This window comes from Pleurodeles waltl, chromosome 3_1 (genome assembly GCF_031143425.1).
Source record: "Pleurodeles waltl isolate 20211129_DDA chromosome 3_1, aPleWal1.hap1.20221129, whole genome shotgun sequence".
Lineage (NCBI taxonomy): Eukaryota > Metazoa > Chordata > Amphibia > Caudata > Salamandridae > Pleurodeles > Pleurodeles waltl.
This window is the reverse complement of record NC_090440.1, coordinates 1,834,061,523-1,835,214,955: the sequence shown is the minus strand read 5'-3', so window position 1 is coordinate 1,835,214,955 and position 1,153,433 is coordinate 1,834,061,523. Positions and strand designations below refer to the sequence as shown.

Here is a 1,153,433-nt window from a genome sequence, read left to right as displayed (position 1 = left end):
ACGTGTGATTGTGGCTAAGTACTTGCAGCACGTCCTGTCTCCTGCTTACCGAAGACTCCCGGGAGGCTAATCTGAGAGTGTACTTCTGAGCGTGCTCCGTGTTTGGGTTTAACAGTGCACGCAGTGAGGGAGTCGCGCATAGTGGTGAAACCAACACAAAACTGTAGAAACCAACAAAGGACTGTATTAACACACTGTCAAGTTGTTAGTACACCGACTTTTACTGCTTTTGGGATATTTTGGCTGCCATATTTTTGCACTCTTTTTGCTATGAAAGTTTTTAATACAGTTGGTGTTCTACCTGGACAATCTTCTGGATATTTTGGAGGTATAAAACATCTTTTAGCTTGAAAGAGGAGTTTGTTTATTTTATTAATAAAAAAAATAAAAAAAAGGAAATAAGACATATATTATCATTGTAGTGTTTTTTTCCCCTACCTTTTGAGATGCAGAATGTACCAGCACCAGCATTTTTCTTGTCTTCTCCAGGGGAACCACCAATTCCTTGGGTGAAGTGGAAGAAGGTTTTCTCACATTATGCTAGAGTTTGTGGAACTTCATTAAGTGCCGAAAGAAAAACCTCTCTTTTAATGCATTGTCTAGGGTCGGAAGGACAGGAAGTATTTGAACATCTTCCGGATCTTCCAGACCAAGAAGCCACAGACTTGCACGAGTTTGAAATTTGTATAAAGACGTTGGACTCACACTATCTGCCAAAGGTTAGTACAGTACTTGAAAGGTTTCATTTTGGTCGACGTATTCAACGTTCAGGAGAAACAGTTGAACAGTGTATTACAGAGTTGCGAAAATTGGCCTCCACATTTAATTTTGGGGCATCTTTGGAGGAAAGATTAAGAGATCAGTTAATGCTGGGTAGCAGTTCTGAGAAGGCCTGGGAGGGCATATGGCACAAGGATAATCCATCCTTACAAGAGGTGTTAATTGCTGCAAAGAACTGCAAACATTCGAAAGCTTGTACTGAAGTTTTTTAAAAAGAAATGCCCACGGCCGCTAATAATCTTGAGAGTAAGAAAGGAGATTTTATACAAAGTGTACAAAAGTCTAAATTTAATAATAAAGGGGCTGAGACTAATAAAGCCAACTTGAGATTTCCGCAAGAAAAATGTTTCAGATGTGGCAATGAAGGTCAATTTGCAAATAACAAAGGATGTCCTGGATGGAAAGCTACGTGTAAATCCTGTGGAAGGAAAGGACATTTTACGAGATGTTGCAGATCTGTGAAAGATTGGAAGAAGGTGCAATAAATAGATTTGTGTGAAAATGAAGAAGACCCAGAGGAGAAGAATTACATTTTTCAAGTAAAAGGGTTTTCCCCAAATGGACCTGTGGAACAAGTCAAAGTCAATGGATCTGTGGTTAAAATGCTCTTTGACTCTGGAGCAAAGATAACTTTGATTCCGAAAGTATTTTATGAGGAGGAGTTGGAAGGATAAACCAGACATCAAGCCGAGAGGTTATGGGGGTGTTCCAATACGACTGTTGGGATATTTTTGGGGACCCACTGAGTTCGGAGACATGATTATTCCAGGGAAGATATATGTTTCCATGAAGGGCTATTCGTTAATAAGCTGGTTACACCAGCATGATCTCAATGTATATTTAGATCCAAATGCTGATCCCCGCTATGCAGTAGAAAGAATGCTGTTAGAAATGTGTGTGTTGATTCAATTACTATAAAAAAGGAAGGGAGACCACTTACTGGTCTACAAAGTAATGTAAGGTGAACAAAATTGTTTCTGGAAGTGTTTACCGAGAAAATTGGCTGTCTTAAGAATTATTTACATCTCATAAAATTGAAATCTAATGCAAGTCCAAAGGTAGCTAAAGTTAGAGGTGTACCACTGTCAGTACGAGATAGCATGAAGATGGAGTTGGATAGGTTGGTCAGTGAGGGAATTATACAGGAGGTGGAGGCTACAGAGTGGTTGTCTCCGATGGTTATGGCACGCAAGACCAATGGAGGAGTGAGATTATGTGTGGACTTGAGAGAGCTGAACAAAATGGTGATTGTGGATCACTATCTACTTCCTAACATTTGTGAGTTGTGTTCTCTTGATGGTGCTTAACACTTCTCGTCCTTAGATTTAGCTTCCGCGTACCATCAAATAATGCTGCATCCAGACTGTCAAGAATTAACTGCTTTTGTCACACCATTTGGCACGTTTAAGTATGTGAGAATGCCTTTTGGGCTGATTTCTGCTGCTGCATTGTTTCAGAGGATTATGGAACACGTTATTGGCGGTTTGGAGGGTGTAAGAGTGTACCAGGATGATGTGTTGATTGTGGGTTCGAATGGAGGAGAACATGATGTTCGCGTGTGCGCGGTATTGTCAAGGCTGAGAGATGTGAGTTTGACCTTGAAGGCAGAGAAATGTAAGTTTGATGTAGGAGAGATTGAGTATTTGGGTCATGTTGTAAGTAGAACAGGTATACGACCCAAAGATGAACTGGTCAATACTATTAGTAGGCTGAAAACTCCTCAGAGTAAGTATTGATGTTTCTGGGCATGACTGAGTTTTATAGTAAATTCATATCTAATATGGATCAAAGAACCACGGCTATGAGAGAAGTGTTACAGAAAGGGAAGGAATTCCTGTGGACAAAAAGATGTGAAGAATAATTTTGTTCCTTGAAACAATGTTTCAAAGCAAAGCAATCTTGGCAGTTTTGATACTAGGGATGAAACATGGGTGGTGACTGATGCAAGCTCTGAAGGATTGGGAGCGGTGCTTATGCAAAGGAAAAATGGTGTTGAGCGGACTATATTGTTTGTATCACGTGCTTTGAAGGGTGCAGAGTGTAATTATTCTGTAGTAGAAAAGGAAGCTCTTGAGGTGTATTGGTCAGTACGCAAGTTAAGAAAGTTTTTGTGGGGAAGGACATTTTTGGTTAAAACAGATCACAAACTGCTTAAAGAGGTTTTCGGTAAGAAAGGAATTGATTTAGTATCACACAGGATAGGAAAATGGGTTGTGGCATTGCAAAAATTTAATTTTGAGGTAGCCTACATTCCAGGTGTGGATAATGTGTTTGCAGATTGTGTTTCAAGGATGGTGGATGTGGAAAATGATACTGGTGAGTGTGGTGAGGACTCGGAAGAAGAAATTAAAGTTTTTGAGATTTCTGAAGGGACTGTGTCTGAAGAGAGGAGGAGAGATGAATTGAAGAAGGATGAGGTTTTGATGAAAGTTATCTCTAGAGTACATAATGGTTGGTGGAGAAGAGTAAGTGTGAAGAAGTGGTGAAAGGATTTTGGCAAGTTAGAAATGAGTTATTGGTAATGGATGGATTACTCATGAGGGGTACGAAGTTGATTCCACATGTTGGTATAAGGGATGTGTTGATGAAGCATGCTCATGTTAGCCATATGGGTATAGCCAAAACAAAGGAGAGGGTGAGGAAAGGATGTTGGTGCCCTGCAATGGATGTAGAGATTGAAAGGTTGGTTAGGAATTGTATTGAGTGTTCTGAATGTGACAAAGGCTTGAAGTGCAGGACACAACCTATGGCTTTGAGGGAGCAAGCTAGTGGTCCGTGGTCGAACAGAGCGATCGACATCTTGGGACCTCTAAGAGTTAACTCTTTTGATCAGTATAATTTAGTTTGTCTTGACATGTATTCACATTGGCCAGAGGTGAAAATTGTGAGTTCTGTGAAGTCTAGGGTGGTCATTGAATTTTTGGAAGGTTTATTTGAAAAAGAAGGCTTTCCTGCTTCCGTTCTTTCGGACAGTGGCGTACAATTTACTTCAAATGAGGTGGAGAAGTTTCTACAGGAAAGAGGTGTGAAGCATAAAAGGGCTGCTCTATACATCTGGAAAGCAACGGTGTTGTAGAAAGATTTATTAAGGTTTTGAAAGAGAGTGTGCAGTTGGCGTTAACTTCAAGTGGTAATTGGGAGGTTGCTGTTAAAAAGAAGGTGAGGGAGTATCGTTTCACTCCGCATTTATCCACTGGGATTTCTCTGTTTCAATTGTTCAGAGGAAGGAGACCTAACACTCAAATATGCCATTGTGGGTATCAGAAAAAAAATGAATAGTGGACAGCCAAGTTAATGAAAGTGGTGATTGGAAAGAGAGAGAGAAAGAACAAATGTTGCGCAGAAAGGTATTGTACGATAAAAGAAAGGCAGATAGAGAGACAGTAGTGAAGGTTGGGGATTGGGTGAAGATAAAGTCACCTAGGAAAATGGGTTTTTCTAAATTGAGTCAACCTTTCAAGGTGATTAAGGCCCTCATTCCAACCCTGGCGGTCTCTGACCGCCAGGGCGGAGGGCAGCGGAAGCACCGCCAACAGGCTGGCGGTGCTTCCAGGCCTATTCTACCGCCGCGGTCAGAAAAGGGGAACCAGCGGTTTCCCGCCGGTTTTCCCCTGGCCCAGGGAATCCTCCATGGCGGCGCTGCTTGCAGCGCTGTCATGGGGATTCCGACCCCCTTCCCGCCAGCCAGTTTCTGGTGGTTTTCACCGCCAGAACCAGGATGGTGGGAACGGGTGTCGTGGGGCCCCCTAACAGGGCCCCACAAAGATTTTCACTGTCTGCCTAGCAGACAGTGAAAATTGCGACCGGTGCCACTGCACCCGTCGCACCCCTGCAACTCCGCCGGCTCCATTCGGAGCCGGCTTCATTGTTGCAGGGGCTTTCCCGCTGGGCCGGCGGGCGCTCTTTTGGAGGGCGCCCGCCGGCCCAGCGGGAAAGTTGGAATGGCCGCCGCGGTCTTTTGACCGCAGGGCGGTCATTTGGCGGAGACCGCATGGCGGGCGGCGACCTCCGCCCGCCGCGGTCAGAATGACCGCCTAAGTTATTTAGGAATGCGGTGAAGCTGGATAATCACAGAGTGTGGAATCTTAACAGAGTTGCAAAGTTTGTTCCTGTTAGGGAGAATGATTTGGATGTGAGGACGTCAAGAAATGACCCTGTGCAAGGATGTAGACCTCAGCGTTTAAGGAAAAGTCCTTCTTATATGAAGGATTATGTGTTATAAAGTTATTCTGATGACGTGTATATTTCTTCTCTACAATATGTATGTCTTATTACTATGAAATGTTAGTTTTATTCTTTAAAGGTCAAGTTCAAATTGAAGGAATGTAAAATCTTCTTATGGTGAAGTGAGGGAGGTGGTGTGGTGTCTTGTGTTATGTTCTGGAACCGGAACCCTTCTGGATTCCAGAGAAGAATGTGTGGTGAGAGAGCTGTGAGAAGGAACGGAAAGAAGAGAGAGGTGACGGTTGGAAGTGTTGGTGGTTGGGGTCTTCTCTACAGTGTATTCTTAAATAAACTTCAGATAAACATGATGGATGCCTCCGTGTGACCTTCATCCTTAATTACCACAGTATGCCCATTGTTTTGTAATAGAATATAGATTGCTCCCACAATATAATGCATGTCATATCATCACACACACACTCAGATAAGACCATTACTTTAGGGAAAGAAAATTTGCATGCGTGCTATAAGGTCTCAGTTTTTTTATATACTTTATCATGAGAAAATACCTAATAACTCACCCTTGTTTCTCTTCTGTTGTCCAAGCGTTCCCTTGTCCACATTGTATTGTCTTTCTCTTTCCCCTGCTCTCTTCTTTCATGGCTCCTTAGTACTGTCTCTCCACTGCATTGAAGTTTCTCTTCCTCTCATCTAACTCATTTCAACCGCTTTCTATTTTAACTACTTTCCTCTCTGTCTGTCTCTTTCCCTTTTTCCTGCAGCAGTCCCTCTACGTTTCTCTTTATCCCTTTCCCTCTCTCTTTCTTTACTTCTATCTCTCTTTCTCCTTTTTTCTCTTTCTCTTCTTTGTACGCTCTCTCTCTCAAACTTGTCTTTCTGGCCACCCTGGCCCCTTGTCCTTAATTCCCTTCTTTTTGGCTGGACGATACTGCAACACTTGAAATAATTAATAAATAAATAATAAATTTAGCAAGTTTTCACTTTCAGCTTAGGAATTAAACAGCTGCTTTCCCAATCTGCTGTTTATCTTACACCAATAGTGCAGTGCGGAGTGAGGGTCCCTAAAATGATGGGGAAGCCCTGGGGCCTCCACACACTGTCAGGGATGCAGGGGGTTGTGTTACAACCCCTGACTCAATACTTAAGCTGGTATGAAATTACCTTCTCAAACATAATAAGCTTAATAATATCTAACTAATCCTGTGCATGTATGCTTATAATATCAAGTAAGTATGTGCAGTATATTCAGCATAACATAAAATACGAGCAGCTTGATAATAGTAAGCCTTTGGTTAAGTCATCCCTAGAAGTAGAAACGTTCTGATTACCTACCTGTAACTTCCATTACCTCTGTTACTCCAGTATTGGAACTTTCATAGATTCACATGCTTGAATTCTTCCCAGTTATCAAGATGGGAGTTTCCGGTGTTATACCAAGGCAATGCTCTAATGTATTTATACATTACAGGCATTAGGCCTTTAAATTAATAACATATCATAGTCATTTTGTAAAAATGGAACAAACTCAACTCCAGAATCCACCTATCAATTTACACCACCCTCTAGAACACTCCTGTGAGGAGCTGCATTCCCTCAGATTTTCGACCGCACATCGTGCTAAGTAGTCTCCTCTGAGATCTGCTCAGTTCTTTCTCCGAAATCCTGTTCAGAGGTGTTTTGTATCTCAATAAAACGTCAAGTATTATTCAAGTAGGTGCTTCAAACTGACCAGTATGTCAGAGACACCTAAAAAGGGGCTATTCAGACCTTGTGCTACTTGTAGGAAGAAGAGGCTTCATATTTATGACCCACATGACAACTGCATATACTGCATCTACCCAAACCATAAGACCAGAGACTGCAAGGTATGTCAAACATTTTCTACAAAAACCTTAAAAGATAGGAAAGGCCATCTTCTCCTATAGCTACTGAAGTTAAAGACCAGATTCAACCCTGTTTCTGATGATGATAGTGCCTCCTCTTCTGTGTCAGTCAGTAAAACTCCTGTAAAGAGACAAATGAACCTCCAAAAAAGGCACTTAAGAAATCACCTGAGGGCTCTTCTAAGTCTCACAGCCCTTCTAAGAAACATTCTGCCAAGTTGGGAAAAACAAGGACTGATTCCTTATCACAATCCAAGAAGGAATGTCATTCTGAGCCCCAAATGCCGCCCTGCAAGTCAAGCACAAGTTCAATAAAACGTCATCAGCACCGTCGACGACGATAATACCGACAACAGCTTAGGCGTCGACTATAATTTCTACCGTCATCACCATTTTGGTTTTAACGACAGCGTCCACAGAGTCCTCATCAACGGTCTTGTTATCTTCATTGATGATGCACCCCATTACGTTGATGTTGCAGTTTCCCCGTGACAAAACGCACCTTATCGGTGATTATCCCATCGTTGACGCTGCCGCTGATGGACACCCCGTCAACGACGCAATTGACGACACTTCTGCCATCAATGACGCACCCGTCGATGATCATATTGATGACGCCACCACCGTTGACGACGACTGTTCACCTATCGTTGACGATCAGTGAAACACCGGCAAAGAGACAGAGACCATCAACACTGTCTCTTTTCTCGTTGACTATGCAGACTCCGCTTGAAAGACATAAAAAACATAGCTTTACAGCATCTATCACATTTCCTAGTAAAGTCTCATGCCTTCTACCCTCCTACTTGTTGGATGAGGATGATTCAGATGAGGATGGTTTATATGGAATAGCTAGAAGCCCTTCCCAGTTGCATGTCAAATGTCAGGAATATTCAGACGATGACTCTTATTACGACCTGCAGTATTTTCACCAAACATCTCAGCCACAACAGGAACTGGCATGTCTTCCTTCTGGGTTGGTATCAGACCTACAGGCTATGCTAACAGACTACAGAGAACGCTTCCTGTTGGTACCCACATCTGTACAGCAGCAACAACATGCCGTGACACCAGCAACACCACAGCAACCCCAACAGCCTCAGGTCTGTCCTCCGGTACATCCACGGATTTCCCCTCAGGTGACGCCTTCACCGGTCACAACTTCTTCAGATGAAAAAGGAGAAGAGGTTGAGATTCGCACCAATCAAGACGAATGGGATGAATATATCATACCAGCACCTGCGTCTTCCATTCAGCCTGCAGTAGAGTCCCACCCCCTGGAGGATATAAGAGGTTTTCACAATTTGTTGGAAAGGGTGGCCACACGTTTTGATTTGCCAATGCCATCAGCGCAGCAGGATTGTTTTCTGTATGATTTTTAAGAGCCCTACAGAAAATCAGTCAGGGCTATCCCAATCTTTGATCACGTTTGGAACCAAGGGCTGAAGGTTATGTGCAAACCAGCAACAGTCCCGGCAGTCTTATCAATATATAAGACCACAGACGATGCTCTGGCATGTCTTATAGGCTATCCAAAGGCAGACTCTGTTATTTCACAAGCAGCGCAACGCCGCTCGAGAAACTCCTCAGTATCCTTAACTGCACCACCAGATAAGGAAGGAAGGCGGCTCGATAACATCAGCAGGCGTTTTTCTTCAATGTCTGCAATTGTAGTGCGAGCTGCAAACTTGCTGGCCTTCCTTGGATGGTATGACAGGCAGCTATTTGGCAGTATTTGGAAGAATTTGGAAGAACTACCTGAAACCATTAAGAGTGAAGCAAAAAAGGTATTTGTAGTAACTGCGCAATTGAGTATGAGTTACAGAGTTCTTTATTTTTGAGAAATCTTCTTCTACAGCAGTAGTAACTCCCAGCTTCCAGCTCCCACTCTCAGCTTTTTCTCTTGGATTCCACCATCCGAACATTATTGGTTACATCATCAAGAATGGTCATACAATTATTTCTTGTAAGCACATATCTACACATCTTCCTCCTTACATATTTTAATAAACCTACCTACTTTCAAGCTCAGACATTTAACAATATAGTAGAATACGGAACCATAGAAACATTTATAGAAATACTAATTATATACATTACACAATATCCACTACTCTTTCACTGGCATTTTAACTTTGCACAGATTTCCTATACTCCCTTCCTTACCATCATCCAAATTAACCACAGGATTCATTACTTTTGTTATTCTCTGTGGTTTAAGAAACTTGCTCTCACCTTCCATCACATGACCAAATTTTCTCACTGCTACCCAATCACCACTTTTCATGCAAATGCTCTTCCCTCCCTTTGTGCTATTATAACTCATTTTATTCTGCTTCTGTAAATCTATTACCCGCTTTCATACCTTAACGATCAACCCATACCTGTTTCTTCTCAAGCAACCACCAAGGAGATTCTTTCGTTGCTGGCTCCCCCCCTTTAAGAGCAATAAAAGGAGTCACCCCTGTCACCGAATGAGGTGTTACTCTATGTGCCCACAACATCTAGTTCAACTCCTCTCTCCAGATCAACCCATTTGCCAAAGAAAGTTGAACGTTCTCCATATTTATTCAGTTTACCCTCTCTACTAAACCATTCGCTTGTGGTCGGAATAATGCTACTCTCTCATGTCTGATTCCTAAACCAGTAAGAAAATATGTCATAGCTGCAGAAACTAACTGCACCCCATTATCTGTAACTAGGACTTTTGGTATTCCTTCTTCCAAGAATACTTCTCTAAAGAACTCTATGACATTGCTAATTGTAATCAGCTCCACAGTCTTGACTACAAATCGTTTACTATGATAATCAACAAGAACTATGAGAAAACAATTTCTCCTGCGCAGTCTATCAACGGGAGCTAGAAAATCCAAAGCAATTTTTTCCCATGGTTCTGTCGGAAATTACACGCACCCCAAAGGCGGTTGTCTGACAACTTTGACTTTATCACTATTACTACATGCTTGACAGTCATTCACAATTGTTTCTACATCCTAATCGATCCCTGGCCAACAATAGAATTGTCGCAACCTCCTCTAGTCACGCTCCTTCCTAGATGTCCTTTGTGCACAATTCTTAATAACCTTGCACTCAACCTCGCAGGAGAAACAATTCTATTGCGTCTCAAAATCTTCTCCCCCTGAATTTTCAACTCATCCTTCACTTCCAAATACTGTCTCAGATTCCCATGCAAGGCAGTTGTCTTGTGCCAAGCACTACTTATGAATCTCTTTAATTCCTTATATTCCTCATCTGCAACAATCGCATCGTCCCACTCTTCCTGTCCTAACGCCATCTCTCCCTCAATTGAAAATGTCTGTGACTCCATCATGCATGGGAGTGAAATTTCTTCTGGAATTTCGTCCACAGGCATGTGTGACAAACAATCAGCCACAACATTTCTCTTCCCTCTTACAAATTCCACAACAAAATTAACATCAGTAACTGTAATGAGCCATCTGGAAATACGAGGTGTTACACTCCCTTATAAAACCCTGACCACATTTGAAAATTTGCAGTAATGGCTCAGGGTCGGTTCGAAGCACAAAAGGTAATCCCCACAATTAATACTTACAATGGTTTATACCCCAGCAAAAGCTAGTGGTTCCTTCTCAATGGCAGAGTACGATCGCTCAGCCCCCTGTAACTGTCAAGATGCAAATCCAGTAATTCTCTCCTCATTATCTACCATCTGAATCAGCACTGCACCAAGACCCACTCCAGTGGCATCCGTCATCACAACAGTTTTCCTATTAACATCAAAGTGCCCCAGTCTTGGAGCAAGAGCAATCGACTGCTTAATCTCAGCGAACAAAAATTGACATTCTGCTCCCCATTCAAATTTTTGAACAGTACTCCGCCAATCCCAGAAACTACCTTAATTGGTCTTTGTTGCATGGTCTTGGAGCATCACTAATTGCTCTAACTATACTCTTCTTGGGTTTTATTCCTTCAGCAGATATCTCATGTCCCAAATAGTTTATTTGTTCCTTTCTCAATTGACATGTCTTTTTTCACAGTAAATCCATGATCCTTAATCTTGCCCAATACTCTACCTAATAACCCATTATGTTCTTTTAAGGATTTTCCCACCACTATTATGTCGTCCTGAAAACATAACACATTGTCCATTCCCTGAAAGATGTTCTGCATTATTCGCTGAAATACAGCCGACATTGATGCCAGTCCAACAGGCATTCTACAATAGCGATACGCCCCCAAGGCATGACAAAAGAAGTCAAGGGACGAGATTCAGGATGCAGGTTGACTTGGTGGTATGCCGCTGACATATCCAACACACTAAATACCTTGCCACCACTCATCATGCTCAACATTTCTGCAATACAAGGCAAGGGTTGTCTGTCCACCCAATTGTTTTTATTGAGATCTCTCAAATCTATACACAAACGGATCTTGTTTCCTTCTTTTGGTGCCATGACTATAGGCGCCAGCCACTCGGATGACTCTATTGGTTCTATTATTTTCTCTTCTAATAACTTGTTCAGTTCTTGCTGAAGTGGTTCTCTCATCAGGAATGGAACTGGTCTTACTTCATGTACAACAGGTACAGCACTTTTCTTTCAAATTACACAGTGTGTACGTTTCTTTAGCTTACCCAGTCTGTTAGGAAAAACTTTTGGAAATGTATCCATTAATTTTTTGCACCATTCTACATCTGTGTCTTGATTTTCCATGTAACTTACACTCATTGGTGCCACAACCATAACCAGTTCTACTGCATTGGGATCAAGCACTATATTTAAAGCTTTTTGATGACGCCACCCTAAGAGGTTCGACCCCTCTGCGCAGAGTCCCTCATCGCCAAATTTTGTAGTAACTGCGCAATTGAGTATGAGTTACAGAGTTCTTTATTTTTGAGAAATCTTCTACAGCAGTAGTAAGTCCCAGCTTCCAGCTCCCACTCTCAGCTTTTTCCAGGATTCCACCATCCCAACATTCTTGGTTACATCATCAAGAATGCTCATACAATTCTTTTCTTGCAGGCACATCTCTTCAAACAGAAGGACCAGGGATATATATCATGAACATCTTCGTTTCTCGCGGGGCATACAAGGAGGTCTATTAACTGCTTGTGAAGAAAATGCCTACATTAATTCAGAAAATGTATACTTTTGTAGTATGTTCTCCAGGTGGTGATGGTACAGCAAAGCAGGTGAATGGAGACATTCTGAACTTGCGCATTGACATGCAGCTCCAGGATCACCAGTTTAAACTTTCATTCCTGCTGTTTTCATGACAAAAGAAGCTTGGAACTTATGGTGCTGAAACAAGTCTTTACATTTGACAACATCACCTGTGCAAAACATTCTGACCACATTTAATAGACATATATTGAGCTGTATTCATTCTTTCCTTCAATATGGAAAAAGCACTATATCAGTGCACAGTATACAAAGGTACAGTGCCTTGTGTAGCTGTAAAAAATGCTCCACAGAAACACAGTCCCCATACTGTTTTCAGAAAACATAGATGTGGGTAAAATCAGTGCTTAGAGGTGATTAAAAAAAACAAAATTTGCAGATAGGGCCAAACAATGTAAAATAGGAATGGTTCTTGTTGCAAAGCACAGATACAAATAATCCAAAGCATCCAGCATTTTATAAAGCTTATTTACTACCGTAGCTGCTTCTTCATACATCAGCATAATTAGATATAACCAAAGACATAACAGTAAGCATATAATCATTTCTTAGCCAGCATCTCCCCTATGATCAAGTAGAGCAGAAGCAAGCCCAGATCAGACAGTAAAAAAACATGTATTTACCTAGTTTTTTCTTAGTAATGTTTGACAACATAATTTATTTTCAGGTTTTCTTACTCATTCTGAGATGTGCAGTATATGGCATGAAATGTATGAAGTTAATAATATGCTGTAGGCCTTGACATATACCAGTGTAGTCTCAATCAATCAATCATATTTATACAGCGTGCTACTCACCCGTGAGGGTCTCAAGGCGCCTGGGGGGGGTCACTGCTGCTCGAAGAGCCAGGTCTTGAGCTGCCTCCGGAACGCGAGATGGTCCTGGGTGGTCCTGAGGTGGGCGGGGAGGGAATTCCACGTCTTGGCTGCCAGGTAGGAGAAGGATTTTCCACCTGCAGTGGTTCGGCAGATGCGAGGGACGCCGGCGAGAGCGAGGCTGGTGGATCGAAGTTGACGTGTAGAGGGTGAGGCGACGGTTGAGGTATTCAGGGCCCTTGTTGTGGAGGGCTTTGCGTGCGTGAGTGAGGAGCCTGAAGGTGATCCTTTTGTTGACGGGTAGCCAGTGTAGGTGTCTCAGGTGGGCGGAGATGTGGCTGTGGCGAGGTACGTCGATGATGAAGCGTGCAGAGGCGTTTTGTATTCGCTGAAGACGTTTCTGAAGTTTTGCGGTGATTCCTCCGTATAGGGTGTTTCCGTAGTCCAGGCGGCTTGTGACGAGGGCGTGGGTCACACTAAATACCTTGCCACCACTCATCATGCTCAACATTTCTGCAATATTAGGCAAGGGTTGTCTGTCCACCCAAATGTTTTTATTGAGATCTCTCAAATCTACAGTATACACAAACTGATCTTGTTTCCTTCTTTTGGTGCCATGACTATAGGCGCCAGACACTCGGATGACTCTATTGGTTCTATTATTTTCTCCTCTAATAACTTGTTCAGTTCTTGCTGAAGTGGTTCTCTCATCAGGAATGGCACTGGTCTTACTTCATGTACAACAGGTACAGCACTTTTCTTTCAAATTACACGGTGTTTACATTTCTTTAGCTTACCCAGTCTGTTAGGAAAAACTTTTGGAAATGTATCCATTAATTTTTTGCACCATTCTACATCTGTGTCTTGATTTTCCATGTAACTTACACTCATTGGTGCCACAACCATAACCAGTTCTACAGCATTGGGATCAAGCACTATATTTAAAGCTTTTTGATGACGCCAACCTAAGAGGTTTGACCCCTCTGCGCAGAGTCCCTCATCGCCAAATTTTGTAGTAACTGCGCAATTGAGTATGAGTTACAGAGTTCTTTATTTTTGAGAAATCTTCTACAGCAGTAGTAAGTCCCAGCATCCAGCTCCCACTCTCAGCTTTTTCCAGGATTCCACCATCCCAACATTCTTGGTTACATCATCAAGAATACTCATACAATTCTTTTCTTGCAAGCACATCTCTTCATACAGAAAGACCAGGGATATATATCATGAACATCTTCGGTTCTCGCGGGGCATACAAGGAGGTCTGTTAACTGCTTGTGAAGAAAATGCCTACATTAATTCAGAAAATGTATACTTTTGTAGTATGTTCTCCAGGTGGTGATGGTACAGCAAAGCAGGTGAATGGAGACATTCTGAACTTGCGCATTGACATTCAGCTCCAGGATCACCAGTTTAAACTTTCATTCCTGCTGTTTTCATGACAAAAGAAGCTTGGAACTTATGGTGCTGAAACAAGTCTTTACATTTGAAAACATCACCTGTGCAAAACATTCTGACCACATTTAATAGACATATATTGAGCTGTATTCATTCTTTCCTTCAATATGGAAAAAGCACTATATCAGTGCACAGTATACAAAGGTACAGTGCCTTGTGTAGCTGTAAAAAATGCTCCACAGAAACACAGTCCCCATACTGTTTTCAGAAAACATAGATGTGGGTAAAATCAGTGCTTAGAGGTGATTAAAAAAAACAAAATTTGCAGATAGGGCCAAACAATGTAAAATAGGAATTGTTCTTGTTGCAAAGTACAGATACAAATAATCCAAAGCATCCAGCATTTTATAAAGCTTATTTACTACCGTAGCTGCTTCTTCATACATCAGCATAGTTAGATATAACCAAAGACATAACAGTAAGCATATAATCATTTCTTAGCCAGCATCTTCTGGTGTCTGCGGGGATCCAGCGGAAGATCTTTCGGAGCATGCGGAGTGTGAGGAAGCAAGAGGACGAGACGGCGTAGACTTGCTTGGTCATGGTAAGAAGGGGGTCCAGGATGAATCCGAGGTTGTGTGCGTGGTCTGAGGGGGTAGGTGCGGTGCCCAGGGCCGTGGGCCACCAGGAGTCGTCCAAGGCGGACGGGGAGTTTCTGAGGATGAGGACTTCCGTCTTGTCTGAGTTCAGCTTCAGGCGGCTGAGTTTCATCCATTCTGCGACGTCTTTCATTCAATCCTGCAGGTTGGTTTTGGCGGTGGCTGGGTCTTTGGTGAGGGAGAGTATTAACTGGGTGTCGTCGGCGTAGGAGATGATGTTGATGTTGTGTTTGCGTGCGAGGTCGGCGAGGGGGCTCATGTAGACATTGAAGAGAGTAGGGCTGAGCGAGGAGCCTTGAGGGACGCTGCAGATGATCTCGGTGGGATCCGAGCGGAAAGGCGGGAGGTAGACTCTTTGGGAGCGGTCAGAGAAAAAAGAGGCGATCCAGTCCAGGGCCTGTCCTTGGATACCGGTGGAGCGGAGGCGGGTTATTAGGGTGCGGTGGCAGACGGTGTTGAAGGCAGCCGAGAGGTCGAGGAGGATGAGGGCGGCTGTTTCTCCGTTGTCCAGCAGGGTTCGGATGTCATCGGTGACTGCGATGAGGGCGGTTTCAGTGCTGTAGTTGGCCCGAAATCCGGATTGGGAGGGGTCGAGCAGGTTGTTGTCTTCGAGGAAGTTAGTCAGTTGTTTGTTGACGGCCTTCTCGATGACTTTGGCCGGGAAGGGGAGGAGCGAGATGGGGCGGAAGTTCTTCAGGTCACTGGGGTCCGCCGTGGGTTTCTTCAGGAGAGCGTTGACTTCCGCGTGTTTCCAGCTCTCGGGAAGGTGGCAGATGCAAACAAGCTGTTGATGATGGTCTGGAGATAGGGGGCGATGCTGGCATCGGCTTTGTTGAAGATGTAATGTGGGCAAGTGTCCGAGGGGGCACCGGAGTGGATGGTGTTCATGGTAGTTTTGGTCTCTTTGGCGCTGATGGGTGTCCAGGTGTTGAGGGTGACGGCTGGGGCTGTGGGTTCTGTGGTGGTCGGCGGGATCTGTGGTCCGAAGCTGTTGTGTAGGTCGGTGATGTTTCGATGGAAGAAGGTAGCGAGGGAGTTGCAGAGTTCTTGTGAGGGCATGATGGAGTTGGAGCTGGCGTTGGGATTGGAGAGCTCTTTGACGATGTTGAAGAGTTCTTTGCTGTTATGGGTGTTCGTGTCCAATCTCTCTTTGAAGGATGCTCTTTTGGTGGCGCGGATCAACTGGTGGTGTTCGTGGGTGGCGGTTTTGAGGGCTGACATGTTTTCTGTGTTGTGATCTTTGCGCCAGGTTTTCTCTAGGGTACGGCAGATTTTCTTGGATTCTTTGAGGGCGTCTGTGAACCATTGAGGTTTCCTGGTGTTGGTCTGTCTTGGGAGGCTTCTGAGGGGGGCGAGGTTGTCAGCGCAGTTGGTGATCCACTGTGTGAGGTTGAGGGCTGCGTTGTTGGAGTCGGAGGTGGTGGTAGGTTGGTTGTGGTTGGGAGTGGAGAGTACCTGTTCTGTGTAGATTTTGTTCCAAGGTCTGCATGAGATAGGTTGTGTGCGAAGGTGGAGAGTCTTGCGTCTGACGGTGAAGTGGACACATCTGTGGTCGGTCCAGTGTATTTCGGAGGAGTGGCTGAAGGATACGTGGTTGCTGGCGGAGAAGATGGGGTCGAGCGTTTGTCCAGCGATGTGGGTGGGGGTGTTCACCAGTTGCTTGAGGCCGAGGATGGCGAGGTTGTCGAGCAGGGTGGTGGTGTTGGTGTTGTTGTTCTGCTCCAGGTGGAAGTTCAGGTCTCCGAGGAGGATGTAGTCTGGCGTGGCTAGGGCGTGCGGGGAGATGAAGTCTGTGATGGATTCGCTGAAAGGGGCGCGTGGTCCAGGGGGCCTGTAGACGAGAGTTCCTCTGAGGGTGGTCCTGGGGTCGGTGTGGATCTGGAAGTGCATGTGTTCGGCGGCGAGGGGAGTGTCTTCGGTGGAGGTAGTGATGTTGATGGAGCTCTTGTATATGATGGCAATTCCTCCTCTGACTTGGTTGGTGCGGTCTTTCCTGGCGACCTTGTAGCCATCGGGGATGGCTATGGCGATGTCGGGGGCCGATGAGGCGTTCATCCAGGTCTCACTGATGAAGGCGACGTCCGGTGCGGAGGAGTCCAGGAGGTCCCATAGTTCAATGGCATGTTTGTGGACGGAGCGTGCGTTGATGAGGATGCACTTGAGGTGGTTGTTGGCGCATGGGCTGGTGGACGGGGTGCAGTCGCGGTGGAAGGTATACTTGCAGGTTTGACATGCGAAGGGTCCATGAGTGCGTTTCGGGCTGGTTTGGTAGCAGGTTGTGGTACGTCCCGGGTTGAGTGCGTGGAGGGAGGCGGCGTTGTAGCAGTGCTGCGGGTTTTGGGAGCACTGGTGGCCAGGGGTTCTGGCGCTGGGCGCGGTCCTGACGCGGACGGGCTTGCCTTTGGCGGGCCTTCAGCGCGCCAGCGGCCGCCATAAGAGGGAATTGGGGGGAGGAGGGGTCAGCTGGGGGCAGGAGGCGGGAGGGAGGGCGATGAATGGGAGCAAGGGGGGGCGGGCCACACGGGTGGCAGCGCCGGGAAAGCAGAGGGCGGGGGCGGGAGGCCGAAAAAGAAGAGTAGTTGGAGAAAAAGGGAAATTCACGGGAGATAGAAGAAAAAACGGGCAGCTAGGACAAAGAGAGAGAGTAGAGGAAAAACAAGGGAGTTTGGACACAGAGAGCAGAGCAGAGGAAAAAACGAAGGAGTTTGGACACAGAGAGCAGAGCAGAAGAAAAACGAAGGAGTTTTGACACAGAGAGCAGAGCAGAAGAAAAACGAAGGAGTTTAGACACAGAGAGCAGAGCAGAAGAAAAACGAAGGAGTTTGGACTCAGAGAGCAGAGCAAAGCAGAAGAAAAACGAAGGAGTTTGGACACAGAGAGAGAGCAGAAAAACGAAGGAGTTTGGACACAGAGTGAGAGCACAGAAGACAGAAGAGAAAAACGAGGGGCTGGACAGGGGGGAGCGCAATGGAGCACTTACGGTCTGCTGGAGGTGGCAGGGGCCTGGGCAGGTGGAGCCGCAGCGGCGGGGGGAGCGACCTACCCTAGGGTCAAGGGTTGCTGTCTCTGCCGCGCAGCGGGCGCCATAAGAAGGAGGTGGGGGGGAGGGGTCAGCTGGGGGCGGGAGGCGGGAAGGAGGGCGAAGAATGGAAGCAGGGGGCGGTGGGGCCGCACGGGTGGCAGCGGCGGGAAAGCAGAGGGAGGGGGCGGGAGGCCGAAAAAGAAGAGTAATTGGAGAAAAAGGGGAAATTCACGGGAGATAGAAGAAAAAATGGGCAGCTAGGACAAAGAGAGAGAGTAGAGGAAAAACGAGGGAGTTTGGACACAGAGAGCAGAGCAGAGGAAAAAACGAAGGAGTTTGGACACAGAGAGCAGAACAGAAGAAAAACGAGGGAGTTTGGACACAGAGAGCAGAGCAGAAGAAAAACAAAGGAGTTTGGACACAGAGAGCAGAGCAGAGCAGAAGAAAAACAAAGGAGTATGGACACAGAGAGCAGAGCAGAGCAGAAGAAAAACGAGGGAGTTTGGACACAGAGAGCAGAGCAGAAGAAAAACGAAGGAGTTTGGACACAGAGAGCAGAGCAGAAGAAAAACGAGGGAGTTTGGACACAGAGAGCAGAGCAGAAGAAAAACGAAGGAGTTTGGACACAAGAGCAGAGAAGAGCAGAGCAGAAGAAAAACGAAGGAGTTTGGACACAGAGAGCAGAGCAGAGCAGAAGAAAAACGATGGAGTTTGGACACAGAGAGCAGAGCAGAAGAAAAACGAAGGAGTTTGGACACAGAGCGCAGAGCAGAGCAATAGAAAAACGAAGGAGTTTGGACAAAGAGAGCAGAGCAGAGCAGAAGAAAAACGAAGGAGTTTGGACACAGAGAGCAGAGCAGAAGAAAAACGAAGGCGTTTGGACACGCAGAGCAGAGGAAAAAACGAAGGAGTTTGGACACAGAGAGCAGAGCAGAAGAAAAAAGAAGGAGTTTGGACACAGAGAGCAGAGCAGAGCAGAAGAAAAACGAAGGAGTTTGGACACAGAGAGCAGAGCAGAGCAGAAGAAAAACGAAGGAGTGTGGACACAGAGAGCAGAGCAGAAGAAAAACGAAGGAGTTTGGACACAGAGAGCAGAGCAGAGCAGAAGAAAAACGAAGGAGTTTGGACACGGAGAGCAGAGCAGAAGAAAAACGAAGGAATATATTGAATATATTGTTTTAACATAAGTATGCATTAGGCCTCAGAATGAGGCCTAAAAATGAGTGTGCTTGGGTAACACAGTGGCAGTCCATGTGCAAGGCCTGTTCCCGATCTCTTTCCTGGAGTAGAGGTCAGTCTTCGTCTCGCTTCAAGTCTTCGGGTAAATTTCAAAGAAAAACAGGAAGTCAAAGCATGATTCTGCTCCCTTGCACAATACTTCTCGATCTTACTCCAAAATCGGTTGACTTTGGAGCCGATCGCGCAGCTGGTGGTGGCACAATCTGAATTTGTGGGGTCAAATGCCACAATACATTAGATCGAAGAGTTATATGCAGCCATGTTTTGGCTGTTTGTATTCCTTCTGACTTCCTCTGGCATACCTCCAGGCCCCAGGGAGCTACGAGGCCCTCCATTTGGCTACAATTGGCAGATTCACCCTCGGCGCTATTTGGACCCTCAAAGCCCATTTGCCTCCAGTTCCATTTCCAACTCCACTTCCAGCCCTAAGACCTGTGCCAGCCCCGGATTCCTCATACTCCGTGGATGCTGGAGGAGAAACCACAAGTCATTCCCTCCGACTTTGAGTCAGCGCCAGTCTGGCCTCGCCTTACGCTGCGCCCAAATCCAACTGAGGCACTACTTACTCTATTAGGCTTTCCAATCCTCAAGGGCGGTACCCCACCTTGCACTCACTTTTTGTAACAGATTCTGAGGACTATGACCAGGGTGATGAGTTGGCTCAGACCTATACAGATGACAATTGGCACCATCACTTGCAGGAGGCTAGTGGCCTGGACACCTTCTGAGAAGACGGACCTTTCTGGGTTGAGCCTAGGCAGCTTGCATGCGCTGTCTTGGAGACATGCTGTATCTCGTCTGTGGGCTTTGGATTTTTTGTCTGTGTGTCTTTCAAAATTCCTTTCTGTAGTGTATTGTTCAGATATGTCACTCCTTTCTATGTGTTGTTCACGCCCATAGCGTCTGGCTGTTACGTGTATTATTTCTCTTGTGTGCATTTCTGTGAGAAAGTAGCCTCTTTCTAGCCTTGTTACCCCCACTTTTGGCCTGTTTGTGAGTGTATGTCAGGGTGTTTTCACTGTCTCACTGGGATCCTGCTAGCCAGGGCCCAGTGTTCATAGTGAAAACCCTATGTTTTCAGTATGTTTGTTATGTGTCACTGGGACCCTGCTAGCCAGGACCCCAGTGCTCATAAGTTTGTGACCTATATGTATGTGTTCCCTGTGTGATGACTAACTGTCTCACTGAGGCTCTGCTAACCAGAACCTCAGTGGTTATGCTCTCTCTTTGCTTTCCAAATTGTCACTAACAGGCTAGTGACCAATTTCACCAAGTCATATTGGCATACTGGAACACCCTTATAATTCCCTAGTATATGGTACTGAGGTACCCAGGGTATTGGGGTTCCAGGAGATCCCTATGGGCTGCAGCATTTCTTTTGCCACCCATAGGGAGCTCTGCCAATTCTTACACAGGACTGCCATTGCAGCCTGAGTGAAATAACGTCCACGTTATTTCACAGCCATTTACCACTGCACTTAAGTAACTTATAAGTCACCTACATGTCTAACCTTTACCTGGTAAAGGTTGGGTGCTAAGTTACTTAGTGTGTGGGCACCCTGGCACTAGCCAAGGTGCCCCCACATTGTTCAGGGCAAATTCCCCGGACTTTGTGAGTGCGGGGACACCATTACACGCGTGCACTACACATATGTCACTACATATGTATAGCGTCACAATGGTAACTCCGAACATGGCCATGTAACATGTCTAAGATCATGGAATTGCCACCCCAATGCCATTCTGGCATTGGGGAGACAATTCCATGATCCCCAGAGTCTCTAGCACAGACCCGGGTACTGCCAAACTACCTTTCCCGGGGTTTCACTGCAGCTGCTGCCGCTGCCAACCCCTCAGACAGGTTTCTGCCCTCCTGGGGTCCAGCCAGGCTTGGCCCAGGAAGGCAGAACAAAGGACTTCCTCAGAGAGAGGGTGTTATACCCTCTCCCTTTGGAAAAAGGTGTCAGGGCTGGGGAGGAGTAGCCTCCCCCAGCCTCTGGAAATGTTTTGATGGGCACAAATGGTGCCCATCTCTGCATAAGCCAGTCTACACCGGTTCAGGGATCCCCCAGCCCTGCTCTGGCGCGAAACTTGACAAAGGAAAGGGGAGTGACCACTCCCCTGACCTGCACCTCCCCTGGGAGGTGCCCAGAGCTCCTCCAGTGGGCTCCAGACCTCTGCCATCTTGGAAACAGAGGTGCTGCTGGCACACTGGACTGCTCTGAGTGGCCAGTGCCAGCAGGTGACGTCAGAGACTCCTTCTGATAGGCTCTTACCTGTGTTGCTAGCCTATCCTCCTTCCTAGGTAGCCAAACCTCCTTTTCTGGCTATTTAGGGTCTCTGCTTTGGGGAATTCTTTAGATAACGAATGCAAGAGCTCATCAGAGTTCCTCTGCATCTCTCTCTCTTCACCTTCTGCTAAGGAATCGACCGCTGACTGCTCTGGACGCCTGCAAAACTGCAACAAAGTAGCAAAGATGACTACTGCAACCTTGTATCGCTGATCCTGCGGCCTTCTCGACTGTTTTCCTGGTGGTGCATGCTGTAGGGGTAGTCTGCCTGCTCTCTGCACTAGAAGCTCCGAAGAAATCTCCCGTGGGTCGACGGAATCTTCCCCCTGCAACCGCAGGCACCAAAAGACTGCATCACCGGTCCTCTGGGTCCTCTCTCAGCACGACGAGCGTGGTCCCTGGAACTCAGCAACTCTGGCCAAGTGACTCCCACAGTCCAGTGACTTTTCAGTCCAAGTTTGGTGGAGGTAAGTCCTTGCCTCCCCACTCTAGACTGCATTGCTGGGTAGCGCGTGATTTGCAGCTGCCCCGGCTCCTGTGCACTCTTCCAAGATTTCCTTTGTGCACAGCCAAGCCTGGGTCCCCGACACTCTAACCTGCAGTGCACGACCTCCTGAGTTGTCCTCCGGCGTCGTGGGACCTTCTTTTGTGACTTCGGGTGAGCTCCGGTTCACTCTTCTTCGTAGTGCCTGTTCCGGCACTTCTGCGGGTGCTGCTTGCTTCTGAGTGGGCTCCTTGTCTTGCTGGGCGCCCCGCCCCCTCTGTCTTCTCACGCAATTGGCGACATCCTGGTCCCTCCTGGGCCACAGCAGCATCCAAAACCCTAACCTTGCAGCTAGCAAGGCTTGTTTGCTGTCTTTCTGCACGGGAACACCTCTGCAAGCTTCTTCACGACGTGGGACATTCATCCTCCAAAGGGGAAGTTCCTAGTCCTTTTCGTTCTTGCAGAATCCACAGCTTCTTTGCAACCTCAGCTGGCATTTCTTGGGCATCTGACCACTCCCGACTTGAGTGTGACTCTTGGACTTGGTCCCCCTGTTCCACAGGTACTCTCGTCTGGAAATCCATCGTTGTTGCACTGCTGGTGTTGGTCTTCCTTGCAGAATTCCCCTATCACGACTTCTGTGCTCTCTGGGGAACTTAGGCGCACTTTACACCTACTTTTCAGGGTCTTGGGGTGGGCTATTTTTCTAACCCTCACTGTTTTCTTACAGTCCCAGTGACCCTCTACAAGCTCACATAGGTTTGGGGTCCATTCGTGGTTCGCATTCCACTTTTGGAGTATATGGTTTGTGTTGCCCCTATACCTATGTGCTCTCATTGCAATCTATTGTGACTGTACATTGCTTGCATTCCTTTCTATTGCTATTACTGCATATTTTTGGTATTGTGTACATATATCTTGTGTATATTTGCTATCCTCATTCTGAGGGTACTCACTGAGATACTTTTGGCATATTGTCATAAAAATAAAGTACCTTTATTTTTAGTATATCTGTGTATTGTGTTTTCTTATGATATTGTGCATATGACACTAGTGGTGTGTATAGTGTGAGCTTTGCATGTCTCCTAGTTCAGCCTAAGCTGCTCTGCTAAGCTACCTTCTTCTATCAGCCAAAGCTGCTAGACGCCTCTTCTACACTAATAAGGGATACCTGGACCTGGTGCAGAGTGTAAGTACCCCTTGGTACTCACTACAAATCAGGCCAGCCTCCTACAATTTCTGCTAGTTATGTTGCCCTATTTTTTTGGTTTGATTTGGGTCATGTTTTTTGAAGGTTGTGTTTTTGGCATCTTCAGTAATACGGGCTGAATTTGATGGTATTGTATTCAGTTTTAATAATTATGTTTAGTGTGAGATTGTTTCATTTTGTGTTTTTCTGAATTTGCCACTTAGTTGTTTTTTGGGTTGTTTAACAAAACGCACTAAATCCAATGGTATTATCTTCGGTATTCTGTTTTAGTATATGCTTTGTGTTGTGTTTAGTATGCGCTTTGTTTTTCTGAATTTGCCTCTTTGTAACTTTTTACCAAAAAGCTGACGACTTTGGAACTGGTCAACATCCTATAATTGTAGGCAAATCACTTAGTTTTTATGAGTGGCTTGCTTTAATTACTAGCGGGTCTGAAACCCTAATGGATCTGGCAAACTTACAACCGTGTTTGATTCAGTCACTTTTTAAATTTTCTAATAGTCTATATTCTCATTTCACACGTAAACAGACTGCATCAGGATTAGTGGAGCCAAGAACTAAACACACAGCTTTATCTCTCATCCGTGAATCCCTCCTCCTTCCTCACACTGAGCAAACACTGTCTGTTTTAGGAGGCTAGAGCCAGAGGGAACTGCTACCTCATTGCAAACAGAACCTCCTCGTTCTACTCAGGAAAGGTGTGGGGGCGGCTGGTATAACTGAAATTCCGTGCACTTTCATTTTTCTTAGGGTAGGGGGGCACCTGGGCTCGTTTTCCCAATGTTTTACTGTTTTATATAGTGTGAGTTCAAAGATTACATTACTCAAGGTTTGTTTTTATTTTTATTTTGAATTTTGGGCACAGGAAGATTAGGTGATTTGCTCACAGTCACAAGATGCCGATTCCATTTCTCTGCACACTTCCCGGAACTACTCCATTCCTCACATCAACAGGAATATCTGAGGCTTATAAAAAGAAGATTCCCATTAACCAGGCACTTCAGCCTCAAGCACAAATAGTGGGGCAGGGCATTTATTTTTCTTTCTACATCAGTTGTTTTCGGCAGTTCGTATTTTTGAAAACAGAATGCTGCAGTGGCTGGAAGGTAAACTAGAAAATAGATAGTGAGGTACACATTGATATTTCAGACCGCAGGAAGCTCAGGACTCTCTCTTGCTAAGCTTATCATGTAGTTTCCTTGTTAGAAAATATGCTGTTGGATAACGAATTAAACTGTTTTTGCATTTACCCAGTTCCGTTTTTTTCACCAGGGAAACTGTATTACGGGACTTGTACTTTCATGTTTATCTTTTTGATTTGGTGCATTTTTAGTACAGACAGCTATAATTGGCTGATGGGATGCTGCATGGCGTTCAGCCACTTGGCACTTGCTTGACCCCTTATGCCAACGAGCTCAGTGGGTCTCTGTAGTTATTTATTTTTTATTTAATGTGGGCGTTAATTCAGCAGCAATCACATGACTGGCAACTTTATAGGGATGTTTTTTCTACAGTAGAGGTTAAGTTGCCAAATAAGGCACAACTTATAATGCCTTGGCATTGCATTCTGGGATTTGCAGTCTTTAGGCTTCAGCTTACGGTTCAATTGAACTTAGGAGTCTGCAAGCAATGGTTCAGTAACAGAAAGTCTAGGACTTAAAAGGTGGTGTGCTACCACATAGAGTGGTTAACTAACCCTAAGTACAGGTTTTTGTGCGCTATTGCAACATGTCAATAGGATAATGTTGTAATGACCATTCTCTAGCTATTCTTGACCCAGGGACCAAACCTTGCTGTGCTCCCCTGGTCAGCCTGCAAGTTGCCATCCTCCTTTCCTCTCACAGCATCCTTCACCAGATAGCCCTATTGTTCAGGCTTCCATAAGTTGGTCTAATCCAAACATGTTTACTACCACTCCCCATGACAGGAAATCTAAATATGTGGAAACATTTGACAAGAGAGTCTTTTATTGACCCGCCTAGCCCTATGCTCTGTTAACGCAAGCTGCTTGATGGGCTGTTACTCCCATTCCCTTTGAGATTTGGTAGCTCAAGTCTTCCCAGGTTTCCTGACAACCTTGGCCCTGTCTTGGCACAAGAAATTCAAGATGGTCATGATGCGGCCAAGTTCACAATTTGTTGTGGCTTGGATACCATTGATTAGATCGAGTGAGCTATCAGTACCAGTACTGCCATGCTTGGCTGCGATCTACTGGGTTCTCTGGTGATGTCCAGTCCTCCCTTTTGAACATGCTTTTCGACAGGACACACCTGTTTGAGGACAAGGCGGATCCAGCTTTTAAACGGTTTAAGGAAAGCATGGCTCTCTGGGCCTGTCCGCCCCTCCTCAACCAACCACACCAGTTTCAGTGCACTTTTCACGGTTTTGGACCAGGCACCACTTACTGCCAGCCTGTTCAACCCCACCCTTAGGGGGCCCAGCAATTTCACAGTCGCAACCAATGTACCCACTGCCCATGTGACCAAGGTCAGCATACTTCTGCGTGCCCCACCCTGCCCCATCTCCCCACAGCCCCACCTGCCAAACATCTTTCATGTGCCCTTGACAGATCAAAGCTACCTGGTGGGAGGCAGAATCTGACAGTTCTTTCTGGGTTGGTAGCAGATTATATTGGATAGATGGGTCCTACAGATAGTTTGCAGGGAGTATGTTCTCTCATTCCTTTCTTCCCCATAGCACGTTCTACCATTTCCCAACAACTGACAGGACCATCTCTCCATTTTATGGCAGGAAGTGCAAGCCCTCTTGGCAAAAGGGGATATAGAGAGGGTGCAGGTGCTAGAAGCAGGGTGTGGTTGCTATTCCTTCTACTTTCTGGTGCCAGAAGAAGAAAGAGAAATCCGACCTTTATGAGACCTAAACCCTCTCATCGTCTTTGTCCAGAAAGAAAAGTTCAAAATGCTCAGGTCTTGTTTGCCTTTGACTCTGGTGACTGGATAGTGGCGTTGGACCTGCAGGACACCTATTGTCATATTCCCGTCGTGTCAGCTCATTAATGCTCCCTGTGATTTGTGGTGGGACAGAAGCATTTCTTGTTTACTGTGCTTCAATCTTTGGTTTCACAATGTCCCTCAGGTGTGTAAGAGTGATGGTGGTGATGGCACCTCATCTTTGGGGGACTGGGGTACCAGTCTTCCCTTACCCTGACAACTAGCTGTTGAAGGTGAGTTCACCCCAACAAGTCATTAGTCACCTACAGATTATGGAAAAATGTCTGTTTTCTTTTGGGGTCATTATCAAGGTGCTGAACACCAGACTCCTTAGATGCTCCCATTAACCAGAGCCTTTCTGGACGTGGTTTGGTTTTGTGCCTTCCCATCGGGAAAGGGAGTCCAGGACATTCAAGCTATGATCCTGATCTTTCAGCCTCAGGCCTGGAATTCATTGAGGTCAACTTTGAGGCTGCTGGGACTGATGGCCTTCTGCACCCTGTACCCTGCTGTTTGAGAATGCCAGGTGGCATATGTGGGCTCTGCAGAGTGAGCTGAAGTTTCAGTGGGTCCAACATGAAGGGGGCCTTTCTGACTATGTTCTGATTTCGGAGGTGACTGTAAAATAGCCACTATGGTGGTTGCCAGACCACATTTGGGAAAAGGACAGACCCCTTTCCCTTCCCCACCCATAATTGACAGCGGTGACTGATGGATCGCTTCTGGGTTTGGCTGGCCATTTGGGCAAGGTGGAGATCAGAGGCCTCTGGGACGCGGCAGAGTCTCGACTTCACATTAGCCTTCTGGAGCTGAGGGTCTTCTACTTGGCACTGAGAGCCTTCCTGCCATCCATCAAAGGGAGGCTGGTACAGGTGCTCATGGACCACACCACCTTTCTGCGGTATTGGCATAAACAGGGCAGGGTGAGGTCACGGACCCTGCGGCAGGAGGCCTTGTGCCTCTGGAAATGGTTGGACTACCAAGTAATTTTCCTGGTGGCAAACGATCTGGCAGGATCACTGAATGCCAAGCTGGACTAGCTCAGCTGTCAGTACCTAGTGGGTTATGAGTGGCAGTTGCACCCAGAGGAGGCACAAGATCTCTTAATCGAATGAGTATAAATTTGGCTCTATCTGTTCACCACAGCTAAGAAGGTGCAATGTCATCAATTCTAGGTGCCAGAGTTTCCAAGGAGACGCATTCCACCTTGAGTGGAACTTGGGACTCCTGTATGCCTTTCCACAAATACCGCTCCTGCCTTGAGTTCTCAAGAAGATCAGGACAGATTGGGCTCAAGTCAATTTAGTGGCTTTGCAACAGGGCAGGGTTCTGTAACCAGATCTTCAGAATCTCCACCTTCATCTCTGGAGATTGAACAGTGACAACTGAACATCTTCGACCTTCCTCCAATGGTAGTTAATGACATCTTGGCATCTAGGTGTCCTTCTACAAAAAGTGTAAACAACTGTCATTGGGACAAATTTGTTGTTTGGTGCAGCACACGCCAGATTGACCCCCTTCAGTCCAAGTTATCTGAAGTATGGTTGTTTGTGCTATCTCTTACCTGGCAAGGCTTTGCTTTGCCAGGTAAGGGTTATCTTTTGGCGCTTTCTGTCTTCTTACAGTTGCCAGATCAGCCCTCAGTATATAAATCACTAGCTGTGATGTAATTTTGGAAATGGCTATAACATATGTTTTCCCCCTTCTATCTCTGTGATGCCCCATGGGCCATTAATCTGGTTCTTATCAGATGTGCACTACATTTGAGCCACTTCACAGTTGTCCCTTACAGCACCTTACCATCAAGACTGTGTAACACAATAGAGTGTGAGATTCTACATCGATTGTACCAAGGAACACTGGATGTATGATCAGCTCTTTTTGGTTTTCGCTAGAGTGAAAAAAGGCAAGGCAGTGCAGAAGAAAATCATCACCTGCTGGATCCTACTTTGCATAAAGATCTGCAATACATTGCTATAAAGCCTACATAGAGCCTTTAGAAGGGACTGCATGCTCATTCTACCAGGGTCTAAGCAGGTACAACTGAGTTAGCACAGTGACTCCCTATCCTTAACAACTGTCCGACAGCTACGTGAGTGTCCCTCCACATTAGGGTGACCAGATGTTCAGAACAAAAAAAAAAATGGGACAGCAATTGACACAGAAATAGGATTAAATGTTGACACTGCACTGACCATATAAATGTGTATCAGGACAGCTATATGGAACACACCACACCATGGCCAAGGAAGTCTAATTTTCATGCTAGTAAAACACACACCTCTGTAGCATGAAAATGAAAGACTTCCTCGACCATGCTGCAGTGTGTTGCAGTGGGAGCTTTGTTATTCTGGCCTAATATGATGGGCTCTGCAGGGGTTTATTCCCCCTCCCCTTCCATTATATCCTACTGTGCTGCCTGAATTAAGTCAGACAGCACAGCAGGACAGGCTTTTAAACAACTGTGTCTTTGGTGTCATGAGAGGGCCTGTGGTGTGAACATGAGCCTTCAAAGCACAGTGATTTATTTGCCTGCTCACTCAACCCTCTCCCAAAACCAGGACATTTGTCTTTTTTTATCACAAAAGTCGGGACACCAGGCAGTAATCGGAAATCTCGGACTTCTGGTCACCCTACTCCACATGTTCATGAAGCACTATTGCCTGGACAGTGAGGTTCGCCAAGTCCACTCATAGACCCATCTCCAAATAAGTACTGCTTAGTTATCTATTCAAAAGGTGATGAATCTGTCTCTCTCAGAAGAACGGGTTAGTTACCTTCTGTAGCACTCCTTCCTGGTAAAGACTCTAGCTGCAGATTCCACACTGAGCCTTACATCCTCCCTGTTCTGTGATTGGACTCCATCCATTAATAAGATCCCAAGTCTAGTAATTGTATTGTAATCATATTTATATAGCGCTTACTACCCCTGATGAGGCGTCGAAGTGCTTTTCGGTGAGTAGCACGCTACTCTGGAACCCAACAAGAATTAGTGATGGATTAGTATCGGGAAATAATGAGTACAGTTTTAGTATTATTATGAGTTAATATGAGCCGCGGATATGAGAGTTTGTTAGTTAGATTGACTGGAGTAATGGAGGGGTGGAGGAGGAAAGAAATCCAGAAGTGTTAATTGGGAGTATATCCTTCATTTACTCAACCCAAAGGCTTGGGATGAGTAAAGGGGGATGGAGGAGGGAAGAGTATGTGGAAGGGTTAGGTAGAGCATAGTAGCAGGGTGAGATAAATGCTGGAGAATTTAGTAGGGTTGTGTGGGAGGTCACGGTAGTAGAGTGAGGTTTGGTGAGTTAGATGTGGAAGCGGAGGGAAGAGCTTAGGCAGAGTTATTTAGGAGATGAAAGTAGTAGAAAGGATTTGGGATGAGTCAGAGTGAGAATGGAGGATAGTTTGATAGAGACGTGACATATGATGATGGGAAGATAAGTGTGATAAGATGAGAGCAGGAATTCATAGATATCTAGTATAACAACCCACCCAGGAGCCATGCAATGACCCACGAACATGGCAAGCACAGAAACAACATATACACATACATATTTATGTATACATTCACACACACATATGAATACACACACATATGTACATACAATACATAATTAGAACCATGGGTAAAATATACTTAGTCAAACAGGTTTAAAGAGTGTGTGTGTAATTTATTGTTATTACCTAGTAGCAATACATATTTTCTAAAGAACTATACATAACTAGAAATATACACATAATCTGAAAAAAATATTTATCAACATAGGCATATGCAGTCCATAGTTGTTTGAATATGGTGGTTATGAAGGAAAGAGCCAACTCTTGAGTAGTTTTCTGAAGACAAGAAAGTTATCTGTGGCTCTTATAGTTGGGGGTAATGAATTCCATAATTTGGCTGCTTGAACAGAGAAGGATGTACCACCTATAGTCTTTTTCCTGTATGGTGGTGTTCTAAGGCGGGGTGCCAATCTTGAGAGGAGGTTTCTTTGTTGGATGTATTTGGTTATTTTGTTTCTGATAAAAAGTGGTCCTGTTCCATGTATAGCTTTGTGGGTGATACAAAGCAGCTGGAAACTGCATCTTCTGGCAACGGGTAACCAGTGTAGTGCTCTCAAGGCAGGGGAGCTGTGGGCTTGCGGCTTTACATGTAATTGTAGCCTGGCTGTGGAATTCTGGATACGTTGTAGTGTTTTCATAATAGATCGAGATGTTCCATGGTAGAGGCCATTGGCATAATCCAGTTTGGATAGTACAAGCAAGATAGTAGCTTGCACCTTGTGTGGAAATCCGAGGTGGGGAAAGATGCGTTGTAAAGTCTTCAAGGTGATGCAGCTTGTTTGTGCTAATTTGTTCACTAGGGCATTCTTAGTTAACTTGGAATCCATGGTGATTCCTAGGTTTTTAACTTCTTGGATAATTGAGGAGGTGGTCCGAGATCGTCAGGCCAGACACACAGAGGGTCATCATTTTTCCAGTCACCACATATGAGTATTTCTGTTTTGGAGGTATTTAGTTTGAGATGGCTCCAGATCATCCACTGATCAACGGCTCTGAGGCAACTGAAGAGTAGTGAGTTTTCAATGTTTTTGGGGCATTCTAATTTAAGTAGTATTTGTGTGTCATCTGCATAGTTGTAGCATGTGAGATGGAAATCATTGATCAGTTCTGGTAAAGATATCATGTAGATGTTGAAAAGCAAAGGTGAGATGATTAATCCTTGGGGGACCCCTGCTTTTGTGAGGTAGGGTTCGGACGAGAAGGGGGGCGAGTGGATGAAATTAGATCTTTTTTGGAGATAGGAAGTAATCCAGTCAAGAGCAATTACTTGTATGCCGGCTTTGTGGAGTCTTTGAGTTAGGGTGCCATGGTCAACTCTATCAAAGGCAGCCGAGAGGTCCAAGAGAAGTAGTGCAGCAACTCCATTTCGGTCGACTGTGTTTTTAAGATCATCCCAGATTGCTATGAGTGCCAATTCAGTGCTTCTTCCTGGGCGGAATCCAGTTTGGAAGTCTGAAAGTTTAGAATTGTCTTCAATGAATTGTGACATCAGGGCGAATGCTGCTCTTTCTATCAATTTTCCCAGGAAAGGTCCATTTGTGATGGGTCTGTAGTTGTTGGGGTCTTGCGGGTCTAGGTTTGTTTTCTTTAATAACGGTCGTATGTATGCTTTTTTCAGGTCTACAGGAAAAGTTCCTGAAGTTAAAGAGTTGTTGATGATCCTTCTTACAGGTGTGGCAGCAGAAGTAGATAGAAGAATGTTCTTGAAGATTTGTGGTGGGCAAGGGTCAGAAGGGCAACCGGAAGGTCTGCTTTCTTTGACCAAATCCATAAATTCACCCTGGGATATTTGTTTGAAGGACTGTAGAGATTGGGTTGGTTTATTCTTAGAGGGTATTTTAGGAAAGGGGTTGGTGCTGATGTTTTTCTTCTGTTTTAAATAGGAGTCCAATGTGTCTGCCTTGGTTGTGTAGTGAGTTGCCAATTTGTTTGTGAAATCTTGAGTAGTTGGATGACTTCCTTCCATGCATGTAGGTTTTTGAAATTCATTGAGAATTTTATAAAATTCCTTGGTTGTAGATTGAGCATTTTGAATTCTGTCTGAGTAGTACCTTTTTTTAGCTTTTTTGATTGATGTTTTGTATATCCTGTTAAGTTTGTATAGCTGCAGTTTGTCTTGACTGTTGTTTGTTTTGAGCCAGGTTCGCTGCAACTTTCTGATTTGTTGCTTTATCTTTTTAAGTTCTGTGTTTCTCCAAAGTGTTGGTTTTCTTTTATCGTGTTTAGTTTTTCTGAGTGGTATTAGGATATCAAAAGCTTCCTGTAGCCACTCAAAGTTTTGGCACAGAATTAATTGTATCTCGATCTGTGTTGGCTGTGGGTTGTGTTTCTAAGTCATCCAAATTGAGTTTGCTCCATGGTCGATAGGTGTATGTATGTAAGTAGTTGTGGGGTGTGTTGATTTGTGGAGTTGAATGTCGGAACGTTATCACATGGTGGTCTGACCAAGTGATTGGCGTGATGCCATGAATAGTAACTAGTTCAGGCTTAGCAAAAATGACATCTAGGATGTGTCCAGTGATGTGTGCAGGATTGTGTACAATCTGAAGTAGGTTCAATGAGACTAGGCCAGTGGTGATAGCTTTTGGATGGGGCATATTGGGTTTGTCAAACCAAATATTTAGATCCCCAAGAATGCATAGGTTGGAGTATAGTGTAATAAGGTTTGAGACTGTGTCTAGAAAAGCATCTGGGATTGTGGAGTTGTTAGGTGGAGTTCTGTAAAGGAGGAGAAAGTTACAGGAGGAAATTGGAGTAGGGTGGCATCTGGTAAGGAGGGCTTCACAACCTTGTATGGAGATGTTGTCTGTTTTACCGAGGTTCAATGCCTGTTTGAATCTAATAGCTAGTCCACCTCCTCTCTTGCCTATACGGATTTGTGTGATGGTTAGATAGCCTGGAGGAACGGCTTCATGCAACACTGGGGCCATGTCATCTCCCACCCAGGATTCAGTTATGAATATTAAGTCAGGTTGTGTGTCTGTGAGCAGGTCGTAGATGTGGTGTTTGTTTTTTGAGAGTGATCGAGCATTTATGAGCTGGCAGTTTAGAAAAGGTGTGTTAGTGGTAGTGTTGTTTTGTTTAGGAGAAGGGTAAGTAGTATAATGTGAGCTTGAAGCAGGAGTGTTGCTAGTTGTGTTAACTGTTTGAGGCTCACAATAGTCTTGCTTTTCAATATAGTGTTCCTCTTCCAGCAGGTTAAGGAGGCATTTTGTTGGGTCTGTGTGTGTGGGTGGTGGACTTGGTGGCTGAGAGAGACATGAAGAGTGTACTGTTTTTTGTAGGGTAGTCTTATTATGTAATAGACAAGGGGATGCGAGGTTGCTATGAGTGGCATGTTTTTTATTTTGTTTAGTGTGGATGGAGTATTGTTAGGGGTGGTGGAGGAGCATGTGGATCAAGATGTAAGGCTCTAAATTGTGCAATGGAGGAGAGGCGAGTGAATGAAAATTGCTGGGTTGGGGTGCTTGTGGTAGGTGTTTGTGAAGAGTGAGAAAGTAGGGGTGGAGATAGGATGGAATTTGTATTCTTTGTGTAGTCCTGAGGGTGGGAGTGGGTATGATGATAAGTGTAATGCAAGTTTGTGTTGCTTTGATGTGCTGATGTTTGTGGTCTGTATTGTTTTTGTGGAATAGTGAGAGGGGATATTGGTGTAGTTGTTTTTGGTGAGTTAGTGCTGGTGAGTGGAATTTGAGTGTTAGATGGGGTGTTGATGTGTTTTGGAGATGAATGTACGAGGTGCGTAAGAGGTGATGGATGTGTGTCAGGGGAGTTAGTGTTAGTTGCGATGACTGAGAGAGGTAATAGGTGTGGTGGAGTGTAATGTGGGGATTGTATGGTTGTGTGTAATTGGTGAAGAGGGGAAGAGTGTTTGTAGATGGTGTGTTTGAAGGCAGGGTTTGGGCATTGTTATGATGACAGGTGGTCTGTGTGGAGCAAACAGCGGATAGTGTTGTTGGTTAGTATGAGCAGAGAGTGTGTATCTGGAAGGCTGAGACTGAGGGAAATGTATACTGTAGTTTTGTATTGTGTGGGTGATGGCAGGTTGTGTTAGTGGGAGTGGACAGAGTAGTGTTTGCTGTGAGAATGCAGGTGTTTGACTGTTGTAGTTGTGGGGGATATGTGTATATGTGTTGTATAAAGGGTATTGTGTTGGGTGATGGGACAATGCAATCTGTCTGTGGTCAGTTTGTGATGCATGAGTTGGATGTCTTTGTAGAATATGTGTTGGCATGTTGAGGGATGTGTAGGGGCTGTAACCATTCCTGGTCAATTGAGAATTGGGCAGCATTTCTAGCCCTAGTCTCTACCTGTCCCGAACAGGCCCAAACAGGCAGCTGCCCATGTCCTCTCCACCCTTTGCCTCGACGCCCAGGCTGAGACACCCTGAGTCCTAGCCTTTAATAGCCCTACTGGTCAATAAGAAGCTGGTCCTAACCCTAGCCAATCCAATTTCAAGCCCGGATTCAAACAACTAATGGGAGACCCAGCCCTATCCACCAATCACAGCCCTAGAACCAACAGCCAATCAGATTCTCAGCCCTAGAACCAACAGCCAATCAGATTCTCAGCCCTATACACCAATCATAACCCCAGCCCTGGAGCCAGCAACCAATGGAAAGACCATCTCCCAACACCCTATCACAACAACGTATGTAACAACCAATAGGAACTTATATAAGGAGCAAGTTAACTGAAGTCCACTCCCTGTGGTCAGGGGGAAATGCAACTGCTGCTCTATTCAGAATCTCCTTGGATACAGACAGGCTGAATCCACACTTCCAAGCTAGCAGAGTCTACTTTCCAGGTAGTGGAGAGATTGTTTAAGAAACAAACACTGGAATACTGCTGGGCGTGCACTCTGAAATCGGGCTTTTTTAAAGGCAAATAAACAGGGGGCAGACAGTTTTTAAGCACAATTTAAATCACAGAAACAGATTAAAACAGTCTCCTAAAAACACACTCTGCAAGATGTATGTAGCCTTTTTACTTAGAAGAAGAAGAAAAAAAAAAAGGGGGAGGTTATGTGCCACATACTAGCAAGGCAATTCACACAGTCACGGCAAAAACGAATTTTAGAAAAAACACCACTTTAAAAGAGGCCAGGCTGCCTGAGACACAGAGAGTCCACAGTAAAACAGACACAGGTAGCTGAAATAAACACTTTTGAACAAATAATACTATTTACCCAGAAAAATCTTAGGGCTCCTTCCCTAGGTCTTTTTGCAATCCTTGAACACTGGGCTGTATCAGGATACAGGGGGGATGCAGAGGCTCACAAAATGGAGGTGGCTGTCTTGGGTTTCACACACGGTCTACCAATTTTCTTTTGGGGCTCTGCGTCTGGTGGTGCAACAGCCTTGAAAGCAACTGACTTAAGCATGTGGGAGTGATGCCTATATAGGCCCACATGTAATTTCCAGAGTGGAACAGCGCCAGTGCGTAGCCACAAGGTGTAATCTTCCGGCATGCAGAAGTACTGCTGAAAATATTCTGGATCCACTCTGACCCCTGGGGAATATTCAAAAGATGAGGAATATGTAGCTAGATAGCGTCTCTACTAGAACAAGTGTTACCAGAGTTGAGTAACTTGCTCTTCAACTGCTTCAAATGAAAATATTATCTTCAGTTAAATGCTGATGTTTGCCCAACATGGGGTTCTGAGTGAGAGGTGCACCCACCAGTTCCAAAGAGATACTCTGGAGAGCACATATATAGGCTCCTTCCAATTAGGAGGGGAGAGAGAGACTCTAGATGGAGGGGACATGCTGCTTGGTGGGACACAGTACTGAAGGTCATCAGGACTGTTTCAGCTTTGGAGGCTGAATTAAATGGCTTAACAACAAGGCAGCATATATAATGCCAAAAGACAGAGTGAATTTCTTAAACTAATTATTAATGGGTTGTGTGATAAGCAATGTTTTGGCTTTATAGTCTATTCATTTTTATTATTATTTGTTATTGCTGATGAATCCGTTATCATGGGGATTCTCCTCATACGCTTGATATATAATAGATTAGTACATAAGCACTTATTAAAATATACTGAGGTTTGTGTGTGTAATGATTTTTTTTTTTTTTTTTTTTAGCTATGGCTCCTCAATTGTACTCTGCAGAGCTTCTTTGCAGGTCAAACGAATTCCTAACACCCCAATATTCCCATATGTATAGCGCAAAAGAGGGACCGGAAGGATTGGAAAGGAATGGACTAGGATTGATACTAGTCCTCTCCCTTCCAAATTCCCCTTCTTTGTTCATTTCAAACAGCTCCTTTATATCAGAAATCTTCTCTGTCCATGAGAAACATTCTCAGAGGAAGAAGCTTTGTATCTGTGCACCATCAAGGAGCCACATGATTTTTGGATTTCATCTTAGGCTAAGACAAAATCCAAACAGCCTCTGGCTCTTCGCTGGAGGAATGGAAACACAGGTCTATGGCCATGCAACGATCCAAGGCGCTTTTTGGATCTTTACCTATGCTAACAGCACCTGGCTCCTTTTCGGTGAAACAGGCACATACATCTTTGGCTGTTACATCCATGCTGAGAACATTATCAAGAGCTTGCCATAGAGTATGCAAGCTCAAAAAGGGAAAAGTGTTCCATGAGCTGCTGGGCGGCGCATTCCATGACACAATACTCAGCTTATGGCTGAGCTTCCGTGCCACCCGGCTTGCTCTGGCACCTCAGTGCTTACATTAACTTGGAAGGGTGTTCTATGAGCAGCCTGGAGCACAAGGGATAAGGGTGATGCCAAGACTCTGGAACTGAGCATGCAACAAAGGGTGTCAAACTTGGACTTTTTTGTAATTTACCAAATGAACTGCATGACTTCTTGGAAAGAATCATGGAAAAGTCTTACAACCAGCCCTTTTCAAGTTGGTGGTCTGTCCATAGGATGTTTCGAGGTTACCAATCCAAGATGAAGTAGAGCCTTTTTTTCTACAATATCACTCACTCAATCACAAGAGGATGATGCATCACAAGGCTTTCGTTCTCTTTTTTTTTTTGTCATGTTATTTGTCTCTTTGCTACTACTTTTGTCCCTGATGTTTGCTTGAAGGAGTAGGATCGTTTTAGAATTATTGCTTGGCTCTTTTCCCCTTCTTAATATTAGGGGAGGTTATCAAGTTTAGACTATACTGGCAATCTAGACCAAACAGGAGCAATGCTAATTTTCATGCTTCCTTGACCCACTGACAACCACACAAGGATTCTATCATGGTTAGCAGTGAACCCAGGGAACGGGGAATGGGAAAGAAAATACTGGATATCTTAACTTTGCCTGTACTTACACTGGGCTTAAGCTGCACTGCAGAGGCCTTGACATTCAAATCAAGAAATATGTTTTCCTCATTTGAATTCCTGGTCACTTACTAATATGATATATGTGACCATCTCCCATATCTGATTCTCTATAGTTGGTTGAAACACTGTGACTTCCTAGAGCTGAATACAAACAAAATCTGTACACTAAATGTAATAATAAATACTCTGAACGACACTACACATTTCTATATAGATATTTACCTTCAGCAATTTGTAAATTAAGTCTGTATATCAATGATTCTTGATGTATCAGATTCATCATCTGTGACACAATGAACACAAATTAGTACTGAACTCTTACTCCCAGCAATAAGCAACCACTTCCCCACCACTGTCAATACCTTAATACAATATGCAACTTAAATATAAAACATATAAACAAGGTACGTAGAGGTTGAGGGCTAGGCGAACTGCAAGTTTGGGGGGGGGGGCAGGGTTCTCCCCATTTTAACTCTAAATGACACCTTCTGCTTGATTTCCTCCCCAGCTAATTTTTATTTAAGTATGGCTGCACATTTAGATAATGAAGGCAAAGATAACTCTGCTAAGCTTTACCACTACCCTTAGTTTTCTTCAAGAATAGTAAAATCTGGACATTCTTATTATATTGATGTGTTGCTTAAACAAAGCAAAACATGGTTGGCAAAAATAGGAGTCCTTAACTGCATAATTAGACATTTTCCACTTCTCTTTACTACAGACACCCAAGCAATATACAGGGAGTGCAGAATTATTAGGCAAGTTGTATTTTTGAGGATTAATTTTATTATTGAACAACAACCATGTTCTCAATTAGTTTTAGCTATGTTAGGGGGATATCTGTGTGTGCAGGTGACTATTACTGTGCATAATTATTAGGCAACTTAACAAAAAACAAATATATACCCATTTCAATTATTTATTATTACCAGTGAAACCAATATAACATCTCAACATTCACAAATATACATTTCTGACATTCAAAAACAAAACAAAAACAAATCAGTGACCAATATAGCCACCTTTCTTTGCAAGGACACTCAAAAGCCTGCCATCCATGGATTCTGTCAGTGTTTTGATCTGTTCACCATCAACATTGCGTGCAGCAGCAACCACAGCCTCCCAGACACTGTTCAGAGAGGTGTACTGTTTTCCCTCCTGGTAAATCTCACATTTGATGATGGACCACAGGTTCTCAATGGGGTTCAGATCAGGTGAACAAGGAGGCCATGTCATTAGATTTCCTTCTTTTATACCCTTTCTTGCCAGCCACGCTGTGGAGTACTTGGACGCGTGTGATGGAGCATTGTCCTGCACGAAAATCATGTTTTTCTTGAAGGATGCAGACTTCTTCCTGTACCACTGCTTGAAGAAGGTGTCTTCCAGGAACTGGCAGTAGGACTGGGAGTTGAGCTTGACTCCATCCTCAACCCGAAAAGGCCCCACAAGCTCATCTTTGATGATACCAGCCCAAACCAGTACTCCACCTCCACCTTGCTGGCGTCTGAGTCGGACTGGAGCTCTCTGCCCTTTACCAATCCAGCCACGGGCCCATCCATCTGGCCCATCAAGACTCACTCTCATTTCAGCAGTCCATAAAACCTTAGAAAAATCAGTCTTGAGATATTTCTTGGCCCAGTCTTGACGTTTCAGCTTGTGTGTCTTGTTCAGTGGTGGTCGTCTTTCAGCCTTTCTTACCTTGGCCATGTCTCTGAGTATTGCACACCTTGTGCTTTTGGGCACTCCAGTGATGTTGCAGCTCTGAAATATGGCCAAACTGGTGGCAAGTGGCATCGTGGCAGCTGCACGCTTGACTTTTCTCAGTACATGGGCAGTTATTTTGCGCCTTGGTTTTTCCACACGCTTCTTGCGACCCTGTTGACTATTTTGAATGAAACGCTTGATTGTTCGATGATCACGCTTCAGAAGCTTTGCAATTTTAAGAGTGCTGCATCCCTCTGCAAGATATCTCACTATTTTTGACTTTTCTGAGCCTGTCAAGTCCTTCTTTTGACCCATTTTGCCAAAGGAAAGGAAGTTGCCTAATAATTATGCACACCTGATATAGGGTGTTGATGTCATTAGACCACACCCCTTCTCATTACAGAGATGCACATCACCTAATATGCTTAATTGGTAGTAGGCTTTCGAGCCTATACAGCTTGGAGTAAGACAACATGCATAAAGAGGATGATGTGGTCAAAATACTCATTTGCCTAATAATTCTGCACTCCCTGTAGTTAAATATCACTAAACCATTTTAATAAATATTTCCTTGTCTGAATGAAGCTTCTTCTTCATGCTAACTGCATCAATATAAGCTGTTATGTAAAAAATACAGAACAGCTCACAGGTTTGAGTGGGTACGTTGTCTTTACAGGCCTTACAGTTGATGTTGTCACCAGAACCCCTTCATGCTAATATAGGACTAAATTACGTGATTACCATTTCTTCTGCAATCTATCTATTATCAGTGTCTGTTAATTTGCACTCTGAGTCACAAATACATTCTTTGACAGGACGTTGTGGAACACTATTATTGTCAAATGATATTTGTTTAACTCCTTTGGTGCTAAAAATGTCCTGGAGACACTGGGGAAAAATAATGAGATATTTGTTCCCTCCAGTGTATCTCTTCAGTGCATTCCTGCTGTGGAATTGCGGTGGAACCAAAATTGTGAAGAAGGAATATATCTATTACACCACCAGGGACAGTTTTTGGTGGGGTAGCACCCCTTAGGCAATGTCAGCTCTCCAAGTTGGCTGGCTCATGTTTTGGGTGTATTCTGATCCCCCTCCCCCCACCTGGGACAGATCAGAAATTATTTAGGCTGATCACCCAGGGGTGGAAACCCACAAGACATCAGGGATATAAATAATAATATTTATGGGGGGGGTGATCTCTTTAGCAAGGGTTGTTTTTGCCCCTATGAGGCCAAATCAGCTGTTGTTTAGGCCGATCTTCCCCTTGTGTTTACTGTTTGACACAGCCACAGTTTGTTAAGTTCTAATTTGACACAGTATTGTGTACAGTTGATTGTTTTTTGTGGCAGATTTATTAGTAAGCATTATAGCTGTTTGGAGACTGACTGCTGAGTAGGTTTTTGGTTTGCTTTTTGAATCTACCTCTGAACATGGCTCTGAGACTGACTCTGCATCTGAGGCAGGTGACCGAGAGCAAGATTTTGGCAGTGAACATTCGGTCTTAGAAGAATTATCTGATGAGTCCACTATTTGTGCTGATGAAGTACCTCAATTAGAGGAGGACATTGATGAGTCTATAGTGCAGAATGAATGAGTTGGATTGCATCCCGGGGTTGGAAGGCTTCTCACTGGAAGTCCGGAACGTTGGATTGTTCATAACAGGGTATAGCTTGTTTTGGCAGCACTAGAGGTGCTGTAGGGTGTAGAGTTAATACAAAGAACTTTTTAGCTATCAATTTCGCCCATCTCTTTATCGATGTAGTGTTTTTGGATTATATTGTTGAGCAAACCAATTTGCATACAGAACAGTATTTGAGAACCAGCAGTGCCACACTTGAGACCCACTCTAGAGATACCCTGTGGATTCCTTGGCAGGTTTGGGCTGGACTGTTCCCATGAGGACCAGGGTCAAGACTGATTTGCATATGGCTGGGTCCAAACTGCGGTGGCATGGTGAGCAAAAGAACAATGGATTAAACCCAGATCTGTGACTGGGGGTGAGCGTTTGCATTGTTCAGCACTCCATCAATCATCCTTTTGTGTTGCTAAAGTTGCCCTAAGTGGGAAGCTTATGCCCAGACGTGTGTCCTCTGCTCTCTGTGCCACTGGATTCAAGCTAGCTTGGCTGATGAAGAGTGATACCCTGAAACCGGTCCCAGGATGCTTGTTTCTGGTCCAGAGAGGACCTGGCTTGGCAGTGCAGGCTGGACTGTTCCCATGAGGAATAGGGTCAAGACTGATTTGCATATGGCTGGGTCCAAAGTGGGATGGCATGGCGAGCAAAAGAACAATGGATTAAACCCAGATCTGTGACTGGGGGTGAGTGTTTGCATTGTGTAGCACTCCGTCCATCATCCTTTTGTGTTGCTAAAGATTCCTACAAATCACCTTGAGATGAAGCAGTTCTGGGATTTAACCTTTTTATTGGACTGCTAAGGAAGCCATCATTGTCTCTATATTGGTCTACTAGTCCCTTGATGGCCACTGCTAAGTTTCCAGCAACCATGAATCAAGATCGGTATTTGTGAATAATGCTACAGTGTTGCCACAAGATCACCCTGATAGTGACAGTCTATTCAAAATCTGGTCTGTCCTTGACCATTTAGCTAATTGTTTCTCAGAGACCTATGTTCCAGGTCAAATAGATCTGTGGATAAGACTCTGGTCCTGTTCAAGGGTCGTTTGGCTTTCAGACAGTACATATCCAGCAAAACAGCACAATATGATAGAGGGTGTATATCTTGTGTTACAGTGTACAATTTCACAGTATACATGGGTAGGGATTCTTCAGTTGATCTCCCTGGTTGTCCTTCTGCTTGCTTTTGGAGCCAGTGAAAAGGTTGTGTGGGAACTTGCCATAGAACTTTTTCACAAAAGTCGCTATTTATATGTGGGAAATATCTACAAAGTTATGCAGTTATTAAAAAGATTGTTAAAAGTGGGCACTGTGGCATGTGGTATAATCTACTCTAATTGTAATGGTTTACCGTAAAAAGCTTGTGTCTAAGAAACTTAAAAGGGGACCGAGCAGTGCCTTTTGTAGTAATGAACTGCTTGCCTAGAAATGTTCAGACGAGACACCCACATGCTCACAATTATTCACAGTGAAAGTACTGAATCTGTGACTGTTTCGGATCAGGTAGCAGAAGTGTGCAAACCAGTGTACATTCTAGACAACAAGCAGCACATGGGAGGTGTAGACAGAGTCCATCAAAAGTTGGAGCTAGAGGTGGGCGAGCCAACAAATTAACAGGCCGAGCCTAGCCAACAAATTACCAGGGCGAGCTAAGCCAGATCCGAGCCAAGGGTCTGGCTTGGCTCTTATAGCCCTTGCATGAACCGAGCCCAGAGAATAGTTGCCATGTATATTAGACAACAAACATCATATACAATATGATAAAGTGTTTTCAAAATTCAAAAAAGTGTATTTCTTTAACATGGGGAAGGTTTGACATTAATACATCACATTATAGCGTTGCACTGAGAAGAATTTGTTAAGGGTAATAGTTTATAAAAATGAACATAAAACCATTCCTGCCCCCTCCCAGGTGACAGTGCCATTACAGAATTAATATGCAAGACAATTGTCATGTGAATCCTTTATGTGGCCCCAGATTCTTATAGAGCAACATTATAGTCCATTAAATTAAACACAATAGGTTTTTATACAGCGGAAGTTCTGAACTCACATATTTGAAGGTGCTGTGATTTGAGATAATGAAGAAAAGCAGGATCAGTTAAATATGTTTGCCTAAGGTCACCCAGTTTGGTTAAGCAGGGAAGTTGTGATTAATCTAGAATTACGTTTTTCATTTTGTACAAACCAGCCACTAAATCTATTTGTCTCTCCTTGTTACCTTAAATGTTAATTCTTTGTTTTTACCTTAGTGCATGAGGGAAGAGCGAGTGTGACAGGTAGAAGCCACATTTTCAAGTGGCTTCTACTTATGGGCTCTTTGTTCCAAAGGGACCACAAGCTGAGCAATAGCCGGGTTACAGGCTCAAGCCTGGCTGGTGCTTTAAGTGGCTCACTCACTTCTAGTTGGAGGCTTACAGTGCTGAACAAAAGTCATACAGCTTGTACAAGAAGTTGGCTGCTCATTTGGTTAATTTATTATCCTGCAATGCTTATGTTGTTTTCAAAGATCGTTCTCCCGATTCCAAGATGAGTTTTATACAATTTCGGCAGTCTGTAATAGGCAGCCTTGTTGCAGTACAGCAAAAAGTGTTTCTAGTGTTGAGGATGTGGCTAGGTCGAAAGATAACTACTTTCCTGAGCATATTCCTCCAAAACACAAAAAAGACTTTACTTGCTGGAGATGTAGAGTCTGTGCCTGGAGAAGAGTATGAAAGGAGAGTCATATGTAATACTCAAGTGTCCTCCCAATCCTTGCCTATTTGTGCTCACAGGTTTTAAACAACCATACGCAACAAGTATTGAGTGCAACCATGGGACCATGGTCTGTATTGGTATATATTTTCTGTTTAGACACTAGGTTGCCAGTAGTCTGATGTGTTTAGCTACACCGGTTGTGCATGCAATCATAAATGGTTTTTCACCTTCTACCAATAGTGGGTTATTTTAAGCTTGAAAAAAAAAAACCTAAACTTAATGTGCTGTTTTAGTTGGATGTTTTATTTTTTATGTGATCTGTTCATTCTGGGAATGTTTTAGAAAGGAAAGTGGCATGGAGATTCATGGTGATGTCTGACTGGTGTTGTGTGTAGACTGGTGTTTGTCAAGTGGTGTGAGTGGATTGGCATTTGGCTGGAGGGGTGTGGTGACTAGTATTTTGCCGATGGAGTGTGTGGCTTACATTTGGCTGACTAGTTGTCTGGCATTGTGTTTGGACTAACGTTTGGCTGTGTGTGGGGAATGGCATTTGGCTCTGTGTCTGGGGACTGAAGCTGGTGGTGTGTGTGGCTTGGATTCTGGCTGGAGGTGTGTGTGAGATCAGGTGTTTGGCTGGCGGTGCATGTGGATAGGTGTTTGACTTAGGAATGTGGTCTGGTATTTGGCTGTCAGTGTGAGTGGAATGCCATTTGGCTGGCGATGTGTGTTGTGGTGGTTCACTGGCAGTCTGTCTGTGGTGATGGTTGACTAACGATGTATGTTGTGGCGGCTGGCTGGCAGTGTATGTAGTGACTTGCTGCTGGTGTTTTTGTAAGTTAGTTGATGGAGAAACGCTATGTGGTAGGATGTCTGGGTGATTGGTACTGTGACTGGTATGTCAGTCCTGTGGGCCTTTGAAAGAAGAGCTCCTAAATGGCGCTGGTTGTTGATGTGAGTGTTCTAATGTGTTGGGCCCGTGGCTGGGGGTGTGAATGTGTTTTTGTGTATGACACATGACCGATGCATGAATTGCCTGTAAAGCGGTTGGTGCCTTATTGTGGCTTTACAGCTAACAAAATGCGAGTCACATATTCAGTATTCTGAAATCTCAATTATCTTATTAACAGTGATTTCTGCATTTTTATTTTCGTGAATTCATCTCCTGGGTGTCTTTTTTTCAGAAATGTCTGGGTGTGGTATACTTCCCTGGGTGTCAGCTGAACTAAGGCCCAAAATCCACAGCTACCTGAATTGCAAAAAAGGTTAAATTTTTTAGTGGAAAAAAATAATGTGTCTACATTACGGTTTGGGCCCTTTCTTGTCACAGGCCCGAGGTCCAGGCATCACAAGTGAGGTATACATTTTTATTGGGGAACTTGGAGAAACGCTATGTGGTAGGAAATTTGGGTGTTCCATGAGTTTCTCCTCCCAGAAATGTGAGGAAAATGTGAGCTTTTAGCAAAAGTTTGAGGTTTGCAAGCTCTTCTGGGTAAGACAATCTGGTGGGGACCACACAAATAATACCACCCTGGACTATCTTTGGTGTCTGTTATTTCAAAATGTATAGGTTTGATAGGTTCCTGGGATGCTAGCTGCGGTAGGGTCCAAAATTAACAGGTAGCCATGTTGTAAAAAAATAAAAATAAATTAAAAAAGCCTGAATTATGCTGGGTGAAATATGTCTCCTGGTGGAGTTTTGGAGTGTTTTGTATCTCAGGTGCAAGGCCCAGCCACACAAGTGGAGTAACATTTTTATCGGGGGATATGTGGGAACACTGAATAGTAGAACATTTGTTACTACCAAGTGGATTTCTCTGCATTTGTGGCTTCTAATTGTAAGCCCGTGTGCAAAAAAGAAAGCAATGTGCAAAATACCCTATAAATCACAATAGTATGGGTAACCCCAAATTGAGAGGTGTAGAAATAACGTCTGTTCCTAAACTCAGTATTGTGTGTATACTTCAGATACACAAAAGTTTTATTCTTACCAATTTTAATTATTTTTATTTTACCATACGATTGGCCGTATAGTTGGTACACAATGAAAAACCATTGTAAAATGCATCTCAGATGTTGGTACATCGGGTTCTTGGAGAACCTACAAACTCTATAGATTACTGAGACCACAATGGTGTAGTGTGTGTAACAGTATATTGCTTTTGTAAATCAGCCTTCGTGATAAGAAGTTTCAGCTGAAAATGTAGTCACAAATGGCTTTATTCTAATTTTCTTTTTGTTTGAACAGTTGCTTTCTGTGGGAAAACCTTGAAAGTTGTTCACAAATAACTCCTTGGCAAATCCAGAATTTTGTCTAATTTTCAAAAATGTATAGATTTCTGGGATTACCCATGCATTTTCACCCTTCTCAACAACAAAGTGCAAGTAGGTGGAAACCCATAAAATTGGGAAAAATTGATTACCTCTTAACAAAGAAACAGTTTTTTTCATGCAAGTGTGCTTGTTCTTGAAAGTTGGGAGAATGGTGGTCCAAACAGCTAACAGACACTTGTGAAGCACATGTTTCCAAATTAAAAAACAAATGCTATATTTGAGCTATTTCCTTAGTTCCTTGCAGGGGAATCCACAAACCCTGGATAGTGTGTCTGAAATTATGTTTTGTACAGTTGTGGGCCTGTCTATGATTGAGTTCATTTGTGTTCATATTCCTCTCAGAGTTTCTATCAAGTCATATAAAGTGGTTTTGAAACCTTCTGCTTAAACGTGCAGCGCTGAGTTCAATTGCAATTGAGCACATGGCCACATCGGGGCTTTCCACTGACGGAATAATAATAATAATAGGTTTTTGGGAATATGTTGTTATATGTACACAATTTTGTTTTTTTTCAACTTGACTACAATACGTATACAAAAGACATTAAACCAATTAATAGACTATTCAACTTCTCTATGTCTTAAAATAAATATTTGTTTTCAAACAACCAGAAATGTTAAACTTAAGTGGAAAAATTCAGTTGGAAGTTGTATCAGTAAAAACATGAACTTAAGTCAGCACACATAGCAAAGGTCTAGCCACATGGCGTCTCGTTGAGCCAGTTTAGCACACTTTTGTAAGTCAGCAGATAGAATGCACCTCACTTCCTGTTAGACCGGTCATCCTTGGTGTGGTCTTTTTCACAACCTTTTGCCTTCACCCTCCTGTTTTATGAATTTTGTTTTTGTTAGTATTAGGACTCTGTGCACGTTACCACTGCTAACCCGTGCTAAAGTGCTTGTGCTCTTTCCCTTAAACATGGTACAATTAACTCACCCCTGTTTGGCATATTTAATTTACTTATATGGTACTACATGTACTCAGGGCCTCTAAATGATATGCTTCAAGTGGGGGCCTGCAGCATTCATTGTGCCAACCACTTAGCTAGCACTATAAAACATGCCTCAGGCCTGCCATTGCAGCCTGTAGTGCAGTTTAAAAATTTGCAACTCAAAATGGCAAAAAAAGCCTTCTGCCAGGCCTAAACATTCCTTTTTAATACATATAAGTCACTCAAAAGTAGGCCCTAAAAAGGCCATGGGGCAGGGTGCACTGAATTTCAGAAGTTGGACGTGTTTTTAGGTTTTACATGTCCTGGTAGTGAAAAAAACCCTAAATTTGTTTCTTACTACTTGTAGGTCAGTATCTGCCATTGGATAGCATTGGGTTACCTCATTACATTTAATAAGTGCAAACATTAGATTGGGAGCAGGTAATAATGTCATATTTGGACTCAAATAGATTGTAATTTAAGATCCTTTTAAATGGTAAAGTTGGATTTTAAGATACAATTCTGAAAATGCCACTTATAAAGTTGGCATTTTCTTGCCCTAACCATTTGGTGCTTGTTGGCAATGCCCTGGGTCACATGACTGTGAATAGGTAGCTGTAGGGCTTTTGTATATTCCTTCTAGCCAGTGAGAATAAGGAGGCTAGGCCATCGTGCCAGTGTGGTTGGGGGCAGTGTGTTCCCTACCCCACTTACGTTTCAAATGGCTTGCCTCCAGCACTCACAAAGGAACTTTACACCAGGCTTTTGTCACCCATCTTCGTGGAGCCCTGGCAGGGGAAGGGAAGAACTTTCCAGAACCAGATCTAGGGGTAGCCTGGAGGATTCCTCACTGCAAAGGCTGATGCCAAGTATAAATATTGGGCCCTCAGAGCAACTCTTCAGTACACCCCTGTACCTTTGGAAGTCTTCAGAAGGGCTGCCTTGGATCCCCCAGAGGACTGCCCTGCTGCTTGAGGCTTGCCTTGCCCATCTCCCAGAAGACTGTTCCACTGCTTGAGGCCTCCCTTGCTGCTTGAATCCAGGACTACCAGATTACCTCCAAGGGCCAGTTGGCTGACCTCCTGTGTGAGTTACAGGAACATAACAAGCTCCAAAGACCTTGAACCCTGCATCTGGCCTCTGCCCACTTTACCCCACAAGTCCTAGACCCTTGTTTGTGGTGTTTAAGGTGCTGCTCTTTCCGAATCCTAAAGTCGGAACCAACAGAAGACTAGGAACTACCTGTTACTTAATCTGCCCAAGATGCATCATAGATTGGCCTGACTCTGCAGTAGCTACAGCTACTGTCTGTCACAGCAGAAAATCCTTTTCAGCTGGACTTCTTCTCAGCGCAGGTATCAAGCTCTGTGGAGCCGTTGTCGGCTACAGCCTGTAGTTTCACCTAGCTGAAAAGTTTTGACTTCCAAAAAAGCAACAAAGTTCGAAGGTAGAAATCTTCACTGTGAATCCATCCAGCAACTCCTCAACGACAACACCTCCTCCTTGGAAAAAACTGACTGCCTTGTCCTGGTGACCGTTATGTTCTCAGGAATTTTTCTTCAAAGATAAGCCAACAACGGGCCCAATCCACCTCATGCATTGGTCCTGCACTCATTCGTGGTCAGCCTTAACTTTTGACTTAGTCCCAGTCTCACGCAACAAGATACCTGTGGTTGGCGCTTTCATCTTCTAGGCACGATTTTCCACTTACAACTTTATCAATTCAAAACTATGGTTCTGCCAATTGGATTTAACTCACTTGTTTCTCTATTTTTCTAAAATTGTGTGAGATTTTTCTTATGTTGTTTTTTCACTTTAATACTGTTTGTGTGCTGCAAAAATACTTTACACATTCCCTCTATCTTAAGACTGACTGCTTTTGTGCCAAGCTACCAGAGGGTTAAGCACGGGTTTTTATAGTGCCTTTTGTGGTTCACCCTGACAAGGATTACGGTTGTCTCCAAGGAGGAACTTCCACCCTCCCTCAACCAATAACCCAATTTCTTACACTTTTCTTAGAAAGGTTTATGGGGCAAAAATGTCAACCCTGTTGATGTACACAGCAGAATGTTTATCACAAAAGAAACTGAATAACTTTGAGCGAATATAAGGAACAATTTGGAAGAAGTAGAAGTTTGTCTATTCAGTTCATACGACCAGGGATGATAGCCTAATGAAATGTTCGTACTGCTTGATGAAATTAAGCTTTGCTAAAGAACAATTACAAAATATGCATAATCCATCTGCATTGAAAAGTGAGGTAACAAAGGTACAAACTAAATCAAGTTATTCTGCTTATGTCTTGGTATTCAAAAAGCCATTGACTGTTCAGAGTTTGTTTCACTTGTATGTAATGATGGGAAGATTAAACCATTTTTAACTAGCAAATCATCGTTTCTGGAGATTCTTTCTCAGTTTGCTTTCAGGGGATATCCTCCACAAAAGTAGTTAGGAATCTGTACTCTTTGGGGCTTGATAATCCATTTTTTCAGCATGTTTTATTCATTTACCCGAATTAGCTTACACAATGTGCCTGGGCAACAATATCAAAATCTCTTAATCAACACTGGATTTATAATTTTCACTGCATCACCTTCTGTTGCATAAAGTGTTTTTAAATATATTCACGGTTTATACTCATTTTGAAGGAATTAACTGATTATAATACACTTACTTTAATTTAAATATAATACGTAATGTACTGTTTATTGCCCTTCTGTTAAACTGTATATCAAAACCAAATATAAACGTAAACTAAGCAAATAATTATTTTGTTGAGATGTATTACGGCCTTGTTTGACTAAATCAACATTTAAATAGAGTGAACATGCTACTCTTCTTGCATATGATGTGGCTCCCACCTTCAAACACTGAATTAAATTTTGAAGAGCTCACAAGAAAGTGAGCATGGGATTGTTCAACCATATATGTTAGAAATTACAACTTCTCAAATAGCCTGATAATGCTCATTGCTAAAGAACACATTTATGTACTGGTTGGCAGGAGAATGCCTTTAAAGTGTTGTTCTTCCAGAAAAAAAAAATCCAGTGCTTGTACAACAACTTGTTGTGCTCTCTTTCTCTCGTTATGACACCACCATACCAAAGAATAGGTTACATCTGATTTTCTGTCATTTGTGATTTTTTTTCATTACTTTGTTTTACTTGCTCCATCTTCATGCAAAAAACGGACCAGAAAGTTTCCCTTCAATCATACTTGTCACTTTATGCAAGCCTCATAACACCAAGGTATTACATTTTGGAAACAAACACACTTTCCACTGGTGTGTGATTCTTAAAAAGGATAATCAAAGACATTGTTACACAAAAGAGATGGCAGAGAAAGTGCATAGTTAGGACAACAGAGCAGAATAATGCTAGAAGGAATACATAAAAGCATTAACAATTAGGGAACTAAAGCATTAGGTAACTGAATATGGACCGAAAATACATAACAGACCAGCTTGTGCAGATAAAATGTGCAGTATCAAAGTCAGAAAGGTACTAAAGAATGAATTACGTTAAATGTGGCACCTTTGGCAAATTACAAAATGTGCATGTCCCAATATTGGCACAATAGAAGCATACTGGAGTAGGTACACATAGGTATGTTTTATCCTTAGCGAGTGACCAGCTAACCAAAGGATCGGGCTGTGGGTCTAAAATCATCAAACAGGAACACCTGTCTTAAAGTAGTGAGCTGGAAGAACAAAGAAGAAAGTGCTCTGGGGAAGAAGCTTCTTTTTTCAGCCTGATTGTACAGAACTTCTTCATGGCATTATCAAAGCTCTGATTCTGGTCTCACAAGATGCACAAAGAGGCACAAGTCTCTTCACTAAATTGGTTTTATCTATTGTTGAGTACTATTTTTAAGAAAATATAACATGCTTGACAATCTGATATACGCCTGTACAGAAGAGTTAAGGTTGCCATGCATTGAACATGATCTTAAAGGCTGATTTGGCTTGGCTTATTTGGTTCAATTTAACACCTGTATTTGGAAATTTAATTTTTGGGATACCGAGAAAGCTTCGTTCAAATGAAGGAGGAATATTTTCCTTATAGAAACCTATGCAATCTTCAAGTCTGGAGGAAATCTTGTGTATAATATTGTGTAGGTTTGAGCAGAACAAAAGACAGTAATGGAACTGAGGCCCACCTTTGGCTACCCACAAAATAGCCTTCACAGACAAGAATCAATAAATTATTGGCCAAGTCACTCTCCATTGCCTAACATTTATGCTGAAATGTAGGCCTGGGTCACAATAAATGACCTTTTAGCAGCAATAATAAAATGGTAAGCTAAAAAAAATGTGTAATGCACACTTCCATAAAACAAATCCCAATTATACATACATATTGTTGGTCTGCTCTGAACCAGCATTTCACAACAGAATGACAAATATGTATAAACTGGAAAACTGCAATACTGTATGCTGTTATATTTTCCTGTACCTTATACAGTCAGTTTCCTTACAAGGAGGTTCAAAAGGTCTTCCAAATGCTTCTTAGACCTGTAAGCCACAATTCCTCCTTTATTGGCCCATCTGTCAGCACCTGTGGCCCCTTCCACTTCTACATTGTACAGTACCTGTGGCAGATTTTGCGCGTTTTGACCTTGTCTTATTTTTGCCACGCATGTTTTCCAGTCCACCATTCCCCCACCAAGCGACATCAGGACAGCATGAGGGGCGCACGAGTCCCACTTGAATGTTGTGTCATCTGAAAAGATATAAACATCAGCAAGTCCTAGTATGACACACAGGCTCTTGTATCCTGCTCCGGCTGCAAAATAAAGGCTCTCTTTGCAGATATCCGACAGCGCTGTTCTGATTTCCTCTGCTTCGCCCGTACTGGTAACAACGGAAAACCGATGCACTTTAGTTTGCATGTCACCACTGCCTTTTCCCAACATCTTTGGACAATCACCATTCGGTTTATTGTCATTAGTTCCAGGAAATGTGGGTTGCGGCAGCGAGTGAAAGTTAGCATTCAAGTAGGATATCCCCCAATAGCATTGCCCTTTCCAGCTGTAAAAGAAAGAACGGAAAATGTCAGCCAATATCCTTTTTGATTTTTTTGTGCTCCGAATTTAATGGTTAAAATGCCTCTAACAGAAACGTGATTCAGTCCTAGTTCGTCATCGTATTACCCTCCTATCATGAAGCCGCATAGATATTGATGTCACATCCATGCAAATGTGCCATCCTGCAACAGGAATACAATTTAGATACACCAGGCATATGCTTGCAGATTGTATAAAAGAGGTACATGGAAAAATAGTAGTGATAAGTATAAAGTAATGCATTCTTACCTCACTTGGAAACCACACTCATGCGTGGCTTAGAATGAAAGGATTTTTTTATTTTGCCATTCAGTACAGAGGATGACCACTTTTGTAATTTAAGAGGTGTATGAATGGAACAAAATACATTCAATAAATTAGTGCAATATGGGGAGTTAGTTACTTCTTAAACAGAGGAGAATAGATCGAATTAACTAAAGAACCGGGAAAGGGACATTGTCTCTTGTATTAAAACATTTTACACAAGAACGGTCCTTTTATTCAACTCAAGAGTCCAATTGTGCAGTATTCACCATTATATCTTCTTTATCCTTAATTAATTTTAGAGCTGATAAAAAAAAACATCAGCCAACGCTTTCCATTCCACCATCTGGAACTTCTTCACAGGGTATATGATATCTTGTGTTTGAATATGAATGAAGTAGAATTCTAGTTTACCTAGTAGCATGTAGTTGTAAAGTGCATCCCAGTATATTATGTATACCTTCTTGTTCAAACTGTAATAGTAGTCCAAAGCGCATAATACTTGTAGGGTCCATTGTTAAATCATACCAATATTATGCATCGGGACTAATTAGGCTGAAGTTGAAATTGTACGGGCTATTATTGTAGCTTCCATCTTGGGAAATTAAAAAGCTGAATAGACTGGGGAATTATTAATAATATTTTATGAAGTACAGCAGCTAATTATATAAAATAATTAACAAGGGCTTCGGACAATTCAGTCTATATCATGGTATACACATGCTTCAAAAATTCCTAAGTGAGCAAAGGCAGGTGTTGGGAGCATTCTGCTGTATTGCCTACCAGACATGTAACCTACATGTGAACAATGGAAACTCTCATTCCTGGTAACTCATAACTTATTTCAGACTCCAGTATCGCAAAGCAAATGGACATTTTCTTTTTTATCTATGTACAAGCAATTAAGAGGAAGATAATTGGCCCCTGCATTAACGGGTAGTTGGTTTACACAATGCAGGTCTGCTTCTTATTATGGCTTAAGGATGCCAAACTCTTCGGTGTGCAATGCGCTGACCGTATTTTTGTACAGCGAAATGCATCGTTGAAATTGCATACAGGGATAATTTGTTAATCAGTGAAATTGTTTGTACAGTGATTTGTTATTGCATCCAATCCAAGCTTCTTTTAACCATTTGTATTTAGAAGCATTTCAGGACTTTTTCAATTGAAACCCCACTTAGAAATACGCAAGTTCTGACCTCCTTTTAAAGTTCTTAATTAATTATTTTCCGAAGCCAAATACTAGTTTTAAATTGTTAGATTTTTCAAGATTGAGTTTATTGAGGTATGTTTTTCCAAGATGTTTATAGTTATTTTTTTACACCCGAATGAAATATGATTCAGACTTGGATTTCTGAACATCAAGAACAGAAATTGTATAAATGATGATAGTTGCGTCACTACACCAGAATGCAAACGGATTGCAACTCCTCATCAAGGCTGTGCAAAGAAGAGAAATGCAGAACAGTGGTTTGCATCAAATATGAAGTGTGAAAAATACGACCTAGACAGTCTGGCAACGAGATGTGGTAATACAGCTGTAATACTAGTTTCCTCAAGCAAGCAAACAAAATATTCATGACACACAGCACCTACTTTGATAACTGAAGTTGGGCATTTATACCAACAAAACATATACCTGAGAGTGTTTGGGTCCTGGGTGGTAAAAGGTTGATTGACGACACCCATCAGTGGAAGGCCAGTGTTAATATCATAGACTCCAATGAGGATCGTTACACACTGCAGTCCAGTGGGGAAAATTCCGTGGTGGGGTTTGACATCTGAAAGTCCTTTGATGTACTGGTAAGTTGAATCTAGAAGGCACAAAAATATGCTTACAAGATACGACTTTCAGCACAAACAATATATAAACTGGTCAATTTACTAACTGCTAGTATGGTATTGCCTTAAGCAAGACATTTACATTCACTAACGTGTAAATGAAGAATAACTGCACAAGCTAGTCTAGATTTGGAAATCCAACATCCTTTTGGTTTCAATAGATCATTTTATTTCATACTTACACACATACATAGATGAGAGATTACATATTAAAGAGGTACGGTCCGTCCTCTCCCCTGCCTATATTTCCCATATTTTATGTTTCTCTTCATCCTTCCTGGAGTCTAGGATTCTTTTCTCTGCCACTTTCACTCCTCCTAAATTAATAAATGTTTAAATCTATTTTATAATCGCTTTTTGCGCACATTTCACTTTACATACACATCTGATCGTCCACAGTATTGAGCGCCCATAATCTCAGGCAAGTAACTTTCTATAGTTGCTATAATGTACTGGATTATATATCATTGTGGAAGTATTTTCTACGGTCAGTTCTACATAAGCTGTTGTTCCACACCAGAAAGTGACAAGGTCCAATGCAACCTACATCTTTAGTACATTGGACTCTGCCTTAACATTAATGCTTGCTTTGTCCCTGGCTAGCCAATAGTGGCTTTGACTACAGGGTGTGTAAAATGATCCTCTTGTCCCAAAACGTCCTCCAGCAAGTTTCTGAACATATTTTGTCATCAGTGTGAATATGCTCGGGTGTGTAGTCCAAACACAATTTTGAATCATTTCCTGCTATCTTTCTGTTTGTAGGTGTCAAGCTGCACTCACTTTGCCGAAATTATATTAACATTAGATGTTTTTTTGCTTCAAAAAAGTTGTATCATAAGGAATTATTATTTGGGGATTATTGCTATAAGCAGATCCTTTTCTCTAGTTCTTAGTAACAGGAACATTGCTCACTAAAAATTGCTGACAAATTGACTTTTTGTGCAGGAATAGCAAAGTGGTTCCATCTCTCTGACCTGTGCTAAGCGTGGGACACTCCTAGGAGTAGCTGTGCGCGATACAAGTCGCTTTCATCATCACTAATTGTAAAAGAATGAAAAGAGATACGAACTTCTAACAGTCTGACCGACCACAAGATGATTTATCAAGGCAGCAATCTGTCTAACAAACTGTTCGGTCTCTTGAGAAGGCACTGCCCACAAAGCTGATGCGTTGGTAAGTTATTTCTCATGTAAAATTGAAGTTGGTTAGATCTATGGCCTGGGCTCAAAACTAATTTTATTGGAGTGTGCAACACACACCGCAAATCATTCTGTCAGTTCTTCATAAAGGGGGCATTGTCTGAACGTTACAGACATAACCATGAAGTATGTAATCTGTACACCCCCAAATTACCAATCCCTCATTTAAACCTTGATTTGTGGTCTCACAGAGAGGATACTCTGTTGCAACGGAATACCCTCACTGCCAAACTGAACTTTCGCCCACCTCGTTTAGAGTCAGGCGGAACTTCAGTCAGCGCCAGAGAATACTCAGTCTCCACTACTGATATACACCTCTGACGGTCTGGCAGAACAATGGCCGTCGGAGGTTTGGCAATTTGACTGCCCACTAGTGGGTGGTCAAATGACCAGTTTTCACTGTGTGGCACCACCAGGTAAAACCTGGTGGTAAGGAGCTGTGAAAACTGCAAAATGGGGGACAACTTCAATAATGCGGGGGTCATTCATTTTGAAGAACACAATCCTGCTGTGGGATTTTGTTTTTGAAAATTAAAAAAACAGGTTAAGAGTTTGAAAGACGGTGCAGTCATGATTATGGAGCAGTCGTCAAACTTTTAATACATTTACAAGAACTGTTGTGATGGCAGTTCTTGCCGGTGTAAGAGATGTCCGCTCACATGGTGGCCATCTCTAGATTCAAAAGACTGGTACGCGGTCAGGACGAAGGAGTATTTTACACTGCTGCCTGGTGGAGTAACAACCATCCTTCGCGATCTAAATAGGCACCCGTGTTTTCAAAATACATATGTTGGTGCATACAGGTTTATGACCTCCCTCTCACTGCTGACTACTCCCTTTCTCTACACTCTGTGAGGAATGACTAATGCCTCTGAAGTGTTCAAGGCTCTCTTGATTACATGGGCTCTGTAGTAAGTGGGACTGGATGGTATCCAGTTGAAGTGCTGGTCAGTAAAACATAACATAAGTGCAAGAATCGATGGTGGGCCTAAGAAAAAAAGCAGGGTCACATTGTGCTCCACAGCTATATGGGTATTTATCAGGGCATGGCCAACTGGGGAATATGACAGACATGAGCCGAGTGCATAGGCAACTCAACTGGCACCCCCATGCAGCAGGCCTAACCTACTTTGCCACATCTCTGGAGGCAGCCACGGTGAACTGGAGGCATTGGAAGCTGTTTGGGACTGATTGCCCCCGGAAGAGTGCAACAGAGTCGGCTTTCATTCAGGCCTGGCCTTGTGTTGCTCGCAGCCCCTATGGATTAATGCAGCAGCCTGCCTTTGGCTCCCTCACACTTGGGCCACATTGTGGACCTGGGAAGTAGGAAGCGAACGCTCACGTGAAAAAGCAGGATGAGGGCTCTTTTACACCAGTGTTGAGGTGGCCTACTAGGCTTTGCTCCAGAGTCCGCCCAACATTGGACCCCTCCTTTGTGCTGGCTGGTTGGATGGGGAGTGCGGAGGCTATGGTGGAGGGACTGGCTGCAGACTAGATCCTGGACCCTTTCCTCTTCCCACCCCTCTCTTGACTGACCTGAGGGACCTGCACTGGTGAGTTGTGGTTTTTGCAGTAGCCACTCCCACCTTTCTGATAAGGCGCAAGGACCCTAACTGTACTTGGGACTGGTGACACCCCCCCTGCTAGGATCTCCGCATGGGGGAATACGCTCTGGTAATTTACAACAGTGGCCCCTGCTGACATTTGATACCTGCTGAATGTCCTGACTTCTTGCCCCACTAGATCTCTCATTTGACTGCCTCCTTCTCACCTCCACTGTGTCTCTGGCTGCTTAGTCAGCCCAATGTGGGTTGAGGACGTGATGTGGGGTCTGGCATGAGACTTGGAGGCCGGGGGCCCTCTTAGCCCTCATTGCCCATATTATTAGTCTATAGTTGCCCACTTTTATGCCACTTACTAAGCTTGCAATGACAGCGGAAGAGGCTGGTTGGGGCACTGAGGTTGCTCGTGGCTCACTCATGTCTGGCCTCACTGCCATCTCTATGTTTTACATTTCCCTCTCACATCATGAGGGATCGACTTTTCTCATCTGCTCCAGTTATGCCTCACTCATTGTTGACTTGGGATACTCGGACCACCTGCCCACACTATGGGTGAAGGGGAGTGACATTTTTGCCTCATTACCCATCCAGTCAAGTATTTCTATAAAGACTATATGGCCACCGTCCACTGACACTCCCCGGTTCTTTGGCTGTATACAAACCTGTTTGTGCCTTTAGTGGCTTGTGCCGGCTCCCAACCCCCTCCATCTACTACTTGAGGGCTGTGCACAGGAGGACCCAGAGCCTCTAGGCTCTCTGGAACTTCAACACACTGCTGACCTTGCCCGTACCTCCTAATTGTACTATGATGTAGGTGGATGGTGGAATCTTAGTGATAACATTGGTGGGGCACCTCCGGTCAACTAAAACCATGGCCACTACTACTTATTCCACCCAGAAGGCCACTACTGCACCAAGCTCTACTGTCTACCTTTTGGATCAGTGGGACCAACACCAGCACCCTTTGACCGCCTCTGCTTCTAATATCTTGATCTTATCATTGCTGCAGTCATGATACTGGAACAGCGATCAAGGTCAAAATTGATGTACTCCTCTGGGGAGATCATAAGAAGACCACAGAATGGGTCACAGCTGCCCTCCAAGATATTTGTCCACAACAAGCTAATAACACCACTGAATTACGAAAACTCGCCAATCGCATCAGGGTACAGGAAGGACGTGTAGAGGACATGAAGGGCAGATTGCACAGAAACAACATTTGCATCATTGGCTTACCGGAGGGGATGGAGAGTGCCAATCATAACCTCACTATGATCTCTGGTCACCCTGGAAGGTCTCTCCTCCACATATGTGATGGAAAGTGCACACTGAGGCCCAGCACAAGCTCCTGCTCCTGAAGCCCCTCCTCACCCAACAGTGGCCAAACTCTTGTACTGTATGGACCGTGACAATTTCCTGCAGTAGGCCAGACTTTGTCATCTTATATTGCAGGGAATGTTAAAAGTATCCTTTTTCCCTGAGTTTACCTCAGCGATGCAGCTTTGCAGGGCCTCCTTAATGGCTGTAAAGAAAAGACTGAAGAGTTTGGACTAAAATACATCCTCTTATTTCTATCCTGCCTGAAAGTGATACAGGAAGTCCATACATATTTCTTTACTGACCTTGCTGGAGCCCAATCATGGACAGATGAACAATATTGTTCAGAAGGGCATACGTTGAGACAAGCTACTCATCTTAGTGAATGGACACAATGCAGGCCTCACCAAGAAGCTAGGTCTCATTTGCGGTGCCACATAGACATTCTGCCTTCCTGGGCTATATACAGTGTAGGGGTGGACAATGGACATTTCTTTTAGAGAAGACTCCAGAGACACACTGTACAGGAAGGACTCCAGTGATGCTCCTCGTCACATCGCAATCTGTTGGTGACCTGATTTGAGCGTGATTCACTGTTTTTATCTGCCGAACTTTCTGTCCTTTCCTTCCTCCCTCTTCTTATTTCCATTCCCTTCCCAACAGCTCAGCGCTCATCCCCGGCACACACACACACTCATGCAACAGCTTCTGAAGTGGAGACCTAACTCACCCCCACCATTAAATTCAATTCCCTCCACTTTGCCTCACTGTTGGTTCTAAATATACCTGCACCCTGCTGCATTGATATCCCCAATTATCTGCTGTTGAGATGTAGCTGGCTTCATGCTGCTGGCCCCCCCATGTACTATATTGCACTTCTCCCCAATAACTGAGATACGTGCTCACTGAGATTTGTCTTTCCTTTTCTCTTCTCTATTATAGTTCAATCCCTGAAATGTATCTGTAACTCCCCTGTAAGGAGCACATAATTTGTTGGGGTCGCTTTGGTTAGTCAGATGCTTATTTTGCTACTGGCACTACTGTTTGTGCTCCTTGGTGGGTGGGAGGGGGCATTGGGTCCCTCTAAATTGGTAATGTGCACACACCAATACCTATTCCTGCTTTCCTGCCCCAGGATGGGGCATTCACTTGTTTGCTGCCACCTTTATTTCTGCAATCACTCTATCTACCATGACTGCTACTTCAGTGCAGGGAAAATACACTTCACTTCTCACTTAGAATGTTTGAAGAATGAGAGGGACAAGGAAGCATTATCAAATATGAGCACAGCTCAGCCGTTATAGGGTACAAGTAGCCTTCCTTCGTAAAACACATCTGAATGACGCAGATGTGGTGGCCCTGTGCTGTAGATGGGGAGATCAAATTATTAACACACGCTACTCATCCTATGCTGGGGGGGGGATGGTAGGGGCACGGTTTAGATCTGCGCTGGGGTTCCTTTGTGTGTGGAAGAGTCCTTTGTTGACCCAGATGGCAGGTATGCACTGATCAAGGGACGCCTGGTTGGTCTACCTGTGGTACTGGGCTCTATCCATGCCCCTAACTCAGATCAGGCCTGTTACTGGGCTACATTCTTCAATCCACTGGCACATTGGTTGGACATTATGTGGCTACTGGGAGGGAATGTTAATGCTGCTTTGGATTTGTCCTTTGATCTTTCCCATCCCCTCCCTACAGAATATACAAGCTGCCTGGAACACAGTGGCGTTTGCAGACTGGCTCTGCCATTGGTCACTCTATGATATTTGGTTATATGGCACCCAAGAGCAAAAGAATATTCCTTCTATTCCCCTGCCCACGTTGCATTTGTACACCTAGACCACCTGGTCTGCGCTGGCCCTCCGCAGACACAATTCACTGTGATCAACTACCTCAGTAATAGTCTCTCGGACTACAACCCATTGAAGGCCTGTCTGGACTAGGGGCACCCACCCCATTGCCCACTTGGCAGATGCAGCCATTGTGGCTTGAAAACCAACCATTAAGAGAAACACTGCACAAGGCTATGGTGCAGTTCTTCACTGAAAACACTAATACAGTCTCCACTCGAGCCCTGGAGTGGAAAGCATACAAGGTAGTACTAAAAGGCCTCAGGCTGTGCACCACCACTGGAGCAGAGGCATCACTGGAACTAAACTGTAGCATTTGGAGAACAAACTCACTGTGTCCCCTCATGCCAGGGACCGTCTCACTGCCATGAAAAAAACAAGCAGCCCTCATGGAACTACTGCGCTGTGTTGACGGCTGAGCCTATGTGGCCCGTACGCATGTGGAGGCATACAGATTGGGCCAATTGCTGGCACACCTTATACATCCCCAAAGCGCAGTGTCCTCCATTCATGCTGTCTGTGATCATACTGGCATGCTACTGCACACTCAGTGTGCTATCAATGAGACGTTTGTCTGTCATATAAGGACCTCTACAAAACAGTCCCTGCTCTGGCCCCTCACACACTCTGCTCCTTCCTGGATTGCCTAGATATACCCATATCGCACCAAATGGGGCACAGACCCTAGACTCTCCGATTGCGGTACAGGAGATATGCCTGGAGATCCGGTCTCTTGACCATGGTAAAACTGCTGGCCTGGATGACCTTCTAGTTGAATTTTACGCCACCTATGAAACATTACTTGTGACGCAGCTTGAAACCTTGTATCTCAAGGCTGCTTGACTGTGTTACCTATCCTCCCCACCCCCGATTTTGAGGGAAGCAGTGGTCACTTCTATTTCTAAACCTGACTGTGATTCCACCAATGTTACATCTTATTGCCCTTTATCAATCTTAAATACTGATTATAAGATCCTTAGTAGGATACTAGCAAATAATTTGCTCTCATATCTCCCAATACTTATCCACCCAGACCAGAATGGGTTTGTGCCGCGTTGCAGCACTTCACTTAGCATACAGGATATTCTGCCTGTATTTCAAATGACCTTGAACAGGTGTTCAATATCCTCAGTTGGGAATACTTGATACTGTGCTGAAACGCTACAGGTCTGGGTTCTAAGATGATAGGATGGATATGATTACTATACTTTTTTCCCCCCTGCTGGAGTCAAAACTGGCAGCCATATTTCTGAGGCGTATGATATTGCGCATGGTATTGCCTGGGGAATGCAGCAGGGGTGGTCCATTTCCCCCCAGCTAGTCATGTTGGAAACTGAGCCCTGGCTATTAAATTCCGTAGGCTTAGAAAAGATTGGGGAACACCACTAAGGGCAGACACACATATTATTTACCTAAATGCAGACAATATGCTGCTGTTCTTGAGAGACTCCTGTATGTACCTCGCCCCCTTAACAACAGCGAATACTTTTTCTGCTCGGTCCGGGCTCGGAGCTAAACCCGCCAAAACATTTATTTTCCCACTGAAACGTGACAGCTCTCCCTGTGATCTTTTGTTTGGCACTGACAGATTGAACTAGGCTTCACACTCCTTCAAATACCTCGGAATTAACATATTCCATACCCCTACAGACCTCCTTGAGCGCACCACGAGATTACAAGTAACATTCTGGTACACCTTACCCCTCTCAGTAATGGGAAGGATATACCTCTACAAAATGGTAGTCCTATCATGCTTATGATCTTTGTTTACCAGTGTTAATTCCTGTTAAAATGTTTCGAGATTTAAACCTTCTTGAACTGATTTGGAACACAAGTCAGAGTTGCATAGCACTGACCAAACTCCTCCTTCCTCCTGAACCTGGAGGCCTTGGAGACCCAGGTTTTCAGGCTTATTATTATGCGGCCCATCTACAGTGGGCTGCATACTGGCTGGCTGGACCCCAGCTGACTGAGGCAGGCCTCAAGGTCGACCATATCAAAGAACCTGTATTTCACACTTTGCTGTTTCCCCAGGACGCACAGGACGCCCGGGTGGGACCTGTGTCTCTGTTACTGGGTAACGTGGGTACAAGTGTACAAATGCTTGTGCCCCAGTGATACCCATACTGGGATTTCCAGCACAGCCAGTGTGCGACCTCTTCAAGTGCGAAGAAGCTTACACTGTCCGACCTTGTGTGAGCGCAATAAACTACTGGCTGGTGAATTTCTCACTTATGGCAGGATTGGCATAGTGACGTTCTATTTGTGGCAAAACACCCAAATCAAACCACAAACGCATACTGCACTGCAGGCATTATATACTATTGGCCACGGTAGACACCTGGTCGCCTGGCTGTAAAGAGGCTCTGGGGCCACGCTGGGGTGTCTTTACAGGCTGTTCAATGCAGCAGGAATGACAAATTGAATCTACAGGGAGTGCAGAATTATTAGGCAAGTTGTATTTTTGAGGATTAATTTTATTATTGAACAACAACCATGTTCTCAATGAACCCAAAAAACTCATTAATATCAAAGCTGAATATTTTTGGAAGTAGTTTTTAGTTTGTTTTTAGTTTTAGCTATGTTAGGGGGATATCTGTGTGTGCAGGTGACTATTACTGTGCATAATTATTAGGCAACTTAACAAAAAACAAATATATACCCATTTCAATTATTTATTATTACCAGTGAAACCAATATAACATCTCAACATTCACAAATATACATTTCTGACATTCAAAAACAAAACAAAAACAAATCAGTGACCAATATAGCCACTTTTCTTTGCAAGGACACTCAAAAGCCTGCCATCCATGGATTCTGTCAGTGTTTTGATCTGTTCACCATCAACATTGCGTGCAGCAGCAACCACAGCCTCCCAGACACTGTTCAGAGAGGTGTACTGTTTTCCCTCCTTGTAAATCTCACATTTGATGATGGACCACAGGTTCTCAATGGGGTTCAGATCAGGTGAACAAGGAGGCCATGTCATTAGATTTCCTTCTTTTATACCCTTTCTTGCCAGCCACGCTGTGGAGTACTTGGACGCGTGTGATGGAGCATTGTCCTGCATGAAAATCATGTTTTTCTTGAAGGATGCAGACTTCTTCCTGTACCACTGCTTGAAGAAGGTGTCTTCCAGGAACTGGCAGTAGGACTGGGTGTTGAGCTTGACTCCAACCTCAACCCGAAAAGGCCCCACAAGCTCATCTTTGATGATACCAGCCCAAACCAGTACTCCACCTCCACCTTGCTGGCGTCTGAGTCGGACTGGAGCTCTCTGCCCTTTACCAATCCAGCCACGGGCCCATCCATCTGGCCCATCAAGACTCACTCATTTCATCAGTCCATAAAACCTTAGAAAAATCAGTCTTGAGATATTTCTTGGCCCAGTCTTGACGTTTCAGCTTGTGTGTCTTGTTCAGTGGTGGTCGTCTTTCAGCCTTTCTTCCCTTGGCCATGTCTCTGAGTATTGCACACCTTGTGCTTTTGGGCACTCCAGTGATGTTGCAGCTCTGAAATATGGCCAAACTGGTGGCAAGTGGCATCGTGGCAGCTGCACGCTTGACTTTTCTCAGTTCATGGGCAGTTATTTTGCGCCTTGGTTTTTCCACACGCTTCTTGCGACCCTGTTGACTATTTTGAATGAAACGCTTGATTGTTCGATGATCACGCTTCAGAAGCTTTGCAATTTTAAGAGTGCTGCATTCCTCTGCAAGATATTTCACTATTTTTTACTTTTCTGAGCCTGTCAAGTCCTTTTTTTGACCCATTTTGCCAAAGGAAAGGAAGTTGCCTAATAATTATGCACACCTGATATAGGGTGTTGATGTCATTAGACCACACCCCTTCTCATTACAGAGATGCACATGACCTAATATGCTTAATTGGTAGTAGGCTTTCGAGCCTATACAGCTTGGAGTAAGACAACATGCATAAAGAGGATGATGTGGTCAAAATACTCATTTGCCTAATAATTCTGCACTCCCTGTAGTGTTCAATGACAGACTGGCAAGTGGTCTTACAATACCCATCCCTAATCTGACAAAATTGTCGATTCTGTTTCATTCATATAGGCATACTCCATAGAGCCTACCTTACCTCACAAAGGCTGCAGCCTATATTTCCCAGGGCATCCTCAAATTGTCCTTGTTGTCATTTGACCCCAGCACACCTGATTCACATTATGGGGCTGTACGCAGCTCCCCTCCTTTGGGACACTGGTCCTCTCGGTGCTTACAAGGCTCACAGATAGGCCACTTGACCACTCTCTTCAGGTGGTACTTTGTGGGAGTTACACTGAGCCTGAAATGGCTAAGCTTACAACTTAATTCCTGGATCCTGCTTTACTGCTTGCAAGCAGAGCTATTACCTGTGGGTGGAAATCTTAGACCATCCCCTCGCGAGTGACGTGACATGCTGATCTCCAGGCGGAAGGTACTACCTTAAGACTGTGATGTAGATGAAACCTTAGTACTGTCCCTCATTTCTCAGTGATCATCTATATGTGACAGTTTATGCATTATATTAATCACAGCACTAATAGTTTTCTTGTAAAGTGATGCACTGAGAAGTGGTGCAGTGTGCATTCACTCTAGACTAGACGTCGAAACCGCTGTGGTATAGAGCTTTTATTACATGTTTGGAGAATTAATTTGTTATTATGCTATGTTTTAGAGTCTAAACTAATAATCTGCATGTAAACTATATTAAATTTTTGATGTTGTGTTTTAAATTCAGATGCAATAATAGCGAAATGCAGTTCTGCACCACACTAATGGAACTGTATTGACAAAGTTATTTCCTTTTAAAGTTACTGTAACATGAATACTATCAAAGGTTTATTACTGCTGAAGTTATAGTTTGCATATTAAGTGTGTGTTATCTGAGTGATTAGTGTGCTGTTTTAATTCATTTGCTTTAGCATAAGTAAGGCCTGCTTGGCCCTGTATTCATGATTGTGCAGAACATGTCAAGTCATCTTGCTAACATGTACCTTTCTTTTAGACTCTGTTCCCATGAGAAGGCTAGTTTGGTTATAGATGTCTATTGTTCTACATAGAGGGTTGTGAGAATATGTCCTTGAAGAGGGAATATTTAGGACTGTGGACTGACAAGTTAAAGATTTATTTCAATCCTGTGTGGAAATGTTTTGATGTACACTGCTCTCATGACAAACCTGGGAAAGCATGTAGAAGTTTCAAGTTGGACTCGCATGATCGATTTCTGTTGGATGCTGCCCCTTCAACGTCAGGTGTACTGTGGCACTGACTAATCACTTTACCCAATGAATCAGACAAGAGAATCCATGAAGAATCCTTTAGTCTTTTCTTCTGTCTTTGCCTGATGAACCTCTTGGACGCTGAGAGGTATTGCCCTGTCTATCCTTGCCCCTTACAATACCTGGCTGAGACTTAGGGATTGTTTCCTTAACCCCACGAAGACTCATGACCAAGCTTCTAAAAGTTGATGCTTTCCTTTTTTACTTTCCTTTTGCCCACTCTAGTTAGTGTCCCGATGTCCAAGATTACTTTTCCCCAAATTCATTTTGTCCTTTTTATGCTTTTTGTGTTTTGCCCGCATGTGTTCCTACCAGCACATATTAATCCTTGATCCGTAGGGTTTAACCTTGCCCAGAGACCTGTACTCAGATGATTTACACGGCCTCAATGCTTATTAGACCTGAGCAGTACTTGTTTTCTGTACACCAAGTACTTTTATTGAAGTTTTGTATGATATTTGTAGAGTGTCTGGTTCTCTTAATGTTAGTTTGCCTGAACCTGTATCGTTGCCTTGGTCAACCCTTGGTGATACTGTATCTTAATAACTTTGTCTTGAGAACTGCCTACATGGCTTTGGGCTTAAGTTTGTAATAAAATCCTATAACTTTATTTCTCACTATAGTTTTTCTAGTGTGGTCACGTGGGTCATACTGTGTAAATTAATTGGTTTGTATTGAGTTTCATTGTTTGGTTCTACCACAGCCTTATGCTGGTTCCAAAGATCTATTGACCTCGCCAAGCATCGATTCCTGTGAAAGAACAACGTGGACCAAGATGTGACCCAATAGCTGACCTTTGGGATAACCCAGTACACACCCATATATGACTGGTTAGCAATGATGACCTCCCACCATTAACAAACAGACCAGACAGCATACACTACAGCTACCTTGATGTCCTGATGCTTCTCCCTTCCCTCCTCCTCACCCTGGTGATAACCCGAAGAATACCTTAGGCTGTCGGGCTTCTTCATGACTATTCTTCACATAGGAGGGACCCACCATTCTACTCTCATCCATATGGAGCAGTTATATGTTTGTTGTTTTTTTCATGGGACTTTTATGGTAAGAGTCGCTGGTCCTGAAGGGATTGTTATTGGAAATACATCCTTTATGCATTGTAGCCTGGGCATGCTCACAATCTGACCTGATGTAACCTACAATGTGCTTCAAATTCCATGGCCTTTCACTGTAAAATCAATAACATGTTTTTGAAAGAAACAAAAAGGGAATTTTTCACTTAGTTCTGCTCAAAGAGAAACATAGATGAGGTTAAGTGATTGGAGAGACGAGGGACTCCAGTTCTTAGACAGTTCACATCCAGCACACACAATCACAACCTTAGCTTATGGTTTCATATTTGTATTTCATGGTTATGAGAAGGGGGATTCTCTGGAGGCCCGGTTAGGAGGGAGTCCTAAACAGTTACAAAATTAGGGAGGGGCAGGAATGAAGAATCTTAAAACAGAAAATTCTACGCAGCTGGTGGCCCTGTGCCCAAACTTTCATCTTATTCCTCACAGTTTTGCCTCAGTGTGGTGGTCCTGGGGTTCAAAACGTCAGGTATGGTTTCATTCTTCTTAGAAATTGAGTCTTTGGTAGGCAGTCAGGTTACCCCCTGTCCAAGGAAGGAGCCTCACTCTGGTCGAGGGCAAAGGAGAAACACACCTGGTTAAGCCCCACTCACCCCCCTTGGTAGCTGGGCTTGAGCAGGCAGGCTTAACTCAGAAGCAATGGGTAAAGTATTTGTACCAACACACACAGTAATACAATGAAACACTACAAAATGGACACCACACCAGCTTAGAAAAATAGGCAATATTTATCTAAATCAAATAAGACCAAAACGAAAAAATCAAACATACACAAATTAAAATATTCAAAAGAATAAGAGACTCACTCCATAGAAAACAATGGAAACGAGGATTTTGCACAAGGTATCTGGTTTGCATCAAAAATAAAGCCGCACAGGCGAGCGTGCATCAGAAAAATCAGTGATGCGTCTATTTCTTTCTCACAAAGGAGGGCGTGCGTCGATTTCCAAATGGGGCACCTCGGATCCATGCAGTCGGGATGACATTGACGCCCAGAGACTAAGCATGTAAAAATCCGGTTGCACGGTGTTAGAAAACCGTGCTGCTATCAGCAGCCGCAAGCGGGTGTTGTGCGTTGTTTCTCCAGCCACGATGCGCCGATCTCCCAGCCGCGATGCAGGTGGAGCGTCATTATCAGCCGCAAAGCCTGCAGCGCGTCATTTATCAGCCGCATCTCAGATGGTGCGTCGAAAATGTCCCTGCACGGTGTTCTGTACGTGACTTTTCAGCTCCTGATCTGCCAACTTCACCCTTTAAGGGCCCAGGGACTGGATAGGGCATCACTTGGCAGGACAGGAGTCCCAGCAGAGTCCAGATGCTGGCAGAGGAAGCCTTTGATGGCCCTGAGATTTCAAAACAGGAGGCAAGCTCATTTCAAGCCCTTGGAGATTCTTCTTAAGCAGGAATGCACAACAAAGTCCAGTCTTTCTCCCCTTTCACAGGCAGAAGCAGCAACTGCAGGATAACCCAACAAAGCACAGACACAGGCAGGGGCAGCACTTCTCCTCAGCTCTTCTCCTTGGCAGAGGTTCCTCTTGAATCCAGAAGTGATCTCATTTTCAGGGGGTTTGGATCTAATACGTATACCCTTTTCTGCCTTTGAAGTTGGTAAACTTCAAATGGGAGTCTCTCTTGTTTGCAAGATCCTGCCTTGCACAGGCCAGGCCCCAAAAACACACCAGGGAGTTGGAGAGTGCATTATGAGAGGGAAGACACAGCCCATTCAGGTGTAAGTGACCACTCCTCCCTCCACTCAAGCACAGATGGCTCATCAGGATATGTAGACCTCACCCCAGCTGCCTTTGTCTCACTGTCTAGACGGGATACAAACCGCCCAACTGTCAATCTGGCCCAGGCAGGGAATCCACAAACAAGCAGAGTCACAGAATGGTTTAAGCAAGAAAATGCCTACTTTCTAAAAGTGGAATTTTCAAACTAACAATCTAAAAAAAACTGCACTAACAGATGTATTTTTAAATTGTGAGTTCAGAGACCCTAAACTCCATATTTCTATCTGCTCTCAAACCAAATCTACACTTTAATAATATTTAAAGGCAGGCCCCATGTTAACCTATAAGAGATATAGGCCTTGCACAGTGAAAACAGCATTTAGCAGCATTTCACTGTTAGGACATATAAAACACATAGGCACATGTCCTACCTTTAACATACACTGCACCCTCCCCATGGGGCTACCTAGGACCTACCTTAGGGGGCCTTACATGTAAGGAAAGTGAAGGTTTATGCCTGGCAAGTGGGTACAGTTGCCAAGTCAAATTGGCAGTTTAAAACTGTACATACAGGCAGTGTAGTGGCAGGTCTGAGCCATGTTGAAAGGACTACTCCTGTGGGTGGCACAACCAATGCTGCAGGCCCACTAGTAGCATTTGATTTACAGGCCCTGGGCACCTCTAGTGCACTGTACTAGGGACTTACTAGTAAACCAAATATGCCAATCATGGAAAGCCAATTATGCATACATTTTACATTGGAGCATTTGCACTTTAGCACTGGTTAGCAGTGGGAAAGTGCCCAGAAAATCAAAAACAGCAAAAACAGAGTCCAGCACACATCAACAACCTTGGAAGCAGAGGCAAACAGTTAGAGGAGACCACACCAAGGATGCCTAGTCTAACAGTTCTCTTGTTGAATTCTCTTACCTTCAGGTGCCTTATTCACAAAATAATAATGCCTCCCCTACATCAACCAGAATGACCATGATAACACATTCTTGGGTGCTGCCTATGTGAATTCCTGATGCCTGCCAAGGCTTCTTGCCTATAATTTCTGTATAAGCCCATCACATTAGTACCAACAGTTTTTTTGCTGTTGTAGTCCTCCGGTCGGATCTCTTGCCCCTCTTCTCCTTATATTTTCATCAACTCTGAGTAGCAACCCCAGGCTTAACTCTATTATACTGAGAGGTTGTGTCAGGAAAAGGGCTCAATGTGAGACCTCAAAGTGACTAGGTGCCCCATTCAGACCAGTTTCCTCGCTACTTGAAACCATTCCAAGTGTCGTCTACATGCTTAGGCTATTGTTAGGTCTCCCTTTCTGTGCGCCCACTTCTCCTGATGACTCACTCCCCTTGTTTGCCCTTCTGTGACTCCAGTCTTGCTCAGGAAACCTCCATTCTTGCATTCCAATACAGATTCTAATGATCCCCTCAGTCCAGCATCTCTTTTCTGTCTCCCTTGACTCTTGTACTCCTTTGGACTCCACAAGGATCTCACCCACAACTCCCAGGTGTTAAGTTCACTCCCAAACCACCAATTCTTGGGTACTCGCCAGGGCCATCTTGTTTTGCCGATTGTCTGAGGGGGTTCTTTCTTCTCTTTCAGGCTCTCAATATTATTTGCCCTCCATATGGGTTCAGCCGAAGGTTTTTTTAGAATACTTATTTGCTTAATGTCTCCATTTGGATGGAAATTCTGTATTGTGTCTCTTGCCTGTCAGTCATATTTACTCATCAGGAAGCTTTTCACGTAAGCTGGTTTACTCCTGGATTCTGGCCTGGCCTTGCTTTTTTGCAACCTTTGACAGAGTAATGGCCGGTTTCCCTTTTTGGAACATGATGTGAGCTTATTCTTAGCAAACCTACACCAAAGGTATCTTTGGAAGACCCACTTCAGACATAAAAGCACTGGATTCATTTTAGAATACCTTGTGCTGTGCAGCTACTCTGTCCATAAAAAGACGTTAACATTTCCCAGATTCTTATTACTTTGTACAAAAATGTTGTTATTTTGCCAACAACTTTTTCGCGGAGCCTCTAAATAATAATATAGCATCTTTGATTGTTCTAATTCCCACATGAATACATACTCTAGTGCAAACTGCCTGTGAAGACAATTATATGCATTGCATAATTAAATGTTAATTCCACCGCAAGCACAAACTTCTCTTTGCTCAAGAGATTCCACCGCAAGCACAAACGTCTCTTTGCTCAAGAGAACATTCCTGATAGAATGTTCTCTTGAGGCAGAATTTTATCGCGGTAACCTGCATAATAAATAGAAGCTACACAGGTCTTCCGGCTTCATACTGAATAGTTAATACGCCATATTGTACAACTGCAGACAAAGACATGTTAGTCCGGACTGGAGGTCCATTTTTGACTGAGAATATTAGTTCTAAAAGTCGAGAAGTGACATGACCCAGCAATCAATTTTACTCAGACGTTCGTGCAAAAGAGCGTCCAAAAGATTCAAAACAAGCTCGGGGTTTCTGCCCTAGGCAGACTGACCCCTACTTCTTAGATTGAGGCATGAAACACACAAATATTAAAGTAAAAGAAAGACAGGCCGATTCACAAAGTAGGCTTTCAAGCTTTGCAGATTTAGGACTAGAGGAATCCACACTGGTCTGGGATTCTATATCAGCTACCAGCCACCATACCTGTTTGTTGCACACTCAAGAGGTGGGGGGCATTTATGTCTAAACAGTGGGCACTGGCATTGGAAATTAGATATTAAAGAGGGCTGGACAGAGGCTGGCAGAGCCAGACAAACCACATTGGCAAAGAAAGGAAAGGGGGAAGCGACAGGCTGCACCACTCTGGATTGTGTGGGAGTGAGTGAGAAGCTGAAAGAATGAGAAGGCAAATAAAAACATTTTGATACCTAAAGGATTTTTAGAGTACGCTGAGAAGAGCTTTTATTTTAATTTCTAATTGATAGAAATTCTCAAGCTAGGTCCCGGTCTGCAGCTGATTCCCTGTTTCTCGAAGAACAGAGGCTTAAAGCTGTATAAGAGGGGTATAAGTGTTGACCATGAATTTCACCTTCACTGGGTGACAAACATTGGCAATTAATATATAAGCAAACAAGCATTGTAGATCTGTGAAGCATACCTGATGTGGTTTTGGAGGGCATTATAAGATAGTCGTCAAAATCTCTGACGAATAATATATGATTGACAGAGAGTGATTTACCCAGTACCAATGGGGGAGCCTAGCTATGAGTCCAGGAGGGTCACCGATAGTAAGACAACTGTTTGGTTTAATGTACGAACATGGAGTAATGTAAGATATGTCAGTTTTTCCTCTACTTCTCAAGAGCACCTTACTCATCTCTATATATTTTTGGGATGTCATCGTCACCTACCATCGGTCTTATATGGACACATTAGTAACAAACAGATTTTTTCATAGTGTTTGCCCTTAGAATGGCTTACATAAAGGGATTCGCATTTCACTACCAATATCCCACTGGACCCGCCTGCACTTTATTCTCTAGGCCGGCCGATTTTCTGCCACTTAACCTTATGTAAAATACCTCTGTTTATCACTTTCTTAATTGTTTTTTACATACATTTATAAAGTGATGTTTCAAAATGGTTGATACCTTTGCTGACTTGGGATTGGTATATGTGTAACAATTTGACCATGGCGGTTGGAACTTTAGGCTTCACTCTCACTTTTTGTAAGTATATGGAGTTCTGCTTCACAAACAGATATGGTAGTTACAGGATGCGTCTGAATATTGTGAAGGTTTTGTTCGTAGAATTTACCTACACTGAATACAGTGTTGTGGGTTCCCCTTAGTACCAAGGCTTGACATCCTTATTTTAGCTTTGGCAGATCCTCAAATGATGGTAATTTCAGTAAATATGAGACTTCCTCTCACACAACATTCATTAACTCAGAGGGTCACTGATGAGGGTGGGGATGTTACGTTTGTGGTAGAGGAACACAATGCATACAGGACAGAAATATTCTATTTTTGAGTCACCTTTCCGGCAGCATATGCAGGCACACACCATTTTCATCATTACACTATAGCAAATGCACCTGCACAATACAGAACTTATGCATATTCAGAAATACTTCTTTCTTATCAAGAACACCAGAGGCCTGTAATACGTAGGGCACACTTTCTCTGTTTGCGCCACGGCCCACCTGAAAACAGGTGCGCTGGTCGCAAACAGAGGAAGTGTGCCCTCTTGCATTTAACGCGCTGCCCCAAGGGCAACGCATTGAAGTGAAAAATGGAGCGGCTGCTTTAAAGCTGTTCTGTGTTTTACTATGCAAGTGGCAACCCGCCTGCACTTTTAATGGAGATTAGAGATCCCCTTGCAGGTGGGTGCAGTGAGTGACTACACCTGCCTGCAAGGGGATGTTTACCCCCTCAAGAGGGCTGCCATCAGGGGGCGCACTGATGGCGCTGGCACTATATGCGAGTTAGTGCTATCAGTATTACAGAAAGGGCAGATCAAGCGCCTGCAGCCCTTTCTGTATTACCAAAGTACCCCAGGGGTGTGCAAAGTGAGTGCAAATGCTTGTTGTGCCTCCAGGGCACTTTTTGTAATACAGCCCCAGAATTGGTTTCAAGGTGCCCTTCCACACGTTATTCAAGCAATGATGGAACTACATGGTCAGAATAGGCCACATACACCACATCCCAATGTACACAATATGGCGATAGCGGACGTATGCTGCTTATGTAATAACTTAGTAGATATATATAGACTATTAACACAATTTGTAATGCGGACCTTAAATAGTGACTCAATGAGGGCTGCTCTAGCAATACCTCAGTTGGCTACACCAAGATAAACCCGGCAACTGTGTAATCAGTAATGGGTTCGGTTCCCTACAAACACTATGAAATTCCATTCTGGAGAGCACAGAAAACAAATGTGCTGGCACCCCAAGATAAGCATAGAATTCTCACAATGTTATTGTCATTTGGGGTGGCTCCATCTATGGATGACTGTGCCACGTGAGGCTTAGTATTTGCTGCAATTTACACTCCGACATGTATAAATGTACAGGAAGTGTTAAAACAAGGGGTGGCCCCTGCCCTGGATTTGGGGATGAAATTAATGGACAATATTGTCAGAGTCGCCTCAATCATATTAAGTAATACTAAAGAGGAAGCAGTAGCACTGGCAGTATGCCAGTGGCTCTGAGACGTTCCTCCACAAGATCAGGAATGCAAGCTGCCAAAGATTATCACCAAGACTTATACTAGTATAGGTCGGGAAGTCTGGGATCCAGACCAGGTAAACCACAATTACATGGAAAATCCGGTAAGGATAATACCAAGCAAGCACAAGAGGGTTCTAAAAAATGCAGAGATAAACAGAAAAATAATAAAAGGTAAAGTAAAGCAAAGATGCGAGTCTCTGCATTTGGAGACCTCAGGGACACGTTGCAATTTTATAAATCGCAACACTTTAAAAACTCCTGACAGATATCAGCATACTGATAGACGCCCATCTTGTTCCTTTCAGGACTCACCTGACAAACGAAGTGAGAGAGAAGGGCTGTCGGAGCACAGACACAAGTACGTGAAACTAAAAAAGGACTCACAAGCTCTTCAGAAATTATGATTAAAAAAAGAAGAAAAACTTCCACAACAAAAACCAGAATCAAAAAGAAAAAAGTTGCAGCAATTTCAGCTACATATGCCAGACATACTGAGAACATTACTAAAGCACAGGACATGGGCAGTGACTCTGCTAGACAGCGCAGCAGAGATGACAATAGTTCGCCAGAATCTTCAAGAGCTTCTGGATGTGATAGCAACGAATGACTTCCTTGAAGTTGAAACAGCGGACCCCACCCGACAGGGTCCACAAACTAAAAATTCAATTTCAGGAGACATTGAGGACACATCAAAGTAATCTTCTGGGGAAGATTAACACAGAGTTATGATAGTCTATTGGCAGAAAAAGATTGGCCACCAGAATTCGACTGTACGCTCCCACATGGGGGAAGATGTCATTTTGCCTTCTTCCTCAGTCCTTGTTCCTGATACAGTAAAAGGAGCCTATGCACAGGCACCAGCGCTGTACCACAACCATAGGGATTCCCCATATCATGTTAAACCAATACGGTCCAAACCGCAAATGCAACCTAATTAACTTATTAAACATGAAACTAAAGCCCCAGTGAGGGAAATTCTCTCACAACTTGAGTACCAGGAAATAACTGAGCCCTGTGTATCTCCCATGAATAACCCTTTGTTTCCCGTAGCTCAGCTGGACCATTCCTATAGAATAGTTTTAGATTACAGACACTTAAACAGTCACACGCACATTTGGCATACAAAACTCACACAGTACAGGACTAATCAACAACACTGTGAGCAAAAAATACAAAACAACCATGGAAATTTCCAGCTGTTTTTTTCTGCCAAAATCTAGCACCTAAAAGCCAGGGTCTTAGAGCATTTTCCACGTTGGGTTCACAGCGCAGATTTTGTCATCTCCCTCAAGGGTATAAGAACAGTCCAGGACTGTTCTCTGCCTGTGTGACATCAATATTGCAGGTTATTGATCCTTAGGCGTTGTCCTACATAGATGATATCTATCTGACAGATGACTGTCAATACACATTTAGCCAGGGTGGATCACATTATTTTGGGCTTCACCCCACAAGTTACAGATTCAATTTTAAGAAAACAAAAATTGCTTTCCTTAGTGTCCTATTCTTAGGATACAAATGAGGGAAGAAACTTGACACCACAATTCCTAGAGAAATGTGCGCAATTACAACACCCAAATACCATCAAGAAACTGCAATCATTGCTTGGTTACTTTTACTTTCGCAGAACATATATTCCAGACTATGCATAATGCATCAAACCACTATGACTTAATTTTTCCTGATTTTTCAAGTAAACACTGGACACCACAACACATACACAGATTCTCAGATCATTACAGACTGGCATGCTAGAAACAAAACATTTACACACATGTGAAAACAAAACAAATTTGGTAATCTAGGACATTCCGGGTGCCATTGGATTCACATATGTAACATTCAATGAAGGTAAGACAGTACCCATAGAGTACAAATCACATCTATATTCTAATTCAGAACAACGTTTTGCTCCAACAGAAAAAATACTGACTGCTGTCCCAATGCCTGTCTTATAGGAGAGATCACTAGCCCAAGGGAACTACATTATTGTCATTACCCCAATACCAGCCCTTAAGGCGTTCACAAAAGCAAACATGCCAAGCGCAAAAGCATTACATCTGAGATGGATACAATGGGCTACCTCTTTGACTGCCAGTGACGTTGATTTTCGACCCAAAATTACAGACCAAGAATTTCTGCAGTATGAGCTTGAATATCCCATGTCAATCAAGATTTTTCCTCTTGATTAAAACAGAATGATCATTTACACCAATGGTTCAGCCCAACCAGCTGTAGGTACTAAACATCAGCACTCCGCAGCTTTTACAGCTGTTTGTGGGGTAATGATGGATGGTAAATTCCTCCCTCAGTAATCCTACACAGAGACCCTAGGGAACTGCACAGCACAACTTGTAGAGATGAAAGCTTTGACCTTGGCACTGGAACATATGGAACCTGAACTTTCAACACAGATTGTGTGCCATTCGTACTACTGTGTCCAGTCCTTCAATGAATACTTCCACTATTAGCGCCTTAATTGGTTTAGAGATGAAAAAAAACACCATATAACAGATTTCAGTAGGGGAAGTGGCAGATCTTAAAGGCAAGCTGCCAATTGCTCTTGTAGTAGATACATTGGGTCATGAATGTTGTGGAATACACGTTGGAGGAAACTCTTTGGCTGACGAAGCAGCCAAATTGACAGTTGCTACGGCTTCTGTTGCTGAGATAACTTTTTCCCATACAGGGGTGGATGATAAAACACTGGCTGCAGTGAAAGCCTCGGCTGATGACAAACCTTACCAAAAGCATATCCTGCAAATACTCCTACCAATTTGTGCCCAGAACATTGCATCTGCTACAATACCAGGGGTGGGTGATCGTGTGATTCCCCAACCAAGTCCGCAGACTAGATATGTTTAAAGTTGCACATAAGGATGTTCTTCTCCCCATGCGGGTGTGGCTACCATCTCCCTGTTACAAAAACGTTACTGGTGGCCATGTCTACACAAACAGACCAAACAGTATGTCCTTAGTTGTGACATTTGGCAACAAATTAAAGGGTCCACCGTTAAACACCTACCACAGACACCCCTCTAAATTTCCAACAAGCCTTTGCAGTGGTTGAACCTGGACATTGCAGTCCCTTAAAACCAGATGGTACATACAAATATATTCTACTTGCTGTAGACTCTTGCTCCAGGTTCCTGTGGGTGTGGGCACAACGATCGGCTGATGCTCGAAATGTTATCAAAGATTTGCAAGTATTTATCGGGACATTTGCAGTCACGGCATTCCACTTGGGCCAGGTTCCTGCTTTTGCCTCCAGGGCATTCAGGGACACCATGGCAATGATGGGTTTTAGGGTGCATTATTCCTCACCCTATCATCCAGAGTGAACTTTGGTAGTGGAGTGGAAGAACCAAGACTTAAAGCAATCCTTAACAGCTAGGGTATTAAGTTCAGATCATAGTTGGCTCCATCACCTGTATGGAGTCCAGAGGGCATTAAACAATCTGCGTAGAAGGTTTTTGGGAGGATGAACCACTTATGAAGTCCTGGTTGGTATCCCCATGTACGTCCCAGATCTTGATGGCCCTGGCACTGTGGCGGCGGACATACTTTTTGACATAAGTTAATGTATCACTGTTTTACAGGAAATACTCCAATTCCGTGATGAAAATTCATCAGCATATGCCACCACCTTGGCAATGAGGGATTTGCCACCTTCTGCAGGCTGGATTGCTAAATTTGGGGATCTAGTTCGAGAGAAGATACCCGTGAAGGAGTTTGGCCCATCCTACCATATTTAAAAGTGAAGATATTTATATGGATACTGCAAATTATGGGGAAATGTTTCTGTCATTATCATTATGGATACCATTATTTACATCAAGCTAACACTACAAGAGCAGTTTTTAATTATACACAATGGGAACATTGCCCGTCTCCACCAGTGGGGAGTCCTAAAACATACATAGAAAAGTATACTTATTTTACTGGGCATGATGTTAAAAATTCAGAGTCCTATTATTTCAAATTACCACATATGAACGCAAGGAAAATATTGCTAACCAACACTAAATTAATTTATTCTGACTCCTTTGTTTCCCAGCTTGCCATAGAAGGTTGTAAATATTGGAAGAAGTCGACTGATTTAAGAAGTGTTTGGTGAATGAAAAATTGGCAAATACAAGGCACAGAAGCTTTATTCAGGCCTTCTTTAATTCTGTGGCAAATAATATTTTTACATGACACCGTACAGGAAACAACTTGCAAAAGGATACCAAAAATAAAGGAACTGAATGCACCCATTATTCTCTCACCAAATAAATTTGAAAAGTGGCAGAATATTCTGAATGTTACAGAAGAACAACTAAATGGTTTGGTTCAGAACGGTACCTTTGATTCATCATTTTCAGGTCTCAACAGGTGGTTATTGTGGCCAGTGGACACAAATGGTTGTCATGCAAGTTTCATTAACTCTACACACAGTTTTAGAGTAAGCAGTTATGTCATCACAGCATACGTAAACTTTTCCAGCAATGGTTACAAATTATCAGCTGTAAAACAACACCTTTCTCTCCTTTCTGAAGATGTTGACTTACAAGACTTATTGTTAAGTCCCAAAAAATCATGCTCAAAATGTTTCTTATATGCAATCTTGTAGTGAAAATAAGTATGTTTGACCACTGACTGTGTTTCACCACTGTGCATATTAGTTGTTCAATGTTCAACAGTAGCAGATTACATTTTGTATTCAGTTTAGCTGCCTATTGGCTTTATCGTGGCGTTAGACATTGTAGTTGAGCTGTGTTTTTCCACATGGTAAACTGAGCTTGTGTTTTTAGTATTTTCTCTTACTGAACACAATAGCATGATAAGGAAGCACATATTTTGTGTTTTTCTTTAGTGCAGAAAACTGTTTTGACCTTGAAAGGCATGTCTTGGAACGATGGCCAGCTTGCGACACATTCCTGTCAAGCTTTACCTAAACAAGCCAGCATTTTTGAATAATTCACATCTGAGAGGGAAGGGCCTTTCAGAAGGCTTTTTCCCATGATTATTTAATCTATAAAAGGTGTCCCTGGGCAGCAGCAAGGGGAATTGTCAGAGATTTCAGTCAGGATTGGAGGTCAAATGCCTGACCTTTTCCCGTGGGGAGGAAAACTCTTTCTCGCAGTTGAATAGGGGTCATCAACTTGCTGGCATGAGAAAGATGAAGAGCAGTGACAGGCCTTACGGTGATGAATTTTGACTTTATTCTTTGCTTTGCAATTATGCTATAATATAATCACATATATTTGCTGTGTACATTGCAATTGAGAATCACTTTGATATATTTTCCTTTCATTGCTGTGACTATTTTTAAACGTGTGCCTCCAACCTACTTATCTCCTTTCTCAGGAACCTTGTGGTGAAGTAATAGTAAATGTCTTCTTTAAACTAAGAAGTGCATTCCAGAGATTTTTGTCAGCTCGGTCATTAGTGAAAGCAAAACAAATATATTATAAAATATGGAAACTTTTGCAAATGCAATCTGCTGCCCGGCTAATGCAAATAGAAAAGGAGAACTTAGAGAAAGCCTTAGCCGGTGTTGATAATGGTCTCAACACATTGTCTAACCGCATTTACGCATTACACAGCATTGGGTCTTCTGCTATTGACATCATTAAAAAATAATATGTCACTTTTGCACCAAAGACAGAGTCAGCCTGGCCCATCATAGAGTTGGGCTGGACTTTACAAGTTCTGAAAAACAGCCATATGCCTTGAATGCACATTAACTCTAAGGAGGTATTTACCACATTCAATCTTACACAAAGAGAACAGATAATGGCTAAGAAGGACACAAGTTACATCATGCTCAATATTGAGAAGTTAGAGAAGTTGCCTTTCACTGTGGCCAAAACACCATGGTCAGTGTGGTTGATACACGAAGAGCTCTCTTTACCAATATCAACATTCCAATTCAGTTTGTGTTTGAAACATTTTCCCGTTAGTAGCTTTTAACAGTTAGGAGGCAGTTTCATCCATGAGGCGTGGGAGCTGCAATTTGATTACAAATGCCTGAACGGCACAAAGAGGTTTTTCTTAGCAAAAGTAAATGTGAAAGTTCTGGAAGCCATTCTGTGATTTGTAAGAAATTGTCTTGCATGGTGCATGTAATGTGTCTGTTGCAAATTTAGCTTGCTTCCGGAAGGGTATCCCCATCCCTTTGATTTGCCCAGTATTTCAGTGACTTTCGAATGGGAGTTACTTAATGCTGAGTGATCAAGGTTGCTGTGGGATGAGAGTAGATGTCGCTTATGCCCTGCTGTGGGAACGTTCTCTTTCCCCCTACGCATGAGATAAAAGTAGAAGACTTGTGGCCTCACATTGCATTAAATACAAACTTTCCAAAACATTTTGGTGAATTGGGCAGTCGCATTTTCAATGCAGGCAACACCCCTGGGATGGTGCACTTCTTTAAGGCTGTAGGTTCTGGATTTGTTAGCACGTTTCAGACTGTGTTTGCAATTATACCTTCAACTATTCACTCACTTTTCGAGAGTTTAGGGGGGATTCCAATAGTTTTGGCATCAATTAGCGGTATCTTGCTGTTGTTCCTTTTGATTTGCAAGGGCTGCCCCATCTAAACTAAGAGAAATGATGGAGCTCCCACCAGCCCAATTGTGTCGTGAAAGCATGATGCAGTATTTTGGGGCATCGCTATGGGAGGAACTCAACAAGAATTGGTGACTATCATTTCGAACATGTGCAGCTGGTTTTCTGCTGCTTATGGTGCCCATTCAAATGCACACTGGAAGTGTGTCTTACTTTGCAACATGCACTTTCTGTGGACATAAATCTGATGATGTTCTCGATAAGGGTTCATTGCCAGAGGTGTCCCATGAGACTACTGTTGTTATGCTGGAACCAGGTTGCCGTGGTCCTTCTCGGTGACAAGTGGCTGTACTTTTACAAGATCGCATCATGTCCCACCAAGAGAGCGAAGAGCAGGAGTCGTGTCACGCCTTGAGAAAGCCCTGGTGAACGCACCTCATAGGGCGAAACACATGTTGGCTGAGTACTCTCTATGTTCTACGCTTCACCTACCTGTTGAACGATATGAAGTAAATTATAATTGCTCAATAAACTACAAGTTTGACTAAATGTCTCGGATAACTCTTCCAATCTTCTAAGGAACATCATATGCTCACGAAATATTGTATAATTGGCAATTGGATGCCCATAAATTAATAACGAATAAGTGGGAACTTACCATTTACCAATAAGTGTTGTTATGCAACACCTTCTATGAGCTGCCATTTGTGGACCTAGTGGCTTCTGGTGCCTCAACATCTGCTTAAACATCTGGCACTGCACAGAATGCTGCTCCCTTGGCCGAGACTATAGCTGAGGCAACAGATCATTTATGCTCCTTCCATCTTTTAACAGATGAGCGGTGGCTTTATCGCCTGCCAAAGTGGGGCCCATCTTGGATTCCATCTCCACCGATGTGCCTGGTGACCTCCAGTGGGATCCAGATTACTTTTAAATTGGCACTTTTTAAAACTGGTTTGCTTTAATTCAGCCCTGGTGCTCGGGCCTGATTTACTTGTAGACTTTGTCATTTTATATCTTATGTATATTTTAGAATGCTTTTAGGTTAGTTAGCCTTTGCTTTGTTTTAGGTTGTGCACCCTGCACTCCTGTTCTGACAATGGGGAGGGTGTTGCGGGTTCCCCGTAGTCCTAGGCTTGACATCCTTATTTTAGCTTTAGGCCCCTAGTCTGTATCTTAAAATGCACACGTTTTATACATTTCAATCATTTTAATATTTTTTAGCACAGGCAGCTTTTTAGCTTGTTCTTATATTTTAATCAGCTGACTTTTCTGAGAAAGCATAGGTATTCGTGTTGTACATTTTATCAGCACTTCCGCACACATTTCACTCTGTGCCCTGCTCAAGGCGGTCATGTTAGGTACATGATATTCTAACACTGACTGCCGCTGTAGGAGTTATGGAGACAACACTTAGTCTTAGACATATTAGCACGTCAGTCTTGCTTTTAGAACATTGTTCTATTTGATATATAAAAACCATGCAGGCCTAAGGAGGGCACAGGACATTCCAGCCATGGCCCCTAGAAGACGTACATCATTTGGTTGACAATTTCGCTGATCCTGGCACTGACTCTTCAGCTAACCAGGAGGATTGCCAGCAGACAACAGGCAGACCCTTGCCCGTCCTTCAGGTATGGGGTCAGGGGTCTTCCCATAGACCAGGATAGGCAGAAGGGGTAACATTACTATGCTCTCAGGTTTGAGAGACTAGGGTGTAGGTAGGAATCATTAGGTTTTGTAATCATACTAGGATGGTGGGATTGCTCATCTTCTTCACTTCACTGGTAACCTTAATCACTGTAATATGCTTCATCTGCCTAATTATCGCAGCTCAATTGTTTAATAATTGAATGCAGATATTTCAAGAAATATACTGAAACCCCTCTTGCATCTCTTGGTTTGCCTTGGCATGTGCAGGCCTTTGTGTAACTGAGAGAAAAGGGTATGATCTGTTCACCACAACTTCCCTGAGGAGTCAGAGTGTCATGTTTTTAGGCTGCCACAAATCACCTTTACTTTTTATGTTTGGGCGAGGTGCTGCGAGCTAGCTGATGAAATCAGGCCAACAGCTTCCAGGCGGTGTGGGACTGACTCATTCACCCACACTTGGTGGTGGTGCCGCCCTAACACCATGCTGTCTTACCCTCAAGGTAAGAGTCCTACGACAACAGTTTGTTAAAAAACATTTGAACAGGATGAATACTGTGTGTAGTCATAATGTGGGACGCTTTTAAATACACACATGGCGCCAACACAGAATACTGTCAATATGAGGAACAATCACACTGCTGGGCATCTTTGCGATATAGGGACCTTATACTTCACATATCAGTTAATTCTCAAGATCAGGACCCCGGTTTTAGTTCAGTACTGTTAGGTAATTCATTTTTATTTCCCATAAAGTGCCCTCATTTCAAAGTGAAGCATCACTCTGAACCCACCTACAATGCTATACTGCTCAGGATACTGACACTCCTGGTAATTATTCTTGTATTTCTACTAGTCGAGTTCCTTACTAGCATATTGCATGTTCAGTTTAGCTGTGTAGTCTGTGGGACACTAATGGTTTCAAAATGTTCACACAGGGAAGGAGCCTATCTGGCTTTATGCATTGGAATATGGATTACATTTGCTGAGCTAAACTCTTTGCCCAATTATATAATTTCAGCAGACACTTAATACCCCAAATCTTTATTTACCAGGTATTTATAGTCAATATGTGTACTCTGTTTCTTCTTCAGGGTCTTAATTTCTAATGGACCAATAAAACCACTCATACAATTTTCGCTGCTTTAACTTGGTTCGTAACATAAATTATGTAGGCCTATCTGCTTAGATACACTTTTCAAAACAGTATGGGTGAGTTTGGTGGTTTTCTCATCAACTTCGGTGTTTTGAAGGGACTCTTTATACACAGCCTTCACCGTTGGCTAGTTTACATTTTAATTTTATTATCCATAAATTTGCTGCTACTTACAAGTATAATACAAGGTTACCACCCTCTGATTTTACTACTGGCAATGCAGTACTTTCAAGTACAATTTTTGTTACGGTCTTTCGCACTGACTGACTTATCTTGAGGCCAGCTCTCGTCTGTTTCAGTTCATGCACAGTAATGCCTCCATCACAACCATTATAATTTTCTTGTTTAAAAATAAATAAATGCTTATTGACTTACTGTGATATTTTTTGTGCTTTTTGCGCCTCACTTTTTAGGCGGGTTCTCTTGGTTCACACCATATATTGGTTCTATGAACTTTCCTTTTTTGTTTCGGTGTAAACCTGATGTGTCTATCCTCCCTGAAATGCTGGTGCTATGTAAACCCTCATCTAGTCAATGCAGTTATGAAATTACATTTACTATACATGCTTTGTGATGATAATTTAAAGAGATTTAATTAACACTTCTGTTAGGAACGTAAATCTAGAGGTGTTTCTTTGATTGAAAACAGTGAGATATGAACCTGGCATACATAGGCCTATCTGATTGGTTTACTGCATTCTCTGACTGCATTTGAGGTTTACAGTAAGGTGAATAATAATAAGCTGGAAATCCTCATTATTTGCATTGGTAATCCACTACTGGTGTACAGACGCTAGTGGCTGCGCCTGATTTTTCTGCAGCGCCATAAAGGATCATGCAGGGAAGTAATCGCTGCCGGTCTATCGCCGCAATCACCCCAGCTCTGAGTCAGATTAATGAAATGTATGTAATATGCAATAAAGTCCCTGGAGGCTGCCTCAAATTAATGCTGGTTAATCTCAATCTAACAGGGCTCTCTTTAGACCAACTAATTATATTTTAGTATCCCGGGGAAAAAAATTAGGAGCACATTGAATCAACGATCAGAATATATAATTACTGGTGAATCCTGACCGGAGCAACATTAATGATTATAGTAAATCTGATCACCTGGACTGGCAAGCGTTCTACCTACTCCCGATGCTAGCAGTTGTAGAATTAAGAAAGTGTGCCACTCAGAAAGCGATTGTGCCATATTTAGTAAAGCTAAATCTAAAGTTACTTCATTGAGCTCCAGAAATTTGTGGACTGTCAACCACTGGTTATTTTCAGCCCCAAATGGTGGTGCTGAGCCTGGGAAGCAGTGGGGTTTACTGAACTGCGTGTTAGACTAAAAACTACAGAGCACTATCAATTTATAAGCTTTCTTTTTATCAAACTGTAGAATCGTTATGCACTGTCTAATTGTCTACTGTAAGTTGTTGGCGAAGATTAATGGTCCCCTGCGGTACAATGTATACAGCCTATGGTAGTTTTATATCTACACATGACACCGATCATTCGGTTGCCTTTTTATCGGCGTCCTTATTTTGCTCTTTTGTTGTAACCGTTTTAATTAACTGTACAATAAACTTACTTAATTACTTACTTAATATGGGATATTAGGAAACTCTAAAAATATCAGCAGGCCAGGCCTAGTAAACACAATGTTTGTCAACCCTTGCTGCACATAGGGGGAGGTAAAATATTTAAAATACTGTTTATCTTATATGTTAAGTTAGTAATCTCTCACATATGTAGCTCATTTCAATTCACACTTTCGGGAGTTCTCCACATATATACTTTAAGAGTATGAATCTTCTTCTTCAAAGTAAAAATAGTGCAGCACATATTTGTAGCCTGATATGTGTATATTCCCTGTTTCTTGGCACCTTTTGTAGGAGGCTGGCTATCTATTTAGAGTACAAAAATAATGTGCACTGTGCAGAGAGTCCAAGCAACCCCACCTTGGTTTACAGAGGTAAAAACTAGACCAACTAACGCTCTAATTTTTATGGTAGCTTGGTCGAACAATAAGGCTAATCTTGGAGAAGGAATAAGCATTTGTTGTACTCACAGTATCAATAAATGTGGACACACACTAAAAGAATAACTCAAATCCAATTTACAAACATATTTCAGATTTTCATTAAATGTTTAAGACCAAGATAATCAAAATCGGGTAAGTACTTTTTAAGTTATGATTTTTCAAAGTTTAGCAAAAGTAGTCATTTTGTGTGTAATTACGCACCACAGGAATCAACGGGAGAAAACTTCAGAAATGCATACAAAATCAGTCAATGTGTTTACCAATGTCTCCTTTCGTTTTTAGGTTGAGGTCATCTAGATGTCCTGTGGACCAGCCGGGGAAGTTTGGGCAGCTCCTGTTTTTTTGCGGGAGCCACAGCTGAAAAGTAATTGGAGCTTGTGCAGGGCCACTGCAGGGGACCACTTGGAAAAGCACTGCACAGGAGTGTAGAGGCTGCAAGGGGTGGGGGACCCTTTGAGCACAGCTGTTTCTCCGGTACAGGGCCCAGGGAGGCCGGGTGCAGAGCAGACAGGTGAGCCAACAGCTGTGCGCAAAGGAGGCAGGTTACTTTGAGGGTGGATTTCAGGTCAGGAGGGCAACTCTGGGGGTGGTTCTTACTAGTCCTGAAGTCCCTCGACTGGAGCTTGCTTCTGATCCTCAGAAAGTTTGGAGTGCACTTTTCTTCTGGGTGTCTGACACAGTACCACTGGATATCACACAGTTCAGACACTGGAGGGCGCAGTGCCATCAAACTTGTCACACTTGCAGGGTTTGTCCTCTGGGTCCGTTGGGTGGAATTTGGTCTGGCTGCTGTGTCTGGTTTCTTGATCAGCGGCTGGTCAGTGAACTGGACTTCATTGGCCTTTGCTTCTTTGTTGCAGGGAGTGATGCCTTCACTCTGGAGGGAGATTCTTGGTGATTTCCAGAAAGGTGGAGGTCCTCTGAGGTTTTGTACAGTCCATTCAATTTCCATGCAACCCCTCAACAGCAATTGTCAATTCCTGTGTGCCGCAGGCAGGGTTTGACGCCTTTTTCTTTGTGCATCAGGATTGCAGTTCTCGTGCCTTGGGTCTTCATTATTGCTGGCCTTCTTGTGTCCTTGTAATCTGATCTGCAGGTCTAGGGGTGCCCACTAAATACTGCATTTAGGGGAACCTCTACTAGTGACCAATGTGTCATCACTATGTGGGCAGGGGTCACTTACCTATTCCTGATGGGCTATTTTCCTACCATGCAAGATGGAGGAAAATGAAATGGAGGGGTGAACCTTAAATGCAAAACCTTAGGGGTGGTGCAGGCTAGGGGTGCCCACTCCTGTCCTTTGTGCATTTTCCCGCCGTTGCTCCCACCAAAGGTGGGGGGTTTGCAATAGGGGCGGCCATCTGCCTCTAGCAGCAGTGCTCTGGGTCGCGTTTCAAGTGCAGCAAGCCCTTTGACGCTCACTGGCAGTACACATTCCTAAAGGAGGAGGTGTAACACCTCTGCCCGGGAAGGGCTTTGTTTTCTGAACCCAGAGAACAAAGACTCTCACCCCAAGGTTCCAGAATCTTGTCTGGTGGTGGCAACCCATGCCAGTGTTAATTAGATTTTGCAGGGGTCACCCCGAAGGTGGCCTCTGGGTACCCTTCGCAATAAATTCAATAGTGGTACCAGTTTGGATTTATTGTTCTGTGTTGTTTGATAACAAACAACCCAGGGTTCAGAATGGCCATCACGTAGCTGTCCAGAACATGCATTTAAAATGGCTGCTCTGTTCACTTACTATGTCCTAGGTTTGGCAAGGACACAGTAGGGGCATATTGCTGATGCACCTATGCCCACAAATGCATTATGGTGCACCCTGCCTTAGGGCCGGGAGGCCTGCCAGAGGGGTGGCTTACCTATATTGCATGCAGTGTGTAGTGGACAGATCACACAGGCTGTCTGCCATGTCAGTTGTGCGTTTTAGGATTGCACCAGGACACTCATCTTGCAATGTGTTGCATAGTCCCTGAGGGTATGACAATCTGTGCTGCTGCTCTCAAGGGCATACTCTTAGTACTCCATGCCTAAATACCATTTACTAGGGACTCCTAGTGAGAGCTAAAAGTGTTGCCAATTGTGCCAGTGTGGCAGATGGTTAAGAGATCTGGCCCAAGGAACCTGGTTAGCAGGGGCCCAAAGCTCCAGGCAAAAAGTGGAGTGCTAACCAGTCGCGGCTCGCTGGGCTTATAAGGGACAGGGCAGCGCACGGGGGGGGCAAAGGAGGGAGGGTAGTATTAATATTATTCAAATATAAATTTACAAAAAACTTACCTGAGCACCACGCTGCCAATCTTCCGTCTCATCAGCAGGCATAGGCTCCCAGCCTGCCCTGCAGCCAATCCTGACGCTGCTCAGAGCAGCGTTAGGATTGGCTGGGAGTGCCAAGCCAGAGCGCTCCCAGGCAGATTGGAAACCTGTGCCTGCTCTCTCCAACCCAGCAACACAGTGCCGGGCTGGAGAAAGCACGGTGCGCATGTGTGTTCGGCTGGCCCGAGACGGCTGGCCAAACACACATGCGCACTGAGGGGACTTATCCCCGTCATCCCCAATACCCCGCCCCTTTAACAGTGAAAGGATAATGAACTTAGTTTATTACCCTATTGTCGTTAAAGGATTTACAGCGGTTGCTGCTGGTGGTGGGTGACGCTCCTCCGCCATAGGAGAGGAGCCACCACTGGACTAACCATTTCAAGAGGCACTTTCTCACACCTTTTGCCAATATAAATTGTGTTTTTTGCGACTGTAGGTCAAGTGCTATAATGAAATTCTTTTGCCTAGCATATAACATGCATAATCATATGAAATATTGCTAAAGGACTAATTCACACACACACCCTTCCCCCACTATGCAGCCAGAAAGTTTTTTAAATGTTATGAACCTGTATGTTTATAAGACGTACACGGTTCATATCAAGTTGGGGTCCTTGTTGGTCGCAGAGTCAGTTAACGAAAAAAAGGTGGACTGAGGCAGGTTGCTCTGTATTTAACAAAAAAAAAACCTGCAAAATCTTCCCACGTTTATCAGTTCCATGTTGCTGGTGCGATTTCTATGTGTATTTTGACAACAAGTTATGTGAGCGAGGTTGATGTTGAAAACGAGCATGGCAAAGTATTTTGAATTGGAAAAGTGGTTTTGAAGTGAACTGAAGTGCACTGGACTGTAAGAATTCAAATTCTTATCACTCAGAGTGCATATATGAGAGTTTTTTTAGAGTGTAAATGAGACAATTATTTTAGTGTTAATATTTTAGAGTGGATATGAGGAAGGAAGTTTCTAAGTGTTGAACTGTATGTTTTTATTGAAATAGATGATCATTTTTAATTATACAGTAGGTGATAAGAATTTGAAGTAGCATATACTGCAGAGATTATATATATATTAAAAATAAATAAAAAAGGAATGAGAAAACAATTACATACTGTGGTCTAATTAGGGCATTTTATTTGGAATAGGGTTTGGATACGGCCATGAATGAGTTGTTAGTCATTTTTACATTTGTGTACCAGCACTCATAACACAGACACACATCTCTATGAAACTGCAGAAATTGCATACACCCATCCCTCCTCTTCCCTCTCATACAAAACAGGCCAAGAGTGAACAAAGGACTGGATGGCTTTTATGTGGAGCAGAAAAGCCTTTTACATCTAAGACTAATTTAATTCATTTTGCCATTTCAATGGCAGTGAGGGTTGGGAAATCTCTGTTCCACACCCCCAAATTAAACTGACTAAGCTACCCCCCAATTAGCCTATCGCAGTAAAACATTCTAGGCACATTCCGGCTAGTTATGGATGGCAGCACTGCATGTGATCACTTCCTCTTTCCTCTTCTTCACCAAGACAGCGACTCCATCAGCAGAGACACTCTAATAAAATAATGCTATGCTAAATGAACCATAAAACTCACATGTTTAACTAAACATGTGATATGCATGACAGCCAGGGTGGGGAATTGTCTTTTTGTCCGCAGAGGTGCATGCAGAAGCGAAAATGGTCTGCCAGTGCTGTTTCTGGATTTCTTCAACATTAAGATCCTAAAGGTTAGGGCATCTCAGGAGTACAGCATGAAGACTAGGGGTCATATTAATACAGCATGACAACAAGGGGGTCATATAGGTGCAGTTTAAGGACTTTAGTGGGTATAGTGAGCCACTACAGCACGTTGCAGATCCAGGAGGGCTAAGCCCATGCCATAATTCACCATATAATCTGGTTAAGTAAATGATTTTCATTTAGATTCCTTTTTTGTAAATCTATGTTATGTGGCTACCCTAAACAAAGGCAGAGATCTGGCACTCTATAACTTATGTTTGGTAGTGCAGCATTAAAATCAGAGATCATATGGTGGCAAGCAAACCACAGTTTTACTTTGTTTTTAAAAATCTAAAATAGTTTGAACCATAAAAATAAATGTAAAAAATATGGAGGAGAAAAAAAGGTTTATAAATATATTTTACACCCAAAAGAGTTCTCATATTATTCTGGGGAAATACGTTCTCGTTGTATTTAAACGAACGGATGTGCCTCACAGAGTAGTAAAGTTGCTCCATTTAAAAAACAATTATTTCAATGAATTCAATATGCTGGGTTAATTAGGGACGTTTAAAATGCTATAGAAAATGTAATGGAAACTGGCTGAAGGAAAGCTAAGCTAGCATATGGTTCTATTATATCTCGCGCACTGCTATGTACTTGCTGGCCTGACAAGAGTAGGACAGACCGGGAGAATACCACGTAATGTATCTGAAGGACAGTTTGTCCGCAGGTTTATCTTTAAATAATAGTTTAAAATCCCACAGCTGTTGTTTGCCATAAGGAGTTTGATTAATGGTAAGCAGTAGGGACTTATGTCCACGTCAAGGAAAATAAAGAGGTCAGCTATTCAGAAATTAAAAGGCACTCATAGTAGACATGTAAAACAAGAAAGGAAAATTCTGGTGTACATAAAGCATGGATTTCAAAGATTCATTAAGTATGTTCGATATCGGTGTCTTTTTACAAAAATTGGCACGGATTACAAAAAAGGGACATAGAGCACTGAACTAATTAAACAAGATGTTGCCTTTTACATAAATTAAATTTTGCGGTACTCTAGCTCAGTGGTTCCAACCTGTGGTCCAGGGACCCCTGGGGGTCCGTGAAGCCTCTCAGGTGGTCTGCGACTGCATAGAAAATTGGATAACCTTAACAAATTAGGTCCCCAGCTTTCAGCAATGACTCAGTGTGGGTCCCCAGATTCCAGTAATGATAAAGTGGGGGGAGGGGAGGGTACAAAATTCAAAAGGTCGGAAATCACTGCTCTAGCAGAATAAAAAATAAAAGTGGACATAAATACATAAACCATTACATTATTTTGTTCACAAAGAGACAAAATGTGTCTTTTGCTTTCACAAACACTACATGTAAGCAGCTGAACGGAGTCACTGATCCATGATTTTCCACTACAATATGATTAATGTGCTCATGTTTTGTATCTTACCTATGGGGTCCACCCATATCCCCATAATACTTTGTGGGATGTCCACATCCACTTTATCCAGAGCTGGATCCTCAAAGGCAATATCCTGATGAACAACCTTAGCCAGCGCTCTGGATGCAGCCTCATTACCATCCAGGACGACGCTTAGGAGGACGGCGGTCTCTTGCTCAGTAGGACAAACTTTTACAATGACCTTTTCTCCTTAAAAATCAAGAAACAAATAACATACACAGTTAAGTGCAAGATAGGCATTATAAGATTGTTCTTGCCTACAGAAAATCGAGCATGCATGAAGGAGTTCCGAGAGCAGATTTCAGGGAGTATTATTTTTAGTAGAGATGGACAAAGGAGGAAATGTATTTCACTCGCCTGTCTGTTACCAGAATTTTCATGATTTCTGAAACGTTTGGATGAACAATAATAATTGCAACTTTTTCTGCAAAATGTGTCTAAGTACCACTCAGTGTTCAAGGTTCGACTAAATAGATCCATTCATACTGCTTTGCTGACCTCTAACAATAGTCCTACTACTCAGCAATGCATAAATCTAAAATTGATTATATAGCAAAAATACATTTTTAACTAAACGTGTATACATGGCAGCTAGTAACACTAGATGGTAATGAATTTGCTGATATTTTAAATATGAACTGAATTACCTGACAATATAAACCGACTATCAGCCCTTTAAGTCAGTTAAACGGATGAGCAGATGGTTAGAAACTCACATGACTGAAATAGGGCATTTTCTGATGGTTAGTCTATTCTTTTGAACCTGTGACTACAGGCACATACACACTACAGCGACCTGTTACCAAATACAGATAGTTCGAAAGATTCTTAATCGACCTAACAAATATACCCTGATGCTTCCTATTAGAAGTGCAGCATATCATTCAGTTATAGGAGTAGTCAGGTACTGTCTGATTCACTAAGCTTTTTTCCATGAATAGATGTAGCCCGATTCACTAAGCTTTTTTTTATGTGAGTAGATGTAACATTCTTCTCAAGACAAAGGAGCAACACTTAGGTCTGAAATAATCTACATTAATTTACAGACATAACTTTATGAATCAGACACATTGGGGTGATTTAGAGTTTGGCAGCGAGGGTACAGACTTCCCTATTCTACAAACTGCAGGCCCATCTGCTTCATTTAGTGTATGGACCTTCAGTATGTTGATGGCAGAGACTAATTCGCCGTGAGTACGCTTCCATTAATATCTAGATATTAATGGAAGCGTACTTGCGGCGAATTGACAAGACACACTAATCTGGAGTTATTATAGACAAAGGGCCATATGTACCAACGCATTTTCCCATAGACACAGAATGGGTAAAACCCTTTGATACATCTGGCCCTCAGTGCATAAGGGGTAAAGGAAAACCAGAAGGAAGAGTCTTTAATAGGAATCAACAGCCCTGACGAAGTCATGGGGTTCACCTTCAACAGCCTGACTGAATAAGGGCTGTTGGAGGTTTTGCCATTTGTCTGCCCACCCTATTTTGAGTCGGCAAACAAATGGTAAGAGTTAATTCTCCGTCACTGTCAAAGATGCAGTGAAAACTCCAAAAAGACCATCTCATAATAGGAGAAAACGGCCACAGCAGATGGGTTACTGGTGCAGGTGGTTGAGTGTCATTGCTTTATTGTAATTCCCAAACCAGGATGATTTTGATTTTGAAAATAAATAAAAATTGTGATGTTGAGAGAGTCCTCTGTCAAACTTTCAACGCATTGACAAGAACCTTTGTGATGGTGCTTCCTACCAATGCAAGAGATGTCCGCTGGGCTGGCAGACATCTGTAAATATGGCAGGCATATACTCCCTTAAAGCAATGGAGAACTTAATTCTATCATCCTGACTGAGCGAATCCCATCTGCTCAACTCCCAATCAGGACAACAGAGCTGGATTTAAAAAAAGAAAAAAAAACAAAAACATTTTTTACAGACTTTTTTCGTTGTCTTTGGAGGCAAGCTAAGACGGTGCTTTGTGCAAACACCTTTTTACACCTTACTACAAAAGCAGGCATCTGGAGGTGGTAACGTGTGGTGTAGGAAAGTAGCCTCTTTCTAGCATGGTTACCCCCACATTTTGCCTGTTTCTCAGTGTATTTGACTGTGTTCACCTGGATCCTGCTAACCAGGACCCAAGTGATTATGCTCTCTCCTCATAAACGTGGTTGCTTGAACCTTTTTAACCCCACATTTGGCACACTGGTGCCCCCATGTAAGTCCCTAGTATATGGTACCTAGGTACCCAGGGCACTGGGGTACCAGGGAATCCATATGGGAGGCAGCATGTATTATGCAACCCCTAGGGTGCCCATGCAAAGTCTTCTGCAGGCCTGCAGTTGCAGCCTTCTTGAAAGGATGCATGCACCCTTTTACGACCAGGTCATTGCACCAGGTCACTGTAAGTCCTCCCTACGGCAGAACCTCCTAGCCCAGAGGGCAGGGTGCACAGTAGGAGGGCCCAGATGGCAGGGTGCAAAGTACCTGTGTTTGAGGGCACCCCTGCCCTAGCAGAGGTGCCCCCACAAACTCCAGCTCCATTTTCCTGGACATGGTAACTCTGAACCTAGGCATGTTTGGTGTCAAACATGTCGGAATCATACCCCAATACTATTGCAAGTATTGGAAGTATGATTCCATGCACTGTGGGGGTTCCTTAGAGGGTCCCCAGTATTGCTACCACCAGTCTTACAGGGTTTTCTGGGCAGCCCAGCTGCTGGCACCCCTTAGAGACAGGTTTCTGCCCTCCTACTGCTCGATCTGATCAAAGAACAAAGGATTTCCATTAGGAGAGGGAGGTAACATCCTCTCCCTTTGGAAATAGGTGTGAATGGCTTGGGAGGGTTAGACTCTCCCAAGCCACTGGTTTGCTTTCAACAGCACATTTGGTGCCCTCTGTGCATAAAGCAGTCCACACCAGTTCAGGCAGGCCCAGCCCCTGCTCTGGTGCGAAACTGGACAATGGAAAGGGGGGTGACCACTCCCCTGACCATCATCACCCCAGCGGTGGTGCTCAGAGCTCCTCCAGAGGGTCCCTGGATTCTTCCATCTTGTCTCCAAGGTTGGCAGGGAACTCTGGGAGCATCTGAGTGGCCAAGCTAGGCGGGTGACATCACAGCTCCCTCCTGATAGGTGCTTACGTGGTTAGGTGATCTATCCCCCCTTTCAGGGCTATTTAGGGTCTCTTTCTTGGGTGGGTCCTCAGATTCGGCTTGCAAGATTCCAGCAGGACTCCTCTGCAAACTCCACTTCAACATCTGGCCACTAGAACCGCAACAGAACCCTCCAGGAACCGACAATGCTGCAATCAACAAAAAAGACTCTTCTGCAACTTTGTTTCCACGTCTCCTGCCAGCTTTGCAAAATTTCCCCGGCCGTGCACCCTCAGAAGACTGCAACTCTGTAGCCTACACAAGAATAAGAAGGAATCTCCCTTGGAGTGAAGGATTCACTCCCCTGTAACTGCAGGCACCTACAACAGCGATGACCAGCTGCGTGGATCTCCCCTCATCTCGAGTTGCGTGGTTCCTGGGTGATGGTCTGGAGTAGTCCTCTTGGTCCTCTCTGCCAACTGTCCAACTTTGGTGGAGGTAAGCCTTTGCCTTCCCACGCAGGACAGTACCCCCATGCACTGCATCTCTTGAAGCTACCAAGGCTTGTTTGCATCGCCTCCAGTGGTTCTTTAGGCGACATGTAGCTCTAGCCCCCAGCACTCCATCCTGCAAAGCAGAGTCTCCTGCGTGGTTTTACGGCGGCGTGGGATCCTCTTTTGTGGTGCTGCATGGGCTTCTTCGGCGACTCCTGTGTCCCCGTCTTGTGGGACTCCTGTGGGTGCTGCCTCTGCTCCTGTGGAATCTCTGTGACGCTGTGGGTCCCCTGTGACTCCCCCTCCTGGGCTGAGTCCTCCTGGGTCTTGCTGGTACATGGCAGCACCACTTTTCCACCAACAGCGAGTTTGCCTTTGCCAAGGCTTGTTGTTGGAATTCCTGCACGGACACCCATCTGTAATCGTCCTTCCTGCGTGGGACATCTTCTGCATCCCCCAGAAACTTTTTGCCAACTCCAGTGCTGCAGTGCTGACCTGTTCTTCATCACCTTCGACCAACTCCTGCGACTACAGCTGGGTGGGTAGTAGCTCCTACTCCTCCTGGACTCCACTGTGACTCTTGGACTTGGTCCCCTCTCCCCACAGGTCTTCTTTCTTCAGGAATCCACTGCTGGTTTTCTTGCAGTCTTGTCTGAGTGTCTTCTTTTCCTCCTTTTGGGTGGTTTGGGGAAAATGCAGTGATATACTCCTGCATTCCTGGTCGCTGGGATATACTGTGTTACTTACCTTTGTAATTTTCTAGTACTCCCAGCCCCCCTCTACACATTCTACTCACCTAGGTTAGGCTCCTGTGTTTGAATTCCATTTTTTTAGGATTTGATCTGTGCTCCTCTTAGGGTCACTATTGGATATTGCTATTTGTACTGTTTTCTAACCTTTTCTATGCCTATTTCTGATTACTAGTGTATATCTTTAGTGTATTATTTACCTTCTTGTTGACAGTTGCCCTTCTAGTATTTTGTGGTATTGTGTTCCAAAAATAAAGTACCTTTATTTTTGTACAACGGAGTGTTTTCTTTCATGTGGGTAAGTGCTGTGTGGCTACAGTGGTATCGCATAAGCTTTGCATGTCTCCTAGATAAGCCTTGGCTGCTCCTACACAGCTACCTCTAGAGAGCCTGGCTTCTAGACACTGCCTAAGAGGGGATACCTAGACCTGGTTTAAGGTGCAAGTACCTTGGGTACCCACCACACACCAGGCCAGCTTCCTACATGTGGCAACAGTGTTTGTGCATATTTGTTGAGAGGCATTTGATGCAGTGATAACATGTTCTGTTGTTTGAATTGCTGTGTTTTCATGCTACATACTTGCACTTTGATGTTGTGTTGTACTGTGTTTATTGTCTTAACATTCTATTTTGACTGTTTTGTTGTTGTTGGTTTTGTTATGTTTAAATCCCCTTATGCAGAGGAAGTGAACAGGGTGTACTATTTTTGTTGTGAGAAAGTGGGGAATGCTGGGTGGTTGGAACTTAGTAGATTTCCACTGAGTTCTTCATAGGCATGCAAGGAGAAAACATGATTTTTGCCAACGTTTGAAGCCATTCTGTAGCACCACCCTGCACTTCTATGGGTGTCTATTTTTCAGAAATGTCTGGGTTTGTTAGGTCTCCTTGAGTGGTCAGGCCAAGCCAAGCCAGACCCAAATAAAGCCTCTAGTAACATCAGCAAAATGAGTCAATGTTCACGGCCTATCGCCATGGAATCTTGATGACTCCATGTCAATAGGCCCGGCCATACAAATGGAAGTGCTGTTTTCATTGAGAAAAACGCAGTACCATACAATAGTAAAACATTTGTTATTAGCAATTGAATTTCTATCCATTTTGTGGCTTCTAAATGTATGCAAAAAAAGAACACATTTTGCAAAATGCCATCTGAATCACAATAGTATAGATAGCCCCAAATTCAAAATCATTATTAGCTGGAGCTAAGGTATGGCCTCTTTTGGGCAGCCAGCAAACATCGTAAATATTTCTTCAACCAGAAGGGTGTGGCACATGTAACAGGATATCACTTTTGTAAATTGTCCAACAGTGCACAAAATAAGAAAACATTGTCACCCACTAGTTTTTCTTTCATTATTATTGTTTCATTTCAACTATTAGTTTCTTTGGGAAGACCCTGAGCGAGCTACACAAAAAACCTCTTGCAAAATTTCGAATTCTGCCTACTTTTCAGGAACGTATCCTTTTGGGGTTCACCCATTCATACTTATTTCCACCACAAGCTGCAAGCAGGTAGAAACAACAAACAATAGGAAACACGGACTACCGCTTAAAGCGTTGCTATATTTGCAGCCGAAAGCACCCGGATGCCTTTAAAGTTCTTATACAAATAACCATATATCACTGTGTAAGGAGGTAAAATGGCACCGCCCCAGTTCTTCAGCTAATTAAGACATTAGCCCAGAACTGTGACACAGACTTTATTTTAAATTAGCATTTGCAATGTTCACTTAGTCATATCGTCCTTTATCAGTTCAGCATAGAAACAGACTAAAAAATGCTATTTGGTGACAACAGCAAATATACTCCGGACCATTTCCCAACATTATTAAAAAAAATATATACATATATAGAAAATAGCATTTACTTTGGGCTAGGAGCAGTCTTGTAGAAATTAATCTACAAATTATTTCTACAATTAATATTGTAAAAATAATGACCACTGACAATTATATATAATTTGCCGAAAGCTTAAACAGTATTCTTTTACATAAAAACATCTGAGCAAAGGCCTGGTATTCCACAGATGGCTGAAATAACCTTGAAAAACAAAAAAGGGCACATGATGTTCCATTGCTTTAAACTAGTGACTACGTCTGCCACTACGTTACCATTCGTTTTTGAAGCATTCCGTACTGAACCATACACATGTACAATGATTTTTTAAATGTAAAGGGTCACTGGTAATAGAAGTCACACAGTGTCACACAGTGTCCCATGAACAGTTCAACAAAGAGGTGTATTGTTGTAAGTGAAAGCAGTATTGCAACCGTTAAGTTTACACATTTAACTTTTTTACATGGATTTGTATTTTCTCTGTTTTTCTTTTAATAAAAGTCAAACCTCATTCAACTCCTCTTCCAAAGGAAATGGATGAAGTGCAGTGCAGGTCAAAGGAGAATCAAAATCCAACACATATTCCATCCACATTTATGCAAACCTCACACTAAATTATATGTTATAGACAGAGGCTAGTTTACTCACGTTGTTGAGCCTATACTTGAACTGATATTTGCCTCAGACGATTTAATTACAGTAGCACAGCCGCATGATTGTACAATGTGGCACTCATCTTTTTTTAAAAATTGAACATAGTACTGAGTTGGTCCCTGTTCATCATTGATCGCCCATTTCTAAGCGGAAGGTTATCAGCAGCTTGCTGTCTGTGGTGCGTGCCTAATTAAAGGAGAACTCCTGCAGTTTATGTGACTCTGCTCAAGTTAATTGCCAGGTTTAGTTGATAAGTTACTTGGAATTATAGGTTCTGAGTGACATCAAATAGACAACAAGAGCGAAACCTGAGTTATCTATAATGTCAATCAGAACCCCTGAGGTGAAAAACGTCCCTGTAATTCACCATTAACAGTCTGTAATGTTATGCTATGCATGACTTCCAAAATCATCTGTCCTTGCTTATAAATGCTAGGCTGAGGCAAAAGGGTGATGCATAATATGCCGCTCCGCACAGTCCCAAACGTGAAAAAATGCCTTACCTGCCAAACTGAACCAAGACCCATCATCTTCCTACCCTTTTTTTCCAACCTCCTACAGCTGTGCTTTATGCTTTCAATCTAAGCAGACAAGAACCGCTGCGCTGACAGGCTCTGAGATAGCATCAAATACACAAAAGGTGATGAGGAATGCTTGCAATTTGTCTAACTACTGGCAAACACTCGGGGTAGCTTTCCAACACACTGATCGATTGCCCACGTGCCACCTCAGTTAAGACCCAGCCATACTCCTTTCAAACTTGACACTGTTCCAAAAAGAACAGTCCAGCTTGAACTGCCAGGGCAGGTCCTCCCTGAACCAAAGCAAGTCAAGTCTGGTTCCGGCCTGTGGGGCTCATCAGTCAGGAATAGCCTGGTTCCAGTGTCACAGTGAGCACTGGACCCACATTTGGGAATACCCCTGCCACTTGGGCTGGTTCATTACATACAAACGGTGATGGGAGGAATGATTGCAATTTGTTAACCACTGCCCCCAATCGCTCGGGATAGCATTTCAACCAATAATAGCAGAAGCCATGCATAACAACTTATTCAACATGTGGGTGGAGTTTAGCTGCTTTTGTTGTGGATTAATTTTAGCAGTTTGCATGGGCACACTTATTTTAGCCCCGGGCCTGAGGGCTGTGCCCTTTTACCTCGTTTTTTCATGTATTCCTTTTTATTATTTTAGTATGGCTTCATTTTAGCGGTGATGTTTTATTATATTTATCAGCTGCCTTTCCGCGCAGACATTTGTTATTAGTCCCTTTCCATGACATTTCATCTTGTGCCTCTGCTCAAGGTTGTACATGATAACATACCGAGATTCGGCTGTCCAAGAGTATGGACTCAACCATACACAAAAAGATGCATTATCACGTCAGGTCAGTTCTTAGAAAACACCACATTTTATTATAAAAAACACCACACTCTTTAATAAGGTTAGAGGGGACATTCCAGCCAGCCATCTTACACTGTACCATAGGGTTGCAGCTCTGCTGAACTTGGCCTTGTTGCTCCACCCACTTGGAGGAGTGGGGTGCCAGCAGATCACAGGCAAACCCCTGCTTATTATTCAGGTATGGGGGATAGGGCTTCCTTCCAGAGACTAGGTACGGGCAGAGAAAGAGCTATCACTGCTATGCTCTCATGTAGAAGCTAGAAGTATGAGTAGGGATTTAGATTCACTATTGTGACAGGATGCTGGGACTTTTATTTGTTTCACGCTCATGGTCAAGATAATTATCATACTGTGTTTCATTTTCATAATAATCACAGCTCATGCTTTTTTTAAACATAGAATGCAGTTACTTCAATAAAATATATTGAAAGCTCTCCTGCATTTGTCTCTCTTCGCATGTTCGAGACTTTTGCAACTGAGAGAAAGGGGTAAGATCTGTTCTACCACGACTTTCCTGAGGAGTCAGTGTCATGTGTCAGACTGCCACAAATCACCTTTACTTTCTAGGTTTGGGTGAGGTGCTGCTAGCTAGCTGAAGGGGTTAGGTCAACAGCTGCCAGACAGTGTGGGTTTGACTCTGTCACCTACAAGTGGTGGTGTTGCTGCCCAATACCAGAAGTCTTACCCCCACTGTAAGAGTCCTAGAAACACTCTAGACAGAACAGCTTCAATTACCTTTTCTATTTCATATTGAAGGACACCTTCTACACTCCGATTCTCACCAGAACTAGCAAAGGCCAAGCAAATGTGCAAAGCTCTGGAAAGGCTATGGCACAAATGCTATTCTTTGGAAAACATGATTAAATACAAAGAGGGATTAAAACATCACAGGTTACAGTTTAGCCAGGCAAGATCAGAGTACTTTGCTAAGCAGATTCTTTCCAACAATAATGGCCCTAGAGAACTTTTAATAGTTGCAACTCAATTGTCCAGCAAAAAACATGCACTGCTGGGCAAGCCACATTCCCAAGATCTACGGAACTCATTGTCTTCTATTTTGTGCACAAAATTCAGTAGTTTTACTGCACCTTTCAACCTCTTTCCATGGATATTGCCTCAACCTGGGGGTACAGTTCAAACATTGACCATTGTCTTCCTGAGTTTAAGCCTATTTCAGAAGAACATTCTGTATATCTACTCAAATACATTAATCTGGTTCCCTGGATGATTCCTGTCCGGCTAGAATATTTTGCAAGCTAGCTGTACCCATTGGACCTTTCTTATGTCAGCTTATCAACTCTTCTTTCCAACCCGGAACATAGCCATCTGACTAGAAAACAGATGAATGTGCGCTTTCACTATTAAAGAAACCACCCCTTGACACAGTCACACCATCCACTAGCCGTTTTGTGGAAAGGCGGTCAAAACAGTTGTCAAATCAGCAGTTGTTTATTTCTAGTCATCTCTTTAATTCTTTCAAGGCTGGCTTTCGTCTCTACCACACCACTTAAGTCATATTCAAAGCAGTTTAGAATGAACTGCGTATCAATCAATCAAACAATCACAAAATGTATAGACCGCACTACGTACCCGTTAGGGTTTCAAGGCGCTGAGGGGGGGGGGAAAGGGGGGGCTGCTGCTACTGGTCGAAGAGCCAGGTCTTGAGGAGTCTCCTGAAGGTGAAAGTCATACGCCCAGGTTCCAGGGCGTATGACCCTGGAACCTGCCTTTGACATTGTGGATCATCCCTTGCTGTTGATAAAGGCTGGTACAAATCGGAGTAAGCATGCAAGCTTACAATTGAATCCATTTATTTTAATGACCAAACTCAGGTGGTTATTATGCCACCCTTTAGAGTCTCTGCCAACCAGCTGATGAACAGGAATCATACATATAAAATATACAGATAGTGAAAAAAATTGAAGGTGCAGGGTATTTGGATTTGAATCTTGTTTGAAAACATTTAGGGCCATATGTATGAACACTTTTTCCCATAGACACAGAATGGGTAAAAACCTTTGCTACATCTGGCCCTTAGTTTCCAGCTTACACACAGCCTTTACCTACATCATCCCACAGTTTTAAATATTCATGTGGCCCGGACAGATGATGTTGTTTGCTTACATTTTGTTAATGGAATGAAAAGCAGTTGCTGATTGTATGTTCGACAGCTGTTTGGAACTCATTTCGGACAAACCGGAGGTTCTGTTTGTTGGGGCATCCTCTCACCCCCTAGTTGGTCTCCCAATTGGTGGCCTCCTGAGTTGAGATTTTGACCTACCAGTACATACGGTTCATAATTTGTGAATTATCATGGATAGTTTTTGACTTCGACCCCATAAATTGAGAAGGTTACTTCCTCTTGTTTTTAACAATTCAAGATTCTGCCGAAAGTCTTGCCTTTTATCCCTAAATGCTACAATGATGAGATACATTAAGCTTTTGTGGAAGTGCGTTCAGACAATGTGAATGCCGTGTACTCTGGGCTACCAACTTATCAAATGTATCATCTTTAAGTTGTACTGTACTGGCCAACTTCTTCATTTAGCAAGGCATGATCAGATTTAAAACCATCTTCAAGCTCTTCACTAGCTTCCAGGGGAAAAATGGATATTTATTAAAATTCTGTACATTATCTTCAAGGCACTGCATATTATTAGTCCTGTATTTATCAAACATGATATCTTCCCCCCAGATCTTTACAATCATTCTCACAGTTTCCAAGATTATGAAAGTGTACAAGGATGGGAGATCATAATCTGCTTAGACTGTGACAACCAAACAGAACTATCTTGCACTTTCTTGCTCTTTTTTCTTGTAAACTAATCTGCCCACTTTGAAGAAAAGATGCCTAAAACTTGGTTGTTATTCTTGCATTAAATGTTCTGCCTTTCACAGTCTCTTTACAGTTTCTGTATAGTGGCAGGACACCTCCAAATAATTGTGTGCTCAATTAATAAATAAAATAAATCTTATTTAGCCATCCACCAAAACAAAACCCTGCTACACAGTACACAGGACAGGCATATCATCAGTAACCAGTCTCAATGGCTCCCAGCTGCTTGATTTTTATAAATCAAAATCCTGGATCTGCCAAGTGTGCACAGACTCTAAGACCAGGAAGGAAAGTCATGTTTGGTGTCTGAGATATTGTAATTTAAAATCATCTTTAATGGTAAAGTTGGATTTTAAGTAAAACATTTTGAAATGCCACTTTTAGAATGTTGGCATTTTTCTGCCCTATTTATTGCCTGAAGCCTGTGCTGGGTCACATGACTGGATGTAGTTGGCAATTGGACCTTGTATATTCCTCCCAGACACCCACTTAAAAGAGGGGTTATGTGTGCCCAGATGGGCCATGAGGCAGGATGTGGGGTGGGGGAAGCGGAAGTGGGCACAGTTCCCCTTGCAAGTCAACAGGTTGTGTCCTGCCTTCACACAAAGAACTTCACAATAGCCTATTATGCCTGTAGCCAGCCTGTAAATGTTCAAGCTCTTTTTAAAACAGTCTCTAGGAACTTCTCCTACTTCAAAGAAGGTACCAGGTATAAAAATAGGACCTTCAGACCCACTCTTCAGTTCAGTCTCTGGACTGTGGACTCCAGTCTTGTATGAAAGAATACAAGTCTGCCCTTGTATTTGCTCTTGAAGACACATGATTATAGGGAAACAGTATAGTGAAAACTGTGGACTCCCTCATAATTGTTGGGACTCAAGTATCCTGCCCTCAACTGTCAGTTCTCAAAACACTTTGCAGTAGTCATACGCATACTGTTAAAGTGATAGTTTATAAAAACACAAATAAAGAAAGCAGAAACCCATCCTTCTTGTTTGAGTTGTTTAGCTGTTTATTTCAATTAATTCTCATGTTAATGTGTGCAATTTTTAAAGAAGAGATAACCAATATCCCTTGATAAGAGCAAATGAGTCATGAAATAAGCTACTTACTTCCTGTTAGTCCCTTTCTGGCCATTAAAAGTTTGGAAATATTGTGGGGCGTGGCGTGGCCGACCAGCAAGATGGCCGCCACCCCGTGAGGCTCTGCTTGGCGGGGGAATAAATCCTCCCGCTCCTCCTGGTGAGCGGCTGCCTGATTCCCGGGTCGAACAGAGAGCAACGCGGAAAAGCTTTAGGAGGCTGCGGGTGGCGGTGGAGCCGTTCGGACGGTGGAAGGTGAGCCAGCCTGCCCAGTGTCTCTGGGTGGGCCTAGCCGCACTCGAGGGAGCCTGGGTCTCTGCTGAGGAGGTGGGCCAGGCCGCTGCGTTCTCCCGAGTGACACGGAGGAGCAACCCCTTGATTTATTGGGCCGATATATGCTCCCATAGCTGGGGGTGGAGGCTTTGGAGGTGACCCCCCCCTCCTTTTGGTGCGCGTGTTCGGCGGCCTGATTGGTACCCCCTGCGGGGCCCGTTCAGTGGCCGGGATGGGCCGTGGGCACCTGCAGGGTATGGGCCAGGCTGCTGTTGGCGCGTTCTCCAGAGTGAACGACCCCTTGATTTATTGGGCCTATAAACTCTCCCGTAGCTGAGGGTGGGGGCTTTGGAGGCAACCCCCCTCCTCTTGGAAAATGCATTCGGCGGCCTCCTTTCTTTCCCCTGCAGGGCCCGTTCGGCGGCCGGGGCGGGCCCCGGGTGCCTGCGGGGGTGTGGACCCCTCGTGGTGCTGGAGGCCAGCCTCACCGGCTTGCATCTCTTGTGCCTGGGAGCTTTTTTGGGGCTTGCTTCTGCCTGGGGGAAGTGGCGGTGTGGCTCCCCCCCCCCCCTTCTCGTGTGGAGAGTTGGTGACTGCTTGGAGAGCTGTGGCCCGGCACCTTGGCCTGGACTTTGGCCCGGCTACGAATGACTGGCGGGGCCTGATCGGCAGCGGGACTGCAGTGTAGTGGACTTTTCATCTGGGGCTGCTGCTGTGGACACCTGCCGCTGGGTCTGGTCTTGTGGTTCTGGGTTCGGCTTGGGGGCTCGAACACCTGGTTCACCACTTCAGGCTTGGACCGGTAACTCGGAGTACGTACCTGTGTGTTGTTCTCGTCCTGGGTGGCCTTGCCTGGCAGCACGCCAGTGCTGGAGCGGTGCAGCGCACCTAGTTGTCGCTAACCTGGGGAACTGCGCAGAGGATGGGGAAGGCTGACCATAAACAGCCTAAACTCACCTTTGAGGGGGGTAAAAAGAAGAGCGGTGTTGCTGGACATTCGGCGGATGACTCGCCACCTGAGGAGGGGGCTTCGGCTTCCCCTGTAAAGGCTATGTTTTTAGATCTCAAGCACAGCTTGGGTGGTATCGATACTGAGCTTGACCATTTGACCAAGCAAATGGATCGTTTGAAGTAATGGATGGATGGTCATGATGCTCATTTTGAGCAGTTGTAATCTCGCACCTCGGACTTGGAGGATGGACGACGTGGACACAGAGAACAATTGCTGCACATGGAACGTGTGCTGGAGGTGATCCACAACAAGAACGAGGATCTGGAGGCCCGGTCCCGCCGCAATAACATTCGCATTATTGGCCTTCCCGAGTCGACGGCTATGGGCCGTATGGAGGACTATGTTGAGACTATGTTGTCTGAGTTATTTCCCGGTGAACTCTCCCAGGTACAGGTGGTGGAGAGGGCCCACAGGTCCCTGGGTCCTCGGCCACCACCGGGAACTCTGCTGCATCCTATAGTTGTTCGTTTGCTGAACTATCGTGGCAGGGACACTGTACTTAGACTGGCCAGAGAACGTAGACCTGTGATTTATAACAATACTGAGCTTAACTTTTTTCCTGACTACACCCCTGGGGTGCAGGCTGCCTGTAGGGCTTTCCTGCTGGTCAAGTGCACTCTAAGTCAGACGGATGCCAAATACTCCCTCATTTATCCAGCTAAACTACGAATGCAGCATAAGGGCAAGTTGCATTTCTTCACTGATCCAAAATTGGCCACTAAGTTAGCAAAATCCGTTCCCAAAAAGGCACTGTCGGAGGGTTCAAGGTATTCTGGCGGAGAGAGAGATGCCCTGAGTGACAATGACTAAATGGTTTCTGCTGTTCCGGGGCAATGCTAGCCTCGCTCGCTGCCTTAATACTAGTACACTGGTTATTGTTTCCAATATGTAAGACGGCTGCTCTATTGTACTTGTTGCACTGTGAGTTCCCATGCCACCCATCCCGCATGGGATGATGTCTCGGCTGGCCTGTTCCACACCCCTCTGGATGAGTCCTTTGATTCTGCTTAATACTGTTTGGGAGGTGTATTTGGGGTTGGGTGGGATTGCTGCACAGACCCGTTTGGGGGGTCAGCGTGGGTGGGGGCTTGGGTTGTTCTGGTTTTGGAATTCTTCCTGTGTCTTTCTTTCTTTCTCTTTGCTCCCCTTTCTGCACGATGCCTGGACTTTGATGGTGTGGAGGGTTATGTGGCTAGATGACTGTTTGGAATGGCGGGGAATAGCGTGATGCCTGTGCGCTGCCTAACTTGGAATGTGCGTGGGCTAAATGACGGGCGCAAGATGGGACTGCTGTCTGCTTATATGCAGCGCCATGAGATTGACATTTGCATGTTGCAGAAGACCCACCTTGTTGCGGCCACCCAAAATAGGATAAAGGCTGGCTGGATTGGAGAGTGTCGTACTGCAATATATTCGCGCTTTGCTAGAGGTGTGGCGATTCTGATTAGGAAGGGGCTACAGTGGTGCACCGAAAAGACGCTTGTGGATCCAGCCGGTCGCTACGTCATGCTGCGCGCCACGCTGCTGGATAGGCCTTGTAGATTGGCGTTGATTTACGGTCCAAATACTGACGACCCTGATTTTTTTCCGGGAGGTGGGTTGGCTGATTGACTCGTTGAGATCTGGGACTTTGCTGTGGAGGGGGGAATTTTAATGTGATATTGGATCCTGTGGCAGATTGTGAGAGTGTAGCTCGGCCGCAGCATGTGGGGGCTGCCAGGCCTCTTTTGCATGTGATGTCTGAGGGTGCTTTGGTAGAAGCATGATACTGATAGGTAGTGCACCTGGGTCAATTATGCTCATAATAGCTGGTCCTGTATAGATAGATGGCTTGGTACCAGGGATGTTGAGCTTTGGACGCAGTCAGTTGAGCATTTGGCACGTACTTTGTTGGGCTGTTCTCCAGTTCTGCTGGAGTTGGCTATACTGGGAGGCCCCTCGCGGGCCTTCTTGTGGAGACTTCCTCATGGTGCTCTTAGAAATCAGGCATTCCGAAATGAGATCCATGACGCCATCCTGCATTATTTTGCTGAGAATCGGGGGTCGGTGGCTTTTGCTGGGACGGTGTGGGAGACTTGTAAGGTGATGATTCGTGGCATTTGCCTCGCTAAGCAGCATGGAGTGCTGAAGGTGCTGAGGAGGGAGTTGGCGGAGTTGGAGGCCCAGCTTGTTGATCTGGAAAAACGCTTAGCAGCGGATCGGTCGGGCGATAGTCAGGCCACTCTGAGAAGTAAGATGACACAGTATGGGGAGGCTGCGTTGCGAGAGGTTTGCTTCTTGGGGAGGCATACTGTGGCAAGAAGATACGGAGAAGGGGAGAGAGAGCTGGTCGTACGCTAGCAGGCATGCTCCGTAAGCCGTGGGCAAGTAATTATATTGTAGAGTTGTCGGATTCAGCCGGTGATCGTTACACTGGCACTGACGAGATTAAAGTTGTTCTCACTAAATTCTATGCAGAACTGTATACGGAACCTCCTGGGTTGGACTCGGCGGCATACGCTGATTAGTTTGAGGATATTAGTTTGTTGTGGTTTGAGAATTCACATCGGTCATATCTAGATGCCCCCTTTGCAGTGGATGACGTGGTTCAGGCGATCCGCAGCTTGCCGGGTGATAAAGCACCTGGGCTGGACTGCTTAACATCGTCCTTCTATAAGGAATATGCTGATATCCTTGCACCGCACCTCCTGGAGGTTTATGCGGAAGCGCTAGATGCCAGGATTCTTCCTGCCTCACTGCGAGAGGCCCTCAGTGTGACTATTTTAAAGCCCAGGAAAGATCCGTGTAACTGTGACTCCTATCGCCCTCTTTTATTAATCAATATAGATAATAAGATCCTGGCGAAGATAATTGCCTCGCAACATCAGCCTTTACTCCCATCCCTGGTGTTGCCGGACCAATCTGGCTTTGTACCGGGCCGTTCGACATTGCACAATCTCTGTACCTACTTCGCAGTCTATGGCGCGATCGAGCCTGATGACCGAGCAGCGGCGGTGCTCTTAGATGTTACCAGGGCTTTTGACTCCCTTGCGTGGCCGTACATGTTTGCCCTGCTGGGTCGGGTAGGACTGAGCGACAGGTTTATCCAACTGATTCGATTGCCGTATTCGAGACCTTCTGCCCGGTTGAGAGTGAATGTGACCATTTCTGACCCTTTTCTGATAGCTAGAGGCACTTGTCAGGGCTGCCCATTGTCTCTGCTGCTTTTTGCAATAGCAATGGAGCTACTGGCTGCTCGTTTGCAGCAACATCGCAATCATGGAGGGTTGGCATTTCGGCAGCGGCCAATACTAATTTCTATGTATGCGGATGATACTGCTCTGTGTGTCCGAGATCCGCAGCGACATCTTGATGTTCTGCTAGATGAAATTGTGAGTTTTGGACGGCTCTCTGGGATTACCATCAACTGGTCCAAGTCGGTCGTGTTGCCTCTCTCTGCAGCTACAACACTGTTCCCCTCTGACTATCCAATTGGCTGGGCTGATGGCCCGTGCGGTATTTAGGCATCTGGCTGAGCCGGGACGTCACTACGCTTTGGTCAGCGAATTACGGCAGAGCTCTTGCGTGGTTGGAAGACGTGGTGGAGATGTGGCGAAGATGGTTATCCTGCCAAATTTTCATATCGGTTTATAAACCTACCACTTGTTCTCACTGAGTTTTTAAAAAAGGCTTAGGTCCACTCTGGTGAAGTTAGTCTGGGAGGGTAGACAGCCCAGAATTTCGTGGGAGAGATTGAAACTTCCGTTCAAGATGGGCGGTTTGACTGCCCCAGATTTAGAGCTTTATTATTACTGTACGCAGGTGCACTTCGCGCATTTCTGGCTGTACCCCGCGCGGTATCTGCCACACTTGGCACCTGAAACGGACGCGATATGGCCAGATAAAAAAATGTAAATTAGCACTTGTATAGCGCACTACTCACCCGTTAGGGTCTCAAGGCGCTGTACTCATACCACTATGGAACCCCTCCTGGCTTTTCCCTGTGAGGCGCCCACTCCTGAGCACCCCCAGGGTGAAGCCAGGCATCCAAGCGCTGTTGGGGCCCTTGTGGAGATTAAGCAAGCTATTGCCCAGAGTTGCAGAGTGGGACCCATGAATTAGATTAGGTACCGAGGCGAGAATTATCTGGTCAAGGGGAATTGAGCCCAAGACCTGCCCAAGCGGGACTTGAACCCTGGTCTTGAGCCAGATCTCTGCTTCAGGGTCTGCCGCTCTAACCATTGAGCCACACACTGCCACGTGTGCTGGGGAGCCCTGTTGGGCCCAGGCCGCGTGGGGTCAATACTGTGGCTTGCATGGCGAGGACTTGGACTGCGCTGTTCCGGCGTGTTAATGTGCGTGAGCTATTTGCCCCTGCGATGCCAGTTTTGGATGTTGCGGACGGGCAGCTGTCGGGAGATGCCCGTGTGCATGAGTTTCTTCGAGAGTCCGGTCTGACCACCTTGGGCTCTTGGTTTTCTGATGGGCTGGTCATCTCGTCTGAGGTGGCGCTAGGTGATGGGCGTGACACTGCGATGAACCGGCTATATGTGCTTAGAATTGGTGCTATGCCCCGCTCATGCTACCCGTTTCCCTGCGATGCCACCGGTGTGCCGGGCACTGGAGCTCTTGTATCAAACGCGGTCCCCGCGTAGGCTTATCACCAAGCTTTATGCTTGTATGCAGAGCGAGTCGCCTGAGACTGGGATGAGGGTGAGAGTGCGCTGGGAGGCGGACATCGGTAAGGCCATCTCGGATGAGATGCTGCGCTCATATGAGAGAGTTGTCCCCTAATTATAGACTGCGCCTTATTCAATTTAAGTTTTGACATCAGCTGTATCATTCGCCCTGCGGCTTGAGACGCATGGGTTTGCGTACTGACGCACGTTGTGAGAGATGTGGGGCCCCTGATGCGGACTTTCTGCACCTCGCTTGGAGCTGTGCTGGGGTGCGTGAATACTGGACAGAGGTGTTGCGCATCATTGAGGAGATGACTGATACCGAGCTGCATGCACCCCTAAGCTTGCCCTCTTAGGTTATGTGGAAGGGGTCCCCGCTGCTCACAGAAGACTGATAGGGCTGATGTTGCTGCTGGTCAAGCGCAGGGTTGCGATGTGCTGGGGACGTGGCAGAGCACCCCGGAGACGTGATTGGTTGCGGGATGCTTCGTTCTGTCAGGATCAGCTGATGATATACTGGGAGCTCATGCCCGAGGGCTCGCGTTCGAAAGACATATGGAGCCCACTGCGAGCTTTTTTGGAGAATCGAGATTTTGGCAGCGTCTAGTGGCTTTAATGCTTCCTATCGATAGCGCTAAAAGATTTCCTTCCTTCTGTCTATCCCACAAGGACTCCAGGAATTTTGACGCACTGTTGGCAGCAGAACTGTTCTGATCTTTTCCCCTTTGCTTTTATCTATCCTTTCCTCTACTCTTCAATTCCTTCTTAGCTTTCTGGGTTGAATCTGCCTGTTGTTGTATAGTTCTCTCATTCCTCAATGTGCTCATCGGGAGTGCTGAGATTTTGATAGCATTATATCATACTCGGTGAAGCCTGAATACTGTTAGAAAGACACTGTAAGAAGGTTGCATGTTGTTGTTGATAACTATGCTTTACTCATTTCATGTGCTGTTAATGCTGGCCTCTCAGATGTGAGACAATGACTATATTGTGATTATTGCATAATAATAAAAAAATAATTACATTAAAAAAAAAAAAAGGTTTGGAAATATTTATTTGGGTTTTACACCTGAATTGAGAAAACCCTAGGACTTTACAAGATATATGTTTGAATCAGTCACCACTATCTGGCACACTACCTTGTTTTAACTGAGAATGTGATGACATTTGCCAAGTTATAGGTGAGCAGATGTTTGCTTGAATGTACAAGGCAGTTGGTGCATGGCACTGTGATTGGCAACAAAGTGTCAGTTACAGGAGTCTTGCAAACATGAGGAGGGGGATCTCAAATAATTTCTTATGTCTAAGGAGCAGTGTCCCAGGAGGTCCTATGCCCCATCATATTTAGAGAAGAAAAATATTTATAGCAGTGAAACCAAAGATACCATCACTTGGTGATAGTAGTATATCCCTCCAGAGCAAAGGCATAATGTGTGGGGGTTGAGTACACATGCTGGGGTAACAACTTGCTGTTGGCGCCACTTGGGATAAGTGCGGGACTAACGAAAGAGCCTAGAAATTTCCACGCGTAGAATGAAGTTCTCTTTCCACTTCTTCCTTCATACTTGATCCTTTTGGAGCATTACCACTAACAGTTTCATATCCTTTCTTTGTGTGAAGTGTTTGTTGCAACAGATCTTTACACAAACGTCAGGAAATACATATTTTTTTCTAACGGACCACAGTTTGATATTATTTATTTTAGCAGTCAGTGATGAACTTTTGCCAGGATATCATTTGGTCCAGTTGTAGCTTGGTTCATTTTAGGTACAGCTCTATGCATTCAATCCAACATACTTTCAACTAGGCCATTCTGCATGTCTCTGCTATGCAGGTCCTTGACTCCTGCATCCTTCACATCGTTTTGTTAGTGTCCTCAAGCATGAAGGAAGGAAGCTAGCACTTGTGTCTCCAGCTTCTCAGTTTTGTCATGCTGATCACGATAAGAATAGCCAAGATCACATGATTGGAAATATATGTTAACAACTCTTATATAACTACATCTACATATTGTCCTTCAGTTAACTTGGTTGACAAGACTGGATTTATGTTATGTAGCCACTGTGTGATGTCTTCTTTTTTTCTAGCCATGTCCAGTCTGTCCCCTGAGGGGAAGGGTTAATGTGTTTACTCTTTTATGCTTCCAGTGCCTGATGTACAGTAAGCTATTAGTGGGTCATTGCCACTTGACTGTGAGAGACCTGTTTGCACATCTAACTGGTTAGTAACCTTTTGACACAGAGAAAGGGCACAGGGATATGGAGATGATGTTCAATATTTTGTGTGGTCAACAGCCAATGGCTGAACTAGGGAGAAGATCAGAATCAGTAATGAGTATTTGTGTCCCAGTCCCTTTCTCTTTCGTAGTGAAGCAAGTTGAGCAATATCTGGTTAAGAGAGCAACTTGCATCTCACACCCTGCTGACAGCCAAATATCAGAAGTATTTATTCAGAGACCAAGGTTTTGCACCATCAGTGGTCACGTTCGGTCATGCTAAGAATGGCATGCCTGCCCTGTATGGCACAGTTCTTTCCAAACCGTAGTGTTTTGTCCTTTTTTGTGCTCACTGCTGCTGTTCTAGTGTGCTACATTTTTATGTACTGATGAGTAGGTTGGCAGACCATTATTGGATGCAGTGTCGACTCAGAGCCCCTTTTCTGGCTTTTCAGTTTGTTCTTATAAAGATTTGTGACCCTTGGGTACAAGTCTTTTTTTTGGAGAGGTGATTAAGTGTCATAAGGGAATGCTGCACGTTGACCTCTTTTTAGGTCTTTTATTGGTTGTTTCCGAAACTCTTAAGATTGGCTCCTAGGAGGTTGTTTTTTGCATTGAAAATAAATTATAAGTTATTTATAAGACACAGAACAATTATTCGTTTTGGTAAAAAAAACATGCTAAATGATACGACAGCTAGGTGCATATTAAGTGCATTCCAATCTCCAATAGTTTTTGTTGACAGGATGCATTCAACCCTGGGTGCCCTTTATTAAAAAGGAAGATAAACTCTCTGATTCATCTGCACATGCCACCTAGCAGGCTGACGGAGCACTACACAGTGATTGGTGGTAAATTTCTAAATCCTTTGGCCCCAGCTCAGTGAGAAGTGTGAGCTGGGTGAACTAGCGGGCTAAATGGGCAGGATGGTAATCACTAAGTAACAGAAGGCTCCAATGAGGGTTCTAGCAACAGGCAAGACGGTAAAGTGATGGCAATGCAGCAGTGTAAAAGGAAACAACCCTTCAAATAATACTTTAAACAATACCCTACAGTTTGATAATCTCTGGGGCTTGGTGTCACTCCAGTTTGAATGTTCGGTCTCTGAAAGCCAGCGAAAGGTAGCAGAAGGGCAAGGGAACTCTTATAATATATGCATGATCTGTACTGGATGCATGCCTGCTTCTCAAAACAGCCTGTACATCAGCAAACATCCAGCTTACAGTACTGCAGTGGAAGTCATTCATCTGCAGTCCTCCCTAGGCAAGCACTAGACGTCTGATGAGAGGTCACCAGGCCTACAGACAAATTGCAAGGGACACAGCTCACTCTCTGGACAGAAACCTTTATGCACCGGAGCAAGGGGAGAGATGCTGGTTTGAATGCTCTGTACATCCTCATCGCCTCCAAAGTGACCTTCAGTCCTTTTTCGAAAATGGATTTCGCTATCCAAATATGTTGGTGTCAAGTTCAGGGAGTTAACATCCAACAGGTGGATTGTTTTGGAAATATTACAGGGGGCACATGAGAGAAGTAACCATGATCCCCTTTCCCGTCTCAATCCCATGCCCACAGTTCTCCCTAGTAAGGTATTTTGCAAGATCTGGGCTTCTCTAAGACCATAGACACAGATAGTTAACTAATTAGGAAGTCAACCTGCGAAGCAAACTGGCACTGTCCTCAATGGAGTTTGCCCTAGCTGCCACAAAACATAGGCTGCTCCTCTGCAGCAATGTGGACTGCCTTTAGGTCCCATTTTGGCTTTTCAACTGAGTGGCTCTTCCCCAACCCACCCTTTGATTCTCACACTCAGGGAATAGCTGAATAGTGCTCACCTGGTAACTGACAAAGCACACAATACCCTAATTCCAGGCAGGAATGTTGTGAGATGCAGCAAGAGGTGGAGGTGAATGAGCTGCAAGGGAACATGGACCACCAAATCAGGTTAGTGCCGACATTGAGGACACTATTCATAACTCACTTGGCAGAATATTGATAAACTTGTAACCTTTGAAAAAAACAAATCTAATTATAATGAAGAAAAACGGAGCCGGAAGTGACAAGTGTAAACATGCAAGCTTATCTACATCTGTCAAATTGTCTTGGGATTTTAAATTGCCACATGTCAGACAAAATAAAGTCTTCATGTCAGGCAAGAAGACAAAGGCTATGCTTGATCTTAAATGTCTTTATTCTACTTACGGATATTCAACTTTGGAACTACTGATAGGTGTCTTAAGTGTTGAATGCAGCGGTCTGTTTTTTGCCTTCTTGAAACAGTGGCAAATCCTTCAAAAGTCACTGCATCTGTTCCCACAGTAGTTCTGGTTAAACAATGTTGTGCCCCGGAAAGAATTGTCAAAACAGTAGAAGAAAATTTCACAATGGCATGAAAATCTTATGAGTGTGATTAATATAATGGGTCAGTTTTCACAATGATGCCGTCTGGTTTGTACATACCAGATTGTAATTGTGTTACTGTATCATCAGGCTTGTAACATAAGGATTGTAGTTGCTAAACAAAGGTTTGATCTTCAAAGTTTCAAGTACTGAAAAACATTAGTGAAGGAGAAGCTATTAAGGTTTCAAAAACAGAGCTGGCTCAGCAGAAGATCCTGACTAGACTACAAGGACTGAAGCACAATGAAGAAACGTGCCACAAAAAAAGGTAGCTGATTCAGAGAAGTCGATACAATGAATCCACAGTGTAGGTCAGAATATCCTATACGGAAACAGTGCCACATAAATATTCTGTCCTAAGAATTGTTTACAAAATATAACCCCAGTGGGTGTAGATTTCTTATTAACTTCAAGGGTATGATACTTTTGTAGCTGATATTTAGGACACCATATGTATGACAGACAATATTCTGACAACAATAATCTGAAAAAACACCTTAAACCCTCAACTCCAATTAGGTGAATTAAAGTGTTGTACCAGAATATTGGTTTGGTTTTCATAATCAAAAAGTGGATACAACGGACAGTATGATGGCCAGCCAAACAGACATAATAGACTTGCCTTTGTGGACTTAAAAGAATGAGTTAATTGCCTTCATCTTGTATATCAAGAAAAGCAACAGTCTCTGGGAAAAGTGTTTTATTCCATTGGCAAACACAACCTCAAAATCAAAGACCTCCTGCTTCACCCAGAATCAATCAATCAATCAGAGATTTGTAAACACGGCTAATCACCCGTATGGTCTCAAGGCACTGTTTGTGGGTGTGCTGGTCTTGAAGTCCTTCCTGAACTGTTTCAGTGATGCGGTTTGCTGAGCTTCAGAGGTATCGTGTTCCATGTCGGGGCTGCTAGGTAGGAGAAGGATCTTCCCCCTGCTGTGCTTTTCCAGATCTTGGGGGCGGCTGCAAGGGTGAGCTAAGAAGAACGGAGATGTCTGTTGGATATGTAGAAGGGGAGGCGTGGTTGAGGTATGTCGGTATGCCTTGTAGGTGTGGATCAGGAATTTGTATGTGATGCGCTTGTTGAATGGGAGCCAGTGTAGGTCTCTGAGGTGGGAGCAGATGTGGCTGTGTCTGGGATGTCCAGGATGAGTCTGGCTTCTCCATTCTGGATTCTTTGTAGTCTTGATTGGAGTTTCTTGGTGATACCAGCATAGAGTGCAGTTTGCTAGTGGTGAGTGCATGGGTGACTGTCTTCCTCATGTCAGAGGGAATCCACTTGAAAGATTTTTACAGGAGTCGGAGGGTGTGGAAGCATGATGATGAGACTGTGTTGACTTGGCAGTCATGGGTAGAGGGGAGTCCAGGATGATGCCCAGGTTGCGTGCTTGGTCCATGGCGGCTTTTCCCAGTGTGGTGGGCCACCAAGAGTCGTTCCAGGCTGAAGGGGTGGAGCGGATTATGAGGATCTCTGCCTTGTCAGAGTTGAGTTTGAGACAGCTGGCTTCCATCCAGGTGGCGACTGCTCTCATTCTGTTGTGGAAATTTCTCTTCCCCTGCAGGGACAGGGAGAGGATCAGTTGGGTATCATCGGCGTAGGAGACTATGTTTAGCTGTTGTTGTTTTATGATCTTGGCAAGCGGGGCCATGTAGATGTTGAAAAGTGACAGGCTGAGTGAAGATCCTTGGGACACTCCGCAGCATGTGCCTTTAGGTTCTGACGTAAACATCAGTAGTTTAACACTCTGTTCTTCCTGTGAGGAAGGACCCGATTCAATTCAGTGTTTTATCTTGGATGCTGGTGTTGTGTAGTCTGGAGCAGAGGGTGGAGGGGGAGACTGTGTCAAATGCAGCGGAGAGGTCGAGGATGATGAGGGCGGCCATGGCTCGGTGGTCTAGTATGATGTTTATGTCATCAGTGGCTACTAGGAGTGCAGTTTCAGTGCTGTGGTTGCGTCTGAATCCGGATTGGGATGGGTCTAGGATTTGGTGTGTCTCGAGGAATTTGGCAAGTTGCTGGTTGATGGCCTTCTCCGTTACCTTTGCTGGGACAGGGAAGAGAGAGATTGGTTTGTAGTTTTTCAGCTCCCTTGGGTCGGCGGTTGGTTTCTTGAGGAGCAGGTTGAACTCGGCGTGCTGCCAGTCGGATGGGAAGGTGGTGGTTTCAAAGGATCGGTTGATAATTCGACAGAGCTGCGGTGATATGGTGGTGCTGGCCAGGCTGAAGATATGATGAGGGTGTACATCGGAGGATGCTCCTAAGTGGATGGAGTTCATTAGCCTTTGCGTGTCCTCTTTGGTGATGGGGGTCCAGGAGTTAAGGATCTGGTGGGGTGCTGGGTCCGTGGTGGTGAGCGGTGCTGACAGGTTTTGGTTCCTGAAGCCTTCGCAAATGTCCTGGATTTTTCAGTGAAAGAAGGTGGTGAGGTTGTTGCAGAGGTCTTGGGAGGGAGGGATGAATGAGGTGTCTGTCCCGGGGTTTGTGAACTTTTTGACGATGGCGAAGAGGTCTTTGCTGTTGTGAGTGCTAGTGATGAGGCTTTCTTGAATGACGGCTTTTTTGGCAGCTCTGATGTTCTGGTGGTGCTTGGTGACTGTAGGATGTGTGGTCTTCGGTTGATTTGCTGTTCCTCCATTTCTGTTCCAGTCATCTGCAGGACTGTCTGAGTTCCTGTAGGTCTGCCATGAACCATTTATGTGTTTTGCTATGTCAGTTTCCTGCTTGTTACGTTGGGGGGCTATGTTGTCAGGGCATTCCGATAACCAGAGGTGTAGATTGCGTGTGGCTTCATTTGCATCCGGTGGGAGGGAATGGTTGAGAGCATTGGTGAGTTGTACTTCTGTAACTTTGACCCAGCGTCTGCCGAGGAGTGCAGGGGGCATAGTAGCGAGAAGACGGGGCCGAGAATGTGTCTGGTACTGTGGGTGGGGATGTGGAAGAGTTTTTTTAAGCCAAGTGTTGTGAGGTTGTCCAGTAGGTTTGTGGTGTTGAGATTATCGTGGGTATCAAGGTGGAAGTTGAGATTGTCAAGTAGGATGTAGTAGAAGGAGGTGAATGCTTGGGGGGGGTGACAACTGGCGATATCTTTGCAAAATTAGGGCCTGGGTCCAGGTGCCCTGTAGATGAGGGTGCCAGAGAGGGTGGCGTTGGGGTTGGTCTGAATCCGGAAGTGTAGGTGTTCATGTGATGATTGAGACTGACTCGTTGGTGGTTGTCAGGCGGAGCTTGTTCTTATAGACTACGGCAATGCTTCCTCCGGGCCAGTTGGCTCTGTCCTTGTGGATAATTTTGAATTGTCCGGGATGGCCATGGCGATGTGTGGCGCAGTAGTAGGGGTGATCCATGTCTCTGAAGTCTTAAGGTGGTCATCCGTGCTTGGTGCCGGATCGTGAAGTGGGCCTTGGAGGGAGCATGCATGGCAAGAAAAAGGTCCATAAGTGTTCCTGGGTGGCAGGCTGAGGATCTTTCCAGATTGAGGGAACGTAGAGTGCTGGCGTCGAACCGGCCGATGGAACGAGAACCAGGTCTGTGGTGCTGGGCACGGAGCACGAACGGGCACAGATGGCTTGCCTTTGGCATGCTCGCTGCGTGTGTCCGTGCAGCAACCGCCATTAAGAAGGGGAGGGAGGTGGAGGGTCACCAGGGATGAAGCGCAGGTGGGAGCCTACGGGTGGAGGTGGGCCTCGAACAGAGTCAGGCAGGCACTCAGTTCGCTCAAGGCAGAGGCAGCAGCAACAGGTGGAGCTGTATGGGGGAAAAGTCACTGGAGGCCAACCAAAAAGCCCAGGGCCCCTTCTAGTGAACAGCGTGGGTAGTTTCACTAAATATACAAATGTTCTGCCTTAATTCTTAGGTTCTCCAGCTTATGTTTGTTAATGTCTTGTGTAAGCATAAAACTGACGGAATCAGTGATAAAGTCCTTAGAAAAAAGAGAAAGGGTGTAAAAATAGCACCAAATCCATACTGAAGGGACCATGAGGCTCATTGGTGCTATCTCAAAGAACTATTCCAACTGCCACCCCAAAGGGGAATTGAGTGTAAAGAATTTAATTAGAAATGTTTTCTAAAATAATGATAGTGGATGACCTCTCATTTCAACAGAATAAAATTCAATATGGAGTCATCGTCCTCATAAGAGCGCAGAGCAGAAATACAGCGATTGTTATTATTATTATTTCGTTTTTTTTTTTTACAATTAACAAACATGCAAATAAAACCCGAGAAACAAAATAAAATCTACAGGCTTACCCAGTTCATTGGTAAATTCATTAGATTCTTCTCCATCAATATTTTTTTCTAAGCCTGGAAACTGTAGCATATGAAATAGAGCATTTTACTTACTTTATTAAAAAAGATAGATAAAAAGAACTTTAAAAAAAAAAAAATCATAACAGATTGGCACATACCTACCATACCTTCTGGTGTAGCATTTAAGAAGTGACTTAAACATTTTTTGTATTACGATTCATAAAACAAACTCTTTTTTCATAAAGGGTACAATCAAAGGATGTTAGGCATTATACTGATAAGCAGTTCTGACCAGAGTACTAATTGTGGCTGGTTAGAATGATACATTTATATAGAGTTATTCTTGGATGGGATTTACAAAGCTAAGGCAGTATCCTGTCGCAGAGACTTATCTTGAAATACTGTTTCTCAGATATAAGTATAGCAGAACCTATAACCTGGCAAGGAGGACAAGGCCACTGACAGGTGGTCAGGTGCATTTGTAAAGAGCTCACTCAAAACAAGGTGAGAATTTTTTTTGAACGTGTCTCTGTCAGCCACAATGCAGCTCTAACTGACAATCAAGATCAAAATGACATATTGGGTCACACATTTAATTATCAGTAAGGGAACAGTACACTAAAGAACAGGAGGTCAAAAAAGAACAATGAGATAAAGAGGAACCAACCAGATATAGATAAATAAAATGTTACTTACTCTGTAAGCATATGTTTGTTGCATGGTGTGCCATAGATTCACATGCTTAGCATAAGTCTGCCATCTAGTTTTGGGGTTGGAAGAGAGCAAGTTGTTTTTATTCGAAGAAGTCTTTCGAGACACAAGGTATGGCGACTCCTCTTCTTGTTGACAGTGTGCTTGGCCCTCAACTCCATTGTTAGATTGTTTTCCACTTGTCAGATGAGGATGGACTCTAAAGGATGATGTATGCTAATGAAATGGCCATATTATGTAATGTTTAGTGTTGATAATTGTAACCAATACAGGTTTCTGGGGAGGGGAGTAAGTGCATGTGAATCTACACTACTACATGCCTCAAACAGTCGCTTACTGGCTAAGTAACATTTCCACTTGATGGCATGTGTGGCTGTAGATACACATGCTTAGCACAGACTGAAACAGTTTTCCTCCCAAAGTGGTGGCTAGCCTGTGATGGTTACATTTGCTTGACCAACATTAGCTTGCTGTCAGGCCATAACATCCACACAGTAGTGCTTTATAAATCTGTGCGGTGTAGTCCATGTAGCTGCTTAACATATGTTAGCTACGGGTATATTCCCTAAGAAAGCCATGGAAGCTCTTTTTTGCGAGTAGAGTGAGCTTTTGGAGGCATAGGCAGAGTTTATTTGGCTTTAGCATAACAAGTCTGGATACATTTGTACAATCCTACGTGAAACAGCTGATTTAGAATTGGCTCTTCCTTTTTTGTGGGTTAGAAAATGCAACAAAATATTGTTGTGTTTTCCTAAATGACTGAGTTCTGACAATATGATAATGTCCAGTGTGTTTAAAGCTCTTTCAGCAACTGAAACAGGTTAGAGAAAAAATATTGGTAACTCAAAAGATTGATTTAAGTGGAACTGGTATACCACTGTTGGTAGGAATTTAAGGTTAGTACGTTCTTATGCAATTGGAAGAATGGTTCTTCTAAAGTTAATGCCTGAAGCTCACTGACATGTCTGAGTGAAGTGATGGCAATGAGAAATGTGACTTTCCAGGATAGGAATTGAAGAGGACATGTGCAAAGAGGTTCAACGGCAGGACCCGTTAATCGAGTTAGCACAATGTTAAGATTCCAAGCAGGGGCTAGAGGGGCGCTAGGTGGAATAAGGCCCTCTAAAAAAGCCTTGACTACAGCAATTCTGAATACAGAGGTGTATTATCTATTATAGAGATATGCAACGACTGCCGCTGGGTGTAGCCTTTTGGAAATGAAAGCTAACCCTGAGGCATATACATGGCGCAGTTAACATACAATGTTTTGAACACTGGCTGTTAAGGGATCAATATGCTGTGAATGGCAATAGTGAATGAAACATTGCCACTTTGCTGCATAACAAGCTCTAGTTGTAGGTATTCTTGAGTCTTAAAGAATATCCATACACTGCTGAGGCAGATTTAAATATTCAAATTCTAAGACCTCAAGAGCTAGATTGCAAGACAGAGATCTGGGAAGGAATCGGATGCTTTATTGCTCCCTGGTTTGGGGATTGGGACGTACCTGGTGTGGGACTACTGAGAGTTCCAGGAGTGTGGTGAACCACGGTTGTCTGGTCCATGTGGGAAACACTAAGATGAGGGTTAGGGATGTCTGCCACAGTTTGCGAATCACAAACGGAAGCAGTAGGAGAGGTAGAAAATTGAAAGCAAATATCCCTGACCAGCACATCCATAGTGCACTGCCCTTGGATTGTGGGACCCTGGAGGCGAAGTTTGAGCATTTGGCGTTTTCTGCTGTGGTAAATAGGTCTATGTCCGAGTGACCCCATTGTTAGAAAAATGGGTTGAGAATTTGTGAGCTTAGCTCCCACTCATAGACTTGCTGTCTTCTCCTGCTGAGGAGGTCCGCAAAGTCGTTGTCCTCCCCCAGTATGTACTCCGCTAAAATGTAAATCTTGTGTTTGAGAGTGTACCTCCAGATGGTCTGGGCTAGCTGAAATAGCTGAGGTGACCAGATGCTCCCCTGTTTTTGCAGATAGTACATGATAGTCATGTTGTCTGTTTAGATGAGAACCACTTTGCCTTTGAGGTGAGAAAGGAATGCTTTCAGCACTAGATGAACAGCTAGCAGCTCTAGGTGAATAATAGGGAGATGTGTTTGACTGGGTGTCCAATGTACCTGCACAGTCAACTCCAGTGAGTGCACTCCCCAGCTTGTAAGTGATGCATCCGTTGTTATGGTTCTCTGCTCAAATGGGTCTAGAAAAGGATTTCCCTTTCATAAGATTGTTAGAGTTCCATCATTGCAGAGAGTGACAAGCCTCATGGCTGATCAACACTAGATCTTTCACATGACCGTTTGCTTGAGGCAACTGATGCACTAAACATTGTTGCAATTAATGCATATGGAGTCTGGCATGAGGAACTAAGGCTATGCGTGATGCCATGATTCCTAGGAGGGGCATAAAGTCCCCTCTGTTATAGGCTGGTGAAGCTATGACTGTCGAAAAAGTGTTTGGAAGGACTGAATCCTTGCCGTATTTGGCTTAGCCACCCCCCTATGTGTGTGTTGTGGATGGCTCCTAGGTAAGGGTGTATCTGGGGTGATTGCACTGACTGTGAAATCTAGCTGGTGAAGTAGGTTTATAGTAATCTAAGTGTGTTGAAAACACTTTTGATGAATTGTACTTTTAATAAGCCAGTTGTCTAGCAAGGGAAAAACATGTATGTTTAGCCTTCGTAAGTGGGCTGCTACTACCACTCGGCATTTGGTAAACACATTTGGTGCTGTAGGGACTCCAAATGGAAGCACTTTGAACTGAAAGTGTTGTTCGTTTAACCAAAACCTGAGGTAATGATAATGTGCTGGGTGAATTTGAATGTGAAAGTAGGTGCCCTTCAGGACTAACACAGCTGTGAATTCACCTTTTTGTAGCAGTGGGATGATATCTTGATGAGTGACTACATGGAAGTGCTCTGAGAGAATGCATCTGTTTAGGGGTCTGAGGTCCAGAATTGGTATTAAATACCAGTCCTTTTTGGGAATGAGGAAGTAAACGGAGTAGACCCATGTGTACTGCTTGTGTAGTGGCAAAAGTTCTAATGCCCCTTTTTGTCTAGAGCTTGAACTCTCTCTTCGATCAAATACTGATGGTCTGCTGACAGTCTGTAAGTGTGATGTGGCATGTTTGGAGGTGTGGAAGTGACCTACATTAGGTGTGCAACTTGTGCCTGTTCCCTGAACATGAGGAGAGAACCTGTGAGGCCTGCATGTCTTTTAGATCCAAAAAGACACTCGGAGATCAAAGGGCTCAATGACTTGAGATGTCTTGATGCAGCACAGAAGAAACACCAGACCCCTTATGTTCGGAAGACCCAGAATTCGAGGTGGAGGCCCACCCATCTGAAACCTTTGGAACAAAAACAACATGCCACCTCAGTGCCGATAAAATCGGCCTTGGAACCAAAAAAAAGTGCCACTGAAAATAACATTGGCGACATCAAAGCCGAAATGTCACACAGCGGCCAAAGAAACAGCAGAGCCCATGCTTGAGAGGCTTCAGCAACACTTGGACTCAAGGCAAAGTCACATTCTAATTCACCCTGGTACAGGACGTATCCTTACCAGTCCCATTCAGTTAGGGGCACAATCTGCAAATAGACAATTGTCTTTTGAGGAGGCTATGAACATTCATCTTCCTCCAAAAGGAAGATCAGGCTACCAGCCCACTGCAAACCAGTCTACTACCACCACAACCTGCTGTACACACCCCATCACCACAACTCTCACCAGTTCATCCTGTCACTGATTCACCAAAGTGTTCAATGGATTCTTACACAGGGGATGAGAAGCATGATGACTAATACTTTATCCCTCCACAAGAAGATCCATGGGATTCATATAATGCAGAATTGTCAGATAACACAGATCCAGATCTACATCCAGATAGACTATCTCACCTTGATGATACAACAACTCATCATGACCTGATAAGTAGAACGGCTTCTTTTCATAAAGTATGTCTACACAGTGAGCCTCTGGAGGACAATTTTTCATTTGAAACCCTCTCCTCCAATCAGCATTTGGCACAACATTTGCCAATGGTGAAGGGTATGCTCAGACACATGCATGACATATTCAACAACCCCGTAAAGGCTAGGGTCATCTCTCCTAGGGTTGATAAAAAGTACAAGTTCTCACCAACTGCCCCTTCATATATTAAGGGACAATTTACATCTGACTCCCTGTATTATCCAAGTCGTGCAAAATCAAAAGGGCATCCATTCCATCCCCAAGAGGACATTTGTTGGAGTGAACATTGTCGAGAAAATTCTGCCTTAATGGGCGAAGGCCCACAAGGGCCATGGTCGAACAAAATCTCTCCTGAACAGGCTTGACGTCATTGTTATAGTAGGGAGATAGGAATCGAACCATGATTAATACAATAACAATAGTATTATGGTAAAGTCCTCCGACGGTGTCGAACCAGAGCTGAAGAGCACACAACTGTACCCATCAGCTAAAAAAATACAATTTAATAATGGAGTTGAGGTCAATGCCTACTGCATACAAGAGTCATCATACCTTGTGGCTCGAAAGACATCTTAGAAGAAAAACAACTTGCACACTTCCGGGCCCAGCACTAGATGGCAGACTTATGCAAAAAATGTGTATCTACAACCACACATGCCATGTAAAAGGTATTTCCAGCTCCCCTACGTTATACAGTCCTTCAGAGGTGGAAAGCACTCCACCTGCGCTCAGGCCTACTTGGGCAACCATAGATGCCCAGAATGGCAAAGCCATCTCTGACTCCAGACCTCATTACTGAATCCAACATGAGCAACCTTGTTTGGTGCACCATCCTAGAAGGTCTCTCTACTAGCAGGCCTTGGTCTCAGGAAGAGTCCTCCCCCCACATCAATTCTCAGGAACTGCTGGCTCACACCTTCACCTGCAAGAGTTTATTTTGCCACAAATTCAACTGCTGTCACCTTCACAAAAAGTACACTGCTGTGCCTCTCACCTAATGCAGCAACGTCAGATGTTCCTGAGCTGTTGTCCAGGTCCAAACCCTAGGGCAGTGGACACCTTTCTCCAAGACTGAGATTTTGTCATAGGGTATGCTTTTCCTTCCTTTTGTCTGATTTACCGCAACCTTCACCTTCATAGATTCCAAATGCAGAGGGTCATAGTGGCCCTCTAAGCATGGTTCCCCTCACCTCCTAGAGTGTTCCATAGATCTCCCTTGTTGGCGCTGATAGAAATGGGGTTTCTAGTTGGCAGAAGTATACACCTTTATCCAAATAGGGACCACAATCCTAGTCAGGGGAAGTCACACACAATCCAAGTTATCCTGTGCAGACCCTCTGGTAGCTTGGCACGGAGCAGTCAGGCCTAACTTAGAAGGCAATGTGTAAAGTATTTGTGAAATAAATCATACAGTAACACAGTGAAAACACCACAAAAATACACCACACAAGTTTAGTAAAATACACGATATTTATCTGGTTCAATTAAGGTCAAAACGATAAAGAGAAATATCACTTTTGCAAGATTAAAAAGAGTCTTAAATCTTAGAAATCAACAGTTGTCTCTTGTAAGCACAAAGTACCTGATTTGTGTCACAAAGAACACACACGGGGACCACAGAGGTTGAGATGTTTGGAAAAATAGTGTGTGCATCAGATTACTGGCACAGATGATGTGTCATTTCTTTCCACGCTGCAAGGTACTGTGCATCGATTTCCGGCGCAAAGGCTTGGTTCCTCACTACGATGCAGGGGTCTTTGTGATGCCCAGGGACGATGTGTGAAAATCCTGGCTGTGTGGGACGAAGTCACTGGCATTGCGTCAATACAGTATGGTGATGCGTCTAATTTTCTGTCACACGGCAGGTGCTGCGTCAATTCTTTACTCAGGAGTCGGGCTGTGTCATTCTGGTTCAGCTGTGCGTCGATCCGGTAGGGCTGTGCATCGAACTTCCAGCTGCAAGATAGGCGTTGCGTCGATTCTTCACTCGGAGGTCGGGCTGCAACATTCCATCTCAGCTGTGCGGCAATATTCTCATCGCAAGACGGGCTGTGTGTGGTTTCCGGCAGGCTGTGCGGCGATTTTTGGCACACAAGGAATTCCTTGAAGAGATGAAGTCTTTTTGTTGTCCCCGAGACTTCAGAAACAGGAGGCAAGCTCAATTGAAGCCCTTGGAGAGCACTTCTTAGCAAAGTCAGAGGGCAAGAGGGCAGCAGTCCCTCACAGCAAAGCAGTTTAGATTAGTCCTTTGGGCAGCTAGGCAGCTCCTCTTGACAGGTGCAGGTTTAGGTCCAGAAGTGTCTGAGTTGGTGGGGTCAGAGACCCAGTTTATATACCCAAACATGCCTTTGCAGTGGGGGGAGACTTCAAAGAGTGGTTTGAAGTGCACAAGTTCCCCTTTCAGCACAGGTCTGTCTGCCAGGGTCACAGTAGAGGGTTTGGCAGTCCATTGTGTGAGGGTAGGCAACTAGCCTTTGAAATGTAAGTGTCAGGCCCTCCCACCTCCCAGCCCAGGAAGACCCATTCAGTATGCAGATGAGTGCAGGTGTGACTGAGTATCCTGTATTTGTGGTTGTCTGGGTGAAATGCAAAAGGGAGCTGTAAACCAGCTCAGCTAGACGTGGATTGGAGACAGGCTGTAAGGCAAAGATTAATTTTAAGTGCATAGAAATGCTCACTTTCTAAAAGTGTTTTTTCTAAAATAGTAATATAACATCCAACTTCACCAATAAGAAGGATTTTGTATTACCATTCTGGCCATACTAAATATGACCTGGTTACCCCTTTCTGATCAGAATCTACTACTCAAACAGTATATGAGGGTAGCCCTAATGCTAGCCTATAAAAGGAGCAGACCTCACAGTAGTGGAAAACGAATTTAGGGGTTTTACACTACCAGGACACATAAAACCCACACGTACATGCCCTGTCATTTACCTACATAGCACCCTGCCCTATGGGTTACCTAGGGTCTATCTTAGGGATGACTGATATGTAGAAAAAGGGGAGTTTAAGGCTTGGCAAGTAAGTTTAAATGCCAAGTCGAAGTGACAGTGAAACTGCACACACAGGCCTTGTAATGGCAGGCCTGGGACATGGTTAAGGGGCTACTTATGTGGGTGGCACAACCAGTGTTGCAGGACCACTAGTAGCATTCAATCTACAGGCCCTAGGCACATGTAGTGAACTTTACTAGGGACTTACAAGTAACTCAAATATGCTAAGTGGGTATGAACCAATTTTACCATGTTTAAGGGAGAGAGCGTATGTACTTTAGCACTGGTTAGCAGTGGTAAAGTGTGCAGAGCCTAAAACCAGCAAAAACAAACAGTTTCAGAAAAGTAGTGGGAGGCAGGCAGGCAAATAGTTGGGGGATGACCACCCTAAGGCTGTCAAGTCTAACAGGCGCCTTTTCAGATAGTTTGACGTGTTAAAAATAAAGCGCTTAATGTGAGGTCAGAAACAGTGTTGTCCTCAAGAACAGAGGTGGAAATGTGTACCTAAAATAAGATTCAAAACGCATTTCAAATAACATTCACTAAGAACTAGCCTGGACTAAAATAGGTTTGAAATCCGTAATTTAGAAACCATGGTTTATTAAAATATTAAACTACATTATCCCAGATCTGAAAATCTGCTAATTAGCGGCACAATTTCAACATGCAACCAGCTGATATTCAAAGGGTGACAAGACAACTTTGAGAAATGACTACAGGTGAGTAGCCCCGAGAACGGAGAATTTGCCGAAGTATCTGGTGGCAGCTTTGCAGCTAAGCAAATGCAGCCCCCATGTGATCCGGTTGGTGACCAGGAGATGGGACACGATGATAAAAGTGGTGATGCATTGAAAGACCTTATCTCAGCAGCTGCCAGTACGGTGGCTGAGACTCTTCATGAAAATCAACAAGAATATGACCATGGCGGCATGGAGGGAGGCAAGGTGTGACACAGTGAAACTTATATCTGGGAAATCACTGTATTATCTTTCAGGAAGCCCAAGAGTGTTTTGCAATAGGCCCAGGGCAGTTTTTGCAGTTTGCTAAAATCACAAAGACAGCCAGTGAAATCTAGACAGATTTCCCAAACCCATCACACAGGCTAGATGTACTTTAAGATATGGGATCTCCTAAACACTTCGTGACCCACTTGTACACGACCCGTAAACAAGATACACAATGGGCAGAGCTCCCTGTGAGACAGAGGTGGGATGGGGACCTCACACAGCCGTTGACGGACAAGGAGCGGGTTGTGGCGTGCGTACTAGTCCAGGGAGTGCCTAGTAATGTTTGCTTCAATTTAACACACTTCTATTGATTGCACTGCGCATATCTCTCACTAGTGCAGCTGAGTGGCATATACCCAGGCAGATCAGGTGCATGTCCAGATGTGGAATGAGGGGGTGGATTTCATACACCTAATGTGAGGCTGTCCGCATTTAGAATCATACTGGAGTGTGATAGTAAACTGCCTCCAGATAATCACCAATACAGGTTGAGCTCAATCTTGGGGACTGTCTGCTAAATCTCTTTGCATGCCCCAAGAATCGTAAAATGCAATACAGGATGACACTTCTGGGATTAGTTCTGACGAAGAGGAGAGTGACTAATTGCTGTACTCCGTGGGTCTCACTCAGAATCAATGGACTAGAGATTTTGCTGAGTGGGCTTTTTCAGAGGAGAGGCACACACGGGAGGTTAGGACTGATGAAAAAGTAGAGAAAATTTGTCACATGTGGGATGAAATGTTGCACAAACTGACTTGGCCAGATGATGACCAGGCCTCGTAGGCCACGCCCTCCGTTTCATGCACAGAAAACACAAGGGGCAAGTATGGATAGACTGGAGGGGGTCAGTGTAGAATGGAAGTCAACGGATCCCCATGGACTGGTGCAAATCGCCCTGCCTCTACTGCCCTCTTGTGGAAATGTCTGGGCTCACAAGGCATATGACTTTGCAAGGTATCTGCCAGAACTGCAAATAAGCCCAATGAGCATTTGTATGCTGTTTGATTGGTTTAAGTTGAAAATGAAAAAATAGATGTTAAAGAATTAAAGTGCAATACAGAAAGCAAAAATATATCAAAGTCAATGAAAATGCATATTATTTCAGTCATCAGCATAAAGCTCAGAAATCATTTAAAACAGATGCAGAATGAGCAAATTATGGAAAATAGTTAAGTTCACAATGCATAGCAAATCAATAGAAAATCACGACAACATCCCTAGAGACCAAAACATTTTCTTCTGGCTCAAGCTCAAAAACATTTTTGTAATAGAGAAATTCACCACAGAAAGCAAGGGAAATTACACAGTGAGCATAGGGTGAGCAAATGTATCAACATATCGAATCACAATACAGCATTACAAAACGTCTATTAGTACCACCGTTGTATAAATATGCCCCTAAATGAACAATACTGAATCTCTTCTGACATAATACTAGCACCAATCTTGTTAAATAAACAATTAATATTTGTTAATGAACAGATCTACAGTGAACAAACAAGGAAAAGGCCTTGAAGAGCAAAAATTTAACTAAAGAACTTCCTCAAAGTCTCTCCAAGAACAGCATGTAAACACAAAGCATTAGTGCACACTTTACTGCGTGTGGTGTCAATAAAAAATGAAAACATGGCTACTTCAAATTCTAAGATGGAGTCCGGTATAAAAAGACCTAGCTAGGTCTATGCCAAGAAAGCACAATTCTGTACATCACAACATTGTCGTTCCAATTGTAAAACGGTCAAATTACAATGCAAATATTATTTAAGCCAAAAATAACACAAATAAAATGCTAACGGATTTAAAAGGGAACCCCCCAGCCCGGCTCTTAAACAACCTTTTTTTTCTCCTGGCCTGGTTAGTCCTATGGATAAAGGAGCTAGGAACCACCTTTTGGGAAAGCTTTCCACCTCCTGCAAGACATCTGGACACTGGGAACAAGGAAAAGTTAGTACTTAAGACTGGGCGGCCTGGGTTTTTGGTGTGTGGAAGGAAACATGGACCCACTTTATGCCTCTTTTCTCGCCTCAGCCAATTTTCTTGCTTAATTTTTCGAGAAACGCTTTTTTTTTTTTGATCATCGAAGTCTTTAATTCTGTGGTTTGGCAGGTCTTCCTTCCCCTTCCTGCTAATTTGCATTCCTTGGATTAAAACCCGTCTTGTTTTCATGGTCATCAAAGGTATTCACCCCTCACGTCCACTTGGTCTTAGCTACACTTCCCTTAGGGGTGCTAACTCAGTCCTCCTATGCCCCTTAACACGGCCCTTCAATTCAGACCTGTCCATCAAGCAACTCTCGGTCAACATAACCATACCTCTTTGTCAGACCTCCATCAAACGCATATTATACATCAAAATGTATCTGTTCTTCAATGTTCCTTCACCTCCAATGGGAGGGGCGTCATCATCTCTAAGAATGTCACATCTGGTTGCTACCTCTTCCATCTCATTTGCCAGTCTGCATCGCTAGCTGCCTCAAGGGATATGAAAGGAGCACAAGCTCCCTCATATCAGGCTCTAAGGACCATCGTATTTCGTTTAGGAAGTCCCATCATGACGTTAGTTACCCACCCTAGTCCAAGGGGTCCACTGGCTACTTCCAAAACAGGCATTGATATCTCCAAATTCAGCACTCAGGGGGCTGGAGGGGGTGTAAAGGGGCAATGGTAGTATTAGCTAACCACACAGAGGATAAATACTTGGTGGGTTATGGACATATACTGCCCTCGGAATAGCAAACAAATACGTTTTGCTGCCATATCAACTTGAAAGACCTGCAGATACCAGGACTGCCTTTTCATCCTGGATGCATTTGGGGTTACAATGATCCTGTAAAACATAACGGGTAAGTGGTTGTAAGAAGACTGGGGGAATATTAGCCAACCTCAGAAAGGATGGGCACAAATAAAATAGATTTTTCAGGATTGGGATTTGCAGCTCCAAAGCTGGCACAGCAGATTCAAGGAACTGTGAAGTGCCAAAAATCCACTGTATTATTTTGGATGCATAGAACCAATTTAAGGTTTGCTGATTAGAAACAAATGCAAACCCCTAGAGCTGCACAAGGCCAAAGGGTGTGAGCAACTTGACCTCTGGTTACGTTGGGGCAAGATTAACACAAACTACAATGCTTTAAAAATAGAACTCCTATATAAATCTTCAGGTAAAGCAAAATTATGATTATAATAAAATCTAAAATCCACTTAAAATTCACAAAGACCACTCGGGGCATGGCCGAACACCATGCTAGCTAACCGCTAAGGGGCGCTGTGTCACACAAATGACTAGCTATAAGCCAGGAACAGAGCTCAAAGGGGGCAGGGGCAATCCGGGTCAACGTGCTGAACATGGCCAAAGCCCATGCCCTGCACACAGTCTACACTGGGCATGGCTGTAGGCAATTAACAGTCACAGCTTGGATAGAGGCACTGAGCTGAGGGTATGACCAGTATGTGCAGTTCAATTGAGAGTCGGCTTAGAAACAGCAAACATTCTCACTCTGCAAAGTCAGTTATAGAACACACAGTGGACATGAAAGTAGCAGCTATAAATCCTTGTTATTCGGATGTATCTAGAAGTAGCACATGTTTATGCTTAACAGCAGTTAAGCTAAAGTTTCCGATCTGCTGGACCTCAATGATGGGCCACGAAGACCAGTCTTGGCTGAAGTGTTTGGTCTTCAAGCAAAAGGATCAGGAGTAGGTTATTGACTTGCTATTTGATGTGAGGAATTTCTTTGATCTGTCAAGAGATAAGGTGCTCTGGCATTTCTAAATGGGCACTGCTATAGCCAAACCGCTCAAATGTAGAGCTCCTTGCAGTAGCCACAAATTCCAATTTCAAGACCCAGACATACCTCACCTCTATACTTTGGAGGCACATCTTCTCCAGTGACAGGGGCAGGGACTTTTAACTGACTAACTTCATTGGATCCAGAGCTCAAAAACCTCCTGAACGCTCTTGGTCGTGTGCAATGGATACTCTCTGTGGCTCCCACTCTCAACACCATCAAGGCCACCTCTGCTTCAGTCGGTGTTTGAGGAACTTGTTGAGGAAGTGGTGAAGCTTCACCTCTTACGTTATTCCTGGAGCATGCCCTTATGCAACTGCATGTCTGCCTTACCTAAATAAATGCCTGGTGAGGGCATCTGCCGAAGAGCTGGCTGTGCCTCACCTATGCTGTGTATAACTGTATATCTAGGTTCTTCCAAAAGTGTACTGGCATTTTCTCATGTCATTAAAGGTATTCAGTTCACAGGGGTCATTCGGGCCCCTGACGAGGGAGCATTTCCACTGTTTAATTGTTTCATTTTCAAAGGAGAATGTTGAGATCTGTGACAGCCTTGTGATTTCAAATGACTATGTTGCCAGGTGGCCTGTTTAGACACTGTTCCACTTGTGAGGTTGTAGATGTGATGTCTGCAGCTCGACCAGAAAGATCACTGGCATCAATTACAGGACACTGATTCCAAACCCATCCGAACACACTTCCAATTGGCTAGTGAGTTCTCGCCTGTCTGCCTACACCTCTGAGTGCAGATGGGGGCCGCTGCAGGAACTTCTAAGTAGGTGCATCCCTACATAAACATGTTGTATATGTAGGCTGTCTACCTGACCTCAAAAGCCTATCTTCCAGGCATCAAAGCCATGGTGGTGATGATAAATACGCCCATTGCATCTGACCCTTCAAGATTAGGTAGGAAAGGGATCTGTGGAGGTTTTCAGAGAACGTTCATCATTGTCCTTATACAGGTGCATGGAGCTGACAAGACAGATACCTTTGTTACTTGTCTGAGCATGAAATGAGAAAGGTTGGTCCCCGGTAGGCAAGGGTCACAAGTCCATCTAGTCAGGACATCCCACTGTCTCATCCCATCCAGCGCCCCTTCTTGACCCCCCTTTGTGTTCAATCATGCTGAAAAAGGGCAGTGTTAAGCCTTCCTGGTGCTCCCAAATGGGCCCTGTCCGACTTGTTTCTTGGTCATGTAAAGAGTGGGCTTCTTCGTGATTTGATAGCCATTGTTAAGAAACACCAATTTCCTGGAAGCGTATGCTTATCTAACTGTGTATCAACACCTACGCAAAATGGTTGTCTCTCCATATTTGCAGAATGAAAATCCAAGACCAAGATGGCTCTTCTGTGATACAATTTCCTTTTTAAAGGGTATATATACAGGCTTGTACTGGAGGAAAAAGTTGCACAATGGGTTTGTTCCCTAATCCTTTGTCAATTTTGTTCCTCAAAGCTATTTATGTTTATCTCTGGTCTTTTACCTTTTCCATCAGAATTTTCTCATGGATATGACCTTCTGGAAGACTTACTCTGGGCTCTGTCTCAATCCTTATCCAGGGTGGTTTTGCTGCCTAGCTTATCAACCTCTGTCGTGCCTCTCAACTACATTCAAGAACCACCAACATTGACAAGGAGGTTTTTTGGCCTTGTGGCTTTTTACTCCTTAGTGGAACCCACTGAAGGAGCAACTTGACATCTTTCACATGTGTTTTAAAGTGTCCCGTTGAACCGAGCTACTGCATGGAGTCACTTTTCCATAGGCAATCAACACGAAATCTAGAGAGGTTTTGTTTGTGTCTACTCCTTTACACTAGAGAATTAAATCTGGTCTGATAACTCATGATTTACATGCTTTCCAAATGGAATGCCTCCTGCAAAATGAAGTTGCTTTCTTGGAATAGAATATTCTTGATAGGCATTAAATATGAGGCACAGAAAGAGAGCTTCTTCTTCAACAAACAATCTTTCGCCAGGTGTTGTCTGAATGCTACTTCAATTACCTTTCTTCGTACTCTTCGTTCCACATCCAGCTTCACACCTCCTTAGTTAAGGTGGAGTTAATGAGCATTATTATAAGGCAAACAATTGAATTCCATTTCAAACTTTTTCATTGCATAAGTAGGTGGGGATGCAGGTATGATAGAAGCCTAAAGAGAACATTACCTTACACCTCATTTCAGTGCATGCCTTACCTTCTTTCCTATGTCATGTTTGATAACTTCTTGAACTAGCACATCTGTTAGTGTTTTGAAATCAGTCACAAACTTCTTGTTCTTCTCTCCTTCCTTTTTTTCCTCTATTAAAAGCTGGAAAAGCGACTCCTCCACTCTCACAGCACGAGCGATACATGCTGCTTTTTCAGCAGAACGCACTAGCTCACGGAGGACCGCAGACATTTGTGTTGTTCAATCTGGAGTTAAAAAGACAATGGAAAAACCCTGATTACAATATTAGTTTAAAAAATAAATCAGCGGAAAGCAGCATATGATCTTATTAGCCAGCTTTTCTACAACTGTCATCGTCCAAGGTTGCTTGCTGGAATATGTGGGTTTGGAAAAGGTGAATGAAAACACCAACAAATTGAACACTTCAGTAATTATTAAATGTAAGAATACTGTAAATGACTAATCACAACAAGTCTATAAAAACTCTTAAAATACTGTTTTGCTCAGCTAGGAGGGGCCTAATAAGGCAGACTCAGGCTTCCATCCTTTCAAAATGGACGAACTAAGTACCAAAAACTGGATAATAGTAACCTCTGCTATTTACAGGGCATAGAAATAGCCGAAGTGCGGAATTTAGAGATACTGGGCTAGATAGTGATACTCTTACTGACATGAAAAGGAGCGACCACCTTCGGCAGAAAAGAGGCACGCATCCTAAGGACCAGTTTATCAGGAATAAAACTGTGTATGAAGGGTGAACTCACAGATCTTGAAGCTCACTGACCCCCCCCCCTCGGCCGAAGTAATGGGCACTAACTAGGAAAACTGTCTTGATGATCAAGAGCCACAGAGAACAGCTCTGTAGGGGATCAAAGGGAGAACATCTGAGAAATGTGAGGACCAGACTGATGTGGCAGTAGGATATCACAAAAGGTCGGAGGGAGCAAATGTTGCAAATCTTTCAGAAAAAGAGTCACAACTGCCACAGGGAGGGTTGATCAGGCAGCCGCAGGAAAGGCAAAATAGCCAACAGGTCCCCTTAACAGTGCCTATGGCAGACCTTGCTTAGCTAAAGATAGAAAAAAACAGCAACAACTCTGACAAAGATGCAGAAAGGGGGTTCACATGGCGAGATGAACAACTGTCACTGCTCAGTCTCCATGCATGAAGATTGAAATGTGCAGGTTCAGGTGCAGAACCCTGCCCTGTTGTTGCAATACAAGATCATCCCAAAGAGTGCGCCTGATCAGAGGACTGATGTTCATGCTCAGGTGTTCAAAATACCATACTCTCCCTGCCCAATCCATAGTCACAAGGATGACTTATGTCCCATCTTGAGAATTCAAGGCAGGAGCTGTATTGCCGGAAAGGCATAAAGGAGTCCAGAATTTCACTCAAGGCAGAACAGGTCCCAGAGTGACAGATGCCTTGGAAGCTCTAAAAGCAGAAGTGCTGGCAATGCGCTTTCTCAATAGTAGTGAACAGATCAAGCCAAGGTTCTCCCCATTCTCAGAAGAGACCTCACACCACTTCCCGATGTAGTTGCCATTCGTGATTCGCAAGGCAGTGACGTCTGAGTTTGTCCACCCTTGCTTTCATGGAGCCCACCAGATGCTGCACAACCAGGAAGATTTCCTGCGCTCCAGCCAAGTCCAAAGTTGCAGAGCCTCCTGGCCACCATCCCACTCCGCCCTGTTTGCTGCAATAACACATGGTGGCGTGTTGTCTGTGAACACCTGAAGCAGCCTTCCCTTGATAGATGGAAATAAGTCTTTCTATGCTAGGTGGATAGTTCTCAACTCCAGCAGATTGATTTGGAGCTGAGCTTCCGTCAGAGACGAGAGAGATCTCCAACTCTCCCAGGTGGCACCCCAACCCTGAAGTGATGCACTGGTCACCACTGTCAGCTCTGGGCAGGGAAAGGAGAGGGGTCTGCTACTGACCTAATTGTGGTCCATCAGCCACCACTGCAGATTTCTAGCAGTCTCCTTCAAAACCTGAACCAGTTCAGAGAAGTCCCCCTAGTGTTGTGCCCTCTGGGACTTCAGATCCCACTGCAGAGCCTGCATATGCCATCTGGCGTGGTGATGCAGGTTGTCATCAGAACCAGCAGCCTCTGGGTCATTCTCTCTCTCTCTGGGTCAGTCTCACAGAAATCCAGGATTGAGGCTGAAACAATGGTATAATAGCCTGAATATCCAGGACTCTCCTTTCCCGAGGATAAGTGCGGTACTGCACTGTATCCAGAATGGCTCTGATGAAAGGGACCATCTGAGAGGGAGTCAGATGTGACTTCAGCATGTTGATAGTGAACCCCAGCGAGTGCAAAAATGTGTCTGGAGGTGGGTGACGAGTGCTAGGGATGAGGCAGCCTTCAGCAGCCAGTTGAGGTAGCAGTTTAGAGGTAGCGGTCATCAAGGTAGGGGAAGACCTCTGAAGATGTGCTGCAACTACCACCATCATGTTCATGAACTCATCATGCGCACTGGTAAGGCCAAAGGGGGCACGGTGAACTGGAAAGGCTTGTGGCTCATCAAGAACCACAGGTAATGCCTGTGAGCATGCAGGACAGGGATGTTGCAGTATGCATCCTGCATGTCCAACACTACCATCCAGTCTTTAGGGTCTAGAGCAGACAGAGCCTCAGCCAACATGAGCATCTTGAATTTCTCTCTCCACAGAAAGGTGTTGAGAGGATGGAGATCTAGAATGGGATCGAGACCTTCATCCTTTTTCGGAACCAGGAAGTAGTAGGAATAGCAACGACCCCCCTGCTCTGGTACTAGAAACCTGACAATAGCTACTTTGGCCAACAGAGCCCGCACTTCTTGAAGAAGCAAGGAGACAAGGTCATCTATCAGCCATTCCAGGTATGGTGGCAACAATGGAAGAGATTTCATGAATCGGAGGGCATAACCCTTTGGCACATTTTGGAGTACCCACATGTCAGAGGTTGTGCTGGTCCACTGGAGAAGCTGGTGCCAAATCCTGCTGTCAACAGGATGACAGTGTGAGGTGAAGGGATCGTTAAAGTGGTTTGGAGGCTGCAGCAGCCACAGAGGTTTGGGCTGGTCAGCACACTCGGTATGACTCATACGTCCTTTTCAGGGATCCTCGAAATCGGCCACAGAAAGGCTGGGCAGCCTGCTGGACCAGGGTGTAAGGCGGATACTGTGGACATCCACAGGTGCCCTGGCCACAGCCACTAAAGGAGCAAAAGCACTGCTGTTCTGAATGGGAAGCCAGGGAGAAGCCCAAGGACCTGGTGGTGGCTAGACTTTACCGAAACAGTTCAAGTGCTGTATCAGCTTTGTCCCTAAACAAGAGGCAGCCACTGAATGGTGTGTGTATGAGGAACACTTGCACAACCCCCGAAAACCCAGTGACTGCAACTGGGTGTGGCAATGGAGTACCACCAGCTTAAGGAGTCTGTGGTGTCCAGCCTACACCTGATGGTGAACTTTGCTGCATCTTGACCATTTACTAAGACTTGGCTGAGGATGGCACAGCCCTGTTCAAGGAGCATGGGAATATTGTTCCAAGAGCCATGCGGTGTTCACCAACCTAAAGGCCAAACAGGCGGAAGAGAACATTGTCTTTCCAAAAGTATCCAGCCTCTTGGTTCCTATCCAGTAGGGCGGAAGGGAAAGTAATTGGGTTGACCGTGGCTACGGAGGCCTGTCCCACCAGGCTCTCTGGGGAGGGATGCTGGGAGAGGAAGGCTGGATCTCCTGTGTCAGGAAAGTGGTAATAGATGATCATGTGATGGCAGAGTTCAGCCCAGGCCACCAGAAGAACGTCTTAGTGGGCCTCATTAAAGGGGAGTAAAGGCTCTGAAGAGCTCATCCTTGGGTGAAGCACTTCAGTCAAGGTGTTGGTCCTAATCTCGACACAGTAAGTGAAAGACTGCTCCCCTGCGCATCACCGTTGCAAAGGATGTATCTAGCTCCAAAACAGGGTCCAAAGGGAAAAGCATGCTAGAGTTTAGGGAGATGTCAAGGCCACTGGTATCACCCAGCTCCTTGTATCAGTTTTCTTCCTGGTCAGGGTTCCGCTCAAAAGGGCCATACCATTCCTCCTCATTCGTCTCTTGAGGGATAAAGAGCCAGTCCAAAGGCAAGTGCAGGGGTTGGGACGGCCGGGACAGCAACTGCATCAACATCAATCTGCATCATGACGGCTCTGACTCAGAGATGGAAATGAGTCATGGTTTGTCATCTAGCACCAGGGTTAGAGGCAGAGGAACTGGTACAGGCACCTGTGGCAGCGTGAAGCTGGATCTGGGGGAGGACCCAGGGGACCCAGCTGGTGTCAGGGGCGGACTCAACCAAGGCACATCGCAGCCTGAAAGCATGCCAGAAGGAGTTGGTGGCCCTAAAATGGCATGCTTTATGGCATCATAAAATTAGTTTAACTGGGCGGGCAGCGCTCCAGGGAACTCTTTTTAGCGTGGTGCGAACTTTAATGCCAGCTCAGCTGATGGAGTCTGGGAACGGGGCTTTGAAACACTGTGTTTGGATGGGGAAGTCGAAGAACACTAACTTCTTCTTCTTGTGCTTCTTGGACTTACTTGACTTGGAAATAGTTGTCCTGGAGAGGGAAGACTATCATCCTCGGAGATCTATTTTGGGAATGGCCCAAAGCCTTCGTGTCCCACACTGCCAGGAGCTTCATCGCCCACTCATGAATCGCTGAGGGGTGCATTGACTTGCACTCGATGCAGGTCATGGAAAGACCAAGAGGGGATCAGAGACAGACATCTGTCTGTGACATTACCACAAGGTTTAAGCCCTTAAGGTTTAGGAGGGGACATGTCCCTAGCACACTGGGAGCAATTGTGCAATAGAATTGGTCAACAAATTAGAGATAGGCCCCTGAATCCGTGCTGCTGGCGCAGAAAGAAAGGAACTGATACTAGAGCGCCAGGTGGTGCATATATAGTCACCACAACGTCATTTCCAACGTGGAACCATTCAACGCCACCTATTAGTGTGCATAGGACCTGTTCAAGATTTTCCAAATCCAGTTTGACATCTAGGGAATATTCTAAGGCAAGGAATCTGCCTGTATAAGGAAAGGCTCTTAATTAAGTTGGGTGAGGTTAGTGGTTCCTCTGCCATCTCCTGCGGTATGGAACACCTTAATCACTCTCCAGGATGCCCGAGAAGAAAAACAGCCACAGACTAATTTAAAAAGGGCCTACATGGACAATTAAAAAGGCCCCCACTTTCCAAATTTCCTCCTGATAAAATTATCTCTCACTCTCTTTTTTCTCATCTCTCTTTCCCTATGTCTACCTCTGACTGTGTCTCTGTCTATCCATGCCTCAGAACTTACTACCTTTCTGTCTCTCTTTCTCTCCTCACCAATAACTTGCTCTAGCATCTCTCACTATCTGCCTTCACCCTTCTTTGCAGATCTCTATTTTGTGCACCTGCTTCTATCTTACTCTTCACCTTCAGAGGTCTCCAACCTTTTCTGTAAATATAAGACCTACTTATGTTCAATGAAAATCATCCTGAGTTACTAACATTATTAGTGTTGTAATAGGTACCACACCAGACAAGGTTACTTTAGTGGCCTCCATACATGAGATTACTAGCAGTCATCAACTCAGTATATCAGCAAGAACTGCTAGAAGTAATGTAAAAAAGGCTTTATCAATTTTGAATGCTTCAAAAGAAGTATTACATAGCTGTAATGCATCTTGCACCAAGATTATATTAGTATTAAGTCTGCCAAAAGCCACGTCTTTCATCACTGAACTGTCAGATTTAAATATGTTTTAAAAATATAACACTTTTTTCTCAAAACATGAGCTAATGTGTGATGAAAATACACATATGTTCATTTCAAATACCCGCTCTCAATTTTGGTATTTGATTTAATGAAGTAATAGTGTCTACTTTAGTAGGCTGGGCTGCACACAGTAGAGCTACTCACAGGTACGTAGGGAGCTACCAGTAGCTCACAAGCTACTCATTGGAGAGGCCTGCTCTAAACCTTCCATTCTTTGTAGTTCACCTTTTGCTACTTTCTTTTTCCTTCTCAACTATCTTTTGTGCCTAATTTCTCTCTACCTCACCAGTCACTAACTTCTTGCCCATATCTTTCTACCCCTCAGTCTGACTACCTTTAAGTCACTTCTTATTTCTCTCTACCTCTCTTTCTAGGCATCACCTGTCTTTCTGTATCAGATTCTGTATCCCTTTACTTGACCCTAGCTCTTCTACCTCACCACTTTTCTTTCCCTCTTTCTTAACCAGTCTCTGCAGTTCTACCACTCAATTTCTATTGCAGCCCTTCCTTCTGCATTTCTGTCTACCTAAATTCTCTCTTTCAGATACATCTCTTTGGATCCCCTACCCCGGTTTCAATCTCTCTCTCCTACTATCTGTGCCTACCTCTGCATCTCTTCCTCTCTACTCCATCTCTACCTCACCCCTTACTCTGCACCTCACACTCTTTTCCATCTCATTGCCCTGTCTCTCTCCCAATCTACACTCTCAACCTTACCTCACCTCACCACTCCATTTCTGCTTCACCTTTACATACCTCCTCATTTTCAACTTTCTCTCTACTCCACTTCTCATACACTACTTCATCTTTCTACTCCCTTTATTTCTCTCAATGTCCAATGTCTCAATTTCACTCATTTGATCACTGTTTGACCTCTCCACTTCTTTTTTCCTCTATTACCTCTACATTACCACTCTCATAACCTTACATCTTTACTACTAACCCTTTTCTCTATCTCTTGCCCTCTTTAAGCTACAATTGCTTTTTATCTCTCTTTCAAATCGATCTCTGGACCACCTTTCAACACGTCTCTGCCGATTTATTTTTTAAATCTTGATACTTCACCTCTCAGGTCCTCCTCACACTCTCACTCTTTCCCAATCGGAGCCTTCACTCTTTCTCTACCTCACACTTCTACTATTTTTTTTTTTTTTTTTTTAAGAGTTCACCACTTCAATCTACGTTTCTCTCTACATCACTTCCCGCTTACCTAGCCTATCTTTCTGTATTCTCACCTATGTCTTTAGCTTGCATTTTTCTTTGCTTCTACCTCATCCTTTTGCCTGTGTTCCTCTACAGCTCTCGGTCTCTAGCTCTCCCCAACTAAACCCTCTTCCTACATTACCCTGCTCTCGTCTAGTCCCTCTGTGTAAAGCACACCTCTTTACATTTCTTTATCTCTAGCTCTTTCTACATATCTACCTCTCTACCCTACTCAAGAATCTTAGCTATCAGTCTACCTCCCTTTTTCTATCTAAAGCTCCTTCTTTTTATCTCTCCATTTCTTTCTGTCCACCTCAGCATTCTCCTTCTACCGGTTATGTCTCCTTATACAGTCTATATCTCTGCCTCTTCCTCTCTCTTCCCTCTACTTTATATCTCATTGTGACATTCACATTACCTCGCTGCCCTTCCGAATTTGCTTTCTCAGCGAAACTGGAGAGCACTATCTAGTCGGAGAAAGAAAGGGTAGGGCACAGGAAAAGATTTAAGCAGAAACTTATTTTTTTCACCTCATATAAAAGTAAAAGTCTTCAGTAATGTGCTTTCATTTACACAGTTGCAGCAAGAGGGCCAATGGCGAAGAGGAGAGCCACCTCCTGCCCTGCCTCAGAGGAAAGAATCCCTGGCCTAGAGACTAAGGTCTTCAGCAGCCCAGTTCAACTCATGAGACCTAGTCAGAAGGCAGGCCACAAACTTCCCATCTAAACTACTCAGTGTCTCCCAGCCCTTTGTTTTCTGTAACTCTGCAAAGCCAGGATGCCCACAGGGCCAGAACACCCACTCCAGAGGACCATCTATTTCACCTTTCAACCCCACTCCCTTCCCCAGAGGACTGACCAATGCAGGCTGGCCTATTCCCTTCCATCTTCATTTAGACTAAATTTCTCATAAAATAGGAATCCAGGACATTGGGGGTAACTCTCATAGTTGTACAGGGCATTGACACTGCAAGTAAGAATTCAGTTTTCAAAGCTGCGGTGTTCTAATACTGGACAATGTTATTGACCTATAGAAACCTTAATTTACCACGCAATTAAAAAATGAGTCCCCTGATATTAATCTAGCAGGGTTTTATGCAGGCTCAATTCCAGCAGGGGGGTCGGGTGGGCCACTGGGGGCCGGGTGGACCAGGCCCACCCAAACTTGAACTTTGGCTTGCCCAGTCATGGCAGAAGAGGCCATGGAGAAGGCATCTGTTAAGTGCTTCCTCCATCTCAACGTCGGAATGTTGTAATGTTTTTTTCACTGTCTTTAAAACTGCATCTGGGCGGTGTGTTTGGGGTTAGAGGTGGGCAAGGCAACAAATTAACAGAGAAAGCCGAGTTTAGGGTCTGGCTTGGCTCTTAAACCCTATGCATAAGCCCAGCCTTGAAAATGTTTGCTATGTAAAATATACAACAGACAGCAAGTAAAATATGATAGTCTCTTCAAAATAGAAAAAAAGTGTATTTCTTTAACACATAGAAGGTATGACATTAATATGTCACAACATAGCGTTGCACTGAGAAGTATATATATATTAAAAGTGATAGGTTTTAAACATGAGCTTAGAGTCATTCCTGCCCTGTCCTCACACTGGTGACAGTGCAATTAGTGAACTAACAGACAAGAGAGTTGTCACATGGAGCCTGTATGTGGCCCAGATTATTATAGAGCAACACAACAAATCAAACACAACAGGGTTTTATATAACTAGTTTTCTGATTCATGGATTTAAATGTGCTTTCATGCACAAGTACGAAGAAGAATGAGTTTTCGTTAAATAAAACATTTGCCCGAGATCACGAAATTTGAGTGAAGTAGCTGCCATTTATCCAGATTTTATTTTTTCACTTTGTACAAATCAGCCAATAAATGGTTATCTGTCTCTCCTTTTTATGTTTGTTTTTACCTCTTTGTGCAGTTTTCTGCAGTTTTTATATAGTGCAAATCCGACCTGTATGTATTGAAGCGCTTTACCTGAACACTAGTTACATTACACAAGGTCACATTAATTTATTTTAAGTACTGGAGATTTGCCCAGAATCACAGGATGTTGAGCCAAAGCTGAGACTCTGACCTAGCTTGAACAGTTCCAAAGTGAAAGCTCTCACCGTAACGCCACATCCTGGGTAGACTGAGGGTGGCAGGCAGAAGGTACATGAAAGTCCCGCTCATTATGGGCTCAAAGTTCCATAAGGACGTTAATCTGAGACACAGCCAGGCTTCAGGCTGAAGCCCAGATCGAGCTTTTAGTGGCCCCCATGGGACAGAAGTTTGCTTGCCAGTGATGCAGCAGGTGTCACCAGGACCCAGGCCTGTGAACTGCCTTATGCACTTCAATTATGGTCTGTGTGGTTGTTCTAAGAGAGGATTTGTATTCTAGCTTGTGTAAGATGCATGCAGTAATATTCTATAGAATGGGGTATGCATTATACTATTCAGATAGTAGCAGTACGTGCCTCATTGGATGAGAAGCCACCAGGGCAAGGGAACCATAATGTCCCCCAAGAGTTAATGTGGAACTACAATGCATAATAGAGTGAGGGCCTGATTCACAAAGGTAAACTTAAATTTTTGTGTAAGTTTACTTTTTTTGTTTGTTTTTACGAAGTACAAGTTTATTTTTACTAACACCTGCTCTGCACCAGGATACCCTCCTGGATGAGAGTGTACATTATAAAACAACATAACATAACATGACTCAAGACAAGCAAATGCACTTTATAGAGCCTTCAATTCAGACTGATTCAAAACCTAACCATGTTGGAATATTCTGTTAGTCTTTCATGGTGTGTCCTTGTTTGCCTCTGCGCCCACATCCATGCTATAGGTAGGCTAAGAGGTAAAATGAATCCCTCGTTTGCGTGAGGTCACACCCTATGCAAATGAGAGACCGTCCTCTGGAAACAGTGCTGGCTATACATGCGTGCCAGCGCTATCAGTGCACCTGTAGCCCCTTACGTAACTGAGGCACTCTGTGTAGTAGGGCCCCAGTAGGTTACCTGTTTGACTGCAATTACTGGTTTTACACTTGTCAGGCATGAAAACTGCCGTTGTCAACAATACTGCCTTCTTTTTTTTCAAATGTGTTGCTGCTTTTTAAACTTTATCATTGAAAGTATACCACACTGCAAAAAAATGACTTGAAAAAAAACAATTGCAAAGTTCGCAGTAGTCAATGAAATAGGTGTTGGGCAAATCGCAAGCAGTAAGTAGCCAGTCTACCTAGTGCAAAATGTCAAGGCTTAGATGTGGTAACAGGTATGTCCTTTACCTTTAACTTCTATTACAATCTGCTTGGAATCCAGATGCTTGTATTGAAGCCTGGCCTGCTGGAAATTATAAGGGTTGAGGCTGCTGGGTATAGACGTCATGTGTGCCTTTATTTTTCAGGTGCCCAGGCCTTTTTTTTTGTTATCTCAATCTGACCGTACATAACGCGAACCATTACTAAGATAACCATTTATTTTTCCAGTTACTTTAATAAACGCAATTTTAAGAATTCGGAAACTCAACCGCTGCTTACGCTCCGTATTGTAAGGTAGGCCCATAAACCATCATGGATCTGTATGTTTACATGTATGTCTGCATGTTTACATTCTACTGCCCCCTGCTGACTGGGAGGTGGTGGCTTCAATAAAGCAGCTTATTTACAAATAAAGACCACGTCTTCGTCGGTCTACACACACTGCCTGGAGAGTGTGCCGCTGCGAAAGCCGGAAGCCAGATTCGAATCAGCAATCTTTCACGCCTCAAAGCATTTTTTCGGCACCGGTCAAGCTTGGACACCACTGTTTTTGCTGTTTTATATAGCACGAACTCGACTGGGAGGTATTGGAGCGCTTTAGATAAGCACTAATTACACGACACACGGGCATGTCCATGTTTTTAGGCACGGGGAAATGGAGTGTTGAGCCGACACCGAGTCTCGAACATGGCGCTCGTGCCAAGATCCTCGCTTCTGCTATGTATATTTTTCTATGAAACACTGAGTTTTTGGCTGTTGGCAGCAAAGTGTGTATAAAGAAGGGCAGATGAGACAAAAATACAAAAAAGGGTCAGAAAAAAATTCAAACCTGGGTTACTGTTGTGGAGCCCGTTTTCAATATTCACTCGTAAATTACCTCAACTCGCTCCCTGACCTGAGCAGCACAAAGGTCGTAAAACACAGGTAAAAGAAACATAGGCCACAAGCTGCTTTATACTTCTCTTCCACTTCCACAAAACGCTAACGGAAAAAAGACAAAGGTCTTTCGGAAATGTTAACGGCGTTTATGCAATTTAATAGCTCTGCGCCCCAAATAAATGGGGAGTCTCTTCTGCTCACACACAGCACAATCGTCAGAAAAGTGCGTCAAGTTCTTTATGAACAAGTAAGAAGGAAATAAGCATTGGCAAATCCAATAGGTCTAGTTTTAATGCGGTAATGGACATAAACAGCACTTCTGCAAGCATATGCTTGAATGGTTAAATATATTATAACCAGATAGATTGGCTTTGCAATTGCTTGTTGGTTCTGCTTATCATCCATATTAATTCTATACAGAAATCAATGCTTCCTTGTAACTTCACCTCTCACTCATCACCACACTGCCAAATCAAGTAGGCCTTGCTCCAATGTAATAAACTAAACTTTTGCATGCAACACATGTAAACAACATTTGTGAATATCTGTACTTATGCGTGTTGGCACATTAAAGGCTGCCCCATTGGCTTGGCCAATGCTTGCATGCCTGAGGTTTTGTTTTCTAAGTGTTTTACTTCGTCCTACAGACACTTGGAAGAAGTTGGCTATCCATCCTTTGTCTGTGTTTAGAGGAGGTTCATTATCATATCCGCTTAAGGGAAAGAAAACAAGAAATGTGAAGGGTGAATACTTTATTTTAGTGCACGCATCTTGAGATATGACAGTGGGTGCACTGGGGGAACCCTTCAAAGACGGAATGGGATACACTGGGAAAGCTTTTCTAAATAATTACTGGTAAAATACATTCAGCTACCATCCACAAGCTCTGATGGACGATGGGGCACTTTGACCCCAAGACTGCCACTAAAAGCCTCACAAGTTTGCAGCGTTTGCTGTTGATTTTGAAAGGCTTTGGCGCTGGTATCTTGGTGGCAGGCTCTCCTACCTGCAAAGGGACAAACTCACAATCAAGGCCTAACAAAATAGTTAAGAATACCTACTTGAGCGAAAAAGATGTACACATATAACATAGAACTGAACGTGACAAAAAGTGTTATGATTGAGTCTATTTCAGGTGTAAAATAGCACCTTCAGCATAAAACAAAGAATGATGCATCAAACAGCCAATAGCATGATGATAAGATAACAATAAACTCCTCTAGGTTGATCCAAGATGAGACTGGCACAGTCTTAAAACAATGGCTGAGGTGGGATAACCCTAACAAACCAATGGCTGATAAGTGGCTGACCTAAAGCCTACTTTATGTTTATTGTAAACAACAGGTTAAACTAACCCCAGCTTCTCCAACAAGCAGCTTGTAAACTACTGAGTAGATCTCCAACTCCCTGTAAGCAGCTTTGCTGTGTGCTGCCCAACCTACTAAATTAGACGCTTTTGCAAACTTAATATATGTATACTAAAACTGAAAAGTGTGTGTTTGGGACACAAATAGCTTATGTGTGAAGAAATACGTTTGAATTTCTGAAATATATTTAAAGTTATTTGAGTGATAAGTCATGCAGTTTTGGTGAGACCTGTTGTTAATATTGTTTACTTTGTTCCATGATCACTGTAGCTATAGCAGTTATAAATTACCCATGTAGAGGCATTGCAAAACACTGTTTAAATTAACGCTGGCAACCGTGCCTTTTGGAGTGAATAGTCACTGCTGGTACTGTAGCAAACTGTGGTCACTAATTTAATTTTGTCTGATGTGGTCACTATTCCAAATCTAAGTAGCTCAGGATGCTTTTTATTGAACATAAGTATATCTTGTTACTGAAAAGATTAGAGACCTCTGCCCTAAATAAAAATGTATTTGACAGGTTTTAAATTCAGAATCCTATCCCTGTAGATGATAGGTGAACACACTATCCACACATTTAAAGAACATTTGAAATGGTCTTTTACTTTCTCTTTCGCATGGGATTTCAAGGCAACGCTACCACTCTTATAGAGGGCAATGGAACCTGCAAGTTAGATCCCTTCAAATTAAACACTATATTACCATATATATTTCCATTAAATTTGAGAATCACAGTGGGTCTATGTGCAGAACATGTGGACAGATTTTCATCAGTTTGGAGAAGAGAATGGTATGCACCTCTGTAATCGTTTTAGCAACTAGTCCACACACACATATGTAATTAAACTGCTTTGCTATGGGTTTATTTACTTTACCCAAACAGTAATAAAATTGAGACTTAATACTAGCCGCCCTGTGGTCTTGTTATCAGAGAACATCTGATTTGCTATTTCAAAGTCCTCAAATGGGATCAGTTGTTAATCCTAGAAATTCAGTATATCAGTTGACTATGTGAATATAATTGAAATTTGATTTAAATTTGGCGTATGTGGACGTCATGAAAATCTGGTATGGATTTGGCTCTCCAAGACCTACATTAGACACCCATGTTCTACAACCTTTCTAGTTTGGGAAACTAGTGCAGGATGGCTAACACATTCTACAAATATTTTCGGTTTATCTTGATCTGAATTAATTTCTTTGAAGAGCCTGACAAATTTGAGGTGAGAAAATAAGTTCAGTGAGAGCTAGCAAATTGATTAACTCTTTCTTGTCGCTAATAGTCCATTTATGGTTCCATTTCTGAATTTTCAAATGGGCCTCTAAACTTCTAGAGTGGCAAGAAAATGTTGTTTGCCCCAGTATCCCCATTACTGTTTTTCAGAGTAGATACATTTTTTTCTCTTTTTTACTAATTTTCCTGCCAGACCTGCTGCCAAAAAGATGGGCTTGGCCCTGGGGGGGGGGGGCTTTGGTCGGGCATCACCACTGGCTGGAGTCAGCATAACAATGGGAAGGAGCCTTTGGGGCCTGCCACCAAGTGTTGCTTTTCCTGTGAGGGGGAGGTGTGAAGTACCTTTACCCACAGAAGGCTTTGTCGCCGACTCGGAGAGCACAGAGGCTCTCACGTCATGGGATCAGAAACCTGTCTGGTGGTGGCAGGCTGGTAGAGACCGGTCAGCCATACACTAAAGAGTTGGTCAAATTTCAGGGGGCATCTTTAAGATCCCCTTTGGTGCATTTTTAAATAAATCCAACACTGGCATCAGTGTGGGTTTAATGAGCTGAAAAGTTTGATACCAAACTTCTTAGCATTCAGTAAAGCCATCATGGAGTTGTGGAGTTCATAGTGACAAACTCCCAGCCCATGTACTCGATATGGCTTCACTGCACTTACAATGTCTAAGGATGGACTCAGACACTGCTCATGCAGCTATTCCCTCACATGTGGTACAGGGTACCCTGTCTTAGGGCTGTATGGCCTGCTAGAGAGGTGAATTACCTATGCCATAGGCAGTGTTTGTAGGCATGGCACCCAGGGAGGGGTGCCATGTCGACTTTACTTTTTTCTTTACACCAACACACACAAGCTGCAATGGCAGTGTGCATGTGTTTGGTGAGGGGTGCCTTAGGGTGGCATAATACGTGCTGCAGCCCTTAGAGACCCTCTCTAGCCAGAAGGCCCTTGGTACAACTGGTACCTTTCACAAGGGACTTAGCTGTGTGCCAGAGCTGTGCCAATTGTAGAAGCGATGGTACAGTTTTAGGAAAAGAACACAGGTGCTGCTGCCTGGTTAGAAGGATACCAGCACACACTCAGTCAAGTTAGCATCCAATATCAAGCAAAAAGTCGGGGGGAGGGGTGACCATGCCAAAAGTGGCACTTTCTACAATTAATAAAAACATAACTTTTGAAAGCAGTGGAAACATTTCAAGAAAATCTTTTTGGGACATTTTGCACATTTTGTGACATCCTATTTACGCTGTGTGCAACCTATCTTATACAGTATGTAATACATTCTTTAAACTGACTTACCTATTCACAGCATTTTCTGTCACAGGCTTGGCCTTTGTGGTTCTAAAATGCATTACTATTTCTCAGTACACTGGCCAGTATTCAAATCAGTGACCTCCCAGTTACACCTACAGACATAGGAAGCCATTGAATTTACCAAATTAAGCTGGCCTCCCAGGAAAATTAATTTCTGACAAATACAGTTGTTGTATTTATTTTCCATTTAATGAGACTTCATTATTATATATTATATGCAGTTACCTGAAAGTGAAATACCAACAAAAAAGTTGCATAATATTTTGTTATTTTTTTAGACATTTCTGACCCCACTCCCAAACTCACTTACCACGCCCCCATTGTAACCAGGATCACAGCTCCCATACATTTCTTTATGCACTTCAACTGCTGGATATGCACATACAGTTTAAGACCTTCCAACAGCCGTGGTCATGACTGTTGGGTGGAAGGAATTGAGCAACAAAATAGCCATTTTAAATGCGACCGGTGAGAATGAAGACAATATAGTGAACTGCCAGAGCAAAGATGATTCATGACAGTGTCTGTACCCTTGTATTTTCTACACAAAATACAAGGGTGAAGAAAGATGTAAAAAATGTGTCATACTAGGGCAGTATTTTCTGTGACGGCAGAAGGGGGCCAGCCAACTTGAAATCAGTACAACAAGACCACAAAAGGAGGAGTCCAGCCCAAACTGCTTGGTCATGCCCCCCATGCAGAAAACAAACAACCCTCTAATACGCTTTGACCTAAGTGGCTCCTTGAGTGTGTGATATGACGGGAATGTTTCAGCACTGGGTTTATGGATTTTTTTTAACAACAAGCACTGGCAAACCCAATAATGCTGGCTGTTAAACTAGAGGCAAAAATGATTAAATGAAAGACTGATTCTGTTCTGTGTACTAAATCAGAATTACAACCTGGAAGAAGTTGCAGACATTGGGCTTTTCAACCACCCCATTTTAGCCAGGTGAAACTTGACACAGATTGGGTAGGCCAATGGCACTAGTGTTCCATTTGGGTACCAAGGAAATAGGAAAATATGCACTATCGGTGTGTGTTATTGCCTACTTCGAAGTGTTCAAACTGGAATGGTGCGTGAATTGCACATCTGGTAAGCACCAAACCCCATGCTATTGTTGTTCATGGGGTGTGCTATTTGTGCCGGAGATGGCATACAAATTGTGGCCTAATCAACATCTGTAGCAAGTTACCTAATGTCCATAGGGTGGATAAGAACCTGGGAACGGATTAAACTCATCCAAGAAATACCACTAGTGTTATTGTATTCGACTCATCACTCACACTCTGACGCAGCTCTAACTTTTTGAAGTGTGAACTTTGGATTGTGGGGGCTTACAGTTTTGTCTTCTCAATCTAGACATTTATCTACAAATTCCACCTTGCAAATGCTTTTTGCCAAAAAAGCCATGTGAGACATGACAAATAGGGTCTCATTATGAACCTGGCGGTCACTAGACTGCCAGCTTCACGTGTGGCGGTTGACCCACTGCCAATGTGGCGGTCCAAGCGCCATTTTACAACGCAGGTGGTCGGGCCGCCAAGTGACCCCCAGCTCCGCCAAGATCAGAGATCCCAGCGATCTGGTGGTAAGTGGCAGTCCTAATCTGCCAAGGCAGTGCTGCAAGCAGCGCTGCTCTGCGGATTACAACCTTGTTCTCTGCCAGCTTTTGCACTTGGCATGGGCAGTGCTGGGGCCGCCCCTGGCCAGCACCCTCGCAATGTTCATTGTCTGCTTCACAGACAGTGAACAGATTCCAGTTCCATCGGGTATTGATGGGTTCCTGACAAGTACAGCAGCTTCTCCTGCCTATGTCCTGGTACAGTGACACAAACTGTCCTGGACAAAAGGGAGGAGCCTCACACACAGTGTGTGCACAGCAGCTGCCTGTAGGGGGTTGTTGTAATGAAGATTACCAGTAAGTAATCCAGGCAGTACTTCCTCATCCTCGTCTCATTACTTACACTATTCAAGTATACCCAAGCATGCATAAATAAACAGCCTTAACAGAAATTATGCTACAACATCTTTATTAAACAGGAAACAGAAAAGAACAAGCATGATTCTGCCAAAAACCCACTACACATGTGTAGCATTCAGAACTGCTCTACCAAACTCCAGAACTCTGGGCCTGAAGTGGAGTTTGGTCAATAAACATAGACTTCAAAGCCCAAGTTGCTCCAGTACAAATATCTGAAATGGAGACACCTCTGCCATTCTGCCCATGAAGCAGTTATACCTCATGTCAACCAAGACTGAACAGAACCTGGTGGAACATGACCAGTTTTGGAATGAGAGATGGACATTACCCTCTTTATCCCCGGAGACAAAATGGAAAGAGAAGAATTGTTCCCCTTGACAAAAAGAGCATAACTTCTAAATTCAGAAGAGAATCAGAAGGAGAAGGAAGATCAGGAAGGACAATCTCCTGAGGCTTATGAAACATGGAATTTAACTTAGAAACTAGTTGATGTTGGCCTAGTCTTCATATCATACGATCCTTAAACAAACGAAGGTAGAAAGGATTATAATTCAAGTATGAAAGTTCACCTACTCCTTTAGCAGTGACAATGGCCACCAAAAAACACACCTTTGAAGATACCAATTTCTGAGAAACCACATGCAAATGCTCAAAGGTAGGAGCGTGTAATGACTCTAAAACCAAAAGGAAGTTTCAGGTAGGGGTCAGCGAAATTCGAGGACTTTGATTTTGTGAAATCATGCAAAATTACATTGCAGAATTCCAATTCACATTTGTTGCTATTTTCTTAGCTCAAAATGCACCATTGCATCCAAAAATGGATGCGAGAATGCATTTTACCTAAAAAAAATTTAAAAAAAATAGCACGGACAAATATCACTCAGCGCCTTTACATACTTTGCAGTGATTCAAACTGCAGAGTATGCAAGGACACAGAGTGGTATACATTGGTTTCTATGCTTTAGAAACCACTGCATAATTCTGCATTACGAGAGTAAAGCGGAATTACCAAAATCCCTCCGATTCTGTCAGCAGAATAGAAAATTCTGCCCATGCCTAGTTTCAGGCTGGAAAAGTATTTCTAACCTTGTGTGTCATCAAGCTGAACACTTTAAAGGGCTTAGAAACCCCAAACTCAATTTCAGAAAGAGACCCCAGGGGGAACAGAAGGTCTTGCTCACTGCCCACTGAAACCTCAAAGTAGAAGAAGACAAATATTTGTCAAACCCTCATGTAAAGACTGTAAAATAATCTGAGGAGAATAAAAGACGTATGGAGATCTCATTTCCATTTAGTAGCAGGGTGGGGTGGAGTCTTTGATTTGATTGTATTTCTTGTTAGGTTTCACCTACACAGAGCTTGCGCTTGAAAAGGGCTTAGTGTCCTGCCTGCTATTTACTAGTGGTTGGGTCCGACGTCACTTTTGTTTCCTTGCTTCCTACTGATCACTTCTCATCCTTGCCTCTGGCTTCCTCCCGACCTCCGTCTATGTCCCTGCTTTGGAGCATGGACCAAGTACAGCTTCCTGCCAGTCTCCTTCCACTGGTTGGGGGCTTGCACCGACAGTTGTTCAGTACAGTGCTATTCTAGGTCACAGACATCCCAACTTTAATTCTCCCTTGTAATTAAGATGCAGCTTTGCAGAGTCTAAGCTTGAAGGCCACACAGCGGCAAGATCCACGCAATAAATCACTTGATGTGTTATTCCTCAGGATAGTTCTCGTCCGCCCCTCTGTTTACAGCGAGATCCCGAGCACGAACACCATTAGGATTTTTATCACCACCACACCTAAGGGCCTACCCTTAAACTTTGTAGAAGCAGCCATCTGCTCTTGGTTTTACTACATTTTCTGGCATCTCGAGGTGCTATTAACAGGGCAGAATTTGACTCCTTTGTTGTGGTGGATTTAATGCAGAAGCCCTGAGCGCAGAGCACCACAAGGCAATCTGGTCTGCTTTTTGCTGAGGCAGTGGCTGCTTTGTGTGGTAGTTGTGCACAAACAGAAAGAAGGTGCATCAGCAGGGAGTTGGGATGCTTTGGGTTGTGGCTCAAGTATGTTTGAAAATTACAATAGTTTTACGAGAACAACATGCTCATGAACAACTGAAGGTTCATCCCACGTGCCTGAATCTGCTTGAGTTTTTCTTGAACTCTCGAGCCCAAAACAAGCTTCTCTTTTGTGTAGCTACTGGCTGCAGCCTGCACTCTAATCTCATGCACCCAAAATGAAAAGACAAAGCATTAGCTATTGAAGTAAAACAAAGAGAACCCGATATCTCTATAGTGACTCAATTGCAGAATGTGACACCTGAAAACCTGGGATCCAGTCTGGCTTCCTTGCTTGACTGAACTGTGTGATGCTTTGCAAGTATTTTATTTCAAAGAGCCTCATTGAAGAGCAAGCTGCTTCTGAGTGTACTTTTTTTCTGGTGAAGTGACCCTCCCGTTTTGGGGTTAGCAGGGCTTAGACTCACGCTTGTGCACTAAAAACACCCCCACCCATAAAGGAATGTGTGCATATTGTTAAGAGGCCATACCAATTGTAGATGCGAACCCTATAGATGCAGATTACTCAATACTCTGCCCTCCTGAACTCAATCATGCAGCCATTTTCCCATCTGGGTATCTGCTATTGGCAGGAGTGGCTGGTCCTCACTGTGTCCCAGGAAACTCCATAAGTACAGGAAATCGGGACTCTGCCTGACAATAATGACAAGTGCTCGAGCCTGCTCCCCGGATGCTCTCAACAAACAGTGGACTGGAGAGTTAAGTGAAAGTAAGGAATTCTGCCTGTTTTAAGTGATTCCTTGCCCTTTGGGCGCTAACTTCATGTAAATATCCCCCTCCCTTTTCACACTTCTCAAACCTGATCATTTTAGTCCATCTTAATAAATGTACTTCAGAACAGAGAGGATGTGGTTTAACAACCAGAGTTGACAACTTTGTAACTAGCTAACCGGTTTCGAGTGTTGGCGTTCGCTCAACGTCCTATGATTCTGGGCAAATCACTTTATTTATTCTGGGCACTGGAAGATAAATTTAAAAATGTACGTGTCAGTGTGTAACTGGTGCTCATCTAAGGTGCTTCACTATCTTTGGGTCGAGTTTGAGCTATAGAAACTGCAGGCATTTGAACGGTGCGGGCTATTCAGGCTCTCTATACAAAAAGCACTTGTAAAGCCAAGAGGTTTTGCCTATGTGAGATCTATTGCCTTCCCCAATGTTTTTAGATATGTTGCACAGCAGCAAGTGCTTTGCTGTGCAATATGGCTGAAAGTAAAGCAAATAGCATTATGACGTGGTCAACCATGGCCACATCATATCACTATTTTTTTTTCTTCACCTTAAGCCATGTTATACAGCAGTCCACGCTCCTGTGAAAAATATCAAAAAACATTGACAAAGCCAATAGATGTCGCATTGGCGAAACCTATTGGCTGTGCCAATGCTTGTTGTTGGAGGTGCTGGAGATGAGTGACCACAGTTAGGAATCTCCTCTCAACTACATAGTGTAAGTAATGGGACAAGGAACGATTAAGGAGGTAATTCCTTTTATAGGTCAAAGCCTACTAGACAGCAAAGCTGTCTGCTTTGCTAAATACATCTTGGGGACATTGAGAAACCTTCCCTGAGAATACATTCTATCTGTTGCTTACTATTAGCTTTGTAGCTCACTTTTTCTGGCTTTCTGTGTGCTGGCTTTATTTGCTTTAGGCTGTCCAGGTACAGGAAGTTAGACCTCTGCCTGACAATAATGACAAGTGCTCGAGCCTGCTCCCCGAATGCTCTCAACAAACAGTGGACTGGAGAGTTAAGTGAAAGTAATAAATTCTGCCAGTTTTAAGCGATTCCTTACATTTTGAGCGCTAACTTGACGTAAATATCCCCTCCCTTTTCAGGGCTGTAAATCTTGTTCTTATCTTGCCACATTTGTCAGATCCTGTCTTCAGAGGAAGCTTGGTGTTTACTTTTCTTCCTCCTACTTCAAAGTGTGAGGATTTATGTGACAATCTTGCTGGATACTGGGTGTAGGAAAGAGTTTTGTTCTAGCACACAACTACATTTAAATGAACTGTGAAAGTATTTCAGAATATATCAAAATTAGCAAAGCACAAATGAAGCACATTTTTGTTAACTCTGCAGTGTGTTGGAAACAAATACTTTAATCTGATCAAGATAAATCAATACACTAGAGGATGCCATTAACACACATTATTGTTTCTGTGCTGTGTAAATGTATTAGTAAAACTGTATGTCTGTACAAATGTAATGGTCATTTCAACTGCAAATGTGTTGTCTGTAATGGCGGTGTGCTATCACACAATGCATACTCCACTCTATGCCACTGCACTCTACGCTGCACCACTCCACTTTACTCTGTGCTGCTGCACTTTATACCAATTCACTCTACGCCTCTATACTCTACTACTCTGCACCACTCTACTCTATGCCAATGTACTTTACACCACTCCACTCTACAGAACTCAACTCTAAGCCACTCTACTCTGACATTCTGCAACACTGCACACTATGCCACTGCACTCTTCACCAGTGCATTCTACTCTACGCAACTGCAGTCTATGCCAGTCCACTGTATGCCACTTTAATCAATTCTGAACCACTGCACTCTACACCACTATACGAGATTGCTCTATGCTATTGTATTCTACGCCACTGCACTCTACCCTGCACCACTCCAGTCTATGCCACTTCACTGTACTCTGAAACAATCTACTGTATGCCACTGCACTATATGCCAGTTTACTCTCACCGCTGTAGTCTACACTACTGCTTTTTATGCCACTCTACTCTACCCCACTGCATTCTACGCCAATGCACTCTATGCCACTCTACACTGCTGCACTCTATGAAACTCTGCAGCACTGCAGTCTCTGCCACTCTACTCTGCTGTACTGCACCCCACCACACACTGTTGCATTTCACGCTATGCCACTGCACTCTATGCCACTCTACTCTGCACCACTGCACTCTATGCCACTGTATTATACGCCACTGCACCCTAAGCCACTCTGTTCTGAGCCACTGCACTATACTATGCACCATTCTAATCTATGCCGCTGCATTCTATGATGCTGCATTGTACGCCCCTGAATTCTATTCCGTTGCAGTCTACGCCACTATACTCTGCAACACTGTACGCCAATGCACACTACACCACTCTTCTCTATGCCACACAGGTGTATGCCTTCGCAGTCTTCTCTACGCCACTACACTCTACTCAATACCACTGCACTCTACATTACGTTAACGCCCCTGCACCAAGTGCCACTTTACTCTGTGCTACTGTATTCTCTACCACTGCACTCTACACAACTCTATTCTGCACCACTCTACTCTGCCCCACTGCACATTCTATGAAGCTGCATTGTACACACTGCTGAGTTCTATTCCACTGCACTCTACACCACTGTACTCTGCACCACGCTATGTCAGTGCACTCTAACACTCTGTACCACACTTCGCCATTCCACTCTATGACACTCCTCACACTTGTCCTCTATGACACTTTTAGCCAAGCTGAATAGCAGCCACGCTGGTGGACAACACGCCTAAAACACATTGGCAAAGCCAATAGCTCTTGAGTAGGCGAGACCTATTGGCTTTGCCAATGCTCGTTACAAGGTTGCCCCTGGGCTTGGTGCAGGTGCCAAAATTCACATCTCATCTCCAGATAAAGCCTGCCAAGGGATAAACTCATATTTTAGCGATTTGAGGTTAAGTATTGTAATGTAGAGTAACTACATTTATTTAGTACTTCTTACTGTGCCCGGTCTGACTCTGCCCCCTTGCTACCCTGCTTCCTAGAACCGCCTTCCCCCACCCAACCCCTTTTAACCCCACCTGGCAGGGTCCCTGCAGATATTTTCTAATTCCACCCTGCAGTGGTGGTACAAAAATAACACAGGCAGGAAGCTGGAGCCTGAGCTGTGGCCACACGCCCACTCTGAACACAGTAATTACGCTTGGGCTTTCCTGGCCGCTGGATGTTCTTCACCCTTTTGCCTCTTCCGTTCCGCGTTCTTCACAATGTTCATTCTGATTTTATTAACGCCCACGCTCCGCACGTTCATAGAAAATAGGTGCTCTGCGCCCCCTTCCCACACCCTTGCTCCCCGAATGGAGTTGTCCTCTGAATGACCTACAGGTAGCGCGTGACTATGGGCAGGGTTACTATACCTGGCTAGTAGGGGTCCCCTTTCTTTCCAGGTATGCCAGTTGCCAGGGCCGACGAGGGGTTGCCGGGACCAAGGGAGTAGCCACGGCCTCTCGCTGCCCGTGCTGTTGGCTTCTTCCGGGCGCTCCCCAGTGACCCGGCGAGGGCAGAATAAGGTTCAGGCTTGCCGCGGGACGGTGTCCTCACCTCAGCGTGCGCCCGAGGGTCTCCTGAGAGAACAAGGAAGATGTGGCAGTGCTCTCAGCCTCTTCGCCAGGGTTGAACTGCCGCTTGGTCCCTCCCCGCGACAGCCCCGCCCACACCCTCCATGACACTCAATGGAAAGGCAGCAACAACACGCTTGCTCCAGGAAACGGCTTCCCAGCAGCGGAGCTGACTCTCGTGGTGCAGAGGGTACCAAGCGAAGAACAATCCGCGTTACCAAATGGGATACTTTCCGCTATTTTATAACTATTGTTGCACAAACTAGTTTCACAACAACATCTGACACAAACCGCTTTGACTAGAAGTTTAAGCATACAAGTTATCGGACACGACCGTCAATGTGGGGAGTACATTGAGGATAGGCTAAAAAACAAGGGCAATAGGTCCATCCTTGCAACACCCTGTGTGCAAAATGAGATGTAAGTATTCAGGTTTTGCGTAATGACGGCATCACCAGAGATGATGCCACATGGCTTTTTCATAGAGGAGATATTAGTGTAGATAACATCATTAAACTCAGGAAGCAAACTTCGTAGCACAGCACATGCTTCATTATCAAGGCCGGCTTTAACGCTGGTGAAGCCAGGTGCGACAATAGTTCCCCCCCCCCCCCCCCAATCTCCCCTTCACTTCTCCATGTCTCCTCTCTCAAATACAATTCATTTATTTTAAATCATACGTAAAGGCTGGCTTTACTGCTCTACTCAGCTGTCCACTTAAAATACAGATCTGTTCTTTGGAGCAGGCATACTAACCCTCTGTGCTACTTTATGGCGAGTCAGTAAGTGCAACTAGGCAAAACTCATGCCTGTCTGTAGCAGGAATATTAATCACAAGAGTTATCTTGACATTTTTTACTGCCTGGAAGCTGGACACGCAATGAACTTTGCAGCAGGTGTTTTAAAACCGAAAGTTATTGCTCAACATGGCGCCCCCTCTCAGGTCAGTGCCCCCGTCCAGGTCAGCGCCAAGCGGGGCCGCACCAGTCGCAGCCCCTTAAAGCCGGCCCTGTGCACGAGGTAGGGAGAGCTGACGACAGTCACACACCAGTTCCTACAAGCTTTCACAAAGCCAACACGTCTGAGCGTGTCAGGCTCCTGAAAAACGACAGAATCAGAGGCTGAGCTCCCGAAAAGTCGAGAAACAGAGGCTGAAATTAGAAGGACTTTCCAAAAAGTGTTAGTCTACCAATGAAATCGGGAGGGTTGGTGAACATGTAGGGCTAGCAGGCGTAGTGCATTCGCAACGGCAAGCCGTTTACTTTGGAAAGTTAGTTTATGTAATGGCATATCTAAATAATTACAGCAGCTGGTGTGCACAAGCAATAGCGAGGCTGAAGCGAATACATTCCAATATTTTTGAAAGAAGATGGCAAGCAGTGCTCAATTTGAGCCGGGGGGGGAGCACCGACACATATTTTTGGGGACTGCCACTTAATTCTCCACATCACACATTTCCCAAGACCAACAAGGTTAACACAAACAAAACCAAAATACGAAGGAAGAGAAACAGAGAAAATCTGTCACCAAAGGAGAAAGCAGAAACTTGTAAGAGTGGCATAACGGGGTAGCGAGTGCCTGGCACTTAATTAAAGAGGCCTGCGGTGGATTCAAGACTGCGCGCCTTTGCTATTAGCACTCTGACATTTTATAGAGCCAGAAGTGGGTGCTTTGAGCACTGGCACTTATTATTTTACAAATGAAGCACTGATGGCAAGTATGGGGTATTTAAGCGTTGGCTGAACTGCTCCAAATAACAATTTATGTGGAAGGCCAAAGATTCAAGACAAAGAAGAGCTGTTAAATGTCCCTAAACGTTTACTTAATTTGCTTAATTTTCACAACTAGCTACTCATGCTTTATCTTGAAATTATGGCTTCATTTAACTTAGTTTGTAATAGTGCGCAGGTTTTTCACTTTAACCATCATCAACAGGACTTCTAAATCGATGTTGCCCAACTGTCGAACACATTTTTATTTTGACCAATGTAAGTTTGAACAAGCATTGTCATAGCACAAGGATCTAGCTTTTTTTTTTAAAGAAGCAGGCCATTTACATTTTCATGCCCTGCAAATACTGCAGTCAGCTCTTTTACTTCACAGACTGCAAAACATTAGGCCATAACTGAAGGTAATCTAGGCATAACTAGGCCCTTTTTCGCAAAACCGACACTTCTCAGGAGGACAAGACATTGGAGAGATCAAGGCAAGTTAGGTAGGATAGATTCAGTATGGTAGGATAGATAAAGATGTAGCTGAGGGGCGTGGCCAAGCAGGTAAACATTGGTAGACTTGGGTTAGGGAGTTCTGTCCCCAGTCCTGATCATGATACACCATCCCCCTAATAAGGGCATAGTCCCTCGGTGGAGAAGCCAGCACCATGCCCCATGGTCCATTCAATACCACAGAATGATCTGGGTTTGGTCCAAGTCCTCGTGACCGATGTTACAGCAGAACTCGGAGATGACAGATGCTGGATGATAGAAGCAGTGAACACACAGACCCAGAGGATGTGAATTGCAATTGGAGGGGCACCAACAAAGTTCATACAGGAAGTCATCATCCAAATGTGTTGCTCCAGTGGGATCTTTTATTCTCTTCGATATAACAGCCAACAGCCAACGCATTTCGTTCACCACCTGAGAAGTTCCTCAGGGCTGTAAAACAAACATACATAAAGTATACATAATTCTAATATACTGCATCAAAAGATATGATTCCAATACATAATAGAGCCATACAAACATGGCATCTAAATCTTTGAGCTCATCATGCTAATAGAAAACAGTATCATATTTAATCATTACACTTTTAAAAACGTGCACATGTATCTTCCCCCCATGGATTGTTGGTTACTGCTAAAAACATAAAAAGCACCATCTAAAGACATTAAAAAGGAAAAGAAAGGACTGAACCCTACTCCCTTTTCAATAATGCTGCAGTAGCAATCCAAATTATAACCGAGACCTAGGTATAAACTCCTGTGATCACTCCTCAAAGAAATATTTTAGTTCAAATATATTTCCCCTACATGCCAATATCCTATCATACATATTACTAAACAGTTCTTCACTCTAAGCATAATATTTAAAAATCATTTTTCTTTCTGTCATTAACATTTTTATGTTCCGTTAGCAATATAGGTCAAACGTGGCTTTAAAAAACATACCATCACTCTTTTTGTTTGTGCAGAAGTTTGAAGTTTCCCATTTCACCTCCTGCAAGTTCTCAACTACATATATTCCCTTGTATTATTCCTTTGGTCAAAGTATATTCATTTCTAAAAATGAATTGAAAATATGTGTACATAGTAACCACTAGCAAAATGTTGTTGCATACAATCACAATCAAGGCCAAACTCAAAAATGTTTCTACCCAGACATGTTGAAATCTTGTTCGTAGTTGAAAGCAAAAGGATAACAAAAAGCTTCTCTAGCTTGTGGTTTAATGTTAAAATGCATATCAAGCTGAATCAAAGGCCAAGAGAGAAAAGTCAATTCGACCTGGCAAGTGTACCCACTTGCCAGGCCCAAACCTTCCCTTTTACTACATGTAAGTCACACCAAGGTAGGCCCTAGATAGCCCCATGGGCAAGGTGGCGTGTATTTAAGAGGTAGGAAATGTACTGGTGTGTTTTACATGTCCTGATAGTAAAATACTGCCAAATTTGATTTTCACAATCGCAAGGCCTATTTTCCCCATAGATTAACATGGGGACTGCCTTTAAATATCTTTTAAGTGCAGTCTGCCAGTGGGGGCAGATAGAGATGTGGAGTTTGGGGTCTCTGAACTCACAATTTAAAAATACACCTTTTGGTAGAGTTGGGTTTTAGATTGTCTGCTTGAAAATGCCACTTTTATAAAGTGTGCATTTACTTGCTTAACCATTCTGTGCCTCTGCCTGCCTGTGGAATCCACGTCTTGGTCAGATTGACAGTTGGGCTGTTTGTGAATTCCCTCTAGACAGTAACACAAAGGGAGCTGAGGTGTGTTCTGAATGTCTTGATGAGTCTTCCTGGGCTACAGCGGGGAGGGAAGCGCTGACACCTGCACCTGAAAGGGCTGTGACTGTCCTCGCACAATGCAGTCTCCAACCCCCTGGAGTGTGTCTGGGGCCAGTCCTGGGAAAGGCAGGATCTTGTGAACAACAGATACTTTCCTTTAAAGTTTGCTTACTTCAAAGGCAGAAATTAGTATAAGTCGTGGACTCAAAACCCCCGATTTTTAGAACACTTCTGGATCAAGAGGAACCTCTGCCAAGGAGAAGAGCTGAATAGCTGGAGAAGGAGTACTGCCCCTTTGCTGTGTGTGCATTGCTGGCTTGGCCTCCAGTTGCTGCTTCTGCCTTAAAGAGGACAAAGACTGGACTTTGCTGTGTATTCTGCTTGTGAAGTTTCTACAAGGGCTTGGACTGACCTTGCCTACTGTAAAGAAGTCTCAGGGACATCAAAGACTTAATCTGCCAGCACCTGGGCTCTCTTGCTGGGACCCCCTGACTAACAAAGTGGTGCTACATCCAATCCCTGGGCCCCTGGGAGGAGAAGCTGGCAGAACCAGAGTGAAAATCCACGTACCAGAGCCGAGCAGCAGAAAAATCAACGCAGCGCCTGCGCCGCGGCTGAAAAATCGACACATCACTGGTGAAATGGATGCATCACGAGTCCAAATCTCCAACACCACTGCGCGGACCTGAGGGTGCTGGTCTGGAAACCAATGCATTGCTCGCCCCGTGGAGAAAGAATCAACATACAGCCTCACTTAAGGAATCAACGCATCACTTGCTTTTCCAATGCACGCTCGCCCGTGCTGCATTATTTTTCACGCATACCAGAAACATCCTATGTATGATGTGGTATCTACTAATTTGTAAAGGAGTCTTCCAGAACATGCAGAGCTGGTTCTTCTTTACATTTCAGATTTTGTCAGTACGTTGACGAGTACATGTTTAATATACACAATTATCAACCAAGATATGGGTAATGTTTATTCAGCCCTCCCCCTAAACAGTACAATATTGCTAATTTTGGACTGTGAGATCGGCCATCTCTGCTATTCACTTTTCCTTTGTCCTGTGTTACCAATGTATGTGTACAACATCATTGTCTATTTTACCTGACACTGGATACAGTTATGTACAGCACACATCCTGTAGTCCTCTATTCAGAGGTCACTCATTTGTGATCATGGTGGCAAAGTGAAATGAACATTGTCCTAGGATCCCACGATTTGGTCAAGTTGAAAAGCTGGGCTGATTCCCACCTTTACTGTTTTCACGTTGTGCAGTTCAACCACTAGATGTCTAGGCTTCCCCTCCTCTAGACCCACCTTGTCAGCCACTACAACACTCCCAAAATGCAAGCCTGCTAGTGTGAGCGCACTCCTCATCCACATCATTACTTTAGCTACTGTTTCCTGCCGTTTTGTCAGCAAATATCCATGGCATGAACTTAGAAACAGATTGTGACTCTTCTCCATGATGGACTTAGGGACAGATTTATGAGCCCCTTGAGGCACTGGAGCATCACTCCTTGTGTAAATCCAGCTGCACACACCAGTAAATAATGTCTAGGTGGCCACGGCAAGCTACATTACATGGTTTGAAATGGCCTCCTGAAGTATGTCAAGGCTGAACAAATTACTGTGTTGCCTCACTCTGCACTTGAGTGACATTCTATGAACATTGGGGACACTTGTGACACTTCCCCAGAGTGACAGAGCCAAGTACTCCTGGGAAGGCACACCTTACACCTTGTGAGGTAAGGCATAATGACTTATATCATATAGACTTGCTGCATTGACCTATGCAAAATCCACCTACATGAGGGCCAATATGAACAATTATGTAGGTACTGTACACATACATTTGTGGTTGACCTATCATTAGCCGACATGTCAGGATGTGGTAAACTGTTATGACACATATTTGAGCATAGGAGGATGAGTGACAACAGTGACATTAGACACACACCCAATAACGCTGACATTGGCACCACCGCTTTAGAGCATAAGCATTGAGTAAGATCATTTTTATGTATCCTTACCAGTGTCTGACTTCTGCCCAGTGTGTGGTGCCTGATCAGATGTTACTTTCATACATCTTACAGAGGTCACTGTAGGCTGGGTCTTTTTGGACAACATCACAGGGCCGACAATGATATGTGTGTGTTCAGTTAGCATACTAGTTGACGCATGTGATACACAACATTACCTAGTTCATTTGACAGGTTTGGCACACTTCATGAATTCCATGCAATGTAACTGTGAGTTAACTGATAACAATGTAGGAGATAATACCCTTCCCTAGCCATACTTACGTACCTGTTGGTACTGATGGTATGGGTTGTTGTGCTCCATGATGTTGCCTCCCTGATGGTGCAGAAACCTGTGCTCCAGTGTGTGAGTGTTCTCTGGCTGTATGGGGCATCAAAAGGGAAAGGTCATTAGACATGACCAAGTTATATGATTATGTGCAACCTGTCACATAACTACACATTTGCATCTACATGCCAATAGCAGTGGTAAATGAATAAGGGACATTATCTATTGCCATGTACCAGTGTGAAGTGGATGAGGCAGCAATGATGGGCCACTGTTTGGGACTGAGGATTTGTAATTTCAATTGCTATCATAAAGGATTCTGGTAATTGTCGTGTAATGGGCTAGCTAGGACACAGGAGGGTCTGGTCACCATGCAGACTGCACTTTATAGGGACAACATTCATGGTCCAATTTTTTGAGTTTCACAAACATTACTCATTTGGTGTCACTGTTAGAATATTTGCATATTACCTGGCACCACATTGAGGTCCTCACTCACAGGCAGCCCATGAAGCAGGTGAGGGTCTATGGTGGAGACATCCTTCTCAAGTGGGGTGAGTCAGAGGCGGGCTCCAGTTTGTACACCTGGGTGAGGTCCGGCCACCTCTATCCTGGTGTACTTCTCCTTCACCCTCCTCTTCTCATCCTGCCACCTCTTGATCGCATTCATGGTCTTCATGTCCTCCCCCAATGCATTGGCTGCCTTGGAAAACTGATGCCATAAGGCTGCCTTCTATGAGGAACTGCTGCTGAAGGGTGAGGGACCATGTAGTCTCTTGTAGTTCCTCACAATACATTTCAGTATCATGGTGGTCTTCTCCTCTGTATAGTTTATTTTCCTCTGTATAGTTTATTTTCCTCCTAGTGGGTATCATGGCTTTAGGAGTTGCAGAGCAGGCAGAGTGTGGTTGTGGAGGAACCAGACCCTTGCTTGTGTGCTGCTTGTATCTGGTTTTGGAGCTGGGTTGTATGTGAGATTGATATTAAGGAAGAGACCAGAGGCCAAACATGCTGCTCAAATGGACCTAAAAAGATTAGTGCACTCAGGACAACAACTGCAAGCTCTTAACAGCCACACCCTGAGTATGGCCCATCTCATTACACTCCCTGATTTACCCAACAAGGCCTGTAATATTTATACCTGGACCCCACAACATGCCCTACCCTCCCCCTTAGTAAAACTAAAGAGCAATTTGGTAAATTTCCATTGGTCAACTGTCGCTCTCTGCCAGCCCGCAATCTACAAATCTTTTCATTGCTAGAAGAATATACTCCAGATGCCCTGTTTCTAACTGAAACCTGGCTCAGTGAAGACTGCTTTCAGGAGGTAGTGTTGGTACTACCCCAGGACTATTCAATTCACTGGTTAGATAGATCTCACTCCAAAGGTGGGGGATTGCTATCATCTATAAGAATTCAATCAAATGCATTACCACACCTTTTGCCATTCCTGATTGCGAAAGCCTGTCCTCTTCACTAGCCATAAATGCCACATTTACTCTTTCTGGACTACTCATCTATCGCCCCGGGCCCTTACTGGAGATTCTTACAGACCTTACCTGATCTAGTGGCAGACATATCCTGTAAAACTCCCAACTTTACCATCCTTGGTGACTTTAACATCCATGCAGATGATGAATACTGTACACCTACCAAATCTTTACTCTCTGAATTGGCCTCATTAGATCTGACGCAGCAGATCAGGGGACCCACTCATATATAAGGACATACTATTGATTTGGTGTTCAGAAACCTTCCTAACTTATCTTCTCAGGATCCTCTCTCCTTGATCTGGTCTTATCATTAATCCTACTCACACTTCCTTGTTACTCTTTTCCCTCCCATCAAATACCCATAAAGTTGACTTCTCGCCAATGGTCAAGACTGAACCATAGGGATTGGTTGGACACATTACATCTCTCTCACCCTACCTGTTATGTGTCTGGACCTTGCCGATAGGGAATTTCAGGAGGTGGATTTCCACTTCTCTAGATACCATACTACCAACCAAGACTGTTACCAGAAGAACTGGTTGCAAGATTAGACCATGGTTTACCCCTCAACTGCTTCAACTAAAAAAGAAGTGTAAGCAGCTTGAAAGGAGGTGGAGGAAGAATTATGATGATATCTTTAAGTTAGAATATAGAAAGGCAATTAGATAATTTCATGTGGAAATTAAATTAGCACAAGCAGCTTTCTACACATACAGAATTGAACAGTCTGCTAACTCTCCCAAAGAGATCTTCAGGGTTTTTAAAGAAATGACCCAGACCCCTCTGTGGACAATCCCGTGGAGGCCTCAATATTCCAGAGTAATAGCCTGGCAACACCCCGCCACCGCCAAGCATACCCACATCCTGCCCTCCAAATAATGATGCACAAACAGTGGGGGCCGGACGACCATTGATGGCTGCGACCGCCACGGGCGGCAAGTGGACTCAACAGCAAGAGGTGCACACATTGGATAGGCGTCTGACCCACACACCTGACACACATCCAGAACCCCATAAAACACCCCCAAACACCCACAATCTCTTGCAACGAAAGCAGGACAAGAAGATGGAGAGCACCAGAGCCAGACAGCGAACGCCAGCATACAGGAGATGCACACCGACCCACAGAAGAGCACCCTTACCTCGTTCCCAGTCCCGACACCATCCACCACACTCACCATGTCCCCCCAAAAAAATCCACGCTTCACCGAAAGGGAGTTAAGGACCATAGTGGACGAGATCTTGAAGGTGGAGCCACAAATATTCTGGGCCGAGGTGCAGCACACACCCATCGCCCAGAAATTGGAGCTGTGGCAGACCATTGTGAACAGGGTGAATACAGTGGGATACTATCCAAGCACCAGTGACGACATCCGGAAGAGATGGAACGACCTCCGGGGGAAGCTCCGGGGCATGGCATCCAGGCACCACATCGCAGTGCAGAAGACTGGGGGAGGACCGCCACCAACACCAACTGACTACACCGACTGGGAGGAAAAGGTTCTGGCCATCCTGCACCCAGAGGGACTCACAGGACTCATTGGAGGAATGGACTCGGGTTAGTCATCTACAGTTACCCCATATCCACCACAGCTGCAATGCATGCACCACCCCACCCACACCCACCTGGACCTACACCCCACCCATCCATTACTCACTACATCCACCCCCTGCATGACCTCAAACCCACTAACAGGCTCACATCACTCCCGCTGTGCACAGCCACCCACCCACCCCTGCACTTACCCACAATGGAACAACACCCCCCACCACAATGCAACTCCACACTGGCGCTAAATGCAATGTCAACCTCACAAAGGCACCCTGGAAGGCCACTGAAAGTAGCACCAGCACAAAATAGCCCAGTCCTGTACACCTCAAACCTTCATGCATATGTAACAGACATGTCTATGTCCCCCAACAGGCACCACCACCCATGCAACCCTAATGGACGGGATAAGGAATGCCAATGCCCTCCAGGGAGACAGAGGCACCTCACCAGACACTGGCGAAGGATCTCTGGACACTGATGAGCAGGCAGGCCCCTCACACAGTCTTGGACACCGTGCAGCAGCCCCACCCAGGAAACCACTGTCACCCCTACCACCCAGTCAAGACCAGCAGCCCAGGGCAGGCGTACCCACACCAGTGTACCCAGGGGACAGACTGGTGGAACACAGGTACAGGGGCCACAGTCTCCCACTTCCAACATGCAGGAAGGCGAGGGCCCCAGTACAAGTGGTACTGCCAGAACTGTGCAGGGGACACAGGCACAGGGGGCTAGGGCAAGTGCAAGGGTCTCAGTGGGCCAGGGGGGAGGCCACAGGATGGATGCTGCAGCCCAGGACGTTATTCTGATGTATTGGGGGCATACCAACATACCCAAGACAGGTTGGCACAGATTGTGTCCACCCTGGAGTAAAGTCAGAGGATGCAGCAGGAACAACACCAAAAGGCCATGGAGCAGTGGAAAGAGCACAATGCCACAATGGCCACCATAGCAGGAGCACTGCTGTAATTGGTCAAAAACCAGTCTGATACCCACACCGGACAAGAGGCCCCCACAACAGCCCCGGACAACCAGCATCAGATGACCCAAGCAGCAGAAACATCCCAAGAACTACCCTCCCAGGAAACCCAAGGGCCAATCATGTCACCCCAAGAAGCTCCACAGCAGGTGCCCAAACGTACTCTCAGTCGAAGGTATGGCACTGGAAACCCAGCTAAGAACAAGGCCCCCTCCAACAATTGACTCTGCTACAAATGCAAAGCAACCATCCCACCCATTCCCCAACAACACTTAGCTGAGGGCAATTTGAAGTACTGTTAGACAAAATGGACTCATCAATACTACCAACAAGGCTGCCACAATGTTGGTTTTGAGGGCCCCCCGCCCTTACAACTCCCATCACTGTAAATAGCACAGTTCACTCACTTCTACCAATAAAACACATTTCACACCTGTAACACTGTCCCCTGTCTTAAACTGTGAACAAAGTGGAGTATGGATGCAACTGGCAGAGAACAACTTTATTGTTAATTATGTGCATGATGGTGTGCCCAAATGGTGGCAAGGAGGGAATGCATATATTTTCAGTCAGTACCATGAAGAAGTGGGCCATGTATCACCTATCATGACCAACTCCCCCTATATGACAGAGCACACTGACAGTATTAGTCACTAACCCCAATGACAGGCTTAAGTCCCACACAGTTATTGGAAGTAGAGTTGTAGGCCATGGAACCCCCAGAGATATGTAGACACTGAAATCTAGACTTCAGGAGATCTATAGTTAGCTCTATTACCCTCCTAGTACGTCCATGGGCCTCATTGTGATTCCTCTCTGCATCCGTCCTGGGATTCCTCACTGGTGTCAGGAGCCAACGCAAGTTTGAATAGCCAGAATCACCTACAAAATGGTGCAATACTGACTCGTCATTGTTATGTCCCTTAGTCAGACAGGCTGGTTTTCTGCAATGTGTCAGTTAGTGACAGGCACACTACTGTTCCTCAACACAATGAATCCTGGACCGAACCTGGAAACATGGCATTCACATGGGAAATGTACTGGTCTGCAGTACATACAAATTGGATGTTCATGGAGTGAAAGTTCTTCCTGTTTCTGTACACCTGTTCACTCACTCTTGGGGGGATGATTGCTATGTGTGTGCCATCGATGGCACCTATGACATGGGGAATGTTGGCAAAGGCATAGAAGTCAGACTTGATGGCAGGGAGGTCAGTACTTTGGGGAAACTTCACATAGGATTGCAGATGTACAAATGCATTCAGAAATCTTGTCAGTACCTGGCTGAACATTGGCTGTGAAAAACCAGCACCCATGCCCACTGTCACTTGAAATTAGCCTGTGGCCAGGAAATGGAGTTTGGAGAGCACCTGCACTTCAGTTGGAATGGCATGCTGATTACGATTTCCCGGAGTTAGTGCAGGATCCAGTAATGCACAAAGGTCCTGAATAGTTGCACATGTGAGTCTGTAAGTGATTATGATCTGACGCTCCACCATGGTCCCCATATCCACAAGTGGTCTGTACACCGATGGTGTCCTTCCTCGCCACAAGGGTCGGTACCCACGAGGGGTTACAAAAGGGAGTGATGAAAACACATACATAGGCACACTTGTCATCATTTGTGCACAGCATTGTTCATTGCGGTGTCTCTACAATAACTGCTACCTGACAGATATACATGTACATCACAATGCGGGAACAGAGTATTTCATGTGTGATACAATACTGAATGGACAGAGGCCTAGGTGCTTCATGTGGCTAGTAGGGCCTGCATTGTGAGTATTAATTAATTGTAGATGCGTAGGGGAAGGCAAAATGTCTGCCCACTGTTGTTCTGCCCTTTCATTGTGGAAGTGACCTCATACCACTAGCGGTTGACGTCACAGCGTAAGGCGGTGTTTACCGCTGTTCACACCCTCATTGGTTAACATGAATGCCAATGGGGAATCCTGGCGTATCATGATCTCCGCTGGCGGTGACGGTGCACACTGCCGCAGAACATGCGCCGTTTGTCATCGTTTGATCACTTGACTTCTTGATCTCGTGCGGACAGGTACTCCACTCTGTGTACTGCTGTGGACTGCCCCTGGCTATGGAAGTGCCACGTGTTGCAGGGGAAAGGGCCCCGGCCTTCACCCAGGAAGAACTGGAGAAGCTAGTGGACGGGGTCCTGCCCCTGTATGCAAAACTGTATGGATGGCCAGAGGTACAGGTGAGTCTAGGTTTCGGGGTCACTGTGTGTGTGTAATGGATGGTGTTGATTGCACATATGTTTTCACCTCTGAGCCTGCATGGGCCATGGTGCATGGCATGCAGCGTGCGACTGTCCTGTATGTCTGAGAGTACTGTCCGTCCCATAGTGGAGGATTAGCCAGCTGTTTCTATCGTGCAAGTGCCTTACCTCTGTTTTCCTTTTCTGTGTCGCCCTTTTAGGTCAGCGCCCACCAGAAGAGGGCACATTGGCATGCCATCGCCAAGGAGGTACGGACATTGGGGGTCTACAACCGGCAGAGCACCCACTGTAGTAATGCGACGGATCCTGGCGTACCCAGACCTGGATGGGCGCTTGAAGGCTGCACAGCAGTCACAAGGGGGTGAGTACTCATTGACCATACTTCCGTCTGGGTGTGCAGTAGGGCTCATGCTGCTTAGAGGCAGGGAATTTGACTGGTGTCCATCTACTGTATGTTCTCTAAAGGGTGTAGGGGTGTCTCAGTCAGGGTTCATCAACTTCTGCTCCGTAGGTATTTCAGGGGATGGGTGTAGAGCAGTATTCTGGTCAGTAGTCAGGGGCATGGCCATGGGTATAGTGAAAGGTGCTGCCTGTTGGGTGTGTTTTCTGGGTGGGTGTATGTCTGGCCATTATGTACCTGCATTCAGCTATTTACAAGTGTCTCTCCTGTTTTGTCTCCCCATCCCTGCTCTCTTGTGTTGGTTTGGTACAGCATCAACATCAGGCGAGGGAGCTGAGGCACTGGCACGTGGGGAGGCAGCGGCCCACAGATCCTCCGAGGCAGAGACAACTGACGCCCAGGGGACCAGTAGGTGGGAGGGCGAGGGGACTTCCACGGGAGAGGCTACTACCACAGGAGGTAGTGACTCTGAGACCTCCTCCGATGGGGGCTCCCTGGCAGTGGCAGACCCTAGTGCACACACCACTACCGTTACATCTTCCGCCACCCCATTCCATCACCGCCCTCCCTTCTGCTCCTCACCGAGTTGCCCGTGCCAACCCACCCAGAAAGGTGGGCGTCTCCTTCACCCCAGGCACCTCCTCCCCTGCCCCAGTCAGCCCTGCTGCCCTCACAGAGGAGGCTATTGACCTCCTGAGAACCATCTCTGTAGGGCAGACAACCATTGTCAATGCCATCCAGGGGCTAGCATCAGAGGTGCAGCAGACAAATGCCTATCTGGATGGCATTCACGGTGCCATGTCTGCACTACAGAGATCTTTTCAGGCTCTGGCCTCCTCTTGGACGGCAGCCAGTTTCCCTGGCCATTCCGTCCCCCCTCCAACCTCCTCTACCACTTCCAGCACCCCACTCCCTTAACCTGTCCAAAGCACACATTCGACACGCTGACAAGCACATCAACACACTTTAAAACACAAGCACCATACATCCCACCACAAGCATTCACACAGCCAACAGACACTTGCACACACAACAATGTCCACTTCCCCCAGTGTGCCCACCTCTTCCGCCTCCCTGTCTGTCTCCTCTACATCCACACCCTCATGCACTGCACCTTCACTCACTGTTACTGCTTCTCTTCCTGCACTCACCACAATAGCAGACAGCCATCCATGCACCACATACACCACACCTGCACTCACCACCTCTACTGTAGTTGACACATGCAGCACACTCACCAGACTTGTCGACACCCACACAACATACATCCACACTAGCTGTCTGTCTTCTCCCACTGTGTCCACCCCCCAACTCCCAAGACACACAAACGAACCAAGACACCCACCCATCAGACATCCACCACACCACAGCACACTGAGCAGTCACCTGCACCCACTACATGCACCCCTACACCACATACATCCACTCCTTCTGCTTCCACTCCCACGCCCTCATGCACGCCCACCCCAATTGCTCCAAACAAACTTTTCCTCTCCCGTGTTGACCTCTTCCAACCCACTGTACCACCCCATCTTGTCCCCAAACATGCTCACCTTCTTGCCCTTTCCGCTCCTTCCACATCACAGCCCACCCCTGTCCGCCCTTCACATTCCCGTGCCCCTTCCCCAGATAAGAAAAAGGCCCGGACAGAGCCTAGGCCATCCAGCTCCACCCGAGCCAAACAGCCCCCACCCCCTTCAAAGGAGAAGCCCACCCCCCTCCACCTTCCCAAAGAAAGTCAAAGGCCCACGCCCGCTGAAAATCCCTACCTTCCGTGAGGTGCCTGGATCCCATATGGTGCCCCATTATGTGGAGTACCAAGCACTTGTGGGAGTCAGGTTGGGCCCGTTGTGGCCCATGACAATTGTCATGATACGGACTGGCCATTGGCCTTGTTTTGACTGTTTGGCTCTGTGAGCTTGTGATTAAAGTTTCTGTGTGGCTGGTGTTTGGGCTGCACGCCGTTGAACCCTGGGCATTTGTTTTATTTTTTATGGGTGTGGGCCTTTTGTATGTACTATGGTCAAGTTGGATTAGGCTTGTGTTGGGTAAGTACCTCTTGCCATGGGGTGTATGACTTGTGCTGCTGGGAAGGGTTGGGGGGCCTTGCAGGGTGGGTGGAGTGAGTGGGTATGTAACTGTGCCCTTTCCTCCCTTGTTTTGTAGGTTGCAGTACTTACCGTCGTCGTCTTCGTCGGCGGTCTCAGTCGTGGAGGTATATGGCAAGGAGCAGGGCTGGCATGATCTGCAGCTCTCTATCCATGGCTGCCGAAGCACATTCCGTGGGACTCCGGTGCGTGGTTCCTTATATTTGGTTCATTTCCGCCTGGCTTTGTGTGGCGGTGGTTCCTGCCCCAGAACTGGCGGCAGAATGGTGGTTCATAATTTGATGGGCGGGTTGGGCCTTTCCGACGGCTTGTGGGCGAACTCTGCCGTCGTCATCGGCACTCCTCTCCTGGTGGTGGGTGGTTCGGGGGATGCGTGTGTTTCGTTTGGATCATTATTTGGCGGTCCGGACCGCTCCTCTGTTGGCGGTTTCTACCGCCACCGCCGGCGGAGTAGAACGGACATCCATGTTCATAATGAGGGCCTTAGTTACCAATTACCTGCATACGATTAAATCTGGATCCCCTTTAGATTCCGCTCACCCTTATGTTTTAGCCCTGGGCTCGAACATAATATCGACCATACTAACAGATATCCCAGCATTGGAAACATGCAGTTGTTAAGCCTCTATTAAAAAAAAAAAAAACTTCATGTGACCCATTTTAGTAACTACAGACCTATTGTCCTCCGTCCCATTGCATCGAAGATAATTGAAAAACATGTCAACAATTAATTAACATGCTTTCTTGAAGGTCATAAACTCCTCCATCCTTTGCAAATGGATTTCAGACGACAACATAGCACAGAATCAGCTCTGTTAGCCGTCATAGAAGAAACTCGTCAATGACTGGATTTATGTGGGCCCACAGCCATTATTCTATTGGACATCAGTGCCGCAATACTGTGGACTACAGTGTACTACTCCAAAGACTATTATCAATAGGAATTGAAGGCATCACATTCAAGTGGTTTTCCTCCTTTCTGAGAGATAGAACCTTCCAAGTCCTTGATCGTTCCTTCTTCTCCAACACATTCCCCATCACTTGTGGGGTCCCTCAGGGCTCCTCGTTGAGCCCCACTCTTTTTAACATCTATGCGTCCCCCTTAGCTAAGACTGTGGAACCTTATGGTCTCTCCCTGGTATCATATGCTGACAGTACTCAGTTGGTAGTTTCTCTCTCCAGTACTGGCAATGCCGTACAAGCCAACCTATCTTCCTGTCTCGCAGATGTAGCTAGATGGATAGCTAATTCTAAACTCAAACTGAATGATGATAAATTGCAAATAATGTTAGTAGGGCACTGCCCTCTCTTTAATCTCCAGCCCTGGTATTGGAAGATCTTAAAGACTTTCCTCCGCCTAAAGAAAACATACAAATTTTAGGCTTCTGGCTAGACTCTCGTCTCACGATGGACTGCCACTCCAAAAAGATGGCCACAACTTGTTTTGGCCTACTAAGAATCATCAGAAAAATTCTTGAAGTTCATCCATTCCTGGCTAAAAGACTCATCATCCAGGCCCTTATATTATCTTGTTTAGGCTATGGTAACTCTCTTTTCCTTGGCTCTCCTGGCTACGTAAAAAAGAGATAGCAGGTCGTGCAAAATACCGCGGCACGTTTGCTTATGAACACGCCCAGATACCTCTCTGCTAAACCAGCACTGGCCTCGCTTCATTGGCTTCCCATAGAACAACATATTAACCTTAAGGCTATTTACATGACACATAAAGCCCTCCATAACAAGGGTCCGAGGTTCCTCAGGAAATGTATAACACCATATACCCCTCAGAGGGCTCTTAGGTCTTACCCCGCCTTGCTGATCAACACTCCTCGGTTTAGGAAAGCAATATCGAGAAGCAGTTCTTTTGCTATCACAGCCACCTACCTTTGGAATTCCCTCATCTGGAACTCTGGCAAGAGCAGTTGGAATCTTCTTTATGTAGGAAACTGAAGACATTTCTATTCACAGCATAGGCATCTCTTAGTTTGGCGGTCTACTTTTAGCACTGGGAAGCCTTCGGGTTGCCACGCGCTCTAAAAATTCACTACAAAATAAAAAAATAAAAATAATGTGAAGATGCATGTAATTACATTGATTCCAGGCCAGGGTGCGGATGATCGGCCTCGAGTGCGGATAATCAAACCTGAGTGCAGATTATCCGCCCTGAGTGTGGACGTAAAGCTACGACTCGTAACTTATCCTTGTGAATACCTGAAAATCATAAACTTACACTTTTGGTCAATACTTAGACCACAAGTGTAAACTTACCTTTGTGTCATCCATTTGTCTGTAATTGTGTCATTCTCATTTTTCTTCCACCCACTCGAGCATTCATCAAGGGGTAATGCCATTAGGGTCAATTCAACAAAATATGAGGGGTAGTGGAAGTGACATCATATACCCTTTGACCTTAATGATGTCACAGGACGTGATGTCACATGACCTTAACCCTCAAGACATCACAATAATTGCACTCACTCTTACCCTAACTCATTAATTCTCACTCTCTTACTCACTCTTACTCTGACCCACCTATATAATCTCACTCACCTTCACACACAGTCACTATCCCACATAGTAACATACATGCGCACACATGCAGACTCTCACCCAAACTCTCTCTCACCCACATGCACGCATATTAAATATACTGAAAAGTATTTTAGTTCACTAATCTAAGAGGCCAGTGGAGATTACATTCCAGGTCCCAATGTGCTACTTCTTTATTACATTAATAGTGAATGATAGATTATTATTCACTACTAATGTAATAAAAATAACAGGAAAAGAGGCTGGAGCCTGACGCTAGTAATGTGAGCTGCCACTGTATTCTTGGCATTAATTCTGCCACATCTGATACCAGGGTTCGCAAAGGCAGTGCCAGGGGGTGCAAAGGGCAAGCCAGGGGTCGCACCTGCGACCCCTCGGACCCCTAAATCACATCCATGGGTAATGCATCACCCACTTCAGCCATTGGTTGACTCCTTTATGCACTGCATCATGCTGCCCTTCACAAGGGCCACAGCCTCACACGGAGTAGTTCTCTTCAGTGCCAGGTGGTACTATGGTAATATGTGCTTTTCTTGAGACCAAAAGCATTTTTGCCATTGGCCAATTTTTATAGACTCATGAAGTCCCAACAGCTTCCTGAACAATAATGTTTTGTGGAAACCATGACAAAACAAGAATTGCCAAAAAGCTGTCGGCCAGACCTATTGGCTTTGCCAATACTTGTTTGTTTTTCTAAGTGAGACTCTTGAGTCGGTTAGAGATGGCTAGCTGTAGACGTTGTCCTCACTGCGTCATTGAACTCAAACTGTGCCTGACTAATGAAGTGTGGCAATTAAGGTTACTGTGTTTCCATCAGAGTAGGGATAAGACTAATTTGTATATGGCTGAGCTACGTTCGAAGTGGCAGAATAAACTAAAAAAAGGTCTGGAACGCAGCCCAAACAATCACCAGTGGCTGAGACTAATCCAAGCACTTTGCCAATCACTTTTTTGTCTTCTACAGCAAATTCATGCTGACAGGTTATAAGGCGGAAGACACTGCCCCACCCAAAACAATTGGGACACTCTCCTGCCTTATGTACAATGTGCCTGTACTTCTTTCTCACTACATGAGCATGTGTGGCAAGATAAAAATCAGACGTCATAGTGCAAATTGAATTCTCCTGCAAATTGAATTCTCCTGATCAGATAGATATTTAACATAATCAAACTACAGCACAAAACCAACACAAAAGTAACTGCAAGCACAATACCCACTGAGATTGTAATTCTGTTGGTTCAATACTCATTTAAACTTTCTGATAATATTTTTTTAGGAAGTGTTAAGGTGGAATACAGTTGTACATTTCAGAATTCTTTAAGAAAAATAATACATGTTCTTTATGTACTATTACATAACATTACTTTATGTATTATTACATGTAACTTTAGGCCTTAACCAAGGGCTTGTATTATGTACTATCTTGCTGAGTTTACTTATACCCTATATTAACAAAAGGGCATTTTGAGGGAAAAGCTAGTATTTGAAAAAAAAAACAAGCCCATTGCATATCATCCATCTTCGCATTTTCCAGCAACAGCCAGTCCTAAATTGGAGGGTTTTTGTGATTTTCCAGTCTTTGCCCATATAGAAGAAACAAAGAGGCAGTGAAGGATTGGTTCAAATGGAATATGTAGAGACAATAGAGAAAACAAGGTTTGCAGTGCAATAGGTCTCGCATTTGCAAGAGTTAGAGCTGTTGGCGTTGTAAATGACAATGGGGTCATTACAACATTGGCGGTAAAAGCCGCTTACCGCCATGCAGAAGACCGCCAACACATCGCCGCGGCCGCGAAATTCCACCACAGCTATTATGACCCACAACTCGGAATCTGCCAAAATCTAGACACCCACTCAAGTCCGCCACACCAAAGGTCAGTGATAAACCGGCGATAACAAAACGACACCGTCACGCCAACAGGAATACGCCCACACTATCACGACCCACGAATCCACGCGGCGGTCTTTCAACTGCAGTATTCCATTGGCGGTACACACCGCCGCACTCAAAATACACACACACTTACAAAACACTACCACATTGAACAAATCGAAATGCACACACCTGATACACATACACACACCACTCCCACACACCCAATACAATATAAAACACACACCCACATCACCCACAAACCCCTACGACCACAATTGCGACAGAAGGCCAGAGAGAGACACCACCAGAAACAACACTAGCATCCACAGGCACTCAACACCATCACTCACACAACATCCACGCACCTCACACAACACACCTCTAAATATCACCCCACACATCACTCACACCACCCCAAAGACACCCCAGGTTTTCTGAGGAGGAGCTCAGGGTCATGGTGGAGGAAATCATCCGGGTAGAGCCACAGCTATTCGGATCACAGGTGCAGCACACCACCAAAGCTAGGAAGACAGAGCTATGGTGCAGAATCGTGGACAGGATCAACGCAGTGGGACAACACCCAAGAACTAGGGATGACATCAGGAAGAGGTGGAACGACCTACGGGGAAAGGTGCGTTCCGTGGTCTCAAGACACCACATTGCGGTTCAGAGGACTGGCGGCGGATCCCCACCTCATCCCCCAGAACCAACAACATGGGAGGAGCAGGTATTGGCTATACTGCATCCTGAGGGCCTTGCAGGAGTAGCTGGAGGAATGGACTCTGGTAAGTCAAACCTTTAATGACCATATCCCCCACCCTACCTGCATGCTATCACATACCCCCACCCTCACCCCCATCACTCCAACTCCTCACACATGTCCCACTATCACAAATCACACATCCCAAATCCAAGCCCTGCATGCAACACCAAAGCATGGACACCCATCACCAAAGCATGTCCACTGCACATACCCATACACCCTCCTAAACCATTATCACAGAAGGTCCCACACAAGAATGGAAGCACTGGGGTACAGGGTGACCCACCCATTGCACACCATGGCACACACAGATGCAATAATCATGCCTTTACACCCCTGCAGGACCCCTACCCAACGTCACCGGACAGGAGGGTCCAGACATGTCCACTCTACCCACAGAAGAGGCCCACAGTGATGACAGCAGCTCTGTCCAACTGGATCAAGATGACCAGCCCGGCCCATCTGGGACCTCGGACAGTCGGTTCCCCTCACACTGGCACAGGCCACTACAGAGCTTCCCCCCTCTGGAAACACCAGCAAAGCACCCACCCAGCGGGCCCATACCTCTGTCCCCAGGACACGTCAAGCAGCAGTGTGTCCACCACTACAGGGAACCCAGGCTAACCCACCACCCCAACAACACCAGGGACCTGGGGGCAGTGGTAGTGGGCACACGGTTTAGGGGACAGAGGCCCAGGAACACAGGGGAGCTGGGAGGGCTGCTGCGCGACAGGGGGAGGACAGCCCCAGGGAACCCACTCTCCACGAGGCCCTCTCCAACATCATGGGAGCCTACCACCATTCCCAGGAGACGATGGCAACAGTACTGGCCAAGTTTCAGGAGACCCAGTGGCTGCAGGAGGAACAGTATTTGGGGTTCAGGGAGGAACTCAAATCCATCAATTCCACCCTGGGCACCATTGTAGGGGTGCTGAAGGAACTTGTCAACACCAGGAAGGACACTGTGGCACAACAAGGGGCCCCTGACACTAGCCTGGACGATGAACTGCCCACAACCTCCGCCGGCGCTAGTGGACAGGAGGCATCGCCACAGGACCACAACACCAGCACCCCACCCCCTGCAGATGGAGAACCACCCCACAAGCGGTCCCTGAGATCCAGGACAAAGACAGAGAACAATGCCAAGACCCCCGCCAAGAAATGAGAGCACCCTTATTGTCATCCTTCTGTCCCACTTTGTCACCCTGTCCATACTTAAACTGCCCTAGCTCCACTTCCTATGCCCCTTTGGACAATGCACCTGTGAGCCTAATAGACTGGACTCTGCCATGGACATTCCTCCACCATCACCCCTGACCATTTTACAACCCCCTCCACTATTTAGCACTTAAATAAACACACTTAAATCACAAAACAATCTGGAGTCAGTCTGTGCTTTCAAAAATGTGTATTTGCAATAACTGTGGAAAAATGCTATATCCAATGTAATGTCAACATACCTATGTCACACAGCTCTAGTCCATGCGGAAACAAAGCAGATGTCACACAGTGGGACCCACATCTGTGAAATCGAAAGGGAAAGTGACAGCTCAGTGTCCATACACTGGGTGAAAATGAAAGACAGATGAGAAGTAGAAGAATTAAATCAGATGTAGCAGGCAGTGTTGTCTTCTTACCTGTGTCTCACTGGAAGTATTGCTGGATCACCGTGTTCCTGTTGTCTATGTCCTCTTCTTCTGCTTCCTTGTCCTCACTGTCCACAGGCTCCACAGCTGCCACAGCACCTCCACCTGGACCATCTTCCTGCAGAAAAGGCACCTGTGGTTGCAAAGCCAAGTTGTGAAGCATACAGCAGGCCATGATGATCTGGCACACCTTCTTTGGTGAGTAGAATAGGGAACAACCTGTCATATGGAGGCACCGGAACCTGGCCTTCAGGAGGCCGAAGGTCCTCTCTATAATCCTCCTAGTTCGCCCATGGGCCTCATTGTAGCGTTCCTCTGCCCTTGTCCTGGGATTCCTCAATGGGGTCAGTAGCCATGACAGGTTGGGGTAACCAGAGTCACCTGCAAATGGCGAGGGACAACTGTTAGACACACACTAACTCTTAGGGACATCCCCAGACCCAGACACCTAGTCACACTGTATTGGGTCCACGTCCTCACCTAATAGCCACACACGGTGCCTCTGGAGTTGCCCTATCACATAAGGGATGCTGCTATTCCGCAGAATGTAAGCGTCATGCACTGAGCCAGGAAACTTGGCATGTACATGGGAGATGTACTGGTCGGCCAAACACACCATCTGCATATTCATAGAATGGTAACTCTTCCGGTTTCTGTACACCTTTTTACTCCTGCGGGGGGGACCAAGGCCACATGTGTCCCATCAATAGCATCTATGATGTTGGGGATATGTCCCAGGGTATAGAAGTCACCTTTCACTGTAGGCAAATCCTCCACCTGAGGGAAAACTATGTAGCTGTGCATGTGTTTCAGCAGGGCAGACAATACTCTGGACAACACGTTGGAGAGCATAGGCTGGGACATTCCTGATGCAGTGGCCACTGTTGTTTGAAAAGACCCACTTGCTAGGAAATGGAGTACTGACAGGACTTGCACTAGAGGGGGGATTCCTGTGGGATGGCGGATAGCTGACATCAGGTCTGGCTCCAACTGGGCACATAGTTCCAGGATTGTGGTACGATCAAGTCTATATGTGACAATTACATGTCGCTCCTCCATTGTTGACAGGTCCACCAGTGGTCTGTACACCGGAGGATGCCGCCATCTTCTCACCTGCTCCAGCGGACGTGCTCTATGGAGGAGAACAGCGAGCAGAGAGTCAACCAACACTGAGTACGTAAACACAACGATGTACGCCGGTGGTGACGGTACGCACCGCCGCAGACGTCACCGCCATTTTCTCTCTGTTCAATCACTTGATACCTGATCTTCGACAGGAGAGGACCTACACTGCAAGTGCTGCTGTGACCTCAGTCTGGAAGAGACAATGGCTCGTGTGTCTTGGGAAAGGGCCCCTGCCTTCAGCACGGAGGAGTTGCAGAAACTAGTGGATAGGGTCCTCCTCCTGTACACGCTACTCTACGGTCCTCCAGACAAACAGGTAAGTACACTGTGAGCATGCCGAATGGGCAATGCGTGTGGGGAGTGGTGTTGATGAAAGATAGGGGGGGGAGAATGAGGCGTGCATGATACGATGGTGAGTGCATGTGCTTCTTGGCAAGGGTAGGGATGCGGGCGGTTATATCTTCTCCTTTTCCCCTGTACTATTCCTGTAGGTCAGCGCCCACCAGAAGAAGGATATTTGGCGTGCCATCGCCAAGGAAGTCCGGACCCTGGGGGTCCACCACAGACAGAGCACCCACTGCCGTAAAAGATGGGAGGACATTTGCCGCTGGAGCAAGAAGACGGCGGAGGCCCAGCTGGGGATGTCCTCCCAACGTGGGAGGGGTGCCTGTTGCACCATGACCCCCCTGATGTTCCGGATCCTGGCGGTGGCGTATCCGGAGCTGGATGGGCGCTTGAGGGCATTACAGCAGCCACAAGGGGGTGAGTACACTCTCATTCTGCTGATTCAGCGCGCATTGTAGGTGTCTGGGTGGGGGAGGTGGGCTGTGGGTTCCCCTAGGCCAGGGCGAGTTTAGTACGCAAGGTCCCTTCTTAAGGCAGGCCCTGTGGCACCCCACCCCACCTGTGTTCAGGGCCAACTACACCTAGTCAGGCTCCTGTGACTTCCATGTGTGCAGCAATCGGGCATAGGCCTTGTAACCCATGTCCCTGTGATTAATTAGGGAACTCTAAGTGCACGGCGAAGTGCAGGGGGGTTCTGTGTCTGTAGTGTCTGCCAACGGTGGCGGTATTGGATGCACTCAACATGTCTTTCTTCTGTCTCCCCCCCCCCCTTTTTGTGGTCTCCCTTTTCTTGTGTGCATTAGCATCATCAGGCGGAGGACCAGTGCCACCGGAGCAGGAGGGAGCTGCATCCCACATGGCCCTGGAGGGCAACACAACAGAGTCAGAAGCCACCAGTGGGACGGAGGGCAAGGGGAGCTCCACGGCAGGGACAGGAGCTGAGACCAGCGACACGGACTCCTCCTCTGATGGGAGCTCCCTTGTGGTGGCGAGCCCCTCTGTGCCCCTCGCATCTACGGGTACAGCCACCCCCCCCCCTACCAGCACAGACCTCCCAGCATCCCCTCAGCATGTGCTCCGTGGCCGCTCACCCAGGAGGGTGGGCATCTCCTTCGCCCCAGGCACCTCAGGCCCTGCCCAAGTCAGCCCTGCTGCCATCAGGTCCCTCACTGTTGGGCAGTCTACCATTTTGAATGCCATCCAGGGTGTAGAGAGGCAGTTGCAATAGACCAATGCATACCTGGAGGGCATTCATTCTGGTCAGGCAGCCCAACAGCGAGCTTTTCAGACTCTGGCCTCAGCACTGATGGCAGCCATTGTCCCTGTCTCTAGCTTCCCCCCTCCAACTTCCTCCACCCGGACCCAAACCCCTGTACCTCAGCCTATCCCAAGCACACCATCAGACTAGCATGCACACACCTCAAAACACAAGGGAAGCTCAGGCAAACATAAGCACCACACATCCCACAGGCACACACGCAAGCATCATACACATGCAGACATAGCAACATCCACTGCCTCCACTGTGTCCCCCTCCTCCTCGTCTCCCTTCTCCGTCCCAGTCTTGCCTCCAATCACACCTGCATGCACTACATCTTCAGCCACTACCTCCATCACCAGCACACCCACCACCAAACCCCGCTCACGTGCAGTCACCACCCCCACTACCATTCACACATCCCCTGTGTCCTCTCCCAGTGTGTCTGTGAGCCCACCTCCCAAGGTACACAAACGCAGCCACACACCCACCCAACAGCCATCCACCTCACGACAGCCTCCAGCCCATGCACCTTCACCCAAAGTCAGCAAACGTACACCTCCTACAACCACTACCTCTTCCTCCACTCCCAAACCCCCTCCATCTACCCGTCCCAGTGTGTCCAAAAAACTTTTCCTGTCCAACCTTGACCTCTTCCCCTCTCCTCCCCCACCCCCTCAGTCTACTATGGCCCGCCTTTCCAGGTCCCAACCCAGCACCTCAGCCACAACATCTGCGGGAACAGTGGTGTCAGTAGTAACCGGCTTCTGGAGTGCGCCAAACAGCAGGGCAGCCAGTGTGCCAAGGAGCCAGACCACGGACAGTCCCCCACCTGTCAAGCACAAAAAGTTGCCCAGTGCCCGGCGGGAGAGAGGCAAAACATCTACCACCAAAGCCTCTCCCAGGGGTACAGTTGGGAGTGGGAAGACAGCTGCGCCACCATCCAAGGTAAGTCAGCGAAAACCTGCACGGCGGACAAGACCGCCACCAGCACCGCTGCCAAGGACACCGCCGCCACCAGAACCGCCGCCAAGGACACCGCCGCCACAAGCACCGCTGCCAAGGACACCGCCGCCACAAGCACCGCTGCCAAGGACACCACCGCCACAAGCACCGCTGAACAGGACACCGCTGCCACCAGCACAGCTGCCAAGGACACCGCCGCCACAAGCACCGCAGGCCAATGAGCGTCAAAGCTACTGAGGCCGCCACGAGCAGGATTAATCACTCTGGGCACAAGGCCCCCTCCAGAACCAGTGGAGATTTACATCCACTACCTCAGTCCTTGGCAGGATGAAGCACTCTGGGCACAAAGCCCCCTCCAGAACCAGTGGAGATTTACATCCACTACCTCAGTCCTTGGCAGGATAAAGCACTCTGGGCAAACAGCCCCCTCCAGAACCAGTGGAGATTTACATCCACTACCTCAGTCTTTGGCAGGATGAAGCACTCTGGGCACAAAGCCCCCTCCAGAACCAGTGGAGATTTACATCCTCTACCTCAGTCCTTGGCAGGATGAAGCACTCTGGGCACAAAGCCCCCTCCAGAACCAGTGGAGTAAGGCATCCACTTGAGAGACTGTGGCTTGGCACTCCCCAGGATGCAGCAGTGGGCAAACCACCCACTGGAAAGACTTGTGGGACTGTGGCTTTGCACTCCCCAGGATAAAGCAGTGGGCAACCCACCCACTGGAGAGACTTGTGAGACTGTGGCTTTGCACTCCCCAGGATGCAGCAGTGGGCAACCCACCCACTGGAAAGACTTGTGAGACTGTGGCTTTGCACTCCCCAGGATGCAGCAGTGGGCAACCCACCCACTGGAAAGACTTGAGAGATTGTGACTTTGCACTCCCCAGGATAAAGCAGTGGGCAACCCACCCACGGGAGAGACTTGTGAGACTGTGGCTTTGCACTCCCCAGGATGCAGCAGTGGGCAACCCACCAACTGGAAAGACTTGTGAGACTGTGGCTTTGCACTCCCCAGGATGCAGCAGTGGGCAACCCACCCACTGGAAAGACTTGTGAGACTGTGGCTTTGCACTCCCCAGGATGCAGCAGTGGACAACCCACCCACTGGAAAGACTTGAGAGACTGTGGCTTTACACTCCCCAGGATAAAGCAGTGGGCAACCTACCCACTGGAGAGACTTGTGAAACTGTGGCTTTGCACTCCCCAGGATACAGCAGTGGGCATGGAGCCCCCTCGTGGATCTGGCGTTGTGCACTCATCCGGCTGAGGTGCCCCCTCTTTCCTTCCCCCTGAGGTGCCTGTTGTATTTCTATCTGATGCCCCAGCAGTGTTCTCTCCGTTTTGATCGGGTATTGAGTGTGGGCCTCGCCCATGCATTTTGGGCCCAGTGGTCCACGGACTATGATGGTGGAATACCTTGGACTTGTATTCTTGGTGTATATATTTGTTTATAGTGTAACTATATATATATATATATATATATACATATATATATATATATATATATTTATTTATTTAAAAAAAAAATTATTACTGTATTTGAATAGATGACAAACGTTCGACTCATTTCCTTTTGTCCTTGCATTCTTCCAGGGGGGGTTGGGGGTTGTGAATGTAATGTATCTACATGTACTTGTGTGTGTGTTGTAGTGGGTGAGGGTGGGGGTGGGAGTGTTGCTTGTGTGTGTCACTCTTTTTCCCTCCCCCCTCCCCTGTGTCGTAGGTGCAGTACTCACCGTGGTCTTTGCCACCGTCTTTGTTGTTCCTGGTAGAGGAGCAGGAAGATGAAGGCTGGGAGTATCTGGCGTCATGGTTCCTCATGGGGTGTGTAGAGGTGAGCGTTTTTCCTTCCAAGTCCTGTTTCTGGCGTGTTTTTGTTCACGGTAAATCCGCCTCGGAAAAGGTGGCGGATTGGCCTGTTGTAATACAGTGGGCGGAACCTTGTCTTCCGCCTGTCTGCTGGCGGTTTCCGCCACGGTCGTGATTCCATTTTTTTACCGCCTGCCTGTTGGCGGTTTTACCGCCGCTTTAACACCAACCGCCAGGGTTATAATGACCACCAATGTCTTTTAACCATGTGTTCTGGTTTGGAGTGGAATTATGTGGGATGGATTGGAATTTTAGTTGTGGATTTGTGTGGGGTGGAATTGTGTATTGGACTTATGTGACATGGTGAATAGATAGGGGTGAGAGCTGCCCAGAATAGACAAAAAGGAAGATAGAGAGGGATAGGTAGTTTGAGCACGAAGTGGTGAATTAAGTCAGACAGAGGAGAAGAAAGTGTGTGAGAAAGAGGAAGAAGGGGAGATTAGGGCACAGAAGCATAAAGAAGGAACATCTGTGTGTGCATTAGACACCAGGGGTGTAGCTTGGTCAGTAATATTCGGGAGGGGTGTGAGCTTCAGATTTTCCAACAATCAGCCGGCATATAATGTAAAAATACATTATACGACAAGCAGGGTGCACGGGATGGGCCTAAAGGGCAGTGGAAAGAGGAGTAATGCAGATTAGTAGGGGTACTAAGAGAGGTAAAACACAATATTTTGTGAAATTACCAATATTTTTAACAACTTTAATAACTGAGAGGGAGAGAGCATGTGTGCGTTTTTGTCAGAATGAATGTAAAAATTCCTGGTGAAAAGCAGCAGACATCTCTCCAGACCTGAATGAAAGCATCTGTACCCAACTATGTATCAGAACATTTGTTTATTAGGGGGCTGCACCTCCCCACATACCACGGTTGCTACGCCCCTGAAAGACACCCTATAAAGAGGAGGAAAGCTTGAATTTGAGGGGTGAAAATGTTAAAAGACACAGGAAAGAAACTGTGTTAGAAGACCTGAAGTGAACCAATATGAGAGAGGCAGGAAGAGTGCGCGAGAGAGAGAGAGATATGAGCGAGAAACACACATGTTGCAGGGGCACCCAAAGGGGAGGGGTGATGGGAGAGGTGGACCAGTGCACGGTGCAAGGAGGTAGAGGAAGGTAGCATGTGTGAGCAAGCAGTATAGAGAGGAGACAGGGAGAGTGAGGGAAGATTGAGAAGGGGCAGTGGAATTGCAAGATGAGAGGGGGTAGTAGGAGTGTGAGGGAGAGATGAGAGGGGCAGTGGGTGTGTGGGGAGAGAGGTGACGATAGTGGAAGTGAGAGGTAGAGATGAGTTGTATTGGAATTGTTTGTTGTGGAATTGTGTGGTGTGCAATTGTGTGGTGTGGTGTAGAGTTGTGTAGAGGAAATATGTGGCATGGTGTGCTTGGGAAATATGTGGATAGTGATTAAATGGTATTAATTGTAGTGGAATTATGTAGAGTGAGATTGTGTGTTATGGAGTTAATTATGTGGAATGGTATTGTGTGTTGTGAAATGGCATGTTGTGGAGTTGAATTATGTGGTGTGCTGTTAAATTGTGTGGCCTGATGTGGAAATTTGAAGGCACTGCCAGTTGGGCTGGTATGACAGGTCAGTCTGTTACCTAGCTTTTTGAACTTTGTAGACATGTCTTTGAGCCAAGTAATCCGCTTTTAATTTTAAAGTGCTACTGCTGATAATGTGTTGTAGCATGTTAGTAATGGGATCTGTAGTTGGCAGTCGGTTTACACCCTGTCCAAGTAGGGACCCTCACTCTACTCATGGCAAGGAAGATACCCAGCTCAGAGAACCCCTGCTCAACCCCTTGGTAGCTTGGCACAGGCAGTCAGGCTTATCTCTGAAGCAATGTATAAAGCATTTGCACATAACGCAAAGTAATACAGTGAAAACACTACAAAAGTACACCCCACCAGTTTTAGAAAAATAGCCAATATTTTATCAGTGTAAAACATTGACAAAACGAGAAAAATCCAACATACAGTAATAAAGATATGAATCTTGCAAGAATTACTTAAAAATACAGTTCCTTGAAGTCAATAGCTCCATCTGGGGCTATCACAGCAGTATGAGCAACAAATCAGGCAAGTTCAGGCCGACCGCGGGGTCACTGGCCAGCTATGGTGTAAGAAAGACTGCAAACAGTACCTTGGAAATGTAGGGCATCGTGGTCCTCGTGATGAGATCTTGAGTGTGGCATCGGCAGGAGTCGGCGGGCATCGGTTCCGGAGGTCAGTTCAGGGGTCATTGGGCCCTTGAAGTCACAAGCGTTGCAGATCAAACTCCGGGCAGATAATGAAGTCAGAAGCGCTTGCGTTGATGGCGTAGGGGTGGTGGTGCAAAGTGGGACAATGCGACGTGCGGTGCTCACAGGTCATGGTGCAGGCAACGGCTCAGTGACGGCGTCCTGCGGTGTCGGTGAGACCAGGGCTGCGGTGTGAAGCAGGGCAGTGCAACATGCGGTATCTCCAGGTCGCGGTGCAGGCCACAGTGTTGACGTTGCGGAAGTGCTGTCTTTGGTAGACCCAAGGCTGCGGTACGACGCAGGGTGGGCTCTATGAGGCACTCACTGGTCATGGTGCAGACGCGGGCGTCTGTTGATGATGCTGGAGTCGATGGCGTTGGTGGACCGGGGCTGCGGTGGGAGACGATGCTTTGTGTACCTCGCAAGTGGTGTTTTAAGGCCACGATGCAGGCAGCGGCATCGATGTCAGCGTAGAGCGTCGTTGTCAAGGATACCAAGGCTGCAGTGTGAGCAAGGCGATGCAGAGTGCGGGCCCACAGGTCACGGTGTATGCAGCGGCTCGGTAACAGCATCAGTTGGCGGCATCGGTGAGACCAGGGTTGTGGTGCGAAGTGGGACACAGCTCAGTGCGGTGGCACAGGGTCACAGTGCAGACAGAGGCTTCATTGACTGCATCATGGTGGTTTTTCTACTGTTGCAGCACAAAACACACAGTTCCCAGTGCTGTAGGCAGATTAATCTGAAGTCTTTGATATCCCTGAGACTTCCAACAGGAGGCAAGCTTACTTCAAGCCCTTGGAGAAACTTCACAAGCAGGATGAACAGCAAATTCCAGTCTTTGTCCTCTTTAATGCAGAAGCAGCAACTACAGGCCAACCCAGCAAAGCACACACAGCAAAGGGGTAGTACTTCTCCAGCTCTTCTCCTGGGCACCTCTTCTCTTGATTCAGAAGTGTTCTCAAAGTCTGGGGTTTTGGGTCCACTACTTATACTCATTTCAGCCGTTAAAGTAGGCAAACATCAAAGGAAAGTTTCTGTTGTTCACAAGATCCTGCCTTGCCCAGGCCTGGCCCCAGACACATACCAGGGGTCAGAGACTGCATTGTGTGAGGACAGGCACAGCCTTTTCAGGGGCAGGCATCAGCTCCTCCCTCCCCATTCTAGCCCAGGAGATCCATCAAGATATGCAGGACACTACTCAGCTCCCTTGTGGCACTGTCTAGAGGGAATTCACAAACAGCCCAACTGTCAGTCTGACCCAGATGTGGATTACACAGGTAGGCAGAGGCACAGCATTGTTAAGCAAGAAAATGGCCACTTTCTAAAAGTGGCATTTTCAAACAGACAATCTAAAAACCAACTCTACCAAAAGATGTATTTTTAAATTGTGAGTTCAGAGACCACAAACTCCATATCTTTATCTGATCCCAATGGGAAATTCCACTCAAGAGGAATTCTCTCGAAATGCAATCCCCATGTTAACCTATGGGGGAGATAGGCCTTGCAATAGTAAAAACCCGAATTTGGCAGTGTTTCCCTATCAGGACATGTAAAACACACCAGTACCTGTCCTACCTTTTAACTACACTGCACCCTGGCCACGGGGCTACTTAGGGCCTACCTTAGGGGTGACTTACATGTAGTAAAAGGGAAGGTTTGGGCTTGGCAAGTGGGGACACTTGCCAGGTCGAATTGGCAGTGCAAGACTACACACACAGACACTGCAGTGGCAAATCTGAGCCATTTTCACAGGGCTACTCGTCGGTGGTACAACCAGTACCACTACTGCAGCCCCACTAGTAGCATTTGATTGATGGGCCCTGGGCACATCTGGGGCATTTTACTAGGAACTTACTAGTAAATCAGATATACCAATCAGGGTTAAACCAATCACCAATACAATTTACACAGGGAGCACTTGCACTTTAGCACTGATCAGCAGAGGTAAAGTGCGCAGAGAAAAACCAGCAAAAACATAGTCCAGCATACCATAAAAATAGGAGGTCAGAAGACAAAAAGATAGGGTGAAACACGCCAAAAGATGCTAGGTCTAACACTGCAAATAACTTACATATTTAAAAAAAAAACAGAGAAGGGAGTGAAGTACTGCTACATCATTGTAGTTGAATTTCTTATCAATAATAAAGAAGTGACACAATTCTAGTAATAATTGAGCATTTACAAGCAAAATAAAATACGTCCGGGAGTACAGTACAGTTCTGCAACTGAAGCCACCCTCAACTCAGCTCTTACACACGGTTATTTTTATACACTCGGTGGGCACTTTGTAAGGAAATGCCTCCTTGGCATGGTTGCCCCCTGACTTTTTGCCTTTGCTGATGCTATGTTTACAATTGAAAGTGTGCTGAGGCCTGCTAACCAGGCCCCAGCACCAGTGTTCTTTCCCTAACCTGTACTTTTGTATCCACAATTGGCAGACCCTGGCATCCAGATAAGTCCCTTGTAACTGGTACTTCTAGTACCAAGGGCCCTGATGCCAAGGAAGGTCTCTAAGGGCTGCAGCATGTCTTATGCCACCCTGGAGACCTCTCACTCAGCACAGACACACTGCTTGCCAGCTTGTGTGTGCTAGTGAGGACAAAACGAGTAAGTCGACATGGCACTCCCCTCAGGGTGCCATGCCAGCCTCTCACTGCCTATGCAGTATAGGTAAGACACCCCTCTAGCAGGCCTTACAGCCCTAAGGCAGGGTGCACTATACCATAGGTGAGGGTACCAGTGCATGAGCATGGTACCCCTACAGTGTCTAAACAAAACCTTAGACATTGTAAGTGCAGGGTAGCCATAAGAGTATATGGTCTGGGAGTCTGTCAACCACGAACTCCACAGCACCATAATGGCTACACTGAAAACTGGGAAGTTTGGTATCAAACTTCTCAGCACAATAAATGCACACTGATGCCAGTGTACATTTTATTGTAAAATACACCACAGAGGGCACCTTAGAGGTGCCCCCTGAAACTTAACCGACTATCTGTGTAGGCTGACTAGTTTTAGCAGCCTGCCACAAACCGAGACATGTTGCTGGCCCCATGGGGAGAGTGCCTTTGTCACTCTGAGGCCAGTAACAAAGCCTGCACTGGGTGGAGATGCTAACACCTCCCCCAGGCAGGAATTGTCACACCTGGCGGTGAGCCTCAAAGGCTCACCTCCTTTGTGCCAACCCAGCAGGACACTCCAGCTAGTGGAGTTGCCCGCCCCCTCCGGCCAGGCCCCACTTTTGGCGGCAAGGTCGGAGAAAATAATGAGAAAAACAAGGAGGAGTCACTGGCCAGTCAGGACAGCCCCTAAGGTGTCCTGAGCTGAGGTGACTCTAACTTTTAGAAATCCTCCATCTTGCAGATGGAGGATTCCCCCAATAGGGTTAGGATTGTGTCCCCCTCCCCTTGGGAGGAGGCACAAAGAGGGTGTACCCACCCTCAGGGCTAGTAGCCATTGGCTACTAACCCCCCAGACCTAAACACGCCCTTAAATTTAGTATTTAAGGGCTACCCTGAACCCTAGAAAATTAGATTCCTGCAACTACAAGAAGAAGGACTGCCCAGCTGAAAACCCCTGCAGCGGAAGACCAGAAGACGACAACTGCCTTGGCTCCAGAAACTCACCGGCCTGTCTCCTGCCTTCCAAAGATCCTGCTCCAGCGACGCCTTCCAAAGGGACCAGCGACCTCGACATCCTCTGAGGACTGCCCCTGCTTCGAAAAGACAAGAAACTCCCGAGGACAGCGGACCTGCTCCAAGAAAAGCTGCAACTTTGTTTCCAGCAACTTTAAAGAACCCTGCAAGCTCCCCGCAAGAAGCGTGAGACTTGCAACACTGCACCCGGCGACCCCGACTCGGCTGGTGGCGATCCAACACCTCAGGAGGGACCCCAGGACTACTCTGATACTGTGAGTACCAAAACCTGTCCCCCCTGAGCCCCCACAGCGCCGCCTGCAGAGGGAATCCCGAGGCTTCCCCTGACCGCGACTCTTTGAACCTAAAGTCCCGACGCCTGAGAGAGACCCTGCACCCGCAGCCCCCAGGACCTGAAGGACCGGACTTTCACTGGAGAAGTGACCCCCAGGAGTCCCTCTCCCTTGTCCAAGTGGAGGTTTCCCCGAGGAATCCCCCCCTTGCCTGCCTGCAGCGCTGAAGAGATCCCGAGATCTCTCATAGACTAACATTGCGAACCCGACGCTTGTTTCTACACTGCACCCGGCCGCCCCCGCGCCGCTGAGGGTGAAATTTCTGTGTGGGCTTGTGTCCCCCCCGGTGCCCTACAAAACCCCCCTGGTCTGCCCTCCGAAGACGCGGGTACTTACCTGCAAGCAGACCGGAACCGGGGCACCCCCTTCTCTCCATTCTAGCCTATGTGTTTTGGGCACCACTTTGAACTCTGCACCTGACCGGCCCTGAGCTGCTGGTGTGGTGACTTTGGGGTTGCTCTGAACCCCCAACGGTGGGCTACCTTGGACCAAGAACTAAGCCCTGTAAGTGTCTTACTTACCTGGTTAACCTAACAAATACTTACCTCCCCTAGGAACTGTGAAAATTGCACTGTGTCCACTTTTAAAACAGCTATTTGTGAATAACTTGAAAAGTATACATGCAATTTTGATGATTTGAAGTTCCTAAAGTACTTACCTGCAATACCTTTCGAATGAGATATTACATGTAGAATTTGAACCTGTGGTTCTTAAAATAAACTAAGAAAATATATTTTTCTATACAAAAACCTATTGGCTGGATTTGTCTCTGAGTGTGTGTACCTCATTTATTGTCTATGTGTATGTGCAACAAATGCTTAACACTACTCCTTGGATAAGCCTACTGCTCGACCACACTACCACAAAATAGAGCATTAGTATTATCTATTTTTACCACTATTTTACCTCCAAGGGGAACCCTTGGACTCTGTGCATGCTATTCCTTACTTTGAAATAGCACATACAGAGCCAACTTCCTACATTGGTGGATCAGCGGTGGGGTACAAGACTTTGCATTTGCTGGACTACTCAGCCAATACCTGATCACACGACAAATTCCAAAATTGTCATTAGAAATTCATTTTTGCAATTTGAAATTTTTCTAAATTCTTAAAAGTCCTGCTAGGGCCTTGTGTGTTAAGTCCCTGTTTAGCATTGTCTTTTAGAGTTTAAAAGTTTGTTAAAAGTTTGAAATTAGATTCTAGAAACAGTTTTTAGATTCTTTAAAAAGTCTTCCAACTCTTAGCAAAATAATGTCTGATACAGAGATGAATGTGGTGGAACTCGACACCACACCTTACCTCCATCTTAAAATGAGGGAGCTAAGGTCTCTCTGTAATATAAAAAAAATAACCATTGGCTCCAGACCTACCAAAATTCAGCTCCAGGAGCTGTTGGCAGAGTTTGAAAAAGCCAACCCCTCTGATGATGACCTCACAGAGGAAGAAATTAGTGACTTGGAGGCCAATGTCCCTCCTCCAGTCCTAAATAGGGAGAACAGGACCCCTCAAGTCCTGTCTCCAACTGTGTTAGTCAGAAATAGTGAGTCCCTCACAGGAGGGTCCCACATTTCTGAAATCACTGAGGATGCTCTCAGTGAAGATGACCTCCTGTTAGCCAGGATGGCCAAAAGATTGGCTTTAGAGAGACAGCTCCTAGCCATAGAAAGGGAAAGACAAGAGATGGGCCTAGGACCCATCAATGGTGGCAGCAATATAAATAGGGTCAGAGATTCTCCTGACATGTTAAAAATCCCCAAAGGGATTGTGACAAAATTTGAAGATGGTGATGACATCACCAAGTGGTTCACAGCTTTTGAGAGGGCTTGTGTAACCAGAAAAGTGAACAGATCTCACTGGGGTGCTCTCCTTTGGGAAATGTTCACTGGAAAGTGTAGGGATAGACTCCTCACACTCTCTGGAAAAGATGCAGAATCTTATGACCTCATGAAGGGTACCCTGATTGAGGGCTTTGGATTCTCCACTGAGGAGTACAGGATTAGGTTCAGGGGGGCTCAAAAATCCTCGAGCCAGACCTGGGTTGACTTTGTTGACTACTCAGTGAAGACACTAGATGGTTGGATTCAAGGCAGTGGTGTAAGTAATTATGATGGGCTGTACAATTTATTTGTGAAAGAACACCTATTGAGTAATTGTTTCAATGATAAACTGCATCAGCATCTGGTAGACCTAGGACCAATTTCTCCCCAAGAATTGGGAAAGAAGGCGGACCATTGGGTCAAGACAAGGGTGTCCAAGACTTCAACAGGGGGTGACCAAAAGAAAGGGGTCACAAAGACTCCCCAGGGGAAGGGTGATGGGACAACCAAAACTAAAAATAGTAAAGAGTCTTCTACAGGCCCCCAAAAACCTGCACAGGAGGGTGGGCCCAGAGCCTCTTCACAAAACAATGGGTACAAGGGTAAAAACTTTGATCCCAAAAAGGCCTGGTGTCATAGCTGTAAACAGCATGGACACCAAACTGGAGACAAGGCCTGTCCCAAGCAAGGTTCCACTCCAAACTCCCATCCAGGTAACACTGGTATGGCTAGTCTCCAAGTGGGATCAACAGTGTGCCCAGAGCAAATCAGGGTCCACACTGAAGCTACTCTAGTTTCTGAGGGTGGGGTGGATTTAGCCACACTAGCTGTCTGGCCGCCTAACATGCAAAAATACAGACAGCAACTCTTAATTAATGGGACTAGAATAGAGGGCCTGAGGGATACAGGTGCCAGTGTCACCATGGTGACAGAAAAACTGGTTTCCCCTGGCCAATACCTGACTGGAAAAACTTACACAGTCACCAACGCTGACAATCAGAGAAAAGTACATCCCATGGCAATGGTTACTTTAGAATGGGGAGGGGTCAATGGCCTGAAACAGGTGGTGGTCTCCTCAAATATCCCAGTGGACTGTCTGCTTGGAAATGACCTGGAGTCCTCAGCATGGGCTGAGGTAGAACTAAAAACCCATGCAGCAATGCTGGGTATCCCTGAACTGGTGTGTGTGAAAACAAGAGCACAATGCAAGGCACAGGGCGAACAAGTAGAGCTGGAGTCTGGAAGAATGGCCCAGCCTACCAAGAGAACAGGAAAGTCAGTTGGGAAACCAACTACAACACAGCAAAAGAAAGGGAACCTCTCTTCTCAGGAAGAAGTTCTGCCCTCTGAGGGAACTGAGCCTTTGGAGCTTGAACCTTATCAGGTTGAGCTCTTGGGCCCAGGGGGACCCTCAAGGGAGGAGCTGTGTAAGGGACAAGAAACCTGTCCCTCTCTTGAAGGCCTTAGGCAGCAAGCTGCTGAAGAGTCCAAAGGCAAGAAAAATGGAACACATAGGGTCTATTGGGAAGATGGACTCCTGTACACTGAGGCCAGAGACCCCAAACCTGGTGCCACTAGGAGAGTGGTAGTGCCTCAGCTGTTCAGGAAGTTCATCCTAACATTGGCCCATGACATTCCCCTTGCTGGACATTTGGGACAAACCAAGACGTGGGAGAGGTTAGTCAACCACTTCTACTGGCCCAATATGTCCAACATGGTTAAGGAGTTTTGCCTCTCCTGCCCCACCTGTCAAGCCAGTGGTAAGACAGGTGGACATCCAAAGGCCCCCCTCATTCCACTTCCAGTGGTGGGGGTTCCCTTTGAAAGAGTGGGTGTGGACATAGTTGGTCCACTAGAACCTCCCACAGCCTCAGGAAATATGTATATCCTGGTAGTAGTGGATCATGCTACCAGGTATCCTGAAGCTATTCCCCTTAGGTCGACTACTGCCCCTGCAGTAGCCAAGGCCCTCATTGGTATCTTTACCAGAGTGGGTTTCCCTAAGGAGGTGGTGTCTGACAGAGGTACCAACTTCATGTCAGCATACCTAAAGCACATGTGGAATGAGTGTGGAGTGACTTATAAATTCACTACACCATACCATCCACAAACTAATGGCTTGGTTGAGAGATTCAACAAGACATTAAAGGGCATGATCATGGGGCTCCCAGAAAAACTCAAAAGGAGATGGGATGTCCTCTTGCCATGCCTGCTTTTCGCTTACAGAGAGGTGCCACAGAAGGGAGTAGGATTCTCACCCTTTGAACTTCTGTTTGGTCATCCTGTAAGGGGACCACTTGCCCTTGTTAAAGAAGGCTGGGAGAGACCTCTCCATGAGCCTAAAAAGGACATAGTGGACTATGTACTTGGCCTTCGCTCTAGAATGGCAGAGTACATGGAAAAGGCAACCAAAAACCTTGAGGCCAGCCAACAGCTCCAGAAGTTTTGGTATGACCAAAAGGCTGCACTGGTTGAGTTCCAACCAGGGCAGAAAGTCTGGGTTCTGGAGCCTGTGGCTCCCAGGGCACTCCAGGACAAATGGAGTGGCCCTTACCCAGTACTAGAAAGGAAGAGTCAGGTCACCTACCTGGTGGACCTGGGCACAAGCAGGAGCCCCAAGAGGGTGATCCATGTGAACCGCCTTAAGCTCTTCCATGACAGGGCTGATGTGAATCTGTTGATGGTAACAGATGAGGATCAGGAGGCAGAGAGTGAACCTCTCCCTGATCTTCTGTCATCAGACCCAAAAGATGGCACAGTAGATGGAGTGATCTACTCAGACACCCTCTCTGGCCAACAGCAAGCTGATTGTAGGAGAGTCCTACAACAGTTTCCTGAACTCTTCTCCTTAACCCCTGGTCAGACACACCTGTGTACCCATGATGTGGACACAGGAGACAGCATGCCTGTCAAGAACAAAATCTTTAGACAATCTGACCATGTTAAAGAAAGCATCAAGGTGGAAGTCCACAAGATGCTGGAATTGGGAGTAATTGAGCGCTCTGACAGCCCCTGGGCTAGCCCAGTGGTCTTAGTCCCCAAACCTCACACCAAAGATGGAAAGAAAGAGATGAGGTTTTGTGTGGACTACAGAGGGCTCAATTCTGTCACCAAGACAGATGCCCATCCAATTCCAAGAGCTGATGAGCTCATTGATAAATTAGGTGCTGCCAAATTTCTAAGTACCTTTGACTTGACAGCAGGGTACTGGCAAATAAAAATGGCACCTGGAGCAAAAGAAAAGACAGCATTCTCCACACCTGATGGGCATTATCAGTTTACTGTTATGCCCTTTGGTTTAAAGAATGCCCCTGCCACCTTCCAAAGGTTGGTGAATCAAGTCCTTGCTGGCTTGGAGTCCTTTAGCACAGCTTATCTTGATGATATTGCTGTCTTTAGCTCCACCTGGCAGGATCACCTGGTCCACCTGAGGAAGGTTTTGAAGGCTCTGCAATCTGCAGGCCTCTCTATCAAGGCATCCAAATGCCAGATAGGGCAGGGAACTGTGGTTTACTTGGGACACCTTGTAGGTGGAGGCCAAGTTCAGCCACTCCAACCCAAGATCCAGACTATTCTGGACTGGGTAGCTCCAAAAACCCAGACTCAAGTCAGGGCATTCCTTGGCTTGACTGGGTATTACAGGAGGTTTGTGAAGGGATATGGATCCATTGTGACAGCCCTCACTGAACTCACCTCCAAGAAAATGCCCAAGAAAGTGAACTGGACTGTGGAATGCCAACAGGCCTTTGACACCCTGAAACAAGCAATGTGCTCAGCACCAGTTCTCAAAGCTCCAGATTATTCTAAGCAGTTAATTGTGCAGACTGATGCCTCTGAACATGGGATAGGGGCAGTTTTGTCCCAAACAAATGATGATGGCCTTGACCAGCCTGTTGCTTTCATTAGCAGGAGGTTACTCCCCAGGGAGCAGCGTTGGAGTGCCATTGAGAGGGAGGCCTTTGCTGTGGTTTGGTCCCTGAAGAAGCTGAGACCATACCTCTTTGGGACTCACTTCCTAGTTCAAACTGACCACAGACCTCTCAAATGGCTGATGCAAATGAAAGGTGAAAATCCTAAACTGTTGAGGTGGTCCATCTCCCTACAGGGAATGGACTTTATAGTGGAACACAGACCTGGGACTGCCCATGCCAATGCAGATGGCCTTTCCAGGTTCTTCCACTTAGAAAATGAAGACTCTCTTGGGAAAGGTTAGTCTCATCCTCTTTCGTTTGGGGGGGGTTGTGTAAGGAAATGCCTCCTTGGCATGGTTGCCCCCTGACTTTTTGCCTTTGCTGATGCTATGTTTACAATTGAAAGTGTGCTGAGGCCTGCTAACCAGGCCCCAGCACCAGTGTTCTTTCCCTAACCTGTACTTTTGTATCCACAATTGGCAGACCCTGGCATCCAGATAAGTCCCTTGTAACTGGTACTTCTAGTACCAAGGGCCCTGATGCCAAGGAAGGTCTCTAAGGGCTGCAGCATGTCTTATGCCACCCTGGAGACCTCTCACTCAGCACAGACACACTGCTTGCCAGCTTGTGTGTGCTAGTGAGGACAAAACGAGTAAGTCGACATGGCACTCCCCTCAGGGTGCCATGCCAGCCTCTCACTGCCTATGCAGTATAGGTAAGACACCCCTCTAGCAGGCCTTACAGCCCTAAGGCAGGGTGCACTATACCATAGGTGAGGGTACCAGTGCATGAGCATGGTACCCCTACAGTGTCTAAACAAAACCTTAGACATTGTAAGTGCAGGGTAGCCATAAGAGTATATGGTCTGGGAGTCTGTCAACCACGAACTCCACAGCACCATAATGGCTACACTGAAAACTGGGAAGTTTGGTATCAAACTTCTCAGCACAATAAATGCACACTGATGCCAGTGTACATTTTATTGTAAAATACACCACAGAGGGCACCTTAGAGGTGCCCCCTGAAACTTAACCGACTATCTGTGTAGGCTGACTAGTTTTAGCAGCCTGCCACAAACCGAGACATGTTGCTGGCCCCATGGGGAGAGTGCCTTTGTCACTCTGAGGCCAGTAACAAAGCCTGCACTGGGTGGAGATGCTAACACCTCCCCCAGGCAGGAATTGTCACACCTGGCGGTGAGCCTCAAAGGCTCACCTCCTTTGTGCCAACCCAGCAGGACACTCCAGCTAGTGGAGTTGCCCGCCCCCTCCGGCCAGGCCCCACTTTTGGCGGCAAGGTCGGAGAAAATAATGAGAAAAACAAGGAGGAGTCACTGGCCAGTCAGGACAGCCCCTAAGGTGTCCTGAGCTGAGGTGACTCTAACTTTTAGAAATCCTCCATCTTGCAGATGGAGGATTCCCCAATAGGGTTAGGATTGTGTCCCCCTCCCCTTGGGAGGAGGCACAAAGAGGGTGTACCCACCCTCAGGGCTAGTAGCCATTGGCTACTAACCCCCCAGACCTAAACACGCCCTTAAATTTAGTATTTAAGGGCTACCCTGAACCCTAGAAAATTAGATTCCTGCAACTACAAGAAGAAGGACTGCCCAGCTGAAAACCCCTGCAGCGGAAGACCAGAAGACGACAACTGCCTTGGCTCCAGAAACTCACCGGCCTGTCTCCTGCCTTCCAAAGATCCTGCTCCAGCGACGCCTTCCAAAGGGACCAGCGACCTCGACATCCTCTGAGGACTGCCCCTGCTTCGAAAAGACAAGAAACTCCCGAGGACAGCGGACCTGCTCCAAGAAAAGCTGCAACTTTGTTTCCAGCAACTTTAAAGAACCCTGCAAGCTCCCCGCAAGAAGCGTGAGACTTGCAACACTGCACCCGGCGACCCCGACTCGGCTGGTGGCGATCCAACACCTCAGGAGGGACCCCAGGACTACTCTGATACTGTGAGTACCAAAACCTGTCCCCCCTGAGCCCCCACAGCGCCGCCTGCAGAGGGAATCCCGAGGCTTCCCCTGACCGCGACTCTTTGAACCTAAAGTCCCGACGCCTGGGAGAGACCCTGCACCCGCAGCCCCCAGGACCTGAAGGACCGGACTTTCACTGGAGAAGTGACCCCCAGGAGTCCCTCTCCCTTGCCCAAGTGGAGGTTTCCCCGAGGAATCCCCCCCTTGCCTGCCTGCAGCGCTGAAGAGATCCCGAGATCTCTCATAGACTAACATTGCGAACCCGACGCTTGTTTCTACACTGCACCCGGCCGCCCCCGCGCCGCTGAGGGTGAAATTTCTGTGTGGGCTTGTGTCCCCCCCGGTGCCCTACAAAACCCCCCTGGTCTGCCCTCCGAAGACGCGGGTACTTACCTGCAAGCAGACCGGAACCGGGGCACCCCCTTCTCTCCATTCTAGCCTATGTGTTTTGGGCACCACTTTGAACTCTGCACCTGACCGGCCCTGAGCTGCTGGTGTGGTGACTTTGGGGTTGCTCTGAACCCCCAACGGTGGGCTACCTTGGACCAAGAACTAAGCCCTGTAAGTGTCTTACTTACCTGGTTAACCTAACAAATACTTACCTCCCCTAGGAACTGTGAAAATTGCACTGTGTCCACTTTTAAAACAGCTATTTGTGAATAATTTGAAAAGTATACATGCAATTTTGATGATTTGAAGTTCCTAAAGTACTTACCTGCAATACCTTTCGAATGAGATATTACATGTAGAATTTGAACCTGTGGTTCTTAAAATAAACTAAGAAAAGATATTTTTCTATACAAAAACCTATTGGCTGGATTTGTCTCTGAGTGTGTGTACCTCATTTATTGTCTATGTGTATGTGCAACAAATGCTTAACACTACTCCTTGGATAAGCCTACTGCTCGACCACACTACCACAAAATAGAGCATTAGTATTATCTATTTTTACCACTATTTTACCTCTAAGGGGAACCCTTGGACTCTGTGCATGCTATTCCTTACTTTGAAATAGCACATACAGAGCCAACTTCCTACACACTTAAATCCACCTCCTTCACAACACTTACAATTAACAAAACATTAATTCTTTAAACACTATCTGACTGCTTGTTACAAAAATACATTCATGGCAGATGTATTACGTATATTATCTAACATACACAATGTCCTTCGATCCTTCCCTGTGACCTCTATAAATATGTCCTCCCTACACGTCTACCAGTCTCTGAAGTTTTCCGTCCTGTCTCCTCCTTTCTGCCAGCCTTGAAACACAAACATCTAACGCTGTGTCTCCCTTTCAAGTCTTTCATGATTTACCCTTCTCCTTTCCTGATATCAGAAAGTGGCTCAGACTCTCCCTTGTGTGTGTGCGTCCTTCTAAGTTATCTGTGGTATGCTAAGCTGAATCGTAACTGCTTTACCATGCACCTGACCTCTCTTCTCATTCTCCTTTCTGTCCCTGCATTCCTTATTGACCATTATGTTCAAACCGAGGCCTGTACTTTTCTCGTATAATATAGACTTCTGCATGTTTGTTTTCTAATTTGTGTGTTGACCAGAGTAGGCCCTCTGCAGTTTTCTTAAGGCCTATTACATTCCTCCCCAACTGAATTTTCAACTACCTGCTCACCTTTCCTACCCAATGTACCCATCTCGATTTAGGCATTTTGCTTCTCCTTCCACTCCGTACTACCTAATCTATTAGTAAACATCCCCCCAACTTCTGACTACCTGATTTGCAAAATCCTACAATAACCTGAATGAGGCAATACATTAAAAGGATCATCATAAGAATTGGAAGAAGTCCTTTAAACAACTCGGGTAACCAGGCCGACATCCACGATAACAACCCTGGAAACCACTTGTTGGAGGCACCCCCTCTTCCACATGTTCTTCTGTAGATTGCGCAAAGTCTGTATAGCCTGTGTTATTGTTCCATTGTCCGCATCATTAGCCGGCACGTATGTGCAACACACCGTACCGATTTTGGCACAGACCCCACCCTCCATTGCCGTCATCAAGTCTAACACATATCTATGTTGCATAAGCATCACTCGCACTGCCCGCAGTTCTTCTTTGATTGCATTGAAACCATCTTCTGTTGCATTGAGAGCTTTCATCAGTTCCCAACGAGTTATTTGCAGCGAGCAGTGGCTTTGGCCTGAATGAATGGGAGGATGCTTCCAAAAAACAACTGGGCATCGTTGAACAGTCGATATTCCTGTGGAATATTTGCCCATGTTGCAGTGCCAAAATATTCAGCACCTCTTCTCCTTTGATGATGGTGTAACAAAGTCGTTGGACGGCTCATAGGATGCTCCTGTAACTTTGAAACATCCACTCCTGGAATTACTAAGGAAGGGGTGTGCACAGTGACTAAAGAACAGAGACCATTCCATGCTGCGGGAAGTCACGTATATAGCCATTCTCCACATTGCCAATAATAGTCCATTAGACTGGAGGTGCCCCATTGCATGTCATCATTATATCTTGTGATGATACAATTAACGTTTGTCCCTACTGAAATTGTTCTATTACCCTTAAAAGATAAGGCGAAAACACTTGGCGTTCGACCCACTCGAAGAGTTGTAGGTGTTTCTACCCAGGTTAAATTTTGTATATTTTCATTCCATATTGCCTGGAAATCTTGTTGTATATTAATGCTTTTCTCACTCTTCTCCCATAAAGAGAGAGCTCTACATCCAAATACTGCACCATGGTGCCATTGACCATGGACATATACTGACCCTTTTACCCTAAGATAAGGTCTCTCTTGACAGTCATAGGGCCTAGGTGTGGCTGTATAATATCTGCATAAAAGATTAGATCGTGATACCCCTGAAATTCCTTGTCCTATTATTCTAGCTTTCCATCTACCCCCCTTGTACCCTAGAGCTCCTGTCCTTGACATTGCTTCTATTTTTGTCTCTATATCCTTACGGTCAGTCAGAACGTTCGTTATGTCAGCTAGTCCTCTTTCATATTGTGTGATGTTTACTAAAAAATTTCCCTGCTGCACTTGTGAAGGTTGCATCCGGGCCCTCATTCTGCATAGAAAAAGATGGAGAAGACACTGTGTAACATTAGATGAGACTTCTTCAGATGAATGCAATCTATCTGAATCACTAGCATGTGGAATCAAAGAACATACTAAACACGACTCATTAGTACCCTGCATACCTATTTCCATCATGTGTTGATACCAAGCATTTTCAATTAATCTATAATGTATAACATGAGATCTATTTGTATACACATTTCTTTTAGAATATGTCATCTTTAAGCATGATTCTGTACCTGGACTAGAATACCATTGCAAACCAACAGTAAATAAGCAAAAACTTGATAAGACAAATACAAAAATGATCCAGAAAGTCTGTTAGCTGAGCTAATATGATGCTCCACTCGCTCTTTGAAAAAGTACACTGTTATTTCTCCACTGGCTCGTTTTCCTGCAAATGTTCCTGTGCCAATGGCGACGCTTGACACAAAGTAGGAGCCAGTCAAATGTCCGACAAATGTTTCCATGGTTTCCTGCCCTCCACTTTCACTGCAGTGGGGGTGCTCTGAGTGACCGGATGAGGCCCCTCTAATTTGCTGTCCTTCCATCCTCTCACAATATTCCAAATAAAAACTTGCTGTCCCACCAGAATTGGACTAATCTGCTGGGCTGTGGTGGTGCACTTCTGCTGCTGAGTTACCTGTTTAGAGAAGAACTTAGCAGATTTCAACAATTGAGACAAATACCGACTCATTTCCTCCCCCAACACTTCAGCAATTTTATGCGCATCTGTCCTTTGCTTTGCTATTGTCAACGGAGTTGGCATAGGGCGTCCTGTCACTATCTGATGCGGTATGAGGTGGTGGTCACTTCCTGGTGTATTTCTCAGAGCATACAGGGCCAAAGGAAGACAGTGGAACCACTTTTTATGCAAAGTAGCACACAGTTTACCTATTTTATTTTTCAATAAACCGTTGAGGTGTTCCACTATTCCATTACTTTGGGGATGATAGACAGATGACAGTTTATGCTTTATCCCCAGAGAGATACAAATATGTTGAAAAAGGACGTTTACAAAATTGTTTCTGCTATTCCCCATCTTGGTATTATTTCTCTCATCAAAAAATTGGCTGCTGCTTTAGTATCATTATGTACACATGGTCCTGCCTCGATCCAACTTGAACAAGCATTTACAATGCATCGGGTCTCGCGTTTGCTCGTGTTAGAGCCGATCGCGTTGTAAACTCCTAACCCGACTTTTCACCTATCGGGCAAGTGAAATCAAGTAGGTAAAGCGCTCGACTTCTGCCAAGCGAGATCGGGCTCGTAAATTAGTTAAAAAAAGGTCCACGAGCCCGATGGAAAACAGCAAGCCTCGCATGTTTTCTGTACTTGGTCGCTGCGCTCGAGGAGGGCTTGCCACCGGAAAAGACATGCCATATGCGTGCCTTCGACGAATGAAAGCAAGCCGATTTAATTAGGGAAGCCCACGAACCAATAAAAAGCACTGACGTGAAGTTGACAGGGCTCGGAGCCCTTTTCTAAATACAAAGGAGTCTCCCTGCTATACGCATGCGCGAGCGCATGCAAAGCAGGCTCGACCCTAAAAAGGGCAGACCACAACTATTAGATACCTATAATTGTTACATCTATCAATCATGTCAACAAAATCTAAATGTAGATTTTCAAATGGACCTGTCGAACGCAGAATTGTTGATGTAATTACTTTTAATGTAGGTCTTGGGCTGTACTGTTGGCATACTGCACATTCAGCAATATACATTGTAATCATCTCCGACAATTGTGGGATGAACCAATCTGCCTGCAACATAGCTAGAAGATATTCTTTGGCAGTATGCGCAGGAAGATGCAATTGTTCCAGCGCTGCGTACAACAAAACTTGGGGCATTACAGGTTTCCCAGTGCTTTCCTTTCTATAGAGAAAATCTGTGGGTGATTGTATACATCCTCGCTGTTCCCATAACTCCCTTTCATGTGTTGGTACCTGTTCCTGCAACTCACGTAAATGTAATTGTGCTGTCTCAATGTACAAGGGTGATAAGTCAATATCATTCTGTTGTCTACTTATCATTTCCAATGTACTCTCTTCTGTATCAATATAACTTGGAGATGTCTTAGCTGCCTCCTTAGCTGCCCAGTCTGCCAGAGCATTACCCCTGAAGACGAGGTCTTGCTTATTTGTATGGGCTGCACATTTTATTACTGCCACGTTAGATGGTAATGATAAAGCATGTATCAATTTTGCCAATAAATCTTTGTGCATGACGGGAGACCCATAAGATTTTTAAAATCCTCTCCTTTCCCACCTATGGATGCTTGAATGCACCGTAGTGGTAACATATGCTGAATCTGAATGGATTGTAACGTCTAGTCCCTCCACATGTTGTAACGCTTCTATAATAGCCACTAATTCTGCAGCTTGCGCTGAAAAATGAGAGGGTAATGGTACTTGACTCACTATCTGCAATGTGTCAGACGACCCTTGCTGTTCAGCTTTTACAACTGCTGCTCCTGAATGCCTAATCCCTGTTTACTGGTCTATGAAAGAGGATCCATCCACAAAGAGCAACATGCTCCCTGGGATGGGATCTTCTCCCACCTTACTCCCTTCCTCTGGTGTATAATTGGCACAGTCATGTACTTGTTCGTCGTCAGTAACTGGGTGCACAAAGAATGTCGCTGATTTAACTATATGACATCTAACCACCTGTAAGGAGGGTAATGAAAGTATTACTTCATACCCAGACACTCTCTGAGTCGTAAGAGTGCTTTTACTTTTTTGCAAAATAGCAAATACTGCATGCTCTACATACAGTGTTAAAGGTGATCCCATCATGATAGTAGTGCTTTTCTGGACCGCAAATGCTGCTGTAGCCAGGGCTTGCTCACATGGATAATGTCCCTTCATGATAGGATCTAGCAGCCCATTGTAGTAGGCAATTGGCTAATGTCCCATAGATGTTTTCTGAGTTAATACTGCAGTCATAGTCATTCCATTACAATGACAAGAGAGGAAGAATTGTTTCTTGTAATCAGGCGTACCTAACACTAGGGCATTCATAATCGCTTTCTTTAGCTCTTGGAATGCCATCGCATGGGATTCTTTTAACATGATGAGAAGGGGTGCTGTCAACGTAGCATAATCAAACACCCACTGTCTCACATAAATACAGAGTCCTAGAAACTGCTGCATCTGTTTGGTAGTCGTGGGCTTAGGCATGTTTTTTATACTTTCCACTCTGTCAGGCATCACTTTTCGTCCATCTTTAGATATTAGTTGTTCCAAATAATGAACCTCTTTTTGCACGTACTGTAACTTATTTTTATCCACCTTGTAACCTTTGTTTGCAAGCGTGCACAGAAGACCAACAGTATCCTCTCGGCATATCTCCTCAGTGGCACTACAAACCAAAATGTCGTCCACATATTGTAAAGGTGTACTTTTACAATTAATGTTCACTAAATACTTTTTAGCTGTTCGATTAAAAATACTTGGGGATTCACAAAAACCTTGAGGAAGCCTACTAAGGCAGTACTGAGTATTTTTAAATGTATGTATGTGTGCCCTGTCCACTATGCACTGCATGCAATATAGGTAAGTCACCCCTCTGGCAGGCCTTCCACCCTAGGACAGAGTGCACTATACTGTATGTTTGGACATAGCTGTATGAGCAATATGCCCCTACTGTGTCCTTGCCAAACCTTGGGATTAGTAAGTGAACAGAGCAGCCATTTCACATGTATGGGCTGGACGCTGGTCAGTACAAGTTTCACAGCTACAAGATGGTCACTCTGCACCCTGGGTTGCTTGGTATCAAATAACTCAGAATGATAAATACAAACTGGTATTGGATTTATTACTTAATGTACCCAGGGGCCACCTTAGAGGTGAACCCTGCAAAAGATAACTACCCTGGCATGGTTGCTGATTGGTCACAACCAGCCTGCCACCACCAGACAGGATTCTGGATCTCTGGGTCCAGAGACTCAAACCCTTCCTGGGCAGAGGTGTTACACCTCCTCCCCCAGGAATGTGCACTGCCATGCCAGCAAGATTCAAAGTGCTTACTGCCTTAGCAAAATCGCTGCTGCCATTGCAAACCCCCACTTTTGGTGGAAGCAACTGTGGGAAAATGCACAAAGGACAGGAGGGATGGCAACCACAAGCTTGCACCACCCCTGGATGTGACCTCTCCATTTATTTTTCCTCCATCTTGCATGGCAGGAAAATAGCCTATAATGGATGGGGAAGTGACCTCTGCCCACAAGAAGTGTGTTACTGAAAATATGGAAAAAGGAGAAGACCCACTTTTCCTTATGCATGAATTAGGAGGAAAATGTGCAGAATCGTACATGGTTAGAGAAGAGTACAGGCATAAAATGTTCATGATGTCCAAATAGAGAGCCAAGGATAGAAAGGATGCTGGGGTGCAGGACAGGGACAAGCAGAAAGATTTATTCATAATGCAGTTGTAAGTAGAAGGCCACAACACGAAAGCTTGAGCCATAACTTGATAACACACTCACGGGGAGCGCACATTCTGATCCACTTTCACAAGGAAAAGTGTACATCATGGTGGTTTTGGAAAGAGAATACCATAAGCTTTGATGCTTGAAGGCCAGCAGCTGTGCAAGGGAGGCTAGACAGAAATGTTTCCAAGAGTGGAGTTAGCTGAGGAAGGACATACTGATAGGCTTCTGAACATGAGATCAAAAGCACCATGATTATTAGCAAATGTATCCATCGCAGATGTGTAACCTTCGCCTTCATGTAAATGCGTAATTAGATGCTTTCTCAAGGAGAAATATTGCTTTGTGCTAACTTAAGTAGAGATAACAATGTACCAAGCAAATGCTTAAATCAATATGCATGACGAGTGATAAAAAGCATGCAAGACAATTAGGGACTATAAAAGATGTTTGTGATGACAAAGTTAAGTGCGGTTTCAGTCACTGAGCTGTGCTCCCTCCCGGCCGTGATTCATAAATGCTCATGTTATTTGCCAAAAAGAGTTGTGTCTTTATTTCATTTCCTGACTCCACAACATCTGGCGAGCCGCCAGGAGCTGTCTTCTCTTCCCCGGGCTGCGGCTGAAGGAGCCACGATAAAAGAACGATGGGTGCAGGATGTAACTGGAAAAACACAGTGTAGGAGGCTGGCCTGGCTTATAGTGGGTACCAGTGGTACTTACACCTTGTGCCAGGTCCAGTTATCCCTTATTAGTAGAGTGTAGTAGTGTTCTAGCAGCTTAGGCTGATAGAGGTAGCTATATCAGAGCAGCCAAGGCTGAACTAGGAGAGATGCAAAGCTCATGTAATACCACTTATATCATACAGGTACTATAGCATAAGAAAGACAATACTCATAGTTACTAAAAATAAAGGTACTTTATTTTAGTGACAATGTGCCAAAAATATCTCAGAGGATATACTTCCTTAGGAGGTATGTAACATACACAAAATATACACAACTAACCAACTCAGGTAAGCAAAACAGTCAGAAAGTAGTGCAAACACTGTTGAATACAATGGGATGCAATAGGCCTAAGGGGCAACACAAACCATATACTAAGAAAGACCCCTAGGCTAGTGTAATGTGTAGAGGTTTGCTGGGAGTGTAAGAAAACACTAAGGGTGTAAAAGATACCCCACCCCAAGACCCTGGAAAGTCGGAGTAAATTACTACTATTTCCCCAGACACACTCTGGTGTGCTCCCCAATACCAGATTTGGAATGGGGGACAATTCCATGATCTTAGACATGTTACATGTCCATATTCGGAGTTACCATTGTGAAGCTACATATAGGTGTTGACCTATAAGTAGTGCACGCGTGTAATCGTGTCCCAACACTCACAAAGTTCGGGGAAATGGCCCTGAACTATGTGGGGCACCTTTGCTAGTGCAAGGGTGCCCTCACACTTAGTAACTTTGCACCTAACTTTCAGCAAGTGAAGGTTAGACATATAGGTGACCTAAGTTACTTAAGTGCAGTGAAAATGGCTGTGAAATAACGTGTGCGTTGGCAGTCCTGTGTAACGGTTTGTCCGAGCTCCCTATGGGTGGCAAAAGAAATGCCGCAGCCCACAGCTATCTCCTGGAACCCTAATACCGTGGGTACCTAGGTACCATATACTAGGGAATTATAAGGGTGTTCCAGTATGCCAGTTGAAATTGGAAATTGGTAAAAGTGGTCACTAGCCTATAGTGACACATTTAAAGGCAGAGAGAGCATGAGCATTGAGGTTCTAATTAGCAGAGCCTCAGTGACACAGTTGGGCACTACATAGGTATACACATTCAGGCCACAAACTATGAGCACTGGGGTCCTGGCTAGCAGGATCCCAGTGAGACAGACAAAAACATACTGACATTCATGTAAAATTGGGGGTAACATGCCAAGAAAGATGGTAGTTTCCTACACAACCACCCCCCCAAACGAGGGACAATAAGGCTAACCTTGCCCAGATGATTCTGCATTGTCTAAGTGGTAATATCTGGAGAGTCCATCTGCATTGGAGTGGGTACTCCCAGGTCTATGTTCCACTGTATAGTCCATTCCCTATAGGGAGATGGACCACCTCAACAATTTAGGGTTTTCACCTTTCATTTGTTTAAGCCATAATAGAGGTTTGTGGTCTGTTTGAACAATAAAGTGAGTACCAAAGAGGTATGGTCTCAACTTTTTCAAGGCCCAGACAACAGCAAAGGCCTCCCTCTCTATGGCAGACCAACGCTTTTCTCTAGGGGTCAACCTCATGCTGATAAAAGCAACAAGTTCATCCTGGCCCTCTGTGTTTAGCTGTGATAGAACTGCCCCTACCCCTAATTTAGAAGCATCAGTTTAAACTATGCATTTTTGGGAGTAACAAGAGCTTTTTAGGACAGGTGCAGAGCACATGGCCTGTTTGAGCTAATCAAAAGCCTTTTGACAGCTAGCTGTCCATAATACCTATTTAGGCATTTTCTTTGATGTGAGGTCATTAAGAGGGGCAGCTATAGTGCCATAATTCTTTATGAACCTCCTTTAGTACCCAGTGAGGACTAGGAAGGCTCTCACTTGGGTTTAAGTTGTAGGGGGAGTCCATTCCATAATGATTTGGATCTTCCCCTGCAGTGGTGCAATCTGTTCCCCACCTACCAAGTGGCCCAGATAAACCACTTTCCCCTGCCCTATCTGGCACTTTGAGGCCTTGATAGTGAGGCCTGCCTTTTGCAGGGCCTCCAAAACTTTCCACAGGTGGACCAGGTGATCATCCCAGGTGGAGCTAAAGACAGCAATATCATCCAGATATGCTGCACTAAAGACTTCCAATTCTTGGAGGACTGTATTCACCAACCTCTGAAAAGTGGCAGGTGCATTTTTCAATCCAAAGGGCATAACTGTGAACTGATAATGCCCTCCAATGGTTGAAAATGCTATTTTTGGTTTAGCATCTTAATCTGCCAATACCCTGCAGTTAAATCAAAAGTAATTAGATACTTGGCAGAAGACAGTGTATTTATTAGCTCATCTGCCCTGGGTATAGGGTGAGCATCAGTTTTTGTTACTTGATTGAGACCCCTATAGTCCACACAAAACTGCATTTCTTTTCCCCATCTTTACTATGAGGTTTGAGGACAAGCACCAATGGGCTGGCAAAGGGGCTTTCAGAGGGTTCAATCACTCCAAGATCCAACATTTTCTGTACCTCTTGTTTGATACAGTCTCTGACATGGTCAGGCTGTCTATAAATTTTACGTTTGATAGGTAAACTGTCTCCAGTGTCAATTGTGTGCTCACACCAGGTAGTTGTACCTGGAATTAGTGAGAAGAGGTCAGAGAACTGATCAAGGAGATTTATGCAGTTGTCCTTCTGCACAGCAGTAAGGCAATCTGCCAATATAACTCCCTCCACTAAGCCATCAGTTTCAGTGGTGGAGAATAGATCAGGGAGAGGGTCACTCTCTTCTTCCTGCCCTTCATCTGTGGCCATGAGCAGGGTTAAGTCGGCCCTGTCGTAATAAGGTTTAAGGCGATTGACATGAAGTACCCTAATGGGGCTTCTGGCAGTGCCCAGGTCCACCAAATAGGTGACCTCACCTCTCTTCTCCACAATGAGATGGGGTCCACTCCATTTGTCTTGGAGTGCTCTTGGTGCCACAGGCTCCAATACCCACACATTCTGTCCTGGTTGGTACTGTGTCAGGACAGCCTTCTGGTCATGCCATTGCTTTTGGAGCTCCTGGCTGGCCTGAAGGTTTTTACCGGCCTTTTTCATGTACTCAGCCATCCTTGACCTGAGGCCAAGCACATTGTCCACAATGTCTTGTTTGGGAGCTTTTAAAGGCTGTTCCCAACCCTCCTTCACAAGAGCAAGGGGACCTCTTACAGGGTGCCCAAAGAGGAGTTCAAAGGGGCTGTAGCCCTCTCCTTTCTGGGGTACTTCCCTATAAGCAAAAAGGAGGCATGGCAGCAGGACATCCCATCTCCTCCTGAGTTTATCAGGGAGTCCCATGATCATGCCTTTGAGAGTTTTATTAAACCTCTCAACCAATCCATTTGTTTGTGGATGATAAGGACTTGTGAACCTGTAGGTAACACCACACTCCTTCCACATTGCCTTGAGATATACAGACATGAAGTTACTACCTCTATCTGATACCACTTCCTTAGGGAAACCCACTCTGGAAAAGATTCCCAGGAGGGCTTTTGCCACTGCAGGAACTGTAGTGGCCCTTAAGAGTATAGCTTCAGGATACCTAGTGGCATGGTCCACTACTACTAGGATGAATCTGTTTCCTGAAGCTGTTGGAGGGTCAAGAGGGCCAACAATGTCAACCCCTACCCTCTCAAAGGACAGCCCAACCACTGGAAGTGGAATTAAGGGGGCCTTAGGTTTGCCACCAGTCTTGCCACTGGCTTGGCAGGTCACACAGGAGCGACAAAACTCCTTGGTGTCCTCTGACATATGAGACCAGTGAAACAATGGAGCAAGTCTATCCCATGTTTTACTTTGGCCCACATGCCCAGCCAAAGGAATGTCATGAGCCAAAGTCAAAAGAAACTCCCTATACTGCAAAGGGATGACCAATCTCCTGGCAGCTCTAGGTTTAAGGTCCCTTGCCTCAGTATAGAGAAGGCTGTCTTCCCAATAGACTTTGTGGGTACCAGTGACATCCCCATTTTGCTGTTTGACAGCTTGCTGTCTTAAACCCTCTAGTGTGGGACAGGTCTGCTGTGCCACACTCAGCTCTTCCCTGGTAGGCCTCCCTGCACCCAAAAGCTCAGCAGTGTCAGCTGCCAGCCCCTCTGGTGTAGGTTCTGCACAGGGAGAGGATTCCTCTTCCTCAAAAGGGAAATCTTCTGGAAAGCGAGGGATAGTGGGCAGTGATTTGCCCTTTCTACCCCAAGCTTTTGGGAGCACTTGGTCCATTTTTCCAGGATCCATGTTTCCCTGTCCTCCTTGCTTCTAGGCCTGAGCCCTTGTGAGAGCAAAGATATGCCCTGGAATGCCCAGCATTGCTGCATGTGCCTCCAACTCCACTTCAGCCCAAGCCGATGTTTCCAAATCATTTCCTAGTAAGCAGTCTACAGGTAAATCAGTGGCTACCACAACTTTCTTTGGGCCAATAAACACCCCCCCCAGTTGAGATTCACAACAGCCATAGGGTGGCTAAGAGTGTTGTTATGAGCATCAATCAAATGGTACTACTGACCAAGTAGGTGTTTTTCAGGGGCAACCAGTTTCTCCATCACCATGGTGACACTGGCTCCTGTGTCCCTGTAGGCCTCAACCTCAACACCATTTATTAGGGGTAGTTGCTTGCACTTACCCATATTAAGGGGACAAGCAACTAAGCTGGCAAAATCAATCCCATCATCAGAGACTAAAACAGCCTCTGTGGTCTCCCTAACCAGACCAACCCCCACCACATTACCAATGGTGAGCCCAGCTACACCCTTTGTCTGGCTATCTGTAGTGTTCTTCCCACCACCACTGCTATTACTAGGGGTACTAGTGGATGCAGTTGGGGTTGTGGTAGTGGGAGCCTTGGTGTTTTTCTTTGAACAAGTGGGATCACTTGCCCATTGGCCTTTACTTTTACATAAATGACACCATGGCTTCTTTTGATTGTGTGAAGAGGATTTGGGCCCACCTGCCCCAGAGGATTTTTGTGGGCCTGATGAAGACTCAGAATTCATTTTGTCTTTGTCCCCAACCTTGTCATGAGACTTACCATCCTTCTTCTTGCCATCATTGTCACCTCCTGTATGAGCTGTTCTGCTCACTCTTGTTCTGACCCATTTGTCTCCCTTCTCTCCCAATTCTTGGGGAGAGGTCGGATCTGAGTCTACCAAGTACTGATGCAACAAGTCAGACACACAATTATTCAAAATATGCTCTCTCAAAATTAGATTATATAGGCTTTCATAGTCAGTCATCTTACTGCCATATAACCATCCCTCCAAGGCCTTCACTGAACAGTCTACAAAGTCTGTCCAGTCTTGAGAGGACTCTTTTCTGGTATCTCTGAACTTTATCCTGTATTGTTCAGAGGTTAAGCCAAATCCATCTAAGAGTGCATCTTTCAAAACTTTGTAATTGTTGGCATCACTCTCTCTGACAGTAAGGAGTCTGTCCCTACCTTTGCCAGTGAAAGATAGCCGCAATATAGCAGCCCATTGCCTTTGAGGGACCAACTGTTCCATACAGGCCCTCCCAAGTGCAGAAAACCACTTGTTTATGTCATCCCTCTCCTTGTAAGGGGGGACAATATTATGCAGGTTTCTTGAATCTATTTCTCTAACAGGATGACTATCAAGATTGCTGCTGTTGCTGCCACCATGGGGAACTAACCCCCACTTCTGTATTTCTCTCTCTACATCTAAGGATTCCCTATCTAAGGCCAACTGCTGCTGTCTTAGCCTCAGTCTGGCCTCTTCCAACATCAGCTTTCCGAGTTCCCTGTCTAGGGTGTTATCCTCAGGGTGGGAGGTTTGGGAATTCTCTGACACAGAGGTAATGTGAGAATGTGCAGAAGTGGACCTTTCTCTAACTACCCGAACCCCAGTGACCTGGCTTTCTGGATTAAAAGGTGTCCTACTGTTTTGTGACCCCCTCCCACTACCAGCTTCACTAGGTGGCCTGATAAGTGAAAGGTCTTTGGAAGTACCCTCCCAGAGTCCTCAGGAACTGCCCCTGAATCTATCTGGGTACCCCCCCTCCTCTACCTCCTGATCCTGGGTTTGACCAGTCTGACTCTGGTCACTTTCAAGGAAAAGGTTAAGAAGGAGATCCTTAGTAGAGTTCATACCAATCCCCAAACTTCTTTCTATACAGAGACCCCTCAAACTTTTAAAGCTTAGATTATCATAAGTTGTCTTCACAACTTTGGGAGTGGCCTCCACCACAGACATGGTGAAAAGAAAGAGGTTAGGGCTAAGAGAAAAGGTTTTGAAAACTTTTAAAGAAAAGAGAAAAACGTTTTCAAACTTTATAGAAACTTTTTTGAAAGTTTTTAGAGGGAAAGTAAGACTGTTAAGTTTATTTGTGTATATTTCTAAGTATTTGGAATATGGTTTTCTTATGAAAAGCACCAATGACAAAGTGATTAAGTAGTCACAAGTACTTATCCCACTGCTGCACCACCAGTGTAGGAGGCTTGCCTGGCTTATAGTGGGTACCAATGGTACTTACACCTTGTGCCAGGTCCAGTTATCCCTTATTAGTAGTGTGTAGTGGTGTTCTAGCAGCTTCGGCTGATAGAGGTAGCTATAGCAGAGCAGCCAAGGCTGAACTAGGAGACATGCAAAGCTCATGCAATACCATTTATATCATATAGGTACTATATAATAAGAAAGACAGTACTCATAGTTACTAAAAATAAAGGTACTTTATTTTAGTGACAATGTGCCAAAAATATCTCAGAGGATATACTCCCTTAGGAGGTAAGTAACATACACAAAATATACACAACTAACCAAATCAGGTAAGTAAAATAGTCAGAAAGTAGTGCAAACACTGTCGAATACTGTAGGATGCAATAGGCCTAGGGGCAACACAAACCATATACTAAGAAAGAGGAATGCGAACCACGAATGGACCCCTAGGCTAGGGTAGTGTGTAGAGGGTCACTGGGAGTGTAAGAAAACACTAAGGGTGTAAAAGATACCCCACCCCAAGACCCTGGAAAGTAGGAGTAAAGTACTACTATTTCCCCAGCACACACTAAAATCGTGATAAAGGATTTTGCAGGACCACAACGGACTGCAAAGCACTGAAGACGGATTCCTGGACCTGAGGACCTGCAAAGGAAGGGGACCAAGCCCAAGAGTCGCTAAAGTGTCCGGGAGAGGGCAGGAGCCCACTAAACCCCAGAAGAAGGTGCAAAATGGCTGCCTCTGGTTGGAAGAAGCTGAAGGTTTTGCAACAACGAAAGGAGGTAGGAAGTTCTTCTTCGTGCAGAAGATATCCCACGGCGTGCTGGAGGATGCAGAGTTGTTTCCTTGGCAAAATACCGCACACAAGCCTTGCTAGCTGCAAGAGTTACAGTTGGAGAAAAAGGGTGCTGCACGGGCCCAGGAAGGACCAAGATGTTGCAACTTGGGAGAGGAGACACAAGGGGCCCTCAGCAACGTAGAGAGCCCACACAAAAGAAGGAAGCACCCGCAGAAGTCCTTAAACTCGGGTTCAAGAAGTCTGAACACGGCGGTTGTCTCAACACTGCAAAAGGAGGTCCCACGACACTGGAGATCAACTCAGAGAGCTGAGCATCGCAGGACGGAGTGCTGGGGACCTAGGCTCGGCTGTGCATGCAGGATTTCTTGGAAAGGTGCACAGAAGCCCTTGTAGCTGCAGATCGCGTGGTACACAGGATTACTGTCTGGGGAGGGGAGGCAAGGACTTACCTCCTCCAAATTTGGACAGTTGGACCACTGGACAGTCTGGGTCACTTGGGTCCACCACCTGTGTTCCAGGGGCCACACTCGTCGGGATGAGATGGGACCCAGAGTACCAGTGACGCTGACGTTTTGTGCTTGCTGGAGAATGGGGAAGATTACGTCAACCCACAGGAGATTTCCTTTATGGCTTCCAGTGCAGGGTGAAGGCAGGCAGCCCCCAGAGCATGCACCACCAGGAAACAGTTGAGAAAACCGGCAGGATTAGGCACTACAATGTCGCTGGTAGTCTTCTGGCTACTTTGTTGCAGTTTTGCAGACGTCCTGGAGCAGTCAGCGGTCAATCCTTGGCAGAAGTCGAAGAGAGAAGTGCAGAGGAACCCTGATGAATTCTTGCAAGCCATATTCTGAGGAAAAGTCCACAGGAGAGACCCTAAACAGCTCTCAGAGGAGGATTGGCCACCTAGTCAGGTAAGCACCTATCAGGGGGGTCTCTGACATCACCTGCTGGCACTGGCCACTCAGAGGCCTCCAGAGTGCCCCCACACCTCTGGAAACAAGATGGCAGAGATCTGAAACACACTGGAGGAGCTCTGGGCAGTGGTGATGAACAGGGGAGTGGTCACTCCCCTTTCCTTTGTCCAGTTTCGTGCCAGAGCAGGGACTGGGGTTTCTCTAAACCAATGTAGACTGGCTTATGCAAAGAGGGCACCATCTGTGCCCTTCAAAGCATTTCCAGAGGCTGGGAGAGGCTAGCCCTCCCCTGCCTTTAACACCTATTTTCAGAGAGAGAGGGTGTAACACCCTGCTCTCAGAGGAAATGCTCTGTTCTGCCTTCCTGGGACTGGGCTGCCCAGACTCCAGGAGGGCAGAACCCTATCTGTGGGGTGGCAGCAGCTGCAGAGAAAACCCCAGAGAGCTGGTTTGGCAGTACTTGGGATCCACAGTGGAGCCCCCAGGATGCATGGAATTGGCTCCCCAATACCAGATTTGGAATGAGGGGACAATTCTATGATCTTAGACATGTTACATGGCCATATTCAGAGTTACCATTGTGAAGCTACATATAGGTATTGACCTATATGTAGTGCACGCGTGCAATGGTGTCCCTGCAATCACAAAGTTCGGGGAAATGGCCCTGAACTATGTGGGGGCACCTTTGCTAGTGCAACAGTGCCCTCACACTTAGTAACTTTGCACTTAACCTTCAGCAAGTGAAGGTTAGACATATAGGTGACTTATAAGTTACTTAAGTGTAGTGAAAATGGCTGTGAAATAACGTGAGCGTTATTTCACTCAGGCTGCAATGGCAGTCCTGTGTAAAGGTTTTTCTGAGCTCCCTATAGAAATGCTGCAGCCCATAGGGATCTCCTGGAACCCCAATACCCTGGGTACCTAGTTACCATATACTAGGGAATTATAATGGTGTTCCAGTATGCTAATTGAAATTGGTAAAAGTGGTCACTAGCCTATAGTGACATATTTAAAGGCAGAGAGAGCATGAGCACTGAGGTTCTGATTAGCAGAGCCTCAGTGACACAGTGAGGCACTACACAGGTATACACATTCAGGCCACAAACTATGAGCACTGGGGTCCTGGCTAGCAGGATCCCAGTGAGACAGGCAAAAACATACTGACATACATGTAAAATTGGGGGTAACATGCCAAGAAAGATGGTACTTTCCTACATACGGGAAGAAATGCAATTTTGTTTTATAATGTATTAAAGCGAGGCCTTCCCACCGATATACAAGCAAGCTTAGATGGAGTAGTGGGAATAGAGGCTAAACCATGGCCCGAAATACAGGCCCATATAATACATTATTTTAAGCTAAAACAAGAAAAGGACAAGGAAAAAACAGAACAGAAAGGGTCGCAGTTAAGTTGGTGCAACAAAAACTTTAAAAAACTAGTACAGAAAGGGCACTTGTGACTGCGCCACCAAGAAATGTCACAACGCCAGTGCAGGTATAGGCACCAGGAGGACAACCAGTAAGTGATACAAGGAAGGGGCAGGGAAGCTTTAAAGGTGAGTAAGGGTCGACACAAGGAAAAGGACAAGGAAGCTATGGGGCAGGACAACAATGTTATTATAGTGGTAAGATGGGCCATTTTGGAAGAGAATGCAGAGCCAGGAAAAACGATGAGAGAGCACAAGGCTGGAATAGGCGCCCCAGCAGGAAGCAATACAGGGACCCCCGCAGGACCCCCAAGCCCAGTGGGTTGCACCACAGGGGCAGATGTCGCAGGGTGGGCCCCAGGGTGTCAGCAACACTACATGAGGACAAGCACAGGTTCAGGTGGGAGGAGTAACAGTGCAAGGAGGCAACCCCTTTTATGTATCACCCCAAATATCTGGAGGAACACAAACTCTAAATTATACCCAATGACAGAGCCTGCTGATGGCCATTATGTGTCCAGTACTATCGGTAACACACAAGTCAGATGAGGAACCCACTATGACGGTAGCCATAGAAGGCGCCCCTACAGGTTTTTAATCAACCCTGGGGCCACCAAATTGTGTATAAAGGAAGGAACACTACCACTTTCCTGTAACTCAATGGACACACAGGGGTTTTCTGGGGCTGTGAGGAGGGTTCCATTCACCCAATCTGTAAGCATGATTGTGGGAGATACACAAATTGAAGGGCCACTATTATACTCTCCAGAGTCACCAGTCAATCTTCTTGGAAGAGACCTAATGAGCAAACTGAACGTGACCATCTCCTTCCTGGAGGATGGGTCAATAGTACGTTACACACCATGTGTCACACCGAGCAGAATTCTGTCCCTCATAGCGCATGAGAAGCTAGGACAGCAGATCAGAGCAGTTCCTGTCGACGAAGAGGCTTTTTTGTGCGGCATATATGCCTTGACAGCGCACACAGCAGCGCTTCGAGGGAAAACAGTGCAATTACCAAAGGAACTGCTGTTCAGACCTTACAAGCCTGTGGATCCCATAGTAGAACCTGAAATGATATTGGAAATATCCGCCCTTGAAATAAGATCAACATTTGTCGTGCTAATGGAAGTTGATAGGAGACAGGAAATGTGGGCATCAATAGTGTTCACAGATCCTAGGATTAAATTAAGAGATATATCAGATGAAGAAGTATTTGATGCTTGGCCACAAATTGATACAATTGTATTTGAGATGGACATTGCCATTAGAGTACAGTTGCAATACAGGACAGTGTCCAGACACACAGAAGAGAGCACAATAATAGAAAAAGATTTGGCAAAAGTACCTGAAGTGTTGTGGACAAAGGGGCCATATGATGTGGGACTGATCAAATGGGGGCTGAGCCTGCGAAAATTACATTGAAACCTGGAGCAATACTGCCCAGGACATGCCAGTACCCCTTCTCTAAAGAGGCAGAAGAAGGCATCCTACCTACAATCCAAGAGTTACTTAAGCAGGGAGTATTATATGAGAGGTCGACACGGTGCAATACACTGATTTTTCTGATATGCAAGGCCAAGGGGGTAACTTGGAAAATGATTCACGATTTGTAGGGATACCAGAATTTCTAGTGGTACCTGCGCCATCAGTCATATTGACAAACATTCCAGGATGCCACTTATCTTTCCATGGTTGATTTGAAAAATGAGTTTTTCAGCATTCCATTGCATTCTGACAGTCAATATTTGACTGGATTTACATTTAGAGAGACACAGTATTGCTACAGAAGGATCCCACAAGGCTTCTGTGAGTCCCTGAGCATTTATAACAGGGCAGTGAAAAAGGATTTAGCAAACATAAAATGAAAGAGTACTCTTTTACAATACGTGGATGATATCATGGTTTGTAGCGCTACTGAAGACATATGTAGGGACAACACCATTGGTCTCCTCTGCATGCTTGCAGAAAAAGGTTACAAAGTGGACAAAAATAAATTGCAATACATGCAGACATAGGTCCACTATTTGGGACAGATAATATCTAAAGATGGGAGGAGGGTGACACCGGACAGAGTAGAGAGCATCAGGAACATGCCTAAGCCACAACCACAAAACAAATGCAGAAGTTTTTAGGACTCTGCAACTATGTGAGGCAGTGGGTATTCGATTATGCCAATCTGACCGCACCACTTATAACTGCCTTAAAGGAGTCCCACATAAATGCAAACAAAATCAACTGGACTGCTGAAAGGGAGACAGCCTTTCTGGAGCTAAATAGAGCAATCACAAATGCTCCAGTGTAACGTACACCATATTATAATAAAACATACTACCTCTTCCGTCATTGTAATGGAATGACTAACTCAAAAGACATCTATGGGACACAAACCAATTGCCTACTACAGTGGTTTGCTAGATCCCGTCATGAAAGAGCATTATCCATGTGTCAGAGTCACCAGATCCTCGGGGTCTGTGCACGTTCCCAACACTTCCACCACAAGACAGCTCCAATACTCTGATTAGATTTTTCACAGAGTCTAAGAGAGTCCAAGTGGGGAAAAGGGGATTAGGAAGGGAACAGCTGGGAAGGAGACCTGTAGGAAGCAAAAAGGTTAAAACACACAACATCAAAATTACATCTCAATTAAATCAGTACTAGGCTATGACTCTAAGCATCGTCATTCTGAAAACATGAACAACCTAAGAATAGACTTAAAAGGACTAGGCTTCAAGATGACTGAATACCTGTGAGGGAATCAAGAGAGGTTAAATGAAACTTTCAAATTCAAGTACTTTCTTTTGCATGAGAATCAGGAAACAATCTGAATAAGTTCTGAACCATCATATGAATCTTTTTTAAGAATACATATCAGGAACACACAACATTCCATCTAGAACTCTGACCTTTTTTGTTCTCTCAAAATGTTGGAACATGAATTGCGCACACTGCAGATTTTCACATAGGTAGTAAACACCATAGAAGGATTGTGCACCATGAATAACACAATGTAGATTCAAGGAATAAATCATGCAACTTGTCAACTCGAGTACTACCAAGTAACTGCCAAGGAATGGTAGCGCACAATGAATAACATGAATTAAGCACGAGGAGAGAATCGCGCGTCTTGCCGATTCGAATGCCACCATGTAACTGCCAAGGAATGGTAGCGCACAATGAATAACATGAATTAAACAAGAGGAAAGAATTGCGCGTCTTGCCGATTCGAATGCCACCATGTAACTGCCAAGGAATGGTAGCGCACAATGAATAACATGAATTAAACACGAGGAAAGAATCGCGCGTCTTGCCGATTCGAATGCCACCATGTAACTGCCAAGGAATGGTAGCGCACAATGAATATCAAGGGTTAAATCACTAGAAAGCGAATCGCGCGTCTTGCCGATTCGAATGCCACCATGTAACTGCCAAGGAATGGTAGCGCACAATTAACATCATGAATTAAACACGAGGAAAGAATCGCGCGTCTTGCAGATTCGATTGACACCATGTAACTGCCAAGGAATGATAGCGCACAATGACTATCAAGGGTTAAATCACTAGAAAGCGAATCGCGCGTTTTGTCGATTCGAATGCCTCCATGTAAATGCCAAGGAATGGTAGCGCACAATAAATATCAAGGGTTAAATCACTAGAAAGCGAATCGCGCGTCTTGCTGATTCTAGTAACAGCATGCAAATCCCACGAAACGTCCTAGCGCACATTCACACTCACAAGAGTAATTGTTTGTCATGTAAGAATAAGGCCCAAGAATTTGAGCGTACTCGATAACTGGGTCGGGGTCCCAGCCCAATCTCCCTCTTACCGCCCTGCTTAAGAATCACCAATGTAGTATGAAGGGCAGAGGCCTGGAAGATCAAAGTAGGCCACCGGAACAGGATCTCAGGAAGAAGCTGCTGCTTTGCACCGGGACCTCTGAATAGTGAGCACGTGGAGCAGGGCTGGCTCCTTTTTATAGAGTCTTGGCCCAGCCCACAACCACACCCAGGCATGCTGCAGGGAAAGCTTCTAGAAAGCCCTGTAAAGGGACAACACCCTGACACACTCTGAAACCCTGCAGCAATACATTGCAAATGAACAGTATTTATAAGCACCTTAAAAATAAGTCTTCAGGATTGAACTCTGCAATGCAAAAGGTTAAACAACAACATATCAGCACAATGCATAAATTACGTTGTCTTGAGAGTGCTGGGTTTTTGCATTCTAGTCGCCCATAGAGCGTGCACTACCCTGATGTTGACACTATGTGAGCAAGCACTGGCTACAGCAGCTTCTGCAGTCCAGAAAAGCACCACATAATGATGGGATCACCTTTAACACTGTATGTAGAGCAAGAGGTATTCGCCATCTTGCAAAAAAGCAAGAGCACCCTTACAACTCAAAGGGTATCTGGATATGAAGTAATACTTTCAATACCATCATTGCAAGTGGTTCGATGCCACACAGTTAATCCAGCAATGTTCTTTGCACACCCAGTTTCTGACGACGAACAAGTACATGACTGTGCCAATTGCACCCCAGAAGAAGAGAGTACGGTGGAAGAAGACCCTATCCCTTGGAGCACATTGCTCTTTGTTGATGGATCCTCTTTCATAGATCAGTAGACTGGGATTAGGCACTCTGGAGCAGCCGTTGTAAGAGCCGAACAGCAGGGATCATCTGACACCTTACAGATAGTAAGTCAAATATCACTCCTTTCCCATTTCTCAGCACAAACTGCAGAATTAGTGGCCATCGTTGAAGTGCTGCAGCAAACTGAAGGACTAGAGGTTATCATTTATTCAGATTCAGCATATGTCACCACCACTGTGCGTTCTAGCATTCACAGGTGGGAAAGGAGAGGATTTCTTAAATCTGATGGATCCCCTGTAATGCATAAAGATTTATTGGCACAATTAATAAAGGCTTTAACTCTACCATCTAAGGTAGCAGTTATAAAATGCGCAGCACACACCAATCAGCAAGACCTTGTCTCCAGAGGTAATGCCTTGGCAGACTGGGCAGCAAAAGAAGCAGCTAAAATATCTCTAAATTGTAGTGAACAAGATGAACAGACATTAGGCATGAAGACAAGCAGACAGCGGAATGTTACTGAATTACCACCCCCATGTACAGAGACAGCACAATTACATTTATGCGAATTGCAAGAACAAGCACTACCTCATAAAAGGGAGGTATGGAAACAGGGAGGGTGTATACAATCACCAACATATTTAATCTATAGGCAAGAAAGCACAGGTGAACCAGTAATGCCACAAGCCCTTTTATATACAGCCCTAGAGCCACTACACCTCCCTGCACACACTGCCAAGGAATAGCTTCTTGCTACACTACAGACGGATTGGTTCATTCCACAATTATCTGAAATGATTACTATGTATATTGCAGAATGTGCAGTATGCCAACAATACAGCTTGAGATCCACACTAAAAGTAATTACCTCAACAATACCTCATCCGACGGGCCCATTTAAAAATCTACATTTAGATTTTGTCTACATCATTGTGAGATGTAACAGTTACAGATACCTCATTGTGGTGGTCTGCCCTTTCTCGAGGTGGATCAAGGCAGGACCATGTGTACATAATGATGCTAAAGCAGCAGCCAATTTTCTGGTAAGAGAGGTGATACCTAGGTGGGGAATCGCAGAAGTGATCCACTCTGATAACGGCACCCACTTTGGTAATGCAATGTTTCAGCACATCTGCACCTCTCTAGGAATAAAACATAAATTGTCATCTGTTTATCACCCCCAAAGTAATGGTATAGTGGAACGCCATAACAGCCTTTTAATAAACAAAATCAGTAAACTATGTGCCACACTGCAGAAAAACTTGCTATATAGCCTTCCACTAGCTTTGTATGCCCTAAGAAATCAACCAGGAAGTGATCATCACTTGACCCCTCACCAGATAGTGACAGGGCGTCCTTTGCCGACTCCCTTAACAATAGCTCGACAGAAGACAGATGCTCAAAAGACAGCTGAAGTTTTACGACAGGAGATGAACTGTTATTTATCTCAGTTATTGAAGGCTGCCAAGTTCTTCTCTAAACAGGTGTTGCAACAGGAGAAGTGTACCACCGCAGCCCAGCAGACCAGTCCAATTTCTGTGGGCCAAAGAGTGTACATCCTCAATTTTGTATGACGATGGAGGCACAGCAAGTTCGACGGCCCCTACTTAGTTATCCAGAGCACCCCCACAGCAGTGAAAGTGGAGGGCAGGAAGCCATGAATACATCTGTCAGACGTTCTATTGGCCCCTGCTTCATGTCATGCATCGCCATCCTCACAGCAACTTTTAGAGGAGGGCAAAGAGAAAGACAAAGGACAACGTCCCCTTTAAAGATGCCACGGAGTTCCTATTCGACACTGCTAGCGGACAGTTATTTATTTCAATTTTGTTCTTCTGTTCATGTCTTGTTATGTTAGTAATTGCATTTCAATGGTATTCTAGCTCATGTATGTCAATATGTCAGCATACTAAGCGCTTGCAGAGAGAAATATATAAGTATGACAATGTATCCCATAATAACCATGTTAGTTTGGTAGATAATATGACAGAGATAGGCATGCAGACTACTAATAAGTCATGTTTTGTTTGTTCCCTGATTCCACATGCTAGTGACACAGACAGGTTGCAATCATCAAAGGAGGTACCCCCGAATATTACTCAATGTTTATTACACCTGTATCTTTGTAGAATGCGAGCACGGATGCAACCCTTACAGATAAAGCAGGGAGTGTTTTTAGTAAACACCACACAATATGAGGAGGAGTTAGCCGACATAATGACTGTCCTGACAGACCGCAAAGAGTTAATATTGAAGTTAGAAACAATGGTCGAGACAGGGGTCATGAGGTATAAGAGTAAGAAGTGGAAAACTAGAATATTAGAGCAGGGATTCCTGGGATTATCACAACCTGCACTTTTCTGTTAGAACTACTCAGCCACACCTATGCCCCATGATTGTCAAGAGAAGCCATATTTTCGAGTAAATGGATCAGCATACGGGCATGGTCTGTGGCACCATGGCGCAACATTCGAATGTAGAGCTGTCTCCTTATGGATGGGGAATCAGAGTGATAACAGCACGCAACAAAAATGTCAGGCTATATGGGACGAAAATATATCTAGATTAACCTGGGTAGAAACACCATCCACTCTTCGAGCAGGTAGAACACCAATTGTTTTCTTTTTATGTTTCAGGGGGAATGGAACAGTCCCGGTGGGGAGGAACCTCAATTGCATCACCACAAGGTATAATGCTGACATGCAATGGGGCATCTCTAGTCTGATGGACTACTATTGGCAGTGCAGAGAATGGCTGTATACGCGACTTCCTCCCCAACGGAGAGGTCTCTGTTCTTTGCTTCTATGCACACCTCCTCCTTGTTGTTTCCAGGAGTGGATATTTCAAAGTTACATGACCATCCCATGAGCGGTCCGACTACTTTGGTACACCATTATCGGAAGAAGAGATCTGCAGATTTTTTAGGCACTACAACCTGGAAAGACGTTACACAAGAGGACAGGTTGTTCAATGATGCCCAGTTCTTCTTCCGAAGCATCTTCTCATTCATCCAAGCAAAGGCGACTGCCCGTTGGCTGCAAATAACCCGATGGGTGCTGATGAAAACAATCAATGCGACTGAAGATGGTTTCAATACAGTCAAAGAAGAAATGCAGGGTGTGAGGGTGATGCTTATGCAACATAGGCATGTGCTAGACTTGATGACGGCCATGGAGGGTGGGGTCTGTGCCAAAACCGGAACTGCCTGCTGTACATACGTGCCAGCTAACAATGCAGACAACTGAACAATAATAAAGGCCATACAGACTCTACATAACCTGCGGAAGAATGGTTTTCAGGGTGGTTTGTATGGATGCCATCCTAGTTGTCAGGAGTGTTTAAAGGGTTATTCCCGATCCTTGTGGTGATTCTCTTGACGTTCTGTATCTTTCAAGTAGTGGTAGGATTCTCTAAGAGGGTTAGCCAGAAGTTGGGTGGGATGTTCACTATTAGGGCGGTCAGGAAAGTGCAGGAGGACGAGGACAACATATACACACTAATGAATGTATGTAGCAGGGAAGGTGAGGAAGTAGTTGAAAGTTCAACTAAAGCGGGGAATGTTACTGAAAATATGGAAAAAGGAGAAGGCCCACTTTTGCTAATGCATGAATTAGGAGGAAAATGTGCAAAATCGTACATGGTTAGAGAAGTGTACAGGCCTAAAATGTTCATGATGTCCAAATAGAGAGCCAAGGATAGAGAGGATGCTGGGGTGAAAGGACAGGGACGAGCAGAAACATTTATTCATAATGCAGCAGGAAGAAAAAGTCCTCAACACGAAATCTTGAGCCATAACTTGATAACACACTCACAGGGGAGGGCGTACATTCTGATCCGCGTTCACAAGGGAAAGTGTACATCATGGTGGTTTTGGAAAGAGAACACGATAAGCTTCGATGCTTGAAGGCCAGCAGCTGTGCAAGAGAGGCTATACAGAAATGTTTTTAAGCGTGGAGTTAGCTGAGGAAGGACATACTGATAGGCTTCAGAACGTGAGATCAAAAGCACTATGATTATTAGCAAATGCATCCATCGCAGATGTGTAACCTTCGCTTTCATGTAAATGCGTAATTAGATGCTTTCCCAAGGAGAAACATTGCTTTGTGCTAACGTAAGTAGAGATAATAATGTACCAAGCAAGCGCTTAAATCAATATGCATGACAAGTGATAAGACGCATGCAAGTCATTTAGAGACTATAAAAGATGTTGTTTGTGATGACAAAGTTGAGTGCTGTTTCAATCACTGAGCTGTGCTGGCCTCCAGGCCGTGATTCATAAATGCTCATAATATTTGCCAAACAGAGTTGTGTTGTTCTTTCATTTCCTGAATCCACAACAAGTGGTCAGACAGTGGGTGTAGCCACCCTATGGTAGATGACCCATTGGTCACTAATAGGTAATGCCCTAAACACCCACTAAATGCAATATTTAATGGGCACGCCTAGACCTGCAGATCAGATTCTAAGGACACAAGAACACAAGCAACAAAGTAGACCCGAGGCTCAAGAACTGCATTCTTGCTGCACAAAGAAAAAGGCACCAAACCCTGCCTGCCGCACCCAGGACTTGACAATCGCCGCTGAGGGGTTGCTCGGACATTGGATGGATGCTAAAAATCCCCAGAGGACCTCCCTTCTTCTGAAAATCACCAAAGATCTCCCTCCAGAGGGAAGGCATCACTCTCCTGCAACAAAGATCAAAAGACCAGTGAAGTCCAGTTCAGTGACTGGCTGCTGACCAAGGAACCAGACACCACAGCCAGACCAAATTTCACCCAATGGACCATTAGGACAAAACCTGCATGTGAGCCAAGTTTGGTGGCACTGAAACCTCCAGTGGCTGAACCGTGCAATAGCCCCAAGTACTGGTTACTCAATGTCAGACACCAGGAAGATAAGTCCACTCCATACTCCAAAAGGACCAGAAGGAAGCCCTAGTCAAGGGACTTCAGAAACCACCAGAACTACCCACCAAATGGCTCTGCTGACCTGCAAGCAACCCTCAAAGTGACCTACCTCCTGCTTCCAAGGGCACCTTTGCGCACAGCTCTTGGCTCATCTATCTATTCTGCACCCAGCCTTTCTGGGCCCTGCACCAGAGAACCAGCTGTGCTCTAAGGGTCCCCCCCGTTTGACCTCTACACTCCAAGGAGACCCACCTGTGCACTGCTTTTCAAAGTGGCCCCCCTCAAGGACCACTCCAAGGACTTTTCAGCAGCTCTTCCTGCCAAAATCGAGAGCCGCCTGAAATCCTCCTGCTGGCCCACAGGGCTTTCTGAGGGCCCTGACCTAAGAACAAAGGGAGACAATGGCAAATGCATTGCCTGATTTTATATGCATTTTTTATGTTTTCTCCCATTGATTCCTATGGTGCATAATTACGCACAAAAAGACTATTTTTGCTAAAATTTGAAAAATCATAACTTCAGAAGTGCTTACCCAATTGTGATGGTCTTGGTCTTAAAAAATTTATACAAATCAGAAGTATTTTTTACAATTTGTCTTGAGTTATTCATTCCCTTGAGTGTGTGTCTTCATTTATTGATACTGTGAGTACAACAAATGCTTTGCACTTCTCCAAGATTGGTCTAACTGCTCGACCAAGCTACCATAAAAATAAGAGTATTAGGTGGTTTAATTTTTTACCTCTGTAAACCAATGTGTGGTGCCTGGACTCTCTGCACAGTGATCCCAGCTTTGCACACTGCAAAGAAATCCAGCCTCCTACAGACTGTTCGGCCAGAAGTGACTCTGTTTTGCTCTGAATCCAGGCGCTACTATAAAATTCGTACCAAACATCTTGCTAGTCTGACTCTTGGAAGTCATTGTATAGAGAGGCCATTGCAACAATAATCACTCTCTCTCTCTTGCATCCCATTATGGAATGGAAAAGAGAGGCAGAGAGAGACAGAAAGTGAGAGATTGAGAGAGAAGAGGAGAATTTTTGAGAAAGAGATTGACAGAGAAAACTTGAGAGAGAAAGAGAGAAGGAGAGACGTATTTTAGGATTTGATGAATGATATACATAGAATGAGATATTTTAGAATAAATGAAAAAGAAAAGTGTATTTGTGATCTAAAACGAGTGACATCATCTTTCAGTGTGAACCTTAAACTTTATAAACGTAAAATAATTTAAGAAGTGAAATGACCACATGCACACCTGGAGTGTAACCCTTAACTTTCAGGGAAAGAGTCTGTGGCTTTAACCATTAGGCCACAGGTGACTCCTTACTGTGGTGCTTTCATGTCACTCAAACCATGCACGTGATGGGAAAAAAAGTGAAAATTCCATCACTAGGAACGTTTAACATTCAAAACACTAGTAAATAAACAAACACACTGCCAAGTGATAATAGTAATTGAACCTTCAGCCTACTTGAGTGATAGTCCATGATCTTGACCATTTGGCCAGAAGTGACTATGGGCCAGATGCAGGAAACACTTTGCGAGTCGCAAACGGCAAAATCTGCAGTGTTCCCTTCCTATCTGCGATTCGTAGTGGTATGCAATACCATTTGCGACCGCATATGCGGTCGCAAATGGTGTCGCAGTTACCATCCACTTGAAGTGGATGGTAACCCACTCGCAAATTGGAAGGGGTTCCCATGGGACCCCTTCCCCTTTGTGAATGGACCCAAAACTATTTTTTCAGGGCAGGTAGTGGTCCAAGGGACCACTACCTGCCCTGAAAAAATACCGAAACTAAAGGTTTCGTTTTTTTTTTTAGTGCAGCTCGTTTTCCTTTAAGGAAAACGGGCTACACTTAAAAAAAACAAAACTGCTTTATTTAAAAGCAGTCACGAACATGGAGGTCTGCTGACTACAGCAGGCCTCCATGTTTGCGAGTGCCTATAGTCGGTATGGGGCCGCAATTTGCGACCCACCTCATTAATATTAATGAGGTGGGTCTCTGCGACCCCATACCGACTCGCAGACGGTGTCTGAGACACCGTTCTGCATTGCAAATTGCGACTTGCAATTTGCGAGTCGGAAGGACTCGCAAATTGCAAGTCGCAATTTGCAATTTTCCTACATCTGGCCCTATGTTCTTTCCTGCATCTAGATGTAACTATAACATTCGTACCAAACATCTTGCGAGCCTGACTCTTGGAAGTCATTGTATGGGCAGACCATTGCAATAAGAATATCTCTCATCTCTTCCTTATGGGATGGAAGAGAGAGAGAGAGACTCAGAAAGTGAGAGATTGAGAGAGAGGGAGAGAAATTAAGAGAAAGTAAATTGACAAAGAGAACTTGAGAGAGAAGTTTTTTAGGCTTTGATGAATGTTATACATAGAATGAGATAGATTAGGACAAATTAAAAAGAAATGCGTATTTGTCATTTAAAACAAGCGAGGCCACCTTTCAGTATGAACCTTGAACTTTTTAAGTTTTAAAAGAAATTAAGCAGGCAAATTGTCACAGACACACCTAGAGTGGAACTCTCAGCTTTCAGTGGAAGGGTTTGTGGCTTTAACCATTAGGCCATAGGAGACTCTGTATAGGGCTTGTTCCAGACATACCTCAGTCATGCAACCCACGCTTGTGCTAGGAGTGAAACATGAATGTTCCATCATAGGAAGGGTTAACAGTCAAAACACTAGCAAATAAGCAAACACAATGCCAAGAGATACTAGTATTTGAACCGCCAGCCTACTGAGTGACAGTACATTACCTTGACCATTAGTTCAGATGTGGCTCTGATTGTCTCTGCATCCAGATATAACTATGTCAGGAGGGCATGGAGTGGCCTGATCGCTGCTGGTGCTGCAGGTAAGTGCTGCATGTCAAGGTAGGTTGATCACCTCTGCCAATGTTGTGGCAGTTGTTGTGTCTGGGGACCCTGAGGTGGACTGCAGGGCCTCAGGGTACTGTGAGAAAGACGGACTTAACACATAAATAAAATGCTGCACACGTCAGAGCTGTTCTGGCATGGTCTGCCTACGCACAACCTGCCTTTTATTTATGCCAAAGGCCACATGACATCAGATGAAACCACGGGAGAATTTATGCTGCGATGGCTCATAACATTAAATGCCGGTCTGGCCTATAGGGCAATTCAACCCGTGCCCGATGGACTGGTCTGGCAGGTCAGTATGTGGGCCATATTTTAGCACTTGCGGGCTGGTTTTATGGCTGGGTGGGTCCGTTTTTAGTGTTGATTTTCCTGATAGTGTCTCTTTTTTTTTAGCTATCTCATTTGCTAAAGGGGGGCCTCTTTTATTTTGGCACTGGGGCCTAGTTTTTGTCCTGTGCCGACCCGGGACGTTTGACCATTATGTTTGCACGAGGTGACATCACCACGTCAAGTGCAGAAAGCCTGCTCTTTCTCCAATATATCTCTGTCAATCGGAAGATTGCCCTGGGCAAATCTTACTTAGTTTATGTAGTGTTAAGGTTACGTAGGTAAAATGGAGCTAGTTGTACTGAACCCGTTTAATAAGTGTATTACTGGATATTTTGTAATCACTTTAACATCATTTGCCCTATGTGTGCTCGGTAAGTGGAGCATCACAGTCCGCAACCCAATTTTCCCATGCTGCTAAGCACTTCCTCCTCTGTCTTGTGCTCAATAAATGGAAAATGGCTCCCACCTTCTGCCTTGTACCAGCGCCAACATCTTAGCCATCATCTGTGGAGTCTCTGGGGTATGCAGGAATGTCTGCCAAATCTCCCTAGCAGTTCGTGATTGGCCTGTATATTAAATAAACTAGCTTGGTCCAATTCCAAAATAATCTTGCTCTTCCACAGATGTGACAAACATCTTCCCTGGGTAAAGATCTCCTAGTAACTTCCATCCACCCTCCCTCCATCTCATTGGTACCATGTGCTGCGTGATAAGCTTATGGGGTCAGATTCTCCACAACATCATCCCGGCAACAAACGGTTGACATTTCAAAATGACTTTCACCACTCAGTCGCAGACTGTGCAGTCCTCTCTGATCACATATGGAATGTACCCTGGATAGTTCTTTCCCATCTTAAGGAGATCCATAAGCGGCACAATTTCAGGTGCCTCATGTTACATTCTTCCTCAATACTGTCTTCATCGAGCCATTACAGGACAGAACAAGAGTTTGAAGCAGAAGTTTCAGGGAAAACATGGGAAGAAGTGACCGGATTTTGGAACACTGTTTCGAAGAAAGCAACAGGCTTTAAAAATAGAGGCAATATGTTGAAGAATGTTAAGAAATAGTCAAACTCATAATCAACATTGCAGGCTGATGTCCAGAAGGGCATTTGATATAGGGAAAGATGATAGCAGGATGGGAAGAGATACACGAAGAAAAAGGGAAGTTTAGTATTAATAATTTTAGAAAAGTGGGTGGTCATCCAAGCCTCACATCAGAGAAACAGTGGAGAAGGAAGAATTTGGAGTCCTCTGTCAATAAATGTGATTCAAATCCAAAGAAGAAAATAACAGAATAGTATAACGAGAAAAAGCAGGTCCACAAGACAGAACGACGATGACCACCATAGCAACAGAAAGCAGTGCAGGCATGGCACCCTTCTGAGATACAGGGAAGGGGCATTCAGAGAGACACAGATTAAACCATTCCCAAGCGGAGCTGATGACACAGTGCAGAAATGGATGTCAGAAGAATAGGGAGGTGCACCTGTAGCAAACTGCAGACTGATCCAATAATATGAAAAGAAAGGAGACATGCCTGCGAAGGAAAGTAGGAAACATAATAGAGACATTTCGGTAGAAAACCCAGGGCGAGAACCACATTGTAAATGTAGAAACATATAATGCTGTTCTATGTTTGTCCATTTATGTCTATTAATGTGTCCTTATAAAGAACACTCCTCCCAGTGGTACCACTTGATCTTCGGTCAGTTTGTGTACGGGCAATGTTGACTGGGCTCGATAATAAACAACCAAGTATCCTACTTTCCTCCTATCTACATGAAATTCATCCGTGAGCTCATATTTTTCAAACTTCATCCGGTAAGAGAAAAGAAGACTCTTCGCCCTGTGGAGAAGCTCTATGTTGTTTTTAACGAGCGTGACTCCATAAGGCACCTTCCTCCATATGCACTGTCCAAGCCTACCGATGGCTCGCACACTTTGCCCACAAACCTAGATCAGAGTAACAGATGTGGTGGCTTCATAGCCACTCCACACGTGTTTCCCCAACAGTTCATGCCACAGGTGCTGCACATCTTGCAATATAGGTCAACATATATAATTGTGGAGGTCACTGCCTATGGGTTGAGTACTAGTTTACCAATAAAGGGAGACAGCAGTTAGGATACTCTTGCTTTCACTTAAAGACATTCTAATGCCAAAAAGAAATAACACTAAAATAGAACGGGGATGGTTGCCAAGTACAAAGACATGAAAGTGCTGCATGATTATTTTTGCCACATGCCACAAAATCATCCTGCGAAACCAAGGAGATGGACAGCAAGATTATAGAGTACTAATTAAAGGTTCAACGTGTGCCATTATGAAAGAGTTGGCAAGCGAATTCTCTAGCAAGTTCGCCTGTGGTGGACGAAAATAGTTGTGGATGCCTTAGAAGGGTGTCGCCCGTATACATGAAATTACTAGAGCGTGCATGGGTGGTAATGAAAGACGAGTGAAGACGAGCCCCAAAACATTTGGTTCTACAAAAGGTTTAATGGCACGTTAAAGTAAGATGACCAAGGCAGGAAAAGTTTAGTTCACATGTGTAAACATTCTTTAAGAGTGCAGATTAAATGTCTTTTAAAAATGATATGGTTGTGAGCGTGAGAAACACATACTACCAAACTGAGAATGCGGTAAATGGTTTTGTTAAGCAAATGGGGCACTGTTGGTGATAAACCATACTATGAAGCAGTGGAGGCTGGTGACATTTCATAGTAGGGGATGCCTTTTAAGTTACGAGCAAGGGAGCACTGTATTTTCTTTTACTTTGTCATTATTTTGAAAACTGTGTAGCCCCATCACAACCATTTGCGCAGAATCACAATTATAACTGGAATATGTGACCACTGCCCTGTGCGCTCTGCAGGGCGACCAATGATTGGATAGCAATGTATTCTGAGCGCCTTTTTGACCCACTGTCCGGCACTGTAAGAAACTTGCAGTATCTTCAGCGCTAGTGTCAGAGCTCTCAATGGTGGCCTGTTATAAACATGTGGCGCCACTCAGTTCAAAGTATGGACTGAACAAGAATGATGTACTACATGAGAAAAATACAAAAAAAAAACATCCTGGAAATAGCTAACGCTTTTAGGGAATGCACCTATGCAAGATTAACACATGTAATATATACAGGCACTGAATCACTGACCTTAATGTTTTAAAGTTACAATTAAATGTTCAACATTTTAACATTTAATTGCCTTAATTCACATGCGCGCACCACGCCCTTGATTTGCTATCTCTTGTCTCCTGTAGTCCAGGATGTGACAGGAGGCTCGAAGTGCGGGGATCCAGGTGCTACTCTCTTGCTGTTTATGAAATTAATCAGCATGAGAGGAGCACCAGGATTGGTTGGCGCAGACTAACTCAGCGATCCTTTCAGACTGGGGGCCTTTGTCCGCACAGTCGGACAATCCGACATGCACACTTTAAACTTTAGGCCAAGTGATCCCGCTGCCAATCAGCAGGAATGTCCCCACCCCTCCCATATATATGGCTTGACCAGCACTTGTATGATTTGTATTAAAATGGTAATTTTATTACCATTTTATTTACTTTTGCTGTGCTCACAGCTGGATGGGGGCAATGCTCCATCTCCCTAAGGCGGCAATGCTACTGCTATGAAAGACTATGGTTAGTTATAACGCTGAAAATCATAACATAAACCTACACTTCACCTGGAAGAGGTGCCTTTGGTATGCCCCCACCTAAAACCTCTACTTGTACCCAAGGCAAAGGTTTAGCGGGCCTAGAGGTAAAACGAAGAGGATACAAAGGAAAAACAGAAGGTAAGATTAATCCAAATCCTGGACTACATCACTCTTTTGAAGATTTAGATCTTTCTTGCAGAATGTTTTTGGGTCAGGGGCATTAACTGAGGGGCATTGAAGGCATCAGATAAGATCTAGTATCTGGATGATCCCTATTTTTTATATCCACAGGAACACGGATAGAAGAAAGGTATTCCAAGAAGGAGAACAACCAAAATTAATACTGGAAAACGAAAGATTACTTCAGAGAAAAAGCCACTGACAAACTTCAGAATTTGCACAGGGACTCTGGTCAGAGCGGTAAGTGAGACGAGAATGGTCCGAATCAGAAAGTTCACTTTGCTAAGAAGGGATCTGGATTAATCACTAAGAATCATGTCACAGAAAAGGACATTGCATATATTGACCAGGACATGTGCAATGACACTTCTAGACAGTGTAGCTGAAGTTACAATAGTCCAATACTAACGCTAGACGTTTTTGGTAAGAAAACCAACTGACGAATATATTGAAATTTAGACGAATGGTCGTCATTTAAATTCCCCTTGCGAATATTTATGAGTATTGAAATATTGTTAAGGGCTGGACACTGAGTTGTGTTTTTGACTTTAACTTGCCTTTAACTTGGCCTGTCAGAGGAATGAGCAACCTTCCAGGAGCCACTTCGCTCTTCACGAATATACTGGCTGTGACAGAAGCGTGGTGTCTGCAGGACGGTCTGAAGGACCAAATCAGGAGCCTAACGACAAAAGCCTCCTTGGCCAACTAAGAGTGAACACCAAACCAAGGATTGTTGAAGAATTTCGGTGACTTGCCACCAGCAAAACAATATGGAGGACTTGAGCTGGACACTCCAAAAGAACTGGGCAGCTGGGAAAAACTAGGAATTATGGATAAAACGCTAACTGGTACTGGAGCGTAAAACCATAGAAGGGCAAGCCCACTATTGAGTTGGAGTGCAGAGAACAATTGCTCTGCGCCCTCTTAACTATTAAACAAACACAGAACAGGAAGAGTGAGAAAATATATAGTTAAAAATGCTACCCGCTGTCTTGGTATGGGTAGCTATTGTAGAAAATTCTGGCAGAAACGTCTTCCCATCTTTAAGAGAACCTTCTATAAAATGCTGACCAAAATATGGTTACATAACTATAACACCTTCTTTAGTTATGACACAATGTGCTGAATTTTGTGTTAACCATACACCATTGCGCACAAAATATCGCACACCACATCAATGACCTGACAAGCTGAGAGCCCCAGTTAACATTGCATGGTACTGACAGTATGCATAAAGATAAGCACATGGTCTGCCCCCACCCACCTTAAATCCTCCCAGCAGCAGATGCCTCGACCCCATTGTCCTCAGTCCTGACTTTTCCATTCAGCTCCTTCCACCCTAGGACCGAATCTTCTCTTCCAGAGAGCCTCCAGGTTTCTCCGGTCTCTGCAGTGTGATGCCCCAATACTGGCACCATGATGCCCATATTTTATAGTTCTTAAGGGGCAAGCTTTGGCCTTATATATAGGAATTTCCAAACTCATACTGCGATCCAGCCTCTGTTTCCACTGTTCTGGCGGTGGGGGGGGGGCTATCTTTCCAGGCCCTAGCGATATCCCTTTTTGCTATGACTAGCCCCAACCTCAACAGAGCAGCACGATACCTGTAGGCTTCTAGCTCCTCCGTTGTGTGGAGGAGAACTAATTTGGGGTAATGGGGCAGCTCCCATCCCAGCACTTTTCCCAGACAATCCAACACCCCCTCCCAGAACAGGGTCAGTCTGGTGCACACCCAGGTCATGGGAAGGAAATCCCCCTTTTCTGACTGACATCTGAGATAGGTCAGTGAGACAACAGTCACCATCCGCCACAACCTCTCTTGCATGTAGTACACCCTGTGAGGGCACTTCCATTGTATGAGGTGGAACTCTGAGGCAATTGCGGCTTCCCTGGGGGAGGCGTAGGCCTCCCTCCAGTTGTTATCTTTCAGTGCCCCAGGACGCCCACCCAGGCCTCTTTCAGTCAATCAAACATATCAGGGGTATTGATCACTAATTTTCAGTACATCTTGAGGACTTTGTGCTCACTTAGCTCTTCTGTAAGTGGTTTGGCCTCCGATGGCTTATATTCTGGTATGTCTGTGCATCCTGTAATGTACAGGATAAGGGCGTGTCTCAATTGCAGATATCGAAAGAACTGGGCATGGTGTACGTCACAGTCCACCAGTAGATACTAAAATGATTTCATACTTGACCCTGATATCAAGTCTCCCAATTTCGAGATACTGATAAGATCCCATGACTTGAAACCTTCTAGGGCCACAACTTGTGATAGTTGAGTCCAGTGCCATAACAGAGTTTCTTGTGTCCATAGGCCTCTTCGGCCAAGGGCTTAATGGGAGTACCTCCACCCTTGGAAAATCACCTGTGTGGCTGCTGGGAGTTGTGCAAATGGTGCTCCCCGATACAACATATGCAGGAGGGGTCCCCTGCATCACCCATCATTTGAAAAATCAGGAAACCATTGATGTGTAATCGCAATCGCAATTGTGAACAACAAGGGACAGCCCTCTCTCGTCCCTCTGTACAAGGTGAAGTCGCCGGAGAACGAACTTTCTATTCTTACTCTCACCCGAAGGTCATTGTAGATCATTCTCACACAGGAGATAAATTTAGGCCCAAATTTGAGCTTCTGCAGCAGGCAGAGCAGATAGTCCCAACATAGAGAGTCAAAAGCCGTGTGATAATTTACCAACAGGAGCACCTGGGCTCCTGGTAGTCTATGGGCCTGTGCCAAAGTATTGTGCACCCGCAGAATATTGTGCCACGTGGCTCTCTTAGGCATAAAGACAGATTGATCTGCATGGACTAAAGTGGGAAGCACAGAAGGCAACCTGATGGCCAGGGCCTTTGCTCAGATGTTAGCCTCCATATTAAACTGGGAAATAGGATGGTACGATAAACACTTATCCGGTGAATGTCTATGCTTTTGTATGACAACTATTTTAGCTAGTTGGAGGTCAGGAGGAAGCTTACATGTCTCTTGGGCCAGCTCATACATATTCCATAAGGGGGTCAAGCAGCAATCTCCTATATACCTTAAAGAACTCTACCGGTAGGATATTAGGGCCTGGAGTTTTGTCTGAGTGGAGCTGTAATAAGGCCACACCCAGCACCTCTCGTGTGATGGCTTTGTCCAGATAGTCCCGGTCTTTATCAGACAAGAGACTCATGAGCAGGTCTTTCACAAAGTCTTCAAGGACCTCAAGATTGCCCTCAGAATGTCGGTCATAGAGAGACAAATAATAGGTAGCAAAGCAGTGGGGAATAGCTGCATCCCATGTGTGTCTGACCCCCGCCCTGTCCGTTAAGTATGCAATAGGTGTGCAGTGTGCACTACTGGTACACAGGCAATGCAAGCTGTTACTGGTCTTGTCACTCCATTGGTAGATGTGGCTTTATGTAGCGAGCTAAGTGGCTTTGGCCTCACCCATAAGCAAATGACAAAGTATTTCCTGTTGGTTAAGGGAGTCCCTTGCAAGGGCCAGGCAGCTGGAATCCACATGTGCTGCTTCCAGATCAGCTATCTGAGTGTTCAGGTCAGTCATTTCTCGTCTGCGCTGCTACTATAAAACTGTCTTGGATTTAGATCTTATTTCAGAAAAATGCTACCATGAGCTAGAGTTCTGCATTGCCAGCTATGTGTTCGCTGGGGCATTTTGGGCATGATCCCAGGAGCTCTTGCACATGCAGCACAGGAGAGCGAGAGACTTTCTATGTCGGGAAGAAAGACAGTGCCCATGTCTCGGTATTTCCCTTTAGGTCAGGGCTTGCCACACTTGACTGGGCATGGCCACGCTCCCATCCCTACATGGGAGCTACGACAGATATAAATAGCCATAAGGTGCAACATATATTTGTAATGTATTTTGGTCACATGTATTGAAAATGTATGAAATGTTTGTTCACTGAGGACAACTGGTCTGCACCATATGTGGCAGATGTCCTGGGTAATTAGCAGAGCATTGCAAGAGCGTCAGGTTATAGTTACCTTAGGGCACGTGTTATAATAACCAGAGCTAACTATAACTGGTAAATTTCAGTGGTGTCGTACTTTTAAAATGTTACTTTCTCACTGAAATTTTCGCTTAACTATAGCATTACTTTAACCTTTATTGTTTTTGGTGAATTTGTAAGGTTTTTTTAATGCAAAGTAAGATTATATTTTCATACCTTACTATAACCTCACTTTCATCTTTGTTTTTTTTTTTCAGTGAATTTCAATTTTTTTTTTTTTTAACGTAAAGTAATATTTTATTACAATATGTAAAGGTACAGCCCCACTGTGCATGGGCTTTGGCTGAGCAATGCAAGGCTTTTGACCCCTCCCCAATCGCTCCCCCTCCGCACCAAAGCCCCTATATATCAAGCCAATCTGTCATCTTTCTCTAAAAATACCAATACTTTTAATCTAATGTGCATTTCAATAATGTTTATTAATATTGATTACTTAAAATTAGTTGTATTAAACTACATGTCGATGACTTTCTTTTTACATATTTTTATTATTACATTTTGGAGGTGAAAAATGTGAAACTAAATAATCAGAAGTTTAAAAAAAAAGTTTTTTTAAGAAAAACAAATTAAGCTAACATGTTTCTGGGTTTACCTTATAACATTTTTCACCCAAAAAATGAAATCATAAAACCTAGGCCCGGGCAGAAAAAATTAATTCCACTTGCACATTTGGAGGAATTGAGGTAATTAAGTGGTACACTTGTAACACAGAGTTCTTGTGTAGTTCCACCGTCTGGTGCTTGCAGAATTATTTTTCCATTGGCATGTGCGAGGCTCCTTTGGTGCACATGAGGCTCTCTTATCATGTGCGAGGCTCCATTTTTGTGTGCTTTCGAGCATGAATGAGATTTCCCCACCCGCTAGCCCGGCTTCTGGTCACCAAGGAGCATTCCGGCACTGTATTGTGATGCTGGTGATGGCGAGCAGGTCGCGTCTCTGCTTCAAGTAGATTGCCAACTCAAGATGCAGGTAAGTCAACTCGAAAGTACCTTTATTAGTTAAAATTTTACTCCAACAAATAGTTCAAGTTGTTTTTGTAATATGATATCATGCCTTGGTAGGATGTTTGCTGTTGTAAACATTTTCATAGCTGGCTTAATTTTTGTTTTTGGCATTGCTGAATTAATGATAGTGTTTTCTTTATTGTTTACCATGCCTCCTTTATGTGGCTAGTGTGTGTGTGTTTGCCATAGGCCTCCATTTTGTCTTTGTTCTCCATGCCATATGGTAAGTGGCCATTTTGTGTAGTCATAGTCCATCCATAGGCCTGCATGTGTTCTTTGTTGTCCATGCTCCCTTGCTTGTTGTTGTTTGGTCATGCGGCTGGAAGCCATTTTATATAGGCAGTTTGCTTTTGCCATAGGCCTGCTGTGTTCTTTGTTGTCCATGCCTCCTTGATTGCTATTGTTGTTGTTGTTTGATCATGTGGCCAGCCCCCATTTTGTGTCGCCAGTCAATGTGAATTTGTCATAAACCTGCATGTGTTCTTTGTTTTCCATGCTGTCAACACCAGAGCATTACACGCTCTATTGGCGACTAGAATGCAAAAACGCAGCACTCTCAAAACACCGTAATTTATGCATTTTGCTAATATGTTGTGGTTTAACCTTTTGCATTGCAGAGTTCAATCCTGAAGACTGATTTTGAATATGCTTACAAATACTGTTCCTTTGCAATGTATTGTTGCAGGTTTTCAAAGTGTGTTAGGGTGTGGCCCTTTCCAGGGTTTTCCAGAGACTTTCCCTGCAGCATGCCTGGGCGTGGTTGTGGGCTGGGCCAAGACTCTATAAAAGAAGAGCCAGCCAAATCCCAGTGCTCACTATTCAGAGGTCCCGGTGCAGAACAGCAGCTATTTCCAGAGTTCCTGTCCCGGTGGCCTATTTGATTTTCCAGTCCTCTGCTTTTCATGCTTCATTGGTGAATCTTGTCCCTGGGTGGTGAGACGGTAGTTGGGTTTATTCCCAACGCCATTTATTTTCAGAACTATCGTATTCTAGGGCCTAATTATTTATTTGATTAACATATTGCTTTGAGCTCAGAAAAAGTGCACTTGAGTGTTTTGTAGTGTTTGCCTGGGAGTTTGTGAATCGGCAAGACGCGCGATTCGTTTTGTGGAAGTTTGGAACTTGTGTTTCATTGCACGCCGTCATTTTTTAGCATATACATGGACGCTTACGAATCGGCAAGAGGCGCAATTCATTTTATGAAAATTTAGAACTTGTGTTTCATTACGCGCTACTATTTTTAACATGTACATGGACGTTTACTATTCGGCAAGACGCGCGATTCGTTTTATGAAGCTTTAAAACTTGTGTTTCATTGCGCGCTATCATTTATTGACATTTACATGGAGGCTACGAATCGGCAAGACGTGCGATTCGATTCAAGATAATTTTAAAGCTTGTTGTTTATTGTGCGCAACCATTTCTTGACATTTACATGAAGGTTTACGAATCGGAAAAACACACGATTTGTTTCATGATGATTTAAACCTTGTTGTTTATCATGCGCTACCATTTCTTGACATTTTGCATGGTGGCATTCGAGTCAGTAGGATGTGCGATTTTCTCCTCGAGTTTATTTTATGTTGTTCATTGTATACTACCATTCTAGGACATTTGTTTGGTGGTATTCGAGTTGACAAGTGTGTGATTTATTTCTTGAACTCATATAGTATTAAGTCATTGAAACACAATTCTTCCATAGTGTTTACTATATATAAATATATATATATATATATCTGTAAAGAGTGTAATCTATGTTGAAAACATTTCAAGAAAACACAAAAGGTCAGAGTTTCTAAATGTAATATTGTATGCTTCTATTATGCATGTTCTTTTTTCTGATTCATGCTTGAATAAGAAAGTTTTCATTTAATTCATCTTGATTCCATAACAGGTATCCGACCATCTTGAAACCTAGTCATTTTAAACTTCATTCTTAGATTGCTCATGTTTTCAGAATGACTATGCTTAAAACCTTAGTCTAGTATTGATTTCAGGTCATATTGTGTATTCTAACCTTTTTTCTTGCTATAGGTCTCCTTCCCAGCTGTTCCCTTCCTAATCCCCTCTTCCCCTCTTGAACTCTCTCAGCCTCTGTGATTTATCTATCAGAGTCTTGGAGCTGTTCAGTGGTGGACGTGTTGGGAACGTGTGCAGACCCCGAGGATCTGGTGACTCTGACAGAATAGTGAGCCCACAAATTATTATCCTCCTGGTTTGTGTATGTTCTCAGCATGGCCACGTTGGACGAGTTTGTCAAGGCTATCACCCAGCTCCAGGCAGAGGTGGTATCATCCAAAGAATTAACAACTAGATTAGCTGCAAAAGTGAGTCAGTTGCAAGATAAGGTAGAGAAGAAGGAACAAAGTCCCACAGGTGTGTTTTGGCCAGGTACTTCTTCTCAGGCTTCTGGAAGTAATCCGACAAATATTTCTCTAAATGTTCCTTCCGCAATTCCTTTAGCTCCCCCAGAACGTTTCTCAGGTGACCCTTCGAAAGCGCAATCTTTCCTGGTTCAAGTGGGACTACATTTCACCTGCAGACCACATACTTTCCCCGATGCCCAGTCCAAAGTAGCTTTCTTGTTATCATATTTGGCTGGGGATGCAGCTACTTGGGCAATTCCTCTTGTGCGTAAAGATAGTTCCTTGTTGTACAACTGGAGAAATTTTGTTCGTGAGTTTGAGACAGTTTTTGATCGTAGAACTGTAACACAGTCAGCAGATCATGAATTATTAGATTTACACCAAGGGAATCAAGATCTAGTATCGTATTTAGCCAATTTTAATCGGTTGGTTGCCGAGACATCCTGGCCTGAAGAAAAACAAGCGGTTTTGTTTTACAAGGGACTCAAAGAAGAATTAAAAGATATCTTAGCGCAAATTGACCCACAACCGACAGACTGTCAAGAATTAATAAATCTTGTTTTGAGGCTTGATCATCGTTTAGCAGAACGTAAAGGAACGCGCAACAAGATTGAGAAACATTCATGGCGTATTCATGATAACAGAGACTCAAGAATTCCGAAAGAGAGAACGCCGGAACCAATGGAAATAGGAACCATCAGAAGACCTTTGACCAAAGAGGAAAAGGATTTACGCAGAAAAAAGGACAATGTCTTTATTGTGGGCGGAAGGGTCATTTTGCCAAAGATTGTCCAACCAGACCAAAGAACAAGCAAGGTCCGGTTCAGAAGGTCGCAGCCAATACACCAGTCGAGTTGGGAAACTAAAACACCCGAGATGCAAAGAAGGGTTGCTCTTGGGTGTCACCGTGGACCCTTCACAATCTAGGCATCTTAAACTGGAAATAAGAGTTCAGGTCAAGAAAAAGAGTTATTTCAAAAAGGCTCTAGTGGATTCTGGGGCTACTGGGAACTTTGTTGATATCCAATTGGTTCGTGCATGGGGGATCCCATGTATTGAAAAGAAAACCCCAGAAATCATCCAGGCAGTCGATGGAAAACTCTTGACTGGAGGCCCAGTAACTCTGCAGACTATCCCCTTGTCAATGATTTGTGAAGATAAGAATCAAAGAAAGAAACATAATGAGAAAATCATCTTTGACGTGATTCATGCTCCCCAATATGGGATTATCCTCGGCTTGCCATGGTTAACTCATCACAATCCAGAGATCAATTGGGCAGAACGAAAAATCGTGTTCTCATCTGCGCTATGTAACGAACAATGCCTCTAAAAGATTCAAGTACCAAAAATTTGCAAATCTTCCATAGCTACTGCCGCGGAGAAAGAAATTCAATTGCCCAAACAGTATACAACTTACAAAGATGTATTTGATGAGAAAGGAGCAGAGAATCTACCTCCTCATAGATCTTATGACTGCCAAATTGATCTAGCCCCAGGTGCAATACTTCCCAACTGTCGTGTATATGCCCTGTCAGAACATAAAAACCAACATTTACGAAAATACCTAGATCAATTTTTGGAGAATGGCTTCATTCGTCCCTCTAAGTCTCCCGCAGCTTCGCCTTTATTTTTTGTTTCAAAAGCTAATGGAGAACTTCGAACGTGCATCGATTATAGGGGCTTGAACAAAGTCACCATCAAGAATAAATATCCTTTACCCCTAATTCCGGTTTTATTGGAACAAGTAAAGAGGGCCAAAATCTACACAAAGCTTGACCTTCGAGGTGCTTATCATTTGGTCAAAATGAGAGAGGGTGACGAATGGAAAACAGCATTCAAGACAAGATATGGCCTTTTTTAATACACTGTAATGCCTTTTGGTCTGTGTAATGCTCCAGTAGCATTTCAATTTTTCTTGAATGACGTTCTTAGAGAGTACCTTGACATATTTGCCATAGTCTACATCGATGACATCTTAATCTACTCAGACAATGAAAACGAACATGTCCAACATGTCAAGAAAATTCTCGCAGCCCTTCAAAAGCATCACTTATATTGCAAACTAACCAAGTGTGAGTTTCACGTTACCACAGTTGAGTTTCTAGCGGTTATTCTTACCCCTCAAGGTATGGTGATGGCAGAAAAGAAAGTGAAAGCAGTATCTGATTCGCCTACCCCAAAGAATGTTTGTGATGTACAATATTTTCTGGGGTTTGCAAATTTTTACCGGAGGTTCATAAATCATTTCTCCCAGACAGTGGCTCCAATCACTAAGCTACTAAGAAAGAAAGAAAAATGTGTATGGTCCCCAGAAGCTGATCAAGCCTTCTTGACTTTGAAGAAAGCTTTCTCCACTGCCCCAGTCTTGATTCATCCTGATGCAAATCGACCTTTCATAGTGGAAGCTGATGCTTCAGATGTAGCAATAGGAGCCGTCTTATCACAACGAAATAAAGACACTGGTCAACTTCATCCTGTAGCTTATATGTCTCGAAAGTTGAACGAAGCCGAACAGAACTATGTAATTGCTGAAAAAGAACTTCTGGCGATTCGTGACGCCTGTAAAGAATGGAGACATCATTTGTTGGGTGCCAAATACACGGTTACAGCATATACTGATCATCGTAATCTTCAATTCATGAGTTCCGCCAGACTTTTGACCCCTTGGCAATTACGCTGGATGCTGTTTTTTGCCGAATTTGATTTTGTAGTAACTTTCCGGCCTGGTAAAGATAATCGCAAAGCCGACGCCTTGTCCCGTCAAGAGTCTACCACGTTGCCTGCATTTCAAGCCTCCAGAGCTATCATTGCTCCTGACAAGGTTCTATGTATCATAAAAACTGAAGATTTCTTTGAAGAAATTCGCAATTCTTTCACTGTTGAAAAATGGCAAAAATGGGCCCAAGCAGATCCCAAAAGTCAATCAAGCAAGGACTACCCTTTCATAACGCTCGTTTGTTTGTACCCACTACCAAACTTCGCAAGATAGTGTTTCATTGGTTGCATGTTATACCTACGGCAGGTCACCCAGGTACTCCTAAAACTCTTGAACTGATCCAACGTTATTTTTGGTGGCCTACCCTGACAAAAGATGTAAAAGCAATGGTAAACAACTGAGAAGTTTGTGCTCGCCTTAAAACAAGTCATTCAAAACCAAAAGTGTTCCAACCCTAAGTCGTCCATGGGAGCACATTTCTTTAGACTTTATTACCGGTTTGCCAGTGGTTCAAAAGCATTCAGTAATTCTGGTGGTAGTAGATGGTCTCACGAAATATGGACATTTCATTGCCTGTAAAAAACTGCCCAATTCTAGTGAACTGGCAACTATTTTACTGAACAGAGTAATTTGTTATCATGGACTGCCAAAGGTTATCCTCTCCGATCGAGGGTCGCAATTTACCTCCAATTTCTGGAAGACATGGTGTAAAACACTCCAAGTGACATCTACACTATCTACTAGTCACCATCCTCAAACAGATGGTCAAACGGAGAGACTAAATCAGACTTTGAAACAATACCTACGTGCCTACGCTGAAAAGGCACTTCATTCTTGGACATCTATGCTCTGGTTAGCTGAGTTAGCTCATAATAATTCATTCCACACTTCTATTGGCGTTACACCCTTTTTTGGTTTATTTGGCTAACATCCTGGCACTTTGCCCATCACAATTCCTAAAGAAAGTTCTTTTACTCCAGCTGTGTCAGAAACCATTCAGCATTTGCATCAAACCCAGAAACTGATTCAACAGCATTTAGAAAAAGTCAAACAAAAATACAAAAGGCATTATGACAAGAAACATTGTGAGGGACCGCAATATCAACCAGGTGACAAAGTGTGGCTTTCCGTAAAACATATAGACTTCAAGAAGAAGCACATGTTTAACCCCAAATTCATAGGTCCTTATACTGTCCTTCAGCAAATTAATCCGGTGACCTATAAACTACAATTACCCAGATCCCTAAGGATTCATCCAGTGTTCCACACTTCCCTCTTGAAAAAGGCAGCCCAAAAGATCCACCCTCATCCAGCTCCTATTCTAGTACAAGGGGAAGAAGAATACGAAGTCAAGAAAGTGTTGGATTCCAAACTGAGAGGGCGTAATCTATGGTACTTAATCTCATGGAAAGGTTATGGTCCTGAAAGTAACTCATGGGTTTCCGCCTCTGATGTTCATGCTCCAGTACTTGTGAGACGCTTTCATCGTCTTAATCCAGGCAAACCAGGCCCTAGAGCACGCCTGGGAGAGGGGAGTACTGTTAACACCAGAGCATTACGCGCTCTATTGGCGACTAGAATGCAAAAACCCAGCACTCTCAAAACACCGTAATTTATGCATTTTGCTGATATGTTGTGGTTTAACCTTTTGCATTGCAGAGTTCAATCCTGAAGACTGATTTTGAATATGCTTACAAATACTTTTCCTTTGCAATGTATTGTTGCAGGTTTTCAAAGATTGTTAGGGTGTGGCCCTTTCCAGGGTTTTCCGGAGACTTTCTCTGCAGCATGCCTGGGCGTGGTTGTGGGCTGGACCAAGACTCTATAAAAGAAGAGCCAGCCCAAATCCCAGTGCTCACTATTCAGAGGTCCCGGTGCAGAACAGCAGCTATTTCCAGAGTTCCTGTCCCGGTGGCCTATTTGATTTTCCAGTCCTCTGCTTTTCATGCTTCATTGGTGAATCTTGTTCTTGGGTTGTAAGACGGTAGTTGGGTTTATTCCCAACGCCATTTATTTTCAGAACTATCGTATTCTAGGGCCTAATTATTTATTTGATTAACATATTGCTTTGAGCTCAGAAAAAGTGCACTTGAGTGTTTTGTAGTGTTTGCATGGGAGTTTGTGAATCGGCAAGACGCGCAATTCGTTTTGTGGAAGTTTGGAACTTGTGTTTCATTGCGCGCTGTCATTTTTTAGCATATACATGGACGCTTACGAATCGGCAAGAGGCGCGATTCGTTTTATGAAAATTTAGAACTTGTGTTTCATTACGCGCTACTATTTTTAACATGTACATGGATGTTTACGAATCAGCAAGACGCGCGATTCGTTTTATGAAGCTTTAAAACTTGTGTTTCATTGCGCGCTATCATTTATTGACATTTACATGGAGGCTACGAATCGGCAAGACGTGCGATTCGATTCAAGATAATTTTAAAGCTTGTTGCTTATTGTGCGCAACCATTTCTTGACATTTACATAAAGGTTTACGAATCGGAAAAACACACGATTCGTTTCATGATGATTTAAACCTTGTTGTTTATCGCGCGCTACCATTTCTTGACATTTTGCATGGTGGCATTCGAGTCAGTAGGACGTGCGATTTTCTCCTCAAGTTTATTTTATGTTGTTCATTGTATACTACCATTCTAGGACATTTGTTTGGTGGTATTCAAGTTGACAAGTGTGTGATTTATTTCTTGAACTCATATAGTATTAAGTCATTGAAACACAATTCTTCCATAGTGTTTACTATATATAAATATATATATATATATATCTGTAAAGAGTGTAATCTATGTTGAAAACATTTCAAGAAAACATTTCAAGAAAACACAAAAGGTCAGAGTTTCTAAATGTAATATTGTATGCTTCTACTATGCATGTTCTTTTTTCTGATTCATGCTTGAATAAGAAAGTTTTCATTTAATTCATCTTGATTCCATTACAGGTATCCGACCGTCTTGAAACCTAGTCATTTTAAACTTCATTCTTAGATTGCTCATGTTTTCAGAATGACTATGCTTAAAACCTTAGTCTAGTATTGATTTCAGGTCATATTGTGTGTTCTAACCTTTTTTCTTGCTATAGGTCTCCTTCCCAGCTGTTCCCTTCCTAATCCCCTCTTCCCCTCTTGAACTCTCTCAGCCTCTGTGATTTATCTATCAGAGTCTTGGAGCTGTTCAGTGGTGGACGTGTTAGGAACGTGCGCAGACCCCGAGGATCTGGTGACTCTGACACATGCCTCCTTGCTTGCTGCTGCTGTTGTTGTTTGACCATGTGGCCATTGGTCATTTTGTCTATCCAGTCAGTGTGCTTTTGCCATGTACCTGATTGTGTTCTTTGTTCTACTTGTCTCCTTGCTTGCTATTGTTGTGGTTTGACCATGTGGTTGGTTGCCATTTTGTCTAGCCAGTCAGTGTGCTTTTGCCATGAGCCTGCATATGTTCTTTGTTCTCTATGCTCCCTTGCTTGCTGTTGTAATTGTTTTACCCCGTGGCTGGCACCCATTATACGTAGTTAGCCATTGTGCTTTTGCCATATGCCTGCATGTGTTCTTTGTTCCTCATGCCTCCTTGCTTGTTGTTGTTGTTGTTTGATCATGTGGCCGGTGGCCATTTTGTCTAGCTAGTCAGTGTACTTTTGTCATAGGCCTGCATGTGTTATTTGTTTTCCATGCCTCCTTGATTGCTGTTGTTAGTATTTGACCATGTAGCCAGCGGCCATTTTGCCTAGCCAGTCAGTATGCTTTTGCCATGGGCCTGCATACTTTGTTCTCCATGCTTCCTTGCTTGATGTTTTTGTTGTTTGACCACGTGGCCGGTGCCCATTTTGTGTAGGTACCCAGGGTGCTTTTTCCATTTGCCTGCATGTGTTATTTGTTCTTCATGCCTCCTTGCTTGCTGTTGTTGTTTGGCCATGTGGTCGGCAGCCATTTTATTTAGCCAGAAAGTTAATTTATGTCATAGGCCTGCATGTGTTCTATGTTCTCCATGCCTCCTTTCTTGCTTTTGTTGGTCTTTGACTATGTGGTCAGTGGCCATTTTGCCTATCCAGTCAGTGTGCTTTTGCCATGGGCCTGCAAGGGTTCTTTGTTCTTCATGCCTCCTTGCTTGCTGTTGTTGGTGTTTGACCATGTGGCCAACAGCCATTTTGTCTAGCCAGCCAGTGTGCTTTTACCATAGGCCTGCAAGTGTTCTTTGTTCTCCGTGCCTTCTTGCTAGCTGCTGTTGTTGTTTGACCGTGTAGTCTGTGGCCATTTTATCTAGCCAATCAGTGTGCTTTTGCCAAAGGCCTGCATGTGTTCTTTCTTCTCCATGCCTCCTTGCTTGCTGTTGTTGTTGTTTGACCATGTGGCCGGTGGCCATTTTCAGTCAGCCACCTAGTTTATTAATCCCCTTTTTCCAGTTATGAAAGCTATTTCCTAGCTTAGTGACATTGATAGAAGAGGTCTAGCCCATTTTTGTTCATTTCTTACATTTTTACCCTAGTATCAGTTTAATGTGTTTGAGGATGCACCTCCTCGCCTCCCAATAGATTTCTCATAATCGCTAGTGATACACCAGCAATTTTTTTTTTTTTGCATTTTCCCTCCACCCCTGCCTGTCATAGGTCTTCTTATCTTAAGCCATAGACGCATATCAGCATTAATTTTTGAAGGATTATTCAATTTTCCCCACACCTCCTGCCTGCCATAGGTGCCCACCATCATTCATTCATTAAGAATTATTCCTTTTTCCCTGCACCCCCTGCCTGCCATAGGCGCACCTCAGCATTCAATTTTTTATAGATTAATCCATTTTCCTTGCACCCACTGCCTGCCATAGATGCACAAAAGCATTCAATTCTTTATAGATTAATCCATTTTCCTTGCACCCACTGCCTGTCGTAGGCACACACCTACATTCAATTTTTTAAGGATTATTCCATTTTCCCCTGTCCCCCCTGTCTGCCATGGGTGCACACCGGCAATAATTTTTCCCATTTTCCACTGCACCCCCTGCCTACCATAGGCACACACCAGCCCTCATTTTTTAAGGATTATTCCATTTTCCCCTCACCCCTGCTTGCCAGAGGTGCACAACAGCATTCATTTTTTTAAAGATTATTCAATTTCCCCGCACCCCCTTCCTGCCATAGATGCACACTAGCATTCGTTTTTTAAGGATTATTCCTTTTACCTAGTGCCCCCGCCTGCCATAGGCACACACCAGCATTCTGTTTTTTAGGGATGATTCCATTTGCCCCTGTATCCTCTGCCTACCACAGGCGCACACCAGCATTAATTTTTTTAGGATTATTCCATTTTCCGCTCAATCCCTTCTTGCCATAGGCGAACACCAGCATTAGTTTTTAAGGATTATTTAATTTTCCCCACACCCCCTGCCTGCCATAGGTGCACATCGGCATACATTTTTAAGGATTATTCAATTTTTCCCTGCAACTCCTGCCTGCCATAGGCGCACACCAACATTCATATTTTAAGGGTTATTCCATTTTCCATACACAACACTGCTGGGCATAGGTGCACACCCCTTAGCTGCACAGAAAGTTGACAGTGCTGTATGTTGTTATCCTAATTGAAACATTATGTTATGGTGTGGACTGGAATCGATACACTATTGTTGTTAATTAATTACCTGGGATGACCTCACTAAATTGTATTGTCTGTACAATGAATAGTTCACACTGCAAAAATGTCACATTTCACTAAATGTTTTTCTTGTTTGTTTGCTTTTAGGTGCACAAGAGACATCCCTCACAGTACTGCCAGACAGACGGCCGGCACAAAGTGGCGTGACCACAACACATGACTCCTCTGCTTCCACTTGCGCAGCTAAGTGCCAACTGACAGAGCTTGATGATGGCCCCAAAGAAAGGTGCTGCTTAGAAAGTGGCCATTGAAGAGGAGAAGAAGAAGCAGATTGCCACCACTGGCTTGCTCGAAGCCCTTCTCCTTCTTTATGCAATATCATGTGTCTAATGCATCATCCTCTGGGCAGCAAGCAGGCACAACCATTCCTGCATCAGCGATGGCACCATCCCAACCCAGGCACAAGCCCATGTCTGTGAGCGAGGCAACCACTGCAATCATGATGAGGAGCAGTGAGTCTGAATTTGAGTTGTCTAAGCCATAAACAAGCACCCAATCATTGCAGGGAACTTAGCAACATGAACAACAGGAGACGTAGCCAGAGTCAGCAATAGTTCTCCCTGAAGTAGGGGCAGAACAGGAGGTTGACTTTCCTGCTGAGCAAGATGTACCTCTTCTGGAACCATTGGCTTCTTGATCTCTAGCAAGAAAAAGAAAGGGTAGTCCACCACGTTCTCCAAGCCCCCTCTGACAATCTGTACATGGATTCGACCCTGGCTAAGTCCCAGACCCACCACAAGAGACTGTCCGGCCTGTCTGATAGCTGGCTTGGGTTACTGTGCCTCGTTCCTGGGTGGAGCACATAGCCTATAAAGCTGAGAGCTGCACCGCAGAAAGCCACTGGCTATTCCTGTCTTTTTTTAGCCAGGTGCTTCCTGGATTCTGCTTACCTGACATTGTGCTCCTGATTTCCATCTTCCCGTAATCCTTCTGGTTTCCCTGGCATCCTCGTGGTGAGGTCAGCAGTTTGGTTTTCTGGCTTCTCCTCCTGGCCGCATCCAGGAGTGTCGGGCTGTTTTCCGTTGTTCTTCGTTGTTCGGGAAATTGCAGTCGGCAAACTTGAAGAGAGGCAAAATTACACAAAACAACTTGTGATCAACAATTTGGGTAATGCGCTGCATGTGCATAATACCTTAAAACTTTAAGACACTTATCTGATATTGTATTTGTGATGCTGTAGTATGAGTTATGATGCCAACTGTTGTGAAACCTGTAAAAAAGCACAAAGAATCTATTGAGGAAAACAAGTTATGAGGTTATGTGGTACCACAGCTAGAAATTCATAGCAAAATTCATAAATCTATCAGTGCTTCTTATTCCCCAGCTGCATACATTGAGTGTGGTAAAATGCAGTATATGTTTTTGGTTATATGATGCATGATGTAGTGCATTGTATATGCATATATAGATCTACAGGTCGCTCCCAGTCAACTCCAGAAAGACCTTCATGCAAGCCCTCGTCACCATCAGCCTGGACTATGGAAACACACTCTTCATAGGAATCACTGCATGCCTCCTGAAGAGACTTCAGACAATGCAAAACACAGCGGCAAGACTCATCCTCGACCTCCCCAGAAGGACCCACATCACACCCCACCTCAGAGGACTACACTGGCTCCTGATACAGAAGAGATGCTAGTCAAGATGCTGACCCATGCTTACAGAGCCCTACACAAAGAAGGACCAGCATACATCAACAAACACCTGACCCTCCATCAACCAAGCAGATACATCTGATCTGCTTCCTTCTGGGTCTGCCAAACCAACAGTAGAGGATGTTCTTTCTCTCACCTGGTGGTCAGCACCTGGAACAACCTTCCCCTGCACTTCAGGACTTCCCCATCACTGTGGCAATCCAAGAAATAGCTCAAGGCCTGGATGTTCAAATGAAAACCACAATGCAGCAGAAACCATCTCCAGCACCTCGAGACCCTCATGGGTGATTTGCTGTACTTTATATATGTTTGATTGATTGATTGATTGATTGATATATATGTACATATTTTCTCTTTCTTAATTTTTGATCTCTGCAAGCCCAGTAATTATTCCCATGAAGTATACAATATGGAGCATAGGTACGCTGCATTCAAGTTCTGTTATACTCACCACTATGTTTGTTGTCCAAATTCTCAGAGTCACAGCTACTTTCTTTGTGTTCTAGAAATGAAGACCACATTGCTGTGCCTTTCCACGCTAACTCACTAAATGGAGGAGGGGATCATCAGGTACCTACATAGAATCTAGGCTTTCATATAGGATTAAGGGAATACCACACTCACGCAACTACATAGTGAATTATATCTCCCTTTAATTACAGGAGGAGATTGTGAGGAACTTGAGTGACCCAGATGTACGACTTTCAGAGGCTTTTATCCAGACGTCTTCAGTTTTCTCTTCCTTCTCCTCTACCCGGTTGGGCAGGTTTGACTTTAACCTTTGTTGGGTCTTCCTGTCTGATGGGGAGGTTGGGTCTAGTCATTGCTGCCTACTCTCACACCCTCAAAACAAACAGGTGATATCCTGACAGAGACAAGGAAAAAGGAAAGTCCCTGAAAGATTTACAATTATGGAAAGAGAGGAGGACAAACCAGCCATTGTCATGGAAGCTGGCTCAGAGGACACTGACATTAACCATCTATTCAACCAGCTAAGAGGGAAATTGGCACTGGTTCCACCACCAACGCGAGCTTTCATATTTGTAAGATCCCTGTTGGAATCTGCATTCATCATTACCTCAGTCGAAGTACGTACTGGAGAGATGCAATCGTCGACACAGCCACTTACCTCCAGTTCTTCGGGCATTGGCAGTGGCAGCAGTGGTACACTACAATGTTCTCCTCCCCAGTTTGGAACTTCTTCACGATTAGCAAACAGAAGGATAACATTAAACTAAGCTCCAGTTGGCACATGTTTGTTGAGGTAAGTCTGGTTCACACTCTGGTACTGGAGACCAAACAATCCATATGAAAAAACATCATGCAATCTGGTGAGGGGAGCACCTAAAAAATTACTGCAGGTGGTGAGAGAGGAGAATCAGCTTCGATCAGAGTGGGATGTGTTGAGGAAGAAGAGGATGACAGCTTTACACAAAACAGCCCTGTCCTCAGAGGTGCACCAGCAGTATCACCCAGATCAGCAACCTTGAAATAGGACAAGACTCAGATGGAGACACCACAGCATACAGTGACAACAACCCCAAGACACACATTAAGTCTACCACCTCTTGGCCCTCTCTGGAAGTCGTCTACATCAGTGGCACCACAAAAAAAAATACAAGCTACTATAATGGGCATTTTCAGGCAGTAGGGGCCCTACAAAAGCAACCACCCAGCAGCCCAGTTGTACAATAGGAATGTAATCCAGCGGATCCAGGAGCCGCGGATTCCAATATGGCCACCAGGAATCAGCACAGTGCGGGGTCCTGCATCAGACCAGCTGGGGGTAATGATGTCAGCCACGGTAGGAGTCCTGAGGACATATTGTGGGATAAAACAGAGAGTAAAGGAGGCATGCCCGGAGGCAAGCAGGATTCCAAAGCTGGAGGCTGTGACGGAGCAGGAGCGTGCAGAGAGGCCTTTGGAGAGGATTTCAGAGGCGGAGGCAGTGAAATCAAGAAAGATAAATGAGATAGAAGGCAATCGGAAACCGGGATCCAAACCCCTGTGTGTACATCCAGCGGTCCAGAGGAGCAGAAGGACGCTTTGGCATGCATTGCCACAGCCCAGGAAGGTCGCAGCTCCAGTCAAGTCTTGGGGACTGGGAGCATGAGGATCAGGAGGTGGTGGGAGGGGCACTAAATGACGGGCTACCACTAAAGGGTGAAAACGCTAAACAGCCCTGGGTGTGATCACTAAAGAAAAACATATTCTGACACAAGTGAGGGCTATAACTATGCTACGTTTAGTGGCATGCAAAAATGGTGAAGACGAGTGGTACTGGTATAGGAAACAAGGCTCCTGGCTAATAGAAGTCTTTTACTCTATTTATTCTGAGGCAGCTGCCAAAAATACACCCCATCCTGCCTCTTCCTCAGATGGCTGCGACAAGTGGACCGGAGGAAACGTCTGGGACTTCACTGACCTGGTGGAATCAGAGACTGTGGACCAAGACGATAGCAGGAGGGAGGAAAGAGAAACACCTGTTGCTCAGTTAAAAGGGTCTGACATATCCAGACATAATAAACCACATGCCTGTGCAACTTAAAGTACAGTGTCGAGTTGGTTACTCTATTCAGGTGCCTTGATCACAGGGAAGCTGACAAAAATGTTAGCACTGGACCTCCTCCCTTTTTCTTTTGTGGAAGGAGTAGGATTTTTAGAATTTGTGGTGGCCGTCTGTCTGACATGGAAGGTTTCCAGCTTGACCTATTTTGCCAGAGTTGCTGTTCCAGCGCTCCATCATGATGTGGTTGAACAAGCTTTGCAGCAGAGTGTTGTTCACACTGTCTACCTGACAACAGATTTGTGGACCAGTTGGGAAACAACTGATTACATATGTATCACTGCACTCTGGATCTCTTTTGTTGGGGTTAGGCAACAGCTATCTGCAAGTCTCAGTGCTGAAGAAACATTTAAGGGTGTTCTTTAGCAGCAACAGTAGCAATGTTCACTTTGGTGAAACCCCATAGAGCTGCACATATCTTGGAAGACTTTAACAGCAAGGTGTTTGAATGGCTGCGACCCAGAGATCTCAGAATTAGATTTTTTGCCACGTCAATGGCAGTAATATAGTCAAGGCCCTGGCAACACGTTAGAACTACTACATGTTACAATGTCTGTTTGAGCAGTACAAATCAATCACTTACAATGTCTTTAAAGAGGAGGGTATGCAGCTGGGAAAAACATGGCCGTGGAGGTGGACAAATGGACCCTAGTCAAATGCCTGACACAAATGCTACTGACTTTTGAGGTTTTCACACGGGATGTCAGCAAGAACAGTACGATGAGCAAAGCTATTCTGTTGTTGCATCTAGTACAGGACCAATTAAAGAGAGGTGTCGCAAAGATTCACCAGTGAGAACGGCATCAGAGAAGAGCATTAGTCTGGTTGAGAGCTTAAGCTTTCGCTTGGCTGTTAAAACCAAGGCTGCAAAGAGAGATTGTGTCCTCCAAAGAGTACATCTGTGCCACAATACTTGATCCACAGTATAAAAAAATACTGGCCACTTTCATTCCTTTTTCAGAAGGAGATGTTCCATTAGACAAAACGTTGATTTGTTGAGCAAGCAAGAGATCTAGGAAAGGAATGGCTTGAAGTTAGAGACCCAAGCAGAAGTTCTGGCGTGAAGCCTTCAGCCTCCAGAGAGGGTAGTTCTGTTGTCTCACAGCAGTCAAAACCAGCAAAAACACCTGCAAAAACACTAGCAACAGAATAATCGGACCCAACCTCTGCAACGGCTTGGTTTCAAACAGCAGGGCTTAAGTCAAATGCAAAGGCGAGGGCAAGAGAGGCAGAGCAAATGGCAGCACCAGTGACCATTCAGAGGATGGTCTAAGACTAGCTGAATGACCCAAAAGAGATCTATGTGGACCAAAAGCAATTGGTCTATTGGTATGAGAAGATGTGCTAATGGCTATAGCTCAGCAGGCTGTCAAAGTATCTGGCATATCCAGTAGCCAGTGTGTCTACTGAGCATGTTTGCAGTGCAACTGGCACAGTTGTCAAAGTTAGAAGGACCAGTCTGTCGCCTCAAAACATGGGTAGATTGACCATGAAGAAAATGAACCAGCACTTCATGCTACACAATTACACTGTTCCTGGCACACCAAAGGAGGAGGATGAGGACGATTGGCCAGACTCAAGTGTGTTAGCTGACCAACTTCCGGGCGAACCCCCTGAATTTGAGGACAAACTTTACTTCCCAGACTGAGTAGGCCACCATAGAACTGTCAGATTATCACGTTGAACTGCTTTCCCCAAAAAACCTAGAGAAACATTATTTTGTGTGAGCGCGAATGATAATGATTCAGGTGGTGGCTGATCTGTAAGCTTGATTTTGATGATTTGCAATATTTGGGGGCTGATGGGTTATTTTGCCTGAAGGTGATTGGCCCTTTCACACTTAGATAGGTTTACTTGCATGATCCACACCTTGCTGTACTTTTTTTCTAGTTCTTCAGACAGTTTACTTTACAAATACAAATCAACCCAAAATGCTCAAATTCTTTTGCTCCCACCTGTTCATCATCAGCAGTTGTATAGCTATTTTAGCCATATTTTAGACATGTTATTTTGACAAACTAGGCCTGCCATTGTGCACTTTAGCCTAGTTACATTTTTATTAGCTAAAATAACATGTCTAAAATATAGCTAAAATAGCTATACAACACCCTCCCCTTGCCGGTTCATAGGTGGTTTAAAAGCTCAAAATAAAATAAAACCTAGTAAAATCTATCAATAAGGTATATAAACATAAATGTCAATAGTGACAAGTTAAAATACACTTGAGCATTGTAGGAAGTTGGCTCTGTATATACTATTTCAAAGTAAGAAATAGTGTGCACAGAGTCCAAGGGTTCCCCTTAGATGTAAGATAGTGGCAAAAAGAGATAATTCTAATGCTCTATTTTGTGGTAGTGTGGTCGAGCAATAGGCTTATCAGAGGGTAGTGTTAAGCATTTGTTGTACACACACAGGCAATAAATGAGGAACACACACTCAAAGACAAATTCCAGGCCAATAGGTTTTTATATAGAAAAATATATTTTCTTAGTTTATTTTAAGAACCACAGGTTCAAGATTTACAAACAATACTTTAAATGAAAGGTATTTCACTCAGGTATTCTATGAACTTTGAATAATCACAATAGCATGTACAGTTTGGTCAAAAATGGCAATAAGCTATTTTAAAAGTGGACACTGCAAAAATCAAGAGTTCCTGGGGGAGGTAAGTAAATGTTAAGTCCACAGGTAAGTAAAACACTTACAGGGTTCAAAGTTGGGTCCAAGGTAGCCCACTGTTGGGGGTTCAAGGCAACCCCAATGTTACCACACCAGCAGCTCAGGGCCGGTCAGGTGCAGAGGTCAAAGTGGTGCCCAAAACACATAGGCTTCAATGGAAATAGGGGTGCCCCGGTTCCAGTCTGCCAGCAGGTAAGTACCCGCTTCTTCGGAGGGCAGACCAGGGGGGTTTTGTAGGGCACCGGGGGAACACAAGCAGGCACAGAAAGTACACCCTTAGCGGCACAGGGGCGGCCGGGTGCAGAGTGCAAACAGGCGTCGGGTTTCTAATAGGAATCAATGGGGAGACCCGGGGGTCTCTTCAACGATGCAGGCAGGCACAGGGGGGGCTCCTCGGGGTAGCCACCACCTGGGCTAAGCAGAGGGTCGCCTGGGAGTCGCTCCTGCATTGGAGTTCGGTTCCTTCAGGTCCTGGGGGCTGCAGGTGCAGTGTGGTTTCCAGGCATCGGGTTCCTTGAAGCAGGCAGTTGCGGTCAGGGGGAGCCTCTGGATTTCCTCTGCAGGCGTCGCTGTGGGGGCTCACGGGGGTCAACTCTGGCTACTCACGGGCTCGCAGTCGCCGGGGAGTCCTCCCTGTAGTGTTAGTTTTCCACAGGTCGAGCCGGGGGCGTTGGGTGCAGAGTGGAAAGTCTCACGCTTCCGGCGGGAAAAGTGTGGGCTTTAAAAGTTGCTTCTTTGTTTCAAACAGTTGCAGTTTCTTGAACAGGGCCGCTGTTCTCGAAGGCTTCTTGGTCCTTTAGATGCAGGGTAGTCCTCTGAGGCTTCAGAGGTCGCTGGACCCTGTTGGATGCGTCGGTGTTGCAGTTTTCTTCGAAGTAGGGAGACAGGCCGGTGGAGCTGGGGCCAAATCAGTTGTCGTCTCCGTCTTCACTGTAGGGCTTCAGGTCAGCAGTCCTTCTTCTTCTTTAGGTTGCAGGAATCTATCTTCTTTGGTTCTGGGGAGCCCCTAAATACTGAATTTAGGGGTGTGTTTAGGTCTGGGAGGGCAGTAGCCAATGGCTACTGTCCTTGAGGGTGGCTACACCCTCTTTGTGCCTCCTCCCTGTGGGGAGGGGGGCACATCCCTAATCCTATTGGGGGAATCCTCCAAAACCAAGATGGAGGATTTCTAAAGGCAGGGGTCACCTCAGCTCAGGACACCTTAGGGGCTGTCCTGACTGGTGGGTGACTCCTCCTTGTCTTTCTCATTATCTCCCCTGGACTTGCTGCCAAAAGTGGGGGCTATGTCCAGGGGGTGGGCATCTCCACTAGCTGGAGTGCCCTGGGGCGTTGTAACATGAAGCTTGAGCCTTTGAGGCTCACTGCTAGGTGTTACAGTTCCTGCAGGAGGGGAGGTGTTAAGCATCTCCACCCAGTGCAGGCTTTGTTTCTGGCCTCAGAGAGTACAAAGGCCCTCACCACATGGGGTCAGAAACTCGTCTCTCGGCAGCAGGCTGGCACAGACCAGTCAGTCCTGCACTGAACAATTGGGTAAAATACAGGGGGCATCTCTAAGATGCCCTCTGTGTGCATTTTTTAATAAATCCCACACTGGCATGAGTGTGGGTTTATTATTCTGAGAAGTTTGATACCAAACTTCCCAGTATTCAGTGTAGCCATTATGGAGCTGTGGAGTTAGTTTTTGACAAACTCCCAGACCATATACTTAATATGGCCACACTGTACTTACAATGTCTAAGAATAGACTTAGACACTGTAGGGGCATATTGCTCATGCAGCTATGCCCTCACCTGTGGTATAGTGCACCCTGCCTTAGGGCTGTAAGGCCTGCTAGAGGGGTGACTTACCTATGCCGCAGGCAGTATTTTGTGGGCATGGCATCCTGAGGGGGATGCCATGTCGACTTTGCCTTTTTCTCCCCACCAACACACACAATCTACAATGGCAGTGTGCATGTGTTAGGTGAGGGGTCCCTTAGGGTGGCACAACATATGCTGCAGCCATTAGGGACCTTCCCTGGTCACAGGGCCCTTGGTACCACTGGTACCTTTTACAAGGGACTTATCTATGTGCCAGGGGTGTGCCAATTGTGGAAACAATGGTACATTTTAGGTGAAAGAACACTGGTGCTGGGGCATGGTTAGCAGGGTCCCAGCACACTTCTCAGTCAAGTCAGCATCAGTATCAGGCAAAAAGTGGGGGGTAACTACAACAGGGAGCCATTTCCTTACAAGCATGAATAAAAAAAAGGATAATTTAAAACTTCAATAGTGGCACCAAAGAAGGCCAAATTCAAAGGTCAGTGTCATATTGAAAGTCGCCAATTATATCAGTGACAAATGATGCCAGAAATATTCCACTTCAGCCGGTGGTAAAGTATCCAAATCGTTGCCAAGGAAAACCATAGACACTTGTGTTCCAAAGCCTGAGCTCCAGCTGAGGCAGCAGCATTCCGTGTTGTGCCCAATGTTGAGTTAAGAGTTGCTTTATCCACAAAGGGCAACTCAGAGACAGCTTCCCATAGCAAACGCATCGTCAACGCACATTTCTGGTAATGAGCACTCATCGAGAACATCAACAGATCAGCATCCAATGAAAGATAGACTTTCAGTGCACATTCCAAAGGGGCACCAATGGCATCGAAACACGGGCTGCACACAATCCAAAACCAGTCTGAATGACAGAGACCAGTCACACTCCAATTGCTCCAGGAGTGGTGCTCCAAAATACTGCATAATGCGTTCCCAATACAGTTGCGCCGGTGGAAGCGCTGTCAGTCCTCCTTGCTGTGAAGGGACAACCATTGTGCAGAAAAAGAAGCAACAGTAAGATGCCATCTATTATAGCCAAAGTAATCTGAAATCCCCCGAAAATACTTGAAATTATTGAGTGTATGGCTGAAGGAATTACGCCAAATATAGAGGAGAAGGTGCGAACCAAACCAGAACCAACAGCCTTAAAGAAATGCTGATTCCAGTAGTACTGGACATGTTGAATATTTGTCCCACGAGTTCACCAAAGTGTCTCAGAAAATTTGGGCTTAAAAAGGACTGGTTCTTTGCCGATGACCTCGTAACTTGAAGTGCATAGGTCTCACGTGCAGATGTATGCGCCACATGTTTTTGAAACAATAAGGCCTTGAGTCTGCTCAACTTGTCAAAATTCACATCAAGTAGCAATATGAGGCCAAATGTCTGCTACTTCTCTTTGTTGTGTAGGGGAAACAAGGACATTCCAGCAACATGCGACAATTTGGGAGACCGAAATGACATCAGCTATGTCGGCTCGCTTTCCACAACAGCTCTCACTGTTAAAGAGCACATAGCTGCCATTTGAGAGCACCTGGAATGCAGGTCTAAACAAGGGGACTGGAACTCCCTTCAGGTAACAAGCCAAGTTTGCTGCTGAGGCATTGCATGCTCCGTGCAAGGACAGCTGTTTAGAAACCATTGAATGGCTCACAGACGTCTTGCATTCACTACCGTTACGAAAGACCTCTTTCATACCATTGAAATATTTGTACAAAAAGGGAAGCTCCCACACCTAGTATATGTAACTATCTCCCAGCCTTTCATATCTGCCTACTGGAATGTGTTTTAGACAGGATGTAAATTGAAATAGGCAGATTTATAACCCTATGCATTAGCCATTCAGCATATGGTATTTCAGCCACAGTAAAAGGCAACTTTTCTAATTTCTTGATGTTTAGCATGACGTTAATCAATTCCTTCTTAGCCATTATTTGTTGTTGTCACATTAAATTAAATGTTGAAAATATTTCCCTTGTGCTAAGGTGTTGTCAGGGAACGTGACCTGCTTTCAATGCTTGTAGTGTCCAACCTGTTAGAAATGGGGTCTTTGGTTGGCAGTCAGGTTACTCTTTGTCCAAGCAAGGACCCTCACTCTAGTCAGGGTAAGTCACACACAATCCAGATTACCCGTTGCAGCGCTCTGGTAGCTTGGCACTGAGCAGTCAGGCTTAACTTAGAAGGCAATGTGTAAAGTATTTGTGCAATAAATCATGCAATATCACAGTATAACACCTAACAAATACACAACACAGTGTTTAGAAACTATATATAGTATTTATCTGATAAGATGCAGGTCAAAATGATTAAGATGCAATAAGTATATGTTGAAATACTACTGTAAAAATGATATAAAGTGTCTTTAGTCTCTTAAAAGCAATAAATGTCTCTTGCAAGCACAAAGTACCTGGTTTGTGTTCAAATTCTCCACAAGGGACCGCAGAGGAGGAGATGCGTGGAAAACTGGGAGGTGTGCGGCGATTTTTCTGGCGCACACAGGTGATGCATTGTTGAGTTTTCACGCAGGGCAGGCTTTGCGTCGATTTCCGGCGCGTAGACTGGAATCCTCTTTGGGTTGTGGAGTTTTCGGATGCCCCGGGGATGATGCGTTTAAATCTGGCACTGGCAGTACGAAGTCACAGGGGGTGCGTCGATCAGGTGGGCGTTTCATGGAAATTTCTACCGCACAGCAGATTCTTCTCAGGAAGTCGGGTGGCGTTATTCCGGCTCGCCTTTGCGTTGATCCAGTGGGCCGTGCGCTGAATTTCCGGTCACTACGCTTGCGCTGCGTCGATCTTCTCCTTGCAAATTCAGACTGCGTTTTTCCGGTTCAGCGTGCAGTGATTTTCTCACCGCGATGCAGGCTGTGCGTCGTTTCTTGCAGGCTGTGCATTGATTTTCACCACACAGGGAGTTCTCTTGCAGGAATGAAGTCTTTTTGGTCCTGAGACTTCAGGGAACAGGAGGCAATCTCTATCCAAGCACTTGGAGAGCACTTCTCAGCACAGCCAGAGAGCAGCAAGACAGCAGGGCAACAGCATGGCAGTAGTCCTTCTCAGAAAAGCAGTCAGGTGAGTCCTTTGGGCAGCCAGGCAGTTCTTTTTGGCAGGTTGCGGGTTCTGGTTCCAGTTCTTTTCTCCAGAAAGTGTCTGATGAAGTAGAAGTGTCTACCTCAGAAGTGTCTACGTTGGTAGGGTCAGAGACCATGCCTAAATACCCAAATGTGCCTTTGAAGTGGGGGAGACTTCAAAGAGTGGCTTAGAAGTGCACAAGGTCGCCTTTCAGTTCCATCCTGTCTGCCAGGGTCCTAGTAGGGGGTGTGGCAGTCTTTGTGTGAGGGCAGGCTACTGTCCTTTGACATGTAAGTGTCAGGCCCTCCACCCTCCCAGCCCAGGAAGATCCATTCAATATGCAGATGTATGCAAGTGTGACTGAGCATCCTGTGTTTGGGGTTGTCTGAGTGAATGCACAAGGGAGCTGTCAACTAAACCTAGCCAGACGTGGATTGGAAGGCACGGCAGGATTTAAGTGTAGAGAAATGCTCACTTTCTAAAAGTAGCATTTCTAAAGTAGTAATATAAATTCCAACTTCACCATTAAGCAGGATTTTGTATCAACATTCTGGCCATACTAAATATGACCTGGCTACTCCTTTCAGATCAGGATCTACCACTCAAACAGTATATGAGGGTAGCCATAATGCCATCCTATGAAAGGAGCAGGCTTCACAGCAGTGTAAAACAAATTTAGGAGTTTTACACTACCAGGACATATAGGCGGTCATTCCAACCCTGGCGGTCGGTGTTAAAGCGGCGGCAAAACCGCCAACAGGCTGGCGGTAAAAAAAATGGAATTCCGACTGAGGCGGTAACCGCCAACAGAGACCGCCACTTTAACACACCGACCGCCACGGCGGTACAAACAAACAGCGCGGGAGTCAATGTACCGCCCACAGTATCACAACCTACCAATCCGCCACCTTTTCCGGGGTGGTAGCCCCGCCGATAAAAACACGGCGGAAACAGCCATTTCAAAGGGAAAACGCTCACCTCCATACACCCCACGAGGAATCAGGAAAGCATGGAACCCGAACTCCACATACTCCCAGCGATAGTCTTCCTGCTCCTCTACCAGGAGCACGAACGCAGGCGCAGAAGACAACGGTGAGTACTGCACCTACGACACATGGGAGGCAAAAAATTACGGGGACACAAATACGCGACACACCCACCCCCACCCTCACCCACTACAACACACACATCAATGCATAGCAATACATCACAGTTACACCCCCCAAACCCCCCGGAAGAATGCAAAGACAAAAGGAAATGATTTTAAACATTGAAATATATTGTAATACTGCCCAAAAATATATATACACATCAAAAACTCTTATATACAGAAATGTACATGTCCGAGCATTGTAGCAGGCATTGTCCGTGGACCACTGGGCCCAATTCACATGGGCAAAGCCCACACAGGATACCTGACTCTAACGGAGAGAACACTGCAGGGGCATCAGATAGCAAAACTACAGGCACCTCAGGGGGAAGGAAAGGGGGGGCACCTCAGCCAGATGAGTGCACGACGCCAGATCCACGAGGGGCCTCCATGCCCACGGTTCAATCCTGGGGAGTGCAAAGCCACAGTCTCACAAGTCCAGACAGTGGGTGGACTGCCCACTGTTCAATCCTGGGGAGTGCAAAGCCACAGCCTCACAAGTCTAGACAGTGGGTGGGCTGCCCACTGTTCAATCCTGGGGAGTGCAAAGCCACAGTCTCACAAGTCTATACAGTAGGTGGGCTGCCCACTGCTCAATCCTGGGGAGTGCAAAGCCACAGTCTCACAAGTGGATAACAGTCCCCACTGGTTCTGGAGGGGGCCTGGTGCCCAGAGTGCCTCGTGCAGCCCTGCCCGACACAGATGCGGCCCAGCCCCTGCCGCTCATGGGCCAGCGGTGCCTGCGATGGAGTGGCCAGTTCAGCTGTGCTTGTGACGGCGGTGCCCAGTTCAGCGGTGCTTGAGATGAAGGGCCCAGTGCAGCGGTGCTTGAGATGGAGTGCCCAGTTCAGCGGTGCTTGAGATGAAGTGCCCAGTGCAGCGGTGCTTGAGACGGCAGTGCCCAGTTCAGCGGTGCTTGAGATGAAGGGCCCAGTGCAGCGGTGCTTGAGACGGCGGTGCCCAGTTCAGCGGTGCTTGAGACGGCGGTGCCCAGTTCAGCGGTGCTTGAGATGAAGGGCCCAGTGCAGCAGTGCTTGAGACGGCGGTGCCCAGTTCAGCGGTGCTTGAGACGGCGGTGCCCAGTTCAGCGGTGCTTGAGATGAAGGGCCCAGTGCAGCGGTGCTTGAGATGGAGTGCCCAGTTCAGCGGTGCTTGAGATGAAGGGCCCAGTGCAGCGGTGCTTGAGACGGCGGTGCCCAGTTCAGCGGTGCTTGAGATGAAGGGCCCAGTGCAGCGGTGCTTGAGACGGCGGTGCCCAGTTCAGCGGTGCTTGAGATGAAGGGCCCAGTGCAGCGGTGCTTGAGATGGAGTGCCCAGTTCAGCGGTGCTTGAGATGAAGGGCCCAGTGCAGCGGTGCTTGAGACGGCGGTGCCCAGTTCAGCGGTGCTTGAGATGAAGGGCCCAGTTCAGCGGTGCTTGAGATGAAGGGCCCAGTGCTTGAGATGGAGTGCCCAGTTCAGCGTGCTTGAGATGAAGGGCCCAGTGCAGCGGTGCTTGAGACGGCGGTGCCCAGTTCAGCGGTGGTTGAGCTGAAGGGCCCAGTGCAGCGGTGCTTGAGACGGCGGTGCCCAGTTCAGCGGTGCTTGAGATGAAGGGCCCAGTGCAGCGGTGCTTGAGATGGAGTGCCCAGTTCAGCGGTGCTTGAGATGAAGGGCCCAGTGCAGCGGTGCTTGAGACGGCGGTGCCCAGTTCAGCGGTGCTTGAGATGAAGGGCCCAGTTCAGCGGTGCTTGAGATGAAGGGCCCAGTGCAGCGGTGCTTGAGATGGAGTGCCCAGTTCAGCGGTGCTTGAGATGAAGGGCCCAGTGCAGCGGTGCTTGAGACGGCGGTGCCCAGTTCAGCGGTCCCGGCCATGGCGGGGTGCTCATTTGCCACCTGTCCTGTGGCTGGCGGGGCCCTCCTGCCCATCTGTCCTGTGGCTGGCGGGGCCCTCCTGGGCAGCTGTGCCGGGGTTGTTGGTGGACTCCTGCCCACCTGGGATGGGGCTGGCGGGGCCCTCCTGGCCAGCTGGGCTGATGGCGGTGTTGTCGGGCATGCTGCCCTTCCCAGCCTTCCCTGATCGCCTGTGGCCCTTCCCCACCTTGGGCGGTGTGCCAGCTGTCTCCACACTCCCTGCCGGAGCCCTTGTAGGGGTTTTAGTCCCTGGTGTTTTCACCCTCTCCCGCCGGCCTCTGCCTATCTTGGGATGTTTCTCCGGGGGTGGGCTGTCCGTGCCTTGGCTTCGCACCAAACTGGCTGCCCTGGTGGGTGGGGTACTCCACTGTCCATGGCAGACTGTGATGACAGGGGCCGATTTTGTCATGGCTGAGGTGCTGACTGTAGTCCTATCACATGGACGGGGTGGGGGAGTTGGTGGAAAGAGGTTGAGTGTTGACAGGAAAAACATTTTGGGAGCAGTGGGACGGGTAGGTGTAGTGGGTATGGGAGTGGAGGAAGAGGTTGTGGTTGTAGGAGTTGTAAGTCTGGTGGCTTTGGGTGCAGGTGCTTGCGCTGGAGGCTGTCGTGAGGTGGATGGCTGTTGGGTGGGTGGCTACCTGCGTTTGTGTATCTTGGAAGGGGGGGGCACAGACACACTGGGAGAGGACACAGGGGACGTGTAAATGGCAGTGGGGGTGGTGACTGCACATGTGCGGGGTGTTCTGGTGTGTGTGCTGCTGAGGGACGTAGTGGCTGAAGATGTTGTGCATGCAGGTGTGAACGGAGAGGTGACAAGGAGGGAGGAGGGAGATGTGGAGGAGGGGGACACAGTGGAGGCAGTGGGTGTTGGTATGTCTGTATGTGGATGTTGCTTGTGTGACTGCCTGTGGGATGTGTGGTGCTTATGTCTGGCTGAGCTTCCCTTGGGTGTTGAGGTGTGTGCAGGCTGGTCTGATGGTGTGTCTGGGATAGGCAGAGGTACAGGTGATAGGGTATAATGTGGAGGAAGTTGGAGGGGGGAGGCTAGAGACAGGGACAATGGCTGCCATCAGTGCCGAGGCCAGAGTCTGGAACGATCGCTGAAGGGCCGCCTGACCAGAATGAATGCCCTCCAGGTATGCATTACTCTGGTGCACCTCCCTTTCTACACCCTGGATGGCATTCAAAATGGTAGACTGCCCAACAGTGAGCGTCCTCAGGAGGTCAATGACCTCCTCAATGAGGGCAGCAGGGGTGACTGGGGTAGGGCCTGAGGTGCCTGGGGCGAAGGAGATGCCCACCTTCCTGGGTGAGTGGGCACGGGCCAAACGCTGAGGGGCTGCTGGGAGGGTGGTGCTGGTGCGGTGGGTGGGGGCTGTACCTGTTGTTGCGGGGGCACAGATGTTGCCGCCACCACAAGGGAGCTCCCTTCAGAGGACGAGTCGGTGTCACTGATGTCTGCCAGAGTCCCCGCTGTGGAGCTCCCCTCGCCCTCCGTCCCACTGGTGAATTCGGAGTCCGTTGTGTGGCCCTCCATGGCCATGTGGGATGCAGCTCCCTCGTGCTCCGATGCCACTTCTCCTCCGCCTGATGATGCTAATACACACATGAACAGGAAGACCACAAAAAAAGGGGGGGGGGAACAGAATATAGACATGTTGAGTGCATGCATTGGCGACACCGTTGGCGGACAGGACAGACACATAAGCCCCCTGCACTACGCCGCGCACTTGGGGTCGACTACTCAATCCCTGGGACATGGCCTACAAGCCTATGGACGACATCTGCACACATAGATGACACAGGGCAATGAATAGCTGTACTTGACACCCTACAGAGGTGGGGGGCGGGGGCACAGGGCCATGCCTTATGGAGGGGCCTAGCCTACAGAAATCGCCCTGGCCTAGGGATACCCACAGCCCTCCTCCCCGACCCAGACACCTCCACTGCACGCAAAGTCAGCAGAATGAGAGTGTACTCACCCCCTTGTGTCTGCTGTGATGCCCTCACGCGCCCATCCAAATCAGGGTAGGCCACCGCCAGGATCCGGGACATCAGGGGGGTCAAAGTCCGACTGGCACCCCTCCCACGTTGGGAGGCCATCCCCAGCTGAGCCTCCGCCGTCTTCCTGCTCCAGCGGCGGATGTCCTCCCATCTCTTCCGGCAGTGGGTGCCCCGTCTGTGGTGGACCCCCAGGGTCCGGACGTCCTTGGCGATGGCACGCCAAATATCGATCTTCTGGTGGGCGCTGACCTATATGAAATGTACAGGGGGAGAAGAATAGTCATTACCTTCTGCACCCTCAATGTGAGTGGCCCCCCATCCCTACCCTTGCCATGTGGCACATGCTCTCACCGTCGTTTGATGCATGCCTCAATCGCTCCCCTCCCCCATCTTTCATCCACCCCACTCAACACAGGCATAGCCCATACAGCATGCTCCCAGTGTATTTACCTGTTTGTCTGGAGAACCGTAGAGTAGCGCGTACTGGGGAGGACCCCATCCACAAGTTTATCCAACTCCTCCACAGTGAAGGCAGGGGCCCTTTCCCCAGTCGCATGAGCCATTGTCTCTTCCAGACTGAGGTCACAGCAGCACTTGCAGTGTAGGTCCTCTCCTGTCGAAGATCAGGTATCGAGTGATTAAGCAGATAGAAAATGGCGGTCACGTCTGCGGCGGTGCGTACCGCGACCGCCGGCGCACATCGTCATTGGCTCCTGAGACCCATAGGGTTCAATGTTAAGCAATGCTGCATTGCGCCGCGGTCTTCGACCGCCTACCGCCACGGTGTACAACGCCAGCGCAGTCACCTCACATCCCATTGTCGCACTTTACAGCTCAGGCAGCCGCCATTTCATGGGCCCCATGGCTTACTTTTTACTGCGTCACACATACCTAGGCCTTGTATCAACACTCATACAAGCCATTCTATGGATTAAGAATCGTGTTCTGTGCAAGCTGTGGTTACGTACCTGTGGGTTGATTGACTCTGTGCTCGCTGTTGTCCTTCATAGGCACCGTCCGCTGGGACATGGGAGGAGATGGAGGCATCCTCCGGTGTACAGACCGCTGGTGGACCTGTCGACAATGGAGGAGAGACATGTCATACTGACATACAGGCTTGACCGTGCCACTATTCAGGAACTGTGTGCCCAGCTGGAGCCAGACCTGATGTCAGCTATCCGCCAACCCACAGGAATCCCCCTTCAAGTGCAGGTGCTGTCAGTGCTCCATTTCCTAGCAAGTGGGTCATTTCAAACAACAGTGGCCATATCATCAGGGATGTCCCAGCCTATGTTTTCCAAGGTGTTGTCCAGAGTGATATCTGCCCTGCTGAAACACATGCGGAGCTACATCGTTTTCCCTGAGGTGGGGGATTTGCCTACAGTGAAGGGTGATTTCTATGCCCTTGGACATATCCCCAACATCATAGGTGCCATTGATGGGACCCATGTGGCTTTGGTCCCCCCCCCCCACAGGAGTGAACAGGTGTACAGAAACCGGAAGAGTTATCATTCCATGAATGTCCAGATGGTATGTTTGGCAGACCAGTACATCTCCCATGATAATGCCAAGTTCCCTGGCTCAGTGCATGACGCGTACATCATGCGGAATAGCAGCATCCCTTACATGATGGGGCAACTCCAGAGGCACCGTGTGTGGCTAATTGGTGACTCTGGTTACCCCAACCTGTCATGGCTACTGACCCCAGTGAGGAATCCCAGGACAAGGGCAGAGGAACGCTACAATGAGGCCCATGGGCAAACTAGGAGGGTGATTGAGCGGACCTTCAGCCTCCTGAAGGCCAGGTTCCGCTGCCTCCATATGACAGGTGGATCCCTATTCTACTCACCAAAGAAGGTGTGCCCGATCATCGTGGCCTGCTGTATGCTTCACAACCTGGCTTTGCGACGACAGGTGCCTTTTCTGCAGGAGGGTGGTCCAGATGGTGGTGTTGTAGCAGCTGTGGAGCCTGTGGAGAGTGAAGACGAGGAAGCCGAAGAAGACGACATAGACAACAGGAACACAGTAACACAGCAATATTTCCAATGGCACACAGGTAAGAATACACACCAGCATACTACATGTACTTAAACACTACTACCTCTCTACTGTCTGTCGTTTTCACCCAGTGTATGGTAACTGAGTTGTGACTTTCCCTTCCGATTTCAGAGATGTGGGCCCCACTGTGTGACATCTGCTTTGTTTCCTCATGGACTACAGCTGTGTGACATTGGTATGTTGGCATCACAATATAAATAAGCATTTTGGCACGGTAATGTCTAATACATTTGTTCAAAATCACAGCCAGACTCCTGATTGTTTTGTGCAATAACTGTGTTTATTAAAGTGCTCTATATTGGAGGTTGGTTCAAATTGGTGAGGGGTGATGGAGGAATGTCCATGGCAGAGTCCAGACTATTAGTATCAAAGGTGCATTGTCCAAATGCCTGTGGAAAGTGGAGCTGGGGCAGTTTAAGGATGGACAGGGTGACAATGTGGGACAGTGGGATGACAATCAGGGTGGTATCCTTTCCTGGCGGGGGTCTTGGCATCTTACTCTGTCTTCTTCCTGGATCTCAGGGACCGCTTGCGGGGTGGTTCTCCCTCTGCAGGGGGTGGGGTGCTGGTGGCCTGTTGGTCCTGTGGCGGGGCCTCCTGTCCACTAGCGCCGGCGGAGGTGGTAGGCAGTTCTTGGTCCATGCTAGTGTCAGGGGCCCTTTGTGGTGCCACAGTGTCCAGCAATGTGGTGACTACCAGATTCAGAACCCCTACGATGGTGCCCAGGGCGGAACTGATGGTTCATAGTTCCTCCCTGAACCCCAAATACTGGTCCTCCTGCAGGCGCTGGGTCTCCTAAAACCTGGCCAGTAAAGTCGCCATCGTCTCCTGGGAATTATGGTACGCTCCCATGATGTTGGAGAGGGCCTCATGGAGAGTGGGTTCCCTGGGCCCGTCCCCCCCCTGTCGCACAGCTGCCCTCCGAGTTGCCCTGTTTCCCTGGGCCTCTGCCCCCTGGCCGGTGTGCCCACTACCACTGCCCCCAGGTCCCTGTTGTTGTTGGGGTGGTGGGTTATCCTGGGTGCCCTGTAGTGGTAGACACACCGCAGATTGACGCGCCCTGGAGACAGAGGCATGGGCCCGCTGGGTGGGAGCTGTGCTGGTGTTCCCAGAGGGGTTTGGGTCTGTAGTGGCCTGTGCCTGTGTGAGGGGAACCGACTGTCCAGAGGTCCCAGATGGTCCGGGCTGGTCATCGGTGTCCAGGTCGACAGAGCTGCTGTCATCGCTGACGGCCTCTTGGGTGGGGGGTGTGGAGAATTCTGGGCCCTCCGTGGCGGTGTGTTGACGGTCGGGTCCTGCAGGGGTATAGAGGTATGGTTATAGGTTCAATGTGTGGCATATGGGTGTATCTGTGGGTTCCCGTGTCCCCAAGTGCTGGCATTCGTGTGTGGGGGCTTTGGTGAGGGTGGCTTGTTGGGGGGATGTGTATATGCATTGGGCATGCTTTGGTGATGGGTGTCCATGCTTAGTGGACGCATGCAGGCCTAGGTTTTGGGATGTGTGGGTTGTGATGGTGAGACATTGGCAGGGAATAGGTGTGCTGGGGTGGGGGTGAGGATGGTGGTGGGGGTGAGGATGGTGGTGGGGGTGAGGATGGTGGTGGGGGTGAGGGTGGGGGTGAGGATGGGGGTGGGGTGAGGGTGGGGTTCGAGGATGGGGGTGAGGGTTGGGGTATGATTTGGCATGCAGGTGGGGGGGAAGCAGTAGTGAAGCTTCAACTTACCAGTATCCATTCCTCCGCCGACTCCTGCGAGGCCGTCAGGATGCAGGATGTTCAAGACTTCCTCCTCCCATGTTGTAAATTGTGGGGGTTGAGGTGGGGGTCCTCCGCCAGTCTTCTGCACGGCGATGTTGTGCCTGGATACCATGGAACGCACCTTCCCCCGTAGGTCGTTCCATCGCTTCCTGATGTCTTCCCGATTTCTGGGGTGCTGTCCCACAGCGTTGACCCTGTCGACAATCCTCTGCCATAGCTCCGTCCTCCGGGCAATGCTGGTGTATTGGACCTGTGTGCCGAATAGCTGGGGCTCTACCCGAACGATTTCCTCCACCATGACCCTGAGTTCTTCGTCTGAGAAGCGGGGGTGTCTTTGGGGTTCCATGGAGTGGTGTGTATGATGTGTGGGGTGGAGTATGTGTAGTTAAGTGTGTTGAGTGTGGTGGTGTGTGTTGTTTTGTGTGTGGATATTGTGTGGGTGATGGTGTAGTGTGCCTCTGTGTGATGGTATTCTGTGATCGCTGCTGTGTCTCTCAGTGCTTCTTTCTGAATTTTTGGTCGTAGGGGTTTGTGGGTGATGTGGGTGTGTGTTTTATATTGTATTGTGTGTGTGGGAGTGGTGTGTGTATGTGTATCAGGTGTGTGGAATTCAAATCGGCCAATGTGGCTAAGTTTTGTTCGTTTGTGTGTATTCTGACCGCGGCGGTGTGTACCGCCAATGGAAAACCGCGTTTGAAAGACCACCGCGTGGATTCGTGGGTCGTAATGGCATGGGCGTATTTCTGTTGGCGTGACGGTGGAGGTTTGGTCACCTCCACTTTTCCGCCGACCACTGGTCTGGCGGTCTGTTGTGGCTGTCGGATTTTCGGAGGTTTGGCTGCTGCGGGTCAGAATGACCGTGGCGGGTTACCGCGGCGGAATTATGGAGGATTTCTGACCGGCGGTAGGCGCCTTTTACCGCCGAGGTCAGAATGACCACCTATATGTTGTCACTATACCTGAGTGTTCTGATGACACATAGCGAGGGTCTAGCCTATTTGTTCTCAAATCCCCCTTACAAAACGTGTATGGCACCCATTGGTGTCCACAGGCCACAATAACCACCCACCAGAACCTGAAAGTGATGTGTTAAATGTTCCATTCTGGACCCACTCATCGAGGTGATCTTCAGATGCATTTATATATTTTTGCTATTTGTAAAATTTACAATACTGGGCGCATTCAACTCCTCAATCTTTGCTAAGCGTAAACAACTTGTCTGTTGTACAGTTCCAGTTAAAAATATAATTTGAACAGGTATGGGACATGCTCTAAATAAAGCTTCCTTTCCCCTTATTTGCCAATTTTTAGCTCCCCACACACTTTTGAAGTCTATCGACTTCAACCATAATTATAACCTTCTATAGCTAACCGGGAAATAAAGTAATCAGAATAAAGTAATTTTGTATCGGTCAATAAAACATGTTGACTTTCCATTACTGGCTATTTAAAATAATGCGACTCAGCATTTTTAACATTGTGCCCAGAGAAATATGCAAATTTTTCAATATGCATTTTGGAACTCCCCACTGGTGGAGTCGGACAGTGTTCCCACTGTGTGTAATTAAAAATAGTCTTTGGGGTACATGCTCTGTGAATGAAATAATGTCCATAATAATTATAACAGAAGATATCTCCATAATTTTCTTTGGATTGATACACATCTTCATTTTCAAATGCTGTATAAATACTGTAAATCAGACATCATCGAATCAACTGTTTTCCCATCCCAATCATCAGAAAGTACTCCGGGTGTAATTACATTGTTCATGGAAAGTTTGAATACATATGGAATTTGAATGACCTCCGTTGGGCCATATACATCAAATAAGACTTTATCCCAAACAATCCTATCAGGAATTGGTATGGCAGAAATGTTCACTAGGGACAAGTCTCTGCAAAATGTGGTTTTAAGACCTCATCCACCAGTTCAACTGTAGAGCGTTCAGGAAGGTAATGATCATGTATAAGTAAGAAGAAAACAATAACACACCCAATCCAAAGGACAAAGGCAAGTGCAGTTAGTAAGAGCCATAGATTGTTCAAAGGAAGAATGAAATAGTTAATTTTGAGCCAGATTATCAGCTTACGTACTCTCAACAGTTCTGTTGCAGCACAATCAGATGAGTCAGTAAAGGTGTCATTGATGTCGCCAAAATGTCCAGAAGCTGTTTGTGCAAAAACTTGAGCCGTGTTTGGAAGTGGAGAACTTGCAGAAGACTCCCTTGGTGGTTCATAGTAGACTATGCCATCCATTTGTGTAGAATATGAATAAAATTGATCAATATTATTGGTGTTATTTCTTTATTGGGAATTTGTATTCAGCATTGCTTTATTTTTATAGCAATAGCCACATTTGTGGTGTTGTTTTATTTTCTTTATCTAATTGTTCTTTCACCTAGGAAAGCATTACATTACCAGCAGGACATCCATTTCACTTTGTGATTTCCTCAAGGCTGAAGTCAGGTAGAGTTACTGGCAAAAGTGGTACGCTGTGTCTCCAGCATTCACAGAAACACACAGATTCCTATGTGGGGACCCTTTCTTAGAATGTCAACTGTTTTATTATAAAAAGACTTGTTTGTCCCATACACGTTAGAGGGAGATTCCAGCCAGATGACCACGACTGCATGCTGATTGCCTCTCTACAGCTGCTTGCTTAGACTGCCGAACACCTGGCCTACATGGGAACCCCTGGCCTACAAGGAAGCCTGTAGTCTCTCTAGACTACAGGCTTCCTTACTCAGGTATGAGTGATGATGTCTTTCCGGCGGGGAAAACTTAAGGGTGGATTAGGGCTTATTATGCTATGCTCTAACATAGCTTAGGTAGGAGAACTACATATCACTCCTAGTGAGAATATCGGGGGCTGTTTTTGTGTTTCACTCTCCTTGTCACAATCTTGCTTTTATTGTGTTTCATCATCCTAGTTATTGCAATACATGCCATTTTATCTATGATGCAGTTACTTCAATAAACCCTTATTGAAGTATATTCTGCCTCTGTTTGTCTTTGCCTGTGTGAGACTAATGTAACTGAGAAAAAGAGATGAGCTCTGATCAACCACGATTCTCCTGAGGAGTCTTTTTTGTCACGCGCCTAGTTGCCACAATCATCCCTGCTCTTGGGTAGAGATGAGGCGCTGCTAGTTAGCTGGAAAACCTGGATTAGGCAGACAGGTGTCACATGGTGTGGAATTGTACTTAGTACCCCACAATCTATGTGATCCTACTACCCAAATCCAGTAGCCTCATTAGGATAATGAGAACCTACACAACAGCACTAAAGGTCTATCTCCCTCAGTCTGATTTTGCCCGGGAGTGGGACTGATTAGTTACTCAGAGTCAGGACTTAGGACGGTACAACCTCAACAGCCAGAAGAAGGAAGTTATCTACTTCAAAGGGAAACATAACCAAAATGAAGATGATTCTGAGAGGCCTACTCAGCCCTGTGGACTAGAGAGTGGCATGGATTTGGAAAATGCTGAGTAGTTTGCTGGCTCAAATAAATGTCAGACTCCTCTATTATGTGTTTGTGGTTGGGGGGGTTGTAACTGGAGACAGACATGTAACATTGTCACATCATCACCATCACATGATGGATGCACTTGGCTAAATGTTATGACAGTTGTGAGATTGTCAGCCAGGTATGTACAGCTACTTGTCTGAGATTGATTATAAAATTGCTCTCGCTTCTCACTCAATCACACAAGTCATCATGAATGATTGCAGCAGCCTTTGTTCTTCCTCTGCCTCTTGGTCCACTCCTCATGAAGCTTACCTTCCGACCTCCTTGACTTCACAATATGAGTACTATTTTACAGTCCACAGGCTTACTCTTCTTTTGCACAAAAGGAGAAAGATCCTCAACACTCCTGTTTACTTTACCGGACCAGTTCAGCAAGGCACCCAAGATGGCCATTTTGGACATTCTGAGAAGAATGCAAATGCACTGCACAATTTGGCATTTATATTCAGTATTATTTTTCTTTTAACAATCATAATTTTTAGAACTATGTGGACTCACTCCTCTGAAATTTGTATTTTTCAAACCTAGATGACAGAATATTTAGATATAACTTGGTTATCTGGGGCTGAATGAATGGCTTTGCAATGCAATTAATTGAACTGCCATACTTTCAATTCCTCCCACAACATATTTGATGATGATGGTGATGTGCTACTCAGACATCGACCTGATAAATATTGTTGTTGCATAGTGTTTGTCTTAGTCACACCTTTCCCCAAATAACCGTTCCCATCTATTCATCAAATCCCTAACCCTCTTCCTCCAGAAATGAGGTTGTGTGATGTATTTGAGATGTGACTTATGAATTTACACAATAGATGGATCACACACTTGGTGGGGCAGATGTGGTGAAAGCCACTCCAACTCACTTGGGATCTTCTCTTACCCAAGCAATAGTGTTATGATATTTATGTTTTGACAACTGACTCCACGTTGCACTTAGCCTAGCAGCACACTGTCATATTAGTGACCATCAACTTAATTTTGTCTATTGAATTTATTTTAGCATTAGCCACTGCCACATTAAAAGCTGCAAGTAGTTTTCCACATTGTACAATGTGCACATATTTTTATTTTTCGTGTTCTTTCCCACCCTGGGCTTAGGCTGCTAAGAATGTACTCAGACGGCAGGGAACGGTCTTGTTTTGAATTGCCACCTTGGCATTGTGGCCAAGTCCCAACGTGCTATTTTCAAAGCTGACCTAAAGCAATCAGCATTTTTTGAATAAATAAACTTCTGTAGTGTGAGAGAGGTCTAGAATTTTCCTCTCTTGTTTGTTCAAAGTATATGAGGCCGAGACCAGATGGACCAGGGACAGAGAGTGTTTGCAGATCTCAGGCATATCCAGGACACTGGAGTGTGTCATCCTTCCGTGAGGATAATTGATCTCTCTCTTCTTGATTGATTCTGGGATCTGGCAATCTGATGTTGAATAGGAGTGAGATGACGCAGTTGTGCCCTTGCCTCATGGTGATGCATATTTTTTAATTCATTATTTGGTTTGCATTATAATATAGATACATATATTTGCTGTGTATATTGTAAGGGAGAATCATTTGTACATGTTTTCATTTGATTGCTGTGACCATTTTCAAACATGTGCTTCAGCATGCTACTCTCCTTTTAAGAATCTTGCGTAGTGAAATAATAAATGTCTTCTTTGGACTAAGAAGTGCATTCCAGATATTTTTGTCAGTGCATGAGTGTTTCAGCTCGGTCATTAGTGAAGCAAAACAAGTAGTCCACAGCAGCCCCACTTACCCACCCACGCATAAAAGGGCTATATAGAAAATAACAAAATCTTTCAACATCATCATTCAGGCCTTGTCCCTTGCGTTGCTTAAACACAACCTTCTCCTGTCCTGAATCCAATCTTCCTGCATCGAGGATTTCATATGTTTTGTTTTAACTGTTTAAAAAAATTAATGAAAAACTAGCTCCCCTTTGCTCAGACATTACTACTGCTAATTTTTCTAATAATATCAGGTCATTGTCTCATGGTGCTGTCTTTGATAAATTATGCTAAGAATAACCCACTAACTATGTGTTTTCTTTTAATCTAGTTGTCTGCAATGGATAATCCTTCTGAATAATCCTACAGTTGGAGTTCACCTAGGTGAGAGTCGGAACTCACTTGTTAGTGAACTAGCCTGCTATTACTACCACCACCATTAAGGAGGCACCTTGAGAAACCCTGCAATAAGGTTTTAGAAGATTGAGAGAGGTAACAGCCACCACTTTATCTATTCGGGTAAGAGAACTAAGAAGGGAAGTTAACTGGTCTAGTTAGTAAATTCTACTGAAGATTAAGATTTTATTCTATGTATGTTATAAACAATTAACATAGGCAAACCCCCCTAGTGACCAATAAAGTTACAGAGGGTGGTGGACAAGGGTATAAGTATCTGCTATACACTGTGGTAAGTGGATGAGTGGTGCAAACGTGGCAAAAGTTAAAATCCTCAAGCAATAAGACAAACCTTTTCTGTGTTGTGTTGTCCCTACTCTAGCAGCAAGGTATATTGTTTGGGTATTAGTAAAGTAAATAAGCTAGCAACTATGGCAAGGGACTTCTGAGTTAGCCAAGGGAAGTGTAGGGGAAACAGTCGATGTACAGTATGATACTGTTCAGAGGGCAGCTTTTTGTCAAATAAAAAAACAGCCTGCGCTAAAAGACACAAGACAGATCACCTGCACATAAACAAACTACCTATTTATTTTGTTTATAAATAATACCAACCCTCTCTACCCACAAAAGGCCCAGCTCTCCCCAAGCAAATGAAAAAGCTCCCCACTGTCCAAAATAGTCCAAAACCAAACATCCTTGCCCCAACTGCCCTTCCCAATTCCCACCCCCTCCACCCCAAACAAAAGTCCCTCACACCAAAGAAAATATATTTTAAAAAGAGGGCATCAAGCCAGCAGTGGAGGTGTGCCATCTCTCGGCAGAGCGGTACCAGCTCCCGCAGGATGCAGCACTCTAGGGGGTCTCTGGATGATGATGATGAGGGGGCAGAAATGGTGGATCCTAACTGCTGGCAGCACTGGAAATGGTGTGGCCGGGATGGAGGTGCTGGGAGAAACAGCACCTGCCTAAGCTTCCTCCTCCTCCAGAGCTACCAGTCAGTGAAATTCAACCTGGATGGCCTTTCTTCGGTGGCACCGCAGCTGGGCAGCTATCTACTGCCGTGATGGTAGACCAGCAGAAGTAGCTATATCAAGAAAAAAAAAAGTAAAAAACTCAAATTGGAAATAATGCTCAATGCAAACACATGTTTATATAGTGGCACAGTAGCAGAAGGTTGCTAGCCCCCTAGGGCCATTGTAAGTTTTGATGTGATTAGTCACAGAGCCAAGTTTTTCTCACACATGCATCACATAAAGCACTGACTACAAGGAATTGGGCCAGAATATGGTAACCACCAGAAAAAATTCTGTTGAATTTTTTTGTTTAAAGGATTTCATAGTAAAAAAAATTAACTAAACAGACATTTTGTGTGTTAAAAGAAGAATTACCTCTCATTAATGATTAAGGCATATATGCAGAAAAATGAATAGTATTCTTGTTGTGTAACACCGATGAAGGCATGCTAGCGTCGGATCTGTTACTCTCTGCAGTCTGCAGCATGCTTTTAGGGCAGCTGTATAACCAATTTATTATCTTACTTTAATTCCAGTGGCCCTGTTCCTTTCTTCTCTGTCTGCCTTTAAATCCTACCCTGGCTCTAAAGACGCAGATGTATAATAATAAAAATTCTATGTCATACACGTCACATGCAATGCGGATATCTTGTCTGCTGTAAGCAGACAGTGGAAAACAATGCACTGCAGTACAGGGAAGGGAGTGGGATATATGTTTTATTTGGGACGTTCATCACAGAATATCCTATCCGTGGAACTCTAAATTAGGCACATAGTCCCACTTTACTCTCTGGCATCGCCATCCACCACAAATTAGTTTCAACAAATACCTTCATTTGGCAGTAAGGAAAGTTGCTCCAATGCAAGGTAAGTTATAGCGATTAAGGTAGGTAAAGGCTTTGCTTTTGCTATAGAATAGTGGGGTGTCACTGATCGTCACGTCCTAAGCTTTTGCTTAGTCAGTCACTGTAGTTGATGAATAACTAAAGGGGAAAATTGGAACAGGTGTAAATCATCAATCAGTCAATCAGTGATTCCTAGAGCGTGGCTATTCACCCATAGGGTGTCAAGTTTGCGGATGTGCTGCTCAGTCGAAGTGAAGAGCCAGATCTTGAGTCCTTCCTGAACTGCTTCAGTGACACTGTCTGCCTGAGTTTGAGAGGTAGCGTGTTCCATGTTCGGGCCGCGAGGATAGGAGAAGGATCTTCCTCCTTCTATGCTCTTCTGGATCATGATCTTCCTCCTGCTATGCTCTTCTGGATCAAGGAAACGGCTGCGAGGGCAAGTTAGGAAGAATTGAGTTGTCTTTTGGGTATGTGGTTGAGGTATGCCAGTCCCATGTTGTTTAGTACCTCGTAGGTGTGGATCAGGGGTTTGTATGTGATATGCTTGCTGACTAGGAGCCAGTGTAGGTCTCTGAGGTGGGAGGAGATGTGGATGTGTCAGGGGATGCCCAGGATGAGTCTGGCTTCTGCATTCTGGATTCTTGGTAGCCTTGATTGTAGTTTCTCAGTGATGGTGGTATAGAGTGAGTTACCATAGTCCAGTTTGCTAGTAACAAGTGCGTGGGTGACTGCCTTCCTTGTGTCGGAGGGGATCCACTTGAAGATATTTCAAAGGAGTCGGAGGGTGTGGAAGCATGACGATGAGATAGCATTGACTTGGCTGGTCATGTATAGAGAGGAATCCAGGATGCGTGTGTGGTCCGTGGGAGTGAAGGCGTTTCCCGGTGCAGTGGGCCACCAGGAGTTGTTCCAGGCGGTAGGGGTGGAGCTGATTACGGGGATCTCTGCCTTGTCCGAGTTGAGTTTGAGGCATACTGGCTTCCACCCAGGCAGTGACTGCTCTCATCCCATTGGAGAAATTTCTCTAGGCCTTTACAGGGTCGTCGGACAGGGAGAAGATCAGTTGGGTATCGTCGGTGTAGAAGACTATGTTTAGCCCGTATTGTTTGATGATCCTGGCTAGCGGGGCTATGTAGATGTTGAAAAGCGTCAAGCTGAGTGATGATCCTTGGGACACTCCGCAGCATGTATCTTTGGGTTCTGACGTGAACGGCGGTAGTGTAACACTCTGGGTCCTTCTGGTGAGGAAGGACCTGATCCATTCCAGTGCTTCATCTCGGATGCCGGCGTCATGGAGTCTGGCGAAGAGGGTGGAGTGGGAGACGTGTCAAATGCAGCGGTGAGGTCAAGGAGGATAAGTGCCTCCATGGTCTAGTATGGCGCGTATGTAGTCGGTAGCTGCTAGGAGTGCTGTTTCGGTGCTGTAGTTGCTCCTGAATCCGGATTGGGATGGGTCTAGTATTTGGTGTGTCTCCAGGAATTCGGTGAGTTGCTGGTCTTTTCCATTACTTTTGCTGAGAAAGGGAGCAGAGAGATGGGTCCGTAGTTTTTCAGCTCCCTTGGGTCGGCGGTGGATTTCTTGAGTAGCGGGTTGATCTCGACATGGTTTCAGTCCGATGGGAAGATGGCGGTCTCAAAGGATCGGTTGATAGTTCGGCAGAGCTCAGGTTCTATGGTGGCACTGGCCAGGTTGAATATGTGATGAGGGCATGGATCCGAGGGTGCTCTCGAGTGGATGGAGTTCATGAGTCTTTGGGTGTCCTCTCTGGTGATGGGGGTCCAGGAGTTCAGGATCTGGTATGGTGTGGTGCTGGGTCTGTGGTGTTATTTGTGGGTGGTGTAGGCGGGTTTTGGTTCTTGAAACCTACCTAAATGTCCTGGATTTTTCAGTGGAAAAAGGTGGAGAGGTTGTCGCAAGGTCTTGGGAGCGAGGGATGGATGAGGTGTCTGTCCCGGGGCTCGTAAACTCTTAGGCAATGGCGAAAAGCTTTTTGCTGTTGTGAGCTCTGGTGCGGAGGTGTTCTTTTTTGGCGGCTCTGATGTTCTGGTGGAGTGTGGTGACTGCGTTCTTGTAGGCTATGCGGTCTTTGGTTGATTTTCTGTTCCTCCATTTTGGTTCCAGTTATCTGCAGGAGCGTTTGGACACTTGTAGGTCTGTTGAAAACTGTTTAGGTGTTTTGCCATGTCGGTTTCCTGCTTGTTTCCCGAGGGGGGCTACATTGTTGGTGCATTCCGATAACCAGCGGTGTAGATTGTGTGTGGCTTCTTTGGCATCCGCTACCTCCGGTGGGAGGGAGTGGCTGAGAGCTTTGGTAAGCTGTGCGTCTGCAACTTTGCCTCAACGACTGCCAGGGGGGTGAGGGGCATGGTGGTGTGCAGTGTTCTTCATGAAGGTAAAGTTGATGTACTTGTGGTCGGTTCAATGGTGTTCATCATCCGTCATGGAAGCCATGAAATATATATACATAACCACTTGATCAGAAAAATGTGGCACATGCAAAGAAATGAATTTAAATTTTTTGGTGGGCTGGGACGCAACTTAGGAAAGAATGATGTAGTGGATACTGGTAGGAGGTGACTCAGCAGGCAGTGGGAAATACACCTTGTTTCAGGTTTGTAAATGAATTAAAAACTTTGTAATGTCGCATTAACTGAAGCCGACTCACATTGCACAGCCAACACTGAACTACCAAATTGACCACTTTGGTCAAGGGTGGCGAAGTGCCCTGGGCCGGAAGGTGATGATGATGGGTGGGATCTCTACCTCGCTTAACAAATACAGCATACCTAATTTATTAATAAGCAAGCACTGTGACTTACCACCACCACTCATCCCTGCCACCACTGGGACTCCTCTCCGACCAACTTCCTGGGCCTCATCTGCCACACTGGGGCTGCTGTTGGCCCCGAGAGTGGTGGTCTGTGCGGCTAGAAAAAAAATACACATTTTAGATACCAGATCCTAAGTAATTATTATTATTTTGAACAAAGTATAACAGCAATACCTTACTACAGTTCGGTTAGGAGTATCTTCTCTTTGGGAGGTTTGTTGGTTGACATGTTAAAAAAGGCAGGCAGTCAAGCCAACCAAAACATGTTTTTCTCACAATGGAGGGACAGAGCTATGATGAGTCATTGAAGGGCAATGAAGGGGTGGAATGGTCCATGAGGGCCATATGGTCTTGGTTGGCAAATGCAATGGGATCTCAATTATTACTTTCCTGCCATGCTGACCTGTCATGGAAACTGTTCTTATATTGTATAAATGAATTATAACACAACATTTGGGGGAGGGGGTCATGGTCACTCTCTTGTTTTGACTGTTTAAGCATGAGCAAAGCCTTCTCAACAAACGTGTGGCGGATATACAATAGCTTACTTGGGCCTGCAATACTCACAGTACCAAAAATATGTTCTCTTTTTTCTCAAATATTTTTAGTAGATTTTGTACTTTAGTCCAGTATAGCCAATGAGAACACGTTGCAGACAGTGTGTTTAGTGGGAAGGAAAGCATATAGGACAATACATTATCCTATATGTTCAACTGGCATGTGAGCTGCTGTCCTAGTGTGAGTCACAATCACTGAGGACCGTACAGTCTTGTTATTCATGCAAGAGTGTCTCTAGGTCTTGACCAGTCACTTGCAGGAGATGTAGTTAGTGTGCTGAGGCAGGGAAGGTTTGGAGGAGCGGTGTGTTAGCATCCAGATGCAATTAGGGTTGTGGGGGGACTAACAATAGCAGAGAGCAGTAATGCAGGGTGCTGGAGAGCTCACCGATCTCCGCTTTAGGTAACCAGTAGTAGCTATTATAGAGTTACCAACTAAATTAACTATACAGAGGGGGAGTCGAGGAAGGGTAAACTCTGGAATTGGGAGTGGGAGGGGAAAACTATGGGCTGAAGACAGTTAATGTGAAGCCGCTAGGCTAGTTGAAGCACTTGGTGACTGCAAGAGGAAAGGAAAGGGTGATTTAGGGGTTGCCTCGGCTGTGGAGGAGGGGTTTCTATGAGAGATGAGACAGGATGAAGGGGGGAGAGAAAAGGTGACCCTTAGGATCGTGGCTCCGGTATGAAGGTAGTGCAAGAGGGAGTATTCTAGGTTCGGAGTAGCAGGAAGTGCCACACATGTTGCTGTTGAGGTTATGGTGGCACCTTTTATTCACACTCGGGGTAAGCTCACAGATGGATGGGGGAACCTCTCCATGACGAGGTTAAAGACAATATTATAACTCAAAGTGAGGGGGTTCCCTGAGGGGAATCACCTGCTGTCAGCACCTTGTATTGAAGTAACATTACATCTCAAGCTGCCGCAATGTGGAGACGCTGAATGCGGCGAGCTTATTCCCAGTGGAGCGCAGAGCTCTCTACATCTCCCAATTGGGATACTGCTTTATACCATTAGGACGACGGAGGGCTCAGGGCCTTCCAGTGCAGAGCAAGGAGAGGTTTGACCAAATTAGCAAATCGGGCTTGAACTTTGTGATGTTTCCGTCGTGGGAATAATCCCAATGATGTGGCCTCCCATTTTTTCAGAGTCTTGAGTTCTGTGACCGTGGCCAGTGTGGTATGTATCTCGTTCCAGAAACATGTTAATGCTGGGCAAGACCAGACCATGTGTTGGAGGTCTTCCATGGGATTTGAACATCTCAGGCAGGTGAGATGTGCTGTGGGGAATATTTTGTTGAGGCGAGTGGTGGTCAGGTAGGCCCAGTGAAGAAGCATGTATTGGATATTTTTAAAATGCGCATTTCAGGATACTGTGTTTGGGGGTTCCAGAGCCCTAGCCTATTCTGAATCATGGAAAGGTCTCCCAATGTCTTCTTCCCAACACTGCCTAAGGTGTGCCAAGGGTGTGTCAACCTGTGTTCTAATGGCTTTGTAGAGCCAAGTAATTAAGTGCCACCCATGTACCATGATCTATAGAGTGTGGGTAACTTTGTGTCTAGGTGGTTCTGCTACAAGGGGTCCCCAGAGAGAATGCATTGTGGCCCGTAGGTGAGGAATTGTCCAGGGGGGATGGCATAGTCTTGTTGAAGCTGGTCGAACGTCAGGAGCTGTCCATCTCGAAAGAGATCCCTCACTGTGTCAAACCCACGTGTTTGCCATTCAATTAGCTGATCTGTGGTAAAAAGGCCTTGAGTGTTAGGGAATCCAGTTAGCAGAATGTTGAGGGCGTAGGGCACAATCTTGTTATTTAGGTGAAAGGTTCTGGTGAGACACCCCCACGCCAGTCAACCAAGCAGTGACCAGGTGCGATGCAGCTTGATGGTCGGATTACCGAGCTGCCGGAGTTTGTATGTAGGGAGCGGACGGGCCTCAGTATCAGTTTCTAATGTGTTCCTGTCTGCCAGCCAGGGAGCCACCCACTGGAGTTGGGCAGCTAAATTATAAGATTCGAAAGAGAGCCTCCCAGGCCTCCTTGACCCACCGGTAGCTGTTATTTGTGAAGAGCAACCCGTTGACTGCCATCATTCCAGAGCAGATCCCCCATCAAATTGGTCTAGGTCATAAAAGAAGCAGTGTGGAGGACAGATTGGTACATTAACAAAGTAGTGCAGCAACTGGGGAAGAATTATCATTTTTGACAATGCAATCTTACCGCTAAAGGCTACAGAAAGTCGTTGCCAAAAGCGCACTTTAGAGTGCAGGGTAGCATACGCCATTTTTAGGTTGCCTTCAAATAGATCTTCCTGGGAGTGGGACAGTCTGACTCCTAAGTATCAAGGAGCCATGGCCTGCCAAGTTAGAGGTGTGGGACCGATAGTGACTGGGTACGGTGGGGTTTCGCTCCAGAACGGGAAAGTATAAGACTTCCTCCAATTGACTCAGAGTCTGGCCACTGGTTCGAAGTCCTGAAAGGTGGCCGTCAAGGAGGAAGTGTCAACTAGCATATCCCGAATGTAAAGTAGGACCTCATCAGCATAACAGGATACAGCATGCATGTCTCCGTGCATCCATATCCCCCAGGTGGGACTCTCCAGTCTAAGGCGGTGTGCCATGGATTCCACGCCAATGAGACCAAGTCTGGGGAAAGGGGACAGCCCTGTCATGTACCACGACTGACTGGGAAGGAGGAGGATATTAGGTGGCAAATGACAACTCAGGAAGAGGGATTTGTGTATAGTAGCTTACTGTAGGCCAGGAGACGGGGCCCAGTCCCACCGCTTGGAGGGTCGGGAAGAGATACTCCGATGATAGGGAGTCGAAGGCTTTTTCAATGTCTAACATCAGACATGCCTCTCTGGGGTACTGTAGGGAGGCCTGATCTATCACATAGAATAGATGACAGATATTGTAGGAGGTGCTGTGGCTTCGCACAAAGCTGTACTGGTCAGGATGAATTAATTCAGGGAGCATCTTTAAGCCCTGGTCTGCTGGAACCCTGCCCAGGATCTTGTAATAAGTCCCTAATTTGGCTTTTGAGCCATAGGAAGAGAGGTTGGTGGGGTCTCTGTCAGGTTTCAAAATGGAAACTAGCAGGGACTCCTGCAGGGAGTTGAAGAGAGAACCAGTTGTAAGGACTTCATTATAAATCTTCGCTAGACTGGGGCCATGATGGTGATGTAATATGCAGAATGTTGAATTGGGAGCCCGTAAAAACTGGAGGTCTTGTTGAGGGCTAGGTCATGTATTGCCTTTTTCACCTCCTTAATGGTGATGAATCCATCAAGTTCTTCCTGTTGAATCACATTTATGGTTGGGAGGGAAAGGGGATTGAGGAAGTGCCTAATTGCTGCTGATGTGGGGGTGGGTATTTGTTTATAGAGGTTAGAGTAGTATGTGCTGAAGGCTTGTAGAATAGCCGACAGTGAACGCAACATCTGCCCCATATGGTGGGGTAACGTAATTTACATTATTGTAGGATCTTGCCACTCTTGCCGAATCAACCACACCAACAATCGACCAGGTTTGTCCCCTTGTGAATGGACGCGGGTCGAGTATTCTTTAAAGTTGTAACAGAAGAGGTGCCCCACCAGAGCTGCCTGACACATTTTGGCATTAAGCATGGCGTCCCTAGTCACCGAGTAGCGGGGTTCTGTGACCTCCTGGTCAGCCTCCTTGAGAAACCCTAGCAGCTCGTGTCGGACACCTGCTATATTTTTGATGCACAGCCCACAGGTAACCACTCTGAAGGCATTCCTCTAGTAGAGGCTGTTTCGTGGGTTGTCTGTAAAATATCCAGTGATGTGGGTGAGGTGGGAGTCTGTGAAAGCAGGGTCATCTAAGACTTCTTTGGATAGCTTCCAGAGGAGGGCCGGAGGATAAGGAGCTCCCAAATCTATACCAAGGAAATGTGCAGCAAGATCTAGGAGGACCCGACTCAAGTAGTCAATGGAGAGTAGGTCTGGGGAGAAAAGGTGGTCCAGATGGACATAAAGGTCATGGAGGTTAGAATAGAGGGAATAGAGGCAGAGTTGTGGGTTATGAACCCTCCACGCATCATGTGGTTCCCAGTGGTCGATCCAGGCGGAAAAGAGTTGGAGTTGCTGACGAGCTGAGTCAGAGGGGAGGGGGGGTGGGATTGGTTAAGTGTGATGTCTAAGACATTGTTATATTCTCCACCCATTAGCCCAGGGATGCCAACCCACTGTGCCAGTACCTCTATCTAGACAGCTAAAAATGATGTTTGGTCTGTGTTGGGTGCCTGTATGAAGCCTAGGGAGCCACATGTTCTCCGTCCAGATAACCCTCAGCGAACACATATCTACCCTCTTGGTCAATAGCAGTTGTGTGGAGTTGAAATGGCGTGCCCAGGCAGAGCCAGATGAGGGTCCCTCGTGCGAATTACGGAATAAGAGGTGCCAATCACAGTGCCTCTCCAGCAGCGCCGAAGGGGCTCAAGTTCGCCCTTAATGAGGTGGATCTCCTGCAGAAAGTATATATTTGCATCTTGGCACCTGAGATAAGCATATGTGGAGTAGCACCGTTGGTTTGAATTCATCCCCCTTAGATTACGTGTTAGGAAGCGTACCTTGTGCTGCTGGGGCACTGGGATACATTTATATGTAGTGAGAGGGGAGGTGGGTAATAAGAGCTGAGAAACCCTAAGGGTAAGCCAAGATTGCTAGTGGCATTGGAGTTGTTGCCCTAAAAAGAAAAATACAGAACAAAGCATAGAAACAGCAAGTACTGAATAACGGTAACTGAAGCCTGATACCAAACTTTAGCTGAAAAGTGCCACCCAGAAAGTAGGGGAGTCAGGGGAGTTCTAGTATGTTGTGGATGTGGAAAAGTTTGGGGTCTTTTTCAACAGGCAATTGATGAGTAGTAGTGATGTGGAACTGTTGAGGGTCTGTGTTGGATTTGGGGAGCTGGGTATTCAGGAAGTTGCTATCCATGGCGAGACGCAGGGAAGGCGAGGCTCAATTGCCTGTGGTTGTTGCTGTTATAGAACAGCTGCTATCTGCGGGGTCACCACTGGGCCCATCAATAGTTCCATCGGTATGTCTTCGCTTGGTGGCCCTTCTTCCTCGCTCCCATGGGTGCTCAAACTTAAGCGGTGAGATGGTGAGGTCTGGTGAATTGCGAAAGCCGCATCTAGGGCCAATAGTTGACTGTGACAGGAGGAATTAGGAGTTGGGGCTGTAGGCATGGCCCTTGAATGCCCGCGTGGCTGCCCTCCATGTCTTCTGTGGGTTCTGGGTTGGGGTCCAGTTGACTGAGGAGGCCTGGGTTTCTGTGCCCCTTCAAAGTGAATTTCTACCCAGTCCCAGGCTAAGGTGGGGTTGTCGAAGAAATGTGAGCAATTCTCATGTAGGATTTTGAGCTTCGCTGGGAAAAGCAGCAAATATTGGATTGGCAGTTCTCAAAGCCTGTGTTTCATCCTCATGAATGATGCGTGGTTGCATTGAGTTTGGGCTGTATAGTCTGGGAACATGCATACCCAACTGTTTTTGTAAAGCAGGGGTGTTGCAAGACTGGCAGCCTGAAGGATCACATCTCTGTCTTTATAATGGAGCAACTGGGCTACTACAGGGTGTGGGGGTGACCCCAGTGGGGGCCTGTGGGCCGGCACCCAATGTGCCCTTTCCATGGTGAAGTGGGGAGTCAGGGTATCAGTGGGCGTGAAAGACTTCATCCAGTTCTCCAGGAAGACAATCATTGGCTGGGTACCTTCTGTTCCCTCAGGTAGGCCCACAATGCAGATGTTGTTATGCCAGGCACTGCCCTCTGCATCTTCAGCTCGCGATTCCAGTAGTTGCACTCTGTTGAGGAGATCCAGGGTAGTGTGCTCTTGAGTTCTGAGTTGTGGAGTCAATTCCGAGAGATGGTGTTCTGTGTCGGTGACCCGGGCGGCCAGTTTACGTTGGTCTTCACGAAGGAGGCCGAATTCTACATGTATCTCATCTATGTGTGCCTCTACTGAAGATTGGGAGGATTTGATGGCTAGGAGAATGGCGTCCAACTTGAACCTTGGACCTGGAAGTTCCTGTTTCATCGTCAGTGTCTTCCCCCTTGACAGGGTGAATTTGAGGGAGGGCGAGACTGTGCTTTCGCTGACTTTTGTATGGCCATGGCGTAGTCCTGGTGTAGTTAGCTGGTTCGCTGTCAAGCCACAGTGTGTGGAAAGATCCCGAACGGTATCAGCATGGGGGGGAGTCGTGGATGCTAGTAATGTGCCCTGACGGCAAAGTATCTTGCTTCCTGGGTGATGCACTTCACCTTATTAGGAGTGGCCCTTACTAATCGGCAGTTTAAGGTGGTGTCACTGGGGTACCTGCGTGTGTGTGGCATGGTTAGTTCTTTGCCAGCCAAAGTCCGTAGGCAACCAGGAGAGTTTAGTGTGTCACCATCAATCATTGGGCAGCCAGATGTATCTAAGGGCCATATGTACAAACACTTTTTCCCATAGACACAGAATGGGGAAAAACCTTTGCTACATCTGGCCCTAAGTTCCTTTGCAGCTGTCGCTCTCCGCCACCGGATTCCCCAACAGGGTCCTCCCCCACTGAGGATGGTTGCCAGCACACTAAGTTGATGTCTGCTGCGCCGTCCTGCAGAGCAGTGTGAGTCCTCTGTTGCCATCATGGGGGTGTGCCATGAGTCCCCCTGGCACTGTTATTGGGCTGCAGGTGAATGGGGGGGAGTTGGTTACTGGCTTCTCCCCAGCTGAGTCTTCCGAAGCGCCACAGCTCCTCTCCTCGTGGCCTGGTAGCCTCGTCGGGGCCTTGATGGAGAGATGCTGCGGTCCCACTCGCTGCTCTGCAATTACAGTTTTCCCCCAGATGCTGTGGGTAGCGGCAATCAGCAGGGCCACATGTGCAGTGTGATAATGCCCGGATGGTGGCCCGCAGGCTGATGAAGATCAGGCCTCCCCTCCCGGTCCGGAGCCCTCCACTCCATCGGCAAAAAGAGGAGAAAGGCAGTTGGGAAGGGCTCCCAGCGTGGTGTCTCTTGGAGAGTTGTATGTTGCGTCGGGACCTGGCGAGGCCATGCTGCCCTGCTCGGGGACCCCAACACCGTGACCTGCGATTCAGCATGCCTGCCCCACCACTCCATGTGGGCAGGACTGGAGGGCCGTGCATGTCGCCGTTGGGTTCCTTCTTTCCTGCGGTGCGGCAAGGAGGCTCTGGGTGGGTTTCGCTCCCCACCGCCTAGGTCAGTTTTCCTCAAACCTCTGTGTACTTAGGTCATCGCCCCAATCCAGTCTCAGCAAATGAGCACCCACGTCCCAAGGAGAGGAGCATTGCAGGGGGTCAATGGGAGACCCAGCCGCGGCAGCGCTGACTGTCAATGGGCTCCGGTCGTCGAGGGCAAGTCTCTTTACCAGGCCGATGGCCTCTTCTTGGGCACCCTTTGCAGGGGGTTGCAATGGAGTTTCTCAGGTGCCCATAGTGGCAGGAGTGTTGGTGATTGCGGCTGGTAGGCTCCAGAGCCCGCTAACTCCATGTCCACCATCTTTAGTTTCTTGGCCATACCCCCACCCAAAAATATGTTCTCTTAGTCTTACAGTACCATATGAGGAGAGAGGGAAAGCTCACTAAAGGCTTACTAAAAGAGCAGAAGAAAGCTACAAATAGGAGGAAGGTAGCTACAGAAACAGGAAATATAGAAAAAAGGGGCAATGCAGGGATAACAAGAATTTAACAAACATTAGATAGAGGAATTGAGAAAAAAGGAGACATTATAAAAAATACACAAGGGGAAATTATTTTACTAGTGAGGAGAGATAAAAGTTACCTAGAAATAATGATAACAGGATTTACTGGCACCAGCATTACCATCTGCCATGGTGGTTCCACCCACTGTACGCTGGTGGTGGCAGCCCCCCTGCACTGCTTCTGTGATGCTCTCCTGCCCTTGGGTGCTGATGTAAGAAATGAAGGCAATAAAAAAAAAAGATTAGTGGTACAGTGTAGGAGGCTGGACTGGCTTGTAGTGAGTACCTAGGGGTACTTGCACCTTGCACCAGGCCCAGTTATCCCTTATTAGTGTATAGGGTGTCTAGCAGCATAGGCTGATAGATAATGGTAGCTTAGCAGAGCAGCTTAGGCTGAACTAGGAGACGAGTGAAGCTCCTACAGTACCACTTAGTGTCATATGCACAATATCATAAGAAAACACAATACACAGTTATACTAAAAATAAAGGTACTTTATTTTTATGACAATATGCCAAAAGTATCTCAGTGAGTACCCTCAGTATGAGGATAGCAAATATACACAAGATATATGTACACAATACCAAAAATATGCAGTATAGTCTTAGAAAACAGTGCAAACAATGTATAGTTACAATAGGATGCAATGGGGACACACAGGGATGGGGCAACACAAACCATATACTCCAAAAGTGGAATGCGAACCACGAATGGACCCCAAACCTATGTGACCTTGTAGAGGGTCGCTGGGACTATTAGAAAATAGTAAGGGTTAGAAAAATAGCCCACCCCAAGACCCTGAAAAGTGAGTGCAAAGTGCACTAAAGTTCCCCAAAGGACATAGGAGTCGTGATAGGGGAATTCTGCAGGAAAGACACAAACCAACAATGCAACAACAATGGATTTCCGGTCGAGGGTACCTGTGGAACAAGGGGACCAAGTCCAAAAGTCACAAGCAAGTCGGAGATGGGCAGATGCCCAGGAAATGCCAGCTGTGGGTGCAAAGAAGCTGCTACTGGACAGTAGAAGCTTAGGTTTCTGCAGGAACGACAAAGGCTAGAGACTTCCCCTTTGGAGGACGGATCCCTCACGCCGTGGAGAGTCGTGCAGAAGTGTTTTCCCGCCGAAAGACCGCCAACAAGCTTTGCTAGCCGCAAATTGTGCTTTAAGGGTTTTTGGACGCTGCTGTGGCCCAGGAGGGACCAGGATGTCGCAAATTGCGTCAGGAGACAGAGGGGACGTCGAGCAAGACAAGGAGCCCTCTCAGCAGCAGGTAGCACCCGGAGAAGTGCCAGAAACAGGCACTACGGGGATGCATGAAACAGTGCTCACCCGAAGTTGCACAAAGGAGTCCCACGTCGCCGGAGAACAACTTAGGAGGTCGTGCAATGCAGGTTAGAGTGCCGTGGACCCAGGCTGGACTGTACACAAAGGATTTCCGCCGGAAGTGCACGGAGGCCGGAGTAGCTGCAAAAGTCGCGGTTCCCAGCAATGCAGTCTGGCGTGGGGAGGCAAGGACTTACCTCCACCAAACTTGGACTGAAGAGTCACTGGACTGTGGGAGTCACTTGGACAGAGTTGCTGAATTCAAGGGACCTCGCTCGTCGTGCTGAGAGGAGACCCAGGGTACCGGTGATGCAGTTCTTTGGTGCCTGCGGTTGCAGGGGGACGATTCCGTCGACCCACAGGAGATTTCTTCGGAGCTTCTAGTGCAGAGAGGAGGCAGACTACCCCCACAGCATGCACCACCAGGAAAACAGTCGAGAAGGCGGCAGGATCAGCGTTACAGAGTTGCAGTAGTCGTCTTTGCTACTTTGTTGCAGTTTTGCAGGCTTCCAGCGCGGTCAGCAGTTGATTCCTTGGCAGAAGGTGAAGAGAGAGATGCAGAGGAACTCGGATGAGCTCTTGCATTCGTTATCTCAAGTTTCCCCAGAGACAGAGACCCTAAATAGCCAGAAAAGAGGGTTTGGCTACCTAGGAGAGAGGCTAGGCTAGCAACACCTGAAGGAGCCTATCAGAAGGAGTCTCTGACGTCACCTGGTGGCACTGGCCACTCAGAGCAGTCCAGTGTGCCAGCAGCACCTCTGTTTCCAAGATGGCAGAGGTCTGGAGCACACTGGAGGAGCTCTGGACACCTCCCAGGGGAGGTGCAGGTCAGGGGAGTGGTCACTCCCCTTTCCTTTGTCCAGTTTCGCGCCAGAGCAGGGCTAATGGGTCCCTGAACCGGTGTAGACTGGCTTATGCAGAAATGGGCACCAAATGTGCCCATGAAAGCATTTCCAGAGGCTGGGGGAGGCTACTCCTCCCCTGCCTTCACACCATTTTCCAAAGGGAGAGGGTGTAACACCCTCTCTCAGAGGAAGTCCTTTGTTCTGCCATCCTGGGCCAGGCCTGGCTGGACCCCAGGAGGGCAGAAGCCTGTCTGAGGGGTTGGCAGCAGCAGCAGCTGCAGTGAAACCCCTGAAAAGGCAGTTTGGCAGTACCAGGGTCTGTGCTACAGACCACTGGGATCATGGGATTGTGCCAACTATGCCAGGATGCCATAGAGGGGGCAATTCCATGATCATAGACATGTTACATGGCCATATTCGGAGTTACCATTGTGAAGCTACATATAGGTGGTGACCTATATGTAGTGCACGCGTGTAATGGTGTCCCCGCACTCACAAAGTCCGGGGAATTGGCCCTGAACAATGTGGGGGCACCTTGGCTAGTGCCAGGGTGCCCTCACACTAAGTAACTTAGCACCCAACCTTTACCAGGTAAAGGTTAGACATATAGGTGACTTATAAGTTACTTAAGTGCAGTGTAAAATGGCTGTGAAATAACGTGGACGTTATTTCACTCAGGCTGCAGTGGCAGGCCTATGTAAGAATTGTCAGAGCTCCCTATGGGTGGCAAAATAAATGCTGCAGCCCATAGGGATCTCCTGGAACCCCAATACCCTGGGTACCTCAGTACCATATACTAGGGAATTATAAGGGTGTTCCAGTAAGCCAATGTAAATTGGTAAAATTGGTCACTAGCCTGTTAGTGACAATTTGGAAAGAAATGAGAGAGCATAACCACTGAGGTTCTGGTTAGCAGAGCCTCAGTGAGACAGTTAGGCACTACACAGGGAACACATACATATAGGTCACAAACTTATGAGCACTGGGGTCCTGACTAGCAGGTTCCCAGTGACACATAACAAACATACTGAAAACATAGGGTTTTCACTATGAGCACTGGGCCCTGGCTAGCAGGATACCAGTGAGACAGTGAAAACACCCTGACATACACTCACAAACAGGCCAAAAGTGGGGGTAACAAGGCTAGAAAGAGGCTACTTTCTCACACAACCCCCTCCCCCCCAAACGAAGGACAATAAGGCTAACCTTGGCCAGTTGAGACTTTATTGTCTAAGTGGTGATGAGTAGAGAGTAGCTCTGCAATAGACTGGTTACTCCCTTTATCATCCACTATATGGTTACTTCCCTGTGGGGATGTAAACCACCCTGTTTGAAGTTTTTTAGCTAAGCAACAATGTGAAGATGTATTTTCAGAGTTTCTATCAGTAAGTTTTAGTTTAGAGCAGTGGGAATTGTCCACTGAACCTATTTGTAGTGATGGAAATGCCAGACAGGGATGCTGTCTCAGAAAAGCCATAGCTGGGCAAAAACTTTGTCCATATGGCTGAAAGAGAGAACAGGGATGCTGTTTCTCTTGGGTTGGAGCAGGGCAGGGATGCTGTCCTATGAGCTCCACACTAGGGCAGGGATGCTGTCCTAAGTGTTGTGAGGCAGTGCAGAGTTTCTGCACTAAAGTTTCTCTGGGAGGGTTGGAGGGATGCTCCATGTTAACTAAAATGGTGCTCTTTTTGTCACCAATGTTAGTTATCCTACAGAGAGGTACTTCTACCTCAGGGAGTACAGCTTTGCCAGCTGATGATTTCCTTGGAACAGGTGCCACCCCAGGAGAGGTTTCTCCCACCACAGGAATGGTATCCTAAATGGCAGGGTGGTTAGGGGATACTGTGATACCCTTTTTACCTGTTGATGGAGAGGGATCCTGAGTTTTCAGGCCTTCTCTCCTTTGATTTTTCATTTCAGTAGAAATGAGAGGGAACAATTCCTCTGGGATGCCCAGCATGGCTGCATGGGCATAAAACTCTACATCAGCCCAACCTGAGGTCTCTAGGTCATTACCTAAGAGACAGTCTACAGGTAAGCTAGGTGATACCACCACCTGCTTAGGGCCAGTAACTCCACCCCAACTAAACTGAATTATAGCTAAGGGAAGAAACTTAGTGGAGTTATGGACATCAATAATTTTATACTGTTGTCCAATGATGTGTTGTTCAGGAGCCACTAGGTTTTCAGTCACCAAAGTTATACTGGCACCTGTGTCCCTGTAGGCCAAGGCCTCAACACCATTTATTGAAACTGTCTGCCTGTACTTATCCATTGTGAGGGGACAAGCAGCCAGTGTGGCAAGGCCAATGCCACTAGGTGTGACAGAAACTGTCTTGGGATTGACTACCCCAGTTTCTACTATGGACCCATAAGTGAACCCAACTACACCCTTAACTTGACTGTTGCCAGCAGTCCCACCACTGGTACCACTACTGCTAGGGGCACTAGAGCTTGATGTATTAGTGGTGGTAGGCTCAGGGGGTTTACCTGGACAGGACTTATCCCCTGGCCTATGGCCTCTATTTTTACACACAAAGCACCAAGGCTTTTTAAATTGTGTAGGTTGAGAAGAAGAGGAAGAATTTGTTTTATCCCACCCCCTGAAGAGTGTTTAAGATTTGAAGTGGGATCTTTGGTTTTACCCTTATCCCCATGCTTATCTTGAGATTTTTCACCATCTTTCTTCTTATTGTTCTCTTTGTCACCCCCTGTATGAACTTTTCTGTTCACCCTTGTTCTGACCCATTTGTCTGCCTTCTTTCCCAATTCTTGGGGAGAGGTCAGATCAGAGTCCACCAAGTACTGGTGCAACAAATCAGACACACAATTATTAAGAATATGCTCTCTCAGGATCAAGTTATACAGTCTGTCATAATCAGTAACTTTACTGCCATGTAACCACCCCTCCAAGGCCTTCACTGAATGGTCAATGAAATCAACCCAGTCTTGTGAAGACTCCTTTTTGGTCTCTCTGAACTTTATCCTGTATTGTTCAGTGGTTAAGCCATAACCATCCAGGAGTGCATTCTTAAGAACTTTGTAATCATTGGCTTCATTTTCTTTCACAGTAAGGAGCCTATCCCTACCTTTTCCACTAAATGATAGCCATAGGATAGCAGCCCACTGCCTTTGAGGGACATCCTGTACAGCACAGGCCCTCTCAAGTGCAGCAAACCACTTGTTAATGTCATCCCCCTCCTTATAAGGGGGAACTATCTTGTGCAGATTCCTGGAATCATGCTCTTTTGCAGGATGACTATGGGGAATACTGCTGCTGCCACCATGGGTTTCTAAACCCAGTTTCTGTCTCTCCTTCTCTACTTCTAAGGTCTGTCTATCCAAATCCAGCTGTTGCTTCTTGAGCTTCAGTCTGGTTTGTTCCACTCTCAATCTATTGAGCTCCCTTTCTAACAATCTGTCATCAGGTTGGGTGGGAGGGATATGTCTTGAAAAAGAAGTATGATGAGAATGGACAGAAGGAGACCTGTCCCTTACAGAGGGCACCCTAACAGCTTGGTTAACAGAAACATCAGTTCTACTGTGGTGAGAATGAATGCTCTTGCTATGATGTGAGACAACACTATCTGTATGGTGTGACTCAACATCAGTACCAACTATGCTAGACTGTCTAGTAATGGGCAGGCTAGGAAGTTTCTTTCCTGAATCTTTTTCTAGGGGAGTCCCTGGATCAGATTGGGAACCATTAGCTGCTTTTTCAACAGATGGGGCCCTTCTGGCCTTATCTTGTTCTCTAAGCATGTTAAGCAATAATTCCAAGGAAGGATTCTTCCCTACACTCAAACCTCTTTCGATACAGAGACTCCTTGCTCCTTTCCAGCTAAGGTGGTCATATGCAAGTTTGGACAGATCAACATTTTGGCCTGTGCCAGACATTTTAGAAAGAGTTTAAGTGACAGAAAAAGTGAGAAAAAGTTTTTAGAGCTTTTAGAAAGACAGAAAAAAAAACTTTTAAAACTTTTTAGAACTTTTAGAAAGTTTAGAAGTACTTTTCAGCACTTAGAAAAGAGTGAAAAGAGGAAATGCAAAACTTTTTAGTTATGTGTACACACACTGAACTTGTTTTGTATATTTTTCTCTTATGAAAAGTACAATGACAAGAGTGGTAAGTAGTCTCAAAGCACTTATCCCACCGCTGCACAACCAATGTAGGAGGCTGGACTGGCTTGTAGTGAGTACCTAGGGGTACTTGCAACTTGCACCAGGCCCAGTTATCCCTTATTAGTGTATAGGGTGTCTAGCAGCATAGGCTGATAGATAATGGTAGCTTAGCAGAGCAGCTTAGGCTGAACTAGGAGACGAGTGAAGCTCCTACAGTACCACTAGTGTCATATGCACAATATCATAAGAAAACACAATAGACAGTTATACTAAAAATAAAGGTACTTTATTTTTATGACAATATGCCAAAAGTATCTCAGTGAGTACCCTCAGTATGAGGATAGCAAATATACACAAGATATATGTACACAATACCAAAAATATGCAGTATAGTCTTAGAAAACAGTGCAAACAATGTATAGTTACAATAGGATGCAATGGGGACACATAGGGATAGGGGCAACACAAACCATATACTCCAAAAGTGGAATGCGAACCACGAATGGACCCCAAACCTATGTGACCTTGTAGAGGGTCACTGGGACTATTAGAAAATAGTAAGGGTTAGAAAAATAGCCCACCCCAAGACCCTGAAAAGTGAGTGCAAAGTGCGCTAAAGTTCCCCAAAGGACATAGGAGTTGTGATAGGGGGATTCTGCAGGAAAGACACAAACCAACAATGCAACAACGATGGATTTCCGGTCGAGGGTACCTGTGGAACAAGGGGACCAAGTCCAAAAGTCACAAGCAAGTCGGAGATGGGCAGATGCCCAGGAAATGCCAGCTGTGGGTGCAAAGAAGCTGCTACTGGACAGTAGAAGCTTAGGTTTCTGCAGGAACGACAAGGGCTAGAGACTTCTCCTTTGGAGGACGGATCCCTCACGCCGTGGAGAGTCGTGCAGAAGTGTTTTCCCGCCGAAAGACCGCCAACAAGCCTTGCTAGCTGCAAATCATGCAGTAAAGGTTTTTGGACGCTGCTGTGGCCCAGGAGGGACCAGGATGTCGCAAATTGCGTCAAGAGATAGAGGGGACGTCGAGCAAGACAAGGAGCCCTCTCAGCAGCAGGCAGCACCCGCAGAAGTGCCAGAAACAGGCACTACGAGGATGCGTGAAACGGTGCTCACCCGAAGTCGCACAAAGGAGTCCCACGTCGCCGGAGAACAACTTAGGAGGTCGTGCAATGCAGGTTAGAGTGCCGTGGACCCAGGCTGGACTGTGCACAAAGGATTTCCGCCGGAAGTGCACGGAGGCCGGAGTAGCTGCAAAAGTCGCGGTTCCCAGCAATGCAGTCTGGCGTGGGAAGGCAAGGACTTACCTCCACCAAACTTGGACTGAAGAGTCACTGGACTGTGGGAGTCACTTGGACAGAGTTGCTGGATTCAAGGGACCTCGCTCGTCGTGCTGAGAGGAGACCCAGGGTACCGGTGATGCAGTTCTTTGGTGCCTGCGGTTGCAGGGAGACGATTCCTTCGACCCACGGGAGATTTCTTCGGAGCTTCTAGTGCAGAGAGGAGGCAGACTACCCCCACAGCATGCACCACCAGGAAAACAGTCGAGAAGGCGGCAGGATCAGCGTTACAGAGTTGCAGTAGTCGTCTTTGCTACTTTGTTGCAGTTTTGCAGGCTTCCAGCGCGGTCAGCAGTCGATTCCTTGGCAGAAGGTGAAGAGAGAGATGCAGAGGAACTCGGATGAGCTCTTGCATTCGTTATCTCAAGTTTCCCCAGAGACTGAGACCCTAAATAGCCAGAAAAGAGGGTTTGGCTACCTAGGAGAGAGGATAGGCTAGCAACACCTGAAGGAGCCTATCAGAAGGAGTCTCTGGCGTCACCTGGTGGCACTGGCCACTCAGAGCAGTCCAGTGTGCCAGCAGCACCTCTGTTTCCAAGATGGCAGAGGTCTGGAGCACACTGGAGGAGCTCTGGACACCTCCCAGGGGAGGTGCAGGTCAGGGGAGTGGTCACTCCCCTTTCCTTTGTCCAGTTTCGCGCCAGAGCAGGGCTAAGGGGTCCCTGAACCGGTGTAGACTGGCTTATGCAGAAATGGGCACCAAATGTGCCCATGAAAGCATTTCCAGAGGCTGGGGGAGGCTACTTCTCCCCTGCCTTCACACCATTTTCCAAAGGGAGAGGGTGTAACACCCTCTCTCAGAGGAAGTCCTTTGTTCTGCCATCTTGTCCCAGGCCAGGCTGGACCCCAGGAGGGTAGAAGCCTGTCTGAGGGGTTGGCAACAGCAGCAGCTGCAGTGAAACCCCTGAAAAGGCAGTTTGGCAGTACCAGGGTCTGTGCTACAGACCACTGGGATAATGGGATTGTGCCAACTATGCCAGGATGGCATAGAGGGGGCAATTCCATGATCATAGACATGTTACATGGCCATATTCGGAGTTACCATTGTGAAGCTACATATAGGTAGTGACCTATATGTAGTGCACGCGTGTAATGATGTCCCCGCACTCACAAAGTCCGGGGAATTGGCCCTGAACAATGTGGGGGCACCTTGGCTAGTGCCAGGGTGCCCTCACACTAAGTAACTTAGCACCTAACCTTTACCAGGTAAAGGTTAGACATATAGGTGACTTATAAGTTACTTAAGTGCAGTGTAAAATGGCTGTGAAATAACGTGGACGTTATTTCACTCAGGCTGCAGTGGCAGGCCTGTGTAAGAATTGTCAGAGCTCCCTATGGGTGGCAAAATAAATGCTGCAGCCCATAGGGATCTCCTGGAATCCCAATACCCTGGGTACCTCAGTACCATATACTAGGGAATTATAAGGGTGTTCCAGTAAGCCAATGTAAATTGGTAAAATTGGTCACTAGCCTGTTAGTGACAATTTGGAAAGAAATGAGAGAGCATAACCACTGAGGTTCTGGTTAGCAGAGCCTCAGTGAGACAGTTAGGCACTACACAGGGAACACATACATATAGGTCACAAACTTATGAGCACTGGGGTCCTGACTAGCAGGGTCCCAGTGACACATAACAAACATACTGAAAACATAGGGTTTTCACTATGAGCACTGGGCCCTGGCTAGCAGGATACCAGTGAGACAGTGAAAAGACCCTGACATACACTCACAAACAGGCCAAAAGTGGGGGTAACAAGGCTAGAAAGAGGCTACTTTCTCACATACAGTTAATCTGTAAAAAAAAAAATTGACAGGCAGACGCAGTAGCATTGTACTTTTCTAAATCAGACAGCCTATCTCCCTATTCCTAATTTTCTAAAACTAAGCCCTATTCCTAATTTCCTAAACCAAACAATAATTATAACTCACTAAGCTCTGCAACCTCAACAACTAGCAGATCGAGCAGGTCATGTTCACAGTCACGTATGTCCGCCTAGCAGTGCGTTAGCAGCTGTGATGTGCACTGAACCCAGTACTGTGGTGCATGCACTGCTGCCCTCTCCCCCACACCAGCCAACGCTCTGGCAATGTGTAACCTCTTTGAGCCTGCCGCAGCTGTCAACATGGAGGGCAGGTGGTGCTGGATCCAAAAAACCAGTGTGGCCACCTCCACAGCTGTAAAAATGGGGCAGGGCTGAACCCCTAAATAGCGGTGACGCCCACAGGGTGTGCGGCTAGTAGCGCCGGTGCTTGCTGCTGCTCTGCCATGGGGCCGGGTGAAAAAAAAAGAACGTAAGGAGAACAATACAAAGCAGAAAGGAAAAACTAGGAAGTGTAACACAAGGAAGGAAAGGAAAAACTAAAAAAAGTACAGAAAGTCACGAAATAATTAAAAAAAGAAAAAACGTACACAGAAAGACACACACTGAAAATAAGTAAATGAGGGACAGATGAGTGGGATGGGGAAGATTAGAACAGATCACAAGAGATTCAAAATAGGGGGTATGGCAAGCACCACCTAAGATGGCCACTCATTAGTTGAGCTCTGCAGCTGCCAATCCTTAAAATCTAGCCATCCGCACACACATCTCCAATTTTAAATGCCCTATCGAGCCCCTTGAGGTGGGTTCACGGTTGGAGCACTCAGTGGGTGGCTTGGCGAGGGCCATCCCATCCTGGGTGGCGGCTGCAGAGAGCAGATCGGCTGAGCTGGCTTGGCCACGCTGTACCTGATGCCAGGTTGTACCTATGTTGGGTGGCCGCTGGGCCGCGGGGAGCGACCATGAGCAAGAACTGGCTGGCATCAGCAGCATCAAACAAGTGACATGGGCTGGACTGGTAGTGATGCCCAGTCAAGAGAACCTGTGGCCCGCAGAGGTGTTTTCCAGCACTGCCATCCCCTCCCTGCTCCTTGACACAAAGGCAACCGCTGAGGCCGGGGACATGAAGGCCTAGGCGCTAAGTTTACACGGGAGAGGCCAGAGAGTGAGGGCCTCACCCTCCCTACAACACTGATATCGGAGCAGCCAGGCAGAGCAGAGGAGCGGCTCTCACCAGCTGAGGATCGCCCGGTGTGTGGCACCTAGGATCAGGTGGAGGCGGCCTCCCATCAAATCGACCGTCACCTACTGTAAGTGCTCGGCACCCCAGGGAACAGCGTGCCACAGGGGTCCCCCTTGTGGTGTAGACCACTTCTGCCACCCTTCAGTGGGGCCTGTAAGTTGTAGGTAAGTGGCACTGGAAACTCCGCCCCACCCAAGCCTCAAAGATAGGAGCATAGAAACACACTAGTGTGGTCAAGAATGTAGGCGCTGGAGAGCGCATTGCTGTTTTTTTATGCTGGATTGTAGAGTAGTGCAGTGGCGGTTGGTCACCTTCAATTGGTCACGGTGGAGAGCACTGCATGTTATTCTATAATGTTGTACCCAGCGAGGTGTTGCGCGAATATGACTTTACCTTAAAAATACAGAAGACAAGAGGCATTTGGCAAAATGGGAACGGTTTGTTTAATGAAACACTACGGCCATGAAAGCAGTTACAGAACTAGGGTCTGAGGACTGTCGCTCCGTTTACAAGCGATCGGAGAGGTGTTTTTTTTATATATTTCTTTGAGTACCATAAAGTAATTAAAACATTCCTTTCTTGGTTAGGAACGCAAACAGTTGTCATGGAGTCATAAATAAGGTCTTGATAAGAAATGCAAGTGGGTCTCGACTGTGCGTGGACACAATGCGGGCCAGCAAGTACGTGACCAAATGTCCATCCTGAGGGGTGTGTGGTCACTGCCTGTTGCTGTGTGTGTTGTGTTCTGATATGTTAGGTGTTCCTAACTACATGTACCATCTAACTGTATGGTGTTTTAGGGAATGCATCCACTCTCTGCCCAGGTGTGTTTTATTGGGTCCAATATCCTGGGACCACTGTGGTGTTGCTGTGCCTGTCTATGGGATTTGATGTAATTTTTCTGTTTGTGCATGTGTCTGCCGGCTACACACCACCCTACCTGTGACCTGTCAGTCAGTAGCCTCAGGTCTAGGTCTCAGAGCCTGCCTGTTGACCTATCCTTGTGCCGGGGTTAACAAAGAGTTCACGACAGGGGAATCTAATAATGGTGATGTGACTTCCTTCTTATATACTGTATATCGTTATGTGCATCGATATTGACTATTTCAAATATTAACATTCCCCCCAAGTTGAATATTCAACGACACCATCTAACCCATACATCATGACAGTCACACTGTTGAGGGCTTGTTGTCCGACTTCCCTAGCTACTTGCATTCTACTCAATTTGAGGACTGCGGTTTTACAGCAGGACCCCCCCCCCCACTAGCAAGAAACCACACAAAAACAGTAATATGATGAAAACAGGCAACAATGATGTGGACACAGACCGGTCAGCCATCGGGGGAGCCAGGAGAACCAGTTTGCGAACACCTCCTGCTCAGGGGCACCTCCCTCTTCACTCATGTCTTTTTGTAGCTGGTGCAATACTTGGATGGCAAGAGTCAGAGTCCCACTGTCCATTTCATTGCCAGGTATGACCGTACAGCAAGCTGCACTGATCTTCGTGCATACTCTACCCTGCAGTGCAGACATCAAGTCCAACACATACTGATGTTGCATCACCATGAGGTGGATGGCCCTCAATTCTTCCTTGATTGCATTAAGGCTGAGCTCAGTGCTGTTCATCATTTTGAGCATTTCCCACCTGGTTATTTGCAACCAGCGGGTGTTTGCTTTTGTCTGCATGGTGAAGAAGGGAATAGACCCTCCTGCTGATACTTGTGCGTTGGAGAACAGTCTAAATTCCTCTGGAATTGTCAGAGTCACCAGATCCTCAGGGTCTGCGCACGTTCCCAACATGTCCACCACAAGACAGCTCCAATATTCTGATTAGAATGTCACAGTGTCTAAGAGAGTCCAAGTGGGGAAAAGGGGATTAGGTAGGGAACAGCTCGGAAGGAGACCTGTAGGAAGCAAAAGGTTAAAACACAAAATATCAAGATTATATCATACTAGTCTTTACTAGACTATGATTCTAAGCATTGTCATACTGTAACCATGGATAACTTAAGCATGGACTAAATAACTAGGCCTCAAGACGTCTGGTTACCTGTGAAGGAATCAACAGGATTAAGACCACTTTTCAATGAACCTCTCAATGAAATGTTACACATTGACTAAAAGCATAAGAACCTTCTAGAATTATGTTTTCAAAATCAAACATAGGTGGTCATTACAACCTCGGCAGTCTTTTTGCAAGACCGCCGAGGGACCGCCTTGCTGAAGACCGCCAGTGCAGGCGGTTTTCTGCTCTGCGAATTATGACTGCTGGCAGCCCTCTGTCCTTTTCCGGATGGAGAGCCGCCAGCAGCCATACTGGCGGTCGGAGGGGAAGTGGAGGTTGCTCCACCTCCACCGCCCCGTCAACAGAACACCGCCCACTGAACACGTTCTGTGATTCGGCGTGGCGGTGTTCTGTTGGCGGGGTGCTGGCGGCGGAGCAGCCCCCATGGATCCCATCACCTCCCGGAGGATCAACAGACCAGGTAAGTTGATTGTCCGTTAGGGGAGGGGGGTTTGGGGGTGTTGTGTGTTGTGTGCGTGCATGGAGGTGTGCGTGGGAGTATGTAGAGGGGATATGTGAGTGCGTGTATGCATGCGGGGGGAGTGTTGTGTTTGGAAATGTGTGCGTGTCTGTCTTTATGTATGTCTGAATGGATGTGTGTGTGTATGTCTGTGTGTGTGGCTGTTGGCATTTTTGTTGATATGTGTGCGGGTATGTGTGTTGGAGGAGTCTGCATGTGTGTACGGTGTGTGTCTGGGTTGCGATGTTGGGGGTAGGGGTGGGGAGGGGGGTCCTGCCACCTTTGGGAGGTGGCAGGGGGGCAGGGGGTGTGGGCTCGGGTGGAGAAGACCCCTATCAGTGCCAGGGAACGAATTCCCTGGCACTGATAGTGCTTACCGCCATGGATTTCATGGCGGTTCCCAACCCCATGAAATCCATGGCGGTCAGCCGGGTCGTGATACCGCCAGCTGTCTTGTGACGGCCGTCGGACTGGAGACCCAAGTCTCCAGCCCAGCGGTCGTCTCCGCCCTGGCGGTCGGAACAGAGAAGTGGCGGATGACCATGGCGGTAACCGCCATGGTCATAATTCAATTTTTTTTACCGCCAGCCTGTTGGCGGTAAGACCGCCACTTCTACGCCAACCGCCAGGGTCGTAATGAGGGCCTTAGTCTTTTAGCATGAGGACAAGGAAATAATCGGTCGGTGGTAAAGCGGCGGTAAGACCGCAAACATGCCGGCGGAAAAAAATGGAATTATGACCGCGACGGTTACAGCCGTGGTCATTGGCCACTTCACCATTCCAACCGCCATGGCGGTGAAGACCGCTGGGCTGGAGATTGCGGTCTCGACCTGCATACTGCCATGGATCTCGGGTGGTTGGGAACCGCCATGAGATCCATGGCGGTAGGCACTACCAGTGCCAGGGAATTCCTTCCCTGGCACTGATAGGGGTCGCCCCCACCCCCGCTACCCCCCACGAATTCTCCCCCCACCCCCCTGCCACTCCCCAAAGGTGGCACAACCCCCTCCCCACCCGACCCCGAACATGCACATATACACACCCCTACACGCACACACCCCCAACATGCACATATACACACCCCTACACGCACACATACACCCCGACAACACATACCCGCACACATACAAACAGACATGCACATCGTCCGACCCGCACACATTTCCCATACACACAGCACCCCCCGCACGCATACACTCACTCACTCACTCACCCCCTCTGCACACTCACACGCACACCCCCATGCATGCACACAGCACCCCCCCATCCCCCTCCCTAACGGACGATCAACTTACTTTGTCCGTTGATCCTCCGGGAGGGGACGGGATCCATGGGGGCAGCTCCGCCACCAGAAGACCGTCACCAGAACACCGCCACACCGAATCATGGGACGTGATTCAGTGGGCGATGTTCTGTTGACGTGGCGGTGGAGGTTGGGCAACCTCCACTTTCCCGCCGTCCGCCAGTATGGCTGCTGGCAGCTTTCCATACGAAAAAGGACGGCGGCCTGCCAGTGGTCATAATACGCGGCGCAGAAGACCGCCACCACTGGTAATGACCCCCTTAGTTTCTTAAAATGCAGAAACATGAATTGCACACATTGCGGATTTCAACAAGAATATGTAAATGCCATGAAATGGTTGCGCACATTGAACATCATGAGTTAAACACAAGAAATGAATTGCGCGTCTTGCCGATTCGAATGCCACCATGTGAATGCCATGAAATGGTAGCGCGCAATGAATAACATGAGTTAAGCACAAGAAATGAATCGCGCGTCTTGCTGACTCGAATGCTACCTTGTAAATGCCATGAAATGATAGCGCACAATGAATAACATGAATTAAGCACAAGAAATGAATCAGGCGTCTTGCTGATTCAAATGCTACTTTGTAAATGCCATGAAATGGTAGCGCACAATGAATAACATGAATTAAGCAGAATGCCATGAAATGGTTGCGCACATTGAACATCATGAGTTAAGCACAAGAAATGAATTGCGTGTCTTGCCGATTCGAATACTACCTTGTAAATGCCATAAAATGGTAGCCCACCATGAATAACATGAATTAAGCACAAGAAATTAATTGCCGATTCGAATGCTACCTTGTTAATGCCATGAACTGGTAGTGCACAATGAATATCAAGAGTTGCACACAAGCAATGAATTGCTCGTCTTGCCGATTTGAATGTCAGCATGCATGTAAATGCCATGAAAAACCAAGCACACATTCACACGCACAAGTTAAATAGTTTATCATGCAAATTAGGCCCAAGAACTCGAAAGCCTTCGAGAACGGGATCGGGGGCCAGCCCGACCTCCGTCTTACCGCCCTGATCAAGGAACAGGAGCTCAGGAAGTTGCTGCTGCTCTTCACCGGGACCTCTGAATAGTGAGCACGTGGAGCTGGGCTTGCTCACTTATATAGAGTCTTGGCCCAGCCCACAAACCACAGCCTGTCATGCTGCAGAGAAAGCTTCTAGAAGGTTCTGGAAAGGGACCACACCCTGACACACTCTGAAAGCCTGCAGCAATACATTGCAAATTAACAGTATTTATAAGCACCTTAAATATAAGTCTTCAGGATTAAACTCTGCAATGCAAAAGGTTAAACAACAGCATATCTGCATAATGCATCAATTACGTTATCTTGTAAGTGCTGGGTTTTTGCATTCCAGTCGCCTGTAGAGTACACACTGCCCTGATGTTGACAGGAATGTCCTTGTACTGAGCCCAGCCAAAATAATCATCAGTTTGTTTCTCTCAAGCCCGATGCAACAGAGTCGTCTTCTTCCTTAGTGGGTGCTGCAACAGTTCTGACAGATCTTCTCTAGAAATTACCAGGATCGGGGTCTGAATGGTGACGAGGTAGAAGAGACCACACCATCCAGGGACGAGCTGGGTGTATGTAAACTTGCGGCATTGCCAATGAGTGTACATCAGCGTGGAGGTGCCCCATTGCATGTCCGGAATGTGCAGGATTGTGCCACAGTTTTCTTTCTTACCCAGCAGAATTGTTCCTATGTCTCTGAAACATAAGGACTACAGTGTGAGTTTCCATACAATTAAGGGTTGCCCCTTCCCTTCTATCCACGTATACCTGTCTATCTCAGTGTCCCAGATTTCCTGACACGGGGTATCTATGCTGGTATTCAACCCTCCCCAATGAGACCCATTTCCCTTTGCACCATCGAGGTGGGTGGCTCTGCACTGAAACTCCATGTCTAGGGCCACCCTGGGACCACAGATGAACCACACATGGAAGCAGGAGTGGACGTGTATGTGCACAGATTTGGTGGTTCTGCTACCTCCAAGAATCTCTTTTCTGAAACATCTTGGAGCCAAACAGTATCCTCACCTAAATCACCCTTTCTGCACATCCTATCTTGCTCAGTTTGGATATGGCTAGGCTCGGTGTGAAGGTACAATGCTATGAAATTTGTCTCGTAGCGGGTTAGATTTACTATTACCCTGTGGGGCTCAACTCTGTTGGGTTGTATTTTGACCCTGATCCTACAGAGATATAGGTGGAGAAGGTATTTTTATTTTTCAGGAGTTATCTCTTGGGACAAGTAAAGCCTATCTGCACATGCTGCAGGTGGTATCAGTGAACAGGCGTAACATGACCTGCTGATGTCTTGGAATCCATGGCTGTCCTACTGATACCACATGTTGTAAAAGGACGCTGTGTAGTGTATGTGCAATGCTGGTGTTGGATGCGCTGTAATTATAGTTGGCGTGGGAGTGGGCCTTACCAAGCGCAGTGGTAATTTCTGAATAGACTCCATTAGTCTAAGCTGCTCTTTGGAAATGCATGGATACGGTAGCACCCATAGTGAACAGAGAGTGTATAAATGTTTATAAACACAAAACATAGAACACTATTTCTTGAGATCGTTCCGGCAGAGATGTCCGTAGTCCTCTGGAGAGATGATTCCGGAGTAGCCCAATGGAGTTTCTTGGTTGTAAACAGTTTGAAAAAAAGTCTTTGGAGCAGGGTGCGGTTCGGGATCCCATTGGTGGTACTGATGTGGAAAGTTCTTGGAGCGGGTTGTAGCTCTTGATCCTGTTGGGAGTACTGGTGCGGCCACTGGGAAAGTGATGGTCTGCTGTAGATGTGGTGCGCTTAGCAGCTCAACTGCGGACCTGTTGGATAAGAACTAGGTTTGCTTGTTATAAAAGGAAAAATAAGACATCCTTGCATGTCGCCAATTATTTTTTAGGGGTTCCTGTGCCTATCCTTCAGGGGGTGTTTCCTCCCATACTTCATTCGTATCTGCAGTGATGAGGCACCAGAGGGTGGCCCCATTTGGGGTATCTATTTTAGAATAAGTGGGTTATTCATTTTCATGGGTTGTTTTAATGTTTTAATTTTTGTGGGCTGTTGGGCCTCTCCATCTGTCTAGGTGTACGATGGTAAGTGTTTTATAAGATGATATTGTGAGCATGTGGGTAATTTTAATTAATAATTGTCACTCTGTTGGCGTCACCAGCCCTCCAGTACGCTAGTGTGTGCATGGGGGTACCATTGGTGCAGGTGGTGTTTTCGACCTACACGTGCGCAAAGGCGATGTATAAAGAGGAGACGTGTCTCACTGAAAGTTGGTCGGTGATTGCAACGTGACCTGAGGTCATGTGTATACACGTCTAGTCCCGGCATGTGGCATGCAACGTAACCCTTCTTAGAGGCAGCTGGTGTCCTGACAGCACCCTTCTTCTAGAAGCGTCTTTTGGGCTAACTTTGGGCTACTTTTTATCTGCCTTTGGGCACTTCTCTAGACCTTTGCGTAATTGGTTGCCTTAATTGTTGTAAAAGGGATGGGGTCGGAGAGTTGTTTTGTGGCCCCCATGCACCTCTGATATTGTGGTGTCTGAGAGTGAGACTATGGCTCCCTCCAGACGATGTGTGTTGGCTGATTTCTAGGCCTGATATGGGAGTGAGCATATTTCTGCGTTCTACTCTGCTCAGATGTATTATGGATCTTTTCAGTCTCACCTTTTTACCTGGCACCCTCCTCTTCCTCAGGCCATATCTTTCCTGGGATTTGTGGACTTGCAGCTCCCGGCTCTTACTTGAAAAACCTTGAGGTAGAGGAGAAGTCAAAATATTGCTCCATGGAGAGTCCGGTGTAAGGCCAAGAACTCATTGAATGTTTGCCTGAATAATGGGAATGGACTGGTGCAGCTGGATGTTCTGGTGAACTCCTTTCTCTGGTTTGGTGTCATGCGGTGCTTCGCAATCTGTCGGAACTTGTGCTTGTGGTGTGGAGGTTATGGGATCTTCACTATCCCAAGAGTATGGGAAACCTGGCTCCTGACACTGGAGGACAGCTTCTTTTTGGAACCAAAAGGGAGGCCTCCATTTGGCTGGAGGCTGCTAACTTTTGAGGGCGTTATTGGGACCATGCGCTATGAAGGAATTTTGGTCCTGGGCTGGGTGCCTGAGAATGGGGACCTTTCCACTTGGCAACTGGAACCCGCCCCATTTGATTTGTGGGTTCGGAGGCCTGGGTGCCTCCTTTTAAAGTCCTGATCAGGGAGCAACCCTGCCCCACTTCTTCAGACTGCCCTCCCCATGGGATGTTGCCAACCAACCCCACCATGGGGGATCAGCTCTGGGCAGTCTTGCCTAGGCTCCCATCGGCACCCTGAATGGCTGACTCTAGTGAGGATACCGGATGAGCAAAATACGTGCAGTAGCCCTAAGTTTCCTGAACAGAAGTAAAGCTTGAATCTCTAATGTAATCTCTCATTTGTCCTTCTTTTAAGTTTTAGTTCAGCAAATTTTAAGGTGTGTGTGAAATGGATGCTTTGCATTGGGGGGATTAAGTTACTGTGCACTTGGGTTTTGCGTTTGTGCAACTGCATCACTTCCCCAGACAGTTACCCCTCCCTGCTGCAGTTGTGACCCCGGTCCTTGTTGAGTTGGGTTCCCTGTCTGTGGTTGCTGATGCCACGTATTGGTCCAACTACCTGACCCCTGGTGCAGTGGTGCAGCAGTGGATTGACTAATCCTGAGGCTGAGTATAAGGCACATTCACCTGTCCCTGGGCTATGTTTTGTAGATCGAAATTTTGCAGGGACTGGCCCCGGCTCATCAACTTCTGCTTGTGATATGCCCTTAGCCTGCATTTGTTGGCCACATGGCCCATTCTTTGGCAATAGTAACATTCCATAGGGTCTGGCTGCTGCCAGCCTCCCTAGTTTCTGTCCTTATAGCTGGGTTGAAATCCTCCCTTCAGGACTGGTGCCAGGTGCATGCTTGCAGCCAACAAAGGAGGTCTCTTATAATTTGGGGTTGACCAACTTGTGTCTGTCTGGGCTTGCTGTCTGGTCCCTTGCTCGCTGTGCTACTGGATTCAAGCTAGCCTGGCTGATGAAGGGTGATACCTTGAAACCGGTCCAGGATGCTTGTTTCCTGTCCAGGGAGGACCTGGCCTGGCAGTTCGGGCTCGCGGGTCAAGACTGATTTGCACAGGGCTAGGTCCAAACTGGGGTGACGTGGTGAGCAAAAAACCGATGGATTAAACCCAGATCTGTGACTAGGGGTGAGTGTTTAAACAGTTTCAACACTCCGTCTATCATTTTATTTTGTTTTGTGATGTTGTCTCTGGGCTTGCTCCTGTTTTCCCCTGCCCTTTTCCTGTTTTTTTGTGAAAATACAATATGTGGGGTTGCATCTCCTGCCAGGGGTTGGTGTCTAGGCCTATTATACTGTCCAATCCATTTTGTATTTCTGTGGGCAGCCCTTTTTTGAGGATATCGTAAAGGAATGCAACCAGGAGAGTCCGTTTCAGTCCATGGCCGTCCTGTCTCCTGTCCTCCCCATTAACTCATCCTGTCTAGAAAATCGGTTATGGTCTCCCCAGGTTTCATGGTTATTGCCATTGACCATCCTACATATGGGCAGTCAGGGAACATTTCCCTAAAGGCCGTCCGGAATTGGTGCCTGTATGAATTGAATGCAGCCTCGTTGGGCTCAGTGTTTGTCAGCGAGATTGCTAGGATGCAGGCTCGGGAGAACACTGTGTTAGTCTGCTCTCCTATTAGACTACTTAACTGACTTTGAACATCACCCATCGCTAGGGTTATTCCTGCAGTGTTTTTCTCAAAGCATGAGATCCATTTCCCCATCCCATTCAAGGACTCAGAGGTAAGGCTCCCCCCCTACACATCTAAACCCACAGAAGTCAGCTGAGGAGTTCCCCAAGGATCCTTTCGGAGTCCAACTCTTTTCAACATACACATGACCCCACTCGCAGCCATCGTCAGAAGCCACGGAATGAACATTGTGTCATAGGCCAATGACACACAACTCATCATTTCCCTCACGGAAGACCCAGACACTGCCAAAGGGAATTTCCACTCAGGAATGGAAGTCCTCGCCACCTGGATGAGAGAAAGCTGCCTCAAGCTCAACTCTGACAAGACAGAGCTCATCATTTTCAGAAACCCCACCTGAGCATGGGACGCCGCTCCCTGACTGACCATGCCCGCAACCTAGGCATCATCCTTGACTCCTTCCTATCTATGACCGGACAGGTAAACTCAGTCATCTCCTCCTGCTGGCACCCCCTGCCAACTCCGGAAAATGTTCTAATGGATCCCAGCAGACTGCCGCAGGACAGTCACTCACGCCTTCGTCACAAACAAGCCTGACTATGGCATTGCTCTCTATGCCTGCACCACGATGAGAAGCATAAAAAAGCGGCAACTCATCCAAAACGCTGCCGTCAGACTTGTCCTTAACCTCCCAAGCCAAGAACATATCTCCCAGCACCTGAGGACCCTCCATTGGATCCAGATATAAAAACTAATCATCTTCAAGCTACTCACCCACATGCACAAAGCCATACACAACGTCGGACCGGCCTACCTGAACCACCACATCACCTTCCACCCCCCTGCCAGATCCCTCCGCTCCGCTCAACTGGCTCTGGCAACTATCCCTTGCATTCAAAAAACCACCAACGATCCTTCACCTAGTTCGCAGCAAAGAGCTGGAACAACCTGCCCCTATACCTTAGACAAAGCTCACCATCGCTCACCATCTTCAGGAAGAACCTCAAGACGTGGATCTTCAGATGAGGCACCCCTCCCTCCCCCCCAGCGCCTTGAGACCCTCACGGGTGAGTAGCCACACTTTACAAAAATTGATTGATTGATCCAACAGCGGCGGCAGCTTGGCTCTTAGCCTTTCCTTATCTATCTGAGCCCATGGTCCCCAATGTGCTGCCTTGTAGTAGCGGGCCTATTCTCATTTTGGGCAGCTCCACTGGTTTCTCTTCAACCTAGCATTCCCATCTCCTTAGACAATCCTGCAAGTAGGAGAAGTTACACTTGGGATCACTTGGGATGCCGGATGCAGTCTTTCGCAACAGCTATGTCCTATGGTTCATAGGATCCTTCCTCTGGCGAGGGTCTTTCATACAGGTTGCTTCCTTTGGACCAGCAGGTGACAAAACGGTTGCGCAAAGATCTTGCCTTCCTCTCAAGTTACTATCGCTGTTGGGGTTGGTTTATCTGTCCTGTGCGTTCGGGAGGAGCAGGGGATGTCTTCATCACTGCTCTCCTTATGTGCACACAAAGGTGCCATCTTGGTTCTCCTGCGTTTGAGTTGAGTTTGCACCAGACTACTTTGGTCTCTAATTTCCTGGACAGCGGCTCTCCTTTGTTGGTGCTCCGGTGAGGCTTGGATCCCAGTCAAAAACCTCTCCTCTACTTTTTCCTCAACCGGGGCCCTGCTTTCCTCAGGTGGGGGGCACGCTGCTCTACTCTCTCATTGGGCTTCCAGGGTGTGAGCTATCTCTCTCTCTTGCTCTCCTTAGCTCACACCCTTCTACTAAACCCACTTAGGTTGCTTCCATCGCTCTGAGAGATGCGCTGTTCTTCTTAGTCGGTACTTGCCCTCAAACTTGCTTTCTGTTGTTTCTTCTGCTACCTGAGCGTACCCTGTGGCTCCCTCCTTGTCATTGGATTCTAGGGGAATGAAACCTGTTTGCCCACCCCTGCTAGTTGCCTTACAGTCCACAACTGCTATGGATCTCCCTGTCACATGGGTGTGTTCCCAGGACCACTGGGAGTGAGTGTTCTACATGCTGCTGAGGTTCGATGGCTTAAATGTGATGGATAGGGTGGGTCGAACTTTAGGGAGCTCTGGCGCTGGACTGGGGTGTTACTGGTATTGCCTGGGCTTGTTGGCCTGTTGGTTTGACATGCCTAGACCTAATAGCTTGTTATTCGGTATGGGCTCCTTGGCCCTCGTCGACCGGCGGACTGGTGTAACCTAATGCAGAGATAGCAGGCATCGGAGAGAGCATCTCCATTCCTGCACACTGCGGGGAAGGTGTGGATGCCTTGCTTGCTGACTGTGGGGTAGTGTTATCCACCTGGACCTCCTGGAAGATGGCCCATAATTCTAGCAATGCTTCTCTCTTGTCCTTCTTTTGCCCTGTGTATTTTGTCCGTGTGTGTGTCCTTATGTGTTCGATTATGTTAGTGTCCAAGGTTCTGTCATTTGGCCAGGGCAACGTGCGTGCCTTGGTGTGTCTGCCATTCGTGGCAAAACTTGTTAACTTTTTAGCTTGTGTGGGGAATCTGGTTTGCATATGCTTGAGTGGTGATTCCATGATAAATTTGAGTAGTTTTTTTAGGGGGCAGTTACTCTTCTAGCTTGTATGATTTTAGGGGATCTTAAGTTATACGCATCTAACTTTTCTGGTTTTAGGGAATCTTAAGCTTTCACTCTGGTGTTGAGGAAATATATAAACAGGGATTACTAGTTCTACTCTGGTAGTGGGGAAATATATAAACGGGGATTGCAAGATCTAATGAGCTAAGTGTTATTTACAGATGCATCAAAATAAACATTAAACAAACACAAATAACAATACATATGAAGGGTCACAACCTAGAAGAAAGAGGAGTTGTTAATTCAAATTTATGAGATTTAGCATCAAAATAGCAAGCTTTACTTTGGTATCAAATAGCAATTTGTGAGAATTAGCAACGTCTTCATAGCACATTAAATCATCGACAAATCAAAATACTCAAGCCAAAACACGGACACATTATTTTACCTTCACCACAATATCAAGACAACACCATTTCAACTAGCACAAAGAAAAAACTGGCAATGCACCAAGTGGTGACTTTGTTAAAAATAACTTAGCACGCTCCTAGCTCACGTTCTCCTGTGACCAGGGGAAGCTCTGCATAGTACTCGGGACTAATCGAGCCTGTTAATATTGTTGATATCAGCTCCGGGGCAGGATAACAACAATTTATGTGGAGAAAAAAGGGATAACTTCAACAACTGGATGCCTTTCTTGACCAAATACAAGCTACGCCTGATCTCCTGGATCCCAATTGTTTTTCTTCTCTAACATCCGAATCACACCCTATATCACACCCAGGGGTCATGTGTACCATCTGTGTCATGCCCAGTGGTCCAGTCGACCGACAACACCTCTCTCTTCTTTGAGATACCAACAGTGTTAAGAAACCAGTGGCACTGAGAAACTCTTTTAGACTAGACAGCCAGGGTGAGGTGTGGATCCTATATCACACCCAGGGCCTATGCATACCATTTGTGTCACGCCCAGCAGTCCAAGCGTTGAGGCCTCAGTCCTATATTACACCCAGGGCCTATGCGTACCATTCTTATATATGAATGTATCATTGTGTGCTCAGACATCAACTATTCTTACATTAACAGAAGTTGCAAGTAGTGGCAGATGGCAAGTCCTAACACTTTACTTTACCAGAGGAGGCTTGGGACTGGCTGGAGGTCCGGCGTACCATTGGGCAATGGAACAGTAAGGACCTTGAAAGGGTCAAGTAGACAACCAGCTGGCTGAAACCCCTACTGCTGATGGAGAGGCACAGTCGGGGGCAACACTCTGAAAGGCCCATGACTGGAGTGATGCAGCGGCCTTAGGCCAAGGAAACTTGAATCCTGCCCATACGAAGGAGAAGGCAGTGTAACTACTGCTGACTAATAGACTGATAGCACTGGGTGCATTAAGTTTGTTACCTGTGCCTAGTAAATGTGCAGAAACAGGAATTGCTTGCCACTGGAAGTGGGAAGTGAACCTGATGTGATAATGTGGCAAAAGTATAGTAATTGGCATGCTATTTGGGGACACAGGGGTATACACAGTTCTTCTTTTTGCATGTGTTTAATGGTCTGGTCTGTTTAAGGGGAGCCAACCAACCCCGATGTTTGCAATTCACAGTTTAGGTGACAAGCGCTCTCCAAGTTGGGGTGGTGGGCAGTTCTGAGGCTGCATTTCAGGGTAGCAGGGAGGGGTGAGTTTCTAGGTTGGGTAATGCAACTACGTTATTGTTAGAAATGGGGTCTTTGGTTGACAGTCAGTTTGCGCTCTGTCCAAGCAAGGACCCTCACTCTAGACAGGGTAATGGGGTAACAATCCTAAAATAATCCCTGCTTAATCCCTTGGTAGCTTGGCACAACCAGTCAGGCTAATCTCAAAGGCAATGTGTAAAGTATTTGTACCAACACACGCAGTAACACAGTGAAAACACTACAAAAGGGACACCACACCAGTTTAGAAAAACAGCCAATATTTATCTAAATCAAACAAGACCAAAACAACAAAAATCCACTACTCACAAGCAAAGTTATGAATTTTTAAAGTCAAAAGAGTATTAATGCATAGAAACCAATGGATGCAATGTTTTTTTCACAAAGTACCTGGTTTGCATCAAAAATAAAACCACACAGGTGAGCGTGTGTCTGAAAATTCTGTGATGCATGAATTCCTTACCCGCAAGTGAGGCCGTGCATCGTTTCTTCTCCAGTCAGTTAGACAATGCGTCATTTTTCTTTTCCACAGAAGAGCGATGCGGGTAACCTCGGGCCCGCACAGGTTCACTGTGGTTTTGGCACCCAGCGACGATGCGTGCGAAATTCTGGTGCACAGTGGTGAAGAGCTGCGCTGCGTGGTGATGCATCGATGCATCGATTTCGGCAGCTGCAAGCAGGTGTTGCATTGATTTTCCAGACGCAGTGCAGGTGGGGTGTCAATTTTTCAGCCATGCAGCAGGTGCTGCTTCAACTTTTCTCACGCACGACTCCTGTGAATGGATTTCAGTCTTGGTTCCACCAGCTTCTCTCTTCAAGGGCCCAGTACTAGATTAGGCACCACTTGGCAGGGTAGGAGTCTCAGCAGGTGCTGGCAGAGGAAGTCTTTGATGGCCCTGAGACTTCAGGACAGGGGGAAAGCTCAGTCCAAGCCCTGGACAAGCAGGAAAACACAGCAAAATCCATGTTGTGTCCTCTCTCAGGCAAATGCAGCAACTGCAGGCCAACCCAGCAAAACACACTCACAGACAAAAGGGCAGTACTCCTCCTCCAGCTCTTCAGCTCTTCTCCTTGGCAGAGGTTCTTCTTGATCCAGACGTAATCGAAAAATCTTCGGTTTTGAGTCAAATACATATACTCCTTTCGGCCTTTAAAGTAGGCAAACTTCAAAGGAAAGTCTCTGTTCAATAGATCGTGCCTTGCCCAGGCCTGCCCCAGACAAACACCAGGGTGTTTGAGACTTCATTGTGAGGACAGGCACAGTCCTTTCAGGTGTAAGTGTCAGCTCCTCCCTCCCCACTTTTGCCCAGGAGAATCATCAGGATATACAGGCAAATCCCAGCTCCCTTTGTGTCACTGTCTAGAGGGAATTCACAAACAGCCCAACTGTCAGTCTGACCCAGATGTGGATTCCACAGGCAGGCAGAGGCACAGAATGGTTAAGCAAGAAAATGCCCACTTTGTAAAAGTGGCATTTTCAAACTGACAATTAAAAAATTTACTTTACCAAAAGATGTTTTTTAAACTGTGAGTTCAGAGACCCAAAACCCCAGATCTCTATCTGCTCCTGAACAGGAAACTGCACTTAAAAGATATTAAAAGGCAGTCCCCATGTTAACCTATGAGAGAGATAGGCCTTCCAACAGTGAAAAACAAATGTGGCAGTATTTCACTGTCAGGACATGTAAAACACATAGTACATGTCCTATCTTTAACATACACTGCACCCTGCCCATGGGGTTACCTATGGCCTACATTAGGGGTGCCTTACATGTACAAAAACAGAAGGTTTGGGCCTGGCAAGTGGGCACAGCTGCCAGGTCGAATTGGCAGTTTAAAGCTGCACACACAGACACTGCAGTGGCAGGTCTGAGCCATGTTTACAGGGCTACTCATGTGGGTGGCAAAATCAGTGCAGCAGACCCACTAGTAGCATTTGATATACAGGCCGTGGGCACCTCTAGTGCACTTTACTAGGGACTTACTAGTTAATCAAATATGCCAATCATGGAAAAGCCAATTACACATAGTTTACACAGACAGCACTTGCACTTTAGCACTGGTCAGCAGTAGTAAAGTGCCCAGAGTACCAACAACAAGCAAAAACAAAGTCTAGCACACAGTCAAAACACAGGAAGCAGAGGCAAAACGACAGGGGAAGCCACGCCAAGGATGCCAGGCCTAACACGTGCCCCAGTAAAAGTGGGGAAAGCTACCCAACCTGGTGGGAGTTCTCATCACTAAGGCGGAAGAATCTGGACCATCAGCACTGGAGTGTTCTGTACCAGGGCAGTGTTCCTCCGTAAAGTTCAATCCCTGTAGGGAGATGGACCACCTCAACAGTTCTGGGTTCTCATCCCTCATCTGCATTAACCATCTGAGGGGCCTGTGGTCTGTCTGAACCCGGAAGTGCATCCCAAACAAGTAGATCCTCAGCTTCTTCAGTGCCCAGATCACAGCAAAAGCTTCTTGCTCAATTGCACTCCACTTCAGTGTGCAGGGAAGTAACCTCCTACTAATGAAGGCTACAGGCTGGTCTAGGCCCTCCTCGTTTAGCTGTGCTAGAACTGCCCCCACACCATGCTCTGAAGCGCCAGTTCCGAGCGTCACTCGACTTATCCAATTCCTTGGAGAAGTCGGGTGTCTTCAGCACAGGTGCCGTGCACATGGCTGCCTTCAGGGCATCAAAAGCGGCCTTGCTAGCCTCAGTCCAGATCACTTCCTTGGGTTGGTTTTTGAAGGACAGCTCTGTCAAGGGGGCAACAATGGTGCCATACCCCTTGACAAACAACCCGTAGTAACCTGTGAGACCTAGAAATGCTCTCTCTCTCTGTCTGGGTCTTGGGGGGCTCCTAAGCCACAATAGTGTCAATCTATCATTGCAGGGGTGCTACCTGGCCACTCCCCACCTGGTGTTCCAAGTAAACCACATTACCCTGCCCTATTTGGCACTTACTGGCTTTATTAGTGAGGCCTGCCTTCTGCAGGGCCTTCATCACTTCACAGAGGTGTTGTAGGTGTTCCTCCAAGCTGGAGTTGAACTCTGCGATGTCATCCAGGTAGACTGCACTGAAATCCTCCAGCCCAGCCAACACCTTATTGACCAACCTCTGAAAGGTAACAGGGGCATTTTTCATCCCAAAGGGCATAACCCGGAACTGGTAATGCCCTTTTGGGGTGGAAAATGCTGACCTCACCTTTGCCCCATTAGTTAGAGCAATCTGCCAGTACCGAGACGTTAAGTCAAACGTGCTGAGAAACCTAGCAGCTCTCAAACGATCTATGAACTCAAAGCTCTGGGGATGGGGTGCGCATCAGTCTTAGTGACGGCTTTGACCCTATGGTAGTCCACATAGGACCTCAGTTCTAGGGTGGCGCCAGGGACAGCACCTTTGGGACCAAGACCACTGGGCTGGCCCAAGGACTGTTAGAGAACTCAATTACCCCTAACGCCAACATCTTAGAAACCTCATCCTTGATGCTGGCCTTGACCTTGTCAGTCACCCTGTAAACCTTGTGTTTCACAGGTAGATCGTCCCCAGTGTCCACATCATGGGTACACAGATGAGTGACCACAGGGGTCAAGGAAAACAAGGAGGCAAACTGTCCCAGCAACTGGCAACAGTTCCTCTGTTGCTCTGGGGTCAGTGTTGGGGAGAGGTTCAAACCCTACACAGACCCATCTTTCTCCCGAGCAGACAGGAGGTCAGGAAGAGGCTCACTCTTCTCCTCCACCCCATCATCTGTTGCCAAGAGCATAGTTAGTTCAGACTTCTCAAAGTGAGTTTTGAGACGGTTCACATGCAGGGTCCTCAAAGGGTTCCTGGGAGTCTGCAAGTTCACCAGATAGGTGACATTACTCTGGCGCTCCACCACCTCAAAAAGTCCACTTGTCCTGCAGAGCACGAGACTCCACTGGGGCCATGACCCACACTTTCTGGCCAGGCTGAAACACGACCAGAGTGACATTCTGGTCATACCAGCATTTCATGTCCTCCTGGCTTGCTTCTAGGTTCACCTGAGCGAGTTTCCTAAAGTGGACAGTCTGGTTTCTGAAGGCCAGTACATAGCTAAACACGTCCTGGGGGGCTTACTGGAGGTCTTCTCCAAACCCTCCTTTACCAGACTCAGAGGTCCCCCTCACAGGGTGGCCATACAGCAGTTCAAAGGAGCTAAATCCAAGTCTCTTCTGTGGTACCTCCCAGTAAGCGAAGAGAAGGCATGGCAAGAGGATGTACCACTTATGCCTCAGGGGTTCTGACAGACCCATATTCATGCCCTTCAGGGTGCGGTTGAACCTTTAAACCATCCCATTTCTGTGGGGGTGGTAAGGAGTGGTGAACTGTTAGGCTACCCCACACTCCTTCCACAGAGACTTCATATAGGTAGATATGAAGTCGGTAGCCCTGTCAGATACCACCTCCTTGGGGAACCCCATGCGAGTAAAAATCCCCATCAATGCCCGGCCTACCACAGGGGATTGAATTGACCTCAGAGGGATGGCTTCTGGGTACCAGGTGGCAAGGTCAGCCAAGACCAGGATAAACCTGTTGCCCATGGCTGTCTTGGGATCCAGAGGCCCCACAATGTGAATGCCCACCTGCTCGAAAGGGGTGCTCACGACAGGAAAAGGGTGGAGGGAGGCCTTGCACATCCCCCCACTCTTGCCACTTGCCTGACAAGTTTGGCAAGACCTGCAATGTGTGTCAGCGTGCCTGCGCCTTTGGTGACAGTAAAAGTTGGTGACAAGCCTCTCAAAGGTCTTGTCCTGCCCCAAATGTCCTAAAAAAGACACAACATGAGCCAGACCCAGTAGGAAGGTTCTGAAGTACTGGGGTACCACCAGCATACATGCTGCCCTAGGCTCAGCAACCTTAGTCTCACTATACAGGAGGCCCTCCTCCCAATAGATCCAGTGTGATCCAGACACTTTGCCAGGTGCTTTTCTGCAACCTGCCACCACAGACCCACAAGAAGAGGGCATGACTTCTATGCCTCACAGAATTCTTCCCTGGTGGACCCCCTTCCTGCTGTCAATGTGTCAGCTCGGGCACCTCCCCCATTTCAGCCACTTGTTCCCCTGTAGGTTCTGGGGAGTCCCCTTCATGTTTAGCCTCCTCGCGGACCATAGGAACTTCCGGGGTGGGTTTCCTGCGCCCCTTGCCCTTTCTCTTCCTGGCAGGCACCTGGAACACTCTTTCAGGCTCCAGGGCCTCCTGATCACCCTGACTGGCTGCCATGGACCAGGTAATCACACATGCCCACCAGACAGACAGACACAATATCTCCAAGTGTTACAAGTGTTCCACCACACTCAAAGGGGAATCCTCCAGGTCATTGCCTAGCAGATAATCAACAGGCATGGTTGGACTCACAGCTACCTTCAAGAAACCTGAGACCGCCCCCACTCAAAGGGAACCTGCGCCACCTTACACAGGTGCTCTGAGTTGTCTACCGCAACTACTTGGTGAAGTACATGAAGAACTACCTGCTCTTCAAACACCAGGTGACACCTCACAGCCGTCGCACAGGCTCCTATGTCTCTCAGAGCCTCCACCCTCTGTCCATTGATGGTCACCCACTGCCTGTACTTCCTAGTGTTCTCAGGCATGAGGGCCCTCTGGACGATCTCAGTGTCCCCTAATGAGACAAGGGTCATCTTAGCTGGCTCCCACCCTCCTCCTTGAACCAACTCCTCCCCAAGTGAAACACTTGCAAACATTGTGACTGAGCACCAGTGGGTGCCTGTGTCCCCCCTCATGTGACCCACCTGATCATATGCATAGCATTTGTGGGGACCCTTCTCTGTAGGTTTCCTGTAGAGATCCATGGTTTCTTCTCACTGGGGGGCTGGGAATCCTTACCCTGGGAACTAAGTTGGGGCCCTTTAGAGAACTTCCACTGTTTACCCTTACCCCTCCCACTTCTTCTGATGGGGACCCTGCCCACCTTTGGGGGAGGCTCCCCATACCTCTTTTGGACCCTGGTACTCTTCCACCGGTCCGTTTCCTGTGCAAGCTTCCTGGGGTCAGTCAGCTTGCTGTCAATTAGGTGCTGGCGCAGCTTTGGAAAACAAAGACAATACAAGTGCTCCCATGCAATCAAATTGTACACCCCCTCATAAGTTGTTACCTTACTGCCCTTCACCCAACCATCCAGTGACCGGCAGAAAGAATCTACACATTCCAACCAAGTTTGGAATTCCTTTTTCTTATATGATCTAAACTTTTCCTTGTACTGCACATGGGTGAGACCATACCTAATGAGTATGGCATCCTTCATGATAGAATAGGTGAGTCCCTGAGGAACCCCTAAGGATGTCAGGGTGTCCCTCCCCTCTACCTCAAAGTGCGTCCACAGACCTCCCCCCCCCCAGTGTGCCTCAGGCACCATGTTCATGTGGAGAGCTGACTCGTACCCCGTAAACCCCAAGTGTATGACATCCTCCCCTTTGTAATCCTTCATGAAATACTTTGGGATATGTACCATCCTTTCAGGCTGCACTGTGGTATTGCTGCCACCATCTCTGCTGGACTGGCTCCTTTGGTCCACCTCTATCAAACTTAACTCATGAGCCGAAAGCATCTTTTTCTCTTCCATGGCTAATCTTCTCTCTTCCATTTCCATTTTAAGCATCTCTAACTCACATTGGTGCATTCTCTCTGCTTGTCTGTTCTGCAACTTCTCAGGGGTCAGACCTTTGAAGAAACACTACTGCCTGCCTTGGAGGCCGTCCCCCCCAGGCAGGTTAGGGTTACCCAACACAACATCACTTGGCACCTCTTAATCCACGTTCTCCTCCTCTGTGTGGCCCCAGCCTACTTAGCTGGCAACCGGGCCCTCAGCACCTTTTGCCGCTTCTCCTTCCTAGCAGAGCTTTTGATTGGGCAGGAAAGTTATTTGCTAAATTGTTTAAGCTGAGCCACTGTATACTCCTCCAGTGTCTCCAACTCAAACACAACTTTTGTAGCAACAGCTGGTTCATCCCCAGATTCAGACATGCTTGTGGGTGAGGTTAAATAAAGATGCAAGAGTTCCAGAGCGATCCGAAGTGAAAAAATAACCAAAAAGGAGGCAGACAAAATCCAAAGAGAGAAAAACAAGTAGTATGTGGTCATTTAATTGTCTGCACTGAAACAGTAGTGTACACCAATCACTGTATGTCAAGTACAAATACAAGTCCTATCCTCACTGCTGATCATAAATGTTAGAATTGAGGTCTCTGGTTGGCAGTCAGTTTGCACTCTGTCCAAGCAGGGACCCTCACTCTAGTCAGGGTAAGGGAGTTACACTCCTAAGACAACCCCTGCTCGCCCCCTTGGTAGCTTGGCAGTAGCAGTCAAGGCTTATCTCAAAGGCAATGTGTAAAGTAGTTTTACCAACACATAAAGTATCACAGTGAAAACCACTACACAAGGGACACATCACAAGTTTAGAAATTAGCCAATATTATCTAAATCAAACAAGACCAAAATGACAAAAATCTAACATACACAAGCAAAGTTAGGAATTTTTTAAGTAAAAAGAGTTTTTATCCATAGAAATCAATGGATGCGTTGTTTTCATGATTGTCTGATGGAAGCACGAATGCCTAAAGCACACATGCCAGAACAACATGGTCTTAAGAACGACCGCGTCTTTACCACACATGCCTTTACAACTGATTCTGTTGTAAAAGCATGTATGGCAAAGGAAGATGTGAGGTAAAACCCCACCCCTGCCCTTGGCCCTAACACCCCACCCCAGGCCTTAAAACTGCCCCTTTCCCCACTCCGCCCTGGGCCCTAAATCTCCCCAGCCATGAGCCCTTAAACCTATCCCACTCTGCCCCTAAAACTACCCTGACTCCCCTCCTAACGCCTAACGGCCTACCAGTCGAAGTATATAAACGTGTAACCGATAAAATTGCAGGGACAATGTTAGACATGTTCCATACAGCTGGGGAGGAGGGCAGCCTGCCTGAGGATCAGAGAATGGCCACTATTGTGGTCTTTTCTAAGAAAGGTAAACTGCTGACGGACTATGGATTCTGCCGGCCATATCGCTTTTAAACCTAGAGGTGAAGGTGCTAGCGAAAGCCCTCGCGACCTGACTGAGGAAGATCACCACAGTAATACACCCAGATCAATCCGGCTTTATGCCACATAGGGGAACATGACTAAACCAGTGGCGCCTCCATGGGGGCTCTCCATTCTACCGCGCCCCCATAGGCTGAACGCTCTGTGCTGCTCTCGTTGGATGCTAAAATGGCATTCAGTAGTATTGAATGGAGCTATATATTTGCAGCACTCACTAAATTGGGATTCGGCTCCAAATTCTGCAGGTGGGTCAGACTGCCCTACCAGGCCCTGCTAGCCAGGGTACGAGTCAACAATGCCTTGTCCCTGCCATTCGCTCTTCATAGGGGCACAAGGCAGGGCTGCCCATTGTCCCCCGATGATCTTTGCAAACGCACAGGAGCTGCTGGCAGCATGGGTCCACAAGGACCCTCTTATTTGAGGCAAATAAGGAGTGGGAAATTGGAAGAGCAAATTTATCTCTATGCAGACGATATCCTGTTATAAGCCTTGCAGCCTCACCTTACAGCAGACATGATACTGCATATTTTCCACATCTTTGGGGAATACTCTGGGTATCAGAACAACTGGGATAAGTCCCTCATTTTCCCTCTCTCCAGGGATGCTCCTCGCTTACCATCTAGATGTGTGGCCCCAGTAGTGCAAGATGGATGTTGATACTTAGGCATCCATGTCACATGGGATGCTGCGGAATTCATGAAAATAAACGTTCTCCCTCACCTTGATCACCTCCAAAGCGGTCGCTCATTGGTGGTCACTTCCTCTTTCCCTGATAGGCATGGCTCTGCTCTTCCATATGATGACCCTGCTCTGCCTACTTTATGTTTTACAGAATATGCCTTACAAAATTTCCCCCTTTTTGGTAAGGTGATCATGAACTCTGCCAATTCCTATGGGAAGGGGGCAGTTCGAGAATAGCACCCTGTAAACGCCAGAGAGGAAAATATGTAGGTCCCTGATGTAAGCAAATACTATTAGGTAGCCCAGATGATAGCCATAAATGGTTGGGTATTCGCAGACCATGCTCAGCCAGCATATCGAGTAGACCGGGAGGTTATGGAGTGTCGGGGCTACCCACCATTGCTGTGCATGAGTGGGCAAGAGAGCACCTTACCAACCCACATGCAAGCAGTGGTACGATTATGGAGGGGGGCCACTAGATTTCTAGGATGGGAGAGCAAATTGACAGACAAGACTCCACTATGGGACAGTGATCTTCTAAAGGAAGTTGGAGACCTCGAGGGATTTACCAAATGAGAACTGATCCGTATTGAACATTTGCGAGACGTCAGAAGGGATCAGGCATTTGTGACAGTTAAGGTGCTGCAGCAGGAATATTAGACGGGAATATCGAGCGATTTCACCTCCTCAAGCTGGGGTATGCAATGAGGTGCCATCTCCTGGAGGGGAACAATTGTTCAAGGCGACACCACTGGAGGATCGTCCCCTTTTGGATCCCATGCCAGACAAAGTTGTTTCTCTGACATATAAGAAACTGATGAATAATTCTCTTGATCCCCTTGGGGCACTGCGGGAGGAGTGGGAGGGAGATCTTGGTCTCCTTGAAGATGAAGATTGGGCGGAGGCGGCGGAGAATCCTTGTGAGGTGGCCATCTGGTCTCAGTTCCGCTTGGTCCAGTTGAGGATACTACATAGGTCATACTATTCCAGAAAGCATAAGCAAAGACTAGGCAGGCATGAGTTGGATCTCTGTGCCCGGGGTTGTGGTCTAGTGGGATCTTTCTATCATATACTATGGGACTGCCCGATCATTCAACAATACTGAAATGGGGAAACATGAATAATGGCCCAGGTTACTGGTCTTACTGTCCCTCTGGATGCTCAATGGCATCTCTAGCAAAAACAGGTGAGGAGTTGTGGTCTAAATATTAGAGGATCTGACTAGTATTAGTGGTGGGGGTGGCTAAACGCAATATAACAAGGGCCTGAGGGGCAGACAGAGCCCCAAGAGTTGATGATTGGGAGGCTGATCTGGCTGGGTGCCAGTATGTGGAACATGTGGGTGCCAGAGAAGGTTCTGCCCTAAGAAATGGGAGAGGGTGTAGAATAATTGGCGAGCCCACAGAGGATGACGCTGTGGAATGTATGTTGTGCGCCATTTGGGGGGTTAGGCATGGAATGTTACTCCTCTTGATGCTGAAGTGCTGTTCCATCTTATAAATGTGATGCCTTTATGTATGCAATGGGAAGCTTTTATGATTGTGCTGTGACCTATCTCCTTGCGAAGTCTATTCTACAGTTGATTCATCTTCTGTATGTATTGTTCTCTGAGCAACTGTTTAATAAAAAGATTTTTTTTTTAAGAGATTCAAAAATCGGCCCAGCACCATGCACAGAACAGCAGAGAAGGCAGTTAAAACAAAATGGGCATTCCTGTGTGCACCTCATGGTGCAGTTCGCATTGATTTTCAGCATGAAGTGCGCTACCTGCTTGAAAAAACAGCACAAAGAGACGGACAAATATTTTTTCAAGCCTTTCGTGGAGTTCTGCGGAATCCTGCTGAGTTTCTTTGTACCGCCGTGGAATTCCACGGAGGAAAACTCCATGTGTTTCGCACAAGCCTAATAAAAACAACCACGAAAGTGCATTGTATTTTATATTATACATCTTCAGGCCACAAAGAATGCAATCATAGAACCATCCCCTAGGGGGCACTGCATTTCCAGCTGAAGAGCAAAAGCTTCAGCCTTGGAAATGCTTTTAAAAAATACAATAAGTTTCCCAGGGGTAATGGGTTGAATGACCCAGGAGTCTTACTGTTTTTATCTAGTGTTGCTGGGGGGCTGCAGAGCTCCCTGCAGCCCTCTCACAACATTACAAAACAATTGGTGTTGTCTTTTTCTCTTCTAGGGACATCATTAAAAACAGAAAATATGTAAATAGCTCTCACAGGGCATTATGGGGTGCTTCTTGAAGGAGCAGTGAATAATAACCGGGGATATTCACTATTTATTCCCCATAAGGGGCTGCGGGGGAGCCCCAGGGCTCCTCTGGCTTTGCCAGCTCCCTGCAATTGGCCCTATGAGGCCGTGCAGTAGCCAGTATTTCTTTTTATTTAGAGGGTGCCCCAGTGCCCACCATGGCTCTGGGAAGGAGGCTGTTCAGCCCGCTCCTCATCTAGCCATTTGCAGCCACAGAAGATGGGATTCCCGGGGCCTATTCAGGCTCGGGGAGGGTGGCAGCACACCCAGTCCACTCAGTTTGTTTTACAGCCCTGGGAAATGGGGCCATGTTCCCATTTCTCCATAACATGTATGGTACCAACCCCCCGGCCCCCGGGCCATGGCCCAGCCCAGGTTTTTTGGGGAAATGGCTGGGAGCCCACACTTTTCTTTTTGTTTGTTTTTTTACATGTTTTCACAAATTGGTGGATCCTCCACCAATTTGCAGCAAAATTGACAAAAAACATATTTTAGACTCCAACACCAGGCAGAGGGGGTCAGGGTCTCTGCATCCTGTTACCTATGTTTTTTGTTTTGCAATTTTATTAGGACTTGGGACTGAGTCCTAAGATGGCTGCTACCACATCGTGGTTGTTGTGGTGGAAGCCAATCAGATCTCAGCCCAAGATTTGTCAGGTCCGCGGATCGTCCACGGCATGATATATACACAGTTGTTGAACATTAATTTGTCATAACTACTGAACAGATTTACACCAAATCACAAAGAGCAATCTTTCTGGACCAAGACCTACCTTTTTTCCAAATTTATTGTAAATCCGTTCAGTGGTTTGGGCTGTAACTGTGTCTAAAGCTCCTATGAAAATAAATTTGAAAACTGTGTTTTAGGACCCTCCCTTTCTTCTGTTCTCCTGCTTGACGGGTCACCTCAAAACTTTCCATGTGCAAACTGGTCAAAAAATAGCGATTTTTGGGAAAGTTTTGTGGGGATCCGTCAAACGGTGCCAATGTTATTAGCAACACAAAAAGGCATTTCCTATGGAAACACAATCCTAACTATAGCTATCCAGTGGTGACTGCCACTGGGTAATAAGTCATCTGATTCATTTTAACATGTGTTGTTTTGTGGTCATTGATTGCTTAGGTCTTTGAAATAACAAGGTACAGTTACTGTGATGCTTGAGTTCTTGATTTTAGTAGTAATTGCAACAAGTAGGTACAAATCAATTTCCCAACATTGAAAATTACAACCTTCACTAGTCAGCCAGGGGCTTTTTTAAGGCTTACAATAATGGTCCTGGTTGCAATAAGAAATAAGCCTTAGAGACAAGAGAATGATGTGTAGTTTGATAGGCTAAGGATGGGCTCCTATCATTGAGACATGCCCTGGTCCTGTAGTCTCAGGCTAAACAACAAATGAATACCAAGCAACATATGTTTAAATGAACCACATCACTAATTACCGATATATAGAAATACAGGCAATAATCCCTATCCTGTAATACAGGGTACTATGGGTCCAATAAAATTATCTGCATCTTAAATATAAGTGGTATATGAGTTGCCCAGTAGAAGTAAGTACCCTCATATATAAATATGTCTATATAAAGGTTCCCTACAAAAATGCCCTTCGTCAAGATTAGCTAAATCCATTCATCATTCAAGAATCAGATGCAATGAGGTGTGGGAACCAGACCCACATGTGATTCCTATTCCAAATGATGAGCAGGTTCAAGTACAGTGCCTCTTAAAACCAGAAACCAAGCATGCAATTAAGGCCATACTTACTGAACTACAATACCAAGGAATAAATAGTGCCATTGCTCCACCCAAAGGAGAGTGAGAGGAAAAAAGGAATAGCTGCATGACCTCCCTATCATTACAGTATTTCACAGCAAGTGTGACAACCGATATATGCAAAGGACTGATGGAGTCCCGTTGGAACCAGGATTTCTCGATAAGGAAATCTCACCTATGCTTTTGTGGCATACTTAATCATAGGTAACCTTACTCCATCCTGGTAAAATCTTACTGCCTGTACAGACCCAACCTCCGTGTGTAGGGAGTCCTTAATTCAGTAATACTGGATAAAAGAAAAGATCCAGAGTTATAAAATTACCTTAAGGTAAACCCAAAGAAATGTATTTTCATTAATGTGGTAAGATGAAAAAAGAAAGGTGGATGGACACTGAGTACTATTACTCCAACATTCTCATCACTTGCCAACATGTTTCAGCTTATAGAGATGCCCATATAGGTCAGAGACCTTTTTCAGGGCTGAGATAAATCCCTACAGTCAGAACCCTTTTCATAAGGCCATGGGGCAAGCAGGAGTTACTGGGTTCAACTGTGGTTTGTTGAGGCCATTTACTCCTGATGTCTCAGGCCCAGACAACTTTGGACTCTGAATAATTGTGCCACGTACCCCTTCATCATTTGACTCTCATTGTAAGGGCAAGATGAGCAGTCCAAGGCTTCTCAGGGAGGAGGCAGATGCAAGGAGTGCTCAAAGTACTTTCAGCAACTTAAATAAATGAGTATTCATCAAAATACTCTCTTTTATAAAAATAATTATTTATATACACACACGCACAATGCCAAATTCGGTACACAGTTAATAATAACACACTCTTCATAATGTCTGTATTTTAGCATTGTATGCGGGCACCAGAGTCCGGCTCTTCTAAAGTCGGGTTATTTCCCATTTATATATGGCAACATCCAGGGTAGGTCCCTATATAGAATATGTGCCTTAAAAGTCACACTACGGCTACTCAAAGGCCAAGAGGTCCAGCGCCTTTGACGCTTCAGTCAGTGTGGATACCCCCCAAGGTCTCTGTGACTCGATGCTCAGTCTTACCCGCTCCTGCAGTAGATGAGAAGGAAGACCCATCACCTGGCATACAGGAATCACATTTCATGTGTTTAAGGTGGCATTCCTCTTTGGGTCACAACACTGTAAAGGGCGATACCCCCTCTCCCTCACAGTGCTGCACCAGGGTGATGGCCCTTAAGTTTTATGTTTGCCCTCACCTGGCAAACAGGGGTTGCAAACAATGCACACTGGCGGACGGTGGTCCGAATGGTGCAGTCCTGCCCCAGTCGGCATTCAAAGCTCACCACAGCAGACATGGGTATCCAGCACAATCGGTGTGCTGATTCCGATTCATATGTACCAGAATCACATACTCCACTGCCCGGGATCCACTAAGTAGGATCCTCACTGTATGGCACTCTATCCAGGCGATCTTCTTCTCCTTGAAAGGTTCACTGGTCTTAGGTCAGCCACAAATTGGTGCTCCAGGGAGAGTTTTGATGCTCCTGGGTAATGTCTCCTCACCCAGCATGGGAGACTGGCAGACCCTTAGTCCCTAGTCCTGCTCAGAACAGGCAGATTTCATGCTTGACGTTTGTGTTTTGGTGATTGCCAACTTTGGAATGTCCATTCCCTTGTCTTGCTCTTCCTCCAGAAAGCACAGCAGGAGTGTCTCCAAATCTGATACCCCAAACACAGGCCATGGGAGTGACCAAAAGACCACACATGGATATAATTTTCAGTGATAAATGTATCAAAGAGGTTAAAAAGATCCCTATCCTTCCTCTTCAGGATCCCCTTATAAGTCCCACCTTCTTCTTGAGATGTTCCAGGCCCCTTTTCTCAGGGACCTCTCTTTAGAATAAAAGAGCTCCTTTTGAAGTGTACTAAAGAGCTTTGTTCTTCCTTCCTCCAGTCCCATCTAGTTCTCAGTAATGAAGCAATCCACAGATCTGTTGGAGAGTCCTCTGCAAGCTCCTCCAGCAAGCCCTGGGTCCCCTAAAAATGGAAGACTCCATGTGTTGTGCCCTTCACAGGCACATAATCACCCCAGAGCCCACATGCAACTTCAAGCCTGTCTCTCATGTACTGTATCCTTTCACGGGCACTCATGCATCCCAGTGAGCACAGGCAACCACGTGAATGGACTCTCATATACTGTACCACTTCACAGCCACACATACATTCTAGAGCACACACACATCCATGGGCATTGTCCACCACTGCACACAACCCAATGCAGTCCAGGGGCGGGGTAAACACGCACCAGCTGAACTTTACAAGAGTGGGCCAGAAGGCACCACTCCAGTAGCATGGGTAAAATGCCTGTAGAGTTTAATGATCACTATTACTGACAACACGCTATGCCACCACATCACGCTCATACAACTTAACTCCAGGTGACGCCAGTAGCTTTCCACCACCCAAGAGAAGTGCTTTTGGTGCCCCTCCTGGTCTTAGCAAGACCGCAATTCAGGAGACAGGCCTCAGTCATGGTGTACACCTGGAATTTGTGTGGACCCACGACCAACAAATTGGATTCAGATATCATCACTACTGCTGGGGCACTCAGGGCAGGTGTACACGGCCATTACCATGCAAGGGACTTTTCCGTTCCAACACCTACATATCCATTTTATGTGCTCATGCATACAGTGCCCTACTAGGAAAATACTTTCATATTTCACTGGGTCAAAAGATAGCAATTGAGGAAACCCAAGGGAATATAAAAGTACTAGAAAAAAATATCTTAATTGTACGTAGCCATCTGACATGGAGAGAAAAATTACAAGAAGATGGTATTTCCATAGTGATAAAACATGCAGACACTGCAAATCAACATGGCATGTGTGGGGAAGTGGATAGAAACACTCTCTGTCATCCAGATTACCCTAGTTAAGGGATATGTTGTCATGGTTGTAAAGGGGGAGATCCCCTCTATAGTCGCACACTTAAATGTTTAAAAACATCATTAGTCCATAGTTGTTACTCATCAGGCTTAAATGAGCAAGAACTAGTGGTTCAGCCGTGATAGGCTTTAAGAGTTACCAATAAGATATTTTCTTGAAAATAAGTACATTGGGCAAATACCCTTTATAACGTGGCGGAAGGTCTTTCGTTTGAGGACATCAATCAATCGTCTCATCAATTTTAGCGGCACCCCCTCTTAAAGGGGGACACCTCATTTATCCAGACTTTATCACAAATGGGGAATTGAGAAGCACTCTGTGAACTCAAAAGAGCTAGGACAAAGCCCTCTTGCTTAGGGCAAACATGACAGACTACTTGACAGGTAATGCTGTCCCCTAAGGCTTCTTTCATTACTAACAAATCCAGGATTTCTTTGAAGACCAGGAGTTTTGAAAAGATTGGTCCCTCATAGTTTCAAAATGCATGGGGGACTGGTTGGTTCTTATCATCATGGCAGACAAGAGACTTTCTGATTCCCTTTTGATCAAAACAAAAATGAATGAAAGTGCTCTGAAGACACAAGTCAATATCACAATATTCAAAAAGAAGTTGGAGAAAACCCACAAAGTGATTACTTAGGAAACTGAATTCCTCACCCAGTCTAAAATGACAAAATGTCATAAAGACTTTAAGAGATTCCCCACCCAATATGATTATGAATAAAACAGTCTAAAGTAATATGACATTTCACCAAGCGACAGCAGTTCCTGTGAATCAGAAATAAGTAATGAGGAACACTATAGACCAAAGGAAAGGAGCTTCCCTAGATGAGGTAAAATATCCTCGTCCTAAATACAAGCTTATTCTTGTCAAGCACTGACCCTTGTTGGAGTTCCGGTTGTCAGTAGAGGATCACACCAGCACCTCGCCTGCAAAGGGAAACAGCAACTTACCTTTATGCCTGCCGAGAGGGACCAGCTCTGAACACTGGAACAGATTAGCACTGCTGCTTGACGAAGAGAGACTGCGCCACCAGGTGCTGCTGCATCACTTGCAAATGGCATGAATCCGCCATACAGAATTCAAACTTGTGGGTGCCCAATGAGAGGTCACTCTCTGCACTGGTGAACACTGCAATACCACCGTAGGAGATAAGACTGGAACTGGCCTTTGCAGCCTGGGGGATTTGCTGCTAATAGTTCTGCAGCACCATAGACGCTTTCACTAATTCCTAAAGAGTCAATGCGAGAGTGGTTGAATATGGCCTAATAGTTTGCATTCCCTGGATGCGGCCACCAGTGAATGGGTAATAACCCTGAACACGTTTCACGAAAGAAGGAACCCCAAACCCATCACATAAAGGGGGTCGGGGGAGGGGTGGGAGAGGGATTGCCTGACCTCAAAAGGGATTGTGTATTGCTTTTGAATGCTGTGTACCTTTGCATGTGTAGAGTTAAGAATAAAAACACTTAGGCCCTCATTATGACATTGGCGGTAAATCCCACGTACCGCCATGCTGACTGCTGCCAACATACAGTGGCGGGTGCAGAGATCGGTTCACCATATTATGACACACACACAGCAATCTGTCACTATTCAGCCACAAGCACAAATCTGCCACACCAAAAGTCAGTGATAAAGTGGCGGTATCAAAACCCACACCATTACGCCAACAGAACATCGCCCACCACATTATGACCCACGAATCACCACGGCAGACATTCAATGGTGGTAAACCATTGGCAGTACATACCGCAGCACTCAAAAGACACACACACATTCAAAACAACACCACATTGGACAATTCGAATAACACACACCTGACACCCATACACACACCACACCCACACCACTATAAAACACACACCCACATTACCCACAACCCTTTACGACTACAAAGCATTGGCTCAAGATAGACACCACGACCACAGACAAGACCAGAAACACACACCACCATCACTTATACACCACCCACGCACCCCACATCACACACCCCAACACATCACCCTACACACCCTCACTCACAATACTCACACAACACCCATGGCACCACAACAACACCCCAGATTCTCTGAGGAGGAGCTAAGGGTCATGGTGGAGGAAATCATCAAGGTAGAGCCACAGCTATTTGGAGCACAGGTGCAGCAGATATCCATTGCTAGGAAGATGGAGCTATGGCGGAGGATTGTGGACAGGGTCAACACCGTGGGACGGCACCGCAGAACAAGGGATGACATCAGGAAGAGGTGGAACGACCTTCGGGGAAAGGTACGTTCCATTGCAGCAAGACACCAGCTCTCAGTACAGAGGACTGGCAGTGGACCCCCACCTCCTCCCCCACAACTAACAACATGGGAGGAGCAAGTCTTGGCAATCATGCATCCTGAGGACCTGGCAGGAGTAGCAGGAGGACTGGACTCTGGTAAGTCAACTCTTTACTACTTTCACCCCCCCCCCCCACCTGCATGCCATCACATACCCCCACCTTCACCCTCACTCCCATCATTCCACCACCTCCCACACACCCCACCATCACTTTTCACTCATCCCAATGCCTAGCCCACCACATAACTCACACAAGGTAAAGCTGCCAGGGCAATAACAGCCATAGAGGGCAACCCACCCATGCACAAAATGTCACACACAGAAACAATAACACTGCATTTACATCCCCACAGGTATCCCAGCCAATGTCACTGGAGAAGAGGTGCTAGCAACATCCAGTCCCCGCACAGAAGAGGCCCACAGTGATGACAGCGACTCTACTCGCCTGGATCTGGATGTCCAACCTGGCCCATCAGGGACCTCCGGAGAGTCGGTTACGCAGCCACAGTCACACACCACCACAGAGCCTCCCCCTCAGGAAACACCACCACAGCACCCACCCAGCGTGCCCATACCTCTTTCCCCAGGACACGTCAATCAGCAGTGTGTCCACCACTATAGTGACCCCAGGGCACACCACAAACCTAAGACAATCAGGGACCTGGGGTCAGTGGCAGTGGGCACACGGTTCAGGGGACAGAGGCACAGGACAACAGGGAAGCTGGGAGGACTGCTGTGCGCCATGGGGAGGACAGGCCCAGGTAACCAACTCTCCAGGAGGCACTCACTGAGATCCTGGGAGCATATCAACATTCCCAGGATACACTGAGCCAGATCCTGGACAACGTGCAGTAGAACAGCGGCTGCAGGAAGGACAGTACCAGGGGATCAGGGAGGACTTGAAGGCTATTAACACCACCCTGGTCTCCATTGCAGGGGTGCTGGCAGACATGACCAACATTATGAGGGAGGCAGCCTCACAACAGCGGGCCCCTGCCACTAGCCAGACTACTGAACAGCCCTCCACCTCCGCTGCTGCTAGTGGACAGGAGGCCCCACCACAGGAACAACAGGCCACCACCACCCCTCCCCCTGCGGAAGGAGAACCACCCCACAAACGTTCCCTGCAATCCAGGCTGAAGCCAGAGACTATTGCCAAGACCCCCACCAGGAAATGAGACTCTCCTAATTGTCACCCTTGTGTCCCTCTCGTCACCCTGTCCTCCTTGAACTGCCATTGCTCCCCTTCCTATGGCCCCATGGACACTGAACCTGTGCAACAAATAGACTGGAGGTATAACCTGGACTTCCCTCCATCATCACCCCAGCCCATTGCACTTCTCCCTTCTCTTCATAGCACAGCAATAAACACACTTCGAAAAAAACCAAGTATGGAGTATGTCAAATGATTTCAGTATGTATTTGTTTAACAAGGTTTAAACATTGCAATTCAACTGTACAGTAATGTTTACATAGGAAAGACCTTTATTTTGCTGCAGTGAACACACCAGGAGCGATAATGGGGCACCAACATCTGCAAAAAGAGTTGCCAAAGGGCACAGTGAGTGGCCATAGAAGTGGGAAATCACAGCCTGCCAGTTACAATGTGAAACAAAAAACTGACAATGAATTGTGAAGTTACACTGTCTTACCTGTGTGTCATTGGAAGTATTGAGTTATCACTGCAGTTCTGTTGTCCTCATCCTCTGCCTCCTCATCTTCACTGTCCACAGGGTCCACTGCTGCCACACAGCCATCTCCAGCCTCCTCCTCCTGCAGAAAAGGCACATGGCGTCTCAAGGCAAGGTTATGCAACATGCAGCATGTCACGATTATCTGGCAGACCTTCTTGGGTGAGTAGCACAGGGATCCACCAGTCAGATGGAGGCACTGAAACCTTGCCTTCAGGAGCCATAAATGAACGTTCAATGATCCTTCTTGTTCGCCCATGTGCCTCATTGTAATGCTCCTCAGCCCTCGTCCTGGGATTCCTCACAGGGGTCAGTAGCCATGATAGGATGGGGTAACCTGAGTCACCTGCAAATATAGTTGGACAACTGTTAGCCACACAATATCCCTTATGGCCCACCCCATACCCATACACCAACATCCACGGGGTGGGAACCAGGGCTCACCTATTAGCCACACCATGAGCCTCTGTAGTTTGCCCATCACATTTGGGATGCTGCTTTTCCTCAGGATAAAGGCGTCATGCACTGACCCACAATACTTAGCATTGACGTGGGAGATGTACTGGTCTGCCAAACACACCATCTGCACATTTATCAAGTGAAAACTTTTTGGATTTCTGAAGACCTGTTCATTTCACGGGGTACAAATGCATGTTCCCTCAATCGCTCCAATGATGTTGGGGATATGTCCCATTGCATAGAAGTCAGCCTTCACCGTGGCCAAATCCTCCACCTGGGGGAAAACAATGTAGCTGCACATGTGTTTAATCAGGGCAGACAACACTCTGGTCAGCACTATTGAGTACATTGCCTGTGACATTCCTGCTGCCAAGCCCACTGTCACTTGGAAAAAACCAGTTGCCAAGAGATGGAGCACAGATAGGACTTGCACAAGAGGGGGATCCCAGTGGGGTGATGGATAGCAGTTATCAGGTCAGGCTCCAATTGTGCACACAGCTCCATGATTGTAGCCCTGTCACGTCTGTAGGTGAGGATAATGTGCCTGTCCTCCATTGTTGCCAAGTCCACCAGGGGTCTGTACACGGGGGAATGTCTCCATCTCCTATTCATCTGCGTGGTTGCAGTCTAAGGGACAAAAGAGGTAGGAGCCTGTCATAAACTGTACTTTGTAGCCACTACAGTTCAATGCATGACATGAATTTTAAGTGTATTAGTGGCATATGTACAATTGTGATCTGTGACGCTGTTATGATCCATGCACTGACCCCCCCCCCACCACCTCCCTCCTGAAATGTTGTCCACCTGTCCGGTATGGAGGGACATGTGGAAGTGAGGTAATTCCGCTGTCGGTGTGCGCCGGAGCGGGAGGCGGTCAGGATCCACCGTGCAACGCCTCATTAGATAATATTGGGCCCTATGGGGTACAGTGGCCAATGATGATGTACGCTGGCAGTGACAGTATGCACCGCCGCTAACGTCACCACCATTTTCTATCTGTTCACTCACTTGCTACCTGACCTTCAACAGGAGAGGACCTACACTGCATGTGCTTCTGTGACCTGTGTCTGGAACCAACCATGGCCCGTGTGACTGGGAAAAGGGCCCCTGCCTTCACTTCGGAGGAGTTGGAGGGACTAGTGGATGGGGTCCTGCCCCAGTACGGACTGCTGTATGGGCCTCCAGACCAACAGGTGAGTACACTGTGAGCATGATGCATGGGGCATGAATGAATGGAGTGCTCTGTGTGAAGGCCTCAGGTCGGAGGGGTTGGTGGATGTGCCCTGGGCAGCGTGCATTATGTATGCTGGGGAATGTCTGTGTGTAAGGGGATGGGAAGGGCTATGGTAGGCCATTAGTGTAACAAGCAGGACGGTCTGACTAATACCTTTCAGTGTGTGTAAGGCAGAGTCCACCAATGGTGAGGGCACCAATGGGATGGAGGGCGAGGGGAGCACCACGGCGGAGACAGGAAGGGACAGTTCGGACACAGATAACTCATCCGATGGAAGCTCCTTGGTGGTGGCGGACATCTCTGTGCCCACCCCAGCTACAGCCTCTACCCCCTGTACCAGAACCACCCTCCCAGCAGCCCCTAATCGAGTTGCCCATGCCTGTTCACCCAGGAGGGTGGGCATCTCCTTCGCTCCAGGCACCTCAGGCCCTGCCCCAGTTAGCCCTGCTGCCCTGAGTGAGGAGGCTATTGACCTCCTGTGATCCATCTCTGTTGGGCAGTCAACCATTGTGAATACCATCCAGGGGCTGGCAGCCCAAATGCAACAGACCAGTGCATTTCTGGAGGGCATTCACACTGGCTTGGCGGCTCAACAGAGATCAATGCAGGCTCTGGCCTCCTCTCTGATGGCAGCCATCACCCTCCCCCTCCAACTTCCTCTACCCAAATCCCATTCCACACAACCCCAACCTATCCCAAGAACACAGGCAGACCAGCACACAAGAGTGGCACAGGCAAACACAGGCACCACACTTCATCCCACAGGCACTCACACAAACACCATCCAGATGCAGACATACCAACATCCACTGCCTCCACTGTTTCCCCCTCCTCCTACTACTCCACCTCCCTCCCAGTTGCGTCAACCCCCACACCTGCATGCACTACATCCTCATCCACTACCTCCATCACCAGCACACCTATCAGAACACACACTTCACTGGCAGTCACCACCGCAACATCCATGAACACATCCCCTGTGTCCTCTCCCACTGTGTCTTGTCACCCCCCTCCCAAGGTACACTAACGCAAGCACTCAGACACCCAACAGCCATCCACCTCACAGCAGCATCCTGCCAATGCACCTTTACCCAAACACAGCAGACAGACACCTCCTACAACCACTGCCTCTTCCTCCACTCCCAAACCTTCTACCTCTTCTTGCCCCAACGTCCCTAAGAAGCTTTTCCTATCCACTGTTCACCTCTTCCCTACCCCTACCCCCGTCCTTCACGTCTGGCCAGGGTAGGTAAAACCCATGCAAGCACCTCAGCCACCCAGTCCACAGGCCCCGTAGTGCCCACAGCAACTCGTGGTTGGAAAGAATCCCGGGCACCTGGCAGCCACATGCAAAGGGTGCCTGCCCCAAGTGCTGCCAGGAAGGGCAAGGAGCCACCCCCAGCTTCTACCAGGAAGGGCAAGGAGCCACCCCCAGCTGCTGTAAGGAAGGGCAAGGTGCCACCCCCAGCTACTGCAAGGAAGGGCAAGGAGCAATCCCCAGCTGCTGCCAGGAAGGGCAAGGGGCCTGCACCAACAGGCAGAAAGGACAAGGGGCCTGGTGCTAGGACTCAGTCGGAGCCCCCACCACCAACCATGGTAGTGCAGTCATCCGAGGCTGCAGGGGATGGGCCTCCCCCACCACCACCACCAGCAGCAGCACCGCCACCAGCACCACCACCAACAGCACCAGCAGCAGTGGGCAGCCGTCCGAGGCTGCAGTGGATGGGCTGGAGCCTCCCTTCACCACCACCAGCAGCAGCAGCACCGCCACCAGCACCACCACCAACAGCACCACCAGCAGTGGGCAGCCGTCTGAGGCTGCAGGGGATGGGCTGGAGCCTCCCCCCACTACTACCAGCAGCAGCAGCACCGCCACCAGCACCACCACCAACAGCACCACCAGCAGTGGGCAGCCATCCAAGGCTGCATGGGATGAGCTGAAGCCTCCCACCACCACCAGCGGCAACGCCAGCAGCACCACCACTGAGCGGGCGTCACCGCCGGCAGACAGTCTATAGTCTTGCGTCCATGGGCTGTTGTGCGGCCTGCCCCCTGCAAATCCTGTGGGTATGACACCCAGCTGAGAGACTGTGACCTTGCACTCCCCAAGATCTGCATCACAGGGCACAATGCCCCCTCCAGAACCAGTGGGGAATACACCCACTCACCCCATCCTCTCCAGGATGAAGATCACATTGCACGATGCTCCCTCCAGAACCAGTGGGTATGGCACCCACTCACCCCATCCTCTCCAGGATGAAGATCACAGGGCACGATGCCCCCTCCAGAACCAGTGGGGAATACACCCACTCACCCCATTCTCTCCAGGATGAAGATCACAGGGCACAATGCCCTCTCCAGAACCAGTGGTTATGGCACCCACTCACCCCATCCTCTCCAGGATGAAGATCACAGGGCACAATGCCCCCTCCAGAACCAGTGGGGAATACACCCACTCACCCCATCCTCTCCAGGATGAAGGTCACAGGGCATGTTGCCCCCTCCAGAGCATATGGGGAAGTCCCCCACTTGAGAGACTGTGGCTGTGGCATTGCACTCCCCAGGACCAAGCACAGGGCATGTTGCCCCTCCAGAGCCAGTGGGCAAGTCACCCACTTGAGAGACTGTGGCTTTGCACTCCCCAGGATAAAGCGCAGGGCATGTTGTCCCCTCCAGAACCAGTGGTGTTGTTCCATCTGCCGGCTGAGGTGCCCCCCTGTTCCCCATCCCCCTGAGGTGCCTGCCTATTTTCGAACTGATGCCCCTGCAGTGTTCTCTCCGTGTTGTTGCAGGAGTCAAGTGGGGCCTTGGGCTTTGTAATGTGGCCCTGTGGCCCACGCACATTGAGGACTGGGCAGTGTCCCTTGTTTGTACATATGTATATACCTTTTGATTGCATTTTCGGATTTCTACTTTATTTATATTATTACACTCACTTACATCTATTCGTGTTGTCCTTGCATTATTTCTGAGGGCTACGGGGTATGTGTGTTATGTTACTGCATCTGCTTGTGTGTATGGTGTTGGGGGTGAGGGTGTTGCATGTTGCATGTGTGTGTCAGTCTCTTTTTCCTCCCCCCTGTCCCCTGTGTGCTAGGTGGCTGTACTCACCGTGGTCGTCTTCGACGTTGTTGGTGTTCGTGGTGGAGCAGGGCTTTTGATGTTGTTGGTACTGCCCTGCAAAAGGTGGCAGATTGGGCTGTCATAATACAGTGGGCGGAACATTAGCTTCTGCCTGGCTGTTGGCGGCAATCGCCGGGGTGCCTGTTGATTCCGCCCTGGCGGTCGGTGTGGTAAAGTGTCTGTCTGTCTGAGCTCTTTCCACCATGGTCATAATTTGGTGGTAGTTACCACCAGCCTGTTGGCGGTATTACCGCCGCTTTATCACCGACAGCCAGGATTGTAATGAGGGCCTCATTCTTCTAGAAAAGGGAGTATTGGACTGGACATTGATTTATTGCTCGTACTGTTTGTACTTTGAATTATGAGTCATGTTCACTGACCTGTATCTACACCCCCCGAAGGAGCCTTGGCTGGTTGATCACAGCTACCACTGAGAGTGCAGACGGGGTACTTGGCCCAGCTGCTCGGGCTCCATAGTAGGTCAGACCCCAGGACATTAGGAGTAAAAGGCCTCAAACACCAGGGTTGGGCTCAACAGCCCCTGCATGGCCCATGACCCTCTGAAAGAAGTACTGACAAAGATATACATAGGAAACTGGGAAAGAAATGTAAGGAGAGAAAGGCAGTAAAATGCAAAATAGAACAAGGAATGTTGGAGTCAATGACTAGCACTTAACAGCTTAAGAAAACATCAAAAGGGACAGAGGAATTATAGCATCAATACAGGGTTTTGGAAATCAAGGAACAGAGGAAACTAGTACACAGGGTCTACGAACAGTCCTTCGTGTAGACCAGCAAGATTCATGCTGTTTCAACAGAAAGACGGATGCAAAATGCTGAATACTGAGATCAAAGGGATGATATAGCTGGTATCGCAGGGGAGGAGCACTGGTGCAGACAGACAGACAGGCGAAAGCAGTTAGACTAGTGCTGAAAATCAGAGCTCCAGCAATAGAGATATGGCTCTGGGACCTGGAGGGGTAAAGCTTAGAGACGCAAGAAAGCACAAGAAGGGAAACAGGCCAACATGCAGTGGGAAACAGAATCACTGACCCGTATTTGGCTATTTAAGTGTTTAGTTTTTATCATAAATGTGTGATTGTTGGAATTCAATGGATCTGGACGCGGGCACATTCAGCAGTGTGTCTGCACAGCCTTCCTCTTGCAGTTGCTGTTCTGGGTCCTACGAGGATGAGACTGAGCATCTGGCTACAGGCACAGCTCAGCTTGTGGACTGGGCAATCAGCAGCTCTGAAAGGGTGAGGTGCACCAGGGCTGCCCAATCAACAGTTGCAGAGCTTGTCCGGGCTGACTGTTCAGCACATATAGCCCACACACTGGGCCTTCTGCAAATTGTCAGTGCAGCCCTGACTGAACCTTCACTGAATTGGAAGTTGCAGCCCTGACTGGGCCTTCAGTATTTCGGTTCCTACCAAGGACAGCTCTGCCAAGTTTCCCAGGTCCATATATGCTGCACCAGGTTTTTACTTTCTGGGTAGGCATATTTAACAGATAAAATATTGGACAGTGTCTCATTAAGTTTTAACGATGCTCTTGAGTCACTTTTATTTTTCCCAACGATGCTAAACACTCTTTCAAGTTCTACATTAGAACAAGGTAATAAAAGTACCAACTTTGCAACCTTAAAAATCATTTTGAATCGCTGTTCATTACTTGTGCCAGTTATAATCATATGCTGCAAGTGGTATCATAAAATATCCATCTGATGATGGCGCCTGCCATCTCCATCATTCATAAGGGCCTCTGTAAATGCAGATTGTCCTGTTTCCTCATCGGAAATACTTTGATAATCTGATAACTCATCAAAAAGCTGGAGGATCTCTGAGAAGGCTGGAAAATCTTATTACAAAGTACTTAACATTTGACCAAGCAGCATGAACACGGTTTGTAACATTAACCAATTTTGCACTGACAATTAGAAGATTATTAAGTGGAAATTTCTTCTTAATAAATTGAAGACTAGACCTAAAGTACTGTTGTGCTGCCTCAGAAACTTGCTTATACTTCGTTTCTGAGATGTCTTAATTTTTTAATAGTTGAAGCAGAGTAGTTTTTGTAGACAACCTTAAGAAAACACCTTCTAGTGACTTGTAGATATTATCATCATTTACATCAATGTCCCACAGAGGAGTTGTATAGAGTATCTCTGGCAGCATGATACGCTGTGCCAGCTTCTTGCCAAGATCCAGCATGGCTTTGTGTAAAATATGGATGCGTGGTTCTTGCCACTGCAAAAGAGTGTTGAACCACATGAAAACTGATAGTGTTGATGAATGAAACAGTAGGTAGATCTCTGTTAAAGGATCGTCATACATTAAGATGCTGAAATCTTACTTCACTGAAATTCTGACTCAGAAAGTAAGACTTTAAACCTTTATGTTTTGTTAGTGCCCTTTCAACACAGCGTGCCAGTGACAGCCATCTAGTTGTTACATGCTTTGATACTTTTGCGTACTCCAAATCACAAAATTCCATAAAGTCTAGTAATACACCTTCTCTTTTAGAGCTTTTTTCAAACCAATAAAAAAGGTCTATCATCATATCCTCTACATTGTACCCAGTTAAAGATGTATAGCCAACACTGCCTTCAGAAGATGTTATATGAGCAAGGTGGCAGGGGCATCCAGACATAAAGATGCTACGGGACTCCTTTGCAAGCCTAGTGGCCAGTGAAGTTTTGCAACCAATCTTAGTAGCTGTGTTATCACCACCCACAGAGACACAGTTTGTGAATGGTATCTGATCATGCTGAAACGTGCCTTTCAATGCAGAAGATATGGATTCAGCACCACAGATATGGTGCACCATGCTCTCCAGTTGTAAGGCGCATATCATAAAAATATTTTGTGACAACAGCTTTTTCAATATCAAATACATTTAAAACCACTGCATTCATTTTCTCTAGACTGGTGTTATTAGAGCTATCAAGCCTCATGCTAATGGGCTAATTATCCTGTGCTCACTCTCTGGTAGCTTGGCACAGAACAGGCAGGCTTAACTTAGAAGGCAATGTGTAAAATATTTGTGCATTAACAGATACAATAACACAGTGAAGACACCACAAAAAGTACTCCACACCGGTTTAGGAAATAGATCATATTTATCTGAATAAAATAAGATCAAAACAACTAAAATTCAATATGAACAAGTCGAGATATCACTTTTTAAAGGTTTAGAAGAGACTCAATCCTTAAGAATCAGTAGTTGTATCCTTGTATCCTGGGATGCGTCAATAATAACGAAACACGGGGGCCGCAGAGGAGGAGATTTTTTGAAAAATAAGGCGATGCATCGGATTTTCAGACGGCATAGACAATGCATCATTTCTTTCCATGCTGCAAGGTGATGCATTGATTCCCAGGAGCGCAGTCTTGGTTACTCACTGCGATGCAGGGATATTTTGATGCCCAGGACGAAGCGTTAAAAATCCTTGACTCACTGATAAGAAAGAGCAGGGGCTGTGTCAATCCGGTAGGCGATGCAACAAAGTTTTAGCCATGAGGCAGGCGCTGCATGGAATTCTGGAGGTGTTGCGTCTATTTTGCGATGCACTGGTATTTTCTTCTCTGGGGTGAAGTCTTTGTGACCCTGAGACTTCAGAACAGGAGGAAAGCTCAATCCAAGCCCTTGGAGAGCACTTGTGGGGAAGGCAGAGTCCTTCCAGCAGAGTCAGAGGCCAGCAGGTCGCAGGGCAACAAGCAGGGCAGCAGTCCTTCTCAGCAAAGCAGTCCAGATGAGTTCTTTTGGCCAGGCAGTCCCTCTGACAGAGTCCAGGTGTAGATCCAGACGTGTCTGATTTGGTGGGGTCAGAGACCCAGTATACATACCCAAAAGTGCATTTGAAATGGGGGAAACTTCAAAGAGTGGTTTTGAAGTGCACAAGTTCCCCTTTCAGCCCAGTCCTGTCTGCCAGGGTCCCTTTGGGGGGTTATCAGTCCTTTGTGTGAGGGCAGGGAACTGGCCTTTGAATTGTAAGAGATAGCCCCTCATCCTTCCTGCCTAGGGAGATCTATTCAGTATGCACATGTGACTGAGCGCCCTGTGTCTATGGCTGTCTGGGTGGAATGCACAAGGGGAGCTGTCAACCAGCACAGACCAGACGTGGATTGGAGACAGGCTGTAAGGCACAGATGGCAGTAACTACAGAGAAATTCCCACTTTCTAAAAGTGGCATTTCTAAAATAGTAATATTAAATCCAACTTCACCAGTGAGCAGGATTTTATATTATCATTCTGGCCATACTAAACATGACAGGGCTAGTCCTTTCAGATCAGAACCTACCACTTAAAAGTATAGAAGGCCAATTCTAATGCTGGCCTATGAGAGGAGCAGGCCTCACAGTAGTGGAAAACAAATTTGTGAGTTTTCCCCTACCAGGACATGTAAAACACATAAGTACCACATAAGCCTTTTATTTACGTAGCGCCCTGCTCTATGGGTTACCTAGGGCCTACCCTAGGGGTGACTTATATGTAGAAAAAGGGAAGCTTAAGGCTTGGCAACTACTTTTAAATGCTTAGTCGAAGTGGCAGTGAAAATGCACACATAGGCCTTGCAATGGCAGGCCTGAGACATGATTATGTGGGTGGCACAACCAGTGCTGCAGGCCCAATAGTAGCATTTAATTTAAGGCCCTGGGCACCTCTAGTGCACTTTACTAGGGTCTTAAAAGTAAATTAAATATGCCAGTTTGGTAGGAACCAATGTCACCATGTTTAGGGGAGAGAGCACCTGCACTTTAGCACTGGTCAGCCGTGGTAATGGGTGCAGAGTCCTAAAACCAGCAAAAACAGGGTCAGAAAAATGGAGGGAATCAGGCAAAAAGTTGGGGGATGACCACACTAAGGCTGTCAGGTCTAACATATACATGTTTGCAATTGCTGAATCTGGAAAGGGCCAATATTAAAGTGATAAATTATGATGCATCAAAAATTGTGCAACTTTTTCTTCAGTACGAAGTACTTTTTTATGTAGTTCATTGGCAGCTGCACTCACACAAAATTGCAGTGTTTGGTGTGATTTAATTGCATTTACTCACTTCCTGTGACCCTCTTTACTACAGTCAATCTGTATGTCTCTAACTCCTTGATGTTCACATTTCATTATTTTTAAGCAAGCAAAGCAATTATCTGAAAATGGATCATTCTCCACTCCACCGACAGGGTACTCTTTACACCAAGCTGGTTGGAACTTTGTTTTGTATTTTGCTGCGCCATCGAACTTCCTTGTCTTAATAGACTGACCACTTCCTTCCTGGCTACTCTTTCTCTTTTGTGGTGTAGGACACCTATCTTCACCATCAATTGAGATTTCAGAACTGGACAAATATCCTTCAGTACTCTCTGCTACTGTGTTGTTTCTTGAATTGAATGTTTTTTTTGGCTAATTCCTACTTTTTCAAAACAAAGCTTCAAATGAGAATGAAGATGAACAGATTACTGCAACCACCCGTGCTAACTGTTCTCAAAGATTTAGAGCACAGAAACTGAGAAAGCCAAATTTGCTGGGATAAATGCAAACAAAAATATAGGTTATTTGGTTTAAAGGAGCTTATTAAAAATGTCAAAGTTTGTGATGTAAGTAAAACCATGGAAAGAAACCATCAATCAAGGCGGCCAGTAATTGTAGAAAATATACATATATTATGGCTTAATGTTTACCATACACACAGCCTTCAAAGAAATATCCCACTGAGAATCAAAAAACATGGCAGATGATGTAAGTTAGTAAGCACACTCACTGTCAACAAGTAATTTGAACATAATAAAAAGGATAAAGTACTCCCTACTGTACATTCTAAGGATATTTCAAGTCACCAAGGCGTTCCATAACTATATAGAGGAACACGGCAGAACATGTACTCCGGGGGTGCTAGCACAGGTGTCTTTAATAAAATTTATTAATGAGTTTTTATGTATTTTAAATAATGAGTTTTTGTAGAAAATGAAATAACGTAGAAAGATAATGCACGCATTTGAAAATGTGACCTCGAAGAATGGCTACCAATGTTCACGAAATGTACTAATTAATGATTAATACTTATGAAATGTTGAAAATGTACTAGCCTAATGCTTTAGCTTTATTAATTGTAGGGCTTAAATTAGCGAGTGTCTTGGCCTATTTTGCCAGGCCTCATGCAGAAGCTATATTTCTTAGCGTTTAATGAAAATGCTGACAGAGTGAATTAAACTGTGAAATGTCCATTGTCTTGTTAAATGTGCTTAACGGAAGCTTTTCGTGAGAACCGACTGCTAGGAGATGATGTTCCTGCTATTGCAACATTGTATGTATGAGACTGACTTTCCCAGGACAAGAACAATGAAGATACTGACTGGAGTTGAAGCTGCAACAATATTATTACCCAACGAGCCGAATGATGAGAACATCATAAGGCGGACCAATCAACTGTATGTGAACAGTGAAATATTATAATTCATAGATTTGACATAGAAATATTATTGGATAAAGTATGAACATACGATTAACTGACCAATAGGGAATTAGGGGATAGCTTAGGTGACTTTGATATAACAACGCCGCAAAGGGAAGAGACGCCAGTCACTTTAGGAGAGAGAGACTTATTTGGATTTTGAGAGAAGAAGACATTTTAGGAGAGATTTGAGATTCCTTCCTACATTCAGCTCATATTCCCTGACTGAGAGCTTGATGCTTTGCTGATCGACTGATGACCCGAGGACGTAGACTGATTCTGCTTTGCTGAGCCATACTGAGGATAGGTATAAATGACAAACTGTGACTGTTATGCATCTTTTGCTTTTTCTTTCTAGGTACCAACTGCACTGTTTTGATAGAACCATAGTTAGATGTTTTTCCACATTTGTGTTTATAAATTGTTTTGCATGAAGCCCAAACATGCTGATGGTAATCTGACGTTAGTTAAGGACCCTCACAAATGACTGACAATCACAGGGACTAATGTTTGATGAATTACCTTGCTGAATTTCATGTATGTTATAACTTTGTTGCAGCTCACTCTGCTATTGATATGCAATGTAACTTTAGAATGTGTTGTAGTCCAAGCTTTGATTAGATTGCGTTTCTTCTGCCGCTTTGGACAACCAGTGTTGTTTTTATATGTGTTTCATTTGATTTTGAGATTAATTTACATGACCTTAGTGTTGTCAATATAGGGAAATAAACATTCTAAACTTTTACTAAAGGTGTGGTTATTCATGACTAAAAGGTCATGATGCGTGACATTTACTGACTCCATTGATTATTGATTACTAATGATTATTGATTATTGTGTATTGATTATGTACTGGAGCTATGGTAAGAATTTCTTAATTGCGAGTCAAAAGGTTCATCCCCTTGTAAGTTTACTTATTAAGGTCTGACACATTAACAAGGGTACCTCATACAATACATGGTCACACCATCACCTTTCCCACCAACCACCAAGCTCTTTCATATGAAAGGCCGAGCATTGTTAAACATGAAGAATAAAAATAAATTCCCTCGTGCAAAATTAAACACATCTAAAACCTGCTAGATATTTGTTACAAACAGATATTAGAAAGACTTCAAAACGAGTCAGTTAAAAAAAAGTGCAGTAGCTCAGAACGTGTAGAAACATGCAGAAAGATATTTGAGCTTTTCTCTATGTAAGGAGTGCAAAACATAAACATATTCTAAAATAGAGAAGAAAGAAAACCAAAAGTGTAATCTTCTGCTGTGGGTGGACTTGTTGCAGCCAAGCAACAATGCTGTCACACTTTTATTTTGCCTGGGAAAGCTACACATCTGAGACTCTCAGGAAAATAGACGTCCTCAGCTTTAGCTTTTCGCTTGTTTATACCAATGGATAAAAAGGAGAGTCAATAAATGTATTTATGAGCCTAGGACCGCACAAATTGGTTAAGCAGGGAAGCCGGCAGTGAAACAGGTTTTCCAATTTCACTACAATTCAGCCACCAACTGGGCATATTTTTGTGACCTCAAAGGGTAACGTCGGCTCACAGGTGTTCCCATCTTCCACAGGCCACAGCTGTTGGTGGAGGATTTTTTGGAGATGCCTATTCCCTTACTAAAGTGGCAGGACCAGAGTCGCCTTATTGATTCTTGTCAGATAGGGACCTACACACTATCCTGTACCTAAGTGCAGAAGGGTGCACCTGCATAAGCAAAGCCACCCACAGGAAGATTGCATGATCACTGCTGAAAGCAATAGTTATCCTGTACTTGTGCAGCATTGCACAGAAAGGCATGTGAAAGCCTTAGTAAGTGTTATATACACTTGAATTAGTCTCCTAATGTTCTGCAACCGCCACTTGATGTTTACAACAGGACCTCTAAAAACAGTAGCTCCAAAACTCTTCACTCTAATGGAGGCCTCAATTGCACAATATGTTTTTTTCTGATGCAACTGCAACGGGCCATGAAGTAAACTTGAGCTCCTGAACAGCAAATGCTCATTGCTATGCACCCTTGATTGCAGTGGTAATTGAAGTTTTTGTTTGCTTTATCTACCTGACAACAACTTAAGAGGACACAAATGAGGGACTGGGAAACAACCTCAATGCCATAGTTTCCCTTTATTACATCATTTATGAAAGAGATGTCTCTCTGGACATCTCTGCCAAATGCACCATATTTTCTCAGTGAATTAAAAGAGCTTTGCAGAAACATACAATCCTACCAGCTCAGCCTCACAGTGTATTATATTCACTCTCTGCAACAGTGCTTAATTTGAAAATAAAAACGTGCTAGTGCTCAAAGTTCTCCTTTTAAACATGGGGCAGCTGCAATTAAATGTGCAAACGCGGAATACTGTAGCAGAGTAATCTTGAAGACATCTCCGGCCTCTTGAATCCATTTAAAGGCACTCCCTGCCCCTTCAGCTTTCTGCTTTCTCCCTTTGTGACGCTTTTTTCATTTTTCTTTTCCTCCGTCTTTCCCACATGTGTTTTTTCCTCGCAGTAAATGCTTGAGCAAAAAAATAAGTGTTAGCCCTCAAATATAAGTGCTGGTGCTCCGCACCGGAAACTACAAGCACAAATTAAGCACTGCTCTGGAACCTGCTTATCCTTGTTAAGTGGCACTTTGTCTATCAAACAGCACGACGTAAGACATGCTGTGCTTAATGTGTGCTATTGACCAACACCCCTTGTGAAAAAGAGCGGATACATGGAGCTCTACAGTGTCTGTAAAGGAAATGCCACTTCTGCTGCATTGTGCACAATAACTGTGCAGTCAGAGAGACGGTGCCTGTTACTTTGACACTTTACGGGTCAATCTACTGACACCAGAAACATGTTGTTAGTGGCCCTTTAGTTGTGTTGTACCAAACATTGATACAAACAGTATTGAAAGTCTGCTCATTGCTGCCTCAGTGGAAATTACTGATTTATGGTTAACCTGGTTGCTGTACCGGGGCTGGTATGCAGCGAGGTTAATTAACGCACATGAGTAGTGTTTAGTAAAGTTAATGTACAGAGTTGCACATATAAAGCATGTGTTGAACTTTTAGGAACATTCAAGTCTTACAGGTGTGACAAATTTACACCACACATCGTTTCTTCCACAGTGTTGCCAAAGGCCCAGCAGCAGGGATTTGGAAACAAGCATTCACAACTGGGCCTCCAATACCATGAAGAATGGGCACATGGACTAACTGGGTTCTGTGCCACTGTGGTCGCTGTCAGTGCCGGTGTGCGCAGCACAGCCTCTACAGAGAGACCTCCTGTCTCAGATGACGCAGACTGACATCCTAGCCACAAAGTACCAAACAACTCCCTCCAAAAATATTTCCCCAGAGCGGCTGGCAGCAAAAGAAAATTAAAAGATAACCCATAATTATCCACCACTCACTCCCAAACGGGGACAGAATTGCAATCACATCAGTGAGGTAATAAATAGCCCATACCACTCAACACCCCAAACACGGAATGGATTTAAAATCACATGTGAGGTCAGGTACAGTATTTCACATTTGTTCAGTTCATAATCACTCATTGCCAAATAGAACACAGGGAATTTAAAATCACAATCATTATGGTGTATCCTAGGCTGCAAGCTCCTAACATAAGTGCGCATGTTGCTTGATGAGGATATACATCCCTGACCAGTAATCAATGCAATAATGTGCCTATTCAACAACCTTCTTTGCTGAAGAGAAGGATTAATTGCACAACCATCTGTGATAAATTAGTCATTATTTATTGAGAGCTGATGCCGGCTTTTCCTGGGGCAAGGTCCTCATTGCCTTCGTGCCCCCTGCTTATTCACCACAGACAAACATCGGCAGATAATCACTCAGCACTTTATGTAGTGCCCTATGATTTGCAACTCTGGTAATGCATTAAAAAAATAATTTTCCACACAACGTAGAGCCACAGTTTGGATAAAGAAGGATTCCATCATGTCAGTCGAAAGGACTGAAATACTTCAAGCGGCGAAAGGAGCACAATGAAAGAATTTCTAGCTAACAAGAAGGAAAGTTTCAATTCTATTAAGGACATGGAGTCGAGGATTATGCATAACTTTCTTTACTTTATTTCCACAGCAGATTCAAAGAACAGACCAAAAAAGTAAAAATAAACAAAGACTACATAGCCCATGAGTCTTATAGTATTAGAGTCTGTAAACATTCCAAACACAACACAGTCCAGCCTATAAGTAGATATAACGTCCCTTCCTGTTCCTCTTCTTTACTCAAGGAAGTTAAAGGTGAAGGTAGGTTAATCCAGTCATTGGTTATTTCCTGCGTAAATAAAATAAATTATAAAAACATTATCTAGTTCTCTATACAACCTTGTTAAGTTGCAGAAGAAAAAGCACAATGCTGAAAATAAAGATATTTCTTTCATAATGAGAAAATACAAAGACTAATTTGTATTCAACAGTCAAGAATTTAAAGCATTGAAGGCATTGCAATAAATGGTTACTTACTGGAATAAAAGAGGTAATAGTTGAAGGGAGGGAGAAGCTTTTATGGAGATGAAATGCCTGGGTTGGATAATCCTTGCCTATGTGTCCTTTATAGAATTGAAACTTTCCTTCTCGTTAGCTAGGAAATTTTTCATTCTATGTCAGGACCGGAGGCGAGGATTATGCATGTTTAAAGCTTACTGACAACCAGAGATGCGGGTTCTAAAATGGGTTTAAAATAGAACTTTTTGAAGGTGGATTCCGATGACCAATCTGCTTCATTCATGATGTCTTCAAGTCTACTACCTACCTGTAAGGCTTTAGAAACCATTGCTCCTCTCGTGGAATGAGCTCCAAATCAATGAATGTCAATACCTGCCTCTGCCATGATCCATCTAACCCATCTTGCAATAGTAGGAGATGAAACTGCTTTAATGGGTTTTTGTAAGGCAATGAGAAGTTGATTCTCACCTGCAGGTCTGACGTCCAATGTAATGTCTTCATATGCCTTGATACAGTTAACTACACATAATTTTTGATGATCTGGAAAAGCCGGATAAGAGACCACTCTGATATTGGTTTTGGCTCTCCTAGAAATAGTGAAAGTTACACCTTCTGGAGTAAAGGCTCTAGCAGGTAGATCTAAGGATCTAACATCAGATACTTGTAGGAGGCTGGACTGGCTTGTAGTGAGTACCAAGGGGTACTTACACCTTGCACCAGGCCCAGTTATCCCTTATTAGTGTATAGGGTGTCTAGCAGCATAGGCTGATAGATAATAGTAGGTTAGCAGAGCAGCTTAGGCTGAACTAGGAGACGAGTGAAGCTCCTACAGTACCACTAGTGTCATACGCACAATATCATAAGAAAACACAATACACAGATATACTAAAAATAAAGGTACTTTATTTTTATGACAATATGCCAAAAGTATCTCAGTGAGTACCCTCAGTATGAGGATAGCAAACATACACAAGATATATGTACACAATACCAAAATATGCAGTAATAGTATTAGAAAACAGTGCAAACAATGTATAGTTACAATAGGATGCAATGGGGACACATAGGGATAGGGGCAACACAAACCATACACTTCAAAAGTGGAATGCGAACCACAAATGGACCCCAAACCTATGTGACCTTGTAGAGGGTCGCTGGGACTATTAGAAAATAGTAAGGGTTAGAAAAATAGCCCACCCCAAGACCCTGAAAAGTGAGTGCAAAGTGCACTAAAGTTCCCCAAAGGACATAGAAGTCGTGATAGGGGAATTCTGCAGGAAAGACACAAACCAGCAATGCAACAACAATGGATTTCCATTCGAGGGTACCTGTGGAACAAGGGGACCAAGTCCAAAAGTCACAAGCAAGTCGGAGATGGGCAGATGCCCAGGAAATGCCAGCTGTGGGTGCAAAGAAGCTGCTACTGGACAGTAGAAGCTGGAGATTCTGCAGGAACGACAAGGGCTAGGAACTTCCCCTTTGGAGGACGGATCCCCCACGCCGTGGAGAGTCGTGCAGAAGTGTTTTCCTGAAGAAAGACCGCCAACAAGCCTTGCTAGCTGCAAATCGTGCGGTTAGGGTTTTTGGGTGCTGCTGTGGCCCAGGAGGGACCAGGATGTCGCCAATTGCGTCTGGGGACAGAGGGGGCATCGAGCAAGACAAGGAGCCCTCTCAGCAGCAGGCAGCACCCGCAGAAGTGCCAGAAACAGGCACTACGAGGATGTGTGAAACGGTGCTCACCCGAAGTCGCACAAAGGAGTCCCACGTCGCTGGAGGACAACTTAGGAGGTCGTGCAATGCAGGTTAGAGTGCCGTGGACCCAGGCTGGACTGTGCACAAAGGATTTCCGCCGGAAGTGCACGGAGGCCGGAGTAGCTGCAAAAGTCGCGGTTCCCAACAATGCAGTCTGGCGTGGGGAGGCAAGGACTTACCTCCACCAAACTTGGACTGAAGAGTCACTGGACTGTGGGAGTCACTTGGACAGAGTTGCTGGATTCAAGGGACCTCGCTCGTCATGCTGAGAGGAGACCCAGGGGACCGGTGATGCAGTTCTTTGGTGCCTGCGGTTGCAGGGGGACGATTCCGTCGACCCACTGGAGATTTCTTCGGAGCTTCTAGTGCAGAGAGGAGGCAGACTACCCCCACAGCATGCACCACCAGGAAAGCAGTCGAGAAGGCGGCAGGATCAGCGTTACAGAGTTGCAGTAGTCGTCTTTGCTACTTTGTTGCAGTTTTGCAGGCTTCCAGCGCGGTCAGCAGTCGATTCCTTGGCAGAAGGTGAAGAGAGAGATGCAGAGGAACTCGGATGAGCTTTTGCATTCGTTATCTAAGGAATCCCCATAGACAGAGACCCTAAATAGCCAGAAAAGAGGGTTTGGCTACCTAGGAGAGAGGATAGGCTAGCAACACCTGAAGGAGCCTATCAGGAGGAGTCTCTGACGTCACCTGGTGGCACTGGCCACTCAGAGCAGTCCAGTGTGCCAGCAGCACCTCTGTTTCCAAGATGGCAGAGGTCTGGAGCACACTGGAGGAGCTCTGGGCACCTCCCAGGGGAGGTACAGGTCAGGGGAGTGGTCACTCCCCTTTCCTTTGTCCAGTTTCGCGCCAGAGCAAGGCTAAGGGGTCCCTGAACTGGTGTAGACTGGCTTATGCAGAAATGGGCACCATGTGTGCCCATGAAAGCATTTCCAGAGGCTGGGGGAGGCTACTCCTCCCCTGCCTTCACACCATTTTCCAAAGGGAGAGGGTGTAACACCCTCTCTCAGAGGAAGTCCTTTGTTCTGCCATCCTGGGCCAGGCCTGGCTGGACCCCAGGAGGGCAGAAGCCTGTCTGAGGGGCTGGCAGCAGCAGCAGCAGTGAAACCCCGGGAAAGGCAGTTTGGCAGTACCAGGGTCTGTGCTACAGACCACTGGGATCATGGGATTGTGCCAACTATGCCAGGATGGCATAGAGGGGGCAATTCCATGATCATAGACATGTTACATAGCCATATTCGGAGTTACCATTGTGAAGCTACATATAGGTAGTGACCTATATGTAGTGCACGCGTGTAATGGTGTCCCCGCACTCACAAAGTCCGGGGAATTGGCCCTGAACAATGTGGGGGCACCTTGGCTAGTGCCAGGGTGCCCTCACACTAAGTAACTTTGCACCTAACCTTTACCAGGTAAAGGTTAGACATATAGGTGACTTATAAGTTACTTAAGTGCAGTGTAAAATGGCTGTGAAGTAACGTGGACGTTATTTCACTCAGGCTGCAGTGGCAGGCCTGTGTAAGAATTGTTAGAGCTCCCTATGGGTGGCAAAAGAAATGCTGCAGCCCATAGGGATCTCCTGGAACCCCAATACCCTGGGTACCTCAGTACCATATACTAGGGAATAATAAGGGTGTTCCAGTATGCCAATGTAAATTGGTAAAATTGGTCACTAGCCTGTTAGTGACAATTTGTAAAGAGAGAGCATAACCACTGAGGTTCTGGTTAGCAGAGCCTCAGTGAGACAGTTAGGCATCACACAGGGAACACATACCTATAGGTCACAAACTTATGAGCACTGGGGTCCTGACTAGCAGGGTCCCAGTGACACATAACAAACATACTGAAAACATAGGGTTTTCACTGTGAGCACTGGGCCCTGGCTAGCAGGATACCAGTGAGACAGTGAAAACACCCTGACATACACTCACAAACAGGCCAAAAGTGGGGGTAACAAGAGGCTACTTTCTCACCCCCCCCCCCACCAAACGAAGGACAATAAGGCTAACCTTGGCCAGTTGAGACTTTATTGTCTAAGTGGTGATAAGTAGAGAGTAGCTCTGCAATAGACTGGTTACTCCCTTTATCATCCACTATATGGTTACTTCCCTGTGGGGATGTAAACCACCCTGTTTGAAGTTTTTTAGCTAAGCAACAATGTGAAGATGTATTTTCAGAGTTTCTATCAGTAAGTTTTAGTTTAGAGCAGTGGGAATTGTCCACTGAACCTATTGTAGTGATGGAAATGCCAGACAGGGATGCTGTCTCAGAAAAGCCATGGCTGGGCAAAAACTTTGTCCATATGGCTGGAAGAGAGAACAGGGGTGCTGTTTCTCTTGAGTTGGAGCAGGGCAGGGATGCTGTCCTATGAGCTCCACACTAGGGCAGGGATGCTGTCCTAAGTGTTGTGAGGCAGTGCAGAGTTTCTGCACTAAAGTTTCTCTGGGAGGGTTGGAGGGATGCTCCATGTTAACTAAAATGGTGCTCTTTTTCTCACCAATGTTAGTTATCCCACAGAGAGGTACTTCTACCTCAGGGAGTACAGCTTTGCCAGCTGATGATTCCCTTGGAACAGGTGCCACCCCAGGAGAGGTTTCTCCCACCACAGGAATGATATCCTGAATGGTAGGGTGTTTAGGGGATACTGTGATACCCTTTTTACCTGTTGATGGAGAGGGATCCTGAGTTTTCAGGCCTTCTCTCCTTTGCTTTTTCATTTCAGTAGAAATGAGAGGGAACAATTCCTCTGGGATGCCCAGCATGGCTGCATGGGCATAAAACTCTACATCAGCCCAACCTGAGGCCTCTAGGTCATTACCTAAGAGACAATCTACAGGTAAGCTAGGTGATACCACCACCTGCTTAGGGCCAGTAACTCCACCCCAACTAAACTGAATTATAGCTAAGGGAAGAAACTTAGTGGAGTTATGGACATCAATAATCTTATAATGTTGTCCAATGATGTGTTGATCAGGGTGCACTAGGTTTTCAGTCACCAAAGTGATACTGGCACCTGTGTCTCTGTAGGCCAAGGCCTCAACACCATTTATTGAAACTGTCTGCCTGTACTTATCCATTGTAAGGGGACAAGCAGCCAGTGTGGCAGGGCCAATGCCACTAGGTGTGACAGAAACTGTCTTGGGAGTGACTACCCCAGTTTCTATGATGGACCCATAAGTGAACCCAACTACACCCTTTGCTTGACTGTTGCCAGCAGTCCCACCACTAGTACCACTACTGCTAGGGGCACTAGAGCTTGATGTATTAGTGGTGGTAGGCTCAGGGGGTTTACCTGGACAGGACTTATCCCATGGCCTATGGCCTCTGTTTTTACACACAAAGCACCAGGGCTTTTTAATGTGTGCAGGTTGAGAAGAAGAGGAAGAATTTGTTTTATCCCCACCCCTTGAAGAGAGTTTAAGATTTGAAGTGGGATCTTTGGTTTTACCCTTATCCCCATGCTTATCTTGAGATTTCTCACCATCTTTCTTCTTGCCATCCTTGTCACCACCTGTATGAACTTTTCTGTTCACCCTTGTTCTGACCCATTTGTCTGCCTTCTTTCCCAATTCTTGGGGAGAGGTCAGATCAGGGTCCACCAAGTACTGGTGCAACAAATCAGACACACAATTATTAAGAATATGCTCTCTCAGGATCAAGTTATACAGGCTGTCATAATCAGTAACTTTACTGCCATGTAACCACCCCTCCAAGGCCTTCACTGAATGGTCAATGAAATCAACCCAGTCTTGTGAAGACTCCTTTTTGGTCTCTCTGAACTTTATCCTGTATTGTTCAGTGGTTAAGCCATAACCATCCAGGAGTGCATTCTTAAGAATTTTGAAATCATTGGCTGCACTTTCTTTCACAGTAAGGAGCCTATCCCTACCTTTTCCACTAAATGATAGCCATAGGATAGCAGCCCACTGCCTTTGAGGGACATCCTGTACAACACAGGCCCTCTCAAGTGCAGCAAACCACTTGTTAATGTCATCCCCCTCCTTATAAGGGGGAACTATCTTGTGCAGATTCATAGAATCATGCTCTTTTGCAGGATGACTATTGGGAATACTGCTGCTGCCACTATCTTGTGCAGATTCCTAGAATCATGCTCTTTTGCAGGATGACTATTGGGAATACTGCTGCTGCCACCATGGGTTTCTAAACCCAGTTTCTGTCTCTCCTTCTCTACTTCTAAAGACTGTCTATCCAAATCCAGCTGTTGCTTCTTGAGCTTCAGTCTGGTTTGTTACACTCTCAATCTATTGAGCTCCCTTTCTAACAATCTGTCATCAGGGTGGGTGGGAGCGACATGTCTAGAAACAGAAGTATGATGAGAATGGACAGAAGGAGACCTGTCCCTTACAGAAGGCACCCTAACAGCTTGGTTAACAGAAACATCACTTCTACTGTGGTGAGAATGAATGCTCTTGCTATGATGTGAGACAACACTATCTGTATGGTGTGACTCAACCTCAGTACCAACTATGCTAGGCTGTCTAGTATTGGGCAGGCTAGGAAGTTTCTTTCCTGAATCTTTTCCTAGGGGAGTCCCTGGATCAGATTGGGAACCATTAGCTACTTTTTCAACAGATGGGGCCCTTTTGGCCTTATCTTGTTCTCTAAGCATGTTAAGCAATAATTCCAAAGAAGGATTCTTCCCTACACTCAAACCTCTCTCTATGCAGAGACTCCTTGCTCCTTTCCAGCTAAGGTGGTCATATGCAAGTTTGGACAGATCAACATTTTGGCCTGTGCCAGACATTTTTAGAGAGAGTTAAAGTGATAGAAAAAGAGAAAAAAGTGTTCAGAACTTTTAGAAAGACAGAAAAAAACTTTTTAAACTTTTAAGAACTTTTTAGAAAGTTTAGAGGTACTTTTCAGCACTTTAGAAAAGAGGTGAGAAAAGAAATGCAAAACTTTTTGGTTAGGTGTACATACACTGAACTTATTTTGTATATTTTTCTGTTATGAAAAGTACAATGCCAAAAGTGGTAAGTAGTCTCAAAGCACTTATCCCACCGCTGCACAACCAATGAAGGAGGCTGGACTGGCTTGTAGTGAGTACCAAGGGGTACTTACACCTTGCACCAGGCCCAGTTATCCCTTATTAGTGTATAGGGTGTCTAGCAGCATAGGCTGATAGATAATGGTAGCTTAGCAGAGCAGCTTAGGCTGAACTAGGAGACGAGTGAAGCTCCTACAGTACCACTAGTGTCATATGCACAATATCATAACAAAACACAATACACAGATATACTAAAAATAAAGGTACTTTATTTTTATGACAATATGCCAAAAGTATCTCAGTGAGTACCCTCAGTATGAGGATACCAAATATACACAAGATATATGTACACAATACCAAAATATGCAGTAATAGTATTAGAAAACAGTGCAAACAATGTATAGTTACAATAGGATGCAATGGGGACACATAGGGATAGGGGCAACACAAACCATATACTCCAAAAGTGGAATGCGAACCACGAATGGACCCCAAACCTATGTGACATTGTAGAGGGTCGCTGGGACTATTAGAAAATAGTAAGGGTTAGAAAAATAGCCCACCCCAAGACCCTGAAAAGTGAGTGCAAAGTGCACTAAAGTTCCCCAAAGGACATAGAAGTCGTGATAGGGGAATTCTGCAGGAAAGACACAAACCAGCAATGCAACAACGATGGATTTCCAGTCGAGGGTACCTGTGGAACAAGGGGACCAAGTCCAAAAGTCACAAGCAAGTCGGAGATGGGCAGATGCCCAGGAAATGCCAGCTGTGGGTGCAAAGAAGCTGCTACTGGACAGTAGAAGCTGGAGATTCTGCAGGAACGACAAGGGCTAGGAACTTCCCCTTTGGAGGACGGATCCCCCACGCCATGGAGAGTCGTGCAGAAGTGTTTTCCTGAAGAAAGACCGCCAACAAGCCTTGCTATCTGCAAATCGTGCGGTTAGGGTTTTTGGGTGCTGCTGTGGCCCAGGAGGGACCAGGATGTCGCCAATTGCGTCTGGGGACAGAGGGGGCATTGAGCAAGACAAGGAGCCCTCTCAGCAGCAGGCAGCACCCGCAGAAGTGCCAGAAACAGTCACTACGAGGATGCGTGAAACAGTGCTCACCCGAAGTCGCAGAAAGGAGTCCCACGTCGCCGGAGGACAACTTAGGAGGTCGTGCAATGCAGGTTAGAGTGCCGTGGACCCAGGCTGGACTGTGCACAAAGGATTTCTGCCGGAAGTGCACGGAGGCCGGAGTAGCTGCAAAAGTCGCGGTTCCCAGCAATGCAGTCTGGCTTGGGGAGGCAAGGACTTACCTCCACCAAACTTGGACTGAAGAGTCACTGGACTGTGGGAGTCACTTGGACAGAGTTGCTGGATTCAAGGGACCTCGCTCGTCGTGCTGAGAGGAGACCCAGGGGAGCGGTGATGCAGTTCTTTGGTGCCTGCGGTTGCAGGGGGACGATTCCGTCGACCCACGGGAGATTTCTTTGGAGATTCTAGTGCAGAGAGGAGGCAGACTACCCCCACAGCATGCACCACCAGGAAAGCAGTCGAGAAGGCGGCAGGATCAGCGTTACAGAGTTGCAGTAGTCGTCTTTGCTACTTTGTTGCAGTTTTGCAGACTTCCAGCGCGGTCAGCAGTCGCTTCCTTGGCAGAAGGTGAAGAGAGAGATGCAGAGGAACTCGGATGAGCTCTTGCATTTGTTATCTAAGGAATCCCCAGAGACAGAGACCCTAAATAGCCAGAAAAGAGGGTTTGGCTACCTAGGAGAGAGGATAGGCTAGCAACACCTGAAGGAGCCTATCAGGAGGAGTCTCTGACGTCACCTGGTGGCACTGGCCATTCAGAGCAGTCCAGTGTGCCAGCAGCACCTCTGTTTCCAAGATGGCAGAGGTCTGGAGCACACTGGAGGAGCTCTGGGCACCTCCCAGGGGAGGTACAGGTCAGGGGAGTGGTCACTCCCCTTTCCTTTGTCCAGTTTCGCGCCAGAGCAGGGCTAAGGGGTCCCTGAACCGGTGTAGACTGGCTTATGCAGAAATGGGCACCATGTGTGCCCATGAAAGCATTTCCAGAGGCTGGGGGAGGCTACTCCTCCCCTGCCTTCACACCATTTTCCAAAGGGAGAGGGTGTAACACCCTCTCTCAGAGGAAGTCCTTTGTTCTGCCATCCTGGGCCAGGCCTGGCTGGACCCCAGGAGGGCAGAAGCCTGTCTGAGGGGCTGGCAGCAGCAGCAGCAGTGAAACCTCGGGAAAGGCAGTTTGGCAGTACCAGGGTCTGTGCTACAGACCACTGGGATCATGGGATTGTGCCAACTATGCCAGGATGGCATAGAGGGGGCAATTCCATGATCATAGACATGTTACATGGCCATATTCGGAGTTACCATTGTGAAGCTACATATAGGTAGTGACCTATATGTAGTGCACGCGTGTAATGGTGTCCCCGCACTCACAAAGTCCGGGGAATTGGCCCTGAACAATGTGGGGGCACCTTGGCTAGTGCCAGGGTGCCCTCACACTAAGTAACTTTGCACCTAACCTTTACCAGGTAAAGGTTAGACATATAGGTGACTTATAAGTTACTTAAGTGCAGTGTAAAATGGCTGTGAAATAACGTGGACGTTATTTCACTCAGGCTGCAGTGGCAGGCCTGTGTAAGAATTGTCAGAGCTCCCTATGGGTGGCAAAAGAAATGCTGCAGCCCATAGGGATCTCCTGGAACCCCAATACCCTGGGTACCTCAGTACCATATACTAGGGAATTATAAGGGTGTTCCAGTATGCCAATGTAAATTGGTAAAATTGGTCACTAGCCTGTTAGTGACAATTTGTAAAGAGAGAGCATAACCACTGAGGTTCTGGTTAGCAGAGCCTCAGTGAGACAGTTAGGCATCACACAGGGAACACATACCTATAGGTCACAAACTTATGAGCACTGGGGTCCTGACTAGCAGGGTCCCAGTGACACATAACAAACATACTGAAAACATAGGGTTTTCACTGTGAGCACTGGGCCCTGGCTAGCAGGATACCAGTGAGACAGTGAAAACACCCTGACATACACTCACAAACAGGCCAAAAGTGGGGGTAACAAGGCTAGAAAGAGGCTACTTTCTCACAATACTCTTTTACAGGAAATGAGACAAAGTAGAATAGCCAATTTTGCCAATATTTGTTTACGAGATAAGAGATAATTATTGTGCCATTGGGAGAGGAAATTTAAAATTACGTTAATGTCCCATAATCCTGAATATCTGGGCTCAGGGGGCTTAGAAAGACGAATGCCCTTCATTAATTTACATACCCATGGAGGTTCACCTACTGGTTTGTTAATGGAGATTTGTCCTGCAGATATGGCTGACCTAAAGGTATTAATGGTACGATAAGCTAGACCCGACTGGATCAGCTCTGCCAAGACGTTTAGAATATACGTAATTTCTGCCCCCAAGGGATCAATATGTTTCTCCACACACCAATGATTCCATCGGTTCCAAGCCAATCTATATGTCTTGGTAGTACTTGTGGACCAGGCCTGTTGGATGAAGTGATTAGCTTCCTTTGAAAGGTGTCTGTTTTCCCAACGTCCCCTGAAATACTCTAGGCCATGAGACAAAGGTGACCTTGGAGAACTAATGGGTGAGGAGATCCTTGATGATCAAGAAGTATCGAAGGGAATTATGGTAATCTGATTGGAAGATCCCAAAACAATTCCATCAGTGTCAGGAACTGTGCTTGAGATTTCCAAATCAGGTTCACTAGAATCAAGGACGCAGTTTGACGTCTTATCTGAGCTGCAACTCTGGGAATCATTATGAATGGGGGAGAAGCATACAGAAGATTCTGTGACCAATCTTGAAGAAAAGTATCTATCGGTACCGCTTCCGGATCTGGCTCCAGCTGACATATCTCGTCAGCTGGTGATTGAGATGGGAAACAAAGAGGTCTAGATTGCAAGGCCCCCACCTTTCCATCAGGGCTAGAAAAATTTGATGATCTAATTTCCAATCTGTGCTGTCCGTGAAGTTCCTGGAGTTCCAGTCTGCTACAGTGTTTTTTTTATCCCTGGAAGATACTCTGCCACTACAGAGATCTGTTTCTGAAGGCAATATTGCCAGAAATCTTTCGCTAGTTCTGAGAGGGCCTGCAATCGAGTGCTCCCCAGATGATTGAAATACTGGATCGCTGATATGTTGTCCATCCTCAGGAGAATGGAACAACACACTTTGTCCTTCGTGAGAAACTTCATTGCAAAGGATCCTGCCAGAAGTTCTAGACAATTGATATGGAGAGAGAGTTCTTCCTCTGAACATCTGGCTTCCCGTCCCAGACGTCTGGCGTCTGATTCTATACTCATGTCCGGTGAAGTACTGAATATTGCCGTGCCATTTCAGGCTTCCATGTGATCTATTCACCATTGGAGTTCCGTTTTGGCTTCTGAAGATAAGGAAATAATTTCCGAGTAAGTTAGACCCTTTCGGAGGTGAGAAGCTTTTAATCTCTGTAATGCACGGTAATGAAGAGGACCTGGGAAGATGGCTTGGATTGATGAGGATAGAAGTCCCTCAATCCTGGCCAGTTGATGGAGTGAAATTCTCTCCCTTCTGAGAACCTTTTTGAGTTCTTTCCGAATCTTGGAAAAATTTGATAATGGAAGGCCGAGAAAAGCTGCGACAGAAGGAAACCTAGAAAAACTATTTTTTGGGATGGAATTAGCTCTGATTTGGATTCATTGATCACAAAGCCGTGATTCTGGTGGAGTGCAATAGTCATGTTCAGATTGGATTTGAGCTGAGCTAGGGATTGGTCCATCAGAAGAATATCATCCACTTAAATTATCATCCTTATTCCCCTGGTACGAAGAAATTCTACTACTGGTCTCATGAACTTGGTAAAACACCAAGGAGCTGAGGATAGACCGAAAGGGAGAGTTTTGAACTCGTACATCTGCCCTTTCCACAAAAAACTGAAGAAATGTCCTGTGAGGAGAAAAAATGGGGACTTAAAGATATGCCTCTTTGAGGTCTAGTCTGATCATCCAATCGTTCGGAAGTAGAATGTCTCTCAATAGATAAATGTTATGCCACGGCGGCCGCGGGGGATGCCGCGGCTCGGGCGCGGGCCGCGGATGCTCCAAGGAGCTTATTTAGGGGTCGCGGCACTCGCCGCTTCCTTTACTTTAAGTTCTGCCATAAAGGCAGACGCGGCAGGGCTTGAGACCCCTAGGGGGTTTCAGGCCTGACCGCGTATAGCGCATTACGCGCTTTACATTTAATTTCCTGCATTATGCATTACCTCTGCTCACCACTTACCGATATCTCCAGAACAAAACCGAACCCTTGCACATGGTGTACTTTATACCTGCCTTTTCCTTCCCAGCATGCTGACCACTTCCTCTCTGTCCTGCATGCATCGTTTTCTCTTTGTTAGACGCACGTACCTGATTCACTATTGCTTTCTTTTCCCCAATCCAAGATGGTGGTATTTCTACTTCCTGTTTCCTACTTCCTTTCTAGGGGTATATAAGGGGAATTCAGCTGCTTGTTCATTGCGTTGCAACACTCCTTGGTGGTAGTCACGCTCTGATCGATTTCTTCCTGCGAATCCCGTGTGTTCCTGACCTGCCTTGTTCTCCAGTCTTCCTGATCTTCAGTCCTAACGCCCTGGTGTCCTCCTTTCGTTTCAGGGAGTTCCTGTGGAGGTTTTTTACCCTACTGGGGTTTTTCCTCTGGGACTCCTTCTGGAGGGCACGGACTGTAGTGGTTTGCTCATACCAAACAGCACCATGGCTACCGGAAGGGGGCTACCGGAAGGGGTCGCCCCTACCTCGGCCAGAGCAGAACCTGCCGGAACCGGGGCCGTTCCCCTACGCCACTCAACTTCGACGGTAAGCCCATTGAAAACCGTGACAATAAATGCCTTCCATTTAGAAGTGTCGATAAACTATCCATTTGCTGAAATCCCTAATGTTTATTACAGGACGAAAACCCTTGTCTTTCTTCTCTACCAGAACAATGTTGCTTAAGAACCCGTTCGGGAGAAGAGTAGACCTGCAAATGGCTTTTTTCTGTAGGCGATCCTCTACTTCTAAATCTATGAGATTCATCTCCTGAGTTGGGAAAACTAAAGGTCTGGGACAGGATTGCTGTATTGGAGTTCTATAGAACTCTATGTAAAAAAACACAAAATGTTTGAAGGATCCAAGGATCCTTTGTTATTGTCTCCCAATTGTGAGCAAATCTCAGAAGTCTTCCCCGTAGATCTAGAGGGGAAAAAGGGATAATGCTTACCAGAAACTCCTCCTAGTGCGTTAGCTCCTCCTCTGATGCGGTTGATTTGTCTCTGCCGGAACCTCGAGAGGGGCAGAATGTTCCTTGACAACCGTCATTCCAGCCGTTGTTCCTCTTTGGCTATCCTCTAGAGGGGCCTTGATGGTAAAAACGCCTGGAGGGGCGACCCCTTCCTCGTTCGGCCCCAGCAACAATCTTAGTAGGGAAAATCTTTTTAATAGAGTTTGGGGCTTTGTCAAGTGCCGAAAAGGTTGCCACAAACTTGCCTAATTCTTTGACAAAAGGTTCCCCAAAAAGATTGCCCTGGGCTATAGCGCCTGCCTCAGATGTAGCCAACTCGCCAAGTTTGGGGTCAATTTTAATAAGCAGGGATCTCCTGCGTTCTGCAGCAAGAGCACAGTTGGCATTCCCCAAGAGGCAAATAGCTCTTTGAGCCCAATCAGCAATAACTTCCACCGAGAGCAGTTACCAGATTGCTTAGCCTGCTCCACTAACTGGATAATCTGTGTAAGCGGGCCAACTATGTCCAGAAGTTTATCATGGCAATTTCTCCAAGATCGGTCAATACCCTTTTTAAGATCTTTAATGTATTTACTAAAAAATTTACATAGCTTTGGATCTATGATGGGAGTGACTGCCACTTTGCCCGGTAAAGAGTGTCTGGAACATTCTGCCCTAAGTTTTGCTTTGACCTCCTTTTCTAGGGGTTGGCGTATTTTATTAGCCACATAATCAGCTACCTCAGGTTCAGGTACCCATTCAGAAGTCCTGGGATGATACATTTCTGAAGAGTTAAACATATCAGTCTTCTTCAGGAGAATCTGTGGAAAACGAGTTAGGACGCCAAGGTCTACTCAATTCTTGTTCCTTGTCTGAGGAAAAATCGGCATCCGAAACACCCTCCCCTCCAAGGGGGACCCCAAAGAAAGGGTCTGAATTTTTGCGACAAAGTTGATCTTCCTCCTGGTAGGGCAAATGTTTAAGCATGCGCGCACTCTTATGGAAGGATTCGGTTAGTTTAGCAGAACCTTCCAGGTGCCCCGCGTCACGCTTTGAGGCCTTCTTTCCCTCTGATCTAACCCCACTAGGGCCCGTTTTGGGCTGAACGGGGTCATTAAAAACCCCTGGTATGCTCTTCTTGAGCTTATCAACCTGTTCCCTAAGAGGTGCAAGCACACTGGAAATAGCCATGGAAAGCGCTTGACTTACCTCTGGGGGAAGATGTTGGGGAGGCCACTCTTGTTGTGCATCCTGAAAGGAAGCGCTTTCATTACCAATAGACTGGTCCATTATGAGGGGTAGAGCACCAAACTCAAATACGAGTATGATAGAAAAATATAGTTTTCCTTTTTTTTTTTATATTTTAGGACAAAAAAATGTCTTAAGGAAAAATATAAAACACCTAAATGATAAAAAGGGCAGCCCCCTCGCTGGTATTCTAAATATTAAAATGAAAAAGAATAAAAAATATATAATATGGCCACAAGATAGGGCAGTTTCTCTAAAAATATACACCAACGGTGTCAGAAGCGAGGGTTGGTCCAGGGAGAAACAACTTGTGACACGAATTCAAAGAATTTCCTGTCAGCATTTCCCTGGAGCGCATCGCCTTCAGCTGAGATGCTCTGAGAGAGCTGCCACAGAAACAGCAGACACGCCTGACAGTTTGACAAGAAGCGTGCACGTGCCTCCGTCGAACCGCGATGAAAAATAATAAAAAATAAGCACTCAGGCCAAAAGCCTACCACGCTTTAAGTTAAATGAACAAAATAGATATAATAAACAATATTAATAATTAATGTTAAGGAAAGCGTTAATAAGGATAGTACTTAACTGACGAGCAGTGAAGAAAGAGGAGCAGGAAGGGACGTCATATCTACTTATAGGCTGTTGTGATTGGACTGTTTACGGACTCTAATAGTATAAGACTCATGGTACATGTAGTCTATGTTTATTTTTACTTTTTTGTTCTGTTCTTTGAATCTGCTGTGGAAATGAAGTGAAGAAAGTTATGCATAATCCTCGCCTCCGGTCCTGACAGAATTTATAGCGAATGTGCATCCTTCATTATGCATGTTAGATTGATCTGGCACAGCATCTTTAATTTACTTTTTTGTGTGCAAATGTGAATCCTTGGCTTTGGAGTAAGGGCATTTTCAAAGCCATGTTTCATGAGGCATTGTACAGGCTGAGCTTCTATTAAAAATTAGTAATACACTGTTCCAACCATGTAAACCAGAAAATAGTGACCGGGGTCCTAACTTCTAGGAGCAAGCGGCCTCACACACCCATAGGGTGTCATGCTTCATCATAGGCACTGCTCCTCGTCAGACCGGCGCTGCAATGTCTGACGGGCACCACCCCTAATGGGGGGGCTCTTTGCCGGAGATCTTTTTATGTGGTGGTGCCGTGACCCCAAGGGTGATTAAAGTGTAGATGGAGATCAGAAAAAGATGTGGTTTTAAAATTGACTCTCACAACCGCCACTGAGACAGTAGAATTTATTGGACCAGATGGACGGTCAGGGCCAAGGTTAAAAAACAAAGTCAAAAGAGTGAATAAAGAAATTAAGATCAATCACTCTTATTGTGGAAAGAATTTTATTATATATCTCAAAGAGAGGAGTCTGGAAAATCGCCAGAATCTAACCTCTCATGGGTCAACATGTTTCGCATCCTGGTGGTCCAAACGGATTCAGTGATGCTGCATCAGGACCTTATGTAGCTATATGTATCTCCTAAATGATAAGGGCCACATATATTTCCAAACAAGGTATATAAGTTACTATAGGCCAGCAATTTGCTGGGGGAAGTAACATTCACTTACATGAATATGGAACCACTAGTTCCTACCTCGTGCCCTGCAAAAAGAAGTACATAGGTTATACCAAAATAAGCACGAGACATGACTTATGTGTATGGTGGGAAAAGAAGGCGACCATGCTGCACAGTGAACGTGTTAACTCGTGAACACCATACATGCAAATGCTTGTGAAAACAAGCTTACCGTCCTAAACTGGAAGACGAGCATCCTAGGAATACACAGACCAATGGTCCAGCGCTAAATGACGTCTATAAAGGAGATATGGAACAAAAATTTATAATGGTAGGAAGATTACCCACTCAAGTAACTAAAATGTCTAGTAACATAGAAGTCTAGAGGGTAATAATGATAGGTTCACAAATGGAACCATCACAGAGAATATAATAGCTCAAACATGAATGGTAAAAGCTGTATAACAGTAAAATGACTGAAGATCAATCATGGGGGATAGGGAGTCCCTAAGAAGCAGAAAAAGTCAATCAAGCCAAAGAACAGTCATAAGTTCCGCACTAGTAAGGAAGCTACACACCACGGAGTAAAAAGAATGGTACAGAGTGTCTGTGACAATGTAAGGGTTGAGTAAAATGCACCAACCCTCAGATAAATTCCCATCAAGAGCGGTGTCTCCTCGGACGGTACACCGTCTCATGGTAAAAGGCCCCCAGGCAAAGATTGAAAGCGAGGAGTACCGAAAAATGTAATCAAAATGTTGCCTCTGCTAAAGAGCGCAACGAGCGAGAGTCAAGCCGAGTCCCAGTAATAAACGCGGGACTCGGCGAACAGAAAACAAGAAGCGGCGGCGCACTTACTGTATGCAGCTGCTTGGGCCAGGAGGTAACCTACCCCGGTCCGTGGTTCCCGAAGGTATGAGGAACCCGGACCGGGATACTAAAATACGCGACTTGCCGGAAGCCGGATGAGGGCAAGGTCAGGCAGTCAGGCAACGCGTAAGCGTTGGTCTGAACATGCTAGACAGTGAAAAAAGACTACTACGAATCCCGAGCCCGGCAAGGGAAACTGTAAAAAAATGTATAATTAAACACCCAGATACAGGAAGTGAATCCTAACACTGAAGAGGGGGATGAGGTACAAATGGGCACAGATTCGTGGGAAAAAAGGGGGGGGGGAAAACACTATCGGGGGGGAAAAAAGGGGGGGGGGGAAAGAAAATGGAGGCAAACATTGGGTCAGAAGTCACAAGGTGAAGCTAGTTAAAACATTACATGAAAACCAAAACGATTGCTCAGCCCAAATTATGGGTCAAAAAGGCTGGGGCAAGGGGTGCAAAGTCAAAGCGAGCAAACTAGTAAGAGTCCATGGTAGTACCTCTACTAGTCTGAAGATAAGGGGAGAATCATTTAGATAGGCAGTTCCACGGAATATCATCATTTAAACCAATGACATGAGTGCGTAACTTAAACACCCATCGTTGTTCTAACTCGAAGAGAGAATTCAGTGTGTTGCGCGAGTCAGTTTGTAGTACCAGCCACCACATGTCGTCAGGGCCATGTTTGTTGTCAAGGAAGTGGAGAGCCAATTTGGTCGTAGCACGGCTACATCTGATGTTACTGCGATGTTCATTAATTCTAAGCTTCACTGCTCTTGTGGTCATGCCTATATATTGTAATTTACAGGGACAGGTGATCATATAAACACAATTCTTTGTGTTGCAATTCGTGTGTTTAACTAAGTGCCAAAGGCCTATAGAATCAAATTCGATGGATTTTAATCGTTTGGTAAGGGTGCAGACATTGCAGGTACCACAAGGAAAATGCCCGGCCACTGGTGGGATACCCCATAATGTTTGTGAATAGGGGGGTGGCTGAATGGGGCGGGGTCTGGTATGGACAAGTAAATCTTTTACATTAGTGGTGCGTTTAAAAGCAAATAAAGGTTTTGGAATCTGCGTACCACCACTACAGAGAATGGGCCATCTCTTATTCACAACTCTCTTGATGGTGTTAGAAAGGGAGGTGAAGGTAGATACACAAGTAAGCTTTGGGTCTGGATCCTGTGGAGTAGTAGATAGTAAAATGTCTCTACTGCAGGACTTGGCCCGTTTGAAGGCTGACCTCACCACCTTGTCTGGATAATGGCGGTTACAGAGTTTATCGGTCAGGTCATCAGCTTGGGAATTGAACATACGTGTGGTACTGCAGTTCCGTCGTAGACTGAGGAATTGGCCGTAAGGAAGATTGTCTCTTAGTGCCTTGGGGTGGTGGCTCTCATACATGAGAAGACTATTGCAGTCTGTAATTTTGTGGTAAGTATGAGTATATAATTTCCCACCCTCAATACAGATCATGAGGTCCAGAAAAGGTATTTCTGTTTCAGAGACAGAGGATGTGAATTTCAAAAAGGGATTCAATGTATTAATCCAGGTAGTGAAAGCTTGTACCCCCGACAGGGCACCTTGCCAAATGATCAAGATGTCATCGATATACCTGCGCCAAAGTTTGATGTTGGTATGAAAGGGGTTGGTGTCTGGGAGTATGAACCTTGATTCAAAGTCAAACATATATAAACATGCAAGGCTGGGGGCAAAGGTGCTACCCATCGATGTTCCGCGTATCTGATGGAAAAAGAGATCCTCGAACTGGAAGAAGTTTTCTTTCAAAGCTAGAGAAGCGCTATGCATGATGAAATGTACAGGAGAAGTCAGTGTCTGATTAGTTGAGTGGAGTGCGGTTTCCACAACTTCCAAAGTAGCCTCTTGTGGGATATTCGTGTAGAGGGCTTCAACATCAAGAGTGATAAGGGCGTGAACTTCAGTAGTTGAGTTAATGTCTGCAATCAGGTTGAGGACGTCTTTGGTGTCCTTCAAATAGGTGGAAGATGACTGGACAATTGGTTGTAAGAATTTGTCACAAAAGGTGGAGAGAGGTTCAAGGACAGACCCAATACCGGAGACTATAGGGCGTCCTGGAGGAGGTATCTTGCCTTTGTGAATTTTGGGGAGACAATAGAAATAGGGAATACGTGGGCTCGTGCTGTCTAAAAAATGTGCCTCATTGCGTGAAATCCAGGTATTCCCTAAGGCTTCCTCAATCATGCCCCGTATTTCGGTTTGCAATCTCCTCGTTGGGTCAATGTTGATCTGTGTGTAATAGGTCGAGTCCCCCAGTAGACGTAGGCATTCCTGTCTGTAATCGGAGGAATTAATTATGACCGTGGCTCCCCCTTTATCCGCAGGTTTGATGACAATACTTGTGTCTGTGGAAAGTGCTTGGAGGGCATCTCTTTCAACATTAGAGATGTTGGAGAAACTCCGTTTGGGTTGTAGAGTTGCTAGGTCACTTAATACTGCTTTTTCAAATGCTAATACCTCGCAGGGCATAGCAGCGGCAGGAGGCATGAAGGTGGATGGTTTGCAGAGGCCCGTGTCTGTGGGTTGGTCAGGGTGCACTCGATCCTCAAAGAAGAATTGTAATCTAATCTTCCTGAAGAGATGAGACATTTCACAATGGAGGCGGAAAGAGTCTTCCCTGGGGGTAGGGACAAAGCCTAGTCCTTTATTCAGGACCTTCAGTTCAGTAGGGGAAAGAGATCGTGATGAAAGATTGACCACTAAATCCGATTTGGTGGGTTCTTCCCTTGACTGCGGGTTACCATTTGTGGTTCGTCCTGGGCCCAGTGTACCCTTCTGCCTCTTCCTCTCCTTCTGCCTCTTCCCCTGCCCCGGCCGCGGCCTAAAAAAGGCATATAGGGGAGTAAGGGGCGAGGTTGATAGAATGGAAATGGTTGTTGCCATGCTAAGGGTTGTCCAGGGGGGTAATGAGAAGGTCCTGGGGGGTATTGGGGGTAGTGGTAGAATGAATGAGTCCCATCATCATCTGTACTCCACCCATCGGATGAAGAGCTATTACTATATTTCCGTGGTTTCTTTATTGATGCAGATGATTCATCAGAGGAGGAGGGAAGTGTCTCAGTAGTAAAGTCATCTGTGATATAAGGGTAGACTTTGTCACGGCTAAACCTCGCAATGTCTTTTTGTAGCTTCGTAATTTTCTGTTGAGTTAAAAACTCCCTGTTGTCATTGAGTTCAGAGTTGATTTCTGCTAGTCGACTCTTAAAAGCCGCCAGTGAGACTGTAGTTTTTAGAGCGCCTTCCATGAGTGCAATCTGTACCGTGATGGAGTCAGCCAAACGCTTGGAAGTGTTGATAATCAGCACCAGCCAATCTCTGGTGCACTTCCATGCCACCTGAGCCCAGTCTTTTCTAAAAGCTAGATCTTGCAAGAAAATCCTGGGCATGTTTGAGACAAGAAGACCATTAGGGGCTATATTGGCCCTCAGATATTCGGTCATTATTGTGCCATGAAGGACGGTTTTGATAAGGTCTCTTTTAAGTGCGGACAACTTGTCCCATTCTTCTTTGGATGGACCCGAGGGTCCAGCGCCATCATTTCCCAAAATAGAAGGGGTCTGTAAAATGGCAGATACTATGTCGTCGTCAAAACTCAACCCTTGAAAATTATCCATGTTAGGGGCGTTTTGAGAGATGATGATAATCCCACAGCTGGACTGCTGTACTAATATGCTCAAAATAAGGGAGGGATCAGGAGGAATTGTGGTCCAGTGTATATCCTCCAAATGGAAATATCAAAAATTAGTAATACACTGTTCCAACCATGTAAACCAGAAAATAGTGACCGGGGTCCTAACGTCTAGGAGCAAGCGGCCTCACGCACCCATAGGGTGTCATGCTTCATCATGGGCACTGCTCCTCGTCAGACCGGCGCTGCAATGTCTGACGGGCACCACCCCTAATGGGGGGGCTCTTTGCCGGAGATCTTTTTATGTGGTGGTGCCGTGACCCCAAGGGTGATTAAAGTGTAGATGGAGATCAGAAAAAGATGTGGTTTTAAAATTGACTCTCACAACCGCCACTGAGACAGTAGAATTTATTGGACCAGATGGACGGTCAGGGCCAAGGTTAAAAAACTAAGTCAAAAGAGTGAATAAAGAAATTAAGATCAATCACTCTTATTGTGGAAAGAATTTTATTATATATCTCAAAGAGAGGAGTCTGGAAAATCTCCAGAATCTAACCTCTCATGGGTCAACATGTTTCGCATCCTGGTGGTCCAAACGGATCCAGTGATGCTGCATCAGGACCTTATGTAGCTATATGTATCTCCTAAATGATAAGGGCCACATATATTTCCAAACAAGGTATATAAGTTACTATAGGCCATCAATTTGCTGGGGGAAGTAACATTCACTTACATGAATATGGAACCACTAGTTCCTACCTCGTGCCCTGCAAAAAGAAGTACATAGGTTATACCAAAATAAGCACGAGACATGACTTATGTGTATGGTGGGAAAAGAAGGCGACCATGCTGCACAGTGAACGTGTTAACTCGTGAACACCATACATACAAATGCTTGTGAAAACAAGCTTACCGTCCTTCTATTATACCTCGACGACACAGGCCTGCAGTATATCATTTTCTTTCAGTGTAGAAAGAAAAATAGAGAACACTTCATTACAGTGTCGTACAGCTTTCATCCAGTTGTATCACATTTTAGATAAATGCTCAGGCAGTGCAAGGTGAGTTACATTTAAAAGAATTTACCCACATTTGTTTCAAATACTTGTAAAATAACTCACTAGTGTCAGAGAGCTGGCTGAGGCCTGTGCAGAGTGCTGTTCTCTTCTGCAAAAAGAACAGTTGATGGACAGAATGTAGACCAAATCAAACATTCACTCCCGTCACAGATCTGGGTTTAATCCATCAGTTATTTTGCTCAACATGCCATTCCAGTTTGGACCCAGCCATTTGCAAATCAGTCTTGATTCTGTTCCCCATGGGAACAGTCCAGCCCGAACTGCCAGGCCAGGTCCTCCCTGGACCAGAAACAAGCATCCTGGAACCGGTTTCGGGTATCCCCCATCTTCAGCCAGGCTAGCTTAAATCTGGTGGCATAGTGAGCACGGGTCCCACGTCTGGGTATACCCTTCCCACTTGGGGCGACAAATGCAAAAAGAACAGCTGATGGACGGATTGTAGACCAAATCAAACATTTACCCCCAGTCACAGATCTGGGTTTAATCCATCAGTTTTTTTTGCACACCATGCCATTACAGTTTGGACCCAGCCATATGCAAATCAGTATTGACCCTGTTCCTAATGGGAACAGTCCAGCCCGAAATGCCAGGCCAGGTCCTCCCGGGATCAGAAACAAGCATCCTGGGACCGGTTTCGGGGTATCACTCCTCTTCAGCCAGGCTAGCTTGAATATGGTGGCTTAGTGAGCACGGCAGTGCACAACAAGCTGCTGCTTGCTTTTCCTGTCAGCGCGCTACGCACTATGCTCAGGGGTAGGCCAAAATATGGAGCTTGCATTCTCATCAGTCTGACTCAAGGCTTCAAGATGAGTTCTCTGCAGAAACGCAATACTTGCAAGGTTATTGGTTACCGCTCATTTCCACCAAAAATACGCTGAGGTAGGGACCCTCGTGACTCCTGCCCCTCAAGGAATGTTTTGGCACCCAAAATGTTGGGCACTTAAATCCAGCCAGGGACCCCACAGCCGCCAGTAGTGCTTTTTCCCGCACAAATGAGAAAAAAAAATATTGCGGGGACTCTCCCAATCTGCAAATGTACTGTGTGATATCAGCTCTTCACTGGTAGACCATGTGAAGTAAGCAGAGATCACATGACACACAGAATCATCGTGTGAGTTGGCAGGCCTGCATTTAATTCATTCTTTCATTCACATGGTCTCCCATTCTTTCACAAATCACTGAAAACTGAATGGTCCTTATAGCCATGTAATTATTGAATGCTGAGCTACTTTAAAAAAGTGATATTGCATTAATGAATTCAGGCCATGACCAACCAGTATTTTTTTTAATTATTCATTAATTAATCTATCCACCTTCATTAATCCTATGTCCTGGCAATAATTAATCTTCATTTCACACGACCTTTATTAAAATTATCTATTCATGTATTTTAATTAATACATTCAAGAATGCACTTGCAAATGCATTCGACATTCATCCAATCCATACATCATCTCGTCACTCATCCATTCAATCACCTGTCAATCCATTCATCCGTGATCTCGAACGCAGTTTTGCTGAATTAGGCTGTTGTATAAAATAGCAAGAAAGGAAAGGACTTATTACGTGGCAGCATGTCAATAATCGAGGCTTGTCTCTGGTCTCAGCAGAACTGAAAACTAGGAAAATTGAGTTTTCTCTCCTCTTTGTAAAGATGGCGCGTTTACTGACAGCGTTTTAGCTCCTTTGCCCCCTTGTCCCTTGACGATTTCCATTGGGTTCTATTAGGTTCATGTGGCTCTAGCTTGCTGAGTATACACACCATGTGCAGCCGTGGTTTCAAAAGCCAATCTATCAACGTTACAGCCAGGCTAATGGTGGTCGATAGTCTCGGTCTTTCATCTGAACGAAATGTACTGACAAATGTAGTGATTTAAATAACTATAGCACTATGAGCATTTTTTCGGAAATTAAGCACCAATTAATTCCCCTAGCAAAACAGTGACATTAACGTTAACAAATTTACTTGATTCACTATTGTCAAGAAACTATATCAATTAGTTTGTGCGCATCTCTCATTTCAAAGGTTTGATTTACCACCACCACTCAAATATGGCCGCTAAGTTACAAAAGAGACTCTGGCACCATTCTAACTTCTCTCGAATCTTTGACAAGACCCAAACTGTGGCTGGCTTTGTGGAGTCGCATAAAATTAATTTACAAAGTCGCTTCCCAAAGGCACCCGAGTCATGATGACCGCAGCGCTCCTTGCGTCAAAGTTCAGGTAGGCTTGCAGGCAGCCGTGCTGCTGACTATGCTCATCGGCCCATCTTGTGTCCCCAGCGTGTTCGTTCACAGTGTATAGTTTCAGTCGCCATCTCTGTCTTCTGTAGTATGCGGTACTGCTTGTTCTGGGTCACTAAGGGGCTTCTGCTGATGTAAATCGCTCATTTACGAAGGACTGTATATTAAGGGGCAGCTTCGATCCGATCAGCAGACAGACGTACACCAAAATAAAGACCGAACCTCCTTGTGTCCACAGTCTCGAAAAGCTTATGTCTGAAACTTCAGCTGTTCTCTCCTTTTACCCAAAGGCACGTCGCATTTGGCACTTAAAAACAACACTTCATATTTTGATACGGGCTTACAAATGAGTTTCATCGTACAGTCCAGTACGCTGTAGTCTAAAAAGCTGGTTGGTTAAAAAGGGCACGATCGACGGGTATGACGTAAGAGCAGCCTAATGTGATGAACTTCCCTCATCCTCTACGCGTCACACTGTAACCAGGAGCACCAAATTATGCAGCTGGGGAGCACCAAATAATGCGGCAAAAAAAAGACAAATTATGCAGTACATTTTTTTAATAGTATCACTTTATTATTTTCTAAATGTTACTCATTGTAATACTGTCTGGGCAAAGCTTTAACCTTATTAGTACCTCTTTAGCAACCAAATACCTAAATAAGCAACTAAAAGATGACCAGTGAACCTTTGCACAGGGGCTTCCAATGTGCGTGAACTTTTGATCGTTGGAGCTAGCAATAATTTGTTTGTTAAAACATGCATCAGATGTCAGCTTATGCAGCAAATGCAGTAAATCATTAATTGTGCGATAAAAGCTGCAGAATCACATAATTCTGTGTAAGACATTTTCACAATGCATGTGTTATACTTTTAGGAACAATTTATTACCAGCAGTTGAACAAGTATTAGCAAAGGCAATAGATGTTTCCTATGCCAATATCTTTTAGCTAAGTTGTACAACAGTGTGTCTACAAGTAAAAAAAAAAGCGATATAATGAGGTCATAGTGCTTTTTTCTTATGGTAGGTGAGCTACAAGGACTACGGGTCAGGCAATGGGAAGCTAAAATGTTAGACGTTAGAAAAACAGCGATATGATGCAGACTGCATTTGCCATGTGTGAGAGGAGGCCTCTTTTTGCATGGTTAGCCCCCACTTTTTGCCTGATGTTGATGTGTTCTAGAAGTTGGTAGTGCCCAGGCCCCCTGTTAAACAGGTTCCCTGGGCCAGCTCTCTTTCCCTAAAACTGTTGTGATGCTTGCCACAATTGGTTATACTCTTAAATACCCCTGTAAGTCCTTAGTAAATGGGTACCCTAGTACCGAGGGCCCCCTGGGGGCAGCAGCACTGATTATGCCATCCCCAAGGGCCCTGCACCCAGATGTACGCAGCATTTCCATTGCAGACTGAGTGTACTGGGGCAACCCTAAAAGGATAAATTTGACATGGCACACGCTCTGTGTGCCCTGTCCACCCTACACTGCATATGTTATGGGTAAGCCACCCCTCTAGCAGGCCTTCCAGCCCTAAGGCAGGGTGCACCATACTGTGTGAGGGCATAGCTGCATGAGCAATATGCCCCCACTGTGTCCTTGCCAAACCTAGACATGGTGAGTGAATAGGGCAGCCATTTTTAATGTATGTACTGGTCACTGGTCAAACATGAGTTCCCCAGCTACAAAATGGCCACACTGTACCCTGGGTTGTTTGGTATCAAACAACTCAGAATATTAAATCCAAACTGGTGCCAGTATTGGCTTTAACCCTAAATGTACCCAGGGGCCACTTTAGAGGTGTCCCCTGCAAAAGCTAACTCTAACTGGCAGAGTTGCTGGCTGGTTCCATCCAGCTGCCACTGCAGACAGACAATATATAAACCTGGGGGAGAGCCCTGGCTCTCTGGTTTGTAAGACAATGCCCTTCCTGGGTGGAGGAGCTAACTCCCCCTCCCTCAAGAATGTGCAACACCCTGGCGGTGAGCTTCAAAGGGCTACAGCCCCTGAAACTCGAGCCTCCGGGCCTGCTGCTAGCAGCAGAGGACTTCTCCCTTTGCAAACCCCCACTTTTGGTGGGAGCAAAGGCGGGAAACCAGACAAAGGGTAGGAGGAGTGGCCTCACTGAGCATGCACCACCCCTAAGTGCTTGCATGCGAAGTGCACCCTCTGATTCAGATTTCTCCATCTTGGAATAGAGAAAAATAGCCAATGAGGTTTAGGGAAGTGACCCTTCCCACAGGGAGTGGTCACTATAGTGAGTGTAGCCACACATGGGTAAGTGCCCCATTGGACACTACCAGGTTCCCCCTAAAACATCCACTAAATTCAGTAGTTAGTGGGCTCCCCTAGACCAAGATTTTAGATTCGAAAAGGATTCCAAGAAGGCAAGAAAACCAGCACCAGAGAAACCGCCAGGACGAGAACTGAGGACCTGCTGCACCGGAAGAGGCACCAAGACCCCTCCTTGCTGCACCAGAGTCCCAACAATCACGACAGTGGAGGAGCTGAACACTGGACTGACCCCAAGAAACCCTGGGGACCTCCAGGCTTTAAGGATCCCCCCAGATATCCCTCCTGAGTGACGGCATCACTCAAGAAAAACAAGACTGCAAAAGACCAAGAAAACAGTGAAGGCCACTTCACTGAATCTCCAATAACTCCGCAACCGGAAGTCACAGCTGGACCCAACGACACACAGACGACAGTCTGGAAATGCCCCCCCAACTGTACCGAGTGTAGCTGCGACCCCTGGTGGCCGAGATAGAGCAATACCTAGGTCCTGGTCAGCTGATGTCAGACCAGGAGAAAACCAGCTCCCCCAGAGCTAACAAAGGATCAGGAGGAAGCCCCAGTCAAGGGACTTCAGGAACACCCCGGACCTCCGACCAGAGTGCCCCCGTTGTCCTGCAAGCGACTCCCAAAGAGACTTACCTCCAGCTCTAGAGGATTCCGTTGCGCACAGCATCCAATTCCTCCAAAACGCCCTGCACCTGGGTGAGAGTTAACATGCAAAGGGAAGCTAAAAAAAAGTGCTACGATGCGGCCTGGCTGTGTCCTTAGCGCTTTATTTCCTTATGGCAGATGGGCAACACAGACACTAGGGGGGGACTAGATGGGAGATAAAAGGCAACAGGGACAAAGGGAGGGTTTGGGGGGTAGAATGGAAGACAGAACACGGACAACAGGTGGTAGTGAAAGTAAATATTATTGCTATTATTATTGGTTATTGTAGGAAGTTGGCTCTGTATATACTATTTTAAAGTAAGAAATAGTGTGCACAGAGTCAGAGGATTCCCCTTAGAGGTAAGATAGTGGCAAAAAGAGATAATTCTAATGCTCTATTTTGTGGTAGTGTGGTCGAGCAGTAGGCTTATCAGAGGGTAGTGTTAAGCATTTGTTGTACACACACAGGCAATAAATGAGGAACACACACTCAAAGACTTACTCCAGGCCAATAGGTTTTTATATAGAAAAATATATTTTCTTAGTTTATTTTAAGAACCACAGGTTCAAGATTTACAAGTAATACTTTAAATGTAAGGTACTTCACTTAGATACTTTAGGAACTTTGAATAAAAGCAATATCATATACAGTCTTTGTAAAAATGGCAATAAACTATTTTATAGTCATAAAAAGGCCAGTGTTTATAGTATAACACTTAGTGCAAAAATCCACAGTTCCTGGGGGAGGTAAGTAAAGGTTAGGTTTGCAGGTAAGTAAAACACTTACAAGTCTCAAAGTTGGGGCCAAGGTAGCCCACCGTTGGGGGTTCAAGACACCCCAAAGTTACCACAGCAGCAGCTCAGGGCCGGTCAGGTGCAGAGGTCAAAGAGGTGCCCAAAACACATAGGCTTCAATGGAGAACAGGGGTGCCCCGGTTCCATTCTGCCAGCAGGTAAGTACCCGCGTCCTCGGGGGGGCAGACCAGGGAGGTTTTGTAGGGCACCGGGGGGACACAAGAGGCACAGAAAGTACACCCTCAGCGACACAGGGGCGGCCGGGTGCAGTGTGCAAACAGGCGTCGGGTTTTAGATAGAAAGTAATGGAAGGACCCGGGGGTCACTTCAACGATGCAGGCAGGCACGGGGGCTCCTCGGGGTAGCCACCACCAGGGCTAGTCAGAGGGTCGCCTTGGGGACGCTCCTGCACTGGAGTTCGGTTCTTTCAGGTCCTGGGGGCTGCAGGTGCAGTGTTGGTTCCAGGCGTCGGGCCCCTTGTTACAGGCAGTCGCGGTCAGGCGGAGCCTCTGGATTCTCTCTGCAGGCGTCGCTGTGGGGGCTCAGGAGGGTCATCTCTGGTTACTCACAGGCTCGAAGTCGCCGGGGAGTCCTCCCTGAGGTGTTGGTTTTCTGCAGGTCGAGCCGGGGGCATCGGGTGCAGAGTGGAAAGTCTCACGCTTCCGGCGGGAAACGTGAAGTCTTTAAAGTTGCTTCTTTGTTGCAAAGAAGTTGCATGTTTTTGAACAGAGCCGCTGTTGACTGGAGTTTCTTGGTCCTTGGGTGCAGGACAGTCCTCTAAGGCTTCAGAGGTCGCTGGTCCCTGTTGGATGTGTTGCTGTTGCAGTTTTCTTCGAAGTTGGGAGACAGGCCGGTAGGGCTGGGGCCAAAGCAGTTGTCGTCTCCTTCTTCTCTGCAGGAGTTCAGGTCAGCAGTCCTTCTTCTTCTTAAGGTTGCAGGAATCTGATTTCCTGGGATCTGGGGAGCCCCTAAATACTGAATTTAGGGGTGTGTTTAGGTCTGGGAGGGCAGTAGCCAATTAAGCGCTGGAGACCTTACTCCTGGCTGAAAAGCACAATGTTGTCTGCATATTGTAAGACACGCACCAGTTCATTCACTAAGTTTAGGGGTCACATGCCACTTACGCCAATAGAGTCAAGATCTGCTGTATAGATGTTAAATAAAGTCAGGGCGAGCACACACCCCTGTTTTAAACCATTATACATAGGGATCTTCCGTTTGAATCTGTTGCCATTTCCAATTTTAACCTGAACCCAGGTACCTGTGTGTAGATTTCTAATCACATGTAGCAATTTCTGTGGTATACCCCAGCTTCCCATTTTTGCCCATAATTTCTGGTGCAGCACCTTATCAAAGGCAGCTTTTAAATTGATAGAGCAGGCATAAAGTGACATGTGTTTTCTCTTGGCTTTTTCAGCAAGAAGTGAGACCGCTAGAAGATTGATCGAGGTAGTCATTCTTGCCCTGAAAACTGTCTGTGTTTTTGGAATGATGTTAGTTGCAGAAGTCCACACTTCCAGGTCCAATAATAGATTAGAGGCAAAAATCTTAGCTTCCACTTTTATCAAGGCAGTTAACTGATAATTTATTGGGTCTGATCTTCAACCGGCTTTATGTATGGGATGCAAGATGCTGCCTCTCCATGACGGTGATATAACATTGGTAGTAAAGTCCTGATTGAACAACAGAGCAAGAATTGATGCCCAGAAGGGTTGGGCTTGCCTAAATAAACAGGTGGGGAGACCGTTCGAGCTGGGAGACCCATCAGATCTCAACTTCTTAAGCATAACCCCGCAATTGAACGTTGGACAGCCATTGGGTTTCCAAAGAGGGTTGGATTTGGAAAGTTGAAGGAGAACGTTCCACTTTGGGCGGAGTGGGCAGCATGTTCCTTGCTTCCTGATCCCCCTGAAAACGCTGCCGTAATGAAGGTTGACCATTCCACTTCCAAAATTCCTGCATTGTGATGGCTGATTTTCCCATTTGCAAGGGAGTTAATTTCAGCCCGAAAACGATGACTATTTTTCATTTTGCATACATGTAGAAGCTTCAACCTAACTTGGGTCTGATGAGACCGTTTGGCAGGCCAAATGTTATTCCTATATTGTTGCCTTAGGGCTACGATTTGTTGTCTGGAATTATGGCCAGCCATTGGATCATGTAGCCAAAGCTTTCTAATGGCCATTTAGTTTTCTTTTTTCCAACCGAAGTGTGTTGGTGAACCATGTGACCCCTTCCTTGTTGGTTTTACAATTTGTAAAACGCTGATTGCTGCAAAATGACCCAGGAGTGTCGTAGTCAGGGACTCCAAGAAGTGCATCAGATGTATACCATGTACACGGTTGTACTGTCGTACAAAGTTGAATATAAAAAGGATTAAAGGCTTGATTTCTGCTTCCTTCCATATTAAACGCCTAAGATTGTAAGCACTTGATGTTATCAACAGATCTTTTGCATATGGCGCTCTAGGAGGGTTTAACAGTGATTCGACGTGCTGGCCAAAATGGTCACTCTCAACTCTGTCAAGAATACTGTAGTGCATGACCATTGGGAGTAACTCCAAGTCAACAAATGTATAATCCAGAATGGAAGAAGACTTGTTACTGACTCTAGTGAAAGCTGCTGGTTGATTTTGATGTAAGCTGCCGTTTAGTGAGTATAGACTCCTACTTTCCAAGACCATTACACATTCTTTCCTGAGCCAGTAATTTTTATGGTAAGATGTTATTACTGGGGGAGTTTTGTTATCTGCACTCAACAGTGGAGATTGTTTATAGTCAATATTGCTTCCGAATAGGTGCATGTTAAAATCCCCTGATAAGACCAGCCATGCATGGAGAAATGTGTATTGTAGGGATTTAATTAATTTGTATACGACTTCAAGTTTCCCTGCTTTGCCTTTTTTACTTGGGTGGATGTAGACATTGCACACTAAAAGGCAGGATTCACAAACTGAATGTGAGATAGTTGGAGCTGAAAATTTAACACATTGAGCCCATGAGAGGGCCAAGTTAATCGGAGCATGTTGCCACAGCAGATGCGATCCAACGTATGTTGACAATCCACCTGCTGCTCTGCCTGCCTTTGTTGATTTCATGGCAGCTAGGTGATATTCCTTAAAGCCTGTGATTGAAATCTGCTTCTCTGACCATGTTTTCTGCAACAATACAATATCGTATTTTGACAAATGGTTGATGAAATCTTCCTCTCCCGCCTTGTTACTAAGACCATTTACGTTCCAAGAGCACAAGGATAATATGCTGGAGCTATGGCTGCTTGAGATTCATGCTGCCATTCTATCCCCTTGTGTGGCATGTGATTTAGTGGCAAGAGATACTTGTCTCGCATAACTAGGTGCACCAGAGCCCTCTGTTTGTTGAATCCTGAAATTCAAAAGGGTATAAGGTGGTGGTTTGAGAGGGCCAATCGCTCCCTTAACATCCTGGTGTCATGGGAGTTTCTCCTCGTTACTAGGTTCTGTTGTGGGCGAAGGGGTCTGGGATAAGGCTGTAATGCAGCCCTTGACAGTCCTATGCTCCATCTTAAAAATCTGTCCCTTTTTGCCATACTACTGTGGCAGTCCTGCTATCTCACCCGGTAACAAATGTTATTTCCCTTCTTAGTAAAGCTGGATTATTAGCTGAAAAGGAGGGCTGAGCTATTGCTTGAACCTGAGCAAAGGAAGCATGCCTTGGACTAAGGCCAATTTGTTGATTGCCCTGAAGGTCCTTTGAGATATTTTGATGAGGCACCTTACTCTGGTCCTCTAGATTTAAATCATTGGGTACCGGTGGAACTATGTCTACTGGCCAGACTACGCTGTCTGGAGCGAATTGAACAGTGGCTCTCCCTCCGGTTGAATAGGCTCTGATGATGAGAGCTCTTTAGATTGCAAAAGATTGTATGGTTCTTTTTGTTGGAAGAGTGGTTAGAGTAGCTGTAATTTCTGCTGATCGTTGTCCTTCTTTGAAGGTTGTAAACCTCCTCAGGGCAGTAATGCTGGAACTATGTCCTTATTCTGCTTGTTATTCTTAGCCTTCTGAGACGTTTACGCTCTCTTTTAGTCATAGGTGGCTTTGCTTTTTGGAGGCCTCGTGGGAGAGCTCTGTGAAGGACTATAAACCAGGGGCTCCTGTGAAATTTCAATATTTCTTTGCTTAGAAATCCCCTTCTGTATCCAACACAGCACCATGGCAGGACTCAACTATTTTTTTCAGATCGGAGGTGTCCTGCACCCTCCCGAACTGGCTTGCTTCATGGATTACCTTCTGGAAATTCTCACTGTCAAATTTTGCAGCAGGCTCAAGTGCCAAGGAAGGTTTTGAAAGCTTAATGGCAGCCAAAATTTCTGCCAGAATGGACGGCATTGTTTTTAAGTGATCGAAAAAGGAAGAACATTGGCACTAGTGATAAACTGTGTCAGGATCTTTCGCCACTAGCTTAATAAGATAGTTAAGGTCTTTCAACTTTTGATCAATGCTAACAACATGAATTGCCAGGGAGTTTACAATGTCAACTTGGAGGTCAAGTTTTTCTGAGTGTAAAGAAAGGGCAGAGGAGATCACTTCCATTGAGTTTAAAAGCAGGGTCCACAAAGGCGGCGGCACAAGTGCATTATGGCCAGTATCATGTGTGGCCCCCTGGTCATTGGGCTTCATCCCAGCATGCTTGAGGGGGCCCTGTGCAGTAATGCGACTTGTACGGTGGTCCCCAGCCTACTACTAAGCTCAAAGGGTGTTGCCTTGTTACTGTGGCCCTTAGCAAGGGGTGAATCTGTGACAAGCTCTAGGCTGTCTCCAAGGTTTACTCCCCCTGGCAAACAGGAGTCCAATTGGGCTGGTTCATTAGACCGTTTAATCTTTATTGGAGATATGGATGTTATAATCGTGTTTGGGGCCTGAAGTTGTAGTTGCGTCCTACTGCTCAATAAGGCCATCTTGGCTATCATCAAATGGACTCAATAAGAGCTCTTGCCGTAAGACAAAATATTCCGGAGATTTTTTAGAGAGGAGTTAACTTAGCACAATTCACACAGGAGGATAGAGGATCTCTGTTGGGGGCATGCTGGAGGATATTATTTTCCACAGTAACACTGGAGAAGGGCTCCATAGAATATAAATCTTTGTCGTATACATGCACATCAGCTAAGATTTCCAGTTGCTTTGGCCTTTTTGAGTTTGAAGGCTCCTTCTATGTCAACAGGTTTGAGCAAACCTCAGCCAATTTGCTAGCTGACTTACGGCCATGGGCAGGAGCAGAGTTTGCTATAGAAGATTTAAGGAAGTCTGTGATCTTTTCCTTCCTCAGTCTTTTAGAAATAGGGCTTGAAATGGCCAATGTGCACTTGTTAAGGCCATCTGTAACTGTAGAAGTAACATTTATCTTTGGCCCTTGTCTTTTAGCATCTTTCGATGCACTGCACACCTTGCCGGACCTCATTGCGCAGAACAGCAAGCAGTAAGAATTTGACAATGTTCAGCAGCACGTTAATTTGGCCTGGCACTCAAGGCCTTGTTATTACACTGATGGATGACTAGGTGAGTGATGCAACTTGACTCTAAGACCACTCGGAGTAGCGACAGGTAGACTGTCAGAGTTAGGTAATTGGTGTAGCTTGGTCCTCCAGCCACTCCAATTTGCTGGATGACAGTAGTATACTGTCGCTGTTAGTCAATGGAGGCGCCGCCACACCCCACCGACACCTCTGGTGGGAGGGCATGAATGCGCCTCGGATATTGTTACATATGCCACCACACCCAACCTTTCACCTGAGGTGGAGGGCACGAGCATGCCCCGTAGAACTTTGCAGGTGGCTCCTAAATGATGGTTGAACTGAAGAAAAATAGCGAGCGGGACACTACAGGCCTCCTGCAAGCCGCACCTGGACTGACAAGGCTACTTCTGCAGGAGCCCCAGGCACACACTCTGCAGTGGTCAGCTACGGCCTCTGCGCTCGCGTCAGTGGTGCGTTATGGAGCTCACGATGGGCAGCAGGTAAAGTAAACAAAAGCAGAGACTGCCGGGGTCGCAATGCTGCACAATACATAAAATTAAATTGCTGGGAGCAAAACCGCAAGAGCAGACCGAAGAGCGACTGGCGGGCTGAGGGCGATTGAAAGAGCAACTGCTCACTGCCCTGAGAACCGGGCTGGCCGCCGAAGGTGCTTTTTGCCTAATCTGTCCATATTGAAGTGGGGAATGTCCCCATGCTGCACAATTATAGGAGCCCTACACCTACCATCACCTCCCTTCCTATGCCTACCAGTGAAGGCCACTCTGAAGGAGCAGTCCAAGGATTTGTTACTGCAGTTACGTGTGGCGACTGGTGCATGCAGTGTGGTGAACCTGTGCGAGGTATGTGTTTTACAGACACAGGAGCACTCCTCGGTCTCAATAGTGTTTTAGGAAATATAAATCCATCATTATGACTGAAAAATCTGCTTACTCTATTGAAAAAATGTAATCTGCTAAAAACTAAGCCAAGAAAGCTTTTTCAAACGTCAACACACTTGTAAGTTTCAATAACAATAATACAACTGGCCTGAACCAATCCTTTTGTACAAACTTGCCAATCATTCTTATTCAAAAGTCAATGAGGTCTATAATGGGTTTTCCTCTAGAATGCAAACTTACCTACTTGATTCTAATCACGAAAGCCCTTTTTTGGGATCTATGACCCTTAATGCAGTCACCGTTCTGACTGTCGAGCAGGTGTCAAAACTAATGGAATCAATTAAATCAGGTGCTTCATCAGATCCCTGCCCTTCCAGAATACTCCATTTAGCACCGAAGACAGTAGCTTTACATCTTACCCAGCTTTTACATAGCATGTTTAATTCAGAATATTGTCCTGGACTTTGGAAAAAGACCTCTGTATTACTGATAGTAAAGAAACTTTTGCTTGATCCTCTCGAAGTTAACAGTTACCATTCCATTTCTCGCCTGCCAATCCCAGCCAAAATAGTGGAGAAGGCTATGAATATGGAACTTTCTTCCTTTCTAAATAGCAATTGTAGGAAGCTGGTTCTGTATATTCTATATCAAAATGAGATATAGTGTGCACAGAGTCCAGGGGTTCCCCAGAGGCTTAAAAGAGGCTAAAGTAGATAATACTAATGCTCTCTTTTGTGGTAGTGTGGTCGAGCACTTAGGCTTATCAGAGGTAGTGCAAAGCATCTGTGGTACACACACAGACAATAAAGGAAGCACACACTCCATGACTAACTCCAGGCCAATGGTTTTTATATATCAAAAATATCTTTTGTTAATTTATTTATAGAACCACAAGATTCAAGTTGCATTTACGTACATGAATAAATAAGTATTCAACATATGTATCAATACCACTTTGATTAGAAATTGCAAGTTATACAGTTTTTGAATAAATGGTAATAATCTACTTTAAAAGTTGACAGTGCAATTTTCAGAAACAGTTCCTGGGGGGAAGAAAAGTTAGTACAATTTGGAGGTAAATACACAACTTACAGTTACAGTCTCCGGGGATTAGGAAGTCCACAGGTTGGAGTTCAAGTTAACTCCTAACACCTACCACCAGCAACACAGGGCTGGCCGGGTGCAGAGGTCAAAGATGAGGCAAATTTAACATGTGCTCCTGTGTAGACTGGGGGCACTTGGAATCAGGCCTACTTGCAGATAAGTACCCACATCTTCGGAGGGCAGACCTGGGGGTTTAGAGGAGCACCAGAGGGGCCACAGGTCAACACCAAACACACCCTCAGCGGCTCAGGGGCAGCTGGGTGCAGAGTGCAAAGATAGCGTCGGGCTCCCAATTCTTTCCTATAGGGGGACCCAAGGGGTCACTTAGATGCTGCAGGCTGGGTCCAGGGGGTTGGTTCTGGAAAACCACGGGCTGGACAAGGAGCAGGGCCGCATGCTGGACGTTGCTGCACCGGAGTTTGGATTCCCCAAGGCCAGGGGGCTGCGGGTGCAGAGTACCTTTTGCCGATGGGTATCTTCGTCCGGTTCTGTCACGGTCATGGGGGGGTGGGCATCCTCTGGATTCAGGCTGCAGTCGTTGTCGTGTTGGACAGGAGAGGTCAACCCAGGATGGGCACTTGCTCGGAATCTCCGGGGAACCACCTCTAGTTGGTTGGGCCACCTGGACGTGGGCTGCGGGCTTCGGGTGCAGTGTCGTCAAGACTCGCGGATCCTGGGATGCTCTGGAGCCCTTAGATGCCTTGTCTTCTTGGACAGGGCTGCTGTCCACAGGAGTTCTTGGTCCTCTGTGATGCAGGCAGTCCTCCTGGGGCTTCTAGGAGATCGCTGGTCCTGCAGGATGCATCACTTTCTTTTTGCACACCTTTTGAAGCTGGAGACAGGCAAGTAGGGCTGGGGCCAAATCTGTTTTCGTCTTCAGTCTTCTCTGCGAGGGTTCATCTAAGCAGTCCTTCTTTTCTTCTTTCTTCTTTTGAGATCCCCAGGAATGTGGTGATATGGGTTTAGGGAGTCCCTTAAATCCTAGATTTAGGGGAGTTACAGGGGTCAGTAGCATAAGGCTGCTGTCCCTGAGGATGATAACACCCTTCTGGTGTCCACTCCCTTTGGGGAGGGGGACAAAGGCCCAGCCCTATTGGTCCCTGTCCTCCAAACCAAAATGGAGGATTCTGCAGGGAGGGGGGTCACTTCAGCTCTGGACACCTTAGGGTTGGTCCCAGCTGAAGTGGTCACTTCTCCTTGTTTTTCCTAAGTTTCCCGCCGAACTTGCCTCCAAAAGTGGGGCTTTTTCCGGGGGGGGTGGGCATCTCCATTAGGTGGAGTGCCCTGGGGCATTGTAACAGGAGGCCTGAGCCTTTGAGGTTCACCGCCAAGTGTTACAGTTCCTGCAGGGAGGAGGTGTGAAGCACCTCCACCCAGAGCATGCTTTGTTCCTGTCCTCGGAGAGCACAAAGGCTCTCAACCCATGGAGTCAGAAACGTGTCTGCTAGTGGCAGGCTGGCACAGACCAGTCAGTCCTAAACTAGAGGGTTGGGTAAAATACAGGGGACATCTCTCAGATGCCCTCTGTGTGCATTTTGCAATACATCCAACACTGGCATCAGTGTGGGTTTATTGTGCTGAGAAGTTTGATACCTTTTGATTGGCCATTTTAGCAGCCCAGATGTGCGTAGATGGTGTGACACTGGGTGAACATCCCTTAATATGCAGACTACTCAGAAGAGTGTGGCTATTTGTACCCCTGATGCTGAAGTACTCTCTTCTGTAGGATATCAACCAAGCATGAACCCTTTTACTGCTAGGCTTCACTATACCCCACTCCCACTGCTTGTCATGATCTGAATGCGTCTTACCGTGATTGTCTGTCAATCTCAAGGCACCACCTGGTCGCTTGCTGGTACTGGACTGACCAAGGTAAGGCCGACCCTTTCTAATAGCTACGGTGCTGCTGATAGAGTAACACCAGGAAGACCGTGACCTCCAGAAGGCGTGCCAGAGGAAAAAACCCAATCCTGGGAAAAACCTCAGATGCAGGGAACTCCTGAAAAAGATGTAAGAAAAAAGAGAAGCGTAATATGAACTTGAACAGCAAAAACTGCAGACAAGAAAACAGGAGAAGTTAAAAAATCACCGGCTACAGGAGCGAGGAGCACCACCAGAGCGAAAGTGTTTGCAACGCAAGGAACAGAAGACCAACTGTGTTTATATTCTGGCAAACAGGAAGTGACACACAGGAAGTTCTGAAGACACCATCTTGAATTGAGAAAAGCCACATTTGAGTGAATGGAAAAATAGCCATGGTGTAAAAGAGGAAGCAAAGCATGCAGGGAAGGAAACCCAGACTCCTGGGAAGAAGAAAAGATGGCTAAGAGGAAAACCAAACAGAAAGAGAAAACAAGAAAAAAGACAGAAAGAATAGGTAAGAGAGATTATAAGGGCAAAAAGTGGGCGCTGCGCCCAAAGAAAGATGTACAGGTTGCGTTGTGGACCGAAAAATAGGCAGCGGCCCGAGACGCGCCTCAAAACGCGGCCTGTGGCAGAAGCGGCCGTCCAGGACTTGGACCGCCAATCTGACTGCGGTCCACAAATGGGGTGCCACAGGTCCTCGCGGCGTCACACTGCTAGGCCTTTCTTTGGTTATATGGGGTAGTTTGTGCTTAGGGCTCAATAACGTTTTGTCCACAAACTATGCATGCCAAATTTGCGTCCTTTTTTCCAACAACCTGGGGATTCTAAAAGTACCCAGGGTTTGTGGATTTCCCCTTTAGGGAACTGAGAAATCAGCCAAAATGTAGCAAAATTTTGTTTTTGGGGGAAAAATTGGAAAAAGTGCTGCAGAAGAAAGTAGTATTTTTTTTCGTGCAAGTGGCATCAACAAAAAGATTACGGTGCTAAATCACCATCTTGCCAGCTTTGAGGAGCAGACAGACTTGATTCAGAAAACCAATTTGGCATTTTACTGGGAGATAAGCCATTTTACTATTTTTTTTGTGCTTTCAACCAGCTTCCAGTCTGTGTTAGAAACATTTCTGAAAACTAGACAAAATTCTAAATTCAGCAAGGGGTCATTTTTGTAGATCCTTCAAGGTTTTTTCAAAGAAACTAAGCGTTAAAATAAAAAAAAGCCTGAAAATAGGAAAAAGCATCCATTTGTGGCGTTTTCATTTGCAATTTCTGGTCACGATGGCCGATTAACAAAATAAATATACCATTATCTGCTAGACTCTTCTGATTGCTGGTATATATGAGTTTGTGGGTTTTCCAAGAACTCTAGGTACCCAGAGCCAGTAACTTAACTGTACCTTGCAATGGTTTTTCAGTTTGTACCCGGTATAGACCAATTCATATGATACCTATTTTTCATTCTTTAAATGTTATCAAGGAAACCTATGTCTTTCTAAAATGGGTACAGAATATGGAGCTTAGAAGCAGTGGTTATTTGCATGTCTATGTATTTGTGCGTACCCATATTAGCATGTGAATTAGAGGGCATTTATCAAAAGTCTTCTTTCTAACATGCTGGCTTACATTTGGAAAGCAAAAAGGCAGAGAAATACAATTGGTAATAACACTTGATTGGCAGTCAGGTTACCCCCTGTCCAAGCAAGGACCCTCTCTCTAGTCAGGGTAAGTCGCACACAATCCAAATGATTCTGTGCCCGCCCTGCAACTGAGCAGTAAGGCTAAACTTAAAAGGCAATGTTTAAAGTATTTGTGCAATAAAGCATGCAATAACACAGAATGATACCACAAAAATACACCACACAGTGTTTAGGAAAATATCTAATATTTCTCTGGTTAAATGCAGGTCAAAAACGATTAAGATTCAATAAGTACACGTTGAAATATCACTTAGAAAATGATATAAAGAGTCTTTAGTTCTTAAAAAGCAACAAATGTCTCTTGCAAGCACAAAGAACCTGGTTTGCGTTCAAATTCTCCGCAAGGGACTGCGGAGGAGGAGTTGCGTGGAAAACGGGGAGGTGTGCATCGATTTTTCTGGTGCACACAGACGATGCGTCGGTGAGTTTCCACGCAGGGCAGGCTTTGCGTCGATTTCCAGCACGTAGACTGGGATCCTCTTCGGGTTGCGGGGTTTTCAGACGCCCGAGGATGATGCTTTGAAATCCTGGGCGTGCAAGATGAAGTAACAGGGGCTGCGTCGATCTGGTGGGCGATGCGTGGAAATTTCTACCGCATGGCAGGTGCCACGTCAGTTCCTCTCAGGAAGTCGGGCTGTGTCATTCCGGCTCGGCTTTGCGTCGATCCAGTGGGCCGTGCGTTTAAGTTCTGGTCGCAACATTGGTGCTGCGTTGATTTCCTCTTCGGGAAGTCGGGCTGCGTCAATCCGGTTCGGTGTGCGGTGATTTTCTCATCGCAATGCAGGCTGTGCATAGTTTCTTGCAGGCTGTGCGCCGATTTTCGCCGCACAAGGAGTTCTTTTGCAGAAATGAAGTCTTTTTGGTCCTGAGATTTCAGGGAACAGGAGGCAAGCTCGATCCAAGCCCTTGGAGAGCACTTCTCAGCAGAGCCAGAGGACAGCAAGGCATCAGGGCAACAGCAGGGCAGCAGTCCTTTGCAGAAAAGCAGTTAGGTGAGTCCTTTGGGCAGCAAGGCAGTTCCTCTTGGCAGGTTGCAGGTTCTGGTTCAGGGTTTCTTCTCCAGGGGTATCTTGTCCAGAAGTGTCTGAGTTGGTAGGGTCAGAGGCCCGGTTTAAATACCCAAATGTGCCTTTGGAGTGGGGGAGACTTCAAAGAGTGGCTTGGAAGTGCACCAGATCAGATCCATCCTGTCTGCCAGGGTCCCATTAGGGTGGTGTGGCAGTCCTTTGTGTGAGGGCAGGCTACTGTCCTTTGACATCTAAGTGTCAGGCCCTCCACCCTCCCAGCCCAGGAAGACCCATTCAATAAGCAGATGTGTGCAAGTGTTACTGAGCATCCTGTGTTTGGGGTTTGTCTGAGTGGAATGCACAAGGTAGCTGTCAACTAACCCAGCCAGATATGGATTGTAAGACACAGAAGGACTTAAGTGCAGAGAAATGCCCACTTTCTAAAAGTGGCATTTCTAAAATAGTAATATTAAATCCAACCTCAACAGTCAGCAGGATTTTGTATTCCCATTCTGCCCATACTAGATATGACCTTTTTACTCCTTTCAGATCAGAATCTACCACTCAAACAGTTTGATGGTAGCCCTAATGTTAGCCTATGAAAGGAGCAGGCCTCACAGCTGTGTAAAAACGAATTTAGGAGTTTTACCCACCAGGACATATAAACTGCACAGGTACCTGTCCTGCCTTTTATCTACATAGCACCCTGCCCTATGGATTACCTAGGGCCTACCTTAGGGGTGACGTATATGTAGAAAAGGGTAGTTCAAGGTTTGGCAAGTATTTTTAAATGCCAAGTCGAAGTGGCAGTGAAACTACACACACAGGCCTTGCAATGGCAGGCCTGGGGCTACTTATGTGAATGGCACAATCAGTGCTGCAGGCCCACTAGTAGCATTTAATCTATAGGCCCTGGGCACATGTAGTGCACTTTACTGGGGTCTTACAAGTAGATTAAATAAGCCAATTGGGTATGAACCAATGCCTCCATGTTTTAAGGGAGAGAGCATATGCACTTTTGCACTGGAAAGCAGTGGTAAAGTGCGCAGAGTCCTAAAACCAGCAAAAACAGTGTCCAAAAAGTGGAGGGAGGCAGGCAAAAAGTTAGGGGTGACCACCCTAAGGCTTTCAGGTCCAACAGTAATAACACTTGTACTACTATTCTGTGTTTCCCAAGGTCTCCTTGTAAAAATGGTACCTCAGTTGGGTGGATAGAGCTAGTGGCTGCAACAGTAAAGGCTCCAAAACGCAACATGGACACATTACATTTTTCCTTTGTAAACTGACCCTTTTTTGCAATGTGTTTAGCTGTGAATTTTGGGCCCTAGCTCAGTGGCCACTTAGAGAAACCTAGCAAACCTGTACATTTTTCAAAACTAAACACCTAAGAGAATTCAAAGTGGGGTGATTTGTGTGGTTCCCACCAGGTGTTCCTACCCAGAAGCCCTTACAAAGCTCAAACTTTGATTAAAAAAAGAAAACAAAACACATTTTTCTCACATGTCTGTGATGTAAAGTTCTGGAATCTGCAGGGACCACTTACTTTCCTACCACCTACCAATTCCCTAAGTCTGCTGATAAAATTAGTACATCACTTGTGTGGGAAGGGCTAGTACCCGCATCAAGAAAAGCCCTAAAATGCAACATGGACATGTCCCTTTTTTCCACTGAAAGCTGACTCTTTTTTGCAATGTATGTAACTGTAGATTTTGGGGCCTAGCTCAGCCGGACTCGAGGGAATCCTAGTGAACCTGTATATTTTTTAAAGCTAGATACCTGGAGGAATCTAGGGCCGGGTGACTTGTGTGGCTTCCACACCAGGTTTTCCTACCCAGAAGCCTTTGCAAACCTCACACTTTGACTAATGTTGCAAATTTCCCTTGGATTTCTGTGACGTAAACTTTTGGAATCAGTAGGAATCCACAAAAGACTTTCCATCCAGCATTCCCCCACTTATCCCAATAAAAACGCTGCGCCACTTGTGTGAGTGGACCTAGTTCCTGTGATGGGAGCAGATCAAACCAAGGTCAATCAGTGTACCCTTGCACGGACTAACATTGATGTTACTGAAGAGAAAGGATGGTAGCAGTGGTATAATATATCTAGTTATTACGCAAGTCCAGTTATAAGGTTGAGATGTTTAATCCATAAAGGGCAGACAGCCGACACGTGTTTAGTCTTTGATGACTTTTTCAAGGCTGCAAAAATACAACATTGTACAACATACATAAACAGGAAATAGTAAAAAAAAAAACTTCTAGGTACACCAATTCCCCACACCAAAACGTGTCATTGATGTGTAAAATGCAAAAAACGCCAATACCAAGCAGCTAATATGGATGAGAGATCCAAAGAATCCAAAAAATACATATACATGTAATGTGCAGTGAATGTTACAGATCTGAAGGAAAGAGAAACGTCCACCAAACGGACACCCATCGTGATCAAGACTATTTAGATGAGAGGTAAAACAACCACAGTGCCACGCAAGTTGTTAGTGATATGTGAAGTAACAGTAAGCGCCAAGCGTAACCGGGTAATTTAAACAAGGCAGTGTCCAGAGAGTTTCTGCAGCAAAAACAGAGCCGATATTTAGGCTCCCACGGACGCACCATTTCTGGAAGGGAACAACTGGGGAGAGGAAGAAATAATTATATCAACATGAGCATATGCATGGAGTGTAGAAAAACGGTGCCCCCTCGACATGGAGCCCAAACAAGAATTAAGTCGAGCAGCGAACCTGGCAGGCAACGTAGCTTCAAATGCTAAGCCAAAATTAATTGTTTGCAATGGAGCCTCGATAAGTCCCCGAAGTTCTGTTAAAACAGTAAGAGTGCATCAATAGTATCCTATATGGCTGCCTATTTTTTATGGAATAAACATCTCAATCTTACTACTGGACTTGCGTATTAACTGGATTTACTGGATGGTCATTTACTATTTTGGGCCAATTTGATCTGCTCTTGGGTGTGCTTTACGTTCATGTTACAATTGATGTTAGTTTGATCCGTTCCTGTCGCAGGCACTAGGCCGAGTCACCGAGTGGGGCAGTATTTTTATTGGGACAAGTGGGGAAACGCAGAGTGGTAGGAAGTTTGTGGATTGCTAGTGATTCTGGAGGAGTAAATCAAATTTTGAGGTTTGCAGACCATAGTGGGTTAGAAACCTTTGTGAGATCTAAAGAGGCACACCACCCTGTACTCCCCTGGGTCTAGTTTTCAGAAATGCCTGAGTTTTGTAGGTTTTCCTGGGTGGCCACCGAACTCCGGCCCAAAAACTGCAGCTAGCCCTTTTGTTGTTGTTGCCACATTGCGTCTTCGACCCCGCCCTTTTGCGGGCACTAGGCCCACTCACACAGGTGAGGTACCATTTTTGTCAGGAGATATGTGAAATCTCTGGGTGGGAGAAAATTTGAGGCTCCCACCAGATTCCAGTATTTTGAGGGATCCACATGACCCATCCTGGAGTCTCCCTTTTGTCTAGTTTACGGAAAAAAAAATCGTGAAGCTGTCAGGTAGAACCAGAGAGGAGACTGAACCACCGAATCTGGGGATCCGAGTGATTAAAAGAGAGAGCCCTCACACACCCAAATGGGTGTCATGCTTCATCATCGGGCTGTTCCTCACTGGGACGGCTCTGCAATGCCCAACGGTCCCTGTAGGGGTGCTCTTTATCGGAGATCTAAGTTTTTTTCTGCAATGATGAGTGTGTTTGAAGGTATAGAGAATGTTGGGTGGAAAGCTAGGTAAATTAGAACTGTCTAAGGAGAACCAAATTAATTTTAGTGGGGTGGTCCTCTCGGCAGGGATAAAAGCAAAAGGAAGAATGCTGTTGTGTGGTTTAATGGACCTTAACTGCATCAAAGTAAGTAAAATAGGGGCAACATGTTTCACACCTTGCAGCCTGAATCCATCTTTGGCATTTTTTCAGGACCAAGGGGTTAATTCTTACCTTACACCCAGTTTGGATTTACGATGTGTGAAATGAGTGTCCCCAATCAATGTGTGTCAGCTATACCTGTTGTGGTAAATGACAGAGGGGTTCCAACCCTGTTGAAGATTCAGTATTGTCCCGTAGGTCTAAGAAGAGAACACACACACCACACACCACACACCACACACCACACACCATAATCAGGCCCATAGTTCATGTGACAAGTGAAGTACTTTCATCATGAATTGTTGTCAGCATGTGGACATCTCTCCTGTCTGAAATGTCATAGCTAGAAGTTTATTACTGCACAAGGCACTGCACGGTCCCCTCTAAAGTTTTTTTTACTTACAAGCTCTTTAATGTAATCTTTATGGTTAGGGCGGATTTTGCCACATGCAGCAGTGTCTACTTTGAACAATTCTTTGAACAATTGCACACGCATGTAGAAGTTAATTTCGTATAAATCTTAACCTTAGTCAAAAAGTTCTATACCAAGTTTCCACACAATTTTCTCACTGATTCCAAAAGTGGATGGACAGCGCGGTCAATAGAAGAATGTTTACCAGTGTACACTCTGAAATTGTAGACCTATCCAGTACTGCTCTCAGACAGTATATACATCTTAATTCCATAATGTTCCCTCTTGCCAGTAACATACTGCCTTAAAACCAAATGACCCTTGGATAGGACCAAAGACTCATCCTCAGCTATTTCTTTCCCTGGAAGATAGATCTCTGAAAAGCAATCTACAAAATGATCGAGGACAGGATGAATCTTGAAGAGATGCTCACAATCAGGGTGATCCTGTGGCACTGCTGAAGCATTATCAACAAAATGCAGCATCCGAAGCAAAAGCAAATACTGATCACGGCTCACGGTTAAAGGAAATATAGCACTTGCCATCAAGGGGCTAGTATACCAATATAAGGATAGCAACAGCTCCCTTATCAATCCCATCAAAAAAGTTCAACCCCAGAACTTATTAGGCTCATCCAGATTTGTGGGAGTCCACTGGCCACCTCTAGAGTGGGATTTAAGTCTGGCACCGTTGTCCATCAAATATTATTCAGCATTCACCATCAAGACAAAGGAAATGATTGGCTGTGCAAAAAAAAGAAGAAAATTAAAACATAAATAAAAATGATGAAATGCCAAGTACTATTCCTCCAAAAGGAGGCGTGACAAAGACAAAAAAGACACCACCAGATGAAAGCAAATCTTACCCCAAAAGCTGATCCCTCACCACATACATAACCTCATTCCCATGTGACTCGAGTGTTGCCACACACCCTGCAGCCAAATCCACAAAAAGAAAGACCAAAACCCCCAAAGAATTAACACTCCATGGAGAGGGCTGAATGCAAAAATAATATAGCCCCCCAAGTAGAGCCGCCCTTGCCCAGGGTAACACTCCCATACAAAATCCCTGGTGTGTAGTGGGCTTCCATCACCCCCCAAGAGGGCAGATCAGGCTAAATTTGCTTAGAGGGAGGGAGCAGAATAAAAAACAGAATATGGTCCCCAAGGGTCGCTGCCCTTCAAAACACAATCCTGGTGTCTAGTGGGCTTCCGTCCCACCAGACAACATGTTAGCTTAATAAAAACAGCCAATATGTCCTCGGGCGGGGCGAAATACAAAAACACCAATGGCTAAGGGGAGCGACCCTTGCCCAAGGGATGGCTCCCATTCCAAACATAATACCTGGTGTCTAGTGGGCTTCTGCCCTCCCCTCGCCTTTTGAAGGCAGATGGGCCTAAAAATGACTGATCTGCCCTGGGAGGGGAGGGGCAGAATAAAAAAAATAATATAGGTCCCCCCAAGGGAAGCAACCCATACCTAAGGGGTTGCTCTCTTTTAAAAGGTTATTCCCTGGTGTCTAGTGAGCTTCTGCCCCCCCCTTCCCGAGGGCAGATCAGCCTAAAAATGGTTCAGCTGTGCTGGGGAGGGTGGAGGGGTCAAATATTAAAAATAATTATCTCCTAAGGGGAGCGACCCTTGCCCAAGGAGTCACTACACATCCAAACATAATCACTGGTGTCTAGGATCTCTGCCTCTCCTCAACACCCCCTCCCCCACACCCATTGAGGGCATATCGACCTAAAAATGGCTGGTCTGCCCTCAGGGGGGTGGCGGAATAAAAAAACTATATAAAGTGACCCTTACCTAAAGTAGTCACTCCCCTTCAGAAGATTATTCCCTGGTATCTAGTGGGCTTCCACCCCCCATTCCTCTGCCGAGGGCTGATCACCCTAAAAATGGCTGAGGGGGTGGAATACAAAAAAAATATTATCCCCCAAGTGATTGATCCCCGCAAATTCATCACAAATATTATCTCTGGCATCTAGTGGGTTTTGACCCCTCCCCCAAGGGGGTGCAGATCAGCCAAATTAGCCCCCAGGGGGAGACAAACCATGGATGAATTATTTGCCCCCAAGGGGAGCGACCCTTCCCAACAACTAAAAAAGCCCTGGGGGTCTAGTGGAATTTTGTATTGCACCAGCGATTGTAGAGCCGGAAACTAATACAGACAGACACATGGGGAAAATTAAAACTCTTTCCTTTCCCCCTGTGTCTGTTCTGCTCACACACCCCTCCAACACCACTGAGAACGATTTACCAAAATAAGGCTCTCTCTCCTAAAGCTCTGGAACCAAATGCCTTCCAGCTCTTCCCTGGCACCATCTTATGACGTTGGCGCACTGTGTGCGTGCTGCTGTCATCAGATCGCCAATGGGATGGTGGTGGGGTTGGGGGGAAATTCGGTTGAGGGTGGCAGCAGAAGTGCTTCCCCAGCCACCCCCAATGTAAGTATGTTATAGGTGGGTTCATGGGCAGAGTGCTCGCAACATGGGTGAATGCCAAGATGGCCTGGAACCGTCCTCAGCACAGCACCACTGTAGTTAAGAACGGCTCCAAGCCGTCCTTCACACCAAAGGGGTTAAACTTGTTTCTTTCTTGACAGCATTACAAGTATCTCTCCAGCAAGGAGTTATCAGGCAGCTAGTTTAATGTGATCAAAAGAGTGTTAAATGTTAAAGCCCTAGACCATGCAGAAAGAATGTTCACCCTGATAGTCAAATTTTCGATTTCTAGAAGGACAAAGTTGAATACCAGAGTGATTTAATACCCAAAATTTAAGAAATCTCCTAAATTGTGTGTGATAAAATGAATTAAGGTTTACAAAGCTATGACAGAGGCCTCCAGGAGTTATTCAGTTGCATATTGCCTTTCAAGGCAGTGCCCTCTGCTATATCTATCCTCCCCAATCATAGCAAGATAGGTAATGCAGGAAGAGGAGTAGACCCATTTAGATTTTGCGTGAATGGTGGTACAGCATCCAAATTGTTTTTGCTGGATGCTCAATTGAAGGATTTCAGGAAGACTGCAGACCAGTCATTTGATTGTATTTTCAGACGGATCTATTGCAAACCAGCAGAAGGAGTGACCTCCATTAGTAGTACGTAAGCTTTAAATTAGCATAATTCTCACCTTCAGTCCTAACTCAGAATATAAAATTCCCAAGAGTATGTAACAAAAGGTTTTTAATTCTGTTAATGGCACGGAGGATAGGGTTATACAGCTTGACAGATATGATAAGAACATATCTATCTGTATGATGACCAGCTCCAAGAAGCTTAAGGCTAAATATACATTTAGGTATTTTATGGGTTGAAACGTTTTGTAAACTTGCTTTCAAGTAATGATGTTACACTGTGAAGTAAACTTGTTTTTGTGTAGTCTAGAAATATTAGTAACGAGTGGCTTGAGGCAAAATAAAGTGACTGGGAGGGCAGGGTGTGTGCAATATTTGTGCGTTCTGTACACTCCTGTTGTGCGTTTTATGACCCCACTAAGGGTTTCACCTCAAATAACGACCCCAGTCTGAACTTTCGGCTTCTGTTGTCTTTGTGGAATAGATACCTCCATCACCCAGCAGGACCAACAACAAATGTGTCAGAAGTTGTACTGCCATTCTGTTGCCTGCCATCAGTTTCATCAAATCTCATAGGTCATCTGTCCCTGGGCCTAGTCATTATTGTTAAACCACAAAGCACATAGGAAGAAAGTCATAGGATTAGGGCGTTCACAGTGAGTCCATCAAGTAGCAATAACAATCCCAATGTGGCACGGTGCTCCTGGCAAGAGGATCTTCCTTAATCCTCCGGGAAACTAACAATGAACTGAACAGTTGTCAGGGCACTCATGTACATATACTCCAAAGTTAATAATATATAGAATCTTCAGTGTGGAATAACACCATAGAGAGTTCATCAATCATTTATTTCTTGATTAGCAAGTTTTACCATCATAAAGAAAATCATCCTTGAAATTCATTAATGAGTATAGCCACCTTGGAATTCATTAATGAGTATAGCAACCATAGCCAACACGTGTTTCGTCCTATGAGAGTATATTCTCACAGACTTCATCAGGGCTTAAGTTCAAGTATGTCATAAATATCCCAGAATAAGTCATTCGTACGTACGTTGGATCCTTTAGACACTGGGAACTGCCGTGGGAGTATTCGCACCACGGAGTTCTCCTTAGGATACCCATTTTCACCGGAGAATAGGAAATACACGAATATTCCCTCATTAGATGACTTATTCTGGGATTATTTATATTATATGGAGACTCTACTAGATAAGAATTTGTGAATGACTGGTTGATTATTTATGACATACTTGAACTTAAGCCCTGATGAAGTCTTTGAGAATATACTTTCATAGGATGAAACACGTGTTGGCTATGGTTGCTATACTCATTAATGAATTCCAAGGTGGCTATACTCATTAATGAATTTCAAGGATGATTTTCTTTATGATGGTGAAACTTGCTAATCAAGAAATAAATGATTGAGGAACTCTCTATGGTGTTATTCCACACTGAAGATTCTATATATTATTAACTTTGGAGTATATGTACATGAGTGCCCTGACAACTGTTCAGTTCCTAGTCATTATTGTATAGCTGCACCTAAGAACCAGAGAATGATCATCATCAGTCAGCACAGCTGTCAATTGTCCTGTTGAGAACACTACGTTGCTGGGGACTCTCTGTCCCAGGATTCCATCGCCATGAGGCAGGTGGAGCCAGGACCACGAGTGCTTCAAAGCGCTTTGCGCCGGCCTGCAACGCAGGAGAACACTGCCTTGCTGGGGACTCTCTGTCCCAGGATTCCATCGCCATGAGGGGGGCAGAGCCAGGTCCGTGAGCGCTTCAAAGCACAATGCGCCACCCCGCAGCGCGGGAGAACTGCTTTGCTGGGGACTCTCTGTCCCAGTATTCCATCACCGTGAGGGGGGCGGAGCCAGGACCGTGAGTGCTTCAAAGACCGAAGGAGGCTGGGCTGGGCCACCCCCCTTTTGACACAAGGTAAAATTGGGATATTAACCCCTAGAGTGTACCAACCAATCTAAACCTATTTGATTTTTGTTATTTAATTGGGTATGGGCAGGCGCAAGGCTAAAGGGAGCCCTACAACGGGTGCAGCTTTGTCTAAAGTCCCCAAAATCCACATTACTTCCCGTAATTTCCAAAACTGTGTTACCAATGAGATCGACACATTGATTGAAGAAGTTGAGACTATGCTGAAGGGGAAAGATTAGTATGCTTGTGAGAGGAAAAAAAGTGGCCCACTTTCTTCCTTTTTTTAAATCCAAGCCAAAGAACACGGGAGAACTGGGCGTTAAAGCAATAACGGCAACTGCAGTGCCTATCTCAGGGGCCTGTCATAACCTTTCTTCTGAAAGGGGGACCACTGATCCCTTGCGTGGGGAGCTTGGGGGGTGCACCCCCATGTAGTATGACCACTTATGAGATCCTCTGCACAAATCGCTTCTTACCTTTGGGGACTCTCGGTGACAAACCGGGCATTGACAAGCCGGACCAAGGTGTGCAAACATGTCATTTGCCCGTTCAAGTCCCCTTCCAGGAAGATATGGGTAACGCTATTTTAAACTTAAGAGAAGAAATTGGTGAAATCAGACAAATGATGGAGAAGGTGCTACATCTCTTACGACAGCCGGGAAGGGGTACTAGAAATCAAGGTACTCAAAGCGACCGCCCAGCCTCTACGCCTTCCACCTATGAAACCCAGAGGCCCATAACGATCAGTCTCCCTCCAAGTCGGGTTGCTGTAACAAGATCATCCCCGGCTACTGTATCAAATTTTGTACTGAGTGTTCAGAAGAGATCTATCACAGCGTTTGGTCCTTGAGCGAGAAGATCTCGCGATAAGCCTTTTGTATCATCATCATCCACTAAAACCCATGACAAGGCCTACCAAATTTTCATGTGTAATGTACCGTCTACCACACATGAAAGTAGCTTGTCTCTAAAGAACAAAGTCATTCATTTGATTAGATACGTTAGGCAGTGTGGTTCTATAATACATTATGACATTATTTCCGTCATGCATAATACAGAAGCTCCAGGGTGTTGGGACACAATAGAAATAACATTCACCTGTCCTAAACTAATGGAAGGGCTGCTATCCCTAGAGCTACAAACTACTCTTAGGAATGGTTCAAATATTGTCTTTAGCCTCTCCCATCCGGTGTGTTGTGCAGGCGCTTTGGCGGATCCCCCTGCTTCTGTCACTGTCCCGGATCCCATGGGTCACTCATTTGCTACGGTACTCAAGAGGGAGCAATCCACAACTCCAGGAAAAGGTCCCAACTTGCTTGACACATTGAGAAGTCATAGAGAATTGCAAGGGAGTCTCAATGGAATAGGGCTCGCGAGCACTCCCTCATCTCCGATGGCATACGCGAAGGTGTGTGGCATTGAGAGTAAAAACCTCCCTGGGACTCATGCTTCATCGCAATTTGATACTCTTTCTAATATTAATTGACTGCCCCCACCCCTTGTCCCCTTGTCTGTCCATCCACCACCAGAGACAGGTCTCCAGTCATTACTGGACCAGACACCATTTAGAAGTATAGCTCAGGCAGAGCCTGCGAATGTGGCCGTTATCGATGAGCAGCCAAACACTATACCTATCCACGATCGTACAATGGGTAATTTTGCGGGGCCAGGCTCTTTTATTTCCGAAATAATTTCATGGAAGGTAGCTGGCATCCATAGTAAGATAATTGATCCTGGGTGGGGGCAGTTTATCAATACTTTCAATGTCTGTCTTTTTCAGGAGACCTGGTCCATTTCGAACATCTACAGGCAGGGGTTCATCTCCTATTGCAAAAGGACAAGACCATCTGTGGCTGGCGGACAGTGAGGGGGGGCCTTATAACATCGATAAATATTCTCCTTGCGGGGGAAATGAGGGAAATATATGTCGATTCATGTGACATATTTGCAATTTCAATTAAGCTAACACAGGGTCCTAAACTTTTATGTGTCAATGTATATAATAGACCAGGTCCACCAAGCCAAAGCACTACTACTATCAGCACGCTGAGTGTATTGGCCTCGGAATTTCTCCCTACCCATTACGTTCTTGTAGCTGAAGATTTGAATGTGTCCTTCGAGCCAAACTCCCTTTTTTCTGAATTAATTTAACTAGAAGATTCCTCATGGGGAATTCCCTCCTTCTCTTCGACAAGGACCCAGCCCAAACTCAGCACTAGGGCTCTCCAGGTGATTGATTTTATGTTAACGCACGGCCTATGCCCTGGAAAAGGGCGGTTTCCCTCCGACATGCCTGCTAAATCGACCTTTTTTAGAGGGCGTTATAACAGCCCCATTGATTTTGTCCTGATTGATGTTAAGATTTGGCATGAATTTAAAGATTTCAAGGTGGGGGAACAATGCACTAGTGGCCATTCACCTATTCTAGTACAGTGTGAGAGGTGGCTCTTGACAAAAGCTAACACACACAGTGGGAATGCGAAGGTATGCTCCCTATTACAGTGGCAAACAACAAACGCTCAATAAAATGGGAGACCTTTGCTAAAACCAGTGGGTTAATGGCTAGAATGCATGACTTAACCCTCAAGTACTCCACTGTGGCTGTACCCTCTATATGTTTACCTACGCAGCTTATGGACAAACATCTAACGTTTGTTTTTCCTCTTTGAGGGACCTATTTATTAGAGCTTATAAGGGGAAAAACAGTGCAGTGGAAGCAATTTGTAGAAGGTTTAATAAATAGTGTAGACAGGCCAAGAGTAGACTCTTGGAGGCTGCAAGGGCAAACAACAGAGAGAACCTAATTCTAGCTCGACGTGAGTATGCCTCTATAACAAAGATCTGCAAGTCCAAATGGGAGGAGGAAACCTGGCAAGAACTGCCGTTAGCAGCAAAGGATAGCAATTCTAAACGATTTTGGTCTTTGATTGCTACTAGAGAGTGCAACGAAAATCCCAGACCTGATTGCCATATCTCTGCCGAAAACTGGATGCAATATTTTATAGATCTTTACAAACAGGAAACGATTCCTTCTGTTTGTAACAAGAGCCCATTAGAGATAGATATACTGGATAAAGGCATGCTAATACCATTTACCCTAAGAGAAACAGAGAGAGCAATTTTAGCACAAAAAACAGGAAAGGCACCAGGTCTAGATGGAATTCCTTGCGACATGTTTAAATCTGACCCCAAATTTTGGTGTCCTTACATCAATAGTATCTCCAATACTATTTTGGAGGGGTCCCAAATTCCCTGAACATGGAGAGGTGATATAATAGTCCCAATCCATAAGAAAGGGGATAGGACAATTCCAGGTAAGTATAGACCAATAAGCCTCCTAGACAATTTACAAAAGATTTTTTCCTACCAAGTTTTGGGTAGGCTTAGGGATCGGATAAAAGACAATGACGCCCTAAGTCATTTGCAGACAGGATTTAGGCAGAAAACAAGCACAATAGATCAAAGTTTCCGTTTTCTAACAATAAAATGGAAAACGGTTGATTTAGAGGCAGGGAGACTTTTTGTTGCTTTTGTGGACCATAAGTCTGCTTTTGACCTGGTCCCCCAAGATAAACTATGGGAAATTATGGGCAAGATTGGAGTCCCAGGACCCCTCTTAGAATTGATTCAAGAACTATATACCGGAAGTTATGCCAGAATAAGATGGGGAACAGATGGCGAACTCACAGAGGAATTCCACCTAGAGAAAGGCGTGAGACAGGGTTGCGTACTAGCCCCCACACTTTTTTTTTATTTTTTTAACTTTTTTATAAATGCATGTATACCCTACTTGCTTGATTGTGAAAACAATGCCCCGAAACTGTATGGTGTCAAGACACCATGCCTCCTGTTTGCGGACGACACCTTACTGCTTTCACAAATCGCTAAAGGCTTAACCAGGCTGCTTGAGAACTTTTGGGGATTCTGTAGGGATTACGGCCTCCAAATTAATGCATCAAAGACCAAATATATGGTGTTTGGGGACTTAAATTGTAGGATAAAGAAAACGATAATGCTTGAGGGGAAAATCTTGGAAAGAGTAATGGATTTTGATTATCTCGGAATTAGGATGGAGGATTCACACAAATGGCCAGCCCATCCCCTAAAGTGTATTATGTAACTGAAACAAAAAGCAGGTGGTATACTGAGATTTGCCCATCACCCAGCTATTCCATTACGCCGGCAATGGAAATCTATAAAAGTCAGATTAGAGGAGGAGTCACCTATGGTGCAGAGTTATGGGGTTATTGTAATTTGCAAGACTTGAAAAGAGCAGAAAATTTCTATTTAAAAACTTTATTAAAAGTGCCTTCGAGCTCTTCCACTTTGCCCATACGAATGGATTTAAATCTACACTCTATAGCAAAAATAGCTGTCCTAAGGCCACTTGAATATTGGATCAGATTATGGTCTATTGATACTTTAGACCTGTACAGAGTTTGGCTTAGAGCGGTGCTAGCAGCCCCCCACATAGAGAAAGTCCCATGGCGTAAACATGTTAAAAACTCTCTTCTACAAGCTTGGTCTAGGTCTCTATTGGTCCGATCCTACCCATCTTCCAAAGAATGGCAACCAGATCTTGAAGGATGCTTACTGGATGAGCCGACAAGCTGAAGAGATGGCATTATTTCCATCTTCCAGTTTGGCAGAGGATTTTCTGTTAACTAAGTGTCACTATGAGTTTGAGCACTACTTAGACATAATAACCTCACCTTTAGCACGTGCACTTTATATTAGATTCAGACTTGGATCACCACCCCTGCGGGCTTTCACATCAAGATGGGAACAAATGGAAAATTCGACTGATGTCCAGTCTGTCCAGTGGGATGCATGATCCAAGAGAGTGTTGCACATGTTTTATTTTTTTACCAGGCGTATAAGAAACAGAGGGCTCTTTGGATAAAACCATTATGCAAATCGTTGGGCATTAGGGATTGTCATTCGGCTCTTAGAATTTGCAAAACAAGTCCACATGTGATGGTGGTATGCGCATTGGCAAGGTTTTTAGAGGCAATTTGGTATATTAGAGGCAAATGTCTTTCCAAAAGAGCATAAATTCTATTTCTACAATGGACACTACTTGTGCACCCCCATAGTTCTAGAGACTAAGTGAATTTATCTGCCAGAACCTTGTTATTGCTATGAATAGTGAGATGATAATCCCATTGCTTTTTGCAAAAAGATTTGTAATTATAGTCATGTCATAATATTTTTATGATGACGTGCATTTTTAGAATATTTTATTGACAAATTGCTTATCTTTACAATATTTATATCGACAACTTGCCCACTTGTATTATATGATTTTTGGGAAGTCCTGGATTTGATTTTTTAAATATTATGATGGGTTTGATTTTATTGATTTTCTTAGTGTTCTTATTCCTTTTAGAAATGTATGAATTTTTGTTAGTATGCTTTTATGGAATTTTTTGCCGAAATAAAGCTGAAGTTGAATTTAATTGAATAGTAACGTACAATATTGTTTGCTTAGGTGCAGATCAGATGCTAGGATAAGTTCAAAGAAAGCGGAAAATCTGAGTTTGCAGGAAGAAAGAGAATAGGAGGCTAGACAGTAAAGAATACATACAGAGATATGGATTGCTTTTGGTTGTTATGAATTACCCTTTTCCACATACGTCTTAGGAAGTGTGGTGTTGTTGTTGAGGGATGCTGTGTTAATTAAAATGAAGAATGTAAAGAAAGAGGGAGCATAATCCTTGCTTCCATGTCCTTAATCAAATTGAAAGCTTTCCTTTATGTTGGCTTGGTAATTTTATATTACACATACTTGCTATTACCACAGAACATATGTGACTGAAGTATCATGCATGTTGATATACTGAGTGTTTCTATGTCTTCCCCTGATGGGGATGCTGAATCTGGAAGGAGTGGGTGAGCTTCTACTTGTGTTTGGTTTGACATCCACACCTGCTCCCATCCAGAACATAATTCAGACAATCTAACTTTACTGTTGCTTGTGAAATGCACATTTGTCTTTTGGACATCATTACACACTCAGAACTATTTGCTGGTACCGGCTTGTGATTCTGTTGTGTCACTCACTGCGGAACATGAATCATACGTTGCTAATCAATTTCAGCAACGAGGAAGGAGCGCATACCACAAGCGGCTAAGCATGTGCTCTTGCAGCATGAAGGAACTTTGATTGGATAGAAATGCCAGGTACATCATTGTAGGGAAAGTAAAGATTTCCTCTTTGCAGGATTAATGTGTCATTCTGCTTTGAACAACAGGCACCATGTTGCAGTTTTTGCAAAGCAAACATCTGTCATAGAGTCGGATACATACTGCTGAAGGATCCATGTAAAATTCACCTGTAAAGATTGCATGCATGTCATGGTACCTCATGTAAAGAGTATTGGCAATACCAATTGCTTTGGCCTTAAAATATTGAAAATATGTTTGCAAACTTCAGTAATAGAGAAAAGATAGCACATGGAATGCAATAGCCAATGGATATTTCCCACATATGATAAAGGTTGCACACTGCTGCCTACTGTATGCATCTGTTGTATGATAGTTTAGCTAGGTGAATAACTTGGCATTCTAGAAAGGTAAAGAGGAGTGGTGCCGTGGGGTTGTGGAGTAGAGGGTTCCAGAGCAAGGATGCAGCACAGGGTTAAGTGTGCATATTCAGAAATGTGAGAGGGTTGTCTGCAGCAGTATTGGGACAGATGGGTTGGGGAGAGCACAAGATGGTTCATAAGTGAATGGGCTGTTGGTGAAGTAGGCTCAGCTATGGTCCATCGGGTGGAGAAGATCAGATTGATAAAGGGTTGAGCAACACAATGTTCAGATGGGGTGAAAAAGAACAGGGTCCAGGGATTGGAGAAATGCATTTTGGGTGGCCAGGAAGAGCAACTAGGGGAGGTGGAGCAATGCTGGGTCCAGGTCAGGTGTACATTGTCTAGGCGAGGAGATTTGGAGGTAGGTGCGGGCATAGAGGGAGCAGGACAGAGTCAGGCAAGATGTGAGTGGAGCAGCACAGGTTGGTGTTGCAATGAGTGGGAGGACCAACACTGGGTCTTGTTAGGGTGCAGCAGCATAGGATCTCGGGGAGATAGGGGGGTGAGGGTTGTAGAATAGGGTCCATAGGGGGAGGAGAACAGCACTCTATCCAGATGGTGATAAGATACATGGGCCTGGGTGTGGAGCAGTGCAGAGTCTGGGGAGTGGAGCAGCACAGCAGCCCCTTTACTGGACACCACACACAGCTCCACATACAAGACCATTTTCGGGTCCCACATCTTGACCAAATGCTTATACATAAGAACTCTTGAAGCACAGGTGAAGTTCTTAACTGTTCACAGTGCCTCCTCCAGTAAACGGAAAGAAAATCTGTATTTAATGCAGAGCCATTTGAGGTCATGTGGCTTAGATATATTTACACGTGCACTTGAACATGCGCAGTAACCCTTAGGCCAATTGTTTATACGTAGCAACTTGGTATAAAGGTTTCTTTAAAACACAAGACCAGTGCATACAACCCAAGACAGGTGTTCATTTGTTACTACTGATATGGTTGGTCTTGGATGATTACCAATAGAATTGTGTAAGCCCGTCTGCGTCCGTCCGCGCCAAGACCGTGCCCAGCACCAGTCTCCCTGGCCCCCTCAGACAAATCTACTCCCCCCTCACCCTCCACTCACTCAACCCAGGCCCTCGCCCCACCTGCACCCTTTCCAGCCCCACACACACTCATGGCCCCTTCACCTGCCACACCTGTCATTTCTCCTGCTCCTCATCCGTCACACCACACACCGACCATAGCGACCCCCCGACAACAAACACAACACCCCCAACGCAATACACATCGGCTCTGCCCCCACCAACCAGCCCCACAGCACACCACCCCACAACCAGAACACGTCCCGCAAAAACACCCTCATACACCACACCAACACTACCCACCACAACCACCTCAACTGCCTGCTCCTCAACACCCGCTCCCTTCACAAACATGCCATAGAACTCTGGGACCTCATCACATCACACTCACCTGCACCAAACCCTCCTCGGAACCAGACATAGCCACGCCACCCCCAAGGGACACAAACTCCAACGCAAAGACCGCCTCAACAGACCAGATGGTGGCATCGCCATCCTACACAGGGACACCATCAAAGACACCACCAGCTCCCAAGACACTATTGACAACACAGAACACATGCACTTCCTAATCCACGTTAACAACTCCTCCACCCTCAGAGGTACACTAATCTACAGACCACCAGGACCACGCCCCGCCTTCTGCGACACCATCGCTGACACCATCAGCTCACACGCACTCACCTCCACAGACTACATCCTCCTCGGTGATTTCAACTTTCACTTGGAGAACCTTCAAGACCACAACTCTACCTCCCTCAGAGACAACCTCACCAACCTTGGACTCAAACAACTGGTCACCGCACACACCCACTCAGCAGGACACATGCTTGACGCAATTTTCACCTCAAGCCATCACATAGCCTACACCCACACCACCGAACTCCTCTGGACTGACCACCACTGCGTCCACTTCTCCTTCACAAAACCCCCCACACACCACCATCAACACACCACACCCTACCGCATGTGGTACAAGATCCCCACAGAACACCTGAACTCACAACTGGCTCACAACCTCCCCCCCCCGCACCAACGACCCCAACACAGGAGCACACAACCACTCAAAATGGATCACTACCTACGCAAACACACAAGCCCCCCTCAGAAAACACATCGCCACCCGCAACATCAAGAACGCCCCATGGTTCACCCCCGAACTCCAAGACTCCAAGCGCAAATGCCGCCAAGCGTGGAAAATATGGCGACAAGAACCCTCTACAACTAACTTCTCCACCCTCAAAGCCACCATTCTCACCCATCACCAACTCATACGCACTGCCAAGAGATCACTACAAGACACGCCTTGACCACAACTCTCAAAACAGCAAAGAACACTTCACCATCCTTAAAGAGCTAGCCAAACCCAAAGCCAGCAACATAGACCCCACACACACACAGCCCTTATGTGACGCCCTCTCCAACCACTTCCACCACAAAATCCTGGACATCCACAACAGCTTCATAGCACACACACCCACCACACACACCCCTCACTCACCCAACTCAACCCCCACCACACTCACCACCTGGGTCCCCACCACACACGAAGAAACCGAAAAAAACATGAACTCCATCTACTCTGGATCCCCCTCCGACCCCTGTCCACATCGCATCTACAACAAAGCCAGCCCAACCATCGCCCCCATACTCCGCGACATAATCAACTCCTCTTTCGACTCCGCCACCTACCCAGACCCCTGGAAGCACGCGGAAATCACCGCTCTCCTAAAAAAAAAGCCGACCTGGAGATCCTCTCCAACTATTGCCCCATCTCCCTCCTCCCTTTCCCCACCAAGGTTGCAGAGAAACTAGTCAACGCATGCCTATCCTACTTCCTCGAAGAAAACAACACTCTTGCCCCCTTACAGTCCATGTTCCGCAAGAACCACAGCACGGAAGCCGCCCTCATCGCATGCACTGACGACATCAGGACCAAATTTGACAAAGGCGAGACCGTCGCACTCATCCTCCTAGACCTCTCCGCACTGTCTGCCACCACACACTCCGCACACGCCTCCACAACATAGGAATTCGCCACAAAGCCTTAGACTGGCTCACCTCCTTCCTCACCGACCGGACCCAGAGAGTCCGCCTTCCACCTTTCCACTCCACCGCTTCCAAGATCATCTGCGGAGTCCCCCAAGGGTCCTCCCTCAGCCCCACACTCTTCAACCTTTACATGATCCCCCTTGCCAACATCCTCCAACCACACGGAACCACTATCCTCTCCTACGCAGATGACACCCAACTCATCCTCTCCCTCACCCGAAACCCCACCACCGCCAAAACCAACCTACACGCTGCTCTCCTCAACACCGCCAACTGGATGACAACCAACCACCTCAAGCTTAACTCCAACAAAACCGAGATCATCATCTTCGGCCCCAACAAAACCATATGGGACGACTCCTGGTGGCCCACCGCCCTAGGCCCGCACCCACCCACGCAAACCACGCACACAACCTTGGCATCATCCTGGACCCCTCCCCTCTTCCACACACTCCGCACTCTAAAAAAAAATCCTTCAAATGGATTCCCCCAGAGACCAGGAAAACAGTCACCCATGCACTCATCAGCAGCAGACTTGACTACGGTAATGCCCTCTACGCCAGCACCACACTCAAACTCAAACGCAAACTCCAGAGAATCCAGAACACAGCCGCACGCCTCGTCCTTGGCCTCCCCCGCCACGAACGAATCTCACCATACCTCAAATCTCTTCACTGGCTCCCCATAGACAAGAGAATCACTTTCAAGATCCTCATCCACGCACACAAATCCCTCCACAACACCGGCCCGACCTACCTCAACGAAAGAGTGAACTTCCACACTCCCACCCGCAACCTCCTATCAACCGACCTCGCACTAGCTACAGTCCCCCGCATCCACCGAACCACCACAGGAGGCAGGGCCTTCTCCTACCTCGCCCCCACAACCTGGAACTCCCTCCGCAAAACCAAAGACCTCCTACTCTTCAGAAAAAACCTCAAGACAAGGCTGTTCGAACAGTAATCCCCCATCACCTTCTGCCCCCACCCCCACTAGCGCCTTGAGACCCTCACGGGTGAGTAGCGCGCTCTAGATATTTTTTTGATTGATTGTAACAGTTTGTTAAAACTCTAGATGTGAAAGAATGCGAATTTAGCATGTGTACCGATTTTCTGTGTTTATTTATTTGTCATTTTACTGAAACATAAGTACAAAATAAAAATAACTGATTGTGAGTATGACAGAACAACCTATTAATACATTAATGACTATGTGTCATCAGCTACAGCACAATGGATACAATGTTTATTTGCAAAAATACCTCACATTATCAGCATTAGCATTTAGAAACTTTTGAGCGATTAAAGGAATCATAACAGATTTAGTGAGCCATTCTCCGTTTCACTGTATCCGCCATGTTTACTTACCCCTGCATGGCTTAATCTTTGAGACAAGCATATGCTACTGGCATAATCAACCAGGTGGTCTCTCCACTGGTACAACTGGTACAAGAAAGACATCTGTGACCAGCTGTCCTTAAAATAGTCAGCAGTTAATGCTTCATCGTCATGTGCTGCAGAAAAGAGTAACCATGAACAAGAACCAGTGCCTTTATGCAAAAATTCTTTAGAATTTAGGATTCTAATGCATGGGCACCAGGACCTCCCTTAGTCTCCTATTTTGTTGATATTTATGGTGTGCCCACCAAAGCACCCGTCACCTGACCGTTGCCCTCTTTCATTAACCTTTCCATTTGGAGCTGCATAAGCAGGTTCTGGTGGCTTTTTTGCCGATTTTGAGAGGTGGACTTAGGTTCATGCCTGAGCGTTCTTTTCAAGCAAGCACAGAGGCTCTATGCAAACTGCAGCCCTTGAGGTGGTGCACAGCTTTCCCTGCTCTTTGATACAACACATTTGAAGTTATCCACAGCTGTGTTGTGTGGCAGATGAGCCACATCTTAAGAAAACTGAGGGATGCACCCATGCACATTATATCAGCGGGACCGCAAATCCTGGTTTGGGTACGTGTTTGCAAGATCACTAAACTTCAGAAGAAAGACACTGTTAGCGGGCTAGATTTCTACAAAGAAAGAAACTTCTGTCTTTCCACATTGATCATTAGTTTTTATGATTTAGTGAAAAGAAAGTACGTCAATTCACAGAAAGTAAATTGCATACTAGATATTACTTTATTGAGGGTACTCGTGAGATGTGCTGAGTGTCCAACCCTTATCTCCGGAGCAAAGCATGATCTGCTCTGTATCACTATCCTTAGTCAAGCGCTAAAGGGGTGTCGTTTTCAGTTCAAGGTCCAATAGTAAGTTGGCACCACAGGTAAATGACGCTCATTGTTAAAACTGGAGCCCAGTAACAGCAATTACTAGGGAACTCCCATGAAACTAGGTCTGATTGTTAAATTAGAGAGAAAGAGGCCTTAGTCTTGATGTCAGAATTGGCTGAGCTCCTACAATGTGAAGCCAGTTTAGCTCCTTGATGTAAACTAGTTCTGTAATGAACCCCAGGCTTACACTTGATAGCTTGACACAAGCAGCTTGGCCTTCCCCCGTTAAAATCACATGTGGTATGTGCAAAAAATCTACAGTGCTTAGGATACAGGTGAAAACTACTGACATACCTGGAGAAATGCATGTTTCAATGACCACTGTAGATTTGTTTGCTCACTTCTCACCCACCAGTAGACAAAACAAGCATTTGCAATGCAATGGGTCTCGCACTCGCTTGAGTTAGAGGTAGTGGTGTTATAAATTCATAACTAGACTATTCTTGCCACATACATTGGTCAACCCTGCCTCAAAATTTGCTCTTTTCCTTCCACATAATTCTAGTGGCCCTGCATATTACTAAAACACTTCCATTTACCTTCTTCTTCTGTCTGCAGACAAAATTGAAAATGTTTAGCATCCTAATTTAAATCTGCCATGCTAATTCCAACAGAATACCGCTTTCACCACCCCACCATCAGAGTTGCTGGCTGGCTAACACAGTTCTCAAAACAAGACAGCCACAGAGGAGTAACAAGAGAAATAAACTAGAAGTGTCAGTCATAATCGAAATGAGGAGAGATTAATTAAACATATACAATTATCATATAAACCCAATACAAATCTTTATAAGAAATAAACATTTGGCATTAGACTGTAACTGCCCCTAAAAGACACCACAATGAAAATAGCATTTGTAAGAACCGATCATGTAATCTTATAGTTAGCTCCTCGAGAGCATAACCACATGAAAAGAAAATGACTAAGATAGTACAATACAAATTTTCAGAGCCAGCAAGCCTACTGCAGTGATATTACAAACAAAACTCCTAAGACACAAACTACTCTCTGTTGTAAAACAAAGGTTCCAGCTATAAGAGAGGTTAACAAGATACTGCATGGTGGGAGGGGTTATTATTTTGGGGTCCCCACTAACTTAGCGTGGGGACCCAGAGATGATGAGACAGACAGAGCAGGTTATGGTGAACGTGTTGAAGGTGGTCTAATTGTCCTAGGACCACCACAGGCTGAGTTATGAGCAAAAATGTTTTATAAAAGAATGCCCTGCAAAGCATTATGGGACAGTGGAGTGCAGCAAATATTATAGTATGTTGACTGTAATGCTCTGAACAGCCTCTAGATGACACCACAATGAAAATAGCATTTGTAAGAAACATGTTCACGTAACCATATATTTAGCCCCCACAGGACATAACCACATGAAAACAGAATGGCAGATCAATGCATCAATCCCTTTCTTCCTCTATGTATGATCAAATGATTATAGGTAGGATGGAATAGGTGTTAAGTATTACACATTCACAGACTACAGGCAGAGTGGGGTAGGAGGGGAGGCAAACACTCTCATTAAGGAGGGAGGAATTTGATGTTGGCTCATTTTTATGGGGAATGGAGCTTACCCATATCTGCATAAGGAGCCACAGGCATCTCACTTCGCAATGATCAGAACAAGGAGGTTTAGGCTCAGAGTAATGGAATTACTTTTAAGTAATTTAAGCATTATAGAACTGAGGTCCTATGAGACCAGCATATGAGCCAAAAGGGGCTATAAATGTATAACTTCTTATGATACAAGTGCCTGTGCCCTGCACCCTAACATACAATCAGATATAGCAATATGAATTTCCTAGTTCTCACAGAGTAAAGAAAGGCAATGAAAAGTAATAGGTAATTGTGGTCTAAGCAAGCACCGTGGAAACTCCAAAAACTGTTGATCAGGAAACCAAAGAGCACTGCAGAAAATGACAGAAAAAAAATGAAAGAAGAACGAAGATCCCAAAGGCCATTCAAACTAGATAGATAAAATTAAAATATTCTGGTGCCCTATTCAGCAAATTATGTTTTTTTATACGGAGAAACAGGGTGTGTAGATAAACAAGAGGTTTTAAAGAAGACTTAGAGCCTGATTACGAGTTTGGTGGACAGAATGACCCGTCTGCTGAACGTCTGACAGGGAGGCTACCACCGTACTGGCTACCTCCCCATCGGGCCCATTACGACTTTCTCGCTGGGCTGACGGGCGGAAACCAAGGTTTCTGCCCGTCAGCCCAGCAGGAAAGTGGCGGCAGCATTGTTGCAGATTGGTAATCGAGGCAGCAGCAGTGCTGCCGCCCACAAGGGGCTGGACAGGGTGACCCCTGCACTGCCCATGCCAAGTGCATGGGCAGTTCAGGGGCCCCCCTGTGTCCCCTGCTCCTGCTCTCCACCAGCCTTTTATGGTGGTGAAACTGCCATGAAAAGGTTGGCGGAGAACCAGGTCATAATCAGCAGTGAGCGCCGCCCTCGCTGATTCTGACCTGGGCCACCGTCAGCTCGTAGGGATCGAAAATCCCGGCTGAGACGGCTGTAGGTTGGTGGGGCTGCCCACCAACCTCGTAATGTGGCAGTCGGACAGCCACAACCACTGCTGTCTGACACCCACCGCGAGTGTGGGGGTGCGAGGACCGCCATGCTTGTAATCAGGCCCTTACTGTGTGTTTTCTCATGGCCACATACTGCAGTATATTTCATCCCGTTATAATAAGGAATATTTGTGAACTCTGATGCTCATTTCTTCCACTGTCTCATTTATGTAATATATTAGAGAGTATGAGTAAATAGTAATAAAAGGAACACAACAGTCTAGAATGTGGTGTGAAATTATAAAATAAAGCTATTTAATTATTTTTTTAAAATGGAAATTGGAAAGATCACAGGATAAAGCAAAGGGAACCGACATGTAGAGAATAAACACAAAACGAAGGAACACGAAAAATATAAAGGTGATAACAGTAACAAGGAAAATAAGCAAATACAAAAAAATCAAGGGATTAAGGAAGGAAAAGGATGAAAATTAATACCGTCGTAGTCTCAAGGAAAATCTGCTGGATTCCACTACTTTCTATGTGTTGATGACTTTGAAAATGTTGAAGGCGAGTATTGCTCAGAATTAATTTAAATTAGTTTTGAAGATCTGACCACGCGGAAAAAAACTTCTTGACTTGAATTTGTGGAGAACAGATCTTAGTAATCCTCTGAATGCAGCTTATTTGTGCAGAGAGGGTTGCTTTTTCTGTATTTTTAAACTATCCTTCTCCCCTTTTGCGTCTGCTCAGTTGGCTTGGCTGCAGCGCTGCCAGAAGCTGCGTTCAGCGGAAGAAAACTCAGGACTCGCCCATCTGAAAAGTAAATAATGAAAATTCATTCTTACACAGCGCTGCATAACACGCTTCTATAACTGTAAGTGCTGTAAATCATGAGTTACCATTATCCAAGTTAACAGTACTCAGTTTACTGACCACGGAAGAATGAAAGGCTAAGTCTGCCTTGCCAAGATAGTAACTGTGAACTTCAGATCACTGCAGGCGTCAGCGGCGAGCACTGAAATACAGGACATTCAAACACATATAGGAACCAATGGTAGAGAAATCAATGCGTTTCCTGATGTAAGCTTAAAACGTTTGGATTGCGATATTTAAAAAGGCAATACATTTATCTTGAGACCCATCCATTGTAACCGGTCTCTCTGCACTTTCATCAGTCCAATCAATGGCTCAGAGATAATTAATTTTGTTTGTAAAGCGCGTGGGCATTTAAACGCCGTGACAGGCTTTACTACCACCAGGTTTAACAAACAAGAGTGAGTTGACTTTACTTAGAAGCGAGCGATTCTTCTCTCGTCGAGCCACAAAATACTGTAACTGACAAGAATGTGTGAAACTCCTTTTAATGGAATATATAAAGACATGCAGAATTCAATAAAAAGTAATGATAACTCTACGGAAAATGCATTGCCATTGAGAGTGCACTCAGTTCATAGGGAAAGCAAAGAAAGCACTTTTGGGTGTTCAGCAAGTGCATAAATTGGGTGGAGGCGTCTTCAAAGAGCACATAAGTCTTGTACAAAAAAGGAATACTGTGCAGAATTCTCGACAACGTGATCAGAATTACAGTACCATTCTTGCACAAGTGCAAGGGCAGTATGCCCCCCTTTTTCTGGTGTCCGTAATGTCTGGGTAACCGGCCCTAAAGCATATGGATCCGAAACAAACACATGGACATGAAGTCCACTCTTTTAATTGTTGTAATTCATACATTTACTGCAAGATGAAAATGATATTAAGAAATCCCATGTCGGTCAAAGAAACGTGGCACAGAATACGCAGTCGCAGAAGAGGTAAAGTAACTGGTCGTCTTCCCCTTGGATTCAGGGCGGCGGAGGTGGGGGTGCGTGGTAACAAAGGAGCTCTCTCATGTAAGAAGGTAGTGGTGGGAGAATTCTTTGAGAAAATATATGGGCAGAAAGAGGGGTATCACGGATCTGGCGTACCCAGTAACCAAAAGAGCCTGGGCTAGGATGACCCAAGGAACCAAAGAACAAGTGCTTTCAGCGACACAAGGAATCTGCCTTGGCATTCAGTGACCAGAGGAACATTAATGCTGCTAGATGGGGAACTAGTGACCTGCGATATCGCAGAGTCTGGTCCACGGATCCAGGAACCACAGGAATCACAAATCACAAGCACTTAAATCAAGGGACTGGACATTCGGTGAATGAATGACAGAAACGTGGCATCCATTGGCTTAAGTAATGCTAGTGACAAGACAGAGCGTTCACGACATGCCTCGCATGCACAGCAAACTCAGTGACTATCACAGTCCCCTTCACAGTACGCAGTGACATAAGGAATGGCGGAAGCCAGACATTCAGTGAGATAATGCCTCCCAGAGTTAGGACAGTCTGTGACTCAAAGAATGACTTGAGTCATTCAGTGACTTGAGGGGGTCGCAGAGAAAGGATACTGGGTGACATAACGATTAAAACCAAAGGAGCATTCAGTGACTTAAGGAATCACAGCTGCTGGACATTCAGTGACTTGTTGAACAATAGAGTGATAAAATAAAAATAAAAAAGTGACGTGGGAGGGGTGGTGGGGATGGCAGACACGAACAGGAAACTGAGGGACAGGTGGGAGGTGCTGGGGATGGCAGTGCGAGGTTTTTCAAAGCCCTGTGGCCGCCATGAGCATGAGCGCAAAGGATAGACACGGAAGAAGAAAGTAGTTTGCTCACATAAAATATATTGGCAATCCTGCAATAATCCATGTAACGGGGCAGTCTGCAAGGCAGTAACAAAACCGCCCCAAAGCGGGCCAAACGTAAAGCATTTACCAACGCCCTCAAGGGATTTTTTAAAGGCAAGCCTACCTACGAATGAAAGTGATGGGGGGGATGTAGGTGTGGTTAAAAGCCCACAGTACTTAAAACATGTCCAAAACGCTTGCGCACTCGACCTAGAAAGAAGTATATCCTTGTAAGTTCAGGGTTTCAAATTCTGGGATGCCTTAACTCTTGCCAGGGACATAACCTCACAACCTCTGCTTTATTAGACTCCTTATTTTGCTTTACTGCAACTGAGCTGAAATACACACACACTGCAAAAGAATCTCTGGACTGTACCTCTTAATCTAAAGAAGACATTTATTAAATCACTCTGCAAGGCTTGTAAAGGACGGTCAATAGAACTGGAAGCGCATGTTCAAAATGTGCTCATTAATAAAATGAAAACATGTAGAAAGAATCTTCAGTCTATAAACAGCAAATATATACATGCAAAGGTAATCATACACAATCCAAAGCAAATAATTAGTAAAGATTCATCACCATGGGGAACAGCTGCTTCTTAATCTTTCTCTCAGTAGCTTCAAGCCGTAGACTCCAAGTTCAGCTGTGGAAGAGAAAGAGAGATCTACCCTCATGGGATGTCAGGCATTTTGACGTCTCAATCCTGACCAAAGTCTCTGAATCTCCCACTGTCAATCCTGGGTCTCTTTTATGTACCTTAAACAAACCAGAGGGGAGATTTCTAGAACACCCCCCCCCCCCAACTCCCTCCTTGTTATTCAAAATGCAGGCTACTTCAGGTTAGTGTTGAAAGGAACATGTCAGAATTGGCCAAGATCCCAGGGTGCCCTCTGTTCCCTGCCATACCATAAACATCATCCTAATACATTCTTATCAGCCTAAGACCTTGGTGAGAAAGTACACACAGAATAAAAACAGGAGCAAAAAGCACATTATATAACATGGGCATGGAAAAATACTTGCAGCTTTTAGCGGTGGCTAATGCTAAAATAAAGTCAATAGGCAAAATGAAACTGGTGGTCTCTAATGTGACGGTGTGCTGCTAGGCTAAGTGCTATGTGGAGTCAGTGGTCAAAACACAAATATCATTACACTCCTGGAAACGGAACACGTCAGGCTGGTCTTCAGCCAAGTGCTGGTGGCGAGCAGGATTGTGACTGTGGTAGTGGCGTGGCTACCTACTGTGCAGGCGAAAAGTGATTGAATAGTAAGATAGCCGTAATTGGGATACAGTAGTCCTCCAACACCCCTGGGCCCTTGTGCCCCCGAACCTGCTGTACTAGATACGAGTAGGGATTTAGACATACCAGATAGATAGATATACACATTGCACAACAAGATGGGATGCTAACTTCTCCCGAACAATGTTACCACAAATCACCTTGCCTATCCTAACGCTCCGAAGTGGCCGCAGTAAATATGTGAAACAAATCCTTCTGTACAGAATGTAAGATCACTTTGAAATTTGTAATTGTAGGTATGTAGAGCTTACTACCCCTGACGAGGCCTTGAAGAGCTTTTCCGGGAGTAGCATGATCTGAAATGTAAATGTGTTAAGTAAACAAGCAGAAGTTTGTATTAACAGTTACGAAGTTAACATACTTAAATGTTCTTTAGATAAATACAGCGGGGACTCTAGTGCAGTGCAGGAATGATAATATCAAATTTGTATTTCCGTCCATAAACAAGGCACCGACGCATAAGTACACATAATTAAAATAAAGAAAAAATCGCAATCAAATATCGCATTGAATAAAAAAAACAACAACAAAAAAAAAAAATCCAGGAAATCACAGAAGGGAAAGCAGTTTTCTTATTTTTCGGAATTTCACAACGGCATGTTTTTTTTTTCTTCTGAAGATTCAGTAGTTTTACCCCACCCTCTGGTACGAATATCTGTCGCTGCTAATAAAACTCTCACATTTTTGCAACGAGAGGATTCCCTTTAGAAAATGTGAAAACAATCCCTATTTTGTAATACAACTTCAGTAACGCTTATCATTTATGCAACATTTTTATTTCCAACTAATCATGCTGTTCAGAAGATTCTCAAGAAGCTAATCTCATAGTTAACTGTACTCTGCTGCCCCCTGGTGGTGTTGTATTGCCTGTACCAAGTTCCTTTCTACAAGTTGATATTGCTATAAATATTACTAAATGCTATTCTAGAGAAAATGGCTTCAGACTTATTTTGCGTCACACTGAACAAAGTTTTCAGGAGTCACGACGACTCACCCTCTCCCCTCAACCGCTTTCCCTCCCATCAAACTCGAGGGAACCCACCGCAACCCCTCGGGCGTACAATGGTTCGTCCTGCGGCAAATATTAAGTCAAATACTTAGCGAACCAAAGGTGTGGGATTATTGGTTGACAGAAGACAGACTCGTTTACAGCACTCAAGACACAGTACGGGTATGTCATGTAGCACAACATAAAACGTGTTATTAATTTCCATGGCAGGTTTGGAGTTCTCCCTCCAGGAACTTTTAAGAATTTGTGCCACATTTTGCACGTTTTAACAGTCGGGGCCAAAACGGTAGGTAAAAAGTTGATACAGTCTAAGCACAAGACACGTTAAACAGGTCTTTCGGAGTACTCAGCGAGGAATTTGATAGTGTTACTAGTACACGGTACACAGAACAAGGCTGGCAGGTGTTCGTGTTATGTATAATGTTTCTCCCAGCCACATGCATGTTAACTTTCCGCAAAGTTAGGGTGACCAGATTTTGAGGAGCAAAAACCGGGACATGTCAGACATAAAAGAAGGACTAAAGACATTACTCTCACTTTTATATATGGTCTCTCACGTTTTTTGTGTAGCTTTGTGAGAGAGACAGTGAGAGTGTGTGTGTGTTTGTGTGTACACACATAGACACACACACAAATATATACACACACACATTTACAATTCTGCATACATAAAATTAGCTATGGCTTGACCTCCCACCCTGCACCCCCCAACCCGCCCTCACCCACCTCTCTCTGCTCCCCACTCCGTCTCTCTGTTGGGAGCAGACATGGGGCTATGTTGCCTGACAGTAACATATAATTTACTTTAATTATTTCATACTTTATAGGCCTCTTTAACTTATACTTCCCTCGATGATCTGACCTTTGTCCCAAAAACCGGGACATGTATTTAATAATCTGGGCTTTGGCCCCAAAACCGGGGCATTTAGTTAAAATTAAGAGAAGCATAGGGACACCGGGACAGTCCTCTAAAAACCGTGACTGTCCGGGGAAATCCGGGACGTTTGGTCACCCTACACAAGGTGCATTGAGGGATGTGTAGATTGGTGCTCAGCTTTGAAAGTATTGAATAACCGATAGCTTTGCACTAACTGAACTTGTGGAACCATGTGACAGGGATGACAAACAGCGAATGGGGGTACACCACCACTCACCATGCTTTCCCAGTGAATGCATGGACAAGGCCCCTGTGAAGGGAACTGAACGCCTCCGTAAAATCATCCTAGGCTCTATAATTAGCAGCCAGAGGCAGTGATGAAACATATACGGGCAGCAACAAATAATTCCTTTTCAGACTGCTTGTAGCTAAGAAGAGAAATTATGTAGGCTGTGTTTTTGAAAGGGTGCTGTCTTTGTTTTGATGCAGTGTGGGAAGTGACTCCATGGCGTGCGTAACGACCACAAGATGTGTTATTTGGACACAGTGCTTAAGAATGTGGTGGATGATGGGTTGTGAGAGAGAGAGAGAGAGAGAGAGAGAGAGAGAGAGAGATGTGGAGTTCTTGGTTTTTAGTAAGCTAGCAGCTTAGAGCAGCTCGACAGGTCCCTTTGTTATGTTTCCCATGATCATATTCTACTTAGTTGGTTACTGCTCTGAGTTGTCCAACCTAATATTTTGTTTAAAAGTTTATGGTGCTGGGCAGGTATGATTGAAGAGAGAAGTAGTTGGGATATCTGCTGGTATTGAGTTTGGTACTATCATCCATTGTCTGAATGTCCTTGTGAGATGTAAAGAAGCGTTACAGTATGTAGTAGGGATCTGCAGGGGAGGACTAGACTAAGGGTCTTCCGACTGTCCATCAATATGTAGTATGCTTCCTCAGGTAGTCCATTCCTGTTCAGTTGGTGATGGCTGATTTATGCAAGCTTGGATATGGACAAGACTTGCAGCAGTTATGTCTTATGTGAGTGTAGGAGAATTAAGCTCTAGTTGATTGCCGACATCTGAGTGTTATGCTGTGTTAGTGTGAGTCAGAAGGGTTATATATGAATTGACATTACTATTTAATACCCAGGCTAACCATAGATAAGCCCTTCTTAACTCACCTGGATATGTGTATGTGTTGGTTGGCCTGTTCCACATATGTTTTAAAGTGTTGATTGTACTTGAAGTTGTGATTATCTTTCCAAATTCTAGACCAGGGTTGTGGCATGATATAGTTATCTTGGAAATAGCTATTTTTTTCATTGGTCTTCTCAAGTCTTTTACCAATGTAATACTTACACACTTAATGTGGGCTGCCTTTTGTTGAATAAAGCTGGACTTTATGCTACAATATCCGCCTCACTTCTTCATACCACAAGTGTACATGCTCCTGAATGCTTCAAACCTTGGCTGATAGTGAGTTCTAGATCTTGACAGTTTGTACTGAGAAAGCCACGCCTCCTAGTGATTGCTTATGGTAAGGGGGTACGATTATCTGTGTTGTAAGCCCAGAGAGCTGTGTTCTGTTTTGTTTGTTTTGCTTGAATGTAACTTAAAGGTATAGATTGGAGAGTTCTTTACTGCCCTAAACAAATTTTACTTCAAATCCATTATAAAGAAACAAGGACTTAGCCAGCTTGACCCACCAGATTACAGACTGGTATTCAATGACAGATCCGATGTAAGCCTATTGAAAAGTCAACTTTCCCTCCGATCTCCATGTTTCAAGGGCCTCTCAGACAGACAGACACATCTGGGAAAGACAGTTCATCTGCCTTGATCGCCATTTGGGATGATCTTGGGTACAACATTGATTCAAATGTAGTCACTGGCCTACTCCCCATTTACCTCTCAGTAACATTCATTATTGTTGTCCGCCTACTTATGGTGTAGAGTCCAAGTGATACAGTAATGCAGGATATGTCCCTTAATTAGATTAACCCCTGCCTGTTTCCCAGCACAGTTGATTACACTTCCTTCATTCTACTCTTCACCCTTGACCTTTCGGTTGGGTAGTGGCCGTGGTCCAAAAAGTTTACGTTTTGTCCTCAGGCTGTACCTCTCCCTGCTTTTGGATTTCATACATTCATTCAAGCCTACCTGTCACATCTGCACCGATGATAACCAGATCACCTTAAAACTGGAAAAACATTGGGGCTGGACACCTCTGGCCTCAATAAATTGCTATTGCCAGTGGACCACAGGATACTTTTGAACCACCTGAGGTTTACAGTGATCTGCACCTGTGGATCATGAGAAAAGTATTACCGTACCTGCTCCTGGCCTCTGGATATTGGACCACTTCCAACCACTTGAACAGAAGTGATGAACTTGTATGTAACGTTAGGCCCTAACTTCTCACACCAAACAAAAGCTGACCAACTGAACACAGATGCTTACAACATAATGAGAATGTTACAGCAGATATTCTTGTACTTGGGCTCTTCCGACAACGTACAGGCCTCAAGAGTAATAGTGATGTCACAAACTCCTTAGACTTTTAATCAGCATGCTACAACTAATCCAGAATGCTACAGCCAGACAAGTCTTACATGTAAAAAAATGTTTACACATTCAACACATTACCCTTGCATTCAAGATTGTAAAAGGAAACAAGCTGCAAGAAGGTTGTTCATCAAAGCCAAAGCATTGCTCACAGAGCAAATCGTGGAACGGTACCATTTTCCTACAATCCAAATCAATTGTACAATCATAGTAGAAACATTAGATACACTCCTGTTTAAACTGCCATTCAATAAAATCATAGAAGGGAGCTCCTTTTTGGTATGGACATGAACGCTCTGGAACTCACACAGGAAATAAGTATCATTAACAGTCATCTAGCATTCTTGAAAGAAGTAGAGATCTGGCTTTTCTCCATATCATACTTTTAACTGACTTCAGCCTAAAAACTAATCAGGTTTGTATATATGGTTCACTACTCTGCCCCTCATGCTCTTTTTGCTAGCTTCTCACTTACAATACTGCTGCATGCCACCATGACATATTTAAAGCACAGCAAACCTTACTCATTAGACCAAAACATGCTACCCCAGGTCACACTGCAACCAGTACTCTTTGGTCCATGTACAATAAATAAAGTTGCCACTTACTGGAGTGTCCAGAAAGCACTTAGGGGCCTCCTATGGGGTAGGAAAGCACTGTACAAATACTACAGTAACAGTACAATGCAATTTACGTCCATGTTTACAGTGTTGAGCGTATGGGTGATGAACATTTATCTTTGATTATGGTTGTTTTATATTTTACCATTCGCTGTTTCTTTGTACGATTCAATATATGGTGGCTCACTCCACACATTTATTGAATGCAACAGGCAACTGATGGATTATTATAAATTTAAAGAGACTGTAGATTCTATATTCACTTGGACTGTGGGCGGATCCTGTTTCTGTTAGGTGAAAACGATTGCAATTCTTAATCTCTTTGCCTGTCTGTGGACCCTAGATCAACTTTAAGTGCATTGGTAAAATGATTGTCTATAGAAGTTTTACCTTTTATTAGAAATGTAGGGGTTAGCTGAAGAGATGGGGTGAAGCAGATTACCAGCTAGTGAATTGGTTTCTGCACTGATAAGGTCAGATCATGGAATGCATTCTTCCAGCCGTGAATGACTATTTGAAACCCCAAGTTTCCTAAACAGAGTATTCAAATCTGCAAATAATGTGATTAATTCAGATTGAAGCACTAAATGGCAGAGAAGATCCATTAAGCATTTGGAATAGCAAGGGTACATCTCAGGAGGTCCATACATTAACACAACTGTTTGTGTTGCTTAGTATTACTTTGTAGCCCCAGTGTGTCAGTTTGTTTCTGTTGGAGGCAGTTGAGACAGCCAGTGTTGAACTGCCACCTAGAGAACCCCAAAGACAACAGTTCCACGATGCTGCTCAAAAACCTCGCCAACCTTGGACTCAAGCAAATCATCACCTCGCCCACCCACTCCGCTGGACACACACTCAACCCCATCTTCACCGCCAGCAACCTCATCTCCATTAGCCACATCACTGAACTCCAATGGACTGACCACCACTGCATCCACTTCACTTTCAGCAAAACCTCCGATCAACACCTCGCACACCTACCCCCTGCGGAAATTGGAACCAGATCACCAAGGACCAGCTACTCACCAGCCTCAACAACTCAGCACCCTCAGACGTCCTCGACACCAACACTGCTGCCCGAGACCTCACCAACTGGATCTCAGACTGTGCCAACACCTTAACATCCATCGACAAACCCTCCAACAGACGTACATCAACGACGCCAGTTGGTTCAACCCCACCCTCAAGGAGTCCAAACAAAACTGCAGACTCTTTGAAAGAAAATGGCGCACTGACAAGACCCCCACCAACCACAAAGCCTTAAAAAAAAGCCATAAACACACATCACCAACTCATCAGGACCACCAAGAGAAATGCCTTCCAGGAACACATCAACAGCAATGCACACAACAGCAAAGAACACTTTGCGATCATCAGCGAACTGAACAACCCCAGAACAAACTCCACCGATATCATCTCCTCACAAGAACTCTGCAATAGCCTCTCTATCGGTCTACTTCAACCACAAGATAGCAGACATCTATGACAGCTTCCCGACCCAGATTCTTCCCACACCCACCACCGGCATATCCATCACTGAATCTCCGCCAAACCTCCACCACCTACTCTGCTGGGCCAACATCTCCGACGAAGAAACACTCAACATCATGAACGCCATCCACTCCCGCTCCCCCTCCAATCCCTGCCCCCACCACATCTTCAACAAAGCAAGCAGCACCATCGCACCCAAACTCCGGCACATAATCAACCGCTCCTTCGAAACCACCACCTTCCCAGAAATCTGGAAATACTCTGAAATCAAGCCCTTACTGAAGAAACCCACCGCAGACCCAGAAGCCCTCAAGAACTTCCAGCCCATCTGTCTGCACCCCTTCCCAGCTAAGGTCATCAAAAAGGCTGTCAACCGACAACTCACGAGAAACATTGAACTCAACAACATCCTGAACCCCTCACAGTCAGGCTTCTGGAGCAACCACAGCACAGAGACCTCCCTCCTCGCCGCCACCTATGACACCTCACAGAGGTGAGACCGCGGCTCTCATCCTCCTCAACCTGTCCGCCGCCTTAGACACCATCTCCTACCGCATGCTACAAACTCGTCTGCATGAAACCGGGATCTGAGACAAAGCACTAGAATGGATCACCTCCTTCCTCAATGGACTCAGCACTCTCCATGAACCGTCAAGTCAGCACAGTCCCCTCCGCCTCCTTCAACACTATGCCGCTGGCTCCGGAAGATCTTCAAATGGATCCCAACGAATCTAAAAGAATAGTCACCCATGCCTTTGTCAGCAGCCGCCTAGACTACGGCAACACTCTCTACGTCAGAACCACCACCAAGGTACAGAAAAGACTGCAACGCATCCAGAACACCTCCGCCCGTCTCATCATGAACACCATCAAACACAGCCACACCTCCGCTGTACTGCGAGACCTGCACTGGCTCCAAATAGACAAGAGAATCACATTCAATCTTCTCAAGCATGCCTACAAAGCCCTCCACAACGCTGGACCAGAATACCTCAACCAAAGACTCCACTTCTACACACCCACCAGACAGCTCCGCTCCGCCGACTTCGCAATCGCCGCTGTCCCACTCGTCCGGAAGGCCACAGCCGGAGGAAGATCCTTCTACCACCAAGCCACCAAGACTTGGAACTCCCTTCCCATCCACCTCAGAAGTTCTCCCATTCTATCACAATTTAGAAAGGACCTCAAAACTTGACTTTTCACCTGACCCCCCTCTGTTCATCGACAGCCTCTCACTTACTGCGCCCCCCCAGCGCATGGAGACCCTAGCAGGTGACTAGTCGCGCTTTACAAGTACTATGATTGATTGATTAAAAATGGTGCAACTTCTCTACCTCTTCTGAGGATGCCTTCTTATTAAATTGCCCTAAATTCACATGGGACCAGATGTTCTAAAAATGTGGTTGCTAAAAGCAATCCTGCAAATATGACTGGTACTGTCTTTTCTGTACAAAGAGATCTCTCTAGAAAGCTCTCACCCACAACAAAATGTGATATGCTTCCTCACACACAGTGGGGGAGCAAGGTTTTTTTATATGTTCTTTAGAGTGGAGTGCACACTCCACATCAATCAGAGATGTAGAAATAGAAATTTAAAACAGAAATATACATGTAAAACTACCTAAAGCTGCCCTAACTTCTTAATTTATTAATGGATGCCCTGATAGGATTAAAAACAAATAGAGCGGATGAAAACTAGGCACATTAGTTACCCTGTCATCCCATAATGGTCAACATGTTTCAGCCGTCCTAAAATTGCCTCACAAGGTCAGCGGCCTTCTTCATGACCTACAGTCCCTAGTCAGTTAACAAGAAATCCCCAACAAAGAGGTGGAACATAGTCCGTCCTGCTGTCCTCTTTGAGACTCATGGGACAGGCTTACTAAGCCCTCAATTTAAAATTCAAAATGTATTAAATATGTAAGACATATACTCTTACATAGGTATACTCCGGAGAACAATGCTCTGTGAAGAGAAAAGACTAATAAAAACCATGTAAAGGCCCAACGTCAAAGACATTTACATGTCTCACTTTGAATACATAAAACAAAAAATTTAACTAGACACACAACTACAGCCAAATACCCGGACATGCAAATACATGCATTTCAGTCATCAGGTATAACATATCCAACCTTAATGCTCATGTTACTCAACGTGACTGAATCCTTACCCCAAGTGAAGAAAAGCATCAACACTCTGTTATAATCACACTCATGCTAAAAGCAGCCATAAATTGTGTGCCAAATTTCTACAACCACAGTCGCAATTTGTGTACCAGCATTTTGCGACCACTAAATTATTTTGCAACTTACCTTGTCCGAATAGGTCAATTCACAAAATAAGAAATATGAGTGGGTCACAATCCAATTTACCTCATGAATAATATTAAGGTAGGTTATAAATTGTGACAAACTCCGATTGGTGGCCATCACAGGGATTGGGGTCTGCTAGGGTCAGCAGTTCTACATGCCAGTTATCACCTTTAAATAACGTTTTTATTAAAAATTCAGCCTAATATCCTTAAAGAAAAAACAGGGCTTTGCTTAAAAACAAAGAAAAGCTTACATTTTTTAAAAATCTGTTTGAAAGATGGCAAACAGTCCCTTGGGCCACTGTCCATTTCCAAAAAAACTAAATAGCATTCACAACTTTTGCAAATGGGTTATTTAACGTTCTCTTGTCCTTATAACCCCAGAAGCTATTCTGACTCTGGCAGGCTCAGCTGTCCTATAATATAAACAAGAGTGCAGATTAATAAATATTTGCACAATCTCAGGGCTGGAACGAGCTAGAAAAAATGATTCCACCACTTTTGTAATATTTATTTAAAATCCAATCTAGTGGGAAAATTTGATTTTTTTATAAATATTTTGGAAATGCAACTTTTAGAAAGTTATGTTTTGCTTGTCTGAGGCTAATTTGAGTTAGCTCTCTAGAAGCTGTCCAGCCAGTGCTGGACCTTATTTAGTTGTAAAAACTGCTTGAGCAGAAGCAATGGTCTGGGTGTGGTAGGGGTTTTTCTTCCCCTTGCAGGAAGAAAAGTTAGGGTGTAACGGAAAGTAAATGTGTACTCCTGTAGAACTAGTTCCTGTACACATAAATGCTTTTGTGAATTACCCCTCCATCAATATTTATGCATCTTGTTCATATCTTTCTCTTATTTTAGTTCTGTATTTTACATCCTCTCTCTGGGCTTATTACCCTTTCTTAGCATTTAAGTAAACTAAAGGATAATGGAAACACAGGAACTTCATTAAGTTATAAAGGGGGTAAGTGTAAGGGGAGACCTGGAGAAGGCAATCCTTTGTTCCCCCAGCCAGGCTAGTGCCAATCCCAGTGGGAGGAGAACTAACCCCAGAACTGATTTTGAGTGGTCACGGAGGAGCAGACTGCTCATTTTATTATTGGCTATGCCCTTGGGTGGGCATACAGGCTCTGCAAGAGTAATGAATAGTTTCTTTATTTTGGATTTTGGATTTTGTGAGTAAGAGGCACTGTGGAATTATTTACAGTAGGCCAAACTATAACTGCTGCAAAATTGGCTTGGTTTCTTCCTGGGAAACGTTTACCCCACTTGTTAGGGAGGAGCCAAGAGTCTCACTCATCCACTACTTAGTGTCAACCATAAATGTGGCACCCTAAGGCATCCTTCTTAGAAAACTCACTGGACCTGTGGAAGAACAGAAAATAACTGCACCTGTTGTTTGAGATTCGTGAGGAGAGCTGAACAGGTGCACTTGCTCCCAGGACAAAGAAGTGGACTTCAAAGGTCAGTTGACTGACCTTCTCCATAGCTGCGGGGACACAAGCTGCAAGAGGCCTTTTCCCTGAAGTTCCCTATTGACTAATAGCAATTGGACTTGGACTGGGCCTAGCTGGTGGCCTCTGCTGAAGTGATTCTTGATGTGCTGTATCTAAGGTGCTGGGGTCCTTGGCTGTCGAGTTAGACTTCTATCACTTCTGAAAAGCTGGGTCTTAGAAATGTTTGAACTTCCAAACATATGTATAACCAGGACCAACCACCCAAGCCAATCTGCCAAGCTGCACCTTTGTTAGGCTGAAGAATCAGGCTTCTCCCACTTGGTACTTCTCCACAGAAGCAAAACCATTTCAGCATTTCAGCAGCAAAAAGTTAATTTGCTTTGTGGAACACATCGTTGGATAGAGCCTACGGTCTTGCCCCACTTGAAAACCCTGAGCTCCGGAAAAAAAAAAACTTAAGTCTGAATGAAAAAATCTTGACTGGGGAAAGGCACCAAAAGTATTCAGCCCACCAGGGAACTCCCTGGGCATGACAGACTTTTCCTGCTCTGCGCTTTTCCCAACAAAACCAAGTGCTTCAGTGGGACCTCATCCAACGGCTATCCTGCTTCAAGAGTACTACCTTGGATACGGATAAAGGTAAACTCTTTGACTAGGATAAACCTGCTTGATATAGTTGACCTGTGCGTCATCGCGGTCGTCCTGAAATCAAGGCTTGATCCCGGTTAGCTGCAGCCATAGACTATCATTGGTGCTTTTCTTTTTTGTTGCTGCTTTTTACCTTAAATCTTCCAAAATCCATGTCTCCGGTTTTCCTGATTACATTTTTGTAGTTTTATCATAATTTAGTTTATTAAATTTTAATCTATTTTTCTAAATTGCAGGAGGATTTTTATGGTGTTTTTGTGTTTGACTTTTTAACTGTTTTGGTACTTCTAAATGCTTAACACATTCTCTTTAAAGTAAACCTATCTACTTGGTGTGATAGCTATTAGGCGTTGAGGTCCATTTTAAATTACTGAAACCTATGACTGAACCTAACAAGTTAGTAACTTTGTTACGGTGGACTACAATCAAAAATCCTTTATACATTTGGCCTATGGTTCTGAATTCTTTCAAAACTTCTGAATGTTTTGGAGACAACCTGGTGTCTGAAGCTTCTCTGGTGACAGAGATTTGATGTTGAGATAGATTAATTGGGAGTATGCAGTTCTTTGCAGAGGTGTCTGGATGTGATGCAAGGGCAAAGGGGTAAGCGAAAGGGGCAATGAAAAGGAAGTTGCGATAGTGAAAAGAATGTTATTGGTGTGCTATCCTGAACATTGATCAAATATGAGTACTGACAGGCATGTTACATTCAAGCGCTACACCTGCATTTTTAGTTACTCCTTGAAAGTGATTTACTGAAAAAGAAAGGAGTTTGAGTTGACACAAAGTTTGCAGTACGTTTGATGCTGAGAAACAACTTTTCCAGATTACTTTCTTTGAGTTTCAGAAAGGTTTTAAGTGCCTTTTATTTATTTGTGTTTTTCATATGTAAGTACACTTGGGTATCTTCACTCTAGGAGTCATGGAGTAGGACATGGTGAACTGTGATTTTCAGAAGAGGCAGCCTTCACCTGCAAAAGTCCTTCTAACACACCATACATTGCATGATGGGAGTTTGAGAGAAAGGATCCCAGTCTGAGTCTGCTGTATAAGAAGTATCCAAACAAGGGTTTAGGGATTTGAGTCTCATGGTATCCGCAAGAATTGATGGAGCATGAACTCATTGTCTACTAGGCTGAAGGCTGCAGAAAGGTCTAGAAGTACTAGCAATCATGTCTCTCTTTCAGTGACTGCTTGAAAGGGTGCGTCCCATATTCCGAGGGCACGCCATTGCATAGTGAAGTCTTGTTGTAGTGGATGAAACAGACCATTATTATTGGAGATAACTAGACCTGGGGAACAAAGTATTTTTTTTGTGGATGCCAGAAGTGCTACTGAGACCTGTGAAACCTCGAGGGCCTTTCTTGAGCTGGGGCATGGTGATGTGTTTGAGGGTAGCAGGCTTTGTTTAAGGCATTGCTCAATGCAGAGTCTATGGACGGGCCAACATGTTTGTTTTCGCTTTAAAAATGTTGGCATGAAGAATGCTACACAGATATTTGACGTCCTGAATTGTGGTGATTGTGGGGATACCTGTGAAGGAGACATTCAGGATCGTTTCTTTCTGTAATGCTGTTTGTAGGTGGTTTCTCTAGGGGGGGTTGCTAGTCTTTTAAAGTTGTTTGTATTTTACTGATTGAAGAATTGATTTGGTTTATAACGAATGTGGGCTGATTTTCCAAGGATGATTTGTGGGAATGGTGAGTTGTGCAGCACGCCTCAGTTGCTCCACATTACCAGCTCAACTGCAACAGTGTTTGACAGCACAATTTGGCGGGTAATCGAGGCGAAGGTTGTTTACTTCACTGAAATTATAACAAATAAATATTTGCAGGAAACATACCTAGTCTTATCAAGGTTGTTTATATGTTGAGGTTGTTATAAATATGTCTCTTCAATGTTAGCTAAATGCTCATTAACTAGCAAATGAGCAAATTAACCTTTGATAACTCTCCTTTTGAAACTTTCCTGACTATGCTGCCAACAAATGATTTGTTTGTATTTTTTCCAGATTGAAGTCACTTGGCAGACTGCAGATTGTGCTTCAGCATCTGGTGAGCACTGTATACACGTCCTACAAGAGAAGATAGTTGCTGGCTTGTGTAAGAGAGTAGCCAAGAAAACCTGAACATTGGCGGTACCCGGTCTCCGCCATTCTCGGGTAAAGAGGAATCAGCGGCATCTAATGTAGCCTAGGCTCCGTGATGGGTAGATTTGCTGAGCGTTAAGAGTTAACCCTGCTTCATGTGATGCAGGTGATGATGGGGATTGAAGGTATTGCATAGTATAGTTCAAATCACATTAATATGTTTCCACCCAAAAAATGTTTGTTTCAAAACCACAAAAGCTTACTTTTGGCACCTACGCCAATGGTGCGGAAACAATGATAACATATAGCCTGCTACTCAATTAAATATTAGGGCTCCTCTTTGAGAGGAAAAGTCTAATTTATGAATCCATTTACCTACGTGTAGTGGAAGATATCTGAAAATGACTGTGGTCTCCTCTAGAGCCTGGCTGGGTCGGACCTCTGCCAAAAAGTAGTGACTGTCCAGACTGCGTTATTTAGAGTTAATTGAAATCATGGCACTCCTAATACGCAGGCTGGGATATCCCCACTGTTTGGTGAATGTGCTACTTCCGCCAAAATACAAATAAGGCCCTTAGTGTTAATGAAGATGCTTTGTGTGCTTAGGCTGGGGAATCAGCTGAACTGAGAAGGGGCCTAGCCAGATTACAGCGAATGCTGGTATGTTAGGCATGAAGAAGCTTAGGACTGAAATTGTTGGTAATAAAGCAAGGCTTGGCCTGTAGTTTTTGTCCGAGTCAAAGAATGAGAATGAAGCTGATTTATCCATATGCTTGAGTTCATACGGCTGCATCTCAGAGGGGAGGCAGAGGGGCCACCACCTGATCATGGGAAGACAGGTGCTTATCGATGGCATGGATAAAACTTCAGTGTATTCACTCACAATGATAAGGAGCTGTGAGCGGTCTGTGCATTTACACTAAGTGCCTGTCGTGTGCACACCGAAAGTTAGCAAGGGGTTATATGTAGTAGCTGACGAGAAGTGGAGAAATTGCAGATCTCTGTAGCATACTAGCTCATTACTGCCCTTGTCATTCTGTTTTGTTGCATTCTACTAGTCAATGGGAGGTTGTCATATTGCTGAAGTCTTCATCCTGGTGAAGTCTTATACTGCAGAGAGGGCAGGTTTTGTCGAGGCGCTGGAAAGAAAATAAGTAACAGTGTTTTCAATAAAAGGGCCAAAAGAAGCCTGGCTGAACTCATGTTGCAACTCTTCCCCTGCATAGTGAATATAACCGGACTATAGAGTGTTTTGTGGTAGGTAAATGTTACCAGGATTTAATTAGGGACCCCACTCTGAATAATCTAAGAGGAAGAATGTCACAAAATGGGGAAGAGCGGATCTTGCCCTGAATGACATTTGCATCCTGACGAGAGTGACAGTACCCTCTCCCAAACCAACACCAGGCATATTGCAGACTCCACTCCTTTCTGAAGTGGATGGACTACTGGAAGCATCGCTCAATTCCATAATTTAGGTAAGAGTTATGTTGGTCCATCCTGCCATTGAGCTGATTGTTCACCCATCTACTGTGTGTAGGACATCTAAAAGCATTTGGCGGCTGAATGAATCACCAGTGCCCTAGACGAAGGTCATAGAACCCATGGATGTATGCAGTCTTAGTTTGGAAACTACAGATGAATATCCGTGCTCTAGTGGAGATTGTAAGAGGTCAACCTACATGTGTTGCTTAACTAGAAGCAGGAATTCGGGTCCCGGCATTCCAGCTTAGATATAAAGCAAAGTCGTCTTATTACTTAACTCTGAAAAATAACAAAGATTTGGGTTTGTACACAGGGTATGTCGATGCACACCGGTGCAGAAGCAGGTGTGGTATTGGAGAAAAAGGGATGCGCTGGAGTGATTACTCTGAACAGACCAAAAGCTTTGAATGCACTCAACCTGTCCATGATACAGCAGATTTATCCACAGTTAAAGGTTAGCAACTCTCTTCTCTCCATTTCGTTTTTTAATGTGTTTATTTGCATTTTCAACATATGACATACAATTCAATTTTATAGGGGTGGGCAATGTTGCATATACAATAGTTTTGCCAATTCACATCACCTAACCTTAAGAAAATGTGAGCAATGAACTTATGAGAATGTCCGCTTGTCTGTGTCGAGTTGTGTTCCTACCTTTTAGAACCTATGCCATGCATTGTGTGATAGCGTACACCCTTAAATCACTTTTCTTTAGGAATCAGTTGAGTGTTGGGAGCAAAAGCAAAGCTTGTATACAGTGAAGGCATGATGAGTTTCTTCCCAGGCTTTGCTTTCAACTTCTTCAGCTGCTCATATAAGCCTTTGAACAATGCACAGGATGTTGTACAAGGAAGTCTTTCTTTGTAGTTAAAATGCTAGCTAATGTGCTTGTATGCCAGTGCTATAGGATATGATCAATGCACAAATATATGGAGCTGCTCTCGTGTTGGCTTTGAGGCTGATGCAGAGCATGTTTTACTTAAAATAATACTGGCAACAGTGGCCTGGTGATGGATGATGATGTGCTTTTATTACCCTAACTGGTAAAGAGTTACTCCATTTAACATTATAATATATCTTTGCATTTCACTTTAACCCAATACGTTTGAAATGACTATGATAATGTCTTAGTAACTGTAAGTATCTCACATGGGTTATTTTTGTTTTTCTAGTTATGTCAGTCAATATTGGTTTTTGTTTTTTTCTTAAAATTCAGGGCATGCACTGAGCTGAGTATAGTTTGTAATTTATTGTCCTCCCATCCTGGATATCAGACCTGTGCAAAATGTAGTCCTCAAGGATTTGTATTATTGGAAGAAAGTGGGTTAATAATTTGGGTGGATAGGAGTCCACCACAAAGAATAAAGTCACAAACGTCAGGGTAAAACAATTTCAGTAATTTAAACCTGGGCTCCCTTGCTTTGTTTCTATGGCACAAAGCAGACAGGCTTAATTTAGGGAAATGTGTAAAGTATTTAGGAGCACTAAACAGTTAAAATGCCAAAACACAATGCACTAAAAATATCACAAATAATTTCTAAAACAGTAAAAAATGTAGAAATCAATCTTACATCAAAACAACAAAATACAATAAGGGGAATTAGCCATATACATTTTGAAGGAATTGAGGCAAAAATCGCGAAGGAAAAGTAAAGCGCTGATTAGAAGTTACTGTTTACGGTTGACCAGGGCTTAGGCCCTGGAGCAGTGTCGGGGTGACTGAGATGCAGTGCAGGTCATCTTGGTCAAACATTTTCCTTTCTGACTTATTGTTTGAAATGGAAGTCAAAAACCACCAGCAGGGCTAGGCTGCAAGCTTTATCTGGTACAGTCCCCTTTAGATGACGTTTTGCTGAAGCAATTGGCTTTGGCAGCAAAAACTCAGAGCAGAAAAAATCATATTTCACATCTGCTGAAGTCTCTTGTTGGGTGGATACTTTTCGCACCTTCGCTCTGTCAATCTATGCTTTTTAATGATTAAGGCCTGATTTATAATTTTGCCGACAGTCCATCCTCTGCCAAAGTGACAGAATAAATTACTCTGGTGCCATGATAGAGGTGCCACATGCCAAATTATTAAATATCTCTTGGCCCAGCGAACATTTCAAGCATTAACAAGAACTGACATCATGGTGGTTCCTGCCAATGCATTTTAACGGACTGCTCTGCAAACATGATGGAGTCGTCCATAACAATAACTTTTATTTTTTAATTTTGAAAAATAAAATTCTCGAGCGTGATTATCTTTTTAAAAAAAACCAAACCAAAACAAAAAAAAACAATGCCCCATTTATCATGGGAGTTTCCTCCCAAAGTGAGTGCCCTGGTGATAACAGGCCAAAAATGGCTGTAGGTCTGCCCATCTAAATGAGGTGGACGGACATCCATCCAAACATCTGATGGTCCTTATTCTATCAGGCCATCGAAGGAGTTTAACCACAATGGACACAGAGTAGTCTCCGCTGTAATCAAAGTACAGGGAGTGCAGAATTATTAGGCAAATGAGTATTTTGACCACATCATCCTCTTTATGCATGTTGTCTTACTCCAAGCTGTATAGGCTCGAAAGCCTACTACCAATTAAGCATATTAGGTGATGTGCATCTCTGTAATGAGAAGGGGTGTGGTCTAATGACATCAACACCCTATATCAGGTGTGCATAATTATTAGGCAACTTCCTTTCCTTTGGCAAAATGGGTCAAAAGAAGGACTTGACAGGCTCAGAAAAGTCAAAAATAGTGAGATATCTTGCAGAGGGATGCAGCACTCTTAAAATTGCAAAGCTTCTGAAGCGTGATCATCGAACAATCAAGCGATTCATTCAAAATAGTCAACAGGGTCGCAAGAAGCGTGTGGAAAAACCAAGGCGCAAAATAACTGCCCATGAACTGAGAAAAGTCAAGCGTGCAGCTGCCACGATGCCACTTGCCACCAGTTTGGCCATATTTCAGAGCTGCAACATCACTGGAGTGCCCAAAAGCACAAGGTGTGCAATACTCAGAGACATGGCCAAGGTAAGAAAGGCTGAAAGACGACCACCACTGAACAAGACACACAAGCTGAAACGTCAAGACTGGGCCAAGAAATATCTCAAGACTGATTTTTCTAAGGTTTTATGGACTGATGAAATGAGAGTGAGTCTTGATGGGCCAGATGGATGGGCCCGTGGCTGGATTGGTAAAGGGCAGAGAGCTCCAGTCCGACTCAGACGCCAGCAAGGTGGAGGTGGAGTACTGGTTTGGGCTGGTATCATCAAAGATGAGCTTGTGGGGCCTTTTCGGGTTGAGGATGGAGTCAAGCTCAACTCCCAGTCCTACTGCCAGTTCCTGGAAGACACCTTCTTCAAGCAGTGGTACAGGAAGAAGTCTGCATCCTTCAAGAAAAACATGATTCTCATGCAGGACAATGCTCCATCACACGCTTCCAAGTACTCCACAGCGTGACTGGCAAGAAAGGGTATAAAAGAAGGAAATCTAATGACATGGCCTCCTTGTTCACCTGATCTGAACCCCATTGAGAACCTGTGGTCCATCATCAAATGTGAGATTTACAAGGAGGGAAAACAGTACACCTCTCTGAACAGTGTCTGGGAGGCTGTGGTTGCTGCTGCACGCAATGTTGATGGTGAACAGATCAAAACACTGACAGAATCCATGGATGGCAGGCTTTTGAGTGTCCTTGCAAAGAAAGGTGGCTATATTGGTCACTGATTTGTTTTTGTTTTGTTTTTGAATGTCAGAAATGTATATTTGTGAATGTTGAGATGTTATATTGGTTTCACTGGTAATAATAAATAATTGAAATGGGTATATATTTTTTTTTGGTTAAGTTGCCTAATAATTATGCACAGTAATAGTCACCTGCACACACAGATATCCCCCTAACATAGCTAAAACTAAAAACAAACTAAAAACTACTTCCAAAAATATTCAGCTTTGATATTAATGAGTTTTTTGGGTTCATTGAGAACATGGTTGTTGTTCAATAATAAAATTAATCCTCAAAAATACAACTTGCCTAATAATTCTGCACTCCCTGTATAGTCCACCCGAATTTAAAACAAGCAGGTGGACCATAGTCTTGGCGGGGAGGGGAACTCTTCCACCATTGCAACAGTGTTTCCTCTGTGCCAAAATATTAATCAGGCACTCATTCTCTTTTTTGGAGCTCAAAGTCCTGCAGCAGGGCAAGCCTGGAGCTCTAGAGACGAAGTCCTCTTAAAATCAAACACCTTTCAGGTCTCCAAAATTCTACTCACCCACTCACTATGGTGAGTCAAATTTTATCAGGGTTATTAGACCTGGCATCCTTGGCGTGGTCTCCCCTGTCTTTTTTGCCTCTGCTTCCCATGTTTTGTCTATGTGCTGGACTCTGTTTTTGCTGTTTTTGTGCTGAAGTGCAAGTGCTCCTGTGTAAATTATGTGTGTAATTGGCTTATCCCTGATTGGCATATATGATTTACTAGTAAGTCCTTAGTAAAGTGCACTAGAGGTTCCCAGGGCCTGTAAATCAAAAACTACTAGTGTGCCTGCAGCACTGGTTGTGCCACCCACATGAGTAGCCTGCAAACATGGCTCAGACCTTCCTCTGCAGTGTCTGTGTGTGCAGTCTCGCACTACCAATTCGACTTGGCAAGTGCACTCACTTGCCAGGCCTAAACCTTCCCTTTTTCTACATGTAAGGCACCCCTAAGGTAGGCCCTAGGTATCCCCATGGGCAGGATGCAGTGAATGTTAAAGGTGGGACATGTACTGGTACGTTTTACATGTCCTAACAGTGAAATACTGCTAAACTCAGCTTTCACTTTTGCAAGGCTTATCTCCCTCATAGGTTAACATGGGGGCTGCCCCTAAATTATATTTAAGCGCATATTCCCTTTAGGGGCAGATAGAAATCTGGAGTTTGGTGTCTCTGAACTCACAATGTAAAAATACATCTTTTGGTAAAGTTGTTTTTTAATTTGTGAGTTTGAAAATGCCACTTTTAGAAAGTGGGGATTTTCTTGCTTAAACCATTCTGTGACTGTGACTGTTTGTGGATTCCCTGTCTGGGTCAGACTGACTGTTGGGCTGGTGTGAATTCCCTCTAGACAGTGAGACAAAGGGAACTGGGGAGTAGCTTACGTATCCTGATGGGCTGTCTGAGCTGTAAACTTCGTAAAACTGTAAAACTTCGTACTTGTATAGCGCACTACTCACCCGTTAGGGTCTCAAGGCGCTGTACACATACCGCTGTGGAACCCCTCCTTGCTTTTCCCTGTGAGGTGCCCACTCCTGGGCAACCTCCAAGGTGAAGCCAGGCATCCCAGCGCTGTTGGGGCCGTTGTGGAGATCACGCAAGCTATTGCCCAGAGTTACAGAGTGGGACCCATGAATTAGATTAGGCACTGATGCGAGAATTATCAGGTCTGAGGAAATTGAGCCCAAGACCCGCCGAGGCGGGAATTGAACCCTGGTCCCGGGCCAGATTTCTGCATCAGGGTCTGCCGCTCTAACCATTGAGCCACACTTCTCCACTAGCTAGCTAGGACTAGCTAGAGTGAAGGGAGGAGTGGGCACTTAAACCTGAAACGGGCTGTGGCTGCCCCTTACACAATGCAGTCTCCAACCCCCTTGTGCCTGGGCAAGGCAGGGCCTTGTGAACAACAGAGACTTTCCTTTGAAGTAGGCCTACTTCAAAGTCCTAGAGGGGTATAAGAAGAGCACCCAAATGCCCTGGAAATCAGATCACTTCTGGATTTTAGAGGAACCTCTGCCAAGGAGAAGAGCTGAAGAGCTGAGGAGAAGTGCTGCCCCTGCCTGTGACTGTGCTTTGTTGGGCTATCCTGCAGTTGCTGCTTCTGCCTGTGAAAAGGGGGCAAAGACTGGACTTTGCTGTGCATTCCTGCAAGACGAAGAATCTCCAAGGGCTTGAGCTGAGCTTGCCTCCTATTGTTGAAGTCTCAGGGCCATCAAAGACTTCCCCTGCCAGCACCTGGACTCTCTGCTGAGACTCCTGCCGTGCCATGTGGTGCCCTTTCTGGATCCTGGGCCCTCGAAAGGTGAAGCTGGCAGACAAAGACCAAAAATCCACACACAGACCGCTGTGCGGGGAAATGTTCGACATACCTTCCATGAAGCAGCTGATAAACGACACGCCGCTGGCTTCGCGGCTGAAATCAATGCTCCACCTGCATCACGGCTGGAAGATCGACGCAGCGCGGCTGGAGAAATGACACGCAACACTCACTAACGAAGGCTGATAACGACGCAAACCCTACGTAGTGCGGTTTTGTGATATCGTGCGACTAGATTTTCAACGCAAAATTGCTGGGCGCAGAAAAACAACACAAAGCCTGCCTGGTCCCGAGGTGCCTGTCCGGATCGACACATCGCACTGTTGCGGGAGAGAAGAAATTACGCATGCTGACTGGCGGAGAAATGGCACACTTTATCGCTTGCCAGTGAAAAATCGACGCATCACTTGGCTTTTCTGACGCACGCTTGCCCGTGTGGCCTTATGATTGATGCTAACCAGGTACTTTGTGCGCTTACAACATTCTCACTGTTTTCTAAAGGATCAGGGGCCAGATGTACGAAATTCCGGGTTTGCGACTCGCAAATTGCGAGCCTAAGCGACTCGCAAACCCAGATGCAGGATGGTGTCCCTGACACCATCTGCGAGTCGCAAGGGGGTCACAAAGGCCCACCTCATTAATATTAATGAGGTGGGTCGCAATTTGCGACCCCATTGCGAGTCGTAGCACTCACAGGGCTGCTGGCCTGCTGGAGACAGCAGACCACCATGCCTGTGACTGCTTTTAAATAAAGCAGTTTTTTTTTGTATTGCAGCCCGTTTTCCTTAAATGCAAATGAAAAAATGAGACGTTTTTGTTTCATTTTTTCAGGGCCATTCACAAAGGGGAAGGGGTCCGAATGGGTTACCACCAGTGTGACACTGGTGGTAACTGCGAATTGCTTTGCGACCGCGTTCGCGGTCACAAAGGAATTCTGCATCGCAATACGAATCGCAAATAGGAAGGGGAATACCCCTTCCTATTTGCAACTCGCATTCCCATTTTGCGAGTCGGTAACCAGGTTACCGACTCGCAAAATGGGAATGGGCATCGCGCTGTGCTTTTTGCATGTGGCAAACAGCGAAATTCGCTGTTTGCGCCATGCAAAAAGTTTCCTACATCTGGCCCTAAGACTCTTATTCTTTTAAAAATTCATATCGTGACTTGTGTATGTTGGATTTTTGTCATTTTGGTCTTGTTTTGTTTAGATAAATATTACCTATTTTTCTAAACCTGTGTTGTGTCATTTTGTAGTGTTTTCACTGAGTTTCTGTGTGTGTTGGTACAAATACTTTATAAATAAAGCTTCTGAAGTTAAGCCTACCTGCTCGTGCCAAGCTACCAAGGGGGTGAGCAGGAGTTAACTGAGGGTGATTCTCCTTTACTCTGACTAGAGTGAGGGTCCTTGCTTGGACAGAGGGTAACCTGACGCCATCCAAAGACCCCATTTCTAACAAGGGTGAACTATGTTTAGGAGCTAGTGGCCAGTTGTGGTGAGAAAGCTTGAGCTGGCAAAGACAAGTGTTCTGTTTATTCAGAATGTGAATTAGCAATCAAGATGCCTTTAAATCGTGTTTTTAAATTGTCACATTTGCTGTGCATTCAAAGAGAGAGGTTAAGTGCCAGTTTATGCCTTCTTACAAATTGCTGCTTATTTTATCCTGAAGGCTGGTGTTAATATTTCATCTTTTGACTGCAAAATTAGAGGATTTTCTAAAGTGAAGGGGCTGGCAATGGTTCTGAAGTGAAGGGCTGCAGGATGTCAGTTTTGTTTGAAATACTCATTTAAATAGCTTGTTAATGAACAGGCTGGATATTTGAATATAGGCAGCAATTAGGAAAGCACATTTTTTGCAGTTCAGAAGTGTGATGGAAACAAAGATTTTAACAGGATGAAAACAAATCAGAACACTTTACTAAATGGTGTGCAAATGATAAATATTTGCGGAAAGCCTTTTCCCAAACCGTATAGTTTGTACACTATATAGTGCATGTCAGTGGGTACTTTTGTGACTATTTCAGTGGAAAATGTTTTGACTGTAAATGACAGTGAGCTACCACACCATGCTTTAGCAATATATTTATTAAAAGTGCACATTTTTAAACATGAACTGTGAAACATTCCTGCCTCTCCTTTATGACAATGCTGTCAGTGATCTAAAATGAGTCAGAGTTCAGCTGTACCCTACCCTATATGTGGTCTAGATTAGTATTATACATAGAGCAAAAGTTTAGTCTAGAAAATCTTTTTTTTATAGCAGACATGCTGAAATCACATAGTTGAAGTTGCTCTCATATGTGATAAAGACAAAGGTAGCTCAGTGAAATACATTTTCCCAGCAGCACACTATTTGAGACCGGTTTATGGGTCAAGAGCATTACAGTTAGGTCTAGTAGATTATTCAGTTCACTAGACCTGCAGGTCTGGTAACATTTTTATGGCTTTTCAAGGCCTGACCTTTGCAGTGAGGTCAGGCTGAAGCACCTGAGTTTTGGAAGTTCTAACCACAAATTCCTTACCTTGGAAACATCTCCTGTCGCCAGATGAATCTGGAAACTCAGGAAGCATTGCTCCTGCACACTGGTAGGTGGCGTTTAGCAGCACAATGCTGCTTTTGTTCCACCCTAGAAGTGACAAACTCAGCAGCATATAAGCACCACCCATGTGTGCTGACATCAGATACTTTTTTCCACGCCTTTGGATGTGGATCCAGAGCTCTGTTCTTTTGTTCATCTTTTGCAGATATTTTTTTCCTTGATGAATCTACCAGTGTGCAAGGGAACATGTTACCTCCTAAAATAGGATTGAAACCTTGTTGGGTCAATTATGTATAGATGTCTGTGACAGATCCCTGTGAGGTGCACCTCTGGTGTTTGAGTTCCGTGCTCAACTTCAAGACCTTCTAAGACTGCACATAAATTAACCCAAAGGCTATTTGAGAATGCCAGGTGAAGCTCTACGTGGCAAAACACTGCAAAACTCCACACAGGTTCCCCTCGAAGTCGAGAGTATTGACTTGCTTCTTCTCCCGAAGATTTTCCTGCAACAGAACTTCAGTGTATTCAAAGTTTTTGGGTAACTTTAAGAAAAAGCATAAGAAGTCCAAGCAGGACTTGACCCCTTGCAGCCACTCTTAATCAATAGAGAAGTTGTGAGAATGCCACCATGCCTCTCAGTTTCACTCCTGTTCCACAGAGGAGCTGATTCCAAACCTTATACCTATGCATCTCGACTTTCCAGGTCCATCTACATCATTGCAGAAGATTGAAACCTTCAGGGTGGCTATGCTGCTTACCTTCAGCACGCTTCCTGCTCTGTCTAGAGTGCATTCAGACCCCAAGGATCTGCTGGGGCTACCAGCCAGGTGCTGTCTGTGCCCCTCAAACCTGCTTTAGGTTTTGCACTGGTGTCAGTGGTGACTTAATCTGTGCCAGACCATTTACATACAAAAGTATACAAAACTTGATGACTGGAATCCTTGAATTAATCTCAACCACTGGTAATTAATGTGGGCCGCAGCTCAATCCATCCTTATTTTGTACATCATGCCACCTCAGTTTGGACCCAGATATATGCAGATCCGTCATGACCTTGCTTCAGTGGGAACTGTCCAGTCCAAACATCCAAGCCAGGTCCTGCCTGAACCAGAACACAAGGGTATTTCTTTGCTCCAGTGACACAGTGTGTACGGGACCTATGTCTGGTTATACCTGTCCCACTTAGGGCAATGAACAAAAGTATACAAAATTGATGACTGGAATGCTTGAATTAATCTTAGCCACTGGTAATTAATCAGGCTGCATCCCAGTCCATTGATATTTTGTACACCTTTCCACTTAAGTTTAGACCCTGCTTTATGCAATTCAGTTTTAACCCTTCTCCAGTGGGAACAGTCCAGCCTGAGCTGGAGCAGGGTCCAGGCTGAATGATTTGCATGTGGCTGGGTCCAAACTGAGGTGGCGTGGTGGGCAAGAAACAATGGATTGGGATGGGGCCCGAGCGATCGCGTTGGCTGAGATTAATTCAAGCATTCCATCAGCACTTTTTTTGTTGATGCCCTGAGTGTGAGGAGTTTGCCCAGACGTGGGTCCTGTGTTGCCTGTCCCACTGAAATCAAGGTACACCTAGCTGATGAGCCCATAATAAGGGCGGACCCAGCCCTGGGTTGCTTGTGTACCTGTTCTAAGAGGGCCTGGCAGTACAGGCTTGACTGTTCCCGTTGGAGCATGGTCAAGGTTAATTTGCCTATGGCTGCGTCCAAACTGATGTGTCATGCGGTGAAAAAATGATGGATTAAGATGCGGCCGGAGCAATTGCCAGTGGCTGAGATTAATTCAAGCATTACATCCATTACTTTGTTTTCTGATGTGAGCAGTGTGCCCGACGTAGATCCATGCTCACTGTGACACTGGAATTAAGCTATTCCTGGTGGATGAGCCCATACTAAGGGCAAAACTGGTGCTGGTTTCCTTGTGTTCCGGTTCAAGGAGAACCTGGCCTGGCAGTTTGCACTGGACTGTTCCCATTGATGCAGAGCCAAGGCTGATTTGCACATGACTGGGTCCAAACTGAGGTGGCCAAAAAACAGCAGCTTGGGATGTGGCCAGAGCGATCGTCAGTGGCTGATATAAATTCAAGCATTCCATCCACCACTTTGTTTTGAGTCCTTTTGATGTCAGCGCCAGCACCAACATCACTGGCACTGGCAGAGGATCCACAACATATTGAGGTGTCTGACGCAGAGCAGACATAATCTCTACCGGGACTGAGGCTCTGCCCCGATCCCAGGAACAACCAATACTCAATATGTTCAACTCACACACAATTCGATTACCAAGTAGCCACTCACATACACTGCACCAACTTTTTGGCTGTACCAAACCTGAGATCTAGGATGGCTTAGTACTTGGAAAAGGTCTACAAAAACAGAGACCAGTCAAAAGCTGCCCAAACAATGGAATTGTCAGATGGCGACATTGGTATAAAACCAACCTGGCTAGAAAGTGTAAGGTATGGAGCAGGTGGCTCCCAGGACCCTCTAACAGAAATTAACAGGATCCTAGTTTGTGCTGGAAAAGGTGGGCAAGGCCACTTATCTGCTGGACCTTGCGCCCCCTCCCCCCCCAAAAGAGTGATGGTTCTTTCACCTTAGTTACATGCCAACACTAAAGTGTTGCTTGTATCATTTTTAAATATGAGTCACTCTACCTTGTGGGATACTCTGCCTACTAAGGGGTGACTTATTCAATATTGCAAACCGGAGTTCTTTCCTGTGAAAAAAGGTTATTTTTACAGGTTTACTTGCAGGTGTAAAGGCTACAGGAGTCAGGCTACTCAGGCTACACAGGTAGGCCTCAAGCCATGTTTTCTTTATCAACTAAATGGATGGCACAACATATGCTGTAGTCTACGGGTGACGGTTAACTTTCCATGCCATTTGGGTGTTTCCTGGGCAGTTGAATATGCCCATTAGAAGTTAGCCAATTTCATTATGTTCTAGAGGTCATGTCAAATTCCCTGGGAACTGGACCGCAGGGCCTCTGTGTGTACAGGAAGGCCCTGTAGTGAACAAGTCAGGAACTCTGGTGCACTGCAGTATCCAGACCAAAAAAGCTAAAATTAGCTTATACTGGTGATTAATTACTAAACAGAGTTTCTGACGTGGTTATCACTATAAATAAGTCAAGTTCTGATTTTTCTAGAGCTCAAGAGTGAGAACTGATTTATACAGAATTGTGACAACTGGAAGAGAAGGCTGAAGGAAGGAGACCCATGAAGGGGGTGTTGGAAGCTAACGTACAGCTCTGATCCTTCCATTGTATAGCTTCGACCCATAGTTTCGGAAATACTTATTTAGGCCCTTTTAGAGTGTTATAGCTAGTTCTGGTTTGAATTATTAAATATTTTATTTTTTTGGCTTGAATTAAATGTAGGGGTCCATGGTGCTGATCTTAAGAAATATAAGGCTCAATGAATATAAATCATTTCAAGAAAATAATTCTCTGTTGCATAAGACCATTTCATTAAATATTTTCAAAGGCAAGTTATTTTGTTAGATTTCACATTTCAATTTCCTTACACTATGATACAAACTATTTTTTTTTCTGCTAGGCATGGGAAGAAAATTCTGAGACATATCTTATAATTATAAAGGGGAATGGCGGAAAAGCATTTTGTGCTGGTGGAGATATCAGAGGTAAGATATCCTGAATGCCATAATTTTTCCTAATATACAGAAATGTTTAATTAATCATGTCAGAAACATTGAACAAAGTCATGACTAAGTCATTCATTCAAAGAAATCTGTGTTATGCAATACGTTTTTGTAGAGCATGACAGTCGCCCAAGGATTTCCTGGCACTAGTAATGACGAATGCAATCACTCAATATAAATATATTCAATTACAGTTTAAAAAGAAACGTTTTAAAAACTTTTGTAAATACTAAATGATTCTTAAGAGCCATGAGCTGAAAAAGCAGCAGGTTCCTTTGTTTGATAGTGACAACAAAGACCAATCAATCATCTACTCTAGATCTTTTAAAACATGGGACTTTAGCTAAAGCAGCTGCTCCAAGTAGAAGTGATTGTGTTTTCTAAGGTGTGAATAACGTTTCCCTAAGTATATATAGGCCCTTGTTGGTAGAATGCCTGATTAAAAATGCAGAGACTCTTAAAAGTAATACCTGTGCTGACTGAAAGTCAATGAAGGTCAGCTATAACTGGAGCCATACACAGCCTCCTATGTGGTCCTAGTAGGGAACAAGCTGCCAGGTTGTGCAATAGTTGCAGTTTGAGACTTCCCCGTATGGGAACACTTTGTTACAAAATGTTGCTGTAATCTAACCATGAAAATATAATGGCATGGAAAAAATGCACTCTTGCAATATATTGGTAAAAAAGGCAGATTTTCTTTAGTTACACAAGGGGATAAAATGAGGTAAAGGTAGGCCAGTTTATTATTCTGGGGTCCCCTGAAATAAAGACTTTTCAGTTATTTTTTACAGAACTAACTGGGAGAGGGGCAGTATCCAGTTAGGAATGGCACCGGGTTAAATCCTATTCGGAACTCATATTGCCAATGGAGATAATTCCTATTTTTGTGTTACATTTAAGCAACTATTTTCTCATCCAAGAGGCCACTTCAATATCACAACTTTTAAACTTAGATTTAGGGCCTGATTTAGTGTTTGGTGGAGGGGTTACTCCATCACAAACATGACGGATATCCCACCCGCCATATTACAAGTTCCATAGGCTATATTGGAATTGTAATAAGGCGGACGGGATATCTGTCATGTTTGTCACAGATTAACACCCTTCGTCAAACTCTAAATTAGGCTCCTTAAATTTCTGATTATGTTTCATCCAGTCTAATTACCAGCTGAGTGATTATCGTTAGCGTAGGTCATAAATGGGAATCTAATAAATCTCAGAAGTCAAGGTAGTGGTATTTTAAACAGAGTGAAGGTGAATGAGGACCTCTTCAGTATCCCTTGATTCATTGGTGTCAAATCCAACTGAAATGATAATAATTTGACTGCTTGAGTTCTGCCTTTAATATATGATTGAATCCAGTTAAATGCTGAATCTCGAGTTCTGCTCTCATATAATCTAGTACTTAAGATATAATGAGAGATCTTATCAAAGGCGGCAGAGAGATCTAACAGAATTAATGCTACTCTGCCACCCTCCTCTATCATCCAGCAGATATTGATACAAAAACTGAAGCTGATTCTGTGCTGTGAATATATCTAAAAACAGATGTGCCAGATCATTAGCTGCTTTGCTTGTCACAAAAGTAGTAATGTGACCATTGATGTGTTTCTCTAAATCTTTATTGCTACAGGCAATTCGGCGATAGAACGATAATTGCTCACTAAATGAGGATCCTTGTTTTTTTAGATAAAGGAATAACAAGTGCCCAGTTCTAAGTAGAATAGAACTGAGATTGTGACAAAAGAGGCATTAAAAACAAGAGTTAGGATATCACTAAAATAGTTCACACCGGTCTGCAAACCTCCTGGTGAACAAGCTTCCAATGGGGAGCCTGACCTAATCACTGGTAAGGGGAAAGGTTCTAAGATATGAGGTCAATAACTGAAAAACCAATTGTATTTGATCAGAGACGTCATCTGCTATGCTGATAGCCAGACTGTTCAGGAAAGACAAAAAAAGTTGTATTCACTGCTGGTTGGTTACAAATAGTGTGTAGTTCAGCATGCAAAAATTCTGTTAGAAAATTACAAAAGTATCGAGATTAGGGGAGTTGCTTTCAATTACCGTCCAGTTTAGTGAGAGAGTTAACTATTTTAAAACTGCCTTGGAAAAATTAAAAGTCTCTTGAATAACATTTCCCAAGAAAGTAATTCATATCTCAATAATTTTTTTTTATGTACACTTAGTTCTGCAAATATGTTTTTTATACTTTCAGTTACTATACTCTAGATTTTTTCTAATGTTTTGAAATTCTGTTTGTTTTGCACTAACTCGACAGGGAGCAGAAGGTATTGTATGCCTGGAAACAATAACCAGTTTTAGCATATCTATTGTATTTACAATCTAGATGCATAATCTGCATACATCTGTTCTAAATCATTTAGAAAAAGGTTCTGGCATTGCTGATCTAATATTTTCACCTGTGAATTTCTGCTGGGGACCTTTGGGGTATAATTCAATTGTGAGATTAACAGGTGTCATTGAGGCACCAGCTCTCATGTTCTACACAAAGTGGTCTGTCGGAGGGAGAGACAAATAATTACAAATATTTGATTTTGGGAACTGATAAAAACACTAAGGGCCTCATTATGAGTTTGGCGGTCCACGGATCGCCAAACTTGGTGGCGGTTGGACCGCCGCATTCCTGGCAGTCCAACTGCCAGATTATGATCCTGGCAGTCGGACCACCAGGAGACCGCTGTCACTGCTGAGATTACGGATCCTGACAGGTTGGGGGGCTGTCGAAGTCGTGGTCAGCCATGGCCGCACCGCCGTGCTGATCATGACTTCACATTCTGCCAGCCTCTTCATGGCGAAGACCCGACCATGTCATGGGCAGTACAGTAGTCCCCCTGCCAGCACCTGCGGAATATGCACTGTCTGCTGGTGTGCGACTGCACTGGGAGCCAAGGCCAATGCAGCCGCACTGTTTACACCAGACTGACTGGCGGAAAAGTTGTAATGTGATGTTTCCGCCACTCGGCCGCCGCCGGGACTGTAATTAGGCCCTAAGTCTGTGTGACCTGTGCTATGAGTGGGAATTACCGCTAACTGGATAAGTTCCAGAGATGCTAAGCCTTCATTAAATCAACAGTATCACTGATCAAGAGTGTCAATCTAAATGTTGAAGTCCCCTCGCAAAAGGAAATTAACTACGGGTAACAGCAGAGGTGTTAAAATTCTAAAATTCCTGGGGTCAGCTTACTCGCTGTACCAGGGGTTCGATCTAAGATGACACAGTGTAAGTAGTTGATAAAGGGAAAGCCTAGCACTTCGGCATATGGAAAGCTACCAAGGGTTATCTGACCATTCTCGTGATTGTCAATTAAAAACACTTGTAGACCCCTTCCCACTCTTTTTGGACCTATCCTACTTTGTAGCCTGATGGGATAGCAGTTGCTAAATTGAGGTCCGAAGCACATAATCCTGAAACACAAAATTACTCATAATTAATTCAAAGAGTTCAGTTTTTGTGTTTAGAAAGGAAGTTCATATTATTATTAAGTACAGTGCAGCTCAGTGAATTATTAAGAACAGCTGATGAGATAGTATTAGATGCTTCACTGTGAGAGGTTGTAGCTATAGTGCAGTGTAAGTTGAACTACAGCCCATCTTCAGTTTTCAGGTAAGTAGGATTGGTGCTTCCGTCTGGAGACAAATTTGGTAAGCATGGGTACTACGATGCGTGATCAGGCCGCAAACAGGTTTGACTTTGACTTGACATACTTTTGCACACCTTCTCGCACCACAGGTGCACCCAAACTTCTTAAATAATATGGGGATCTTCTGCATATGCTCTGTAGGTCCAAAGTGCCCTAAACCTACCGACCGGAGTGCAGACAGAAAAGAGTCTTACTGTGAAATGGCCACAGCTCTGCTAAAAAAAATAACCTGGTGGAATGGCATTTTTCCCAAAATTATTTCTCCACTGTGGTGCTCATAAAGATAACTATGTTTTCTTAGTCCACCATGTTAAAATTGAATTAGTAGTGCAAAACACAGGTGTTTAAAAACAGCGTTTTCAAATACATAAAACAATAAAATAAGGACTTACACAGTGACCTACAAATTCTGAGACAAATTAAACATATTACTCGTAAAACCAAGTACATCGACTCTGGAAGTGTATTCTTCCTGTAATACAGTGGTTCTTAACCTGTGGCTTAGAGACCACTGGGGACCCACGACACCTACTCAGGGGGTCCGCAACAGTTTAGAAATTAGTATATTAACAAATTAATACAGTGTAAATAAATAAATAAATAAAGAAGCAAAATATGCAAATTGGAAATGTTAAAATGTTCTGGAAGTCTGAAGGAATTTGAAACTGGAGGCTAAAAATGAAGTTGTTATCCTTAGATTGGAGCAGTGGAAGTGCACCAAACAGAATATAGTCCCGCTGTGAGTGGGTTTTGGCCATTTGTAGATTAAATAAAATATTTAATCATTTGTGTACTTGTTTGATAAGTGCTTGTTTATGTCATTTTATGTATTGTTTTTACGGTTCAAATAATTGAGCTTGATGAGGCCAGGGTCCCCGAATTCCAATAACGGCTCAGTCGGGGGACCCCCGTTTCCAATAATGGCTCAGTCGGGGGTCTCTGGATTACAATAATGATACAGTGGAGGTCCCTAGATTCCAGTAGTGATTAAGTGGGGATCCACAGGAGTTAAAAGGTTAAGAACCAGTGCTTTCAGCACTTTGAAGTCTGTGGGAAATAATTCTCCAGCATAACACTGTTTTATTTACGTATTTACAAAAACATTCTATGTACTTTTTAGATGTTCAGTATTGGGATGGTGAGAGATATCGAGGTGGTACCACACCTTGTATCTAATGATAACAATTGGGTGAGTTTTAATCTGTGAACAGTTAATAGGTATCTATACAAAACGGAGTTTCTGATCTTTAGGGAATGCCATCTGTACACATAAACTTAATCATTCATGACCTCCTAGCAGGGCACTCATCTGGGGAAGAACGCATTCTATTGAAACAGAAGGAAGATTGCAGCCAGCTGAATTGCCAGTAACTCATACCTGTCAACTTGACCTGCCAAGGTCAGACTGGGAATGTAAACCAACCCTGAAAAAAAAGTACAAACCATCCCCACACTGCAGGAGTACATGATTTGTAATGGACCTTTTGTTCTTTGATGTTTGTGAGATGACAGCCCATCCAGCTCTGAAAGCAACCCTCTTAGACTGCAGCCCCAAGGTGACAGAATAGCATGTGTGGTACTGTCGCCTGCCTTACCTGTGGCATACGTTAGTGACGTATATGGGACAAAGTACCCCACCCTTCACTATAAGGATATTACAATTCATCGAGGAGTTCTTTGACCATATGCAGGAACAAGGTTGAAGGCTGAGTTCCTTTCTCCAAGGTGACTTGCAGTATCCTTATAATATAAGGCACGGGTGTCCTTTAGTCCTCATAATACATGTTTTCACTATTATTCGTCCCACAAAGCACTTAAATCTTTTCTCTGGTGCTCTTTCACATGAGAGATAGGATGTTTGTAAACATGAAGAAAAAAAGTAGAATATCTAGTGCAAAATTAAGCACAGCAAGAAAACAGTTAATTATTTGTTGCTAGAAGATCATAGAATCAGTTTAATACAAGTCAGATATAACCCCTTTCCTGCCAGGCCTTTTTTTGGCTATTTGAGGCAGTTCTTGCTTAGGCCCTTGTAACTTCTTGTCCACATAAGCTACCCACGCCAAATTTGCGTCCTTTTTTCCCCAACATTCTAGGGATTCTATCGGTACCCAGAGTTTGTGGGTTCCGCTCAAGGAGACCACGAAATTAGCCAAAATACATCAAAAATGTCGTTTTTTGTTCTAAACAATGGGAAAAAAGGGCTGCAGAAGAAACCTTGTGTTTTCTTTCCCTGAAAATGACATCAACAAAGGGTTTGCGGTGATAAAATCACTAGCTTCCAGCTTTCAGGAACAGGAAGACTTGAATCAGTAAACCCCATTTTTCAACACAATTTTGGCATTTTACAGGGACATACCCCATTTTTACTATTTTTTTTGTGCTTTTAGACTCCTTCCAGTTAGTGACAGAAATGGGTGTGAAACCAATGCTGGATCTCGGGAAGCTAAACATTTCTGAAAAGTAGACAAAATTATTAATTCAGCAAGGGGTCATTTGTGCAGATCCTACTAGGTTTTCCTACAGACAATAACAGCTGACATAAAAAAAATATTGAAATTGAGGTGAACAAAACAGCCATTTTTCTTCACGTTTTAGTCTGTACCTTTTTTTAAAGCAATATACCGTTACGTCTGCTGGACTCTTCTGGTTGTGGGGATATATAGGGCTTGTAGGTTCAACAAGAACCCTAGATACCCTTGCCAATACTTGAGTGGTGTTGCCCCCCAATCGCAGCTACGGAGGAAAGCACCTTTTTTGCCTTGCTTGTGCAGAGATGGCAGAAGTTCTGGATCTTCAGCTTCCTTCTCAGGAAGTCAAGACCATTGTTTTGACTGAGGTGCTTTAACCTGGCCAATCAGTTCTGAGCCCCTTTTCTCTTTTAATGAGGCACTTAGGGACACACTTTTGGGGACCTGGCACAAATCCTTGTCAAACTTCCCTGTTAACACTACAGATTTGCTTGGAAGAGCCATGGCACCAGTGAGGGCATCCGCAGGCATGACTGTGTACGTTCCACGGGGGTTTCAGGAGATCCAGACTTTCATACCCAACACCCTCCTCCGGAGAGCCTCATTGTACAGGTTTTGGCCAGCAACATTCAGTTAAATTCCTTCCTGACTACTCCCCTTGACAGGGAATCAAAAAGAACAGCGACCTCAGGGAAACAGGTCTTCCCCTTCTGTGCGTTTAGCCCTCTGCTCTGTAAATGCTAGCTGCCGTCTAGACTGCTGTTCTCACGCCTTGCGGGATTCTGTGGCTCCGATACTCCCCATGGTGTGGGAAAGTGGCACCCTGTTGCAGTACCCCCCAGTTTTTACCTGGTCTCTTGATACAACTTGGACTGGAGTGCACTGGGATCCTGCTAACCAGGCCCACAGTGCCAATGTTCTTTCCCTAAAATTGCAAAAGTATTAGCACAATTTGCAACACCTTTAGCTACCACTGTATCTCCCTAGTAAATGGTACTCGGGTACTGAGGGCATGGAGTACTAAGGGTAGGCCCCTCAAGGCAGCAGCACAGATTGTGCCACCCTCAGGGACCATGCATTGAAGTGCACCCAGCACTGTGATTGCAGGCTGGGTGTCCTGGTTCAATCCTAAGTTGCAAAACTGACATGGCACAGTCTGTGTGCCATGTCCACTACACACTGCATGCAATATAGATAAGTCACTCCTGTGGTAGGCCTTCCAGCCCTAAGGCAAGGTGCACTATACTGCATGTGTGGGCAGCAGAGATGCAGGAGCAATATGTCTTTACTATGTTTCTGCCAAACCTGGGACATAGTAAGTAAACAGAGCAGCCAGTTTATATGGATGTGCCGGACGCTGGTCAGTAAAGGTTTCCCAGCTACGTGATGGCCACTCTTCACCCTGTGTTGTTTCATATCAAACAACTCAGAATGCTAAATCCAAACTGATTCCAGTATTGGATTTATTGCAAAATGTACCCAGAGGTCACCTTAGAGGTGTGCCCCCTGCAAAAGCTAACTACCATTGCATGGTTGCTGGTGGTCACAACCAGCTTGCTACCACTAGACAGGATTCTGGATCCTGGGATGAGAGCCTGTGCTCTCTGGGTCCAGAGAACAAAGCCCTTCCAGGGCAGAGATGTGCACAGCCCTGCCTATGAGCTTTAAAGGGCTTACTGCCCTTGAAACTCGACAACCAGCCCTGCTCCTAGCAGCAGATTGCCACCCCCGTTGCAAATGCCCACTTTTGGGGTAACAACGATGGGAAAATGCACAAAGGACAGGAGGAGTGGCCACCCACAGCTTGCACCACCCCTAAGGTGTTGCATCCGAGGTGACCCCTCCATTTCATTTTCTTCAATCTTGAATGGTAGGAAAATAGCCTATCAGGGATAGAAAAGTGACCCCCTACCCACAGGAAGAGGTCACATATAGGTGTAGCCAGCCTAAGGTAGATGACCCGTTGGTCACTACTAGGTACTCCCCTAAATGCCCACTAAATGCAGTATTTAGTGGGCACCCCTAGACCTGCAGATCAGATTCCAAGGACACAAGAAGACCAGCAACACAGAAGACCCAAGGCTTGAGAGTTGCATTCCTACTGCACAAAGAAAAAGGCGCCAAACCCTCCCTGCAGCACCCAGGAGTCGACAATCGCCGCTGAGGGGTTGCTTGGACATCAGACGGACTATAAAAATCCCCTGAGGACCTCCACGCTTCTGAAAATCATTGAAGATCTCCCTCCAGAGTGAAAGCATCACTCTTTTTCAACAAAGACCAGTGAAGTCCAATTCACTGACCAGCTGCTGACCAAGGAACTGGATGCCGCTGCAGGGCCAAATTTCACTTGACGGACTGTGAGGACAAAACCTGCAAGCCAAACTTACTATTCACTATGGACTGGACACTACGGATTCACTCAGCAGAGCTGTAGGCACCACTGTGGGCCTTCGCAGACTTGCCTGGATACATTCCTCTGAGTTTTCTAGGGGCATTCAGGTGAGTCGTATGGGCATGCTATTTGAAAGTTCCCATTTTTTGGGGAACAAAGTGGATTTTGCCCCGGAATCTCTGCGCTATCAGATTCTCCCCCCCGTGGCCATGGTATAGACTTTCAAGGGCTTTTATAGGCTAGCAAGTCCAGCCAGTGCAACAATACCTCCAATACTTTAGTGGCTGAGGCACCCAAAACATGTGGACAACAACAGCAGCGTGCAGCCTAATCTTCCCACTCTTCCAGCTGCTGCAGCCCCAAGCCCTTGACAACACATATCCAGTCTGTTGGAGGCAGGATCTGATAGGATCTGACAGTTTCTGCCAATGTGGCAGACAATAACTTTGGACAAGTGAGACCTGCAAGTTGTGTCATTGGGTTACTCCCTACCATTGCTAGAAGACCTAACGTAGCTTTCACCAGTCCTACAACACCTTCCTGTACCTCAGCAACTAGCTGTTGAAGGCAGGCTTGCCCCAGGCAGTGATCCGCCACTAGAAGGGAAAACCCTCTAATTTTATTGGGGTTTACTATCAACCTGCCCAAGTCACATCTGATTCCTTCCCAGACGTTCCTCTTCATCAGAGCCGTTCTGAACACAGTGCAGTTTTACTCGTATTTTCTGGAGCAGAGAGTACAGGATATTTTGGGGTATGATCTTGATGTTTCAACCTCTGTCCAGGAACCCTGAGAGGGTGATTCTGAAGTTGCTGGAACTGATGGCTTCCTGCATCCTGATGGTCAAGTATGTCAGATGACATATGTGGCACTGCAGTGGGGTCTGAAGTCCCAGTGGACAAAACACCATAGGGGGGGATCTGTCATATCTGGTCCAGATTTTAGAAGAGCCTGCAGAAGGTCTGCAGTGGTGGTTGCGTGATTGTTATTCGGTCAGCAGCACACTCCTCACCTTACCCCACCCAGAGATCACAGTAATTCCTGATGCAGTACATCTGAGTTGGGGAGTTCATCTGGGAGAGTTTGACATCAGAGGTGATGTCATCAAGGGAAGCTGATGCATGTGCTCAAAGACAACCTCACTGCCATGTGGTACTGCAACCAGCAGGACTGGGTGGGGTTGTGGAACCTGTGGGAGGAAGTATTGCATCTATGAACGTGGCTAGATTGCCAAGGAATATTTATGGTGACACACTACGTGGCGGGTTCCCTGAATGCAAAAGTGGACAAACTAAACTGTCTATGCCTTACAGATCACGATTGCCAATTACATCTGGCGGTGGCTCAGAGTCGCTTCTGTGAATGGGAAGAGCCTGGCTTGATCTTTTTGCTATTGTGGGGAATGAGTAAGGCCAGCACCTTGCGCACTGGAGTTTCAAAGGTATCTCTCACTCTGAGATGCTTTCTGCATAAAGTAGAACTCAGACTTCTGGACCTTCCTACCAATACTTTTGCCACAAGTTCTAAAGAAGATCAGGACTAGCTAGACCCAAGTAATCTTAGTGGCTCTTGATTGGGCACAGAGAGTATGCTAACTTGAACTGTTGGGTATGATAATCATTTTCTGTGATCAGGCTGCCTCTTTTGGGGGGGGATCTTCTGTAGCATCAGCAGTACTGAGTCCTGCAATTGAACCTGCCCTGCGTTCACTTCCATGCTTCAGAATTGAGCAGTGACAACTGAGTGCCTTCAACCTTCCTCCGAAAGTTGTTGATATCATCTTGACAGGCAGGGATTCCTCAACTAAATCTGTATATGCCTGCCACTGGAATAATTTTGTGGCCTGCAAAACAGATCGACCTTTTCCATGTCAAACTGTCTGAGGTTTTTTTCTTTAAATTGTCCCTATTCTAGGAAGGCCTTGCTTTGGGCACTGTTAAATCGTTTGGCCTTTTTGTGGTTGCTGGTCTAGTCCTCACGGTTCAAGGCACCAGTTGTGATGTGTTTCCCTAAGTAGTTAAATATGTTTCTCCTTTCTCTATTGTGCCTCAATGGGATTTAAATTTGGTCATCACATTTTTTATGTGTGCACCCTTTGAGCCTTTACACATTTGTTTTCTCCGACTCCTCACCCTCAAGACACATTTTCCTTTCACCACAACATCGGCATGGCCCTGTCTGTTAACCCTCCCTAACCTCTTTCTAACCAGACAAGCAGGTTCTGCTGACTCGTGCCTCCTTCCTTCTGTTGGTAGTGACCAAATTTCATGGCAGTCAGAGCAATAGCTTTCCACTGTACTTTGCTCTGCCTCACCACTATAAGGAGGAGAAGAGTCTTCACCAGCTGGATCCAAAAAGGGCTCTCAGCTTTTACACTGACTGTACAAGAGAATACCAGGACAACGATCAGCTATCTATCAGTCACAGGAGCAAAGAAAGGCAAGACTATGCAGATGAAGGACCATCTTGCGCTGGACCGTACCCTGCATTAAGATCGGCTGTGCACTTGCCAGAAAGCAGCCCCATGATGGTTTGCGGGCTCATCTCCAGAGCCAAGACTGCTACCACTACATTGGCACACAGGCATCCGTTCTAGACATTTGTAAGGCTGCTACGTGGGTGTCACTTCATATGTCAACAAGGCATGACTATCTGGACAGCCAAATCACCCAAGAAAGGTATTCTGTCAACTTAGTTCTTCAGGGCTTTTTGGTTTCAGTTGCTTCACAGACCTCCTGGAAGGTACTGCTTTTGTATTTAGTCAAAAGGTGAGGAGTATGCAGTCTCTTATCGAAAAAACATGTTACTTACCTTCGATAACGCTATTTGTGGTAAAGACTCTATGTAACCACATATTCCTTCCTGATCCTCCTGCCTCCCCATTCTGTGAACTGGTATCTTTCATCTAATAAAATTCCAGGTGAGAGTCACGATTGATCTGATTTTGGCTCTGCGTCTGTGGACACGAATGGGTCAGAAAGCAACTAATGTCACCGCCCAGGGAGGCGCCTATATAAGCCTGCACATGTCACATCCAGTGTGGAATGACTGGAATAGAGAGCAGCCAGCAGCACCTGCTGGTGTGCAGGGGGTACTGCTGAAGACGCCTGGGGGAATAACCAAAAAGGCTAGATAGAGTTGCTACCAAAAGGAGAGTTACCGAGATAAGCACCTTGTTCACTTGTACGCAGATCTGCTACTATATAATGCTAGGTTACGCTGTTTTTGGGCCTGCACGATTGGAACTTGAATCCGCTAAGCTACTATACCATTAATTGCTACTTGATTGATAATAAGTAGTATGGGGTTGGTGGGTGCTCCCATGGGTGCTGTTTATGTGTTATTCTAGAAATGCAAGTTTCAGTTGCAGTTGTGAAAGTTCTGCTAGGTGTACACAAATTCCACAGCTATAAACAGTGGGTTTTCTTATTTTATCTTACTGGGTTTTCCAAGAAGAGTGCCAGGGGATTTGTCATTGACCATTTGACAATGACAACTTTGTGGATATTCACAAACATTTAGGGGGTTATTCTAACTTTGGAGGAGTGTTAATCCGTCCCAAAAGTGATGGTAAAGTGACGGATATACCACCAGCCGTATTACGAGTTCCATAGGATATAATGGACTCGTAATACGGCTGGTGGTAAATCCGTCACTTTTCTGTCACTTTTGGGACGGATTAACACCTCCTCCAAAGTTAGAATAACCCCCTTAGTGCCTTCCCACACTTCTGCATGCACTCCTATTTGAAAGGAAAGTAAGTGATGTGTTATGGAACTCATGCTGAACAAAAAGCTTCTATTGGGAAATAATTTTCCAATATCCTCACTTATATTTTATGGTTAGGAAATCGATATCCTAGAAACATATATATTTTAAATTCTAATAATAAAATATATCACTGCTGTGTCATTAAAATTGAGCTAAAAATGCAGTGATGTGTGTAAAAGTGTATATAGTACACATTTTTCAAAAAGTTGGAGGGTTTGAGAAAGCTTCACATGAAAATATTGCTGTATAGAGGGAAAAAAGTTTTGCTTTTCTCAAACTCTTCAAATGCATAATTTGCACAATACAGGCACTCTGTAGTCCTAGATTAGTCGTCAGAAGCACACATCAATAAAGGTAATAAAACCGTAATTATGAATTCAGTATGCCTGAGGCCTTAGTGAATCAGGTTGGGATTTAAAAGTAGACAAAAGTTTTCTCTAATATCTAATCTCTTTTTTAATTAGATCCTTAAAGTTTATCACTTGCTGGTCGAGTCCTCTGCTCATTGTCTTACCCAGCCTGGCAGGCTGGGTTAGGAAGAGTTTGTTCACACAGCATATTGCCATTTATGATAAAAAAAACATACATAGCAGCACAAGCTCAGAAGGAGACGTCTTCTACAAAATTACATTACATGCTTTCTCTCTTGCCACTCGCCTTCACACCAATCAAGACCAGAGGAAAGGCTAGTGAGGTCTCTGCTTGGCGAATGCTGTGCGTGGCCTCTGCCGTAGGCTTTGTCTGAATGCGGTTGTGCTATGTATGCTGTATAGCCACACACCTCTGCTCAGATGGCAATGGCATGGGCTGTCTGCCATTTTATTTGTGATCAGCATTACGTCATCTGTAGCTTAATGCTTGAGATTGGCACAATCTGGCTGCTGCACAATCATATTTCTTGCGTTCATTCATTTAAGAAAGCAGCTAAGGTAACAGATCGAACAGAAGGTAATGATTTGAGAGATGACAGCAAAAGTAGAGAGGACCCCTAATTTAAACTCCACGTCCAGCAACACATATGAACTGATTACTTACTACAAACGCAGTTCAGTGCATGGTAGAGAATGTCAAACAAGCTAGGTTAAAGGAGAACAGTAACTGCAGTAGACCATGTGAAGCTACATTTTTTTAAAATTACATTTTGCATATGAGTAACAACAAATGACCACGCACTCCACTGACACATCCTGGGGGCAAGGGTTCGCCAAGGCCTGGCCCCACAGGGGAGTCCTGCAAGGCGATCCAGCGCACCGAAGCGCTAAGCAACTGTACCTCGATTCCTAGGTCTTAAGAATGAGATATGTTTGGAGGAGGGACCAAATGTATGCGAGCTGAGAATGGGCCGGCATCAAATCACAGTAGGCCGATAGGTGTTCCTGACAATACGCAGCATCTTTCAGCCAATCTACCTTATGCGATGCCTGATTTTTCCCCAGCACATTGCAACTATGCACTTCGCCAATACAAGCAGCAAGCCTACTAGCTTCCTTGACATAGGCTGTATGTCCTTTACATACCCTAAGAGTGTAACCAGGGGGCTGCACAGGTTTGCCAGACCAGTCATTATGCCAATTGTGTCCAACACTTCCCGCCATAAGTCCTGTATCCTGCTGCTACCCCAAGCAGAGTGCAGAAAGTCTGCATCCAGTATCGAGCACCTAGGGCACCTTGCATCTGCTTGCAGTCCCATATGCCAGAGTCGCTGTGGGGTATAATATATATGATTTATGAACTTGAAATGTATTAATTGTAACCTGAAATTAGGGGAGAGTTCATGCATATGCGCGCAACAATACCGCCAGACGTCCTCCGGGAGGCGCACATCTAAGCCTCATTCCCATTGTAGCCTGGCCGTAGGTCTCGTTGAGTGAGCGGTTGTCAGCATGATAGCGTACAAACTGGTAACTAGCCTCTGGGGCATCCGGGCTGTTTATAACAGCTCGAAGGGAAGTCCGGGCTCCACACACTCACTGCCGCTCTAATCTGGAGATATGTCCGGCAGTGTAGTGCAGTGCAGCGCAGTATTGTAGGGTTCACAGAGCGCGGTCTCCGGGGAATTGGCCATCCGGATACAATGATCCCATTGTAGTCAACTGCATGTTGCAAAGGTATTTGCGAACCTCACCGCCCCCCTCCAGCTGCAATCTGGGGTGGTCTAATATGGACACTGAGGGTGCATATAACAAAGGGGCACCAGTACGTCGGAACAGCACCTGCCAGGCTAGGGCTGTACATGCCACTGTATTAATGTCTGCCTGAGTCTGCCCCGGAGGATAGTATAACACCATGGAAAGCTTGTTCGGCCATATGGAATCATGTCCAGGGGCCGAATGTGGTAAGTATCTAATGGGTGGGTCCAGAAGTGCGGGTATTGTGCCTGGGCACAATTGTAATGGAGCTCCAGGTCAGGGGCCACTAATCCCCCCCCATTTCAAAGGGTTGAGTTAGCATTTCCCGTGTAATCCTGGGCTGCTTGTCTGCCCAAACCAGCAAAATTAGTAGGGACAGAAGTTGCTTTTTGAGACTGGCTGTGATTGCGAGAGGAATATTAATGAATAAGTACAAAAATGTAGGCAATATTACCATCTTGGCGATCACTATTTGACCAGTTAGTGAGAGAGGGAGAGAGCACCAGGCCGTGACCTTGTCCTCCAGCCACGCGATCGCCTTGCTGTAATTTTTGCCCCAAACCTCATTTACATCTCTAGTTTACCAGATCCCTAAGTATCAAACTGGCTTGGACGCCCAACGTAGAGGGTAATCCGAGAGGTGTGGGGTTGTGACATCCGTCAATGGGAAGATTAAATCAATACTATAATTGGACGTTGCTGGAATGCTTGCCCCCGGTTATTGTGATCCTGTCATAGACAGGCTGCCAGCGGCTTCATCGCAAGCAGCAGTGGGGGTCTGTATGATTCGTATAACCAGGGGTCTTTCCCGGGCTTCAGTGCAGTGACTATGAGGGTTTTGCGGAGCAAAGGGGGAAGTATGCCTCCTCCAGGGGCTCTGCATTAATTTCTAGCAGGTGAGGTGCTAATAGTTCTGCATACTCCTTATAAAAGGCCGCTGTGAACCTATCCAAACCTGGTGCCTTATCACTTGGTAGATCACGGATGACCCGAGTAACATCTTCAATTGAAAAGAGGGACTCCAAGTATTGTCTGTGTGTGCCCTCCAGCCGTAGCAGACTGGTGTCAAAATATTCAGTGTACTGCACAGGGTCTGGCTCCTCCAATGCGGAGTATAAAGGGACATAGAAATCCTTCATAATTCTCTGCACTTCCACTGTTCCGACACAGCGCCCCCGCATCTTTAAGTGCAACAATGTAATCACCTGTCCAGGGTTTCCGCAACATTGCGACAAGCACCTTACCAGCTCTCTCACCCTCCCCATAGTGCTGCGCTGGTGCCTCCTTCCCCAGAAACAAACTTTGCGCTGCTCTGCTTCCTCATACTGTGACAACTTGTCTCTTGCCTCTCCCAGGAGAGCTCCATCCATACTTTTGCTGTAGCAATGCTCCAGGGATGCCAGCTGGGACTCCAAGTCAGCCAGGTCACGCACAGCACCCAAAGCACCCCATGCTGCTTGGTGAGGCATACCCCACAAACCACTGCCTTAAAGGCTTCCCAGAGCACGCTGGAAGAGGATACAGGGCATTGGTTATGGGCAAAATAATCCACAGTTGCCTCCCGAACTTCTTCCCTTAATGCTTGATCATGCAGTGCCCCACTGGGAAGGTGCCCGGCGAACTCCCAACAGACGTTCCCAAGAATCAATAGCTCAAGGAACACTGGAGAGTGATACGATAATGTGCGTGACAAGTGCTCAACCTTTGTTGTCCAGAGCACTACATCTCTAGTCCCAAGCCACATATCTATGCGTGACCAGCTGTTATGCATTGTGTTAATGCAGGTGCCCTCCCTGCGCCTGCTATGCCTTGCCCTCCAAATGTCTACCAAAGCATGGTCTGTCATTATGTCAGTCAAAACCTTTGCCACTGCCTGATGTGGGAGACGCCTGTGGCTGTCCCGGTCTACAGCAGGGTTGAGCACCAAGTTAAAACCACTGCTCGACAGCAGGGTCCCAGACCCACACACCAGGCGCCAAGCCTCCACAAAAAACTTTGGTTCGTCTTCATTGGGGCCATATAGCGATAGCAGCCGAAAGGGACGGTAATAGAGCATTCCTGATAGCATTACACAGCGGCCGTTCGGATCACAGAGCACCCTCCCAGTGCAACACGGCAGCCCCCTGCTTATAATTATTAACAACCCCGTACATATCCAGAGTATGTTGCAATATGACATTCCCCCATCCAGCCCGCTCACAGTTGTGATCTTGTTTCAGCAGATAAGTGGACTGCATGCAGACGCCAATCGCATGGTGGGGTAGGTATGCCGATAATAGTTTAATTTTGCGTGTGTCAATCAGTCCCCTTACATTCCAAGATATGCATCCCACTGTAGCTTGTTTGCTGTGGTCTTTCATACAACTACCCGCATCTTGCATAAGCAGCAGCCTCCTCCATCGTAGCACCAACTGATACTGAGTACAAGGACAGGAAAAAGGGAAGGAGAGGACACCATAGGAGTAATTACAAAACTTCTAACCAACATATCCTGTCCCACCCACCGCCCACGTTGGCCCCCCAATCGGGTCAGACTAGCCCTCCCCAGCCTAACACAGTCCTGCGTGTGACCCCTGACCCCAAGAGTGTATCCATTTTCTTGGACTCATCCAACGGGGCATTGGTGTGGCCATAGGGCCCACCCCCAAAGTGGGTGGGAGGGCAGGAGATCCAACAGCAAGGTAAACCGATTAGGCCAGGAGCCGCCATGCCTAGAGATATTGTTTGCGGTGCCGGGCCCACCTGCATTTTGACTCTTGATCAACAATAAATGTATTGTTTAGTCATTGTCACTGAGGCAGATCCCGTCGTCTTCATTGACAGGTCCACTTTCTTTGGGAGGGTTTTAAGAAACTTTGTGGCCTGCTTCGGATCAGTGAAGAAATGCAGTTTGGTGTTATGCTGGATTCTCAGCTTGGATGGATGGATTAGTGAGTATTTTGCTTCTGTTTGATTCAGGGTACGTTTTACTGGTAGAAACACCCTGTGCACCGCCTTCACACCAGGGGTATATTCTGGGAACATGCTGAGCGTATTATTGTTGTAGACAATGGGTCTGCGCTCAAGGGCCAATCATAGTACTGTGCCTCGGTCTCTATAATTTACCAGGTGTGCTATAATGGGTCGGGTGGGAGTCCCAGGAGGTGGTCCAGGGCCCAACGATCTACGAGCCTGCTCCAGCACTGGGGAGAGATCACCAATGTCCGTTGATTCGCGAACCCCCAGGACACGGAGATAATTCTGCCACGAACGGGCTTCAAGGTCTTCATTTTTGTTACTGATTAGCTCAAGCACTAGCTACATCCTAAGGAGGCGTTTATCCCTGGCACGCCGCTCATCCTCCAAGTCCGAAGTACTGGACTCCACCTGATCCAGGTGAGGATCATGGTCGTCTACCATATCCTTCAGACAGTCCATGCGATCAGTGAAGTGGTCCAATTTAGCATCTATGCTCTGCTTGAGGTCCATCAACATAGCCTTGATTGAGGATGACTGCACCTCACCTTCCTGAAGCTGCTCCGTGTCCCCCGCCTCCTCTGCCGGTCTGCCTGCCTGCCCAGCCTTCCTCTTGCTCTCAAAAGAGAGTTTAGCTTGTCTGCGATCTGCCTACCCCATACCGTTAGTTCAACTTCGGCTGGCCTCACTCCTGGGTGTCAGGCACACCGTTACCGTGTGTCCAGCAGGGCTCCCAGCCACAGGCCACTCCCAAAGCAACTACCATTGAAAATCCCGCTGCACAGTGCCACTCGATGTTTGTGTCTGTTGGTTTACGGTGCCCTCTGCGAGTCTTCAGTGTGCACAGGTTCTGCATTCTCCAGTCACAGTTCTTGATCTCCACTCCGTCCAATCGCCAGCCCGCCTCTCTGGCTCAGTCCTCACCCCCGTAGGGCTGCGCAAGGACAGCTGCAGTTCTCCAAGGCTATTCCAGTAGGCTTCCTACTGTAGAGTCTGGGCAGCTTCCACATCGTACCCCACCTGTGGGGATTGCACACCATTAGCCGATGTCAAGGGCCCGCAGGCCTCCAGCTCCACCCACATACCAGGACTCTCTCCACCGTTGGACCTCCAATTCTCTTCGACCTCTCAGGGTGGATAACTGGGGCTGCCCCCTCAACACCACGTTCCCACCAGCGACTCTGTTTCAAAGAACACTTGTCAGTAAATAGAAGACTGCATTTGATTAAGCCAGTCTGTCCTGAAGAAAGTGAAAACTTTCCTAACTGAAGCTGACTTCAGAGCAAGTCTTGGTCCTCTCCCTCCCAGATGGAGGTAACACCCTGCTAAAGGGCCTACCTGACATCACATTGGCATGTCCCAGAAAGGCATCCTACACTCTGTGGCTTTTCTCATCAAAGTGATTGAGGAGGTATGATTACATCACTCCAACTTTGGAAAAGCTATACTAGCCCTCCTTCCAGGCCTGCATCATCTTTAAGACCAGCTGCTGCACTTGCTAGTCCATCAGAAACAACAGGCTTGCACACATGCTGAAAAAATAAACACCGTGGGTGGACAGTAGCACAGGAGGATCCAGGACCTCGGTAGAGTGGAGACGAAGAAATGTCAGAAAGAAAAGCTAGAAGTCTGCATTATCCACCTGCCCACACAGGATCTGGAGCAATATTCCAGTTGACATCACAACTACTCATAGCTGTCAGGATTATTGACTCACATTTTTTGTGTTTGGTGGGACAAAATGCTCCAATCCCGCTTGTACTAAGCTTATTTTAGGGAGAGAATGGCTGACAGTGGTCACAGAATGTCATTTGGGGAAAGACTTCATGTGTTTGAAGAATGCACTAATCAATGGAAAATTATCGAGATAATTATATTCATCAGTGCATGTAATATTGTCTCAAATTAATCATTTCATTATTTGAGTTATGATTAATCTCATAATCATTCCTTCAAACGATAATAGTTTCCTCTAATCATCAGCACATACATTTTGTCAGATTAACTATAAATAAAATACTGAATCGCTTAATTCCATACCCTCTTGAATATAATTGACTGTGAACTCCACATATAATTTTGAGAGCTCCCAAATTCTTTTGTTAGAGCCCATCTAAACTTGATATTTGTTGGGATGAAGAGAAGGATACCGCTAATTGTTGATGAGGGTTTTTTTTATCCTATCTTCTCAGAGGAATTCTCACACACACCCCATCTAAATATAATTTCTGGTTATTTCATTCTTTCTATACATTTTGAGTGATGGTCATAGTAAGGAATTATTAGTGAGTTTTCATCTCCTCTCACTCCTTCTGTTTATGTAAAACATTAAAGTATGTTATCTTGTCTTAACATATCCACTATGATCTCTACATGTGTCAGCACCCAACAGTCATGTAGCCCTGGCATTAAGCCACACTGATCCTCATGTACCAGCTTGCCTGTACGCCACTCAATCGTACTGTGAGGACGTTACACAGGCCTTCCGTATCTACATTGAGCATAGTGAGGGGCCTAAATGACGTCTGACTCTTCACAATCCCTCCCTGGCTTCTGGACCATACAAACTGCACCTTCCCTGAGAGTAGGAATAGGCGAGCTTTAAAACCACTATAAGATCTTGGTAAGCTGACAGTAGGTGTTTTGTAACCAGATAGCTTGTGTGGCTCGTAGGCTTGGCCTAAAAATGGGCAGAGGGGTAAGGGAGAGAACAGATGCTGTAATCTTAAGAGCTGTGCCTCACCCCCCAATGCATAAAGGGTGCTGATGATTGATTAATTTAATTTTTAGTTATTAATTTTGTATTTTCAATAAATATCTGCTGGTTTTGCAATTGCAGTTAATGAATGTTTGAAAATCAAGAAGCCACTTGGAAATGTTGTTTACAGTAGAAAGTATATCAAACAGTTTTTGAATCCAAGATGTTAAATGCAAAATATTAAATGGTCTTCAGTGTTTAATGAATTGAAATAAGTAATAGATGTGTTCGGCTAAATGTTGCAGTCCATATATTTTGCTCATTACAGCATATGGATTTTTCGATCTGTCATTTTCCAATTATGATCAATATGCCGTGGTACGTCTCACTGTTATCTTTTCTTGGTCTCACCACATTTGACTAAGAATATACTCTGATAAAAAGCAAAACAGAAGCCGGTGTTTCAGCATTTGTATAACGAATTATGTATAAAGGGCAAGAAAATGCAGTTGCCAGAACTCATAAGTGCTTTTTTCATCACTTTGATTCCCCACATCTCAGGAGATTATGGTTCTTGATTCCTCTAGCAATCCTAGGTGCTTTAAGCAGAAATGTTTTTAAAAGTACTGAATACCTATGACGCCATGTGCCTGGAGGGTAAAATGGTGTCCAGAATTGAATTTCAGTGTCTAGTATGGATCGGAGACTGCTGATCATGAAATCGTTTAGATGATAAAATTAGGCTTTGCTTTTTAGGTATAAAATATGTTAATATTCTCTTATACCAAAAACGATTGTTAGATTTCCCAGTCTCCAAAAGGAAACACAGCATTTTAAGAGAAAAGTAAAAACCTGACTCTTGGCCACCCTGCTGAATTATGTCCTTATGGGTAGAAAGGTTAGGAGTCAGAACCTGTTAGAGAGCGTTTTATCTGGAAGTGATATTATAGAGTTACCTCGTATCCTTAAATCAGTACCCCTACACACACACACACACACACACACACACACACACACACACACACACACACACACACACACACACACACACACACACACACACACACACACACACACACACACACACACACACACACACACACACACACACACACACACACACACACACACACACACACACACACACACACACACACACACACACACACACACACACACCACACACACCACACACACCACACACACCACACACACCACACACACCACACACACCACACACACCACACACACCACACACACCACACACACCACACACACCACACACACACCACACACACACACACACCACACACACTCTCACTCTCTCTCGTTTCTCTTCGTCCCCCTCCATCCCCCCAAAATCCTTTACAAATACTGTGAAGCTAGCCTGGCTGATGAGTGGTGATACCCCGAAACTGGTCCCAGGATGCTTATTTCCGGTCCAGAGACGACCTGGCCTGGCATTTCAGGCTGGACTGTTTCCATGGGGAGCAGGGTCAAGACTGATATGAATATGGCTGGGTCCAACTGTGAGTGGCATGGTGAGCAAAAGAATGATGGATTTAACCCAGATCTCTGACTGGGGCTAGTGAGTGAAAAGTTTCAGCACTCTTTCCAACATCCTTGTGTGTTTCCAAGAATGATTGTTCAGATTATAAGTATCTCAGTAAATATTATGTACAAATGAGCAGTGATTAGTTAAGCCCCACTCATACTTCAATCCACATCTTTAATCAAGCAGTTTAATACTTCCTGTAACTCTAACTAGATGATTAATAGTGTAGTTTTATTAGCTTATCTATTCAAGTCATATAAACACCGCAGTGTAACTTTTCATGTCTTGAGGGCTGAAGTCTTCTTGTGTTTCAGCAGCCTTCCAGCAACCAGTCCATGTCCATGTCCATAAACCTTTCCCACTCACCAGCAAACAATACTTTTATTTGAAGTATGTAAAGTACACTAGTTACAACCATAATATTCCCTCTCCTCTCTCCTAGTGGAAACCTGCAATGTTCTTTTTCCACGTAGCCACATTTGATCTCCTGTCTTTATTAAAGAGCTCCAGGTAATTTATTTTTCCTTTTATGCCCAGTTCACACATGCCTTAGAAAACGTCCCAATTGAAAACATATTTTGTTTGTCTGCTTAAATTGAATTGTTTGGTGTAGAATAAGCAGGCCCGTTTCCCAGGCATTATGCTTCCATAACACACTAAACGCATGACCAGTGACTGTGTTAAAATACAACAGCACCTGTTATCTGCCATATTATAAAAATCACAAAAAAGCCATGCCACACGTCAGCAAGTTATCTAAGCCATGCCACGCCTCAGCAATTTATGATAGGTCCAAGAGAGCCTGTGAAAATGTTCCATTTAGATTCATTGCATTATTTTTTTATTTATGTCCTAACATGTTGTAATTGATCTGGAACTTCTGGACTTATGTTGGACAACCCTGTAGACAGAAAAGTCTTGTGAAATGGACTTAATTTGCTTTTTTTGGTCAATCCACCTGCAAGCATAACTGGGTTATATAAACAGCACCATTTAATTCTTCAAATAAACCATAGAAACTGGTGTGTATGAGGTATATTTTGCCTGTGTTGTCACAAGGTGAAGGGAAAACCAGACGAACCACAATCTGCCAGAATAATGCACAGTCTGGGGGACCTGGGGTTCATGGACAGTTCGTTGTCCGCCTCCAGATATATCTCTTGTTTATTCCCAGAACTTGCTTTAAAAAATATTAGAAGAACTATAGCAGTGCACTAAATAAACATCCTTAAATGTCTTCTTATCAGTTAAATGTGTAATTTCCTTATGACAGGCAACTAGTGATGCCATAGATTGAACTACGAGGACATTATGTTCATGTTTATAGAGATATTGCAGTCTTGCCTACATTTCTGTATGGACCTACATACGTGCATTAATTGCAAGGTTCCTCAAAGCAAACAATGAGCATTTGATATTTATAGATAAATATGTCAAGGGCTGATCTCTTAGGCTTCGGCTAAAACCTCTGCTTGAGGCTTAGAAAAGGCCAGCGACTTCCTGAAGCAACCTCAGACTTCAGATTTGTCACAGGTAGGCAAGAGATGTGACTAAAACTGAAGCTTGATAGAAGTGCAAAAAATGGATGCAGTAAAAAATAAAAAACTTTAACGAGCCAGGATACTAAATAGTATGACCAGAAAAACGAAGTTTCAATCAAGAAGCAAGATACAAAGGAGTCAGGGAAACAAGCATAACTGCGAAGTGTTAGAACTAGTCTTTTCTCCTTTTTATAGCCCAGAGCATGAATTAAGCCTGCGGAAAGAAACCGAAAGTAATCATCTTTCCTTGGGCAATTCAAAAACTGAAAACTTGTTAAAAGAGACCTTAACCGTGTACCTTACTCATAGATACAGCTGCATCACTTTACCTCTGGTGCTTTGCCCTTTGCAGAATCCTGCCTGAAGATGTATTCAGATGTGGTTGTCATCCATCCAGGTCCCCAGCCTGTACAATAGCAATTTCCTGAAGATTTTCCCTACGCCCCCCAGAAGTGAGATGGGACGATAATTTGCAGGGTTGTTTCGCTGGCTTTTCCTATGAATATGTTCTATGGTAGAGGACTTTCTCGACTCCGGTACCACTTCCTGTGCCCAGATTGAGTTGAATATGTTGCTAGTGGATTAAGCCACTTACCCTTGTTGTTCTTGAACACGTCAATGGGATCTCTGTCCATTCCCGGAGCTTTAGCAAGTTTTTGCATTGTGTGGCACTGGCTACCTCTTTCTGGGTGAATTCGTCAGCATCCAAAATTGGAGAAACAAGATAGATGTGAACCTGTTTATTTACCTCCAGTTGTTTCGGTATATCCTTCTCTGTTTAAATTTATTCTGGGGCCTTTTGCTATAACGTGACAAAGTGCGGGATCCATCTTCAATGACTTATATTTACTTCTATGTTCTGAGCCGGGCCTTCATCTCCCCATCTTATAATTTCTTGCCATTGTTTTGGTCAATTACTGCCTGCAAAGCTTGCCATGCCTTATGGAGTTGATTACCTTTTTTTTTATTTATTATTAGTTGTTTATAGACCTTTCTAACTTCTAGCAAATGTGTTTTTTTCCTTCCCGCTAGTATGCCTATTTTTGAGTGCAGTTGCTAGATTTTTCTTTAGCATAAAACATTCCGCATGATACCATTCAAGATAGGTACTATTAATTCACAACTCCCCTTGCATACCTTCAGTACTGAGCCTGTGGATTCAAGTAACGTCTTGAACTGTTTAGCACTGTGTACCAGTTTCATGATTTATGTTTTTCAAAGAAGTATAAAAGGTATTCCATGTGGGGTTTGAGGAAAAGTCAATTTGAAGGGTTTTTCTGTGTGTGTTTTTATTATTTGCTTTCAAGGCCAGCTTGCGTAGATATGGATTCTGACCTGTTTGTAGCATTGATCAGGGGTCCTTTTTTAAATAAGGCAGGAGCGGAAAAGGGATGTGATCACTTTCCAGTCTTTATCACCTTTTTATCAGAAATCAAATGCCAAACTTCCAAGTTGATACATTCATGCTTCCCTGATCTGAAAGTAGGTTTTGGTGGAGTATCAGAGATTGGACGGCCATTCTAGGGTCTCGGGCCATTCAAAGGTTGGCCTGTAGATTGTTTGGCCGGTGGTGGGAGCCCAGAGGCACAGTTCTCCTCAATAACTGTTCATTCTAACAATATGAAATTGAGCTTTATATTTAGATCTCTGCATAATAGGATGATTCTATCAGAATTAGCTGACATTCGGCCGTTCCTTTAGTTATGCAAGGCATTCTCTCTTTCTTGTTGCAAGATTTTAAGCACTGATTCAAGAGCTTTAAGTACCTGTAGGATTTCTTTCCCACCACACAGTGGAAGATGAACGCCAATGAGGTCCAACACTTTTAGTTTTTTCTTCATCTTTGGACATTAAATTCTGTCATTTATAACAGTGTAAGTTATTTGTGCTCTGTACGTGTAGCTAATTCTAACCCGAATAATGAGGCCACGCTTAGGTCTACCTTTAGGCTGCCTCAGAGCAGGCATATTGAAAGAAATGTAGCCCTCCAAATCGAAGTTGTCCAAGGCCTGCGTCTTCTTCAGGCAGCAAACATCTTGTTGTTTCATGTATGCCCCTCAGTCTTTGTCTTCCAGCTTTTTCCCCCAGTCCTGTTAGATTCCAGCTTACTAGCCTTAGTGATTTCAACCGCAGAATAGAGGTTTATACTTTTTAGATCTCGCCTAGGCAGTGCTTGCGCTGTCTCTTCGAGACTTGTTGTATTCAGAGTATGGGCTTTAAGCTCCGCCATTATCCTCGCCCATGTTTTTAATTGGCTTCTTTGACTGTCTTTTGGGAATGTTTTTTTTTTTCTATGGTGAATTTGTTTAGTAGTCCCTTCTTTTCCACTGTTCTAACCTCCAATAAGGACTGGCCCTTTTACATGTGCTCTTAGTCTGTATGTTGCATTCTTAATTACTCAGCACTATTTTGTTAAAGACTTTTTCATAGCTGGTGTTGCAGGCATTAGAGCTACGGACATCCCTGCATTTACACAATGATAATGTGTAGCTACTGAAGCAGGCAGGACAGCTATGGACTTCACCAAACGCATTTCCCCAAGCATAATGGAATTTTTATTTTTTATTTTGTTCCTTTTTTTCTGCATACAGCTACGGACTTCACCGAACACATTTCCCCAAGCATAATGGAATTTTAATTTTTTTGTTGTTTCTTTTTTCTGTGTGCAGTTACGTACCTCACTGACCGCATTTCTCCAACTGTAATGGAATTTTTATTTTGTTTTGCAGGACAGCTAAGGACTTCACCGACTGCATACCGCCACGGACTTCTCCAAATGCATTTCCCCGAGCATAATAGAATTTTTCTTTATTTTTTTGTTTCTTTTTTTTTCTGTGTGCAGTTACGGACTTCACCAAACGCATTTCCCCAAGCATAATGGATTTTTTCTTTTTTCTTTTGTTCCTTTTTTTTCTGTGTGCAGTTACGGACTTCACCGAACGCATTTCCCCGAGCATAATGGAATTTGACTTTTTTTTTTTCTTTGTTTTTTCTGTGCAGTTACGAACGTCACCGACCACATTTCCCCAACTGTAATTGAATTTTTATTTTGTTTGGCAGGACAGCTAAGGACTTCACTGGCTGCATACAGCTACGGTCTTTACTGAACGCATTTCCCTGAGCATAATGGAATTTTTCTTTTCTTTTTTTTGTTTTGTTTCTTTTTTCTGTGTGCAGCTCTGGATCTCACTGACCACATTTCTCCAACTATAATGCAATTTTTATTTTGTTTTGATAGGACAGCTACAGACTTCACCAACTGCATTTCCCCAAGCATAATGGATATTTTTTTTCCCCGGCACAATAGCTATGGACTTCCCAGCATTTCCACAATCAAATGTGTAGCTACTGTTGCAGGCAGGATAGCTGCATTCTTTATCGACCGCATTTCCACAAGCATAATTGGCATTTTTTTTTCTATTTTTGTAATTCTCTTTTGTGACTTTTTCGAGAGCTTCAGAGCTTATTAATTTAACATTTTCTAACGTTTGAGCACTAATGTTGTGCGTGAGTCCCACTATATTCAATGGAAGGTTTATTTATGGTGTTTTTGTGGCAGCGTTGTTTTAAACATGTTCACAATGTAACCTTACTTACTATAATATGCTATAATGTGCATGTTTGTTTTTGAAGTTCAAATTACTTTTTAACAATTTTGGGAAAGTTGTCAATATAATTTTAAATTAGTTTTTGCAAGACATGTAGTGACTTAACCGACTGTATTTCCTGAAACATAATGGATATTTTTTTTAATTGCCGGCACAATAGCTATAGATTTGGCCTCATTTACACAATAAAATGCGTAGCCTCTGTTGCAGGCAGGATAGCTATGGACTTCAGCGACAGCATTTCCACAAGCATATTTTTTTTCTTCTAATTTTTGTTTCCTTTTTAGATTGTGGCTCTAGACAGAGCGCATGCGTTGTCTGGGACCGAGACATGCTGTATTTACTTTGTGGTCTAGCATCCCGCCCATGGCTTTCCATTTGCTGGCATCATCATCACTCTTCAATTCTTTTTCTCCATTCGTCCATGGCATGCTTAAGTCCTACCTCTTCGCGTATTGAGCCCTCCCCGAGAGCACCGGCCAGTTACTAATCACCATACACAATGGCCAATTTAGCTAATCATTTTGGGACTACTTTTTCTGTGGGAGGTGGCACCTGATCGCAATAGCCATTGCCAGTCTATTTTGGATTGGTTCACCAGGCTCATGGCTCCTCTCTCTTAGCATTCATTGCTTGCCATAGGAGATTTTATATGCAAGTTTGATCTTTAACATTTGTTTGAAATGTATTTTTTTAATTTGTGACTCTTGAGTACATGAGCTATTGTCCCGAGGGAGCTGTGGGAAAGGGGACAGGCGTGTTCCTTGTTTTTCCACCCGCCTTTAATATCCTCGCAGGGGAGGCTCTTTCCTCAGCTGCTGCAGCAGCAAGACCGCAGCCAGCAGGGTATTGTGTGACATAATGCTTTAAAGATAAACATGCTGACGGGGTATCCCTGCAATTTATTTTCATTTTAAAGGGTTCACACTCTGGTCCTTCCTCAAAGTGAAAATCTATGGGGCAAAATACGATCTTTCTCTGATTAGATGCCCCTTTTTAAATCAAAACAATTCAAACAATATTTGTGAGTATTTCTAATTTCAAAGAGAAACCTGGTAACTGGAGGGTACTTGAATAAATTAATATGAACCAAATACTTGTTGACTGTTCTCTAAACCAATATTTGTGTCAGTGAAGCGCAACGTGATCGCCCCTTTCTCCCCTTCCCCTCCCATGCAAAAATGGCTTCCACACTATAAGGAACAAAGTTTATCTCCAACACTGCATGAGTAGTTCTTCTGTATAGGCGAAACACGCACTGCAATGTGCTATATGGTTTCAGATGGCTCTAATAAGCTATACTTGTCTATAATAAGGATATAAAATATCATGTTAGTGTTTTCTACTTAGCATGAAAAGGAGCAATCTGTTTCATTCTATATCCATGCTGTGTTAAATACCATTTTGCCTACAGAAGGGAAAAACACATGAGTAACCACTTTCTCAAGTTACTGTGTATTCCGCCTGCATTCTAGGAATGCACATCATGTGAAGAGTATTTTAAAATATCCAGTGTGTCAAATTAAAAGTCGTATTCATAAAATATCTTCTACTTCCAAAAGCGGAAGCCTCCTGGGCTGCAGCTGGTATCTTGCATCATGGGGTATGAAGTGGAACATCTGTCCCAACCAACAACGTTATTTGTTGCAGACATTGGATTTATTTGGCAACTGACCAATTATAAATCTGCATTGAGTAGCCAAAAATCACTGACTGCAGATGTTGCTTTAGTCGTGTGTGCTTTTCAGTCCAGCATGTTATAGGCTGCCTGGGAATACATTGGAGAACACGTCATTGTACGTTTAAGCTGCACTTTTTAATATCTTTGTCTCTTCCATGGGTTGCTGGAGATTCTCTGACATTCCACAACGTGAGCCAAAGTCATATTTACATACATCAATTCTGTGCCACTCCACTCCGCTGTATGCCACTATATTCTTTTCTGTGCTACTGCACTCTACAGCATTGCACTGTATGCCACCTTAATCAGCACCACTGTACACCACTGCACTCTACACAACTGTACTCTGACACTACTCTGCAGCACTGCATTCTCTGCCACTCTACTCTGCACCACTCTACACCATTGCACTCTGTCACTTTAGTTAACACCACTGTATGCCACTGCACTCTACGCCACTCTTCACCACTGCACTCTCTGCCACTCTACTCTGCAGCACTGCACTCTCTGCCACTCTATTCTGCGCCACTCTACTCTATGCTGCTCTACAAGATTGCACTCTGTCCTTTACTCTGCACCACTGTATGCCACTGCACTCTACACCACTGCGCTCTGACACTCTGCTCTGCAGCATTGCACTGTCTGCCACTCTACTCTGCACCACCCTGCACCTCTCTACTGTACTGTACGCCAATGCACTCTACGCCACTCTAATCTACTGTGCACAACTGCACTAACACTATGCTCTTTGCCAGTTCACTCTACATCTTTCTACTCTGCACCACTCTACTCTATGCCAGTGCACTCTACTATGTTGTACTGCACTGTTTGCCACTCCACACCACTCCAGTCTAGGCCACTCAACTCTGAAGCAACCTACTGCACGCCACTGCACTTTATGGAACAGCACTTTAGGCCACATTACTCACTCTATGCCATTGCAATCAACGCTGCACAGCGCTACTACTTTATGCCACTGCACTTTACCCTGCACCACAGTACGCTACCCTACATCACTCCTCTCTACTCTGGAACAATCTACTCTGTGCCACTACACTCTATGCCACTCTACTCCATTCAACTTCACTGCACTCTATGCTGCAACACTTTATGCCAGTGCACTCTATACTAAATCACTCTACTCTAAACCACTGCACTATACATTAATTCACTCTACACCACTCTTAGTCATGTTGTATAGCAGCATGGCCGAGAGTCAGGGAATAAAGTGCTATAATGCTGCTATACAACATTGCTAAAAGACATGGTGATTGACAAAGCCAAGAGCTATAGATAGGCATTAGCAATGTAAAACACTTTTGTGTACAGCTCTGGGGCTGTTCTTATTGATGGACACAAATGCATTAACATTGCCCACGCCTTAAGCCCTCAGATTGCCGAGACCTATTGGCTTTGCCAATGCTTGTTTATGTGTGCACCTACAGACTTCAACAACCGTTTCAAGAGCTTTGAACCTTCAGAGCTTATTAATTTAACATTCTGTGACGTTTGAGCAATATTTTATTTTAAATGCTTGCACAATGCAGCATTTTATAAACAATTTCCTTTTACCCTATTAAGGAACTCGTTTATATACATGTTTTAATTTAACAAGCCTTTCCCTGGCTCAGCGCTGCACACATAATATAGCGTGCACTATTCTCAGTGGCAATGTGCTTCACTTAAGCTTCTGTGTGATATTATTATTGGATTTAATCTTTAGTACGGGATAACGTACACATTTAGTCTAGCTGTTCTCATTGCTTAATTGTTAATTATAATAATAATACTGATATAAAGAGGTGGATTAATGGTGCACTTACCTACTGTTCTGCGTGAGTCCCATTAAATTCAATGTAATGTATTCACTGTACTTTTTTGGCAGTGCTGATTTAAATCTGTTTGTTTTGAGGAAGCTTGAGCGCGTTGTGTTCTGCTGCTTTTTTACTATAATATGCTATAGTGTGCACGTTTGTTTTGGAAGTTCAAATAACTTTTTAACAATTATGGGACAATTGCCACTGTTTTTGTAACGGATGTGTCCCCAACTTTTTCTTATACCTAACAACAACATGCAAACTGCAAACGTGTCCCTGTTTTCCATCTTTTAGAACCTTAATAAAATGGCAAATAAAAAATATCTATAGTCTACATGTTCACTTTGCTCAATTGCTAATAATAAAAAGGGGTGGGTTAAAATGATGCACTGAACTAATGTTGTATGCAAGTCCTGTTAAAAAAAAAACATAGGTGGTCATTTTGACATTGGTGGTAAAAAAACGCCTGCAATGGCTGCGGTGACGGACGCCAAAATACCACGGCTACCATCCGTCCGCCGTATTATGAGCACTGCTGGACTTCCGCCACAAGAAGGATGGAAATCTGGCAGTGTTCATGGTGGTGGATGGTGGTAAGGAGGCGCTGCTACAAACAGCACCGCCGCGCCAGTAGAACGCCGCCAGACGTATTAATACAAGTATAACGGCCTGGCGGTGTTCTGCTGGCAGGGTGCTTCTGGAGGTAGAAGCGCCCCTTCCCGTTCCCTGCTGGAAGATCGCCTTGTTCAAGGTAAGTCAGGCTTCCGACAGGGGAGGTGGGTGGGGGTGTTGTGTGTGTGTCTGAGTATGTTCATGAATGTGTGAGTGAGTGTGTCAATGTGTGTGTGTTGTGGTGTTTGCGTGGTTGTATGCGTGTGAGTGAATGCATGTAAGAATGGTGAAGTGAGTGCGTGTCTGCATGTCAGTGTGATTGTGTGTAATAATGTGTGCGAGCATGTCTGGAAGTATGCATGTTTGCCAATGTGAGTGATTGGGTGTATGCGTGGTGCATGCCTGCGGGTGTGTGCTTGTATGGGGTTGTGTGTGATGATCAGAGGGGGTGGGGTGTGTGTGTGTGTGATGATCGGAGGGGTGAGGGGTATGTGTATTAGGATTGGGGTGGGGATGTATTTGAATGTGGGGGGTTAGTGTGTGTATGGAGGGTGGGGGACTTTGGAGGGATGGGGTAGGGTGTCAGGTGCATGTTTGGGGGGGTGGGTAACCACCTAACGGTGAATGGAAGTGTAGGAAAGTACCATCTTGCCTGGCATGTTACCCCCATATTTCACTGTATATATGTTGTTTTAGTCTATGTGTCTCTGGGACCCTGCCAGGCAGGGCCCCAGTGCTCATAAGTATGTGCCCTGTATGTGTTCCATGTGTGATGCCTAACTGTCTCACTGAGGCTCTGCTAACCAGAACCTCAGTGGTTATGCTCTCTCTGCTTTCCAAATTTGTCATTAATAGGCTAGTGACTAAATTTACCAATTCACATTGACATACTGGTACACCCATATAATTCCCTAGTATATGGTACTGAGGTACCCAGGGTATTGGGTTTCCAGGAGATCCCTATGGGCTGCAGCATTTCTTTTGCTACCCATAGGGAGCTCTGACAATTCTTACACAGGCCTGCCAGTGCAGCCTGAATGAAATAACGTCCACGTTATTTCACAGCCATTTACCACTGCATTTAAGTAACATATAAGTCACCTATATGTCTAACCTTCACCTGGTGAAGGTTGGGTGCAAAGTTACTTAGTGTGTGGGCACCCTGGCACTAGCCAAGGTGCCCCCACATCGTTCAGGGCAAATTCCCCGGACTTAGTGAGTGCGGGGACACCATTACACGCGTGCACTGTACATAGGTCCCTACCTATGTACAGCGTCACAATGGTAACTCCGAACATGGCCATGTAACATGTCTAAGATCATGGAATTGTCACCCCAATGCCATTCTGCCATTGGGGGGACAATTCCATGATCCCCCGAGTCTCTAGCACAGAACACAGGGTACTGCCAAACTGCCTTTCTGGGGTCTCCTCTGCAGCTGCTGCCAACCACTCAGACAGGTTTCTGCCCTCCTGGGGTCCAGGCAGCCCTGGCCCAGGAAGGCAGAACAAAGGACTTCCTCTGAGAGAGGGTGTAACACCGTCTCCCTTTGGAAATAGGTGTGAAGGCTGGGGAGGAGTAGCTTCCCCCAGCCTCTGGAAATGCTTTGATAGGCACAGATGGTGCCATCTCTGCATAAGCCAGTCTACACTGGTTCAGGGATCCCCCAGCCCTGCTCTGGCGCGAAACTGGACAAAGGAAAGGGGAGTGACCACTCACCTGACCTGCACCTCCCAGGGGAGGTGCCCAGAGCTCCTCCAGTGTGTCCCAGACCTCTGCCATCTTGGAAACAGAGGTGTTTGTGGCACACTGGACTGCTCTGAGTGGCCAGTGCCAGCAGGTGACGTCAGAGGCTCCTTCTGATAGGCTCTTACCTCTCTTGGTAGCCAATCCTCCTTCCTAGGTAGCCAAACCTCCTTTTCTGGCTATTTAGGGTCTCTGCTTTGGGGATCTTACCAGATAACGAATACAAGAGCTCACCAGAGTTCCTCTGCATCTCCCTCTACACCTTCTGCCAAAGGATCGACCGCTGACTGCTCAGGACGCCTGCAAAACCGCAACAAAGTAGCAAGACGACTACTAGCAACCTTGTATCGCTTCATCCTGCCGGCTTTCTCGACTGTTTCCAGGTGGTGCATGCTGTGGGGGTAGCCTGCCTCCTCTCTGCACCAGGAGCTCTGAAGATATCTCCCGTGGGTCGACGGAATCTTCCCCCTGCAACCGCAGGCAACAAAAGACCGCATCACCAGTCGTCTGGGTCCCCTTTTTAGCACGACGAGCGTGGTCCCTGGAACTCAGCAACTCTGTCCAAGTGACTCCCACAGTCCAGTGACTCTTCAGTCCAAGTTTGGTGGAGGTAAGTCCTTGCCTCCCCACGCTAGACTGCATTGCTGGGTACCGCGTGATTTGCAGCTGCTCTGGCTCCTGTGCACTCTTCCAGGATTTCCTTCGTGCACAGCGAAGCCTGGGTCCCCGACACTCTAACCTGCAGTGCACAACCTTCTGAGTTGTCCTCCGGCGTCGTGGGACTCCCTTTTGTGACTTCGGGTGGACTCCGGTTCACTTTTCTTCTAAGTGCCTGTTCAGGTACTTCTGCGGGTGCTGCCTGTTTCTGTGAGGGCTCCCTACGTTGCTGGGTGCCCCCTCTGTCTCCTCATCCAAGTGGCGACATCCTGGTCCCTCCTGGGCCACAGCAGCATCCAAAAACCCTAACCGCGACCCTTGAAGCTAGCAAGGCTGGTTTGCGGTCTTTCTGCGTGGGACCACCTCTGCAGGCTTCTTCACGACGTGGGACATCCATCCTCCAAAGGGGAAGTTCCTAGTCCTCTTCATTCTTGCAGAACACTAAGCTTCTCCCAACAGGTGGCAGCTTCCTTGCACCCTCAGCTGGCATTTCTTGGGCTCCTGCCCACTCTCGACACTGTCGCGACTCTTGGACTTGGTCCCTTTGTATTACAGGTTCTCAGGTCCGTAAATCCACTCTTGTTGCATTGCTGGTGTTTGTTCTCCTTGCATAATCCCCCTATCACAACTTCTGTGCTCCCTGGGGGTAGTAGGTGCACTTTAAACCTACCTTTCAGGTTCTTGGGGTGGGCTATTTTTCTAACCCTCACTGTTTCCTTACAGTCCCAGCGACCCTCTACAAACTCACATAGGTTTGGGGTCCATTCGTGGTTCGCATTCCACTTTTGGAGTATATGGTTTGTGTTGCCCCTATACCTATGTGCTCCTATTGCAATCTACTGTAACTTTACATTGCTTGCATTAATTTCTTTTGCTATTATCTGCATAATTTTGGTTTGTGTACATATATCTTGTGTATATTTCTCATCCTCATACTGAGGGTACTCACTGAGATACTTTTGGCATATTGTCATAAAAATAAAGTACCTTTATTTTTAGTATATCTGTGTATTGTGTTTTCTTATGATATTGTGCATATGACACCAGTGGTATAGTAGGAGCTTTACATGTCTCCTAGTTCAGCCTAAGCTGCTTTGCTATAGCTACCTTCTATCAGCCTAAGTTGCTAGAAGCACCTCTTCTACACTAATAAGGGATAACTGGACCTGGCACAAGGTGTAAGTACCTCTGGTACCCACTACAAGCCAGGCCAGCCTCCTACAGGAAGGAATTCCCTGTCACTGGTAGGACCTACCGCCATGGTTTTCGTGGTGTTGCTAACCCCACGAAAACCATGGTGGTAGACAGGCTCATAATGCCGCCAAGAGTACTGTGCTGCCGGTACTGTGACATCTCCGGCCCGTAGGTTGATACGCCATGGTGGTATAAGTGGAGAAGTGGCGGGTTGGCTGCGGCCCACCCGCATTCTCATAATGTGGCGGTATGTACTGCCAGTCTGTTTGCGGTACTACCGCCACATTAACACTCACCGCCGGGGTCATAATGACCCACATAATGTTATTTACAGTACTTTTGTGGCAGGGTTATAGCTGAAGGGTGGAGTTGACCGATCCCTGAATGCCAGCCTTTTGTTTATTTTAAGTACAGTTTCTTGTTAAATGTTCACACCACTTGCAAACAGTTTTATGGGTGCTCCAGGAAGGAGACAGCCCTGTTAAATACCATGAACGAGAGAGCCCTGCAAAGATAAGGACGAGGAATTAAACACTATCTCTGTTTCTCAGACTGCTTAGCCATATGGATGAATAAATTGAAATACACCAGTACTTTTAAAACTAAATTATTATTTTTTTATATTTGTCAGGGAGTATTACCTACTAAAAATCAACCGTATATTGTTGCCACTCTTTTCAAATATATCATATGCCATGCAACGTTTTATTAACTTTCATTTTACACAACTTTCACACGCTAATTCCAAACCTATTCGCTTATAGTAAATAGTATTTGTAGCATCTTTATAGTTTGTAAAAGGTGCCACTGTTTGCGCCCTGCTGTTAGTTGCCATGAACCACACCTGCGCAGCGACATTTAAAAATGCTTGTTTCCTATAGGCGTCTGCTATAACACTCAACAGGTATTTCCCACCAAGCCTGCTGTTATGGATTTATAGAATCTCTGTTGGCCACAATCTGTCTAAAGTTTGTGGTTCTTCTGCGATGCTGGTGTAAGAAGGGGCATAGAATGTCAACTTTAAAGTGTAGATACACTTGAATACAAATCATTCATATCATGCATCCATGATCTTGATAAGAATATCTTGCATAAGTATTGATTACTTTTTGTGATCATTTATCTGTGGATATCCACATATTATGCATGTGATGTACGCTTTTTTAAAGAATCTTGGCCATATTAGCCAAAGTAATTATTGGAAACCACTTTATTGTATTGATGTCATATTGCCAGGGTCCTGAGGGATATTCAGTTAGCCTCGTGTTTTTTCAATTGCTGGAACAAAAGCGCAGTCAATTTTTTTTTTTTTTTTGTTCATCATTGTATTATCCCCTTTTCAATAAAATGAGACATTCATAGGCATCTTCTCACTTTAATTCTCTTGTACCCTGCGATGAAGGGTGCAGTGGTGGACGTAAGGTGCTGTAGTACAGTACAGCAAGAACCTGTATCTGACTTGAAAGGGGAGTATAGGAACCACTTGCACTGCTACAGTTTTGTGGAAGAATTTTCATGGCATTTCATCTTACTTTAGAGAGGCATCTGGTAATGTGTTTCTGTACTACAGCTTTATGAAAAACATATTAAGGGCTTGCATCTGACTCAAGAGAAACTTCTCGTTGTAGCTTATGGCACTGCAGGCTTCAGAACTTACTTTTAAGAACTTCTGACTCAGGTGGAACATCTAGTAATGCCTTGCAGTACTGTATCGTCGTGAAAAGCTTTTCTGGAGATTGCATCTAACTCAAAAGGGTCATTTAGTAAACGATTATGGTATTTCAGCCTTGTGAATGACATTTAAAGCTATTGCATCTGACATATGAGGAACATCTAGTAACACCTTGCAGTACTGTAGTGTTGTGAAAAACATTTCAGGGACTAGCATCTGCTTGTTCATTATCAATAATGCATAGTCAGTACACATTTAAAATACATTGTAAAGCATGGCTCAGTTGTTGGCTCTGAGTATTGTGCTTTTTTTTTTAGCAAAAAACATCTCTGTGACTGGAACAGTCTGTTAGACATAATGGAATGTTAGTTTTGACTCAACCCTTTGTGTTAAGTCTGTTTTCCATGTATTTGGGAAATCATTGAGCGATTTATACAAATGGCCCCTTGCTGAATTCAGAATTGCGTTCACTTTTCAGAAGTGCTTAGTTTTCTTTGATCTCCAATGGGTTTCACACCGGTTTCCCACAGATATTGCAATAAGGTAAAACGCACAGAAATAGGAAGTATTGTTTGCTTCTTAGGCTAAGAAACAATCCAAACAGGGACTGGCTCCTAGGGCAAAGACAAAATGTGTCCTTTGTTTCAGAATACTTTGACTGAGAAAGAAGCATTCTGTAAAATAGGAACTGCCTGTCTAAATGTTAGAAATTGGGTATCTGGTTGGCAGTCAGTTTGCACTCTGTCCAAGCAGGGACCCTCACTCTATTCTAGGCAAGGGAGATACACACTTAGATAACTACTTCTCATCCCCTTGGTAGCTTGCCACAAGCAGTCAGGCTTCTCTCAAAGGCAACGTGTAAAGTATTTGTACCAACACACACAGTAATACAATGAAAACACTACAAAATGGACACTACACCTATTAAGAAAAAAAGGTAATATTTATCTAAATCAAACAAGACCAAAACGACAAAAATCCAACATACACAATTCAAGTTATGAATTTTCAAAAGAATGAGTCTTGCTCCCTAGAAAACAATGCAAACGTTGATTTTACACAAAGTACTGGTTTGTGTAAAAAATAAAGCTGCACTGGAGAATGTGCATCAAAAAAGTCAGGTCGGCAATGCGTTGTTTTTCTCTCCCGCAAGAGAGTGATGCATCAAGTTCCGGAAGGGCATCTCGGATCAGCGCAGGCCTGTGTTGATTTTTGACACCCATCGATGATGCGTGAGAAATCCGGCCGCACGGTGTTGGAAGACCATGCTATGTGGGGCTTGTGTCATTATTAGCAGCCGCAAACAGATGTTGCGTCGTTTCTCCAGCCGCAATGAGTCGATCTCCTAGCTGCGATGCAGGTGGAGCATCGATTTTAGCCGCGAAGCTGCTGGCGCATAGGTTTCAGCTGCGTTGCAGGTGGTGCATCAAAATGTTCCCCATCTGGTGTTCTGTGCGTGGATTTCAGTCCTTGTTCTGCCAACTTCACCTCTCAAGGGCCCAGGGACTGGATAGGGCACCACTTGGCAGGGCAGGAGTCTCGGCAGAGAGTCCAGGTGCTGGACGTGGAAGTTTTTGATGGCCTGGGACTTCAACACAGAAGGCAAACTCAGTCCAAGCCCTTGGAGATTCTTCACAAGCAGGAATATACCACTAAGTCGAGTCTTTGTCCTCTCTCAGGCAGATGCAGCAACTGCAGGCCAACCCAGCAAAGCACAGTCACAGGCAAAGGGGCAGTACTCCTCCTCCAGCTCTTCAGCTTTTCTTCTTGGCAGAGGTTCCTCTTGAATACAGAAGAAATCTGAAAATCTGGGGCTTGGGTCTACTACTTAAACTCCTTTCTCCCTATTGAAGTAGGAAAACTTCAAAGTAAAGTCTCTGTTGTTCACAAGATCCTGCTTTGCCCAGGCCTGGCCCCAGGCACACACCAGGGGGTTGGAGGCTGCATTGTGTGAGGGCAGGCACAGCCCATTGAGGTGTAAGTGACCACTCCTCCCTCCACTCTAGCTCAGATGGCTCATCAGGATGTGCAGGCTACAATCCAGCTCCCTTTGTGTCACTGCCTAGAGCGGATTCACAAGCCAGTCATACCCTAACAAGCAATACACAAGCAGGCAGAGTCACAGAATAGTTTAAGCAAGAAAATGCCCACTTTTTAAAAAATTGCATTTTCAAACTAACAATCTAAAAACCAACTTCATTTGCATATATATATATTTTTAATTGTGAGTTCAGAGACCCCAAACTCCAAATTCCTAACTGCTCTCAAAGGGAAACTGCACTTTAAAGATATTTAAAGGCACCCCCCATGTTAACCTATGAGAGAGATAGGCCATGCAACAGTGAAAACTGAATTTGGCAGTATTTCACTGTTAGGACATGTAAAACACATCAGTACATGTCCCACCTTTAACATACAATGCATCCTGCCCATGGGACTACCTAGGACCTACCTTAAGAGTGCCTTACATGTATAAAAAGGGAAGGTTTGGACCTGGCAAGTGATTACACTTGCCAGGTCGAATTGGCAGTTTAAAACTGCACATACAGACACTGCAGTGGCAGGTCTGGGCCATCTTTACAGGGCTACTCATGTGGGGGGCACAACCAGTGCTGCAGAGCCACTAGTAGCATTTCATTTACAGGACCTAGGCACCTCTAGTGCACTTTACGAGTGACTTACTAGTAAATAAAATATGGCAATTATGGAAAAGCCAATTACACATACAATTTATACATAGAGAGCACTTGCACTTTAGCACTGGTCAGCAGTGGTAAAGTGCCTAGAGTAACAAAAAGATCAAAAACAGTCCAGCACACAGCAGCAACCTGGAAAGCAGAGGCAAAAGGTTAGAGGAGAGCACGCCAAGGATGGCTCATCTAACACTATATCTCAACAAGGAGTGAGGCACTGTTTGGATTTGTTAAATTTTTCCTCACAATGATTCTTTTGGAGAGAAAGCGAAACACTGTGAGGGATAGAAAAATCCAAACAGCTTTAGAAATCTTACTTGGGCACAGATATGCAGCTCTTTCCTCTTACAATGCTTCAAATGGAGAGAACTATCCTAGTCCCTACCTCGTAAAATCCCCTCCTCCTGAATCATTTCTTTTGTTGGGGAAGTATGAGAAAGTGTGGGAGGGATGATAGGAGTTGGGCTGTTCCTCTGCCCCCCGCCCAACTCTTTCCTCCCTCCCAACCAAAAGAAAAACTGGTTGGGGCCAGTAGGTGTGACTAGGGAGGAGCTTTAGGCAGGGATAGATGTGAGCCTGATCCAGCAGAATGACCTGAGAGAGGGAAGAGAATCCTTCCGATCGGTTTGTGATGGCGTACGTGGCAGTGAGGTGGCCCAAAAGTGAGGACCAGGCTGATTTATTTTGGAGTTCGGTGGTGCCCAGAAGTGGTCCGGCATGGGTTAACACTCCCCATCCCCCCCAAATACCCCATCTCTTAAACGATATTGTCCCTAGATGCTTGAGGATTAAAAACTAGGCCACAGGCACCGGCAGCACAAAAAGATGCAGGTTTCACCGAGACACAGCAGATATAGTCTGGGCGTGTTTTTCTATATTTGCCTATGCCTGTGTTTGTGTTTTTGTTTCCAGATTAAAAGCCAGTCCTATTGGATTTGCGAATGTTTATTGGCATTCCTACTGAAATGTATATTATAATGGAAATTGACAAACATTATAGTCTTGAAAAAGAGAAAACATGATACAGAGGGCTAAGGATTCCATGGATAGATTTACCCATGGTACCATTTACTGAAAAAGCTACTTTTTATATGTTATGGTTTACCTGTGTATTGAAGGTGGCTAGTGAAGAATGGGGGAGACAGGACCTATATACATAAGGGGACCTCACCATGTCAACGGCTGCAACTAATGCAGTGAAGTGATGGGAGAGCCAATATAAGTGAGAAAGGAAAAACAAGAGAAACAACATAACTGTGATACTCCTAGAGCTGGGAGAAAACATTCCTGGTAGGCAAGGGTACGTGATCCAGGCAGTCCATCATCTCTGCCACTGATCTGGATGAGACTGTGGAGCCCCGCCGGACAGTGAGTATAATGGATCAATTTCAACAGTGGCACCAGAGCCGGCCTGTATAACTGAAGCTCAGTTTGTGCTTATTAGTTAGTGTTTGTGGTCCTGATCCATTGCCTTCAGGGAGGACTCAGTCATTTCCAGTCTCTGATATACTCCCTTGTTGTTGCAGTTGTTGCAGGAGGGCTGCTTGTTCCTTGTGACTTTCGGAGGTTGAGGGTTTGGTCATCGAGGGCTTAATATTGCGTTTCTGCCGGTTTGATTTTTCGATGGATTGCGAGGAGGGGTGGACGTTAGCTCAGTGGGTATCGTCCTCTGAAGCGTGTTCCAGGCCCGGAATCGCATGTGCTTCCTCCAGAGTGCAGATTGCATGAGTCTCTTGATTACACTCAGAGGAGTTGGAAGGGGTGACCCAGCGGTATCTGATTCTCTTTTCCCAAAGGTTGTAACTGGTTGCAGTGATCTGCAGCACTGGAGAGTGAGTGGTTAGGTCTTGAAATATGCTGATTTGTGCTCATTCAAAAGTGACGACAGGCCGGTCCCAAATGGCCGCCATAATCTGTTCTTTTTGCTTGTAGGAGTGGAGGCAAGTAAGGATGTCCTGTGGCAATCCGGGTTTTTTTGCCGGTCTGCTTGCTCTTTGTGTACATTTCAAAGGAATCTCCTTTTCTGCCAGGTATGGCACCAGTTGTCAGAAGAGCTGTGTCACGTAATCCTCCAGCTTTCCCGAGTCTCCCTCTAGTGGCACTCTTCTGATGCAAACGTTAGAACAATACGACCTGTTTTCAAGGTCCTCCAGCTGGTAATATAAATCTTCATTCTTTTCTCTCAGTTTCATCAACTCCTGTCTGTGTTAGAGTTCCTCACTCTTACAGTCATTGGACTCTTCCGATGTGTCTAGCCGTTGTCACACCTCTCCAATCTCCTTCTGAAGTCTCTTGACTTCTGCTGCTACATCACGCCTAAGCGCAGCAATATCTGCTTGCAAATCCCCAAAGAGTTGTTCCAAGAAGGTGCACGTCACCAGCTCTTCAGATGTTGGGGTCCTTATGCCCAGATCCGTATTCCGGGGAGAGGAGGCAGGCGGGGTATCAAGACGCTGGTCAGATTTCTCAGCCGATGTCTTATTCAGCTTGCCCTTAATAGATGCATCTTTCTTGGTGCGGTTGGCAGCCATGTTTTGGCATATGATCGCTCTTTCCAGCAGTGGGCAAGCAGAGGTGTCTTCTTCAGTCGGTCCACCCAAGCCGGGGAGTCTCGTAATTAGGAGGCCACTGAAATCTCACTGCTGCTGTGTAGTCCTCCTTCATTACCAAAGGCCTCACGTTTATCTGCCCTGTAGGGGCAGGAGGCTAGATCAGGGATGTGGGATTCTTATTGCCCGATGGCCAGGGGATATTGTTTGGAGTCAAGGGCAACAAGTTTATTTTGTCCTTGGGGCAAGTAGGCCCAACCCCCTGTTGCACAAACCCTTTGGCTGCCAGATTACAGAAAAGGGAAATGTCTGAAGTTGAAGTAATATGTGTGTCCGTATGTTAATGCTGTTCGCACTTGTATTTATTGTTCATTATTGAAAGGCCTTGATTATTAGGGTGAGCGCTGAAAGTAAACGTTTTAAGGTCACACTGCACTAATGACAGTGGTTCCAGTAAACAAAAAAACAAAAGCGTACACACATGTTTGAAAAGCTTTAACAATATGAGGCTAAGTACAATGCCCCCAGAATGCTTTCTGACTAGATGCAAATGTCTGCAGAAGCTTGTAAGCAAGAGTGATGATTCTTTGCTTTCAAAATAAAATGTTCAGAAAAAAATGCATTTAGGGAAAAAACGTTTTGCTATAACATTTTAGGTGCTATTTCTTTGAAGCGTTATTTACTAAAATGTGTTGATGCATGCTAGTATTTCCAAAAAATATTCCTAATGGAAAATCAGTGTACCCATTTTCAACAATATTTTGCGAAGCATGAATATAAACAAGCACTTGCAAAGACAACCGACTGAATATTTTTTTTTTATGAGTCTTTTGGTTTCGTCAATGCGTGTCTTGTTTTGACATTATTTGTAACACTATTGTTGTGGGAGCTGCCAGGTCCTCACCATTGTAACAAACATTGGCAAAAAGAAAACAAAGGTTTTGGACTCAAAAAGCAAACATTGCCACCAGTGGCGTAAAAAAAGGCCCCAAGGCCCCTCCTCAGCACACCACTAGCCCTGAGTGTGTCTGGGAGGAGAAGGGGCCTACCATGTTCTTTGCATGGGCCCCCTCCAGTTTTGTTGCGCCACGGTTTGCCACAGTAGTTCCTGGCTCTGAACAAAACTACTCTGCGCGCCAATATGCTCCTTGTGGAAAAGCAGAATGCGATCACTCACAGAAAAGCCAGCCAATAAAGGGAAGGAGAAAGAAATATAATTTTAATAAAAACAAAATGTCTTTCTGAATCCCAGACCTAATTAGGGACCCAATTATTAGTCACAAAAATGCATCCATGGTCTAGGTCTTTGAATTAGTGTCTTTCATGAATTCACAAGAACTTACAAAAGTAGACCAGGAAATCGTACTCCTAGAAAATATTTGTGAACTGTATTTTGGCACGAGCAAATATGCATGTGTAGATTTGCTCATGTGAAAATCTATTGAGCTTTTGCAAGTTCACTTTCCCTCCAACCACTTTTTTCCCAACTCTGGAAAAACTTCTACTTCTGTCATTGTCAGGGGTAAATTTCCAACCTTTCTCATTATGGGAAAAGATTAGAGAAGTGCTGGTAAAAATCCTTAAAACAAGCATACTAGTAGGTTTGCAGGCTCAAAGGCATTTCTTTTTAGCCCTGGAACTATTGCCTACTGTTTCCTCCAGCCCCAGTATGTAGATCTGCGGAATGGTAGAAAAATAAGGAAAATGCTATAGTAGGGATTGAAATTTCAAGTATTCAAGCTCTACCATAGTGGTAGCCCTGGCATAATCAGATAGGCTATTGTCAGAGCTTTTACATAATGAGATTGCTGCCATAATGTGTAGCCGCACTACATGACACGAAAGGGACAAGTAGATTTTTTTTACAGGACAAGTAGATTTAAGAAGCAACCTGTCCCATGGGCAAGTAGATATTTTATTACATTTCACACCCTTGCTAGATGCAGGTGAGTAGGGGGAAATCAGAAGCCACAGACCACTCTTGTCGCTATCACTAGGAATGTAATTGCGTTGACAGACCTCCAGGCACCTCAGGACACCCAGCGGAGGAGAGCAATGTCTCAGGACCTCAAGTCCCTATGTACAATCCATTTGTTGGTAGGTTGGCACCTAGGCTTGGTGGCAAAGGAGGTGCCCTGACCCCCTCCTCCAGATGATCCGTCACAGTCTGGGGGGCAATATGAGGCCCACAAGACTTCCATGCACTTTCCGAACCCTTGCACTGTATTCACTGGGTGGCAAAGGTCCACCCGCCCATAGTGTAGTCACGGTACGGCCACTATTTTAGTGCACTGGCAGGCCACACCTTGTCTGCGCCATCCATTTCATCCTCGGCTCTACCACGCCCCAAGAGACAAATTCAGTTCCCCGGGTGCTCACCAGTCGTGCATGGGCATTTTGGCAGCAGCACATCTGCCCGGGGCGCAGGTGATGACAGCTGGCTGCTCACACTCGTGCAATCACAGGGCAGCCACCATCATAATTCTCCAATGGGCCACACCTCTTTCGAGCCAATTTCAGTGCCCTGGTTGCTCACTAGTTGAGCCGGGGTAATTTGGCTGCAGCACAGCTTCCGTCACAGCATTGGCAATGCAAATTGGCCCGCAGCCAGCGGAGCTCCACGCAAGAGCTGCTACGCCACCACCATCTTGGCCACGCCCCCACTTTTTATATTTCTATGGATTTTTTTCTTAGCGCCTTGTAATAATTGCAAGTTGTTATTTTAGATCGTTATAAACCTTAACTGTATCGTGATATTGTGACATTAATATTGTTGTATGCACCTAAAGTGTCCAGGAATGCCAGATTCTAGTTGATGCAGTTCAACATGTTCTTACCACTCAGAGTGTGTAAGATATTCAAGCCAACGGGTGACTCCTCCAGATGCCACTACTGGGTTTTACACAACCTATATTGACGAGGAAGTAATGATATAACAGGCAACAACTAAAACACTGCATTAGAGGTACTGAGATTTAGAGATTTAAAGACCGGGGGACTTTGGCCCTTGTCTCCTTTGATCCTCCCAAATCCACAAGTGTTGTTACTCATTGGAACCACGGCCTGCCTTTAGCATGGGCGAGCTGGGCCCAGGGCCCCAATATTCTGAGGGGCGCATGGAGCTGTGTGCATTAAGGTTATGCCAACAGCAGCGGCCTTATCTTGCTCCAACCTTGTCCTTATCCCTACCAGTTCCTTTCTGACTGTCTAATTGGAGAGTACTGGCACTTCTCAGAAACAAGCATGTGCTCTGGCACAGAGTACCTCCACTTATATTTTTCCATTTCAAGCACTGGTTTTAATCCTTCATTATCATATCATTCTTGATCATACCGCGGGCGATCTCTTTAGCCCCCTTCCTTGCTTTCCCTTCACTCTCTGACCCCTGCTGACAGACATCAACAAACCATTTTCTGTTCGGTGATTGAGGTGAGCTGTGGGAGTCCCCTGACTGGGTCCAGCTTGTAGTGCCCCCCCCTAAAGGTACTTTGCAAGTTTTGTTACACACTGTGTTCAGGAGCCAGTCGCTGCTCATCCAGGAACTCATAAGGGACTTCCTGCTGCCTCACTTAATTCACTACCATCAGCAAGGGCGCCAAATGTCTCTCTGCCCATGCCCAGGGCACTATCTTAGCAAAAGCCGGCTCTGACTGGAAGTATCATCCAATACAACTAAGAGGTAGAAATGTCAGCTTTGTGATACTTAAATGACACCATATTTTCGGTGTGACACTAGACATGTAACGAGCAGACGTGGTTCTTCAAGTCCACTGGGACAGCTGGTCATTTATAAAAGCTCGAAATAGCAGTATATTCCGTGGGAGGCGGGAAACAAAGTGAACAGGTAGAATTTACCTGCAAGTTACCTGAGCAATGCAAGAAAGCAATCAGTGTGAATGAGTAGTGGATGTAACGTACAAAACGTTTTCATAAAGTGAAAATGATTAAAAAAACATTTTGAAGTGATGATAAATGCCTAACATTCAGTCTGTGTAGCCGCTGTGATTTTTTTATTTAATAAGTATTTTAGTATTTGATTTGAAATGGCATTTTGCAATTGTTTGTTTTCTCTTTTTCTGTAGCTGTGACCGATGCAGGAAAAGCTGGGGCAAGATTAGCACAAGACTTTTTCAGGGAGGAATATATCCTTAACAACGCTATTGGTATGTATTTATGCTGTCAAGTCTATTAGCCGGATGGGCCTTTTTTGTAAATGTTTATTATTTGACTGTTTTAACTCGCTCTCTAAGTTGATGAATAGCTGATTACAAGTTCGAAAAAGGGATGGAAGAGCGTAGAGAAGGAAACACAATTAAATAAGTCTTGAGTTGTTTTCTAAATCTATCATAGCCATGTTCATTGCTCAGGACTCTAATAAATCAGTTTCCAGACTGGTTGCCAAAAAGGAAAAGCTTCAGGCACCTTGTCTGGATTTGAACTCGCTTACATTGCCATGACGGGCTCTTTGGGTCAAGTATAAAGATTTTAAGTTTGTTCAGCACACTAAAGATAATCACTGTAGCTCTTTCAGCACTCAGCTGACGTTTTCATGAGTTTTCAGTGTGAAAGCAAAGCTTGCTGCGCTGTTCTTTCTGAATGGTGGTGCTTACTGATGAAAGTACTAGGCAAACCAAGATGACGTGAGTTGGAACTAAGCCCTGGAGAATGGAAGCCCTGATCCACGAGTCTTTGAGATGAAAAGACAAAAATGGTAGGTCGTTGTCCAGAAGAGCCAGATAGGGCTATACAACTTCAGCCACAACTCCTCCGGCTGAGTGTGATGACATCCGAGTACATTAGGCACCGCATGGTGTGCTGGTGTCACTTCCAGTTTTTCCATGCCTCATTGATGCTGGTCTGGAGCTTTCAATGCTTCACTGACGAAATTCCTCAGCACTTTTGACAGTGAATAGGTCTGAAGATTTCAGGGTTCAAATACTACTGCAGATGCTGTAACAAAATAATTGGGTCTGCATGACATCATCATGTGGTGTTTGGGCACGGAGCATGACTTCATGGCTTGTAGCTCATTTTTTATTTACGCACTCAAAAGCAACGAGGGAGAACCAAGCCAAGCTATTTTTGTCATGGTCCTCTGGGACACCCTGGCGTTCCCCTTCACCCTCAAGTAAGTCACCTACATGGAATGATCTCACAAAGTGCAATAGGGCATGAAAAATATTTTTCTTCCTAAAGGAAAGGGTCCTTTTCCCACTACCATCCACTCTTGTCACAAAAGTAAGCTGGACTTCAGGAAAATCTTCTCTTCCAGGCTCAACAAAGAAATACCAGAAGGCTGCAGACCATTCAGAACTCGATGTCCAGAATCACTCTCAACCTCCCATTCTGCACTCACATCCCACCACACCTCAGCTCCACTCAGTGTGATCTTAAGGATTTTTGGGGCCCTGGGTAAGTAATATTTTGGGCCATCCTATTTGGGACAACTATGAATTATATTCCATAACAAAATACTTAAAATGGCACTGATAGAGCATTCAGTAAAAGTGAGATAACGATAGATATACTGCATAACATTAGTTTACTAGTAGAGGGTGCTGCGCAACTGCCCATTTTGCCCATGCCATAAAACATGTCTGGCTCCACTGGCATTCCATTCACAAATAAGCATAATTCAAACTCCTCACCCACATTTTCAAGGCATTACTTAACATTGGCCAAGCATACCACAACTATTGCATCTGCTTTCACAAACCTTCCAGACACATCAGTTCGACTGGACTCCTACTTGAAGAAATCACATGCATACAGCAATCCAAATCCGGCCTTCTTCTACATCATTGCTAAAGCTTGTAATGACCTGCAACTAATCAACAACTGCAGCTACACATCACAGCCTGCTCCTCACTTTTTGAATTCAGCAAGAAGCTGAAGACCTGGCTTTTTGGGTATTCCCACTAATCCCTAGGTGTAGCTAGACTCACACCTGCCGAGCACCAGGATACCCCCCTGGATGATAGTGCACTCTACAATTCTGCATAACATACCTTAACCGTTTGGGGTCACACCATCGGAGGAAAGAAGATGAAGCTCTATCTGCTGCCCTGCAAGGGCCAAGACCTTCCGGCTGTCTCTGTTGGATTCATTCAGGGGGATCCCAGTACTCTCTGGGTCATTCTTTATAGGTGAGTTTGCCCCTGAGATATTGACAACTAAGGCTTCTTTAATCATGAGACCTCCCAGCTCTGTACTTCCATGGGCTCCAGCCTAAGAAGAAATTCCTTGGCATGGTCACCTGTTCAGCCAGTGACATGCCCACTAATATAAATTGCATTTTTCTACGCTTAATACTAAACATTTTTGTCACTTAATCGAACCTCTCTTATCAGCTTTGCAGTACTGAACATTATTTAATATGTTGTTGTGATTGTATCTTGTGACCTGTAGCCTTGAATAATTTAAACATATTTGTTATGATGCATTCCATGACACCTAACCTTGGATACACACATAGTGCACCATTTTTCCTCTTGACCATTTTGCAATCCCTTTTCCTTAATCTGTTGTGCCTCCCAAGCACCTATTTTATCTCTTAGTCCTTAAAACACCTTTGATCCTTTTTCTTGCAAAATGGGAACGGAGTTATGGCTTAGTACGCTTCCAACTACACGTGACTCATGTTGGACCCCTGTTCACCTTTTCCTGATATAGCCACCTAAAAGTGCTTCTGATCTTCCTGAAACAAACTTTAGGGTACTCACTTTCCCTTTCATTGCACCCACGGAATGCTTGTTACCTACATTAATATTCAAGGCTGTATTTACCTATTGAGGCTTGTTGACCTGTCGACCAGAGTATGAAGGTTATCCCTTTAAATGGAAAGTGAAGCAGGATCTTCCACTGGAGACCAGCAGTGGGCCACCCTCTTACTATTAACATGGTAATCAGTGTGTCTTGGTGACTCCGTACACACCTGTTTAGGGCTGGCTGAGACACTGATGATCCAGGGAGTCTACCTTCTCATTTGCGAAAAGGAATATGCCTCTCTCATATGTACTTGGCTGGCACTTTGCAACTTCAAATTTTGTATGTGCTCAACATCTCCTAATTGAATCAAAATTCCAAATTGATTTAATGTCAGGTCAGCCGCGCACTCAATCGTGCAAATTAAGCTTCTGGGCACCTCCAAAGCCCACTTGTCCCACTGCATGCTGTGACTTTCAAGAGGTAACCAGAGTCCAATTTATGGATTTAGATTTAAGAGAAAGAAACAAGTAAGTATTGTGTGCTTCTTTTTAATTACAGATCTCTGACCCTGGAGAGCTGACACAGGCCAACACAAAGACATAGAATGCATCAGTTTAAGTCAAGCTGGTAAGGGCAAGAAGAGTATTTTCTTCCAAAAAATATCACTTAGTCGAAATCATGCAGCAACAAGAAAGTTTAGAGTAGGGAGAAGGGCTCTGAGAGAATAGCTTAGTTACAAAGGTAAAAGAAGTTTGATGAAATTAAAAAATTGGGACATTCTTGGAGGAAAAAAAAAAATGCTTCCCAGTTCTTGAGTAAGACGTGCCACGCTTGCTAACGCATGTGTTACTAGCATGGTTCTTCTTAAACACGGGCTCGGCGTCCATGACAGTTGTACGCACCTCATTTTATGTGGACTTCGTCGGATTTCATGTGAAGCTTCCCTGATTCAGCAGGGTTCCGTACTTGTCACAGTAGGAGAATAGGCCGGTTGGTCCCCTTCTTTCCTCAGCACCTTTCCTTTTTTTAGCGTAATAACCCGTTCTCTTGTTCACTATAGCCAGCTGTCGACCCTTGCCCGGAGTTTGATTTCTACCTGGGACAATTTATTTGATGAATAAGAGTACGGAGACACACGCTTTTTTGTTGGTATGTCTAGCCTCTCTTGACGGTGCTTACATCACGTACTGTGTTAGGTTCTAAGAGTTGTTGCTCGCATTGCCTTATGTCTTACAGATAAGGCACGCATCCAGGACGATGATCTATCGGTTATAGGATTTAATACTATACACTGGTGGGGTTATAAAAAAAATTTGAAATTTCTTTTATATCTCTGGGCCACTTTATATGTGGGCCTTTGGGCGGAGCTGGGTCACCAGTGTGCTTAAACCATTTGGTGGGGTGCTCTCATAACCAAGACAGTGTAATTTTCAATCTCACTTGGGTGTCTTTTCAGTCTAAGGTTTTTTCCATCTCCATTAGCAGAGAATTAGGTCTTAAACGTGCTGAAGTCACACCTGACTCCCTTTCACACATTCCCCTTCATCTGAGCTGTTCTGGAGACAGTCCAGTTTCGGGCTTATCCTCCCGAGCGGCGGGTCCAGGATATTCAGGCTATCATACCGATGTTTCAGCCTCTGTCCAGGGTTTCAGTGAGAATGACCCTGCGGCTGCTGGGCCTCATGGGCTCTGGCATCCTGCTAGTCACACATGCCAGGTGGCATATGCGGGCTCTGCAGTGGAACCTGAAGTTACAGTGGGCACAGCATCAGGGGAATTGCTCCGACATGTCCAGATCTCAGAAGAGACTGCGGAGGATCTGCGGTGGTGGCTTTTGAACTGCGATTGGGTCACAGGCAGATCCCTCTCCCTTCCCCAACCAGATCTAACAGTAGTGACTGATGAGTCACTCCTGGGATGGGTTGGCTACATTGGGGAGGTGGAGATCAGAGGCCTCTGTTCTCTGGCGGAGTCTGGGCTCCACATAAACCTTCTGGAGCTCAGGGCGATCAGGCTTGCATCGAAAGCATTCCTTCCCTCTGTCAGAGAAAAAGTTGTGCAGTTGTTCACGGACAACACCACCGCCATGTGGTACTGCAACAAACTGGGCTGGGTGGGGTTGTGGGCCCTTTGTCAGGGGGCCCTGCATCTCTGGATGTGGCTGGAATGTCACGGCATATCCCTGGTGTGAAAGCAAAATTTGCCTGGAAAGGAAATAACAGTCATGGTGATCTACAGAAGCAAACTTTTATTTGCTTTAAGCCCAAGGCGGAAGCCACACAGAAACTGACTGTGGGTGAGCTTTGTTCTTATTAAGTTGGGATGTACCTTTTATAGGTTTAAACACTCACTGGTTTGCATTACAAGAATTATTTCATCATCTACCAGCAGCTGCAAGACCTATATTTCAAAGAATAATAATCCCATTTTAAAAGGAAAAACAAGCTTATCAGTAGAGTAATTTATGACAGTGACATCTCAAGGGGGCCTGTGCACGCATCTTATCTTAGTTTCAAGGCCCCTGTTTGAAGCAAATTGCATTTTGTATGTAGCATTCTATCCTCCCTGAAGGTCACATCCTGGTTACATATTGTAAAAAGCTATAATTTTCAAACACATGTCACTTTTATCTTAGCTACAAAATACTAGTCACCCAAGTGAGTGCTTTGGCAGGATGTTCATTGCAAAATAGTCAATTATTGTCTTGGGTTTCTCAGAGTTGAGGGTTATAGAGTATACACAGAGTTGAGCTAAAACAGCCTTGTGTGCCTACGCTCTTGCACCTGTGTTATATAATTAACTCAGCAAGACAAAATCTTTGTATCTTATCTTAAGAAGCCATTTTCACAGAAGTGTGAACATGTCTTTGAAAACTATTCTGAAAGCACATTTCAAAATGGAGAATTTATTGATAATGTTTGAACAATGGTTAAAATGTATAGATCTATATTTTTGTTTCTTCTTTCACAATTGTCGTTCAACATCTGGCAGGTTCTCTAAACGCCAGAGCAGACAAACTCAGCTGTCAATGCATGGTTGATCATGAATGGCATCTCCATCCAGAGGTGACGCAAGGCCTCTTTCAGCAGTGGGGTCCGATCTATTCGCCTCCGCAGAGAATGCGCAATGTCAGCTGTTTTGCATGTTGGAGTTCCAAGGTGACACTCGCTCTGCAATGCTTTTCATCTCAAGTGGAGCTCAGGCCTCCTATACGCCTTTACGCCAATACCACTTCTGCCCAGAGATCTCAAGTCGATCAAGAAAAACCAGGCCTAAGTAATTCTTGTGACTCCAGACTGGGTACGAAGATTATGGTATCCCGAGCACCTGAGCATGGCCATCGATCCTCCACTCAGACTGCCTCTTTTGGAGGAATTTCTGTCGCAGCAGCATGGTATGGTTCTCCACGCGAACCTCTCCAGTCCCCGCCTTCTTGTGCAGAGACTGAGCGGCGCCAGTTGACAGCTTCGGACCCAAGTCTGTAATGCTATCTTGGCAGCCAAGTATCCCTCCACCAAAACGGTATGCACCTGTTGTTGAAATACATTTGTGGCATGATGTACAAACAAGTCTGTTGATCCCCTTTCTGCACCTCTGTCTGAGGTGCTTTTGTTTATACTCTATCTTGCCCAGCAGGGCTCTGCTTTGGGCACCCTTAAGGGTTATCTGTCTGCCATCTCTGCTTTCCTCAGACTACCTGATCCAACCCTCTTTGTTTAAATCTCCCATTGTTGCAACCTACCCTGTTCATAATGCCCCAGTGGGATTTAAACCTGGTACTTACTTTCTTCATGTGTGCTCCTTTTGAGCTTCTTCATAATTGTCCTCTTCGGCTTCTTACTATAAAAACAGACTCCCTTCTAGCCATCACCTCTGCTTGTATAGTGAGTGAGATGGCAACTCTTTGAAGCCATCCTTTATCTCTGTCCATCATGACAAAGTAATGCTTCGTAACAGTGCCTCTTTCCTACCTAGAATGGCCACTCCCTTTCATGTAGGCCAATCCATCTCCTTGCCTACTTTTCACGCACTCCCACATCCTCCTTGTAAAGAGGAAAGACTCCACCGTCTGGATCCAAAAAGAGCATTGGCGTTCCACTTTAATCATACCAAAGATTTCTGGGTGGGCGATCAACTCTTTGTTGGGTATGTGGGTGTGAAGAAAGGATGGCTGGTGCAGAAGAGAACAATCTCTAGATGGGTCGTTCACTGCATCAAAATGTGCTTCGCTCTGCTTAAGAAGCAACCCCCTGAGGTTTTCATGCTCACTATACCAGAGTAACAGCTGCAACCACTACATTAGCACGCAGAGTTCCAATCCTTGACATCTGCGAGGCAGTGATGTGGGCGTCCCTGCATACATTCACTAAACACTGCTGCCTGGTCAGTCAGGTACACAGAGGTGGCTTCTTTGGCCATTCGATCCTGCAGGACTTCATAGTATGATCTTAGTTCGCAGACCATCCTCTATGGATGTATTGCTTGGGTATCTATCCTAAGGTAAGGAATTTACAACCAGAAGTCTCTATCAGATGAATAAGGTACTAACCTTCAGTAACAAATTATCTGGTAGTGACATATTCTAGTTGCAGATTCCTTACGGACCCACCCATCCTCCCTGCTATACGAACTGATTTCTAGGGACAGGCACTTCCCTTTTAGGCCCTAGTTCTGGCACACTAGTCTCGGGGCTCTTCTTGGCTCCGCGCTTCTGGCTTGGAAAGTCATGAAAAGAAACTGACATCAGCGTGCCTTGGTGATGCCTATACTCGACTGCGACATCATCACCGCAATGAGAACACCAACAGTGGATGTGGAGTCGACCGTCGCCACCTGACGGCGCACAAGGGTATTGCTCGAAGAAAACTCTCCAGATCCAGTCTGCTGCCTATTGTAAATTCTAAGGTAAGGAGTCTGCAACTAGAAGATGTGTCTACCAGATAATTTGTTACCAAAGGTAAGTATCTTGTTTGATTGGTAAATTATATGTTATTAAATGTTTTCAATATATAAAAAAATAATATTTTTCAAATTGAAGGTACAGGGAATGTGGATTATTCGGCGTTTGTAACAGTGTGGCAAATAATTTTTCATGATAAATAAACTATATCTAGAGGCGTTGAGCAATTGATAAGCTCACTCTTAAGGCCTGATTTATTTTTTTGATCAGTCCTCACAGTATACCCTTTGTTTATGTAAAATGTTGCTAACCCAGATGTAGGTGAGATATATGAGCATACCCCTATGCTTGATAGATCCTCTTTGATATTTGGCAGTTAATGGCTTTGTTCAAATTGAAACATTAAAACATATTACTCACTAAGGTGTTTTTGTGACAGGTACTTGCCGAAAACCATACGTGGCTCTTATTGATGGGATCACGATGGGAGGGGTAAGTCCAAATACTTCTTCTAATGTGGTGTTTCTTTTCATAGCACATTTCTTTGAAGTGTGTGTCGTTTTCAAGTTTTTTTAAAGTAATATTTTACTTTAATTCCAAAATGAACGCCATATTCCTAAATTCAAAGCAGCAAGTTGTTTATGTTTTATTTTTGTACTAAATTCATGCTCAGTCGACGCATGTTTTGCTCTGGGTTGGACACCTGTGAGCCTTTTCAAGGTAAATGCGTTTTTTCCGGACTTTCAGTCTCTTCAGCCGATAGGGGCAGTCAGTTGAGCCTAATTTGCTCCTATATGTTTGGTTTGGGCATCTTCCCGGCAGTGGTCCATGCAGTGCCTCTCCGCGCCATAAACTGAGACGTGCTCAGCATACTGCTGGCATACTGCATACGATGGTTTAGGGGTAAGGTGCAGTAAAGGGAAGTTAGAAGAACATTAAAAACATGCCATTGCATATACTTAAAATGGTTGAAGTAGTTATTTTCTTTCACAACCTACCAAATTAAGCTTTTAGCACATTTTACACATTGGAAATATGTCTAAGCTATCCCGTTTAAGGTTTAAACCTATAATTACTGATGAAACACCACTGAAAGGGAAACTCTCTTAACCAGTGTAAACATTTAAACATTGATAAACACCTGCACAACCACAAACTAAAATGTCATTCAAAGAAAAGAAAGTGAGAGAGAATGAGTCATTTTTTATTTCTACTGAAGTGGCCAACACAATGTAGCGTTGTTCTATAAGGTAGAAGCAAAAAAGACTAGTCTAAGATTATTCTGCTTGAGATTGTTGTTCAGGGATGTCACTAAAATATTAATTTTGTCTTCCTTTGTGTATGCTTATATTACATGTGCAGGGTCTACAAGCATGTTGCACGATCTAATTATTTTAAACACTATAGAGCATCTGGAAATATTAAAATCAAATCTGATTTTTGGCAGTGTTTAATTCTGGTTTTCTTTAGGCCTGTGTGTGATTTACTCTTCCACTCCAGCTGTTAATATGTAAATGTATAGACATTGGATTATTTGCTCCAAAAAATGTGCAGAGTGGTAGGCTTTACAGTAACTATGCTTTGAAGCTACTAAGAGACAGGGCTGGACAGACCTTTTATTCCACCTGGTATTTCCTTGATGGCCTGGATTCCTTGGAGTCCGGTTTTGAAAGCCCAGACCGTCTCCTGGTGCCTCTGTCAGTTCCCCAGCCTCCCGAGGTTGATCGCAGCAGGCAGTGGGAGGCTTCAAGAGAGAGAGAAAAAGAGGGAGGGAAGGAGGGAAAAGTTAGAAAGAAAGTGATCAGAGAGGGCGAGAGAAAGGAGAAAGAGACAATGGCTACATGGAAAGACAGAGACATCACAAGGAGGGTTAGGGAGTGGTGCTGGTTTGAGCCTTTTGCCAGGGCTACTTTTGGTTCCACTGTCTGACCCTGCTAGGGAATGTGCAGATTACCCACGAATGCACATTCTCTCAACCCCATATTCATTCTTAGTAAATATTCTGCTTGGAGTTATCAAATGGTAAGCCTGAAACAATTGGAAATGGAACATCACTTGCCCATCGTACAAAAACAAGTTCTAATGTAAAGTGAGAGTTCTTGGATGAAAGAAGTGAGGAATTCAATGTATTTCACTATAAAGGGTGAAAATAAAACATGATAAATTAAATGTAGTTTGTTTCTCAGAATGTACTTGCCGTTGATCCACATTAATGAAATATACAGCAAACCTGAAGTGGCATAAACACAGTACTTTTAGAAGTACGGTAATGAAAGATAAAAAATGTGCATGGCAGTATCCTTTCTTGCACCAGTTACTTTAACATATCAATGGTACACCCTGATTTAATGTTCTTTTCTGCCATTAAAGAAGACCATCCAAGTCTAAATTGCTTCCTGGAATGCACCTTTTTGCTGGTGGTTCGGGCTTTTTTAGACTCTTATTTAGATGTGCTAATACTACCGAAGGAATTTCTCTCTCTTTTCCTTATTCTTAACGTTTTGCCAATGATGTCTTATTTTATGTTTAGATATTCATTCTTTGCCTATGGCTGTTGAAAATACCCCGTTTGAAATAGACCATAATTTTCTCCCTTCAACTCCGACCATTTCTGGGTCCATGGCATTGGAAGGGGGGGATCTCGGTGCACTATGATTTTAACCCTTATTGGCACAATCAACCTAACAAACGTAGAACTGTCTCACTTTCTCTTTTGGTCCTGTTCGTCAAGCACACTGGGAGGGAAATGGGGAGCTTCCCTACTCCAAGTCGGTTTGTGCATGGTTAGTTGCATTAACGCAGTATGTCCAAGTAACAGTACCCCAGTTAAGCAACTGACCTGCCAACTTAAACAAAAATCTCAGTGTGAGGAGGGGGCAGGGTATTGAAGGGGGCGTGGCCTCGTATCGAGTAGACCTGAGAGGCACTTTAGCCTCCACCCCAGCCCCAAACCCCCTCCTCAGTTGGAGAAAAACCATAATCTTCCTGAGGCTGTTGCCAATGTCCCGGGGTGTTTTCACACCCATTAATAAACACTGGCAGTTAAAAGCATCCGAAAACGAGATGAAAACCACTGCTTGCAGTGGTTTCATTTTCAGCTCGTTTTCTGCCACCCTGTGATATTGGCTTCTCACCAGATGTGATGGGAGCCAATATCGTATGTTGCACAGGGACGCCATGTGAGTTGGCAGGTCTGAAGTAAGGTGCATACATATGAACCAATTGTGCCCGCTTCTTGGGTGTGAGGGAAGAGCAGCGGCTGTAATGTTCGTATCTCAAATGTACAGTTGTGCAGTGAAAGCACATCACCACTCCCCCACATCCTGCTCCCTCCTGTTATTCCTCGCCTACTGATAGCAGCAGCTGTATGTAAGAGACCTCATGTTACCAGTGCACATATACCTACACTACAGATGTGTGGGCCATTGGCTAGTGGCATTTTTTTTAATGTTAATGTTGGTCAGTGGCGGCCGGCAGTTTTAGGAGGGAGGCGGGCGGGAAGCACACTCACACTCATTCTTTCACACACAAACACACGCACATCCATTAACAACACTCGCCAACATTCAAGCATACGTGCACACACCAAACATTCATTTAAAAAGATCTCTTACACAGACACACACACACTTACCTTCAGCCTCAGAGGTCCCAGGTGGGTTGGGACTGCTGCCTTCCCTCGCAGGCTGACCTTAGGTCAGCCAATGAGGGAAGGCTGCAGTCCCAACTTCGTCCCAGAGTGGGATGGGGTCAGTGAGACTGCTGATCCCACCCCACTCTGTGACGAGGTGTCACTGATTGACACTCGCCCTGGGCGCTTCAGGGCTTAAACCTGAAGCGCCCAGGTCGAAGTCAATGGGTGACGCTTCCCCCATTACCCGGGGAAGGGCCTCGAGGCACCTTTGCTGAGCCGAGGAGGTCACGCCCACAGGAGCTGTGACCTCTTCGGTCCAGCAAAGTTCACCTCAGGCAGCCAGAAGTCTGCGCAAATTGCACATGTCTCGCTCCTGGCTGCCTGACCTGAACATGAAGAGTGTCTGTCAGGTTGATCTTTGTTCAGCCTGACCGGCACTCTTCATGACAGGCAAAAGGTGGAGGGGGCGTGGCTCCTCTGCCCTAAAGGACGGCCGCGCCTGATGTTGGTTGTGCTATTGTTAGAGCCATGGCATTTTTGGGAAGTTCAATTAGGATTTTACCTTGTGATAACCTCTCCACTGTGCCACTCTTTGGTTCACCCTTATATGCCAATCTCCTGACTCGCCAGTGCAAGATGGGTCCCTGTTTCCTCCCCACCACTTGTTAGTTGTCGCAGGCTTTCCCTGTTTTGGCATTGCCATTGCTGGTTGAATAATAGATCAACAAGCATTGGCAGAGCCAAAATACGAGCGAAAATGCTTGCTCAGTCGCTACTCGTTTTCTAAACTTAAATGGCGAGACTCTCTCTCTTACAGCACAGTGTTGTATAAACCACTTTAAAAGCACCACCACTTCAAAAGTGAGCTCTCCTTCTTTGCATAATAAGGTCTGAGGTTATTGAATCTCATTTCAAGGTATACAGTACCTCTGTGATCTGAGATAGAGAAGAGAAATGCGTGCGTGTGACCTTCTCCCGCTTTCACATAAGTGAGGTTATTCTGAGCGAGAAATAACATTGTCAATCAAAGTATTGTTGATGCTTGTGAATAAAATCATCATTTCAAAACCCTGATAACCTTTTGTGTTTGTGTGCGTCCTAAGAGAGGTTAAAACACCATTGAAAGCTTTGCACAAACTTGTTGTTGAGACAGAAGGCATTCAGCAGAAAACGTCCGTTTTGCCGATAGTTGGAAACTGCTTACTGTTGCAGTTTCTTGGGAGTGGAGTCTAATTTTCCTGCATTACATTGATGAGGTTGTAGAGAACCTCTCCCCAGTTAGTAATCATAAGCATGTTTTATTTGATATTAACCTTTAATCTGGGACACATAGGATAGACAAACTCACTTTGCTCATAATTCACTTGTGGCATTTCTGTCAAGACGGGCATGAATGTTTTCCGTGAATTTGTTTTCGATCAAATTAATTTAGATGCAGTGATGGGCTGAAGTGAAAGACTTCTGCATTAGTTTGCAAATGGCGTTATCCTATTTATCCGTCATGTTTACTTCAAGATTTAATTGCCAAACATTTTCTCGTTTTGGCTCATGCACGGGGTCTTAGAGCCAAGCCAGAAACTTGGCTCTGCTCGGTTTGCTCTCCCTGCGAATTTATTGGCGTATCAGCCTCTGAGTGAGACAGTTGTAATTGATATGCCTCTGACACTCGATACCACTATGAGCCTCCAGAACCCACTAAAGGGCCAACGTAAAAGAAAAACAAGCATTTGCAATGCAGTGGGTCTCGCGTTTGCTCTAGTTAAAGCTATTAGCTTTGTAAGCTCATAACAGGACCTTTCTTGCAAGGAAACAGATGTTCGCTCAGAGTGAAACGTATCAGCAAAAGTGCAATTATCCACATAACCGGCAAAAGTGCAATTACCCACGTAAACTGAAAAATTGCAATTATCCAATTAGCAGGGTCGATGTCATGCAAAGCACTCTACTACTGCCCAGCGAGATCACCCTGCCTACGAAATAAAGAGGAAAAGTAGTCCTGAAATTATACGGAAAGCATGGAACCTCGTATGTTTTCAGTAGTTGGTCGATATGCTTGAGGCGGGCTAAACACTGGAAAAGGCATGACCTATGCATGCCTTTCACTAATTAAATCAAGCGAATTTCAAAAGGCAGCCCGCAAACCAACCAAACGGATGGGCATGACATGGGCATGGTTAAAAACCCACAGAGAGATTGCACCAGGGACAGAGCGCTTTGCGCTAATAAACTGCTTCTGAATGTAGTGCTATGGTAGTGTAATCAGCCACCCTATTTGTCAAGCTAAAGGGTAGTTTGCGTGGATACTAAGGTGCCATCTGTGAGTGAAGAGATGGGTGATGGGCCAAAAGGTGTTTGCTGTCCTGGGCAGTATACCTGAACTTCCAGATTACCCAGCGCGCATGACAGGCAAAGCTCTCAAGTTGCCCAGGTACACGCATGAGTAGCTAGGACCTGTCTGATGGTTTTTTTTGTAATGGCTTAAACAATACTGGAAGTTCCAGAATTCTACGTGAAAAACCAGGACGGAATGAGTTAATCATGCGTGGACATATCACACTTGAGATCTCTGCAGAGGTAAGACTGCAAATGAAATTGCACGGAAAGAGAGTCGATGTATGAGGTTGGATAATAATTGCAGTGTATTCGTTAGTTTACAAGTTTCAAAAGGATCTTTTAATGCTGCAAGGTACAGGATCAGACTGGTACATTGTGAACGCAGGTATATTGGATGTTGGGGTCTTCAAGTGTGAAAAGCTTGCCTTCATTTTGGCCTCTTAATTTTATTGAGATAAATGCCTTTCGTGTATATTTTTTATTTGAATTTGCACTGAGGTGGAAGGGTACTATCTGCTGTACTTGAATGTCCGTTTCATCATTGACAGTGGGGGGGTTTCCAGTTTCTTGCTGATTCATGCTGTGATGCTCGGCAATTGACTTGCGTAAACACTCTATTTTTAAACAGTCATGCAATCTAAGCAGTGTAATGGGGTTGTTTCTGTGGGATGTTTCCTACTGTTTCTGTCTAAAGTCTCCTACTAAAAAAACCGGAGAATATGCAGTTCCCATTTACACTCCAGGTAAACCCCACTAGTGTACCTAGGTAAAATACAGGTAAGTGAAAAAATTTAAATTTCGCAGAAAGAGCCCTCACCCACCAAAAAGAGTGGCATGCTTCATCATTGGGCAGCTCCTCGTTTGGCTGGTGCTGCAATGCTCAGCACGGCCCCTGAAAACGGCGTTCTTTTACTTCTCGGGCCGCTAATGATGTTTACTCGAAGGTGAAAGACTTTTTAAGAATTCGTAGATTGGTGAGGAAAGTGGAAATATAATTAACTAAGCTACCCAAACTTAATTATTATTTTGGAGGTCCTAGTTAATAAATAAGAACGTAGTGGTATATAAAGAAAGGTAATGTTTGTTCCTATTTTCTACAACTCATCAACATGTTTCTTGCCCTTTATTTAGTCAAATGATCTACAGCAATTCGTCAGGACCCTAATCTATAAATAGATGGGACTTAAACTCAGTTAGAGGAGTGAGCTGACATTTAGCAACCACCAAATTCATGTTGAAAAAAGAGGTGTACCTCTTGTCATTTGCAAAGATATTCTGTACCTAAAATATCCAACCTAATCCCTTTGAGGATCAGGCCCCTTTGGATTCAGAGGATCATGGAAAACCACACACAAACCACCAAATTTGTGTTGAAACAGAGATGTACCTCTTGTGAATTGCAGAGATACTCTGAACCTAAAATATCCAAACTAATCCCCTTTAGGATCAGGTGCCTTAGGATTCCCTGGATCATGGAAAACCCAACATGTATTGGTTTGAAGATGTTTGTGCACACTGCCAGGTACCTGTTCAGTCTATACACTAAGAGTGGGCGATAAATTCCTCTCTTTCTGCAGAGTTTTGCAGCAATTTGGCCACTCCGCGTTATGCTTATAACATCAAGAAAAAATACCAATAAACAAAGAAAAAAAAAAAAATGCTTTTAACATCGAGTTCTGCCAGCCGCCGTGTGGCAGAGTTTTTTGTCACATGCTGCGCACCAACGATAAGTTGGTGAGTGCAAGGGAGAACTGGCATCCTCCAACGTGATTTTTGGATGCTAGAAGGGCTTCCAGTGAGACTGTTTTTACTGGAAACGGTTGTGACTGTTTGCCGTGAGAAAGCTGCCAATCAAGTAGAAAATCTACTCAGGTGACAGCAAATTCAACTCAAGCAACAGCACTCTATGGCACGCCGCATAGTGCCATTTGTGCTGATTTTTTTGCACATAATGAGCTCCTGGTGCTAAAAATCAGAGTGAGCAGCACAATGTGCTGTTTTCTACCCTTTCGCAGAACATCCACAGAATCTCGCTGAGTTTTCATGTATCTCCACGGAATTTAACATAGTGAAACTCCGTGAGTTCCTCCCACCCCTACTATAGACCTGTATTTTATCGAAGTACACTAGTGATGTTTACCTGGAGTGTAAATAGGAACAGCATATTCTGCATTTTTTGATAGTATTGGGAGTGTGCATGCTTGGACCTTCATTACTCCCTTTCCCTTCTTTTGTCCATAAAGTCCCTTACTGTCTGTGTCTCTGAAGGTATATTTCTGCTTTGAAGAGTAAACATACTTCTTAGTGTGAAAAAGGGCCCGTTATGACATGGTCAGCAGCCCACATTTTGCCTGATATTTGATGTGGTTTCAAAATTTAGTGCCCAGGGCCCCTGCTAACCAGGTTCCCTAGGCCAGTTCTCTTTCCCAAAACTGTTGTGATGCATTGACACAATTGGCAATACGTTTAGCTGCCACTATAAGCCCCTAGCAAATGGTACTTCGGTACCCAGGGCATGGGGTACTAAGGGTAGGTCCCTGAGGGCAGCAGCACAGAATGTGCCACCCTCAGGGACCATGCATCCAAGTGCACCCAGCACTGCCATTGCGGGCTGAGATGACACACGGCATGTGGGCCCTTTCCACTATACGCTACATGCCACCCCTCTGGCATGTCTTCCAGGCCTAAGGCAGGGTGCACTATAATGCATGTGTGGGCATAGATGCAGGAACACTGTGCTCCTACTCTGTGCTTGCCAAACCTGGGATATAGAAGGTGAACAGAGCAGCCATTTTAAATACATATGCTGGACACGGGGCATGTACAAGTTTCACAGCTACATGAGGGACACTCTGAACCCTGGGATGTTTGGTATCAAACAACTCAGAATAATAAATCCAAACTCATACCAATACTGGATTTATTGCACAATGTACCCAGGGGTACCTCCTGCAAAAGCTAACTAACCCTGGCATGGTTGCTGGCTGGTCACAACCAGCCTGCCACCACCAGACAAGATTCTGGAACCCTAGGTTGAGAGCCGTGGTCTTGGGGTTTAGAAAACAAACTCTGGGCAGAGGTGTTACACTTCCTCCCTCAGGAATGTGCACTGCCCTGCCAGCAAGCTTCAAAGGGCTTACTGCCTTTGAAACTCAACCCCCAGCCCTGCTGCTAGCAGCAGATGGCCTCCCCCATTGCAACCTCCCCACTATTGGCGGGAGCAGCGGCAAGAAAATGCACAAAAGACCGGAGGAGTGGCCACCCCCAGCTTGCATCACCCCTAACGTGTTGCATGCGTGGTGACCTCTCCATTTCATTTTCCTCCATCTTGCATGGTACGAAAATAGCCAATCAGGGTTAGGAAAGTGACCTCTGCCCACAGGAAGTGGTCACATAGTGAGTGTTGGTCACTATAGGGACTCCCCTAAACACCCATTAAATGCACTATTTAGTGGGCACCCCTAGACCTGCAGGTCAGATTCCAAGGACACAAGAAGGCCTGCAACAAAGAAGACCCAAGGCTCGAAAACTGCATTCCTGCTCCACAATGAAACAGGTGCCAAACCCTGCCTGCTGTACCCAGGACTCGACAATCGGCGCTTAGGGGTTGCATGGACATCGGACGGACTCTATAGAACCTCAGAGGATCTCCACCCTTCTGAAAAAATTGCCATAGGTCTCCCTTCAGAGTAACGGCATCAATCCCTGCAACAAAGAAGCAGAAAACCAGTGAAGTCCAGTTCACTGACCGGCCACTGAACAGGGAACCGGACACAGCGGAGGAAAAGCCTGGCAAGTTTGGTGGCACTGTGATCTCCAGTGGCTGAATCGTGCAATAGCCCGGGTTACTGGTCCCAGGCTTAATCCTGCTTAGTGTTTCTGAGATTGGGCGCATTCAGAACTCTGCGGGTCATGGATCTCCGTGGAATTCCGCTGAGTCGAACTCCGTGAACTCCACCCAGGCCTAGAAAGAACCACCTCCCAGAGTGGCCCTGCTGACCTGCAATCTACACTCAAAGTGACCTGCCTCCCGCTTCCAAGGGCACCTTTGCGCACAGCTCTCGGCTCATTTTCTGCTCTGCACCCGGCCTCCCTGGGCCCTGCACTGGAAAACCAGCTCTGCTTTAAGGGTCCCCTACCCCTTGCAAGCTCTACACTCCAAGGGGACCCACCAGACTCACATTGAAGTCCTTCTGTGCATTGCTTTTCCAAGTGGTCGCTCGCAGTGGTCCTGCACCAGGACTTTTCAGCAGCTGCTCCCGCTGAAACTTGGAACCACCCGAACTTCCCTGGCCGATACACAAGGCATCTTGATGACCTCGACGTATAACGAAAGGAGACATTGCCTGATTTTATATGCATTTTTTAAGTTTTCTCACATTGATTCCTTCGGTACGTAATTACGCACAAAAAGATTATTTTTGCTAAACTTTGAAAAATCATAACTTAAGAACTACTTACCTGATTTTAATGATCTTGACTTAAAAAATGTTATACAAATCTGATGTATTATTGTAAATTAGTCTCGAGTTACTTTCTTGAGTGTGGGGTCTCATTTATTGATACTGTGAGTACAACAAATGCTTAGCACTTCTCCAAGATTGACCTAACTGCTCGACCAACCTACCATAAAAATTAGAGCATTAGGTGGTTTTGTTTTTACCTCTGTAAACCAAGGTGACGTTGCTTAGACTCTCTGCACAGTGTACATCATTTTTTTACGCTATATAAAGAGCCAGCCTCCTACACTTAGGTTATGTGAGGGACATATTTTTTCATGTAGTGTCAAAGCCCTAAGTTCGGTCTCACCTGCTGGATTGCACTGCTGCTTAAAGCCAACACTTCTTTAATCAGTGTAATGTATGGATGCTGCTGCTGCCCAAAGGCAGGAAGGACTTTGCACTCTGTGGTGAAGTTCTGACGCGTGAAGTCTGAAACTTCTGTTTTGCCACCTGAAGAATAGACATATAGATAACATAATATTTAGTTAGAAAGTGCACCTTCAGCAGGGGAGCTAAAGCAGGTGTTTTTACCTACCATAATGATGCTTACAATGAACCTCAGGATGATCAAAGGCTAAAATGTTCTTCTGTTTGATGTCAACAAATGTTCAAAAGCTCAGGTCTTACAATGTCTTTGAAACTGTACTGCATCATACCTGGATTTGTACAGCACTACATACTCCTGATCAGGCAGTGTCATTCATAAATGGACAGTGAGTGCTACATTGTAAGGCTTTACTGACTGGAAGAATGTTGGGAAGAGTTTAGGGGTCATATGTGGTGAAAGAGTAGTGCTCTTTCGAAACACATCACTTTGCTTACGTCGGTAGTGTGTTGAGGATGAGCAAGAAATTGAGCACATATTTATATTAAATTATGTATTACTTTTATTGGGAGGATGTGAGTTATGTGAAAGTTGTTTGTGTCTGTGATGAGTAGTGGAATGCATAAAGACTTTTCTTTATGCTGAGCCCTATCTTACACTAGTAACTGGCATCACTCACTGTTTTCTGTTAACACAATTAAGTATGAGTATAGCACAATTACTTTTGTCCGTGTCAAAGGAGGGGGGTTGCTCTTTAAAATGTAGATAAATTTGGCTGCAGCCAAGTGCCTCCACAAGATGTTTCCACTTTTTCTTGTTTTATGACTTTTATGTTAAGCCTAAAATGTTTTTTTATCATCACCCCCTCCTTTAAAGAGATTGAATTTTTTGAAGTGTGGTCAGCTGTGAAGTCTTTACAAATGTTGAGTAATGAGTTAATGTGTTACTGCCACACTTTTTAAAAATCTTCTGCATTGGTTATTAGACGGTCTCTTGATCTGTGATTTTATGAAATTGTGTTTTTAATGGATTTTAGAACAAAATCTGAAATAAAGAATTAATATTGAAGAGTAGTGGAATGCACTTCTTGTAAAACTTACGACTGTGGTGCTGCTTTAAAATTGTAAAATAAAAGCTAGATGTAAACATATCCCTACCATCTTCGATGAGTTCTGGATCTTCAGTGGCAATGGTTAAGTTCTGGTTCTTGAATGGAAAAGGCCACAAATCATCTGATGTTTCAATTTTCCTTGTGGTCAATAGAAAAACGTGCTCGATGCTCCGTATGATTCTGCATCATTAGATTGGGAAAGGCTAGGACTTCACTTTCTTCCTGAGTTCTAGGTGATCTTGAATGTTTCTTGTTCTTGCTGGGAGGGAGTTATGTGATTTTGCTGCTTCTACTGGAAAGGTGGTTTCACCAATGCATTAATCAGCAGCCAAAATGTGACTCTATAGTAGAGTCTTCTGTTCTGTAAATATATTTGTAACTTAGCTTGAATTAACAATGTGTCTTTTTCCTTGAATGGTTCGGTGAATGATACAGAGCGTACTGAAGAAAAAGAGTCTGTTTATAAGGAGTCAGTGATTTGCTTGGAGTAGTAGTGTGATGCACTCCCCTGGGTGAAGGTATAGTGGCTGTTGTGCTGCTGCATTTTGGATCCTTGACAGTTTTCTGAGTAGAATGAGTGGGGCCCCCAGGTAAAGACCATTTGTATAGTCTTCTCAAGATATTAAAAAGGGTGATAATGGGATGTAGTTTCTGCAGATACTCTAAAAAAGGGTACATGCATCAAAGAGCCTTACAATTGTAAAAGGTTTTTTTTGTGTCTTCACTGGGAAGGTTTGTAATCTAAAATCATTCTGAGATTTCTTCCTTTGTGTGATGTTTATAGTGGGTTGAGTTACTTGGGCCAGATTGATGTAGATTGGTGGTTCCTTTGTTCTCCGCAGGCTAGCATCTCAATGTTGGAGAAGTTGAGTATCTTGTGCTTGTTGACATCTTTTCATCAGTGGCACAGAATTAATGCTGAAGTCTTGGGGAGTCAAATTCCTTCAGGTTTTCCAACAGTACAAGTTTTTTCTGCATAGTTGTAAGCAAGTACACGATTAGGTCAGCATGGTTGTGAGGGAGAGCTTGAATAGAATGGAGTAGTAAGGTGATGCTGGACCGGCCATGAAGGGAGGAGATCCAATCTAGGCTGTTTCCTTCGATGCTAAGTTCTTCTCGCATCCATGGCGAAGTTGAGTGGTAGACTGTACCTGAAGTGGCATATATATTCAGCAGCAGTAGCGTAGCCACTCCATTTCTGTCCATTGTCAATCTGATGTAATCCTAATTGGAAATCAGGGCAGATTATTTGCCTTTGCCTAAGTGGAAATCCTTTTAATAGTCAGAGAGTAGGTTGTTCCCTTTCAATGAAGTAAGCGTACTCAGTTAAGGCAGCCCTTTCCTGTGAATAGACCACTGGAGGTCTGTGGATGCTGGCTCAGTCTGATTGCATGAGTTAGATCTTTAGGGTGGAGAGGAAACTGGCCAGGTGTTGAACATGTTTCTCTGCGCGACTTCAGGCTAGGTGTGTACCAAGCTCGTACAGTTTGCAATCCTGAGAAACAGTAGTTCTGTCTGTCTAAGAGCTGTATTAGATTTAGAACCTGAAGTACAGCTCTGCTCTGTCAGGTCTGTGTGCCTGTAAGTTTATAAGTATGGGACAGAACTATGCTATATAAAGGAAAGCACCATTAAGAGCTGTATAAATGTAACAATAACTGTGTTGTACAGTCCCTTACTCTGCAAGTGTTGTGTGTGAGTTTGGAATCTAGGCACGGCTCGAATCTCGCTTTGGCCAAACATCCGACTCACTCCCACCCCTTGCAACATAGGACTGTAAAGTCATAATAGAACAGAGCCCAACGTTTCAGGTACAGTCTCAATCACCCTGGTCACTAAATATACGCCTTGTTCTAGAAAGATTGTGTCGCTTGATTTAATATATGATAGTTGGATTTTTCAAGTTAGCATTATTGAAGTGTACTGGTTTACTCTGCAAAGAGAATGAAGTACAACCATTGGTCTGTGGTGTTAAACCTGGAGGAATGAGGGGATATGCGTCCTGTAGCTGAACTGTAAAAAGTGTAATCAGGAAACCTTTACTCAAATCATGGCTTCCTTGCTTGACCAAATGGTGTAGTCATTAGACCATATATTTAGTTCAGTGTGCCACTTTGTACATGATTGTCCAATATAAGAGCACCGTGAAATAATTCTTAGCATGTCTGATTTTGAAACATCTCATTTGGTTTACATACTATAATGCTTTAAGAACAATATTGATCAAATATAAGGTATACATGACTCACTTGTTTCATAGTTGACTCATGGCATTGTGGTTAGGGCACAGGAAAGGAGGTTATTGAATGTTTCTAATTTCATATATAGAAACTATTACTTTTAAATATAACTGACTGAAAATTATAATACAATGTAATATGCTAAACTGCAACTCCTACAAATGGTAAAATATATGTTTTTCAATAGTGGTTATCATATTTTTATATTATTTGTGAGTGATTTACATGGCAAATCTTTTGATGACTCAGCTCATTCTTCTTGGTTCTTAGAGTGAATGCAGAGCTTTGGTTAGTCTCTGAATAAGCTCTAACAATGAATGTACTGTCTTAAACCACTCGTTCTGTATCACTTAAGTTTATCTCCTGGTGAATAGTTGTACTGTTTAATGCTACGACATGTACCTTTGAATACCCGGTGTAACAGTTGTGGCTATGTGATTTCCTGGAGGTGGTAAAACAGTACAGGATGAGTTTTTTGTGGGGTGGGAGTGGGGGCCATAATGGTTCCTTGCAGAGGGCCCTAAGGTTTTGCCATGCCTCTGCGTTATTGACACCACCCAACCCCCAGACAAATAATCGCTATGCTAGTCACATATGCTGTCCCCCTGGGTGGACGGGAGAGGGCCGCACTCTCTGCAACCACATGGAAGCTCTTTAATGGAGTTAATATGTGTGGCACAGAGTTCAGGATCCTAATACTGTGCCTACCATGCCCCCACACACTTTCATATTTCTGGGGCCAACCCCTTGTACACTTCTTTTTCTTGAAGGGAGCAGTGATCCATACCCTGCCACCATTTGTTTAAAATTGCTGCTTCATTGGACCTCCATCTGCAGGCTATGTCCCCTTTGGCTATCACACAGCCCACACCCAGCAATGTACGCCTACACTGAGAACCTCCTCACTCATCTGGTATGGCTAGAAGGACCATTTTGGATATAAATACGAGGGACCAGCCATGTACTGCTGCAAGGGAGCTTTTTAAATGAGGCCAGTATTGCTGGATAATCGGCCAGTCCCGCTTAATGTGAAACAATGTGCCTTCTGACTTTGAATAGTGTATGCATATTGGGTGGGATCCAGTGCCCATCTTCCATAATTTCTCAGGTGTAGTGTACCCTCTGAAGGTAGTTTAACTGGAATCAACATCGAGGGGGCAAGATGGCCAGATCATGGGGAGCCATCCTGTCCTTTCTCCATTAGTCATGGTCCAAGGGCACCGGTCAAGAACCAGTTGCCAAAGTTGATCTTGTACATGACCTGAAATAGGAATTCCCAACTGGAAGTCAAATGCCTTTTCAAAGTTGAGTGGGACTAATGCAAGTGAGCCTTCCAGCTCCCGGCATCTGCCTAAAGCCAGTTCAAACTGTCTGAGGCAGTATATAGTACCCTGACCAGGTGAGCCATTCAGGTTCTTGTATACTACTGTTTGCTACCTATGCCAATCTGCTTTGTGAGAATTTTAGTGTGATTTTTGATATTGAGCAATTATATGGGTTGATAGGAGAGCAGGCTTACATGGGTCTCCTCGGTCTTGGGATCATGACTATTGTTGCGCAGCACAGATCCTGCGGCAAACGCTAGTAAGTGAGGAGTAAAATTGCACATAAATAGTTTGTAGAACTCTATTGAAAAGCTGTTTGGTCCCAGCATTTTCCTGGATTGCATCTCTGTGATTGCCTTGCTGAGTTACTCTCACATCCCCTTAGCATGCGATTATCTGATAGAGACTTCTAGTTGCAGATTCCTTACCATAGAATTTCCCCCAAGCATCAGACTGGATCTGGAGATTTTTCTTTAAGCAGTACCCATGCGTGTCGGTAAGTGGCGTTGGTCGACTCCGCGGGCGTTGGTGTCATCGTCGCCATGATGACGTCGGGAGTAGTACATAGGCGCCGCCTTTGCGCAGTAACTTCAGTTCTTTTCTATCCACGCAATGCGGTGATCCGGAGAGAGCTACCCTGGTCTCTTTTTGACCGAATTCGACCGTTTTGTCAACTTTTGTAGTGAGATATTTGGTGCGTCAAGGATGTCCCCGAAGACCAGTTTCAAGCCATGCGAGGACTGTCACCGCATGATGTCGGTGACGGATCCGCATCAGGTTTGTTTGTGGTGTCTCGAGCGCAATCACGACCCAAATTCGTACTCCGAGAACCGGGCCATGCATCCGAAGGCCTTGAGGGACCGGTCCCTCAAACTCATCGCGGCCCGGCACTCAACTCCGCATAAGTCCCGGTCTCGATGGAGAGGAAGGTCCCGAGACCATTTGCGGAGCCATCACCACTTGTCGTCTTTAAAATCTTCGGGTGCAGGTAAGAAAAAGAAGAAGTCGAAGAGGTCCAATCGTCTCCGACTTCGCCCCGTCGCTTGGCTGACACAATGCGGGAGGAGCATCTACGCTCAAGGCTTCTGTCCTCTGAGTCTGCATCTGGGTCCGATCCGTTTTTCCCAGAGTTTCCAGGAGCCAGAGCAACCCCCGCCCAACTTAAAGAATTCTATGAGGCAATGCCCCTCATCTTTGGGCGGACCGACCCCGATACAGCTCCTTCGGGCCCAAGGGGTTCGGTTAAGGGACCTTCGGGTTTCTCAGTGCCGGCTTCGGCTCTGGCCACCGGGGTCCCCTCCGGATCCGCTCACAGATCTGCACTGGTCGTACCATTGAGACATTCCCTGGTGCTGGGTCAATTGTCAATGCTTCCAACATCGGTAATGGCCACTATTGACGTCAACCCGATCCTTATCCCCCACGAGTCGGAGCAGCGTCGGCCGAGGCCGCCTTTGTCTTCAATGGCGCCTGTTCACCCAGGGTCACATTCGGACCCTTTTCCCTATGGGTACGAATTCGGGGTAGGATTGGAGGGGTCCCTGGACCCTTATGAATACTAGGATGATCCATCTTTGGACTGGGCGACGCCAGTGGTCTGGATACTCCTCCAGACTCTGTCATGCTGTCTCCTCCTACCGTGGCTATGGCGGAGGGAGTAACTTATGGTATGGTGGTCAGTAGGGCAGCTGAGGTCCTTGGCCTTGAGCTTCCTACTGTAGAGGTCAGGTCCAGTCTCCTGACGAAGGTGTTTCCGCCAGGGGTTTCCACATGCGAACCCCTTTTGCCGTTCAATGAGGCCCTCACCGATGTCCTTTTGGGTACTTAGTCCTATTCACAGAAGCCCCTGTGTTGGGTTTGGACCATAGCATGCCGCCATCGTCCCGCTCCAAACAACCCTAAATTTCTGTCCCAACACCCAACACCCCACGCCTGAGAATCCTGTCATCCAGGCTTCCTCTTCTTCAGGTGCATTCCCTTCTGCACTCCCGGATAGGGAATCAAAAAGGCTGGAATAATTTGGTAGGAAGTTGTTTTCTTCCTCCATTCTCCCGCGGCGGTCTGTGAACACCGCATGCCTTTTGGGCTAGTATACCCACTCTTTGTGGGACACGGTTGTGCAAGTCCTACCGCAGATACTGGAGGAGGCCTGTGCTATCGTCTCCCAAGCTGTCAACAATGGGAGAGATGCAGCGAAGTTCACAATCCGTTGTGGGCTGGACACGACCGACTCTCTGGGCAGATCGGTTGCTAAGACAGTGGCCTTGAGATGCCACGCCTGATTGCGTACTTCTGTTTTTTCTGGGGATGTCCAACACTCCCTCATGGACATGTCCTTTGATGGCTCTTGTCTCTTTGGAGACAAAGCGGACTCGGCCTTGGAGAGATTCAAGGATTCCCGGGCTACGGCTCAGGCCCTTGGTCTTTCCACTGCCCCTCGCCCCACAGTCTGCTTTTCTCCCCTTTTGTGGCCACAGAAGGGGCTCCCTGTTGCGTCCTCTGCCCAGCCACTGTGCCACCCATGCTGTCCAGCCGCTGCGTGGCCGGGGAAGCGGAATCCCACGTGGATGTGGGACAGGGAACCATAGGTCTGCCCAGTCCACCTCTGCCCCTGTCCAGCCTCCAAACCCTCCTAGTCCGTCCCCTCACTACCATCTAGTTGGTGGCAGGATTCGCCAAAACCTGCCTCAGTGGGAATTCATAACTACAGACAGGTAGGTTTTGCAGATCGTTCGAAAGGGCTACTCCCTCCCTTTCGAATCTGCTCCACCAGACATGCCTCCATCACTCAGCCAGCTCCCAGAGGATCATTTGGCGCTTCTCCGCCAGGAAGTCGCAGCTCTCTTGGCCAAGGGAGCCATAGAGAAGGTCCCTGTGCCCGAAGTAGGTTGTGGTTGTTATTCCCGCTACACTCTGGTGCCGAAAAAGGACAAGGGCTTACGTCCTATCCTAGACCTTCGGGACCTAAACTACTTCCTCAAGAAGGAGAGATTCAAAATGCTCACTCTGGCTCAGGTTCTGTCTGCCTTTGACCCAGGAGACTAGATGTTAGCATTGGACTTGCAGGATGCTTATTTCCAGATCTTCATCCTGCCTGCCCACAGACGTTACCTACGATTTGTGGTAGGTCACGAGCACTTTCAGTTTACTGTGCTCCCCTTCGGCCTTACCAGCACCCCTCTGGTGTTCATGAAAGTGATGGCGGTAGTTGCAGCTCATCTGTGCAGGTTAGGGGTATTAGTCTTCCCCTACCTCGACGACTGGCTGTTGAAGGCGGACTCGCCCCAGAAAGTTGTCTCCCACCCTCCGACTATGCCGAACCTCCTGCACACGCTGGGGTTCACTATAAACATGCTGAAGTCACACCTGATTCCGTCTCAGATGCTCCCCTTCATCAGAGCTGTTCTGGACACAGTTGTCAGGGAGACCAGATCCTCTGGGCCTGCGTATGCTCCCAAAATGTCCACCACCAGACAGCTCCAAAACTCTGATAGAAATATCACAGAGCCTGAGAGAGTCCAAGCGTGGGAAAAGGGGATTAGGATGGGAACAGCTGGGAAGGAGACCTGTAGGAAGCAAAAGGTTAAACAACACAATGTCAAGATATTATCACATTGATTTTCACTAGACTATGATTCCAAGCATTGTCATACTGTAACCATGGATAACTTAAGAAAGGACTATAACTAGACCTCAAGACGTCTGGGTACCTGGGAAGGAATCAAGAATGGTTAATACAACTTTTCATATGAACTTTTCATGAAATATCACATATTGTCTAGGAATATAAGAACCTTCTAGAATTATGTTTTCAGAACAAACATTGCCTTTTTACATGAGGACAAAAGGTAATCTGAACATTCCCTGGAAAACAATAGGAATTGTACTAAGGACTTAATATGCACATAGAATGTAACATCTTGAATTTAACACCTTTGCAAAAAATTCAAAAGCCCTGGATAATTGTGTACACTTCAGGACCACTACACATCAAAGTTTTAATTGCCATGAAATGATCGCGCACACTGTAAGCGATCTGAACATCAAGGTTTAAATGCGGGAATGAATCGCGCACACTGCCGATCCCAACAAGAATATGCAAATGCCATGAAATGATCGCGCACTCTGTAAGCGATCTGAACATCAAGGTTTAAATGCAGGAATGTATCACGCACACCGCCGATTCCAACAGGTATATGCAAATACCATGAAATGATCGTGCACTCTGTAAGCGATCTGAACATCAAGGTTTAATGCGGGAATGAATCGCACGTCTTGCCGATTCAAATGCCACCATGCAAATGCCTAGAAATGGTAGCGCACACTGAATAACAAGAGTTTAATATCAGGAATGAATCGCGTGTCTTGCCGATTCGAAAGCCAATATGCAAATGTCAAGAAATGGTTGCACACACTGTTCCGACCCGAATCTCAAAAGTCAAATGCCAAGAATGAATCATGCGTCTTGCCAATTTGAATACCAGCATGTAAATGCCAGAAACCACGAGCACATTCACCCGCACAAGGAAAATCTTTCAACATGAAAGCTAGGCCCAAAAACTCTAATGCCTTTGAAAACGGGGTCGGGGGCCCAGCCCGACCTCCGCCTTACCGCCCTGTTCAAGGATCACCAATACAATGAGGGCAAGGCCTGGAAGGTCAAAGTAGGCCTCCGGAACAGGAGCTCAGGATGTTGCTGCGGCTCTGCACCGGTACCTCTGAATAGTGAGCACGTGGAGCTGGGTTAGCTCCCTTATATAGAGTCTGGCCCAGCCCTCAACCACACCCAGTCATGCTGCAGAGAAAGTTTCTGGAAGGCCCTAGAAAGGGCCCACACCCTAACACACTCAGTAAGTCTGCAGCAATACCTTGCAAAAGAACAGTTACTGCAAACATCATTAATAGTGTTTTTCACAGTTAAAGTCTGCAATGCAAAAGGTTAACATACTGCATATGAACACAATGCATGAATTATGCTCTTGCATAAAGCCTGGGTTTTTGCATTTTAGTCGCCTGTAGAGCGCGCACTGCCCTGATGTTGACAACAGTGCAGTTTCGGGCTTATCCTCCCGAAAAGCAAGCCCAAGACATTCAGGCTATGATTCCGACCTTTCAGCCTCTGTCTTGGGTTTCGGTGAGAATGACTCTGAGGCTGCTGGGGCTCATGGCCTCATGCATCCTCCTAGTGACACATGCCAGATGGCATATGTGGGCTCTGCAGTGGGACTTGAAGTTCCAGTGGGCGCAGCATCAGGGGAATCTCTCCGACATGGTCCAGATCTCGGAGGGGACTGCGAAAGACCTGCAGTGGTGGCTTTTGAATCCGCATTGGGTCCACAGCAGATCCCTCTCCTTTCCCCAACCAGATCTATCTTATAGTGACAGATGCGTCACTTCTGGGTTGGGGCGGCCACATGGGAAAGGCGGAGATCAGAGGCCTCTGGTCTCTGGTGGAGTCTGGGCTCCAAATCAGTCTTCTGGAGCTCCGGGCGATCAGGCTTGCATTGAAAGCATTTCTTCCCTCTCTCAAAGGGGAAGTAGTGCAAGTGTTCACGGACAATACTACCGCCATGTGGTACGGCAACAAACAGGGCGGAGTAGGGTCCTAGACCCTTTGTCAGGAGGCACTATGCCTCTGGACATGATTGGAACATCAGGGAATTACCCTGGTGGTTTAACATCTGGCGGGTTCTCTCAATGCCTGAGCGGACAAACTCAGCAGTCGATGCACAGCCGATTACGAATGGCGTCTCCATCCGGAGGTGGTGCAAGGTCTCTTTCAGCAGTGGGAAGAGCCTTGGTTAGATCTGTTCACCCCTTCAGAGAACACACAATGTCAGCTGTTTTGTGCGTTGGAGTTTCCAAGGCGGAACTCGCTCGGAGACGCTTATTGTCTTGAGTGGAACTCCGGCCTCCTTTGCGCCTATACCACTTATGCCCAGAGTTCTCAAGAAGATCAGGAACAACCGGGCCCAAGTCATCTTGGTGGCTCCGGAATGGGCACGGAGAGTCTGGTATTCAGAGCTATTGAGCATGTCCATCAATCCTCCGCTCAGACTGCCTCTTTAGGCGGATCTTCTGTCGCAACAACAGGGGACGGTTCTTCACCCAAACTTGTCCAACCTCCGCCTTCATGCGTGGAGATTGAGCGACAACAGTTGACGACTTTTGACCTTCCACCCAAAGTCTGTGATGTTATCTTGGCAGCCAGGCGTCCCTCCACCAAAACTGTGTACGCTTGTCGTTGGAATAAATTTGTGGCATGGTGCACCAACAAATCTGTTGATCCCCTCTATCCGAGGTTCTTTTGTTCATTCTTTCTTTGTCCCAGCAGGGCTCTGCTTTGGGCACCCTTAAAGGTATTTATTTGCCATTTCGGCCTTCCTTAGGTTACCTGATCAGCCCTCACTCTTTAAATCTCCTATTGTTAGTAGATTCCTAAAAGGCCTCACCCATTTATTTCCTCCCACTCCATTTATCATGCCTCAGTGGGACCTCAATCTTGTTCTTACTTATTTAATGTGTGCTCCCTTTGAGCCGATGCACAATTGTCCCTTACGGCTCCTCATCTTCAAAACGGTCTTTCTTGTTGCCATCACCTTTACTCGCAGGGTGAGTGAGCTTCAAGCCCTTTCATCCAGACCTCCATACTTGCCTGTGCACCCTGACAAAGTGGTGTTGCGCACTAAGGCTTCCTTCCTTCCAAAGGTGGTTACGCCTTTTCATGTAGGCCAGTCCATCATCCTTCCTACGTTCTACGCACCTCCACATCCTTCTCATGAGGAGCGACTCCACTGTCTGGTCCCAAAATGAGTGTTGGCGTTCTATCTTAATCGTACTAAAGATTTCTGGGTGGACGATAAACTCTTTGTCGGGTATGTGGGTGCGAAAAAAGGGAAGGCGGTGCAAAAACGTAGCATCTCTCAATGGGTACTTATTTCCATCAAAATGTGCTACGCTTTGGCCAAGAAGCGACCCTCTGAGGGCTTGCGTGTCCATTCCACCAGAGCAACTGCTGCTTCCACTGCATTAGCATGCAGAGTTCCTGTCCTGGATATCTGTCAGGTAGCTACGTGGGCGTCCCTGCACATGTTTGCTAAACACTACTGCCTGGACAGTCGGGTCCATAGGGACGGCTACATTTGTCATTCGGTCCTGCAGGACTTCCTAGTATGATCTTGGTTCGCAGCCCACTACCGAGGATGGCATTGCTTGGGGATCTATTCTAAGGTAAGGAATCTGCAACTAAAAGTCTCTATCAGATGTACAAGTTACTTACCTTCGGTAATGAAATATCTGGTAGAGACATATTGTAGTTGCAGATTCCATACTGAGCCACCCATCCTCCCCGCTTGCGAACCGATTTCTAGGGACAGGAATTCTCCCTTCATGTCCTTAGCTCTGGCGCACCAATCTTAGCGTTCTTAGCGGCTCTGCACTTTGGCGTGGAAATTCATTTAAAGAAACTGACGTCATTGCGTGAGGGCGGTGTCTGTGTACTACTCCTGACGTCATCACGGCGAGTACAACGCCAACCACACCCGCGGAGTTGAACGATGCCACCTACTGATGCACAAGGGTATTGCTTGAAGAAAAATCTCTGGATCCAGTCTGACGCCTGCGGGAAATTCTAAGGTAAGGAATTTGCAACTAGAATATGTCTCTACCAGATATTTCGGTAGCGAAGGTAAGTAACTTGTACATCTAGGTTGTTTATACCTGGGATTATTGTGGCTTGCTCCATTTCCACTGCCTTGAACGCCTCCCCGCCCTCCCATAGAGTGATTGCTGACTGAACTGAACCCGTAATCATTTCAGAATTCCGTAACATATTTTCTCAAAAATATCACTAGTTTCTAGTCTAAAAGCCACCAGGGACTAAAGCGCCAGATGCCTTGTGTCCTGTCCTGTGGGACATAAAAGCCACCTCTGCCACTTCCCGAGTGTCCACTGCAGGGAGGAAGAAGTGATCTATATGTGAAACCTAGTTATATGCATTGGAGAAGAAGGTTAAGGAGATTTTTCCTCTGGTCCAAAGGTGCTGAACATCCTCCAGCACCAGAGAAACTTTACAAACTGATAATCTGAAAGCACTGTGTGAGGCTGATTGCTGGCATGCCATGTGTCTTGTTGTCTATTAATGACTGCACTAAACTCACCTCAAATTATGAGCCTACCAGAGGCTGCGTTGTATAGGAGGGAGGTATGTTTGTTTAGTGTTTTAGTTTGTCAAGTAGAGTTGGAGGGGCAGAAACATAGAGAAGGGACCAATTCTGCTGATGAATTGAAAATGACACCAGAACATATCTGGCCAAGCAATACAGCCCTATGTGTTCCACTATCATTGGAAAAGGTCCTGAGGTGAAACGTGTATGGAAGTCTCTGTTGAAGCCATATCTGCTATGAAAGTGCAGTTTGTGCCCACTAAATGTGTATATTGTAAAATGCAGGACTTCTGTGTGTGCTGTCTAACGAATTATGTAACTGCCTCACATTTGATTTTATTGCTTAACCCTTTAATGTTCAGGAGAGGCTCTTGTACCCTCTAAGAGCTACTCCTCGGTATGCTCCCAAGTGATATTTTCCCTGAACGACTGCGTAGTGTGAATTATCTGTACCTTAACCCCTTCACTTCTAGGCCTCCCCCGCTATGCTGAGCCCTTCTTTGGTTATTTGTGGTAGTCCGCGCTTAGGCCCCGATAACGTTTTGTCCACATAAGCTATCCACGCCAAATATGTGTCCTTTTTTCCAACATCCTGGGGATTCTAAAGGTACCAAGGGTTTCTGGATTCCCCTGGAGGGGACTGAGAAATTTGCCAGAATACAGCTACATTTGGGGCTTTTGGGGGAAAAATGGGGAAAAAGAAGAAAGTGACTTTTTTTGCCTGCAAATAGCATCAACAAAGGGTTTGTGGAGCCAAAATCGCCATCTTCCCAGCTATCATGGACAGGCAGACACGAATCATAAAACCAGCTTTTTTAACATAGTTTTTACCATTTTACTGGGACATAGCCCATTTTTCCTATTTTTGGTAGAAATGTGTGTGAAACCAGTTGTGGATCCCGGAAATCTATACATCTCTGTGAAGTAGACAACATTCTGGATTCAGCAAGGGGTGTCATTAGTGTAGATCCTTCAGGGTTTTCCTATAAAAAGTATAGGTGAAATAAAATAAATATTGACATTGAGTTGAAAAAAACAGCCATTTGTGTCCATGTTTTCATCTGGAACTTCTAACTATGGCAGCTTTTTTAAAGCAATTTATCATTATGTCTGCAGGATCCTTCTGACTACAGGGATATATGGGGCTTGTAGGTTCACCACAAACCCTAGGTGCCCAGAACCAATAACTGAGCTGCACCTTGCAATGGTTCTTCATTGTGTACTGGGTATACAGTGATTTATTTGGTCAAATATAATCAGTGAAAGATGAGTATCAAGAAAACCTATGTATTTCTGAAATAGGCACAAGATATGGAGTTTAGAAGCAGTGGTTATTTGCACATCTCGGAATTTGTGGATTCCCATACTAGCATGTGGATTAGAGGACATTTCTCAAAACTACTTCTTTCTTACACACTGTCTTACATTTGGAAGGTGCAAATGCAGAGAAACACAATTGGTAATCATGCTTGTTCTATTATTCTGTGTTCCTCACTTGTGTGGGTAGGCCTAGTGCCCACGTCAGGAAATGGCCCAAAATGCAACATCGACACAGCACATGTTTCCATTAAAAACGGACCTATTTTTGCAATGTGTCTAGCTGTGGATTTTGGACTCTAGCTCAGCCGCTGCATAGGGAAACCTGGCCAACCTGTAATTTTTTTTTTTTAAACTAGACACCTAGGGGTATCCAGGGTGGGCTAACTTGCATGTCTCCCCCCATGTTTATTTATTCAGAATCCCTTGCAAACCTTAAACTGTTAAGAAAAAAAACCCTCACTTTTCATATATTTCTGTGATGGAGAGTTCTGGAAACTGTGGGGAGCCACAAACGCCCATCCACCCAGCATTCCCCCAAGTCTCCTGATAAAAGTGGTACCTCACTTGTGTGGGTGGACCTAGTTCCCGTTTCAGGACACAGCCCAAAACACAACATGTATTCAGCGCATTTTTCCACTGAAAACTGATCCTGATGTGGGTAGCTCTAGATTTTGGACTCTATCTCAGCCGGCACCCAGGGAAACCTAGCAAACCTGTATTTTTGAAAAGTATACATCTATGGGAAATCCACAACGGTGTAATTTGTGGGATCCCATTAGGTTTTCTTTCCCAAAATGCCCTTCAAACCTCAAATGTACCCTGAAATCACCCATTTTCCTTACATTTCTGTGATCGAAACTACAATAGAAATTACTAGAGAAATTACGTCAGCGTGCCATGCTGCTGATCGTTGTTTCCCTGAAAACCAAAATACAGTGTTGGCAGGTGGGCAATCTGTTCCCCTCCTCTCAAGGCTGTTTTTTGCAGCAGATAATCCCTCTGGTGCCTGTACCATAGGGATTTATTGGCTCCTGTGAGAGGACGGCTGGGAGCCATCCGACACACATGAACACCGCAGCATTGGATGGCTCCCAGCCATCTGACGCATGCAAAAGGTTAAGAACTAAGAACCAACAATCAAACTGAAACCCCCCAACTGCCCTCTCCCCACACTTCCTCTCCAAAATTATCTATCACCTAGAATTCAGACTAAAGAAGGAAAAAAAAGAACAATATAGATCGGTTTTAAATCTGAAAATGTGTCCCTAGTTGGCACCCCTCTAACTTTGCATAACTACTCTACCAAACCAGAAGAAGGAGGGGGTCAACCCATTACTAGAGATGGTGTGCTCCTCTTAATCCTCTACCATTTCCTCTCCTGTAGAGGGAGTGTGATGCATCTTTAAGTCTATGACTGTTGTTCCGAAAAGTGGCGTTGCTTATGTCTCCGACCCCTTTGCTCCTTTGGTTCCCACTTGCTTGAGGAGGCATTTCGCTTATGTGGTTCAGCGTTAGAACTTTGATTTCTTTCACCAAATGTCAGGTACTCTTAGGGCCATATGTACGAACACATTTTCCCATTGACACAGAATGGGAAAAACCCTTTGCTACATCTGGCCCTTAGTTGTATCAGAGTAATTAGCCTTCTCCTTTTATATCACCGTAAACCTGGCAGAGAACAGCAGCATGTATTTTTGCCCATGAAGTTATTAGTTTTAGGTTCTCTTCCTAGACCTGCTTTGCTGTTGTATTTTAGGTGAATTTGAGTGAAACATGGAGTAATATCAGATTTCAGCAAGGCTGTGAACAACAAGGTTTTTAGGGACCCCCTCAGCCATCTCTGGACTGATGTTGTTGTACCTGGGCTTTCCCTCTCCGTTTCCACCCATTCCTGCTGCTTATTAACCTTCTATAGATATACAATCTTGCCTTCATGTGTTAGGATCGAGTCTTCTGCTCCTGAAATTCTATCTGCTGCATCTGTCACTCAGTCTACTGCATTTACTGCATTTCATAGAGAGAGGTCCAGGCTCAGCTCACCAGTTTTCCTCTCCAGAGATACGTGTGTCTTGTGTGGTTTGTAAGGTGGTGGATGTGGCATCTGGAGGTGGATCATCCCTGAAGGTTTTCACAACTGATTCACTGCTCACTGGTCTGCTGTTATTGTAGGCTTGGTAATGGTTTTTTTTTTCACTTGGGCAGCCTAGGGGCTTGGTTTGTCCTTGCACATCATTAATTCTCCAAGGTCACATCCACGAAACGGTCATAGGCCAGGTCTCAAGTCCAGGGGATAGATGGTGGTGAAGGGCCTCTGACACTGGATAAGCAGGATGAACAAGCTGGAGCCTGGGTGGGTGGAGCCTCAATATGTCAGATCAAGGATGCTGGGTTGTTTAAAGACACTATGCGACAATGGCTGTACCCCCGTCTGGGGTCAGTGTACCTATGTCTCCATGTATATCACCCCTGATCGGCAGGCACTCACAAACCTTGTCCCCTTTCCAGGGCCCCCAGCAACTGCAGATAGGTGGCCCACTGCGCATGGGGTTAAAAGTGTGCTGGGTATGTGAGAATCTCTTTCTGGCCTCACCTATGCCCCCCGCTCAGTTCCGGGTGTGTGGGACAAACACACAGCGGCCAAAAAAAGGGACAGAGCCTCAGTGCCTCTAGTCATTAGCCAGGCTAGAGCACCATCCAGCTCAGGCCCTACTCCCCTCAAGAGGCCAGTCCAAATTTAGGGTGTGTAGCACTTCTCTTCTTGCCTATCAGTGTCCTCATTCACCGCCCTCCGGCCCACACCCAACCTCATTCAAGGGCTTAGCTCCAATTAACCTAATTTCTGTAGTCCTCTACCAGTCGAGTGACTCACCATAAGCGAGTCTGCTAGAATACAAGTGACTTTCACCATTCAGGAGCATTTTGTGGATCCATTTTGCAATTTATAGTGGCACGCCCATCAGCTATGTCACCCCAAAAGGGCCGCACCACTCACTGCTCCCAGTCAGCATTGTCCCAATGGGATGGCCTCGAGGAGCCAGTCACCTGGTCCTGCCCCACAGCTGATGCAGTCAGCATGGCACCCATGCGACCACAAGCCTGATGGAGCCTAAGGTGCAGGTTGTGTTCTCGCCCAGTTTGAGTGGCCCATCGACCATCAGATTGTGGTCTTACATTGATGGAGCTTTTCTGGCCTAGAGAAGTCATGGAATCTTGCCCCCATCCATGACTGTTCAGATCCATGGGAGAGGACTCACGCAGCATCTAGGGCATCAGCTCTAGGTTCCTCACTTTCAGCCACTCAAATGAGGACTGAGAATCAGGCTTTGGAGTGACTGAGCAGTCTGGACTTAGGTGCATGCCTCTGCATTGTCAGATGAGGACGTACTACTGGGGTACTATGCTCAAGCTCATAAGAGAGTGTTTGCAACTTTGGCTGGTAGGCCTAGAGCCCTGTAATGTTTTTGCTTTTCAGTAAATCTATTGAACTATGTGTGGGCTGTGCGAAAGTTCACATATGATATGATCTCAGTCACCCCATTTATTTAGCCTATGTTGAGCAGCCTTACCTGTTATGAAACAAAGAATGCTGAGGCCCAGTGAACTCAAAATGATGAATGCAAAATGAATACTTAAAGCGATGGCAATGACTGCCAAAGAGAGTATTTCTGATTTGTCTCACATCATCTCAATTCCAACTCAGTAATACACAGCAAAAATGTGATTTATGCCTGTGATTGCTCAACACATTTGAGATATGTTAAATAACATCAAGTATTATGAAACAGTCTTAGATTCATATGTCATGCTGAGAGATGTTTGAAATTATTTAATGTTAGACCTCACAGCCTTGAGGTGGTCATCCCGCAACGTTTTACATGCATCCCTCCATTTTTCTGATCCTGATTTTGCTGGTTTTAGGACTCTGCGCACTTTACCACTGCTGACCAGTGCTGAAGTGCATGTGCTCTCTCCCCTAAACATGGTAACATTGGTCCCTACCCAATTGGCATATTTAATTTACTTGTAAGTCCATAGTAAAGTGCACTAGTGGTGCCCCGGGCCTGTAAATTAAATGCTACTCGTGGTCCTGCAGCACTGATTGTGCCACCCACACAAGTAGCCCCTTAACCATGTCTCAAGCCTACCATTGCAAGGCCTGTGTGTGCAGTCTCACTGCCACTTCAGCTTTGCAGTTAACACTACTTGCCAAGCCTTAAACTCCCCTTTTCCTACACTTAAGTCACCCCTAACATAGGCCCTAGGTAACCCATGGAGCAGGGTGCTATGTAGGTAAAAGGCAGGACATGTATCTGTTTTTTAAGTGTCCCAGTAGTGAACAATTCACAAATCCATTTTCCACTACTGTGAGGCCTGCTCCTCTCATAGACTAGCATTAGAAGTGTCCTCATATATTTTTAAGTGGTAGATTGTGATCTGGAAGAAGTAGCCCTGTCAAGTTTAGTATTGCCAGAATGGTAGTAGGAAATCCTGCTTACTGGTGACTTTGGATTTGTTATAACTCTTTTAGAAATGCCACTTTCAGAAAGTGGACATTTCTCTGCACTTACTGCCCTGTCTCCAATCAGGTCTGTGCTGTTTGACAGCTCCTCTTGTGTATTCCACCCGGACAGCCATAAACACAGGACACTGAGTCCCATCGCATTCATCTGCATACTGAATTAGTGTCCCTGGGCAGGAAGGGTGGAGGGGCTCTCTCTTACATTTCAAAGGCCAGTGGCCTGCCTTCGCACAAAGGACTGATAACCCCCAACAGGGATCCTGGCAGGCAGGACTGGGCTGAAAGGAGAACTTGCACACTTCAAAACCACTCTTTGGAGTTTCCCCCACTTCAAAGACATTTTGGGGTATATGAACTGGGTCTCTGACCCCACCAAATCAGACACTTATGGATCTACACCTGACCTCTGTCAGAGGAACTGCCTGGCTGCCCAAAGGACTCATCTTGACTGTTTTGCTGAGAAGGACTGCTGCCTTGCTTGTTGTCCTGCTGCCTGCTGGCCTCTGACTTTGCTGGAAGGACTCTGCCTTCCCAGAAAGTGCTCTCCAAGGGCTTGGATTGAGTTTGCCTCCTGCTCTGAAGTCTCAGGGCCAACAAAGACTTCACCTACTAGCTTCTAGCTAGTTTCCCGACTCCAGGACCTACTTCAGTGACTCCAGCAAAGATGCCGCTGCCTGACGCCACACCACTGCCTGATCCATGGTCCTTGCTGCATGCAACAACGCAGCCTGCAACACAAGTCTGATTTCGCCGTGACGCCACTGACCTCCCGGAGTGTGATTGCGACACTTTGAAGTCAACACATCGCGTCTTGACCCATCCGGATCACAAGGAACTGACGCCTCACCACCAACGCCGCACCAGCTTCCCCTGCAACCGTACGGAACCGATACCTTGCCTCCCTCTACCTCACAGTGCAGAACCAATGCCTCACCTCCATGGACGCCGTAAGGGACTGACGCCGCACCGGCTCCAGCGACGCATCACCTCCACGACTCTGTGCAACATCTTTGGTTCTTCGCTTTCAAAAAGTACTGTGCCTGGGGCTCCATGCGACTCCGTGACCGGCACCTGTGGAGTTGTAGTGAATCCTAGTTCGTTTTTAATGGGATAACAGGAGTTAGCGTAGCCTCTGGCTTGCAGACTCGTACCCACGTCACCTATTGACTTTTAACCTACTTAGCTTGCTCTGTCTTAGCCCATTTAATTATTTAATTCTTCTAAGATGGCTGCCTTGTTTATAGTTAGGCCACTTGTTATGAGTTACATTATCAGTGTCACCTCGCTAAGGCATCAAGATCAAGCAACAAAGACAAACAAACAGTAAGGGTTCACATTTAGGGATTTTCCCTCTCTATACTTTCGAGGGATTCTTTATATTAATTGCCGTCCCAAGCATGTCTGTTATCTATTGTTTGGGAACTCACCTACGTCAGAGGTCCTTGTAGATCTGTATAAATACATCGCACTTTTAGATAGATAATCAGAGGGATTCCGACCAGAGGGCATCGCTGATATCGTCGATGCTGCACGTCGTCTTGACGCTGACCCAGTCTTCGTGTCCCTGTGGACTCTGAGATAGAGACCTCATTCCAAGGTAACGAGGGTTGGGGGCTCCTTTCATGGACATGGCTTCGGCAGATTAGGTTTAACAAACCCAGCTCTCCTTTAGGTAGGAGGTTAGGCCTTGCACATTAGGCTATTAGGGCATAGTACATCTCGTATGTCTTTTTTATGAATTGCAAGATGGTGGGGGTCTTTGTAATAATGACTCTCGTCTTCATAATTCTGTTTCTTGTATTATTCATTATCCTGATCATTGCAGCCCATGCAACTTATCTCAAATTGCAGTTATGTTGAATAAACACTATTGAAACTTTACTGCATCTTTGTCATTACCTGTGTTTGTATGAGACATGATGTATCTGTGAGAAAGGGGTAATCTCCGTTTAACCACGACACTCCCTGAGATGTCTTATTCTCGAGTCCATGCGTAAAGGCTGCCACAAATCACCTTTTACTATTGTGTTTCTGGTGAGGTGCTGCTAGTGAGCCGTAAGGTTGGGACAACAGTTGCGACTTGTTGTAGGAAAGGCTTAGTCGCCTACAAGCATAAGTACTGTCATCCTTTAACTAGCAGTCTAGCCCAGAGCAAGAGTCCAAACTACGACATGGCGCCACCAACGATGGTGTTTAGGCACTAATTTACGGATACCCCGACTATCACTGTCTTACAGATAACAGGTACCCTAAGTACCATTATACAAAGACGTCCGTGGTCTTTGGGAAAATCCTCCTAAGCTGAAAAGGTAACACCTAATTAAGCTGTAGGTTGTTCGAGCTCGAACTCATAAAAGGACTTTACTCCCCATTTTGGTGTTCTATTTTTCTAAGCAAATTGACATTCCTGAAAAAGCTAGACAAGCACTAACACAAAATTTATTAATGCATGGCCTTACAGATGAGGGCAGGGATGTTACTCTTATAATAGAAGCTAATGAAGCATACCAAACAGAAACATTTTACTGTTGGGTCACCTTTCCTGAGGTCGACCAAAGAACACATACGTTCCACACATATGAAATTGCAAATGTACCTCAACGGTACCGAGCATACCAAAATCATGAAATATCGCTCACATACCAAGAGCATCAGAACTGGTTCGAAGGCGCCCTACTACATGTACTACAAAGAGTGAGGTTAGGTCCATTAAGTAATGACGGACCAACCTGGCATATGTTTGCCACCTACACACCTCACCCAGGCATACAGAATATGCAAATAGCAGATCTGCGAGATTTATATAATGAATTGGTGACATTATATAGACGATTAGTTTGGTTTGTAATGCGAACATTGAACACAGCACCAGCGCGTCCAGCACCGCCAGCACCTGGTGGTTATCAATTGGCTACTGGGATTAATCCACAAACAGTGCATACTATTATGGGTACGGGTACGGGACAAAATACCGTTCTGGATTGCCCAGAACACGAATCAGCTGGAAGCTGTGTTTCCCCATACGGTACCACAGGAAAAACATAGACTGCTCACTATGTACTTGCCTTTTGGGATGGTTCCCTCGGTGGATGACTGTGCCACATGGGGCATGTGCCACAGCGGGAAATGCCCTGCAACACAGAGGCCGGCTCCGAATGGAGCCGGCGGTGTTGCAGGGGTGCGACGGGTGCCGTTGCACCCGTCATGATTTTCCCTGTCTGCTATGCAGACAGTGAAAATCATGCTGGGGCCCTGTTAGGGGGTCCCTGCACTGCCCATGCCAGTGGCATGGGCAGTGCAGGGGCCCCCAGGGGCCCCACGACACCCGTTCCCGCCGGCGGGAAGGGGGTCGGAATCCCAGCGCCGCCATGGAGGTTCAGCCCAGCCAGGGGAAATCCGGCGGGAAACCGCTGGATCCCCTTTTCTGACCGCGGCTTTACCGCCGCGGTCAGAATGGGCACTGAAGCACCGCCAGCCTGTTGGCGGTGCTTCCGTTGCCCGCGGCCCTGGCAGTCTTAGACCGCAAGGGTCGGAATGAGGGCCATAATCTCTGAAATAGGGAGAACATTAAAATTCCAGACAGATATAATGATTCACGTCCCTCTCGTTCCTTTCAGGCCGCACCGGATAGGCGTAGCGAGAGAGGGGGGCCGTCAAGATCGACGTCCTGAGTACGTGAAAGAAAAGAAAGACTTGCCGCAGTCTACCATTAAAAAAGAAAAAAAAACTCCTCAGCAAAAGCCACAGTTTAAAAAGTAGAAAGTGGCAGCATTGACAGCTAAAAATGCCAGTATACTTGAGAACACTGTTGAGGAACAAGACGTGGGCAGTGACTCTGTGAGACAGCGCGGCAGAGGTCACAATTTGTCGCCAGAGTCTGAAAGATCATCTGGATGTGACAGCAATTAGCAATTTCATCGCAGTTGAAACAGCGGATGGCCGTGTTCTCCCCCCCGATAGGGTTTATGATTTAAAAATTCAGATAGAGGGAGGCGTGGAGTGCACTATTAGTGTGTTATTTTGGGATGAACTTACTAGTGATATCCTATTAGCCGAAAGAGACTGGCCACCTGAATACGTCCGAAAGCTCCCACATGGGTAAGATGTCATTTTGCCTTCTTTGTCCGATCTTGTTCCGGAAGCAGACAAAGAAGCCTATGCTTGTGAATGGGCTTTAGCACAGGCACCTGCGTTATATCTCACTCATGTAGGTTGGGACAGAGTCTCCTTGTCATGTTATTCCCGTTAGGCTACACCCCAACCGTAGCCACAATATCCTGTTAAACATGAACCAAAAGCTCCGGTGAGAAAGATCCTCGCCCAACTTGAGTACCAGGGAGTGATAGAGCCCTGTACATCAGAAATGAATAATCCGTTATTCCCTGTTGCAAAGCTGGACCATTCATATAGAATAGTCATTGATTATAGACACTTAAATAGTCATACAAGCACACATGCTATACACAATTCACACGGCACTAATAAACAATATAGTGCGTAAAAAATATAAAACAACATTAGACATTTCTAATGGATTCTTCTGCCAGAATTTAGCACATGAAAGTCGGGACCTGAGTGCATTCTCATTTGGCTCCCAGAAACGCTTTTGTCGTTTACCCCAAGGCTATAAAAATAGCCCGGGCTATTTTCAGCCCGTGTAACATCAATATAACATGATATTGATTCCGAGGCGTTATCCTACGTGGACGACATATATCTCACAGACGACGTCCTTGACATTCATCTTACAAGGGTCGATTGGATCATTCTGAGATTTGCAGACCTCGGATACAAATTAAATTTTAAGAAAAGCAAAATAGCCTTTCTCAGTGTATTAGTCCTGGGATATGAGCTATCAAACGAAGGAAAGAGCCTGGCCCAGCACTTTCTAGAAATATTTGCTCAACTGCACCCGCCTAACACACTTAAGAAACTACAGTCATTACTAGGTTTCTTTAACTTTGTCAGAACATACATTCCGGATTATGCACAACGGATCAAGCCACTTTATGACTTGGTTCAGCCCAATTTTTCTAGCAGACACTGGACGGTTGAACACACATGCATCCTTAGGGAAATGCAACAGAACATGCTAGAAGCTAAACACTTGCACACATGTGACAATAAAACAAATTTGGTCATCAGAATAATTGCTGGTGCCATTGAATTTACTTATGTCACCTTCAATGAGGGTGACACGGTACCCATAGCGTATAAATCACATTTATACTCCAGTGCTGAACAGCGTTTTGCACCTACAAAGAAGATTCTGACGGCAATTCAGTTGGCCGTCATAAGAGAGGCCACTTACCCAGGGGAAACTTATTATTGTTGTCTCCCCGGTGACGGCCTTAGAGGCTGTCACCAAAGCAAGTGTTCCTAACGCTAAAGCATTACATCCACGTTGGATTTAATGGGCAACATCTCTGACCGCCACTGATGTCGATTATATATTCGATCCAAAACTACAGACACAAGAGTTTCTCCAGTACGAACAAGAGTACCCCGCTCCTCTAAATATCTTGCCACTAGACAACTACCATACTGTCGTATACACTGATGGTACAGCACAACTGGCTGTAGGTACTAAACATCAATACTCGGCAGCTTGCGCAGCCGTGAGCGGAGTGATGGAAGATGGAGTTTTCCACCCTCACAATACCTACATGCAGACCTTAGGGTACTGCACAGCCCAGTTGGCTGAGCTTAAAGCTCTTATTCTAGCGCTCAAACATACTGAGCCAGGATGGCAGACTTTAATAGTCTGTGACTCTTATTACTGCGTCCAGTCATACAATGACTATCTCAATCATTGGAAACTGAACGGGTTTAGAGATTTTAAAGGGAACACCATTAAACACAAAATATTGTGGGGGAGGGTGGCTGGATAATCTGCCGTGTGTCCATGTAGTACATACATTGGGACACCAACGTGTAGGAGTACACGTTACCGGTAATACATTGGCTGATGAAGCGGCCAAAGCAGCAGTAGCTACGGCTTCTGTGGCTGCAGTGACTCGTTCTCAGACGAGATTGGATAATGAAATATTGACTGCCGTTAAAGCTTTGGCTGTAGGCAAGCCCCTTCCGAAAGGATACCCTACAAACTATAATTACCATATCAGTGCACAGAATGTTGCTTACACAACAATTCCTGGGGTTGGAGATCGAGTGATCCCCAATGAAGACCAGCGATTAGACCCAATTAAAGCAGCGCATGAGGCTGTCGCTTCTGCACATGCTGGTATATCGGCCACGATAACACTCCTACAGAAACGCTTCTGGTGGCCTGGTCTATGCAGACGAACAAAGCAGTATGTCCTTTGTGGTGACATTTTCCAGCAGATCAAGGGCTCTAATATCAAACGCCAACCGCAGACATCCCTCTTAGTGTCCAACAGGCCACTACAGTGTGTGTACCTGGACCATTGTGGTCCCTTACAGCCTGATGGTGCATACAAACACATTCTAGTCGCTGCAGATTCTTGTTCTAGATTCCTGTGGGTATGGCCACAGCGGTCGGCTTACGCCTGGACTGTTATAAAAGACTTGCTGATCTTTATCGGTACATATGCGGTTGCAGCATTCCATTCGGACCGGGGCCCTGCATTTGCCTCTAAGGCATTCAGGGACACCATGTGGACGATGGGTGTTGAACTCCATTACTCCTCACCATACCATCCAGAGGGAAATTTGGTCGTGGAGAGGCAGAACCGTGATCTAAAGCAGTCCTTAACAGCTCGAGTATTAGGTTCAGGCCGCAGTTGGTTACATCACCTATATGGGGTCCAGAGAGCACTGAATAATCTGCCAAGACGGTCCTTGGGGCGGACGCACTCCATATGAGGTTCTCTTTGGGATACCTATGTATGTCCCAGATCTTGATGCCCCTGGTATGGTGGCAGCAGAAACACCATTTGACATAAATGAACGTCTCACTGTTTTACAGGAGCTTCAGCAATTTCGTGATGATAAATCATCTGCAAGTGCTGCCACTTTAGGAATAAGGGATTTAGCGAAAACTTCAACTGCCTGGATTCCTAAAGTTAGGGATCTGGTTCGTGAGAAGATCGCAGTGAAGAAGGAGTTCAGTCCATCATACAGAGCACCGGTACCGGTCTTGGGAATTTAAGGCACCAGGACTGTTATCTTACTACCACTGTCTAGTTCTAAAATGAACAGATTCATCTCTATTGATGAATCAAACTACACCATGTGGCCGATCCTTCACAGTAGACCAAGAGGTCCCTTGGGTGGTTCCCTATCCGCTCTCACTACCCAACAGGACATACATCTACATAGTAGGATGAACCTCACCACTACAGATTATGCAACAATGTCGAAGACACCTCCTTGACCATGGGTAGGGCAGAAAATGCTTGCTAGTTCCTGTTACTACTTCAGTGACCACCCCGGTTCAAGATCTAGCTGTTTTTTTACACAGACACATCACAGACTAATGACACTGTCTACCAAGAGCCCCCACGCGAAGTGGACCAAAGTACAGATGGGGCACCGGCTCCTGTGTTTGCAGAGTCTGCCTCTGGCTATTTTATTGACATCGATGATTTTTCTTCAGATTCATCCACTACTGTGATTGACAATGTTTCAGAAAGAAGTCAGCTGTATCAATGGCTTAAAAAGACCTATTTGAAATACCCATGGAACTATTTATGGTTCTGTTTGACATTTTTTGCATTATTTTTATGGATTGGCTTTGTGACTGTTTTCTTTTTGCCCATAAATGGTCACTATATTCCTGATCGCTCCTCTGTGGAGCCTGTTGATGAAGTTTTAACTCCATATCGTTCTACACACAGGGTCCGAAGAGACTTGTCCCCTGTAAATGTTACACCAATATCAATTTCTGATGGGATTGTGTGGGACAAAGTTCCATTCGATATATACGGGCCTTCAGAAATTATTCAAATACCATACGTGTTCAAAATTTCAATGACTGATGTAATTACACCTGATGTTGTCTCTGATGATTGGGATCCCCAAACAGTTGATTCCATGCTAACTGAAATGAAGGACTATTCCGCTTTTGAAAGTGATGATGTATATGAACATACAATGAATTATGGGCAAACGTTCTGCTATAACAATTGGGGACATTACTACCTACACCGTGCCACTAGATACAGGCCAGTATTAAACTACACGCAGTGGGAACACTGTTCTACACCACCGGTGAGTAGCCCAAAGTACTATCGTGATAAATTTACATACTTTTCTGGGCATGACACAAAAATAGGAGAGTCGTATTATTTTAAAATACCTCCAGCACAAATTAGGAAAATGTTGCTAACTGATACAAAACTGATTTATTCAGATTCTTTTGTTTCCCGGCTCGCAGTTGAAGGTTACGAATACTCGAAGAGCACTATTGATTTGAAAAGTGTATGGGGAACACAAGATTGGCATATACAGGGTAGGGAGGCTTTATTTCGAGCATGCCTGATTCCTGTGCAAATGATTTTCTTAAATGACACTATTCAGCAGACATCCTGTCTTCACTTTCCAGTCCCGGCGGGTGGTTAATATGGCCCACTGACACTAATGAGTGTCAAGCGCGTTTTTTGAACTCTTCAGGGTTTTTTCAATTAGCAGGCCAGACCCTCGCTTTGTATCGGGTCAACATACAGGTATAGTTACGACATACAGTGTGGGTAAGGTGTGCCAGCAATGGGTACAGACCAACACGTTAGCCGCAGTTAAGCAACACCTGAACAACCTTTCCGAAGATATAGACTTGCAGGATTTTCTGCTGGGTCTTAGAAAAAAATGCTCAAGAAGGTTCTTATAGGCTATGTACAATGAAATATGGAAGCTTTCCCAGATTGAGGCTGCTGCGCATTTAAGGCAATTGGATAAAGAAAATTTAGGAAAGGCATTAGCTGTTGTCGACAACGGCATGAATATGCTGTCCAACAGGATTTATTCATTATCAAATATAGTGTCGCCTGCTATTGATATCACTCAGACAGACTTATCTCGGTTATATCATGGGCAAACACAGCTACGTTCCATCATGCAGCTAGGTTGGACTTTACAGACACTGAAAAATGGCCGCGGTCCATGGAAGTATATTAACAGGAGTGAATTCTTCACTGCTTTTAATTTTTCCAAGGAACAACAGACAATGGCTAAAAGGGAGGCTAGTTTCACCATGCTTCGCGTAGAAAAGTTAGATAAGTTGCCCTCCACGGTAGCAGAGAGTCCTTCAACTATCTGGCTCTTACATGGCATAATTAATTTACCGATTTCGACCTTTCGTTTCTCAGGCTGCCTGAAACATCTTGCAGTAGGAAGGTCTGAGCAGCTAGGAGATATCTATATTAAGGAAGAGTGGGAGTTGCCCTTTGACTACAAATGTCTGAACGGCGAAACAGAGGTCTTTCTTAGCGGACGAATGTGAGACTGCTGTTAATCATTCCATGATATGTAAGCAGGAGTCCCTTCACGGTCTTTGCAATCTGGGGGTCACGAATTTTGCCTGTTTGCTGAAGGGTACTCCCATCCCTTTGATTCACCTGGTATTTCATGTACTTTCCAATGGAAGTTATGTGGTACTGAACGATCAAAGCTGTTGCGGCAAGCGACCAGGAATTGCCTACGCAATCTCGGTCTCGAAGGTCGTTCTGTGTTGTGGACATGTTTTGTTTCCCCCCACATGAGAGATAAAAGTATCTGACATGTGGCCCCACATAGATACTATTACTGTGAACTATGACAAGCTGAGCAGGCTATAGGCGCTATTGTTTCAAAAACAGGTCGCCTTGACATCCGTAAAGGAGACATATGCTCTCCAGATTACAAGATCATCAGCCGAGATACAATCCCTATTAAATACCAACTTCCCCAAGCACTTTGGAGAACTGGTATCCAGAATATTCAATGCTTCGAGCACCACTGGGATTGTTCATTTCTTTAAGGCTGTTGGGTCTGGTTTCGTGTCCATATCCCAGACTCTCTTTGGAGTCATCCCGTCGGCCATCCATTTGCTCTTTTCAAGTGTGTTTGGTGGCTTTCCAATTATTTTGGCTTTGATTGGCGGACCACTACTGCTATTTCTTCTGATTCGCAGTGGTTGTTTCTTTCCAGCTACGCAGAGCAATGGAGCCGCTCCCACCAACTCCACTGTGCTGTGAACGCATGGTTCGGATCTTCGGTGCACCATTGCTGGTGGAACTGGAGCATGACTGGTCGTTGTCATTTCGGCCCCTTCTCTGGTGCGTACAACCAGTCTTCCGCTGCATATGGTGCCTCTTAGAACATCTGCCTATGGTCTGTCTTGCTGTTGCACCGACATCTCCTGTGGACCACGAACTGCTGGTGTCCCCGATGAGGGTTCATACACGGTCATCCCCCTTGAGACTGAGGTTGCTCTGCAAGGCCACCTATGAGCCTTCTGTTCTGAGATCTACCATGGACGATGACACTGCAACGGATAACGTTACACCAGAAAATACTGCTCACTACTGCTCTGTGGATCCGTTTGTCCACCCCGCACTCGATTTGACATCAGATGATGTTGACTCATTTTTGAGGTCCTTGGTTGGTGACTTCAATGACACTCTTCAAGATCATGCGTACAGCAAATAATTTGATGAATTGACTTGCCATTCTCGATTCAAAATTATGCATTTAAATTAACTTGCTTTGGCACGCTGTGCTTGTCATGGTTGACATTAACATCTCTGTATGTGTTTTAGCAGATTTGTTTTTAATATCTGTTTAACACATTTTAAAGATTTTTTAGCTTGTTTTTTTATGCTTTTTGTTCAAAGCAATTTTAGCGTTTGGGTTCCTGTACCTTCGTCATACCTGTTATGGCAATGGGGAGGGTGTAGTGAATCCTAGTTCATTTTTAATGGGATAACAGGAGTTAGCTTAGCCTCTGTCTTGCAGACTTGTGCCCCCATCCCCTAGTGACTTTTAACCTACTTAGCTTGCTCTATCTTAGCCCATTTAATTAATTAATTCTTCTAAGATGGCTGCCTTGTTTATAGTTAGGCCACTTGTTATGAGTTACATTATCAGTGTCACCGCGCTAAGGCGTCAAGGTCAAGCAACAAAGACAAACAAACATTAGGTGTTCACACTTAGGGATTGTCCCTCTCTATACTTTCGAGGGATTGTTTGTTAATTGCCGTCCCAAGCATGTCTGTTATCTATTGTTTGGGAACACACTTACGTCAGGGGTCTTTGTAGATCTGTATAAATAAATCGCACCTTTAGACAGATAATCAGAGGGATTCCGACTAGAGGGCATCGCCACCATCGCTGATATCGATGCTGCACGTCGTCTTGATGCTGACCCAGTCTTTGTGTGCCTGCGGAGTCTGAGATAGAGACCTCATTCCAAGGTAACAAGGGTTGGGGGCTCCTTTCATGGACATGGCATTGGCAGATTAGGTTTAACAAACCGAGCTCTCCTTTAGGTAGGAGGTTAGGCCTTGCACAGTAGGGTATTAGGGCATAGTACATCTCGTATGTCTTTTCTATGCATTGCAAGATCGTGGGGGTCTTTGTAATAATGACTCTCGTCTTCACAATTCTGTTTCTTGCATTATTCATTATCCTGATCATTGCAGCCCATGCAACTTATCTCAAATTGCAGTTATGTTGAATAAAAACTATTGCAACTTTACTGCATCTTTGTTATTGCCTGTGTTTGTATGAGACATGATATATCTGTGAGAAAGGGGTAATCTCCGTTTAACCACAACACTCCCTGAGATGTCTTATTCTCGAGTCCATGCGTAAAGGCTGCTACAGATCACCTTTTACTATTGTGTTTCTGGTGAGGTGCTGCTAGTGAGCCGGTAAGGTTGGGACAACAGTTGCGACTTGTTGTAGGAAAGGCTTAGTCGCCTACAAGCATAAGTACTGTCATCCTTTAACCAGCAGTCTTGCCCAGCGCAAGAGTCCAAACTACGACAGTGCCGAATTATTGGGAATGACTCCGTCAACGATACCGTGATAAACCCAGTTGAAGCTGTTGATTTTCTAAGCGCTTTAGGGAGATTTAATCTTTAAAAAATCATAACTTCCCTTGTGTACATTGGATTTTCATCGTCCTGCCCTTATTTTATTCAGAATAAGATCTATTTTTCTAAAACCTGTGTGGTGTAGTTTCATGGTGTTTTCGCTGTGTTACTGTATGGGTTATTGCACAAATGATTTACACATTGCCTACTAAGTTAGGCCTGCCTGCTCTGTGCCAGGCTACCAGAGGGTAAGCACAGGATAATTTGGGTTGTGTTGTGACACCCTGACAAGGACTGTGGTCCCTACTTGGATAAGGGCGTATAACTCTTTCAACTACAGGCCCTATTTCTAACATTTAAGTAGATATTGCTCTGTGGAAATGCATACACGTACCTATCATTAATTTGTAAAATCTTTAGAGAGGCTATTTACAAGTGATTTTGAAAGTTTCCCATTGCTTGAATGGACTGTTCATCAAATCGTGGTTACTCTACATCGTCGTCTTTAGAAACAAGTTAGATTTGTAAATGTTTTGGATCTTAAGGTAGTCATAGAGCTGGAAGCTTGTCCACCTAGTGGTATAGTACATATTAGTGATTGCACTTATGGACAATATCACAGCCCTCTTCTATGAGAGGTGGCAGTAGGGCATTCAGGCACCCCAACTCTGTGGGCTGATAGTGGAGTTGATGGAGTGTGCAATGAAGAAAAGCATGTTTTTGCTGTGTGTTCCTGTGACAACACTAGGACAGGCAGCCTTATCAATCATTTCTGTTCCTCATTAGTGAAGATCTTCAGTTACATATTTGTGGCCTGGAGATGCCTAATCAAAGACTCCTTTGTCCCTCACTTGCAGTCCAGATGCTTCCTGGATAGGACATTTCTTAGATCTTTGAGGCATGGTCTGATATTGAATGCAAACGCCTTTCTATATGGCTCTACTTGTCCTCCAGTGCTGCTGAAGATGCTCAAGAAGATGAGGCAGCCCATGATCAGTCATGCTAGTGGTTTCACCTTGGCTTTTCAAAGTTTGGTTCTCAGTCCTGATCCATCTACATTAAAGTAGCCACATCATCTTTCCCTGGAGGAAGTAGCTATTGTTTATGGATGGATGGATAGAAGCTGCCACAACACTTCTCACCTCAGCACAACTTTACACATAGTTCTTGTTGTGTAGGCTTTTAACTACATTGGCTTTTCCACAGAGAACCTGTATCTCCAGGTGGCTGCAAGAAAGTCATCCATGAGATCACAATTCAAGAGCAAATGGACTGAAGTTCTGGGATTAGACCTTGCCAAGAAAGATGAACACATATATGTACTTGGTAAAGAATGGCATGACATTTTCTTGCCACCTTCTTTTATTGGGCTTGAAAGTTGACACCAGCATAAACTTAACTGGCCGTCATTGTGGCCTGTTAAAAGAGGCCTTGGTCCCCTTCTCAATAACCAGTGAAGTCATCAATTGACAACTAATGGCCCAGATTCACCTGATTTCTCCAATCAAGCACCGCCGAACTTGAAGGATTTCAACTTGATTCTAGCCAGACTTGTGACTAAGGGCCTGATTTAGAGTTTGGCAGAGGGGGGTTACTCCATCACAAACGTGACGGATATCCTGTCTGCCATATTATAATCCCTTTATAGCCTACGGAGATCATAATTCTGCGAACAGGATAGCCGTCACGTTTGTGGCAGAGTAACCAGTCCGCCAAACTCTAAATAAGGCCCTAAGTCTTGTGAGCTTATGCACTGGTGTCAAATGAAGCTCTGTATGACTTCTCTCTTGCTGGTCGCAAAAGAGACTTGCTAGTCCTGTGGCCATTTGAAATATATATATATATATATATATATATATATATATATATATATATATATATAGAGCAAGGTCGACCTGATGACTCACTTCACTTTGTCTTCAAAGGTCTGACTGAATCCCATTTGAATGAGATTAATCTAACACTGCATATCAAGGATGCCTGCTTCCCATTGCATTTTGATGTTGACAGAACTAAGGATCTGTGTTATACTGATCAGCTTTTTTCACATTTGGAGGCAGTGATAGCCAACAAATTGATCCAGATCGATTACCTCTTAAAGAATCGACTGTTACATTATGCAGGGCTCAGAGCTTTTGTTTGGTTGTTCAAAATACTCCACTTTACTAGGTAAGACAGTTTTGCTAGCGTTCTCCGGCTATGTGCTCCTCAGGGATATATACCAGGCAGCTGTGTGGGCTACTAAATTGTCCATTCTAACAAAATTATGCTCTTGAAGCCTCCTTGTTGTGATCCTAAATTTGGCGGGAAAGTACTTTGCAACATCTCTCTCTAGGTCTCAGTTTGTCGATGCTGCCTTTTCCTCATCCTTTTCTCATTCTCAGTGATGCTGAATTCACCAGTGTTTTGATAATGCCATAAGCCAAGACATAAGTGTTTTATAAAAGTTATGCAGTCACTGTGAAGGTAACTATATCTGACTCATATTCTCATACCAGCCACTAGCATCTCTGTCTGAGCAGTTGTCTGTGATACCAATAAACATTTTCTGGTTGATGGTAAGGGTGTACATTTCATATAAACAGGTTTCTGTTTAAATTGTTGTAATTAAAACATGAATTGTTTAACCTTGCCCCCTGTATGCTTCCCCTAAAGAAGCCCTGCATCAGCATTCAGCAACATGACACCTTCTCTGTTAATAATCCTGCCTGATCCCCAAAGGTTGAAGTAGCGAACAATAGCTTTACAAAGTACATACAAATTGTAGAGCTCTGTCTCTAGGGATGAATATCACACAACCCCTTAGTAAAATGTGTGAATTACCAACTAATCTATTTACTCATTAACTATAGTTAAATATGGAAAGGAATGGTTTCTGGTAAACCCATCCCTAATCAGTAGTGATCCTTAATGCATTGAGTCTTCTTTGAAGGAAGTCTCACCCTAATGTCATATACTCCCTTGAGAAGGATTGTTGATTGGGGAATCCACAGAAGTGGTGGGCCCTTTTAAATTTAAAACAAGCATTTGCAATGCCATAGGTCTCACATGTGCTTGAGTTACAGCAATTGGCATTGTAAATTCTTAACTGGACTTTTCTTGCCACATAAATTGGTCAACCCTGCCTCATATTTTCGTCTTTTCCTGCCATAGAAATCTAGTGGCCCTGCATATAACTAAAGCACCTCCATTTACCTTCTTCCTCTATCTGCAGCAAAAAAAAAAAACAATTGCCATTGAGCTTCCTAATTAAAATCTGCCATGCTAATTCCAATAGAATACCACTTTCACAACCCCACCATCAGAGTTGCTGGCTGGCTAACACAATTCCACAAAAAAAGACACAAGACAGCCACAGAGGAGAAATAAACTAGACGGGTTACCCAAACATATCAAGAGTGTTCAAACAGTCATAGTGTAATAAGGATGTTAAGTTGGCCTGAATCCTGGTCATAATTGTAATAAGGAGAGATTATTAAAACATAAACAATTATCATATAAACCTTTATCAGAAATATATTTTTGGCATTAGTCTATAATGCTCAAAACAGTCCCTGGAGGGCACCATAACAAAAATATAATGTGTAAGAAACATGGCCATGTAACTATATTGTTAGCACCTAGGGGACATAACTCCATGAAAATACCAGGAGAAAGTAATGCGGTGTAACCATGTACTTAGTCCCTAGATGGTGTTTCCAGGGCTAGCAGGTATACTGCAATGATTTTACAAACAAGGCCTTTAAAACAGAACTTCTTCCGCTGTAGGACAAAAGTTGAAGCCATGGGAAAGCTAAATAGTCAGTGAATGGTGGGAGTGTTGTTATTTTTGGGACCCCACTAACTTAGTGTGGGGTCCCAGAGATGATGTATGCAGAAAGAGTGTTTTGAAGGTGGTCCCATTGTCCTAGTACCACCACAGGCTGCGTTATGAGTGAAAATGTTTTGTAAAAGTAATGCTGTGCAGAGCATTATGGGGCAAGTTTCCTTGCCACAAATATTTTAGTATGTTGATATGACTGTAATGCTTAGAACAGCCCCTAAAGCCCACCACAATGAAAATAGCATTTGTAAGAAACATGGTCATGTAACTATATAGTTAGCCCCTAGAGGGCATACCCACACAATAAATAATATTGCAATGTAGCCATATATTTAGCTCCTAGAGGGCATAGTGCGTTACACATTTTTCAGGGAGAGCAGGCCTATAGTATAGATGTTACGAACAAGGCCATTAAAACACAAGCTATTGCCAGCTGTAAACCAAAAGTTCCAACCATGAGAGCGCTTAAAAAAACACTGAATGGTGGAAGGGGTTATTCTTTTGGGGTCCCCACTGACGTAGTGTGGGAACCCAGAGATGACCTAGACAGAAAGAATGCATCCTACTAAACGTTTTGGTGGTGGTCCCATTGTCCTAGGAGCAAGAATGTGCATTATGGGGCGAGTTTCCAGAGTGCAGTGATTATTGTAGTATTGCCTGTCTTGCTGTGCTGGGAGAGCTGCGTTTGTTATGAGGATTTCTTTTTTACGTAAAACATTTACCAATTTCAAGTGTCTTAAGGGGAGAGCCACAAGAAATTACTCTGATTAGGTAACTGTGTATAATGTGACCAGCGCTCCAATACCACCAATCGAGTTCACGCTGTTGTGCCTGTGAGCGCTAAGGCTGCCATGCAGCACTTACGGGAGAGGCAAAAAAAAATAATAGTTTGCCCACACTGAAGTATATTGGCAATCGTACAATAAACCATGTAACAGGGGCAGTCTGCAAGACGTGACGAAAACAACCTCAAGTTGGGACAAACATAAAGCATTTACCAATTCCATCAAGTGATTTTTGAAAGGTAAGACCAGGAACGAATAAAAGTGATGGGCATGGTTAAAAGCCCACAATACTTATAACATGTCACAGCGCTTGCGCACTCAACCTAAAAACAGCTTTTGTTTCAAGCCATATGGCCCTTCAGGATTTTTGTGAGGATGCTGAAAAATATGTGAAAAACCTTACTGTCTTTGTTGTTACTGTCGTGAAACACTGTTCAGTCTCTCAGTCTTTATTCTGATGATTCTGAAAGTATGCTTACACTTCCCCTGGATGGAAATGCCCTTGAAGAAGCACAGCCTTTGTTTTAAAGATGTAAGGGTATGCACTTCATCCAGGTAGAACCCACAACTCTAGTAGGGGCAAGAGAGCTACACACCAAGATAACCCCCTGCTTACCCCTTTGATAGCTTGGCACGAGAAGTCAGGCTTATACCAGAGGCAATATGTGAAGTGCACAACACACACAACACTAGTGACACAATAAATACACCACAAAGAAGACTCCCCAACCAATTGTATACAAATATACTGTGTTTCACAAACTATCACTAGACCAAACACAACATGCATCAGTATTTCTCTGCTACCCAAGCAGATCATCACATAGGTTACTAGTACTCTTCTAAACAAGCAGTTGTCCGGTCATCATTATCACCAAAGTAAATGTATATAGAATGAAACATTCCCAAATGGCAGATATATCATTATCACCAAAATAAATGCACATATCATGAAAACCTTTCCATAAGGCATATGTAATTATCACCAAAATAAAGGCACATATGAAACATCTCCTTATGGCATATGTCCTAAAACACCCCTTGCAGTGCACAGCCTGAAAATATACACATCCCCTCCAACATGGCAAGCATGAGATATAATATGAATCAGGTCATAATCTGCATGGAAAATACTGCGGGCAAAACATATCCTAGAGGTAACTACTCCACGGCCTCTCTTACAGGTACATCCTAGCACCTCTGCGTTTCTCTTGCGTGAACTGGGGCACACTCCATCCCCACAGGAGCTCCTGGCTCCTCCTAGAATGCATGGTAATCGGAAAGTCACCGCACAACATTACAGAGCCTCCTGCGCTCTATTTATGATTGAGGAGGTGAACTGAACAAAAGGGGCTTGGCAGGTACGGGTCCTCCATCTAGGTTTTCCTCCCTGTCCTGCAAGCGAGATTACTAATGCCCCCAAAGGTATGCCATCAGCACGGTTCTCATGATGGCGGGGCAACCTCTCTGGGTCCCCTGCGGATGCCAACATCAAAAATAACCACCCGCAGCCATTCGATGTGGCTATTACTTCAGGTCTCTGCAGGGGGAGTCTCACAGTGCCTGATAGGGAAGCCTGCCTTCTCCTGGTTACTGTTGGCTCCTCAGGGAAGCCTCTCGCACCCGGAGGCTGCCACAGCCCGTTACAGGCACACCTAGCGATTCAAAACTGTGGGCGGGGCCTCGCCGGGGGAACACTACCACGAGGGCAAAGCAGATCGCTCTCCCTCTCTTGCATCTGTCCCGGGCATGGGAATTGGCTGCAAGCAGCACGGCCTCCACGCTGCGAGGCCTGCCGTATATCCCCGGTGATCGCAGGCTAGATGGTGATTGTGGTCAAGAGGCGAAGTGGAGCGAAATCCTCCTCGCAGCTCCAACTGCAGATATGCGAGCCCGCTTGTGCTCCTGGGGCACTAGGGAGTGCACATTCCTCTGCACTCCACAAAGCGCTGCCAGCGGTCACTACCACGTTCCTCCTGGAGGGCGGGAGAACTGTGCGGCACACAGGAGTGCAGCACCAGACGGGAGGGAAGGCACACGATCACGGAGGCACCAAGGGAGCTAACCCCACACTCCCTGCAGACTAGTAACCATGCTCACCCTACATTCTATTAGGAGGAGTTTCCAGCGCTCATCAGGCACCAATGAAAATTATAGCACTTGTTGAGCGCTATGACAACGGGACCAGGGGCAGCAAATGCACCTCTATACCCTCACGCTGGGCCCTCGGAGATCACTGGGGGCACACAGGAGCAAAGAAACAGCATAATAATACAGTGGTAATCCTTTTGGGTGACCTAGCAGGCCACAGGTCAGCACAGCAGCAGGGAAGTCCCCATGGGGGTTCCTCATAAGTTCTTCCAGCAGCATCTGGTGCCAGATTCATACAGTATCCCTTCTTGTGTCTCTCCACATGGGTAACAACCTATATACTTATACTCAATTTGCCCAGCTTCTAGACGTGGGAAGAAGGTTCCAACCACCTCTAACCAGTTCTGGAAATGCCCTTTCTCCTCCACTCTGGCTCCAGATATCAGTAGAGGGTAAACATGCCTTTTGTGTCAGGGCAGGACACAGCCTATACAAATGTTAGTGTGCCCCACCTCTACCTCTCCCAGCCGAGGAAGACAACTCAGTATGCAGAGGTACTCCTATTGCACCTCCACCATCCCTGTGTGATGGCTTTCTGGAAAGTATGCACAAAGCCCAGCTGACTCTCTACCCCAGACATGGATTCGAGTCCAGCTGCAAAAGCACCCGAATTAAAAGCACAGAGAAATGCCAACTTACTAAAAGTGCCATTTCTCCCATGGTAATAAAAAAATCAACCTACACCAATAAGCAGAATTTCTGACTACCATTCCAGAAATATTAAACATGCCCACACTATTCCTCATAGGTCGGCAGATACCACTTAGACATATGTCAGGGCATTTCCTATGCAATCCTATGAGGGGCAGCACTCAATGTATTGAGAAACTAAATAGGCTGTTTGTCACTACTAGGACATGTAGTACATCAAGACATATGTGTAGTAATCATGCAGGTGATTATTAGTAAGTATTCCTTTATTTCCAATAAGTCATCACGAACAGCCTACATAACTCCCAGCTTCCTCCTAGACCAATCATCCAGTCTACTCACTCCATTCCAAAGCCCCCACCTAAAATCTTATCCATCCCACATTCCATTCTATTCCTATGAACTTAACCATACACAATGTCCTACCTTTTACATACACAGCACCCTACCCATTGGGCTATCTAGGACCTACCTTAGTGGTGACTTAGGTGTAGCAAAAAGGGAGTTTAGGCCGTGGCAAGTAGTTTGACTTGCCAAGTCAGGCTGGCAGTAAATGGGCACGCAGGTTCTTTAGTGGCAGGACTGAGAGGTTTGAAAGGATACTTCCATGGATGGCGCAAGCTGCGCTGTAGGTCCACTAATAGCATTTAATTTATGGGCCCTGGGTATAGGGGAAACCAAGGTACAAGGGACTTAAAGGTAAATTAAATGTGCCAATCAGGTGTAGGCCAATCCTTCCAAGTTTAGAAGGGAGAGCACATGCACTTTAGCACTGACCAGCACTAATAAAGTGCTCAGAGTCCTAACGCCAACAGAAAGAGGTCAGAAAAATAGGAGGAGGAAGGCAGAAAGTTTGGGGATGACCCTGCAAAAAAGGGCCAAGTCCAACAAAGTCATGCTTGAAATAATCTTAGCCATTGGTGATCCCTTGTGGACACGCTCAGACAGTTACACACTTCAGTCCTTCGTTTTTCACCTCTGTGCCAATATAGACGAATAGTAGCCCTGTGCAAGTCTGTCTTAGTCGTGCTCCAATAGGAACAGTTCAGCATAACCAACCATACCAGGTCCCATTAAAGAAAAAAAGAGTAGCAACCCATCAGCAGCTTTGGCCTGTGTTGGCCTCCTTACTGATGCGTAGTTTGAAGCCAGTTGCACAGTAAGTAGGGGGCCAATAGCTAGGCATACTGGACGCAGCCCGGGTGTCTACTTACTTCATTCAGACAACATAGTGATGGAAGGAAAGCATGAATTAAACTCAGCTAGTTGTGATCGTTAACGCCACTCACCAGGTTATCATTTTTACTCCCACAATGCGTTTTAAGGCACAGACCGGCAGAATGCATATACATTTTGATCCGGCTCCACTAAGAGCAGTCCAGCGTATTTGGTGAAAAAACTGCGATTTGTGTGAATGTATTTGTTTAAGTCTTTTTAAGGACAGCGTCTACAACAAATCCTGCCAGATACAAGGTGCTAATGCTGGGGAAATGACCTGGAAATCTGTGCAGAGTCAGTGGCGCATTAGGCTTTTAAATCTGCTTTGGTGCCTGCAGCTGTTTCAGTCTTCTGGCAGGCGCCATCCTTTTTAGATCTACAGAGGATAGCATTTGCCGGAACAAAACAGATCCACGTCTAGGAAAATAAACATCTGTTAAAATATTAGGCAGAAAAGAGAAGGAAGGGAAATACAGAAAAGCGTATGAATAATGCATTTCGACTTAAAAGTACCCTCGTGAATCAGGAGTGCGCTCACCCTGAGAATTACAGCAACACACTCCCTATAATGTTTTCAGCACTTTGCCTCTGATAACTTTTATGCTGGGGATACGATTTTCGGCTTAATCACTTTTTGTGCATTGTTGTTTATGGTTAGCAGACTCATTAAAATCAGTGCTGTGTTAACTTTAGAGTTTGTGACTAACAAAAGCATGACTGCTCACTTTGAGCTGAATTCATCATCAACATATTGGATTTTTTTTTAAGCCCTGTGATTTTCCTAAAGCTTTTGGTTTGTCTGATGTTAGGGTAAATTGCACATTTTAAAAGATAACATTTTGTTTTTTTAATCTTGTTGGGAGGCCTCAGCATGACTTGGAAAATCAGAGGTGTTCTGACCTTTTTCCCTTGGCTGGGGTGAATCCGTTTTAGTTTCCCACGCACACAGGAGTCAGCTAAGCCTTAGGCTTGCAGTCCTGTTGCTCCCTTCACCTAGTGACCTTTTACCACTTAGCATGCTCTGTTTTATTCAATTTTTTAATTATTTCTTTTAGCACTTTTGCAGCTGTCTGCTTTTTGTAAGAAATGTTTTGCCTTGCTATTCTTAGGTCATTATCAGTGATGTACCCTGTGTAGGTATTGTCATCTTGTCCCTTTCTCACTTACATGTGACAGGAACATAATGCACACTTGTTGGGGATTGTTTATGTAATTGCTGACACAAGTCTGCCACATTATCGGTTGTTTAGGAACATACCTATGTCAGAGGTCCTACATGATCAGTATAAATACACCTCACACAGACAAGTTAATTTTAAGGGCTTTCTTCAAGATGCCATCTACGCTGCACGTCACCTTGCTGCAGAACTCAGCCTTTGTGTCTTCACAGAGTCTGATCTAGATACACAAGTTCAAGGTAATGTGGGATGGGGTGCTTCTCATGGACACGGTACTGGCAGATTAGGGTTTATCACACCTAGCTCTCATTAAGGTAGAGATTAGGCTTTTTATGCTAGGAATCACATATCTTATGTTATTGCAATATGGTGGGGGGTTTTATATTCACAACCCTCATCTTCACAATCTTGCTTTTGTTATTGCTCATTATCCTAACCATTGCAATTCATGTATTGTATTGAACATTACAGTCTTTTCACCAAAGATATTGAAAACTCTCTTGCATCTCCATTATTGCCTGTGCGTGCATGAGACTTATTGCTAACGAGAGAAAAGGGTAACTTACGTTCCACCACAACTTCCCTGAGAGGTCTTATCTAGAGTCCATGCATAAGGCTGCCTGAAATCACCTTTACTATCTGAGTTTTGGTGAGGTACTGCTTGTGAGCAGGCAAGGTCAGGCGATACAGTTGCAACTTGTTGTAGGAGTGACTTAGTCGCATACACACAAAAGTGCTGTCATCCGTAAACCAGCAGTCTCGCTAAAGAACGAGAGTCCAAGTACGACAGGCCTTCCGTATGTTTCTCCTCCAGTGACCTCAACTGTCCGTGAGCCCACCAAAGGTCCTCTTAACGTTTTAGGCTCGGCAAACCAAGACGTTTTGATGTTACCAAAATTATATATCTATTGTATTTGATTGAGAGGTGCTCTTATCCTTCCCTCTTTATCCATTGGCCTGCTGTTGTGTCTTTCATATTTATCTTCTGCTCATCACAGCATGGGGCAATGGGTCAGCCTAACTTCAGGCATTGGCCAGCTTCACTATAAGTGATGGCACAAAGGGCACTTGCACACAAAGTAGTTGTCTTCAGTACCAGGGACTGCTATGACACGTGTGTGTGTGTCAGGGCCCAGCAGCTCCTCGAGATTTAAGTTTTACACAACCATGTCAAAACAATGCACTGATATAGACAAAGGATTGGCAGTCAACACCAGACCTATTCGCTTTACCACTGCCTGTGATTTTTCTGGAAGACTTTACTAACAGGCGGTAATGTTGGAGTGTACATTTAGTAATGCTTTTTAGTCAGTGGGTAATTTGTAAATAAAAACATGCCAGTGCTCAGAGTTATCCTTTGAAACCTGCGGCTGCTGCTATTAAATGTGTGAGGAAAGCAGAATGCTAAAGCAGTGTAATCCTAAAGCCACCTCAGGCCTCTTTAATACATTTACAGCCACTGCTTGCCCCCTTGGCTCACTCTTGCAGCTTACTCCTTTCTCCATTTATGACACTTCCAGTTGTTTCCTTCCTCCATAATTCCCATTAGAGTCTTTTCCTCACAGTAGATGCTTGATGCAAAAAAAATAAGTGTTGCCCCCCCCCAAAATAAATGCTGGTGTCCCCCACCTGCAACCACTGGCTCAAATTAAGGACTGTTGTCAGTGCACCAGAAGTCAGAGTTTGGTGACATTTTGTATTCACGTTCAAAAGCCTAACACAGAGAAAAAGCTGCATTGACACATTTTACAATTGTTGATGGTGTTTCTAACGGACTTTGCTGACTAAACTGAATTGAATGCTCAACCTAGGAGAGGTATAATCTAATGTATATGTTATTTTCCACTCACCTTCATTTCTTTAGTAGAAGTCAGCATGCTGACACCTGCCTTTTTTTGTTGTTAGTTTAACCTAGCCCTGCTAGATAGATGCTTTTCTAAATTGTTTTTGTCTTTCTTTTTCACTTTTGCCTACATGTGTTAGTCCGTTCCCACACATGTTTCTCCTAATTTGGTTAGAGGTAGGGAGAACCTATGTCAAAATCCTGGTATCTGAATCTTTGTAATCTGACTTGACTAATGTATTCACAGTCTGATTTAAAGAATGTCTCTGTGTCCCAAAATATCTCTTTGTTAATATGCATTCTTCTTGAATTGTTAATGGTGTTGATGTTGAGTAGATTAAACTTGTTTCATAGATTTGGTCAACCTGTTGTGTTTATTTTCCTTTACAATTTGATTTTGCGCACTATTTTGTGATTATAAAATAAAACTTTGAAACATTTTATTGATTGGAGTATTCTTCCATGGCCACATGGGTCATAGTGTTTAAATTTGTTGTTGGAGTTTGAATTGATTGTTTGCGGTTACCTCAGCGGCGGTTTGTACCTTTTTAAAGTGGTGGGGCGAGTGAAGTACCCTACCACTTCGCAAGAAAAAAAAAGAAACACATCCTCCCTCAAAAACCCCAACGTAAACCACCCCTCCGATCTAAAGCCCAAATAAAACTATAACAAAAACACTACATGTACATGCACTACACACATACATAACATTACACACATGCATTACACAAACATTACATTTTTATTTTTTGAAGACACTCACCCACAGGCTGCACGTCCTTCTCTGTTTGCTTCTGCTCTTTGATGCTGGAAGAGCTCCCCTAACCACTCCAGGTGCTGCTATCATGCTGTTAATCAGCATGAAAAAAGCACCTGAATTGGACTGAGCATCCTGGCTGGACACTCGTTCAGGCCCTGAAGGCCTGTGTCTGGTCTCCCACCAGCTGTCTTAGCAGCTGAGTGGAGATCTTCATAGTGCGCAGGTCACTTTAACAGTGCAAAGCAGCAGGCCAAAATGACATGTGCTCTGTGGAGCATCCCTGCCAGGGACTGCTCCAGTCCTTTGCTGCCGGAAGCAGAGTCAGACCTCTGTTGCCGGCAGCACAGACCAGCATGTTTCTGGCTTGGTGTGCGCTGCAGGGGAAAAAATAAAATGGTAACAAAATATTTTAATTGGCATTCTACTTTTTCCACCACAGTTCGTGGCGGGTGTGGGGTGTTGGGGGGGGGGACAATGCTTTCCCGTCCTCGTGAAGAAACCGCCACTGGGTTACCACACTATTCACTGGGTCAAAAGATCCCATCGACCTCAGGGAAGCGTTTTCGAATCCTGCGAAGGATGAAAAAAATGTGTTAGCAGTAAGTTTAAGTAAATCTCCCCCTGTGAGTGAGTGTCACTGCTGCACCATACGCCTCAGACTATGTAGTGGCTAGCATACTTTTGGTTTAAAGCGCTGGGTTTCAGGCTGTTTTTAATGTGAGGTGATTGCCTGCTGGTTATCCTTTGTAAAGGTTCCTCAAGTTTCCCTGCAGAGCCGAAATGTAATTTTGAAAATCATTGAATGTCTTTGTCTTTTTGTGACTTGTGTTCCCAGCAGTGGACTACGTAGCGCATTAAGATATATTCTTCTAGGCATGTGGTGTCTCTGAGCCCCTTAGAATGTGTAACTACTAAATCTGTCTGTTAACCTGCCTTGCGTAGGATTTAAGTACCACATTGCCTTAAGCTGACTTTTCAAGAGTAATTGTGGGTTATGTATCCTCAGTTGTCCATTGCTAATTTTAGACAAATGCATGCTGTACTGTTACAGTGGCTATCATCAGCCAGGTTTTACAGCAGCGGTTTTCTGAAAATAAATTCCCTCGCACAGTGTGACAATTACATGCCTTAGTGTAATTGAGCGTGAAGCTTTATTTTTATTAGTCAGTTAGTGGCATACAAATAGGAAATTAGACTGCACTCTAGGGGGGTGACAACAAACATGAAATCTGTATGTGCTCCTCCACCCGCCTCATCCTCAACATCCCACGCCGCAACCACATCTCAGCCTGGCCTGCCTGCGCAATCAGGAAGCAGGGGTTTAGCTCGTGCAGTAACAGGACTAACGTGAGTTGGCTGTAGCTGTGCTCTCATTCTGCATAAAAATAGGTGCAGGAGACAATGTGTAATGTTTGGGGATACCTTTTTAGGGAGATGCAATTTATCTACTCCAGCAGCATGGGGGATGAGAGAGCATACATAACAACTGGTGTTGGATGTGGATGTGCCTATACTGTGCATGTGCTGATACCACACATTGTCAAACAAAGCAATATGGAGAGGGTGATGGTCAGTATCATTATCAACAGTTCTACACATGCGTGTAATAATTGATATAGGATCAAAAAAAATTAAAATATCCAAGGGCTAAAAGCAGCAAAATCAGTGCAACGAGGAGGAAAAACAAACATAAAATACATAACTTAAAAGAAGAATTGTCTAAGATTGAGGCTTTAGAGGGAGGCTTTACTCTGGTTGCTTCTCCTGTTCTCCCCCCTCTTTTTCCTGCTCGGTGTCCAAAGGGATGGATGGCACTGGGAAGGGTCCATTAAATTTGCAGTTCTTCCATTGTCTTGCAAAATTGCTAAAGTTCTCAAAGGTAATGGTGTTTGTTGATTCTTTACAGGAGATGCGTTGGCGCGCTTCTTGGCTGCACGTGTAACCTGTTTAGGGAAGAACTTTGCAACTTTGGTTAGCTCAGACATGTATTCATTCATTTCAGTTTGTACAACTTCAGGTGCACTCTCAGTCTCCAACTTATGTCTGGTTGGTGGCACAAATGTGCTCATTGTTCTACCTATCACTATTTGATGAGGAGTCAAATAGTGCTCTGATCCTGGGGTATTTCTCAAAGCAAAGAGGGTTAACAGACTTGGCATTATGGTGAATACAAGGTCCTGCTTCAATCCACCTTGAGAATGGGCAGACTACAACTATAAGATAGCGATAATGATTGCATCTGTCAATCATATCAATGTAGTCAATGTGCAGTTCCTTAAAGGGACCTTGTGGGCGAGGTATTGTGGAAGCTATTACCTTAGAGGTGGGATTTGGTGAATACTGCTGGCACACTGTGCAGGTGTGTGTGTACATTATAATAATCTCCTGTCTCTAGCAGTATGTGAAGGAAGATGTAGCTGGTTTAGAGCTATCAGTAGCAATGCTTGGGGCATGACAGGCTTCCCTGTTGATATTTGTCTGTATATTAAATCTGTTCCTGTCTGTGTGCATACTCTGGCTTCCCACAACTGTTTTTCATGCTCTGGTGCATTTTCTTGTATCTCTCTTATATGCAGATGAGCTGTCTCTGTGTAATGTCTGGATGCATTCAAAGGGTCTGAAGGTGTCAATGTTTCACTAGCTAACAAAACTGTGGTATGTGTGTCACTAAGAGGGTGTGTTGCTGCATCTTTGGCTGCCCAATCAGCCAGGACATTTCCACGGGACACAAAATCTGAGCATTAGTGTGGGCTGCGCATTTCACTTCTGCAACTGCATGTGGCAGTGTTAAAGCTTGTATCAAGTCCTCTAAAAGGGTTCGGTGCATGACAGTGCTTCCATCATACTTGAGAAATCCCCGTCTATTCCACCGCATAATGCTGGAATGCACTGTTGTAGTGACATAGGCTGAATCAGAGTATACTGTTATTGTTTCTCCTTCCCGTTGTCTGAGGGCTGCCACTACAGCTACTAATTCAGCAGCCTGGGCTGAATATTGAGATGGCAAAGTTATCTGTTCAGTTATCTGCAGTGTGTCTGAAGAGTTGTGCTGCATCGCTCTGACCACTGCAGCACTTGTATGTCTTACTCCTGTGTCCTGATCTATTGTGGAAGATCCATCCACAAAATATACAACACTACCTGGAATGGGGTCTTCTGTTGCTTGGCTACACGCATCTGGAGTACATGTGGCACAATCATGGGCATCATCGTCAGTGTCTGAAATGGGGTGTGCAAAGAAGGTAGCAGGATTGATTTGTGTGGCATTTAACCACCTTCAAGGATGTTAGTGATAATGTTATCTCATAGCCTGATACTCTCCGTGTTGTTAATGTTGTTTTAGCTTTCTGAATTATTGCAAACACAGCAGGTTCAGCATACAGGGTCAAGGGTGCACCCATGACAATGGGAGCACTTTTCTCTACTACAAAGGCTGCTGTGGCTAGTGCTTGTTCACAAGGGTAATTACTTTTCATGACAGAATCAAGTAAGCCACTAAAATATGCAACTGGTTTGTGGCCTAAAGGATACTTTTGGGTGAGGACAGCCGTCATCACCTGGCCATTACAGTGGCAATTCCTTCCTCTGTTTTCTTGGCTAATTTCTGCTGGACCAATTTAGCTGCTGCTTTCTCTATTTAATCTTCCTCGCTGTTTTCCTTTTCTTGACTCTTCTTACAAATATTTATTATGTGTGCTTATATATCTGTCCATGGTTTGGCCTCCAAGGCAACTATATTATCTAATTTATCCTGTACTTCAACTGGCAGATGCTTTTTCACTATATTGAAAAATAGTATTGCATTCTGTCCAGTGACATCCCAACTCTCCCCCACTTCATGTGTCCATTTTTCCTTCATTCTGCTAAGGAATTGGGATGGGTCCTCATTTGGCTGCATTGCTTGTGCCATAAGGGACCCAATGTCTGGCCTGTCTGGATACATTTTCCTCAGTTGTTTCCAAACAATTCCCCTTACTCTATTAAAGGGTGCCCCATCACATTTTGGGTTAGTCAATGTCCCATCCTTTACTCCTGCCTTTGTGAACAGTGTGTCTGTCTCATCTCCTATAAGGGAACTTAGTAAACTCTTAATGTCCCCTATTGCAAGAGTAATCCCTGCAATATGTTTCTCCAGAGCTGCTATCCATTTCCCAGCACCCTCAGAATGTTGTGGCAACTATTTTTTAAGATTTTCTTTGTCCATCTGGAGCCACGGTATATATTGAGGCACCCCTGGGCCCTTGAATATCAAGGGCAGTTGTGACAGGACTGTAGTCCTATTGCCAGTATGGTGACGAAAGTCATAATTACAAGCATATCTCTGCCACACCCTTAAACTTTTCTGCATATAGGGATAATCCCAATAAGGATCCCCTGTGGCCTAAAAAATGCACATTTCTGCATCAGCCATGTCTCGGGGTTCAAAGGAACCCTCTTGCGGCCATGGTGTCATCTGTGATGCCAATCCTTCTGTCCAACCTGCTAGGTAGTCAGTACAAGGGACAACATTATACCAACTATTTTCATACTCGGCTACTATTTAATTGGGCGTCAAATTATTGCCAGGGCATACAGGGAATGCATGTGCCATGTCTTTCCTCAGTGTCATTTTTCCTGCCTTATCAAATGTTCCCTTTCTCTCATATGGGCGTGCATGCGGCCCATCAAATACTAATCTCTGTAATTCTCTTGGCTTCTTTTGTAAAGTCTGTCCTGTCTTATTGTTTTCTTCTTCCTCACAGGCATATTGTGACTGTTCCTTGTTATGGTCCTCAAAAAGGGACATTCTTTTAACATGTTCAGTGATGTCATCTAATGCCCCCTCTGATCCTTTGTAAGATTTTTCTAAATCCAGATCTTTTTCACCTAAGCTGCTGTGTGTGGAGACTGTGTCATCTAGTCCTTCTTGTTTAATCATTTGTGGCCTAGTGAGGGCCCTTGACTGCCTCAGGGGCCCGTCCTCCTTTTCCCAAGTCGCTCTTTTGTCTACCCATCCATCTTCCTGCTCTGTGATCCACTTGCCTACACTATTCTCTTCTGCTTCTGGGTACATGAACCTCCAGTACTCTGTGGGAGAACTTTCTGGTGTGAAAGCTAACCTTCTTGTCTTATTTTTAATATTGGTACTCGTTTTTTTTCAAAACACCTTCTTTTTTTCTAGCCCCATCCATTCTCTGTGCCTCTCTTGATCCCTCATTAGGTATACCCTCATTCTTTCTAGTGGGGGACATCTTGTCCTCTAAATGAAGTGTAAATGTAGCATCTACTGTCCCTATGTATTTAGTTCTGTCCCCACCTGACATTTCCCGTGGTGTACTGGCCATTTGAGGACATGGAGATGGGTGAACATATTCTCTATGTTTAGAAAAAGATTCTAATGGTGGGCTATACTCTGGGTCTGTATATCCCACAGCAGGGGGATGTGAAGAGGTGGGTAAAGAGTGTGGGGCACCAGGTTGTAATGTATACATGCCCTGTACTTTTGCACTGCCTAACCTTAATTGCACATCTTGATAGGGGGGTGGAGGAGCCGAAGGGAGGGTCTGAGGCTTTGTATTTGACTCATTCATATTTGTTTCACAAAAGACCCTCCATAGGTCTAGTGTGATCTTCCTTTTCTCTAGTTTATTTCCCTTGTATTTACTCTGTAGGAAGGTGCCCATGTGTTCTATTATTGTATTATCAAATGTGCCCTCTTTGGGCCATACATGAGCAAGTTTTAATGTTGCTTTGTGCCATTCCTTACAGTATTTTCCTATCCGTTCCCTGTCTCCTGAGAACACTTTAACCATGTGTTCTAAAGGAGACCCCATGTCTGTTTAGTGAACTTAATCTTTTGTACTATATGTTTTACACTCTAAATGGGCTTCTATTTACTTCCTATGGTATTTCCAGACTTCACATAAACTATTATTAGGCTGTGAAGGTGAACATCAGATATATATATCCCTAATCTCTGAAAGACTTTGTTCATTTATATATAGATATATATGGTAGGTGCATTTATGTGTGGCCTAAGTGGTTTGTTTGCCTGACACAACAAACAATAATGTTATTGTGATCTATATACATGTTTATTAATTACTCATATCCTAAATTCCACCCTGGGAGGTCCCTAATAAATGCATACAGTAGGAGGTCTAATACTAAATATGAGTCTGTTGTTATTGCAGGGAATTCACGTGACTGTTGCCCATGGTTCCACTGAAAAAATTGCAGTAACTTCAATATATTCACTTTCTGGCCACAATGTGGCTCCAGTGTCACACATGAAAAACTTAAAACAAAATGTATTTATTTTTAGAGGCCTTCAAATGAGTGCCTTACTCTTGGAAAGACAACTGCAACAGGTTTTGTACATTTCAAAATAAACTCTTTTATTCTAATTATGTGAAGATCCTGTTCACATCTATATGAAAGGTAGTTAAATATATTTGTATGTATAGTAGCTGATTATTCTCCTTCTATTTGTATACCTTCAATATATATGTGTATGTCCCAGTCTATACTATTTGATAATTCATCTAGCCTCCAATCTTAAGGCTCTATAGTTTCATAATGGGGATAACAGTAGTGTCAATATTTGTTATGGGGTTCATGAGGCTACTACACTACTTTTAACTTGAAGGATAATGTCCTTGTATTAGTTCTTTGAATAATTTTTTATAATTGTCTAATAGGAATTTCTCTTATGTCAATGTAGGTTGTTTTTAGGCCTAGAGGTGATATACTATAAATACATAAACTTCTGACTTAAAAAAAATGATTCTATGGTATTGATATTGCTGATCTACTTTAGGTCAGTTCTGTTGCAGAGGGCGACAGCCTGACTGTTATAAACATTTATAATTAATTCAGGGATGTGGAATTAATTAGTTGACTTTTTGGGACCTGCCCAATCCAGTCAATTACTTCACTTTTGAGTATACTATTATAACTTAACCTTCATAAGAATAGGAGGTCTGATACTTATTCCTAAATTATACACTAAATAACAAACTTATATATTGACATTATTATGTGGCCACATTTCTGTCTATACATGCATATACATACACAGTAAATTTTAATATACATACACAGTAATTCTTAATTTCATACTAGGGCAAACAAAATACTACTGGTCACTTCCCTCTGGATTCATAGAGGGGACAACTTTTCACTATTTTCAACAAAAAAGTGACTTCCAGATTTAATATCTGGGTTAGGTTGACATGAGTGTTCTTTAAAACATACACTGATTGCTCAGCCCCCAAGTCCAACACTACTCCTGACCACTTTTGACTTACTTAGTCAAGCTCCCTGTATCTTCCGGACTTACCACCGGGATCCCTTAATATTATCTCAATTCATACACAATCTTGCATGCAAACACAAAAATTACATATATTACAGTGTCAAAATTGTAAATGTCTTTATAAAATAAAAGGAACAGACCTCGTACTTTGTCCACCTCACTACCTTCCACTGAGACCCATCTGTCCCCACGAAATCAGAGATGTTTACATAAATGCAGGCATCTCCCTTACCTCTTTAAAATGTGCACAAATCACCTCGTGGAGACAGGCAGGGCCCCCAGTTCAGCAGTTGGTGAGATCAAAGTAGAGCTCCTGGCTTAGCTCGCCAATATGTTAGAGGGAAATCTGTTAATAAAATAAAACAAATCATTTTGACACAATAATATAAGTTTAATCGATTTTCAGCTGGGAAAAACAGGCAGTCTCACATAGAGGCCATGACTGAAGTTCAAAGTTCTGGTTCAAACACCAGTAGCATTTATACTGTAAAAACCACAAAAAACTGTGGTCAAGAGTTCAGCATTTACGTAAGCAACTACAAGCAGTACAGATAAGGTAATGAGGTGCCTCTTGAAAGAAGCACTTGCACTTGTTGGCCTCATGGGTGGGCAAGTTACACTGACGTCATTCACCATATCTATCTTTCTGCACAATAAGAGATTATATGTTGCGTGCTGCTCAAGGTAGCCCTCCCTTGCAAATACTTATCTGACCCTTTACACAGTTCCCCTTAACACAATATGAATGACTTGTGGTTTTTAGGACCCCTGTGCTAAGGGAGGATACACCCTTCTGTTCCACCCTGTTCATGCTAAGTGAACATTATGAAAGCAGCAGTTGGTGCAGCTTTAAAGAAAAACTCTCTTTTTAATGTGGCTGGGGCCTCTTGTGTGTTTCAGCACAGCTAACTTAACAATGCAGCATGTATATATGTTTCCTAACTAATAAGTGTTTGTTTGTCCTAAATATGACCTGCCTTTTCTATTGAACCCACAGTCTGTCTTTTTTTAACATGTCATGTATTAAGCCTTTCACTACTTACATTGGTTTACAACTATCTAGCCTAAAATGCTTGTATTGGGATTTGGGAATTTATGTTTATTTGTATGTGATGTATTCCTATTCTTCCTACATCACATAGAGCAAGGTAAGGAGACAAATGGTCAAACTCAAAACTGGAATCCTGAAATGAGAGCATCACAGTATAGTAGAAGACATCATAGAGTCTTCACCACTAGTTCAAACTTGACCGAGCCTTTTTCATCAAGATATCTCTGGATGAGGCCTGACACCACTGGCTGGCGTTGACGGAGAAAAGTTAAGAATGGGGATATAAAGCTTAAAAGCCGCTCTGCCAGGGTGATGGCTTCCCCGGTCATTCCAGAAATCCTGGATTCATCCAGACAGAGGTGATGCAAGTTGAGTGAGATTTAGCCACCTTTGCCGACTATTAACAAACTCTTTGTTCCCATGATCAACCATCTCTCTGAGAACAGACTAATTCCATGCTGCCAGAGATACCGCTTCCTTCCATCACTGCCTCCTATAGAAAGGAATTAGACCAACCCCTTTCTCTAGAAGAGGTAGGAGACTCCTTACAAGGCATGTTACCGGTGAAAAAGACTGGACTTGATGGCAAACCCCTTGAATATTTTTGCAAGTTCTGTAAGATCTTATTGCCCTTCCTGCTGTACCTGTTCTACAAAGCTGAACTAAACGTAGCTTTACCACATGTATTAGATTTGCCAATGGTTCAAAATTTGGATGACCTACCACATTGATGTGCCTCATATAGGCCCATTTTGCTTATAAGTACTGAAATTAAAACTTTTGCCAATGCCCTGGCAAACAGGCTACAATTCCTACAGACAGATCAGTGTTGGTTTTTTGCCACCCGTAGTACCAAACACTGTATGTGTGGAATGCAAGTTGTGCTGGCTGCTTCTAACACATCAAAGACCCATGCGCACTCCTACGTATTGTCTTTGTAAAGATGTTTGATTTTTTTGATTGGTCCTTTTTAGACCAGGTCCTGGTGCATATGGGCTTCATACCTTGATTCTGAAGATATTTCAAAATCCTCTATTTGGAATCCTCCGTGCAGGTGCTTACTCTAACCCTTTCCCAATATATATGGGGACTATGCAGCAATACCCCCCTGCCCCCTTATTTGCACTGTAAATAGACCCCCTAAACTATTTGATGCTTTGCAATGCTCAGTTTTGGGAATGGAGCTAGGAGAATGGGGCGGGAGTCAGGATAGCTCTATATGCCAACAATGTGCAGCTCTTCCTAACCACCTTTCATAACTCAGGAACCCGACTCATTCAAATACTGAATCTTTAAGAGGAAGTGTTTGGTCTTAAGGGTAATTGGTCAAAATCTTTCCTGGTCCCACTTTAACGGGATAACTAGAACATAAGTTGGCAAATCTCTCTCCCAATTAGAAGGCTGAGCTTCCTATATCTTGATATCAGCATCTTGTTGGATCCCAGGCTAATATGTAACCTCATCGTCTTCCCTTTTGTGACAAAGTAGAAAGGAGATCTATACTTTACTTTGAATAACTTTAACTATAACAGGTGAATTTTTATGGTTTCGTGCTTTTAAAATGTGAGCCTAACTACAACGTCCGTTTAACCTGTTTTTTTATTTTTTTTAATTATATTTCCTAACTATAACATCCCTATAATCTTTGTTTTTTTTCAGTGAATTTAAATGGTTTTTCTAGCATAAAGTAATTTTCATTACTATACGTTAATCCAACCACCGCCGCGCAGGCCTTCGACCGTGTGCGGCAGCAGTTGGCCCGCAGGGTCTGACCTGGGATCAGACCCTGTGGCCAACACCTCTAACCACCCAACCCGACACTACGCACGGCCCTTTGGCCGTGCACAGTGGGAGTTGGCTATGGCCTTTTTTCTCTGGGTGGGAGAGGGTGTATCTGGGTGTAATAGTGGCTGTGAGTGTCTGTCTGGGTGTGAGAGTGGGTGCATCAGTGTCTTAGTGGGTGCGTCATTGTCTGTGTGGGTCTGTGAGTATGGGAGTGGGGCTGTGAGTGGGTGCACAAGGGTCTGAATGGATATGTGAGTGGGTGCATGAATGGGTCTGAGGTGTGTGATAGGGAGAAAGAGATTGAAAAAGAGAAATTGAGAGAGAGACTGAGCGAGATAGAGAATGATATGCTTAGAAGGAGATATTTCTGTGCAAATTGAAAATAAAAATGTGTTTGCCAATTAAAAAGAGTGAGATACCCTTTCAGTATGAACTTTAAACTATAGGACACATCAGGAGTAGAACCCTCAACTTTCAGTGCAAGTGTCTGTGACCTTAACCATTAGTACACAGGTGACTCCTTACTTTGATGGCCTCACGCTCTCTTTTCCGTCCCTTTATGTGATGAAAGAGAGAGAGAGCGAGAGTGACAGGACCGCAGGGGCCTCAAAGCCCCTGCAGTCCTAGCCAGCTCCCCAGGGAGTCGGCGTTGCTTCCACAAGCAGGAAGCTGCTTTAAATAGTAGCTCCATGCTTGTGGGGGCAATGTTTAACTCTTGCCCTAAGGTAAGTATAATGTGCGCCCTCGCCATGCACCGTTTTTTCCTCGAAAATTTCACTGCGAATATTACATTGATATTATTAGTGATGTTATCAAAGATGTCATGAATGTCATAATTTGTGGGGTAGTTAGCAGTGCTTGGCGAAGGCACAAGTTATAGTTACTTGAGATAACTATAACAGGTGAAATTCTATGGTTTTGTATGTTTAAAATGTGAGCCTAACTATAACGTCCCTATAACCGTGCGACTGTGTGCGGTGGCGGTTGGCCGCAGGGTCTGGCCGCAGGTCCCGCAGTCCTAGCCGGCACCCCGCATACTGTGGGGAGACGGCATTGCGTCCACAAGCAGGGAGCTGCTTTAAATAGCAGCTGCATGCTTGTGGGAGCAATGTTTTCATCTGTTTCCCTGCACGCATATTTGCATGCAGGGAAACAGATGAAAAACTACGCTTTCTGCAAGTGGGAACTGTTTGACAGATTCTGCTGTCTGAAAGCAGACTTTGTTTGCTTTTGCTTGGTGGGGGCTGTCAGCCCCAGGACATAGCAGGAGCTGACCCTGGGTGGTGGCGGTCCCCAGGGCCATTATTGGCTTCATGAGGGGGGGCCACGTAGCACCCCTTCAGTGGGCATTGCCTCGGGGAGGTGGTGGTCCCCGGGGCTCAGGGGTCCGCAACTGACCCCCTTCAAGCTTTTATTTTAGCCCCAGGAGGGTGGTGGTCCCTGAGGTTTGGGGGCCGAAACAGACCCCCTTCACTCTTTTATTTTAGTGCCTGGGAGGTGGGGGTTCCCAGATCTGCAGGGGAGGGAGGGCGATTCCCCCCACATTATATTACTTTAAAGCCCCAGGGATGTTGCGGTCCCCTGGGCTGCAGGAATGGGCATTTAGACCCTGCCCCCATCATATCACTTTAAAGCCTCGGGCGGCGGCATTCTCCTGGGCTGTGAGGGGGCCGCGCGCCTCCCACATCGTATCATTTTAAAGCCCTGAGGAGGTGTCGCCCCTTGCATCATATGACTTTAAAGCCCTGTGGAGCTGGAGGTCGCCGGGGCAGTAGGGGGGGGGGGGGGTGGGAGGCCTGCATCCATTTAGTTAAAAGCCCTGGCGAGGTGGCAGTCCCTAGGGCTGCTCGGGGGCCAAGCACCCCCGTGAAAAGTGTAATTGCCCCTTGATCTGGCTCACCCAGGGGTCATTTACAAAAGAAGTCTGGGAGTCTGCTTTTTTTCTGCATATCTGCGCCAAAACTTTAATAAGTGCTTTTTAAGCCCTGGCGAGTCCCTGTGGGATCCCAGCACCAGGGCTAAGGGGTCAGGGTGTTTCTACCCTGGCCCCTTTTCTTATTTTTTTGCTTTTTTTTCTGGGACTCGTCCAAAGCCAAGTCCCAACATGGCTCCCAACACTTCCTTGTTGAAGTGTTGACAGCCAGTCAGATCTCAGCACAAGATCAGGAGATTTTGCAGACCCTTTGTGTCCCTATATATACAAATGTGGGTTTTCTTTAATTTCTCCAAAACTACTGAATGGATTCACACCAAGTAACAAAAAGGACACTTTCTGGACCAAGAGCTACCTTTCTGCCAAATTATGATGAATTCCGTCCAGTGGTTAAGAATGTAAAACTGTTCAAAATCTCTGTGGGAATGAACTTTGAAAATTTACTTTTTTTTACTCCTCCCCCCCCACCCCCTTTTTCTCAGCCCCTGTTTGACGGATCACCCCAAAACTTTCCAGACAGCAGATGCTGTGACTGTCAGATTTGTTTTGAAAATTTTGTGAAGATTCGCCAAGCGGTACCAAAGGTATAGGCAAGTCAAAAAACGCTTTCTCTATAGAAACTAGGTCCTAACTCACTCTCTCTCTCTCTCTCTCTCTCTCTCTCTCTCTTTCTCTCTCTCTCTCTCTCTCTCTCTATGTATGTATGTATATATATGTGTATATATATATGTATGTATGTATATATATGTGTATATATATATGTATGTATGTATATATATGTGTATATATATATATATGTATGTATATATATGTGTATATATATATATATATATACATATATATATATATATATGTAACCTCACTGACCTAGTCAGTCAGCTGCTCTGCCACCGCGTAGCTCCACCTGCAAGTGAAGCCCATCTGACTCGAACTCTGACCTCGTCAGAAGTTCGAGGCCTCCTCCACCCACAGGCTTCTGTATGCGCCTCATCCCTGGTGTCCAGTGGGAGAGCTCTGGTCTTCTGCCCTCTTCCTCTTTCCTCTTTTTTCCTCGTTTTTCCTTTGTGTAGTTTTTGTGCCTTTCGCTTTCTGCTTTCCTCTATCTTTTCCTCATTTCTCTAGTCACTCGCTTCTCTCTTTCTCCTTTCTCACACTCAACCCGCAGCTGCTGCCCCCGCAGCCCACCCCTCCTTTCTCTCACTCTCCGCGCCACTACTGCCCCCATGGCCCCGTCCCCATTTTTGTACCGTTTCCAGCTCCTGCCTCCCGGCTGTCCTCTCCTCCCCCCTCCCTACTTAATGGCGGCCACTGCGCGGCCGAAGGCACACCTGAGGCAAACCCCTCTGCGACCCAACTGCGACCCTCAAAAAAAACAACAGCACCCATGCAAAGAAAGCCATCGGGTTCACCCCAGAACTCTGAGAATCTAGACGCACTTGTCGCCGCCTCGAGAAAATGTGCCAAAACACCAAATCCACCGAAGCCCATAGCAACTTCAGAGCCACCGCACACCACCACACACCACCAACTCATCAGAAACACCAGAAAGAAAGCCATACAAGACTGAATCTCCTCACATGCACACAACAACAAGGAACTCTTCAGCATCATCAAGGAGTTCACTCAACCCAACAGTGAAACAACGGACATTCCACCCTCACAGGACCTCGGTGACAGACTCAACACCTGCTTCCACCACAAAATCAAGACCATCTACGACAGTTTCAGCAAAGGCAACCTACACGCAGAACCCCCTTTACCGAAACCCAACACCAACAAACCAACAATTACTACCTGGACCCCCCCACCCCCACCAATGAAGATACTCTGAGAACAATGAGGTCCATACACTCCGGGGCCCCCAGGGACCGATGCCTCTACCACATTTTCAACAGAGGCGCAGTTACCATCGCTCCCAATCTCCGCCTCACCATCAACCGCTCACCAGCTGCTGCCACCTTCCACAACAACTGGAAACACGCCCCACTGCCCTCAAAAACTTCAGGCCCATCTCTCTACTCCCTTTTCCTGTGAAAGTCATCTAAAAAGTGATCAACAGCCAAATCGCCACGGTTTTAGAAGACCACAACATCTCTGACATCTCCCAATCCGGATTCAGGAAAAACCATAGCACCGAAACAGCCTCCTTGCCGCAATAGACGACATCCAATCCCTGCTGGACAAGGGAGAGATGGCGGCACTCATCCTGCTAGACCTGTCGACGGCCTTCGACACAGTCTCCCATCACAACCTGATATGAAGACTCCACGAAGCCGGCATCAGAGACAAGGCCCTCAACTGGATCCAGTTCTTCCTCTCCAGCAGAACTCAATGAGTGAGACTTGCCCCCTTCCTCGCAGACCCCACTCCCACCACCTGCGGAGTTCCACAGGTATCCTCCTTCAGCCCCAAGCTGTGTAACGTCTATGTGGCCCTGTTAGCCACCATCGTCAGAAGCACCGGAATCAACATCATCTCCTACGCCGACGACACCCAACTCATCCTCTCCCTCTCCAATGAACCCAACAAAGCCAGACTCAACTTCCACAAAGGCATGGAAGCAGTTGCCAACGGGATGAGAAACAGCTGCCTTCAACTCAGTGCAAACATGACAGAAGTACTCATCATGGGCCCTCAACCTAATGCGTGGAACGACTACTGGTGGCCACCCACCCTCGGAAACCAGCCCACCCCCACCAGCCAAGCCTGCAACCTCGGGATTATCCTGGACACCAATCTCAGCATGAACCATCAAATCAACTCAGTCACCTCCACCTGCTTCCGCACCCTCCGCCTCCTACACAAGTCCCTCAAATGGATCCCCTCAAACATAGAAAGACCGTCACACACACCCTCATCACCAGCAGAATGGACTATGGCAACGCAGTCTATACCAGAATCAACAAGAAACTCATCTGCAAACTACAAAACATCCAGAACGCCGCCGCCAGACTGGTCCTCGGCCTACCTCGACACTGCCACATCTTGCAACACCTGCGTAGACTGCACTGGCTTCCCATAGAGAAAAGAATCACCTTCAAGATCCTCACCGACCCACACAAATCCCTGAACACCGGACCACCCTACCTGAACCAGCAACTCAATCTCCACTTACCCAACAGGACCCTACGCTCAGCCCAGCTCTCTCTTGCAGAAGTACCCCAGATCAGAAAAACCATAAAAGGAGGACGCTCCTTTTCCTACCTTGCAGCAAACACCTGGAACGCCCTTCCTCTCCACATCAGACAAACCACCTCTCTCCTCAGCTTCACGAAGGAACTGAAGACATGGCTTTTTTAAGAACCACTGGTGAACGCTACACTTCTCACCCCCCAGCGCCTTGAGACCCTAACAGGTGAGTAGTTGCGCTTTACAAGCATTGATATATATATATATATATATTTATACGCTCTCCCAAAAGCCTCTCCAAACAGAAAGAATGACTGGCATTCGCGGGGCACTCTTGAATCAGTGTTTGTTCTAACAATGACAGGCGCGTTTCAGCACTTGGACTTCTCAGTGTCAGTATGTGCACCCATGCACCACCCTTTCAAACAACTGTGATAGAAAACAAACCATTGCAATGAAAAGAGGTTTCATCATGGAACCAGTCTGAGTAAAAGCTTCCCCAAAGATGCTGGTTAGACTTAATACTGTTGTAATGATTTCTATAAAATCATCGCAGAACAAATCATATACAACCTAAACATGATGCATTACTCCAATCATAGTTATAAAATGACTTATCCATGGAAATTCATTGTATCCTTAAATAACGTCTGCAAAGAGGTAAAAATACAGCATAATTCAAAATGGTATGTTTTATTGGTATTGAAATTGTTGTCCCCTTCTTTGTGTTTATGCCTTTTCTCACGCCCCAATCTCCACCGAACACATGTACTTCCTGTGGCATTCACACAAGTCATTGATCATGTATCAAGCCTATCTTAGGCTGCCACTTAAATTCACATTGTAACACAATATGATTAGAGACAATTCCCTTTCAAGTCCACTTATTACCCGTAAATGAGAAGGAAAGATTAAAAGGAAAGAGAAAAAGGAAATACGAAAAAAGCAAACATTGTAAAATAAATATGATAATAAATAGAGCCCTGAATTGGCCAATGTTAATGTAGCTATTTATTGTGAGCCTCAAATCATGATCAGTCCCCTATGTGTAGTCACAGTTCCTTGTGGTAGTTTAGGCCTACAGGTATCTTAGTCTGAAGAGTGATGGTATACTTGGATTTTTGTTGCCTCAATTTCTTGGTTCGGTTGCCTGCTCATTCCTTGTTGGGTATTTGGTCCAGGCAAAACAACCTAAGTTTGTTGCTATTGCGCTTGTGTTCTAGCTCAAAATGTGTTGCAACAGGATGTGAGGGATCCTTATGAGTTATGGCACGCATATGTTGGAGTACCTGTTTTTTACTTGGAGCATTGTGCTGCCAATGTAGGGTTTGTTGCATGTAGTCTGTATTGCAGTTCAACAGATGCTTCATTCGTCCCTTTTTTAGTCCTAGTATATCATATTCTTTAACCTTTTACACTGTATTTGCAAGTTTTACAATGTAGAAATGGATAAAACCATTCTACACTACTTTGCTGATGTTCCTTCTTCACTACATTGCAATAGACCAAATAATCTTTCAAAGAGTTGCCCCTCCTGTACTTCAATGGCGGCTGATTAGAAACCTTGTCACCTATGGCAGGGTCAGCTTGCACTATCTGCCAGTTTTCCTTTAGGATACTATAGATGTGTGGGGGAGTTCATGGAAAATCCAGTAACCATTTCAGTCAGATTTTCTGGGGGCTCCCGTTGCTCCTCTGCCACAAGTTCTTGTCGTGTCTTAGCTCTGATCTTCGCACAAGCACTAGAGAGAACCGATTGAAAGTACCCTCTAGTTCTAAGCCTATATAGTGCATCTGTGTCTGCTGCCACATAATACTCTTCTCTTGTGCATTTGTTTTATGCACTGGGATACTGCATTCAAGACTATGTGGGTGGGAACTCTTTGCATGTAGACAGGGAATTCCCTGCCATAGGTTTCCTCTAAAGCTAAGTTTGCAGCTGACTGTCTTTTACATACACTCTGAGATCTAGAAAGGACACCTCCTGATGTAGCTGGTGATGTGGGAATTTAAGGTGTTACTGTTGAAGTTTGCTAGCTAGTCCTCTGCTGATTCCCGCATGCCTTTCCACATTATATACAAATCTCCTATATAGTGTACCGATAAGGCAAGGTTTCTCACCATGACTCATTCTTATCTGCCCAGGCCACCTACTTCTCCCACCAGCCCACTAACAAGTTTGTGTAGCTAGGGGCGAAGCACGTGCACATAGTAGTTCCTTGTTTTTGCCTGTAAACTTGACCTCCAAAGGTGAAGATTTTATAATTAAGGCAAAAATCTGTGAATTGCAAAATCATTCTGTTATGCTCATAAAACCTGAGTGCCCTGCTCTTCAAAATAAATTGTACTGCTTTCAACCCTGCTTCATGGGCAGTGACTGTATGCAAAATTGTCATGTCTAGAATGATCACGAGAAAATTGTCCTCCCATTGTATACCATCAATCAACCGCAAAAAATCCTTAGTGTCTCGAACATAGCTGAAATTCTGAACAAATGGGAACAAATAAACGTCAGAATATGTAGATGTGTTCTCCAACAGGTTAGATTTGGAAGATATGATGGGGAGTCCTGGGGGATTCTGTAATTCATATACACCTTGAGGATGTGTTAGAAGGTAGGCATGTGTGGCTGTTCACATTTCAAATACCGTTATTCATCATAGTCCAAAATCCTGTTGTCCCGCCAATCATCCAAATGCTAATAGAATAATTTAATGCTGTGTACATATTCCTTTCTACTAGTGAGTTCATAGCATTCGCTATCTCCAAGCTGTTGTAAAGCTTTCTCCTCATAATGCTTTCTAGTGAACAATACCACATTTCCCCCTTTGTCCGATGGTTTAAGGATCACCTTAATGTCATTCTTCAGAGTCTTAATGGCTTGCCGTTGCTGCTAGGTGATATGGCTTCTGTCTCGCTGCCTCCCCCTGCTATGCAGTTTGTCCAGTACTTTACTAACAACTTTGTGGAAGGGATCCACTGAATTGTGGGGATTCTGGGGAATAAAATGTGATTTGGGTCTGAAATCACTTGACCACTCCTTTGTTGCATTCCAGGACTTCCCAGTATGCCATAAACATTTTCCACCCCGTCTTCTTGACTTAATGGAGAGAGTTCGTCCAGATACTGTAATGTCCTTAGAGTTTCCAAGTCTTCACTCGTCAATATATCAGTGGGCATTTCTTCTCTTTGGGTCAGTTTACTCCTTTTATAAGCATTCTACATGTAGACTTTCAACAATTTCAGTTTTCTGACAAACTTGTTCCACAACTCTATTCTTGTGTGGGCGTAATCAAAGTGTGTCGCTGGGCAAAAGATTAAGCTAAATTTCAAAACAGATAGTTCTATGACTGTAGGTCTGTTAGAGTAAGCACTGTAAGGTCATTACATTTCGTTTTCTTTTGCCCCAATGTTTGCTCTTGGTTACCCTGTGTGGCATGGCCTCCATTGTGTCTTTTCTTGCCCCTCCTTGTCTTCCTGTGATGTGGTTTGGTGGACGGGCTTTCTGGGATGACTTTACAGTTCTCAATAACAACACTCACCAAGGGAGACAGTCCAGTTAGCGTGGGTCCTCCCACTCAACGTTGTGGGATGATTTACCAATGGTTAGTTGGTTGGTAGGCCGGTTGGTAGGCACCTGGTCCGTGAGGCTCGGCAGCTTCAGGGTGGATTTTGAAATGGAGATATATTATATATAGGGCCACTGGAATTATGCGGCAGAGGAGGGCCAAATTATGCAACTTAATATGACAGATTTTATGTTAGTATTATGTCATTGTTTTGTCACTTTTACACTTGTTGACACTGTCTGGGAATTGGTTGCACCTCATTTGATCCAGATTAACACTCGAATATAGCATTTTAGTACCAGAAAAGTGAATTGACCAGTCTGTCTTTCCAAAGGGCCTTCCACTACACTGCAACACATGTTGCTGCGCTTTTAATAGCTTTTGAACCATTTTGGCTGGAAACAGTTTTTTTTTGGTTAAAATGTGAAGATTATGTAGCAGATGGTGGATTATGTGGTGAATACCGCAAATCTATAATTATGTGAAAAATGCTGTGGCAGCACAATCACGTAATTCCAGTGGCCCTTTATTGATATATATGTGTCTGTGTGTGTGTGCATATATATAATATATATATATATATATATATATCTCAAGGAAAATGCCACTCCTCACGGGCATGTTTAATGGCAACGCGTTTCGATCAACAGATCTTCCTCACAGCCTATATTTCCCATAGTGCACCAACCCATTTAAAGAGACCTAAAACACCCACAAATAAACATGGTAAAAATACTGTCTGTGCCTAGATTTGGCCGTATATTATCCATTAAAGAAGGAAAGATGTCAGTTGTCCCAGAAAAATATAAATATCATAATTCTAACGTATAAAAATTAACCTTAATATAAGACAAAAAGGACAAAAATTAAAAATGACTGAAAATAAAATTAAATCCATTATGTCATGTCTAACGAGTAGTGACTGATTACAAAAATAAACATAATGTTGCATCACAAATATTCATATGAAATTAATACCATAATAAAATCAACACAGCATGTTTTGCATTATAGGAATGCAGGTAGTTTTTTCTTTATGTTTAACATACCGCATAATGTAGATTTTCCTAGTTTATGACGGAAAGTCTTAATTTTATTAAAGACACGGAGGCGAGTATTATGCGTTTCTTTTCTCGCTTTATTTAATGAGCAGCAGTCAAGAAAACTACAAATCCCATAAGGCTTAACATCTACAGCCAATGGGATTAAAAACGTAGTCCAAAACACACAAGAACCAATAGTAATAACGTTATGCCATTGTGACATCACTTGTCTGCAAGCAGTCCTCTTTTCTTGCGAATGAAGTTAATTAATAGTGAACAACGGAAGTAGTAAACAAAGAATAAACAGTGCCATAAGGAATGCGAACACATCAGAAAAAAAGTCTAAAATCTTGCAGAGGAAAGAATGGTCTGACAAAATGGGAAGAGACGATCCAAAGCTTGAAGAAAGCAGAACAGTCGGATGGTCTGACGAGGTCCGATTAGGACGTTGGCTGAGTGGTCGAGACCGGTACTAGAGGAAAGGGAGGGAGAAATAAAGTTATACAAGAGGTGGGATAATACTCACCTCCGTGTCTTTAATAAAATTAAGACTTTCCGTCATAAACTAGGAAAATCTACATTTTATGACAAGACTGGAGGCTCCTATTATGCAAGTTTAAAGCATATTAATTACATTCAATGAAACATTATCAACCGGTTTGCAAAAAAAACTTTAAAAGTATTATCATTGGACCAATCTGCAGATTTCAGAATATCCTCCAAACGAGATCCTGCCCAGAAAGCTTTGGAAGCCATAGCCCCTCTGGAGGAGTGAGCTCCGAATTTGGAAATGTCAATACCCGCTAGGGACATAATCCATCTCACCCAACGGGCTAATGTAGCAGATGAAACCGGGTTATAGGGTTTCCTGAAGGAGATAAGAAGTTGGGAGGAGGATGTTCTTAAATCTGCAGTCCTTTGTTCGTAAACCTTGAGACACTGACCCACACATAATTTCGGTTGAAGCGGAAAATAAGGATAAAAGACTGACGATAAATTGGTTTTGGTACGTCGTACAACCGAAAATAACACTCCCGAAGGGGTGAATTGACGATTGGAAACGTCCAAAGCTTTAACATCTGATAAACGTTTAATATAAATTAAACATAATAACATTGTCAACTTGGCAGATAAAAGTTTCAATGATAAACTTGAATTATCTGGTAATGAAATCAAATATTTTAAAACAATATTAACATCCCACAATTGATTATACTTTGGTAGAGGAGGTTTGGAAAATTGTACTCCCTTTAGTAATCGGCATACCATCGGATGTTCACCTACCGGTTTTCCATGGACATGAATATAGTTGGAAGAAATAGCAGATCTGTAAAGATTGATAGTGCAAAATGCTTTTCCTTTACTGGCTTCTGAGGCCAAAAAATGTATGACAAAAATTACATCTGCTGAAAAGGGATCAATTTGCCTTCCCACACACCAGCAGTCCCATAGAGACCAGGCTGCCTTCTAGGCTTTTTTGGTGCCTGGGGCCCAGGAATTTGAGTTGTATTGAGAAGCTTCTGCCAAAATGACAGGGGAAGATTGGGAACCCCTGAGATCTTCCAAGCGGATAGGGTTAGGATATTGTTCAGAATAAGAGGATGAGAATGTTGAAGAGGGTCTAGCAGTAGATCCGGGAAGGACGGAATTAACAAGGGAAAATCTATTGACAGTTCCAAAAGGGTGGGGAACCAAATTTGGGATTGCCAAAACGGGACTATGAGAATGAGAGAGGCATGTTGACGTCTGGCATGGGCCAGGACCCTGTTGATCATTATAAAAGGGGGAAAGGCGTAGTTGAGGGAATGAGACCAGCCTTGTGAGAAAGCATCTGATGCTAAGTCTAAGGGATCTGGGCGCCAGCTGTAAAACCGAGGGAGTTGTGTGTTCAGTCGAGATGCTAATAGGTCTATGGAGAACGGACCCCATCTCGAAGGTGACGAGAATGCCAATCTGCCACCGTGTTGAGGACTCCTGGAAGGTACTCTGCATGGACCAAAAGATGGTTTGAGAGGCAAAACTCCCAAAAGCTCTTGGCTAGATCCTCCAAAGGTTTGGACTTTGCACCCCCAAGATGGTTTATGTATCTGACCGGGGAGATATTGTCCATCCTGAGAAGGATTGCACAATGTACTTTGTGTTTTGCTAGGCTTCTGATTGTAAAGGAGCCTGCAAGCATCTCTAAACAATTGATGTGCAATTTGGACTCCTTGGTTGACCATGTATCTCCAGTCGAGATGGGACCACAACGGGCCCCCTAGCCTAGATGACTTGCATCGGATTCTAACACAAGATCTGGGGCTGATGGAAAAATACTTTTCCCGTTCCAAGTATCTAAATGGTCTATCCACCATTGAATCTCTGTGCGTGACTCTATGTCTAAAGGAACGAGATCGGAATACGAGAGCCCCTTTCTCAAGTGCTGAATCTTCAATCTTTTAAGTGAGCGGTAATGTAGGGGACCTGGAAAGATTGCCTGGATAGAGGAGGAGAGAAGACCTACAATTCGAGCTAAAGTTCAGAGAGAAATGAGAGAATTGCGGCGAATTTGTAAAATTTCAGATTTTATAGATTTTATTTTTGACGAGGGTAGAAGAAGGGTAGCTGAAAGAGAATTACTCTGAAATCCCAAGAATTCTATGATTTGGGAGGGTATTAGGAGGGATTTTTCTCTGTTTATTATAACACCCAAGTCTTCCAAAAGAGTGCAGGTCGTTTGTAAGTGGACTAGAAGAGTTTGAGGCAACTGACTTAGAATGAGGATATCGTCTAGGTAAATTAATAATCTTATTCCCTGAGCTCTTAGAAAGGCTACTACGGGCTTCATGAGTTTGGTAAAACACCACGGGGCTGACGATAGACCGAAGGGCAGAGAGGTAGAGTGATACATTTGGTCCAACCATTGAAATTGAAGAAATTTTCTGCATTCCAGATGAACAGGAACCACTAAATAAGCGTCCTGTAGATCCAGTCTGACCATCCAGTCGTTCTGAAGAAGTATGTCTCTGAGATGGAGAATTGTTTCCATTTTGAAATGCCGGTATACTACGAACCGGTTGAAATGTTTTAAATTGATGACTGGACGCATCTTTTTGTTCTTCTTTTGAACAAGAAAAATTGGGCTGATAAATCCAGACGGATGGGGATGAGTGGTTGCAATCGCCTGTTTCTTTAACAGGGTGTCTACTTCGAGAGATATTAGATGAACCATTTCTGTGGAAAAATGGGGAGGAGGTTGGAAAAAAGCTTGCACCGGAGTAGAATAAAGTTCTATTTTGTAACCTAGCACCGTGTTTAACACCCAAACATCTGCGGTAATTGCTTGCCAATTTGACAGAAAATTGAAAATACGACCCCCTGTCGGGAAAGAATCAACATGAGGGCTTACCTGCTGGGTTGGAGGTTCTGGAGTGTCTGGCGGACCTGGAGCGGTAACCTCTGCCACGTTGGGGGTAGAATTGAGGTCTGAAGTCCTGTTGGTAGGAACTGTGATAACCTCTGGAGCCTTGATTAGTGAATCCGCGGCCGGTAAAGCGACCCCTGCCTCTACCGGCCCCGGCAAAAACACGTTGGTGAAACATTTTCCTCATAGACTGTTGGGCTTTGTCCAATGAGGTAAAAGTAGCAACGTATTTGCTGAGGTCTTTTATGAAGAAATCTCCAAAAAGTTGTCCATCTGATTGTAGCTGGGGTTGAACGGTCGCCAAATTAATGAGTTTGGGGTCTAGTTTGATAAGTAGGCCTTTGCGGCTCTCATGAATAAGAGAGGAATTTGCATTTCGTAGAAGGCAGAAGCAACGTTGAACCCATAACGATAATTCTTCTGGATCTAAAAATGAACCCTCTAGTCTGGCTGACTCGACAAGATCAGAAATCCTAGTAAGTGGACCCTTAACGTCTAAAAGTTTGTCCTGGCAAGAGGACCACGCTTTGTCCACGAGGGTCTTTACCCTGCTTGGTGAAGAAAGTCAACATTTGTTGGTCAATAGTAGGGGTAATGGTGGCCTTGTTCGGAAGTACAGGACGAGGGCATTCTGACTTCAGTTTAGATCTAGTTTGTTTATCTAGAGGTGAAAATAATTTTTGTGCCACATAACGACCCACATGGTCAGCCGGAAACCACTCAGTAGAATTAGGATGATTAATTTGAGAGGGGTCAAACATGGGGAACCCTTCTGAATCAAAAAGAGAAGGAGTAGCTGATGCTACTTTTGATTTATTAGGGGGAGGAATGGAAAAGGTATCATCATCTTCCTTGTCAGATATATAAGAATCTGAATCTGCATCAGGCATGTCCTCATCTGTATCCTGAATGACGGGAGCAATTACAGGGAGAACATTACGCTATTTAAATTTTCGTTTTAAAGAAGAAGAAACTTTTGAAGCCATATTATTATACTCCTTGGCAGGAGCCTTGTGAGGAACCACGTCCTCTGGCGTGTGTGAGATGAACTCACTTTACTTTTGCGTCCCCGCACCTGGCTTTGTTGGTGGACGTTTACTGCATTCCCCCGCAGTCTGGGCCGATTTGGAGATTAAATTAGAAAAATTGTTTTCCAATTTTTTGATAATTTTTGTTTTGAGGATAAAACTGCCTGATGGACAGAACTTCTAATAAAATTACAGAGTTCATGTCTTCTATCTTCCAACTCAGTGGAAACACCCTGCTCCATTGTGGAAGTGCCAGGTTCCATGGTGGAAAAAATATTAATAAGAACAAAAGATAAATAAAAAAAGAATTATATGTAAATCGAGGTACAGAAAAATGATATTAAATGAGGTTGAAATAAATTTGTTGTAATTATTAAAGAAAAAAACCTGGCCAGGAAAAACGAGGGTCACTTTAAGAAAAAAAGGATAGAGAAAACCAAATCTATGGGTGCGCAGGGGTTAATAATAAATTAAGTGCTAAGTTGGAACAACACAACGTTGTTAAGAAGAGGGAAAATGGCACGAAAAATGTTCCAGCGGAGAGCGCACTTCAGAGCAAAGTCTTCGCCTCAGGAGCAGTCCGAATGACGGTTGCTGCCTGAGGCAAAGGAATGCTAGGAATGCTGGGCACGCGCGCACAGCGCGCCAGAAAGTAAACAAACGCCGGAGCGTTGAAGTGTTGAAGCGTTCAGCTCAGAACAGTGCGACCGCTGTGTAAGAGCAAACGCTGAATAATAAACACATGCGGCAACCTGCCGACAACATAATATATTCAAACACCATTAAAATTCAGTAATCAACGAAAGGAGCGTGAGTAAATGAAAATGCGACTTATCTTGACTGCAGCAGCAAGAAAAGAGGGCTGCTTGCAGTCAAGTGATGTCACAATGGCATAACGTTATTACTATTGGTTCTTGTGTGTTTTGGACTACGTTTTTAATCCCATTGGCTGTAGATGTTAAGCCTTATGGGATTTGTAGTTTTCTTGACTGCTGCTCATTAAATAAAGCGAGAAAAGAAACGCATAATAGGAGCCTCCGGTCTTGTCATAAAATATAGGTTCGATGGCATATGTTGCTGCAGATACACATGTTTGGCACAGTCCGCTGCCTGGTGTTGGGCTCGGAGTATTACAAGTTGTTTTTCTTCGAAGAAGTCTTTTTGGTCACGGGACCGAAGGACTCCTCCCTCCTCGGCTCCATTGCGCATGGGCGTCGACTCCATCTTAGATTGTTTTTTTCCGCTGTCGGGTTCGGACGTATTCCTTTTCGCTCCGTGTTTCGGTTCGGAAAGTTAGTCAGAATCTCGGAAGAAAGCGTCAGTATTGTTCCGTTCGGTATCGGGATAGTTAGGTACATCGACACCGATCATCGGAAGACTTTGGGGTAGTTTCGATCCCCCATCGGGGCCTGGTCGGCCCGACCGCGTGCGACATCGAAGCCGATGGAACGGACCCCGTTTCGTTTCTGCCCAAAATGTCACAGTAAGTATCCTTATACAGATCAGCACTTGGTCTGTAACTTGTGCTTGTCCCCCGAGCACAAGGAGGATACCTGTGAAGCCTGTCGAGCCTTCCGGTCCAGAAAAACACTCCGGGACCGAAGAGCCAGGCGTCAACAAATGGCGTCCACGTCGACAAAACAACGTTTCGACGAGGAAGAGGAAACATTCTCGGTTCCGGAATCAGAATCCGGAGACTCCGACGTCGAACAACAGCAACAAACTGTGAGTAAGACGTCGAAAAGTAAATCCATCGACAAACCGAAAGCCCAGGGGACGCCACTGCCAACAGGCCATGGCTCGACCCATAAAACAGGCGACCCGTCGAAGGCGCCGAAAAAGGGCACGAACATAGCGAAGACACCCGACTCCTGTCGAGGGACCGCCATGGAGCAACCTCGGAGCCGAGAAAGCGGCTCCGAGAGACAAAAACAAGATACCGGCACCGAAAAACATCGGCACCGAGAATCCATGCCGAAGGGAACAAAAATTCTGTCGGTGCCGAAACCGAAAAAAGATTCTCTCTCGGCGCCGAAAAATACCACACCTTCATCCTACTCAGAGGAACAAGGAATGAGTGGCCAAATGCACAAATTTGGACAAGAGCTCCAAAGTGTAGAATCGGACTACACACAAAAGAGACTGTACATCCAGCACGACACAGGGAAGATATCAACCCTTCCCCCAATCATGAGGAAAAGAAGGATCGGACTTCCAAAGGATGACGCACAACCACAAGCCAAAGTGGTTAAAAAAGTCACGCCTCCGCCCTCTCCACCACAGGCATCGCCGGCACAAACACCGCCACAAATGCACTCACCAGCGCAAACTACCATAAGTCATGACGATCAGGATCAAGACGCTTGGGACCTGTATGACACCCCAGTGCCGGACAATGATCCCGATTCATACCCCACAAAGCCGTCACCGCCAGAGGACAGTACCTCATACTCGCAACTGGTGGCTAGGGCAGCAGAATTCCACAATGTCCAACTGCATTCCGATCCTATAGAGGATGATTTTTTATTTAACACCCTCTCGGCTACACACAGCCAATATCAATGTCTCCCAATGCTACCAGGGATGTTACGGCACGCAAAACAAATTTTTGAAGAGCCCGTAAAATCAAGAGCCATCACCCCAAGGGTGGATAAGAAATACAAACCACCACCCACAGACCCAGTGTTTATTACTTCGCAGTTACCACCTGACTCCGTGGTAGTAGGGGCAGCTCGCAAGAGAGCAAATTCACATACATCTGGCGACGCCCCACCTCCGGACAAAGAAAGCCGAAAATTTGATGCGGCAGGGAAAAGAGTAGCATCCCAGGCAGCCAACCAGTGGTGCATCGCAAATTCACAAGCGCTGCTGGCCAGATATGACCGCGCACACTGGGACGAGATGCAACTTCTCGTAGACCATCTTCCCCAGGAATACCAAAAAAGGGCGCAGCAAATAGTGGAAGAGGGACAAACGATCTCAAACAATCAAATCCGCTCTTCACTAGACGCAGCTGATACTGCAGCAAGAACAGTCAACACTGCTGTCACCATAAGGAGACACGCTTGGCTACGCACTTCAGGCTTCAAACCTGAAATCCAGCAGGCTGTCCTTAATATGCCCTTCAACGAGAAACAACTTTTTGGCTCTGAAGTGGATACAGCCATTGAAAAACTTAAAAAGGACACAGACACGGCCAAGGCCATGGGCGCACTCTACTCCCCGCAGAGCAGAGGCTCTTTCAGAAAAACTCCATTTAGAGGGGGGTTTCGTGGCCAACCCACAGACACCACCAGCCAACAAACAAGAACCACACCATATCAGGGTTCCTTCCAAAGGGGAGGTTTCAGGGGATATCGGGGGGGTCAATTCCCAAGGAGTAGGGGAAGATTCCAGACTCCAAAAACACCTCCACCTAAACAGTGACTTTCAAGTCACGCAACCCCTTCACTCAACACCAGTGGGGGGAAGACTAAGCCAATTCTACCAATCTTGGCAACAGATTACAACAGACAATTGGGTATTAGCAATAATCCAACATGGCTATTGCATAGAATTCCACAACTTCCCACCAAACATCCCCCCCAAAACACGCAAAATGTCACCACAACATTTAGAACTTTTAGGACTAGAAGTTCAAGCACTACTGCAAAAGGATGCAATAGAGTTAGTACCAGTACAACAAAAAAACACAGGAGTTTACTCCCTGTACTTTCTAATTCCAAAAAAAGACAAAACATTAAGACCAATATTAGATCTCAGGACACTAAATACCTACATCATATCGGACCATTTTCACATGGTCACACTACAAGACATCATTCCACTGCTCAAACAGCAAGATTACATGACCACATTAGACCTAAAGGATGCGTACTTTCATATACCAATACACCCTTCTCACAGAAAGTACCTACGGTTCGTATTCAAAGGAATACATTACCAATTCAAGGTGTTGCCATTCGGAATAACAACTGCACCAAGAGTGTTCACAAAATGTCTAGCAGTAGTAGCAGCACACATCAGGAGACAACAGATACATGTGTTCCCTTACCTAGACGATTGGCTAATCAAGACCAACACAGTAAAAAAATGCGCAAACGACACCACATTTGTCATACAAACCCTTCACAAACTGGGGTTTTCCATCAACTATACAAAATCACACCTAGAACCGTGTCAAACACAACAATATCTAGGAGCAACCATCAACACATCAAAAGGAATTGCCACTCCAAGTCCACAAAGAGTGCAGGCATTCCACAAGGTAATAAGTGCTATGTTTCCAAACCAAAAGATACAAGCAAAATTTGTGCTAAAACTTCTAGGCATGATGTCATCATGCATAGCCATTGTCCCAAACGCAAGACTACACATGCGACCCTTACAACAGTGTCTAGCATCACAATGGTCACAAGCACAGGGTCAACTTCAAAATCTGGTGTTGGTAGACCGCCAAACATACCTCTCGCTTCTATGGTGGAACAGCAAAAATTTAAACAAAGGGCGGACATTTCAGGACCCAGTGCCTCAATACGTTATAACAACAGATGCTTCCATGACAGGGTGGGGAGCACACCTCAATCACCACAGCATTCAAGGACAATGGGATATACACGAAACAAAATTTCATATCAATTACCTAGAACTGTTAGCAGTATTTCTAGCGTTAAAAGCCTTCCAACCCATAATAACACACAAATACATTCTTGTCAAAACAGACAACATGACAACAATGTATTATTTAAACAAACAAGGAGGAACACACTCAACACAATTGTGCCTCCTAACACAAAAAATTTGGCAGTGGGCGATTCACAACAACATTCGCCTAATAGCACAATTTATTCCAGGAATACAAAACCAACTAGCAGACAACCTTTCGCGAGACCACCAACAAGTCCACGAATGGGAAATTCACCCCCAAGTTCTGAACAAGTACTTTCAAATTTGGGGAACACCCCAGATAGATTTGTTCGCAACAAAAGAAAACTCAAAATGCCAAAACTTCGCATCCAGGTACCCACACCGCGAATCACAAGGCAATGCTCTATGGATGAGTTGGTCAGGGATATTTGCGTACGCTTTTCCCCCTCTCCCTCTCCTTCCATATCTAGTAAACAAGTTGAGTCAAAACCAACTCAAACTCATACTGATAGCACCCACATGGGCAAGACAACCTTGGTATACAACTCTACTAGACCTTTCACTAGTACCGCATGTCAAACTACCCAACAGGCCAGATCTGTTAACACAACACAAACAACAGATCAGGCATCCAAACCCAGCATCATTGAATCTGGCAATTTGGCTCCTGAAATCCTAGAATTCGGACACTTAGACCTCACACAAGAATGCATGGAGGTCATAAAACAAGCTAGAAAACCTTCCACTAGACACTGCTATGCATCTAAGTGGAAAAGATTTGTTTACTACTGCCATGCCAATCAAATACAACCATTACATGCCTCTACTAAAGACATAGTAGGATACTTACTACATTTGCAAAAAGCAAATCTCGCTTTTTCATCTATAAAAATACACCTCGCAGCAATATCTGCTTACCTACAAACTACTCATTCATCGTCTCTATTTAGAATACCAGTTATTAAAGCATTCATGGAAGGGCTAAAAAGAATTATACCACCAAGAACACCACCAGTTCCTTCATGGAATCTTAACATCGTCTTAACAAGACTCATGGGTCCACCTTTCGAACCCATGCATTCCTGTGAAATGCAATATCTAACCTGGAAGGTCGCATTTCTCATTGCAATCACATCCCTCAGAAGAGTAAGTGAAATACAGGCATTTACCATACAAGAACCATTTATTCAAATACACAACAATAAAATAGTTCTAAGAACAAATCCAAAATTTCTGCCAAAAGTAATCTCACCATTCCATTTAAATCAAACAGTAGAATTGCCAGTGTTCTTCCCACAACCAAATTCTGTGGCTGAAAGGGCACTACATACATTAGACATCAAAAGAGCACTAATGTATTACATTGACAGAACAAAGCTAATCAGGAAAACAAAACAACTGTTCATAGCTTTTCAAAAACCACACATAGGAAATCCAATCTCTAAACAAGGCATTGCTAGATGGATAGTCAGATGCATTCAAACATGCTATCTTAAAGCCAAAAGAGAATTGCCTATTACACCAAAGGCACGCTCAACCAGAAAGAAAGGTGCTACAATGGCCTTTCTAGGAAACATTCCTATGAGCGAAATATGTAAGGCTGCAACCTGGTCTACGCCTCATACGTTTACTAAACACTACTGTGTAGACGTACTAAATGCACAACAAGCTACAGTGGGCCAAGCTGTACTAAGAACATTATTCCAAACTACTTCAACTCCTACAGGCTAAACCACCGCTTTTAGGGGAGGTAACTGCTTTATAGTCTATGCCAAACATGTGTATCTGCAGCAACATATGCCATCGAACTGAAAATGTCACTTACCCAGTGTACATCTGTTCGTGGCATTAGTCGCTGCAGATTCACATGTACCCTCCCACCTCCCCGGGAAGCCTGTAGCCGTTTAGAAGTAGATCATAAATCTTAAACATCTGAACATTTGTAAATAATTATTAGAAACTCTTAACGTACATACATATTCACTCCATTGCATGGGCACTATTTATACCAAACAACTCCATCCTCACCCTCTGCGGGGAAAACAATCTAAGATGGAGTCGACGCCCATGCGCAATGGAGCCGAGGAGGGAGGAGTCCTTCGGTCCCGTGACCAAAAAGACTTCTTCGAAGAAAAACAACTTGTAATACTCCGAGCCCAACACCAGGCAGCGGACTGTGCCAAACATGTGATTCTGCAGCGACTAATGCCACGAACAGATGTACACTGGGTAAGTGACATTTTCATTTCTAATGGCGATGGGGCTTTTGTAAAAGTTTGGGCTGAGAATAAGACCGCAACGGTTGAAACGTGTCAGCTGATACAGAACAGCTGATGATGGATACATAATAAACTTTTGTGAAAAGCAAGTTTGGAGGGCCAGCTTTTCTTGCTTGGAAACTCGTGGAAGGTGGTGACTGTATTAGTGAGTCCTGCACCCGCTGCCGATCACCGACCCCGTTAGGGGGGAATGTCAGGACTAAATGCAGGAAGTGTTTTTTTGTGTGTGTGTGTATGTATATGTATATGTGTGTATATATATATATATATATATATATATATATATATATATCTATATCTATATCTATATATATATATAATATTTCACCTACTGGTGGTCACCAGTAAGTAGTCATAATTAGGACCATGTTTCCATAGAGAAAGCCTTTCTTGACTTGCCTGTATCTTTGGCACCGTTTGACAAATTTTCACAGAAAAGTTCCAATAAAAGTGTGTCTAAGAACCCTGTTGTACATGGGAAGTTTCAGGGTGATCCGTCAATCAGGGGCCGTGAAAGGGGGGGGGTCAAAAAAGTGTTTTTCTCATAATTCCCATAAGGACTTTGAACACGACTACAGCCTGAATTGCTGGACGGAATTACACCAAATTTGTCAGGAAGGTAGCTTTTGGTAGAAAGAAGCTTTTTTGTTGTGTGGTGTAAATCTTTTCAATAGTTTTTGAGATATTAAAAGATAGCGAAATATAGATATCCGGATGTGAGAGGGCTTCGCGAATACTCCCAATCTCGTGCTGAGACCTGATTGGCTGCCAGCATTCCAACTAGGAAGTGTTGTCAGCCATCTTAGACTTGGCTTCAGCCAAGTCCCACAAAAAACATAAACAAAAAAGGAAAGGGTGCAGAGTAGGAACACCCTGACCCCTTAGGTCTGGTATTGAGCCAGGGAAAAAAATGATTTTTTGGGGGGAGGGGGTGGGCTTTTCGCCGAAAATTGTGGTGGATTTGCAAATCCAGCATAAATAAAAAAATAAATAATAATAATAATAATAATAAATCAAGCGCGGGCTCCTGCGCTTGTTTTGAATAGATCCACGAGGTGGACCAGTCCCCGGAGCATTTTTTAGAAAAAGGAGGGGAGGGGGCTCAGAGGGCAGAATCGTTATTTGGATTGGGGAGGCCTGTACGGCCACCCCCACAGCCCAGGGACCGCCACCTCCCCAGGGCTAAATATGAAATGAATGCGTGTGGGTTCTCGCGCCCCCTCCCCCCCTGCAATCCTATAGACCGCCACCTCTCTGGGACAAAACTGTAAATGTAATGGGAAAGGTCTGGCCTTCCCCAGGGACCACCACCTCCCCAGGGCTGAAATAAAGTAATGAAGGGGCTCCGTAGTGGACCCCCGGAGACCACCACCTCCTAGGGGCTAAGTTAAAATGTTGGAGGGAGGCCGTGCGGCCCCCTTCGTGGAGTCAATAAGGGCCCTGTGGACCACCACGCCCGTAGGGCTCCTGGTATGTCTAGGGGTGCCCACCCCCAGGACATAGCTGTTGCTCTGGCTTTGCGGCAGCTTTGACAGCTCTCGCCAAGTCAGAGCAAACAGTCTGCTTCCAGCGGGTGAGAGCTCTCAAAGTGCTTTCACCCGCTGAAAGCACAGGTTTCATCTCTTTTCCTGCCCACAGAGATGTGGCAGGTAAAGAGATGATACAATTGGTTTTGCAGACAGGGAGCTGTATGTTTAGCATCTCCCTGTGGGCAGAAGCATCGCCAGCTCCTGCAGGAGCTGTTGAGCCGGCTGGGACCACAGGGGTCTTGAGGCTCCCCCTGCTGTCCCATTGCACACTGCATGCCCTGCAGGAGCACACAGGACAGATGGCTGGGCCCTGGGGAATGGGCTCCCTGGAGCAGAGATTGGCCCGGGGAGGGTGGTTGCTTGACCCCCTCCTCCACTTGTGTTCATGGGCGGGCCCTAGGGGATGGGGTCCCCGGGGACAAAATCGACCCAGGGATGGGGGCTACACAGCCCCCACTTTTATTGAATGAAGGCTGGGTCCCGCAGGATGGGATTCCCAGTGCCAAAATTATCCCATGGAGGGGGGCCACACAGCTCCCTCCTCCATTTTATTTATGGCCAGACCCTGGGGAATAGGGTCACCGGGGCTGAAATCAGCCCTCATTTAACAGGGGAGGGGAGTACACGGTCCCCGCTCCTCTGTTTATTTATGTCCAGGTCTGGGGTCCTCGGGTCCAAAATCATCCTGGGGGGGAGGGTGTGTGGCCCCAGCCTCCATTTAATTATGGCTGGGCCCTGGGGAATGGCGTCCCTGGTACTAAAATCGGCCCTCAAAAAATGGCACGCAAGCATTCATGCACACACACAGGTTCCCAGATCTACAAAGACAGTTATTGACCCACTTACAGATGCTCCCACACCAACTCACACCAACTCACACACCCACTCAGACACTAAAACGCCCACTGACAGACCCACTCATAGGCTCACACACCCACTCACAGACCAGTCAGAGACTCATACACCCACTCACAGACCCACTTAGACACTCACGCATCTACTCACAGACCCACTCAAAAGGCTGTGCACTGCGGTTGTTGAATTAACGTAAATAATTTAAATTACTGTATGTTAAAAAAGCCATCAAAAGTCACTGACAAAACCAAAGGTTAAAAGAACGTTATAATTAGGAAATAGAATTAAAAAAACATAGAAATTTACTTAACAAACTTCTACCCTAACTATAACTTGCACCCTCACAGTGCACTGCTAATTAACCCAGATATTACAGCACTCACGACAACTCCTATAACATTATCCGAATTATCTTCATTCTGGTGCAACTGTTCATTTGAAATGACAATTGTCTTTTATCTTTTGCTGCACTGCTTGCTGTTTTGCATTAAGTCCTAGTTTAGTCGTTCCACTGTGCTGTGTCTTAGCTTTAAGAGTGAGCTTAGCATAGGTCCTAAATGGAGCACCTACTTTGCTATCCAATCCTGACTATCCCTAAAGGGTCTCAATTTTAGCTTCCCTAGCATTTTTTTATAGTCCCTATTCTGATGGAGTGCTTTATGGCAGATAACATCTCTTAGATGGGATTGTACGGAAAATGCAACATTGAGGAGGGCTTCCTTTCTTCCCAGACATTGAACCTACTCCTTAGTAACTATGCCAGACCCTTCTACGACTATTTCCAACATCACGCCAACAGGTCATCCAAATGACAAGGCAGTCGGAGAGTGTTTAATGCCCACTTGTCACAGTCTGGCAGTTGTGTGCCAGTCCTTTTGACTGATCTCCAGACTCTTAGTAAAATACTTTGAAAATGACTGTGGGGCAATTGAAATTCAGGGCCATTTTAAACTAAAGGTTGGACGGGGTGGAAATTAGTCCTACAGCTGGAACATCTTGGTTGTATTTGACACCTTCGAGTGACCACCTATTTGCCATTCTAATGGCCCTAGGTTAATCAGGACTGCACCTGTATACATCTGGTTGTAATATAGTATATGTATTTGAAACACCACACTCCAGGCAATGTCAGTGTTTCAAAAGTCTGAAAAGCAATAGGTCTAGGAGAACACTCTAAATGGATGGAGTTTCTTCTCCACCTACAATGGGTCTCCCAAGTAACATCATATTTCGTCTGCCCTTAAGGTGCGTGCCGACATTCTCCCACGGGTTATTAATTGCAGATATGTGGCCTAATACACACCCAAGAAACCCTCATCAAGGAGTTAAATATTGAACAGAAGTTTCCCATGATTTTAGATTGTGCTTTAAAATGGTATTTTCCAGGCACTGAAGTCAAGGATTTTTTTCTTATTTAATCGGCTGCAGAAAGGCGGATTCCTTGACCTCACCGGAGATTTTGGGGAAGGATTTCAGCAATCCCCTTACAGTCATACAGCCTTCATAAAAGTTGTCTGTTGCAGTGTGTTGGACTTTTTGCCTTATGCAGGGTCGTCCCCAGTCTTTTTGCCTCCTTCCTCCTGGTTTTTCTGACCTCTCGCTGTTGGCTCTAGGACTCTGAGCACTTTATCACTGCTGACCAGTGCTAAAGTGCAGGTGCTCTCCCATCTAAAGTTGGTATGATTGGCTTATACCTAATTGGCATATTTAATTTACCTATAAGTCCCTTGTGCAGTGGTATCTCTATACCCAGGGCCTGTAAATTAAATACTACTAGTGGGCCTGCAGCGCTGCTTGCGCCACCCACTGAAGTAGACTTTCAAAACCTGTCTCAGCCCTGCTAGCGCAGGGCCTGTGTGCGCAGTTTTCTGCCACAGGGACCTGGCATCTAAACTTACTTGCCAGGCCCAGAACTCCCCTTTTACCACATGTAAGTCACCCCTAAGGTACGCCCTAGCTAGCCCTATGGGCAGGATGCCAGGTATGTAGAAAGGCAGGACATGTGCCATATTGCATGGCCTGTCCTGGTAGTGACAAACAGCTTAACTTGGTGTCTCACTGCTGTGAGTGCTGCCTTCTCATAGGATTGCATTAGAAATGCCCTGCCTTATGTGTAAGGGGTATTGTCTGATTTATGAGGGGTAGCGTAGGCGTGTTTGGTATGGTTGTGATGGTGATAATGAATACTGCTTACTGGTGTGGGTGTATTTTTTATTACTATCATAGAAATGCCACTTCTAGAAAGTGCGCATTTATTTGTGCTCATGACTCTGGTGTTTTGCAGCTTGACTCCAATCCACGTCTGGGCAGAGTGACAGTTGGGGCTTTGTACATACTTTTCAGACAGCCTGTACACAGGGAGGGTGGAGGTGTCACAGAGGTGCATCTGCATACTGAAATGTCTTCCTGGGTTGAGAGAAGGGAGAGGCGGGGCACACCTGCATTTGTAAAGACTGTGCCCTGGCCTCACACAATAGGGTCGTTAACCCTCCACTGATGTTTGGAGCCTCTGCTGAAAGAGAGAGGGGGCACTCCCAGAACCAGTTGTAACTGGCTGGAACCTCCTCTCCCTACCATTGTAAAACACTGTAAGAACTGACTATAAGTACAGGGGAATTTCCCCACAAATTGGAGACTCTTGAAATCATCTTGGAACTGGACACCAAAGGCTGAAAGGACTCACCAGGAACCGCCATGGACTGCTGCTGCTGTGCTGACCTGTGACCTGCGTGGTCACTGTGAAGGACTTGCCACTTGCTGCCTTTCCCTTGTGCTGGCCTGTAGCTGGGCCCTCCACCTGAGGACCTTGTCTTAAGATTCTGCTCCCCAGGGGCAGGGTGCTGTGGCCCCTGACCCCTGCATCCATTTCTTCACGAGGGGTGCTTCTCAGTGGCTGCGGCTGCCATAGTGCTGATTGAAGCGCACCTATGGAGCCTTGGGAGCTCGTAGGCTCCTTGCTGCATTGTGCCCCTTTAAATAAGATCACTGCAGCGGCCTGGGAAGCTGGAAGAACACTTGCGCACCGCATCAGGTGCAGGGGAGTGTCTGCTCGGGCCCCAGGAGGGGTCTGATCTTCTTGTGGCTTCACGGCAGGACCAGGGGAAGGCGCGGGGAGTGCCCCCTTCCCCCTGCCCTCTGCGTTAGGAGCAGGACGCTCCTTTTCTGCTGTTAGGTAAAACTGGCATTATTGTGGGCCCCCCCTTGGTGGAAGGGCCAGTGGAGGCCCGGGGAGGGGGCCCAGAGATCGGGGATCCCGGGAGGGGCCTGTCATTAAACCGGAGGGGGTGTGTGGTGCCCCCCTCCTGCCCTAAGTTGTTTTTGCTGGCTTTGGCCCCCCTCGTGAGGGCCGGTTAAGGGGGCCCCCAGTAATCACTGTCCCCAGAGGGGCCTGTCTATAAAAGAGAGGAGGTGCATGTCGCCCTCCTCTGACCCCAGAGTATAAGGGAGGCCCCCGTTTTGCGCATAGGAGCGCCGGGGGCCCCATTGTTCGCCTTCTAGGCACTGGAGGTGCCTTCATCCAACCAGGTACTGTTTAAAGGACCAATATAGTTGCAATCCAAAGTTCTTTCTACAGACTTTTGTTGGATTCATATATTACCTACCTGCGTTTGATGTTTTTACATATGTGTATGCAAATGTTCCTTTTATGGACATGCTTGCTAATATGTTTTTCTAACTTGCCATATGTTTTCTAATGTTCCTACTATGGGCATTTTATGATATTCTTATGGCAAGTGCTGTGATGTAATAACGTGTTTTCCGGACTACTGCTTATGTTGCAGAATACTGAGTAACCTGTGTGTTATGTGTGACTACTGCTAGGTTGCAGAGTAACTAATGTGTAACGTTCTGACAACTGCTAAGGTAGCAGGATAGTACTGATATGTGATGTTGGTCTGATAATTGCCTTGTGTTCAATACAGTATATTTTCATATAATCTGGTGTTGTGTTTCCTTTGTGGTGGGGATATTGCGTCACATGTGTTGTGTGTGTTGTGCAGATGCTTTACACATTGCCTCCAGGTTAAGTCTGACTGCTCGTGCCAAGCTACCAATGGGGTGAGCAGGGCTTATCTTGGACGTGTAACTCCCTTGCCCGGACTAGAGTGAGTAAGTTCTGCCTGGCTGAGGTGCATACCCTAGCCAACCAGAAACCCCATTTGTAACACAGTGAAAGTTAAAAATGTCTGAGCTGTCGCCATGTAGACAGAGAAGTGTTCACTTAGATTAAGATGTAAACTTTAATTAATGGGCTACATGCTGACTGTATACTGAGAGTCACTGTGCAGAAAAGACGTTTGTAGGTTTCCCGCTAAAGATTTTGTGTTACTTCATGCTACACATGTAAGCCACTTTTCCACTTCCCGTTTTAGAAAGATTACTGTAGTTAAAACACATTATAAGCTTGGCTGTGAGCTTTGTCCATCCATGATACTGCTGTGCTGCACTTTTTGGAAGGTTTGTTTAACACAGTAGAAACGCATTAGAATTGAGTTCAAATGTACAGCTGTGTATGCTGGGTGAAGGTCCTCAACGAGTGTAGAAAAAGACATAAAATATAGGGTTACACTAGAAGCATGTGGATATTTCACACATATGAAATTCTCGGTTCTGTGATTCAGAAATGGGAAAAACAATAAATCTACTCCATAGCCGTGTTGACCCTGCTATATAGTCAGAGCCACTGGAATTATGCGATTGTGTGGCTCCTGTGATTTTCACATAATTATGGATTTGCCACGTAATCTATCGCCTGCTGCATAATCTGCAGATTTTAACACAAAAAATGTTTCTATCTCATGCAGTTTAAAAGTTAGTAAAAATGCAGCGACGTGTTGCTGCACAGTGAAAGGCCCTTTGCAAAGCTACACCTGTCACTTTTTTGTTGCTTATTGCTACATTTGGGTATTAAAATGGTACTAATGAGGTACAACCAATGCCCAGACAGTGTTACCAAGTTTAACAAGCATTTACAATGCATTGGGTCTGGCATATTTCGAACAAATTCATTGTCATCTTTTGACAACAGCGCCCACAGGCAAAAAGAAAGCATGAGCAGAAACTGAGAAAAGACGACATGGCAAAATAAAATAAAGTTCGTTTTAAAGAGTAAAACTTTGCAATTGTGTGCCTGCTGGGCACGTTTTTGCAGTCACTAGCCTTCTGTTTGCAGAGCACTCAAAGTTAGAAACAAATAGTACCTTGATCACGTCAGGAGCAGCAGACGGGCACTCATTAAGTTGCATCAATTAGTGCTTGATCCCTGCTCCACACAGAGAAACGGAAGTTATGCTAGAAATCCCTTGACGAATTATTAGGCTGTAAAGAAGCGTGCCAAGCAAACCAAAAGATGGTGAGCAATAGGAGGGTTCCAAGCTGTGTACTAAACACAAGAGAGTCTCAAAAGTGAGACGCATGCACTAGCGCATGCACTCGCAGACTCAGCCTTAAAAATGACAAAATAATTAAGTAACACTATTACAAAATGTGCTGCATTATGTTGCATAGATCACCTTTTCTTGTTGCATAATTTACTCAACCCTGAGGCATAATTTGGCCATCTCCTGTCGAATAATTGCAGTGGCCCTGTATATAGTTTGTTGATTATTTAACTGAACTAATGGTGCTAGTTAATACCATTATCCCACAGTCTTTTAATCCACCTGCAAAGAGTGTTCTCTTTAAAAGTGTATGATTCTGGGCATGTGTCTGTTTCCATCGTAATGACGACATATCTGCAGGGGAGAATATCCAGGTTTTAACAATATTGGATAAGACAGATTTTTGAAGTCTTTGTGTCTTGTAATTTTGAACGTTTGTCTTTAAAAACAGCAGCGCTCGTTAACTAGGCCAAGAAAGTTGATAAATTTCACAGCTTTACTACTCTGAATGTGGTGTACTACAAGACCAGGACATGGTACTCTCTACTCATCTGTTATTTGATACTAAGAGTATTTCTTAATATCGTAACCATAAAGATTATACTCTCAGTACTATTATCGAACTATCATTTCAGCAAAGCTCTGGAAGATCTTCCGAGCCTTATCTGGAAAAGCAACTCTATTAAAATAACACACTAGTGGTTTAATCTTCTTGTTATGGACATAATGTGGAAAAGCTCTAAGAATAAATCGTCATTGCTCCCTTTATTGCTGTTTGCATCTCCCTTCCCTATGAGATCGAAGGCTGTGCACACTCCACCAGAACTGCAGTAGATTGTTGCAAATCTGTGTTTAGTGCAGCCGAAGGCATGCGTTCACTGAGATACTACACATGATCTTAGCCAAGAAGCCAATCACTGGTTAGATCTTTGATGAGTACAACTCCTTGTATGCTTATTTGGCAACACTGTTATGTACATTCTGTTAAATAAAATCCTGTTGTAAGCATCAGCTGGCATCATCTGCTAGCCCTTTCCACCTTGTAATTGGCCACCCCAACTCCTTAACCGGAGAGTTATATGCCAAAGTAAAACTACTTATCCGTGATCTCAGGAGTCCTAGTTTGTAGGTATTCTCTTGTTACAAGTAATCACCCAGAATACCATCATAACAGACTAGAGAGACAAATTCTTAGTCTCCTTGCAGGAACACCTTAGCAGCTTTTGAATATGTTGTAAAACAATCCGTTAAACCACACATATAGGAATCACACTTGACAAAAACCGTTCCATGGCTCACCACATCAAAGCAATTACTAAAAGCACCTACCACCAGTTGAATCAGTTGAGATGTAATAATTCCTAAATCTTAAAGGTGGCTTCAGACAAACCGTGCAAGTCCAAATCATCTCCTGTGTAGACTTGGAATATTGTAACGGCTTGCCTGCTTCTTGCAGTTCTCAATAGACAGCTGTCCTACATTCAGCAGCCAGATTGTTTTCTGGAATCAGGACATATTGCCACATATTACCCGTACTTGCATAGCTAAATTGCCTTCGCCGCAAACCAAGGTGTATTTTAGGTGAAGATGTCTTATTTTTAAAACCTTAAAATTGAACATTCTCAGTTACCTCCAGTTTCAAGACAAAACCTCAGGCAGCTTTAGAAATAGTTATAATTCCTGCTCACTTTGCATCATTTCTGTCAGACATGTGAAAATCTGTACCTTTAACTGTTTTCTTCTCAGGATTCACACGAGTAATATCTTTGGAATAACATCTCAAAGTGTGTAAACTAGACTCAGGTGCTCTTTAATCATATTTAAAGAGCACCTTCTTTTCAGGAATCCGTATATGCACCCAAGTCATATGTTTATTACAGCCTAATCATTTTCTGCTGTTTTGTTTGTAAGTATTAAAAGACCCCTCTCTACATTAATGGCTTCCTTCTCTCCTCTACACCTTTTTTGCTTCTTTTCTTACTCTTGTCTTTTGAAACCACATATTCCCCGTCAAGCAAAAGAACATCAGTTTGCTGATCTCTGTATTGGTTGCTTCTTTCAAATCTGCTGATTACTGTTGCCAATATGTTTTGAATGTGAATATTGTATACTTCTTTTTTGTATTAGGTATAATGTGTTTTCCTTTTGTAAAACACTCAGGCATTCACTAACAACGTGCCTCTGACAAAGAAAAACATCCCCTGGAATGATTATATGTCATAGGAATGACTCTATAGATATTAGCAGGTCTCACCAAGATATAGAGATTGGTTGAATATTCTTAGATTAATTGGGGATCCTGAATGCCCACAGGAATCTAATTGGGAAAACATGAGTTCTCTTGAACTTCTGTAACATCTTAGACTTTTTAAAGCTGTGTGATCCTGCAATGCAAAGCAGCAGTGTTTTTTCACTGTTGCTGGACTGGCCCTGGACTGGCTCACCTCCTTCCTCTCCGAAAGAACCCAAAGAGTTTGCCTCCCTCCTTTCCGGTCTACAGCCACCACGGTCATCTGTGGGGTCCCCCAAGGATCCTCCCTCAGCCCCACCCTTTTCAAAATCTACATGGCTCTTCCCGCCAACATCCTCTGCCCCCACGGCCTCACCATCATTTCATACGTTGACGACACCCAGCTCATCATCTCCCTCACTAGGAACACAGCTACCGGCAAGAATAACCTGCACACCGGACTCCTCGACATTGCCAACTGGATGACCGCAAACCACCTCAAATTGAACTCAGACAAAACAGAGATCATCATCTCCGGTCCCAACAAGACCGCATTGAATGACTGTTCGTGGCCCACTGCCCTCGGACCACCCCCAACACCCACCACGCACGCAATCTTGGCATCATACTGGACTCATCTCTCTCCATGACTCAGCAAATCAACACCATATCATCCTCCTGATTCAACAACCTTCGCATGCTACGCAAGACTTTCAAATGGATTACTCTAGAAACAAGAAGAACAGTCATCCATGCCCTCATAAGCAGCAGACTGGACTATGGCAACACCCTGTACGCAGGGACCACAGCCAAGCTTCAGAGAAAACTCCAGCGAATCCAGAACGCAGACGCACGTCTCATCCTCAACCTCCCTTGCCACAAACACATCTCCACCCACCTCAGATCCCTACACTGGCTGCCCATCAACAATAGGATCATTTTCAAAATCCTTGTCCACGCTCACAAAGCCCTTCACGACACTGGACCAACCTACCTCAACGAACGAATCAACTTCCACATACCAACTCGACAGCTCCGCTCCGCTGACCTCGCCCTCGCTACAGTCCCCCGCATCCAACGCTCCACCTCCGCGGCAGATCCTTCTCCCACCTCGCCGCCAAAACTTGGAACTCCCTCCCCACCAACCTACGCAAGACCCAGGACCTCCTAACCTTCAGAAAGCACCTCAAACATGGCTTTTCCAGCAGTAACTACCCCCCCCCCCCCAGCGCCTTGAGACCCTACCGGGTGAGTAGTGCGCTTAAGAAATTTATTTGATTGATTGATTAATTGATTGATTGATTTGAAGCCAAACGTCTGAAGCCAGCCACAGGACTTCAGACCACTTTTTAAGTTTTGTTCAGAAACTAAACAGCTTTAGTTTTATGTAATCCCCCAAATATGGCATCATAACCATGCAAATAATAGTTTCAGAAAGATACTTTCTGATGGATACCTCCACCTGCAGCAACTCCACCATTTGATATCCCAGGCGCCAGACTGGATCATGAACTCCATACTGGTGACAGTATTTGTGCAAATACCCTGGAAACCTGGAACCCTGAAGTCAGTTACCTATTTTCCACGCCCTTCACTGTGAATGCGGAGCTGCTCTTTGTTATATTTCTCACAAATTTCTGAAACTTTTCATTCTTGTATGCAGAGTTGTAGAGCTGCTCCCCACTAAGAAACCTGAATTTCAGCCTTGTTTTTCCTGCCATGGACAAATGTCTATTGTCATTCTTCCCCCAGTTGTGCAGATGTGACATTCCTGAAACCACATACTGCCACCCTACAGCCCTGAAGCCATTTCCCTTTTTTAAATGCATTCATTGGGGATCCACAGCTGCTCTTTGTGATCATTTTCACAAATTTCTGAAACCTTTAATTCTTGTTTGTAGTGCTTTAAGGATGCCCTTCCTTAAGAAACCTGGATTTAAGCCCAGCCTTTCCTGCCATGGGCAGATATCTATTTCTGACTCCTACAAGATCTGTATGTGGTGCTTGGGGCAGAAGCTCTACTCTAATTTGTGTGAGAAATGTGGCCTCATGCACACTGAGTCGACAATGGCACAGGAGGCAAAACTATTTATGGTGCATGTGTGTGTCACAAAAGTTGGGGCAGACCCCGGTCGAGGTCAGTCTTGAAGTTACACTCGTCTTGGTCTTCAAATTCAAAGTCTTTTAAGCAGAAGAAAAGAAATCGCACGAAGACATGAAGACTGGGCGTCACATCTGATCACCTCAACATTCCCCACCTCCAGTGTGGTAATCACCGGAACCAGAGCTGGTGGACATTACTCCCATTAATTACCCATCACTGGTAGTGCTGCTCTCTTCATCAGCTGCTATACTGGCTCCCACACCAAGGCCTCTGCTGGTGCTGTCACTGAAGCAGTTCCCAGGTACAGCAACTCCTCTAGTCTGCTCAGAGTTTTGGGTGCTGAATGGGCCTATTTCCTGCAAAATATGATGGTGCTCTTTAGGGTTGAAATGGTGCCCTCTGGTGTGCCTGTTGGGCCTCTGGTTTCATTAGGTGCTCCATTGGGTATAATTCAGGTCAGAATCGCCCTCTGCGATGGCCAGTTTGCCTCCCCCTACAACCACAGACATTGCTGACTACTTGGTGCTCAAAATGCAGGTAGCCTTATCACTTCTCAGAGTTCTCCTTCTTTCATGCAGTCCTAAGAAAAACAGCAGAGTTCTCCAGTTGCCACTCCCCACAGTAGAGGTGAAGTTGAACATGCTGACTGAAATATTGCAACCCTCTTCGGTAGCATCTGAATCTCCATTGGCACTCATTGCTGATATACTTGAGCCAATAAAGGAAGCATGGAATAAGCAAACATCTGCCCTAGCCATGAATCAACTGATTGCCTGAGGATCTTTGCCAGCTCCAGGAGATCCTGACTTCTTGTCTAGGCACCCTTTGTCTGAAAGCTTGGTAATACGTCATTCATCCTGCTTGAAGCAATCTCAAAGAACAATTTCCACTGCACCCCCAGACTGGGAGTCCAAAAAACTGGAGGCCATAGGGTTAAAGGTTTTTTCAGCTGGGAGGCTAGTCCTGCATTGCATAAATGCCATATTCCTTCTGCTGAGCTGCACCCATGCAGCGTGGGAAATGGCAAATATGGTGGGGACAAACTTGCCCTTCCACTTAAGATTTTTTCAGGGAGGTGGTCAGGGATGGCCTTGGTGCCTTCAGGCAGGTTATTAGGGAAGTTCTGGTCACAACAGATTCGAAGCACAGGGCTGTGGCTTTTTGGTAGCCCTAAGGAGGCATGTATGGCTAAGGTCCCTTGGCTTTTGAGGTGACTAAAATGCAAGCTCATTGACATGTCTTTCAAGGGCTCATGCCTGTTCTGGGGTCAAAGCTGATTCTGGAAAGGTTCTAGGTAGGTACGGTGACCACCAAATCCCTGGGAATGCATGCACAGTTCAAGACTTCCACTGACTTTATAGGAAATTGTGGGGCTCTTCCAAGGGGCTCCCCTTTCACCAGCGTCAACCATTCCAATCCCTCCATCAGCCTTTCCAGTTTCCCGGGCACTACAAAGGCTGACATAAAGCGAAAGGGAGACAGACCCAGCAGCCCTCTTCCTCTTCCTCTTCCTCGTCGTCCCTCACATTAGCTGGGGAGCTGCTTTAGGTTCTCATTACTCGAACATGCTTGGATAATTAGAGGAACAGTATCATCCTTTCTACAGGCATAGAAGGTCGTTAGTATGGATCAGTGAATCCTACAAATTATTAAAAGGGGTTAGGCTCTTCCTACCCACAGGCCCCCTACAATTCAACCCTCAGTCGCTCGTTTCCGAGGACCACACCTGACTTCTCCAGCATGAGGTGGTTGCCCTCCTATGGAAAGGAGGAGTGGAGTTGGTCCCAGAGCAGAAAATTGTGGAGTGGAGTAATGCTCAGTATTTCCTGGTGCATAAGAATAACAGTGGGTTGGATCCAATCCTGGTCTTTAACTTTTAATAGTAGAAGTTGTTCAACCTGCGGTCTTTGGCTTAGTTACTTCTGAAGCTGGAAGCAGGAGACTGGGTGGTGATCCTTCACTTGACGTGACAGATTTTTATGTTCTGATCCTGCAGTCACACAAGAAGTAACCATGGTTCATGGTAGGATGCACCTACTATCAGTTTGCAGCTCTCACTTTGGGTTATCATTGGCACCCTAGGTCTTCACCAGAATGATGCCAGTGGGTACAGCACATCTGCACAGGTCAGGATCTCAAGGTTCCTATACCTGGATGATTAGCTGTTAAAGGTGGATTCGCCGCAGCTGATGTTGAATCATGTGAGGTCACAGCGTCCCTGCTTTTTGTCTTCGGTTTTTCCACCAATCTGCCAAAGTTGTGCCTTGAGCTCTAACAGCAGCTTCTGTATGTTGGGGCAGGACTGGGCCAAAACTTTTCAGGGGTGTTTCCTTCTCCCCAGATGATTCAGGACATTTGGGATATGCTTCCAATGTTTTGCAAAGGTTCCAGTCCTTTTATTTTTTTGCCTGGTAGAGCTGCTGGCTTCCTGCATGCTTCTGGTCACACATGCACGCTGGCACATGAGGGCTCTCCAGGGGTGCCTCTGTGAGTCTTCACTCCATCCTGTGGGAGATCTGACATCATTGGGGGCACACCTAGAGAAAGTGATGCTCAAAGTCCTCAGGTCTTTAGAAGAGCAAGTTTTGCACATCAACTTGCTCAAGTTGCGAGCCCTGAAAGTTTTCTTGCCTTCCCTTTGAAGCCAGTCTGTGCCAATATTGTCAGACGACTTGACTGCGACATAATATGTGAACAAACAAGGAGGTGCGGGATTACATCTGCTACAGTAGAAGGCCATTGGGGAAATGCATTCTCCCGATTATTTTTTTTAGAATCTCCCTCTTTCGTCTTCTAAAATGTTGACATTTATGTGTAATAAAGTTTCTGTTTTGTTCTGTTGCACTCCATATTCACGTTCCGTCTGATGCTGTCCTTCCCTTTGTCCGACTGTAAGGGCTCGGAGAAAATAAACGAAGAATACGTAGACTATATTGTGTCTAACTTTCCAGAAAAAAAAATGTTCTGTAATTACATTAATTGGAATCGGTAGCAACTTTATTTCTGCTCCTTCCCGGTCAATGGCTTTTAATTAGCGATTTGATATTTCCTATTGGGTACATGCGGATGTGAATGCCTTCATTGTTTATGTTGGGGAAACTGACAAATAGGCCGTGTTCTAATAAATTTTTATTCCAGCTCTTTAAACAAGGGAGCAGAACCGTACACACATCTGTCAACAGCGGGAATTCACCAGAAAAGGCCAGGAAGCAGCAGTCGTTAGTGAAATTGAATGAACAAAAGACAGTGCTTTCAAATGCAAATGCATGCACGAACGAGTGAGAGGGAGTCGATCAGCTGGAATGGTGAGCCACTGGCCTTAGCAGCACTGCTATGTTGTATCCGCTGCGACTTTGAACTATGTGGATTCTCTTATGCTCTTCCACACTTCACCTGAGATCTCTTTTTTTGAAGTATTGCAGATCCTCGCGCTGTAGGTGCTGGCGAATCGCTGTTAATCTGAATATTGTTTCAATGACTGAGTTGCTTTCATCTGGATTTTTGGTAATGCACCTTTTTCCCACGTCTGCCAGATTTCACATTCTGATACTAGGGCGAAGAATAGTATGGCCACTATTTCTGGAACACATTGCGCCTCAAATAGTCTAGCGCAGGGTGTTTATCTAGTCCCAGAATATTATTGGGAAATAATTAGGTACATTTCGAATAAAATGTGTTCAAAGAAAAAAAAAATCGACCGAAAGATGTAAAGAATACAATTTCAGTTTAACCATTTGACTAAAACGTTTGTTTAAAGACATTTTAATAGTTTTTTTTTTTTACTAAAATCATCTGAAATCAGTACGCCCTGTCCTATGCTTTATCGATTTCAAAACGAACATCTGTTTGCAAAGATTTTGATTACATTCAAAAGACTCAGGAGAGGAGGATACAATATACAAATAGAGCTCACAAAAAATTGTGATAGTAAAAAACTCATGACATATGCCACAAATAAATAACATTTAAAACAACTTTTATGTACCTCAACATGTTTAAAAGTAAACAATACTCACCTTCCTCACCTTCTTTTCACAATTTATTTGTACGAACTGAAAAGTCCGTCTGCATCTTCTATGCAAACTAACTACTAACACACGTTATCCTTTTAATGTGGATTCCCTTGCCAGGGGTAGGCCGGTATGAGTTACTTTTGCTGCCAAATGGAAGCAGACATCCGAAACACTAGCTCTATTTCTCCACGTTTACAGGCATCTACGTGGCTTGATCGCAGGGAGTTCAAAATACTTGTTGGATCCCAGATGGATGCAGCTGCACTCTCCACGGCATTCGTGCAGTGTGGTGTGCGCTGCATACTCAGTGGTGGTGGCCTCAGAAGGCAGTGACCGACCTTAACCAGCCTCAGCAGGCCCACTGAGGAGGCCTGGAACTAGCTTTTGGAGTGCCAGGGAAGGAGGCTTATGACTGCAATTCGAAGCAGGTTGGAGCGTTCTTCAGGTGCTTTCAACACGTTTCTTGCACCTGTACTTGTATTTGCACCGGAGGTGGGACTGAAGTTGGACAGAGGGAAAAGGCCAAAAAAGGAGCTGTAGTGAGAAAATCTCCTTTCTGATGCCATACCTCAAGTCATGGTGATGAAAGTATATCTCATGGCAAGCCCTCCGTCTGGCTGTTAGGCATACCAAAACTCTCCTTCCTATCAGACAACACAGCTGCGGAATGATAATAAGCTCTGTAGCACGAAAAGAAAACGTTATGGCATCCTTTCTTCTTCCTTTGTACTTTGGTAAGTACTGGTTGTGTTTGGTCTGTGCACTGTAATACAACCATCTGTGCCACAGAATAAATCCTTAACCTCTGCATTTATGAGGGTGATGGGACGACAGGAGGACCAATGCGCTCCCGTGGACACCATGGCTTTGGTATCTCCTCAATTGTCGCCAAATCAAGTTTGGGTGGCAATTTGCCTTTCCCAATTGCTTCCTAGTACATATTCAGTAGGTGGGGCGAAAGAAGTGATTTAATTTAAGTATAATATTTGAGCAGGAACCCATCTGGGCCTGGCGTTTTGCCTGAGAGCACGTCGGCAACAGCCACCTCAGTTTCACCCACAGTCACAGTGATAGGCTGCTCCGACATTTCCCTGTCGTGCCTTTGCAGCTCCGCAAGTTGGGGTAGGGATCGTCAAAGAGCGAAGCACATTGGTCAGGGTTGGAAAGTTCCCTTTTCACGTATAGTGCCTGAGAGAAGGAGGCAAAGATGGAGACAATCGCAACAGCACACTCCCATCTTGGCCTATCAAATGCAGGATCACCCTGGAGCCTGGGCCCCAAGTGGGCAACAGGTAAAGCAACTTTCCGGATTATTTTCCAATTTTATAGATCTGCATAGTAGAGGTGATCCAAATCTGCCTGGCCTCACCTAGATAAACTTGCTGCAAGGATGCCTGTCAACCTCCAATTGGCACTGAAGCCCATCCTCATGCAAGGTGAGGTATTCACATTTTAGTTAAGTGCTGTGGACCACTAGGTGAGAAATAGACTTGTTACTTTACTTTTCTTCCCCTTGAGAAATTCTTTTGCTTTGCCGCGAAGGCTGGCTTTCTCCATAGCCCACAGTGTTCCTTGCCTGTTCATCGAATAATTGCCAACTCAATAAATTGGAAGAAATGTGTATCGCCTGGCACCATGCATTCAGTTGCCATATATGACAGTCACACCCCCGAGGGCCCAGATTTTAATAATTTGAGGTAAGTGGTCTGATATTCCATGAGAGAGAATTTGGGCTGAAGTTGTATCCGGGAAACAGCCACCAGTAGGAAAAAAGTCAGTTCTGGACATGGTATTGTGAGCGGCAGAGATGTGGGTGTATTGTTGTATTTGGGGATTCTACCTGCCAGGCATCACTGAGGCCCAGGGAGGCAACCCAGCCTGCAAGGACGGTTCACCTTCTGAGGCCTGCAGCTCTTGCACCAGTTAAGCATTCATGACTGCCTTGAAACCCGCCCAAGAATGGTTAGGCATTGGGCCAGCCCTGTCAATTCGGTCTTACGGTCTTTGAGAGTCACTTTGGATAGCTGTTGGTGGGTGTAGGTATTAATGCAATTATAATGCTTCCCCTCCTGCCCTCCCACCATTGCCATAAATTGCACCTTTGCATTAGACATTCCATGTGAGTCCGACACAGGGAAGTAACTGTGTCGCAACATACCAGAGCCACTAGAGCCCCTGGTACGACCGGCGTGGAATATTTTGTTGTCTCCAAATGAGTTCAGGACAGGGCAGTGCAAGGTGAGCAGGTGGGTGATTTGAAGAAATAACTCTGTTGGACAGTGCCTTTTAAGAAAGTGTTCCCCTTTTAATACAGTCTTTAAGGTCATTGACATTCCAAGACATCATGCTAAAAGAGGTCATGTGGGCCAAGGTGGCAGAGGAGAAGGATTTGATCAATTAGGGGGCACATGGACATGTTTTACAATGCGCATTGCAAAAGGAAATATGTAAGTACCATACTTCACTCATGAAACAGCTGTCTCGGTACCAAACCTCATTTAGAGTAAAGGTGTAGCTTATGCAGTATGAAACTAAACCTCACCTGTAGGGATAATAGAGGATTGCAAGTTGCTGGCCAAGCAATGGGCAGATAAAGGTAGAGTGACGAGTCGGTCCGAGTCATCTGCATGATATACAAAAGGTGTCAATCATCAAAACAAGTGGGTCATGTCACCCATGTGGCCAATCCCCAATCAGCGTACAGTATGTAACCTGGGAAATCAAGCGTCAGTTTTGCCTCACGCAACTGCTCTCCCCATGGGTGGTCTCCTTTGGTTGAATCTAGTATTCTACTGGGCAGCCTCTCTGCCGCTTATAGTGCCTCGTCCTTTGCAGCCCTCCACCACTAGAAGCCTCACCTCTGGAAGAGAGAAACGTTTGGAGTCTATTGAAATTAATTTTGAAACTTTGAATTATCAATGCAAATGCTGAGAAGCCAAACAAAAATTAGGGACTCTCCAAATGAATATGTACTAACTTGCTTCTCACAAGTCCTTGTGCCACAATTGGTTATGCTTCAGGGCTTAGAGTTCTTTAGGAGCATCTCTTCTCCAGAGGTATTTTCCTTTATGAAGACTGTATGGACTCATCACAGGTAATGTGTAAAGTGTTTGGACAACACACTCACACAGCAACACATTGAATACACCACAAAAGAGACTCCACATAGAATTATATAACAAAATCTGTAGCATATTGTACATGCAACCAGACCACAATGACATGAAACGTAAATACTACATGTTAGGTATTTGCCCAATTAACACAGTGAATGCACTTTTAAATATATTTAGCACAATACATTTTCAAATATGCAGACTGTAGTTATGTTGCAGTAACTCTACCCCCGTAATCAGCAGCCACAGAAGTACCTGCACTTTTATTGTCTACTTTGAACTATTTTTGCAAGTTCTAAGTGATACCAGTGTGTTTAAGACTCCAACCATAGGGCACAGGAGAATCTGTGTGCCCACTAAACGTACACGGTATCCCTGGAAGTTATGAGCCTCTTCTGGTGAAATCCAGAGCAAAATACACTCAGTGATTAGGGACTTCATGGTAATGTTTGCAACACTCCCGGCAGTGATCAACACAGGCAGACTTCTGACACCTTGGAGCAGGGAAGCAATAATGCTTCATGAGTCCTGCACGTGAAACGGACCTGTCACTGGAGATAAAGTTACAGTCACCCGCCTACGAGGGTAGTACTACTACAACTGTTTACAGTACCTCTCATGGTTCAATCAACACTGACAAGGTTGTACATGACCTGCAATCCCCCCTGTCGTAATCCCAAACCAGGAAGGATGATCGCAAAGTGGCGTCTCGGGTGAAAATCCGGGCCATCGTCAAACCTCGTAAGGAGGAGGGGCTTAGTACAGGGTTCCAAAATGAGTCCTGGTGTCGCCCAGGCAACATGTCGACAAGGGGCGGTGCTGAGAGGTGCTGCGGTGGCTCACTCACTGGGATTTCACTCCACACCTTGCTCGAGGCAAAATCTCCTGATTGGTCCCAATCACCAGCTGGGGCGCTGCTCCCTGGGCACTCCTCAAAGGTCGTGATCTTCCAGCAGGTGTGTAGCATGGAGTGCTCACATGTGTGAGACGGTGCAAAGGGCTGAGGTTAGACACTCAGCTGGGCCAGCAGCAATAAGGGATGTTCCAGCGAAACACTCACTTTTGCATGACAGCGCAATACTGTTTTTTTTTTTATAACGGGGTCTTTGATAACTCTGAGACAACGTGGGAGAACGGGGGCAAGCCAACAAGCCCTTGGAAACCACTGGTAGGGCACAAAAGGGCAGTATGCCAGCACAAGAGCCCAATTGCAGAGTGGTAGTCTCTAGCAGCCCAGTAAGCAGGCAGGCCAGCACAACAAAGAAAAGAAGCCCCAATGGCAGTTCCTCCTGGCAATGAGCAGATTGTAGAGCCAGCATCATCTGGTTACAAGTCCCACACAGTGTCTGAAAACATGGGATCAGAGCCCCAAGTACTTATACTCAAAAATGTCTTTGTTCAAGGGGTGACTTCAAAAAATCCTTAGAAGTGTGCAACTATCCCTTTCAACCAGCCCTGTCTCCAGACGATCAGTAGGAGGTAAATCTGCTCTTTGTGTGAGAGCAGGACACAACCTATACAAATCTAAGTATGAACCACCTTTCCCTCTCCCAGCTCAGGAAGACTATCAGTATGCAGATAAATGTAAATGTATCTCCTGTCATACCCAGCTCTTCCTGTGTTGTTGTGACTGTCTAGAGAAAATACTTAGTGTTGCTGTCACCCAAATCCCAACGTAGATTGGAGACCGGCTGCAAAGCACACAGAGTTATTAGCACAGAAAAATGCCCACTTTCTAAAAGTGGCATTTCTAAAACAATAATGTGAAATCCAACTTCACCAGTGAGGAAGATTTATCATTACTATTCTAACTAAACCAAACATGACAAAGCTACTCCTTCCTGATCAGGAATTACTACTTATAAGGGTATAAGGGAATTCACAGTGCTAAACTGTGAGAGGAGCAGGCCTCATTGTAGTGAAAAATGAAATAGGCTGATTGTTACTACCAGGACATGCAAGGCATATATCCTTTTAATTACATGTCTCCCTGCCCAAAGGGCTACCTATGACCTGCCTTAGGGGGTGACCTATGTCTAGTAAAATGCAAGTTTAACACTTGGCAAGTAGTTTAAATGCCAAGTCAAAGTGGCAGTAAACTGCACACACAGGTACCGCAGTGGCAAGCCTGAGACGGGTTTGAAAGGCTATGCTGTGGGTGGCACAATCAGTGCTGCAGGTCCACTAGTAGCATTTAATTTACAGGCCCTGGGTATATGGTATACCACTTTACAAGGGGCTTATAAATATCAGATATGTCAAATAGGTGTACATCAATCATACCTTGTTTAGAGGAGAGGGCACATGCACTTTAGCACTGATTTACAGTGGTAAAGTGTCCAGAGTCCTAAAGCCAACAAAAAGAAGGTTAGAAAAATAGGAGGAGGAAGGCAAAACATTTGGGGTAACCTTGCAAAAAGGGCCATGTCCTCCAGCCTGGATCCAGGGTACACTAATCAATACCTTGATTGGCGTTCCTGATTAGGGCGATAGAACATGGACCCTGGCCCGCTACTGCCAGGCACGTGCCAGTTCTATGCCTCTCTGAACCCAGTTGGATCTCTATCTATGCTTTCAGGACCCACTAAGTTAACCCATGGGGAATCCTTCTCCTGCGCCTAACTTTAATCTGCTCACATTTGCATCCCAGTAGGCAGACAGTACCATCATGGGCAACAAAGTGATGTGGCCCATTCCACCCCTTGGGTCTGATGTCTGTTCCCAAACCAAGAAAAATTCTGTCCACAAAGACAGCAACCAACAGAGGCCACAGACAGCTGTCAGTGTCCAGAGCCAGGCCCCAGGCTAACCAGGGGTCTCTGTCCTCTGTGACTTCTCAGAGTGAGGGGGGGAGGGGGCGATAGCCCCAGGTCCATTGCATCCTTACTCCACTCCACCTCCCACCAGTTCAGTGGTGGTATCGTGAGATTGGTCCTCCAGCCCAGGGTCTGTACGCACAGGCTGGACAGGAGTCAGGCGAGTCCTTCTGCCCCCCCCCCCTCCTTTTGGGTTTCCACACCCTCCTTTTGGGAGTGGTACCCCCAGAATCCAGACCTGTCATGGCGCTTGTAACAGCCAGCCATCCTGCTCAGTTCTTCCACAAGTTTAGGGGTGCTATCCTGCAATTGGTCTTCAAACCCAGGGTCTGTACCCTTCGATTGAACCGGGCCCAGGGGTGAGTCCTTCCTCCCCCTGCCCCTCATTCTGGGATTCCTCACACTCCTTCTAGGAGTGGTATCACCAGAAGACAAACTGTAAGGACGCTTGTGCAGCCAACCCTTCCCCCAGATCGGGATGATGCCCTGAGCCTTGTTCTCCAACCTACGGCCTGTACCTTTTGGCTGAACAGGGGTTAGGGGTGAGTCCATTCTCCCCCCTACTCCTCCAGCTTGGCTTCTGCACCCTCATTTGCGGATTGGTACTGCAAGACACCAGACATGATTGTGTCAGCTGCCCCCACCCCCCCACCCCTACCAATTTCTCCTGATACTGTGGGGTCCCCCTCAGGTGATGGTCTCCTGGTACATACTAGACTCCCTTCCTGGGGCCCCCTTGGGGTACTCTCCCGGCTTTGGGGCTGTGCATAGGGCAGTAGGACATTCTTCTCATCATCAGAAATATAACTCCCCATGCCAGTTCCCCAATCCTCCTCTGGGATCCTGCACACCTCTAGAGCTTTCTCATGCTCCTGAAACCACTGATGTATGTCACCCCCTCCTTGAAGCTAGGCACCAAGCCTGTGGGTATGTGAATGGTATCTTTATCAATGGACTCACTATTGCTCCTACCACTGGACTCTACTTGCAGTGCTTGTAAGTCCGGAACTCTCAAACTATGCTCATGGGCTAATTTTCTGTCCTCAAGGGCAAGTTTTTCCCTGACGAAGGCCCTTTCAGCCTCCGGCATCTTCTCCTCAGCTGAGGCTATGTCACCTTCAGTCCTTCTCTTCTCCGCAGTCAGCTGGTCCAGCCTCATCCTTTGGCTACCCTCAGCCTGTCTATCCTTGAGCTTCTCAGGGGACAGGCTGTGGGAGGTGACACTGCTCCTGGCACTAGACCTAGCAAGGGGTTCCCTATCTATGGGATCCTCTCTCTCTCTCTCTACTGGTGTCCCTGCCAAGTCTGTTTCTCTCTCCTGCTCAAACTCCTCACGGTCACTGCCCTCTTGGGGTGCTGATTGATAACACTCTCCCTCAGAGTCCTCACTAATCTCCGGGTCATCCTCAGGGTCTTCCTCAAAATCTCCACCCTCTTGGTCCTCTTGTGCCATTTCAAAATGATACATACTTACCTGAAGGTCCCACTCAGTGGATTCCCTACTCACCACTAGTCCTGTCTCCCTTCAGAAACCCTTTAATTCCCCCAAACTGTAACACAACAGGTCATTAAGGTTAGAGGTAGATTCCATTTTGGCAAGATACAAAAACACTGGTGTAACAACAAGAGTCCCAGGTGTAAGAGATGAAGCAGGAATAAACAGTGAAAAATTACCAAAGGGAGAGAACAGGGGATAACACAACATGTAATGGCCTAAGTACAGAGTTGTAGTTACTACGGCATCGCACAAACAGAAGTTCTATCCTCACCGCTGATCACTAATTGGATAGGGTATGCACCTGAGGCCAGCATAACCCACCTTTCTAGTCTGGGCAAGTCAATTACCCACCAAAGATAACCTTTGCTCACCCTCTTGTAGCTTGCCGCAGAGCAGACAGGCTTATCAGAGGCAATGTGTAAAGCAGTTGGGCAACACACTCACACAGCAACACAATGAATACACCACAAAAGAGACTCCGCACAGGATTATATAACAAAATCTATAGCATATGTACAGCATATTGTACATTCAACCAGACCACAATGACATGAAACATAAATACTGTGTGTTAGGTATTTGCCTAATTAATACACTGAATGCGCTTTTAAATATATCACGATACATTTCCAAATATGCAGACTGTAGACATGTTGCATTAACTCTACCCTGTAAATACCGGGCACACAAGTACCTGCACTTCTATTGTATTCTTAATGGTGATTTTGCAAGTTCTTAGTGACACCAGTTGATTTAGACTCCACCCATAGGGCACAGGAGCATCTGTGCAACCACTAAATGTACCACGGCATCCCTGAAAGTGATGAGCCCCTTCTAGTGAAATGCAGGCCAAAACACAATCACTGTGAGTAGGGGCTTTATGGTAATTGTTGCAACACTCCCCGCGATCCTCAGCAGGGATCAACACAGGCAGACGTCTCCCGCCTTGGGGTAGGGAAACAACAATGCTCCCCAAGTCCTCCATGTGAAACGGACTGTCACTCGAGGTAAATTTATGGTCAACTGCCAATGAGGGTAGTACGGCTACAACCGTTTGCAGTACCTCTCGTGGTTCCTGCTCCGCGACCCCCAAGTGCGGTGTGGCTATCTCAGTATCAATCCACGCTGATGAGGTTGTACGTGACCTGCAACCCCCCTGTCGTAATCCCCACCTGGGAAGGGTGATCATGATGCAGCATCTATGGCGAGGCTCAGGGCAATCGTCGAGCCTCGTAGGGGAGAGCGGCTAAATGCAGTGTCCCAAAATGAGTCCTGGTGTTGCACAGGCAATGCATCGTCAAGTGGCTGTGCTGAGAGGCGCTGCGGTGACTCTCACTTGGTAGGGCTTTCACTCCACACGTTGCTCTAAGCAAAAGTGCCTGATTTGTCCTAATTTGTCTGGAAATTCCCAGTGTTAACGTATGAGAGGATCAGGCCTCACAGTGTGAAAAACAAAATAAGCTGCTTGTCACTACAAGGACATGCAAGACATAAAAGTACATGTCCTGCCTTTTACTTACAAAGCATCTCTGCCCATAAGGCTACCCAGGGCCTACCTTAGGGGTGACCTATGTGTAGTAAAAAGGGGTTTAAGGCTTGGCTTTTAGTTTTAAATGCCAAGTCAAAGTGGCAGTAAACTGCCCACACAGGCACCGTAGGGGCAGGTCTGAGACTGGTTCGAAAGGCAGTGCTGCAGACCCACTAGTATCATTTAACTTACAGGCCCCGGATATATGGTATACCACTTTACAAGGGACTTACAAGTAAATCATGTTGTCTGAACAGGTGCAAACCAATCATACCTTGTTTAGAGGAGAGAGCACATGCACTTTAGCTCTGATTCGCAGTCGTAAAGTGCCCAAAGTCCTAAATACACCACAAAGAAGGTTAGAAAAATAGGAGGAGAAAAGCAAAAAAATTGGGGGAACCCTGCAAAAAGGGCCAGGTCTAACAAGGCATAACTCCAAAGCGACAATCAGCGTTATACTACAGCATGAACCTTGCATTAAACTTTGCGTATGAGTCATTTCATGTGAGTTTGTCCATAGTAAGATGTGTTTGTATCCTACAACGTTCCAGTATCTATTTTATAGTTTTATAACATTATGTTTACTATATTGGTGAACCTGCTCATGAAATGTTATCAGGCTAAAACTGAAGATGAAATTCACTTGTTATCCTTGGCAAACTGATAAATCAGAACTTGCAGTCCGTAAACACAGCATGCCTTTTGGGCTGTTATTCCTACACACTGTGGGATATAGTTACACAAGTGCTGCCACAGGCCCCAGAGGAGGCCCTGGCTGTACTCTCTCAGGGTGTTGCTGATGGGAGAGACGCAGCAAGATTCACTATCCGTTGAGGACTAGACACAACCGACTCGCTAGTCAGAGTGGTTTTGTCAACAGTGGCACTGAGGTGCCACCCCTGGCTCAGGACGTCTGGCTTTTCAGGGGATGTCCAAGCTACTTTGATGCACCTCAAAAAGTTGATTGACGGAATGATGAACCATTCTCAAACATTCACCTCCAGTCACAGACTGGATTTAACCCATAGTTATTTTGCTTGCCACACCATTCCGGTTTGGACCCAGCCGTATGCAAATCAGCCTTGACCTGCTCCCCATGGGAACAAGCCAAGTTGAACTGCCAGACCAGGTCCTCCCTGAACTGGAAAACAACCATCCTTGGACCAGTTTTGGGGTATCACCCCTCATCAGCCAGGCTAGCAAACACTCACCCCTAGTCACCGATCTAGGTTTAATCCATTGTTATTTTGCTCACCACACCCCTCCAGTTTGTTCCCAGCCATATACAAATCAGCCTTCACCCTGCTCCCTCTGAGAACAGTTCAGCCCAAACATCCAGGCCAGATCAGTGACTGTGGGTGAATGTTTGAAAAGTTTCAGCACTCCATCCATTATCCTTTTGTGTTACTAAAGTCAGCCTTGGTTCCAGGGTATACCTAGACGTAGGTCCCTTTCTCACTGTGCCATTGGATTCAAGCTAGCCTAACTGATGAAGGGAGATACCTGAAACTGGTCCCAGGATGCTTGTTTCCAGTCCAGGGAGGACCTGGCCTAGCAGTTTGGTTTGTGTGCTCATGCTACCTGAGTTACAGCTGTGACCACTGCGTTAGCATGTGGAGTTCCAGTCCTTGACATCTGTCAGGTCTGGACACGATTACCAAAAACTACTACCTGGACAGTCGGGTCCATAGGCACAGGTACTTTGCCTGTTCGGTCCTGCAGGACCTTCTAGTATGATCTTGGTTCGCAGACCCGCCTCCGGAGATGGTATATCTATTCAAAGGTAAAGAATCTGCAACTAGAAGTGTCTATCAGAACAAGTTACTTACCTTTGGTAATGCCTTATCTAGTAGAGACAATATCTAGTTGCAGATTCTTACAGATCCTCCCTGCTCTGCAAACTGATTTCTAGGGGTAGGAACTCCCTTTTAGGGCCTTAGTTTTGACGCACCAGTAGTAAGTGTTTTTCATGGCTCTGTGCTACTGGCGTCGAAAGTTGTGAAAAGAAACTGACACCGCCTGGGTGAATTCAAAGGTAAGGAATCTGTAACTAGACATTGTCTCTACCAGTTAAGGCATTACCGAAGGAAAGTAACTTGTTCGTCAGCGCTTTCCATTTTCATACAATATATGCACAATTGTTTGGGATTTTTTTTCTTCCCAAAGCATGTTGACAGGTTTCCTTGCTTTTGGAAACATCTACAATGTGAAAGTGTATCAGCGCCCACAAGGTCTTTGGACCACAAACGCTGCTAAAGACATTGAATGCTTTGCCCCTGTGGCTCTGTTTTATACGCATGGGTTTCTAAGCAACGGAAATAAATACGCCGACCTTCACTTCCACGTGCATGTTGGACACTCTTCTGTAACAATAATCGCAACACAGTACAGGCAGTCTTGTTCATGAAATTAGATAACATTGTGTTTTCTGTTTTCCATCCTTTATCAGCAATTACAGTTAGTGCGAAGGCAAGTGAGTTTGTTCAAAACTCAGCCATAACCTTGAAACCTCTCTATTATTATCAGATCTGTAAAATGTCCTCTATTGTGCAGGACTATGTAGATGTAAAAATGTTTACTTCTAAACCCTTGCTTTCTTTCAGTATAGCTAACAATTTTTTACTGTAGTACCGCATTTTACTATGCGGTAGAAATATTTCCGTCATTTTTCAAGAATACACACTAATACAACACTGGACAGGGTAGGCATAATCAGAAGACACTGGACAGGGTAAGTCTAATTAGAAGACACTGGACAGGGTAGGTGTAATTACAAGACACTGGACAGGATAGGCGTAATTACAAGACACTGGAAAGGATAGGCGTAATCGTAAGACACTGGACATGGTAGGTATAATCAGAAGACACTGGGCAGGATAGGTGTAATTACAAGACACTGGACAGGATAGGCATAATTACAAAACACTGGAGAGGATAGGTGCAATTACAAAACACTGGAAAGTATAGGGGTAATCATAAAACACTGGACAGTATAGGCATTCTCAGAAGACACTGGGCAGGATAGGCGTAATTACAAGTCACTGGACAGGATAGGCATAATTACAAGACACTGGACAGTATAGGTGTAATTACAAGGCACTCGACAGTATAGGTGTAATTACAAGACACTGGACAGGATAGGTATAATTACAGGACACTGGACTGGATAGGTGTAATTACAAGACACCGGACAGGATAGACGTAATTGCAAGACACTGGACAGGATAGGTATAGTCAGAAGACACTGGAGAGGATAGGTATAATCATAAACTGCTGAACAGGATAGGTGTAATCAGAAGACACTGGACAGGATAGGTGTAATTATAGGATATTGGACAGGATAGGTGTAATTATAGGATATTGGACAGGATAGGTATAATCATAAAACACTGGACAGGATAGGTGTAATTATAGGATATTGGACAGGATAGGTATAATCATAAAACACTGGACAGGATAGGTGTAATTATAGGATATTGGACAGGATAGGTATAATCATAAAACACTGGACAGGATAGGTGTAATTACATGACACTGGACAGGATAGGGGTAATCATAAGACACTGAACAAGATAGGTGTAATTAGAAGACACTGGACAGGATAAGCGTAATGAGAAGACACTGGACAGGATAAGCATAATTCCAAGACACTGGGCAGGGTAGGTGTAATTACAAGACACTGGACAGGATAGGCATAATTCCAAGACACTGGGCAGGGTAGGTGTAATTACAAGACACTGGACAGGATAGGCATAGTCATAAGACACTGGACAGGTAGGTGTAATTACAAGGCACTGGGCAGGGTAGGTGTAATTTCAGGACACAGGACAGGGCAGGCATAATCAGAAGACACTGGACAAGATGTGCATAATCTTTGCATAGGCACTAAATAGCACTGGAACCGAATAAACAAAGCCTCTCACTGAACATAATTAGCAACATCGTGCATCAGTCTTGCACAGTGGCAACTTCGTGTACACTGACAATGGTACTAGATAACAGAGGCTCCTTACAACTAAAGACACACTCCTGATGGTTGTACAAGACTTTATTAAAAGAACACCACAATTTCAGCACGACTGTCATCCCCACCTTCCCCCTAATAAAGGCAGCGTCATCAAAGTTGCCAAAAGTTGGGCTAACACTATTCCGACGTGAAGATGAGGACAGGCGCCGTCAGTATTCAGCGAGTGCACCACACCGTGGTATGAATGATGAGCATAAGTGAAGTCAGCCACAACTAACCCAGTTGAAACATTACTAGTGAGGAGAATCCAGTAGATTAGTTAAAGTAGAGAGGAGAGGGTCTGTACACTGGACGTCAAGAACATGATTTGATAGCGATGTCTAGAAAAACGTCAAAAGAACAGTTCCTAATGATAGCTGTGCATGTGAACCCTTTCAAGCACATGCAAACCCTAGTGCACGTCGAACCATTTAAGGCTGCTGAATCAGAGTGCTTGCAACAACGTGTATGCATCAGAGCCTCCCGCCCTTTGTTTGAAATGGCGCGCTTCTCCGTTAGCAGGACTTGTGCCTGGGACTTGAGGCATACTGTGTCCTGCACACAGCTCGTCTCGGACCCTTACCGTCACACCCCACGCTGCATGGAAATCCTCTCAATACTCGAGCAGATCCCCGGCTGTTGATGGTGTTCCATTACAGAACACATGGCCTAGAAGTTCACCCTAGGCTGTCCTATAGAGGCTGGGTAAAGAATGTTTTACCTGTGGTTGTTCTCGGTCTGTAGTGACTGAGCAAAAAGTGGTCTGTAATGTGAGCCTGAGTAATTACTATTTGCTGAGATAAGTTGAAGTGTTCCATCCATCACTGTTCTTCTCAGGCACATAAAACACAGAGGTTTTTAAAAGCAACTATTCAGAAATGAAGAAAACTAATATTCTGCGTGTGGCTCATCTGCTTCTTGCAAGAACTCTTCAGGTCAGTCTCAGAATGCCAAAACCGAACATCCTCATTAGGACAGACAAGTGCGTGCTAGACCCCCATCATAGCCCTCGAGCTTCGTCAAGGCCCAGTGAGCTCATACTGTCCTGAACACCTTCGTCCTTCTGTCCCTTCAGGATTTCATTTTTCGTCACATTCTGTCCAGCCTACCGTCTCTTAAATAGGTTATCTTCTCAAAATGTGAATTCGTCAAGAATGCAATGAAAGCAGTGGATATCTAGTGCATACCAAACCAAAATACTTTGCGGGCAGTGCTTTTGCTGGAAATTCAAGCCGGCTATTGAAACATACAGCAGTGTTATATTTGTCCAAAAATATTACATCGGGCAAACGAAGACGATGACAGAGTTTATTAATGCACCGTGTCCTTCTAAAAGAAGACCCGTCCCTAAGGACTCTAAGAAACACAGTGCTCAGTTTTTTATTAACCTTATCTTTCCTTTTTCCAGACTGACATAAGACTTGATTAAAACGAATAGAGCCGTGATATACCTCAAGACAGGAAAAGGCCCAAGCACCTAATCCTCTGAATGGAATATGGCATTTTTACTCATTACCCCCAAATCTATACCTATTAGACCCTTCTCTGAAATTGGAAAAAATGAAGGATCATTCCTAGAAGGAATGATCACTATTACAAAACTTGATAAGCAAAACTTTGTTCCCAAAACGGGTATATTCCTGTCACTAACACGTTGCCTATGAAATCTTTGCAAGAATTGGAGGTATTCCGTTTGATAACCTTACGCCTCTCATGACAGTACCAAAGCAGACTAACTGTTAAGTGAAAGCTTTGAGCTTCAACACAACATTTCAATATGGTGTACCCCCTTTAGCTGAAAATAAAGAAGAACAAATGATTTGTAATTGCTTGAGGTGAGATGCCAAATAAAGCATTTAATACATTACTTTTGGGTTTCATAATTACTCTATCAAAAAATATTTTGGAGAGCCAAGACCTTGAAACAATTCCCGTCGCAATAAACACTTTGCAATAAGAATAAATTAGCAACATTTAATCAGATAGACATTAGCCAAGAACACAACGCACTGACATGGGGGGGCAAAACAAGCAATATCTTGGCAAATGTGATGGGTGCATAGGAAGTGGAGCTGGACGAGAACAAGGCTCACTCATAAGGGAGACAATGACCTACTGCACACTATTCGAGGCTTATAGTATAGACTTTTGTTGTTCAAAGGAAATCCGAATACAGTACAATAATATTTCTAACTGGTTTCTTAGTATGTGCTAATACCAGATGTCTACATATGCTAAGTGATGTAAGTAAAAGATTCTGCTGCTACCCAATTTATGTTACTCAGTTTAATCACCTTGGAAGGAAAGTAGTCCGACCTGGCCTCGCTGGGATTCAGGCACATGACTGCCAGCACACTGCTTTTGTTTGCAGTGAAGGTTCAATTCATTAAGCCGCCCACCAAGCATAAGAATACACAGAAATTGCAATATACAAAGAAAATTATAGCTTCCTAAACAATGGACCAAGTAATCCATAATGGTGCAGTTACAAGATCAGTGCTTAATTTGTAAATAGAAAGATGCCGGTGCTCAAAGTTAAACACGCGGCTGCTGCAATTAAAAGTGCGAGCACATAATACTGAGGCAGAGTGACCCTGAAGCCACCTCGGGCCTCTTCCGTCCATTTATAGCCACTCACTGCCCCATCAGCTCACTCTGTCAGCTTTCTGCTTTTCCCCTTTCTGACGCTTTTTCGTTTTTCTCTTCCTTCGTCTTTCCCACGTGTCTTTTGCTCGTAGTAAATTCTTGGGACGGAAAAATAAGCACCGGCCCTCAGACATAAGTACCGGTGCTCCGCACAGGAAACAACAAGCACAAATTTAGCACTGTACAAGATAAGAATTCGAAAGGAACCCATGGCTTTGCTGATAATAGAACAGCGGGTCAGATGGCGACTATCCCCAACCACCATTCTACATAGCATATTTTCCACAGGCAGAAGGAAGAAATACATTAACTTTTATTTTCATGAAAAGGAATAAGTAGGTAGAGAAATAGTAGATACGTTTTTAAAAGTCTGCTGTAAATTTATAGGGGAAGGATTGAAGTTGAGGCCAAACAAAGAGAAGTGGTAAAATCATGTAGAAGATGAGAAAAAGTATGTGATAAGGCTTTGTAAAGAAAATATGCTCTTGATAAACAACTTCACAAAGAAGATTACATTCAAATCTTAAGGAAATTGTGCAGCATTCACCTGGAATTTTTTGTTTTCAAAATAAAATAGATCAAAACCGTGGTTAATTACCATTGGGGGTCTTACGTCCTTTGATCCTATTGCACTTTAATTGGATAGCTACTTAGCCTCTGACTCTTCAAATGTTACTTGGGAAAATATCCAAGGCTTATTCTAAGAGGTAGTATCACATTTAGAACTCTGGTATAGTAGGACACATTAGCCATGCACCATATATCACTGTTCAGTCAGAACTATTTTTCGTGGGAAATAATGAGTCTTTGCATACGTGCTAGTTCCAAACTAACACTAACCAGAAAACTAGAAGGTCTTTACGCCTTCTGAGGCAGAGATACAACCCAAAATGTTATTCAAGCGCATATATGTTACCACTGGCAAAAAGTAACCAAATTTCTTCCCTTGATACAATCAGCCTTGCTGTATCCTGGAAGACCTCTTTGGTAGGAAAGAGGGAGGATTGTTGGATCCTCATTAGACCCTCATTACCGTATTCAAGGCAAGAGATGAACAATGCATGGGCCTCAGATCTCAGTTTGTCGGAAGTCGAGATTGTTTGAGAAACCGAAGAAAATTTCTGTTTTGGACTATTTTTTTTTTAAGGCTGTCAGGTTGTTGCCAGTAATAAACCCCAAACAGAGAGTGATGGAGGAAAGTTGTTAAAGGAGTGTTCGTTATTTTTTTTTTTTTTTTAACAATTTTGTTTATTGGCATTTCAGTAATACATGTCCATTTGTTCACATTGCCAGCCTCGCCCAGTGAGTAATGTCTGCCACCCATGTGGCCAGCCGAGGCCCATACTTGTTTTTCCAGGCCATCACCACTCTCCTGCGTGCCAGTACTAATGCCAAGTCCGCAAACCTATTCCTCACTTTTTTAGTTAAAGGCTTGTCAAAAAGGCCCAACAAACATACCAGTGGCCCATCGCCAAGTTGTCTATGTAAAATGGTATTGAGACGGGCAATCACCTCTCCCCAGTAGTGTCTTAACTTTGGACAGCCCCAGGTCATATGGTGAAGGTCTGCATCGGACAACCAACAGCGGGGGCATGCTCCTGTCGTCACCCTGTATATCCGGTTAATTCTGCGTGGAGTGAGGTAGGTCCTGTGGACATAGTTATACTGTATTAACTTCAGTTGTGTATTACGTGAAATCTTGTGTGCAGAAGCTAAAATCTTATTCCATTCGGCATCTGTCATGGTTTTACCCTTATCCATGTCCCATTTGAGTCGCAGTCTGTCAGTGGTCTTTCAGTCCTCCCATTTAATGCCTTATTAATCCAAGTGAACCAGGTATGAGCCACCCAACTGCAACCAGCATAGTCTGGAGGGCCACCGCCGAGAGTGGGTCACCACCACCGTCTCCCCACAGTTCCTTCAGGGCCAGCGCAACAGCCTCATAAGTCAGAAATTGGCCAGCAGGCAGACCCCTTTAGTCTGCCAGGTCCCTGAAGGGAATCCGCATCCCCCACTGTAGTGATCCACGCCTCTGTCCAATATTTGAGTTGTCGGGTAGTGAAGGAAGAACCAATTGTACCACGTGGGAGTCCCACAAGGGGCTGCATGGGTGCATAGGGATTAGTCGTGTCTGTTCTCCGAAGGGCTCTACGCCATGTTGCTAGGGCTGTGGATACCACTATGTTCGGTCTGGGTGGTACTTGTTTCCCCCTGAGCAGTCGTACTATGAATTCCTCCCCTTGCCCAGCTTCGCCGTCCAGTATTGTCTCCGTTAAGTCTAGCCCATTCAGCCATTGCGCCGGCCACTGTAATTGAGCCGCCAGATAGTATAGCTCAAAGTCAGGGGCTCCAAGTCCCCCCCCCTCTTAGGCGACAGACGAAGAGTCCCCCATGCCATCCGGTGACATCCCCATCCTACATCAGTTCGCGCAGTAGTGTGTCTAGTGTCCGAAACCACGATGCCGGGATGTTCAGCGGCAAGTTGGTAAAATAGTAAAGGAGTCTAGGGAGCATCACTATCTTGGAAAGTGTGACCCTTGCCATGACTGGTAGCTTTAAGGAGCGCCAGAAAGCCACCTTTGTTTTCAGAGCCCGGTATGCCCTCCCCAGGTTGCCCTCCCTAAGGTCCCTTCTATTGTGATAAATCTGGATTCCCAGATATCGAAACCTTCGGGGAGCCCACTGTACATCCACCGAGCACGAGAGAGGACGCAGCACTCCCTCAAGCATCGGGAATACATACGGCTTCCGTCTATTGAGCCGTAAGCCAGAGTGTTTACCAAAATCTTCCAATACCAAGAATACCTGCGGGAGCATGATGCTCCCATCCCGTACATAAATAAGGAGGTCCTCTGCATAGAGAGAGATGATGTGTGGGACCCCCCCTTAAGTGCACCCCACTGCCGTCCCCTATTCCTGAAACTTCCTGCCAGTGGCTCTATGGCTAAGGCAAACAGCAGGGGCGAGAGCAGGCAGCCCTGTCTGGTCCCCCTGTAGACTTCATAACTGGTGGATACCGTGCGTCGGGTTTTGACCGTGGCTGTAGGGTGGGTGTAGAGCAAGTTTACCCATCTCCCCCACTCCAGTCCCAGGCCCATGCGCTGCATCACCACCTCCAGGAAGTCCCATCCTACTGTGTCAAATGGCTTTTCCAGATCTACGGACACTATTATAAGCTGTGGGGTCATGTGGGTGTTTCTCATCATAGAGCAGCGTGTAGAGCCGCTGTAAATTATTGGATGTGTTTCGCGCAGGGATGAACCCGTTTTGGTCCTCATGAATGAGGTCCCTCGTGGGAGTAACTGGTTCGTAGCACTTTGCTAAGTATCTTGAAGTCGGTGTTTAGCATTGAGAGTGGGCAATAATCAGCAACTGTCTCCCCATCTTGTCTTCCCTTGGGTAGGGGTATCACCAACGCCTCCCTAGTGGCGAGAAGTAATTCCCCCGTCCCTTAAGCCTCTATGTACATCTCCACCAGTCGCGGTGTCAATACTCCCACAAACCTTTGGTAGAATTCAGGGGGGGGGTGTCAGTCCCAGGGGTTTTATCCATCGACAGGTCTCTGATAGCAGTCTGCACTTCTCACACCGCTACCGGTGCCCCAATTGTTCTCTTTCCTGTGCTGGCAGCATTCACAGGCGCAACCCACCCAGGTAGGTATGCAGCGCACCCACCTCTGTCAGCAGTGGTGCGCTGTATAGGGTCATGTAGTAAGAGCTAAACTCATCATTAATGTGCGTCGGTGCATCCTGGCCCGAGTTGTCAGGTGAGTGATTGGTGTGCCCCTGCTTTCCGCTTTAATCAGCCAGGCCAGTAGCCTCCCCGCCCTCCCCTCCTCTGCGTGGATTCTGTTAGTGTGTATTTTATAGTCGTGGCAGCGAAGGCGCTCTAACACCTCATCATGTGCTTCCCGTGCTTCTAAGAGTTGTTGAGGGGCCTCCAGGTTGGCACCTACTTCTGATTCCCACCTACGTAGGGCTGCTTCTATGCAAAGTACTTCGGCCATCAGTTCCCTTCTAATTCCCACTATTTGACCCAGGCAATGGCCCCGGATCACCACCTTCAGAGCTTCGCATTCCACTCTCCGATCTGAGGCCGTGTCCTTGTTTAGTGTAAAGTATTCTGTCAGTCTGGTTGCTAGGGCACTGTGGAAGACCTCATCTTCCAGAGCTCTAGCGTATATGCGCCACGTCGGGATGGGTGGTAATTTCTCAGCTGTCTGCATCGTCACTAGCAGTGGACTGTGATCAGACACCGTGCTACCCAGGTGAAAGTGTGTGAAAGTACTGCGGATGCCAGCCGTACAGAACATATGATCAATCCTAGTATGTATTTGATAGATGTGAGAGAAGTGTGAGAATTCCCTGCAATGCTGGTGCTGTAGCCGCCATATGTCTTCCAATTCCCACCCAGATATCCACCTCGTCAAGCCCTGTGCCATCCAGATTGCCGCTGCCCACCCCGCACAGGTGGAGTAGAACGATCCATGTTGGGGACACCATTGAAGTCACCCCCCCCAAGAGATAGGGGCTGCCAGGGGATCTGGCCAGCCAGGCAGACAATGTGTGCAGGAAGGGAACCTGATCTGGTTCGTAGTGTATATGCTCCCCAGTAGTATTTGTCGTCCATGCAGGCGGCCTTCTACCAATACATACCGGCCCTCTTTGTCTGCGTCTACCGAGACTGGTACAAATGGCAATACCGCCCTCACCCAGAACCGCGCACCCCGTGTATATGCGGAGTATGTGGTGGTAAACGGTTGCCCCCACCAGCGTTTATGGAGGCGATCAGCCTCTACCTTAGTGAGGTGGACTCCTCTTCTCTTCATGTATGTCAGGATGCTATGGCGCTTTGACACATTACCCATCCCCTGAATGTTCCAAGACATCAATTTAAGACTAGTTGCGGCATGCATCAGGGATTTCGTGTGCCTCTCGACACGAGATCCCCGCAGCTGACTGAGGTGTCACATGCGGCAGACCGCCAAGAGGGTCTACAACCGACTCATGATCCGATGAGTCCTCCTTCTCACCAGCATCCGTATGGCTTGTTTTGTCTTTATCAGATATGGGCGACTGTCAGGGATGCGGCTGCCCTAATCACTGCCCGTTTGGCCAAAGCACTCTGTCTCTGCGAGGCCGATCACCGGAGTGGCATTTCTTTCTCCAGCATCTTGTCGGAGGGGGTTCATGCGAGTTCTATTCATCCTTTCTAGTTCTGTATGTTTCAAGCAGGACCATGCCTCCTCTGGGCTCAAGCACAAATGGGTGTGGCCATCCAACATTATTTTCAATTTCGAGGGAAATAACAGAGCGTACCGAATTCCTTCAGTCCTGAGGGCCTTCTTCACTTCAGTATAGGACGCCCTTTTGACCTGTACTGCTGCTGTATAGTCTGGGTACATACTGACCCTGCTGTTCTCTACGTCAAAGGGGCCTGTTTCGCATGCTCCCTGAAGTAGCATGTCAGATCCTTATAATGCAGCAGCTTGGCCACAACAGATCTGGGGGGGGTCTTGCCGGCACAGGGGGCCTAACCGGGACCCTGTGTGCCCTCTCTAGGGTGAAGAATGGTGTGAGTTGTTGGTGGCCCATAAGCACTTTCATCTGGGGTTCCAGGTAGGCCACCATATCACTGCCCCCCACTCCTTCCGGTAGTCCTACAATACGGACGTTATTGCGCCAACTGCGGCCTTTCGCATCTTCAGCCCTGGGTTCCATTCTCTGCACTCTGTGAGGTGGGCGAGTTGGGTTTGTTGCCCCCGATGCGATGTGCCCATTTCATTCAGCTCCTCCTCTGCATTATACGCGCTTTCCACCAGCTTCCGTGGTCAGTTCTCAATACCTTCCCTATTTCTTGCCGGAGGGTGTTCTTAGAGTCCAATATCTTGGATAGCCTCATGTGATTCCTGTAGTTTAGGGCGTTGCTTCCCCATTAGGATCGGCTGCGGTGGTCAGGCACAGATCTGTGTATTTCCGTTCGGGGGGGGGAGGGGATTAAAAGGCAGGGGCCTCTTGCCACCAATGTTGGCCCCCCTACTCTGCCTGGAGCTCGCGACGTCTCAGTGAATCCCCCAAAGCGCAGGCCGCCGGCGATTCGTGCCGCCCTCCAACAGCAGGTGCCAGGTGCTATTATCAGTCTCCCAGAGTCTCAACAACTGTCGGGCCCTCGCTTACTAGGTTGTCTGGGCTCCAGAGGCCATCAAGGGCGTTCCGTCCCCTGTTATGCCCACTCTCGCCTCGGCTATCCTCTTCTCTGAGGCTGTGGTCTTTGTCCATCAGGATCACGACAGGTTGGCCCCACAGTCCCTGCTTTCATCGCCGCCTGTGCGCGGGGCCCGAGGATACCAGTGCTAGAGCAGCAGATCGCTGCGCGTGACACCGTTCCACTGTAGAATATCAGTGGCACCAGTCCCTGGATTGCATGCCATCAGCCCACTTGCTTACTAATGTGCCAGCCAGTAGGCGTGTGTGACATCCCCCAGGATCACCACACACAGGGCACTCCGTCCAAGCGCGGTCCGGACTCCCAGCATCACCCCCAGCCCGGGCCCACTTTGGGAAGCCCGTCGTCCAGCGCCCACCTTGTCTTCAGGGCCGCTTCTGGGACGCCACCAGCCGTGCCCCCACTCCCGGCCCTCCTCACTTCCTGTGCCTTAATGGTCCATCACTTCCACGCAGGGCCCCATCAGCCCAACCGCTCCATGAGGCGGGGTGGGGGAGGCGAAGGCCTGTCGTTCCGCAGGCCACTCCTGCTGTACTCCGCACCTGTCTGCCTCCAACTGCTGCACCTCAAGGGCCCAGAGCCCTGGCACTGTCCGCTTCTTTCAGGGCTCCGAGCGCCTGCGTGCCATTACCGCCATCAGAATCACCGGCGGTGGTTGCGCCCGCGTCTGTCCCGCTAGGGATGTCTTGCTTCTGCCATTTTATGCGGCCGTTCCATTGCGGCCTGCCACGTCTCTGTTGCGGTTGTCCGCTGCACTGGAAGGCCGTTACCGTCCATCCTCCGGCAGCTCCGTTCTCCAGTCGCTGCTGTCAATCCCAGAGTGTCGCTAAACCGGGGGCAGCACCTAGATTAACAGGATGAATTGTGGGCTGGTCCGGAGCTACTCCGTTACACCGCCATTTCCGGCGGTTAACTCCACCCCTGAAGGAGTGTTTGTTCTTAAGGCTCTTGTTAAGTTTGTTTTTATTCCTTAGGGCGATTACTATGAACTCAGCCTTTTTAGGTTTTAGTAGGTGGTCCAGTGCTGTATATGTTTAAGGCAAGATTTCTGTGTGAGAATGTTATTCATATATGATGTTTTCAAGTACTGATGCCTATCATCAGGATATTGGCATATGGCTTCACCAGATTCATAACTTTTTGAGAGACAAGTTCCATATAGATGTGGAAAGTAATGATGCCAGTGTTGATCCTTGAGGAACTTCATGGTTCATGTTGGTCGTAGAGGAGAAAGAACCTAATATGACAATTTTTTTTGTCATTCAGGGAGGAGTCATATGGGGGAGGGGTGACTCCTTTAATCTGCCACAACAAGCACGGCAAGAGTAGCCTGTTCTGTACTTACATTTACCCTGTTCTGTACTTAAACTGTTGTTAACTGTGGGCTCCAAACCCTTAACAGTAAGGAGACACATTGACAAGCAGACTCTGGTGGATGGGAAGGTGATGTGCTCTTTGAAGGTTAGAGAATTAGCTGGTAACACAGTGGTTACCATGCCTCTCATACCACAAGAGTGAAAACCATTATGAGAGAGGAAATTACCTCTTTGGTGGGACAGGCTGTTGGCATAGGGGTGTGGACTCTCAAGGCGAGCACACAGGGGTTCTTGAGAATAGTGAATGAGAGCTGCATGGTTTGGGAAAATCTCCTCTGTAAGCAGACACATCCTTTCAATATGCAAGAAGTCAGTGGCCTACGAGGATGCACTCCTAACTCAACCTTATTTTATGTAGGTAGGAAGAAGGGAATAGAAGTCAAGCCATGGTGGGGTTGTACAAGACAATTGACTGGGAGATTGTGCCCCTTATTGGACTTTATTTTTTCCAGAGTAAAGCGGTGGCTGGCAATCATCACACCGCAACCACATTTTGGATCCAGTCTTCTTCAAAAATACAAAAACGTGATGGGTAGAAAGCTTGAATTAATCTCAGCCACTGGTAATCTCTCAGGACTGCATTCCAGTCCATTGTTATTTAGCACAACAAGCCGCCTCAGTTTGGACCTAGGCCATATGCAAAGCATCTTGACCCTGCCACATTGTGTACAGTGCAGCCCAAACTGCTACACCTGGTCCTCGCTGTTCCAGAACACAAGCAACCCAGGACCGGTTTTGTCCGTCTTAGGGCTCATCATCCAGGTATTGCTTGGTTCCAGTGAAAGTGTGCATGAGACCTACATCTGATCATATATGTCCCACTTAGGGCGACATGTTAAAGTATACAAAAAAGTGATGTGTGGATGTGGCTTCTTGGCCATTGGTAATTTCTCAAAGCCATATCCTGTGCATTTAATAACTTGTCATACAGTTCATGCTTTCCAGTGACCACTCCCACTACCTAGAGTAATAATTCCCGCCTTGTTTTTATACTCGTGGAGAATCGAGTGTAAAAGTGTTCGCTTGATTATCCCGCTGGTTTGCAATAGTAGCCAAGGCCATGGTGCAACAGTGTTATACAACAGTTTTGCCCATTAAATACTGGCTGGCCCAGAATACTGATTTTCTTCATTGAGAACTACCTATCTGAATGCATTGCTGCAGCACAAATGTATTTGTTATAAAACTTCAGTCTTTGAAAAGTAAGTGCTCGCTTTTAATCTTTGCCCTTGCTGCATCTTTCAAGGGTTGCACCTGCCACCTTTTTCATGATAAGTGAGTTATTTAAATTCATGTGCTGCTCAGCGAAAGCGAATTGTGTAACTGCCATTGTATTTTCCTTGCTTGTGGTATTGCAAGGCCATCTGAAACACAATCAGTATTTCTATACTATTCTCAGGCACTTGACGCAGGCAGTCCGTGCGTTAACATTTCTACAACGCCGGATCACTGCCCAAGGGCACATTGATCATTCACTAAGTAGATTTGAGAAGTAAACCGCGGATGAGCTACATCTTGTTGAAACCCTAAGATCAGATTTATGCCTGGTGATTAAGTGTGCGGAAAACACACTTACAAATGTCAATGCCAAATTACATTTCTAAACGAGATACCTTTGAGTAGCGTTTGCTCTTCTGACAGTACAGTCTTACTCGTTGTTTTGCTGAAAACTGTTTCTGCCACGGTGAGGCCGCCATCTTAGATTTGTTTATATTCTTCTTGCTCTGTATGTCAGCAGGCCATCTGTTGATGCTTACTAGATGTAGTCTTAAGACAGGCTGATGATGTCTAAACCAGGCAGATCGACTCTTGAACTGCTAAATCAGTTGACATCATAAGATGATTACAGGTTGAGGGATGGCAAATGATCGTCTTACGATAAGCATTTTAAAGTGAAGTTTTTGCATGTTTAATTGCGAGTAATGTATGGAAGGGCACATTTTCAAATTACTTAAGCAGAGTTGCACAAAACCTTCTTGTGAAATGTAGATTATGATCTGTAGCTTTTCCGAGTCATATGAAACCATAAGAAGAATAAATAAAAATAATGTTGCATGCTAAAAACACAATGAAATGAAACGATTTTCCACTCCAGTAAGCCAAATCCTCATTTAAATGCCGAGCTTACTTAGTTTGCATTCTGTCTGATTTAATAAATAACAGATGTGTACAATATTTGAACACTGAAATTTTTTCAGTGTTTCTCAATAGTATTAAACAACAGGGGGGTATTGTATATACTGGTTTTTCTGAAGTGCTACAACATGCTATTGTCATAATTCAATAGATGTTAGGAGTGTTCTTGGTAAGGTAAAATCAGCTTTCGTGCAAACAAATGTTGAATAAATTGTTTGACAGTTGGTCAGTGTTGGAGGGTGAGTCATTAGTTGTAATGGGCTGCACAAGTAATGGGTTCGCACTCAACCACCAGTGGGAGCCAAACACCCCATTGTAGCTCTGGACTCTCATAGGGAAGTGTTGCAGAGCAGTCCAAGGCCTTACTCACGGATGGTGGTGTGGTCTAGTAATCACCATTCGCAAGCGCACAAGAATAACACTCAATACATTTTTGTCCAGTCTGTGCTTTTTCTTTTGATAAAGGAAAAATACATTTGTTACACACACAATACAAAACAACAGTTTACAAATATACACAAGTTGATGGAATTACTTTTAGATGACATTGCATAATCATTCTTGGCTCTCCCCAAAGGGAGATATAAACCAACAACCCACATGGCAAAACATTAATTTATATTCCAGTGCAGTATTTGATTGTAACTTGAAGTGTGAGCACCTAATACTAGCAATAAAGTACATCTACTTTGATCACTATTGGTTGTCAGTCTCATTACTCAAATAAGCATCAATAAGAAACATGGATAGGCATGTTTGAAAGAGTTGTGCTGTTACGATAACACCCAGCATGATCTACACAGTCTAACCACACCCCGAAATTGTGTGAACAAAGGTTCATCATATTCCACATTGAGGTATTCAACTTAAAAATGATGCACAGTTGTCACAATCCCTAAAGGACATCACTTGGTTGTTAACCATTGTGTAGTATCATCTTTCACCCCTAGAGGGTGCCTTTTCATATGACCCTATACGAGTCATATCATTGGCCACAACGGCACAACGTGCTGCACTTTAACCATAGTCTCTACAGGACTCCATTTCTGTAAAAACACCTATAATTACAGCCTTTCACCACCAGTGGGTGTTCACCATTGTAACAATTGATTGTTAGCATCATCCAGGTCCCAAAAACTGCAGCCATGCTCTTCACCCTTAGAGGGTGCAGTTCTACCACCCTAAGCAAAAGTTCCACCTAGAACAGAGCTTGAAAACACGTTGGAACCATTGAGGGGTTATCCTTGCCAAGTCCCCTGAAAATGAGGGTGAGGACATTTGATAACGTCCTGGGGTAGGTGCAGCCATGGGTCCTTGCCCACCCCAGGGGTGGGAATTCAACATGGTGGCAGAGTCCCACACATTTTGCTGCCTGAATTAGGTCAAAGGTTGCCCACCTTCTCTGGGGCGTATATCGGGCCCGAGCGGGGCCATTTCCAAGATCTTCAGCTCATTTATCTCCTGTTGGTGAGCCCTTGCCACTGGGAGCACTTTTTTAGGCCTCCTGGCCTAGAAGATTCCCAACTTGGTGGGGAGCCAGTCCCATTGGCTCCTGTGCCAGCCTTTCATCTGGGTGCCTTCCTTTCTTCTGGCAGCATGCTCTCCTTGCGCCAGAGCCCAGTCTTTTCCCAACTGGTCCTCAGGGTCAGTAAGGGTGCCAACTTACCTGGTCCTGGAGTGTTCCCTACTAGTTCTGGGGTCATTCAGGGACAGAGTCCTTGCCCCAGTTGGCAGTCATGGGGTTCTTCTTTCCAGTTGTCCATGACGCCCATCTTCAGTCCCAGTGCTCTGCAGAGAAGTACAGCCAAGAGAGAAAGCCCTCCTCTGTGCAAGACCTTTTAAATGGGGGCAGAGGTGACCGGCAGGGCTGCGCCTCTGGCCTATTCACATCACTTCTCTGCCCCAACCTTCCTGCACAGGCTTCTGGGATAACTCAAAATGGCACCGTCCAGGAGTCCGTTACCACGTGCTATGAGAGTCTCAACTCCTCCCTTACGTTCCTGCCAGGGCCTCTCCCAACAATTCTTCCAAGGAGCCCCTCCTCGCTGAGGGGCTTGGGGCAGGCCTGGAACCTGGCATGGAATGACAGCTGACAGATTGATGCAAGGCCCTGCTTCTGCAGTTGGACAGAGCAGAATTTGGCTCTAATCCTAAACTGAGTCAGAGAAAGATGACATTCCTGGATGACCCGTAAACTATACAGATAGGCTTTTGTAACCTACTGCATTATTCTTTTCAAACCGGTTACATTGTACATTGGGGCGACTCTGGAGTCTGTGGACCCTAGGGAGCTGGAGTTGTGCTCTAGGCCAACCTTTTCCCATTGATATATAATGGAGTGTCACCACAATGTAGACAGCAAGCATACTGACTATCCTTCACATGTGTGCATCCATCTCATAAGGCCTTCTCTAGGTCGCCACCACTCTGCATGGTCCCTTCTGCGCCAGACTACCTAGGTGCAGTTCTTGGGCTACACACCACAGGAATCCTTCCCCCCGCAGCCCACACACAGGTGGACCCATATGTGCACACATGATCATATGTAACCAGCCCACGGCCTCCTATCCTTGCTGTGTCGCACCATTCTTTACTAAACAAGGCAGCACCGGCGGTAAACATGTGCAGTTCATTTTACCATGAGTTTACTGTGGGTGAGTATCGAACTATGAGGTCAAACACCAGGTGATCCAAAAGCAAAAAATCAGGCCGGACTTGGTAGTCAGAACCGTCCTTTCACAGCCAGATTACAGTTGACATATATAAAAAAAAATCAACTCTCTCTCTTTGCCTTTCTAGATAATACAGTATTTGCCTCTAGAGTCCATTTTCAGGCCATGCTCAGTCTATTCCAGATGCTTCCCTGTACTTGAATAACATTAAGCTACTGCCAAAATAATATTCAGTTATATTGTGTGGACAAAGTCAATTATTGCGTCTATGCACTAAATGGGAGCTAACCATAAGACGGCTATCCATAGTGTAACAAAAATACAGCAATTGGAAGACAGATTTTTACAGTTGTATTACAAATTAATTGTAGGTTAATTTTGTTAAGATTATAATCATCTTGCTTGTTTCACAATAGTTAAACAAGCTCAGGACTGCCATTCTACGGGAAATTTATGATCAAGAACAAACTATTCATATCAGGTGCAGAGATTTAGCTTGTGCAGATGTCTAGAGGATCTAATGTGTCCTGAGAAACTGAAGAAATATTCTGAGAGACGAATTACATATTTCTTTTCATGCCAGACACCATCTGGGCATGAGAGGTACTGAGGAGATTATCATGGCTTTCAGGGTCTGTTAGTCCCAGGAAGATTGTACCCTGTACCAATACTTTTTTCTCAGTCTTGTTGACTTAGGACTATTCACGCCAGCGTGATCTCCAAATTATCTATTTCTGGATCGTTTATTCTCTTCAAACACGCTTGTCAGGTATGTAGCTTCAAAGGAGGAGCTGTAACCTTCAAAATTCATAATCTTAAATCTTTGTTCTTCTATCTGATGAAGGTTCATTATAATTCAACAAGACAACTCCCTTTTGGTTGTGAACCAGTTATTACAAGGTAGACTAGAGTCTAGAGACTAGAGTAAAACAAAGCATGCTAAAATGCCTTCATTTTTTCTTTCACCAAACAATCATTAAGATCTAGAGCAACTTTGAACCCCAGCCACCCCATCGACCTTCCCAGCCTGCTAACCTCATCAACCAAATACTACCAACTGACAGCATGGAACCCTCTATTGATCGACGATACTGGAGAAGTGATGAATTCAGTCCACTCAGGGGCTTCCACAGACCTCTGCCCCCACCATATCTAAAACCTAAGGAGGGCCAGGATCAATGCTACACTCGCTTACATCATCAACACCTTCCTCAAAACAGCCACCTTCTCACATAGCTGGAAACATGGCAAAACCCCAGTCCTCCTTAAAAACGCTCAGCTGAGCAGAATTACTCAGCAACTATCAACCCATCTCGCTGCTTCCCTTCCCAGCCAAAGCCATCGAGAAGACTATCAACAAACAACTCTCAGACCACCAAGAATGCCACAAACTCCTAAACATCTCGCAGTCAGGATTCCAAAACAACCACCGCACCGAAACAGCCCTCATCGCTACCACAAATGACATATGCACCACCCTCAACCTTGGATGTACCACCGCCCTCATCTTCTCCAATCTCTCTGCCACTTTCGACACTGTCTCCCACCACACACTCCTTGCCAGACTACACACAGTGGAAATACAAGGACCAGCGCTCAAATGGATAGCTTATTTTCTCTCTGGAAGAGACCTAGTTGTGCTCTTCACGTTTACATCAGTACCTAATGGCCTCATCTGCAGATTCCCACAGGGATCATCACTCAGCCCTACACTTGTCAACCTATACATGACCCCTCTGACACACATCATCAGATCCCACGGAATCAACATCATCTCCTATGCCAACGACACCAAGCTATTTTTTTTCCCTCCCAGACCGCACTGTCACCACCAAGACAAACTTCAAATGATGCATCACCAGTGCGGCCAATTGGATAAAAGAAAACTGCTGCAAGATCAACACCGAGAAGTCTTAATTGCTGATCTTTGTGAATATGAGCTCACCGTGAGTCTCCACCCACCGATCTTGTACCTACACCGACCTCAGCTGACCACGCTAGGAACCTAGGCCTCATTGTGAACCTCAAACTCACCATGACGTCCCAGGTCAATGGCGTCACCTCCTCATGCTTCCACATCCCCCGTACGTTATATAAAATCAAGTGGCTCCCACTGGATACCAGATGTTACATCACACACGCCCTAATCACAAGCAGATTGGGTTACTGCAACACACTCAATGCTTGCATCCCAACAAATTTCCTTCACAGACTTCAAATCATCCAAAACCCTGCAGCCAAACTGGTCCTCGCCCTCGCCCTGAACCAACACCATACCACTCCTCAGAGAGCTCCTCTGGCTTTCCATCCAAAAGCGCTGCCATCTCAAATTTCTGCACCACACAGGACCCACATACCTCAATCACTGGCTTCACTTCCACCAGACAACTTCATCAGCATCACTCTCACTTGTGCACACACCCCGCATTCACAGAGGCAGAACGGGAGCGCGATCAATCTTCTACCAAGCCTCCAAATCCTGGAACAACCTCCCCAACACCTCACGGTCTCCTCACGTTTTGAATTCCACAAGAAGCTGAAGACCTGGCTGTTTAGTTAGTCTTCTTGCAGGACCATTGAGAGTGCCTGTATTTAGGCCCAGCCTATATAACCTTACAGGTGACAAGCAGCGCTCCACAAATCCATATTACATTACATAACGTTCATTCCTAAGAACTCTATAAAGAGAACTTAATTAATATTATGTGAACAAAACAAAAAAATAAACTCTTTCTTCTGAATTACTTTTGACAGATTGCACAGATTATTGAACTGTGCATTCTGCTTCTGAAATATTTTTGAAAGATTGCACAGGTTATTGAACTGTGCATTTGCATAGAACAGTTCTAGTTAATTTATGTCTCATTAAGTCAGTCTTTAGGTATGGAAATGGTAGACAGATACAGTAGTGTACTTCAATGACTTATACTTTACACTAACCAGAGCAATGGCCATAGCAATCCGATCCTTTGTCAAAGTTGCCCACTTCATTGAGGAGTCATTGTCACAGTATGCTTTCATAAGGATTACTGAAATACTCTGATCAGCAAGGAGAGTATATAGGGCTGTTGTCATTCATAAAAGATCTTCTTGCCCTAGGGATAAAGTGATTCAGAAACTAACTTGTTGTGTAAAAATTAAATTGTCCCATTTGATGCCACATCATGAGACAAGTTATGTCAGTACTGTGATAGTAGCCTATCAAAGCCCAAGTTATGCCTCCTTACTGATTACACAGGACTCTGTACAGACCAATTCTTTGTTTCAGCCAACTATTTGAATACTCATAGGATTTGCATATGCAGTAGCTGGATTTGTGTATGGCCTCTGTGTAAGCAGGGGTCCTGATTTCAGTAAGGCTCTGAATATGTCAGCTCTTTCATTATGCTGGAATTCTAATAATAGCAGAGTTCAGGATAATTTCAAAACATGTATATATTTTAATCGAGTAGAGGTAATTGCTAATTGCATGGTGCTCTCGAAAGCAGGCTTCTCCAAAGAGTAGCTCGCGAGTTACTGGTAGCTCTCCAACTACCCTTAAGTAGCTCTCCTGTCTACAGCCCAGCTTTCTAAGTTAGAAGCTTTTGTTTGGTTGACTTAATCAATGGATAACAAAATTTAAAGTGTGTATTTGAAACGAAAATGTATTTTGAGAATTTATAAGCTGATGTTTGGAGAAAAATGATTGAATTTTAATATTGTATTTAAAGCTGATATTTAGGTGATAAATCATGTGATGATGGGGAGACCTAATACTAACAGTATTACCTTGATGCACTAGGCACTGCAGCTGTGATTGTTATGTATTACCCGTGTAAAGGCATCTCAAATTGGCAAAGCCTTAGTGCATTACTGCTTGCAACACTCCTGATGCACTAATGTGATCACTGCTGGTAATCTTGCATAGGGCGGCCCCTAATATTGTCTCATGTGGTCACCATTAAAACACTAGTAGTAATAGCTCGGGATGAGTTTCATTTAACAAAAGTAGCTCTCATTACTGACAAGTTTAGAGACCCCTGCTCTAAAGTAACAGGTACCGTTATTCACAGAAGTATTTTTAAAAACACAAAACAGCAGTACAGTTGTACACTGCATATATAACTGGTGCAGTTTCAAATTTTATTCCACAGACTTTAGATTTACTGTTAGTATATGGAGAGGTATTTAAGGTAATTGACATCTTACAAGGAAGTGCTAGACTGAAGAAAATAACATATTGTACTTATTTGTATGATATTGTTATTTTATGATAAGTCCTCTATATAAAGTTGTATTTCCGATTATTTGTTCAAGTATATAGATGATCGGCCAATTTCCACCTGTCCATATTTATTCTGACATTGCTACTTTTCTAGTATTAAATAGACGATAAAAACTCAGCTCAAGTGGTCATCATCATGCTGTTAATGGGAGCAGCCTCTCGCTTAGTCACCCGGAAATAAATACCTTCAGTAATGCAGTGGGTTAACTTCATTGAAACTAATTGGTAGGTAAACAATAATTCCGATGGATATCTAATGTATTGTTTCAAAAACCATATGAGGCAAAGTGAAACTTCAAGAAAAAAAAATTAGTGAATGGTGTGTGAGTAAAAGAAGAAAATCTTTTTTACCAAAGTTCCAAATGTCAGTTTGGGATATGTTGATGGGAGTTATTCCAGTGACCAATAGCCATATTTAAAGCAAGGTAGTGCGTAAGGAATATATTAACCACATACTAAAACACGTTAGAAGTGCAAATTGATCCTTAAAAGTTCAGCAAAGTAACAATTGTAAGGATGTGCTGTCCGTCAAAGTAATAATATAGGGAAAAGAGTAACATTTTAGCAAAAGATAGAACAACCATGCGATATGCGCGGATTTCATGATAATGACGTAATACCTAATAACAAGGTCTAAGTCATTGAATACAAATATTTAGAGAAATTGTTCGTAAAGCTGCTCAACACTGCTGTTGCCAGCATTCTAAGAAGGGAAAGTGAGACATTAATAAATGTGCAGTTTGTCAAGTTATGTTGTATGTGATGGTGAAAATATTTGGAGACTCATGCAGAGCACCCTACCTACCATTAAATAAGGACCATGAGTGCTCAGTAGTAAAACAAGAGTGCACAATTATGTAATATATAGATGTTTAAAACATCATGGAAGAAAATCAGCCACGGAATAAAAACATGATTGCCCCGTCATAAAATAAGGGAGCTATGAGTCATACAAGCCTGTATTCCTAATATAAGATTGCGAGAGGAAAGAGAAGCAGGTTAACATGGGTAAACAAAAGTTGGAGATTTCTGACGTATCGTTAAAAGTATAAATAAATTCAAAAGAGCATGTGAATGAAGTTGACCACCACGAAATATATGTAACGAGTACTTGTACAAAAGTAAACTAATTAAAGAGCTTAAAGGTGAATACCTAGAACGAAAATCAGATACCAATCAAAAATTAAAGTGGAAAGCTAATAGTTCTAGTTAGTGAATAGTCCTAGTTAGTTAATCATCCCAAAATACGTACAATGACTTCTCAAACATTGGTGGGTTAATAAAGGAGATTGGTGTTAAATATTCCATATGCTAAACAAACAGACCTGGTTGGGCAGATGCGGAGCTCCAAAAAGTGTAATAAGCTTGTTCATGTTGTGGTCCTTAAGTTAAACCAATGACAATGTCTAAAAAAAAAAAAAATATATATATATATATACGTATATATATATATATATGTCGAGTTAGTACTGAAAAGCCCAAGAAGCCAGTGGGCCCCCAATAAAATGTGACATTAAAATTGAAAGAGCCTACTGGCAGAGTAACTTCCTAGCTTATTATGTTGTTTGAAGTCAAAATAACTCACTCGAGCAGTTTAAATACTTAGTTAGCAGGAACAAAAGCCTGCCCTGATTGAGAGCGATGTGTTCTCAATAACTAGACCGAAGGTCATCAAGCATCATATTGGTAGTACTAAATAGAACATTGACACATAAACTAAACATGTATTGCCACAATTGCATTGGTGGCCAAGTTAGTGCGTCTTATTGGTTATGTCATGAAAGTGGTATTATTAATTGCATAGTTGAGACAAACATATTCTCATTCCATATATGTATTTTAAGATTAGATACATCTTAAGTGAGTAGAGCTCTTGGACCAGCCCAGACCCTCTGGAGTCAAAACCAGGAGGGCTCCCCCTTTGAAGTTTTGATGGAAAGGGATCAGGGAGCTATATCAGATGGGGGCAGGACTGAGACTCCAAGAGAAGGTCATTTCATAGATCACTTGAAGTCACCATCTTTAAAAGACCTATATTGCTGTGCAGGAGGGTTGGAGCAGGCGTGGACTGATGTTATGGCACATCAGAATAGGCAGAGGTGGCTACCATCCAGAACTTTTCACCTCCACATAAATACCCTGCACGACAGAGAGACACTTGGAAAGCCACTGGACCTGGGTCTGTGATGCCAGAATAATGCCCATCTAGAAGGAAGAAAACCCCATAACCTCTGCAAGGATGGACCTTGGGACACTGAGGCTTCTGCTGGCATCCAGGGCTATGATGAGTCGTTCTAGAGTGAGGGGTTATGGGCCCCCTTTTCACCGTGAGGAACAGTAGGGGGAAATGGATTTGCTGGAGGAACAAGTTGGGTTCTTCTTGGACTTCTGTGGACTCCGCTGCTGACACAGAGGTGCCCTGCAAAACAACCAAAACCATGGGGCCTTTGGAGTGTGGCAGGAAGGGTTGTGAAAGGGTTGAGCACCCCAAGCTGGAGAGAACATAAGAAGCTCAGGCAGAGGGCAAGGCTGGTGAATGGATTCGTAAATATCAAGCTTCTCAACGAAAATCCAATTTAGAGGCCAGGAAGCTCAAAGAAAATGCTCTTGAGGGCTAAAGCTGGTCTCCAGGGGCAAAACAAGACCAACATCAGCTAAATAGGCCCCACGGGACCTGATCAAACCAACTCTGAAGCTTGGGAAAAGTAGCAATAAGCTCTTGGCTGCAAAATACTACTGCTGCAAAATCCTAAATACCCATGGGTAGGGACAAGCCCCCGGGGGTCAGCACAACCTGGATTACTAATTTCCCATGGAGAGGGTCAGGCATAGGGACCCCTCCTCGAGATCACCTCCAGCCCCTGGGATCCTGAAGATCTGTCCTGGAAGAATACATCTCCCCAAGATTCGAACCAAAGGAAGTGCTTTCACACTCCTTGCCGTGGCGGTGTGGCCCTTGAGCACATGGGTGCCTGGTGGGCCCAGTCATCTCGTATTTGAAAATAAAAAAGGAGCACATGGTGTGAGGTTGCATTGTCAAAAGAAAAGGGGGTTGCAGCTTTGTGCATTGGGGAAGCGGAAATTCATTAATAAAATATGCTTGCTGCCAGGTGTATTAGCATCCCATGAGCCCTTGCAAGGGCACAGAAATTTCTGTATTGGTTCTTTTGTGGTGCCTCATGAGTCAGCAAAGGCACCACCAATGTTTTTAAATGATGTTTGGAGGCTCCAGGAAATGCAGCTGCACCCCCCACCCCCGCCCCACACCAAAAGTATCACTAAATCTGCCAGGGAATTACATCCCTAATAGTAGAGGTTTTTCATGATTTGAAATATTGCTGAAGGCTGTTGTTTTGTACCTGGCCTCTGGAGTATGGGGGCCCTTGCTGTTATGCCCTATGGCTGCATTTCTAGCAGTCTAAACGCAGAAGCATGGCTTTTGGACATGTTATTGAATATAATGCTATAATGCTTTATCAACACTGTTGATGATTGAAGATACAACAGCAGAATTCATTGTTGATACTATTAATTTTAGTAGTGTTGCAATGGTGGATCATCGCATGGTTCTGCATTATTGATAATGATACCACTGTATATTGCGATATCGTATCAAGTATAGGTAAGGGCAATGTGATTATAAGTTCAGGGCTTGTTTGGGGTGTGAACTGTGCTGAGCGTGTCACCAAAGGCATTTCCAGCTACCTGATTGTATATATTTGGAATTAATGTATAGTATAATGAGTGTGTAATAAAGTGCTTTTCCTTTTCATAAGTAAAAGCACTGACTGGATAATGATTTATTAAAGTGTACCAGCGAGCCGGGGGTACTAGCCTACACAGCTTCATCTGAGTAGGCTTTAGACTGCTCTGCTTCACTACCCTGAGATAGACAAGTCATGCAATGGGGTTCTTGGTTCCCTCTGAAGAGAAAGTTGTGGATTCACATCCTTTTCTGCTAATAATCCAGTTTCTTACATATGAGAGTTCCAAAGCCCCTAGAATGTAAAGGCTGGCTAAGAGGAAGAAGCTTTTTTAGAATAACAGAATTGTATGTACCATTCAGGGCAATTACAGTAGTGTACAGCAGGCCAGACTTCCTCCCCCTTATAAGTCTAATGCTCGGATGGCTCTTAGGATGGATCTGAGCTGGAATAGTGTTTGTTCTTGGTCACCAGGCAGATGAACATCTGGCGGAATTTGTAGTTTGTGCATGAAGTTTGGGGTCTCTAACACTCTCTCCAAGCGAGCAATGGGGACAGTTGAAACTGTGGCAGTATTAAGCAACTATCAGATTGCTGATGAAGTATGTAACCTTTTCTCTTATAACATCTGATTGACCATGGCATGTAAACAAACCAAGATGCCTGATTGTTGCTTGCTCACCAAAGATCAGAAATAGTTGTTATTTGAGAAGAAAGTAACCATATGTTCCTAACCCCTAGAAATTCTGAACTTATGGTTTTGCTTTCAGTGATCTACAAATACGAGCATGTTGGCTTTAATAAAAACTTAATGGCGTTCCTTAGAAATGCTACACAACAATAATTTAGTTTGTTTCAAGGGCACATTTTGCTTATTATTTTCTTCCACATGAATAACCTTGAGCAATCCAATTTAACTTACATTATCTAAGCAAGCTCATTCCACAACACTGGGCAGGGTGTGATTTTGGTGACTTTTGTTGATGCCCCCGTATGAGCTTCTGTACCGCTGCGAACCATTGTTTTTTGGTCTTAAACTCTGACCTATGTATAGTTCCTATAATCACTTCTCTTTTTGCCCAAATCCATCTCAGATGTCTAAAATAACATCGGTCCTGATTTTATCGCCAATTGATCAACACCGGCCGGTGTGCACTCCTTTGATGCAGATAATTGGGCACAATCCTTGTTTTGGACATCTCTTAGTGCACTACGAAATGGGGTGTGTAAACCAAATATGCCACCTTTCTTCAGCTGGGATTTTGGTACCAGGTTCACCATCGGATGACTGACAACTTGCGCCTGGAGGGACTGCAACATTCTTAATAAAAGAGGATGTTTACTGCAATAAACATAGACAGAATCTACTTTTGCTCCATTCTGAACAATCAGTAAAATAAACCAAAAACACTAATCACAAAAAAGTTTGAGCACTTAAGTTGAGCTTAGAGGTACAAAACAAAAATATTCAGATGGACCCTGAGTCATACAGTCAAGATAAGGAAATATTTTTGCCTCCAAATCAAATTTACTCCAGTCACAGCAAGTTTGGTAGACTGTTTCAGTAAACCTCCAATCATCAACAGACATCAAGGAGCCATTCCAAGCAGTAGCTCTTTATGGAGTTGATGAACACTCACAACCCCCTACATATGGGGGTATTCAGAAACGTATGGAAAGACTATTTTCACATTCCACCGACTTGTATGGAGTACATATAATGGATCAAGAATATGAGTACTGAAATATACTATCTGCAGGACTTCCATTGCCTACTCCTTTGGATTCTAGGAATATCTGAAAATGCATAGATCTATAATGCATATGCATTTTCACTGAATCTGACCCTGCTGTTTTTGTGAAATGCCACCCTTGCTGAAAGGAAGATAGAGATTTGACAAATAAAGGTTTTTCTGAACGATCTAGGTGGATCTAAACTGGCTGCCATTTTAAAGTCAGGGTACTAGCACAACCTGATCATTGATGCACATTATGGTTTTAAGGATGATAATCTAGTTGACCTGGGCTTATGTAGCGCCTGCTTGGGTTCACACAGGCGAACCTCAAATGTCCCTCAACCGTTGCACTGACATATTGGCTTATAACTGAGCCAAATCCCTGGGCAGAATTTGATGATGTTTATGCAGAAGCTGGTGAGGCACAGTGCTGGAGTACTAAATAGGCAAAGTAGGTACTCGCCTATGGGTCCCATTCCTTTTAGGGGCCCCGCGCCAACAGACCAAAATAATATTGATTTGATCTTGAAAGAAAATTACAATCAGGCTTTCCTAAATTGTTTCCAAAATATAGAAAAATGAATCAACTCAAAGAAACGAAAACTTTACATTAAAAACTCTGTATTAATGTAATGTACCCATTAACAATTTAAAGTAGAAAAAATATAGACATCAGATTCAAATAATTTGTTTTTTAAAAGCTTACCTTCTGTCAGCTGTCAGTTTTGTAAAAAAAAAAAATCGGTGCAAACTACGGACGTGTAATGTTTAGTTTTGTGTAATAAAATTGTTTTATTAAAATTGTTAATTTGTAAAATTAAACACGAATTAGGAGATAATTTCCGCCGTTCTGAGGGGCGAAATTTCGAATGCCTAGTGGCCTCCACAGGGTTTAATGCGGCACTGGTAAGGCGGAAATAACAGCGCTTCACAGTTCAAATTCCTCGTCTGTCCTGCAGTAAGGCCAAAGCAGCTATTCAGTTACGTACAACGTGTCTAATGGCTGGTTCACTTCTAAAAGCAATGCGCTGCAATCGGTTCTAGGCGTAGTGTTCTGTTGAGTGCTGGATTTGGTTGCTAATGTTCTGCCTGCAACTATGTCTCTCTTTCCTCCACACACACCATCGTTTTGCTTTGCATCTGGGTTAAGGCAATTGTTCAAATGAAATGAACAGCACGCAGAGATGGGTGGATTTATGGGTGTGAGGGCCACTAAAGTTACCCCTTTCCACCTGTCCTGGATGTTTAAGAAAAAAGCTTCTTGAGTGCAGTGTTTTACTCTATCTAAAACTGGAATTACACAAAACCTGACCTTTTTGATAGGAGCTAAGTGATTGATCATAGGGTGGCTTTGCCTGTGTTACGACGAGTGCTTAAAATCAGTAGTTGGAAATTATGGAGAAATGATCCTGTTGGCTGTAAATATGATTTTAGTCTTTGGAAATGGGACGCGGTGGCTCCGAGGGCGGAAATCACATTGTTTGCAGCTGGTCTCTTTAGAGAGGCCGTTCGATAAGAAGCCAATGAGAGTCGGTAGCCTGCACATAATTGACATCTAGATATGCGTCTGACAGGAAGGGAAATTAGATTCTCTTATTTAGAGTGTAGCTCAGATGCCAACACCGGAGGGGAAAGCATTGGCTGCGTAATATAGGAGCGAGCTAAAGAGAAACACGGCCGTGAGATATTATTTGGCCTTTGAGCAGCAATCACAGAAAGTGCGTAATGGGGCCTCTGGTTTTCCAAGTTAGGCGTGGTCGAGGGGCAGCCAGATGAACGTCAATCATTTCCTCAGGGTACAGCATCATTTAGTAAGTGAGAGACCAGATCTTGCCGCCAGTAACTCTAGCAGTAAATGGAGGGAAAGGGGCACTGCTTATTGTTTAAACAACACATGGGGGATCCAAATTGTGCAGAGGTTGCTATGAGGGAGTCTGACTTACTTTTGTGGTACACTGGCTTACTCCTAAAAAGCCATTGATTCTTCTGGCTTGTTCCTGGAATTTGGTGTGTGTGTGTGTGTCTCTCTCTCTCTCCCTGGTCAATGAGTATGTTTTCTTTATTCCTGGTGCCCAGAACAAAGCAATTAATCAGAAACGTTTCTAATATTTCTGCTACTCATTCCTCGAAGGATTAATCTCAGCCTAACATGATGGTTGGTAGCTGTTCCAGCCATTCTAACTGTTGTACACGGGAAATAAAGCTGATGAGGGGATGGTTGCTTTTTGTTAATGGGTGTGCAGTGGCAGATGGGGTAGAGTTGGGAGGCATCCACCTAACCCTTTCCCTGCCATTCCTTATTTGAGAGCCATGCCACCTCACTCACACTTTAACGCACGTGCCAACAAAAAAAACCTTAAGCACGTGAGGGACGAGCACGAGAGAGAGAGATAGATAGATATTAATTTTGTGTTAGTTTTGTTTCAAGTGTAGGGCTAGAACTCCTTTAAGAGTGATTAAAGCCTGTGCTGTGCACAATATTACGAGCAGCAGAACTCTACTCTTGGAAGTAGCGTGTTGGTTTGTACTGCAGAATTAGAGTCTGGTTTCATAAGTAGCATGCGGTGCCGCATGGATGACGTGTGATGTAAATACGGGGCCCTTCTTTTAAGCATGGACAGTTGGAGCCGAACTTAAAAGCATCTCATGGAATGCAGAACGCAATCCAAAGTGGCATGGGATGTTGAACTCAGTCCAAAGCATAACTTGGCATGGAATGTTGAACTCAATCCAAAGCATAACCTGGCTTGGGATGTTGAACTCAATCCAAAGCATAACCTGGCTTGCCCGCAGTCATAGCTTAAATACTATACACCACGAAATAAACGAGCTGAATGCACAATGTAAAATTGAAGCCATCAAGGGAGGCAGATTGTTACCTCACTAGGAAGGGATCACTTTAGATAGTGTATGAGGGACACAATTCTGCACTCGTCTTCATCACGGAGAGGTGCATCCAGTGTAACAAATAACACTGAAACATATGCACGAGCTCTCTAGAATGTTTTCACTTTGGTGCCCGGTAGCGGTGGTGTTGACTGGCGGCATTTTCATTCGTCACCCCTTGAACACTCAGGCCCATTACATGAGCGTTGCATAGAGTATGAACTCTGTGTAATACGTTGTTGAGATATGGCCTGTGAGTGCAAAACCAGTATTCCAGTACCCTTGCAACCTTGCTCGTTCAACCTATTGCCAGACAGGATCCACCGTCACTAAGTTGAAAAGCATTCTAAAATGTAACCACTGGGTGGAGCAAGGGAGTTAATTTTGATAGTTATCGTTCGTTATTATCGAATTATTACACTGTGTTTTCATTTTTACGCATGTCACTCTGAGGCGTAGGCTACGTGAGGACCAAGAAGCACAGTGAAAGAGATTAAGGGGTTACCGAGACTACTGACTGTTGTTACACTTTATTTGGCCTGGCGTTACCCAAGACCTTTTCATTTTACTAAAATTGTATTTATAATTTACTTGCAGGGTCTTTTAGTTAGTCCTGTTCATTCATTGTTCTGTTTTCATGTCATTTACTTTACATATTTTTCCCGCTCACTACGTCATACAGCATGGGGCAGTGAGGCAGTCTGTCCACTTCAGCCATTGACTAACTTTATGGTGAATTAGGGCATTCTATTCTTTATCATGAGCACATCCGCACACAGAGTAGTACCCTTCAGTGATCGGAACTATATAGCAAAGTGTGCTTTTGAGACCATTTTTTTATTTTTAGCCAATGTAGTATTTGTGTGTGTACATTTGGAAAGGGAATTATTACTAGGGTTAAGTACACATACCCCTAGCAACAAGGCCACCAACCCAATGTTAGGTCCAGTCAAGGTCTCAAAACATAAGCCCTTGGCTCAACCCCTGGTAGCTTGGCAAGGAGCAGGCAAGCTTAACTTAGGAGCAGGTATGTAAAGCATTTAAATATACTAATGCAGCAAATAAGTAAGACACAGCACACAATAAAAATCCCACACCAATTTATAAAAATAGGAAATATTGTTATATTTTAAATGATACCAAAACTACAAAAGTCAAATATAGGGAACCTGAGAGATGATTTTTTTTTTAAAGGTTAAAAATGAAGCTAGCGCTTAGAAGCAAATACCTCTGAAAGTTTTTTTTTTTTTTTTAAAAAGGTTGCACTGGACCAGGACACAGTCAAGAGTTCCAGCCCTCTGCAATGTAACACTTTTACACTTACTACCATGAGTTTTTCTTAATGCAGGAAAGTGGTCCACAGCCCCAATCCAAGGTTCCAGAATCTCCGAGTTGCTCCTTTGGATGTTGGGACTACAATTCCCACAGTGCACCTGTCCAATTGCTTAAAAGTCCACTGAACACTGTCCAGTTGGGCTCTTCTGGCTGATGCAGGTGACTCCTGGTATCTCCTTTATACCTGTCGCTTACGGGGAGTCCACTCCTGAATCCTTTAGAAGCCAGGCAAGGTCCTCTTTTGTGTAGAGCTAGAGTGTGCAGCAGATGCAGTCATTCTTGGGCAGACAAGGATTCAGAAAGGCAGTCCTTCTTCTCGTTCTTGTTTCCAGGCAGGGATATTTGGGCGTCCACAACACCAATCCAAGGGTCTAGAAGCTTTGAGATGGTCCTTGGGATGTTGGGACTACAATTTCCAGAATGCACCTGGTCAGTTCCTTTAAAGGTCACTAGAGGCTGTCCAGCTGGGATCTTCTTGATGGAGATGGTGCAGGTGAAGCTCTGTTAACCTGTTGCTTTCAAGGAGTCCACTCCTGAGTTCTTTTTGAAGCAAGGCAAAGTCCTTAGGACTGTTGTTCCAGAGTGCAGTCCTTAGGGTTGCAGACTAGGGTTCCAGCAGGGCAATCCTTCTTCTAGTAATTTCAGGCAGCAGATCTGAGTTGCAATGCAGATCAGCCACTTTTATTCAGTCATCTTGGAAACAAGCAAGGGAATGGGTTACCCTTGTCTAGTGAGCTGCAGGGGGCCACTCAGAAGCATAACAGCTTCCGCCAAAGTGTGGCATTTTCTTGTCCCATAAAGCACTGCACTTTAAAATTCCAAGATGGATGATTTTCCTACAGAGGAGCAAGACCTGGCTAAACCAACCTACTGGGGTGGCTCATTTCCATTGACACTCTCCCTCTGGACATCTGCAAATTCCTTTCCTTGGCCTACTATCTATCTATGTGGTACAGGGTGAGAGGGCAGGCCTGGCTGACATTCCTTTCTGTCCTGCTTCATTTGAATCCCAGTTTGATTTACCCACCCCTCTGCCTGGCCTGGCCTCAACACATGCAGACCTCCCTCTATCAGATAACCTCTGCTCATTGCATTTCACTTATCACCTCATCAAAGCAGCCTGGCTAATCCTGTTAAGGCTGACCAATCAGGAGAGGCCACTAGCAGGCTGGAATTTGGCTTACAGAAAAGAAAGTCTTAGAACTTATTTTCCGTATTAGTTTTGATAATTTCAGTAGTGGCAAGTTGTTTGATTTATCATTACCAATCTTTTGAGTCCTTTCATGACACATTTAGGTCCTTCCTAGCAATACTTATGCTTATGGAAAATATTCCCATGCTAGTCTACGGAGCTAAGTACACACAATGAGGAATAATGAAAGGTGCAGTTTTTCCCCCACCCGGCATATAAAGTACCTTGTATAATGTCAGTGCTTATAATTACATGGCAGCCCACCCCTGGGGCATCTAGGGGAGACCTTAGGGTGACATATGTGTGAAAATAAGATAGATTATCAATTTGGAAGTACCCCTAATTCCTAAGTCGGATTTGCATACATTTTTCTTTTTAAAGACAGTCTGCAAGGCAGGGCTGCCTTTAAAAATGGCAGTAGGCATCACAGCAGTGCAAACTCCAGTTCAAGGAATCTACTGGGCCTCTAAACGTCCCTGCCCCATTATATCCTAGGGACTAAGAGGTAGTTTGAATCCCCCTTGCCCTAATATCTTCTAGGGAGTTGCAGGGGTCTGCCATTGCCAATTGTAATTGTACCATTTCACTATATACCTTTTATTCAGAGCACTGGATCAGTTACCACCAGTATCAGTCAGAAACATTGGGGTGAGCATGCTAAAAGGATGACTTTCTCACAAATATATATGTGTGTGTGTGTGTATATATATATATATATATGTGTGTGTGTGTGTGTGTGTAGGTTACAGGGACGTAACAGTTAGGTTCTGAATTTACTCACAGAAAACCTTAGAAATTCAGCAGTTATAGTTAGCTATTTCAAGTAACCATAACTCGTGCACTAAGGGAACTATAACTCACGCCCCCGCCATGCACAGTTTTCTGGTCAGTAATTTTATTGCAAATGTTGATGTGATAATATCAAAGATGCCAAAGAAGGTGTCATCAGTGACACAAAATGAGGAGTAATTAGCTGCGAATGGCGAAGCTGCGAGTTATAGTTATCTTAGGGTGCTAGTGAATTTCTCTGTTTTTGTTTTTTTGTTTTAGCTTGCACAGATGTGAATATAAACAGTGTTGTGCACGGCCTTTGGCCCGGCGACCAACCCTCCTGCATGCACCCAAACCCAAGCTGCGCACGGCCTTTGGATACAGTGGATGGGTTTTTTTTCTTCATTTTTTCTCTGGATTTGCGAATCTTAAAGTGGCTTCGTGAATTCCGGGATCCGTGGAGCCATCCGAGGATCCATGAATCGGGTGAAAAAAAATAATAAGTGGGCAATTTGTGCCCACAAGGAGTCCCTAGGGGACCCCTCTATGTGTCCTATGGGGTCAGGAAACCTGTATCCTGATCCCTTATGTGTTTTTTCCCTTTTCTTTTCCCACCACCCCTGAGCCGATGCGACAAACAAAATGGAGGCTGCAACTTTTCTGTCAGGTTGCGGCCAGCCGATCAGATTTTTCTTGTGGTGCGTGGATCCTCGAATCGATCTGCGGTGGATCTGCGGAGGATCTGTGTTCCTTTATATCTATATTTTTTGGCTGCAAATTACTGAAAAGATTTACATCAAACCACAAAAGTGTGATCTGCGCAACAGAATCTACCTTCATGCCAAATTTGGTTTAATTCTGTTCAGTGGTTCATGCTCTAGGCCTTTCTAAAGGTCCTATGGAATAATGAATGGAGAAAATGCGTTTTGGGATCCCCCTCCTTTTTGTTTGACAGATCACCCCGAAACTTTCAAGACAGAAGCTGAACTTATTAAAGTATACGTTTTGAAAATTCTGTGAAGATTCATCAAATATCTCCTAAGTTATTAGCAACACAAAAAATGCTTTTTCTATAGAGACTAGGTCCTAACTATATAATTATTATTTAATATAATTAATATTCATATTTTGTTTACTGAAAAAAACAAAGGTTAGAGGGACCGTTATAGTTGGGTGTAAATGTCACTGTACTATGCGTAGTGTTGTCATCAATGATATCATTTCAGATGGTGCAGTGATGTTATCATTGATGACATAGAGCATGTCATGAGTGATGTGACATGTGAGGTAATTGACAGTGCATTGTGAGGGCTCCAGTTATAGTTACTTGAGATAACTATAACTGGTGAATTTCTGTGTTTTTTTGTTTTAAACTATATATTTTAACAATCATTTTCAAATTACTACAACAGCCCTTTGTTCTTTCAGTGAAATTGTAAAGTTTTTTTGAATATCTATCTATAACTGTCACTCTGACCTTTGGCATATTCAGTACATTTTTTTTTTTTTTTGTAATGTAAGTCACTGTCAATATATAAAGGCAGTCCTATTGGTTTTGTCAAGGAGCCATTGTAATGTCTGTCGGTACAGATTTCAATAAAACATTTATAGTCAAAGCAACATTAAACAAGTGCCAGAGTCTTTCCTTTCCATTGTCCAAACCACATAATGCAGCCATAAGACCAATCATGAGGGTCCCTGCTTTCCCAAAATGAAGTGCAAAAGCTCTAACTCTGGGAGTGCTCAAAAATATCACCACATTTTCCTGGGGTATGTTCTATGGATCCCTGGAAACATAAGGTGAATTGTTTAATGTATTTATCAGGACTGCTGTACTCCTTGCAGCCCACCACTACATTGAAAAAAAGTATACTTGTGGTGCACCTGCACTTGTAAAATTGTTTCTTTCAGCAACCCTCTTCAGGTCACTAGTGGGTTGATTAGAGGGTTTCTCTGTGCTGAATTCAGGGTTATGGACTCCTGGAACTGACTGGTGGGGCATCTTATTTCCATATTCTAGAAGCAACACATAAGGGTTCACATGATTGGTGGAAGTGGATCTTATTTCTAGTCTTTAGTAGTTTTACAGCAGTCCCATGCCAGTGAGAATCGGTGCATCTCCCAAGTTTGTAATAATATCCAACCTGTTTGAGAAAATATTTGCCTCCTCAGAAAAGTTTTTGTGTTGATTCCTTGCCACTCTACTTGAATGCATGTGTGAGGTGGTTTCTATGTGACATCAGACAGAGTATTCAGGATCCTACTTTGATGGAAATTCTTGCGTAGGTCCTTCAGGTGGCCTTGAGACAAAGGAAGCATAGGAGGATGGGGCGGAATACGAAGTATACCTTTGGGCTGCAGCCATCCTCCATTTGCATTCTACATTTTACACTAAACAATATTTGTGATTGTGTGAGAGTAATCTCAGTGATAGACTTTCAGTTGGTCACACATTCAGTTGTTTACAGTCATTGTTTGGAAAAACGTGCAAAAATGCACATAATGTGTGCAAACATTCATGTTAATTAAAACAATAAACATGTAGGGGCCAATTTAGCCCCAAGTCGTTGAACTTAATTTATAAGGGTAATCCAGTACGCATGACGCTTGTGAGCAGCTGATGCATCCTGAAAATCTGTTCATTATGCCCCATGTTGGGAAGTGGATTTAGTAGTCGAAGGTGGCTGCACCATAGATACTGCTCTGGGAATGCCAATTAAAGATTTCCCTAATCAGAGCGAGTACCAAGGCTGTCCCTGTGACCTTCCAGATCTGCAGTTTGAGTGGGCTCTTGGGAATAGGGACATCACAAACTGTGCAAAAAACAAAAAACAATACCACAGTGGATCCCTCTGGACAAAGGTTGTGGGGTGAGGTCCACAAATGCCCTGTTGCATTCTCCTCCTGTAACCCCTTTACACCACCTCCTAACAGTGTGGTGACTACTAAAACGTTCATGCACTGTTTTCGCTATTAAAGTAACATATTTTCCATTACAGTGTGCATAGGTAAGCCGTCGTTAATAATAGCTAGAACAGTTAGCATTTTATAATGAGCATGGTACAGGCAAACAAAAAGAAATGAGCTTGGGAAAGCCAATATCTTTGGCTTGCATTTTATTTAGTTATAAACCAGACCTCTTGGCTTTGTAAAGCTGCTCTGTGAGCTGAATTTGTATTTAAGCAGTAGCCCGGTGGCAGGAGCAGGGGCGCTGCCATGTGCACTGAATCTTAACAGCGGACCACAACTAAATGTGATGGGAATGGACACCCATACGTTGTTCCCCTAATGAAAGCCATTAGAAGAACAACCCTGTGGCCCCTCTAGCAACTGATTTGTTTTGCTGTAAAGTGAACCAATAATAATACTTTGTGAGAAAAAAACGGAATGTTTCAAAAAGTGTGATCATTAAATGTACTTTTCAGAAGTAAAATAGTCCCTCATTCATTACAATGGGACCACTGTCTATGACTTATAATAATGATGCATCAAACAGTCAGTTACATGAATTGAGAGATGTATATTCTTCTTGGCTGATCCAAGAAGTGAGTGATACAGTGCGAAGTCAATAGCTGACAAGCGAGCTAGTCATTTAAGGGGGTTGATTCAGGGCTCGCTTTATGTATTTTGTAAACAGTATGGTTTACAAGCAGCTTTGATCTGAATTCAGACTTAAAATGCATTGCTACAATTTTATTTTTTCATTCTTTTCTGCTCATCCTTTCAGAAATGGGTTTGTACTTGACCATCTCACTTTTTACACATTTCCTGTTTGTGGTCTAAATTAGGGAGTCAAATTGGTGATGAATAGAAATAATTAAGGAAAGACATCCAATTAAAATACGCCGATTTTAAAATATTTGATTTCTTTCAATCTTATTTTCATCACCAAAGGTATTATAGTTGGCCTGCAGATATGTGAAATCATACATTTTGCACAAAAGGAAGGCGAAAGTTACATTGCAACTTCATATAACAGGATAGACGATAATTGGAGGGGACTGGAATGTAGCCCTTGACCCTCATTTAGATCGTTCTGGGCCGCTGGATAAGGCTAATGCCAAAAATGGAGTGATCCTGCATGATGTGTTGTACGATCATGGCCTCAAAGATCCGTGGCTTCTGACATACCCTGGAGATAAGGTGTGTACATTCATCCACGGTGTTCATGGGACTTGTACTAGACTTTGTTCTAGTGTCCCATGCCTTGTTGGCATTCCTGTATGACTGTACTGTCAAACCCAGGGGAATCTGGCCATGTTCTGATGGTTTGGGAGCTGGATCTGGAACATGTCCCCCATCTATCAAGCACTGGAGGCTGAATCTGTCGCATTATCATACCGGAAAGTAAACAGAAACTTAAGGGCCATTTCCATCAATACCCTTTAGATAATAAATCCTCAACCACTCCTGCGCAGGTGTTGTGGGCAGCAGGGAAGGCCACCTTGAGAAATGTGCATATGCGTGATTCGGCGATCTGTAAGCAAGAGGCTCGAAATATGCAATCTCAATTGGAGAGGGTGGCACATGGTCTCAGTGAATCTTATGTATGGAATCCCGCACAGGTTTTCTTACGCCGGTTGGAGCGAGCTAAATTTGATTACAATACATAGTTTAAAACACAAGCATAGTATGCCCTCCTTCGTCTGAAGTGCCGTCACTATGAGCAAGGTGAAAAGGCAGGCTTCTTGCTGTGCAATTATGCCAACAGGAGACCAGTTCTGCCATTCCAGCAATCCATAGCGAGACTCGGAGATTGCTCGCACACCTGGTGGCGATTATGGAACTGTCTTTCCTCTAACATGGGATTGTTTCTTTTCTTCGATAGATTAGAAGGCTTATTGGAGTACTTGCTTTCTATATCGGAGTGTGGGATGGAGTGTTTTTTTAGTATGTAATGTGATCAATTTGTCTTGGTCAACTTAAGTACAGTGGTTTTTTGTTTTGATTGTTACGGCGGGGAGTGAGGTGGCAGTTGGACAGGAATTATGGTATTTTGTCCTGGTGGGGGGTTTATGCGATGTGAGGGGAGGTCACCTCAGGTATTGTTCAAACTGTGTCGGTTATGAGAGATGGCTTTTCTGTTACTTTAGTATTTTTGTTTTTAGCAATCTTTTTGTTCCTTTTGGGGTCTTATGTGGTCTTGTAAATCTGTGTAGAATAGAGTACTTTGTGAGGACAAATCTTAAGGCTATTATTCTCATATGATTTTTTCCCACTTTCAATAAAGAAATGTTTGATAACAGTAAACAAAAATGTAAATGATGGTATAACAATATAAAGAAGCATTGGCAAAGCCAACAGTTCTGTCATTGTCCACCAGCATTTTGGCAACTCATGTTTTGTCATGATTTTTGCAAAACTTTATTGTTCTAGAAGCTGTCTGGCCTTCATCAATAAAAAAAAAAACAGTGGGTAAAAACAATAATGTATTTGGTCTCAAAGCAAATATCACCACAGAACTCCCTGGCACTGACTGGAACTATTTGGTGTGTGGATGTGCTCTGTGTGAAAGGGCAGCATGCTACAAGTCATAGTGAAGTCAGGCAATAGCTGAAGGGGGCTGAAGCATTGCCCTCCGATGCATGCTGAAGTGGGCAGAAGAAAAATGTGAATGATGCTAAACAGACTAATGGATGAAGTCTGGCTAAAAATCCCTATAAGTAAGTGTGTTATACACATAATTCTAGTAAAACCAAAAGGTCTTGGCCAACACAGACCTTTGAAAACCAAATGTTAGAAATGGGGTCTTTGGTTGGCGGTCAGGTTACCCCCTGTCGAAGCAAGGGCCCTCACTCTAGTCAGGGTAAAGGAGAATCACCCTCAGTTAACCTCCGCTCACCCCCCTTTGTAGCTTGGCACAAGCAGGCAGGCTTAACTTCAGAGATCTAGGTGTAAAGTATTTGTACCAACACACACAGTAGCTCAGTGAAAACACTACAAAATGACACAACACAGGTTTAGAAAAATAGGAAATATTTATCTAAACAAATCAAGACCAAAACGAAATAAATCCAACATACACAAGTCAAGTTATTAGTTTTAAAAGCAAAAGAGTCTTAAATCCTTTTGTAAACAGTAAAAACACTGTTAGCATTGAAAAGTACCTGGGTAGCTCAAAATAACACGCATGGGTGAGTTTGCATTGAAAAAGGTAAGCGTGCGTCGATTTCTCACCCGCAAATGAGACTTTTTTTCCTTCTCCGGTCGGGTTGGCGTGCGTTGTTTTTCCTCTCCGCAGGAGAGCGATGCGTCGATCTGGGCAAGTACTTGGGTCTGGGCAGGCATTGTCGTTTTTCTGCACCCAGCAAGGTTTTCGTCGCAAATCCTGCCGCACAGTATCAGCAAAACCGCGCAATGTGGGTTGCAACGTTATCAGCCTCCGTCAGCGGGTGTTGTGCATCGTTCTTCAGCTACGTGCAGTGATTTTCCAGCCGTGATGCCAGTGGTGCGTCGATTTCTGCAGCGAAGCCAGCGATGCGTCTTTTTTCAGCCGCATCTCAGAAGGTGCGTCGATATTTTCCCCGCATTGTGGTCTGTGCGATGATTTTCAGTCTTGGTTTGCAAGCTTCACCTTCCAAGGCCCCAGGAATTGGATACAGCACCACTTGGCAGGGCAGGAGTCTCAGCAGAGAGTCCAGGTGCTGGCAGGAGAAGTCTTTGTCCCCTTGCACAGGCAGAAGCAGCAACTGCAGGATAGCTCCACAAAGCACAGTCACAGGCAGGGCAGCACTTCTCTTCAGCTCTTCTCCAGGCAGAGATTCCTCTTGATGTCCAGAAGTGATCTAAAGTCTGTGGTTTTGGGTGCCCTTCTTATACCCATTTTGGCCTATGAGGTAGGCTTACTTCAAAATAAATCACTCTTGTTTGTTAAATCCTGCCTTGCCCAGGCCAGGCCCCAGACACACACCAGGGGTTTGGAGACTGCTTTTTGTGAGGGCAGGCACAGCCCTTTCAGGTGTAAGTGACCACTCCTCCCCTCCCTGCTAGCACAGATGGCTCATCAGGATATGCAGTCTACACCCCAGCTCCCTTTGTGTCACTGTCTAGAGAGAGGTGCCCACAGCCCCACTGTCAAACTGACCCAGAAAGGGAATCCACAAACGGGCAGAGTCACAGAATGGTTAAGGCAAGAAAATGCCCACTTTCTAAAAGTGGTATTTGCAAACACACAATCTTAAAACCAATGTTACTGTTTTTAAATTGTGAGCTCAGAGACCCCAAACTCCAAATGTCTATCTGCTCCCAAAGGGAATCTACGCTTTAATCATTTTTAAAGGTAGCCCCCATGTTAACCTACGAGAGAGAGAGGCCTTGCAACAGTGAAAAACGAATTTGGCAGTATTTCACTGTCAGGACATATAAAACACATTAGTATATGTCCTACCTTAAACATACACTGCACCCTGCCCATGGGGCTTGTAGGAGGCTGGCCTGGTTTGTATTGGGTACCTTGGGTATTTACACCTTATACCAGGTGCAGTTATCCCTTATTAGTGAAGTAGTAGTGTTCTAGCAGCTTAGGCTGATAGCTGTAGCTATAGCAGAGCAGCTTAGGCTGAACTAGGAGACATGCAAAGGTCATGCAATACCACTTATAGTTACACAGTACTTATAAGCAAGTAAAGACAATACTGAGTGTTACCAAAAATAAACATATTTATTTGGGTGATACAGTACCAAAGTTATCTTAGAGACAATACTCCTTCTGGAGGTAAGTATTATACACAATATATACACTAGACACCAAAATTAGACAAGTAAATAGTCCTAGAACAATGCAAACAGTAGGAAATCTTATAGAATGCAATGGGAGAAAATAGGTCTTGGGGCAACACAAACCATATACTAAAAAATTGGAATGCGAATCACGAATTCCCCCCTAGACAAGTCTGCAAAGAACAACTGCTGGACTATAAGACCTGAAGACCTGCAAAGGAATGGGACCAAGTCCAGAAGTCGAAAGAAGTTCCAGGAAGGACAGGAGCCCCTGCCAAACCAGAAGAGGGTGCAAAAGAAGAGTCCACGGTTAGTCAAAGACTGCAGGAATGCACCCTAGGAAGATGCCAGTGGATTCCTGTGTGATGCAAAAGATGTACCACGGCGTGAAGATCATTACAGATGAGATTTCGTGTTGGAAAGCGCCCACAAGCCTTGGCCACGACAAAAGTGCGTTTTGCATCAAAATGGCGCTGATTGACCCAGGAGGGACCTGGGGGCCTCAACTCTGTGAGGAAGAAGAGGGGGCTCTCAGCAGTTTAAAGAGCCCTCAAGATGCCAGCCAGCACCCCCAGGAGTCGCAGGATCTGGATTCAAAGGAGGTACAAAATGCGGTTGATGCAGCACAACAAAAGAAGGTCCCACGCCACCTGAGAACAACTCAGCGAGTTGAGCGTCGCAGGATGGAGTGCTGGGGACCTGGGCCAGGCTGTGCAAGAAGGAATTTTGCAAAGAGTGCACAGAGGCCTCAGGAGACGAAGAAGACGCAGTACACAGGGGGACCGTCGCTCTCGAGGAAGGCAAGGTCTTACCTCCTCCAAATTGTGTCAGCAGGACCTCAGGACAGTCTATGTCGATGATGTCCACCCTCTGTGTCCTTAGTAGCTTGCTCGTCGCTGTGAGAGGAGTCCCGGGGTACCGGCCGTCGTCTTGGAAGGTGCCTGCTTGGAGCAGGGAGTGACTCTGTCACTCCACAGGAGATTTCTTTGGTCCTTCTGGTGCAGGATGAAGACAGGGAGTCCCCAGAGCTTGCACACCGTAGAAACTGTTGCAGTTGCTTACTTGGAGCTGAGGTTACAGAAGAAAAGTATCTCTTGTAGATACTTTGTTGCAGTTACAGCGTTTCTTGGAGCATGCTGGGGTTGATCTGAGGTTAGAAGAGTCTGAAGTTTTTATAGAGGATTCCTGAAGGAAACATGCAAGCAGAATCTGAAGAGAATCCACAGGAGAGACCCTAAATAGCCCTGAGAGGGGGATTGGCTACCTTATCAGGTATGGACCTATCAGGAGGGGTCTCTGACGTCACCTGCTGGCACAGGCCACTCAGAGCCCTCCAGAGTGCCCCCACACCTTGCAAAGCAAGATGGCTGAAGTGTGGGACACACTGGAGGAGCTCTGGGTACCACCCCTTGGGTGGTGATGGACAGGGGAGTGGTCACTCCGCTCTCCTTTGTCCAGTTTCCCTCCAGAGCAGGGGTGAAGGGGTCCCTGAACCGGTGTAGACTGGTTTATGCAAGGAGGGCACCATCTGTGCCCTTCAAAGCATTTCCAGAGGCTGGGGTAGGCTACCCCTCCCCAGCCTGTAACACCTATTTCCAAAGGGAGCGGGTGCACACCCTGCTCCCAGAGGAAATGCTTTGTTCTACCTTACTGGGACTGGGCTGCCCAGACCCCAGGAGGGCAGAACCCTGTCTGTGAGGTGGCAGCAGCTCTAGAGTGCATGCCTCAGAGAGCTGGTTTGGCAATACTGGGGGTCCATGGTAGAGCCCCCAGGATGCATGGAATTGGCTCCACAATATTAGATTTGGAATGTGGGGACGATTCCATGATCTTATACATATTACATGGCCATATTCGGAGTTACCATTGTGAAGCTACATATAGGTATTGACCTATATGTAGTGTACGCATGTAAAGGCGTCCCCACACTCACAAAGTCCGGGGAAATGGCCCTGAACTATGTGGGGGCACATTTGCTAGTGCAAGGGTGCCCTAACACTTAGTAACTTTGCACCTAACCTTCAGCAAGTGAAGGTTAGACATATAGGTGACTTATAAGTTACTTAAGTGCAGTGAAAATGGGTGTGAAATAATGTGTGCGTTATTTCACGCAGGCTGCAATGGCAGGCCTGTGCAAGTGTTTGTCTGAGCTCATATGGGTGGCATAAGAAATGCTGCAGCCCATATGGATCTCCTGGAACCCCAATGCCCTGGGTACCTAGGTACCACATACTAGGAACTTATAAGGTTGATCCAGTATGCCAATTGAAATTGGTAAATTAAGTCACTGGCCTACAATGACAAATTTTAAAGCAGAGAGAGCAAAAGCACTGAGCTTCTTAGCAGAGCCTCAGTGACACAGTTAGGCACTACACAGGCATACACATCAGGCCACAAACTATGAGCACTAGGTCCTGGCTAGCAGGATTCCAGTGAGACAGGCAAAACACACTGACATGTAGGTTTTTATCTATGAGCACTGGGGTCCTGACTAGCAGGATCCCAGTGACGAGTAAAAACACACTGACCGACACTCACAAACAGGCCAAAAGTGTGGGGGGGGGTAACCATGCTAGAAAAAGGCTACTTTCCTACAGGGCTACCTAGGGCCTACCTTAGGGGTGTCTTACATATAAGAAAAGGGATGTTTTAGGCCTGGCAAGTGGGTACACTTGCCAAGTCGAATTGGCAGTTTAAAACAGGGCTACTAATGTGGGTGGCACAATCAGTGCTGTAGGCCCACTAGTAGCATTTGATTTACAGACCCTGGGCACCTCTAGTGCACTGTACGAGGGACTTAACAGTAAATCAAATATGCCAATCATGGAGATCCAATCACATACACATTTTATACAGGAGCACTTGCACTTTAGCACTGGATAGCAGCGGTGCCCAGAGTAACAAAAGCAGCAAAAACAGAATCCAGCACATCAACAACCTGGGAAGCAGAGGCAAAAAGTTAGGGGAAACCATGCCAAGGATGAAAAGTCTAACAGTCTGGTTTTGGTTGCCAGCCTCTTGACTTTGAGAAAGAAAGAAGACAAGAATTAAGTAAATTAAGAAATCAATAAAGAAGGCGAGAAAGAGAGAAAGAAAAAAAGCTGAAGAGAAAGAAAAAAAGCTGGAAAGAAGGCGGCAAAGAATGAAAGAAAGAAGGCAAGAAAGAAGAAAAGTAAGTAAGAAGAAGGCAAAAAAGAAAAAAGCTAAGAAAGCGGACAAGAAAGAAAGCTTGAAAGAAGGAAGGAAATAAAGAACAATGGTTGAATGCAAGAGAGAAAGCATAAATGAAGGAAAGGAAGAAGGCAAGAAGGTAAGAAGGGGAAAGAGAAAGAAATAAACAAGGCAGGAAGGAGAAAAATAGGAGAAAAGAATGAGAGAAAAGTCGAGAGAGAAAGAAGCAAAGACGGAAAGAAGGAATACTATCCAGGCTTTAAACATAAAGACAACAATAAAGTAATTATAAAGTAAAAAGAAAAACACCCTCAATGTATGGAACTACCTTGTGTGAGGATACGCTCCTTGTGAAAGAGGAAAATGCAGTCACTCAAAGTGAGGTTAACCAGTGGCTTAGGCAAGCTGACCCATTGCCCCATGTATCATGTAGTGTGTAGAAGCACAATGTGAGTGACACAACAACAGAGTATAGATGAAGAGAGGTGGGCTAAACTTCCTTTAAGTAAGTATATTATATATATATCATTGTAGTTAGATTAAAAGGTCTTGGCTAACGATAGAGCTCGAAAGGTTGAAAAAACAGGAGGAGGCGTGGGGAGAACGGCACAGAGGTACCCCATCTCAGTAAAAGAAATTATGCTTACAAGTAAACCCAGATGAAGTACATTGATGTGTCTATAAAGTAAATAAAAAACGGAATCCGTAAAAATAGGTTAAAAGGCAATGAAGGTGCATAAAAAGTTCGAAGGAATTCGAGCCAGATGTAATAAAGGATCTTACCCATTCTGTGTCTATGGGGAAAAAGCTTTAGTACATATGGCCCTAACTTGGTTACTGTGCAGCCGTAAGGGAGGTGCATATTTGTGTTTAACTCGCTTGACTAATTAAAGGATCCTCACTGTCCCACTTCCCCCTTCATTGAGTCCAACATTTTGTGTTTTGCTACGTTTTCCAGTATCTGCTTGGTGATTGTTCTTTTCCTAGCTTGGTTTGTCCTGTTCCCAGTTCTTCTCCCACGCCCTCCGCTGTGTGCCAACGGGGAAGAGAAACCGAGCAGTGAGCCAGTTATTGCAACAAAGGAGGCAGCTCAGAGTGTGAGAATGTAAACACACATTCATTTTTGTCACGCCAGGGGAAAAATTAAGAAAATGAAAAATGTAAACATTTACCCAAGATCTTTAGTCTTACACTCGCTTTTCTACTATGTTGACACCGTCTTTTCATTTTTAAGGCGGCATATTATGTGGAGAGCGATAAGAGAAAGGAACGTATTGAGGTTGTAAGGATGGGTAACTGAGCAGTACTGTACCAGCCAAAGAAATAACTATTGTAGTAATTCGGACGATCTGGTTTATCTAAAACTATAGGAACTGTACAGAAATTACAATTTAAAAAAAAAAGTCACTTGATACAGGTAGCCCACGTTCATATTCCACTGACTCTAAGCGATCAAGAATTGCTTTCTGTTGATTAATTTTACAGGTTTTGTTAGCGTTCAAAGTTTTGCATTTAGAGCCACATATTTTTAGAAAAGCCGGTCGTGTGTTTTGGAGGAGCCTCGCTTTGACAGAATCAGAAATCCAGGGCACGGCTTGTCCCTCTTTTGATATGGCAGATGGCTTCTTTAACCCGCAACTACCGCACTCACAACTAGAAACAGATCTGCCTGGGTAATCACCAAAGGAAACATTGGCCTCTAACTGGATGCTACATCTAAAATGAAATGTTAATAAACACCACCAAAAGCCAGGATCCCACAACTTGCCCCTCCCTGTTCAAATAAAGTGCTTAGAAGAGAATGCGAGAGGCGAGGGATAGTCTGGTTTTGGATTAGTAGTCTCCTCACCGTCGCTAACTACACTGGCGTAGGAAGGCTCCCACAAAGCAGGAAAACATTAATAATTGTCAGGTTATCATTGCCTCAAGCTATCTGTGTCCTCGAAATCTATGATTCATATTTGGTCTTCATCTCTCTCTCTTCTTACTTGGCAACACGTTCTCTCAAATAGTTTCTTGTGGCCTAAGCCAACCTCTCCTGCCCATGTTTAATGTGGATAACAGCACATCCCATAATTCATGCTTCATCCTATACCAGTCTTGTTGGGCTCAACAGGGACTTGGAAGTGGTTTCCACCACCACGTGGAACGTTTTGGGCCACATGGTGCAGGTCATTTAAGAAGGGGAGGCCCAGTCATCACTACAGAAATTCCAGCATGGCGGATGAAGGAGAACACGGTCACGTGGCCAGCCTGACATCTGCCTGCATCATTGAAAATGTGAACATTTAGCTTCAGCATTGAAATTTGCCATAAAACAAATCTTAAATAGCTTCAAGGGTACATAAACATGGAGAGCTGTTTCCTACTTTTCATTTCCACCTGAAATTTGTTCTTGGCACTGCTAAACCTGCAATGTAGTTAATGGGCAATGCAGCTCCAGAGAGATTTCTGTATGCAGCGTCAAGCTCATAGATGTGAACCTGGCCCCATCCTTCTTTCCTCCAAATCTCTTCAGAGTGGAAATCCTGCTGTTAAGGTCTGTAATATGTGCCAAGACCCACTTCAATTTGTAATGTGTTCTGTGCAGAAGAGAATATTATATGAGCGTCATTAAATGCAGGGCTTCCCTGTGCAGTGGTGAGGACACAATACCTTCTTGTTCATTTATTAACAAAGGAGCTTTTGACCAGCTGCCAAAGTACTGCATCCAGGACACACCGGTTTCTAAATGTTACCTTAAACTAACATCCAGGGAACAGTTTTCTAATCAAGGGCTTGTTCATGTGTTTTGGGGAGCAATAACAATGTTCGAAGGGTTAGGAAATAGTCTCAGTCTTTTATTGGAAAGCCACATTGATATTGCAAGCCCACAGAATTACTGAACTGAAGATGCCCAGGGCACTTCATCTCTGTTCATTTTAGTACACCGGATGTACCGCTTTCGTTTTGTTTGCAAAAATGAGGTGCCCCTTCTCAGAAACTAGGGAAAATGTATGCATCGTAGTGTCAAACATTTACAAAAACATGGCTGCGGTTCCGCCGATTGTCCCCCGACATTCCGCAGGCTCGGAGAAGTGTGTATTTGCACACACTTTTCGCATACATTTCTACACGTGGGGCACATTTTCCACGCCGACAATTTTTTAACCTGCATCCTCTAACCTATGGAGGCATTTGCTCTTATTATTCCATTCTAAAAACACACTTATTTTGCCTTAAGTAACCCGCATTCGACTTGTTTGGGATTTATGGTGGCAAATCACGGAGCGGTCACCTGTGTGGCCTGTGTGCTTTCTCATACCACAAACCAACCCCTGAGAGCGAAGCATGCGCTGATTAATATAAATAAGGAATGAAGAGGAATCGGGTTAAAAATCAGAGGGAGCTCAAATGGGCCGAATGATGGTGAAGAGGGAATGTAAATGAAAACAAGCATTTGCAATGCAATGGGTCTCGCATATGCTTGAGTTAGAGCTATTGGCGTTGTACATTCATAACTGAACTTTTCTTGCCACATAAATTGGTCAACACTGCCTCATAATTTGTCACATAATTCCAGTGGCCCTCCACATAACAAAAGCACTTCCATTTACCTTCTTCCTCTATCTGCAGCCAAAAATAAAAATAGCTTTTAGCATTAGAGAGGACTATTGCAATGGATACATTCCAGGGTCCATTTTTAAAAACTTCAAACCCAAACCACTAAGCACCAACCTAAAAAGAAAACTGCTTTGCCAACCTAACGGGCTGATTTTACCTCACGTACCTCAACTAAAGCGGAGGACAGCTTTGCAACACCGATGTTATGCTAACTTTTGGTGGAGCCAAGTTCGCTGGTGCAGGCATTACTGTGTTCTGTGCTAAGAACTGCAATACAGTAATCCATTTAAGCATATGCTAGGATGGTGCGATTCCCAGGCTCAGTACTTAGGTAAAAAATCCAGTAAATAAAATAATCTGGCAAACAGTAGAAATTAACAACTGCTCTGCTCTTTTTTTTTTTCCCGCTTGGTAAGTCATACCTTCTTTTGCTTCGTTTCTATAAGACACCTACACTGCCCACGTGTTCTGTTAATGTTGTCAGACAAAAATGTTATAACATGCCCGGTTGTGTGCCATATTTACACATTCATGTTGGCTTCTTGGTAACCAGCCAAAACTACTGTGTTGCAGCTAAAATAATGGTTGGAAATACATATAATTATGAACTACGTTTTTAGATAGTGCTTGTAGTTTCCCAGGTTAAAAGTATTCATTTTACCGACCTAGAAATGTCTGCCCATTTTGAAATTGGCACACTCAAGCCACATGCGGATCGTGCAGAGCTATTATACTAAGGTAACATTTATAAATGGCTTAACAATTTTTGACCATGACGGTGAAAAATATTTTTTTGAAATTTAAAGCTAATAATTCTTGCTACATCAAAAATAAAAAAACACACTGCCCAGCCATAGACATACGTGCACAAAGAAAAAACAACTCGGCATGGTAACTAAGTATATACAGAACTGTATTCTATGCTAAAATCGGAAGAAAAGGCAACAGAACTTTAATACCTTTAAACAAGGGAAGTGGTGGGTGGGAGCGGGGATAGGGACAGGGACTGGGGAAAATTACAAATAAATAATAATAAAAAAAAAAAGTGCAGTTGCGCTGTGTAAAACCTTGAATTTGCCAAGGAGCACTAGGATAAACAATAGAAGAAAACTGGTAGTCATGCAAAACGCTCGATTAGTGCCCAGCGAGATCGTGCTGCATAGGAAATAAAATGGGAAAGTAGTCCACAAACCATGCAGAAAACATGGAACCTTGTATGTTTTCAGTAGTTGCCCAGTGCGCTGGAGAAGGGCTAAACACATGAAAAGGCATGACGTATGCATGCCTTTCACAAATGAAATCAAACAAATTTTAAAGTCATGCCCATGAACCAACTAAAGTGATAGGCGTGACATGAGTGTGGTTAAAAGCCCACAGAGAGATTACAACAGGCCAGAGCGCTTGTGCTCTCGACCCTAATATAAAACGATATGGTAGTTGTTTATGTTCTAGTAACTGCCCTAGTGATAATTCGGTAAAAAAACAAAAGCGGCAGAAGCCCTGACTTTCCATTGACACCTGACTCATTGGAGTTGATTGGACCTCCATTACCTTACTTTTGAACTTTCTTGTCTTTTGGTCAGCAACATATATGTTCCTGTTTGAGGCATTCGGAGGCCTGCTTGAGGCGGCCATGAAACATAGGGTTGGGCGTAGATCATTCAGAGTGTCATGGAGGCCTGCAAATTTCTTCTTGGAGTTTTTCAAAGGTTTCATGGGACTATTGACAATCCCGTTTGTGATGCACTTTGGTCTTTTCACTTCCAAGAGTAAGGAAGCTTACTGAATAGATTCTAGGCATGGCTCGCGTTTCTTGGGGCTGAATGACCTGGGTTTTACTTACCTTTTCAACATTCTGACAATATCAGGTAACAGATTAATTCTTTGGTGTATTGATGGGATTTTCTCACTCTAGTGCCCCCTGAAGACCGCCCAGGACAGTTTAAAATGGAGAATACTAGGTCCGGGTGGAGTTTGTGGAGTTCTGCTATGTGGAACTATACGAAGTTCCGAAAAAACTGTGCACTACACAGAGTTCCGTGAGCAGCAGAGATTGGGTGAGTCGTGCTGATTTTCAGCACAGCAGTTTCTCCTGTGCTGTAAAATCAGCGGCCGCTGCATCACACGTACCACCAGAGGGCGCTAACTACTTTCTGCTGCTCAAGTGGATTTTTTACTCGAATGGCAGCTTCCTCAATGTGAGCAGCAGCTTTCTTATCACATGTGGTCATGGCCTACCGCGACCGCTCGCGTTCAGAAATCTCGCTTGTGCTCTCCAACTTAGTGATTTCTCGTGCTCGCCAACTCAACATTGGCAAGCGAGAGAAAAAACTCTGCTCCACGCCACTTTGCGGAGTGTTTCAGAACTTTGTGCGGAGTGGGAAAAACTCAGCGAACTCTGCAGGGAGAGTAGAATTCTTCGCCCACCCCTAGAGAATACTAGTTAATCAAACAATATTCAATGCAAGAAATTATTAGACAGTATTGTCTCCCTATCCTCTGGCCAGCTTTGTCATGCAGTAATGCCAGCACTTTGTTCTTCAAGTTATCTCAGGGTGCACATTGTAAGGCTGTAGTATATTTGTTATTACAAAGATTTCTTGGTGCTTGATTATACAATTTACATGAAATTTCATTGAAGCTGGCAATTCAGCTTTCCGTTGAAGAGGAGCACCATTACCTATCATCACCCAGAATGACAGGGTCCTTGAAACACTTTGTTTAGGCTTCCATCCTTTTTTTTTTTTTTTTTTTTTTTACATCTCCAATTTTTACATCGGTCTGTGTTAAAATATTTTTATGAGAATCTGCAAGAGCTAGTTTATGGGCTGTAGTTGATGATATATAGAACATGGTCTTTCATGATCTTCGGTTGCTTGTGTTCTGGTTCAGAGAGGACCATATCCCTGCTACAACACATTGTCACGCACCCACAGCTCTAAACAGAGTTTCTTATAGATTATAACTTCCCAGCCATCTAGCAATCCACTGGGTCTGAGCCCCAGTAAAATACAGCTCAAAGTCCGGGACTCCCAGTCCCACGTGCCCAACCGGAAGTTTCAGTTTCCGCACTGCGGCTTTGCTTTTCTTCCTGCATTCTAAATTAGGTCATATAAAAGGTGTCAAGGTCCCTAAAGATCCATCTGGGACAACCACTGTCTGGTTGGCAAAGTGATACAAGAGGCGTGGTAGCATTACCATTTTGGTTAGGGCTATCCTTACCACAACAGTAAGTGGCAGGGACCACCAAAAAACTATTTGGGGCCTTTGGGCCCTAATAGCAATGCCCATATTGCCAAATCCAATTCGGAGTGTTAGATTTGCACCTTTATGTATCTAAAAGTGGTACTTTACCATCTCACGCTCCAACCCATCTCGAGATGTGCCGTACCCAGTGGGTAGAAGTATAATTTTGTCCAATTTTAACACATAGCCCCAAATCATTCAGGGCTTGTGTGATGGAGTGGGGGGCAGTCCCTGCATCATAAATATGCAGCAGGATGTTGTCTACTTATAATGAAATAATGTTAACTGACTCCCTGTTTGGGATCTTGCACCCCACTCCATCAATTATGAGCATTGCTGCAAAGGGTTCTATCTCCAGGGGGAAGGGAAGTGGAAAATAGGACACACCTAATGTCATACTGTGTCAAAATTTACCTCCTCTGTGCGTACCCTGGCCACTAAGGATGTGTACTACTCCAAGATCTATTTACAAAAGCCTTTCCTTATTTCGAACATCTTGAGTGTTTGGTATAAGAGTTGAACGAATCAATGGCATTTTGCATGTCAGTTGTTAGTACTGTGACATTAATGTGACCCTTGGCCACTTACATAATTTTCATAGCATTCAGATGAATTAGGATGCAATGTGCCTTATGATGAATCGGTTGTGGGATTTATGTATGAGCACTGGCATATGCAGCAACAATCTAAAGCCAAGGTTTTCCACAAACTATTAATAATCCTCATTTGGTATAGCTAGGAGGTATGACGAGGTCTCCACTGAGACTTTACTGGCTTGGAAAGGGATATTAATAAAGATTAAACAGGTGTGCTCTGTGATTCATTTCCTATCCATAGATGTAAGAAGTTGGTTTGTTGGTTGACAGGGGTGTGAGCCCTTGCTAGAATTTGGGTTACTGGTTAACTGGGGTGAGCCCTGGTGAAGGAGAAACCACAATCCTAGTTAGGATAAGGCACAAGCAAACCCCAAATTAACCTGTGCTCAACCCTCTGTTAGCTTGGAACAGAGCAGTCATGCTTAACTTAGAAGTAATGTGTAAAGTATTTGTGTAACACTTCAAACAGTGAAACACCACATAAAAAGGTCTCCCACCAGGCAAGAAAAATAGAGTTTAACTTAATAAATAATACAAGCCTAAAAGGACAAAAATCCAATCAGTATGACCAGAGTTATGAATTTTTAAAGAATAATTAAAAGCATAAATTGCCAACCGGAGATATCTGGTCGTGCTGGACTGGGTCAAAGTCAAAAGTTTTTTTTTTTTTTTAAATATATTTATTGGTTTTATATTTCGAAATATGATACAAATTGTTCAGTTTGCAACCACAGGATAAACCAAAACGATGATTAATTATCTAAGTCTTGAAACAAATACACACAACCCCTCTATGCGCTTCACGGAACGCTTCTGGTCTTGTAATATCATTCCTGGCTGCACCCTCCCTAGATTTATCCTTCACTGTTTATTTTATATAGGCATTCGTTGGAGACCAGTGTGGACCTTGCTTTACGTGCATGGGTTCCCTGAGTGTCTGAGGGAAGGGGCATCAACTAGGTTAGTGTATGCGAGTGGCTCCCCTGGTTTTCTGCTCCCCGCGCCGCGCCACCACTGTGGTGACATAGTCTTAGTGGGCATTTATTGCTAGAGAGATGGGCGGGTGTGATGCATGCGCACTGTGTTGTCTGGGTGTCTTATGAATTCTGTTCCCGTGATGAGGGGTGCAGGTGAATTTATGCTGTGGTTGTTGCGAATACGCGCGCCCCAATTTAAGGAGGCTTTTCATCGTTTTTGGCCTCCAGCTTTGTTACCATATCCTCCCATGTAGAGCAACCTGTGTGTTGCCGCCCTTCACGCACCATTCTTTTTAGTACCTGATATTCAGTACGCGCCCAGCGTGTTATTAGAGAGTGCCAGGATTTCAGATCGGGAGCCATAGAGGCTTTCCAATGCATTGCTATTAACCTTTTATACATTAAAAAGGCCAGGTCTATAAATTTATGTAAATGTCTTTGTTTTTTGGGTCTCTTCCTAAGTCCCAACAGGCAGGACCCGGGGTCTGCTACCAGTGCCAGTCCCGTAAGCCCAGATACCTCCTCTACCACCTCCGCCCAGGCCGTTTGTATATTCGGGCAATCCCATACCATGTGGAAAAAGGATGCTGACGGCAATCTGCATCTGGGGCACATTGATGCTGCATCAGGGAACATGCGCTTTATTCTGGCTGGGGAAAGATATGTTTGATGCGTGTAATTGAATTGGGTATATCTAAATCTGGGATTCCTTGACACACCTCTGATGTGGGATAGGGCCTTAGGCCAGTCTTCCAGTGGGATCGGGGTGGGGAGTACTGCGTTCCATCTATCCCATGTTTTCCCTGTCTGTGTAACAGGGGTCTTGTTGAGGATTCTGTATAGATTGGATATTGTTTTAGTTTGATCGCTGTGTTGTAGAAGCTGGTGAAGCACAGGGGAGATCTCTGGTTCCGAGGTGCCCATTCCCCAAATTTTCCTGATTTCGTGACATATGGCATGATATGTCAGGAACTGTCCCGGATTTATCTCCGTGAGGGCCTGAAGGGCCTCGAACGTCATTAGTTTACCGTCTTCGTAGCAATCCCCTACGGTCAGTATTCCTGCTTCGTTCCACTGCTTTGCAGCTTGCATTCTGGCTGCGTTCCCCACTACCAGGTAATTCAGCGGTACGTGTGGAGAGTATGGGAGCTTATCCGCTCTTTTTTGCACGTATCTGGCCCAGCACGCGTACGCAGCTGCAAGCAGTGGGTTGACCAGTGCCACTTTGGGGGGCTTCGTCGACAGCCAATTTAAAAGGGGGGTCCCGTTCCGCCGAGGCTCTAGGCTCATAGGTTCCGCTTGCTCTGGTCTGTGGATCCAATATTGGACCCATTGAAGTTGTGCGGCTGCATAGTATTTTTCAAAATTCGGGGTTCCTAGGCCACCATTGTCCAGCGGACATTGTAGTGTGGGTAGCGCCACTCGCGCTCTGCTACCTCCCCAAATGAGCTGCAGCAATGCTGTGTTTAGATTGCTGAAGAATCTTTTGGGAATAATTATCGGTAGGGCCGCAAAGTAATATAAAAGCCTAGGTAGAATCAACATATTAGCAATCGCCACCTTGCCGGGTGGCGAGAGAGGGAGCTTGTTCCAGAATTGTAGGGAGCCTTTTATAGATGTTAGCGCCTTCCCCAGGTTCCCATCTCTTAAGTCTTCCGTGGCATGATATATGTTTATCCCTAAGTATTTGAATGTTGTAGGGCACCACTTAAGATGTCCTGTCTCTGGGGGATCATGATTATTAGGAGCCCTTTTTACCAGGGGAAAGACACACGACTTCTCCCAGTTTACCACAAGGCCAGATAGGCCTCCGAATTCAGCCAGTAATGATATTACAGATGGGATAACTGCACAGCCGTTCCTGATATATATCAACGCATCATCTGCATATAGTGAAATCGTGTGATGTACCCCGTTCCTAATAATTCCCCATTCATGCTCCATGAGGCGAACTTTTGCCGCTAATGGTTCCATTGCTATGGCAAACAGTAGCGGGGATAAGGGGCATCCCTGCCGTGTCCCCCTAGAGATCGGGAAACTATCAGAAATCACCCCGCCTGATTTCACCCTCGCGTTCGGGCTAGAGTACAATGTCCGAACCCAGCGGATATAGTTAGGGCCTATTCCCATACGGGCCATCGTGGCCAACAGAAAGTCCCACTCGAGCGTATCAAAGGCCTTTTCTATGTCTAATGAGAGCACCATTTCCTCCTGTGCATTCTTGGGGGTGTCTCCTATTATGCCCAGCAATCTTCGAATATTCAGGAAGGTGTTACGTTTGGGAATGAAGCCACTCTGATCTGCATGTATCAGTAAGTGCATGAGGGGGGCCAACCTGTTGGCCAATATTTTGCCTAATATTTTGCAGTCTGTGTTCAGCAGCGATAGTGGTCTATAAGATTTCACATCTGTGTGGTCTCGACCCTGTTTAGGGAGTACTACTATCAGAGCCTCCCTTTGAGATGTGGGCAAGCTTTCTGTAGTCCACGCCTCTTGGAACACTCCTAGCAGATGAGATTTCAAACTGGGTAAATAGGCTTTATAATACTCCGAAGGGAGACCGTCAGTGCCAGGCGCTTTGTTCCTGGGTAGCTGTGCAAGGGCTAGTTCTATTTCTGCTATTGTTATAGGGGTTTCAATTCCATCTCTATCTGGTTGTGGTAGCTGGGGTAGGAAGGAGTCCGCCAGAAAGGCCTCTAGTTGTGTAGCCGTGCACGCAGTACGTTTAGTGTATAGGTTAGAGTAATAATTCCTAAACACCTCGTTTATTTCTGCTTGTGTAGTAGCCATTTCTTGCGCGCCCGCCCGGATGGCCCCTATCGGGGCCTGCTGTCTATCCTCACGTAGTAGCCACGCTAGCATTCTGCTTGATCTATCTCCTTCCGTTTGCAACCTGGTTAAGTAATATTTATAGTCGTGGCAGCGGAGCCTGCTATCTGCCTCATTATATTTTAAGCGCTTTTCTTTCAGGGCAACACTGGTAATTTCCCCCCGTGCTACCGCTTTTTCCACATCCCGCAGCTCCTTCTCAAGTTTGCTAATTTCCGCCTGTAAGGAGCGTCTCACTCCCCACGTAGTGGACATACATACTCCGCGGGCCACTACTTTGTGGGCATCCCATTCTATCGCCCGGGTTGTTGCAGACATAGCGTTTATTTCCCAATATTGGCCTATAGTTTCCCCCAGTGATGTAGCGAATGCTTGGTCCTGTAGAGCTTCCGCCTGGAATCTCCAAGTGGGTATTACCTGACGTGCCCTGCCCCAATTCAGGGTTACCCGCAGTGGCGCATGGTCCGAGACTGTCTTTGCCAAATATTCGGATTCAGTTATCAGCGCCCCTATTTCGCGAGTGCCCCATATTATGTCAATTCTAGTGTGGGTATTGTGTGGGACCGAGTAAAATGAATATTCTTTTTGCTCTGGATGGCCTAACCGCCATACATCATATAGGCCCATAACATTTGCCCATTCTTGCAGGGGACTTACGAGCTTCCTATTAGGTGGTGCGCTCTGGTGGGCGCTAGTTCTATCTAATGCTGCCACTGGGGTACTGTTAAAATCCCCACCCCAGATGGCAAGGGGTATGGGGTTGGTCAGCAATGTTGGGGTGAGAGTGGTGAGAAAGCCTATGGTGCCGCTGTTTGGGGCGTATACCCCGACCACAGCCATTTGTCTACCATCTAATCTGCCCTCCATTACTACGTACCTCCCTCCCTGGTCTATCTTGTGTGTTGACAAGAGGAATGGAACTCCCGCTGCTATCCAGATCAGCACCCCTCTCGCGAAGGTCGAATATGTTGTGCCAATCAGCTGGCCCCCCCACTTCACTCGCATGTCTCGTAGATCCCCCTCCAGCATATGTGTCTCTTGCAGAATAGCAATATGCACTCCTAGTCTCTTAAGTCGAGCATGCACTCTAGCCCGTTTGTTCGGGGTCCCTAGGCCCCTGACATTCCATGTTAGTATAATATACTGGTTCCCCATGTTGCTTCTAGAAGACATCTTATAGGGTGCAGGGGATATGTTGCTGTGACATGAGCCTGGGTTTTAGTGTTGGCCCATCTGGTCTCTGCCTTTCTGCTGCTAACATTTAGATATAACGGGTGCAGGTCCATCTTTAGTGCATTAAGTGATTCCGATCGCTGCATTTCTACTAAACTACTAACCCCCACCCCCCTGGTTAAACCCCCTATGCTACTTACAACTACAATGAAACTACAAAACTTAAAAATGCGTAACATAACTTTTATCCAGTTGGATTTACTTAGTGGGATTCTCATATCTTACAGATGTGGCTCTTGTAAGGGGCTCACATCATGCCGCAGACTAAGGGCCCGACCACAACCCCGGAGGACGGCGCCAAACCGCCCCAAAAGTGACGGACACACCACCCACCGCACCACGAGTTCCACAGGATATAATGGACCCGCAACACGGCAGGCGGCACACCCACCACCCCCGGGACGGTCCAACACCGCCCCCCAACGCCGCAACCAGGCCCCAGATCTGCCAATATACTCAGGCGCCCCCCCTTGGCATGTTTCCGTTCCTTCTGGCCCCACCCGCCCGCCTCTTGCCACCTGTTAGTGCCCCAAGTCACTTAGCTTAGTGTTTATATCAAAGATGTATATTGTTGGAAGCGTTCTGTCCCCGCAACTCGGCAGTGTCGTGGAGTCTCTGCAGGTTTTCCTGGTACGAGCGCCATCCCTAGTGTTCACTCTGGATCTGAGCGACTAGTTTATAGATCATCCGCAGATCTCGGAGTGACCTTCGGCCCACCTAGTTCTCCAGTTACTGTGGATACGGAGCTGGCTGTGTCTGAATCCAGTTCCAGCTCCACAAGCCCACCGGGAGTTATATTGCTGCTTTGCATGTGTAGTGGCGTCTCTTTAAGCACTTTTGCTCTTTCCTCTGCTGCTTGCCGGACATTGGGCTGGCCTCTGGTACGCCGTTTGGATCTCGTCCCTGCAGTGGATCTCCCCCATTTCTCGTCCTCATCTGCGTCTTCTCGGGGGTGTGCAAGGCCCTTGGCATGGAGCCATGTCCAGGCGTCCTCGGTACTGGTGAATATATGGGTACGGTCCTCCATCACTACTCTCAACTTGGCTGGGAAGAGCAGGGCATATTTTATGTTCTGTTCTCGTAAGCGTTGCTTGATTTTAACAAAAGAATTACGCCGATTCTGCACCTCTTGCGTGAAGTCAGGGTAAGCATTGATGTTCGAGTCTTCATACTTGAACGGGCCCTTATTGCGGAATTGTTGCAATATTGCATCTCGATCTCTGTAGTTTAAGAACCTGGCAATCAATGGTCTGGGGGGCTGGCCAGGGGCCGGAGACCTGCCCGGAACTCTGTAAGCCCTTTCAACTGAGAAAAACTTGGATGGAGCCCCACTTAACACCTCTTTAATTAGCCACTGCTCTAGGGAAATTTCTGATTCCGGTTGACGCATACTTTCCGGGAATCCCAGAAATCTCACGTTATTTCGGCGCGCCCTGCTCTCCATTTCCTCGGATCTTCTCCAGAGTATCTTCAGCTCTTCATCCATGCGCTGACTTTGTTTTTGATTCCCTTGCACTATTGGGGTTAGTTCAGCTATCTCAGCTTCAGTTGTTTTTGCTTTTTCGGCTAGGCTGCGATGATCCACTCGCAGGAGGTTCAGGTCTTGCACGACTGCGTCAATTCTGCCCTCCAGTGATGACTTAGTGTCCAGTATTGCCTGCAATACTTTCTCGAACTGGGCTGAATGCGCTAGAAGTGTGTTTTCCAGAGATTGTAAGGATGGGCCAAGTTGTTGATCTGTTGGCGTTATCGCTTGGGTTGTTCGATCTGGGTTCTTGATTGACTTGGCTCTCCCGGCCATTTTGGCTGTCAGGGGGGTGCCTCCCAATCCGCAGGGGTTTCGCACTGATGTGCTTGCGATTAGACAGTAGAGCAAAGAAGCATCCAGTCCTGATTCGGCTAATTTTGGCCTGTGTGTTCAGTGACAAATACTGCAGTCATTGATAAGTTCAAAGGTCTAACTCAGCGTTCCCATGGGGCTGTCCGCCAGGCGTGTCGAAATGTGTAGGGGATACTGTCCTTGGGGAAGAGCGCTTGTTTCTTCTTGTGTGGCGGCGGGGCTTGGTGTCAGAGGTTTCCCTCAGATAGAGGGGAGAATTGCTGGACGGCTGGGTGAGGTGCCGAGGCTCGGGAAAGGTCCCGGGTTGGGGCGCTCGCGGGGTGCTGCGAATATGCCTTGTGCAGCTAGGAACCCTTGTGGCAGGGACCCACTGCTAGAAAGTCCAGAACAGTCCACGCATCTACAGTCCAGCCCAGCCGTCCATTCTGCCTGTGGTGGATAAGCTGTGCTCCCAGGAGCACGCAGTGCGCTTCTGTCTTGCCCAGTTGCGTGGGTGGAGCGGTGGAGTGAGGGGCCGCTCCCTAGGTTTACCCCCTCCGCGAAGTTTGGTGTTCCCCTACTCGTGGGCGCCCTCCTCGCCTTATTAATATTTTAATTCTTTTTTTTTTTTTTTTTATTCAGATACACCAAGTTTCTGGTCCTGGACTCCCCGCTGCCTGCTGAGCCGCCGCCGCTCCGCGTCTGCCCCGCCGGGCCTCCTCACTGCTCCTCTGCCGCCCTTCTCCGCGCCGGACGCCGAGATCAAAGATGGCGCCCAAGCTCCTGAAGACGGAGTCCCAGGGCGCCCGGCAGTGCAAGACTGCACAATCCTCCGCCGGACGCGCCTCCCCTGCTCTCCCAGTCTCAAGCAGGCGGGGAGGCAGGCAGCGGCCGCGCCCGGTGAAATCGCGACCGGGCCCGCAGCCGCAGCTCCCCCCGCCTCTCACCTCTCTCGGCGCGGGCCGACGAGTCCCAGACTCGCCCCGCGGGGTCCGGAGCGCGCTCGCAGCGCGAGCTGAATGCCCCGGTCTCCCTCAGCCGCGCCGCCGTCCCGGCCGTCCCTGTCAGGCCGCTGGGGGGGCGCCTGCCAGGATATCCCGAAGTGGCCGGGAACGGAGCGCTCGGATCAAGCGACCGTCCCGGCCGCCATCTTGGCTCCTCCGTCAAAGTCAAAAGTTTAGGCTGACCGCAATGGAGCACGGGTCAGATAGTATCCCAGATTAGTCCCGCCAAAGTTTTAGCTTCTCAAGTTTTGTGTCAAGAGTACTGGTCGCATGGAAGAAGGTTGCCAAGAGCAAGGAGAGCATCATGGCGGCAGTTAGTGTGGCACGAAGCGCAGGTCGGGCATCGCTAACAGGCGTGCTGGAGGTTCGCATTGGCGGTTCTCCGAAGGCAGACTATGTTGCTGTTCGAAGAGACGGGCTCACGCTGATTTTCGGTGTGAGTGGTGCAGTACCATTGCAAACTGACCTGTTGGTAGTCACAAAGAGGCAAAAAGCTTGTATTTAAGAGCTCAAGGGCCACACAAAGGGTCCACACCAAGAGCCTGAGGGGCACTCTTGGGGGTCAGGAGCTCACTGAAGACTGGTTCAGGAACTTTTGGGGACTTTCATATGTCCCTGAGGCCTCAAATCAGGAGGCCAGAAGACTAAGTGCTAGTTCCACTGCTAACGTTCTGAGTGACTTCCCACCTGGCTTCTGGATTACCTGGCTCTACCTTCTATGCTTTGGGTGAAGCTCTTGTGTTCCCCCAAAATTGTTGCTGCACTCGAGCAATGCCCATGCCAAGTGCATGGGCAGTGCAGGACCCCTACACCCGTTGTCTGCCAGGATTTTCATGGTGGTGGTACTGGCATGAAACCGCTGGCAGAGAAGGGGGTCGTAATTCCCAGGGCACCACTGCTTCCAGCACTGCCCTGGTGGATTAGGACTGCCACCACCTCCAGACCGCCGGGATCTCTGATCCTGGCAGAGCTGGTGGTTCCCTGGCGGCCCGACCGCCAGGGTTGTAATGTGGCACTCAGACTGCCTCATTGGCGGCGGGCCAACCGCCATAGACCGCCAGACTCGTAATGACCCCCTTTGTATGAATATTTTAATCAATTGCATTCAATAACATTATTAGACTTGTGTGAGTTTACCTACTGCTATTAACAATTGAAGACTTTGGCCAAAGGAGCTGTGAAACATTTTTTCGACATTTGAAAGAAAGTAATGCTTGTTTTAGACTGTTTCTTCCTTTTGCTTATCTGAACTAGTGTGGTCAATGCTAAGCGATTCAGTCTCGTGTTATCTTTTAAGTGCAGATCAGCGAAATCACTGGAAACCTTCAAAGTCTGTTTATCTAGCTCTCAGGCATGCCATGTGTCATCCAGGTTTAATTAATACGATATCTCTTTACCTTTGATGTTAATGTATATGCCATATCTTGTTTGGCTTGTCGTCATTTAAAATGACTTTTCAGTTTGTTGTAGAGCAAGTTCAATGTTATCCTTCAAATGACTGGGTATATGTTCTATGCTCTTTATTTTGTGTTTTCTTTTGGTTGTTTTTCTAAGTAATGGGTGTAGATCGTTGGGTGTTACAGGAGTAATAACTATGACATATATTGCTTATATTGTTGTTTTTTGGCAATTCCTTACTGGTCCATTCCCTTTATTACACTCACTTTACTGAACAGTCCTGTGGATGTGACAGTCGATTGAAGGACTTTTCCTGTCGCTCAATCGATCCCTATACTGAGAAAATACGTCTGTTTCAGATTGGTTTGCTTTTTATTCCCATTGCTCTTCCCGTCATACAGGAATAATGTTCTTTTATTTTATTTTATTATTGTTTGTATGTGGTTGGCAACAAAATATAAACATATTATAGCAGTACATAATTATTTAGTAGACTCATCAGAAACATTAATATATATAATCACAGACACGTTATTTACTATGTCATCATCTATATCAGACAAATCAAAGAGATTTTTTAAATATTGCAGTGCTAGGCCCCCTCCCTTTACAAAACGTTTTGATAGATTTTCCCACAGTGATATAAAAATACCCTGTGTTAGTCTGGAAATATCTATGGCTTAACCACTTTTGTACCAGTCTCGCTTTGAACAGGGCAGTGCTGCCTTTGGTTCTCCCATCAGTTATTACTTTAACGACGGTTCAATATAAGATAGCCACCACCTGTTGTGATAAAATATGGGGGGATGTCTGTGGTCTCAGGATCCACATACCTGTAAATGGTGTTGCCAGAGACCCATGGATACAATATTACACTTAACTGTTGATTAGCTGCATGGTGTTTATTTACAACTTCCCAAACTGTGCTGCACTTGCTGGATTCGCAGATCTTAAACACGATTACCCGTTCTTTATCCTACTATATCGGCCAACCTAGAAGCATCTTGGTAAATCGTGCGAGTTACTGTTTTACCTTGTCTTCCACTGTCAGTCACGTGTTCAAGGTTCTTCCTATGGTTCTGTACTACTGTAGCTTAGGCGTGTTCCCCTGTTCGAGTTGGTGCAAACTCCTCATCTCTGTTTAGCCAATTGCTTTCACTTGGTAATCGTTCAAAACAAAATATATTTTTCTGCAATAAGTCTGATTTCTCTCACACAATGCAGTGTAGCTTGTGAAAAAACAGAATCAATGTAGTGTTTGCATTAAAAAGTAGAATATACGCATTAATGTGCTGAAGTGAAATATTTTAATCAGGCATCACTCTCACTGACTTCTTGCTCTCAGGCATAATGTGTATAAACCGTGTTTTTTTAAATAAAAGGGAAGACCAAGGCTTACTAATATTTAGAAAATGTGTTTGTAAGCGGCTCTAAAGTTAGGAAATAAAGATGGGTGCAGCCGTTTAGTGCTGCGAATCCCATCTCGCATCAGCCAGAGCACTGGCAGCAGCAGGAAGGTTTGCGGCCCAGCCGCGGCCTAGGCAGGGAGACGAGAGCTTGCATCAGGAAAAGAAGCACTTTACCTTGAGATTCCCGAGGTCGCTGCCACCTAATGTAGCATTCTTAGTTCTATCCTTTGTGCTGCACAGCTGAATGTAGCATTGTGCTCGGTCTTTTGTGGGTCTCTTGATCATGCCGGATTTTTTTATTTTTTTTAATATTACTATAACTTCAAATGAGTTCTTGATTATATATCAGTTTATAGTTTTATGTTGATCAACACAAAGTAACACCATTAACTGCAATGCCAGAAGTCCCATGGAGTTCTACTGAATTGGAGAAGAATTAATAGCAGCAGTCAGCACGTTGCAAATTCAATATTGTGTGGTAGAACATATTTTGTTAGCAGGGAAGCATCACTGGAGTAAAATTAGAGTTGAAATAAATATTTATAGATGTAATCCGTTCCCTCTCTGCTTGCCATCCATTGAGTCCCAGCCATAATCTATGTACTTCATTCACCGGCCTATCATTTGACGGTCAATTTAATTCTGTAACATCATGTCATACCAGTGAAATCCGAAAATCATCAAATCACCCATAAAAGTTAAAACTGTGTTTTTATATTTTCCTATTTTCACATGAAACAAGCAGTCCGTAGCTAGATGCGGTAGATACCAATAATCAGTTCGATTTCCCACTGATTTCTTTTTTAGTTTATAGGTCTATGATGTAGGCAATTTTAAGGTTAGGTACACATTCAATATGTATAGACTGTCCTTCGGGCCAACCCACGACACATAAAGCCCCCATATGTCAGAAAGCAGGAAATAGACGACTGGCACATGAATGTTTACAACTGCTGTCTTACCTTGCATGTTATTGGTGTCCGCATGTGAGAATTAGTTAACATTTAATTTTATTGTTCATTGATCAATAAGTATCTTTTAATGCTTTATACTTTCCACATATATGAGCCAATAAACTCAATTTTAACACAATCCTGCAAGTAGCAGTGGCTGGCGATTAACACTGCCACATCATATCCTTTTAGATTAAAGACAGCCCCTCCGAAATGACCGTCAGGAAGGTAATAAAGACCTTCTTCCGTAATCCTCGAGACAAACAACACTGATGTAGCATCTCATCAGCCCGCTACACCCAGCACTCCTTCGGAGAGTTGTGTGTAGGGCTCTTGCTGAATTGTAATCTTGACACTGACCTGCACGGTTTGCTTGTTCGTGCTGCCATGATCTTCTTGGAAAATCAGTATACAGTATCCTTCAATGTACATGCTGCTTTGATAAACATATCAGTATGCAGGACAGTCTGTCAGTTTAAGTGCATTGAGATAATTACAAAAGCAGTAAATTCTGAGTTCCTACACAGTTTACACTTGGTCTTGGTACTCTGCATTCACTGACATACGCTTTGAACCAACTTGAACTGCTTCTCCATCCACCTGATATTTACTATTCATTGAGGACCTTTTCAGCACAAAATAGGGATTTTCCCTGTCCCTGCAGGACCCAATGTTCACACTACCAATGCCTGGTTGTACCAGAGGCTCTAACACCAGAATTATCCTGCAAACTCGTGGGTCTTCTGCCAAGACACACAAGGGGAACTCCAACTCCAACCAACCATCATCCAGTTCCTTGTCCACGCTCTAAATTTCAGCTGAATTATCCAGACCCTTAACTCATTTCTCCAGATGGTCCTGGAATGGTTGAGCAGAACAACTATTCTTTGGAACCACCACAGTAGATACCATCTACATTTACCTTTGGTGGCTGGTCAAGGAAGTAGAGACTAGTGGCTAGGCTGGAAGGTGGAAGCAGAACCTAAGATGTTAGATTGAACATTTGAAGTATAGGAGCTCTTTACATTTCCATAGCAAACTAAGGACACCTCCCCCCAGTAGACATCTTTGACGAGTCTGCGTTAGGACTTCTTAGTGTGGGATATCTGAACTAAAAGATAATCCTTCATTCCCATTCATTCTAAAGATCTTTGACAAATTGCCCATCACAAGTTGATCTGTTTGACTCATGGTAGTTTGGCAGATTTTGATCGCTCTAATTCTCATCATTGGCCAAAAACAGCGTCTTGTATCAAGGGCACATCTCAATAAATGTTTTGTAGGAGCTTTTACATGTCTGAATACGTAAGTAATTGCCTTTCTCTTTGTTTTTCAAGTTGGACACTACAGAGAAAAGAGGAATGCATTGCTCACTGTCAGTGATGGTTTCTTTGTTGTGTGGTTCCTGGTAGTCTTAGGTTTCTCATTTTGATGAAACCGGATTTTAGTTGCTCTTAATTGGGTGCACTGAAACACCTCTAGGGACTTTAGTTATCATGTGAAGCAGAGCAGTGCCATTTTGGAACCATGATAGACCGTCTACCCATGAGTGAACATTGTTTTCAATGAAATTTGACTGTTATACTATTAAAGTAAGAAGATTAAGTCATTCAACACATATTGAACTTTTTGAATAAAATCCCATTCCAGCAACATTGCTGAATAGCAAAGATTCAGTTTTGGATGATAATATGTTTTCTAGAATGGGATTGACTGCCCTTTTATCGAAGAGCTAGGCTAGCCATAATTCCTGATAGAAATAGGCTTGTAAAATCTCAGAGTGTGCCTCTGGAAGGCGACAAGCCTAATTCTTGAAATGTGTCATTGGAATCAATATCCTGAGGGAAGTTCAGATTGATCGCCTACAACTGGTTAAAAAGTTAACTGGGGAGATTATTTTGTAGAGACTAACTTGATATTACAATAATACTCGTTCATGCATGTGTATATAGCACACAATAAGGAATTATAATGTATTATTTATGCATCAATATTATGAATCTTTTGAGTAAAAAAGAAACAATCATATTACCAGACTCTTGTGTAGGTGTTTGTTGAGATTTGGTTAGTGTGTGCTCCTATTTCACGAACTGACAAAATTCTATTTTGCGGGACAAGAACAACTCAACTGTTGAGTGAAAGTAATTCATTTCATCCTTTTTCTTTTCTGATTAGCATTTTTCACTGTTAGAAGGAAATCTGTTAATAAAATAAGACAGATCAATTTGACACAGTAATATAGGTTTAATCGATTTTCAGCTGGGAACAACAGGCAGTCTCAACATAGAGGCCATGACTGAAGTTCAAAGTTCTAGTTCACAAGCAGTGGTATTTATACTGTAAAAAACAAAAAAAAACTATGCTGACAAGTTCAGCATTGACGTAAGCAAGACCAAACAATACAGATAAGATAATAGGGGAGAGGTACCTCTTGACAAGAGCACATACACGATTATTGGTCGCCTCATGGGTGGGTAAGTAACATTGACGTCATTCAGCATCTCTATCTTTCTGCACGACAAGTGATTATATGTTACATGATGCTCACAGTAGCCCTGCCTTGTGCAAATGCTTATCTGACCCTTACACAGTTCCCTCACCAAGATATGAATGATTTGTGGTTTTTAGGACCCTTGAGCTAAGGCAGGATACACCATTTTGGTTCCACCCTGTTCGTGCTAAGTGAAGATTTTTAAAGCGACAATTGGTGCAGCTTTAAAGAAAAACTCTCATTCTAATGTGCCTTGGTCCCCTTGTGTGTTTCAGCACAGCTAACATAACAATGCAGCATGTGTATAAGTTTCCTAAGTAATAAGTGTTTGTTTGTCCTAAATATGACCTGCCTTTTCTATTGAAACCACAGTCTGTCTTTTTTTAGCATGTTATGTATTAAGCCTTTCACTACTACATTGGTTTACATCTTTCCCTAGCCTGTATTTGTATTGGGGTTTGGAAACTTATGTTTGTATGTATGTAATGTATATGATGTGTTCCTATTCTTCCTACATCAACTGTCAAAGATGTTTATCAAAATACATTATTGATCTGGGTTTTTTCTTTTTTTTTTAAACAAATTTTATTGATTTTCAAGGAGAAAACGGGCCGACACACTTTGACCTACAGTGTCAACATTCACAGTAACTGTTTCAGTTCTCAAGTTATGCAGAGTGCACCTCCCCAGAAATTGGCACACAGGATAATATAACACATAATTGCATAGATGAATATGCAGAGGAAAATCTTAACATATCTGAGATATCCGCTCAGAGGATATACAGTTTCTGTATGGTTCCAAGAAATTGAAAAACAAGGAGAAAATGTATTAACATTAACTTACACGACCCTAATCCCAACTAACCTTCTGTGTGATTAATGCATTTGGATAAAGTGTGTAACTATATAGAAAGGCCATAGATAGGAAGGCAGGAGTAGAGAGGGACTCCTCGAAGGGACCGCATGGATTTGTGATCTCACCAACTGAACACGTCATCTCATTGATGCTTATAGTTTCAGTGGCATGCTAAGGGGGCTGGAGGGTGGGGTCAAGGAAATGTATTAGAAGATTCTTGTGCATCTCAGGGGAATGTCTAGCTCTCATCTACCCAGGAACGGAATGTTTCAATATGGGCGTCCCATTTCATGGCTATAGGTTGTTTCCTAAGTTCGCAATATTCTTCACTACCTAAGGTCTGCCCTTCAAGTGTGCAGCAGTGTTTAGCTTCCTCCTGCCAACTAGTTGCAAAGGACACCCGGGGGTATTTTCACTGCATAGTGATTTGTCATTTAGCTAGCAGAAGTGCAAGATATGCAAAGCGGGATAGGGTCTTGGAGGTTTTGGGGTGTGGATAAAATCCCAGTAGACATTGTTCTATTGAGGTCGTGTGGCGGGCCTCCACTATATCCACCAGCACAGTATGTTTGTCAGTCCACTAAGCCTGTAAGGAAAGGCATGACCAAAGCATGTGTACTAGAGGACATGGTAGGCTTGATTTTGTGTAACTTGTCTGCTGTGAAGTAAGCTCTGTGTACCAATGTAAATTGGATGAATTTAAGTCAGGAATGTTTGATCTTGGATTATATGCTTTTCTCTATTTTCTCCTCAAACAAACTTTTGATTACTTTCTTGTGAAGACTGTGGAACATGTAGGTGTCTGGGTGTTATTTAGTAGTCTAAGACTAGCTTAATATTTTGTTTAAATTGGTCAAAGCTCTCTCAACAAGAGCATCTGCAGAGGAAGGGGTTCTGTAAATGTTTTGGTAGCTATTCTGTATACAACATTTTCGAGTTCTTTCTAGATAAGTGTTGGAGAAACGTTTGTGTAACTCACAAGAGTTTGACACCAGAAGTAATAATAATCAGACTGAAAAAGATCTGCGGTCTGAGAACCTACAGTAAGGTAAGTGCCTATAATGACTCTCAAAGTTCCTTACTTGGACCATGAGAAGAGGACTCTTCTCCAGAACCGATAGCCATAAGACAGTCAAGGAATGGCACACATAAGCATAATCTAGTGTGGTTACTCTGCAACATTTCCTCCTGTGTAGCTCACAACCCCGGTTGGAATTACAAATGAAATCTGATATTAATGTGTGTTTTTCGGTCAGTGACTGAGGAGGGTAGACATGGTTGTTTGTTGTTACCCTACGCAGAATATCTTGACCGTTCCTCATTTACTTCATAACCTGCAACTCCAACGTGTGTAGATATTTTAGGGATTGTTGGGTGTGGTCCAACCATCTATTTTTTTTTAATTCCTCACATTGCCAGGTTCTTTTGACACAGCAAGGCCGCAGGGGCTATAGTAGCAATGATTTTGTAGGATTTGCTTTGATGATGGTGCCGATGGGTTGGCTAAATTATGGAGCTAGGCAAGATAGATTATGCATCTTTATGCAGCACGTTCCTTGGCAATATTGGCTCGCTATTTTAAAGGGTTTTTTCATGCTGCAGACGAAATTCGTTTCTTAGGCCACAAACTAAGGTCATATTATATGGAGAAAGTTTTATGTGACTGTTTAATACTGAATACAGCCATCAACAATTAGAAGTTGACCATTACATTTTCGCAAGGTGCATCGGGTATGCTTTGTGTTCTTTCCTGTATTTTTTAGTAACTGCTGATCGACCTAAAAAATGCTTTTGTTGCATCTGGAAACTATGCTGCATATCGTGATTAGATGCCAGTGCTCCCAAGTGCAAAATTATGTGGAAAATGCCACGGCGCAGGATCGCTTAATTCCATGGGCCTGCTTGCAATTAATTAACTAAATAGCTTGACTTTTGTACTATAGTACTTGGTCAAATTTGTAAAGATAAGCACAATATATTTCTTACCTTAGCGGTCAGATTGTAATCTCAATTAAAAGTAAAATGTATATCAAAATGTTGATTTCTGTCAAAGCGTTTCATTGAAGTCCTGACCTTAAGCTGAAGTCCTGACCTTAAGCGCAGGTCTCAGACTCAAATATTATAAGTGAAACAACTGATGACCAAATTTGGTTTGAATATTAACAATGCCCTAATAGGAGAGGCTGATACTGAACGTGTGCACATACATGGTACTAGTTTTAGCTGAAAGAAGGATTGCATGTTTATTTTCTATCCTCCGTGGAGCCGAGACTGCCTGCTGTGACAGGGTAAAATGATCGGTTTCGTTTTTATTACTCTTCAGTGTACGCAGAGGCTAATAACTATATACTGTTACCTTTCTCTGTTGCATATTATTATTAACGCCCACCAGCTACATAAATTCGTGCTTGAAATGGTTTTAGAACCATGTCATGTTTTAAACAAATGGTGAGCAGAAATCCGAGAAGATTATAGCTCTTTAGTTTGAGTTAATTTGTCCATCTACTGACGGCTACCCAGTTATCTCTAAAGTGATTGCCGATTTAAAGTTTTGGTGGTTAGCCCAGTGGTATGTCAGCTCACCAGGTCAGGCCTCCATAGTCTTGGTAGAGGACCGTACACCATGATTAATGACCCTTGTCTGCTTGACGGAGATCTCAACCTTCAGAGCATCCACCAATGGGTGCAAACCATGGCTGCAGGAATATGCAACACGCTTGGAAAAAATTGTTGAAAAGTCAGTGGTCAGTATCAACTTTTGTGATTTAAGAGCCCTTGCGCAAAATTGGCTACCACCTAAACATGGTGGGAAGCTTTGATGTTCCTGTGTCCATTGCTTGACAAAGCTTTGAAATAATTTGGATACTCCAGCAGTTAGCAGTAGGGTGCCAAGACAGAGAGGGCAGAAGTAAAGGATGTCCAGCATAGATCCAAGAGGGAATGAATAATGCCAGATTTTCAAGCTGGTCACCAACATAAATGAGCTGCTTTTAGATCACTTGTATGCAAATGTATTTCATGTGGATCTCCTGAAAATATATCATAAATCAGGCCTCCTGCTTCTAGGCTGGCATAAGTACTCATCTGTGATGGGTCACTCCCCAGTGGCACTGGTTACATGGCGTTGCCGATCCATATTACTAGTATAAAGTTTGTGATGTGCAAAGGTTATGTCCTAGAGGCGTTGAGTTGTGCAACAAGCATTAATTGAGGTCATGCAGGATGCGCAAGCTGTCGTGGCTGTTGTGCCAAGTTGTACAAATCACCAGTGCCACGGTAGTGAAAGGGGTTCCTGTGGTGCTGTGTTGATACTTTTCCCATTGAATGCAGGATTTGCTACTACTCTAGCAAAACAACAAAGCATGAGTACACCTGGAGTCACTGACTATAGTCCAGTGGTCATCAAACAGGGGAGCAGAGTCCCCAGAAGGAGGGGGGCAGTGCAAGTCCACAGACCCCAAATGCCAAACTAGTTCTACAACAATGAAACTCAGACAGGTTTCCTATTGTGGATTTTGTGTACCGTAGTTTTGGCATTTTGAGTTTTTTGGTTTATTTTTTAAGGTGATCGGGGCTTCTATTATACTTTGCCTGTTCTCGATGTAGGCAGTGCCCAGTGAAAAAACAAAAGCACAGTAGGTAGATCTGTTATGCTGAGAAAGCACTTTGCAATTATTTTGATAGGTGCTGCAGACTTATTTTTAATCAGGTTTGCAAAAAAATGTAAAGCAATGTGATATTAGTGTGATTTTGCTAATGTGGAAGCAGAGAGTTGAAGTCTGTATGGGGCTTGAAGGGAGGTAGGGTTTTGGTGTGGGTAGAGTTTCCACCTATCCGAAGTTAAAATACCAGCCATATGATCACGTTTTAGGATTCTGCAAAGGCCTGGGCATGACACTTCAAAAGAATGATACATCAAATCACGTGTATTTATTTTCACCACGATTTTTCTTTCTTACTTTATGTGTCAGGCTTCATTAAGGTACCTCTAGAACACATTCTAAAGTGCCTTCTGCTTATATTTACTAATTAAAATATGTACTGATAATGGGAAAAATAATTGCTTTTGTCAATTTTGTTAAGTCCAGGTAGCAACCAGAGATGTGGGGTGTTATTACTGGTGTTCTGGTAGCCTTGAAGAGACGGTAATGGATTGGATAGGACTTACTGGGGAGAGATGCTGGGTTGAAATTTCAGGAATAGGATTTCAGTACTGGCAGTGATTGATTGGAAATATAAAAGTGCAGGTATGCACTATCCGAGAGTAACTTCACTACGGAGCAGTCTTGGTACTCTCCTGTTATAAGTATTGCACCACTGTTGGGAAGTGCTGGTATTTTTCTCTTGAAATTAAAGAAGTCCATCTAGTCAATATCTGATAGTCTGAAGATGAGCTGGGTATGGCTTCAAAAAAGAGACATCTCGGTGGGGAGTTTTATATGGAGCTTTTCATGAGACATGGATCTGGGGGTTTCGAAGATGGGCCATATATTTTGTGTTGTAGAGTGGTGTCTGAATGTGCTTTGTTCAGTGTGGTCTGGGTAGGGCTTTGCAGGTGGTGTCTGTGTAGTGCTTTGGAAGTCGATATAGGGCTTTGTCTAAGTGGGAGCTTTGTAGATTGAATTTGGATAGACATGTACAGTGTTCAGGATATGATTTTCAAAGGAGGTCTAAATTGGCTTTGAAGACCTAAATATCACTTTTGGCCCAGTGGATTTCTCAATGTTCCCATGATTTAGTAATTCTTGCACCCTGACTCCACCACCTCCATTCAAACTTTTGAGGGAGGTGGGGCTGATTCAAAAACATTGTGCCAAGGGGAGATCAGTATAAAAAAAGTTCGAAGACCAATGCTATAGTCTGATATTATGAGATTGTCAGCCTGATTTCTGCAGAAAAGTTGAGAGTGTTGCATTTTTTGCTTGCAAACCTTTAGCAACTGATGCAGCGGATCTGTCAGATAGGACAGATCCCAACTATAATAGTGATGCAAAGCATACCTGCTGCTTTCCTGGAGTCCAGGGTGTGCTGTGATTTTTAAAGAGTTGAAGTGAGAGGTGTGGTTTCCTTCAACTCTTGGGACAACATTTCTGTTTTACAGTCCAGACGCATATATGCACTCCTTAACCATGTCCATCAGATGAAGAAAAAAGAACGATTCTGCAGATGCTGGCCTTCTTAATGGTGATAGTCGGTTCCCTGACAGGTAGAGACACTGAGCTTGAAAAACGTATTATAAGAATTTGTTGCTGAATATTCTGTAGTCAATGGGCACTTTAAAATGTGAATAGACGGGTCCTGCCTGAAAATATCCTTTCCCCAGCTCATTGGGTCAGAGTAGGTTGCCTGTGGTTCCTGGATTTGATCACGTTAGAGAAGCCAGGTGGCTGAAGGAGCAGTACCTCACAATGGCTCAGGAGCCAGGGCTTGAACCAGGATCAATATGTATGTTTCTAAAATCTGCAATACATCTATTGTTGTAAGTGTGCAACTCTCGTGCAAGCTGAATTTGAGATTAAATCAACTGCGTTGACCTAGCTGTCCTGAGCTCCGATGATTTCACTTCCCTATATGGCCCCTTCATCTGTGTAGCTCCCATTTTGGCATTTTTCGTAATGCGGCAGTGTCAGCATGTCATATATCGCAGTGCACTCATGATCTCGGATGATTTGCCAATATAATTAGAGTTTACCGTAGCGTGGTCAAGAGACGATGCACACCGAGAGTGGTTCCCCCGGAAGTGGGATATTCACAACTAGTACGGAGGAGCTGTCCTAAACTCATTACTATAACTTTTTCTTGGCTTAATGAATAAGGTCCGTCTGCCTAAAGCAAATACTCGGATCGAAAATTAGTTGGTTGCAAAACGTTCCAGAGTGCAGTCACTTGATCTTAACACCACCTTTTTCATCCTATGTTTATTCAAAACATTCGAAACATTCTGCAGTTAGGCGTTAAAATGTAAACTGTGTGTGCCATTCTAGCTGGAAACTTGAAATGCCCCCATACCATAGTAGACTAGCCTTACAGCTCGAAATAAACTGGTTTAAACACGTTCATGGAGAGCAGAGTGAAGGGAGAGACATCTGTACTATCCCAGAGTATTAGATGAGGCCTGAAAATAATAGGTTTAACGGTGTCTGGTTTTCGAAGTCTGCACTGTTTGTTCCTTATTAAATACGTCTGCGTTTGGTCTTTATAGATGCAGACTAACGTTGTTTGATTTATTTCTAATGCTTGCTTAATCATTAGCTACGAGCTAATTAATTTCTCTTGATTTATCGCAGTCAGTGTGAGATGTGCAAGTGTTGCCCCAAGTAACGTACCACGCTGGTGCTGCGCCAACAACACGCTTTGACCATCTCGCTCACGTCCCCTGCTTAATCGAATACCGATAAGTGCAGACTGCAGATCTGCACTTGCTGATAGAGCTCGCTCATCGTTGCAGCAACGCTGATATTCTTCTTTGGGAACGTGGTGGGTGGCAGAGTGGCGGGCCTCCTGGGCAAAGCCAACAGAGGCTTGTTTGAAGCAGTGACCGTTTTTAGAAGGCAACACACCGGGTTGTTTACTTATCGCGCCTTCATTCTGGATAATGTAAAAGACTCTAGGCCGTGAATATTCGTATCTTGGTGAGAGTGGTAGGTAGAGAGGGCTTAAGTTAGTAAATCCCTCTTCCGCCACACAGGTGGTAAAATAGGCCATTTTGACTGTTTTGGAGCCCGGAGCTAAAGATCCTTCTTGCGGGCTAGTAGAATGAAGGGATGGCAAGTGTGGTGCTCCCCACCTGTGGATAAAAAATAGTAAGGTGATGGGTGAAGTGCTTGCAAGAGTTGCGGCCAAAGGCAATCATTCGAGTCTGCCTTCGAGTCCGCTGTTTTTCATCCACTATGCCACTTCAGACAGAGACCAGCCAAATGCAAACCAACATTGGCCCTGCTTCTTCAGGAATCATCCAGCCCAAACTGCCAGCCCAGTCTCCTCTGAACTGGAACATAAGCAACCAAGGGCTCCTCGGCCTCCTTTACTGGGGCGTGAGACGCCCCACTAGAACCCGCTCCACCCGGCTTAGGCCGTGAAGAGACCCAGTAACGTCCCTGCACAGTGCCCACTTTGTCCAAGTGGTTGCAGATGGCGGCCACTGTCACTCAGTTGTGAGGAGCAAGACCTATTTAACATTATTACATTTTTGATCCAGAGCAAGACAAAGAAATGTTTGAAAGAAGGAGAAAGATAGGAAAACAGTGACAGAGATGCAGCAAGGTCGAGAGGGAACCTGCAAGAATGAAATAAAACGTTAATGTAGGGCGCTGCAAAAAGAATGTGTGAAGCGAAATCAAAACTATACACCTTGGATGTTAGGTAATACTGGTATTTGGTAGTTAACGTCTGAAAACACTTTTTGCCCCTGCACTTATTTATAGCTTTTATTTAAATTACACATAGATCCTGAACACAGTGCCTAGAATTTTACCTACTGGCTGGTTTCTGGTTGAGCTGAAATCCCAAAAAGCTTCTCAGCGCCGGGGTAAGGCAGGGAAAGGTGCTCCTTTGCAAATGAGTATTTTTTAAAAGTGGTGCAAGGTTCTGTGGTCCATGTAACTCTGTACTGCTGGGGCTTGTTGTATGACAGTCCATGCAGCGGCTGCATGAAACAATGTTGCAAAGCCCCAAACGACTTTTCCTTTATACAGCTATGACTTCACTGTTTATTTATCTATTATGGCGGGTCCTCCTGCATGTGGCCAAGCATAGGCTAGCTTGCGAGTGAACTGGTGTCATAACCGCTTAAACAACGCTGAAGCTGCTTGTTAGACGTCAGTTTTAAGCTACTGCAAAAATAGGTGACTGCCTAAGTGTAGAGGCCGTACACAGTTTGTCATACTGGACAGGCATAACTCATTCTTGGTCCAGCATTTTCTTACACTTCCCCGATTAACCAGCTCTGTCTCACCACGTACCCCTTTAGACTGTACACCTCAAGGTCAGCAGAAACCTTTCGTACCTGGATATCATGTTTGTTCTAATGAAGTATTTACCCTGTACCAAGTGGAACAGCATTTATCCTTGAGTCGCAACCTATAGAGGAGCATGTCAGACAGGCTTCTAGGGTGTTCTTTTCCTAGTGGATGCACTTCAGGATCGCCGAAATTTCAATTCCCAGAAGCATGTTCATATGAATCTGACCGCATACGGTGAGGATCATACGTGTGACTGTCCTGCTTGGGATCCATTTCTTTCTTTCTATATTTTTCTGTAGCACTACTGCAACAGGCTGTATTGGAGTGTATTTCATAGAATAGACAAAATATGAGATCATTAGTGTGTAGAAGATGGAAAGAAGTGTAGGAAATGTAGAACAATGCGTGCAGAGACGAAAAAAACAGCTGAAAGAAATACCCAGGGATAAATAATATAGAGGGAAAAACAGGGAAAAGGACCCTCACTGAACCCACAGCAGTATAGAGTGGGGAAGGGCAGTGTTTGGGGATACAACATGACCTCTATCTTTGTTCGGAGTCTTTCTCTGGTTGACTTCCACACACAAGTGAACTGTTTTCTTATCCTAGATACATTTTGAAAATATGTGTCTCTGGATCTTTTTTACCTTATTGGAAAGAAAAGATGCCTGGGGAAGATATTAACATGATCAGCACGAAATTCAAGATGGTCGCAGCTGCCCCGGAGAATGATTACTTTAGGGATTGGATCGTGAAAAGTTTCAGAATTTCCAAGTGAAGAGTGGTTTCGCTTCTGGAATCTTTTGTGCTTCCTGAGATTTTCAGTAGATCTGCTAGATAACTTGGATTACCTGGGCGGAGCGTTTTGAAGATGGGTCAGCTGATTGTTAACTTTATCTAGACCTCTAATAGAAGGGAATGTAGAGCCCTGAAAATTGTGGAGATGTGGTTTGTGAGAAATGGGGTCTCTAGTTGGCAGAGGTATACATCCTTGTCCAAGTGTGGACCACAATTCTAGTCTGGGTAAGTCACAACACAACCAAAAGTATCCTGTGCTCACCCTCTGGTAGCTTGGCACAGAACAGGCAGGCTTAACTTAGAAGGCAATGTGTAAAATATTTGTGCAATAACTCATACAGTAACACAGTGAAAACACCACAAAAATTAATCACACAGGTTAATATTTATCTGTATACAATAAGGTCAAAACAACAATAATCTAACAAGCATAAGTTGAAATATAACTTTTTAAAGATTTTAAAGCGTCTCAATCCTTAAGAAACAGTTGTTGTTTCTTTGTAACACACAGTACCTGGGATGTATAAAAAAAAACGACCCCCGGGGACTGCAGAGAAGGAGATGCATGGAAAAATAAGGTAATGTGTTGAATTTTCCAGCGCAGCACAGATGATGCGTTGTTTCTTTCCACGCTGCAAGGTAATGCATGGATTCCCAGGAGCGCAGCCTTAGTTCCTTACTGCGATGCTGGGATATTTTGACGCCCAGGGGCTATGCGTTGAAAATCCTTGACTCGCTGGGAGAAGGCGCAGGCTCTGCGTTGATCCAGTCGGCGATGCAGTAAAATTTCAGCCGCAAGGCAGGCGTTGCGTTGGATTTTTGGTTGCGAAGTCTGCTCTGTGTAATTCTGGTCAGCGGTGCAGCGATTTCCCATCCACAGTGCAGGTGCAGCCTCGATTTCTGCAGCCCTTGCATCGATTTTCCGACTCAAGAGGATTTCCTGAAGAGGTGAAGTCTTTGTTGGCTCTGAGACTTCAGAAACAGGAGGCAAGCTCAATCCAAGCTCTTGGAGAGCACTTTAGGAGGAAGGCAGAGTCCTCCCAGCAGAGTCAGGAGTACCAGGCAGCAGGCAACAAGCAGGAAACCAGTCCTTCAGCAAAGCAGTCCAGATAAGTCCTTTGGGCAGCCAGGCAGTCTCTCTGACAGAGGCCAGGTGTAGGTCCAGAAGTGTTTGATTTGGTGGGGGTCAGAGACCCAGTTTATATACCCAAATATGTCTTTGAATTGGAGGAAACTTCAAAGAGTGGTTTTGAAGTGCACAAGTTCCTCTTTTTGCCCAGTTCTATCTGCAAGGATCTCTGTGGGGTGTTATCAGTCCTTTGTCTCAGGGCAGGCCACTGGCCTTTAAAGTGTAAGAGAGTGCACCTTCACCCTTCCTGCCCAGGGAGACCTCTTCAGTATGCAGATGTGACGAGTGTCCTGTGTTTATTGTTGTCTGGGTGGAATGCACCAGGGGAGCTGTCAAACAGCACAGGCCAGATGAGGATTGGAGACAGGGCTGTAAGTTACAGATGGCAATAAGTGCAGAGAAATGCCCACTTCCTAAAAGTGGCATTTCTAAAATAGTAATATTAAATCCAACTTCACCCATAAGTAGGATTTTCTATTACCATTCTGGAAATATCAAACATGACAGGGCTACTCCTTCCAGATCAGAATCTACCAATTAAAAGTAAAGGAGGGCAGTGCTATTGTTAGTCTATGAGAGGAGCAGGCCTCACAGTAGTGGAAAATGAATTTGAGTTTTTCACTGCCAGGACATGTAAAACACATAGGTACATGACCTGCCTTTTAATTATGTAGCACCCTGCCCTATGTATTACCTAGGGCCTACCTTAGGGGTGACATATGTAGAAAAGGGAAATTTAAGGCTTGGCAAGTTGAAGTAGTAGTGAAACTGTACACACAGGCCTTGCAATAGCAGGCCTGAGGCATGGTTAAAGGGCTACTTAAGAGGGTGGCACAATCAGTGCTGCAGGCCCACTAGTAGCATTTAATTTACAGGCCCTGGGCATCTGTAGGACTTTGCTAGGGGCTTGCAGCCACATAAAATATGAAAATTGGGTAGGATCCAATGTTAAAATGTTACCATATTTAGGGGAGAGTGCATATGCACGTTAGCACTGGACAGCAGTTGTAAGGTGTGCAGAGTCCTAAATCCAGCAAAAACACGGTCAGAAAAATGGAGGGAGGCAGGCAAAAAGTTGGGTGGTGACCACCTTAAGGCTGCTGTGTCTGACATGGTTGAATTTATTTATTTTTCTGAAATCAACTGCATAGTGGAATGTGGTATCATTTGTATTGGTATGTTCTTTGGTGTTGCTGGTATCGATCCTGAAAACGACTAGTGCATAAGCGACTGTCTTCATTTGCTCTTTGGTGTTTAGATGCTGTATTCATTTTAATTGTTGCATTCAGAAATTTGACAACTGTGACAGTTTATTGATGTGAGGGATCTGAGATGGTGAAAAGTACATCAGAAATACCAACGATTTCAAAGTTGCTGAAAGTGTTGGTGAAAAGCCTTTCATTTTTAGAACTGCTAATTGGTTAGAGTCTGCTCTTTTATTAAATTTGTAGAGATTTGTATGAATTAAATTTTTTGAGGATTTAATTGTAGGCAATTGGGTGACATTTGCTGATGTAATTTCATTACTCTGTTTTGTAGGGTATCAATGTATTTTATCTAAGAGATTTTAATGTAGAATTGCATATCATGTACATGTTGAAGAAATTCAGTTTTTCCAGTAGCAGACCAAAAGGTCCTTAATACAGATTAAATAGCACAGGTGATAAAGTTGAGCCTTGTAGGTCACCGCAATTAACACATTCTAGTTAGGAATTGTAGTTTCCAACTTTAAATAAATTGTAAATCAACCAAGTATAAAGGATCTGAACAAGTTGAATTCAGTGTCCATTCAACAGTCTAGTATTTTCAGGGGCTTGTCATGGTCAACTGTGTTGAATGTAGCAGCTATGTCTAACAAGGCCAGAAGGAACGTCTCCCCATCTTTGTAGCTGTGGTTGTTGTTTATGAGGATTTTTATATTAAGCAATTTGGTTTAATTGCTGTTGTAACCCACAAACCCGTTGAAACAGGTTGAATATTCTTTTATTTTAAGTATTATCCAATAACGCCAACACCTCCGTATATCCTTAACTCCAGTACCAACTGACTCCCCGGCATTCCAATCCGTCCCAACATTCCCTCATACCTCACACATTCTCTCCTACCTCACAGCATTCTTTCCGAAACACGCTATATTACATTTCACATAATATAACACATCTTCCCCTTATCTAATGAACAAAAAAAAAAACAATAAATGCAATCTACTTCATAATATAATCTTGTAAATAAGCCGGTTGTTTGATAATTCGACCTTGTTTACTCTTGTAGGGTTCATTCCCCCTAGCTTGTCCAAAACAATTATCAAAAGCATTGGCATCCTCACATGTGGAACTCCCCTCTTCAGGTTCATTTCTAACTTCTTCTCTAGTTGTGGCGTGAACGCCGGCACCCTGTATAGCGTCTAACCAAGAATAATTCCTTGTCGAATCTTTTTCCAACATTGTTGATTTCTCTTTACACTTTACAAAACAACTCGTGCCAAACCCGTCCATCATTCAATTTGGCCGAATTCTTATAAACTTCAATAGTTCTAGGTTCAGAATATTTGCTTTCTCCTTTCTTAACTTTACTTGGTAGTTTAACACGAACTATTTCGCCCTTCTTTAAACTAATTTCCTTAGCTCTCTTCTTATTGTCCACATAACTTTTATAGTTCTCCTGAGCTTTTTGAACTTTCCTTTTCACTCCAGAGGGAGACCATTTCTTCAGTCTGGAATTATTTAGCCAACCTTGATTGTCCTTCATAAATGGTATTCTTCCCCTCATAATGGTAAAAGGACTGGAACCAGTCACTGTTGGGGTAGTTCTATACATCCAAATCATTTTTTTAATACTGGATTTCCAATTAACATTTTTATATTTAGCTAGCTGTAACTAGTCTTTAATAACCCGATTAAATCTCTCTACTTCTCCATTCCCACTTGGATGATAAACAAATGCTAATTTGTGTTCAATGCCATTCCTTTTTAGAAATTCTTCCATTTCCCCACTTTTGAATTGGACACCATTGCCAGTAATCATTTTTTTAGGCAATCCCTCCCTCTGGAAAAGTTCATCCAAAAACAATAAGATATTCCCTGAATTGGCCTTATTAACTAACATAACTTCTGGCCACTTCGAAAAATAATCAATAGCCACTATTATGTACCATTCTTCGTTTTCCTCAATAATAGGGCCCATAATATCTACCCCGATAACTTCCCATGCCATCTTAGGACATGGAAAAGGATGTAACATTGGCTTTAAAGGGACCATAGATTTATCTGCATTCAAACACAAATCACAATCCATAATAATCCTCTCAATTTCTATATCCATGCCTGGCCACCAGTAATGTTCCTTGATCTTCAATTTAGTTTTGACAATAACCTAAATGTCCTTCATGGCTTATCTTGACAATAGTATGTCTCAACTTTTTTGGTTGTAAGATCCTATCGCCCCTCACAACATTGTTTTGAATCACTGATAATTCATTATGTAACTCCAACAAGTTAATTAATTCAGCATTAATCTCCTTTTTCTCTGGCCAACCACTTTGGATATTCTCCCTTAAAGTAGACAAGAATTGATCCTCCGAATTTGCTTCTTCCCAAACCTTGCTACTAATAGCATTCCATTCTGTACAGCCTGTCCATGCTACATTGTCCTCTTCTGAATCTTCCACAACTTCCACAAGTGGTAACGGCAACCTACTCAAGCAGTCCGCAATTTTGTTTTTAACCCCTGGTACAGACACTAACTTACATCTGAAATCCAAGAGCCTTATAGACATCTTAGCTTTCCTTGAAGTTGCTTTAATAAGACCTTCAGTAGATAACACCTTTAATAAGGGTTTATGATCACACCTCACTTCAATATTGAAACCCCACAAAAAAACTTCTAAAGTGCTCTAAACCCCATACAACTGCTAGAATTTCTTTCTCTATGACTGAATATCTTTCTTCAGTAGGAGAAAATGCCCTAGAGGCAAAAGCTATGGTGACCTCTTCACCACTGAATTTGTTTTGACTTGAGACCACACCAATACCCTTATTACTTGCATCAGTAGTCAGAATAGAAACAAGTTTAGGATCAAAGCCTGATAATGTTTTCCCTAAGCAAATTTCCTGCTTTATTCCTTCAATATCCCTTTGAAGAGTACATGTCCAGACAAACTTACACTTTTCCTTCAAAAGTTGTCTCATATTAAATGTTTTTTCTGAAAAGTTCCTGACAAACTTAGCATAAAATTCCACTAGTCCAAGGGAGGATCTCAAATCATCCTTATTACTAGGTGCTGGACCATCTTTAATAGCTGTCAATATTTATTATTTAGGTTTAATGCCACCTGCAGTAATTTCATGTCCTAAATAGTTTAACTGCTGAGCACCAAATTTGCATTTCGAAAACTCAGCTGTCAATCCCTTGTCACTCAAAATATGTAACACCTTATCAACCCTGAGAATCTTGTTGTTCCTTACACTCTCCCATAATTAGAATGTCGTCTTGAAAAAAAAAATCACACCCACAGTGTCCTTGAATAGCTTGTACATCAATTTCTGGAAAACTGCTGCAGCAAAGGCCAACCCAAAAGGCATACGGACATAGCGATAGCACCCTTGGGGAGTCATGAATGCAGTTAAGTTTTTACTATCATCATGTAGCTTAACTTGGTGATAAGCTGAGGATAAATCTATGGACGTAAACCATTTTATGTCCTTTGTTAAAGCAAGCATTTCATTTATCTTTGGCAAAAGGAATTTCTCCACAGCAATGTTGTTATTCAATTCTCTCAAATTAATGCACAAACGGATTTTCCCATTAGCCTTACGTACAGCCACCAATGGGGAAATCCATTCTGATGCATTAACTTCCTCAATAATACCCTTTTTTAAGAGAGTCTAGCTCCTTTCCAACCTCCTCTCATCACCCAAGGTATGTTTCGGGATTTATGTACCTTTGGAACAGCATTATCCTTTAATATGATTTTATGTGAGAAGTCCTTAAGAATGCCAATTTCTCCAGAAAACACTTCTGGAAACCTGTTATTTAGGTTGATTACCGTACGTTCCATGTCACATACCACCCTTACTTGTTCCACACTATTTGGATCTAAGACAATATTCAATTCTCTTTGATCCAACCATCCTAGAACTGCCGGTCCTTCTTCAGCTATTTACAATTTCCCTAGGGTTCTTCTACCCTTGAATTAAAAAATATCTTTCCTATAACCAATCATAGGTATAGCTTCTTCTGTGAAGCTTTCTGGATTAACATCCGAAGGATACAAAGCAGTTCCAAGAACGTTGAAAAAAATTTCTTCCCACAACTTCCTATTGATTATTGTGAATGGAGAACCAGAATCAGCAACAATAAAAATTTCCACTCTTCCCTAACAAATTTTGCAAACTGATTTGTTTCTGGATTGCATGTTAAGATGTTTGATTCAAAAATCTTCCTCAAGATTTAATTCCTCAACTTCTCCACAGTTAAAAATATTAATATTGCTGTTAACACCCAAAACACATTTGTGATCTGTTGAGAAAATACTAGTATCAGATCCTGACTACGAATTAGATTTGTTGTGAATTATAGACACTTTTCTACCTCTTCTACAAACTTTAGCAAAATGACCCTTAAAACCACAACTTGCACAAAGTTGGTCTCAAGCAGGGCACTTTTTGTGAAATGCTGGATGTTCTTTACTCTCACATCTATAACATCTATTGTCAGTTTTACTCTTTTCAATCTGTTGTTTTTCACGCTTATACACATCCTTACTATTCTTATTCCTTCCTTTACTTACAACGTCATTCTGAGATTCCTTGTTTTCAACTATCAAAGCCTTAGCACACTTATTAGATATTTCGGCTTTTTTGACTAAAGCAATGACTGTCTAGCTGTGACTCACTATGAACCCATAATCTTTCTTGAATATGGTTATTGTTTACATGCATAATAATCTGATCTCGTATCAGTTCATTATGTAAAACACCAAACCTACAAGTTATTGCTAGTTTTTTAAGTTCAGAAACATATTCCTCTATGGACTCCATTTTCCCTTGTTTCCTACAAAAAAAATAAAATCTGTCAATTGCAATACAGACAGACGTGGAATAATATTTGTCTAAATCCTCCAAGGCATACATGAAAACATTAGAGTCACCATCTTGTCGATCCTTCTTATCCGCAGAATTATATACCTTACGACCTTGTGGCCCAAGGCAGTGTAATAAAATTTTCTTTTTTTTTAAACTGGAGATAGGTTTTCATCTTCTATAGTTTCCAAGTAATTTAGAAAGTATTCCTTCCATTCCTGCCACTTAACCTGTGGTTCTCCTGGAGAGCTCAAAAATGGTTGTGGTGGAGTGAGGGTAAATGTCTGAGCTACACACATTTTAACCCGAAATGTAAACTAAATACCCTCAAGATGGCCAACAAGTATAACCACTTCAAAAGATAATTTGTCGCACTAGAAGCTCAGCATGGAGTAGAGACAGGAAGTTGACACACAATACACCACACGGCGTGTGTGCCGTTGGAAGTGACTTGATGAAGTTCAATCCGTGTGTGAAGCAACACGTCTACAGCTGGTAAGGTCTGCAAAAATGATTCCTCTTGGTAAATTCGACATGCGCGACTGCACAGGAGCACAAGGAAACGGGCTGAAGTGGTGTGTGCTGTTGCGCGAAGCTTCTTGGCAAACAAACGTTGCGCGCGATTCCTCTTTGTTAATTCGCCGCACGTGACCTCACACAAACCCGAGGAAACAGGCTAAGCTTGTGTGTGTTGTCGTTCAAATCAAACGTCGCGCGCACTTAAAACAGTAACTGCCATCCGGAGATGCGCTCGCCTGTACCCAAATTTCAGGCATGCAACATCCCAGCAAAAGCCGCCACAATAATGCGGAGTTACACCAGTCAAATCCAGTCTCTTCCAAAAATAACAGGGGGAGTGTTTTCGCGCTACGTACTCACTACATGGTAAATCCTTGAAATTCCCAAAGTGGCAGGACATAAGACTTAAAATCCAGGGTTCTTCTCTTCAAGTCGTCGTCAAAAATTTTGTTGTAACCCACGAACACGTTGAAACAGGTTAAATATTCTTTTATTTAAAGTATTATCCAGTAACGCCAACACCTCCGTATATCCTTAACTCATGTACCAACTGACTCCCTGGCATTCCAATCCATCACAACATTCCCTCATACCTCACAAATTCTTTCCTACCTCACAGCATTCTTTCCTAAACACACTATATTACATGTCACATAATATAACAATGGCCCAATCTGATCCAGATTGAGATGAACATAGTATTGAGTTACACACAAACCTAAACAAATGCGGGATGAGAGGAGAGGTAACGGTCTATGGGTACAGCTTTCCTACTATGGTATCCCAAACCTATGCACTATAGAAATGGTGTGAGACTGCTACTACCAGGTAGCCACCTAATGTGTTAAAGGTCCATCTCCCACTCTTAACAGGAAGCTTCATCATCGGGTCTCATCCTAGCATCATGAATACCAGGATGTGCTCAACCTCAGTGGAGGGAGAACTTTGATAATTCTTGGATGTAAGTGGATCTAAAGATGCTTAAAAATATGTCAAGACTACCCATGTATCCACTGAGTTTTGGTGCCTGTGGTATGGTTAAAAGTAGAAGAAAGTGGGTGCTGCTGGGTTTTATTTATGTATAATTATCAGCGCATATAGGTCCACAGCTTTCACCAAGACTCACTGTTAACCCCTAGAAATCAGTAGTACTAGTCGTTTCCCAAGATGTCAAAGTACTGGCTTGCTTAGGTAGTATAGTACACACAAGTGGTATTGAAACTAAGCCTATAACTTTTAGGCTGCATAAAAGTAGGGAGGGGGCATGCCTCCCTAGTCAGACCTTCTTCAAGTCTAGTATTCCTCGAAAACACCTAAAAGTTAGTGCTATACAGAAGTTCAGAATGGTGACACACTCTGAAATGTTCAAAACCTTAGCTGAATTACATCTCCCTTTGCACTTAAGTGACCCAATCCAGGTCGCCCTGCTGTAAAAAAAAAAAATTATTAAAAAAAATCAACAAAGTGATATTGCTTCTCTGAACTAACTAAACAAACGCCTGTCAGAGGAGTTAAACTTTGGTCAAGTGAAAACCTTATTAAAATAAGAATGGACAGGTCATCTGGACTTATTCCTTGTGTCAATACATAATGTTTTTCACAAAAGCAATGAAATTTATTGTTGCAACACAACATACAGAATTTGTTGGAGTAAACAACTTGTGCAACGATTATGAAATCAGGAGAGGATGCTGCACCGTACATAATCATGGATAAAGTCCTATAAATTCTGGATGAAAAGTGTTCAGGCCTGCTCATTCTCTTCAACCTGTTGGCAGCTTTCGACATGGTCAACCATCCCACTCTCCTAAACATTGTTAAAGAAAGAATAGGCTTCAAAGCCTCAGTTCTCAACTGGTTCCAGTCATACTTGGAAAATAGTTTTATTTGTTGACAGGTATCAGTCTCCGTTTCCAAACTCTTGCACTTGAACCAGGGGTTCCACAAGTCTCCATTCTCTACCCTAAACATTTTAACCCTTATATGGCACCTCTTCGCTTCCTCCTGAGATAACAGGACATTTCATCCAAGTTCTATGTAGACGACACCCAGCTACGTCTACAAATCTCTTTGAGAGAAGATACTATTTTACTATCTTCGATCCTTCAAACACATCATCCTAGATGACCATATAACATCTGAAAGTAAACCCTTTGAAAACAGAATTTCTGATTATCTACCCACCACATTGTAAAAGGGCAAATGTAAAAAAAATGGGGGCAGGGAGCCTCACTCAGAACAACCACCATCCTTGTCAGGGTGAACCACAAAATTCACTAAATTAATCTGTCATTTACCCCCTGGAAGCTTGGCACAAAGCAGACAAGCTTAAGTAGAGGCAATGTGTACAATATTTATGCAGCATGAATATCCAGTAGTAGATTCAGTACAAGTTCTAGCTGAAAAAAAGCAACGATCAAAGTCTAAAACAGCAGCAAAAGGGTGAGAAACACAATGACAAATAAGTGAACAAATGTGTTGTGATCACCTGGGAATTCCTTCTTATATATGATTCAACAAGGAGCTGAAATCACCGGAAAATATTTCACTTATCTTAGTTAGAGAACCTCACAATGCCGCCACAAAAAGGCAAGTTTGAAAGGCTAGTCCAGTTCTTTTCCTGAAACTCATGGTGTCGGTTTTGTACATGAGAAGAATAAATTTGACATCCTTTGCCTAGCACTGAACTCCACAGTCTCCCCCTACTCTCCTGGCACAGCTCACGGAAATCTCCTTTGGGAGGCTCGAATTGCCAATATACCGAAATGGTCTAGTTGGTGCTGACGCTTAACCATGTGTTACGTTTGGCTTCCAGCAACATGCTGTCTGACTGCATGAAGAGCAAATTATCTTCTCCTGAACGCTTGCAATCTCTAGTAAACTCTTCGTTCAGATGTAACATGATTCTTTTGTCCTGGGCACAGCACCCTTTTGCATGCACATGCAGGATTTGCAGTCATGGAAACTATGGCTCCCGGGTATCACGAAAAATAATTATTGGACTACTTATTATTTTATGTTCAGGAATTGCTGTGGAATAGATGGCTTTATAACCAAAATATCTAAAAGTCTTGCTGTTAAATAAAGTGCTTGCTGCTATTATATTCCGAAAATTTACTTGGTGGTGATACCACATTATTCCCCTCCCCCTCTCCCCCCTGTGACCAGTCGAACCCCATCAATATGATCACTTGGGCCGCACATTTCTTTCCTTGGCTGCATTCATTCCCAAATAAAGACAGAAAACGTAAAGTTTATTTTCTTTGCTGTTTTTGGCAGGAACATGGATTGGATGAGAACAGCTTATTCATTTAAACTGGGAAGTATTTCCTAAAACAGGGCCGATTCCAACAGTTAGAAGCCTAAAGTAACAATGGAAGATTCAACGAATGGCATTTGAAATTATAATACAAATCTAACATAATAACTTAACCATGACATGGCGTTCAGTGCTTCCAGTAGATGGACAATCTAAAGCACATGGCTTGGGTTACTCTGTAGTTTCTCTGCTCACATAACTGCTGTCACAGATAGCATTAGCTTAAGGAAACAAGCACTGACAAAGTCGATAGGTCCCACCTATGCAAGAGCTGTTGGCTTTGCCTATAAGGTTTAGCACACCAGCGTGACAGCTGTTGAGCATGGCTAAAAATTTGTGTGGTAAAGGAGAGTGGCATGAAGTGTTGTAAAGATGAGTAGAATGGAGTGTTATGGAGTGGTGTAGAGTTGAGTGTAGTGAAGGTGAGTATCATGGAGTAGCATGGAGGGTGTTGTAGAGTAGAAGGGCGTAGAGTAGAGTTGTGTGGCGTAGATTGTCAGAGTGGGAGGGTCAGAGTGGAGTGGCGCAAAGGGCGTTGTGTAGAGTGGAGTAGAGTGTTGTAGAGTGGCATAGAAAACAGTAGATAGTCATGAAGTGGAGTAGTGTAGGAGAGTGGAATAGCATAGAGCAGCGTAGAGTGTTGTAGAGTTAAGTGGCGTAAAGTGTCATGGAGTGGATTGGCATAGAATGGAGTTGTGTGTTGAAGAATAGAGTGGAGTAAAGTGGCATAGAGTAGCATTGTGGGAGTTGCGTAGAGCATTGTAGTTGGAGTAGTGTGGCATAGAGTGGAGTAGAGGTGTAGAGCTTTATCAAGAAGAGGATCATAGAGTGGGGTGTCGTAGAGTGGCCTACAGTGAAGTGGTGTAAAGTGCAGTCAAGCAAAGTAGAGTGCTGTGGTGTAGAGTGCCTTGGTTGAGTAAAGTGGTGTCGAGTGCACTGACTTAGAGTGGTGTGGCGGAGTAGAATAGATAGTTTCTGAGTAGAGTGAAGTGGCTCAGAGTGGGGTGGTTCAGGGTAGCGTGCAGAGGTGTAGAGTAGAGAGGTGTAGAGTGTAGTGGAGTGCAGTGGTGCAGAATAAGTTAGAGTGGCATGGAGTGATTCAGTGTAGGGCCTAGTTTGTAGTAGAGTGGTGTAGAGTTGAGTGTTGCAGAGAGCATTGATGTAGAGTACAGAGTGCCTTAGAGTGCAGTGCCATAGAGCACAATTGTGTTAAAGTGGTGTAGCTTTCAGTGGTGTAGCATGCAGTGTTGTAGAGTGCTATGGTGCAGAGTAGAGTGGCAGCAAGTTCAGTGGCAGAGCGAAGTCTTACAGAGCAGAGTTGCGTAGAGTACATTGGTCCAGAGTAGAGTGGCACATAGTAGAATAGAGTGGTAATGCATGCAGTTACGCAGAGTGTTGCAGAGTAGTGTCGTAGACTGCAGTGGTGCAGAGTAGTTGGCACAGAGTGCAGTGGCGCCGTGTGCATTGATTTTGAGTAAAGTGGTGTTGAGTGTATTGGCACATGATGTGTCGATTTAAAGTAGAGTGGCGTAGAGGGCAATGGTTTAAAGTAGCGTGGCTTAGAGGGTAGTGGTTCAGAGTAGGTTGTTTCAGAGTAGAGTGAAGTGGTTGTAATGATATTTGTGTTTTGACCACTGACTCCACGTTGCACTTAGCCTAGCAGCACACCATCACATGAGTGACCACCAGCTTCAATTTGCCTATTGACTTTATTTTAGCATTAGCCATCGCCACGTTAAAAGCTGCGAGTATTTTCCCATGCCCACGTTATACAATGTGCTTTTTGTTCATGTTTTTATTCTGCCTGTCTGTGTGTTCTTTCTCACCAAGGGCTAGGACATAACATGGAGGAGTCAGTCAGTCAGCAAGACAAGAATGTACTAGGATGATGTTTATGGTACGGCAGGGAACGGTTTAGTTTTGGGAGGGACACCTTGGGAAACTGGCCGGTTCCAAAGGGTTTCTTTCAAAGCTGACCTGAAGTAGCTTTTGAATAACAGGGAGTGGGGGAGGTTTTGTAGAACTCTTCCCTCTGGCTTGTTTAAGTTATATAAAAGACCCAGGTTTGGCAGTAGGAGATTCAGAAACTTCATTCAAGATTCTGACGTCACATGCCTGACACCCCATGAGGGTAGATATCGCTCTCTCTCTCTCTCTTCAGCAGCTAATCTCAGAGTCTATGGCTTGAAGCTACTGAGAGAAGGATGAACGACCATATGACTTTTTACTAAATATTTTGCTTTGCATTGTGTATGAGTATATACAGGGAGTGCAGAATTATTAGGCAAGTTGTATTTTTGAGGATTAATTTTATTATTGAACAACAACCATGTTCTCAATGAACCCAAAAAACTCATTAATATCAAAGCTGAATATTTTTGGAAGTAGTTTTTAGTTTGTTTTTAGTTTTAGCTATGTTAGGGGGATATCTGTGTGTGCAGGGGACTATTACTGTGCATAATTATTAGGCAACTTAACAAAAAAAAATATATACCCATTTCAATTATTTATTATTACCAGTGAAACCAATATAACATCTCAACATTCACAAATATACATTTCTGACATTCAAAAACAAAACAAAAACAAATCAGTGACCAATATAGCCACCTTTCTTTGCAAGGACACTCAAAAGCCTGCCATCCATGGATTCTGTCAGTGTTTTGATCTGTTCACCACCAACATTGCGTGCAGCAGCAACCACAGCCTCCCAGACACTGTTCAGAGAGGTGTACTGTTTTCCCTCCTTGTAAATCTCACATTTGATGATGGACCACAGGTTCTCAATGGGGTTCAGATCAGGTGAACAAGGAGGCCATGTCATTAGATTTCCTTCTTTTATACCCTTTCTTGCCAGCCACGCTGTGGAGTACTTGGACGCGTGTGATGGAGCATTGTCCTGCATGAAAACCATGTTTTTCTTGAAGGATGCAGACTTCTTCCTGTACCACTGCTTGAAGAAGGTGTCTTCCAGGAACTGGCAGTAGGACTGGGAGTTGAGCTTGACTCCATCCTCAACCCGAAAAGGCCCCACAAGCTCATCTTTGATGATACCAGCCCAAACCAGTACTCCACCTCCACCTTGCTGGCGTCTGAGTCGGACTGGAGCTCTCTGCCCTTTACCAATCCAGCCACGGGCCCATCCATCTGGCCCATCAAGACTCACTCTCATTTCAGCAGTCCATAAAACCTTAGAAAAATCAGTCTTGAGATATTTCTTGGCCCAGTCTTGACGTTTCAGCTTGTGTGTCTTGTTCAGTGGTAGTCGTCTTTCAGCCTTTCTTACCTTGGCCATGTCTCTGAGTATTGCACACCTTGTGCTTTTGGGCACTCCAGTGATGTTGCAGCTCTGAAATATGGCCAAACTGGTGGCAAGTGGCATCGTGGCAGCTGCACGCTTGACTTTTCTCAGTTCATGGGCAGTTATTTTGCGCCTTGGTTTTTCCACACGCTTCTTGCGACCCTGTTGACTATTTTGAATGAAACGCTTGATTGTTCGATGATCACGCTTCAGATTCTTTGCAATTTTAAGAGTGCTGCATCCCTCTGCAAGATATCTCACTATTTTTGACTTTTCTGAGCCTGTCAAGTCCTTCTTTTGACCCATTTTGCCAAAGGAAAGGAAGTTGCCTAATAATTATGCACACCTGATATAGGGTGTTGATGTCATTAGACCACACCCCTTCTCATTACAGAGATGCACATCACCTAATATGCTTAATTGGTAGTAGGCTTTCGAGCCTATACAGCTTGGAGTAAGACAACATGCATAAAGAGGATGATGTGGTCAAAATACTCATTTGCCTAATAATTCTGCACTCCCTGTATATATATGTTGAGCACATTTTAAAGGTGCACTTTCAGTTCTACTGACCTTCCTTTACGAACCTTGCAAAGTGATTTAATAAATGTCTTCTTAAGATTAAGAGGTACATTCCAGAGTTTCTTTTTGACTCTTTTCAGTGTGTGTGTATTTTGGCTCGGTCAGCAGTAAAGCAAAACAGTGGTGTAGAGTGGATTAGTGCAGGGTATAGTGGTGCAGAGTAGAATGCAGTAGCATAGAGTAGTGTCATGTAATGCAGTGTCATAGAGTGCAGTGGTTCAGAGTAGAGTTCAGTGGCATTGAGTAAGTTGTTTCAGAATAGAGTGAAGTGGCGAAGAGTGGAGTAGTGCAGGATAGATTGCAGTGGTGTAGCACAGTGGTGCAGAGTGCGGTGACAGAATGCAGTTTTGCAGATTAGAGTGGCATTGAGTGAGTGGCATAGAGGGGAAGGGTGCATAGTAGAATGGAGTGGTCTACCCTGGATTGATGTATACTGCTGTGGCGAAGAGGTAAGTGTTGCATAGTAGAGAGGGGTAGAGTGCACTAGCATAGAGTAGAGTGGTGCAATGTAGAGCAGAAAGAGTGAAGTGGCATAGGATGTCATACCAGTCGCCATCAGTGCTGAAGCTGGCCCTGGTGGTAGGCTGTTGTTTCAGTGGAACATGTTCAACCATTTCATTGCTTACAACATCCACATCCACCAAGTAGTATAAAAACTATGTGTTGAAATAGGCAGGATGTTTGAGGCTATAGTTGAAATAATGTAGTGGAATTCTGGGCTCCTGTTTGTAGTTTTCAGGAAAGCAGCAATCTGTGTTGTCTAGTTTTTTTTTTTATGGCATTGTGCTACTGCACACGTTGCGCACATGGAAGCTATTGCTCATTAAGTGTAGTTTTGTAGAACATTTAGCTTGCCAATGCATGTTTTTCTTAAGAGGGTGTGGTACCCTGTCTCACTGACTGTAAACAGAAAGCTCATTAGACATTTACCAGAGAGTCATATTAGGGAAAAGCCAACAGTGCTTTGGTAGATGATCCTCAACATGAATATTTGTTTAGCACCTGTGCATTCATCTCCTCCCTGCAGGCCTCTTTTAAGCGTTATGTTACAGCCTCTTAAACTGGAGTATGAGAGGGGCAGAAGCAAGCTCCATAGGGAGATTGATCTGCAATACTCTTGTTTTCCTATAAATGCTATCACATTTGAGTCACAGAAGGAAAAGTAAACAGCAAGCTCCCTCAGAAGATGGACCCTGACATCTGACATCTGTCTTTGAGTGCACAGCAAATGTGACAAGATAAGAACAAGATTTAAAGTCCTCTTTACAGAAAGTGAGATCTCGGAAGGATGAAGAAGAAGGTTTGTGCAGCGGAAGGGACGAGCTCAAGCTGTACAGCCTCAAACAGAGTCAGCAAATAGAAAGCAAGGAAATGAGAGTTACAAACCACAAGGCCAATGGCAAGCAATGGGCAGAATGCATCTCCAGGGAAGCTTTCTGAATGTCCCAAAGATGTCTTAAGCAAACTGATAGGCTTCGACCTAAAAAGGCTCTTATTAATAATTGGTTTAATTCATCTTGGTTGTTATTGCACCCAACATAGCTGAAGATGACCTGCTCTTGGACTAACTTGCAATAAGAGGTGTCATATGTTAGAAATGGGGCCTCTAGTTGGCAGTGGTTTGTACCCTGTCCAAGTAGGGACCCTCACTCCAGTCAGGGTAAGTGAGTCACACAGCTAAGATAACCCCTGCTCACCCCCTTGGTAGCTTAGCACAAGCAGTAAGGCTTATCTCAGAGGCAATGTGTAAAGTATTTGTACAATCACACACAGTAACACAGTGAAAACACCAGGTTAGAAACATAACCACTATTTATTTGAGTAAAACAAGACCAAAACGACAAAATTCCAACATACACAAGCAAACTTATGAATTTTTAAAGATTAAACGTCAATATGGCGCTTAGCAACACAAATGTTTCAAATTGGTGATATCATGGTGTTGTGACAGAGTTGTTCCCAACAATCTGTGTTAATGGTACCAGTCACGGAGTCACATGAACCCCCAGGTACAGTACCTTTTGAAAATGGGGAACAAAATCCGGTGCATGGAGTCTGGGATCGAGGCGTCGCTGGATCCAGTGTGGCGTCTGTTCCAATGCTACGGAGCCAAGGAGCAGAGGCGTTGGTGCGAGTCGTCAGGTCCTTGCTGTGAAGGTGAGGCCCGTCGGTGCGATGTGTCCGATCCTTGCACTTCTGGCGGGGCCGATATCTAGCAGTCACAACGTGGTGCGGTCACCGCAATTGGTCGCGGTCACGCCACGAGGCTGCAGGGGCCGCAGCAGAGTCGGGTGTCAAGGACGTCAGTGACATGGCACTTCGGGGCTCACGGAATCGTGGACTTAAGCGAGGCTGCGTTGGGCTTGTGGGGTCGTCGCACTCCAGCGAGGACCACAGCTTCAGTTACAGGTGGCGTCACTGGATCAGGCATCAGCGTCGGTCCGGAGTCGTCTGAAGTCTGTGCACTTAGTTCTTCTTGGTTTTTCACCAGCTTCCCCTTTCAAGGGCCCAGGGACTGGATTAGGCACCACTTGGCAGGGTAGGAGTCTCAGCAGAGAGTCCAGGTTCTGGCGAGCAAGTCTTTGATGGCCCTGAGACTTCAGAACAGGGGGCAAGCTCAGTCTAAGTCCTTGGAGAAAGTTCACAAGCAGGATATACAGCAAAGTCCAGTCTTTGTCCTCTCTAAGGAAGAAGCAGCAACTGGAAACCAACCCAGCAAAGCACACACCTCTTCTCCTTGGCAGAGCTTCCTCTCGATACAGGGGTTTTGGGTCCACTACTTATACTCCTTTCTGCCTTTGAAGTAGGGAAATTTTGTTCACAAGATCCTGCCTTGCCCATACCTGAATCCAGGCACACACGAGGGGGTAGGAGACTGCATTGTGTGACGGACAGGCACAAGTGTTTCAGGTGTGTCAGCTCCTCCCTTCCTAATCAAGCCTAGGAGACTCATCAGGATATGCAGGCTACACCCCAGCTCCCTTTGTCAGTGTCTAGGGGGAATTCACAAACAGCCCAACTGTCAGTCTAACCCAGACGTGGATTCCACAAGCAGGCAGAGACAAAGAATGGTATAAGCAAGAAAATGCCCAATTTCTAAAAGTGTCATTTTCAAACTGGCAATCTAAAAACCAACCTTACCAAAGGGTATTTTTTTTAAATTGTGAGTTCAGCAACCCCAAACTCCACATTTCTATCTGCTCCCAATGGGAAACTGCACTTAAAAGATAATTAAAGACAGTTCCCATGTTAACCTATGAGAGAGATAGGCCTTGCAACAGTGAAAACCGAATTTGCCAGTATTTCACTAGTAGTATATGTAAAACACATCAGTACATGCTCTGCCTCTTAAATGCACTGCACCCTGCCCATGGGGCTACCTAGGCCCTACCTTAGGGGTGACTTACATGTAGTTAAAGGGAAGGATTGGGCCTGTCAAGTGGGTACACTTGCCAGGATGAATTGGCAGTGCAAAACTGCACACACAGAAACTGCAATGGCAGATCTGAGACAGACATGTTTTTAGGGCTACTCAGCTGGGTGGCACAATCAGTGCTGCAGGCCCATTAGTAGCATTTGATGTACAGGCCCTGGGCACCTCTAGTGCACTTTTACTAATGACTTACTAGTAAATCGATGCCATTCATGGATAAACCAATCACCAATACAATTTAGACAGAGTATATGCATTTTAGCACTGGTTAGCAGTGGTAAAGTGCCCATTGTCCTAAAGCCAACAACTGGTCAGAAAAAAAATAGGAGGAAGGAGGCAAAATGTTTGGGGATGACCCTGCAAAAAGACCAGGTCCAACAAGGGTCCAGCAATGGAAATCGTGGCAGCTTACCAGCAGTGCTTTCAAATGAGTCTAGAGTGCACATCCCAAAAGATGTGGCACCCAGTTTCAATGTGGGGGATCACATAGATAGGTGGTTGGCAGCCTACAAAGTGGCTTTAAGAGCACACAGGGTCCCAGAGGAGTTCTGGGGGGGGTAATTTGTATAAGTACATGTCCCCAGTGTGGAGAGGCACCCTTCTTACTTTGGATGTGAGGGCCAGAACAATTACCCTGCCATGAAAGCCATCTTAGTCAAGATGTTTCGTCTGACACCTGAACGATACAGCCAAAAGTTCATGGTCAGTCAGGAAACTCAACACACAATTCTGGGTGGATTTTCTTGATTAGGCTGGTAAGGCACTGAAGGGCTGGGTGAAGGGCAGATATGTGAATGATTTTGATGGGCTGCACAACTTGTTTTTGAAGAAGCACATGCTTGATAGTTGTTTTTACAGAGCTGCGCCAACACGTGGTGGAGAGCAAGCTGACTGATCCCAGGAAGCTTGCTGAGGAGGCAGACACCTGGGCCAGGACCAGGGTGTTCTCAAAGGTATCTGGGGGGGACTCCCAAAAGTGTGGTCACGGTTCCCACCAGAGGAAGGAGGGGGGAATCAAAGGAAAGAGTTATTTAAAGGCCCCCAGTACAACTCACAAGGGAAAGGGTCTGGTTCACATTCCCAAGCTGGCCATCAGAAACCAAACTACCCTGGCAAAAGTCAGCAGCCCAAAACACCTAAGTGCTATGAGTGTGGCGAGTATGGACACTACAAGGGGGACCCCAAGTGTCCAAAAAGAGCACTGCCACCCGACTTGACATCTAAAATTCTTGCCAAGCCCTGAACTCCACTTTTTCGTATGTGTAAGTCACCTCTAATGTAAGCCCTAGGTAGCCCATAGGGCAGGGTGACAATTAAGGAAAAGGTAGGACATGTACCTTTAGGTTTTTCATGTCCTAGTAATGAACCACTCCTAAAAGTAATTTTTCATTACTGTGAGGCCTGCCCTTTTCATGGGCCAGCATTGGGAATTCCTTATAAAATCTTTAAGCTGTAATTCCTGATCTGAGCGGAGTAACTGCATCATGTATAGTACCATTGGAATGGTAATAATACATCCTCTTTACTGGTAAAGTTGGATTTATTATTACTATTTTAGGAATGTCTTTTAGAAGGCAGACATTTCTCTGCAGTCTGCTCTGTGTGCCTACTGCCTATCTCTAATATATGTCTGGATTGGGCTAGGTGACAGCTACGCTTGTGCGTTCCCTTCACACACCCACAACACAGAATTCTCAGCCACATCTTCATTTATCTGAATACTGATGGGTCTTCCTCAGGAGGAGGTTGGGAAGAGCTCAAAAACGTACACCACAAAGGGTAAGGACTGGAGTTCACACAGAGGGGCTGATTGCCTCCCACTAATTGTCTGGAGCCGAGACTGACATGAAATGGGGGCATGTGCACTTCACAAGAATTCTTTTGTGGTCATCCCCCACAACAAAGGCACTTTCTTGTATAAGTACTAGGTCTCTTGACCCACTCATTAGGACACTACTGTACTAAGAAGAAACTCTGCTAGAGTAAAAGCTGCTGCGCAAGAAGGATTGCCACTTTGCTGTGCCTGACTGTTCCCAGGAACTGCTGCTGCCCTGCTGCCTGCTGACCTCTGCCCTGCAGCATGAACCTCCAAACAACTCCAGAGTGTCTCCAGGGGTTGATTAGCTAACCCCGTCCCATCTGAGGCCCCGGAGCGTCAAGAATCTTGCCACAGGCTGCCCGTCTCCCCACCGGCGTTCAAGGCCCTGCTCAAGTGTCTGGGGAGTGCAAGCCATGGTCAAGTAACAGCAGTGTTCGTTGGCTGCAGGCATCATCTCAGAAGGAGAAAGGAGGTTGAGCTTTCCCCGCAAGGAATACTTGGATACAGCCCACTCCCTCGGGTGAGCTGCGCCACGCACATCACACCACACCATCTTCCGTGCGCTGCTCACTCCTCCAGCCCCCCTGCCGCTGTGAGGTGGTCTGTCTCATCGCAGCACCTTCCTCCACCTGCACGTAGGTACTGTCACAGCCCAGGCCCTTCTTGCTAGTAGCCTGCGGGAGAGGTGGACCCGAGCGGTCCTGGACTGATTACCCAGCACTCCTCACCAGTGGGGGAAGGAAGAACGATTACTGCATTTGACCTGATACAACTACCTATCGAGGCTTGACCCATATCCCTTACCTCGTTCCAGCTTGGGTAACCACATAGACACCATGCTGCTCCTGCTAGTACCGTAAAGACCCTAACCCGAGCCCTGCGCAATCGAGCTTCAGGCTTGTTCCTTTCTTTTGTGCATAGAAAACTTCACCACAACAGTTTGTTATTGCAGACTTGTATAGCTTGCCTTGACTTAATATTCCTTTAATCTATTCTGAGTATAGCTCCTAAGCTATTTATTGGATCTGTGTCGCTTCGGTTCTATTATACTTATTTAAAAATCACTATTTTTTAAAACCTGGTGTGGATCCCTTTTGTGGTGTGGGTACTGGGTTACTGTGACTTGAGTTGCACAAGTACTTCACACATTACCTTTGAGGTTAAGCTTGCATGCTCTGCACCAAGCTACCAGAGGGTTAGCATGTATCTTACTTGCCCTGACTAGAGTGGTGGGTTCAGCCTGGCTTGGGTTTCTACACTAGCCAACCAGAAACACTATTTCTAGCACCTCCCCCTCTCTTTAACAGGGGAAACCTGAGCCACTCCCCTTAGGGTTGCTCCCCAGTGCCCCTTCAGACCCTCTTGTACTCACCCAGAGGTTTGCCTCCAGTGCAAGTTCCCTGGGGTCAAAGAGCTCACACTCCACGAGGTGTTGCCATAGCTCTGGAAAACTGTGACTGAACATATGCTCTCCAGCAATCAAATTGTACAACACCTCATGTGTGTTCACCATACTACCCTTCACCCAACCATCCAGTGCCTTGAAAAAGTCCTCCACATCATCCCACATCTTGATAGACAGTGTCTGACGGTCCATGAAATTCAACCTACCCTCCTCTGGGGTGACTTTATACTTCCGGACCAGACCTTTCTTCATGGGGGTAAACTTCACCATGTTACCCTATTCTAGAGCCAGTAGAGTGTCCCTCCCACCACCAGGAATATGACTCCCTGTGCCAGTTTCTCAATCCCCCTCAGGGACCCTGTGCACCTCTGGAGCTCCCTTATATGCCTGAGCCTACTGGTGTATGCCCCCTTCTCCTTAGAAACCAAGTCTCTGAGTATGTGGACCTTTTCTTCAGTACTGGACATGGTATTTTCACTTCCAGCATCTGAGATTAGCTCATGAGCTAAAATAATTTCCTTTTCCTGGGCTAAGGCTCTCTCTCCACCTCAGCCCTCCTCTCCTCTGCTAGGGCTGTGTCATCCTCAGCTCCTCCTTCCTCTGCATCTTATTAAGCCAGCTGCAGGTCCCTCTCAGCCAGTCTGTCATTGAACTCTTCATGGGACAGGGTGTGGGAGGAGACACTGCTTTCAGCAGTAGATCCAGCAAGGGGACTCCCTCTCTGTGGACTCCCCTCTCTCCTCTGCAGCCTCTGCAAAGTTGTATTTTCCTTCCCCTGCTTTTTCCTCAGGGCCACTGCTCTCTTGGGCTCCTGGTTTGGGATCCTCTATAAGGTTCCAAGGCCATATATACTTTACACTTTCAGAGGGGTCCTCCCCAGAGTCATCTGATAGTGTTTCTTCCCAGCGTGTTTCCTCATAACAATACAGGGCTGTCTCATGATCCCGCCTTGTGGATCTCCTCCTTACAGCCAGCCCCCTCACCTTCCAGAAAACTCAGCTGTGTAGGTGCCAGAAGTTAATTTCCAAACCTTCAAGGCTTCACAGGTGCAACAGCCACACAGGGTTCAAAGTTGACAACGATGAAGCAGGAGTAAATTTAGAAAAATTACCAGTTGTGAGATAAAGGCGAAACCGTATATTGGTAGGTAATGGTCTGCGATATGGAAGTAGTTTACACCAATCACTGTATATAAAGAACAAATAGAAGTCCTATCTTCACCGCTGACCACCAATGTTAGGAATGAGGTCCCTAATGGGCAGTGATCTGCACCCAGTCCAAGTTGGAACCCGCTCTTGAGTCAGGGCAAGGGAGCCACTCAGCTAAGATAACCCCTGCTCACCACCTTGGCAGCTTGGCACAAACAGTCTGGCTTATCTAATAGGCAATGTGTAAAGTATTTGTATACACAAACACACACACAGTAACACAGTGAAAACACTACTAAAGGACTGCACACCAGTTTAGAAAAATAGCCAATATTTATCTGAATAAAACAAGACCAAAACGACAAAAGTTCAACATACACAAGTCAAAATATCTCTTTTTAAAATTAATAATCCATAGGAATCAATGGCTGTATCTTTTTAGCAGAAAGTACCTGGGATGTGTAAAAAACAAAGACGAGGGCCACAAGGGAGGAGAGGTGCCGGAAAAGCAAAGTGATGCATCGGTTACTTACTGCGCAGGGGAGGTTATGTGTCGATTCCTTCCTCGCAGGTAAAACGATGCGTCAGTTCCTTACTGACTGGCAAAGTGATACGTCGATTCTTCCCTCACAGAAAGCCGATTCATAAATTTCTGGACACGCGGCCCAGTTCCTTACTGCAGTGCAGAGTCGGTGAAAAATTGGTGCCCAGGGTCGATGCATGGAAAATCCAGAAACGCTGTGTTAATGGGCTGCATTTGAAACAGGTGCTGCTTTGATTCTGCAGCCGCGAGGCTGGTGCTGCGTCAGTTATTCCACCACAGCGCGTTGATGCGTGGATTTTCCCCTTCAGATCACCAGCTTGCACTTCCAAGGGCCCAGTGACTGGAGTTGGCACCACTGGGCAAGTTAGGGCTCTCAGCAGAAGAGCCCAGGCGCTGGCAAATGAAGTCTTTGATGTCCTTGAGACTGCTTAACAGGAGACAAGCTCTGTTCAAGCACATGGAAAACTTTGGAAACAGGATGTAGAAAGCAAAGTCCAGTTCTTTCACTCCCTGGACAAAAGCAGCAGGCCAGTACAACTAAGCAAGAGGCAGAGTAGCAGTCTCTCCTACAGCATCCAGCTCTTCTTCCTGGCGCAACGTCCTTACTCCAGACGTTTTCCAACTTTGTGGTGTCAGCGGTCCAGAACTTATACCCATTTCTGTCTTTGAAGTAGGGAAACTTCAAAGAGAAGTCTTTGTAGTTCACAAGTCCCTGTCTTTTCCTGCCCTGGCCCCAGACACTCCGGGGCTGAAGACTGCTTTGGGCGAAGACAGGCACAGCCCTATTCAGGTGCAAGTGTCAGCTCCTTCCACCACCCTAGCTTCGGAAGACCCATCAGCCTGGTGATGGGCTATCAGGATATGCAGGGCACACCTCAACTCCCTTTGTGTGGATGTTTAGAGTAAATGCACAAAAAGCCCAACTGTCATCCTGACCCGGACGTGTATTCAGCAGAAAGGCAGAGGCCCAGAATGTTTAGGCAAGAAAATGTTCACTTTCTAAAAGTGGCTTTTTCAAACTTACAATTCTAAAACCAACTTCACCAAACAATGTATTTTTAATTTGTTAGTTCAGAGACCCCAAACTCCATATCTCAATTTGCTCCCAATGGGAAATTACACGTAAAGGATAGTTCAAGGCAATCCCCATGTTACCCCATGGGAGAGATAGGTATTGTAATAGTGAAAAACGAAATTAGCAGTAATTCACTATCAGGACATGTAAAATGCACCAGTATGTGCCCTACCTTTTTAAATACACTGCACCGTGCCCCTGGGGCTGCCTTTGGCCCACGTTAGGGGTGACTTACAGGTGATAAATTGGAAGGTGTGGGCCTGGCAATTGGGTGCACTTGTCAGGTCAAAATGGCAGTTTAAAACTGCACACACAGACACTGCAATGGCAGACCTTAGACTTCGTATGTGGCACAATCAGTGCTGTAGTTCCACTAGTAGCATTTGGTTCACAGGCCCTGGGCCCACCTGGTCCACTCTATTAGGGACTTAGTAGTAAATCAAATATGCCAATCACCAATAGATTTTAGACAGAGAGGATATGCACTTTAGCACTGGTTAGCAATGGTAAAGTGCCCAGAGTTCTAAAGGCAACAAAACAGATCTGAAACAATTTGGAGGAAGAAGGCAAAATGTTTGGGGATAACCCTGCAAAAAGATCAGGTCCAACATGATACAAATGGTGTTTAGTGGAATTGAACAGTGATCATAGAGACTTTCCTTGATGAGAATGATCACTTCAATTGTTTCATGAGAAGGCAACTGGTGCATGCTCTTAGGGCCTGATTTAAATTTTGGCGGTGTTACAGCACAGCCACGTCAGCGGCGGACCTCTGAAAACTGTCAAGTTGATTTGGTTGCGCCTGCCATATTTAGATGTTATAGCTTTGCAAGCGGATGACTGACAACGGATTGTTGATGAAGGGAGATGGCGGTGGTACCCAATGGACTTTGTACAATGGCAGGGGCTATGGAATAGACGTAAGTGACACACACACTGTCCCTTAGCTGTGTGTGTCCCCCTTCACTACACACCACATACACGATCTTCCATTACAATTCCAACACAACCCGTACATGCTGAAAAGACACATTGACATAACACCCATGACACTACACACACCGTTGACACTGCACCCACACATGACAGAACCAACCCAACTAAACACTCAGTTACACAAACACACTCACACACAAGCATAACTACACACATCACAACAATGTCCGCCCCACAACGACACTCACCTGAATTTGTCCAACACCAAGACAACATACACAACAATATTGGTCACACATGCAAGTGACGCACATACAGACACAACCACATCACACACTCCAACTCTCTCCACCTCAGCCAGCCAATCCACACACACACATGTACTGACTCACATACACAACAGATAGCACAAACCTAATGGTGTAGGTCGCCTTGCAATGTGCACACATGGGCACAGGTGTCCAGTGTGAGTGTACCGTCATTGTGGTGCCAGCAATAATTTTGCTCTGAATTATTACACCACAATCACAATTGTGTGTGTGTGTGATATGAGTGTGTGGCAGTGTGTTCTCCGCAATGTGTGATACAATTGTCTCCCCAACATATGCATGTCACAGTGATTTAAATAAATTACTGTGACGTGTATATGTCTGCAGTGGTCCCGACCTCCTGAGCAGTGCCCACCGAACATACCCTGGCAATGCGCCATTCCTACCTTCAATTCTGGCAATGAGGGGATCGTGTTTTCTCCATGGGCATGGCAGCAGTGACGGAAGGTGTTGTCCAGTTGAAGACGGAGATGGAATGGGGTGAAAAGGTGAGTTTTCACCCCTTTCCCCCCACAGTCTGTCAACTCAGAAATGGAGGTTGGACCACCACTTTTGTCATGGCGATAAGGCACTTCCAAATCTGCACGTTACAGTTTGAGAACCCCACCAAGAGCTACATCTTGCTTATGCTCCAGGGCTACACTGAATGGCAACAAGACACTAATGGAACAAGGGGAGAGGGAATTTGCCATGCTCTTAAATAATTTACTTCATGCACCCGTTGACTCATTCAGAGAATAGGGACACAAGAGATACCACATACATATACAAAACCCATCCAAAGAATAGCTATGCATAACACTAGACACCCCACCTCAACACAAACACTAATAAGGCTCTATGTACCATAGCCTTTCTCAACCCACTCAACAACCAAAAAGGAAATCAGACAGGCTGAAGTAAAACAGCAAGCCAGGGCATCCATTGCTTGCCTTATAGCAAGTTACTCGGGTGTCAGAGGAGAGACAAGTAGACAGTAGATTTCTTGAGCATTTTTACTCCACTGCTTGGACAGCTCTGCCACATGTGGAACTATGAGAGAGGGAACATTTCACGCCTTTACATCATACACTTCATGCACCAGTTCACTCATGCAGAGAATAGGGACACAGCTTGATACCACACCCTCCTTAAACATTTTCTCATCTTTTTTTCATTTATCATGCTCGTGGCCAGTCTAGACATAAAGGATCCAGTTCAATAAATTATTGCTGTGAGATGTAAGAAAGATATTAAGAGATTGACTGACACCTCAAGTAATTTGTAAGGCCAGACATTTCACTTTTCCTATTACAGACAGCAATGGGATTCCCTAAAGTCAAATCCAAATGTGAGAATCTCATCTTAAAATTGACTTTTCATAAGTACAATGCAGATCCTTGTCCAAGTATAGTAGAAAATGTCTATTAATTTGCCGTATAGTATATATCATTATTAACTTTTGTAAAATATCCAGATAAAACTATAATGGTATATAATATACAAATGTTAGTGGGAGGTGTGCAGTTTGTTTATTGTATTAAATGATTGTAATAGTTGTTTGTGAAAATTGTCCAGACGTGATTTGCCATGGTGAACTAGAGATAAAACATTTGTGTAATGCTCTGCAGTCTGCTTCCGGGGTTGCTATAAATAGAACATCTTCTTTGTGACTTTGTTGTGGAAACCTATGTTTACTTTGTGGATTTTTGACTTTGTTACATCACCTATGTTACTGTTAAAAGCTTATATAAAAGATCACTAACCATCAAACAACAGAATAAAGTGAAAACCCTCACATTTTTTGGCATTATGGCATATATTGCAACAATAGTATGTTTAGTAGAGCATAGTTTAGTTGAGCCTGTCCTTTTGAAAGGGCTGTGAATGAAAAGGAAAGTAAAACGGTTCAAGATAAGTATTTAAACCTCCAACAAAGATATGGACTGCAATTAGATTTTGGTGGGTGTGAAATAACTGCCAAAAAGCAGCCGTCTCCCCTTATGCTCTATTTAGGGTGCCTCAAACCGTGAAGTATAATCCTCTGAATGACTTCAGTTAGAGAGCTTTTTCTTGCAGTTCAATTTTATGATTTTCTAGTAATGAAAGGCAAGGAGACCTCTATAGAAAAGTTAACCCAAGTGTTTGTACTAATTATGCCATACGATGCCTAATTGACTAGTCTTTCTTGCTTAGTTCTACATAAAACGTAACCTTTAAAACCTAACAATGGAAATTTTATTTAATTCAAACCAATACACTTTTGAGATGCACACATCATTCCAATAGGATCAGGCCTAATAAATCTAATGGCTTGAATGTGTTCCTTTTCTGAATAATGGTACTGGATTTAGGTTAAAAGTTGGAAACATTTAGTTTGAAATACATATGGCTGAAAATAAATAGCAATAAACCTCTAGTTTCAAAATGTCTACCCCTTTTGAAACGATTGACTTAGTTTGAAAATACGTTTAACAATTCCACATATTTGAAACATTACAAACTTGTCTTCTACAAGAACTCAAATGATGTAATTTGAAATTAACTATAAAACATTTTTTTCACTGGTTCGGAAAGCATGTTTTCAAAACTCCTTTTTTAGCACTATGACTTGTCTATCTTTAAAACTTTAGCCATCATCCTATATTGTCTTTACTGCAACAAGACAGGGCATAACAGACCTCGAAAAATCTACTCACCCACTCGCTGTGGCGAGTCATATTCTATCAGGTCGAGCTACTTTTAGTACTTACTTGCACCTTCAGGCAAGTTGACAAGGAACAGGTGTTCTGTTTGGTCAGAAAGTGGAGGAGCAATAAAGATGCCTTTAAATGGTGTTCTTGTCACATTTACTCTGTGCCCAGAGTCAAAGGTCAAAAGTCAGTTTATCTTACATTTAATTTTCCTTCTCTCTGCAGAGTTCCAGGATTGTGTCTGGTTTTTCCTAACACACAACATTAAAATAGCTAAGTCAACTGTACAAACATTTCCAAAATATATTTCAGTAGTTGTGAAAGCCAATTGTATGTACTTCGGTGTTGTGAAAAAAACTATTTTAATTGGTTGAAAATGAATCAGAACAATTTACTTATTTATGTGCAAAGAATAAATAGGTTTTCTGAAACCAGATTTGCACAGTTAGTTAATATAATATATAGTGTTATAAGTACAGCTGCAGGTTAGTGGGAAGGTTGTTGGACATTTCTTGGAAATGTTCTGTCTGTAAAGAACAGTGTGCAACCACATCATGCTTTAGTAATATATTATTAACAGGGAGTGCTTAAACATAAACTGAGAACCACTCCTGCCCTGATCTCAATGCTATTAGTAAACTAAGAGGCAAGTGATGGATAATGTGTTCTCTATATGTGGGTTATATTCTCTTTGTGCATGGAGCAAACATTTAGTCTATTAAATCAAAGTAAGTCTTTTTTGTACAGCAGAAATGCTGTGCTCACATATTTGAAGGTACACTCGTATGTGACAATGAAGAAAAAGGTGACTCCAAATTAAAATATTTGACTAGGATCACAAAATTTGGAACCCATTTACTGGTGAAGTACATTATAACAGTTATGGTCGAGATTATTCAAGTTACTCGACCTGCAGGTCAAGTAACATTTTTATGATTTTTTGAGGCCTGCATAAGTGTTCCAGGTCCAGGAATAGTGTAGCTACAAGAAAGACTCCACTCCAGATGATTGTATACAGGTTTAATGGAAGTAAATAAGACAACCGCTTCTACCATACACATGGGCCCAGGGGATCCCACCAACTGATTCTACATTCAAACCAAAGCATATAAACATTCTAAAAGAGAATAAGATCTTAACCAATGAAAATGCAATTAGCAATATGCATCATCTAACAATGGAAGCTAAGACATTAAGATAAAGTACCTATATGAACCATGTAGTGAAAACAGAGCAAATTGCAAGATGTCGCAAATAGTCTGCAAGGGCGACGAGGTGAGTCATTGTTATGGTAAATTATGCTAACATCAGAACTGTGAATTTCAAACTTTTCTTTCAAACTGTGTGTTTTCAAATACATATGTTTTAAACTTTTTACCTATTAGCATTTTACCCTCTTCCAACAACGCTTTGAACATTAACAAAACCGTAAACATTCTTCTAGTGGCTAATCTAGGCAGTAAGTAAAATGTTAAGGTCCTCAAATGTAAGAAAAAGTTCCAATGTGTGGCCTGCGGTTTTCATAGTGCAAACATTTTTACAAACGTTAATTAATGGAAGGTTCTCCCATTGCCTCCAGGTTAAATTACAATCAGAACAACTCACAAGGAAGAATGTAATTCTACTATTACAGCTTCAAAGCTCTGACCTGTCATTGAGTTTTTCTTCCTCTTTTTACACTATGCCCAAATTGAGTAGTTTTTACCAAAAAGTGTATTGGTGCCGAATAATGCAACACGATAAGTACAGAGGACTGCAAGCCTTTTTCTGCACAGTAAGCACAGTGACATATGGTAAGCATGTGTTACACTTTATGTGGGCAAGGAATCCACTTGTGGGCGCAAAAATGTATATGCGACGATCAGAGTCGTCATGTGTGCTACATGCTAGTTAATTTATATGCGGCAAGTGAGATCCCTTGTTCAAGTCTGTAACATCTGTCAATTTTTTTAAAATATTTTCGCTGCAACTCCTGTTCACTCTCTTTTTTGGGGGTCTTAATTATAAAGGTAATTTTCTGACTGATGACTTAGGGACTGATTTAGATCCTGGTGGAGGGGACTACCCTGTCACAAATGTGACAAAAATCCTGTCCCCCGTATTACGAGCCCATTGTATCCTATGGGGATCTTAATTCTATGGACGGGATATCCGTCATGTTTGTTACAGAGTATTCCCTCCGCCGAAATCTAAATCTGGCTCTTAGACCTGAAAAAGGTGTAACGTATGCACCCTGTCCAAGTAGGGACCACAATCTTAGTCAAAGTAAGTCACTACATGACCTAAATTATCCTGTGCTCACCCTCTGATAGTTTGGCACAGAGCCGGCAGGCTTAACTTAGAAGGCAAGTGTAAAAGTATTTGTGCAAAAACGTATTACACTCAATGCAAAAGGGAATCACAGTACAAAATGTGGGTTTCAAAGCGTTTTCAATCCCAATTGGGGTTTGCTCAATGCACATGGCACCTGTCATCCCCAAGCGGCACCTGTTGATGGGTCTGCATGGGTCCGACAGGACCAGCGCGTGTTGGAAGGTAAGTGCCCTGCAAGTGTGCAGGTGAGCGTACTGACCTCTCGCTCAAGGTCAGAATCTCAGTACCTTTTTTAGAGCCACAGGGGTTTGCATTGCATTTGTTGGTGTCGGCACAAGGCGTTGAAGCTCCTCATGGGGGTAGGTGGTGCTGACACACTGACTGTTGTCATCCAGGCAACCCGGCAGGACTGCACAGCAAAAGCTTGGTGCTACCGCTTTGGGGGTAACGGACACGGGAGGTGTTACCGTGGTGATGCATTTGATCTTTCAGTCGCGTTAGGTCGGAGGAGAGTTGTTGACACTCGAGCCCAGCGAAGTGCTCGGAGTTGTGCTACACAAGCTGGTGAACCGGCTCATGACAGATGTAGATCTAGGATTGTGCCAGACTTCGCATTGAACTGAGTCCCACAGCAGTAATTCAAAGTCTTTGATGGCCATGAGACTTCGCAGAACAGGGGACAAGTCAACAAGCACTTGGAGATCACTTGGAAGGAATGCAGAGTCTTTCCAGCAAAGTCAGGAAGCAGCTGGAAGGAGGGCAACAGGCACAAAAGCAGTCCTTCCAGAAAAGAAGTCCAGATGAGTCATTTGAGCAGCACAGCTGTCCTTCTGACAGGTGTTCAGTTCAAGACCCAAGAGTGTCTGTTTTGGTGGAGTCAGAGACACTGTACTTATACCCAAATATGCCTTTGAAGTGGGGTAGAATTCACAAAGTGGTTTTGAAGTGCACAAGTTGCCCTTTAACATTGTCTGCCAGTCTATCTGTGGGGTGGGGGGGGGGAAGGGGCTGAATCATTCCTTTGTGTGGGGTCAAGCCACTACCCTTTGAAGTGTAAGCGAAGCCCCTCAACCCTTCCTGCCCAGGAAGGGCCATCATTATTCAGATGAATGCAGATGCAGCTGAGTGCCCTGGGTTTATGGTTGTCTGGTTGGAATACACGAGGAGAGCTGTCAGCCACCACAGCCCAGACCTGGATTGGAGACAGACTGTAATGCACAGAGAGCAGCAAGTGCAGAGAAATGCCTACTTTCTAATAGTGCCATTTTTTAAATAGTAATGTTAAATCCACCTTCACCAGTAAGCAGGATTTCTCACTACCACTCCAGCCTTAACAATGCCACTTCTTTCAGATCAGTAACTACCACATCAAAGTATATAAGGGAATGTCCAATGCTGGCTTATGAGAGGAGCAGGCTTCACAATAGAGAAAAATGACTTCAGGAATTTTTCACTATCAGGGCATGTACAACTTACAAGTACATTTCCTGCCTTTTACTTACATAGCACTCTGCCCATTGTGCTACCTAGGGCCTACCTTAGTGGTTACTTACATGTGATAAAAGGGTGGCATAAGGCTTGGCAATTAGTTTTAAATGCCAAGTCGAAGTGGCAGTAAACTGCACGCGCAGGCCCTGCAATGGTAGGTCTAATACATGGAAGGGGCTGTAGGAAATTGCCCCTTTGGCATGGTTACCCCCCCACACACTGATATCTGATACTATCTTGACTAAGTGTGTGCTGGGATCCTGCTAATCAAGCCCCCAGCACCTGTGTTCTTTCACTAAACTGCACTATTGCTTCCACAATTGTCCCCCCCGCATACAGCTAAGTCCCTTGTAAAAGGTACCAGAGATACCAAGGGCCCTGTGGCCAGGGAGGGTATCTAATGGCTGCAGCATGTATTGTGCCACCCTAAGGGACCCCTTGCCAAACACATGCATGCTGCCACTGCAGATTGTGTGTGTTGGTGGGGAGAAAAGGTAAAGTTGACATGGCATCCCTCTCTGGGTACCATGCCCACCAACCACTGCCTGTGGCATAGGTAAGTCACCCCTCTAGCAGGCCTTACAGCCCTAAGGTAGGGTGCACTATATACCAGGTGAGGGCATAGCTGCATGAGAAATATGCTCCTACAGTGTATAAGTCCATTCTTAGACATTGGAAGTGCAGTGTGGCCATTTTGAGTACATGGTCTGGGAGTTTGTCACTAGGAACTCCACAGCTCCATCATGGCTTCACTGAAGACTGGGAAGTAGAGTATAAAACCTCTCAGCTCCATAAGCCCAGACTGATGCCAGTGTTGGATTCATTGAAAAATGCACACACACAGCATCTTAGAGATGGACCCCTGTATTTCACCCAACCCTCTAGTGTTATGCTGACCGGTCTGTGCCAGCCTGCCACTAACAAGACAAGTTTCTGACCCCATGAGGAGGGAGCCTTTGTGCTCTCTGGGGTCAGGGACAAAGCCTACTCTGGGTGGAGGTGCTTCACACCTCCCTCGTGCAGGAACTTCACCACATGGCGGTGAGCCTCAAAGGCTCCTGCCTTTTGTTGCACCTCCTCAGGGCAATCCAGACCAGCCCTCAGACCAAGCCCCACTGTTGGTGACAGGTCTGGTGGGAAAATTAGAAAGCACAAGGAGGAGTGACCATCTCAGCTGGGTCCACCCCTAGGGTACCCAAAACTGAGGTGACACCCCTGCTTGCAGAATCCTCTATCTTGTTTTGGAGGAGGATAGCCAAAAGGGTTAGGAATGTGCCTTCCCAAAGGGAGTGGGCACAGAAAGGGTGTAGCCACCCTCAGGGCCAGTAGCCATTGGCTACTGCCCTCTGACCCCTGTAACACCCCTAAATCTAGTATTTAGCGGCACCCCTGAACCTTGCTCTTCAGATTCCTGGTGATCTGAAAAGAAGGACTGAAGAGCCGTACCAGTAGAGAAGACTCCAGATAACTACTGACTTGGCTCCAGCCCTATCGGCCTGTCTGCAGCTTAGAGACTTCTGCTACCAAAAGGCATCACATCCTTCATGACCAGCGACCTCTACAGGCCCCCAAAGGACTGCCTGCCTCCCCAAGGACCAAGATCTCCCAAGGACAGCGGCCCTGTCCACAAAGAAACCTCCAAGAAGGACTCCAGAACTGCCACGGATCCGCGAGTCCTACCCCCTCTGCACCCCACGCCCACAGCCCGTGTCCACATGGCACAGTCCAGAGATGGGCCCCAGGCTATTCCCACCTCGAGTCCACCCAGTCTCCATAGAATTCCATTGGGTGCCCAACACTAACTTTGACCTCTGCACCCAGCTGGCCCTATGTTGTTGTTGGTGCACTCTTGTTTTTTTTTACTAAACCTTGCCTTGTGGACACCTTAACCCACGAAGACCGAGATCGTGAGTCAAGTATTTAACTGCAAATTGTGTTGTTACTTTTCCTCCCCTTGGACTGCATTACTTTTTACGATACATTGCACTATCTACTGTAGAAGATGAAAAGTATTACTTACCTGTAAATTGTTTTACCTGTGAGTTCTAAACAAAGTGCATTTGATACTTGAAAGTGATACATTCTTGCAACTGTACTTACCTTCAACAAAGATCCTTTTGTTTCTAGAAATAAAGAAACAAAGTATATTTGTATACATAAAACATTGGCCTGGAGTTAGACATTGAGTGTGTGCCTCATTTCTTGACTGTGTGTGCACAACAAATGCTTAGCACTACCCTCTGATAATCTTAACTGCTCGGCCACACTACCACAAAAGAGGGCATTGGTATTATCTACATTAGCCTCTGTAAAGCCTCTGAGGATCCAATGGATTCTGTGCACACTGTACCTTACTTTTGTATATTATATAAAGAGCCGGCTTCTTACAGGGGCTACTTATGTGGGTGGCACAATCAGTGCTGCAGGCCCACTAGTAGCATTTAATTTACAGGCCCAAGGCACATGTGGTGCACTTTACTAGGGAGTTACAAGTAAATTAAATATGCCAGTTGGGTATGAGCCAATGTTACCGTGTTTTGGGGAGAGAATACAAGCATTTTAGCACTGGTCAGCAGTGGTAAAATGCAGAGTCCTAAAACCAGCAAAGACAAGATCAGAAAAATGGAGGGAGGCAGACAAAATGTTAGGGGAAAACCACCAGAAGGCTGTTCAGTCTAACAGTGAGTAACACATTTGCAAAATCTGTTTGTGCTTAATATCTTTACTTTAATATGGGTGTTTTAGAAACATGTTGCACAAATCACACTGAATTTTTGAATAGTCTAAAAACAGTATTCTAGACATTCTAGACATTATGCCAAATGGAACTGGCAGCATTCTCTGCACAGTAGCCACGGTTGACATTCCGAGGAATCCACTTCACCTATGACACACTTTGAAGAGGTCTGTATGTGCTGTGCAAGAACGATCAGATATCACCATCTCTGGGTCTTTTAGATATTCCCAGGGTATACAAGTCCTGTTGTAGGTGAAGATTCTTGTCTGCCAAAAGCATGGACTCAATATACTTAAATTAAACAAACAGCCTTCATCAAGTTCTGAATATCCTTAAATATGTGGCCTTTTAATAGGATATGAGTGCCAGGCCATCCATGCTGGCTGATAGAGTGCTTTGTAAACCAATATCATTCATTAATTCTTTACAAACGTGGCCGTATTTGGTCGTATTTAAACTTTGTGTAACAGGAAAATGTTAAATGTGCAAAAAAGACTCTGCCCCTGTTTCTATGTAAATCAGTGTTGCAAAGTGACCACTTTCTAGTGGTCACCTCCAGTTTTTCATTTTTATGGACTTGCTTGCTGGTAGCATTGCACTGTAACACTGGAACACTGCTTTCCAGTGCCTATTGTATGTGGTCTGACCTCTAAAACATGTTATTAGCTTAAAACCTATTTGGCACATTGATTTTTCCAAAAAGGTTATAGTATATGGCTCTATGGCGCATAAGTACTCCAATGGCAAAGAAAGTTAAATGCCACTTGTGGACAGCACCATTAAATATGCCATACACTACAATCGCAGTGAAAACACAGACTCAGTCCTATCCTCAGTAGCCTGTCAGCATCAGCTTGAACCCTGCTGCACAGACCTGTCCCAATCATCCGTTTGACAGGTAGGAAAATCTGATTTTAAATATTAAATAAGTGAACCCTAAGTTCACCTTGCAGGGTAGGGTGTGTAATGTTTAGAGTGGAACACCTGTGAGGTTAGAAATAGTATGTTCCCCCCGACGACTAGACCCAAGAAAACATTATTACAGGCCAGGCTGTAGCTAGCACATAGGAAAAGTCAAAGTGTAGATTATATACAACTTTGAGTGCTGATCTCTACCAGATACAGACTGCATTCAGAGGCATAATATTTACATATAATAAAAATCCAACTTAACGGTGAAATTGGATTTTTATTACAAATATTGGAAATTAAACTTTTAGAAATTTACCTTTAACCTCCCTGAAGCTAATGGAGGCTAATTTGCATTTGCTCTTTGGCAACTGCCCAGCCTGTACCTGCCCTGAATGAGGTGTGAAAGGGGTGTGCCAACTGCTCTCAGAGCCGGGAACAATGACCTGGGAGTAGGGAGTTGTTTTTTTAATCCTCTTGCACACGACCAGTTGGAGTAGACCCTAGACTTGATTAACTTCAAAGGACCTACCCTGTCATTAGCATATGTCGTGGGAAACCAAACCCAACTGGTGGAAAGCTAACCCCAGAACTGGGATTGAGTGAACTGCTCATTACCCCTGCTGCACCTCTGGGTGGGCACACAGGCTCTGCACAAGGGAGAACGAGTTTCTCCATCTTAAATTTTGAGAGTGGGTGGCTCTGTGATATTGTTTCCAGTAAGGCAATCGGGAACTGCTGACATAAAGTGGCTAGAATTACCTCTGGCAGCGGGTGCCAGGCAAATATGCAGTACCCCAAGGCACCTCCTCAGAATACTTACTGGATCTGCAGAAAATTAGAGGAGGAATGGGCATGCTGTCTGTGATCTGAGAGGAGCCCTGAAGGACTGGGCCTGCTCACTCTTGTACAAAGGGGAAAAGCATGGACACCATTGGTCAGAAGGCTGACCTCCTGTATGGCTACAGGGATCCAGCAAGCTACAAGAGTCATGGAAATGCCCATCTGACTAGTGGGAAGTGGACCTAAACTGGCCTTTGCTGTTGACTTCTGCCTGACACCCTACATTTCTCAGTGCTCTCTCCTGAGATCTTGTAGACCTTTGAAGTGTAGTACTGCGAGATTTTTGGGCATCAGAAGAAACTCTGGAAACTTATGAAAACTTTTCCTCCAGAGCTTCAGGGGGACCTGCAGGAAAATGTATCAGACCAGCAGTTCTACAGCGTTGTATTGAATTTCAGCTTCATCACACTCATTCACCTCCTATTCTGCATTGGGACTTATGACATTTTCAGCAAGACATCTCAAAAGCTCCATACCTCCAGCAAGACCAACCTGCTTCAAGTATCCGACCTTTGGTTGCATGTTGGCAGCTACAATTTCAATGGCAGCCATTTGAGGGTGGATTTTTCGGGAAATGTTCTCAATCATGCATTGTAAACAACATGGACGTTTGCCAGGCAAGCGTAACCACGCTTGCCTAAACAACGCATGACTTTTTCTGTGCCTTAACCAAGCTTGTGCTGAACTACACATATGCATAGTTAGTGCACAGAAAAAGCCTTGCTTTGTTTGAGAGGGGACACGGAGGAGGCAGTGAGGTAAGTGGGGCTGGGGCAGGGGTAGGGGGTGGATTAAGTGATTGGGATGGGTGTGGGTCTGGGGGCAGGTTTCTTTTTTTTTTTTTAAGGGATGAGGTGGGGGTTTTGGGTATTTTTTTTTCAGGGCGTAGGGTGGGGGAAGGCTTTTTTTTGTTTGTTTTTTAGGGGCGGTAGTGGGAGGACTGGGTTTATTTTTGTATTTAAGGTGGGGGCAAGGTAGTTTATTTTTAAAGGGGTGGGGGAAGTTGTAAGGGAGGGAGGAGGGAGGAGAGAAGAGGACGGTTCGGGAGAGGACGCGTTGAGGTAAGTGTGGTTGATGCAGGGTTGGTGGGTTGTTTTTAGCAGTGGGGGTGGATTTAGACCTTAGGGTGGGTGGGTGAGGGGTGTCTGGGTACTATAGCTTTAGTTTTTTGGGGCAGGGTGGGGGTATTTTTTTTACGTTTTATGGGGTAATTTAGTTTTTAGGGACTGGGTGGGGTGTCGGGATAGTTTTTTTTTTTTTAGGGTTTAGGGTGGGTGGGGGTTTGGGGTAGTTTACTTGTTAGGGGGACGTTTTTAGGGCTCAGGGTGGGTGGGGTTGTCGGGGTAGTTTCGCTTTTAGGGGAAGGGGTCATGATAGTTTTTTTTAGGGTTCAGGGTGGGTGGGCGTGTTGACGTAGTTTACTTTTATGGTGCAGGGGTAGGGGTAGTTTTTTTAGGTTTAGGGCGGTTGAGGGGGTTGGGGTAGTTTAGTTCATAGGGTTGGGGTGTTGGGATTTTTTTTTTTTTTGGGCTCAGGGCGGGTGGGGGGTTCGGGGTAGCTTAGGTCTTAGGGGTGGGGGTAGTTTTGAGCCTCAGGGCGGGTGGGGGGATAGTATGATAGAACCACGCAGTCTGTTTTGCATGCCGTGTCCACACATGCCTTTACTAGGCATGCTTTTACAACAAAGATTTGTTGTAAAGGCATGCGTGAAAAAAACACGGTCATGGTTCCGACCATGTTGTTAAGGTATGCGTGGTTCCAGCATGCGTGGTTCCACCATACAACCTGATTTTTCTTCATAAAATAATGAGAAAGTACATTTCTGCATTGGAACCTAGAAACTTTTTGAACTTTCTGACTTTTAAACCTGTCTACTTGAATCCAGCCAGGGTTTCCTCGCCATTGCGGTCTTTCGCAAATCACACTTAGTTCCCAGTCTATCGCCTCCATAGTTATCATTGATGCTTTTTGCTTTTTGACACTATTTTCCCTTAAATATTTAGAAATTCATATCTCAATTTCCCCTCACTAGATTTTGTTGTTTTGCCCTTATTTATTTCATAACCTTTTTAAACTTATTTTAAAATTGATTGTGGAGATTTATTGTGTTTAGTGTGAATTTTTGCACTGTCCCTACACTCTAAAAACTTTGCTTTTGATTTAGGCCTGACTGCTTTATGTCACAATACCAAGGATTGAGCACATGATTATTTGATTTAATTTATATGACATTTAGTAGATGCTGGCCTTATCCTTTGAGGTGGCCACTCATCCATTCGAGTTAATAATCTGCTTTCCTACAACCAGCATCTTCACATCCATGATGCATGTCACTGGGGAACTTGCAAATGTAACAAAAGTGATTGTGTCTGGATATCAAGTTTAGCAGTGTTTCTAACTTGTATTTTTTAAAAGATTGTCACTCAATCAGGATTCATTAGAGGCATGGGGGACCACTGGGATTGTGTGATTGTGTGGCCCCTGCATTTTTGCATGATTATGGATTTGCTGCATTTGCAACTTATTCTTTCATCTGATGCATAATGTACAGATTTTAACAAAAAAAGTTTATTTCTAGCTCAAATGGTTCAAAATGTACTAATAACTTAGTGACACTTGTTGCTGCATAGTGGAAGGCACTTTACAAATTTGACTAGTCTCTTTTTTAGGTTGAGCCTAGGCAGCACGCAAGCGCAGTCTCCCGACATGTTGTAATCTACATCTGTGGGCTTGCAGCACGTCCATCTCACCCCCACCACTTTAATTTATTCCTTGGCCTGCCTTCCGAAATTCCCTTGATTTCCTAGGTAAATGCTTTACGTTTGTCCTGCCTTAAGGCTGCTTTGTTACCGCCTTGGAGACTGACCCTTTTATATGGATTATTGCACAGTCGGCCATGTACCTTAGTGTGGCACTCTACTTTTTTTCTTTTGTCCAGCCACCTCGCGATGCATGGCCGTATGTTGTTTCTTACTCTTCCCTGTTTTGGGAATGCCGCTGTTTCCTTGTGGTGTCTGTGTACAAAGGCGGCAAGCTGGAGGTTCTTTTTTTATTTATTTAATAATTTTTCTAAAAACGTTCAATAGCGAAAACTGGATCGGACGAGCACTTTACATGAGGACGTGAAGTTTCATATAGTGCGAACTTGATCGAAGGAGCGCTTTACATGATTACATGAAGTTTCATATAGCACAGCCTCGATCTGAGGAGCCCTTTACATGAGTACCACTCACGTACAAGTTAAGCAGTTGAAAACTATACAAACCGGCGCATTTAAAACAGAAAAAAACAGAAATCCTCAAAGTGGCGCTCCCAGCACAGTGGGAAAGCCGATACTACAATATTCCCTGCACTAGTGAAACTCGCCCCACAATGCCTTGCGGGGTATTTCTTTTTAAAAACATTTTTGCCCATAACTCAGCCTGTGGTGGTCCTACGACAATGGGGCTACCACCAAACCGTTCAGCGCGACACACTCTTTCTGTCTAGGTAATCTCTTAGTCCCCATACTAGGTTGAGGGGGCCAAAATAGTAACCTCTCCCACCATTCAGTGTCTTTTTAAGCTCTCTCATGGCTGGAACCTTTATTTTACAGCTGGGAGTAGGTTGTATTTTAAGGAACTCGTTTGTAATAGTATTGCAGTAGGTCTGCTAGGCCTGAAAATGTGTAAGGCACCATGCTCTCTAGGGGTTACATATATGGTTACACTGCATTACTCTCTGCCATTCTGTTTTCACGTCATTAGGTCCTCTAGGGGCTGATTATATGGTTATATGACCATGTTTGTTACAAATGCTATTTTTATAACAGTGCCCTCTGGGGCTGTTCTGAGCATTACAGTCAAGATACTACAATATTTGCTGCTCTTGGAAACTTGCCCCTTAATGCTTTGTGGGTCATTTCTTTTACAAAGTGTTTGCCCATAACTCACCCTGTGGTGGTCCTAGGACAATGGGACCACCATCAAAACTTTCAGTGCAACGAGCTCTTTCTGTCTAGGTCATCTGTGTCCCCACACTAGGTCGGGGGACCCCAAAATAGTAACCTCTCTCACCATTCAATGTCTTTTTAAGTTCTCTCATGGCTTGAACTTGGGTTACAGCTTGGAGTAGTTTGTCTTTTAAGGTCCTTGTTTGTAATAGTATTGCTGTAGGCCTGCTAGGCCTGAGAATGTGTAAGGCACTATGCGCCCTTGTATACATATATGGTTACACTGCATTACTTTCTGCTATTCTTTTTTCATGTCGTTATGCCCTCTAGGGGCTGATTAAATGGTTGCATGACCATGTTTCTTACAAATGCTATTTTAATTATGGTGTCCTCTAGGGGTTGTTCTGAGCATTACAATCAAGATACTACAATATTCGCTGCTCTCGGAAAATCGCAACATAATGCTTTGCAGGGCCTTCCTTTTTCCAAAACATTTTTGCCCATAACTTGCTGTGTGGTGGTCCTAGGGCAATGAGACCACCATCAAAATGGTCAGCACAATACACCCTTTGCGTCTAGGGCATCCCTGGGTTCCCACACTAGGTTGGGGGACCCCACAATAGTAACCTCTCCCACCATTTAATGTATTTTAAGCTCTCTCATGGCTGGAACGTTTGTTTTACAGCAGGGAGTAGTTTGTGTTTTACGGGCCTTGTTTGTAATAGTATTGCAGTAGGTGTGCTAGGCCCTGAAAATGTGTACAGCACTATGCCTTCTAGGGTCTACATATATGGTTACACTGCATTATTTTCTGTCATTCTGTTTTCATGTTGTTATGCCCTCTTGGGCCTGACTGTATGGTTATATGACCATGTTTCCTACAAATGCTATTTTTTATTATGGTGCCCTCCATGAGCTGTTCTGAGCATTGCAGTCAAGATACTACAAGAGTCTCTGCACTAAGAAAGTTTCCCCATATTTGCTTTGTGGGGCATTCCTTTTACAAAACATTTTTGTGCATAATTCACCGCACGATGTGCTCTTTCTGTGTTTGATCATCTCTGGGTCCCCACAGTAAGTTGGGGGGGACCCTAAAAAAAATAATATAAAAAAAATCTAATAAATAATGGCAATATTTTCATTTTTTTTTACTGCAGATAAGGAAAGAAGGTAAATTGAAGTGCTTTAGGTATATGTAGGGCCACTGGAAATATGTGGCAGAGATGGCCACATTATTTGGCAGGTTTGGCCAGTTTATGTGGCAAGAAAAGTTCATTTATGCATTTACAAGCCAATAGCTCTAACTCAAGCAAATGTGAGACCTATTGCATTGCAAATGCTTCTTGTTGCTTATTGCTGTATTTTTACATTAAACTTGTACGAATGAGGTGCATCCAATGCCCAGACAGTGTTAAAAAGTGCTAAAATGACAAAATAATGAACTAATACTGTTACAAAATGTGCCACATTGAACAACATAATTTGCTTTTTCTTGCTACTTACTTTACTCAATCTTGTCGCATAATTTGGCCATTTCCTGCAGCATAATTCCTGTGGCCTTAGGACCCTAAGGGGTATTGTAGTTTTATAATGGGGGATACTGCTCCCAGAATTTAGGAATCTGCCGCTATCTCCCCACCAACATTATTAGTGCTTGTCCCTGTATTGGGGGAATCACCCTGTGGACCCCTTTCCCATGGTTGGCTCTAATTCCGGAACAAATCAACAGCTCTGACCATGCGCTTATGTCATTAGTGAAGCCACAGTGGAGCAGAGTTCAGACGATGTAGTAGGACAAGGCAGGGCCAGGGTTCTCTTTGCATTATCCCATGAGTTTTGGGAGTGCATTGGTCAGCTCGGGGCTAGGCGGAGGCTTTACTCCTTGCCTTAGGCTTTTGGTTTTATTGAGCATAGGTTCCCACCCGATAAAACCAGGACTCGTGTTTCCTGCCCGCGCTAAATCAGGGTTGGGGATACGGAACAATTCTTAAGGAGTGCCAAACGAAATGATCTGATTTTTCCTCACCCATAAAAAATCCATTACTAGTTGAACCCTGAGGGTCCACGAAAAAGTAACAATTTATTTGGGGACTTAGTTGTTTTTTTGTCAGATTTCCTAAGTAATTGATTGCCCTTTTACACAAACCGTTCACCCTGAAATGTCAGCAGTTTTCCGCAGCTGAAGTCACCCGAGTTAAAGCACGCAGGTCTGCGGTGTTCCCACGAATCTCATAATTCGGATGGGTTTCGAAACTGCAGCTACCAGCCGCAATTTTTTTGAATGATGTGGCTGATCCTAATGTGGGCCCAAGTGTTTTAGGCCATCATTGATGTGTGCCCGAAAACGCCCCGTTGCACAAACAAAACAAAGCTGTGCAGTGAGATCTGAATGATGCGGTGCTGCCTTCTCGCGCGCTCAGCTGCAGCCACTGGTGTTCAGCTGTTAATTCAGTCGTTGCTGGTCGATCTCTGACGTGTTTGATGCCATGCCCTTTTTTTTTTATCACCGCGTGCTATTTTTGACTATCGCAACGTGTGCATGTGCACGCTTCCTTTGCCGCATGCTTCCTTTATGATCCCGGAGCTCTGGCTCTTCCACCGACATTTCTATCTCCTTACATCAATGTGACATACATTGCACATATGTTATGTCTTTAGATAGCTGAGTGGTAATAAACTGTAAGCTCTTGTTACTTTTCAGGAATTTCCCACCAACTGCTCTTCCACTGCAGCTTTTGCTGCTGCTTGATGAAACTAGCTTTATGTTTTATTTTCAAACGTCATTTACTTAACCTAAGTTGTTTACATCTCTTCAACTCTACCAAAGTCAAACTATAGCATGTCAAATCAAAGTTTGGCGAGCTAAAGGTGCGGACATCTGCTCCATTGTTTACTTCGCTCCCAAATGCCACCTATTTATAGATGGCAAGCCCTCGCTCTCCTGCTCTGTTCTATTTTAAACCTCGGAGACTCGATTTTCCCAATATAAACCTGACCACTGGAAAATTGTTAAACATCCTTCGCGCGCCTTTGTGGCTTTTTCCTAATGCATCACCTTAAAATCAAGTAACTAATAACATTTTATTCAATATTTGTAAACATCTCTCCAGGAGTTGATAGGTTTCCACTAAACCCTGGAGGTTGTAAGTAGATTTTTATGAACGTAGCGGAGGTGGGTATTGTCACTCAAGGGACAGGCTCTCATATAGGGCCCGGTAATCCTGAAACTGTGAACATCTAGCATTGGAAGGTTGTACCTCCTTGTCTTGCATTTTCCGAACGTTATTGTTGTTCATACAAATTCAACCTGCCAAATTTACGGGCCTAACCAAAACAATGAGGGCAGGGTGACTCTCCTTTGAACACATTGCCTCCTCATTTAAACTAAAAAAAAAACTTAAGGGTTTCTGGGACCTAAGTAATGTATTGGGCTCTCATAGACAGCTGAAAACCAAAAGGTGACACGTGGTGGGCTTGTTGCTTAGGGAGGCCCTACCAAGCACATGACCTCTAACCCTCCCTTTGGGACCCTTCATGAGGTGGAGAAGGATTTGGAGAAATAATTCCTTTTGCGTAGTCAGTAGTAGGTAGAATATAGTATGGTTAAGATGGTGTAGGTTTTGCTGAGGTTGCCTACCTTGATTGGCCTTCCACTTCTTTCATCGCTAATGAGGTGCAGTTACACACCAGTTGTCAGTGTCCCTGTATTTAAAAATACATAGTTACTGCTATGTCATGTCAACTTCCATTCTTGCCCATTTTTAATAATTTTATTCACTAGACAGGATCTTTGCCGTCCATACTTTCCCATAAAAAGTTCTGGACCTTCTTGGATTAGCTCCTTTTTTGGAGTATAGGTACACAGCAGCCTACTGCTCTTCCGGCTAGTTTGGTGCTGCGTAGCTGTAAATATATGTTTTAGACCCTACTCCCAACTGGACTACCTATAAAACAGACCATCCAGGTACACACATGCCTCGTTACCCTGCACTTGATAAACCTGTTATATCATCTACATATCCCTCACAGTTTTCTTCCTTTACTCCCACTACTGTTAAGGACTGTAGATGCCCTGAAAAGGTAGATTTGCTTTTTGGGGGGTCTTTCTGTTGATTCCCTAATAAAGTTAGCCACAAGGAAGTTAGGGCCAGATGGACGAAGCATTTTTCAAGTCGCAAACAGCGAATCGGCCCGTTTGCGACTTGAAAAATGCTATTTGGGATGTGCAGACCCATTTTTGCGATTCAGTAATCTATTAACTGAATCGCAAAAAGGGTTTGCGAGTCACAATTAGGAAGGGGTTTTCCCTTCCTAATTGCGAGTCGCAGTCCCATGTACGATTGTTTTGTGACCGTGAATGCAGTCACAAAACAATCGCAGTTAGGACCAGTTTCAGACTGGTGCTAACCCATTTGCAAACGGGACGGGGTCCCCATGGGACCCCTTCCCCTTTGTGAATGGTAGCGGAAATATTTTTTCAGAGCAGGGAGTGGTCCCTGGGACCACTGCCTGTTCTGAAAAAATGAAAAGAAAACTTTTCATTTTTTGTTTTTGAAATGCATCTCGTTTTCCTTTAAGGAAAACGGGTTGCATTTATTTAAAAAAAAAAAAAACTGCTTTATTTAAAAGCAGTCACATACATGGTGGTCTGCCTTCTCCATTCCCAATGGGGTCGCAAATTGCGACCTACCTCATGAATATACATGAGGTAGGTCATTTGCGACCCCATTGGGAATCGCAAACAGTGTCATTGACACTGTTGTACATCAGGTTTTGCGACTTGCAAATTGCGAGTCGCTATGACTCGCAATTTGCGAGTTGCAAACCCTGAATTTTGTACGTGTGCCTCTTAATCCCGCAGACATTATATGGAACAAGGTTGTAGTTTTGGATCAGTATGTTAGTTGGAAATTACATGAAAGCCCTATGCCTAAAGATGCTCTTATGTCTACAAAAGAGTTTGATGCTTCAGGCTATAGGGCTTGAGCCCTATATTCTTGGGCTCTACTCACTAAGTCAGGTGCCTTAAGTTTACTCTATAGCACCAGGAGATATAATTACAAAGATCAACTTTCTTGTCAGATGCTGCAGGACATCTTCAAATAACTCCTCACGACCAATGACGTCCGTAGGTAAAGGCACAGACTTAGAATCTAACATCTTTGAGGAAGACAAGTATAAGTCACTGAGTAGGTTGAAGAGTTGAAGAGAGTCCTCCGTGAAGGAGTATGTTCAAAAGTCAAAGATAGAGCATACTTTGCATTAAAACACTCAGTTGCCCATTAGTCAAATATTTTGAACGAGATGTATGTGTGCTAGGTCCCAAAGAGGCGATCAAGGAATATAGTTCTCCATTTACGGATAGGAATTGATCCTAGCTGGATAATATCAGGTTACAGAAAAAGACTCTTGTAAAACAATGTGTACTGTTTTTGAAATCTGAATATGGAGTTTTCTGCAATTCATCTTTTTTTAGACTGCACTTTGTTTTTGCTTGAAAGGAAAAATATATTGCATCCCAAATTTGGGATATATGAAATAAGAACACTCAATGAGGCACAAGTCACTTCATTTGCAATTTAGTCATTTGATATTGCAATATACTCAGCTCATACAAAGAATGGTGTTTTAATATAGTTTTGAAATTATATTATTAGATAATTATGGAAAGTTTACTTGTTGCCTGTTAGATAATTGACTTGAGGTCGAAATTTTAAGTGTTTTATAATGTAGCAAAACGTAATGAATAATGTTGCACATTTATATTGATATAAGATGACATTTTGTATTGTTCTGTGGTGTCTTCACTGTGTTACTGTGTGTGGGTACAAATACTTTACACATTGCCTCTGAGATAAGCCTAACTGCGCCAAGCTACCAAGGGGGCGAGGAGGGGTTATATTAGCTGTGTGACTCCTTTACCCTGACTATAGTGAGGGTCCCTACTTGGATAGGGTGCAAACCACTGCCAACTAGAAAACCCATTTCTAACAATTTCTTTAAAAAATATGTAGCTTAATCACAGGCATGGCGGCCCGCTGACCATTGCAGGCCACCATCCCTGTGATTGCACCTCATCGGATTGAGTCACAATTTGTGATCTACATAATGAATATTATTTTGCAATTTAGTCTGATGCTGTATTTTTTTTCTCCAAACGGATCTAACAATACATAGGTCAGTTTGTAAAAACAATATGCACTAGTCCCAAAAATACGAATCACAATCAAGTTGAAGGGTCCAGAAACTTCATCTGAAATCTCTGTGTGAAAGACATAAGGGGGGGGGAGGAATTGTAGTATGGTATTGCCTAAAAATGTGTCATTTCTGTTAGTTCCTTGACCTTGTATTTACGAGGACCACCTTAACAGTAACCGTAGGGCAGGCAAATAACTGGAGGGGTTCAAGAAATGAGATAGATGTGATAGTAATTGTAGTAACGTCAGGTTGAGAGGAGGAAGAAATGGATGAACTTACTTAATGCCTGGCTTCACATTTGTTTACAATAACACAATGAGAAGAATACTAAAATTGGTGTGAATCCTCTTTAGTGGAGGAAGGAGCCAGGCCAGATGTGCTCTGGTCAAAATGGTTAAGTATTGAGAGGTGTAGGGTGGGATGGTTGTGAAAACTTTCTCTTCCTGGCCAGAAATGGGTGAGTGCTGTGTGTTGGGAAAGACGCATATTGGGTGAAGCCAGACTAACTTTAATTGTGGGCATAGGTGGGTTAGAGAGTTTCTTGGTTGATAATGGGAATGGATAGATAAGAAAAGAGCACACCCTACCCCTGGGCCGAGTGCTGGGGCTCCTTGATATTGATGCTATCTGAAGCTTGTGGGCTGACATGCAGTAGAAAATAATTTTGATCATCCACCACAAAAAACGGTAAACCAGCAGTGAACTAAAGGACCAATTCTAAGTGATGTTATACCTGATTATCACTTATTGATTCCTTGTGGAGGTCGCTTTCAGCAATTAGAGGATTAATAACAGTTTTAAAGCTAGATTCTGTAAGACAAGATTACAAATTAGTGATGTATTTTGACAATTCCCAACATGAAATGAATATAGAGGCACAAGGTGAAGCTGGTCTATTTGGTGGGTGTTAGACCTTGCATCTTTAGTGTGGTCTCCTCAAACTTTTGCCTCTACTTCCCAGGTTGTTGCAGTGTGCTGGACGTTGTTTTTGCTGTTTTTGTTACTCTGGGCACTTTACCACTGCTGACCAGTGCTAAAGTTCAAGTGCTACCTTTGTGAAATTGTATGCATAATTGGCATATTTGATTTACTAGTACTCACCAACGTCTCAATCTGGGGATGCACCAGCTATGGATACAAAGGCTGTTTTTGAGTTGGAGAAACTGAAGGAGTATACAGTGGCCCGCCTGAAGCAGTTTTGTAAGGATCTTGCCTGCCCAATCAAGGTCTGCACCAGGGAGGAGGATCTGCAAAAGGCATTGAGGGTCTGGGGGCACACAGAGGAGAAGGATGAAGGTGAGGAGTTGCAGAGTGTTCATAATGTAGTGGATGTACCTGTTCTTCCTTGGGGAGGCGGGTCTGCAGGGCAGGTAGCAGTGTGTCATTCAAGGGTCTGACTTCTGAAGAGTTGCAGGACAGACAGACAGAGAGGATGCACCAGTAGAGAAAGTTAAAATGGAGATGGAAGAGAGAAGGTTGGCTATAGTGGAAAAAAAGATGCTCATGGCTCATGAGCTCAAATTAAGGGAACTGGATCAGAGGAGCCAGTCTAGCAGAGATGGTGGCAGCAGTACCTCAGTGTGCCTGAGAGGAGGGTACATATTCCTAAAGATCTGGTGAAGGATTACGAATGGGAGGATGACATCGATCTGTGGTTCAGGGGGTAATAGTCTTCTCTCCACATGAACATGGTCTCTGAAGCACATTGGGGGCAGGTCTGTGGAAGCCCTTTGAGGTAGAGTGGAGGGACACGCTGACATCCTTAGGGATTCACCTTCTCTATCATGAAGGACATCCTACTACAAGGTATGGTCTCAACCCAGAGCAGTATAAGGACAAGTTTAGGTCCTACAAAAAAAAGGAATCCAAAACCTGGTTAGAATGTGTTGACTCTTTTTGCAGGCCACTGGATGGTTGGGTTACGGGCAGTAAGGTAACAACGTATGAGGGACTTTACAACTTAATTGCTTGGGAGCACTTGTACAGGCTTTGTTTTCCAGAGCTGCGCCAGCACCTAATTGACAGCAAGCTGACTTACCCCAGAAAAGCTTGCTCAGGAAGCGGACTGGTGGGAAAGCACCAGGGTCCAGATCAGGTATGGTGGGGACCCCACTAAGGGTGGACAGGGTCCCCATCGGAAGAAGTGGGGGGTAAGGGTAAACAGGGGGAGTTCTCCAAAGGGCCCCAACCTAGCTCCCAGGGTAAGGATTCCCAGCCCCCAGTTGGAAAGAAACCATGGGTTTCTACAGGGAAACCTGCAGAGAGGGGTCCCCGCAAGTGCTATTCATGTGATCAGGTGGGTCGCATGAGTGGGGGATCCCAAATGTCCCAAGGTGACACAGACACCCACAGGTGCTTAGTCACAGCGTTTGGCCAGTGTAGCTCTTGGGGAGGAGTTGGTTCCAGGTGGGTGGGACCCTTGTCTCACTAGAGGACAGTGAGATGCTCCAGAGGACCCTCATGCCTGAGAACACTAAGAAGTACAGGCAGTGGGTGACCATCAATGGGCAGAGGGTGGAGGCTCTGAGAGACACAGGAGACAGTGCGAGTACTGTGAGAAGTCACCTGGTGTCTGAGGAGCAGGTAGTCCCCCACGCACTTCACCAAGAAGTTGCGGTAGACAACTCTGAGCACCTTTGCAAAGTGGCACAGATTCCCTTTGAATGTAGGGGGAGGGTCTCAGGTTCCTTGAGAGTAGCTGTGAGTCCAACCATGCCTGTAGATGGTCTGCTTGGGAATTATCTGGAGGATTCCTCTTGGAAGGACATGGAATATAGGTCTCACTTGGAGACGTTGATTTTGCCTCGGTGGGTGGGTGTGTGTGTTCACCTAGTCAATGGCAGTCCGTCAGGGTGATTAGGAGGCACTGGAGCGTGAAAGAGGGGCCCAGGTGCCTGCCAGAAGGAGGAAGGGCAAGTGGTGCGGGAAACCCACCCTAGAAGCTCCCACGTTCCGGGAGGAGGCTGAACCTGTTGGGGACGCCCAGGGGAACAGGTGGCTGAACTGAGGGAGGTCCCTTAGCTGGCTCAGTGGCAGCAGGAAGAGGGGCCCACCAGGGAAGCATTCTGTGAGGCACAGAAAACATGCCCTACTCTAAAGGGTGTGCAGCAGCAGGCTGCAGACCAGGCGTCTAGCAAGGAGTCTGTTTTAAAACTAGGTTTATTGGGAGAATAGCCTCCTATACAGTGAGCCCAGGTTGCTGAGCCTGGGGCAGCCTGTGTGCTGGTGGTACCCCAGTGCTTCAGAGCCTTTCTACAGGGCCTGGCTCATGATGTGCCTTTAGCTGGACATTTGGGGCAGGACAAGACCTTTGACCCAGTTTTACTACCCCGAACATGCAGGCACTCCGCTGTGCACTGTAGGTCTTGTGAAACTTGTCAGGCAAGTGGCAAGAGTGGGGGGAAATGTAAGGCTCCCCTCCAACCTTTTCCAACTGTCTGCACCCCCCTTAAAAGGGGTGGTATTGACATTGTGGGGCCTCTGGATCCCTCGACAGCCATGGCCAATAGGTTCACCCTGGTCTTGGTGGACCATCCTACCAGGTACCCAGAAGCCATTTCTTTGACATCAATCACTGGCCCTGTGGTAGGACGTGCACTGGCAGGGGTTTTTACCTGCATGGGTTTCCCCAAGGAGGTGGTATCTGACAGGGTACCAACTTCATATCTATATATATGAAGTCTCTGTGGAAGGAGACCATCCCCAAGGAAATGTTGTGGTTGAGAGATTCAACCGCACCTTGAAGGGCATGATTATGGGCCTGTCAGGGCCCTTGAGACCTAAGTGGGACATCTTCCTGCCATGCCTTCTGTTCGCCTACAGGGAGGTGCCACAAAAGGGTCTTGCATTGAGGCCTTTTTAGTTGTATTGCCACCCTGTCAGGGGACCTTTGAGTATGGTTAGGGAAGGCTTGGAGACAGCCTCCAGTAAGCCCCCAGAATATATTCAGTTACATGCTGGCTTATAGGAACCAGACTTCTTGATTCAAGAAGCTCACCCAAGAGAACCTGGAAGTAAGCCAGGAAGAAATGAAACAATGGTATGACCGGAATACCACTCTGGTTGAGTTTCATTCTGGACAAAAAAATGTGGGTGATGGCCCCCAGTGGAACCTCACACTCTCTAAGATAAGTAGACTTGGCCTTTTGAGGTGGTGGAGCGCAAGAGTGATGTCACCTATCTGGTGGACTTTTCAGACTCCTAGGAACCCTTTTGAGGGTCCTACATGTGAACCGTATCAAGCCTCACTTTGAGAGGAGAGAAGTGACTATGCTCTTGGCAACAGATGATGGGGTGGAGGAAGAGAGTGAGCCTCTTCCTGACCTCCAGTCTGTCAAAGAGAAAGATGGTTCAGTGGAGGGTGTGAACCTCTCCCCCTCAATGACTCTAGAACAACAAAGGGACTGTCGCCAATGGTTGTGACAGTTTGACTCTATCTTTTCCTTGATCCTAAGGGTCACAGACCTGTGCACACATGATGTGGACACTGGGGACAGTCCACCTGTGAAACATAAAGTTTACAGGGCAACTGACAAGGTTAGAGCCAGCATTAAGGATGAGGTATCCAAAATAATAGCTCTTGCGGTTATTGAGTTTTCTAGTAGCCCTTGGGCGAGTTCTGTGGTTTGGTCCCAATGGCGGCGGCCACTGGTGCCACTCCAGAACTCTGGTTCTGTGTGGATTACCGGGGACTGAATACAGTCACGAAGACTGATGTACACGTGATCCCCTGAACTGATTAGTTCATTGATCCATTAGGGGCTGCATAATATCTTAGCACATTTGATTTAATGTCTTGATATTGGCAGACTGCTCTTACTGAGGGGGGCAAGGAGGGGTCTGCATTTTCTACCCCACATAGGCACTACTAGCCTAATGTGATGCCCTTTGGGATGAAAAATACTCCTGCCACCTTTTAGAGGCTGGTTAACCAGGTGTTGGCTGGATTTTAGGATTTCAGTGTAGCCTACCTGGATGACACTGCTGTGTTGAGCTCCACTTGGGAGGAACACTTGCAGCACCTGTGCAAATTGTTAGAAACCCTGCAGAAGGCAGGCCTCACTATTAAGGCAAATAAGTGCCAAAATGGGCAGGGTTCTGTGGTATACTTGGAATACCATGTGGGGAGTGGCCAGGTGGCACTCCTACAGCCACAGATTGACACCATTCTGGCTTGGGAGCCCACCCAAGACCCAGACTGAGGTAAGAGCCTTTTTATGTCTCACAGGTTACTATAGGAGGTTTGTCAAGGGTTATGACACTATTGATGCTCCCTTGACTGAGTTAACCTCCAAGAAGCAACCCAAAAAGGTGATCTGCGTGCGTGGTATGGGAGCAGTGTTGTCACAGCTAAATGAAGAGGGGCTAGACCAGCCTGTTGCCTTCATTATAGGAGGTTACTTCCCCAGGAACCTAGGTGAAGTGCAAGTGACTGTGAAGCTTTTGCTGTGGTCTGGGCGCTGAAGAAGCTAAGACCCTCCTTGTTTGGGTCTCACTTCCGGGTTCAGACTGACCACAGACCCCTCAGATGGGTAATACAGTTGAGGGGTTAGAATCCAAAACTGTTGAGGTGGTCCATTTCCCTACAGGGGATGGACTTTACGGTGGAACACCACCCTGGTAGAGAACATGCCAATGCTGATGGTCTGTCCAGATTCTTCCACCTTAATGAATAGAACTCCCAGGAGGGTAGGTAGTTTTCCCCACTTTCATCTGGCGGGGGACACATGTTACACCTGTCATCTTTGGCATTGTCTCCCCTAAATTTTGCCTCTGCTTCCCAGGTTGTTGCTGTGTGCCGGACTCTATTTTTGCTGTTTTTTTTACTCTGGGTACTTTACCACTGCTGACCAATGCAAAAGTGCAAGTGCTCCCTATGTGAAATTGTATGTGTAATTGGCATTTTTTATTTACTAGTAAGTCCCTAGTAAAGTCCACTAGAGGTGCCCAGGGCCTGTAAATCAGATGCTACTAGTGGGCGTACAGCACTGATTGTGCCACACACATGAGTAGTCCTGTAAACATGTCTCAGACTTGCCACTTCAGTGTCTGTGTATGCAGTTTTAAACTGCCAATTTGACCTGAGAAGTGCACCCACTTGCCAGGCCCAAACCTTCCCTTTTTTGTATATGTAAGGCACCCCTAAGGCAGGCTCTAGGTAGCCCCATGGGGAGGGTGCAGTGTATGTTAAAGGTAGGACATGTGTTTTACATGTCATAACAGTGAAATGCTGCCACATTTGTTTTTCACTGTTGCAAGGCCTATCTCTTTCAAAGGTGAACATGGGTGCTGCCTTTAAATAACTTTTAAGTGCAGTTCCCCTTTGAGAGCAGATGGAAATATGGAGATTAGGGCCTCTGAACTCACAATTTAAAAATACATCTTTTAGTGAAGGTGATTTTTAGATTGTTAGTTTGTAAGTGCCACTTTTAGAAAGTGGGTATTTTCTTGCTTAAACCAACTGTGACTCTGCCTATTTGTAGACTCCTTTTCTCGCCCAGACTGACAGTTGGGCTGTTTGTGCATCTCTGCTAAACAGTGACACAAAGGGTGCTGTTGTGTAAACTGCATATCCTGATGGGCCATTTGGACTAGGCTGGAGGGAGGAGCAGTCACTTACACCTGAAAGGGCTGTGCCTGCCCTCACACAAAGCAGTCTCCAACCCCCTGGTGTACGTTTAGGGCCAGGCCTGGGCAAAGCAGTATGGCAAAGCAGTATCTTGTAAGCAACAGAAACATTTCTTTGAAGTTGGGCAACTTCAGAGGCAGAAAGGGGTATAAGAATTGGACCCAAAACTGCAAACTATAGATTAATTCTGGAACCAAGAGGAACTTCTGCCAAGGAGAAGAGCTAGAGGAGGAGTACTGCCCCTTTGCATGTGGCTGTGCTTTGCTGGGTTGGCCTGCAGTTGCTGCTTCTGCCTGAGGGAGGACAAAGACTGTACATTGTGGTATATTCCTGCTTGTGAAGAATCTCCAAGAGCTTGGACTGAGCTTGCCTCCTGTTTCGAAGTCTCTGGGCCATCAGAGACTTCCTCTGCAAGCACTTGGACTCTCTGATGAGACTCCTGCCCTGCCAAGTAGTGCCCTATCCAGTCCCTGGGCCCTTGAAAGGTGAAGCTGGTAGAAGAAGGCTGAAATCCGATCTGACTCCGTGCGGGTAAAATGTAGACTCTCCACCTGTGACAGTAAAAACAATGCAACCCCTCGCAGTGTGGTTTTTCCATTACTGTGTGGTCGGATTTCACACACATCGTCACTGGGTGTCAAAATCATTGTGATCCTATGCGGAACCAAGGTGCCCAGTCTGGAAATCGACGCATCGGTCTCTTGCGGGAGCAAAAAACGACACATCGCCTTCCCGACTGGAGAAGAAACAACGCCCTTAGGAGGCACACTTAAAGTGTGCCACAAAAGGATGGCACACTTTCAGTGTGCTTCCTGAAGGCAGCTCTCTGGAGGAATTAAAAGGGGTGCATCACCTTGCAGGCAGGTGTAGTCATTCACTGCACCTAAATGTAAAGTGCTCTTTAATCCCTCTAAAAATTGCAGGCGGGTTGCCACCTGTGCAGAGAAACGCAAATCAGCTTTTAAACATCTGCTCCATGTTTATCTTGAATGTACTGTCCTGTGGGAAGCAGGTGTTTGCGGCTGCCCTGAGAGCAGCATGTGCAATACAATAGGGCACACTTTCTCTGTTTGCACCTGGCGCACCTGTTTAAAGGTGTGCAGTGGCGCAACAGGCAAAGTGCTCCCTATTGCCCCTGGTTGCTATTTGCTGTTTGTTGCTCTTCTGCTGAACTGCTGCATTATTGAAATTGACTGCTTTATGTCCAAATGTGTAACCATTTCGTGCAGTGCCACAGGGTTCTGACCTTTTTCCTTTACATTTTTTAACACCTCGCTGTTACCATCACTAATTGTGGCTGAATTAGCGGGTGTGCAGTGTCAGTTGTATGCTGATGACATTCGGATATTGCTGAATGTATGGTTTGAATCAACTAAATATATAGCAGTGGGGGGCTGCAACCTATTCCAGAGGTGGATGTGAAATAATTACCCGCACAACAACGGAGGAACATCTGAGGTCCTCTTGGTCAGATTCTAGATTTTCAGTTATCACCCCATGCCCTACAGTCACAATTCAGAGAGTTCATAATTTAAGCATATATTTAGAATCTTATTTAATAGAAGTGTGACTTCTAAGTCCTGATGAAGGATGCAGCAATACCTGAGCACTTCTGTCTGTACTGTCTCTACAAAATACCTGTCAGTCATTCAGTCCTTTCAGAGTACTTCTTTGTAGTTAAGGTGTCATGTAGACAAGTGCGACCATCAGCCAGCTCTTGTAAAACTTTGAAACGGCTCCCACTTATCCCACCATTGTTGGCCCACATTTTGCGTTTGATATGGAAAATGACCCATCATCAAGTTTGATTGTACCTACCTTTGATTTCTTAATTTTGCCATCTTGGAAATTCCGTTGGGGCTAGTACTGTGTCGACGCTGACAGCCCCTAGAAAAAAAGACATGGAAGGAGGAATTACCTGTGAAGTTCTGCAGAGATGTTGAAACTTGGAAAATCAACTTGACTTGCTACAAGTTTAATTTAAAGTAGCCATGCTTAAATTCTTTAAATCATGACCAAACTGTAGCACTTTAACTTGAGCTGATGTTGGTATCTAATAATGACCCTTTTCCCTGTTGTTTTTGGTTATTCCTTCTCATCATGAACAACTGTCTAGTGCCATGACAGTGTTTTTTTGTGGGTTTGTGAAAATGAAACAAACTAAATAAAGATAGGCGTGTGGGAGAAATAACATTGGAGTTGTTAAGCATGAGGACTTGGTCTGGTTGGTAATGTTTGGGTACGTATGAAAGGAGCCAGAAGAGAGTGGAAGAAAGGTGGAAGAAGCAGGGAGCCTGCACGCAGATAGTGAGAAGGCAAAGAAATCATAGAGGTGAAGAAGAAAAGGGAAAGTTTGAGGGGGAGGTAGAAGTGAAATGAAAGATTGTGATTGATGCAGAAAGAAGCAGTCACAATCTTTGAGTTTGGGATTAGATTGGCGGAAAAGGGACGAAGACAATTTAGGCTAAAGGTAGAAGTTGAGGTAAGATCGGTGCCCTGTTGTAATGAGGATCATGCACGTTTGGGGGTCAGGTAAGAATAACACACAAGGGACCGTGTAAAGAGATAGCTGTGAAAAGCTGGAGAGCCTATGCGCTATCTAGAAAGGAGAGGGGGAAGGCAAGGGGTAAGAATCAGACAGGTAAATGGGGCTTTCCAGATTGAAAGTGCTGATTTTATTTTGGCCTACGGGGCTTGCTGTCTGAGACGGTCAAGTGAAGAGCCAGACATATTGAGATTTTTCACACGTCACAGGGTGACTAGATGAATACCGTGGCAAATCCGTTAGGTGGGGACGTGAAGGGTAATAGGCATACCATTGTGTACATGAAGTACCGGTCCTAGGGTTGGCCCAAAATGAGCCAAGTTTTTACAGGAGACAATGTGGCCTAGTGCCTACGGTTGTCCACTGTGCATCAAGGGGGGCAAAACTTCAATCTATGTCTCGGTTCAGCATCCTGTGAATTCAGGCAAATCTCTGTGCTGGAAAAAATATTACTGTAGTATGTGTCTGTTGTGAAGCGCTCTTATGCCATGGCTGATGTTTGTCTCATGTAAAACTTCCAAAAGTACAACGTGGACCGTGCCTGTCACCCAGACTCTGCTATAATCCTCCAGAAATTACAGATGAAGTATTAAGCTGTGATTCCATAAAAGAGATGCCGATGTAGTGGCTGAATTGCACAGTGAGAAACTGGCAAATCTAGGATCAATTCCAGCTTCCCTGTTTGACCAAATTATGTGATCCTAGGCAAATGCTTAATTTCATTAACCTTTATTTTGTTCATGATCACACATCGGAACACAAAAAAATATGTGCAGTCAGGGTGTGTGTTTTACCACACTTCATTTGTTTGATGTAATATACTGTATTTTTGCTGCATGTTTAACCCCTTCGTCACCATGGATGTAATGGTTACGTCCATGGCAGCGCCTGTGTGGTGCCATGGACGTAACCATTATGTCCTGCGACCGCCGCCACCCCCTCCTCCCCCCCCTCTCAGACCAGGGCTGAAAGGGGAATCCCTTCCCCTTCCACCCCCCGTGACGTCAGCGCGTGCTGACAATCACAGAGCCTCCCCCATCGCTCTGGAAGCTCAGCATTTGCATTTCTCTTCTGATCACGTGGGGGAGGCCGAGAGAGGATTCAAAGGGAATGAAAGTTATTTCCTTCCCTTTGAAGTCTCTCTCTGCATTTATGAAAGCAATCCGGCTGTCAAAACGCCCACTAGACACCAGGGATGTCTTTTTTTTTAGGAAACTGACATAAGGGAGTGACCCCTTGGGCAAGGGTCGCTCCCAGGGGGGGCCTTTTTTTTTAAGGCCTTTTGTGCCCCCAGGGGGGGCAGAAACCTCTAGGCACCAGGGATAAAAAAAAAATGTTTGTAGTTTTTTGTTTTAGAGGTGGGGAGCGACCCCTAAGGCAAGGGTCGCTCCCATAGGGGGCAAATTATATTTAGGCCATTTCTGCCCCCATTGGGGGCAGATTGGCCTATTTTTATGAGGCCAATCTGCCCCCAAGGGGGACAGAAACCACTAGACACCAGGTAGTTTTTTTTTTTGTTCGTGAATTTCACGTAAGGGGAGCGACACTTTAGGCAAGGGTCGCTCCCCTGGGGGGCAAATTTATTTTAGGCCATTTCTGCCCCCCAGGGGGGCAGATCAGCCTATTTTAGTTAGGCCGATCTGCCCCTAAGGGGGGCAGAAACCACTAGGCACCAGGGATCTTTTTTTTTGCTCCGTCACGCAAGGGGAGCGACCCCGTAGGCAAGGGTGGCTCCCCAGAGGGGTTGGGGGGCACATTTATTTTAGGCCATTTCTGCCCCCCCTGGGGGCAGATCGGCATATTGTTATTAGGCCAATCTGCCCCCTGGGGGGGGCAGAAACCTCTAGGCGCCAGGGCTAATTTTTTTTGTGTGTTTTATTTTTTGTTTGTTTTTTTAGAGATGGGTAGCGACCCCTTAGGCAAGGGTCGCTCCCCTGGAGGGGCAAATTGTATTTAGGCCATTTCTGCCCGCTTTGGGGGCAGATCGGCCGATTTTAGGTCAATCTGCCCCCAAGGGGTGCAGAAACCACTAGGCACCAGGGATCTTTTTTTTTTGCGCCGTCACGCAATGGGAGCGACCTTGTAGGCAAGGGTCGCTCCCCGGGGGGGGGGGGGACAAATTTATTTTAGGCCATTTCTGCCCCCCGGGGGCAGATCGGCCTATTTTTATTAGGCGATCTGCCCCCGGTGGGGCAGAACCCTCTAGGCGCCAGGGCAAATTTTTTTTTTGTGTGTTTTTTTTTTGGTTGGTTTGTTTTTTTTAGAGATGGGGAGCGACCCCTTAGGCAAGGGTCGCTCCCCTGGAGGGGAAAATTGTATTTAGACCATTTCTGCCACCCTTGGGGGCAAATCGGCCAATTTTAGGTGAATCTGCCCCCAAGGGGGGCAGAAACCACTGGGCACCAGGGATCTTTTTTTTGGCGCCAATGTCACGCAAGGGGAGCAACCTTGTAGGCAAAGGTCGCTCCCAGGGGGTGATGGGGGAATTTATTTTAGGCCATTTCTGCCCCCCCCCCCCCCCCCGGGGGCAGATCGGCCTATTGTTATTAGGCTGATCTGCCCCCGGGGGGGGGGGGGGCAGAAACTTCTAGGCACCGGGCAATTTTTTTTTTTTTTTTTTTTTTAGAGATGGGGAGCGACCCCTTAGGCAAGGGTCGCTCCCCTGGAGGGGCAAATTGTATTTAGGCCATTTCTGCCTGCTTTGGGGGGCAGATCGGCCGATTTTAGGTCAATCTGCCACCAAGGGGGGTAGAAACCACTAGGCACCAGGGATCTTTTTTTTTGCGCCGTCACGCAAGGGGAGCGACCTTGTAGGCAAGGGTCGCTCCCCGGGGGAGGGGGTTACATTTATTTTAGACCATTTTTTTTTTTTTTTTTTTTTAGAGATGGGGAGTGACCCCTTAGGCAAGGGTCGCTCCCCTTTAGGGGCAAATTGTATTTAGACCATTTCTGCCCCCGGACGCTTTTAGGTGAATCTGCCCCCAAGGGGGGCAGAAACCAGTAGGCACCGGGGATCTTTTTTTTTTTTTGCGCCGTCACGAAAGGGGAGCGACCTTGTAGGCAGGGTTCGCTCCCCGGGTGGAGGGGGCAAATTTATTTTAGGCCATTTCTGCCCCCCTAGGGCCGGCTGAGCTAGAGGCCAAAATCCACAGGTAGGCACTTTTCAAAAAACACCTCTGTTTTCTGTGAAAAAATGTGATGTGTCCACGTTGTGTTTTGGGCCATTTCCTTTCGTGGGCGCTTGGCCCACCCACACAAGTGAGGTACCATTTTTATCGGGAGACTTGGGGGAATGCTGGTTAGAAGGACATTTGTGGCTCCTCTCAGATTCCAGAACTTTCTGTCACCGAAATGAGAGGAAAAAGTGTTTTTTTGGCCAAATTTTGAGGTTTGCAAAGGATTCTGGGTAACAGAACCTGGTCAGAGCCCCACAAGTCACCCCATCTTAGATTCCCCTAGGTGTTTAGTTTTCATAAATGTGCTGGTTTGCTAGGTTTCCCTAGGTGCCGGCTGAGCTAGAGGCCAAAATCCACAGGTAGGCACTGTTTTCTGTGAAAAAATTTGATGTGTCCATGTTGTGTTTTGGGCCATTTCCTTTCGTGGGCGCTAGGCCTACCCACACAAGTGAGGTACCATTTTTATCGGGAGACTTGGGGGAACGCTGTGTGGAAGGAAATTTGTGGCTCCTCTCAGATTCCAGAACTTTTTGTCACCGAAATGTGAGGAAAATTTGTTTTTTTTAGCCAAATTTTGAGGTTTGCAAAGGATTCTGGGTAACAGAACCTGGTCAGAGCCCTACAAGTCACCCCATCTTGGATTCCCCTAGGTCTCTAGTTTTCAAAAAGGCACAGGTTTGGTAGGTTTCCCTAGGTGCCGGCTGAGCTACGGGCCAAAATCTACAGGTAGGCACTTTGCAAAAAACACCTCTGTTTTCTGTAAAAAAAAAAAATAAATGGGATGTGTCCACGTTGTGTTTTGGGCCATTTCCTTTCGTGGGCGCTAAGCCTACCCACACAAGTGAGGTACCATTTTTATCGGGAGACTTGGGGGAACATAGAATAGCAAAACAAGTGTTATTGCCCCTTGTCTTTCTCTACATTTTTTCCTTCCAAATATAAGAGAATGTGTAAAAAAGACGTCTATTTGAGAAATGCCCTGTAATTCACATACTAGTATGGGCACCCCGGAATTCAGAGATGTGCAAATAACCACTGCTCCTCAACACCTTATCTTGTGCCCATTTTGGAAATACAAAGGTTTTCTTGATAGCTAATTTTTACTCTTTATATTTCAGCAAATTAATTGCTGTATACCTGGTATAGAATGAAAACCCACTGCAGGGTGCAGGTCATTTATTGGCTCTGGGTACCTAGAGTTCTTGATGAACCTACAAGCCCTATAAATCCCCACAACCAGAAGAGTCCTGCAGACGCAACGGTATATTGCTTTCAAAAATCTGACATTGCAGGAAAAAGTTACAGAGTAAAACGTAGAGAAAAATTGCAGATTTTTTCACCTCAATTTCATATTTTTTTTTTTTCAGTTGTTATTTTCTGTAGGAAACCCTTGTAGGATCTACACAAATTACCCCTTGCTGAATTCAGAATTTTGTCTACTTTTCAGAAATGTTTCGGTTTCTGGGATCCAGCATTGGTTTCACGCCAATTTCTGTCACTGACTGGAAGGAGGCTGAAAGCACAAAAAATCGTAAAAATGGGGTATGTCCCAGTAAAATGTCAAAATTGTGTTGAAAAATTGGGTTTTCTGATTCAAGTCTGCCTGTTCCTGACAGCTGGGAAGCTGGTGATTTTAGCACTGCAAACCCTTTGTTGTTGCCATTTTTAGGGGGAAAAAAACACAAGCCTTCTTCTGCAGCCCCTTTTTCCCATTTTTTTGAAAAAATACGAAATTTTCACTGTATTTTGGCTAGTTTCTTGGCCTCCTGCTGGGAAACCCACAAAGTCTGGGTACCCCTAGAATTCCTAGGATGTTGGAAAACAAGGACGCAAATTTGGCGTGGGTAGCTTATGTGGACAAAAAGTTATGAGGGCCTAAGCGCAAACTGCCCCAAATAGCCAAAAAAAGGCTTGCCACCTGAGGGGGAAAAGGCCTGGCAGCGAAGGGGTTCATAAGAAGGTAGCTCAGATACAGGGTACACATGAACCATGTCCTGCCTCTTATTCCGTGCCACTGGAACTATGCAGTTTTACAGTTGCTATGTTTTCTGCATACTTATGGATTTGTCGCATTTGTGGCATAAGCTATCTGCTTCATAATCTGTAAAATTATTTTATTTCTGGCTCAAACCCATCAAACATTACTAAGAACACAACATTTGTCAGTGCACAGAGGAAATCCCGTCGCAAAGGTTAAATGGTCACCATTATATTGCTTATTTCTTTATTTGAATAGATGACAAAATAAGGAGATAATATCACAAAATGTGCCGCCTTATGCCACATAATTTGCCTTTTTTTGCTGCATAAATAAGTAAACCCAGCCACCTAATTTGGTTCTTTCTTGACACATAATTCAGAGGTCCTGCTCTTAGTTCCCCAATACCATAATCATCAGGACAAGGCCTGCAATGGTTTCTAAGTTCATGTTTAAAAACCTCTCAGTTTAACTAAATACATCTCATCTCAATGCACCAAGTTAAAACGCTTGTGTGTGTTAAAGAAGTGTGTGTGTGTTTTTGTAAAATTTTTGATGTTTGACTCCCTTTTCTCCATCCTAGGTAAGGGGATATTTGTTATTTATTTTGTTGTGAAGCCTGCCAGACACTTTGCTTTTCATTCACACAAGGGCAGGGCTCACTTCACACCTACGGTCCATCTAATCACCGCTGTCATGCAGATGCACTGGTTAGATTCTGATGCCTTTTCAGCCCAGCTCAGCTACGCCAGGCCCAGGAGAGCCCAGGGGAGGGGGCCCTTCCCTTGGGCCTGGCAGCGCTGAACCACTGCCGCTCCCTGAGCTTTGTACCACTGAACCTTTATAAAAGCTGGTGCGAGGCCCCTTAGTTATGCGTAGGCGCGGGGCCCTGGGCAGCAGGCCATACTGCCCACGCCTGGCACCGGTCCTGTGTACATGTTATGTCAAACTAAATAAAGGGCATGAGCATGTGTGTATAGTCTCAAAAAACATAAACGTGTGTGTCTGCACATGAACTCTCACAACCTATGAAAAATCCATCATTCCAGAACTACCATAGCAACCATTCAGAAAGAAATGCCTGTCTGAACCGCATTGAATATATGTTTGCATGCAATCTGATGAAAGCTTTTGTGTAGAACCAAAAAGCCCCATGTGGTCCTCCTAATCCGTGCAAAGGCTTTTACCAATCGACCAACCATTTAATTTAAAAGCAATGTATAATCAAATGTAAATATCGTGTGAGACTCACTTTCCTTTACCTTATTATTACCCCCATCATCAGTGAAAAGCAAATCCTGTTACTCCAAAATTTCCCTTAACATTTTTCTGAAGTCCACGAAGGCGATCGAATTAGCTGCTAGCTCTCTTAGTAGCAGTTCAGAAATATGCGTGGTAGCAGACAGGGAAACATTTATGATCATTAAAACACTGGCATAACAGTAAAATGATGGGGTCCCCTCTGCAGAATGTGAGATGGGGACTCTGAATCGCCCAGAACACACAGATTTGTATTGCCATTGGGCTGAATGCCCTCCTCCCCCTGGAGGATTGGGGAGCACCCCTAAGCTTTAGGAATTGCAGGGGCCAGCGTTATGTCCCTGCATTAAATCACTACTCAAACTACCTTTCTTGGAGAACAGGGTGTTTTGGGCTTTACATGTGGATTGATCAGCGTTTTGCATTCCATTGGTTTAATTTCGTTCTCTTTCATTACTCTGCAGTGTACATTAAATTGCTGAAGCCTTCAGGTTCCCTAATACTTTTGGGTTTTATTCCATTCCTTTCTTGCTAGGAACATTAATGGTGCAAAGTCACAGTTTGGGCATTTTCCAATAGGAGATGATCTCTGGCTATTCCAGTCTACTTATATTCTGGGGCTGAAATTGTGAGTTATAGTGCGTCATCTACTGCATCAATACATTGCTGTTTGCCTCTTTTGGATAAACGTGTTGGGATGTTTTACCTAGATGGTCAGTTCGGGAATTCTATATAAGCACCTAATCTGTCTGTGCCTTTGTTCTCTTCTCGCATTGTAAACGCTCTTTGCAACTGTTGCCTTGAGTTGTTGGCTCCAGTGGGATTCACCATAAAATTTGCAATGATGACCTATCTTTGCCGTTCGTGGGATTTACACATTTACTCATAGCCGGACATCTTGGTGTTGTTTAGACTCTCAGTTGCTAGGCTGACTGCACATGGTCACTGATCTGGAAGCATGAAAAATACCTAGCTTTTAATGTCAATGTTTTTATTCTGTGCTCCTCCTTGTCCTCTGAAAAGTGATTGCTGTACTAAGCACATTTACTGTGACACTGAAAGATTTGCCCACTTGTTTCTGACCATCGGTCATTTGGCCGGCCTGTGCTTTAATTGGGAGGCTCGGTGTACCCTAGATATAGCTACTGAACCACTTCTGAAAACTGAGCAATGTAACATATTAAGTCTGTTTTTTGGGCATAAAACTGATCACCTTGTAATGAAATTTCATCCAAAAATCTTGTACCCTTGTCTGACCTTTTCAAAGGCAATGAAATGGGTTCCTCTTTGTGTCTTTCTTTGTGCAATTCCTTTATTTTCGGTTGTACATCGGAAAGATCATCTTGGACCATGCCGCTTGCATCATTACATTAAAAGCATAATTGGAGATGGATAAAATTATTTTCGGAATTCAGACTGGACTGTATTATTTGGGACTGAGACTGCTGTGATTTGTGCATGGCTTGTTCCGCTCTGTAAAAGTACTGGTGAGTTATTGACAACAGTATGGAATGTGACTCACTGTGACTACTAGTGGCTGAGATTAATTCAAGTGTTTCTCTCGTCACCTTTTGACCTCTCTACCCCTCTGTCAGCTCGTTTTGACCACCTCAGCGCATATTAATAAGAAGCACCTGGCACTCTCTGCTGGGTACCCCCAAACGTTTTGCCTTCACCCCTCTTTTTTCTGAATTTGTTTTTGTTGCCTTTAAGACTCTGTGCACCACTGCTAACCAGTGCTAAATGGATTGTGCTTCCTCCCTAAAATGTGGTAAAGATGGCCTACACTTGATTGGCACTTTTAATTTACTTGCTAGTCTCTAGCTTATGGTGCTGCATGGGCCTGTAAATTAAATGCTTCTAGTGGACAGCAGCACTCATTGTGCCACCCACCAAAGTAGTACTTTAATACGTGCCTCAGGCCTGCCACTGCAGCCTGTAGCGTAGGTTTAAAATTGCCATTTTGATCTGTCAAAATATACTTTTGTCCCACCGAAAACCTTCCATTTTAATATCTATAAGTCACCCCTACAGTAGGCTCTAAAAGCTCATAGGGCAGAGTTCATGGTATTTAAAAAGTAGGACATGTGGGTTAAGTTTTACATATTGTGGTAATAAAATGATACATTAAGGACAGTGCCATTCCAAGATGTTAGCCTGGTTTAGATGCAGTGGGTGTGAGGAGTGTGGCCCACTCCAGATGAAATGAGAGGCAAGCTTACAGTCCAGTAGCATTTATGGGGAGCTGCCGGATGTGCTTAAAATGGAGAAAAAAAAATAGAAGGAAGCCAACGGAAGCTGACTGCAAAAAGAAGAAAATTGAACACTAAAGGTCTGGTCTACCAACCCTGGCTCTGAAGTAATTTTCAGGTGTATGTGCAGAATATTTAATGCAATAATTGCTGTCACTTGCAGGACAATAGAGAAAATTGCTTTAGTATGATTATCCACTGTCCTTCTATGTTTAGATGTGTATCTGAGTATTTTATATGAATTCTTTTGATTATAAGAGTGTGGCAAACAGTTAAAGTTATCAGTCCAGATCTTAAAAGTAGTTTAATACACACACGCACCTTAGTACTACATGACAATACAAATATCTACAACATTGCACTTAGTAAAAGAGTGTACAATCCCTCATTAGGAAATCTACCACGGATTGTTGCTGTGTAAATTTTCTTCCCACAATATACAGTCCCACCTTAGGAAATCTACCAAGGGTTGTCACAGTGTAACTTTTCTTCTCCCTAAGGTTTATTAATGGGGAAAACAACTCCAACCCCTTTGACTATTATGGTAATGTGTAAGATTCCATGCAACAAAGTATGCGTCTACAGGCAAGACATGCATCACAGTGTGATGATGATTCACCTTTATGGCCAACTGGCCTTAAAATATGCTTTATATGATGAATAAGTCAGGCTAAACAAACAGATGACATCTTACGTTCGCTTTGACACACCACCAAAATCAGCTCTACCCTACTATATTGGGCATAAACCTCCAAACTAGACACAAAATGCAATAGAAGCACCCTTTTTCAGTGGAAGCACACAACTTCTACTCAATGAAAAGCTCATAGAGAAAGTGATCAACATAAGGTCAAACGAGACCTTGGTTAAAATGAAAAAGATATTTTGGTTAAATATCTGTACTCAAAAATATTCCCCACCATTTCAAGAATGCTTTTTAGGTTCAGCGCACAAGCGCTCTGACATGTTGTAATCTATCGTTGGGCTTTTAACCATACCCACTGCACGCCCATCACTTTCACTCGTTTGTGGGCTTGCCGTTCAAAAATCCTTTGTTATCATTAGTAAATGCTTTAAGTTTGTCCATCCTTGGGGTGGTTTTGATACCGCCTTGGGCAGCAACCGTAACATGGATAAGTGCACGTTTGCCGATATGTTTGACTGCAAACAAACTTCTTTTTCCTTTTGAGTCTCTCTTTCACGCTCACGGCGGCCGTGGCGCTTTGAATTGGCTTGTTTGTGTCTGTCTCTTTTCCTCTTTCACTCAGTACAGCTGGAATTCTCTTCTCACTGTCAGGCATAATGACAGACTTAGCTGTTAACAATACTTTATCACACATATAAAATGTTAACATATTGCGAGAAAGCTAAAGGATTTTAGGAGGCCTTGAGGGCAACTTCCCATACATTATAGACACAATCTGATACTCAGTAGTGCCTCTCAATGTATCACAATAAATATATGTAATAAAAAAAATAGTACAAGGGAGACAAGAATTTTAAGCCAGATCAAAAAGAGGGGTCGAGTGACCTGAAAGGAAAGCATAAAACGTTATTCTTTCTTAAAGCAAATCTAGTAGGCAACATTAAAATGTATGTAGGGAAAGTACAAACTCCAACGATCTTTGTGCGGGATCTGAAAGTGAGTCAGCTGTACATAAAAGGTTATCAAAAATAGTTTTTCTTAGTTACGTTTTACATCCAAGATTTTTTTTTTTGGTATTGCCTGGATATTTAACGGTTCCTTTAAATATCATGTTTTGCCAAATATAACTGCAAAATGCGTTTTGGTTTTCAAACGTGCGAGCTGGCAGGGAATTAACTGGTCTCCCTTGTCACAAAACACACTTTCACTCCACCAACATTCACTTGCACCGCCCCCCCCCTTTCTGTGCTGGTCTGTGTCTGTGTTTGCCTCTCACATGTTCCTGTCTGAGAGCTTACAGCACTCTTTTTCTCTCTATTTCCACCAAACGGTGAGTGAGGTGCACCGCACCGGAGTAGGAAGTGGGCGACGGCCATACTGAAGGAAGTGTGTCAATATTCCACACACATTACTTCGCATACCATTAGGATGCATCATTTGTTCCACCTGACCCCACACCATTACTTCTACATGACCTTTACTTCCCCCACTATTAGTCCAGCACCCTATTAGTTTGATGTGGCCTTTACTTCCCTGCACTCCTGCGTTGTTTGGTGAGTTGGACCTAAAATGGAACTTTAATTCATTCAACTTTATTTCACCATGGCTTTGCTATAATAACTCCACTTGCCCCGGTAAACACAAACGCCCAGGAAAATATAAGGACCCAATCCCTAAATCACATGAATTTTGGGGTGACTTGGGAGTCGGTCTGCCAACCACACTTTTCTCAAGTTCGTCCAAGTTTGTGGTCTCTCTCTCTTCCTCCTTCTCTCTCATTCTCACTTTTTCTTTCTCATCTAGAGACAGCTTTATCTCTCTCGCCAACCTCATATATTCTAAAAATATCATACTAAAAATACAAACAAATACACACATATGGGTCTTTTGGTCAGCCCTCTTCAGCTATTGGCCGGTTCAAATGCTGTTCACAGTTAGCTTCTGTCCACCACAGCATATAGGACAAGGTAATGGATCAGCCCACTTCAGTCTTTAGCTCACTTCACTGTGACTGACAACATTTTACTTGTGCACTTCCAGCAAAAAAAACATAGTTTACTTCGGTGCTAAGGCTTTTGGACCAATTTCTGATTTCATTCCTTCTTTAATTTCATGCTTTTTGTAACTATTTTGCAATAGGTAATTTTTTGCTTATTTTTCAAATTGTTTGTGTGCCACTTTTTGATGGCAGGGTCTTTATTTTTTATTTCTTATAAACTTTTAATGCCACTACATGAACCCCATAATGTACTGTCAACTTATTTTGTAATGCTCTGAAAGGGAAAGCAGGTGCATATGTGGCAGTGTAGTGCTCCTTTCCACTCCTCGGCATGGACACAATAGACAGACTTTCATCTCTATAGCATGCGTTGTGAAATAGGCAAAATAGTCTGTCTATTATAATACAATTGTAAATTGTATTTATGTACGGCTCACTACCTCTGATGAGGCACTGAAGTGCTTTGTGGTGAGTGGCATGCTACCCTGTAAGTCAGCGCTATAGGTAAGGGGGCCAGTAGATTTTGAAGAAGATTTTGCTTTCTTGTGGATTAGTGGTGTTATGTGTGTTAAGTTAGTGCTCATTGAGACCTCATGCAGTTACTGTTTATTTTTAGGTCGAGCGCGCAAGTGCTTTGACCTATAGTAAGTATTGTGAGCTTTTAACCACGACCACCACACGCCTATCACTTTCACTCGTTCATGGGCTTGCCTTTCAAAACTCCTTTATTATCATTGTTAAATGCTTTACGTTTGTCCCTCCTTGGGGCGGTGCCACCTTGCAAACTACCCCTGTTACATGGATAACTGTTACATGGATAATTGCATGATTCCCGATACGTTTGACTGCAAGCAAACTTCTTTTTCCTTTTGTGTCTCTCCTTCATGCTCATGATTATTGCGGCTGTGGTGCTTTGAATCGGCTTGCTTATGTCAACTGTTTTACTTTTCACTTTCAATATAAGTGGCAAGAAAAGTCCAGTTGGGAATTTACAATGTTATTACCTCTAACTCAAGCAAACGTGAAACCCATTGCATTGCAAATGCTAGTTTTCTTTTCTAAGTGTGTTACCGTAAAAGAAATAACTGTCACATGGAGACTATGAGGAACTCTTAAATGTTTTACCCTTAAATGTGAGAACTGTACATTTTAAAAAATTGGAAAGACTAATTATTACATATTAGTTTTTTTCTGAAAGTAGGAATATTTACAATCTTTGGGTAACACTTGTGTAATGAAATACTTTTCCACCTAAATATTTTCTTGCAAAGAAGATTTATGCAGTTTATTTCTGTGTGATAATTGCCTGAATAATACACCACTTGGTATATTTTGTCCTAATCAGTTCCCGTTTATTTTTTTAGGGAGTTGGTTTGTCAGTTCATGGGGATTTCAGAGTCGCAACAGAGAAAACACTTTTTGCGATGCCAGAGACAGCAATAGGTAAACTCTCATTTTAATGTGTAAATTATATAACATTGCGTATCAATAAAACATTTTCCAGTTTCTATTGTTTTTTTAAATAAATATTTGTATTTTGTTTTTTGTCAACCAAACTAAAGAAGAGACCAGTACAATCAGGCAATCAACGCCCCCCAGGCATTAACATAGTACATTGAGAACAAAATGTGATAATGTTAACTCATAGCATCATATCAGACAATCAACATCTTGGCAGTCACGGGTGGCAGCAAGTAGATACGTGGGCTCTGTGTTACATAGGTAGTGTTTGGTCTTGGCTAGCATCCTGTGTGTATGTCACGGTCACCAGCCCATAGTAGGTCCTCCACCAGGCCCACACCCTCCCAAACTTGCGAGCGCATCCTCTATTGTGGTAGACAACCTTTGCTGCGGCCATAAACATGTCCATACCTGCTCCCCATTCAAATATAGTAGGCATTTCTGTTGCTCCCCAGTGTCTGGATTAATCTCTTTTGGCCACCACAAGACCTAATGCACAGAACAATAACTTAAATCAGGGAATGTCTACATCATTTAGGATTCACAACAAGATACATTTTGGTTTGAGCGGGATCTGCAGCCCCAGTATGGAGGTAAGTTCCTGGGTTATCACCTTCCAGGAATTCTGAATAGTATGGCAATCCCAGAGTGTATGGACGAAGGAGCCGCTGTCTGACCCGCATCACAAGCGCTGTGGCGAGGGAGCCCTCCCCATATGGTGTAGTTTCTGTCTGTCATAGTTGGCCCTGCAGAAAATTATAAATGGAAACAGGCATAGGCAGGATTTAATGACTACTTCTTGTGAATGCATGCCTGCCCTTCCCAGTCCAGGTCGTCTAACTCCCCCAGGTCCGGGCCCCATCTTATTCTTAATGTACCCAAGTTGTCTGGTATGTTGTTATTAGTCATTTTATATGTGCAGGAGACGGCTGCCCTCCCCAATTCTTCCATTATTAGCCTTCCCTCTAGCGTGGGCGTATTCTGGAATTTCATTGTTCCCCAATCCCTGGGCCCGCCATGCATGGCGGAACTGCACATATTTCAGGAATTGAGAATGGTGCATGATGTACTCTGCCTGTAGGGAAGAGAAGAACGCAATGTCTCCTGATTCAAGGATATCTCCTACTTTGGAGATTCCAGTCCTGTCCCAGGACCCAAAGGCCCATAGTTTTGCTAATTCTTTTAGCTGCGACCCCTTCCATAGAGGTGTCTCTCTAGTGACTTTTTATGCCCAACCTAGGGTTTTGGTGGCCTTACGACATGCTGTTATCACGACTTGTGTGGCTGGAAGGAGGCCCTTTAGACATGCCCCCGTAAAGGTAATGTAGATGGGAGTTCCGAACCAGTTGGTCTCGTTCTAAATGGTAGGTAGGGTGGTCCTGTGGGGTGTGGATCCAGTCATTTGATAATCAAATGTGTTGCCCAGTAATAGCCTTCCAGGTCTGGAAGGGCCAGTCCTCCATTGTATGGATTGCACTATAAAGTCTTGGTCTCAATCCACAGATGGCGGCCACCCCACAATAGGGTTATCATTTCAGTATTAATTTTGACAAATGTCGTCTGGGGAAATGGGTAATACGTGTTTTGTAGTGCATATAATAATTTAGGAAGAGTGATCATTTTAAAGAGGTCTACACACCCCTACAACGTAAGAGGGAGCCTTCCCCAGCGTACCAGGTCCTCCTGGAATTTTAAAACGACTCTGGCCAGATTGCTGAAGGCACAGGTTTCGTTGTTAGCGTCAAGACGATTCCCAGGTATTTGAAGCCATCTGTGGCAACCCTGAGGCTCAGCGGTATCAGTGGGGGGTATTGCAGCTCCCTTAGGGAGTATAGTATCAATTTGTCCCAGTTGATTTTGTAACCCGAGTGGGCCTCATATTCCTGTAGGGTTCTAAAGAGAACAGGGATAGTGCCTGCAGGGTCGGTGACATAGAGGAGTATATCATCTGTGTAGAATATTTTTTCCTTTCGCCCAACTCTGTGAGAGATCTAGAATCAATGTATGTCGAGATGTTGTCTTATTGTGTTCGCAAGCGGTTCCAGTGTAAGGACAAACGGTAGAGGGGACATCCCTGACTGGTACCTTTGGCTATTGGGAAGTCACCAGAAGTGATTCAGTTGATTCTAACTGCCGCCACTGGGTTGTGGTACAAGAGTGCCACCCATTTTCTGAAGTTAGTTAGGGCCGAATCCAAATTTATGCTGTGTTTGTTCTAAGAAGGGCCAATGGACGGCATCAAAGGCCTCTTCTGCACCCAGGGACAGGAAGATGTGTGGTGCAGTCCACGTGTGGACCATAGTAAGCCAGTTGTGCGTTTGTGGGAGATTGTCATGTCAGTCTTCCTGGCATAAAGCCGGTGTTATCCTGGTGGATTAATTTGGATATGACCTGCAAGAGACATGTTGCTAGGATAGTCGCAAAAACTTTTATTTTAACGTTCAATAATGAAATCGGGCGATAAGAGAAGCAGCTGTCTTTCTGTTTCCCCTCTTTTGGTATTGCCACGATAAGGACTTTCCTGAAGTCTGGAGGAAGTTACCTTTGTCTCCAGCTTTCTGGAACGGTGCAACAGATGGGGTCCAGGAGATTTGAATATTACTTGTAGAACTCAGCTGGGAAGCCATTAGGCCCGGGAGTCTTCCCCTTTTGGAGTTTGGTGATGGCAGCCTGCACCTCAGGCAGTATCAGGCCTTCTCTATCTTACAGCTTTGGGCTGGGAACCACTGGCATTAGCATCTGATTCCGCGAGGGGCTAAGTGCTCTAAAAATGGGCATAGTAATTTGCAAATTCCTGCGCTATATGGGCATCTGTGATGCGTGTGTCCCATATCAGACCTAATCAGCTGTGTCCACTTACCTTCTCGTTCTTTTTTGCTACGCCACACCAGTATTTTCCCTGCTTTGTCATCCGATTCATAAAGTCTGTGATGCTTGGCTTTTTATTTGTTTGTGTTTGTGCTAGCTCTCTATATTCTACTTGCAAGGACTTTTATCTGCCTCAGCAGGAGGGGATCTCTCTGCATTCCTGGGTAACCCTTAAGGCGTAGTGTCTGGGCTTCCAGCTTTTCCAGCACCCTTACCTTCCTCTTCTTTTTCTGTGCTATGGCGTTCTGTATCATGTCTGGTATTACAGGGTTGTATGCCTCCCATAGTGTTATCTTGGAGGTCACGGAGTTCTGGGTTTCAGCAAAGTACAACTCTGTCTGTACCCGAAGTCTACGTGTCACCTCCCTGTCTCTCAAGTCCCAGGCGTTTAGCCTCCATCCCGTGGCTCCCCCCTCACTTCCTAGGGAACCCAGCGTGGCCAACAGTGGTCTGTGGTCTGATAGGCCTCTTGCCTGGTAGGCTGTCTGGTGTATATCTCCTGCTCCATTCGAGGACACCAGGATATAGTCCAGGCGGGAATAAACCTTGTGTGCCCCAGAAAAAATGAATATTGTTGTTCTGTTGGGTGTACTGAGCGCCATAGATCTGTCAGTCCCAGCCCATCCACGAACTGTCCTAATGGCGTGTGCGGTTCGGGTGTGGCCTGTAAGTTCTATCTGTTGAGGCTAACCTCCAGTACATAGTTAAAATCTCCGCCTGAGATGTTTAGGGGAAGGGGTAATGACCGGAGCATGTCTGAGTTTGGTCAGAGTGGCACGTGGAACCGTGGTGAGCGTACACGCTCTATAATGTCATTTCTGTTCGGCCTCTGTGGCCATGTATTCCCACGTACCTCCCAACCGTTCCGCCCAGGTCTTGAACACTTGGAATTCTTTTGTATCAGTATGGCCACCCTTTGGGCCCCTTTTGTGAATCCTGTGCCAGGGTATTGTATGCACCTCATCCAAGAAAGCGGCAGCTGATTGTTTGTAGGTGCGTCTTCTGAAGGAGAACCAAGTCTGGCTACTGTCGCCTAATATATTTGGGTCACCAGCCCCCCTTTATCTTGCTACCTAACCCGTTTACGTTCCAAGATAGGATCGTGATAGGGTAGTTATTAGGTGTGCTGACACTGGTCATGTCATGTTAGTGAGCGGAAGTGTGCAAGGTAGATGCAACTTGTTATTCCCACTTTGTCGTGTAGAACACCCGATCGTATAACCTCAGTCTAAACCTCTACTGAAAATAACTGGTAAATATAACACAAATTTCCCGTTCCCCAACCTTCTCCCCTCCCCACCCCCATAGTTTGCGCCCCTAGTCGGACCACATCTTTCCATCTAGTTCATTGTTAACCAGAGCATGAGAGGTCTGTTGCCCCATAACAAACATTATGTAGTGAACCTATGAAGACATGTACCCCTAAAACATCCAACCACAAGATAACTCACCCTACCCCTGAGTTGGAAGTAACAGTTAAAACTGTATGAGAGAAGAGAAACTACACTCTTGTCCTATGAGTGATTTAAAGAGTATTAGAAAGTGATAGCTTAGTGGAGCGTGACCAGTCTCACCTTGCTCAGTTGGTGGCCCAGTTTATCTTTAAGTGCCCATTCCGTCCTTGTCTGGTGACACCTCTCCCCCAGTGGGTGCAGTCAGTTGAGGGTCTTGCCCCATGCGTGCAATCATGGCCATTAATGGATGTTCATGTTCGGATTCTGAGGGGGAGTCACCTAGAATGTTGTCCGTTGTTGAGTTGATCTTCATCCAGCCCGGCTTGGTTTTCTTTTTTGAGTGTGCAGTTAATTCATCTGCCCGGTCTGAGAAGGCCTCCAGGTTGTGTGCTAGCCAAGATCCGGACCGCAGTGTTCCTTTTTCTCGGTGTTGCCTTGGCTATAGTCGTCTCCGCTTTCCTTCTTTATATCTTTTAGGCCTCATGCCTTTCAGCAGTGGGTTATGTCGTCCAGGAGTTTCTGTCCTGAGTGTGGGTCGCACTGCGGTCTTTCCCCAATCCACATCCAGTCCTCTTCTGGCAAGTGGAAGGAGTAGGTCCATCCCTTGAGGATCACCTTAAGTTTTGGCGGGTAGAGCAACATGCATTGGAGCTGTAAGGCCCAGAGTGTTGCTTTAACTGAGTCAAAGGTATGACATTGTTTTTGGACCTCACACAAGTAGTCAGGGAAAATCATGATTTTCACTTGGCCATAGCGAAGCTCCCCTATAGTTCTGGTTTCCTGTAGGATCATATCTCGGTCTAGGAAATTAGGGAGCATGCTATCACTGGCCTTGGTGGGGCCCCTGGGATGGGAGGGTCTGGCGCTTAAGGCACAGTGAGCTCTTTATAGCATAAAACAGGGGGAGAATTATCCATATGGGAGGGCCTCTTTCAGCCATTTGGTTAAGAAGGTTGTCACGCTGGCCCCGTCGGCTGCATCTGGTAAGCCAGCAAAGCACAGATTGTTTCTTTGTACCTGATTTTCCATGTTGTCCACTCTCCATTGCAGGTGATACAGCATGGTTCGAGGGTCCGTGACTTCCTTGCGCAGATCGGATGCAACATCTTCTGTTTCAGAGATTCAAGTTTCTGTTGTCGTTACTCTCTTCGTCACGTTTGGGAGGTCCTGGCCTAGGCGGGATATCACCCCGCCTATTCTTTCTTCCAGCTCCTCACAGGAGGATTGAATGGCAGAGAGTAAGGCAGCATTGTTGGCCATTGGAGACGTTGTGACTTGGATTTCACCTTTGGGGTTTATCGCTCCCTCATAACTGTCCAGTTTGCCCTGTTTGGGGTGTTTTGTTTCTTTATCTTTTGCCATCTTGTGGAGTGTTTGATAGTTGCAATACAGGGTGTGTTGAAAGGGGGCGGGGGTAGTGGGACAGGAGAGGACACCCACTGAAAGTTAGCAGTCCGGGGGTTACAGATGGAGATGTTCTTTTCTGCTAGCTACCCCCAGCTGTGCTGTAAGTGCGAAGCAACGTGACTCTGACTATCAATGGCAGTGGCACTGTGGCAAACAGGAGTAACGTCTTTTGAACCTACAACTGCCACCCCTGCTCCCTGGCCTCCCTTTCTCTGCTGGTGAAGTCTAGAGGGTGCTCTCATTCCCCCTGTCGCCTGCACCCTGGTACGACGCCACCAGCGCGGGGGAGGACGGAAGGGCTGAGTGCTGGTACCCCGGTTAGAATGTATTCTGGCACCCCTTTACTATAGGAGGGCTCCCCTGTTGTCCCTGGTCTCTTGCCAACTCCCCCCTTCCCCCGTTCAGCACCCTATCCTGTGGGCCTGGTGCCAAGGGTCAGTCAATGCCTGGGGGGGGAACTCACTTGTGGCAAACTGGTATTTTTTTAGGCCTTTCCTCGGCTGCCTCATCAGGGCTTTGCAAAGGTTCTTTGTCAGCTGCAGGGGGAGCAGAACAAGTTGCCCATGTCTTGGGGCCATCTATTTCACCGCCCAGGTTGTGCCCCGCTCCTCATCTCCACATCGCGGCCTAGTCCTGTGTGTACTGGTGTCCGGAGAGCTCTGTCATCGCCACCAGGGGCATCGGAGTCAAGCCTCATCAGTGTGTCTGTGGATTGCTCAGCTCTGTATTGAGGGAAGTGGGGGAGGCCTACACCCCGAGGTGCTCCCCCAGGTCCAGGCACCTTACGCTGCAACGTTGGCCGGAAGCCCAGGCCGCATACAGCTCTTCCAGGCTACTCCTCTGTCTGGATCTCCCCTGTCAGAGCTGTTCCTCTGCCGTGGTACCTCAGTGAAGAGGGAGTGGGGTGGCAACTCAGCGGCTCTCCCACCTTAAAGCCTGCTTGCACCTTCCAAGGGTGTCTCTGACAGCTCAGGAGCCCAAGTGAGCCCGATCGCCGGGCCTAGGCCGTCATTTTCTGTCTGCATGCAGGTATGCGTCAACGCCAGTCGAGAGACCTCTGTCACCTGTCCTGATGACTCTATTTTATGGCTCAGTGAGGATCACTAAAGGTGCACCTCTGTTTGGTGGGGAGTGTCTGAAGAAGTTCAAATGGCGGGATTAATGTCAGATGTCAGCTGGGCCGCAGGAGCAGCCCGCTGATGCGTCTAGTCGGCCATCTTGCTGGCCACACCCACCCACCACCTCGGTTTCTCTTTTGACCGAAATATGCGTATCAATTTTCATCATTTATGTGCTTTAATGACCATCTGCACTTTCGTCAAGGGTATTGTTTAGTGCAAATCACATCCCAGAACGGGGAGTAGCGCACAAAAACACATGGACACTGATAAATAAAAGAAGAAGTAAATTAAGAAATCTGCCTGTCTGAGTAATTACGAGAAAAGTTACTTAACTGTCTAGTAGCAATGGATAAACTGTGATCAGTTTCAGCACAAGTGACAGCAGACTTTATACAGCCAAATTCCAAGCCCCTTCTTCCTTGTGCACACAACTTCCAGTGGGAATTTCTTGTCCCTGATTAGTCCCCCTTTTATGTTACTGAATCTGCTGATTTCACCCACATGTTTACTTTTCCTACCTTGTCACTTGTGCATTCATTAAAGCCAAGAAAATCTGTACCTCAAGCCTAATTGAGATTGCTACCAGTAAGACTGCTGAATGCTTCAAGCTTAATAAAAAGCTGTTGAATCTACAATGTCTTGATCTTTCGACTCTCTTATCACAGACCTGGAAGATGAACTGCAAAGTTTCTTCATCAGCATGGTGTCTAGCAATGGCAGCCCTTTGTTGAGACCCAAAACCTCCTTGATCACAATGAATCTTGCTACTGCGATGCCACTTGAAATTGGTAGATGAAAACTGACCTGCAGTCCTACTTTTTCCTGATTCTTTGGCTGCTGTTGTAACAATTGACCTGTATCCTGAAGAAGCTGAGAGTTGTTGCTGTATACATTGTGTATCGGTTTGGATCCTTATTATCCATACCCATTGAACCTTCTTCTTTCTCCATTTCAGGCTTACCCCCACTGTGTCACTAAAGGCTCTATACTGTTCTACTCCTTTACACAATGTATTGATGCCTGTTTTAGTCCGATTCATCTGGTGTTTCAACTCCACTATCTGATGCATGCTAACAGCATCCAGATTACTACAAAGTGGGAAAAAGTTTAATGACTCCATCTTCTGCCCCTCCAAACCATCCACATCTAGATAATGCATGAATAGTTTGACTAAAGCAGTGAGAAGACTGAAATTATTTTGCCTGACTGTCCCTCATCATCTCCAGTCTTTTTCCATTGGTTAGCTTCTTTGGGTGAACCTCCATTCCTGCTTATGTGTGTCAAAAGCCACAGTTCCCTATTAATACAGCCTCCACCCATTTCCATCCAGCCAAACACCTGTCCCTCGTTGGAGCTATTGGTTGTTTCTGCCTAGAAAACGGCAAGCCCTCCCTGCCCCCTCCCCCCCATGGCAACCTCTCAAGATCTGCTAAAATAAAACTACACACTATCCAAGATCAATCATCTAAACACATTTTAATTTTAAACTATTGCATATGTGAAATATCTGCACTGTCTATTTCAACAAATGCTTTCAAATGTAGGTCCAGTCCACGGCCCTCATATCATGTCAAACTCATCTCCTCATCACTACCATGATACGAAATCCTAGACCAGTTGAAAGAGATTTGCTGTGATTTTCCATGAGCTCTGGAAACTGCATCAAATATATTGATTCATATTATCCTTCAGAAAAAAATGCAATTCCTCTGGGATAAATAGCATTTCTTTGCAGGAAGATCAAATTATTGTCTGCTCACTATCTCCACAATATGATCTGCTTCATGATGGCCTACAGATCGCACTTCCTCATTTTCCCAACCTTCTCCTATCTTGGAACCTGCACACCCTAAAGCAATTTCTCATTAAAAGTATGTACATATACGCCCTAATTCTACTTTTAAACTCTTGGACAACTTATTTATTTTCCTCGTTAAGGCAGGTAAGAGAAGCAGAGTGAATCTTGAGTACTTCAAAAGAGATGATGGTGGGATTCCTCAATCTCTCTGATCTGGAGGCCTAATTTGCAGCCGAACACCCACAGCCTGTGGGGAATTAGTGCTTCTACATAGATAATTAGAAGAAGCAACATCTCTGCGATAATATAGGTACCACACCCGTACCAGTGTATCTTTTTGATGGTTAGGGCTTTACTTGCCACTGCCCCACAGATGACAAGGGCTTGGGAAACAGTGATTAAAAAAGTTCTGACATGCTCACCGTTTTCCTGGACGTTACGGTTAAGGTAGCTAAGACCATTTACTAACATAGATGATGTGATGTCCTTGGCCTCGTGGAGAGATGTGGATGACAAACTTTGGGAGAGTTATACTCTTCTGACTCATTCCTCACATTTGAGATGGTATGTGAGAGGTTTGACCTAGACAGAAATCAATTCATGAAATACGGCAAAATCAGAAATACAATGCCAAGCTATTCCCTGATGCACCCAGGAATTCAACAACACTAGAGGCCATATTAGAAGAGACCATAGGTTGATACCTTGTGTCCTGATTATAATAGACTTTGAAAACTGACAGAAAGCAGCCAAGCAAATGGTATGAGGACTTACTAGAACCTCTGATAGAGAATGGCAAAATGCCTGATCTATGGTCCAGAATATTTTTACTAATGCCATGTTCAAACTGACTCATTTCCACTTTTTGCACCACACCTACCCCGTTGACTAAATAGAATCTGTTCTACTAGATCTTTTGCCAGCCCCAGATGTGGTGAAGAGAAAGCAAAGTTCATACGTATAACATGGCTTGCAGGAATCTTACGGATTACTGGTGGGAGGGTGTACAGACAGTATGATGTGTGCCGTCAGTAAGAATGGAGGAGTCAGTATGGCATTGCTTGTTAGGGGATTTTCCTAATTCTAAAAAAATGCAAACCCAATACAGATATGTTGTAATGGCTCTTCTACTGAGTAAACGTAAAATAGCAATAAATTAGATCTATCCCCCATACCCTAGCAGTGGCATCCTGGGTATGGGGTGTTGCTAAATGGGCGAGAGTGGTTTGTAGGCCTATTTCATGGTCTGATGGGACTTTTGTTTCTGTTAATTTTCCTATTATTACTACAAACATTGCCTGTTGCAAGCTCAAATGCATGCACTCTTCCATATTTTACTAAACATCTATACAGCCTATAAATAAATAACTGCCGGTTCAAATTTGGGACACTCAGGGGCACTTTTATTTTGGGGCCTGCGCGTACTTTCTCTGTCAGTTCAACTCTGGCAAAGGTTAGTGTTTCTTAGGGTACATACTCTATACATATTGTTCATAGTGGTTCCCGTGTGCTTTAACACTGAGCCACATAAGTCATAATGCATTTCACAGGTGTATATTATGTTGTCATTATTAGGTGGTCTTGCAGGACAATATATGGCTTGGGGAAATGTGCTAAGTTGTCCACGGTCCTGGTTAACTAGGAGAAAATCTTCCCTCTTGGGGGCTTTACCTAAAAATCTATGCATTGTGGGCATGCAGGGGCCTAGGGACTCTGTATTACAAAAGTGCGCCAAAACATTGAGTGGATCAGGACGGCATAAATTTCAAAGTATATGAGGCATTGTAGCCCTAGAGATAAGTTTCAAAACATATTTTCAAAATACTAGTTTCAATGTGGATCTGGCTAAGTTTTAGTACTTTAACCGTGAAAGAGTCTCACTATTCGAGTCTCATTCACAGTAAATTCCGTGAAAATAGACGGAGAGTGCTAATTGCCATTGAATGCAGAGACGCAGCTGAGAGGCGGAGCCGTGTGGAGCTGAGCGCGGATGAACAGCGGGCAGCAGGAGCTGTGTCGAGCTGCGTTGCTGGCCGAGGGTGCGGGTACAGGTATCGTGGGCACCTGGTACTGCCGGGGGTTTGAGAGCTGACAGCCCCCCTCCTCCCACCATGAACCGGACCCTGAACCGAACCCCACTCCATGCTGCTTTTCACCCCCTTGGCCCCCTGGCCATCAACCCAGTGTTCCCTGGCGTTTTCGGCGCCCTCAGCCCTAGCTACTGTGGGGGGGGGGCATTCGACCGGCGCATCGCTGGGAGGCCTGAGGGAGGCCCGCAGCTGCACCAGCCCCGTGCGCCCTTGAGAGTCTTGCTGGGAGACATTGACGGTGCGAAAAGCACGGACAGCGAGAGGCGGAAGGCTCAGTGTTCCTCCTCATACCGGTTCCCGTAACGGCCTGTGGACCCATCACCTGTTGCCTATTACCTGCGGCCTGGACCAGCCTGAGGGGTTGCAGAGTACGTAGCAGAGTCCACAGGAGATCCATAGGAGACCTAGAGAAGGGAAGGAGTGGCCGGGCGTGGGAACCTGGTCCCTGGCCTTGGCCTTGTCCCCCGAAACGTAATCCTCATACCCAGGACAAGGACTGCAGACTACAGACAGCTGACATTAAGCAGACGTGGAACCCAGGGGCCCAGGAGTGTACGTGAGGGAGTGGGGAGCTGTGAGATTGTGTGTGTGGCGGGCGCAGTGGGTTAGTTACCACTGCTGAGTGCGTGCCCCGCCTCTCTGCAGAAGCAGCCCGGCTAGGTTGGGTGCGGCTTGTGGGCCCGCTCGCCCCCTGCTCATCCCCATTCCATCCTCCATAACCCACCCCCAATCCTGTCGAATGGTCCCAATAGAGCAGTAGAGCAATAGAGCAAGTAAGCACGCAAGCAAGCAAGAAGGCAAGCAAGCACCAAATCATATAAGCAGATAATCAGCACGCAGCCAGTATCCAAGCAAGCGAGCACGTTTCCGCTAAGTTTCATCAGCTGCCTAGTCATCTAGCAACCGTGCCATCCTGCCCATCCTGCCTACACCTGCCCATACCTGCCCTAACTGCAGACAGCAGGGATGAGATCAGGTAAAATACGAGGCAGACCTTCATTCACAAATAAAAGAAAGAGAAAGGAGGAATTGTTGACCGTTGGAACGCAAACTAAAAGAAGAGCCGGTATAGATGGCAGAGTCCATCTGGCGAGATCACCCAGGGCTCACTGCACAAGCCCCCTTAGCCCCACCATGTCACCTATGGAGCCCGCGCCATTGCAGGACCCCGCAATCGAAGTGGCTATAGATAAGCCACATAATGAGGTCCTTAACCTCCAGGCCGGTGGGATAGTCTCCCTCGCCACCCCAGCCTCAGCACCAGCTACATCCCATAAAATAACGGATTACTTTGGAGTAACAAGCAGGACTACGAAGCATCATTCACTCCTTTCACTTCCACTCCTTTCCACCTCATTGGCCCAGGACCCGACCCCGAATCAGAGAAGGGGTCAGAAGGATCAAGGTAACATCCCCCCACCCCCACCATTGTCCCCATTTATTAGCATACTGAAGGGTAGAGCGACATGGGCGAAGTCCATGGTCTCGAAAGACCCCAAAAACCCGGAAGTCCGTTTTCCCACACCAGGAAGGTTAGGGTCCATCATAAGTGGTCAGGAATCAGTAATTAATCCCCATGCGGGGTAGGCCTGACTAAACAGCATCCTACCTCCCCAAACAACTCCGCAAATGAGGAGTACAATGCCTGGTGGGGAGTGGGGAGAGCAGGGCGACAGTCACCCCCAAGGAGCACCAGCCCTAATTATTTTCATTTCCCTGTTATCAGCCCGGGAAACGCAGACCAAGAGGATACACTGTCAAGGACGCCGAAAAAAGTGGGGGATAGATGGTGTCCCACCCAGATTTCCCAGGGCTCTAGGACACCGCAAAGAAGTGACTTAAATATGCCCGCTGCCTCCCTGGCGCCCGTAACAAATATATGGGCGGCAGTATTGAATTCAATGCAGACTACAGTAACAGCCCTACAGTTTCAGTCCCATAAAATGGATATTCAGGTTGACCTGTTAAACACTCTTGCAGTTTTCGTCTCAGGAATCGATAGCACACTGCAAGAACTAAACTCGTTAACTACAAGAACACAACAAAACCAAATTAACGACTTCACCATTTGCTCCTGCAAGAAGGTAGTAGATGGGATGGACCAAGTACCAGTAATTTTCAAAGGCATCTTGAAAGAGATCCGACGCCCAAGCAAAAAAGAGAGCATGGGCCTGGCGTCCCTTCTGCCACTGGGGTTGCCCCAACCCCCAAATCCTCAACGCCCTCAGAGGATAATCGAAATAGTCCGCAAAACAACCTAACCTTAAGGCCACCCAGTATGGAGGGGAATCCAACTAGGGAAATAGTGTCGGCCATTCAAGGAAGTTCTCTGGATCATTCTTCTCAAAACACAGAGCCTAGAGTTTTGGAAAGGCAGTCTGGCCACCAGCTGACCAAAAGAGAGAGGAAGCGGGCAAGGAAGGGCAGAAAGAACATTCAGGTGGCTGCCGGATCCGAAACAGGAACCCCACCCCACATAGTGCAGGAGGAGGCCGTGGTGACTACAAACCCTCTGGTAGCGCAGCCCCACACACCAGCCCAAGAGGGACCTTTGCCCCAGGACCCGGTAGTGATAGGTCCAGAGCTATTGGACAGGTCTCCAGGGCCCCAGGTCCGACAAGCATTCACAAAATTGTGGCCCCAACCACCCATCCAAGCAAAGCTAAGGCCCAGCCCCGCAATGGTAAAATCCAAAGTTGAGGGGCCCGATGCAATAATAAGGAACCATCCCCTAAGGGCAGACTTGGTGGAGACCAGAACAGCACAGCCATATCTGGCAGAGAGTTCAAACCAGGCTACCCCTGACCGAGGATTACAACTGCTATGGATTCCAGAGTACAAATCTAGAGGACCACAAGATGTGCTCAACCGCTCCACTATTCTCAAATTAATAAAAGCACTGCCAGAGTTGGCAGCAGTAAGTTCGGATGACATCACTGTCATTAAATGTATCCAAGCACAGGGGAGCCAGTTCACAGAACCTACGGTGGTGATATTTGCTTCTTCAGAATTACCAAAACAAATCCTAGAAAAAAAAAAACATCCTGAAAGACTGGGGAATTGAGGTGTCCTATTTAGGAGAAAGATACCCATACCCGTTAGCACAGAGAAACAATACAAACAGGGAAAAAGTAGTCACCCTGTGCGTCCTACAAGGAGTATCAGGGTACTCACAGACTGGAGAATTTGCCAAGAGTAAACACAACAAGGAGCAGCTTCGCCACTAGATTTACAGATCGAAATAAGGGGAAGGAGAGGACTACAGAAGGAAAACAGTTGGTCAATCCCTGAGACATAGCCACCTACAAGATAATTGGGCCTGGCTCCCAACAGTGCTAGCCCCCAGATTGCCACAAAAAACCTGAATGACAAGCCATCAAATATCTCTGACACAAGGACAATTAAGCATCTTCTCAGGGCAAGAGGGGAGCTCTTGGGGCATAGAAAGACCATACTCATGCCGCGGGCAATACGAAGGAGGAAAGCGGGAGTTAACAGGCTCTTGAGATTGTTACAGAGACATCCGACGGATGAACCAACGTTGGAAACTCTACGGCAAGAAAGGAAACTGTTAAAGAGGGCCATATGGCTTTTTAGACAAACCAAACCGGAGACATTATGGGCAAAACGTCACAATGCATCAACATTGGCAAATTCGAGCCGGTTCTGGAGCCTGATTAATAACATCGAGAAAGGTCTCAGAGCTGCGAACAATGCAAACGTGACGGAGGAGGCATGGGTGGGTTATTTGAAATCCCATTTTAAAGAAAAATCTGTGACAGATACCAACATCTCTCCCTCGGATATAACTGAGGATAATATGGAGCAGGAGTCGTCCATCGCATTCAGTCCTATTGAAATAACTAAGATAATAAAAACAAAATCACGCAGAGACTGTGCGCCTGGCCCCAATAGCCTTCCCCAGGCCCTATTTAAAGTGCATGCATCAAAATGGGTGGTCTTTTTTGCCATAATGTTCAATCATATTCTAATAACAGGTTCTGCTCCAGCCAGTTGGAAGGGTTCGATAATTCATCCCATTTACAAGGGAGGGAAGGCCTCCCTACCTTCCAACTACCGCCTTATCGCCCTTTTAGATGTAGACCTAAAATATTTTTCAGTAGGCATCCTGCAGCATTTAGAATGGTGGGCCACGGACAAGGGGAGGCTCCCTATCAACCAAACAGGTTTTACCAAAAAAACAGGGCACGTTGACAAACCTTATGGCTTTAAGCCTGGTAATGAATAGGGCAAGGGCCACAGGGACACCTATATGTGCATCGTGGATTTTGAGGCTGCATTTGATTGTGTCCCTCGAGACAAATTATGGTCAATACTACAGCAGTGGGAGCTGCCGGTGAATTGAATAAATGCAATCATTATGCCCTACTCTGACACATGGGTTAAAATCAAACTGGGGGGCGGCTCGTTTTTATCTAGGCCCATCTAAACCTGTTGGCCTGAAACAGGGTTGTGTATTAGTACTGCTTCTCTTTAATCTGTGTATATCAGACTTATCCCCAGCATTGGATGAGCAGCCAGCCCATCCACCAAGTCTTGGGGGTCGTCAAGTATCCAACCTACTCTATGCAGATGATTTGCTACTGCTCAGCAACTCCAAAGTAGGCTTACAGAAACTTCTGAACTGCCTAGGAGGGTATACGCTTGCTAACGATTTCGAAAATAACTATGGGAAGTCTAAAATAATCCCCTCTAACCGCAAACCGACCTCACGCCGTAAATGGTTCCTAAATGGGAAGTACATTTAGGAGGTAGCAGTATATACATATCTGGGGGTCAGGTTTGACTCTAGGGGCACATTTTCAGCGCATAAAGAAGCAATAAGAGAGAAGGCACAAGTTCTGAACCAGGCATTTGGTAACTTGGCAAAATCCACTCTTGGGCGGCCCCTAAAACTAATGATCATGATCACACAAGCAAAAATATTGCCAACCCTTGCATATGGGACAGAAATAATGGGGGGGCGGAGGTAGCTATACTGGATAAGTTATTAGTGAAATCTTACAAGCAAGTCTTCCAGCTACCCAGATTGGCCTCCCCAGCCCAGGTCAGACTAGAGTTTTCCTTAACAAAGCAATCATTGGCAAGATCAGCAGCTTTTGTTAATGGCTGCCGTAAACTTTACTAACCTCCCATGGGGACTTTAGCAAACCTAGTCTGTCATGAAATCACTGTGATGAGGGGTAACAACAACTTTAAGGATTACTGGGAAAAAAGTATAGCCCGGCTTAAACTGGGTGATTTGTGGGACAGCGCATTACCAGCACTAGCCTTCAGAAAAGGAGCCAACTAATCGGCTAAGATCTTAAGCCAACTAGAAGATACGGAGGCTCCATCGAACCGATCGCATGGATGGCTAGCCCCAAATTCATATGTGGAGGATAAGGAACTCGGCATCCTATCCGCCATATTAGCACGAATAAACCAGGCTGGCCCTCTTACGGATGAGGTTGGGAGATCTACCAACCCTGGACTTCCTCCCGAAATGGAAAAGAGAGGCAAGATGGCAAACACAGGTTTGTAGATTGTCATCAGACCAGGGAGACCCTAATCCATGTGGTTTGCATCTGCCCAGCTTTGGGACCCCAGAGAAGGGAACTACTGAGGAATGAATTTAACATCCTAGGAGTCTGGTCATGCAGGTCTGCCGTTACAACAGCCCTTGACCCAAGCAACGAAAAATGTAATACCAGATTAATCCAGTTTCTGAGGATCTTCATCTTGCCCTGGCGGTCCCAGTAAATCCAGATTGGCACCCCTTAAGGAAAAAAAAAAAAAAAAAAGATAATTGTCTAGTCCCATAATACTAGAATTCACCCTGTAGATATCAGCCAGCAGTGATGTAGGGGCTTGGTTTACCCCAAATGCATCCTTTGGATAACAGGCCGTCCGGTCCAGTGTTAGTTTAGTTCATTCCGTCTGCCTTCCTAAAACATAGGTTTTTAGGTTCTAATTGCACTTGGGCTCTCCTATTTCTATTAAGAGGGTTACACTGCAGTTTTATTATTTCTATTGTCTATATTTTACTGCATCCGGACATATGAATCTGTATTCTTTCAATGCGTCTCTTTTATTGTTTTTATTAACTAATAAAATAATTTTGTACCTATTTTCAAAATACAGTCGAAAGGACTCACTCAAAAAGGGAGTTCGGGGTAGAATTTAGAAAAAACATGGTTTATTACAAATTCAAAAGTGCACTGCAGGAATAGTAAATTCAAAGACAGAGGGAAATGTATTGAATTACACAGAAATCATTTGCCATGAAGACTATCAAATAGAAATAATATATTCATGAGCAAGAATCACACAAAAATGATAAGTCTCAGATTTGCAGCATAATCAGTAAGACAATGGACAGAATCCATAGTTGCTCAGGATAGGTCTTTAAAGAGGGATTATATACGGTTTTCTTGCATAGAAATTACTAGGAACTGCAAAGTCAGCATGTTCTGATCATTGCTCCAACAAATCACATTTTCCCAATTTTAAACATCGGATAGCCCTATCAACTTAGCACTAACCCAGGACATGAACATTGATTCTCCTCTTCTGACCTAATGAAATCCGGATGTGTCAGAACAAAATAACTGCATAAACAACAGTAAACAATAGTGAATGAAAGTAATACCTTTTGCAAGTGGAAGGCCCTTGACATATTTTAAAAAAGGTTTAGAACTAAGCAATCCACATCTTGTTTTACTTTGTGTCAAACGAGAAACATAAACACAGAATGAACATTTTGATACAGCATCCATTCTAACAAGATGGTTCTGAGGATTAACTGAATTCCGTATTTCATAATTTACGCATGTGGATTGCCTGCTCTTTGGACTGACTTATTTTAAATATGCCGTGGTCTTTCCTTTAAAGCAAGAGATTTGTTATTCTGCCTTTTCTCTCCTGGTTATCCCTTGAGTTAAAAAGAGTAGAATGTGAGGCAGTGGATTCTCTTTTCTGGCCCCATACTTCTGGAACTCTCGTTCTTTCTTTAACACTGTCTATTTCAGCAGGCATACCATTTTTCCTGAAGGTGTATACCAGCCTAGGAATACCCCCAAATGCCATGATACCAATGGTGAACGAGCACTCAATACAATTTAAAATAACAAATAAGAAAATATTCAGACAGCAGTACATTACTAAATTCTCAATTTGTCTGGAAGGAAATACTTTATTATAGATATTTATGATTTGTACTTAAAATAAGGATTTTTGTAATGTTTATTTTATGAAGCACATAGTACAATTTAAAAAAAATCAGGCTTCTTAAATACTTCTGATAATACTAATATTAATGATGTTATAATTCCATTTCAGTATTACCAGCTGATGAAACGTATTTATTTTCTGTGAAAATGTTTTTCCTAGCCTTACAGCAATGCAATGATGCCAATGCAACGGTCCACATCTAGTGCAATAATGACTAGTCAATGAAGCTAATATTTTATCATGATTGCACAGAGGATACATGCTAAGTTTTCAGCAGCAGCTGAAGAGAACTCTTTCACCCAGATTTGCCTTCTTATCATGCCTATGCATGATATATCTTTGAGCCCTCGTCATCCAGCTCTCTTCTTTGTCCTAGTATGTGTATTCAGTATACACCTCATTGTTGCTACTGAAAATTATATATATATTCATGGCCATTTAAGTGGCCTATTGAATCATTGACACTATAGCGCAGCATGTGATCACATGATCCTGCACTGCGGCATACTTTTTGCATAATCATCATTTCCATTGTTGATGCATCCTCGTCTTTAAGTTGAAAATGTGAATAAGGGGAAGGAGCGGCCACGACAAAGGCCGATGCACACTCATTGTCACTGAGTACTGAGTGCATAAGGGCCCTCCTAAGCCTGCACGCGGGTTCAGTGCCACACAAACGCCCCCTCAAAACAAGCCATTGGCGGGGGAGGTGAACCTCACCCGAAGGAAGCTGCCAGATGTTGGCATCAGCAGTTACAGGTGAGCAAGACTGCCTCGTGAAATGCTCTCCCTGCCTGCCGAAGGCCCAATTAAGATGGCCGATGCTGAGTAACAGGCAGCCAGGACTGCAAGTAGAAAAGTCATCTGCCACGTCCTTGCCCCAGTGGATCGTCCGCTCCGTGTGGACCTCTTCAACACAGGGGAGTCAGAGCCGCTGGAAAAGAAACCTCTGAACACCTTTTCATTATAGACTGAAGTACCGCGGGTCCAGGGTCGGGAGGCCAGCTGCTGGTTCAGGGGACCCTGCAGACTGCCCGGAATGAGTTAAAGGAGAGAGGCAGCCCTGGCTAAACGAGCAGGGAAACTTTACAGACCAGAGAGGAGGAAACCTCCCCCTCATGCAGACTGCATCATCTGCCAAGTGTAGCAACTACCGCACAGAGCATTGAAGCAAAGTCAGTCACAATACCCGGATTTGCAGCACGTGAGTTGTGGGCGCATCGAAGAGATGCCGCCTAAGGGTGACTACGGGACCCTAGTGGCTCCCTCACTGCCCGGAAACCACAACCCAAGTCAGTTCCAACTACAGGCATCATGACAGATGAGAATCAACCCAGCACACAGGCAGAATCCAGAGGATACATGGACTCCCCAGCTAAAAGGGGAAGTATCCAGTCAATGATGGCAACCTCTTGAGGTAGGATTTCATGATATCACAGGATGATTTTGATTATTTAGTCCAGAGAAGTTGCCATCTCGGAGGGCGCCCTTGAGAGAGTCAAACTGAGTGCTCGGCTCGACAAACTGTAAAAGAGATGCCAGTGGCTCATCAACAAGGTAGAAAATGGATCATGGCGAAATTACAAACAAATTAGAAAATACCAGAATCAGTCACGACTCAGGATCTGGCCCGATATGTCCAAGATCTATTCACATCAGTCCTGCAAAGCCCAGAAAAGCCCCCAGTTGATTTGGACTGCTTGCATAGGGTGTTCAGCCTTTATACAAACTCAGAACGACATATCTCCCAACCAGAGTACACTACTTCTGCAAGAAAGAAGAAATGATGAGAGCTGCTTGGTCAACAGAACCTATAGTATTTTGTGGCTTCACCTTTACTCTCTTGCAGGATTTCTCAGCCCTATCGCTTGCCAAGAGGAAATCATGAAATTAGCGATGGACTGTCTGTGTGCTCACAAGATACTTTACCTGGTCCACCTTTTTTCATTATAATGACAAACACGTCTTGATCTCCACAAAACAAGAAGCTGCTACCCTGTTTCAACTGAAAGCCCAACAGGATGAGAGAGGCAAGCAGCTGTATAACCTGAAACTGATATCACAGCATCAGCAAACCAGGAAAGCCAGACGTTAAGAAGCGTGAAAAGCTGCCTTAGAGCAACACCATTCTTCAGATGACATCCCCCAACAGTAGGAGTCCTGTGGATGACAGTGCTGTGGATGTTGAGGGATATTGACAAAGTGGTCCTATAAGTGAGGCAAAGGTGCCCCAGTGGATGAAGCTGGTGGCCATCACTAAATCGGGAGTAACTCCTCCCTCTACAGTAGATAATGAGATATCTATTAACACTGAGACTGGAGTTTACCATTGAAGAGGACCAGCTTTCTGCCTCTTATATCCTTTATGGACTCTGAGTTGGGTCTGCAGCTCCACCTTTACCTGCAAGATGTGGCCGCAATCTTGTCCTGGAACCGTGCCGGGGGGAGGGGTGTGGGTGGGTCTATCATACTCTCCTACCACAATGAGCTAGCCCAGGTGCGGTGGGTACCTAATATCCTCCCAATGTTGTGGGAAGGGAGTCCCCAGAAATCGCAAAAAAATCCAAGGGTGCCTATTTGTAGCAGAGAACAGAGAGACCCCCCCCCATTTTTAGGTTATATTGATTTTGTTTGTTTTGTTTTGCTGTTTGTTAGTTACTATGGCCAAAATCAAACTGCCTGTAATGCTAGCACACAGAGTACAGCAGACAAACTGAGCAGCCCCATACCCCTAATGACGAAGTCCGCTGGGAGGTCATACACATTTTTCCACCATCCCCATTCAGGTCAAGAGACAATTCCTGAATATAGGAGCCCTTAGCTCACCAGTAAAGAGAAAATCTCTGCTTCATTGGTTACATATGAAAAAGGCATAACTGGTGCTATTGCAGGAGATGCAGCTTCTTACGGATGATGCCTGATGATGTGAATCTACAGTCACAATCTACAACATTTCTATTCAAACATAACAACCAAAACTAGTAAGCGACGGCGATCCTGGTGGGGTCAGCAACTGTGCTGCACATGGAAACAATTCTTAGAGAGAGTTATAGTGCTTGATAGTGGCTGATAATGGGAAGGACAGTGACCATAGTGTCAGTGTAAGGCCCAAACAACCATAAACAACAGTTCTACTCTTGGCACATTCCTTATGTGGCTCATTATTCATCTACAAAGGTGATAGTGGGTGGATGTTTCAACGTGGCCCTCGATCCCAGTATAGATAGATTATGTACATCATGGCATTCATTCTGCCCCGCCTCCCCCCCCGCCTATATGATTCAGGGCCTTGAAGACTTAAAGTTGGTTGATATTCAGCTTACATATAGGTGAAAAAGACTATACATTCTACTCTCAGGTCCACTGGTCCCCCTGGCTTGATTATATATTTGTCCCTTCCTTTGTCTATCCTTGGGTGAGTTTGTCAGATATTGGAAACAGGTGCTGTCTGACCATGCCCCAGTGTCTGCTACACTTCTGTTGTCTCCTTGTATAGAACCTGGAAGATTAACAAAATAGCATTCTGAGACCCTTTTCCTAGAGAAAATATAAAGAAAGCAGTTAAGAACTACTTTAAAGAGAACAAAACCAAGGTAATCACATGGGCACCACTGTGGGAAACCGCAAAGGCAGTAATTAGACATGAACTTATTAGCCATACCAACACCTTCCTCTGTATAGCCAGAATGAGGAGATTAGAACTCCAGGCTGAAATAGCCTAACTAGAGAAGAATTTAAACATACTTGCTGCAGGGAGACATAAAGGACTTTACGCAGGGCTTCAGGGGAACTGAAAGTGGTATTGACCAAAGTTGCTGCCCATAAACTATTATAAATGAAGCAATTGTACTGCAAGAAGGGGGACAAAAATATGTATACAGAGGTCAAGAAATTATACAGCCTATATAGTGGATGGGGACAGGTGACAACACACATATGAACAGGGAATCATGGTGCCCATCGTCCCCTACTATGCTGCTGAACATGATGAAGAAGTGTGCAGCAGGATATTGCAGGATGACTATCTCTTTGAGATTAATTTCCCTGCAATAGACACCACACTCAGAGAAGAAATAGATTAATCAATAACAGGGAGGAGGTGAGACAGGACAATCCAGACGCTCCATAACAATAAAGCTCCGGGCTATGATAGTCTCTAACCTTTTTTGTAGGACCTCTCGGTATTTCTTTTGCCTTACCTGAACAAGATTTTGTATTCATTTTTGGTTACCTACAATGATACTCCCTCCTAACGCTGATATCAAAAATTGTAAACAAACCCCCAGCCTGTGGGTCTCATCACCCTATAGCCCTACTCAACAGCAACGTGAAGATTTATACTAAGATCTTGACCAACAGACTCAATGGAGCATGGATGAGCTTTATATCTCCGTATCAGTCAGGGTTTTTCAATCAATGTCACACAGGGACAATATCCATCTGGCTGTCAACATAATGGTCAGGGCAACAATTACAAATACACAAGCACTCGTTCTCTAGCTTGATGCGGAAAGGGTGTTCAATCGTGTCGACTTGAATTTATTACCTGAAACGGTAGACAGAACCACAGTGGAGCACCAGATGAAGTTCTTTGTTCTAGCAAACTATGTGAAGCTATACACTAGAATTCAAATAAAATCACCACTCTCAGAACCTATAGGCATAGCCCGAGGAATGTCACCTCTCAGCCACCATATTTATTATGACACTGGTGACATTGTTCCAGGATGTCTGGACTAACATAGCCAGCACTGGCTTGGAGGCAAGAGATGGGGAGGTGAAGGTGGTACCCTTTGCATTGACATTTTATGCTTTTTGACCAACCCTGACACTAGCAAGTTTTAAGGTCAATCATTATAAATTCAAGGCGATGGTGATTGGAAAGAGCTGAGAAAATAGTGAAAAAAATTACATCCGGGTATGGCCTTCAAATTGCTTCGGCAGGCACCAGTTATTTAGGGGGTGACTTCCCTCCCAATACCAGTGAGCTATAGCAGAGCAATGCACCAGCCCTCCTTGATACTCTGTTTAAAGACCTCTGTTGATGGGGCAGGCTGCAGGCTGAAGAATTCATGGATGGGTAGGATCAACTGCAATAAAAATGAATTTTCTTCCACACCTGCTCTTGCTTCCAGTGAAGATTCCACCCCGCAGAGGTCCTGAAAAAAACCTGACTGACAAAGATGTGGGCTTTCATTTTGAATAGCAAATTACCCTGCATTGTGAAAGCTGTCGTGATTAGGAGTCCCACCGCAGAGGGAGAAATAGGAGCCACTGATCTAGAAAGGTCCATATTGCCAGCCCCGATCACGCCAAACCTAACATGGTGTTCTCCAGATGCTGACAAACTCTGGTGCCTTATGGAGCAGGAACAGTCCCAGCATAGGCCTCCTAAGTGACTCTACAATACTAGAAAGAAGCCGTTCAGACTCAACAAGTCACCGCCTACGCTTTCCCAATGACGCCAGTGTTAGGGAACCCAGATTTCTCACTGGTCATTATGGATATGGGGTATTTATCTTGGGAGAGAAGTGAAACACTCTGTTTTGGCGACCTTATTATTAAATGCAACCCTAAGACCAGAGACCAATGTGCCAATGAATTAAAGTTGAGACTGAAAGATCTTTATCACATCGCACATTTCCTACATTGGGCCAGGCAGCTTAGGATGAAGGATGTGGGAGCTAGAGAGACGACAGGGGTGGGGGGGCATATTTATGATGGGGATACCAACAAGGAGCTCTCTCACCTTTACGGAGCTCCAGATAAAGCCCCCTCCGCTACAAAATTAGCATACACTGAGAAATGGTCAGAAGATCTTGCCCCTACAATGACAGCGGTGGACTGGATACAAATCTAGGGAAGAGCGGCAAGATCTTCTCTCTTCTTTCATCATAGGGAGATTGCCTTTAAAATTTTGTTGAGATGGTACCTGACCCCTATCCGTCTTAGTGCAGTGACTAACACATCAGATAACTGATGGAGGGGATGTGAATTATAAGGAACCTACTTTCATATGGGGTGGAATTGCCCAAAAATACAACAGTTTGGGTAAAAGTCCCTAGAGCCTTACCAAGGTGACCACGGATATAGAATTGCCAAAAGTACCATAAATAGCACTCTTGGGCCCCATGGAGGTTAAGGAACTTTGGGCCAGAAGTATCAAAGGGTTTTACCCATTCTGTGTCTATGGGAAAATGTCTTCATACATATGGCCCTTTGTCCCTTTCCAAGGCAGAAGATAAACCAATTACCCCACTTCAATTTGCAGCTTGACAGGTGGTCACCCAGAGATGGTGGAGTTCTACACTGCCAACAATAGACCAGTGGTGGATAAGTTATGGACAATTCATATAATGACACGCCTTATGACAACACTCAGGGACAAGGTGTCTAAATTAGAAACAATATGGACTACTTTCCATTCTCCTGTCACGTTTTATGTAAGATTACCATAACCTCTAGAACTGGTGGGTACTGGAGGAGGATGGAGAAATTGGGGATTATACACAGACCCAGATTACCCCTTTGAGATGGAATGCAAGACTTTGAAAAGTTCCACTCATTGTTTCTTACAAATGAATGTATAAGCATGTTAGGATTTGTTTTACAAAAATGGCCTATAAATAAGGTTTAAATGAAGAAAAAAAAACTGTACATATGAATAAATGGATGTTTTAAAATGTAGTGAGTGCTGGCCAGTTCTGATTTTCTCATGCCCACTTTATCTACCATTTATCCCCCTCACATATGATCATCCAAATGTTGTCTGTAAATATTCTTCCCTAATCATCATTGTCTCCCTAGACTCAAAGGTCTGAAGACCTTTACTACCAAATCCCCCATAAAGTCTTTGAAATCCGTCTCCTGTGTGCGACAAAACCATTTCTTCCACCACTACGTTGACTCAGTCCTCTGGTGGGCTTGAAACTCAAAAGATTCACCCATGCAGTGGCTTGGTTACCCACATAGCCAGGTCAGCACACAGAGGTGGCTTCCTTAAGAAACTCCTCACCTTTTTTCCTCCCACCAACGACTGACCCTCTCCAACTTCCTTTTCATACATGACTGTACTATAACCTTTCAGGTGTTACATTGTTGTACTCTGTTTCTTCGCAGCACCATTTGCACTTTCCACAAAGAATCTCACATTAAGTCATATCCCTATCCATTTGCACTGCCCATCTTTTTTAGTCCTTGATACCTTCAACCGTGACTTAAAGAAACTCTTTTTAGACCCTCCTTCAAACCTGTTTTTATCACCACTCACTCTTCAATGCCCCATCCCACTGCAGCCAAAATCCCTGGATCTTTACTGACTTCCATCCAATTAGCAGCATGTCCCCCTCCAATCACTCCCTAATATATGTCTGTAAGCATCCCTCCACCGCTTACCCTAAGCACTAGAACTCCTATATCCCTGCAGGATTTAGTTGACCATTGTGAACCCCACCAACTCCCTCTATGCTGTGGTAACTAAGACAAGGGTTTCACGCGGATTAATTACCTCACCTTAGCAACCCCATTCTTCATCTATTCCCAGCATTCTCACAGTCTCTGCAGCTTTCAAGAAAGTTGATTGCTGAAGAGATGTTTAACAATAATATGAGACGCCCTTGACATCTTAGACATTTTCAGTATTGTACTTGAATGGATACTGGCATATTTCTTCTATTTGTCCTTTTTGCATCCTCCATGGTGTTCCTCAAACACTCCCCCTCCCACATCTTACCATTTGTTGTGACCCAGGACTCAGTCTTGGGTCCTCTACTTTTCTCTCTGTACTCTCCTTTCCCCATTTACATTAATCCCTGTGGTTTCTGAGGTAACCTTTATGAAGGCAGTTCACAGATTTGTCCGCCTGCCCTCGCTCGGTCCTCGTTTCCAAACAAGAATCTCAGGCGGTCTCACATACATCAAGTTCTTGATGTCTCTTCTGTCCTTTTTGATCAACTCCTCCAACATAGAAGCTATTTACCTTCCAACTTCATCTTCTCTTAAGATCTTGCTGTACAGCATTGTTTTCCATATAAATATTAACACTCGGCTTCGCCTATGGAGCTAGGCATTCATTGTAACCACAGCCCCAGATTGAGTTGTTCATTACTTCCAGTGATTCTAGCTGTTCGCTGTCAAAAACAATATGCCCACACCCTGCAATAAAAATGACCAAATCACTGATCCTTGTTATGAGCAGGTTTGACTTCCTTAAGTAACTTGCTGAAAGGAAGCCCACAGGGTTCGCTCTCTTTCTGGACAACACTTTTTTTCCCTCAAGAATGCTACGCCAAGTCGAACACAAGTTAAGCTAAGTTAATTTAAGTTGCTCAGCACCGCCAGGTGGCGTTGTGGTGCAGGTTTCTTCCTCCTGAGAATTCGTAGTGGGTTAGGCCGTTCCTAAGGGCTCAAGCCTGGGAGCCACCATGACTTCCTTTCCAGGCTTCTGGAACCATGGCCTTCCTGGAATTATTTTTTATGCTTGGTAGAATAGTATGGTAGAATATGTCCTTTTTTGGCTCCAATCATACTGTTCAACATGGTTTGAAACAATACCTCCATGAGCGCTGAAACACGCAAACTAAATGTTTTGACTGCAACCAACATGCTGCACGCTGTTTTGCAACGTGAACATTTTAGATAATTAACTTGAGTGTAAATGCTGTACTTGTGGAGCACATGCTCACCTTCAAGGAGGTCTCTTCATGTTATTCACAGGTAATTTAGGTTTAGTGTTACCGAGGTCGATGGCATTGCTTTTGTTTACTCGCCAGTGTCTAGAGGGGTAACATACTTGATATACTACCTTATCTGACATCTACAAGCCAATGAACCACATACGTTTTGTATCTCCAAGTGCTTGTTATGTATTTTTGATATTATGGGAATAACGAACCGAGGAGTTTAGAGACTTCTATAGCAATTTAAGTTGAAACAAATGTCCATGGACCCTTTCGCCTCTTCTTCCCCTATTATGATAGGTCTGTAATAATTCCTGTTATTTTCATACCCCTGAATTACCATTACCATGGTTCGTGGAAATTCTGGGTGGAAGAAAATAATGGTAATTAGTTTTTTTTTAGCCAATAACCTGAAAAAACTGATTTTTTGTGTCAGTTTGGTCAGTAACTTTATTTGGCAGATTAAAAAACAGCCATGGAAGTGCAAATATAATTTCAAAAATTAAAAAAGAACAGACATGAAAATACACAATTATGTTAAAACGTTATTTAAAATCTCATCTCAGACCACCCTTTACCTGAGTTATATTGACTTCATAATAATGTGCGTATACATATGGGAATACACAAATTTGTTAAAGCTATAGTTAAAACATGCTCCTCTCAAACCATACTTTTCCTAAATTGTATTACCTTTTAATAAAAAGTGCCACATTTAAAAACACAAATAGGTTGCCAGGACGTGGCCAAGACGGCGAGGTGATTGGTCACCCCTCAGTGACCCTCCGCAGGTTATTGAGCCCTGCACGGGCTGGAGGGCTCGAGGGTGCGAAGAGGAGTACCGCCTGCAGAGCCTGGTGGGGGTGCCGGATCACCACTCGCTACTGAGTGAAGGCAGCCGGAAGTGGGGCCGATTGTACTGGGACCTGGATTGTGCTCGAGCCAGGCAGGCGACAGAGGAGGGGAAGCACAGACACCAGTGCCACACGGGAGGCCTGACAATTGTCTCAGTGACAAGTGCACGGCCAGGCGCCCAGTGAAAGACCTGTGAGACCTTGAGCAGCTTGGTGTAGATTGCTGCTCACCGGGAAGCATGTCCTGGGCCCCCGATAGCTATACCTGGATATCCCTGCAATATGAACGGCTGTTTTTCTTCTGCCTGAGCAGCAGCTTGCTTCTGGTGACTGGGGGCAGTGACTGAGGAGCTGGCTGACACGGTGCCCCAGGTTCTCCTGCCCTCTCCAAATATACTAGGGACGACGAGGGCCTGGGCTCCCCTGGAGGGTTTGACATCAACATGCCCAGCAAGGAGCATTTCCTCCCCTGAGATATTTGGATTAAGAGAGCCACACAGAGCCACGTGGGAGGTGCACTCTGCTGGACTGATACCTTACCTGAGAGGACTGGACACAGTGGCAGGGTTGCCCTGGACTGAGCAGAGACCCGTTGCTGCCCCCCACCACACCGCTTGGCTGAGTGAGGCGCTGCTGCTGGGACCGCCAGGAGCAGATGATCATCTGGAAATTGGGCACCCTGGCCGACGTAGGAAACTGAAATATCTGGCCCATTCACTCAACCCTGTAAACATTGATTCAGGACATTTGAGATTACTAACATTGGACTGGGTGTATCATTGGGTGAGGTGGATGGTGCAGACAGGAAGATGGTTTAACCGATGATGTCTACCCCCTCTCAGAAATTGATGGTGGGTATGCTAGTGGGGCCACCAACGCAACCTGAGCCGATCCTTCAGCTGGAGCTACGCTCGTGAAGAATACGGGCATGTTTGATAAGGTACTCCAAGCTATCCAGGACTCCAAGACTGCCATGGAAAACCAGCTTGGCGCAATCCAGGTAGAGAGAGGGCCTCCTGCAGGCTGACCACTCTAAGCTGGTGGCAAGAGTGGATGAAGCGGAATCAACACTCACCTCTATGCGAGCCACCGTTGTGACAGTGCAGGACTAGTTAAAAGTCCTTCAGGCAGAGGTCCAGGAGCTCAAGCTACGAGCTGAAGACGCATTTCTGGCTGAGTAGAGGGCCCTGGCATGGAACTCTTCTTGGAGGAGTGGCTCACTCAAATGTATTGGCTGGTCGAGTGCCTAAGTTCTTCTCAGTAGAGAGGGCGCCCCAGGTACAGCCCAGCGGCTGGTGATCGCACGTCTACTCAACTATAGAGACAGAGATCTCCTGCTATAGCTGTTTGGGACGAAAGGCCCTGGATGCATGGTGGCCACACCATAATGGCATATCCAAACCACACAGCTGAGGTTCAGAGGCATTGCAATACGTTAGGAGCTGTGAAAATGCAATTGTGGAAACTGGGACTAAAATATGCCTTGCTTTTCCCTGCAAAGCTCAGAGTTGCAGAGGCTGATAAACACATTTTTGCCTCACCCGATGAGGCCTGGGATTGGCTGCGTTCTAAAGGAGTTATCAAGGGCAGAGGGTGAAGACCTGCGAGGATGGTCTTATGAGAGGCCCGACACCGCCGACGCCTGCATAGATCTCCCTCACGCCCCTCCGAGGAACAGGTTGCTGACGGAAGGGCAAAGGTGGAGGCAGAGGTCTTGATTCAGGGAGCCATCAGGTTCCAAGACCTGGCGACTGACATTGATTTAGACCCAATGCCGACGGGCCCTGGCCCCCGAACGATGACTCTACAACTGCCTTAGTGTAGTCGTCCTGCAGGGAGATGCCCGAGTCCATAAGTGTACTGGTGAATGATATGCACCTGGCTTGTGGGGGAGGGGGCAATCCTCTCAGTGGATAGACGGCACTCCTGTGGATGGTGAGGGGCAAGGATCCCTCAGGAGGTGGGACTTCCTGGAGTGTGGGAGTGACATACTGAGGGCCTGAACACATTGAGGCCACACTGTTCTGTTTCTTGGTTACTTCTTGGCCCGACGTTCCAAAGTAGCCTCTTTCTACCATGGTTACCCCATCTTTTGACCTGTTTGTGAGTGTGTGTCAGTGTGTTTTTACTGTGTCACTGGGATCCTGCTAGCCAGGACCCCAGTGCTAATAGATAAAAACCTATATGTCAGTGCTTTTTGCCGGTCTTACTGGGATCCTGCTAGCCAGGACCCCAGTGCTCATAGTGTATGCTCTCTATGCTTTTAAATTTGTCACTGTAGGCCAGTGACTTCATTTACCAATTTCTATTGGCATACTGGACCCCCCTTATAAGTTCCTAGTATATGGTGCCTAGGTACCCAGGGCATTGGGGTTCCAGGAGATCCATATGGGCTGCAACATTTCTTTTGCCACCCATAGGGAGCTCAGACAAACCCTTACGCAGGACTGCCATTGCAGCCTGCGTGAAATAGTGCACATACTATTTCACTGCTTTTTTCACTACACTGAAGTAACTTATAAGTCACGTATAAGTCTAACCTTCACTTGCGGAAGGTTAGGTGCAAAGTTACTAAGTGTGAGGGCACCCTTGCACTAGCAAAGGTGCCACCCACATAGTTCAGGGCCATTTCCCCGGACTTAGTGAGTGCGGGGACGCCATTACACATGTGCACTACACATAGGTCATTACCTAAATGTAGCTTCACAATGGTAACTCCAAATATGGCCATGTAACATGTCTAAGATCATGGAATTGTCCTCCCATTCCAAATCTGGTATTGGGGAGCCAATTCCATGCATCCTGGGGGCTCCCCCATAGGCCCCCAGTACTGCCAAATCAGCTCTCTGAGGCTTGCACTGCAGCTACAGCTGCTGCCACCTCACAGACAGGGTTCTGCTCTCCTGGGGTCTGGGCAGCCCAGTCCCAGGAAGGCAGAACAAAGCATTTCCTCTGAGAGCAGAGTGTTACACCGTCTCCCTTTGGAAATAGGTGTAACAGGCTGGGGAGGGGTAGCCTGCCCCAGCCTCTGGAAATGCTTTGAAGGGCACAGATGGTGCCCTCCTTGCATAAACCAGTCTACACGGGTTAAGGGACCCCTCCTTTCCTGCTCTGGTGGGAAACTGGACAAAGGAAAGGGGAGTGACCACTCCCCTGTCCATCAGCACCCCAGGGGTGGTGCCCTCCAGCTCCTCCAGCGTGTCCCAGATTTCAGCCATCTTGCTTTGCAAGGTGTGGGGGCACTCTGGAGGGCTCTGAGTGGCCAGTGCCAGCAGGTGACGTCAGAGACCCCTCCTGATAGGTCCATACCTGATAAGGTAGCCAATACCTCTCTCAGGGCTATTTAGGGTCTCTCCTGTGGGTTCTCTTCAGATTCTGCTTGAAATTTCGTTCAGGAATCCTCTGCAACAACTTCAGACTCTTCTGAACTCGGATCAACCACAGCCTGCTCCAAGAAACGCTGTAACTGCAACAAAGTGTCTACAAGAGACACTTTTCTTCAGCAACTGCAACAGTTTCCATGGTGTGCATGCTCTGGGGACTCCCTGTCTTCATCCTGCACCAGAAGGACCGAAGAAATCTCAGGTGGAGTGATGGAGTCGCTCCCCTGCTCCAAGCAGGCACCTTCCAAGGCGACAACCGGTACCCTGGGGCTCCTCTCACAGCGACGAGCAGGCTCCTAAGGACACAGAGGGTGGACATCATTGACATAGACTGTCCTGAGGTCCTGCTGACGCAATTTGGAGTTGGTAAGACCATGCCTTCCCCAAGAACAACAGTACAACTGTGTACTGCGTCTTCTTTGCCTCCTGAGGCCTCTGTGCACTCTTTGCAAAATTCCTTTGTGCACAGCCTGTCCCAGGTCCCCAGCACTCCATCCTGCAACGCACAACTTGCTGAGTTGTTCTCCGGTGGCATGGGAGCTTCTTTTGTTGTGCTGCATCAACCGCGTTTTGCACCTCCTTTGAATCCGGATCCTGCGACTCTTGGGGGTGCTGGCTGGTATCCTGAGGGCTCTCTAAAGTGCTGAGAGCCCCCTCTTCCTCCTCACACAGAGTTGAGGCCCCCAGGTCCCTTCAGGGTCCATCCAGCACCGTTTGGACGAAAAACGCACTTTTGGCATAACAAAGGCTTGTTGGCGACTTCCAACACGAAATCTCATCTGCAACGATCTTCACGCCGTGGGACATCTTTTGCATCATGCAGGAACCCGCTGGCATCTTCCTTCGATGCAATTCTGCAATCTTCGACTAACCGTGGACTCTTCTTTTGCACCCTCTTCTGGGTTGGCAGGGGCTCCTGTCCTTCCTGGAACTTCTTTCGACTTCTGAACTTGGTCCCCTTCCTTTGCAGATCTTCAGGTCCAATAATCTAGCAGTTTTTTTTGCAAACTTGGTTGGCTGCTGCAAAATCCCCAAAACAAGGTGTAGTGTTTCCTAAGGAAACTTGCAGTACTTTACACATTGCCTGCCTACAAGAGACACACCTTATTTCCATTGATCTTGAAACGTCACCCGGCGTTGGAATGGGCTGGTTATCGGCACCAAGTACTCTGTCTATGGTAAGGAGGTCCTGATTTGGATAGCACCTGGTGTCCCATTTGTGCAGAGCAGGGTGTTAGTGAACCTGGAAGATTGTTTTTTATTACTGTCGGGTGCCGTGGATGGGCGTCAGATATCGATGACCTCACATTATGCGCCCAACATGCAAGAGGGAGATTTGCTTAGTACTCTGCCTCCGTCCCTACTCAGGAGTCCCAAGGCAGCTACCCTCTGGGAGGGAATTTCAACTGCATGCACAACACCGATCTGGACTGTTCGATTCACCCCCCACACACTAGGTCTACAGGCGACCAAGCATTTGAGGCACTGGACAGGCACGACATGGCTACATTATGTTTGGTATTTAAGCCACCTGGCAGATGCATAATACTTGTATTACGCACTAGGCCACCAGGTACACACCAAATTAGATTATCTCTTTTACAATGCAGAATTATGGCCCAGAGTCCGGAGCTCAGAATACCTAGAAAGGTCAGTGTCGGACCATAGCCCCCTTATGATGTCCATGAGCTGGGGGGGGGGACAGGGCCCTGATACCGACCTGGCTCTTGCAGGAGGAGGCTCTCTTAAATGCACTCCTCCAGGTGCGTACCTGCTTCATTACTGTGCAGAGAACGAGGGCTCCACAATATCCAAGAGCATTGAGTGTGGCACTATGAAAGTGGTCATAAGGGGTCATTGTACCGAAATAGCCGGGGGCGCTCTGTCGTCCCTTACTCGTAGCGTAAGTGCATTGGAGACACAGCTCTGAGCCACAGAGGTAGAAGCTGTGACATCAGTTGAAGCGAGAGCGCAGTTGCGAGACTTGAGAGGTCAACATAGAGAAGAAGCGAACCGCCTGCAGCATTTTGACTATAAGGCATCCCTTATGCAAAAGGGGACAAGTTGAGTCACATGTTGGCATGACTGTTTTGCTCTGAGGTCCCCAGAACCATCACAGGGGCAATTCTCAACCCTATGGTTGAGGTAGTGAGCGCTCAGGCAGATATCTATGAGGTTTTTGTGCAATACTATGAATTGCTATACTCCTGCCCCCTGCACTCCCTCAAACCCCCACCTCCCCTGTCTGACCCACCTACGGACCATTTGCGGCAGTACATTGCTGATGTGTCCCTTCCCCCTACAGCTACAGCAACTTGAGATGCCCCTGCAGCCTGCAGAGGTACAGATGGCGATCTGCCAAATTGCCCGCAGTAAAGTTCTGGGTACAGATGGAGTTCCTTTGGAATAGTATGCTTCTTTACGGGCTACACTGACACCCAAACTACTGGCACTGTATCAGGAGGCACACCAGAGGGTCGGCTACCAGACTCGTTATCTGAAGCTCTCATACTTGAGCTGCCCAGGCCGGGTAGAGGCCCCCTAGAGGTTACCTCCTATTGTCCTTTAGCGATGTTAAACATCAACTATAAAATCTTAAGTAAAGTCTTGGTGAATCTCTTGCTCCCAATTCAGCAGATGTTAGTGCACCCGATCAGTGTGCATGTATCCCTTATAGAGCCACTTTGTCCAACATCCGCAGGCTGTGACACATCATAGATGTAATTGCAGGGTTCTGGGAGTTGCCTGTGGCAGTCTCCCTCGACTTCAAGAAAGCTTTTGACTCCCTGGGATGGTCATACTTTCTGCTTGTCCTGCAAGAGATGGGTATGGGGCCTGAATTCTTACAATGGGTGCGCTTACTATATGTCGCACCACGGGTGAGCACAGGCTGTCAAATATCACATCAATTTACCATCAGCAGGGGCACCCGGAAGGGTTGCTCACTCTTCCCTGCTACTTTTGCTCTGGCCATGTTGTCATAGCCACCCTATTGCTGGAGAGGGGCCTTGCCTGGGGTGTGGTGGTGGGCCGCGCCTGGCATGTAGTGTCACTATATGCGGACGACGTCCTGGCATACTTGAGAGACCACAGGCGCAGCAATGTAAGAGAGCCATGGGATGTTTAAAACATGGTCCAGAGCAAGACGGTCTGAAACAACTGATTTGGTGAAACCTGTCTCTGCTTTTGACCAGATAGAGAGCCACAGTAATAGGAGTTTTATAAGGAACAGATCTTTAAAAAATTGCAGACCAACCTCCCTGTGATAATCACTGATGAGGCTGAGGCAGGCAGGCATAACAGCTGCTTAAGAAAATAATTTTCCTCTACCTGGAGGGGGCTACTGGGGTATAGCCCCACAGACCTCCTCCAAGTGTGGTGATTGATGGTCCTCTAGCTTTACATATGTCTACCAACTCTTTATTCAGTCAACCTCCGAACTTATGTGATAACCTAAAAATCCCCTTAAAAAGTTCCTGGTCATCTTGGACCATGCACCATTGTACCCAAAAAGAATCTCTAAATAACAAAAGGAGTTAACTCTAACAATAGGTGAAATCCAAATGAAGAAAGATATACATTTCTGCGTCTTCTTCCCGAGCCCATAATGAATGTTTTGGATTTAGGAATGACCATTTTCTTGGAAACCATAAAGTCCCCAAATACCCTCATCAGTTTCTGGAGGTCGTTTGGTGTCTTAGATAATAAAACAGCCCTGTCTGATTCCCCTTTTCACTCCATAGAGGGAAGAGCATTCCCCATTCAGGCCATACTGGACGTTCGATGAAAGGTTTTTGTAGAGATGGGCCAAAAAACAAATAATCTTCTCTGGGGCACCAAGGAAGATCAAAGTAGACCAAAGGGTAGAATGGTCAACTAAATCAAAAGAGCTACTTAAATCATCAAAACAAAGATAAAGGGACCCAGTCTTAGCCCTGCTATACTTGCCGATCAGCAACTCAAGGTTCACATATTGTTCAGTTGTACCCAAACCCTTCCTAAAAACCAAACTGCACCTCTGAAAGTATTGAGTTTTATCATGCCCAGTCCTCAAGTCTTGACAGGAGAATCCTGCTTATCATTTTCACTGAGGAATCTAGGAGGGAAATGGGCGATACCATTTGGGTATCCTCCTTTTTTAAAGATTCGGACAATAATGTACACAGCCCAGGAGGGGTGCATCTTACTCTCTGCTGCTGCATTAAACACCAGTGTCAGGATGGGGCCCCACAGATCACTTGAAGCTTTAAAGGCATCAACCAGGACCCCATCCAGACGTGGGGCCTTCCCTCATCTGCTTTGTTCAAGGGCAAGGACAACCTCCTAAAGAGTCATATCTAATGGGAGATGATTTGAACACAGGCCTTGCTCGCCATGGTCTGGTTGGAAAACCTCCCGGGCTGATTCAAAGATGGCCAACAAATGTGTCACTGATGCCTCACAAGTGACAAAAGAATTGAGCTCTGGAATACTGTCATCCTTAAAAAAGGATGCATTAACCGTATTCTAAAACAACTTTGGTTCATGTGTCTCAGCAGCCTGTAGCAATTTAGACTAGCCTCTTCTTGCATCACCTTTTTACTGGGCTGCTAAAACGTGGCTATAATTCTTGTGCTGTGGTCTAATAGCTATGCGATCCCTTGAGGTACTATGTAAAGCCGATTTCAGAAGCTTCTAAGCCGTAGTACATGAGTGAAAATTGCACCTGCGTTCAAGATTGTTGGTCCTGCAAGAAGTGCGCTTAGTGACCTACTGATCATGTCAAAGGAGGCCAATAACTTTTCATAATTCACCACCATCTGTAAACAGTAATTTAACTCTGCAGTGTTCCTTCATACTACCTGGTGTAAAATGGAACTTGGGTAAATTCCTGCCCATTTCATACATACACCAATGGTCCTTACCATCAGAGCACTATTAACTACCTATTCTGAATCTGTAGCATTTTTGGCACAGGAGGACATGGAGGGAACAAGTGGGTTGTGATCACTCATTGCAGTTGGGATAACACAAAATAACTGACTAAATTATTAACAGGGGGAGAAACAAGAACATGGACTAATAGTATTGGCATCTCTATCTATAAAAGAAGGAATCAATCTCCCTTTATCAGTACAACTACTTGTAAGTGAAAGGAGGTCACATTTAAAAATTAATGAAATAAGTTCATCCCCATACTCATCATGCAGGAAATGCGGGAAGCTTGCCCCTTCTGCATTTAGAATCCCACAAATCTGCTTAGCTGGCAAAGGGCAGACCTGGATATTGAAGTTGTTGTGTAGCCATTTTAGTTATAGCTCCATGCACATTATTTTAACACACTAGGCCGCTGTGCACTTAAACCTAGATATTTTATTCAGCTTCGCATTATTATTATTACAATAACCATTTTTACGGTCTTGTTTTATTTTCATCCATCTAACTGTTTTTGCCTAGACCAGCACTCTGTTCTCAAACAAGACATTCTTGATCACTCTGTGCTTCATTCAAGGCTGCAGTTCGGTACATTGCCGGTGAACGTGGTAGAAGTTTAGTCTCCAACATTCATAGAAAATACACATCCTTATGTAGGGACATTTTCTCAGAACATCAGCTATGCTATTATATAAACACTTCCTTGTCCCTTACACGTTAGAGGGAGATTCCAGCCAGGGAACCACGACTGTATGCTGATTGCTGAATGCTTCGCTACAGATGCTAACGTAGACCACAGGCCTTTGCTCAGGTATGGGTGTTGATGTCTTCCCAGGGGAACCTCAAAGGCAGAACTAGAGCTTAACATGCTGTGCTCAAATTATAACTTAGATAGGAAATAGTCCATCGATCATAGTGACAATATGATAGTGTTGTTTTTATGCTTCACTCTTCTCGTCACAATTTTAATACAGTCATGTTGTGTAGTCCTGGTTATTGCAGCTCACGCTTTCCTATCTAAGATGCAGTTGTTTTATTAAACTCATTATTGAAACACATACTGCCTCTGTTCGTCATTTATATATATATATGAGACTGAATTGTAAATGAGAGAACCGGATGCGACCTGAGTGACCACGACTTCCCTGAGAAGCCTAGTATGTCATGCGCTCGGCTGCCCAATCATCACTGTCTTTTGGTAGAGATGAGGCACTGCTAGTTAGCCGGAGCAAAACCCGGATTAGAGCAACAGGAGTCACCCGCAGTGGGTTAGACTCAGTCTCTCACACTGCAGACGATTCTGCTGCTCAAAATCCAGTAGTCTCATTAGAATAATGAGAGCCTACGCGACAAAGTCACCACCTCATAGTGTAATAAAATTAGAATGAATTGGGCATAAGAAGGCTTCCAACCCCGTCTCCAGTGATGGACATATTATATTCAGTGACAAATCAAATACATTATTGTTAAAATTGACTATCACTAAGTCAGGACCACCCTTAGATGACAGCCAAAAAACTGAAAATGAGACAAAACAGACATAGACCTTTTGATAACAGATGACATATTTGATATTAAAATCAGTAGGCCCCCCTTTGAGCACCCGGAGAGGATGGCAGGGCACCTAAAAATGGGAAGAGTAGCCCTCAACATAAATTGGATATACAGACCAACTCTCCTGGATACAAATAATATCGGAAATCAATGTCATTTGGAGCCATTATGGAACAACCAGCTTATTTTGGAGCACACACACATTCCAAGTGACAAATTGGCATATACCATCTCGGGCTCCAGTTGCGGAGGAACAATTATTGGGCCACTACGGTCAGAAGTAGCAGGCATAGTAGACTGATGGAAAAAAGGGTAATCGAGGCCCACACTTTCTGATGCATGAGGGAAAACAAGATTCTCTAGTACATCAACCTGGTTCATTACAATGTCTGCTGAACGTCCAGGGTACTAGTTCCACTAGCACTGTCAGGAGCGTTCAGACACCGTCAGTCTTGGTCATCCAGTTGAGATAAGGCTTCAAATGTGTTCTTGGTGAAAATGTTGATGATTGTTTGGCAAGGGTTGATGATTGTACTCCCTGTCCTCAGCCTTTTCCTGGTCGAAACAGGATTACTAAGTGGCCTATAAACATACCCTTGAAGGAGGACCTTAATAAGGTCTGAGGGTGGTGTTATCTTTCTTAGGCGCCCTTGTAACAATTTGACAATGCAGGGATTTTGAAATTCACTGAGACACAGTCCCCGGGAGAATCTTTAGGATCCTGACCTAGCCATTGAGATCTTCTCACCGACAGGACCTCCTTTTTTTACAGCCAGTGGACACATTTATTTTTTAGGGCCTCAGAGTCTTTGCTTGTGTTGGCAGGTAAGTTGGGATTGTCTTTAGGAATGGTGAAATAAGATGTGCATTCTGGGGGAAATTGAGGGTATCTTGGATGAGATCTACCCAAGTGGGTACTCGAGTGGTTGATAGATGTAGATCCTCCACTTTCTCATCCACTTCCACTTCCTCCTCTCTGCTGTGCACCATTGCGGCTTTGGGCTTGCCTCCCCAAGCTGGGGTGTCTCAGTAGGGGGTGTGGGTTATTCCTGTCCTGTGTCTGCTACGTCTTGAGGTGTGTTTTCAAATATAGAGGTTCTAAAGCACGTAAAGGTTTGATTCCCGACATTAGGGGTGGTGGGGCCTTTATGGCCTCTAGTTTTGTATCCAGCTGGTCAAGGCGAGCGACTAGGGGGGCAGGTTCTGACTTTACTATGTACTTCTCAGTGAAACTCTCAATTAATCTTGTCATGAACTGTGGGATCGATGTTTGAAGGCCCTCGTTTGACTCGCAAGATGGAGGAGAGATTAAAATGCCACTGCACTGGGAGTACTGATCATGTAATGAGCTTGTTTGGGTAGTGTGTGGACAGCCAGAAATCATCTATCTCCTATAAGCTGGTTTAGCTCAAACAACACTCTCGGGCTTGGGCTTAGGGTTTGTGGTAGGCTTGGTGGTAGGGACTTGAGAGGGAATGGTATCGGGACAACACTTATCCTTTTCTCAGATGGGATGACTTAAGTATACCTGTCATGCAGTGTTTGAAGGTGGGCTAGGCATGTGTGCTAAAACTTGTGGAGTGGTAGGGGCAATGTCTGTATCTGTATCCAGAACAGGAGATATCGCTGACATAGAGTGAGAGGCCAGTGCGGGAGATCCAAGGCTTAGTGATATCCTCCTCTCTGAGAGGGCGATCTTTATGCTCACTACCCCATTTTCCCTTTCCAACATACGGTCTGTGCATGTAAGTTTCACAAATGGGGTACAGATAGAAGCGCCTACAAGTACTGTCTTTTCACTCTTTCTCAAGAATGGAGCACAGCGTACCAGAAGTAGTTAAAAGCATTACCGTAGAATCTGGGACTTTGTGTTTGTTACTTTGGCACTCTTGGTGACCCTTTTACTGTCTTTCAAGTCTTTTCCCAGTGTCACCTTGTGATTATCACTATTATCTAAGTCCACAAATACTGTTGATTTTAGCTATAAGTCCATTACACCAATAGTCCGATAGCCAGCTACGGGACATCAGATCAGACATGCCGCAGATGCCATAAGATCAACATGTAGCGCCGGTTGGAAGAATCTTCCATGAAGTGTAAGAAGCAAGAAGGTGGCAGTTAATGCGACATCCAGCTGCTTCCAGTTGCAATCCAGGTGTGACACTCAAACACTCAAATGCATTCAGGCTAATCAACAACAGTCACTTACCTCCTCCCTTGGTTGCAGAGACCTTGGTGACAGCCACCGTCTTCACCCACAGCGATACTACAGGGGCACCAGCTTAATGCCCAAATAATCTTTGTACACTGCTGCTCCTTGATAAGAGGCCCCTTCCTCTGCTGTCTGTGCCACTCACAAACTACACCCAGACACAGTACTGCAGTGAAAGACTGCTGTTAAAAAATGTATATATAGGTGATTTGCGTGTTATTTTCGCTTTGTCACTACTAGCACAGATGGTACAATCTTTGACTTTAAGCTCAACTAATGAATCCATGTTAAGATACCAATAGGGTCCCCTGATTCTGGATTTTGTTAGGCTCCTTCCAAGGTGTCCTTGGTGGGCCAATTCAATCATTTTGTCCCTCATTTTTGTTGGTGGTATAATCTTGCCATTTCTTAAAAGTAGGTTACCATTGATATTTAATTTGTGTGGCATATCCCAGAATCCCTTGATGTCATCATTGAACTCCTTGGGAGTTTTTGACCACCCTTACATGTGATTTGAGACAATTTAAAACTTTATCTTTAGCACTACATTTGTTCCATTCTTCTAAAGAAATGACTTGTTGTGTGATTTCCAAAATTGGGTATTCGGGTGTTACAAACTCTTTCTCTTTGTCTAAAGTGACTCTTGATAAGAAATCAGCTGCCTTGTTCTGATCACCTGGAACATACTCCATGTTTTAGGTAAAACCTTCCAAACCTAGCACCCACTTAGCAATACGTGGGGTACTGTTGGATGCTCCTTTTGAAGAGAACATGTATTTAAGAGGTTTATGGTCGGTACGAATGCAAACCTATAGACTCCATAGGAAGAATTTAAAGTGTTTTACATCCTAGAATCATGCCAGAGCTTCTTTCTCAATGACTGAATAGTTGAGTTCTGACTTATTGGGTGTGCGAGAAGCAAATGCAGTTATTCATTCTTTGCTATATACAATTTGTGCCAATGTAGCACACAGGCTTTTTTTATTTATTTTTTACTAGCGGTGGTGGTTAGTATAGTTCTCTTCGTGAGCTCAAAATTGTGTAGGTATGGGCCCTTCACGATTGCTTCCGTTAAGTTTCTTGAAAGCTTGCTGACGTTCTGCTTTCCAGTTGAATTTGATACCACTCTTAACAAGGTCTCATAGTTTATTTCCTAGATTGGTGAAATTCATCACATATTTGTACATGTGTTCTACTAGTCCCAGAAAGGATTTTAGGTCCCCCTTATTCTTAGTTGTTGGTGTTATTTTTAACTGCTTCGGAAAGACAAAATTTCAGCTTGATAATTTATTTGAAAGTGTATGCCCCAAGTAGTCCACAGAGCCCACACCAACTTGGCATTTCTCTGTCTTGAAAGAAAGATCCACATCTTTCAACTTTGACAGTGTCACTCTTAAGTTGTAATTATGTTCATCAGTGGTGGCACCATATACAAGAATGTCATCTTGAAAACATAGCGTTTTCGGTATGTCTTCAGAATATGCTGCATACTTTTTTGGATGACAGCAGATGCTAGGCCATATGGCATCCTGCAAACATGAAAGTGCCCTTGGGAGTGGTAAATGTCATCAGCCACATAGATTCTGGATGTAATTCTACTTGGTGATAAGCCAGGTATAGGTCAGTCATGCTGAAATATGTGGCTTCTCCCATCATGTTTAACATTACATGGATGAGGGGAAATGGATGTCTTTTAACCCATATGTTGTGGTTAAGATCACATAAATCTACACATAATCGGATTCCTTCTCCTTATGCTTTCTTGGCTATAACCACTGGGGCTATCCATTCAGAACATTTTGTTGGGTGTATGATACCAAAGGTTTCCAACCTAGTCAGTTTGTTTTCTAAGGGTTCTTTTAACAGATGTGGAATAGGTCCGGCTTATATGTTTCTGGTTTTGCATTTGGTTTAAATGTTATTTTATGTTGGTATTACATAGTAATCCTAATTTATCTGTAAACACAACTGAGAATTATTCACATATTTGTTCTCCATTAATACATGTGTTTACTATTAAAACTTGTTCTGGGTTGTTGAGACCAAAAGTAATTCCTAAATCTTTCTGATGTTGCCAACCTAGCAGGTTAGATCCTTCTTCTACAATGTACACTTTGCCTACCGTTGAACGATCTTTGAATGTGCTCAGTGCACTCCTCATGCCGTTGAGGGGCCTGTTGTATCTGGTGGGTGATATATCAGGTAGGTGTAACACAGTGTCTTCTGTGTTGGCTAGCATGCTGAAATCAGTCTTGTTTAACAATGTAAATGGAGAACAGAAATAAGCAACATGTGTTTTGGGTTTCCATTTACAGAAACATTACATTCAGGGTATTTGATTTGATTGACAGTTTGAGTTTTTATCATTTACCTTGAATATTACTTTCTTCACTGAATTTTCTTCTAGTATACTGTTCCTGTTGTCTCTACATACCCTGTTGAAATGTCCTTTCTTGTTAAATTTTCAGCACATAGCTGATTTAGCCTCACAGTTACGATTGTTAGCCAGATGATTACTGCTGCCACACTTGTAGTACTTTAATTTGCTGGGTTCGGGCATCTTCTTTGAACTGCAGCTAGGAGAATTCTTTATTTAATATATTTATTGTTCCCCCATTTCCTCTTTAAATTCCTCTCTGTTAATGGAGGGATTTTTAACTTCTGCTACTTGTTCTTTAGGGGTTCTGATTTCTTTGAAGAACATGGCAGTATAATGCATGGGTTTAGCTATTTCAAGCTACATGAAGATTAGGTTGTTTTTCTAGTACTTTTTCTTGAATCTTCAAATCATTTGTGCACCGGACCAATTGATGTCTTATGAGGTATTCATATATGTTGCCAAAGTCACAGTGTTTTCTTAATCTTCTTAAAACTGCAACATATGTCGTTACATTTTCTTGCTTTCCTTGTGTCCTACTAAAGGACTTGTGATGTTCTAACACAATAGTCACTTTATCCGCAAAGTGATTGTCCAACTTTAAGAGGGTAACTCTATATTCATCTAAAACCTTTTATGTGGTATATTTGGTTCTGGAAGACTTTTATATATTTTCCTCCCATCCATTCCTGGATGGTGTAGTAATATGTGTTGTTTTCTTTAAAGGGAGAATTTTTTGCCCCTCATTACAATCACGTATGATTCAAATATTTTGAGCCATGCTTTCCACGGCAAATTCGGTTCACCCATTTCATTAAGGAATGGTATTGGTTGTGACATGCTAGCAGCTGCCATGGTGTAATAATAATATGCTATGGCTTAAAAACTAATTAGGAGGAATATGATACTTATCTAAAAATTTGTATAGATTATGTATTTTGGTAGATTAACTTCTATGCAATGGCACTGCACAACTGGATTTGAAGTTGCCTTCACACCATATACAGTTTGTAGAGTCTTGGCTAAAACAAGATGGTTCTGTCATCAACAGTAAAATCAAAAGTATGATCAGTAAGTAACAAGGAATAAAATAAATCTATGACACTCAGCACTTTAATTTACAGCACTTCCAATTCTGATATAGTCAACAAAACTATCTGCAATGATACTGCACAGCTGAATTAGAAAAAAGTATAGGGAGTGTGACCGGGCGTTCCCGGCACAGAGCGCTCCCAGCGACGTATCGGACGGTGCCGATACGTCATTTCCGCGTCTCCCCGTTGTTGGGGAAACGCGACGAGAGCGAGGCAGGACGAATGCCGTTGCCAGGGAAACCGTTATGGTTTCCCGGCACGGCAATAGTGAAAAGGGGGACGCGCCGCAACCAGAGGGAGACCCCGCCTGGGAAACGGAGAGCAGGAGTACCAAAGCGGAAAACTAACGAAGACGGAAGAACGGGGAAAGCCTGAAGACCCCGAGGAGATCGAGCGGAAAGCCCCTGGAAGGAGAGAGCAGCAGGAGGATCGCTACAACGCCAGCCACGACCCTGGAGGGTCGTGGCTAACCAAGGTACGGTCCTTGTGGACACAGAAAAAGGACACCATTAAAAAAGGGACTGGGGAGGGGGTATAGAGGAGGGTTAGAAAGGGAGAATTAAAAAGGGCACCTCGACCAGCACTTGTGTGGCACCTTTACCTCACCAATATTAGTTTATGCTCACATTCATGTCCCCAACTCCTCACGAACACCAACCCTCTCCCTGTGTCTTTACCTTTTCCCCAGTCCATGTTAGAGAGAGAGAAAAAACCCTATTATAAGACCCCATACTTACCCGAGCGTTTTGTCCTTCTGTTTCCGGTATCGTCCTGGATCCACCTGAGAGGGCAAGCCAGCACACCACCTGAAAAGACAACAAGAACAATTAGAAGAAAACACCAATCCGGGGAAGTAGACGAACAAGACTACAAGTGCGGGGAGACCAACCACCTCTGTTATAACACTTTATTTCTACCAATTACTTAGAATAAATCATCTACCTAATCAATTCCATACCTCTCCGTTGCCTTTATACTGTTCGATCTGTCACAGTGGTGGCAGCGGTGGGATCTCGTTTAGGACCCCGTCTCAGACAACCGAACAGTATACATCATGAGCGCCACCCCCTCGTTGGAGAATATGATAAAACAACTGGCCGAAGGCCAGCGACACCTGCAGCTGGTGTGGGAGGCCCACCAGCGAGAAGCAAAAGAAGACAGGGAAGCCTTGCAGTCGGCTTTGAAAAGCCAGGCAACAATCCTTGCAAATAATCAACTGGTCCACGAGACGGCCATGAAGAAATTAACTGAGACTATTGCTGTCAGTAAGGTTCACCCCAATGTCCCAAGTTCTGTGTTACAGAAGTATCAAGAAGGTGAAGACCCGAAGCCTTTTTCACTAATTTTGAAAGGGTAGCTTCCTCTGCTTAATGGCCTGAGGATAGATGGGGTCAGTATGTCGCGCCCCTACTTACAGGGATATTACAAGCAGCATATCAAGCAGCAAATCCGGGTGGAACCACGCCATACCAAGAAATAAAGACTAGTATCCTAGAACGGGTGGGACATGACACTGAATATTATAGGGTCAAATTCCGGAAAATCAAATGGGGACCGAATGAAGACCCCCGAACCTTTTACTATCGTGTAAAGGATTTGGCTTTGAAGTGGTTGGGTCCTTTCGGGAGTAGTAGAGAAGAAGTGATCCAAACAATCGTTCTAGAACAATATCTAGATGCCTTGCCTACGGCTACAAAACATTGGATTCGTCAACATCCAAAAGTGAATACGGACATGGCAATCGATCTAGCATGTGCCTATCACCGCTCGGTGGATGTACGGAGTATACCAACCCGACCCAGCATAAAACCAGGGCCATCTAACCCTAAAAGCACTCCCAGAGCCCTCCCCGACGAACCCGTTCCTCGCAGGCTAATCGACCATCCACCAGTAACTGGACCCCAATGTTACAACTGTGGGGAATGGGGACACATCGCCCGCATGTGTCCAAGGAAACAGGATAGTAGTGAGCCAATGGAGATCGGAGTAACCCGGCGACGGGTACTGTGTACAGGCCGAGGTAACCTGAAGTATAAACATACCCTGAACATCAATGGACGAGCGGTATGGGCTCTTATTGATTCCGGGTGTAGCCAATCCGTAGTGAGGAATGATCTTGTAAACATAGCAGACAAGGAAGTAGAGCGTTGGGTGAATATTTGCTGTATTCACGGGGACAAAGAGCAATACCCCTTACATGATCTAACAGTGGAGTGGAGAAATTACCGGGATGTCCTACCTATGGGGCTAATGACCGATCTGATTGAGGAATGTATCATCGGGACGGATTATGAACATTTCCAAGAACTCCTGGATCACGTCAGAAAACCCAAATGGACACAGGACTGGTGGGGGGAAGCTCCCTTTTCTGACAGTGATATTGAAGGTCCCATAACCCGTAGGAAATTGTCACGTAGAGAGAAGCGGGCAGAAAAAGCGAATCATCAGGGAAGAGAGGGATCAGGACAAAACCCAGGTCTTGTTGCCGAAACACATGAGGTACCTGTCTGTTTTCCCCAGCGACAGAGAGAAGATCCTTCTCTTGCCTAAGCTGGGAAGTCTGCTAAATCAGAAGAAACCGAGGAGGTGGGTCCCTACTTCTTAATTAAGAAAAACCTTTTAAACAGGGTAACCACCACTCGTACAGGGGACCATAAACACCAATTATTAGTGCCCGAGCATTATAGAGAACATGTTCTCACTTTGGCTCATTGTCAACCGGGTGGGGGTCATTATGGGAGGGAAAAAACCGAAGAGTACCTCCTTCGGCGGTTTTATTGGCCGGGAGTTTTCGCCACATACGCAAATATTGTTCCAAATGTCCCAGGTGCCAACTTATTGAACCAGGTAGACTTAAGAAAGCACCTCTAATGCCCGTACCCATCATAGACATCCCTTTTAGTAGGGTGGGAATGGACCTGATTGGTCCTGTGGTACCCTCGACTAAAGGTCACACGTATATCTTAGTTATGGTTGATTATGCCACTCGATACCCCGAGGCCGTTCCTCTAAAAAGTATGACAACCAAAACAGTTGCCCAAGCTATGATAAATGTATTTTCTCGAGTTGGATTTCCGCATGAAATACTCACTGATCAGGGAACCCCTTTTATGTCTACACTTATGAAGCAGGTGTGTAAGACCTTAGGTATTTCCCACATTCGAACTTTGGTGTACCATCCACAGACGGATGGACTGGTGGAAAGGTACAACCGAACAATAAAAACCCTACTGAGGAAAGTAGTGGAGGAGTCTGGGAGAGACTGGGATCAGAAGTTACCATTAGTATTATACGCCATACGAACTCATGAACAGGCCTCAACAGGCCATAGCCCTTTTGAACTCGTGTTCGGAAGACAGCCACGGTCCCTTTTGGACATGACCATTGAAACATGGGAAGAAGAGGCGGAGGAAGGGGGAAGACCCTTATTTGAATATGCCCACAACTTACGTTCTCAACTACATGATTTATGGGAAACAGTCAGAGTAAATATGGAACGAGCTCAACAAAACCAAAAACAGTATTATGACCGAGGAAGTAAGTTAAGGGTTTTACAACCCGGAGATCGAGTACTAATTATGCGTCCCACGTCTGAACAAAAACTGGTGGCCAAATGGCAGGGTCCCTATAAGGTTTTACGAGCCGTTTCTCCGGTCACGTAACTAGTTGAAATCTCGAACGTTCCCCAGAAAACCCAAATTTATCATATAAATCTCTTTAAAAAATGGGAAGAACCAAACAACTCCGACTCTGTCGAAGCAATGGGCCGATTCCTATGTCCTAGCAAACACGGGCATATTGAATTCTACCCAACCGAACACAATGAGGGGGAGGGGCTACCCGCAGTAAACGAAACCTTAACGAAATCAGAAAAGGAACAGGTATAGCTTACTAAAACCCTTCAGAAAGTTCTTTTCAGAAGTGCCAGGTAAAACCCCCATGATAACCCATAAAATAAGGACTACACCGGGTAAAATTGTTAGGTTAAGGCCGTATCGTATCCCCGAGGCAAGAAGACAGATTATGGAGGATGAAATCCAGAAAATGTTAGAACTAGGAGTGATAGAGCCTTCTACTAGTCCCTGGTGCTCCCCAGTTGTTCTAGTACCGAAACCTGATGGTACTATTCGATTCTGTATTGACTTCCGGAAGCTTAACGAAAATTCCATGTTCGACACAAATCCCATGCCTAGAGTGGATGACGTACTAGAAAAACTGGGAAAGGCAAAATATATGTCCACACTAGATTTGACTAAAGGATATTGGCAAATTCCATTAGCCCCAGAGGATAAGGAGAAAACGGCTTTTGCAACTCAGTCCGGTCTTTATCATTTCACTGTGTTACCGTTCGGACTGCATGGAGCCACGGCTACATTCCAACGGTTAATGGATAGGCTCCTAAATCCTTTTCAAACGTTTACAGCAGCTTACCTAGATGACGTAGTTATCTTTAGTGAAACCTGGGATGACCATCTAATACATTTGCAACAGATATTTCACACTCTTGCAAACGCTGGCTTAACCGCCAACCCAAAAAAATGCGTTATAGGACAGTCCGACATCTCATACTTAGGATACAAAATCAGTCAGGGAAGCCTACAACCTCAAACTAAGAAAGTAGACGCCATTCTGAATGCACCTAACCCTACAACAAAAAAAGATTTGCGCTCATTCCTAGGGTTGGTGGGCTACTATCGATGGTTCATACCCGACTATTCCACCCTAGCCGCCCCCCTCACAGATCTTCTGTCTAAATCCCATCCTAATCGGTTAGCCCCTTTTTCGGAGCAACAGAAGGCGAGCTTTGAACAACTGAAGTCCTGTCTGACTAGGGACCCAATACTACGGTGCCCAGATTTCTCAAAACCCTTCCATCTCTACACAGATGCCTCTGATGTGGGTTTGGGGGGAGTGCTAACCCAACCCGATAGAGAATGTAGGGATCACCCAATACTGTATGTCAGTAGGAAGCTGTTTCCCCGAGAACGCCACTATCCTACCATCGAAAAAGAATGTTTGGCCTTTAAATGGGCCGTGGAGACTTTACAATATTACCTTTTAGGTCGACCTTTTATACTGTTTACGGATCATGCTCCCCTCACCTGGTTGTCCGCTCATAAGGATACAAATTCCCGGATTTTGAGATGGTGCCTTGAACTCCAACCATTTTCCTTTCAGGTCCGTCACATACCAGGACCCCAACAGGCCCCGGCTGATTATTTGTCTAGGTTCCCGGACTCTACTGCGGTCCTCGAACAGGACCGTTCATGGGGAGAGGTGTGTGACCGGGCGTTCCCAGCACAGAGCGCTCCCAGTGACGTATCGGACGGTGCCGATACGTAATTTCCGCGTCTCCCGGTTGTTGGGGAAACGCGACGAGAGCGAGGCTGGACGAATGCCGTTGCCAGGGAAACCGTTATGGTTTCCCGGCACGGCAATAGTGAAAAGGGGGACGCGCCGCAACCAGAGGGAGACCCCGCCTGGGAAACGGAGAGCAGGAGTACCAAAGCGGAAAACTAACGAAGACGGAAGAACGGGGAAAGCCTGAAGACCCCGAGGAGATCGAGCGGAAAGCCCCTGGAAGGAGAGAGCAGCAGGAGGATCGCTACAACGCCAGCCACGACCCTGGAGGGTCGTGGCTAACCAAGGTACGGTCCTTGTGGACACAGAAAAAGGACACCACTAAAAAAGGGACTGGGGAGGGGGTATAGAGGAGGGGTAGAAAGGGAGAATTAAAAAGGGCACCTCGACCAGCACTTGTGTGGCACCTTTACCTCACCAATATTAGTTTATGCTCACATTCATGTCCCCAACTCCTCACGAACACCAACCCTCTCCCTGTGTCTTTACCTTTTCCCCAGTCCATGTTAGAGAGAGAGAAAAAACCCTATTATAAGACCCCATACTTACCCGAGCGTTTTGTCCTTCTGTTTCCGGTATCGTCCTGGATCCACCTGAGAGGGCAAGCCAGCACACCACCTGAAAAGACAACAAGAACAATTAGAAGAAAACACCAATCCGGGGAAGTAGACGAACAAGACTACAAGTGCGGGGAGACCAACCACCTCTGTTATAACACTTTATTTCTACCAATTACTTAGAATAAATCATCTACCTAATCAATTCCATACCTCTCCGTTGCCTTTATACTGTTCGATCTGTCACAGGGAGTTAGTTCAATATGAATACATTTGTCATAAACAGTAAGACTAAAAGTCATAAGCGATAAGGATAAGTAGGATCACAGTGTGAAACTCAGCCTGATCACAGTGTGAAACTCAGCCTTAGTTTGTCCGGCTCTATAAATAATCTGAAATCTATAAATTATTCTGCAAAACGTTTTGGAACGATTTCAATAAAATGTGTAGAACAGGCAGCTTCAAGGTGAATAACAATTGGTATGAACCCCCACCAAAATGTATATAATAACTCACTGGTAGACAAGGAGTGCAATGGTGAACGCACTGCAAACACAATTTAGAACTAAACTAGAAATGTCATTGACATTGAACAGACAGTTGCCATACTGTAAACTATGGCCAAATGTATATCACCCAATATTGTTAGTAGCGATAAAGAAGGTGCAGGGGTGTGCATGTCACAGCTAATCTGACTCGTTGTTAGGTGTGCGTATCACCGATGAGTTTAATATCAAAATAATGTAATTTCAAGGTGTGCGTCACCGTTAAAATGACTGTTGAAATGTGTCTCCTGTCGAGCATGATGAAGAGAAGGCAAACAGAATCCCCTGTGAAACATGTGCTGGAGGGTGTCACTGTTAACAATGGAAGCAGTACAGTTGTTTAGTGGAGAGGTGTGCGTGCCACATATAGTCCCCTGGGGCACGTTAACGAGGGCTGGAACTGGGAATGCGGCCATAGAGAGGGTCCAAGCAGCGCCTACAGGGAATTCCTGTCAGCTGAGGCGAGTAAAAAAGCATCATCTTCTCATCCAGAAAGAAGGGGGGAATAGGGTAATCCAGCCCAACGGCAGCTCGTCATTGAGTCAAACCATGCCTACCAAAGGAAGATTAAGAAGAAGACATACACAGGACATTACCTCGGGGTGCAGTCACTAGTTTGAAGGAACAAGGCACGAAGGCAGCATTATCGATGAATATAAGGAAATCTGCATCGAGCGGAAGGCTACAGTCCCTTTCACTAGTTAGAATGACCACCACCCAAAGACAAGCTCTCCTCCAAGCTGCAGTAGGTAGAGAGCTGCTTGGAGTACGGGATCTATAGGAACTCCCAGAAGGATGACTCCATTATGAAAGGCTGGCTCCAAGCCTTTTATGAAAATACCATGATAGAACCCAGTCTATGTCAAGGAGTAGCTTTTTCAGTGATCAAAAGCACACGCTGCAGCGAAGCCCAGCAGGAACGAGGTAAGGCAGATAACATGAAAGATCTTACTTGGTAACTTGAAGATGAAGAGTACCAAACAGCTGGTGGTATACAGGAGGGGAGGAGACTATGCTGCCTCCTTTTGCAGATCCCATTCTCGTTGCCAGTGTTACAAAAAAAAAGACGAGGCATACTGGAAAAGGAAGACACTTTTGCAAGACTCCTATACACTACCAGTCACCTCGATCACCTCAGATACTACTGACCTTGTAGAATCTTTACAACATTCTAAAGCAGACTCCAAGTAGAATATACCATTGGAAAACATAGCAGGGTTATACCAAGTAGAAGGGAGTGGTCAAGGTGGAGCCTTACTTAAAGGAATGTATATTTCAAGAAAAATTACAACAACTGCCCACCACCCTGCTGTACACCCGTACCCACCCATCTCCATTTGTGAGTTGAGTACAGTGACAGTCGGTGGTAACAGCAGAAGTGCGAGCAAGGCAGGACCAGGCTGCTGACTGCAGAGTTGCTGGGTTGCTGAGCAAAAAGCTTCCCCTGACATGGCAAGATTAGAGATCCGGTCCTTCTCCAGGCCGTTTTCCGGGCCATATTACACCTGGGCGGCAGCCGTTTTCCGGGCCGTATCACACCAGGGCGGCAGTTGCACAGGAGTTGTGCTACATGCGCACACCGCAGACCGGGCTCTCTAGTCCATCACTGCTGGTATCTATAAGACTGTAAGGATCTGGGAGCCCGATAGGCTAAGCAACAAATGTGCAGCAACCAGAATCACATTGGTCATCCCAGTGGGCTTCCTGGCATGTGACGCATAAGCATGTGGGCGGGCACTAGCATGGCATGAGGAGGAGGCTTTATTGCATAATTCAAAATAACTGAGGAATTTCAGTGATGAACAATAGTTACTCCGTGTTATAAGGCAAAGATGTTTTCCTTTTATAAGGATAAGAAATATGAAAAACACTCTACTCTGCAGGACATTGAACACTGATGACCAGATGGTGGTTAAAACGTTGATTTTCAACCAGGGTTCTGTGGATTCTCAGGGTTTACCATCATCTTGGTTTTCTGCAAGGTTGACCAGGGCCTGCAAAGTGTGGACTAAGCCCATTTGTATCCAAGGAGATTCTGACTTGCGGAGCAGCTCGCAGCCCCCTGCCACTTTTGTGTCACTTTCTTCATGTTCATTCACAGGTATTCAACCAGGAGTCTTCATCTGTTTGCAGCAGATGACATTTCCAGGTGAAATTCTACAAAGTTATGATGTTTCAGCAAAATTTGTAATTCTGATGGGGAGCGGGGGGCTTGTAACGCCTGTTACGACCCAGTCTGAATTATCGGCTATTCATAATGAGGGTCTTTGAGTCCAGATGTGATCATCCTCTGTGCTTTAAAACTAATGTTTCTCAATATGTTTGGTGTTAACACTGCACCAAACTAAGCAGATTTCACGGATTACTGAAATTGTAATTGTTGTAGGTGACTATAAGTTAATGAAGAAATTGTGAGGAAGACTTTTTATTTGGCTCCCATCTGCTAAGTGTTATAAGCCTTGGAGAAATTCTCAATAAATGATAAGATAGAGCTAGTGAAACTGAAGGATGTGTGTCTTCTGTCGAGCATGATGCAAAGAAGGCAAACAGAATCCCCTGCGAAACATGTGCTGGAAAGGGGCGCAAATCTGTGAGGAGAGAAGCTGTCCACCTCAGCACAGTTCCAACAAAGTGAGCCATTAAAATATTAAGGGGGATTACATTTAAAGGCTATGGCTTAAAATTTTAAGTGCATGCTTGATGTATTTTTTCTAGCACCACCATTAAGTGGCATCAGCCATTTATTCATTTATCACTTTAAGTGGACCTATTAATCCCCTGTGGCGAAACTAAAGTACATTTTCCATTTCGTCGGGAGTTTGAAGAAATGTATTTCGTTTCCTTCTTATTCTGTTTTTTAAAGTGTAACTTGTCACTTTGCTGTGCCTCTCGGATCTGATAAAATGTATCTGAAAAAATACACTTTAGGGGGCGGGGTGACCTGGAGGTATTACGTATGTAAAATATAATTAAAAATTGTTCTTTCCAAACTACGAGATTGTGGATGCTCTTCACTTCTGCCAATATCATACAAGGATATTCCCCAGTTATAGGTGGATTGTAACCGCAAAGCCTTCCCAGCCTTGAATATTGAATGTAATACTTTCCCAGTTAGGTCCCCAGCAGTTGAGTGCTCTGGTCCCTGGGAGGGGAAAGTTCATTACAGAATTCTTAGGCCCACTGGAAGTGGGATACTTTTAAGGGCACGGATGATCAATATCTCTAGTTAACTGTCCAGATGGAGCAGCCAGACTCGAGTAGCACACGCTTGCCCCTCTACCAATAGCCAGGCCCACTGGAATTATGCGGCAGGGGAGAAACAAATTATGCGGCAGGGTTAAAAGAATTATGCTGTAAGGAAAAGCAAATTATGCTGTGCAATGTAGCACATTTTTTAATAGTATTACTTCATTACTTTGTAATTTGTACACGTATTAATCACTGTCTGAGCATTGTTTGCCCCTCGTTAGCACACATTTAATATCCAAACACCATAATGAGCAACAGAAAGGAGACCAATCAACGTTTGCAAAGAGCATTCCACTGTGCTACAACCCATCACTGCGCTTTTAGTAGCTTTTGAACAGTTGTATGTTAAAATCTACAGATTATGCACCTGATGGATGGATTGTGTGGCAAATGCGGCAAATTTCCGATTATGTTAAAAACACTGCGATCGCACAGTCACATTATTCCAGTAGGTTATCATAGCACTTTTTAGGTAGTTTTCTCCAGTCGTTTCTGTTCAGGAATGTAGGAGGCTGGCCTGGCTTATAGTGGGTACCTGATGGTACTTACACCTTGTGCCAGGTCCATTTATCCCTTATTAGTAGATTAGTAGTGTTCTTGCAGCTTAGGCTGATAAAGGTAGCTATAGCAGAGCAGCTTAGGCTGAACTAGGAGACATGCAAAGCTCCTACAATACCACTTATATCATACAGGTACTAAATCATAAGAAAGACAATACTTAGAGTTACTAAAAATAAAGGTACTTTATTTTAGTGACAATGTGCCAAAAATATCTCAGAGGATAAACTCCCTTAGGAGGTAAGTAAAATACACAAAATATACACACAAACCAAAATCATGTAAGTAAAACAGTCAGCAAATAGTGCAAACACTGTAGAATACAATAGGATGCAATAAGCCTAGGGGCTACACAAACCATATACTAAGAAAGTGGAATGCGAACCACGAATGGACCCCTAGGCTAGTGTAGTGTGTAGAGGGTCACTGGGAGTGTAAGAAAACACTGAGTGTCCAAGATACCCCACCCCAAGACCCTGGAAAGTAGGAGTAAAGTATTACTATTTCCCTAGAAACACACTAGAGTCGTGATAATGGATTTTGCAAAGACCACAACAGATTGCAAAGCACTGAAGACGGATTCCTGGACCTGTGGACCTGCAAAGGAAGGGGACCAAGTCCAAGAGTCACGAAAGTGTCCAGGGGGGCAGGAGCCCACTAAACCCCGGATGAAGGTGCAAAATGGCTGCCTCCGGATTGAACAAGCTGGAGAGTGTGCAACAACGAAAGATGCTAGGAACTTCTCCTTTGTGCAGAAGGTGTCCCACAGAGTGCTGGAGGATGCAGAGTTGTTTCCGTGGCAAAAGACCGCAAACAAGCCTTGCTAGCTGCAAGAGTCGCGGTTGAAGAAAAAAGGTGCTGCCAGGGCCCAGGAAGGACCAGGATGTCGCCACTTGGGAGAGGAGACCGAGGGGGCCCTCAGCAATGTAGAGAGCCCACGCACAAGAAGGTAACACCCGCAGAAGTACTTGAACACGGATTCAAGAAGTCTGAACACGGCAGTCGTCTCAACACTGCAAAAGAGGGTCCCACGACATCGGAGATCAACTCAGGGAGCTGAGCATCGCAGGACAGTGCTGGGGACCTAGGCTTGGCTGTGCATGATGGATTTCGCGGAAATGTGCGCAGAAGCTCTAGCAGCTGCAGTTCATGCAGTGCACAAGATTACTGTCTGGAGAAGGGGGGGAAGGACTTACCTCCTCCAAATTTGGACAGTTGGCCCACTGGACAGTCTGGGTCACTTGGGTCCACCACATGTGTTTCAGGGTCCACGCTCGTCCGGATGAGAGGGGTCCCAGAGTACCGGTGATGCTAATGTTTGGTGCCTGCTGGAGCAGGGGGAAGATTCAGTCGACCCACTGGAGATTTCTTGGTGGCTTCCAGTGCAGGATGAAGGCAGGCAGCCCCCAAAGCATGCACCACCAGGAAACAGTTGAGAAAGCTGGCAGGATTAGGCGCTACAATGTCGCTAGTAGTCTTCTTGCTACTTTGTTGCAGTTTTGCAAGCGTCCTGGAGCAGTCAGCGGTCGATCCTTGGCAGAAGTCTGAGAGAAAGGTGCAGAGGAACTCTGGTGAATTCTTGCAAGTCGTTATCTAAGGAAAAGCCCATAGTAGAGACCCTGAATAGCCCTCAGAGGAGGATTGGCCACCTAGTCAGGTAAGCACCTATCAGGAGGGGTCTCTGATGTCACCTGCTGGCACTGGCCACTCAGAGGCCTCCAGAGTGCCCTCACACCTCTGGATCCAAGATGGCAGAGGTCTGGGACACACTGAAGGAGCTATGGGCACCACCCCTGGGGTTGTGATGGACAGGGGAGTGGTCACTCCCCTTTCCTTTGTCTAGTTTCGCACCAGAGCAGGGACTGGGGGTTCCCTAAACCGGTGTAGACTGGCTTATGCAAGGAGGGCACCATCTGTGCCCTTCAAAGCATTTCCAGAGGCTGGGGGAGGCTACCCCTCCCCAGCCTTTAACACCTATTGCCAAAGGGAGAGGGTGTAACACCCTCTCTCAGAGGAAATTCTTTGTTCTGCCTTCCTGGGACTGGGCTGCCCAGACCCCAGGAGGGCAGAACCCTGTCTGTGGGGTGGCAGCAGCGATAGCTGCAGAGAAAACCCCAGAGAGCTGGTTTGGCAGTACCCGGGGTCCAAAGTGGAGCCCCGGGGATGCATGGGATTTTCACCCCAATACCAGATTTGGCATGGGGGGGACAATTCCATGATATTAGACATGTTACATGGCCATATTCAGAGTACCATTGTGAAGCTACATATAGGTATTGACCTATATGTAGTGCACACGTGTAATGGTGTCCCCGCACTCACAAAGTCCGGGGAAATGGGCCAAACTATATGGGGGCACCATTGCTACTGCAAGGGTGCCCTCACACTTAGTAACTTTGCACCTAACATTCAGCAAGTGAAGGTTAGACATGTAGGTGACTTATAAGATACTTAAGTGCAGTGAAAATAGCTGTGAAATAACATGTGTGTTATTTCATTCAGGCTGCCGTGGCAGTCCTGTGTAAAAGTTTGTCTGAGCTCCCTATGGGTGGCAAAAGAAATGCTGCAGCCCATAGGGATCTCCTGGAACCCCAATACCCTGGGTACCTAGGTACCATGTACTAGGGAATTATAAGGGTGTTCCAGTATGCCAATTGAAATTGGTAAAAGTGGTCATTAGCCTATAGTGACAAATCTAAAGGCAGAGAGAGCATAAGCACTTAGGTTCTGATTAGCAGAGCCTCAGTGACACAGTTAGTCAATGCACAGATACACACATTCAGGCCACAAACTATGAGCACTGGGGTCCTGGCTAGCAGGATCCCAGTGAGACAGGCAAACTGACATACATGTAAAATTGGGGGTAACATGCCAGACAAGATGGTACTTTCCTACAAGGAGCAGATGTAATAACCTTAGGCTTCAGAGTAGATTGGTTCAGCTTGTTGTCCAACCGATTCTCTGAAAATACGTTTCCCTATAACAAACAGTCATGTTTCTTCACAGAAAGAGCATGAAGAGCAGTATAAAGAGTGGTACTTTGAAGTATCCATATAGTACAACAAGATCGTGCATTTTAATTAAATTCTTTTAAAAAATTTGTGTAGGGTTGTAGAGGGGCTGTCTAGGGCCGATTGTGTGTTAGAAAGGAATTCGTTAGTCTAAGTAGTGAGGGAGATTATGTTGCATGTGATCATACAATCCCAATGGTGTTTGGACCAGAAGGGAGTAGAGCAAAGAGCACAGGTTGGAGAGTCTGGATATCCTCACGGATGACAGGCGCTCACGAGATCCAGTGCCTGGAAATCCTCATGGGTGACAGGTAGCACTCTACAAATCCACCTTACATTTTGGTTACTGAGTTTGTTGCGTCATCAAAGATAGCCACAGCAACATCTAGCATGATGATGCATCCGGGATGGCGAAAAGAGTTTTAGAAGGTGCTTTAGTACTGCTGCCATGTCCCTGGTGCAGGAACCCCAGTGGCTGCAGCTGTCCTGCTAGCTTGTCCATGTCTGTGGTGGGTTTGGCATAGCTCCCACAATACCAACAGCTGATGCTTGAGGTCAAAGCAGAGTCGTCGGAGGACCACAAGACCAGGCATGCCTTTATGGTGTGAGTACGGTCCCTTATCTGTATAAGCATGGCCGTTCTGCACATGCTAAACACGGTATCTAGCAACACCCTGGGTAAGATTCGCAAGCTTTCTCTGTTGCTGCTGTAGCCTAGTTACCATACCAACTTTTGATGCTCAGGGTGGTGCAATTAGCAGCAGAAACCGAGGAGTTGGGGGATGAGCTTGAGGCACCACAGGATCCACAGCCCTTACCCTTGATGTTGCTTTGTATCCTCCATCATCGTGCTTAGTGTTTTGTTTTCTGTGCTTTCCATCAGGCTACAGGCTGGCGATTTCCAAACATCTCTTCTCTTTGAGATTACTATTTGGAAACTTATTGGGTAGCATTTTACCAAATAAAAGCTGCAATACCTTGCTGGAATTATAAAATGTTGTCATTTTTTAGCTGGGTGTTGATGGCAGGTCTTTATCCCATTCGTGAGGACTAACAATGTCAAAAGGCTTTTTCCCTTTTCTAACTCGGTGTGGAGAACATTGGGCCTTGTGACGCAATGCTCCCGATATAAATGTAACAAAAAAAACTTGTCATTTAATGACTCCCTAGTTACTGCTGCAGTGGTTTGACTCCCAGTGTACTGCCTGTGATATAAAGGTAGTTGATGAAATTTAGCATAAGCCAATTGTGCTCTGATATGAAATGTGCATAATTAGCTCATCAGTAAAAACATTTATTTTTAACTTAGAAGAGTAATAAGGACCCATTGATGATTATTCCTCCCTTAAATGCAGCAAAAGGAAATTGTGACGCCATTCTTTCCATGACAGTTTACACATTTTGTAATGATCCTGGCCAAAGTATTTTTGCAGTCTTTGTTCCAGGTGGGTCAGAGTGTCGGTGAGTAGGGGAACTGAAGATTTTGTAGCTCAGTCAAAGCAAAAATCAGTCAGGATTTTGTAAAGCGCACTACTCACCCGTGAGGGTCTCAAGGCGCTGAGGTGTGGGGGAGTAGGCGGGGGTAAGGTGCTGCTACTGCTCGAACAGTCAGGTCTTGCGAAGTTTCCTGAGGGTGAGGAGTTCTTTGGTCTGACGCAGGTGGGTGGGAAGAGTGTTCCACGTCTTGGTGGCGAGGTGCGAGAATGATATGCCGCTGGTTGTAGTTCTGCAGGCACGTGACACGGTTGCGGGTGAGGTCGGCGGAGCGGAGATGCCGGGTCGGGGTGTAGAAGGAGAGCCATCTTTTGAGGTATTCTGGTCCGGTGTTGTGCAGTGCTTTGTGAGCGTGGGTGAGGAGTTTGAAGGTGATTCTCTTGTTGACTGGGAGCTAGTGCAGGTCTCTCAGATGGCCTGTGATGTGGCAGTGACAGGGGATGTCCAGTATGAGGTGTGTGGAGGCGTTCTGGATGTGTTGCAGCCTCTTCTGGAGTTTGGACGTGCATAGAGGGCATTGCTGTAGTCCAGTTTGCTGCTTACGAGGGCTTGTGAACTGTTCTTATGGTTTTGGTGGGGATCCATTTGTAGATCTTTCGGAGCATGCAAAGGGTGTTGAAGCAGGAGGAGGAGATGGCGTTGACTTGCTTGGTCATGGATAATGAGGAGTCCAAGATGAATCTTAAGTTGCGTGCGTGGTCGGTGGGAGTCAGAGCAGCTCCGAGAGTGGCAGGCCACCAAGAGTCGTCCCATGCGGAGGGGGTGGAGCCGAAGATGAGGACTTTTGTCTTGTTGGAATTGAGTTTGAGGCATCAGTTCTTCATCCATTCGGCGATGGCCTTCATTCCTTCGTGGAGGTTGGTCTTGGCGGAGTCCTTGGTGAGGGAGAGGATCAGCTGGGTGTCGTTGGTGTATGAGATGATGTTGAGGTTGTGGGATTGGGCGATGTTAGTGAGCGGGCCATGTAGACATTGAAGAGGTTTGGCCTGAGGGATGAACCCTGGGGTAGGCCGCAGATGATTTTGGTGGCCTCCGAGCAGAATGGAGAGAGGGGGACTCTCTGGGTTCTGCCAGTGAGAAAGGAGGTGACCCAGTCCAGGGCTCTGTCGCGGATTCCTGCATTGATGAGACGTGAGCGTAGGGTGTGGTGGCAGACGGTTTCAAATGAGGCTAAGAGGTCCAGGAGGATGAGGGCCGCGGTTTCGACGTTGTCCAGTATGGTTCTGATGTCATCGGTGGCGGTGATGAGGACAGTTTCGGTACTGTAGAAATATTGGTTTTGCTTTCAGTTTACTAGACTTAATTACATTTTCAAATTGGAGAAGTGCTGTAAAGTCGATTACTTCATTCATTTGATTTATGACAAATCGCCTACATTAATGTCTGTCAAACTTTGTTTTTTATGTTGTACTTGTGTACATTGTTTTTAAATAGGAAAATATTATTGATCACTGAAATATGCTCCATGCTATTACTATACTAACCTACTGCCATATCGATAGTTAATAAATCAAGTGCATTCTCATTACTTTATTTAAATACAGGTTTATTTCCTGATGTGGGAGGCGGATACTTCTTACCGAGACTTTCGGGACACATTGGTTATTACCTTGCACTTACTGGATTTCGATTGAAGGGAAGAGATGTGCAAAAAGCAGGAGTTGCAACTCACTTCGTGGACTCTGAAAAGGTATTTGTGTACATTGATGCCTTTCACATTAATCTAGGGAGTACAACATTCATACCACAGAAAGGTTACTTCTGTGTCAAAGGCTGTATTTCTTCAGAGTTTTGCATTTTCATTGGTCTACCTACCTGTCTATTATGTATACCAAGCTCTTATTACGTGTTATTGCCTACCTGTGGACAATACCCACTGTTAATTGCCTGCCTCCACTTGTCGCTCAGGACCATAATGAGGGTGGCAGGTAACAGCCAATTTTACCCTTCTGGTTGGTGCAAAAAGACTATTAGCAGTACCTCCTAAACCATATAGGAAGGCTGCTGGAGCTCATAAAACACACTTCATCTATGCACCTGGCAAAAGATAGATGAATGACTCCGTTTTGAGATGGCCGCCAAGTGGAAGATATTATTCACTAGTAAGCGCATGCACACATTCCCACGCCCATGAGGTTATACTCAGTTGATGGGGATTGATCAATTTCCACCGATATAAAAAACAGACAGTTCACTTACCGTTACTTTCAGAAGCACGAGCCAGGGGCAAGCATGGCCACAAGTGCACAGTCATTAAACTGTGAGTAGAAATGTTCGCTGTGGGATGCAGGAAGGCTAAGCCCACAGATACCTTTGTGCCTCATTAAGTAGCACTATGCATAGGAGGAGATGTCGTGGTCTGCAGTGCTCGCTGAAGAAATCCAGGTGATAGCCTATGATCTTGTTCACATTATGGTGGTGTGGAACAGATGATCCAGGTGTGACAACAATCAGTATATGTGCAACAGTAATATCCTTGTGCATGTTTGTGTTTACATATTTATGTTGTTATGTCTCTTGCTCCTGCAGGTACAAAGGTATGAGATTATATGAGTTTAATTTACTTGTGGGGCTCAACTTTGGGGCCAAAGACTCATAGTTATATTATTTCGTTTTAGGCCAATAAGTACCATTTTTCCTCCCTCACGTAGTTAGTAGGGTCTGCTATTTTCTGGTCCTGAAGAAACACCAAGTGATTTAAACAGGCAGATAGGAGTTAAACAAGTAGACCATTTTTATTGGACGTTCAGTTACTAATTTTGTTCTACCAGCAATTTTAACGAACCCTTTTTGCAACATTAGGCTAATGAAGGACTGAGGGAAAAATAATAACACTCTAATCTATACCTTGAGAAATGCATGTAGTTCTTTGATAACTGGTAATAGCCTTGTCTTCTTTATTAGGATTTCAACTTATAAACCGTAAAGTAACAAAAGGACGTTTCTGATAAAAAGAGTTACCCACTGACCCATTTGCGTTATATGCATTTTGTGACCTGCATGGTACATGTTCATTGCAGGAGGCATATTAACCCCTTGTGCGATATTATCCCTTTGTGTTACCTTAAAATTTCCACTAGAGAAAACCCCGAACTCTCTCCAGGCAGAACATTCATCACCAGAGTTATCTTGACATTTTTATTCTTGCCTGAAAATTGCTGGAGGCAAGGAACACTGCAGCAGGGGCTTTTAAAACCGTAATATACTTGCAAACATGGTGCCCCTTTCCAAAGTCAGCACCGGTCACACCTCCCTAGAACAGGCTCTGCCTGCACACATTCTTCTGCAAATTAAGCACCACATCCCCATTGTCAGTTTGTTAATCTGCTGTCTTCTCATATCTTGTTCCAGATTCGCCTTTTTGATCATTTTTTTGGGTAGACTGGACTCCAGTTTTTACTCAATTTTTTTATCTTTTAGTCCTGAGCTTTAAAAAAATCCCTTTTAAAATGAAGGGTCTTAACAAACACGACTGCTAAAGTAGTCACAAAGTCGATTGTGAGTGTCAAAACAGCATAGTTGTTTGTACAATGCTTTTTAGACTATGGAATTTCATAGGTTTGCACTGCATAAGAGATCAGAATTCATCAACTTAAAATCCTCTGCTCTAAAACTCACAGAAAGATGCCACTTCTTTGCAAATGGTGATGTCGGTGCAAAGTAAATAAGCTTAGCCTGGAGCAGGAAAGAGAGATAGCGAGAGAGAGGTAGGTCTTCCGTACTTACCATGGTAGTATCTTTATTGTTTTTATATTTAGCATTTTATGATTGTGCGTTCACAAGATAAATATTGGTTGCACCTTATTCTAGGCAATAGAAAGTACTAATGAGATTAACCACAACCTCTTACAAGAACCGACTTATTATGGATACCAGTATTTAAACTACCCTCTTTCACCTCCAATCCTCCTTAGAAAGAAGAGTTAAGGCATATCTCCACAGCAACATACCATACTCAAATACATAACCACATACCTTCAGTACCGAACGAGTATCTGTACATAACTCATCCTAGCACATACAGTTTTATATCTCAAATTTTGTTTATGAACTCCGAATTTCAAGACCCCACCTTCCTCTCCACACCATGCATGGGCAATCGAACCTAGAGGGAGGTTTTAGTAGAGGAAAGATGTGGCGTAACGGCCTAAGCTGCCGACCCCAAGCTGGGGAAACCAGGTTCAAGCATCACCTCTTTATTCTGTAGATCTGGGCAAATCACTTAGGGCCTGGTTACAACCTTGGTGGATAGGCTACTCCGTCAGAAAAGTGACAGATATCCCGTTCGCCGTATTACAAGTTCCATTGTATCCTATGGAACTTGTAAAACGAAGGGTGGGATATGCGTCACTTTTGTGACAGAGTAGCCTATCCGTCAAGGTCGTAATCAGGCCCTTAATCTCCCTATGCCTACAATTCAGCACCTTGAGATCCTCATGGGTGATAAGCTGCGCTTTACAAATCCTGGATTTATTTATTTATTTATTTATAAGATCATGTAGCAGTAGACTGAACCTTAAAACATAGGCACTCATTCATTAAAAAGACAAGTTGATTTTTAACAAAAATCATTCTCAATGTAGGATTTCATCCAATGAAAGCCACAGAGGGAAGTGTAGTTAAGTGACTCCCCTGAGACTCCCAGATTTTCTTGACACTTCTATTGCTAAATGTCTTGATACTTTTCATACCAGTTCCAAAATCACACCATTTACCACTCTTGAAGTTGTGTCCAGTGCCATGGGTAAAGGTTTCTCTATATTTTGACGTTACATATGAACTCTTCTTGCTCAATGTGTCTGTATGACTTGCAGATATATGGTAGCTGCCTTTGACAGTCCTCACTGTGAGGGTAGACACACATCTATTCTTTATTGCTGATTAGCACTCATGCCCATGCGCAGGACTTTATCATGAAACACAGTAGCTTCCCTTTTCCGCAGGAAAAGGCCATGATCGAACCAGCCTCAGTGCCACATGTGGAGAAGAGGGATCCATCCAACTTTCCACCAGTGCACCCTAGAGCAATCTAAACACAACACCAGCACTGTCCTTGAAGGCCCAAGGGGCCATGCAGCTGCCATCTTCTGGTTCACTATATAAAGGCAGAGGGGAACCAAGGACACTGGAATATCGTTCTTGTAAGCGTCTGAAGTAAACAATTAAAGCAGGTGCTGACTCTTCATCCCTATAAACTTTGAATTTCTGTTCTATAAGGCATCACAAGACCTGGGTCCTGCAGGGTTCTGCTGAACAGAAATTTACCTCGAGCCCTGTAGACTTCACCCCAATCAATTACATTTGAAATGTTTTTTCTTTTTGCTGTCTGAAGCACTGTATACACTGCTACATAAAACTGTCTTTGGTTCACCCTTTGCCCTTGATGTGGTTAAAGAAAAATCAGGAACTGCAGATCAACAACATATCAACAATTAAATACTTTCCGTTTGATAAGAACTCAATAATGAGAGTTAGATTATATTTCAAAGTGTTTGATAAGTCTTTTAGTGATTAAGTTAATTTATTAGCAATTTATCAGTATTCTGTACAATTACAGCACAGTGCATGAAGTGCATTCCATAAATCTAATCCCTATTGTAATCTCATTTCAGTGAATGGAAACATTAACAGAATCCATAAAGAGTTCTAGCCTCTAGTTTTGAAAGCATAAAAGCTGATATTGAACTTCTCATGTTCAAGAAACTATTCAAAGTCTCAATAGTGGCTCTCAGAATCAATCTGAGATGCATCTGCATGGGTTAAGACAAAGTATCTAAATGAGTGTGCTCTTAAGGAACAATCTAGGAAAAAGGTACTCTTCAGTCCATTCAGGTCTTTATATTCTGTCAGTTCTAATTTCTAGTCTAGAAACATGCATTCATACATTTATAACAAGTAACAAATTGTGTGTCTCAAGTAACTAACTTCTGGTTTCAACCAATAAAATGTTGATGTCTCCCAGGGAATAGAACAGCTTCCATCAATTTTGCAAGTTTTAACAAAGAACGTCCTAAACACAAGATACAGTTGAATATTCTTTGCATAGTTTTCGATAATATTCTTTTCCCTCTGGTTCTCACTCTAAAAGACAAAACAAGTGAAGGTTAGGACAACACATTCCAAATGAAGTCATGTCTATGCCTATACGCTTTCAATAACTGAGCCAAGTCGTAAAGAAACAACTTTTAAGATAAATCCAACATTGCAGCTTTTTTTTACATGGGTCAAATGGGTAAATAGCTAGGACCTAACGTTCTCTGTATTCATTCTACTGTTGCAACAAAACATTTGCGTCATAAAAAGATATAGGCTAGTAACCCTGACACAGGTCATAACTAACAAAGAGGAAATAAAGGGGAAGGAAAAAAATGAAGTTATGTGCTGCTCAGCAGTTGTAAGTTAAATGCATGTCTCCACTTCGAATGTAGTGTCACGTTTATGTGCAGTACTTGATTTAGACCTTCAGAATATTGTTAAATTAATGATTATTCTTCTTAACTAGTAGAAATGCTCTCACAACCTTCTCCTTCTGATGGTTTGTCACAATCACAAATTCTTCATTCTCAGATGTATTCAGAGTTCACTCCCATCTTCTGTTGAATCTATCCTCTTCCACTTCATATTATTTATTTCCTTCAGTCTGTTATATTATTTGTTAATACGCTCACTTAATTCTTAATCATTCGTCATTCTTTTATTCATGTCTGTATTTGTCTTCTTCTGCAACAACCCTTTTATGGTTTTACAAATTGCCAGTGTAGATAGACAGCAAACAACTACAACTACTATTACTTTTGGAACTAAGATAGCTTTGAGGATTCCTTCTCCTTCTCTGTTAATTCAGTTGCCTAGTTTAGAAACTACTTGAGTGAAGCTTTGTATTATACTATTGGCTTCCAAGGGTTCCAAGTCAAGTTTTAGATCGTGGATATTTTTTGCAAACTGTTTAGTTTTATTTACTCTCATCAGGGATATACGTGCAGCAATTTTCTACCTTCAGAATATTGCAGACTCCTCCCTTTCCTGCCAATAAAATACCTAAAGCATTGTCTGTTCTGCAGACCCATTGATCTAATTGCTACTAGCTATGTGTTTTCCAGTAATAAAGCTCCAGATGTACTAGTTGCCAGCTTGTTCATTGCTGTTGAACGTTTTCTAATGTTTTCATCATTAAGGACCCCCCCCTACATTAGTATAATTTCTATGAATATGTCTCCCCCTAATTGTGTTTCTTCGTTTACACTGCATGAGTATCTGTGTGCTGGTGTTACTTTCAGTACATGTAAACTTTGTATGTGATATATCGTTGGAAAAAGCAAGGTTAAACAGCAAATTCCCTCCCAGTCAGTGGTAATCTGAAATAAGCATTCTCTCCACAAATAATACACTCCAGTTATAGTTAGATCATCTCCCTACTAAATTTGTCATGTTCCTCCTGACAGCTCAAAAACATGTTCATAGTTACTATTCCTTCAAGGTGTCTTTTTCCCCTCAATTCTTCTTTTAACAAACATACTTTCCCTTTGTGCCATTTAGACGTTTTCTTTCTAAACTCATTTTCTTCATTCCGCCACACATTCTTTAAACGTCTTCCTTTTTATAAGCATTACATGTGAAATGTGTTCTCTCATCTAACGTCATGATAAAAGTATTTTTTTAATGGATCCATTAAGCAAGTTAGATTGTTTTTATAAACCTTAATAGCTTGTAAGTAGGAAAGGTCTGAACTAATAGCAAGCTGTTTCTGTTTCGTTTGCCTGTGGGTGTAAATTAATGCTTTTCACTAATGGTACTTCTGAAAGAATCATGTTAACGTTAGAATATTGATAATCAAAATGTTGCTTCCCCATAAACTAATGTATGTAAAATGTTGCATGATGTAGCATAAAAGAGAGGAATATGATGATATTGATGATATGCCACTTATTCATCAGCTGATAAAGGTATGTATGTGCATACATAACAATCTATCAAATCAATAGCTCGTGTATACTCTTTGACTAACCTAGAATAAACATTACTTGAATAGTCTCCCTTCAAACCAACATTTTTTATTCAGTGCAAACAAGTTGACCGTAAAAGAGAACGGATACAATATCAATAATAATAATAACTAGATAAGATAAATCCTGATTCCAACAGTTAAAACAGAGATATACAATTAGCATTCATAAATATTAGCTATTGATAAACATCAATCCTACATCATTCTAATTCAAGAATTACATACATCACATATAGCTCAAGTTCAGCAAATTTAGAGGACCCTTCCTTTTGGTTTGTTACCAGAGAAATAAATCTATTAAAATTGCTTAAATGTGAATACTCCATATTACCTAGACAGGATTACTTTTCCTAATATTTACAGCACCCCATATAAATGAAGCAACACTAAAACATAGAAAAGGATCTGTCAAAGCACATTGGAATTTTAACGCAGCTTTGTGGTCCCTAATATTATTCTTAATAAAAAAAAGGTTTTAAATAAAATGATCTCAACCCATCATAAAAACTAGAGAAAATAATAAAGTTGTGCTTAGAAATACCATCACATGAACAAGGAGTCACCTCACTGGGTCGTTGTTTCATGACTGGGAAGGCAACTAAAAAATGCACAATTTGCATCTGCAAACTAGTTAAAACAAATCAGTGCTGAGGTTGTGTGACCATAGACAAGTAAGGTTGAAAATCTTCTCCAGATGAAAGTGACCTATATAAACAAACTGTAGATATCCCCCCTTCCTCAGTTGCCCTATTCTTACATTTGGGGCCTAAAAAAAGAGCTTTTAACTCATGTTTTTGCAGGGCCAACACACTATTAGGCAAATCCACCTTGAGGGGGCCACTGAGCTTCTTTAGAATATCATTAATATGGGAGAGCCAAGGAATGTTGAAAGCATGAGCAAGAGTAAGGCAGTCCATAATAATAGATCTTGTAAAGCTGATTTTGGGCTTAACCCACATTGACTACCAAAGCAAAATGGCTTTAAGTAGGAGTAAATCCTATAGGTAATTAAGCCCAACCTCTTTATGAGCAGTATTTGTTGAAAAGAAGGTGGGGATACTCAACAGATCTTTGGGAAAGGCATTCTCCTCTATCTGTAGGGGGAGGCACTCTTTGCATAACCTGAAATGCCTCCTCAGTACATAGCGGCAAACAGAGCTTTAGCTTGATATATTTTAATCATTTCTTCAACTACAAAGCTTATATGACAATCTAAAAGTACCATCACAGACCCTACCCGTTTTTAGTCTGGCACCTCTATATATGATTGACCCAAGAACTATTACTGATGAATGATATACACAGATAGTTAAAAGTATTAACCCTTGTAATTGGCTAATCGTTGATTAAAAAAAAAAAAGCTTTGAATCCTCTGATACTTTTTACCACATACCATTGTATAGGTCTTGGTACTTTTTATCATCAATTTCCTCCATTCCATAAAGTCTACGAAGGTATCTATCAGTCTCTGCAGGCCGATGGCTATTCTTGACGTCAGAACAGTGACCTCCTGATCAGCATCTGTTGCCCTCCGCTGTGCAGCCCCACCTGTTGCTGCTGCTTCTGCCTTGGGGAACTGAGAGCCTGCTTAATTTTCATTTCGAGGCCCATCTCCACCCGCAAGCTCCTGCCTGCGCCTCATCTCTGGTGGCTCTGCCCATCCTCCCAGCTGACCAGACCCCTGCCTCCCTCTCCCAAAGGCAAGCCCGCCTGCGTCCATCCGCACCTGGACCACACCCTGCGCCACGGACCCTGGTTCTCGCCCCATCAGCTGGTTCCACACTAGCACTCTACGAGCCCTCAATTCGGGAAGATCCTCAGCCTGTCACCGAGCCGACCCCAGGAACACTCATGGACCTTTCTCTTGCAGTTCCTGCTCTAGCACCCTCCAAGGACCACCTCATGATCCCGCACCAAGCACGTATGGCCACCTCAAGTGCATTCTCCTCAACACACGCCCACTCATCAAGCACGCAGTAGACGTCTGGGACCTCCTAAACTCAACAGCCCAGGACATCACCTTCTTCACGGATACATGGATCTCTCCCATCGCACAACTCACCATCGCTCTCAACCACTTAGACACAGCGGACGCCAATGAAGCTGCACACAATATACACTGTTGGCTATCGAACTGCGCCAATAACATAGCCCCTCCAGGAAAAAAAAACAAGAAATCCACAGAGCAAAACACTTAAATGGTTTACAACAGACCTACAGGAATCCAAGCGCTCCTGTAGACCATTGGAACGAAAATGGAGGTTCAGCACATCAACCAAAGACTGCACAACCTACAAAAATGCAGTCACCACGCACCACCAGAACATCAGAGCCGCATAAAAAGCCACCTTTCAAGCATGCCTCAACATCAGCATCACAACAGCAAAGAGCTCTTTGCCATCGTCAAAGAGTCCACGAACCCTGGGACAGACACGTCATCCATCCCTCCGTCCTAAGACATGTGCAGTGACCTTGTCATCTTCTTTCACCGAAAGACCCAGGACATCTACGAAGGCTTCAGGAACCAAAACCCACCAGCATCACTCACCACCACGGACCTAGCACCTCACCAGATACTGATCTCCTAGACTCCCATCACCAAAGACTGATGAACTCCAGCCACTCAGGAGCACCCCCAGATCCGTGCACTCATCATAGCTTCAACCTGGCCAGCACCACCATAGCACCAGAGCTCTGCCGAACTATCAACTGATCTTTCGAGACCACCACCTTCACCTCAGACTGGAAGCACGCCGTGATCAACCCGCTACTCAAGAAACCCACCACTGACCTTAGGGAGCTGAAGAATGATAGATCCATCTCTCTGCTCATTTTCCCAGCCATGTTAACGGTGCAGGCCATCAGCCAGCAACTAACTGAATTACTCGAGGCTCACCGTTTTCTGGACCCATCCCAATCCGGATTCAGAAGTAAGCACAGCACTGAAACCACACTCTTAGCAGACACCAACAACATAAGAATCATACTGGACTGCGGAGGTACGGCCGCACTCATCCACCTTGACCTCTCCACTACTTTTGACACCTTCTCTCACTCCACCCTGTGTGACAGACTACATAATGCTGGCATCCGAGATAAAGCACTGGATTGGATCAGGTCCTTCCTCACCGGAAGAACACAGTGTGTCAGACTACCGTTGTTCACGTCAGAATCCAAAGACACATGCTGTGGAGTACTCTAAGGATCTTCACTCAGCCTGACGCTTTTCAACATCTACATGGCCCCACTTGCCAAGTTCATCAAACAACATGGGCTAAAAATAGTCTCCTACGCTGATGACACCCAACTGATCCTTTACCTGTCTGAGGACTCACCAAAGGCCAAAAGAAATTTCCACAACTGGATAATAGCAGTCACCGCCTGGCTGGAGGCCAGCTGCCTCAAACAACTAGGACAAGACCGAGATCCTCGTAATCGGCTCCACCCCTTCTGCCTGGAATGATTCCTGGTGGCCCAGTTCTCTGGGAAGCGCCCCCACCCCCACTGACCATTCACGCAACCTGGGCATCATCCTGGATTCCTCTCTATCCATGACCCACCAAGTCAACACCATCTCTTTGTCATGCTTTCACACCCTTGAACTCCTGCGGAAGACTTTCTAGTCGATTCCCTCCGACACGAGGAAGACAGTCATCTATGCACTTGTCACCAGCAAACTGGACTATGGCAACGCACTCTATGCCAGCATCACCAAGAAACTTCAATCAAGACTGCAAAGAGTCCAGAATGCAGCAGCAAGACTCGTCCTGGACATCCCGACACAGCTGCATCTCCTCCCACTTCAGAGACCTACACTGGCTCCCAGTCAACAGCACATCACATACAAACTCTTGATCCACACCTACAAGGCACTGCACAAAATAGGACCGGCATACTTCAACCACCGCCTTTCCTTCTACGTAACCAACAGACATCTCCGTTCCTCCCAGCTCGCCCTTGCAGCTGACCCCGAAATCCAGAAAAGCATAGCAGGAGGAACATTCTTCTCCTACCTGGCAGCCCGGACATGGAACACGCTACCTCTCAAGCTTACGCAGAAGGCATCACTGAAGCAGTTCAGGAAGGACCTCAAGACCTGACTCTTGGACTGAACAGCAAGCCCACAAACAGCGCCTTCAGAACCTGTTGGTGATTAGCCGGGCTCTACAAATCTCTGATTGATTGATGGAGTGTCGTCTGCATAAAGTAATACAGGGACTGAACGTCAGGCAACAATAGGCACATCAGCCTGCAGGGCCCTGATCACATCAGCAACCCCATTAATGTAAAGAGAAAAAAGAAATGTCCTTCTTAACTCTAAAGGAATTAGTGCATTCTCTGTTTGGGCCAAAACGAACCTTGGCAGTCACCTTCCCACATAAGTTAGCAAGGAAGCTAACAATGATCTCAGGTGACCCAAGCAAGAGTAGGGTTTGCAATAAAATTGAATGATCCACCAGGTCAAAGGCACTGCTGAGACCTGCAAAGCATAAATATAGTGAGCCAGGCTTGCCCTTTGTGTATTTCCCAATGAGTAGGCCCAAGTTCACACACTGTTCTACCGTCCCCAACCCTTCCTTAAAGCAAGCCATACTGAGCTTCTGACAAGATAGTTATTGGTGGCCCACTGCTCTAATCTTTGTAGGAGAACCTTACCTATTAGATTAACAGAGGAGTCCAGTAAAGAAACTGGATGATAGCACCTATGATCAAATCCCTCCCACTTCTTAAAAATAGGCACAATAATTGAATCAGCTCAGCTAGAAGGGGTCATACTCGTCTACAGGTGCATTAAGCATTAAGATAGTAATAGGGCCACAAAGTTCTACTACAGCCTTAGAGGCATCAACAAGGACACCATCTGGCCCGGGTGCTTTACCCTCTGCACTGCAATCTAAGGCAAGAAGGACTTCCTCCAAAGTTATTTCCAGGTGTCTGCTGCCATTTAAAGTATCTGTTATAAATGGGGTCTTTGGTTGGCAGTCAGGTTACCCCCTGTCCAAGCAAGGACCCTCACTCTTGTCAGGGTAAAAGAGAATCACCCTCAGCTAACCCCTGCCTACCCCCTTGGTAGCTTGGCACGTGCAGTAAGCTTAACTTCAGAGTGCTAGGTGTAAAGTATTTGTACCAACACACAAAGTAACTTAATGAAAACACTACAAAATGACACAACACAAGTTTAGGAAAATATTTATCTAAACAAAACAAGACGAAAACAACAAAAATCTACAATACACAAGTCATCACTAAAAATGGAAAAAGAGTCTTCATGTAATTTTAAACACACACTAACACTGTTAGCGTGAAAATGTACCTTGGGTATGTCAAAAAATAACCCCGCACCGGCGAGTGTACGTCAAAAAGGGCTTCCGATGTGTCGATTTCACTCACAAGCAAGACCTTGCGTAGTTTCTCCTTTGGTCGGGTCGGGGTACGTCGTTTCCTTTCTCTGCAGGAGAGTAATGCGTCGATCCGGTAAGCACTCTCGGGTCTGGGCAGGCCTTGCGTTGTTTTTACATGGCGATCACTACTTGCGTCGGAAATCCAGCCGCATGATGATCCAAAAACCACGCAGCGTGGGTTGCGATCTCACCAGCCTCCGTCAGTGATGCTGTGCGTCGTTTCTCAAGCCCCGGGCATCGATCTTCAGGTCGTGTTGCAGGGGAGCGTCGATTTTCAGCTGCGAAGCCGGCGACGCGTCGATTTTTTTTTAGCCGCAGATCGGAGTTGCGTTGATCTTTTCCCTGCACGGCAGAAAGTTAGTCAATTTCTTCCTCTTAGGCTGCCAGCTTCTCCTTTCAGGGTCCCAGGAACAGGATGGGCACCACTTGGCAGGGAATGATTCTTTCCAGAGACTACATGTGCTGGCAGAGAGAAGTCTTTGCTGTCCCTGAGACTTCAAACAACAGGAGGCAAGCTCTAAATCAAGCCCTTGGAGATCTCCACAAGATGGAAGGCACACAAAGTCCAGTCTTTGCCCTCACTCTGGCAGAAGCAGCAACTGCAGGATAGCTCCACAAAGCACAGTCACAGGCAGGGCAGCTCTTCTTCCTCTGCTCTTCTCCAGGCAGAGGTTCCTCTTGGTTTCCAGAAGTGTCCTCAAGTCTGTGGTTTTGGGTGCCCCCCTTATACCCATTTTCTCCTTTGAAGTAGGCCTACTTCAAAGCAAATTCTCTCTCGATTGCGAAATCCTGCCTTGCCCAGGCCAGGCCCCAGACACTCACCAGGGGGTTGGAGACTGCATTGTGTGAGGGCAGGCACAGCCCTTTCAGGTGTGAGCGACCACTCCTCCCCTCCCTCCTAGCACAGATTGCTCATCAGGATATGCAGGCTACACCCCAGCTCTCTTTGTGTCACTGTCTAGTGAGAGGTGCAACCAACCCAACTGTCAAACTGACCCAGACAGGGAACCCACAAACAGGCAGAGTCACGGAAATGGTTTAAGCAAGAAAATGCTCACTTTCTAAAAGTGGCATTTTCAAACACACAATCTTAAAATCAACTTTACTAAAAGATGTATTTTTAAATTGTGAGCTCAGAGACCCCAAACTCCAAATGTCCATCCTCTCCCAAAGGGAATCTACACCTTAATCAGATTTAAAGGTAGCCCTCATGTTAACCTATGAGAGGGACAGGCCTTGCAACAGTGAAAAACGAATTTAGCAGTATTTCACTGTCAGGACATATAAAACACATTACTATATGTCCTACCTTAACCATACACTGCACCCTGCCCTTGGGGCTACCTAGGGCTTACCTTAGGGGTGCCTTAAATGTAAGAAAAGGGAAGGTTTAGGCCTGGCAAGTGGGTACACTTGCCAAGTCGAGTTTACAGTTTAAACCTGCACACACAGACACTGCAGTGGCAGGTCTGAGACATGATTACAGAGCTACTTATGTGGGTGGCACAACCAGTGCTGCAGGCCCACTAGTAGCATTTGATTTACAGGCCCTGGGCACCTCTAGTGCACTGTACTAGGGTCTTACTAGTAAATCAAATATGCCAATCATGGATGAACAAATTACATATACATTTTGTATAGGAGCACTTGCACTTTAGCACTGGTTAGCAGTGGTAAAGTGCCCAGAGTAACAAAAACAGCAAAAACAGAGTCCAGCACACATCAACAACCTTAGAAACAGAGGCAAAAAGTTAAGGGAGACCACACCAAGGATGAAAGGTCTAACATATCTATCTTTTTTATGTCACCCAAAGATGTCGAAATAATTCTCAACCAACATATTAGGTGGAACATGCGAAGTAAGTTCTGGGACTGTCATCTTTCAGGAATGGGGGATTTACAGTGTTCCAAAACAGGGTGGCATTGTTGGTTACAGCTTCTTGGGCTACATTTGCCAAGGCTTCTTCCCTGAGTACCCTCTTCCTATTATTTAAAGCCATTTTGTAATCCTTCCTAAGTTGCTTGATGGCAATACGGTCCCGTGGTGAACTCTGCAACAATTTAGTGAACTGAGTGCATGGGAGATCAAACCAACCATGCTTCATTTCAGACTGGGGCCTGTACTTTCGAGTTAGAGAAGCATTAAGTGATCTAGTAATGGCTTCAAACACATGGATCAATAACATATTATCAACCTTGCCGCCGAGACAGCACTTAAATTCAGTTTCATTCGTTTTTAGCAGCTTCTGGAGCACTACTGTGGCATCTGCCACACACTAATTTGGCTGGAAGAGGGCATTTCTGTATATTAAAGTCCCCAGTCCATAAAATATAACACTTCGGGGAGCAGGCTTGTAGAAACATGTCTAGATCTGCCTCTATAGTCGTAATAACCATGCTACATGTGGAATCAAAAATATTATTAGAAAATTAATTAGAACCAAATCAGATCCTTCCGAATAGGACAGTCACACAAGCTGATTATAGAATGAAGCAGTAAAGGATCTCTTAACGACCACAGATAATAGGTTAGAAATTCAAATTTGAAGAACACCCCTAGGTTGGTCTGATAATGAAGGATCTGCAGATGTAAAAATAGTAGAAAATCCTTCCATATGGGAGGGAGCTACATCCCATATTTCATGTAAACAAATCACATGGCGTGTTCAGGTAATTTGAACCCATTCAGGAGCATCGAACTTATTTTTTAAACCAAATATATTCCATGATGTGAAAATGCATACCCCTTTTTGTTTCTCTGGTACTAATTGAAGGGACACAGCATTTTGACTGGCATTTCCTAGTACAACTGAATTAACTGGCAGGATAGTGAGGTTACAAAAAGGTACAACAGACCCATTGGTCTGCCCCTTTTTGGTACATTGAAGGCCATATGATTAATCACCCTGTTCCTCCTAGATGCATGAAACCCCATTGATGTTTTGTCAATCTATTTTTTGTAACTCTCTTAATGCCATAAATCTGTTAAATGTAGGAGCAGTGAGTTGACAGTCATTCAACCGGGATTGAGCAAGTGTGGTAGGAATTTACACCCTACTATTTCGGTGCAAGTGACAATAACAATACCCCAGGGGAAGAACAATGTTTCTGGGATTAGTACTATGTGCTTGTGATTTAAATAAAATCTCACTTGCTACTCTAGGGTGTCTTACATGTATAATAACACAGTCCTTCATGAAAGTTTTCCTAGTTGGTCTAATCTAGCAGACTGTTCGCATCACAATGATTAAATTGGCTCTCGCTATCGGAAAAATAAACTTGGATGGTAACCAGTGCAAAACCTTATTTCTAAATTGGTCTGCCGACTCAACCTAACCTGGGGGCAGAGCGGGGACATTAGTCATTATTGCCACAAACAGACAGCAGGCAGGGGGTAAATTAATAGTCACATCATTATTCACATTATTGATTTGCCTCCTTTCCTGTTTGGGCTAAGTAGACTTCCTAATTCTCTGTGAAACACTTCTTAAAGGAGTACCAGGACGATTTACAGTATCAAGGGATATAGTCTGATTATCAGCTCTAATCTGGGCCGACTGAATAGGATATGGGGCCATTGAAGTGGCAGCAGTAACAACAGTACTTCCCAAGCCACCAGAACTATTTCCTGGCAGTACCACTGGGTGATGCTCAACAAAACATTTTTAAAATGTATCAGTGCTTCTGCCACTTTCTCTAAGCGATTCAGAATTGGACCCAACATATTTTTTACACGGGTAGCCACCCCAGGGCATATCTCTTCAACCATGTCAGGCACAAGTTCTCTAGATTTGCTACTGGGGCCAGGAGCACAGTTGTCCAGAAGACCAACCACTCTAGTGCAAACAGGGTCTAATTGGCTGATTACAGTATTTGAAGTCCCAGGGGTTACAGCTTGTAGCAGCGAATGAGAGCTTGTGTTGGCCACAGTTGGCATGGAGTGGGCCTGTATTGACCCAGTTCCTGGGGAAGATGTTAAAGACGGATGCTGTTTCGCAGTTTCAATTTCTTTATTGATTCCTTCCACAACCTGCTGTAAATAATCATCTATGGTGGTACCAGATTTGGGTTTTCAGGAAGCAATCCTGCGTTTCTCCTTTGCAGAGGCCAGTCTCAGTTTGGCCCCTGTATCCCACAACCAGAATACAAAGGATTTTGCGTGACCCCAATAATGAATAAGTAAATATCTGCAATACCTTTATCCTCTATCCTGGATAGTGGCGGCGAAAATGCCCATCAGTTTGTGTTTTCCCACTGTCACATGTGCTCTTGGAAACCCGCTGCCTTTATACTGCATTTTTTTCATGCAGTACTGTTACATCAATTTACCCTTTGCCCTTGCTTTTAGAAGAAAAATAAGTTAAGACTGACTACGGCCCTTGACCGTTGCCCCGTTCAATACCTCCAGGAAGGTTGGCCAGAGCATCATATATAGATGGTAAATCATACTCTTCCTGCAGAGCATAGCGATTTGATAATGTTTATAACTTATCTCTGATATCCTGGGCATCGAAGCTTTTTTTGTACCTAGACACAGTGGTTGGCTGTTAGCTAGTTGCAAACATTTATAATTTTGCACTGTGAGCTGATTTAGTTATCACATTTGGACCTAGAACACAGTTTCATCCAGCATCTCCTTTAAACCTGCCTAGTGCTTGTCTGCATAACAGTCCTTCCCTTGTACAAGGTGTATTATTGTTTAGTAGCTTCTTCCCTGAAGGTACCTGTGGCATGTGATGTCACTTACTGACTTTAGGTTTTTATTGTCACAACCCGATCCCATCTCACGCTCTTCTCGGTCTGCTCCTCTATGGACATGGCAAAGAAAGATTGTAGGGAACAATTTGTAACTCTGCTGTTCTCACTAATGAAAGAAGCCATCATTCTGGCACGGAAGTCTGCTGTGATTTCTTAACATTACTAATGAAAACGAAATCGATTGGAGAACACATTGGCTGGATGTTAGAACAACGTATGCACCTAGTGTTCACCATGAAACATATTTGTAATAAATTAATGTCACCTGTTCTGTGTTCCTGTGAACTAATTGAACACTTTTTTGTGTTTCCTAAAGCTGCCTGCTCTAGAAAAAGATTTAATAATGCTGAAGTCACCTTCCAAGGAAGCTGTAGCGACTGTGCTTGATTCCTATCATACCAAGGTAATGTGAGCACTAAGGTAATGAGTACCTGCAAAGGATGAATGTAATGTATTCTTTGTAGTAACACGTGGGAGCTGTGCCTAGTCCAGAAGGCTAATTTACTGACTAAATACCGCTTAATTTAATTTTTGCTTAATTAGCAGCTGCTCTCACTCAATTCAAAAGGCAGAATTCGAGTATTGCCTGTCTACTATCTGTGAACTTTTTATGTTCCCACATTATAATCAGAAACAGTTCCAAGCTTCTATACACAATATGGTTATAACTATCATACACAAAAAACTCATAATAATATGCAGGCCCGGATTGGTGCTACTGGGCATTTTCCTGGTGGGGTGGCAGTGTAGGGGCTGGTTTTGTTCCTGCTTTCTTAACAAATTCATCAATGCAAAAAAAAAAAAGTTTCAAAGCGTGCCCCATCAGAAAACGCTCCCTTCAAAACCATTTGTTTTTGCATTTGGGAGGCTTCTGTCTCCTGCAGCGCTGACTTTCAGGGCTTTGGTGGGGGTTTAGGTGCGAGGGTCTTTTGTTTGGCTCAGGTAATCCAGCACATGCATGATTAAGACTTCAAAATTCGGAACACTGTATTTCTTTATAGTGTGACTGGTGCAACGCATTTCAGTTTAGAACATCAAATTTTACAATTGCGTTAAGTGACATTTGTTAGGAATGAGTGGAATCATGGACTTAAAAACATTGCTTTGATGACCATACTATGGGTGTACCAAAAGTAAAGTCAGCTGCCCCTCCCCCTTCTAATTTGGCCTAATTTTCTATTATAGAAGTTGTAACAGTCTTTTGCTTTTGTGTAGCGCACACCCTGAACTGATGTATTTCAGGATACTCCCGGGTGATGATGAATATAAAAGAGGCACTGTGAAAAAAGTAATACCTACGATTACACAATGTGGCCGAGTGAAAGGCAGGATTGGTGCAAGCTTTCCAAGTTTCACATTATACATTTCAGCCACTTCATGGTTATCGCCTTCTCTTTCCCGTCTTAGATCACAGCTGAGTGCTTTGTGTTTAATTCTTTGCAGTGCTTCGTGAGTGCACCTCGTTAAATATATCCGGATGTGCATGTATCACAAGGACTGGTGGTGCTAGTTTTTTGGGACGGTGATGATTTACTGCAGAAACCAATTAAAAAACAGTGCACCCACTCTTGGTCATTCAGTGCTTTGAGACCATTTGCTCTACATACCTAAAACTCTTTATTCATTGTCATTGATTCTTGAATTAATTCATCCTTTCATTTCTCACCATCCAACTATTCATTCATTGAGCTCTGTAGCCACGTCTCCAATTTCCATTCCTCTATTCAGTCACTGGACAAGGTTCTATAGTGGAAAGCATGTTGTAAAACATACCATATTTGCAACCTGTTTTAAAATAAAATTATTTGGGGTGGAGAACCTCCTCATCCAGGGACAGGAGTGGCCCTGTTATCTCTCTACAAGCCCTGCAGACTAGCCACTGTGGGACTCCCGAGGCCATGGAAGTGATGCACTGAATCCCCACAGACAGGCTGGCTTTAGTCCTAGTGGCACCCATTGTGTCAGTCTTTGTTGCTTCCTCCACCTCCCCCCACAAACCTCCTTCTTCATGGATTCTGACACTACAGCGCTCCATCAGTGCCCCTTTTCTTTCCATAGACCCTCTCTCACATGCATTTCATTTCTTTTATAGCACTACTCATACCAATGTTGGGTGTCGGAGCACTTTACATCACACATATTATACAGAGTTAATGAATCATACGTGAGGAAATCAGTCTATAAGAAATGTTAAATAAGGCAGTCAGGATTACATGGTGTCACATGTCACTGATACTAGTGGGTAGTAAATATTAAGAGTGTTTGGTCTTGAGAAGTAGAAACTCAGGATTTATAATGTACCATAGTGGCTGGCGTTACTAATAAGAATGAATATTAGGATAATCAAAGACTGGGGAAACCAGCATAACGTTCTAACCTATAGCATGCAGTTTGCTTGCAGCTTTTTCATGACAGTTCATAGCTAACTGTGTTATATTAGGGTGGTAACTTATGAACTGAAGGCGAAAGAAGGATTCCTGTGGCAAAAGCAGTAACCTACTGAGTGATCCACATAAAATACAGTGCTGTGATTTATGTGGTTCAAATTCTTTTCAGCAGGCATATTCATTGTCTGCATTACCTTATGATGAGTCAAAACTGCCACTGGACAAAACTCGATCTCTCTCAAGCAGGAACATTAACCACCAGTTATCTTGACATTGTTGTTGTTGCCTGAAACTGCTGGACACACAAAAAACATTGCAGCAAATGTTTTTAACCTGTCTTTTTCTTAACACTGTGCCACCCAAGTTCAGCGCCAGGTGTGACTGCACTGGTCACACCGCCTAGAGCCAGCCCTGACCAATCAGCAGCGCTGATCCTCTACCTCCAGCAGAAGCAGTCCACGCAGGCCCTGCTATAGTGAAAGCTGCACATATGACCCCAAAGAGCAGCGTGAAGATAACTATCGACTTGCACAGCTTAGATCCTGGGCAGCAGAAGTATCCTACTGGTTCTTGAGCCCTTCATGGGAAACAAATTAAGCTTGAAAAGTGTAGGATCTTAGGCTCAAAATCTTTAATGTTCCCAGTGAATTCCTATAGTCAAGTGTGAAAGGCTCTGCCATTATAATCTATAAAAATGTCTGTTTAAAACAACAACAGAATATACAGTAAAATCCATTATTTTAAAATGGAGAAATGTGATTGTTTGCCTGAACCCTTCAAAAAGAAAGCGCATGTTCCACGTATAGGGCGGTCCTTAATATTATATAAGTTTTCTGCGCCTTTATTTTTTCCATGTTATTAAGAGATAAGGACAGCATATCAGTTAAAAGAATATTAGACTAGCGTTTAAATGTTCACAATGATTTGCCTGTGTTCGTTCTTGTAGTTTTAATTACTGCGTTACAATGTCTATTACTGTACATAGACTGGAGCGAATCACCTGCCCGGCAGCAGCCTTTCAAAGAGGGTTTGTTAAAGCCGTGTCAGTCATTAACACACGGTATGCTTTTGTTTCGATCCTTGAGAAAGGGGCCTTTTGCACTGAGGATATGCATCCGACAAAACAATTAATTGCAGCTAGGAAGGCAGGCATCACACCCACCGAGACAGGGAAAGCTCCTCCTCGATTCAGGATGAATAATTTCAGAAGTTATGTGGGCGCTTAAAGTTTCCCACGTGCACCTTTTGTGAATTTTGCTGAGCACCCTAAACCAGTTCCCAACCTTTTGACTTCTGAGGACCCCCACTTTATCATTACTGGAACCCAGGGAGCCCCACTGAATCATTATTGGAATCGGTACACGCCCCACTGATTCATTACTGGAGGCCAGGGACCCCATCCTAAACATTGTTGATGATTTGAACCATAAACAAAAACACACACTGTACAGAAACAAGCATTCCATCAAACACATACACAAATGCTAGCACAAATGTTTTAATTTGCAAATAAATAAACTGAAAAAAAACAAAAAACTTTAATAGTAAGGGAAAGTTTGAAGCTTTTCTAAGTACAATTGAAGCCATACATTACCCATACTATTTTTAGTTTGATGCACCTGCAATTCTCCTTCGAATCAATCTGAGGATACTAATTTAATTTTTAGCCTCCAATTTGAAATTATTTGAGATTTACGGTACGTTTTAAAATTTTTAATTGTACATTGTCATTTTATTTATATGCACTTTTGTAATCTGTTAATATTACTTAATTTTCTAAGCAGTCACGGGCTCCCTAAGGAGGCTTTGTGGACCACCAAGGGAAAATCACTGCCCTAGACTCTACTTATTCTCTGTTTAGTGCCACATTGTGCCTTTCCTCTCATGCTGTGATCGCTCCACGTTGATTGCTTTGCTTGTAAAGTGATCAAGACCACGCTGTAAAGGGAGCTGGGACTTGAGAGTTGATCTTAGATTACATGTCAGTTTCTGCTCGTCCCTTGTTCTCATACTAGGATCATTCTTTGTCATGAGGGTCATTTACATGCTATAGTCCTTCCAAGAATTTGCATTGTGTGGATGCCTCTGAGCCCTTATTTCTGACCTTATGCCCTATTTAGTCTTCAACTCTGTCCTGCCACAGTATGACTGGCTTCCTGCAATAAATTTACATGCAGCAGAAACCCTACATTTCCTAGGCTTTATTTATTTATTTTATCTGATTTACTTTTAAGATTTCTATAGGGCATAGTCACTGAAGGTATCGATGTGCTTTACATACTAATAATAAATGCAACACAAGGTCTTACATAGAACTGATAATTTGAAGAAAACAGCAAAAGTGAAGAACGTAGATAAGATCAGGGTAGAAGTAGAGACGAGAAGGGTAAAGGAGGGTAACATTGGTAGAAAGATAGACAATGGGGAAGGATCATATGCATTTCATGTTCAATGGATCTGTCAGTTTGGTGGGATTCAGGGGAGCCCTGTAGGGAGCAGGTACTGCTTGATTAGTTATAGTTTGAATAGATGACTCTTTAATAGATGAGTGAACAGTAGTCTGGCTGCAATGTAAGGCTGCTCTTTGCAGTTTAAGAGATGATTGAGATGTACCTGCTTGAACTGCATTGGAAAAGTCTAATCTATATAGTATAAGAGCATATGCAGTTGTTTTTTGGTAGTCTGGTTGAAGGCTTTGCTTCAGTTTTTTCAGCATTAGAAGTTCCAAAAATTGCGGTTTTGGCAGCCTTATTATTATTTTGGACTATGGTTAAGGAGGGGTCAAGTGTTATTCACAGTAAGCTGACCAATAGGGCCATGGTGGGTGAGTAGTGGGGTAGATCTGCACTTGTGTAGATGTTGCTGATATTCATTGCTTGATGCTGAATTCCACTTGATCTTCAGCTCAGTCTTTTGTTTTCAAGCCATCATTTCTTACATGTAATGAGATTGTATGTGTTGTGCCAAGTGAGACCCCAAAACTCCTATGTAAACGTCCTAATCTATGGGGGTAAACCTTGGACCTCTATCTTTAGTCTACTCACAGCAGAATTACTTCCCTGACACAGATTTGCATTTTGTGGGCTCCTCAAGTGTCCCTTTCCTAGGCCGCAACTTGTGTTGATGTGGCTGACCATGGTAATGGACCCTGGCTCTAATTAGTCTCCAATATTTTCTTTGCTGTACTTACACCGAAATGGGTTGGTTTTAACGTGTTGACACATGCAAGCATGAGCAAGCAGAAGTGTTGCTTGGCCACCACACCAACAAGCATTCATCTAGTTTGGAAGTCATTTAAAAAATACTGATAGCTTGATCATTTATTTTGTTATCCAAGTGACGGGAGCTGGAAAACAGTAGAATGTAAATATCAAGGTGGTATTATTCTTCATGGCTCCCGCTTCCCCTGCCTAAGGTTGTGTTTGACATTTATCACGTGATAGAACTCTCTGAGAAATAAGCATGATTGCAGTGTAGAAGTGGTGAACCTTTTTTTATTTTTTAAAATTTTTTCTTAAATTTTAGATAATCACATACAATAAACATTCATAAATTTGTATGGCTCACATCCCCTCTGTCCCCCTGAACCACCACGTCTCATCATCACAATGTCAAAATGAATAACAAAAGGAAACAATATGCGTACATGTCTATAATTGGAATAGAAGTGCAATCTATGGTGAATAAGGTTTTGTAGGGGAGAATGTAGGACCCACACTAATCTGAAGAGTCATGGTCATGAGTGGAATGATAATCTCGGAACGGTTGCCATATTTCAATGGGTTGGGACATGGAGGATTGAAGGAGTGCGTAATCTTCACTGACTTTGTCACAAAAAGTAATCCCTTCAAGCCAGTCTGCGGATGTCGGAGCCCTACCGTCCCCCCAGTGTATTGCGACTTCCTGCTTAACCAACAGGAATGCCATAGAAGCAAGTTGGCGCATTGCCAAGGGAAGTCTCTGGTGTACCCCAAAAATTCATAGAGGGGGTTAGGCTACAGGCTTAAATGTAGGATAGAAGAGATATGCGTGTAGACGGCTATCCAATAGCGAGAAATCTCCAGACAGGTCCAGGAGGAATGTGTAAAGTCAGCACCTGGTAGTTTGCGCTTGGGACAATGATCCGTCCTGTCAGAGTCGAACCTCCCAGTAGCCACCAGGGATAAATAGCAATGGTGGAGAAATTTTAAATGTAATAATTTATGTCAGTAATTGATTGAAATGCCTCGTATTTGGGAACATTAATAAGACCAAATTTAATCAGTAATGGGGGAACCCAGCTCCTCCGCCCATGCCTCCTGCACTCGGGTCGGGGTGTCAGGCCTCCCAGTGAGCCATAGTTGGTAAATTCTAGAAACTAATCGGTCCCCCTCCACATCTGAGATTACATGTGTCAGTGAGGGGAAATCCTTCGGGGCCAATGGGTATGTGGGTAGTAGGGAATGAAGGGTACTATGTAGTCTTTTAAATATGAAAAGGTCCATTTGGGTGACACTTTGTGCCTGCTGGTCCCCTGGAAGATGGAAAACTTGGCCACCTGGGAAGAGATCTCCTACTGTGGAGAGTTTATAGTGCTGGAGCGTACACTGAACCAGTGCTTCGCATGTGGAAGGGAGCCAGGGATTATTATGAAGGAGAATAGCTGAAGAGTAAAGGGGGTCCACCATCCAGCGTTCTTCGCAGCTGGTGCCATGCCCAACACGTCGTGGAAAAAGTTTGTATGTTGCAAGGTTCTAGTGGAATACCCTTCAGAAGAATTTGAGAATGGAGGAGCCCATCCAGCTGATCCTTCTCAGGTTTAAGATATGGGACACGAACATTCGGGTGGTACCAGCAGAAGGAGTATTGACACTGAGCTACCAAATAATAAAGGTGGAAATCTGGGACTCTGAACCCCCCATGGTCCAGTGGAAGCACCAGGGTGCCCCAACGAACCAGCAGGCAGCCTCCGGCCCAGATCAAGCAGAGAAGATGACCACGTAATGTACGAAAGAAGTCAAGGGAATAGGGATATTAAAAATATATATAATGGAAACACAGAAGGACTACCATTTTGATACTGGCCACCCGTCCCACCATGAACAGAGGAAGTTTTATCCATTGTGACACCTGCATCTTTAGTTGAGCCATAGCCGGGCTGTAATTAAGTCTTAGTATTTGGTCCCTGTCCCTATGCAAGCGGATGCATAAGTAGTTAGTATCTTCCTTGACTCAACAAAATGGGAATTAAGCCAGTACCTGTTGTGTGGCATCTGTCAAGGGGAAGAGTTCAGACTTGGACCAGTTAATCTGTAGTCCGAAAGGTTACCATAGTGAGCAATTTCCTGCATAAGCGGGGTGAGATTGGTCGTGGGATGGCAGTTAAAGAGTAGGATGTCCTCTGCCTATAAAGAGAGAAGGAGGGAGTCATGTGCAAGCTGGAGTCCTCCATGAGAATAGAAGTCTTGAAAGTGGCGGAACAAAGGGTCCATTTGCAATAATGAAAAAAGGGGACAAGGGGCAGCCCTGTCTGGTACCCCGCTTCATCGGAAAACTATCCATGAGTGATCCATTGACTCGTATACCATCTGCAGGGTTGGCATACAATAACATAATTAAGGATATGAATTGGGAAGGGATGCCAAGTTGACCCAGGACTACCCCACGGAAGGGCAATTCCAGGCAGTCGAAGGTCTTCTTGGCATCCAATAGGTCATGAGCTGCAGGGATAGTAGGGGATATCTGATGTTGAACTGCAAAAATGGTCCGGAGGTTAAGTGTTGAGGGACAAAACCAGACTGAGCGGGAGTGATGATCTGCTCCAGCAGGAGGGACGGTCTATTGGTGAGTATTTTATTACAGAGATTCAACAAGGAGAGGGGATGATAGGAGGTACAGTGTGTAGGATCTTTACCGGGCTTCAGCAGAAGAGTGATGACGGCCTCACACAGTGTGGGGGGAAGTGCCTCAGTACAAGAGATCTATTATAGAGCGTTAATAAATGGGGGGCCAATTGGAGCTTTAAAACTTTGTAAAAGGCTCCAGTTAGGCCGTCAAGACCAGGGGCTGTGAAACCATCAATGGCAATTATAGCCGCTATTACCTCATCAAGTGTAATTGATTCCTTGAGGAACTCACGCTGACCCTCGAGAGGCAGACCAGGGCCACTTCATCGAGATATGTGCCAATTGCAGACGTTATCTAGTACACGAGGGGCATAAATGTCTTTGTAGAATTGTAAGAATTCCGCCCTAACACCCTCGCTGCCTAAGATTCGCACACCATTCACCGCTTGCAGCTCAGTGATGTAACTGTGGAGGTGTTTAGGATGAAGTAGCCGTGCGAGGGTGCGGCCAGGGCGTTCCCACTCCCCATACGTACGAGCCTGGGCATTTTTACCCAGATATGCCAGCTCCCTATCTGTAAAGTCTTGAAACTCTGTTAGCAATTCAGAGCGGCGTTGCAATTGAGTCGGTCTTAAGCGCAGCATCGTCAATGTTGTGCAAACTAGACTCAATACATTGGAACTGAGCCCTTATATCATGTGAGGTACTGACATGTTTGGAAATGCATACCCCGTGAAAATAAGCCGTAAAGGCTTCCCACAAAGTCACCTGTGTGGAGACCAAGCCAGTATTCAGCAAATAATAGTCACTCACTGCTTTGAGGATTTCCTCCTGAAACACCAGGTCTCGGAGGGCCCCCCGTGATACCTCCAGGTGCACTCTGAATTGCAACCAGAAGGGACCCACAGCTGAAAAAGAGCAGAACCATGACCCGACAGCATCTGGGGAAGGACAGTTATATGTGTGACCCATAGATAAGTGTTGGTTGAAAGGAACCAGTAATCCAACCTAGTCCATACCGAATGTGGGGTGGAGTAGAATGTAAAACCCGAGTTGTTTGGGTATCTGGATTGCCAGACATCAAGCAGTGCATAGGTATTGGTGATGGTCTGAAGGATAGTACGATCCCAGGGTTTATCACTGGGATGGACACCAGTGAAATTTAGTTGCAAGCAATATGGCATATTGAAATCAACCACTACTATCAAATGCCACTACTATCAGATTAGTTGCATCCAGTTATTTCTGGTGGGTAACCAGTCCTTGGAAAAATACTGTATCGTCCATGTTAGGGGCATAGACATTTAATATTAGCACGTGTTTACCTGCCAAAACACCCCGAACGAGGACATACCTGCCATCACGGTCAGAATGGCATGATTGGAATGTGAAAGGGACACGCCTGTGTATTAGAACACAGCTGCCCCTGGAATAGGAACTGTAACAGGAAAAATAACGGTGTGTGCCCCAAGTCCTAGTGAAGGAGTGTTGCTGCTGGGATGCAGGAATGTCTCCTGTACGAAGGCTACACCCATATTCTATCTAGTCATATAGGATAACACCTGTTTCCCTTCCGTGGATTGTTAATTCCCTGTATATTCTAGGACATGAACGTGAGGTCACAGGACATGGTCGGGGAGATACAAAGGGCATTGCACGCGTAAGTGGTGTGGCAAAGATGGGCAGTGAGAAGAAGCAGGAGGACAATGTGGTGTGTTGTAGAAAGTAAACAACATAACATAGTAGAACAATAGCAAAAAAAAGGCAGAATGTAGATTCCCAAACCCCCCCCCCACCCACACCAGACTACTCAAAATCCAGTGCATCCCAAAGAAGAAAAACATAACAAACAACAATCCCATAATTGCATTCATGGCGATCGCTAATGGGGCGTAGCAACAACACGGCAGGCAGCAGCCCTAAGAATAAGAAGCATATGTAGTAATTGTAAATCAATGCAAACACATACTTATAGGTGGCATGGCAGATTATTCAATGTTGATGGGGCCACCAGAGAGGAGTTAGTGGACAATTTTTTGGGAAAATGCCACTGTGTCCGAAAGATAATATCAAATTATTTCACCCAAAGACAGGCAGGTAAACCATGGCATATCGCAGCTCCATCATTTTGAGAATGTTTTTGACATCAAAGTACTTCTGTCGGGCCTCCTGAACTACTGGCATAAAATCAGGATAGAGTGAGATGGAGGCACCCTGGTACTGAAGTGGGACCCTCTCCCGAGCTAGCTAAAGAACTGTGTCCCTGTCTTTATAATTAAGGAGACGGGCTATGAAGAGGTGAGGGGGAGTGCCCTCAGGGGTTCTCAGGCCCAGTGAGCGGTGAGCACGCTCAACGGTGAAGGTGGTGGCAAAGTCAGCGCAGTCGAAAAGGTCAGTTAGAAGGCACTCCACAAAGGCATCCAGTTTGCCCATATTGGTGGTCTCGGCCATGCCTGCTATGCAAATGTTGTTCCTGCGGGAGCGGGCTTCCAGGTCTTTGCATTTCATTGCAGCTTGTTTAAGAGTGCGTTTCATCTTCTCCATTCGTTTTTGCATGGTTGCACTGCAGCCTTCCAGTCTCGAGAGCCTCGCCTCTGCTGTATCAAGTCTAACCTTGTCCAGGGGCTCCCCTAGTTTGTCTATGCGGTCGGCTATGTGTCAAATCTCTACTCCATTGTGTGGAAAACCCCGCCTTGAGCTCCACCACGTTGGCAGCCACATCTTGGGCCAAGGTCGTAGGCATGCTTAGTCCATGAGGTCCTCCGTGTCCGGAGAGAGGGCAACCACCCCAACAGGTCGGGTTTTATAAAAGTTGAGCTTGTGCTGTCTAAAATCCATTTTGCCCATTACAGGGATGCCACATGTCAGTGTAATGAACCAGTAGCAAAGGGCACCCCTCAGCTACACAGGCCAGTTTCAAGTAGTGCAGCCCTGTAGAGGGGGTGAAAGCTAAAGTCCCAAGCCACACAGACTACAGGGTCGCCAAGTGATGCCAGAAGCTGGAGAGTCGCCCAGTGTGTGGTGGTGCAGAAATGCTATACATATTTGAATAGGCAGAGGCGGATGAGATTGAGGCTGAGAAATTGAGCATTAGCAGCAGGGCTATGGCGTGAGGGAGTGAACTTCATATGAAGTTCTCTCTTTTGAGTTTTGCTTGAATACAGGAAAATAAATAAACCGATTATTGCGCAATATTAGAACATTCATCTGTGAATAGCAATATTGACCACATAGCCAGTCAACATTTCTTCTTACTGGCTTTTATTCAGTATTTGAGCCTAAGTGACTGGCAGTAAAACTGAGTGCCTTGCTGTGACATACCGTAGATAGATATAAAAGAACAGTGCCTGTAGTTTTGGTGGAACAAGTTCTTTATAGTGGAACATTCTCCTAAACTCTACTCATAGAATTTGTAGGGTAAATTGAGTTACTAAATTAGTAAAAAGTTAGTAAAAAGAAGGGCTTGGTGTGCTACGCCCTGTGCTGTAAATCTCTCCCTCGTGGATAGCTTCCTCAGTGGGAATTGGTACCACCTGTTTTTCTATTGTATCTAATCAAAGGTTTGCAGTTGCAGTTGTGTTCATAAAACTTTGTGACATTTCACTGACAATGGTTTGAAAACGTCAGTCGTATTTCATGAACCCTTGTAATGTTAATCGGTTTCAAAGTGTACACTGCGGTTCATAAGAACATCTTTAAATTGCCATGCACCCTTGATAGATTACAGTCTTGGATTTTGCTGTCACAAAGGTGTGATTTGATGACCATATGCTTCACTACCACAAAATCTGTTAGTACACCAGGCCGAAGTCAGCTGTACTTCACTACCACATATCTTGAATTTTTAGATCTTGGGGTATCAGCTTAGTTAATTTGTATTGATGGTCAGATATTTCCCTTTGCAATATCCTTTAGACACATTTATTCGCTTGCACAGAAAAATCAATCAGAGTCATTCAAAATGCATCCTTCGCAAAGTGAAGTAGAGATTCTTTCTTTCAACTTGTTTAGGGTCATCAACATCAACATTTTTAAAGAATATTGTCCATGCCATAGTAGATAAAAAAAAGTGTGGATGAAGGACACCACCTTGTCACTGCCTTCTTTTTGCAAATGTACTTTGCCTGAAATTTAAATCAAATATCTGGATGCAAGTGATTAAGGGACACATGGCGAGAGCAAAATAATTTAAATCACTGCAAGACAGTTCTTAAGTATTTACCCCCAAATAAAATCTACAACTTTTAATTTGTGGAAATTCTTATTTTTTTTTATTTTATTTCGTTTTTTTTTAAATGGTAGTTCAAACCAACAATTTAGAATGCAGTAGACAATTTAAGAAGCCTGTGCTCTGTATAGCACCCCATTGGCAATCACGTTAATTTTTTGTTGACCTTGAGCGGTGCAGTGTTGTTTCTACAGCCTATCCATATTCCAAGCTGATGGGGGTCTAACTGCGTTGTGGTGATAACATGACTCTACGTCTGAGCTATCACAGTGGATGAATACTTATAGGTTGTCATTGTATGTACATTATGCAATTATTCTTGCTTTATTTGCCTTAGTTAGGTCCACTTGACTCTTATGTTGAGTGCCCTCTTTATTTTCTGTAAATATTCAAATGTCTGTCAATTTCTATCATTGTGGGCAGTGTGCCACAATAATCTGTTTACATTCTTCGTGTGCATTCTTTGCATTGTCTTTATAAAATGTGATGACATGCAACAGTCTGCTTGACCACCACCATCTGATCCGGCAAAGGTGTGGCACAGCTTGTCTTTAAGGACCCAAGACAGGATATTCAGTGCCATCCTTCTCCATGAAGCAGCCATCTGTTGGTATTCACTTTGTATTTCGACACCTTAAAACTGTTCTTCGATCCTCACCCTCCTCTGGAAGCTGCCATCTGCATGCGCCTATGTCCATCTGTATGAAACCTTAGGCTGAAGAGCCCTCCTGTTGTCCTGAAAACAGAACAGTACCTTATCGGAATGAAGCACCACTTTCAACTACTGAGACTTCTGTGCATGCATGTACCAAACACATCATGACAGGAAAGTGGTTCATGTCTGGCCCTGTGCATTGCTGAATTGATACACCTAGAGGGGCATTAATTTAAGGTTAAAAAGTATATTAATAACAGAGCAGCAGTCTGTAAGAGGTAGTTCCGTAAGAGGTAGTTACAGATGCGCATTGCACATCATGTTGAGTGTGGGAGGCAGTCTGTGCCTGGTTTATTAATACCACTTGTGGAAATGAAATGAGGTTCTCACGTCCATGATTGTCTACTGGCTTGTATTTCTCCACTGCTGTCTGCACTCACGTTAATTGTATGTCCCTAAGAGAAGGTCATATCCTTGGAATTGTGATCAAATTAACATCTTTAGTTGTGATATGTTTAATTCAGTTGAACGCTTTGTCTCACCAAAATGCAGTTTGATCTGCCACCTACATTTTTACAAACAAAAGAGGATCCAGCAACTCCATGAAGCAGATGCAGTGAAGAATTCATGAATTGCATGACAGCTATTAAAGGAAATAAAATGCCTGTAGAAAGACATAAAATAGGTACAGAACATTACAAGTGGTACTTTAGGAGTAGGGCAAGGAGAAATCAAAGAATTTGATAAGGCTCTTCTAAGAATTGAAGGGAGATTTAAACCCAGTGCCAATATTACATTGGATAGGTACAAATTTTATATGCAAAAGCGTTTATCAGGGGAATAGTTTGAGTTTTTTGACAGCTTTCTTGGCACAGTCAATTTCATGCATTTTTTGAAAAAAATCTAATAATTGTGAATGTAAGAAAATCCAAGAAAAGTTTGGGTACCTGGTGGCCTCAAATTGCAAGACACCATAGCCACTGCTAAATCTGTAGACCATTCTGAGAGATGGATGAAAACTGTCACAGAAGATGAGAGCAAATTTAGGTTTGCAGTAGTTTGTATTGTGAATTATCACAATAACTATGCTGTAACCTGCATGAAAAAGAAGACAATAGCACTGCATATTGTTGTCATCTAAGTTCTGTTTTGCAGTGGGTCGGGTGAAGAATTGTTGTAAGTTATGGCGTTTTTCCAACGTCTGCAGAGAAATGAAGAAACAAATAATGGAAAAAAAGCAGAAAGGAATGCATAATGAAAAGTGATGCACAAACATGTTTGAGATGTGAGTATAAAGGTGATCCAGGTAACTAGAGAGATTTAGTTTGGACGCTTAAGGAAACAAGGAGAAAAGATATGAAGCCGAAGGTAAAGGATGCCCATGTGTTAAGAGTCGGCATTATAATCATACTGCATTTGTAGAGCTCGTAGCTACCCGTAGGCATCAAGAAGCTAAGTATGCTACTCGACAACCAGGCATTTGTTGGAGAGATCGGTCCAAACAGCCAAAATTTCAAGAATATGCTGCAAAGCGGTCAAACAGCCAAGTTTTCAAGAATTTGCAAAAAGAAAGTTCCTAGTCAATTACCCGTGAAGGGAGAGGCAGAGAATTCCATAACCTCACAGCATTATATCGGAATGAACAACCTCCACTCCTGATTCTTTTGAAGCGGGGGGCCGCTGCAAGTACGGCATTGGTAGACCGCAGGCACCTTGTAGGAGAGTAAAGAGAAAACAGTGATTGGCAGGTCGAAGGGCTGGTATCCAGTAAAGCCATACAAGCAATGCAGAGTGATTTAAATTTGATCCTTTGGGCCACAGGGAGCCACTGAAGAGATTTAAGAGCCTGCTGTTCTGACACATGTTTGAAAATATTATATAGTAATTGGGCTGCAGAATTCTGCACAACCTGCAGTTTTCTGATCGCCAATTTAGGGGCACCGAAATACAAGGAGTTTCCGTAGTCCAGGCATGTGTGACTAAGCGCCTGGACTACTAGTCTTTTTGGAGTGGAAGGGAAGCGGATGAAGAATGTTCCTAAGAGTTCCAAGAATCCCATTAAATGTTGAAGCTAGTTTTGTTGCGTGCATGTCCACGGTTAGTGCTTTGTCCAGCCAAACCCCTAAGCTTTATATTGCAGGCTTAGGGGAAGGAGGAGTGCCTAGAGTGCTAGGCCATCCCAAATCTATCCAGGGATGCAGATAATTACCCAGGATCACGAGTTCTGTCTTCTCTCCATTTAGTTTTAAAGCGGTGTTGTTTATCTAAATGGCCACAGGCATAAGACAAGGGCCTAAGGCAGCGGAACTGGGAACCGGTGAGTGAGAGAGGGAGAAGACCAGTTGTGTATCATCTGCATACAAGATTGTGGAAATCCCGAATGCCAGCATGATATCAGCCATGGGGTGCATATGTACATTGAACAGTGTTGGACTTAATGAGGATCCTTGGGGGACACCACAGTTCAATGAAAAAGTATCTCTGGTTCAGCTACCCTCAAACACCTGGAAGGTCCTGTTATTAAGAAAGGATTGGAGCCAGAAGAGAGGGTGACCTGCTACCCCCACACTCTGGATTCTCTCAAGGAGGATTCCATGGCTGACCATATCAAATGCTGCACTGAGGTCGAGGAGGTCAATAGCAGCCGTGCCTCCTTGGTCCACCAGCATTTTAACCTCCTCAACCACCCCAGAAGTGCGGTTTCTGTCCCATGTTTAGGTCTGAAACCAGTCTGTGTGGGGTGAAGAATGTTATGCTTCCCAAGACACTCTGATAGGTGATTATTGACATGGCATTCCAGAACTTTACTTAGGGCAAGCCGAAGGGATGTAGGCCTGTAGTTCCCTGGGTCAAGGGGGTCCAGATTAGTCTTTTTAAGAAGTGTTTTTACCATAGCATGTTTCCACAGTATGGGCACGGTTACTTCAGCCAGGGGTGAGTTCAGAATACTGAACAGTCAGCCGAATCTGTTCCAGTACTTTGGGTAAAACAAATGGGGGGCAGGATGCACTTGGGATCCTGATTTAGCTTTATTTAAAATTGTTACAAGGTGCTCCTGGGTGATATCGGGAAAGGTCCTGAGAACCATATTGTGACCCTTATGTTCACTATTGCAAACCTTGGGGGGGGGGGGGGTCGGGGAGGGGGTCCTAAGTTAGAAGGATGGAGCCTAATTTAGATATCATCAACTTTTGTTCAAGAAAAGGCATTAGGTCATATATTATCACTCATGATTGATCACGGTTCTCTCTGGTTCATGCTCACTAGAGAGTTGTTTTTAAACAAGTTTGTTGGATTGAGGTGGAGGAGCTGGTGGTCACACATACAGTCCAACATAGAATTGAAATAATATGGAGTATTTTGGTCAGAAATTAAGCCATACTTTAACATTGTCAAATGACTGGTAAGTTCATTGTAAACTTTGAGTCAAATACTTTACCATATATGAGGCTAAACAGCACATATGTCGTAAAGCAAGCATTTCTTCTAATTTAATGTGAATGATATTTAGAATTGTATCAATGCACTCTAACAGGTTTTTTGTGCCTTTTCTGTTTCAAATGTGCATGCCCTGCCTTCCAAGAACTAGTTTGCAAATCTCCATATTTACACCCTTGCACCTCTAGGGTGGTCTGTCTGTGGTGCCCACAGTAGAGTGACTGCACAGCATCGCGGCCTACTTCTTAGTGCCAAGATGGGGGTTTGAAAAGTATCAGGCTTCTCCCCCAGTTTTAAGGCAAGTTAAAAGGTTTGAAAGTAAGAGAAAAGTGATTTAGGTTGTTTTCCTCATTTGTTTTATATTAAGTTAGGTCATCTTTCCATAGCAAATCATTTTTTGTGTTTCTGATAACTTTGGCCCCGTTTGACGAATCTCCACAAAACTTTCCAAAAAGGTTTTACTTTTTGGCTAGGTTGTATGTGGAAAGTTTGGAGGTGATTCATCAAGCTGGAGCAAAGAAAAAAGGCGGGTTTCCAAAGAGCAGAATCCCCATGCATTTTCCAGACGTTTTTAAGGCAGGATTCTGCAAAAACTGCTGAATGGAATTAAAGCAAATTTGGCAGGAAGTTTTATCTTGGTCCCGAGATTGTGCTTTTTGTGCATTGGTGCCTCAGTAGTTTTTTAGAAATTAGGGGGCAAAAATATTTGTATATCTGGATGCTTGGTTCTGCAAGAGGCTCAAGAGACTCTTGCGGGAGTGTCAGTTTAAAAATGTAATGGTCTGATTGGCCCAGGAAGCTTTTTTTCTTTGTGGCAATTCGCTCCCACTGGAATCATACTTCTGTGCAGCAAGCACTCTGATTGGTTGTAAGCATCATCAGAAAAATGCTGTTGCCAGTCATTACAGAACTCGGGGACTCAGTCCTTGGATCTGAAGTTGAAAAAAGAGTGTATGGTGCGCACCAGGTGGGAAACGTCCTTAACCACACATTGTAAATATTGCAGACGTTTACCACAGCAGCGTAACCATACTTGCCAGAACAAAGACTGCCTTTTACTGTGCCTTAACCACGCATTAAATGCATGGTTAAGCAATTGAAAAAGGCAAACCGCAGGAGAGGATGCGGTGAGGTAAGTGGGGCTTGGGAAGGGTTGGGGGTAGTTTTTAGGGGTGGGGTAGATTAAAGGCTTGGGGTTGGTGGTTCAAGCGATTAATTTTTTTTGTATAGATGCAGAAATGGGTGTGTTTGGGGAAGTTCTGTTTTTAGGGCTTACAATGGGTGTGGGACCGAGTAGTTGATTTTTAGGGGTGGGGTGGTGGGGCTGGTAGTTTTTTTTTTAGGGGTTTAGGGTTGGGGGAAGGGTAGTTAGCCCCTTGGCCCACATAAAAATGCTTGGGGAGGGAGGCAGGTGGTCCCTTCCCCCTTAAAAAAAAATAGCCCTGGGGAATGGAATTCCACAGGGCCTAAAAAAGGCTCAGGGAAGGGGGCCACTTTGCCACTGTCATAGCTTTGGAATGCATAGAAGTGTACTTTGTATATTTGTATGTATAGATTCTCTTTTCATGCTGCAGGTTGGATTAAAATGGAACGTTTACACGTTTACGTGGGCGATATCCAAGGAAGAATCAATGTGTTCCACCTAAGTGAGAATGAGCAGAGTGAACTTCATGGGTTGTAGGATAGGCATTGGTTGAAGTGCTGATTTGAAAGGAAATGGGATTTGGAGCTAGAGTATTGGAGTTGGTAGCAAGAGTGTGAAGAGTGGTGTGATTGGTTAAAAAATAGTTTATTGTTGCCAGGGACCTCAAGCCATACAATCCTGTGCCACCATGTATTGTTAAGGTTGATGCCAGTAATATAGTAGTGCAGTGTGAACACAAAAAAGTGAATGAAGTGAATTTTCCTTGGGCTATGCATCAAGTGGGTTGAGGAAACAAAAAGAATTGTATTCAGCTATTGAAAAGGAATTGATGTTATGTGCAAGCTGTAGAAAGTTTAAACCATATTTGTGGGGGAGGTGGTTTAGTACCAATGATACTCCTCTTGTGTACATACTTTTATCTGGGACTATTAAGAGTTAAACACTCCGGATTACACTTTTGCGGTCAAAATATTTACAGTATCTGTTCAGTATTCAACGCATACAAAGGGGAGAAATGTATATGCTGATTTTTTTTTTTTTTTTTTTTTTTTTTTTCCTGACATCCTCTTGTGATCGATTATATGACTATGGAGCAGGATGAAGTAGAAACTTATCTTATTGCTTTATTAGATGTGGAGGCTGCTAGTGCTGTTTCAAGAGCCCTTGAGAATGGCATAGCTTTGCAAGAGGTTGTAAGCTGTGTAACAATGTGTAGCTGAGAGAAACACAGTTATCTGACTGTATGCAATCTTATTGCAAAGCTACTGAAGGGTTAAATGTGGAGGCTGGTATACTGATGAGAGAAGGAACTCGAGCTCCTCCAGAAGTGTTGAGAGCAGATAGTATTCATAGTGGGCACAAAGGGAATTTAGATTCCACGCGCACTAAACTCAGACTTTGGATGTGTTTTTGATGGCCAGGGATGAACTTTGATGTGAAAGAGGCAGTTCTGTGTATTTGAGGTGTGAAAAAGGACTTGTGACGTGTGTTACGACTATATAATATATTGAGTTGCTGTTTCGACCACAGAACATGGTAGGTATCGATCTGCATCACCAATATGTTGTAGTGATAGTTCATTATTATTCGAAGTGACCAAAATTGAGACTTTTTCCCTGGACTTAATAGTAAGAATAAAATTGAATTCTTGAAGATTGTTTTTTCAAGAGAGGGTTTCCCGGAACAATTATTCTCTGAGAAGTTTGTCTAATTTGTCAGTGAGGAAATGGAGAGGTTTCTTTAAAAAAGTAGGAGTAAGAGTAAAATATTTGAAAACTTCACTGTATCACCCTTAAACTAATGAATTGGTTGAAACCATAAACAATGTTCTGGTTGCGTGTGTCAAACGGACTACAGCAGGTACTGATATTGTGGCAGTTGTGAGGACAATTCTCTGGTTTTATCATGCTACTCCATACACAGTGACTGGAGTGGCTCTGTTTCAACTATTGAGAGAAAGGAAACCGAGTTTTGAAGTTATGTCCAGCGTAGATAAAGTGATGGTTGAAGGATGTCTGTGAATCTCTAGAAGTGGATGATGTTATACACTAAAAAGTAGATGTGGCTCAACTTAAACAAAAATTAGCATTTCAGACATCACAAAGAGATACCCAAGCACTCAAAATTGGAAGTCCAGGTGCAGTAAGAGCCCATCACATAAAAATTTGTCATGAGTTTCCTAGATAGTATATATTTATTCAGTCATGGAAAACTCTGTACATTCCAGTACATGATACAGTACCGCAGGAGCCACAGCTGACACGTGATTTGTCACAGTGAGTGACTTTTTCAAGGCTAATCCTTCTCGTTATGTATAATCCAAGGAGGAATACGTAAAAATCCACAAACATTTTACTCTTTGATAAGAGGTGCAGCATTCATACCACTACTGCTAGTTGTTGTTTTCTAGAAATTTGAGTTTGATAACAGGAAAAAGGTCAAAGCACATTAGTTTCAGTAGTGGATTCGGATTGCATCATGAAAATATAATGTGTCATCAAAGGTAGTTCTAAATTTGGTTGGCCTGTTCTGATTGAGAAAGTATGTGGCAAAGCGATGAGAGTTGGTGAACAACACAGTGTTGAAACCTAAAGTAGTGAAAGTTGGACAGAGTCCAAAAGATCTGAATGTGAGGATGGTACACATAATAATTACTGTGGAAGTAGTCCAATTCCAAGAAGTGATTGCATTCTTAGGATTCCTGCTGATTTTAGGTCTTAATGTTTTATCATTTGTATATTTCTCTTTAAATCATCTTTTGTTTGTTTCACTGTGTGTTCCTCTATGTTTGTTTAGTGCCTAGCTTGATCTAGTGTCTTTGTGCAGGGCTGTGGTGTTTTTCTTGTGGTTGTGTGACTAAAATAGCTTTTCGTGTGCTTAGGAATGGAAAAAGCCATTGTAGTATCATGAGGTAGTTTGTATCATCATTTACATTTTTGGTGGAATGTTCTGGGTAGATTAGAATGTTATTAGTAGTGCAATATTTCAGTTACAGCTCACTCCTTGCCGGACTGCACGTCCACAGCTCGATATTTCATTCTTGTTTTTAAATTCAAGTCAAGTCTGCTGGAATAGGGTAGTACTCAGGAGAAAATCATTGGCCTCCAGTCCATCCTCCTTCATCTCCGATAAATGTCTTCAGCATGCCAAATGGCAAAGGTCAGAAAATGGGTGTACATGTGCACACAACAGGGGAGCTGGCTCACCAAGCATGCATAACCATTTGTGTGCTTCTCTGCAGGTCTGTGTGTGTTAGTGTTCTGGTGTTTGAGTTTGCCTCTGGGCAGATGAGCCTCTCATCTTGTGTGGCTCTTTCCTCAAGAAAGCCCTCACAGCAGAACTTTGTCAGCCGGGCTTCAGGTCTGGTTCATGAGGTCAGAGGCAGGTTGCAGTTTTAGGTCTGATCCTGACCTGCAGGTCCCAGTAACACAGAGTCCTATAGCTGGTCATTTTGTTACTCAGTGCAGGTCAAGAAACATGAACGTCAGAGGGGAATCTAAGAACTGCTCCGGAGTTCCAATGTATACCAAAGATTGTGTGTTCTCGAGAGCAAGCTGCCGGCTATTCAAATGGCTGCCACTTTTGAAATTCATATGTCTGTCTAATTGATTCAAAATGATCATGTAGTGATATCGCCACATAAAACAGAGAGGGAGAAGGTGGCATCCGCACCATACTGGACCGCGGCGAGACAGCTGCCCTCATCCTCTATGACCTCTCTACAGCCTTCAACACCCTCTACTACACCACCCTGTGCACCATACTACACAACGCCGGCATCTGTGGCAGGGCCCTGGAATGTATCCGCTCCTTCCTCACCGGCCGAACCTAGAGAGTCAGGCTCCCACCTTTCACCTCAAAGCTGACTGTAACCGGATGCGGAGTTCCCCAGGGCTCCTACCTGAGCCCCAACCTCTTCAACACCTACTTGACCCTGCACACTGAGATCGTCAAACACCACGGGCTCAACATCATCTCATACGCTGAGGACACACAGCTCATTCTCTCCATCTAGAAACAAAACAAACTTTTACAACGGATTGAAGGCAGTTGCCAAGTGGATGAGCGACAGCTGCCTCAAACTCAATTTGGACAAGACAGATTTCCTCATCCTGGGGCCTGCCACTTCTGTCTGGGATGACTCCTGGTGGCCCAGCAACCTCCGAACTGCCCCACCTCTGACCGACCATACCGCAGCCTCTGCATGATTCTCGACTCATCACTGTCCATGGCCAGCCAAGTCAATGCCATCTCCTCACCATGCTTCCACACCCTTCGCCTGCTCCGGAAGAGTTTCAAGTGGATCCCCATTGACACAAGGAGAACAGTCACCCAGGTACTCATCAGCAGTAAACTCTACTACAGCAACACACTCTATGCCAGAATCAACAAAAAACTCCAAGCAAGGCTCCAGAGAATACAAAATGCCACAGGCAGATTGATCCTGGACATCCCCTGCCACAGCCACATCTCTGCCCACCTCAGAGACCTACACTCGCTCCCCATCAGCAAACCCATCACCTTTGAACTCCTGACCCATGCATACAAGGCCCTCCACAACGTCGGACCTGCCTACCTCAGCGACCGACTCTCCTTCTACACCGCCTCCAGGCAACTCCGCTCATCACAGCTGGCCCTCGCTACCATCACCAGGGTCTGGAAGAACACTGCTGGAGGAAGATCCTTTTCCTACCTCGCCATGCAGATCTGGAATACAATGCTGCTTCACCTCAGCCAGTCCCCATCACTGGCTCAGTACAGGAAAGACCTCAAGACCTGGCTCTTCGACTGACCCTGTCCCCCAGCAAGCACCCTGGGACCCCATGGGTGATGTTGATTGTTTGATTGATTGAAGAAGGTGATCATTAAGTGGCCTGGGACACATATTGGGTCAGCGGTTAAGATAATCTCTAGTTCAGGCTTCAGTTACTGGTAAAACACACAACCATGCTCAGGTAGCCAATTTTCTTTTTGCAGTCCTTTAGCTAGAAGTATTAAGATCCGAACCCTACAGAGAAAAAACAACTCAGAGAGGGTCAACAGAGCCTCTGACGAGTCAGGCTTGGGCAGCATCAGGTGATTAGCTTGTTCTCTGATTGGAGAATGATCTTTTTTACCAGTTGGCTTTGTCAGTGCTTGTTTTAATCGTCAGTATGCATTGCTCTGTTTTAATTATTCCAACAGAAGCTTTGCAACCGATATGTAGCACCTTATGTTCCGTTCGACGGTGTGTCGTAGAACGATAAGACCCTCCCTCCCACCGAGTCAGCAGATAATCCATAGTGGTACTCATTAATTTTTTTTAATTTTTTTATTGATTCTTTGGAAGCTCATATGAGAATTCTGTTTGTAAGAAAATGATGTTCAGAGCAATAGCAAGCTTTTACATTGACCGTTGCCTGTCAAACATTACTGACATTTGATCAGTTCGAATGCATTGGCCTATTCCTGTTAGTAAGAGTCCCTATTGCCTCCAATAAGTGCCGGAAAGTGGTCAGTAAGGCGTCCTATCAGTCGGAGCTGTATGAAACTCACGAACGAATTATCAAATAAATACATAAATAAAACAATTTTGAATCCTATAATCAGCGTATATTGCTATTTGAATGAGTCTATATTAATTGGATGGGCTCTAAAGCGTCCTTGCATGTTACAAATACAGTTACAAGTACCAGACGGTGGAGAATTTACATCTGAAAGCTCAGTGATGCATGCAGATGTATAATTTAGCCTGTTCTGCATAACTATGTTCTTCCTGAGTCATTGATCTTTCTAAGCGCAGATTTCTGTCAGAGACTGACTGATACGTTTTATTTTCTCTTTTAAACAGTCCGGATCTGGTGAAGAAAAACAGTTTATCCTTTCTGAACACATAGACAAGATTAACAGGTATTTTTCAGTGCTGTGATTTATAATTCTGTCCGTTTCAGTCTTCAGTCATAATTTAACTTAATGTCAACCAAAGTGCATTGCGCCTGTTTTTAATTGAGGAGTTTTAATAAGTATGCTAGATTTTAGTTTTGTTGAATTAATCAAAATTCCTTTTTTGCAGTTTGCCTTCTCATTACGTTTGCCAAAACTAAGGAGGTCATTCAGGTTACCGCCAGTGCAGTACCCTTCATGTGGGCCCCATTATGAGTTTCACGCTGGGTCAGCGGGCGAAAGCATTTTCTGCCCGCTGGCCCAGCGGGTGACAGCCCACAGCATTGACGCCAGCTCATAATTGAGTCGACGAAAATGTTACGGCGCGTAGGGTGCACCAGCACCCATTGTGCTTTTTAAAGCACAACGGGGCTGGCCATGCGGGCCCCTGCCCAATAGCATGGGCAGTGCAGGGGCCCTCATGGGGCCCCCTGCAACCTGTCTCCGACAGCCTTTACATGCTGGGGCTACCGTCATGTAATCGCTGGCAGAGAAGGGACTCTTAATCCCCAGGGCAGAGATGCTTGGATTAGGACCACCAGCACTGCCAGCCCCTCCAGTGGAGAAGAAGTGCTCTGTATTGGAATTAGCATTTTTGTATCACATTACTACCATGGGTGTGGCTCAAAGTGCCACAAATCGATGTCCACTTCGCAGCAAGCGTGTCCAGTATGCATGGTTGGAAGAGTACAAGCTTAAAGAGTTACCTATGAAGGAAGTCTTGGGAGTCATGCATGAAGGCCGGGACAGTGCTCCAGTCTTGTCACTGTCGACTTGGTGCAGCTTATGGATATGTCAGTGACACAGCAGATCAACTTGGATCCTGCTTATTAATACCTTTTCCGATCAACAGGGCTTATGGTAAATGTAGGGCCGCCCTTTGGTAGAGTTCCAGGTGGGGAACCTCAAGCCCTCCTTGATCGTACGTTCATTTTAGAGTGGCTAGCCTGACGCATTTATGATTGGTTCCCCAAAGCAGGTCCACTATCAGGCTATCTGGAGTCTGAAAGTAATATCGAGCCATCGCATACAGTGTACTCTGCAAGGTATAAAGACAGCAGGTCATATTATCATTTTTGTTATGGCAATCTTACCCATTCAGTTCAATAGGAGCTTCCTCCAGAATCGAACCGAAGTGTGCACACCTTCCACCACTCAACCTGTGTTCCGTTCAGATACCTCAGGCCATATGGGTCAGCTGCTTCCCAAGGTATTGGATCTCCCTCAACTCCCAGGAGAGCCCCATAAGCCTATCCAGCTGAAATAATTCAGACTTGTCTTGGTTAACAATAATTCCCGAGATCTCTCCAAACACCTGCATGATATTAAGTAGGATCGGTGTGGAGTAGGGCAGTTGTTGCAGATACACCAGGGCATGGTCAGCATATAGGGAGCCCACGTGAGTTGGCTTTCCCAGCGTTATACCTCACAGGCCCATCGCCCACCTCAGAGTCGCTGCTAAGGGCTCCACTGCTAAGGCAAACAAGAGCGGTGGGGGGGGGCAGCCTCCATTCCTTCTGAGCGCACCCAGGCACATGGTGTAGAGTAGAGGGGGCTGACCCATCTTATGATTCTGGGCCCCAGTCCCACGATCTGAAACACATGCCACAGATACACCCAGTTCAAGGAATCAAAAGCCTGCTCAAAATCTAGGCGCGCCAAGTCATAAATAGGCCCTTCGGGCATGGTAAATGTGAACTAGATGGCTCAGGTTGTGCAGTGTTCCGCCTTGGGATAAAGCCTGATTGATCAAGATGTATCAGAGTAGACATTTGGGGGAGCAGACGGACACTGCTAAGAATTTTCATGTTCATGTTTAATAGGGTTATGGGTCTGTAGGCCGTGGCCACCGTTGAGTCCTTGCCCGGTTTTAGTACCATGACCACTCGTGCCTCCAGCACAGAGGACAGCAATGTGCTGACTGTTTATGCCTCGCCATAGACCTCCGTCAGCCAGAACATCTGGGTATTTATAGTAGAATTCCACGGGCAGTCCATCACTGTCTGGGGTCTTTGCGTTTTTTTGGCCCCTGATCTCCTCTCTAGAGAACGGAACATCCATTAACGCACTGGATCCCTGGTCCAGACAGGGGAGCTGTACCTCTGACAGTATCACTGACAAAGCGTCCAAAGATGGGGTGATAGCTCAGCGTATATTGTATTGAGATGGGTGCAAAACACTTTATTGATAGTTCTTTGTTTGTGGACTAGAGCTCCCGTGTCTATGTACATTGACAGCATGGTAGGTTCAGGGGATTCCCGCTGGGCCAGCCTGACCAAGAGAGCATCTGTCCTATCACCTTTGGTGTATAGACAGGGACAATAGGCTGTATAACTGTGTTTTTGGAGCAGACCTCAATCGTCTAATAGCTTTGTGCGCATTGTGTGTGAGGCCTCCAGTACATGGGGTCAGAAAGAAGCACAACCTAAAGCCTGCTCAGTTTCTTTTCCAGCACTTCTAAATTGTACTCTAAATGGTGCCTAACCCCATAGGGTGTAGTGATGCAAACCACTTTCACAACGATCTTCATGGCCTCCCAGTCAAAGGCTCTGCAGCTTGCCAAGCCCCAGTTGTCCGCAAAGTAACGTGTCAGTGAGGCCCAGACTGTCTGTGCGAATGGTGGATCTGCGAGGGCCTTCGCCCTAAGAAGCCATAAAGGTATCACCAGGCGACCCGGTCCGCTTCCAAAACCCAGCAATACTGGGGAGTGGTCAGAGAGATATCTGGTAAGTGATGTCATCAACTCCGGGCGCCAGTTTGGCGAATATAAGACAGTAATCTAGTTGGCTGGAAATGCGTGTCGCAAGGTGTAGCAAGAGCACGTTTTTCGTGTAGGGTGCCTTTTACGCCAGATATTGCATAGTAAGACGGGGCTTAGTATCAAGTCGCGAGGGTTCACTATTCAGCTCCCCGAGCAGGACGCAATTACTGTCTCCAACGAGCATTACAGCCGTGTCCACATATGGTGATGCCTCCATCATAACGCCGGGGAAAAATCAATGCTAGGAGTGTATTACATAATAATGAAACAAATCCCCAGCGTCAATGGTCCCATGCAATATAACATACCGACCTTCCGGATCCACTGTATGATTTTTGTTTTTGAACAGTACGCAGAGGGCCACCCAAATAAGCGCCTCCTCATGCACAGCAACCTATAAGTTGGCATAAAGTTGTCCCCGTCAGTGCTTGTGCACGCATGGAATACAGTCCCCCATATGTGCATTACCTGGAGGAATGCAATGGCCTCCTTATATCATCTCAAGTAAGCGAACACCCGTATATGTTTCTCGAATTGAGATAGCCCTCTGACATTCCAGGTGATTAATTTGGTCAGAGAAGCAGTCAAGCAATGGTGTTTGTTGTAGTGATGATGGTAGATACGATGCTAGTAGGAGTGATGGTGGTGAAAGTGGCAGTAGAGTAGATGCTGGTTATAATGATGGGTTTGGAATGGGGTGAAAGTGGTACTACTGTATGGCAATACTGGTAGCAGTGCAGGTGGTGCTGATAATCTTATATAACACTCTCTTTAACATTTCAATAAAGAAAAAAACACAGAACATAAAATGAAATAAGGTATGACTAAAAGAAATCTAAAAAATACTTGAAGGAAATATAACACAAATCACAGAAGAAAGCTTTTTGAATGTAACACAAATATTAGTATTGTAATACATGAGAACTGCAATCCCATTATAAAAGCCCATCTTTAATTTCCTTATTGCTGGCTAGTTGTGTCTCATCTCCTCGCCTATATTTATGAAATGAGGTAGCTGCACAACTGTACAGTAATACGCTTTTACTGTACAGTTGACCTTTGATGGTCACAGTGCCTACTGCTAGAGCTGACAAATAGTGAAAGGCAAGTCACAAAGTATAAGTACAGCTGCAGTTTAAACATATTAAGCGGGAACTGGCTTTTCCCTGTTATCTTTTTCTAAAAAACATAAGGTGAGCAGCAAAAAGGAGATATTTATAAGAACATGTTTATTTTTTCCATGCTGGAGGTCATTACAGGAAACATATAATTTATGCCTGTTTCCATATATTCTGGGGGGCAGAATTGTTTAAATTCTGATTTACATTAAATGATTCCGATAACTGTTTTTGCAAAAAATAACTGCTTTTGGCAGTGTTTAGTTTCACACTGCTGATTCTGCTTTTATTCTTCTTTTCTCTGATGAACTTGAAAGTACAAGACACCAAGGAGTTCAGTGGTTTGAGGGAAGTGTAATAGAGTGACCATGTGTTATAGGGGGAAAAAATCCCCTCTCCTGTACATTATAAGGATATTGCAATTCACTTCGGCGTTCATAACCTTATAAAGGAACTTTGCTGTTGGCCTTATTTCTCTAAATGGTTATGGAACTTCTCTGTGACTTGCAGTATCCTTAAAATTTAGAACATGAAGGATTTTGTCCCATACATTATACTTTGAAAGCCTCTAATCCCAGTATAAAAACCTGTCTCTAATTTTCCCCTTACATGCTCTTTCTGATGTCACTAGTCCCCTGGAATAAAGAGATGATGTAGTCGCTCATTTGTAATCACTTATAACAGTTCAGTTCTGACATCAGAATGCCTGATGTCTGAGTCTGCAACAAAGGGCAAATGCAGGGCATTTCACATAATTAAAGCTGCACTTTAGAAAAATGAAAAAGAAACGTGCTGTTTTCTTCTGCTCTGTTTAGCTAGATGAAGAGTGATTAGCAGAAAGGAAATATTTACGGCAACATTTATTTTTTCCATGCTTTACTGATTATAGAAAATTATATGATAGTCTCCTTGCATGTTTTTACACAATCTGAAGTACAGTATTTTCTAAAGTCTGATTTGATTAAATTTATTGTATTTGTTTTACAAAAAATATATCTAACTGCTATTTGGTTTGTTTTTACCAGTGGCTCTAACTGTATACTTCTTGTTTACAAACATCCTATCTCTTTCATAAGAAAGAGCACAACACCAGGGATGTAAGTGGTTTGTGTGAAAGGTGATGGTGTGACTATGTGTTATAAGAAATAAAGAATCCTCTGCCTTTGGCCTCGTTCCTCTGTGTGGTCAAGGAACTCCTCAGTGACGTGCTGAATCCTTCTAATGTATGGCAGGGGGTACATTATCCCATATATTATATGTTACAGTAAGACCTACTGCAATCACATATATGCAGCTAGTGGTGTCAAAGAAGACAGTTCCAGCTAAAAATTGGAGCAACCTTTATGTGTAAGTTATTTTAAAAAGTGTAAATATATTACACATGTTAGTATCATTGTCTACATAAAATGTAATTCCTAATCGTCCTTATGCTGCGGTTCTGTAATAAAAAAGCAGGTAGTCTGCTCCAAGAGACTCATAGGACAAGGTGAATGTTTAGTAGTTTAGTTACGCTAAGTGAACAGACAAAGACAAAATCAGAAATTTATTTTTCCTAGAAAACGTGGGTCGTGTGTGAAAATCCAAGCTGTACCTAAGGCATACCTAATAAAGTGCATATATAAATAAGTAGTGAGGCTTTGAATCCACATTTTTCATTAATTGGCTCAGTTCACTGGTCATTCACATTTTGCTTCCGCCCACCACAGGATACAATATGGAGCAGTATGTGAGCCCACTTTAGCCACCGAGGCTCTTGCTCTACCAGTTACAGCATTTTGCTTAATCACATGTGCATGTCGACCTAAACAGAAGTGCACTTCAGCGCAAGGCCTGTTGGAACTATGCTTTGCCAATGATTTTTCTTTCACATCTTTACCCTTTTTATTTTTTAGACATCCTTCTGTGTTCAAACTAAGTTACAGTAATTCAAAGCTTATGTTGCCTTTTCTTTGCACCAGTGAGAATTGTATTTTCCTGTGAAGCGTATTAAAACTTAAATGGAATAAGTACGCCTGCCTGCTTCGAACCTTCTATAGAGTTCTATTAAAATTGTATTCTATGGTTATTTTATTTTTATTCAATTTTAATACAATTTTATCTTGCAAGCACTCTATTTAGGCAGCAGAATATTTTCTTGTTTTCTTTTTCTGGGCTATGTTTGCGATAATGAAGAAGTAACCATTCTAGCGGCTTGCAAAGAACAGACATATTGGCTTTGCCGGTGCTTCTTTTTATATAGCCAAGACTGAGGAGGATATTTTTTAAAAACACGTTTCCCCCTCTGAGCACTACATATCAAGGCAGAGTTTTTTTTTTTTTTTTTTTTTTTTTAGATAGCCTGGCTTAGCCCTTTGATGTATTTTTAGCTGAAGTCAAAGCTCCTAAAGGGCTGCTGAAATCATCCCTTTGAATTGAAGGTGCGATTCAATGATACTTACTCAGTCCCTCTCAAGGAATTTCTATCTTTGTGGATATTTTTCAGCTGCAACCCTGACCGGAAGTATTGTGACACAAAGGTTTGCTATTCTGCACAGGTATAAAGAGAAAAGTAAACATGGTCTCTTTTTCATTTCATTTATCCAATAAAAGGTCCAGAATTTTGGAACGTTAGGTAGAGATATTGCTTTTTTGGATCAGTCCCCAAGCTAAAATAACATGTGGAGCTATCATAACATATTGGAATTATTAATTATGGAACATAATACCGACAATTTCCCCTGAGAAGAGACAGGATTATATGACATAGTCTTGGAGGTTTGTGTGTCGTTTACTTGGCAGTTAGCAAGTGCTACTTTACGGATTTCTTCATTTTGTTGATTTTTATAAATAACTGTATTCAGTTTTATTTCGGGTCACATTGTGGCTCTACCTCACGCTATTCTAGTCATAGATTCTGAATTTTCCTTTTACTGGTCGAGGGGGGAATTTTTAAGACGCTAATTGTTATCATTTTTATCTGCTATTTTTACTTTCATTTCCTGCTACTCAATTTCTCCTGCACAGTTAATTAGTTGTTAAGTAGTACTGCCTGACCTTCTAAATTATGATTTCATTAGCCTCTGCCCTAGCGTCTATCTAACCTGCTTTAATTGGGTGATTGCATATTGTATTTTACTTCTTGACCTTGGGTCGAGTTCCTTGTAATGAATCTACAAAACTGCAAATACTCTTTGATGATATGACTGTCTATTACCTGTAGAAAAACACTGTACATGCCAAATATTATAACGTTTAAATAAATCAAACACAGCATAGTACGGAAACATCTGATTTCACCTCTATTCCCTAAGGAATCTAACTGACATTAGGGAATCTTGAGAAATGAGTTTCTGAATGTTCTAAAAAGGTGAGGGGAATGATGGAATGAGCCAAAGATAATAGGGAAGAGCAAGGATGCGTAGATGTCTGGAAGAATATAAAAAACATAATACTACAGATAGTATCAGTCCTTTCCTTGTGAAAAATAGTATACCACTTTACTCCTGTACATTTCCTAAGAATGGTTTTCTAATCTTCAGTTGGGTACTTAATCCTCTTAGCTACAGAGTCTTTCTACACGTTTTCCTCAGAGACTACTTCTGAGTTAGCTCTGTGCCTCCCCGGATTTCCGAGAGCCGGAGCCCCCCCTGCCCAATTGAAGGAATTTTACGAGGGCATGCTACTCATCTTTGGGCAGTCGGCCCCTTTCAGAGCGCCTTTGAGCCAGCAGGGTCAACAGGGGACTCTTCGGGTTCCATGCTGGTGGCTTCTGCCCTGGCTCCGGGGGAGGGGGGGCACTGAGGGGTCCGCTTCCAGATCCAAACTAGTGTCGGTCATACCATTGCGACTTTCCTGGAGGATAGTGCTGGGGTCGATGCTCCTGATGCCGCCCAGACCAGCAGACGGCGTAGATCCCATACTCATTGTTGACTCTGACACGGAGCCAGACAGGCAGTGTTCGACACCAATTCTGACTTTGGCGGGGGCCTTACTCCTTAGGTCAGATCCTGACACTTATATTTATGGGTACGAGTTACGTGAGAGTAAGGAGGGGTCGCTGGACCCTCTAGAATACCAGCTTGAGGACCTTATGGACTGAGCTCAGGAACTGGGTGAAGCCAGTGGTATGAACTCCTCCCCTGACGCTGGTATGCTATCTGTGGCTATGGAGGAGGGGCATCCTATTCCATGGTGGTTCAGAGAGTTCTTGGGCCTCGCGCTGCCTTCAGTGGTTGTCAGGACTAACCTCCTGACTTCACCCTGGGGATTCCACCCCTTTTGCCCTTTAGTGAAGCCCTCACTGATGTCCTGCTGGGGACCTGGTCCAAATTCAGCACAAGGGCTCCAGTGAACAGGACAGTAGCCCACCACCATAGGCCTGTGCCTACCAACCTGGCTTTCCTGACCCAACACCTTACCCCTAAGCGATTGCTCCTCCAAGCCTCAACATCCTATTGTGCGTTCCCTTCCACTCCCCCTGATAGGGAATCCACAAGGCTGGATCCCCTTTGGAAGAAGTTTTTTTCTTCCTCCAGTCTGGCATTGTGGTCCATGAACACCGCATGCTGTTGGGCCATTACACCCATACCTTATGAGTCATGGTCCTGACGTCTTACTGTCCAACTTTGGTGGAGGTAAGTGCTTGCCTCCCCACACAAGACAGAACTCCAGTGCACCACATGTTTTGCAGTTGCCAAGGCTTGTTGGCATCCTTCCATGAAGTACTGACTGTTCTTCTTCACCGGTAGTTGTTCTTTTGCAGCTTCATCCGGGTTAGCAGGGGCTCCTGTTCTCCCTGGACTCTTCTGTGCTCCCTGGACTTGGTCCCCTTCTTCCACCGGTCCTCAGGTCCAGGAATCCACTGTTTGTGTCTTGCAGTCTCTTCTGGTTATTTCATAATCTTGTTTCTCGTGTCTCTGTGTGCTCTGGGAACATTACTGTGTTTTACTCCTGTTTTCCTGGGCACTGGGGTGGGTTCTAGTGCATACCTTTGGTGTTTTCTAGTACTCCCAGCGCCTCGCTACACATTACACTTGCCATTTGCATTCCACTTTCTTAGTATATGGTTGTGTTCCCCCTAGGCCCATTTCTAACTATTGAGATTTTCACTAATTGCACTGTTTTCTAACTGTTTTTATGCACATTTCTACATACTAGTCTTCATAATTTGTGTATTACTTACCTCCTAAGGTTGTATAGCCTCTATGGTATTTTTGGCATGTGTCACCAAAATAAAGTACTGCCTTTATTTTTGTAACACTGAGTGTTTTCTTTCATGTGTGTAAGTACTGTGTGACTACAGTGGTATTGCATGAGCTTGGCATGTCTCCTAGATAAACCTTGGCGGCTCAGCTACAGCTACCTCTAGAGAGCCTCTCTTCCAGACACTGCCTACGTTTAATTAATAAGGGATAATTGGACCTGGTATAAAGTGTAAGTACCATAGGTACTCACTACAAACCAGGCCAGCCTCCTTCACATACAGACTGTTATCCTTGATTAACACGAATAATAAAATCTTAGCAAAGCAAAACTGATAGCCTTGTTACTACTCCAGATTTTACCGCATATAACACAACCGAACCAATCGAAAGTTGTTCCTGGTCAGTCAATGGGCCATATCCTGCGCATCTTCTTTGCCCTAATGCACACTATTGACCCGGACCTCAGTGCGACAGCGGTGTTCCTGAATGCCACCAAAGCATTTGATTCGCTCGATTAGCCTTACTTTTTGCACTGTTATTGCGCCCTGGAGTGACCCCTACTTTCATGTGATTAAGTGGCCTCTTATACGCCCAGACAGTTGCTATACTAAGGATCATTGGAACAACAAGTCCCCCTATCCCAACATTGAGGGTACCCGACAGGGGTGTCCCTCATCCCCCATACAGTTGCCATAGGCATAGAGCCATTGGAACAACACCGCTTCCGTTGAGACCTTGCGTTCCCGCCCCATAGAGTCTTGGTGATCATGTATCCAAATGATGTTACTCTGTGGAATAACTTGTACCCGCTCATCAGAGAGTTCACCAGGTTTGGTGAAAAAACACGTATCAATATCAATTGCGCCAAATCTGTTATATTCCTGTTGACGGCTGTGCCCAGTGAATTCCTTTCAGAGTTACTGCTGAATTGGATGTGAGAGACAATGCAGTACTTGGGGAATTATGCTAAGCTGTGACCTGGACGAGCTGTGGAAAACTAACTATGGACTATTGATGTCCTGGTTGGGGGAGTGGGTTTAGAGCTGGCTAAAGCTCCCATTGTTACTGACTGGTGGCTGGCCATTGCTAAGATGGTGATTCTCCCTAATTTCCTTTATGTCTTGATTAACCTGCCACTCCCACTGCCGGCTTACTTTTGCAGGCAGCTTCTGTCACACCTGGTGACTTTAACATGGGCATGCAGACAGCCTTGTGTGGCCTTGGAGATACTGACACTCCTTCGGGCAGGGAGGGTTGGGAGCACCAGATATAGACTTACATTATTTCAGTGCCCAGGTGCAATTTGTACACTATTGGACCTACCCTACCCAGTTTCAGGTGCACACAGCACCTGAGCATGACCACATTGCCCAGTGGCCCCTCCAGATGGCACTGTACTTGCCCCCAGGTAACCGAGGGTGAGGATCGACACTAAGGCCTGCACAGTGTGGGCGTGGAATGAGCTGCTTCGGCTGACACGGCTGAAATATCTGTTTGCTCCTTCGGTACCGATCATCGGTCACTCCTCCCTTCCCATTACTCTTGACCCCAGCACCCATAGTCGGTTGCATCATTTACAGTTGATGCCATGGTGCCATGTACCCAGGGGGTGGGGGGGGGCACCTTTGCCGCTCCGCAGCAGGCCCTACAAGAACCTGCTGTTACTCTACTGGACACATTCACCGACTATCAGCTACGAGCCACCATTCAAACTGTTCAAGACCCCTTTCTGGTGGCTAATGCCCACGTTTTGGGTGCTGGAGGTGACTCTCACATGCCCTTCATTGAAGCTGGTCATGAGGCTGTACGCAGGAATGCAGGAAACAGTGCCAGTGGGGGTGCCTGGCGCCCGACAGGTGTGGACCGCGGACCTTGTAAATTCCCCTCACTGATGAACAGTGGAAGTATTGCTGCACTCAGTCTAGAGCTCTGTCTCCCAACTACAGGGTGCGTTTATTGCATTTTAAGTACCTGCATGCGTTCCACCGCACTCCGGTGCCTGCCTGATGAAGGGATCTGTGTGCTGCACTGTTCCATTTGTTGATTTTCTGCATTTGGCGTGGGACTGCCCTGGTGTGCAGCGCTTCTGGGAAAAAGTATTTGAGGCTTTTGACGAAATCACTGGGCACGCCTTCAAGCCTTCACTGAAGGTTGTACTTCTAGGATACATTAAGGGGGTGCCCCAGAAACGAACAAACTGACAGCTACCCTGCTTTTGCTGGCTTAGCGGCAGGTTGCAATGCATTGGGGTTGGCAGCCAATGCCTCAGAGAGCTGGGTGTCTCCGGAATGCAGCCTCCTGTCAGGAACAGACTGCTTAGTGGGATTTCATGCCGGCTAGGTCCTGTCCCATGGAAATATGGTCCCCATTAGAGATTATCTGAGTGCACTGAATGTGGCAGATGCTGCTGACGACATCAAGAGCCTGGTGGGGAGCGACCAGATTGCGGCCCCTTCAGGGGTGGGTCATACTCTAAAGAATTGTAGAATTGACTGCTGTGGTACATCTAACTGCAGTGAGTCGACATCTCCACAACCAATTTTCTTCCCTTTGCTGAGTAGCTGTTCCCTTTGTTCTCCTGTTCCCTCTTCTCCCGTAATGCAAGATGGATGTACATTTGACAGAGATGTAATTTGTTGGATACATTGCACTATGTATGCTGGCCTTGTATCGAAATTTATGATTTTTTTTTTTTGGAATCTCAGTAAAAAATGTTAAATATACATAATTGCTATGTAGGACTGATGGAATTGGTTTCTGTTGTTGGTTGTGCTGGTCTATCCTAAAGGTCTCTCTAGTTAGATTCCTCGATCTACGAATTTTCTTTTGAGTAAACTCTGCACTGAAGCTATTTACACAACGAATACAGAATTTTGTGAACCAGAAGATAATTCTTCACTCATTTCCTTTCTATTTGTTTTGCCTTCTTGTTTCATAGTTTTTAGTTCTGCATTATACCACAGCTCAGAAGGGTAATGTTCATTTTAGCAACAGACTTTGAAATGGGACCAACATGGTTAGTGAGTTGAATATCCACATATGTATTGCCTCTGCATTGGGCGCCGGATCACACTAACAACACCAGGCCGGCCGTATGCAAAGCAGTGGTAGAGCTTAGAGTTTTTCCATGTGCAATAAACAATTTCTTGCTGTGGGGGCTTGGACTTGGTATATTGGCTCATTACTATATCAAAGGACAGCCAATATTGGCCTCGGCAGATCAGAGGAGTAACCTTCCTCAATATACAACACGCCTGCAAACTTAAAATAGATCAGGGGTATGACCTGCTTGACGGATGAGTAGGTCAAGATTCATGCACTCTCTGAGTGTAGGAATGGTCTCCTATCTTTTTCTGAGAGATTGTCTACTTGGATATTTAAATCTCCCAGAATAATGAGTTTATTTGTGTTTAGTTATCAGCATGTGAGTGCTTCGGAGAGAGTATAAATACCGAAGCAGGACCTGGTGGTCGATTAATCACAATACAATTCACTGAGGCTTGAGGAGAACTGAAGATGTTAATAGCTAAAATTTCAGCTTCTGTAACTGGTAAAATTCCAAGCTAAGTACTTTGTAGGGTTTTAAGAATCTATGCTATACCACCTCCAATCTTGCCCATTTTATTTTCCATGTATGTCTTTCAGCGGGGGCAGAGCTTGGCTAGTGAAGATGGCGGCCGCCTAATACAGGAGCTCCAGGTCGGCCCGCCAAATATCCTGGTTCTTCACAGGCGAACGAGGCCCCCACTGCCTGGAAGAGGGGTCGTGAGCTGGCTGGTGAGTGGCCTTGATGGGCGGTGTAGCCCGAGAACACGAGGCCCGCCTGGGTGACCGGCGAGGCTTATGCCTCAGTCCGGGACAGGTGAAGTTGGAACCCGTCCCGTCCCAGGATGCCCCGGGGCCAGATCCACCCAGCAGAGAGGCCCCTTGCACCTGGAGGGGGAGGTTGGGCCCCGTCTGGAGAGTGACGCAGCACGGTCGAGGCGGAGGAGGAGTGGAGTATGTGAGCTGGTCCCCCCGGTGCCGCTAGTGGGGCAGCTTGATCTGGCAGGGGGGCCTACATGTGCCCTGCTGGAGCCGAGTTGGCTGCTGTTGGTGTAGGACGGCCCTGCCAGGAGGGGGACCATGAGGAGGGGCGTCCTCTCCCCTGGAGCTGCTGGTTACTGCCTGGAGCAGGAATCCCCTTCCTGGATGCCCCGGAGTGAGGTGTCTTCAGCTGGGGCCCTGATGGGGGTTGGATTGTCGTTGAGCTGGGCCCGGCGCCAGTTGGAACACTGTGGGTGATCTAAGCCTTGTACCCCACTGGCCTTATCTTTGTTGGGGTGCAAGCCTCACCTCAGTGACGCTGGTGTGGGTGACATTGGAGGCCCGTTGCTGGCCTAAGAGGCGGCGGGCCCGGGCCCACCAGGGATGGCATATTCTCCTGCATCTGAACGCCATCCTGCCTGTGCTGAATGGAGGCTGACTGGATGGACCGCAGTGTTGTGGCTTGCACCACCGGACTGCCGGTGTGCTGTCGCAGAGACGAATCCTCCGATAGGCCCCCAGTGGTGAATTGCTGGGGCATTTTGGTGGTGTGCGCTCTGCTATGGCTGTGCCCACTGAGTGGACCTCTGAATCTTGATTCATCTGAACGTCCTTTATTGTTGTGTCGAGCGTCCTGTGTGCCGTATCAGACCGGTGGTAGTTGGAGCGCGTGCCGGGGCCCACTCTGCTGCCCTGGAATCTGCTTCTGTGCACAACAGTGTCAGTCCCTCACCTAACAGTTGGCACACGCTGACCATGGGAAAGCCCAGACCTAAATCACAGGGACAAAGCTTGGCTGCCTCGGACCTTGGTCGCCCATCGACAGACAGAGAAGCGAGTGAAGGTCCTGCACCCCTCCCCCCCCCAACATGCACGATACCCTGAATAGGATCCTGGGGGCAATTGGGGATACTAAATCAACCTGAGCCAAGATATAGGCAAGGTATCTGCTGAACTAAGCTACCTATGCACCGACCATCACAAGCTGTCTGACAGGGTGGAGGATGCAGAGGAAGTACTGGGGGACCTACAGCCTTCTCACCAAGCAATGAAATCCCAAATTGTTTAACTCACATAGCGGATAAAAAAACTTGAACATTGTGCTGAGGATGCCGAGGGCCGCAGCAGACGTAAAAATGTGCACATTGTGGGGCTACCAGAGGGCACTGAGGGGCCGGATGCAGTGACTTACCTTGAACAATGGCTGCGATTGACTATGGCAGATCAGCCGCTTACGATGTTTTTTGCACTGGTCAGTTACTAGTTCTTAATTTTCAAGTTTGTTTAATTCTGTACACCGGACAAGAATAATTTGAATGCTGCCACAAGACTTAATATACTCTCCTGTCGGGTCAAACTCATCCCGGCCCTTATCTGACCATAGAAACCAATATGCCAACCTGAAAAACCATATCTAACAAACACCTGATACACATGATATATAATGTAATATGCTTGGTGGGGTGCGTTCTATGTTATACGTGTGTCGAGACATGGGAAATATATATGCTTGTATCAACAGCAGTTATGTAATGGTTGGAAAATACATGATATAACTAAAATGTACTTTCTGAAATGCCAATAAAATAAAAGTGTTAAAAAAAAGTATGTCGTTCAACAAAGAGGCTGTACAATTCATGGGGGAGCAGAAGAGATGCATGTCCAAAAATCAGAGGATTGTGGAGGAGAGCAGACACTACCAATCCCTGGTTCATTTCTCACCCACCTGTTGGTCCTGATGTATTATTTACTATCAAACACGAGAAAGGCCAGGATTTGAGAGCTATGCACTCTTCGTAAGAAATGAAAATCATTACCATTGACAAGATATGTTGTGAAAGAATGGACAGAAAAAGCTATATTAGAAACTATGTAAAATGCTACAGTGAGCCAATAGTGTTGATCTGTGATGGGAAACGACAAAGGAAGCATACTCCAGAGCAGTTATGAGAGAACGCCTTTTGTGAGTTACAGAGTAGAGAAAATTGTACAAAACATTTGCAGTCAACCAGTGGATTCCAGTTTGTGTCAGAGAGCACCCTATGAGCTGGAATCCCATGCAGACAAGGGATGTGAGGGTGCTCGGAAGATGAATGTTCTGGTACGTGAATAAGACCGAGAATATGAGAGTGCTGAAAGGAAGATCACTGTTCTGTGAATTAGACACACTTCAAACATGTATCTCATGCACCTTTCTTGAAAGTAAACAAGCCTGTCATCAGAGTGTCAGGTTTACTCAAGCACAGAGCATACCCACAATAAAAGGAAGATAGTTGTGCAGTGGGTTTGATAAAAGCTTTTCTGCACTGTCAAAACTTCAGCAACATAAGAGAATACATACAGGCGAGAGACCTTAGTGCACGGTATGTGGGAGAGTTTTAATCAAAAGGAAGTTCTTGGCAGACACCAAAATATACAAATGGTAGTGAAGCCCTACTGCTACTTTGTAGGTAGTAAAAACTTCAATCTAAGGAATTTCCTATCAAACATCAACAAATACATACAGGTGAAAGACCCTACCAGTGTGTTGAATGTGGGAAAAGCTTCCATCAAAAAGGTACTCTTAATAGACTTCAAACGACTCATATGAAAACGAGGATTGTTTTCATGTAAAATTCAAACAATTCAGTACAAAAGAAAATAATTCCTTTAAGTAAACGCCAACGCACAACCAAGACCAGAAGCAATGTCTTTAGGAAAAATGTTCCACTTCTTATGCTTCCAGGGTCACAATAGTACAGCAGTTGTTGTCACAACACTTGTATATACGAGTGGTAACAGTATAAATAAACACCAAACTATCATTCTCACCTCCAATTTCACAGGGCTCATAGGTGGGGGTCCCACCTCGTGGCCCCATGAACTTTCATAATACTGATTGCATTTTTTTAAATTACTCGTGAGATATAATGTGTTCATATTTGATCTACTGTGCAAGCACTCAGACTTCACGTCAAAGAGGAAATATTTTCTTTGCAGTGCAAGTCTGTGGACTTCACACTACCAACCATTTTGACTCATACTCTAAGGGACAAAGGTCTGTGTTCATGTACGGAGATACGAAAGAAGTACATAGTGAGCTGGCACAAATAAACAACCCAGCGATAAAGAGCCAAGTGTAAACAGTTTAGGGAAATATTTTGTGGGGATTCTGTGGAATGCTCTTACTTTGACACTCTGGGTTAGCGTTATTGCTGAAGAGACAGCACACAGGGCAATTTTTATTTCATTTATTTCAAATTGTAAATTTAGTACAAATCTAGCTCCATGGTTTAGTGATGCGTTTCTCATAGAACATTTTTTGCAGTATGAACATTATGAAGAGCTGTGCATAGAACCATTGCTTATTTTGTAAAAGAATAGGTGCCAAGAGCCAAAGTTTTGTCCAGAGGTCCTCGGCCAGCACTTTAGAATGTTGAGGGAGAGAAATACCAAAAGTGCTTTACCTTGTTTCCACCTCTTGCCTCTTTCATTCCTCTCTAGACTTTACCAGCACCTTTATCTCAAATCCAGACTTTCTTTCTTTGTCTGTGCATTTTGACGCAGCCCTCAACCTCACAAACTGGATCTCCAACTGCGCAGACATCCTTGCTCCCCTCAAACGCACGCATCGACAGACCAACACCAAAAAACCTCTCTGGTTCTCTGACACCCTCAAAGAATCAAAGAAAACTTGTCGCGCCCTTGAGAAAGCCTGGCGCAAGGACCGCACCGCTGACAACATGACCGCCCTCAAGAACGCTACCCGCGAACACCACCACCTGATCCGCGCCGCCAAAAGGAACTTTTTTACCGACAGACTAGACAAAAACAGACACAACAGCAGAGAACTCTTCAGCATCGTCAAGGAGTTCTCCAACCCCAGCGCCAACGCCGTCACGCCCTCACAGGATCTGTGCGAATCCCTCGCCACTTTCTTCCATCGCAAGATTAGCGACCTCCACGACAGCTTCGGACACCAGACCCAACCAAACACCACCGAACCGGCATCCACGGCCATCACCCTCAACAACTGGTCCCACATCAACACGGAAGAAACCAAATCCATCATGAACTCTATCCACTCCGGCGCCCCTTCGGACCCCTGCCCGCACTTCATCTTTAACAAAGCCGACGACATCATCGCCCCGCACCTCCAGACCGTCATCAACTCTTCTTTTTCTTCTGCTACCTTCCCCGAATGCTGGAAACACGCCGAAGTCAACGCCCTACTAAAGAAACCTACGGCTGACCCGAGCGACCTGAAAAACTTCCGCCCCATCTCTCTTCTGCCTTTCCCAGCCAAAGTAATAGAGAAGACCGTCAACAAACAGCTGACCACCTTCCTGGAAGACAACAACCTGCTCGACCCCTCACAAACCAGATTCCGAACCAACCACAGCACTGAAACCGCCCTCATCTCAGTCACTGACGACATCAGAACCCTGATGGACAACGGTGAAACAGTCGCCCTCATTCTGCTCGACCTCTCGGCTGCCTTTGACACCGTCTGTCACCGCACCCTAATCACCCGCCTCCGCTCCACCGGAATCCAAGGCCAGGCCCTGGACTGGATCGCCTCCTTCCTCTCAAACCGTTCCCAAAGAGTTTACCTCCCTCCGTTTCGCTCAGAACCCACCGAGATCATCTGCGGCGTACCCCAAGGCTCATCACTCAGCCCGACACTCTTCAATGTCTACATGAGCCCCCTCGCCAACATCGTACGCAAGCACGACATCATCATCACCTCCTATGCCGACGACACCCAACTTATACTCTCCCTCACCAAGGACCCCGCCAGCGCCAAGACCAACCTACAAGAGGGTATGAAGGACGTCGCAGATTGGATGAGGCTCAGCCGCCTAAAGCTGAACTCTGAAAAAACGGAAGTCCTCATCCTCGGCAACACCCCGTCCGCCTGGGACGACTCCTGGTGGCCCACGGCCCTCGGCACCGCACCGACCCCCACAGACCACACCCGCAACCTCGGCTTCATCTTGGACCCTCTTCTCACCATGACCAAGCAAGTCAACGCTGTGTCCTCCGCCTGCTTCCTCACCCACCGCATGCTCCGCAAGATCTTCCGCTGGATCCCCGCCGACACCAGAAAAACCGTGACCCACGCCCTCGTCACAAGCCGCCTGGACTACGGCAACACCCTATACGCCGGGACCACAGCCAAACTCCAAAATCGCCTGCAACGCATTCAAAACGCCTCGGCCCGCCTCATCCTCGACATACCCCGCAGCAGCCACATCTCCGCACACCTGAGACACCTGCACTGGCTCCCAGTCAGCAAAAGGATCACCTTCCGACTTCTCACCCACGCACACAAAGCCCTCCACGACAAGGGACCGGAATACCTCAACAGACGCCTCAGCTTCTACGTCCCCACCCGCCTCCTCCGCTCCTCTGGCCTCGCACTCGCTGCTGTCCCTCGCATCCGCCGCTCCACGGCGGGTGGGAGATCTTTCTCCTTCCTGGCGGCCAAGACCTGGAACTCCCTCCCCACCAGCCTCTGGACCATCCAGGACCACTCCGCTTTCCGGAGACTCCTAAAGACCTGGCTGTTCGCGCGGCGATAACCCCCCCTTTTTCCCCTAGCGCCTTGAGACCCGCACTGGTGAGTAGCGCGCTTTATAAATGTTAATGATTTGATTTGATTTGATTTGATTTCAATCTTTCTCTTCTTCCTTTTGCGTTTCTACCACTCTTGCTCTGGGTCGAAGTCTGATGAAGAAAAAAAGTGCTGGTTCCCAAAACTGAGTGTTGGTGGGCTCCATCTGCAGCCAGAGGCTCAAATTAAGCTTTGCATAGATCTGTATGTTGCTGTGTTCGATTGAAACTATAATAGTGAAATTAGGGAGTCATTCAAAGATGTGATTGGGTTAGTACAAATCAGCAGATTTTGTTTCCACTAAATATATTTACAATTTGAGCCACAGGGAGATTGTGTATATTGCCCTGCAACACAAGATTTTAACAGAAAAGAAGAAGAAGAAAGGAAAAGCAGAGAAGCATAAAAAGAAGAATATGAAAGAATAAAAGAAAGCACTTATTATTTATCTGCTATTAACCTGTAATCTGGGTTCCGGAGTAGCATGCTACTCACCAGAAAGTGAGCGCTTCAACGATATGTCAGGAGTAGACGGCGCTATATAAATACAACTCACAAATACAACTCCCAAAACCGGGATAAAAACATCAGAAGGCAAGAAACTCGGCCTTTAGCTCAAATCATCTAAATCAATCTAAACTAGTTGAGTGTTGCGGTTGCTTCTATGAACAGCTTAGAGACTTCTTCTGGATGTCTGTGAGACTCTGGTCTCATGTAATTTTTTGTCGGTGTCACTCATTTTCTGACAAGTAGCACTTTTTAGGCCGATGCCTACCAGACAGCAAAGCTGTCAGGTTTGCTAAAGACATATTGGGGACATTCAGAAAGCTGACCTAGGAATGCATTCTACCCATTGCTTGCCATTGGCTTTGTGGTTTGTAACTCACATTTTCTTGCTTTCCATTTGCTTGTTTTATTAGTGTTAGGCTGTCCAACTTGAGTTTGTAGCTTCCCTAGCCCAAACCACCTTTACGGTATTCTTCTGAGTTCATCCTTTCTGTAAGCAGGGCCATAAATCATGTTCTTATTTCGTCACATTTGCTGTGCATTCAGAGACTGAGGTCAAATGTCAGGCACTGTCTTCTGTGGGTGCTTGTTTACTTTTCTTTCTCTGACTTTAAAGTGAGAGGATTTATGTGACAATCCTCCTGGATACTGGGGATAGGACAGTTTTTTTTTTTCTAGCACACAACAACATTTAAATGAACCGTATAAATATTTCAGAAAATATCAGAATTTATCAACACAAATGAAGCACATTTTTTGTTATTACTGACATGTGTTGGAAACAAGTACTTTAATATGATCAAAACAAATCATTACACTTGGTGATGCAATTTCCACGCATTTTTGTCTGTTCACTGTATGGTTTTATTATTAAAACTGTATATCTGTGCAAATGTAATCGTCATTTCAATAGAAAATGTGTTCCCTCTAATGTCAGTGTGCTGCCACTCTAGGAATTCCCCTCTCAACACTACACCACTTTACTCTGCACCACTGCACTCTACTTTGCACCACTCCACTTTACACCACTCCACGTCACTGCACTCTGCCTGGTCCACTCTACACCACTGCACTCTAGGCCACCTCACCAACGCTTGTCTACTCTACCCTCAACTCTACTCTATGCCAATTATGTTTCCCAACTCTACTCTACACCACTGCACTCTTCACCGCTGCGCTTTACACCACTTCAGTCTAGGATACACCAACCTACTCTGCACAACACCACTCTGCAACACTGCACTCTACGCTGCTTCAACCTGTGCCAATACACTCTCCCCGAAAGCACTTTACTCTGTAACACTCAACTCTCTGCCCCTGCACTGTACGCCAGTCACTCTACACCACTCTAATCCGCTCTGCACCACTGCACTTTATGCTTCTGCATTCTACAAAATTGTACTCAATGCATTTACACTAAATGGCACTCTATAAAACAGACACTCTACCCAGCACTCTCCACTCTTCTCCACTTCACTCTACCTAGAAACAATCTACTCTACACCACTCTATTCCAGTCTGCACCACTCCACTCTATGCCACTGTACTCTACGCCACTCTACTCTTAAGCACTGCACTCTACGCCAGTGCACTCTACACAACTGCACTCGGTCACTGCACTCTACTCTCCATCACTGTACTCTATGCAACTGCTCTCTATGCCACTCTACTCCAGTCAACACCACTGCACTCTGACACTCCACTCTGCAACACTGCATTCTCTGCCACTGAACTCTACACCACCCTACGCTGCACTACTCCACTATATGCTGCTCCACTCAATGCCACTGCACTCTACGGCACTAAACTCTGCTCTGTTAACAGTCTGTGCTTCTCTACTCTGCACCACTCTGTGCCACTGCACTCTATGCCACTCGACTCTACTCTGCTCCCCTCTGCATCACTCAACTCTACGCAACTCCACTCTGCACTACTCTTTGCCACTTTACTCTACACAACTGCACTCTACGCCATTGCGCTCTGCTCCACTCTGCTCTGCGCCACTGCACTAAACTATGCACCACTCCAGTCTACGCCACTGCATTCTAAGATGAGGCATTGTACACCACTATACTCTGCAACACTCTATGCCAGTGCACTCTACACCAGTCCACTTTACTCTATGCCACTCCAGTGTATGCCACTCTACGTGGCTCCACACTATGCCACTCCAGTACACAACACTCTCTGCCACTCTTCTCTACTCCGCCATTCCACTCTGCAATACTCCACACCACTCCCCTCTACGCCACTAACTTTTAGCTATGCTGAACAGAAGCCACACTAGTGTAGAACATGGCTAAAACACATTGGCAGAGTCAATAGCTCTTGCTTAGGTGATACCTGTTGGCTTTGCCAGTGCTTGTTATGAATGCTTGCCTTTGAAGTTTAATTATTTGTTTCGAAGTAGTAGAATTAGGGGTGATCCTAGACAAGGTGCCAGCAACTGGCACCCTAGGTTTCAACATGCAGTCAGCAATGCAATTTTTTTCTTTCATTCTAAATAATTTTAATTCTATTTTTTTCACAAGTTGAGTCCCCAACTTTAGATGGCACTCTGAGTGACCACCAAGCACGTAAAACCAAATACTGTTTACAGTGGGCCAGGGCAATGCGGTAATTCTGAGGATGGGCCCTCTACTGTGTCTGAACATTCACACTTTGTGTTGCCAGTTGTCAAGGTTACAATTCTCTTTTCTGGAGGTAAAATAGTCGAGCTCCATTAAGCATGATGTTTCAAGTGAATCCCAAAACAGCGTTTTGGAGGTTTGAACAAACATAGCTCCTTGGCAAATGTTTCAATTTCCATTGTATTTTTTCCTTTCACATACAGTGTTGGTAGAAAACGCTTCTTTTACACACATCTTTGTTTTGTTATTGTTCTGCAGCCTGTTTTCAGCCAACAGCATTGAGGAGATTTTTGACAACCTTAAGCAGGATGGTTCTTCTTTTGCATTGCAGCAGCTTGAGGTGAGTAGTTCTTTTTTTTAGAAACCCGGTAGTTGTGTATGGGGTGTATAGGAATATGGTAACACAGCGTTTTGTACGGATTTTGGAAATGGTTAAAACCTACAGAACTCGTGTCACCTTAGGTCCTGAATAAAGTGTTTCTACACAAGATCCATTAGAACACCTGACAGCAGCATCGGTGCAGCACTGCCATCTCAAATGTTGCCATCACTACTCTTTATAGAAACATACACCACGCATTTTTATAAGTATTCATTGTTTTATTATTTTCTTTAGTCAAAAACATATATTATGTGATAAATAGAAGGAGCCCCAACTTGGTCAATTTTCAAGTTTGTGTCTTCACAGATGTAAGCAGCAGCTGCACATTGCCCAAAACACATTCCAAACAATACCAGCCTGTGTCATCTGTAAAAGAAACACAGTGAACGATCCTTGATGTACTGATTTGTTCAACCTTCTTTATGATTTAGCACAGTAATAATTAGACAAGGAAACGTAAAGAAAATGCATTTGCACCATCTTTCGCTGAGTCTGTCCCTACTGTCTCTGTAAAAGTCTGTTTAATAGAAATATATGAAAAAGTAATTTCGGACATTCTGCAGAGCAAAATAATTTCCTGTACGTAGAGCTACATAGTCCATGAAGAATATCAGAACAACTGTTTTATACCTGAAATCAGGATGGGGCAAAGATCCGCTTGTAGGTTGTTGATAGCATCCTTTCGGTTTGGAGCAGTCCGCTGAAGGCGATGTGAATGGGATTAGTGTCTCACTTCATTTTGTGATCATGAATTCTGAGCCCTTGCATAGTCTGGGGTATAGTCAGGTGAAGCATTAAGTGATTCATCATGCCAGCCCTCCTTCAACAGTGGTAATAAATCGCACATTATACTTGGTGCATCCACATATATTGTTTATGCCATGGCATTGTTTTTCATATGTTTGTTTAAGGGGGTTACACTGTGCAGCAAGATAAAATCACACACGGAAGATATCATGACTAATGGGAGAGCTGTTTCCCTGTCTATGGTAGTTGTCAATTGCAATCTGTGAGGCATTAAAAAGTATTTTCTCATTTCACGTTTGCTGTACTGTGGTAAACTTGAATTTGTCATCTGCACTGTAATCTTAAATGTGGAAATATGTGTTTATTAGTAAAATTGTTCTAAATCACCTGTGTTATTGGGCCACATTTAAAAATGTATTTTTACTGCCATAGGCTAGATCCCATGCCCGACTCTGCCTTTAAGTGCATCCCTCTTGTTGTTCACGGAGGTGCTTTGTGGGTCATTTTTCTTCATCCCCTATATTAGATCCTCTGTATTCACCAGGTCTCTTGATGTGGATTTCTGGTATTTCCTGTCTATTTTACTTATGGACACTCACTCCAGGCGCACCTGGTTAAATATTGTGCCCCCATCATTCTTGCAATTTGGAGTTTAAGTAACAAAGTTGTTGATATAAACAAATTGGTGAGTTCTCAAGTAAGAGTTGTGGCCCCTTCCCCCAGTGTAGGTATCTCCATGCATTGTATAACCCTTGTGCTTTAAATTGACATTTTATTCTCTTGAATTTAGCAGTTGCATACTGTGAGTATTCAGCATTTCTGTCTAAAGTTTGATCCAAGTTAATACATAGGTGTCTTCCCATTATGACATGTTTTCCCACCCTCACCATCCAATCTGTCAGTATTTTCTTAAAGATTTTGTGGTATGTATTCAGGCTTGTACTATAAACTTCTATGAGGACCCTTTGATACCTTCCCTCTTGATCATGATGAATTTCAAATGTTGTGAAGTCCATATTTTGTGTACAATATCTGGCCACTCCTGCCGCCTTTGTTTTCTATAAAGCCCATGACTGGACTGGGTAGCCTCTATATTTCATTCTGAATTGACCACACTATAGTGTGTGGGTCTCTTGCTTGAAAATTATACCAGGATTTTGTTACCTAATATAGCTCTAGAACTCAGCTTTCATGGTAGAGTTTAATCCACTTACATTCAAAGAAATTATTTGAAGTTTTGTGTGTTGCCTATGTGCGTGTTTGTTGTTTTCCACATGCCAGTTTAACCATTTAGCAAGCTTGTTAATTTTATTATTGAGCTACCTGATATGAACTAAAAAATCCTTTAATTTAGCCTCTCCTGTACCCAGCCTCTGTTCTTGGTAGACCTATTGATGGGTCCACATGACACGTGATAACAATTCTGGCACCTACTTCTGTTGAATGAATAGCTACTTACAGTAGTGAACAAATTAGTTATATTATTCTCTTAGTGTGCTCCTTACCCGCCCTGTTCTTAGATTTGTTCTTAGTTTTGGTTGTCTATCAATCTAATATTTACCTTGTAATTCTAAGGTTATATGCAGACCCCATTCACATTACCATAGCCAAGTCTTGATTCCACCCTGCTTCTTTTATTTGCCCCTTCATTAATTTGCCATTTAGGCTGTATGAGGTAGACAAAACCCTTGTTGATTTCCTGTGATCTTGTCCTGTTAATTATGATTCTTCCAACTCCGAGCCTTCTTCGCCATAGCGCTGGATTCCCAGGAACGATTTCTCTTTATTTGGACCTGATGGTTTCCACTGCGTCCTTCCAGTTAAATTGCTGTCCATCTGTTTAGCCATCTGTATCTTTTTTGTTGTTTGTTGAGCTTTTTTGTCACCTTCTTGTAGTCTGATCACAGCAGGGTCACCACTGAGAGGTCTTGGAACAGGGAGATTTCAGTGTCACTGTGGTGTATCGTCTTTTGGCCCAGTTGTGTAACAGTACTTTCCTTCAGGAAGTAACTTGAAAACTTTAGTACAGTGTCTCTCAGGAACTTCTTGTTAGTCACCTGTTTCCCTACCCACCATATATGTGTGCTCTATTCTGACTTGAAAGTTCGAGCCTTCATTGAAAACACCCTCAAACAGTTCCAACACACCATTGTTTATCTCACTATGTTCTTATGTTCATGTTTCTAATACTTTCATTGTTTGACCAAGACCCATTTTCGACATCCTCACATTTCGCCATCAGCATCTTTGTTTGGTTCTCAAGATGGCATATGGCAGTAGTGACCAGCGGGTTCACGTTTGCTGTAGATTATAGCTATGGTTCGGCTTGTTCAAGTCTCTTGTCCAAGTTTTGTGGTTCAGTTTTAAGCTCATAAATATATTTAGCAACCTGTGCTCTCAGTCTCGTTATAGCATAAGTTATTGTTTTTTACTGGGTCTGATCCCCTTTCCAACAAGCAGGCATTTAAGTCATATTTAGTTAGATTGTTCACGTTTTTTAGGCCGTCTCTGCTGAGGTTTTTGTGCAGCCCTCTTATCTTCTTGTCTGCCTTGATATGCTGTGGTCTCGCCTTGTGGACACCGTTGTTTGTCCTTCCTTCCTCTTTCATCCAGCTATGATCTTTCTTTCTAGACTCACCTCTTCCTTGTGCGCTTTCTACACAAGGAGGCCTATGCTGTTATGAGCACTGCAATGGATTGATACACCACTTGGTTGCTGCCGGCCTCCCCAAGTGTCATCAGTGGAGGAGAGGCCTGACTACCTGCTCCAGAGTCCCCATGGCCTAGAGCAGCCTCTGCACAATCACCAAAGCCCCTGCCTGTCGCCCTGCTTGCAGGACAGGCTCCCACTTACTAACCACGTCTCGCTCATCTGCTTGCTTTATACACTGAGCTATTTTCTTTTCTCTGTCAGCTCCACGTTTTCCCTTCATCATAGGGCGCTCGGGGGGAGTAGGAGGTGGTCCTTGCAGTACGCGTCCTTCTTCCAGGCAGGAAATAAACCTTACAGGTGGGTCATGTTTGCTTGTGGTTCACTGGCCCCGGAGCAGCTATGAGTGTGCCTCACACTGCCGACATCTTGGGCTCCTTTATATATGGTTTATATTTCATTTTTTTTTGGAATAGTTTGAAAAAAACAGGTTTCTTCAAAATGCAGATGACAATGGACACTCATTTAGAAGGTTTAAGTTTTACTTACCTTTCGTGAAATACATTTTTGCTAAAATAATTGCCAGTGGGGGAGACATCTTTATTTATGCGGCTGCGACATTTGCCAAATCTTTATGGATTTGCCACTTCCGGCAAAACACTTGCATAAAGTATGAAGATTTCACAAAAAAATGTGTTGATGGCAATAATACTGCCACAGAATGTGCTGTATAATTTGTCTTTGGCTTTTTTTCTGTATAATGTAGAAAATGCCTCATTTGGTCCTCCATTGCTGCATAATTCAGATAATCCTGATACTAGTTATATTTACATAGTATTTCAGGGGCTCTTTTTATGGTGACGATACCCATATTTTGCAGTGAAATATTTCCCATAATTTACTGTTTCCTGTTTTCATACTATTGCATGCAACCTTAAATTCACCACAAACCAAATGTTAAAAGGACTTTATAGTTATGTGAAAATGTCAGTTGAAACATACCGTTTTAAACAAACAAAACTACTATAATTCACCAGTTTGGGTCATCTTAAGTAACTAAAGCTTGGCTGTCAAGTAACTGTAACTTGCGCCCCATGCATAGTCTTGTCATCAATGATGTAATTTCAGATGTTTTAGTGATGTCATAGACTGCCGTGAGTGATGTAAGGTAATTACCAGTTCATGTTCATTATTACAGGTTACAGTTTACAGTAAACATGAGCGCGCTACCCCTGGCAGCACACAGTCTATGGCCATGTGCAGCCTGTGGTTAGGCGCAGGGTCTGGTTTGTATAGCAGCCGATGATGCTGCAGGCTTCTTCGGTGAAGTAGTTACCCGTTCAAAGAGAATGGTTGCTGCCAGACGAATTTAATGCACAACTTTTGTTTATGTAAAAAAGAGGCCTACATTTGCAGCCGGGAACAGGACAAGGCACTGCGTCCAGTCCTTGTAATGTACACAGTTGGTGATTAGTGCAAGTTATTTTCAAACACCGCAGTCATTACCTATCTAGTTGATCTTCAACATCCAGTGTCCAAGGCTACAATTTTAGACTTCAGTTCACTACTGTTCTCATTCAGTTGCCTTCTTTAACGTCACCTTGCCATTCTTTGCTCTCCCCTAGAATACAAGGGGAGCAATGTCGATAAAAGGAATGGGGTTAAAGAACGCAGGTACATCAAAGCCTGACTTCAACATGGCGAAGGCACCGAAAAAAGTGGGTTCATTGTAAGGTGAAAGTACCTATGGAGCAACATTTTAGTGCAGTATTCTGGGCAGAGATAGGTCGAAACCTAACAATGTGGGATTGAAAATTAAGGGCCCTCCTGTTGCAAGCGAAGTTTGAAATCCTTTTGGGGACATCCCACTGTAATAATGGCATGGAATGCTGATGGAAAATGATGACAATTGGGCACATCGATTAAACCTAGATATGCTCTGAAAATAAGCAGGTGAGTGGTGACATTTCTGCATTCTTGGAAACCTAACCATGCATATTGGAAACCATCGCAAAATGAAGGCAATTTACCATTAGTTCCAAATATTTTGTTTATTTAAACTGAAGTGCTAGCACTATGGCCTCGGAAGCCCAAATGAACATTGCATCATTGGGATGGATTTTATACATCTTTTGGACTAGTATTTCAGGCTCATTAGCTTTATTCAGCTGTTTTTCCTCTTTAACTAAAATATGGAGCCGTGGGTTTTCACTGTCACTTAATACAGAAAATACAGCCCATTAAACCAGACCGCAGACATGAAGAAATCAAGAATACAAGCTACAGTTGCAAAGACGATTGAGATGAACACCAATAATGGCTAGATTTTATTCGAGAGCAAAGGGCATGTACGTTCTCAATCATAAAATATCTAGTTATCAATCATTTAGTACATGTTAAAGCTAAAAAAAAAAATCTGTTTGATCTCAAACCACGTGTTAATTCGTTGTAGGTCTTCCCTTCGCTGTAATATTGGGGGAGTGGTCAGTGCTGGTAGAAGACTGTGAGCGTTGCTTTTGTGCTGAAATCAATCAATAGCTTTGGCATTAAAAAGAAGGTTGAGGTACTGTTTTGAGTATTGGGTAGGATACTCCAAAGTTCCTTTAACCTCACCGGAGCTAAAGCACCTTTAACCTCACTCGAGCTACAGGGAAAGAGCTTCTGATAGATCATCTTATTAATATTTTCATGTAACCTCGGCCTTAGGATAATCAAAGGGACACTTCCCAAACATTTTTGAGAGACGGGTCAGCCTAGTAAAGTTGTTGGTTTCATAAAAGGCTCGTCTGCCCCTCGAAAAGAACCCAAGTCTCTCTTCACAAGGCTCTTTCATATAAATCAGTGTTTGCCACGTGGCGCATAGGAGATAATTGTCTAAAAGACTATGTGAGAGAGGTCAAAGCCATAACTTGCTTGGTAAACACAATTGTCAACAGCAAGCATCTAGGTCACCTTAATGTCCATTATATTTCGGAAGCTCTTTATAATTAGATATAGAAGTAAATGTTTATTGTATAATTAATTAAAATCTTTACAATTCCATCATATAACATAAAGACAAACAGTCAGTCTTTTGCAATCCACATCCACAATCCTAAAATCGTGTTATGACTAACATCTTTTCAATTCCATCACGTAACATGCAGGTCTTCAACAATAACTTCTTTAAAATCCACAGTTAAAATCACATTGTGGGATCATTACAGTAAGATCATGGGCCATTATGAAAAATACGCAGCATGGAATATTGTCACTCCTGTGACAGCCGCTTAGTGGCATTAACGATCTGTCTCATTTCCATATCATAGTTAGCAATGTCCTGGGAATCAGACAAGCAGCATGTAAGGTAAGTGAGTGCAAATATGTTTCAAAGTTCCATACAGTTTAAACTCTGCAGGTGTCACATTAAAAGCCAATTAGATGGATCCAACCTGACAAAAGATGCAATAGAAACGATTGAGGCGATGCAGTACAACGTTTGGCTTGGAGTGATCTGCTAGTGCTGAATGCAACATACGGTGTCTGCAAGTGTGTTCAGAGGTTAAAATTCAGCTGGCAGAAGAAGGGCATTAAAAGACCAGCTCAGACACAAGAAGACTTAAAAGTACATTTAAATTATGCCTAAACAGACCTTCAACCAAAAGGAGAATATTAAGCTAAGTGCTTACTAGCATAAAGTACAAAAAACGCAAAAGCGGACTTAAATAGGTAGTGGCAATTTTAGTCACTTTGGGACTGTAACAGCAGATAGTTTTTTCCCGACAAGCCTACAAAATGTAGTGTAAAGGAGGTTTAAAATGGTGTCTGTGCCACTTAGGCTTTCAATTGCAGCCTTTCTTCAACTCCGAATGTTTTGTTGATTGAAAAGTGGTCTCAATAATTGTCTTATTTCTTGAAGAAAGCCAGGGCAGATCCAGGTGATATTATGGACAGTGGTTTCCTGGCCGGAAGATCACAATCTGCATCAGCTCTTAAAGTCTGCCTTTTTCCATAACATGGTAGAAGGCCAAAGGGATAGTGCATAATGTCGTTTTTGTAATGGCTAGACCACCCTGACTCCAGATAGGGTTGAGGCTTGAAAAACTTGTATCCATTTATGATTGTCCAAGCATTTGACTTCAAAGTTAGAGTACTTTATCTGTTATTTATCTTAATTACATATACTTATAAGGTAAACATTGCTATTTAAATAATGCATATTTAAGAAGCAACAAACAGTTAAGAGTGGTATAATTTTGTAAGCCAAGTTTTCTGTTAATTTTTAAGAAATACAGATTTATTAAAGATGTTTAGATTTCATCATATTGTGTTTTTAGATTCATACTCATCCTCAGATTTATTTCTGTTATATTTGTGGACAAAGCAGACTGGTGAAGGCACGACTCATTGGAGAGCAGGGAATACTTTACTAAGTGGAACATCATGTTTCTATGTGGTCCTATTCGATCAACCAACATGTTTTAGATTTTGCTGGTCCATGCTTTTCTTTCTACCTCGAGCACTCGTCAGGAACAAATAAACTGGGTCGATTCTTGAGCATCCTCTTAACAATGGTTTTGGCAGAAGTGGTTGTGGATAACTTTGTTTTTCCTTTTTAAATAATATCATGCACCATACTTTAAAATGCTTTTTGAAGCTCAAAATAAGATGGACAATCTCTTCCGATCCCATGTGGTTAAGGTTTGTGCAGTCGACTTGTAATCATCTTTGGAGATAAACTCCACTGATGAGGAATCTGAGGATTCTTTGTGATGTAAGGCCGGTATTTCAGTGAAAGGTTTTAGGTCCTGATTAGGACTTGGCAGTCGGACTTAGCAGACCATCAAAGCCACGGGGAGCAGGCTGCCGTCATACTGGTGGCGTCCCCTACAGTCGTATTACAATGTTTACATCGAGCTTACTGGCAGAAACATCGTATTACGACGTTTCTGGCAGTCAGAGCAGCGGAAACAGTACCACGGCATTTGCCTTGGTTCCCTTCAAGGAGTCAAAGCCAGTGCCATGGCAAAGCATCACCCTCGGAACACGCACTGTCTGTAGTGGCGGTCAGACCGCCAACAGTGCAGCGGTCCAGCCGCCACTGCAAGTCTTAATACTACCAGACTCGCAATGAGGCCCTTGGTATGTTGCCTCTATTGAGGATATCATGTGGACCTTGTGAGTCATATTCGGGCATAAAAAGTATTCGTGAAGTTGTAGTATCCTTCTCCACCGTAGCATTATGTACCTGGGAGTTATAGGGATTTACCAGTGAATTTTTCTTATGAGATCTTTGAGGATCCTATTGCTCTACTGGCGCCATGGAGCTATTTGACATTATGTTAATCCTTAAATCTCTGGCTTCCATATCAATTGGTGCTAGGTCGTTTTGCATTCCGGCCAGCAGGAGAGGTTTTATATTGAGTTCTTGACTACTGGAAAGCATCATTACTTCCCAAGAACTATAAGCTTTTTCCAGTGCAGCTGGTTGGGGGGTGGGTAGTGATAGAATCTGGAAAAGTCTTTGGGACTGCTGCAACTTCTTCGCCTTATTTACAGAATTTGTGGAATGGCCGTCTTCGAACCTGGTAATGGCTATATTCTTGTTAGTATTAGCCAAGGGCCCCATATTTTCCTTAGTTGCCTGCTTTAGATTACTTCCTTTTGTATTTGTGTTTTGCCAATTTCCGTTGTGCTTTAGGAGATGTAAGTACTGCCTCTGACATTTTACATGCAGTTTCATTAGCTGGTGCCTTGATGGCATCTTTCTTTGTTTCCACTTTGGCCTGAAAGATCGATGCTCCTGATGACTGAAGTTGAACTTCTGGAGCGTTACTTATATCACGCTCTGTAAGAGCGCGCCCTTCGCCAACCTGCTTGTTCTCTTGTATAGGACTATAAGTTAAGTGTGTAGTTGATATTGACAATGTCCCTTGACCCTTGTTTTATTCTAAACATTGGATTTTTACTGTGTGATATCTTTGTTAGGGCTGGTATATTGTTATTCCTTGCCTTTCTGGCTCACTTTTTCTGTCCCTTTGTTTGCTTGCCAGCACTGCATTCACTCCAGGATGCTACGTCAGGTTGTCACTGTTCATTGTCTAGCAAAATTGCCGTTCTGAACTCTTGCCTTGTTGGTTGTTCGGGCACGTCATTTGGAGACTTAGCGAGCTGAGCAGAATCATGAGACACAGCTACGCAAATCAGGTGGTGATTAATATTTTCTTGCAATTGATGACTATTGGAAGGGTCATGTGTAATATTTTCTCGAATTGATGACTTTTGAAAGGTTCATGTACCAGGATGTGCTTTTTCATATCCATAATTCCTGCTATTATCATTGGCAATGTACTTGTCAATGATGGGATCACTTGCACAAGTTGATTGTAACAGTGAGTGAATAGAATGGACTCTAATGATTAAATCCATCATTTTTTTCCAGTTTTGTATTTATTCTTGAGATTTGTGAAGCCATTCAATCCATATGTTTTATTTCAATGCCCAATTTCTCCAACTGCATATTTAACACTGCAATTGAGACTTGTAAAGTGTTTAACAGTGTACTGTAAAGGCCTACCGGGCCTAGATCGTTATACTGTGGAGACATTTTCATTGTCATGGTGTGGTACCTGCTGGACAGTTCATATGTACTCTGGCACTATAAGTGGGGCACATGACAGTTGCTTTCTATCTGAGCTGTTGTGGTGTTTCTGACGGCATTAAAACAGGTTTTGGTGCTTAGAGTTGCCATCTTGTGTCACTGAATTGGCTCTTGTGGGTATGATTGCATTTGCTGTTTTATGCTCCTTTGTGTTTTCTTGTACAGTATGCACCAGATTGATCACTTTTACTTCCATGGCCTATATGAGGTCTGCATTGCTTGAAACTGAAATAGATCTCAGTCAGGAGTTGTGCAGGGCAGCCAGGTCTTCCTTAAGGGTACTTTTGGACTTCTGTAGGTCATGCAGACTTAAGATGAGTCTAGGGCTTGAGTGTGGCTAAATTGTGAGATAGTTCTGGATGCTGGTTATCAGAGTTGATTCTGTCCCTTTATCCGGATGATTAACCTGGGGTATACTTTTTGGGGACAAGTTGGCGCCTTTATCGCTGGAGCCTTCATATCTCTATGTTCAAAGAAGCAGTCTATCGCATGAATGTCTGCATACATTGCCATTACATTTTGTGTTAATGGATGTACTACCTAGTATGACATCCAGGTCCTTTTCTGTGGTATTCCTTTTTACTTTTCTTACTTGATCAGGAAGTTCTCCATACTTCTTACTCACAGAGGAATCCGGGTATTTTACTTGTGAAACTGTTTTGTCAGGTGTCAGTGGGTTGGGGAGTCCAACTAAAGTACCTGGCATTGAGTATATTACAGCTCCAGGATTATTTTAGGAAGGTAAACTTTGCACTGTAGATCAGTTTCCCAAAAAGGTCAGTAGGGAGGATATTAGAGGACTCCCCTGGGCATCCTCTGTCCTGTCACCTATCTCAGTCACATTCATTGATTTATTTGCTTTTATTTTTCTGGAGACTTTCTTCTGATTTGCTCGTTGCTGTCCAGGCTGTTGCTTTATCCTACTGGATCTCATTTCTTTAGTGTTAGATGTAGCAGTTGCATTTGGTTGGGTAGCAGTGTTGATAGTAATAATCCTGAAACTATGCTCAGTGTGGTCTAATTGCCCTCCCATCTCCAGGGTTGTTTGTCGTGGATATTTAAAGTCATAGTGGGGTGACTGCATTGTTCCAAATTAATTCTCTCCCCTGCCCCTCCAGTGTGAGCCCAGTCAGCGCCGCCACTCCCCTTTCACCCTCCTGTGCGCCAAGTGGACGAAAGGCTAAGGGGGACACAAGCACCCTCCCCTTTATGTAGTCATTGATGGGCCTTGGGAACTTAGTGCCTTGTGAGATGGAGTAGTTTATATAGTAGCTCTTTAAGACCCTGATTGCCTAATGGCTCCCTAATGGCTGCAGCCTTATGAAACTCGTAGGTCTGGAAAGGTATTCTAAGTCAGGGATGCTAGGCTAAGGTTGAAGTTTGTAAATATTGTTAGGGTCATACTCCCTGTGTATTGCACAGTACACTACAACATCAGGCAGTTGTTGGCTGGCGGGAAGGAGGTGATGTTGTGAGCGGACCAGCCGAGGGTGTTTACCCACATGTCCGGGATTGCAAAGGCATCCAGAATTTGGAAAAAGCCAAAATGTGCAATTTATTTATTTTTACAAAAAAATATAAAAAGTGCTGTACAAAAAAGTGAATATTATTTTCAAACATGACAAACAAAAGGTTTGCTGTGATAAAGATCACCTCCTCTACCCAGCTTTCAGAAACAGGCAGATTGGAGAAAGAACATTTTTCATAATTTTGTAAGTGGTAGTCAATACTTCTTATTTTTGCATTTTGTCCTTACTTCCAGGTTGTTGGAGAAGAGGAGATAAAACCCATTGTGGACCTTGAAATCTATATATTTCTGAAAAAAACAAATTACATTTCTGGATTCTGCAAGGGGTCACCTGTGTAGTTTGCCAAGGTTTTCCATAAAGAAGCTAATTGTTGCAATAGATATATAGAAATAAAACAGTGAAAGATTGAAAGTTTGTAGCAAAGAAGCACTGGCAGAGGAAATGGGTCTCCCTTTTGGAAACTGTTGACTCTGACAATGTTTTAGTGATACTGTACACTATAGTTACTCTCCAACATTTTTGCAGTGGCCAAAAACTATGCTTTTTGGTGCTGCTGAGAGCTGCATTGATGCAAGCAGGGTAGGGATTAGGGGGACAGATGGATATAAAATGGGTGTATTTGGAGTGAAGGATGTACATGGTTTGAATTTGGATTTGCGGGTTATTTTGAGGATTTTATTCCATACTTCTCTGTAGATTATGCCCTAGTCTCTAGAAGAGACACAGATTTGAAAATCTTGTGCTATGCTGTTTCTGAGACGCTCTCCCTCTATCACACCCTAGGGAAAGCCTTCACAGCGTGCTATTGCTACATTTAGCGAGTCATGCATGCAAAGGAAGTTACTTGGTTATTGGAGTGGAATGACAGGGAATCTTCGGCTTCACAGTCAGTTTAGTCCTTATTCTTATTATATTATCGATCTTTTACCTGTAACTATTAGGGTTATTTAGAAAAAGGCTCAGCAAAGGTAGAAAGTGTTATAACCCCCTTCTACTTTGTTAAGACATGCACTGTAAGTAGTGCATGTATTGGGTGGTTCTTCTAATTGTCCTGTGTAATGTCTGTATACAGACTTCAATTATTGTTTTTGATTACATCACTGTGTAGTTTTAGATTCTTGTGAAAAGTCCCCAGAATATGTCCCTGCACTGTTTTCAGGGGATCATCATTAAATCTGTTTTGTTTTGTTGGGAAGGGAATTACAAATAATACAGTAATCTTTTTATATGCTTCATTGATTAAGTCGTTTTCAGCTCTTTCCTGTTAACGTCAATACTGAAGTAAAAGCTAAGAAGCATGCACCAGATATTTGAGTACATTGCTTTCTTTAAGACCGCCGTAGAAACAGGATAGTTGAAAAGAAGTGCACCAAGGGCTCATGCGCAACTGACATTCTGCAAATGGTATATGCCATTGGTGCTGGAATAATTTCAGGGTGGGGATGGAGCCATTATTGTTACATCACTGAAGTCACAGGGATTGTGAAAAAGCTTCGTGTCACACAAAAACTGTGTAGCAAATATATTCAACAGAAGATTGGGAAGGATTTAGTATGCAGCTGCTGGTACATTTTGGAGCACACTATTGCAAATACATTACTAAAGCATGGTGTGGTGGTGCGTTGCCTTTTATACACAGTACATTTTACATTAAAATGACCACTGAATTTGCTAACACATACATTTTTTACTGATAAAACGAAACTGTACACAAACAATAAGGCTTGGAAATCTGCATCATCAAGTGTGTTGATTTGTTTTGATCATATACCAGCACACTTGCAAACTACAAAAAATGTGCTTTATTTGTGCCTTACTAACTGCTGTACAATTAATTTACAGGCATTTACATGTTGTGTGCTAGAATAAAATTACATCCCACTGCCTTTCCTTTCACATTTCCAGTACCTAGCAAGATTGTTACCTAAATCATCTCACTTTTCAGTCAGAGAAAGAAAGGTAATCACCAAGCTCCCTCTAAAAAAATAATAATAATAATAAACAGCAATTTGGCAGAAGACAGAGCCTGACATTTGACCTCTGGGTTAGAATGCACACCAAACTTGACAAGATAAAAAAAAAAAGGAAAGGCCTCTTAATTGCTCATTTTACTTCAAACTCCAGCATGGTTATTTTGGGGGTGTTTCAGCTCCCCCCACTCACCTACTACGGGCACCTATGGGCTGGGCATGAAATTGGGGTAGATTATTGTTTAGTTTATGCTAATGGTAAAGAGCACTGAATAAAATAAACAAGATCGTAGACATAATATTGTTCCTCACAGGCATGTTTGATTGATGAATTGTCAGTGGCAGATATTATGAAGAATCAGTCATGAAGAAAGATTGGAGGTAGGACAAAAACCCAGCATGCTTACTGCTTCCAGAACAAGCATATACTGGAGACAGCTGAAAAACATGCACTCTTATGGAGCGCCCACGAAAAACTAAAAAGCGGTCCCAGAAAGCGGGCACTTTTGGAAGAATACAAAGAGCCAGTAAGAGAGTTGGTAAATAGGGTAAACTCCGCGAGAGATGGGAGAAAGACATGCTAGGTGGCATAAACAAATTAAGCCAGTGATTAGAAAGTAAACAAATATGAGGTACAAAACACAATGCCAAAGGTAAGCACTGGGCGGAACGCATTTCTAGGTAAGCTTTCTTGCATGTCCCAAATATGTCTGTGTATCCAGGCAGCTGCACTGTCTGGTATGCTTCAGCCTGAAACGAGAAATAGGTGACCTGTTTTTATTTGTATGTTTTTGCACCAAAGGCAAATCTATGAAAGTAATACATTGTCTGGTTGCAGAGATGTATAGTATTTGTTGGCTGTTCAAAAGCCCATGATCCCCAGAGTCATCAATTAAGCCACAGCTTATTACTAAAGCCAGATTATTCTCAGGATGTTTTTTTCAAAATGTGCATTTTGTGCACACTGACTTACAACTGGAAGCCAAAAGATTGCAATTCAATATATTATAAACACATATCTTACTGTTCTGTGTTCCTACACTTCTCCTGATAAAAACAATACCCCATGTGTGGGTGCCTAGAACACTAAATGCTGAAAATCATAACCATGTGAAGATGGGGGCTGAACTAATTTCAAGGGCCCATGGGGGTAGTAAGGTGCGATCTGATTCCAGGACAGGTCGGCTCCCCACACCATTCCTTTTTTTTTTTTAAAGTGTTGCCTTGTAGTTTAGTGTGCTGTCTTTCATTCTGGGTGGCTAGATTGGAGGGAAACATCTAATCTACTCCCCCCAGAGTGGACATAAAGAATGTTACAGGTCCAAGGGGTAGCAGGTTATGCCATGATACCTGGACATGCCTGCCTCTCAAGTACTCATTTTTAAATTAATTAACCTTGGTGATCTAGTACACCTTTTGCCGTCCCCACAAGGGGGCCAGGCAAATAAACTGTGTAGGACAGAGAGATTGGCGGGGTGGGGGAGAGGGGATCTCCTGATGCCAGAACATGCCAGTTTCCCACCGAATTCCATTTTCCCTCTTTTTTTAATTTTAAATATATGTTCTCTGGTGTCACTGACTTCCAGCCCTTAGGGCTGGCATGTTGAGGGAATGGCATACTGGGGGAAAACCTCCCCAGTCTGCCCAGCCTAGAGGGCAGAAAAACTGATGTGGCCCTAGGTGTAGGGGACATTAAACTATTTTCTTTTCCATTGGGGTCACACGTCCTGTTAAAAAATACTACCCCCTCTCCTGTGCAACAATTCCTCTCCCATTGTATTTAGTGCTAATGGCGGCTGAGCTGTGCCCATGAGCGCCGCACTTAATGAATGCAGAAAGAGCTGCAAGTTTACTTTTGCTTTTACTGTGATAATGCCAGTGCCCCATGCATGCTGATTGTCATTAACCAAAAAAAAAAACTCGGGCTTTAGGGTAAGCTCTTCCTCAGCAGTAGGTGGGAGCTTGTAAAGGGAAGCATTCTGATGTGGGTTTCCCTGCCTTGCAGGCAAGGACGTGAGCCCTCCATGCAAGGACGTGAGATCTACTAACTCTGCACTGTTAGAGTACTGCCGAGCATATAGAGATGACATCTTCTATACTTACGGGGTTAAGTAACTTCTTCAAACGTGATCTATTGAGAGCATCAAAACAGTTTAGAAGTTGATAATTGCACAGTGCTTTGGGATTGTTCCAGCAGCAAACATCTGTCCTTTATAATATTTGAGGAAGTTACCGGTTTGTTTAGAATACGTAATGAAAGTTCAAAGTCGGTTATTAGGTCTATGCATTTTCAATGGACAGCTCATTAATTGCATTTCTCTTATGAGTAAGAGAGTTGTCTTTAGTGGAATTACATTGCCCCCTCTGCAATATTTCTTCTACATTCCAAAGGCCCTAAATACGAGGTGGGGAGCTAACAGGTGAAGGATTTAACACACGCAGTGAATACCATTCGTCTGGAGTGAGGTATTTTCTGTGTGTGGTAAATAGCTTCCTTTGCCCCGGGAAATGAGGCATTACTTGTGGAATTTGTATGTAAAATACTGAATTTAACATATATTTCCTTTATGTCTGTGCCTTTATCCAGGCTAAATTTTGGCAGGCTTGACCTGATGCACAAAATGCAGAACAATAAATAAAAATGCCTTTAAATTATGTGTTTAACTTGTGACAGTTAAACACAGAATTTAAGTTTATTGCTAAACACAGCCATGCTTCAAAGACCGAGGTCAAATGTCAGGCTGCTTTTTTCTATTAACATGGGGATTGGTGTTTACTTTTCTTTCTCTGACTGCAGAGTGAGAGGAGCTTTTAAAGAGAATTATGTGACAATGTAGGATGTTGTTATTTAATACACACCAACATTTAATTACCTATAAAAGAACTGTGTGCATCCAGCAGTTAGGAAATCAAAAATAAACACTTTTGAGTAATTCTGAAGTGTGATAGAAAGAGATTTTAATATGCTCAAAACAGATCAAGATACATAGTGATGCACAAATGACAAATAATTATAGGCAATCGATTTCACCAAATCATACGTATGCTATATAATTTAATCAGTAAAATGTTATGTCTGTGCAAATTTAGGGGGTCATTTTGACTTTGGCAGACAGTGTATTCCATCTGCCGAAGTCCCACGGTCAGGTTGCTGCCAGTGTGGCCGCCTTCCTGCAGGCCCCATTAGGAGTTTTCTGCTGGGTCAGCGGGTGGAAACGTTATTTCCAACAGCTGGCCCAGCAGAAAACATGCCACAACATTGACGATGGCTCATAATTGAGCCGTGCCAATGCTGCGTTGTGTAGGGTGCACCAGCACGTCGCAAGTTTCACTGTCTGCAAAGCAGGTAGTGAAAAGTGCGACAGGGCTGGCCATGGGGGCTCCTGCACTGCCCATGCCAATTGCATGGGCAGAGCAGAGGCCCCCATGGGGCCCTCTGCACCCCATCTCTGCCAGCCCTTTACATGGCAGTGCTACTGCCATGTAAAAGCTGGAGGATTAGGACTGTCAATCTCTCCTGTGGAGGGAAACTGGCAGTCCTGGCAGTCCGACCATGGCACAACTGTCACGGTCATAATGTGGCAGTCAGACCACTGCCAAATTGGTTGGACCAGCGCTTTGGTGGTGGTCAGGCAGCCACAGTAGCTAGGGTCGTAATCAGGGCCTTAGTGTCCATTTCAAAGGTAAATGTGCTGTCTGTAAATGACAATGCGTAGGTGGGTCACAAAAGTTTGTTGTTCAAAAAAAGTGTGTTGTAGTTCTACAAATATGGGAACCACTGCCCTATCTGACTTTCCTCTTAGCCAATCAGACACCAGACCTAGAATTTAGGTAAATATCACACAGCTTTAATAATGTAACTTGGATCACATTCAATCCAGATGTGTCCTAGGCCTAAAGGTCCTGCATTGCGCAAGGCCTAGAAACAATGCCTAAAGTGCTTAACCATGCCCAAAGTGTAGGGCCACTGTGTTGGACCTGGCCCTTTTTGCAGAGTCATCCCCAGACTTTTTGCATCCTTCCTCCTATTTTTTCTGACCTGTTTTTGTTAGATTTTGGACTCTGGGCACTTCACCATTGCTAACCAGTGCTAAGGTACATATGCTCTCTGTGTAAATTGTATTGGTTATTGGTTTATCCCTGATTGGCATATTTGATTAACTACTGCATCCCTAGTAAAGTGCACTAGAGGTGCCCAGAGCCTGTAAATCAAATGCTACTAGTGGGACTAGAGCACTGGATGTGCCACCAGCATGAGTAGCCCTGTAAACATGTCTCAGGACCTGCCACTGCATTGTCTGTGTGTGCAGTCTTGCACTGCCAATTCGACCTGGCAAGTGTATCTACTTGCCAGGCCTAAACCTTCCCTTTATGTACATGTAAGCACCCCTATGGTAGGCCCGAAGGTTGCCCCATGGGCATAGTGCAGTGTATGTTAAAGGTGGGACATGTACTGATGTGTATGACATGTTCTAACAGTGAAATACTACCAAAATTGGTTTTCACTGATGCAAGGCCTATCTCTCTCTCATAGGTTAACATTGAGGCTGCCTTTAAATAACTCTTAAGTGCAGTTTCCCTTTGGGAGTGATAGAGAAATGGAGTTTGATGTCTCTGAACTCACAATAAAAAAAATAAAAAAAATACAACTTTTGGTATAGTTGGTTTTTAAATTGTCAGTCTGAAAATGCTACTTTTGGATAGTGGGCATTTTCTTTCTTATGTTATGACTCGGTCGTCCCATTTCCAGGGGGCGCTGTAAGGGGGCTGTCAGAAGCCTGGGAATCACCTTGAACACCTATCTAGAGCCCCTTGCTGACTCCTGTTTGTTTCTCTTTTCTCCATGGTACACTTGTGTAGGACTACATTTGCTTCTTGGGACTGCAAATCCCATAATGCACAGCTTGGTAGTCAGGAAAACCCGTATTCTGTTTCCCATTGTTTTCAATGGGAGAAGTCCAGTTGCTCCTTTTCACTGGATCCTCTCCTCCAGGACTTGCAAGTGTCCGAAACCACACACACCTGAAACCTCTCCTGTACAGCCCAGCTTGGAACTGCTTATAAGCAGCCATTTCCTCAAGCTCCCCGTCGTGCATCGGACTTCGATTCCTTTGTGTTACAGACCCTTTGTCGGATGGTGTTCCAGTTTTGTTCCTGTTCTGTTCCAGCCTGATCCTGTTTCCTGTTTCTCTGCCCTGTTCCTGATTGTTCCAGCCAGAGTCTGCTCCCTACTTCTTAGCCTTGTACCTGTTTGTTTCTTCCAGAGCCTGCTCCCTGTTTCTCTGCCCTGCTCCTGCCTTGTTTCAGCCTGAACCTGCTCTCTGTTTCCCAGTCCTGTTTACTACTCATTCCTACCCCTGTATTCCAGTCCTGTCCTTGCCTGTTCCAGCCAGAGCCTGCTCTCAGTTTCCCAGTCCTGTCTCTGTTTGTCCCAACCAGAAGTTTGCGCCCTGTTTTCAAGTCCTAGTCCCGCCTTTGCTTCAGCCTGAGCCTGTTCCTAGTTCTTGCCTCTTAGTTTGTTCCCTTCTGTTTCTGTTTCTTCTTGGTTCTTTGTGTCTGGTAAGTGTTCTATCAGTCTTCACCAGTGTATACGTGTCCTCCTGTGTACTGGGGTTGGCTCCTGGTTTCCAGGAGGCAATTCCAGCCCCCATCCTTGTCCAGTGTTATACGTTGTATTTCGTGCCTAACAGTGACAGTGTGCTATTGCTGTTTTCTCAGGAATCGCCACTGTGTTTCGAGCTGGACCCACAAGAGCGTGTCCTGTGTATGTAAGTACTATCCTTGTTTGTGCTCTAGGGTCCAGAGACAGAATCACTTCTGCTGCCTCCTTTCTATGGGGCTGGCAGGGTGACTATCTGTAAGAGCAAACTGCACAGAGGCATTGAGATTCCCTGTCACTGTGGGAGGTTCTGCGCCTTACTCTGTGTACAACCCCAGCATGTTTGTCCACTGGTAATCCGTTTCCTGTTTGTTCACACAAGGGTTGCTCTGCTTTTACTTTCCTGTTTCCTGTGCCTATTCATAGCTGTCCTTTCCGTGTATGCCTTTAGCTGCTCCTCTGCCCCAGTGTACTACCTCTTTAGGATATTCGGTGACCTCAAGGGGTGTCCCAACCAAAGTCCTGATCAGACCCGTCCGAAACCGTGACAGAATGCACGAACCAAAAAGTTCAAGCTCCCCAGGCAGCAAAGGCACACACAGACCTAAAATGCTTTCCTATCATGTTAAGACACCCCTTTCTAAGCCTATACATTCTCTGAAATCCTCTAAAAAAGACCTTAGTTTAAAGGATAGACTTGTTAAAGAAAACCATAACTTGCAAGTTCAGTACTATACTGAGTGGCTTGCTAATCTTTCAATGATAGACTATTATGTTATTTGTGGCTATGACCCCCAGTCCCTGTCTGTAGAAGAATTACAAGGACGTAATGAGTTTTTGCAGTATCTATTAGCTGAAGCCAGTAAGAATGTTCATAACCGTGGAAGTGCTTTTGCTACCTCTGCACAAGACGTTTACTCTCAAGAAAAGATGGTTAATTCCTTGCCTCATGCTAGTGCATCCCAAGTTCACCTCCAGGACTCTGCCATAACAAAGAACCCTGACACTGTTCACGAAGCCACACTAGGGATTCCCTTGTTTTCTGTTGAGTGCTTCAGCCCATCTAGGCCAGTTTCTCAGAATTCAAAGTGCAGTGCTGACTCTTATAAAGATCTATCAGTCCCTCAGAGCTTTCAAGTCAGCAGGCTAGACCCTGTATCTAAGGGATCAGTAAAAACTGTGGGATTCCTTAGTTCAACTCAAATGGCTTGTGCTCCTCCCAAATTGGATGACAGTACATCAGTCTCAATTGCTAAGTGTTGTGCTGACTCTTGTAAGGATCTACCAGTTCCTCAGTGCTTTCAAGTCAGCAGGATAGAACCTGTATCAAAGGGATCAGTAAAGACTGTGGGATTCCTTAGGTCAACTCAAAAGGCTTGTGCTCTTCCCAAACTGGATGATAATACACCAGTCTCAATCCCTAAAAGCTCTGCTAAACCCTTTTCTATTCTGAGTGGGTTTGATAACAATATGGACATACACACACTAAAAGAGCAGTTTTGGCAGATTAAAAGGCAGATATCGGACTTCTATGATGAATATGTTGTAACATACACAAGAAATCGTGCACGTGGGCTCTTTTCATCAATGCAAATTTCACTGTTGCCAGAACCAGACATTCTGTTTATCTGTAAGGTAGAAGAAGTAACAGAGCAGCTGATGGAAACTACTGCAAGGCAATTTGAAAACCTGAAAAAAGAAAATGATCACCAGCTTTGGCTTAAAGAACAGTATGCTACTTTGTGTGCCTCTCCAAAGACTTCTATCGAGCAGATTGTCCCTTCTATTTATGACAGTCAAAAGACAGCTCCAGTTATATATAGATCAGCCTCTTCAGACTCTCTCTCAGCCTGTAGTTCTCCAGTGAAAATTCCTGTACAGTTGACTGAATCTCTGACATCTCTGAGAGATTTGACATCTCTTGATTCAAAGGATGGATCAGAGTCTTCAGAAGGAAGTGTCTCAGCCCCTCTATCAGAACAAATAAAGCCAAAGGAAGAAGAGAGTTCTGATGCAGACTCCAATAGCTGCACCTTAAGAAACCAAGATATGACTTTACTGGAGGTTAATGGCAAGTTGTGCAACAGTGTTGAAGAATCTGAATCTAGTGATGACAGTGGTTCCTGCCTTGCCGTGAACAAACCTGCAGATAGTGCTGTTCAAATGGCGCACACACCAGAATTTTCAGATTGTGGGGATACTCCTGCCCTTTCAAACAATATCATAGAATTTTCAGATAATGAAGAGACAGTTTCTGTTTCAAGTGAATTAATGGATTTTTCTGACCGTGAAGAAATACCCGCAATTACTAAGAATGTAATGGACTTGTCAGAAAGTTTAAAAATCTCTTCTGTGTCAAAGCAAACCGTGGAGATTTCAGAAAAGGAAGAAAGCCAGCAATCTGAAACTAAACAGCCTGTCATAAGAAATGAGAGCCTTCTCCTAGAACTGGACACAGTTGCAACCTCAACCACTGATCCTGACCTGCTGATGCTGATCCCTGTCAATGTGTATCCTGTTTCCAGCTCCACAATTAGTGAAGAACAGATCTCTGAGCTACCGGTATCTGATCTTGATGTAAAATCAGCCACACCAATGTCACCGGCTGTGTCCCTGAAACTAAAGACTCCTGAAAACCAGCAATCTGAAAACGAAGCTCAAGTGCTGAAAGATGTAATATTTCCCACTGAAACTAAAGACTTGAATTTGAATCTTGTATTCGAAGATCTGATGATAAGTACTGTTCTTAGTGTTTTATTGCAAGAAACCATCATCAATTCAAAGGCTAGAGCAAAAAAGTTAGGTAACAGTGTAAAGGTGATTTCTGAAGAGACTCCAGTCCTATTTCTTTCCAAAGAACAACCTTTCAATGTTAACAGAGTTGAAGATCAACTACCTGTAGTACAAACACCTTGCAAAGAAACCATTTCTGATACCACAAACACACCACAGAGCACTTGCAATGAAGAAATCCCAGTCTTGTCTGAAGATCACCCTAAAGAATTAGCTTATGGAACTTCTACATTTTCAGATGTTAATCCAGTTTCAAAAGACATGAAAACTCCTGTTGCTCCTGAATTTGATACTTCAAAGTCATCCAAGACGAAAGAAAATTCGGACTTTTTCATGTTTACTTTGAGAACACCAGTTACCCATGTTTCCCAAGTCTCTATGCTTTGCAAGCCTCAGACCACAATCAATGTAAATACTGCTGCAGAAACAGACAAATCCTGCTTGTCAGAAGATGTTACAGACCTTACAGTTACTAATACACCAATCAGCTCCTCCAAAGAGGAAAGTATTGAACAGGAAACTAATGTCATAAAGAATACCGCCCGTAATGCCATTCCAGATCTCCTTGCTCCTGAATCTACTTCACCAGAAACCAACTCCATGCACTCCTCCCATATAAATCGAACAATAGAGAGGAAAGACATCAGAGCCCATATGGGTATTAATACATGCTTTGCTCATTGGATGATTCATCTGTGGCAGGACTGTAAACTTATCAACCAAGGTTGGTGTTGGATTTTCTTGCTTTGGCTTTTCCTCTTCAACTTTTTTCAGCCAAAGGATCGCCTTCTCTTCTTGAGCGGACTGGTGGGAGGGGGTATACTGTTACGACTCGGTCGTCCCATTTCCAGGGGGCGCTGTAAGGGGGCTGTCAGAAGCCTGGGAATCACCTTGAACACCTATCTAGAGCCCCTTGCTGACTCCTGTTTGTTTCTCTTTTCTCCATGGTACACTTGTGTAGGACTACATTTGCTTCTTGGGACTGCAAATCCCATAATGCACAGCTTGGTAGTCAGGAAAACCCGGATTCTGTTTCCCATTGTTTTCAATGGGAGAAGTCCAGTTGCTCCTTTTCACTGGATCCTCTCCTCCAGGACTTGCAAGTGTCCGAAACCACACACACCTGAAACCTCTCCTGTACAGCCCAGCTTGGAACTGCTTATAAGCAGCCATTTCCTCAAGCTCCCCGTCGTGCATCGGACTTCGATTCCTTTGTGTTACAGACCCTTTGTCGGATGGTGTTCCAGTTTTGTTCCTGTTCCTGTTCTGTTCCAGCCTGATCCTGTTTCCTGTTTCTCTGCCCTGTTCCTGATTGTTCCAGCCAGAGTCTGCTCCCTACTTCTTAGCCTTGTACCTGTTTGTTTCTTCCAGAGCCTGCTCCCTGTTTCTCTGCCCTGCTCCTGCCTTGTTTCAGCCTGAACCTGCTCTTTGTTTCCCAGTCCTGTTTACTACTCATTCCTACCCCTGTATTCCAGTCCTGTCCTTGCCTGTTCCAGCCAGAGCCTGCTCTCAGTTTCCCAGTCCTGTCTCTGTTTGTCCCAACCAGAAGTTTGCGCCCTGTTTTCAAGTCCTAGTCCCGCCTTTGCTTCAGCCTGAGCCTGTTCCTAGTTCTTGCCTCTTAGTTTGTTCCCTTCTGTTTCTGTTTCTTCTTGGTTCTTTGTGTCTGGTAAGTGTTCTATCAGTCTTCACCAGTGTATACGTGTCCTCCTGTGTACTGGGGTTGGCTCCTGGTTTCCAGGAGGCAATTCCAGCCCCCATCCTTGTCCAGTGTTATACGTTGTATTTCGTGCCTAACAGTGACAGTGTGCTATTGCTGTTTTCTCAGGAATCGCCACTGTGTTTCGAGCTGGACCCACAAGAGCGTGTCCTGTGTATGTAAGTACTATCCTTGTTTGTGCTCTAGGGTCCAGAGACAGAATCACTTCTGCTGCCTCCTTTCTATGGGGCTGGCAGGGTGACTATCTGTAAGAGCAAACTGCACAGAGGCATTGAGATTCCCTGTCACTGTGGGAGGTTCTGCGCCTTACTCTGTGTACAACCCCAGCGTGTTTGTCCACTGGTAATCCGTTTCCTGTTTGTTCACACAAGGGTTGCTCTGCTTTTACTTTCCTGTTTCCTGTGCCTATTCATAGCTGTCCTTTCCGTGTATGCCTTTAGCTGCTCCTCTGCCCCAGTGTACTACCTCTTTAGGATATTCGGTGACCTCAAGGGGTGTCCCAACCAAAGTCCTGATCAGACCCGTCCGAAACCGTGACATCTTAAACCATTCTGTGACTCTGCCTGCTTGTGTATTCCCTGTCTGGGGCGTAGCCTGCATATCCTGATGAGCCATCTGGGTTAGATTGGAGAGAGGAGTGGTCACTTACACCTGAAAGGGCTGTGCTTGCCCTCGCACAATGCAGTCTCCAACCTCCTGGTCTTAGTCTGGAGCCAGGCCTGGGAAAGGCAGGATCTTGTCAACTTTCCTTTGAAGTTTGCCAGCTCCAAAGGCAGAAAGGGGTATAAGTAGTGGACCCAAAGCCCCAGATGTTTTGATTACTTCTGGAACCAACAGGAGCCTGTGGCATGGAGAAGAGCTGGAGGAGGAGTACTGCCCCTTTGCCTGTGACTGTGCTTTGCTGGTTTGGCCTGCAGTTGCTGTTTTTGTCTGAAAGAGGACAAATACCAGACTTTGTGGTATATTCCTGCTTGTGAAGCGTCTCCAAGAGTTGGACTGAGATTGACCCTGTTTGGATGTCTCAGGGCCATCAAAGACTTCCTCTGCCAGCACCTGGACTCTCTGCTGAGACTCCTACCCTGCCAAGTGGTTCTTTATCCAGTCCCTGGGACCTTGTAAAGTGAAGCTGGTGGAACCACGGTGGAAATCCACACACAGGAGCCTTGCAGGGAGAATTTTGACGCGCCACCTGCAACGTTGCTATGAAAACGTTGTGCCACCCGCCTTGTGGCTGAATTTTGAAGCACCACATGCAATGTGGCTGGGAAATCGACGCATCACCTGCATCGCGGCTGGAGAAACGTCGCAACACCCGCTTGCGGCTGCTAAAATGTACACTAACCCCCACGCAGCTCAGTTTTCCATCACCGTGCGGCTGGATTTCGCTTGCATCATCGCTGGGTGTCAAAATCAACGTGAACCTGTGTGGATCCAAGGTACCTCATCCGGAAATCAACGCATCGCTATCTTGTGGGAGAGAAAAACGACACATCGCCTACCCAACCGGAGAAGAAACGACACACGGCCTCACTTGCGAGTAAGGAATCAACGCATTGCTGACTTTCCAGACGCACGCTCGCCCAAGCGGCTTTTCTTTTTACGCAAACCAGATACTTTGTGTAACAGCAGCGTTGCCATTATTTTCTTTGGAGTATGATTCTGTTATTTTAAAAATGCATAACTTTACTTGTGTAAGTTGGATTTTTGTTGCTTTGGTCTTGTTTGATTTAGATAAATTTTGCCTATTTTTCTAAACTGGTGTGGTATTTTCACTGTATTACTGTGTGTTTTGGTACAAATACTTTGCACATTGCCTTTGAGATAAGCCTGACTGCTTGTGCCAAGCTACCAAGGGGGTGAGCAGGGGTTACCGTATGTGTGTATCTCCATTGCCCTGACTAGAGTGAGGGTCCCTGCTTGGACAGAGCGCAAAGTGACTACCAACCAGAGACCCTATTTCTAACACGCTGAAACTACATCCAGTCGGCCGGAAAAGAATACCCAGAAAATAAATGCATATTAAAGCATGGTCATTTGACCTGTACACTGCCTACTAGCCTTCATGCATTTGATAGTCACAGCATCTTATGGTCATGTAGCAGAGGAGCACACAGTTTCTCATATAGGACAGCTTTAGAGTAGTATTATGTGGAAAATAAGAGCATTTTGGCAATATAATAATACACTTGCTTGACTGTTTTCCTAAACATATCTGTTGGTATATTTGTAAATTATTTTTGTAGGCTCTTTTTTTTTATTCTGTATCCTAAAACTGGTGGGTTTAGTTCTTCTGGTACATTTGTGAAGTGATCATTGCCGCTTGATGTCACATCTGCCATGTAGCTTTCCTACGTCCCCAACTGCAGCTGACTGACTCTTCACATCTATGTCTCAGGCCAAATACTAATGACAGGTATTTGTATTCCTACCCCCACGCCTTAAACAAAATTGTCAAGCCTTGCAGCACAAAAAGTATTCACTTTGTCTCCATGCAACCTGGTCCATGAGTAATATGAAAACCTTAACGCTGAATTGATTACAATGTTTTTCGGAAACCACTTCTTCACCACCATGCTTTTTTGCTTGTCTGATTTTTAGAGGTGTGACAGTGGTCAGGTGAGTGTCAGCAAGCATGGCACCAATATATGTGCACATTCACAATGCCTAATCCTGGATATATACATGAGAGGAACTCACTAACGTATTGCTTGTTCTCATGGTTTCGGTGGCACTCAAAACTCTGTACTTCTGTGTCAGAATTGTTTAGATGCAGCACTGATGTTTACAGTTAGCATAAAACAGAATAATTAGACTAATTTCATGCAAATAAGGGGAATATGCTTTTTAATCTTTCTTGATCGTTTTGTCTTTTGTATGCTGACATTAGATATTGAGTGTAAATAGGCATGGTAATGTTGGTAGAAGCTTGCCTGTGAGATCTGTGCTGTTGTGGAATTGTGTCCATGCACCTGTGTCCTGATCAGTACTACCAGGGAACAATAGGACAGGAAAAGGGGACAAAACCTACCTTTCCTGGTGCTTGTGGATTTTGAGAAACACAGTTTGAAATCTGTCTTCATCGATTGGCCACTCAGCAACACAAAATGACAGATTAGCCTTCTGAGACAGATAGATGGGTCTCTGCCGTCCTCTTGTAGCCACTGTTAAATCGGCGCAAGACGGGGAACAAACCTCACGTTCTCCTCAGAGATTGAAGCCTAGGTTCTGAGGGACAAAGTAATTTCTTTTTGTTCACTGACTGCATTCCCGCTGTTCCATTTTTCTGTTTTTAAATTATGTTTTTTAGTTTGCGAGTGACACTATCTGTAATTCACACACTAGAACTCTCCAGGGCTTTCTGGCATGGCGTAATTAGTAACATTTTCATCCCATATGAAAGTCTTTATGGAGAGATCACCTGTTAATTGAGCTATTTCTAGAGAAATAAAACATTTAAAAATAACATTGAAGCTGTTATTGACCCAATTCCAAACAGGTTATAATGCGAAGTGTACCCATTCTGATTTTTGAAAAGATCTGTGCATCTATATTTCAGTTTGATGAAGGTGATCATTACATACACTTCAATACACTAATGCTTGTAGGTAAAGATTTTAATTGCTTTTGTTTTGAGCTCTCAAACTGATATTTCCATCCCAGTTTATTATCGAATAAGACTAAAAAATAATCAGATTTAAATGTTCTTTCAACACACCCTCCTTCTATCTACCACCTGAATCTTCACAGGATTTACCAGGTTTAGGGAGTTTTGGCAGTTATAACTATCAAACCACAACACATCTTCAGCATGTGCTACATATTTACATGACAACCACTTGACCTAGCTACCAAGACTCCATATTCTACCATATCACAGTTACCAAGAGATCAGGTAGTACCAGTGTGGCAGAGTGACTCATCTACAGAGTGATCTGAAGCAGTGCAATCTCAGCCGCATGCAGGAGTGGGGGCAGAGCAGAGACAATGATGTTCCCCTAGATTGCTGCTACTTTTCCATGAACGAATTTAGTCATGTTGGGTGAGTGTCTCTTGTGAATGGGGAGTGGTGGTTATGTGACAGCGAGATGGTAGATGTCAAAAGGCAGAAGACTTTTCTTAAAAAGTTCTCCTGATAAGTAGCGGGCAATTATTTTGTTTTAATCTTCCAGTTTAGCAGGCCTGGCCTGCATAGTGCAGTGTGGTATAATGCCAGATAGGATATATAGGATATGTTTTTATCTGTCATTCCACTTTTTCCTCCTTTTCGTGATTACCTTCTTTTGGTTGCCAGGGGGAGTAACTGAGGTTGCCCCAGGCCTGAAGCATGGAACAAATACATCAGTACAATATTTTGGCTTGTCGGAGAGCCACAAGAGCTAAACCGAGTGAGTTTTAATATATACATTTCTCAGACGGAAACATGTGTCCTGTTAGTTGACCCTAACTGAAGAGGGACGGTGTGTAATGGACATAGTTAGATTACCTTTTGCTTTGTAGTGAGGGAAAGAGGATACAAGCATGCTTGTATCAGAACAACGTACTTTGTGAAAATAAAGGTGGCAGTATGGCTTCTAGGCAGCCGAGTGTGAGTATTGGCATAATGTTTACATGCGTTGGTTCACACAACACCAGTCTCTTCTTTCTTTTTCAAGTATTTGTCTCAGACCTACAGTAGTAAAGAGAGACGTTCTGGCATACATCACTCTGAATGTATGCGAGCACCTCCTATAGTGCTTTGCGTTCTTATTAGCCATAATTTGCACAATATATCTTGCCCCACCTAAGATCATCATGGGTGAAGTACATCTACCACATTTGACCAGATTAAATAGTTAAAAAAACTATTGATATTTTTAATTAGTCAACACAAATTTTTAAATCCCAGTCTGATGTTTTATACATTCTATAAAAAGGTGTAAAAAGATATATGTTAACATGATTGATCAATAAGAAACATATGAATTGTACATATATACAAATATAGTATCTTAATTCCTAGCCTCCTATTTTCAAGACCAAAAATCTTCATTAGCATCAGCAGGGGCCCTTTATCAGGGGCTATAGGGTCCAGTCCTTATGCCCCCTGTAAAGCCCCTGTACATTATAAGTCAAGCAGTGTGAACATTCGCTCTCGCTTTGGCATTATTGTCACTCTCCTTTGTGGCATTCTAATTTGGTGCTTTCTTTTCTTTCTGTGGCACACAGACCAAGCACAGATTAATTAAGTTTGATTAGTGTCACTCTGTTGGCCATCTGCTGCTGGCGCTGTGATTCAGGTACTATTTCTTCTTTAATAAAAAAAGTGCAATGATGCGGTCAACCTTGGCCATGTCATAGCACTTTTGTTTACCTTTTCCCCACCACTTCCCTGTTTCTTTTTCTCTCACCTGCCCATTTTTTGTCACATCCTGTTTCTTGTGCTCCTTTAACCCACCAACCCATCCTCCTGTTCCTTTTTTTTTCCCATTCCCACCCTCCACATCCGTTTCTACTTCCCTTCCCACCCTTTCCGTCTGTTTTTTCTTCCCCCTCCCACCCTCCCTGCCTGTTTATGCTCCCTCCTCGCAACTGATAGATGATAAAATAAAAGTGCTTTGCCACTTCATAGAGCTTTTTAAACCATTACATTTTACCCTGTTACCCCTGTTGACCTCCCCCCCGGTTAACCACCCCCACACTGAACCCCCGGTTAACCACCCCCACACTGAACCCACGGTTAACCACCCCCACACTGAACCCACGGTTAACCACCCCCACACTGAACCCACAGTTAACCACCCCCACTCGTTCCCGCGAGTTTCATTGTTTTATTACCACTGCCAGTGTGCAGGTCAGCCCTCTCTGTCTCGTCTCCAGGCTCCTAATGACAGGAGGAGGAGAAGACTGAGGCTTGATCCAGCTACAAAGTGTTGTTTCAAAATAAAACACTCTGTAGCTGGATGGCAGGATTGCGCATGTTTAAAGGGCGTAGGTCAGCTGTGATCCCCTCACACAGCCGCAAACCATTTTATTTAGCGAACATACTGCACATGCCTCAGGCAGCACAGTATATCTGCTAAAATGTGCCTATCAGGGCACACATCGCTGCATCCCTGAAGTCAATGAAAAGACACAGAGCAGCGGGGACACCTTCTTTTAGGGCTAAGCTCCCAGTGCTGCCCAGAAGCTGGGAGAAGGACTGAGGAGGGCTTTCCCCTTTTCAGTCTACCCGTGCTGCTCCGTCTGGCTTCTCGTTGGAAATCATGGCTTGCTAGTTCCAGTGCCCAGGAGCAATTTTCTGCTGCTCCCATGGAGCCTCCGAGTTGCCAACTAAGTAAGAAGGTAGGCACAAATATATATATATATGTTTCTCTGTGCATGTTTGTATGCATTTGTGAGTCTATTTATTAGTGATTGACAGTGAATAGGATTGAGTGAAAGTAAGTGTATTTGAGAGTACCAATGGGAGTAAAAGTGAGTGAGAATCTGAGTTTGAGAGTGTGTATGAATAAGTGAAAGTGAGCATGAGGGAGTGAGTGAGGGAGTATGAGTGTTAGAAGGAATGATTTATTTGAGGTTGTGAGGGGCAGTGGAAGTGAGTGAGGGTGTAACCGTGAATGGTGCAGCAGGTGAGTAAGAATACCTTTGTGTGTGAGTAACAGTGGGTGTGATTGCGTATCAGTAAGAATGAGCAAGTGAGAGAATGTGAGTTACAGTGAGTGAGGGGAAAGAGAGTAAAAGAGAATGAGTGGGAGTGAGGGAAATTTTTAAACAAATGGGGTGAACTCCTGTATTACATCCCACTACTTTCAAAGATCACCACCCCCGCTGAATGTTAGCGTTCTGAAGATGTAAAAAATAGAGGGGCTCTGGGGAGGCTGTTATGTTTAAATTGCGTAAGAGATTCCAAGTCCATTAACACTGCAAGTGTGTGCTTCTGCTCTCTGTCTCCTGGACATTGATAACGAAATTGACACACTTGAAATATGATGCAAGGGGACATTTAATCCAAAATGGACACAAATGAGAGCAACATATGAGTACGTTTGCATCTACACTAAGAACCATTGATAAACCAACATACTACCTGTGTGGGTTGGTATCCTACCAGTGGAAAAATCAGAGCTACACGTTATTGATCTGGCAGTGGTGTCTTCACTGTTATATGTAGAATGCCTTCAAAGATATCCTGAATAAAATACATCTGCAGAATGTAAAGTGTAAAGCAGGGTTTTCAAGAATTTGAGAGTTTGTGGAGGCCACATCTGCAAGCACCATCTGCACTAGAGATGCTTCAAAGCTTTCTACAACCCAGAAAGATTTAACATTCACTGATGATTACTGAGCAGTTTCTGCCTATAGCATTTTCAGTCTGCCAGAGAATCAGTACCGGGTGTTCTGACCAAGTCAATCCAAAGATGGCAAGAGTTTATGGTAGCTCTGTGCAACCAGCTACAGCATGTGACCTTTACTCTGAGAAAACCGTTATGGTTGTAGTTTATTTATTCCCTAAACCCCAAACTCTGTTGCACTACAGCTCAGTTCTCTCGTTGCCCGGCGCGGCCCCTTATGTGGATGTTTTTCTGAACATCTTTCTGTCACCCTAAACATATGCAACTAGAGTGATCTTTTGATTTAAGGCTCTAACCCTCATTTTTGAATGGTCATATAGTCTTAAGGATGATATAGTTCTTTGTGACCCTACGTTATTCCTAGTAAACAATTTGAAAAAATGGTAGTAGGGGTCGGAGAAAATGCCCCTCCCAGTAGTGTGCACAGAAGGTATAGGAGTATGTCTGCTCCAAAATGGTGCTTTATGGTCCAATGCTCTACTTCTCAAGGCAAAGAATTATCATACATATGAGAATATGTACAATGTATATGAGATATCGCTGGGACCACAGCACTCAAAAAACAAACATTTGTAAGTACAAAGATAAACTCTGATGTAAACAATACAACGTATAAAGTACAGTGATCCTCTCAGTATTTCACGAAGTGATTTATTCTGATCGGCAGGTACTTGTGATAAAGATGTATTTATAGACCGCCATATATTCATAGACCGCCAACACATGTTTTGTCACACAAGTGACTTTTTCAAGGCTCTTTCCAAAAAAGGGCAATAGTAGGGGTCAACGGTACTGGTATAGAACAGTATTGGAAATTTTATAGTAAATCATCTGATGGTGAGCCTAGATCGTCATCAAAGGATCCGATACGGGACCATGGCAAGTCCTGTCTCCTGAAAAGTAACATCCGGAGGTAAAGTGAAATAGGTAAGTATATCATGTATTGTTTACATCGGAGTTTAGCTCCGTACTTACGAATGTTTGTTTTTTTGAGTGCTGTGGTCCCAGCGATATCTGTTATTCCTAGTAAGTCCACTCTTTTTATTTTTGGATTGTTACTGGTGTTTTTTATCTTGCATTCGCTATTGCCATGGTGGGATTCCTTAAGTTTTCCCAAGCTGCCTAAACTGTGAGCTTGTGGTAATATGGAAAGGCATAAGTTATCTACCATTTCAGGTGCTATGAGCTCAGCCCTAATGTATTAGGGCTAGGCTGTTTTCCATTTCTGTCAACCCGGGACTGTATTTTCCACCTCATACATAGTAGGACATCCTATTGTGACTGCAACAGTATTCATTCTTCTTTGTGATGGAAACTTGACAAGATGCCATCTCACCAATGTCATTTTGCCTCCCAACTTTGAGCACATGGAGTAGAACGGCAACTTGAGTTTTATTCAGTCCAAATGAAATCAGCCCCTCCCGTTCCGTGCTGAAATTGTGTACTGTCCACCGCTGCTGATATCTTAAAGCATACTCCAGGTACACTAGCGTTGGTCAGAAGTGTTTCACTTTGATTTACATCAGGGTAGATTTATGCAAAGCCAGCAAAATGTTAACGGACGCTCATAACGTCTCTTATAACCTTGTAACATTGACATCTTGAACTCTCTGGTCCTGCAGCTAAAGTGCGTTTCTGGAAGCCACTGTGTCCAATAGGTGGGAGGGGGTGGTTCTCATATAAAACCTTGATTTGTTCTGCTGTTTTCAGCCTACAGCAGAAGCTAATAACTAACAAGGTAAGGTAGGAGAGAGAGAAATTTTATTGGAGCCAATAAAAAGATGATGACAAGTGGGAGTGAGGGGGCAGAAAGAAAGGAAGAAACAGAGTAAGGAAGAAAGAGGACAAAATAAATGAAGGAAGAGTGAAAGGAGAAACTGAAGCAATAAAGGATAAATTAAACATTAGGAAGAAGCAGAGAGGGTAAGGGAAAACTTCAAAATTGACTCAAAAAGAGAAGAGAGAAAGAAAGCAAGAAACAGGGACGATAGACCATGGCAAAGTAGAAAGATAAAAGTAAGATAAAATAAAGGCCTGAGGAAGGAAGGAGAATATAAAGAGAAAAAGGAAGGGCAGAGAAAGGGCAAAAAGAAAATGTGGAAAAAATGCAAAGAAAGAAAAAAGAATGAGGAAAAAAGAAGGTAGAAGAAAGAAAGCAATTAGTAGAAGACAGTTGGAGAACGAAGAAAGTAAAACTAAGGGTAGGAGAAAGAAGGTTAAAGAAAGAAATAAAGTGAAAAACAGAATAGGAAAATAGAAGGAAAGACAATGAAGAGAAAGAATGAAAGAAAGGGAAATAACAGAAGAAAGCAGGGTGTACTAGAAAAGAAACTCTGAGGCGGCTCAATGGTATTTAAGGAAACGTAAAGGATCCATTGATGCATGATCAGGGGAGCGGAGAGGGAGGCTGATGAGAAAGGTAGAAAGAAAGATAGGAAATGAGATAAGGGAATAGAAAACGATTGAAACAGGAGAGTGATCAGAAATCTACATCAAAGAAGAAAGATAGTTCTTTATTTGTACATGCTTATCCTAAATCAGAGACACCATCCATCAGAGGTCCGACCAGTCCACCTGTCCACTCCAACTCCAGTCCCTTTTGAATATAAATATTCTTTATTATGGAGTGGCCAGCACAGAACATTCCGTGCTATGTCCTTCAACATACCACACACCTCCTCCACAAAGGTTAACAAACAAGTTACAGTTTTTAAACTAACACCTTATAATGAATTCCATTGCTTACCACAAGGTTAACTGTAAAACGATATTCTTTACTTGGCAATTGCACTCTGCTTACACAAAATCATAAAATTGTGCTGGTCTCTTACTTACCTGTAAACCCTTTCTTTTTATTATTATTTGGTTTTCCTGATCTTCTAAGTTCTCTAACATTCTCTCTGCATCTTTGACTCATGCCCATTGTTTGAAACTCCCTTCCACACTGCAATCCTATTTAAGTTCCAAATGCAATGGTCCTCTGTTTTTACTGCATTTTTAAAAACCTTGTGACTTTTACTGGTTGACTGAATTTGTCCATCAAACTACACTTCCTTGGATTTTTTTACTATCACCCAGTCTCCGACATTTTACAGCCATTGCTCATTAAAACATTCCTTTCTTTTATTTAAAACTGTTTTTTTTCCTTCTTCCTTACTCTTTTCACTTTCGATTCTCACCCTTTCATCTGCAATTTCAGTCTTGGTTGCTGTTCTTTTCATTTTGTTTACCCATGCTGGACTCATCATGTAAATCGGGAACCTCTTCTTAAATAACAAAAAAGGTATTACCTCTGTTGATGAATATGGAGTTAGTCTGTACATGTGGAGTTTCTGCTTTAACTCATCCATGCATTTAAGCACATTGGTTAATGCATGCTAAACACAATCTTTGATCACTTTGTTAAAGCGCTCTATCATGCCATTAGCTTCCGGATGATATAATGAAGTCTTATCTATAATGCCTCTTTCACCTAAGAAGTCTTCCATCAATTTTGATGTCAGCTGAACACCATTATCTGTCCAGAGTGCTACTCCTCTATATCCTCTAAAACGAGAATCACAATGACGTTTCCAGTGAATATACTACCTTTAATTCAACTTGAATACAAGTTACTATATATTTCTCATTGCCTGATACCCTAATCGGACCTACAATATCAACAGCTGTTTCAAACCAAGAACCAGGTACCATTTCTCTAATTATCATTGGTTGGGTCCTGCATTTCATAATTCTATCACTCTTCACTCACTCAATACAGTCACACACCACCCTTTTAGTTAAAATAGCCATTCCTGGCCTTTCTTGTCCACCAGTAATTTTCCCTAACTCTGTCCTTAGTCTTGGATATTCCAGGATGACTTTCACAAGCCCGCTAAATGAATCTCATTCTGACTTTCTCAGGTGGAAGAAGCCTCCCACCCCTCAGCACCAAATCATCTTCCACAGAAAGTTCTTCTCTCACCTACCAAAATCCTTTTAATTCATCACACACCTTCTCTTTTCTAGTGCATCCATGATTTATTCTACCTATAACCTTTTAAGTAGTATATCATCCTTCAATCCCTATTTCCATTCTTCTTTCACAAACCTCCAGACACTGTACTGTAACTTTGACAGTTTCATCTCTCAACTCATCTTCTATTTCACAACTGTTTTGATTGTTGTTCCCATATACACATAATCCTTGAGATGTATCCCTTCCACCGCAATCGGATGTCCCAAATAGTCTATCTCATCCAAAGCAAATTTACATTTTTCATGTGTAAGGGTAAGGCCACTTCTCACTCAATCTCTTTAGAACCACACCCACCCAGTCTCTTTAGTACCACACCCACTCAGTCTCTTTAGTACCACACCCACTCTGAAATCATGCTCCTTGTGAGTCCTTCCATGTATTAACACATCATCTTGATATGTTTTAGCACCTTCAATATCTCTCAAAACATGTTCCCTTGCTCTCTGAAAAACTGTAGCAGCCGATATTAAACCAAAAGGCATGCGCACATATTTATAAGTCCCAAAAGGAGTTACAAAAGATGTTAATTCTTGTGATTGTGGGTGTAACGATATTTGATGATACGCAGAGGTTAGATCTAATGAGGTGAAAAACCTTGCACCATACAAACTGCATAACATTTCAGTGATACTTGGAAAAGGATAAATCAACACATAATCCTGCCTCTCCATTTGCCTTATGAGCCTTGACCCAGAGGGACACCCATTCAGATGCTTCAGTTTCATGATCGCACCAATAGTAGTTTCTCCAATTCTTTCGTCATGCGTCCTTAACCATTGATGGTACATTTATCACTTTTCCCACTTTCGGACTCAAACCAGTGTTTAATTTGATGTAATGTGCATAATTCTTTAAATGGCCTAGTTCTTTCCTGAAAACTTCAGAGAACAGCTTTTCATAATAAATCTTCACATATTTGAGATCGTTACCTTTTTCTCAGCAACCCATTTATCTTTCAACATCACTGAAGGTGTTTCTTTAGTGTCAAGGAACACTGATAACACCTTTTGATGAAACCAGCTGATCAAAAAAATCTCCCTTCACTGATACATATATCTTTGCTGGAATCATTCTATCATGCAATTCAGCTGTCCCCCAAAAATAACCCATCAACTTGGTGTGCCGCCCTCCATACCCCTTAGGTTTAATGCCTGGTTTCTTCAAATTTACTGAATTTATTAAACATTTCTCAAATAATGTTTTTGGAATTAGTTATCTTTGCACCAGAATCAAATAGCATTCTTACGAGAGAGACATTAATCCTTACCATTTCAAATGGTCCTTCTCTCTCTTGACTTTCAACATGTAAAACAACTTCTTCATATTCATCACTAGAGTCACAGAATAGTTCCCTCACTTTTTTCTTATTTTTTTCAGATCTACAGAAAGATTTAAATGTTCCTTTTTGTCCGCATGTTTTGCATGTGGCCTTCCACCTTGAGCACTCTTTAAAATTCACTACATGTCCAACATTAACCACATTTAAAACATTTAATATGAAGTTTCTTTGCTATGATTACCTCTTGCTTGATCTAGTGTTTCTTAAGCAAATTTGATATTTATAGAGACCATTTGCATCTTCTAAAGATAATTCAGATAATAGTTCAAATACCCCTTGCCCCTCCGCTACTAGACAATGCATAATTAAAGCCGTCTTCCTCTCAGCGCCAAGTGAGGTACCACATACTCTGGTATAGTGGCCAAAACTTACGCCCACCTTTGCCAAGGTATTGTTTGTTCATCAGGAGAGGGAAATAATAGACGGAGGTGCAGTTACGTTTTGCATATTAATTATAAAGTGTACAATGTTACTTTATTACAAACTCAAAAGCACCTATGTGTTATCTGTATATAACTCTTTATTCCTTATAATGTGATTACATGTGTGTCCTTGAAGATAATTCATTGTGCTGAAAATAATTCAAGGGATGTCACTATGATAATTGCCCACTTGTGTGTGTGTCACAGATGATAATACACAACCATTTCAATTACCAATCACCTTGTATCTAAATCCAGATTGTGATGTGTTCTAGAGATTTTGATGGTGGTTAAGTTCTTGTGTGCATTACAGTTGATGACACACAATCTTGATGCTATCTCCTGTGTGTGTGTGTCACAGTATTCATAGAGCTTCTGCCTCAAGTTGTGCATGTGTCACAGAATTGGCAGCATAAACATGCAAATTTGAAGAAACTGTGTGTGTGTGTGAATCACAGATTATAGATGATGCACACTATTTGTTATGTTGCAAAGGTTTGCCAGGGTCAACACATAACATTAATCGCTTCGCTGCTAAGACTTCCTCCCAAGTGCTAAGCCTTTTCTTGGCTATTTGGGGTAGTTTGCGCTTAGGCCCCCATAGCTGTTTGTCCACATAAGCTATCCACACCAAATTTGCATCCTGTTTTTATCAACATCCTGGGGATTCTAAAGGTACCCAGGGTGTCTGGATTCCCCTGGAGGGGACTGAGAAATTAGCCAAAATACAGCAAATGTTTGAGTTTTATGGGAAGAATTTGGGGGAAAAGTGCTGCAGAAGAAAGCATCTGCTTTTTTCCCTGCAATCGGCATCAACGAAGGGTTTGCGGTGCTAAACTCACCATCTTCCCAGCTTTCAGGGACAAGCAGACTAGAATGAGAAAACCACATCTTTTTCAGCATAGTGGCATTTTACTGGGACATACCCCATTTTTCCTATTTTTTTGTGCGTTCAACCTCTTTCCAGTTAGTAACAAAAATGGGTGTGAAACCAATGGTGGGTCCTGGAACTCTATACATTTCTGAAAAATAGACAAATTCTGAATTCAGCAAGGAGACATTTGTGTAGATCAGTCAAGGTTTTCCTATATAAAACACTTGAAATAAAAAAGAATTTGAAATTGGGCTGAAAAAAAGCCCTTTATGTCTAGGCTTTCATCTGTAACTTTTTCTAAGTATGGCAGATTTTCGAAAGGTGGACCTTTCTGGTTGCAGGGATATAAAAGGCTTGTAGGTTCTCCAGGAACCCAAGCTACCCAGAGCCAGTAACTGAGCTGCACCTTTCTGTGGGTTTTTGTTGTGTACCGGGCATATAGCAATTCATTTGGTAAAGTATAACGAGTGAAAAATAGGTATCAAGGAAACCTGTGTATTTCCAAAATGGACACAAGATAAAGAGTTTAGAAGCAGTGGTTATTTTCACATCTCTGAATTTGGGGGTACCCATGCTAGTATGTTAATTAGAGGGCATTTCTCAAAATGACTTCTTTTTTACACAGTCTTACATTTGGAAGGTGCAAGTACAGAGAAAGACAATTGATAATAACACTTGTTCTGCTATTCTGTGTTCCCCCAAGTCTCCCAATAAAAATGGTACCTTGCTTGTGTGGATAGGCTTAGTGCCAATTACAGGAAACAGCGTAAAACGCAACATGGACACAGCACACTCTAAACTGACACGTTTTTGCAGTGTGCCTACCTGTGGATTTTGGACTTTAGCTACCTAGCTTCTCTTACCCAGGATCCTTTGCAAACCTTAAACTTTGCCTAACAAAATACATTTTTCACCTATAACTGTGATGGAAAGTTCTGGAATCTGAGGGGAGCCACAAACGTCCTTCCATCCAGCATTCCACCAAGTCCCCCAATAAAAATGGTACCTCACTGATGTGAATAAGCCTAGTGCCCACAACAGGGAAGGGCCCAAAACTTATTGTGGAGACTACAAAATTATTTGTTACAAATGACCTGTTTTTGCAAGGGGGGCCCCTGTGTTTTTGGTCCCGGGCTTGGCAGCTATTTAGGGAAACCTACCAAATCCAGACATTCCTGAAAACTAGAAACCAGAGGGAGTCTAGGGGGGTGTGGGTTGCGTGGATCCCCCAGCATTTTCTTACCCAGACTTCCCTCAAAACTTCAAATTTAGCTAAAAAATATCACATTGTACTCAAATCTCTGTATGGGATCACGGCACCTGTGCAGATTTCCTACCACCCAGCATTCCCCTCGGCCTCCCAATAAAAATGAAACCTCACTTATCTAGGTGGGCCAAGTGCCTGTGACAGGGAAGGGAATTGAGGGGGAGCCAAAGCGGGTCTAAAAGGGCAGTTTTTTTCAGACAGTTTTAGGCTGACTTTGCTTTGGGCACCCACACAAATGGGGAAGAAGTTTTATTGGTACAGATGGGACAATGCTGGGTGGTAGGAATTATGTGGATTCCGGAAGTTTCCATCACAAAAATGTAGGGAAAATGCATCATTTCAGGCAAAATTGTAGGTTTGCAGGTCATTGTGGGTAAGAAAATGGTGTGGTGTACATGTGAAGCACACTACCCTGGACTCCCCCAGATACTTTGTTTTCAGAAGTGTCTGGGTCGGGTAGGTTTTTCCAGGTCACAGCGTACCAAAGTCCACAAAGTGCAGCTGTTCACCACTGCAAGTGGGACGATATTAGGAGTTAGCCAAGCTCTCTTGGCCCATATGTAAAATCAGAACCCAAAAGAGTCAAATGTCCTCTTGCTTGTCATTGGGATGAGATGCTTTAGTCCGCAGAGGGGGCTGAAAGACTGTTACCCCCTTCATTTGGGGTAGGGAGCATAACCGTGCTGATGGTGGTGGGCAGACACCACCCGTCTAATTTTTGTTTTCTTTAATTCCCTGACGTCTAGTGGGCCGTTTGCCCCCCTCCTCCGGGGGTGGCGATCAGGGGTAATTACCCCATCTGCCCCCCAGGGGTGGCAGAAAGACTTTATTCCCATTAATTTGGGTTGGGTGCATGGCCGTGCCCGCACTCCTCTTTTGGGTGGGGGGCATTGGTAAGCCCATTTTGGGCAGCCCCCAGGCCCAGAGTTTGCCTAGTGGGCTTTATGCCCGTCAGGAGGGGCAGAAAGACTGAATTGTGCAAAAAAATAAAGGGATTCCCTGGCTCGTGTGTGAGGACATCTGGGAGCCATCTGACGCACACAAGCTCACGGTTCCCAGCCATCCGATGCATGGAAAGGGTTAGAGCAAACAAGTGTTTGTGCATGTAACAATTTATCGATCGATAAATAAAGTAGGGTTAATCCTACTAAGATGGCCGTCAATGTAGACTGAATGCATCAACAATGTGCTTTGGCTTGCACTCTTCCTGTTTTGTGCATTGCTTGTGGAACGGAATGTCCAAAGCTACATTTACCGAATAATATGGAGTCATTGTGGTACAATGTAAAAGTCGCATTCCAGTCAGCACATGGAGCTCCTTCGTGCGATGAACAAGAGAGGTGAGGAATATTGTGTGCTTGTGTTGCTGGTGTGAATTGTATGGCACCAGTTGTGTGACACTCATGCTGAAGCAATGTTAATGACCGTTGAAGCAAAACACAGCAATCTGATGTGAGAAAATGTCGGTGCTTAATTTGTAAATAAAAAGTGAGAGCACATAATACTGAGGAATCGTAATCCTGAAGCCACCTCGGACCTCTTCCATCCATTTATAGCCACTCCCTGCCCCTTCAGCTCACTCTGTCAGCTTCCTGCTTTTCCCCTTTCTGACCCTTTTTCGTTTGTCTCTTCCTCCGTCCTTCCCACGTGTCTTTTGCTCGCGGTAAATGCTTGAGACAGAAAACTAAGCGCTGGCCCTCAGAAATAAGTGCCGGTGCGCCGCATCGGAAACAACAAGAACAAATTAAGCACTGGACAATGTACATCCCTAACACTTAAACCATTTCACGTCCCGGGGCGGCACAGATTGGTGATTTCAGTTAAACACTGTTAAACATTTCCTGCAACTTGCATGGCAACATAGATGAAAATTGTGGCATTCTTTATTGTCCACATAGGTATTACCACTGTTTATAAAGCCCACCAAGTAAAACGCTGTCAGCCGTCACACATACTCATTTTGGAATGCACATTAGTCATCAAGTGGAGATAATCAATTAAAATAACTCACCCACATGCGCTGAGCTGCCACGAGTAGTACTTAGCCTAACAGGCCCAATAGTTGGTCATTTGATTTTTTTTCTCTTTTTCCTCTTTGAATTCTTAAGGAACAGATGTTGGGGTTTCTTTCCTCTTCACGTAGGATTCTTTCTCCAGTCGTCACCAACGTCAAAGTCCCACACAAGCAGTACTGATGATATTTTCTTTATTGGTGCATGCTTATCCTAATACAGAGACCCCACCCATGAGGGGTCAGGCAACTCCAGCTGTCCACTCTAACTCCAGTCCTTTTTTAATATAAACATACTTTATTCTGAAGAGGTTAGCACAGAACATACAATGCTATGTCTTCAACATACAACTGACTGCTATGGTACAAGTTGTCCCTACTTGACTTAGTGTGGGTATTAAGGGCACAGTAGAAACCTGCACAGCCCATCTTAGAATATTGTGGGGATTGATTGTACTATGAATATTTTAGAAATCATTGTGTCCGTGGCATAAGCTGTCTGTTCTTCGCATATTATCAACAACCGCAGCATATATTAGCCATGTGAGTGAAGGTGCGTGCCTTCGTTGGCATATGGTAGCTACTGCCAAGCCAGGTTCTCCCTGAACCAGAATACAAGCAACCTAGGACCGTTTTTGCCCTTATTATGGGCTCTTCAGCCCGGTATGGCTTGATTCCAGTGGTACAGTGAGCACGGGACCTGGCTTGGCAGTTCGGGCTGGACTGTTCCCATAAGGAGCCAGGGTCAGGACTGAATTGCATATGGCTGGGCCTGAACTGAGGTGGCGGGGTGGGCAAAAAAGAGATGGATTGGGATGTGCCCGAGCATTTGCCAGTGACTGAGATTAATTCAAGAATTCCGTCCATCACCTTGTTGTTTTTGCATATTTTGTTAGGTGCCAAATTTGAACGGTTTTTGCTTGAAATAAGCAGGTAAATTTCAAGGCGTTTACTTATTCTTATGAGACTCCAATGAATTCAATGTGCAAACAGCGAGCATGTTAACATACCGTAAGCCCTGTGTTATGTGAAACATAAAAGCACATTAAAAAGCTATGCACGTCAGCAAGGTGATCCCCAACAGAGAGTGTTTTATTGGGTTTGCTTTAAGTGAAACTTCTGTATTTGCCTGGAAAACATATAGCTTGAGGCCACAGTCTGAGAAATTGTTGCAGTTAGAGGCACAATTTGGCCCTATATTGTTTTTAAATTCTTGGTGGAGACAAAATTTATGTCCTAAACCTTTCTATGGAGTCTATTAGAAAGATTGTTCAACGTGACGTGGATACTAATTTTCTTGTTACTCCCTGGGCTATATAGCCTGTACTATTCCACGCCCTGAGCACTCTCCAGTCCTCTCCAGACGAGGGGCAAAAGGGTTTGAACTGACTTAGGGCCAGATGTAGCAAAGGGTTTGCGCCTCGCAAACGGCGAAAATCGCCGTTTGCGAGGCGCAAAAGCCTCTTTGCTATTCAGAAATGCATATTGCGAGTCGGGACCGACTCGCAATATGCATTTCAGAATCGCAAATAGGAAGGGGTGTTCCCTTCCTATTTGCGATTCGGAGTGGAATGCAATTCCATTTGCGACCGCACATGCGGTCGCAAATGTAGTCGCAGTTACCATCCACTTGAAGTGGATGGTAACCCACTCGCAAATTGGAAGGGGTCCCCATGGGACCCCTTCCACTTTGTGAATGGACCCACAAATATTTTTTCAGGGCAGGGAGTGGTCCAAGGGACCACTCCCTGCCCTGAAAAAGTACCGAAACGAAAGGTTTCGTTTTTTTTTTTTTAAGTGCAGCCCGTTTTCCTTTAAGGAAAACGGGCTACACTTAAAAAAAACAAAAAAAAACTGCTTTATTTAAAGCAGTCACAAACATGGAGGTCTGCTGACGACAGTGCCTAGACTCGCTATGGGGCCGCAATTAGCGACCCACCTCATGAATATTAATGAGGTGGGTCATTGCGACCCCATAGCGAGTCGCAGTCGGTGTCTGAGACACCGTACTGCATACCAATTTGCGAGTTGCAAATTGCGAGTAGCAGGGACTCGCAATTTGCAAATCGCAAATTGGCGTTTTGCTACATCTGGCCCTATGTGTTTTTCCACTTTCTTCCTAGCTACTATGCATTCACGTCCTTTATTTTTCTGTTCTGTATTCCATTTAATGATGCCTTTTGCTGTTAATGTCATAAGTATGCTACAGGAGAAGACTTTTATAATCAAAAAAATAAAGCAACTTGCATTGATTGTTTGCATTTGGTGTTTCCCCCAAAAACCTCTGTTCATCATCTGCTTAATAGTAAAAAGGAGCTACTCTCTGAATGACCTTCCACCCCCTTCATTTCATACAGCGCAGACGATTTGATAGCTTCTGTATCTGTGTTTTAAAAAGAACCCAGAAACTTGTGTATTTACCTTGGTAAGACCCCTAACAAGTTAAACAGGTTTCCTCTTCCATATTTTAGAACTGGATTTCACTGGCCTTTTAATCTCTGTTAAATAAGAATGCATTTAACAGGAAGCAATAAACATCTGATTCTCACAATACAATTATCTTGCTATGGCAGCATGGTTGACGGAACATGCAGTTATATTGAACATGAAAAGCCTCTTTGTCTCATTTCTTTTGGCTGTAATTGGTCCATTGTTTACGAGCCAGGAGCTGAAAAATGCGTTTTATCTCAATAATTAATATCACATCAGAGTGGTGGTTTGACCAAAAGTATGCAGCTCCTCTCATCTGATGTGTTATTTGTGCGAGCAGCTGATTAAATAAGTCACGCTCTTACATGCACTATCTCTCTGTGACCACTTTGTGTACACCACTGTTGATGACCTGGGCTCACTCTGCCATACCGCGATCCACATCAGACTCCCTATATGTTAGTCTTGGAGACTTTGTCACTATGCCATTTTGTATTCCTACCTTTGTAGGCTTAGTCGCTGGAAGTGGGGGTGCTGCATCACCCACGAAATAACCAGGATGAAGTTCAGTAAGTGAATTAGTGATGCGTTGGAATTTTCTTTTATCTTGTCCTATATGCAGCAAGTTCAGGCACTTGGATCAAATGTCAGTGTCTCGCCAGACACATTGCTGCTTAATGTTTTAAAAGGGAGTTTAGTGTTTACTTTTCTTTGAGAGTGAGAGAATTTTGTAAAGTGGACTGTGTGACAATCTTGCTGTAGCAAAGGCGGTCTGAAAGGAAGACAGTAGACAACATTTAATTACCTGTAAATGAACTATACAAATATTTCAAAATATATCAGCAGCAAAGAAAGCACAAATTAGGCATATTTTTAATTCTAAAGTGGGATGGAAACACAGATTTCAAAAGGATGAAAACGAATAAAGCAACTTGGTGATAATCTAATATATAAATATTTGTGGAAACCCATTTTGCAAGCATTATCATTTGTGCAGTTTATAATTTTATCAGAAGAATTGTATGTCCATGCAAATTTAGTGGCCATTTCAATGGAAAATGTGCAATCTTTAAATGACAATGCGCTACAACACCATTCTTTAGTAATTTATTTGGATCATTGTACTCCAATGTGTACCACCGGCACATACTACGCCCTGTCCACTCCACTGCAGAATTATAATGGCTTTTTTGCTCCACTTGTTGTGTGAGGCTTGGATTTTGTTTTACTATCCCAATGACTTCTTTGATGTAACATTGGTGGCAGCATCCCTACTCTGAAAATTGTTCCAGCACCACTGTTTGCAGGGTAGAATCATGCCGAAGGGACATGGAATTATGCATGCTGACAGTGGGAAGCTGCTGGAACGAAGCTATACTTTAGAAAGTATAGGCACAAGAAGGTACCTATGTTGCTGCAGCAAGAGACTCGAGTACTAACACCTACGGACGGAAGATACACACAAAACAAGGAAATGCTACGGGGGTTGTGACAGTGATCAATTGAAGTGTCATAATGCAATTTTAAAAAATGAGGGGTGCAAAAATTGTGGTTTAAGTCCGGTTGCTTCGTCTGGTGTACTCATACCAAGCTTTCAAAAACGTCAGTTAAGTCTACCAAGTGTATGCAGATGAGAGTACACAAAGCACAGTAGGCCTACATAGAAGTGAGCAAGCTGAGCCATTCATGGAAGCCCTGGCAGTAGGTGATACAGAGTAGCATAGACAAAGATTCTACGGCATGATGCTTGTGGGGGCTACCGTGTAAGTCCAAATCTAATGGCAAGCTGCAGAAATAGGAAAATGGAAGCAAGGCTAGCACTGGCGTCTCTGAAGGTGCAGTCAAGGACCTACACTAAAAAGAGAACACAGATCAAATGCTGTTCTTCTGAGAAATGCCATAAGCAGTGCAAAAAGTAAGCCTTCATCTTCCTCTTTGCACAGGGAGAAGAAATGTATTAGGTGTAGGGAGAGATCTGAATCCTCAGAACCAGTCTGTCATGGAGCACATAAAAAGGTACGTTTCCGTTTGGTGCTGCCAATTCTCTAATCTTTTAGACATGCTGAATATATATGCAATAAGGAAAGGAACAATCTTTCAATACATGATCCATAATCAAATTTGCACATTTCTTTAGTGAGTCAGTGTTATTGGTGATGCAAAACCTATACTCATTTTTGCCTATAGAATGGTACTGTTGCAACGATAGAGGGCTATGAGATTTGCATACAGCAATTGTGGAAGGCAGGTATGTGTTTGTATGTCTGCGTTGGTAGAGTGGTAGACACCAAGTGTAGTATGTCTAGCAGTATACAGTGAGGTGCGAAATGAGGACAAATCATGTTAGTACACCTGATCTAAAACAGCGGAAGCAATAAAAACGCACAAATAGTCAAGTACACAACACATGATATTGAGTGATTGTTAAGGTAGCTGATCAAGAGATTGTCTACGTGATATAGGGCCAGACAAATCAGGCCATTTGCAACCGCAAAAATTCATTTTGGGATGTATGAATTGCAATTTGCAAATCGGTAACTTGCCGATTCAGTATCAGGAAGGGGTGTGTCAAGGGCGTCCCTTCCTAATACTGAATCGCAGCAGTCTGTAGGAACGTTTTGTGACCAAAATACGGTCACAAAACATTCGCATTTTACCACCTACTTCAAGTCTGACAGAGAGGAGTACATAATTATCTGTTTCTGACAGAACTAAGTGCTTGGAATTGGCATAGTTACTCTCCCTCTTCTGTATCTGTAAGTTACATCTCATGGGTTTACTGAGTCATCAAATGTTGCCCTTTCCACTTTTTATGAATGTTTGGTAGCATTGATAAATTATTCACCTTTATGGAAAAAAGTATCATCCATCCCATAATCCTTACTACCAGTCCTAACTGCAATACTGTTTTTCAGTAATAAATTAATTAAAAATTTCACATTGAAAGCAAGCTTCACTTATTTTGGTTGAACTGAAAGTGTTTATTGACAAAAGAAAATGGAATGATCTTTACATCGCCGGCTTCTTTGACCAGGGGATCACTTGAAATCATTGGTAGAAGCAAGCTCTCCAAGTACAGGCGAGGCTCATTTATACTTCAGTACACAAGGGTTTCTAGTACTGAATTTTCACAATGCACATAAGCAGGTGTCTAGCTGAGAGCACGAGAGGTAGGGGGCATAGGCTTTCGGAATTACAAAAATATAAAGCATTTTCGCCATAGAAATCTGATTCACAACCTCACGCCTTGAGTGCCAACGCAGTGCACCTCAACTCCAAAGATGGGCAAATTCTGTGAGGATAATCAAGAAAGCCTCACTGAAGCAGGTTACGTTTCCCCTTAGTCAGGCAAACATGTTTAAAAGTTTCAAAGCGCGAAAAAGAACACGTAATAAAGTGATAAACATCTGGGTTCAAGTCCTTCTGGCCTAATTACTTCCAAAATCAAAGCTCATTGGAGCTTGACTGGAATTGTGTAGTGGAGGTTTTCTTGGAGTAATGCCCAAGTCAAGGCTTTCAGCTTATTAAGAGGTGGGTCAGAGCAGCAGGAAACGTAGAGTGCATTGAAGTCAGAAGGGGCTAAAGTACCATGAAAGTAATGATTGCATGATGGCTGTGCCAGAGAACTGATGCAGGAGCAGATAAATAATGAGAGCAAACTGGAAAGAACAAAGGAACAGCCTTCGATATACATTTACACTTGAAGCAATGAAAATAGCTGAGCACGAACATTATGAATGTGGCCCACGCTATGTTAAAGTATGGGCCTGTAACCTAATGAGAATGTATACAGACTGATCACAAAAAAGCTCAAACAATGGCAGATGCCATCTTGCAGGACAGAAATGCCACCGACCATCTCTTTTCAATCCTACCATGAAAAGAAGAGAATATGAACATGAGAAGCAGCCTGTCTGTAAGAGCAGAGTAGTATATTTGTGAATACACAGCATACAAGTCTGTGAGCATGAGTGTGAGCAGAAGTGTTGAGACAGATAAAGTTCCCTGAACAGAAACCATATCTACCTTACCTTGCCTTTCAGATGAGCGTCTTGCTTATCTTTAGCACACGTGTAAACCCTAGACTTCTATTTAGAAATACCCTTTAGATCCTTACCCATTCCATTCTTCATTAGGGTACCACATAACACCTGAGTCCTGATTAAATTTTGGTGAGTGACTTAACTTTGTTTAATAGATACAGTGGGTCTCTACTAAGGTCACACAGTAATACAAGTTATGAAAGCCTTAGTGTGTGGAGGAACCAACCGATTGCTGAGTTGGTCACCATTCTCTGGAACTCCAGCAGGGGCTTTCTTTTCTGTCATCCCTAGGAAACATAAGATCGACCTGATATGCTGAAAATGATTTCAGAGGTGGCAGAAACTGCAGTGCCGAAGTGTCTTTGAAGGGGGGAGGACTTTAGAATACCTGAAGCAAAGCAGCATCCCCTGATGGTAATGATACCTGAGTCAAGATCGAGTGGATGGTATCCATGTAACTGTAACAGCTGTACCACTAATGATCTGACTGGAAGCGGTGAGCACGGGGACTAACCACTTCCCTCAGCCCAGTAGTGCCCAGTTAAACTGAACAGCTGAGCGATATTTCTTGGGGTTTGCAGTGGCACAGGAAAGGTGGTGAAGTAGGGGCATACTGAGGTGAGGCGGTCTCTATAATGGGGGAGTTGTAGCTTTCCTATGGGTGCATGTTGGAGACGGCAGTGGACTTTTGTGGTGTCTCACAATTGGCATCAGCAGTGTGCTCTAGAGTGGTGCTCCCTTTGCCCAAGATCGTTAGGACCGTTGCCTAAAAGGACAGTTTGCTGCGAGCAACGTCTGTAATATAGATGCAAAAGTGACATCAGTAGAAAGAGCCTTTCACTCCCAGCTGATGGTGAATTAAAGTAAAGTGCAGGAAGTGGTGCAGCCCATTTGTAAGGTTACTTCTGTGTTGGTTGTGCTCGGTACAGATCTGGAGTATTTCCAAGTTTTAAATGACTTTGCAGTCATTGCCCTGTACAGCACAAATCCAAAGTAGGTGGGTCAGAAGACAGTATTATTGAGCCTCACAACTCTCTCAAAATATCACAGCAAATGACCCTACTGTCCTATTATCTGTATTTATATTGGTCTGCAGCACTGAAACAGCCTTCCCTCAGGTGGTTGGCACTGCTCTAAGCGTCCATGATATGGGTAATTCAAGTCTTCTGGTTCTCTGATACTGTGAACCATACTACACCTATAAATAACCTCAGAGTGTATGGTAATTGATGCCACAGTCATTAATTGGTCTGTTTCCCATCTGACTAATCAATTCCAGCAGGATAACCATAGTACGTGCTTTTCAAATTATGTCACCTTGTCACAGGAAATTCCTCAAGGCTCTATGGTGGCCCCAACTTTCATTTATCTCTACATATAACCTCTTGAAGTCCTACTCAAGAACTCAAACATATTTCATTACTGATATGCAAATGATATACAGCTCCACCTCAGTGTCTTCTCTCCTAATGATGCATGGTTTCTTACGTTAACACTAACAAATGTGAAAGAGTTATGCAAACAGAATGATCATCAACAATCTGAAACTGAATGCACCAAAGACTGAGTTATTCCTCAACTCACCAACTCAACCTTGGAATGATTCCTGTAATACTCTTGAAAGCAACCCACTTTTGTATATGGAGTAAAATTCCTAGGCGTCAGTCTGGAAAAACAACTTAAATCTTCAATCCCAAGTAAACACAGAAGCCAGGAATGCACAGTTCCCATCAGTTTATCCCAGACCAAAACCTCAAGCAATTGGTCCAATCCCCGATGCTCTCCAGAATTGACAATAGCAATTTGCTTTTCACTGGTCTACCTTAAGCCCAGCTTGCCCTTTGGAAAGCAGCTCTACATTCAGCATATTGTTTTGTTATTGTAAGTGGTAAATTTCACATCTCATCCATCCTACTTATGCTTCAGTGGCTTATCATTGATGCTAAATCCATAGAAAAGACAGCATGAATCACACATAAGGTTATCTACTCAGTCACTCCTCACTACCTGACTAACAAGCTGGCTTCGTCTGGAGGCCAGCGTTCTATTTGTAGTGCAGAAACCTCTTGCATTCAGAAAAAAAGCCACTATAGTTCAATCTTTCTAAAAGCTACTAGAAACAGGAATCTTGAATTCCCTTCTGTCAATGTCACACACTACCAAGTCCTAGTTCTGTTCATAAAAACTCAAACCCCTATTGTTTCAAACATTCTTTCATTTAGGTCTTAACTGCTCCAGTGGTTTTCTGTCACTCGTACCCTTTTCGACACCCCACCCAACTGTTTCTGCTTCCCCTGTTAGTGGATTCCTCTTCCTGTACGTCAAGTGGAATTTTCCCTACCCACACTACCTTGATTCTCATTTACCTGGATACTTCCTACTTCTTTCACAAACGTAAACTAGATCACCTTGCTGCTTCATTCCCACGTTGATATTTATAACACCTACCCCTTTGAAGCACACATATTTGCTAATAATTATCAATTTTTCTCCTTAACATACTTTTTTGTGTTACTAATAAAGGACTCAGCATTGTGCCATGTCATGGTTTATCTTCTGCCACTTCCATCTATGACAATTTCTGTACTTCATGTACAAACGCATTCAAAGACCATGGGACTAGCATTACATTCACATGTTTACAGTTGATGCTGCCGGCAAAACTTTATTACTTTTTATACCCCAGCCCTTCTTCAAGTTGTATTTTGGTATGGCTTTGTTTTATTTTGTGCAATATTATTTTATGTTTTCTTTTATCACCTTTAATCTTGATATTCTTGTTTTTATTTAAAGTGTTCAAATTCCTTTGGGCTTTGTCTGCACTATACAAAAATGTATAATACATAAATACAAAGTAGGAAATTGTTAGAAATGGGTTCTTTGGTTGACAGTCAGGTTACCCCCTGTTCAAGCAAGGACCCTCACTCTAGTCAGGGTAAAAGAGAATCACCCTCAGCTAACCCCTGCTTACCCCCTTGGTAGCTTGGCAGAGCAGTAGGCTTAACCTCAGAGTGCTAGGTGTAAAGTATTTGTACCAACACACACAGTAACTTAATGAAAACCACTACAAAATGACACAACACCAGTTTAGAAAAATAGGAAATATTTATCTAAACAAAACAAGACCAAAACGACAAAAATCAGACATACACAAGTCAAGTTATGAATTTTTAGAGATTAAACTCAAAAATGGCGTTTAGAAACAAAAATGCTTCGATGAGATGTTAACACAGCGTCGTGACGGAGTCGTTCCCAACAAGCCGACACCAGCGGCACCGGACACGGAGTCGTGTAGACCCCCAAGTACAGTACCTTTGGTGAAGAGTGAAAACAAGCCGATGCGCGGAGTCGGGGATCGCGGTGTCCATGCGAAACGTTGAATCCGTGCACTTCGAGCGGCATCGGTCACGACGTGGTGCGGCGACTTCGACGGAGTCGCGGACTTCAGCGGGGCTGCAGCGGCGTCGGGGCTGCAGCGGCGTCGGGCCTGCGAAGAGCGTCGCGTTCCAGCGAAGGTCACGGCGTCTGGTGCAGGCGGCGTTACCGGATTCAGCAGCGGCGTCGGTCCGGAGTCGTCCGAAGTCGATTTCCTTGGATTTCCACCAGCTTTCCTTTCAAGGGCCCAGGGACTGGATAGGGCACCACTTGTCAGAGCAGGAGTCTCCAGAGACTCCAGGTGCTGGCAGAGAGAAGTCTTTGCTGTCCCTGAGACTTCAAACAACAGGAGGCAAGTTCTACATCAAGCCCTTGGAGATTTCTTCACAAGATGGAAGGCACACAAAGTCCAGTCTTTGCCCTCCTACTCTGGCAGAAGCAGCACTGCAGGAAAGCTCCACAAAGCACAGTCACAGGCAGGGCAGCACTTCTTCCTCAGCTATCAGCTCTTCTCCAGGCAGAGGTTCCTCTTGGTTCCTGAAGTGTTTCTAAAGTCTGTAGATTTGGGTGCCCTTCTTATACCCATTTTAGTCTTTGAAGTCACCTTTCTTCAAAGGGGACTCACACCTACTTGTGAAATCCTGCCTTGCCCAGGCAAGGCCTCAGACACACACCAGGGGGTTGGAGCCGGCATTGTCAGAGGCAGGCACAGTCCTTTCAGATGAGAGTGACCACTCCACCCCTCCCTCCTAGCAGAGATGGCTAATCAGGAAATGCAGGTTACACCCCAGCCCCCTTTGTGTCACTGTCTAGTGCGAGGTGAAAAACAACCCAACTGTCAAACTGACCCAGACAGGGAATCCACAAACAAGGCAGAGTCACAAAATGGTTTAAGCAAGAAAATGCTCACTTTCTCAAAGTGGCATTTTCAAACGCACAATCTCAAAATCAACTTTACTAAAAGATGTATTTTTAAATTGTGAGTTCAGGGACCCCAAACTCCACATGTCCATCTACTCTCTAGGGGAATCTACGCTTTAATAATATTTAAAGGTAGCCCCCATATTATCCTATGAGAGAGACAGGCCTTGCAACAGTGAAAAACGAAGTTGGCAGTGTTTCACTGTCAGGACATATAAACCACATTACTATATGTCCTACCTTATCCATACACTGCACCCTGCCCTTGGGGCTACCTAGGGCCTACCTTAGGGGTGCCTTACATGTAAGAAAAGGGAAGGTTTAGGCCTGGCAAGTGGGTACACTTGCCAAGTCGAATTTACAGTTAAAACTGCGCACACAGACACTGCAATGGCAGGTCTGAGACATGATTACAGAGCTACTTATGTGGGTGGCACAACCAGTGCTGCAGGCCCACTAGTAGCATTTGATTTACAGGCCCTGGCACCTCTAGTGCACTTTAATAGGGACTTACTAGTAAACCACATATGCCAATCATGGACAAACTAATCAACAATAGAATTTACAGAGAGAGCATATGCACTTTAGCACTGGTTAGCAGTGGTAAAGTGCTCAGAGTTCAAAAGCCAACAGCAACAGGTCAGAAAAAATAGGAGGCAGGAGGCAAAAAGATTGGGGATGACCCTGCATAAGTAAAAAAGTCCAACAGGAATGTATGCAGCAGACTGTGGTTATAGATGCCCCACTGAATCACACATCAATAGATAAAACTTTGATTAGCATGTATGCTTACCAAATAAGCCCAAGTACCCCAGAGTCCGTCAACAATAAACTCTCCTTTTTATGAGTCATCCTCAGTCTAGGTCGGTGCCAGACCAAATCATCTGCTCCAGATTTGACAAATTATTTCAATGATTAACCATGCAGAGATCTGCAGAAATCAGATATTTCCTTCCCTAGAATGACACCTTCATCTTCTTGATGGCTGTTGTCAGCAACAAAAATGACTGCCCTCAGAACGAAAAGTTTTTCTGGTGTTCTCAGTTCAACAAGAAGGGTCCATTTTTGGCCACTTTGCCTAAGTGTAAAAAGTCCTGTTACTCTCACCACTCTGGCGATGTCTGCACGAATTCCATCCAGTACCCAAGAGACCAAGAAAATCTTCAACAGCTCTTTTGTATCTTAACCATCAGAGAAGGCTGGTATCCTTCGAATCCACAAGCAAAGAAGTCAACAGGAGCAAGACCAGCGGTATCCTGCCTTCCCGGCTCCAGGTGCGGATCTGGCGGCATTTTTAAATGCCATGTATGCGGTCTTTCAGACAATGGCCCCTGGTGGTGGTGCACTGAATGGTCCCACGGGGCCGTTGGCGTTTGTTTTGGGCTCCTCAGCTCCGTACAAGACACCGCAGTTTATGCAAATTTGCCCGGCTGAAGGTACCGGACCGACGCCAATGATTTCACCTCGGGGTGCTTTGCCTATGGTGTCGCCAACTGGGCCTTTACCATCGCCACATCAGCCGGCGCCGATGACATCTCCTTGCCAGCCGGCTCCGGTGGAGGTGCCGTTGGAGTCCGTGCCGACGCCTGGTCCAAGTGATGGGTCTCGGAGTTGACCTTCCTCTCCAGTGCCTTGTCGGAGTTTGAAGGTGGTGTCTTCGGCGTCAGCGAATTCAATGTCGACCCCGAGGTGGGAGTCACGTTTAAGATCACGCAGGAAGGCCTTGCGACTCCTGGAGGAGGAGGAATACCAGAGAAAGCTGGAGGAAGGTGAACTGGTTGAGCCCTTGGGAGAGTATGAGGGATTGGGGTCGGCCAGTGGGCTGGATACTTCCCCAGAATGGGACTTATCTTCGCCAGGGTAGTTCACAGAAGAGGCGGCTACATTTCACTCTGTGATTAGAAAGGCTGCAGACTTTTTGGAGCTGCATTTGTCTGGAGCGGAGATAAAGACCAACTTGTTAACTGAAGTGCTGCATCCCTCTACGACTTCTGCTGACCCTTTGCTGCCTTTCAATGAGGCGTTAACGGAACCCATCTTAGACCTGTGGAGAAAGCTGGTTTTGCCTCCAGCGGTTAATAGAGCTGTGGTTAGGAGGCATAGAGGAGTGCCTGGTGAGCCAGGGTTTTTGTCACGCCATCCAACCCCGGAGAGTGTAGTAGTTCAGGCCTCTTGCTCCACAAAGTCTGCTCCTGGGTCTTTCCCTGTGAACCCATCTGACAGGGAATCCAAGCGGATGGAGCAATCTGCAAAAAAGACCTTTTCATCTTGCAGCATGGGGCTCAAGGCTGCGAACGCTACCTGTGTGCTGGGCAGGTATGTCTACGCCCTCATGGATTCGGCAAAGGCTATGGTTGTAGTTCTGCCTCAGGAGGTTCAAAGACCATTTGGGGCGCTCCTTTCTGATGCACAGATTGCTGCAAAGCAGATTATTCAGTCTGGCTTGGACTCCACAGACCCGGTGGCGAGGGCAATGGGAACATCTATTGCTAACAGAAGGCACGCTTGGCTAAGGTCTTCGGGTTTCTCAGCTGATGTGCAGACCACATTATTAGACTTGCCCTTTGATGGAGAAAGGCTGTTTGGTGAGAAAGAAGATTCTGCCCTGGAATGTTTTAAGGACAGCCGGGCCACGGCGAAGTCCTTAGGGTTGCAAGCCACTTCTGCTACCCCTTTTAGATCCTTTTGCAGGTTTAGGGGGTTCGGTCGTGGGGCAGCCTTTCTAAGGCCCCAGTCTTCAGTCCAGCAGCCTGCCCATCCTCCATAATCGATCCTTTAGAGGGTGGGTGAGGGCTAGAGCTCGAGGGGCCGCCCACTAGCACCCTTCGTCAACCTCTTCCTCTGGAGGACAACAGCAAGGGAAGCAGTCCTAGTTTCCCCCACTTTATTGTCCATACCTCTCCGGTTGGGGAAAGGTTACATCTTTTTCTTCACTCGTGGGAGTCGATTACATCGGACTCTTGGGTACTGAATATTGTGAGAAATGGATATGCGCTCCCTTTTTTAGGAGTTTCCTTCTCCCATCCCTCCCCGTCCCTCGTTTTGTTCAGAAGACCATCTCCTGTTGTTGCAACAGGAGGTTCAGACCTTATTGTCAAAAGGTGCAGTGGAGTTGGTTCCAGAGCAGGAAAGGGGTCAGGGATGTTATTCAAGATATTTCCCGATCCCCAAGAAGGTTGGTCATTTGAGACCAAGCCTGGACCTGAGGATTTTGAATTGGTTCCTCAATCAGGAGAAATTCAAAATGCTGACTCTAGCGCAGGTACTTCTGGCGTTGGGCAAAGAGGATTGGATAGTGTCTGTCGACTTGCAGGATGCGTACTTTCATATCCCTATACTCAAGTCGCACAGGAAGTATCTCCGGTTTGTGGTGGGATCGCAACATGACCAATTTGCGGTCCTTCTGTTTGGGCTTACTTCCGCACCTCAAGTCTTCACAAAGGTGATGGCAGTGGTTGCAGCAAGTCTCAGGAGGAAGGGAATAGCGGTATTCCCTTACCTGGACGATTGGTTGATCAAAGCCAAGTCTCCAGAGCTCGTGCTGCATCACCTGCAAATGACAACCCAGTTGTTGTTCGATCTGGGCTTTCCGATAAACGTGCCCAAATCTCACCTAGAGCCCTCTCAACGCCTCCTGTTCATAGGGACAGTACTGGACACAACATTGAATCAAGCCTATCCTCTGCCTCAGCGGATTCAGGACATTTAGGCGTTGATTCCAATGTTTGGAAATGGAGGTGTTGTTCCAGTCCTCAAGGTCTTACGCCTGCTCGGTCTGTTTGCTTCTTGAATTCTGTTGGTCACTAAATGGCATATGAGGGCTCTTCAGTGGTGCCTCTGCTGACAGTGGTCTCAACACAGAGGAGATCTCGAGGAATCGGTAAATATCTCCGGGGACGTTGCAGCGGATCTCCAATGGTGGGCTGTGGACGGCAATCTTTCTCGAGGAAGGCTGTTTTCGCTACCACCACCACTGGTGACAACGGTTATAACGGATGCTTCCACTCTAAGTTGGGGAGCTCATCTGGGGGACCTAGAGATCAAAGGTCATTGGTCTCCAGCGGAACAGATGTTTCACATCAATCTGTTAGAATTGCGGGCGATACGTCTGACTCTCAAGGCCTTCCTCCCTTCCCTTCGCAGTCGGTCGGTTCAAGTCTTGACGGACAAAACTACCGCGATGTGGTACATCAACAAGCAGGGAGGAGTAGGGTCGTACCTTCTCTGCAGAGAGGCTCTGCGGCTCTGGTCCTGGGCTCAGGACCATCAGATTTGTTTGATGGCAAATCATTTGGCCGGAGTTTTGAATGTACGTGCGGACAGTCTCAGTCTGCACTTCTCGGCCGATCACGAGTGGCGTCTCCATCCAGACCTGGTTCTTTACATCTTTCAGATGTGGGGATGTCCTCAGGTAGATCTGTTTGCCACTTGGGAGAGCACGCACTGCCCGACATTCTGCAGCCTCCAGTATCCGGTGCAAGAAGCGTCTGGGGACGCGTTTCAGATGTCCTGGTACGGCCAGTTGTTTTACGCGTTTCCCCCATACCCTTGATTCCTCGGGTTCTGAGGAAGATTCGCCAAGACCGAGCCCAAGTCATCTTAATAGCTCCGGATTGGCCAAGAAGGGTGTGGTACACAGACCTTCTCCAACTCTCATTGTGCCCACCGCTCCGTCTCCCTCACAGGGCAGACCTCCTCTCGCAATCACAGGGGCAGATTCTACACCCTCCCCTCCAGAGCCTGCACCTTCATGGCTGGAGATTGAAAGGGGCAACCTGAGTTCCTTTTCTCTTCCACCGGATGTAGTGGATGTTATTTTATCGGCCAGACGACACTCCACTAAGACCATTTATGCAGGTAGGTGGGTAAAATTTGTGGTTTGGTGTGGAGAGAGACAGATTGATCCCTTGAATGCCCACCGTTCTGATATTCTATTATTCACTTTAGAACTAGCAAAGAATGGTTGTACAGTGGCTACAGTTAAGGGTTATTTGGCTGCCCTATCAGCTTTTCCTTGCCTCCCGGATCAACCCTCTCTGTTTAAGTCACCTATTGTAATTAGGTTTCTAAAGGGTTTGCTTAATATGTTTCCACCCACGCCTTTTCATATGCCTCAGTGGGATCTAAATCTCGTTTTAACTTACTTGATGGGTTCGCCTTTCGAGCCTATGCACTCTTGTTCGTTAAGGTTGTTAGTTAAGACTGTTTTTCTAGTTGCAATAACCTCAGCTAGGCAGGTTTGTGAGCTTCAAGCTCTTTCTGTGAAACCCCCTTTCACCTTGTTTTTCCCTGATAAAGTGGTACTGAAAACCAGGGCGGCTTTCCTGCCAAAAGTTGTCACTCCTTTTCATATGGGGCAAACGATTACCCTTCAATCCTTCTACCCTCCTCCTCACCCCTCAAAGGAGGAAGAGAGACTCCATTGATTGGACCCCAGAAGGGCTCTCAGTTTTTACATTGAAAGGACGAAAGACTTTTGCCTGGAGGATCAGCTGTTTGTGGGATATGTGGGTCAGCGAAAGGGCAGAGCAGTCCATAAAAGAACTATCTCCAGGTGGGTCATTCTTCGTATCAAGGTTTGCTACTCGTTGGCAAAGAAAGTCCCCCCAGAGGGTATCAGAGCCCATTCCACCAGGGCTAAGTCAACCACTTCGGCCCTGGCAAGGGGTGTTCCAGTGGTTGACATTTGTGTAGCAACAACTTGGGCGTCCCTCCATACCTTCACAAAACATTACTGTTTGGATTCGGAGGTTAGGAGGAACGGCCATTTTGCGCGTTCTGTATTACAGGATTTCTTAGTGTAATCGGGCAGGCACCCTCCTCCGAGTGCGGTACTGCTTTGGGACTCTACTCATAAGGTGAGGAATCCACAGGTAGTTTGTAGCCATCAGAAGAACAAGTTACTTACCTTTGGTAACGCTTTTTCTGATGGGTACCAGGATAATGCTTTAAACAAGGTCAATGAAACTTGGGACTCAGTATAAGGGTGTGGACAGAAAGTCTTTACATTTCACAGCACATCAATTGACATACAACTGTATGACCAATCTGGCCATGCAAGGAAAACTCCAGCCAAAAATTAATTTAAGGAGCTTTATTACAAACTCAAAGTCATGTAGACAGTTCTGAAAACAAAATTATAAAGATAAAGAGTCACGGTTACCAAGGCGACGAAAAAGATTCAAACAAACTAACATTAACAAAACTAAACACTCAACAAAAACAGCACAGAACATCAAAAGAATAACCTGCTGTACAGAAAACAGATGCTGTTCAGTTCTTACAAGCATTAAAGCACTTTAAAGTCATCTAAGTTTAGCTAGTTTGGGCAGGGGAAACACTACAGTTAGCCAATCATGGGTTAACACATGCTGGGCTAAACATCTGCGGGTAAAAAGACCAAACACAATAAGGACAAGAAGAATTTGGAAAAAAGACATCTGGGGTAACAGGGTACTAACTAAAGTGGGAAAAGTAATAAAAAAGGGAAGGCATCAGCATTTCAGAAGCTCAGTCAAGGGTCTTCTTCTGTGGGTCAGGGGAAAAAAAACTCTTCAAGTCTCAACAAGGCATTTCAAAAGGGCAAGAGTAGAGAGGACTATACCTGTCAGAGTCCAAAAGATTAAACATCTAAAGGGTAGGTGTTAGACTTTTGAGTTTATGCAAGGTCATCCCCAATCTTTTTGCCTCCTGCCTCCTATTTTCTTATGACCTGTTGCTGTTGGCTTTAGAACTTCGAGCACTTTACCACTGCTAACCAGTGCTAAAGTGCATATGCTCTCTGTGTAATTTGTATGTAATTGGTTTATCCATGATTTGGCATATTTGATTTACTAGTAAGTCCCTAATAAAGTGCACTAGAGGTGCCCAGGTCCTGTAAATCAAATGCTGCTAGTTGGCCTGCAGCACAGGTTAAGTAGCTCTGTAATCATGTCACAGACCTGCCACTGCATTGTCTGTGTGTGCATTCGACTTGGCGTGTGTACCCACTTGCCAGGCCTAAATCTTCCCTTTTCTTACATGTAAGGCACCCCTAATGTAGGTCCTAGGTAGCCCAAGGGCAGGGTGCAGTGTATTGTTAAGGTAGAACATATAGTAATGTGTTTTATATGTCCTGACAGTGAAATATTGCTAAATTAGTTTTTCACTGTTGCAAGGCCTGTCCCTCTCATAGGTTAACATGGGGGCTACCTTTAAATATGATTCAAGTGTAGATTCCCTGTGGGAGCGGATGGACATGTGGAGTTTGGGGTCTCTGAGCTCACAATTTAAAAATACCTCTTTTAGTGAAGTTGATTTTAAGATTCTGTGTTTGAAAATGCCACTTTTAGAAAGTGAGCATTTTCTTGCTAATACCATTTCTGTGACTCTGCCTGTTTGTGGATTCTCTGTCTGGGTCAGTTTGTCAGTTGGGCTGGTTCCACCTCACACTAGACAGTGTCACAAAGGAAGCTGGGGTATAGTCTGCATTTCCTGATGAGCCATCTGTGCCAGGAGGGAGGGGAGGTGTGGTCACTTACATCTGAAAGGGCTGTGCCTGCCCTCACACAATGCATTCTCCAACCCCCTGGTGAGTGTCTGGGGCCTGGCCTGGGCAAGGCAAGATTTCACAATCAAGAGAGACTTTGCTTTGAAGTAGGCCTACTTCAAAGGAGAAAATGGGTATAAGAAGAGCACCCAAAACCACAGACGTTAGAACACTTCTGGAAACCAAGAGGAACCTCAGTTTGGAGAAGAGCTGAAGAGCTGAGGAAGAAGAGCTGCCCTGCCTATGACTGTGCTTTGTGGAGCTATCCTGCAGTTGCTGCTTCTGCCAGAGTAAGACGGCAAAGACTGGACTTAGTGTGCCTTCCATCTTGTGAAGATCTCCAAGGGCTTAATTTAGAGCTTGTCTCCTGTTTGAAGTCTCAGGGACAGCTAAGACTTCTCTCTGGCAGCACCTGGATTCTCTGGAGAGACTCCTACTCTGCCAAGTGGTGCCCGTCCAATTCCTGGGCCCCTGAAAGGAGAAGCTGGCAGCCTAAGAGGAAGAAGTCCACGCACAGAACGCCGTGCGGGGAAAAGATCGATGTGACTCTGATCTGTGGCTGAGAAATCGAGGCGCTGCCGGCTTCGCAGTTGAAAATCGCCGCTCGCCTGTAATGCGACCTAAGAATCGATGCACGGAGCTGGAGAAACAACACGCAGCATCGCTGACGGAGGCTGGTGAGGTCGCAACCCGCGCTGCATGGTGTTTGGATTGTCGTGCGGCTGGATTTCTGACGCAAACACCGCTGGGCGTGTAAAAAGAACGCAAGGCCTGTCTGGACCCAAGAGTGCTGACCGGATTGACGCATCGCTCTCCTGCGGGAGAGAAGATCGACGCACCCCAACCCGACGAAAGGAGAAACAACACAAGGTCTCGTGATTGAGTGAAATCAATGCACCACAAGCCCTTTTTGACGCACACTCGCTTGTGCAGGGTTATTTTTGATGCACCCAAGGTACATTTTCATTTTTCACACTAACAGTGTTAGTGTGCGTTTAAAACTACATGAAGACTCTTTTTGTTATTTAATTGATAACTTGACTTGTGTATAGTGGATTTTTGTCAGTTTTTGTAGTGTTTTCATTAAGTTACTGTGTGTGTTGGTACAAATACTTTACACCTAGCACTCTGAAGTTAAGCCTACTGCTCGTGCCAAGCTACCAAGGGGGTAAGCAGGGGTTAGATGAGGGAAAGTCTCTTTTACCCTGACTAGAGTGAGGGTCCTTACTTGGACAGGGGGGCAACCTGACTGCCAATTAAAGACCCCATTTCTAACAGTAGGCAAGAAGATCTGCTGCAATAGGGTATGGAGAAAGGCTTTGCCTTAAATTTATCTGAGGAACAGTGTACGAAAGTTCACAGGCCAAGATGATTCGTCCATCCATCCCTCCATATGACGCAGAAGATATAACATCCAATAGAAACAGACCAGGCGACACAGGCTGCAACATCGCTGAAAGTTCCATTACCAAAAGGTAGAAAACTTTTCCATTTGGTCTCATCCAGGAGAATTGAAACATTTATATATGTTGCCAGTTCCACAGTTCTTGAATGTACTGCACTCAAGGACAACTTCCCAGGCTTACTCTGTGTATTACAATAAAACATATTACCAAGCTACCATTCTCATGAGAACGAAACCTGAAAAAAACCTGAAAGAAAGCATGAATGACTAAACATTCTCTGCACAGTTACGAAAACAGGGCCTTGCGGATTCACTTATGCTGATGCATGTGAATTAAAACAACAAATTAATCTGTGCATTTAATACACCTTTAGCTTTCTAAACCATATCTCAATATCAATAAACTACCTGACTTGTTGATATTACAATAGATTTAAAACAAAAAAGATTCAGTTTACCCTTTCATGTAACTAATGCATAACTAAAATTTCTACATTTGCACATCGTTTTAAATTTTATTTTCCAAAATGTTATTATTGTTTCAATGCAAACTGTTAATTAACTTCACAAACTTTAAGATTAAACAAATTAATCTGTTAAACATACACTTACATGACTATACCACGTGCATGTATTCTGACAACCTGCAGTGAATGCATGTTAATATGGCTTTTCAGTGCACCAGTTTATAACAAAACTATTAAGACTTGGATTAAACCTAATGCACATATAGATGATCACTGTGACATGAGGGACAATACTGTGAGTTCTGCTACATCAGTCCCCTCTCTGAAGGTGAATCAAGCTATCACAAAAAACTCCAATTCTCATTTTAATGACACAGCTCAAAATCTCAGAGGTCATGCCAGGTAAGATCTTCTGGACTCCTCTAACCTCTTTATGTTACTGTAATATATGCTCCTCCTAGTCTCTATGTCAATCTCTTCTTGTCTCCTCCCCCTTTTTGCTTTCATTTTTCTCAGCTTCTTGAACAACTTGTAAAGATCAACTGCAACTAGGGCACACAAGGCTATTATCAATAGGGGTCTCAAAATGGTTCCAACAATTCCTCTCCCTAAACTTCCAAACCACCTTCCAGTTGCTGAAAAACCATTTCTAATAGCTTCCCAGGCCCCTATTGCTTTTAACTCCTTTAGGTCCTCTCTCAATTTTGTCATGTTCTATGTATATTTATACTTAATCAGCTCCTTATTATTATCAGGGATACACGTGCAGCACTGATGGGCATGCAACATATTACAAACTCCGCTCTCCTTCCCCAAAAAGAATGTCTAACTCAAGGCAATTTTGTGAAACCGTTGATCTTACGGCAACCTACGGCCTATCTACAATAGTCGACTACAGGATAACAACCACTGATGGAATTATGGCAGCACAAATATCTCCCACCATCTCTGAAGCACTGGCATCTCTTTTAACTCTGGTGTTTGATTTGTCATCCCAAACTGGATAATTGAAACGGTCCACATGGGAAATGTATGGAAAGACTCCTCCTAGATAACATGTACCATACCATGCTTTCGGCAGCTTGTAATAAGGCTTTTCTTTTCCACAAATGAAATAAACACCTGGTATGGCACTCTTAAATAAAAACAGATGTTAGCATTAACTAGTCCCTACAAAACAGTATCAATTTTTGATCTGGGACTATATTCACATATTTTCCCCAAGTGTTGCCAGTCTAAGGCAAGGGATCCTTGATTTCCCTTTTTAATGGATGTGTTTCTTCTTTTCCCCAATTTTGCAACATTATTACTATTTCTAACTTGGCTGTCATTCCTCGTCTCCTTTCTTCAACTTGTCCAAATAATTATTTTTCTACTGGGGTCAAAATACAGGTCAGATTATTTTTATGGAAATAAACTGTACCAAATGTCAATGTAGATTCAAAGAAGCCTCTCACTGTGTCAATGTTTTTTGCTTTGGCAATGCTGCTGAAATGGTTCATAATCAGGGCAATTGAGAAAATGAAATCATATTTGGAATAATAATATTGGTAATATTCCTATTGATACAAAAGTATTAACAGCAGGCTACAGGAAATTCCATAGCTTTGGAGGATACTATGATAAGTAATTCCCTCACTCACTGATGAAGGCAGTTGGGTACACACATAACAGTCTCTCATGGTATCTACATATTCCTATAATAACCTGTAATTCATATTTGTGGTTAAATCACTTCTAGAACCATTTGGATGTAAATATTTCTCCTGCTATAAAGACATTTAATTTGCTACAGAGCTTGCAGAACTCAGGGCACTTGTAGATTTAATCAATCAATCAATCAATCAATCAAACAATTTAATAACCGCACTACTCACCCGTTAGGGTCTCAAGGCGCTGGGGGGTGGGAGCTAATGGTCGAAAAGCCATGTCTTGAGGTGTTTTCTGAAGGCCAGCAGGTCTTGGGTCTGGCGTAGTTGGAGCGGTAGGGAGTCCCAGGTCTTTGCGGTGAGGTAGGAGAAGGATCTTCCTCTGGTGGTGAAGCGGGGGACGGAGGCGAGGGCGAGGCTGGCGGAGCGGAGCTGGCAGGCGGGGTTGTGGAAGGTGAGTCTGTCGTTGAGATAGGCCGGGCCTGTGTTGTGGAGGGCTTTGTGTGCGTGGGTGAGTAGTTTGAAGGTGATCCTCTTCGATATGGGTAGCCAGTGTACTTCTCTTTAAGCTTCTCTGAATCACTAGGTGTGGGAAGTTTAATCCAACTAACAATAATATGAGCATTATGACAGTCACAAATAATAATAATAATACACATATGTACCTAAACTTACACCTTTGGTTTCGGGTAGACTCCATGAGTTCTCTAAATTCAGACCAAAAAAATCCAAATACAAAAATCAAAAATACAAAAAATGCTTAGCGGCTTTAATATATCACTGTCTCTCAGTCCTTTTTTTAATTTGAGCAAAGCGAATATGAAAAATACAAGTTGCAAAAGGTTACAATGCTATAGTGTCTGCACATCCACAAAAGTAAAAGGGGTAGTATGCCCAGAAAAGATTATGCACATAACGTACAAGTCAAATGTAGACAGGTACAAGTATGAATCACCCTGTTAGCATGGGCAAAAGATTGCACGCGCCAAAGGAACTCTGGAACCAAAGATTTGAGAATAAGGTACCACATCACACTGATAATTGTTGTTATGTCCAATAGTCACACAGTAGTATTTCTTTAAGAAAATGATTTATTTTCCAGATTTCCACAAGGGTTCTTGAACATATGACAGTATCTACAGAAAAAACCCCTCAACATGTGTTTTGTGTTCTCAAGGCTGCAAATAATACATATATAAACACCAGTGTCACTACTCAACATGACTACTGTTGAAGTAATGGAGACACACTATAAACAAACAGAAATTACATAAAATGAAACAGAAAACAAAAGACATGCTAGTAGTTAGTAAATCTGTAGTTCAAGTTGTATATTTGACCAGTGTGTCCATATGCTCATTACACTAGATTTACATGCAGTGGAAGCCACAATAAACAGCCATAAAGTAATAATAAGAACCAAGAAATAGATGGTAGAACAATGAATTATGCTACCCCTGGTCATGCAGTGCACCAAATTACTATGTAAAAGTACATGAAGATGTGTTATCACGGAAAGCGTAACCAAATCCTGTGCCAATCTGGTAGGTCTCTAGGGTGGGGTGTGCAGCAAAGAAATACTCAAAAAGTGTGCCACACCACGTAATTATACCTGAGCTTACTCATACACTTTGAAGAAGTATGGCAAAAGTGATGTGGAACCCAGGTGTACATACAACAATTGCTGTGGAGAAAGGCCGTATGGTGGAACAAGCCGAAGATGATGAAGTAATATTATTCAACAGAAAGTGAAAAATACAGTGAATGTAATGATGGCGTGGGTGAGCGAAAAACATTGATTCCTCAATATAATGCGGGGTGCAGTGTGAAGTAACTGGCCATGATAAACCTGTAAACAAAGTATAAAATGCACATTGTTGAAACAACAAAACAAGGAGTCATAGTCCATTACCTTACAAGTGAAGAGCGAAATTGTATGGTGACCCAAGTTGGTGAAAGATCACACCAAATGCGGTATGTCAATAAATATGCCCTCGGGACATCCATTCCTATTGAAAGGGAGGAAGGAGTGGAAGGTGCTCGACATGAAGAGAATAAAAGGTGGCCATGTTAAAAGGGCAAAGCCTCCATTAATGCTTCATGCCACAGTAGGTCAGAACATTTTAATACACCTAGGACTGAGTGTATGGGACAAAAGTAAGACAAATCAAACATACAGAGTGTTCATCTTCAGGCTGACACAGATCTGTGTTCACTGCTCACCTGTACAAGCAGCGTTTAAGAAGAATGGAACGAACATGGCTGTAAGGCAGCCATGATTAAATTAAGGTGACATAATGGGTTATATAAAAAGATATATATAAAAAAAACAGTTAATGAAACAGTATGTATGGCTGGACAAATGGAATACATATGCTAAGAAAACACATACAGAAAGGAAGAATAAGAAACCAAAATACAAGAAATGGATAGTAAGTACAGAAATCAAGGAGAATTGCCAATCAAAGGGCCATGTAGGTGAGTACTGGCAAAAGGAAGGTAACCTACGATTAGAAAGCACAATGACTAGAATGTTCTCTAAGGGAAGTGCATGCATGGAGCCACCAATGAGGAATTGTATAGAAGAAAACAGTTAGTGTCCAGAGAACATAAGGACATTACATCACACAAATATCAGACGTAGAAAGCTAAAAAATAGTACACATGTATACCGTAAGTTACAGAAACGAGTAGAAAACAACAAATGCATGTTGTGCACACGCTGAAGTGGTTCAAACTGCAATAAGCCAATATTTGTGAGAATGCACAAAAAGCGAATCAAAGGGAACTAACAATCTTAAGTATGTCGGGTACAGAGTATTAAGAATTAAATCGGTCCACACAGGTAGCACAAAAGTACTGAGTACTCAGTGTAGTTCCACTATTATATGTAAAATCAAATCAAACCCAAAATACAACATAAGAGTACAGAAATGAAATTGTTAGAAATAATGTGGGGAAAAAAGTTAGTTAGCCAGTATAGGTCACAGGATGACATCACACATCAAAGGATACAATTTACAGAGCCAGTGGAGAAAATTATATAGAATTTAGCCTAATAGGAATATATCTAATTCTCTGTATGTATTTAAGCCCATATCAATTGTAGTGATGTTGAGTAGTGATATTGGTTTTTAAATATGTATTATTTGCAGCCTTGAGAAAGTACAAGGGGCGAAACACGTGTTGGCTACTTTTTTCTGTGGATACTGTCAGATGTACAGGAACTCTTCTGGAAATTTGGAAAATAAATCATCTTCCTGAAGAAACACTACAGTATGACTGTTGCACATAACAATTATCAATGTGCTGTGGTACTTTTTTCAAATATCAAAAATAGTTTTTAAGTACACCAAAGCCATACTGACTGTCGGTGAAAATTGTCACCTTCAGCTGTTCAGAAACACAGCATGCTCTATTAAAAGCAACTAATGTGGCTACCTGGGTACAAAATATCCTTGAAGCCAGGAAGCTCCGATCACACCTGAGACTGTGCAAGCTGCAGAACCAGCTCTCAGGGTACCATCTTTGTCTCTTGAACAGGAGCCATCAACAAATATGACGAAGTGATTTTCAGTTAGGGGAATATTGTGAATGTCCGGTCTCTGTTCAGTAACATCAAGACAGTCTTGCTCAGCCTCGTCAATACAATCATTTGCATTTTCAACAGGGGTAGGCAGTAGCATAGCAGGATTTAAGACATTTAAGCATTTCAAATCAACTTTCGGTGAGGCTGAAATAATCTGCTCATAATGAGTTAAACAGGCACTTATAAGGTATTTGTTCTTGGTTCGGGTTAACAATTTCTCAAAAAAGTGGAGAACAAAAATATTCATGGGTGACCCATAAAAAAGCCTTTTCACTGTGCTATGCTGGCGCTTAAGGATGCGACTGCCTTTATACAACCAGGCAATGCAGAAGAAACTGGATCAAGCAACAGGCTTGTATGCATTTCCATGCAACTGAGTCAAAACTGAGAAAGAATATCCCTCCCCCTCACAGCATTACAAAGAAAAGCATTTGTTATAATCAGGCATTCCCAGAGCAGGGGCATGAGAGTAATTGTTTTTCTCAGCTCTGTGAAGGCACTTAAGCAGTTGTCATCCAGTGGTACCAGACCAGACACAACTTTGTGTGTCCGCCTCTGTAAAGGCTTGACCAAAAGGGGTGACAGTAGCCAACCATTCCTTGAAGCATTCTGAATTCTTTCTGAGTGTTAGGGGGATTCATTTTCAGAATTGCTGAATTTCCTGCAACACTGTAGAAAAGTACTCCTTTTTGCCCTGGTCACCCCCACACTTTTTTGACAGGTACTGGTGGTTACGGACTATTGGCTGTGCCCTGGGTACTGCTTACCAGTCCCAGGGCCAGTGCTCTGTGTAAATTGGATATGCAAATCAGGCTAATTATAATTGGCAAAGTTAACCTACCTATAAGTCTCTAGTATATGGTAGGGCATGGAGGTTTAGGGACCCCGGCATAGGTAGTGCCCCCATAGGTGCACTGCTGAGGTGCCCAGTGTCATTTTAAATGCAGGCCTGCCTTGCTGGCTGCTTTTAAATTAAAGTTACATCCAAATTCGACTTTGGAATTAAAAGTAGTTCCAAAGTCTTAAACTACCTTATTTTTACATATGTCACCCCTAAGAGTTTTAAACTTTACCTGAAAAGTTGCCAACTTCAGCCCTGCATTGTTTTTGCTGCTGTGCTCTGACTGGCCAGCCTCTGGCAGCCTGGCCAGGCTGACTTGAGGTGTGAAGTGGCCTGGCTTCACACAAAGAGATGTGCCTGTGGGAGGAGATCTCCCCTCAGCAGATGGTGAGGCAGGAAGGGGGAGGGCTGCCAAACTGGTCTTCAAAGGCAGAGAAGGACATTTGGAGCAACCCAGCAACACCCCCACATCCTGCAAACCCAGGTGCCCCCTTGATTAGATTAGGAGAGGGCATGAGAGGGGTGTGTTTAGGATTTTTAGTCACACCAGTGGGTGGGCTCAGCCAGATGTAACCTCCAAAAAAAAGGGATAAAACTGGCACCCACACCTCCAGATCCCCAACAGATTCCAACAGGGAAGAACTACAAGAGAAGAAGGACTGCCCTGCTGGACCCCTGGCCTGCACCTGGACCCTGCACTCAGAAAGACTGCACCAGCTGCACACTTGGGCTTCACCACAAGAATGACTTTGTCTGGCTTCAACTGGTTCAAGGAGGGACTCCCTGTTTGCTACAGGTGAAAAATTGCTAACCCGAGTCCCCTGCACCAACTCCTGAAGAAACCGACCAGCTGACCACTGTCCACTGGCCAAAAAGGAGTTTGCGCCAGGTGCATTCTGGGAGTTGTAGTCCACATCCCCAAGGATCATCTCAGAGCTTCTGGAACCTTGGGGTGAGCTGTGGACCCCAAAAGATCATTAAAGGAACATCTGGAAGAAGATCCAGAAGTTTGGAGAAGTTTGGAGAACTTTTGAAAAAAAGCTCCATAGAGGGACTGACCCGCCGTGGCAACTCTAGCCGGCTTGCCTCAACCGCGACCCAGCCTGAATTGCAGGTGTGTCCCAGTGAAGAAAATCTCCAAAAAAGAGACTAAGTCAGAACGTAGGAAGTTGACCGGGACCTCCCAGCCAGCGTATCCAAGGAGGGCTCCAAGGACGTCGGATCAAGATCCAGGTTTGCCCTGGTCGAAGGATTTTCACCTCGAAAAAACGACCAAGTCCGAAGGTAAAAATCTCCACCGAGGGTTCCCGCGATGCGTATCCGAGGAAGAGTTCCAGGAGGTCGGATTGGACTGGCAGGTTCGTCCCACTGAAAAACATCTTCAGAAAAACGACTAAGTCCGAAGGTAAACTTTTGACCGAGGCCTCCACGGGCTGTAGCCGAGCCGGGCTCGATCGCGTTCCGCCTTAAACTTTGACTTTGCCCCGGTCGAAGTGCGACCAGATTGGCACTTTTTGTTTCTAGGCGCTAGAAAACAATATTTCTTTAAAAATTAATATCTCCGGTTCCCCTTATAATTTTAAAGATTAAAAAAAATATATATTTTTGTAAATTGTTTTTTTGATTTTTTAACTGTTTCCTGTGTTTTATTTAATTACTGTTTTGTGATATTTGAATGCTTTCCACTCTGTCTCCTAAGTTAAGCCTTGTCGCTCGTTGCCAAGCTACCAAGGGTTGAGCAGGTTTTAATTTACTGAGACCTAACTGGACCTAAGTGGAGGTTAGTGGCCTATTGCTAAGTGTAGGCATTTACGTGCCCGAACCAATAACCCATTTTCCAACAAACACCTTCCGTATACCTTTCTCAGTGTGGTGACCTAGATACAGAAATTCTTTCTTTCAATACTGTAATCTCGCCAGAGAAACTTTATATCCATACTCTCTCAAAATGATTTAAGAGAGCAGTTGCGTCTCTCCTACAAGCTGCTTGCGTGTTTCATGCCACAAGTAGGTCATCAATATACTGGACTAAGACTAAATGATCAGATGCGCTCCTAGTAGGCTCCAGGCCTACTCCATAATATCCGCAAAATCCTGCCTCGATTCATCTGCTACAACGTAATACTGGGCAGAACACAATGTTCACTGTGACCTGCCATCGCTAAATGGGGTTGCTGGCTGTGGAGGGGCCCTCATGGTGGCAGAGGATTGATTGGCCGCATATGGAGCCTGGAGGCTGCGGAGAGAGTGGCGTGTGAGCAGGACTGCGCCTCCTGCAAGTATGTGCCCTAATGACTACGGATCCTTCAGAGGAGCCTGCTGCTGGAGGAAAGTGCCACGACTGCCCGATACGACCTCCCCCTAGTAAGTGACTTTGCAACTAGAGCCTGTGTTGGCTTGAGCAGGCCGCGCTCTGCTTTGCGACCTGTCATAGTCATGGATGGACTGTGGGTGCGTGCTCTTGCAGCAGATGCCCTCGATTCCCCCTGGGGTAGCTCGGATTGCCTATGCTTGGGTCCTTAACCTGGCTTGAGGTCAGAGGCATCAGCAACGTGGAGCCTGGAGGAGGGGCACAGTCTCGCTAGGATCTGTCGGAGCCTGATGGCTGAGACCTCCATTGCCACCGGGGCGACGTCACTGGCTGCTGCTGCCCCCCCTTGTGGGTCTGGGGGCATGTTTGGAGGGATCCTGAGGGTAACCCTCGCCACTTGCACGCCTCAGGAGTTTATTGAGGTCATTGGCTTCCCCTGACCTTTGAGAAGGGCTGGCGTCTGGATTGGTCAGTCAGCCTGAATCAGAGGTGGTCTTAGGGCCTACGTACCTTAGTCTCTGGACCCGGCTGGACACTGTTGGAGAGCGGCTAACTCATTGGGAGTGACCCAGCTTGATTCGGACAGTGAGATCGGTTGGGAGCGCTATGGTGAGTTGGCAGAGGTCTCCTGTTGCAACATGGGATGGAATAAGCAGGCAGTGGTCCCCAGAGGAACAGGATGAAGCTATACACCACCCCCATCCCTTCTGTGCAGGGATCTACATGCCAGGCCACTATTAGGGGAGGGATCTGCCCCCAGGCCCTGCTGCCAAGAAGCCTACCAGGGTGGATAGTCTTGCGGCCATTCAGGGTTCTACGGCTGCACTGGAACACAAAATTGAGTCCATTGCCCTGGAAGTGAACCTACTGCGTACAGACCTCTGTAAGGTCCCTGACATGGCCGGGCGGCCAAGGGCTCCACCGCAGAGCTACAAGGTGAAGTGACAGCGCTGAAAAAAACAGGTTGCTACTGTCACTTCTAGGTCTGTGGCTCTGGAGGCTCGGGTGGGGGACACGTAGGAGCGGTCATGCTGCAATAATGTGCACCTGTTGAGTTTTCCGGAGTGGGTGGCGGGCAATGTAGCTGAACATTTTGTGCAAACCTAGATTTGTGATGTCTTGAAGCCCAGTGGGTTGTCCTCCATGTTCACCATCGAGAGGGCACATAGGGCATTGGTTACGCCGCCTTATCCAGGGGCTCCGCCATAAGCTATAATTTCCTGCATAATGACCTACAGGGACAGAGACTCTATTCTTCAAGCTGCCAGGGACACCAACAATGACCGGTACGAAAACCATAAAATCTCTATTTATCTTGATTACACTAATAAGGTGCAGGTGGCCCGAAAGATATTTCTAGAAGTAAAAGCTAAGCTGTATGCATTGGGTCTTCGGTACATTCTACTGTATCTGGCCAGATTAAGGGTGTTGTCGGGGGCAGATCACACTTTTTTGACACCCCTGAAGATGTGTGGTGCTGGCTAGAGTGTGGGAGAGAGGGCCTACAAAGAGATCTGGCCCCTGGATGTATGGAACCCTAGGATTGCCTGCAGCAGGTGGCGAGTCATCTGCGCGGGGCTCTTCTGGCGGCATTCAGCAGTCTGACGGAGATGGATTGGCCAGAATTGAAATTCAAGGAGATGGAACTATAACCACGACCCTGCCGGAGCAGCAGTTGGAGTCGATGGGGATGCGTATAACAGATGGGTCAGTTACTCAAAGTAACTCTGATATCTGAGGTTATGTGGAGAATTCGTGGTAGATAAAGCACTCTATATTCCTAACATTCTTCTGCCCATGCATGGGGTAGGAGGCCGTCAACGATAGGACTTTATCTGCGGTGCTTGGCCCAAGGTGGTATATCTAATGTTTGACGTGGCATGGACATGTATAGTGTTGAATTAATTTGTGTAATTAGAAATACTTACTGCTTGGAGGCATTGGATTCTGTGAAGGGGCCTAGTGCTGCATCTTCATCTTCGTGGTAGGTCTCTATAAGGGGTTAGGCTGTAGGTCCTGAGAGAAAGGAATTTATTGGATCTGTGGTATAGCATGTTGTTCACTTACTGCTAATCCGGGGTGGGGGTTCATCCGGGTCCCTTGTTTCTCCATCCCACTGTTGCAGATAGAGTGTTGACTGTTGTTACAGCACTGAAGAGTTGACAATGCATGTGTCTCCCAGTCCTCTGGAGCTTGACATGGATGATGAAGGGGGTGGATGGGTGGGGGGCCATGTGTGATAGTACGTGTGATTGATGTCCGAAGCTTGAGAGGATACTCCAAACGCTATAGAGTGCACACATTCCTTAGACGCCACACCGTACAAATTGCCTGTTTCCAGAAGACTCATCTTAGTACGGAGGCAACGCAGCAACTGAGTAGGCAATGGAGGGGTCAGTTATACACCACTTCTTATTCCTTCTATGCCAGGGGGATGGCCTTTCGTATGGTCCCTGGGGTCCTCTTCAAGCTCACATATAGCGAAGTAGATATAGAGGGGTGTTATGTTTTATTGCAGGGCATGCTAAATGGTTAGGAACTCACAATACTTAATTTGTATGCCCCAAATGTGGATGACCAGCATTTCTTTGAGGGGCTCCAGGATCTTCTGGATGATAGTGTGGAGGCACCCATAGTCTGGGCAGGGGACTTTAATTGCATCCTGGATGAAGAGAGGGACCGTCATCCTCCCAAAGTTGGCACTACGCCATTGATGGTGAGCTTGCTTAAACGGGTAGTGGAAAACCTCGACCTGATAGATGGTTGGCCAACACTACATCCAGATGGATGGGAATACACCTGCCATTCTCAGTCTCACTACACATACAGCCAGTCAGATTGCCTTTTGGTGGTAGGATTGGATACCACACAACTGACAGCGGTAAGACATTTGGGTCGGTTTCTTTCTGATCATTCCCCTACCCTTCTGACACTGACCTGGAGGAGTAGACTGAGCGGGTTCAGGTCATGGCACAGGTCAGCTGACCTCCTTGTGGATGTTGTTTTGTAAGGATGAGCTGGCAATACTCTAGAAAACTACATGTCTACAAACTAGGGGGCAATGAACACCAGGGCAGTGGAGTGGTAGGCGCACAAAGCGGTTATCAGAGGATACTGTATTGGGAGTGTCTGTGAAGTCTAAAGAGTTTAAGGTTCAGGAGGGGAGGTTGAACGATCTTCAACACCAGGAAGTGTTTTCAGAAGAGGTGCACATTCAGAGACTAGGGGTACATAGAGAGCTTCAAATACTCTGGGTCACATTGGATAAGACCTCGCTCAAACCCTACCAACAATTATTACACAGAGAGAGGAGGCAAATCTATTATGCCCCTGGCCTGGCTCCTGTGACGCGAAACAGAAATACCCCCTATTCTCTGCATCAGGGACTCACAAGGTCAGTTGCAAGCTCGAAGATGTGATATTCTATCAGTCCTATTAGAGCATTTTAAAGTAGTATACCGGGCGGGGCTCAAATGGCACTGAGGTGGAGATAGATAGCTTCTTATCTAGGGTTGAACTCCCCCGACTGCAGCCAGATCTTACACAGGAGCTGGAGGGGGACCTCTCAATAGAGGAGCTGGGCGAAGCTCTGAAGGCGCTCAGTAGGGCCAAGGCCCCAGTAGGGGATGGGTTTCTGGCGGAGTTTTATCAGGCCTAGTCTGCTATCCTTAAGGAAAAGTTACTTGAGTTCTTGAGGCAAAGGGTAAGGGACTCCTTCCACCAACTTGCGAGAAGGGATAGTCTGCTTCATGCTAAACCCTGGGGGAGATGCGGAGGACCCCTCTTCATACAGGTCTCTCACTATGCTCAACACAGACCTTAAGGTACTCTGCAAAATACTAGCGCTCAGGCTTCAGAAGATGATACTGGGCATAGTGCATGAAGACTTATATGACCTCATGCTGGCGCAAAGTGCCTCTCCTAATCTCCGAAGGTTAATGCATGTGTTACAAAAAGCCTTGGACAATGAGGAGGAGTCCGTGTTAGTCTCCCTCGACCTGGAAAAGGCATTTGATACAGTAGAATGGGGTTATTTATTGGCAGAACTGTGTGACATGGGGTTGGGACCCCATTTCTGTGCCTGGATATGACTCTGTATACTCAGGCCACATACAGGTTTGGGTGGGTGGTGAACTTTCCGAGTCCTGGGCTGTGGGTAGGGGTACTCCTCAGGGGTGTCCCCTTTCACCCGTGCTATTCGCACTGGTAATTGAGCCATTGACCCTGTTTCTTCACAAGGAGATGGCCCACCTATGAAATTAAGATGGGTGAATCCACTCATGTGGTTTCATTGTATGTGATGCGTTGGTGTATGTACACCGCCCGCACTTGGGTTCTTTGTTCTGCTCCTGTTGCAGCTGTTGAGTGCCTTTGGTTCGGTCTCCCGACTTAAGGTCAATGCCCGCAAGTCACTTTTGTTTCCTCTGGGTGGCCTGATGGGATACCAGTTGAACTCCCTGCCAAACATGAGTCATCACTGGGAGTTGGAAGGATTTGGGGATCTGGGTTACTCATATGGCGACTCAACACCACTGCAAAAATGTTAATAGGATCCTGTTGGGACTGAAAAACTCCATCAGATTCTGGAATAGACTCCCTCTTTCTGTGATTGGCATAGCTGCCATTGCAAAAATGGTGTTTCTGATGCATTGCCTGTATTTGGTCCAGAATTCACTGTTCCCAATGGGGGACCAGTTTTTTCGTCATTTGGACAGACTTTTAATCTCTCTCCTCTGGATGGGCAAGTACAGCAGGATGGCATTGGCGGGGCTCAAGAGGGATTTGGAAAAGGGAGAATTGGCTATCCCGGATTTACAATTGTAATACTACGCTGCACATCTGCACCATGCAGCTAGGTGACTGACGGATTCCGATGATTAAGAAAAGCGACTGTTGGGGACTCTGATGGGAAGTGACACTGTGCCACAGCTGCTGATGCAGGTGGCAGATCTGACCACCCGGTCCCGTATTCAGCTAGGCACATGGCACAGTTTTGGAAGAGAGTAGTTCAGAAGGTCCTACAGAGAGCCCCCTTTGGTAGGGAAGTAAGACTGTGGGGTCTGGCTCCCTTTAGAAGTATAGAGAAGGTGGCCTCCCTGGTACACACCATGTCCTGCAACCAGAGGTTTAAACTGCATAATTTCCACTCTCCACATCTTACAAGCAGTACTCCGCATCAGCTGAACAAAATAGACTCCACTAGAGGTGCTAGATGTGCATGCTGTGGTAGGGTGGATTCCTCCTTCCTGCATTTGGCTTGGGAATGTGCCAAGATTCGGGATTACTGGGAACAGTTGACGTTGTGTATTGAGGATGTTGGTGGCATACAAATCCCCTTCATGCCAATGGCTTGTTGTGATCCAGCCTATAGGCCGAAAGATTCTGTATAAACGACTACAACTGGCCCTCCTTTTGGCAATGTGCAGAGTAGCAATCTGTTCTATGAGTGCTAGGGTGCCTCTGATCAATCACTGGCTGAGGGATCTCCTGGAGTGGAGGGTGGTGGAGGAACAGCATATGAAAGCTACACATACTGACAAAGGTGCCACTAACGAGGTATTATTGTGGACTTAGATGCTGGAACAGTTCCCTAGCATGCATAACCATAGCTCTGATGACAGGTCTGAGAGTGAAGGTTGAGCGTGGCCGGGTAGGTTACTGTTGTTTATTTTCTGATGGCCAAGTGTGCTATTGCTGTACTCCTTTAGGAAACCTTAGCTTGATGCCTTGGTTCCTCTCATGAGGTATATTGTTTGTGTCCTATAATGCCTATGCCTTCTATTCAGGATAAATGTATGTAGCTCACAATTATAATCACTTCCTTTTTGTGGTTGGTGGCATACTATGCTTGTAAATGTACTCTGGAACTGTTTTGTTTCTATTTCTTGAAATCAAGAAAATACAGTTAAAAAAATGGTATGGAGTAAAATGTTTGGCCAAGATGAATCACAGTGAACCATTCTGCTTCACATACATGGAATTTGGAATAAAATCACTGCTGGATTCAGTACCACAGGACACCATAGAACAGCAATCTTAATGATTTTTCTAAGGTCCTGGACTATGCAGTATTTCTAATTGGGCTTCTATAGTCCCAAAATGAGAGTTACATGGACTTCCCATTATCTCTTTCAGAATACCTTGCTCAGTTAAACAATGTATCAAGGGTGTGAGTCCTGCAATTGTCTCGGGTGTCATATTATATGGGGAAATTTTGGGGTACACTGCATTTGGTTTCACTGTTATTGTTACAGGTCCAACTCTTTTAATTAGTCCTATCTTTTTTTCTGAAGAATCCTAAACTTCAGGTTGCACGGTGTCTCTTAAATCCTGGGGCAAATTATTATATGACAGCATTGGGTAAAGTGGGACCCTCGGTACTGTTTCTCAGTTTTACATGGCACATCCTTATCATTTGTCTGAATCGCAATTCCTCGGGGTGTACAGCTAATAGAACAGTTTAGCTTACACAGTAGGTCAAGTCTAAGCAAGCTTACACAACTTGAATCACTGACCACAAATTGATGCTCATCTTCCAAGGAACCTATTTTTAAATGGGAAAGATTCCGTTATTGGGTTAGACTTTATTATTGCAGCTCCTCCAACTTGAATTTTCCTTCCTGAAGGGGACAAATTCGGATCTTCTGCTGTTCTGACATTGGAGCATATAGCCCCAGTGCCAACCAGAAGTGACCCATTACATCTGTATGTACATAGGAACCACATTGATCTACTTCTAAGGAAGCACCTAACATGCAGTTCTTGTCATCAAAGCGATCCACCCAAAGAATTTCTGAGAAATTCTCATCACTCAGATCCACTATAGGAAACTGTGATGCCAATTGTTTCACATCCACATTCACAACTCGAATTTTGCCGGGGATCATTTATCTGCTGAGTCATCGAAGCTTGGGGTGTTTTCTTCTGCTGTCCTTGGGGCATATTTACATTCTGTGCTCGGGGCCTTTAAACTCTCTGAATTTGAACCTGATTATTACCTTGTACTTGAACAGCTCCATTACTCTGTACCTGAATATTCACATTATTAATGGGACACTCCTTTATCTAATGTCCCAAAGTTCTGCACACATGACACAAATTAGTTCTTTTCAAAGCCTAAATATCAACAACACCAGTCTGATCTTCTTGAACGCCACGTCCTCTAGCTTCAACCTGGACAACATTAGTTCCTTGCTGTTGCACTCCTTGCATATCGCCAGTGTTTACCATCATCTGCAGAATTTTGACTAGCTTTCTGTGCAGCTTTCAATTGCATGACCACAACCTTCTCATTCAACTTCTTCTGCTTCAGTTACAGTTAATCACTGCAATATTTTGTGTATAGCAGGATTTCGTCAACTGGCTTGCTTATTCTGCCAACATATCAAATGGTGCTGAATCTTTTCACTGTTGGTTTTAGTCCTTGCACTAATCTGAACATGAAATGACCCATATCTTTAGCTCCTATCGTTTCTGTACCACTGTAACGTTTGAAAGCCTGCAACAGTCTCTCATAATGAGAGTGAATCAACTCTTTTAATTCCTGAGTCATTCTGTCAATTCTCAATCAATGTCCTTTGTAGACACTTTCTCTTAGAGTTTCACTATCAGGCCAATCAACAGAAAATTATGCTCAGTCCACAAATCGCTTGGAACCACAATGTGAAACAGTGTGTTCAAATCTTCCCACATGCATTTTGAAAGTTTCACAAACCTTTCTGTCTGCTTATACCATTTTATTTATTTCTCTCTCAATGTCGGTTAATCACTTGTGAATGGCAATATACCACTTCTACTCCAAGGGAAGCATTTTCACATGAGCCTCAGCTTGATTTGCTCCTGTGGAAGGCACATCTGGTTTTGCTTTCTTCTGATCTCTTTTCTTCGCCCATCTACCTTCCCACTTATCTATTGCTCCCCATTTCTTGATTTACATGAGCAATTCTTTAATGTGCAATTTTATTCTAGGGACTCCCTCTCATGTTAACTATGTCTTTTATGCTAAATTCCAATATGTAGCTCCTCTTTAAGGGCTCTGATTTGTCCACATCCACATCATATTTCTCAGCCATTTCAGAGAACCTTTCATTAGTCTGTCCTGCATGTTGGGTAATGTCTTTGCACACGAACCGCAGTCTGTCCTCTGTGTATATCTAATTGCGTTGTGTCTAAAGTTCCTTATATCATTTCATTTAATTCTAATTCCAGTCTGGACACCTTCAGTGACCTTTCAGGGTACCTTCAGTTCTCGCATTGCAGTTCTTTACACCTATCACACCTTCAGGACTCAAATTAGTTATGCAATAATTTAATTGCTGTACAGTGAAACCTCACAAATGTATGGGATTATTCTCTAATACTTCTACTCTCGAAGAATTTGTAACTGGTTGATTCTGGGTATTTGGAATAGACATTTTCTTTTGTGTATTAAAAAGTATTCCTCCTTGTGTGATACTGCAATTGACATTCATGATCTGCTCTGGGCACAAAATAAGGTGAGGATCTCTGAGGAACCGTCACATCAGGGGTAAATCCTGTCTGACTTGTCAATGGGGTTTGATTAACAATTCCTGTTGGGGTTAACAGTCTCAGAAGAGAACCTGTTCTCTTATCTCTGAATTATTAAGGAATACTGACCTGTGCACACTATTTGGTGACATCTCATTGGATGTAGCTGGTGTGTCAGAAACAGTCAGGACATTCAATGAATACGTATTAATTCCACTTGCCATAGTGTACAAAGGAACAGCTGGGCCTATTATTACAGGAACTGTTAATGCATCATGACCAATATGATTTGTCTGATTCTGACACTGTAATGACAAAGCAATACTGAAACTATGTCCTGTTTGAGTCAGCGAAACACTTGGTATGTGCTAATTTCGACTAAACATTCACACAGGTTGACTTGAACAAAAATTTGGCACAGGTGGATTTACATAAGGTGCCTGCACCGATTGGTTCACATTAGAATTCAGCGCAATCTGATTCACATTAGGACATGCAGGCTGAACTGACCTAAAGCTCTGGATTGGTTGAATCAGTGTCACTGAATTTGCAGATGTACCTGGTACTGTCTGATTTGGGGTTTGTGCAACTGATGCACGTTCAGGATTACATTTTGTGTAGCTTCACTCCTTGCTCCTACCTCAACTTAATGTATGGGGACGAATGATTTAACAAGGTCGATTTATAAACTCATCATCCGAATCACTCTTGTATGTCTCGGTTTCATTTTATTATCTGTTGTCTGTTTTGTTTTTCTGTCTGTTTCTTATTCTTTGGCTTAATACTTTCTTTTTTCTTCACTTGAAATAGCTGGATACAATCTATTTCCCTCAATAATTTCTGCTCCCCAAGCTTTCTGCTTATCATCCTATCCTGCTTCTGGAATTGTCTTTGATGCTTTCTGTATTCCATTCTCACATTTGTTTTTCAGTTTGTGACTTGCTGTGTGTTCCCAAATATTATGTGCTTCAAATTGCGCAGGTCTCAGAGGCGGTTTCATCTCATACTATACATGCCTTAGATTGTCAAGAATTCTTATATGAAAGGTTACAAAACAGGGAAATGCACCTTCTTTTTCAGTAATTTTGCACCACTGTTCAAGCCACAATCATGCATGAAGATATTTTTCGAATGCTACATAATGACCTGGAATACCTTTGGGTGTGGTCTCCACAACTTCTCTAACTGGAATGAACACATCTCCTTTCAATGCACTTTTTAATACTTCAGAAAACTTCATTTTTAATCATATTCAATGAATCGCAATTAACTTTTCGTTCGGCTCAGGAAATAACTCAAATCCCACACATCTCAGAGTTGTCAACTAAAAGTAATGCAACACTGTCCACCAATACCAGTATGGCTTAACATCAACCGACCTATACCAGCACAACACACAATGACTTCAGACTCGCTCCTTTCAGCAACTCACTTGCTTCGCAATTGTCTATTTCATAATCACTCATACACACCTAATGCAAAATATTGCAAGGAAAAAAACAATAACCTGACTGCTTACCACAGGATAGGATAACCAAACACTTCGAAGCAGAACAGAGGTGCACTTTCCAAACATAACTTTCACAATTACACAACAAATGAAACTTGACAAATAAACCTCACTCCGGATAATACAGATGCTACATGTGCACTCAGGATTCACTTAATACCAACCAAACCCACACTCACTCAAGGGAAACTATTGCCACTGTCGACAACATTTCACGACAAGCACCTCACTGCAGACAATAAATTATCCAAGTGTCTGCTACACTTGTGCATTATCCAAGGATCTTAGGCATGACGAACCCATCAACAAGCACAAGAACTGCTTACATATTTTATCAACAAGTGCCACAATCCAACAACTTCAAAAACTCCCTAAAACAGTTCACAGCATCACACTTTACGCCAATCTTCAGAACAAAAGCAATGCAAGTGCAGAACTTTAGTAAGATTCACACATCAGTCTATCGCAGGAACAATGCTGAAACTTCATCAGTCTTCGGAACGAACCATGGGACAGAATTCGAGGTGGGCAAAATTTGTAGTAGGCAATCGCATGGGACCAATCCTGTTTTCCTAACACTGTGCCTAACTTGTTCTCCCCCCTCATGTAGCGAAACGTCCTCTACTATTAGATTTTCCATAGCGTTTCACCTTTGCAGGATAATGGTTTAAACAAGGTCACTGAATCTTGGGACCCAGCACATGGGTATAGAGGAAAATTAATTACATTTCACATCAATTCAAATACAACAGTCTGTCCAATATGACCACACAATGAAGACACCTGTCAAAAATAAAGTTAAGGGGTTTTATTACAAACTCAACCTCATGGTCATGTAGACAATTCTCAAAGCATCATTATAAGATACAGAATCACCTAGGGTTGAACAATGAGACAAAAAAGATTCAAACAAACTAACATTAACAAAATTAAACACACAACAAAAACAATAGAAAGCAACAGATGAATAACCTGATGTACAGAAAACAGATGCTGTCCAGTTCTTACAAGCATTAAAGTGAATTAAAGTAATCTATGTTTCGGTAGTTTGGGCAAGGGAAACCCTACAGATTAGCCAATCAAGATTAACATGTGCTGGGCTAAACACATGGACAAAAAACACCCCAAAAAATCTGGGTTAACAGGTTACTAACTAAAGTACAAAAAGTAAATAAAAAGGGAAGGCATCAGCATTTCAAAAGCTTGGTCAAGAGTCTTCTTGTCTGGGTGAGGGTAAAATAAAATCTTAAAGGCATTTCAAAAGGGCAAGGGTAGAGCAGACTATACCTTTTAGAGTCCAAGGGGTTCACCTTCTATTGGGGGGGGGGCAGGAATATCTGCCACAATTGGGTCTGGAGAAAGACTCTGCTGCAAATTCATCCGAGGAATGGTACATTAAAGATCATAGGGCTAGATGATTCGTCCATCCATCACTCCATGTGACACAGAAGATGTAGAATTTGATCATGCAACACAGGTTGTAACATCGCTGCAAGTTCCCATTACCAACAGGTAGAAAACATTTCCACCTGGTCTCATTCATGCGAATTGAAACATTTATACATTGCCATTTCCACAGTTCTTGAAAGTACTGCTCTCAAGGACAACTTCACAGGCTTACTATGTGTAAGACAATAAAACCTCAATAACCAAGCTAGCATTTTCATGAGAACTAAATCTGAAAGTAAAGTTCACTTTAGCACGAATTGCAAAACTTTTTCTGCACAGACACGAAAACAGGGCCTTGAAGGCCTCACTTAGGCTAATCCTAGGGAATTAAAACAACAAATTGTTTATGCATTTAATACACCTTTAGCTTTCTACACAATAACTCAATATTAATAAGCTTCCTTACTTGTTCATGTTAAAATAAAATTAAAAACAAAAAAGATTCTTAACCCTTTCATGTAACTATAGTGTATAACTGCAATTTCTACATTTTTACATTGTTTTCAATTGTTTATTTTCCAAAATCCATTATTGTTTTAATGCAAACTGTTAAATAACTTTATAAACTATAAGATTAAATGAATTAATCTGTTAAACATAAACTTACATGACTATACCACATGCTTGAATTCTGACAACTTGCAGTGAACGCACGTTAATATAGCTTTTCAGTGCCCCACCGTACACCAAAACTGTTAATACTTGGATTAACATAATGCTTAAACTGTCACGTATCACATGATCACTGTCAAGTTAAGGGCATTACTAACATTTCCGCTACATCAACTTTGAATGGTTATTTGGACCACTCATTAGCAGAATCAATAAGGGATTCAATCTGGCTGCTCTTAATATTGAATGTGTGGCTCCTTTAAACTTTCCTGGATTCTATGACTTTAATAAGATGCTAATAGAAAAATAGTGTTTCCAATTATTGTTAAGTAATCCTAGTGATTTTCTTTCATTGTAGAGTCTAGAAAACCAAGGGAAGGTAGTTATAGCTCTTTTTCTTTTAAATGTGAGAGGAGCTAAATCTTTGAGGTTGTAAAACATGCATTTGTTGCAATATGAGTTGTATACATTGATTTTTTGATGATGAGAATGGGGAGATGAGAGCAGAAACCTTTATTGCCAGGGAATCCGTTTTAAAGTTTTTAGTGTCCTGGTAAAAGGTTAACTTTTTTTTTTTGACCAAATACTCTACTGTGCATTAACCAGAGAAAAGAGAACCTTGAAATGGTCAGACTAAGCTTCTTAATTGGGTCCGAAAAAATTAGCAGATCGTTAATAGTGATTACTATATCCAAAATAGCACCTTTGCTGTAAGTATGTTTGTGGCAGTGTTTAATGTGATCATTGCTGTAAATGATCAAAGTGAGAGCACACCCAGCAATGTCTATATCATTATCCCAGTGAAGGTTACAATCACTTAGTAAGTTAATGATTTCTGGGTGGATATGTTAATTAGTCATTTGCTTATACATTGTTCTAGGAAGTTTGGATTGTCATCTGAAAGAGTCACATATCTGTGGATCAAAGTAGGCCAGGAGCATCTTCTGTTAGTCTTGCTCCCTTTCGGACTTACCAATGCTCCTCAGGTGTTCACAAATGTTATGGCGGTGGTCATCACTCATCTCCAGATGTTGGGGATACCAGTTTTCTCCTACCTCACACTGCTGAAGGCATGCTCGCTAAAGTTAGTCATAGTTTATCTTCAGAAGATGTGGAGCCTCCTGACATCCCTGGGGTTCACGATTAACCAGCTGAAGTCACATCCAACTCCCTTTGCAAAGTTTATTTTCATTGGAGCTGTCCTGGACATGGTTTAGTTCAAGGCCTTCTCTCCATTGCAACAAGTTCAGGACATTCAAGCTATGATCCTGATGTTTCAGCCTCGGTTCTGGTGGCTGCTCAATTGTAGTTGGACAGCCAGCAGACCCCTCCCCCTTTGCCAGCAAGAGTTGATGGTGGTGATAGATGCATCACCACTGGGCTGAAGAGGTCATCTGTGAAAGATGAAGATCAGCAGGTCTTCAGCAGAAACGTAGTTCCATATCAGTCTACTTGAGTTGCTGGCCATTCATCTGTTGTTGAGGCCCTTCCTATCATTGATCAAGGGGAGTCCAGTGCAGGCTCTCATGGATAACCTCACCACCTTGTGATAGTGCAACAAGCAGGGTGGAGTAGTGTTGTGGGTCCTGTGCCAAGAACCTTTGTGCCTCTGGAGTTGGCTGGAGCGTCAGGGCATTTCCCTGGTTGTGAACCACCTGGTGGACTTCTTGAATGCCAGGATGAACGAGCCCAGCTGACAGCCTCTGGTAGATCATGGATGGAGCCTACACCCTGACGTGACAAAGGTCATCTTCCGGCAGTGGGGAGAATTTCTCAACTGTCAAGAAAATTTACTGTTGAAGGTTTTGCACGTTTGAGTTTCTGGAAGAAGACTCGTTAGGTCAACCATTCCGGCTGGAAAAGAACACAGGACCTCTCTTCCCCTTTCTTCCCGAGCCTCTTCTGCCCTGAGTTCTGAAAAGGTTCGGAACAACAGGGCCCAAGTCATCCTACTAGCTCAGGATTGTGCCCCTTGAGTGAGGTACCAAGATTTTTGGGACATGAGAATCTGCTTTCTGCTCAGGGTTGCACTTAGAGAGGAGCTCCTGTTGCTGCAGCAGGGCAAGCTTCTTCACCTGAGCTTGCTCAGTGTATACCTCCATGAATGGAGATTGAAAAGTGAGAGTTAACTGCATTTGATCTGCCACCCAAAGTGGTGAATGCCATGCTTGCCGGCAAGCGGCTTCCGCAAAGTCCATTTACGCCAGATACACATTTGTGGCCTAGTTTGCAGCCCAGAAGATAGAACCCTGTTGGATGTTTTTTTTTTTTTTTTTGGCTTTGGCTTAGCAAACCCTTGACGCAGGCATGATTAAAGGTTATTTGTTAGCCCTTTCCACCTTTTTGCATTTACTAGACCAACTGTTCTTGTTTAAATCACCTCTTGTTGTGGAGTTTATTGATGGTTTTACACATGCTTCCTCCCAAACAGTTTTTGATGCCTCAGTGGGACTTTACTCGATGTTGACGTTTCTCATGTGTACAGCCTACGAACCAGTGCTCAGCTGCTCATTGAGCCTTCTCACTGTAAAGATTGTTTTCCTTATTGCCATTACTTCAGCTCGAAATGTGAGTGAATTTCAGGCACTGTTGGTGCAACTCCCCTACACCACCCTTTTCTGGACAAACTGGTCCTGTAGAGTTGTGCAGCCTTGTCACCTTAAGTCAAGTCTACTTTCCATGTTAGTCAATCCTTCACTCTCCTTGGGTTTTTTGTTCCTCCTTTTCTTCAGCAAGATGGCATAAGGCTATATTGACCAGACAACAAGAGAGCTTGTGTTTTTTTATTTCAATTGTACCAAGGATCATAGAGTGGACAATCGGCATTTTACGTTGTTCGCTGTGGTGCAAGAGGCCACTCCATTCCATGGATTGGCCCTCTTTTTAACATCTAAATAAAAGGTCTGAAATTAAGAATATGCATAGTGGTTCTGATGATTGTGTCATTCCAGAGTTAAGCAAGAAGCTAATGTCAGTGCACAAAGGTGGTACGTGTATGGGGCTGTGCTCCATCATTTCCGGGGCGGAATGAAACCAGGGCAGAACTGAACAGTGCCACCTAGCAGTGCACAGTCTGATGCCTAAGGAATAATCTAAAGCTGAGAGATCTGCAGCAGAATATCCATTTGAAAGAGCATTACTGAAGGTAAGTAATTAGTTCAATTAATTAAAAATACCTCAGGTGAAGTTATGGTAATATATGCATCATACAGTACCCCTAGCCTAGCCAGGCACTGCTCCTAAATGCCTATATGGCATCACAGATTATATAATTGAATCCTTCACAATGATCTACTGTTCCTTTTTAGCACATAGAGGAAATAGGCAAAGGCCATGACCTATTGGCCTGCAAGTGTTAGTTTGTTGTGTCACTGTTTGTTAGGCACCGTATTACCATGCCTTCTATTTGGTATGTACAAGCCGTGCTAACAGGCTACTCTTTGTATGCTCTAGAGACTTGAATAAATTGAGCAAAGAGCATGAATGCTTTCAGCCATCTACATGCAGGTATATTTTATGCACTTGGATGTAGCACACACACTGAACTACCAAAGTCCTTGACAAGTATGCTACATACATGTCTAGTTATGTTACGTAGATTTGTATGACTATTTATCACCCATGAAGGTATCCAGGCCCTGGAATAGGAATGTAGGTCGATAGGAGCTCCTATTTGAACAGCCATTTCTTCCATCTCTTGTGGAAGTTGAGTAGCGAAGGGAAGGTCTTGATGTGTTAGGGGAGTTCATTTCTGGTATTGGCAGTGATGAAGACCTCCTGTCTGACTTCCTTCTGAAGTTGCACAAGACACGTGAGAGGGCAAGTGAGGCTGAGCGTAGCTGACTGGTTGGATGGTAGAATTGAAGTCTTTTGTTCGAGGTATGTAGGTCCAGTGTTGAGGAGGGCTTTGTGTAGGCATGGACGAGCAGCTTGAATCGACATAGTTTCTGGATGGGTAGCTAGTGTAGTTCGGTGGGGTAGGGTGTGATGTAAATGCTTCTGCTGACATCTAGGGTGAGCCCGGTGGCAATGTTTTGGATAGCCTCGAGTTTTAGAGTGAACTGACTGAAGACACCAATGTAGAGCGTGTTGCCATGGTCAAGTTTGCTGGTTTTGAGAGCCTGGGTGACAGTACATCTCGTACATCGGAAGCCATTTGAAACTTTTGGAGAGGGTTCTAAGTATGAGGAAACAGGATGAGGTCACTGTTTTCACCTGTTTATTCATTGTTAGTTTGTCATCTAGAATGATACGAGGTTTCTGGCATGGTCTGTTGGGGATTGGGTGGCTATCAGGAGGAGTCCCCTAGTGAGCTCCTGTTTCGGAAGCTCAGGAGCTCTGTTTTGTCAGTTTTTTTGTTTTCTGCAGTTTTCCCTCAACCATTTGGCCACATTAGTCTCACTCCAGTATTGGAACTTTCATAGATTCACATGCTTTAATCATTCCCCGTCGTCGAGATGGGAGTCCCCGGTATAATTTACACAAGTAGTGTCAACATATATCAACAAAGAAAAAATGCCCTAGGCCTCTTCAATTTAACAGTCTATCAGAGTCATTTTGTGAAAAAGACCAAACTTGAGCATTCACCAATCAGGCAACAGCACCCTCTAGAATCCTCCTGAGAGAAGCTCCAGCACCTCAGATTTTCTACTGCACGTCGTGCTAGGGAGTCTCCTCAGAGCTCTGCTCTTTCTTCACACCTTTTCAACATTTTCTCTCAGAGAAACTTATCTAACTTGATTTGTCAACTATTTTCCAACTATGTCTGACAAGGAGAAGAAGGGTCTCTTCAGAGACTGCAAGACTTGTGGAAAGAAAAGGCTTCATTCTGAAGACCCTCACCAAGACTGCATTTACTGCCTCTACCCAGACCATTCAGCTAAAGACTGTAAGATTTGTCGTACCTTTTCCTCTAAAACTTTAAAGGACAGGGAAGGCAGATTATTGATATGGCTGCAGAAACTAAAACATAGAAAAATCCAGTTTCTGACTCTGAAATGATGAATCTTCAACATCCAAGAGATCATCAAAGAAGGTGAGATCAGGCTCCAGATCTCCCTCACAACTCTCAAGAAAAGCCCACAAATAGACTGTTTCAGGTACTTATAAGGGCCACAGCCCATCTTTTTCTCCTAAGAAAGTTTCCAGGAAAGAGGGGAGAGGCCATTCTTCCAGTTCAGAGAGGCACAGAAAATCTTCCTCTGTACCACCATCTGTGCCTTTTAAGAAGCCATCCTCTGTAACTGGGGAAAAAAGCATCGTCGACGACGGATTAATCGTCGACGGTACTGTCGGTGAGTGCTTTTCCGGCGACGACGTCTAGTTCTGCGTTTCCACCGTCGACGGCTCCGCCGGCGACATCGTCAACGAGGACAGGTACCCCACCGTCGACGAGAACTGCAGCTACGACATCAGCATCGACGAATGTCTACACATCGTCGACGGCGCTGATGTCAGTGTCAGCCCTACCGTCGTCGCCGGTAGAATCGTCGGCGAGACTTTCTTCTGTTAAAATCTCTGTGCGTCCAGCGTCTACGACACCGTCCACGACGAAGTCTGTATATGTGCCGTCGACGACACCGTCGACAAGAGAGAAACATCTAAAAAGTGTGGAAAAGCTGACGCTAACTCATATATCACCTAGTAAGGTGTCCTCCCTTGTTCCAGTACACCTTTTAGAGGGAGACGAAGACTCAGGTGATGAGGGGCCATTTGGAACAGCCCACAGTCCATCCCAACTGAACGTAAAGTATCAGGAAGAAGAGGAGGAGTATGAGGAGGCCTATGACCCCCAATTTTATTCAGAACAGCAGCAATACCACCAGGGAGCATATATTTCATCCTCCCTATTGACTGACCTCAGAGCGATGTTGGCTGATTACAACAGGCGGTGTCCCCCTCAAGGAGAACAACCTCCCCCATCGCCCGTCTCTCCGGTTACCACTCCACATCAGTGGCCAACTTCCTTACCTCTCACAAATGTGGCCACTCCTGATATGACACTTCCTCAGGATAGGGACATCTCGGAAGGGGATCAGGAAGAAGGGGAGCTCCTGGACACTCACTCAGAGTGGGACGAATACATCATCCCTGCTCCTCCTTCTCCTTCTCCTTCTCAATCTAAGGTGGAATCCCCACCAGAAGATATAGGAGGGTTTCACAATCTTCTAAAGAGAGCTGCCAAATGTTTTGCTTTACCAATGCCTACCACGCAAACAGACTGTTTCCTTTACGACTTTAAGGAGCCTTTTCAGAAATTCGTGCGCTCTATCCCGATGGTAAACTACCTGTGGGCAGAGGGTCTTAAAGTCATGCATAATCCGGCTACAGTTACTGTAGTACTGCCTCGTTTGGATAAGAAATACAAAGCACCGGACGATGCACCAACATGTCTAACTGGACACCCTCCTCCGGATTCAGTGGTAGCTCAGGCAGCACAAAGAAGATCTAAGAATCCTTCTGCCCCGATTTCCGCACCCCCAGACAGAGGGTAGACGACTAGATAACATAGGTAAAAGGTTTTCCTCTATGGCTAGCCTAGTGGTAAGAGCTGCCAACTCTTTGGCAATACTGGCTAGGTTTGATAGACAACTTTGGGTGGACATTGCACCTTATATTAGCCAGTTGCCGGAAGATGCAAGATCAGAGGCAAACAAAACGGTACAGGAGGGTCAACGCACATCTGCAGAGCTTATAGACTGTGCAATGGACATAGCAACCACTGTTTTTCGACAACTCGCCGGTGCAGCGGTGCTAAGAAGGCAAGGTTGGCTTAAAGCTACCTCTTTCCGTCCAGAAGTGCAAAATAAAATCTTAGACTTACCTTTTGATGGCCAGGCATTATTTGGGAAACACATTGACGCCTTACAATCCATCAAAACAGACACAGACACTGCAAGGTCACTAGGGACCCTGCAATATCGAAAGTCTTCCTTTCGACCTAGAGGGCGTGGCCAACCCTCATACAGAGGAGGATATCAACAACACAGATATTCCACCTATCCTTCCTCTTCCCAACAATATCGCCAATACTACTCACAGGGGCAGCCGCCGCAGCCTGCCTGTGGTAGACCTGGAGGCCGTGGATGCTTAACCCGCCCGGCCAAAGATTTGGCTCGTAGAACCTGATGCTTCCGAGGCTCCGGCTACACCCAATTCTCCTCCTTTCATTCTGGGTGGGAGGATATCTCTATTCCTCAAACAATGGCAAACCATTACTTCAGACAAGTGGGTCCTACAATTAGTGAAACGGGGCCATACTTTAGAATTTACCCAGATACCTCCCTCCAAACCCCCCCGCAGGACTCCTTCAAGATACCCTCAACAACTCAAAAAGGAGATCGACAAAATGCTTCTCAAAGGAGCTATAGAGAAGGTGCCTCGAGCCCAGCGAGGAACAGGATTTTATTCCAGGTTCTTCCTCATTCGGAAAAAGTGGAAGGATTGGAGGCCGATCCTCGATTTAAGGGAGCTAAATGTCTACTTAAAAAAGCAATCGTTCAGTATGATCAGCCTACAAAACGTCCTCCTGCGTCTCAATCAGGGAGATTTCATGTCTGCGCTAGACCTGAAAGACGCATACTTCCACATACCCATCCATCCTGCCCACAGAAAATACCTGAGATTCAACGTAGCCGGCAGCCCTTTTCAATTCCGTGTCCTTCCTTTCGGGCTGAAATCAGCTCCCAGAATATTTACCAAATGTCTAGCACCAATCGCAGCCTTTCTCAGAAGGAGAAAACACAAATTTTTTCAATACTTAGACGATTGGCTGATAAAGGCAAAGACCTACGCAGGAGCGCACAAATCAACAAAAAAGTGCGTTTCCTTACTAACCAACCTCGGACTCCCCATCAACTGGGAGAAATCCAAGCCTCTACCAGCTCGCAATATTACCTTTCTAGGGGCAAAACTGGACACACAATCCACCATGGCATGTCCCACGTCACAGAGGCAACAAAGGTTACTGACTCTAGCAAGTTCCATACAGAAAAGAAGCAAGGTTACTGTCCATCTGTTCAAGTCTCTGTTGGGCATGATGTCTTCATGCATATCTCTAGTTCCTCTATGCCGTCTAAAGATGCGCCCCTTACAGGAGCAACTAAATTGTCAATGGCTCCAAGTGTCAGGTACTTTCGAGGATCAGATACAAATAACTCCGAAAATGTCAGGGCTCTGAGATGGTGGTCTCTAAGGCATCATCTATCAATCGGCCTTTCTTTTCTACAGCAGCCAGTTCCGTGGACCATAACGACGGATGTATCCCTGGAAGGCTGGGGAGCTGTAATACAGGATCTGCAAATAAGTGGCAAATGGCCACCGCATCTGGCATCAATGCATATCAATTGGCTGGAGCACAGACCAGTGCACCTGGCCTTACAGCCTTTCTTCCCAAGATCTCAGGATCGCAAGTGGTAATAAGGACGGACAACACCACTACGATGCATTACCTCAACAAACAAGGAGGCACAAGATCTCTCCCTCTCTCCAGAGAAGCCCAAGCAATCTGGAATTGGGCCTTGCAGCAAGGCATCACACTATCAGCGGTACACTTGCCAGGAACAAACAACAAGACAGCTGATGCACTCAGCAGGCAGAAGTCGAGCTGCCACGAGTGGGAGCTAGACCAGTCAATAGTGAACCACATTTTTTCCCAGTGGGGAACACCAACAGTAGACCTGTTTGCGAACAAACACAACGCCAAATGCCAGTTCTTCGCAAGTTGGCATCACCAGAAGGGATCTTGGGGGAATGCGTTTTCAATAGTCTGGTCAGACATCTTTACTTACGCCTTTCCTCCAATTCCGTTGATCCCAAGGGTACTCACGAAAATGAAAGCAGAGCCGTGCACTAGGATATTAATAGCTCCGTACTGGCCGCGTCAACATTGGTTCGCGGAACTTCTCATTCTATCAATCAAGCCTCACATTCCGCTGGAGCCGTTACCCCAATTGCTAACAATGAACAATGGCCAGGTTTGGCACCCAGATCCGAAGTCGATTCATTTATCAGTCTGGCTCCTGACCACAGAGAGTTCGCACGTTTGAATATCCCACAGGAATGTAGGGATATTTTCTCAAAAGCCAGAGCGGATAGCACCAATAAAACGTATTATTGTAAATGGAGACGATTCTGTGCCTGGTGTCATCAACGACAGATTGGCCCATTAGTCTCACCACCAGAGGAAATATTACCGTACCTGTTGCAGCTAGCTCAAGCTGGCCTGGCACATTCTTCCATTAAAGTTCACCTAGCAGCTATAGCTGCATACAGACGTTCGGATGCTGCACTCTCACTCTATTCCTCTCGTCTGATAAAGAGGTTCTTGAAGGGGCTTTTCAGAGTTTTCCCTCCTTTCAGACCACCACCTCCTTCGTGGAACCTAAATATCGTCTTAGCACAACTGATGAAGCATCCGTTTGAGCCGATCCATCGTGCTTCTCTCAAGTTCCTGTCATTGAAGGTTGCTTTATTGGTAGCTCTCACATCAGCAAGGTGAGTCAGCGAGGTGCAAGCTCTCTCCATTCAAGAGCCATTCCTACAGCTTAAACACGACAGACTGCTGATGCGCACTAACCCGCATTTTATTCCAAAGGTTCCTTCAGACTTTCACATCAACTAACCTTTAGTCTTCAAATCCTTTTTTCCCCATCCATCTACTCCGGCTGAGAGGGCATTACACTCCTTAGATGTTAAAAGATGTGTTCAATTTTATTTGGACAGGACTAAATCTTTTCGATGCTCTAATCAGCTATTCGTAGCATACAGTGCTCCTAGGAAAGGGCATCCACTCTCCAAGAAGAGTATTTCCAGATGGATCGCCTCAGCCATTCGCTTCTGCCATCAAGCAGCAGGCAAACCTCTGCACTCTCCTGTACATGCTCACTCCACGAGAGCAGTCTCATCGTCAGCGGCACTGTTCGCCGGAGTTTCACTACAGGACATTTGTAGGGCAGCAACATGGAAGAGCTGTCATACATTCACAAAACACTACTGCTTGGAATCTCTATCTCGGGGAGAGGTAGCAGTGGGTCAAGCGGTTCTCAGGAATCTCTTCAGGTGAAGGTGAGCCATCTCTTCTACATCCCTCCATCCTAGTACAGGTATGCACATTGTTTATATCCCTTATATTCACTTATACAAAAAAAAAAAAAAGAAAGTAAACAAGAGTAAGAGAACATTCTAACGGACAGATAAGTGGTTGTTTTTAATGATGGTATTCATATTACATACGTGTTTTGGAATACTTTTTGCTCTGTCACTCTGCTTTTCTTTATGTGTATGTATATATATATGTATTTATTTTTATATATATATATATATATATAGGTATATATGTATTGATGATTTATATATATATATATATATATATATATATATATATATATATATATATATATATAGTTATATAGGTGTATATCTTTATAGTTACATATATTTATATACAGGAATATAATGAGGTTTCATGTATCAAGATGTTTTCGATCAAATATGTTATTATATTACAATGTGCATAGCTACTGCTCTCTACTCTGATTCAAGCATGTGAATCTATGAAAGTTCCAATACTGGAGTAAGAAAATAAGTTACTTACCTGTAACTGTAGTTCTCCAGTATTGGAATCTTTCATAGATTCACATGCGACCCACCCGCCTCCCCGGAGAAGCTCACTTCACCTCTTTCTCTCTCTCTTTTTCCTATATTGTACGCACTTGTGCTTGGAAAATCTGAGGTGCTGGAGCTTCTCTCAGGAGGATTCTAGAGGGTGCTGTTGCCTGATTGGTGGATGCTCAAGTTTGGTCTTTTTCACAAAATGACTCTGATAGACTGTTAAATTGAAGAGGCCTAGGGCCTTTTTTCTTTGTTAATATATCTTGACACTACTTGTGTAAATTATACCGGGGATTCCCATCTGGACGACGGGGAATGATTCAAGCATGTGAATCTATGAAAGATTCCAATACTGGAGAACTACAGTTACAGGTAAGTAACTTATTTTCTTGCAGGAGGTTAAGTTGGTCTTAACGAAAGCCATGTTCTGTATGTCATATGTCCCGTAATGTAATGGACACATGATTTAAACAAAGAGAGTGACCTACGCACACTACAAAACAAGTGTAGCCCACATATAGAGTGCACTCATGACCTGGACAAAGGCAACCGTGTACTACATTCCGTGAGTGTCAAACATTTTGCGGGTACTGCACACTTCATAGAGTATATGAAAACAGGCTATCTCAATTGTGCCTTATACCTTTCATGAATTACTCTTTATAAAATTGCTGATGCCATATGTGATATTTGCCATAGTAGCTATACCTCACTGATGAGACCTAATCAGGCCATAACGGATCTGGGGCTGCTTGTGTTCTCATCTGAAGGGGACATGACCCAGCAGTTTGGGCTGGAATGATCCTACAGGAACAGGACCAAGATTAATTTTCAGAACACAACACCCCACACCCGGCAAATTGGTCATATGTTCAAACATTGGAAGAGAGATTGCACATTGCTTTGGGACGAGGGCCTGACATGTATTGTGCAACACAAACTGAAAAGGAGCTGGTATGATGGTGGTATTGCCATACCAGACTTCTAGAAATATTATTGGGCATCTCAGCTGTCCACCATTAACGGCTGGGTCTTTGGACATCCTAATAAACTGGCTCTCAACTTGATAAGTGGCTGCTGCAACCAGGGAGGTACTAGAGGGGCATTCTACGGACCCTACAAGTTGCAGCAATTCAGGGGACCCACAACAATAGTACTGAACCTGGTGTGAGAAGGCTCACCGACATAGCATACCTCTCAACATTCTCATGCACTATGGAAACCTTTCAGTCCTGGACCACTTGTAGATTTCAGATGGTTACTAACTATGAGCAGCAGCTGGGTTAGGCGTGCCGAATCCCTTGCCTTTCCTCAAAGTCACTATAAAGAGTAGGTTTCTCTGATGTCTTTTGACTGCATGTATTCCAGAATTGAAGTTCTCGCTTTTATTATGTTCGAGAGTGACAATTCACTGGAGTTATTTGAGTTGAAGCAATGTAAAGAAAGCATGATTTCTGGGTCACAAATAAAATACTTTGTTTATTAGCATTTTCTGTAGAAACACCCACTAAAACCAGACTTAGGGGGTCCTTACAACCCTGGCGGACGGTGTTAAAGCAGCGGAAATACCGCAAACACGCCGGCGGACAAAAAAAGGGAATTATGACCCTGGCGGAAACCGCCAACAAAGACAGCCACCTTAACACTTCGCCCGCCACGGCGGTACAGACAAACATATCCCACGAGGAATCCATGGAGCCGGAACTCCAAATACTCCCTTCCCTTGTGTTTCTGCTCTTCTACGACCAACAGCTACGTAGGCGCCGCAGACAACGGTGAGTACTGCACCTACGACATGGGGGAGGCAAAAGTTAGGGGGACACCCACCAAACACCCCCACCCTCGCATATTACAACATACACACCAATGCATTCACAAAAATCACAGTAACAACCCACAATCCCCCCGGAAGAATGAAAAGACAATGCGAAATTCGGTCAAAACTTGTAATGTGGAAATATAGATGTCATACAAAAATATACAGATATATATTTGAAAATCAGTCAGAATTATATACAATACGAGAAATAGTGCAGATATGTACATAACAATGTCCGTGCACCATCAGTCCAAAAACACATGGGCGAGGCCCACAAACGATACCTGACCACAATCGGAGAGAACACTGCCGGGGCATCAGATCGAAATACTACAGGCACCTCAGGGGGAAGGGGAGGGGGGGGCACCTCAGCCGGATGACTGCAAAGCCAGATCCACAACGGGGCTCCATGCCCATTGATGTATCCTGGGGAGTGCAAAGCCACAGTCTCTCAAGTCTCTACAGTGGGTGGGGTGCCCACTGTGCCATCCTGGGGAGTGCAAAGCCACAGTCTCTCAAGTCTCTACAGTGGGTGGGTTGCCCACTGTGCCATCCTGGGGAGTGCAAAGCCACAGTCTCTCAAGTCTCTACAGTGGGTGGCTTGCCCACTGTGCCATCCTGGGGAGTGTGCAAAGCCACAGTCTCTCAAGTTGATGCAGGTCCCTACTGGTACTGGGGGGGAACGGTGCCCAGACTGGATGAGTCTCCCCGTGAAAGGTAGTGTCCTGTCACTGTCCCAGCTGCACATGGGATAAGGATGCCTGATGTGGCGGGCCATTCATTCCTACCCGGTGCATTGCCCTGTTCAGCGGTGCTTTGCCATGGCGGTCTTTGCCCTGTTCAGCGGTGCTTTGCCATGGCGGTCTTTGCCCTGTTCAGCGGTGCTTTGCCATGGCAGTCTTTGCCCTGTTCAGCGGTGCTTTGCCATGGCGGTTCAGGACTGTTCAGCGGTGCTTTGCCATGGCGGTCTTTGCCCTGTTCAGCGGTGCTTTACCATGGCGGTTCAGGACTGTTCAGCGGTGCTTTGCCATGGCGGTCTTTGCCTTGTTCAACGGTGCTTTGCCATGGCCGACTTTGCCCTGTTCAGCGGTGCTTTGCCATGGCGGTCTTTGCCCTGTTCAGCGGTGCTTAGCCATGGCGGTTCTGATAAGGACATTGGTGTGTGGCATGACATTCTATACACTGGACATTGGTGTGTGGCATGACGTCTTCTACACTGGACATTGGTGTGTGGCATGACGTTTCATCATTGCCCAGTGGGGCTGGGGCAGCCGGGGCCCTCCAAGGCACTGACTCCGGCGGTGGCGGTGGTCTCCTGACCAGTGGCGATACTCGGGCCCTCCTGGGCTGTGACTCTGGCGGTGGTCTCCTGACCAGTGACGATAGTGGGGCCCTCCTGGGCACTGACTCTGGCGGTGGTCTCCTGACCAGTGACGATACTCGGGCCCTCCTGGGCTGTGACTTTGGCGGTGGTCTCCTGACCAGTGACGATACATGGGCCCTCCTGGGCTGTGACTCCGGCGGTGGTCTCCTGACCAGTGACGATAGTGGGGCCCTTCTGGGCTGTGACAATGGCGGTGGTCTCCTGACCAGTGACGATAGTGGGGCCCTCCTGGGCTGTGACTCTGGTGGTGGTCTCCTGACCAGTGACGATACCTGGGCCCTCCTGGGCACTGACTCCGGCGGTGGTCTCATGACCAGTGACGATACTTGGGCCCTCCTGGGCTGTGACAATGGCAGTGGTCTCCTGACCAGTGACGATAGTGAGGCCCTCCTGGGCTGTGACTCTGGCGGTGGTCTCCTGACCAGTGACGATAGTGGGGCCCTCCTGGGCTGTGACTCTGGCGGTGGTCTCCTGACCAGTGACTGTTCAGCGGTGCTTTGCCATGGCGGTTCTGATAAGGACATTGGTGTGTGGCATGACATTCTATACACTGGACATTGGTGTGTGGCATGACGTTCTATACACTGGACATTGGTGTGTGGCATGACGTTTCATCATTGCCCAGCGGGGCTGGGGCAGCCGGGGCCCTCCAGGGCACTGACTCTGGCAGTGGTCTCCTGACCAGTGGCGATACTCGGGCCCTCCTGGGCTGTGACTCTGGCGGTGGTCTCCTGACCAGTGACAATAGTGGGGCCCTCCTGGGCACTGACTCTGGCGGTGGTCTCCTGACCAGTGACGATACTCGGGCCCTCCTGGGCTGTGACTCTGGCGGTGGTCTCCTGACCAGTGACGATACTCGGGCCCTCCTGGGCTGTGACTCTGGCGGTGGTCTCCTGACCAGTGACGATAGTGGGGCCCTCCTGGGCACTGACTCCGGCGGTGGCGGTGGTCTCCTGACCAGTGACGATAGTGGGGCCCTCCTGGGCTGTGACAATGGCGGTGGTCTCCTGACCAGTGACGATAGTGGGGCCCTCCTGTGCTGTGACTCTGGCGGTGGTCTCCTGACCAGTGACGATAGTGGGGCCCTCCTGGGCTGTGACTCTGGCGGTGGTCTCCTGACCAGTGACGATAGTGGGGCCCTCCTGGGCTGTGACTCTGGCGGTGGTCTCCTGACCAGTGACGATACCTGGGCCCTCCTGGGCACTGACTCCGGCGGTGGTCTCCTGACCAGTGACGATACCTGGGCCCTCCTGGGCACTGACTCCGGCGGTGGTCTCATGACCAGTGACGATACTTGGGCCCTCCTGGGCTGTGACAATGGCGGTGGTCTCCTGACCAGTTACGATAGTGGGGCCCTCCTGGGCTGTGACTCTGGCGGTGGTCTCCTGACCAGTGACGATAGTGGGGCCCTCCTGGACTGTGACTCTGGCGGTGGTCTCCTGACCAGTGACGATAGTGGGGCCCTCCTGGGCTGTGACAATGGCAGTGGTCTGTGGACCAATAACGACGGTGCTGGCGGTTGTGTCTCGACCGCCGGAAATGATGGCGCACTTCTCCGCCGTGACACTCACAACAGGCTGGGCAGACTTCCTCTGGCCCTTCCCCAACTTTGGTGGAGTCACAGCTGACTCTCCAATCCCCTTGGAACCCATGTCAGTTGTTTTCCCACCAGGAGTCTTAACACGGTCCCGTCGTCCACTATCCAATTTTGGAGCCTTTACAGGGGGTGGGCTGCCAGTGCCTTGGCTCCGGGTCCTACTGCCTGCCCTGGTGGCCGGTGCACTCCAAAAACCTTGAACAGGCACCACTGGTATTGGAGGCTTTTTGGCTGAGGCGCTACGATGGGACTGATGAATTGGAGGGGGGGGGGTGGGGGCAAAAAGGTCAACTTTACAGAGGGACAGTTTCTGACAAACACTGGGATGGGTAGCTGGAGGGGGTCTGGGAGTGGAGGAAGAGGAGGTGGTTGTCGGAGGTGTAACTTTAGGTGTTTTGGGTGCAGGTGCAGGTACTGGAGGCTGTCGTGAGGTGGATGGATGTTGGGTGAGTGATTGCCGGCGTCTGTGTACTTTGAGAGGGGGCGTCACAGACACACTGGGAGAGGACACAGGGGACGTGTAAATGGCAGTGGAGGTGGTGAGTGCAGGTGAGCGGCTTGTGGTGCTGGGTGTCCTGGTGCGACTCATGGTGCCTGTAGATGTGGTGCATGCAGGTGTGTGTGTAGACGAGACTGGGAGGGAGGAGGGAGAAGAGGAGGAGGGGGACACAGTGGAGGCAGTGAATGTTGTGTCTGTATGTGGGTGAGGCTTGCATGAGTGCTTGTGGTGTGTGTGGTGCCTATGTTTGCTTGAGCTACTTGTGTGTGTTGACTTGTGTGCATGCTGGTCTGTAGGTGTGCTTGGGATGGGCTGGGGTACAGGAGATTGGGTCTGGGTGGAGGAAGTTGGAGGGGGGAGGCTAGACACAGGGACAATTGCTGCCATCAGTGTTGAGGCCAAAGATTGCAGGGTTTGCTGAAGGACAGCCTGACCAGAATGAATGCCCTCCAGGAATGCATTACCGTGTTGCAACTCTTGTTCTACACCCTGGATGGCATTCACAATGGTAGACTGCCCAACAGTGAGTGACCTGAGGAGGTCAATGGCCTCCTCACTGAGGGCATCAGGGGTGACTGGGGCAGGGCCTGAGGTGCCTGGGGCGAAGGTGATGCCCACCCTCCTGGGTGAGCGGGCACGGTGCGAACGCTGAGGGGCTGCTGGGAGGGCGGTGCAGGTAGGGGAGGTGGCGGCTGTACCTGTAGAGGTGGGGGGCACAGATGGTGCCGCCACCACAAGGGAGCCCACATCGTCGAACGAGTCCGTGTCGCTGCTTGGTGATCCGGTGCCCGACGTGAAGCTCCCCTCGCCCTCCGTCCCACTGGTGCATTCAGAGTCCGTGGTGTGGCCCTCCATGGCCATGTGGGATGCAGCTCCCTCGTGCTCCGGTGCCACTCTGCCTCCGCCTGTTGATGCTGATGTACAAAAGGACAGGGAGAGCAGACAAAGGGGGGGAGACAGAAGAAAGAGGGTTTTAGTGCATGGCATACCGCTACAGTTGGCGGACAAGACAAACGCAGCAGCCCCCTGCATTACGCTGTGCTCCTGCCCTCTGCACATGCAATTTCTGGGATATGGCCTATATGGCAATGGTGGACATCGGCGCACATGGATGCCACTGGGGCAACTATACCTTGCCTTGGCACTCTGCTGAGGTGGGGTAGAGTGCCACATGGCCTACATTACGGCGGGGCCTTGCCTACCAAACTTGCCCTGGCCTAGGGACACCCACAGCCCACCTCCACCACCCAGACACCTCCACTGCACGCAAAGTCCGCAGAATGAGGTTGTACTCACCCCCTTGTGTCTGCTGTGATGCCCTCAAGCGCCCATCCAACTCCGGGTAGGCCACCGCCAGGATCCGGAACATCAGGGGGGTCATGGTGCGACGGGCACCCCTACCACGTTGGGAGGCCATCCCCAGCTGAGCCTCCGCCGTCTTCTTGCTGCAGCGGCGAATGTCCTCCCATCTCTTACGGCAGTGGGTGCCCCGTCTCTGGTGGGCCCCCAGGGTCTGGACCTCCTTGGCGATGGCATGCCAAATGTCCCTCTTCTGGTGGGCGCTGACCTACATGACATGCACAAGGAAAGAGGAACAGTCATTACCAACTGCACTGTCGTTGTGAGTGGCCCCCTCCCTACTCTGGCCTTGTGGCCCATTCATTCCCATGCATTAATGTTCTATGGACTCTGCCCCCTTCCCTCTTCCAACCAGCCCTCTCCACCCAGGCCTAGCCCATCCAACGTGCTCCCTGTGTACTAACCTGTTGGTCTGGAGGACCGTAGAGTAGCGTGTACTGGGGGAGGACCCCGTCTACCAGTTTCTCCAACTCCTGTGCAGTGAAGGCAGGGGCCCTTTCCCCAGACGCAGCAGCCATCGTCGCTTCCAGACCGAGGTCACAGCAGCACTAGCAGTGTAGGTCCTCTCCTGTCGAAGGTCAGGTATCTAGTGATTGAAGAGATAGAAAATGGCAGTGACGTCCGCGGCGGTGACGTCCGCGGCGGTGCGCATCATCACCGCCAGCGCACCTGTTCATTGGCTCCTGGGACCCATAGGGTCCAATGTTAACCAATGCAGCATTGCGCCGCGGTCTACGACCGCCTACCGCGACGGTGTGCAACGCCAGCGCAGTTACCCCACAATCCCATTGTCCCAGTTTAGAGGTCAGGCAGCCGCCATTTCAGGGGCCCACATGGCTCCATTTACTTCTGCGTCACACATAGCTAGGCCTACACTCAACACACATACAGGAAGGGTTTTGTGAGTGGTGTAGTCTTGTGTGTGACTGTGGGTACATACCTGGATGAATAATGACTGGTTCTTCGCTGTTGTCCTTCGTAGGCACCGTCTGCTGGGACATATGAGAAGATGGCGGAATCCTCCGGTGTACCGACCGCTGGTGTAACTGTTGACAATGGAAGAGCGACATGTCATTGTAACCTACCGGTTTGACCGTGCCACAATCCAGGAACTATGTACACAGTTGGAGCCAGACCTGATGTCACCAATCCGCCATCCGACTGGAATCCCCCCTGACGTGCAGGTGCTGTCAGTGCTCCATTTCCTTGTAAGTGGGTCTTTTCAGACAACTGTGGCCATGGCATCAGGGATGTCCCAGCCTATGTTTTCCAACGTGTTGTCCAGAGTGTTGTCTGCTCTGCTGAAACACGTAAGGAGATACATAATTTTCCCTGAGGTGGAGGATTTGCCTACAGTGAAAGATGACTTCTATGCCCTTGGACATATCCCCAACGTCATAGGTGCTATTGATGGTACCCATGTAGCTCTGGTCCCCCCCCCACCGAAGTGAACAGGTGTACAGGAACAGGAAGAGTTATCATTCCATGAATGTCCAGATGGTCTGTTTGGCAGACCAGTACATCTCGCAGGTAAATGCTATGTTCCCTGGCTCAGTGCATGACGCCTACATCCTGCGGAATAGCAGCATCCCTGATATGATGGGTCAACTCCAGAGGCACCGTGTATGGCTATTGGGGGACTCTGGTTACCCCAACCTTTCGTGGCTATTGACCCCAGTGAGGAATCCCAGGACCAGGGCAGAGGAACGCTACAATGAGGCCCATGGGCGGACTAGGAGGGTGATTGAACGCACCTTCGGCCTCCTGAAGGCCAGGTTCAGGTGCCTCCATATGACAGGTGGATCACTATTCTACTCACCGAAGAAGGTGTGCGACATCATCATCGTCTGCTCCATAATTTGGCTTTGCGACGCCAGGTGCCTTTTCTGCAGGAGGATGATCCCGATGACGGTGTTGTAGCAGCTGTGGAGCCTGTGGACAGTGATGAGGATGCAGCTGATGAAGAAGACAACGACAACAGGGAGTCAGTCATACAGCAATATTTCCAATGAGACACAGGTGAGAACATTTTCATTTTTAGCATTACATTAACTTTCACACGTCTACCTCTATCCTGTTTTTCGATTTGAGTCAACATTTGGTAACTGAGTTGTACCCTTCCATTACGGTTTCACAGGTGTGGTTACCTACGTGTCAACTGCTTGCATCCCTCAAGGGCTTGTGATGTGTGACATAGGTATGTTAGCTTTAGAATGGTACACCCATTATGACACTGTCATTGATAATACATTTTTACTGAATCACAGATTGTTTTGTGTTTCAAGGGTGTTTATTGAAGTGCTCAAAAATGGGAGGGGGTTGGAAAATGGTGATGGGTGATGGTGGAGGAATGTCCATGGCAGAGTCCAGTCTATTAGTCTCACAGGTGCACTGCCCATCTGGGCATAGGAAGTGGAGCTGGGCCAGTTTAAGTATGGACAGGGTAACAAAGTGGGACGGTGGGGGGACAATCAGGGTGGTGTCATTTCCTGGCGGGGGTCTTGCCATCTAGCTCTGTCCTGTTCCTGGATCTCAGGGACCGCTTGCGTGGTGGTTGTCCGTCTGCAGGGGGTGGGGTGCTGGTGTGGTGGTCCTGTGGCGGGGCACCCTTTCCACTAGCGCCGGCGGAGGTGGTGGGCATTTCATCGTCCTGGCTAGTGTCAGGGGCCCCTTGGAGTGCCACGGTGTCCCTCAAGGTCGTCTGTATGTCCTTCAGCACCCCTACGATGGTGCCCAGGGCGGAGCTGATGGTCCTGAGCTCCTCCCTGAACCTCAAATACAGTTCGTCCTGCAGGCGCAGGGTCTCCTGCAAGTTGTCCAGAACCGTCGCCATCGTCTCTTGGGAGTGGTGGTATGCTCCCATGATGGAGGATAGGGCCTCGTAGAGAGTGGGTTCCCTTGGCCTGTCCGCCCCCTGTCGCACAGCAGCCCTCCCAGTTCCCCTGTGTTCCTGTGCCTCCGTCCCCTGGACCGTGTGCCCACTACCACTGCCCCCAGGTCCCTGTTGTTGTTATGGTGGTGGGTTACCCTGGGTGCCCTGTAGTGATGGACACACCGCTGATTGACCTGTCCTGGGTAGGGAGGTTTGGGCCCGCTGGGTGGGCGCTGTGCTGGTGTTACCAGAGGGTGGAAGGTCAGTGTTGGTCTGTGCCTGTGCAAGGGGAACCGACTGTCCCGAGGCCCACGATGGTCCAGGCTGGTCATCGGGATCCAGTAGGGCAGAGCTGCTCTCGTCACTGTGGGCCTCTTCTGGGGGTGGAGTGGTGTTGTCTGGACCCTCTGGTGTGGTGACGGTCCTTCGGGTTCCTGCAGGGGCATAAGAGCATGATTATTGCATGTGTGTGTGTAATGGTGTGCAATGGGGGGGTGTTTGTGTACCCCAGTGCAAGCATTCCGGTGTGTGGGTTTGTGTGGTGATGGTTGGGGGGTTGTACTGGGTATGTGCAGTGGGCATGCTTTAGTGAGGGGTGTCCATGCTTAGTTGTGTCATGCAGGGCTTGGGGTTGGGATGGGTGGTTGGTGTCATGGGTACATTAGTGAGGAGTTGTAGTGATAGGGGAGGGGGTGAGGGTGGGGGTGTGTGATAGCATGGAGGTAGGGTGGGGGATATGATAGTTACGAATTGACTTACCAGTGTCCCATCCTCCACCGACTCCTGCGAGGCCCTCAGGATGCAAGATGGTGAAGACTTGCTCCTCCCATGTTGTTAGTTGTGGGGGAGGAGGTGGGGGTCCGCCGCCAGTCCGCTGTACCGCGATGTTGTGCCTGGAGACCGTTGAACGCACCTTCCCCCGTAGGTCGTTCCACCTCTTCCTGATCTCCTCCCTATTTCTTGGGTGCTGTCCCACGGCGTTCACCCTGTCGACTATTCTGCGCCATAACTCTGCTGTATCTGTGAGCCAAATAGCTGTGGCTCTACCCGGACGATTTCCTCCACCATGACCCTGAGCTCCTCGGAGAAGCGGGGGTGTCTTTGGCGTGCCATGGGGTGGTGTGTGTGATGTGTGGGGTGGTGTATGTGGTGATGGTTGTGGTGAGTGTAGTGGTGTGTGGTGTTTTGTGCGTGGATGTTGTGTGGGTGATGGTGTTGTGTGCCTCTGTGTAGTGGGGTTGTCTATTCTGTGCTCTCTCTCTGTCGCCTTCGTGTCTAATTTTTGGTCGTAGGGGTTTGTGGGTGATGTGGGTGGGTGTTTTATATTGTATTGGGTGGTGGGAGTGTTGTTTGTATGTGTATCAGGTGTGTATATTTGGAATTGTCCAATGTGGCGGTGTTTTGTAGATGTGTGTGTATTTTGAGCGCGGCGGTGTGTACCGCCAATGGGTCGTGATAGCATGGGCGTGTTTCTGTTGGCGTGGAGGTGGAGGATTTGTTTCCGCCAGTTTATCACTGACCTTTGGTGTGGCGGTGTTGTGTGGGTATCTGAATTTCGGCGGATTCCAAGATGTGGGTCATAATAGCTGTGGCGGAATGCCGCGGCGGTATATTGGCGGTTTTCTGCACGGCTGTAAGCACCTTTTACCGCCAATGTTGTAATGACCCCCATAGTGTCCCCAATCTTAAATACTTGGTATTTCCACTGTTTCATGGCCCATAAACAATGATAAATCTTTATCTGTGCTTAGCCTAGTGCTGCGGTTCTTAGCCTTTTGAATTCCATCATTATTGAAACCCAGGGAGTCCCCTGAATCATTATTCGAATCCGGGGACCCCAGTAAGTCATTACTGGTAGCCCGGACCCCGGCCTAAGGATTTTGGAACATTTGAACCGCACAACAGTACACTAAAACTACAGAAACAAGCATTCCTCAAACAGATATACTGATGATAAAATATTCACAAACAATTATTAAGAAAATTAGTTTTAATATTAAAGGGAAAGTTAGAGCTTTTCTAAATTCAGTTGCGGCGACTCATCCTACTATATTACAGTCGATGTATTTGCACTGCTCCCACGAATCAATCAGAGGATGATAACTTAATTTTTAGCCCCCAAATTAAAACTCATATTTACAGAACGTTTTAAGTTTTTAATTTTTACAATTAGCTTCTTTATTCTTTACTCGCACTTTATTTAATCTGTTAATATTATTTAATTGTCTAAGTAGGCGTCGTGGAAGCCCAGCGGTACCTAGACCACAGGTTAAGGTCCACTGGCCTAGTGGACGATGCTAGAATCAGCACAGGCTGTCTGCTTTTTATGAACTGATAATATCTGTTTAGGGATGTAATCGAAAGCAGATTAAATGTTTGTTTGTTTGCGTGGCAGGTAGACGGTTTAAATTTTGAAATATGTTTGCAGCGAAGTGGAATTCTGCTTGCTGTGTTCTGAAGCGAATTCTCCCTCATTTAAAAAGATTAGTGCGTTTTGCTATTACTTCTGCAGCATGCCAACCCATTACATTAAAGGGCCGATGCAAATGCAGTCAGCCACGTATGATAGACAGCACGGAGATATTTTTGATCTACAACCGACATGCAATGGAGTTGTCTGCAGCCATGTGTCCTATGCTAGCCTTCACAATCTAAGTAATCTTTTAATGCATCCAGCTCAGTCTGTGCGCTTGTGTTTTAGAGATTAGTGGAGCCATCCGAACGTAGTTTCTTTGGAAGCTGGGATGCGACTGTAATTGACAGACAGACACAGCATCCGGGATACATTTAAACCTACAGCAATACTGAGCAACATTAATTAGAATCCAGAGTGCGCCAGTATGGCCCCAGGAGAGGCCAGACTGTCAGACGGCATTAAAGCTAACACATGCATAATACCTCTTGAACCAGATCTGAAGCAGGTTATTAGACCGCTTTTGAACGTGTTAGAGAATTATTCAGTAGCAGCCGTGATAGTGGTTTTTCAGAAGTGAGTGGCTTTTGAGGTGTCTCATAAGAGTGCTTTCCCTTTATACATCGGTGTATAAAACCGAGTATATATTGCATTCATGTTTCCCTACCTTTCTACTTTTTCACTTAATATTGAAGGCAAAGATTAAGCTTCGAAAGTCCCGACAAACTGATAATCACGATATCCAGTATTATTATTGTCATTGTGGTTATAACAATCAGCATCATCATATCTCTACTAAAATATTAAAGATAATAAAGAAACTACTACTATTTATAACAATAATTACCATAAAAAGTGGCTGATAAATACAGAATACGCGTTCCAGAACAGAATTAGCAGGCACGATTATTTCTTGTTTTCAAATAAAAAAAAGTTATGTAAATGTAAATTATCTCTGTTGTCAGAGATGCAAGAATAATACTTAAAGACTATTTGGTGGAAATCTCTACTAGAGTGATCTCAAGTGGTATACATATTACATTGAAAATAAACAGTAAGTACTCTTTTCACGCGCACGCAATGGTGCAGTAAAGCGATCGGAGACAGGGTGACTCCTCAACACCCATGCGGAATGGAAAAAGTGGGGCGCTTGCCCAGCAGACTGCAGTATCAATTTAAAAAAAAAAACACCAATTTGGGATTCCCTATGGGGAACTTCTAAAGCTGCAAACAAGCCAGGGAGCCCCCGTTTCCAGGATCTTACAGACTGTGTTGTTACATTCTGCACATTAACAGTGAAATGCCTGAAGGTAGCGATTTTAGATCTTGGATGTGTAAGCAATTGGGTTCCTGATGGTGGTGGTGGTAGTGGCACAATCCTTGTCAAGGTGAAGTCACAAGCAAACCCCAAATAACCTGTGCTCAACCCTCCGGTAGTTTGGCATAGAGCAGTCTGGCTTAACTTAGAGGCATGTGTAAAGTATTTATGCAGCACTTCAAACAGCAATAAAGTGAAAATACAGCACAACAAAAATCCAATCTGTAGAACCGGAGATTTGCAATTTTAAAGATTTTAGTGAATATAGCACCAAAAAGCCCAAAGTGCCAACTGTGGATATGTGGTTGCACTAGAACAGGACAGAGTCACAAGTTAAAACCAACCACAATGGAGCACAAGCCAGCCACAGGGACCAGTTAGACCCGCTGAACAAAAGTACCTTAAATCCTGGTTGCGGATCGTTGCAAGGTGCTGTGTCAAGGATACTTTGTGCAGTCGAAGTAATGTGAGGTCCTTGTCAGAGATGCATTGCACATCGTGAGTTTTGGGGCTCTGCGAGGTTGTGGTGCGAGGTCCTATGCCGTTGATGTGTGGGCTTGCTATGTGAAATCCTGCATCAAGGAAGCGTTCTGAACCGGCTGGTTCTGAAAAAATTGCAGGGTTTACGATGTGATTGCCTGTGTCATCATCGAGGATGCTTTTGAGAAGGGGCCTGGAATGCGAGGGCCTGCACCGGGGATGTGCTGCACACCAGCAGTTCCGTTGAGGCTGTGGGCTGTTCAGGCAGCAGTGGCAATGCATCGGTTATGCTCTGGGTTGCACCACACAACAGAGGAGATGTGTTGGTTCTGCAGGGTACACATATGTGCTGACAGAGGGTGCTTCAGGCTCTTGTCCAAGAGTCCAGGATTAGGGTGGCACCACTTTGCATGGTTTTACTTACAGTTACCAAGCCCAGGTTCTAGTTGTGGGAAACTAGCTATTGGAGTCATTCTGGTGGTCCTGGGTACAGGCAGCAGGTCCAGTTCTTCTCATCAGGGCAGTAGTCTTAAGAGTGATAGTCCTTTCAACAGCACCGCAGTCCTTCCTGGCAGAGTCTTTGACAGGTCCAGACGTGTACTGAAGAGTTGGTGTCTGAGATCCAATGATTATAACTGGCGCCTTCTTCGAAGTGGGAGAAGCTTCTAGAGGATTCCCTTTGAGATGTTCAGGTTTCTTGCGTCTCCTGCCATAGCTCCAGATTAACTACAGGGGTAGGCAATCCTTTGTGTGAAGGCAGGACACTGCCAACTCAGGTGTAAGTGGGTCTGTGTCCTGCCAGTGATGGCCCACCCAGGCCACCTAAGTTCTCTGTTGTGTGTGGCAGTCTGGGAGGAATACACAAAGACAAACTGCCAACTACACCTAGTTACGTGACCCAGAGACAGCTTGTTGGCACTAAATGGCTAAGACAGGGAAATGGCAACTTTCTAAAAATGGCATTTTCAAAATTGTAATTCAAGTTCTGACTTAATTATAGAAGAGGGTTTTTTGTTGCACTTCCAAAGACACCGGATAGGAACTGTTTACCTGTTCCCATTTGGAAGTTAGCCTTATTAAATATAAGGTGACCCGATGTTATCCTATGGGAGAGGTAAGCCATGCGATATTGAAAACAAATTTAAGAGTTTTTCGCAATCAGGGCATGTAAAACATAATAGTACATGTACTACCTTTTAGATACACTGCACCCTGGGGCTATTTTGTGCTGGAGTGTGAGGCAGTGTGCTCCCTTTTTTTGTGTGTCTAATTGACCGTTCCCGTGAGCTGACGAGCTCTGTTGAGGCACCTGTTTGCCTACTGAGTGGTACAAAAACCGGTGAAGACGTTCGGCGGCATTTCAAGCAACCCCTTCAGATATATTTTCTCTCTGCTGATGACGCCCGAAAGCCAGAAACACGTGTCCAGAGATACGGCACTTGCTGCACCTACTTAAGGTGAAAGACTTTTTGAAAAATGTCTCTATCTTTAAATCAAATGACTGCATTTACCATGATGCATTGGGGCTATTTTATGCTGGAGTGTGAGGCAGTGTGCTCCCTTTTTTTGTGTGTCACACTGCACCCTGCACTCTGGGCCGTTCAGGGCCTACCCTAGGAGTGACTTGTATGTATTAAAAAGGACGGTTTGAACCTTTCAAAAGGTGGATTTTGCCAGATCGAAGTGGCAGGTTAAAATTGCACACACAGGTTGCAATGACACGCCTTCGGTGTCGAGACCGGGTCACTCACCTGAAAAGCAAGATGTCTGCAAGGGCGATGGTATGCCCGACCTCCTGGAACACCTCTCGGCACTTCCTGGTGAACACCAAAACCCCGGCAGGTGTCCCAAAAGGAAAAGGGGAGGGAAGAGAAAGAGACAAAACACTGCCACGTCTTGCCGGTCCAGCCAGGCACCCTGTATCTTCGGGGGATGGAGGGCAGGTTGTTGTTGACAGAGTGATAGTAGAGTTAGTGCACTCAGCTTCCTTGAAACTGAATCTCTCTTTCTGATATTGGTACGGGAGCGGTAGAAGAACACCTGGATGCTCCAGCACTTTTCTTGGCACAATTACTAACACTGCATTACCAAAAACCCGAACTGAGTACCATAACAATAAGTACTGCGACACTAGGGCTAGCTTCACAGAGATTCACTGTTGCACACTAGAATTAGAACTGTGGTTGCACTTATCATGCACAAGAAAGACAAACAAGGGCATTAATTATATCACATATAACTTTCCTACATGCATAGGATTAAACTAAAAGGAACAAAAATAATTCAAGAAATACAAATGTCCACTCTGGGTTCAAACAGTTAGGGTGGCACAGTTTGGTTTGGTTTCACTGCGTGTGTGAAAAACCCTTCAAAAAGGAAATTCCTCAAACCTGAAACACAGACATGAATGACACAATTTAAATCCAAGAGTTATGCTATTAGAGAAAGAAAAGTCACGTAAATGCTCTTTCAAAATTGCACTGTCACTTTTTGTAGTACTCGAGCTCAAGCAGATTTCCTGAAGCACATTTAGGCAAGTAATAACAATAATGTAGAATGTTCAGAACAGCATTTGTCTCTTCAAGATAAGCACTCTGCCAAAATACAAGGTTAGGAAAACACATCGCTCAAAGAACAAACTCCCTGAACAATACTAGTCACTTAGCTGCAGTCTTTTCCGGAGTGCTGGAGGAATGCCTGGTGTCAGCTGGTACAGGAACGAAGAAAAGAATTGCCTCAAAAGTCCTGAATACGAGGATGAGAGCAGGGGCTGGACTGCCAAGTCAGATGCTGAGATCAGGAAGCAAAACAAAGCCAAGCAGGGAGGCATGCTTCACTCTGCTATTTAAAGCCAATCAGGAAAGCAGTTGAGTTTCCACATGTGGATGAGACACCACACCCAATTAGAAGCACATGTCTACACCTGCTCACATTAGCAAACAATCATTGGTAAAACAGCATTGATAAAACCAATTGTGTAACACACCACATTATGTTTACTTAGAAATATGAAGGTTTAACCAAGAACAGAGATATTATTTAACCCTAATCCCTGGGGATGCTGACAGATAACGCAGGAGGCACCTTGGGATTCCTGACAGTCCTCCCCACTAAGGACCCTCTCAAAGGGCGGGGTTTGGAAGGGTGCAGGAGATGGAATTTTTTAGTAAGACGTGGAGCATGAACTGTGGACGCGGGTTCCCAGGAATTGTCCTCAGGCCCATAGCCTTTCCAAGCCAATAAATAGTGTAAAACACATAGGACGCGCCTGGAGTTAAGAATTTTGGCCATTTCAAATTCCTATTGCCTGTGTACTTTTACCAGGGGAGGTGGTGGGGCATCTCGGGTATCAGGGGAGTAGGGGCGGAGTAATGACACATGAAATACAGGGTGTACCTTGAAATCATCTGGCAATGTCAGTTCTACTACCACAGGATTGATGATTTTGGCAATAGGAAAGGGGCCTAGAAATCGGGGGTTTAAATTTCTGGATCCTGCAAGATGGAGATTTTTTGATGAGAGCCACACCTGATTTTCTATCTTATAAGAGGAAGCAGGTCTCCTCCTTTTGTCTGCTTGTTTTTTTTTTTACTTCAGCTTGGTAGAGTTTTAAATGGTGGTGTACTTGTTTTTGAATCTTATGTAACTCTTTATGGTGTTTCTGTACTGATGGAACTCTTGTGGATGTTTGAGACCTAGTTTAGGTAGCATTCTTGGGTGCAGACGAAACAGACAGTAAAATGAGGATACTCCTGTAGCCATGTGGACACTGTTGTTATATACAAATTCAACAAGAGGTAAAGCCTTATCCCTCTCAGTAGACCATGTGTCAATGTGACATCTCAGGATTTGCTCCAGCGATTGGTTGGCACGTTCCGTCTGCCCATCCGTTTGTGGATGATATGCAGAGGACAAACAGACGTCCATACCAACAGAGGAACAGAAGCTACGCCAAAACCGTGATATAAATTGGGGGCCACGATCGGAAACAATTGTGGTGGGCAACCCATGAAGCCGTACAATGTATTGGACAAACAAATCAGAGAGCTTGGAAGCCATAGGGAGGCATTTTAATGGAACAAAATGAGCCATTTTAGTTAGGTAATCTACAACCACCCATATGACAGTGTGTCCATTGGAAGATGGAAGATTAGAAATAAAATCCATACTTATGGTATGCCATGGGGCCACCGGAATTGGCATGGGAAGTAATAATCCTGTGGCTGGAGTATGTGGGGTTTTAGCCCGAACACAGGTGGAACAAGTATAGACGTAGCTTCTGACATCCTGCACAAGTGTGGGCCACCAAAACCATCTTTGACAGAGATCTAACATCTTTTTCTCACCCGGGTGACCTGCGAGGACAGAATCATGTCCCCAATGTAATACTGTATCCCGTAATTCTTTGGTAGGGACGTACAACTGATCAGCATAGTATAGTAAACCCTCTTTTTCATACACATCAGTTGAACAGGGAGCCTTGTGTTGGGCTACCCGTATTTTCTCAAGGAACTCTTGGGAAGTGCACACAGCCATGATTTTTTTCTGGGGGTATAAAGCTTTTGACATGTTTTAGCGCAACATCAGAGGAGAAACCCATCCTAGACAATGTGTCTGCCTTTTGTTGTGTAGTACCAGGCCTATAGGTGATTACGAAGTCAAACTCATTAAAGAATAGAAGCCAGCGTAATTGACGAGGTGTCAGGGCCTTGGTCACTTGAAGAAACTGTAAATTACGGTGATCTGTGTAAATAGTTATGGTGTGTCTAGCTCCTAGTAGGTGGTGAAGCCATTCCTGGAAGGCAAGCTCGATGGCCAGAATTTCCCTCTCCGCCACTGTGTAATTTTGCTCTGTGGGTAGCAATTTCTTTGAGAAGTAAGCTACTGGATGGAAATGCCCAGACTCAGGATCTTGTTGGGACAAGACACCACCCACTGCCATTTGGGAAGCTTCTGGATGATGGAGAATGGGTGCTTCAGTGAATGTGTTTTTAAGATGTTGGAAGGCTTTCTGCATCCCAGAGGAACTTAACCCCCTTTCGTAGGAGATGAGTAATGGGAGATACCACAGTAGAAAAGTGGGGTATAAATCTCCGATAAAATTTGCGAAGCCCAAAAACTGTTGCACTTCCTTGATGGATCTTGGGCCTACCCAATCCAGGATAGCCTGTACCTTGGACCTATCCATGGAAATTCCATCGGGAGTGATCACATAACCCAGGAATTCTACAGTTGTAGTGTGAAAAACACATTTTTCAAGTTTTGCGAAGAGATGATGCTCACGAAGCTGTTGTAAAACTGCTCTTACATGCCCTATATGTTCCTCAGTTGAAGACGAATAGATAAAAATGTCATCAATGTATACCACTACACAGATATCCAGAAACTCCTGCAGCACTTCATTGAGTAAAAATTGAAACGCTGCAGGAGCGTTACACAACCCGAAGGGCATCACTGTGTACTCGAAGAGTCCGAATTTAGTTCGGAATGCTGTCTTTCACTCATCCCCCTTCATCACTCAGTTCAAGTGGTAGGCGCCCCGGAGGTCGAGTTTAGCATAAATGGTCGACTGACGTACCGGATCTAAAAGTACCGGGATCAACGGAAGTGGATACCGATTTTTTTTATGCTCACTTTGTTCACTGCGCGATAATCTATACAGGCGCGCAGCTCGCAATTCTTCTTGGGCACGAAGAACAAAGACGACGATACTGGTGACGTTGAATGACGAATGAAAACCTTCGCCAATAGATCATCCAGTTAGTCTCGCAGATTCTATGGTTCAGAAAGAGCGTACACCCTACTACATGGTAGCTTTGCCCCTGGAATCAAGTCTATACGACGATCATATGATCTATGTGGCGGCAGCTGGGTGTCCTTCTGTTCACTAAAGACATATTGGAAGTCTTTATACGGTGCAGGAATGGCAAGTGTGTTGTCCGGCTTGATAGCCGTACTATGTGTGGACCCACAATGCAAGGGTGTCACTAGTAATGGTTTGTATTGGTAAAAGGAGTGCCAGCAATGTTTAGAGTCTAATGTCACTGTCTTTGCTGCCCAGTCAATTTTGGGATTGTGTAACTGAAGCCAGGGTATCCCCAAAATGGCTCCAAATACTGGGTATCTATGAGGTCAAACTGAATTTGTTCTGTATGGTTGTTTGCACAAAGCATGGACATGGGTGATGTTTGATAAACGATAAGGCCGGAAGACAATTCTGAGCCTGCATGGCTCTGACTGGTTCAGGGACATCTTTTCTGAAAGTCTTAATATTTAGGGTTTTAGCCAAACCCAAGCCTAAAAATTTTCCGGCAGCCCCAGAGTCAAGCAACATGGGAATGACCTTACGAACCTGAGGGGACAACACTAAGGTCACAGTAGGAGTTTGATGTCGAGGTACTGGACTGGTGGTAATAGCCAGAAGATGTGAGACCATATTGAAAGAAGCGCTTGATAAAATGGTCTCAGAAGTTATCGAGCCAGTTCGTTTTCCGCCTGGTCAGGAAGAGAGAATTAAGGCCCTGTTACCGCTCCGATGGCTTTCTTTGGACCAGTAGGCTTGTTAGGACATTCCCGAGCAAAATGCCCTGCCTTACTGCAGTATAAACACAGTTTCAATTTTTTCCTGCGTTCTTTCTCTTCCTTAGATAGTGGGCCCGCACACTGCCAATTTGCATGGGCTCACTTGTATCATGAGTGGGAATGGTGGACTAATTTTTCTCAGTTTTGACCACCACTAAGCGTGTGCCACCCCAGAATTTTTCTCCCTTATGTTCACTCAAGCGGTGATCCAGTCGAACCACCAGGTCAGTGAACTTGGAACACTCCGTAGGAAGTTCCACAATTTGGGCTAGAACATCCTTGATCGTCCCGAAGGCCACGATAGAAGAGGGAGGTCCTCTTCTCCTCGGGCCACTCAGTCTCTGCCACCAACCGATTGAGAGAGGTGATATAGGACAGTAGGTCCTTGTTTCCCTGGCGCAAATTCAGCAACTCATTGTCACTAGCTTGCACGAAGAGTTGTTCGGCGATCAGTTTCCGCAAGTTTTCCTTGAACCGGTTGAAATCATACAGTATAGGGTCATTGCGCTCCACCAGCAGAATAGACCAATTAGCTGCATTGCCTCCCAAATAAGAGATATTAAAAGCTACCTTTGCAGCATCGTTGGGGAATGCAGCTGCCCGACACAAAATCTGTAGCTGGCACTGGTTAAGAAAAATGTTGAACTTGGCACTATCTCCAAAAAACCTTTCTGGAGGAGCTAAGGGCACAGGGGTTGGTGTTGTGACCATTACCTGCATGGGTTGTGTGGTGGAAGTTGTTGGGCCTGAATCGGGTCTAGGAACATGATTAGATGGATCAAACCGAGGGGCCTGTGGTACTGGAGATCTTCGTTTTCATTTGACTCCTCCCCAGGGGGTGTCTTGTGGTTTATACTGCTGTAATTCAGTGTGCAACTCCAGGTTCTCTTGCTTTAAGGAAAGAACTTCCTTCTGTAATTCCCCTAGGGCCCTAGTTAAATCTAATAAAAATTGAGCATCCTGATCAGCTGGTAAAGCCTGTGCTAAACCTTTGAAAGTACTTATTGAGGAATCCATCGCCCAGGCAGCCCTGTATGTTGTGGCTTGGCTTTATGTCGAGACCTGGCCACTCATCTGATAAGCAGGATGTCTGCAGGGGCGATTGTATTCCCCTGATTTCCTGGAACACCTCTCAGCCCTTCCTGGTGAACACCGAAACCCCAGCAGGTGTCCCAAAAGGAAAGGGGGAGTGGAAGAGAAAGAGTCAAAACACTGCCACGTCTTGCCGGTCCAGCCAGGCACCCTGGATCTTCAGGGGGTCAGGTCGTTGTTGACAGAGTGATAGTAGAGTTAGTGCACTCAACTTCCTTGAAACTGAATCTCTCTTTCTGATATGGGCACAGAAGCGGTAGAAAAACACTGGGATGCTCCAGCACTTTTCTTGGATAATAATAACTGTTGGCACAATTACTAACACTGCATTACCAAAAACCCAAACTGAGTACCATAGCAATAAGTATTGCGACACTAGGGCTGGCTTCACAGAGATTCACTGTTGCACACTACAATTAGAACTGTGGTTGCACTTATCATGCACAAGAAAGACAAACAAGGGTATTAATTATATCACATATAACTTTCCTGCATGCATAGGGTTAAACTAAAAGGAACAAAAACAATCCAAGAAATACAAATGTCCACTCTGGGTTCAAACAGTTAGGGTGGCACAGTTTGGTTTGGTTTCACTGTGTGTGTGAAAAACCCTTCAAAAAGCAAATTCCTCAAACCTGAAACACAGGCATGAATGACACAATTTAAATCAAAGAGTTAATGCTATTAGAGAAAGAAAAGTCAATCAAATGCTCTTTCAAAATTGCACTGTCACTTTTTGTAGTACTTGAGCTCAAGCAGATTTCCTGAAGCACATTTAGGTAAGTAACAACAATAATAATGTAGAATGTTCAGAAATGCATTTGTCTCTTCAAGATAAGCACTCTGCCAAAATACGAGGTCTGAAAGACATCAGCTATTCTAGGAAAGCGGCGTGGCGCTCAAAGAACAAACTCCCTGGAGAATACTAGTCACTTAGCTGCAGTCTTTTCCGGAGTGCTGGAGGAATGCCTGGTGTCAGCTGGTACAGGAATGAAGAAAAGAATTGCCTCAAAAGTCCTGAATACGAAGATGACATCAGGGCTGGACTGCCAAGTCAGATGCTAAGATCAGGAAGCAAAACAAAGCCAATCAGGGAGGCATGCTTCACTCTGCTAATTATAGTCAATCAGGAAAGCAGTTAAGTTTCCACATGTGGATGAGTCACCACACCCAATTAGAAGCACATGTCTACACCTGCTCACATTAGCAAACAAGCATTGGTAAAACAACCATTGATAAAACCAATTGTGTAACACACCACATTATGTTTACTTAGAAACATGAAGGTTTAACCAGGAACAGAGATGTGATTTAACCCTAATCCCTGGGGATGCTGACAGATAACGCAGGAGGCACCTTGGGGATTCCTGACATTTGGCAGGTTTGCAAGGCTACTTAAGTGGGTGGCAACACAAATGCTGCTGGCCCACTAGTAGCATTCAGTTTACATGCCTTAGGTACATGTACTACCACTTTATTAGTGATGTGTCAGTGAATTAAATATTCCAGTTGAGAATAAGCTAATGTGACCATGCTTTAAGGCATGAGCACCCAAACTTTAGCACTGGTTAGCAGTGGCAATGGGCAAGGAGTCGTAATGCCAACAAAAATGAGAACAGAAAAATATGGAGGATTAAGGAAAAAAGTTTGGGGAAGACCACTGTTATGATCACGTTATGTTCCTCTTCTCTTTCTCCTATCACCATGTGGCTCAGATCAACACTGGAGAATGCAGGAGTTGATTTGAAAACCGTTAGCGGTAGACAGGCGTAGGATACACCTGTAGAGGCATTCAGCTCTGTGGCTGCCCCTATTATTATAACTTACATATTTCTTCGTCACTTCAGGTCAGCTGCCACATTTTATTCTGCCTCTCAACACTGGCAGCGACCGGATTCTGGCCCATGTGTAAAGAAAACGAACAAGTGCACCTCAAGAGCTGTGCTGGGGGTAGCTGCTGTGACAGGAGAGACATGGAGGGAATCTGAGGTAGGTCGTGGATGTGAAGATAAGGGGCAGCTGCTTAATAAATTAACTACCCAAACCTCATTACTCTTTCCATCATGTTTGTGTTTTCATCATATTGAAGAGAACACGATGTAACAAGTATGCCTGTTTATGGTGATCATTCAGATTTAGTCATCCCAAGAAGGAATTGCCTGGCCTACTGTTTTTTCATTGAGATATTTCAATATGCCTGACGTTCCTCATTTATCCTTCAAACAAACTATAGTTTCAGTTGCAAAGATTTGACTGATATGCTGCAGTAAGCCTCATTTCCTTGGATTTAATTCCAGCAGACTCCATTCTGCCTGTACTATTGTACACTTTGTTGCTGGCATGGTCAGTATTACTGACTCATTACCACAGACACAAAATACATTCTTCTTCTTCTTTAAATGTATCTCTGCCAGTTGCTATTTGTTTATTATACCATGCAAGCAGTTAATCCCCTGCCACCTTTCCTACAATCCCCTGTAGAGCATTTAGGTGTCATCGATGGCCTTAAATTTAAAGCTGACTCGAAGAGATAGTTATTGGAGCATTCTTTGGGTTTGGAAGGACAAGACATTTTTGAACACTTACCCACGTTTATTCCAGGGGATGAGGCTGAACAACCCGATGAGTATGAGGAGGCTATCAAAATACGAGAGAAACATTTTTCTAAGCCTTCAGATTTACTTGTAAGAAGACATAAGTGTTTTTCAATAGAACAGTTGGCTACAGAAACCACTGTCATGTATGTAGCATCTCTAGGAGCCATGGCATCCAAATGTGAGTTTCATATGTTTATGAATCAACTCATCAGAGATCAGTTTAGTTACTAGATGTTTGGATCACAAGTCTGCATCTTTTGTGAATGTGAATTCTGATGGCAACATGGATGAAGCTGAAATGACCAGTAGTATGATTAATCTAGTCCTGTATGTACAGGTTCATGTGGATGACTTTTCTAAATCATGTGATCCTGTAGATGATTGTCATATTGAAGATCCCTGTTGACGTATTCTGTCTCCAAGATAACTATGATTTCATTTCAATGAACAAATGTAATCTGAAAAATTCATAAAGAATTTTGTCACTGCCTGATATAGCACTCCAGAGTTATGATGGCACAAAGATTAATCTGGAGGGTTATTTTCAGACCACAATTGAATTCAAAGAACGATCATTTACAGGAAATGTTTGTGTCCCATTGTGGTCCCATATTCTGGGGTGGCATCATCTGTGTTGTTTGGGCATAACTCTGAAACTGGGATGTGTGAAACAAGTGTTAGGAGCTGATGACGTGAACACCGTTAGAGATGTGTTGTATAATTCTTCAAACCTGAAAAGTATTTTGGAGACAAATTTCACAGTTTTTGGAAATAAACTAAGGAAACTTCATGATTGTCAACATGTCATTGGACTTAAAGCAGTTATTCTCTGAGGGAGTTGTTGAGCCCACACAATGTTGGTGCTTACCTATTGTTGTTGCACATAAAAAGAATAATGAATTATGAATGTGTATAGACCTTAGGACTCTTAACAAATCAGTGTGGGTTGATGCCCATCCAGTACCAGAAATTGAGGAGATGATTGTCATGTTGGCTCTGGCTAATGTTTTTTTGAAGCTGGACATGCGGTCAGCCTTCCATTAAGTAGTGTCTTACTGCCTTTGCCACTCCGTTTGGGTTTTATCAATAGCGCAGAATGCCTTTCGGATTAGCTTCAGCAGCCTCTGTGTACTAGTGTGCCATCAGTAGTATTTTGAAGGGTCTTCCTGGGGTCTTGGTATTTCAAGATGACATACTAGTGTTTGGTGAAAATGTAGAGAATCAAAGACTGAGATTGGATGCTGTTTCTAATGCAGTGAAACTTAAAGAACTATAACTAAGGAAGGACAAATATGTATTTGAAGCACAAGAGGTTGAGTATCTTGGACATGTAGTGTCAGGTAAGGGTATTGCCCCACACTCTAGTTTGCCTAAAGCAATAGAAGAGATACTTTTTCCCACAAATCAAGAACAACTACAAGCATTTCTCTGGGTATATGAGTACTATGCTAAGTTCAGTGCAGAGCATTTTGCAACAAAAGCTGAAACGCAACATCAGTTATTTAAGAAGAATGTAAATTTTGTGTGGAAGGAGGAGCAGGCCATATCATTTAACAATTTAAAAATGTTAAGCCCATTTTCCCCTGGTAAGATACTACGCATAACTGTTGATGTTCGTGGTGTGGGTTTGAGGGAAATTCTATCTCAAGAGAAAGGTGATTCAGAGCAAGTTGTAGCATTTGCATCACACACCGCACTTTATCTAGTCAAGAATGCGTATACTCCATCATTGAATGTGAGATGCTACCTTGTACGTGGGCTTTTGAGCGGTTTGAAGTTATGTATGGGGTACACAATTTCTGATACGCACAGACTACACATTTTTAGTTCCCATTCTTAATGGGATAAATGTACATTTCACCAAAGCCACAGCCAGGTTAGTCATACTGAGTGCGAATGTGCTTGAGCATCATTTTGACTTTGATTATATTCCTGGGGAGAGAAGCAGAAGACTGGAATTCCCTACTTGATTTCAGCCATCAGGGTCATTTGGGGATGACTCTCGGTAACAGAAAGGCTGAGGGATACATACTGATGGCCACAAATGGACAAAGATGTTGAGGTCTGGTGCAAGAACTGTGTGATTTGTACTCAAAATGATAGGGGTCACAAGTGCTATGCACCCTATTGGGTGAAATAGAAACTCTTAAAGGTGTTTGGGAGACATTTTCCATTGATTTTCTGGGTCGTTTCCAACTTTTACCTGGAAACCAACAGTTTGCCATTGTGTTGATTGACAACTTGCCCAAATGGTTATAAGTCACGTTTGTCCGATAACCAAACACCAAAGCTGTAGTCATTTTTCCCATCAACATTTTCGTAAAGGAAGGGTACCTGTTAGAACTGATATCTAACAATGGGGTGCAGTTCACATCTACATAGATGAAGATTTTTTTGAATGATGTTGGGACTAAATGCAATAGATGTAACTTGTTTCATCCTCAAGTCAATGTTCAAGTAGAAATAGCGAACAGGATTGTCACTGAGTGTGTCAGAGGAGTGATAATTGAGGGTTGTTATGTGGTTCGTTCTGTTCGAGCCAGGCTTTGGGCTCATCACAACACTCTAGATTCTGTGACGGAGGTTTTACCCTTTAAAACATTGAGAGGAAGGTGCTCATGTGACTCTCTAAGACCTGTGAGGTTAAGAAAACGTAAGTGTATCTTTCAGAGGAAGATGTGCTGCAAATGATTAGCCAGACTCGTGCTAATATAAAGTCTTATAATGAAAAAAACAAAAGTAGTTACGATAATAGGAACAGCACCAAAAGAGTGTACTTCTAGAATGGGGATTGGGCACGAGTCAACTTGACAAAATCCACATTAATGAAGAGTAAAGTGAGAAACAGTTCTCCATTGCAAGTAAATGAAATCAGTGATGATGGTTGTGTAATTAAGTTCAGCAGTGGACAATGGTGGAATGCTTCACAGGTGGCCAAAGTGGTGGCTAGCGATTGTGACATCATTTGTGAATGTTGCAGCAGTGCCTCCGATTTTCCTGTTGATAATGCCGCCAGCAGGAGTGGAGCAACTGTTTCCAACTCTGCTGGTAAAAATAATGGTGATGTTCGCAGTAGACTGATAACCATCCACCTGTCAAATTTAATGTTTACATTTTAGGATGTATTCTAGTTATTCTTTGTACTGTTGAATTTCATGACTATATTTTGGTGTGAATTTTACCTATTGCTCTTATTAATGCAACGTTTCACCACATTCGTGTGGCTGTTTTATTAGTAAGATGGTAGAATAATTTTAACTGTGATTGCAAGGTTGTTATTATCTTAATTCAAAAACTTTGTTGTTTTTTGTCTTTCTATTGTTTTGTTATTTATAATGTATTTGCAATTGTGAGGGAAAAGGTGTGTTATGTTCTCCTTTTGTTCCTCTTTTCTTTCGCCTGTCGCTACGTGGCTGGGATCAACTTTCGAGAATGCGGGCGTTGATTGAATAAACGTTAGCGGTGGACAGGCGAAGGAGATGGCTGTAGAGGCATTCGGCTCTGTAGCTGTCCGTATTATTATAACTCAATAAATATTTCTTCCTCAACCCAACACGGCTGCCGTAGTTTTTTCTGCTTCACAACAACCACCCTAAGGCTGACAGGTCTAACAGTAAGAATTTCACATTGAGAATGAGCAGAACATTTGGAATAGTTTGTTCCTGTGTTTCATTGTGTGTTTGACAAATGTAATGTCTCTAAGGCACAGATTGAGCAATTAGTCAATCAGACTTTGAATGTAAGTCCAGCACCCCTCTCAAGACACTTTTTATATGCTCCAGAGCCCCAGTCATGAACAGACACTTATGATGGTGCAAGTGTGCTATATAAAAGAACTGTCAGTCGTGCGTGCTTGTAAAGCAACTAGCAGCACACATTGCGATGTTAACAGATCTATTTTTGACTATGATCCAGGGTAACCTGTGGCAGTTTCCAATTTGTGTTCATTATAGACAAAGCTGAACAAACAGAAGACTGAGCAAACAGAGGCAACAAAAGCCACCACAGTACTATCAGTGGCTCAGTGCCATTCCTCACTCTGTTGCTTTCTTGCTTCCACTCCCTCTTTCTCCCTCTGTTTCTTTCTGTTTCTCTCTCGTTCCATCTCTCCTCACGCTCCATCTCTCCCTACTTCTTCCTTTCTCTTTTCCTCTATTTAAATACCCTCTCTCTTTTCTCTCCCTCCCACACTAACTTCTCTTACTTTCACACATTTTCTCTCACTCCTTCAGTCTTCCTCTCTCCTTTCCCTGTCTCTCTGCAACGCTGTTATGCTGTCTTTAGCTTTTCATATTTGCTTCTTGCACACCCTCTTCCAGTCTGTTTGTTTTTCTACCGTTTTTCTACCGTTTTTTTCTACTTGTCGTTGGTTCAGAAAGTGTTTTAGCGACCCTTCCAAATTGCAAATAAGGAGATCATAAAAGAGACATCCCCTCTTATTTATAAGTTCCCGAGGTGTACAATTGAGTTCTCAAACCGCTGGTTGGTTACAACCTCCAGAGATTATGTTGCTATTGATTTGCAAATGGGGGAATCGTGTCGGGTGGGTCAGAGGCTCGTTTCCTACTCACGTGATGTCGTCCCAAACTGGATTTTTTTTCTGAAATAGAAAAACAGCATTTATACCTTTAATAGATACGTTGCTTTAAAAAATATGTTTTCTGTTTGACACTGCAATTGTAGAAATAGGGATTGTTAGAAATGGGGTCTCTGTTTGACAGTAAGTTTGCACTGTGTACAAGCAGGAACCCTCACTCTAGTCAGGGCAATGGAGATACACACTTAGATAACCACTGATCACCTCTTTGGTAGCTTGGCACAAGCAGTCAGGCTTAACTCAAAGGCAATATGTAAAGTAATTGTACCAACACACACAGTAATACAGCGAAAACACTACAAAATGGACACTACACCAGTTTAGAAAAATAGGCAATATATATCTAAATCAAACAAGACCAAAATGACAAAAATCTAACTTACACAATTCAAGATAGGAACTTTCAAAAGAATAAAAGCCTTACTCCATACAAAACAATGGAATAGTTGATTTTACACAAAGTACCTAGTTTGCGTCAAAAATAAAGCCGCAGGGGCAAGTGTGCATTGGAAAAGTCAGCAATGCATAGATTCTGTACTCGCAAGTGAAGCTGTGTGTCGTTTCTTCTACGGTCAGGTAGGGTATGCATCATTTTTCTCCCCCGCAAGAGAGTGATGCGTCGTTTTCAGGACAGGGCACCTTGGATCCGTGCAGGCTCATAATGACGTTGACACCCCGCAATGATGCATGTGAAATCCAGTCGCACAATGTTAAAAAAACCACACTGCGTGGGGTTTGCGTCTTTATCATCAGTTACAAGCGGGTGTTGCATTGTTTCTCCTGTTGCAATGCATCGATCTCGCAGCCGCAATGCAGGTGGAGCGTCGATTCTATCCGCGAAGCGGATGGCGTCTTGTTTTTCAGCCGCAATGCCGGTGGTGGGTCGAAAATTTCCTTGCACGGTGCTCTGTGTGGGGATTTCAGTCCTTGTTCTGCCAACTTCACCTTTCAAGGGTCCGGGGCCTGGATGAGGCACCGCTTGGCAGGGCAGGAGTCTTAGCAGAGAGTCCAAGTGCTGGCAGAGGAAGTCTTTGATGGCCTTGAGACTTTAATACAGGAGGCAAGCTCAATTCAAGCTCTTGGAGATTCTTCACAAGCAGTAATATGCCACTAAGTCCAGTCTTTGTCCCCTTTCACAGGCAGAAGCATCAACTGCAGGATAGCCCAACAAAGCACAGTCACAGGCAGGGGCAGCACTTCTCTTCAGCTCTTCTCCTTGCAGAGGTTCCTCTTGAATCCAGAAGTGATCTTGAAGAAATCTAAAGTCTGGGGTTTTGGGCCCACTATGTATACTCCTTTCTGCCTTTGAAGTAGGCACACTTAAAAGGAAAGTCTCTGTTTACAGGATCCTGCCTTGCCCAGGCCAGGCTGCAGACACACACCAGGGGGTTGGAGACTGCATTGTGAGAGGGCAGGCACAGCCCATTCAGGTGTAAGTGACCACCCCTCCCTCCACTCTAGCCCAGATGGCTCATCAGGATATGCAGGCTACACCCCAGCTCCCTTTGTGTCACTGTCTAGAGGAGATTCACAAACAGCCCAACTGTCAGTTTGACCCAGACAGAGAATCCACAAACAGGCAGAGTCACAGAATGAGTAAGGCATTTTCAAACAGACAATTTAAAAACCAATTTCACGAAAATATGTATATTTAAATTGTGAGTTTAGAGACACCAAACTCCACATTTCGATCTGCTCTGAAAAGAGGACTGAACTTAAAAGATATTTAAAGGCAGCCCCCATGTTAACCTATGAGAAAGATAGGCCTTGCAACAGTGAAAACCGAATTTGGCAGTATTTCACTGTTAGGACATGTAAAACACATCAATACATGGCCCACCTTTAACATACACTGCACCCTGCCCATCGGGCTACCTAGGGCCTACCTTAGGGATGCCTTACATGTACAAAAAGGGAAGGTTTTGGCCTGGCAGGGTGGGTACACTTACCAAGTCCAACTGGCAGTTTAAAACTACACACACAGACATTGCAGTTGCAGGTCTGGGTCATGTTTACAGGGCTACTCATGTGGGTGATGCAACTAGTGCTGCAGGCCCACTAGTAGCATTTGATTTACAGGCCCTGGGTACCTCTAGTGCACTTTACTAGGGGCTTACTGGTAAATCAAATATGCCAATCATGGAAAAGCCAATTAATCATACAGTTTATACAGGAGCACTGGGCAGCAGAGGCAAAGTGCCCAGAGTACCAGAAACAGCAAAATCAGAGTCCAGCAGACATGGGAAGCAGAGGCAAAAAAAGAACCACGCAAAGGATGCCACGTCTAACACGGGTCTGAATCACTTGCAGGCCCCCATCTTCGCATTCACGGCCAATAAGTAACAGGGGAGTAACACGTTGCGAACAATCTAACTAATATTAATTAGGCAGGTCGTTTTATGATCCCATGTGAATGGACAATTTGCTGTATGGCCCATTAGTGCATAGATTGCATCTCACATTGCCCATCCTTTTGGAAACCCCACATTTCCTCTTGATCCATTGAATTCCTCACCACACTTCATGACAAACGGTGCAGTGCTTCGTGTCCACCACTACTTCCTCGAGTGTAAACGTTGGTTTTATATATCCAAAAGATTTGAGAATAATTTCATTACTTAGATAAAAATTTAACATCATAATGCCTTCATACCCATAATAAGACATTGCTTTGATTAAGAACTGATTATTTTTGCAGTGTTTTAAATTGATTTTTGGGTTGTACTCATAAAACAGTGCACCATGCCAATTATTAGCGAGGTGGCATTAGTCCCTACAATCCCAAGATAGTTTTTGACTGTTTACTTATTGTGTCTAAGTCACACTACATTTGACAAGTAATGAAAGGACTGACATTTATGTTACAGATCCTCCAGAAAATGTCTCCAACATCTCTTAAGGTGACATTGAGACAGCTGAAAGAGGGTGCATCCATGACTCTTCAAGACGTACTTAGAATGGAATACCGGCTGAGCCAGGCGTGCATGGTAAGGCGGATCATTGGGAAATGTATATACTCATGGCATATTCGCTAAAAACCTCATTACTGCCTTACTAATTGGGCAGACCAATGCTCTTGCTAGTTCCTATTGATTATGAATTCATAGCACCACCCGATTTGAACACCGGTAGCATGAAATTGTGGCTGTACATTTAAAGTTCAGTATACAATGTACAAGCACCATTGTCACATAGTTAAATATTTCGCCTTTGATTCACACATTTTCAACGTGTTGGGATGCCTTTTCTCCTTCCCGTTTTTTTATTCTTCTATAATCCCTCCCCGTTTGACCAATTTTGGTGTTTCCTGTTTTTTTTTTAAAGCTCAACTACCGCTTCTCCCTTAGAGTTCCCCGGTGTTCTAGCCTTTGAGTCTTTTCCACTGAACTGTGTTGTACTGTTGTATTTACATGGCACTTTCTGCCCTTGCAAGATACTGCTGACAGGTAATATGCTACACCGCGGGAGAGTAGTTGATTGGGAAGATGTTGTACATGCTATGCACTTACGTGGAAAGGCTTTTGGTGTCATACACGAGTTACTAGAGTGGTGCTCATTTGCGTCGTTTTGTTGCATCTCCTAGTGGTGTGATGGAGGAAGAATAAGTAAGAGCTTTGCTTGTTTAGTTTTTAATTATTACTGGTTAGCTATAAGTTACTTAAGAGATAAGCTCGCTTATACTATAATTAGTGTGCCCTTATAGTTTACAACTCCTAGGTTAAGTTTATGGTGATTACAGAAGTTTGTGTTCTATCCACCTCTTGTGCTGTGTACAGCAATTATTCCGTTCAATCTGTAGTGGCTCTGAGAAAGAAAGAGATTTCCAGGTCGAGGACAGGTAGAGGGTGATCGGCCTGGATTGACGGCATTACAGTCATCAACTGCATGAGAAATACCTTGTGGTGTGAGGTGATGTCCTGACCTACAAGGATACACCATATCAAAGCTCTACAGGATGCCAGTGGTTTGGCAACTCTCTTCAAGCACAGGGTGCCTCTTTGGAATTGAATGGTTTTGTGTAGGGGATTGGTAGTGATTTCAAACAGTTTGAGCCTGTTCTGTGAAATTGTGTACATATAGTAATTACGAGTTTAAGTTTGCTTTTCTGGAACAACTCTCAAACCATTTCTGGAGTATGAAAAAGTCAGAGAAGAGTTTATGAATGCCTACAAACTCACAGATTTATGGGAGTTCACAAACTCTCATGGCAAACCATCCCTTGATCTCTATACCTCCCACCACTTGCATGGAGGTTATTACTACCTAATAGAACTCAGTCGTGGTGTTCAGTTAGCAGCAATGAAAGCTGATACATGTCATGCTGCACCACTAGCTGTTCATTAGGCTTTAGTTGTGTGGAGCTCTAAATAGCATTAGTTACTTTTACGTAACGTGCTGGTACTCATTTTATCCACCTTAGACGGATGAGATTGTGAGTCAGCTCTACTGTGATTCAAAGCTGTGACCTTAGGTGACATACACACATTTCCGTCGTGAAAGCCTACTTCTCAGAGCTATCACACCAGCTACCTAGCCCCATATCTAATAGTTAGTTTTAACCCCTTCGCTGCCAGGCCTTTTCCCCTCCTGTGCCAAGCCTTTTTTTGGCTATTTGGGGCATTTTGCGCTTAGGCCTTCATAACGTTTTCTCCACATAAGCTACCCATGCCAAATTTGAGTCCTTTTTTTCCAACATGCTAGGGATTCTAGAGGTACCCAGACTTTGTGGGTTCCCCTGAAGGAGACCAAGAAATTAGCCAAAATACAGCGAAAAGTTAGTTTTTTTGTTAAAAATGGGGGAAAAAGGGCTGCAGAAGAAGGCTTGTGGTTTATTCCCTGAGAATGGCATCAACAAATGGTTTGCAGTGCTAAAATCACCATCCTCCCAGCTTTCAGGAACAGGCAGACTTGAATCACAAAACCCCATTTTTCAACACAATTTTGTCATTTTACTGGGACATACCCCATTTTTACTATTTGTTGTGCTTTCAGCCTCCTTCCAGTTAGTGACAGAAATGGGTGAGAAACCAATGCTGGAAACAGTTCTGGAAAGTAGACAAAATTCTGAATTCAGCAAAGGGTAATTTGTGTAGATCCTACAAGGGTTTCATACAGAAAATAACAGCTGAACTAAAAATATTGACATTGAGGTGAAAAAAACAGAAATGTTTCTCCACGTATTACTTTGTAACTTTTTCCTGCAATGTCATATTTTCAAAAGCAATATACCGTTACGTCTGCTGGACTCTTCTGGTTACTGGGATATATAGGGCTTGTGGGTTCATCAAGAACTCTAGGTACCCAGAGCCAATAAAGGAGCTGCACCTTGCAACGGGTTTTCATTGTATACCGGGCACACAATTAATTTGGTGAAATATAAAAAGTGAGACATAGGTATCAAGAAAACCTTTGTATTTCCAAAACGGGCACAAGATAAGGTGTTGAGAAGCAGTGGTTATTTGCACATCCCTGAATTCCAGGTGCCCATACTAGCATGTGAATTACAGGGCATTTCTCAAACAGATGTCTTTTTTACACACTGTCTTACATTTGGAAGGAAAAAATGTAGAGAAAGACAAGGGGCAATAACACTTGTTTTGCTATTCTGTGTTCCCCTAAGTCTCCCAATAAAAATGGTACCTCATTTGCATTGGTAGGCCTAATGCTCGCAACAGGAAATGCAACATGGACACATCACATTTTTACATTGAAATCTGATGTGTTTCTTGCAAAGTGCCTAGCTGTAGATTTTGGCCTCTAGCAAGATGGGGTGACTTGTAGGGCTCTCACCAGGTTCTGTTACCCAGAATCCTTTGCAAACCTCAAAATGTGGCCAAAAAGCACTTTTTTCTCACATTTGGGCGACTGAAAGTTCTGGAATCTGTGAGGAGCCACAAATCTCCTTCTACCCAGCGTTCCCCCAAGTCTCCCGATAAAAATGGTACCTCACTTGTGTAGGTGGGCTAAGTGCTTGTGACAGGGAAGAGACAAAAACATGTTGAAATTGAGGGGAACCAAAGCGGGTCCAAAAGGGCAGTTTGAAAAAAAAACATTTGTAGGCTGACAAGTGCAGCAGAATTTTTATCAGTATAGATGAGACAATGCTAGGTGGTAGGAATTTTGTGGATTCCTGCAGATTCCGGAAGGTTCCATCACAAAAATGTGGGAAAAATGTGTGATTTCCAGCAAAGTCAGAGGTTTGCAGGGCATTGTGGGTAAGAAAATGGTGCAGGTGCCTGTGAAGCGCACCACCCTGGAATCACCTAGATGTTTAGTTTCAGATGTGTCTAGGTCTTGTGGATTTTTCTACATGGCAGCGTCCCAAAACCTATAAAGTGCAGCCCTCACCATTTGAAGTGGGACGATTTTGAGAGTTAGCCAAGCTCTCATGGCCCAAATGTAAAATGAAAACCCCAAATAATCAAATGTCCTCTTGCTTGCCGTGGGATAAGATGTTTTAGTGTGCGGTGAAGAGCTGAAAGACTGGTACCCCCTTCAGTTGGGGTGGGGGCATAACCAGGCCCATACTGGTTGGTAGCCACCACCCCACTATTTTTTTTATTTTTTATTCCCTGGCATCTAGTAGACTTTTTGTGTCCCCCCCCCCCCCCCCCAGGGTGTGGATCGGGGGTAATTGCCCCATCTGCCCACTGGTGGGCAGAACAACTTGGTCCCCATTTACTTGGGGTGGGGGTATGGCCATACCCCCACCCTCTTATTTTGAAAAAACAAATCTTCCCTGGTCTCTGGTGGGCTTTCTGCCCCCCTTGGGGGCAGATGGGCCTTCCAAAAATAAGCCAATTTGCCCCCAAAGGGGGAAGATATGGCCAACAGTAATGTGCCCCCATGGGGAGCGACCCTTGCGCAAGGGGCTGCCTCCCCAAACAAAACACACACATACACGCACACACCAATCCCTGGTGCCTAGTGGTTTCTGCCCCTTTACGGGCAGATCGGCCTAATTAAAATAGGCTGATCTGTCCCCAGGGGGGCAGAAATGGCCTAAAACAAATTTGCCCCCCAGGGGAGTGACCCTTGCCTAAGGGGTCCCTCCCCTTGCGTGAAATTCACGTTAGAAAAAAAACTCCCTGACGTCTAGTGGTTGGCATCATAAAAATGGCCCAATCTGCCCCCGAGGGGGGCAGAAATGGCCTAAATATAATTTGCCCCCTAGGGGAGCGACCCTTGCCTAAGGGGTCGCTCCCCACCTCTAAAAAACAAACAAAAAATAAAAATGATCACTGGCGCCTAGAGGTTTCTGCCCCCGGGGGGGGGGGGGGCAGAAAGGCCTTGAAAAAAAATGTCCCTCCGGGGAGCGACCCTTGCCCAAGGGGTTGCTCCCCTTATGCCAATTTCCTAAGTAAATAATATCCCTGGTGTCTAGTGGGCATTTTAGCAGCCGGATTGCTTCACAATCCGACTGCTAAAATGCTCTGAGAAACTTCAAAGGGAAGGAAATTCCTCTCAGGCCCCCATCACATGATCGGAAGAGAAATGCTTTTGCATTTCTCTTCCGATCGCGATGGGAGGCGGCCTCTGTGATGTGGGTGGGGGGGATCAGGGGAGGAGTTGGGGGTGGAAGGGGAAGGGGGTGGGTGGGAACCCCTCCGGGCTCCAGGCAGAGGACATTATGGTTACGTCCTCGGCACAGGAGCACTGTGCAGCAGGATGTAACCATTACGTCCGCTGCACAGAAGGGGTTAAAGATGTTTGTAAGGCACCTCCATAGATATGAAGTAGATTATTGTTCAAACAAAAGATCCGTCTTTTAGCTTCTCACGGATGGCCCCTTATCATGTAATGCAAATGTAATGACAGGACCCCACAGGTATTCAGTCATCTAAAAGTCTAGTCATTTTAAGACCATTCTTAGGTTGTTCATGTTTTCCGAATGATGATGCGTAGAATCATAGCATAGTACTGATTTCATGAGATGTTATTTTGATGTTGTGTGTTTTTAACCTTTTTTGCTTCCTACAGGTCTCCTTCCCAGCTGTTCCCTTCCTAATCCCCTTTTCCCCACTTGGACTCTCTTAGACTCTGTGACAAATCTAATTAGAGTATTGGAGCTGTCTTGTGGTGGAAGTGTTGGGAACGTGCACAGACCCCGAGGATCTGGTGACTGACAGTAGGGTTACAGGAGCCCACCCTGCTCTTAAAGCAGTCCACCCTGCTCTGAAAGCAGCCCCTTAGCCTGTAGCCTACAGTGGAAATGTCAGATTTGTCAGTCCAGCCTTGTTAAATGGTAGTTCTTTTTTTCGAATTTCAAAACTCTTTATTTCATTTTACTGAATACGACAGGACAACATTTGGATAAATAAAATCCAATAATAAACCTGGGAAATTAATAAAATAGTGCACAGTTGGAGATATCTAGGAATAGCGTGTCAGCTCAAATTAAAATGTTCTTCAGATGCCAAATGAATGACAGAGTGATAGAATGTTAGGTGTATAAAATGTGAGTACATTCAATTGTAGTAGATATTCATGTGTTGGACAAGAGAGGCAAGTAACACAAAAAAACGGTATTCTTTGATGTGATATTAGTACCGGGATTAGGCAACAGTAGTAGAAGGGAATCTCAATAACTGAGGGCTATTGAAGTGCCCAATTTGACATGGTTGCTAAGGATGTGTCCGTTATCAGATGTGTATAACCTGTGTTGTGCCGTCGGTGGGTCAGACAGGACATTAATCAGTTCCCTTTGAAGTAATGAGTATGCTGATGTTTAATAATCGTGCCATTATGCTGTTTATGAGGGGGTTAGTTTTAGTAAGGGAGTAATTTCTCCCAAATGGAAGATTTCGATGAAGTTTAGGGGTTTTTGTATAAGGTTGCGTTATCTCCGCACCTCTAATGTAAACCAGACATCTCCACCAATTGTGAAAGGAAAGCTTTTTAGAGTGTTTCTGTTCCAAATTTGATCTCTTGTTGGCAGAGGTACGCACCAAAGTCACAACACAACCTAAATTATCCTGTGCTCACCGTCCAGTAGCTACGAACACAGCAGGCACGTTTAACTTAGAAGGCAATGTGCAAAATATTTGTGCAATAATTCATTCAGTTACACAGTGAAAACACCACAAAAGTACTCCACACCAGTTTAGAAAAATACATATTTATCTGACTAAAATAGGACCAAATGTCCAGAATCCAACATGCACAAGTCAAGATATCACATTTTAGATTTTCAGGTAAGTCTTAATCCGTAAGAATCAATGGTTGTATCTTTTTAGCACAAAGTACCTGTAATGCATAACAAATAATGATTCAGAGGGCCACAGAGGAGGTGATGCATTTAAAAATTAAGTGATGCATTAGGTTTTTCCGGCGTGGAGGAGGTGATGTTTTGATTCTTTCCTCCTGGGGCAAGGTGATGCATCGATTTCTGGGTGCACAGCCTTGGCTCCTTACTGTGGTGCTGGGATATTTTGACTCCCAGGGCCAATGCATGGAAAATCCAAACTCGCTGGGAGGGTGAAACAGGTGCTGCGTCAATTCGGTAGACAATGTGGTGATTTTTCAGCCTCAAGATAGGCGCTGTTTCCAATTTTGCAGGCGTTGGGTCAGTTTTCCAACCCAATGGATTTTCGCTTCAGGTGAAGTCTTTCATGGCCCTGGGACTTCTTAACAGGAGGCAAGCTCAGTCCAAGCCCTTAGAGATCACTTGTAGGGAAAGGCAGAGTCCTTTCAGCAGGGTCAGGCGGCAGCAGAGCAACAAGCAGGAAAGCAGTCCCTCCAGAAAGCATTCCTGATGAGTAGTTTGGGCAGCATAGAAGTCCTTCTGGCAGAGTCCAGTTGTAGGTCCAGAAGTGTCTGATTTTAGGGGGTCACAGACCCATACCCAAATATGCCTTTGAAGTGGGGGAAATTTCAAAGAGTGGTTTTGAAGTACGTCAGTTCCCCTTTCAACCCAACCCTATCTGCCAGGAGATCTGTGGGGTATCAGTCCTTTGTGTGAGGTCAGGCCCCTAGACTTTGAAGTGGAAGTGACAGCCCCTCCAACCTTCCTGCCCAGGAACACCCATTAGCATGCAGATGCAGATGAGTGTCCTGTGTTAATGGCTGTCTGGGTGGATTGCACAAGGGGAGCTGTCAGCCAGCACGACCAGACATGGATTGGAGACAGGCTGTAAGGCACAGAGAACATAAAGTGCAGGGAAATGCCTACTTTCTAAAAGTTACATTTCTAAAATAGTAATTTTAAATCCATCTTCACCAGTAAGCAGGCTTTCTCACTACCATTCCAACTATACCACATGTGACAATGCCATTCCTTTCAGATCAGAAATTACCACTTAAAAGTATATAAGGACATTTTCAAAGCTGGCCTATGAGAGGAGCAGGCTTCACAGTAGTGAAAATGACTTTGGGAGTATTTCACTACCAGGACATGTAAAAACTTACAAGTAAATGCCCTGCCTTTTACTTACTTAGCACCCTGCCCTGTGGGCTACCTAGGGCCTACCTCTGGGGTGACGTAATAAAAAAAGAGTTTAAGGCTTGGCAAGTAGTTTTAAATGCCAAGTCGAAGTGGCAGTGAAACTGCACACACAGGCCTTGCAGTGGCAGGTCTGAGCCATGGTTAAGGGACTACTTATGTTGGTGGTACAATCAGTGCTGCAGGCCCACTAGTAGCTTTTAATTTACAGCCCCTGGGGACATGTAGTGCACTTTACTAGGGACTTATAAGTAAATTAAATATGCCAGTTGGGTATGAGCCAATGTTACCATGTTTAGAGGAGAAAGCACAAGCACTTTAGCGCTGGTCAGCAGTGGTAGAGTGCACAGAGTCCTAAAACCAGCAAAAAACAGATTGGAAAAATTGAGAGAGGGAGGCAAACAGTTGGGGAAAGACTCCCCTAAGGCTGTCAAGTCTAACAGTTACCATTCTCAAATGATTGTTTTATGGCCCAGTATGAGCATGAGGTCGATGTTATAGGTTTGTGTCATTCAGTTTAGATATAGTGGTGCCAAGCAGTATGTGCAAAGTTAATTGGCAGGAACACTGCGAATATGTCATAAATGTAGCCATGAAGATGATCCTTAATTAGGCAAATATAAAGTTCTATTTTGACTACCTTATCTAGACAACAGGTCTACTCTATCATTCAGTAAATGACGTAATGCCATTTTAAGTCAAAATGTAAATTGCTGTATTCTGCTGTTGTCCTTTTGTAATTATGGTAATATTTTGTATCTATTGTAAAGGTCTTGTTAGATTAAAAACAATAAATGAGATTTAATCTTTAGTGCCACACAAGCTACTCCTAATATATTAGACTGTTTACATGTATGTAGAAATTAACAAACTGCAATATCTTTATGTGCGACCATGTCTTTCAAATTACCTTGAGTTCACTAGGATACTGTATCCCCATTTTATATGTTGTTGTTTGTTTGGGAGCAGTTGACAAGTGAAAAATGCATATGAAGCTAAATTAAGTGAAATACATTGATGCTGGTTAGAATACCCCATTCAGGATTGAAATGGAAGTTGAATAAGGAAATGGACAAAGTATTCAGGGGACTATTCACAAAGATAATTCTACATGTTCAGACTTACAACAAGTAAATTTACTCTAACACTTTTGACCAACTTTACAACTTTTGGCTATTCACCATGTACAAGTGCAAAGTTGTTCAACAGTGTCCCTACTGCCTGACACAAGGGGTGGGGTCAGTAAAAAGTCAAATACAACCATAAAGTTACAATTAAAAGTGACTTTACAACCTTATTTAACATTACACTTACTTGGTGAAGGCCTCTGCAATTGGGGCAGAGATCTCCGTATGGTAAAGTATAAGGAAAAGTCTTAAAGCTTTTTTAAGGTTTTTAAAAATTTGTTAAAATGTACTTGTGTTACATATTAATGTTAACTGTATTTATTAATTTTAGATATAGAACAATATTAACACTTTTTACAGAATCAATAACTTGATTTTAAATAAAAATATTTAGAATCTATTAAATTAATTTATTTCTGTAGATTAAATTATAAAAATAGTTTTAAATCATACAGTATATTTTTATTATGTTTTAAAAAGCCGTGTATGGAACTAATTAAAAGTAAATTAATTATTTTTATGGAATTGTTACATCTTTTGTAACATTTAAAACCGTTATTGAAATTTAAAAAAATAAAATACATATTTCGTATTTGGATATTTTAAATTATTAAATTTCATGTATTATTATATTTAAATAGTTGAAATAATTAAATTTTTTAACATTTCTTCCTATGGGATTTTATTTTAAGTCGCTATGGCCATTATTTTCAATAGGAGGGTGATGCAGCACCAGTGTTTGGGCATGTGTGTTACTGGCCTTACTCCAGCTCTGAACTGAAGTCATATATGGCTGTTTTGGGTCTTTTTGGGTGGTAATAACAATAGGTGGGCAGTATGTGAATATCAATGAGCATATTCTTTTGTGGGTTGCTTCATGTCCCTACTCAGAACCCTCCTTATTATTTCCTTACCCCCTGCCTTTAGTAGTAAGTACCCATTTTCCATCCTCTCCCGTCTGTCCCTCCCACATTTGCTACACCTGCCCTAAAGGCATTTTAATGTGTTTGCAGGCTCCAGTGTGATTCTGACACTAGCATTAACCTCATAATTGCTTTTCATATTTACACTCAAGGAGAACCTGACAAAAGATGGCCCTTTTAACATCTTGCAAGATCATGTCTTTTTAATCTTTATTAATATCCTGCCAGAAGGTTTCCACTGTCTTTAAGGAGTGCTTTTTTCTGTTTTTCTCTTTTAGCTCCTGTGACGCCAAATATTTATTTTTTAAGTTCCCTGAGGCTTCTCTGCACTGCCACCAGTGCAGAGTATTTCTTCCCCCACCCACCTTCATGAAAAGGAAGACTTCATTACAGTCCTGCTTTGTTTGTATGTCATACACTCAGACAAAGTAGGATAGTTCATGCTTCATTGCTAGCTGGCCTTCTTTTATTTTGGATAGTAAGGGAGGTATCACTATAGTCCTACTTTTGTTTCTGTATACCCGAACATCGAATGCCAGTGAATCCTTCATTATTGTCCTTCCAACATTCATATGTCATAGAAATGAAAATAGGAGAGCAGTGAAGGCTGCCGCGAGGCTGGCTATAATCGTTGCAATATTCCTAAACTGTATAAATAAATGCCATGACTAGGCCTTCTTAAGCATTACAACAGAGATGGCTGCCATTGCGCCAGGAAATTCCCACAATACATAAAGAACTACCACCATTATGCAAGTTGCAATTCCTTGGACACTCAGAAATCCTTGGTCCTCAATCTAATTGACATCATCAATTGTTAATCCTAGCTCCATGATTAGATTTGTCCTAGTACTCAGTACTTCTAAATGCAAGTTTATATGCTTCTGTCAACCATCAATAAGTAAACCATAGTCACTCATTAATCATTGGTGCATGTTTAGATTTGTAGCATCACTCACTGAACATCAATGACCCTAATAAGAGCCAAGAATTCATCCATCTCTTAACCCAAGAAACTGTCCCATCTCTAGTGACACCAAACAATATGTGAAGCCTCCAACAGTGACTTTCAAGTAATGTGATCCCCAACATTGAAGATATGTGTCTACCAACAGCTTCTTTTTGAAACAAAGGTAGAGATGAGCATAGAGAGCATACCCCATAAGAAGAGCAAGAAATGGAAGCATCTTTTCATTGGATGCTTTTGCCGATGCAGTCCTTCAGGGGCAATGAACGTTCATGGGAAAAGGGGTCTTGTCCAGTATGATATGTGAGATTCATGATTTTTCTAAAAAGTAATTAAATCTAATGTGTATATGAGTCACTACACCACACCTCAAGAAAAACCCAAGTCTGTAAAAGCTATGGCCTATAAAGCTTGCAGACTTCCGTCAAGCCAATTGAATTTGACTGGCAAAGCACGAAGATGGTAAATCCATGGAGCAGAACAATATCACATTCATTATGTGTTGACCGATATCATAAATTGAGACAAAATTAGAGGGAACATAAGAGCTTGGTGAGACAAGGTTTTTACTGAGTTGAGGACTGGCCCGAGTTCAGATCTTGCTCTCCGTAGACTCTCTGTGATCTGCACAAACCACTGTATCCTTAGTCCACTGTTATAACTGCTTTGGCTACTGTTTACAAAGGGGGGTATGAGTAGTGTAAGCTGATGGCATCTAACCCTTCACGGTTAGGCCTTCTCCACCCCCCCACCAACAGTGCTAAGCCTTTTGTTTTGGTTATATGGGGCAGTTTGTGCTAAGACCCCCATAACAATTTGTGTTCTTTTTTCCAACATCCTAGGGATTCTAGAGGTACAAAGGGTTTGTGGATTCCCCTAGACGGAGGCTGAGAAACTAGGCAAAGCATATCAACATTTTAGGTTTTTTGGGGGTGGGGGGAATAGGAAAAAAGTGCTGCAGGGGAATGAGTCTGTTTTTTTGTTCCTGTAACTGTCATCAACAAAAGGTTTGCAGTGCTAAAATCACCATCTTCCCAGCTTTCAGGAGCAGGCCGACTTGGTTCAGAAAAACAATTTTTTAACACAGGATTGGCATTTTACTGGGAGATAGCACATTTTTCCTATTCTTTTTGCTTTCAGCCTCCAACCTGTTTGTGGTAGAAACCGATGTGAAACCCAAGATGGATCCTGGAAAGCTAAACATTTCTGAAAGCTAAACAAAATTCTTATTTCAGTAAAGGGTCCCTTCAAGGTTTTCCTAAAGAAATCAAATGTTGAAATAAAAAAATATTGAAAATTAGACAATATTGGTATCCTGGCCGCCCATGGCATATACATGGGGCAGGGCGCTATGGAGTACATGGATGATTTATTAGTGGTCTTTTGGAGGCCTGAATGCAATCTGAAAATTTGGAGAATTTGAAGAGCTCTGTGCCCTGCTGACTCCAGATCACCCAAAAACACCAGGACATCATCCTTGTAAGAGAGATCCTATCACTCACCTTGGGGGACCATAGAAGCCCCCGGAACAAGGTGTCCACGTGCACCTATGGCTTTAAGGGTTCAGTCACAAGAGCAAGGACCAGGGACAACAAGGGTCAGCCCTGCCGCGTGCCCTTCCTCACCAGAAACCAATCTGAGGTCACCCCGACTCACACTCTAGTTGTAAGATTAGTGTATATTAGGTGTATTATGACTATCAATTTGGGTCCGAACCCCACGCAGGTCAGAAGAGCAAGTACGTATTCCCAGTCCACCGAGTTGAAGGCTATCTGAAATTAATTGAAAGGAGGGCTCTCTGAAGGCCCTACTCAACGCTATTGTGGTGTATTCTCCTTGCAAAATATGGCAAGTGGCCCAGCAGGGCAGAAACACAGGCTGGCCTAGATGGATCAGGCAACCAATGACTCCTGCCAGTCTAGTAGCCAGCATCTTAGCTCATATTTTCACCTACGTGTTCAATAGGGAGATCGGTTGAAAATCTCCACAATGTGTTTCCTCTGTGCCTGGTTTGGGAATCACTATTTCTGTAGTTCTAAGGTCAGATGATAACTGTCCCTTCTCCTGCACTTCCCTGAAGGCTTCCAATAGCATAGGGCCTGTGTGAGGCCACACAACCCACCAGAACTCTGCCGGGAACCCGTTAGGATGCAGCACCTTGCCCGTCTGTAGTTGTGCTAGTACGGCGTGCAACTCATCACAGGTGACCTCTGCCTCCAGGTAGTCTGGAGACAATCAGGGTATTGGCAAGTCATGTACGAAGGTATGCAAATCCTCTTGAGGACTTGTGGGGTCCACCCAATACAACTCCTGGTAATACTCTGCAAAGGTGGGCGCAGTGGGTACAGTTCCTGTTAATCTAATGCCATCCTCAGCCACCAAAAAAGCCACCTGGGTTCCAGCCTCTCTAGACGTGCACAGACAGTGTAAGGTCCTACTAGCCTTGTCCACCCGTTAATAAAATCTGTTACTTGTGGCCATCTAAGCCTCTCTCGCCTCTTGCGTGAGTTCCTGTCTAAGTGATGTCTGTATATGAAGCGAATCGTGCAGCATGGAATCCTGCATTGATGACACATAACGGCTCTCTAGATCAAGTACACGTTCCTCCAGGTCCACAACTTTTCGTCAGGCCCTTTCTCTCTGACCCTTGGAGTAGCTGATGATATCTCACCTTACAGTAGGTTTCTGGGCCTCCCACAGAATGCCTTGGGACCTCACCAACCCCTTATTTTCAGTGAGGAATCATTGTCAGGCTTGTTGGCACATTTTCCTAAAGTCCTCCTTCTGGGGGTGCCAAAGATCCAGTCGCCAGCTCTCCATCACCCTCCTCGGGCCCCAAGTTAAATCCACCACCACTGGTGAGTGATCAGAGAGACCGTGAGCCATCATCTATAACCCTGCGAGCCTCACCCCTGTGCATAAGGACAAACTCCAGTCTAAAGAAGGATCTATGAGCCTCAGAGTAAAAGGTTTATCCCCTCTCTCCTGGGTGGTGCACCCTCCATACATCTGCCAAATTCAAATTTTGTATGAAGGTGTTAAGGGGTGTCCGGCCACAGCTGGAAGCACCAAGGGGCGCATAGCAGTCAAGGCCAGCATCGCACACCCTGGTGCGGTTGCCCCCTTCCCACAATCCCCAAGGCCCTGAGCAGCTCCGGGACCAAGTCACACAGTTTCATCAAGAAGTCAACCATCAAAGGCGCGGGTGCATATGCACAGATCAAGGAGAGTGGGACTCCATGCTGAACCATCAATAATTGCCATAAACCAAACCCACCCATCCTGCCAAACCTTGGAAAACACAAAGGGCATGCTTTTTCTGATTAAAATAGCTATACCCTGGGAACCCCAATGAAACCCCGAGTGATCAACCTGGGCAAAGCCTCTACGGGCCAAGAATGTGCATTTTTCCCTAATAAATCTGTCTCCTGGAGCATGACAATGTCAGCTTCATTCTGTGAGGCCGACCTCAAGACCGCTCTCCTTTTAATTTTATCCAACAACCCATTTACATTCCACGAGAGGACTCTAATTGTACCTTGGTCTGTACTGCTTTGGTGAGGAGTCCTGCAATATGATGTTAGCCATTTCCTATCTTTTCCTGTGAAGAATATTTAAGAATCCAGAGTGCCCACCTGACAGCCACAATCACTCCCACCATCTGAACAAAACTCCTCAGCCCCTTCCGGAATCCCCACTCACACCTGGACCTTCCCTCCACATCTTCCACTTGAGCCTTCAATTACCCACTCTGAGCTGCAAGTTGACCAGATGTTCTTCATGTGTTTTCACTGTGCCCTCAGTTTCTGACAACCTACCCTCCACTTCAGTAACTCTCTGTGTGGTATTGCGAATGTCCTGTCAAATTATTGCCAAGTCCACCTTAAAGTACTCCCATCTTAGCTTCCATGGTTGCTTTAAGGTCTTGGATTGCAAGCAATATCGGCGTCGTTTGGGCAGTATCCTCCGCCAGTGGGCCCCCCCTGACTGCACCGGCTTCCCTGGTAGGGGAGCTGTGTTTCATGAAGTTATCAATTTTCTGTTGCACGGCCATGGCTGTTGGTTTGTCCTTGGCCATGTTGCGGGTAAGGACTCCCTCATTGGGTCAGTACAGCGAGAAAGCCCCTTCAGACTCCTCAGCAGTTCTCTTCCCTCTTGGCCCGGAGACAGATTCACGTCACACTCTGAACTGACGGGCCATAGAAGTCCATGAGCGACCCACGAGAAAGGTTACTGGCACTCTGATGACAGGGCCCCAAACTGCTTAAGGCAAGCACAAATAAAGGGGCACCCTTGCTGTAAGATCATCCGAACCACCACCCCATCACCACCGGGCTCGAGCGCTGCCCTGGACTCCAGGGATTGTCCGATGTTTTTGGGGCCCCTTCAGTCTCTCAGGTAATCCCTCATCCAAAGGGGAAGAGAGAGGACCAACAATCGAGGCACCATGCCTCAAAGTATGCCTAATTGCGATGGAAGTTAACCTCAGGCACTAAAAGTTCTTATTAGAAATCCAGGCCTATTCCAGTCTCCAGTTCACTTCGGGCGAACCTTTCAGCCATCTGTTATATGGACAATCATCCTGATTGTATGTCGGCCACCCGAGCTTCTGTGGGCCTCAGACAAGGCCAGCATCGAGCATGTGCCTCTGGGGCTCCCTTTAACAACCACTGCCAGCTTTACTTGGGGGGGGGGGGGGGGGAGAAATCAGGCAACTCAAGTAAAGTGAATGGCCTAGGGTTTCTCTGTCGGCCAGTTGCAGCTTGTCCCCTGCACACCTCAAGGCATTGTCCTTCATTTGGGGTCTTCAACACTGCTAGGCTGTCGCCTCGGCCCGGGTCTCTAGGCCCTTTGGTCGGTTGTCTTGCTGGTGTGCCTGCTTCCCACCGCATTGTGTCTCCAAGACCACTGCCCCTACGGCATAGCACCCCATTCCGAGGGCTCCGCACCTGCCATCCTCACTGCTTCCCCAGCATGGCCCGGGTCGCTCAAAGCCCCTACACAGTCGTGGGCCCTCCAACAGTCAGAGGCACCTTCGGTGTGCAGAAGCAGGCCACATCTCGCAGAGGAGCTGGCTCTGCTGATCTCTTGCTTCACCTTCAGTCCCAGTACCTCCTCAAGTCACGTCTGGCCGACAGGCCGGAAATCACTTTTCCCTGGATTCCTCGGGCGCTCTTGTCAGGCAGAGCCGTCACAGGGCCTTCATCGGCCGCAATCCACTTCAGCCGCACCACGGCCGCTGCTTCACTGCAAATGATGGCGTGATCCCCGCTTGAGATGCACTGATGTGTGAAATCGAGGCCAGCCTCCGGCAGCCTCTTCCCCAGGTTGGATGCACCTGGAAGCAGCAGTTTCTTGCAGATTGCCTGGTTGGTTGAGCGGAGCTCGATCACAGAGCAACTGCCATGTTTGCTCGTGAAACCAAACCCTTAGAGAGGACCATTCTGTCTGCATGGTCCTGCAGGACATTCTGATTTGAGTCTAGAAATCAGATCCTCCACCAGGTGGTACTACATAGGAGTCTATCCTTTAGGTGAGGAATTTGCGGTTAGATGTAGCCACCAGAAAAGCAAGCTTTTCACCTATGGTAGCATTCTTTCTGTTGTATATTTGATCTAACTGCAGATTCATCACCTCCTTCCTATCTCTCCATTCCGAGGAGTGGACATCTGCACATCCTAAAAAAGTTCTTAGGTTTTTGGCACACGATCACCTGCACTTTTTCTGACTTGACCCACACCTGAGGGTGCAGAAGAATTGCATAAATACAGAAACTGATGCTTGCCTGTATATGTGACCCTACTCTGTCACTTCTGGGCAGTGCAAGGCCACCATGGAATGTGACTGGGTCTCCTGTTATATGCAGGAACTATTGCTTTACATTTTCCAGATCCAGTATGGCACCTTGGACTATTCTAAAGATGAGGAATCTGCAGTTAACTAGAGTATCTTCTAGAAAGAGTGTTACCAAAAGTAAGTAAGTTGTTCATCTAGTTCAGACCTTATATTATATGACGCAATAGTAGAATTTTTGTACTCATAATATTCAGAGTCAAAATGGCGCGATTGGAAGATAGGTGACTCTTTTTTATATTTTCGATATATGATGGTCACTTTAAGCATGGTTACTTTGTGGTACAGGTAAGGTCAGCGTTTTTGCTTGTTTATCCTTAAATGCCTTAATGGTTACTACTCTCTAATTTATCTCCGTAAGTGGTGACTAAGATGCATAATTTAAACAATGTATTTATTAGTCTCCGTTTTGAATTTTTCAAACTTATGTGTTGTGACACAATAAAACATTTGACACATAATGATAATCTTGTGAAAACTCCAGAGATCTTGTGTTTCTAGCTAATGCATATATATTTTTTTTTCAGAGGGGCCATGATTTCTATGAAGGGGTCAGAGCAGGTAAGGACATTTTTAAAATGCCTCTTCTATCTGACATTACAGCAAACCAGCTTTTTCTGTCTTACTGTTTATGGTTTTAAGGGCTTGGCTGTAAGTTTAGAATATGGATTGTACTCCATCAGTACACAGAATATGGATTGTACTCCATCAGTACTCCATTGCCCTCATGGAGTACCTATATTCCCGATTTAAAGGTACCTGCCAGCCTAGTGGACAACTCTAGTCATTGACATGAACCACCGTCACAGCAGTTCAGTCAGTAAGGTAAAAGCTTGGCGGACGGTACAGTCAAAATTATGGTACCATCTGTCAAACTTTTAACCTGTTCTTGTTTTCTCAAAACAAAATCCCAAAGCAGGAATTTATTTTTGAACAAACAGAAACTATTGACTCCCAGACCATGATGTTATTGGTCTCCACCAGCATAATTATTTTCTTTGGTTCTTTTTTGAATATCTTTATTCAGCACACCAATATAATGCTAGTGGTTTTGCGGTGCACGCTGCATCATAATTCATGGTTCAAGATTTATGTTTATACGATGGCTGTTTTTCTTGGATCATGGATTTTATGAAATTCGGCATTACAATTTTTTTCATATGAAGGAGAGTATTCCTTTAGGTTCATTACCATCCTGTGGGCAACATTGGAATTAACATGTTACTAGAATGTCTTTTTCTTCAGTTATGGAGGATTCTATCAGTCTTTTTTTGCTAGGCCACAAGTGTCTAAGCCATAGTAGAGATGTTTGAAGGCATGGGCAAGATGGGAAATGGCCCATATCCGCACTTTCCAAGGTCTCCTATAGTAAAGTGATCCTTCTTTCACCGCTATAATGTTTTCATTTTCTCTGTCACAACATTCTTCCTTTCTCTGCCTACCTCTACCTCTTACTTTCTCTCTCTCTCCCCATTATCATTTGAAGGAATTTTGGGCTCAGTACAAGAAATAATTCAACTTCCTTTGTGTGAAAGTTTAAGTATGTTTCAATATCGCTTTGCATTTTTCAGGTTTGAATCAGCTGAACCAAAATTCAAAGTTGTTCCGAACATTGCACCCCAAAAATGTCTTGCCGCCTAAGGCCCCAAACTCCCAGAGATAGCACTGACCATAGTCACCACCAGCAGAACTTTAATATAGTCAAACCTTGATGACGTTTTTCCTCGTAATTGGGCATATCCCAGGATAAATTGTGGGACTTTTCCATATGGTAGTGTAAGTTACATAATTTCGTTTTTTTGCCCTACGACAGAGTAAGATAATTACAACTTCCCTTTGACTATTCTCCCGTTTTGCATTTTCTCACCAACCGTAACAAGCAACCTAACATCCAGGGATATGTTTTTCTTAGTATATTTGGCTCATTTCAATACTTTTTGACCATATTTTGTTTAGTGCATCTGCTGCTCTTTTTGTGCCAATGCACACATTTATACATTGTTGAAATTTAATTCTGATGCTTTGCTGAAAATATTTTCCTTATTTTTATGACAGATGTAACAGAGCAGAGCTGCGTGTAAGTTCCACCCCTGTACGCAGTTCCTTTCTTTCTGTGCCTTCAGATGCATATCCGGAGTTTTCCCAACTTTTTTAGTTTTCCAACGACTCCAAAACTCTTCCACAGTGTGCTAGAGTGTCTCCACTGAAAACAACAGGATTCCAGCAGACTCTTGACTGCAGGAAACAGATGTTGGTCATGGACCTACACAAAGTGAGTCAGTGGTGCCTGGGATCAGATCCCGACTCAAAGATGTGTAATGAATGCAATCTAATGCTCCTAAAGGGGACCTGAGACTGTCATTAACCACAGAAAGTGGCCTTCGTTTATATCACATTCCAAGTTGTGGGTCCGGTCTCAATAATGGTCATGTGGGCCTTTCTGTGACCTCTGCACTTCCTGCTTGAAGTTCTCTGATAAGTCCAAGTCCCAGTCCAAGGCCAACCACAGGCATAAAAAAGTGAAGTACTCAACCCAACCATGTCGCTCTGACTCTAAAGAGAAGACATGAGGGTGTCAAGATGTCAGTCACACCCCTTCAAGGCCACCAGCCACAGAACCAATCCCTCAGTAGATCCTGATGCTCCTCGAATTTCTCATACCGTCATCAGTGTGCAACAGTCTGAAGCCTCCAAAGAAGCAGTGCTGCAAATATTCAGTGCACTTCCAGCTCCCTCCGCTGTACAGTTCAGCCCCAGTGGGGAAATCTCTCCACAGATCTCTCTGGGCCAATTTAAGGGCCTTTACTGACTTCGATGCAGCCTTCCACCCAACCCAAGATCCATTCTGTTTTCCACCATTGCGACGCTAATAGTGCTCATGGAGATCTTTTGCTAGTGCCCATGTAATACCCCAAACTGACATGGACTAAAGTCCTCCTTTGCAGTAGTGGTTCAGAGGGAAAGCTACGCTACTCCAATTACAGCTGCCCTCTTTTAAAACTAAGACAAATGTTTTAACAGAGATTCTGCAACTTGGAATGGCAGCATTTGAGCCCCTGCTGCCACTTTATGATGCCCTCACGGATACTCTGATGACTGCCTGGTTGAAATCATGTTCTTGCTTGCCTGTCAGCAGGCAGGTTGCCAAAAGTCATAGATCAGAGCCTGGTGAACTGGCTTTATCACCATGCATCCAATTCCTGAGAACCCTTTACCAGTAAAATGAATGGTACCTTGTTTCTGACCAATCCTCAGGACAGAGAATCAAAAAGGACTGATGCCTTTAGCAACACACGTTTTCCTCTTTTTGGCACTGCGATCCATAAATGCAGTCTGTCTGCACATGCCCTTTGGGACATAATCAGCAAGAACTTGCAGACCGTCCGGGAGGACCGTAGGACTGCTCTAGTTCAGATGCTATATGACAGGCAGGAGGTGGGCAAGCGCGTCTTCTGTGCCAGTTAGGATAACACAGATTGTATTGGCAAGTAGGTTGGCATCAGTGTTGTTCTTTGTAGACTTGCCCTGATGAGGTCCACTGGATTTTCTCACTAATGCACATGCCCTTTTATGGGTCTCACCTCTTCAGAGAGAAGATGTACTCTGCTTTGGAATGCTGTAATAATAGCAGAGTAACAGAGGCTCATTGGGGCTGTTGACCCTGCCAAACAATGTCCGTATCAGTTCCTGAAACTTAAGGGCTATTCCAGAAGGCTGGAAGAGGCTGCTCAGCCAGTGATAAAGCCAGTAATGCAGCAGTCTTTTCGGGGTGCTAAATGGGTCCGGTGGGAAATGTGTGGTCCTGCAGGGTAATCAGTCTTCCAACACTTCTAATAGCCAACATACTGATTCAGATTGATGTCATCGGCACGTCCATCTAGTGGGTGGAAGGATGCAGCAGTTCCTCCCAGGTTGGCTGGCCATCATATCTGACATATGGGTACTGATAATTGTCCAAATATACTGCGGCCTACGCTTTCTCTCCTCCCTGCACCACACCAGAATAAAGTTTAGCAGAGAATCTGTCCATCCTGCTACAGTAGCAAAGCCCGTTGCTCTCCAAGAGGTGTATATAGAAAATCATTCAACCATAGTAAGACAGGGGTTGTTATCCTCGTTATTACCTCATCCCAAAATTTGGATGGGGGCCTCAAGATGATTTTGGACCCCAATGCCTTTTTTGCGGAAAGGCAAATTCAAAATGCTCACATTGGCTTATTTCCTATTTGCTCCGGACCCATAAGACTGTAATGTGTTGTTGGACTTGCTGAATGTGTATTTTCATATACCCGTCCTGCAGTCCCACAGGTGTTAGCTGTTTTTCAGTGTGGGACAGTATTTTCTTTTATTTCACTGTGCTCCACTTCAGCTGCACCATCATCTCTCAGGTGTTATTGAAAGTGATGGCTGTGGTCACTGCCCATCCTAGGAAGTCCGGAGATCCTTTATTCTTATATCTTGACAACTGGCTACTGAAGGGAGGTTGCCACAGTCAGTTGTAGACCACTTCCAGGCAACGACTGAAATGTTAGCATTGTTGGGTTTCACCATAGTAAAGTCAAAGTTCCACCAGATTCCCTCAAAGAGACCTCCATTTCAGGGGGCAATGCTGTACACACTGGAGTTCATGGTATTTTATCTGCTACAACAAGTAGAGGGCATGCAGGCTACGATCCTGAAGTTTCAGGCTGGACCTTGGATCCAGGTCAGGATGACCTTGATGCTTTTTGGACTCTTAGACTCATGCATCCTCCTTGTTAACCACACCTGGTAGCACACGTGAGCCTTTCAGTAGAACACAAAATTCCAGAGGGCCCAGCGTCAAGGCTGCTTTTGTGAGACCATCCAGGTCTTGGCAGAGATAGCTCCAGTTCTGTAGTGGTGGCAGACCACTCTTCCTTCTCCACTCAGAGATGACAGTTGTGACAGATACATCTTTACTGTGTTGGGTGGGATCACCTGGGTACCTCAGAGGGCTGTGGTCTCCAGTGGAGGACCAGCACCAAATCACCTACTGGATGCATGGGACTTTCATCTGGCCCTCAAGGCCTTCTTGCCACCCCTCAGTGGGAGACTGGGACAGGTTCTCATGGACAACAGTACCACTATGTGGTGCTAATACCACCAGGGTGGATAGGAGTTGTCCGTCATGTGCCAGGAGGCTTGGCACCTCTTGAGGTGGCTAGATTGTGAAGGTATCTTTCTGGTCACAACCCATTTGGCAGGGTCCCTGAATGCCAGAATAGACAAACTGAGCAGACGATCCCTGACAGATCACAAGTAGCATCTGCATTCCAAGGTGGCGCAGCGCGTCTTTCAGCAGTGGGAGGGAAACATGGCTAGATCTTTTTCCCACCAGCAAGAAAATGCAGTGTCAATAGTTTTGCGCATTAGAGTTTCATGAGAGCACTCGTTGGAGACGTATTCCGACTGGAATGGAACAAGGGACTTCCTGTACGCCTTCCTGCCATGACATCTCCTGTCCCGAGTTCTGGAGAAGATCAAGAACAATCAGGCCCAAGTTGCCCAGTCAGCGCTGCAGTAGACCATGACAGTGTCTTACCTGCAGCTCCTGAGCATCAGCATCTGTCCTCAGGTTAGGCTTCCACTTCAGAAGGACCTCCTTTCTCAAAAGCAGGGCAAAATCCTACACCCAATTCGGCATAACTTACTCCTCTATGCTTGGAGATTAAGTGGCAGCAGCTAACTGCTTTCGATCTGCCATGGAAGGTGGTAGATGCTATCCTCGCTGCCATCCTCGCTGCCAGATTTCCCTTCACTAAATTCCTAAGCCCTGGGAGTAGTGGAGTGCCCAAGAGACTAACACTTTGCTGCTGCTATCTGACTTTCGATTGCTATTGGTATTGTTTTGTCTTCAGCCCAGCAAACCCTTCAAGTGGGCACTATAAAAGTTTATTTGTCTGCCCTTTCAGGCATTTTACATTTGCCAGACCAACTGTCCATGTTCATGTCACCTGTTGAGATGAGATTTATTAAAGGGTTGACACATGTTCCCCCTCGAACTGTTTGTGATACCAGAGTGGGATCTTAACTTGGTCTAGACATTCCTTATGTGTATATGCATAACCGCTCTCTTCTTTCATCACCCTTTAAGATGACTTTCCTCCTTGCAATCACATCAGCTCATCGCATGAGTGAACTGCAAGCATGATCTGTACACCCACCCTACACCATGTTTATTACAGACACTGCACCATTCTGCCAGGTTTATTTGCTCTCCCTCACCCACTGAAAAAGTGGGAGGGGCTCTATTGGTTGTACTCCCAAAAGGGCTTTAAGCTTTTATATGGATCGTATCAAGGAGCATTGAGTGGACAATTAAATGTTTGGGAGTGTCTCCGGAGCAAAGAAAGGGGAGGCTGTGCAGCAGAGGACCCTGTTAAGGTGGTTAGGATTAAGAGCTGCTATACAATGTGCCAGAAGCAGTCCCTGGAAGGTCTGAGGGCCCATTTCACCAGGGTAAAGGCAGCTACTATTGCATTGACTGCCCTTGATACCTGCAGGGCTGCATCATAGACATTGTTGAATACTTTCATGAAGCATTCTTATTTTGACTGTCAGGACCAGTGGGAAGGGTACTTCACCAAATCAGTTCCACGAGACTTTTTGGTCTGACCCGACTCCACAGAACTTCCACCTTAGGGAGGTATTTGTTTTGGTATCTATTCTAAAGTGAGGAATCTGTGATTAGAAGTATTCATTAGAAGAATATGTTGCCTTCAGTAATGCTCTTTCTTTTGGATGCTCTGTCTAAATGCATATTTCTTACTGCCCCTCCTCACCTCCCTGTTCTGTGGAGAGCTTCTTTTTTTTAACTTATAAAAACAATCCCATACTGGCGATCACACTGTTCTCAACACTTGTTCACGCTCTCCGTCTGAGGGTGCATATAGATTGGAGACAAAAAACTGATGTCAGCACCCTGGGGGTCTGTCCTAATAAGAATCTTCAAACTGGACAAAGTATAGCCTTCTCTGCACGCAAATGTTAAGGTAGTGAAGGTGAGAAGTCATAGGCTTTAAAGGTAGGTGGTATGGGGATCAGTGGGCTGGAGCTCAGAACTCCACAGTTAACCTACCATCACAATAAAGTATTGTGTAGTCCAGTGCTAGCCTTGTAAGTGAAATAAAGTACTTTAAACACACAGCATAACTAAATACTACACATTCCAAAAGCGATTCAGTAACAGGATTGTGTACCCACTTCTGAATCTAATGAAATACAGTTATCCTTATGGTACCTGCTTCCTCCCCCCTAGGCTAGGAACAAGTTCAGAGTAATAGAGAACACGCCAAAGAATGTGGTTCGTTCAGTAGTCTTTTGTCCCAGCAACTATGTTCTGGCAAAGATTAGCATCAGCAGCAGCAGTTTCTCTCTGCTGGGTTTCAGGCACTCTCAGTTTGTGCAGACACAATACTTTACCTGCTCTATGATGCTGGTGAGTCCAAACTGCAGGTTAGTGAGATCAGCATCTTTACACTCTTGAGCTTTGGCACTGAGGCGGGAGACGATGGATGGCAGTCAACCCCCCACTTCATGTTCACGAGTACTGAGCAACACTCTTGGCAAGCTTGTTGGCTGTTTTGGCCTTCGGGTCAACACAGCGGGACGTTAGTCTTCAGCACTAATGACCCTGAAGGCCAATGCAAGTGAATGCTCATCTTCAGCAGTTGCTGCTCTGCAGACCATTCAGTTGGATGCTCTTCTTTGGCAGTTGAAGCATTGGAGGCCAATGTTGCATCTGCTCTCTGGTGGGAACCTCAGTTAGCAGCAGCAGCACTAGGCCTTTGGGGGTTATGGTGGAAACGCTGTGCTACACAGGGACAACTTGGTTAATACCTCTTTATGCAGCTCAGAGTGAGAGCTACAATGTTACATAGGGGGAACATGCAGTCTTCAGGTCAGAACTGGCTTCACTCGATCTAGCAGTCAGTTCCTTCACCTTGGGAACATGGCAGGCTTCCTCTAGACAGTCTCACTCTCCTACCCTCTCGGAGCAGGCAGCAATGGTTCTAGAGCGTTACTAAGACTGTTAGCTCTTCCAGCAAATTGCAGACTTCAGGTGATGCCCCTGACCCCTGGGTGACTAGCTGACTGGCTGGCTGGCTGGCTGGAGGGCAGGAACCCTGGTCACACACACACCTTCTGAGTACTCTGTACTGCACTCCCTTCTTTGTTCATAAAGGTCTTGAAACAGCATTGTATCACACTTTTATACTCTTTTTTTCAAACGGGCTATCTCAGGCTTCAGAACAGGTTTAAGCGAGTGTGCTTTCTTATGTAATTTCCAGGCTGCTCTCCAGACAAAGCCTTTGCACAAGGTGATGTCTCTGACAACAGGTAGCCATAGGGCTGGCACCAAGCGGGACTATTTAAAGCATGGACCCAATGAAGGAGGAAGTCTCTGCGCCTGCCTGCCATCACTTTCCTGAAGCAGTAATCAGAGGCAGACGAAAGGACAGGCCCTGATTGGAAACTCCCTCCTCTTACCTCTACCATCTACCAAATGGCAGTACTAAAGCAAAGCTAATCAGCAGCCTTTTGATAACAAGGCTTTCATTGATTTGTTTTTAAGTTAGCCCTTCTCTAGTTATCTCACTTCCAAGTCGGGGCCTCTTACCTTTAGTCATGGAAACACAGGCAATACACTTCTGCTGTCTGGGGAAGCTATCCTCTCCCACAGTCCTGTGCCATGCCAAACTAGGGACAACGAAAATGGATCCCATGGGCCAAGTACTCAGACTCGAGACTCTTGCAAAACATACTCCTACTATCATACCTGTACTACATATGCACTGCACATTCACATGCACTAAATAAATACACAGTATGTCAGTGCAGGGTTCTGGGTTTCACATAGCAACATCACTTTACATTAGAGGTGTAAGCAAACCGCACTCACAGACTCATAGACAAAAAGGTACAGTCACACTAAAAATTCACAAAACACAGTATGCTGCTATCCCCACTTTACAAGATGCACCTAGGGCAGTGACCAGAGTCATTGCCTAAAATGAGGGCATGTTTAGTTCACCCCACCAGGTCGCAGGACAGGTCTTGAACCTTACATTGTCAGGGACAGGTCTAGGCCTCTTTGCATACTCTAGGTTAGCATGACGCTAGAGCCAAAATAAAAGTCAACATTCCAGTTTTTTGTGCAGCAGTGTGCCTTTGGATAGGGATGCAAGCCCATTTAACACACAGGGGACATTTCCATCCCAGCAATGAGATATTCCATTAGTTTGAAAGCTTCTTACGCAAGTTGAAAGGTGTGCTCTCCTATCAGTTACCTGAGCTGGAAAATACCCTAAGCCTTAAACATACTTTTTCAGCCTAACACTTGCTCTTCACCGTTGGCATAATTAAATGCAACTCCATCACAAAGCCTAAAGCTAAGCCTCATCTTTACTCTCATCCTCACCCTATACCTTGACCCATTACTGGTGTAGGATCTAACCTTAACCATAGCTCTACCGTAATCCTTTACTCTTGCCATAAATCTAAACAGAGCCCTGGTTTTGATTTCAAACTAAGTTTTGCAAATTTTACATTTTGATTTTTTTCTTTTTTCAAACTATATGATTTAACTTAGTACCAGTTTGGGCATTGTCCAAAAAGGCAAATGGGGTAAAGGCCAGAGAAAAAAATGCTGAGCCAGTTTTGTATAACTCAGATAGAGTAGGGGTGCTCCAGTGAAGTGGATGGACTACAACAGTCTTCCAGAAGGGATTTCGAGCACAATCTGATGATGGAAGTCTAACAAGTGTGTGGGGGTAAAGATATTCATGAGGAAGATTTATTTTTCCAGGTAACTTTTAGTTAGTCGATACATGCAAACCCCATTAAGTAGGTATTTTCAATGTCAGCCTGCATTTTCTCTCTTCATTTTGGTACTTAAAATGCACAGAATTGGTCTAGAACTGTTTGCATCGATGTCTTAAAACAACTAATATTGTATGCTCCATCTCACACTGTTCATTATGCATTTGTGCAACATTTCATTTTTGGCTTTGGAAACAAAAGTGCTAGTCTGCCTTTGACAGACATTGGTGGTCATTATGAACATGGCAGGAAACGCCGCTCCCGGGGGCGGTAACTACCGCCAACAGGCTGGCGGTCCGGACCGCCAAATAATGAAGCAAATGAGAAACAAGTAGTGGTTCTATCTACATACCGCCATCTCTGTAGCCCCGACAAGGATGGAGGAGGCAGCCCACAGGCCGGCGGAAAGACCTTACCCGCCCACCAAATAATGAAACACTAGACCGCCAGCAGTTCCGGGGCGGGAACCACCGCCAGGCAAAGCGTGGCAGAAACGAACAATATAAAAGGAAACCCTCACCAGAGGCACACACAACACGCCGACGCAGACATGGAGGGAGAGTTGGAAATAATGCCAATGCTGCTCCTTGCCATATACCTCCACGACTGTGACCGCCGACGAAGAGGACAACAGTAAGTACCTCAACCTATTACACATGGGAAGAAAGGGCACAGTTACACAAAAACCCACCCACCCACCCTGCAAAGCACTCCCAACCCTTCCCACCATCCTAAGCAATGCATACCAAAACAAGATGTACGTACCAGACACAAGGCAACAAAGACCTGCACCAATGTACACACATGTGCACACCACACCCCCACAGTGAAACGCTGATTGTGAAACTCTATATTGTGCCAACAGCACCACTGGGCACTCAAATTTATTGAATGAAAAAAAAGTATTGTCCAAATAAGGCCACTGGCCAGTCCATTGCAAATACCCTGAAGGGCAAAAATAGGCTGAACTTGACTGGTGACTCCCACATGTGCAAACGGTATTCTACTTGAAAGGGGCATCAATGAGGCAGCCAGGCACCTCAGGGGCAGGGGGTGGCGGGGATGGGGAATTACGTCTGGAAGGGGGGGCTTGGGCTTAGGTTTGGGAGGTGGAAGGGGTTTGGGCTTGCCCTTGGAAGGAGGGGGAGTGGGATTGGACCGGGGGTGGCAGATGGACCTGGGGCAACATGGGGCTTCTTCCTCCCTGGGGAAGGGGCACGGGAATGGGAAAGGTGGACTGGGGCGGACTTGGACGTGGAAGGAGTGGACGGGCAAGGAGATGGGCACGTTTAGGGACAAGACGGGGTGGGCCAGTGGTTTCGAACAGGGCGATGCGGGAGAGGAAAAGCTTCTTAGGGACAGTTGGAGGGGATTTGGAGGCAGGTCTGGGAGTGGAGGTAGAGGGAGTGTTTGTATTGGGTGAAGGTGTGCCAGACATGGATGCAGGTGCCTGTAAAGTATGCTGATGTATGTGGTGTGGATGTTTGTGAATGTTTGAGTGTTTTGAGAGGAGGGTTGTGGACACAGTGGGACAAGACAGGCTGCCAGTGTATATGGATGTTTCTTGGGTGTCTCTAGGTCTGGTGAGTGTGCTTCAAATGTCTGTCAGTGTAGTTGTGGTGAGTGCAGGTGTGATGTCTGGGGTGCATGTCTGGATGTCAGATAGTGTGGTGACTGCATGAATAGGGGCAGCAGAAGTTACTGAGGGTGCAGTACGTGTGGGTGTGCATGGTGAGGTGACAGACAGGGTGGCGGGGAGAATGACATACTTAGGGAAGTGGACGTTGTGTGTGCTGTGGCTTGTTGGGTGTGTGCATGCCTGTGGTGGGAAGTTTGGTGCTTGTGTTTGTCTGTGTGCTTCTTGTGTTGACGTGTGTGCATGGCTGTCTGTATGTTTGCTTGGGATGGGTGAAGGAAGTGGGGTGCTGGAAGGGGTAGAGGTTGTAGGAGGGGGGAGGGAAAGACTAGGGACACTGGCTGCCGTCAAGGAGGAGGCCAGAGCCTGAAAAGATATCCATAGGCCGGACAGGTAGGCATTGCATTGCTGCATCTGGGATGCTAGCCCCTGGATGGCATTCACAATGGCTGTCTGCCCTACAGAGATGGTCCTCAGGAGGTCAATAGCCTTCTCCATGAGGGCAGCAGGACTGGCTGGGGAAGAGGGTGAGGTGCCTGGGGCAAAGGAGATGCCCACCCTCCTGGGTGAGCGGGCACGGGCAACCGGGAGGGCCGTGATGGCATGGGGGGTGGCGGAAGATGGTATAGAATGGGTGTGCCCAGTAGGGTCCACCCCACCAGGGAGCTCCCATCAGAGGAGGTATCAGCGTCACTACCTCCAGTGGTAGATGCCTTGCCGTGGTTCTCCCCTCGCTGGTCCCTTTGGTGTCCGCCGACTCTGCCTCCTTGGAACCGTGGGCTGCTGCATCCCTACTCACCAGTGCCACTGCTCCCTCGCCAGATGATGCTGATGTACACAAAGGACACAAGAGCACAGGGGTGGAGAGACAAAACAAGGGAGAACTTTGTCAAAACCTGAATATATGTATGTCTCTGGCTCACACACACTCACATCCAGGTCACAGACTTACACGCAGCACATACAACATACGTCATGATTCTGCCCCTGACCAGTGGCCATTACCCCAGAATACACCACATTACCCACAGAAAACACGGACCTGATACACTGTGTGGAGTACACCCATGATAGACCATGCCCAGCCAATGCACAAGTCCATGAGGGCACAAAGCATAACAGATGACAGAAAGGGGACCCCCCCACGGGCCTATAGATAATGCCCAAACTAGCACACACAACATCCCATGGACTTAGAGGGGGCAGGACTGCAGAAACCCACCTGTCCAGGTGCCTGCCACAATAATGCATACATACCACAGCACCAACATACATCCATCAAAAAAGAATCACAACAGTGTTGGTACTCACTCCCTTGTGGCTGCTGTGCTGCCTTCAAGCGCCTATCCAAATCCTGATAGCCCACTGCCTGAATGCAGGCCATTAGGGGGGTCAGGATCCGACAGCCAATGATTGGGTGCACAGCGGTGAACACCGCCTTCCGCCATGACGACTAACACCAGCAGAATGAAGTCACTTCCACTCCTTCATACCTGGATGGCAGGAGGCTGCCATTTTGCTACCACCACGTCACCATAGCTTGGCAAGGGGCCCCATCCAGGGCCTCCAAATCTCCGACCTTAGTCGCTTGCTGACATCAAATCTGGATTTTATGCCCTTGCCAACTTCCCACATGTGATTGGTGCCATTGATGAACAGGTGTACAGGAATCTAAAGAACTATCACTCCATAAATATACAATTGGTGTGTACTGCTGACCAGTACATTTCACATGTCAATGCCAGGTTCCCAGGCTCAGTCCATGATTTCTTTGTGCTGAGAAACAGCAGTGTACCACACTTGATGGGACAACTACAAGGGAACAGAGGATGGCTCATAGGTGAGTGTGTATGACACTGGATCTGTACATAGCTGACAGCCAGCCACTATGCATGCAGAGTCAGTTTCTTAAGGTCCTGTTTCACCCACTTTTGCAGGTGATTCTGGCTAACCCAACTTGCAGTGGCTCCTGACACCTGTGAGGAATCCGAGGACAGATGCATAGAGGAATTACAATGAGGCCCATGGATGTACTAGGAGGGTGATTGAGTGCACTATATGTCTCCCGAAAGCTAGATTTCATTGCCTCCCTTTCTCTGGGGGATCCCTGTGCTATGTCCATGACAAGGTGTGTAAGATAGCGGTGGCCTGCTGCATGCTGCACAACTTGGCTGTGAGGAAATCTATCCCCCTTCTGGAAGAGGAGGGTGCTGTCCAACCAGCCCTGCAACCTCATAGAGGGGATGAGAGTGATGGTGAGGAAGAAGAGGGGGAGAATCTCAACTCCAGGAACTAGCTGATCCACCTATACTTCCAGTGACTATGAGGTACTTTGCACTGATGCTGATGTTTTCACTGCATAGTTTCAGTCTGACTCATTTAATTGGTAATGTTGCATCTATAGTCATTGACACTGTTAACTGATGGCTGAAGTGGCATGTTCCAGGGAACCCAATAGTACAGTGTGACATACTGAAGACCATACAGTGCGTTGGATCCCCTCCTACAGTAAAGGTATGATGATGAAATAGACTGGCTAATGCATACACACTCACAATTGATCTCATATTGACGAGGGACATACAATTTGAGTGCACAGGTGGTTTTATTAAGTGTCAAAATATTCATATTTCGTGGAACAGTGATAGGGAGTGGGCACATGGTGCATATCCATACTCAGGTACATATCCTCAGCGGTTGGTAGCACTGGGTTTTGTTCCATGTGGCCATTGGTAGATGGTTTGATGGCAGTGGCAAGTCAACAAGGGGGCACAGTGGCACACAAGGGAGACAGTTCAGGCCAGATTCACTTCCTGGTGCTGGGTCTTGGCTGGTGTTTCATTGGTGTGTCTGGTTCTGAGGGCACGTTTGCGAAACCGGGCTGCAGGGGTAGGGATGCTGGTTTCCTGGGTGTCCTCTGGCAGTGCCACCAGTCCAGTAGCTGCTGCAGATGTAGATGGCAGGGCAGTGTCCTGGCTAGTGGTAGGGGCTTGCAGGTGGGTGGAGGTCTCAGACTGGCTGTGGTACTGGTGCTGCAGCACCCCTGCAATGGAGGCCATGGTGGCATTGAGCTGTTTCCATTGCTTCATGGCCTCCTGGTGGTGTGCTATCTGCAGCCTCTGATTCTGCTCCAATCACTGTCCCGGGTATGGTGGTATGCTCCCAGGACCTCAAATATCACCTCCTGGGCTGCTGCATCCATCCTTTGGCCACCCCCCTGGGCGACTGATGTCCTCCCACTGGCCCTCGCCCCATGTGCCTGTTTCCCCTGTACTGGTCCCTTCCTCATTCTGCCTGTTGGTGGGTGGAGACTGTGGCCCCTGTGAATGTGGGCCGCCAGTCTGTGGCCGGGTGGCACTGGTGTGGGGTCATTTGGCCAGCGCTTATGATGGTGGCTGGGTGGTAGGGCTGTCAATGGTATCCTGGGTGGGGCTGCTGGAGGGTCACAGTCCAGGACTGTGTGATGGGCCAGGGTATTCCTCACTTTCCATACACGCCTCTCCACTCTCCTGAGTGGGGCCTCTGTCTCCGTGTCGGGGGCTGGCACTCCTTGGCGTTTCCGTCTGGATGGCATGGGTGGTGGTGCCTGTGGGGGGGAGGGGAATAGACATGTGGGTGTAAGGTACCTTTTTCGGCAATTGATGCACAGCTCTGCCCTATTTTGTGCTTATATTCCCCTGTTGTGGCATGCAAGGTCCCTTTGTGTACATATCTTTCCATTTTATGTGGAGGGGGAGGTGCATTGTGGGTGCTGTAGTGCCACTGGGAATCCATGCACAGGGGGCAGGGTGGAGGTCTATTTGTGGGATTGTGGGCATGCAGAGTAGTTGGATGTGGGTGTTGTGGACTGGGTGGGGATGGGGTCTTGGTGGTAGTGAGAGGGTTGGGGTGATGCATGAATTATAGGTACGGCGATGTTGTGCCTGGATGCCAGTGATCGAACCTTCCCACACAGGTCTTTCCATCTCTTCAGGATGTCATCCCTTGTGTGTGGATGGTTTCCCACTGCGTTGACCTTGTTGACAATCGTCTGCCATAGCGCCATCTTCCTGGCCATGGCTGTCTGCGGCACCTGTGCCCCTAATAGTTGTGGCTCAACCCTGAGTATTTCGTCCATCATGGTCCTTAGCTTCCTATCTGTGAAGCGAGGGTCCTTAGGGGGTGCCATGGTGTGTGTTGTGGGTAGTGTGTTGTGGGTGTATTGGTGAGGGGGCTGTTGTGTGGTTATGTGTGTGGGTTATACAGGTGTTTGGGGTTTGTATGTGTTTTGTTGATGTATTTGTGCGTGTGACTTGTGTGATGTTGTTTTCAGTGTATGCGTGTTGTATTGTCAATCTCAGTTGTGCTATTGGCGATGCAAAGGATTATGTGGTGTGTATTTTATAGTGTTGTGGATGTGTGTCAGGTGTGTGGGTTTCAAAGTTGCCAGTGTGTGCATTTGTTGTTGGTGGGTCCCATTGCTGGCCGTGGCGGTCCGTATCGCCAATGGTCGTCCTGCATCCACTATCCGCCACGCTGATTTGTGCTTCATTATTTGGTGGGCGGAGGATCTGTCTGCATGGCGGTGGCAGGGTGGGTTGTACTGCCTTTCCGCCGTCGTAGGCCACTGGCAGTCTTCTGTTCACCGTCGCCACAAAGGTCGGCGGTGATTGCTGCCAAGTTCATAGGGAGGGCCATTGTCTCCAAAAACACTTTGTGAAGCAATTTCTGATTGTGTACTGGCTTGATTTGACCTTTAGTACCTTTATTGTTGCTCTGATAAGTATGTCTAGTGCTTCTAGAATTTCTGCAGTAGGAAAGTATGAACATCACTGCGGTATATCTACTGGCAAAAAGGAAAATGTACAATGAATTATGGTAATGTATTGTTTTATCTCCAACTACACTTTCTTTAAAAAAGTTACATTTTGCGTATAGTTACTGTTAGAAATGGGGTCTCTGGATGGCAATCAGTTTGCACTCTGTCCAAGCAGGGACCCTCACTCTAGTCCGGATAATGGAGTTACACCCCTACGACAACCCCCGCTCCCCCCCTTGGTAGCTTGGCACAAGCAGTCAGGTGTATCTCAAAGGCAATGTTAAAAGTATTTGTTCCAATGCACACAGTAACACAGTGAAAACACTACAAAAGGACTCAACACCAGTTTAGAAAAATAGCCAATATTTATCTCAATCAAACAAGACTAAAACAACAAAAATGTAACATACGCAAGCAAAGTTATGAATTTTTAAAATGAAAAAAAGTCTTAATCAACAGAAATCAATGGATGTGTTGTTTTTACACAAAGTACCTGGTTTGCATAAAAATAAAGCCGCACAGGCAAGCGTGCGTCGGAAAAGTCAGCGATGCGTCGATTCCTTACTCGCAAGTGAGGACGTTCGTAGTTTCTTCTCCAGTCGGGTAGGTGATGCATTGTTTTTCTCTCCTGCAGAAGAGCAATGCGTTGATTTCCAGGCGGTCAACGTGTCGATGATGTGTGCGATGCTGTAATCTCTCTTTGGGCTTCTAACCACGCCCATGTCATGTCAGTCACTTTCATTGGTTCGTGGGCTTGCCTTTTAAAATCCGCTTGCTTTCATTTGTGAAAGGCATGCATACATCATGCCTTTTCCGGTGTTTAGCCCACCTACACAGCACCAGTAAACTACTGAAACCATTTGAGGCTCGATGTTTTCAGCATGGTTTCTGGACTACTTTATCTTTTTATTTTCCACGCAGCGTGATTGCGCTGGGGTTTACACGCATTCAGTTTTTCCGATTGCACCGTATTTCACATAGCCCGATTGCGCTGTGTGTTTTTTCTTGTAATTTGTGTGGCAAGAAAAGTCCGGTTTGGAGTTTACGATGCTAATAGCTCTAACTCGAGCAAATGCGAGACCTGTTGCATTGCAAATGCTTGTTCTAGTTATCCTGACTTAAAAATCATTGGAGATTTTAGCTTTTCTTGTAGCTTGACTTAAACAAAATTAAACGGATGGGCAATATTGAAGGGTCACCGTGAAGAACAGGTATTATTTTTATCTGAGAAGCTCTCCTGAGTCGTATGCAAATAGGGGAGAATGTTCTTTGGCAAAGAATAATAAGGAATGTGAATTATCGTACATTAAAACGTGTTTCCGTTTTGTTTCACTTCTGCTAGCACACTGTGTTTTTCCCTAATATTAAGACAAATGCTAGAACTACTTTTTAGGAACTCATTATCACAATACAGGGAGTGCAGAATTATTAGGCAAGTTGTATTTTTGAGGATTAATTTTATTATTGAACAACAACCATGTTCTCAATGAACCCAAAAAACTCATTAATATCAAAGCTGAATATTTTTGGAAGTAGTTTTTAGTTTGTTTTTAGTTTTAGCTATGTTAGGGGGATATCTGTGTGTGCAGGTGACTATTACTGTGCATAATTATTAGGCAACTTAACAAAAAAAAAATATATACCCATTTCAATTATTTATTATTACCAGTGAAACCAATATAACATCTCAACATTCACAAATATACATTTCTGACATTCAAAAACAAAACAAAAACAAATCAGTGACCAATATAGCCACCTTTCTTTGCAAGGACACTCAAAAGCCTGCCATCCATGGATTCTGTCAGTGTTTTGATCTGTTCACCATCAACATTGCGTGCAGCAGCAACCACAGCCTCCCAGACACTGTTCAGAGAGGTGTACTGTTTTCCCTCCTTGTAAATCTCACATTTGATGATGGACCACAGGTTCTCAATGGGGTTCAGATCAGGTGAACAAGGAGGCCATGTCATTAGATTTCCTTCTTTTATACCCTTTCTTGCCAGCCACGCTGTGGAGTACTTGGACGCGTGTGATGGAGCATTGTCCTGCATGAAAATCATGTTTTTCTTGAAGGATGCAGACTTCTTCCTGTACCACTGCTTGAAGAAGGTGTCTTCCAGGAACTGGCAGTAGGACTGGGAGTTGAGCTTGACTCCATCCTCAACCCGAAAAGGCCCCACAAGCTCATCTTTGATGATACCAGCCCAAACCAGTACTCCACCTCCACCTTGCTGGCGTCTGAGTCGGACTGGAGCTCTCTGCCCTTTACCAATCCAGCCACGGGCCCATCCATCTGGCCCATCAAGACTCACTCTCATTTCATCAGTCCATAAAACCTTAGAAAAATCAGTCTTGAGATATTTATTGGCCCAGTCTTGACGTTTCAGCTTGTGTGTCTTGTTCAGTGGTGGTCGTCTTTCAGCCTTTCTTACCTTGGCCATGTCTCTGAGTATTGCACACCTTGTGCTTTTGGGCACTCCAGTGATGTTGCAGCTCTGAAATATGGCCAAACTGGTGGCAAGTGGCATCGTGGCAGCTGCACGCTTGACTTTTCTCAGTTCATGGGCAGTTATTTTGCGCCTTGGTTTTTCCACACGCTTCTTGCGACCCTGTTGACTATTTTGAATGAAACGCTTGATTGTTCGATGATCACGCTTCAGAAGCTTTGCAATTTTAAGAGTGCTGCATCCCTCTGCAAGATATCTCACTATTTTTGACTTTTCTGAGCCTGTCAAGTCCTTCTTTTGACCCATTTTGCCCACGGAAAGGAAGTTGCCTAATAATTATGCACACCTGATATAGGGTGTTGATGTCATTAGACCACATCCCTTCTCATAACAGAGATGCACATCACCTAATATGCTTAATTGGTAGTAGGCTTTCGAGCCTATACAGCTTGGAGTAAGACAACATGCATAAAGAGGATGATGTGGTCAAAATACTCATTTGCCTAATAATTCTGCACTCCCTGTAATGTAATCTTTTTCAGATCATTTGGCAAATGACTTAGCCCTTCTGAAGGCATTGTAATTTTCGTGCAGTGATTAATTACCTGTTAATGACACATTATAATTACCGAAAACTATGTTTTCAGCCAGCAGTATTTTAATGTTTTTCTCTTCCTGTTCAACTCAGACATATTAAAAAATCAAAACCGTTTCTGATCTACAGAACATAGTAATCTCTTCTGGACAGTTTCTCGAATCACAAGAAACAGAACGAAACAATAAAAAATAGGAGAATAATACTGTATACTATAAAATCAGCTCAAAATTGTGCAATTCAATTTCATACACCCTCAAAGCTTCCAAATGAAGACTGCATAGTGCAGGCCTACAATCGGGGCTGACAATGAAACAATAGATCAGCACTGTCTCCTTTGCTTGCTTCCACATTCTCTGCATGCTCCGCAAGATCTTCCAATGGATCCCGATCTCTACCAGGAAAGAGCCACCCAGGCCCTAATCTCCACCTGTCTCAACTGTGGAAACGCGCACTATGCCGGAACCGCAAAACGGCTCATGAACCTCCTCTAGACCATCCAAAAAGCGGCAGCAAGACTCGACCTTGACCTCTCCAGAAGAACCAGCATCACCCCCCACCTTGGGTCCCTCCACTGGCTCCCCGTACAGCAAAGATGCCTCTTTAAGCTCCTCACACGTATACAAGGCCCGCCACGGCGCCGGACCCACCTACATCAACAACCGCCTGACCTTCCACTAACTAACTATAGACCTCCGCTCAGCCCTCCTCGCCCAGGCCCATATCCCCTACATCCGCTGCCAACGATACGGAGGTCGATCCTTTTCCCATCTCACCACCAGATCCTGGAACGACCTCACCCTCCACCTGCACACCTCCCCTTTCCTGAAGGACTTCAGACAGCAGCTCAAGACTTGGCTCTTCAACCTCCAGTACCAGCCAGGTGAGGCCTAGTGTATCCCCCCAGCGTTTAGAGACCCCATGGGGTGACAAACCTGCGTCTAGAAGGCCCCGTGATTGATTGAGAGATATATATATACACACATACACAGTCCTTTCCCTCATTTGTGGCGCGACCCAGGAACAAGCTTCTAATGTTGTGATGAGACACTGATTCGCCCCTCATTAAATTCTGCAGTGCTTCCTGGGAAAGGCAACACAGTTGGTGGCTTTTTAAATAGCTCAGCTTATCTTCTGGTGTTAAGAGAGAGTTGGAGGAAATATGAGCCTGTACTACAATGTGATAATGTGTGCTTTCACCCGACCCTCTCAGAAACCGAGACATTTCTTTGTTGTGGAAAAAAATCTCAGGACAACAGGACAGTCCTTGAAAAAACTGGATTTTCCAGGCAAATCTGAGACGTCTGGTCACCCTAACTAGGCTGGAATTAAACTCTGGATGTTCTGGGGTTGTCCCTTGCTAGGGGTGGATCCTCTTACTTCATCTTCAGTGTTTATATTAGGTCAACTGGGGCAAATAGGCAATCTAGTACTCTCCTCACTCTAGAGGATGTTAACAGCTGGTTCCCACTGAATGATCAGGTAATTGTCCCCGGCAATTTTAATGTAATATTCAAACCTTTAGGCGCCAGTTCCCTCAGTCTAACAGAAGAGGGAGATTCGGCATGGGGTGTTCCTCTGGTAGACCTGGAACCCATAAAAAGAAGCACAGTGGCTGTGTATTGGCTGATGAGGCTATCTCCTTGCCTTAGCCGCAGAGGATGTAATGGCAGATACATTTCTGATTGCAGAGGTGCCCTTACTTTCAAGCTTCTTCTGCAAAAGAACTCCATTTATTACATATTTCTCTCTCTCCAGATGTGCCCCTCCCTTTTATAAATGGTGGTGGTGGAGTGCCACAACAGCAATCATTATGCTCTATTTTGACCCTTTTGGGGCTTGGGCCTCAAGTCCAACAAGTTCACAACTTCAAGATAGAGGGTGAATTTACGGTCTGGAACCACAAGCGGGCCTTAAAATGGGAGTCTGTCCGCAAGGATTCAAATGTTCTGGCTCTAATTTATGGTCAGGTCGCTGACACCTTGGAGCTATTGACTTTCAGTGAATTGTAAGCTGCTGATTTTGTATCTGTACTTAACTCTCATGAAAAATTGTTTACTTGTTTCCAAGGCCTTTTAAGTGAGGATGGTAGCAAGGCCATCAAACTTCATTCCTGTTGTTCACGGTTTGATAGCTATTGCAGAAAGGCCAGAACCACCCTCACACAGACGTTAAAAGCAGGGAATAGAACTACCATCATTTGGGCCAGGAATAACTACAAAGGCTCACTGTCACTAGCTAAATCTGCATTAGAACGTAAGATGTGGGAGGACCTGGTAGTAGTTGCTAGGGCAAGGCATAGCAAAACATTTTGAGTTATAGTGGCCCACAGTAGCCGCAGTGCTGCTGCTCAGGTTGATTATGATCTACAACCAGAGATCAGGTTGGCTTACGTTACAGGTTTATGCAGCTAAGTCAAGCCCCACGTGCACAGACACAATAGTAGCCCTCAGTAAGAGAAGTCACCTCGTTGACTTTCCAACTCACAGATATTTTGGAGGTAATAAAGACGATTCTTCTTCAACAAACACTCACCCCCAATTCCCTCCCTGGGGACCTCTTTAAGTCTGAACCTCTTATATGGGCCTCCTACTTTTATCTGGTTTTTCGTTCCATCTTGGAAGGGAGACCGATTCCAGGTTCTTGGCACACTGCCAAGATTGTTTCGATATACAAAAAGGGCAGTAAAGGTGACCCATGGAATTACAAGCCCATGAGCTTTATTTTAGCATCCCAAAAATTATTCTCCTGTCTGATTCTTGGGAAACAGATAGAGTGGGTCCAGGAGAACGCCATCCTCTCATACGTGCAGGCTGGATTTAGGAACAGGGTCTGCACAGTCAACCACATTTTACATTTCTGCAACATATACCGAAAAACAGTAATGCTAGGCAAGGGCAATTTATAAGTGGTCTTTGTTGATTTGAGATCAGCTTTTGATTTGATCCCTAGAGCTAAGCTGTGGAAAGTCTTGAAGCAGATCGGTGTCCCTGCTAACCTTTGCTCTGTTTTAATCAGCCTGTATGCTTCTAATATGGCCCGTGTTAGATAGGGGAGCAAAGGTGAGTTCACAGTCCCCTTTGAGATTGAGATTTAAGATTTGCTGCCAGGGGTGTGTGCTGGCACTGACACTGTCTACACTTTACATTAACAATCTAGTAAAGGCTGTTGATTTCCCTGGCAACAATGCACCTAAATTGGGTTCATATAAAATCTCCACACTGCTTTTTGCAGATGACACACTCTTAATTTCTAAAACTCTGTTGGGCCTGCAGACAATAGTTGATCACTTCTTTGATTTTTGCAGCATTTCTGCAGCACCTGTGCCTTGAACTCAATATCAATAAAACCAAATTCATGGCATTCAACCCCTGCAAATTAGGAAGGTACAGGGCAAGCTCCTAAAGCAAGTTCAAGAATTTGTATTAATGCATAAGTTGAGTTGGAATGCACACATTGGCAAGAGCTCCCTGAAACTCCAGAAAGAATCGGGTAAAATGTGCAAGAAAGCCCATGCATGCCCCCTTGCTTCTGCAGTGGAGATTTACAAGCAAAAACCTCATTCCTTTATGGTGCAGAGCTTTGGGATTACATGAGGGTCGATGACCTCTCCTAGTCAGAAAATAGGTTTGTTAGGAGTCTGCTTAACCTCCCTCAGAGTGCTCCATGTCTTTTCCAACTCATGGACATTTTCTATCTGATTAGTCTTAGTATGCTGCTCCAGCCCATCATGTACTGACATAGACTCTGGACCACAGATGAGCTGGAATCATTTAGAATAACGACAAAGGTGCTCCTCAGGTCCTCGGGTTGTGAGAGGATCCCTTGGTTTGCATATATTAAACCCATGCTCTACTAGATTGGTTTGTCCTCTCTCTGGGACACCCTGGACGAGGCGAAGACAGTCCTGCACTCCTTGATTAAAGAGAGCTTAAAGGGGCATCTGTGATTGCGAGAACTAAAGTGTGTAAATGCAGGGAGTTTGACAGATTTTTTTCCTAGAATTTAATATTGCTCCTGCTTATGAATTGTTCCTTTAACCTGTATCCCACTGCATCTTTATTTAAAATGGAGGTACGAGGTCCTGCCTGTGAATAGTTATTACGTTAAATGGGATGAGAAATAATGTAGCTCCAGCAAGTGCCCCTTCTGCACTCTAATTGATGAAACTTTACATAATTTTGCATTTTTCTACCCCGCATATGCCCCACCGAACAGAAACTGGCTCAAACCTACATGCAAGCTTTTGGGATTTAGTTGATATATTCTTGCACTATGTATTCCATGTTCTGACACTAAAGAAAAGGTTGTTATTGCGGTGGCAAAATACTTGCATTCTGCCTGGCTTGTTCATAACAGCATTGGCCATTGCTGAATGTATGACCTGTGTGATAGCATCTGTTAATCAACATGGTATTTTAATATACAGATTACTTTGCACTCACTCTTTATTATTTTATCTGTTGTCGCTGCCACATCGTTGTCTCCTTTATGACTTTTATGAACTTGTTGAGTGTTTCTACTGTCACTGTGCAATGCCCTTGTAGGTAGCCTTATTGTTCTGGGTTGTCTTATGGCATAGAGACCATGTTTTCCTTCCAGCATCAGCTCTTTGTATGTGATTGATGGCACCTTGCTTCTTCTGCACCTTTGTACTGTATTTTTTTTTTATTCTACATTTTGTTGAATACAAAGTTTTATGGATTGTTGAATCTGAAATAAACAGTTTTTGATGATGACTTGAAAAATAAATTGGTTATTCCTCACTTTTTGACCACCTTCACTTGTTACTAAAAAGATGACGGGTGGACCTGTTAACTAGTTTAGTAAAAAGCCCCTCATTATATTTTGTTGCTGTTCTCACTGTCTTTCACAGGCAATTTCAGAGAGACTCTTAATCGCCCTGTATCCAACCATTTTCTTTCTTTTAATGCTATCATTTACATCTAATACAGGCTTCTATTTGCAGATTCTTACCTTAGAATTTCCCCCAGGCGTCAGTCTGGATGCAGGGGTTTTTCTCGAACAGTACTCCTGCGTGCCGTCAGGTGGCATCGGTTGGCTCCACGTACATCATGATATCGCAGAACCTATATAGGTCTGATCCTGACCCTTATTCTCTTGGGTTGGAGTATGGTGAATAATGGGAGGGGGTCACTGCACCCTTTCGATTACCAGTTCCAAGATCCCATGGACTGGCAGATGGACCTGGGTGAGGACAGTGGTCTAGATACTTCCCCTGACACTGGCATGCTTTATCCCCTTACCGTGGCTACTGAGGAGGGAGCATTTTATTCAATAGTGGTGTGAAGAGCGGCAGAGATCCTGGACTTGGAGCTTCCTTCGGTGGCAGTTAGGACGAACCTCCTGATAGAGGTGCTTCAGCCTGGGGCTTCTTCCTCTGAACCCTTTTTGCCCTTTAATAAAGCCCTTACAGATGTCCTCCTGGGTATCTGGTCCAAACCCAGCACAGGGGCTCCTGTGAACAGGACAATCACCTGCCACCATAGACCTACTCCAAATAACCCACTGTTTCTGATGCAACATCCCAGCGCTGAGAGCTTGGTTTTCAAAGCCTTTACATCCCAGAGCGCATTCCCTACCACATCCCCAGATAGGGAATCCAGGAGGCTGGACCAAATTAGGAATAAGATGTTCTTTTCCTCCAGCCTGGTATTGCGGTCCATGAACACTGCATGCCTTTTAGGCCATTATACCCAGAGGAGGCCCGGGACATTCTCTTCCAAGCTGTTGCTGATGGGAGAGACACAGCTAAGTTCACAATCTGATGTGGGCTTGACGCGCCCAGCTCACTGGACAGAGTGGTTGCATCTATGGTGGCCTTGAGGTGCTATGCCTTGTTGAGGATGTTAGGCTTTTTGGGGGATATTCAGTCTACCCCTTTGGACATGCCCTTTGATGGTACCCTCCTTGTTGGAAACAAAGCAGACTTGGTGCTCAAGCTTTTGAAGGGTTCTCATGCTATGGCCAGGTCCTTGGGCCTCACAACTGCCCCTTGTCCCCTTCAGTCTGCTTTTCACCCCTTTCGTAGCCATTAAAGGGGCATCCCACCATGTCCGTTTCCCTCCAGCTACTGTGCCATGCATGCTGCCCAGCCTATGCGTGGCCGAGGATGTGGGATCAAAAGCCCCCGTGGATCAGAAAGCCAGCGGACTGGTCAGTCCAACACGCCCACACTGCCGCTAACTCCAGATCTTCTTAGCCCAACACTAAGCATCCATCACGTCAGACAGGTGGGTTTTGCAAGTAGTCTGAAGTGGCTACTCCCTCCTCTTTGAGACTACCCCTTCATCCATGCCACCATCCTATGATCGGATGACGGAGGATCACCTGGCACTTCTGCGCAAGGAGGTTATAGGTCTGTTGGCCAAGGGAGCCATAGATAAAGTCCCTGTGCTATAAGCAGGTTGTGATTTTTATTCCCGCTACTTTCTGGTACCCAAAAAAACAAGGACCTCTGCCCTATCCTAGACCTCCAGTCCCTCAATCTCTTCCCCAAGAAGGAGAAGTTCAGAATGCTCATTCTGGCTCAGGTTCTATCTGCCCTGGACCCAAGAGAATGGATGGTAGCACTGGACGTACAGGACGCATTCACGTCCTGCATGCGCACAGACATTACTTGCCGTTCATGGTAGGCCACAAGCACTTTTAGTTCACTGTGCTCCCCATCGCATTACCAGTGCCCCTCGGGCACCTGGGACAGGTATTCACCAAGGTAATGGGGGTAGTCACAGCCCACATGCCTAGGTCAGGGGTTTGTCTTCCCCTACCTCGACGACTGGCTGTTAAAGGCGGGCTCACCAACGCTGTCATCTTCCACCTTCAGGCTACGGCAGACTTCCTGCATGTGCTGGGGTTCACCGCAACGTGACAAAGTCACACCTGACTACCTCTCAGATACTCCCTCTCATCGGAGCTGTTCTGGACACAGTGCGGTTTTGAGCTCATTCTCTCAAGTGGCGAGTCGAGGATATTCAGGCACTGATACCGATATTTCAGCTTCCGTCCTGGATTTCGGTGAGAAGGACTCTGAGGCTGCTGGGCCTCATGGCATCTGGCATCCTGCTGGTGACACATGCCAAATGGCATATGCAGGCCCTGCAGTGGGACCTGAAGCTCCAGTGGGTGCAACATATGGGGAATCTCTCCAACGTGTTCCAGATCTCGAAGAGAACTGTGCGAGATCTGCAGTGGTGACTAATGAACTGCAATTGGGTCAGAGACAGATCTCCCTTCCTTCCCCAACAAGTTCTGACAGTAGTTACAGATGCATCACTCCTGGGATGGGGCAGCCACCTGGGAGGGGCGGATATCGGAGCCATATGGTCTCCTGCGGAGTCAGGACTCCACAGCAACCTATTCGGGCTCTGGGCAATCAGACTGGCATTGAAAGCTTTTTTTCCCTCTCTCAAAGGATAAGTGGGTCTGGTGTTCGCAGACAACACTACCACATGTGGTACTGCAACAAGCACAGTGCAGTGGGGTTGTGAACCCTTTGACATGAAGCTCTGCACCTCTGGTCATGGCTGGAGCATTAGGGCATTTCTCTGGTGGTTCAACACCTGGTGGACTCTCTAAACGCCAGAACGGTCAAACGCAACCGACAATTCCTGGTCAATCATGAATGGCGTCTCCATCAGGAGTTGGCACAAGGTCTCTTTGAGCAGTGGGTGAGCCTTGGTTAGATCTGTTTGCCTCTGCAGAGAATTTGCAATGTCAGCAGTTGTGTGTGTTGGAGTTTCCAAGGCGGCACTTGCTCAGCAACACTTTTCATCTCGAGTGGAGCTCAGGCCTCCTGTATAACTTTTCTGTCCATACCACTTCTGCCCATTGTTCTCAAGAAGCTCAAGAGCGACTGGGCCCAAGTGATCCTTGTGCCTCCAGACTGGGCACAAAGAGTCTGGTATCCTGAGCTATTGAGCATCTCCATCGATCTTCCAGACTGCCCCTTCGGGAGGATCTTCTGACATTCCTCATGTGTGCTCCCTTTTAGCCTCTTCCCAATTGTCCTCTCCGGCTTCTAAAATTAAACACAGCCTTCCTTGTGGCCATTACATCTTCCCGTAAGGTGACTAAGCTGCAGGCATTATCATCTAAGCCACCCTACCTTTCCATCAATCCTGACAAAGTGGTGCTTTGCATACGGGCTTCCTTTCTTCTGAATGTGGTCACATCCTTCCATGTAGGCCAGTCCACCACCTTGCCTACGTTTTACACCACCACATCCTTCTAAGGAAGAGGAGAGACTTCACCGCCTGGACCCAAAAAGAGCATTGGCACTCTACCTTGATCGTGCCAAAGACTTCGGGTGGGTGATCCACTGTTTGTTGGGTATGTAGGTGTACAGAAAGGTCAGACAGTGCAGAAGAGAACCATCTCTAGATGGGTTGTTCTCTGCATTAAAATGTGCTAAGCATTGGCCAAAAAGCAACCCCTGGTTGATTTGCACACTCATTCTACCAGAACAACAGCTGCAACCACTGTGCTCGTCGAGTTCCAATCAGGGCATCTGTCAGGCGGCAACATGGGTATCTTTGCACACGTTTAACAAACACTACTGCCTAAATAATCAGATCTCAAAGGACAAGTACATTGCCCGTTTGGTCCTGTAGGACTTCCTAGTATGATCTTGGTTTGCAGACCTTCCTCTGGGGTTGGTATTGCTTGGGTATCTATTCTAAGTTAAGGAATCTGCAACTAGAAGTCTCTATCAGATGAACAAGTTACTTACTTAGGGTAACGCCTCATCTGGTAGACATATTATAGTTGCAGTTTCTTTACAGACCCACCCACGCTCCCCACTCCGTGAACTGATATTTAGTGACAGGGATTTCTCTTTCAGGGCCCAAGTTTTGAAGCTGCAAGGGTCAGTGTCCCTCCTGGTTCCTTAACAGAAACTTATGTCAGTGCACTGGGGTGGCACCTATATAGGTCCTGCGATGTCCTACCTGGCGCACATGATGCAGATGACGGACATCGAGCTGACTGACACCACCTGATGGCATGCAGGGGTATTGCTTGAGAAAAAATCTCTGGATCTGGACTGATGTCTGAGGGAAATTCCAAGATAAGGAATCTGCAAATAAAATATGCCTCTACCAGATAAGGTGTTATCGCAGGTAAGCAACTTGTTAATTACGGCAGCATTCATTGCATTTCCAGGGCCATCATGCTCTTAATTTTTTTTTTTTTTATTGTTTTTAATTAAAGGCCACACCTTATGACTACTTTTCAATCATAGTTTTAAAAATGTCACAAATAAGTAAAGTCTCCCTTTAGAACCTGCGTGTCTTGAATTGAGAGTTAATATATATGACCTTTCAAAATGTGCTATTTCACCCTTTAAGAAAGTTCTTACATTTTGTATACTTATCTTCTTTAGATCCTCAGAGTCTAATTTGTCCTCTGATTTTCGCATGGGAAATGCACAGTCGATTGCTATTGAATAGTTTCAGTAGTAGTTCCATGGATTTTCAAATTCCCCGTCTGAAATTCCAAACATAATGAACAATGAGTTTCTCATCTGCCTTCGCAGTTTTGTGTACTGCTACTGTGCTCTGTCATTACACTCACATATGGTTGTTTTTTTATAACTATCGTTGTTCTGGTCTATTTACACGTTACTAGTATAGTAATCTACATTGAATTATACCATGGAAAAAAGATTCCTTGTTTCTAGGCAAAGTTTTATCCTTAAGGTGATTCTCAGAAGATACATGGGACAGGATTACACTGCCAATGGGCCGTAGTGATTCAATCATTTTCGCTATTGTACGCTTATTTCCTAAGATTATGTATGTAACTAGATGGCCAGGACAGGTGGCATTAAGGAAAAGAACACAGTTATGAAAATGTTTACTTCACGAAAGTCATATTTGCAGCTTATTGCTAGAAAAGGGACAATATTCATAGCAAAGCTAGGGTGCAGTGGAGCATAATAGTGACCTAGAAGACGTGTTTTATTTGAGAATAATGTAATCTAGAAAAACAGTTAGTGAGAATTTAAAATCTAGCAATATATGCAATAAAAAAGTAGCAAGTGCAGGTACAAAAAGAGAGGGCTGAGAGGAAGTGGAGTGAATTGAATCTCCTAGGGTTGATGGAGGAGCTGGCTGAACAGGGTCTCTCCATTTTCCCACAGATGTCTATAGGTGGTCCTGCCCAGCCTTCACACAGCAGTGTAACCAGTGGCTTCTGCGGCTTTCTCTGGATACCATCAGATAGAGCTTGAAACCAGTAGCTGCGCTGAAGTGTAGTGTGGGTGCAGGTCCGTTAGTGACTCGCGCTCAAACCTCCTTAAGTTATCTTGCGTTAGATTTTCGTGTGCGTCTCTGGTTTGATGCATTAATGTATCTTAAAGTTCACTCGTAAACACATTTGCTCTTTCTTTTGACAGTGCTCATTGACAAAGACCAGAACCCAAAATGGAAGCCAGCAGTGGTAGAAGAAGTAACAGAAGACTATCTGGACAGCTGCTTCAAGTCACTGGGGAGTGAAGATCTGAAGCTTTAATACATTAATGCATTGGCTGCTCTTCTATCAGAATAAAAGAGGGAAATAGAGAGCTAGAGTATAGCACATGAACAGTTTGTCAGGATGTTGTGACTTTTTATTGCGAGCTCACTACCTCAGTCCTACTTAGCATGGTTGGCAGCAGTGGAAGTGTCCTGCATAATTTCAAACACTAGAAAGAAATTCATTTTACAATTTCAGTGTTTGTGTTACTTTAATGTTGACTTTAATCATGAAGGTGGAGGATATTCAAATGTTTTAACAAGAATGATGATCATTTATGGTGTATGCAAAACATTAAACATACTCTGGTTGGGATATAGTGCCTCGTGCCATTTTACAGTATTCTGAAATCAGTTCTTCATGAAGTGTCTTATCACACCTATTTCCAGTTTGGGAACATGTCCAATATATGATATTTTTTATGCAAACTGCAATGTGTATTTATGAGACAGCAGAAAGGAATCCGGGAAAAGTTAGCAGCATTTGCTGGACATATAATGAATTTATTACACTTTACGTGTGGTAATGTATTGTTAAAGGGAAAACGAAACCATAATGATTTGTTTTTACACATTTAAGCGGACTGTGATTTCAAAATGATGTTCTCGCTTTCCAGACAAATCAAAGAAAACTGTAACTTTGACTTACACTTCCGACATTAACACTCCGACAATTGCCATTTAAGTAATCACTGCCACCTGTTTTTAATTGAGCGAACTGTATGAAACAGAATCATTGTACCAGTAGAATATTGAAAAAGAAGCATTGTACCTTCCATAACCAGTAACCCTTTAGACAATATTCTTATTTGAGATGTGGGCTTCAAACCTCAGAAACATGAATCCGGGCCAAGAGGAGCTGAATTGTCGTATACTTCCTGTTGGTCCGTATTGTTAAGTCTGCATTTCTGCAAAACAAAGTATCCTGAATGTCAAAAAAGTTTATTTGCAAATTTTTGCAAAAAATGTAGTGAGGGCCAATGTGTGTTTACTTCTTCACCTTCAGAAACGCCTAATATTAACATAGTATACTAATAAAAGACACAAGGACGTCAGCAAAGTTAAAACGGAAGATATCTTCCTCATTTTTATGTGGGTGTAGACACATCACATCTAACTAGAAAGCAAAGAAGAGGTTATTTATTTTTATTGATGTACTTTTTGATAGACAGGATATCAAGCTAATTGAAAACCTCGAGCTCCTGTTAGGGAAACTGAATTATCCAAAAGTTGGTGCCCAGAATACTTAATAGCGCACTGGATCACTGCATAGCATCATAGTGTCTGGTAGCTACAAGAATATAGACGGTGCCGCATTCACATCCATACTCATTATTTTTCTCCTGAACACTTCGCCGCTGACGGACCGTTCTGAAAGACAGAAGTAGTGAAGAGGAGAACATGAGGAAGTTGCAGAGGCATTAATATCCATCAGAATATCACAAGACTAATTCAGTCAGTGACAGCAAATCTGTAGTTATGGTTCTGTTTCAGTTTTCAGTTAAGATTCGGTTTGTACATTTTTGTATAAATGTGGATGTGGGTTAGTTTAGGAGGGCTTAACAAAGTTGTATGTCCAATTTTACTGTCATAGAAAGCTTGTGCACTGCTGAAAAGAAATCCCCTGAAAGGGGTTACACCAAACTTGCCATGAAAATAAACTTTACTCATAATAGTCCTTTTGGCTACTCCTCTAAGTAGTTTGATATGATTGCATTGCAAGTAGCCGCCAGGGTACCTCAAAGGATTAATCAGTCAGTGCATTTGTTTTATATCTTGTCCATTCATTTATGGATTATTCACAGATCTGAATCCTGGAATATTCTGAGAATAGTACATTTGAAAAATAAACGTATATCATTGCCATTCATTCTCTTTGAACAATGTGGGTTCTGCAGATCCTCAAGAGACTTTGAGGAAACTGGAAATTTGGCAACAACTGAACAATTTTTTTGCAGCTTGCATTAGAAGATTCCGGCATCAATTCCCGTATCCTGAAAAAAGTAACAGAGAGAGCATAAGGCAGCTGAGGGAACACTGTATCCCTTGACTTCAAGTGACTTCAAGGTGAGTGCGGGTAGACCAAAGGGGCAGGTACTGCCACTAAGAAAAACGCCCCTGATTTTCTTGTTAGATTTGCAAATCCAAAGAAGGAATCTAAAAATCCACAGGTAGATTTAGATTAAGATTTTTTTGTTGAAAACCCTTAAAAAGAATAAAATAAAATAAACTTATTGCAACTATACTCAATGATCACTGTGGAGCAGGGGCTGGCACACTGTGTCAGTGGTCTCTGTGCATGGCCAAAGGCCATGTGCAGCTAGTTCAGTGGCATTTAGGTTAGTGCATGACCTGTGTTCCGTCCCAGCATTGCGCCCAGAGCAAGTTGTGCACTAGTGAAGGCTGTGTGCAGTTGGTTTGGAGGCATGGATGCTGGTACAGAGCAGGTATCACAGGGCATAAATGTGAAGGACTACCCAAGAAGTTACTGAGCGGTCTTTCTTCTATTGTCCATTTTTGTAATGTTCATGAGTTTACATCAGATTGGGTTTTGATCTTTCTCCTTTCTTCTTGCAACGTCGTCATACAAAAGACCACCAGATGGATGATTAGAAAATATCGATGCCCCTCGGCGGCAAAAAGGAGAATTTGCGAATAAGTACTTCTGTTCCTTTTCAGATATGCTTTTGGTTATTTCTATGTGAGGCTTGTTATCCTAGGCTCACTACTTAGGTTTTGCTGCCACCACCATGTGAAAGGGAAGAATATCAGAAGGATTCAAGGTGTGGAAGGTTAATATAGTCGTCAGCAGGAAAAAAAGGCTATGCTTAAATAAATGACAAAAAGAAAATAACATCAACAGAACAACTCTCTACTGTTTCCATACACGTGCACGTGTCAGGTGTTGAAGCAGCATACACAACAAGTGGTTTTGTTAGTAGAAGTGCTCTTCGCATGTCAGGCATCAAGTTCTCATACCCAACAAGCGGTCTGCTAGAGAAGTGTGACTCGGTCCAAGAGGTTCCAATACGACCTTAATCCCCACTCCCTCTCCTGCCCAGGAGAAGGTTCCGTACTTGCATAAGCGACGTTCCTCTGAGAACGTGGCGGGCCATTTGGTCCTCTGGTGGCCTCCTGCCGTTTTAGAACTCCTGTTGCGGGTGTTTCCTACTGTTGATTTCCCGCTGGACTGCTCCTCTGGGTCCCGGACTCCCCCTCCTTCCTCTCACGCGTCTCCTCCGCCATCATGTCCTCCTCTGTTGTCACATCATTCTTAGGGTCTAGCGCACAAGCGCACTGGACCATGTTGTAATCTCTCTGTGGGCTTCTAACCACGACCATGTCACGGCCGTCACTTTCATTAGTTCGTGGGCTTGCCTTTAAAAAAATGATTGATTGCATTTGTGAAAGGCATGCATACGTCATGCCTTTTCCGGTGTTTAGCCCTCCTCGAGCACACCAGTAAACTACTGAAAACTAACGAGGCTCTGTGTTTTCAGCTGGTTTCTGGACTACTTTGTCTTTTCATTTCCTGCATAGCGCAATCTCACTGGGCAAAAATCGAGCGCTTTGCATGACATCGACCCTGTTACATAGATAATTGCACTTTTGCTGATAAGTTTCACTGCGAGCGAACTTTTGTTTCCTTTTCTGTGTCTTCTTCATGCTCATGGCGACCATTGGCTCGCATATGTGAAACTGTTTTACTTTTCATTATTAGTTTATGTGGCAAGAAAAGTCCTGCTAGGAGTTAACAATGCTAATAGCTCTAACGCAAGCAAACGCGAGACTCATTGCATTGCAAATGCTTGTTTTTTCTCCTTCCCAGATACAACCCATTTAAAGGGTCTCTGTGTGTTTTCTTCTACCAGCTGAGGCCAATCAGAAGAGTTGACTTCCATTCCCAGAAGTGAAATGGAACATAAGATTGTTCCAACGTCCTCACAATTACTCAGAAACGAGCTGTCTCTGGCTTTTTCAGCACCATCATCATACCCCGTCTCCTGACAGCACGTAAGAAGCGAGTGGGCAAAGGCAAGGCTGTATAGCAAATTACCAGTGTGCATGACCAAAGGCCATGTTATAGGGGTTAGGCACACAGGAGGTCAGGCCCTGCAGCCAACCCTGGCTGCACACGTCTAAAGGCTGATAACAGCATGGGTGGCCGTGCAGCAGGTTGGCCACAGTTTGTGACTTTTTGGGTACATTAGAGAGTAGTTGCAAGACCATGCTGAACACCAAACCATATTGCCAACCCTTGATGGGCTTCGCCTGGACTGCTGGGGTTGAAGACACAAGAGGGTGTGCACAGGGAGGTTGTCAGAAGGCAAGTCTCTGCTGCCAACCCCTGCTACACATGACCAGAGCCTCTGTAGTGGCAGTGGGTCAAAAAGCCTGGTCAAGCCTTACAGTCAAGCCCTGTAGGCCATGCCCCAAGCCCATGCACAGTGTGAGTAGTTATATGGAATGTGGATGTCGTTTTTTAAAAATATTAAAGTAGTTTTCTTTTCTTTTTTTGTTCTATTCAGGACAATTTATTGCATGTTTCAGCGTTACTCATACATTGCCTTAAAACACACCTAAACTAAGTTATGATTACAAAATAAAACATGAAAAAATATGAAATCGGCTCTTTGACTAGCTGCAAAAACCATAATGTGCATCCCTGCATTGGAAAACATATATCAACCCCTTCCCTTCATAGACGCCTTCACAAATGATATTGATGACTTTACTGGTGACATCTCACCTTACCGTGGACAATATTAATGAATATCTGCAATTTAGCTATTTTGATATTCTCTTTAATGACTTTGCACCTATTTGGTTAAGGGCAAACATCTCACTTCCTAAGCCACACAATTGTTATATTCTCAATCATTTAACTAATCTGCAACAAGCTTACAAGCATCAAAGTTTAGTACGACATCTAAGAGCAAGCCAGATTTGATGCAGATTGGTCAATTGGTTCAGGAGTTTCAAGGTACCGCAACTCATTGTTTTGAAACATATAAAGGAGATTCGTCTCCCGTGTATGACTCTTCATGAACAGATGTTTACCAAATTTCTCTCAGGACGATGATATAGAGGGTATCTGCAAACTCCTTGACACATTACGTTATTTCACTTTTGAAGTTATCCCTTACCAAAAAAAAATTCATGTTCAAAAACTTTTTTTTTTTCTATGATAAAGGGCACTTCAGTGAGAGTTGTTTTTGCCTTGAATTTTGAAAATCTGTTGATGAATGACCTGGAGTCACAAATAATTCGGTCCCTGTCTAATCCATTCAGAGACCACATTTCATTGTGGAAACGTATATAGATGATATTTTTATGATTTAGCAGGGACCTGTTACACTGATAAAAAGTTTCCATAATTGGCTTATTCAGAACTCCTACGCCCCCGGGTACGCCATATACTAAATTGACAGTGAATTGACGTTTCTAGACCTTACAGTGAAGGTTGAAAATGGAGAACTGTGATCAACCCTTTCCCACAATTCTACAGAGAGAAACACATTACTTGAATATTCAGATCATCCTCTCGAATCGTTAAAAGACTCACTACCCTACAGCCAATTTTGAAGGATCCAGAATAACTAAACAAAAATATTATTTATTCAAGGATGCTCAAATACTGCCACACAAACTACTGAAAAAGATTACCCTAAACGATTGATTAAACGTTCCCCAAAAGAGCTTAGTACTGCCATAGGGAGACTCTATTGGTACCCATATGCAAGGAAAAATCTAAAAGAATGGTATGCGTCACAAGGTTTTCAGTGGTATACTTCACAATGCTTACATTTAAGAAAAGCCAAAAACCTAAGAGACCATCTGATCACTGTCACGCTTATTGCTATTTGCACTTGACACTTTCCTTGCTGCAAATCAGACCTTATTGCTGCTAGTGTGAATTTGGGGGGGTTTCATTTTTGCTGCTGGTTTCGGGGGCTATTTTAAAATGTTGTTTCAAACTGTTTTTATCATAAACAATGGGGGCAGTGGTGTGTTCAAACCATGCCGGCCCTGCCCTACAGTAGGAAGTGTTTTTCGATCGCCATCTTGGGGGAGAGTTGATGACCGACTACATGTATATTAACTTGGGCACGCCAAAAGCAAACCCCATCAATCAATCAATCAGTATTTGTAATGCACGGCTACTCACCTGTGAGGGTCTCAAGGACAGTCGCCAGGACCCCTGCCCGTTCACCTTCAGGTAAACAGGCAAGACTTAGTTACTCATGCAAGGCCCTATTAACACTGGGTTTGAACGATAAATCAGCTAGAGATAAAATCGTGGATTGGACAAAGGGTCCATTTTCCTCTGCAAACTGGAAGTGAAGGCTGGTCTAATAAGGAGCCTTCCGCTTCAAACTATAATTTTGAGGTTTCATATTTGAAATGCCTGCACTTCAATGCTAGGTCCCTTCCCAAGCAGAGTATGGAGATTTGGGACTTAATGAATGATACTAGTCCAGATTAAATTTTCCTCTCCGAAACATGGATTAGCAGCTGTGTGCTGCCAGATGTTACTGCAGCAGTGCCAGTTGACTATAAGATTTTGAAATGCGATAGAGAAGGCAGACAGGTAGGGGTTGCAATTATTTTTAAGAATTTATGCCTTTGTACTGCGGAAAGCAGCAACCCGATCAGGGATTGCACAATTTTAGCCTTCCAGTTGTCCCAAAACTCATGGGTGTTGTTAGGGGGGGGGGGTATTCTTTACAACTGCCCAGATGCATCTCAGTTGGCATCCAATCTTTCTCCCTGGTTGCTTGAATGTCCCCTCTGATTAGTTTTTAGTCATTGGCGATTTTACTTGCACTATGAATTCTTGGAGGACCCCATGCCAGAGCCTGGAGAACGAGATGCAAATTCTTCATTTAAAACAATGGATCACGGGCCCAGCCCATCAGGCAGGTAACACCCTAGAGATGCGATTTTCCAATATTGATATGATCAGGATCCACAATATTGACCTGCTGGTCTGGTCAGACCATTTTGTAATCAATTTCTCATTTATGCTGTTCGAAGGTATGGGAAAAACCCTAGATCCTTCACCAATCCCAGAAAGAGCTTGGAGGATCGTTAATGCAGAGTCTTTTTTTTAGGTGATTTCTGTTCTCCCAAGCAAGAAGAAGGTATGCTTTTGGAAATGTACATAGAAAATTTTAATTCAGCTGTTATTAGGACCGTTGATGGTAACGCTCCTTGGAAGTTAAGTAGCTCATCCAGACACTCTCCTTCAGAGAAGTGGTATTCCATGCATTTAAGGCTAGGAAAGAGAAAATCCTAAGTGCTAGAGGACAAATGGTGGCACTCAAAGTGCTCTGAAGACCTTCTAGCATACAGAACATAGTTGAAAACTTACCATAAAGCACAAAAAAGCAAAAAAGATAATTCTTTAAAAAGGTTAGAAGAAAATAGTGGTTCCTCCAAAGAAATATTTAAAATTGTAAAAGAACTGATGCTCGCTACTAGTTGAAGTCAGATTATCAATGCCTTGGCTGAGCATTGTGAAGAGATGGCCCGATTTTTCACAGACAAAATAGAAAAACATACTCGACTTCTGAAGCTCAATCCCCTCTAGAAGAGCTCTCATGCAAACATTTAGGTCCTCACGATAAAGCAGTGGCTCATTTAGGCAATTTTGCGAGTCTCTGTAGATCATGTGGAAAAGATCTGGCTCTCCTTTAGATTGATTCCCTTATTTCATCTATTACCTCTGGTCTTCATTTTAAGCGTCTATCTGACCCAGATTTTTATTTTTTCCCTGACAAACACCGAGTACCCAGATACATGGAAGCAGGCCTGATTTTACCCTTGGCGAAGAAAGCAGAGATTGATGCCTTTTTTCTATCTAATTATTGCACAATATCCTTGATGCCATACATGTCTAATGTACTTGAAGGACTAGTTAATGCCCAGCTGACATCTTTCTTGCAAAATAACAATCTCAGGGATGTGTTGCAAACTGGTTTCAGGGCCAGAAACAGCAAGGAGTCCACCTTACTAGCTGTACTGAACGGCATCATATTATAAGTGACTCAGGGAAAGACTATGGTTCTGTTCCTGTTGGATCTGTTGGCAGCCTTTGACACAGTTTCTCATAGCCTATTGATAAATAGTTTACATGAAATCAGGCTGCACTGCAAAAGCTTTACAGTGGTTTGGCTCATTTTTAAACAAAAGTACAGAGTCAATTCAGATGTGCACTTTTGATCTACCCCCCATTTATCCAAGTGCAAAACTATTTAATGTCTCTTTCTCGTCTCTGACTGGTATTGTCAGAGCCTGGAGCTTTGAGAGCTGCTCATATGCTGACAACACTCAGCTTGTTATTTCTGTCGGAGAGAAGCACAGGGAGACTAGGGATAATCTCACTGCCAGATGTATCCAAATGGATAAAGTCACATTGTCTAAAGCTTAAAGCTGAGAAAACAGAGACTTACTTTTTGGAGGGTCCTACAGCATCTGGGATGCTTCGTGGTGGCCAAAGCCCCTGGGCACCGCACCAGTCCCAAAGAGAGTGGCAAAGAAACCTAGATTATTGATTTCCTCTGTGCAGGAGAAGGTCAATGCAGCCTGTTGCAAATGCTTTGGCATACTTAGTCTCTTACATGAACTCTTTTGCTGGATCCCAGTGGATTGGCGAAGGACAGTAGTCCAGGCATTGATCACAAATAGATTAAATTATGGTAATGCCCTTTATTTGGGAATGGCAGACTTTTTATCCACTTGCCTACAAGCTATCCAGAATGTGGCAACTAAACTCATCTGTAATAGCGTCAGAAACAACTCTGTATCTCTCTGTTTAAACACTCTTCACTGGCTGCCAGTCCGCAAGAGAGCTAAATTTAAATTGCTATGCCATGTCCACAAAGCACTTTACAATACTTGCCCAGCCATCTTACATAGTAGAGGGTATTTCTACAGGCCTGCACAAACCTTGAACTCAGCCAAATTAGCGATGGACATGGCTAAAAGTATCAGAAAAGCAGAATGGGTGGTCGCTCCTTCATCCTCTGGCAGCCACTCATTGGAACTTGCTACCTATTGATCTTAGTCTAACTTTGGACCAAACCATATTCAGGAAGAGGCTGAAGAACTGGCTGTTTATTTTCCTTATAAAGGCTTGAGCACTGGGTAAGGGGTTTAAAGATATCTAGCGCAGTGATAACCCTCTGGGGATGAGAGTTGCGCTTTAGAAATAATTTAGAAATTGGAAATCTGATCTGTGCTGTACTACCTAGGAACGATACCTCTTGTGCCCCTCTGTATATTTTGATTTATTTCGGGATTATCGATTTTAAAGTATATGGAATTATTAAATAATAACAAGATGATTGTATGAATCCTACAAATACATTTTCTTGTTATTAGGAACCACTGTCTTTGATCATTGATTGATAGCCCAGGTCCCTAGTGGTCACAAGGTTTTCCTTCTCTTTTTGGAATTATAATTTTTTTATGGGACAGTAGCCTTTTTGTCAGTGCCAAAGAAGCCATACACAATCCCCCATGTCTTGTCTCGTTCCAGCCTTGCCTTCAGGCTTGAGACTGATTAATGACACCCATCCCCTTCCAGCTTGCCAGAGGGCAACGGAAAGGTGCAGGGGAGAATGCTGCCCTCGCCCTGCCTATTCGGGAGGTGGGATACAAACAACCTGCCTCTCTCAAGATGGTAAAAATGCACAATTCTGCTCCCTCGCCTAGCCTTCGATTGTGGAAGACTGCTGCATCTGCTTGCCTTGGCTGAGGGTGAAGGAGAATTTAGAAATGTTACCACAAATGCTTTGCCCAATGGCCAGAGGGAAAACTATACTCATCTGTGCCTTGCCCAAGAGTGGGGAAAGAATTGCCCCTGCTTTCCCCTAATCATGCTGAAAGTAAATGGGGAAATGACTCCCCACCCATCCTCACCTTGGCCAAGGCTGAGGTGGGCTTTAAATTTAAAAAACAATGGCATGTCACCTGACACTTTCTCCAAATTCTTTTCCCATTTGGGAAACAGTGCACAGGAGTTTGTTCAACTGTAACCACTGGGGTTAGTTCTTAGACCTGGCATCCTTAGGGTGTTCATACCGCAGACTGTTTGCCTTTACCTCCTGTTTTGTTGCTGTATATTTTTGTTGGCCTTATGACTCTGACCACTTTACAACTGCTAACCAGTGCTAAAGTGCATGTGCTTCTCCCCTAAACATGGTAATATTGGTGTATCCACAACTGACATATTTAATTTACATGTAAGTCTCATGCAAAGTGGTATAACCTATACAGAGGTCCTGTACATTTAATGCTACTAGTGAGCCTACAGCACTGATTGTGCCACCAACTCAAAGCCTTGTAAACATGTCTCTGGCCTGCCACTGCAGAGTCTCTGGTGCAGTTTCACTGCCAATCTGATTTGACATTTAAAACCTCTTGCCAAGCCCTAAACATCCCCTTTCTTACATATGTCACTCCTAAAGTAGGCCCTAGGTAGCTCGTAGGTTTGGGTGCCATGTAAGTAAAAGGATAGACATGTACTTTTTAAGTTTCGCATGTCCTGCTCATGAAAAACTCCCAAAGTCGTTTTCCATTACTGTGAGGCGTGCCCCTCACATAGGCCATCATTGGGAATTCCTTATAATACTTTTAAACTGTACTTCTTTATCTGAGAGGAGTAGCTGCATCTTGTTTAGTACCATTGGAATGGTCATGATAAATCCTCTTTTCTGGTAAAGTCGGATATATCATTAATATTTTTGAAATGCCACTTTTAGAAAGTGGGCATTTCTCTGCTCTGACCGCCCTGTGTGCCCACAGCCAGTCTGTACCTGGTCTGGGCCAAGCGACAGCTGTGCATTACCTTCACAACACAGGACACTCACCTAATCTGCATACATCTGCATACTGATGGGTCTTCCTGGGGAAGAGGTTGGATAGGGCTCCCACTTACATCTCAAAGGGTAGTGGCCAGAGCCCACACAAAGAGGCTTATTACCCCCAGCGAAAATCTGGAGCAGGGTTTGAGCCTCAAGGGGTACCTGTGCACTTCAGAGAGACCTTTTGAAGTCATCTTTCACATCAAAGGCACTTTTTAGTATAGGTAGTGGGTCTCTGACCCACTAAAAACAGTACAATTATGAACTCAAGGAAACCCTGCTTGAGTAAAGGCTGCTGTATGCCAGAGCTGGCTGTCCTGCCCTGTTGTGCTGCCCTGCTGCCTGCTGATCTCTGCCTTGCATCCCAAGGACTGATCATCCCTTCCAGTGTGTCTCCAAGGGCTTGCTGACTTGCCTCCAGTTTACTTTAGGGCCCTTGGGACATCAAAGACCTTCTTGCCCGGTAGATACACCATCTGGGCCTCCCTTCACCGAAAGGGTGAGTGTTGGTCCCCAGTGCTGGGTGCGTTGTCTCACCTGTTTGTACTGTTCAACACACTGCCCAAACTGACACCCTAGTGCCGTGCCAGCTGTCTGCTTACCCCTGTATGAGTTGTGCACTAGCGGGATCCAGGCCACATTGCGAGCTTTGTAGAACAAGGCACTGACTGGAAGGACTCCCATCAGTCCTGTCTGCAGCACCGACAGCCGTTCAGCAGCAGGCTCCAGGCGCTGACCCAGCAAGGGAGGCTTATCGCTGTAAGCCTCTGCCTAGAAGTGCTTCAATCCAGGTAGGGGGACCGTGCCGCTTGTAGTAGCGGTACCGTTCTGATTATGGGGATAGCAACTCGACCAGCTTCACGATGAACTGAGTGGTCGGGCGCTTCCACTGCACCCTCTGCAGTGAAAGGAACAACACCTTTGGTATTTTGAATCTCATTCTTGGGCCAGCTTTGCATGGTCCTGACTAGTCTGAACTGTGCTGTCATTAAGGAACACATGTACTCTTTCAGACATACCGTAAAAAAGGCTCTACCACGAGCCCCGTCCAAATAATGTTTAATTTTGACAGCACTGTAGTGATCTTACTTTTCCTAAATTCCATATCATTACTGCTATTAATTGGATTTTTGTTGTATTGGTCTTCTTTAAACCAGATAAATATCATCTGTTTTTGTAAACCTGTGTGGAGACTCTTTTGTGCAGCTTTTACTGTGTTATTAAGTGTGTGTCGCACAAATACTTTGCATGTTGCCTTCTAAGTTAAGCCTCTTGGTCTGCGCCAAGCTTCCACAGGGTGAACACAGGTTAATTTAGCTTGTGTAGCTGACTTGCCATGACTAGGACTCTGGTCCCTTCATGGACAGGGTCATACCTCTGCCAACTAGAAACCCAATTTCTACCAGTAGTTCAATTAGGAATCACCTGCTCTTAGTTAAGGTGAGGGATAAGTGGCACACACTCCTCACTCTTGAGCAAGGCAGGGATAAAAGTAAGATCCTGCACCCTTGGGCAAGGCACATGATATAAACCTCTAATGCAGTTGTGAAGGGAATTCTTTTTAAACTTCTCCAACACTTGTAATTTGTTTTTAAACAATCTCGGAGTTCACAAATATCAAGAGACAATTTTTATTTTAAAATCCATCCCTATGTTCATGGACATGAGGAGGGATTTTTTTCAAAATATTTTCCTTTCCTCCAGACATCTGATGCCTAATACAAAGCCTGCCTGGTATCCAGGCCTAGATTATCTAGAAGCACTATTGGTAATGCTTCACTGCCATCTTTTATTGCTTTCTGAGTCTACTGTACTCTTTGAAGCAGCTTGAATGTGTATTAACTTGCTTTCATCCGAGTCTAGTAGGTGCAGTCCTGGGATTTGTTTTTAATCTGAACAATGCTGCATAGGTCATTTCGTTCCTAAAAGCGTTGACTCCAAAATCCACTTTAGCTTTATTTAGGCAAAAGCCTTGCAAAATGATTGTAAATGCATATGCAAGTCATATTAAAAACTGTCAATTTCAGACATAAATATATCTAAACAAGAAATCTGCCCTACATCTAGCTACTTTTTGTGATTCCTCAAGACGATCAAACTGTAGTAGGTTGCATGTAATGTCAACACTATTGGATATGTAATGACCAGGATCACATAATCCATTGCTCCATCTACTAAAATTTAGTTTTCTACCTAAACTGACTCAACAGTTAATCCATACGTGGCCCACCTTTTCTAACCTTGCTGCATTTGAGACGTTTTTCCAGACCATCCACTCTTTTGGCTGCCTTTGACCTATTAGGAAGTTGAAACCATAATGTTCCTGTTGATCATCCTCTTTCCATTCCACAATTGTTTTTCTTTTTTGACTATAGTGTTTCAGAGTTAAACTTTACATATTCCTGAAGAGTTGGCATTAAGCTGACTGCTATGTTTTCTCTGCTACCAGTTTCTGCGTCACTTCTGGTCCTGTATTGTGTTGACAATATAGTTTCTCTGTTAACCGGATGCTCATTTTTTTTTTTTATATAACTGTTACACAGACCATGCCAATTTGAATCTGATTCAACATTACTCTATTCTAAATCAAATTGTCATACTAGAAATGTGACAACATTTTCAAATTTCCTATCTTCCTGTTGTGACTCTTGCTTCTTGCTATTGCTTCTTGTGTAGTCTTCTCTAACATCTGAAGATACAATTGGAGTGAAGTATTTTGAATTTGTTCCATTTGTTTTGAATGCCATCTTATATTTCTTATGGATACTTCTAACCACAGATTCATCACCTTTAAAATAACTCTAGACGCCAGAGTGGATCCAGAGATTTTCCTCAGTGTGCCGTAGGTTGCATCATGGAGCTTCTTGGTCATTCCATACTGCCCCAAATGTAATGTAGCAAAACGTGTTATAAGCACCTTCTCTGTGCGCTGTTCTCAGTTCCTTTTTCCCCCAGTCTTTTGACCCAGATCCACACTCCGCTCCCTACTTTCTTGGCATTCTGATGGTTTTGATATTCTCAACATCGAGGTCCAGAACTATATCCGTATTGAAAATTATATCAAACCATGCCGAGACTTCAGGAAGCAGATTTCATTCAAGAGCTAAATGACATGTTTTGATGATTGCGTTCTGGCCATGCCTATTTAGGCGTTGCAACAAGTGCACCCAAAAGGAACCCAAGACAGGAAAGCAAAACTCTGTCACTGAGCAAATTAAGAGGGTGGCGGTCAAAGAATAGGTCTAGATTCAAATTGCTTGAGCACTATCAGTCATGAGGCAGAAGTCTACTTTATGCTCCAAGACTTCGAGTAACTCAAAATTGAAGTCCAAACACAAGCATAAGAAGTGGGACTGTACCCCTTCCTGCCAATTGATGTCCCTGAAGCAGGCACCAGGGCGTCAATATAAAGAGCACACTTCTTCAAAAACCTCAGAAACCAGACCAGTTCCATAACTGGTCCTAGCATGCCCCAAGTTCCCTGGGCCATCATCGACTCTGCAGCAGATGGGGCTTTCAAGGAGCTTATGCTGTGGCGTTTTGGTGCTCTTCTGGCTCTTTATGGCATGTCTAGAGGCCCCAGGCTGCTGCAGGGTCTCCAGTCAGAATACTGCAGTGGGAATGTCCCCAATGCCACCTGCTCCCTCAGAATCCACTATCAGGCCTTCACTGACTCTGGTACAGACATCTAGACCAGAGCCAGTGTCCACGCTGGTTCCTGCCGCACCAACACCGTTTCCACTGGTGCCAGTAGAACTAGTGCCAACTGATCCCGAGCCGACTGACATGGTTACCTCCTCTAGTAGAGTTAAGTAGGAGTGACGGGTTGTAATCAAGGTAGATGAAAAGAAAAGAAAGGGCACACAACCATGTCTTTATCGATAAGCACCTTTTTTGCAGGTCGAGCGTATTAGGGGATTCAAGATGATGGCTGAGTAAGAAAGGATGCTGCAAAGTGAAACTAAAATGAACCCCATGAGATAATTACGTTTCACTTTATTTTGTGTTGGTGCCATTTCCAAATCACAGTATAAAAGGGAAGCAGTGACAAGTGAAAGATGCTTTCCAAATTTAGATTTTTTTCTGAAGAACTAATTGAACGAGTCACCTGGGGCTCATTACAACCTTGACGGAGGGGATTACTCTGTCCCAAACGAGACGGATATCCCACCCGGCGTATTACAAGTTCCAATATATTCTACATAATTTGTAAAACAGCAGGCGGGTTGTCCGGCACTTTTGGGGCAGAGTAATCCCCTCCGCCAAGGTCTTAATCAGGCCCATAGTGGATATTGCTGGAATTCTGTTCAGCTTTCCAGGATAGGGTGGTCCTTGTTCTGCAGAACCCACAAAGACGCGAGTGTGAAAACTGGAAATTATTTTTGAGCGTCTTACTTACAGTATGAGAATCTCACATGAATGTTTGGGACTGTATTATTGAGAACTGTTATTTGCTCCTCCGTGTCCTCTTGAAAATAATGCTTATACACATAGTTTTATGTCACCCTGATGAAGTTTGTCCACGGGTGTTAATTGAATCACTTTTATTCTTCTGGAGTTACGTAACTTCTAGCTTCAATAACTAGGTTTCCAGTTATGTTATGGTGAGTTATTATTAGAGAAGATACGTATTCAGAATGCAACAAGGATTTTAATGACGTTTACAAATTACTGTTTACAGGACAGAACAGTTAGGAAAAGTCAAGAAAAGGAAAATAGCTGAGCAAGAGATAGTAAACGGTCAGTCACTACAGGGCATTCATTTTTAGAAACATTATAAATAGCAAATTATAAGGTTGTCCACTTGAGTAACATTCTACCCTTTCTTCCAAGAAGTCCAGAGATTCTTGAGGATGAAATCGATTCTCCACAAGATTTTCCCTCTTCTACAAATTACTTCCCTTAGCAATAGGAAACCCCAAGGGTGGCTCTGTTGCAGATCTTGACAAGTTAGAGAAGCAGCACTATATGAAATCCATGGCAGTTCTGTAGACAAAGTTGTGAGTATTGTGATACCAATATCAGGTGGCTCTAGTCTGATAATGGGTTCTGAATTACTGAAATGCAGACAGTTGTCGTGCAGCCTGATGCTAATTTGATATCTCTGCCACTACGCCATTTAAAGAGGAGACTCCATTCTCTTTTTTTCTGATTTTGAAATAGTTCAGGAGGCGCATGTGGCCGCTCAAGAACTGATGGGGGATGGACTTCTCCCCATCTCATTTCACAGATATGCTTTGTATCTAAACCTGCAAAATTCCAGTGGGCTTGATACATCCTCTGAAATGGGTCTGGCACGGGCACTGTCAGAAACTGTGTTATTAACCCTAAAAGGGTGAAGCCCCTCTCAAATAATAAACAGAGGAGTGGAAGCCCCTCTCAAATAATAAACACAATCCTTGTGAGGTTGAACTAAAGTAGTCACTAAAATAACCTGTATTATTTGTTCATACACCGCCCCTCTGATAGCCCTGCCCCCATTACTCTTGATATTATTAGATTCTGCTGATTCTCTGGGCTACATATAAACTGGGCACAATCTAAACTGTTTCCCCTAACAGCTGGCACCACACCTGTATATTGCGAATTCCCCTTAAAATGGTGTGATGATTACACAAAATATTTGGTATAATTTTACACTGCGATAATAAACAAGTGGTTCACCTGAACTATAGCCCAGCCATAGATAAACGTATTGTACACACTGAACGATGGCTTCGGCTTTCCCTGTCCATGGCAGGTTGTATCGTCATTATTAAAATGGTGGTCCTTCCGCGCTTTTGTACATTTTCCTAAATAAACCTACACCCTCACTAACTCCTTTTTCCTCACATTGCAGGGATTACTTTTGAGACCGTCGACCAGTGGTTAAATGGGATACACTTTTTCTGCCTTATGAGTGAGGAGGTTTCTGTGTCCCGACTTCCAACTACATATATCTTGCGGCGCAATGCCAATTCTCATTTGTTTGTTTGCATCCGGATGCCCATTCCTTTACGTAAAGCCTCAAAGTGATCATGCTGGAACTATCCCCTTAGGGTTGTCTTCTACCAAATGGCCGTAAAGTAGACCCCCTCGATATACAGCCACTATCCACCACGTGTTGGGCATGGAGGAAACTCTGCCATATCCTTGGTAATGGTCTCCTGTATTCCCCTGCACCCCGCCTTAACCATAATCCATGGCTGCCTTTAACACTCACAAAGATAGTCCAGCAAACAATGACATGCTGTGAACTGCACAGTATGGGCGACCTTTTCCCTGACTGCCACATTCTCACACATGCAGATGACAGTACGTTTACACACGCCACCCCAATGGATCATTTTATTCTTCGATGAATGAATGGCACTCGACAAACTCGTGTCCCCTCATACCCCATGGCTACGAACAATTTCACCCCTCTGACGCTATTAATATCAAGCACTGATAGGAACCGACTGGCTTCCAAGCTCTACCACACATGCATGGCCCTCACACCATCACGTGACGCGAGAGCAGCATGGGATGACGATTTAGGCTGGCCCCTTTCAGACAAGGAATAGTGTTACTGTTGCTCACAGGTCAAATTCATCTCACCCAATCATCTGCATAAGCTTCTTCATTTCAAGTTCATCCACAGATCTTAGATGACACCACATGAACTATCCCACATTGATCCTACTATATCCGCCCAATGTCACAAATGTAAAGCCACAGACACAATTTTTTTACATTTAACCTAGACATGTCCTCATATTTGTGGATACTGGGTTGAAGTTTTCACCTGCCTTTCTCAAATGACGGAGACAAGGCTAGAACCAGACCTCTTACTGGTGCTTTTGGGATACGTGGCAGGTGTCCTGAAAAGTACATCCAGGCACACTGCCATGACCCTACTCTTAGCCATAGGGAGATAGCATTGCATTAGGGCAACAGTGTAAGTCCCACCACAAAAGCCTGGATCAAAAGCTTGGCTTACTGTGACATGACAAGCGAAGTGTACGCGTCCTTGCAACCCTCCACTGCACACTCTTAGGACATTTGGCAACCCCCTTGAGATTATTTGTGTCCATTGAACCAAATGAACAAGATACCCCCGTCACTCCTCATTTTTCTTGAATATGATCTGTACAGCACTTTTGGAACACATCAGCATAGTGGAATTGCATTATGGATGCTCTGCCCTGTCCCTTGCTTAATGATTATGTGTTTACTTATGGACGCAGGACTTGCATTTTCTACTGCTCTCTCCAAGTTATGACAAAGTCATTATTGGTATTGTCCATTGCCCCTTCTGGTGGAATGGGGCTGTTTTTGTATGTGCTATCATATAAAATCATAAAGTTTTGTTTTAAAAAATTACCTGTACTTAACACTCTTGTAGCCTGGTGCAAATGCAGTCCGAGTTAACTTGCCTATGAGCATTTAAAGCCTATTTTAGGGGTGGCTTATAAGAATTAAAAAGGAAGGTTTAGGCCTGTTTATTATGGCAGGTCAAAATGGTAGTGTAAAACTGCACAACAGGCTGCAGTGGCAGGTCTGAGACTTTTAACACTGCTACCTAGTGAATGGCACAATATGTGCTGCTTCCCGATAGTAACATTCAATTTACATGCACTTGGAACATATAGTACTATATACTAGGGACCTAAGCATACCAATCAGGTGGAGATCAATCTTACAATGTTTTTAAGGGAGAGCCCAAACACTTTACATTGATTAGCAGCAATAAAGCGCACAGAGTCCTAAAAGCTAATAAAAAGGGTTCGGCCAGTGAAGACGAAAATATGTGTGTCCCTGCAGAATGGGCCAGGTCAAACAGCCACCAAGAGAAGAAAGCCTCTCATTCACAATGAGATGAGCGATCGCATTTGCTCACTGTTGATGTGAAAACAAATATTCTGACTGGGGTTCTGTAACCATGGCCTTTTTCATCTGAGCCATTACTGCCTGCAATCAAGCACCTGAAGATGCCATTATTTGATTATTGTTTATGCCCGCCAGTCAGTCAACGTGTGGCTAGGTGACATACACCTGCTCCCAGTGATGTAGTATTCCTGACTAAACACCCTACACTGGTGACCCTGATTGTACAGGTCAACCCATATCACTTTCCCCCAATGCCCCAGATTAGGAATCCAAAAGAAGTGATACTTTTAGGAGAGAATGTTTTTATTGGCTAGCCTTCCTCTCAGTGCGGTTTTCTTGTTGAGCAGGTACATGCAAGGATTTTGTGATATGACCAGCAAGATCTTATCTGTGGTTCCTAAAGTCATAGCCGGGCTTCACTTGCCCAGATGATACATGGCTGCCATAGTGCAACAAAATGTATACTTCAGGACGGCCTAGACACCAAGTCTGAATCATTTACATAGGGCTACAAGGCACAGAGTTGTTACTGGGCCGACCTGGGGGAGTTGAGGCTTTTTACTCCTGATATCCCTGAGCCCGGCCTACTAAGGATCCTGAGTAATTGGGCCAAGTACCCCTCCTGCACTTGACTCAGTGGTAGATGTGAATGAGACGTCTAAGGCTCCCTCTGGAGGAGTGTGGATACAGATTAGTGAACACTGCTCATAACTCAGAGCGTGCAGCAGCAATAAATCAATGTCCAGCTAAATACTCATGTAAATACATATGCCATAACTTTCTACTCATGCAAAGAAAAGTTATGGCATTCACATAATTCCCCCTTAAGGCTAGGGCTCTAGTGTTTCATTGGCAAGTCCCTACCCCCTCCCCCTGCAATGTGATTGAGGTTATTCCCCATTCACTGGTGGCCACATCCAGGGAATGCTCACTAGTAGGCATTTAACTCAAGTCCACACTTACTCTTCTATTACAGTCAAAAGTGTCATAGTAACTCAGCGCTCTTAGTATGTAGTCCCTCGTGTCTCGGTAGGCCCATCACTGACTTGCCTTCTTCGACAGAATGAAAGCATTCAACATCTTGGAGGGTGCCCCGTCTGTGGACCCTGTCCACAGCTCTGGTGAGTCAGCTGCACACAAGCATGTCAGCAGCACTCAGCAGATGCAGGCTCTCATCTGAGCTTATGCGGTGGTGTTCTTGCAGCAATAAGTGGTGTCCAGGCTTCTCAAGGGGGGGGGAGATGTTTTCGATGCTCGTGATCTCAATCCTTGTTGACACGGTGATACTGCCAAGGAGTCCTCATTCCATCCACGGGGTCTGGTGGGTGCAGTCCTCGTTCCTCCGGGAACTGCCATACAAGGCTTCGGTCCTCACCGCACAGCAGCCCTTGTCACGACAGCCCTCCTGGCACATGGGGTCACTGCAACAGTGCTGCACAGACGTCCGCTCTTACTTCACATCATTCTTTACATGGCTATCTTCACAGCGGCCCTCTCCTGACATACGGGGGTCACTGACTCTAGTTTGCACACAGGCAATGACCAATTGATGTAGCAGCCATCTCCTCACACCTTCCACTGGGAGCTCACTCAGCACGGGCCCACACTGGACCTCACTTACTCACTCACTCCAACGGTCTCTTTCTCGCAGGGCACACTGCTCTTGGCAAGCAGGCAGGCTCTGATGCTCCAGGCAGGCTCTGATGCCCCAGGCAGGTGATCTTAGTTTCCCTTGGTGATGCCCTTCATCCAGCAAGGAGACTAGCAGGCCTTTGGCCCCAGTCCTGGTCACAGGCAGGAATATTGCAGAGCTTCCCCCCCCCCCCTCCCCATTTTTGGCAGCGACAATTTCTGGGGTCTCAGCCTCCCCTTATAGTCCATTTCCAGACACCAAATGTGATTTAGGGTCTGGGTTTTTGATGTTTTTTGCTTGGGATCTGCTTTTTTTGCAGTACATATTTCTCCTGTCCTTTTTGTTTCTTGAAAAGCCATGTGTCACAGCAGGAGATATTCCTAAGCTGATAGTTCCACAACACAGGCCATGGGAGAGACTAAAGTTCACACATGAATGTCTTCCACAGTCGTTTGTGCCCCACTCGTAATGATTTTCTTATCAACCCAGTCTCCTTCCAGAGATGTCACCAGGCCACTCTCTTGTGAAATTTCACTGAATCGAAGAGCACCCTTTTAAATGTACAAGAGGGAGCCTCCCTCTCCCTTCTCCTTCTCCAGTGTTTTCCACCCAGCTCACGTGAATTCAGCAATACACAAATCTGTCTGGGGGGATTCCTCTACCTTCTCAGATCCTCATCAGGCAGGCCAGGGCCTCCCAAAATGGGCCCTGGGGTCCGCCCTGTAGTGTACCATTACAAGCACACTTGCATGCAGTGTATGTACACAGTAAATACACTATCCAGCATTGTTACCTCCATGTATTGTGCCACCACAGACACATACATTCAGCACACAGATTCACTCCGTGTGCACTACTCAGTACTGTAGCCGTTCTGTGTTGCCACTTGCAAGCACACTTGCAGTCAGTACACACATTCCCCATGCGTGGGCTGCACAACCCTAAACCCTCCATGTACTGTATTCCTTGCAGGTAGACATACACCCTATTCATGCACGAATCATGCATGTATGCACTGCACAGCACTACATCTTTCATGTACTGTGCTCCTCACAGTTACATCTACACCCAGTACATGCACTCACCAGGCATGCGCTGCACAGCACTGCTGTATTGTTTCCTTTCTAGGCACACATACAACAGTGCATGGTCCTGCACACCAGCACTGCACAGCACTTCACATCTATACGATGCCAAGGGTGAGTTCGCACACAGCAGCAGAACTGTAAAAAGGGACTGAATCTGCAGGCCTCACTCCAGTGACAGAGGTTAGAAAGGGACATTCACTCCTACTGATCACTATATGTTATGTTGCCATCGCAGCACTTGTGCTGCTTAACTTCAGGTGAAGGCGGTTGCCTTCCATCACTACAAGGTTGGCTCTTTAGGCACCCTTCCTGGTTCATCAAAACCCCAATCCTTGGGACAGGTCTATGTCATGGTGCACACGCGTGATTTGTGTTTGCCTATGCCACCAAAAATCAGCAGCATTAGGAATCCAGACAACAGTACAGTTAGGTACTCAGGGCAAGGGTACACATCCATTACCATGCAGAGGACTTTTCCCTCCCAACACACCACTAACTGAATAGTCACTTTTATGGGTCCAAGCTCTTCGCAGAAAGGGTGATCAATGCTAGAGTTTCACAGACAGCAACACCACTTCAGGAAACTCAGGAGGTAATCAATAGGGCTTGCTTACAGAAGCACCAGCCCTCTTAGCCAGTTGTACAGCAGCCAACCCAGATCTTTCACGGCTATGGCTGCAGCAATGGTTGGAGTTGTACAGGACCGCAAGGACTGTGGTCTTCAAATTCCTCCTTCATAGTTTCAGCTTTAGTTTACTCTTAATGATTTCAGAGGTACACTCTGCAATCCTGATGCAACAGGTCGATCTGATGCTCTTTAGATGACACCAAAAATGAAGCAAACCGGAGATATGCAATTTCAAAGTCTTAATAAAAATAGCTCCAAAAACACAAAACACCAACTGGGGTTTTCTGGCCATGCAGACTGAGACAAAGTCACAAGTTCAGGCCGAGAGCAAACGAGCATGATCCAAGTAAAGGACTGAGTTTGCCCCGCTAGTGTACCTGGATGTACTTGGACTGAGAAGCAATGTCAGGTGTTGCACTACGTTGGTTCGGATGCAGCAACCGATCAGGAGCTGCGAGGTGCTGCGATGCCAGGTCCATATTCAAGTGGCTCCACGCTGCATCAATTCCAATGAGGCTGCTGATCAGGAGCTGCGAGGTACTGGTTGCGTGGGCTTGCATCGATTTGCATCACCCTGAATTCAGTTTTGAGGAAACCCTCTTTGAGAAAAGGAGGTATGCACTTTGATGCCAGCCAAGGGTCGTGGACCTGGGGGCACCTTCTGGGGATCAGGACTCACTCCAGCAGAGGACAGCAACAGTGCACAGGTGGAACCAATTGGCTAGATGCAGCTGTGTGTCGATGCAGAACAGATCTCTGGAGCTTGTTATGTCCCTCTACCTCACACAGGCCAGCTAGCTGGCCTTTGGAGTCACTCTGGTGGTCCAGAGTTCAATGAGCAAGTTCAGTCTTCCTTCTTTAGTCAGAAGGGCAGTCCTTCTATTGAGTCTTCCACAAATCCAGAAGTGACCTGAAGCGGTGGTTCAGGAAAACAGTATTTATACCTGGTGCCAGCCTTTGAAGTGGGGGGGGTGACACCCTGACTACTCCCACACCTAGTTCTGGAAAGTTCTCCACTTCCCCTGTCAAGTCTCCATGTAGTTTATGGTAACAAAAGACTGGTGTCAAGTTCCTTGTCTCCCTTTGTGTCACTGTCTGAGGAGAATACACAAAGACCAAGTGCCAAGCTACTGGGTACTTGCAGTACCACTTTACTAGGGACTTACAAGTAAATTCAATAAGTAAATCAGGTGTAGGCCTATTTTATCATGTTTAAGGGAGAGAGTACAAAGACTTTAGCACCGGCTACTAGTGGCAAAGTGCTTGGAATCCTAATGCCAACAAAAACGAAATTCATAAAGTAAAAGGAATGAAGGCAAAAAGTTTGGGGAAAGACAGCACCAAGGATGGTAGGTCCAACAAGGACCAAGACTGATTTGCATATGGCTGGTTCCTGTCTGAGGGAGCATGGTGGACAAAAATACAATGAAATGGATTGTGGACCTTGATAATGACCATTAACAGATTAATTTAAGCAATCCTTCCATTTTTGTGTTCCTCAGGCCATTTGTGAGACACACTTTCACCAGAGCATCATTGTGCTGAACCAGGGAAATTATGCAGTTGAGTTAGAGAAACTATTGAAAATTAAATAAGAAGGACTTCAACAATGTTCTGCACTGATGAACAGATTCACAGTGAAGGTGCAAAGGTGATGAATTCCAGGTCTTATACATGGCTGTTGATATGGTTACTTAGCTTTGGACTTTAACTAGCCAATGGTGAAAGACCCATTGCAAGGCTGCAGTACAAACAGTCTGTTGTTTAGTAGTCAGTAGGAGTTGAAAGAAATTTGGCTTTCGACAATGTAAGTCCAGAAAATGATTAGTCAGCATCATTGAATGCGAAAAAGGCAGTCCCCTATAGAGAGGTCGCTGAAATTGGACTAGATATTTTTATTAATCTGACCGAAAACTTACAAGATTGAATAATTTTGTCAGGTGTACCTATAATTAAATAAGAAAGGCTTCACAGTACGGAGATTGCATTGAAAGAGAGAAGAAAATAAAGGAAAGCAACACCACGATGTGGAAGCCTGAGAACGTGCAGCAGGGTTACATTCTCAAAAAACCTTTAACCAAGTGCGTAGTGGTCCAAAAGGGTGAGAGTGTCGTATGTAGTTTTTCCTTTTTCCAGCCTTTAAGAAAGCCCTGGCATACGCGCCTTGGGGCGAAACACGTGTTGGCTGACCCTCCGTTTCTTCTAAAAAATAAAGAAATCAAAATTCCTATTGGAGCAACAAAGTCTCTTTTTCGTTATTTTGTACACAAATCTCATTGAACCCATGGCATATTGACTTCAAAAAGACTTTTCAAGTGGGATCTTACCTTCTTTTCATCAGTATCTATTTCATCCCCCAGTGATCATTCCATTGTAAGCCGCAAACCAATGGGCCGCCTCTGATCAAGGCTGCCAAGGGCTCCAGTATCCAGGCAAAAATTAGTAGTGACAAGGGTCAGCCCTGACGGGTGCTGCGCTGAAGCCCAAACCCACAGGATTTCCCCTGTTTACTTTTTACCTGTGTTAACGGATTGGTGTGGAGGAGTTGCACCCATTTGATAAAGTGCGGGCCAAAACCTAGTCTGGTCATCTTGTCAAACATGTAATCACATTACAATGTGTCAAATTCCATTCTGGGATCTAGCGAGAGCACCAGGGTGCTCTCTTGAAGATTGCCCGCTTGGCCCAGTACAATATAAAGGCACCTCAAGTTGAGAGTGGTACTTTGACAAGGCATAAAGTCCAATTGGTCCAGGTGGACTAATGTCATAATTACCTTGATCAATCCAGCACCTTAGCCAGCACCTTAGCCTGGATCTTGGTCTCAGTATTTAGGAGTGATATCGGTCAGTATGAGGCACAGTCGTCAATTTCCCTTCTTTATAGAATGCCACAGTGGGGGCTAGCTGCTGGTCCTTAGGCATCAAACCCTGCTGCTGACTCTCCTTAAACATGTGGGGCATGTGGGGGAGGACCAGCTTCGAGGTCATCAGTTTGTAAAGGTCAATTGGCACTCCATTTGGACCAACAGCCTTTCTAGAGTTCAAATCATGGATCACCTGCACTGTTTCAGCTTCGGTAATCTCCTTCAGGAGATCTCTGGCAGAATTTGTGAGTGTTGGGACACGAATGTCAGTCAGGAGCTCCCTGGATTCCTCTGCTTTGGCATTCACAGCTGGGCATCTACCACCATTTTTTTTTATCCCTCATCAGTATTCCATTTCCAGTTTGTACCTCCAATACTCATTAGCCGGCCTTCTCCCACCTAACCAACCAGGCTAAGAGCTTGCCCGCCTTGTTACCTACTTCATAGAGACAGTGTTGCATTGCTCTATGACTCGCCTTGGCAGCGTCATTGACCTCATCCCTATATTCTTTCTGCTTTAGCAGTTGGGCATGGTTGGCGTCTATATTCGCCTGCATGGTAAGTCCCCACTCTAACTACTGAATCACTTGTTCAAGGGTCTCAAGCTTTTTATCTTGCTTATGGCCAACAATCAGGCAGAGGCTCTGCCCTTTAATTACTGTCTTGTACACCTCCCATAGGGTTTGTGGGGAGTCAACGATGTCTCATTTTCGGAGAAATTTTATTTTGTTTCTTTTAGCAGCCCCTCCCCAATGTGCAGCACCTTGAAATACCAGGGATTAAGAGATATTTGTGGAGACTAAATACTGCCCAAGTTAGGGAATGATCTGTAATGCCTCTGGACAAGTGTTGAATCCCCAAATAATGATGAAGTTGATATGTGAGGGCGGGAAGGTAATTGATTTGGGAGAGACCGCCATGCGCCCATGAATGGAATGTTGCATTCTGAGGTTGTGAGCGTACCATATATCCGTCAAGCCAAGGGCTGTAAGGAAGTCAGCTAGTGGGAAACGGGAGGAGCCCGTGAACCTGTGAGGACCAATGGTCTCGCTCATTGCACTGCACCAAGTCAAAGTCTCCCCATCAGTAGTTTTCCATCTGCCATTTGAAGCAGCAGGGCATTCATGTCAGGGAGTATGGTGTTGTGGAGATATGGCAGGACATAGACCGAACAAACATTGATCGTCACTCCCTCCCAGCATCCCATGAGTGCCACATATCTCCCATGTGTATCTGGCCAAACATGTTGGATAGTAATCAGGAGTGTCTTTTTATTAAAATCCCCACTCCTCTAGAGCCTGCAGTGTAACCCACATGAGCAACCATTTTGTAGGCTCATTTATCTAATGCTCAATATGTGTTGCCTATCATATGAGTCTCCTGAAGGAGGACAACATTAGGGGTCTGATGTTTGATGCATTGCATCATGATCCTCCATTTAATTTTGTCCCCCTGACTGTTTACATTCCAGGATAACAGTTTTGCAGTTGACCTCTTAGGTTTGTCTCCCAGTTGTATGTTCAGGCTAGAGGCTTCACCGGCCCACCAGTCCTACCACTCTGCCCTTATTTCCAGGGGAAAGTGAAGGGTTGGATGCGTGTGTTCTTTCTCAGCGACTGTGCCTTACAAACTAACCTCCCCCTCCAAAACAAAACCCCCCTCTCCACTTCCATGCACAGTGGATTTAAAACTGCCTGCCCCCCAACATTGCAGAATGCCTGTCAGCCCAAACCATTATTTAATGATAGATGATAGTGGTGATTACCAAAAACCCCTCACCAGCCCCTTCCCTCTATATTGCTCTAGTGTTACCAAGAATTATCTGTCTTCATTGGCAGCTGAATCATCCTTAGTGGCATTTACATTCAGTCCCATCATCCTAAAAAAGAAAAGGAAAAGAGCTGCACTCTGCACTGAAACTCTGTACTAGTATGTTGGCAATCAGGTTACCCCCTGTCCAAGCAAGGACCCTCACTCTGGTCAGGGTAAAGGAGAATCATCCTCAGCTAACCCCCGCTCACCCCTTTGGTAGCTTGGCACAAGCAGGCAGGCTTAACTTCAGAGTCTAGTTGTAAAGTATTTGTACCAACACACACAGTAACTCAGTGAAAACACTACAAACTGACAAAACACAGGTTTAGAAAAATAGGAAATATTTATCTAAACAAAACAAGACCAAAACGACAAAAATGTGACATACACAAGTCAAGTTAATAATTTTAAAAGCAAAAGAGTCTTAAATCCTTGAGAAAACAGTAAAAACACTGCTAGCGTTGAAAAGTACCTAGGTAGCGTCAAAATAACACGCACGGGCGAGTATGCATCGGAAAAGGCTAGCGATGTGTCGATGTCTCACCTGCAAGCAAGACCGTGCGTCCTTTCTCCTCCTCCAGTCAGGTCGGCTTGCGTCATTCTTCCTCTCCGCAGGACAGCGATGAGTCGATCAGTGCAAGCACTCCGGTCCAGGCAGGCTCTCTGTCGTTTTTCTGCACCCAGTGAGTTTGCGTCGCAAATCCTGCCGCACGGTATCAGCAAACCGCACTATGTGGGTTGCAACGTTATCAGCCTCCGTCAGTGGGTGTTGTGCGTTGTTTCTGCAGCTGCGTGCTTCGATCTTCCAGCAGAGATGCCTCTGGAGCATTGATTTCTGCTGCGAAGCCGGCGGCGGGTCTTTTTTCAGCCACGTCTCGGAAGGTGCGTCGATATTTTCCCCACACGGCGGTCTGTGCGTGGATTTTCAATCTTGGTCTGCCAGCTTCACCTGTCAAGGCCCCAGGAACTGGATAGGGCACCACTTGGCAGGGCAGGAGTCTCAGCAGAGAGTCCAGGTGCCGGCAGGGGAAGTCTTTGATGGCCCTGTGACTTCAACAACAGGAAGCAAGCTCAGGACAAGCCCTTGGAGATTTCCTCACAAGTAGGAATGCACAACAAAGTCCAGTCTTTGTCCCCTTTCACCAGGCAGAAGCAGCAACTGCAGGATAGCTCCACAAAGCACAGTCACAGGCAGGGCAGCACTTCTCCTCAGCTCTTCAGCTCTTCTCCAGGCAGAGGTTCCTCTTGATGTCCAGAAGTGATCTAAAGTCTGTGGTTTTGGGTGCCCTTCTTATACCCATTTTGGCCTTTGAAGTAGGCTTACTTCAAAGGAAAGTCTCTCTTGTTTGTGATGTCCTGCCTTGCCGAGGCCAGGCCCCAGACACACACCAAGGGGTTGGAGACTGCATTGTGTAAGGGCAGCTACAGCCCTTTCAGGTGTAAGTGACCACTACTCTCCTCCATTCTAGCACAGATGGCTCATCAGGATATGCAGGCTACACCCCAGCTCCCTTTGTGTCACTGTCTAGAGATAGATGCAAACAGCCCACCTGTCAAACTGACCCAGACAGGGAATCCACAAACAGGCAGACTCACAGAATGGGTTAAGCAAGAAAATGCCCACTTTCTAAAAGTGGCATATTCAAACACACAATCTCAAAACCAACTTTACTAAAAGATGTATTTTTAATTTGTGAGCTCAGAGACCCCAAACCCCACATGTCTATCTGCTCCCCCAGGGAATCTATGCTTTAATCATTTTTAAAGGCAGCCCACATGTTAACCTATAATGAGATAGGCCTTGCAACAGTGAAAACCAACTTTGGCAGTATTTCACTGTCAGGACATATAAAACACATTTGTAAATGTCCTACCCTAAACATACACTGCACCCTGCCCATGGGGCTACCTAGGGCCTACCTTAGGGGTGTATTACATGTAAGTAAAGGGGAGGTTTAGGCCTAGCAAGTGGGTACACTTGCCAAGTTGAATTGGCAGTTAAAATCTGCACACACAGACACTGCAGTGGCAGGTCTGAGCCATGTTTACAGAGCTACTAATGTGGGTGCCACAATCAGTGCTGCAGGCCCGCTAGTAGCATTTGATTGACAGGCCCTGAGGACCTCTAGTGCACTGTACTACGGACTTGCCAGTAAATCAAATATGTCAATTACACATTCATTTTACATAGGAACACCTGTACGTTAGCACTGGATAGCAGTGGTAAAGTGCCAGAGTAACAGAAACATCAAAAACAGAGTCCAGCAGACATCAACAACCTGGGAAACAGAGGCAAAAAGTTAGGGGAGACCACGCCAAGGATGCCAAGTCTAACACTGCAGTTGAAGAAAAAAGGGGCGCCTCCCACCTTGTTTTAATATAAAATCAGACCAGTTTAAATTTTAACTCTCTATGTTTACTTCATCCCACTTACCAGTTTGAACTCAACTTTTCTTCATAATTTTAGTTATGTGTTTTTTTCATTGCTATTTTTTTCACTCTGCACCCATCCCGGTTCCCTGAAAACCAGCTCTGCTTTTCAGAGGCACCACAAATGCTGCGAAGAGCTCGTTCTTTTCAATAGTGCACATTGTTGCACATCTACATCTGCTTCTCTAATCACATATGGGAACATTTTCCTCATAACCTTCTGCCTTCTGTACATGCTTTTTATTCCAACACAGATTGTATATGTCCTTTTGTCTGTGATTGTACATATCATTTTGTTGTTATTTCTCTCTCACTATTACTCTCTGTATCATTCTCTTTGGCTCGTCTTTTCCCACTCTCTTTTTTACTTAGTTATGTTATCTGGTTTGCAAACTGCACGGTCTCTCTGTCTCTCTTTGTCACTCTCGTTTCTGTCTCTCTCCCTCTTTCTCTCTTACTTTCCCATGCCCTCTCTCTCTCTCTCTTCCTGACTCTGTCTCACTTTTTCAATTTTTCCATGTTTCTTTCTTTTTCACTCTTTCTGTGTTTTTGTTTCCTCCATCTTTCTTGTTGTCTCTCTGTTTTACTCTCACATCTCCTGTCTCAATTCATCTCTATATCCTTCTCTCTTTCTCGCTGATTTTCTTATTAACTGTTCTTTGCTCTCTATAGCTCATTCTCTATCTCTCTTTTCTCTCGTTTAGTCTTTTATCTGTTTCTCTTTCTTTCTCAATCTCTCTCTGTATCTCTTTGTCTCCCTGGCCTCTCTTTGTCTCTATTTGTCTTTCTCTTTCACTCTCACACACTATTTGTTTTTCACTCACATTGTCTCTCAGTCTTTCTCTGAGTGTCCCTCTTTCTTTTTTCATCTCTTATTCTTTTTAATTGCTGTATCTTTTCTCTTTTTCTTTCTCATATGTTGTTGCTTCTCTCTATCTCTCTCTAGCCCTCTGTCATTTTCTCCTTTCTTTCTCTTATTTTCTCCCTCTGTATCCTCTTTCTCTTTATTACGTTTTGTCTGTTTTCTTTCTCTCTTTTTGTGTTCACTCCTTTCCTTATTGCTTACCTTCTTTCAATGCAGCTGTCTTCCTCTCCTATATGTGTGGTGTCTGTGTTTATGTGTTCCTTTTTTATACTTCTTAAAAGTTATGACTATTGTTAGATTCTCAACTTTACAGAAGATGGAAGCCAAATTTACTTCATGGAATGTCCTCTTTGGGTTTCTGACCACTTTAAAAGACTTAGGGGGTCATTACAACCCTGGCGGTACAAGACTGCCAGGGCTGTTATGACGGAAGCACCGGCAACAGGCTGGTGGTTCTTCGCAGGTCATTACGACCGCAGCGGAAGCGCCGTGGTCGCACCGCCGGGGCCTGGTGGTTTCCCGCCACAATTGCCCCGGCGGTAGTAATCCGCCAGGGCAGCGCTGCTAGCAGCGCTGCCCAGGGGATTACGAGTACCCCTACCGCGAGCCTTTTCCTGGTGGTTTGAACCGCCAGGAAAAGGCTGGAGGTACGGGGAGTCGCGGGGCCCCTGGGGGCCCCTGCACTGCCCAAGCCACTGGCATGGGCAGTGCAGGGGCCCCTTGACAGGGCCCTGTGCAACTTTTCACTGTCTGCTATGCAAACAGTGAAAAGCGCGACGGGTGCTCCTGTGTTGCGGCCAAGATCCCTGCTGGGCCGGCAGGCGGAAACTAGGTTTCCGCCCGCCAGCCCAGCGGAGATCTCCAAATGGCCACGGTGGGGGTGCTGCTGCATTTGCGGCCGCCCGGCGGTCCGATCTTGGCGGGCGGCTGAAGCTGCCCGCCAAGGTCGTAATGAGGGCCTTATTGTTTTCCTGTTTCTAACTCCATTATTACCTCTAAACCCAACTTCCATGGAGTCGAACATCTTTCATAGTGTCTTCACTTTCCTGTCCTTGTTTTCTACAGTAATAAAAGTGTCACTTTGTTACTAATGATAATGTATACAAGTTGTGACTTTCAAAATGGTGAAAAAAATTCTCAAGACCTTCACTTGTAGCCAATTACATTTGTAAAAAAAAAAAAGTGACATACAGAAGTCTTTTTTCTGAGCCCCCTGGCCCCCTTAACCTTTTTTTCTTTTGGAAGGAACAGCACAAAGTATGACAGGACTTTAGATAAGTATGCTATGTGTGGGCCAAAAATGGTGCAGATACGTCCACAGAGCTCAAAGTTATAAGCGTAGCAAAAAATGTGTTCTCAATACAAAGTGCAGCTGAATCATAAATACACAGTGGTTACTGCCACTGTGTAATATATTTTGAAAGAGAGGATTCATAACCAATAACCATGTGATATTCCTATTGAGGTGTTCTGGTAGCATCATAAGCCATGAGTCTGAAGGGAATGCCAATATGGGGCTATAATACTACTAAAGAAAGATGTTTTTTTTCAAATGGGTACATTTTGATTGAAAGCAGTTAAGTAAAATGCTGAAATATATTTTTAGTGAGTGTATTAAAATTATAAAACATGCTTAACTATTCTTTTTTGTTTACCTTTGCAAAGGGGTCCAGTAGAGATATAAATTATACTGCAATTACTAATTTGAGAGAATGAGGCTTGCTAACTGCAATTGCTTTCCCCTGTAGTCATAAAATGTGTTGTGAACTCTGAATAACCTATGTTGCCAGACTTGCAAACTTGCTGGTATTAAGACAGTCCTTTAACAAATGTTTTACTTATAACCTATACATGACGTATACATGTTTCAAAACTTTCTCACCTTAAGCAAAGTAAGCAGTATTACTTCTATCTTTTTGCTTGCTAACCTGCTTTGGAATGCGCTGACATGGATAAATTACATAACAAATTTGCTTTTCTTATGGATATATCCACAGTTTGAAAGTAATGAGAAGAGAGGATGACAATTGCATTCATGGATGTTCCTTATTCTTCCAGAAAGTAAAGTATGTAGTTAGTTTGTCTTAACAAAACAGAATACCCCACCTGGAAGGAATCGAAGAGAAGGATGTGTTTCCCAATGGATTTAAGAGGTATTCGGAATTGTGCAAAAGTTGAGGAGACACAAAGACTAAATACTAGTACAAATGTAGAAACTTGTCCGGTTACAGAAGAAGAACAGCCTATTAAAGCTTGAATTAGGGGAGAGCACACCTTGAGAGGATGTCTTAATCTTGAGCACATTGAAGAATATCAGGAAAAATAATTGGTTTATTTGAGCAAGGAAATTTTGAGAAGAGCATGAATTGGCAAATAAATACGATGTAGAAATTTCTAAAAGTGTGCTATTGCAAAGTAGCTTCAGAGGGCAACTAGATGACAAGTCAGTTGAAAACATGCGTTCTCCAGGTTTGCAAGTTCATCTCACTGAATTAGTGAAATGTGTACGCAAAGGAAGTGAGATGGAAAAATGTAAAACTAAATGGCCACAGAAACAAGACAGGAAAAGGAAATTAGCTGAAGAGACTGAGGAGAAAAGAAAACAAAAAGAGCAGTCAGGAAAGAAAGACACTGTCACAGCATACCCTTAGAAGGAAACAACAGGTGAAACGTATATACATGTTCCTTGTAGTAGAGGAGACCTTTTGTCATTTACGAACAACTTCCCACAATTAAGAGGCAGTGCAATGCAGTGGTATGCGCAGGTTCAGAGGTTTGTGAAACTGTCCAAGGTAATTTGTGGTTTGATCTGGACACTTCCTTTGATATTGTGGTTCCAAGTTATCTGCGGTCGGAATGTAAGGTTGCTGTTCAGTGGCCAAACTCAGAGTCTCCAAGAGAGCCTGGTACTAATGCACCATCACCTGTGATGATTAAGCAATTTAATGAGGCAATAGCATTTTTGAAGGGAAGAATTCCACCTACAGATGTGGATAGAATACAACAGGGAATTAAGAAAACAGTGTCTGAATTTTATGAACAATTGAGAAAGGCTTTTAAGCAGCATAGATGGCAGACACATTTGGGACCAGGAGATATAGGTTTTTTCATTGCAACATTTGTGCTTGGTTTGAGGTCTGAGATTTGTCAGCAAATACAGCAGAATGTGATTTATTGGCAATCAAAATCTTTAGATGAGATCCTGAAGTATGTGTAATACTGTAGTGATGAACAGGAGATGAAACAGTGAAAAATCACGGCGAAATTAATGTTGGCTCAGACTTTGTTTGCACAACAGGGTTTCCTAAATATGTCGGGTGCTGACAATGCTGCTGCCATTCAGGTTATGAGAGTTTTATCAAGCGGAATTCAGACAGGAGTACAGGTGTTTCCAGGAAGAGGAGGGTGAGTCAATATTGACTCAGATGCAGGTGTTGGTGTTGCAACGTTGAAGAAAACGACTGTCTGTCACATGTGCAATAAGGTGGGCATTGGAAATGCAAATGTCCAGCATTAGAAATGTAAAGGCTCACTTTAGATAGAAATCAAGGCCATCAGATGCAAGATGAAAATCAATGAAATTGTCAAATGCTCCAGTGCAGACAGGGCAAGCTTAATACAAAACCAACCCCAGATGATACCTATGCCGCAAGCTAATGTAGTTCAGATTATTGTGAATAGAGTATGTATTAATCTGAATCATTTGCCTAGGATGACTCGCAATGTGGTGCAGACCCAAAATCCCAGTGTAATCAACAATTCCCAGTGACTGACAACAGCGAGATGCTGAACTCTGGCACATCACAATGATGGTGCCCGAGGGGAGGCAGATTGCATGCTTGGTGCAATTTTAGAGGTAGACAAGAGTGGACCATATCTAGATGGAAACATAAATGGCCACCAAGTGTAATTTTCTATTGATGCAGGAGCTAGCTACCCCTTCGACTGTGAGAACAGCAAAAGTGCCAGGCCTATCTCTCTTGGGAAAAGAAATACAAGTTGTAGGAGTTGCTAATAAGCTAATTACCAATCCGATTTCAGAAGAGGTACCTGTGAAGATAGACTGTTTTGTGGTGTGTGATTCGAGGCCTGTAAATCCGCTAGGGAGCAATGTGTTTTGCAAGCTAAATTGCACCTTCAATTGCACTTCAAATAGAATTGAGTTTCAAACACATGAATTGAAATTTGACCCAGGGGAAATAGCAGAGTTCTATCCCATATTAGTTCTAAACAATGTGCCCAATCAGTTGATGGAAAGGCTTAAACCTGAAGTGTGGGATGTAACATGAATGGACATTGGATTGATCAAGGGAGTCGAGCTGGTTTGAATAAATATAAAACCAAATTCAGTTTTCTAAGAACATCACCTTACCCAATGACCCCAGAAGTAATTGAAGGGATTACACCTTTGATTAACAAAATGCAAGAGAAAGGCATATCAAGAGAGTTGATTGGGAGTATATGCAACTCACCGATCATGGGATTATGCAAGTTCAATGGCAAGTTTAGAATCGTACAGGATTTGCAGAAAATAAATGAAATCATAATCTCATGTTGTTGCATGGTAAAGAATCCAGCCACCATATTTTATCAGATACCATGCACAGATGAGTCATTCACAGGGATTGATTTGTTTCAGGCCCTTTTCTCAATACCTTTTTGTTAGAAATGGGGTCTTTGGTTGGAAGTCAGGTTACCCCCTGTCCAAGCAAAGACCCTCACTCTCGTCAGAGTAAAGGAGAATCACCCTCCGCTAAGCCCCGCTCACCCCCTTGGTAGCTTGGCACGAGCAGTAGGCTTAACCTCAGAGTGCTAGGTGTAAAGTATTTGTACCAACACACACAGTGACATAATTAAAACACTACAAAATGACACCACAAAGGTTTAGAAAAATAGAAAATATTTATCTAAACAAAACAAGACCAAAGCGACAAAAATCCACAATACACCATTCAAGTTATCACAAAAAATGCAAAAAGAGCCCTCATGTAATTTTAAACTAATGCTGTTAGCGTGAAAATGTACCTTGGGTGCATCAAAAATAACCCCGCACAGGCGAGTGTGTGTCAAAAAGGGCTTGCGATGCGTCCATTTCACTCACGAGCGAGACCTTGCGTAGTTTCTTCTTTAGTTGGGTTGGCTTGTGTCATTCGTCAATCCAGTCAGCACTCTTGAGTATGGGCAGACCTTGTGCCATTTTTACACGCCCAGTGGTGTTTACGTCATAAATCCAGCCGCATGATGATGCGGAAACCACGCAGCGCGGGTTGCGATCTCACCAACCTCCATCAGCGATGCTGTGTGTCGTTTCTTCTGTCAAAGTTTGGACTCTTGCTCTGGGCAAGACTGCTGGTTCAAGGATGACAGTACTTATGTTTGTAGGTGACTATGCCTATCCTACAACAAGTTGCAACTGTAGTCCCAACCCTTCAGGCTCACTAGGAGTACCTCACCAACAACCCAAACAGTTAAAGGTGATTTGTGGCAGCCTTTATGCATGGACTCAGAAGTGTGACATCTCAGGGAGTGTCGTGGTTAAACAGACATTACCCCTTTCTCACAGATATATCATGTCTCAACCAAACACAGGCAATAACGAAGATGCAGTAACGTTTCAATAGTTTTTATTTAGTACAATACGGTAAATCATATGGGCTGCAATGATTAGGATAATGAACAGTGCAAGAATTAGAATTGTAAAGACGAGGGTCATGATTATCAAGACCCCCTACCATCTTGTATTAGCATAGAAAGACATAAAGTGTATCATATGTCAGTGTACCCTATAATAGTAGGCCTATCCTTCTACCTAGAGAAGAGCTTGGAATGTTAAACCTAAACTGCCAATGCCATGTCCCTGGAAGGAGCCCCCAACCCTGGTTACCTTGAATGAGGTCTTGAGCTCAGACTTCGGAAGAACACGAAGTCCGGGTCAGCGTCAAGGCGATGTGCAGCATCGATAGCAGCGACGGTATCTGGTCAGAATCCCTCTGATTATCTGTCTAAAGTGCAATGTATTTATAAATATCTACTTGGACCCCTGACGTAGGTTGTTCCAAAACAATAGATAACACTGCATGCTTGGGACGGTAATTTCTAATGTGAGCACCTATGGTTTGTTTGTCTTTGTTGCATGTGTTGACGCCTTAGCGCTGTGAAACTGATAACATAACTCTAAACAAAAGGGCCTAACTATAAACAAGGCAGCCATCTTAGAAGAATTAATTAAATAACTGGTTTAAGACCGAGCAAGCTAAGTAGGTTAAAAGTCACTAGGTGACGGGGGCACAAGTCTGCAAGCCAAAGGCTAAGCTAACTCCTGTTATTCTATTAAAACAAACTAGGATTCACTACACTCTAGCCCCGGGCGTCGATCTTCCGGTCTCGTTGCAGACGAGCGTCAATTTTCAGCCGTAAAGCTGGCGGCATGTCAATTTTTCAGCCGCAGATCGGAGTTGCGTCGATCTTTTCCCCGCACAGCAGTCTGTGTGTGGATTTCTCACTCCTGGGGTGCCAGCTTCTCCTTTCAGGGTCCCTGGAACTGGATGGGCACCACTTGGCAGAGTAGGAGTCTCTCCAGAGACTCCAGGTGCTGGCAGAGAGAAGTATTTGCTGTCCCTGTGACTTCAAACAAAAGGTGGCAAGCTCTAAATCAAGCCCTTGGAGAGTTCTTCACAAGAAGGAAGGTAACACAAAGTCCAGTTTTTGTCCTCTAGCACAGGCAGAAGCAGCAACTGCAGGATAGCTCCACAAACCACAGTGACATGCAGCTCTTCTTCCTCAGCTCTTCAGCTCTTTTACAGGCAGAGGTTCCGCTAGGTTTCCAGAAGTGCTCTTAAGTCTGTGGTTTTGGGTGCCCTTCTTATACTTATTTTGCACTTTGAATTATGCCTACTTCAAAGTAAAGTCTCTCTTGCTTGTGAAATCCTGCCTTGCCAAGGACAGGCCCCAGACACTCACCAGGGGGTCGGAGACTGCATAGTGTGAGGGGAGACACAGCCCTTTCAGATGTAAGTGACCACTCCTCCCCTCCCTCCTAGCACAGCTGGCTCATCAGGAAATGCAGACTACCCCCAGCTCCCTTTGTTTCACTGTCTAGTGAGTGGTGCAACCAGCCCAACTGTCAAACTGACCCTGACAGGGAATCCACAAACAGGCAGAGTAACAGAAATGGTTTAAGCAAGAAAATGCCCACTTTCTAAAAGTGGCATTTTCAAACACGCAATCTTAAAATCAACTTTACTAAAAGATGTATTTTTAAATTGTGAGCTCAGAGACCCCAAACTCCACATGTCTGTCCGCTCCCAAAGGGAATCCACAATTTAATCATATTTAAAGGTAGCCCCATGTTAACCTATGAGCGGGGCAGGCCTTGCAATAGTGAAAAACCAATTTAGCAGTATTTCACTGTCAGGACATATAAAACATATGTCCTACCTTAACCATACACTGCACCCTGCCCTTGGGGCTAGCTAGGGCCTACCTTAGGGGTGTCTTACATGTAAGAAAAGGGAAGGTTTAGGCCTGGCAAGTGGGTACATTTGCCAAGTCGAATTTACAGTTTAAAACTGCACACACAGACACTGCAGTGGCAGGTCTGAGCCATGTTTACAGTTACAGCTACTAATGTGGGTGGCACAACCAGTGCTGCAGGCCCACTAGTAGCATTTGACTTACAGGCCCTGGGCACTTCTAGTGCACTTTACTAGGGACTTACCAGTAAATCAAATATGCCAATCATGGATGAACCAATTACATACAATTTACACCGAGAGCATATGCACCTTAGCACTGCTAGCAGTGGTAAAGTGCTCAGATTTTTAAAGCCAACAAAAACAGGTCAGGAAAAAAATAGGAGGAAGGAGGCAAAAAGATTGGGTATGGCCCTGCCAAAGGGCAAATTCCAACACTTTGCATGAGGACAGTCAATTCTTATTGTCCTTTGTGTTCAGAACAAAGGTTTTAACATGGTGTTGTGTCCTATGGAAAGTTTGTCTCTTTTTAATTGGATGTCGAAAAAGAATCTAGAGTATTTAGAACCATCTGGAATGTTAAGTTCTAATTCAGTACATTGATGATTTAGTGATTGCATCAAGTTCTAAAGAAAATTGTCAGCTAGATTCCATAGGATGTAATTGTTCTGATACCATGGGATAACGATTACATGAAGTAATTTTTGGAGCTGAGAGAAAGTCTCTGTCGAGCCCCAACATTATAAATGCTAGATTATACAAAATAATTCTGTTTTGCAGGGAGATGGAGGACTGTGCTAACTTAAATTGGGCAATAGGTAAAATATTCATTGGAAGCCTTAGAGGAAAAAGCAGGAATCGCCGTTGTGAAATGTGTGGTGCATAGGAGCGACTGTAGGAATGTCACCATTGGAAACAGGTACTCTGCTGAAGTGGCACGCTACTGTGCCCCTATGCGTTCACTTACAATGGATCATATGTGACAAAGAGCTTTGCAGGGAGTCTTCTTACTATGATTTTGTGAACAACTGACAATTGGGATGAACTGAGACAAATGCAAGAGAATGTGCCTGATGAAGCAGAAACAAGGTTGGATCAGGACTGGTTGTGGAATTGATGAAAATAATGTATGAGTGTCAATGAATAGAAGAACAATACTACCAGTCTGCTTGTCACAGTGACACGTTATCTAAATGGTCAGGCACACATAGGCAGGAATGCTATCGTCAGAACCTTTAGGCAGTACTGGTATAATACTAAATTCAGAGCACAGGCATAAGAAGTATGCAGTTGGTGTGTGACCTAAAAGAACACGTCACACTGAGTTACGTAGGAAGATCAGGGGATTTTATCAAGATGCCTGCTTACATTGGATTGAGGTACATCCTCGTGATTGTCTGTATTTTTTCCTTGTGAGTGGAGACTTATCCTACAAGAAGAAATCACAGTCTGACTGTGGCAAAATTGATTTTGAGGGAGTTGATCCCTATGTATGATATACCTGTCTCTCTTGAATCAGATGAAGATACGTATTAAAATAGTGAGATTATAAAGTTATTATGTGCATGTTGGAAAATGGGTTATTGGTAGGGCAGGTAGGTACCTACACCTAGCAACAAGCCACAAACCTCCACATAGGTACAGTTTGGTCTCAGTAAATTAATCCCAGCTCTACCCTTGGTAGCTTGGCATCGAGCGTCAAGGCTTAACTTAGGAGACAAAGTGTAAAGCATTCAAATATCACAAAACAGTAATTAAATAAAACACAGGAAACAGTTTAAAAATCCAAAACCAATTTATAAAAATAGTTTATATTTTTATCTTTAAAATGACACAAAAACTATTAAAATCGGTTCAGGGGAACCGGAGATATGAATTTTTCAAGTATTATTATTTTTCTAGCGCTTAGAAACAAAAAGCGCCAATCGGGTCATCTGGTTGCACCAGGACCGGGACAAAGTCAAAGTTTCAGGCCGACCGCGATGGAGCCCTGCTCGGCTACAAGTCGCTGGAGGCCTCGGTTGAAAAGTTACCTTCCGACTTAGTCTTTATTTTGAAGTTTTTTCTTCACCGGGACGAACCTGCCAGTTGAATCCGACCTCCTGGAGCCCTTGTCCGGATACGCGAAGTGGGTTTCCTCGGTGGAGACTTTTACCTTCGGACTTAGTCGTTTTTTCGAGATGAAAATCCTTCGACCGGGGTAAACCTGGATCTTGATCCGACGTCCATGGAGCCCTTCTCGGATACGATGGCTGGGAGGTCCCGGTCAACTTTTTACGTTCGGACTTAGTCTCTTTTTTGGATGTTTTTCTTTACCGGGACGAACCACGAAGTCAGGCCGGGTCGCGGTTGAGGCAAGCCGGCTAGAATTTCCGCGGCGGGTCGGTCCCTCTCTGGAGCTTTTTTCCAAAAATTCTCAAATCTTTTCCAAACTTCTGGGGCTTCACCCAGATGTTCTTTTAAGGTTCTTTTGGGGTCCACAGCTCACCCCAAGGGTCCAGAAGTTCTGTGATGGTCCTTGGGGGGTGCGGACTTCAACTCCCAGAATGCACCTGGCGCAAACTCCTTTTTGGCCACTGGACAGTGGTCAGCTGGTCGCTTTCTTCAGGAGTTGGTGCAGGGGACTCTGGTTTAGCAATTTTTCACCTGTAGCAAACAGGGAGTCCCTCCTTGAACCAGTTGAAGCCAGGCAAAGTCCTTCTTGTGGTGAAGCCCAAGTGTGCAGCTGGTGCAGTCCTTCTGAGTGCAGGGTCCAGGTGCAGGCCAGGGGTCCAGCAGGGCAGTCCTTCTTCTTCTTTAGTTCCTTTCTTGTTGAATTCTGGAGGGGATCTGAGGTGTGGGTGCAGGTCTGCCAGTTTTATCCTTGCTCCTGGGTGAAAAGCAGGGGGGCCCTGGTTCTCCAATCAGGGACAGGGTCGTCCCCCTGTGATGACCACTTCCTGGGAAGTGTGGCAAAAATCCATCCCAGAAGGCAACAGTCTCTAAAAATCCAACATGGATGAATCTGATTTTTGGAGGTTACATCTGGCTGAGCCCACCCACTGGTGTGGCTAAAAATCATAAACACACCCCTCTCCTGCCCTCTCCTAATCTAATCAAGGGGGCACCTAGCTGTCTGGGGTTGCAGGATGTGGGGGTGTTGCTGGGTGCTGCAAATGTCCTTCTCTGCCTTTGAAGACTAGTTTGGCAGCCCTCCCCCTTCCTGCCTCACCATCTGCTGAGGGGAGATTCTCTCCCCCAAGCACATTCCTTTGTGTGAAGTCTGGCCACTTCACACCTCATCAAGGCAGCCTGGCAGAAGCTGCTGCAGGCTGGCCAATCAGAGCACAGCAGCAAAAACAATGCAGAGCTGAAATTGGCAACTTTTTAGGTAAAGTCTAAACTTTTTACCTGGACAAGTTATATTAAATCCAACAACTGGAAGTTGTGGGATTTATTACAACAATCAATTTGATACCAAATTCTTGGTATGTAACATTTAAGGAGACTTTAAAATTTAAAATAAAGTCTGCCCATTCTAGCCTATGAAGGCCATTTACTTCAATGAGGGAAAAACGAATTTGGCTGTTTTTACCTCACCAGGGCTTATAAATCTATTTTTATAAAGTCCCTGCTTATAGTTACATGGCACCCAGCCCTAGGGGCACATAGGGCACACCTTAGGGGTGACTTATATGTAAAAATAAGGTAGTTTAAGACTTTGGAAGTACCTTTAATTCCAAAGTCGAATTTGCATATAACTTTAATTTAAAAGCAGCCAGCAAGGCAGGCTTGCTTTTAAAATGACACTGGGCACCTCAGCAATGCACCTAGGTGTGCACCACCTATGCTGTGGTCCCTAAACCTACATGCCCTACCATATACTAGGGACTTATAGGTAGGTTAACTTAGCCAATTATAATTAGCCTAATTTGCATATCCATTTTACACAGAGCACAGGCCCAGGGACTGGTTAGCAGTACCCAGGGCACCTTTAAAGTCAGGAAAACACCAGCAAAAAGTGGAAAATGGGGGCAAAAAGTTATGGGGCCTCTGCAATCAGCCCTGTTTTCTCACACAACCCCCCCCCCCCAGCCCACACGCCCAGGAGACTCAGCCCAACCCTGGGAGAGTCTTCCTGGCTTGTTAGGCGAGGAAGACAGTGAAGAAAACTGACTGTCCCTTTGCAGGGCCTACTCTGCCTTACATCCCCCTGTCAGGGTCACTCCCTCTGGGTAGTGAAGCCATCCCAACAGTAAAAGGACCCAACTCAAACTGAAACTTCCCTCTAGGGGGGTCTTCTTCCTTTCTCTCTGCCATCTTGGGTACTGAGGTGCCCACCTCCCGTACTCCAAACTTTGCTAGGGCAACACCTAGCTTACCCAAAGAGGTCACCCAACACTTGAGCAACCCCACCATGACCAATAGGGTCAGGGGGCCTACTTTGCTATTGGCCCTGGGGTCTGCCTCCCAGGCCAAGTACAGTGCTGCCTGGAAGGCTAGCACCCAGCAGAGGCTACTGACAGCTGTCAGTACCCAGAACCACACCCTAAGCTCTCCACTGACAGGTGGCTGAGCTGCTTTAGGGGCATCTTTGGGGTCCTGGCACCCCTCTTCCTGTCTAGAGTGGGGGGCTACCACCTCCTGTGGCAGACACCCTCCTTCCACTCTCCCTTCTGTCAGTGCAGGGGCAACACCTTGCATCTGGACAGCTGCCTGACTACTCAGGACTTCCTTGGGGTCAGGTGAGGCCTCACCAGTGCCAACTCTGGGCTCCCCCCCTACTGGGGCAGAAGGCCTTTGCCTCCCTGGAACTCTCTTTAAGAGTGGCCTACCCTTCCTTTTCTTCTTTCCTTTTCTTGGGGACCCCTGTCTCCTAACTGTAGGGACTGACTCCCCAGGACTTTGGGTTGGGGGGGCGCCCTGGGCGACCACCCCATCTGTGACCAGACTCACCTCTGGGAGGTCATTGCCCAGGATACAATCTAGGGGAAGGTCAGCACTGACTACCACCTTAATCCAGTCAAGGATACCCTCCCTCTCTAGGGGCACTATGGCTACAGGTTTGGAGGTGACCTCCCCTGTGGCTATCCTGACTTTCTTTGTCTTTCCTGGGACATACATGTCTGGGGTCACTAACCGGTCACTCACTATAGTGTGACTGGCACCGGTGTCTCTCAGGCCAGTGGTAGGGATCCCATTCACTTGAATGTGGTGGAAGTGCCTACTCCCACCCTCAGGGATCACCAGCTTACCATCTGGTCCTGTCTCCCAGCTCAATGCTAGGAGGACTTCATCATCTGAGGAATCCTCCTCTATGGCTACACTGGACAGCCCAGTGCTAACCACCTTCTTTGGACAGGCTGCATCTCCTCTGAAGTGACCTGTCTGCTGACAGTCAAAGCAAGCCCTACTGTCCAAGAGTTTTTTTAACCCTGGGTCTCCCTGTCTCTGCTTGTCAGAGTGGGAGTGGGATTTACTCTCCTCCTTCTTAGGGTTCTGGGGTACAGAGGGAGTCTCTGTGGTGGGCTTACCACCTCCCTCCTTAGGTTTTTGGGGACCTGTCCCCCCCTTCTTGGAGTCTCCCCCCTGGGACTTGACAACCACCCTGGTTCTCAACCACTCATCAGCTGCCTCCCCTAGCTCTCTAGGGTTGGTCTGCTTAGAGTCCACTAGATGCTGGCGTAACCTTTCTTGGATACAATTGGTCAAGATGTGCTCTCTCATGATCAGATTGTATAACCCCTCATAAGTATCTACTTTGTTACCAATAATCCAGCCCTCTAGTGCCTTTAGTGAAATGTCCACAAAGTCAACCCAAGACTGGGTACTGACCTTCTGGGTGTCCCTGAACTTCATTCTATATCGCTCTGGGGTCAGACCAAACTTCTTGGCTAAGCACCTCTTCATACTAGGGTATGAATCTGCCTCCTCCCCCCTGAAGGTCAGAAGCCTATCCCTCCCTGAGTTGGGGACCAACTCCCACAAAAGGGAACCCCAGTATTGAGGCCTAACCCTTCTCATTTGGAGTGCCCTCTCAAAGGCCCCCAGCCACTTATCTATGTCATCCCCCTCTACATAAGCAGGAACCACCCCCTTGGGTAATCTGGGGCAAACTCCCCCACCCATGGACACCTCAGCTTCTTTATCGCTGCTTCCATCTCTTTTCTCTTTGTATGCCCACTTTTTCTTTTCTAGGGCCAGCTTCTCTGCTTCCAAAGCTATGTATGCTAGCTGGGCCTCCAGCTCTTTTTCTCTGATGGATGGGTTCTCTCCTCCTGAAAGGACCCCCTTCCCACCACTAGCTTTGGATCTGCCCCTAGTGACTGTATTTACTGAGGACCGTTCTTCCTCGTCCTCACTTAGGGTCAGATGCCTTCCCTCCCCTGAGTGGTTAGAGCTTGCATCCTCCCTTCTTTCTCCCTCCTCTGGAGCTTCTTCTGACTCTACCTCTTGGGCCTCAGCCCATGCTGTCAGGGATGTGATCAGGATTTGCTTCCTGAGATCAGTGGTTGCAGGCAACCCTCTTTCAATACACAACCCCCTAAGCTGGACTACTGTCAGTGTGGGTAGGCTAGCCAGATCAAGCTCCATGGTTCCCTAGTTTTGTGTCAACAAAAACTTTTTGCAAAAATTGGAAACAAGAATTTAGAAAAATTACAAAAATTCAATAATTGAAATTAATCCAAATTAAAAATTAAAAACAATTTTTGCACTAAGACAATTTAAAGGATTTTTAATTTGTTTTACCCAAAACTGTAACGTGATATTGAACACAAGTACAGGATCCCGTCGCTGCTTCCAATTATGTTGGAAAATGGGTTATTGGTAGGGCAGGTAGGTACCTACACCTAGCAACAAGCCACAAACCTCCACATAGGTACAGTTTGGTCTCAGTAAATTAATCCCAGCTCTACCCTTGGTAGCTTGGCATCGAGCATCAAGGCTTAACTTAGGAGACAAAGTGTAAAGCATTCAAATATCACAAAACAGTAATTAAATAAAACACAGGAAACAGTTTAAAAATCCAAAACCAATTTATAAAAATAGTTTATATTTTTATCTTTAAAATGACACAAAAACGATTAAAATCGGTTCAGGGGAACCGGAGATATGAATTTTTAAAGTATTATTATTTTTCTAGCGCTTAGAAACAAAAAACGCCAATCGGGTCATCTGGTTGCACCAGGACCGGGACAAAGTCAAAGTTTCAGGCCGACCGCGATGGAGCCCTGCTCGGCTACAAGTCGCGGGAGGCCTCGGTTGAAAAGTTACCTTCTGACTTAGTCTTTATTTTGAAGTTTTTTCTTCACCGGGACGAACCTGCCAGTTGAATCCGACCTCCTGGAGCCCTTGTCCGGATACGCGAAGTGGGTTTCCTCAGTGGAGACTTTTACCTTCGGACTTAGTCGTTTTTTCGAGATGAAAATCCTTCGACCGGGGTAAACCTGGATCTTGATCCGACGTCCATGGAGCCCTTCTCGGATACGATGGCTGGGAGGTCCCGGTCAACTTTTTACGTTCGGACTTAGTCTCTTTTTTGGATGTTTTTCTTTACCGGGACGAACCACGAAGTCAGGCCGGGTCGCGGTTGAGGCAAGCCGGCTAGAATTTCCGCAGCGGGTCGGTCCCTCTCTGGAGCTTTTTTCCAAAAATTCTCAAATCTTTTCCAAACTTCTGGGCTTCACCCAGATGTTCTTTTAAGGTTCTTTTGGGGTCCACAGCTCACCCCAAGTTTCCAGAAGTTCTGTGATGGTCCTTGGGGGGTGCGGACTTCAACTCCCAGAATGCACCTGGCGCAAACTCCTTTTTGGCCAATGGACAGTGGTCAGCTGGTCGCTTTCTTCAGGAGTTGGTGCAGGGGACTCTGGTTTAGCAATTTTTCACCTGTAGCAAACAGGGAGTCCCTCCTTGAACCAGTTGAAGCCAGGCAAAGTCCTTCTTGTGGTGAAGCCCAAGTGTGCAGCTGGTGCAGTCCTTCTGAGTGCAGGGTCCAGGTGCAGGCCAGGGGTCCAGCAGGGCAGTCCTTCTTCTTCTTTAGTTCCTTTCTTGTTGAATTCTGGAGGGGATCTGAGGTGTGGGTGCAGGTCTGCCAGTTTTATCCTTGCTCCTGGGTGAAAAGCAGGGGGGCCCTGGTTCTCCAATCAGGGACAGGGTCGTCCCCCTGTGATGACCACTTCCTGGGAAGTGTGGCAAAAATCCATCCCAGAAGGCAACAGTCTCTAAAAATCCAACATGGATGAATCTGATTTTTGGAGGTTACATCTGGCTGAGCCCACCCACTGGTGTGGCTAAAAATCATAAACACACCCCTCTCCTGCCCTCTCCTAATCTAATCAAGGGGGCACCTAGCTGTCTGGGGTTGCAGGATGTGGGGGTGTTGCTGGGTGCTGCAAATGTCCTTCTCTGCCTTTGAAGACTAGTTTGGCAGCCCTCCCCCTTCCTGCCTCACCATCTGCTGAGGGGAGATTCTCTCCCCCAAGCACATTCCTTTGTGTGAAGTCTGGCCACTTCACACCTCATCAAGGCAGCCTGGCAGAAGCTGCTGCAGGCTGGCCAATCAGAGCACAGCAGCAAAAACAATGCAGAGCTGAAATTGGCAACTTTTTAGATAAAGTCTAAACTTTTTACCTGGACAAGTTATATTAAATCCAACAACTGGAAGTTGTGGGATTTATTACAACAATCAATTTGATACCAAATTCTTGGTATGTAACATTTAAGGAGACTTTAAAATTTAAAATAAAGTCTGCCCATTCTAGCCTATGAAGGCCATTTACTTCAATGAGGGAAAAACGAATTTGGCTGTTTTTACCTCACCAGGGCTTATAAATCTATTTTTATAAAGTCCCTGCTTATAGTTACATGGCACCCAGCCCTAGGGGCACATAGGGCACACCTTAGGGGTGACTTATATGTAAACATAAGGTAGTTTAAGACTTTGGAAGTACCTTTAATTCCAAAGTCGAATTTGCATATAACTTTAATTTAAAAGCAGCCAGCAAGGCAGGCTTGCTTTTAAAATGACACTGGGCACCACAGCAATGCACCTAGGTGTGCACCACCTATGCTGTGGTCCCTAAACCTACATGCCCTACCATATACTAGGAACTTATAGGTAGGTTAACTTAGCCAATTATAATTAGCCTAATTTGCATATCCATTTTACACAGAGCACAGGCCCTGGGACTGGTAGCAGTACCCAGGGCACCTTTAAAGTCAGGAAACACCAGCAAAAAGTGGAAAATGGGGGCAAAAAGTTATGGGGCCTCTGCAATCAGCCCTGTTTTCTCACAGTGCAGCATTGCAAACTGATCAGAAACTCCACTGCAGATATCATCCAGAGGCTTCTGGAGATGTGGAGCAATCGCATCACCAGCAGATGTATTTGTCAGTATTACAGATGACATAGTACTTGATAATTACAAAGGACTGGCTGATGTGGTACGTTCTGTATCTCAACAGGTTGAAGCTGCAACCGAAAATCCAAATCAGGGCCAGTATCACGACGTGAATCCTGGGTACTGGATTCTAATTAAGAAACATGTGAGAAAGTCCTGTTTAGAACCCCTTTTGAAAGGCCCCTAGCAGGTCATACTGATCACAAACACCGCAGTCAAGTGGGTGGGGACTCCAAATTGATTGTATGCATCACACACTCAAAGAACAAGGAATCCACATGAAGAAATAGAGCTACCTGATTCAATAGAGTCAAGAGCCCTGGTGTACGTAATACTGTCTGTTGTACGAGAAGAAACACAAGATTGTTATCAAGGACAGAAAGTAGGATTTGGGAGTGATGGAGCTCAAACAGGTGAAGTATTTCAATTGCCAGATATCTCACAGAGTGATGATGGAGACATTATGGGGGTCATTACGACTAAGTCTAAAGTGGCGTCCGTACCGCCAACAGGCTGGCGGTACGGAGACCCATATTATGACGGCGGCAGTAGCGCTGCGGTCGCACCTGTGGTTTCCTGCCGTTTTAGCCCCGGCGGTGATAATCCGTCAGGGCAGCGCTGCAAGCAGCGCTGCCCTGGGGATTATGACTCCCCTACCGCCAGTCTGTTTCTGGCGGTTTGCACCGCAAGGAAGAGGCTGGCGGTAAGGGGAGTCCTGGTGCCCCTGCACTGCCCATGCCACTGGCATGGGCAGTGCAGGGGCCCCCTAACAGGGCCCCGTGCAGCTTTTCACTGTCTGCATAGCAGACAGTGAAAAGCGCGACGGGTGCTACTGCACCCGTCGCACGGCCGCAACACCGCCGGCTCCATTAGGAGCCGGCTCCTATGTTGCCGTCGCATCCCCGCTGGTCCGGTGGGCGTAAACTAGGTTTGCGCCCGCCGGCCCAGCAGGGATGTTGTCATGGGGACCGCAGGAGTGCGGCTGCATTGGCGGCCGCACGGCCGCCGCCCGCCAAACTTGTAATGACCCCCAATATCTATTGTTATTGGAGACGAATACCCTGAAACAGTCACAGGACAAGAGGAGCAACTTGAAGACCCATGAGAGGGCACAAGTTCTAGAAGTAAAAGGAGACATCTAGATGGTGAAAATTGGCCTAAAAGTATCAGATAGAAACAAAAATTGAGTGTAACTCCTGAATTTGTACAACTAAAATCAATCAAGGAAGAAGAAGAGTCTAGTGGTGCCAGTGATGCAGATGTTGACTTGAATACACTCAGAAGATCAAAAAGAGCCTGAGTACCCTGTCTGAAGAATTAGTGACCTGACTAGACATACTATCTGAGCCACATCCTGAATGTTCCTGTCTCTGACATAGTGGCCTGGAATAAAGAATTGACAGCACCACCCTGGAAGACGAGAGAATCAGAAGAGACTTAAAGGAGAATTTGATAAAGACCTTGGAAAAAAACATTGAGTGAGCTGTAACATTGAATGAACTGTTTAAACCAAAGCTTTGCCGAAGATTACCCACCTAACATATCTGATGAGTGCACAGTAGAAGGATTTTATACAAATGTTAGAAGAAAGAAATGATAAACTTACAAGGGGTGAATATCAAAAGGAAGATGTACATAAGAATGTGTGGAAGAGGTAAGAATAATAATTTAGGAAAAGATGATTGTGCCTAAATTAAAATTAAAGGAAAGGATGAGAGGAAAAATATGTGTGTTCAAGAGAAGAATACGCGGAAAGAAAGTGCCAGGAGGAAATAGGTACTGTGAACATACATTTAAAGTATCTGGTGGAGAATGGCAGGTTTTACAAGAGAATGATCCAACAATACCGGGACCAAACTTTCTATGTGGAGGATATGGATATTTTCTGTTCCCTGCATTTTGACAAGGCATATGTTATTTGGGATTGTTATTTCCTAAAAGGTATCATGTACAGACTTCAGAAGCACTAACAATGACTCCAGCACACAGATGGTATACACGAAGTGTGAGTGAGGGGCGCAAATGGTGGGAGATATATTTGGAGCTATTATACTAGCAGTGGGAGTGATTTTGAATGATGAGAAAATACGAAGACTATCGGCAGTGGTAGATAAACTGGCAACAAGTGCATCTGGAGCTATATTATTAGAAAACATAGCCCATGTAGCTATGGTTTAACAAAATAATTATTCATTAGACATTCTTCCAGCTGAAAAGGACAGAGTTTGCAAGATGCTGAGAACAGAAAATTGCTGCAATTGCATTCCTGATGGGAGTAAAAAAATAACACCATATGCAAATAATGTAACTGACTTACAGCTTGATTTAAAACCTTTGGTATCTCCATGTATAGCTCCAAGCTTTTCCAAATGTTTTGAAACAGTTGCAACCTGGCTAAGGAGATTATGGGGAGGAATACTTAAGACCATATTATTATTTGTCAAACTAGGGATATTTTGTCTTCTAAACACACTAGGCACATATAGAACTATTAAGATGATATTGATAAAGAAAAGAGAGACAGAACTCAATAGAAAAATGAAAAGGAGATTTAGAATTGAGCTACAGAGTGAATGGAGAATATGAGGAAATAAAAGAAAGGGAACATTTGAAGAGAAGACAACAAGAGTCTGATAATAATGATGTTTAAGGGTGTTTGCATCAAATGGATTTGTTGAAGTGGGTTTGTGATGGTTCCAAACCATCAAAGGGAGGAAATGGCAAAGGTTTCCAATAGTGATATAAATTAAACTGCATTTATTTATTTGAGAGATTGAAGCTAGCCCTAACTGCAGTTGCTTTTTCCTGTAGTCATAAAATGCGTTGTGAATGCTGCATAACCTATGTTCCCTGACTTGCAAACTTGGAGGCATTTACACATTCCTTTAACAAATGTTTCACTTATGACCTCTGCATGACTTATAACTGTTTCAAAACGTTCTCATAACAATGGAAGCAGTATTAATTCTATCCTTTTGCTTGCTAACCTGCTTTGGAATGCACTGACATGAATAAAATATATAACAAATGTGCTTTTCTAATGAATGGATCTGAAGTATGAAAGTGATGAGAAGTGGGGATGACAATTCCATTCATGCATGCTCACTATTCTTCCAGAAAGTAAAGTGTGCATGGGAAACTTGAGTCACATATCCATGAACCTCGAGGGAGGGCTGTGGACCGATCCCACATGACCTGCTGAGGCACTTGTAGTCCCTCCTCCTCCTCCCCAGTTACACAGCTTCCCAAAGCTGCTTCCTGAAGATCTGGTCAGATGCTGTGAAGGCGGCAGTTTGGCAAATGGCTACGTTCCTGGCTTTTGTTCTCACTGCGGGGGGCAGCGGTGGCATCTTGTGACAGCAGTACCCAAAAGCTCTGAAGCTCTGGTTGGAGATGCGTTCCGAATGATGTGGGGTGGCATCTAGGCAAGCTGCCTGCTGCCCTGCTTCCGATTGCCACTTGCCATTGCCCCGATGTCAGGTGCCTGGTAGCGGCATCTTGTGGCAGCAATATCCAAGGCCAGTTCTTTGGTATAAAGGCATGAACGCTGAATCTTGGGCAATGATGGAACACTAAGACAGCCCCTGTGCTCTTCCTTCAGGCAACGCTGGAGTCTTTTTCCACGATGCTTCTTGAGGCGTTCGAGGCCCTGTGGCTAAGCTGTATTTAAAGCATCTGAGCTGGGCTGAAGGTGAGGGCATGAAACCAGCAGGGGAAATGTAAGGGTAGCAAAGATTAAAAGACTAAAAAACTAATAAGGGGACTGATGCATGTCTGGGCCATCTCACGGGTTTATGGTGTGGCCTGGTGGTAACAAACAAACTGCTGCAATTTGCTGAAGTGATCTTGGGGCCTCTTTCTGAAAATGACCTGAACTGGGCTGGATGCCAGGCTCTTGCTTGGGGAGACAAGTGTAGAGCGTAGCCCTTTGGGGGCTGTCTGACCATCTGACCACCGAGCTGGGGGACACAGGCTCGCCTTTATGAAAATAATTCCTCAGTAACAAGGCCAAATCTCAGGGGTAAAATTGAGGGACTATAGGCGCAGTGAATTATGCAAAAGCACTTTAAGCCAACTGGAGCTGGTAACCTGGAAGTCTCTGCCCTTGCCTAGAGAATCAAAAAATAAGCAGGGTGGTCAGTGGCACAGGAGATTTGCAGATTCCAGCAGCATAAAGAACCTAGAATGTCTGCAACCTCTGAAAGTTCAGAGGATAATCTTTCCATGCAGGATGTGACTGGGGCAGATGGTGTCCTAGCTCAGATAGGGGTAGATTTAAAGACCGTAGCCATAGTAGATGGGTCCCCCCTTGAGTCAAATATTAAGACTGGCAGAGACTTAATGCGGGCACCCTTAGAGCCTGATCTAAGTCAGGATAAAGCCAAGGACTATCCACTATTTTTGAAGGGCAAAATAGTTTCGGCAGCTTCAAGTGTCTCAGAGTCTGCACAGGCCTCAAGCACACAGTCTTCTCCCACCACGTCACCCAGATCAGCCATTATATCGTTCTTAGGTGCGGATTCACAACATGACTGTGTCCCTCTCACCCATACAGCACCCCCTGTTGGCCCCCAGTCTACCATTTCTCTTTAGAGATGAGTCTGGTTAACTCAGAGACCCCCCTCTCCTGTGGTCAAGGTCACACAGCAGGACGTTGTACAAGAGACATGTTCTAAATCAGTCACAGTACAGTGGGATGCTATGATGAAGCTCAATCCCATTTATTTTGGAATAGATTAGAGAATTTAATGCCACTCAAGCTTCTGAAATAGCTGCCCACGCAAGACTCTCTAAAATAGAAGGTACAATCGCCTAGCTCCCAGAGAGGCTAAAGGAGGCATAGTCCAGAATATTAGATCTCGAGGATCAAATAACTACCATGCAGAGAAAAGTCAGTCAGTTTCAGAAACAAAAGTTGTTACTGGAGTTTGAGAAAGTAGAAAACCACTCACGCCGGGCCAATATTTGTGAAGTAGGAGTTCCTGGTGGTGTGTGAAGGTCAACATGCTTTGCAATGGATCGATACTTTTACCAAAACACATGTTTTTCCAGAGTACGCTGGTGACCTGACAATAACAAATAACAAGAGCACATTGAGTCCTAGCGCAACAGCTCTCAAATTCAAAATTTCTACGTACTATCCTGGTTAACTTTATGTACTATTGCATTAAATTACTGGTTCTAGCTAAGGCAGTTAAGCAGAGACATTTATCTATGCCTGAAATCTCCCAATGTCGTATGTTTTCTGACATGTCTGCCTGAGCTGCTTGGTGTCTAAAGGAGTTCATTAAATTGCTGTATTTGTTCAAAGCAAAGGGGGGGTCAAGCATCTATTGTTTAACAGTCTCAATTGAAATTATTGGTTAAGGGCCATTTCTGGGGGTTAAGCATCTATTGTTTAACCGTCTCAATTGAAAGTATTGGTTAAGGGGCGGTTCTATCTATTCTCCAATGTGGTAGAAGGTCAGGAGCTGTTGCAGCAGATTTCTGCCCAATCTTAAGAGAAACGAGTTTAGTATTTTATAATTAGGGAGTCCTCTCTGGCAGGCTGTAGATCTGGTTGCTGTGTACCTTGATGGGGGAGTGAACCTGATGCTGAGAATGATAAAAAATGGGTGGCAGGAGGAGACATAGGGTGCAGGGTCATGGCACCAAGGGTATTGTGGGCAATTCCCCTCTTGTTGGGGTTGAGTTTTTTCTTTCTTTCTTCTCTTTTCTTGGGCAGTTTTGGTTGGGAGGATGGGGGGTCAGATTGGAGGTCGGGGCTTGGGAGCATGCATAGTGAGTAGGAGCAGAACCATGACTGATTGCTTCTGTGGAGGAACTATGGGCCTCATTATGATCTTGGCGGCCGGCGGTAAGCTGGCAGTAACACCGCCAACAGGCTGGCGGTGTTCCGCCAGCTATTATGACCATGGCGCAATAGCCACTGCCATACCGCCAGCCCCTCCACTATACCGCCAGGCTTTTGCCTGGCTGTCATAATCCACAGGGCAGCGATTATGAGTCCCTGACCGCCAGCCTGGCCACGGCGGTAAACACTCCCATGGAGAGGCTGGCGGTAAGGGGGACTTGGGGTGCCCCTGGGGGCCCCTGCACTGCCCTTGCACTTGGCATGGGCAGTGCAAGGGCCCCCAGGCATAGCCCCGTCACGCCTTTTACTGCCCAAATTTCGGGCAGTGAAATGCGCGATGGGTGCTACTACACCCGCTGCACATCAGCATTGCCGCCGACTCTATTATGAGCCGGCAGCAATGTTGATGTGACTTTTCAGCTGGGCCAGCAGAAAAATCATAATAGGGAGCCAGAAAGACTGCCGGCACTGGTGGTATTCTGGCTCCCGCAGCCTCGGCGGTCTTTTCAAAAGACCGCTGAGGTTGTAATGAAGGCCTATGTGATCTGTTGTTGCTGTCTGGCAGTGTTTTAGCAGACATCATGTGGCAATGCCTTTATTTATGAAGAGACTGCTGATGTGATGGGGCTAAAAGCAAAGTGCATTTTGTGTAATGTCAAAAGCATTTTAAATAGACGCAAATACATGGGAATTATTAGATAGTTAACTTCTTTCTTTTCAGAAGTGTTATTTTTGCAGGAGCTCCATCTGAAAAGTAACTCAAATTACTTATTTATTCTGAAGTACTACCCTAAAGCCTATTTTGTTTCTGCTGATCCTGTGGTTAGAGGCATGGCTGTTTGCTTGGGCAGAAGGGTAGACTGCCAGGTCCCCCAAGAGATAAGGGATCCTCCAGGTAGGTGGGTTTGGGTGGAAGTTAGCATGAATAGAAATCCTTTTAATCTGGTCAATTACTAGGCACCAGTCGTGGATGAACCTGAACCCCTGAAGCAGATCTATAACATTGTTTGAGGGCGTTCAGCCCCACAGTCTTTGAGGTGATTTTAATTTCATTCAGGATCTGGTATGGGACACTTCTAATAAAACCAAAAAGCAATTAAACCTCAGACGAAAAATGTGGTGGATGCTTTGAACAAGAAACCTAACTTTTTGAGCCTTGGAGGGCTGACCATCCTGCTTGTTCACAATTCACTTGCTTCTCATGCCATTTTCATACTGAGTTGTGAATTGACTTCTTTCTAATTTCCCTCTCACTCAAGTGGACCAGCTCAGATAGCTAGGGGAGTTCATTTTCTGACCATTACCTTGCTATTGTCATTCTTGAATTGGATATTATTAGAAGGGAGAGACTCAGGTGGCAGCTGAGTCAAAACCTTCATAACGATCAAAAATGGCTGTGAGATATGAGAATCTCTATTCAAGACTTTTTTGCTTTGAGTAAGGGAATAGATTCACTTTTTTCAGTCTTCGAAGGGGCAAGTTATTGCCTATAAGGCACAGCAATCAAAGCATTATGCAAAGCGCATAGTAGAGCTTCAAGCTGCAGTAAATGCCACCCTTCAGGCCAAGACTAACTGTCCAGGGGCATGATTCTTATATGGAGTTCCATTTGAGTCAGGTAAAGTGTGAGCTTAGATAATTTTTTACTTTTGAATAAATGACTAGCTCCGGGGCTTTCCAACAGCAGGTGTATGAGGAAAGCCAGATGATGGGAAAACTCCTTGCCTGGTCCGTGCGCCTGAAGCGCAAGGATGCATTTGTTAGTCAATTGCGGAATCCAGCATCCAGGGGGCTGATCATCGATAAAGTGGCCGTGTCACAAGTCTTTCTTCGGCACTATAAAGTCCTGTGTGAAAGTAAATATCTGATTCTGTAGGCTAGCAAAGCAGTCTGTTCAACTACCACTCTTGCCATCCATTCAGGCTGAGACTGATTCTGAATATATCGGGGAACGATGTTCATGAAGCCCTTCACACATAGCCTAATGTTAAGGCTTGCAGCAATGACGGGTATCTGGCAAAGTTCTTGAAGGTATTCGCCAGCGAGCTGGTGCCTTTCTTAACTGAGTTGTTTAATTTTGTCAAAGATGGGCGGAAGTCCCCCTGTTTTTTAAGTAATGTACAGGTGTTAGTTTCTTAAAAAAGGACAAGTGCCCTTAAGATGTTAATTCTTTCTGTCCAATTAGCCTTTTGAACACTGACTAGAAATTGCTAATGAAAGTCTGGGCGAGACGGATAACCTCGGCAGCTCATGCATTAATACATCATGATCAGACTGTGTTTGTGTCAAGTCAGCTCATGTCGGCGATTACTGGGTTTTTATAACAGGTACTGGACTATTTCTCTGTCAGTCAGACTCGTGCTGTAGGAAAAATGGTTGGAGCGGAAAAATCATTTGACTTCGTAAATTGGGACGCATTTGTTTGTGGCCTGGAGAGGTTTGATTTCTCTGCTGGGTTCTTTACGGTGCTGCAGAATCTTTATCAAGGTGCGCAAGTGGTGAATATAAACAGGGGCACGAAGCAGGGCTATCCTCTGTCCCTAATTCTATTTACCTTTTTTAGTGAACCCTTCTCTGCTAGGATTCAGGGGAATCAGGCATTGATCACTCTGCTAGGTGGGATATTGAAACTTTAAAAGTTGGCGGACGACACTATCCTTTACCTTAGCTCCGAGGAGCAGAACATTCAGGAGGCCTTTAAGGAGTTTTGCACGGTTTGAAGAGACTGGGGGATATAAAATTAATCAGACTAAAATTGAGCTGCTTTCATCCAATTCTTCAGTTGGCAGCAACAGACCTGCTCAACAAAACCGGTCCGTTACCTGGGGAGTTTTGTAACAAATAAGTATGCTGTTCTTTTTGGTTTAAAATATGCGGTGCTGCTTAAGAAGTTAAGGGGTTTGCTATAGAGGTGGGCTCTGCTTCCCCTAATATTAGTGGGCAGAGTAGCCCTTATTAAAATGTTGATTTTACTGTTGCTGCTTTTTTTTTTTTATTAATGTTCCCATGAAAATTAGAAAGAGCTATTTTTCAGAGATAGACACACTTTTTTAGATTAAAACGGAAAAAGAAAGCCCCTAGGGTTAAACTGTCGGTGTTTCAGCTTGACATCAATCGGGGTGTTTGGCGTTACCTCGTTTGCAGTCATATTATAATGCCACCGTTTGCAGTCATATTATAATGCCACCCTCCTGGAACTGCTAGCCAGATCAATAGGTTATGATGGGACGGTTGATGTTTTCTTTATGAATAAAATGATTTGGGAGGCGGGGACTCACCTGCCAGTGTTTATTAAAACAGCCAAGTTACACAAGAAAACCAGGTACAAGGGGATGCAAGAAATGTGTGCTCGTTTTCAATTATTCTGTCTATCACATGGTATCCAAGGAGGCATTGAGCATCTTAGATTGCAGGAGTGTAGGTAGGTAGGGTTGCCAGTACCACAGAGTCATGCAAGGTTTTGAGGGTACCAAGGGATTCAGAGAACTCAGCCACTTTTTGGTAAGGGGGCGGTACATTACATGGTAGGGACTACAGGCCAGATGCCGAGACTCCTGTAATCACTTCTACCTGTGGTTTCAGCAGATCTCTTGCTTCTTGAAAAATCCCCACCCAGTTATGTGATTGCTGGTGAGGTTGAAATTAAGGGAGCGGGTAATTGGTACACAAAACTCAGTGGACAAACTGAGAGGCATCAACTGGACAGCTTTCTGGAGAAAATCAGCATCTCAACACAATGTATTATTTCAGAGGCTGAATGAAATTAAATTTCAATTCTAGGTCACGAGGTATTAAGGGCTGCTTATTTTAAGACAATTGCCTTCCTATCTAGTTGGATGGCTTACTATACTCCGGAGGACCTCCAGAGAAGGTTTCCCTTGGTAGAGGATCGGTGTTTCCACTGCCAGCAGGCTGGGATGGGGGATTGGCTCCATAATTTGTTTACTTGTCAGAGACTGTTCGGGCAAGAGGTTTTTTGCTGCACTAAGCCTTGCACTCCAAACTAAGCTGGCCCAGGAACTGGAAGCAGCACTCTTTGTCCTAGTTAGTAAGGATCAGAGGTCAGGTTTGGATAAATGGGGCTTGGTATTTGTTGCAATTGCCTCATTAGTTGCTCAGTCTCTGATCCTCAAGAATTGGAGATGCTGTAGGGGTCCATCATTCCGGGAGTGGGTGAATGAAGTCCTTGGGACAGAACGATTTGAGGAGGCATATGCAAGACGAGTAGGGTGATTAAACATTTTTGGGCCTTGTGGGGGTTAATGGAGGTCCTCGAGGACTTAGAGCCCTTTCTTTTAGCTGCATTATTGCAAGCCCTGTGAATCCTTGCTGGGTGGGATTTGCTAAGTCCAAAAGACCTTTCAATAACTGTACAAATGGCCTGTGATGTGAGCCGTCTTGTTATCACCTGGTAACACCGTCCGCATAATGTTTGGGTTTATATGATCACTGTTTACATTAGCCTTTTATCTCTTTGCATATTTGTACATGATTCATACATTAGTATTGTGGGATGGAGGTGGGCTAAAGTCTCTTGTCAATTTTGTTTACTCTCATAGCCATTTTCCCCCAAGGACGGATACTGGCATCTATTTGGACAATTTTGTTTCCCGAATTTGATACAGTGGGCTTGGTGGGGTGGCTTTTTTTATTTACAGATGGTTATGCATTTGCATTTTACAATCTATTTTATTGGCATGATAGCAATTTACTATGGTTTGCTGCCAAGAGAATAAGTAGCCGCATTTGCTGCTATCTGACTAGGATATTTTGGATATAACGGTTGGGTTATGATGGGGTGGCTGCTATAATTATGGGCGTATATGCACTGGTTCTTTACTATCTATATAAGTGGCATGATGACACTTTACCATGGTTTGCTGCTAAGAGAACGAGTTGTTAAACCTGCAACAGCTGCTATTGGAACAGGGTACTGCCACAAAGGCACTTTAGGATTTTTATGTTATTTTCAGTCTTTTTTAATTTGTTTTTGCGTCAGAGTATTGGTGTTCAATGACTGTTTACTTGTGTCTTGATTCTGCTCAATAAAATTATTTAAAACAATGTATCTATTAACCTCTGAGAAATAAATAACCTGTTGTTTTGAAAGTTCCAACATGCAAAGAAGAAAAACACTTTGGGCCAGATGTATCAAGAATCCATTTTGCGATTCTCAAATAGCGATTTTTAAGAAATCGCTATTTCAGAGTCGCAAAATGGAATGTATCATATTTGCGAATCGGTAATAGCGATTTCTTAAAAATTGCAAATGCTATTACCGAATCACAAATAGCGATTCTGACTCCATTTGCACCTATGGTCCTATAGGCCCATATTTGCAAACTTTTTGCATTTCCCTAATTGCGAATTCCTAACTGGAATTCGCAATTTCGGAAATGCAAACCCCAGGTGCTGGGGGCCTAAGGCCCCCTCTGCTGCACCCCCAAAAATTATTTTAGGACATGTAAGGCGCACACATGCCAAAGGGGCATGTGTGCGTTACATGTCAACTTTAAAAATTGATCCTTAATGCCCAATTCACATTAAGGAAAAGCTTGATACATGTGCTTAAGAAATCGCAAATAAGGATTCCTTATTTGCGATTTCTTATTTAGAGAATCGCAATTTGCGATTCTCTAAATGGGGTCGCAATTTTAAGGAATCGCTATTTTAGCAATTCCTTAAAATTGCATAGCGAATGCCTTTCATACATACTGAAAGGCATTTTTGCATTCGCAAACGGCTGTTCGTACCGTTTGCGAATGCAAAAAGCTTTGATACATCTGGCCCTTTGTTACTAATGATAATGTATAAAAGGTGTCCTAGGGAAGGAGAGGAGCAGCATTGGGTGGAGTGGGTGTTGATGGTGGTGTGGGCTCTCATTGCAGCACAGGGTAGACACAACAGAGAGAGAGCTGCCTGAGTTTCTGGCAATTTGGGCATGTTATATTTGCTGTTTACTCGGCTGCAGAATAGTTTCACTGACTTTTGCTAGCGAGAAAGAGAGCTGGATGGGCTGTTGCAGTGTTATATGATAGCTGAAACACATGTGCTCAGACTGCTATAATACGACAAGACTAAACTGCTATTGTACTATTTCTCTGAGATGATTTTGCTAAATAATCTAAGACGAGTAGACTAGGGACACGCTTGATTAATACATTACTTAACCTCTCAATAAATATTTTAAAACTATTCCAACTCTCATTATTGAATTCTTTAGAATTTAACAATGAATGACTGTGGGGTTATAGGTTATGTTGCAGCTTATTAATATACCTAACAGCCACCGAACAAAGATCCATAATAGGGCCTAAGAGAAGCAATGAGGGAGTGGTAGCAGGGACAAGATAGCGGGGATTCGATAACCCCTGAATTTGTATAGCATCGAGTCTCCCCACATTACCCCCGCACTTTTCATGACAAGAACATTAATAAAACCAGCAAATGCATGAAATAAATATACAAAATCTCAAAAAAGGTTGATATATAGTATCTGTAAGAAGCTCATAGGCTTAGGAAAGACTGGCCTTTGCTGTTTACTGTTTACAAATTAGTTTACTAAAGAAGTGCACAGTAACTTTGCTTTTAACGCAAGAGGGTCACCTATTTTGGTCCATGAGAGCTTTAAGGGTTCCGTATTTGCTATAATGGAGGATGTTGTAGGATGGTTTGTGATAGATAAATGTATGTGTAGAAATACTATTTTTCCTAGTAAATGTTTATGGGCCTAATACAACACAGTTCACACTAAACTAAAATCTTTTCAATAAGAGAAACTAATTTTAGAAGGGTAATTCCTTCTTACTTTGGAACCCACAGTAGATTAAAAAACCTAAAATACTGGCATTTATTTTGAATAAAGGAGATGTGTGGATAATCCAAAATCAAGGTGAAGGGGAATATAGCTGGTATTCACGTATTCATGAAAGGATGGTATTTTCCTTCATTAAAAAAAAAACATGCACCCATGAGTCTGGACTTTCCCTTCAAACTTTAAGTAAAACTAGAAATTGGGATTCAAATATATGCCCCTTTAGGAAAATCAACATCTTTCAAGCACTGAAAAAATGTGAAAATTTTGAGTCATAATATATTCACTGCATAGTACTGGATTCTCTAAAATCTCTAAATAAAGCATGCAATATACAACTGTGCACTCTTTGCTGAAATTTATAATGAAAAGCTATAAATTAACTACCAGGGAATTAAACTTTAGGACATCAATTCCAAAACCTGATGAAGATCTAACTTTGTGCTCCTGCTAAAGACCTTTCTTGCTATGAAATACCAAATTTGTTACCTGCATTTTATTTTAATATTAGGATTGGAAGAGATTGTAGAAAAACTAATGTATCACTGCCATGCTGTTTTTTTTCACAGAAGGTCTGGATATACATACAAATGTAACCTTCTTAACATATTGGATTTGTGTATTAACAGTAAAGGCCCAAAATTTGTTGCAAGCCTCAGTAGCAAAAAAGGAATACAACAGAGTAAAATTGACCTTTTTGTACAGAACATTTTGATACTTTGCTTTTCTTGACAAATCCATATGTTTTGTTACTACCATATATTTATGAAGCTAAGGCAAAGACACCTACCAATGGAAAATGTTATTTTAGACAAACAAACTAGTCAGGGATGTCTGTTATCGACAATTCTTTTTGACCTAGTTTTATTAACCCTACTTATTTGCTGGAGAAGTGATCCTGCTCTAGAAGACATAGCATCCCGCATCACACATGGGGGTAGATTTACAAACATTTTATGCTGGGTTGGAGTAAAAAAATTGACGCTAACCAGTACAAATGTTTTTTTTTCCCTCATTTACTTTCAGTGCAAAACGTGTTTTGCACTGCAATTTTCCCTAAAAGTAACTGAAAGCAGCGTGGAGCATTGCTTTTGCATTACTTAGAGCGAAGGTGGTGTTACATGGGTGGTAAATGGGCATTCCCATTCAACCACCCATGCCTTGTGATGCAAAATACTATCTACATACAATAGTAGACAGGGTTTTGCACCAAAAGCTAACACCATTTGAAAGCAGGCATTAAAAGGAGAAATGTTTTCATTTCTTCTTTCTTTTCTGACTTTGCATGTGTGCTGCACTGTGCAGCATGCATTTAAAGTAGGAACAGTTTTAAAGTGTGTCTAAGCATAGCATTTTGTACTGGAAGATTGCACTTCCAGTACAAAGCCTATGCTAGACATCCTTCACTACGGCACAAAGGTGTGTGTGCGGTGCACGGCAATTGAAATCAGCGGTGACAGTAGGGAGAGGGGAGGAGAGTGCCATATCTTTGTAGATATGGTGCTCTCCTGATCACTCCTGTCATGCAACACAGTGCAGTTATTTGACTGCTGTGCTGTATTCAGTGCCTTTTCTGTAAATCTTGGCCATGATGTCTGTGAGAAAGTGCCTCTTTTGACATGGTTAGCCCCTCATTTTTTGGCTCATGTTCGATGTGATTTCAAAGTTGTTAGTTCCGAGCCCCTGATAACCATGTTCCCTGGGCCAGATCTCTTCCCTAAAACTGTTGTGATGCATTGGCACAATTGGCAACACCTTTAGGTGCCACTATAAGTCCCTAGTAAATGGTACTTAGGTACTCAGAGCACGGGGTACTAAGAGTATGCCCCCTGAGGGCAGCAGCACAGATTGTGCCACCCTCAGAGACTATGCATCCAAGTGCACTCAGCACTGCCATTGCAGGCTGGGTGTCCTGGTGCAATCCTAAATTGCAAAACTGACATGGCACATAGCCTTTGTAACATGTCCACTATGCACTGTATGCAATATAGGTAAGCCACCCCTCTGGCAGGCTTTCCAGCCCTAATGTAGGGTGCATTATAACAAACAAAGAAGCAAAGACCAGTGAAGTCCAGTTCAGTGACCGGCCACTTACCAAGGAACCGGTCAAAGGAACCAGACCAAATTCCACCAGACAGACCCAGAGGACAAATCCTGAAAGTGGCTGAACCATGCAATAGCCCGTGGTAGTGGACCCCCAACGTCGGACATGCAGAAAAAAAGTTCACTCCAGATTGTCCGAGGACCAGAAGCAAGCTCAAGTCGAAGAACCTCCTGACATACAAGAACCACCCCCCAGAGATTCCCTGCTGACTTGCAATCCACCCACAAAGTGACCTGCCTCCTAGGTACAAGGGCACCTTTGTGCACAGATTTTGGCTCACCTATCTGCTCTGCACTCAGCCTCCGTGGGCCCTGCACTGGAGAACCAGCTGTGCTGTAAGGGTCCCCCACCCCTTGTGACCTCTACACTTCAAGGGGACCCACTGGACTCAACTTGAAGTCCACCTGTTGTAGGAAAGTACCATCTTGCCTGGCATGTTACCCCCATATTTCACTGTATATATGTTGTTTTAGTTTATGTGTCACTGGGACCCTGCCAGGCAGGGCTCCAGTGCTCATAAGTATGTGCCCTGTATGTGTTCCCTGTGTGATGCCTAACCGTCTCACTGAGGCTCTGCTAACCAGAACCTCAGTGGTTATGCTCTATCTGCTTTCCAAATTTGTCACTAACAGGCTAGTGACTAAATTTACCAATTCACATTGGCATACTGGTACACCCATATAATTCCCTAGTTTTTGGTACTAAGGTACCCAGTGTATTGGGGTTCCAGGAGATCCCTATGGGCTGCAGCATTTCTTTTGCCACCCACAGGGAGCTCTGACAATTCTTACACAGGCCTGCCAGTGCAGTCTGAGTGAAATAACGTCCACGTTATTTCACAGCCATTTACAACTGCACTTAAGTAACTTATAAGTCACCTATATGTCTAACCTTCACCTGGTGAAGGTTGGGTGCAAAGTTACTTAGTGGGTGGGCACCCTGGCACTAGCCAAGGTGCCCCCACATCGTTCAGGGCAAATTCCACGGACTTTGTGAGTGCTGGGACACCATTACACACGTGCACTGTACGTAGGTCACTACCTATGTACAGCGTCACAATGGTGACTCCGAACATGGCCATGTAACATGTCTAAGATCATGGAATTGTCACCCCAATACTATTCTGGCATTGGGGGGTGACAATTCCATGATCCCCCGGGTCTCTAGGACAGAACCCGGGTACTGCCAAACTGTCTTTCCGGGGTATCCACTGCAGCTGCTGCTGCTGCCAACCCATCAGACAGGTTTCTGCCCTCCTGGGGTCCAGGCATCCCTGGCCCAGGAAGGCAGAACAAAGGACTTCCTCTGAGAGAGGGTGTAACACCCTCTCCCTTTGGAAATAGGTGTGAGGGCTGGGGGGAGTAGCCTCCCCAGCCTCTGGAAATGCTTTGATGGGCACAGATGGTGCCCATCTCTGCATAAGCCAATCTACACCTGTTCAGGGATCCCCCAGCCCTGCTCTGGCACAAAACTGGACAAAGGAAAGGGGAGTGACCACTCCCCTGACCTGCACCTCCCAGTGGAGGTGCCCAGAGCTCCTCCAGTGTGTCCCAGACCTCTGCCATCTTTGAAATAGAGGTGTTTGTGGCACACTCTACTGCTCTGAGTGGCCAGTGCCAGCAGGTGACGTCAGAGGCTCCTTCTGATAGGCTCTTACCTCTCTTGGTAGCCAATCCTCCTTCCTAGGTAGCCAAACCTCCTTTTCTGGCTATTTAGGGTCTCTGCTTTGGGGATCTCACCAGATAACGAATGCTTGAGCTCATCAGAGTTCCTCTGCATCTCCCTCTTCACCTTCTGCCAAAGGATCGACCGCTGACTGCTCAGGACTCCTGCAAAACCGCAACAAAGTAGCAAGACGACTACTAGCAACCTTGTATTGCTTCATCCTGCCGGCTTTCTCGACTGTTTCCAGGTGGTGCATGCTCTGGGGGTATCCTGCCTCCTCTCTGCACCAGGAGCTCAGAAGAAATCTGTGGGTCGACGGAATCTTCCCCCTGCAACCGCAGGCACCAAAAGACTGCATCACTGGTCCTCTGGGTCCCCTCTCAGCACAACAAGCGTGGTCCCTGGAACTCGGCAACTCTGTCCAAGTGACTCCCACAGTCCAGTGACTCTTCAGTCCAAGTTTGGTGGAGGTAAGTCGTTGCCTCCCCACGCTAGACTGCATTGCTGGGTACCGCGTGATTTGCAGCTGCTTCGGCTCCTGTGCACTCTTCCAGGATTTCCTTCATGCACAGCCAAGCCTGGGTCCCCGACACTCTAACCTGCAGTGCACAACCTTCTGAGTTGTCCTCCGGTGTCGTGGGACTCCCTTTTGTGACTTCGCGTGGACTCCGGTTCACTCTTCTTCCAAGTGCCTGTTCAGGAACTTCTGCGAGTGCTGCCTGCTTCTGTGAGGGCTCCCTGACTTGCTGGATGCCCCTCTGTCTCCTCATCCAAGTGGCGACATCCTGGTCCCTCCTGGGCCACAGCAGCACCCAAAAACCCCTACCGTGACCCTTGCAGCTAGCAAGGCTTGTTTGCTGTCTTTCTGCAAGGGAACACCTCTGCAAGCTTCATCGCGACATGGGACATCCATCCTCCAAAGGGGAAGTTCCTAGTCCTCTTCTTTCTTGCAGAACTCCAAGCTTCTTCCAACGGGTGGCAGCTTCCTTGCACCCTTAGCTGGCATTTCCTGGGCTCCTGCCCACTCTCGACACTGTTGCGACTATTGGACTTGGTCCCCTTGTCTTACTGGTACTCAGGTCCGGAAATCCACTGTTGTTGCATTGCTGGTGTTTGTTCTTCCTGCAGAAACCCCCTATCACGACGTCTGTGCTCTCTGGGGGTAGTAGGTGCACTTTACCCCTACCTTTCAGGGTCTTGGGGTGGGCTATTTTTCTAACCCTCACTGTTTTCTTACAGTCTTAGCGACCCTCTACAAGCTCACATAGGTTTGGGGTCCATTCGTGGTTCGCATTCCAATTTTGGAGTATATGGTTTGTGTTGCCCCTATACCTATGTGCTCCTATTGCAATCTACTGTAACTTTACATTGCTTGCATTACTTTTCTTGCTATTACCTGCATAATTTTGGTTTGTGTACATATATCTTGTGTATATATCTTATCCTCATACTAAGGGTACGCACTGAGATACTTTTGGCATATTGTCATAAAAATAAAGTACCTTTATTATTAGTACTTCTGTGTATTGTGTTTTCTTATGATATTGTGCATCTGACACTAGTGGTATAGTAGGAGCTTTATATGTCTCCTAGTTCAGCCTAAGCTGCTTTGCCATAGCTACCGTCTATGAGTCTAAGCTGCTAGAAACACCTCTTCTACACTAATAAGGGATAACTGGACCTGGCACAAGGTGTAAGTACCTCTGGTACCCACTACAAGCCAGGCCAGCCTCCTACACCTGTACAGTGCTTTTCCAAGTGGTCCCCCACAGTGGTCCTGCACCAGCTCTAAGGACTTTTCAGCAGCTGCTCCTGCCCAAACTTCTCTGGCTGGTCCACAGGACGTCTTTACGACCTCAACCTAAAAATGAAAGGAGACATTGGTAAATGCATTGCCTAATTTTGTATGCGTTTTTAAAGTTTTCTTCCATTGATTCCTATGGTGCGTAATTGCACACAAAAAGACTATTTTTTGCTAAACTATGAAAAAACATAACTTAAAAATTACTTACCCGATTTTGATGATATTAGCATGTGTAAAATGTAGGCATTAAATGGTCTCCCTGAAGGTATCAGGTAGGTTGGTAGACAGATGCAGGCAGACCTTTCAAAAGACATCATATTAATAGTAACAACTGAATGTTATAACCTCATTCCTACCTCTTGCAGTAAGATCAAGTAGGCTGCACACTAAAGCCAAATTGCAAGTATTAAACTTTATGATCAAGTACTGAAGCAGTTCAAGCAGGAACTATAGATTTTAAGAAATCTTCATTTCAGAAGCAACTGGCTTTGAAACACAACAAATACATTGCCTTTTTACCCTCTTTCATTTATCCTAGAAAAACATTAGATAAATCATGTCTGGAATATTGGATCTCTGTTTAAATTTGACATTTCAAAATGTAAATACAATCTGCAAACTTATAAAGAAAGAATGTATAATGTATTGAAATCAGTAACTGAAATTGTTATCTTCATTTTTTCACAAACTTATCAAATACTCTGATTATGACATATCATTGAGTGCTTTAAAGAATACATGGGAGTTAAAAACAATTATCACATACATTTTGGTCTAAGATGTAGAATACCAATTTTCTGTTGGTCAATGGATAATCTAGATTTCCAAGAAGGTCTTTGTGAGAATATGGAAAAACAGCAAGCTCTCTAAAGGCAACTGGATAAGTATTTGAGAACATATGGAAACAGTTTCATGTATAATATACATATATATGTATATATATATGTACATATATATATATATATATATATGTGTATATTAAATTGCATATTATTACTTAAAATCTATAGATTTCCTTACTGGTGTTGTATACTGTAGTCTGGCTTTATTATATAATCTGGATTTATGCTTGGTGTTTACTGTCTGTTCCTTTATGTAGAACTTGTGTTTCACTTAATGAAGATGAAGTTCACCCCTGCCTCCTGATATTGTCGGACCTCTCAGCTGCCTTTGACACAGTCAAACACCCCACAATCATACTTACCATGGAGTTTCGAATGGGATTCATGCCAGTGTTCTTCATTGGTTCTCCTCTAACCTTTCCAACCAACACTGGTTTGTTCCCATGGGCACCTCCAGGTCACAAAAGATCCCTAACATCTGTGGAGTTCCCCAGAGTCTGCTTGCATATCTACCAGAACTGGATGTCCAGCACGTACCTGAAGCTCGAACCAACAAGCAAGATATAGAACAAAGCTTGCTCAAAGACATGAACCTTGACAGCTTTGAACCTCAACATTCACTGAATGCCAAGTCAAGGGGACTCACCCTGGGGTCACCCTTGACCGCAGCCTCACTGTTAGAAATGGGGTTTTTGGTTGGCAGTCAGGTTGCCCTCTGTCCAAGCAAGAACCCTCACTCTAGTCAGGGTAAGTCACACACAATCCAAAATCAGCCTGTGCTCACCCTCCGGTAGCTTGGCACGAGCAGTCAGGCTTAACTTAGAAGGCAATGTGTAAAGCATTTGTGCAATAAATCATACAACACCATAGCATAACACCACAAAAATACACCACACAGTGTTTAGAAAAATATATAATATTTATCTGGGTATCTTCAGGTCAAAACGATCAAAGTTGCAATACGAATTTGTAAAGATATCACTGAAAAGTGATATAAAGTGTCTTAAGTCTTTAGAAAGTAAACAAAGTCTCTTTCAAACACAAAGTACCTGGTTTCTGGTGGAAAATCTCCTCAGAGGGCCACAGGAGAAGAGGTACGTGGAAAACTGGTGTGTGTGTCGATTTCTCCTCAGCACACACGGACTTGCATCGTTATTTTCCACGCAGGGAGTCGTGCGTCGTTTTCCGGCACGCGGACAGTCTCTTACTGTGGTTTGCGGGGAGTACCAGATGTCCCGGGTCTGTGCGTGGATTTTTCTGCTTGTTTTCCGGCTGCGCGTCGTTCTTTGGGGCTGCGCGTCGAAGTTTCGATCTCACGGCAGGCGTCGCGTCGATTTCTCCTGCGGAGTCGGGAGGCGTTGTCCTTGCGAGGCCGTGCGCCAAAGTTTTGATCTCACGGCAGGCGTCGCGTCGATTTCTCCTGGGAAGTCGGACGGCGTTATCCTTGCAAGGCCGTGCGTCAAAGTTTCGATCTCACGGCAGGCGTCGCGTCGATTTCTCCCGGGAAGTCGGGCGGCGTTGTCCTTGCGAGTCCGTGCGTCAAAGTTTCGGTCATCCCGAAGGCGTCGCGTCGATCAGCGTCGGTGTGCAGCGTTTTTCTTGCCGTGGAACAAGCTGTGCGTCTAAAAGTTCGGCGCACTGAGCGTCCAAAAGGAAGAGAGAAGTCTTTTTGGTCCTGAGACTTCAGGGAACAGGAGGCAAGCTCTATCCAAGCCCTTGGAGAGCACTTTTACAGCCAGACAAGAGTTCAGCAAGGCAGCAGGCCAACAGCAAGGCAGCAGTCCTTTGTAGAAAAGCAGACAGGTGAGTCCTTTGAGCAGCCAGGCAGTTCAGCAAGGCAGCAGGCCATCAGCAAGGCAGCAGTCCTTTGTAGAAAAGCAGACAGGTGAGTCCTTTGAGCAGCCAGGCAGTTCTTCTTGGCAGGATGTAGTTTCTGGTTCAGGTTTCTTCTCCAGCAAGTGTCTGATGAGGTAGGGCAGAGGCCCTGTTTTATACTAAGTTGTGCCTTTGAAGTGGGGGTGACTTCAAAGAGAGTCTAAGAAATGCATCAAGCCCCCTTTCAGTTCAATCCTGTCTGCCAGAGTCCCAGTAGGGGGTGTGGCAGTCCTTTGTGTGAGGGCAGGCCCTCCACCCTCCCAGCCCAGGAAGACCCATTCAAAATGCAGATGTATGCAAGTGAGGCTGAATACCCTGTGTTTGGGGTGTGTCTGAGTGAATGCACAAGGAGCTGTCAATTAAACCTAGCCAGACGTGGATTGAAGGGCACAACAAGATTTTAGTGCAAAGAAATGCTCACTTTCTAAAAGTGGCATTTCTAGAATAGTAATATTAAATCTGACTTCACCAGTCAGCAGGACTTTATATTACCATTCTGGCCATACCAAATATGACCTTCCTGCTCCTTTCAGATCAGCAGCTGCCACTTCAACAGTGTATGAGGGCAGCCCCAGTGTTAGCCTATGAAGGGAGCAGGCCTCACAGTAGTGTAAAAACGAATTTAGGAGTTTTACACTACCAGGACATATAACTACACAGGTACATGTCCTGCCTTTTACCTACACAGCACCCTGCTCTAGGGGTTACCTAGGGCACACATTAGGGATGACTTATATGTAGAAAAAGGGGAGTTCTAGGCTTGGCAAGTACTTTTAAATGCCAAGTCGAAGTGGCAGTGAAACTGCACACACAGGCCTTGCAATGGCAGGCCTGAGCCAGGGTTAAGGGGCTACTGAGGTGGGTGGCACAACCAGTGCTGCAGGCCCACTAGTAGCATTTAATCTACCTGCCCTAGGCACATGTAGTGCACTCTACCAGGGACTTACAAGTAAATTAAATAGTCAATCATGGATAAACCAATCAGTAGTACAATTTACACAGAGAGCATATGCACTTTAGCACTGGTTAGCAGTGGTAAAGTGCCCAGAGGTCAAAAGCCAACAACAACAGGTCAGAAAAAATAGAAGGAAGGAGGCAAAAAGTTTGGGGATGTCCCTGTCAAAAAGCCAGGTCCAACATGACCCCCTACCAGCCTAAAGCCAGGGGAGAACAATCACTATCCTGATGTACTTCCCTGTTTGAGGCGACAGAACAAGGACCCAGGCCCACAACAGCAGGGGCATGCTCTAGTTCTTCGCCTTCCTGACTCCAATTGGATCCCTCTGTCCATACTCTCAGGGCCCACTAAGCCAACCCATGGGGAACCTTTCTCCTTACCTGCGGATCCCATCTGTGCAGCACCTAACCTTACTTTGCTCACAGATGTATCCCAGGAGCACCATGACCAACACAGTGGTGTTGCCCACTCTACCCCCGGGGTGTGACAATTGTCCCCTCCCCAGGGATAACTCTGTCTACCTGGACAGCAAGCCACCGTGGTTACTGACAGCTGCCAGGGATGAGAGCCAGGCCCCAGGCCTCTCAAAGCTCTCCAACCACTGTGGCTGTGGAGAGTGGGGGGCGGTAGCCCCAGGTGCTGGGCACCCTTTAACCACTCTCCCTTCCACCAGGTCAGGGATGACAGCCTGAACCTGGTCCTCCCCTCTGGGGCTCTGTACCCTCCCTCCTGGAGCGGTACCCCCAGAGTCCAACATGGTCAGGGTGCTTACAGAAGTCGCCCTGTACCATTCCTCCACCAGTGCAGGGCTGTTAACCTGCAACTGGCCCTCCAACCTGGGGTCTGTACCTTCAGGTTGGACTAGGGCCCGGGGTGAGGCTTCCCTCCCCCTACCCTCCCTTCTGGGGTCCAGCACCCTCCAACTAGGAGTGGCCTCCTCAGAAGACAACATGGTAGGGGCACTGTTATCAGTAGCCCCTCCCTCCAGGTCCCGGGGGACACCCTGAACCTGGTCTTCCAGCCCAGGGTCTGTACCCTCAGACTGGATCACTGCCTGGCAAACCAGGACTTTCTGGGAGGCACACCTACCCCCCACCAGGTCAGAGTTTAACCTCTGCACCTGACTGTTCAACTCAGAGTCACCACCCTGCGGTTGAACAATTGCCTGGCACGCCAGGACTTTCTGGGGGGCACACCTACCCCCCACCAGGTCAGAGTTTAACCTCTGAGCCTGGTTCCCCAACCCAGGGTCACCACCCTGAGGTTGGGCAATTGCCTGGCACGCCAGGACTTTCTGGGGGGCACACCTACCCCCCACCAGGTCAGAGTTTAACCTCTGAACCTGGTCATCCAACCCAGAGTCAACACCCTGAGGTTGGACAATTGCCTGGCACAGCAGGACTTCTTGGGAGGCACACCTACCTCCCACCAGGTCAGAATTTAACCTCTGAACCTGGGTATCCAACCCAGAGTCACCACCCTGAGGTTGGGCAACTGCCTGGCACACCAGGACTTTCTGGGAGGCACGCCTACCTCCCACCAGGTCAGAGGTTAACCTCTGAACCTGGTTCTCCAACCCAGGGTCACCACCCTGAGGTTGAACAATTGCCTGGCACGCCAGGACTTTCTGGGGGGCACACCTACCCCACACCAGGTCAGAGTTTAACCTCTGAACCCGGTTATCCAACCCAGAGTCAGCACTCTGAGGTTGGACAACTGCCTGGTACACCAGGACTTTCTGGGGGGCACACCTACCCCCCAACAGGTCAGAGTTTATCCCCTGAACCTGGTTAGCCAACCCAGAGTCACCACCCTGAGGTTGAACCATTGCCTGGCAGGCCAGGACTTCCAGGGAGGCACACCTACCTCCCACCAGGTCAGAGTTTAACCTCTGAGCCTGGTTCCCCAACCCAGGGTCACCACCTTGAGGTTGGGCAATTGCCTGGCACGCCAGGACTTTCTGGGGGGCACACCTACCCCCCATCAGGTCAGAGTTTAACCTCTGAACCTGGTCATCCAACCCAGAGTCAACACCCTGAGGTTGGACAATTGCCTGGCACAGCAGGACTTCTTGGGAGGCACATCTACCTCCCACCAGGTCAGAGTTTAACCTCTGAACCTGGGTATCCAACCCAGAGTCACCACCCTGAGGTTGAATCTTTGCCTGGCATGCCAGGACTTCCTGGGAGGCACTCTCACCCCCCACAAGGGACACACCGTCCCCAAGGGCCACACAAGAGTCTGGTTGGCGCAGGTCTCCCGACCTCTGCCCATCCGGCAGAGTCTGGGTTTCCCCCAAACCAGAAACGGTTTCACCTGGGTCATTCCTGGGGGGCTCTGCTCTCAGAGCTGTCCCCTGACTCTCAAGGTCCTCCACTGGGGTCTGCAACCCCCTCTCAACCCTATGTCTGGACTTCTGCACCCCCTCACTAGGAGGGGTACTGCCAGACACCAGAACTGTTGGGATGCTGGCTACAGTCACCTCCCCAAGTTCTTCTGACACTGCGGGGCTTCCCTCAAAAGGTGGCCCTACGGTACAGGCGAGGCTTCCCTCCTGGTGTTCCCTCATGGAACCCTCTAGGACCTGGGACCTACCTGGGACGCTACAATCCTTTCCCACCTCACTCGGTTGGGAACCACCTAGACCACTCCCTTCAGGAGCACCCCTAAATGCCTCTTCAGACTCTCTGGTACTCACCCAGAAGTCTGCCTCCATTGTAAGTTCCCTGTGGTCAGAGAACTCACACTCCACCTGGTGTTGGCGTAGCTCTGGAAAATAAGGACCAGACATATGCTCTCCAGCAATTACATCATTCTGCCCTTCACATGTATTAACCACAGTACCCTTCACCCAACCACCCAGTAACTCAACCTTGGAAAAGCACTCTACCTCACCCTCCTGAGACTGGTGAGACAGTATCTGTCTGTCCCTGACACTCAACCCATACTCTTCTGGGATGTCTCTACACTCTATATCCAGGACGTCCACCAGGGGGGGAACCCTTTTCTCTGTCACTCTCTGCTAGAGTCAGTAAAGTGTCCCTCCCCCCAGTAGGAATATGACTCCCTGTGCCAGTTCCCCAATCCTTCTCAGGGACCCTGTGCATAACAGGAGCTACCTCATACCCTTGAACTGCCTGGGGTGTGTCAACTCCCTTCTTCAAGTTGGGCACCACATCTCTGGGCTTGTGCCCTTCTTCAGCAGTACTAGATGCAAGATTTTTGCTGCCACCATCTGAACTGGACTCAGCCCTTCCGGCCTCCAGTTTCAGCTCTTTACAGCTCAGCTCTTGAGCTGCAATCTTTTCTTCTTCCAGGGCTAAGAGTCTTTTTGCCTCAACCTCTGCAAGATACTCCTCTAATTGTTGCTCCTGTCGCCTTTGACTTCGGAGCCATTCATCTATCTCTGGGTCTCTTTCCTCATCTGAGTAGTCTTCCTCCTCATGTGAGCAGTCTTCCTCCTCATGTGCGTAGTCCTCCTCCTCATCTGAGGGGTACTTAGTCATTTGGTTTCTTGCTGCCTCTCTCTCTGCCCATCTTTCCTCCCCCCAGACTATGTAGTTATGTAGCATCTCCGCCTTAGTAGATCTCCTTGCTACAGGAAGGACCCATTTTCTGCAAAGCTTCCTTAGTGAGGTGGTCAGAACGAACAAAGAATGAGTAGGTAAGCAATCCCATTCTGATAAGATCTTACCAGCAAAAACCAAAATCCAAAGTCCAAAATATCAATAGTATATCCAGGAGGACATCAGAGAATCAAAAGCCAAAAAAAAAATGAAAAATCAAGTTGACCTTCAACTGTGGGTAGGTAGTGAAATACTTAGCTACTGTATGTCACTGCACAAACACAAGTCCTATCCTCACCGCTGATCACCAATGTTAGAAATGGGGTTTTTGGTTGGCAGTCAGGTTGCCCTCTGTCCAAGCAAGAACCCTCACTCTAGTCAGGGTAAGTCACACACAATCCAAAATCAGCCTGTGCTCACCCTCCGGTAGCTTGGCATGAGCAGTCAGGCTTAACTTAGAAGGCAATGTGTAAAGCATTTGTGCAATAAATCATACAACACCATAGCATAACACCACAAAAATACACCACACAGTGTTTAGAAAAATATATAATATTTATCTGGGTATCTTCAGGTCAAAACGATCAAAGTTGAAATACGAATTTGTAAAGATATCACTGAAAAGTGATATAAAGTGTCTTAAGTCTTTAGAAAGTAAACAAAGTCTCTTTCAAACACAAAGTACCTGGTTTCTGGTGGAAAATCTCCTCAGAGGGCCACAGGAGAAGAGGTACGTGGAAAACTGGTGTGTGCGTCGATTTATCCTCAGCACACACGGACTTGCATCGTTATTTTCCACGCGGGGAGTCGTGCGTCGTTTTCCGGCACGCGGACAGTCTCTTACTGTGGTTTGCGGGGAGTACCAGATCTCCCGGGTCTGTGCGTGGATTTTTCTGCTTGTTTTCCGGCTGCGCGTCGTTCTTTGGGGCTGCGCGTCGAAGTTTCGATCTCACGGCAGGCGTCGCGTCGATTTCTCCTGCGGAGTCGGGAGGCGTTGTCCTTGCGAGGCCGTGCGCCAAAGTTTTGATCTCACGGCAGGCGTCGCGTCGATTTCTCCTGGGAAGTCGGACGGCGTTATCCTTGCAAGGCCGTGCGTCAAAGTTTCGATCTCACGGCAGGCGTCGCGTCGATTTCTCCCGGGAAGTCGGGCGGCGTTGTCCTTGCGAGGCCGTGCGTCAAAGTTTCGGTCGTCCCGAAGGCGTCGCGTCGATCAGCGTCGGTGTGCGGCGTTTTTCTTGCCGCGGAACAAGCTGTGCGTCTAAAAGTTCGGCGCACTGAGCGTCCAAAAGGAAGAGAGAAGTCTTTTTGGTCCTGAGACTTCAGGGAACAGGAGGCAAGCTCTATCCAAGCCCTTGGAGAGCACTTTTACAGCCAGACAAGAGTTCAGCAAGGCAGCAGGCCAACAGCAAGGCAGCAGTCCTTTGTAGAAAAGCAGACAGGTGAGTCCTTTGAGCAGCCAGGCAGTTCAGCAAGGCAGCAGGCCAACAGCAAGGCAGCAGTCCTTTGTAGAAAAGCAGACAGGTGAGTCCTTTGAGCAGCCAGGCAGTTCTTCTTGGCAGGATGTAGTTTCTGGTTCAGGTTTCTTCTCCAGCAAGTGTCTGATGAGGTAGGGCAGAGGCCCTGTTTTATACTAAGTTGTGCCTTTGAAGTGGGGGTGACTTCAAAGAGAGTCTAAGAAATGCATCAAGCCCCCTTTCAGTTCAATCCTGTCTGCCAGAGTCCCAGTAGGGGGTGTGGCAGTCCTTTGTGTGAGGGCAGGCCCTCCACCCTCCCAGCCCAGGAAGACCCATTCAAAATGCAGATGTATGCAAGTGAGGCTGAGTACCCTGTGTTTGGGGTGTGTCTGAGTGAATGCACAAGGAGCTGTCAATTAAACCTAGCCAGACGTGGATTGAAGGACACAACAAGATTTTAGTGCAAAGAAATGCTCACTTTCTAAAAGTGGCATTTCTAGAATAGTAATATTAAATCCGACTTCACCAGTCAGCAGGACTTTATATTACCATTCTGGCCATACCAAATATGACCTTCCTGCTCCTTTCAGATCAGCAGCTGCCACTTCAACAGTGAATGAGGGCAGCCCCAATGTTAGCCTATGAAGGGAGCAGGCCTCACAGTAGTGTAAAAACGAATTTAGGAGTTTTACACTACCAGGACATATAACTACACAGGTACATGTCCTGCCTTTTACCTACACAGCACCCTGCTCTAGGGGTTACCTAGGGCACACATTAGGGATGACTTATATGTAGAAAAAGGGGAGTTCTAGGCTTGGCAAGTACTTTTAAATGCCAAGTTGAAGTGGCAGTGAAACTGCACACACAGGCCTTGCAATGGCAGGCCTGAGCCAGGCTTAAGGGGCTACTGAGGTGGGTGGCACAACCAGTGCTGCAGGCCCACTAGTAGCATTTAATCTACCTGCCCTAGGCACATGTAGTGCACTCTACCAGGGACTTACTAGTAAATTAAATAGTCAATCATGGATACACCAATCAGTAGTACAATTTACACAGAGAGCATATGCACTTTAGCACTGGTTAGCAGTGGTAAAGTGCCCAGAGGTCAAAAGCCAACAACAACAGGTCAGAAAAAATAGGAGGAAGGAGGCAAAAAGTTTGGGGATGTCCCTGTCAAAAAGCCAGGTCCAACACTCACCCTCCAGGATTACATTGCCAAAAAATACAAAGACAGCCTGGTGCCACTCTCTTCTAAAGAAAGTCAAACTGCTTCTTCTAAAAAGCACTTAAAAACTGCTGTTCAAGACCTCTCACTTCTACATCTGGATGGTGGTAATACTCTACTCTATGGCCTTTCAGACTCCACACTGGCACCTCTTAGGGACATCTTACGTGCAGTAGCACATCTCATTAAGGGCCTGAAGAAATATGGCCACATTGTCTCCAGCTTGATGGAATGCCATTGGCTTCCTTGCTGGTCCTGCACCACATTCAAATCCAGTTGGATCAGTAACAATGTTATTATAATCATCGCCCCCACTTATCTTGAAGACCAGCTCACCATCCCTGGAGGATAGCATATCCACACCCAGCACACCATCAGACTGCATACTAAGAATTGTAAATCCATCTAAGAGTCCAGGATTTGCAATTTCTTTAACATGCACATTAGGATTGCCCCAATGCTGCTCAAATGTAGGAAGAAGACCACTATATCACAATCCATGAACCGTCCTCAGTCCACCTTCCTCTCCTATCACTCATTGAATTTATGCTTGTCTTTGACAATGTAAAGCACTCTGCTGCCTTTTGGCAGGTTTGCGCTGTAGAAATAGCATACAGACCCATACATACATACTCAAACGATAAAAAAGTTAAATATATAAGTATTTGTGTAGATGTACATAGTGTGATATGCTATTTATAACTATTGTTCAATGTGAGGAGGAACCATTTCTCACAAGAAGCCAAGCCTCAAGTAAACTGTGAAACTCCATTTCTCCTTCAACAATTGCTAAAGCATTTTACAATCAGTGGATCCACTTGTATGATTTATACCAGGCAGTTTGTCATGTGTAGTAGTCATAAACATATATTTTAAACCATAACCATACCATAACCGCAATTCAAGAGGTTGAATCCATGCAGTGAGATGGAAGAACAATAACTAGACCTTGTGAGTTGTTTTCCTTTGTACAGTGATTTTCGAAAGGAATATCCGAGGCATAAAGCAATGTTTTCCTTCCACCTAATGCACTCTAAACATAAACTTGGGAGTCAGTGTTTATTGGTACACTTGTTCCAAATAAAATGTGTCATTGGGCTACATTTACTTTCTCCACAATGGCGTGTATATATACAGTTTTCTTGCAGGGTATCCCCCTGTGCATAACAATTCTGTGTGCACAGATTCAGGTTCCCCGTCCAAAATAATTATCCAAACTTTTCCACAGAAAGATTATGCAAAATGGTCTATTAAAACCACCTGACATGTTTCTATCGAAGAGTCAAAATATAAATTATCTCACTTAACCTACATGTTCCTAACAGTGGGAATGAATCCTACAGTGGACAGACCCATGCCCAAGTTTGCATCACTTAACCAACAATATAATTTTTATATAATTTTTAGTATTTCTTACTCAATTTACAACAAGCTTTCTCTTATATTTTTTCCTGTTTTCACAATTTTCTACAAAAAAACATTTTTTTACAAAAACTGTAAAAAATAAATTAAAACCTCACAGCCCAACTTGTCAATCGTGTCTCTCACACCTGCCGTCCCATTCATACCACACTTCATGCATACTACATAACCCGATTCAGAGCTTCCTGTACACCCAAGCAACTATGACTGTTCTTCCTTCAGCTCTCATTGCGTTGTCCAAAACTGGGTTAAGGCTTGTCAATGCACGTTTCAGTGGGTTTACATACTTTGTACGCCTTCTTAAGGACCAAACACCCATGTACATAACTTTATGTGCACTCTGACAGAAAACTGGGGATATCTATAACAAACAATAGGTATTTTTGAGGGTCATTTCCACTTTCCAATACTTTTATCATAATTTTTTAGCAGTTTCTCATTAACTAGTACCCTCGGTAGTTCAACTTTTTTTGCTTTTCAGCTGGCCATCTTTTTGACTCAAAATATTTACTGAAAATTATTGCCCCCATTATATTCCCTTTAAAAAAAAAATATATATATAGATATTTTATATATGTGTATATTTATATATATATATTTATATATCTATATATATATATTTTTTAAACAGGGAAATATAATGGGGACAATAATTTCCAGTAAATATTTTCAGTCAAAAAAATGGCCACCTGAAAAGCAAAAAAGGTTGAACTACCAAGGGTACTAGTTAATGAGATAGTACAAGTTTATGTATATATATATATATATATACACACATAGTATCGGAGGCAACAATAGCCCTTCCTTAGTTCTAGTTATAGGTAACTTTTTTTTTTTAAATACGTTTTTTGTTCTGAACAAAATTTCCTCAAAAATACATATCTGGTTTGGATTCAACATAGCAAGTTTTGTGCAGAACCATTAAAAGGAGGTCGGAAAAGTGAAATTTCCCAATTTCATATCTTAAATTCCATAGGAAGCTTTTGAATCATTTGATGCAGCTATTGAAAAAACAAATAAATGTATTAACCAAACTTGACATAAAAGTAGATCTTAAATCAAGGAAGTGCCTTTCCTTGGTTTGGTGTAAATATGTTAACTAATTTTTGTACAAGTCAAAATGAGCTGACGCTTTAATCAATCACTGGAAGACAGAGATATCCGTCCCCATATGGTTCCACTAACCTGAGTTTGTGAACCACAATTTGAAACAGTAATCACATTTTATTAGACAAGGAAACTTTTTTCCTTTTTACATTTTGGATCTGAAAGACTAAGCTAATAATTCAAGCCCGCAACAATCTGATTAGCTGGCTGCAAATTGAAGGAAAATTGAGCAGTTGCTGTTTCAGGATGCAACCTTTTTGGGGTGCAGGGACTCAGTTCCCCACATGCTGGAAACAAACTAAAAGAGCCATAAGGGAACAGGTGGATCATTCCCTGATTCTCTGGCTCAGGTGAGGGGCTTCCAGAGAGCTCCTCCATGGTGCTAAATATATTTTTTTTAAATGCAGATTTTGCCATGGGGTTCACAGACCCACAGGCTAGATTGTAGTCCCCTGCAATGCAAGAAACCCTGGTCAAGGGTCCATGAACCCCCTACAAAGGGACATGGACCCTTGTTGGGCCTGGTCCTGGATTTGCAGACCAGCGCTAGGGCCTGTGTATCCTTAGAAATGTAAAATACATAAACATGGTTTGACCATAGGCTAAGCCGTGTTGTCATCCCCTCTACAAAAAGAAATGCAAGAGTTTGCTTCCAGTAGCAGGTTGGATGCAGGGACTGACTGAAGGTGAGGCGCTACGCTCCACACCTGCAGCACTCGGCTGAAGGTCGTGTGCAGCTGGTGTTGGCTGACTGCAGCTATTTGGGCACAGGGCCTGGGCACAAGCCAGGGTCTGTTGCAAACTGCCACTGCACCTGGCTAAATATTTCAGTATGTATTTGAAGAAGGACGTCTTTGTGTTTATATTCTTTAAGGAAATCCATTGAGTAGTGGAATTTGAAGAAACACAATTCAAACCTTGGCCATGGGCAAACAAGTCTTTTTCATTTTTCCCTTCATTTCAATTAATTGGAACAATGCTATTGGAAAGGGTGCAGCCCTCAAAATTGCCACACATACATATACAATGCCAGACAGCTTCTCTTATTGTTACTTTATATCTCCTGACAAGGCCAAAAATCAGGATAGGTTTTAAAGGAACATTATACCTCACTACTTTGAAGAAAGCACACCCAACATCCTTTACGGTGTATGCTGGTCGTTGTAGGAAAACATATAAGCCTCTTCCTTGGGCAAGTTGGGAGGTTATACACTACAACCCTCTGCTTTCAACAAGTTGGAATGAGTAAAAATATACCCTCTTGCCATTGGGTAAGGCAGAGAGCTTGAAGCTCTAATATTGCCCCAATTAGACAAGTCGAGCAGTGAAATACCCTATCGCAGCACAAGGTAGCGATGGATAAAAAGATATTTCACTTTGTGTTTGGGTAAGGTGGGGAAATAATAGGAAAGTAATACTACCCCCGCCACACACTATTTGGCAAGCTGCAGTAGGGTGGTAACTACATCACTCCTCCCATGTTTGAGCAAGGTGGAAGTGTTAAAGCCTGCAACTGCCCCAGATGTCATTAGACAAGGTGGGAGAAAAAAAAATCATATTTATTCACTGCTTCTATTTTTTGATGACTCTGAGTGTTGGAGAATAGAAAAAGTACCCTGTTCACTAACACTGTGAGAGATTGAAAAATGAAAAGCGCCCTTCCACTTTGGAAAAGGTCGAGGGGGAAACAAACAGCTCCTGCCCTAGGGGTGACAGGCTGTCATGAGAACTTTTAGCCTGTTGTCGGTTCTCACAAAAAACTTCTGTTAAGCACTTTCAACAAGTCAATGGACATTTCACAGTTTAATTCACTCTGTCAGCATTTTTATTAACCGCTAAGAAATACAGCTTTCGCATGAGGCCTCACAAAACTAGGCCAAAACACTCTCTAGGTTAAGGCCTACAATTAATGAAGCTAGAGCACACTTCATAACCCTTAATATAACATATTACTACATTAGTCTAATACATCTTCAATGTTTCATAAGTATTAATCATCAATTAGTATATTTCATGAATACTGGTGGCCATTCTTCGAGGTCACATTTTCAAACGGGTGCATTATTTTTCTACGATATTCATTTTCTACATAAACTCATTATTTAAAATGCATAACACTCATGATTACATTTCTAATTAGAACACTTGCACTAGCAATCCCTCCTCTGATGATTAAATGAGTCATCCCACTAATTACCACCCATCAAACTTTTACAATTCGATTTCTTCCAAATTTTGTCTTCTCCTTGAATTTTCCCTGTACATTTTTTCCATTTTCTTTTCTTACCTCCTCTGATTGTTCTTAGACTTACTCAATTTAATTCTTTTCCATAATTTGCATAATCCCCATACCCCAATTTGACAAAGCACAACAATTAATATTCCCTGTAATATTTTCAATAGAACCCCATTCCAAATGTTGCTGAGCCAATTTCCCACTGAAGCAAACTCTTTGCCAACCTTTTCCCAAGCACCTGGTTCCTTCTATTCCTTTAAATCAGCATTTGCGTTAGTCAGGTTAGTAAGTAAGTCTCTTATCTCTTTACTGTTATCAGGTATAAACAAACAACAATGCCTAGAGTTAATCATTTTACAGAGTCTGCCATCATTCGCTAAAATAATGTCTAAAGCAAGACGATTTTGAAGTGTCATAGCTCTAGCCACAGCTAATTCAGTATCGATCAGGAGTATAGCCACTGAAAAATTTGTCAGCATGTTATCCACAATAGTAGACAACTTTCGAATCTTAATCGAAATCAGGATGACTTCCACTGAAGGAATCACCGCACCAAATATATCTCCTACTATCACAGAAGAGGACTCCCTCCTCTGTCTCTTATGATGTAATTCAGTCACTTTCGGAAACCTTTTCAAATCCTCCATCCGATAAATATTTGGGAAGACTATCCCCAAATAACATGTCCCACACCGTTTTCTTGGAGGACGGTAATAAGTATTAAGTCCACAAATATAGTATATCCCTGGAATTGCAGGGTCCTGACCATTCAACATAAATGTCCATTTACTCTGAAACAAAAACCCATGCCTGCATTCACTCGTACCCACAAACAAAGTGTCAGTGCGCGACTTAGGCCTATATATACAAAGCTTCCCTACGTGTAGTGCATCTAAAGCTAATTTCCCTTGCGTTTTAATTGCACTGTAAGCATAACCATCTTGTAAGTCCTTTTCTCCAAGCCTTTTTCTAATTTCCACTTTAATGCCTTTCTTCTGTCATCAGTGTGATCTAAGAAACTCTTCTCTAAAGGTGTAAGCAAGCATGTCAGGTTGTTTTTTTATACGCATATGCTGTGCCAAATGTCAATGTAGGTTCAAAGAATCCTCTAACTAATACTATATCATTATCCTTAGCTATTTTACTCAAATATCTAATTATAGGAACAAACGAAAACACAACATCATGATTAGAGTAAAAGTACTGTGTATATTCCTGGTTATAAAATCTTGTTAGTAACAGACTACAACTTATCCCATATGTTAGAGGCAAGCTATGATAGGTGACTCCTTCCTAGCCCAATGAAGGAATCTGCGTACACACAAAACAATTCTTCGCATCCATTGTCTCAACATACTCACTCAATAAGTGATAGAAAACATTAGAAGAAAATACTCCCTGCACATTAGTACAGTCATGCAAATATTTCTCATCTAACTTAAACTTCTCTAATGCCGTTAGTGCACTAGTCACCTCAAAAGCAGAAGTATGGCTGGCTCCTTTCACTTTAAGAACAGACACACCCACAATCAACACCACAAGCAATATCCAACACATAATTGCCAAACCAATGCTCAGGCATTTACAGCGCCTAGCAGCTTTACCCTGTTTATTAAAGTCAGCCATAATCTGTAAAGAATCAGAAAGAAGAAGTTCAGTTTCACTCCCAGGAACCCTTTTTCCTTGTCAAAACCGGTTAGCAGTTTTGTCAAAATCAGGTGTTAAAAAGTCAAATCAGGTTATCAATGTCTTCTATAGTTACTTTCAATAGTCTCTTTCTCAAAAATATTTTCTCTCAGATTGTTTCAACAGTTCAGTTCATCAATCTTCTTCACGTCACCTCAAAATATTGACTTGGAACTTTTTTATCAAAACAAAAAGACATAAACTCTTGCTGCCATTCATTTGTAGTTGCATATGCCCATTAAGGACCTGCGTATCTTCAACTTGCTATTTTCTTTCTCTTTAACTTTTGATCACCATTCAACTCTCCTTCACTTAAATATTCTTTCCTCATAGTACCTACTTCTTCCTCGATTGTTGGTTTGACAACCACCTCCTTCCTTTTCCCCACTTGCAATTTTGGCCACTTATCTCCTTTCAGTGAACCTTCTGTCGGTATTCTTTTCAAGATTGAACTCAAACCCTTTTCTTGCTCTGTGGTGTTTTCTCTTCACTGACCTGCAACCGGTTCAGAAGGAGTCAGGTCACCTTGGCTTTGATCCACCTCAACTCCTTTTTCTTCTGAGTCTGGCAATTGCTCTGTTTGTCTATCAGAATCATCTGATTCTGGGAAAGCCCTCCTCTGACTAGGCTGTCCTGCTGCTTCAGTTGAGATAGGTTCTGCGATACTCTCCTGGAGGTCTCTCGCAAGAGTGATTGAACTGTCCTCAACGAGCTCGGATCCAGTCTCAGTTCCTCTTTGTTCTCCTTCCGGCTCTGAGATTTGTCACACTGTTGTTAGTACTCTCAACAACGCTTCTTTTTGATCCAGTGGACATGGCACTTTCTTTGTGTGACTTGCGTGAATCCAGTTCGGGATCCCAGCACACTTCACAGCTGTCGTAGTCGTTAGGACCACTTGATATGGTCCCTTCCAACGAGGCTCCAAACACGTCTTTCTTACATGCTTTCGAACGACAGCTCAGTCTCCAGCTCTCAGGTTGTGCCTTGGATCATAGATTGGTGGCAGTGTGGTGGCCTCCACCTGCTGAGGAAAAGAGTGTACTACAACAGCCAGACTCTTGCAGAAATCCCACACCATATCATCTGTAATGTTGACAAGTGCATTTGCTGGCACTGCTGATAATCTCATTGCTCTGCCCATGAGGATCTCATGAGGCGACAGTCCTGTTTTCCTGTTAGATGTGTTTCTCATTGACATTAACACTAAAGGCAATGCATCACACCATTTCAAATTCGTAGCTGCACACATTTTTGCAATTCTCGACTTCAAAGTGCCATTCATCTGCTCCACTAGTCCTGATGCTTCGGGCGGTAACCACAATGCAACTTCTGCTCAATGTTCAATGCTGCACACAGTAATTTATTTACCTCATTATTAAAGTGACTTTGCCTATCTGATTCTAGAGAGATCGGAAACCCGAAACGCGGTATCAGTTCCCTAAGCAGCAGTTTCGCTAATGTGAGGCTATCATTTCTTCGTGTAAGGTACGCTATAATCCAGTGACTAAAGATGCAAACAATCACCAACACATATCTCAAACATCCACACACAGGCATATCAATAAAATCCAATTGCATTTTGCTAAATGGACCTCCTGCTCTTCCAATGTGGCTCAAGCTAACCACTGTCCCTTTCCCCACATTTAACTGCTGACAAATGACACAACAATGGCAAACTGCTTCAGCAACTTGTATAGACTTGGGGTTGAACCAAACAATTTTGAACAGACAAACCATGGCATCCCTCCCAGTGTGTGCCTGACCCTGATAGTACATCACCATTTGACACAACAGGCTATTTGGCAAAAACAATTGACTCTCCTCAGAAACCTACAATTCATCTTGTCTTTGAACACATTTCAATTTGCTCCATGAACGTTTCTCCTCTTTGTCAACATTATTCTGCAAAGATTTTAATTCTTCCAAAGTGTCAATTACTTTCAATGCATAACTCGTACATGTTGTGTCTTCTTCAGGTAACAGTTCCCACTTGTCTTTGAACGATATACAGTTGAATGCACAAAACCTTGAGACTTGAGCTGCATATCTATTTCCCAGTGATACATAGTCCTGCAACTTCAGATGTGCACTGCTTTTCACCACAGCAATCTTTTTCGGCAATTGCATTGCATATAACAGCTCTTTGATTCTCTCACCATTTCTCACTGGTGAACCAGAAGAGGTCAGGAAACCTCTCTGGGGCCACAATTGACCAAAATCATGAACTATTCCGAACCCGTACTGGCTATTTGTATAGATAGTAACTCTCAACTGAGCAGAAACATGGCACGCTCTAGTAAGGGCGACCAGTTCTGCTACCTGGGCAGAATACACTCCTCAAAGCCAGGAAGTATTCAAGGTACCTATAATTGTGCACACAGGATATCCTGCTCTCAGTGTCCCTGTATTGTCTCTCAGACAAGAACCATCAACAAAAATAATTTGGTAATTTTCTTCCAATCGGGTAGCTCTAATGTCAGGTCTTGGTTTTGTGCACAACTCAGTTACTTCGAGACAGTCATGTTCAACATATTCCTCTTTTTCTATTTCAGCATTTTCACTCGGGAATAAGGTTGCCGGGTTCAGCATTGTACATCTTTTCAGTGTCACGTTTGGTGATCTCAAAGTACTCGTTTCGTACCTAGTCAATCTAGCACCAGTCAAGTACTGGCTTTTCGTCCTTGTCAGTAAAATTTCAATCGAGTGAGGGACCATTACAGTCAGGGGATGTCCCATTACCACTCCTTCACACTGTGAAAGACTTTGACCACCTGGTAAGGCGGCTGCAACTGTGTCCAAGGTAGCTGAAAAATACACTAATGGGCGATGAGCGCCTCCATGGACTTGTGTCAAGACAGACAATTAACATGCATCACGCTCATGACAAAACAATGTGAAAGACTTTATGTAATCAGGCATACCCAACGTTGGAGCTCTGTGCAAACTCTCTCTCAACTCAGTGAATGCTCTCATTTCATCCTGGTCTAGCACTATGGGATCAGTGACTTCCTTATGAGTCAGTTTCAGCAATGGTCTTGAAATGACTGAAAAGTTTGGGATCCATTGGCGACAATAGCCCACCATCCCCTGGAACATCCTGACATCTCTCTGTGTGGTTGGGGGACTTATCTGCAGTATCGTTGTAATCCTTTCCCTGGATATCTTTCTTGACCCTCTCTCAATCTGGTGTCCCAAATACTTCACAACCTTCCGACAATACTGCAATTTCAGTGGTGACATTTTATGGCCATTCTTTCCCAAATGGTTCAACAGGGCAATCAAGTCATACTTACACTTGTCCCTTGTCCCTTGTCTTGGACGCAATAAGTAAGTCATCAATGTACTGCACCAGAGTCGATTGGAATGGCAATTCCAACGACTCCAAATTCTTTTTCAAGATCTGGTTGAATAAGGAAGGTGACTCTGTATACCCTTGAGGAAGTCTACGCCAGCAATAGACTTGATCCAGAAATTTGAAACAAAAGAGAAATTGGCTATCCTCATGAAGAGGCACAGAAAAGAACGCTTGGGACAAATCAATGACCGTAAACCACTCTGCATCACATGGAATCTGGAATAGTATCACAGCTGTATTGGGCACTATGGAACAACACTTGACCACAATCTAATTTATTTTTCTCATATCCTGAACAATCCGAACCTTCCCACAGGGCTTGTTCAAACCCATTATTTGTGAGTTACATGGACTGCTCAACACTTCTTTCAGAACCCCCTGCATCATAAAATTTGCAATTATCTGCACCACTTTCATCAGGACATCTTGTACTGTGGAAGTTGAGGGAAAACTGTATTCGGCTTCATGGTAACCTTAACTGGCTCCACCCCTTTAATAAGACCTACTTCCTTTCCAGTCAAAACCCACACTTTCTCTTGCACTGTTCCCTGCAAATCAGGATGGAGCTCCTTCACTGTGAACATCGGGAAAACCTCAACCAATGGGTGCTCCTCATTCATATTTTTACACTCTATTTCTGGTGCTTGGTCTTCCTCATCATCACTATTTGTCTGTGTCTCGGTTCCATCATTTGAGCAAGTAATCAAACACTTTGTTTTACATAGCAAGTCCATTCCCAGTAGTAATTTATACAGTCCCTGGAAATTGCCAATCTTGATTTGCACTGGATCTGTAATCGGGTTTGTCAGATACTGGTTCGCTACCCCCACAACCTGAACTGTTCTTCCTGAAACGGGAAAATTTTGAACTTCTGCACTTCTCGCTGAAGAGCATGTAGCTCCTATGTCCACCAAGAATGAAACTCTGTGACCAATAACCTTACCCCTTACAAATGATCCTCACTGATCTACTTCTAGAGAAGTCACAAGCACACATGGCTCCTCACCTGAAACACCACTCGTCCATTCATCATTTATTCCATCCTCACTGTGTAATGGGAATTGGTGCACTGTGTTACTACTTCTGTCTTGTCTCTGACCTGTGACCTGTTGAGAAAGCATCATCTGTTGCTGCTCTATCGGGGCTTGAGGTATCTGCATTTGCTGTCTAGGTACCACAGGAACGTGCTGCTGCATTGGCTGCAATTGTGATACTTGTGCACCGGGCATTTGCACCTGTTACATGGGCTGAAAATGCTGCACTTGATTCACATCATTCTGAAAATTTTGATTAGGACCCCTTAGTCTCGGGCCTCTAACATTCTGAAATGAATTGATGTCATTACTCTGCTGAACAACACCTTCCTGCACCATCATCGGACACTCCCGCTTCCAATGTCCCACGGCTCCACAAATGTGAAATGGCAATAGCTTCTTCATCCCCTGCACATCATTCTAAACCACTACAGTATTCAAGTCTAGACCACGATTCATATTGCCTCCATGACCTCTACCTCTTATCTGGCGCTGAAACATGACATTTCCCTGTTGCTGCAGCATCTGCTGCACAAAATTTCCTTGCACTCCTGTTTGAGCTGCTTTAATCTGCATCACCATTGCCTTCTCTTTCAACTTTTTCTGCTTCCACTCAATCTCATCACTACAGTACTTCGCATACTGCATCACCTCATCAATCGGCTTCGCTTGCCATCAAATCAAATGACTCTTAATCATTTGACCAATCTCAGGTCTCAATCCTTCCACAAATCTGAACACAAAATGCAACATGTCTTTCGGCTCAATTGCTTCTCTACCACTATACTCCTTGAATGCCTTCAACAATCTCTCAAAGTACGCATGTATCGACTCCTTTGCTTCCTGCTCTGTCCTGTCAATCAATATTTTTGGGCGAAATCCTCGATTTCAGAAACTCAGTCACCTTATAGTAATATTTCCTTACCTCAGGAGACGGTGCGCCTGTATTCTTATCTCTCTCTGGTTCACTTGTTGGCCAGTCTACAGTCCTCTTACACTCGGTCCATAAGTCAGCTGGAAACACTATCTCCAGTAATGTGTTTAAGTCCTCCCACAAACACTTCGCAAGTTTCACAAACCTGTCTGTCTGCTGAAACCTCCCTACTGGCTTCTCTCTCAATTTTTGATAATCATTTGTAAATGATAGAATGTCACTTCTGCTCTAAGGGGACATGAACAAAGTTTCCCCCTGGAATTTCCTTCATTGGTAAAATCTTTTCTCGATTTGTTTCATGCTGTACATTCTCAGTCAACTCCAAAGAATCTCTTTTCTTCTTGTCTCTTTTCTTTACCCATCTGCCTTCCCATTTGTCTAATGCTCCCCAAACCTGAGCACTCTGCAGTAATTCTTTAAGGTGTTCCTTCATTCCGGCCAACCTCATGTGTTCAAAATGCTTTGCCTCAAAATCTAATTTGTAACTCCTCTTCAAATGCTTTGTCTTCTCAATTTCTATGTCATGTTTTTCTGCCAAATCTGCTAACCTCTGATATTCCTTGCTCACCTCTCTCATAATCCTTCGGCACAAGTATCTCAATTCTGCCTCTTTGTAGGATTCTAACCTATTTACACCCATCGTTCCCTCAATGAGTTCACCCGCTTCCATGCCTAGTCTGACACAATTCAAGTGTTCTTCTCCCTTAGAGGCATTCTGTGGGGCATTCAGCTTGTCTAACCATTCAGTTAACTGCTGAGCTGTCTGTCCCTGCAACAAAACGCTACTCGCTTGGACCGGTGGCAGCTACTGTGCCACTGTATTCCGAGTCTGTGGTGTCAATAATTTCAGGCTCTGACCTGCATTTGGTCAAGTCATGGCATCTGGAAGTGCAACAAGTAGACTAAGATCTAACAATGATCTTGATCCGTCAAAAGTCTGACCCACAGAAGAGACTATCTGAACTTGTTAACTATGTCCTCCTCTCATTAGAATTTGGGCCATTGCTCCCTGTTCACTCACAGTCGGTTTCCTTTGTGCAAATAATGGAACCACTGGACCAACAGTAATTGGCAGCGATATTACATCCAGGGCTGCTCTAGCACCTACACTATGTGGGAGAATAACTCCAACACTCTGATTCATTATCGGAGTCAAGTCCGACTGTGTCCCTGACATTGGCATAAATCTTGGCATTACCTGCGGCTGCACTTGGGGCAACAAAATTGGAGTCGGGTCAGTCTGGACCAGTATTGGTCTCGGAACCACCTGCTCTATAGGCACCACTAAATTAGAAGTTGTCTCTAAAATGGGGCTAAATTCTCTGTATCTGTGGCGGCTGCATCTGTGTCTGCACTACAGGAGTAGTCGGCACATTAGAACTACTTTCCACCACATTCAGTGTCAGGTTAGCATTAACATGTACCGGACTCATTATCCCCGTTACCTGTGTCGGGGCTGTCGGATCAGCACTAGTACTCGGACCACTCTTGTGTACTGTATATATGGTGGTGGTCGGTCTCTCAGTATCTGTGTAACGAGATCTTCATTATCTGATTCCTCCTCACCTATCGAAGACTTTCTAGCTCCCTTACTTTCAGACAAACTTCTATTAGTCTCCCTAGTCACTTTCTTTCCTTCCTTCTCATCCTCCTGTGTAATCGCTGGAAACAATTTAACTCCCCTCAAAGTCTCTGATTTCCATCTTTTCTGATCCCAATCCCATTTAACCTCCACTAAAGTCTTTTCTACCCTTCTCATTCTTCTCTAAAATTTCAATTGCTGTTGCTGTCTAGCTACCAGCTCCCAAACTGCTAATGCCTCAAACTGTGCTGGTCTCGGAAGGGGCTTCGATTCATTTAGCGCTATCTGCAATTCCTCCAAAATCCTCAAATTAAATGTCCCATTTTCAGGAAACGCTAAGTTCCCATTTTTCTCTGTCAACTTGCACCATTGCTTTAAACAAAGACAAGGCGTGACACCTCTCTCCTCCATTACAATGTAGGTTACACTCGCTTTAATGTACGTATCTCCCCTTAGGGCACTTTTCAATGCTTTGAAAAATGTAATCTTTCCTACTTTTGTTTATCCAAAATCAAATCAGGAAATTACTTTTAATCCCAAGATTCCTTTCACCCATGTTCTCAACCAATTGCCTCTCACGGACGGCTGCCAATCCGTGCGCGACCCTTCTCACTAACCAACCTATCCCAGAGTGGCTCCAATGATGTCACACTCACACGTACTGCGGCTGACAAAGTCTTGCAGCTCATCCTCCTAAACTCCAATCCACACAAAACGAATGCAAAATATTGCGAGCACTAATCAAATAACAAAAAAACTGAAAACAAATCTGCTGGTTCACTACAGGAAAGGTAACACAATTGCTTTAGAAACCTTACAGATTTTCACTGAGAGCTCCTTTCATGCATGCAGCTATTCTTCTTTCCCGATATCCCAGATTTGCAAGCAAAATTCGACCTGCAAATTTTACCCTCAACTGGTCAAAGGGTCTGTCCTGGTGCAAATAGGACTTGCCAAATCTCAGTCGAAATTTCCTCTCGCCCACTTTAACTCACACAATGGCTTGTTGACCACACCAGATCAACCTACTAAACCAGACAAATTACAACATATAACAAAGTGTCTCATACACTTTTCAATATACTCCGGAGTCCTAGATCATGCAAGGTCTGTACATCAACAACCACATGGACAATTTTGAGCACAAAGCACCACACATGTGAAGTTCAACGACTTCCCTACTCTCACACTGGGGAGTATGCACACTCCTACTAAAACTTAATTTGGAGTACGCAAACTCCCTAAAAACCCTTGCAAAACTCACAATTCACCTGCGATTTGCATAAGCTGTGCAAGCACAACTTATTTCTCTCACTCTATCACTAGAACGCCGGGAACATCCTCAACTACCACTAGCAGGATCAAGGATCTGGGAAAGTCATTTCTAGGCTTAAGGGGACATCATTTTCTCTCCAATTGTCATTTTGAAAAACAAAATCCAAATCTCAATAATAGTGAATTCTCGAAAGGACCAGCTTCAAACAGCTATCATCACTGGGGGCACCTGTCACTGTAAAATGCACGTTTATCATGGGCTCCTAAGAAGACAAATCATCGGTCTCTTTACCACAACTGTTAACAACTATCACTCTGTACTGGACAACACAAAAGGATGATGGATCGAGTGCTGAACAATGCAAACACTCACCCCCAGTCACAGATCTGGGTTTAATCCATTGTTCTTTTGCTCACCATGCCACCCCAGTTTGGACCCAGCTATATGCAAATCAGCCCAAACTGCCAAGCCAGGTCCTCCCGGAACCGGAAACAGGCATCCTGGGGCTGGTTTCAGGGTATCACCCTTCATCAGCCAGGCTAGCTTGAATCCAGTGGCACAGTGAGCAAGGGACCCATGTCTGGGCATACCCTTCCCACTTAGGGCAACTTTAGCAACACAAAAGGATGATGGACGGAGTGCTGAACAATGCAAACACTCACCCCCAGTCACACAGATCTGGGTTTAATCCATTGTTCTTTTGCTCACCATGTTGGACCCAGCCATATGCAAATCAGTCTTGACCCTCTTCCTCATGAGAACAGCCCACCCAAACTGCCAAGCCAGGTACTCCCTGCACCGGAAACAAGCATCCTGGGTCCCTTCATCAGCCAGGCTAGCTTGAATCCAGTGGCAGAGTGAGCAAGGGGCCCACGTCTGGGCATACCCTTCCCACTTAGGGCAACTTTAGCAACACAAAAGGATGATAGACGGAGTGCTGAACAATGCAAACACTCACCCCCAGTCACACAGATCTGGGTTTAATCCATTGTTCTTTTGCTCACCATGTTGGACCCAGCCATATGCAAATCAGTCTTGACCCTCTTCCTCATGAGAACAGCCCACCCAAACTGCCAAGCCAGGTCCTCCCTGCACCGGAAACAAGCATCCTGGGTCCCTTCATCAGCCAGGCTAGCTTGAATCCAGTGGCAGAGTGAGCAAGGGACCCACGTCTGGGCATACCCTTCCCACTTAGGGCAACTTTAGCAACACAAAAGGATGATAGACGGAGTGCTGAACAATGCAAACACTCACCCCCAGTCACAGATCTTGGTTTAATCCATCATTCTTTTGCTTACCATGCCACCCCAGGTTGGACCCGGCCATATGCAAATTAGTCTTGACCCTGTTCCTCATGGGAAGAGTCCAGCCTGAACTGCCAAGCCAGGTCCTCCCTGGACCGGAAACAAGCATCCTGGGACCGGTTTCAGGGTATCACCATCATCAGCCAGGCTAGCTTGATTCCAGTGGCACAGTGAGCAAGGGACCCATGTCTGGGCATACCCTTCCCACTGAGGGCAACTTTAGCAATACTCTGTACCGGACACCAATGGCAAGCTCTTAAAGAGACAAACCATCCTCTGCTACCACAACTGTTAGCGCGTTGGACCTTAATAAGTATACTTAAAAGGGGACGCGAATAGGTCGATAAACCTTTTGACTCGTATTAAGAAGTTCTTACCATAGCTCCAGTACATGAATCAATAATGAATACACGATAATCAACAATCATTAGTAAGCAATAAAATCAATGGAGTCAGTAAATGTCACGCACCATGACCTTTCAGCCATAAATAACCACACCTTTAGTAAAAGTTTAGTATGTTTAATTCCCTTATATTAACACTGCTAAAGTCATGTAGATTAATCTCAAAATCAAATGAAACATATATATGAACAATACTGGTTGTCCAAAGTGGCTGAAGAAACGCAATCTAATCAAAGCTTGAATCACAACACATTCTAGAGCTACAGTGCAAATCAATAGCAGAGTCAGCTGCGACAAAGTTATAGCATACATAGAATTTAGAAAGGTAATTCATCAATCAATAATCCCTGTAATTTGTCAGCCATTTATGAGTGCCCTTAACTAACGTCAAATTAGCATCAGCATGTTGGACTTCATGCAAATCAATTTAGAACACAAATTTGGAAAAACATCTAACTATGGGCCTGCAAAACAGCGCAGTTGGTATCTAGAAAGAAAAGGCATAAAATGCATAACAGTCATGTTTCATCATATCTACCTATCCTCGGTATGGGTCAGCAAAGCAGAATCAGTCTTTGTCCTCAGGTCATCAGTCGATCAGCAAAGCATCAGGCTCGCAGTCAGAGAGTATGAACCAATGACAGAATGAATCTCGAATCTCTCCTCTAAAGTCTCTTCTTCTCAAAATCACAGTAATTCTGAATAATTCTCCTCTGTCGCGTTGTAATGTCAAAGTCACCTAAACTATCCCCTAATTCCCTTTTGGTCAGTTAAACATATGTTTATACTTTATTCAATAATATTTTTACACCAAATCTATGAATTCTAATATTTCTCTATTCACATGAAGTTGATTGGTTCACTTTACGATGTCCTCATTCGGCCCGTCAGGTAACAATATTGTTGCATCTTCAGCCCCAGTCAGTGTCTTCATTGTTCTCGTCCTGGGAAAGTACATCTCACACACATTACACATAAGTTGTTCCACTAGTGGTAACATCATCTCCTTGCAGTCTGTTTTCACGAAAAGCTTCTGTTAAGCACTTTTAACAAGACAATGGACATTTTACAGTTTAATTCACTCTGTCAGCATTTTTATTACCCGCTAAGAAATACAGCTTCTGCATGAGGCCTGGCAAGACTAGGCCAAGACACTCGCAAAGTTATGGCCTAAAATTAATAAAACTAGAGCACACTTCATAAACCTTAATATAACATATTACTGCATTAGTCTAATACATCTTCAATATTTCATAAGTATTAATCATCAATTAGTACATTTTGTGAACATTGGCGGCCATTCTTCGAGGTCACATTTTCAAATGCGTGCATTATTTTTCTACGTTATTCATTTTCTACATAAACTCATTATTCAAAATACATAACACTCATTAATATATTTCTAATTAAAACACCTGCGCTAGCAGAACCCTTTAATTTCGGAGTCATTCCCAAGTGCTTTTCCTTAGCTCTGTAAAGGAGCTTTGAACTTTGAAGAGAAAAAGAATATTGACGCCGAAATTATTGGGATTCTCGCAACATGGCATCCAATGTTGCCTTGTTGTGCGAACCCTAATGATGTGGGGGTCACATCCAGTAATAAATACGTAGCCCTCAAAGAAAAGAACGACCTTTGAATGAAAAGGAAAATAGGCATGTTTCTCAACTCTTCCGTGCTTGGAATCTGACAAACTTGTTCGAGATTTCTTTACAAGTGAGAAGTAAATGGGCCCCATCCCAAACCCACGAAATGAATACAAATACCAAGATTGTTTTATTTTTTTAATAACGAGTAGTATGTTTTTATTATGTGCTAACCTTCTTCAGAACATCATAATACGAAGTACCTCAACAAATAAAAATAATATAAAAGTGGATGCAACATTCACTACAAACATTGTTCATCACAGATTTCTAACCTATTAGGCTAACAGCCCTCGGTTGTCACATGGGGTCATATTTTTCCTGCCTACAGTCTTTACTGAACCATGCAAAACCTGCACACCTGGAAGCTAGAGGTCCTAAAATCGATCTCCCATTTGGCAGCATTCCCCCTTTTCTCTCTACCCCACCTCCCCCCGAAATATAGTATTTTTCTACCTTTGTCCTCTTAAGAAGTATATGGAGCCGGTGTGAGGCTAATACGCTCAGAGCCTATTTTTTCCATAGCAAAGCTGAAAACAATGCTTCTATTACAAATATAAGGAAGCGCTGAAGCAACGACCCTTGTTAATGTTTAATTCTGCCTGCCGACTATTCAAACTTAACCTGCAGAACTCTCAGCCACAGCTACTGCAAGCATTCAGCAACAAATGGAAAAGTCACTTTTAGCTGCAACATATAATCGAAGGATATGCGGCAAGATCACACACAACAAATATGTTTGCCTGCACACAATGAAGAATATTGTTGTGTTCATTCTGGGGCCCGAAACTGAAACCTAGCACAACATTGAATCACTCACTCAATAGTATCCCATTCACGTGTTGGCATGTACCTGCATTGGGGCCTTTACTACATGCCAACATTATTAGACACACAGAAAAGCGTGCCAGCACCCAACATGGTGGAAGGACTACCATTAACCCTACACAGTTCCTGTGGAAGGAATTAAGACACTCCCTGCACATGGGCAAGGCAGGGAAGGAGAAATAACCCCCTTCCCTTGGACATGGTGTGTGGAGAGATTTACATACGTAACTCCTACCCTTGGACAAGGTGTGGGGGAAGAGGGGTTACATACTCTTAGACAAGGCGGGACTGGTGATAAATATATACCCTCGCAATCGACCAAGGCATGATAGACACTCCTGCCCTTGAAAAATGCCAGGTGGTGAACAATATTCCACCCTGACCCTTGAATAAGGAAGGGGAGTTAAGGCCAGCTACTCTATCACGCTCTTCACAATAGCAACACAGCACTAGAGCATATGTCAATAGTCTGGTCCTTCTTTACCCCTTAATACTTCACTAGGCCCGTGGAGGGGACAGGCGCTTGCAATTGCAATCAGGACATGGAGACTTCTGGAAAGTGTCCCCACCCTCCTTCATTCTAAGAGCATACGTACAAAGGCGTCCCGGTATAGCTGGCAGCTCAGGCGGCATGCTGTTCACCCCCACCATTACAGAGCCATATACAGGAAAAACAGACATGAAATGATCTGATCTACAGTTAAAAGGACGTTATGCTCGATTAGTGTAATAGTGGCTACAGGCCAAAGCCTAAAAAGAGATTAAATTCAGAAATTATGGTAATACCTTAACCTACCTCCCAGCCCCTGAACTTAACTGAATCTTAATTCTTACTTTCCATACATTGTTTCCAATACCAAACATTTTTCCTGACATACCACACCAAATATTGTGATGTTCAGTATCATGAATTACAGCTATTAGGAGAAGATACCCAGGCAAACACGTGTTCAGTCTCTCACTCACATTTGATATCCAGACTTTCCAAGTGTGTTTATGGATGGGGCTTTTTTAACATCTTAACATTAGCTCCCACCTGTTCCGCCCTCACTTCAGCCCAGCAGTTCTACCTTCTATCATTCATAATACTCCTTTATATGTAAATGAGAAGTGTGTAATATGCCATGTACTACTATTGTTGAGTTGGGTAAAGGCTATTACCCAGCAGAATTAAAGCCTCCAACAGGTCAATGTACCTATCCTTTCCATAACAATGGCAATAAGTAATATTTTTCTCTGTGCAGAATTGACATGATTTATGCCATATTGTTTATTCACTGGGCTCCAGGAAACAGTGCTTCCACTTCTTCCACAGTATCTTGAATCATCAGGACTTCTAGCGGAATCCTAGCTCTATTCCTGGCCTTGAAGGGTATAGCAACAGGCTGAAGTCGGATGCAGTACACAAACTGGCTGGATATAGTCAATGTTTGTACTCCTCTGAAAGTAATGGTGGGCAGCCAGTGCCTACAAAAAGTCGAGATATGTTTGCATTGTGAGCATCCTACCAATACAGGATGCTTTCTGTGAATTCTCTGGAATGGGTGTGGCTAGTGTCAAATGCTCAAGTCATGTGGACTGGCTTCACTGAAAGCAAACTCTCTACCCTAAAGGTATGGGTTGATAGTCACTGCTCAGCAGAATAGAAACAAGAGGAAGAATCCAATTACTGTTATAGGGTATGTGGTAGCTGGCAGGCACACAGCGCATATTCGCTCAGTCCACCAGACGTACATGTGAATGCATTGTTGGACTTTTGCTTATGCAGGGTCATCCCCAGTCTTTTTGCCCCCTGCCTCCTATTTTCTTCTGACCTGTTGCTGTTGGCTTTTCAACTCTGAGCACTTTACCACTGCTAACCAGTGCTAAAGTGCATATGCTCTCCGTGTAAATTGTATGTAATTGGTTTATCCATGATTGGCATATTTGATTTACTAGTAAGTCCCTAGTAAGGTGCACTAGAGGTGCCAGGGCCTGTAAATCAAATGCTACTAGTGGGCCTGCAGCACTGGTTGTGCCACCCACATAAGTAGCTCTGTAATCATGTCCCAGACCTGCCACGGCAGTGTCTGTGTGTGTATTTTTACGCTGTTAATTCGACTTGGCAAGTGTACCCACTTGCCAGGCCTAAACCTTTCCTTTTCTTACATGTAAGGCACCCCTAAAGTAGGCCCTAGGTAGCCCCAAGGGCAGGGTGCAGTGTATGGATAAGGTAGGACATATAGTAATGTGGTTTATATGTCCTGACAGTGAAATACTGCCAACTTCGTTTTTCACTGTTGCAAGGCCTATCTCTCTCATAGGATAACATGGGGGCTACCTTTAAATATGATTAAAGTGTAGATTCCCCTAGAGAGTAGATGGACATGTGGAGTTTGGGGTCCCTGAACTCACAATTTAAAAATACATCTTTTAGTAAAGTTGATTTTAAGATTGTGCGTTTGAAAATGCCACTTTTAGAAAGTGAGCATTTTCTTGCTTAACCCATTCTGTGACTCTGCCTTGTTTGTGGATTTCCTGTCTGGGTCAGTTTGACAGTTGGGTTGTTTTTCACCTCGCCAGTGACACAAAGGAGGCTGGGGTGTAACCTGCATTTCCTGATTAGCCATCTCTGCTAGGAGGGAGGGGTGGAGTGGTCACTCTCATCTGAAAGGACTGTGCCTGCCACTGACAATGCCGGCTCCAACCCCCTGGTGTGTGTCTGAGGCCTTGCCTGGGCAAGGCAGGATTTCACAAGTAGGTGTGAGTCCCCTTTGAAGAAAGGTGACTTCAAAAGACTAAAATGGTTATAAGAAGGGCACCCAAATCTACAGACTGGAGAAACACTTCTGGAACCAATAGAAACCTCTGCCTGGAGAAGAGCTGATAGCTGAGGAAGAAGTGCTGCCCTGCCTGTGACTGTGCTTTGTGGAGCTTTCCTGCAGTGCTACTTCTGCCAGAGTAAGAGGGCAAAGACTGGACTTTGTGTGCCTTCCATCTTGTGAAGAAATCTCCAAGGCCTTGAGTTAGAGCTTGCCTCCTGTTGTTTGAAGTCTCAGGGACAGCAAAGACTTCTCTCTGCCAGTACCTGGAGTCTCTGGAGAGACTCCTGCTCTGACAAGTGGTGCCCTATCCAGTCCCTGGGCCCTTGAAAGGAAAGCTGGTGGAAATCGACTTCGGATGACTCCGGACCGACGCCGCTTCTGAATCTGGTAACGCCACCTGCACCCGATGCCGTGACCTTCGCTGGAACGCGACGCTCTTTGCAGTCCCGACGCCGCAGCAGCCCCGCTGAAGTCCACGACTCCGTGGAAGTCGCCGCACCACGTCGTGACCGACGCCGCTCGAAGTGCACGGATTCAACGTTTCGCACAGACGCCGCAATACCCGACTTCGCGCATCGGCTTGTTTTCACTCTTCACCAAAGGTACTGTACCTGGGGGTCTATACGACTCCGTGTCCGGCGCCGCTGGTGTCGGCTTGTTGGGAACGACTCCGTCACGACGCCGTGTTAACATCTCATTGAAGCATTTTTGTTTCTAAGCGCTATTTTTGAGTTTAATCTTTAAAAATTCATAACTTGACTTGTGTATGTCGGATTTTTGTCGTTTTGGTCTTGTTTTGTTTAGATAAATATTTCCTATTTTTCTAAACCGGTGTTGTGTAATTTTGTAGTGTTTACATTAAGTTACTGTGTGTGTTGGTACAAATACTTTACGCCTAGCGCTCTGAAGTTAAGCCTACTGCTCTGCCAAGCTACCAAGGGGGTAAGCAGGGGTTAGCTGAGGGTGATTCTCTTTTACCCTGACTAGAGTGAGGGTCCTTGCTTGAACAGGGGGTAACCTGACTGTCAACCAAAGACCCCATTTCTAACATGCATCAATAAGATGGACAAAGAAAACCTGAAACTAAAAACACTGTGTCTGCCTGAGGACATCCTTTACCCTAACACAGTCTCTCAGATGTTCAACATTCGTGTAACATGCCCCTACACACACACAAACTACATGCACACACACCATGCAGCGGAAGTAAAGACCCCGAGCTGTGGAGACCTGCATAGATTCCCCATGGCTAATAGACAACTTCCCTTAGGGTACGGATAAAAAAAGATGTGGCCTTGCTCTCTAATCGGATATAACCAGCTGTCAGTCTGGTATGAGGGTCCAGTAGTCATCCTCGAATACGGATGGGTTAGGCCCAGCAGATCACTTTACTTGCCTAATGAACTTCCTCTTGTTAGTAACAGCATGTAAGGTCCACATGGAGCTGAACAGGAGCAAGAAGGCACAGCTTCTGCGGGCCATGCAAGAACTTTCGTTACTAGGCCATCTAATTTCAAAAGTAAATCTGACATTTTAATTTGGATCTCACTTTTATAGATCAGTATGAAGAAGGAATATTCTCGGCTTTATTGTGTTTGCATGTATTATGGGTGATTGATTCCACTGATTCTGTTGAAGTCCCGTTTCCTTTAATTCAACGAGACAAGACGTGTGACGCCTCTGCAGCTGAGGCACTGACAGATGTGCACTGCGATTCTTCACTCTCACCTAGCTCAATCACCCAGAGGAGTTATTTAGCAGATGAGATAGAAAAGGCACTAGATAAATAAAGGATTTGGAAACGGGAGGTCTTTTGTTCTGATCTGATCACCATGGTTATAGCTACACCAAAGGCTGGGTCAAAATGAGAGGATAGGAGGAATGTGCAAGTTTACAAAGCTGTGACTGTGTCAAAAATATTGCATAATGTAACTTACCATGAACAAATTAAAAGTGGTGAAATGGTTGATAAAGTGACAAGTAAGGCCAATTCTTAGGGAGCCACCGAATGAAACCAAAAGGTGGGCAGAATTCTTTCATTTTAAAAAAAAAAGGCAAATTAATTGTAACAACAAGAGGTGAGTCGTTACTTCTTTATATACAAGGCACTAGCAGTATGTATTTCATAAAGCTGCTTTTTAACCCAAAATAGGTCTAAATTAATGTTGCAGCTTGTCACCTACCTAGTGCTGTTACTTCTCCACATCTCGAATGGGTCTATTTTAGAGAGGAGGAGGTTTGTGCTGGTATGGCAGAAGATAGGATAAAAGCACAAAATATGATAGTTTATTCGTTACCAGTACAGAAAGCTACCTATCATAAGCTGAGGATGTCTTTCTCTTTAGAAGTTTCTTTTTTACTTTTAGGGCAGTGTTGGAAAGTGGATTATTGGTAAGGGCAGGTAAGTACCTACACCTAGCAATACATCACTAACCCCCACTATTTCCAGTTACATCTCAATAAATTAACCCCAGCTCAACTCTTAGTAGTTTGGCAACGAGCAACAAGGCTTAACTTAGGAGAGAAAGGGGCTCATTACAACCATGGAGGTCTATAGACCAGGGCCAGGGCGGTCTAACTTAGGAGAGAAAGGGGCTCATTACGACCGTGGAGGTCTATAGACCAGGCCAGGGCGGTCTATAGACTGCCAGTGTCACGGTGGCGGTCTGACCGCCACCAAAGCGGTGGTCTGACCACTTTGGCAGCGGTCTGACTGACACATTATGACCAGGGCGGTCGTGCCACGGTCGGACCGCCAGCACCGCCAGTTTTTCTCCACAGCAGGGACTGGCGGTCCTAATCCACCAGGGCAGTCTTGCAAGCAGTGCCGCCCTGGGTATTACAACCCCCCACTCCACCAGCTTTAACATGGTGGTTGCACCGCCATGTAAAGGCTGGCGGAGATGGGGTGCAGGGTACCCTGGGGGGGCCCCTGCATTGCCCATGCACTTGGCATGGGCAGTGCAGGGGCCCGCTTGGCCAGCCCCTGCGCAAAGTTCAATGTCTGCATAGACTGGTGCTGGTGCACCCTAACACCACAGCATTGCCACCGGCTCTATTATGAGCCGGCGACAAAGTTGTAGGCCGTTACACTGTTTCGGCCTGCTGACCCAGTGGGTAACTCTTAATGGGGCCCGCTGGAAGGCGGCCGCACTGGTGGCAACCTGACCGTCGGGACTTCAGTAGATGGTGTAGTCATAATGACCCCCAAAGTGTGTAAAGCATTCCAGTATCACAAAAGAATAATAAAATAAAACACAGGAAACGGTTTAAGGCGGTCATTATGAACATGGCGGGAAAGACCACCAACCGCTGTGTCGGCGGTGAACAGAGTCCCGCCATTGGTGGCGAATGGAAGCCCACCATATAATGATTGAAAAACCCAACCCCGCCGAAAATTCCCAGACCACCACTCCCCACCAGGACACTGTCGGCGGGAATCCCGGCCCACCCCACCCTGCCACCACCAAGCACACCCACATCCCGCCCTCCAAATAATGATGCACAAATCACCTCGGCGGACAGTGGAGGCCAGACGACCATTGGCGGCTGCGACCGCCATGGGCGGCAAGTGGACACAACAGCAACAAGTGCACACATTGGATAGGCATATCACCCACACAACTGACACACATCCAGAACCCCAAAAAACACCCCCAGACACACCCCACAATCCCTTGCAACGAAACTAGGACCAGAAGACGGAGAGCACCAGAGCCAGACAGCGAACGCCAGCATACAGGACACGCATAACGACCCACACAGGAGCACCCATACCCCGTCCCCAGTTCCGACGCCATCCACCACACTCACCATGTCCCCCCCAAAAAATCCACGCTTCACCGAAAGGGAGCTATGGACCATGGTGGACGAGATCCTGAAGGTGGAGCCACAAATATTCGGGTCCGAGGTGCAGCACACACCCATTGTGCGGAAATTGGAGCTGTGGCAGACCATTGTCAACAGGGTTAATGCAGTGGGACACCATCCACGCACCAGGGACGACATCCGGAAGAGATGGAACGACCTGCGGGGGAAGGTCAGGGCCATGGCAACTAGGCACCACATCGCAGTGCAGAAGACTGGGGGAGGACCGCCACTAACACCACCCGACTACACCGACTGGGAGGAGAAGGTACTCGCCATCTAGCACAAAGAGGGACTCACTGGACTCACTGGAGGAATGGACTCGGGTAAGTCATCTACAATTACCACATATACAACACATCTGCAATGCATGCACCACCCCACCCACACCCACCTGGACCTATACCCCACCCAGCCATTACCCACCACATCTACCACCCGGCATCACCTACAACCCACTAACAGGCCCACATCATTCCCGCTGTGCACAGCCACCCAGCCCTGCACATACCCACAATGGAATAATACCCCCACCACAATGCAACCCCACCACTGCCACTAAATGCAATGTCCACCTCACAAAGGCACCATGGAAAGCCACTGAAAGTAATACCAGCCCAGAATAAACCAGTTCTGTACACCTCAAACCTTCAGGCATATGTAACAGACATGTCTATGTCCCCCAACAGGCACCACCATCCATGCAACCCTAATGGAGGGGACAAGGAGTGCCACAGCCCTCCAGGGAGACAGAGACACATCATAAGACCTTGGCGAAGAATCCCTGGACACTGATGAGCAGGCAGGCCCCTCACACAGTCCTGGATTCTCACCATGCAGCAGCCCCACCCAGGAAACCACTGTCACCCCTAACACCCAGTCAAGACCAGCAGGCCAGGTAAGGCGTACCCACACCAGTGTACCCAGGGCACAGATTGGTGGAACACAGCTACAGAGGCCATAGTCTCCCACTCCCAACATGCAGGAAGGTGAGGGCCCCAGTACAAGTGGCACATCAAGACCTGCGCAGGGGACACAGGCACAGGGGGCTAGGGCACGTTGAAGTGTTCCAGTGGGTCAGGGGTAGGGCACCGGATTAATGCAGCAGCCCAGGACGTTATTGCAGAGGTATTGGGGGCCTACCAACACACCCAAGACAGGTTGGCACAGATTGTGTCCACCCTGGAGAAAAGTCAGAGGATGCAGCTGGAACAACACCAACAGGCCATGGAGCAGTGGAAAGAGCCCAATGCCACAATGGCCACCATTGCTGGAGCACTGCTGCAGTTGGTAAAAAAACAGTCTGACACCCACACCGGACAAGAGGCCCCCACAACAGCCCTGGACAACCAGCAACAGATGACCCAAGCAGCAGAAGCAGCACAAGAAATACCCTCCCAGGAATCACAAGGGCCAACCACGCCACCCCAAGAAGCTCCACAGTAGGCGCACAAACGTAGTCTTAGACCAAGATATGGCACTGGAAACCCAGCTAAGAACAAGCCCCCCTCCAACAATTGACACTGCTTCTAATGCAAAGCAACCATCCCACCCATTCACCAACAACACTTAGCTGAGGGCAAATTGAAGTAGTATTCTACAAAATGGACCCATCTAAGACATCTAACAGGGCTGCCACCAAGTAGGTTTGGAGGACACCCAACCCTTACGACTCCCATCACTGTATATAGCACAATTCACTCTATTCTACCAATAAAACACATTTCACACCTGTAACACTGTCTCCTGTCTTCAATGTTGAACAAAGTGCAGTATGGATGCAAATGGCAGGGAACAACTTTATTGTCAATTTGTGCTTGATGGTGGTACTGTGTGTTTAAAATTAGCCAAGGAGGGAATGCATATATTTTCTGTCAGGACCATGCAGAAGTGATCCATGTATCACCTAACATGATCAAACCCCCATATGACAGAGCTCACTGACAGTATTAGTCACTAACCCCAATGACATCTTCCCCTTCCTCATCCTCACCATCACTCTCCTCACCTCTCTGAGGTAGCTGATCAGGACCTATAGCACCCTCCACCTCCAAAAGGGGGATAGAATGTCTCACTGCCACGTTGTGCAGCATGCAGCAGGCCACCACTATTCTACATACCTTATCAAGCCCATAGGCTAGGGAACCCCCAGAGATATGTAGACACGGAATCTAGCCTTCAGGAGACCTACAGTACGCTCTATCCCCCTCCTAGTACGTCCATGGGCCTCATTGTATTTCCTCTCTGCATCCGTCCTGAGATTCCTCACTGGTGTCAGGAGCCAACACAAGTCTGGATATCCAGAATCACCTAGAAAATGGTTCAATACAGAGTCGTCATTGTAATGTCCCTTAGTCAGACAGGCTGTTTTTCTGCAATGTGTCAGTTAGTGACAGGCAAACTTACCTATGATCCACCCTCTGTCCTCTTGTAGTTGTTCCCTCTTCTGTGGCACACTACTGTTCCTCAACACAAATGAATCATGGACTGAACACGGAAACATGGCATTCACATGTGAAATGTACTGGTCTGCAGTACACACCAATTGGATGTTCATCGAGTGAAAGTTCTTCCTGTTTCTGTACACCTGTCCACTCACTCTTGGGGGGATGATGGGTATGTGTGTGCCATCAATTGCACCTATGACATGGGGAATGTTTGCAAAGGCATAGCAGTCAGACTTGATGGCAGGGAGGTCAGTACTTTGGGGAAATCGCACATAGGATTGCAGATGTTGTACAAATGCATTCAGAAATCTTGTCAGTACCTGGCTGAACATTGGCTGTGAGAAACCAGCACCCGTGCCCACTGTCACTTGAAAAGAGCCTGTGGCCAGGAAATTGAGTGCGGCGAGCACCTGCACCTCAGTTGGAATGCCATGCTGATTACGTTTTCCCGGAGTTAGTGCAGGATCCAGCAATGCACATAGGTCCTGAATAGTTGCACGTGTGAGTCTGTAAGTGATAATGATCTGACGCTCCACCATGGTCCCCATATCCACAAGTGGTCTGTACACCGATGGTGCCCTTCCTCGCCACAAGGGTCGGTACCTACGAGGGGTTACAAAAAAGAGTGATGTGCACACATACATAGGCAAAATTTGCAAAATACATGCACTGCATTGTTCATAGTAGTGTCTGTACAATAACTGCTACCTGACAGATGTACATGTACATCACTAGTAGGGAACAGAGTAATTCATGTGTGCTACCATACGGAATGGATAGAGGCCTAGGTGCTTCATGTGGCTAGTAGGCCCTGGATTGTGAGTAGTAGGAATTTCAAGATGCGTAGGTGATGGCAAAATGTCTGCCCACTGTAGATCTGCCCCTTCGTTGTGGAAGTGACCTCATACCACTAGTGGTTGACGTCACAGCGTACGGCGGTGTTGACTGCGGTTCGCTCCCTCATTGGCTAACATGGATGCCAATGGGGAATCCTGGCATATCATGATCGCCGCCGGCGGTGACAGGGCATACCGCCGCGGAACATACGCGCGTTCGTCATCGTTTGATCACTTGACTTCCTGATCTCGTGCGGAAAGGTACTCCACTCTGTGTACTGCTGTGGCCTGACTCTGGCTATGGATGTTCCACATGGTGCAGGAGAAAGGGTCCTGGCCTTCACCCAGGAAGAACTGGAGAAGCTAGTGGAAGGGGTCCTGTCCCTGTACGGCAGACTCTACGGCCGGCCAGAGGTACAGGTGACTCTGGGTTTGGGGGGCACTGTGTGAGTAATGGATGGTGTGGATTGCACATATGTATGCTCATCTGAGCCTGGATGGGCCATGGTGCATGGAATGCTGCGTGCCACTGTCCTGTATGTCTAAGAGTACTGTCAGACCTATGTTGGACAATCTGCCAGCTGTTCCTATCGTGCAAGTGCCTGACCTCTGTGTTCCATTTCTGTGTCACCCTTCTAGGTCAGCGCCCACCAGAAGAGGGCACATTGGCATGCCATCGCCAAGGAGGTGCGGACCCTGGGGGTCTACAACCGGCAGAGCACCCACTGTCGAAAGAGGTGGGAGGACCTGCGGCGCTGGGCGCGAAAGATCACTGAGGCCCAGCTGGGGAAGTCCTCCCAATGTGGAAGGGGTGCCCGTCGGGCACTGACCCCCCTCATGCGACGGATCCTGGCGGTGGCGTACCCAGATCTGGATGGGCACGTGAAGGCTGCACAGCAGTCACAAGGGGGTGAGTACTCACTGACCATACTTCAGTCTGGAAGGATGACTGTGTGTGCGATAGGGCTCATGCTGCTTAGTGCAGGGTATTTGACTGGTGTCTATTTACTGTATGTTCCCCAAGGGGTGTAGGGGTGTCCCTGTCAGGTTTCACGTACCTCAGCTCCAAAAGTATTTCAGGGGATGGGTGTAGATCAGTATTCTGGTTAGTAGTCAGGGGCATGGCCATGGGCATAGTGCACGGTGCTGCCTGTTGGGTGTGTTTGCTGGGTGGGTGGGTGTATGTCTGGCCATTGTGTATCAGCATTCAGCTATTTACAAGTATCTCTCCTGTTTTGTCTCCCCATCCCTGTTCTCTTGTGTTGGTTTGGTACAGCATCAACATCAGGCAAGGGAGCTGAGGCATCGGCAAGTGGGGAGGCAGCGGCCCACGGATCCTCCAAGGCAGAGACAATGGACGCCCAGGGGACCAGTGGGTGGGAGGGCCAGGGGACTTCTATGGGGGAGGCTACTACCACAGGAGGTAGTGACTCTGACACCTCCTCCCAAGGATGGTCCTCCGGCGGTGGCGGACCCTAGTGCACACACCACTATCGTGAGATCTTCCGTCACCACCCATACCATCACCGCTCTCCCTTCTGCTCCCCACCGAGTTGCCCGTGCCCGCCCACCCAGAACGGTGGGTGTCTCCCCAGTCAGCCCTGCTGCCCTCACAGAGAAGGCTATAGACCTCCTGAGAGCCATCTCTGTAGGGCCGACAACCATCGTCAATGCCATCCAGGGTCTGGCATCAGAGGTGCAGCAGACCAATGCCTATCTGGATGGCATTCACGGTGCCGTGTTTGCCCTACAGAGATCTTTTCAGGCTCTGGCCTCCTCTCGGACAGCAGCCAGTTTCCCTGGCCATTCCGTCCCCCCTCCAACCTCCTCTACCCCTTCCAGCACCCCACTCCCTTCACCCGTCCAAAGTACACAATCAGACCCGCTTACAGGCACATCAACACACAAGAAGCACACTTCAAAACACAAGCACCACACCTCCCACCACAAGCATTCACACAGCCAACAGACACCTGCACACACAACAACGTCCACTTCCCCCAGTGTGCCCAACTCTTCCGCCTCCCTGTCTGTGCCCTCTACATCCACACCCTCAAGCACTGTACCTTCACTCACTGTTACTGCTCCTCTTCCTGCACTCACCACAATAGCAGACAGCCATACATGCACCCCATACACCACACCTGCACTCATCACCTCTACTGTAGTTGACACATGCAGCACACTCACCAGACTTGCAGACACCCACCCAACATACATCCACACTAGCTGTCTATCTTCTCCCACTGTGTCCACCCCCACCTCCCAAAACACACAAACACACCAAGACACCCACCCATCAGACATCCACCACACCACAGCATACTGAACAGTCACCTGCACCCATTACACGTACCCCTACACCCCATACATCAACTCCCTCTGCCTCCACTCCCACGCCCTCATCCATGCCCACCCCAATTGCTAGAAAATTTTCCTCTCCCGTGCTGACCCCTTCCAACCCACTGGCCCACCCTGTCATGTCCCCAGACGTGCCCACCTCCTTGCCCTTTCCGCTCCTTCCACATCACAGCCCACCCCGGTCCAGCCTTCCCATTCCCGTGCACCTTCTCCGGTGAAGAAGAAGGCCTGGTCAGAGCCTAGACCATCCAGCTCCACCCGAGCCAAACAGCCCCCACCCCCTTCAAAGGAGAAGCCCACCCCCCTCCACTCTCCACAAGAAAGTCAAAGTCCCACCCCCGTCGAAAATCGCCACCCCCACTCCTCCACCCCCCTTCTGTCAGGTGCCTGGATCCCCATATGGTGCCCCGTTCTGTGGAGTACCCAGCACTTGTGGGAGTCAGGCAGTGGTGGCCCGTCCTTTAGGGCAGAGGGGCCACGCACCCCCACCCCATGAAGGGTGTCTGTCAGGCTGAACAAAGGTCAGCCTGACAGACACTCTTCATGTTCAGGTCAGGCAGCCAGGAGCAGACATGCGCGATTTGCGCAGACTCCTGGCTGCCTGAACGGAACTTTGCTGGGCTGAGGAGATCACAGCTCCTATGGGCGTGACCTCCTCAGCCCAGCAAAGGTGACTCGAGGCCCTCCCCTGGGTGACGAGGAAAGCGTCACCCATTGACACTCTCCCTGGGCGCTTCAGGTTTAAGCCCTGAAGCGCCCAGGGCGAGTGTCAATCAGTGACACTTCGTCACAGAATGGGGTGGGGTCAGCAGTCTCACTGACCCGATCCCACTCTGTGACAAGGCTGGGACTGCTGCCTTCCCTCATTGGCTGACCTTGAAGGCAGCAGTCCCAACCCTCCTGGGACCTGGAGGCTGAAGGTAAGTGTGTGTGTGTGTGTGTATGTGTGTGTGTATGTGTGTTATGTTTTAAATTGAATGTTTGGTGCGCGCGTGCATGTTTGAGTGTTATGAGTGTTGTTAATTGATGTGCGTGCGTGCGTGTGTGTGTGTGTGTGAAAGAATGAATGTGTGTGATCTTGTAAAATGAATGTTTGGTGCATGCGTGCATGTTTGAAGGGTATGAATGTTGTTAATGGATGTGCGTGCGTGTGTGAAAGAATGAGTGTGTGTGATGTTTTAAAATGAATGTTTGGTGCGTGCATGTTTGAATGGTATGAGTGTTGTTAATGGATTTGCGTGCGTGTGTGTCTGTGTGTGAAAGAATGAGTCTGTGTGTGTGTGTGTGTTTGTGCCCCGCCCGCCCCCCTCCCTCCTAAAGCTGCCGGCCGCCACTGGAGTCAGGTGTGGCCAGTTGTGCCCAGGACAATGTACATTTTATGGACTGGCCATTGGCCCTGTTAGCACTGTTTGGCTCAGTGAGCTAATAATTAAAGTTTCTGTGTGGCCTGTGTTTGGGCTGCACGCTGTTAAACCCTGGTGTTTGTTTTAATTTTTTATGGGTGTGGGGCTATTGTATGTACTATGGTCAAGTTGCAGTGGCCTTTGGTCGGGTACGTACCTCTTGGTGAGGGGTGTCTGACTTGTGCTTCTGGGAAGGGTTGGGGGGCGTTGCAGAGTGGGTGGGGTGGGTGGGTATGTAACTGTGCCCTTGCCTCCCTTGTGTCGTAGGTTGCGGTACTTACCGTTGCGTCTTCGTCAGCGGTCTCGGTCGTGTAGGTATATGGCAAGGAGCAGGGCTGGCATGATCAGCAGCTCTCTGTCCATGACTGCCGCTGTACGTTCTGTGGAACTCCGGTGAGTGTTTCCTTATATTTGGTTCATTTCCCCCTGGCTTTGTGTGCAGTGGTTCCTGCCCCGGAACTGCCGGCGGAATGGTGGTTCATAATTTGATGGGCGGGTTGGGCCTTTCTGGTGGCCTGTGGGAGGACTCTGCCGTCGTCGGAGGGACTCCTTTCCTGGCAGTGGGTGGTTCGCGGGATGTGTGTGTTTCGTTTGGATCATTATTTGGCGGTCCGGACCGCTCCCCTGTTGGCGGTTTCTACTGCCGGCGTAGCGGAACAGACCGCCATGTTCATAATGAGGGCCTAAAAATCCAAAACCAATTTATAAAAATAGAAAATATGTTTATCTTTAATCTGATACCAAAACGAATAAAATCAGGTAAGGGGAACCGGAGATATGAATTTTGAAAGAATAAATGTTTTTTAGCGCATAGAAACTAAAAGTGCCACTCTGAATACCTGGTCAAACCTGACCGGAGGAAAGTTAAAATTTGAGGCCAACGGTGATGGAACCCTGCTCGGCTACAGCAAGTGGGAGGTCTTGGTCAAAAGTTTACCTTTTGACTTAGGCTCCCATTACGAGTTTGGCAATCTATTGGCGGTATCCCTTCTGCCATATTAAGAGTCCACAATGAAGAATACCAAGAAACAGCCACAAATCAACACCGCCATGACACTGGCAGGCGGGAAATATGCGGTTCCACCACCAGCACCGCCACTCCGCCCACCATATTACGATCTACCAATCACCACAGCAGTTCTTCCATGGCAGAAAACCATTGGCGGTCTGAAATGCCACAGTCAAAACACACTCCTGTCAAAACAGAGCACCACATTGGACAGTTCGAAGACCCCACACCTGACACACATACACACACCGGTTAACACACCCTCACACAACTCACAGATCGAGAGACGAGAGCAGCCAAAATCACATATCTAGCACCTACACACTAGAGGCACATATACACTTCACACTCACCACACACTACACAACTGCACCACCAACACTATACACACACATCACAACAACACACAACCACCACAACCTACCAGCAGTCACTACCAAACATCCCTACCCCACCTATCACCCTACACTGCTCCCTACACACACAACACTCACCCCCACCCACAACACAACCACCATGTACCATCAAAAGCACCCACGCTTCACTGATGTGGAGTTGCAGGGAATGGTAGGTGAAATCCTCGTGGCAGAACCACAACTCTTTGGAGTACAGGTTCAGCAAACCTCCATAGCCAGGAAAATGAAGATATGGCAGAGATCCGTCGACAGGGTCAACTCAGTGGGCAACCATCCACGCATAACGGAGGACAACAGGAAGAGGTGGAATGATCTACGGGGTAAGATGCGTTCCATGGCATCCAGGCACCAGTTGGCAGTACTGAAGACTGGTTCACATCATGAGAGAAGAAGGTCTTGGACATCCAGATCCTGAGTGCCGAACTGGAATACCTGGAGGACTGGACTCTGGTGAGTAACTAACACTCCTCTGGCACTAATTTGTCCTGTCCAGCAGCTTGCTCACTACCCAAACACTCCCCAGTTCACTCCATCTTCAACAGCACCTCACACCCAGTCACCTAATGCCCATCTCCTACATGTCACACCACCACCCACCCCCAATGCCCACACACTCTCTGCCAAGTGCGCAGACAGTACTGCCAAGTACAATCACTACCACTCCCACAATGCACTAACCCATCCACATCAAAACCTGCAATGTGCACGTCACATCACACCTCTTGCATGTATGACTTTTGCATTAGCTACAACAACTGGATGGTTTGACTTAGGACCACTACATGGCAATGTCAGCAATGCAATGGCACTACGCAATGCAAACTAGCTCAAACACAGACACAGCACTGCCACCAATCCTAAGGGCCACTAATCCAGGCCTACTGCCCGGAAATGGAGTAATCCTGGCCTTGAAAGTAAGAAGGTATACTCCATGCACAACAGGCACTGACAGGACAAACAACCTTGCATACACACATACCCTCCTCCCATTTGGACAAAATGCTGCAATGTACAGCCATTTCCACTCACATTCACCAAGCCAGAATGCCCACCAATTAACAGGGCAACCCTGTCATAGGAACCATCAAACAGGAACAGAACCCACCCACCGAGCTAAAGTGACCAAGGCTGATTCACAACAACCCCAAGGAGCATGTTACACATGTCTCTATCCACTATCCACAAACAGTGTTAGCAGTGCTGCACTTGTCAATGCCATTGATGGAATTCAAGTCAAGCCACTGTATGCATCAGACTAACAGACAACCATACACACCTTCAACATTTAGCTCTCTTTCACTCCATCCACAGGTACTGCCTGCCCTCCTCAGGATGAAGGCCCCAGTAAGGACAACCCCGCTGGACAGCGACGACCTACCTGGCCCATCTGGGGCCCCTGGTCAGTCTACCTGCCTCTCCCTGCCCACATCAACCCCCCCACCCGGTGGCAACAACATCCAACCCTTTGTCCCCAAACCTGTGCCCTGAGGACTGTTTAATCAATTGTGTGCCCCACAGTACAGGGACATGAGTCGACCCCTCACACCCAAGACAATGAAGGTCCTGGTGAAACTAGGAGTGGGCACACCGTGCCAGGGGCACAGGCACATGGGGCACAGGGACGTGGGAGGGAACCTGTGGGCTGGAGGACGGGGCAACCAAGGGAGGCCTCTGACCAGGAAGCCATCTCCCAAGTCCTGGGAGCATATTAACTATCCCAGGACAAGATGGGCCAGATCATATCCATACTAGGGGAAAACCAGTGGCTGCAGAGGGAATAGGTGGAATCCCACCTGGAGGTCATGCAGCAGTGGCAGGCCCACAGTGCCACTGTGGCCTTCATTGCAGGGGTGCTCAGGGACATTAACACCGCCCTGCTTCTTCCTCCACCCACCAGCAGGCCCCTTCCACTAGCCGCATCACACCTGAGCCTTCTACATCAACAGCTGCTTATGGAATGGATGCCCTGCCAGAGGAAGCACAGGCCTCAGGCACCCTACCCTCTGTAGCAGGAACCCCCCCACCACAAATGTGGACGTCCACCCAGACTTCCGGCTGGAGCAGATGCCAAGACTAAACCCAATGCCGTGACCCTCTCCTGAATACTCTCCCTTCTATGCCACTGAGACTCCCTGTGACTGTTCAATGACATTACTCAATTTTCCTATGGCCATGAACACTGGACTTATTCTACCGACAGCTGTGCCACCTACAATGAGGAGTTAATCTACCATGACCCCACTCTTCACCTGTTTGCCACTCTATTTGCAATAAACACTATAGATCACAGCTATTGCCTATGTGTCTTTATTTTACAGATACAATTGTATGTTTATCAAATTGGCCATGTGGTATGGGCCAGAATCCAACAGGCAGTGAATGGACTTCAGAGGGAGGCATCCTCTGCAGCAGACAGAGTACAACAGATATGTGCCAGGGCTGATGTAAGGGAGTCACTAATCTTGCCACACACCAGAGTAAATCCACCTATCCAACCTGCTGGAAGACCATGACAGAGACTACCATCTGAATAGTAGGCATGGTGCCAAACAAAGCACATATGCAGTCTATAGTTGCTGTACCCAGTATAGTAGGCAACTAAACAGGGCATAACAGATAACACCTATACATCACCAGTCGCTGGACATACATTACAAAACACTATAGATGGCACCTCTCATGTGCAAAACACAACTCTGTGAACAGTAATCAAAGGACACTGAAAATGAATGACTCAAGCAATACAGTAGGTATGAGTGAAAAGATTAACAGTGCACAGTCAGTCGCTGGAATGACATGAGAACAGGAGAATGCAGGACACATAGCACAATATAGGCCTGTCCGTAGGAGATGAGATTCTTGCAACTTGTATAGATTATACATGTTAGAGATGAGATAGTTCAACTCAACACCTTACATGCAGTCAGTCACCTCCCACAACACACACATATGGATAGGAACACATTACACCACCACTGATATATCAATTCAGGAGGGCCATTTATATCAAAGTATGTTGAAGTACTAGACATGCATGTACACAGACAACATACCTGCATGCTACTAGAAGTACTGATTGATGAGCTCAGCCCTTGAGCCAGCTGCACCTTCTTCATTTGCCTCCTCATCCATTTCCATTTCTGCACCACCAGCCACTGGTCCAGCTGCCTCCTTCTCATCAGCTAGTAAGGGTATCTGACGCCTCAGGGCTAGATTGTGGAGCATGCAGCAAGCAACTATTATCTGGTATACCTTTTGGGAGGTGTAGAGGAGGGCACCTCCAGAGACATGCAGGCACCTGATTCTGGCCTTCAGGAGGCTAAATGTCTTTTATATTACATGCCTCGTGCTGCCCTGGGCCTCATTGAAACGGTGTTCTGGTTCAGCAGCAGGGTACCTCACTGGTGTCAATAGCCAAGGAAGGTTTGGATAGCCAGGGTCACCTGTGTGCACATAGATAGGACCTGTTATGGGATAGGTACAGCCACAGGGAACATTGTGATGACAAGTGCCTTTACAGGGGCACCCATGCAAATGCTTACATACCAATGAGCCAAGCACTCTCCCTCTGTAGACGTGACATCATGTGTGGGACATTGCTGTTCTTAATAATATAGGAGTCATGCACAGATCCAGGAAACTTGGCTGTCACTTGGGAAATGTACTGGTCTGCTACATACACCACCTGAATATTGATGGAGTGGTAGTTTTTCCGGTTCCTATACACCTGTTTATTGGCACTGGAAGGGATCAAGGCTATATGGGTGCCATCTATGGCCCCTATCACATAAGGGATGTGTTCCACATCATAGAAGTCTGCCTTCACATGGGCCAAATCCCCTCACTGTGGGAACCTTATGTACCTGTCCAGGTGTTTCAAAAAGCTGTGACATCCCTGCTGCCAAGCTCACTGTGATCTGAAAAGGATCCTGTTGCAGGAAAGTGTAGCTCTGACAGGACTTGAACTGTGGGAGGAATGGCATAGGAATAACATTTGGCAGGAAATAGATCTGGCTCCAACTGGGTACATAGATCCATGATGGTATGACGATTCAGACGATAGGTCTGAATTATATTCCTCTCCTCCAGGGTTGCAAGGTCCACTAGCGGACGGTACACTGGTGCATGTCTTAATCTCCTTATGACAGGGTATCTAGGATGGAGAGGAGAGATTGTACAATGTGATTTGCACACCACACATGTTAGTAGAGCATATCAAAATTGCACACACCTAACACTGTAGACATGCCACACACTGCTGACACATGCTATATTGGGCATGCTGAAGCTGCATGGACTCCACTGTTGATGCACATTGCTGCCCCGATCAATACTTTCTGGCATACATCACATGTGTCATGTTCCACATGTGTACAATGAACTGTCCTGCACTGGGTACGTATCTAGTCATGCC

General features: G+C 44.9%; 2 protein-coding genes across 3 annotated transcripts; one reads left to right on the top strand and one right to left on the bottom strand.

Annotated features, from left to right (window-relative positions):
• Nucleotides 1-49,449: 49,449 nt before the first annotated feature.
• On the bottom strand, nt 49,450-154,773 carry INPP1 (inositol polyphosphate-1-phosphatase). Of its 2 annotated transcripts, none has more exons than XM_069225903.1 (6): nt 154,367-154,773; nt 131,161-131,378; nt 116,486-116,546; nt 89,518-89,718; nt 53,212-53,386; nt 49,450-51,273 (listed from the first exon to the last, which is right to left on the bottom strand). In XM_069225903.1, exons 2-6 carry the CDS (start codon nt 131,362-131,364, stop codon nt 50,700-50,702), a joined length of 1,215 nt encoding a protein of 404 aa, XP_069082004.1. In that variant the 5' UTR covers nt 131,365-131,378; nt 154,367-154,773; the 3' UTR covers nt 49,450-50,699. The 2 variants fall into 2 exon arrangements, with proteins under 2 accessions (XP_069082004.1, XP_069082005.1); XM_069225904.1 differs by having other exon boundaries at nt 154,551-154,641.
• Nucleotides 154,774-368,865: 214,092 nt separating this feature from the next.
• On the top strand, nt 368,866-1,040,320 carry HIBCH (3-hydroxyisobutyryl-CoA hydrolase). Its single transcript, XM_069225902.1, has 14 exons — nt 368,866-369,059; nt 425,662-425,704; nt 427,538-427,678; nt 439,393-439,477; nt 484,984-485,064; nt 492,949-493,001; nt 748,196-748,274; nt 807,649-807,794; nt 824,586-824,672; nt 847,777-847,835; nt 869,948-870,029; nt 993,704-993,823; nt 1,010,675-1,010,708; nt 1,039,887-1,040,320. Exons 1-14 carry the CDS (start codon nt 369,025-369,027, stop codon nt 1,040,000-1,040,002), a joined length of 1,161 nt encoding a protein of 386 aa, XP_069082003.1. The 5' UTR covers nt 368,866-369,024; the 3' UTR covers nt 1,040,003-1,040,320.
• Nucleotides 1,040,321-1,153,433: the final 113,113 nt, after the last annotated feature.

Excerpts from the sequence above, each read along its gene's own strand:
- HIBCH (XM_069225902.1), top strand. The coding sequence starts at position 369,025 with ATGATGACCGCAGCGCTCCTTGCGTCAAAGTTCAG. Across the intron at positions 427,679-439,392 it reads AGATTTATCCACAGTTAAAG|GCATGGGAAGAAAATTCTGA; the intron begins GTTAGCAACTCT and ends TTTTTCTGCTAG. Across the intron at positions 748,275-807,648 it reads GATGCCAGAGACAGCAATAG|GTTTATTTCCTGATGTGGGA; the intron begins GTAAACTCTCAT and ends ATTTAAATACAG.
- INPP1 (XM_069225903.1), bottom strand. The coding sequence starts at position 131,364 with ATGTCTGCGGTCCTCCGTGAGCTAGTGCGTTCTGCTGAAAAAGCAGCA. Across the intron at positions 116,547-131,160 it reads AACATGACATAGGAAAGAAG|TTTCCAGGCTTAGAAAAAAA; the intron begins GTAAGGCATGCA and ends CATATGCTACAG. Across the intron at positions 89,719-116,485 it reads TGAATTTACCAATGAACTGG|GAGAAAAGGTCATTGTAAAA; the intron begins GTAAGCCTGTAG and ends TTGATTTTTAAG.